The sequence below is a fragment of the Athene noctua genome, chromosome 1 (assembly GCF_965140245.1).
Source record: "Athene noctua chromosome 1, bAthNoc1.hap1.1, whole genome shotgun sequence".
NCBI lineage: Eukaryota > Metazoa > Chordata > Aves > Strigiformes > Strigidae > Athene > Athene noctua.
In genome coordinates this window covers 149155701-150309133 of record NC_134037.1, presented here as the reverse complement: position 1 = coordinate 150309133, position 1153433 = coordinate 149155701, and the positions used below count along the sequence as shown (strand labels likewise).

Here is a 1153433-nt window from a genome sequence, read left to right as displayed (position 1 = left end):
TAGGATACATAGACATGAGTAATAAAACAGGAGATTGAGGAGATGGAGGCACAGACTCTGTGTACAGTGTGAACAGAGATCTTTATTGTTATTGACACTGAGAATTTATACTATCTTCAAAACTATGTCAGTAAGCACGAGTCAGGCTGAGTTATAATAATTGGTCACAATGTGTTGTGCATTTGCTGTCCACATGCTGTAGTCTATACACTGATTGGCTAAACTAAAAGATTAACTCTACCATCAGCATCCTGGTTATCAGTTCTTCAGTTCTGCAACTCTGCATTTTCTTGTTTACTAGCTGCCAACTTTCTTCAATTGTTCTTTATTCTTCAATCAAGGACATCGTCGAGCCAAGATGTCCATTTTCTGCCAAAAAGCTCTTCACAGGAGGTGAGCAAGAACAGCGTTGGGGTTTTTTTGTTATGTTTGAACTTTCAGAGTAGGAAGGGTGGGTGCTGATAATGAATAGCTGATGGCCAAGAGACTTTGGTATGCAGAAAGGATCCAAGAGAAAAGGTGAGACTAGGTTTCAGCTTTTAGAGACAGGAGTGGTGGCTCTGTGTAATTTGGTAGAAGTTTTTTTAACAGGCTACTAGATGGCTCACTCTTACTAATTGTCACGATGGACAGAAGCTAAATACTCTTAAAATCCTGCTGTTAAGTGCCTAACTCTCTTATGCCCTTTTTTCTCTTTCCCACTTCAGAACAGATCTTCTGACCAAATTGTGATTGGGCCCAGATGCACAATCTGAATTTGAATTACTTTATTATGTACGATATTCATCTCATAATGAACCATTACTCACCATTTTATATTCTCATATTCCTATCAATGATCTAGAAAAGAAAGGTTTATCTACATGATGTCCATTTCATTTAGGATGTAGTTCTCAAGCTTTCATTTGCAGATCACTGGAGGCACAAAGAACATTTCTTTGTTTTTTTAAGGAAACCATTGGTCTGTATATAGTGAGGGTTTTTTTTAGGACTCATACCTCAGTAATGACTTTTAGAAGTTTTTAGGTGATTTCATGACCAATTAAACTGAAATCCCCATAGAGTTTCTCTTTTCCTGTGCTTGGAATACCAGTTCCACATCTGTTGCTGGTAACTTTAGAATGATTATTCAGCTGTGACCGCAATTTACAGACAGTAGCTAATAAAATAACAGAGGCTAAAGTTAAATGAAAAAGAGAGGTTTGGGCTGTGAGATTTTCAGCCAATGGGGGAGATTTATTAGTAGTAAATGTAAAGCCTAGTGCCCAGGAAAATGAAAGCACTTACACAGAAAGAGGCAAAGAACAAAGCAGCATCATAATTTATCTAAGTTTAAAAATTGCAAGGGAATATTTTTCCTTTATTCTTTTGTTCTAGGTCAGAAAGATTTTAAAATTCCACACAATTTTTCAAAAATAGGTAAATGTTCTTCTGCCTGTTACAAAACCTACAGGGGGGAATATCTACATAAAGTCTTGATGCCTTCATTATGATATTATCTATTCTAAGAACATTCTCAATTATCATTATGATCATCATTAGCATGTTTTATAGCATGTTCATTTGTTTTTCCTCCTTCTGGAATGTTAATCAAAGAGTAAATTTACTGTAAATCAATCAAAAAACATTTTCTTCATTTTAAATTTAATCAGACAGTGTTGTAGCGTGTAATAAATGAAATATAAAAATACTGAGTCACTGCTGACAGTTCTTTCAATAATAATGTGAAAAACCTTTAAGTTTATAGAACCGTTACTTTGAGCATAACCTACAGTTACTTTTAATATTTATTAACCAGTATCTTTTATAAAATCTCTAATTTCTGTGTAAATTATTTCTACCTCCCAAATTAATAATATATTTGCAAACTTAATAACTCTTACATTAGATTGTTTATTCCTGTAACCACACAAAGACCACTGAATTAAAATGTGAAACCTAGTTCTTGAACAACTCCCCTTATTAGGGTAAAGGACAAAAAGCATTAAAAATCACCTTATTACCAATGTAGTTTTAGTTACTCTTCTGGATGTGGTGTTATAAATATTTGTTAAAAGTATCTTGCTCTTATTCTTATACTTGAAAAAAACTTGTACATAAATCAGGCCCAAATTTTGTGATACCTAAATGTTGTGACCACTCCTCAAAATCCAATGGAAATGCTGGGCTGTCATGCATGTAAGCATTTAGTGGAAGTGTGCACAGAGAAGTCTTGCATCCACTTTAAATAATACTGCCACATTTTAGGAAAGTTTTCCTTTCCTATCTATTCATTTCATGACAACAATGTTGAGTTTATGGCCTCAGAAGGAGAGAGCGGATTCTGAGTGACAGTAATTTTTAATTGTTTTTGAAAGTGTGGTGAGCTGACCTTGTCTGGCCAGCAGATGCCCACCCAGCCACTCTTTAACTCCAACTCCTCAACAGGACAGGAGGAGAAAGTATGGAAGAGTCATGGGTCAAGATGAGAAGAGGGAGATTGCTTACCAAGTATCACCACGGGCAAAACAGACTTAATGTGGGAAAAATTCAATTTATTGCTCATTAAAAAACAGAGTAGGATGGTGAGAAGCAAAGTTAAAACTACAACACCTCACCCCTATCCACTTCTTCCCAGGCTCAATTTTATTCGTGACTCTTTTGTCTTCTCCTCCCCTCCCTGAGTGCAGAGAGGAATGAGGAGTGGGGGTTGTGGTCAGTTCAAAACACTTTGACTCTGCTGCTCCTTCCTCTTCATGCTGTCCCTATGCTCCAGCATGGGGTCCCTCCCACAGGATACAGTCCTTCATGAACCAGCCCAACGTGAGTCCTTCCCACAGCCTGCAGTTCTTCAAGAACTGCTCCAGCATGGGTCCTCTCCACAGGGTCCAGCCTGTCAAGAACAGACTGCTCCAGCATGGTTCCTCAGGGACTGCAGTTCATGCCAGAAAATCTGCTCCTCTGTGGGCTCCTCTCCTGCCAGGACCCTGTGGGGTACTCCACAGACTGCAGCTTTGTCCAGGGCATATCCACCTGTCTAGCATGGCGTTCTCCATGGGCTGGATATCTGCGCCACCGTGCTCCTCTCCAGTGACTGCAGGAAATAACTGCTCTGGCAGGGGGTCCTCTGGGGCTGCAGGGGAATGAATCCCTGCTTGGATGTCTGCAGCACCTCCTCGCACTCTACCTCTCGCCTCGGGGTTCACAGAGCTGTTTCTCACACTTTTCCCCTCACTTCTCCCGATGAGCAGCACTTTGCCCTTCCTTACACAGGCTTTCCCTGAGACACCACCATCGTGGCTGCAGGGCTCAGCTTTGCCCTCCAGTGACTGCTGAAGCAGGCTGGAACCATCTGTGTCTGCGGAGCGGAATGTATGTAAAAGAAAAAGATATTTTAGACAACTTCTGTTCTACAGTCCTTGCATATACAAAATTCTGAGGTTCAACTTTCAGACTTTTAGTTAGTTGAATGTCATCAAATTAGATATTTTCCTGGTAGCATGAAAAATTTTTAAATAATGTTGCAACTCTATTTTTACTGCATTGGGTTTTGTCCAGGTTCATTTTGATATAATAGCACTTCATTTCTGCTACAGTCTGACTCCAAGTTGCAATGCAGCTTCAGCTAAGAAATTAGAAATCAATTCCTAAAACATTATATTGATGACAAATAAATGATAAGCAAGTCACAACAGAACAACTTGAAAAACTTTTGGACAGAAAATCAACATAAGTGTTTGTGTACATACCAATGGAAAGCAAGCTATATTCAAGGCTTCCTGAATCACACACAAATTATTGTTTCAGAGACCAGAATAATTTGTGCAGAGAATATTTATGGTATTCCTAGTACGTGGATCAAATTGTATAAGTATGCATGATAACCTTGGATCAGATACCTAACGCTTTTCTGTAGTAAAAAGATGCCACAAAATATAGACCTGAGAAAATCATGTGTGAATATCTCTTATCTCCTATAATTTAGATCTGATATGTTGCAAGACAGCCATACAAACTGTGTTGCAGACAATAAGCAAATAAAAATGTTGATCATTGAACATGCTGATAGTATGATGAACAGATCAGATATTAATACTAAAAAGCTTTAAAAATAGGGTATGCACGAAATTCCCAAAGGTAGAGGTGGAAGGAAAATAGCTTTTCTGTTGTGTCTACCTTATCATTTTCTATTCTATGAATATTATTTCTTTTCATAGTATCAGAAAGAGGATGGGTAGTATTTCCATCAATGATCTGCTGAAAATGCCAAAGTAAATTCTACCCTCAGGTTTTGCTCATTCCCAGATATCCAAGCTGCAGACGAGAAGTTAATGTACAAAAGAATATAAACGGCTGGACCTTGAGAACTGATAGCTTTATGCAAAACCAGAACTGTTGTTGTCCCCAAAGTTCAAACCTGAGGGTCTAAGCAATAAAAGCTCTGAGTATCTGGTAAATTTAAATCTGAAATGGGAATTATGTACAAAAAAAAAAAAAAAAAAAAAAAAGGAAAAATATGATTGCTATAATCCATTTTTCTAACCTTAGAGGTTTGGAAATAACCGAGGTAAGAGGAAGAGTCAATGTTTCCTTTTGTAAAAAGCTAATGGAGATAAAAGTCTTAGTCATTGTGTATAAATACTGTATTTGACCAGATCTGTACAAACACTTTTGTTCCTCAGTAATGGAACAACATGTAGAAGGAAAGGTTTCCACAGCCAGTTGGCTAATTTGAGTGATCTGAAGACTTCATATAATGCAGTTTGCTTTTCTTCATACTTCAGTGTCTCATCATTTGTCAGTGAATACACTGAGAGCAAAAGACAGCCAGAGAAGCAGACATGACAATGCTCTGGCAAAGGAACGAAGGGGTACAATTAGGTAGGATTCTGAAAATGTTAGTAGAGGCAGCAAGGCAAATTAATAGTGTGAAAAGATGATCTATTATTCCTTAGTGAACAGTTCTGCAATTATTTTCTCTCTCTTTATGGCATGTCTTCTCTCTCTCCCCTCTCCGCACACCCCACCCCACCCCCCCTTTTAAAATTTTGCCATACTATTATCTGAGTGAAAGCTTTGTCAAGGTTACACCTTTTAGGGCTGGTGCACTTCTGTCTTACATTTTTCAGACAGAAGTATGCTTGCATTCACTGTGCAATATTTGTGTGGTGACTCCGAGATGTCCAGAATCAACAGGTGTCTGTAGAGTAGTAGTAGGTGCTGCCTCATCTGGACACTGCAGTCAGATTGATTCTATAACTTAGATAAAGACGTACTGGAGGACAGGAACATTGCATGTATTTCTCTTTTCCTATTCAGACAAAACTTGCAGTCAGAAAAACATGAGCAACCTTGTTGTTTCATTAGCCTTACATTTAAAAAATAACATGGAAATGTGAGGAGTGCAGGTTGGTAGGTGATCTTTTTTATTGTTCTATAAAGTTCAGTATCTTTTGACTTTTCCTGTGACAGTGCAAATCCCTCGGGAAATGCTTGCTTCTATTACTAGCTACATGTTTCAGTATAAGCAATAATAAACAATAGAAGAAAAATAATAAACAGAAGAAAAAAAAAAAGACGGGAATTAAAAAATATCTTTGAATGAAAAACACAAGTCAGTGCAAGATGGCAAAACTAACGGATTCCACTTAACCTGAGATAGCTAAGGGAGCCTGCTGCCTGATAGCTGTTAGTGAGTCTAGACTGATAATTCTTAGTTTAAGAAAACCATCTGGTAACATAGAAGCAAAATGGAATGCCTGGAAGCACTTGGAGCATATAGGCAATAACAAGTAAGAGGTAAAACTATAGTTTGGGTAATAACATCTCAAATTATTTAGATGGATTCATTTCTATACATGCTTCAGCCTTGTAGAAACACCAGCACAGCCTTTCCTCAAGAAATTCTGTTTAAAGAAAGATTAAAGAAGGCTAGATCCTGTGTCCTGTAATCATACTGAGAAACACTGTACTCAGTGAATAACTCATGGAATAAAACACTCAGTGGGATTCAGAACAGTGAACCTGACCTAAAGACAGTCTTGAAACTGAATACATCTCTTAAACCTATCAGAAGGAAAATCAAACTATCAGATATGTTTATCAATCATTTTTAATCAGAGAAGTATCTCACTTTTGTAAGAAACCCTATAATCTTTAATGGATTACTCATTATGAGCACAATAATATAATATGGTTTGTATGAATTACATTTTACTGATATATTTAAAGGTATGGTGTAAGATCCCACTATCAAACTGCACATACGTATCTGTATTATCTGTTTTCGGTACCTTTGTATTTCTTAAGAGATTATCACCTGTAATACTTCACAGCTCCAAGGATTCAAAACATAAATCCCCTGCAAATTGAAAAAAAGAACAATTTCTTATTGTTAGATTGTTTGGGAGTTTTTGTGGCGAAAGCTTTCCAAGCAATAGTGGTAATGCTTTTAAAATTATGGTAGCACCCAGGCTAAAGCTGACAAAGAAAAATCTTTCTGAAAAGGTTTAGAAATAGGGAAAAAAAAAAAAAAAAAAAAAAAGTTTTGTCTCTATTAAGTTTTTAGGTTTCTCAATATATAAATTTGTGTAAAATTCAATTATTAAATGCTTTAAGCATTCTTTAATCAGTGATATTATAGATGTCTGATATTAAATAAAACATATTACATGCTTTTTTTCTTTTTTTACTCATGGTGAACTTCCTTTCATAACTGCCATATACTTCAACAAGAGTTCCACTCAAAATCTTTTTCTGAGAAAAAGGAAGACACCGTATACGTGGCAATAATAATTTATTGCTATTGCAGTTAACATTTTAACAGTCTAGTTGTCCAAACAATTAATTAATACAGAAAAACCTCATTGGCGAAACAAATAAAATTGTCATGTAAAATTTCCTCACATTTACCCTTTTTTTCTGGTGCTATACTCACTTTTCCTGCATACCTCTGGGTCCTAAGCTTCAGTCTTCCTCAATGAGACTGGAAAAGGGAAGGATTTAGAACAAGTTTTCAGCAGCATCCTGAGATCCTTACTGGGAGGAATACAATGTCCATAGTAGCAGTTTGTTCAATCTTTGGTTCACTTGGATTTGCTTTAAAGTATTTTCTTAACCCTTTAGTACAAAGCCTACAGCCTCTTACTGGCAGCAAAATTGTATTTATTGGGCCATACAGACACTGTAGTTATGATATTCCAAAGAAGATTGAATAAATCCAAAATAGTTTGACATAGGCAACAGTTTCAGCAGATGTTGAAGAAAAGATGCGTTATAGTCCAAGACCTCCCACAGCTTCTCCCATTACTCCCCAAGGGGATTAAGTTGTCCCTAGAGTTGCCCCATTAGGGCAGAGCACAGGCTCATCTGTGCCCCACAGCAAGCAGCTGTGGGTACAGCCATTTCCCATCACTGCCATCTTTGTCTGCTGTTAAGGAGAGGAAAGAGATAAAGAAATATAAATATCTTTCTCTTCCTCTCTCTCAGTGCTAGAGCTACAACTTCTACATTTCTTATTCAAAATGAGAAAATAGAGCCAGAGACCATCTCCTCCCTCAGTAATCAAAATAGGTAAAACAGATTTTATCCTTAAGGAATCCAAGGAGTGCAAACTTGTCCTCTTATAAAAACTGGGAAGGCATTTTATTTCCCCTGTCAAAAGACTCAACACATGATCATGTTCCATCCCAGCTCAGACAAAACTTAGCAGTCTTACTCTTTTTATTTTTACAGTGTACATGGTTATTTCTGTTAGTAAATCATTAAGGACTCATAAAAGAGGAGGAAAATACATATTAGACTTACTTATTTCAAGCCAGAAAACATGAAATCATTTAAGCACTCAATAGAGAATCATTGAGTAAACAAATTTTCTAATACTTACTCAGTTTAATTTCTTTTTCCTTTGGAGACCACAGTTCAGCCACAGTACATTTAGTGGATTATGTTTTGGATGTCACAGTAACACGATGACCCATTCATAAAACTGGGGCAGACTTCCTATTGGTCCCGTCCATCTTGAGCAAAATTTACTCTACAGCTGACTATGATTTGCAACTTCATCTGTGCTATTTACTCCATCTTCCAGATCAGGGCATAATGCATTGATTAAAATTAATTTTAATACATACATTTTGAGTATCCATCTACACTTCACCCCACATTAAAGTTCACTTCATTCATTGTCTTTCATCTAGTTTTTCCTCCATGTAATAGCAATCATATTCAAGTGAATGTGGACCCTTTCTGTAAGCTTTTCAAAGGCATGATCATACTTTACTAAAATGCAAATATATCTGCTGCATATCCTTCATCCACTAATTTTGTAAGTCTATCAAAAAAGCAATCAAGTTTGAGTGGCATGATGGTTTTTTTCCTTTCCTTTTTGTTTATACTCATGCTGATTTTAAAAAATTAATGGTTTTCATTACAGCACAGAGATAATTCAATATAATGATACAAGTACCCTATAATAATGAAATACAGAATAAATACAAAATATAAGAATTGGAACATCATCTAAAAGTTGTGGGTAGCATTCAAATGTTTCATTATACTATATATACATTCGTTTAGGAAAGCAAACTGAATAATGCCATGTATAAAGAAATTACCTAATAATAAAGATATACAGAGCTGAGGGGTGTATTTTATTCTCATGGTATTGTTCATCTGTTCTCCAATTCTAAGCCTGTGGGTTATAATGCTTTTGAACAGACATTATTCTGACATTGCCATATGACAAATGAAAGGGTTGTCCAGACAAAATGGATGGGATCTATGTCTTTTCTAAAATCTTCTAGTATTTATTCTGTTACTTTTAGGTGTTTGGCACCACAAAGGTTTTCAAATCCAGAGTGACCACTCCATATATAGCAGGCCACAGACTTTTTTCAACAGTTCCTGCAGAGAAAGAATTGTTCTTCTCTCAGTGTAACTGGGAGATACAAAGGTCAGTAACTTGCAGGTGAACTAAAGTATAGCTTTTCAACACATATACAATCTTAATTGTAAAAGAATACCTTAATTACTCCCTTTGTAACCTGCTTCAGTGGAATATAGCCTTCATTTTGTACAACTGAATATTATCCCCAATTTGATTGTTTTCAAACTTCAGTTTTCAGCTATGGGTCTTGGTTTTTCACCCTGTCTGTCAGTTTATTTAGCCTCCAGATGTCAATGCCTTATTCCGTGACGGATATTTATAATCCATGATCAACTCCTCCCTTAACCTTCTTCGCATTAAAAACTACTTTCAGAATGAGGTAAATTTTCCAAACTTTATCTAAAGTTCTTTTGAACATTTTCCTATTATTGACAGTGTTTATAACTCAGTGAATTCACCATTTGTGATATGTATTCCTGGGCAGGTACTGAAGCCTGGGCTGGTTGTTTAAAGCAACTGTTGGAATAGCTAATGTTATTACATGAACCTTTGTCTGTATGTATTGCTTCAGAGGGCTGCTACTTACTGTCACATACACTACAGCATTCAGAACATGAATGTGACTGTTCTTGGAGCACTTCTTCTCCCTGTGAGGCCTCATATGAAACCCCAAGCTGCAAAGACATCTTTGGGTTTGTCTTTTACTTGATTGAAGAAGAACAGATTAGTTGGAAGACAGAACTGTGTAGGAGATAAAGTGAAAAAAGTATTAGTAATTTGCAGTTGTCATCCATAGCAACAAGATGAGCTGACAATGCCAAGGCTGCAACTGATCTCTCCTTTCATTGATGAGGAGTAACAGTGCTGCTTAAATGTCAGACATAATGATCACTGAACAATGCATTAACACTACCTTAGTATCTACTGCCTCAATGTTGCAGTTTCAGGTAGGCATCTCCATACTGGTCATACTTCATGATTGTCTACAGAGAGGAAATGAGTGAAGTAACTGTTGCATACTAGGAGTTTCTGTAGTAATTTAGTCTGTAGAAATTTTTATAATGGAGTTTGAGTGCACTTTTCTGCTTTGGATTAAACTTTGGGGTCTGTTCTGGTAGTGGCCATTAGTGGATTAGACTGTCAGGAAAGTGTAGACAGAAGCATTGTGGCTCCCATTTTACAGAGGAAATCCTATGCAAGATAGAATATTGCAGTTTAATTTTTATTTATTTATTTTCTTTACAAGGAAAGCCACTTACCTGAATTCTTGAATAGTACATGTAATATTTATTAAGAGTGTGCCAGAAAAAGGAAATCAGACTGGTAAGAACCAAAAATCTTAGCTGTAAAACCGAATGTAAGTACATTAACCACCTCAGCAGTCTTGAGTAAATCCCTTTTATGTGAAAATATCTAAATGAGGCCACATATAATCTTGGTTTAGATTTTTTTTTTTTTTAACAGATTGTAGAATAGGACAGGTTTCAAATTGAGATAAAGCACTCTTTTGGATTTTGGGTAGAAAGTCTGTTCCACCATGGATGGAAAACAACTGTAGAATTTCTGGAACTAACAAGAAACTCAAGCCTTAATCTGAGAGTTCTGAGAAAAAATGAGAAGCTGGACTCCTGTAATGCAGGAGGTTGGAGTACATGACCTTGAGATCCCTTGTAACCTAAGATGTTGTATGATTCTAGAAAAAAGGACATACTGCAGCATTTGGCACTAGCTAGACTAGGCAAGTGTACTGAATATTTGCATTACTTGCTTTACAGTTTGAAATACTGACAGTTCAAGTTACAAAACAGAGGCTGATTTTTATTTTAAAATAAATTCTGCATTTAAGACTCCAAATTTGCATACATAGAAAACTGGATGTACTCCAATATTATATATAAGGGATTTACTTTTCTTTTTCTATATAAAAATAAACAGAGAAAGCTTTGTAAGGTCATATTACACCAATGTGGCAAGGAAGATCTTCAAAGCAACAGTGATGGTGTTTACATTTACTTAGCCCATACATTCATGACATGATATTCAGGGCCTTATTTCTTCCTTCAAACCAAATCTAAGTAGAATGGGAGTGGAAGTCTCAAGATCTCATTGATTTTTAAGGCTGTAGTAAAGGAGATGGTAGGGAACCACCTTGTAATTGTTACAAGTCACTGAATAAAACAATCAAACAATAGTGTTCCCTTGTTTAAATGTGTTCATTAGCCAAATGCTTTGGAGGAGCAAAGTATGTGTGTAACAGCCCTGCTGGGAACAGAAGCCTGGCCCCACTCCATCAAGAAGGATGTCAATGTTTATCCAATACCATGAGTCACACAAACACCCCCCCCCCCTCCCCCCCCCCCTCCCCCTAAACTTTCCTTAAAGATAGGATCTTATTAATTAACAACAGGTGACTGCAAAAGTTTGGACCAGCAGATCTTCCTTTGGTCAACAAATCATTAACAAAGAGATAATGCAGTTCACTAGATAGCAACAGGTTGTTTCTATATATTTATATAATAACTGCAAATACAACCACTAATGTTAACTGGGCTGCCGGGGAGTAGCAGAGGCCATGTGTAGCTGTGGGCACCTGCAGCATCCACCATCCCTACTGGACCCCAAACCCCTGGCTGGCCACTGCTTTTTCCTAGCCACCTGCATTTGCTGTGCCTGGCAGACCAAAAGTCAGCAAGGGCTAAAGCTTCTTTTGCAGCTGACTTGGACTTGGCCAGTTTGGGGCATGTCTCAGGAGTTATTGAGAACCTATCACTCTATGGAACACTACTGTACTACGTAAAGGGAAATTGGATTTCAAGCCTGTTCTACATAACTTCAGAGCTTGGCCGCAAGTCTGCAGGTGACTGCCTGCTCAGTTTTGACATTGCAGCACTGTCACAGCAGCTCCTAGATTGCATAGGGATGACAGCTAACATGTTTTAGGCAGAATCCATGGTTTGTCTACCAAATTTTTAACCTGCTTTTCTGCTGAGCTCACCTACCCTCTCTGTCTAACTCTGGACTTCTGTACAGTTCAGATGGGAGGAGAGTCTGCTGTCAAACACAAAGTCAAGCTTACAGTATAGACCTATCCATGGGATTCAGTGTCTACACCAAAAGGAAGTGACTTTCTTCCAAAGGCAGTATGAAATGCCTGCTCTTCAGAACAGAGAGAGAGGAAAAAAGAAGAAAACACACACACTGTTTTTCACAAGCTTATCTCTCTCTTAGAAGATTTTTTTTTTTTTTTGCAATAAGGTAGCATCTTGGTCTGTGTCTGTTTATCCTAAATGTTTTCAAATGTTGCTGATCCTTAAGGAATCTGAGCTGTACTGTATTATATTTTTGAAAAAAAAAATAAAAAAATCATGGCTCACTTATATTTTTGAACACAGAGTAACACAATGTTGCGGATAAGTACCAGGTAGAAAACATAAAAAGGAATATTGAAATAGTAACTCACTTTATTTTCTTTTTACATTCCTCCTTTTAACAGAAATCTGAAATTTAGTTTGAATTTGTACTGTAGTTTAGTCTTTAAGACTAGATGATAAATAGTCCTTACAGTCTATAATAGAGTGTTTCCTGAATACATGATAGTGACAGAAGCCAAAGACAGAATTTGAATTTGTGTGGGAATCTCTGTGGCAAGTGGAACTCAGTTCCCTACAAACACATGTAAATTAAAATGGCACTACATTATTCTAGACTACAAAGATCTATGAAAAGCATGAAACTCAGATAGTCTTGTGTTGACCTGAAGAGGTATGAATATTTTAAAAATTTAACTCTCAGCTGAATCTTAATTAACAATTCTGGGTTTTCCTTTGTATGGAAATCAGTATTTCCATACACTCCATCTTCAAACAAGTGAGCACCCAGTACTATACATTTCTCATTTACATATCAAACAAATGGCTTTATTTTCTAAGTACTGAAGCACTACATCCTGAGACCTTTGAAAATCCTTGCTATACTGAGGGCTGCTCAGCACAGAGCTCTTGAAAATCCAGTTGTAATTTTGGGTGCTGAACCTTTGAAAAAGCACTCATTGTGCAGTTCTGAAAACAGACGTCTAGATAGGCAATAAACCTAAAAAAAAAACACCCCGTATATTAAATACACATTCATTAGTGACTTAAAATGTGAAAAACAACGGTTTCTCCTTATATTAAGACTGGAAAATCTTACATTGGAAGTAAAAAGAACAGGTGGTAAAATATAATGGAGTGAAATAAATGCTGAAGCTATTCTAGTCACTAATTAACCTTGTCTCACTTGATAACAAGCTCAAGAACATTTCCTGCTTTCCTGTATACATACACATCAAAATTACACAGTAGAGAATTTGAATGAGTTTGAGCTAATTGTGCAAGTTCATTATATTCCAGATTGAAAGGTCTTTTCTTGAAAAATAAAAAGAAATAATGTCAAATTAGAGGTTATATTTCCCTCATGGTGTGGGTTTTTAACACAATATTTTTAGAATTACTGGTTAGTGTTTCTTAAGTATGTATCCTAAAGTAACAGGAGTGTCATGTGCCTTGACTACTCCAAGATGTACTTCACAAAATATATGCGTGCCACTGGTTTGAACCTTCCATTGCAGTACACATTGCTTAGATATATGAAAAGGAAATATGCAAAGTAAAAAGCCCCTTTTCCAAGGCTGCTGTTAGGCTGAAATTTTGCTCCAAACACATCAGAAAGAGACGATCATAAGACACGTCTTAGTACTTCTGCCCATCTCCCTCTAACTTTGACTATATATGAAAGTCCAGAATATAAATGTGTTGAACCAAAAATTATCTTGCTACAATCAAAACTTAGCTGCCATGTATACTCTGAAGAAACCAAAGGGTTTGAGGCATTGAACAAAGTTGTATAAAACCTTATTTCAAATTCTATTCTTAAACTTTTCAGGAGCAAGTTATAATTTGTCAAAATTATTTTTAATTAAAGAAATTCACAAATTAATTCCTGTAATTATTACTAGCTCTGTAAATTGTTTAGAAGCTTTAATTATGAACATTCAATATTCAGAATTCAAGCTGAATTGTGATTAAACATAGTCCTATTTCTGCTCCTCTGCTGGATGAAAATAACACTTGGAATGAAAGATTTCAGAATATTAAGAATGCACATGTATTAGAGTTAAAAACTGTCAAACTGCCTAATATTTACCTAAAATTCAAAGTTTCTTCTTGTTTAACACCCTGTTACAGCTAGGGAATACTGATGATGGAGGGCAAAACTACAGAAATTTGAAAAGAAATGGATAAGAAGTGAAGGTGAATGCAAGAGATTTTAAGACTGAAAACTAAGCACATAGTGCATGTGTATGTGTGTGTGCATGTTTGTCTGTTTTATGTATTTGTGTATCTGTACATATGAGAACATAGCTGTTGACATAAATTTGACAAGGTATTAGCTCTGTCATATTTAATCTAGCTTTTATTGCTGTTATGTAAGAAGTGCTTTGTGGTTATATGTGCTTTCATAATTTCATAATTTTCATTACATTTGATAGAGATTTGTCCCAGGTTGTCACAACACAGATTGGAAGCCCAGAGAGTCGCAATGGTTCTGTGACCCCTTTGGGTTTATTAAGGTGAAATGACACCAAATGACCAGTTAAAATGTTTTACTTGCAGTAGAAAACAATTTAAACTTGGAAAAGGATAATAAACAATGTTGTCTCTTAAAAAATCTGTAAGAAAAGAAAGGAAAGGAAAGAAAAAGAAAGGAGACAAAGAGAGTCAAAGAAACCCAGATCACCATCCCTGGATCCATCGTTGTTTCAGGTCCGGTAATCTTGGGTGGTGGGTGCACACACAGCAAAGTTTTCTGTGCCTTTTAAGTTAATCTTATCAGCTGATTAGCATACTTTGTTTTGTTTTGTTTTTCTAAGTTCCTAGAATTTTGCTGACTTCATGCTTTTTAAGCAGTCATCCCTCTTTTGGGGCAGAAATGCTCACCTTGTATCAGTTCTTGTCACCTCTTCAATGGTGAAGGCACTAGGTCATTAGAAAGGCACGAATGGTGTCTGGTTTACACAATAGAGCCACAAAGTATCTGGCTTACACAATGGAGCCAGTGTTTAGCGGTGCTCGTGCTTGAGGGGAAACATTTGATTTCAGTTAGTCCACGTTTATCCCCTTTGAGGCTTATCTAAGGAGTTTTTCAACACAACTGTAAGGGAGTGGGGGGTGCATCCTTTGACACACTCCCGCTTCCTTGGGTGCAATTCCTTGGACTAATCCAAGGCCACAGCTTGTCCTTGAGGTTTTCTGTGTTGATGAATGTTTGAGGCATTACTTCCTTCAGTTCCTTACACAGGTTAGTGACCTTTGGCAGTGGGCTGAGGTCATGAAGCTTTATACAGAACATGTAAAGAAAAGGGCTAGATACTGTATTTTCTAGGACTGCAATGGAATGGATACAGTATCAAGCTCAGTGCTAACAAGGGCTTACCTGCTACCCTTTGATCAGTTCCTGTCATGGAGTTTGTGGAGTGCGGAAGCACCCCTTCGGTAAAAGCAACTGAGAAGCAGCCAAAAAACTCTATGATTTACACCCACACACTCCTACCAAAGAACTTAGAAAAATTTAACTAGAGAGCGATTGCACTGTTGTGAAAAATAAATAAATAAATGAATAAAGACCCACTGACGCTTGTGAAATTCTATGGGGAAATGAAATCCATTTACTTCCCACTGTGTGTATGAATCAAGACAGTGCAGTTCGCTAAGGAATGTCCAATTACACAGACACCTTTGCCCTTTCTGAGGCTATATTCTAGAAAAAGACAAGGAGACAGGCAGAAAAAGGAAGACTTAATACCATCTCATTCATGATAGTTTTCAGTATTTCATTTCCCAACTAATTAACCTTTTACTGCAGAAAAAGTTCTACATTAAGAAGCACTGCATAACAATCAAACAACTCACCATTACTGAAAGACTATTCCTAATTTAAAGTATTTCCATTCTTTACAAGGAGCACTTCTAAGTTCCATAAAAAATATTTCTGTATACTCTGCTCCCTCATCACCTAAAAATCACACGTATGCAGAATTTAAATTTAGAATTATTTTTCATTTCAATTTCTAGTTTTTAATGTAAAACCTTTTTGTCTCTCAGCAATATGTTCTATAGAAAGATAACATTTTTTCATATTCAAAATTGTGAGCAATATATGAAGGGGTTTTATTATGTTCAGACAGTTACATATATATTTAACTATACATGCATAATCTGGTAAATTTAATTTTAAAGAAATAGTACTTAAAATGTATAGGAAGCATATGTTCATATAAAGGGTGTCTCCCTCTATATCCACCCACCCACACCCCCACCTTGTTTATATACACATGCACATGTGTATATATATTACAAGTATATATATATCTTCTGTGTAAAATTATGTATGAGAACATATATACATGTAAAGAGATGTGCATATAGATACTGTTTTTCATTCACTGAATAAAGTGAATGGGACAAAGTACTGTATGGGTATCAGTCACAGACGGCCTAGAAATCCTCATACACCGTTATCATTCTGTATTACCACAACACTCAGACAGACTCCAAATTTAATCTAACTTAAAGAACATACAAGAAAACTCACTCTCAGAACTAGCTCCTCCTCAACATACTTCTGGAATCACCAGTCACTGAAAGAGAAATTTCTCCTTGGTGAGATGCTTTACTGCTGCTTTCATTTATCTGACAATCTATTTTGAAGACTTGCACAGTGACAGATATTCAAAAGCTCCTTAACATGAATATACTTCATTTAAAATCAGTCAGCTACAAAACCTATAAAATGTATCATTTTAATAGTTTGAAAAATCATAGTCACTATTATACAAGTTGTTATAACCAGATATGATTATTAAATGGATAACATGTTATGGTTGAAAGACTGCAATGGACTCATTATGCTGAAAACATTTCTGGGAATAGATCCTTTTTTCCCCCTATATTTCTGCATTTTTAGAAATGATACTTCTTTTCCACATTTCAAATGTTACATTTAACAGACAAGTATATTTATGTGCAAATTTCAAAATGATTGAAATTGCCACTTCACAGCCAAAGAACCCTATTAATGGCAAGTACTCAAACAAATTGTTCCCAACACCTTTTTTGCTATGCTCCTAATGCCGAGCTCCTGGATGCATCACATATTGCCCATTTCACTGCTGTAAAGGACATAGCCTATACCTGACCAGTTTATATACAGAGAAAGCCAGCTTAGATTAGTTGACACTGTTATTACACAACACATATATCATCGTCTTACTTTTCTCAAATTCTGCTGATGTCACAAGAAGGACTTTACCAACTTTGGGAGCCGAATCAGATCTACAGTGCCCTTTGGGTAGTAAAGACATGGGCTATGAAGTTTTATATGGAGGTACAGGTGTAAACACGGGCCATTCTCTGGAAAATCTCTCCTTATGCAAGGGCTCAGGCCTATCATGAAGCTTTATGAGGCAGAAACTTGGAGGTGAAACCATGTCCACAAAAGATGCAGCAGCATCAAGGCTGTCAAGGCACAGCATGAAACTGAACTGACTGTTCTCAGTCTGGATAACAGCTATGCTACAAGAAAAATAAAAATAGGAATTCTATAGACTTTGTGCTGTAGTAGAGTAACATTGCAACAGAACCAATTGGTGGAGGAAGATACTGTTCGTCATGTTTCTTGTCCTTCTCCACCATCTATGAGATCACATGTCTAGCAGAAACTCCATGATAATTAATTTTGTTCCTTGTTGATGCCTAGGAATCTCCTGCAAATTCACTTTGTGATCAAGTAGTTTTTCACTTTATGGATTACATTCAGAATACTGGGAGATATGAACCCCATAGTTGAAGATGGGGTTCATATATTCCATTTTACAAACAATGGAGTCCTCTCAATATGTAATGAAACCAGTAGGGACTTAAGCATCTTTCAGGATCTAGGTCTGTCATTTCTTACTCAGAAAATTGAGATATAAGGCTACTGTAAGAAAATAATTGATAGTATTCCTCTAGTAATCTCTGTAAGGATACTGAGGGAATATGCTGACCATGGAATCTGAGTCTGTAACACTGAAACTTCATAAATGCAAGATTTTTTGCCAGTACAGTCAATTGCCAGGTATTATTAGCAAGTTCATTTTTTTAATAACTGATGCTTAATGAATGTTAATGAGAACATGACTCTTCTTCTATTAGAGGCCTCTGAGGTCTAGTTTGGAAAGACATCAGAAGGGTAAATTTTATTTTAAAAAACACAAAACTCTTAGATTAGCTCCTAAATTATTGTGTTCTAATTTGCTTTAATTGATTCTCTTGTTCAGACTTGTTTGAAGTTTGACATCGGAGCCCCCATGGAAACATAGCCATGGATTTAAATACCAGTTGGTCTATGTACTACTGCAGAAAATCTTCACTTTTCATGAAATACATATATAAGGCCTGAAATTCTGATAGTAAAGAAAAAAAAAATAATAATCTAGTTGATGCCATTAAAATATTGAATTCATGGAGGCACAATTTTTAAAGTATAATTTGAAGTGTATGAGTGTATATTGACTAATGCTTCTCTTGAGAGGAAGGATGCACCTGGATAAATGTGGTCTATGTAGTCAGTCTGCTTTTTTGCTGCTCTTAGGAGACAACATGCTCTGCAATGTCAAATGATTGTAAATTAACTTTCCAACTACAGTGGCCTTGAAAATACTATAATCAATAGTAACTACAAATTTAAACTCTCCTTTGTTAGATTTTTTTTTTTTCATTTTTGACAACAGATTTTGGAATACATCAAAAATGATGAAACAGATGAATACAGATGATTTCTGGAACCGAAGGCTTTAACATTTCTGGTTTCCCAATCGATAATGGGGGAGTCCTGTGGCTTTAGGAAATCCCAAGAGCCTGGGTGTCCCAGAGTGATTTTGAGAACTTGGATATCCTATTTCATGTCAGTACAGAAGATAGGAAGACTGAAATTTTTTTAAGCTCTTCAGAATTTTCTTTCTGACAGAGATATTGTGAATTATCTTTTTTTATGATGGACCAGAACAAACATTTTTAATATGCTGGTGCTTCCCAAGGAATAGAAGTTTGATTAGTTTTACCCAGAAAGAGTTGTGATGATTCAAAATGAGGTTTCTTATGATTATGAAAGGTTATACTAACAAATGGCCATCCCAACATCTACATTAAAATCTCTGCCTCCAAACTAGAGAAATGAGAAGATACAGATGCTGGAAAATGGAATTTTACCACTGAAACAGGAACATCCTAGAAGGAGAAATATTTCTAAAAATATGTAATCTTAAACAGGAATGCTGCAATAAAACAGGCTTCATGACTAATATAAATTTAGAAGGATGCTCACACGGTATCTAGGTTTTGATTAGTAAATGACTTAGAAATTTCTGAATAAAATTTATCAGGAAATTCATATACCAGGACCTCTTAAATTGAAAAATAAAGCCAAACAAACAAACAAAACCAAAAGTCAACCAACAAACCAACAAAAAATAATCACCCAAGCAATTAATTCAAGACAAGATAGGAAAATCAATAACAGTGTAGAAACAGTAAAATGAATAGTTTTATTACGGACTAGGACCTGAAAATTGCATTTCTGGATAACATACTTATCCTCTACCTTTCCTAAAAGATGGAGCACCTCATTTCTAACAGGGGAAATTTTATATTATAAAAGGCAGTGTGATCTTGTAACCACAGAATTACAGAATCATCTAGGTTGGAAAGGACCCTGGAGATCATCTAGTCCAACCGTTCACCTAGCACAGTTCCCACCTACAGCATATCCTTAAGCTCTAAATCGACCCTACTCTTGAACACCACCAGGGATGGGGACTCCACCACCTCCCTGGGCAGCCCATTCCAACGCCCAACAACCCCTTCTGGAAAGAAATGCTTCCTAATATCTAGTCTAAACCCTCCCTGGCACAACTTGAGGCCATTCCATCTTGTCCTATCACTTACTATTTGGTTGAAGAGGCTCATCCCCAGCTCTCTGCAACCTCCTTTCAGGTAGCTGTAGAGGGCGATGAGGTCTCCCCTCAGCCTCCTCTTCTCCAGACTAAACACCCCCAGTTCCCTCAGCCGCTCCCCGTACGACCTGTGCTCCAGACCCTGCACCAGCTTCGTTGCCCTTCTCTGGACACGCTCGAGTCATTCAATGTTCTTTTTGTAGTGAGGGGCCCAAAACTGAACACAGGAATCAAGGTGCGGCCTCACCAGTGCCGAGTCCAGGGGTCAGATCCCTTCCCTGTCCCTGCTGGCCACGCTATTGCTGACACAAGCCAGGATGCCATTGGCCTTCTTGGCCACCTGGGCACACTGCTGGCTCCTGTTCAGCTGGCTGTCAATCAATAACCCCAGGTCCCTCTCTGACTGGCAGCTCTCCAGCCACTCCTCCCTAAGCCTGTAGCGCTGCTGGGGGTTGTTGTGGCCCAAGAGATCAACACTCCCACCCACCTTGGTGTCATCTGCAAACTGACTGAGGGTGCACTCGATCCCCTCGTCTAGATCATCAATAAAGATGTTAAACAGGAGTGGCCCCAAAACCGAGCCCTGGGGGACACCACTCGTGACCAGACACCAACTGGATTTAACTCCATTTAGCACAACTCTTTGGGCCTGGTCGTCCACCAGTTTTTTACCCAGCGAAGTGTGCGATTGTCCAAACCTCAAGCAGCCATTTTTGCCAGGAGAATGCTGTGGGAAAGTGTCAAAAGCCTTGCTAAAGTCAAGGTAAATTACATCCACAGCCTTTCCCTCATCCAATAAGCAGGTCGCTCTGTCATAGAAGGAGATCAGGTTTGTCAGGCAGGACCTGCCTTTCATAAACCCATGCTGACTGGTCCTGAGCATCTGGTTGTCCCGCATGTGTCATGTGATGGTGTTTAGGATGAGCTGCTCCATCAGCTTCCCAGGCACCAAAGTCAAGCTGACAGGCCTGTAATTTCCTGGATCATCCTTCCCAACCTTCTTACAGATGGGCGTCACCTTGGCCAATTTCCAATCAGTCGGGACCTCCCCGGTCAGCCAGGACTGCTGGTAAATGATGGAAAGCAGTTTGGCGAGCACCCAGCCAGCTCCTTCAGCACCCTCGGGTGTATCCTGTCTGGTCCCATAGACTTGTGTGTGTCTGTGTGATGCAGCAGGTCACTGACTGTCTCCTAGAATGTGGGGGGGGTCGTTCTCCCAGTCTCTGTATTCTGGCTGCGGAGGCTGGATTTCATCAATACAACTAGTCTTGTTATTAAAGACTGAGGCAAAGAAGGCATTAAGCACCTCAGCCTTCTCCTCATCACTTGTTACCATATTTCCTCCTGTGTCTAGCAGGGGATGGAGACTCTCCCTGGACTTTCTTTTGCTACTGACATACTTATAGAAACTTTTCTTGTTATTCTTGATTGCAGAGGCCAAATTAATTTCCAGTTGGGCTTTAGACCTTCTGATTTCCACCTTGCATAGCCTCACAGCCTCTTTGTTGAAGAGAACACAAGATCTGAATCAGCTTTCTGCTGCATTTAAGTAAGTACTGAAAGGAATGGAAAGTTGTAAAGAAAAAAAAAGTTTCCTTTCCATGTCCTTTTGTCCCTGAAGCTTACTGCATCATTTTGATGTCTAGTGGAAGTCCAGTGACTTAACTAAACTCAAGCCTCACCTAGGAAACACTGATACCAATGAGAAAAATAACCAATTATTTCCAAGAACTGAATGTAATCTTTAGCCATTCACTAGAGATAAACACTTGCGCTATTCATGAATAATGCTCAGAACACATTGTCGTAAGCATTGCTAGTAAAATTACAAACAGCTACTAAATGTCTTTATAATTGAAGCAGAAATGAAGAAAAACAATAGAACCAGAAGACAGATGAGGAAGAGGAGGAGGCCAGAAATTTAGGAGTTAGTGCTAGGAAGTCAGTTTTCCACAGTAGTGTTAAGTGTTAACGCAGGAAAGACAGGTAAATATAGAGGAATAAGAAAAATAAAATAACAGTCCTTAAACAACTTTAAGAAGATACATGTTTGCTTCCCTACAGCTTCTGGAATTGTTTGCCATCTCCAAGTTCTGTAGTACCTTGGACCTCAGCTACAAGCATTAATGTTTAGGAAGGTATAGTGCACTCTCTCAAAGACTTGGTTGCATAATTATATAAACTGCAAATATGCAGTGTTCCTATGCAATGTTCCTTGTACTGTGTATTTGTGGAACTAAAATTTCAGCCTATGTTCGGTTCAGGCTTTCATTTCAAAGCTCTGGAGAAAAAATTCACTCTGTGCTACATCTATATTTGAAGATAGCTAGTGGAAGCACAATCAGATTTGACAATATCTAACAAATGCCAATATCCATTTCCCCTGTTGCCAGCTTTGTGCATTTCCTTGGGAATCCCATACTGGGGAGACAGCAAGGGCGGGCAGTCTGGGGACACAGATGAAACGGCGTGAGGAACAGCCACTGAAAAAGCCTACAAGCTCATAACTCAGCTGCCAAAACCGCCTCCTCTAACATGCCCTTGGTGTTTTGGCAGATGATTAATAATACTGGAAAATTCTAACTAAAGCTGGCTACAAAAGACTTCATAAAAGTTGCACACTTGGTAAGTATTCACAATGTGCAGAAGATCAGACCCTTCTAATTATATTTTGTCTTCAAATGTTTCCCAAATTTTCTGTCAAAATACTTGGAAATTTTTTTCTTGTTTGTCTGTTCATCTGTTTAGAGTAGATGATCATCTAGAAAGCATTTTTCATGTTGTTCATTCTGAATTCCATCCTCCCGAGAAAATGCTTTGAGCCACAGAAAGGTCGTATATGGGAGCACAGAAATATAAATTGGTGAGAAAATTATTAGATTTTTTATTTACACCAATATTGACTTTTAACACCTTTTAAGATTGAAAGAGTTTTGTGCATAGATATAAATTAAAATCAAATGTTCTTATAATTATTTTTAAAATGTATCATACATGTTACACTACTCCAAATTAATTAGTTTTAGATACAATAATAACTATCCACAGGTCTATGTGCGAATCCACTCAATATTTTAATACCTCAGCTTTTAAGGTCAATATAGGGCTTATTTCATTGGAAATAGGAGTAAAATTAAATTAAATAATTATAAATATTTTTACCTGTCAAGCCTAGATAGAATCCATTTTGCAACAACTTCATGAAATAATTTAGAACCTGTTCAATAATAAAGGGACTTGGTACAATTACAGTGTATTCAGATCTGGCCCAATGTGTGTGATTACCATGTAGTTGCTCCCCTTTCCAAACTGATGGAGTATGTTGACTTTTCCCTTTAGTAATAGGTAATCTGAATTATACAGTCCTATGCCCAACAGTTCTGTTATAAATCTGTTTAAAAACAGTTTAACAAACTTATACTCCAAGAGAGCCATGGAGAGATTTAATTGTATATGTATATACTAAATTAGACTTGATCATCCATTAGGAATAGATAAACATGTGTGTCATATGACCGCAAATTTCCTAGTGAAGCCAGCAAATCCTATAGGACAAAGTCATGTCAGCTTTTTAATGAGAGAAACAGCCCTGTCAAGACTCTCTCACCTCCAGGGAAACAGAATGCTAACACAGTATCTATTCTTCTTATGAATAGTTATCGCGTTTAAATTTCTTTTACCTCAATGAAATCACATTGAGTTCATTATAATCTCATTTCCTGATCCAGAACCACTTAACTTACTCTTATATTAATGCTGATACCATGCATATACTTAATCATGTCTACATTTTTCTTTTATGGGAAAACCAAAGGATGATCTGGCATTATAAGTTGCATACCAAATGCAAACCCAGTATGTGACATTGCTCTTTTTTTACTATATATTTTCAAACCACAAAATTTTCATTACTTAAGCAGAATTTTGCTGCTGCTGAAACCTGGTGGCTCATGATTTTTCCCATACCCTTCTCTCCATGTGCATTATGTTGTGTATATCTGAAAACGGTTTTTCAGTTATCTAGGTTGCACAAAAATCCTAGCACTTAAATTCTTGATGAATGCATCACTAAATAGTTTGAAAAGGAAATGATAGGCTGATGTGGATTGCAAAGTCGTATGAATTCCTCTATAGAGGATTTTTCCTACATAGTGAACCCTAGCAAAAATATTGCAAGATACTGAGTTTTTAGGAATGATTTTTCAAGTATAGGCATTATAAAAATAGTTTCCTGGTTTGTAGCTTTTCCAGATATGCTTTTTCCTCAGTAACAAACATCCCACTTTCAATCACTGCTGTGAATTTTTTTGTGTCTGCTTTTCTGCTGAACGTATGTCTGAAAAAAGGGCTGGATTCTGATCTGGTTTAAGCTAGAAGTTTCTAGAGCAACTCCACTAAAATCAGTGGAGTTTTTATTAATCATTTGTCTGGAAGTCAGTTTCTTTTGGTGATTTGTTGGGGGGTTTTTTAGTATATATTTGATTACATCTGATGTAATGAGAGACATCTGAACTAGCTTTGATATAATTATTTGAAATACTGCTGTTGTTCATGGAGTAGTAATATGTAACTCTGCCTTAAAAATCATGGTAAAGTACTTGATGTTAAACTTCATGCTGCTCTGGCCTAAACCATTACCTCTACCCAGTGTACACAGTTTAAAGGTAGCTCAGGTAGCTTTTCACTGTATTGCAGTCACTGCTGTGCAGGTACAACCTGTGACAGGTTTCCCGGTTTTGATCTTGTCACAAAATCTTCTCAAGATTTCCAGAACTCTGTGTAGGATATTTCTCATACACACCATCATGTGGGTGTTTACTTAGCATGACATAACTTCAAACCATCATTACCTTTTATCCCCTACGCAGTCTGAAGGCGTTTGACAATGCCTTCCTGATTCAAATGTGAGAAGAGAGAGACTTATCTAACTATACTCCAAATCTTTAGCTACAGATTAACCATGCCAGTACAGCAGCAACTGCAATATTCTAATAATTATACTTTGTTTTTACCTATGACAAAGACATTTTCAGCTACTCATATTAGTCCAAGGAATAATTTCTACAAAGGCAGGTGGTTACAAGATCTGAGTATAATCTCATACTCATTTTATCCTGTAGTAGTCCAGGTGTTTGTTTTTAATAACTTTGTCAAAATTAAATCCAAGACCAGCTAATTAATTTCTCTTTGTCTTCCCTATGTTATAAATTAATTATTGCGAATAAAAATCATATTGGGTTAAATGAGATTACAACTCTGTAATTCTTTTTGTTGTGTCCCTCTCTTATCATCAGGGGTCAATGGCCATTTGTGAATCACATCATGAAGTACCCACTCTGCACCTGTACTGCCGTGGTGCTTGGGGATGTTCTCGTGGGGTGAGAACCTCCTTAGACACAAGTTGCATACTCTTTCTCCTGTCCCAAGAGCTTAAACTCAGAGACGGGCTTCCTAGAATCTATTCCACTAGGTTACAACTTATATTAACATGAACACCTTTTTAGGTATGCATACCTAAATATACACCTGTAAAATGTTGTATGACATGCTAGTCCTTAGAACATCTTTCTTACATACAAGTTATACGCTGCTTGAAAGCTTCCTTGGAAATGCTTAGATTCCTTGTATTATGAAAGTGTACAGTTTTGTCAGGATGCATAGATTTCTGGCTGCATATTATTTTTACTTTAAAATACACTGAGATGACAAGCTTCCAGCAACTCACTCCAAGTCAATTATCTGCATCCTTCCAGGTGAAGACATCAGGACTTCATGCCATTTTTGTCATTTCACTATTTTACTGCTCAAACTGCTACGTGGAGCCAGAGCAGTCTAAAATTTAAAATGTCTGTTAAAATTTCCATCCCTCTGGCAACCAATATGGCAGCTGCTTTACTGGATCAAGAGCAATTTGTCTTCTTGGAGATTAATTTTGGGAAAATGAACCAATCCTTGTACACCAAAACTTTCTTTAAACGTGAACTAGAATGGCCTAAGTTTTGATTCATTCACATTTGGCCCAAGTCACGCAACCCCACATACCTCTCTTAATTACACTTCTGAAGAGGGAACTACTTCCTCTGAAAAACGTCTTTGTGCATTAGTTGTATTTCCCTTGAGACTGCCTCCAGGAGGCAAAAAATAATCTGAGGAGTAGACTTTACAGCTCTAAATCAAATAATTGAAGAATAAGAGAGCATTTTTTTGTGAAAACAACTTTCTTCAAGTCTTTTCCTCTGATGTTTCCCTCTGCCAGGGCTCTGTACCTTGGGATATTCTGACAGAAGCTGACATATAAAAGAATGGCATCAATGCCAAAATAAACTCTCATAGACAAAATTTCAGCTTGCACTCATTACTTATTTATAAATATTATTCAGGATTGTAATTTTTTAACCACTGCATTAAAAACATCAAGAAAAATCTAACTTACCATGTGCATAATGACACATACCCAGGCCTTTACACAAAGGTCTTCCAGAAGAGGAAAAATGTTAACAAAGTGGTGCAGATATTACCTTTTGTAATTTAAAACATGCTCGTGATTTCTTAAGAGTCAGAGTGTAAACCTTGTAAAGGCAATGACTCAGGTGATCCAACTCACATTTTACATATCTTCTGTGCAAACTATATCCTTAGACAACTTGTGATGTCAAAAAAGTAACAGGTACATTTTCTTCTTTGTAGCTGATTTAAAAGAAAATTTAAGAGGGGGTTATTTTTAGAAGTTTATTTCCCTGAAAGATCATTTCCTTCATCCCTTCTCTAGTCTTTCTTTGTTTCATGTATACCATTCCCTAACAGAGAAGTATACTTCCAGATCCACACAGTATTTCAATGTCAAACATAACCATTTTCACCATATTTCACTGGATGCATAGTTTATCTATATCTTTGAAAGGTACATTCTATAACAGACATACTGAGAGAAAAAACTACTAGTTACATAAGGACAATTAAAACAATTCTAAAAGATCCAGCTACTTTTGTAGTCAAGTCCCCAAATTATCTCTACGTTAAAAGATATAAAAAACCATCAAGTTTTATTTCCTAACACATTCTCCAGTTTACCAACAAGATAATTTTGTCACTGGTAAATCTAATTGAAGAATGAACATTGAGATTCAGGATCCACAATCAACCATCCAGTAAATCGGAGGGGTTGTCATGGGAAAATTTTTCATTTCATTTTCACTCCTTTTTATTCATGATATTTTCTTGAATTTCTTGCTTTTTGTATGTACAATAGAACTCTGTAATAGGAGAAATGCATTAGTGCTATTTCTATTAATTGGTCATCTGAGGTCACTAGTCTAAAATGCAGTTTTCATCTGTGATAATTACTGGGTTTCATTCAAATATGATTGTAATTTATGGAGTAATATCTTAGCTAGGTGATTAATTGATCAAAGATGTCTTCCTAGAAGGGCAAAATAATCAATACGCATCAGCACCAAGGAGCTACGGTCACTACAATACATCACAAATTAATGCTTCTGGGTCCCACTTGTCCCAAGCATTAGTAATAAATAAACATTAGGCTAAAATTACAGTGTCCCTATCATAAGCCAACCTGATTTAGAAGGATAAATTTGAACCTGACTTTCAGCTGGTTCAGCTTGTCAAAATTCATGATCCCAACTGGCATTTGTTATGTTCTAATGCTCATTTTATTATACTTATTCCTTTGAAAGATACTGAGAATTCAGTGGTAACAACAGCCCAGTAAGCCTGTCACTACAGCTGTTCTTGTCATACCCAGTCACAGCATTTACACATTGGTACCTTTAGGCAAGTATCTGAGTGCACTTATCAGCATTTCCTAATGCACTTATGTTTGTAAGACAAAGTAGGATCTTCAAGAATCATTGTAAAGAGTGCTTCAAATAGGTACAGGAAGCTTAACTGTCACTTTAGGAAATTATGAACGCTTTAGAAAATACAGGTTGTGAGAAATTCTTGGGTACTAGCAAAAATCTTAAAAATTGATACAATGCTAATCAATTAGTTCTTAACGAGCATCGTACAAAACCCAGCTCAACTCTGGCAGGTGGCAAAGGTGGTAGGAAAGGATGAGTCTTGCTGAAGGGCCCTTCTGGTATGCAAGGTCAGGTAGAAAAACCTCAAAAAAATGTGGGAAAGGGAGAAGAGGTGATGTGGGCACCTTAGGCGAGAGAGAAAGCAGACAAACTGATCAGATAAGAGTTTTAGAGAACTAATGTGGACACAAGGGAACACTAGCAGGGGAAAAAGCACACTGGTGGAAGGACTTAATGAGTTACTAAGGTAGATGATTTGGCAGCTAATTTTCAGAAGGTTAGAAGTAAAGCAATAATGACTGAAGGGACAAGGGGAAGAATGGTGTTTGTAATCGGAAGAAAGGAAAATAATAATGATCCCGGAAGGGTTTTCTGTGGTATGGTCAGAGATTGTTTCACATGTTACATCCAGGGTAAGGATGTCGAAAATGGCTTACAAAGAAGCCAGAAAGGAACAAGGCATGCAAAGGTTGAAACTTTATTTTCATTTAAGTTTTGGCTAAATTAAATTTAAAAAATCATTAGTCTGTGCAATAGGATTACTGCTAGTAATCAGGAACATGAGGGACTGGGGGGTTATGCTCTTGGGCACTGTAAACAGTTGGCAAGACAGAGAACGGGTGACGAGCAGGAGAACTAATCGTCTCAATTTTGCAGACAGGGAAACTAAACCCATATCAGTCATCTATTAGCAAATCGCTTCAAACATTCAAATCTTTTTGTTGCTATTAACTTTAAGTTTGCATTTGTAAGCTATGCTGTATTGTATGAAAAGAGTAGAACCATTGGTTTGCATACATCTCTAACAGAAACATAGATAGGGAGGGAAGGACTATCCTCCTCCTTTCAGTGCTCATCTTTATGGTGAAACTCTTCCAAAAATATGGAAAGAATTAAATTTCAATACCTTTTCTGCAACAGTGACCCTGTAAGACTCTTATTTTTGAAGGAGAGTAGCTGCTAGTAGCTAAACTTAACAGCTACAAAGTTGGTACTTACAGTAGGGAAAATATCACTCCTTGAAATGTCTTGAAATAAGAATGTCCACATGGAAGACGTATTATTGAAGAACTATTCCACATAGACTGCTTCCATAATCCTAGATCAACAATTATACTCTGTGCATGTGATGCCTAAGAGAGGAGATTGTCTTTCAGTCAAGGACTCAAAGCAGAAAAGAACTAACAAAAGATTAATTGTAAGATTATATATGGAAGTTTTCAAAGTATAAAAACATATAGGTAAAAATAGATTTATTTATTCAGATACCAGGCAATTTTAGGGCTCAAGTAATTATTCCTTATAATAGAATTTCCCTTAAACTGGAGTACGGCTCTACTTCATGATTTTATAGTGTCAATATCATAATTGACATCCTAGCTAATCTTTGTTGGAAACGTAGGGGATTGTGAGATACAAATTTGTATTTGAAAGCAGAAGATTTTAAATGAAGCCCTTAATCACGTAATTTTTAGTTAGTGTTAATAATCCTTCCTGTTAACACTTTTTTAATGTGTTATACCAAATGTAAATATATATATAACAAACCATTTGAAATTGGCATTCTGAAAGCCAGAATCTTAATATTCAATAATAAAATAACTGCAACAAATACACATTCTCAACTTTACAATCATGTACCACAATATAAATATTCTGAGACTATCGTGCTATTCCATTAAACGCACACAGAAGGAAAAAATTGCACACTTTGGTCAGATCTATACTCTAGTGTAATGAAACTTGCCACTTTAGGCTACTGTCCAGTAACATTAAATAAAATCACCAATTTATAGTGATTATCTATGCTCACATATTTCTGAATATCTTTTCTATTCTCTGGGAAATCTAATGTTTCTAGCTAATAGGTGCCACTTGAGCAATGAAATATTTAAGACAACAAATCCTCTTCTGCTCAGAACAGAAATTGTTGTCATTTATAGAAGCGGAAGGTATTTGAAACCAAAAGCTTTTATTAATAAAGGCGGGTTGGAATTGTGTGATTGTTATTTGTGAACTTGACAATGAGGTGTTTGGAGTTCAAATAACACAGAAGCAGCTGATATCTTCAGGTTGTCTAATAATTAGCAAATAGTTCTCTAAAACTGACTAAAGAATTTATACTGGTAAGACACCAGCTTGGTGTTCAGCAGACATATTTATTTTCTTAGTTACAATTTTCTTTTGCATCCATCAGAAAGTCATTTAAGGCAAAATCTCAATTCCACTAAAATCAATGGCAAACCTTTATTGACCTACTGAAGCCCAAGCTCAATTTACATTTGTTGTTTGCTTTTTGTGAATAAAGTAGAAGAGAATCTCTCATCCTTTCTCTTTTCTATTTTACTTATAAGAACTTCAGTGCATGGACTGTCTTTTGGACATAATACATACTTAAAGTATTTTAAATGTAATTTTCTACTTTCCTTCTTTACCTTCTCAGTTTGCACACTTTTCAGTACAAGGATGACATATATATATATATATATATATATATATATATATAGTATATAGTTAATACAGATATATACAGCATGTACAACATTTATTTTCCACACACAAGATGTAATGTGTATACTCCTGGATGTACATACGTGTCAGCAGTATCTGGTCACATGGATCCAGATCCTCATTTAAACTTTTAAGGTATACTGAAACATGAGGGTGCAACAAACCTGAGCTCACCTGCTTACATTCTGACCTGGCCAGAAGTGAGGTCCTCTTCTTCTTAAAACACTTCTCAGAACAGAGTTGCATAGGGTCACAGCACACCCAAATATGCTACGTGTTTCATTTACAGATATATGTCCTCTGAATCAGCTTTGACCTGACTCCAATTGCATGCACCTACCTCCTTTCTTGTAATCATGACCTTCAGCATTGTTATCAATGATAATAACCACCTCTGCTAGCATACTTTAATATTTCCATATTTCAGGTATCGCCTTTTTTTTTTTTCTATTTAAAAGTACCGAAAAATAACATGCATTTATTCCATCTTCCTGTGCAATGATAAGCAACCTTCTCCCAACAGTTTAAAATGGAGAATTTGATCAAATATTGCCATGGAATTTTTCTATAAGCATACTTTTATTTCATTCTAAATATCTTGCACGATCTATATAATTAGATGTTTAGTAAAGTTTATTTTATTTTTAAAATAATTTTTTCAGCACCAAAATTAGGGATTAGGCTTCCATTGTTTTTCCCCCTTTAAACAAAGAGGAGGTGGGTAAGTACTATGGGACTGGCTTCTTCTACATGACAGCAGAGAATATTTTATTATTCCATTATATTTACAGGTTTGAGGAAGTAAAACATAATGACCACAGAAACACTCCGTGGTCATAATGTATGTCATCCATCTAATGCCCTGAAGAAAAAGATATCCTATTCTATATATTTAAATGTTCTTCTCCAATAAGGTTGCTGTTTTGTTGTTCTAAATTTTGAAAAATCACAGGAGGTATGTTCACAAAACCCATTAACAAATAAGGTTTGTGCTTACACTTCCTGCACACTGTTTTGAAAATTGATCCCTAAGGGCCTAATTAGCTATTATGCACTTTTCCTACTGAAAAAAGAAAAGGAACTTTTATGCTTAAAATAACTTAGCAACCAAACTCTTCCAGAAGATTTAATCTCTCTTATTCAGTATCTCACCTTAGAATTAAGCAAATCCCACAGGGCTCAATCCCAGCATTCAGTGAAAGGACCACACAGATTCACCCTACCAGATATCAGTATTTGTCATCTGCAGAAAAATCTGCAAATTTAGCATGTCTTAATCCTGCCAGATGCTAAATCCTTTTAATTTATGTTGAAATTAGAGATAAAAAAGGAGAAGCTGGACCCTTCAAAAGAATGAACTAAAAGTGTAGATGTTTGTGTAGTTTAAAATAAAAAAAGAAGACAACTAATATGAGGAATATGCAGAAAAGGCGGGGTATGATTATAATGACTTGGAATTCTCACTTTAAGAACTCCATGATGACAGGAACGAGCATCTTAATTATTTTCATCTCTCAAGCATGCTAAAAATTTGCCCACAAGATTTAGCAAGTGAGTGCTCAACTCCATGTAAAACATAGAAGGACAAGGGATGTCCCTCACTGAAATGTTTCAGCATGTGGGATGACTTCCTAGAAAAATATTATTCAAAATGCTTGGGTCAGTATTTTTCTTGATCTTCAATATCTGCTTACTCCTACCAGCTTACACTTTCACATTGTCCTGTTGAACCATAAAGTGACATGTGCAAGTGCTTTCCACAAAGTTCAACGTTCTTGCCCTTCATAGTTACCATCTGTAGCCTTGCAGGTGGAATCCTCAGATTCTTGTAAGTCAGTTATCTTCATGAAAGTGAATTTTACCAAGCGATATTACCCAAGAATCCAATTATCTGTTTGACAAATGTTGGGCTTTGGGATGTTTACTCCCTGCTCAGAACAAAAACAAAATGAAAAACATGTTATTAAAAAACAAGAATGAGATTAATACAGTGCTTAATTCTGACATTATACTTTTCAGAAAACAAATAAACAGTAAATTTTCATTGTGATTCAGACTTCTTAAAGGTTACTAGAGCATTTTAAAACTACTGTAGAATAAAAATAATCAACAATATATTGTTCTTGAAGAAAAAAAAATCAAGATGCTCAATTCTGAAAAAGGCTAAATTAAGTATTTTGGCCCTAATGATGTTAAAAAAAAAATAAATCTGAAAACAAAATCTGCCAAAATTTATATCTTTCCTAGAAATGTTTAATTTCAACAAATCATAATTTTACATAAAAAAAAATCTTTTAGGAAAATTTAATGAATAAAAGTGTTTAAAGCACATGTAGTGTGATACTAAAAAATATGATCTCCTGGCTTTAACTGAATGTGAAAAAGTATTCCCTGTTAGAGAATGGATTCAAGAAATTATATATCATGATTTAAAAAACTACATAAAGCAATACAAAGTTGTGATTTTGAAGGCAAAATCTGTGTGTTGACTAATAAGTAGACCAGCAGCATTTTAGAGGAAAAAAAAAAAAGTAGAAGTAACTATTTTGACTGGTTTAACTAGAAAGTCAACAGTAGCTGAAGTGGTAGATGGATTGTAGGTTTTATAGCATGGCACTGCGGCTAAACAAAAGACTTGTCAAATACACATTCTTAGTGACATATAAAGACATTAAATGATTAATTACTGTTAATAGTAATGGAAATGTTCAAAGAATGAATGGCAGTGGCGTTTTTTTCTGTAATCACATACAAAATTAAATTTAATATTAACATTGAAGTAACATAACCATGTCACTACAGAATGCAAATTAGGTACATGTGATCACCCAGATATGAGTACCTTACTCCAAGCATTTCACCACAATTTACTTTTTTGATTAAATCACTTTAAAAAGAACAGCCATTCTGAATCCAAGTATTTTTGAGTTAGGTTAAAAGATTATGACTAAACAGCATTGAGGCATAATTCGTTGCCAATTCATTTCCATTGTTGACTCATCCATAATAGATATAAATCTGGTATTTTGGAATACTGATTTCAGAAGAGACTCTGTGTTCATTTATAAAACACTTAGAAAAAAATCAGTGATAAAGACATGTTTTATTCTGGTTTCCTGATAATTAATATTTCTTCAGCATATCGCCCAAGCTAAATTTATCCCTTGGTATTTCCACTGATTTCAACACAGATCAGGCTTGATGAACTTCAGGGTGGTGGTTTGTTTTTTTTTTTTTTTAAATAAGGAATTTTATTTTAATGTTAATGCTGTGGGAATGTATTACAGTGGGAAGTAACAAGCAAAGCAGACCGAGAAATAACACGACCATAGTTCAGAATCAAACGTACCATAAGCACTAAAGGGTTAAAGGGCAATTTGGTTTTCCTGATCATATCACATAAAATACAAAGAATAGCATTTTACTTGATCCTAAATATTTTCAATTTCATTTCAGATTCTAACTTCTCATTTTCTATTCTCCTAGCTAGTAAGGATTTTAAATGACTTGCAGTTATTATGCATTTTGCAATTACAATAAGGTTGTGCAGTTACTCAGAGAGACTTTTTGCCATCTATTTCTAGTTTTAAATTTTCCCAAAAGCATGAAATCCAAATAAAATCTTTACCATTCTAAAAGAAATGGTGCAAAAATCTATTTATAAGTAGGTAGAAATGGTCAGTATCTTAACAACCCACCGTGAGTTTAAGAAAGTGAGTTTGGGGGATGGAAATCTATACTGGTATGCAACATTGAAAAACTGAGTACATGTCAACAGTACTTAACAAAGAAAAAGATAGGAAAATAATGTTAAAAATTAGTTACAAATGGATCTCACATGGTATCTCAGAACTGTTGCTGTTTTGGGGGATGAGAGGCAAAGTTTTTAATTATGGTCTGTTTCCAGGGTGCTCCAATCTCTGGAGTATGTGGACCTGTCTCCAGATTTAGGGTCCCTTGGAAGTGCAGAAAGTCAGCTTACCACTTCCTGCTGACCTCATTCAACATGAGCATGCCTTTTCCCACCTTCCCTTCACCAGGTGCTCTGACCACTTTCCCACGGACATCACTGTCATCACAGATTTACCCACTACAGGAGCTACTATCCCATGCAAAACTTACACCCCCTCTGCATTTTTGCAAAGAGTAGCTGCCACATTCATTTAACTACACCTTTGCCTGTGTCCAGCTGAGATGAAGAATGCCAGTGCTATTTTTGACCCAGGAGAGTGGCAGACAAAGGTGTCAGTAGCTGCAAGTGGCTGCAGGCATGGCAGCTGCTTGACCCTCTCCATTCCCTACTCCTTCTCTAGTTCCTGAAACAAACAGAATAACTGTTTGCTATAACAAAATAATAGAATGGAGAAAGGAAGTCAGTTGTTGAAATAAATTTATATCTGTGATGGGACAGTCCCAGACAGTTATGAAAGGATAGGCACAGTTAGTCAGACTTTGTCATAGAGTTCTCAGAGTTTGAAGATATGGACCCTAAAGAAGAAAGAGATCAATCTCGTTCCATACAATGTTTGTAAAAAACACCACTGTAAAGAGCTTTACTTTGAATCAAGTGTATGTGTATTGGATGTGTCAGGGTTTTGTTGGCAGGAGGGCTGCAAGGGTGGCCTCTGTGAAAAGAGGCCAGGGGCTGCCCCATGTGAACACAGACACTTCCACAACAGACCCACCACCGGACACAGCTGAGCACATCAGCCAAGCTGCTGGCACCTCTGGCAAAACATATGTAAGAAAGGGCAAAATATTGCCTGGCATGTGAGGAGTAAGTAAAAAAGTATGAGAAACAGCCCTTCAAGCACCAAGGTGAGAGAAGGAGGGGAAGGAGGTGCTCCAGATGATGGAGCAGGTATCTACAGTGCAGCCTGTGGAGGACCTCACACCAGAGCAGGTGGATGTTCCCTGAACATCTCCATGGACAGACCATGGAGACCCCACATTGGAGCAGGTTTATCCTGAAGGACTGCAGCCTGTGGGAAGGACTCACACGGGAACAGGGGGAAAGTGTGAAGACGGAGGAGCAGCAGAGAGGAGCTGTTATGGACTGACCACAGCCCATTCATGTCGCTGTGGTGGGGGAGGTAAAGGAGTTAGGAAGGTAGGAGTGAAGTTGAATCTGAGGAAAAGGTTTTGGGGGAAAGTGTTTTAGATTTTTGTCTTTGTTTCTCACCATCTGGATCTATATTAATTGACAATAAATTAAATTTATTTTTGCCACGTCATCAGTTTTATCCATGATGATAATTGATAAATGAATTATCTTTAAATCAAGTCACAGGCTTTTCCATCCCATTTTATCCCTCTATCCTGTTGAGGGGAGGCATTCAGCAAGCAGCTGGGTGGGCATCTGGCAACCAGCCAAGACCAAGCTGCCACAATATGGTTAAATTATGGAAAATTTTTTAAAAAGGCAGAGAGCAACATTAAATTATTAAATTATTAACTAAAAATACTGTATTTGGAATATAAATGTTAATAATTAGTAATGTTTACAGACAGCCATTATAAAGTTTAAGTAGAATTTAGTTGTAGAAATGTGTAAGCTTTCACAGAAGTTTAAGCATGAAAGTGAAAGTCAGATAAAGTATATTCTATGAACGAAGCCTCAGCTCTTACACTAAAATGCTTGGACAGCTAGAACGCACTAATTGAAAAAACACTATAAAAATTAATCATATAGAACTGTTAGAGGTTTTTTTGTTTGTTTGTTTTTTAATTGAACTGTTTATAGAGGAATTGTAACTTAAAATATCTTTTGGACAGTATTTGGAATAGCACAAATAACTCGAGAAAAAAGTGGAGGAGTTATCTTTAAGACCTTAACAGTTTTGCCTACAACAACAAAACAGTATTTCCTTATATTCACAGTATGTCAAAAATACTATTACTACCTAAAACTTTGGATAGTTGTCCCACCTTATTGCTCTAGCAATATGGATAAATGAATAATGAACCTGCCCCTTAATGATTAAAAAATTGTGTTTAAGAATGAAAATTAAGTACTAAGGTAGTTTTCAAAAAGAACCATCCATCTGTTTGCAGTAGATTGCAGTAGTGCCAAGCTTCTAGCTGTGAAATATCCAAAGGCTGTAACTTAGGTAAGAAAACTGCAGGCCATTGTCTTCTTTAATTTTTCCCAATATTTTAGTTGCCTTTGGAATATTCTTATGGATAAAACATAAAGCATAAAAGGTGTACTGCATTACTTGGGTTGACAGGATATAGAAAAAAGATTTGCAACTTACTTTTTAATGAAGTAACTCAGTTTGCCTTCAGTAGAAACCCTCTTCTAAACAAAGTAGGGCCACAGTTTCTGGCTATGGTGAAATAATAAAATTTTGCTAGAGAGACATCCGTTATTGTGGTCTTTGGTCTGAGATAATGGAGCAGTGTTTGGGGGTGGTAGGTTTTGTTACACGATTAGTTGAGAATGTCATATGTTTAGTGTAGATTACACACTGTGCAAAGAACTAGGGTACTGTGAAGAAAGGTAAACTCAGTACTATACTTTATGAACCTATGACTGATTACTCCATGTGTCGTAGTTATGAGGACTCATTATTACAAATTATATGACATCCAGAACCTAAATTATAGAGGAGAATATAAATTTGAACAAATTAGTTTTACTTCTAGAAAAAATTAATCTATATTCAAATTATGCACTTACACAGGTATACATCATCTCCAGCAGAATCTGATTCAGGTACTTGTTAAACAATAAGTCTAATTGATAGATTTCACTGTTTCCCATAGCATTTAGAAATAAACCACTTAACAAAAAAGAAAAAAAAAAAAAAAAAGTAAGGCTGTTAATACCTTGACCCGCTCAGCAATTGTTTGTCCTCCCTAAAGTCAGAAGGCAATACAAGCTATTGGAAGATCATACCATTCTTCTTTTACTGATGCAAGAAATGCCAAACACTGCGTTCCAGAGTTGTCATCCAAAGTGAGACAAGGTCTTAAATACATGACATCTGGCTTCCTGTCTCTTTTCCTATGCTCTGTGAATAGCAGATGGACCTCAATGCCCGAAGAATTTCTAAGGCACTAGATCAAACAATACCTCATTAGAAATTATGCATTGGTTAGCACATGCCCTCCAAAACTGAAGCCGAAGAAGCCTCCTGTGGAGCAAAGGGGAATATTATTTGTAGTGCTAGACCTGAGCATTAATCACAACAAGGTCAGACACACAAGCAAATCCTATACATTTAAATGATTCAAAGCTATCAAACTGAGCTTGTAATGCTATGTTTTTACTATGGCTATCCATGCTTTCCCTCATATATTTTGTCACACCTGCAGGCTTGTTTTATCTTTGAATACAAGTACTTGCTGGCAGTAATGGGTTTTCCCCATGTGATTGTACAGCATCTCCCACCAGGAATTTCTAATGCTGACTGGACAGGTGGGTCACCACCTGTAAATTTGGTTTGTATAGCACAACAGGATGTAGGAAATGAGAATAAAAGCAGCAACCATCTTCAGTAAAGGTCAGTTGAAAGCTCATTCCAAGTAAAAATTTTGTAAAAAATTCAGGTTCTGATAGAACATTTTTTCCCACTAAATATTCCCTCAGTTCAGGTGAAAGCAGAAGTATTTTTTCCCCAAATGGCCATTAAAGTAGCACTCATTGACTGAAAACAAGCATAGATGGAATTGTTTGAGCAGCTAAAGCCAACCCTCCTTGCATTTTAACATGCATGAACAAAGTATGTACCTCATGCACTTGAAAATGATAGAGGAAGAGAGCATCAGATTATTAACGTGGTTTGGTAACTTGGAAATATAGAACCACATAAACATGACCATCTATCAATACTGTACATTTTGCTTGAATATTTTGAATAATAAAGGCACTATTGTGTTACCAGAATTAGTTCTCAGACTGTAGGAAAAAAGTCATTTTGGGTGCTGAAAGACTGATTGAGGAGACAAGCAAACACAGAAAACAATCAAAACCAGTCCATTTGACTATTGTGAACATTGGATAAGGTGAATAAATGGTCTTAGCATAGTTCTCAGGGTGGAACAGCTCACACAATAAAACTGTTAGCATTAATTGATATTTTTACTGGTAGTCTCAGCAGAAAAATCATGTAATGGGACTACTACCAGATCTGAAGCTCTTTGCAGAGACCTGAAACTTGTATAGATCCTGCCTTTACTGTGACCTGAGCTACAGATTTTATTCTCAAAGGCTGTTAATTTGGAACTTTCTATGAGCACTAGAACTTTAAAGTAATTGCTAGTGTCTTCTACCTATAAATCTAAAAATAGACATTTGGAAGGAAGAAAACCATTAAAATTTACTGTTGGCTTCTACCGGCCAAGGAAAGTATAGCCAACAGAGAGTGGAAGGAAGATGAGTAATCCAGGCACTTCTTCTGTATTTCAACTCCCTACATCCTTTCTTGTTTTCCTAGCTGTCACATAAATTTAGGAATTTACTGTTTTCAAAGGTATATACCAACAGTATATGTACAACACAGCATATAACAGCTATTGAATTGTGTGAGCAACATAAACAAAAGGCCAGGTTCCTCTCTGGTGCCCCTGAATGCAATCTGACATGTCCTCAGAAATCTGAATCCCACCCAACATCAGATTTCAAGTCACAGAAGCATCTGTTATTTAGAACACTAATTTAGGTCAAGATTATTATGTTATTCTAAATATTTTCCTCCAAAAAATGTGGCCTGGGATTGGTGCCTGGGGGAACTGGATATAGACTTCAGGAGCCCTCCTCCTGTCTCTGTGGGAGGCTGCATCCTGTGCACACATGCATGTTCATGTACTCTCCATGTGGGCAGCTCCCACTCATGAAGCAGCCTGCCTTCATACAGCAATGCACCCTCCCTCTTAATCGTCCCTCCCAGTGCTGCTATCCTGGTGAAGAAGAGCCCACAGGTCCTGAAGGACAGAACAAGCACAGTTCAATCTGGCTGCTGTGCTGGACATAGGGAGGGAAAAGAGATGGTGATATAAAGGATGCTCCGATGTTTGGGATGGCAGATTGGAGACTGCTAAGATCACGGAGTGGCTGGGGACAAAAAATATACCATTTAGCCCAGCCCAGGCTTCCCACCAGCAGTGGTGGCAGCAGCAGCAAGAAGCCTGACCTGTGCTTGTACAGTCAGATACTTTTTGTATAAATATCATAAAGCTGTATTAAACCTTCTCTTTGATACGCTGTAAGTTTTTCCTCTGGGCCTGCTGAATGTTACATCAATCTATGCATTCACAGAAAGTCAAGTCCTCTAGAAGGAGAATGCTATTGCCTTTAGCTTTTCCTACTGCTGAAAAGACATGTGGTCTGCTGAAAAGGCTGCTCTGCCCTCCTCCCTGGGCAACAATAGTACCTGAAGCTGGTACCTCCAGATATGTTTATGAGACATAAACTAGACACGAGGAGCATTCAAGAAAAAGCTGCTGAGAGTAGAACTCGAGCTAGATGAAAGCAATTTTCATACCACATTTTTTATGTTCTCCTGTATAAAGTAGATGCCAATCTCAATTGTGGTAAACAGTATTGTGACATGGATATTGAAAGATACTCTTGCTTTCTTGCAAAAAGGGAGCAGGTGGTAATTCATTCCACATGAGGTTGTTTATTGGCTTTGACTGGTCACATGAATTGTTCATAAATGACCTTCAGATGCCCTCATTCAAAAATCCAGAGGACAATGCTTGAAAATGTGAGTAATCTTAAAAAGATAACTAATGTGTTCTATATATTTTCTACTGATTATTATATTCCAAACTTCAGAGGCATTAAAATGTTAATTAATCTTAGAGTGGTTTTATATGTTAATGAGCATTTTTCAGTTAATTACTTCTGATATATTAAAAAAAAGGGAAGTTGATGGATTGAAACCAGCACTTCCACTAAACAAGCAGCTCCTCCATTTGTCCATTGCCAATTTATTGACAACTTTCATTTTACTTTTTCTATTTTATTTTATGCTAGATTAGTTCCAGTGCATGATGTAGCGGTCAAATGTTTCTACTACTACACAGAAATGGAGAAAGGACATGTAATTGTGCTTAAATGGCAGTGATATATTGAAGCACATGACACTCCAGCCTTACAATCAAATACTAGCTTGATTAAAGAGACCAGTATCCAGGTACCATATTTCCAGTGAGCTTAACTGACATCATCTCCCCCTTACCGCACCTAAAAAAATATTACTTTAAGAAACAGTGAGTTAGGATGGAGCCAGAACGAAAACACTTCAGTCGTGGAAGAAGCAATAAGCAACAGCATGACAGAAACATTGCTTTGGCTTAAATACCCCCAGTTTCCTTAATCCATATCATTATTTCTTCCTGTAGCCTTCAACAGCCAGAATCATGGAGTAACTTATACAGTGTTTGTAGTCAGCCCTAAACTTATGCTGTCAAATTTTATCCACTGAAATATAAGTTTTCGACTTACAGGGGTTTTTTAAATTTGTTTTTTTGTTTGTTTGGTTTTTTGTTTGTTTTTTATTAATTTTCTTTCCTTTTTTAAATTGACAATCACGTATAATTGTTTCATAACAAAAAATTAATACACATCAACATCAGTTTTCACAAGGGATATGCATATATCCACATGTGAAACTATCCCCTATAGATCGATTACAGCTTCAGACTGTTTTGTTTTAGGATAATAATCATAACTGCTATAACTACAAGGACAAGAATTGTTTTATTAAAATAAATGCACTCTGCTATAAATGCCAGTGTCACACCAGCAAGGTCTGCATAAAATACAAAACTGCTGACAAGAAGGGTTAAGCAACCAAAATATATCAATGCTAAGTCTCAACATAATTGTTTAAATGTCAGCTGAACCTTAGAGGACTATCTTTCCAAATCTTAAAACTAAATATGATTAATGGAAAAAAAGTTAAATATCAATCTCTAGACACAGCATAATGTTTTAAAAGGCCGGTTTTAGACATAATTAACTAAGGATCCATTTGAGAAAGGTTATAAGACTCAAGTAGCACAGTCAACATTTTGAATGTTATTAATCCTAAGATTTTAAGCTATTTAAACATTTAGATCTCATTTAAATACCCTCTCTTATATGTGATTTGCCATATTAACAAGGTCATTTGACAACAATTTTACACAATTGATGTAAATTACATGTCGATGGCAGATGTAACTCTACTTCCACTATGTGATTAAAGCCAAAAATGAGTAGAAAGAAAACGTCCCCAAATAAATTAAAAGCCAAAGCTTGATATTCTCAGGATATCCCTGCACCATTTAACAGTGTCTTAGAGTTCTAAACAGGTATTTGCTAATAGCTGAGTGTGATTTGTAACTGAGCCTGTCAACATACATGCACAGGCGTGAATGCATATGTACGTACCCATAAAATAACGTTAAAACCATTATCAGCTTACAGTGTTAATTATTTGAAAATGACATTTATGCAATCTGAAATTATTCCTCATGCTTATGATATCCCTCTTTAACAGTATGATCACAAGCATTAAAAGCTAACAAGTCCCCTACCTCCTCCTTCAATGCACAGCTTGGATGGAAATCATTTATAAAAGCTTTTCAGTTTTTTATTTCCCTTTATTTTGTATGTGTAGTTCTAGGTATTATTAGTGGCACACTCTTCAAACACTGATCTAAAACCAAAAACTAATTCACACATTTCTACTATGTGATGGCTTTCCAAATACCAATTTATTTTCTCAACCTTTCACCCCGCTGAAATTATGAGTATGTATTTGGTATTATATACATTTTAAAGAGGGGTTACTGGATCACAGGGAGTTTAAGGTTAAAAGTATCAATTGATTTTGCATGTCAAGTTTGAGATGTGGCTAGAAACTGATTTTTCAGCATTCCTGGCATTAGATAGCACTTTTCATGTTTAAAGTATGGCTTTACTGACTACAATTTTAGCTCTGATTCATAAACACTTCTGCATGTAAGACACCAGAGAAATGAATAACCTTGTAAGCAAGTGAGAAAAGTTGAAGTTAGTTGATAACATAAAATAACATTCCATGTCATATATAGGTATAAACTCCAGCTTTCCAAGGCAAGATCCAGCTGCATTCATAGTGAGACCTTCCTTTACTTTCCTGCAAGCTCTTGACTCATCTGAAATTCCTCAGCGACAATGCATAATAGGTCCCAGAATGAGCAATGGCCTTTTTGCCCTGATTAACCCCCAGAACAGTTCCACCTTGAGCACTGGCTGGCATCGGTTCCTAAAGGAAAAATCTGGATGTGGTCACTGACTTTTGTCTGGATCATTATATAAAGGCACAAGAAGTAAATCAAGAATCTGGCCCTCCAAAACAACTCAGCAAGCTTTCAGTCTTGCTCTGGCCATCTCAGACATACACAGATTTCTTGCTCTTCTCACAAACACTGTAGTCCCTCCCCTTCCCCAGTGGTACCCATAGAGGATGCAACGTAGACTTGAAAAGACTAGCAAGCATTAGACAATACAGATCATCAGACAATTTGTGTAAAATAAAGTGGGTTTAAAGACATTGCACATTTTATATGTTATGGCTGACACTAAGAAAGATCATTCAGAGAGAAAAAAATAGTGTGTGGAAGAGAAACAAATGTAGGGAAGCTTTACCAGTACTTTGGGGAATATCAAGAGAAATGCTTCAAGTTATAACACAGTCATATTAACAGAACTTAAGAAAGCAAATAGTTGCCCCCCAAAATGGCCAGAATTATCAAAAACCTGAGGGTAAAGAAAATAAAATGAGGGAATAAAAGATACAGACTAGCAGTCTATATCAGAGATTTTACTCTGAAAACCGTAATGTCCCTAGAACTTTAAAATCAAACCAAAGTGTCAAAAAATTACATAGAAAAGATACCACATAGTTGCACTTCTCAGAAAGTCAGTAAGACAGACCTTATCAGTACGCCATAGGAATATTTCATGTAGGAAATGTGGGGTCTGAATTAAAAGTCTTGACATGGTGCATGCTTCAGAGTAAATGGTGATGAATGCTGTTTAAATAAAAATAAGATTGCAAATGTAAGCTGGTAGGAATATTCTTTATAGGAAAAAAAATATCTTTCTATGATCTTCTCTTTTTGCAAATCACAGGAAAACAACACAGAGTAGTTGAACCATGAAAATTTCCCTTCATTAATCAACAAGAGAAACAGCTTTCTTATTTAAATACACCCAGTATTCCTACAATTGCTTAGTCAGAGCTTCTAATCAGACAATGAGCTTAATTCAAACAAACTGTAGAGTCCTCGATTTTTTATTTTTTTTTTTCATTCAGTTGCAGAGTGCTAGTGGAAGAAATGCTGTAAGCCAGAATCAGGAGGTTCTTGGGTTTAGGTTCAGATACTTTACAGAGATATAGGTCAAATCTTTCAAATTCTTTTTGTTCCTTTGGTTGCCTGCCATGAAAGTGTAAAGAAGTATCAAGGTAAAACAGAAAGTCTGACATTCACCCAAATACAAAGCCCAGCTGCTTTTCAAGTAAGTCATCAAAATAGGATGTCTAATCCCTGTTCTGGTCACCTGCAAAAGGGTGAACACAAGGCATTTCATAAACTAAATGAACTTAAATGTACCAGTTCATCTGATATAATACCATAGACAAAAATTCAGGCTTCTGTCCTAATTCTCTCTGTATATATTGCAGGAAGGAAGAAAAGTAGGATTTAAAAATGGGAAAAGTATCCAAGAAGAAAGTGGACAAGGAAGAAAGGATGATGATGTATTCAAATACCAGTGTAATATTTTTTAATCATCTTAGAAGCTAGATCTAAGTAAAGCATGAGCCTTTGTAGAATAGAATCCAGTATTACACCCACTGTTGCTTTCACTTGAGTCTACAAAGTTAAACTATTGCTTTATTTATTTGCAGTAGTGGATCTTTTCCTGCAGAGTGTAGCCTTGGAACAAGAGGTGAACAAAAAAATCACTCAAGGTGTCTTCACCACCTATCACTACAGCTGAGCATCTAATTCATTTCGTTGATATTAGAAATTACATTCTGATTTTTGCCTACAAAACCATACAAATTGCATTGGTTTTGACCAGGCAGCCTTATATAGGGAGTGTGATACATCAAGAAGTAACCATGATGAACCCAGTATTTGCACATTCAAGTAACTGGTTTCTCTTGTTCTTTCTGCATAGTAAAATGTTTACAACAGTCACATGATGTTGATTTATACCTAAATACAAAAATTACCAAATAATTGGTCCCTGTCCAAGAGAATATGCAGAGCATAAAACTATACCCAGTATCACTGAACCAGAGATTTTCAAGACATTCAGATAATCTTCATTCCTTGACTCAGCAAAGGGACTACAAAGAAAAAATGAGCCCTACCTGTAGCCACTTAGGGATCTCCATATATCCTCAAAATCTCCCCTCCCTCTGCTGGAAGGCAGAATGATGCCTGAAATGCCAGAAGACCATCACCATTCTACCACAGGTTTGCTCACTCTGGGCACTTTGCCAATGTGCAGGACTACATTTATATGTGATGTAGCCTTGTGTTTCAAATAGATTAGTAGCCAGAATCAAAGCATCTGGTGTTGGCTGTGCAGAACCACTCTTCATAATTAGTTTAATATTTTATACCAGCACATATTTCATGTGTCTTAGCCTACTAATTCACCATTATACTCCATGATGTTACTGATCTGTGTTCCTCATTCATCCATTCACTGTGACTGAAGGACATCAGTTTTATTGGTTAGTGTCCACAGCCTTTGCCTGATGGAGACGGAGGAATGTAGACTGACCACGTGACATAATAAATCCATAGGGATTAGTGATGATGTATATAATTTTCACGCTTGTGAGAGCACTGACACTGTGGTATTACTCACTGATAATAATCTATCTTTCCAGCATCTGCACCTCATTTCTGTGGAATATTTCTCTACATCAGTTTTTTCAGTAACTAGAACAACCAATTTCAATTTTTTCAGTTTTCTCCTTTTATTTTCAAAGTTGTAAACATTTTGGAGACTGATGAACAGATCTGTCTTCAGCCAGCAACTTCAGCATATTGACCAATATTCCTTTGGCTTCATGTCTGCCTGTATCACAGCTTTCATTTTACACTTGATGTGTTACGAGTCTCCCTCTGCATATGTGACCATGTGGGGTTTGATGATAGCACTTTACCAATTACTGCTCACAGCTGCAGATCTTTCCCAATGGCATTTTCTTGATGCATAGCATTTTATGCTTTTTCAGGGCGTGCCTCTCACTAGTTGTGTTGCAAACATGTTATTGGAAGAACTAACTAGCATGACATCCCACTTTAGGCTAATATTTCTGCATATCTTTGCCAGTTCCATTACTTTTTTTTTATTTGTAACAACAGAGATATCTGTCCTAAAGGTCAAGAAGAGGTGTGAGAAGGACAGGAATGATCTGTAAACAATACCTGTCTGATGAACTGGAATTGCCAGTACTGACTTTACAGTGAAGTATCATTGAAAGGGGCAGAGGAGCCTAAGATATTCAGAATTTATCAACCTGCTATTTTTACAGTCATCTGCAAGGATTCTTCAAAACCACTGGATGAAATGTATGGGGGAATGTCAGGAGCTGGCCTTGACTCATTTCTGCCAAAGAATTCAAAGTATTTAAGGACCTTTAGGGCAGATCTTCAGAGTCTGTAAAGAAGTACCACTCCTCAGCCTGTTCCCAGCTTGATTCTTCTCTCAGTCCTCCTTTGCTTCTCCTCTCAGTCCTCCTTTGCTTCTCTTTGCTGAGGAGACAGTTCTTTGCCTTACGTCTGGATTGCAAAGAGATCTTGACTCCCTGCTTCTGAGAAAATTTATCTTATCTGTTTCCAACAATTTCTTTAGAGTATAACTGGAGGTTTAACACAACACAACAGACATAGCATATGTTGTCCCCAGTTTTTCAGTCTACCTGTGAACAAGGAAGGCAAAACTATAACCCGGTATCTGTTTTTCTCCTTCCAATAGTCAGATATCCTTATATATTTCCATCTGCAAAAACAATGTTTTCTCCCACCAGAGGAACACTAACTCTGTCTATGTCTCAGAGGAGGTTGTAAAGGCACATCTAGAAGAGCTCTCTGAATATACATGGTGAAAGAGCACAGATGAAACACATGTGAATGGTCTGAATTTTCATAATGAAGCAATAAGAGTGCAAGTTGTGATGTAATCCATAAATTCACAAAGAAAAGCCATTGTTAGAGAAAATGTGGATATGCAAAAATAAAATTGACAAGAAGTTTTATTCTGTCAGTTACAGAAGACCATTGACAGATTATGTTATGGGAGAAAATGCTTTACTAATGCAGTTAATGTGGCATTATCCCAGATGTATCTAAATTGCTTTCATTATTCTACACTGCACAGCCTGAAATGTTTCTATTTGGCTGTGTTCTTCTTGTCTATTTGGGTTGTTTATAACTGGCGGTCTGAGAGACCAAGAAATAGAAATGAAATTCTCAAGCACATGTAGATGTTATATAAGCAGGTGCCTCAGTCTTCTCTTGTTAACAAATGAGAATATTTTTACATCAGCTGGATTTGAAGAATTGTTTAGATAGTTATTTGCAGTCCATTCAAGGTAGCTGGTGGTTCTCATTGTTCAGTATCTGAGTATTATATATATATATATCATATTATATATATATCATATTTTATATATATATATCATATACTGAGTATATATAAGTCCAAGATGTGTATTTTATAGTATCAAGAGAAGTAATGAGCTTCTATGAATCCCTCTAAGTACATTACACAAATTCAAATACATATAACCTATAGTGGAATAAAAATTTTCTGTCCCATTTTGCTTCAAACCTGGTGCTTCCTTTTTTATTTTCATAGTAATTTTGTTTCAGCTGAAGCTATTGTTCTCAAATCTACTGCAGGAGGTGATACAAAAGCTCTAGGAGACATAGGGTAGAAAGAGTAAGTTATAGCTCAGAAAACAAGTAGCAGCATCAGCGCTTCAGCCTCTCAATACTGAATGGCTGAGTCTGTTCAAATGGCATACTGCAAATCCTATCTACTATAAAGCTCTTTTAACCTCTAATAATAAATCTGCTCTGGGTCTGGAGCAACGGAAGGGCACACGAAAAATCCAGTAATTTCAGACAGAATGTAAAATTGTGTCTTTAAAAATGTTCATAGCCAGTATTTCACAAAAGTGTGTGACTCCAGATCCCTCATTCTTACCTTTTCGTAGTCCAGCTCCAGAGATGCACAGAATGCAAGCCACCAGCTGAGAGGGGAATTACTGGTGGTAGAAGTGCTTCTCCATTTTCCCACCTGCCCAGCTGCTTCATATAGAGCTCTGGGAGCTAGAAAGTAAAACTGAAAATGGCTTAATGTCTGTGTTGGTGAAACAAAGACATCCAGCTAGTACATCTTCATAGAAGTAAACTGGAAAAGAGGCAGCAAGAGTCATAGTAGTAGACTGCTGTTAGGCTGCTTTTTCCTACCAGTTTTTAAATTCCACTTAGCATCTAAACCCAACAAAACAATCCTCTGACACATTGCCTTTAAGGTTGTCTCTTGCTACAGCATACCTCCTATAGCCCTCGCTCAGTCATTTACTTATCAGTGTCAAAATCAGGCCAGTTTCCCACCCGTTAAGTAGAGCTTCTTCACCCGTGTTACAGAGGAAATCTTGATTGAGTTGAAAAAAGAAAAAACAGAATCACTACTGCATATTTATTTAGAGATAGAAACAAATACTGACCAATTCCAATACATTATCATATTCTAAATGTTTCCTATCTTGGTGTGAACACCAAATTTCAAATGAACTCTAAATATGCAAGAAGGAATTTTAAGAAAAAATAGAATGTTGTTACAGAGGAGTAAGAAATCGATCCAGTAGTACTGCAGCTATTACAAACAGAAAAGAGTGAAAGATGCGATGGACAAAAGGCAATTTATAAAGGACCATAATCATGACACTCTTAACCAGGTCAGATTAGTTTTGGTGGTTGCAGCACTTTGCCACCCACAGTTTATAGATGAGATCTGATCCACCACAAGTAAGAGTCCTTTCTTTGCATAGTTTTAATATAAAACTTCAAATATCATGTTCTTTACCTGCAAGACTGCAGCCTCAGTTCAGTTATTTATCTTATTCATCTTTGTGTACTCACTGAAGTGAAACACAGCTACATGGATGTAATGATGGCCCATAGTGACAGCTGAAGAGTGAGGAAGGGTAATATGCCCTTTGACCCTTTATGTCTCAAACTCTGATATATGCATGATGACATAGTGGTTAGTTGTCTTCCCAGAGAATAAATAATCCATCATCTAGTTCCTTGTCTTCCCACCCAGAGGATTTTGCTCATTTTGAAATCTTCTTTATCTGCAGAATCATTGGCTCTCTCTTTCTCCTTCAGATAATATTTACCAATAAAACCCAATGGTTTCCTTTATCTATTTGGTCTTTATCTCACAGCGTGTCACCTATAATTTGTGACAAACCAGGTATTTCTGCAAGGTTTTTCTCAGTTCTCTACCCTTTAAACAAACTTTATTTCCCTAATGCTGCCAAAACATTTTCTCCCAGTTTGGAAAAACAAAAATCCCTCCTGACGCCTGAGCATGAGTCATAACATCAGCAGAAAAAAAAAGAGCCCATAACAATCATACAACAGCCATGCAGGAAAAGAACCACTAAAGAAGAAAGCCAGTGAGCACTACTTAAATTAGGGGAAGGGCAGCAAGAGGTCTCCCATTCTAACTCTTCATGCCCATATCTCAATGCCTTATGTCATATTTCTGACATGGTCACATTCTCTGCTCAATAAAAAAGGGAGGAGATGAAAGAGATCAATATTGTTAGTAGTGTGTGTCCTCCCATTTTAATTCAAGAAATTGAACTGGAACAATTTAAAATATTAATTCTTATGTTAAAATTTGAAATAGCTGTGAGGTATTTCACAAGTGGCAGTAGTAATACTGGATGGAGAGGTCTTTTAAAGCATCTGCCAGAAATGGAAGAAATGAGACATTAGCACTTAACCTGTCTCCTTGAATCTCAATTGTCCTATCATTAGTGTTTTGTGGCCCCAAAGCCATTTTACACTTTATGATTTTTTAATTTTTCTTTAAATTCAGTTATTTAGAAAAGGCTATTGGCCCATAAATTGACAAAACCTTAAACTGAAGGGAAGGATTCTGAAAATACCATTAAAATAATGTATTTAGAATTTAAGGCCCATAAATAAATATTTCTTTGTTCTTTTCTTTTTTAGAAAATATTCTGATCTGTGCAATTATTTTCTATTGTAAACCTATGTGCAATCAACGTATAATCTCTGTAGTAACAGGGGTTTATACAATGCCTACATGCAACCAGTGTATAAACTCTGTAGTAAAAGGGATTTGTACAATGAAGCACAACTCTATCTGAAAGAGTTTATGCTTTCCAAGCTATGAGCAGGTCTTAGTAAAGCTCTGATTTTTATGACACTGGATAATAATTTAAACTTGTAAATAGTGTCACTTTCACTGTGGAGTTTATAAGAAGAATTCAGAAAACAAATCTTTTTTTACTTTGGGATTCTTATGCCCATTTAACTAGAAAATCCCTGAGCCCTTACTACTGCAGAAAGTAAATAAATTTTGAAAATAATTCACAGACTTGGAGGACAAAAAGCTTGTAACTGAAAAAAGTTATTCAAACCTACCTACCAAAATGAAATTATCATAATGTCCCAATCCTGAAAGCTGGTAGTCATATGCTTGAAGAGAGATTTGCATTAGTTTGCTGGTCTGAATTTGACCCACAGACTAATTCAATCATCCTCTACTTTTTGATACAGGAAATTTATTAGTGTAGGATGAAAGGGTATTAAATATTGACATTTATTTCTCTGGAGGTCTGGGATCCATTTTAGAAGACCCTGACTACTGACATTATCAGGGAATTAATTGCTTCTACTGAGCCTGGACAATTATGTAGGATTGCCTCTCTGAATACTGCAATGAATGTAGTGCTGAAACCCCACAACTGCAAAAAATCTTTCACTAGTTTTGCCCCAAATTACAGAGTTAACTGAAGGAGGAGGTTTTTAAGGCTAACTCTTTAATTTAGAAAATATTATATTGCATCTATAAAGAACTCTGTTGAAACTAAATAACCAAACAATTCAAAGCTTATCATCAATGTTGTCTGATTTATTTCAGCTGTTGCATACACTTGGATGCATGTATATATTATATGAGATATTATGTATATTTATGAATATTCTGTATATTTATTGAAAGCAATACCTTATTTTTTCTACAGTTGCAAAAAATCTGAATATTTATGAAGTGAACCATATTATAATTACCTATCAAAACTCACAGAGATTATTTCTAGTAGGAGGATACCTACACTACACAACATAGCCCAACAATATATATTCTTTTTAATGTGATAGTTCACTCCATTAACATGCCAGAACTAGCTGAATCATAGATCTACAATTATGCTGTAGAAGAAAACCAGAAATTGGTAGATCCTATATGCCTCAAAACCTCCATCTTTTAAAACAGGGAAAAAAAAAAAAAAAAAAAAAGAAAATATAATTCATGATGTAGTAAGATCAGAGTATGTTAGACACACAATAATCTTATTGTACAAATAGTCACAGCTGAAAGTAATTGAACAAAAATAAGCATTCATGATTGTTCCATCTTGGACTCCAGAATCACCGTAATTCTAGGTACTGTGCTAATAAAATAAAAATATTTTTAAAATGCAGCCAAGAAAATCCTTCAGAAATGCTTTTAATTTTTTAAAAAAGGGAGTATAAACGAGAACCAATGAAAGTAAAGGCCACAAAATTATATATCTGTAGTCACATCTGGATAGAAAGTGAAAAGTAAAAAGTGAAATGACCAAGGGCAACTTCTAAACCAGAAATTATAAAACTGCAGCCTTGATTCATAAATATCTGGTTTGTGAAATCACATAATTTGGTAGATTAGTTTAAGTTTGGTACTCATTTATGAAAAGTCCTGAATCAGGGCCTCTCTAAGGATAATATATATGAATAGAAAGAAACCATGATTAGTCAGATAGGTATTCCAGAAAGGCATCAAAACAAGTTCTGAAATAACAGTAGGAAGATTGTAAAAAAAATAATGAAGAATTTAAAAAAATGCTGAGGACAAATTCAGCAAAAAATCCTATGCTTGGAACTACATACCAACAAAATATTTGGCTGAGTTACTCCCCTGAAGCTGAAAAATGACTTTGAATTTAAGGAAAAAAAAAAAGAGTTTAAAATAACAGAAAAATCAATAGCAGATAGTACAGGAATGATAATAAATTGAAAATATGACTGTCTCTTATGTTAAAAAACCTCTACATAGCTGTGGAGGAATAAAGAAGCTTTAGTTCTAATAAGGATAAAGCTTTTAGAGAAAAACTGATGGCTGAGAAAATGCAGGAAAGATGTTTCCCTCCCCCACTCTCCCTAAAACCCAAGCAAGCAAAATAAATCCTGATAAAGTGAAATATTTAATAAGGGATGTTTACACACCAGAAAAGAGAACATAGCTCATATCTCACATATGACAGATTCTCCAGCACACATTTGTGCATTTCCTGCGCATTCTCTAATTGCAGCAGCTTGGTTGGAAACAAGAACACCCAGAAACTTTGCTGGCTCTGATAAAACTTGGCAAAAGTATAAGTGGCTTCAAAGATGGCAGATGACAAATAAATTCCTCAAGCAACTGAAAAACAGGCACCAAGATTATCCAGTTAAAGTTTTGGGACATGTTTACGGTTGTCATGGTTTAACCCCAGCAGGCAGTTCTGCCTTACACAGCTGCTTTCTCACTGCCCTGCAGTGAGATGGAGGAGAATATCGGAAGAGTAAAAGTGAGAAGACTCATGGATTGAGTTTAATAGGTAAATCAAAAGCCATGCACACAAGCAAAGCAAACCAAGGGATTAATTCACTACTTCCCATCAGCAGGCAGGTGCTCAGCCATATCCAGGAAAGCAGGGGTCCATCACGCATGACAGTGACTTAGAAAGACAAACACCATAATTCAGAATGTGCTCCCTTCCTCCTTCTTCCTGCAGCTTTAATTGCTGAGCATGATGCCACATGGTGTGGGACATCCCTCTGGTCAGTTTGGGTCCGCTGTCCCAGTTGTACCCCCTCCCAGCTTCTTGTGCACACCCAGCCCCCTCACTAGTGGGGCAGGGTGAGAAGCAGAAAAGGCCTTGGCGCTGCACAAGCACTGTTCAACAGTAATTGAAACACCTCTGTGTTATTAACACTGTTCTCTGCACAAATACAGAACGTAGCACCATACTAGCTACTATGAAGAAACTTAACTCTATCCCAACCAAAAGCAGTACAATGGTACATTGCAAATTGATTTCACATATATACACATCGCTTCAAATTCCATTTCTTTAGATTCTCTGCTGTGTCGTAAGACATCTTGACAAAAGAAATAATCTGAAATATTTGATAAATGGCATAGTATAAATGACAAATCACTGGTCTGTCAGGAGAACCTAAATGTTATTTTCAGGATTATAGAAATATGGTGTTTGAAAATAATTTGTTTGGGCCATTCCTGTTAAAAACACTCGCTCCTGACTAAGAATCAGAGCCAGTGATGCATAAGCCTGCATACCTAAGTGGGGCAAGTGGGCTGCATATTTGACTAGAGAAATGACCATCTGAAAGTGCACTAATAGGAGTAACAGATACATGATGACTATGTAAATAGCCACATGTATGGATGATGATTAATAATCATATAGCATAAAATATAGAAATATATAACAGAACAAGATGACTAGTCATTTTTTTCATGACATCAGTAAAACCAATTCATATTTTGCAGGATATTCTTAGCTGAATTTTGGGTGCATGGTTAGAAGAAACCAACAAACATGAGAAAAGATAATGCAAAAGACTGCAGCAGAATAAATCAATAATATGTTCTTACCAAACAGGCAGAAGACTGATCTTCTCTCATTCCCCTCATCAGAAAGACTTCTGATAAGAGTCTACATTTTACCTCTTAAGAGTCCAAGATTTTAACAAGAGGCAAAATAGAAACTCTGAAAACCCATGCAATTTCAAAGTGAAAGAAACTTCTTAATAATCCTATTATATGTTACAGAGGACAAATTTTTCCTCTGTTAAACTTTGTGCGATACTGATAGATTAAAAAATTGCAGCAGAGAGCTTTGTGCAAAGATCACTGAATTTGCTTCCCTACACCTAGCCTTTAAGGTTGCCATTTTCCTTGGCTCAAGAACCATTCCTGAAAACTGATCATATCAACACCAGCACCAGTTTTCAACATAAGACATGGACGGCTGCTGAGACTGCCCCCCCAGATTGGGAAGGGTGGTAAAAATCACAATTTTAAGACTCTCTGGGTATGGTGCTGACTAATGTCAAGTGCTCCAGCACAGATCTCCAGCACTCTCCTTTCCAAGAAGGTTCAGGGATGACAGGGGGAATAAAACCTTGGGCTCAGTAACACCCGGCTCTAGGTCAGTCTGACAAAGAGCAGGGGCAAGGACAATGGGACCAGGTGCACAGCAGGTTTTTTTGTACACTACCTTGAAAAATGTTGCATAGGGAAGCTATCTTGTCTACATAGAAAAATGGTTTCTTCATCCTCTCGAAGTATTTCATCTTGGTCATTGGGGCAACAAAGCCAGTTTAGCCTAAGCCACTGTTTATTTCTGAAGAGACTTCAGAAAGAACAACACATGCATGGAGCCCCTTGAAATCCATACATGCATGACATCCATTTTTTGCAGATTAAAACCATACAGTGTAACTGCCTAATTCTTTTCACAACATGACAGTTTATGTATCCAGATAGGAGCTGTATATCTATGTTTGAAAATTTGAACCTAAGCCATTTCATATCACCAAATAAATCTGTTTTAAACTCAGTCAAGTAAGACTTGTGCAATGCATGAGCAAAGTTTATTCTCTAAATTAGTTAAATTAATATTATTAATTAATAATATTAATATATGATCATATAAATTTCTTATAAGAAATAAATATACGGCCAATTATTAAACAATTGTACAATTAGGTATATATATGCGAAATTTACAGAAGAACTTTTTTTTTAAAGGAAAATGGGAAAAAAAAGTAGTGAACAGGTTATACTGCCAGCAGTCTCATGTCTGTGTGATTAGGTCAATATGTCTGTAGCAGCACAAAAGTATATGTTGTGAGAAATTATAGAAGTTGTGTTGTCATGTCAACCCCCTTCATGCAGTGAAAGGTCAGTGATCCCACTGCAGAAGAAAGCTGACATTTTCTATATAAGACTGACTGACAGCACATATGCTGTTGGACATCATGGGTGGTGTCAAAAGACCATTGGAAAACCCAATACCCTCAGCACTATGATTTTAGAGTCAAGAGTAAAGTAGAGTCATGTCTAACATTCAAGAGAAATGGAATCCGAAACATTTCATTACATATTACTAACCATTAATAACCCTTGTTATTAACTGTGTTAATAACCCTTTCTGAGACAATGGACAGGATTTGTGTCTGGCACACAGTTTAATTCTGCAGCTTTCAGTGTAACCATTGAGAGGCAAGAAGAAAACCTACGGCTGTTAGAATAGTTTACATAGGAGAACTGGAAGAGAAAACAATACATGTGAGCAACACGTAGTGTCATGAAGAACCACACCGTGTTCTTTACCTCACCTTTCTACGAGGTTTGAGTGAAAGGATTTGATTTCACCTGTAAAACTCAGAAGAGTTTGCTCTATCAAGCACAGAGGTACTCATTCTGTTTAGATGTACAAAAAGCTATATGGCAAACAACTCCACTGGTGTAAAATAGGTGCGAGGAGAATCAGATTCTTACCCTCCAGCTGTCCATGGTATTTGCATAAAATATGGTTCATAATTCTCTTTGTACCTGTGGAGCAGTCTCAGAAGCACAGTGTGATGATACTGTCCTTGAGAAATGTTGCAGAGTTCCATCAGGCTTATTCAAACAATGCATAAGAGTCCTTAAACAGAATTCAATTACTATTCAAGTGGAAGAATAGGTAATTGGACAACACTCATCAGTTTTGGAATAAATGATATTAGGTGCTAGATCTGAAAAGCAAACCTTTCGGTTATAAAACAGAAGGGAGATTAATTTAATGAAAGGCACTCACAAAATTTCCAGTACTCCTCAGTATTTGCTAGGTTAGAAATAATGAAACAAAACCTTTTCACTGTATTTCAGATAAAAGCAAAAAAGGAGGTGCATGTACATTTTGCATTTTAAGTTACCTTGACAGCTTTCAACTAGAAAAGGAACCATGGTTAGAGTTTTCTCAAATTATTATTGTACCCAAAATGTCTTCTCCCTATGTAACTTTTATCAAGCTGTGACTCAGAAGCAGCATTAATAAGTTTTATGAGTGCAGATGGGAAACTGAAAACACTATTCACTAATTTTATTCTACTTTAATCTCTAAATATAGGCACTGACACAAACATACATTAATGGAGTCAGGCATATATATTTTCATAAATGTACTTTTAGTGGTAACTTTTTTATAAATATCATTAAAATATTTCAAAGCTATCTGGAATTTTGATTGTCAAAAGAAGCAATAACAAATACAGATTCATAAATTGTTTGTAAAAGGAAGAGACAAAGTTATAAGAGAAATCTGCTCTATATTTCCATAGATTAATTCATGCTTACTAAAACACAAGGAATATATGGCATGATTATTGTTTCTTGTAAATATACTAAAACTGAAATACTCATCAAACCCCCCAAAATCTTGACTATAGTATATGAAGTAATCTGAAGTTCCTATCTTGAAACAAAGAAATAAAATATTTCAGAGGAATAACTCGGCCAAGTTTAAGGCAAAATAGTGGTGATCTGCAGAAAGTCACAGCTAATTTTTGTGAATATAAGATTCTGAATAAAGGGAAAAAGAATATTGATTCAATCAGTGCACAGTTACACTGGCCCCATGATCAGGTGTATTTGTACCTGCACTGCTTGCTCAGAAGAATATGCAGCTGTTGAGGGAACTAGTTTATCTTTTAATGAATTCATAGTCATAATGTAGCCATGTTGTCAAGACTATATTCTGTACTTATATTATAGTCAAACTTTATATATATATGGTTGATATATAGTTGATATATTTTTATATTTAAATAATGACACTGATAGCTAAACAGAATATAAAAACTATATGTAATTTAAACACAAACATTTATCAGTAATCAAATAATGAGCATAAACATATAACAGCAAAATGTTTTGGAAAAAACCCACCTGAAATAACCGATAAATGTGTGAATTTAGAGGATTTTATTTTCAAAGTACTGCAGACTCCTTTTCCCCTGTTGCTGAAGTTGTTACACTTTGCCTGGTATAGTGAAATATTCATTGTCTATACTGAGGATTTGATGCGACCCTGGAATCTAATGATTTGAGCACTTACCTAGGATGAGGAAAAGTGAGGTTCCAGTTCCCACACTAATGAATGTTCATGTTCTATATTCAACAATAATTGTACAAAATGCATAAATATTCATTGGTGTTGAGACTGTCTCCTCTTGCAGATGAGCATTCTCGTCCTCAGGTGAAAGCCATGCTTGATTTTCTTGTCAGTGTGTGATTTGACCTCATAGTTCTTCTAATGACTAAGTTTAAGAGGTCACTGCTTTGACCACTCTTCAGTTTACTACTCATTTAAACTGGACTTTGTTGAACGAGAAAATGCACAAAGATTTACGTGTAAACTTTCCTTAATATATCTTTAGCTATTCCATCTCAGAAGGATATTGTGCATCCAATATCCTGTTGATTCTACAGTACTTTGGGAATGTAAAGGTATGGATCAAATTATAAGAGTTCCAAATAAAGAAAAAGAAGGCACATAAGAGAAAATGTATTCCTGTGAGAGAGATGAAGACCCAATCAGACTGTTTGCAGTCACTAAGTACATCTTTAATCTATTTTCCATGGGAGGCTGTTCGTTTTGAGAACTGCAACAAAATTAATCTCCTGGATTAACAACTAGAATTGCAGGTAAAATTACAGTTAAAATTCCTGACTCTTTCTTATGTTGAAAAACTATTTTTCCCTAAACAAGTACAGAGAAATCAAGTTTCAACTTTGCTTTTATCCTCTTCAGAATAGAGGTTTCTGAATAAAATGTTAACTTTAGAAGCAGGGTCAGTAACATCATCATAATGATCAATATGGTGTCTCATTTATTTTTATTCTTTTTTTTTTTTTTTTTTATTCAGCAGCATCACTCCCCATCCATTACATTTTTCACAAAAATGGTTCGCTGACTCTAGCAATTCTCACAAAGAATCTGTGTGCACAATTTATCATTACAATTCCTAAGAGAGCTTGTGAAAAACAGGATATTCCCCCTCTATGTTCAGTTCATTTTAAACTATTTTCTTACCTCCCTTCCTGAGGATACTATGTCAGAGTTGCTCTGTTAATTGATATCAACTATGTCTTCTTTTTTTATTTGGTTTAATATATTCATAATCTCTGCTACCAACTGTAGAGTGTTCCGTGGTTATTCGAGAGGAGCAAGTCTGAAAGAGGGATGGAGAAGGTTAATTACGACAACATACTTAATATTGTTCCTATTGAAGTAAATGGCAGTTTTGTCATTTTATGGAATAGAAGCAGGGTTACACTAATTATAATTTTATAATCTCCCCATTAGAGAAGCACAACAGCAACTCCATTAAAACATATTGCTTAACATTAGATCCCCTGCTGATAGAATCCATAAAATAGAACTTTAACTGTTCAAAACATGAGATACATAACACAATGTTATATCATGCAATATCTGTGCTTTTTTGGTGCTATTATAATCATTCTCATTAGGTAAAAATCACTCTTTTTCATATTTTAATCTCATAAAATCACACCATATCTCAAATCTTTTCTAAAATATACTGAATAGAATGCCTGGATTGATTTTTTCCCTTCCTAACGCAGACATTTCAAATTAATAAGGGAAGAAAGAGCTCAGCGTTAATTTAGCAAATCAAAATTGCAACTGTGGGGATAAATAGACTACTGGAAAATGTAGTTTTCTAACCCATTACTATTTATTCTAAATTTTTTCTTTAAAAAAGATTCCCCACTATTTTACCCCATGATCACACATAAATAAATAAAGTGCATATATTATCATGGCATTTGAAAAACAATCATCCTTCCAGGTCTAGTCTTTGTATTAATCATCCACATGGAGGCCGTTAATGCCCTTCCAAAGTACTGCAGAGATTTCTCCTATTCAGTCCTTCACATTAATTCATTAATATGGCTATTTTTTTATACAGTTTTTCTTCTCTCAAGAAATGGTAGCAGTCGCAATTTTATTTTTTCCCTTCTAACTTGGATTTATCACTTTTATTCTTTCTCTTCAGAATCACAAGTTTTTACAAATGTGGCAAGTAATTTAAAAGAAAAAATTGTCAGGAGTTTTATTGATAGTCACTGTTTAACTATTTCCTGTTGCTTCCTTCAAACTGCTAAACTTCTATACCTGATTTTTATCCTCACTTTTGCTGTGAATTATTTGATGAATAAGTCATAGAATCATAGAATAAAATCATAAAATACCATGTTGGAAGGGACCTCAGGAATAATCTGGTCCAACCTTTCTGGCAAATGCACCGCCTAGACAAGATGGCCCAGCACACTGTGTTGCATTCAAGGTGAGGAATTAATCTGGTAAGAGATGAATCCCCTTGAGTTCTAGCCAGTCCTTAAAGATTAGAGGAGATAGGGGTGTCTGGACTTGTCTATTAATAGGTAGGCCAATTACTGGCGGAGAGGGCCATCCTGGACAACCCACTCCAATACCCAATGTTCAAGATACCCATGAGCTAAATAAAGCTGACATAACACCAAACAATCAATTGAAAAAATTATTAATGGCAGAAGCTATATTTTAACAGAAGCCAATTAAAACTTTTAAAGCTAATTAAACCCAGTTAAATCTCTGTAAACAGTTTTCAACAGTGGATAGTAAACCCTGTTATTTTTTAAAAGGGCTGAAAAGCCCATAACATAAGAAAGGGAGAGAGAGAAAAGTAGAAAAATAGAGGTAGAAGGGAGATCCAGATCACCACCCTAGGTTCCAGTGACACCTCTGGTCCAGTTCCTGGTCTTCTTGACAATGGTGGTGGGTGCACACCAAGATATGGCTAGCTGCTCCTTAGATATGTTGGCTCATTTGCATGCGAGGTAGGACGGGCAGGTCCTCTTGTGATCATTTACATGCAAAGCAAGGGAAAGGGTGGCCTTTCCTGGGCTCATTTACATGCAAGGCAAGGGAGGGTGGGGTTCAAGTGCTAGTCTTCACCTCTAGTCTCGCTTCTTATGGTAATTACCATCACACCCCATGAGGACTTATATGGCTCTAGAACATCTGTTCAGCTTATGTAACTGCCAAACACCTCTTCAGCTCATGTAACTCTTGACCACTGGGGATGGTTGTGCAGCCACGTAACCTGTGAGTTGTTTTTGCCAAGCAACGCAGAACCACGTGCCCTCCAGCATGACCCCCCCTTTGCCTGCTCCTCCCCACCCCAGGCCAGGTTCAAACTGCCTACCTGTTGCCTTCCCCCCCCTACCTGAGGCTCACCAGGCTATGCAGCCCCAATGTTTGAGGCATTAACTCTCACTCTCTCACACCCTGTCCAGCTAAATCTTAAAAGTGTCCAGTGTTGAGGAATCCAATCTCCCTGGGGAGATTATTCCAGTGGCTGATTGTTCTCATTGTGAAAAATTTTCCTCTTGTGTCTGACTGGAATGTCCTCAGGAGTAACTTGTACCCATTACCCCTTGTCTTTCCCATGTGAGTCCTTGTAAAAAAGGAATCTCCATGTCCTTTGTAGTCACCCGTTAAACACTAGAACATGGTGACAAGGTCTCCCCTAAGCATTCTCTTCTCTAGGCTGAACAAGGCTGAGGTGTAGATTCACAAGCTGGAAAACCCATATAAAATGAATCTGCATGCAATATATGCTTATAACACTTTGACTCATGAATCCAGAAGTTTCTATGATCTCTTTAATTGTGCATACAGCCTATGCATATTGTCAAGTAGATGGTGATGCACCAATGTTGAGATGACTTTTTGGGCACCTTATTTCAGTGATGTCTCTCATAAAAAAGCTAAGCAGAACTAAGTCTATTAAATAATAAGATGAAAAATGTCATATCATATCAATATTCACATTAATTTATCACCTTGAAGGATCCTTAAAACTGTAAAAGAATTGTCAGTCTCTTCAAATAATCTTCATTTCTGCACTACAGTTTTCTTTAGTATTGTCACAACCTGTTGAATGGATACCTTCTTGGGCTACAGAGGCAGCTCAGCTTTGGCAACTGAAGACAAAATGCTAACTAGTGAAGTTATTCTCTGTATTTGCTCATATACATGCATATTACATATATAAAATCATATGGTAGGGCCCACTGGACCTATACATATTGACGATATAGTGGTCTAAACTAATGATTACCACACACTTAAGACTATCTGTAGGTACTCAGTCTGAAAATACTTGAACCAAATTTTCAGAGAAATCAGCCTCTTTCAGTCCTTGTTTCAAACAGGATGACTAATGTCTATCTGTGTACCTTCCTGGTCACACAGGACATAAGTCAGGTTTCTGTAGAGCTCCTCTTCAACTGGGGACCCACCATACAGTCAGAGGAGGATATATGAGACTACATAAGAAGATATTAAAATCTCACTATTGTGAAATATGGTTTTTTCATTGGTCAGGAAGCAATTTCCACTCTAAGTATGCAATTCCTAATTTTTTTTTTAGTTTATTTTAATTCAGTGAAAAAAAGTGAAGACTACTAACAGTGGTCATAATGGAACCATATGCTAAATTAGAAAAGAAATTAAATGCATAATACTATTACTATGCCTAAGATTCAACAAATGTTTCAAAATAACTTTTTCAGTATAGATGTTAAACTCATACCCTGCACCTCAGTACTGCAATGTTTAAATACAATATTTTCATATTTACACCTTAGCAAAAATCAATAGGATAAATTTTGTAATGCATTAACCATATAACCAAGCAAACCACGGTGTTGAATCAGAGGTGGGTTTTTTTCTGTGTGTTTACTTTACAAAATGAGTTCAGTTGAAGAATACTGGATTGTGATGTAACTGTAATGATTAAAGGGGCATTTGGAAATTGAACAGCCATAATTTCTCCCTGTAAAACTATGAGTCCTCCAATAAGTACTGGAAAACTGCAGCTCTTTAGGAACCCTCTAACACTCCAGGAATGTAAAATAAAGTGACGTTTTCCTCCACATTGCCAAAATGTGCACTTCTAAGTACTTAAAAACTAAGAAAACTGTTTAATGGCACAAAAGGAACTAAAGAGCCTGGAAGAACATGAGCAGGAGGAACATCGTTCGCACTACTTTCCCGTCAGTGCCTGGAAGAAACAGATTGTTGTGTGATAGAGGTTACCTTTCTTTCAGAATTAAAAGGTGAGTTAGGTTTCAGTGAAAACTGAACATACAGATAACAGGAAAAGTTGGCAAGGCAGCCCTGTGGGATTGCTGTTACCGGAACCCATCCATTCATTCTTTAAATCCCCTCCCTAAAGAAGTTCCTTAGCAATAATCTCATAAATTCTGCCATACTACAATAAAAGTAAATTGGTATCTTACTACAGCTCCCCAGCAGTCAAAGTAAGTACTTGTCTGAGAATGGATCTTACAAAAAAGCTTTCATGCTCAGAGTCAGGCATATGCAGAAGACTTCTTTAATGAGACTTTTAAAATGAAATGTCCTCAAAGTACCAGGGAGGAGTAAAAGAGTCTGAAAACCAAATAGCAAAATTTGAAGACAAATTTTCAGTTCTTGTGCTGTATCATAGAAAAAAGGTCTTGAACTTACGTCCTTGATATCTCTGGTAATATTCATGTCATAACAACCTTAGTTGTTCCAGAACAAGTCCCTCTCTTTTGCTGGTTTACCACATTTTCTTTTTTTTTAAACTTCACCGGTTTTCTTTAACTGGGAAAGTGAAGTCACAGTCAATTTTATTTTTAGAAAACAAAAATAAATTTTCACCCAACTCTATCAGTTAGTTTAATGGAATTTCAGAAGGGCTAAACTTAAACAGACAAGTAGACTTGTGAAAAGCATACAATCTTGATAATCTGTCCTGAAAATGTTATCCGTGGCAGCTATGTCACTCCTGTGACAATTATATTAAAATCAAATATAATTTATTTATGTATTGTTACTTAAGATGCATTTTGAAAATCTGATGGTATTTATATATTTAATTCTTTAATATATTAATTGTATTAAAAAATATATAGACTACTGTAAATAGAAAGGTTCCTTTTAAATCCTTCCTGTTATCCATCAGCTTTCCCTGTGACTCTCAGGGTGGTTTTGTAGTGGGCTTTAAATCTAAAACATATAAGTCTTGAAAGGCAAATTTATGTGCATTCATAATACTAAGCAGTGCATAATTAGATAAAAAAATGCAACCAGTAAAACATGTCTACTTTCTCTGTCATTGCTGATATTTATAACTGGCACATGGAATTTAATATGGACAATACTTCTTGGGATTTTACACATTAGCTACAGTTATGGCATTAACCCAGTACTTCTTGATTGTTCAGATGTAAAATATTTTTGAGTTGTACATATTAGAAAAATTCTGTTCATCGCATTTGTCTTATATTAATAGAAGAAAAGTCTTACATCACCATAACAATGCATTAATTTCTGTGTTGTACTTATCTGCCTTTCAGTATGATTCTAATGCTAACCAAGACACATCATTTGTATTGAGCCAACCATTCCTACTCTGTAAACATCTGCAAACTATTCATGGATTTTAAAAAGCAGGCCATTTATGTTTATTGTTTATAACATTTCATGCTACCATTTATTTAAAAGCAAGCTCTCAATGTGAATAAAAAATTATTGGTCCTCAGCAATTCACAACACCAAATGACAACTCTTTAAAATATTTACAGAATAAACTATGTTTCAGTATAGGAAGAGTTCCTTACTTTTGTGACCTCTTTAAATATTTATTTTTTATGTCATTTCAAGCTAGAATTTTACTCTGATTGTAAGAAATAAACCATATTTCAATAAAAAAAAGAATTCAAACTTCAAGAATCCAGACATATACAAAAGGTGCATTATTTGTAAGTACTTAAATTTTAAATAATAATCAATTTAGCAAAGTTAAAACAACATGCTATATTTTTCAGATCTCATGTTTGATAAATATTATCTTTTTCACTATTAACCTTCAGACTTGTACCTATCTCTTAGTGTTGTGAATATGAAATATATTACTAAAAGCATTGGAATTGGTAACACTGATTACTAAAAGATCTGCAAGCATCTTTTCAAGACAAAAGTAACAAAAGTTTACAGGGATATAACAGATTTGCTACACTCATAAACATAGAACCCCTCAAAAATTATGAATAACAGTATCTTAAAATTTAAATATGTTCAATGTGTTTCTTTACTATAAGGCCACATGTTTTAACCCATTGTTGGAGATGCAAATAAATGCCTTATATAACTTCTCTGAGTAGCCAAGGATTCTTCTTTCTCAGAAGGGAGACTCTTTCTTTGCCAGAAGCCCATGAAATTTTGTATGAATTATACAATTTTTACAAGTTTTCTTCATTCTTACTTAAAACTAAATATTTTTTACAATATGAAAGATTATGGGAGAACAGGGTGAAGAAATATTTTTACCTTACAGAGTCCTCAAAATAACCTATAAAAGAAAATAAAGAATTTAAAAAAAAAAAAAAATTAAAAAAATAAAAAACCCACAAAACAAAACAAAACAAAAGAATAAAAGCTCTGAACTCCTTCAGGGCTTAATGACATATGTGCTACATTTAGGGGTTTTCTTTAACAGATTTTCCTTTCAATATGAGGCATTGAATAATACTTACCACTATTTAAAAGCCTAGGCAGAGTGAAAACTGTTGAAAGAAGCCACACACAATTATTACAAAGATGCTGTGAGGCTATGCAGGGTGGAAATCAGGAGATCTAAAGCCCAACTAGAAATTAATCTGGCTTCAACAGTCAAGGATAACAAGAAGTGTTTCTATGTCAGTAGCAAAAGAAAGATCAGGGAGAGTCTCCACCGCCTGCTAGATGCAGGAGGAAACATAGCAGCAAGAGATGAGGAGAAGGCTGAGGTGCTTAATGCCTTCTTTGCCTCAGTCTTTAATATAAGGTTAGTTGTACTGCGGGAATCCAGCCTCCTCAGCCAGAAGAGAGAGATTGAGAGAAAGACCCCTCCACGTTCCAGGAGAGAGTCAGTGACCTGCTGCATCACACAGACACACACAAGTCTATGGGACCAGACGGGATACACCCGAGGGTGCTGAAGGAGCTGGCTGGGTGCTCGCCAAGCTGCTTTCCATCGTTTACCAGCAGTCCTGGTTGACTGGGGAGGTCCTGACTGGTTGGAAATTGGCCAATATATAAGAAGGGTCAGAAGGATGATCCGGGAAATTACAGGCCTGTCAGCTTGACTCCAGTGCCCGGGAAGCTGATGGAGCAGCTCATCCTGAGTACCATCACACAACACATGAGGGACAACAGGATGCTCAGGCCCAGTCAGCATGGGTTTATGAAAGGCAGGTCCTGCTTGACAAACCTGATCTCCTTCTATGACAGGGCAACCTGCTTATTGGATGAGGGAAAGGCTGTGGAAGTTATCAACCTTGACTTTAGTAAAGCCTTCGACACCATTTCCCACAGCATTCTTCTGAGGAAACTGGCTGCTCATGGCATGGATGGGCACACACTTTGCTGGGTAAAAATCTGGCTGGATGGCCTGGCCCAAAGAGTTGTGGTGAATGGAGTTAAATCCAGTTGGTGGTCGGTCACGAGTGGTGTCCCCCAGGGCTCGGTGTTGGGGCCACTCCTGTTTAACATCTTTATGGATGATCTAGACGAGGGGATCGAGTGCACCCTCAGTCAGTTTGCAGGTGACACCCAGTTGGGTGGGAGTGTTGATCTGCTCGAGGGTAGGGAGGCTCTGCAGAGAGACCTGGACAGGCTGGAGCCATGGGCTGAGGCCAACTGGGGCAGTTTCCATAAGGGCAAATACCGGGGGCTGCCCTTGGGCCACAACAACCCCCAGCAGGGCTACAGGCTTGGGGAGGAGTGGCTGGAGAGCTGCCAGTCAGAGAGGGACCTGGGGTTATTGATTGACAGCCAGCTGAACAGGACCCAGCAGTGTGCCCAGGTAGCCAAGAAGGCCAATGGCATCCTGGCTTGTGTCAGCAATAGCGTGGCCAGCAGGGACAGGGAAGGGATCTGACCCCTGGACTCGGCACTGGTGAGGCCGCACCTCGATTCCTGTGTTCAGTTTTGGGCCCCTCACTCCAAAAAAGACATTAAATGACTCGAGCGTGTCCAGAGAAGGGCAACGAAGCTGGTGCAGGGTCTGGAGCACAGGTCATATGAGGAGCAGCTGAGGGAACTGGGGGTGTTTAGTCTGGAGAAGAGGAGGCTGAGGGGAGACCTCATCGCCCTCTACAGCTACCTGAAAGGAGGTTGCAGAGAGCTGGGGATGAGCCTCTTTAACTAAGTAATAAGTAACAGGACAAGAGGGAATGGCCTCAAGTTGTGCCAGGGAAGGATTAGACTGAATATTACGAAGTATTTCTTTCCAGAAGGGGTTGTTGGGTGTTGAATGGGCTGCCCAGGGAGGTGGTGGAGTCCCCATCCCTGGAGGTGTTTAAGAGTCGGGTTGACATAGCGCTGAGGGATATAGTGTAGTTGGGAACTGTTAGGTAATTGTTGGTCTGGATGATCTTCAAGGTCTTTTCCAACCTAGTTGATTCTGTGATTCTGTAATACACAAAGCTAACTAAACTGGTAATGCTGTGATAATTTAAACTATCATTAGAGAAGAAAAATTCTCATCTTAGAAACATGTTTTATAAATGCCTCACATTTTTTTCAGACAGCTTCATTGCTTTTAATCAAGGAATGCTGTAGAACTTGTACGCATCTAATGCCAAGTCAGCCATGCTCGTAATAAAACTAGTCAAAGTGCACTACTGTGGAAGTTTAAGCCCTGTCGGGACCGGAGACCATATTGCCATTGCCTCTCCCCCACCCTCAGCTGGTCGGGCTGGAAGTGAGGCACAAACCCCAGGTTAAAATAAGAAGAAATTTAATACAACAGTGTGATAAACAATCTGAGCAACAACAGTAGCAATGATAGCAACAATAAACATCAATAACAGTAAGCAAGACAAATTATATATAGAGAAATACCACTAATGGTTATGGAACAAGCCCGCCATGAGCTCCCTGCCACCAAAGTTCCTGTGCTCCCGCCGGACCTGACATCAGCATGGTATGAATAACCTGGCTGGAGATCCCTTCCCCCTTCTCTGCTGGGGAAACTTAACCCTATCCTAGCTGAACCTGGACAACTACATACACTACTTCTGCTATTGACAGAAATAAAATTTGGTTCTGACTTTCTAAACTAAATTGGATTTGATATGGACAGCACTGTTTGAGAGATCAGCCCATCCTCCTGAGTCAGCAGGGAAGGGTCCCAGACTAGCTGGAGCCTATTCAACATTTCCAGTTCCCATAGGACCACCTCTCTTGTGGGCCATGGTCTGCAGGTAATACTGTAAGAAACCTTCAAAATAGTCACCCTGGCTGATTATTATAGTATGGATCTAGCTTTTCCTCAGAACCATCGCTCTCAACCATGATACAGCCTGGAAACTAAAGAGTCCTCATGTTGCTCTCTTGAACTTCAGGTACAAGCTTAAACTATTCAGAGGAATTAAAGATTACATATCACTTATTTCTTACTCAGGATATGCTTGCAGGTGTCTTTACTGAAATATTGTCAATACTTATGCCTCCCTAAAAGCTTGTCTGTATACTTCCATCTTCATCTGTCTTTTTAAATTCTGTTTTATTTCACTGGTAGTTGAATGGTCTTATATAAAAAATGTTTAAAAAATTATGTGAAATCTTCTATAAAATGCTGTGATGACTCAGTTATATTGTTGTGAATAGTGTTCCTTAAAACAAAACAAAAAAAAAGTGAGGGCTGCTAATATTAGACGTTAACAACTCTACGAAGCTGTGCATGTGTAGTAGTGACAGAAATTAAAAGGCAGATACCCTCCCACGATGAAATTCCCCCCAACTTACTTCAAGATTATATGGTTGATGAAAGTACAGCGAGTTCTAATTTCTAGAGGGAGTAATGACTTGTAGTTGCAATAATTTAAGGAATAATGTACCCCAACTGTACTTAATAAGGCTATAATTCCATCAAAGGCTTCCGGGGACATCATAAACCATGAGAGTGAAACTCAAGTGGTTTCCTCATGTCACCAGAAGGCTGAGATGGAATTACAGTCTTAATTTATATTCATTTTGAAGTAGCCTTATTTAATATCACACATTGATTGTGATTAATGCCTTTGGAACTGCCAAAAACTATTAACTGTGTTCATGGCCTTTGGAAGCCACCAAAAGTCAATTATGCCACTGACTAGTGATTCTCAGAAATTCTTTTTTTTTAAGAGCTATGGCTCAGCCAGCACAAACTTGTATAACTATGTTAAAGTTAACATCAATTTGGTCATATATTTTTATCACTTTTCTCCTTCATATTGAGTGAAAATGGAAAATCTTTCTTCTGTCTAAGTGCATAGCTCTTTATTTATAGAAGTTCATTGCAAATTAAGGGGAAAATTAGTTGGAAGCATTTGGTTAACTTAATCACTGAACATCACTGAGTGAATAGGGTTTTATTAAAGGGATTTTTCAGTTAAAATAATTTGTCCACATCATATGTGAGTTAACTGTACAAGGAGAAGATTTATTAACAGATGGGAATTCTTTTTGGTGTAAGACTGCAGGTAATCTGTTCTAAAAAAGAAGGATTATAGTGAAAGGCCCAGAGACCCCACAGACAAAAGAGTTGTCATGGGAAAAAAGGAGGGAAATTTAGTTCTTAAATAAGTTGTGGATCAAAGTTACTAAAGGCAAAATAATGTTCAAGTAATCTCATTTCTCAAATTGTCCTCTCTTCCTCTCCTACACTATAGAGTAGGATTCAGTTATGGATATAAGCACATAAGAAATTCCTTACCTGGTCAGACCAGTCGTCCACATAATCTGATACGCACTCCCTAACAAAGGAGAAAGCAAATGAGTGTTAGGGAGCCTGACCACATTCTGTGGAAGTTAGAGGATACATTAGTCCATGTTTCCTGTAGTATCTATTTATGGACATATTATCCTTTAATTTTCTAATTGTTTTTTGGACTTGATGATACTGTCTGCCTCCACAGCCTCCTAGGACAGAAAGTCCCAGTGTCATTGGTTAAAGGACCACTACTGAAAAATGTGGTTTAGTGTGATCTCCTGGTGGTTTCTGAATATTCCTACTTGCTTACACATAGGGATTTAACATCACTGGTGTGCTTTATGGTATATCACCTAGCCTCAGGCCTCCTCTCCTGAAGGGTCCCCATAGATCCAGTGTAGATATGTGCCAGCATCTTGCTGATTTCTTAGATATCGTAGGGGATCTAGTAGAGTAGGAGATGCCTGTGTTTAGATAATGGCATTGAGCCAAAATGTTTACATGTGTCAGAGAATCTGCCATAAAATTTTCTTGGAGATGACATCGTGTCAATTTCTGAAATTCCTAATGCTGAGTACCTGATTTGATTTATACTTTTGAACAGAAAATACGTTGTCAGTGTAATCTCAGCTACTCTTTACGACAATATATTCTGAGTAGAGGATTTATATTCGTAATTTGTAAAGATCAGATACAGAGAAATAAATCACATAGAACTCCTATTCAAAGTCTTTTGGCCAATTCCTAAAATGATGGTAGTGCAAATTAGTCTTTAAAGCCAAAAACATGACAACATAGTACTCAGTTATATGGTACTTTTGAGCAAGATAAAGATAAAACTGGAAAAGCAGCATCAAAATGTAACAAAAAGAAATGCAGTGTTGTCTGCTTCATGCATAACAATCCCATTTGGCTTTTGGAAGGAGATGATCTCAAGCCTAGGGCCTGATACAAAAGGCTGCCTTTGAAGAACTACTGTATAACAACCATAATGTCCTTGTATGGACCAGCAAAAGTCAAATTACGTGGCAGGTTTCTACATGATCTGTGAAGATAATATCCCTTGGCATGTGATGTTTTGAATGCTGAGGGCTTACAAGCATTCAAAGGGTGTTGGAACAAATGAAATTAAGAAAAATCTAATTGGGGTACTTAAAACAACTCTGGCTCAGAAGTCCCAGAATCAACAATTTTTGGAGGCCAGGAAAAAATTCTCAGGTTTGATACAATAGGGGTATCATTCTCACAGTCTTCCCTTAGCATTAGGTCTTGGACAAAGTCATATGCACTGTTCGTCTGAAACAGAGCGGCTGTTAGTTTCCCCTGCCCTGCAACAAATGCTAAATCCCAGCTTTGCTTTCTGAGACAGATTGCAAGTTTTTCAGTTTCCACATGGAACATTTGCAATTAAAGCCAAATTGCTCATATGTTTCATCCTTCTGTGGAGTCTAGTACAACTCTTAACATTCCCTTTACTACTGTTTCATAAGTAATCATTTCTGCTTGGCTTCTCCCAAAAATTCATCAGATTCATGAAAAATTCAACTTCATTAAAAACAGTCCATGTCAAAAATAAAGCTAACCTCTGAATGTTTTTCTTCCTATTAATAGCCAATGCTTTGAGAGAAACATTGTTTGAACTTGCCCAGGTTGCCTTCCTTGTTTAGGAGTTTCAACACAAAAGGAGCTTTTAATTGCTCCAATCCACTACTCATGATACTTAATAAAATAATATCTTGATACTATGTGGTCTTAAGCCATACTCCAAGAAAAGGTGTCCTCAGAATTTATTGTTCCTATTGTTATTGAGTAATAAAAATGCTTTTTAATAACCATTTCTGGATGTTCTTTCTCAGAATTGAAGACATGAAGCACAGAATTCTGGGTACACAGGTACAAGTACAACCAACCAATAAAAAATGTATCTGCCCAAAAGAAGTGTTCTGGTATATAAGTTGTTTGCATGTGCAATGCTTTTGTAAGCAGAGGATGAAAAATAACAGTGAGTTCTGTTACTCTGAAATGTATATAAAATTTTATAAGATTTATATCCAACAGCATATAAGGTGAAATTGGTTTTTTCCCCCATGAGGGCAATAAAGTATTGGGATGCATTTCCCCGAGACATTACGCAGGCACCTTCTCTGGTTTTCAAGATCTGAGTGGATCAAGCCCTGAGCAACCTAGAGTGACGTTGAAGCTGATCTGGCATAAGCACAAGGTTGGACCAGAGACTTCCTGAGAGCTCTTTATCCTATGATAACATTTTTGTGTGAGAAAAGAAAGAAAGAAAGAAAGAAAGAAAGAAAGAAAGAAAGAAAGAAAGAAAGAAAGAAAGAAAGAAAGAAAGAAAGAAAGAAAGAAAGAAAGAAAGAAAGAAAGAAAGAAAGAAAGAAAGAAAGAAAGAAAGAAAGAAAGAAAGAAAGAAAGAAGAAAGAAAGAAAGAAAGAAAGAAAGAAAGAAAGAAAGAAAGAAAGAAAGAAAGAAAGAAAGGAAGGAAGAAAGAAAGAAAGAAAGAAAGAAAGAAAGAAAGAAAGAAAGAAGAAAGAAAGAAAGAAAGAAAGAAAGAAAGAAAGAAAGAAAGAAAGAAAGAAAGAAAAGAAAGAAAGAAAGGAAGGAAGAAAGGAAGAAAGAAAGGAAGAAAGGAAGAAAGGAAGAAAGAAAGAAAGAAAGAAAGAAAGAAAGAAAGAAAGAAAGAAAGAAAGAAAGAAAGAAAGAAAGAAAGAAAGAAAGAAAGAAAGAAAGAAAGAAAGAAAGAAAGAAAGAAAGAAAGAAAGAAATGCAACAAGCAATTTTAAAAGACTGTTACCCAATCGTCTTCAGATGCAAATTTTTTCTTTGTTGACAACAAAACAGGGAGTGGCTTTGGAAAATTATTTCAGCATTGAACTCTATTTACCGAGACACTGCCTTTGCCAACAGTTGGTTTCTACTAGTTTCTCTGCTCTACATCAAAATTGGAAATAAAGAAGTTTGCTAAGAAGAAATTGATTTTTTTTTTTTCTGGAGTGATTTGTAAAATGTTTTCCATTTTTGAAACTTTAATCCTAATAAAAATATGCAATAAAAGAGAAAGAAGGGGAACAACTGGTAAATTGGAATATTACATTTGTCAATACTATTATAATGATATGTTGACTATGAATATTTATTACATAGGCCTAAAAAAGGTGCCAGCTTAAAAGAAACAGAAAATTATTAGGATGTTGTAAATGTTCACTGATGAATCTCCTAACTTATTTTCTAATTTTGGGTGTTGTAATATTTGTCTGCAAAGTTAGAAATATTTTGAATTATTCTTCTCAAAATGGAAGCAACCTAAATGTATAAACGGGCTTGAAAATTTTTAGCTATAATACCTTTCAAACACTTGCCTACATTCTGTAAGGATGTGTACAAGGCTAAATACATCTTTCCGATTCAGCTGTGATATCTTGATATTTTTCGGTATCGTTTCTTGTGAATTAACAACATCCTCATGACAGTATAGGTAAAAGATTTTTCCCCCTCTTTACATTAATGTGAAAATTCTGATGTTGCCCTCCAGGACTGAGAATCAATAAAAAAACCCCAGTATTTTCAAGTGGGAGCACTTTGGATTACCTTTTTCTGTAGGATGGAGGGGGGGTTTTCTCAATTTTTTTTACCTTAAAAAAAAAGAATGCATGAATGGAAAGGGACCACTTTTTTTTTTTTTTTTAAGGAGTTTTTTATTGCTAACATGGAAAAATGGTAAGAAATGTATAAAATGGCTCACAAATTCCTTTCATACAGAAGGGATCTCTATATCATAAGAAGAATAATTCCAGGTAAGCAGGAGTCTTTACTCCATGTAGAACTAGCTGAGATTTATAGGTCAAAACAAAGGTATTTTAAATCAGTGGTGATTCTTACTCCCTCCTCAGAAATCCATCTATGAAATATGTGCTATGGGATGTATGCATGAGGTAGGGAAAGAGGTCATTTGTGTGTGTATATAAATATATAAATGTGAATACACATAAATATATATGTATAGCTATATAAATACAGTTACATACAGTAAGACAGAGGGAGCATTCCTTCTCGAAGTTAATTTTGTAGCCTGAAACCTTGCCAGTAATCTTAGTTACAACACAGTAGGATACAGTGGCATTCTGTGTGATGAGAAAGATCATTAAATTCATACAGGTTTCATGGAGATATGTGTTAAATCTTTGGTGTAGAGGATTCACAGGAAAAGCAAAGAGTGGTGTGGCAGGACATCTTTGTTATAAACTTTTTTAATAAAAGTTTTCAAGATTTCTAGTTAATTGATCTCTGGAGAATACACAGTAAATTATTTTATAACTCCCATATATTTCATCTTAATCTAATTGACCATAAATTGAGAGAAAACACTTTTCCTCTCTCACAGTCTATTATTGTCTCAAAAGGCCACCACCACAGATAAGGATCTTTAAATCTCTCCAACAGCTCACTCTTCTCAGGGCATCATCAGAACCTGTTCATATGAACATAATTTGTCTCAGTCAATTATTGAATTCAATTTGCAACAGATAATGCTGGCATCTCCTGTACTTTGTGCAGCTCATAAACTGAACAGAACCCCGTATATTTCCTATTAAAGGATATGCATCTTATACAGGTGCTTCATCCATCTTTACCAATATTAGTAGGACAGCTATAAGCTCAACTGAGTGAACAAAGCTATCATTAACACTCACAAAGACGGAGTTGCCTGAAAGGATTGAGGAGATGTACTGTTTCATTTAGGAATATATGAAACTACAATCCAGTAAACTCTTTTTACAACATATTGGTAGATATGGTATTATTTATCAGGGTTAGGGATTTGCAATGACAATTATTCAAAAGGAGTCTGAAGGCCTCAGATACATATTCCTCAGAAAAAATCTACATGTTATTGAGAAACTGATCTCTCCTGATTTTTTTTTTTTTATAAACCCAGGCTTTACACTTGGAACAGCTCTGTATTTTTCTTCAAGTGCTTTCTAGAATACTCAGGAACTTCTTTTCCCTGGAGTCCAAGTGTAATGAAGCCTGAGGAGTCCAAGGAGGTGTCAGTACAGAATATAGAAAGTACAATAATGCTTTGGATGTAGCTCTCCCTGCTGTCAAGTTCCTCTTTCTTTATTTGTGGTCCTACACAAGCAGCTGCACTTTTTTTTTTTTTTTTAATTATAAGGTAAGGAGTCACGCAGTCTTTGTTTTATTCATATGCAGGGCTGTTTTCCTGAATAGTTTTTACACCTGAGTCTCTGCTTATGATAAATTGCTACCTTTCATCATGTAACTTCTGTAAGATTTAAAGACTTATTTTATGGGTGCAGATTTCTAGATATTATTCATTTCATTTCTTTAGGTTGCTGACCTTTTTAACTCTACAAACAAGAAATATTTTAAAAGGTGAAGATGGATGTTACATTAATTACAATTTATTTTACTTTCTTTGTTATGAAACTATTTTGTAAAATGTAAAAAAAAAATAAATTAAGTTTCTAGGAATTAATTTTCTGATAATGTTTTTAGTGTTTGAAAGTATCACAGATTCAGGAAAAAATACTTCCACCTTCTAAAAATGTTTAGTATAAGCTAGTTCCTTATGGCATAATAAATGTATGTTTGAACTGTTTCCATTGCCTCTTTTTTCTTTTTTTTCCCCTTGCCTTACCTTTTCCCTCTCATTATTCCCTAGTACTTTCAGCTCAGAATATAACTCTCATATAATTTCACCCCGTATTTGAATTCAATGTCTGGACATCTCTATTTGTAAAGAAAGAAAATGTGCACACCTTTCACATTAATGCTTATAAAGGCTTCTTATTAACAGCATCATTTAGTATCTGGAAATAAACTTTATGTAAGGTTTTCTTCAGTGACACTCCTTGAACAAATTCTTACCAAAAGTTTCTTTCTTTACTTGCTCCACAGAAGCAACATTCCTGATAATTGGAGTCTGATTCAGCATGTGCATTGAGCCTATTTCTTTATTGTACTATACAGCCTCAGCTTTTAGCATGCCAAAAAAGCTGAGATGTATGTGACAGATATGAAAGAAAGAGAAACAAGAAAATATGTCTTTTCCTAGACTCCATACAGTACCCCATTAATTATATATCACCCAGTTTATTTGTTGTTGATTTTTTTTTCAATTAAGCAATTTATAGCTTTCCTCTACTGTGTGGGGAACACAGTACTTACAAACGTGGGCCCATGCTAGTCAGGAAAGAAAGTAAAAGAGAAAGGCAGGTGATAGATGATCCCTCTGCTAACATCCAGACTGAGACAAAATGCAACATTTCCTATTACAGAAAAATAAATAATAAAAAAAAAAAAAACAAAAAAAAAACCTTGATGATTTTTTACAAACCTTCCCAACCCCTACAGTTTTCAGTAAAACTGATGTCCTTGTCAGAATCGTTGTTAAGAGCACTGGCTATTTGCTCAGCTGTAGCAATCTGGAGTAAAAGACTGTAGGTTCAATGAAATGGCATTTTCTGATTAAACCATGTTTTGCTGGAAGTTCCCCAAGCTCTACCAAACACTATGGTTATACATCTTATGCAAACTAAAGATTTGCATCATTTTTGCATGACAGATTTTTGAATACATAAGACTTAGGGGAACAAAGCTTTGCAAGGTGAACATTACAAAATGCCCAGTGCTTTTTCTTTCTCCCACAGGCTTTCCTGCAGGCATCGATAATAGGGAAATTAGTTATTAAATTGGAACAGGGTCTTTCTCTATTTGTCTATAATTTTCAAACAGGTTAATTGAAGCCAGCTAAATAGAAGGTAACTTGAGTCAGAGGAAAATCCAGCGCTCATTTTTTAATAAATCCTCCTGAACTTAGAAACATCGTTTAATAACTTACAATAACTGTCTCTTGGATGGTGCAAATATCTGCATCTTTATTTGTTTGTAAAAAGAAAGTAAATAAGTTGTTGGTTTTTGGTTGGTTTTTTTTTTTTTTTGGTGGGACTTTATTTTCCACAATTCTGTATTATGATTGCAAATAAGCTCAAAAGAAGTTATTTTATACAGTTATCATTCATAAAGAATAAAATGGTGAAAGAAAATATCATGCGATTAAGAACAAAAGAACTGCTTATCATGTAGTTCACGGGCTGACACACGCAAAGACACAAGCTTTGGGCACCTTAATCTACTTTTAGCCTGAGACAAGAAGTAAACATATAAAACATTTCATCCTCAGACTCTTACTTTTTTTTTCAAACAGATGTTCACATAGTTGCAAGTGCATCTTCTATATACAGTTCCATCACTGACAGAAAACCCTGGGTACTGCTGGTCTGCAGAAAACTTATTAGCCAAAAGTACACAAAACTTTGTCATACCTGTCTGTGCTGCTCAAGACTCAAAACCAAAATGGTAGGGCAAACCTATATGGTCAAGTTATATTGCCATCTCCTGTGTATGCTCTTAACCAATAGCAAACCAAGACAAAATAATGTGTTTCTTTTTCTTCTTTCACATTTTCATGCTTGTAAACAACGTTTTTATGTGAAAATGCACATAACTTTTGAAACATCAGGAACAAAGGGCACACTCTTACATTCAGAAGAATATTTCATTCTACAGATCCTGTTTTATGTATTTTCTTAGATTTCTTTTTTCTGTTTAATCTGGTATATTCCATGCAACTCCATCACTGATAAACCATAAATATGGTGTTTCTGTGAAGGCAATACTCAGAAATGGTTCATTCTATTGTATCTCAAAAGACTTTCATAGAATATTCCAGCATAAAACAACGTGGATCATATGTCACCATTGATTTTGAGTCATAGTTCTTTGTTTATTTCAGTGGGGAATACTCATTTAGCATCTCCAGCATGAAAATGCTACATGTATTAGCTTTTTTAGGAAAAACCCCACAGTTGGTGAAAATGATCAAAATAAGCATCAAGAGCTTTGCTCCATATTGTGAGCAATTGCAGTAACAAAGTTATCTACCCTGTACCACAGAATAATTGCAGCATAAAAAACCAACTTTTTTTTTTTAACCTTTTTTTTTAATAAACATCACTCCTCAGGAGCTAAAAGTAGATGGGATTACTTTCTGCAGAACCAAAAAACAAAATCTTCAGAGCCTGGTGTTTCTCACTGTAGGAGCCATCTTGTGGAGGGAAATTATTTTCCCTATGGTAGCTTATAAAGCAGATTTGCTCTCCTTGAATTGAAAAAATATTCACAGGATGTAAAAAGCACACAGCCCTAAGTATATCTCCCTTTCACAGCTTTAAGAGAAAAAATACAGACAGATGAGTCAGGAGAATGTTTGGGGCTTTTTTAATATTAATTGTTGGATGCTCATTCCCTAAAGATTTCTGTGCATTATCCTAGATCTAACGGACAGAAAATTTTAAATTCAAAGGTCAAGAAACACACTTCTTTTTTAAGAAAAAACATGATGTGCACTTTTTAGAATTTGGATATGAATGTCCCTTATGCTGTAGTACCAAAAAACTCATGCGGTATAGTTGATCACTTTTATCACTGTCCTATTTACTGAGCAGTTTATAATACTTAAAGGACATATTGACTCACATGCAATGATTTATTATCTGTCCCCATTTCCTAGATAACAAGAAGGATTAAACTAGGGTATACAAGAAAATTGTGAAAGAGGATGGAGTCAAACTTGAAAAGTTTTCCCACTTCTCATGCCATGAGTTTAAACACTGACCTGTGCTTTTTTTCCCATTAGCAAGTACAATGTTGATATAATTCCTCATTCTATTACTCCCTACACTAGTTCAACAATTTAGTTAGTAATGCACCTGATCTGGCTGGCAGTTCTGGCTACGGGACTTTACAAGCTCCTTTTCTCTTTTGGGAGGGCTTGGAGATGTTTCTTTCCTTAGTCAGTCAAGCATCATTGATAGGGAAATCATGTCAGTTCTGGCTGCCTTTGCTCCAGCATACATTTGATCTGAACATCCTTTCTCTTGATCCTTCACTTTTGCTAAGTGCTTTGCTTTTGCAGCAAGCTTGTTCTAGCCCCAGTCTCCATTACTCATGTTGAGATCTGAGGTTGTTATTCAGTCTTCGTATGCTGGAATCCACTCCCCTGAAGGAGCCAGCCTCATTGTCTCACTTCTGTGCTGCAGAGTTCATTTCTTTAATGATCTGACCATTGTTCACTTTCATTTCTGCCTTTGCAAACTGAACTGGAGCCTCACTGCTGTCTGTCTGAAGAAAGAAAGATGGGCATGCTGCTTCTCAATGGAATTGGGTGAGGTTGGTAACTCTGTTAGGAAAACAGGTTTCTCTTCCTGAAAGATTATTCTTTAGTCCTCGCTTTTATCCTGAGTGCATTTATCCCAGCTTTCCCGCCTTGCAGAGACATGCTTTTCATGGGAATTGTTGCAAAAGAATGGTGAGGCATTGCTCTTTTAGCTAATCAGCTGGTTTTGACACTATCTTTCTAGAACACTCAAAAACTTAATTTTAAACTCCCTTTATCCCCAGATTTTCTTCAATATTGTTTACAGACTTAAATATCTAAAATGTAACAAAGAACAACAGTCTTAAAATCCACCTAACTTCCTGTGGAACTATGGTATGCAGCAGAGAGGAATATGCTAGATCACCTCATTCTTGAAGATTATCAGCAAAACTAGAATCACTGGAAAGTTTCAGAAAGCTATAAAGAAATAGGAAAGATGACTTAAGTAATGTTCCAAGGAATCAAGTTTGGGATTTTTCAAAGCTTTTTGGCAAGTGTTTCATGCTTTATTCAACCTGTGTTTTCTTTTTTTACATTATACCATCAAAGCAAGTCTGTTCTGCAGTATCTTCTTTACTCCTCTGGTCTGCCTCTGACTTTGATATCCTTATTGTAGGGTCAGCCCTAAGAACTCAAAGCTTTCCACAAAGATAAATTTTTATAATTTCTTCTAGGTTTGATGACCCAGAAAAATTCTAGAAGAGCAAGCAGGCATTGAGACCACAGAAAAAATTATAGATCCCAAGACAGAAATGCAATCAAAGACAGAGGCATTACTAAGGAATAAGGAGAAAGGAATTGCTGGGGGAAAAAAAAAAAAAAAAAAAAAAAAGGATATCCAAAACAGTTAAAGCCTGCAGATAAATCATGTAGGGAAGGGATGTGTTTGGAAAGATTTCTTCCCTGAACCCCCACACCGCACTATTCTTTAATGCAGCAAAATTGAATGTATTAATAAAACACACATGAATCTTTCATAAAAAAATCTGTGACCAAACAGAAACGTCTTTCAGTAAGGTTTATGTTCTTGAGATATAGATATAGTATTAAAAATCTCTTCCTAAAACCTGTAATTTCTGCTTCAGTGATGAAAGTGACACTGTCTTCAATTTTTCTGTTAACATATTCAGGTAGTTTCAGACAGCTTTCTGCCCATTTGACTTCTTTCAAGTTACCTTTGATTTTCTTTAAACAGGCAACAAAACCCAAGCATTTCTTACAGATTTAGTTACAGAATATGTGATACTTCATCATCTTAAGCAGGCTACTCAGTCTAGTTAAAGAATGTTGTTGATTTTTCAGTGTTTGTGCAGCTACAATAGATCTGACCTAAAACTCATTTAAATGAAAGACATCTATTGAATCCATGGGCTTTGGGGCATAAACCAGTCAGCCTTTCACTGACTCACTGAAATGCAGTAGTCAGATATATGATTCATGTTTCCTTCCAATGCCTTGGACTTGAATGTGGTTATTCAAGGATTTAGCAATCACAGGGCTAGTATTTTACAAGCTATGAATGTTATAAGAATGCAGATGTATCAACTCACTACTGTTCTTTCTGAACAGAATGATTTTTTTAACAGTGCAATTCAGCTTCAAAACAGAAATGAAAGAAAATCAAAAAGACAACATAAAAGCTGTGTTACAATTGCAGTTCAAAACTGGAAGCTGCCAACATAAGCATTCATAATCATTGATATTAGGAAAACAGGACAGGTAGATAAGGTGTTAGTTTGCAACCACAGATAACAAAAAAGTTAAAGGGATTTAAATAGAGAAGAAATCTATGGATCGGGTTTTTTGTTACATTGATATCATTGACACCGCCATTACCATTAGGCTTCACCAGAATCATTAGCTAGATTTGTATAATGTGGCAGCAGATTTGGTATCTATGGGTATAGATTATTTTGAATAAGGTATAAAAATAAGGATATGTAGGGAATAAAAACCACAAAACACCAGGATGAAAATCCCAACTGTATAAAAAGCTCTCATTAATTTCAGGAAAGAACAAGTGGGTAATTTATCTAGTTATCACTGTATGAGGACAAGTGAAGAAACCATGGACATCTACTTGCTGAGTACTGATTTGTTACTTTCTCTCCCTCCAGTTTACTAGAAAATAGAAAAGAAAAACACATTAATGTATTTTTAATAGTTATTTTTCATTAATATTCTTTTGTGTCTTCATTAACTAAATCTAGTAAATAATACAAACTCTAATATAAAAAGAAATACTTCTTGCATTTAATTAAGGCAAATATATTTTAGAATTAGAATCCATTTTTTCAGCCAGAATCAGTGCTTATCAGGCGCCGTTGATGACTACCATTATCACAAAGTAGTTACTTAAATAGGTGTAATTCAAAAGTATTCTGTTGTTAAACTAAATCCTAATACTGAAAATATTAGTGGAGTCACATAACATATGTGATAACGATTACCTTGAGATTTAATACAGGACCCATGAAGGTTCTTCCTCTTTTGCCTGGCTTTGTAGAATTTCAGAGGAGTCCCCTTAACTTTGTAGTGAGAAAAGAAAGTTGAGTTACAGCAGCAGATAAGGAGACCTTCAAGTTTCTAGGCCAGATTTCATTCCTTCCTTGCTAGACAGTTAATGTGAAGAATGATTGCCATCTATAAAGCCTCTAATCTGCCCCACTAAGATAAATAAAATGGGGAGCAATCAAAATTTTCAGGATACCCTTCACACGGTATCATCCATGGTCAAATTACCTCTTTTCACCAGATTAAGCCACAGTTTAGTACATTTCTGAAAGGATGTGATAGAAACACACTGTATAGCCAGGATTCTAGGGACTGGTATTTTAGACTTATATAAAGTAAATCTTTAACCTGGCATTTTTTCCCAATCAGAGAAAGGAAATGATGCACCAAGAAATCTGAGTCTGCAGTATGTCAGAAGACGATCCCAAGGGAGAGAAGTATTAGTAGAAAAAGACTATTTGCTTTAGTTTCTTAGATATATACAAGTAGCATTGCTAAACAACAATTTCATGCCTCTGTGAAGAAACCTGGGTGGAAAATCAATGTCACAATTAGCAACAGAGATTCTGTGAATTCCTTTGTAACCACTGATGAAGTGCAATTACTTGAGCTGTAGCAAAGGGAACTACTCTTGGGTGCACCATGCTTCCTCTGGAAAAAAGGTGTTTTTTTCTCATTCTGCTTTCCTTGGAAATGTTGTAAACCCTGACTTTTCTGGATTGTGTGATAACCCTTGTTTCAAGGCTACTAAGGGATGACTTGGGCTTATGGGTCACTGATATGCCGTTGGCAATCACTCTTAATTTTTGTTTTTACAGAAATATCGTCACTGAAGACCAAATCTATCCTTAGGGATAGGTGCGTGTCAGTGCATGTCCCTCATTCCTAATTATCCAGCTTGGTACTATTTGAACTATGCCCCTAAGTTCCATACACACTTTGCACCCAAACTTCCTTCTAGGGAAGGAACAAGGAGCAGGAGAGGAAAGGGCTGGTGCATTCCCAGATCTCACTACAAGGAGTGTGGTGTAGTTAGGGTATGGAGCTGGACCTGAAGGCTCAGAAATATAGAGGTGGCCACTTTAGATATAGTCCCACAGTCTGACGGATAGTGACCTGCGAATTGTAAACTACTTGATTCTTAAAAATAAGATTAAAATGTGATGTTTTCATTGTCTACTATATTAAAGGACTACAAATGCCTTTTCTGTCAATTCTGCATGCTCAGTAAAACTGGGAATTACAAAATAGTTCCAAATTTTTAATTTAATAGAAAATCTGTGAAATCTATTATCACTGCTAATGTAGTAGAATGTAAAGATTTGAATTGCCTTATTTTGCTATGTATTTTCCTGCAAAAATGTGTAGTTTGAGTAGAAGAAGGTGATAAATTATATGCATATGCATATATATATTATTCATATCAAAGGTTGTTATTTCTTTTTTTTATTGATGAGGAGAGGCGATAACTAGCCAACATGTACATATAAAAATAAAAATATTAACCTTCCCAGTTCTAAGAGTCCAATGTCACCCTGTTGATTCTCCCCAAAATATTCAAGAGCATGGCACTGTCCTGGATTAGTTACGACTTGGTGTTCTCCACAGGAGCTTTGTCCCTACACCACCAGTCAGCATCCAGGAATCGTACTGCTTAGAGAGGCCAGATATGTGAATCAGGTTTTGGTAGTTCTCTGATGATGTCTGTACTGCTTACCTGAATCTCAGCACAGAGAGCTTTCACTAATAGATGCTAACTGCATAAGTATGAAAAAGCCAAAGGGAGAATGCCCCCAGCGGTAGCTCCCAACCCTTGAACTTCTCCACTGCTGACCTGCCATAGCCCTAAAGGGCAGCAGACTGTGTCTCTGCCACGCTGAGACAGCAAGGGTCTGAAGTCACTGATCATCACAGGGAGACATATGCTCTTGTGCTGAAGGAAAGGTGTCGGAAGACCTTTGTTTCAAGGAGAGATAGTGAGCATTTTTTTAACAGGCAGACAGCTTTCTTACATCATTCAGTGTTTTGTTACTTTGAAGTAAGAAGGGGTGTAAAAATACCGTAAATATAAAGGGGTGTAAAAATACAGTAAAAAATAACCTTAGACTAAAATGGGTGAAATGGTTTTGTACGAGTAGGCATCTGGCAGCTTTACTTTGTAGTATGCTATGCAAAGAGTATGAAGGTTACAGAACAGGACAGAAAGAATATTAACAGGGAAATTAATAATTTTATGAGTTTTATAGAACAGCTTGGGCTGTAATGATAGTATGCACTGTGATATGCAGTACCTACTGAAAGTCGTCGTTAATGGTTAAGAGTAGATAATATTTAGCATTTATATAGTGCTTCACAGCTTCAAGGAACTATGCAAACATAAATTAATTAATCCTCAGGATTTTAAGATCTCTATTTAGATAGGTAGATTCCTCTTAACAAGTTCTGTGTAACACACATGATTACATCTACTTACAAAATAAGACAAACAACAGCTATACTATCACTGGCTTTGTGAATTAGTTAAGCATCATTATCCCTCTTCTGCTGATGGAAAAGCTGAGGTTTAACTATCAGGAAATTTCTGTGAGGCATGTCAATGACAGAGCTGAAATTAAATTTTAGGAACAGCCTGTCTTTTTTTTTTTACTCTTATTTTCTGTCTGATAAGTAAATCTAAAGAACAATATGGTTTAGAGATGTGAGATAGACAAATATATTTAAATTAAAAAATTCACAGTCATGATATTTCTGTTCTCATAACATTTCCATCACAATAGCGCAGTTTGGATATATTTGAAGTCTATGCCATAAGTAATTTGGGGGGATGGGAAAAGATACGGGAAAAGCATTCATCATAATATGGTCGGACTCTGACCACTGTCAAAGAACAGCCCAATTTAATAGCACCTATTAGTTTATCTGTTTGGTTCTTTTTATTGTCCATCTTCTCCGGTTTTCAAATACAGCTAACACATATGGTTGCAATGAAGTCTGATATGATGCAAAGTTGTCCACTAGAGTCTGCAGAGATCCTGTAATAATATTGATTCCACTTAGGCATTAACTCTGAGGCCTGATGATAATTAAAAATGTCAACATCATTAAATATTTCATTTCTCAAATAGGAACGAAGAGATTGAGTCACATATTTGCATAATTTACATAACAGCCATCTAATTTTGGTGATTGAATTGATGACACCTGGGATGTCTAAGCTTTTAGAGGTTTTGTCTCTAGTCCACAAAGAGTCAGACCCAAAGAACTTATCAGATCCTATGTGTATTGAAGCTCCACTATGGACATTCAAATCCAAAAATCTGAGAGAACACAATCTTATTGTGGTTATTCACATCATTTATTTTAAGTATGATGGCAGCTGATATGGATGGAGCATGGAGAGTTTTTCTCCTTTATTGTTCTCACCTGACTCCGGCTAAGAAGATAAATGGCAATGTTGTCAGTCAAAAATATTTTAATATTAAGTTTTGCCTCTCAAGTGGGACTAAATGATATTACAGCATTGCATCAATTACCTTATTACAACCTAAGTTTTAAGAACAGTAAATTGGGTTTTCAGAAACGAACTCAGTTCAACAGAAATAAACTATCATTAACAGTGCAGCCTGGTAACTTCCTAAACTTTACTTTATTGCATCCCTAATTTGCAGAAAAAATGTCCCATTTGTAACCAAAATAGCTAAAAAGTAGATCCAAGAAGACTCTTCATGGTGTAGGTAACCTAGTTAACTCAGTTTTGGAACTTTTTTCCACATAATTTAAAATGCTAAATCTTACAAGGTCTGCATTATAAATGTGTTTCTGGTGTTGACAGCCATGGCAGCTTGGGGTGGGGGATGGTTTGTATTATATTTTTGCTTGAATATTATAATGTATAGACCCGGAATTTTGTTGTTAGTTAGTAAATTGCTTTGCTACAGTCACTGTAAAAATTTAAAAAACAAAATAGCCTAGGATAAAATCTTGACTCATGGGAAATTCAGCTGTCATGGGACAGGAGAGGAGGTCTTCTCATGAATTAATAAATAGCTTAAATAGTAGGATTAAGTGATAAGCTTCAACAAAAGTAGAGGCTTAACAGTGGAGTCCCTCAGGGAGCTCTGCTGGGATATCTACTGTTCAACACAAATGATCTAGAAAAGGAAGTGAATAATGAGGTGACTAAGTGTTCTGATGATACAAAATTCTCCAAAATACTAATGATGAAAACTGACTGCTAAGAGTTGCATCAGATTTCAGGGTACTGATCAACTAACTACAAGACAAAGAGCAAATGAACATTACTGTTGATAAATGTAAGGTAACATACACAGGGTGAAAAGCTCACCATTAGAAACACACAGTGATGGTCACTAAATAAGCTGTTACCATTTAGAAGAGGTATTTAAATGTCATTGTCCATAATCCTAGGAAAGCATTACTAGCCCAATACTCAGTGACACCCAAAGTCTAAATAGAATGTTAATAAAGAAACAGCTAAGAAAAAGAACAGAGAGTAAAAGAGACCATCATCATGGCATTGTGTACAGTCATGGCATAGTTACACCGTGAATTACTAATGCATTCCAGTATCCTCAACTGAAAAAACAGACTGCCAAAGAGGTGGGGGTAAGAAAAACAAAGGTATGGATTGCTTTTAATACTAAACAAACCCTGACACATTGGCTTGGCAAAGTGAACTCTTAGGTATTTAAAACCATGGACAGAGAACAAAGAATGATTATTTACGTTTTCTCATGACAGAATTAAGAAACATGAAGTTAGCAGACAGAGACGTTTAAAAAAAAGTACATAACTTTTCAACACAATTAATATCTTGTGCAGTTCATGTTGTGGAGTTCATTGCCATAAAATGCTTTGTACCTGAAATGGGTTTGAAATCGGACTACCCTGATTCATGGAAAAGAGGCCCTGATAGGCTCCTCTTGCAATGCTGAGTTACAGCCTCTAGCTCAGACACAGAATGAGGAAAGGCAGAAGAAAAACCCAGAGAGGTGCTACTCTGTCCTTTCTCATGTGTCAGAAGCAGAAAGTTTCTAGGCTAGATGAAAGTTTCAGTCAAAATGTTTTTTATAAACTTGGGTGGTTTATTTCTTGTTATTGCACTCCTGCTTCTCATCTGTGAAATAATGCTAAAAATACATACCACCCTTACTTTGGAAGCATGTTATGATTTGAGATTTTCTGTAATGTCTTTAAAGATGTTTAAGGTACAAATGTTACAGGCTCTAGTTTTGATTGCAAAAATACTCTGACATTTGCTTATGATTAAATGATTTAAAATGTCTTCTAAATCATGTGGAAATGGCTTCATCTAGTTATAGTGACTTCTAAGGAGGAATGACATTGGATGGAAATTGTATTGACGTGCTCATTCTATATTTCATCATTTGTATTTATTGAAGGTAAGGCTGTTAATGTTCTCTTTGGGCCAGTCTCTGGCTACACATCAGAAATCTGTAAAATCACAATTCAACTGCATTTTAATATAAATAAATGGCTAACATTCTCCTGTTCACAGGATAATTTAACTCAAATGTTTTCCAGACTCCCGTTTCCCTGTCCTTAGCAGAGATGTAATGGATCCTGATCACACAGTCTCAAAGACATTCTTTGTTGCTGGAGCAACTGCAGCATTTTCTGCTGCTTCTTTTTGCAGCGGTTGCTCAAATACCAAGTCTGTCTTGAAAGCTCTTTTCTGACATGCCTTCTAATGAAGAAGGTGGAGAAAGATGCCGTAGTGTCTATTACTTTGCATGCAAGAACCACTTTCAAGTGAGTGGTGCCTTGACCTGTGAAAGTAAGATGTCCATATTCCCCGTAAAAACTGATTGCTGCAATCTTGCTCACACATATTCATCTCTGTTAAACCTTCTGATTGTTCTGGAATTTACTCTCTAGACAGCTTGAAGGCCATTGAACAAAGAGTTTTCCTAATACATCATAATTACACAAACACCTGTGCTGAGCAACCTTGTACTGATCTACTCAAAATTTTTTCAGGGGTTCAACAATGCTCAACACTCCTCAGCTGTGATTTGATGGTCTAATAGCATACAATGAAGTGCAGATGGGAATTCTGGGTCAAAGACTTTTAATGAAAAGTGCCCAGATATACTTGTAGCACATTACTGATTTTAATATAGTCGTACAACACACTTTGCAACATAAAACTGCTTCTCTTTGCTGTAAGGGCAAAACAAGAACTACACAGAGTCATTTGCAGGTGTTCACTTCAGAAGAGATTATATAAAAAACTTAATGGATTATTTATTTGACTTGATATATAAATGCCACTTGTATTGTGTACAATGTGTCTTTTTAGAGATTCTATTTCCTTTTTCAGATTGCTCAGCCAGCTTTTGGAACCCATAAAATCTTGCTTGGAGTCATACAAACTTTAGTCTCCAAATCACAGAGCTATTCTTTAGTAAACATGTTCCTAGCAACACACTCTTTTGTGAATTAATCTTTGAAAATATAAGTATCCAACACTGAATTTGAAAGTTCATTACAGTGATTTTTCAGAATATCTTGAATGATTCACTGTCTTCAGCCACCAAATAAGAGATAATTTTTAGATAGTCAGTAACTATTTCCCCACCTCTGAACTTCTTTCTAAAACTTGCCAGGATTTTCAACAGTAACAAATTAGTATACTCTCAGTTTTTCTCACATCACTATTATCTGGTGCCATCAGCACAGACAATTCAAACACTTTAAAAGATATTAATATGGGAAATCTCTTTATGTTCACCCTAATTTACAGCATTTTGTTTTTTAGTGTAGTTCAAACTGCTTGAAAATCTAGGTCTACTAACAAGTTCATACACTGGGATTATTTAAAGAAGTAGGTCTCTCAATTTAGCACCAGTGTAATTTTTTTTCAGAACAATCTTGGTACTGGACATCAGAACCTTCAAAATTCTTATATTATAGCATTAAAGCAACTAAAATATAGTATATCGATATATAGTTACTGACCTGAACCTGGAGTGGAATTGGCGAGATTCCACTTTCTTACAAATGTATAAAACACAATAAAAATTATATCAACATATATAATCATGCTAAAATTTGTGTGGGAACATGTATAATTACATTAGGAATAGCCAAAGGAGTCAGACCTGCCCCAATTTTCCTCTCCAGCAGTGGCCACAAGTGGATTCCTCCAGAATAAAAGGCCAAAATCTGAGTGGTAGTTTTCCAGGGTACTCTTAAGACTCCAATACCACAAAGGATTCCTAATGCTGAGGTGATCCCTTTGTACTTAGCAGCTTTCATTTTGGTTTTTGACCCCAGATTTGTCGTTTCTTTTTGAATCTATGTAACATTTAACATTCATTTTCAGAAAAGTATGTGTAATTACAAAGACTAGAGTCTTGGCTTAATTTTCTCTGTCTTGGTTTGTAATCTGTTTAGTAAACAATCTGCCGAGTATGAAGCATGGGGATAGAGAATATCATTACAAAACCCCAAGCTGTTAAACCATGAGCCTGACAAGGGATTAATTCTTTAAAAAATTGCCTAAGGTTGCAGAGTATTTTAACAGTTGGGAATTAAAGAGTGATGGAGTAGTGGCAGCTCAGCCACAACCTACTTCGCCCCAGGATGTGACTTGCGCAGAACAAACAGCAGTCAGGGAAGGATGATACTAAGATAAAGCAAAAGAAGTTTCCTTCTTTGAAGAGTTTCATAATATTTTCTTCTAGAGCTTCAGATCTCAGAGACGTTTTAAAGTCAGCAAAATATTTCCTTCATGTACTCACTGTACTTAATAAAGACAGGTTTTGTTCACACATGTGGAGGAAATGGAGAAGGCACTTTTGTCCTCTTTGTCCAATGTATTTTCACAATTCCTTTTAGTTTTACTAACCTCTCATGCATTCAGTTTTACTGTTCTCTGTGTACTTTACTCTTCATCGAAGTATTTAGTGACAGTTTTGGATGACTATAGACGCAACCTCCCCATATCATCTTTCATAATTCTCAAAAATGTGTTATGCAAACAAAATTTTATAAGTAGAGCTGCTTCAAAGATATCTGTTGACATTTTCTGAGTAAAAACATTGACAAGGCTTACTAAGGTATAGCTTTTATCCTCAGTCTCAACATACTTCCCACTTTTTTCAGTTTTAATTTGTTTGCACACAGTCCATTTCCCATTTCTTCCTCTGTGTTTGTATACACACACCTATTCAGAAATAAAGTTCGAGATAAATAGTATCAATTACAGTATCCAACAAGAAGACTAAGCAATGATCAATATTAGAATTTGGTTTACATTTTCTGAGTATGCGAATATGCAACAAAAAGGGGTTATGTTTTCAAAAGTAGATTTGTAAAGCACAAAATTACTATGTGCTAGAAATTTTATGGCACTGACCTACGAATTATATTCTTTAAAAATTAACATAGCAGTTACAAAATTTATCTGACATATTTTTTGAAATGTTTTGTTTATCTGTTTTAATCTCACATTAGCTACTTAGTACTGTTTACTTGTTATCTCTGAGGCAATATAAGACTTTCTAGATGATCATTTTGAAGCCTCCTCTTAGTTGTGCATTCTCAAAGTACCCTATGAGTATTAATTTTAGAACACTCTTAGACAATACCCCTTACATTCATAAGTGCACACATACATGTTCACAGGTGTACTTGGAACTGTTGATTCATCTGAGATATAATCAAGTTTTGCAAATATTCCTTTATTAACATTTTACCAACAGTTCTAGTGAGAAGTTCTCCATTATTTCTTAACAGTTGATATTCTTTCTTCCTCAAAAGCAAATATAAAAACTAATTCAGTTGCTTAGATATGTTAGAATCCTCATTTATTTAATTTCTTAATTCATTTATGGATATAGCTACTGTGTTTTTATAAGGGTTGTGGTTATATACAACCCCATGATCAACATTCTATACATACCTCTCTATAGTCAGCTTGATTTATTTTTTTTTCCCTACTCTTATCCACTTCCTGAAAGAGTTAATTGGCTCTGGAAATACTTGTAAAGTTTATTTCCCAACATATCCATTTCCAGTACCCTCAAATCTCTAAGCAGTCCATCACAGCCAAATAGACCATCTCTCCAAGTCATAGTATATAGCCTGCCTTGGCTATCTTATACCAGCAAATATTCTAAACTGTTTGAATAAAATCATGAGATTATTACACTTGGCAGAAATCAATAAGCATTTTATAGTCACACCTCTACTATGTATATAACGATTTTTTATTCTTCGTGGACACTAATATCCTAAAAAAAGTTTCCAAGAATCATTTAAATGAATGCACATAATCTGATTCCTCGTTTAATTGTTGATCAATTTATGAGTTTCCATCACATGGAAAACACATTTTTCTTCTGGTAGAATTCTAATTCAGATACTCCATTTCCAATTTCAGGTTACTCTGTAGTAAGAAGTCTACACCTGGGAACTGCTGCTTGCATTAATATATCATTTTTTCTGTACATTCCAAACCTCTCTGAACATATTGCTCTTTGCAGATTTGTTCTTCCTCTCAGGTTGCTACTGCATGACTCTCAAATGATGTAAGTGATAAAGTTCAAAGAATCTGCACATTGTGTAAAAGACTTAACAAAAGTAGTTAATTCAGAATCATCTGTATCATTCAGGAATGGAAATATTCAATTGTATAACTCTCAAAGTGAGACTTTTCAATATCATTAAGTCATTTTTTTGTTTATTTGACCTACACTGAATTGATCTTATGTCAGTACCAGTAGTACATGCTCACATACCCTAAAGAAGTGACATTTCCTTAAAATAGTAAAACTGTTTTGGTTTTGGGGGGTTGGGAGGGTATTGTTTGTTTTTAAACAAGATCATTAATATGCTTAAATGAATAAGATCTGTTAAACTTTGAAATATCAGTTCATCAGTTTGGGCTTGACTGGAAGGCAACTATTGACACAGACTTCTGTAATTGAAAGTTTGTCCACAAACCAATTCACACGTAACCTGTAATTAGACTATATAAGATGCAAGTTCTTGTGCTCATATCAGGATTTTCTGAGTAAGAATCCTTCACTTTGTCCCTGATAGCTGTCTAGGTTTCTAGGGACAGTCACTTTGTGTTGCTTATCTGGGGGGGGGAGCTAAAAAACCCCAACCAAACAAACAAACAAAAAAAGCCACAAAAAACCAAACAACTTATTAAAGAAATTGCCAGACTTAAATAATGTTTTTGACACACTGAAATTTTCAAATGGTAGGAGCTATAAAAAATGAAGAATATTATAGATATAAAAGTACTAGTGGACATTGTTTCATTTTGAATTTAAATAGTAGGCTTTTCTAACCTGACTGAAGGAAAGTGATGAAGTTATTAGCAACAGATGGGAAGAGACAGACAGTAGTATGTAGAGGTAGTACATCTTGTGCTGTGTGCTTACAGCACAGCTTGTTTCACAGCGCTGGGGGCAAATAGGTCTCTTCTACATCTAAAAACTCTTCAGCCCTTTTGTTGCAATGTGCAAGATCTCCAAGAAAAAGAGATTGCCTAGAAAGAAATACGCTGGGGTGTGGGGGAAGCAGACACAGGTCAAACACAAAGATGAGCAGGACATCTGGATGACTTAACTCTTCTGTAGAATGTCTCAAACACACCAGCAAATTACTCTCTAGTAATTTGTATTTATAAATTTTGTCAAAAAAACATTTGTGACCTCATTGAAAACAGCACAAATTTAAAATATAATAGAAATTCAAGTACAGGGATAGAAAACTGGAGGTCAGCGAAAATAAAAAGTGTATCACAAATTTTGTGGCCATAAAAATATCCTTTGACTGCCATTATCTTCTAAATCCCAATCTTGGGCTTATATTTAGTATCAATTTTTGGTAGCTTTTATTATGCTTTAACATCTCAAATTTGTTACCAGCAGAGCTTGACTAACAAAAATTGAAGTACTACAAGAAACAAAGAATAGGTACTTAACTTAAAGTCTGGCATAACTTAGCACACATTTGTGTAACTCAGATATATTGAGCACAAACTTATGTTCATTTCTCATGAGAACATATACACAAAATCAAATCATTTGATCTCATTAAAAACATTATGCCACAATAAAAATATATAGCCATTTCATATTATGACAGGTAGTAAAATCCTCTTACACAGTCTGCCCTGAAACGAAAATAATTTTAGCAACTTGAATTTGATATAAATATCCTTGCTGAATCACCATTAAAACATTATTAACTCTCATTCAAGGTTTCAAACATATTCTGACTTTCATACATATTCTCCATGCCATCATTTCAGGTCACAATACCCTGATTTACTCCATTTCTGCAGGTAATGTTCAGGCAAGTAGAATGAAAACTAAGAGAAGTCATTTTCTTATAAGATACATTTGAGGAAACTGAAGAACTGGAACAGATCGCATGCAGGAAAAGCAAGAAAATCGTTTCTTCTAAGCAAAAATTTAGCCAGTGAACTAAGTTTGCCACTTTGTCATAAGTCATTAGAAACAAATAGGTGTTTAAGTGACTAAGGTATATCTGCCTGCAGATATGGCAAATGGAAAGCTATACAAACTGGAAATTATGATGAATGGGCTCCTAAGCAATGACATTTAAATCTCTTATGAGTGAATGGTATCTTTAGCAGTTACTATGGGGTAGATTCTGGAGACAGCCTTCTAGTAAGTAGTAAAACTTTTTTCATTGTTATTCATGTGGCTTGTATCCCTGTATTTAGACATTACAGTGAAAATAAATGTATGTTTAAAATTCCTTACTAAATGACCTATACATAGCACTATTCTGAGTACTCTGCCTCTATGATGAAGGTGAAAAATTTTTCGTAATTGAATTATGTAAAGTAACTAGACTTATTCCTTGTAACAGTAAGCACAATAAACAGCCATTATCTTCCTTCATTAACACATTAATATTTACTATTTCTATGTATTGCCTGTTTTATATTGTTTTCTTAGTGCAATGTTTATTCCCTATATCTTGAGTTAAAATATCTAAATGTATTTTGGCAGTATATTGTATTTCATCTATACAGTAAAGGCACTTTATTGAAAGCATATACAAATTTAGTTATTTGGTTGGTTATGGCTTTAGAAATAGTTGAAATAAAACTTGGAACCTGAATTTTAGTTGTACATGCATAATCCTTCCATTACTTTTTATTTCAACAGTTTCATTTGTTCAGTTTACTACAGGAGACAGATGGGATGAGACAATGTTAAGGCAAAAAGAAGGGAAGAAAACTGAAATCAAACAATGGTTCATTGTCTATAAAGTAATCACAAATGGGCATGTTTTATTTCTAAGAAATTTTTAGTTTCTTTGTAAAGAGTTACAATCTACTGTATGACAGGCTTCATCAGGGGAAGGATGACCAGCAGGTCAAGGAAGGTGATTCTCCTGCTCAACTCCACTTTCATGAGGCCCCCCCTGCAGTGCTGTGTCCAGCTCTGGGGACCCCAACATCAGAAGGACATGGACCTACTCGAGCAGGTCCAGAGGAGGCCACTAAGATGCTCAGGGAGCTGGAGCACCCCCTATGAGGACAGGCTGAGAGAGTTGGGGTTGTTCAGCCTGGGGAAGAGAAGGCTCTGGGGAGACCTTATAGCGGCCTCCCAGTACTGAAAGGGGCTACAGGAAAAACAGGGAGGGACTCCTGATCAGGGGGTGTGGGGATAGGACAAGTGGTAATGGTTTTAAACTGAAAGAGGGTAGATTTAGATTAGAGATAAGGAAGAAATTCTTTCCTGTGAGGGTGGTGAGACAGTGGCAGAGGTTTCCCAGAGCAGCTGTGGCTGCCCCCTCCCTGGCAGTGTTCCAGGCCAGGCTGGACGGGGCTTTGAGCAACCTGGGCTAGTGGAAGGTGTCCCTGCCCATGGCAGGGGGGTGGAACTAGATGGTCTTTAAGGTCCCTTCCAACCCAGATAGTTCTGTGATCTTATGATTCAACAGTAGGAAGTTAAAAGAGGAGGAATCTAGACACAGTGAAACCTATGAAAACTTAAACTACTTAGACTGCCAAACAAATCTGTGTTTATAGTCAACACTTCTAAAATGTTTTTGCTGAAATTCATAAAGAATCACTGGATGAAAATGTAAACACTCAGGTGTGTCAAAGATCCTGTAAGCAATGCTGTAATGTCAGATTGTATTTTCAAACTAAGCCTGACTGCTTAGCCCTTACATTTTAAACCTGCTAGAGCTACGTAATTTCATAGAAGTAAAATACATGAGAATTTTTCAGTTAGACAGTTTGATTCATACCGTAGTAGTATTTACTTCCACTGAAATATATTGTCCTTACGCATTTTAACTTTAATATTTTTGCTGATTCAGGGATCATCTCTTACACAATTTTTTTCTGACATAATTAAGATTTTCAAAGATACTGAGGAGATTTAGTCACATTTAGTTCCCTTCCATTGAGAAGGTGGAAGACTGAAGCTCCTTAAAGAGCATTAAAAAAAAAAATTTAAAAAATCAATGCTTCATTTATAGATGGAATATTTCAAACAGAAAAATGCAACTAGAGGCAGACTATCATGTTCTCATATGCACTTTCATGCATAGATGTATGCATGTTTGTACACATACATTCTTTTTCTATATAATTGTACTTATTTTATAATGGATTACTTATTATCTACTATAATATAGTTATACATTCCTGAATAGTTGGGTTACTTTTCAATGAAAGCTTTCAACGGTATGCGCAGAGAGCAAGTATAAATGGTTACTGTATTACTGAAGTAAGGTTCAGCTTCTGAGTGTGGAAGTAAAACAAAGCTGGACTCTATTAGAAAGACATGAACAGAGTTTGCAAAGTCAGAAGCAGTTTTACTGCTAGGTGTGTTGTTGTGAGGCCTCAGGTACTACTATATTACAATTGCACTTTTAAAGTACTGATGTGTGAATTACTTTGAACAGATCATCGTGATAACAAAGTGGTGTTTGACTATCATGTGGATAAGTGGTGTCTGTAAGAAAATCAATAAGAACACAGTGAGTTTCATTTTACATGACTTATTTTTGCAGTACTATCAGCAATTGTTCAAGCACTATGATTTTGAGAAGGGCCACTTACGGTAAGGACAACCAGTTACACTGCCATGAACAAATGGTGAGCCTATTTGACTCTCCAACTCAAAAAACAATTAGTCTCAATCGGGAACAATGAAATTAGACTAAATGAAAAGAATAAACAGAAAATTAATGTGACTTGCAATCTACTATGGCAAAATAAAAAATTACTGATAATATATATATAATTTTACATATAAATGGCATACACTATATATACACAAAATATTTGTGCATAGTTATAATGTTAAAACAATATAAATTTGGCTTAAAATATTTTATTTATTCTTCAAATCCTTTCACAGGTTAAAAAAAATCTTATTCCTTACCATGATAAAATCAAGACATTTTCACAAAGAAAATTTGCAGAGAATCTCATCCTAAAGTAGCTTCAAATTTAGGATGTGCACCAAAACTATAGGTAATAATGGCATTCATCTCCCATAACTTTAACCATCACAGTAAGACATGTAATCTAAGCTATCTGGCCAGACTTCTGGTTTTCAGCAGAAAGACTGATTAATAAAGGAATTCAAATTTAACCATGTCATTTCTTACATAAGATTTAGTTCTTCAGGTTTCTTATTTATATTTTTCCTCATCACGAATTTCAGGGACATTCCTTAAATTTTAATTATTGTAAGCATGAATGTTATTAAAAATACTTTCTCTGGAAAAATTGTTTCTGAACATTTCCGGAAAGCCAGAGAGATCAATGATTTTTACTCTAAATAGGGACTGTGCTACTGGATCCTCAGTTTTATATGTATCTTCAATTCTCATTTTCCACGTTTTCCTTAATAAGAGAAAAGTTGGCATGTTAGCCAGAATATTAAGTTAGTTTGCATGAATTGTTTTGAAATATCTGGAAGCACAATCATAGATTGCTGTTATATAGAAATATGGATAACTATCCCCGCATTCCAGTTTAGTTTCAGTTTCCAGGTATTACTGCTTATATAGTACTTATAACATTTTCTGGATGCCAGAACTGGTATAGAAATAAAACATCCTCTTCCATTTTTTTTCTTTAAGAGCGTTTTAATTTTTTTTTTTCCTTTTCCTAAATTACTTGAGGAGAGAGCTATAGGATGAAATGAACATGGGTGCACAAAACTGTGTTTCAAAAAAACAATAAAAGTTAACCTACAATAATAATCCTAAAAGGCCAGGTTGGACAGGGCTTTGAGCAACCTGGTCTAGTGGAAGGTGTCCCTGCCCATGGCAGAGGGGTTAGAACAAAATGATCTTTAAGGTCCCTTTCAACTCAAACCATTCTATGTTTCTATGAACAAATTTCCAATCAATAAAACACTTTTCTTCCAAGTAAGTATTAGCATTAAACTGGCAGAGCGCCTATAGTTTTTTTAATATAACTCATTTAACTAAGGCTTATTTGTTTTCAGTTGACTGTTTCTTCATCCATGTGAGTGGAGACAATATTTTAGTGTGACCAGAAAATATCTCATATACAACAAATATTGAATAAGAGAAGCTTTAGATACAGTGTTGTTTCATTTCATAATATTCAGCTTTTCAGTGGAACAGATTCACTAGTATAATTGTCACATCAGGAAAAAAAAAATCTGGTGAAGTCACTGGATTATAGGTCAAAGTTGTAGCTGTGAGTTTTTAATTTCTCAGAAACTCATTGTCATAGGTTAAAGGAATCACACATAGCAGTACTTCTGGGAAACTGATTAGCTTCAGTCTTAATTTGTCACAGGCATTCTGAAGTTTTCCACACAGAAATTAAGCAGAACCTTTACTCTGAAAAATTACCAAAGACAATTTGTACAGGTAGTAACTGGTGTGAAAAAAAATTTGTGTAACCACCTGCGCATGGTCAGCATATACAAATATAACATAGACAACCCCCCTTGAAGATTAAAACATACTTCAGTCATACCATAAAGTGGGGAGGTGAAGACGTGAATGCAAAAAAATGTGGTTTGAGTGAATTTAACAACATGCAAAACTAAAGCATGTGAATGTAAAATAATCAGATAACACTGGGGGAATATACTGATGGCACAGAGTAATTAAGGAAAGAACAGTTGAGGTGCAAGGGACCTACAATGATCATCTAATCCAGCTGCCTCAGCACTTCAGTGCTGACCAAAAGTTAAAGCATGTTATTAAGGTCATTGTCCAAATGCCTCTTAAATGTTGACAGGCTTGAGACATCAATTGCATCTCTAGAAAGCCTGTTCCAGTGTTTGACCACCCTCTTAGTTAATAAATGCTTCCTAATGTCCAGTCTGAACCTCCTCTGGTGCAGCTTTGAACCATTCCAACATGTCCTAGACCCCAGGGAGAAGAGATCAGCACCTCCCTCTCCATTTCCTGTTCTCAGGAAGTTGCAGAGAACAACCAGGCCACCTCTCAGCCTCCTTTTCTCCAAACTAGACAAACCCAGTGTGTGACAAAGCCAGTATCTTTATCTAATAATTTTGTTCTAATCCTTCCTAATGCTTTTGGTACAGGATACAGCATATATCATGTCACACCAAAATCAGGATTTTTCTGTCTGTAGTTGATTGAATATCAGCAGGGTTTGGGGGGGATGTGGAGGTGTGTGTTTGTTTTTCTGTTTATTTTCAAAGCTGGACATTAACAAAATTGTAGGACAAATTTACCTGACCTGGAATAAATGTTAAAGGATAACATTTCTGTGAACAAATCTTTTAGCTGATTCAAAACCAGATCTTATTATTTGCATTTGAACATGTGTTCAGTTAAATAGAAAGTAGAAGGTGCATGATAATTTGTCCTTGTTATCATTCTATAACGTTATTACTGGACTGTAGTACATTAAGATAAAAAAAGGCAAACAAAACCAAGAAATATGACAGTCTCTTTCGTGATAGTGATCTTTTTTCCTCTGTGGGCCAATTGCCCTTTCTTCCCCTCTCTGTCCTTCCCCAAAAAGCATACTATGAAAGAGATCATGACACTATAATTTTATTCCAAGTATGCTTTTTTTTAGAACTTCTATGTGATTAGACTAAGGGGTGTTTTCACACATGCCATGAAAGACAAGTCCTACAAGGACAATTAAAAAATACTGTTAATTTTGAGGATTCCATTTCCTTCATCTTGAAAGAAAAATCTCATAATCAAATACCATTCACCTATCCATTACTTGAATTCACGTGGATTCTAACACCATTGAGCAAAGCCCCACAGAATTAATTTGAAAAATACAGTAATGCTGTTGTGCTAAACAATAGCAGTGCAGTTCTTTCATCATCATTTGCATCACTCGATCACAAGTAGTAGAAAGAAAATAAAAGGGTATCAGAAGTCTTAGGCTGTCTACATTCTAAAACTGCATATTAATTGACCTAAAATATAAATGGATGCATATTTTATTACCCCATGCTACAGAAAATGTGATATCATACATGTAACTCTGCTTCTCAGTTATTCTTACTTTTAAAAAGATACATATATTTCCTCTACATATTTAGTTTGAAAGAACAAAAAAACCTATTTCTGTTAATCTGAGTCTTAGTCTACGTCTCTAGTTATTTATTTATGAAAGAATTCATAGTCATGTCATTTCTTCCCTCTCTAGCTGGATTTATAATTTGTTTACAAATTTGTATTTTGTGGTAGAAGGAAACACTTAGAAGAAAATTAAATAGCAATACATGTCTTCCACAACTACGAAGTTGTCAAAAATTTGTAAAACTAAATCTCAAAAAAGTGTCTACTGTTTACTGTCAAAATCACCAGAATGCATTCTATTTGCAAGCAGATTTTGGTTTGCTGTTTGGTTGTTTTTTTTTTTAATTTTAAGAATAATCTTCCTCCTTTGTTTGAAGATTTGAGTTCATTTTCAAAGAAAGACATGGCTGGTGTAGAAAATGGGCTCTAATTCTCTGAATTCAGGTTCATTTGAAAAGAAAAAATAGGCACTAGGTATAGAAATATCCTTATTTTTCCTGTATTTCAGCCCCAAAATATGACCACATACATTTTTCATGACAGAACTTGTTTTCAATGAGTTATGTATTGTAATATTCTCAAGCTACTCCAGCAAAAGGAGAATTGGCAGTTTAAGATGTGCCTGGAATTCAGAATGCGTACCTTCTTGGAAATATGGAAACCAAACGATTAAGTAAAGAGAAAAAAAGCACCTGATATTATGACTAATCCCATATTATGCAACTTTGATAAATGTGATACAGGATATGTATATGTTGCTAAAATCAAGCTTCCCATTCATTGTCCAATACATTATGGCTTTATGGTTATGGAGCAGGGTGAAGAAGAAGTCACTAATGCTGGCTCTGGGAGAACAAACCATTCCCTGTAAAAAGCACAATGCCAGAACACAAAAACTCTAATATGTGGGAGAGTAACAGCAGCTTCATGCCAGTTAATTGCTAGCAATCTGGCTTACCTTTATCTTCCCTTGCAACACCTTAGTTCCCTGCCTCAAGCAGATGTGGAAGCCGTCAGAGAGAATCACATGGGTGGCTAAAGCAGGAAGTAAATGGCCAACATAGCTAAAGTTTATAAAGCAAAACTTTGCAGGAGTAAATCTTGTGCTTTAAATTACCTATGACTCATTTTAGCATCTGTATTAAAGTGGAAGACCCTTGTGTCCCGACCCAATGTCAGGCGAAGTTTCAATATCATCCCAAGAGTGAGATTAAGACACAAATGAGGTCAAATCCCAAACCAGTTTTTATTAATAAAAGTGAAGAGTGGTAGCAATAGGACAGAATGGAAGGAAAAGACAGAAATCAAGCAAGCATCCAAACTAGAGTCGCAAAAATAGTCACTTCGATGGGAGGTGCACACACAGAAAAGTTCTCTGTCACCTTTTAAGTTCATATTATCAGCTGTTTCGCATACTAGACAAAGAGAGGCAGGTATTGCACAAACTCATTTCCATGAGTAGCTGAGTCAGTGGTTGTGCTTGCTCTGCCTCAGTTTCCACAGATTTGTTGACTTCATGTTTCTTGAGCAATCATCTGGCTTCAGGGGGAAAAATGATCACCTCTTATCAGTTCTTATCACCTCCTCGCTGGTGAAGTCGCAAAGTCATTTGCAAGGTATGCACAGCATCTGGTGTACGCAATAGAGTCAAAAAGTATCATCAGGCTTATACAGTGGCCAGTGATCAGAGGTCCTTGTGCTTGATGAGAAATACCTGGTTTCACTCAGTCCACCCCTTTGAGTCTTATCTAAGAAGTCTGTCAACTGCAAGGGAGTGGGGGGTGCATCCTTTAATACACTCCTGCTTCCTTGGATGACATTCCTTATACCAATTACAAAGGCCACAGCTGGTCCTTGATGAACGTTGAGGCATTACTGATGTCACCCCATGACTCAAAGCACACACACAAGCAAGCTGTGAGACAATCGTATGACATTTCATTCTCTCACAGCCTGTTCAATTATTAGGAACAGAAAGTTGGAAAGCATCAGTCAGCTAGTAAAAAAATATGGGTGAGAGTCCTTGGAACCACTCGATATATTCAGAATTCCTCATAGCTGAAAATATAATTTTCATTACAGAATTCAGAAAATGATAAAACAGTGAAGGTCAAAAGAGATGCTGTTTCTCCCCAAAACTATCAGACAAATTTCACCAAAATAAGAGAACCCTCATGATATCTAAAGATTATTAAAAGACTATTTTCTATCAGTATTAAACTTTGGAATATTTATTTTTTGAATACTTGCTATGGAGAAGAAACTGCTACCAATACACTAGAAGTACAAGCCTGTAGAAAGTGACACAAGGTCCTGAACTGTATAATTGTATGTATAAGCTATAACAAGTTCTAGGAAAGTGAAACCTGAAGGAATTGATGCAGAAAAAAACCCAAAACCAAACAAACAACAAAACAGACAGAATTAAATTTACATGATGAAAAAAAGCGCTTCATATAAATAAGAACATCTATTTTTTGGGTTAATATGAATGCAGAAGTCATGGGCTTAGATTCACTACTCTTAAAACATAAGAACTTTCAGGCTCAACAAGGATCAGGTTCCATTCCCAACAACTGCTAGTCTGTTCTTATGTACTCATTTTAGCCACTGTAAAAAAAACTGACTCGCTAGGAACAGAGCAGGTATAAACTCTCCATTAATTCCATACCTCAAAGCTGGAAACAGTTTTATGCTACTCTTCTCCCTCTTCTTTGCATTGAGTGTAAAGGAAAACTACAGTAGCTGCACTGCTAGATTATTGTGGGGAGGGCTATCTGAATGCAAAGTTCCCTGCTTAAAAGCTACTATCATAGCCATACTCTGACCTTGGAAATTATATCAGTAAAACACCAATCAAAAATTACTTTCCTATATGGAGCATTTGTCTTTACAGTAATCTTGCTGTAATATTGGAGCTGACAAAGTTGCCTGACTTCAGATTCCCAGCCCTGTTAATGCTCCACCTCTTGTAAACAATTATAAAAACTTAATATTACCAACGAAAGAATATTTGTAATGTAGATTTAATGTTAGCCTTGTGTTTCCAATAGGAAGAACCTTCAGAAGACATCCCTTTTTAGAAAAAGTAGCATATGAAACATGAAGACCTTTTTTAAGTCAAACTGCTATCAAACTGCTGAAAGATAGCTCCTATAATGAATTCCCATCTAAATCCATGCTGACATTTTTTAAATCAAATGCCACAATTTCACCTAAAAAAAAAAAAAAATTAATGTATTTTTCATTAACCTAGGTATCAACAAGAAATAAAATAAATAAATAATAGCAGCTTCAGTAGAACCTCTGACAGTATTCAAGCTATCAGTAATCCTTGTAATAGAGGAGGGGAAAAAAAATTGAAAGACATTCTGGCTAACCATGAAGCAATTTGATCTAATATAGAAGTGCTTGGGTACAACTGAAGAACAATTCCATTCATCCTACTAATAGAAACAGACTAGATTTTCATCCATATCTGTGGTAAGTGCATGAAATAGATGAAAAAGTCTTCAAGAAGGTCATAGTCATGAACAAAGAATGAAGCAAAACCACTGTCTTCAGAGGGTTGAGGATTTCTGTAATAATGAAAAACTGGTAACTGGACTTGTGCTATGACAGACAAAAGGTTTTGTGTGGGTAGGAAATGAAAGTGAGGAACAAAGGCCTGAAGACAAATGTTTGCTGAATACTGATTTAACTGAAATCGATCACTTCCATTGTTACCTCAAGACTGTCATCTACCTGCAAAACATATAGTATTTACCTAAGTGAGAATGCTTACCACAGAACCTATTAATTCAGAAACTCAGAAAAAAACAGGGATCCAGTGTTCAGCTGTTAAGATGTGTCTGGAAAGTATTTATACCTTTCCTGGATGAAATAAGAGGAGCTTCTACTCCTGTCTAAATTATTTCCTTCAACGTTTTCAGAAAATTGACTAATTTTGTGGTGGCTGAGTCCTCTTGAGAAAATGTGAGGTATCCCCCTGGTTTGTAAGAAAAAATGGTAATGGAACATAATCTAAAATAACACAGCGAAAACCCAGACTGAATTTTGGATTATAGGGGTCAATGGATGCTACATTATGAGGAGAAAAATAAAAGGAAGTGAGTAAGAAAAAAAGTGGAATAATGCAGAACTGGTCTATAGAAAAGGCAAAAATGAGTAGAACATACTTATTTTGTTGAAAGCAAGCTGAAGAGGTTATATCTACAATGAGTACACAAGATGCAGGAAGAAGCAATAAAAAAAATATGGATGTCCTGGATTAGGAAGAAAACCAGCAGAAATAATGTGGTCTTCTCTCCTCTCGTTTCTTGAGAACATTTTTATACTATCAGTTTACATCTTTTGTTGCATATCTTTTCCCTCAAATACAAAGCCATGAATAAAGAATAATAATATTTCAACACTAAAATTATTCATAATGGAGTTGAAGAGAGGGTAAGTACAATAGGCTTGGGCTATATTTTGGTTGAGAGATAACAAAAAGATCCCAGAACACACAGCCCTGATTCAGCAAAGCTAGTAGGCAGGTATTTATTGAATTCCTTTGGAATCCAAGGAAAAACTCTTCCATATTTATTTATAAATGCTGTGTAATTTTTGAATGCTAGCACATGCTCCAGGAAGTTCAGGATGGATTTTGAGTTCTTAAATGATGTAGACACTCAAAAAATGCTTTGATGTGTTTGACATTTCTAGGTTTATAATGTTGCCTATAAAAATTAAAGAAATTAGAGAAATCTTAGAAGCACAGCTACGAGGAAATGAATGGAGTCTCATTTGGCCTGTACAACATGAACAGAAGTGCCAGCTTTGCCTCTGTTATAATGTATAACTAACCAATATTTAAATAATGACACTATAATATCATGTTTCTAATCCATGATTCCACTTGAGCCTTTGGAACCTTGAACATCTACTGAAACAATATTATAAAATTTGACCTTTATCTGATATCTGAAAAAAATGTATGTGCTTGATAACAGAATAAGAGAAGGAAAAGAAAAGGTACAATAAGCATGGTGCAAACTCAGTCATTTGACAAAGATGGCCATATTAAATACTGTTAATAAATCACTTCAGAAGAAAATCCACACCTACACACTAGATTCCAAAAGTCTGAATTTGCAACCAGGTCTACAGTATTATATAGCAAGTGCTCTTAAAAATGACAACAGCATCCAACAAATGAAACAGAAGACTGATGACAATTCTAAATTGCCAATAGAATTGCTATTCTAAATAATGCAGAGAATAAGCTGTCTCGCATAAGCTGTCTAATGACTTAGGGAATGATAACTTGATTACTTTTTAGTAGTGCCAGTACTGATTTTTACCATTTTGTTTCACTTTGAATGAGTCTGATCTGCAATAATAAAATATATTTCTCATATAGGTTGAGCTGATGACAGTGTTTTTTAAAATAGCCAGGTAGAACAAGGACAGCCTATAAACTGATATAGCCCATCTAGCAGGGGGACTGGCTACTCAAATACACATCAAAAGTAGTAATTGGGAGAATAAGTATGAGCTACCGCCAGGAAAACACCACTTCTCAACCAGTCTCTATTAACAATGTCACGTCAAAGTTTAGACCTGGCAGAAGAGTTTTAATCAGAAAAAAGGGCATTCACTATTAACTTAGTTTTTAATAAGTAAAGGATTTGCAGAGCTCAGTAACATATGAAGGTTTATGAAAATTAGGATTGGGACATGGCAGACAGATTGAATCTCATGTACAGAACATATGTCATATTCTTACCAATGCATATAATCTCTAAATCTGGAAACTGAGAGCATGAGTGTCATGCATATATAGTGGTGTTATTTTTTTTTTTCCCCTCCAATTTATAAATATACAAATTACTTCTGCCTCAAAAGAAACTGAATTACAAAGGATTAGGTGGGCTAACAAGATACAAAACAAAAAAAGACATTTATGCTATATATAAAATCTAAAACATGCAGCTAAATCATGAACTCGGAAACAAATCCAAGCTCAATATTATTTCACAAGTTATCTGTCCAAGACAACCTTGAATGAGTTTGACATAGAGTTGGGAAAAGCCTTCATAACTGTTTTAGGACCATATCTACATCTGGCAACCCAAAACCTTGTCCAGAATTGGCTCAAACAAACCTTTATGACATTTTAATGAATATTAATTTGCTATACTGGGAAAACTGTAATCAGGGACTTCCTCTGTATTCACAGAAGTTGGAATAAATCCATTAAATGTGCTAAGCTAAAATGCATAACTTCAGCATGTTAAATCCCTGGGTGGAAGCTTTAACTAGAAAATAATTTAGTTCACAATGTGAGTGTTTGTTCATTTGTCTTAACTTTTCCACACATTTCAGACTCTACTGGCTATTGAAAAGAGAAAAAAATCATCTCTGTTATCATAAACAGAGTTTTAAGGCAGAGTAGTCTAAAGAAGAAAAAAACCTTTTTCTTCTTAAAGAAGTGTCATAGTTTGAACTCAGCCAGCAGCCAGTCATTTACTTCCCCCCCTCCTCCTCAGTGAAACAGAGGCGGGACAAAAAAAAAAAAAAAAAAAAAAAAAGACTTTGTAGGTCAAATTAAAAATATATTTAGTAATAGTAGCAAAAAACTAGTAACAATAGTAAGTCCAAATGGGTAATCTACAATGCAGCTGCTCACCAGCCAGTGACCAGTACGCAGTTGAAGTGCTAAGGCTTGGACAACTGGCCCAAGCCAGAGTTGACCTATAGATGAATCCTGTATATTTTATAACTGAAAGCCATTGTTCTAGTAGGTATTGTACTAAGTTATAACAATGCACTTATGCTGATGTAAAAAGTGCTAAAGCATTAAAGTACTGAAGCCTGAACAACAGGCCCCAAGCCGAAGCTGTTTAGTGTGTAATCATTAACAAAGTGTGTAAACTCACTAGTGAAAGATGCAGCTTAGACAAAATATAATCAGTAGTGAGGAGAGAATGTGTCCAACTTCCCTTGTTTAGCCTTGTTCAAGGCTGAGAACCCAAGTATCTGGCCCTGTTAGAAACTCCCTTGGCTTCCCCCCCTGAGCCCTGGCCAGGCTTTGGGTGGAATCCAACAGGAGAATTAAACCAGATATTTCCGCTCAAAACAAAGGTGTCAGCTATTCTGGCTTGCCGATCTCTGGTATATAAGGCTGGGCCCATTTGCAGTGACTTCGGACGCCTCACCTATGGGTGGACGCACCGCGTAGGATTTCCCCCTTGCCGGGACAGGCTCTCCAAACCCTCGCTGTAACCGGGGCTGCCCAGCCACTGCGGGTCTGGATGATGGTAACGTATGCAAGTGGTGATGGATCTTTCTTAATCTCCATTCTCTCTCTCGTGTAGTAATGATTTAATGCATTACTCTGTTTTTTGCTGTTTGCTGCTTTAAGTGCACTATTCTGCTTTTTCTTATTGCATGTTTTCTGTATTACACTGTTATCACTAGTAAAACACGCCTGCTCTTTTCACTCTGGTGTCTGAGTTTAATTGGTATCCTTAACCAGCAGAACAGCAGTCCACCCCCAGCAGCGATCCCACCCACACCAAAAATCATGCCACGCCGATCAGAAAAAGGGAAATGAGAGACCATCTGCCTCTTTTATGTACTGAACATGATGTCACATGATATGGAATATTCCAATGACCAATGTGGGCCCAGCCCTCTAACTGCGCTCCCTCTCAGACCAAGGAAAGGTAACTCTATCCTAGCCAAAACCAGGACAAGAGGAAAAAAAAAATAAAGATTAATGTTTATAACTCGATTTTGTGAAATACATATAATGATTTATGTCATATACCTGAAGTTTTCATCACCGATTATGACTGTTCTTCATGTTTCATGGTGCCAGGTACTAGTAGGTATTCTAGCTCAGAGATTTCCTTACCCAAAATTTATATTTAATTTCCTGGTTAAATTCTATAAATTAGGGCAAAAAAGATAAATGAACCAGAAACATTTTAGCCAAGACCTTCCATAAATTTAACAAATTCAACGTGTAATCTGCTTATAGACAAAAAAAACAAAACAAAACAAAACAAAAAAACCCACCAGTTTCTCAGCTGTTAAATATCAATGGGAAAAGCTTCTCATCTGAGAGACTTATTTCACAGCTTGGTAGTGCATTAAGTATGAACCCAAATTAAAGTATGCTTACCTTGATTCACAAGTACTTAATGCAACCAAAGTAAGCACAGTAACCACTAGACTGTAAGTTATTCCTATAACTATCTTTATTTCACTTTCTTTATTACTGTACCCTGTATCAGCCATGTCTAGTGCCCTGCATTTTTAAGCAAAGAAAATGTTGTTCTATCTCCCAATCCATTATGCCTCACCCATTCCATGAAAGCTTTGTTATGCATTTGACTCGTACCCTCTCAAACTAGTTCTTAAAAGTTGAAGTCAGTGTAATATAGAAAATGAAAGGGTTAATTAAAATATGTTGTTAGATTTATTAAGCCTCTCTAGGGTTTATAACATTTCAAATTCTGATTTTAACATTTAATCTGTGATATGTGTTCCAGGATTTCAATAAATATGGGATCCGTGGAACTGAAATCACCATATTTATGAATTTATTTGATATTACTACCAGAATAACTGTCTTAAAACTGTTATCTTAAACGTATTTTTAAAGTCAACAAAACATGGTTTGGGGGGTAAAATAAGCTAAATATTCCCTTCCTTTTTTTTTTTTCTTTCTTAGAGAAAAATAACGGCAACTTAAGCCTTCATATTGTTTCATTCTTTGGAAGCATCAATTATTTCAGACTGAATCTGCGAGTGTATATAAAAATGAAATATCACAGATAAGGATAAAGGGCATTATGTAATTTTTAGCAATATAGACTCTTCCATGTTGGAAGTGTGTTATTCTCTAAAGGTAAATTCTGTCAGACTTTTGCAGAAGTTCATCCATTTCCCGAACTCTTTGGTAGATAAGCTTAGAAGAAAACATAGAAAATGAGAAGCCTATCTTTCACATGCAAAAAAATAGGGGGGAAATCCTCCTTCACTCTTCACCCTGTATTTGTGAATGATGCTGATACATTAAATACTTGACAAAATAACAGGAAGGAAGAAAAGAGAAGAGAAGAGAAGAGAAGAGAAGAGAAGAGAAGAGAAGAGAAGAGAAGAGAAGGGAAGGGAAGGGAAGGGAAGGGAAGGGAAGGGAAGGGAAGGGAAGGGAAGGGAAGGGAAGGGAAGGGAAGGGAAGGGAAGGGAAGGGAAGGGAAGGGAAGGGAAGGGAAGGGAAGGGAAGGGAAGGGAAGGGAAGGGAAGGGAAGGGAAGGGAAGGGAAGGGAAGGGAAGGGAAGGGAAGGGAAGGGAAGGGAAGGAAGGGAAGGGAAGGGAAGGGAAGGGAAGGGAAGGGAAGGGAAGGGAAGGGAAGGGAAAGGAAAAGAAAGGAAAGGAAAGGAAAGGAAAGGAAAGGAAAGGAAAGGAAAGGAAAGGAAAGGAAAGGAAAGGAAAGGAAAGGAAAGGAAAGGAAAGGAAAGGAAAGGAAAGGAAAGGAAAGGAAAGGAAAGGAAAGGAAAGGAAAGGAAAGGAAAGGAAAGGAAGGAAAGGAAAGGAAAGGAAAGAAAAGAAAAGAAAAGAAAAGAAAAGAAAAGAAAAGAAAAGAAAAGAAAAGAAAAGAAAAGAAAAGAAAAGAAAAGAAAAGAAAAGAAAAGAAAAGAAAAGAAAAGAAAAGAAAAGAAAAGAAAAGAAAAGAAAAGAAAAGAAAAGAAAAGAAAAGAAAAGAAAAGAAAAGAAAAGAAAAGAAAAGAAAAGAAAAGAAAAGAAAAGAAAAGAAAAGAAAAGAAAAGAAAAGAAAAGAAAAGAAAAGAAAAGAAAAGAAAAGAAAAGAAAAGAAAAGAAAAGAAAAGAAAAGAAAAGAAAAGAAAAGAAAAGAAAAGAAAAGAAAAGAAAAGAAAAGAAAAGAAAAGAAAAGAAAAGAAAAGAAAAGAAAAGAAGGAATGTAAAATCCAAAGCAGCCCTAATTTTTAAAGGCCATAAATCAGTTCCAGAAATCCATTGATTCTATACAGAACCCATCACATGCCTCTCCACATCCGCTAGACTGATTTAAGAGTTAGCTAACAGCTCGATATTTCCTCCTGTCAGTGTGTATGCTTAGGTTATAAAAATTCTTCGCTTCCTTGAAGTCATTAGATTTGTAATGTTTAAAACCCACTGTAAACCCATCTATTAGACTGCCATATAACAGTTCCAATAGGTGACATCACTCCAATTGTAAGGGAAAATGGACCATAGGTCACTACTTCCTTTGAGTTTGTCCACAGTATTAATATGTTGAACAAACTTGTACTAACTAGTTAAACAAAACCCTTTTAATTTATATGAGCATAGGCCACATGTTCTATTTTGGCACTAGCACTTCCTCAGTTGGAGTCTTAAGCCAATGAAGAGAAGAGCAGAGAAGCAAAGTCAGATAAGTTGTAAGTCTTGCAATACATGTTTTTTTATTTTTAAACCAATTTTTAAAGATCTAATTACCTCAAGAATTAACTCTTTACTCAAAATATTTCACTTCTTCCATTCCATTAGCTTACCATTGGCTCTAGGTACATGTGAATGGTTAAGCGACTGGCACTACTGGACCTCAGGGAAGACATCTATCCCCTCAATTCCATTAGAAGTAAGAAGAAATTTTGAGGAGTCTGTGTCAATCTCTAGCTTTTCAAAACTGAAATCTTCCAAGTTTTTACAGAGTCATGACTAAAATAGAGACTAAAAATTACAAATCAAAATTTTCCTATAGTACCTTTAGTAAGACCTTTGACACTGTTTCCCACAGCATTCTCCTGGAGAAACTGGCTGCTCGTGGCTTGGATGGGCACACGCTTTGCTGGGTAAAAAAACTGGCTGGATGGCCGGGCCCAAAGAGTTGTGCTGAATGGAGTCAAATCCAGTTGGCGGCCGGTCACGAGTGGTGTCCCCCAGGGCTTGGTTTTGGGGCCACTCCTGTTTAACATCTTTAATGATGATCTGGATGAGGGGATCGAGTGCACCCTCAGTCAGTTTGCAGATGACACCCAGTTGGGTGGGAGTGTTGATCTGCTCGAGGGTAGGAAGGCTCTGCAGAGAGACCTGGACAGGCTGGAGCCAAGGGCTGAGGCCAACTGGGGCAGTTTCCATAAGGCTAAATGCCGGGGGCTGCCCTTGGGCCACAACAACCCCCAGCAGCGCTACAGGCTTGGGGAGGAGTGGCTGGAGAGCTGCCAGTCAGAGAGGGACCTGGGGGTGTTGATTGACAGCCGGCTGAACAGGAGCCAGCAGTGTGCCCAGGTGGCCAAGAAGGCCAATGGTATCCTGGATTGTGTCAGCAATAGCGTGGCCAGCAGGGACACGGAAGGGATCTGACCCCTGGACTCGGCACTGGTGAGGCCGCACCTCGATTCCTGTGTTCAGTTTTGGGCCCCTCACTCCAAAAAGGACATTGAATGACTCGAGCGTGTCCAGAGAAGGGCAACGAAGCTGGTGCAGGGTCTGGAGCACAGGTCGTACGGGGAGCGGCTGAGGGAACTGGGGGTGTTTAGTCTGGAGAAGGGGAGGCTGAGGGAAGACCTCATCGCCCTCTACAGCTACCTGAAAGGAGGTTGCAGAGAGCTGGGGATGAGTCTCTTTAACCAAGTAACAAGTGACAGGACAAGTGGTAATGGCCTCAAATTGTGCCATGGAAGGTTTAGACTGGATAGTAGGGAGCATTTCTTTCCAGAAGGGCTTGTTAGGCATTGGAATGGTCTGCCCAGAGAGGTGGGGTGGATTCCCCATCCCTGGAGGTGTTCAAGAGTTGGGTTGACATAGCGCTGAGGGATATGGTGTAGTTGGGAACTGTCAGTGTTAGGTTAATGGTTGGACTGGATGATCTTCAAGTCCTTTTCCAACCTAATTGATTCTGTGATTTGTTAACCAGGACAGTCAGACTGCCAAGGAGAGCCTACAGCTGCTGAGGTAGGAGTGTCATGATGTTGAGTCTCTGATTAGATCAAAGGAATCAAACTAACATATAGACACTTTCCAGGCTCAGACACTTATATATGTAGCAAAGTATCCTTGATGTTATGAATGTTGTGGACATATTCAGGATACGCAGTAACATTAGAACAGATTTATATTTTCCTTCTTCCAAAAGAGACCAATGGCAACATCTTCTAAAAAATTTAATTGTAAGACAAACATCTTCTCTAGTAAACAATCATACATTGTCCAAGAGATACAGTAAATTTGATTTACTAAGTACTTGGTACAAAAGAGAAATTTTGTACAAGCAAAAATATTTTGATAATGGAGTGTAAAACATAAATTGTGTTCAAAATGCACAGTCTGTTCTCTTGTTTAGCTCCTGAGTTACACTAAAGAAACCCTAACCTTGAACGTAAAGCTTGAGTGTCAGACATAAGCTTCATGCATCTGTTATTTGTTCCTGACAATACAAATAAAAGCATAATTCCTTTGCATTTGTCTTACCATGCTTCTGAAGAGAAGATGTACATTTAGGCAAAAATTAATGCAGAAAAAAATCTGTTGGAAACACTGCTAGAAGACATCAAGCTGAAGAGATTACAACACTTCGATTAGAGTTCTGCTTTACAATTTAAAGCTGGATTCAGAATGCCCTAACTTTAGTCCTTCTAGGGTGATATTGACAGGGTTTACTGAAAATGATACCTTGAAGAAAAAAAGCTGTGCTATAATATGAATAAGTATTCAGAACAGTTTAAGAAAATCTTAATGATAAATGCCACAGACATGAGCAATCTTTGGTTTAGATTCCTTACATCAAGGTCCATTTTATTAATTAAAAGAAATGGTTTCTGGGCAATCATGTTTTAGGAAAGAAAGAGAAAGAAAGCATCCTTTTTCTGATGCAAAAATTCTCCCAGTCTTCCCTGATAGCTTATATGTAAAATACCTCAACTGCTACTGCACATGAGCTGAGTTAGATCAAGTGTTTGGCATAACTTAGGCAAACAGTGTTATGGCTGGCATAGATCTGAACTAGTTTGCTTCCTTTTGAGGAACAGGGGTGTGTCTTGATTTATAGCAAAATATCTCTAGGCATTGCTCAAATACACACATAAATAAGACGCTGGTACTCACATACATGTTTTATCCTTAAACTATAGTGAAGCACTGAAATCCCCACATGGAAGATACATTCACTCATTTGCATTTCTTGAGTATCTTCATTTATACATTCATATAAATACCAAATAGATTTATATATTTCAAAGACAATACACTTTGCTGTTCATTAAAACATTTTCACTTCCCACCAATATGTATTCTACAAGGCCTTTGGCACTTTTATTTTTCTATTATTAGACCTTTTGCCATCAAAACAATGATTCCCCATAGCCTTCAAGCACAGAGGAAGATTAATTGTACTAATCAGTGTTTCAAAATGAACCCAGGCTTAATTAGCAAATACCTTTACTTTTAAATTCTTGTTCCCATACAGATACAGCCTCTGGGTATTTCAGTGGAAGTGCTAAATGCTTCACATGCTTGATAGAGAGCCAGTCCATTTTGTATTGTACTGCAGTATAAAGAAATCCACGCTGCCAGGAGACACATCATTGTAAGCCACTACATTTTTTCTTTTTTTAGAATCTTTTCTCTAAATGTTTTATGCATGTAGTATTTGTGAAGAATGTTGGTCTGCCAGAGGAGATCCATTTTATTTACAGACCCATAAAATCTCAATTGTAGCAGTACTATCCCCCCCCAACCCGCTATTGTACCTCAGTCAAGGTGGCCTGAGGTATTAGTTTTATATCCAAAATCACTTCAGTTGTTTATCCTGATGTTGCCATCTCTGGTCCTGTACAGTGTCCTTTGTGCTGTTGAAAAAATTTGTGACTTACAAATTAGAACTAATGCGACTTTTTTTTGGAAGTATGAACAGTAAAGTTTATGATTTCTGATAGGTCTTGTTACTTATTATTTGGTGCTTAATCATACCTGATGGAACCTCTGTATGGACCACACTGTATGAAGTCTGCATAAGCATACCAATGAAAGACCACCTGTCACCAAAACCTGTCATCTTCCACAAAGTAGCTAAGTGACATGAAAACATATATGCCATGAATATGAACTTGAAATGAAGTTCACTGAAGATATCACTGAGCTAACAGAGGCCAGAATATTCATACCATGCCTTTTAACTTCTTGTGAATATTGACAATTCTAGCTGTGACTACAGTCCAAGCTCCACCCAAGGTCTGTCTACATGCATCAGATAAATATTTCAAAGGTTGTAAAATGGAATTACATGGCAAGTGCTGGGAGAGCTGATACTTAAACTCAGGATGCCAAGTTTAGTTCATTAACACAATCTTTTTTCAGGTTTCCCTTTAGGAATAACAGTTTTAATATCACCTTCCCCTCGTACTTCAGCCAGCAGAAATACCAAGTGTCTGTAATCAGCATTCCAGTATTATACCAGTTCATCTATCATTGATTTCACCAAACTCAACACTGTGGACTAAAATTTTTATGCTAGTGTCATTTTTAGAAAATGTAATTAAAAACAGTTTGGCAGTTTCTCAGAAAAGAAACCATGTCCTTTTGCTTGTGTTAAATAATTCACTGTCTGATCAATTTCCCCATAAATTCAGTGGGAAGATAAAGCATTTCCATACTGGAGAGTTAGACCCTATAGTTTAAAGCAATAAAAAGGAAGAACATGGTTTGTGCTGAGTCCATCCACTTAAAATTTTACCAGAACAAGAGAGCATTTCCGAAGCATATCTCCCAGTCACCCACACACTGTGCCTTGGAGAGGTATAGAGCTGAACAAGCTTGATTCCTTTCCAGACAAAAACAAGTACATCAAATATGGCCCAAATGTTAATGGAAGCTCAGCTGACAATCCTGACTAGAGCTGGTTTGAAGCTTTGAAATGTATATACCCCTGAAACGTATATAGTATAGTCATTAGGTACAACTTCCCAACAAATCTGTCATTGTAGCTCTGCACTGCTTGCAATCATGTGTTTGCTTTTAGTATTCACAGACTTTTTTTAGGTGATTATCAGTATAAACTGGCTGAGAATAGTCTGAAGACACTGGAGCCAGTAAAAAACTGTAAAGAAGAAAAGGGACAAGGAGCAACAAATAGCATCTTGAGGGTTTTTTCATCTTACAGCTCTAGCAAGCCCAAACACCTAACTTCACAATGAGAGGAAGGAGGCACCCTCTTTCCTCTTCTCCGTGATGTGCCAATGATGTTTAGAAGGTAGGAAAGAAACATTTAGTCAGGCCCACCACAGCAACAAAGGAGAAACCATTTGTTGCTTTGAAATCCTGCAGGAAGTTTTTTGTCTCTCCAAAGAAGCTTCTCCTTTCTGAATATGGCAGAAATGCAATCGACCACACAGTAACAAGAGTCATTATTGCCCAAATTGTAATGTTTTGCTTCTTTGCTTTGTTTTTATTTAAACACAGACCATTTTAACCAAACATTTTTTGTGTAATGTCTGCTGCATAAGCACCACAGGCTAAACCATGAGAACAAAAAAAAGGTTAAATTTAGTCATGGCTGTCCAGCCAGCTAACTGAACTGAGGATTTTGCAGAGTGAATGGGATCCTGGAAGAAGGAGGTTGACACTGAAAGACTGTATCCAAAGTTAATATGAAGCAGAAAAACAAATTTTGATTACATAGGAAAACTTAATTCTGATTTGTAATATTTCATGAAAATTGCAAGTAGCTACTTCCTTGATTCGATCTGGCCTGCCCATTGAAAACCTTTTGCTGGCTTCCCAAAACCTTTCTAGACAATTGCTTTTTTTCCTTAGCATGAAGATCTATAAAACAATCCTTTTCTCAGATACTTAGATATTTTAGACCCTCTGTTACACAGCCTTTTAAAGTGGGTTTAAAAATATTACCAGCTATTTCATAGCACTGCTTTTTAATCTGCACAGTTTTAAAGATCTTTACAATATTCAACATTTCTAAGTACAGAGACTCTCCTGAGAGTAGATGAACCTGTTATCCAACAATTAATCTTACTAAAAAGTCTTTTTCTCTACTTTCTCACCATACCAAAAATCAATGAGTTTACAAATGCTTAGTTTACACTAGCACTATCAGCAACTAGTCTCTTTGCATTTTTTCTTCTAACATTCAAGTGAAATACAGTGTAATTTTATACATTTCTTAATTTGTAGTAGGTTTTCTCATCTTTTTCATATCAGCTTGCTCCCTAAGGAAGGGAGAATAAAGCAGTAAATTTTTCTCCCTTCAGTGCAGAAAAACACATCCATGCCAGGAATCAATCAGATTTTCACATCTGTCAGAAAAGTCAACAGGACTTTCAACACATTTGTTCATTATGAATAGAAAACCACTTTTACTAAGAAAAGGAGGGAAAAAATCAACTATAAACTCTTTTCTGACATTGAGGATATGAGAACTATGAAGTGATAAAATCTTCGAGAAGTGAGATTATTTATAACAAAAATAAATCAATCCATTAAAGAAAATTTTACATAAATGTTGAAAATTTAAAAAAAAAGAACATGTCATTTATTACTTGAACTGAGAAAAAAAAAAAATCAATTTCTAATTGCACCCTCGTGCCAGAGTAAACATACCTACTTTATAACTCTCTTGAGTTGTAGATTCTCTTTCCATAAATCACCTTAAACCTTGAAACAATCTCAGAAATAGTCACTGAAACAAGCCTATTAAAGTACTACAGATAAAACAGCTCTATCTCTAATTAGAAGGAAAAAGATAATCTTTTTTTATCTTATTCGTGTACTTATAAAGCATAATCATCCAAATTAATGATTAGATAACAGTTCTAACCACCTAACCGTTTAAAATCAAGAAACATTCAACTTCTTCATATTTCAAAGGCCTCTACTTTTTATCTTACTGCATATCTAAAGGAACAGCTGCAAGTTATCATTTCTGAGTTTGTTACAAATTGAAGCATCACATGCTCTGGTTTAACATGAATGAATTGCACACAGTTGTGAAGACTTAACCTCAGGACAAAGGGAACCTCATAGTCCTAAAATAAAGCACGTCACGTCTTAGCTTCCTTCCTATCCTACTGCCTTTTTTTTCTCTCTTCTTATTTTTACCAAAGACTATAATGAACTAATTTTTTTTTACAGTTTATACATCTGAGACTGGAATTGTTTATATGAAGTTAAAATACATATTTATCTCTATTAATATATTTTTATGCATTATATATAAAATATACATGATATATACTTATCTATTTTTATATTATACACAAAAATATGTATTATATCAAGTATATAATGTATAAAATCTTTTGGTTTGTGGAAAAAACAGGTGGGTGGGCTCTTCTGATATCTTAAGACGTTCAGGAGCTTTTCTCATAGTAGAGTTTGTATAGCTCTTTTAGTCTAATATTACACATGGGTAAAAGTTTATAGGGTCATATGATTTTTCTTAAAAGATCAATTAATATGTTTAGTAAAAAAATAAACAAGTTTATAGATGTAATTTGTTAATCCTTTTTCCAGGGGTAACATGTAAGGAAGAAACATCAAAATATGAACAAATCTGAAGCAATTACCTTTGTTGTGTTACTCAAACAATATTTTTATCCCCTGTAAGAAAAACAGACAGAATATTGTCATCTTTAGGATCCCTAACAGTTAGTCAGAGCTGGGATTGGTAAAATATGTCATGAATTCAACAAGGATATAATGATTTTTAATATTTAATAGAATTAGATGTCTTAGCACAGAAGAGGTTTTCAGTGTGTTATTCACCAAAACAAGCTGAAGGAGGAGGAACTTAAGATAGTTTCACATGAAGTGGGCTTTAGTTACTTTTAAAATACAATTCTTAAAGAGTAAATAAACACTACCAACTAAAGGTATATGGTAATAAAAAAGTTGTAGTTTTAAAAGAGATTAGGAGTTTTTAAGATCTATTTTGGTTGATTAAAACATTATGAATACAATTAAACTCCATCTCTCAGAATCCAATATTCACTACCTGTACATGAAAAGTAAGAATTTCTGGCAGAATTTAGATATCCCAGTTAAAAACTTCCATTGAGAAAATATCCATATTGATGTTATCTATGCTTTTGAGACAAGCAGATTCAGCTAGGCACCTCAACTTGACTTTTTTAATTCTTCAGAGACCTAAAGTTTTCACTGAATCACAGAATCATCAAGGTTGGAAAAGACCTTGAAGATCATCTAGTCCAACCATTAACCTAACACTGACCATTTTGTAGAGTCTTGACCAAACTGAACAATCAATCAGGTCAATGCATAGCCTGTTAAATGTCTCTCATTAGACTTTCTTCTATTTGGGATGTGTTTTAGAGATATGGGGTAAACTGAATATTCAGAACTCGATGAAGCCACTGGAGCAGATCTTTTCCACTCAACAACAGTCTTACGCAAAGGGCCTTCTTTTGTGTTCTCTGTTAAATCCCTTGAATCCTGTGGTGCTTGTTTTTAAGTGAAAGACTTAAAAGGTAGAAAGGATGGAAACTATGTCCTGTATTGAGCTCCCACATACTTTATCACTTGGCTACTGTTTTCTCTTCAGTAGAGAATGAGCCATCTTTTCCTCTTCTTAAAGAAACAAATCCAGCTCTATTTGTAAATGAAAGGATTTGGTCTTTGATCACTTGCCTTCCAGAAGGGGATTTGGGCCATAAGCTGATAGAGGAAGGAGCCTTGAAGAGGGAGATATTTAAGTGACTTTTCTTTTTTTTTCTGTGTTTGATATTGACTAGTTCATTGACTGTCTTTGTCTACTGTAAACATAATTTGAGAGTTGTATTATGGTGTCCAACTCTTCATGCAGTCTCCATAGGAGCCAAGCTACTCAGTGTCCCTTTCGTATTTCCTTGTGAGACCAGGTAAAACATAAAATTGCCTAAATAGTTGCTTGTTGGTTTGGTTTGGTTTGGCTTTTTTTTTGCCAGGGCTGAACTGAGTCTCGTTATGCACACTGCAAGAAACTTGAAAACAATAACATTCACGTAAAAGCTTACTCCTTTATTTATTCTACTTTTATTTTCCCCTTTTAATAATGCTCCTAATACACCTGCTTTTTAGAGTTTGTTTTCCTTTGAATTCTTGGTCTGCCTGTACTATACTTGAAGAACTAGTGCTATGACCTCAACTAATCTTATGATTAAAAGACATTCACATAACCTAAGATTGTTTTTAACCACACAGGAATAAACTATCAACATTATTCACTGTTTGAGATGATTTGTCAGTTACCAATGGAATCACAAACACAGAAGACTGTAAGTGAAATAAGGTTTTAATTGGATGATAGTAAGTTCCTGGAAGATGTTACTCTTGCTGCTGATGTTAATGTGGTACAGAGGAAAGGAAATGAGAAATAGCTGCTGCCGTAGGCGTTACAGTTGTAGGCACTACTACTCTCTCCTCCATAAGTCATTTGTAGTTTATATTCCAAGTCATCATTCTCAGAATAGCCACTGCATTTACTCTGGGTTTTGATCTATTTAACAACAATATATTGCCTAAGACCGTCATTTTTACTATGTTCCTGTTGCACCAAATTCCAATTGGCCTACTTCTCCTTCCATTTAGTAGTCAGGCAGGCTTATTCTCTCCTTTTTAGTCTTTCTTTGAGAAACTTAATGAATTGAGGCTCTTTCAAACCTTTTCAAATGTCTTTGACGTTTCTCTTGAAACATTTGACCTTGAAGTAGTGAATACCTTTCATTTCTACTGACAAAACCAGACTTTTGCATGTTGCAAAGATGGGTATAACAAGCTGATGTTTGATTGTCTGGTTTAATCCTTTTTTCTAATAAGCAACAAAAATGGGAAGAAGTCTTCTCACACAACCTAAACAGCAAAAGAAAAACAACAGTGTGTCAAAGCTACAGTGAAAAAGACCAGGGAAGGCAGGTGATGTCTAATCAAAGCAAAGCCAACTACAACACAGGTGTCCAGTCAATCCTTTTATCAGTAAAATGAAGTTGAGTGAATCACATATGTAAATGGCTACTCATAATGGTCTTAGCAAACATATATTGAGCTTTTTGTAGACAACACAGCAAAGGATACTGTTGTAGAGTTTGATGATTGTTGTGGTTTAAGCTCAGAGGGCAACTGAACACCAGGCAGCTGATCACTTTCCCCCTCAGGGATGGGGAGGAGAAAATAAAATAAAAGGTTCAGGGATGGAGACAAGAACAGGGAGGGATGAATCACCAGTTATGGTCACAGGCAAAAGACTCAACTGGGGATGAAAAAAGACCATAAATTTAATTTGAACACCACTACCACTAATTTACCAATTATAGAGTAGGAAAGTGAGAAATACAACCACATCTTAAAAACACCTTCCTCCTGCCCCTCCCTTTTTCCCAGGCTCAGCTTTGCTCCCAATTTCTCTACCTTCTTCCCCCACAGTGGTGCAAGGACTGGGTGTTGCAGTCAGTTCATCACCTGTTGTTTCTGCAGCTCCTTCCTCCTCAGGGGAGGACTCTCACACTCTTCGCCTACTCCAGCATGGGTCCCTCTCACAGGAGACAGTCCTCCATGAACTTCTCTGACACAAATCCTTCCCAGCGGCTGCAGCTCTTCATGACTCCAGTGTGGGTCACTGTTACAGGCTGCAGTCTTCCCAGCCACAGACTGCTCCAGCGGGGGCTTCTCTCAGAGTCCTGGCCTTCTTGGGGTGCAGCCACCTGCTCTGGCGTGGGTTCCTCCACGGGCTGCAGGTGGGCATCTGCTCCACCGGTGACCTCCATGGGCTGCAGGGGCACAGCCCGCCCTCTCACTGCGGGCTGCAGCAGGGGGGGTCTCTGCTCTGGTACATCTCCCCCCCTGACCTCCTCCTTCCTTCGGCTGACCTTGGTGTTTGAAGAGGTATCTCACTCACAACTCCTCCACCTCCTGTCAGGTTCCACTTCCTAAATATGTTGTTGCGGAGGTGCAGCCACTGTCACTAACTCGCTCACCCTTGGTCAGAGGCAGGTCCAACTTGGAGCCAGGAGAGCTTCAAGAAGCTTCTCACAGAAACCACCCCTGTAGTCCTCTCCACTGCTATCAAAAAACCCCACCACACACAAACCCAACACACTGATGTTTATGAAGAGAGTCTGCCACACTTGAGGGGCATCATGAGAAATGCTAGGAAAGTATTTGGAGGCTTAGCCAGGAAGTAATGGCAACTAGTATCATTTACCAGTTGGGGGTCAAAAGTGTTTTCTCAGAACTGGGAAACAAGTTTATGGGACGTCTTAGAGTCTTAAAGAGTCTTGAAAGTATAATCAAAACACAGCATCTGACATTAAAAAAGGAAAGCTAGTGGAGAGATGTGAAGGTTCTTACAACTAATCCAATCAAAATGAAAAGGCAGGCAAGCGCTCCTTGCTGCAGAAGTCAGGATGAAGGTGAGAGTCAAAAGCGCCCTTTAAAAGGTCAAAAAGAATACGATTACTAAATACTGGGATCATTTACACTGCTTTAGTGTATACTTCTGTTACTGTATAAGCAATAGCTGTTAGCTGAATTGACAATTCGCTTTTATGAGAGTACATGTTAACTGAGAGTTTGAAGTCAGTGGCGAAAAAAAAAAAATCCCTAGCTTCTGTGCTTGGCTCCATTCCACTTGCATAACAGACACAGCTCTCTGCCTGTCACTGCATACGCCTCCACACACTCATGCTTTAATACAAGTGCATTAAACTCTCAGAGCTGATGTACTGTAGAGTTATCTTTTGCTACTCATATCTACCCACTCCTCAGCTTTCTGTCTTCTTGGGTGGCATGGACAAATAAGTCATTCTCTCAGCAATTAGGATCATGCAGTCTTCAGTTTTCATTGGTTGCTATTTTTCACTTATGCTCTAAAAAAGGTATTAGCCTTTTTTCCACAAGGGTAGTTTGGTTTATGTTTATGCATGAGTTTGTACATACCCACATATGCTGAGCTAAAAAAGTTAACTCGCTAGTTGTCATTTCCTAATTGAGGTATAGAAAGTATTGCTAGAATCATAACATCAGAAAACAGAATATATCTTAAATAAATGTGTCTATAAAGAGAGAAAGAAAATAGGGGCAGAGAGGAAGGAAGGCAATAGTTCTCCCATTCTATTAAGTTACTCAAGACTTCTAATTTTTTTTTTTTTTTTGTAACACAGATATTTGAAACTTCTAACACCTTTTCTTAAATTTTGAGGGGATGGAGAGGTCTATTGCCCAGTTTACAATCACCAAGAAGTATAAAATACTTATTGGTGAGGTGAAAGACCTTTCTTCAATCCATTTCCTCACTCATTGGAGCAAAGTCAGTGCTTAACCTTCATAAAAATACTAGCACTGAAGCTATTAAAAAAAAATAATACATCTTTGGCTTAAGGTTTCCAGCCCAAAATGGTGAATTAGGGGAGGGGGGAAAAAAGTGTTCTCAGCAACATTATGCATGCTATGGAATCCACCTGCAATGTATGATATTGAAGTTCAGTTCCAGTTTTGAATCAGAATGAAGAATTTGTCTTTTGAGGGCAAATTTTATAACTAGTGCATGCTAGTTACACTTCAGACTTAGTCCAGATCAGTCAATATTTATTTATGAAGTTGTACAGATCATAGAAAAAGTATTCAAGTAGTTCTGTTCTAGAAAATCTCTTAGCCTGGGCAATATAATGTCCACCTGAACTTTCAAGGACTAAGTCACTATCCCAAACACTTTTTCAGTTCTACAATATATCTGTTTCTGCTTCTCTCCTGTTGTAAGCAGAAATTCCATCTTGAATGTGAGAAATCCTCACAGCTCCCATTTCATTAGTACCAACATTTTTCCACAAAGGAAGCTTTACATTCATTACATGGCATTTTCCTATAAAAAGGAGGAAAAAAAAAAAAAAAAAAAAAAAAAAACCAAAAACCAACAAAACATTGTGAAGAAAAATCAAGTCTCTATGTAAAATACTTATAAGGCAACTGAGAAAATAGGAAGCGTGGTTTTAAGGCAGATATGACTTTTGAAACAATGGTTATTTGTGTACTTTTTGCTTACATGAAATTCATAGTATTCTTTAGTACTGTTGCTGCATACTAGTAAGTTAGGTGTTTCATATGTTAGGGGAATTACTAAAAATGTAAAGTAATGTGAGCACTGTGAAATGAAGTATAACTATTGTGTCATATTACAATGTCTTTTACTGACACCTTTTTATACTTTATAAAAAATCCACTTTATACCAAAATCTTTGTTGAAAGTATTTTAGTGGATCAAGTCTTGGATGTTTATCCACATGGAAAATATTTAAGGTTTAGATTTAGGGATTAGTCTTGTAATGAGACTTAGGAGGATTAATAAATATAATTGCAATTTGAAGCTGATATCTTAATATCAGTTAGCAAGATCACTGACTAGCACTATTGTAGCTACTAAGTAGAAAAATTAGCTCTATCCCAACTGAAACCAGGACATGCCTGTATCCAACGAGAGATTATGTCCAATGATCCTGATGGTTTCAATTTTATAATTGCCCAAGAACTAAAAAAATGTGCTTTTGGCTCTGGAGTGTGCTGGAGTATAGAGCAGAGCTCCAGCTGGATGGTGCCTTCCTGCTCTCCTCACCCACAATGCTTAAGCCGAAGTTGTTCTCAGAGCCTGACCCAAAAATCAGTCCCTGATCCTAGAACAACCCGTACCTCCCCACCTCCATCCCCATACTCCTTACCCATTCTTTCTTTCCTTTTCTCTGACATTTTATCTCTGAACTTTTAAATTATTTTCTGGAAAGTGAAGCAGTTTCTAGGAAGGACTGTGAAAGTATATCCCCACATGCAAAGCTTGTCAGGTGATTAGCACAGTCCATGGTAAGAGATTTAAGTGGGCAAACATTCAGGAAAAGAATGGAGAAGTATGCAGGCATCCCACTGGTATTAAGGATGAAGGGAAAGGACTGGAAACAAGCATCACATACTCCTCTAGCCATGTTTTTCAAGAAACATGACAGCTGCCATGCTGTTTTGTGAGAGCTGTGCCCTTGTCATGGTATGTTTTACATGCTCTGAGTACACACACCTACAGGATTCGATCCCTCAGGGGAATCTCATGCAGGAAATGCAGTATTGTTGATTCTCATGATGCCTGAGTGTGAGACAGCAGTCTGTCTCAGCTGGGCATTTGATTTCCTAGGCTCAGATATTTCTGAGATCTTTACATCTTATGCAAAAAGAAGAGTAGGAGATTGCCCAAAACACTTAACTTCCACTTCTGAGTATCAGTCCAGATACAGAAAAGTGCCTTGATAAATTAAATGCAGAAACTAAGAATACAGATTTAATACAGCTAATGACTGTGTGACAGAAGGTAAATGACAGCTTGCTTGGAAGACAAAAAGAACAGTGAAGCTGTGTAGGGAATGTTTAAAGGACTGCTCTGCACTGACGCCTCCAGGGCAACATGGAAGAACTTGAGGATGGCAGAAGCCTGTCAGGGGACTGTAATCTGCTCCGGGAGTGCACAAGAGGGTATGGCTGCACCCACTGGAAGGTGGGGAGAAGAATGGGGAAGGGTGTGAAGGAGACTTATGTTTTCCTTGTCTCCATTTATTCCCCTTTATTTCCAGTTTCATGATAATGTAGCTGTGCAGTGCCACCTTGGTATCATGGCTGTCATCATGCAGTGGCATTTCCTGAAGGAGAAATGTATCTCCAGATCCTTTTTGAAGCTCCAGGGATTTCAGTAGTCTGTCTTCAAATGATACAACACATAGAAAATTATTTGCAGTCTCTTCGTCACCCAGCATATACCTGCCCTGTAAATAGAATCCACAGACTGCTTGTGTGTTTTGGGAAATTGGAACAAAAAGGTTTTCCTCTGGACTTACTACTTTTTTCTTTTCACCTTCTCTTTTAAAACATAAATCTGCCAGCAAAAATTGACTTTTGTATCAGATAGCCATTTCTCTGAGCTTAACAATCCACATAAACAGGTAGGAATTGAGGTTTGACTATTAGACTAAAAGACTGTATGTAGATTCTGGAGGAGAGAGTGTTCCATAGGCAAAACTTTATTTTTATTGTGAGGGCTAGCTAAACCAAGAATTCATCATTAGGAAACACTATGAAACTAGAAATATCATTCTAGAGACAAGCATTTAACCAAAAAAGCAAAAAACTATCCCCTTAACAATGGCAAATTCATAGAATTTTCTAAACTGTAAAATGAAGACCTCTCCTGGCTTGGTCATTGTCATAGACATCCATATATTGCATCTCTCATTGAAGAAAATGAATAGAAATCATTCCCTAGTTGTATCATATTCTACTTCCTTGTTGGTCAGCTGGAAAAGTAGCTCCCAGATCACCAGCATGAATCTTTCCCCCATTTTGTTCATATAAAGTATGGGGAATTCAAATCTGTCAGCTGGCTTTGTCAACCAAAGCACTACTGCTGCTAAACAAGGTAGCATTCCTAGAGAAGATTAATCCATTTTCTTGTGTCTCAGCACAAAATGTCAGAAGCTTTTGTATGAAATGTTACTGAGTAAGCTAATATAAAAGATGAGATACAAGAGAAAAGTGAAAATTGTTGGGATGGGGGGCATAGTGTACTGGATAGATGAGTTCTTTGAAGAACATGCAATGTAATTGTTTTAAAAGTTTTAGTGACTATACATTTTTGGTTTATCATTTGAGATGGAATATTTAAAATGTAAGAAATAAAATCCTGAGGTTCTTTACTCACTATCCACAAACAATATTTCAAACAAGAATAGGAATAGCTACTGCTAAAACTGACCTGAATGATGATACTTGAAATGCTTGGGTTTTTTTCTAAAACTTAAGCCATGCAGGCCAAATAAGTAAGAAATAACAAGTCATTATTTTTCTATAAATCATACCTTTCTAACATATTGGTTCAACAGCTTTCTTTTTTATGCATGAAGTGAAATATCTCTTCATACGTTTTGGTATCATCACATTCTATTTTATTGTTGGCAGATTTGTACCGTACCACAATAAAATCAATAAATGCAACAATAAAATCATGCATCACCATCTGTGTGTTCAAAACAATTTTATAGTAGATTTACTGCCTAGACCCCGCTTTGAGGAATTTCTCTAAAATATCTGACAATTATATAGGTGTATTATTATACATAATTATTATTATTATAGGCATATATATTATACATTAATTACATACTATATATTATATACTATATAATACATTAATTATACATTATCTATAATAGATACATGATTCTGTCTTTTCTTATATATATAGACAGAAACATTTTTTCTTCTCGTCTTCTAGGCATATTTTCAAGATTGAACAAATTACTCTGTTGATGACCTAAGTTTTGTCTGTCTGCTCAGCAGATATGTCTTATCCATTAAGAAAAATGTATACCACTTAAATGAACCGTTATAAAAATACCAGTTTACAAGGTATTTTAATATGGTAATTAAAGAGATGGCTACAAAATATATATATTATCAGGGAAAAGTACTTATTTTCCACATTTTTGTGCATTAAACTTTTTCTTGCAACATTTAAGAAAAAAAAGTTTAGCAGCTTCAGCTTAGTGCACCTCTTAGAAAAATCTTAACTGAAATGCATTTTCATTGGAATATAATTTCCTGCCAATGTCAGATCTCATATAAAATATATCTACATAGACTAACAAATTCAGAAAATGGAATTGGCTTGAGGTTGGGACATTGTGAACTCGGCCACTTTTCCTTTCCAGATCCTGAAGTGACCTTGCCATTCACTGATACTGTTTCAATTCAGAGGCATTAATATTTAATCTTTCCATGGTCCAAAATGGAAATTTTGTGCATTATTTCCAAAACTGCTTTGTTAAATGCCTACTGTATTTGTATTTGAAGTGTCCTGGGACATAAGAAGTTGATTTTTAGTAAAAAAAATAGCCATACGCTATGCCTTTATTATGTTTGAATAAAATGGAAATGTGCACCTCAGCTGAGGCAGGGTTTGTGCTGTAAGGTGCTCACTCTTACATGGCACTTGCTCTGGTGTCCAGTGAACTGGCATGTCTCCAAATGGAGAAAGAGGAGTCATGTACTGCAATATCCCCTTTTAGTCTGGTTTGACAGATTTTATGCTACGTAAGAAGCAGCCACCATTTGACTGTAAGCAGTGCTGGTATAATAACCAGAATGGTACATTTCAGTCTTAATTGGAGGAACTACATAGCACATGTTTAACTTCTACCTAATTAAACAGAAATTCAATCCCTGGGGTGAGAGAATTATGTAAATTTACTGGATAGGACAAATAATATAAGGATTATAACCTCTTCAGTAGCATGATCTAGTATAGCAGCTGCATTACCAATTCACATTACATACACTTGACCAAGCAGGTAAAACATATAAAATTAAATGTAATCTTAATATCCTTAGATTTATGATCAATATATCAATTATGATTATATAAAATATTATTTTCTCTAACATACACTCCAAACTTTATCCAGAAATCATTTTAATATCTATCATGTATAAGCCTTAATCATCATTTTAATATCAAGCTATTAGAAGTTTTTATTTTCAGCCAGTGTTAAGAAGTGATTGCAATCAATTTTGTATCTAAGATATCTACTAAGGAAAAAACAGTCTTATCTTTTAGAGGGGTTATTTCATTAACTGGTATCACCAAGCTAATTACAGCAACTTTTGGGACATACTTTCTTTCAACCTAGGAGGTTTCCATCATTTTAAAGGGAAATAAACTCCCTTTGGGCATTAAACTGTATTTGTTTTGATGTAAATGTGTTTACAAAGGAAATAAAAGACTAGCCTCTGTTGCTCTATAGCACCATATAACATTTAGCATGCCATGTTTGGAAATACACATATAAGTACTAATCATATTACTTTTTATGAATATTTGGAAAGCAATCTTTAAATGAAAATGGTAAATGGTATAAATACTAGCATGTAATCCTAAAAGCCTTCTATCAAAAAGGAGGAAGACCTGAGATTATCTTCTGCAAAGCCATTAAAAAGTGCAAGTTTTTTCTGTTGTATTTATTCAGCAGTTCTATTTCAAGTAAGAGTACTTGTGAAAATTCAAGCAGGTTTTACTATGAATAATTAATAGAAAAATAATATTTGGGGAATATGTTACCAAAAGTCATAAACACTGTTGTAAAAGCAGGGGAGAGTCCCCTATATTTCAATTAAAAAAATATTTTCTTTTAAAACAACCATATGGATCATTATGTTACAAAAATATCTTATTTTAAAGGCACTATAGAGCATCTATTTATTCAACATTAAGAAATTCTTTTATCTTTGGGAGATATTTTGGTTATTGCCAATTCATGTTTTCTCTTAATAGTGAAAAAATACAAATACTTAAATATTCAAACCAGCATAAACCTCTCAAGTGGTATGCTTAGAAACATTTCTTATGTGAATTTATATAACTAGTAATAACATCTTAATATCAGTGCTATGCAAACAATAAAATATTTTATATTCCGATATGTAGGACAGTGGCTGCATTATAACTGGTTATAAGTTTAAAGAAGCCATTTAAGTATAATGCATTTTTCTATGGAGTTAAATACATATTTAGAAATGTGTAAGTAGTTCGGTGCCAAAGCAAAAAGAACAGAAGACAACAATCTATAAATTGTTAAGAAAAAAAAAGTTTCCAGAATGACTATGTACAGTCTGTAACTTGTTTTATAAATTAAATTCAAAAATACTATTTTCAGACCAGGTAAGTCTCTTAAATTTAAAAAACTTTTCTTGAATTCTGACAAAATGGAAGGAGGTGCCTCAGTAAATGTGTTTAACAAGGTAATAAATCAGACTGTAAATATTAATGATATTTCTACAGTTCTGACCCCAAAAGAAAAAGTAATGCTAATGGTTTGCTTGTTCACAGGTTAATTATGCTTGTATTACCATATCACAGAAGTATTGAGCCAATGAAAGCATTGCAGCTGCTCATACTTGAACCTAAGATTATAGCATGGGAAAAAAAAATCTTCTGCAAAACTGACAAAACAGGAGAGCCCGTAGGGGCTCACAGCAGATCCTCACCCCTCCTTTCAGCTCAGCCACTGTAGGCTCACATCTAAGTGGCAGCAAGACACCAGCAATGTTTCACTCAGCTTTGCTCCGCCCTGGTCTTCTCTTCAGAGGTAAGAATGAGCAAGAGGGCTCAGGTAATCTCAGGTATTTTATTATTCAGGAGCAGTGATTGTTTAAAACATATTACAAACAAACATATATTGGATATTAGGACAGTTTACAACATTACCAGGGCTGCTGAGGAGGTGCAAAAACAGTGTTTAGGTATTTGCATTCTGGACAACAAATTCTATAGACCATACCCCACACTTTCAGTTTCTTTAATTCATTTTCTATTTCCTTTTTTGTTTTTCTTAGTTTGCTCCTTTCAAAACTAATGTCAGGCAATTTCTTAGTGGCCCTTGGGAAGTACGTATTAAAAAAGTGGTTATGAGTTTTTTGGGTTTTGTTTTGGTTTTTTGTTTTTTGTTTTTTTGTTGGTGTGCTTTGTTGAGTTTTGTGAGGAGAGAAGAGCATTGGTGGTTTTCTGAACTTGCAGTGCCATTTTATACAAAACCAATGTCCTTCCCACCTAATAACACAATAACAGAATCTCAAGTGCTCAATGGCAGTAACCTACAAATCTGTTCCAAACCTTTCTAAGAATTTTATTAAGAATCACACCAAAGTTATACAAGAGCAAATTACAAATATTGCATTACATGAGGTCAATATTTTAAAAATTACAATGCCTCTGATGTTCAGCATTAGTAATTTATAGATTCAGCGTTAGCTTTGTTCATACTGAAAAACTAAGTTTCATATTTGACTTTCCAACAGTAATAAAATCATCTCATTTACAGCATCCACTAGCGAAACCAAAATGATTAAAGCATAGCTAAAGAAAGGGGATATCATTCTTATAATAAATTTAATGAAAAAATGAAATTATAGAATCACAGAATGGTTTGAATTGGAAAGAACCTCACAAACCACCTAGTTCCACCCCTCCTGCCATGGGCAGGGACACCTTCCACTAGCCCAGGTTGCTCAAAGCCCCGTCCAGCCTGGCCTGGAACACTGCCAGGGAGGGGGCAGCCGCAGCTGCTCTGGGCAACCTGTGCCAGTGCCTCACCACCCTCACGGGAAAGAATTTCTTCCTTATATCTAAACTAAATTTACCCTCTTTCAGCTTAAAGCTATTACTCCTTGTACTAGCATTACATGCCCTTGTAAAAAGTCCCTCTCTGGCTTACCTGTAGCCCCTTTCAGTACTGGGAGGCCGCTATAAGGTCTCCCTGGAGCCTTCTCTTCCCCAGACTGAACACCCCCAACTCTCTCAGCCTGTCCTCACTGAGGACGTTCTCCAGCCCCCTGATCATCTTTGCGGCCTCCTCTGGACCCGGTCAAGCAGGTCCGTGTCCTTCTAATGTTGGGGACCCCAGAGCTGGACACAGCACTGCAGGGGGGGGTCTCACAAGAGCAGAGTAGAGGGGGAGAATCCCCTCCCTCAACCTGCTGGCCACACTGCTCTTGATGCAGCCCAGAAAACAGTTGGCTTTTTGGGCTGCAAGCGCACATTGCTGGGTCATGTTGAGCTTCTTGTCAACCAACACCCCCAAGTCCTTCTCCTCAGGGCTGCTCTCAATCCACTCATCACCCAGCCTGTATTTGTGCTTGGGATTGCCCCGACCCGTGTGCAGGACCTTGCACTTGGCCTTGTTGAACTCCATGAGGTTTGCACAGGCCCACCTCTCCAGCCTGTCCAGGTCCCTCTGGATGGCACATCCCTTCCCTCCAGCATCTCAGCTGCACCACACAGCTTGGTGTCATTGGCAACTTGCTGAGGGTGCACTCAATCCCACTGTACATGTCGCCAACAAAGATGTTAAACAGCACTGGTCCCAATACTGACCCCTGAGGAATGCAATTCTGTCATGATTACAAATTAAAGACAATAGTCGTGTCTGAAAATACAGTGCCAAAGAACAGATCTTTAATTTATATTATGCTGGCAAACTGACATAAATTAATCTTGGTAAACAAAGAGAAATAATTGACCTTAATTACATTTTAAGGCTATTTTCTATTCAATAATTGCTTGTTGTAAGTTGTATACTTAATTACTTCTTTTAATTAACAGGTCTAAATACTTTATTTGGTTACAACAGACTTGATAAGATTCCTCACTAGCCCACATATACATTTTTCTAGGTTATTCATTATAAAGTGAAGAGAATTCTCCAACCGTTAAAAAAGCCCTTTTGCCCATGAATAATTTGCACTAAATTGTCTAAGGCATAAGAAGACAAGATACATTGATTTCTGAGAATAATGTTCTTTACATTTGATTTACTTACAAAGGAGATACTTGTCTCAATGTGTTATTGCCTTTAAAGATGATATATCCATTTTGATAAAGAAACATGAAGTTAAGGTGAAGAAACTAGAATTTATTCCTTGTGTTCCCTATCACTCTCATTTTTTCTTCTTTTATTGGAAGTCTTTACAGCTGTTTTGCTTGTCTTCAATTAGATTGTTCCCTAAGACAGGAACATTAATCTAATGTGAATAAAATACTGAGAGTCATCCTTTGTGCAACTAAAGGACACTGTTAAGTTTTGCCCTATTTCCTGATTCTTTAGGACCATGCAAGTCAGTAATGTCAGAGCAAATCCTTAAAAAAAAAAAAAAAACAAACCTGCCTGTAATGGATTTGACAATATATCCATTACCTCTTTGTAACTTACTCTTCAGTGTTCTTATTTTTTTCCGCAGCAGCACAAAACATGAATACTCCAATATTTTGTTCAGATTTCAAAGAGAAATCCTTCAAACATATTCAGTGAATTTCATATAATGTGCAGGAGGTAGTATTGCTGTTGGAAAAGACCAATGTGTTAGCACCTGTTGTAGACGGCATATAAGGAAGAGGGTTATGAGCTCTTTCTACACAACGGAAGAGTCAAATCTACATCCTGAGAAACTGGATTACATTGTGCTCTATTACCACAGCTCACACAGGAGGATCCTATAGGAGGCAATTTTTCACAGAGATGCTGATTTTCCATAATAAAATCTTATCACTGTACCTTTGTTAACCTTTTGCTGATGAGGATACGTAAAATCTCTGGCGGTGAGAGATTGCATATCATGGTTAATTGATTTAGTATTTCTGAGTACAGTTTACTTTCAATAACTCAACAAAGGGCATAGCTGGAATATTATTTTTACTTATTTTATTAATTAGGAACCAATATTGCTAATGTTGAGCAAGGGTCTAGGACTTGGTCCCCTGAAAAGAATGAGGTTCTCAGCTCCCTCATTAGTGTAAACAAGCAAGGTTTGCTAATTCAAATATGGTAAAATTAACTTTGTAAATGTGGATTGAACCAGGTCTGGGTCACCGCATCATGCAGATCTTGTCTGAAATATTTGTGTTAACCTTTTTCCGCTATCTGTTCCAATTTCTAAGTTTTCTTCATCTTAAACTTCTACAGAGGTCAGACTGTACTTGCTATACTGCAAAGTATGTATTACCAAAAAAAAATTGAGATAGGAAATATCACAATTTCCCCAGCAAAATGTACTGATATTTCTTGGGACACATAATCATCTAAAGAACTCCCCTGCCAAATATGTAAGGGTTGTCAGAAAATTAGTGCTCAACTCACATCAAGATCCTCAAGAATCCCATCTTCAGAAGTTGTCTCTACATCTCATCTTAGAAGAAAAAGTATGACATGACATTAACCTCAAAAATGAGAGGACAATATCTTCAAGTCATGAACTTACATATTTATCCTGACCAACTAAATGGGATATTTGTAGTATTACTTACAGAAACAAACTGCAAAAAGATCCTGGCCAAAAATAGGTAAAAATAAGAAGAGATGCCCTTACCTAAAGTTAGGAAAAAAAAATCCCATCTGAGCCAAATATCAGGAGAGATGCTCCAAAACAACCAAGGCAAGACCTAACCCAGACACTGTGCTCTGCTAACCACTGCTACATATATTTACTTGTCACAGCAGTATCATTGGCTTGTTATCAGAATTCTTTCGGGGCACTATATACCAGCTCAACCTGATTATTGTCAAAGCTTGATTTTTCTTTCTTTGAAATTAATAAAGATTCATCACAAAATACCCATGGATTTAGAAAGACAAGTGGGCATTTTGCTGTTAGTTGATGAAAAATCATAAGTAGTCCTTCCTTCAAAGGAATTCATAGAGTGGCTACAAAAAGTGCTCAATATTTTTGGGGTGTGTGTTCTAAGAAGGCGACTCATGCCCACTGCTCAACTAGGAAGAGCTCCCTGCTTTCCCTTTCTATTCTGTCTTCAGATGTGTACAACCCAGTTCCCAATGACTGTATGTTTGATTTGCCACTTTGTAGAAAAATAGCAGGAAATATTGATACTGATATTATAAATCTATTCAAAAAGAAGTTTAATTTATTGTCTGTAAAAAGTCACTAAATTTAGTCTTTATTACACACAATCTCTCCTGTGCAAAAACAAATGAACTCCAAAATTCAAATCCCCTGGTATTAATTGACACTTGTGTTTACTACAACTAATTGTGTATAATTGTAGTCTTTACAGATGACTGATAAGCAAAAGAAACAAAATTTAGAAATACAATTTTCAGATAAAAAATTTTCCTCATGGGTCTCCCTTTAATACTTACTTGTATCTGACTTGGTAGGCAAGCTCTTAAAAGGTATGGATCAGAATTAGATTTTCATATTTTTTAAACTGTATTCATGCTTGAAGCAACATATCCCAAATATTTTGCCCAAATTATGAACAAAATAAAAGAGAACAGACCACAGCCAATTATTATAACTTACAGTCTAACAAGTTAAAAATGATTGACAATTGGTGGTGACAATAGGTACCTTAAAATGTGATCCTACCGTATCTTAATTCAGCACAAACACGAGAAATTCACTGTGAAAACTAAAATTAGTTTCAAAACCATACTTGACTCTTTTAACATTAAAATTAAGTTTATCATTGCTTGAAGTATTTGTGTGATCTTAAAGCTGCAACTGACAACAATTCTTTAAAAAGAAGTAAATAAAAATTGCAGTGAGCAGGAGATGGCAAAACATTTTCCACAAAGCAGTGTTTAAAGACTCGAAGGTTCAAAAGCAAATGAACATTGTAGTGAAAATGACTAAGAGTAAATACACCTAAAGTAAATGCATAAAATAAACTTAGTATTACAGTAAAGATTAAAAAAATTAAAACCGGGAAAAAAAAAAGAGGTACAGAGGGAAATAAATCATCCTTACAAAATATTTTGGAACAAAAGAGTTACTAAAAATATGGTAAATAATGGACAAAATCCTCAATACTTTTAAAGTAAAAAATGTTGAACTGAATTTAATTTAATTTCAAGTTTAAACAATAACACAATCTAGAAAGAAACATTATTTTGCAGTCACTCATTTTTTATGCCAATTCATGTCTTAATCATCCCTTTGAAGTAATCTTTTCACTCTCTGCATACAAAGAAGCGTTACTAGATTTCTAATAATCTATCCCTATATGATCTTTATTTTTGAAGTATGATCTATTTTGAAGTATGATCTATTTTGAAGTATAATCTATCCCTATATGATCTTTATTTTATTTTGAGAAACTGGAAATGAATGGGTATCATGAGTACATGATAGAATTATAACATTAATTGTTATTTTCTATGCTATTTTTTTAAGCATTCTGATGTTCTCATGTGTTTATTTTGATTTATGTTATGTCATCACCATACATCAAGGAGAGCTTTATGCTGAACTGAATGCAATGATTCCCTTATCTGTTTGCTGGTTTTCTCTTTCCCACAGTGGCCTTAAGCTATTTTTGTAATACAAAAACTTGTATGAGTAGATCAAATTATTCCTGCTGCTAGGTATTTTCATGCATTTATCAAAAACAAATTCACTATTTTTTTCAGTTAACATTTCAGTTATGTTTGTCGGTGATCCTTGTGACACTACTCAAAATTTCTACTAGTTTCACTTATCTAAAATTTGATCACATTTTCTATTCATTACATTTCAGGTCTTGCAAATATACTGAATTACAGCAAATTTTAAATATTGGGAATTCATCTATCATACTTGTGCCATATTAAAAACAAAACAAAACAATTTTTTAATTACTTAGCTCTTAAATATGCATTGCCTCTTATTTAAAAAATATGGTAGGTCTGATCTCACACGTACATAATTTAATGCCTATTGATGTCAAAGTAACATATTCACAATACAGAACATTTAAAACAGCTTTTGAAGGAAAAGAAGGTAAGTTTCTGCAATAGCCTTTTGTGAAGAATTTTGCCAGAGAGTTTTTCATCCATATGAATTACTATTAATACCTTTGAATATACCAATTAACTTTTCTGTTGATATAATCACAATATTGTAGTAAGTTGGGGGCACTTTTTCACTTTTAGATAGGAAAATTGATTCGTTCCTATAAAAATGTTCTAGATCAATTTAAACCATTTTTCTTTTACTAGTAAGTATTTCTGTGCCTCATTTAGGGATAAATAGCCTGAAGTTATCCAAGCATGGCAATTAATTGGAAATATTCATTATACAGCCATTTTCTTTAGATCTGAGTGAAGTATTTTATTCTGATATAAAGTTTTGAAAAGTCTGGTTGGAAGAGTGGCCTTTTTGCATGGACAAAACAGCTGTGTGAGCTCTGCAGCATGTGGTGGTGGTAACATACATATCTGGGTGCAAAGAAGGAGTTTTCATAGTACTGAATAGGAACTTCAGAGTCTGCATTTTGCTTGCTTCTATGGTTTTGTTTAGGTGCTTCACCTGTTCACAAACACACCTTATTCTCTTTGATACAGTCAGGCAGACAATTACTGATCCAGACAAAGGACATAGTTTGCTAGACAATTTAGCTGCCACTGAGCAAAAATTTATCATTCAAAAATCTACAAAAAGGTATTTTGGAAAAAAAAAAAAAAAATTTCCTGGTTTGTTGTCTTGACAGCAAGCTCTGAAGCCTGATGCTGTCGGAGCACAGGGAGGGGTACAGTTGCGTGGCCAGAGGTGAGGAGTGAAGAGCAGGATCACTCCTTCTGGCAGCTGTTAGCCATGATCTTAGCTGTGACATCAAACATCACCACAAATTAATTCCAATAATGAATCATTTTGCCTTTCAGATTGATTTTCTATTGCTTCCATCTGGAAAACCTTTTATTTTATGCAAAACAGGTGTTAAATGCTACCAAATTTAATCATACTTGTACTGTTACACTCACTCTGAAATGGAATAAGCACCTATACAGGATGCAAGCTAGTGGAGACTGGAAATTCATTCAAATAAATGTATGTGCACAGAATATACCTTGCATTCATGTCTGCAGTTCACCTTTACAAAACGTCAAACTCTTTCAAATGTGCCAAAGTTAAATTATTTCTTTCACTCATATGTAAAGCTCTTTTAAAAGAAAGATCTTTTTTCCAAACACAAGCAGTTCTTAAGTATTTACTGCAATGTACTGTCATATTTGGGAGTCCAAAATTTTCTTGATATTGACTGTTGCTTCAGTACTGCCTTGCTGCAATTACTGTGGATGACAGCTGTGTAAGGATTGTTTAGACTGAAGGCAAGACTACACACCTCCATTGTTTTCATATGTTACCTTGGAAGAAAAAAGAGACGTATATACATTGCTTTCTTACTGAAATTAAGAACTTTTGCACCAAATATTTCATTAACATTGCAACCTCATTTGTTGGATTTCATTGCAGACTCTTTTGCCTCATATCTCCTCCAACAGTTATATTCCACATCAGAGAAATGAAATAAAAATAACCCAAAAATAAAGTTGAGAAATTTAATTATAACAAGGAATAGCTAGATATTTAACCACTAAGGGCATACAAAATTTATGTTCTTTTTTCTGTTGACATTTTTTGAATAAATGATTCTTTGGTTTGCTCTGAAATGGAATTATTCTTCATTTACTGAGCTGACAAATGACTGTTGCAGCTCCCACTTATGCAGCTTAAATAACTGGTTGAGTTCCACATTTTCATTCAAAGAACTTTAGGTTTATCTTTGATGATATCAGAATTCAGGTAGAACACACTGTTAAGCTTATGACTCTCTAATATATTTTTCCAAATAAATTCTCTGAGTATGCTTTGTTATGTTGTTATTTTACTTTCTTTATTTAGATATCTTTTAAGTTATGATAGCATAAATATACACTACAATGGAAAATTAAAGGGAAATAGTGCAGAATAGATTAAATAATGGTTTTTTTCTAACTTGTGTCAGAGGTGCACATCTAAGTGTTATAGTCGATTCCAAACAAATTATTGTACAGGCAATGTGGCTGAATGACACTGTTAAAAAAAAAAAAAAAAAAAAAAAAAGAAAAGAAGATTTTAAAATAAATAAAAAACCCCCAAAACTTCCAGATATTATTCAGTGCAGCACTGTGAATTCCAAATATATTTTCAAAAAAACCCCTCATTATTCTGATTATCTGTAATTTGCAAATTAAATATAATGTGGAAGTTGTGGAATAAAAAAGTTGTCTACATTGTTATCTCATTTCTGTCATTTGGCAACAAAAATAGATTAAAAAGAGATTGGTCTGTAATAAAAAGCCATCATTCTATACTGTGTTCACTTCAGAGTTTCTTCTTCTGCAGTGTAAGACTTGTTTGTCATTTCCATACAAATATGCCGTGCTATAGGATGTAGTTACCATCATAAAGATGACAGATAAGGTGATGAAGAGGAATTTATGCACTTAGAAACAAAAAGCATGGAAAAGCCAGGAATTATACATGTGAATTGGTATCTGTAATTAGACATACACAAAGACAGAAAACTGCTGGACAAAGGACAAATTTGAAGCTATGAGATGTCTGATATGTGAAGAAGTATTAGCAAATTCTGCAATAGCCTTCTTTTGCCACTATTTTCCAAGAGAAGCTGCTCTTGCTGTGATCTACCCACCTGCACAGGCATAGCCACTGAATCTGTAGTGATTTAAACCATAACATCATTTAAACCATATGACATTTAGACCTACAAGACAGTGCTCTGGTGTCTGACAGATTTTAGTTTAAGGACACATTTAACCCTTGTTTTCAGAAAATCCCCAAGAAACATGATGCTATTTTCAGTATATTTTCAAACACTAGTACAATGTTTGCTGATTTTCCCGTTTCATGTAGCATATATTAAAGGATGTTTCTCATGAGAGACTTGCCTCTTTAGTAGTTGAGCTGTTACCTGTCATAACAAGGCTGAAATACAAGTCTGGGAAAGCTGGTTATGACACACTTTCTCCTCCAGTATTACGCAAAAAACACTCAAGGTTCATACATACCCATCTGTGGTTGATTCCAGACCAGATGCCCTGGTTCTTCTTGGGTGTATTGCTGTAGTTTTTCCCACATGTAATTTCTCAGAAGTTCATTACATGAAGGGAATGGAAACAGTAGCAGCAACTAGGTCAAATTTTAGTATAACCACTGAAATGCAAAATGCATTTCCACTTCCATAACATTGTCTAAAGACAAGGACACATCTGAGAATAGAATTAAACTCCAAAAAAAGAACTGGAGAAGAGATGGAGTTAACCCTCAGTTACCTTCTTATAATAGCTGTTAGGGGAAATGATTTTTCAGAACATCCATATGAGAAATGTGTGAAAGAACATTATAAATTTCTAAAACCTTACAGATTACATCATTCTATGACAGACACATTGTACCTAGCAGAAATTATTTTAGACTGTGAATTAGTCTGTATGATGAACCCAAATGACAAAAAGGTATTATTTTTATAGATCTTAAAAAAAAAAAAAAAAAAGCAGAGTATATTTACAGTGTGGGGTGCTATATTCTGCAAACCAGGTGCTTTGAAAATGGGTTAGATTTTTAAAGGAATAACTAGTTCAATACAACTTTATAACTTAAAAAATTGCAGCAAAATATGGTTGGTAAAAAAAGTTAATACAATCTTTTAATGCATAAGTTGTTGAATGGTGAATAGAATTAAACCAGCAATTTTATTTTTATAAATAATCATGGTGAAGGTGACGCTAAAAGATTATGTCCAGTTGCACCTGCCCAGATTTCAAAATGGACATTGAAAACACTGGATGTATCACAAATGACAAAAAAATGCCTTGCATACATTAGAAAGCTGTCTCATAACATTTATGTGATGACAATATTGAAAGACTGGTGATTGGACATAAATGCTTCCTGAGGGAAAATGATAGATAACAATGATCTCTTTACTTCAGTAAAGAGCCATGCCAAGAAGTTATGGTTGGATACTAGAGTTAGGTGCATACAACTGATAGTGAAATCATTATGCATCGGAACAAACTACTATGCAAAATTATGGGCTTTCCTTGTCATTATAATTTCCAATCAAGTCTAAAAGCCCTTCTGGGAAATCTGGCTTTTCTGTGTACAAGATGTAGAACCTAATATTGGGGTGATTACATAAAAATAGATGGCTTTATCATGTATAAAGTTACATTAAATCATCTAATAAATCACAGTATCACAGAATCGTCTAGGTTAGAAAAGACATTGAAGATCATCCAGTCCTACCATTAACCTAACACTGACAGTTCCCAACTACACCATATCCCTCAGCGCTATGTCAACCCGACTCTTAAACACCTCCAAGGATGGGGACTGCACCACCTCCCTGGGCAGCCCATTCCAACACCTAACAACCCCTTCTGGAAAGAAATGCTTCCTAATATCTAGTCTAAACCTTCCCTGGTGCAACTTGAGGCCATTCCCTCTTGTCCTGTCGCTTGTTACTTGGTTAAAGAGGCTCATCCCCAGCTCTCTGCAGCCTCCTTTCAGGTAGCTGTAGAGGGCGATGAGGGCTCCCCTCAGCCTCCTCTTCTCCAGACTAAACACCCCCAGTTCCCTCAGCCACTCCCCGTACGACCTGTGCTCCAGACCCTGCACCAGCTTCGTTGCCCTTCTCTGGACTCACCCGAGTCATTCAATGTCCTTTTTGGAGTGAGGGGCCCAAAACTGAACACAGGAATCGAGGGGCGGCCTCACCAGTGCCGAGTCCAGGGGTCAGATCCCTTCCCTGTCCCTGCTGGCCACGCTATTGCTGACACAAGCCAGGATGCCATTGGCCTTCTTGGCCACCTGGGCACACTGCTGCCTCCTGTTCAGCCAGCTGTCAATCAACACCCCCAGGTCCCTCTCTGACTGGCAGCTCTCCAGCCACTCCTCCCCAAGCCTGTAGCGCTGCTGGGGGTTGTTGTGGCCCAAGGGCAGCCCCCAGCATTTGGCCTTATTGAAACTGCCCCAGCTGGGCTCAGCCCATGGCTCCAGCCTGTCCAGGTCTCTCTGCAGAGCCTCCCTACCCTCGAGCAGATCAACACTCCCACCCAGCTTGGTGTCTGTCATCTGCAGACTTAATAAACCTATATAGCCTTCATATTTATGAATTGAAAACATAAAGAACAAAAGAACCAAACAATGCTGCATCAGGGAGTACTGCAATTGACACCGAGAATGCAGTGCTATCCAGTTACATTATTATTAAAATTCTTTCTTTGGCTAATTGCTTTCCCTATCAGAGTAAGATAAGCAGAAGACCCGTTCCAAAGAAACAGCAGCTTTGAAGACAAAGAACATGGAGGGAGTACTTTAATTTCTCTTGTGTTTTGGGGGGATTTTTTTTTTTTGTAGTCAGATTTCCTGAAGGAATAAAGATTTCTAAAATGAAAATGAATACACTAAGTCTCTGACGAAAGTGAGACAACTTAAAAGAAGGACATGATAGGCCCATGCTGAAGCTAGAAAGCAGTTATGGGTAAGTCTTGTGCACTCAACAGGTACAGAAGATGGTCAGACATTAGCTTAAGATACTCTGAGATTCTGGTTTTTCATGTATGGACAGGAAGAATTAAATACATGCATGTTTATATGGTTAAATTACATGCTTATGTGCTACCTTATAAATAGGTGAGCACCTATTGCCCTTATATATATTCTTTGCTTAAGTAAAACTGGGTGTGTACTTTAAGTATCTCATTTGATAAGCCTGCTTCAATTATGAACACTGCAAAATAGTTAATGCCCTCACATATAATATCATAGTTATCATCAGTGGCAATTTATAACAAGACCAAAATACACTGGAACAAGGAAAAGGATTTGAGGAAAAACAGAAAACATGACTGAGATGGAGGGCTTTTATAGTACAAACAGAGAAAAGTATGATTACGTAAATATATAGATATCAGAACAAAGAAGCAGAATAAGGAATAAAGCAAATAAACATTTAAAATGCCATGTAAGGTAGTAGACTGTATACCTTATATACATTATTTCTAATAGGAAATTAATAAATAAATGAACAAATAAAGAGGGATTAAATTCCTTCTGAAATCAGTTCAAAAAGAAAAGCAAAAGAAAAAAATCTCACAGAGATGTTTTAATTAGTCCATCAAAGCATTTACTTAATTGCTTTCAATATAGTTAGTAAAAGGCAATATCCCACTTTATGAATTCTGGTAAAATCATGTCACATTTTGGACTTTTAAAAATATTATATCCTGCGTAGTTCAGCTTAAAACAAAAAGTGCAACTGTTGAGTTACATTTCCTAGTTTAAATTTATCTTCATTTGACTTGGGCAAGATAGTAGCACAAGCTAATGCAAAAAAAAAAAAAAAAGAGTTTAAAAATATAACTACTTTCTCCCTAGCTCTGTATTACACGTGAAATCATATTCTTTAGTTACTTGCTCAAACAGGTCTAATCCAGCTCTATGGTAGTTGTTTCAGTCAGGCTATGTATTTTACACAGGCTAAAATAACTGATGTTCTTGTGAAGACTTCTGCCTTCTAAATCAATATTTCTTTCTGCATTCTAACACTTTTTAAAGAATCGGAGATTGCTCATAGTACTTCTTTTAATAAAGGGGATATAACAGCTAACTAAAAATGTATACTTCAGTCCTCTATTGAAATTATGACTGTTACGATCTCCTCTGACAGCATGTATCATAACTCTGCTAAAACCCTGTATGATTTACATTGAGTTTCTAGCATTAAACTTGCTGTTGGCTTCATTTCTAATCCTATATCTTCTGCCAGTCACCACAATTTAAATTGATCAGTTAGATCTTCTTTTTTTATGGGAGCAGGATAGGAAGGTTAATGACACATGTAGTTTTATTCTTTCAGGTATTAGTCTAGGTACTGAGCCTGAATTCTGAATTCTCATAAGTGTATGCTTGAAACCACTCCTATGCAGAACATTAAGCAAATGCTTTAAGAGTTGTTCAGAATGGTGATGCTTTCATGTATCAGTGCCTAGGCCATTTATTGTACAGGAAAGGGTGCTATACACAAGGGAAAATCTTAGACATGTCATATTGACTCAAAAATACTGTACGTCTGGAAAGAAGCCTCCCAATGCTCTGCAACTAACAGCTTAAAGATGATGAAGAACTTCTAAAGAATCCCAAATCAGATATTTTTTACTGTTGCTATCAGAAAGGTCATGCTACTAAATTATGTATCTGAATGTGTATGAACAGATAAACATGGTTTATTTAGTTGAATTCCATACCTTGAGTTATAATTAAACTCTTTAGTTCAAGGACCAGAAAAGTCCATCATGACGGCTCTTCTCAACCTTTCACTTTTGCTAAAAGTAAAAGTGAATTTCAGCAAGATTAATTAAGGCTAAAATCAGAAACTCTCCTAATACCCAGGACACAAGTTACAAATCTGCTTATAATACTTATTTTTATATTAAGATACTAGTTCTCTGTGCTCACAGTTACTAGGAGTGAACTATCAGAATACCCCACTAGGGCCACACTGAAGGAAAGAAGTTGGTTTTCAGAAGCTGTTTACTGTGGATTACAAAGTAACAGACAGTATTACAGGTATGAAAATTTATATACAGTAGTTTATTTTGCAATCAGCAGAAAAGCACTTGTCACTTTTTCTTCCAATAAATATTAGAAAATTATTAAAACAGGCTGAATTTTAATTTTACTATGTCATGTTACTAGGCACTGTACTTTAACAGTATAGTACATATAACAAGATGATATATACACTTTTAGAAATAGATCTTATTTAAAAATTAATTTTGCTTTAAGTGGGCTAAATATAATTTATAATGTGTTTACAATCCAGTAAAGGTACTTGCAAACTGTATTTTAAAATAATTATCAAGGTCTAGATTCACTGGTACTCTGCAACTTTTCAGAGTTTTGGGAAAAGATATACAGCCAGTAAAGGCTTTAAAGATTCGTTATAAAGTTGTGGAGCTAATCTATCATACATCACATTTATTAGTTCTTAATCCTTACAATTTTCCAATTACAATTACAATACTAGCTAGAGACACTTGTTTTTCACATCTTAATTAATTGATATTCCCTTACATCTTTATGTTAGTTATCATACAGTACTTTTTCTCCATTTTAGATGTCAGCTATCTGTCTGGTCTTCTATAATCTCCGGAAACATAGCGATTCAAAATTACCCAGATGTTCTAGCAGCACCTTTGTTCCTTTGATCAGCTTCATGGGAGGATTTGTGGTTTGTTTATGAGGAAGAATAATCTCATATGACTGTATAAACTCTCAATTCAGAAGTAATCTGACATACATGCCCCAATTCACCCTGTTCAGGACAGCATTCATTTAGGTACTATCTGATTTCAGTGCTTAAAATTGCTCTCCTGGGCAAAGATACTTGGCTGATCTGGCATAATATGGTCCTGATATGCTGTCCATATTAAAAGTTCATGATGTATTATCCATTATCATTAATTTCCTGAGGGCTAGAGTTAGAACCAGGCCTTTTGTATGGTGCTATTCTTAAAAATCATGCTATGCTACTTAAGAAAATGAAAAACAACATTAATTTTGATAGTTTATAAGAACTGAAAGACTGATTCCAGTTTTCAGTGTCTAAACTCATTGAATGCATGGGTGTAAATTTGTATAGCAGTATATTAGAAATATCTGTGTAGGATTCCTGTTATTACTTAACACCCACATATCTTGTAAACTAATAATGGGATTTGTGTTGAGTCTTCTATACACTGTTCAGAAAATTTACCCTACATCCTCCACTTTACCCTTTAAAATTTAATCAAGCATCTGTCATTTCATATCCTTCTCAAAACCCTTTATTTTGCTGCAGAGTCCAGATTATGCCATGATTATTAGGAGGAACAGGTTGCATCCCAGATTAGTTTGCCTCAGTATGAATAATCTCTCAGTTAACATCTGAAAATAAAATGAATATGGCATGCATGCACATATATGTTTAAGGAGGCAGGTGAAAACAGAGAAGGGAAAGAGATTGATAAAAGAAAACTTTTTGCCATTACTCCTTATGTGTTTTTTTTTCATGGGTATATATGAGTGTCATCAGAACCTGGATTAATTCTTTTTTCTAGGGAGCCAGTCGGGAAATACTTGATCATATGGCTAAACATTGTCCAGGTGAGTCATCTAAGAGGTGACTTTCCGAGCTATTCTAGGGGCTCCTTATGCCTCCCTTCCAAAATATCCTGCACCTTTTTACGTGGCAAGCATGTCTGGCTGCACAGCCTCCCATTCCTATTGTGCTAGATGTAGCCATGACCAGTCCAGCTACTAATCATGTAAATTACCAGTGATCTCAAAACAGAGGTCATGTAAGAAAGGGCTTTCACTTTTCAACACACTATGCAGAGAATGAAGGAAAATTATCTACCAAAAACCATTATGATAATTTAGAAGTCAATGAGACTTAAGTAGAAGCAGCTGTATTACTATGGTGGGTGACATGATCCAGAGAGATGAACAAACACCTGCTACCCACCTCACAGCATACTATTAGACTTAATTAGTCAATGTTGAAAAGCACTTTAAAATCCACTGAAAAAAAGGGCAAGTATTATTAATTTTTATTGTAATTAGCATAATTATCTTTATTATTGTTATGTGAGATGAACTGTGTGAGAAGGCACAAGATTGCAACCAGTGCTGTGGCTAGAAGATACAAATATTAATTTATTTTTAAAATTTTCTAAATTGTAGCCATGTCTACACTGTTAATTTGGCTAATGTCTCGTTTCAGTCTTTGGTCCCACTTCTCTGATAATGCACACTGCATGCATGCTAGTTTGCTCCTGAGCTGTTGTTTGGAGAGAGTCTTCAACTCCTTCTGAAAAGAAACTTTACCAAGACTGAGGTTACCTCACATTTTATTCCATACAGACAATGTGTATATGACTATTACAGGAAACAAATCCTACTCTGGGATCATCCTTCAAAAGCAGCACTACAATTCAGTTCAATCACAGGCACCCGTACCATTCCCTGGGCCACATGCCTTGCATTCTTTGTACTGTGCTACAAAACCACCACCCTACTGCAACCAGCAGCCATTTCAGGTCATCTGGTTCACTACAAAAGGGAGGAAAAAGTGTCTTACCATCACAGAGGGGATTCCTGAAGCCAGCAGAGACCTGGACACTGGAGTCCATTTGTGTGCGGAAAGCAGAGGCCCCAGGAGGCTTACCTTTGACATGATCAAACCTCTGCATCACAGCAGGTGGCTGGACTGGTTGATGCTTCAGGGTAGGAAGGCATTGCCAGACATGTCAACTCAAACATCAAATCTCTCTGAAGACTAGTTTGTTAGTGATGATTGCCAGCTAGAGGTCTAGTGAAGTTTGGCATACATGACCAGAGCAGGACTTTTGGGACCACCACAAAAAAGCAGTTGTGGCAAATGCTCAGTTTACTTATGTCTGACTGAGAACAGAAAACAAGGAGGAAAGGGGGCAGGAGATACTGTTAGTATTTGGGGGCAGACAAAGTATGACAGGGAGCAGGCTGAAACAAGCAGGGCACAGGCTACACAGCTTCTGTACCTGGCAGCCTCCCATCACTAGCTCACCTGACTATACATCCAGAGAACAGGTCTGCATGACAAAAAGCTACATCACAACTCAGGTTTTTGCTGGCCAAAAACACAAAGTGAGACTGATCAACCACAGCCATACAAATTCATGACCATCACAACCAAACATCTACAAATTGTGCACAAACATAAGCTGCCAGACATCCCCTCTGCATAGGTCAGAGAACAAGTACTACTTTCACAGTGGCACTCTGCCCCTCAGATGGAAAAAGCAAGCATTCATTTTCACTGAATTTTGAAACAAAGTCTGCAGCTGTCAGAAACAGTGCTTACTGGTTTTCCAGAGCACTATTCTGGTAAAGAAGCAATCACAACCCTGTCACCTGCCTCATATGTCTTTCATTCTCTCCCTACTTTTACCCCTGGTGACACATTCACTACGGGCTTATCCAGCTATCACTTTCTGGCACCTCTTATCTGTTCCACTAGCATCTACTTGAGGTACAGCTACACCCCTGTGGCTATCTCATGCTGTGTTTTTTCTCCTCAGAGTCTGGGAATGATTGATACATAGCCACAGGAGAAGAATCTCCAATTTTCCAGGATGGTAAAAAACCAGGATTTTTCAAGGGGACAGGGATCAAACATGGAGCCAGGGCAGCAGACTCTTCCATCTATGACTGTCTTAAAAGGTACATGCACAACCTCTTTCCCCCTAGGTGCTATCATCATCAAAATGTTGATGTTCCAGGGTCTTGCAAGCAGCTTTCTTCTCATTTTGTAAGGTCTTTAGAGGAGTAAGCATCGCACCCAGTGACATCATCAAGATGATACCTCATCCACTTCAGCAACAGCAGTAAAAAACAAGTAGAGAGGCAGCAGAGAGTAACATGCAAACACAGCTGTCTAAACAGAACAGGTTTGGGAAGGGTACAGGCTTCTGTTATAGATCCTGTTAATACAGTAGCAGGAAGAAGAGAATGTCCAACATAGTGTGCATGGTATCCTACACAGGAGAGCCCCTAGTTAGCTGCAAAGTGTTGTGGAGTAGATGTCAAGTCACCTAGGACTAAGCAGTGGAGGTGAGGCCAACCTGACACAGGATTTGTTTGTCTTAAGAAGTGTGAATACAGCTGTCTCATATCTATCACTACAGCAAGGGAAATCTCTCTTGTATAAATATCTATGGCCTGAACCCCCTTAAATATCACTCATTTGTCCTTCTCTAATGTATTTCTTCTCTAAGATTTGATAATGTCATCAAATAATCAGACTTTTCCAATTGGTTAGCAGATCATAATTCCTGGCATTTCATGACTCATCATTTCCTAGAAATCATAAATGCCAGTATTTAAAAAAAGTTTCCATTCATTTTCTTAAAATGCCAGAAAAAGACTTCTTCCCTGTGTTTGTTACTGAGATAGTTAATGAACAGCAATATACATGTACTATATACACATACACACACACATTGTCGGAGGATCTACCACAGATATCACAATAAATGTTATGTACCCACTCTACTACCTAAATGGAGTGATTGTTAAATCCTACCTGTAATTTTCTCCCCCAACTTTTATAAATAATAATAGCAGTTGCAACTAGGAAGTTCTCTAAAGGACTATTTTTTTTTCCAAATGTGTTCTACTGGCTTTCATTATATATGAAGTATTCCCAAATCTCAGAACATATGAACTGTTACAGTTCAATTATTATTTAAAATTAAATTAAATCAAATATTTCAAGATTTTTTGGTTATTCTTTTAAACATGTAGACAGTCAAGCTTACTAGACTGACTAGCAAGCTTATTAGCAGGCTAGTACTTACTAGCTAAGGCTAATCCTTACTAGCAGGCTTTGCACAAAAAAATCTCATTCTCCCTAGGCACTGTGGTCATCAAAATGTCAATATTCCAGAGTCTTACGGTAGTATTTCCTCCTAATTGACAAGGTCTTGATTTTTTGCTCCTGTCTAAAGATGGATAAAAATGAAAATTTACTTAGAAGTCAAACAATGACATAATATTTAGGAGTGAAATACACAGATTCAAAATTAACTGTTAGAATAAGCTGCAAAGTACATAGAAGTATATTACCATCATTATACAGAGACATTTGTGGTCTTAGCTTTGCTAATAATGACACAAAACATACTGGGAATGTGTTTCAGAGATGAACTTTCAGTTGAACAACTCAGCAGATGAAAAGCAGTAGGAATTTCTTTTACCACTCAGAGCCAACCTAATCACTATTATAAAGCGAAAATAGAAAATGTCATTTAGCATCTGTAGAGCTGAAATAAGGAGATACACCTTTAAAAATAAAATATCCAGGGAATGTGAAGTATCTTTTCTTAATGTGATGATGATAACTGAGAAACTTTTCCACATTCAAAGTTGAGACATCAAGACAGAGGTACCAAGAAAGGACGTTTGTGGCTGAACTTGGTAAGAGTAAAGGTCCATTTAGTATGGGATACTATATCTGGAAATTATTAATGACGATGATTTGACTAATAAAGGTTATTTGAATAGAGAATAAAAGTGGGATAGAGTGATATTTCCTAGACTGGCAGCCTCTCACCACAACAACCTGAGGCACAGGGATTTATTTATTTTTTTTAGTTAAAAGAGCATCTTCAACACATGTTTCAATTTCTTAAAAGCATTTTATTCCATTACTTAATTTCATCATTTTTAAAGTGTACTTTGATATACATAACAATTTGGGGCAAAAATTCTGTAATGTAGTCTCACCTTATGCATAAAATTTATTTGTATTCCATTTTAATAAAATGAGACAAATTGAAAGGAACTGTGTTTTCTCAAGACTTGGATTCCAGTAAGAATGTCTATGCCCACACTGAAGTATATATCGGAATAGTTCAAAATTGCATACCAGATCTTGTCTAGACCATTTAGTCACAAATATTAAGAACATTCGTCCTGGTTCAGCTAGGATAGGGTTAAGTTTCCCCAGCAGAGAAGGGGGAAGGGATCTCCAGCCAGATTATTCATACCATGCTGACGTCAGGTCTGGTGTAGCAGCACAGGAAGCTTTCCTTTGTGGCTTTGGTCCTGGGAAGCATGCGCAGCGGGCTGTCTGTAACCATTGCGGTATTTCTCTGTATATCCTTTGTCTTGTTTATTGTTATTACTGTTTATTGTTGTTATTATTGCTATTGTTGTTGTTCAGATTGTTATTTATTACACTGTTGTATTAAATTTCTCCTTATTTCAACCCTGGGGTTTGTGCCCTACTCGGTCCAAGGGTGAGGGAGGGACAAGAGCAACGTGGTCTCCAGTCCTGGCAGGGCTTAAAACTTTCACAGCCTTTTTGGCACACCAACGTGGGGCACAAGAGGGTTGAAATATGGCTCAAAAAGGGACAGACCCTGACCAGAGTGTGATAGAGCAATCTGTTGGGTGCAATTTTTTCTGCTTGTATTTGTACTGTTTTATAAGAAAATATTTGCAATGCTGACCCACTTGCTTGCGTGGTGGGGCTGGATTATTCCTTATATCCACTGTGTGTTCCCAGTGTTGGTATTTGTTGTCAGTGGAAAATGTAAAAAGGGGATTGTTTTATTATACGGGCTACTGACTGCTAATAATGCTCTTGTACTGCTGTTTGTGGGGGCAGGGCGGTACCTGTTTGCTGCCTGGGCTTTTCTTAGGGGTCTCATCCCCTCTATGGGTGAGCCAGAGGAAGAGATCCTCTCAGTTTTGGGGAGTTTCAATTATCCTTGGAGCCTGCAGGCCAGTGTGATTGCGGCACAATGTTTTCTGAATGTCTGCCTGATTTTGGGTTTGGCCATGCGGCACTTCTCTAACAATAGCAGTGCCCGGAAACCTGCCCCGAGGTCAGATAATAGTGAGTGGCAAGGGGTGTGGGAAAAGATGGGCAAAGGCCTGAGTCGGTGGGCACCCCCAGTGCTTTGGAACTTCACTCCTGAGCAAATGCAGAGCCCTGATAAACTGGCGGAGTGCTTAGAAAGGGTGTGTTACCAAGCTGGCAAAACCCAGAAGACACAAATCGCTGCAATGTGTTGGGGACTTGCCCATGCATACCATGTCCTCTTTAATATCACCCACTGCCCTCAAGGGGGAGAAAGGGCTGCAGGATCTGAGAATGAACTTACTGGTGCAGCAGCTGGGCCGGGGGGACAGGCAGAGCCAGTATCAGTCGCCTCCATCAGCACAGCGACTGAGCCAGAGAGCCAGCCAGGACTGGTATCAGTCGCCCCGATACAGAAAACAAAATATACCAGAAAGTCGGCTCGCAAAGTGGGGGATGGGGATGAGCCAGGCCCATCATGGGAACAGGAGGAAGGGCCAGTGGTGATTGTCTGATCTCTATCCCCATCTGAGCTGCGAGATATGCGGAGAGATTTCGGCCACCTGGGAGGTGAGCAGATTTGCACCTGGCTGCTCCGATGCTGGGACAATGGAGCCAGTGCTTTTGAAATGGAGGGGAGAGAGGCCAAGCAGCTGAGATCTTTGGCCAAGGATGCTGGCATTGATAGGGAAATAGGGAAGCCGACTCAAACCCTCAGCCTTTGGAGGTGACTCCTGTTCAGTGTAAGGGAGAGGCACCCCTACAAGGATGATATCCTATGTCAGCTAGGCAAATGGACCAACTCTGAGAAAGGCATCCAGAACCTCAGGGAACTGGCTGTGTTTGAGATGATCTATGGTGATCTGAATAATGAGCAGTCACCCATGGACCCAGATCAGGCCCCTTGCACACACCTCATGTGGTGAAAGTTCCTGAAGAGCGCACCAGAAGCACACTCGAAAGCATTGGCAATAGTGTCCTTATGGACAGACACCCACACTCTAACAGTGGATGGAGTGGTTGGCAAGCTCCAGCAATATGAGGGAAATCTCCCTTCATCTCAACATTCCTGGGTCTCAGCTGTGGAGGAACTGTCTCAGAGGCTCCAGAAAATGGAAGAGGTCATGTCCTACATTCCACCTGCACAGGCCAATGTCTCAGCCATTAGAAGTAAACGTTTCCCCACCCAAGAGAAAGGCAGCAGAAGGCACACACCACGAGGCACCCTGTGGTTTTTCCTCCGCGACCATGGAGAGAACATGAGGAGGTGGGATGGACAGCCCACTGCCACCCTAGCTGCACGAGTAGAGCAGCTGAAAGGGAAGACCATCACAAAAGGGGAGTCCTCCAAGAAAAGCGCAGCTCCAGTGTCCAGTCAGAAATTCCCCAGGCAGAATAGAATGGCCAATGTTATGTCTGACCCTCTTGAGGGGACCAGTAAATCATTCTTGCAAGAAGTGAGTGATGATGAGCAGGATTAGAGGGGCCCTGCCTCCAGGCAGGTGGAGGAAAGGGATAATCGGGTTTACTGGACAGTGTGGATCCAACGGCCTGGCACGTCAGACCCACAAGAGTATAAGGCTTTGGAGGACACTGGCTCACAGTGCACCCTGATGCCATCGAGCTACAGTGGGGTTGAATCTATCTGCATCTCCGGAGTGACAGGGGGATCCCAACAGCTGACCCTACTGGAAGCTGAAGTGAGCCTGACTGGGAAGGACTGGCATAAGCACCCCATTGTGACTGGCCCAGATGCCCCGTGCATCCTGGGCATAGACTATCTCAGGAGAGGGGACTTCCAAGACCCAAAAGGGTACCGGTGGGCTTTTGGTGTAGGTGCCCTGGAGGAGGTTGAACAGTTGTCCACCTTACCCGGCCTCTCAGAGGATCCCTCAGTGGTGGGGCGGCTTAAGGTTGAGGAGCATCGAGTGCCGATTGCTACCAGGACGGTGCACCGGCGACAGTACCGCACCAACTGAGATTCCCTGGTCCCCATCCATCAGCTGATCCGTCAACTAGAAAGCCAGAAGGTGATCAGCAAAACTCACTCACCCTTCAACAGCCCCATATGGCCAGTGAGAAAGCCTAATGGCGAATGGAGGCTAACTGTGGACTACCATGGCCTGAATGAAGTTACGCCAGCAATGAGTGCTGCAGTGCCGGACATGCTCGAGCTCCAGTATGAACTGGAGTCGAAGGCAGCCAAGCGGTACGCCACGATTGACATTGCTAACGGGTTCTTCTCCATTCCGATAGCGCTAGAGTGAAGGCCACAGTTTGCGTTCACTTGGAGAGGCATCCAGTACACCTGGAATCGATTGCCCCAGGGGTGGAACCACAGCTCCACCATTTGCCATGGACTGGTCCATACTGCACTGGAGAAGGGTGGGGCCCCAGAACACCTGCAGTATATTGATGACATTGTATGGGGGGACACAGCCGAGGAAGTCTTTGAGAAAGGGAAGAAGATAATTGAAATCCTCCTGAAGGCCGGCTTTGCCATTAAACAAAAGAAAGTTAAGGGGCCTGCAAGGGAAATTCAGTTCCTAGGAATAAAACGGCAAGATGGGTGTTGCCACATCCCAATGGAGGTGATAAACAAGATAACAGCCATGGCCCCACCAACCTCTAAAAAGGAGACTCAGTCTTTCCTGGGCGCTGTGGGGTTCTGGAGGATGCCCATCCCAAACTACAGCCTGATCGTGAGCCCTCTCTACCACGTAACCCGTAAGAAGAACGATTTTGAATGGGGCCCTGAGCAACAACAATCCTTTGAACAGATTAAGCTGGAGATTGCCCAAGCAGTAGCCCTCGGGCCAGTCTGGGAAGGGCAGGAGGTTAAGAACATGCTCTACACCGCAGCTGGGGAGAATGGCCCTACCTGGAGCCTCTGGCAGAGAGCACCTGGGGAGACCCGAGGCCGACCTCTAGGCTTTTGGAGCTGGTGATACAAAGGCTCTGAAGCTAATTATACACCAACTGAGAAGGAGATACTGGCAGCGTACGAAGGAGTTCGGGCTGCCTCAGAAGTGGTCGGCACTGAAACACAGCTCCTCCGGGCACCCCGACCGCCGGTGCTGGGGTGGATGTTCAAAGGAAAGGCCTCCTCCACGCATCATGCAACAGATGCCACGTGGAGTAAATGGGTTGTGTTGATAACACAACGGGCTCGAATAGGGAACCCCAGCTGCCCAGGGATATTAGAAGTGACCACGAACTGGCCGAAGATCAAAGATTCCGGGATGTCACCAGAACAGGAGGTGACACGTGCTAAGGAGGCCCCACCATATAACAAGCTGCCTGGATGAGGAGAAGCGATATGCCCTGTTCACTGGTGGGTCTTGTCGCATTGTGGGAAAACATCGACGGTGGAAGGCTGCTGTGTGGAGTCCCACACGACGGGTCACTGAAGCTGCTGACGGACAGGGTGAATCGAGCCAGTTCACAGAGGTGAAAACCATCCAGCTTGCTTTGGATATTGTTGAGTGGGAAAAGTGGCCGAGGCTTTACCTCTACACTGACTCGTGGGCAGTGGCGAATACCCTGTGGAAATGGCTGCAGCAATGGAAGCAGAACAACTGGCAACGTAAGGGTAAAACCATCTGGGCTGCTGAAGTATGGCAGGACATTGCAGCCTATGTGGAAAACCTCGTTGTGAAGGTGCGCCATGTGGATGCCCATGTACCCAAGAGTCGGGCCACTGATGAACATCGACACAACCAGCAGGCAGACCAAGCTGCTAAGATCAGAGTGGCTCAGGTGGACTTGGACTGGCAGAGCAAAGGTGAACTGTTCATAGCCCGGTGGGCCCATGAGACCTCGGGCCACCAAGGTAGGGATGCAACATACAGGTGGGCTCGAGATCGAGGGATGGACGTTACTATTGACACCGTTGCAGAGATCATCCACAGATGTGAGACGTGTGCTGCCATCAAACATGCCAAGCGGGTGAAGCCCCAGTGAAATGGAGATCGATGGCTGAAATACAGATATGGAGAGGCCTGGCAGATCGACTACATCACACTGCCACAGACCCACTACAGGAAGCACCACGTGCTCACAATGGAGGAAGTAACCACTGGATGGCTGGAAGCTTACCCAGTGCCCCACGCCACCGCCCGGAACACCATCCTGGGCCTTGAAACCCAAGTCCTGTGGTGACACGGCACCCCAGAGAGAATTGAGTTGGACAACGGGACCCACTTCCAAAGCAACCTCATAAATGCCTGGGCAGAAGAACACGGCATCGAGTGGGTCTACCATATCCCCTACCACGCACCAGCCTCTGGGAAGATTGAGCGCTACAATGGACTGTTAAAAACCACACTGAAAGCACTGGGAGGTGGGACCTTCAAAGACTGGGACATGCATCTAGCAAAGGCCACCTGGCTGGTCAACACAAGAGGATCTGCCAGTCGAGCTGGCCCGGCTCAGTCAAAACCTCCATGTGCTGTAGATGGGGATAAAGTCCCTGTGGTGCGCATGAGGAATATATTGGGGAAAATGGTCTGGTTTAGTCCTGCGCCAGGCAAAGGTAAAGGCAAACCCATCCACGGGAATGCTTTTGCCCAAGGACCTGGGTGCACCTGGTGGGTGATGCAGGACAACGGAGAGGTCCGATGCGTACCACAGGGGGACTTGATTCTGGGTGAGAACATGCCGTGAATTATGCTGTGCCTTTGTTAATTGTTGTTTTGTTACTGTTAACTGCTAAATGTCAGCTGGACATGATGCTGATGGTATGGAATAAAGGGGTGGATTATGTCATGGTTCAGCTAGGATAAGGTTAAGTTTCCCCAGCAGGGAAGAGGGATCTCCAGCTGGGTTATTCATACCATGCTGACGTCAGGTCCGGTGCGGCAGTGCGGGAAACTTTGGTGGTGGGGAGCATGTGCGGTGGGCTGGCTGAGTTCACTGTGGTATTTCTCTGTGTATCCTTTGTCTTGATAATTGTTATTACTGTTTATTGTTGTTATCATTGCTACTGTTGTTGTTCAGATTGTTATTTATTACACTGTTGTATTAAATTCCTCCTTATTTCAACTCCAGGGTTTGTGCCCTACTCGGTCCGAGGGTGGGGGAGGGACAACGGCATCGTGGTCTCCGGTCTCGGCACGGCTTAAACCACCACAACATTCTACTTCTAGTTTCTCTTTGGCTTGTTATTCTGGCATCACCTTTCCAGCAAAGTTATCCCTGTCTATATATGTGCATATTCATTACTGTGGTAGAAGTTTTTGAAATATAAAGCTGTTTTTATGGCCTTCCACAATTAAAATTCCTTAAGATTTTCTTTTATATTTATGTACCTGTATAAATAATTTATGTGATTTTGCAAAGAATTATTTTAACTCTTAGATTTCAATAGCTACATATTAATTTAGCAACTGATATATATAAAAATTAGTAGGATGCATTATATTATAATGACAAATTATAAACAGGCTGAAGGTTGACAATACATTAAAAAGTTAACGGGTTGATAATTAGATGGTTTTGAGAAAATAGTTTCCATAAAACCCCACACCTGTAACTATCCTCATTATCTGAAGTACTTTCTGACAAGACAAAGTCAGTATAGGTGCTATTTTGTGTAGAATATTGGCATACTTTTAGAGAAATTACTAGGCTACCATAAATTGGTTGTAGCGATATTTCATATCCTCCCAGACAAGTTATGTAAAGCAAAACTGCAGGGCTCTTCACCTTAAAATGAGGTTTTGATGAGATAGAATTTCACAGGTGTTGGTGAAAGAAGGTGGGGAAAAGTCAGCATGCATCCTGATGCTCTGAACTCTTTATCCTACAGCCCTTATATCAGCTGCTTCCTAGCCAGGGCAAGCAGTAACCCCCATCTCAAAGTCTTTTCTCACTGTCATTGGCAGCTGTTTTTCCTCCTGGATGGAAATTTGTGAAAACTAAAATCCTCTTACTCATCCTGCTGCAGATGCTTCTGCTTTGTCAGTCCTCCTTTCACCTACCTGAAAGAAAAGAGAAGATTGAAACAGCATCTCTGAGGAACTGCACCACCCCACATCTGGAGAGAACCATAAAGAGAAGCAAGTCACTTTCATCTTTAACTATTTATATCAGTGCTTGACACTTTGAGCTTGATAATACACATGCAGTATTTAATGGATTTATCAATACCTTTCCTTATTATACAGTTCAACCAATACTAGAGTATCACTACTTTATTAGAGTTTGATTTTTACCCACCTGCCTTTATGTGCCCTCACAAATGAAAGCAAGACTACTTATAATAAAATTCTTGAGGTAAAGGTAGGAAAACCTGGTGTTTGGAAGCCGACCTGTATACTTAAACATATTCCATTAAGCCCACATTTTACTTCTGCATGTCTGTGTACTCCAATTTCTTTTCTGATTCTGACTCTTCTAGAAATATTTATTTTGCCTTTTTAGGTACTGATCTCATGAACTGGAACTCTAAAAAATAACCCATAGAAAATATGGATAAAGAAAAAATACATTATGCACTTATTCATCTGGAATCTTGAGAGAAAAAGGATCTCTTTTATATGAAATTAAACTGCCAATGCTTCACATGAATTATTCCAGCTGCCTACACTAATCTAGAAAAGGCAGTCTGTAATCCAGCAAGACAATAAAACAAATCCATACTCCAAACACTGAACCACTGAACTAAAAATGAAAACCAAAGCTAACTACTCAGAGTTGATGCTCATCATGAAGTAATAGTTGCTCCTGCTGTCATACGGGTTCACAGATACTAATGTTGTCATGTCAATGAACAACTTTCACATTTGTTCTTGATATCGTTAGCCATTTAGTAACCATGTCTTGATCTTTTTTTAGCTTTCCCCATGTCCTATTACTACCACAAATGTGCCTGTGCCTTAAACTCATGATAAAATCATGCTTTGATGCATGTTCTTGCAATGTTCTGATTAATCATTTTGCAGTGCTTCTCTGACTCTGGTTTAAAGATAATTATTCCCTGAAGAAACTTTTACCGAGGTGCCACAAAGACAGGACATGCAGGAGAAAAGTATGAAATTAACGGAATTCTAGAAAAGTTCACCAAAAAATCAAGTTTTGGTCACTTTTAAGAATAGGCAATAGACATTCTGGTTTAGGAAATAAAGTTTTTTGCAATCACTTTTGGACAGTTTGAAAATGAGCAGCGGCGTGTGCATATACATGGGGGAGGGGGTGTGTTATTACTTTTTTTTTAAAAAAAAAAAAAAAGCTTTAAAATTAATTCCAAAATATATTCCTCTCTCTATGATTCGGTTTCTTGGAGAACAGTTCTCAAAGTTTAGATTCAAGGGGTGGGGATGGGTGTGTTTGTTTGGTTTGTGGGGTTTTTAAGAATTCAGAGCTGTCCATTTTCATTTGGTGGCTAATCTAGTTCTCTCTCCAGAAGTAGAAGCTAATATCTTTGTTGTGATATGGACCTCACTGTTAAAAAAAAAAAAAAAAAAAAAAAAAAGCCCAACTAAATCATTTAAAGAAATCAACTTCACTTTTTTTCTTAAACTGATTTTTCAGTTAAATAGCTTCAAATGTAATGCAAACAAAGCTCCATGACAAATCTATCATCTGCTATAACATATTAGTCAGGTCACTGTACTGTAAGTGTAAGCTATGTGGGAAAAGTTGGGTAGTAGCTATTTTTCTGCAGAAATTACAGGTACAGAGGTTAAAATAAACAAATCTAAAATAATCTTCCTAATGCTTTGTATTCATTGATAAATGTCAAAACAGAACAATGCCTGATAACTGTTACTTAAATAGAACAACAGTAAGTTCTATGCAGAAGAAGAATCTAAACTTCTAGCCTGTCCCTCATGAATCTGCATCATAACAAATGATCTATATTTTGTGATGAAGTTTCAGTTAAAAATAAGGGTTTTGAAAATATTCTGAACTACAATGCAAGAAAATTTTATTTGAAAGAGTGAAGTTGAAATATAAATAAATTAGATAAATTGTATGAAAAGTCTAAAATGAACTTAATAGTTATCCTCCTCTTTAAAATTAGAGTTAGACCCCAAGATCCTTCAAACCTTATTTAATTTGCATATCATTCATTGTCCATCTGTTGTATTTTCAATTTCTTCTTTGCCATCTGGTTTTCTAATGCTGGATTCACCACAGAATTTTTTCTACATGTAAGGATTCTAAATTGTAACTGATTGATTAAAATATATTATAATATAAATATGCTTAGGCTTTTTTGAAGACCTAGCTGACTGCTTAACACTAATTATACACCTTAAGCCACACATTATAGCTGATAAAGTAAATAAAAACTGTAAAGTTGACTCCTGCAAAAAATGGAAGAAGGAGCTAGAGAAAAGATATAACCAGAGAAATCAAAGGAGGAGTTCTCAGAAAGGTTATGAAAAGAAAAGCTAAATCCCAAAGTAGTTCAACAGAATGGAGATATTGACAAGAATGCACAACTGAGAGGAAATCTGATGGTCCCAGAATGTGTCATGCCATGAGATAGGGAAGCAGTAGCAGCTGGTGCATGATAAACAGCACTTTACTCTGCAATTGGTCCTAATAATTTTAACAGGATAGATTTCTATTCGTTGGTATCTCATAATCTGTCCTTTGTAATGTATCCAGCAATTTTGCCTCTTCATACACCCCAGGACTCTTAGACTGTTCTAGTTTTTTGTCTCAGCTGTTCCGATTTTTGTCTCTCTAACTGTTGCATGCTTTTCCCAACAGGCACTCCAACCAGTTCAATTCAACAGCTGCTAAAAACACTTCTATTTTTGGCACAATATTCCAATGGTTTCAAGAGGTTTACTTGAAGAGTAGGTGGGTCAGAATCTATATTTCTGTAAAATATGATACACATCTGATCCTACATGATCTTTATGGCTGGAGTTCAAGAGATTTTTCTGTATTCCATGGGTTCTGAAAACATATTCTGATTTTACTCATATATTTTCAAGCTCATCAAACTGATCATTTCTATGAATCTACTCATCTGAAGAGGGGTCAGTTATTGCAGAAGTGACTGCAGGGAATCAGGGAAAGTTAAGAATGTGTTAAGGAAAAAAAAAAGTCTTGGAAGGGAGGAAAATATGACAAAGAGGGCCTATGATTTTTAAATTCAGTTCAGCCAACACATCTGTAAGAGTTCATTCCTATCTACTGGCCTCTAGACATGTCTAGATGGTTTTGAATACCTTGCGATAATCTACAAAGTTACACAAAATTTTCAGGTTTAATTCTGCCAAATATGCAGTCTGGTTTGAGTGACTGTAAATCTACACTGCTTTCCCAGGACTATGGGGAGATGTTTTTCCTTAGCAAAGTGTAGTGATTTAATATATGCTTAATATATACTAATACAGATGGCACATTAACCTGCTTAGAATAAAATAGCACTGCTGGCCAGTCAATAGATAGAAATCGCAATGGTTTTCTCTGCCTTCTCCCTTTCTTCCTCACCTTAGTATCTCTCAGTCTGTCTGAAGGAATGAGAGTGATATATAGTCTTAAATTGCAAGAGAATTTTGTGTAGGATATCTGTGGTTTTTACACTGTGATGAAGATGTGCAAAGCTGACACAGATTGTGACCCAAAATCTTCATTAAATTCATTAACCTAATCAAATTCTCTGGTTAGAGGACTCCAAGTCCAATGCAATTCAAGTGCACACAAATCCAGATCCACAACAAATTCCAGTTTGAAGCAAAGATATGATTTCATGAAGTTCTTAAAGAAACCACTCCCTGATTCTTAAATTACATGCCCTTCTCAGAGGCACATCATAACATATGACAAAAGCTTCAAAACGTTCTAGAAGGACATATTCAGATCCCCAACTTCTATCACTTGAAAAGTACTAAAAAACCCTTTCCTGTTTCTCATTGCAATATATCACTGACAAATTCCACTTAACTGTCTCAAAAATGAAGTTAAAACTGCTCATTTCAAACAATTTCCACTCCTAAAGAAAGTCTTTGACAAGTAATGCTAATTAAAGAGACTGCATTCAGCTACCTTTTCTGATGTTACTTAGCACTTTGTCAGCAATCCCTGCTTGAAGCAGGAAGCTATTCCATGTAAACTAGAGTATGAAGACAGTTTTAAAGAGCTTTTATTTCTCTCTGATTTCTGTTGTGAAAAAAATACATATAGCTTGCAGCAATGCAGAATTCCACACAAAACGGTAAAACAGATTTTTTTTTTTTTTTTTTTTGAGTAAAACTTGAAAAGCTTTAGATATTTTCTTGCTTGCGGATTACAGACAAGAAAAGGGGATAACATTTTAAATAGCTCCAGGAAAACAGGAAATATCATATGACAACTAATGTACTCATCTTAAATACTTTTTCTAAAATAATTCTCCCATGCAAAGACACTGACATCAGAGGAGATACTCATTTACAGGAACGACATTCTAAGGCAGATACACTAAATGCACAGTAATTTGATTTTGGAATTACAATACTATTCAAAAAGGAAAGAAATATATTGATATTTCTGTTCAATGAGGGTATGAATTTGAATCATGACACAACAGTTTCATCACCAACTAAAGCTCAGTATTTCTGGTGTCAATCCATCGAGCCAAGACCTTCAATGTAGATCTTCCAGTTTTGGGGAATCAAAAGAAAGGGGGAAATTGAAATGCCTCAATGATGCTAAGCTGCATCATTCAACCAGAAACACAACTGGCATTAGGAGAGTTTTCCAAAACCTTAAATCATATGGAAATATGTTCTCAATAACAGATACACCCAGCTGAAAGGTTCTTCTGATGAACTGCCTAAAAAAAAGGTCAGAAATCCTTTTATATGATTAACATGTCTTTTAAAATCACGTATTTAATCCCAAAGTAATTTTCCATGTAGCATATACTAAAATATTTTAAACAAAATAACATGTAACAGTTATCATATTACTCCATAGTCCATGGATTGCAAACCAGCAACATTTTTACCTACACTGAAAAAATCCTGCTTGCAGATGTACTTTTTACACCTTCTTATTAAATGCTTCTTTTGAATTTAAAACATATTTAGAAGTCAAATTTTAGAACAGTTACAACATTTAGTACACAACACAGTTTCTTCCAGGGTTGGAGGGAGACCAATTCTTTTTTTGCAAAGGTTTATATCAATAAACTTTAGTTTAATGATTTAGCATTTGCCAGACATTCACCAAACATTTTCAAAAATTGAAGAAAGTGGTAAACATTAAAATCCAGAGAAAAACATAGTTGGAAAAAAGCTGTATGATTCTATAAGAATGTTGTGCCTTAGAGACTTGATGCAGTGAATGTATTTCTAGATTGTATTATCGATTGAATAAATAAAATACCCCGTCCTTATATACATATATATATATGAAAATGATAGGTGGACATGTATAAATTCCATAAAACAGGCTTTCCTTTCATGAATTTATTTTCTTATGCAGAATAATTTGCTTTACTACTCCCAAACCATAGGGCCTCTCAGTTCATGTTCACCATCATGTAATTCACACACAAATTTTCATATTCAAAATAATTAGGTTTGTCACCCCCCCCAACATTTCATTAGAAGTTTGTTCCAAAACCTCTCTGTCTGATTGTTAGAAACAAATAACAAAAGAGGAGCAAGATACCAAAAATAGAATATTACATTTACCATGGACCTCTACTGTCATTTTCATACACACGTTATTTCAGAAATTTAATTTACCTTTCCATTTTTTATAATAAAATAGGAAGGTACAGACTAGATGGCTGAACTTACCTGTCCCACCAATTCACAGTACAAAGGTACAAAATAAGAGTTTCCTAGAACACTTTCATTCTCAACAGAACGTGATCAGTGCAGAATCATGGTAGGCAGCAGCTGGACTGCAGAACCCTCTCATACAAGTTAGAACTGGAAGCAGGAAATAGTGGACAGGGGAATAAAAATCAACCTTCAGTTTCTACTTCATTGAAAGATGTGTGTCATCTAGAACATTCAGTTGGTAAGTAACTCATCTCCGCTAATATCTTGATACAGATCTACCATTACTTTTATAATATCACTGATTTGCGAGTTCACTTATAAATTGCACTAACATGTATTCTGAGAGCAAATGCACATGTTTACACAGAAAACATTTGCGGAAAATAATTAAATACTAGCAATAAAATAGTATTTTCCTTTTCTTTAAGGATATCTGTATCAAAGAAACTATATACCAAGACCAAGATTTTGGTTTTGAAGGCTAGGATGGTCTGAGCACTAAAATCCAATGGCACTTGGCAACTTTCCATAATGAAAATCAGACCTCAAGATGATTAAATCAAATTGACATCAGAAACAATTCATAATCTCTCTTTAGTGCCTTCTGAAATCTCTTTAACAAGTTGTAGTCTCTGTTGGCTACTTTGATTCAGCATTCACAACTGGCTCACTTCTATGAAAAGTGTCACCAAAGCTGTTAGTTAATATACACAGGTGATTGGTGTCAGCTCAGGAGGAAGAATGCTGTATCACAAAAGTACTTATTTGCTCTAGGGGAGAAAAAAAGTATCCTAAAAAATGTTTTAAATGGTCTAACTTCTCCACTACTGGAAACATTTTCAATACTAGAGTGACTGCAACATATTCCTAGTTTGGAGGGGGCTAAACACTCTCAACTATTTTTCTTCTCCTCATGATATCCATGGGTTCTTTTTTCCATAATATTTTCAATGTCTGTCTCTTCATTATCCCATTCACACAAACAACTATTAAAAACATTTGTTTTACCCTAAAATTTGGTGAATTTTGGATGGCCAAATTACTTTGGGGGGATAAAATTTCCCTCCTATCTATCATCAAAACTCAGGAAACATAGAGTTTTCTAACTCCCTTGCACTGTCTGTAATTTCACTGTTATAGATTAGTAAGAATCCCCATGGCAAAGGGCTATGTCATAAGGACACAAAGACAGAAGAACTCAAGCTTCATTGTCTAGACTAGAAAATAACTGAATTTTTCTGCTTTTGTGTAATTGGATCTCACTGACAGAGGGTGCCCTAAACTGGCTTTGGTATCAAAAGGGAAAGAAGTAGGGAGAATGATACTATGAAAACAGAGGACAAAAATCAAAACGTGACTGAGCTCGATATAAACAGACAATGCAGTTGAGAGTAATTCCTTGGCTAGAGGTGCTGAGGAACAGATGTCTGAATTCGGCTGATCAGAACAAAGGAAACTGGCACAAAGAACAAAATGTCTTAAAGTAGAGCAAATGTAAAGGCAGAGTTATTTCTGTTAAATTCATGTGAATGTATAAAGACACTTTTTCTGCCACTCTGGTCCACTTTATATGCCCAGTTGATATAAAGCAAGTAGTACTATTAAAAATTAATTTTGACTAATTTACTCTTAACATATTCCTTCTTTCATCTTTTTAAAAAATTTTCCTATTGAAAGCCTTAACATACTTTTTCATTAGACATCAAACTTCTATTTCTTCCCTACAGAGTTATGGCAGTTTCCTATGTGATGTACAGATATGTTCAAGTTGGTACACATTTTTAAACTGCAAATCACAGAATGCAATGCTCTTCGCACATGCTTTCCTTGACACTGTTCTTGCATGTTAATCAGAAAGTTCCCAGGGGCCATTTTTGCCATTGAATACTGAAAAGGTTATTGATACAAGGACAAAAAAATGCAAATGATTACATTACAGACTACATACAACACGGAATAATGATCACAACTGCTGAGGGGAAACTGTCAAAACAAAGTTTCATGAACATTCCGATACAGTTTAAAATAAACTTCAAACTTCATACAATTTATTTATTAAAAAGTTACATTAAAATGGAAAACTTTCATTAGAAATAAAGAGAAAGTATATCGTTTTCACTGAATAATGATTTTCCTTGAATGGATTTATCTTTTAGGGGTTTTTTTAATATATTCATTGAAATAATAATTAAAACCACCCTTAAATATCTCTGAAATCCAGTACCTAAAAATTTTAATATACCCGTGCTTTCCCACATAAAAAGATGTTCAAATTTACTTCAGACCATAACTGATTTACATTGTGCTTCATAAAAATGCTGTGATTGCTTCAATAACTTTTTCATTTTATTTTAGAAGCATTGAAACATAATCCCTATTGGACAAAAATTTGGGTTTCACTTTCATGCGGGGTATCCGATACAAAGATAGGAAATTAGAAAATTAGCATATTAAAAAGTTAGCCACTTTCCAGAATGATTGCACAAAACTCTAGAGGATGAAGTTCCATTCAATAATTCATTATCAATTTGGAGATAAATCATGATATACTACAACTCCTTTTTATATCCCATTTTGATTTCTGCCTAGCTACATACAAGAACAAATACTATTTTTGTTGCTAGAAGTATGTAGGATCAAGGTTTCAAGGTTTAGATCTTAAAATTCTATAGGAATTATCTGAGACATAACTTTATTAGAGAAAAAATACATAAGTTTTGTATACTGATTGCAAAAGATGTGCTCTTGTAGAAAATTCTAGCCATCTGGAATGGTGCTAAATGAATACTTCGCTAGGTTAGTGTTTTGTTTTGTTGATAGCCAGAGCACTTAATTTCTATCTTTGGCATTTATTGTTCTTCGCAAATTGCTTTCCTCAGCCACTATAACACTATTATAGCAACACATTTTAACCCTACTTAAAATATATTCTCACTTGTGACTGGAAAACTTTGACAACAAAACTGAATAAATTAATCATTACAAATTTCTCAAAGTCATTAAGATTGCATTTACTCTCATTTACCAGGCTTCAGTTGTCAGCTAGAAATACAGCAAGCAAAATTTAGCATAAAGAAAACAACTTTAAATGTTTATCTTTGGCTTAATTGTTATCTTCAGACTGGATGACAAACTGTTAAAATGGCAAGTGGGCCAAGCTAATTGTATTTACTTGATTACAAAAAAACCCACAAGAGAAACAGAAACACATATATTTAACCTGCATTTACACTCACTTTTGAACATTTTCTGTGAGTAAGAAGAAACTATTAGGAAAAAAATTCCTATTAATGAAAATTTGATAAATTATATCAAAACCAAATTATGATAGATGGGGCATATACGAAGTTATTTTACATGGACAGATCTTTTCGTCAACACCTAAGACCAAATTACAAACTCTTGGATGCCAGTGGAAAACACAATGGTGCCAACAGAATGAAGGGAACATCTTCACAACTTCTGACAACCTGAGTTCAGCGGTATGAACAGGAGGATGTTCAGAGTCTGGTCTTAACAAAGGTTGACCTTGACATTTGTTCCATATGCTTGACTAGAGAGCATATTTTGAGATGACTATCCACACAGTCTCTGAATGCAAATTTTGATCTAAAAAAGCTTGATGAAACACTGAGCAAAGTTTGGGATCTCAAGCCAAAGAACAAATAGATATATCTTAATTCTTTACTTTCTGTACAGAGTGCACAAACTACACCGCTTTGGGGTTTTCTCCTTTTTCTTTCATGCATGTGCATGACTATTTATTTTTGGCTGTATCGCTCTTTGCTGAGGGATACAACTTTAACAGCAGTACCTTACCTAAGCACTTAATTTTAAGCACACCATTAATCTCATTGGAACCAAATTAATATCAGCAGATTTCAGCTTAAATGCTTTATTAAATCCTTTGTGACTAAGCAGACAGTTTGTCCAATGCAATGGGCTACCAGGTAAGGAAAAATGTAAATTAACATCCAGTTACCTCCAGATTTGTTGCAAGATGAGTTGCAAGAGTTAGATTATTTTTTTCCACTCCTCCTGTTGCCTTTTTCACTCTATTATACAATGAATTCTGATGTCTGAAGTTTCACTGCAAGAAAGTGCAATAAATCAAACTTGCAGTTTGATTACAATAAGTAAGTAGCTTCGAACACAATAAATTGTTTCACAGTTAACAGAACTAACAGGAACCTGGTGTAGATTTTATCTAAATGTATGCGTCTATGACACGGACATCTTCATCACAGGGATTCACACTAGCATCACACTCATGATGTAACCAGTTCATATGCAATTCATTGTTTTAGCAAGTCAGATTAAAAGCAAATATGTCATTGTGGTGGTTTAAGCCCTGCCGGGACCGGAGACCACGTTGCCGTTGCCCCTCCCCCACCCTCAGCCGGTCAGGCTGGCAGTGAGGCATAAACCCCGGGGGTTGAAATAAGAAGAAATTTAATACAACAGTGTGATAAAACAATCTGAACAACAACAGTAGCAATGGTAACAACAGTAAGCGGTAATAACAGTAAATAAGACAAAAGATATACAGAGAGATACCGTAATGGATACAGACAGCCCTGTGCTTCCCACGACCAAAACCCACAAAGGAAGAAGATTCCCGTGCTCCCGCGCCCGGACCTGACGCCAGCATGGTATGAATAACCCAGCTGGAGATCCCTTCCCCCTTCTCTGCTGGGGAAAAATAACCCTATCCTAGCTGAACCAGGACATAATCCACCCCTTTATTCCATATCATCTGCATCATGTCCAGCTGACATTTAGCAGTTAGAAATAACAAAATAACAATTTACAAAGGCACAGCATAATTCATGGCATGTTCTCACCCAGAATCAAGTCCCCCTGTGGTACGCATCGGACCTCTCCGTTGTCCTGCATCACCCACCAGGTGCACCCAGGTCCTTGGGCAAAAGCAATCCCATGGATGGGTTTGCCTTTACCTTTGCCTGGCGCAGGACTAAACCAGACCATTTTTCCCAATATATTCCTCATGCGCACCACAGGGACTTTATCCCCATCTACAGCACGTGGAGGTTTTGACTGAGCCGGGCCAGCTCGACTGGCAGATCCTCTAGTGTTGACCAGCCAGGTGGCCTTTGCTAGATGCATGTCCCAGTCTTTGAAGGTCCCACCTCCCAGTGCTTTCAGTGTGGTTTTTAACAGTCCATTGTAGCGCTCGATCTTCCCAGAGGCTGGTGCGTGGTAGGGGATATGGTAGACCCACTCGATGCCGTGTTCTTCTGCCCAGGCATTTATGAGGTTGCTTTGGAAGTGGGTCCCGTTGTCCAACTCAATTCTCTCTGGGGTGCCGTGTCACCACAGGACTTGGGTTTCAAGGCCCAGGATGGTGTTCCGGGCGGTGGCGTGGGGCACTGGGTAAGCTTCCAGCCATCCAGTGGTTACTTCCTCCATTGTGAGCACGTGGTGCTTCCTTTGGCGGGTCTGTGGCAGTGTGATGTAGTCGATCTGCCAGGCCTCTTCATATCGATATTTCAGCCATCGCTCTCCATTTCGCTAGGGCTTTACCCTGTTGGCATATTTGATTGCAGCACACGTCCCACATCCGTTACAGAAATTTTCTTCCTTTGTGGGTTTTGGTCGCGGGAAACACAGGGCTGTCTGTATCCATTATGGTATCTCTCTGCATATCTTTTGTCTTGTTTACTGTTATTACTGCTTACTGTCGTTACCATTGCTTCTGTTGTTGTTCAGATTGCTTATTACACTGTTGTATTAAATTTCTTCTTATTACAACCCCCGGGGTTTGTGCCTCACTTCCAGCCTGACCAGCTGAGGGTGGGGGAGGGGCAATGGCAACGTGGTCTCCAGTCCCGGCAGGGCTTAAACCAATACAGCCTTTTTTGCGCACCAACGTGGGGCATGAATTGGGTTGAAATAAGAAGTTGTTTAATACAACAGTGTAATAAGCAATCTGATCAACAGAAACAATGGTAACAACAGTAAGCAGTAATAACAGTAAACAAGACAAAAGATATACAGAGAGATACTGTAATGGATAGAGACAGCACTGTGCTTCCCGCAACCAAAATCCACAAAGGAAGAACATTCCCACTCTCCTGCTATGGACCTGACGTCAGCATGGTATGAATAACCTGGCTGGAGATCCCTTCCCTCTTCTCTGCTGGGGAAACTTAACCCTATCCTAGCTGAACCAGGACAGCCATTTAGAGTTGCAACTTCTGTAGATTTAGGATTTAGAATAGATGATGTTCCCCTTCAGTAGTTTGGCCATATTTTTAGGAAATTTACTATAGATTACTGTTATTAAAAGTTGTAGTTTTCCTATTTTTCATAATTTATAGGGTAATCTTCACAAAACTGAGATTAGAAAATAGCTGACAACTTACCTGAGACAGAAGCAGTTTGCATTAACCTATTATTTCAGGGTATTTTTCTGCAATATAAATCATATAAGCCATTTTGGTTCCCATTTACTACATTTCTATTATTATCAATAGAAAACGCATCCAACATGGAACATATGTTTCTGCCAAGTGAGGCAGTCAAGTGAGATGCGAACTTTGTCAGTAAAGGTAGAATCATTTGAATCATGGGCATCTGAATTTGAGTTAGACTCCCTAGGTTTCCTTTATAGTCATTGGAACCTGATCACTTTAGCCAGTGGCATCTAAGGCACAGCTCATGACATCTAAAATTAGGTGTTCAAGACAGATCAGACACTAAAAGTACATATTCCATCAACTACAAAAGCAATGTAAGGTGATAAGATCTGTAAAGACAAAGGTATTCTCACTAAATGTCTGAAATTCATTGAGCAGTATAGAATGAAGATTTCATATCTGTCCTAAAATCCTGGAAAATTTCACAAACTGTTGGAGAAAAGCTTAATGTCTTGATTTATAATTTCTGTCTGGATCTGACAAAATGAAGAATACCTACATTGGTGAAAGAGTTTAGAAATAATAGAAGTAACCATTGGACTGCTCCTATTTTCCAATATAGTCAAGGTCTAAAATGCAACTGGACCAATAAAATCCAATGATACTGCAGGTTTCCAGGTGAAGGGTGGCATATGCAATGTCTAGAGTAAAAGTATGTATAATTCTACTATGTAGATAATAGTATTATGTATATTATGTGAATATGTAAATATATATCCTGACATACTCATTTTAATAAGACAAAACTTGTTGCATGTTATAGAAAATCTCTTCCAGACTACCAAAATTTTTTCATTTTACAATTAAAAGCTTTTTGCTTCATAACATTATTTTATGTATTTTAAAAATTATATCCTGGAATTGCATAGTACTTTGAAAAATACTATCATCTGTAATGCAGCTATAGTAATTTTATTTCTGTCACTAGATGTAAGATGAACTACTAAAATCTGTCTGAAAAAAGACATCCATCTTGGGAAATCAGTTACTCTGCTCTGTTCATGTGAATGCTATGAAATACCCGTAGAAATAGAGTAGAGCAAGAAAAAACCCAAACAAACCCACAATTTTTGAATTTTTAAGTTATTGATCACTTCTGTATTTGTACAATTTGTACCTCAGATTGATCAAAAATTTATATTCTAAATACTTGTAAGAAAGTTGAAGTCAGCAAAACAAGCATCTACTCCCTAAAATTTTAAAGCATTGTTTGGGAGATTTATATTTAAAAAAAAAACAACAAAACAAAACAAAACAAAAAAAAAAAAAAAAAAAAAAAAAAACCAAAACACAACACTGACTGAAACTATTTGTTAGCATGAGTCTGAAGAACTAAAAATGTCTCTATAAACAGTCTGTCATTCTTCAATAGAAAATATTTTTGAAGCTACAGTGCTTTCCTCTAAAAGATTAACTTGTCCAAATCTTAGTCTTATTAGCAAAATATTATGCAGATAAATAAATATTGAATATGGAATTAGTTGTCTGGCCCAAGATAATAAACTGTTATTATCCAATGCTATTTGACATAACTTTTTTTCCATCTTTAAAACATGCAAAATGGTTTTCACAGGTTTCCATGTTGAATATTGAACATGCAGCAACACAGCTGAAACCATGGTCATTTAAAAGTATTCTAATCCATGAGAAAATCGATATGGCTGTATTGCTATGAAAGTAAAATAGCAGCAAGGACTCAGGAAGAGTGCAACCTGCACATATCCATGAGAACGGAGGACATGGTTTCAAGTCACTGCCATAAATCATCTACCCAGAAATTGAAATCTGTTTGATGCATCCCAAATAAATGCATGTGACCATTAGACTGTTATTTATCCTATCTTCTATCATCTTTGTTTATTTTGGACCACAAATTCCAACCTGAAGTGAAGCATTCAAAGTTTTATTTTCTTATTGAATTCCTTTATTATTTTGATGTCATGAATCTGTATTTCCCATGCAAAGATATAAGAACGAATGCTTTCTCTCAAAGCTGTAGGTAAATCCATTGCAGGACAATTTCACAAACTCTTACAAACTGAAACTGTGAAGTTTAACTAAGTTAATTTAGCTTGAAAAACAGCTATGAATTCAATGATTAAGAAGCCAAATTCTATCTAGATTCCCAGTAAATCAGCACTGATGCAAAGGTTTCAATTTCTATATGCTAATTCAAAATAGTTGAAGTTCTGTCCCAAGATTTTGTAAGTTAATGGAAGTTATCATTGCAATAGGAACATACTAGAGATTTACATAATTGGGTTGCAGAAAAGTCTCCCTCATTTAAAGCAGAGACTGTCAACTTTTCATCTCCTGTTAAAAATGAATTTTTTGTCCTTAAAAAGTTTTATTTAAATTAGACAATTGAGGAATTGGGATTTGAGTGTGAAGGTGATACATGCTTCTGAGCTTCTCTGGACAGAAACTCCTCTTGACATTGCAGAAGAGTATCTACACAGCATTTAAAAATATGGGAGTCCTACTCAAATTGTTCCACTTCAGGTCCAAAGCTGCTTATAAACAAGCGTAGGGTGAAAGACAGAGTTTCTAGAGCAGAGAGAAGCACCTTAATCCAGTTAAGATGACTAATAAAAACCCACGAGAACTATTTTCCCTCTGTTAATCAAACTCCTCCTTCCCTGCAAAGGCACCTGGAAACCCCTGTATCAGGCCAGGCCCTCCCTGCTCTCTCCAGCCAGGGCTTAGCAGCTGGGGCTGGGCTGGCTCAACCCTGAGTCAGTATCCAGCCAGCAGAGCCAGGAAACAACGTGTCGAGGGGTGAGGGAAATCTTGCGGAAAGGGCCATGGGAAGCTGGGACTCACCCTACTGCCCTGGGAACTGCCTTTCAGCCCCAGATATTGCTCCGGGCGCAGCCCTGAGTCCTGATGAGCCAGGCCTATCCACAATGCCGGCCTGTCCCAGGGGCTGCCTGCCTGGCTGGGCCCGGGGGCTGCAGCAGCACCTGCTGATGGCCGGGCTGTGGCCAGCACCGGTCACTGTCCCTGGCCTGGCTCACTGATGGCTGTGGGACAGGGCCGCTCAGGGGAAGAGGGCAGGGCTGCAGGCTTTGCTGGGCTGCCCCTCGCCCTGCTGCTGTGCCCTGGCGCATCCTTCTGTTTACTGTCGTATCTCTCACTATGGCTGATACCACGTTTCAGAATACAGATACTTGATAAGAAAATAATTTGTTTGTGGTTTTTTGTTTTCATTCAGTTGTTTAAACTCAAATGCCAGTAGGATTTATTTCTTCAGTGGTTACAATTACTTTTTAACGCCACAGGTATGAACAACTCCAGTACATCCTTCCAGTTAGCATTTCCTTACATCTGTTAGGAACGAATCACATTACCCGTCCTACTGCTTATTCATCTAACCTTATTATTTACTTCAGAACATTTTCAGGTTTCATTATACTTGACTAGCCTCAATAATTTAGTGTCAGCTATAAATTTTGCTTCTTTGAAGTCCTTTCTTCCCTTCTTACATGCTATATAATTATCTGTGGAAAATTTGATGTGGAAAATATCATAACAACTGTTAGCTTTTGGACAAATGAAAGAGTTGACTTACACTCACGTTGTCTGGCTTCTGCTTTCCATTCCTACTTTTTAATCATTACCATTAATTTACTTCTCACTCTTTGACAATCTTCCTCTAATAGTCTCATGTAAAGAATTAACTGAAACGGCTCAAAAAATTCAAATAAATTATTTTAAGATAAACACATGATTATACCAATAGGTTTTTAAAGATTATATCTGTATCTAAAGCACAAATACAAGTCACATTTGTTATGCTTTGAAAACAGGTGCCTTTATGACTTCCTTCTCCAGAAGCTGCTGCCTATTCATTCATGTATGTATGCAAATATGTATCCATACACACAAAAATCCAGCTCTATGTACTTCAGATCTCACAATCACATAGTATTTTTCTGTTTGTGACATGAAGCATGCAAGTCCCATCCTCTCCCCAAAAATTTTCTTTTTTTTTTAAGTTGAACCAAAATCATATACACTCTTCAATGGGAACCCTTGACAATCCCAAAACTAAAGTCATATGTTACTTATCCATATTGATATGGATTAAAATATGCCTGACCAGCAATAAATAAGATAGCTTTAACTATTAGATCTATACAGTAGAGTTCAAATTTAAAGAGACACAAAGTATGGATGATAGTGTTCGTATCTTCATCAAGAGCTCAGAATTACATTGACCAGGAAATAATGAGGCCCCTCACAGTTCTCTCAAAATTGGCTTCTGAGCAAAAGGGAACACAATGTATGCATTGAGATATGAATTTACTGGTAGTCCAGTTAATGCTTCAACAGTTTACTAACCTTAACAGTCTAATTAATACAGAAGAGTCTCATTGACATGACAAGCAAAACTGCTGTATAAAAACTTCTTAGTATCCACTCCTTTTCTCTGGTGTTTGGCTTGCCTTTCTCATGTGATGTTAAGGTCAACAGCTTTGATAGCTTCATTCTCTCTCAAGAAGACTGGAGGTTGTTAGGGCAAGGCAGCAGCTACCAAAGCACTTTGCCAGGAAGAGGAAGGTGTGAACAGCATCTGATTCTTCCTTGTCAGCCTTTGATATGCTCAAGTCTGTCTCTGTGCTTTGCCACAGCAGTGACCTTCCTCATTGGTCCTAGTCACAGCTGAAAGCTGTCATGTGATCATCTCCTGTATTCACAGGCAGATGTTTGTCATGCAGGATCTACTTGGTGTTGTCAGGCCCTTCCCTGCAATGCCACTCACACACCCAGACTCACACAGACTGAGCAACAGTCACTCAGCCTCCTAACAGTTGTTAAACCATTATAAAACCAGTGGAGGCCATAGCAAGTCTGAGATGCTGCACTGTTAGGTCAGTACAAAGCCTAAAACCTGGTACTACTGACAGTAAAAGCCATATTGTGTTGGGTTTGTGTGTGTCAGGGTTTTAGTAGTGAGGAAGGACTACAGAGGTGGCTCCTGGGAGAAGTTTCATGAAGCTCCCCTGGCTCCCAGTTGGACCTGCCTCTGGCAAAGGCTGAGCCAATTAGCAACGGGGGCTGCACCCCTGTGATAACATATTTAAGAAGGGGAACCTGGAAGGAGGAGAGGTAGTTGTGAGGGAAATACCTCTGCAAACACTGAGGTCAGTGGAAAGTGTGTGTGTGGGGGGGGAATGTGTCTCCCCTGCAGCCCGTGGTGAGAGGGCGGGCTGTGCCCCTGCAGCCCATGGAGGTCACCAGTGAAGGAGACACCCATGTGCAGCCTGTGGAAGACCCCACACCAGAGCAGGTGGCTGCACCCCAAGAAGGCCGGGACTCTGAGAAGTCCCCAGTGGAGCAGTCTGTTGCTGGGAAGACTGCAGCCTGTAACAGTGACCCACACTGGAGCATCTGTGAAGAGCTGCAGCCGCTGGGAAGGATTTGTGTCAGAGAAGTTCATGGAGGACTGTCTCCTGTGAGAGGGACCCATGCTGGAGTAGGCGAAGAGTGTGAGAGTCCTCCCCTGAGGAGGAAGGAGCTGCAGAAACAATGGGTGATGAACTGACTGCAACACCCAGTCCCTGCACCACTGTGGGGTAAGATGGTAGAGAAACTGGGAGCAAAGCTGAGCCTGGGAAAAAGGGAGGGGTAGGAGAAAGGTGTTTTTAAGATGTGGTTGTATTTCTCACTGTTCTATTCAGTGATTGGTAAATCACAGTGTTAGTAGTTTTCAAATTAAACTGATGTACTTTTTCTTCCCCGATCGAGTCTGTCTTTTGTCTGTGACCATAATTGGTGAGCCATCCCTCCCTGTCCAGCGAGGAGCTGCATGGTGCTCAGTTGCCCTCCAGGCTTAACTCATGACACATTTACCAGGCTATAGTCACAAATCAACTGTTACCTTTCTTTACAGATAACTAGTAATAGAAAAGTCAGGAGGAGTTTGCATCTGTTTACCTAATTGTACTATAAAGGGCTGTATTTAACTAGAGAGAGTTCCGGATCTTAACCAGAAGTTACCGTCAGCAGAGTGATCAGTACTAGAGCATGCCTCGTCCTCGATTTTCCAATCACAAATGTCTATTCTCAAATCATGAATCTGTGACTAGTTTACAGACTTAGAATAACAACATGGACATTAGCTAGTTAGCTTGAAACAATATCTGTACCTGCCACATATGATCTCTTCTACCAGGTATAAATGTGTCTCAAAATGGCTGGTGTTACCTTCACCCAAAAGAAAAGATACAACTCAGGATGATTAATGAACTTCAGTATCATTGGGATTTATCCTGCAAAAGACACTTTTAGACAAGTGACAAAATTTCAGGTGAACATTAAATGTTTTGTCTGAGTCAGGTTTGATATCTGACTATTCACCTATAGATCCAGACATTTAGGAACCACCCTCAGAAGTTCAGTAACAACCACACCATTCAAGCACCATCTTAGGCAAGACAGTCAATCAAGTTCATTCTTTAGCTGAATTATGACTAATGTAAAGACTTATCTGAAGACTCTTGCTGTCATGAAGAGCCAAATGAAAGGGCCTTATATCAGAAGATCCTGAGACTGTTCAAAATTAAAATATTTTCTTGTCTGAAAACTTGAATGAGAGTTAATTTGAAGTAAACATCTTTCAGGAGATAGATAGATAGATATGATAGGGAGACAGGTTGTTTGGTCCGTTTCCTCCAGGCATTCCATGGTCAATACTGAAAAAACCTCCCAAGCCCTCCTAGATGCAGGAGTCAGACAGACATGTGCATGGTCAAAATAGCAGGATCCCTGTCCTATTGCACTACAGTAAGTGGCTTGCTTGGTAGGCACCCCTCAACTCACTCTTTATTACAAGATTTGCTACCCTTATATACTTTTTTCACCTTCCAAGTCCTTCCAGTGTACCACATTCACTCCACCCCTACCATTCTTTTTCCTTTGGCTGATTTTACTTGCTTATTTGGTATTTGCAAGACTGTTGTATCATTTACGTATATCTTAGTTAACTATTCTTTCAAGCTATTGCCCCCTTTTGTTATATATGCAATTTCCCATTTCTCATGCTGCTATCTCATCTTGCCAGCTAAAAAGCATCTCTTCCTTCTCTCATTCAGTTGAGTACACCGTTTTCAACACATCAGCTAAGCCTTCTGTAACAATTTCACTCTTAACAGTTTCATTTACTTTCTTCTACTCAGTCTCAATTTTCTTGAATTTTTCTTCATCCAGTGTGCCATATCATGACAAAGATTGTTTTATCTGTCTCAGTATTTCCTACTCAATGAAGTTTCATGGTTTTGACCAACACTTTACTAGATATTTCTACAATATTAATGAAGGAAATTACCTCTTGGAATTTGCCATTTAACCACATTATATATATTCTTTCTTTAGTTTTGATCAAATCTGTATAACTTTTCTGACAGATACAATAAGCTTAACCTTCCCAAATTTAAGGATTTCTAGTTTTACACTTTTCACTTTGAAGCCTATGTATTAAGGGTCTGCTGGAGGTTAGATATATTAGGTTAAATATAGCCTGTTAAGGTTAGATATATTTATTCACTTTTCTTCTTGAGCATTCAGTGTCCTATTGGTAGGTTGTTTTTATACACACAGTTTATCCCCCAGGATGATGAACTTAATTATCTGGTGGCAGCCTCAACTGCTACAGGCTAGTGGTGTTGGAACTTTCATGAGCATTTCTTCACAATGTTGTATAACTTAGATGGTTGCTTTCTTCCTACATAACTTGATAAGAAAACAGTGGACAATTTTCCTTTAATCTGAGCTTTCTATGAACAATAATGGAGTGATATTAGAAGTGGTTTTCAATGCTTTTACAAGTTCTCTCTCCATATCAGCCTGCAAATCCACTACTTCATATTATCTCTAGTATAGTATTTCTATATAGGTTTCAAGTTTATTATTCTACTCCTCCTATTACTTTTTACAGTCTAAATGGTAACATGGGATAAAGGGGCAACAGTTTTAAACTGAAGGAGGTAGATTTAGATTGAATGTGTGGAAGAAATTTTTAACTATGAGGGTGGTAAGACACTGAACAGGTTACACAGAGAAGTCATGGATGCCCCATCATTGGATGTGTTCAAAATCAGGTTGGATAGATCTTTGATAAACCTGATCTAGATGTCCCTGCCCATAGCAGGGAGATCAGACTAGATAACCTTCAAAGGTCCCTTCCAACCCAAACCATTCTATGATCAAGGTATCAAAATCCTACATTGTCTGAGTCCCTGGAAAAGACAGATAAGATTAGTCTAGGAGGCAAACCATTCTCATGCTCTACATGAAGAGGAAAATTGCCTTGGTCAGTTTCATCTCCAGAAGTCCTAAAACAAAATTCAGCATTCAGTGCAAGCAATATGCCGCAAGCAGACACCCAGACATGATCCTCTGCTCTGACTGCTTTGAAAACATTGAAAACTACCTGACACACAGTACACAAGGGAACTATTTGAAGGGAAAATTGACACACACTGCCCTAGACCAAGAGTTTAAGTAATCCGTGTTTCAAATTACAGTGGAAAAAACCCCCTGAAACACCTAGTTTTGTTTACACCCCTGGTGCATTGGCTAAAGTGATGGAAGCCTACCTTTATAATCACCTTCAGAACAGAAAGAGGAAAAAATGTATTATTTTGACCAATTACATAATATGGTCAAGTGAGATTTGTTGTTATTATGTGAAGAACAATGTAGGCTACTTTGTACTTAGACCTTGAGAAGAATGACCACACTTTCACGCATATAATAAAGTCTGATGGAACTCTGAGATCATCCAACAAAACATATTTACCTAAGTACCTACACACTTACACTGTAGAATTTTTTCACACACACAAAAAATATCTGTATCACAGAATTTTGTTTTCATTATAAAAGGAAGTTCTTTGGACTATTTTACTATGTCTGCATTAAGGGAGTACTTGAGAGCCAATTTGAAAATAGCAGGGGTCACAGTGCATTAACAAAGATCAGCCCCGTGAGATTATTATGTTTTTTGCACTACAGCCTAACAAGATATACATGAAGCTTAGATACTGTTTCATAATGAAATAACAAGGTTGTGTTATTGCTGCTCAAAGGGAACACTTCAAATGTGACCAAACTGCTAATTCTACTATAACTGTCCAAAGTGCCTTAAGGGCCATTTATTAAAAGTAAAAAATAAATTGCTTCTGCCACTGTATAAATCCCTAAATATACAAGGTCTTGAGGGCAGCATTTTGAAGGAAAAATATTTAAATGTTAGCAGCAAAATTTGCTTAGTAGGAGACTTCAAATTTTCATTTAGTTACAACAGAGCTCCATGTGCCTGTCTCAAATTATGATAATATGCAGTTGAAGTCAAAACTGACTATCATAAAAGATAATACCTACACTACGTCAAAACACAGTACATAGACACACTCCATTTGGAAATCACTTTATTTATTACAGCTAGTGATAATTCAAATTGCCAAAGTAGAAGAGAGGACATTCTTTATGGAAAAATTTAATCCTCTCTGTTCCATACTGCATCTAAATCATCAGATAATAAGCACCATTCATTGGAAGTTTAAACTATAAATTAAAGTTGGGTTGCTTTTTTTTTTTTCTTTTAATTGAAAGCTGAATACCGACAAGACCTGCCAGTGGTCATTCTATGGCTGTCAGCTGACACAATTTGTTATATTGTTAATGGGCAACTCGGTGCTGACCCAGTGTGAGACTTTGCTTTGATTTACAGTGAATGCAATTTTAAAATACTTCCATGTAATTAAACATGTACAGTCTTTGTGATAAAAAAAAAAAATTACAGAACTGGGCCTTTTAAATTAATTGTTGTCCTTCTGTGAGTTTGTTTTGACACCTACAAAGTATGCAGCAATTAAATACTAAAAAGAACACCTGATAAGCATCTTACAAGTGCCTATAAAGAGAGCACAAATAAAAGGAACATTTAAACATGAAACAGTACTTCTATTCTCATTAACTATGCAGATCTGAGCACACAAGTGCTCAGCCCTGCTTATTAGCACCTTCATAGTCAGTCACTATAGACTAGTATTGCATTACAGTAGCACTTATTGACAATTTCTGACATAGGAAGCCCATTGTACTATGCACTGTAAACACACATATGGAGAGATAGCACCCACACCAAAATAATCTCATATATTAGTAGACAAGATTGAAAAGTTATCACCTGATCCAGAGTTCCCAAGTCCCAATTCAGTTCTCCAGCTAAAACACCTAATATTTTATTATTATATATTATTACTAATACCAAAATATTTCTATTTTTTCCAGACTTGACTATTGTAATTATGAAGTTGTTACTCTTAGATATGTTTTCTTCCCAAACAAAATGAAACATGATTGATGCTGAGAAAAAAAGTGGGAAAGAGAAAAAAAATAGACCATAGCAGACTAAAGCCTTTTCTGCTGTAGCAGTCCTAGGGTCTGTACACTGCATACCAAAGATTTCAAATAAATGACGAAATAACTTCCTATTTATCAATTTTTTCTATAATCAGCTCTGTTTGGCCCTGTCAGCTTCTTTCCTTTTACTGCTTCTTCCTACAGCAAAAACATTATGTTGTATTTGTGGCATAATTTTTTGTGACTGCAGTGCCACACAAGATTACAACTTAACCATGGGATCAAGCAGATTATAAACTGTGAGTTTTGCTGCTGGATTAAAGCACAAATCTTTAACAGTAGTAAACAGAGCACAGATATTGTTAACCAAGGACTTATTTTACTATACATGGTCTCACTCAAACTTGCTTCACACAAAACTAGAAACACCACAGGCAGCTTGACTACACCAATGGATTTTTTTCTTGCCATATTTTTTTGGCTATTTTGGGGGGGTTGGCCCATGTGACAAAGGGAAAGAGTGCTTGTGCTGTAGAACAGGGAGACATGCTCACCTGCTAGTCCCTATTTTACTTTGATATCAATGTACAAGCAGGGTCTTCAAGCACCTAACATCCTCATGCTTCACCACAGATTAAAATTTGGGTTTTAGCATTTGATAACTCATAAAGAGGTCTTAAAAAAATTACTCGGCTGCCTGTGTCATTTGTCAAACAGTAACAATCCCAGATACTTGACTAGTCACCTTCAATTTTTTTTTTTTTTAAAAGATAATCTGAAGTCTTCATTCAGTAGCAAAACCCAGTAGAGTGCATTTACAAATCAGAATGTTCTGTGTTATGAATACTTGTGCAACTAGATAGACAGACTTTACACACATATTAGGCTATTTCACAGGATAAGGAATAGATGAGTTGTGGATCACAAACACTTTCTGAGTCTGTTAAAAGTAAGAGAAGATGTTGATATAAAACAGGTGCTTTACAAAGGACAGCACTTGTGTTTAGTATGAGTTCCCAGAACCTACTTTGTTAGTGCTTTGAGCAAACAAGGACAGCACAGTTCCACTTTTACCAGTATAATCTTCATATGCAAATGATTACTGTCATGTTATGCTAAAGTCTATGTACTCAGCATTTAAAAGGAGGCTTTCATTAACAAACTGAGCTTTTCTACCATGTAGGGTGGTAGATGCATTGGGACAGAAGAAACTGAACATGGTAACAAGACGACAAGAAAAAATACACACAGGACAATTGAGATAAAATACAATGTTAGATTTCATAATACGTATCTTAAAGGTTCCACAGGGATCCAAGCCCAAAGCGTTTCTGCAGCATCAAGTCAACAATTGAAGTGCATTTGTTTCTTAAATGTTATTTTTCCCTTCTACATTTAATTAAAGATACTTGCTTGGTAAATATTTAAGACACAAAAACAACTCAAGTAAGGTAATCCGAATATGGCACAAAACTCCAGCTGATTTTCACAGAATAATGTTAAACTAGTAAGGGAGAGTAATTTAGGCAAAAGTCACCATTACTATTTGCAGCTGAAGAACTGTAAATTAACAACCCATATTGACAATTTCACATTTGGATGAAATTCAGATTCTAAGGTGTTATAGTTCATCAAATGCTCTGAAACGCTACAGAGGGAAGAGTATTTTGTACCCCTCAGCTAGTACCAAAGTAAGGTCTCCCCAGATAGATATTCCTAGATTAATGCTGTGAAATCAGTCTCATTTGCAAGGAAGAAATCCATTGTTACAGCTACTATGGTCATTTTGAAAAGCTCAGACTCAAAACTCACTGAAGGAAGTGCCAGTAGAAACACTAACCTCCTTTCAAGTATTACACAGTACACATAAGTAGGAAGAAAAAAGGAGAAATGTCATCACACCTTGAAAACTATAGTAAGTAAAAGCAGAAGTTGACTTCTTATAAAGAAATAAATTACTTCTAACATGGGGAAAATATTAAAACAACAATCCTAAGCCTATACTCCTCAGAATTCAAAGATTTTAAAAGTCAAAAAAATCCCACAAACACAAAAATCCAAAAGCGAGCATTTAAAAATGTTTCTGCAAATAGGAATACATGCTTTACAAGAGTTTTCAATTCTCTTATCACAGATTTGTCTTACTCCCAGATGAAAAGTCCACAGCAGTTTCCATCTAAAGAGAATCTCCAGGAGCAGTCCAAGTTATTCTTGCTAACCTAACCACAAGAGACTACAACTCTAGCTGCAGCTGCTCAAAATAGTATGGAAATCCATCCTGCCATTTCCATATTATCTTTTCCATCTTATCATACACACATATAATAGCTACATACATAGCATAAAGTCCTTTACTGCATTGTCTCCTTTCCTAAAGTTTTGACTACCTGGGCTCAGGAGTAACTGGGGAAAAAGCACAGCTGTATCCAAAGAAAGGAATCTGCTAAACCTCAAGAAAATCCACACCTCTTCCCTGGGGGCTGCTTTTAAGTCAAGGATCTCAAGATTGGCTCCAGCTGTGATACACTGCAGCTGTGTTGCAGACTTGCTATGCCCATCGCCCCATTGATTCACACTCTGCTCCTGACCCACAGACTAGCTTGCCCTTGGATCTGCCTTATCACCGTGATCTTGCCAAGCAAGTGCTGGACTGTGTCTGATCGTTTACTGACCTGATGCTGTCTCAAACCAGGGACTGTTTTCCTTGTTGGGCTCAGGGCCTGCAGCGGTGCCTGGGGATGGCTGGGCTGTGGCCAACCCCACCACCATCCCTGGCCCAGCCCAACTCACCTGTGGGATAGGGGCGGCTGGGGAAGAAGGGCACTGACTTGTCCTGACAGCCCTGTGTCCCCAGTCTTTGCACAGCAGTCCACTACTATGCACCCTGGCACAGAGAATCAAACTCTGGTCACTGTTAGTGTTTCCAAAGCAACAGATAGTTACTTCAGTAAGGTTTCCTAACTTTCTGTCAAGGCAAATTAAGACACATAATCCACCGTCCAGCATGCTCTATGTGTCCCCTGCCTTCCTTCATTGCTCCCATTTATACACTAGTAACCTCCTCAGCTGGACTGGCCCTCTTAAAGAAAGATGCCCTCATGGAGTCACTGAGTTGGCCTCCTGGTTATGTGCAAATACGGTTAGGTGTTTGAGATAATATACACCAGATAAAATCTTCCCTTCTCTCTGTTTTTTCAAGCCTAATGCAATTATGGAACGGGATATTATGCTCATCTTCTATCATGTCATTACTTTGAAACTGCACCTAAATGACATTGTGCAAATTGAAAATAAGAATCTTGCAAAGATTTCAGATTTATTCCTTAGGATGTGGTAAGGTCTAATGTCCCAAAAGAATTGTCTCTGAAATCCCAATAGATACATATTTGCCTCATTCAGCAGACGGACGCCCAGGAAACCATTTTTCCTCTTTCTTCAGTACTGAAAGAACACCACTGTCATAAAACTGATAAATCAGGATATAGGCCTTTTTTATAGTGAACCTAAATTGCAAACCTAATAAATGCCACACAAATGTACTTGACAGGATGATAGTGAGTTAGTGCACCATCCTTTCACCTCTGGAAACTTGGGGGAATGGCACGGACTTAAGCTGCAATTTAAATGAGGACAGTGGATTCATCCTTGTCTGCTCTAGCTTACATGATGCATTTCTCCTTGTACAACTATTTAAACTCATGTATCTCCATTGGCTTCAATAGATTTGCTCCAGAATCACAGTGAAGTAAGGCATATCTTGCCTGTAGAATTTAATAGAAATGTCAACAGACGTAGTTATCATAGCCAGTATATTATGAAAGAGTTCCCAAGGACAGTCTTCTAAAATACACTGAAATGGTTGAATTCATTGTGGTGTAAACTAGAGGACATTCAGTTTACATTAGGGTTGAATTTGACTATCAGATTTAGGAACTTATTCAAAGAAGGAAGACATGCATTTGCTGAAAGACATTGCTTATAACTCCTGAGAAACAAATGAGCTATGCTGGTCTTAAAAAAATTAAGATGAAAGAAGAATTTGATCTGTAACTGTAATAGATAATAAGCCTTATATGACAGGCAACACCAATAGCCATTATACTGCAACATTTGTTTCCATCAATTTAATGCAACAATTCATTACAGCACATCAAATTAAAAAAAAATAAAAAAAGAAGTATCCACTAGTTCATATTTTAAAGCTTAAATACTTAGCTTTAAATAGGCTTTCAGTTTAATACAAAGAAACAAATTGTGGGCAGATTTGATGTGCTAGTTTAAGGTAACTCCATACAGAAGGTCTTTCAGTGCTAATACACTATTTAAAAAACATGCTCTATACACTGCAATAAGGTTGGGTTTTGAAACAGAGCATAGGCATTTTGCTTTTCTTCCAATTAACCTTTTATGTAGGTGTTTGGTTGCAAAGCTCAAGATGTTAAAAGAGGTTTGTGTCTGGAACAGGATAAAATGAAATGGCAGCAACATATATTTATATTGTTAGAAATCAATTAGGGTGAATTCTATGTCAAATCAGTTGAGGAAACTACTGTAGTGCTTTTTGGGCTAATAAGATCAATACAGGGCAATCATGTCTTGTATTTCATTTTAGAATGAGTTGTTGTTCCATGCTGAGTCTTTGCACATAGTGTGAGAGATACTGACACAATCAATAGTCTGCTCCCTACAAAAAGTAGTTCAAAGATTCTATGTGAATAACATTATCTTATTTTTTCAAAATCCTTCCCAGCATTGAGTAGTGTGGCCACAGAAAGGGATTACGGTTGATTTTTAAACATTAAAAAATATGATAAAGGTTGAGCAGACCAGCAGGAAGCAGAGAAATTATGTATTCTTTCCTGAAACTAACTTGATTAAAGTCAATGATCTCAGATAAAATTAACATAACTAAGCCCTAACTTCTCAGCAATAATTCTTGTAGAGATCGTTCCTTCTAAAAGACCAAGTAACTGCTGTCATCACAGATAAAATGAAGAGGAAGGTAGACTGTTTCTCTTTTTTTTGTTTTATTGTGGGTTTTTTTCCCTGCTGGTAAAATAAATATTTGTAGGATCATAAAAAAAATTAATCTCCTTTTGTCAATTTTCTTAAAAGCATGCACTCACATTTTCTGTCAATACTTTATAGTTCTTATTTTATTTTGCTGCAAATTTTAAACTTGCAATTGTTTTGTTATAATTTTGAGTTATACATGGTTATTTTGGATTTTTTTAATTGTTGTACAGCAGCTTTTGATTCTGAGATAAACAAGCACTTGCTGTAATACCCATGTATGTGCCTGCACTTAACTGTTTTATGAATGTACATGGATTTACATTACAAGTTTAACTAGGTCAATATTTAGTCTAAGTCTAAATCTGTGTGTTTCTTTTAATGAATGTTTGCCATATTCATTACTAAAATATGGCATGATTTTTCCTGTGAAATTTTTATTTATTTCATCAAAAAGGGCATAAAGAGTCATTCACAGTAAGTTTCAAAGTTAATTAAAATCTAATATAGTTATTTTAGTGTAAAAGAAGGAAAGAAGGAAGAAGAAGGAAATTTCTACCTATGGAAAATATTTTTCCCTTTATTTTGAAGTTGTTTGTGGTTTTTTTTTTTGTCACAAAATAAATTTGTCATGTTTCCAGTTCAGCAGAAACATAAAAATGGACATAGAAACTAGGCTTTATAGATACAGCTTTTAAGTGCATATAGTGACAACCATCAGTAACAAATGACAACTATGTGTACGGTTTAAACTATTTCAGTCTGCATGTGATGGATATTGTGTTTGGGAGCTTAATTTTGTTCACAGCTCCTCCTCATGTATTCCTATATATTTCTAAATTGACAGCTAGACAAGCTAGAGAGAGATGTTCAGGAAGAGAATATTTCAGAGACCAAATGGTAGAGCAAGGTCACATCAGGATGCTTGTACCAACAGAGCCCTGAATGGACATGGGGAGCTTCTTAGGGATCAAAGGGAACTGGGAACACTTTGCTGGAGCTTGAAAATCATCAATTTCCTGAAAGCAAGGATACAATGGCAGGGGAAAGCTGTTTATAATCCATTATTACTCCAGTTTTGTCTTCCCTAACAGATCAGTGTTCCCTGTTCAAAAGGTTAAATAAACTACTTAATTTTCTATTAAAAAAAATAATATTTAGCAAATCTTTGATCTTCAGTAATTCATTTTATAGTGGAATGGAGACAGAACAAGACATATCTTTCTCAAGCTTTGGTCAGCTTAGGTTAAGTGATAACAGGAGCTGTAAAAATCACATTTAAAAAATTCACTAACATTTTAGTAGCTCTTTTCAACCAGATTCCTAAACAAGGTTTCAAACCCAAAATATGTTTTCTGAATACTAGCACTAACATGCAGTTTAAAAAAAAAAAAAAAAAACAAAAAAACCCACAAAAAAACCTCAACAAAAAAACAACAACAAAACAAAACTCAAACAAAAGAAACACCAACCAGAACTAACACTACTTTTCATATCCAAGCTACAAACACTGTGTCACTTCACTTTCAAAAACAAAATTACACAAGACAGCTTGAGCCAATCTAACACCTTGTCACTGCTCCCTACTGCATGCTGTCTCTGTTTACCTTGCTGTAGCTCTAACATACATCAGGTCTCTCCATGAGACAATTTCAGAGGGTTTTCTGCTGGGTTTGTGCGATCAATCTTTTCAGTGATGATCTTGAGTAGAGCGTAAAAATGGGCAGAACCACACCACATGAACGAGGGAAATGCACCTGCTCCTGCAGCTGCGTAAGAGGAAACCTCCCCATTTGGCAGTGGTCAGTTCTGGGACTGACTCAGGGTCTCACATAATTCCACCTGGAGAGAGATCAGGTGTTAATCAATTTGATATCTTTAGTGTTTAGGATTTAACAAGCTTGAGAGAGGCTTAAACAGATTAATGTTCATTCTGATGACTAAGTACATGTAGGATATATCATTTTACTAGTTGATCATTGTGTAGAGAAAGACCATCAGATGTCATGTTTAATTATCAAAATTTCAGAAACACCTGAAGACTGCTGTTGGTTAGAAGTAATATGGCACTGCTGATAGAATATGGCTTGCCTGTGATATCAGAAGTATGAAAAGTTAATTGATATAAGAGTGGCAGAAAGTGTGCTACTTGTTCCATCTGCAGCTCTCCAATGGCAGGAGCCTCCTCCATTTTGTAGACATTCAACTTTGTCTTAGGTACACAAACAGTAGATCAAACTGCATTCTTGCAGTATCACAACATGCAACTTCTGTTTTCTCAGTTCTTACAGTTATATACAGAGACCCAACACAGAAGAAAGGAAAAAATGTGCTAGAGGAAGGAAAAAAAAAAGTTGATGAAAGGTGTTATTATCCGTGTATGTAATTACATCGAGATATGTTTTTAATTGTTAAATTGCCAGCTTTTTAAGATTATCTAGATATTTTTTTAAGAGAAAAGGAGAATAATTTTCTAAAATCTCATTGAAATATTGTGTTTATTGTTAGTGAATTCACAGTGTTATTAAAATTCTGTTAGTACAGAGAAGGTGATTCCCACTAAGTTCATATGCAATTATTTAAAAGCTCTTAAAAGATACCTGATGTATTTCACAGTTTAGCTTCAGAGTTTTAAAATGTTCTTATAGTATAGAAAAGCTGCAACAAGCAAAGATAGATTATACCAAAATGACTTTAACCGAAGAGATTAAATCACAGCTTCCCATATTAATTTATTTATCTCCTATCAGCAGAGGTAAAGGGTATACCTCTTCAGATTATGTCAGATCATGCATATCTCAAGAGCAAAGCCTATCTCATAGACCAGAGAACTGATGAAAAGTAATCTTTTAAAAAATGCAAAATAAAGTAAGGCAGATATGTATGAGCATAGAGTGGGATAAAGATCAGTAAATGATAATGGGAAAAGTAATTGTAACTATGCATTTTTTGGTTTTCATCATGACTCTCTATTAAGATATTTACATACTGAAAGGAAAGCAAAGGAATAAAGGTGGATAATTTGAAAGATCGTCAGCTTCTTGAATATTTCCTGTTTTTTTGATTCTCATGTTTATTGGTACATACACAAACACAACATTCTGATGAGAAAAACAACAGCCCAAATACTCAAATTATAGAACAAATTCTCATTTTCTCTGTGCCTGATGGTCTTGAACTCATGAATCTGAATAGCAATCCCAGTGCAGAAATATTTCAGAGGGAAGGTCACCTTTCATGTGCAACTGTTTATACACCAAAAAAACCCGCATGGAGAAATCTCAGGATTCACTGCTCAGTCAACCTTTTCACTCCACAGGAATAATCATATTCAGAAATCACCATATCTATTTCAATCATCAGGTGGATGTAGCAGTTGCCAAAAGCAGAGTCAGTCCTCTTTCCTTCCATTGAACTCCATAGCATGCAGCACAGTTTCCTAGCATAAAGCTGAAGAACATTCTGACATAGACATATTTGTAAAAATGAAGCAAACCCCACTCTCCAGCTGGGAAAAACAAATTCAACATTTTCAGAATTCTAAGAAGGCTCATTTAAAGCTGTAAATAGCTAAGTACACATGCATCTTGGCAAGTGGAGGCTTTTGCATTTTTTTAACAACACCTGCAAAAAGAAAGAGAAGAATGACAAACTAAAGTATGTGTGGGATGATCACATGTTAGAGGAATGGTTTTACATCCACCATATGATTTGTAAGAAATGAATTCATTTTGATTTAAAGTGATAAACACTTCTTTCAAAGAAAACTGTAACAGAAAATAGATAGTTTTATTTTTCCTGTTCTAAAGCTCTTTTACACTGAACTACTTCTCTGCAAAGGTACTGAAAATAACATTTTACAGCAACCTAAATTAATATATTTATTATTTGCAACTGAGTTTGTGACCTATTTCTATATAGGTCTTCACTTTGTTCACCTATCACCTTAAGATATATCAAGAAGTTTTTCCTTTCATCTTTCACTGAACATGCCCTCAACCAAAAGGCACTTATATAAACCAGAATGATCAAGAAATGTGTTTGAAGTTCAACATTTTTAGCATCTCTGACATAGTTTGTCCATATTAATATTAAAATGAAACAATCTCAGTGAACTAGAGTACAATTTATGGAATAATTTAACTCCATAAATATTTTAGCAAACACATTATTAACTCCTGTATGTATGTAGCTTATCTATTTGTGTGACCAAATTAACTCTCTAATGCACTGGAAAAACCTGTATCCTTCCTAACTGAATGATCAGTCCCACTTAATGATATAGTGTATATTATGGAATTAAAATCACCTTACTTTATTTGTCCCTTAAGAACAAGGTAAGAATTTATTGCCGAGATGCAGTTGTTTTGCTATGTCAGTAAGCTAAGTTTGAAACGTAAATTGTTCCATATGTTTAGCCCACAAGTTGATTTAAATCTTGAAAACTAAGTATTAAATATTTACATGGTAAATTTCTAATGTATTAGACTGGGAGTCGAGAGATTCAAATTCTGTCTGTTTCTATGTCACTTAAGACGCATTCATATTTTTGCATGTTGTTTGTCTAACTTGTCCTGTATACTTATATGCTAAGGTTCATGCTATCTCATCAGGAAGGAAATATTATGTCATTTATTATTGTTGATTCAATAATGAGATGAACTCCATACTCAGGTGTTACCCAAGCATCTCAGATATGAAAAAAAAGAAACAAAACCCCAAACAAAAACCATTCCAAATAAAGATATTGCAAATCTAAATCAAAGTCTAATATTTGTTGAGAAATCACATTTTATTTGACAGTGTCATGCTTTTCTTTCTTCCACAACCCCACAGGAAATCAGTAATTAAAAAGATATAGAAATCACTATGTTCTAAGTGAAGCATTCATTACCTTTTTCTTTTTGACTTAATTTTATGTACCACCATCTAGAAGACCTGCTTCTTTCTTTCACTTAGTTCAGTCTACTGAATGTTATGTTTCATTAATTTACTGATCTGACATATGAACAAATAGTTGCTGTGATAATTACTAGGATGCTCCAAATAAAGATCATGAATTCCAGAACAAAACAGCAGGATAAGAAATCTTAAGTGTTTGTCCTGCTTAATGTCCTTGGCAATACAAAGGACAGAAAACAAACCAGAAAATCTGGGTATGTGATTTGTTGATTTTGACATAATGCTTTTGGGTTTGCTTGTGTTCCCCCCTCCTCCCGAAAAGTTATACTCAACTATTTAACCCTTAGAAATGCTATAATTCAGTTCCAGCCTGCCTGCTAAATGCCATAACACAAAAATCTGTTCAGAACTGGAAAACCTTCAGCAGTGACAACTTTGAGAAATGCATCATCTTTAGATGAAACCCCAAGGGCAGAAGTAAAAGAGGCCACTGCATTGCTACCATTTCTTCAATCATTGTGGAAGATTCTGCTCACCTAATTTAGACAGTCATTCTAAACCTCACTTGACTTACTTAGTTACTACTTTTATGTTTTTTTTTCTCAGGGGGTGCCTAAGAAAGGTCAATTTCTGCATCTGACAACCAGCTGTTCAGCAACAGAGAACAAATGACATCGTCTTACCAGGCTCTTGAATGTGTTATCCTGGAAGTAGGCTATAAGGGAAGTATCATGCCTCTACTTGTTGTGGATAAACTGCTTTCTCCCCATCTATCCTGAGTGTTGAAAAAGGAGGGAGGGAAACTTCCCTTGAATGAGCCCCTGCTGTACACCCCTGCTCTCTTTGCCCAGCTGAGGAGCACCGCAGCTCTTCTAGTGTTACACTGCAGATGGCCAGGGGAATAATAAAGCTGGCCACTTCACATGCCTGCTATTTAACTTAAACCTGGAGCATCTCAAGTACCTCAAGATGGCTGTGTATTATGTTCTATTACAGTGGCCTTCCTCAGAATGTATTTTATCAAGAAGCGCTGGAGCTACTGCTGCACTCTTAGCTTGGAAGCAGTCATCCTGGATCTGTGGCGGTGAGGGAATTTCAGAGATATTCATGACTGCTGTATTCACTGTCTACTTACCATGCAAAGCACCTGGATAGCATAGGCTTCCAAAACTACTCTTTTCTTTCTGATCAACCCTAATAGTTGTTTACTTTTTTTAGTAGCTGATGGCTCACCTGATCAGCTCCCTGTAGTCAAGTACAGTTTTGTGAATTAGATCTTTCCTCAAAAGTCACGAGGAAATGTCTCAAATCATAAGCCATTCTTACTCGGCTTTAGAGTTTTGCTCGCAGTGAAGATTTTTCTCTGCATAGTATCTGCAGCACTGGTTACACAAACAGAAAATCACTGATTGATAACACTTGACTTATTAATCGTGCAAAGGGACCAATTATAATATATTATTAGGATGTACCTTTGTCCCTGTAGATGTTGAGACTAGAATCACAGGAAGTCAAATATTATGACAACTATTCCTTTGGGCTGGGAGAATGAGATTGAAAGTTATTGAAATAAAATATGAATGGGTAGACACACATATAATATAATTAAATGCATTAAAATAATGCAGTAGTTCCTAAAATGTGGCTCACATTTCCGTGTTACTAACAAAGGAAGCAAACTGCTGCTGCTAGAAGGAACAGTTGACAAAAAGACTTGGTATACAAAAGGAACTCAAATAAATAGATAATCTTCTCAAACAAGACAGCATGCAGCTGGATTCTCATATCAGAATATGACTATAAAGTAACATAATAGAGATGCAAAGTGTGAAATAGAATCCTCGGCTTCTATTGCAAAATCTTATAAGGGTTTTCAGATACTGAAGAGATGTTTCTGAGATGAAAGAAGACTGTGTTCTAGATTATAATATTGCATCAGTTAAAAAAGTTCTATATTATTATATGTCATAATTAAAACCAAAAACAGTCCTACAGATCACCTGGCACCTAGCAATTGATTAAAGTGAGCTAATATAAACTGCTTTCTCTGCATAAAAATCTTAAGTGTGGGGAACCACAAATCAATATGATTCCAGAAGGCACATTCAGTCTAGGTCAGTGCTATGAAACACCATGATCGCCTAATGCCTGGTATATTGCAACAGGCATATACAAAGCATTATTTACAAGGCAATGTTATTTTCATGCAATGTGTGCATTTATGTATTTCATGCAGGAATTTTAATACATAGAGCTTGTCAATGCTTGTATTTCAATGGTTCAATATGCACTCTTCTTCCTTTGTGGCTGCATTATCTCTATCTAGATAGCATTTTATGGGCACATGAGCCCAAAAATCAGAGATTTCTATCCATGGGTATATGATGGACTGAAAATAGCCTCTCTAGAGTGAAATAGAAAGTGAAAGCTAGAAAGATGTAAAGATAGCCAGAATATGGCAAAAATTTGTTGGACCTAGCCATGTAATTCCTCTGTCATTGATTTGGTTATACATTCCATAATACGTGTGACATAAAACCCATGTACATGTGGTTTTACCTGTTTTGTTCAATAGGCGCATACATGCTTTCTGAATAGGAATCTATGCATTTTTTTCCTATTAGCTTTTTGTCATATGTGAAGACTTCTGAGAGGCAGTCTGTGTTCTGAAAATAACATTTTTTTCGTATGTGGTAAAAATTATTTATAAAAGGGGAAAGAAGACTTTGCACCGATCAGTCTTTAAGAGGATTTATGAATACTTTCTTAAGTATATTCCTTTTGTATTTTATGCTTGCTATCTGTAAGCTTTAGTGACCATAAATCATTCATCTAAAGGTTGCATATCCCCAGTTTTATTCTGACTTACAATTTGATCATAATTGAATTTGAGGATTTCTGAAGAAATTGCACTGATAAATATAGCACAATCTTTTATTAGAAGATGATAATAGGCCTTGTATAAGATTATCTCATTTATCTTTACATTCTTGTACCTTTTTTCTTTTCCCATGTATATAACAATTACCTCTTGTTATTGATGCTAGTATGAATAAGACAATAGAGGTCACTGCTGGTGGTGTAAAATGAGAGTTGTCCTGAGGTTCCCTTCTTCAGAAGACACTATCGTCTGTCCTTTTCAGAAAAAAGGAAATGCTGACATTTTGTAAACAAAATCAACTGGCTAAGCTGACAGCACATACAGTGTTCTGTATTCAAAACCCTTAAAAGCTATTATCTGATGACCATAAATATTACAATATATAATGTTATTTTACCATTTTAGTGAGGATATTTGCATGTGGCAAAGACAGGGAGGTTCATACACAATGTGAAGCTGACATGTTGGCATCACTGAAAAGATGTGGACTAGTCACTTTTGAAAGGTCACTCTCCAAAGGAAATTATTTTTCTCTGTTATCTCACATACAATTGTTTAGTTTTAAAACTTTCTGAAGGCATTCAGGTTTCAGTATAATCACAATGGTGCATTCAGTTAACTATAAAAAAAGATTACGAATGACCTTTCATCAGACAAAAGACATAACTGCAGAGTTATGTATTTATTTTCAATTAGATATAAAAATTCAACAATGCTCCAATTTTCAGCTACATACTTGCATAAAGACAGGCATTTCAGACTATGCAGATACTAAGAAAGTTTAAATATTAGATGAAAAATAAATCTCTGTGAAAAAGCAAGGAGTTTTTAAAGAAACAAATGAAAACTGACTGTGGCATCAATGAGAAGATACAGTGTATTTAAACAAAGAATGCAAGAAAGCAAACATCTGTTTGTGGTCATTGTTACAGTACTTGCCCTTTTTCATCAAGATTTTTGCTTCTTTATACCATTTTTATGTGCATGAAATGTTCAAGCAGGAAAAGCCAAACATGACCAATGGATAGATACTCTTTATTAGTGTCCCATCAAAACACAGGCTTGATTAAAGTCATAGTATCTTCCATACAGTCTCTCAACTGTTCCTAAACTACAGATTTGGTGAGATGTGGCTGAGTGTTACCATCTTGCCACTTTGGTCAGGATCATCTGCGCTTGCACCCCAGGGTTTCTTTCCAATAGATACCTGGCTGAGAGGATAGGAAGAGAGTGGGGAAAGAGGGTAGTGGAAATCATGTGTACCTAACTGTTGTCACACAGGTGGCCGTTCACAACTTCCAGTTTCAGGGTATATCTGCAGGGCCATAGCTGTTCTTAGTCTGTTCCAAAACTTCACAGATAACCCCAGGTACTTAGAGAATTGGCTGTGATGGCACAAATCTGTCTTGGCAACACTCAAAACTTCATGGATTTTTATTCTATAGGCAGCTATCACTGCAGAAAGGACATGCTTTAAGGGCTTGCAAAGGCAAGCCTTCTGTGTCCCATCAGATTTATCTCCTCCAGTATGCAGTCTTATCTCCAATTCTCAGCTCTCTATTCCTTATTAAAGAGTTCAGCCATAGGCAGGGTAGGGAGATTTCTTGATTAAAATAATTTGAGTTAGGTTGCAGCTCCAAGATTTTCTGGAAGAGACAGTATCCTCATTCAAAGAAGAGAGTATTATTACTAAATGAATCTCAGTGAAGCAGTTCTCAAATTGAATCTTGGAGCATGCAAGTCTTATGTACTATGACCTGCAGAACAGGAATGACCCTATATCTACCAAACTCATTTGACTCAATACCCACTGAAGACCATCAGTGGCCACTTCATGGAGATCTACTCACTGACTCTGGCCTTACGTACATGCAAAAAAATGCTGAGTACATTCTGTGGTGTGGAAGCCAATGTCAGTTGGATAGTACTTGTCACTGTTTCCTGGATTAATCTTGCCATACACTTAGATGTTCGCTATGATAGAGTCAATCTTCTGAAACCATCATTCTTTATCAAATTCCAAGAAATCAAATGTGATATATTTTGAGTATTTTGCATTATTACCATTATAATACCAGTTTGTGTAGAATTACAGGATTACAGCTGTATCAAAAAGCAGGAAGAATTCATCTCAACTTGAGGGATTTGTTTTATAATAAATTCCTTTCTTTTCTGACAGATACTCAACAGAGAGCAGTCCAAATAATTTTTAAAGGATCTCTGTCAAAATAAACTGATAAAAAACTGAATTAGCCCATTTCCTAGATGACCTAACTTTTACTTCTTCCTTTGTCAACTCTGCCTGCTTCTAGAGCACTGAAAAGCAGTTCTGACACTGTGATGGAGTTAGTATTGCTAGACACGTGCAAAAATATGTGCTTTTTCTTTTGTAAGAACATCCTACCTCCAAGGACAAGAATTCAAGCAGTTTATACAAGACAAAATTCTGAAAGCAATTTGTCCACTGGAGTATTATCCCCAATTTCAATGTCTTCATTACGTTATCATCCAGCTCTTACACAAATTAATTATGATTATATCAGAAGAAAGCACATATATCTGACTTCTATATCAGACTTTTTAAAATTTGCTTTTTGCATGTAACTGCAACGGGTAATTTCAGAATTTGTATTCTAATAGTTTCTGCATTTAGAAATTTAGTCAGTAGAAGAGAATGGCACAAAAACAACACAAACATCAAACAAAAATTCCCAGTATCACTATCCCAGCAGTAGCAAACCACCTTTCATGTAAAAGGAACAGCTGAAACACACACTGGATTTCACAGTCTGGCTTTCTCCAATTTAAACATAAGAGCTCCACTCCAAGAAGGCTTTTGTTTCAGATTTTTTTTTTAAATTTAGTTAATTTATTTGGTGGAGAAAGAGGAGGAAGATGACTTGAAATTTGCAGGTTGAAGTGAGTGACAGTGTTTGTGGTAGCAAGGCCTTTTAGAAGAAGGTTTTGTGTTTGCTCCTAAAAGGAGTCAGAGTGAATTTATGTAGGGTCCTGGCAGAGTGTGTTCCCTGGCAACTTCTCTTTGACTACAAATTAAATAAAGAAAAGATAGTGCAGTGAAAGCCTTTCTACTCTCAAATTTCACATTCAATTTCAAATTAATATATTTTGTGGTATTAGTCTGCTTTCCATCTTTGCACATGATCAGTAGGTGTACTTCTGAGACAGGATAAAGAAAATAGTGTATTCAGTTATTTTTACAAGATCTCTAGAAAAGTGTTTTTGTTGAAGTTACAGGTAATAATGAATGGACTCTGAAGTCCCCTAGAGAGAAATTCCCTGCCTCGTGCCAGACCTTTTGTACTACCAGTCTGATATTTCCTCTAGTGGCAGAAAGCTGGCAGGACTGGCATGCACTGGATGGCTCACTGCCTCAGACTGTGCATTTTGGGGCAGTGTAACCAGGACAGCATATAGCTCTGTTCTGTCAAGTCAGCATTGTTAGAGTACAAACACTATCCACTAAGAATGGCCTAGGAGAGTTAATAATAGTAGTTGTAACCTATGTGAAAATGTGATAGCTATGAAGGCATTACAGCCAGTTCCCTGCATACCATTGGGCCCTTCCCATCAAGAAGTTGTCTCATAACACAGTTCCCAGTCTTTTCTGCCATGTATAGGAGATATAAAGAGGAGTCATTTTACTTTTCAGTAAGTCGTCCTCACTTCTTCCCCAGGCATACAGGTTCCCTCCTCACAGACATGGCTTGATTGCTATTGTCCCATATTTTAGTATTCACATCTTCTGGTCTAAGGGTAAATACATGTATTCTAAATAAAAAGACAGTTCAAACATTTTTAGGTTTATTTTTAAAAGTGTAGCATAAAATGCTTTTAGAGTGGTATATAATTTTGTGTGTATATCTTAAGGCACGCAGACTTCCATCCAGAAATTCATCAATTCTCTCTTCTGTCTTCATTTCTTCCCTTCTCACATTGAACTGGAGCTGGAAAATTCCTTACGAATCAAAGGCCCCAGTCAGAATTTTGACCATATGGCATATAATGACATCAAAATCATTTTTATATCCTTGAACTACACATTTTCAGTATTACTAGTAGTAGGATTATTAGTTTGCTCCATATTGTGCTACATCAAAATGATTCTGGTAGAAATAATAATATTACATAAGCAGAAATAATACTTTTTATATAATATTATCATTTCTACCTATATACTATTTCCAAACATCCTAAAAACTTTTCCTCTTCTAATTATGGTTTCTTTTCTATTAAAACAGGATTGAAGGTCCAAATTTCCCTCAAAATAACTATTCTATTGGTCTTATTTTCAGAAATCAATTAATTATGTTCTATGCATACAAAAGAACACACACACACACACGAGGGATTTAATTACCCATCCCCTTGCAGCTAGCTTACATATTCATGCAAAATAAGCAATACTTATGAATGAATAAAAATGGCATATTTTGCTTTTCATACAAATACTTGCACACAAATAAAAGGAGGTTCAAACCCACAACTCTTACGAAAAATGTAGGAAAATGTTACTAAACACACAGACACCCTTATCTCAACTGATATGAAAGGACTCATCAGAATTAGCCAACACATTTATAATAGTAATCCTAGTCTAGACAAGGTCTTATAATTTAAAAGGAGATTTTCAGAAACATCTGAGAGTTATTAGTCCTCTAGGTCTCAAGATGGGATCCCAGATGTATTAGTTTTAAGAGTGAAACACTGTGGAACAGTTTAAAGTAGTCAGTTACAGGACAGACAAAGTGGATAATACACTATTAGCTTCATGTGAAAAATTCAAAAATGCAGAAAAAAAATTGAAGAATTTAAAATATCATTAGAAAAACAGATTTTTAGCAAGTCCTTGATGTGTGTAAAAACTTATACCTTCACTGAAGACATTAATTAGCAAGAACCAAAAATTCTTAAAGGAGATTTAGTTTCCTAAAAATAGATTAAAGCAAAAATCACCTGTATAAAGCATGTAAAACTAAAGAAATTTTGAAAGACATAATTTTTCTGTAAATAAGTTGCCAGTGCCTGACAGCTTTTCTATTGATTTTTTACCTTAAAAACTTTAAAGATCACTTAGTTTCCCTCTAGCAGTCACAGGTAGAGAGGTCTTATTCTCAGGATGCTTCCTACATGCTTTTTGCTTCTATGTTATTTTTTAAAAAAGAAAATATATCAAGGAAAGTAATTCCTATAGGCTAGTATCCACAGTTAAAGAAAATTTACATTCTTGCTAAAGAAAATGACTCTATCAGGGACCTCTGTTTCCAGCAAGACTAATAGAGATAAAATTATTTTAAAAGAAAATATGCACTGAACAACATTAGATGGACATAAAAGACGATCCAATCTACAGTCTACAAATACATTTTCAGGCACATATGACTGAAATCTTACACCTGATGAAAGAGTTATTGAAAGATATATTAACCATGAGGTATTCTTCAGCACCTGAGCTAAAATGCCTCAGTACAAAACACTGATGAGTCTCACAAAATTTGATCATTTTAATACAAACTCAGACAATAAGTACTACTGGGTGAATGTGAGTACAATATATAGAAAGAAGGAACCGAGGTAGAATGTGGTCGTGGCTAGCATCTCATCTTTTTGCCGCACTCATGAAAAATGAGCATACTAGAACATTTTTTTCTGTCAGAAGATTCTTGCTGCCACCTTGCTTTATAAAAGTACATTTATTGAGTCAGGCAGCTGACCTCAGGAGAAAGGGAAAAGGCTTATATAAATCTTAGGAAGAAGCAAATATTCTTTCTCTTATATTACATAAAACATTTTTAATGAAACATAAGTGGATGAACTTACCCTGAAATTCTATTTTGAATAACACATTAATGTTATTGTGGTGCCCTTCACATTACATCAGTTTATCCTGTGTTGGATATTAAAACATTAGGCATAAGTCGTTTATCCCAACAATCCTCATCTGTATATCAGAAGAAGAGAATGTTATTTCTCTAACAATAGCAACAGGATAACACGTTCCACTTCACTTTCTTTTGACTATTGAATGGTTGCACAGCACTGAAAGGATCAAACATTGCATAATAATTGTAATATCAAGACAAATGTTACTAAGGTAAAGTACATTAAAGCTGTTTCAAGGTATACTTTTTCATTTAATCTTTATATGGAAAAGCAGATGCTCAGCTCCTGTAAGAACACAAAAAAGGGAAAGTTTTTGTACACTTAATAGAAAATATAAGTGTACCATTAGCATTATTATATGTTAATGCTGGACCTGCAAGAAGCCTAAAATTGATAGCAAGTAACATTTTTAAAAAGTAGTATTAAAAATATATATATTTTATCTCTTTGGGCACCTTGTTTAATTTGAACATCTGACAGTACCTGGAGTATTCAGTGCAAATTTTTTGATCCATGATCACTCCCTAGATAAGCATTAGGAAGATAAGAGGCTTAGATATTCCCCAACTTTTAGACCCTAAATTACCTGTTTCCCCAAACACTTTACAACGGCTATCCTTTCTGGAAAAAAAACCCCAGCTCTTTGCATTTTAATTAAGTTCTTACTTGAACAAAACTACTCCTGTATCTGAGAATTTCAAGAGGGTCAATATAGTGATTGCATTATCAACATATTATCACGTTTCCTTTCTAACACCTTTGTACCTATAACCCCAGATTTTCTCATGTTATCCCAATAGCTACATGCTGCATTGTTAAAAAAATTGATTGAGAAGTTTTTGTGGTAGACAAAAAAGCACTTTTTTCTCGCAATCACATTATGCAAATACAAAAGCAAGTTAGGAACCTGTTGAGCCATTTTTACACTTGGATAGAAGGGATTCGATTCAAATTTTCTGTAATTAAAATTACTGGGATCCTAGCCTACTTAGTACAGTACACGTTTTGAACTAAAGCATAAAACACAAATTTAAGAGATACCATTGTCAAATGAACACAACATTAATGAGGTAATATTAGCAAGATGACGACCTTGTAAAAATTTTAATTAGTGTAATTGTGGAATATTTTTATTTCATTACTCATTAAAAATCCTGGATTAAAACTTTAAAAATTTGTCACTTATGTATCACAGTAGAGAAGGAATATCCTATACGGGAATGCTGATGTTTTCTACATGTTAATGATTTCATTTAATACACTAGTTCATCTTGATTATTTCTCTTTTTCTGTGAAGAGGGAGTATTCTTCAAGAGTTCCTGTTTTCTTGGATGTAGAATTACCAATTTGGTATGCCTGTGGGACTATAATGAAATCCAATACAGTCCAATACTTTTCTTATCTAGGAACTCTGAAATTCTGAATACATTGCTAAATCTTCACAAAATATATTTCTATAAAATACAAAATCCCTTTTCCTGTAAAACTATAAGAAAACAATGCTGAATATTTTCACTGAAAAGATTTGTCGGTTGTTTCAAATATAGCCATAAGCTCTTTGTTTTTAATACTTTTGCAATACCACAAACTTCCACAGTCAATGCTACATAGTCCTCAAATATATTTCCATGTATGTCTGTTTAGAAGAAAAAGTTATGATAGCATAAAGATGACCAAATCATGTTCACCAGGTAACAAGATTTGTATCCAGAGCCATTTTACTCTGGATTTACCCAAAGGCATTAGAAAGGGTACTGGAGGGTTAAGTGAGCCATGGACAAAGTAATAAAATAGAAAAACATGTACTATGATTTTTATTTTCAAGGTTAGCAAGTCATTTAAAGAAAGACCAGAGAGAGCCCCCATCCCCTGCTAGATGCAGGAGGAAAATGGCCACAAACGATGAGGAGAAAGCTGAGGTGCTTAATGCCTTCTTTGCTTCAGACTTCAATAACAAGACTAGTTGTATTGATGAAATCCAGCCTCCTCAGCCAGAATACAAAGACTGGGAGAACGACCCCCCCCATGATCCAGGAGACAGTCAGTGACCTGCTGCATCACACAGACACACACAAATCTATGGGACCAGATGGGATAGACCTGAGGGTGATGAAGGAGATGTCTGGGTGCTCACCAAGCTGCTTTCCATCATTTACCAGCAGTCCTGGATGACCAGGAGGTCCTGACAGACTGGAAATTGGCCAAGATGATACCCATCTATAAGAAGGCATTTTGCCAATTATTAGGCCTAGCATAAAGGACACAGCGAGCATAAAGATTAACCAATAACCAAATTGTGTTTGATACAAAAGGGCCAGTACATGGGTGAGCGCTGGGGGTACAAACAAGTCAGTCATATTATACATCAATCTCACTGACCCCAACAACACCACCACACAACCAACAATGGGTGGAATAAATGGTGACATGCAGTCTCCCATAGAAGGGACAGGAGACAACAAACCAAAAACATAAGACCAAGGAAGCCACATACTGTAACTCTACACAGCCCATATTTACAAAAGCCAGGCCTGACTGAAGCCCAGTCCCAGGTAGACAGAAGATCCTTCCCCGACAAGGAACTCTGCAAAGTGCATCCACCTCACAGACAGACACTGCCCTTCCTGCAAGTGATCCCAGCTTTTATCCCTCAGTGGGACACCTGACCTTTGTTTACTTAATGCAGACACCTGGGTCTCATTTACCTAATGGCTCTCCCTGCAAGGCTGCTGCACCCTGGAGGGAAGCCTAAAGGCTTTGTGAAGGGCTGTGGGAATCACCCGTATGTCAACCTTAATTTGGGGCTTGGGGTTGAAAGCCCAGCATTTCAGAAGGGTTGGAAGGATGATCCAAGAAATTACAGTCCTGTCAGCTTGACTTCAGTGCCTGAGAAGCTGATGGAGCAGCTCATCCTGAGTACCATCACACAACACATGAGGGACAACCAGATGCTCAGGCCCAGTCAGCATGGGTTTATGAAAGGCAGGTCCTGCTTGACAAACCTGATCTCCTTCTATGACAGGGTGACCTGCTTATTGAATGAGGGAAAGGCTGTGGATGTTGTTTACCTTGACTTTAGTAAGGCCTTTGACACAATTTCCCACAGCATTCTCCTGGGAAACCTGGCTGCTCATGGCTTGGATAATTGCACAATCTGCTGTGTAAAAATCTGGCTGGATGGCCAGGCCCAGAGAGTTGTGGTGAATGGAGTCAAATCCAGTTGGTGGCCGGTCACGAGTGGTGTCCCTCAGGGCTCGGTTTTGGGGCCACTCCTGTTTAACATCTTTACTGATGATCTAGACGAGGGGATCGAGTGCACCCTCAGTCAGTTTGCAGATGACACCCAGTTGGGTGGGAGTGTTGATCTGCTCGAGGGTAGGGAGGCTCTGCAGAGAGACCTGGACAGGCTGGAGCCATGGCCTGAGGCCAACTGGAGGAGTTTCAATAAGGCCAAATGCCGGGGGCTGCCCTTGGGCCACAACAACCCCCAGCAGCGCTACAGGCTTGGGGAGGAGTGGCTGGAGAGCTGCCAGTCAGAGAGGGACCTGAGGGTGTTGATTGACAGCCGGCTGAACAGGAGCCAGCAGTGTGCCCAGGTGGCCAAGAAGGCCAATGGCATCCTGGCTTGTGTCAGCAATAGCGTGGCCAGCAGGGACAGGGAAGGGATCTGACCCCTGGACTCGGCACTGGTGAGGCTGCACCTCGATTCCTGTGTTCAGTTTTGGGCCCCTCACTACAAAAAGGACATTGAATGACTCAAGCGAGTCCAGAGAAGGGCAACGGAGCTGGTGCAGGGTCTGGAGCACAGGTCGTACGGGGAGTGGCTGAGGGAACTGGGGGTGTTTAGTCTGGAGAAGAGGAGGCTGAGGGGAGACCTCATCGCCCTCTACAGCTACCTGAAAGGAGGGTGCAGAGACCTGGGCATGAGCCTCTTTAACCACGTAACAAGTGACAGGACAAGAGGTAATGGCCTCAAGTTGTGCCAGGGAAGATTTAGACTGGATATCAGGAAGGTATTTCTTTCCAGAAGGGGTTGTTGGGCGTTGGAATGGGCTGCCCAGGGAGGTGGGGTGGATTCCCCATCCCTGGAGGTGTTTAAGAGTTGGGTCGACATAGCGCTGAGGGATATGGTGTAGTTGGGAACTGTCAGTGTGAGCTTAATGGTTGGACTAGATGATCTTCAAGGTCTGTTCCAACCTAGATGATTCTGTGATTCCGTAGTCCCATGTCTGATCTTTTCCAGAGGAAGAAGTCAGAATACCAGCAAACATGTTACATTGCCTATGATTGCTCTGTCTTGGTAAAAACACTTGTGAACATGAAGTATTGTGCATGAATTGTCTAGCTTCTCAGTTTTGGCTACAGAATCAAACTAATGGTGATCCTTTTGATATTAAATAACTTTTCTCTCTTTTACACTTCTTTTTGTCATTTGAGAGATATCGTAGTCTTTTCATATATTAGTTTTAAAACACCTAAGCATATTTCACTGCATGAGTAAGAGTCAATGTGGAAAGGCAAACAATCTGAACACTCTCTCATTCAAATATTTTAAAGCATTCTACGCTTTAAAGAATGAATCGGTCAGATATAAACCATAACATTTCTTTGGTGTGTCATCTTTGTAACAGAAGAGGTGGCAGGAGGGAAAAGGAAAGACAAAAAGAAGAAGAAAACAGTTATAATCTATACTTCAGACACTAATTCAGTTTCAGTATTCAAATATCCAAGTCCTTCTCTGATAGACCGGGGAAACCTGAGGGGCACACTAAATTCCTCTCTAAGCTCTCTCATGGCACCCTAGGTTTCTGTGAATAACTTACACATTCAGTCTCTGAAAAAAAAATTAATACATGTATGACTCAAATCCCACTCCTAGGTCTTGAGAAACATTCTACCTTCTTGTGTTTTTTAAAGTTTATGCACCTTTTGGTTTTGTTGTCAAAAAGAGGTAAGAAGGTAAATAAGGCTAGGATGGATACTGTAATAACAAAATACAGTTTAGGTTCATGAAGTTCTCCAGGTTGATGTTAAAGTAAAGCCAGTTTCAGCTGGATTTAGCCTCCAAGCCACTGATTTAAAGTATGATCTATCAGAGAAAGAATATGCTAATACTTTCTTAATCTGAAATTGAGGTTCAGAGTAAAATTGCAGACAAAACCAAGCTGGACAAAGCAAAACTGTATTGGACCTACATAGATACATCCTCAGTGGACTTCTACAAGGGACTGTTAAGATAATTGCAAGTATGAACATTGCTAAATGCGGCATGTAATCATACTGACATTTCTAATGGAAGTGCTCAACTGTCCTAAAAAGTAAATTTTCTCAAATCTTCTTTCCCTCCCTCTCTTTCTTACCTTCATGGATTGGTAATACAGGAATACCAAACAGGTGTAACAGACTTAGAACCACATGGATACTTATCACCTGTTCATTCTGATGATCAGTACTAGCATTTAACATAAATGAAATAATATTTTTTATTAAGTAGTTGATCTAAAAATCTGATTAATATAGTTAGTGGGAGAAAAGTTTAGTTGTAGATTAGGGTTTTTTTAAGAAATCAAAAGTCTTTCTGAGACTCATGCTTCATTATATTTACATCACTGGTTGGGCAAGGAGGGGCATAAGTAACACAGGCAGAAAAAATTGCTCCCTAAAAGTTTCTAAAATTCTTTGTAAGTATTACATCTCAGCTCTGAACATATGAAGGTATCAATTTAAAGATGCTCTCATAAAATGTAACCCCAGCACAAAGCACAGATATAACATTTTCTATTCCTGTTGCTACCCAACATATATAATGTGATATTAAGTTCAGTACCTCATAATTTTGAAAACTTCAACATGACTTGAAAAATAATGGAGCAGTCTATGTTGGTCTGTTTTTTTTTAAATCTTACCAACATTTAACCTGAAAATCTATATTCAGCTTTATTTGAGCATACAAGTTTTGGTGAGACAGGTTTTTTGAAACTAGGGTTTGGAGCCAACAGCACAGCATTCAATGCCTAAAATTAAGCACACAGGTCTTTCTAGGGTGAAATTCTTACGTAAAATCAGAAATAAACTTTTCTGAGAAGAAATACATCAGAAGTTTAACAGATTTGAATTCTGGAAAAAGAATTAAACTATAAACTCTACCCTGTACAAGAACAGCTACTGTAGATATGGACTATATTCACCCTCTCAGTGTGTTCTTATTTACCTACTACATCTTTTGAAGAAGTAATCGACAGGGTGAAACCCTTTAGAGGGTCCTTGGTGAGGAATTGAGCCTACTCTGAGAGAAATTTTAGGAGGTTATGGTGTGCAGGACTCAAGAGAGTCAGAGGAAAAAGACGGCACCTGATGTGGAGACTGTAGTGAGGAGCCCAGAGCCAGCAGCTGAGACCCAGGGAGGACTGACCTTTAAGAAGACAGGAAGGCTGGGAAGAGCTTGCTACAGTGGACAAACAGCAGCACTAAAGGACTAAAATCAGAGCCAGGACCCAAAACCAGACACAGTGGGTCGGAGGAGATGTGTGTATGAGCCCATTTTACTCTGATCTGGCCAGTTTAAGATTTAAAGGAAAGGCATCCTACTTCTTTATTCTTAAGAACACCTGGCTTACTGATTTTAAAAGCTTTTCAGTCTTCCTTGGGTATCTCTGGGGTCTAGTTACATTCATCTCAAAACACAGGCAAATTTACCATCTTGTCAAACAGTTGTTATTGTTTTCTTTATATAATGTTTTAGTCTTACTTTCCATCTTTGTCAAGGAGACTATATCCTTCATAATACAAATCCAAGAATCAAAATATGCCAAAACTTTCAGAAAACTGTTATAATGGTGCAAGATGGCATAGAGATACTCTTCTGTTAAATTATTAACTGTAAAAGCTTTGGAAGGAGTGAGAAGAGGGAAGTTACTTATATTAAATTGTATCCATCTATGAAATTCAAACACAAATGCTGAATTTGGGCTAGACCTTTATTTGGTCTCATCAGCATAATTGTTTTGATTTCCCTCAAATCCAGCCAGCATGTACAAGTCGATTAGCTGGTTCAGTTCTCCTATTCATCATTACCTCTGCCAAGGACAGAGTCTGACCATAGCCTCCATGAGTTCCATGCTGGGTTATTTCCTATGGTAGACTGGAGTATCAGGCCATGTGAACCTCTATGCTTATATATCCATCAATTTTGATGAGAAGTCACACAGGCATAAGGGTCCATCTGCCTAAATGTCTTTCTGGAGCTGAAAGATACTGTTTGTTTATTCTTTTCAAAGTAGATGCTTATCAAACTCTACAGATTGAGACTATTTCATTTTTCAGAGCAGCCCCTGTCACATTTGTCAAAGTAACTGACTACTTCTTCACTCATTCATTCATCTTTTTTTCTGTTTTCCAAACTTTTCTTTCCATTGTAACAGTTGCAGTGGATCAGAGCCATATGGCTCTGACTTTTAACTGCTGCAACAAGCTGCTCTACCACCTGGCAAAGGTCTGATATAGACTGAAGCCCTGCTCCTTATTTCCAGAAATTCAGTGCCTAGGTTTTTCACAAATCAGTGAAAGGAAAGAATGAATCTAAACCCACTTAACAGACAATATACAGATTGTTGTATTGATATTTGTTGAAAATGTGTCTTAGAAAACTACAACAATACAAAAATTAATTTCTTTTTAGCATCTTAACAGTGCAAAAGTTGGGGAAATACCTAATGGTAGCCAGAATATGCTCTGTAGATTTTTCAATTAATCCCACATCTAAAAGTAGATGAGTAGCTATATTTGATCTTCAAATACCACATACTTCAAGAGTTCAATGATAAGCTCTTTTTAAAAAATAAATCAAAAAGCCCTCTTTAATTTTTCTTATATTTCTAGGACAGTATAACAGAATCAGTGTTTATCCCTTCACCTTAGTTGCATTTTCACATAATAAGCAACAGTGTTTCTATATGGTATATCTCAAAATATCCATAAAAGTCTACACTTTTTTGCACTTTAAGTTTTGTAAGTGACATATACATATCATTATCATTTTCATACTGTAACTGAGGAGCAGCATGAAGGCCAACGTGAAAAAAAATATAAGCTGGGAGTACTTTAAGAACAGAAATAAAATATGCACTGAATATCCTTACTCGAGGGTGAATTTTCTACATATGTAGTAGTGGTATGCTTCACAAACAGGATAAAATTTGTAGTTTGTCTAAATGTGTTGTAATCCCAAGACTTCACATCTGTCAACCCCAGCATTTTGTGGAATTGCATTTTCACCCTTAGAAAATCTGAATGATTCATGATTTTATATTAGCAAGACTACTTGCGGGTTTTTGTTTGCAATTCATTGATCATAACTGAAAGTAACTGTGTAATAACCTTATTAACTGAAATGCAAGCCACATGAAAAGGAACATTTGTTCTAAAGGATTCAACAAAACTGTCATTTCTTGCAAGAGAAGATTGGGTGAGGACAGATCAAGGAGTGGGAGTTGAAGGCTAGAATGGAAGGGTTCAATAAGATTCATCTTCACATTAGACCATAAACCACTGACTGCATATGCTTTACAACAAGAAATTTTTAAGAAAAAATGAAACATGGGAAATACAGAAGCACTATGGAACAGAAGGAGTGTGAGGATAAATAAGGAAGGCAGGAAGGAAAGTACAGTTTCAAGAAATGGAGAAGATTAGCTCACCTGTCAGAAAGAGAACTGTTTACATCCCAGTGTCCTGTCGAAGGAACAGAATAAGGACTCTGATGTGAGCAGTTTTGCATAATCACACAAAACCCACCCTGACTTCTAACATCACACTGGATTCTAAAACCCACACAGTGGCTTCTAACATCTCTGAGGAACTGGAGATGGCTAAAATAAGACCTCATAAAATTGGAGGGGAAGCTGAACTTCTAAGAAATTTAGGAGCCCTGATGACTCTGATTTAACAACCCATCTTTCATTACCGCCTTGTCATGTGTTACTAAAGGCCCTTTTAAATTCCAGCTCATTGGATTTCTGCCACATTATAGCATATTTTAAAGTGAAGTTTGGCACTAGTCAAGCTCAACAAACGCAAAATGTAAAACCTTCTTTAAGCTACAGAGGAGTTACATTATGCGCAACTGCACAGTGAAGTTCATCGGCTCAGCTCCTTGTACTGTGTTGTCAAAGGACACAAGAACAGCTTAGCATCCTTTTTTCTCTGGGATCCAAGCTAAAATCTGGTATTTATGTGACACCAAATAGAAATAATTCAGTAGCACTTAGGACGTGGAGACTTTTACCTACTAGTCTGACACCTCCTGGTCATAAATAGCCTTGACTTTCAGTCCTCGTTTGATTTGATGGGGTTAGATCCTGTCCATTTCTATTCTGCCAGAGGACAAGTTCTTTAGAACTCTATTTTAGCCTTCATCGATGCAAAAAGCCTATTTTAATGATCTCTCAGTGGAATGGAGTAGGCACTATAAAAACTTTGCAGAAAATCTAGCCATTAAATTATTAACTGAGTTCATGTGGAACACATCAATTACCCTGTCCAGCAGTTGTCACTGACTTTAAGCACTAAATTGTAGTATTGTGTCATTCTTGACTCCGATGCTTTTCATTGTTAGGGAAGATGACTCACAAGACAAAGATCTCCTTCTTTTACTCCTCTTCCAACTTCTTCCTTCCTACAGTCTCACACTCTCTTTCCAGAAGCCTCAGATTCATGTAGAGTGTAAGTGCAACCCACCAAAAGATGAAGAGAGACAGAAACAAAGACTGAACACCTGGCTTATTTACACTCACTCATTAGCAATTTAATTGTTAATTTAAGAACTGCTTAGCTTATGTAATTATTTGTGATTTCTATTGTGAACAAATTAGTGTCATGGTTACCATGCAGTTGATGTACTATACGCACCTCAATTTTTGACAATTTTCTACCACATCTTGGAAAGAACAGCATACTATTGGACCGAAATCCTCAAATATAGAAATGCCACTTTGCTGGATTATCTTCTAGAATCTGGTAGCTACCGAACTGGTGTAGTTAGTAAATAAATTATACATAACAGATGCTTTTTCAAAACCATGAAATAGGTTCCTCTAATTTTATAGGTTACAGAGACTTCTGAAAATAATGGGAAGACAATACAGTATGCTCAAACAACAGAAGAGGCTATTTGTAAAGAAGTACTTCGAGTCAGAAAATGGAAGATTTTCCATAACTAGGAACCAGTGTGCAATGAAAAATTAAGTTTGTTGCAAAGTCTCAACACTGTTATAAAAAAAGGGAAAAAGATGCACTGACACAAGTTAAGGATACAAGGTCAACTGATTACTGAAGTTAAATTATGACATGTTTTTTTTTCTCCTTTTTTTCCTATTTTAGATAGGCAGATAAGTGTACACTGCACAGTGAGAAAGGATACTTTTAGAAGATAAAAGTTACAAATTCATGTCTAAATTTGCTGTCGAAGGCAAAATATTAAGTGTCAATACACCTCTTTGATAAAGGAGAAGTTTGGGTTTGATTTTAAGAACAGATTACTATGAGTATACTAAAAGAGATATATATGATTTAGTATATTCATCTACAGCTTTAAATTATAAAATGTGAAAGCCAAATTATTTTTTAACATCTCATTGTCACTATAGCACTGACTTATGGTAACAAACTGACAGATGAAAAATATACACACTTGTTTGAGGCAGTGAAATAAGGATAAGATAAATACCAAAACCTATTATTTAGGAACCTAACATAGGCGTGTGTATATGGGTTCTTGATTATGAGGGAGGAGAGGATGTAAAAAAATAATTTGATTATTAGTATGGTGTTCCTATAATGATACAAGTTTTGAACAATACAAAGAATGAAACCACAGCACTTCAGAGATGGCTTCAAAGGGAGCCTCATATTTGTGTGTCCAGAAAGAGCTGATGCAATACTGTTTAAAAATATAAGCTGGTGCTCTTGTGTTATAATCAGGTGCCTTAAGAGATTGTGAGGGATTCTGGCCATTCAAAATGAAATAAATTGGTTACTTTAGTTTCTTGCTGATTGGTGCTTTTCCTTCCTCTGTCAGAACCTCATAGATCTTCATTCCCCTTTCTTATTGCTTAGCTTAGTCCACCAATCAAAACAAGCAGCTATCCCTTTCTAAGATGTTTTCTGTTTGTTTATGAACCCCAGCTTCACACTGGTGAAAAGGAAACCTTGATTCTTGGTTTCTAGAGATATGTCCCACTGTTCTTTCCTGGTATCATTGCTGAACTGGGAAGAAAGCTAAAGACATTTTTTTTCCCCCTCATTTCTCAGAAAGTGGGAATTTACTTCAGTGCAGCTGGTGTCTTATTTTTCCTTACAAATTATTCAGCATTTTCCCTAGCTTTCCTTCATACTACATTATGTCTAAACTATGGTTTATTTTTCTAGCCTGTGTTTTTGTTGCAGTGGAGCTATGATCTGGAGCTCTGGGAAGGGTAATCACCAGAGGATAGGACTGTCTTCTCAGGTAACATCTGTAGCCTTCATTCAGGATCACGAAGATCCTATCACTATTTTATAGTATGGTCATACTCTCAATCTTCTTTTTTCTTCCCTTAAATTTTCTTAGTGTTTTCAATTCTGTTCTTTTCAGGGTCCTTCCTAAATTACCACAGAAAGCCTGGGGCAGATTTTTGCTAAAGCAATCACTGGGCAACTGTGTCAACAAAAATGTGCTTCCTGTTTCAGGCATTCTTGTTTTGAGTCTACTGATTACTCAGGAATTGCAAGTTCCAAAAAAATCTTGATTTTTGAGAAACCAACAAGTAATTGCACAACATGAGAGAGGTCTCTAGAGTAAGATCTAGCTTATCTGGCATAGCTCTGCTTTTGAAAGGAGTAGAAGAAAAATCTGAGCACCACACTAAGATTAATCTCATCCTTATTTTAAGCGTGGGTGAGGAAAATCTAGTCTGCTGCATACTCTGGAATGTAGTTTTCTGAACACCATATAGCTCTGCATTAACATTTCTACAAGGAAAAGCAAGAAATCCCATCAACATTGTATGAAAGTAAAAATTTTTAACCCAAGATTCTGTTTAAAATTATCTACAGGAAATTTTTATTGTGAAGATATGTTTTCTATCCAAAAATCATGCTGCACCACCTTCTGAACGTAGGATGGGACAATGTTTTGGAGTGAAATCAAGGAAATACTCATGCGCATGCTTGGTTTGACAAAATGTTTTCATAAAGTTAGAGACATAGTTGCTCAAATAATGTCTCTACAAAATTAATGGAATCAGAGGACAGAAGAGAGGATCAGAATGATTAGAACAGTATCAGAACACAATTGATACTAAATGAATTAACAAGATAATTTTATTTCCTTCCAGTATCAGAAATTCTACTTTCACTGTTTTAGATCCAAATTCCTTATATGTTTTTGTATATGTATATTTGGTGTCTCAGCAGAACTGAATTCTCTCTCACCACCAGTTTGTGGTATAACAGTTTGAAGAATGTCAAACGTGTTTAAGGAAGGGGGAATTTGCCAGCTTTATGACTGTGTAAGCCTGTTTTGGCAAAGGTCCACACAAGTGGGCACGAATTTACCAACTTTGCTAAAAAAGAAGTCATCTAAAGAATCTGATATGAAGAGATCAGTGGTTCTTCTTGCCTTTTTGATGAACACTCTATGAAAAGACCAATCTGCCACCTGTGCCAGGCTAGCTACCGCCTAAACAATCTGCCATCTAGGGCTAGGAAGGGGATGTAATTACAGCAGAGACGAGGGTGAGATGGCAAGGAAGATCCTGCTTTGGAGTCATATAATTATGTTTTTCTCACAAGGAAAAGACCTATTTAAAAGTGAAATACACAGTACAACAGCTCTAATGAATATTGTAATAGAGCTGAGGAACGGCATACAAGAATTTCCGCAGTAACCTATTATAGACTATGTGAATCGAGTTAACTGTCTTTCTCTTATTGCTCATCCTTCGTTACAGTAGCTCCTCAATAATTTAATATATATTACAACTTGAATATTATTCCTATCAGTCTTAAGTACTTATAGATGTCCCTGTGATATCTAATTGATGTGTTCTGCACAATTCAGAAGCTGAAATATTATTTAAACAAGAATAGGTCTGTTTTTAAGAAGTCCTACATCAACTCTTTTCCATGTTTCCCATCTTCTCTTCAAGAGTATTTGCATAATAAATCATAGATCAGCTCACAGCCAACATCAAAGATACATATTAAGTGTAATCAGCTAAAATCTTACTCTGCCCTGTCTGTCAAGGTTTTTCTTTTCAGACTGTAAACACTGACCGGTGTTGGAACAGCTGATTTTCTTTGGTTATATTCTTTAATTCAGCTGGACCTTTTCCAGCTATATTTATTTTCCCATGGAAAATCTGTGTTTCACCCCCCCCTCATTCCCACCTAAATATGAGCAGTATGATGGACAGATGGGACAGGATTTAGTCTACATCTAGGGATGTTTTTGAGGTACAGCATCTACAAGTTATTGTTGCTAAAAGTGGGTAAATTATACTAAACCTGCTCCATACTGAAAGTAATAAGACATCTTTTCTTCCAGTCAAAAGGGATATCTTAGCAAGTTGATATGCCTGGGAAACCTCACAGACCATGCTAGGCCTCCAAAACAGATATATTAAACACATACACAAATCCTAATCTAAATTTTCTTCTTAACAATAATCATGTTAAAGAACACTTTCTGTAAACTATCTAGTTAGACACCCAACTACTCCAGCCAATACTACCTGATAGAACAGTCCTTTTAAGATACATAGTGAAGTAATCATCTGTCACAAACCAATTAATGGGAATTAGAGGCTTTATAAATCTGTAGGAATTAGTGTTCTCACCATTACTGTTTTGTTTCCTTCAGGTGTTGTACACTCAGAGGAAAAGGGGATTTATTTGTCAGCCTATAGCATCAGAGATTCTCAGTCTAGTGAATGACTGATGGAAAACTGATTGTGGTTCAATATACAGACTCATTACACAAGGATGTTTGAAGAGCATTATGATGAAAAAAGCCAGCCAGAACAGAGTAAAGCCAGGGAAAGAGGAAGTTAACATAATAACCCAAGGAATGTAATTATACAGGGACAAAAATTGGAGGATCACAAATACAGAAATTACTTTTATTTAATGACACTCTTTTAAACACTAGTCAAATTATTCCCTAATTTCCAACTAACCATGGAGCTTGTTGACACCAGCTGAGTCTGTACAAGTACATGTGTTTTTATTTTGCAAGACAGACGTATAAAGTCCTAATGCTGAAAGCTACATGTACAGGGGAGCTTGTTTAAGTGTATGAAACAAATTCTGCAGAAAACATGAGCTGTACCAAAAAGAGTACAAATGAGTAGAAAGAAGGGTAAAATTAAGAAGAAACCAGCATCTTAAATAAGTCGAGTATACTAAACTTCAGGAGGTGATGACCAGAAGATATAGAGAAGGGAATTTTTAAAAGTTGTTCAAGATTTGCATACCTTGAATGTTTTTCTGCATCTTTACCATTGTTTAAAGCCAGAAAAGTACCAAGGGCGTCATACAGCTATTTTCCCTGCTTAGCACAGTTAATTATTTAGGTCTGATACCCTCTATCTTATTGATTAGCACTTTATTCTGGGAGTAAAACCTTGAAATCATAGGACCTCTCAGGCACAAGGTCTCTCTCAGTAGGAGTATGGGTGTCAAAACCCAAATTGAATTAATCAACATTGAATTATTAAAGCTTTATTCTGTATTGAAACCTACCATTTCTACAGTCAGGAGAATAGACAATGAAGGAAGGGAAACTTGGTGTCTCAGAACAAACTAGCATTTGTCATGACCAATTTTTCTAAATGGATAATAAATGCAAGAGTTGGCAAGACTGGCTGTCATTAAGTTTGCATAATACTAAAGATTTATGAACTGGAAACCCCAGTGTAAACATTTTGTAGCTATGCAGATAAAACATGGATCACCGCTAAACAAATTTTACAATGAAGGCGTATTTTTTAATTTGTGATCTGTGGTCTTTCTTGCAAATACAGGAATTCAATTGTATTTTTAAAGTAAGGTGTCTGAAATAATTTGCATATTTTGTCTGCCTATATTAACCAGGGACTTGGACTTGATAAGGCAAAAGATTCCTTTCTGTCATAAATTCCTTAGTAAAATATGTTAGAATCTATGCCTCTATTGTGTCTGATTGTCTAATACAATCACATCAATATAACTGTAACCATTTGGCGAAATGCAAGAGATCAGGTTTCGCTGACTGTTCTTTATTTACACATTCTGAGAAGCTAATAATAGTCAAACTGTATATTAAAACTACCTCATATTTACCACTTAAAGGTGGAAAGGTTCAGAACTTTAAAGCTGCTGAAGCCTGTATGATTGGTCATATGTTCAGAGATTTACAAAATAATAACCTTCTTCATTATTCTTCTCTTTGACCCCTCACAAAGTCCCTCAAATTCAGGAAATCTTCAAATATCATGCACTGGAACAAAGATTTGACAATGCGAGTCAGAGGGATTAATTTTGCCATTTCCTTGAAGATCAGCCCAAATTTTGTCAAATTCTGAAACTTGAAAATTGCAGTTGTATAAGCATATGCACAATAAGAGTACATTAAAAAAAAAAATAGGTCCTGGTAATATCTTTGAATGTTGCTGAAGCTTGTGATATATGGCTTTCAATTCATAATTTTTCTCCCTCTATTTTTAGACACAGAGACAACAGGTGATAATAATCCTAAAAGAGTGAATCAGACTGGAGGCTGAAATACTCCAAAAAAAACAAAACCCAGGTTTATTAGAAAAATAAAATAAAAAAATAAGGTCCTTATTGTGACTCTTATTCTCTGTTACTCCTCATCTCCTTGCACCATCCTGGATTTTCTCTCCTGGAACACAATAATTATGGCATAAGGTATTATGGTATAAGGTAGATCCCGCTTAAAATGTGAACACTTCCTCTTGGATAATGATATGTTCCACACCTTACTTTGATTGGAATGTGTGTGACATGATTTTTCTGTTTTGTGATAATGATATTAATTCGACTGGTTCTTTAATGAGTCTTGCCCAGTTAAATGTATATATTGACAGTTCAAATTTGTGAATGGACTCCATGCAAATCCTCAGTTCAGGTAAATAATTTTAAGGACACCTCCCCCCACTCCAAATGTGCGAGTAAATTCAACAACTCTACATGTATGGGCAAGAGTTTTCCAAAAGATGAATCAGATTTAGGCTAAGGCCAACTGTAGGAGTTTCAATAAGGCCAGATGCTGGGGGCTGCCCTTGGGCCACAACAACCCCCAGCAGGGCTACGGGCTTGGGGAGGAGTGGCTGCTGGAGAGCTGCCAGTCAGAGAGGGACCTGAGGGTGTTGATTGACAGCCAGCTGAACAGGAGCCAGCAGTGTGCCCAGGTGGCCAAGAAGGCCAATGGCATCCTGGCTTGTGTCAGCAATAGCGTGGCCAGCAGGGACACAGAAGGGATCTGACCCCTGGACTCGGCACTGGTGAGGCCAGATCTCAATTTTTGTGTTCAGTTTTGGGCCCCTCACTCCAAAAAGAACATTGAATGACTCGAGCGTGTCCAGAGAAGGGCAACAAAGTTGGTGCAGGGTCTGAAGCACATGTCGTACGGGGAGCGGCTGAGGGAACTGGGGGTGTTTAGCCGTGAGAAGAGGAGGCTGAGGGGAGACCTCATCGCCCTCTACAGCTACCTGAAAGGAGGTTGCAGAGAGCTGGGGATGAGCCTCTTCAACCAAATAGTAAGTGATAGGACAAGATGGAATGGCCTCAAGTTGCGCCAGGGAAGGTTTAGACTGTCTGTCAGGAAGCATTTCTTTCCAGAAGGGGTTGTTGGGCGTTGGAATGGGCTGCCCAGGGAGGTGGTGGAGTCCCCATCCCTGGAGGTGTTTAAGAGTTGGGTTGACATAGCGCTGAGGGATATGGTGTAGTTGGGAACTGTCAGTGTTAGATTAATGGTTGGTCTGGATGATCTTCAAGGTCCTTTCCAACCTAGTTGATTCTGTGATTCTGTGATAACAGCTCTTAGAAAAATATATGTTTTCACTCTGTAGGTATCAAGCAGTTGTGAGTCGTTGTCTTCTATAGCAATATCATTCAAGTGGTCAACTGTCTACTATTAAGACTTGTTGGGAGCTCATATTGAGGTGATTATCCAGAACTACCCATATATCCATTAATGAATTATTGGAGCTCCCAAGACTGATTCTCCCATCCTCTTAGAAAAACTTTCCCATATGCATTACCTTACATTTGGCTAAATTAAAGAGCTTTTTCATGGATTTTACCCTCTGTTCAAATGATTCAGAGTTCCCTGGCTTTGTACTATATCTCATCCCACAAATTTTTATTATCTCTAAACTTCATCGGCAGAGTTGTATAGCATCCTCTGGATCACTGATACAAATATCACACAGCAAATAAGCTCTGAGCTCTTTGAACCCTGCTAGATACGGTCCTATACCTCCTTCTCAATAGCTGCATCACAATATCTGTCAAGTCTTTAATCCTTCTAACCAATTCCTTATATATATACACAAACTTCTGAACCTTAATGTCATATAGCATCAAATCAAATGTCTGGAGAAAATCTAATGTACTAGACCAACACATTTGCTTTTATCCATGAGACCTTTAATCCTGGTGGAAAACATAGCAAACCATTCTGCCTAACATTAATTATAATCTAGCTTTTATTTTTTTCACAGACCCCATTAGTTACCTTTCCATTACTTTATGTGTCAGGCTAAACTTTCTTGGCCACCTACATTCTCTTTAAGTATTGTAACAGTACTTAAGAATTTCTCTAGTTTTTCAAAAGCAGTTTAAGAAGCTATTGATTCAGATTATTCCATAGGTGGTTCTTCAAATGAAACTACTGTAAGTCCATTTATTTTGAATTTTTAAGTTTTTGTTCAAATTTAAACAGTTATTGGGAGAAGTTTTAATTGATTCAAGAGAGTTTTGGTTTTGTTTTGTTTTTTTTTTTAAAGAAGTTTCCCGTCAAATTATTTTCGTTCTGTTTTCCTAAACTGAAATAGAAGTAGAAAGCTTCATTTCTGGGAATAGCTAAAAATACCCTCTAGGTCTTAGAGAAGGCACAATGTTAGTTTTCAAAACTCCCTCCCAGTAAAGGGAGCAATGCCTCCATCCATGGCTTGCAGGGTTTGTAGGGCTACCAAACCTCTGGCAAATTAAATCTGGACTAACAATATGGCCATTCAGCTTTCAGGAGCCCTGTCAGCATGTCTGAGTAGCATTGCACTGCTCTCTGTACACATACCCAGAGGTTAGACTCTGAGCATTCCAGTGTCAGGCTGTGTTTGCATGAGCCTGAAAGGAGAATGAACACATCGTTCCCTACCAAGCATCAAAACCTTTTACACAATAGATGGAGAGAGTTAGATGGTTCAAAATGAGATTAGAAATAAATTGAATGCTAACAGAGTATGCCCTAGAATAAACAAAAGACAAAATAAAAATGAGGTATTATGCTACCATCTCCTCTCCTCACTAACCCCATCTGAGATTCAAGCATCTAATTCCAGGCTGCAAGAAGAAGTCAACCTCCACTTTAGGTCTATAACTCAATTGTTGCAATATGGGTTTATAAGAAATATCCATAAAAATTAAGGATTTCCTCCTTCTTACAGCATTACATGAAAGAAGGAAATGGTATCATTCCCTGTCCATTTTATACTGAAAAATATTTGGAATACATTCAAGTTATGGAAGACAATGTAAATTAACAGAATAAGTTTTAGTCCAGGTCTTCACCCTTCACCATTTCACCACCACAAAAGGTCATTATAATTTTTTATTGCATATCTTCAGATCTAGTAAATCCTTCCTGGTTTTCTGCTAACCGAACAGGTGAGAGTAGAAAGTATCCTCTTGCTCTGTTCCATGCACACAGAGAATAATATATAAAATAGTAATTGGACCACTGCCTGGAATGCATTTTGGATACTAAATCTTCTATTGAGACTATTCTTTTACATATGTAATGTTTATTCTGAGTATATCCATTAGGTGAGACCTCTTGCAGGACACAGGGAGTCAAATATCTATTTTCAGGAGCAAATTTAACTACTATCCAGCTCTTTACTGAAAAGGCTGAGTCAGTTCTAGGGCTCAAATTAAATTTTGCTTAAATCCCTTTTTAGTTAAATAAATTTATTACACATCTGGCTCTTTTACCTCCCCATTTTTAATCTGGTCTTCAAGTTCTGCTGTGGCTCTACTTGCTTTAAAGTCAGTCCTGAAATATATAGGGGGTTCTATTAACTTGTTTAAATTGGACTAGGCCAATAGGAGACATAACAATTTACACCTGATTTCCTGATATTATATTATCAGGAAGTCCCACATTATTAAAAATGTTCTTTTATCCAAGTATGAAGTCCATTTAGATACATATTTAATCTTGTATTCTGAAGTCCAAAGACAGACATTACTTATGAAGCTTCAAAAATGAAGACCAAACTAATCTCAGGTATAACTTAATTCATGCATACATTTGGCCTTATGTGGTCTGTCTCAATGGTTAAAACTTTTTAAACAACTGCTATGCTGCCTTCCATGTTCCCAAAGAAAAGCATTGTTTTGAGAGCAGGGGGTAGATTGCTTCCACATGGAAAAACTGGTAAGCCTTTTAAAATTACTGATTCACAAATTGTAGTGATTGAAAGCTAATCTCAATTATAGTACTAAGGTGTATTGTTGCACAGTGTGATAATGGTGTTTTCTGCCTTAAGTGGACTTTGATTCAAACAGGCTCAAATAAAGAAAAGAAAAAAGAACCAGTCGTTTACTATATGCTCATTGTAAATCTTGCAGACTTTATTTTTATATAGCAGGTCCAAGAATGCCTCCACAGAGGGCAGGAAATCTTTTTTTTTTTCAAGGTATTTGCCTCATTTCTTAACGGCAATTTTAAATATCTTTAAGAAGGACATGTAAGATTTGAGAAAGAGATATCAGAATTTGTTTTCACTAGCATAGTGGTGTTGGCATACTAATTTGTAACTAGTTCATAGTCATATAAAAGCTATGAATCCATTTATTATTTGAATAAACATGAGAAGAAAGCTATTGACACCTTGACTGTTGCTTAGAGGGGGCAGGTACAAGAAGTAAGTGTTAAAACAAGCTCATGTCCTAAGCTAAATGTAGTTTCTAACTCTAACAGATAAAGTTTGAAAATGCAGAATTCTCAAATGTTGAAAAGGCACATCTTGGAAATCCTGCTGAAGTCCTAGATATATTATCAAGTTACTAGAACAGGAAACATAGGGAATACTGCTGCATTATTGATACTGTACCGAATCCACAAATCACTGGAGTAAGTACCCAAATAACCTACAATGAAGAGAAAGTATTCACCTATTCCTGGCCTTCTCCCAGGAGGTTTTCTTTTGCAGTCCCTATCAGAGAAACAACACAATTCTTGCCTTTGGTCAAAATGATTACTTAATAGTCAGGAATATTTGAAACTGGACATGAATCAAGGGTAACTTTGTTTTTGGACATTCAGTCATTCAGAGTACATTATAGTATTCATCTTAAGTATTGCCAGCAGAACTTGCCCCTGTCTTTCAAAGCACTCCTGTCTTTTCACATTCTGGCTGAGCTTTTTCTCCTCACAAACAGATATTTGGTACCCCCTTTTAAATCCAGTCCCAGGAAATGACAAGATAACTTGCTTAGTTCCACAGTATCTATCATCTGCAACAAAGCTGTTACCATCAATGCTCTAATATGCAACAAAACAGTTACCATCAATGCTCTAAAACATCAGCAGTCTTTGAATGAGGATCACACTGTAAATGAATTAGCCAAAATTTCAAGACATTAATTTGGCTTCAGATGAGCAACCATCATATAAAACACACTGTCAGTTTCTCCACGAATGTGAGTTAAGTGAGAGAATGGAAAAGAATCTTTTCAACAAAATTCGTTCTGGTGAAAACTGAAGTAGCTCCCAGCAATCCATCGAACGAGGTTTCTTTTCGCCACATGAAGATCCATCCCCACAATTAAGACATTGAAACTAATGTAAATGTTACAACAAGGAGAATAAATTCACACAGGACAGAAGGGCAAATCATAGTCTTGAGAGAGAAACGAGGCAGGTGTTTGAATTCCTGCAAAGGAGACCTATTATCCAGAACAAGAAGCTTGTCTTAAATGCCAGTGCTCAAAAACTTGGAAAGTCTCTGACTTAGAAACTCTTCAGAAGAACTGAAATGTACCTAGAGAACTAGATGTCATTTTAAACAGAACTACTTAGAAAAAAAATTGTTGTTTGTAGGAAATGAAAGTGCTAGAAAGTCTAGCTCTAATGTGGTTTTGGGGCTGGTTTTGCTTGTTTGTTTTAATACCACTGTTCTATTTTCAGGGAAAAGCAAATGAAATACAGATCCACCCAACTCCATTACCCTTAACAGAGAAATATATGATATTGATGTTTGTTCTGCTGATCAAAAATGCCAGTCAAACTCAGCCACCAGAGTGGAAAGAGTAGGCTTATTTTACTGTTAATAACTAAAGGATATAACTAAGTAATACAGAAAATAAGCAATAAGAATAATACAGAATGGTACAGTTAATTAAAGAAAATTAGAATAAGTAAGGTAATGCACCTCATCATTCCCACATGACAGGGAGAATAGTGATTAAGAAAGATCCATCACCACTTGCATACCTTACCAACATCCAGATCTGCAGACACTGGGGAGCCCTGGTTGCACCGAGGATTTGGAGAGCCTGTCCCGGCAAGTGGGGAGTCCTATGCAATGCGTCCATCTGTAGGGGAGGCATCCAAAGTCGCAGCAAGAGGGTCCAGCCTCACATACCAAAAATCAGCAAGTCAGAATGACTTGCACTTTTCTTTGAGCGGAAACATCTGGTTTCATCCTCCTGTTGGATTCCACCCAAAGCCTGGCCAGGGCTCTGGGCGGGAGAACCAAGGGAATTTCTAACAAGGTCAAACACTTGGGTTCTCAGCCTTGAACGAGGCTAAACAAGGGAAGTTGGATACACATTCTCACAACATTTCATCTTCACTACTGATTACATTTTGCTTAAGATACATATTTCACTAGTGAGTATACATATTTCGTTAATGATCAGATGCTAATTAATAAACACTAATGGTAATACATATTTTACTAATTAGCAGATACCAACAATGGATAACACTTGGTTGTGAGGTTCATCTAGAGGTCAACTTTGTTTCAGGGCCTATTATACAGGCCCTAGAACTACAATATTCTTCTCTGAATTTAATATATTCTAGATGATTAGTACTACCAGGCTGAAATATGCATGATCATTAGAAGTGGATATATGTTACCTCACCATCTTTGCAAAAAATGCAGATTAAAAAAATCTATTTTACAAATTATTTAAATAACAAAACATAAGAGTGTAAGACAGATGGTCTAACAAATATTAGAATTAAGTATAGCAAAGCAGCCTTCATTTGCCCTACTTTGTTAATACATAACATTATAGGTAAGTGAGTCACATTCAGGAGTTATAGATAATACAGACGAGGACAGAGAATTAGCATTTTTATGCTGAAAGACAGTGGAATTATTTGGAGTAGTCTTGCCATACCAGAATCCCGCTTCTTTTCCCGGATTTGTCATGGATAATTTCACCAAGAATTCACTTTAATTATCAGTAAAATAGGGCAGCAGGAGGCTGTATCTACTTAATTCCTGAATTGTAAGTATAAGACTAGCACAGTCCATTTTCTTAACCAAGAGGATATTTAGATAACTCCTGGAGGAACAGTATGCCCTTTCTGAATATTTAGCTTTGCACAGACTATACAGGAAGCCTAGTGAAGTTTGGCAGCATTTTTCCTGAATCTGGCATGTACCAAAGCCTTTGGTACTGGAGCAGCTTCAGTAGCGATAAAGCGTTCAAAAAGATCTTATCAGGCCCCTGACTATGCTCTACCGAGTGTGTGTAAATGATGATTTTCAGAGGTTTATGCCCCAGCCAAATCAAGAAGAATTTTCTTACCGACAGCAGAAGTCTCCTTGACCCAGTGACTATTCTCCTGCCAAATTTTGGGTTCCTACTGCAAAACCAAAGAACCATGCTTCAAAGAAATTATTTTACAAAAATCTGATACTGCCAAAATGGTCTGGATGGCTTAAACTTTTTTTTTTTTTTAAATACATAGCTGATATGTTCTGTTCTGCAAACAAGGTAACAAACAAACAGCTTTAAGACAAACAAAAACACATATAAAAAAATGTATCACGGAAATACATGAAGCTTCCTTCATTGGTGCATAGCACAACTATGTAAATTACAATGAAACAAGGTGGGCACATATTTTTACATCAATTAATGAATTCACTGAAAATGGTAAATGTTGAGGAGCCAAACTACTTGCAATTTTGTGTTCAGATTTGAAAAAAAAAGAAAAGGGGGAAGGAAAAATTAAATTTCAGTAACTTTGAAATTTTTCCTTTTCTCTTTTTAGTAGTAGCTTTTCATTTTCATATTGAAAATGTTAAAAATTTGGTTTATGATTGACCTCAATCTTTAAAAACAGGGTTGAAGAATATTAAATAATACCAAAATATAATGAAGTATTTAATTCTTAGTTAAATTAAAAACCAGTTCAAAATAAACCCCAATTTTTAATTTAAAATTTTTAAAAAAGCTTCAATTCAGTCTCTACTGTTTTTTTCTTAATTATTCAGATTAGAAATCAAGGTCACAAACCACTTTTCTGACACCTCTACTTATACCTAGGTTCAGAGCCTTAGTACATAATTTCACCAGATGCATTAAAATACCATGTCTCAAAACTGCTGAAAAGTTAAGATCCTTTCCCTGTTTCTAGACACACACATTATCATTACTTTATGCTGGTTCTGAAGTTTGCCAGATTGCTCCACTAGTCTATTCAGCTCACTAAAATGGCATAAAATAAACACAGGAGAAAAAAAAGTGGTTTTCTACTCATATAGTAAGTCAATCAGCTGAGGGAAAGTGCCAAGCATGCTGGAGCCAGCACAAGAAAGGAAAATGAGAATGTCACCTTATCCTTTGTGTAACTGAACTATTAATCTGGTGCAAATGTATTTGAAATGCTATTCTTACAATAAAAAATAGTAAGGCAAAATGCTATTTTGGAAAAAGCACACTGGACCAGTCCAGCTCCCAGTTGCTTCATACAGCTGCTATGACAAGCAGTTGAACAATGTATGTAAAACACACCATCACAACTACTGAACATGCAAGTTTATTTTCTCACCAATTCTTATGATAATTACATACATTCACTTGTAGATAGGTAAATTTATATGATATATTATGAAATTCCAGGTAAAAATACAGTTGGTTTTGCTAAAAAAACGGTTTCCTAAAAGTATTAAGGAAAACATGAAGCAAGTACTTATTTCCATGCTTTGCCAGAAAATATTTTCATATCTACCTAAAACATACAAGTTACACATTATTCTAAGTTATAGCTCCTAAAAAAGTGTTCCTATTTCTCACATCCCTGTTGCTGAATTTTCACAAACTGATGTGTGGCAGGCCCTTTTACTTCAGTAGGACTTAATTTCAGAAGCTTTATTTGTAGTGGTAAATCTGAAGAATTTTAATTTGACATGAATATCAGGGCTGAAACTGGATCCAAACAATGTTTATCAGCCTAAACCAATAATAGAAGGCATTGTTTTATGAATTTATCAGCCTCTGCACTCTCACATGAAAGATCTTTGTGCTGAAGTTGAGATTACATACTGTAAAAACCACTGTGGATGATGGATGCTTAAGTGATCATTTGCTGTTGGCTTTGGACTGTGAAGCTGCAAGAAACACCAATATGAACAAAGCTAATGCAATTTCTGCTACTTTAAGATCATTCAACTGTCTATTGATGTGAGTAGAGATTTGATGGACACAACAATCTCTGGCTACTTGCTCCCATGAGGCACATAAACTTTACTTTCAGTTCTTTATTGTCCTAAATTTTTAATCTGAGAATAGTGGAATCGTCAAAGAATCCCTTGGAGAATAGTGTTTGAAAATGAAAAAAGTAGAGCAAGTTTATTAATTGTTCAGCCGAGCTAGTATAGTTTTCGCTGTAACTGTTTTCTTACATCACGAGTTTCCAAAGAGTAGAAAAGTGACAAATGTTTGCAGGAGCTGGACAACACTTCTTGCTATAGTTTAAAATGAAAGAATTCATCATAAAACTGTTCTCCCTTGAAGTATATCGGCATGCTCTATGTGCCTAGTTATTGCTCATAATCCTGGTGGCTAGAGGTTCAATGACTGGAGGATTAGCCTGCCGCCCAAGTCTCAAGGGAGTTTGTTCCCGCCAGCAGCATTAGAGAACCTAAGAAAGTCCAAATCCTGTGATTGCATTTAGAACCACAGAATGGTTATCTTCTTCCTGTGGAAAGAATAGTTCTCTGAGGCTCCCACAGGTGAGCCATAATGATAGTCCCACAGTCAGTACTCATCAGGCTGTAGAACATAATTCATGTTGCAAAAAACCTAAATGCAACGAAACCACTCAGGCTATCCTTTCAGGAAGGTAGCCATGAGGAGTCACGGTTTTCACAGCAGAGGCTGGCTTTTCCCTTTTAAATTCTCCCAGCAGTCTTCATTTATTACAGGAATGGTTAATGAAAGCGATTTGAATGCAGAAATTTATTAACCTCCATATGACTGAAAACTGTACATACATCATTAGAAACATTCAAAAAAAGTCTCGAAATGTTCAGTTGGTTTCATAGGTGCGTAGGTGTGTTTCTGATGTCTATGAAATGTGAGCGAGCAACTGATAATTATATGATTTGGTTTCAACATTTTCTGCATTTTCCCTTATAGAAAGTCTGCTGGTCGTGGACTATGTTAAGTTTTAATTATTGCATACAGACTGGTGGGGTTTTTTTACATGGTTTAATTACTGTTCATGAATTATAGGTATGATCCATGGACCAATATAGTCAGAAGATGAGAATGCCTTTTGATGAAAGAGGAGATTTATTAGTGCTCAGTGACTGTTCCTGTAGCTATATCAAAGCTCAGTTATTTTTAGGATTTCAGAAGGGCTTTTGTGTGTGTTGGCTTGGGGATTTTTATTCACCCAGACTCTGAACACTGAGCTCTCCTGTGCATCCTGCTTGTTTTACTCCCCCTGCCCATCTCCACACCACCCCCACACCACCCCCACCCCACCCCCTTCTTTCTTTCTTAGTTACATGGGTGACATTGAAGCTGAAGGGACAGAAGACACCCATGAAGACACAGGAAATTGTAAAGTGACCTAAACAGATTGAAGAAAGAGCATCTGCAAGAAATGAAAAATTTGGCCCTATTAAGTGTAAAACATACTGAGAGAAAATAAATAGCAGAGATACTGAATGAGAGGATCTGAAAAAGCTGCCATAGATTTTATTTTACTTTATTTACTTAATTCTGCTTCAGTAATGGTTTTTTTATATCACCAAACACTTGGTTGGTGTTCATAAGAATTTTTGTTCTTTATTTTCTGTAAGAAGTTGCCAACAATATGGAAATAACTGAAGAGTCACAGATTTTAGTGGTCATTGAGATCTGGAAATTAATTCTTAGTGCTATTACTTATAAGATAACAAAATGTGCACAGTTTTATTAACGTGTTTATTTAAATATATATAGCATCCGTTAATATACTGTATTTATACAAACATTTAGAAGATACGCAGAAAAGAAGAATGAGTATTTCCAATATTATTCCATCTGTACATACCAGGTCAACAAGAAGAGCGTTCAGTCCTCAAACTCATTAACTTTGTACCTGTTATAATCCATGACAACTTTTCTGAGATTTCTATAGTGTTATGATAGAACAAATATACTTCCAGCAGGAAATATATTTATCCCAAGTGTATTTACTTCATGTAGGTTGGTGAACAGCCTTCTGATATTAGCAACATTTTTTTCAGTATTGGACTTGTGAAAGAAGTTAACAGCTTCCAGATAATTCAATGGCATTACTCCAGCAGATCTTATGTCCCAGGTGTTTATGAGTGAGGTTGGTAAATTTAACTAGTACTTTTTCCTGGCCTTTCTAATATGTACCTTCTGTCACAGATGCCTTTCTAAGATGTGCTCACTTACAGTCCCTTAGTCATTTAGGCCCTGAATTGTAATCCCTGGGAGTCTGGAAGTAAAGACCCTAAGGAGCCTGATAGTGGTTTCTCTTAATGCCACTTTACACCATTCTAATAGCAGCAGAACCATAAAAATAATGTAAATATAAATTACTCCCATTTTAATGCCTCTTTATATTACCAGAGTGATTTGAAGTGCCCTTCTTACAAATGAGAATGAGGCCTCAGGAGCCTGAGTTGATATAATTCACATGCTGATGGACAAAATGATAGGAACAAAGCAAGCAAAATATAAATCTATGAATTTACTTCAGAGCTTGTTTAATGGGTGCTTTCTTGTGCTTCCCTTTGGTTCCTTGGCAAGTCATTCGCAGTACCTTAGACACCCACATGCTTATGCCCACATCAGTTTCCGAAGAGGATGAAGCACGTGGTTGTCTGGGACTAAGGCCTTTGCTCAGCTTCACTGCTTAAACATTTCAGTGATTAAAGACCAGGCACCTCCTCCCCTGCCAGGCTCTGGGAGAAAAGCTGGAAAATGAGAAAGCGCATTTTCTTCTGCTGGTGGAGTGGGAGTCCTATCCTGCCCCCACCTCCTCCAGCAATAAGCTCAGGTGGTGGGTGCAGAGGTGCTGACATGATGGAGCGCAGACCTTCCCTCTGCCATTTTACCTCAGAGACAGAAGTTATATGAAAGGCTCATAGAAGTTTGGGGGAGGTATCTTACTAAACCCAATGCAATAACAGACACTACAGCAGTAGCTACCAGGGTATCGGGCATCTTTTTTTACCAAAACAGTAAGAGGTTTTGTGCAAATGAAATAAAAATGAGCTTTGAATTTGGTATTTGTTGAAATTAACCCAGCCAGTGCCTGGCTGTGTCCAACCCCCATCACCATCACTGGCCTGGCCTGGCTCACCTTGCTGGGGACTGTGGGATGGGGCTGGGCAGGGAGGTAGGGCAAGGCCTCTACTTGCTCTGTGCTCTCTTAATCTCCTCCTGGTCCCTCCTTCCTGGGTCACCTTGCAAGGAGAGCTCCAGAGAGTTGATCTTTAACTCATCTCGACATTTTACTACCCTAACAACAGGGCTGCTCCTCCTAATATACACAGGGTTTCATCAGGCAGCAGTACGGCCTTACAAAATCTTCTTGCTCCCCCCATAGCATAACAAAACAAGAGGAGTTTCTTGTAGGCAAATGAGTAAGGTCTGCATCATCACAGCTGTGATTTAGCCCATGAGGGAGTCACTGTTACCTTTTTCTTAAAGTTGCTCTATTACTTTCTTTGACAGAAAAATTCATTTCTTTGCACTATTAACAACAATACTGTGAACATGTGTGTTATGATATGCATTTTGCCAATATTCGCTTTTTGTGTTTGCTTCTTATTTAAACATTTCAAACAGATTGGATACATCTTTCATCAAAAGTGAACAACAACAATATCAGAGGATGTTTGAATGACTACCAAGCTATAAATGGAAAAAGTAATACAAGTATTTTAAATAAGTAATTAAGCATTTTTTTCATGTAAAGCTTTCTATTAGAAATAAAAGTCACTATCGAATGTTTATTAAAGCCAAACAGGAATTCCTGGGAAAACAGCAAGTTCTGACATTTCAACAACTAGCAAAACATTTTACTTCAAATCTCACAAATTTCAGAACCATGGTACTTATAAGTGTTGGTGAAATATCAACATGCATTTTGATTATAAAATCCACTTGTGTGGTGTAACTATACATAATTTATTCTATATTAATATTAGCCATCATAATAATCCCATAAGAGATAAAAGCCCAGATAAATCATGTCTGGCAAAGTAATGAACAGATACTATCACTTTTTTGTTCAAATAGAATAAATAATGATATCAAGTCAGTCTCATTCTAGAGAAATGTTACAACTTGCAAAATAGCCTGTTACAATCATTCTTCAAGACTCTTATTTTTTCCTAGCAATCCAGCATGGTGTCAGCTTGGTCTGCCTGGCATGCAGAGAGCAACTCAGGACCAATTAGCATCAGCACATTTCTGTGCTTTTACCAGATTCCACAGCTTTTTCAGAACAATTTCAATATTGCAATGTAAACATGGCCTGTTTAAGTATTGTAGCTGAAGAAATTTTTTTTATACAATTAAATAATTGTTACCTTACCACTCTTGTCTTAAGCAGTCACAAATCAAGGGACCAGTATCCCAGTATATTTCATTATGTTTGGGAAAATAAGAGTTTCTATCTAAACACCGCTGCTCTCAGCTCAGTACCTTTAAACCATTGTTTTTATAAGCCAAAAGTTACATTGTAGAAAAAGTATATAGTAGACAGTACTGAATGCCAACAAATTTTTTTTTTTCTTATGGTATTTTCCTGGCAGCTGCAATTCTGTCATTGTGCCATGCAAAATATGCTGGAGTTAAATGAAGTCAGCATTCCTAAGAGTAGGTGCGTGTTTAATTAATCCAGACCTGAGACACAACTTTGTTGTTTGTGATGTTGAGAGTGTGCCTCATAGACAAGCTAGGAATGCAGTGTTCATCTTGAGCCTTCAGGCAAAATGCTAGTATGACTACTTTTACTAATATTAACAGCGGTATCCTAACAGTATCAAATTCATTTTAGTGGACCAGAATTCCCATATTGTATTCAATGTCTGAAAAACTTGTACAACATGTATAGTTTTGCATATTTTTCAAAGATCTGAAAAGAGAGGCCACATCTCTATCCTGTGACTGTCAGGTCTTCACCTGATCCAAAGATAAAAGAGATGCATCTTTGGACTGCTGCAAGAGGTACTCCTAAACTGTTTCTTTTTTTTTGTTTTCTCCCCCTATCCTTGCCCCAGTCACAGATCTGACAAAATATAAATCAATCACACTCTGAGATTAGAAATGTTCTGTTTCTAAAATGCCTTGTGTATGAAATGTCTCACCTTCAGTTTTAAGACACTATGTAAAATATTTATGATGTAAAATTAAGACTAATTCCGGTTACCAACTGTAGTACTTCACAGAATCAGAGAATCGTCTAGATTGGAAAAGACCTTGAAGATCATCCAGACCAACCATTGAGCTCACACTGACAGTTCCCAACTACACCATATCCCCCAGTGCTAAGTCAACCTGACTCTTAAACCCCTCCAGGGATGGGGACTCCACCACCTCCTTGGGCAGCCCATTCCAACGCCCAACAACCCCTTCTGGAAAGAAATGCTTCCTGACATCCAGTCTAAACCTTCCCTGGCACAACTTGAGGCCATTACGTCTTGTCCTATCACTTATTACTTGGTTAAAGAGGCTCATCCCCAGCTCTCTGCAGCCTCCTTTCAGGTAGCTGTAGAGGGCGATGAGGTCTCCCCTCAGCCTCCTCTTCTCCAGACTAAACACCCCCAGTTCCCTCAGCTGCTCCCCGTACGACCTGTGCTCCAGACCCTGCACCAGCTTCGTTGCCCTTCTCTGGACACGCTTGAGTCATTCAATGTCCTTTTTGGAGTGAGGGGCCCAAAACTGAACACAGGAATCGAGGTGCGGCCTCACCAGTGCCAAGTACAGGGGTCAGATCCTTTCCCTGTCCCTGCTGGCCACGCTATTGCTGACACAAGCCAGGATGCCATTGGCCTTCTTGGCCACCTGGGCACACTGCTGGCTTCTGTTCAGCCGGCTGTCAATCAACCCCCCCAGGTCCCTCTCTGACTGGCAGCTCTCCAGCCACTCCTCCCCAAGCCTTAAACAATTTACTAGCTGATGTCACTTTTTAATATGTCTACCTGTATAATAATATGGTAAAAACAGAAGAGTGTCAAACATGGACAGCTATTCTGAAGACATTTCAGGCCTTGACAATGCAAACTCATCTATTAGTAATTTATGTATCCTTGAAACTCTTCTTTGGCATTAAGGCCAACTGGAATAGAGCAGACCCTGCTCCACTTTTTTAAAGAGTTTCACCCTCCACAACAGTCTGTCTGCATCCAGAGGGTGATTTGAAAACATTCCCTGTCTCATGGTGACACCTGAGCTGTGCTGGGGATTACTCAGGAGGATGCTAGACAGACTGGACCAAAACTATGGTAGGAGTATACTACAAATAGCATAGTCAGATAGATTCCAGTGGTCAAGAAGGCTCTATGTCACTTTTTAATTTTCTTGTATAATCATATATACTTATGTCAACAGCTTTTCTTAAAACTTAAAGAAGAACAAAAACGACACACTATATATTACCATGACTGAATAAATAAAGCAGATATTTCAGTTGCAATGGGACACATTCTTCTAGTGACATATGAATCCGAAATGTCCTGCATTTTCAATTAATAAATTGTTTAATAAAATTGCCATTTAATTTCTGTTTCATAAAATATATAAATCATGTTCCTTGGTTCTTTCATTATAAAATATATTTTCCGTTTCGTTAATCATTGCCTTAGCTCTTCTTTGAAATTTCTCCAGGCTACATTCTTTAAAAACTGGAATCAGTGAGAAATTAACATAGTATTCCTGAAGCAATTACTTCAGTGCCAAAACAATTTAAAAAAATAATTTAATAAAATAAGATGACTTTAATGCAACTTGGTCTGTCTTTCAGAATACATCTAAATAACAGTGTTATACTGTGAACTTGAGTACACCTGATTATTTATCCAAATCTTTTGCAGAGTTTCCATCCTTCAAGTATGGTTGCATTTTTTATTCTTAGATATATGGTTTTACACTTGGTCATATTAAAACACATATTGTTCATTTGGAGCCATTTTACTAACAATAAAACACTTGGGTTTTTTACTGCATGGTAGCTCTCTAATCATTGTGCCATCCCCAGATGCTAACAATAATAGTATTTTCTTCTAATTACTTGTTAAAATATTAAATAGTGTAAAGCAATGAACGAACCCTTCAAGGTCTTCAGTAGAAACACGCCTGAAAATTTAAAAGAATATTAGAAAACCTGGGGTGTAACTGTGCGCTTCTGGATACCACATAGACCTGGGAAAGAACTGTTTATCTTCTTGTGCTAGAAACTATTCAATGAAGATGGAAAAGTTTTTAAATGATATGTAAAGCCTCTCTATCTTCAATTTCTACATCTTGAAGCAACGGTATTGATATCAGCTAGAAGGCACTCTGTGAAGAAATTGTGGGTTATATTTTACATAGGAAGGAGAAAGTTCAAGTTTGTATTCAACTTAATTTCCATGTGCAGAATAAAAGAAGGGCATTTTTCAGATTACTTTCAAACAGGAAAAGCATAAAATCTATACTGAAATCTGATATTTATTTTAATAGCATGTTGCTAAGAAAATTACCTGCTGGCTTTGTTTTTATGAGATATTATGGAAAATGAATTCTTGTTAGATATTTTGTGTAAATTGCAATGTAAAACTAAGAAAGCCATGGTTTTTTAATGTGTAAGTGAAGGTTATAATTTCACTGTATGTGCCATACCGGCTGCTCCATAGAGGAAGGTGAGCCAGGAGAATAGCACAGCAGCAAGGCAGGAACAGGATGTGACCAGAAAGGACGCAATCTGGTCACACCCAAGCAAGAGGAGTAGTAGAGCAGGCCTGATGCCAGTAAGCAGGATCATCCAACAGCTCAGTGCTCATCAGGCAAGCCCACAGTGGTGAGAAAGTTCCCACATCACGAGGGAAAGTTGAGCCAGTGGGGCAGGGGCAGAGGCTGGGATCGGTTCCGCTGGGTGCAGGGCCAGGTACAGGCAGGGCTGCAGAGTAGCTCAGGTGGAGACCAGTGTTGAGGGCCTGAACTTCAGTGCAGCTCCCAAGGGAAAGGGGGGGCCACAACTGTTTCACACAATGCTCTGAACCAAGGTTGTACAGCTGCATACCAACACTGACCTTGAGTTTCAATAGATAAATCCTATGGGTGTAACCAGGGTCTTGATAGGCAATATAGGTAAAACATCCTATTTTAGGAGGGAAAAGATCTATAACGATGGAAGCTGTGCCATGTCACTTGCCCTTAGGGGCAGCAGCTTGTCATGTTACCTACCATACAGATATAGCCTTCAGTAGTGGTCTGCTGAAAGACATGTTCAGAAATGAGCAGAAAGTTCATGCTTTGTCTATATCACAAGCAATGCAACCTATGAATTAAAACAAGATTTTTCTAGGTATTTGCTACAAATTAACATTCATCCATATACAGAGCACCTACCTAATCCCTTGAGCAGATTTTATTCTAGCACACAATCAGGAGAAAACCATGCCTTCTAAAATGGGTGCCTTTCCATCCAGATGGACATGACTGCACTGTTCATTTTGCATACACTTGGCAGAATACCTAAAGTGAAAATAGATATCTCAAGATCTCATACACCTCATGAGATGGATATGTTGACAATGATGAGATATTGAAAGGTACAATACCTCTTTGTACTTCCATAATCTGTGATTTGTGTGGTTTTGTCTCTGTTCTTGATCTTCATTATCTTGTACCATATTGAGCAAAAGGATCAGCAAAGAGCAAGTGTGCATGGCTTTCATCAGCACATATCTGCAATTTGTCAGCATTAGCATTTCATGACTAATCTTTCCTCTGGGTTAATCTGATTAGACTGTATGTCAAAGCTTCCTGTAAATCAGCTTCCTAGTAATAAAGTCCAGCCAAGGAAGACTTCATTCCTGCAAAGTGCTCTGCTTCTCTTTCAGCTGAAGCTGCATCATGTCATCATTGACATCAAATCAGTTTTCTTCTCCCCTAGATAGAAGTCAATAATTTCATAAAGAATCACATAAAACTTGTTATTTTCCTCATTACTGGTGTCATGAAAGACATTTTCAGCTTTGGACAAGACGTGGAATGGTTTTGAGCATACTGTTCCTTGTAATATTCCCTGCTTTATATTTTTCTTTACTTACTGCCATATTCAAATTCCAGCTGTTATACAACTGTTGTGATGAGTTCTGAGGAAACTTAGTGACCCGTGTAGCAGTCAGCCAGAATCACAGCAGTGGTTTCAAAGTCACTCAAGTAGGTGATGATAATGCTGTTAATATGGGCCTTTCCAATCCACCTTTTTCTTGGTTGGTTCTTGGAACATGGAGATGGTGATGGACTGGTCACAGCTCATATGTTAGATTATGAAGCAGATATTGCTACTATCAGCACAATCTGTTCTCTATCTCTTCAGCACATAGAGAAGAAGACAGGACGCCCTATTTCCCGTATGTCCACTGAAGTCTACCAGAATAAGAAGCCTCTCAGATTTGAAGACATCCGGCTCCTGTTATACAGACTTTGTCTTTTCTTTTCCAGGCCTAACACAGTATATAAATTACACTCAAATTTAGGAAGTACCTTGAAAAAAAAAAAAAAAAAATTCAATAAAGATTTATATCTTACCATATTTTTTACAGTTTAGTATTGCTTCTCCCAATTTTATTTCTTATTGGAAAACTAGACACAGGAAGACTAAGTTATTTAAAAGCAATTACCTCTGCAACAATTGCATGCTTCTTCAGCATGTTAATTTTCAATCAGTACAGTAATGCTTATTGCATTTGAAACTTACTGTTTACCAGGGAGATACAGAAATACAACAGGCTTTGGACTATTCATTACTACTCAGGCATTCCAAGTGATAATAGTAACTTCCTCTGGTCACCTTTACAACATCTTATATTTGGTTAAGATGATGTCCTTATGTATATAGTGCATTATCCTTTTACTCCAAGTTCAGTAATTTTTTTTTTTTTAATGAGGTTTGTAATTCCTTATTTTTTAACTCATAATGTGATTCATTAAATCCTAAAAGTACATAAAGGAGAAATAATACTTTGTAGTATGATTATTGCATTAAAAACAATAATGATAAGGTGTGATACATATAAACAAACTAATAAATCTCTTTAAAATGTGAGATAGAATAGAATTCTAGAAAAAAAGTTAACTCACTAATTGTTAGTGATTAATTGCTAAATTTATACCAAATTATCAAGCAAAGAACTAATTGCTTTCCTGCATTAACTCTTATATAAATATATGTGTAATTTTTCCCAGTATGGGGCTGATCTCATACTCATTCAGATCAATAGTAATTTTTCAATTTAGCTCCACAGGTGTTAGAAAAGCTTTTCTGGGAAAAGTATCTTCCCCCAAGCTGATTAAAAACAGAAAGACTTTTCATATAAAAAGACGTCTACATGATTATCCCCTGTTAAGGTAATGAAGCCATTGATATTTGTGTGTTATGTTACAGGTCACAGTTCTAAGGGCTTGCACCCAAAGTAGCACGATCCTACTGAGATGTATCCTGTGTTTTTTGCAAGGCTATTTTCTTACACTCTCTTGGTCTGAAAATACACAAAATTTCTTCATATATGAAAAATTTAGCAGCAGAAGTCATTGTCCTCAAAGTGTCATGAATAGGTTGCCAGTTTTTTACGGCACAGTAGTGTTTTGCTTCTCACTGAAGACACTTCAGTATATTTCATTACTAACTTAAAAATTATTTTAGATCAAAATATCTTCTCTGAAGGACTTAGTTGAATCTATAAATTTGAGGTGGTTACATCTGTTAAAAAGATATCACATCATTTTCATCACTTGCATCTTACATAAACCATATTTTTAGACTAAGAGAAAGAAGTTATCTCTATGTATCAGTCATCTCTCAACATAATATCTAGTATGTGAGATCATATAGGAAGCATTTATTATAGAATCTTAGAATACTAGATGGTTTGGGTCAGAAGGGACCTTTAAAGATCACTTAGTTCCAACCCCCCTGCCATGGGCAGGGACACCTTCCACTAGACCAGGTTGCTCAAAGCCCCGTCTGACCTGGCCTTGAGCACTGCCACAGAGGGGGCAGCCACAGCTGCTCTGGGCAACCTATTCAGTGTCCCATCAGCCTCACATTCTCACAAATAATTTCTTCTTGTGTCCAATCTAAAGCTACCTTTTATCAGCTTAAACTGTTGCCCCTGTTCTGTCACTATAGACCTGGGTAAAAGTCTCCTTCCACCTTTTTTATAAGCCCCCTATTAACATTGAAAGGCGGCAGTAAGGTCTCTCCAGAGTCCCTCTTCTCCAGGCTGAACAATGCCAACTCTCTCAGCCTTTCTTCATAGGAGAGGTATTCCAGCCCTCTGGATATTTACTTGTGCTTATTCCTAAATTTGATCAAACCTAAGTCAAAATTTACATTGCTGTCCCTCAACACCATAGCATGCAAAACTCCTCACAAAAGAAAGGTTTCCTGTCTCCTTGGCTGCTATGAGATCTTAAGTGTGGACACAAAAATTAAAAAAAATAAATACAAGTAAAATTTAAACTGTACTTTATCTCTAAAGTAAAACTGTGCAGTTTACTGGTAGATCTACTGAAGCATAGTTAACATTATAAATTAAGATAAATATCTATTTTCCTATACCTCATTTGGATTGAGATAAATATAGTTAGATTATCAGCACATTTTGTTCTGCTGAACTGATCACTAGGTATATCACTTCATAATTAACAATACCTTGCCTACCTGATACCTGCTTACATCAGCTGCTTCTGGGTTGTCAGATTTACTTCAGGGCTCTGAGATACCTATGTTCTTTCCATCCACCTTGATAGCATGCTAATAACCAACTGAAGATTCACTCTCAGATTACAGCTGAGTATCACTAACTTGTTGGATTTGAATACAATCTTTAGTAAAATCATTAACTTAAAAGATGTAAGATAAATGTCAAGAGATCTGATGCTCATACAGGAACATTTCTAGTTGGGCTGAACCAAAGAATAAACTCAGTCTCTGAACCTTTAGCCTCTGAAAGTTATTTTTATCCAATATCAGGTTGGTGATCTTCTATTGTTTCTTACGATTTAAAAACTAAAACACTTCAGGATTGGAGTTCCTATTTTTTCTGATCAGTTTCAATATAAGTCTATATTGCACTATATTAATATACTTCTATGCCATGCTTGCATTTCATTATTGTCTTCATGTTAAATCTTTTGAAAGATGTAAATATCTTCAGAATTTCTCCTTTAAAATTTCTCCTTGCTTTCGGTTTGCATAGCAAGGTTTTGGTGGCAGGGGGCTACAGGGGTGGCTTCTGTGAGAAGGTGCTGGAAGCTTCCCCCATGTCTGACAGAACCAATGCCAGTTTGCTACAAGATGGACCCACCACTGGCCAAGGCCGAGCCCATCAGCAGCAGTGGTAACATCTCTGTGATAAGATACTTAAGAGGGGGGAAAGTGCTGTGCAACAGCAACAGCAGCTGGAGAGAGGAGTGAGAATATGCGAGAGAAACAACTCTGCAGACCCCAAGGTCAGTGAAGGAGGAGGGGGAGGAGGTGCTCCAGGTGCGGGTGCAGAGGTTCCCCTGCAGCCTGTGGTGCAGCCCGTGGTGAGGCAGCTGTGCCCTGCTCCTGTGGAGGGTAACGGTGGAGCAGATCTCCACCTGCAGCCTGTGGAAGAGCCCATGGCGGAGCAGGTGGGTGACCAAAGGAGGCTGTGACCATGTGGGAAGCCCACGCTGGAGCAGGCTCCTGGCAGAACTCGTGGAGAGAGGAGCCCACACTGGAGCAGGTTTGCTGGCAGGAGTTGTGACCCCATGGGGGACCCACGCTGGAGTAGGAGAAGAGTGTGAGGAGTCCTCCCCCTGAGGAAGAAGGAGCAACAGAGACAACATATGATGAACTGACTAGAACCTCCAGCCCCTGTTCCTCTGTGCCTCTTGGGAGGAAGAGGTAGAGATATTGGGAGTAGAGTCCAGGAAGAAGGGAGGGGTGGGGGAAAGGTGTTTTAAGATTTGGTTTTATTTCTTATTATCCTAGTCTGATTTGATTGGTAATAAAATAAATTAATTTCCCCGAGTTCAGTCTGGTTTGCCTGTGATGGTAACCGGTGAGTGATCTCCCTGTACTTATCTTGACCCATGAACCTTTAATTATATTTTTTTTTTCCTCTTCTAGCTCAAGAGAGGGGTGATAGTGTGGCTTTGGTGGGCACCTGGCATCCAGCCAGGGTCAACCCACTGCAGTCTTTTAAAGTTGGGAGGATTTTTGTGGCAGTCTGTCCAAACTCATCTAGGTCCTAAACATACTCCCAAGCCCACCCTACTCTGAATCACAATCCTGAGCAAAGTTATTCTTGGCATACTGTACCAGTTTATATTTGAAATGAGGGAGAAGTTTCCTTTGAGTTACTGAAATAACATTTTCAACCTGATGCAGTAACACTAAAGCTTCTGTTCGATTTTCTCATTAGTACCCTGACTCACTGGGGTAGGTTCAGTTGTTAGTTCAGGAAACTGTGAAACCAAAGATTATATTTTTGTTTATGGATTAAGTACTCCTGTATTTTGGGTGACATGAAAAAGGCCTTTGTGAAGTTAATGATTCATCCAGTGATTTCTGAATTACAGAATACCCTTGATAAGACCATAAGCAATGACAGTTCCAAAGACTGAGAGAGTATTCATTGTGTAATACACAGCACAGTAAAATGCAATTTGGGGGTTTATGTAGTGAGATTTCTGTTGCTACTGAATCTTCAGTGCAGAAATTCAGCTTCATAATCTATGGCTCCTTGAAAAAGCATTTTTTATTTGGCATTCCAGTTTTGCGTTCAATTAACAGTCTGTTTCATCTGAAAATCAGACAAAGCTAAGACATTCTCTCTGGAACATGCAGGTTTGATGTGATATATTTGATCTGACCTCCATTCCCCAAGCAGCATTATCCCTCTAAGACAAAACAATCCCAAATCACATTCATGACAGAGAGACATTTCCTTGTTATAATAAAGTGCACATCTTAAAGCGTGCTGAGCTACTATTTTGGCATTGTGAAAAAAACCCCACCACGACACAGTAGGTATCTCAAAGAGAAAAGGGACATTGAAGGGGAGAGAAAACTGTCTGCAAAATCAATGAGACAAAAAGATAAACACTCTACTGAAGAACTGAATGTTCAGTGTGTCTTATACAAATCTTTTAATATAAAAACAGAAACTGACATTTGATTTCACTGAGAAATTAGATAATTCTGACTTCAAAGGAGGAGAAGAAAATTGAACAGACAGATGAAACCAGCTACAAAAGGGTGTTCTTTACCCATCATCAGTAGAAAGGGAACTGAAGATTGAGGTCTCTGCCAGAGATCACTGATGACAAGAACAACCCAGTTTATTAGGCACGTTCTGATTTTGTAAGTGCCCTAGTATAATAGTTAATCTCATTTAAAATGTTATTTTATTCTTTTTTTCTTTTTCATAAATTGGGACTGACTCCCCCACAGCTGTAAATTCTTGTCTAGTTTCAGCACAATCTCCCTGTTCATTTCTCTAATTTTCCAGAAAGCATTCAGCACCTAGCAGGTATCCACAATGAGACTGAATTATCAAACTTAGATTTCTTTACCTTTCTTCAAAAAATGAAAAGAGTCCTCGAATGCATGAAGGTAACTCTGTGAGCTGTTACATTATCAATAATTACAAGAAAGTCAGCATATGAATCAAATTTCTTCTATGCATGGCAAAAGTAAGGAAAACTTAAATTCCCAGAGCCATTTTAGTTGCTGCAGCTGTAATGATTCTTTGGTAGGAGAAAAGACAGGATTTTTATATTTGGTAACTACTTAGAAAACAATAATACAACTTCAAATTATTTTTTTAATATTGTTGGACTTTTAAGGCAGTAAGAGAAGGAACTGTAGGAAAAAAAAAACAGAAAAGAACTTTTTATTTATTCTGACTTGTGGGTTTATTGATTTTACTTTTATCTAATACATATAATTTCTTTTGAGGCTAGAAAATCTTAACTTCCATATAATCTTAGGAACTGATGCAGTGATTCAAAAAAGTGGTATATTTTACCACCACCAACAACATTATACCTTGATTCTTGGGATGGTTGCTGGTTGGCCTTTAGTTTCTAGTATCACAGCAAGCACAGAAGATGGTTTTCTTCAAAGTTGCACTGACATCTATGCATCTTTCTGATGTATCATCTTTCTCCTCCTTTTCACAGGTGAATAAAGACCTGGCCATAAACTTAATCTTAATACTAAATATTTGTGCCAAGAATCTCTGCACTGAGATCTGACCACTGGAGCTACTACTCAAGATACAGGTCTTTTGAAAAGCAATGTTGGTTTTTCCCAGGCTGCATCGTGTCAGTGCTGTTTGCATGCCTGACATTAAACAGCAGTTAAGTTTTCCTCTACTTTTGTTAAAAGTTAATGAGATCAGAAGGACATAAAAAGCTTTGCTGTTCTAACTTAATTTTAAAGTATTTTCAGGGCATGCTATGTTTGAAAGCCTTTGAGCAGCAGAAATATATGCCATCTGAGAATCTAGAGCTCCTGTGCCAAACCCCTGTTCCATAGGTGGCAATGACGTTTTACAGAAGTGTTGTGGTTTGAACTCATCCAGCAGCCAACCACCATGCAGCCAGTTGCTTACCCTTCCCCCACCTGGTGAATGGGGGAAGAGACTGGAGGAACACAAGGAAAACTCACGGGTTGAGATTAAAAAAACCCCAAACAGTTTAGTGATTGCAATAAAACAAAACAATATCTATCATGGAAAGTACAAATGAGTAATGGACTGACCAATAATCAGCCTGCACCTGGCCAGTGATCCCGACAGAATGAAGATCCCACCATGGCCAACCTGAAGCGAGAGAAAACCCACCTCCTTTATATACTGAGCATAATGTCACAGGATATGGAATACTCCAATGGCCAATCCAGGCCCAGCACTCCATCTGTGCCCCCTCCCAGCTCAAGAAAATTAACTGTATCCCACCTGAAACCGGAATAAGAAAGAAAGGAGAAAAGATTTGAGGAGATCTGTTCTATTTAGATGCTAGATCTTTAGATGCACAAATCATTGGGAGATGATTTGTCCAGGAAAAGGAATGAGACAGAGGAGAGAACAATCCAAACCAGGTACAGAATAATCCAAGTAAAGCATTGACTCCAAAAGCCTTGAGAAATTAAAATTTGAGATTTTGTATCATCTACAGGATGCAGAAGACTGCCTGCAGCTTTTTCTCAACAGAGAACAGTTAGGGGGGATTTGATATCTCTTCTTATAAAGAAGGGATTACTACTTGGTGTGGATTTTGGCCACCAGAGAGGAAGAATGAAGTGCTTAAGTCACCTGATCAGAAATAGATTTATCAGTAACACTAAGAATTATTTTCAGCCCTTACAAAAAGTATCCAACTAAGAAACTAGCTGTTAGATTTGAGATGCATATGTTCTGTAATAAAAAAGATACATATAATAATAATAATTCAGGTTTCTTTAACCCTTAATTTCTCACTAAATAAATGAGAGTATTTCTGTTTTTGACACTGAGCAGCTTTACTAACAGCAGCAATACAAACAACAGTTTTGAATTTCTTTTGTGTTAACCTTCTATCAAGTCAAAACAGCTCTGGTGCATCATCAGGCCCAATGTGTCCAGTGAAATTAACATACAGTACTTACTCACAGCAGGTCCAAATTTGGTATATTAATTTTAATTAGAAAATAAAATGTGAAGACACATTCTTCCTGATGTAAATAAACTGACCACAGTAATTAAGAAAACTGACATCTTATGCCCCATGTACTAGTCACAGAGGATCACAAAGAGAAATCCTCCTAAAAATAAAACTAACAGAAGATGGTGTAATAGAATAGGAAACAATGAAAGAGCACTGTGCGTCCTTCCCAACAGAAAGAAGATGATTCCTGCAGATCTTCAATTACATCTCAAAACAAAATTCTTCAAGAAGAAACATACTTTGAAAATTCCACAGAGGATATTTCTGGCAGAAAGGATATCTAAGATCAAAGTTTTGTCATCATAACTGAGCCTAAGGACACAGATAAGAATCTGCAGGCAGCATATACGATTAGAAACAAACCTGAAGGTACAGCAAGCCACTATATTTTGTTAGGGGTGTTGCTCTAGCCATTCATGGCAAAAAGAACTGGGATGCTTAGTAAATATCTGTAGGTGAGAGACATGTTTTACTACACTGTTTCTGGTCATCCTGAAAGTCTGACTGTGTTGAAAACATCTAAAATATCTGGATCCATGCAGTAGAAAACAGACTCCTGGGGAAAAAATTTTAAAAGCAGTAGATAGATGGCTCTTAGAATTAGGAATAACTGGACATTTACTTGGATGATAATGAAAGATCAGATTACATACAAATAGTAATACACCCATAATTAATTTCAACATTATACTACTAGAACAGGCAGCATTACTGAGTTAGTTATACATACTCAAGGCTTGATATCTCTTCTTATAAAGAAGGGGTTACTACTTGGCATGGATTGTGGCCACTGGATTTTGGTCCAACAACTCTGACCACTACTGCAATTTCCAGACACTAGATAAGAGCATGGTTTCTATGCTTAAGATTAAAAATGCAAATTTTTTGCCCTGGTTGATGACTTATGTTTTGCCTCTAGACAAACGTGAGCATTTTCATAATGTGTAGTTTTATTTTTTTTCTCTATATGGCATGTGCTTAGGATTCAGAGAAAGAAATAACAATTTTAAAGAGAAAACAATGATGAGTGTGTCAATTTATGTTAGTAGCTGGGTTGTGGTAAAGGTTAAGATATTATGAAAACTGTTGTCAATTTTTCAAAATTAAATTCTCACAGAAAAATGTATTTTTATCAGAACCAAAATTTTATATGGGACAAAGCAAGTTTAGACCTTTTTTTTTTCTTCTTTTCCAAAAAGATAGTTCAAAATTTTTTCCCCTTTGATACATCACATGAAATAAAACATGTCATTGGACTTCTAAAGTGTACCATTTTGTTTCTTGTGGGGAAAAAAAATAATAATATATATATATATATATAAAAAAAATTGGATCCTGAAGGGACCAAGTGAGAGGCAGCCACCTGGAAAGAATTCATTAAGTCAAAGATTTTCAGAAGAATTTAAAGGAGCTATGCAAGGAACTCCAAATGAAGTTAGGATTTGGAAGCCTTGGAAAGCTTTGGAAGACTTGGAAGCCTATCTTCCAAAGAGCTTGGGTCCCAAAGAAATCAGGAAACGTAAAACTTCTTTCTTAAATTCTATTAATTCAAATGCAGAAGCATCTCTGGAAAAGAGCAAACACTTCAAACTAACTTAATACTGTTCTATCAAGGAAGGCTACTTTCAGATAATATTAATTTAGGAACATAAATTCACCAGAAACACTTTTGGTAAATCGGTGATAATGGCAATTAGGCTCTCTTGGTTGTTTTCACACCTTTTGTACATCTGCAGTACATCAGTCTCCTCACCAGAACAACTTTTGCCATTTTGTACATTACTGACCAGAATTGTACCAAATATGGCGTGAAAACAGTGTCTAAGTGGGGGTAAACAAGAGACTGTGGAGAAAATCCAAAATGTGTTGCTACAGCTCTGTTACTAAACAAATGACATTAACATACAAAGAACATTATAATAGCTTTTGTTATTCAGGCTTAGACTTCATGAAGGCTTGTTACTATGCTGATATTATGTATCTAGAGGATTTAAGACAAATGCAGCCTTGCAGGATCTTCAGTAAAATTGCTTCAGTTTCATGCTCTCACTGTAGGATGCAAAACATTGTCTACTCAGTTGAGTAAATATATCTTACATACCCAACCAGATCCCAACATGGGTACAAGATGGTCTTCCTGTGTGTTTTGTTTGTAAGTTTGTTTCAGTACTAAGAGTCTAATTTCAATTATACACACTGTTCTTAACACCAGTGAAATAAATGCTTGCAATAGCAGGCACAATTATAGCAATGTATTAAACAGAGAATGTTGTTTCAGAGCAAAATTCAATGCTTCTTAACAGTGTCTGGTTGACTATGCTGATTGCTGGATCAAGCTTTTATTGACACCCCCTTGAATGTAACTCTCCTTAGTGCTGGATTTGTGAACAGGATAATCTATGAAAATAGCAATAAAATACCAAGAAAATAGTTTACTCATTAGTAGCATAAATATTAACTATCCAGAAAGGACTTGCCAGATTGCTAATTTATTCCAAGCTAAGAGCTAGTATTTCCAGAATAGCTGAAGACATGGTATGTTGCATGCTGTTTCACAGACGTGATGCGTGTAAAGAGAACAATACACATTGAATGTGCCATAGTTGCACTATGAGCGTTGCAATCTTCTGTATCACACTCGACTGCCTACATTCTCCTAAATAAGGAACATATGGTCATAAACATCTGAAAATGGCATATGTCTACACAATAGATTATAGCAGGGTGAAAAGGTACTCAAAGATATAGATATAAATGTGCCATTCCAATACTGTAAGCAGCCTAGCTGCAGTGTTCAGTAAATCATTGTAAGTAAAGTTATCCTTTTTGTCACTAGACCTTTCCTCTGGAAGCCTGTAGCAAACTAAAGTGTTTCAGAGACATTTTCTTAAAAAACCCCCACCATCTCTTCACACAAAGATCCATATAACATAAAGGAAGGAACAAAACTTGTTTATATGTACATAAGATTTAATACATATTTCTTTCTTAGCTGTATTTAATAAATTCTTGTCAACTTCTGAAATCTAGTTGCCTTCATTATTGGTTTGAGACTAAAAGCCTAATCACGGAAAGTTTTGTGCTTCTAGCTGACAGAATCCTCTCTAGACAGCATGGGTCTGGAGATTTTACTTGAAACACCTTCCAGGAATATTTTTCTCATTCATTCCTATTTCACAGAAATGTGAATGCCATTTCAAAATATTTCACAAAGATTTGAGTGTGATAGTCAGAATACTTTTATTTGTATTTACTTTTCTTATAGTCTAAAAGGCCTAATAACATTTTAGTTTTTCCATATAAACAAATAAATTGAACACTAGATAACAAGTAGCACAGAATAACATAACGGTGATTATTGCCTGGCAGATAAAAATGCCACAAGCTGCCTTCAGCTAGAATAGTAAATGGTTGAACAGCCCAAGGCTCCGTTAAACAAATGACTAGCAAAACCTGTCAGCACAAGTAGGTTATTTTCAAATAAATGAGTATAGCAAAATAAAGATCAGTGAGCAGGTATGCAACATTGTTTTCCTGATAACTCCAAAAGTGTTGGTAAAAATGTACTGAAAGATAGGAACACCATAGAAGAAGAAGAAACAAATTATTAATATATACTCTTTAGAAACACTCAGTGGCAAAAATGAAATTCTGGAAAAAAATGAAAGGAGGAGTGAAATGTGTATTTTGTCCAAATATCGGTCACATGCTAAGGGAAAATATAATAACTACTGTGCAAACTATTTTTAACTTCAAGTCTGTTAAAGGGGCAAGAAGATCCTACTGTGAGATAAAACTGTCTGCTAGGAAAAAGTTAACAATCAATCTGCAGTAATAGTTTTCATGGACTACAACTGAGAAACTGCCATCTCATTTACAGAATGTTTTAAAAAAATCTCATGATGTCCTTCAGACAGAAGTATTGAACTAAGAAAACAAGGTTGAAATCTTTGAGCGTATCAGGAAAAGGTCAGAAGGGGGAGTAGCACAGAGTAGCATACAGATGGCTGGGCGGATGGACAGATATACATCTTTCCTTTTGGTCCTTCATGTATATCCTTCTCTGTCAGTACATACTTTCAGAACAAAAGGTATTTCAGTCTTCAGTCTTTCTATTCAATATGTAGTTCATCAGCAACTGGCTTTCACTTTAAGGGAGAGTAAACAAATGAGCTGCCACAGAGAAAAATTATTAATTTTGATTTACTGAGGATAGTGGTCATTTTAAGATAAGTAATTTTGCATGAGCATGTATCTTGCGTTGCTCTCTGAATCTTAACGTTCTGAAACTGTGAAACATTAGAAGGCATATGTAGTGTTGCTTCTTTCATGTTGAATTACTTATCTGGATGATGACAAGCCAGTTATTACAGATTTTGGTACTTTATGTGGAAACCATAAAGTGTTTTTTAAGATAACCATTAATTACTTAATGAGGACAACATATGATGTGCATCATAATAAGAATAGAAAAACAGCAAAATAAACTAGAAATTAAATATAAGATGAAATAATATTTAAAACTGCATTATTCAATTGTAAACCTATGATGATATTTCTAGACTATGGTTCTTCATGTGTTATTAAAGAAAGTATTTAAAACATGTCATAGGAAAATACAATGTCATACTTTCGTCAATACCACACAGCTCTTATACTGACTTTTCTTTTGGCCATCTACGTTTCACTGTTTATGCCTCTCAGGGGTGCTGCTTCAAGGCCAAAGTAGTGCAAATTCATACTCACTTCATTGCCAGTTTTGCTCTTCCAAGCAGTTTCAGAGTAAGCTCCCATTCTATTTACAATTTGTCTCTTATGGGAAGGATGTTGGTTCTCATTTTTTTCAGTACTGTGATGTGGAATAGATATGTGCTGTCATGCTTCTGAGAGATTTGGGGAAAGGAAGCAACTGATTTTTAAAACAGACTTGGGCATTTATTACATATCAACATGTAAGTCATACGAAAAAATGAAGAAAAAAAATTTGGGAAATTACAAGATGACTGTGGCGGTTTGACCTTGTTTAAATGCCAGGTACCCACCAAGTCACACTATCACTTCCCCCCTTTCCCCCTTTTTTCTCATCAAGGCAAAAAGGGGAAAAGAAAATAAGATAGGAAAAAAACAAACCCTTGTGGGTAAAACAAAAGCAGTTTTAATGTAAACAAAGAAAGCAAAGGTCAGTATATGGAGGCCGAAAGAACACAGATTTATTCTCTCCTTCCCATGAAGAGGCGCTGTCGGGCCTTGTCAGGCAGCAGGGCTGCGATAGGCGCAGTGGCTGCCTCGGAGGGCCAAGGGTGACCCCAGCCCCTTCCTCCTTTCTCCCAGCTTTATACTGAGCAGACGTCATACGGTCTGGAATATCCCTTTGGTCAGTTCGGGTCAGCTGTCCTGGCTGTGTCCCCTCCCAAGATCTTGCCCGGCCCGTCCCACTGTGGGGGGAAATGTGGGAAAGAGCCTTGGTGCTGTGTAAGCACTGCTCAGCAGCAGCCACAACTCCAGGGTGCCATCAACACCTGCCAGCTCCCAGCATCAAACAGCACAGTGAGGGCTGCTGTAGGGGAAAAACAATTTCAGCTCAGCCAGACCCAGTACGCTGACCCATAGTTTGAATATCGTCCTTGAAAAATACTGGAAATTCAGTATTCTTTCCACAAAGAACTATGTGTTTTCCAGCAAATGAATTGGTGTTAACATTAAGAATTGCTTATTTGTTTTATTTAAGAGTTATGTAGGGTACATACCGTTTTAATTTTTTTGTTTGTTTGGGTTTTTTAAATAACTTTTTCTCAGAGCCCTGTTCATTTATGAGATACTTTGAACTTTGGAGCTATAAACAGCCATAAGCATAGGGTGGTCAGACTTTCTCTTCTGCTTATAACTCCCTTCTTTCTACCAATACAGTTTCTTTTAGGCATTTTGCTCCTAAAAGACCTTTCCTTGTCTTGTCCCAGGAGACAGCACAAACAGGATTTCCTAATAAATGCAAAACTCACAGAAATTACATGAATGCGGCCCAACTATTCGTTCAGTCTAACAGGTAGAAAAATCATCATTCTTTAGGATAATAAAAATTGTCTTTTGTCTTCTCTGTCAGATAATGAAATGACTCTGAAAAGTCAGTATCAGGAAGGAAGCTCATGGGATGTACAGGAATACTGAGCTCAGTGTTACTTTTCTGCTGATCCCTTTTCTCAGTGCAGCCTTATGCTCCTTTAACTCCTCTGGACAGAATTTACTCCAAAAATATGGCACCTACAAAGACAATAAAGGATAAAAAAAAAAAAAAGGACGGACTTCAGGGTCTTGGTAGGCAGCAAGCTCAACATGAGCCAGCAGCATGTGCTGGCAGCAAAGAAGGCCTACAGCACACTAAGCTGCATTAACAGAAGCATAGCCAGTAGAATGCTGTGTGAAAAAACCCAAAACATTTATTATATTTGGGGAAAAGGGAAGGTTGTCAATAGCACAAAACAGTGAGTTTTGCCAGCAATGTGTTTTCTCAAAAAGCTTAGTGAAAGTTAATCTCTCTTGTCATGTAAAGGACACATCCCACATATCATGTCCTGCCTGGTACTCTATTTTGCTGCTTTTATATGGTGCAACTTCTCTAGTAGTTGATGACATTTTAGTTCAACAGTTAAATGACAAAAGTCATATTTACATGGCGATTCTCATACATGTCCTTTACCAACTGAACAATAGCAAGAGCCATTATGATAAAAAAATGCAGTCATTTCTGCTGTTAGCACATAATAGGCAACAAAAAAGTTCAGACTGTTAGGTCTTACTGAGTCTTAATTTAACTAGATAAGCTTAGATATAACTAGAACAGAAATTTTGAATAGGTAGGGGGTATAATAATGGCAATTTGTATAGCTATTTTTCAAAAATCCTATCATTTATTTATTTTTCATCAATACTGTATTACATAAAAATACCATGAACTGATAACAGACAGAAAAGCTTTACCATAATATAAAAGATTCAGATAGCAATACCATCTTCCTCTGGTTTTCAGCACTGGGTTTTTCAGATAGGATGCATTACAGAGGCAAAGGGGTCCAAAAGTCTCTACATAGGCCAAAGTTGAGCTCAAAACTTATTGAAATGTTAAGATGCTAACAATTAAGAGTTCCTACCTAGAAACTGGTTTAGATCTTATGTTAAATTCAACCTAAGAACTCCAAGGACTAAACTGGGACTATCCTTCTGTCCCTAGTGATAGCCATTTCCAGTCACCTGGCTGATGATGAAGATAGCACAGCAGGGCTCCTGCCTCTTTAATCAAGTATAAAACTCTCAGTACTTTACAGACACACTTTTCTGGAAAGAAAAGGAAGTAGAGTCAGCACTGACTACTATTTAAATTAAGGGAGAAATATGGCAGAAAATTATCTAGCTGCTATGAAACATCCTGACAGCAAAGATATCTGAAAGATTGTTATGAACAAGGCATTCCATTAAATATATATTTGTAATAAACACAGTAAAAAAATTTAATTTCCATTTTAGCAGTATAAATTATTTTCTTTTCTGTGTTGCCAGTTTTACAAAGCTCATTTTTTCAACCCACTTTCTAGTCTTGTTTCAGAGTTAAGTCAAAAATCTAGTCACAGTGACACTCATCACACGAATTTTAAAAATCAATTCTAGTAAATGATGTCAAGCAAATGCTTAGCTTGAAAAAATATTTAAAATTGTCATTCTTTAAGAAGATGTACATTGGAAAATGGTTTTAAGCAATACATTCAAGAACTTGGATACTGACTTGTGCCATCCCAAAAAGGTATGTACATATGGAATGATTTCATATACAAATAGCAGATTTGTGTGCACAGATGCGGTTGTGTGCACGTCTGAAAGCTCAGATCAGCCTTCTGTTTTTGAAAAATTGGCATTGTAAGTTGAGCACCTGATAGAACCTTTCCTATTTCTGCTATGCAGTACTTAATTCCAGAAGTTTTTATAGACCGGTGTATATTGAACAGGCGTAGCAGTGACATAACTGTTTCTTTGCTCAGTAATATTTTCTTCTTAGAAATAGAGATTATTTAATGGCTTCAGTGTCTACTTCATCTACTTGAATAACTGATACTGCAAACTAACCCCTTATTCTGAGAATGTATGGAATGGAATATTATTTTTGGAATCAGCTGTCAGCAACTCAAAGCCCAGAGATCTTGAAAGACTCTCAAAATAAAGCTATCATTTTATACCAGTATAAGAAGCTGGCTTCCGATTCACACTATTGCATATCCCAATGCTTCTTGAGCTCTCTTCCTTCTCAGCTCAGCTGTTCTGATCAATATGATTCAGGGGGTAAAAAGTGTTGGCTTGTCCATTCTCACAGATGGGAGAAAGAATGACTACATGACATGTATTTACTCCTGTATGATGGTACCTGGTATTGAGGTAGTCCATACACAGTCAGGTAAAGCATTTTCTTCTTCTCCCATATCCCTCTGTGCAGATGATCAAGCAAAATCATGAGCTAAGCCCATTTTATTTCACTTCCTAGAAAAGGAAATTTGTTAGAAATCTTGGCTTGAAAAATCTATATCTTTTTTTCTATTATATTCTCTTCCACACTTTTCTGGTTTTGCTTTACCCTTGTGCTTCTTTTATTTTTCAGTCCCCTAAATACTACACCATAACACAAAGTAAGCTATAAATGTTTATACACACATGATCAGCTATTATCTTTCTAAGCTAAAAACAGATTATGCTACTAAATAAAAATAGGAAGTTATAACAGTTTCAGGCAAGTAAGACATGGGGCATTAAGAAAACTAGATGGACAAGGATTGAACCTTGCAGCTGAATGAGCAGGATAAATGATAACAAGCTTTAGTGATAGCAAGACTAAACAACAAGCTTCACTAACAAAAAAACCCTCTGAACATTGTATGTCAGCAACGCACAAAGCCACAGAACAGATTATCCAGGAGTATAACAAAGACGAAATTAGCATTAGTATCTCCAGAGCTTACAAACAACATTATTAAAAAAAAATCACAGATAAGGTATTTCTGCCTGCATATAAACAAGCAATGTTAAACCACTCCTTTCTTAATTTAGAAGTTAAGATTTATTTGTAAAAGCTGTGTGGATTAAATAAAGATAGAATCCATATCCATGGAAGTGGAAAGACTACTGTGCATATTACATTTAAAATTAGAAGAATTTGGTTAATGAAATGGTGAGAAAAAATGTCAAATCTTAGGCCTGTAAGAAATAAATGTACATAAATAGCTACACAAAATATATACTATACTACCAAACGCATCCAAACCATCTGAATCATGTGGAATAGTCTTTGGTGGTCCACCCATCCTTCTTTTGGGGAAGATATTTCTTAGTAATAGATCTTGTTGATATTTGCTATAATGGCATTTCAAATAAACTAACTCAAAATTAAATTACAGCTTTAACCAGGACAGTCTTCTAACACCTGTTTTGTGGCCCATGTTAATTCTTTCTCTCTTAAAAAATTATAAAAGACAAAGCCTGTGATCAGCTTGCCTTTTCACCAATGAAGCTAAAGACAGTAGGGCAGTTTATCTTTAGAGGCATTCAGTACTTTGGCTTCACTAGAAAAGTGGAAGTTGATTAAAACTTGATGGTTATACATAGATAAAGCAAAATTCTTGATATATAAATGGTTACTGGAGAGGACAACTGAGACTCAGTAGTAGAACAGTGTACAGAAAAACCCAAAAATGTCATTACTTGAGTTCTGTGTACTAATCAAATAGAGAATTATGCTTTCCACAGCTGTTAGTCCAGTGCCTTTCAACAGAACAGTCAGCTCAGGTCTTGTAGAGAAACACCTACCTTCATAAAACATAGCATTTACTGCCAGGAAAAAAATGATTCAAATATATTGAGAAATGTAACTGTCCATTTGTACTATAATTACCATAGCCATTCAATGACAATAAATCAAGATTATCTGCAGACGTTTGACTTTGTCTCTGGGGGTTTTTTTGTTTTGTTTTGTTTGTTTGTTAATAACAGGAAACAGATAAAATTTTCATTTTTTCTATCTTATAAATTAAAATCTGATTTCTTAGGTATGAGGTGGCATTTAAAGTTTTGCTTTTCATCTAGCTCATTAATGTTAATAGATAAAGAATATTTCAAAATAAAAGAATGACTGACACTGGAAAACGCTTTTTGCTTAGTCATTCTCCTTCTTATTCACTAGACTATCTCAATGTGATATGATCAAATCTTCTCCAGACTTTTCAGCTGACATGAGATCATGTTTGTAAATGCTTTCTATTTCAACCTTGTAAATCCAAATCAGAGAAGATACAGGGATAAAGAACATGTGGAAGTATAATAAGACTCTCAAGGCACTAAATGACAGCAGGAGAAGAGCTCTTGGAACATTAACTGTTTTTCTCCAATGCTGCAAGATTTTTATTTTTTTTTTTAAGGAGCTTCTAAAAACACATATCTTGAGAACTTTTCTGATTGAATTTCTAGTCTTTTTTTTCCCGCAAAGATTTTAACAAAGAGGATAATTTTCTAAGACACATAAGTGAATTGAGGACTAGACATTGAGCTATCTGTTTGGCCCTTCAGAAGTCTTACACTACTTTTCCAGAAAACCTGATCAGTAAGATGTTTTAGCCTACCCTATAACATATCTGGGCTGGAAAGATGTATCTTTGTGTTAAATTTCATGCTTATTTGAAAACATGGTTCAGAAGTTGCTAGTAATATACCCCCTCTACATCAAGTCTAAGAGTCATAGCTATCATTACTTGCAGCTCCACAAAAAAATAAAAATAAAATAAAGATTTGAAAATTTTTACAGGAAGGTCACAGGTGAAGGTGTGTCTACAACAGGCAGAATAAAATAAAAAAGACAGAAAATTAAGCAGATTGAAGTTAAGTGGAGCGAGCAAGTCACAGTCACAGCAAGCCTTACAGTTCTAGGCTGAAAACTAAGTATTAATATTAACATGGATATTGATGGACACTTACAGAGATTTTCATTGTTTTTCACAGCAAAGTGGAGATTAGAACAGTCCAAAGAATGGAAAAATACAGTCACAAAATAAGGTTTACAGTTACTGCTGGTTTTATCTCATAGGTCAAAGAAATCATTAGAGGTAAAAATATTATGGTGAAAAGTGACAGAATGCAAGTGTAATGGGAAAGGAAATGTGATCTCCCAAGAGCCTGGCAACACAAGTTCTGAAAATTCTTAATGCTGCTTAGATGCTTCACCACTGGCTTTCATTCCCAGTACTACAAAATTATATCTAGAAATGCCCTTCATATCTTTAAGCTATTAATAACCTCACTGTACTTTCTTTTAGATACCTAAAAAAGCATTGACATGAAATACCTTGTTAATGGAGAAAATAAAGTCATTAGGTTTTTAAGACCTTTTCCACAAAAATTATTCATTAAAATAGATCAATAGGTCTGGTTTTAAAAAATCATGAGTTTGAATCTGAATACCAAATTCATATAAAAAAGCAAGTAAGCATGCACAACTGTCATGACCTAAAGGGTTATCCAGTCTGAAGGTGTATAGAGATCACCACCATGAGTTTGTAAGATTATTTAATGGACAAGGACACAGAAGCTTTATCCTCTAGATTTCTTTACTTTATTACAGATTAGCACAAATACCACACATAGCACCAGTAGCAAGTATACCAAAAAATCATCACTAGCAAGACATATGTATATATACATACATCAGACTATTACAAATTACTATCAGCAACAATATAATATCAAAGGTATAGGAACAATCAATAATAGCAGTAATCAACTGTATAGCAACAATTAGCAATAGCAACAGCCAAGTAGGTTATACCATCAGTTTGCTATAAACTTATTATTAATGAAGCAATTTATCTTCACAACATAGCAGCATATATAATGGATTATTTATATGGAGATAGATATATAGAAATATATGTAAAAGATACAAGATAAATATTACCTATATAAGATAAATAGGTAACAAGTGAATTAGATTTCAGAAGGGATGAAACCAACCCAAAGGGAAGGACAAAATGATCCCAGAGGGGAACCCAAATATCCCAGAGGTGGGATGATAAACTGAACTGACCCCAAAAGAGGGCCCAAAGGAGGACCAATAAGATCACAGGCAGAGCCTCCCTTCAGAGGTGATCTGCAGAGTCTGGAGTCAGCCAGGCTTCCTCGGGGAAGAGTCCAAACTCTTGCAGAAAGCCCCTGCAGAGAATTCAGCCTGTCTAGGAAAAAGAAAAAGCATATGCATCATGGGATGTTCTCAGAGAGAGAGACTCCATTTGGGATAAAAATTAAGACCTCTTTATAACATAAGAGGGTGTAAGACAAACTGCTTCAAGCAGCCAGTAAATGCTGTTAATTTCAATTTTTCACCTGTAGCAGCCAACAGGTGATAATGCTTTCTGTTCTTTCAGAGCAATTTTACTGACTGTTTTTCACTTTCCCAGGTGATAAGTTGCTGTTTCACTTCCTTGGTTCTACACCTGTTGGTGATATCTCAGTGTGTCTCCGGCTTCTAGGTTCCCCAGTTGTACGTCAAAGATGCCAGCTTCATTTTTCAAGGATGTTTCTGGTTCACAGGGCTAGTTCCTAGGCTCTAACTTCCAGGCTGGTAGACCTCCTTATGACAGTATTTTTCAGCAGACAGTTTTTTTTTTTCCCAGTAATTTTCCCCCTCTAACCAGGCCATCTTTATTCCTGCTCACATCAACAACATATTCTTAAGGGTTTAAGGGTTATCTTTGAAGCCTTTTCTGCTGTAATCACTGCTTATGCAGCCCTAGCAAGGTCTGATCACCTAAGACAATCCAGAAAGCCTGAGAAAAGGGACAGAGGAGAAACCAGAAAATGTCTCAAATTCAAGTTGCACAGATTAAGAAAGCCATTCACATACCGATTAAGCCTTTATTAGAGAGTTACAAATTTCCTTTCAGTACAGAACTCAACTCTCAGCACTCAGTAATACTGAATTTTCATAAATTTGGATATCCTACTGAACCAGGGAATGGCCTATCAGATAAAATCTGTGTCAGCAGGTTTGAAGAATGAAACCTTTTTCTCTGTAGTCATCTAAGAGTGAGCAGATGCACGCTTGATGATTTGCAGGCAGAATAAGACTAAGAAAATGGAAGAACAATTGGTCTAACCATGCAGTCATTTACCCAAGCAAGCTATTTCCATTTAAATCAAAAAGCATTGCTTACTTGAGCAAGTACTTTCCATCTACATAACAACTTGCAAAAATGGAATTGAAGTGTTACTTAAGAGTAAATGGACAACAGATAAACAATCTTTCAATGAAATAAGCAAAATTTTAACAAAATTTTGAATTTGACAGCATATTAAAAGTGTCACATTTAAATCCTCCTGAGGAATCAACATTTGAAATATGCTCCAGGTGACAGAGCAATTTCTCCCTTCTCTGTTTTTTGTAATGTCTGGTTTTTGAATTGTAGTTTTCTTGCTTTGGCAATTTAATTACAGACCTAAGTTTGAAACAAACTTTTCTCCATCCTTCATTCTATCTAGGATAGAATTCTATCTAGTTTTCTCACCTTGAAAAATCTATTTAGGAATGTAGTTTGAATAAATATTTCTATATATTTACAAGTTTATCTAAGCATTTAGTTGTTCACCTACTACAGAGTCTCTTATACTACATGAAAGCCATTTGTGTTCAAACAGTTCACTATTTAGGTAAGGAAGAATGTAACTGTGTGTGTAACAAGGACGGTGTTTCTTATTTAATAGAATTCATACAGTATTCACCTAATTAAAAGCTAGCTTTAAACAAAAGATACTAATTTTGAAACTATAGAACCTTAGGAGTTTTAGGTAGTCACAATACAATACACTAGCATCAAGGGATGAAAGTGCATTCTTATCCCTATCTTATTTTTAGGAGGCTCAAGAAACCTGAGGGCTGCTTCTGGCAATTCACCTGGATGCCCTTTTTCCCTTTTATCAGTTCCACTGTGTTTTACAAAATGTACAATGGCCTGTGGTGGCAGAAGATCACCCACAGAGTCTAAATCTGAGTCCAGCAGTGCACAGAATACATGTATGCAAGGCATAAATCTCAGGAGGGACAGAAAGTAACTTCTTCAGAATTAAAAGTAGAAGGGCCAGATTGTGACACTGGCCTACACTGGAGGGGGTATGGAATGATATTTGCTTGTGGGAAAACACACTGAGCCTTCCTGATTTCTGTAGGAGTTCCCAGTGCTCTTTAGATGGTGTGCTTATACTATCACACCCTGGTATTTTAGCAAGCTCTTCCCTATATGTCAAACCAAGCATAACATCAAAGGGGAACAAGAATAAAGAACAGCCTGAAGTGGTGTCATGCACACAGGTGGCAACAGATCCCTTTTTGCCTTCTTCGTTCCTGTGGGTATTCATCAGGGCCAGGAACAATCTGTTGTTTCTCGGGTTCAGCTACACACTTTTAAAAAAACTACCTACTTAGAAATAAACCATAGCAAACTAAGTCACCATGAACTTTTTACATCTGTTCAATACATAATAATGAAGTGCAGGCTCATGGAATCCCCTTATTTTGCCAAGTCATTAGTTACATTGGCAAAGTTGATTTCAGGAAAAGGCAATGACATTGGACTGAAAATGATGTTTACTCTCTGGTTCTGTTATATTGTTTTATTATTACAAAAGTAAGTTCTAAGCTTCAGATTTTTGATGCCAGAAAGTATACATAGACAAGTTGGATGGATGTGTGTATGTTGCTTCTTGAGAAAAGCAGGGTCTTGCTTCCACTGCAGCATGGAAGCATTGGGAGGGAAATAGGACAAATATATAACACCATGTAACTTCATATTAACAAGTTCAGAAGGTTTGAAAATAAGCCAGTAAAATGTATGCACCCTAGACAATAGTGCTTTGCTGGTGAAAGTACTTGAATTAAATAATGGTGCTTCCCACCCAGCAAGTCAGTCACTTCTTGTTTCATGGTAAAAACCTCATGCACTTTTACTCAGAAAAAAAAGACCAAAAAAATAAAAAACACCCCCCAAAAAAATAAGAAAGCACATACAAAGCAAACTGCAGAACAAGGAAGCTGTGCAGTTAATTGTAGCTGTTAGCAACTTACTCAGAAAACTAGTAGGTGGGATCCTATGGAAGACAGCTCTGAAGGGCAGAGGGGCTCACAAAACTTGAAGGTCTTTAAAGACAACATCCTCCAAGTAAAAGAATAGTCTATCCCAGTAATTAAGAAAAAAAAGCAAAGCTATCAGAAGACCCATTTTAGCTAAGCATAAAACTCAAGGCAGAGCTCCAATGAAAATAGGCACTATATATGAGGTAGAAACAAGGACAGACTACAAATAATGGTGTTAAGAAATCCAAAGCTCAGTCAGAGTTGAGAACCGCCAAGTGACATTAAGGGCAACAAGATCTTCTACTGCTACATTCATAGTAAAATGGTGAATAAGGAAAATGATGGAATATTTGTGAGCCTTCATCGCACTAATAAACCTTAATGGCCTTGACCAGCTTCATCTGGGTTCTCTATCCACCACATTCCTTTGCCCACTGATCCAGAAGCTGCATCTCAGCTCAGGTCTAGACCTAGTCCTTGCCTGAGCTGCACCATATATTTATATCGTTGTCCCTGTCTTTGTCTCTAGTCCTGTTTTCTGGCTGAACCTCTACATAGTACATAATTTGTATCCTGGATAACCCTCTCTGACTCCTGTTTCTTGTCCCATCTGCTAGTCTTCCAAAGTGGTTTGCTACTTCATCTTGTCTGGAGACAGACTCAGACTACAGCAGCAGCCTACTAGTACCTAGGAATGGTTACCAAGAAGATGGAGCCAGGCCCTTCCACAGTGCATGGTGGAAGCACAAAAGACAACAGTTGAAATAAAAGAGGTTCACACTGGATATAAGGAAAAACTTCGATGCCATGAGGCCAGTCAGGCAGTGGAACAGGCTGCTCAAAGAGGTTGTGCGGTCTCCATCCTTGGAGGTTTGAAACATGATTGGATAATGCCCTGGGCAACCTGGTCTGACCTTGTAGCTGACTCCCCTCTTAGCAGGGGATTGAATGTGAGACCTCCTGAGACCTCTTCCAAGCTGAATTACCCTATGATCCTACAATTTTACCTCTAAGAAAATTAGCGTTCTCACCTGAAACACACCTGTCCACATTGTTACAAAGCAAAACCTGTAGTGGAAGTTCATGTTTTAGATATTGTGCTACTCTTACAAATCCTTCTCAGTGTACACAGCTTACATTCCACATTAAGACAAGATTTAACAAGTCTATGTGAAAGATGAAGGGAGTGCCAAAAGTTGACAATGCTGCTGAACACAAGATTACCCAAACCACAGAAACAGAGAGGATGCTGGACTTAAGGCTTGGAAAAATTTGCTTATCATTAAAAATGTGTCAAATAATAAAAATAGTAGGTAGATTACAGATTACACCATAGTTCTTTTCTCTGACTCTAGCATATATCCCAAAGAAGCAGAGCTATTCTCTTCCAACAGTAATTCTCCACTTATTTATTTTTTCCCTAAGATTGCTCTCACTGCTGTGGTCATCACCACTCCCACACCTAAGGTCCTCCATACTTTCTGGGTTGCTGCCATGACCATGTGTGCACTCTCAGCAGCTTGTCCTGCTCCAGTATCCCAGTGTATTGGCTACCATCCTACACAGTTAAGCTAGTGTGCTTCACAGATGAGGTGTGTTTTCTCATTTGGGAACCAGTCTCACACCTATCACTGTGTTGCAAAGAACTTGCACCCAATAATTGCACCTTCAAGCTAACTAAAATTAATAGTGTGGGTTTTCGAATTTAAATATGCTGAATCTTGGAAACGTCTCAAATCAAATCTCTCATTCTCTATATAATCTGCTAGACACATTGTCTTTTTTAAAATGCCTTCCAAAATGTTTGGGGTTTTTTTGGGTTTGTTTTGTTGACTTTTTAGGTATCTGGCTTTGCACTGATAACTGATACAAATTTTCATTAGCACCTGATGTGAGAAAACTCCGAAATTGGTAAAGAAACTCCTGGTAATATATTCCTTAACATACATTGGTCACTGACATAATTTTGATGTAAGATCTTACTAATGCAAAATTCAACAGGTGTAAGAGAAAACCTACTTATATGACAAGAATTACTCTATTAGTAATATAATGCATATTCCTATTTTTAAATCTGAGGAAGAGCAATTTCCTTCCCCTCCCCCCCCAATATATATTCTATATAGAATTCTATGTAGAATAAATATTCAGATAAAATATAAATTATATCACTATAGTTTCAGAATTAAAGTGTGTCACCTATCTGAGGAAATTCACTCTAAAGGAATTTAGCAGTCAAAATGAGAAGCCACACGAGAAGTCAGCCACAGCAGAACTGATATTTACTAAAAGATATCTTATATATTTAGATAACAGTAACTAACATGGTTTAAGATTTAGAGTTTGATTTTTAACAAAAAAGAATCTTGGATGCAGCTGTTTCAACTATTCAAGGAATAGTTTCATATCACAGAAATCAATAGGAAAAGCAGCACAGAAATTTAATAAGATAGTTTACACGGTGTTGGGGTGGGGCTAAGGAATTAAAGACAGAAGAATAAAGTACTGTGACTCATAGACCTCTTCCTCTGAAACCCGTATGTTTGACTCATTCAATTGCCTTTTTTCCACAAAGATTATAATGGTTCCATACTATGTGAGCATATGAGACTAATAATAGCATCCATCGTCATAACCATGCTATTAAGGCAGATGATGACAGCAGGAGTAGGAATAGAACAGCATTGTACATAAATCACACAAGTCTAGCAGACAAAAAAAAATTACAGACATTCATTGCAAATCCTGTGCACTGACTTCTCCTAGAGTCTCAGTAATGAAAGGATCAAAGTCAGGATCTTGGAATCAGTTCTGATATCAGCAGAAAGGGCAAAAGAGAAAGTTACAGGATAAGAAACAAGGTGCTGCAAAAGTTCCATCAACAGAGGAACAAGCTTCAAGGAGTAGCAAGAAACAAAAAAGCCACAGGAAGAAATTAAATTGTTCTATCTATAGCATGATAGCTAGAGAGTTTGACAAAGTGTTGGAAGAATAAATGTTTTCCCTAAAGCAGAAATGTAAGTGTATCCTCACTAGACCTAGCTGTGTGCCAAGAGCTTCAACAGTTCCAAGAAGGTGTATGACAGTATCCAGTCTATCATTTTAAATACAAGTGATTTTGAATCACTGAGGCTCAATATTATAATATAAAGGTCAAAAATTCAAAAGAAAAGAACAAAATACACTGCTGCAGGTAAGAGGTCTGAAAAGAAAGCAGTAGGAGTGAAGAGAGAAAGAAATAGAACTACATTCACTGTTATTAATTTTAAGAATGAATATGAATCAGTAAAGAAACAGCAAATAAAAATTGATGAATTCTCAATAGCAAAAGTGCTCTCTGAGGCAGCAAATAGAAGGAAGGTACATTAGTTGTGAAAGAAGTTCACAGCCTAAATGTTAACACTGTATTGTGTCAAAAGTCAAATATTTACTTCTCAGTCTGCCTTCCCTAGAAGTTGAAAAGGGAAAAATGGGAGTGCCTCAGAAAACTCGACAGCTAGGTTTGAGCTGTGGGTAGCCAGCCCAGACACAAGCTGTTAAGTAGCACAGGGAAGAAAAAAAAAAATAAAAAGGAAAACAGTTTCACTTCGAGAGTATAAATGCTGCAGCTCAAAAAGAAATTGACACAGAATGAATTAAAAAGGTACGGGCAAATGACTTAAAATTATGAATATTAGAGACAAACTCTAAAAGTTATAGGAGTTAACAGTAAAGACCACAGATAATTAATCTACTCCAGATATTAATAAAAGACTAAGTATTCGTATATGTGAATGATTAATATTTAAAGGCATGTTATGACCTGCTTAATTATCATTGATTAATCAATGTTATTAATCAATGGATCTCTATAGAATTGAAAGAAAACAAGTTCCTACCTGAAAATAAGAAGGTCCGTAAGCAAATATTTCAGAAACAACTGAATATAAAGAGACACTGTTTGACAAGAAATCTAATTCAGTCCCAATACAAAGATAACTATGAAGATCGACATCCTTCTGGAGACCTGTACAGTCAGGAGGACATGGCAGAGGCACGGCCAGAAAACCAGGCATGGCTGAGATTGCGCAGAATTATACCAGTGGGATATGTAAGAGCAAGGGTGCTCTTATGCAATATGCAAGAGTAAGAGCAGGAGAGGGACTATGCTTACATCAAACTAAGCTTGGTGCAGGTAAAATCTGAAACTCGAACTACATCATCCAAATAGCTGTCAACAGTATACTCGATACAGTACAGTAGTGTGAGTATGACTCATTGAAGAAGGCATAAAGTGATCAATTTCCAGAATTCTTTCTATTAAAAAACAGAAAGAAAAAGAAAAAAGATGCTGTTTATGCTATAATAGTCACCAGAGCAGCAAAACGGCTTCAGATATTCAAAATAGGCACAGGTGCACAATTCAACAGCTTTCCTTCTAGGCGATACACATGGAGCTTGGCAAGAACTCTGACACGTCAGGCCAAGGGTCAGGCGAGGCCGGCTGTGCATGCACAGCAGCCACAGGATGTGGGGGAGAAATGCATAATGCAAACACCATCACTGCAGGGAAAACACTGAGTATCAAAAAGGTACGGAAGTTGACTGAAATTGTAATTACTATGGGGAAAGTACACAATCATTAGGGTGTTATACCAAGCAAATTTGCAGATGTGATGAAGGCATGGAGCACCTTAGGAATCATTGTGGAATAACCAGCAGTCAGCTTACATTGCACCACCTCCTGACCAAAAAGACCAAAGAAGAAATGTTTCCAATTCAAAGTACAAATCAGGAGAAGAGCAGAAAGTTTCATGGGTCCAAATCAATCATCTTAGTGATAGCTATAGCAAAGAAAAATACAGTAAAGAAACTGAATTTTTATATGTTCAAAAGTGTTAATAATATACTCTTGTAGGAACGCTACAGCCAACACTAAAGGCTGCGTGATATGACATTCAAGTTACAATATTCACTGTACAAGGTGATCAAGTGATGCACTGGCAAAAGAAGCTGGATTAGAAGCAGCCTGCCAACCTGCAGCATGTCATCTGGCAGTTGCTGATTCTCGTAAATGCCCTTTGCATCTCATCTGCAGAAGAAGGGGTTTTATTTTAGTTTTTCCAGAAGAAAGCACATGAGGTGCTGGAAGGACTTCACAGAGTGGTTGTCATAACTGACAAAATTCCAAACTATAAATTCACAAGTCAGCAATATAACAAAGAATTCATAGCACGACCTAAAAAACATATTTGCAACATACAGCTGAATCTGCACTCATAAAAAAGCAAGTGGGAATCACACACTTCAAAAACATTTTAGGAAAGAGGTAGCAGACATGAAGCAAGATCAAAGGAAAACTAATCAATAGATTTTACAGTATATCCACAATTTTTCAAATATTTTGGGAGGCAGTAAAAATGCCTAGTGACATGAACTTGTACTGTAAGGCTTGACATTTGCCATGGCATCAATATTCAATCAATGAAAATGCCTAGAATTTAAGCAGTTTGTGTATTCTGTGGTTTGGTAAACCTCATTCTCTCTTCATGCATGTCCTCCTTACTTTTTGTTACTGTTATCCTGCATGTTGTATAAAAAGTAAGCACTGAATGCAGAATTAATACTTTCACCTATGCACTGCCGTATCATGGACTTCAAAATAGTATATTTTGGGGTAAAGAAAGGAAGTCACAGAACAAGATAGTTTTGTTAGGATTCTCCTGCCTAAAAGACTTACAATCCTGTTTTCCAAATTTCTAGAAGCTTAAAATATTTTACAAGACAGGAAATTTGCAGGATGGGAATTCAGATGTTATATAATTAGTTTTCAGAGTTTTCATCTTTACTGTATTTTAAATTTAACCCTTATTCTCCCAAGATTTAATAAAGTAGTTGAATGTGGCAGCTTTAAAGAAGATCTAGCTTGTAAAAACCCATTAAATTAAACAATAATTTCCAATGTATGTCACAGTATTACTAACTAAAAAAAAAAATGTTAGTTGTTATGCAATAGATTTTCAATAATTTCAGAGGCTATAGAGATTAATAAATCTGACTGACTACTGAGCAAATCTGTAATTGAGGATAGGCTTAAAAATACATGGTTGTTAATAAAGACTTTAAAAATAGTGGCAGTTCAGTCCAGAAAAGACAAGATTTCAAGGAGAACTTGCTTTCAAACAAAGGAACGGCACTAAACCCAGGTTCACAATCAATAAAATTTCAATAAATGTTGAAATACCAGAACAAATTCCTAACTTGGGGGAAAACAAACAAACAAAGAAACCAAACCAAAACAAACAACAAAAAAAGAGAGAAAGGTTAGATAAACTTAAGTTTTTGTAACTGAATAGACTAAGATAATATATTGAAGTAATTCTGAGTCCTATATTACTATGATAACTCCAAGAAGCAATTCAGGGGTTGTTATATTTTCTTTCCATTTAGTATTAATATTTTTATAACGCATTTTTAAAAATATGTTTAGGCATTTGTCTCTGTTACTGATTAATTTCTCACCTTTATAACTATATATTGAAATGGAGATTATTGTTGACTTAAAAATGCTTATTTTGGGTCTTTCCAGGTTTTTTTATGATCAAATGACTAATGGGTGAGTAAAGCTCCTTTTACATTTGTGATATTTCTTTCTAAATAACCCTTATATTTCTCATCAAAGTCTCTAAATTGATTCACTTCTTATGACCTTTTGCCTTCTAACAAAGGATTTATGACTTATTAAATATATTTTTTCATAGATCAGTAACTCACACCTCCAGTCTTTGTTTCATTTTTTGACAATTTAAGTTATCACTTGTCTGCTGGAACAGTGAGTAAAGCTGATTTCATTGTCAGTCAAATCTTAATCTGCTACTGTACTTTTGTTAAACTGTGTAATTGTGTACAGATTATATCTACTCATCTTTGAGTGCTTCTCAGTTTCAGTATTCCAGTCATTCACTCAAAGTTTGAATTTATTTTAGCGATAATAAATCTATATCTGGTCATAAAGTCTTGATATTGCTGATCTTTGTTGCTGGCATGCCATAGTACTTTGCAATGAATTGCAATGGAAGAGAAACTTACAAGGCAATTTTTACTTCTCCTTTATTTTCTTTTCATATGTAAAGCTAGCAGAGACAGAGCAATTTCACTTATATGAAAATTCTAGATAGGAGGATGTATCCACAAAATAAAAACTTCTTGGAGTATCATGAGGAAGGCCCTGCCTCCAGAGGAAAACAGATAGCAAACAAATCCTTGTGCAGAGAAGGATGATACCAAAACAACCAATTCAGCGAGAACAGCTGTTATCCAGAGTGAACAGCAGAGTCAACACACAGTCTAAATCCAAAAGGAACAAAACGTTAAAAGAAACAAAAGTGTTTGCAGAGGCATGGCTATTTTTCAAGACAGTGAAAGAAAAGGAATGGATTAATAGTAGGTTTACTACAAATCATACTTAATGTTTTATTCTTGCCTATATAGCAGATTCTCTGGAATATGATGATCGTGCAGCTGAGTGAAGGATTATTTTATCTGTATATTCTGTCGAAAGTCAAAGTTAATGTTCTATGAATGCATACAATTCTTACCAATAGACTGTATGGTGTGCCTAGAGCAAGTACAACTGGTACACACGCAACATAAAGAAATATTTCATGTAATACCTAAAATTAAGACAACTTCAAACAAATGTTACAGAACGGCAAATCCTTCAAGATTTAAGCCTAATGAAATCAAAGATACATAGGCTTAAAACTACTATTCAACTTCTGTCAGCCATATTATTAACTTCATTGGATATTTTTCATGTTGAATAGATTGTACTCATAAATGTCACCACAGGTATATTTGTTCACCAGAATGTGTTAGTAATTGCAAACCTTTGAGCAAAGGTTCCCCGTTGTGACACTTCTGCTGTGATCAGGATGTCAGTGTGTTTTGGGATTTCAGCTACCATGGCAGCTAAAATCCCGGGTGGAATTTAAGATGCATTTACTACTTTTTAGTAGAAAAGGAAAAAGTGGAAAGAAAAAGAGAAGGAGAGGGAAGAAGGGGAAGGGGGAAGAAGGGGAGGGGAGGGGAGGGGAGGGGAGGGGAGGGGAGGGAAGGGAAGGGAAGGGAAGGGAAGGGAAGGGAAGGGAAGGGAAGGGAAGGGAAGGGAAGGGAAGGGAAGGGAAGGGAAGGGAAGGGAAGGGAAGGGAAGGGAAGGGAAGGGAAGGGAAGGGAAGGGAAGGGAAGGGAAGGGAAGGGAAGGGAAGGGAAGGGAAGGGAAGGGAAGGGAAGGGAAGGGAGCAACAAGCTTTCCAAGTCCAGTAATAGGTTATTCCTTAAATTAGTAGACACTTCTCAGCAGTACAGCGAAGTCCTTTACTGCAAGCAGCGAAGTCCTTTACTGCAAGTATCTTTTTTTTAAATCCAAATTACCTGGGTATTTCACCATAAATAGAAATTGTCCTTCAATTAATAATAGGTGTAAAGAAGCATAACACTGTAAAACAGTTACCACAGTGCTTGACTTGTCTGATTTATTCTTGGTGTTTTCTAGTCAGTTTGGAATGATGAATGCTTTCTTTTCATTATTCTCTATTTGGAGCTATGCTTCTCATTTTCTCTCTCATATCGAGTTGGCAAAAGGTGAGAATTCACGTTTGGGACAATTGAATTATTAAAAAAAAAAAACAACTAACACGGTTTTTAACTATAGATTAATATATAATTCCTCTCTATTCCTACCTTCCTCCCTCCTACAAATCCTTGACAGCCCTTCTCACACAGTGACAGCACCTTCTTTGCATAAGCAAAATACACTACAATGAGTTATATTTTGGAGTTGTGGGGTTTTGTGTGTATGTTTTGTTTCTTTTGTTTTGTTTTGTTTTGTTTTAAGTTAGTGGCATTTCTAGTTACAGAAATATTTAAAATTAATAAAAATAGGAATTCGTAACTATTTTAGATTTAGGTTTTCACCTAATGAGAGTTTTACATTTTAAGAATTTTAACACGTAAAAAAAGGGTAATGTTGGATCTTCTGGTCTTTCTTTGTGGTGATTTCACTGTACTTACAAATTCTTTCAGAAAGATGATATTTTTGAGTCAAGTGGCTCAGTAATCTGAAAATTGTCTACTCTTACAAATAACTTTACTCCCTGCCTATGTGTAATTTCACAGGGCAGGCTTCATACAAATTGGGTCACTGAAGAATCAGTTTCCAAATTCTCCAATCCAGTCTAACTAATTATTTCAGTGTTGATATTTTGCTGAGCTTCATGCAATGAATTCTCTGCATATACCAAGTCCCAGTGGTATGAGCACTGGCTTAGGGGGTGTACTTGTTTTTCAACACATTGGGTGCTACTTAGAGTTAAATTTACTGGATTGAAATTAAGATGGCATTTAGGGAAGTGGTCATGATTTTCTGTGCTTCAGAAACTAAGTGGGAAATTCTGAAAAGAAAACATGAAAGGAAGACAGATGAATGGAAGGCAATGTGAGCAGCAACAGTACTCACAATCTCCTTCAGTTTTTCTCTTGGTGTTTCTACAGCATGTTTGAACTCCCACATAATCCCTCACTGACTTTAATTTTTCTGCCAACTTTCCCTGACCATGACATTTTTTTATCTCATCAGTTCAGTCTCCAATTTTTGAAACAGAATATAATACTGGAAATCTAGTTTCAGTTTTAAAGGAAACAATGGAAAATGATTACTGTCTTCCCAAGACAACCTCAGATACAGCTTTAAAAGAACACACAGTTGCAATTTTGCTGCATAATGTCAGGGTGGCTTTTGTTCCACTGGAAGCTGTTTACAGAAGAGGTAACATTCTGTCACTGCGCCTTTCAACACAGGTGCCAGCTTTGTAGGAGAAGTTGCCAGGACTGGCTCGCTATAAAGCTGGAGGAAAGAAACATCTAGATGTCAAAAGTCTAGGAGACATTTCCACTACAATTTCTTGAAGGGGAATCCTTCAGGCTTATCGTTGATTCTTCTGCTATTATTTTAGAAATTTGAACACCCCCACCCCATTACTCACCCCCACCCCCCCTTAAATCCACCAGAGAGGGGCTGGAAGACCCCTGTGCATTTCCTAAGCTTACCCATACACAAATACACTGATAACTCTGTGTCGCCAATTCTGTTGTCTGAGTCATATACATATAACTAAAAAGTAGAAAAACTCATACTTACTACTACTAAAAAAAAAATGTAGCAAGAATGCAGTGTATCTTTCTAACCTCCATATCCATGAAATTTGTTTTTCTGTTGTCTGTGTCTCCCACAATGTTTCTATGTCTCATTTGCTCAGTCCTAGATACAGCATATTACAGCATGATATATTCTTCCTTTCTGCTTATAGGACAGTAGATAGCTATTGCCTTTTGATCTGCTTTTACATACTACCGTCAGTTCACTTTTTTGAAACTATAACATAAGTTAAAGCTTCCACCTATGGGAAGCTTTAAACATCTGTAGCCGCTGTGATTGCATTAACATGTACATAACTGCCCCTGCTATTCCCTAATTGTTGTACAGGACTATCACCTCTCCTCCACTAAGTGACCACAAAACACAAGCTCCTGACACAACGCCCTTATTTAAGCATTTATGTATAAAACTACACATTCTACAGGAGGCACAAACAGTGTTATAGCCCGTAGAAAGATGGGTCTTTCTTTTTTTTCCCTATTCTTTCTCTGAAACAAGTGTATCTTGGGTTATAATGGCCAGGGGCATGAAGGCTGGTGCATGGTTAAGAAACCAAAAGCAGTTGTATGAATGGATGGCAGGAATCTTGCGAGCATCTTAACAAGATATTAGTATTTAATACCAAAAGAGTGATGATGTTACCACAAGAATCGTCAGTGCTGACTTTTCATATGATCTATCTTCCAGGCAGGTAATATGTTTATATACACACTCCCACATAGTGAATACACCATGTATTTAATGCAATACTGGAATTTAACTGTGCTGAGGTTATATGCCAGCTTTTTAGCTATGCACAGTAACACTATGAAAGCCATCTGTTAAAATTGTAGTAAGATTATAGGCAGTTAAACTGCTAAATGTTATTTGCCTGTCTTTTTTAGTTCTCCCTTCTGTTCACTGAGACTCACTGGAGCATGTGTAGTATTCTGTAACTCACTGAAATAGGAGGTACAGTATTCAGACTAGTCTGCTATCAGAGAAACTGTATTATTTTGTCATTTTTCCTAAATAAGTCTCAGAGCAATTGAGAATGATGCTACCTGCAGGTTGCTGTTATTGCTTGACTCTCCAGTGATGGCCAGGTCAGAATTTAGGAACTTACTTGGCATTATTCATTCCAAACATATGCTTACTCTTCTAGTATGAAGAAAGTGGTCATCCAGAAAAGTAGTACTGGTCAAGGTCAAGTCTGAATTGTTGGATATCAGTTCCATTCATCATGTCAAGACTTTTTTCATAAGGTAGTTCTTCTCCAGAAAGACTGATGTTGTCTTTTTCAAGCAACTGCATGCCCCTGTGCTACCTCAATCAAGCTAGCTCAACAAAATCAAACCAAATTGGAGGGAAAGCAACAACATTGTAAGAGGAAGAGGGTGCACTCAAAACCAGCATATTGTTTATAACTTTTTCGCCTTTCTATTCTGAAGTAAAACTCTAAAAGCTAGAGAATAAAAGATGTGCAGAGAAGTGGTTGTTCTAAGACTAAATAGTTGTGCTCTTCTCACCTAAGAAACCACAGATACTAGATTTACTTCAAATATAGACTACAGACACTTTGAGAAATAACATGTACATGTTTTGGAATTAGGTCTTCAGACTGTTTTGACACACTTTCACTTAAAAAAAACGCTGGTTATACTTTCTGTTTGAGCCTGTAAGCCACCAAAAGAAAACAGCATTTTCCAGAAAGGTCACAGAATTTCTTCATAGACCTTGACAGTCTACTGAAAACCAAAGGCCCTAATCCTTCAAATATAAACATTATAACATATAAACTCAACTTTATTGCTGTCTATCCTATTGAAGTTAGTAACACTTCTTACAGTGGAAAGTATATACATTAATATTTACAGGATTGTTGCCTAACGATGCTGAGGGATAACTTGTTAGATAAGGAGAGAAGGCAATAAGCACATGTGTACTCATACCCAAGGTATAGAAAGTGGTAACATCTTCTAGCAAATTCCTGAAAGAAGTATTTTATATCTGAAGTGACAGATACAAGTTTTATAGACTCCCACCAGACCTGTTTTCTGACAGCAAAAATAATAGTCTTAATACTGGCTTAAAAAGAACATATATGAAATCTTAAAGTAAACTCTGCTATTAAACAAGCTGCATGTGTAAGGGGAGTGGTAGGGCCTGTCTGTCCACTAAACTTCATGGCAGATACAGCAGAGGAGACAGCCTTACTGACTTTGTACAATGACATTTCTTCACGTAAGATGAATCAGATTAATTCCAACAGTTTCAATGTGAAATTAAATTCTTATATATCATACAATTTTTGGATAAGAAAGTAGTTCATGAATGCTGGACAACTTCAATGATTAATGTTTGTGATGCCTATACATGTACCTCTCAAGGGTAATTTTTCGGCATGGTTCATTATGAATGGAAATTGCATGCCTAAATCCCTGTACACCATGCAGAAAATGTGCTCCTTTACATCTATCATGATAGAAAAAGTAGGAAAATATTTATTTTCATATTTTCAAATTATATTCAAAGTATCCCTGATAAGAAGCTAATAAATATGCAAAACAGCTGAAGAGAAAAATAAGTAAAAATGGAAAGAGGTTCTAGCAACAATTTATTCTCCGCACAGTAAGGTGATTTGCAATATCTTAATGTAAATAAAATCATTTTTTAAGGTTATATCTTATACTTTCAAAACAGAGTATACTTCCTTTGTTACTCCAGTAGCAATTATATAAGATTATATACTGCATATTATGTGTTTAAAACTACTATTAGAGAAGTAAAGAAAACCCCACAGATAATCTTTTTTCTACATTACTGAAACATATTGAGAAAGCATTTCTAAAGAAAGCAAGGTATAGAACCACACTAGTTTATTAAACCTTGATATGAAGGAGTTCCTCATTTTTAAAATGTTGACTCTTGATCAGACAGGTCCCCTTCAAACACTGGTAAGGAATTTAAATGTTTAGTTTCTGAATAGTGTTGCTGAACTCCAAAATAAACCTTTTCACTGCCTTACATAAGAAACTTCAGTCAAATAAAACTCAGAAGCATGGAGTATCTTGAGCTGGAAGGGACCCATAAAGATCATCAAGTCCAGCTCCCTGTTCCTCAAAGGACTACCTAAAACTAGATCATATGACTAAACCACAGATACTCCTTGAACTCTGACAGGCTTGGTGCTGTGACCGCTTCCCTGGGGACCCTGTGGTAAAATAAAGTAAGTGTCATGAGATAAAAGAATATGTAATTTAACTGATATAAACTGTAATATCTCAGAAGACCTTTCACAATATTAAGCATAGCATAAAAAATATGGCCTGGGATTTTTTTTTTTTTTTTAATGAATAAAGTATTGTTTACAACACAAAATACACACAAATTTATAATGAAAAATCAGCAAAACAACAGTGGAGGGCAGAAAAAATTTCCAGGAAAAATAGTATTGTTGTAGAAACAAAGAAGCCTTGGGAAGTGGAATACTGCAGGACTAACCAGAAACAAAACATGATTATGATTTCCATACAGAGGACAGGATAGGTGAATAATGATGTGACAAAGCCCTTGGTGATGCAAAATTAATCAGAAGAGTCAAAGCTAGAACAGATTCCTAACAGTTTCAGGAGAATCTCCTACAAAGTAACATAGTAAAATGGGAAATGGGATTCATTATCAGTAAATGCAGAAGAATGTGTGTGTGGCAGAAACAAAACCACCCCTGACATATTATATAAACATACAGACCCTTCCTCTTTTTTCCCCCAACATATGTACACAAATACAGAGAGATAAGCAATTTCCATTCGGGCATCACCTAGTCACTGCCTGGTTTTCTACTGAAACACTGATAGTAACAAAGCAATGTTAGAAAGTATCAAGAAAGAAAATAAGGACAAACCAAAACCACAACATGCCACTGTATGAATCTATGGCTGGCCACATTTTAAATACTGTCTGACCACTGCTTCTCAAAAAGCACACAGAGGAACTAGAAAAGATACAGAACAAGTGACAGGAAGATTGTAGGCACAGTATGCTCTCTTACCAAAGAGAGACTGAACTTAATGGAGAAGAGGGAAGGAAAGTTTGTCCAGGGTGTAAGGAAACAGGAAGGAGTGGTGAACTGAGTAGTGTTACTCACACAATGAAATTATCAGGTAGTAGAATTAAAACAAGAACAAGAAATAGGCTTAATAGAAATAAAAAGAGCATGATTTACACCACACATTCAAAACTGTGGATGATTTTGCCACAGAATAGCAACAGTTACAGAAAAAACTCCATTGAGAGGATGTTAACAAGATGGCTTTGATATATCTCAGGAATCTATCTCAGGAAATTCATAAATTATTAATTGCTAGGAAAGGGAGGAATGTAGCATGAGAAAGATCATAATACTGTCAGCCTTGCCTTCTTTCACTGGACATTTGCTGCTGCCGTTGTTGAAACCAGGAGACCGAAATGGATGGAACTCTGGAATGACACAGGTAATTCCCATATTTCTAGATTTGTACATGAAAACTCAGAGTTAGTGTTCTTCCATTGGCTGCTTTTATTCAAGCCTGGACTTTGAATTTCTTTCGTTTTTATTTATGAATAACTTACATCTTTCATTGCTATACAGTTAAGCGGTTGCTACAACGAAGAGAAGTTGTCTACATCTACAATGATAAATTAAGTGCAAGCATAATACTCAACAATTAAATTAAAATTCTAATAAATCCCATTAACAGTTCTTATCTGTAAATACTTGAGATATTTCTGAACAGATTTCACCATTATTTGCTAAATATGAATAGCATATTATGTTGTAACTAACACTATATCTCCATATTAGAGAACGTCTAAATCTGCTATCTATTGCAAACCTATTGCCTACCTGATTCCCAAGCTATCTCAGGACCTTTTTAGTTTCACTGCCCAGAAGGCAATTCTTAAACATACTAAGGGTGATTCTGTTAGATGCTACTACACCTTAGCACTTCCCTATGCGGTTCCAGCTCTCACACGAACAGGCTAAAACCAGCTGTGTTAGCAAAAACAGGGAGGAAAAGCAAAAAAGGAAAATAACTTATACCTCTCATTAGGGCTCTGTGTAACAAAATCAAGTGGAAAGCAGTACAGGGCACAGAACGCATACTTCTATTCTAAAATGTAACAAGTCAGTAACCATATTCTGTAATAAACCAAGTTCCTAAATGGTCTTCAGATGTAATCTTGTATAGACTATGCAGTCTTGAAAAACCTAAAACAAATCCTAGGCTGGCTTTGTTTTCTTGCTCTCTGGACATCTGGACACTGGAATTATTTGCTTTCCCACTTTTAGTGATCTCCTATCATGTAATGAAAATGAGAAAGATTGGCCATAAATTGCTCTAATTTGGAATTCAGCACTGCAAATCATCTTTACTTCTGCAGAAAACAAAATAGACTCAAATTGCTTGTACTGGGTAAACCCATATACCCACATTTCATCAGCTTTTTCTGCGCCTTTTTTTTTTTTTTTTTTTTTTCCCTACAGAATGAAAAATACTGTTGGAGACAGCCCATATGAAAGTACCAAGTACTATGAAATTAAACGGCAGCTGTAACACTTGTGCAAAATTTAATCTGCAAAAAGTTGAAGCATCTAATCTTCTCATTTCAATTTATACCCCCAAATCTAAGCAAGGTGATTGAATGATGAGGTAATTTTATTTTTGTGAGTTGATACGGTTTTAAACGTAAACTTTTTTTCCCATTTCTCTTAACTATTCCATATTACTAATTGGGGAAGTAGGAAAATTAATTAAATCAGAATTTATTATTTTATCTAATTTTTGTATCTACTACCACTTGACAGAACTTTGTTTGAAGGAGTTCAGAGTATGGTCTTACTGTTACAATAATTGATTTTTCTAAATGAGAAGTGCTAGGTTGACTGAGAGGCACTGTAAATATTTATGTCAGATTCTCTGTACAACCAGTCCAAACACTGATGGCATGCAACAGCTACCTAGAGCCTTCATTCAGACTAAGACAGTCTATGTACTGGGTTGCTGGCTGCAAAGAGCTTAACACATCAATATTTAAAACAGTCCACAGCCAGCACATACCTGTAGCATTTTCCTTTTCTGTGAATAGATAGCAAGATTTGATACAAATAGATAACAAATATAAACCTATTGTTACTGTACACTGAACAGCAAATATTGTTCTCTTGTATTTTGTTTGCTGTTATTCAGGGGCTGAATAATAAAGGAGATATTTCAGCAAGTTCCAGCTAAAGAATAAACTTACACAGCTCCTAATCCATCATATTATCCCACATGGACCAGAACATCCACTCACATGGAACAGCGAAGGGGCATAACTCCACTTCAGTGGAACAATTTATGTAAAGGCCACAGGAGTTAATGGAACCATTAAAACATTTACATTTGAACATATGCTACATCTTTTACTCATTCAGTACTTTTGAAAGCTGTAGTATCCAGTAGTTCTTGCATCATGCTATGGAGATATGAAAAGGACTATTATCATGCTAGTTTTACTGTTATTATATTAATTGTAAGATTAATAAGTATGAAATACAAAAAAGCAGCTTATCCGTGGATGAGAGGTACTGGCTGTAGAACATATGGATATGGAAAGAAAAAAGTAAAATATTTCAGCAAAGTTTCAGTTTGAGTACATTTTTCCCCAATATAAAATATTTGATTTTGTTAGCTTCAAGAGATCATATAGTTAAGGATATACAGCAGTTAATTTAATATATATTGGGAAAACAGTTGGAGTTGGGAGGAGGTTACTGAAGGAGTGCCACAAGAACATTACAGCCTATTTTGTTCAATTGATGTAAGAATGAGAGGCAAGTTGCTCAAACGTGTTGATAGCAAAACACAGAATGAGAAGGGTCAACCAATATGAAAAAAGACAATGTAATTCAGAAAGTGCTGGTAAAACTAGCAGTAAGATCTTATGCAATTCAGCATAGAGAAGTGTAAGACAGCAAGCCCAGGGCCAAAAAAGAAGAAAGGAAAAAAAGGACAAGTTATTATACACTTGCTACAGTAATACCTTCCGCAACACTGAACAAGCAGAAGTCCCCAGGAAGCAGTGTATAAAGTTTTAAACCTTTCAGAATACTTACTATTCAATGAGTGAAAAAACACACTGAATTATGGACTGCATAAATGGATGCATCACATGTAAGGCAGAAGAAATTCCTCTGCAGTATTACTATAGCAAAACTGCATTTGGATATTTTGTATAGACTTTCTCCCTTTCACTAGAACTCAGAACTTGTGAAGGAAACCACTGGCATGCATATAATCAAAAGTATTTTTCATTCAACTAGGTAAGAGAATTGAGGTCTTAGGAAAAAAAAACAACTAAAAAGCAAGAAGAGAAATACTGAAAATTTTTGAGCTAGTTATCTTGAGGGACCTAAATGGCAAGGGAATAGTTAGGATTTCCATGAATTTTCTGATCTTCCATAAGATTTCCCTACAGATACCAAGCCATTCACACTGCTACACAATAATCTTGACTACATAACCTTCATACAGAAGTCTGTGACATTAACTGAAATTTTAAAGTGCTATTCTACCTCCTCTCTTTTTTTTTCTTCACATGGATATATCTAAGGAATTATAACAAAGTTTTGTGAGTCATTCCTGATAGCGATTAGTTCTGTGACTAAGATGACTGTTCTTCCTGCTGTGTCCATCACTACTGCTGGACTAGAACCATTCCCACTGATTTAAGATCAGCAAAAGCATTTTTCTCCTCGAAGCATGGAACATATGCAGCTCTAGATTGTTATTTCACATGCTTTTTGGTCAGTCTAAATCATGAGGAAATATAAACTGTTCCTTTTCTGCTTGTTTAAATTTTAGGTTGTGAAGCTGCATTCCTGAAAACTTTCTTGTATTTCAAGAATCAGCTAGGGTAGTAGCAAACCAAATGTTTTTCTTTTAATATTCCTCTTTCTAACATGTGCCACAGCATAACATTTGTTCTGATTTTTAGGCAATGCTTACTATTTGAGGAGCCCATTCCATACTCGTAGCACTCCTGAAGTTGGAAACAATGCATACCTGTTTCAGAAATGCATAATTTGACACAGTTTATTATTCTAATTTTTGAAAAATAGTATCCATAGCAAAAGAAACTTTTATCATTGAACCCTGTAAAGATTATTTTCCTGACATTAAAGTTTTAGACTACTAGAAGTTTGCCTATGCAGCATTTGTAGTAGCAGAATTTGAACACAACACAACACGTTCTCTCCACATGCTGAGCTCCTCAAATGGAAAGCAGACATGTAACAACAAAAGTAAAAGAGCAATATCATCAGAAAAAATCATTAAATACTCAAAACTATCACCAGATGGGAGAGAAGTTGGTAACTGCAAATGACAGCCTGATCATGGACAATTTCATACCAAATGAAGAAGAGCTCAGCAATTTCAGAGAAATTTCTGATTGTTTAAGCATGAACTTCAATGAAGTCATGTGAAAGGTGGATGATGCATCTGCGCATCACTGACTATATATTGCTAAACCTCTTTCAGGTGGGACAGATACTAAATGTCACTTGTATTATACAACTGACATATTCAGGACATGCTTTAACAACACTCTTCCATAACAAAAGGTCACACAGACATCACGTAGAAAGGGAAGTTCTTCTTAATACAATGTAGAGGAATATCTAGTCTGTCAATACAATAGTCAGAAGACTGAACTGTACAGACCAGTGTTGAAATAATGAACGGTGATAGATGCTTTATGCACCTAAGAAAGCAAATGCTAAACAATTAAAAACAGAAATACATTTTCCATATCATTATTTCCTTCACAAAAGAATATTGTGTACTTAGGTGGGTTCTTGTACATAAACTTATATAAACTGGGAGTAACACCAGTGAAGTATAGGACAACTCAATTGTTCATTTGTGGACTACTTGTTTCCTGTTCACTAAATGTTCATTAATATTACTTGATACTAAATTTACAAATAAAAATATCTCAAGTGTAATGTTATTACTTTAATGTAAGGAAAGTTTATCAATCTTAACTGATATCAGTATAAATTACACAGTAGACTCAGGTCAATATATTTCAAGACAATTAATTTACTTCATACTACTGTATAAGCATTTTTATGTCAAAATTTATGCTTTTGGAAGTATGAAAAGTAAGAAAGAGAAGGCTGTATGTACAATTAACGGCTAGAAGTTCTTCAAGAAAAATCTGTACTTTCTTCAGTAAAAGGAAAAAGCATTACTCAACTTATAAACATTATTCTAAAAATTACAACTCAAGTAGACTTCAGTGTATTGTTAATTTAATGAAGCTTCTTTGCATTTTATAGAAAAGACACAGAGGATTTTGGGGAAAAAAAGGCTCTATCATACATATCCTTATATAAGCTTAACTACTGAGTCTGTCTAGTTTTGTGAATGAAGTTTTAGGCAGGTAAGGACTGTATTTTGAATAAAACCAAGCTACAACTGGACCTGTCTCATTATCCATATCCATATTCTCTTCCAATAATTTTGCTTTTTATAAATATAAATTTATCTTTCCTCATAGGGATTATCACAGAGATTTATTCATGAAATGTAAATTACAACAGTTTGAATAACTTATGGGCTTGCCAGCCGGTTCACTAGAAGTGGGTGGGGAGAGCTTTAGTATATGAGAAGGAGCACTGAATTTAGAAGCAGGAAGAGAATATGTACCCTGAAAAAGTTCTTGCCAAATTCTTAGGTCAGTGGAGTGGCAGTCTTAAACTCTGCTGTGAGGATTGCTACAATTTCTGCGGCAATGAGCGAAAGAGAAATGAGAGACACACAAAGATCCAGTCTGATACTGTTTTCAGGAAATAAATGAGATTCCAAACCAAAGGAACACAAAATTCTCACTGTAACTGAAAGAGGGCTTTTCTCCATTCAAAGGTAAACTAAAGAAGAAGTGCTTTGCTTAAGCTGCTCAGTGCCTCAGTATCAAAAGTTCCATCCCACAGCATTCAACCAGCATCTTACCATTCTCTTCAGGAAGATGCTAAGGAGCAAGACAGTCTCAATGAACATGTGTTTTTCTTATAAACACTTAATAACATGTATTAATAACATGTTAATCGCATAAACATATGACATTAAACCTGGTAGCCTTATATTCTCCCCCTGTTAAACTATTATGTCCATACATCTATTATTTGTTTGCTCTAAATTAAATTTATCACAATTATTTTACATTGTTCTTCGTGTTCCTGCACACTAGTCTTAACGCTCCTTGCCAGTTCACAGAATTTTAATCAACTGCCCAAGAAGTTGTGATTATGGGCAAGTGATAGTTTTCTCCAAGCAAGGTCCCAAACAGAACTTAGTCACAACTTGGTTGTGGCAACAGGACAGGTCTTTCCAGCTAGTGATGACCCAAGCAGCACAGTGAGAAAAAGGGAAAAGTTTAGGCTACTTTCACTGGCAGAAGTAGCAAAATGGTTGTTTTCTGAGACTGAAATGAGTCTGAACTTCTACTTGGAAAATCCAGGATTTGATTGTTCTTGATTTCCTTGTGTTGAAAATAAAAGGGAATTTCACTCATTTACAAAGTTCCATTGTCTGTGAAAAATTCAAAACGATAGAAAACACAGGTTTTTGAAGCAATTTCATTTAGTACAAGTAACCTTCTGAGGGAAAAGTTCATATGTCAATGAAGGAGGAAAATTTCACTCTAGGTTGACAAAAATATTTTTGTTCCCTCTTGTTTCTAAAAAGCGCCAAAACCCCATTATGCTTTCAGTCATGAAATTGATACAATTCAATTAATTTGAAGAAATCTTTGTAGGTAGGGATGCATGTATGCTAACGAGTAACAAGACACAGTAAGAATAGCTCTGTACAACAAGACTGTTCATTCTGAAACTAATACAAGCATGTGCGTGGGAAGGGGTTCCTTAGACTAACTGTAGTCTGGGTTTGTATATTAAACAACCATCAGCTGGTGAAGTGTGTAAACTATATTCTCAAGCTTGCATTATGATTTGGTTTCATACAGAGGAAATCCAGCTTGTACACTTCCAAGACCTCTCCATTATGTTGTGCAAAGCACAGTAAGTGTGGGTGATCTGGAGATTCACTATAACAGCACACAGGATCAAAAATACACCAATGTAAGAACACCTTTAAGTTTCCATACAGTTAGAATTTAAAAAGTAGCGAAGTGCCTTCATGGTTTTAAGCACAGGAATGGTCTCAATGATTTTGGTAGAAAGACTTTAAGTTCATGAACTTGGTGAAGTTTATATACCTCATTATCTGCATGCTTTGTCAAAATACAGCCCAGCATCATTCTATGAAAAATGTTTTTACATTGCAAATCCATGTAGATTTTTGACCTAAATGATATGTTCTGAAACTCAGAAACATCCTGCACTTTCTTAATATTTATGTAGATATTCATTTATCAAGCTATTTGTTTCTCTTACAGTACAGAAGTACTTTCAGTAACAGATGTCTTAATGAAAAGGAATACGGCAACATCCTCTTCATTTTCTCTGAAAAGTATGAATATGCAGTTAATACCATCAGCTTGGTAATCAAATGTAAGGATGACTAAAAGGTTGGAAAAACAATGTTAATGATGTTCTGAGGGTCACCCAACCAAGATATTTTCTGTTTCTACAAAACCTGGAAGGATTGTCTCACTCTTGTATAACATGCCAAAACCTGCTAAAGAGACAAAACATTAGTACATTTGAATTTCAGGAAAGAAGGGTTTTTTTAATTCTCCTTTTTTTCATCATCCACAAACTAGCATGGACCTCATGAAATATAATCAGGTAATTCATCCTATAGAACTAGGTTTAAAATGGTAACTTCTTTGTGGTGAATGTCTGTAGCACAGAATACACACCTCCAACTTTTCTACACCATACTACAGATCCATATAGCCAGAATATGAGACTATGAAAACACTACAAAATGAAAATGAAGGCGAGAAAGAGCTGTTTCATGGTCTTATTTGGAAGTGCAACTTATGGTCTATGATGACAAACAAAACACTTCTATTGGCACAATTCAAAGTGTCAGACACTTGATTTCTGTATCATATGACATAATAAAAATTGTAAATCTTCAGCCTTACTCATGACTATAACCAGCAGTGAATGACTAATGATAACAATCAGAACTTCAGCTAAGCTGACTTTGTATGTTAATGTAGTACAGACAAATGCATTAGCTAAATGTAAATCAATTGTTGCACGGTATTAGTCAGAGACCTAACACTCACTGGAACTTGCGATGTGTTGACTGTCAAAGTGATTGTAATGGAGATCTCACTTATTTTTATCAAATTAAACTGTCTAACCTCTCAAAGGAGCAGTGGAGTCCAACAGCTACAGATTAGAGAAGTTAGAGATTCCTTAAACAGTATGAACTGCAAAACCACACAGAGCAAACATTGCCCTAAAATTCCCGGAGAAAACCAGGTCAAAGCACACTACAGAGCATAGCACTCATAAGGCCAAGTTAAAAACCATGGAAATTCCTTTGCCTTTCTAATTTTGGTACTGTTCTCCATGTAAAAGATGAACAGTGCGCTTGCATTAAACTATGTAAAATTGCTGGATGTGATAACATCCATACAAACTTGAGATCAGAAGTTATGCTTTGGTAAATATACTGCAGTGGAGGCCAGAAAATTCATGAACATGATTAAGCTTGGAGAGAAAAGTGGACCCAGCAGCTACAGGAAAATATATTCCAGATTGTTCTAATGCCTTCACTTGCAGTGACTCTAGGGTCATCTTGAAACTGAGATTTTGATCTCAATTTACTACTGTATTATGTTGATAAAGGAAATTAAAGACAATGGCTATTGACCTCTTGTTGGGTATAGAGGAAAGGTCCATAGTTCATTTTGCCAGCTACTGTAACTGTCATGCACTCAAAAGTCACAAATTCTCAGCAATAATAATCTGCATGATTAGCTTGGCTCCCAAACTAGTTGCATTAGAATTTTTTGGTGGTTATTAAACCCCTCTGAATTCTGTGTTTATATCAATACTTTCCACAAGTAATACCCCATCCTCTTCCTCTGCAAATGTACGTGCACAAATCACATCAAAATCACAGATTAGGCTCATTCCCAAGGGAAGCTCACTCTTGAAGTTGATTCCACATTAGAAATCTACCTCAAGGTGCAGGAACTGAAACTAAGTACTTGAACAATCAAGGACCTGTAAAATTTCTTCAGCAGTACTGGAGTACATTCAACTACACCTGAACAAGACATAAGAAAAGTAGATAATCTTTTATATAAATAAAGAGACAATAATGCCACATACTCCAGCTACTGCAAACTTCAAATTGTCTCATATACACACATGGTTAATGACCTCAGAGTATGCTTGTATATAGGAGGCACAAAAGGAATGACTTGCACCTTCCCAGATTCTATTGAATCACTTAGTAAACTTGGTGCACAGCTACAGTACATCATGAACTTTAGAAATGTCATATGTGAAACAAGTATGAAGAACAAAGATAATCCCTACTCCATTAAGTTCAATGTTCTTTAAATATATGAAATAAAAATCAAGATTTTTTTTGTAAAGAAGGATGGACACGTATTTCAGAATGCTCTAATGATAATTAGTTTTGATATGCAGAAGCATTTTCATATATCAAGACACATTTTAGAGTATAAATATTGGAAAAGTATCTATTCTTACCTCCCATTTTCCTCACATAGCAGGTGCCTGAACAGAATGCATGAACTGACTGTAAATAATGTTTCTTATTTTTTCTCTTCAATTTACCTTCTATATAATAAATAGTTATTGTATACTGTTAAAGTGAAATATTGTAATTATTTAATTAACCTGTTTTGCCCTCTGTAAAATGCAAAAGCTATAAATACAGAAGCAAATCAAATTGAGTTCTGCCGTAGGCAAGAAACCAGCCTCCAGTGGATAGCCTGCTGCTCAGATATCATTTGTTAATTTCAGTCTTTATACTTCCACAGGAAAAAATAAGGGTACACATGTGGTATAGTTGTATTTCACAATTTTCCATAGTCCGGTACTATGAAAATAATTCTGATCTTAAAAAATGAGACATAGCTTAATCCAATTAATTCAGAAAGAGAAGATGAATCTCTGTTATAAGTGAAACGTTTCAGACAACTGAAACCCAGAAAAACAATTTTTAAAATGACATTTTGTATGTGTCCCTACTTAATACTATTTCCATACACAGCCTCTAGCAAGGGCTGATTTTCAGTCTAACACATTTTACTCATCATCTGTCACTTAAAAAATTACTGACAATAGGTTACAACACAGTCCTGATATTAATAAAAAACTCAGGAAGTAACTAAGACCCACAAGAAACAAAAATCTTGCTTTTTATCTCACTATTTTAAAGCATTGTTAGTACCATCATCTAACAACTGAAGTATAAACAGCAACCAAATGCACTTGCCACAAGCCAGTTTTGTGATTATCAGAGAACTTAGATTTGCTTTAACAAGTACAAGCCTCTTGAAAACCTTTTTATGGTTTCTTGTACTCCTCTGTCACTGATATTTTCCTTCATAACTCTTGTATCTCGCTGCAACAGAAACTTGAATTATGGATGCTAACCCATTAAATCTCTTACATAATAATTTTTCTATGTAAAAGCAAGTAATACACCTCCTAATGGCTGCAGATACCTCAACATGTATTTTCTTTTATTCTTCATTCTATTTTCCACCTAGCAGAAAGCTATCTGACTTGATTGTCCTATATCACAGTGGCAAGTGATCTAATGAAACACTTTCCCACATCATTATGTAGAAGAGGAGCATTAAAATATATGCCATGTTCACTCCTTTGCTTGCACATTAACCAACATATTAACAGGGCTTGTTATACAGCAGGTCTAGAACCAGAACTTCACCTCTGGTAGACTTTATAAAAAGAAATTCAGCAAAATTAGGAATGTTTGCATTTCACATATTTCTTGTGATTCACATACATTTCAATACGATCACAAATACAAATGTTCTGCTTAAAAACAATTAGAAGATTTACTTGCAAAATAATGTAGCCATTACAGTAACAAACATCTCTCACCTACTCTGAAACAAGAAATACAGTTCGACAGAGACTGACAAGTTGCTGTATGTTGCATAATTCCTTCAGTATTGTTTCTTTTCAAATATACTTCCACTATTTTCCTTCCAAAGATGGGTGAGGTCAGTTCCATGTTTTGAGCTGGTAACAAGTAGCAATATAAGTCATTATTTGTCTTAGTAATCATAATGCCTGTGTTCATTTGTGATTTATTGTGATTTATCTCACAAGATATTCACACTCTCCAGGGGAAAAAAAAATTCCTAAAACTCTCACTGACTTCATTTGTGATGATTACACTTCTGAGATATAACACATTTAGAAATGTTAGGCAAACATTTTAAAAGAGTAACTAAATTAAAGCTAATAAGCTAATAAAAAAAAAGAAAAAAAAGCAAATAGCTGAATTCTAATAAATGACCAAGTAGATATACAATGCCATATTAACATCACTAAAATTGAAAAACCAAAGACTTAAGAAATGCCAGGATTCAAAATTGCCTATGCAACCTTAATTTGTCCTTGCTCTGCAGATACATTATAATGAAGTATTTAATTAAGATTAATGTCAAAGGTAACCACTAATTTCAAGTGGCCAATTTTCATTGCACAGCTCTGTGTATACCTAGTCTAGTTCACACTGGCTTTAGGATGTCTGCAGTACTTTTCATTTCTGCAGATATGACTCTGGTATGAAGTTGGAAACTGAGAAAATGAGCATTAATATTAATTTATTACCACTGTAAAAACATTTAGTTTAAGTGACTTACCTAACATCACAGAGGAACTCTGTGGCATAGTGAAACATAATCCAGTTCTCAAAGGCATCATCCAATTACTCTAACACTGTCTTTTCCTCTTCTTTCAGACCTCTGCCATATTGATTACATATTTTTTCAACTTTTTTTCAGTTAATGAATTAGAGATTCTGTCTATCAATGTCTTCCTTCTCCTCAAAACCATGAATCATCCCTAGAGCTACTCCTTGGGCTGAATGATACCCGGGCTCTGTGTTATGTGGAGGAAGGCTGGAACAGCACAACAGATGAACAAGGTGCAGAATAAGACAGAAGGAAGGACTATCACATATAGTTCATCATATAAAAATACAAAAGCAACATAAAGATTGTATAACCAACAAGTTATTTTCTTTCATTATCAAAATCTCTTAACTGTAAGATCCTTATATACAGTACATGAAAGTATTTCCCTAAAATGTATGAAAGTGAATGAGGGAAAAAAATGCTATCACACTGATACCCATCCAGATCACCAGAAGGCTTTATATCCACCTTACACCTTTTCATTTCAGCTCATCAGTTTGGGAGTAGTATAGTAAATTACTGTCCCCTCAAGGAGAGAGTAACCTTATATATACTTTATCATGAATCTCAGATATTTACTGAAAGCAGATGTGTTATGAAAGTGAGATACATTGAGTTTCAGGCCCTATAAAGCAATTTGGGTACAGATATTTCTGCTTTTTGTCTTAAAACCCAAAACTTTGTTACTATCCTAGTGCTGTCTCATCCACCAGCAGCTACTTTTATTACTCCCCTTTCCAATCCTCTGACTTCTCAGCTCATGCTGTGTCAATTGTACTACTTAAGTCTTGATTTTCTTTCCCCATGATTTTTTTTTTTTTCTGCTCTCGTCATTTTTTATTGATAGACTTTCTTTTCTGGTTCTTTATCACCACACAGTTTCCCTTTGTTACCTCTTTTCTAGTCTTGTCTCATGATCCCCATCCTGTGGCTCCTTGGTCCAGTTTCTGTGCTTAAGGATTCTTAGTTCCTCTTTGAAACTCTGTTTTCAGATTTATTTTACACTTCTTATTTCCCAAATCATTTTCTTCTGGTCCTAAACTCCTTTCCTGAATGATCACACAATCCTTTCCCCTTGGGGTCTCAACAACATGTTTCCCTTGCTTTGCTTTTCCTTACCAACAATTCACCTTCCCCCAGATTTCAACTTCCATGTAATCCCAGCCTTTTTTATCCATTTAACATCTAGTCCTAATTTTACCCTGACCACCCTTTACACCTGTGCTTTTTCTAGAGCTAGTCTCCCAAAAATCTTTGCTGAATATATTTTTCCTTTCTCCCTTATCTATTCTTCCATTTATTTGGGCCAGATGACATTGTTTTGATTCTGTCTAGTGTCAGCAGCTTAAAAGCCAACACAGACCTCTACAACCAAGGACCTGGATCTATTTCCCACTTCTTGGGTACTGTGTTCTCTCAGACCACATCTGGTAGGGAACAAGAGCGGGGCTGCTCCCTATGAAAAAGTGCGCCAGGAGCACGGGAATGCCCAGACCATCAGGACAGAGGCTGCACTAGTCACAGCCTGGTCCCAAAGTACTCAAGCATGGACAGACCCAGAAATTATAGCAAAGTCCAACCAAGAGTGAAGGTCATAAGGCGGTATCAAGGCCATGAGGCAGGTCAGAGATCACATTGTGAAGTCGACTCACAGGTCCAGGCTAGGAGCAGTGATCACTAGGCAGGTCCACAGAATGAGGTAGGCAAAGATCAAGCCTTTAATTGAAAACTGGATCAAAGTATTCCGTGACCAGATAGGCGTAGGATTATGGTAGAAACATGCACTCTTCTAACACAGCTCAGCTTAAATAGAGCTTCTGAGCTCATGGGTGTGGGTGAAGACCCCAAGTGAGGCTGGTCAGGACCATTAAGGTTTATTAATGCCCTCATCATTCTGACTGAATGTCAGGGCAAAAACTGGAGTGCACAATTTCTCGTATTCCCTGGTTTCTCACTGAAGAAAACTTTGGTGTGCATGCCATGTCACAACAAAGTAGGTCTTCACTAAGGACAACTGTAGCATCAGAACTGCTTAGACACAAGATGAGTAGAGTCTACTCTTTCTGCTCCTAATTGTGGTACCTAACATTACGCCATCTGACAAAATCTCATTCTCATTGCTAGAAAGAGCAATGGTAATCCAGTCTGGCCGGATGGCTGTTTCACTGCTAGCTCATCTAACTCATAGAAGAATGCTGAGTAGAGACAGAATGTGTAGAAATTTTTAAGGCTATGATCTATTAAGTCAGTTGTGTGCATTTTTTTATTTCCCCAGGGCTTATGCCTTGGGCTGATTTTCACAGAGAGAGTAAAAGAAATACTCCTGACAGAAAGGCCCTATCAAGTCTTAAAACCTTTTTTTTTTTTTTTTTTTTTTTTTTTTAAAGCAAGGATATGCTACATCCAACAAATATCTTAGAATATCTTAGGAGTCTTTAGTATGGGCAAAACTATGTATTTGTTCAATTCTTTGAGTATTACTCTGGATCAGCTAAAATACTTCTGACTTGCATCTGAAAACATTTTCAATTCAGGATGCACTAATGTGAAAATCTTGGTCTGAAAAAAACAAATCTTGAGTCCAAATGTTTAGAGACTCCTTTTAAAATACTGAAATGTCTGAAAAAAAATCATTCTAAATGTACTGGTGTCAGTAATCAAAGATGTTCTTAAGAAAGTAAAATGGATGACATGATGATCTATAGAACAAACACGTTCCGTTTTACTGAGTTTTTGAATATCCTTTGTCACCTCAGCCGGGTGCAAGAGAGGTTTTTTTCAACATCATAATCTGTGTATAAGTAATGAAACACAAAGCAATTAAAAATTACAAAGCATCAGAAATAACAAAACAGTAGATAATTGGGTAAATATATATTTCGAAGATGTTAGCTAGGATGTATTCTAAACTATATGTAAACATGTTCATCCAAGCATATTTAAAACACAGTTAGTCTCTAATTAATTCCATGTGGTAATATGTTTTTATGGCAAAGTGTAATGTACATTATATGTACTCAAATCATAAGTAAATAAAGGTCTAAGAGGTTTTATACCATAAATTACTCAATAATTTTGTGGTTTGGGGTAAGTAAATTTAAAATTTCTTCAAGTAGTTGTGTCTCAGTTGACAGAAGATGTAGGAAAGCACACACTTTTGTTCATTATCAAACACTCGGGAGGAGGAGGACCTAACTAGGATGTATGGAGAATCGTGTTACCAGCACCATTTTTTCTATGTCTTCATTCCACAAATTACACGGATGACAGGTCAGGTAATGAATAAGGTAATTCTGCTTCCACTCACCATTGGTAATTCTCTTCTGCAATTATTTTCACCAACTCAAAAGTGTACATTAGGTACTTTTCAATAAGAATGATATCAGTTTGGTTTGACCTTGGTTCACTTTGCATTGGCATTGCATCGACAGAACTGTTTTATAGACTTTTTCCTCCTCCAAAAGCCAGTGAAATATCTCACATTTATAATTGCTATATAAATGGGACTACATCCCACACATATTTTATATGTAGTAATTGCAGCATGCAATTCCTTTTACTTGGTTCATCTTACTAACTAACACAGAACAAAATTTCACTGAATTCATAATATTGTTCTGGAACTGATACATACTGTATATTTACACACCAATATGTTTTATGGAAATGAACACATTTCTTCTTGGGAGCATATTTTCAAACTTCAATTGCTCTTTACTGAAGCCAATTTTTTTTCAAACAAAAAAATGCAATGCGTTTCATGTCTATATATTTTTATTCATGCCAATATATTTTCACAGTTGGTTAGATTTAACTAAATTAGTAGTTACAGTATTTGTTCAAACCAATGCATTTTTGCTGGCATCTGGTAAGTAAATGTTATCCAATTTTTTTTTTAGGAATCAGCTTCAACCAAACCCACATCATTTAAAACAACAGCAACTCACCTCCACCACTCATAATTTCTCACCCAAACCAAACCAAACCCCAACCTTTCTGTTCCAGCTGCCAAAATATGGCAAAGGGGTGACATAAAAAACAAATACAGAGACTTCCGTCGATGAACATCTGATCTTCTGATTTCCACAGAGGCCCATGACAGTGCCCTGGGCAGGGTAATGCACTTCCCGTGACGACAGGTGCCGCCTTCTGGAGAGGGACCCTCCGCCCTAGGGACACCATGCTGCCAGGTGGGAGGGGGCAAAGACAGGAATTAAGGACTTGCGGCTGCAAGAGATGGCTGTTATCCAACCAGATATTCTGTAAGGCTAGGTGGCAGCTGCACGGGGGTTTTGTCACAACATTTTTGTATTGAGCCATGTAAATAAGTCTCACTTTCCAAATTACTATTTTAAATGTGATCGTGAGTGTTTAGCAGTATTGCAAGTCAGGATAGAATCTGTTTCTAACTTCTGTCACTACCAGCTTGCCTTCTCCATACCTTATTTCCTGTGGGGCTTTTTTGTTGTTGTTGGAACTCTGCAATCATATTTTGACTACTTCTTCACTACCCTCTTGATTATACAAAATTTACTAAAAATATATATATTCTAGAATATAACACAGAGCAAGTGTTTCTAGAGCTATGCTTCACAGCTTGTAGCACTGGAAATTTCTCTCTCCTTAAATCCTCTCTACATCTTCCACTCTTTGCCGAATTCAAAAGAACCACAATGTTTTGTCAAATAAATAAGCCTTCCCTGAGTGTAAGTTCCTCTCCCTTATCATTGACCACTGATGCTATCAAGGAGCATCATTAAAATCCCTTAAAATAAAATGTTTATCCCTTCAGATTTTGCTTGTCTTTCAAGGCAAACTCTACAGGTAGAATGACGCAATACATCACAGACAGCTCCTTCTAGAGGAGGTGGAGTTTAGCTGTTCAGAGAAAAGCCCGAAGTCTTGTTTATTGGGAGAAAAATGTGTGCAAGCAAATTAACAGAACATGTATTGGACCAGGAAATTAAGTGGTTAGTGATCTGAGCTGCCTATCGGGGCTGCACACTGTTTCATCAACTATTCACTAACACCTGTGAAATCTATGCTGTCTAGAAAAGGATGACCAGGAAACGATTGAGAGGAAACAACTAAAAAAAGCTCTCTTCTCTGCTAGAGGAAGGCTTTGTCTGTTGGTTTTTCAGTGAACACAACTGTGAGGTAGGAGAGCGCAATATAAGATCGACGCTGAAAGCGCAGGGGAAGGCAGATGACTGCTATTTATCAATTCAGCCAGAGGAAAAACTTGCAGAGTCTTTCTGAATCATGCGTGGAGACTAAATTATTTTGTTTTGTTTAGCATTAGGAATATTTGTAAGTATCAGCATGATGGGTATCAGGCTAATGCAGAACTTTTTTTCTGGTTCTGATAAAGCATTTACCTTGTGCACCTACTTTTCAGCATTATCTCCTGCTGAAATTTTAGGGTATTACTTTTTACTCTCTTCTGAAGTGTATTGTCTGAAGAGTCCCTGTTGTCCCTTTTGTCTGGATGTAATGAGGCTTCCGGCCATTCTGTGCCAGAGCTCCAGCTCCACAGACTCACTACAAAGTTCTGTCCCATCTACATCAGGTTTAGATGTGAGCTGACACCAAATGTCATAAGACACCTGTACCTCTCCTATAGCGCTTCCTGGAACGAGACTACAATAAAAAGTATGTTTTGTCAGAAGTACAGAGCTGTCAGTTATCATAATTAATGCATGGGCACGTCAGGAGGGATTACGGTCCTGATTTAGTGAAGGGTTTAAATTACTTGTTTTGTCAAAATGGCTTTTTAATTTCTTCCCCCAACCAAAAAAATGCAAGTTTTGAGCATTTGTTGACATTTTTACGGCTGCATTAAAAATGACTTGTTCCTTTTTGTAAGGCATCTAAAATATTTTGAGACTCATTCCCCATTCATGTGATTTTCATGCACTGAACCCCAAGAACAGTGGTTAAAACCTTTTCCTATCGTTTATTTTTTCAGTAGCAATAAAAACCAAGTAAAGCAAGAATCTACTCATTCCACCAGAGACAGACTTCAAATGCTTCCCTGTCCTAGGAGACATTCCAGTGCAACGCCTTTGATAGTGTTCAAGTAACCTACTAAAGGTAGGGAGATGTACGTGATGTTCATTTGATACAAAATCATAGAGAACTTTAAAATGTCATTGTGAAATTTGATTCTGTACCGTGCGTGGACATCTTTTGGAGATAGGGAGAACTCAGTGTAAATCCTGATGCAGTCTCAACTGTTGCTAGGCATAATCATCACTCACTAACGAACAAAGTGGAAGATATGACTAGAGAATACATAACTTCCTAGCTCCCACTCTCCTGCAAGCTCTTTAACGTGAAGTTGACAACTGTCAGCACTTCCTTAATGATTTGAGACCACACACTCTCCAGAGAAATGAGCTTTTGAAGAGCTTCCCTCTCCTACAGGTAAGACTATTTCATCACTTGTTTATCTCAGTAAAAGCCCTTCGGTGTTAAAGAGTGGGACATCAAGGTGGAAATTCAGAGAGGTAGTGTGCAAAACACTGCTTCATGTTGGAGAGTAAATCTCGATAGAAAAAGTATGGAACCGGAAGTGGAGAACTACTTGATCGTTATAAGCATTTGGGTGCAGGGGAACCTTGATTTCTCCGAGATAAGGCAACTCAATTCCCTCCGTAGACATTTACAGGCAGATCCAGCAACTTAAAAATGAGGTTTTCTGATTTTGCTATGAGGTTTTGCAAAACGGTGAATGATACTGTGCTAAACACCAAACACGCAGACATGAAGAAGCAGCCTGCCATCCTGGACGTCTCACATGCAGGGTCTTATGTTTCAGACCATAAGCCATTTAGGACTCCTAGCTGAATGCTACAAACCCTCCCAAAGAAAGTCTTCAAATACAAAACTTTCTTTGCTACATTCAGAGTCCAGGTAACGCTGAGAAAAGTCCAGAAACTTCTTTATTGCCATTGCCTGGGTACCTCACAGGAGGAGCCGGTCTTACTGTTTGATTCTGAGGACATTCGGGAGAGTCGGCAATCCTTCTTTCATCTGCCGCTTTCAGGGAGACGGCAGGACAAGCAGGGAGTGGAGAAAGGGCTTTACGCCTCCCCTGCAAAGACGGCAGCCAGCCGGCTGGGAGCTTCCCGCAGCCCCTGCCTCCGGCCGCGGCTCGCGGGTGCTTCCCCCCGTTTTTCCCTGCCGACGCCGCGGCGGAGCTGAGGCTGCGGGCCTGCACGCTCGGAGGGGCGGGCGGGCCGCCGGCGCGGGCGGGGCGGCCGCAGCACTCCCCTCCCCTCCCCCGCCAGTTCCTCGCGCCTCCGGGCCAGCCTGGCGCTTGATTGGCGCTGCGGTCCCGGCCTCACGGCCCCGCCGCCGGTGCGCCTCGCCCCCGCGCCGGGTCCCGCTCCTTCCCGTGCAGCCGGGACGGGGGGTGCTCCGGGAGGCGGCTCACGCCCGCCCCGCGCCGCCCCGTTCCCGCCGCGCTCTACCCCGGGGCGGCCCCTCCTCTCCTCAGGCGGCGGCGGCGGCCGCTGCCGGGCTCCCCCTCGCCTCGCCGCGCGCGCCGCCGCTTCAGGACCGGGTGTGGACAGCGCCCCGCCGCCCGCCCCCGCCCCAGCGCTCACCGCCCATTGGCTGGAGAGCCGCCGCGGAGTCGGGTCTCCTCGCGATTGGCCCGAGCCGGCTGCCACTCAGCGGCGCCGGAGGTAGGGTCTGGCACCTCGCTCGCGGCTGAGGACTCTGAGAAACGCCCGTTTGTTTTGTAACCTGGCGTCTCGCACCTCCTCCGTCGCCGCCTCATTGGCAGTCCGGCCGAAGCCCGCGGCCTTCCATTGGACAACCCCCGCTGCCAGTCACAGCCCCACCTGAAGGGGCGGTGCGGGAGCCGAGGGGCGTGCCGTGCCGTCGAAGGCGTGGCCAAGGCGGTGGCAGGGGCGTGCCCAAGGCGCAGGGAGGGCCGGGGTGTGGTGCGAGGGGCGCGGAAAGGGGCGTGGCTGCCGGCAGAAAGGGGCGGGGCGATCGGCGGGGGCGGAGCCAGGCCAGGGGAGCCTCGCAAGCGGAGATTGCCCTTGTGTCTCGAGCCGGGAAGCGGCTGGGAGCGGAGCGGAGCCGCTGCCTCCCCGGCCCGCCGCGGCGCCAGCGTAGCCCCCCCGCCCGCGGCACGGCACGGGACGGGACGGGACGGGACGGACGGAACGGACACACAGGACAGGGGCAAGGGGAGCCAGCGGGGGCACCCGACACCACTCCGCGGGGGGAACCTGAACCTGCCCAGCAGCGCCGGAGCCAGCGGAGAGAGCCGCTCCCCGCTCCTTGTCCTCCTCCTCCCTCCCCAATCCACCCCCGCGACCCTGGTCCTCCTCCTCCTCCTCCTCCTCCTCCTCCTCCTCCTCACCCCACTGGATACAGCGAGGGAGACACTGCGGCGGAGGCGGCGGCGGCGGCGGCGGCTCCTGCGGGGGGAAGGAAGCGCCCGGAGAGCGGAGCGGCGGGAGGCTGCGGACCTGCGTGCCTGGCGCCCACCCAGCCCGAGGGGAGCCCCCAGGATGCGGCTGCAGCCCGGCGCACTCCTGCGCTTCTACAGCCTCTGCGGGATCCTCGTACAAGGTACCGCCTCCTCCCCACCCCTGCCCCGCGCGGGGAGGGGGGGGCGAGCGAGGGAGGGAGGGACCCCGGGGGGCAGCGCCGCGGCCCGGGGCACCCCAGGCCCCGCCGCCCGCCGTCGCCCTTCCCCCCCGCCGCCCCGCTCCTGACCTGCTCCCTCCCTCTCTCGCCCCTCCATCGGCTCCCCCCGCTCCCCGCCGCCCTCTCCTCGCCGGGCGCCCCCAGCCTCCCGCTCGGGTAGCGCTCTCCAGCGCTAAAGCGCCGCACGGCTGTTAACCCTTCCTGCCCTTCCCCCGTCAGCCTCTTCCCGCCCGCGTTCGCCCTCCGCGCTTCTCCCTCCCCAGCCGCCGCCAGTCGCTCGCCACCCCCCGCAGCCGCCCCTTCAACTCCCCGTCACCTCCCCGCTCGCCCGCCGCAAACGTGCCCCCGAAAGTGCGAGTGCAGCCGCAGCAGCGGCGTGTGCGCTGCAACAACATCCCGGGGAAACGTGCGGGCTCCAGCCGTGCCTCCCCGGCGGGGAGACCGGGGCGGGGGGGAGCGACGGGCGGGGGGGTCCGTGCCTCGGCCGCGCCGCCGCCGAGAATGCGTGTCGGTAGGTGAGGTATAAAATCTATCGGTAGGGTAATCGGATGAGCCGGGGGTTCGGCAGCGGATCCCTTCAGCACCCTGCTCCAGGCGGCTCATCCTGCTGCTAGTTTCCAGGCTGGATGCATTCCTCCCCTCTCCCTCCTCCGCACCGCCACCCCCCCCACCCCCCCATCGTTATCCGTCCAAGTCAAACGTAGTGGCGGCCGCGGCGGGGAAGCCCGCGGCACGCTCCGAGGGTGCCGCTGACCGCCGCGTCTGCCCGCGGGAGATCTCCGCCCCCCCCCCGCAACCTCTCCCGCCCGGTGGTGGCGGAGGCTGGGGGGCGGGGGGAGCCGCCATCCGGGCCCGCGGCGCTGCGCTGTCGCCCGGAGTTTGGCCCTTCAGCGGCGGGATGGCGGCGCGGTGCCCCCGGCACCCCCTTCCCCCGCCGCCCCGTGGGGCCCGGTCGCGCGGGTCGGGGCGGGCGGCGGCCCGGCGGGCGGAGGGGTCAGGCGGGCCCGGCGGCGGGGCGGCTCTCCCCTCCTGCCTCCCTGCCCTGCCCTCGCTCGGCGTGCGGGGCATTTCGGTGTGCGAGGGAGAAGCGAAGAGACGATTAAACTAAGTGACCTTGTAAGAATTTTTTTTTTTTCCTCTTTTTATTCTCTCGCCTCCGTCGTGCCATTTCGCGTCAAGTTTAATATATTTCGCGTTTCCCTCGGCTGCGTCATGGGTCGGGCGATCTCCGGGGGGAGTAGCGGCTGGCAGCCCGTCGCGGGAGCGGAGGCAGCCGCCCGGGTGCCCCAAACGCCTGAGCCTCGCACCTCCCCGTCCCCCCAGTCCCCCCGGTCCAGAAGGCGCCGAGTGCCCCCGCCCCACCGCCCGGGGAAGTTACCGGCCGTGGAGACGAGAATGAAGGGAAGCGGCGGGGGGGCCGGTGCGCTTGGCAACTGCAAGGGACAGTTTCGTCGGGCAGATTATTTGTATTCTTTACCAATGTTTATGAGTTGCCCGGTACGTCACTGCACAAGGAGCTGCTGTGTTGGTGCTATACAAGATTATTTATTGGGGCATGTGTGGCGGGCTGCACCTGGGGGTTGGTTCCTCTCTCCCTTTTACATTTCCCTGTGAATTGTCAATTCATTGCCCTGCAAAGGAGGGGGTGGGGGGTGGGGGGGAAGCGTCTGGACTGACTTTCTGTCACCAGTAAAATGGGGGCTGCTGCTGAAGGAGGAGGATTTGATCTTTCCGAAGATGCAATCAGCTGCATTCAGTGCTTCGCAGTTTTGAGAGTAAACCAGTGATTAAAAACAGCGATGTCTTTCACAGCAGTTTAGGGAGTGTTCCCAGGCAAAATGTAATTCTGTGAACTGCATCAGGTAAAAAACATGTTGCAAGAAAAGCGGTGTAATACAAATCCGACTGTAACTGTGTTTCAAAAAAAAACCAGATTGGGCCTGTCCTTGCAGATGGGGAAAAGCGATGCTTCACACACTGCCCAGCTTGCTCTCCGTGTGTATAAAGCATCTCCCTCTTTCCAGTTTCTCACACAATTATTTTTACAGTTACTGATTAAAACTTCAATCAAAAATACTTAGGTACTCTGTATACCGTGCTTCAGCAGAGTGCTGTTTCAGGAGGCACTTTTGCTGGGCACTAGTTAAAAAACAGAAAAGAGGGGGTAGGACATGAAGAACATCTAACCCTTGGACAGCAGTTAGAAGAAATAATGTCTACTATTCTTTTCTCCTAAGGTAAAGGAGAATGGAGAAGAAAATGAGTAAATATTTTCTAGAAGACTGTCCTGAGTAGTGACTGTATCTAAGAGAATATCATGTTCTTTTGGTCCACCTTTTAGTGCTGCTTCATTAACATTGTTTTCTCAGTTTATGGCACTTGTTTTGACACAACTAGCAGGCACAGTTACCATATTAGACATATTTCTTGTCGGCAGCTTTATACCTGCATTTAAAAGTAGTTTTCCGTTTCGGCTTGCTTTGCTTCCCAAACCGTGTTGTGAAGCAGCTCAATGGATTTGTTAGCTTCCCTCAGTTTCTCTCTCCGTGGGCCATGGGATACGTGGGTTTTTTGTCAGCTCTGTACGTCATTAAGATCTTTATTCTGAGGACTCAAAACACTTCTGGATTGTAACTACGGATTGTTCCTGTTAGTGAAACCAAAGCTAATTAAGTTTAAAAACAAGTGGCAGAGTCAAGCTGACATGTGCCCTGTATGGAAGTGTGCCTTTCTGGCATGATCTGTGGAGAGACTTGCTTAAGGAATCTGTCCTGAGTATTGATGGAGCATCAGCTGAGGGAAGAGGACATAGAATAATGCTTCTCAGCTTGTGTGTGGAATAGCATTAACAGCAAGCAGTCCCTTCGGAAAGGAGGCAAACAAGAAGTAAAAGAGCCCAGTGTCAACTGCTTGCTGTGAAAGGGGAGCGATGGAGGTGGAAGAGGGAGTAATAACATGTTGAGCTGAGAAGCGGTTTGTCAGCTGAGTTCGGGTATGATAATAGTCTGCTCTGCCCTCTCCAGCGTTTGCTGTGAAAATAGTAGGATCTCTGGCTGCTGTTGTTCTTAGCTTGTGCACTGTAATGATTCTGGAGCACTTAAGCAGTGTCCCAAGGGGTTAAACTGTTACACATGTTTACAGTCAGCCTTACATTTTTGTTTCATTCTGATTGTTTTTTCCATTTCATGATTTTAGCCTGCCTTAGACAAAATTTAACAGTTGGAGGACAGCATGTATTTAGAATAACTCAAGGACATCATCTGAGCTCTTTTTATGCAACCTGAGAAGGAAGCTCTTTATTGCAAAGAGGTATCACGTGAGAAACTGTAATATTAGAAATAGTTTTGTTGGATTCAAAGTATACCGATACGGGTTAAGATTATCCCAGCATTGTAGCTGCTGTAGCCCCCTGCTGTGTGATAATGCAAATGGCATCTAATGCCTTAATGTGCTCTGCTTTGGAGAAGACATGGGGTAGTGCTGTATGTGGTAGCAAATGATCTAGTTTCGGTTTTCTGCCAACACCAGGCAAATCTTCTCAACGTGGTTTCTTCAGACACTTCAAATGCTTGCAACCTGTCTCCTAATGAAAATAATGTAGGGACACTTTAATTTGTCTGTCTGAAACTATGATCACTGATGCAGCAAATCGGTGAAGACAGATAATTGCTTACGGGTGGGACTCTTTTTTTTTTTTTTCTTTTTTTTTTTTCCATAAGTCCAGATCTATTACAAGCAGAATTACATATTAATTAAAAAAAAGAGCAAATATGCAAATGGATACTTCTCAGATCGTGTAAGCTGATTTAAGATGAAGTTGTTATATGTTATTCAATATCTTGTATATCTAGATTATTTTGAATTTTCAGTAGGATTTTTGTTAGCAGGCTTTTGGCAACCCAGTGCTGTATGCATAGGGATTGTCTTGACGGCTAAGTGTTGTTACGCTAGTACAGTGTATGGCAAGTCAGAAGCATGTTGTAGTTCTGCAAGTTCTGTGAGGGTGTAGACAATTACAGAATAGAAGACTGTAGCAGAATAGTTTTGGTACAACTTTTATTTGGAATATTTTACACACAATTTGAAACAAAGTGTATCACTCCACTTCATGGTGGCAGTCTTTCTATGGCTTCTGTCAATCTAACCAAGGCTTGGTAGTCTTATTAGCTGCTTAGTTCTCAGGTTCATATTTTATTAATTCTTTTGCTTAATTTCTTAATGTATTTATATTGATATAATACAGAAGTTCACATGCAGTTATAGAACACGAAGTAACTAAACAATCCAAATTCCCATTGATGACCTCACAACACTTCCCCAAGGAATACTTGAATAGACATCACTCACTTATCAAGTTTTCTATCGTCGGTTCAACAGGAGACAGTTTTGCAGTTTCTCACTGAAGATGTAATTCCATGGAAATGTTAATCAAGAGAAGCACCTCTGCTGAAACAAATAAATTTTTCTTGTTTACTTTCTTGTTACTTCTTTTTAATTTTTTTTTTTTTTTAATTTCAGGAATGGAAAACAGTGAATCTCCCTCTGCTTTTAAATTTACTTAATTGTCAGTTGCAAGTCCATTATAATGTGCTATAAATGTCTTTAGCCATAGTTTTTTTATTACAGAAGCCTTAGTTCTCGTAGTTCTGGCCTGATCCTATTTTTGACAAAATGTGTTGAATGTGATTACCCTTACACTTTCCACCAAAGAATTAATCTTTTAATATTGCTAAGTAAAGTCAGGATTGGGTTTTGAGGGGTTTTTTTGCTTATGCATCTCAAGTGGTGATTAAGTAACTGATAACAACTGTATGTATAGTCACAACATGGACATGGGGTAGTTGCCAAGAGAATAGCAGTATAATCAGAGTGTGGTTGACTGTTTGAAAGATGATTCCCTTTTCATCTAATATTTAAAAAGCAGAAGTAGAAGATGCTGTCATTGTCCTCTTAATGCCTTCTCTGAGAGAGAGAATGAATACATCAGTTTTGTTTTAAAACATGAATCTAACGGCAGGCTAATTCTGTTAGACACTCTCAAAACAATGGAGGATCTTCTCTAAAGAGAATACCACTGACATGCTTCTAAAAATACACATTCCAAAACAAATGTAGAATGGTAAAACTATTAGACATAGTTTAATACGTGTCTCCTCTAGGATTGCATCAATATTAAGTATGATCTTCATGAACATATCTCTTCTTCCCAAGAAGGTATGTTTGAAAGGAAGAAGGGCAAATATCAAATTCTAGTGGGAAGGACTATCTTGTAAAATCATGATTTCTCTCAGGAATCTGCCTTTGAACAACTTATCTTTCTACATAATGAGAACATTTTGAAAACAATTGAATATTTTCGAAAATGAATGTGGGTGTCTTTGCAAGGGTTCTTAATGTTGTGGGGTTTTGTCTGTGTGTTTGGTTTTGTTTTTTCTATGATCCTATTTCAGGATCTTTTCCCTTCATTTTATAAATGAAAAGTAAAGACAGTCCGAACATTCACAATTTCTCTTATGTTAATGCATATTAAGCTCAGGATGGGTACTTTAAATGTCAATACATGGGACACTATCGTCATCGCATTTTAAGGGGGGAGAGGAAGAAGCAGAGAACATTATTTCAGTGACAAAACAGAGTGCTAATACTGGAGGCTGTGGATTGCATCTTCCAGTGCGTTCTTTTAATACTGATGTTTTGTATGTTGGACTTTCTAACGTGGAGAACTTGGAACAGGCAAAAAGGATTTATTGAAGAATGTAGGTAGATAGTTTTGTTGTAGATGGGCTGGAAGACTCCCTGTTTCATCCTTTAGCAATGTCTGCCTATCTGTCATTTTATCTCCTTTCTCTATCATCTGTAAATATGAAAAATAAAATCATACTTGCATCCTTTGCCATCCTTTTATTTGCAAAATAGACATCTTGGGACCTATGTAAGCCTCATACAGGAGTGCGTTTGCTGTCTGACAGGTTTGGGATTTTTGAAGGAAAGATTTCTTCCTAAGCATGAATTGAATTGTATTTACTGCTTTCTTGTATAATCAAATGGCTCTTGGAGAGTGTGAATGCTTTATAGCTTTCACATTTTAAGTAGTAGCAAATCACTTTTAGTATAGTTTTACATTAAATTCATAAATTTGACTTTTTTCATTTTTTAATACTCAATTTAGGATTCTCCTTTTTTCATACATAGCGGTTAAAGAATATGAACTGTCCATAGACATCTGTTCTTCAGTTTCAGAAAAACTATTATAGTCTGTGTTTCTCAGTCTGAATCCCCAAAGCTCTTCTCTGTGTAAGTTTTGTTCATGTAGAAATACATTACTGAACTTCTCTCTAGCTTGTTCTTTGTTCTGTGAATGGAGCTGGCAAGGCTTGTTTCGGTTATTTGTAAAGCAGCGTATATCATTATATATATCATCATATATACGGTGTAGTCGTCGTCTGCATAGCTTTGATATTACCTCTGTCCTCATATTTCTGTAAACAGTTTGCTGACTGTCTGTCTTTGTTGGATGGGAAGGATAGTGTGAGAGAGACTTTTCTTATGTTAGAGGTAAAAATATTCTGATTATATTTTAAACTTATTATATACCACAATCAAACAATGATTCTAATGGTAGTAATTCAACTGCCAAATCTTAGCTAAAGTAACCTAAGTATGCTGTTACATTCAAAAGTCATTTCTGGCCACATATGAAAATACAATTACACTTTCTGAGTATTATCACCGGCAGAAGCTGAACAGGCTAGCACAGCTGTGCTTAAAACCCGGACTTTTCAAATTTCAGCACTGGAAACTTTATAAGTGCAACTGACTGACGGCTCTGAAGAGAATAAGGCCAAATTACTTCACAGCAGCAGATGTAGTAGGCACTCTGGTATTTTCCATTTGTTCCGATATTTATCCCAAACTGACCTACATCTGCTGGATTAACAGCGTAACTTGACCTGCTTTTATTCCTGCTATGCTATAAGGCAGGAAGGCTGTTCTGGTTAGTCCCTAACGAGGGAAAAAGCTGTAGTAGTTGAAGCAGAAGCAATTACTGTTAATTAAAAGATTGTACAAAATATGTTCTAGTCAAGCTCATTTTATATTTATCCCTTTCAAAGGCTTTTTTGTCTTCTTCCCTGAGTGTTAACATGTTTTTTATATATGAAGTTTAAATCTTGATATGCTTGTTGGTCCTTCATTGTGATACATTGATGGATGTAAATTGAAGAAGAGTGAAGAAGTCTCCAGTGGTTTGCACAGTTTATACAGAAAAAGTAAAACTTTATTTGATGTCTGAAAACTCTTGTTCACACTCAAGGTCATCAACTGGAGGAAATTTTTTATATATTCAAATACACAGAAATGCCAAACCACACCTGTGTTCAAATTGGATAATAAATGCAGTGACCTGAGCTATTACTCACTATATTGATTAGTAATCAAGGATTAACAGAGTATCTCAAATCAGTGACAAGTCATAAAATGGTATATTGCAGTATTCTTTACATGAATTCGTTAACATCTAAAATAATGGTAGTAAAAATGAGAGAACTTATTTTCTGTTGTTTGGGGAAACCTTAAACTAACACTGCAATTTTTCATGAGTTTAAGTGACATGTGAAATATCTTGTTCATTAGATAGCTTCCTCTTAACTTTACCATTTTTTAACTTTCCCATTGCACTTGCAGATTTCTAGTAATGTCTCTAGGCTTGTATAGTGAGGCCTTGTAATACTATGAAAAATAGGTGAGATTTGGACTAATATGGAGGAAGCTATAAGTACCATCTTGTTTAAGGGTCATTTTCGTTAATGAAAAATGATATCTGTACAATCAGAAGGGAATCCTTTCAATTTTAAATTAAACCCAATTGTAGCAAAGTTAGCAACATCTAACATGGAGCTTTTCAGGACTTACATACCAAGTCTGACAATTGCTGGGACATCGCGTATTAAAAGAGAGTGTGTGTCATCTTTTGGTATAAAGATGATTAGCAGTGAATTAACTTCATGTAAAGGCTTCCTCTAAAGGCTGGAGTCCTGAATCTAGCATGTTACAGTCTTAGGATATATCTTGACTACTGCTTATGTAAACATAATTGAGGTGATGTATGTGTATTTGAACGCAAGTAGTGTGTGAGTTAGGTATGGGCTAGCACTTTAATAGTTTGCGTACCTTCTTCAGAACATTCTCTTTACCTTATTTGCAATTTTATCGTCAAGTATTTGGCACATGTCTCCTCACTAAACGTAAAGTTTGTGGGTTACAAACTGCTGCTAATGCTGCTTTTTGGTATGTAAAATGCAAAATGTATGCCATTCTTAGACTGAGTAAGTCTCATTCACTCTTTAAAGAATGGTTCAAAGCTTACAATTTTAGTATTGTCCCCACAAAGTAAGCTTGAATTTTAGAATTGGATCAGACTAAAATTAAAATGTTTTCTGCTTCCTAAGTCATCTTTGTTTTGCAAATTATAAATCATTGCTGCTTTGCTGTCTTCTGAATGGTGAATTTTGGACGTAGTGGGGAAGGCATGTCTAGAAATATATGGGCCATTTGGTTTTTATTTATGGTAGATGAAAACCTCAATGTTTTATAGACTTATTTATGGGATGTTCACATATGTTTAACACACAAGATTAATGTAATTTCAAAATAGCTTGGAATATAAGATTTTTTTTTTTAAGTGACTAGGCTTTTATATATTTTGTATAAGCAATACTTGGGGGGTGTGCGTTTGTATTTTAAAATACCATGATTGTAGAATTTCCCAAACTATCTTTGGATTTTGTGGTGAATTATTTCGGATTTTGTACATATTTGCTTTTGTCTGTTAGAACAAAAGTATCACTTGCTTTTCTACAAACCCACTTTTTTTTTTTTCCTAATCTGATGCAAAATGGAATAACAAGAAATCTGGATAAAGAAGGGGGTTGAACATGTTCTATAAGGGGTGAATTCTTCATTTACTGTGACATCTGTATTGAAGGATTTGGAAGTACAGATACATTTAATTAGATTATGCCTATTGCAAACTGAAATATGCTGTAAATCCCAACAGGGAAACAATCCAGTAGTTTATATCATTTAAAGTGAACAAAAAAAATTTGCTGTTTAATTAATTGTTAATATCATAGGCTCTTTTCTTTTAATTGGTCATTAAAAACTCTTCCAGAAAGGAAATACCTTCAGAAAAAAAATTCAAACTAAGTGACTAGCTGGTCACAGATAAAAGGGGAGTAGTCTCCCTGGAGGCCTTCTGTGCTTGGGATACCTGTCAAGAAAACCAAACTTTGTTTCTTCTGTTTGCTGTTCCAAGACTTGAAGTGGCAAAACAGCAATAGCCCTACTCTGTATAAATGAAGGGAATTTCCTTCTTAAGAATGTGAGGATAAAGGTATCACATTTGGATTCTGTATAATCTGTTTACATTAATGCGTCAACTCTTCAGCAAGTGAGCTATGCCATGCCAACACCTAAGTGGCCTTCATGGATGATATACATAGGTAGGTAGACAGATGAGGAACAGGGAATGGGTCAGCTTATTTTCTCTAGGAATAAAACATCCCTTCCAGATGCTGTGAAAGACTAAGGCATATGAAATTTAGGCTGGAACAAAACACTAAGACTTCGGGCTCACAGAATACAGTGTACATTTTCATCTTTCTCCTGCTATGACTCTCCACCTGTTCGTTTCTGCAGGAAATGAAATGCAGCAAGTGAAGGTGTTAGGGCAAGTGCATTGTGTGGAAGCTATGAGAGGACGTATTCTCTCTATCTTGGAGGAGAAAATACCTGGGAGGGATATGACAGGAAGCTTAGATTTTTTTTTCTTTTTTTTTTTTTTTTAATTATTACTGCTTTCTTTTCTTTCCCCTACTTCTCTCTACCTTCCTCAAATGTGCACTGACAGAAGTGAGGAGGGGACCCAGGGTGAATCAGTTGGTCGCTGGCACTAGAGCCTGACTCCTGCCAGGGTTACCAGTTACAGAAACTTTTTAGTGAGGTAATCATAAGGCTCTAGTCTCTCTTGTCCATTAAGAGCCTGATTTTTTTGCATCAGTACAGCATAGTAGGAAGGGTCAAATATGAGAGCTGGAAATAATTTAAAAGCTACCATATGAAAAACAGCAATTTAAATGAACTTAAGCAGATGGATGCAAATGTGCTACATGAGATCATTTCAGTGTTGTTGCATTTCATTTTCCTTGGTCGAAGTTAGATAAATCAATAAGTTGATTTGAACATTTTGTTCAAATGCAGCTAAAATGTTTTGTAGGTGCAGTTAACTCCCATTTTCTCTATAATGTTACAAGGCATGCCATCACAATGTAAAATGCAGTACTATCCAAAATAGTCACAATATCAATGTCACTTGTGCTTCACTTCAATTAAGAGCCTTACAGAAAATATCTAGTGCAATGTATATTAGTATAAGAAATCAGACTTGACTGGTGAATACTGATGTCAAAACAGAAGATGTCTTCAGAAATAAAGTTCCACTAATATTATGTCCTGTTGATGTGAGATCTTAGAAAATCTACCATGTCTAGAAGAATAGACTATTCTGCATGTGTAGCTATGTGCTTATCAAATTGAAATTCAGGCAGCTACACTGGTAAAACTTGGTGAAGATGTCCGTATGGTAGGAGAAAGTAGCTTCTTAGCTGCTACTGTTGTATCATGGTAAACTTCTGGATTGTTCAGATACACATCTATTATTCTCTAGCAGGGAAATTCTTGACATAAAAACTTTCAGTCCCACTAACAACTAAAACATCTACCCCATTAATGGAAGGTTTCTACTATCTGGAATAGAAAAGTAAATAGGAAACAACGTGCATGAGCTATAATTAGATTTTTAAAAACATTGCTGAGGCTTTTGTGATGTCTGTATCATTAATACATGTTTTGCATCTGGGACATATGCACATACTCTAAAGTGTCAGATTACTGTATGGGGGAATAAATACAAATACAGTATTTCGGTTAAATTAGAGAAATGGTCCCGTAAGTAATACTAGGGACAGATGAGCAATCCATTCAGTGTTTATGGTGCTTCAGAATAGAAATAGAATATTTCTATTATTACAACTCTCTAGCATTCTTGCATATGTAAGCTTTTTTCTGATTTGCAGAGTACACTTGTAAAGTCTCTGCATCAGATGCTTTAACTCCTGAGTAGTTAGTATTGTTTACTGTGGAAATGTGACAGATTTCATTGCAGAACACACATGCATATGTGAAGATAGATTACAAAAATAAATCAATGGATGATAATATTTGAAAACTTTTAAATAGAGAACTAGGTGGTGCTGTTCTTTCATCTTTGTAGCTCAGCTGAATTCTTAAGTATGGACTGAGAACACCAAGCTACTATTTTTCAAGAATGCATTAAACTCTCTTAAATCTTTGAGGAAGTTGCTGTTTCTGATTTCACTGAGAATGCTACTTTGAGAGTTAATAACTGCACAATACCACACTTTCTGTTTTATGTAGAACTTTTGCATCCAACAAATGGTCTAGTTTTATTCAGCATGGTGATATACTTTCTCTTATTTTTAGCTTCAGTGACTTCAAAGTGAATTCTAATAATCTTTTTACTCTTTACTTGGCTGTACATTCAGGATTATTTGGTCAGATCAGTTTAGCATGATTAGATGCGTGAACCTTTGAATCCTTTTCCATTGTTGGTTTCTTAAACATTTTGGGACTAATTTGCTAACAGCACAATGAGATCATCAATAATATCTGGAAGAAATTTGTTGTAACTGTGTAGTAGCAGTATATAAATCACAAGTAATTAAGCAAGAAAAGCAGTTTGTTTATTTTTTTTCCATTTGCAAAAAATAGTTTTAATCGCTGTCTTGTCTCAATGCCATTAATGCTGTAATAGGAAATAGTGAAGCTAGACTATAATGAACTGCCTGGGATCTAGAGAGATTTGTTGTGTTCACTGTTGCAGCAGAATAATAAATGTCTAATTAGAATCCATCTTCACTATGTAGCACTTTAGTAGAGAATGCCTGTCCTTGACCACTGCTTGAACAGGAATGCTGAAAGAACAGATGGAAGATAAAGAAATTAGGAAAAATGTACTTCTGTACTGAAAAAGTGATGAAAATGTGCTCTAGCTAGGTCAGACTTATGAATGTGTTTGCCTTAAGTAATTACATACTTAAAAAATAATCTGTTAATAGTCACAAATGGGGGAGTGCAAAACCACTTTTTCTTGCAGTTTCTCTTCCCTATTCCTTCTAAAGCACTGCAATATAGAGAGGAATCCAAAGCAGAAAGTTTGGTTTATACTTTTTGATTGTCCATGAGTAAGCATAAAAAGCTTTTACTTGACTCTGATTAGAGAATTTGTAAAATATACAAATAATACTCATAATATTACAAATTAATATCTACAAGGGTTAAAAGCAGTAGTTCTCTTTATGTTGATTTTTTTTTTTTAAGATTTCAATGTCACAACTGTAGTTACTGTTGTTCCAGTGTTTGGAAAGTACCAAAAGGTGTGTTGATTTATTTTTGGAAACTGGAAAGAAACCCAAAGCAGCTTTAATTCGCAAAGAAATACTTTTAAAAGTCCCTTTTGATTCTTGACATTCAGGTATTCTTGGCACTGAAGCAGAAGCCATGTTTGAGTAGTATACTGTATGTGTTAATAGACTTTGTACAAAGTTTTTTGGTATGTACCATTAAAATAAATAAATAAAAACTCACTGCCATAGTTAATTCAGTGCTTAGCATTTACTTGTTCCAGAATTGTATATCAGAGATAATGGCTTAATTTGCGTGGGTTAGCAGACTACTTACTTTTAAAAGTGGTGCATTAATAGATTGTGTTGCTAACCATAATTGAGTACAAGTGCAAAGAAGATTTCTGAATGCATACTATAAATTTAAAATTATTAAACTAGCTACCTTAAGTTTCTGCTTTCTCCCACAACCTGTAGTTTGGCTTGTAGATTAGCACAACTCATGAATATTTGAAGTTTGCAATTTGCAGTAATACCTTCTTTTTCAGGAAAGTGATGGACCCCTGAATCAAGTGTCCTCTTAAAGAAGTATTTGGCCTTAAAGAGAGAGAGAGAATGTATTTGAAGTAGTTACTTTTATTCAATTCTTCTGATTGAAAACAAATAAAATTAACAGTTTGTATAGTGTGTTCTAGATGGATCTGGACTGTCAATACAGAAATGAAGGACTGTTTCTAAGTCTTTCTGCACCAGCCCACTCCTTTCTAAATGGCTAAGTATGAACATGTGAAGGAGTGAGGTGTTAGAGCTACTAGTGTTTTACTGAGAGATTTTTCCAAGTTGCAGATGCTGTTTAAGAATCTAATTTAAACCAGTTGCACTGGAAATGTCTTGTGATTTCTAAAACATTCCAAAATATTTTTTTAGAAAATGGATGTTAGTTGATCCTCAGATCTGAAGAAGAGAGAGGGTTGTTGTTGTTATTTCAAAACAGAGCAAGTAAGAAAAAAAAAAGCTAAATTTTTATTACCTGTTCTGTGTAGATTCTGGGAAACACAATGGTGCCAAAAGCATCAGTAAAGCTTGGATTTGCTTTCTGAGTACATTAAAATAACTCTAGATTGTTTTTTGTTTTTGTTTCCTCCCCCCTGAATATTATCAGTATGGGGAGAGATCTGAAATAGATACTGAGTTTTAGTTAACTGTTCTGTTTGAAATTATTGAGATTAGCACCGTGTTTTTTCCCCTTAGCTTACATTTCAATGAATAATTTATACATGAAGTGGAAGATAACACCATATATAAGGTTACTCTTCTAATCTGAGAAGATACCGCAACGTAAAGCAACCATAAAATATTTTACATTTTTATTTATGAGAGAATATTTTTCTTCCAACATTCTTTGATTTCCAAGTTCTCTTATGCTTTGTATTCCATTTTCAATTTTTATTCCCTTTTAATCTGCTCTTTTATCTCTGCATTGTCTTGGTTTTTAGGGTTTTTTGTTCTTATGTCAGTGTGCTAAAATAAGTTTTTATATTTTCAACATATTAAATCAGTTGAAGAAGACAAAGTCTGAATAAATGAAATTATCATCTGTCTTGGGCCAAAACATGAGGTACCAACTCTCATCTGAACTTCAACCCAGGGTTTTCTTATCTTGGACATAAGACAAAGTAGTTTTTTGGAAATTTTTTTTTTTCTTGCCTTGTTTGGATTTGGGTAACAATAATGGAGATAACACTAAACAATATCTGATTTGGTAAAAAACCATTTAAAACCAGTTACAACCAGTAACAGCTTACCTTCCATTGTACCTAGGGAAGAGATTCAGGTTGCGAGAAGGGTACTGTAGGGAATTACCTTATTTTTCATAATAGTATCTCTGTTTTTGGTCTGGCTGCAACCACTTTTACGTTGTTAGATACTTTCTTTTGATATTTACAAAGACTTTTACTTTTCTTCCATAGTTTTTCAGTTGCCACAGTTGCAGTAACTGTTTACTCTCAAACATTGTTAAAACAAAACTCTTCAGTATAATTCAGTAGACAACTCATACTTCAGAGTTCAGATTAAAACAAACTTGATGTGTGTAGAGAATTTAAACTTGTTGTTAAACTCAAGGGGGGAAAAACCCTGAAATCTCTCTTCAAAATACATAATTTAAAGGAAATATTTAATATTTAGAGTAAACTGAGTACTTTTCCCTTCTTTTCCCTGATAACGGTATCTCAGAACCTTTTTTAACTTTTTAAACCATGGTTCACCAGTTCTAATTAAATTGAGCTTTTAAGGCTATACAGGATTATGAAAATGAAACAAATGTTTTTGAGAGTTGTTTCATAGTGTTTGTCATGATTAAGTCCTCTTTAAAACCTCTGTCTGTACATAACATTGCAAACATAGGTGAATTAAATGGAAATTATAAGGTAGACACAGAATTGTGTTTGTTATATCTGTCTATACTAAAACTGAAAATAAATAATCAAGAAGATGAAGGAATTATTGAATGTTATTTGATGAACCTAATACAGCTATTTAGTTGACTGTATGTTAGTATTCCCAATATCCAGGAAACAAGTTGTTGGGGTTTGTTTGCCAGCCACCCCACATCCTCCCCCCACCCTTGAAGAATTTTAAGTGTGTATCAAACTTTGCTGGCAACACTTGAAAAAAAAGTAAAATTCTAAAGTCCAGCTCTTCTGTCATGAAACCCGTTATCTAAACTGAATCAAGGATGATTGTCTCTTTTCATCTGCAGGGGACTGTGTTATTTGCAAGTCTGTTTAGTTTCATTGTGAAACACATAAGCATTGGTATCAATGCTCAGATAAAATCAAGATTTTGTTACTGCAACAGAATTACTTGTATGTTCTCTATAATTTTTTGCAATTGCAGTTTGAATGGTAGGTAAAGTCCATATGCGTGTTGTATACCTGTTTCTGAAAATTCAAACTTGCAGTCACAGTATGTGCAAAGTCATTCATTCACACAAGAGTGTTGGCATTTTTTTTTCAACTTGCCAAGTCAATAAACTGTAGATCTTAAGTAACTGCTGTATAGAAACCTCATACATATAACAAGACCATTTTGTCTATGCTTTATTTGTCAGCACCAGCATACCAGAGTGGATATGTTAAATAAGTACTACTATTTTGCAGTTTGCACATGTGCATGCTTTTAAATTTTCCAACAATCCCAGCAAATCAAAACCTCTTCCCTCACCCCCCAAGAAAGTATTGTGCAAGTAAAGTGATATATATACACACACATATACATATATATATATATATATATATATATATCTCCATCTAAATCTTGGCTAAATGGTGACTATTGGGCCTTTAAATGTTTTGTCTTATTGCTAGGTCTGCTGGCAAGTACATTTTAACATTTTCATTTTTGGGGCTTTCTCATCGCAAAATACCATGAGACAAAGTATTAAGTAAAGCGAAGTTCTTTATTCTGCACTAACTCCTGTGTTGAGCCTGTCTTACTCCACATGAAGTGTATTTCTGAGTAGTTAAAGTTCATCAGCTTACTGCATATCTAGGTTATGAGGTTGAAAGTAGAGATCTTCAAACAAATCTGGGAACTAGAAACATCATGGGGCTATGGCTGAGCTAATTAGGCTTGTGTAGTTCATCTTCAGTAAACTTTTATTTTCTCTTGTGGTTGCAAACACAACCATTTAACTTGTTGTTAGTACATGTCCCTTTCTTTACAGTGAAGTATTTTAGTCTCAAATCATGCTATCGGTGTACTAAACCAGATATAGACATTAGACTTGGTTTCTATTTTTAATATTTGTCATAATATAAAGTGATGGAGTAGAATGTTAAAAATGCATATTGAAATTCAGAGATTTGAGTGAGATGTAGGGCAGCTTACAAAAGTGAAGTTTACACATTGTGGTCAGTATAAATTAATGTATAGAAGTTTGAAGAGAGTTGGGTAGTTTTTCTGCTATCTAAGTAAAAACACACGGTGTGCAGACTGCATTTATTGAATATGCATATTTTAACGAACTTTATATTTTTCATAATTTGATTTGCTCTGCATTCAGAGTTAATAAGTTAAGTGTCCGTGAATGAGTTATCTTCTGACGAGAGAGTGGTCAAAACTTAAGAGAACTTAAGTACAACAGCTTAAGTGGTCGGGAAGTAAAAAGTGAAAACTTGTCCTGAAAATGTTTATTTTTGATGTCTGTAAATAAAAGTCACTTCAAAAATACGTACTATTTAAGTGTTGGTGTCAATACAGCTGAATTACGGAAGACCTGTTACCATCTAGTTGAATAGAGTCAGGGTTATGTTGTCCCAGGTCATCGTGGGTCATCTGGTTAATGCTGGATGTGAAAGGGTGTACTTACATTTCAGCCTTTGTCCTACTTTCATGAAACAGATGCTCCTCACTGAGCATACTTTCTATGAAATGGATGTATGTCCACTTGCCATTTTTTAAATGCAACCATTTTAGTTAATTTCTATTAAGTTATTGTTTGTAGCTGCAGGAGTGCATATGTTGTGAATTTCTTAGACTCTAAGATAAGATGAACAAATGGAAACAAGTGTCCAACATAAATATTTTCAGTACAAGTTTTCACTTGTTTTGCAAGCATTTGAGATTATTAACCTTAAAAAAGGTAGTTTGAAATAGTAACAAATGTAACTGTTAATGCAGTCTCCTCTCAAACAACCTAAAATTTACAACACCAGGAGGTTATGTGGAATGTCTCTAGTTTTACACTGGATTTCATTTAATAACTGTTTGCTTTCTTTCTTTGAGATTTCTTTGTTATCAGTATTTCTCCTGTAAAAGATTAGGCTATTTACTAGCAAGGTTAAAAGGTAATACATCTAATAAAATATGATTGCATGAATTTTATTATGTATTTAAAGTGCATCTACTAAATTTTCAGTGGCAGATGTGTTGTTTTTATTATCACCTTCCTTTAGACTCCAATGAGGAGAGCTGCCAAACCAGATAATTTCAATGTCCCTTGCTAATACTGAAGTTTAAAGACTAATCTTGCTAATCTACAGACCTGAGTGTGCACATGTGCATGGAGTAAGCATCTGTGGAGAAGGATAAGATTTGCAAGGCTAGAAGACATCAGTGTAGTCATGTGGAAGAGGTTTCAGATTAAATCCAAATTTGGATCCTTTTCTTTCTCTAAGGCAGTACTGGTCTCAGCAGCTAGCAACAAACTGTAATTAAGTTGAGCTTGACATGAGCATCCTGTTTGAACACTGCTTCTCTGATCCTGGTGAGATAAAGGCATTTTTTCTTCTTTAAAATGAAAATAAGAATGCCCTCTTCTAATGTTGACTCGCCATGATTTGACCCTCAAAACTACTAGATCACATTCTTAACCAGGATTCAAAGAATTAGAGAGGCACAAGGACTTTCTAAGAAATGAAAAATACTCTTTCTGAACCCACCTGTTCAGACATCTGCTTCATTGCTGATAGTTAACTGGAAAAATCTAGAAGCAAACTATAGTAACACAAAAAAGGAGTAGATACAGTTTGATACAGAATGACAGAATTCCTGGAGGCAGGATTCACGAGAGTAATGCTGCTATTCATTCTCTAATAAACTTCTGAACTTGTTTTATGTTTTCTTTTTTCAGAAGCTTGAATTTAGGACCAAGTTTCCCCAGGCATCATGTTATCTGTAACATCTATGTAATTGTTCTCAAATTTCCTTAACTTCTGCATGAAAAATAGTTATTAAGAATTTGATGCAATGAGAAAAAGGATCATAAACCCAGTTTTGCTCAGTCTCTTATAAACAAAAAACCTTGCATATTCTCCTGTCTACCTCTTTAACCACTCTCCACCATGAACAATAAAATTCTGTAAAGATGATGCTTTAAGTTTGGACTTTTTTCCCCAGTGCTTTCCTAAAAATATAAACAAATGTAAGCAGGAAATTTTCATAGCTGCAGCTTCTTTACTTGAAAAACAAGCAGCAACATATGCTGGATCAGCTACCTCAAATCCATGTGTGTGTGGAAGAGCAGCTGAAATAGGAGTCGGCTTAAATTCGTAATGACATCCTGAAAGCATTTGAAAGATCTTCTTACGGGAGAAAAAACCTTTTGCTTCATGTTTTCTGTTTTCATGTTAAGCTGGAAGTTTGGCAATAGAGTTTCATATGCAGGCTTGAAAAAGTGGCTTTCATCTGAGGTCCAGCAATACCCTGTCACAAAACAGTTAATGGTAAAGTTGTAGTCCTTAACTTTGGTTCAACTACTCTAATTTTGAGTGTGAACAATGAATGAGTTTGAACATTTGGAGTTTGAACCTGCATCTTAAAATGTTGATTCAGGTGTCTGGGACAGTGCCTGGTCTCTTAAGATTTTTTTTTTTTTGCTTTATGGTAAAATGCATTATGACTTTTTGGTTTTTGGCAGAATGGTTTGGTGTATGTGTTGCATTTTCTCAGAGACCACCTAGCCTAAGCACCCATTGAGGTCCTTGATCTTAACACAGCAGCAAAAATATCCCCGTCTTCCTGGAGGGTGTTAGGTGTAGAGAGTGGTTGTGGCTTGTGGGTGGGTTGAGAAGTGGTTTGTTTTTTTTTTTAATTTGTTGATCCCCTTAACAAAGTTTTTACTATGTTGCTTTTTTTTTTAGTCAGGAAGCGAAGAATTAGGAGAGGTAGTACTTAATGTGAAACTAAGCTGCTGGCTATGCTTGCACAGTTTAGAACTTTAGCAACTTTAGAATATGGCAGAAGATTTATTCGTTGCCAAATCTTGCACCTTCCTAACAACACTCAACTACAGAAAACATGTTGGTGCTTCCGATGGGTACTTTTCTGTCAGCTGAGGAGAGATTTGGGAGAAATACTGAGGTAGGAGACAGACAAACAAGAAGGTACGACTAAACTGAATAAGCAGATCTGTCCCTCTGCTGATTGATCACTCAAACAGTGGCAAATAATTGAAAATTTGAGGACAGTTAGTCAAAAAAAAGGAGGGGAAAAAAAAAAAAGTAGGAGAGCTGGTGAATGTTTCATAGCTTCAATTTGGCTGAGTGGCATTTCTGTTTATGACTACACAACTTCCTGAAATTCTAAAGGAATTCAGGAAATTATCTGGGTAGAGGTAGGCACATCTTTATTCCCTTTGGAAATAAAGTTTGAGCATGGAAAAAGCCCACGTGAAGACTGTAAAAGAGGAATATTGGAACCATAATATATATATTTGGTACTGCAAATGTAAATATCTTTTTGACACTTGCTGTTGTTTCTTGGCCAGATCATAGACAAAGGCTTAAAACAGATGAGCATTGCCTGATGCTCAGCTTGCTCACATTCCTTGGTAGCTGCATTCACATGATAACATAAGATGTTATGGTGAGTTAAGAAATAGGAGAATGCAAAGAGTTCTGAAATGGTGGGTAGAAAGGAGAGAGAAGGAAGTAATGTTCAATAATATGTCAGAAGGGAGACAAACAGAACATGTGATATGAATAGAGGACTGGGAACTGCACGATCTAAGGTATAGAAAAATAGTATAAGCACTTTTAGATGGAAAAGAAATGCAGAGATCCCTGCTATGTGTAGCTAGTTTGGCCTCAATACACAGTTTAGTCATAACCAAATTGGAACTTAAAAATATTTTTGAAGTTCTTCATTAAAGATAAGAAATTATGTGTTTTGCCAAGCTTCTGCTCTGTATACTTTCTGTAATAAATTAATAAAACATTATTTAGGGTGAAACAGTAAATATCAATGTATGGTTATAAATTTATTTTTTTAAAAAATTGTGTAAGTTTGTTATTTGCTTACTATTTTTCTATATGGGACTTCTTTAATAATCATGATTTACTTGTTTCTGCGGTTGGTTATTCCCGTGTCTAATTTCAGAAGAACAACTTGAGTGACTTCCTCAATTCAGTTCTTACATAGTGACAGGTATCTCATACTTCCATTTCAAATGCTGTGTGCTTGACTACCCTCAATCCAGAGGGTGAATATCCCTCTACGGACAGAGCCTATACTAATAGTTTTCAGAATATATATCAGCACTAATCTGCTATTTTAAGCTGCCTCATAATACAATCCCTTTTATGAACTAAGAATTCACTTATAAATAAGATTAAGAATTTTTTACTAATCCTTCCTTACTGTTAATGTCCACTGCTGTTGGATTACTGCATTTATCATTTACAGGTGCTGTCACATTCAGAGCTCACACTTGTGATTTTTAATTTTTTTTTGGCTTTGCTTCAAAGTCCCAAAATGTCAGCTTAAAACAGGAAACTCTATAGCATGCAGAAGGAACAAATAGCTACAATTTCTAATTTCAGACTGTTTTATTGCTCCAGTGCTTTAAATCATGGTGTTTTTTCTAGGTGTTAAATTGTGCTTTCTCCCTATACTGATAGTTCTTCCTAAATTTATCATCAGTAAATTTAATTAGCACAGTCTTACCTATGTGGTAAGTGTTGCTTATGAGAATATTAAATTAGGTTTGTCAAGCTGAGACTCTCCAGAAGTAAGCAGAAGCTAGTGGAACTTATTTTCTCTATGATATATGCCCTATTTTCTGTCTTGGGACAGTCTGAGAATATTTGATTCCTACCTTGTATTTTTGGTAAAACAGAAGGTAGTGAGGGGTTTTTTTTAATGTATTCAATATGACAATTATCACACTTAAAATCTGCATCAGAAGATGTAATTATTTTGAAATTTGTTTTACTTTTTATACAAAATTCCATTTGCATAGCATAAAAAATTATACGGATAGAAATAATTTTTCCTTCTTCAATCTTCTGTATATTCTTTACAAAACTTTACTTGTTGATAGCTCCTTTTTTATCATCCTTGTAAGCATGGATTTACTCTTGCCTTATTTTTATTACATTTTTTTGTAAGTGTCCTAGGTGAAAATTGGTCAGAATAGTCTACTGATATAGCTGTCTATTCAGTTAGAATAGGTAGAAGTCAGAAGCTTCTCCAATAGGTTTTTGGATTTCTTCATTTTGATTAAGATGATCTTTCCAGACGAACTTATGTGAAAGCTGTGAATCTAAGTATCTTCCACATTTCAGAGGGCTAGGTGCAGATGCTTTATTTTTTCATTTTGTCATTCTGAAATGAAAAGGCTTTGTTTCAGTCTTGGTTTTGTTTATCCTCTGGCTTAATCTGAAACCACTTTCTGGTTGTTCAGTCCAAGGTTATATTCTGCACTCTAATTTAGCTACTTAACAAAACAGTCTGTAAGATAATACAATGTCTAGTTGATACTTTGTGGCAAGAAGTCAAAACTCACATCTCAGTCAGACTTCTTTATTCCCAGTACTGGTACTATATGTTCTTGAATGTATATCTGGTAAGTTGAAAAGTCTAGAAATGAATTAACTTCTAGTACTGTCTGGCTACAGACCAAAGCCACCAAGTTGTCAGTAGAGATTGTACTTAAAAGGAAGATTTCCTATAGGACTATCAGGATTGGTCTGTGGGTTAAAATCACAAGAGGGAGAAAACAGATGGCATTTTATTTTTACTATTCAGCTGCTTATAAACATTTACTTCTGCCTTTGACTAACATTTTAAAATATGGCTTTTTCAGACTTGCAGGAATTTTTTATGACTTTGGAATAGCATGTAAAGTTACTTGACAGTAGTATAAAGAAATGATTGCTTACTATAATGATAATATTTTTAATGAACTAAAGCTGTTTTTCTCCTGGGAAACAGTATATTGGCATTACATTAACAATACTTCAATGATTATTAATGCATATAGTTTTGAAATGACTATCTATAGTTGTTTATCTAAACCAGTGTAAGTTCTAAATTTATAAAAGCTTCTCATGACAGAAATTTTAAAAAATAGGTTAGGAGTGTCTGGTGTATTGAATTATGCTTGATCTTTTTTTAGTAAGAAGGAAAATTTGTCTCAGCATATTTTACTTGTGGCAGTTTCATGTGATGTGACTGGGGCTGAAGTTTTGTTGACTTAGATTTTGCCCTAGAAAGTTTAAAAAGTAAAGTTTAATGTTCATTAAAAGTAACTTTTAGATAGCAGGTAGTGGACTTAAATAACTCTTAAATATTTACATTTCTTCTATAGCATATAGATAGATCATATAAGTAAGTACATGGGCATTGAGTGTGCTAATACTCTGTGTGCATATATATATATATATATATATGTTAACTCTCCTAGAATATTTTATGAGCATGTTATTGAAAAGTTTATCTAATAGGTATTCAGGAACAATGTTCAGTTTCTTCTTTGCTTGGTCAAGCTTCTGAAGTGCTCCCTTTGCAGAGCATATTAGAGCAAATCTTTTGAACAGTTTGATCAGAATCTAGAGAGTGCTTAAGGCAAGTTAGACACCAGAATGTCTTCCTTGTGAAATCTGCTCATTACATGGTATCCAAGCAGATTTATATTTATCTATAAGTAATTGAAAATTATATTCTTTCAGTAAGCACCAATTGTTAGAGAAGATTTCTTTCTGTCGTAGTTGCTTAAGGAAGAAAAAACAATGGGATCAGGTAACTATTTCCACCAATCTGTTTTCAAAGATTCACTTTAATGTTGGAGCAGACATAGTAACATAGAACTAAAAGAAAATAAAAATTGTGGTTACTTGCTGTGTTTACCACAAAGGACATCTATTAAAATTTTACTGAATTCAGGCATATATTGAAAAAGTTACTTAATTTATTTAAATTATTAGATTGGAGATGACAAATGAAAAGATTGAATCATTGTTTACTTTAACAGTGTCAGTTGCCAGAAAGATCGCTATCCTCCTACGTTGTTTCTAAACATTTTTGCTTGGGAAAATGACCAAATTTTTCATCATTTCTGACTGCCAGGATGCATTTGTTCTGCAACTTAAAGCTGTTAGATATGCTCTAAATACTCTGAAAATTACAGATCAGTTGGATGGCAGTGTTAGTCAGCATCTTCAGCTGCTGTATCTTCCAGTAAGCTTTTTAAGGGTGATAGGTAGAGCTTGCAGTGTTGCTTGGCTTTTGCATTTGTCTGTGTGCCTCAACAGGGTTTTTCATTGTGGCATCCTTGGTGTGCCTGGCAGCTCCGAGAAATGTGGGGCAGCTCCTGAGGCAGTGGGTAGCTCCATCTCTGTGTGCCTTTGTTTCTGCACTCCTCCCCATATGGACAGAGCTGCAGCAGGAGGTAGGGAGAGCATGGGACAATCACCTTCAAGGAGTGGGGAAGGTTCGCAGAGGAGCCGTAGGGAAGAGGGACTGATGAGGGGACACTGGTGCCTGCAGGAGAGGAAAACAGAAGCTGTGAGGAAGAGGATAAGCAGTGAGACTGGTTCAGAGCAAGAGAGAAGAGAGGCTGTGGCACTGTGTGGTGAGGAGACAAGGGTCTGTGGAATATGGACGAGGAGGAAAAAGCAATGGCTGTGGGCCTTATCTGAGAAGGTGGAACAAGCCAATCAGATGATGTGCTTAGAACTACTTACCCTATTTCGGTTGTGTGTTTTTATACTGTTATAATCACCAACATTAAAATGGTTCAAGCCAGAACGTATACAAATAAAATGAGGTATTCTTTGTCCCTTTTAGTGATGTAGCAACATACCAGCTGACCTTGGCACTGCTGAAAGTTTAATCCATGAGCTTGGAGTTCAGGGCACAGCTGGAGTGCTATTGACCTGTGTATGTCTTTGCACTTGGATAGTGTTCTGGGACACCGAGATGATTTTTCTCCAATTTTAAGACATCTTCAGTTGTTTCCTGTGCTACATAGAACAATTTTACAGCTGCCAACATTTGCAGGTTTGATAATGTCATATAATTTGTTTTACATATGCATTAACTTCTAAAATATTTCATAACTACAAATGTTAAATATGTCTGTATATACTTTTAAACATTAAACATATACTTTTAAACATTATTGGTTTTATATGTATATAAAATATATTAAAATAATTTTGTAAATATATATTTACATAAGATTCTGAGACCTTATGTTCTAAACTGCAGTACACCCTGATTTTTTAATAGTCATCCAGCAAAGATCAGGAAGAACTTTCTAGCTCTTTTCTCAGCTTCATGCCTGGCTTTTGCATAAGCTAAAAATACTCTTTTGTTACCCGTCCTTAGAATTCATCTGAAATGATTTGTCAAGTTTAGAAGTTTAAAAAAACCCAATGCTCCAAAACCAAACTCCAAAGCTAACACGTCTCTCTCCCCTCTTCCTTTTTGGATGACTTAGATCTTTCAGGTGAAAGTGAAAAATACAACAGTAAAAGACATGGGCATGTTTTCTAAATGTCAAAGTTAGTCAGATCAAGCTCTTTCTTTCCTTCTCTCTGCCCTTGGCCAAACCACCCAAAATGGCTGATTTCTCCCTCATCTACCTCACTGGATCCTTTTGTGAATGCATCTTCCTCCTGGCTTATCAGAACTATTTTGCCAGTTTTAAGTCTTTTAGCTGTCTCAAAATTTATGGCCCATCTGTTGGACATAAACAAACTAGCAAGTTCTCTTGGGTTGTAAGACCTGCCTTCTGATTCAATCACAGTTCAAAGCAGAGCCCCTTATCGAACAGGGAGGATGATGTGTGCAAGGAGTAGATGTGTATTGCATATTGCAAGGCCTGGAGAGTTTTATTTATTAAATAATCCGATTTTAATGTTGATGTTGAATTTGATGAAGTGTTTTCACTTGGTTTGAAAACTCTCTAATTATTTGTTTTCTGAAAACAACATTTTTTTCACAGTAAAATTGCTACAGCAGAGTAGTTTTATATAAGAAGATGCTCCATATTTGTAGAGGTAAATGTGATTATATAGGGAGAATGTTGTGGTTACATATTAGTAGGTACAGCTATAAGTGATAGAAACACAAAGTTGTTACTGATCTCTAGTAATATAATTATCATGCACGTGGAACATGTTATAAGTTAGAACAGGAATTCAGTATTCAAGGTGCGGTTATAACCATTTTGTTGTAGTGCTTAGAATTGCTAAGACTGAGCTGTTTTTATGACTTGTTTGGCCGTGCCTATACCTGTATTTGGTATGTTCTTTGTCAGCTTTCTCTGTTTAGAAGTAGAAAAATAAATATTTTTTTTTCCTAACTGTAGACAGCATATGTTTGCTGTGTAATGTGGTGGGGGACAGCAAGTTTGCCTGTGGCTTTTAGGAGCTCTGAAGCTAATTAATTTAAATGCTCAGTCTGCTTTGGTGCCTTGAAGTAGACCACTTCATTTTCTGTACTTATAGATTCTGTTCATAGGTGTCAGTTCACTGGTGTGGTAAAACACATTAATGTTTGAAGTCAGGATATTTTTGTTTTTAATGCAGCTACTGATTTGGAGCATCTGGATGACTTAAAAAAAATGTCGATCGTGAATTTTTACTTTATTCTTGTCATGATTTTTCACCCATTAGAATCATGTAAATAGTTTTACTGCAAAGGTGCAGTTAGCATACATTTCAAGTGTTAAATTGAAAAATATTCTGACACACCCTTATCCGTATGTTTTTCCTTGTTCTCCTTCTAGATGTCTGCACGTAAAAAGTATTTTCCAAGTTGTCTTCGTATTTGCTTATAACAGTGGGATGTTTCCGGTGAACACTTAAAACATCTGGCTGTTGTCTAGTCCTGCAGACATCCCCTTATTAAACTGGGTTCCTACTTTCACACTCATGTTTATCTGAAACTATATTTCACAGAAGGTTCTCAAACACACCAACACAAACCTTTGCTTTTGCACTTTTTTTTTTTTTTTTTTTCCTGGATTAAAATAGATGGCGTGTGGCGTATCTCTTCAGGATCCTCAGCCTTACCCACCCTGGCTAGCGGCAGCTCCCCAGGGACCTGAGGTGCCCACATCACACTTGCCCCTGACTACCCAGAACTCCTGAATTTCATCAGGCCCTTACGGAGGTTGCAGCAGAGGGGCAGGTGAAGCATCTGGACTCTGACCACTGCATGCTTCCACTACTCTCAAAGCATGCCTTTGGCGTTATTGTGCCAAAGTTAAAGTTTGGACAGTTGTATATAATGAAATGGTTTCATTCCCAAAATTCAGTAGCATAAAAATTGGAGCTTTAAGGTCCTAATAATTTCTATCAGTTCTCAATCTATATTTAGAACATGGGAGGGGTGGATGAGAGGAAGATTTTAAGCATGTGAATAGTTATATGAATAATAAATATATTATCAAGTTTACATAATTTGCTGATAGTGATGTAGCTTCTTGTCTTATGTTTAAAATAATAATGTAACAAATATTCTTATGTTTTCAGGCCAGCCTTCTCTTTAAAAAAAAATTTCTTTAAAACAGGTTTTGTAATGGGAAAAAACTATGCCTCTGTTCCATTTCCAAAAAGAATTGAGTTCAGTCTTCTGATTGTCTGTTTTATGGAATTATGTATATCTAATGAAATACCTAGCTATGCTACGTGTATCTGAAAAAGATTAGACTAGAATGTGTACCATAGTAATTTTGAATAAACCACTATCAGAGTTTGAGTGGTATGAATACCTTTTTCCGATCCTTGTAGGGTAGCACTTGATACATAAAGCACAATGTTAGATGTGTGTAGTCAAACAGTAGACCCTGTTTGCCCGCTCTGTAGCCTGTATGCTACTCCTTACAGGTCATCTTTAATCTGTGGTTCTGAGTGTCTGAGTTTTCCAAGTAGACTATTTTAACTTTCTAGTGTGTAGGGCACATGATTCAATTATTTGTGTATGCTGTATGTTTGCATAAATTGAGGAATGTGTATTGTTTTGATGCATGGGTGAAAAAAACTGTAGAAGATGCAGACCAGTAACAGTTTTACATGCAGTAGCTGAGCTCCTAGGCCTTTTTGGTTTACTTGGAAGAGATAATAGTTTCATGTAACTTCGTTGAAGAGAGGTGTGATGAAGTAGGTACTTCAAGTGCTTGGCTGTGTCATGGCTTTTCATAGAAAGGTAGTGATTTCTGTAGTCACATCTTACTGTAAATTAAGCCCTTCTCAAGTTCACAAGCTTTTATTAGGTGTGGATAGTTTACTGTTTCGATGGTCAGACCATAAATTTCATAAAAGATCATTTTCATGGAGGGAAAGATAATTCTTCATATTGAACTTATTCTGTGGAGGGTTTTGACTATCAGAATATACTTTGAATTTATTCTTAAATGCAGCTGTTCGAACTGCAGTGTTTATGAAGTAAGGGAAGAGATAAACCCAGGTTATTAGTTGGAATTTCATTTGTATGTTAAAGACAAAATCACAGTGAATCTGGAATGAGAAAGTGTGTCTGTATTTCAGTAGTCTTCAAAAAAAATTACTTAAAAGAGTCAAGGCAGGAAGTAGCTCCTCAATATATTACCTATATATTCAGTGTAATGACAATGAACACTATTAGTTTTGTTATTGGGCCACTGTGGTTGTAGAAGATCTTTCTGGACACATAGCTTTTGTATTTAGGGTTTTCAATTGAAGCTTTCAAGATATTTTGAGTCTCACCACCCTTAAAAAGTGCTTCCATTTGCTATCAGTTGCTCAAATAAAATACAAAATACCGATCAATAAATTCAGTTAAGCTAATTAAAATGTGTAACTTGTATACCTAGGGTGCCTGGGATGAAGAAATCAACATTTCCAGAACCTAAAGAAATCCACAGCCTAAAGAAATACAACAAGGATTTATTGTTGCATATTAGCAGATGCACTGATTTCTCGTATTTGTGGCTGAATTTGTAAATCCTGAGTCAATAAAAATGTGACAAGAAAATTTGCATATTCATACAAAGACAATCTTGATGCTGCTAAAGTCTAGAGAAATCATTGTTTTAAGCTGACATGCTTGTTTCATCTACAAATTGAACAAATTCTGTATTTAGATATTTGTGTTTCTTTTATTGATTTTATATTCTTTTTGGGTTTTGTTACTTAATTAGTATCACTCTTTTGAGGAATTTCTTCTTACACAGCTATAGTATTTAAGCAGAAAAAAAGCTAACTAAAAGGGACAATTTCCAGAGGCTTACTTGAGATTTTATATACAAACCAGTTTCTTTGATCCACTTCCCAAATAGTTGTATCTTGGTCTACACCTTCAAGTAACAGATTTAAGTAGAGAAAAATAGAAGTGGAAAACTAAAGTGAAACACAGTAACCTTGCTTTGGAGGACTTCCTCATTCTGCAAAATACTAATTTTTTGCAGACAAAATGGAAATCATGTCTTAAGGTATATTCTCAGAATGATTGATTAATATTGTGAAATACGTTGGAAATTAAAAGTATTATGTAAAAAAGTAAATGCATTGATACTTTGGTAATTTGCTTAGAGTTCTCATAGTCATTCTATATCTCATATAGCTGTATCCAAATTAATTGCTGAGTGAACATTAGTTTGGTATTGTTAAAGGAGAGTTTGGGTACTCTTATATACCCTAAGATGGAAGGAGATAAGAGTACTGATTTAGAGAACTAAGATATTTTAATGTAGAAAATAAAGGGGATAAAAGCTCTGAAGAAGCAGGGACTAAATTTAATTCTCCCTGTTACAGAATTCTTTTGGAGGACTAATTTGTTTTTATCCATGCAGCTCTACCGGAAGGGTTCTACAGTAATTTTGCAGGTAGATATGAAGCAGGTTTTTTTTGTTTGTTTGTTGGTTTTTGTTTGGGTTTTTTTTTGTTGTTGTTGTTGGTTTTTTTGGGTTTTTTGTTTGTTTTTGGTGGTTTGAGCACTTTTCTTTTACTATTCTGTGCTACCACTATCTTCTTAGTGACATTGAGAAAATTTTTAAATTACGACTCTCTGAAATAGAAGATCACGTTGATGGTATAAGTGAAAAGGTAGGCTCTAATCTGTACTTGCTACTGTCAAATTGATATCTGTCTTCGTAATGGTGTATCAATTGACCTTTCAGGCTTTTGATAGCAAATTGGCAATGTAGTGTTTTGAGCTGCTTTCTTTCATTTACTTCTGTTTTCAATATTCCATTTAATTACTTAGCTTAGACTAATAAATGGTTTTGTTCCTGAAAGTATAGTTTTACTTTAATTGCTGTATCTGATTTCATATTAGTGCTCAGTATCCTAGCAACTTTAATTCCTTGGTAGTTTTTCTTACTTCATCGTTATTACTTCTGTTATTTGACCCAACTTTTTTTGTTTTTCTCTTGTCTGTTGCAATGTAAATCTAAACATGGTTCTGTCTAATCCGCCTTTTATTTCTTCAGCAAAATGGAGAATATCCAGTTATAGAAATGGAGTCTAGATTAGTCAAGTCTACTGAAAACAGATGTAATGTGGATCTTCTTGCTGTGTTAATGGATTTCTATTATTCTTTCTTGTTTTATTCAGATGAGGTAAATGTAGCTTTGTGCCCTGAAATCTCTCTTGACCCTGAAAAACTGTTTTATAATCTTCAGAGCATACAGAGTTATGTTCTGCAAAATTGGCATTCACATTGGGGGGATCATCCTGACAAGTGTGTGTTTTCAGCTCCAAGGCTGTTCATTTTGGAAGCTAAATGGAAAGAACGCTGTTATTTCTGCATATGTCTGATGTATCAAATAGGTTTATAAATTTGATATCTAAATAGGTCTGTTGTTGGACTAAAAGTTTGGTTTGTTTTGTTTTTAAAGGTTTTGAATGATTGTAATGGTCGGACATGTCTCCTGTTAAAGTGAAATAGTCGTAATTTATTTAGCATCATTTTCCCTCTGGCTATCAAAGAGTACATTTTTGAAAGAAATTTGTTTACATTTTTGCACCCTGAAATAGAAAACAAACATCATCCTGGATTTAAGATTAACGTCAAGCTTGGAGAAAATAGGATTGGATTGCTGTGCAGCTGGAATTATTTGAAAGTGTGCTGGGGGTGGGGAATTAAAGGACAGATGGTTTCCCATGTAAACTAATATGGATATGTTAAAGATGAGAGGAGTGTTGACATGTTTATAAAAATAAGAAGTACAGTATATGTGTATTTTTATACTGAGAAGAACTTACAATTTTTTCTGACATTACAGACTTAAGCAGTGAAGTAAATAAAATTAGTCAAACCCATGCATAATAATATTTGGTTACTGAAGGGCTCACTAATGTGGATTAGCTTCAAGACTATAGCTTAATTTACTGAATTTCAGTCTTGGGCTGTAAGGAACCTGTTTGGAAATGACAAAGTCAACAAAGCTACTTCTATGCCTATGCCTATGGTACTTGATAAACTTTGCTAAATAAACTCCAGATGTCTTTGGGGAAAAATTACCTTGTTCGAAAAAGAATGGCTGTAAATACCTGTTCCCACAGTGTACCTGTCTTAGAGGCTGAGAAGACTGGAGTTCTTGAAGATCCCCGTGGTCAGAAGGAGATGTGCATAGAATCCCAGGTGCACCTTCTGGCTGCTGCTGGGCATTGGGAGTCCTTGGGGAAAGCAGTAAAGCAGATTTAAATCTGATCTCATAAATCTGCTGTGGAAAGGATAAGCCATTGCTTCAGCTTGAACTCTGCAATTCTGTACTCTGTGAACTTAGAAGTATGACTATAGTTTTCCTTCTTACTCTCCCCACTTTTCCAGGATTCTGGATTTTTATCTTTGTGTGTAGTATTCATTACTTCATCCTTTCAGTTGATGGATTGAATGCTTATGCCATTTAATGAGCAAAGTTAATTTTTTTTTTTGCATGCTTTCGGCACGAAGAATATTAAGAAAATATGTAGTTATTATTAGCATTCTTAGGGGGAGGAAGTTTATCTGCATCTTAGTTTAAAAATACAAGTTATTCAAAGAAAAAATAATAGTAATCGGGCTATTTAATACATCCTAAATATTGGTTCCTTTTACTAGTGAATTTTAATGTAATGTATCAACATATTTTCCAGGCACAAATGAAGAAAAATAGAGATCTAGTTTGTTTTAATCAATTTTTATTAATTCTGCCCTGAAGCTCTTCATGATTTCAGCATGGATTACAAACTTGCAGAGCAACAGATAGAGAAGAAATATGTCTCATTAATCTCTTTTGGATAGAGCACAACATAGAGTCATTTTGGGTGCAGAGAGGTTTTATGGATAACATGCTATCCATGTTTCCACCCAGGCCAGAAAAGCTTCCATGTTCTGGTCCAAAAAGGTGCCAAGCTGCTAATATAGAGAGTGCAGTCAGAGAACGGGTGAACAAAGTTTCCTGTCTTCAGTTTGATAGGTGGGGGGAAAAGGGAAAGATCTCAGGGTTTCAGTTCTACAAAAAGAATTAATGATACTGAACTACATAACTGTGTCTCATCAGAGGCCTTGAGTGCTAGTTTCAGTTTAGCATCTTTATTTCTAATTCACATTTCTAATTCTAAAAACTGTAAATAGCTGATTTTAAAAAGTTTTTTTGTTTGGTTTTGTTTTTCCAATTTGGGGTAAAACAACTTTTCATGTGTTTACTTTTAGGATTAAAAAAGCCCAACAATAATTGAAAAAATATTATGGAAAATACCTTAAAAAAAACCCCAAACTAATCAGACAAACAAAAACCACACAAAATCCCAAACCTGTAGGAGATAAGCTACTGATGCTGTTGCCTGTTTCACATTGCTAGTAGCAGTCAGTTTTTAATGAATAGCAGTTATGCAGATGACACAAAGGTGATACGCTGAAGAGTTTTGAGATTTTTAAGGCAGTTTGGTCATGGTTATCTGCACTCTAGAAAGCTCCCAGTTCTTCAGCCAGGAGCTGGAAGCCTTCATAGACCGGTCTCCAGCTCAGAGCTTTCATGTGCTCTTGGGCTGAGGCACTCTCACATATGCCTTGGAGCCCGTGCTCCAAAGTGCATTCAGGCTCCCTGTGACAGAAAAAGTAGACATAGAAACCTGGGCACAGAAAGGCTGTTCCCTGCCCCTTCACCCAAGTCATTACATAATTGCTGACATGATGGCAGTCTGTCCTGAAGTTGCAGACTGAGGAAGGTAACCTCCTCAGGTAGTGTGCCCTGAAATTTCTGATTTTCATAAAAGGTTAATCTCCTCTGAGACATTTTGGTAATATTTAGCGTTTTCCAGAATGCCATTAGAAAATAACTAGGTCTATTTAAGAATCAGTATTGAAAGTGCAGCATATTACAGCTGTGTAAAATGAGATACTAATCTGTCTCTCCGAAGTGGAATATAATTTACATTACATTTCTTACATTATTGTCTGAAAGAAACTAACATATGCTGTAGGTACAAAAAAAAAAAGTATATGTTCTGTAATGGATCACAAACATATTTCTTGTGCTTACAGAGAAGTAAGAACTGAAGTTTTGTGTATGATCCATATGGTCTGTATTTCTAATCTCCATTAAAAAAAAGATAAATTCAAAACTTTGTTTCATTGAGTTTTAAGTTTTCTTGTTTAGTATCTTTAATGGCCATTCACTTTTTCTAATCATCTGTATTTTAGAAGCTGAAAGAACTGAGGAGCTTTCCAAGAACGAAAGGGCTGGGGCTAAAAACCCAGCTGGACAGCTCTCTTGTAGTTTGGCTTGATATACTTGAAGAGCCACTTCATAATCTCTCTTTATTTGTTTCTTTTTTTGTTGTTTTTTTTTTTTTTTTTTTCCTTCTGCCAATATTTTCAGTTTATTGCTGAATTGACATGAGAGAGAGAAGAACTGGAGTACAGTAACAGAGGGCAACTGAGTTCTAAAAGTATAATGTTGGGGAATCTTTGTAAGGCAAAAAAAGGAATTTGCATTTTTTGCTGTTTTCTTCATTACACTTGCATTTTGGCTTTGGAGACTGATAGTTTGCTGTCATAATCAGTTTTTTCTCTTTGTAAAGTGTATGGATGTTAAGTCACTATTGTAAACCCTATTTACTGCTACTTTTCCAACAAGTTAATGTACGGGGAGGATTATAGCCAACATCTTTCAATGTCTCACTACATGGTATTATAGAAATTCTTGACTGTCTGGGTTGAGTAAATATTTTTCTTGACAGATGAAAGCCATCAGGAAATTATGACTATACTTTTGGTTTAGTCTGCTGCCTTCTCTTTCTGGGCAAGAAACTAAAGCCCAGGTTCCCAGAACACCACTGGTGTAGGAAGTAAGATATCTGAAGGATGATCTTTAGTTACTTGTCTAGGAGTCTAGATATGAATGAAAATCAGTGTGTACTAAATAAGCTTCCAGGAGATCTGTCATCTTGCATGAAAAAGGACCGCCACTTGAATATCTCAGCATCTCTTTCATGCCAAATCAGAGCACAGACTCCCACCTAAGTCTTCAGGGGCTGACTGATAGACGATGCCTGTCCCATCAGGTAAGTGCTCTAACCAGAGGGCTTGGAGAATACTGCTTCATGAATTCTCTCTCTAGTGCATCTAATTGTGAAGTGTTAGTTACACAATATTACAATTCTGATAGGAACACTGTGAAGTAAAATAACTTCTTTCACTCGCTAAAAAAGCTTATTCCCTTGATGAGACAGGATGGATTAAAACTTTTCTGTCTGGGTAGTGAATCTGTACTTTACCATTTTTGATGATTCAAACCACAGCGCTTTTAGGATTCTACACATCTTATTTAAATGGTAGCGGATCAGCAATACCCTGTTCCCTTCTGCTTTCCGTGAAGTCTTCTGAAAGTCAAGAAGGTTCCTCATTTTACAATTCCATTTCTAGGGATGGCAAATTTCAGGCCCGTTTATCTGACAATGTTAGATTCTTAAGTTAAATGCTTAAACTTCTGAGACACATGAAATGTTCACTGTCATGCATCTTGCATATTTTCCTCCTCAGTATGTTTAAATTGCATTCTCTGCTACTAAATTGGTCTTTTCTGTGAATGCTCTATGCAAACTGGACCTTTACTGTTGCTGTGGACTCCATACTGTTAAATAATTGCAGTGTAAATGCTATCATTTCTCTGAAGTACATTAGTTTATCTGACTATTGAAGATGGCTTTTGCAAATTTTAACAGTTTTCTTCTGTTTGAAATTAAGAAGTTCTTAATAATTTCTGAAGCTTTTTGGCCTGTCTTCATAATTTTCTCAAAATTATACCATCTCCAGATTTTTTTTTTTCCTGAAAAAGCTAGTACCTGCCAAGTAAGTGGTATGATTACTCATCGCTGCTAGAATAAAGAATTGGCTCAGTTCAGTGCAAACCTCCTGTAACACTAGTACAATGAGAGAAACAACAAGAGAAATTAGGAAAGATAATATTGGCAGTTCTGAATGGCATTTGAAAATTCAGTCCACAGCTGGGATGTTGTGAAATACAAATTAATTCTGCATATAGCCTGCTCTAAGAGTACAGTCCTTCTGATCACCACAGTGAATGTTCCAGGCTTACAAGATTAACTCATTTGAATATAATAGTTTTGATAATTTTGCTTGTAGAGGTATTTTTTAAATGGGTACTAGCAGCCTAAAAATAACAAAACAGTTTTAAGTGACATTTCTTTTCTGTGAAATTCTTTGTGGTTCCATACCTGCATTCTGTACAAGTTAGCTGTCCACCCTGGTTTGGGCACAGCAGAAAGATGTTGAGTTGAAGTTGCTTAAATGAAGGAGAAAGAAGAGTTCATATGAACTTCATTTGAGAGGAAGAAATTCCCATCTTTGAGAACTACTCTTCCTCTTCTTACCATATTGAGTCTTCTAGACTACTGATTGCAAAAGCCCCACACTCTCTAGCCAAGACATTTAGATAAAAGAAATTGGTGGGAGTCTGAGTTAAACTCAGAGGGATGATTCCAAGGATATTTTCATTATTGTTCTGTTTCTTGTGTTTTCAGCAAAGAACATTTAATTGTTAGGAACTATTTATGTTTCAATTAAGATAATTTCACTGAATCTTAATTCTAATCTTGTTAGGTGTTCATACTGGTGACCTTTAGCAATTTACTGAAATGGCTTTAGAGTTATATTTGTTTTGGCATTTATTTTATGTAATTCCACTTGATCTTGATATATTCAGAACTCTCATAAACAATACTTTTGTATCCCAGTTGGCTGGTTAAAAATAAGTATGAATGAATATTCTGTCACTCTTCTCACATCCTTAATTCATACAATATTCTAAAATCATTCCCTTCTTAAATATTTTTTTTAATTAGTTGGAACTTGCAAAATGTGTGTTAAGTTGATGCAGCAAAGTCTTTTACATTAGAAATGCTCTATAATTACATTTTTCCAGTCATGAAAAATGAATTAGTGCTGCATTTTATGTGGTGACAAATTTTCCTGTTTGTTCTAATTTTACTGAATAGCATACTGTAGCTTCTTGGCACAGCCTAGAATAACTCTATTTAGCTGTGAAAGTAGGAACTGTGCTTAATACCAGAAAAGGCCAATATTGTGTGTAAACAATTAACTTACATGAAAACAAAGTAAAACAACTATGAGAAGGATGACATGGGGGAATTGGCTATCAGACACCAGTCAGTGCACCAGTTTGTCTAGACAATTGGGATCAATGAAAGTGCTTGAAATGGAACTTCAGAGGTACTGTTGGGCAAGTGGTACAGATAATTCCTCTTATGGGAATACTAGTACATTCCTGTCTAACTTCCTTTCTTCCTTTTGACAGTGGTGAAGCAGGAGTTGGAAGACATCAGATAGAGTGTTTTTTCCTTCATTGCTGAGTAATCTGATTAGAGACCTAGGCAAAGCGTGCTTTTTTTTTTTTCCCCCTTATGGGAAAGCGTTGTGTTTTTGGTTTTTTGTTTTTTTTTTTTTTTTTTCCCATTACACATAAAAATGGAAAATGCCAGAGAGACAAATTCTCAAAAGAAAACATATTTCAGGTCTGTCAAAACACTTTGTTTTGATAAATATGCCCTCCTGATATATTGTTTTTTACAATTATATTACCCATTAAAGATTGGTTATCAGGTTGTATACTATTTGATGTAGTTGGCTTACTAGCCATGATTCTTACTGACGCTTCCTGGGTTCACGTAAATTCTCAGATGTAACCAACCAACCATGTTCTTGCTTAGCTCCAGAGGATTAGGAAACACTTCAAACAAACAGAAAACCCCACCAAACTGAGGTTCACTGAACTACCTCTATTTCATATAGCTTTGCTAAGCAGTGTCTGCTAATAAGTGATTTTAGACAGCAGAGAGAGAGATAATGACTGTTAATCTAATTCCTGAATTAGATTGCTGTTCTGCAGCTGCCTTTTAATGCTCAAGTTAGTATCTAGTTATTTGCTTTTCTCTCTGCTTGTGCGTATGTTTTTTGCCACTGAGCCACTGTGCTTCTTTATAGTATATATTTAAAGTTCAGAATGTTTTAATGTTGTATTTAATGTAATAAATTCATTGTTCAAACAGTGCAGAATACTTTCCATGCCTCTGTGCTTTATTCATAATGCCAGAGGAATCTCTTGTGAGTCACTTAATTCAGTGGTTTTCCTTGTCAACTGGAAGGCTTCCTCAGCTTTCAAATCTGAATGCTGTGTGAGATGGTCAAAAGCTTTCCAAAAGTCAATGTATATTGCATTCACTAAGCTTTCCTTATCAGCATAGACAGTCATTTTGTCACAGAGGGAAATTAGGTTGGTTGAGCATGATTTGCTCTTTGTAAATCCATGTTGACTGCTCTTGATTGACCTTTTTTACATGTTTTGAAATGAATTGCAAGGATTTACAATCTATGGCTTATGCCTTTCTTGTTATCTCAGGTGGTGCCTGATTTCCTTTTAAAACAAAGCAAACCCAAAAACCATAGGGAATTATTTTGGTTTTGTTTAAAAGCCTTTTGGAAATCTTTGTGAATTCCTTAGATGGAACATCATTAACCATGTGCTGCTTGTCCCTCGAAGAACTGCAATATGTTTCCAGGCTTCTTTTCAAAAAAGCTGTGTTGATTTTTCTAATATAAATCATATTTATCCACACATTCTATTATTTGATATGGTCCCTGCTGTTTTGCCCCATATGGACCCGGAGCTTCCTTAACAAACAAACCCTCTTTTTAATTTTTTTTTAAATTTTATTTTAAACAACTGTTGTTTCCACTTCATAGGAAGGTAATTTTAAATGCAAGTTTAATGTGCCAGCTGTGAAGTATTGCACAGCAAGGAATATGTTGTGTTGGAGGAACAAATCCTAGTCAACCTAAAGGTTTGTGGGTTTTTTTCTTAATCTGAAAAATATGGTTAAGACTGTCTTGAGGACCCATTGGTCAATTGCTGATGCTGATCAGAACATTCATATGTTCTTGGCTAAATATGTTTCCTAAAAAGTAGTCTGCTACCTAATTTAGTAGCTTTAGACTGTTCCAAGAGGTGTAAGATATGTGAAATGTGTGCTGCAATAACCTAATCTTAGTTACCAACAAAGGAAGAAAAAAACCCTGCTTTAAAAATGGAAGTTTGTGATGTGCTGACTGTGCCGAGATCAGAAAAAGGTTATCACAGACAGTTCAAGCAACACAGAAGCAGTCATCTTCGTAGGGTAGAACTTGTCACAAAGTTATACAGCAGAAACAGTTTTGTAAATATACTAGCTATAACAGCTCTCTCCATTATTCTTCTGTGACCTCTGCTAATATTACAGTTTAAACTAAGTCTGAATGAATTGAATAGCCAAATAATGCAAGCAATTTTAAGTTCTGTAGGTGTTGCAAAAGCAGAGTCTCAGTGTACTTAAGTGCCTGCAGCATCTAATGTGAGACTTTTTTGGTTTTTTCCTTTTCAGTTATAACTTTTGTTAAAACAGCATGCATGTTTCTAGCTGAGTTTATGGTTAAGCACTTGGTAATTCAGGCTGCTCCAGCTGATGTGAATTCCTAGTCATAATCTGTAGGTGTTTTTTTCCACAGAATCTAAGACTAGTTGTGCCCACAAGAGTAGTTATAAAAAGATGCGAGAAGACAGTAAGAGCAATGTCAAGATCTTCCTTAGAATATTATCCCCATCTCCAATAAATTATGATTGAGATACTTCCTGTGTTACAGGTGATCCTCTTTAATGAGGTGGTTTTGTTCAGTCATCTTTATACCTTCAATAGATAAGTATTAGAGCAAACTCAGTTACTTTCCTATTCATCTCTTTTTTGAGAAAATTTAATAATGGTCTATCAATATCTAGAACACTTAATTGAACGTCTCAGATTTCAGTACCAATCCTTGCAGAGTTCCACTAGTGACTTCTCTCTGCTGTAAGGTATGACCCCATGCTACTGCCCCATGCCTTAGCCAGTTATTTCCTTATGCTGGATCTTAGGCCCTGTGGCAGCTTTGACTTTTTAAGTGCCTTTGGAAGGGGCACTGTTGAAATCCTTTTGCATTTCAGAGCAGACCCCTGTCCATGGCTTTTTGACACCTTGACAAAACTCCAATAGCTTTGTGAGGTATCAGTCCCCTTTACAAAAGCCACATTGATTCTTATGCAGAATGTCAAACTATAATCCTCAAGCCTGCTAACCTGTTCTTAGTTACAGTTTCTCCTAGTTTGCTCAATATATACATCAAGAGTCATAGAATATTCAAAAATCAAGAATACTCAAAAAAGCTTTTGAAATTGGATGTGGCCATATTTTGTCCTTTAATGTCATACTATAGGTAGTAGTTCAGCTATTTTATCCTTGAGTTCATTTAGAGGTCTTGGTTGGAAACCATCTTCTCATTTGTTAATGTTCACTTTGTGTGTTTGTTTCCCAGACTTCTCAGTGAAGATTTGAGCCCAGCCCTCCGAGTCCCTCATGAAGTAGAATGTCAGCATGGGAAGCTCCCTTCCCTAATGACAGCTAGTGACTTAATCTTCTGCATGTGCTCTTACACATCGCTCCTCGGAAGGTGCTACACACTTCCTGGCATGTTTCCTGTTCTCGTCATGCTTGGAAAGGATTTACTATTAATTCTTATAACTTACTCCACAAATGTTCTTTGGTCTGTTTTACTGGGTTCTTAACTTTAACTCACCAAATTTTATGATGCTTCCTTCTACTATTTTTGGAGAATGACTTGTTTCTGCTATCTTTGTTTACCCTGCTGCCAAACATCTTTTTGTGCATTCTTAAATAATCTTTGGTAAATGATATTATTTTCAACCTTTTATATTGTTTGGAGGTTTTTTTGTCTCTATATTGTCTGCAAAGATGAACTCTTACGAGCTTCCTTTCTGCTTTTTTTTTTTTGACAAGTATCCATATTTTTCAGTGCTCTTTGAAAATAAGCACAACAGCCATAAGAACCAGGAATATTGTTAATGCAGGACTATGAAAGATGTATGTAAAACATTTTTTCAGTGCTAAGCCTTGTAGTTCAGCTGCATAAAGCTTGTTCAAGTATTTAAATGGCACTTTACTCCAAAATGAATTAAACCCTGTGGAACAGAAAAGTATCCATGTTAACAAATTTTGTGAAAACTGACTTTCAATTTGTGGTGAGTGGAATAAAGAAAAAATGTGCTGATTGTCAAGGCCCCGAGGGCACTAATAGGCCTTAATTGCCCTGACCAGCATCACCTGGGAGCCCAGCTCACACCCTCTGCCCATGGGCCCTGGAGCTCCGTTTAAGCTCAAGCCTGGCACCTGATCCTACTATAAGTGTGGCTGTTTCCAGTCCTGGTCCTGAATTGTCAGTGGGATTTTGTAGATCAGCGTTGGCTGTTTTCTTTGCTTACTGTTCACTAGGGCCTGTTGGTGAGACCCGGTATTGTCACCTTGTGGCTCTGTTAAACCTGCTCAGATAATTCAGGGCTGTGCTCTGGTGAGGAGGCACCACTTGTGCTGGGACCATGTTTGTGGAGTAGCTGTGCTCTTGCTGCTTCTTGACAGTGAGGTTGGTGAATGTCATGGATTTAAGGGTTAAGATTTAAAGTGACTGAAGCAGTATTGAATCTCTCTAGGAAAATACATTGAATAGCAAGTGGGGTTTTGATTTTCTCTCTCTTCTTAAAATTAATGATGAGGTACATACTGCAAATAAGCAGCAGTAGCATAGTATTCTATGTCCTGTGATGTGATTAGGTTTTCTTCCTCAGTTTCTCACCTGGAAGCCGTAGAGATGAAGCTTAGCATGCTTTTAATTCTCAGTATGGAAGCCCTGTATGCAGATCTTACATTAGTTTTAGTGGTACAAGTTAACTTACTTTTCTCAGAAATGTAACTGAGAATGGATCATATCCCAGCACTTCTAAGGAGCACTATCAATGAGTTTATTAATTTCAGTCTTCCGCTTTTCTTCCTTTCATTGTCTATTTTTGCAGCTTCTGATTGTTACATAAATGAAGAGGCTCTTCTGATAATTCAGTGCAGACAGTTATATTCTAGATAGAAAAGATTTTTTTTTTCTGTTTGGTTTAGCTTTTTTAAGCTTTGCATGACAGGTCTGAAGAGATTAGTAGTTATAGAAAGGGATCCAGGCATTGGTGAGACATGCCCATCTGATGTGGGAAAAGCAGAAGCAGGAACGTGTGATTCAAGGAGTTCTGTTAGCTGTGTAGTGAGAATAACAAATTCAGCCGTGTCCTTTATTGAGAACAGGTGTGCAGAGGCACTGGTACAGCCTATGTGATACCTCCAGGCTTACCTAGGCCTTTTCTGACACTGCAGTGCAAGGATATTTCTCTTTATAAAGACACTGGCAAGGGTTTCAGTAACTTGAAATTCAGCACTAGTATTTTTCATGAACAATATCTGTTTATGTAAGTTCTATTTTTTTTAAGTGACACTATATAAATTGAGTTAGTCTGTTTTGTACACCATACTGTATTGTATAATATAGGTATATGATATATTATGGGCAGATGTGAGACGAGTCAACTGTGAGCAATGCACATTTAAGATGATGCATGCATGCTGTCTTTCAGCAAAAATTACAGCTTTGAGTTTAACGTTGTCTGTGTGTTCAGTAGGCAGAGCTCATGCTGTCAGACCAAATAGTTTGCTCCCATTTGCCCACAAAAATCCATTATAGGCTTGACTGTTTTAAATTTGTCATAAAAGTTGACAGTGCATAATTAGTAAAAGAAGAACTTTCTGTATTTTGCAGTAATTCAAAAAAAAGCTTAGATTCTGCATCATGATTGGTTCATGCTCAGAAAATGCTAGAGAGAGCGTACAGGTGCGAAGGAAAAGTTGCTGCTGCTTAAAACCTAAGTGTGCTGCTTTAAGCAGCTTAGATGCACAAACATATCAGTAATTGAATTAATGTAGAATTAAAGGTAATTAAAGGTACAGAAGATAGATAAACTGAAAGATGATGTTTCTTTTCACCTGATTCCTATATATTTAGTGTTTAAATAGTGTTTGATAACACTTTTGCTTAAATTCTCTAAGGCCTAACTAGGTCTATGTTTCAGGAAGAATCTGCTACTTTTTGGTACCAAGATTATCGCCTGGCTCCTCCTGTGATACTGTGCTTTCTGCTGACTTAAAACTGTGTCTGTGTAAACAGTGTTTTGTTACATGTTTGTTACCAGTTGAAGGTGAGCATCACTGGTGTGCCTGTTGAGTTGTGTTTGAAGAAGCTCACTGTAGAATGAGGTTTCAGAGGCAACAGCAGGAAAGTAGTTTCTCTGTAAGAACTTTTTACTGTGAATAATGCAGAATACTGCTAACTGAATATCTAGGTTTAAGTTTGTGGGATTGCAAGCTAAAAATAACTTAATCTTTTATTGTAAACTGAGCAAGCTCCTTATGTTGTTCTTAAAGGTAATAATAAATCAGTCTAGGTTAGTATAACCCTACAGCAGTACCATTTTTTTAAGGCAGATGCCTTCAGAAATTGAGAAATTGATCTTTTTCAAAAGAACAAGGTTTGTAAGAATGTCACAAAACTGCCATGAGAATTAACTTTAACTAAAAAAAGTTCACTTTATTTCAAAACATTCTATCGTATGAGACTGTATAATGCTTGAAGTAGAGGAAATAAATAACAAACTGGGAATAAACATAAATATTCTGAAAATAAATATTTTAAAGCAAATATGCAGTTAAAACTTATTGCATCATTAAGGAAGGTCTGTTTCTACTTGTAACTAGTTTATCACAAAAACAGTTATGCTTTTGAGTGCTTCGTTACCTATTTCAGTTCACATCCCTTTCTCACTACCTCTTCGTCCAGTTTTAAGTTGGATTACTTGAAGTGGATTACTTGGAATAGCAGGCATGCTTTTCCTCATTTGTTTCTCTTCCATGTGTAGTCCTTAGTTTCTCTTTGCGTTGTGCTTTCTGCTGCTTGAAGTTAATGTGTACCAATTATTACAGATTTTGTTGCCAGCAGGAACTAGTGTTGCTACCAGTCATTCACCAAACTAAGTTTTGACATTCTGATAAAAGGCCAGTGGAAGTTTCAGAAAATGTCAGTAGAAAATGAAAGAATTACTTATTTTATTATGCATTAAGATGCAAAGAGCTCTCTTAATTTATTATACCATCGACTCCTTTTTACTATCACCTATCCTCTTTGCTCCTTCCTTATAGCAGTAGAGAAATCCCATCTCAAGGAAATTTACCGTTTTTAATAATCGGAGATAGGGATTCTGAAAATGCTGTATTGTATTGCCAGATATTTTTGTTCTACAAACTCAGGTGTAAAGCAATAGTAGTCGTTATTTTAGCTAATGAGTAAAATCATATAGTCAGTGAATAATGAAGCCATATGTGTATATAGTTGTATATGTTATATATTTTGTTTCTAGTGTTTCTCTAAGTTTATTAACCTTCCCTCTCTAATGGCAGGTATTGCAGTACATGTGTACTAAAACCTTGTAAGATTCAGAATATGCATGGAGGCATGTGGTAATACAGACTGCTTCATTTCTGTAGTAAGAGTTGAGCTAGAGATAATATTTATCTCAGACCTTCAAATGTACTAATACTGCAACTATGTAATTGTGACTTACATGTCTCTTGTTGCTCCTGAGCCTCATTTAGATGCATATTAGAATTTTGTACAGGGTTCAGGGTTTTTTATAGCTAAGTTTAGAATCTGGCAGCCTTTGTCTTATATGAAATTATTTCATATTTATTAGCCATTGTTTCTAGGCTGTCTCTGTAGTGTTGCTGTGCAAGTTACTCCCTTTGAAGACTGTGTCTCACTTGGAGTTTAACTGCATGGGTCTTCCGTTTGGCTTGAATATTTCTCTGGAGGTCTTTAAACCTGTGATAGTTTCTTTGACTTCAAGATACTTGTTTTAGATCTGTTAAAATGTGTAAGTATGATGATTGAAATTTTTGAGCATCAAATGTTGGATGAAAAAATTGACTACTTTGTATATATGCTTTAAGTTTTAAATGTGTAAAAAAAAAAAAAAATAATTAAAAATTGTTTCTTGTTTTCTCATATTCAATGGAAGACCATATGTCATCCAAATACATACTGATTTCAAATAAAAAACAAAATATTGCAAAATATTATCTGTGAAGCTGCTTTTTACTACACAAAACCCCATTTTTTTTATCAAAGTGCAGGGTTTTTTTCTGAACAATTTTCGGTTTCTGCTCTAACAATGAGTCCAGACAAAGTGCATATGTGGTGACATAAGGTTTATGAACTTGTAGATTAAAACTAATCATTCTGCTAGGTTATTTTGTGTTTGGATCCCTTCCACAGTCCAGAGGCCAGCAGTAAGAGTATACAGGGAGAGATGGGGTTACTTTCTTCAGTTCCTTCTAATGTTTAAGTTGATGTGAAATTACAAAGTAATGGGGACAGAGGAGTCCATCTGAAAGGGGCTTATCTGCCACCTCAATGCTTTTGAAATATGATAATGGCTTACATTTCACCTTACAACTTTATTTCTTTCTGCTCTTGGATACTTTGAAGAAATACTTATTCTTTTTTCTGGAAAGGGCAGCTGACAGTTTTGAACTTCAAACATCAACTGAAGATGTTTTTTCAACAGCTTATACCTTCTTGCAGTTAAATTAGTTTTTCATTTGCTTAGGCATTAGTAAAGACTTGGTCATGTTCTCCTCTGATTACTGGTTTGGTTGTTTTTATTTTATTATTTCTATTTTTTTTAAACAATGCAGCCAAATTTGAATTGTAAATACTTTGGAAAACATCCAGTTGAAGCAGATGTTTCTACTGTAATCTGTTTAATTACAAAAAATACTTTAATTGATTTTAAGGTTTGGGAAATCTGAAGTTTAAGTTGGTCTGGTTACATTTATTTGCAAATACTTTGATTCTTTTTTTAAAAAAAAAAAAAACCCACAACCTAAATTTAGAAAGTATAGGAAGGAAAAAAGTAAATGGTTCTTACTCATGATCCATTTTGAAGAAATGCTATAGTTTCTCATCATTTCAATAAGACTATCTTGGAGAGAATGTCACATCCATGAGTTAGTAATTTCAGTTTATTTAATACTCCTACATAAGAAATTACTGTATTTACTTAATGTCCTGTTTCACAGGTATTGCAGGAGATTTAACTGCAAGTTAATGGATGGATGATACTCAACTGAGTAGATTTTATACATGCCATTTCTAAAATTACAGCACAGAATAGGAATAGAGTAATTCCTGTTGGAAGGGATTTAGGGAGGTTTCTAATCCATCCTACTGCTCTCAAAGCGGGAGCAGCTCCAAGGTCAGGCCGGGTTGCTCAGGTCTTGATCCAGTAAGGTCCTGAAAGCCTTCAAGGACTGAGATTGCACAGGCTTTCTGGACAATCTCTACTGTTGCCTCCTGCCCTCATGAGGAGGAAGACTCTCATAACTAGTCTGAACCTCCCTTGTTTCAGCTTATACCCATTGTTTCTTGTGCTCCTACTACACACTTCTGAGGACCCTGGCTCCATCTTCTTGATGATCTTCCCCTGGACACTGGGAGGTTGTGGTGTGTTATGTGCTGCCTCACCCCCTTAAGCTGTCTCTTCCCAAGGCAGAGCAAGTCCTGGTCCCTCAGCCTCCCCTCACTGGTCAGATGATCTTTTGAACTTGGTCTAGTTGCCCAACATCATGTAATTTTTGGTCCTTCGATACAAGAATGCAGTTTTCTGTGTTACTTAATGACCACTAAAGGGGGTAGTCGCTTCCCTTGATCCACCACCTTGATCCAGTCAAGGCTACTACTGACCATCTCTGCTGTGAGGGCAGGCTCAGCTTGGCCCTCAGCCAGGGCCATTCCAGTAGAGCTACTCCCCAGCCCATACTGAAGCAGGGGGTTAGTCTGTCCCAGGGGCAGGATTTGGTATATAGCCTTTGTTGAAGTTCCTGTTGGCCTATTCTTCTAGCTCCTGTGGGTCTGTCTGAATGGCACCTATGTCCTTGAGTGCACCAATGGTTCCAGCTCAGTTTGGTGTTATCATGAAACCTGATGAGAATGCACTTCCTAACTTTTTCCAGTCTACGGAAAGGTGGATAGAGATGTTAGATGGGATGTGTCTGGTTTCCATCCAGTAGCTATCATCAGTTTTATACAGTCTGAAGAGAACTTGGAGATCATGTAATGTGTAGATTATAATGGTTAAGTTCATAGCATCCAGTGAATTGCAAAATCATTTCTCTTGCTAATACAGGGTGGATTTTGTCTGTGGTTCCTCAGTATTCATAAGAGTATCCTTTTTAGGGTAAGATGAAGTGTTGTAAAGGTAGCTATTCTAAAAATAAATAATTCTTATCAAGTTTTAAAGCCTGACAGTTTATTGTGTCTTGTAAAATTAAATGAAGTGTAAGATTTTTCTAAACAGTGTATTTGCCTTTTATTGCCTAGCTGACAATACTTCACACTTTTATTGTACTTCTGGGGAATTCTTTTTTCTCAAACAGGTCAGAACTAAGCATAAACCAATTTAATTGTAAATACAAATATTGTTTCAGTTGCTAGACTCAGGAAATAGAAGTATAGAAAATAAAACCTGGAATTACATGTTAGTGTAAAATTAAAAAGATTATTAGATCTAAAGTTTACTGGTAATTGTTTGAAAAACTTGGTCTCGTACATGGTAACTATACAGGTTTTTTCCTAATGCTTTATGCTACAGATTTTGAATGGGCATTATGACCATCTCTTCTGTTTCCTGCACCTTCACCCTGTGACTGAACAAGTTTTATGCAGCCTTGTTTCCAAGTAACAAAAAACCTTGGTCATTTGATAGTTGTGATTATCTAGATTGCTAAACATAAGGACAGTCTCTGGCAGACTTGGTATGACTCATCACCCATCCTACCTGTGTAAGATGAAAGATCACTTCTGTCTCTTCCCACAGTTAGTGGCTAGAGAGGGAGGAGTAGATGTTTCTAGAAGATCTGGCAGTTATGCAACAGGAAGAAAGCTGTGATTAGTTAGTGTTCCAGTATAATGTGCTTTAATATTTACCAAGTATGAATTGGAAAAGATTAATTGCTAGAAAACATTCATTTCATTTATTCTAGTAGGTATCCCTACATGCTATTTGTCATGGTACAAGCTGTTTTGTCTGCACCTCAGTGGAACTGGCCTGTTTCAAGTTTCCTTAGCCATCCTTGCCATGTAGGTAATTAGCTGTGTAGCTGCATAGAGCTTTGGACTGGAAGGGATCACTAAATCACCTAATTTGATCTACCTGATGTCACAACCTACTACATGTTAGTTAGTAATCATATTTTAAACTTGATGACTTGAGTTAGGCTATATAATTCCAGTCCTTAAGACTGTGATGTAGGCACCATCCAAAACTAGTCTTACTTAGATTGTCATCTTTTTCCTAGAACATCATGGTGTTACTTTCTGTCCAAGTCTATCAGTTTGTTCAGATTATAAATCTATCAAGAGCATTTACTTTTTGGGCATCAGACTTGTCAGTATACATCAACAAAGACACTGCAGTGGCAGATGCAGCCCTAGCCTGAAGAATGAGCCAATGTATAGATGCGAGGATGTGACAATCTCCCCTGAAGTAGGGTGCATATGCTGCACTATTGTGTTGGTTTAGGCCCTGCCAGGACTGGAGACCACGTTGCCGTTGCCCCTCCCCCACCCTCAGACCAGACAGGCTGGAATCGGGCACAAACCCTGGGGTTGAAATAAGAAGAAATTTAATACAACAGTATGATAAATATTAGCAATAATAACAACAATAAACAGCAATAACAGTATACAAAACAAAAGATATACAGAGAAATACCGCAATGGGTACAGACAGCTCGCTTGCGATGCTCCCCTCCACCAAAGCCACAAAGGAAAAAGTTCCTGCACTCCTGTGCCCGGACCTGACGCCAGCATGGTATGAATAACCTGGCTGGAGAGCCCTTCCCCCTTCTCTGCTGGGGAAACTTAACCCTATCCTAGCTGAACCAGGACAACTATGTATTGATAATGGGATGTTATCTCTTCAAGTCAATCTCTTGTGTTCCTTCTGCACTTTTAAATTCCTGTCCTTGGAGAAACTTTGCCTTTTAGTATTCTGTCTAGGAGTGATGATAGTATTGCTTAACTTTGGTCTAAGAGCATGATTGGGGAGCTGGAATTTGCAGACTTAATACAAATTGAAAAATTGTTCAGTTACTTGAAAGCTATGTTAAACAGGATAGCAGCTAGGATTGCGTGTTGTATCATACTGGTTAACAGACAGAATTCAAACATCTGGACATTTTCACATTATACTAGTGGATACATAACATAGGGTGGTTTTGTTGCTTTATTGGTGTGGAATTTTTTTTGGTGTTGTTGGGCTGTGTGTGTGTTAGGGTTTTTTGACATTGTGTTATAACCAAAAGGGGTTTCAGGCTTTTCTGAAGTTATATGATGCTTCTATCATGGAATCCTTGGACAATGTAAGTTTACACATTAGACTTAAGAGAACTACAGTAACTGCTGGTTCATGTTCCCAAAGCCAGGTGGAAAACTGAAGTGCTGCTTGCTATCAGAGTTAACTTTCTTCAAATTGCAATTAATCCACAGCTCAGAAGCCACACGAGCATTTAAAATCGGGCGTGCATTCAGACGTCCTCAGTATTGAACTTATGTCTGTTGTTCCTTCTTTTGGTGAAAGAAGAGATTTAATACAACAGTGTGATAAATAACAATCTGAACAACAACAGTAGCAATAAAGAAGTTTATCAGATACTCTCCTACCATTTTTTCTCTAGCTGGCTGTGCTTGAAGCCATCAGCCTCTTTACCTTTTTCATTCCTTTCCCTGTTTAGCCTTGTGGCTTGTCTGCCCTTAAAGATTTGCTGGTGAAGATAACTTTCCATGCACATCTGTACCCATTATCTTGGAAATAAGCTTATGCTATGTGAAGGGTATATGTTTTGCCACTAAAACTGCTTGTTGACAATTCACCTTATAGTATTGTCTACTTTGTCTCTTCTACTAAACAGTTCTATCACACAGAGATGTTCTTTCACTACTGGCTATCTAGACTTGAAAAAGTCTTTAATGTTGATCTAAACTCATGTGTTCCCCACATGCGGAACCTTCCCATGTGCAGCTGATTTGAAGATTTGTATGCAAAATACTAAATACTGTTGTACTCTTGATCAAAAATTTAGATAGTACCTATGGTTTGAAAAACATTTAGAGATGGAAAATTCCTTTTGATGATGGGAAGTGAGATTGATGATTGTTTTTGAACAGACTTGTAATTCAGTAGGTACATTGAAAGAATATAAGCTTAAAAGAATGTAAGCTGTAGTCCTTGTGCTGTATATTTGACCTGTGGCTTTTTCAAAGACAGCTTTGGAAGCACTAAGCAGGAGATAAGAGTTTTGGTTAAGATTTTCTGTGTTGCCTACTTGGAGAACAGAGTTTCACAAGCATGTCCAAGTTGTAGGTTTAATGCGTACCACAGATGCTAACATCACATGTGGTAGACATCTGCTCAGTTGTGGCCAGATGTCTTCTAAAAGGTGGTAGCTTGACAGAACTGCTAGAATAAAATGTATTGGTAGAGTTGCCAGGTCTGAGTGTATATCAAGAAATAAGGTATGTTGTTTTTCTTAGCCTGTTGGTAGCTTCTGTGATTCTGTGTAGGGAGAGTCCCATCAGGGTGAGAACAAGAAAGATCTGCTGTGACTATAATAATAGGGGAGAAGGCAGAAAAAAACTCAAAAAAACCATTTTTGTTTGTATAAAAGGTTGTCACAGACTGTGAACCAGAGGTGCATCTACTGTGAGAGCATGTAGTGTACACTACTTAATAGAAAATAGAATTATTGTGTTGGAACTCCAGAGATGAATACTTCAAGCTGTAACATAAAGGAAGATCACAAGTAGGATCACTGTTTACATAGCTGCTGCTTGGAAGATCAAGTGATAATATGAAGGTGGCTTAATGAGGACTTAGTGTTGGTCCTCTTTTCCTTCTGCCTAGAGAGAGAAGTGTATAATAGGTCATCTGACTGTGTAGCAGCACGGTAGCCCCTGATCTGTATCACAGCTGCATCTTTTTCTGTATTTGTCAGCATTTTGTTCCTAGAACATTATGAAAAGTGATTTAAATACAGATTTTTGCAAGAAGCTGTATTACCCATTCCAAAAAAGGAGTAGAAATCATGACAAATTACTATGTCTGGATTTTAAATACAAATTGTTGAGACTTATATTGTGTATTAGCTTTTGTGAAAAGCAAAACTCTAACCTAAAATGCAAGAGGTCGAGTGATAGTTTTATTTCATATTGCTTTACTCTGAAACTCAATGAAAACCTATATGTAGTTCTCTTTATAGGGAAATGAATCAAGTTCAGTGTGTGGTTTGCTTTTTTTTTCTTTGTACTGTTCTACTGCTTCTGCTCCTTTTGGTAATGCCTTTTCTCCCCACTTTCCCATATAAGCAAGACTGCAGTGGCTTCACTGTTCCATGCAGGTGCTCTCAATGACTGTGATCTCTGAGAAGCTGGTAAGGCAAAGGATGTCAATTGGCAAGGTTACCTGGGGAACAAGCGTATTCATTGAAGTTTAAGATCTTGCTTTATAGTTTCCTTGCCTTTTGAGTTGGGTATTATTGGAAGGCATGGGGGCAAAGCATATTTCAGTACTCAGATACATTTTACAGTTGTTGATTGATACTGGACAGTTGTTTTTGGTCAACGAGGTAATTTTCTTTCCTTGATATAAACCCAAGAAAACCTCTTTGCCCCTTCCCTCAGCTACTTCCCACTGGAGAGTTTTTCACCCTTTTTGTACTGGATGCATGGTTTTGGGGTTAGATATTTTTGTTTTGTTTCTGCCACTTTTAAAGTGGCTTGTTATTAGCTATTTTGGTATGCTAAAAAATAGCTTTCCAAGGAATGACAGGAAACAAAAAGAGCAAAAGGCAATCATGGAATCCTGCCTCATTTGAACACTTGTCCAGACCTAGGAGTGATACTCAGCTGTGTGTTCCTAAAAGCTCTACCTCTGCTTTTGCTGCCAGCATCCATGGAGTATGGCATTTGGATCTGTCAGCCTGCTTTACCAGACTTCATATCACTGCCAGCAGGGGAAGGGAAAAGGCTACGTGGAGTTAAAACCTCAGCTACTAGAATATTTAGTTCAAATAAGCCTGTGCACATTAGAGCTGCCCTGCAATCCCTTTTGCTTCCTTCTGACCTTGAGTCATTTGGAGAGCTGAAGCTGACAGTCTGGGTGCTTGCTGCCATACACAGGGCTCTGCCTCTCGGGGGGTAGTGGAGGTAGGCTGAGGTGCTTGCCTGTAAATAGGACGGTGTTTGGCATCTTATACTTCTGTCATGCTTCAGATTCAGAGGTGGCACAAATTTTTTCCTCATCATGGAAAAAGCTGCTAATTGTTAACTACTATGGAATCACAGAATCATCTAGGTTGGAAAAGACCTTGAAGATCATCCAGTCCTACCATTAACCTAACACTGACAGTTCCCAAGTACACCGTATCCCTAAGTACTATGTCAACCTGACTCTTAAACACCTCCAGTGACGGGGACTCCACCATCTCCCTGGGCAGCCCATTACAACACCCAACAACCCCTTCTGGAGAGAAATGCTTCCTAATATCCAGGCTAAACTTTCTCTGGTGCAACTTAAAGCCATTCCATCTTGTCCTATCACTTATTACATGGTTAAAGAGACTCATTCCCAGCTCTCTGCAACCTCCTTTCAGGTAGCTGTAGAGGGCGATGAGGTCTCCCCTCAGCCTCCTCTTCTCCAGACTAAACACCCCCAGTTCCCTCAGCCACTCCCCATACGACCTGTGCTCCAGACCCTGCACCAGCTTCGTTGCCCTTCTCTGGACACGCTCGAGTCATTCAATGTCCTTTTTGGAGTGAGGGGCCCAAAACTGAACACAGGAATCGAGGTGCGGCCTCACCAGTGCCAAGTCCAGGGGTCAGATCCCTTCCCTGTCCCTGCTGGCCATGCTATTGCTGACACAAGCCAGGATGCCATTGGCCTTCTAGGCCCCCTGGGCACACTGCTGGCTCCTGTTCAGCCGGCTGTCAGTCAGCACCCCCAGGTCCCTCTCTGACTGGCAGCTCTCCAGCCACTCCTCCCCAAGCCTGTAGCCCTGCTGGGGGTGGTTGTGGCCCAAGGGCAGCCCCCGGCATTTGCCCTTATGGAAACTCCCCCAGTTGGCCTCAGCCCATGGCTCCAGCCTGTCCAGGTCTCTCTGCAGAGCCTCCCTACCCTCGAGCAGATCAACACTCCCACCCAACTGGGTGTCATCTGCAAACTGACTGAGGGTGCACTCGGTCCCCTCGTCTAGATCATCAATAAAGATGTTAAACAGGAGTGGCCCCGAAACTGAGCCCTGGGGGACACTGGAAGCTTGAGGAGAAATCAAAAGAAGGAAAGGAAAACAACTATCATTGCACTTTCAATGTAACTTCATTTTTGCTGAGATGAGGGTTAAATTTTACCAACAAAATAAGGAGTCTAGATTGAGCTGGTGATATCAGATGTCTGAATCTTAAGTGCTGTACAGGGTGCGGGTGCCCGTGTCAGTCGGGGGCTGCCGCGGGGCGGGTGTGAGGGGAGGCCGGGGCTGCCCCACCTCGGCAGCCGGCTCCGAGCGCCCCCCCGCAGGGCGCGGCTGAGCCCCGCACACACGATGGCGGCGCCTCGGGGAAAGCCTGGGCAAGGAACCGCAAAGCGCCGCCCCGCAGCCAGCGCTGAGGGGAGAAGGGTGAGAAACAGCCCCGAGAGCGCCGAGGGCAGAGGGCGAGGAGGGCGAGGTGGTCATCCGGGCACCCGAGCAGGGGCTCCCCTGCAGCCCCTGGAGAGACTGGTGGGGCAGGTATTCCCTGTCAGCCTGTGGAGAGGGCCGTGCCAGAACCAGTATCCGCTCTGCAGCCTGTGGAGAGTCCATGTCAGAACAGACATCCCAAAGGACTGCAGCTTGTGGGAAGGGCCCACACTGGAGCAGGAAAAAAGTGTGAGGAGGAAGGAGCAGCAAAGAGTAGCTGAGGGCTAACCATAAACTGCTGTCTGTGCTGCTCAGGGAGGAAGAAGATAGAGGAGCCAGGGATGAAGATGTGTAGGGCGGGGGGGAGGTGTTTTGATTTCTTTGTTTCTCACATTACAACTCTATTTTAATTGGCAACAAATTAAATTTTCCCCAACTAAAGTCTGTTTTGCCAGTGATGGTAATTGGTAAGTGATCTCACAGTCTTTATCTTGACCCCTAAGCTTTTCCATCTTACCTTGTCCCACCTTTATTCTACTGATGGGAGTGAGAGAGCAGCTGGATGGGTGTCTGACAGCTGGCCAAGGTCAGCTCATAATGACTAGGAAGTTAAAAGCCATGTGTACTGTTGAGAATATTCAGCACAATTGTTTAATTTCAATTATTTTTTTGCTAAAGCATTTTGAAATTTGTGCGTTCAAATGTAGCACACCTGTGAGGTCAGCAAAATTTTCCAACTTCAAATTTTCAGCTTTTGACTTTCATTACTATGATAGGTGAAGCCAAAACATTCCTCCTGTGCATATATGTAAGATACAGTTTGATGTGTGCTTTTTTTAATTCTGAAGAAACTCTTGAGTCATACAGAGTTTTTAACTAAGGCATGAAAAAGGCAATTTGATTTTAGGGTGCTATGCCAGTTCAGGTTTGTTAAATAGAAATGACTTGTGTGGTTTCTTAACTAATTCAGATGAGGAAAATTAATGTTTGCCAAATGAGGAGAACTTGGTGGGGTAAATAGTAAGCTTCTGGAAAGATTAGAAATAAATATTATCATAAAAAATATGTTGGGAATTTTCCTAGAGTGTCTCCATTTACAGAGGACAGATGGCATGGAGATTATTAATGGCATACAAAGCTTTTTACATCTTGGTCATGAGTTTGAACTGCCATGAGGCTAGACGTGATTGAAAGTTGCAACCATCTGTCCAAGGGCCTACACGAAATGAGTTAGTTGTCTAAATCCAGCTACTAAAGAGCATCACCTGCATCATCATGTAAATATCACAATTAATACCCATTTTGTCTTTTATCAGTTTGCCTTTTGGAAAGGAAATAATTTTCAACAACAGTCCGAGCCCCTATGGATTACAAATACAATTTTGCTATAACAAAATTGCTTAGTTTTTCCCTAGATATAAGATTGAAAATATTATTTCATTTAAAATATCCTAGTTTTAAGGAACTACATTGATGTCCTGGCTTATTATGTTGAAAGAGGCATTCTATTTCAGTTGCCAAGAGTCTTAATCTGACTCTGATCCCACGGTTATGGCACAGTAGTAACTTTGCTGTGATCTGTCTCCGTGCTAATTGAACCTTCCAAAGGTTTTAAGTCCAATTTTCTTAAATTTTCTGGCTCTCCAAAACTCATGATTATGTTACCAAACTCTTTACTCCATTCACCTTGCAAAGCAAATGTTACTATTTTTCTTTTGAAAACTCAAATGATGTCAAACAAGTAAAGCCTTATTTTCAAAGCAGATGTTCATAAGAAAGCCTGACTTAAAAATCTAAGTGTTTTCATTCTTTAGCTTTCAGATCATAGACTTAATTTGCAAAGAGGAGAAAAATCATAAAAGGAAAAAATTACTGCTTTGAGAAGAAAACAAACAACTTTTGCACTTCTAGCTGTTGTCTTTGTTCTACTTACTGTATGCACTGTTGAGAAGAGTTTTCATACAGAGCTGAAAGATTTGTTAAGATACTTGACATATTTGGTTATAAACTGAGCATTTGGAAAGACTTGAAATGGTGATTGCTTTCTTTTACAGGATTGTAAAAACAGAACAGCTCATGCTGAGGATTCCTGTGCTCTGTTTGGAATGCTAATAAGCATATGAAAGGAGTTAATGCACTTCATGACTTGTCTGCATCAGTCCTTACGGTTTTGCTATTCTTTTAGTGACCATAGTTTCACAATAGGTTATCGTGTAGTGAGGGAAACAGAAGTTGCAAGGGACAGGAGGATAATCTGAATGCAGTTTATCATAGCTGGATCCTTTTATTTCACTGAAAATATTTTCAAATACTTGTTTTATAGCTGTTACATTAATGTGTGAAAAATAATTAAGATCTATTGCATTCTGTTGTAGTTTATTCTTTTACAGTTTTATCCTACATAATTTGCTCTTTTTCATTCTCATGAATATAATTCTCTAAATTATGCATAGTATATTGGTTATGAGGAAATAATTTGATGCCTGCATTGGCTATGCATAGACAGAAGGAATTCCAAAGTAACTAGACTTCAGTTTCTTCACCCTCAGTGTCTTAGTGTCCAGTGAAATGCAGGCTTTTCTGTTGTGCTGAATAGCACTTCAGATAGTATTGTCCATTCTTTACTGACTCTTCATTATGAAGAATGGGAGGGAAGAGGTGGGGATGAATTCTTTGTCATAAAAAATAAAATAGTTGCAGGACAAGGTATGTTTATGGTAGAAGCAAGGGATAAATGATTCCCACTGAGAAGGTGAAATGCCCATTTCAAACTTAACATTACTCCCTCTAAATAAGTGAGAACACCTACTGGTCTTCCTCGTGGCTGGTGTTGAGACCATCACTTTTTAACACCTTTGTTGGTAACATGGACAGTGAGACTGAGTGCACCCTCAGCAAGTTTGCTGATAATACCAAGCTGTGTGATGAAGTTGACACACTTGAGGGAAGGAATGTGCCATCCAGAGGGACCTGGACAGGCTGGAGAGGTGGGCCTGTGCAAACCTCATGAAGCTCAACAAGGCCAAGTGCGAGGTCCTGCACATGGGTCGGGGCAATCCCAAGCACAAATACAGGCTGGGTGATGAGTGGATTGAGAGCACCCCTGAGGAGAAGGACTTGGGGGTGTTGGTTGATGAGGAGCTCAACATGACCCAACAATGTGTGCTTGCAGCCTAGAAAGCCAGCTGTATCCTGGGCTGCCTCAAGAGAAGTGTGGCCAGCAGGTCGAGGGAGGAGATTCTTGCCCTCTACTCCTCTGTCGTGAGACCCCACCTGGAGTGCTGTGTCCAGCTCTGGGGCCTCCAACACAAAGACATGAACCTGCTCAGGTGGGTCCAGGGGAGGCCATGAAATGATCATGGGGCTGGAGCATCTCCATTATGAGGACAGGCTGAGAGGGTTGGGGTTGTTCAACTTGGAGAAGATAAGACTCTGGAGAGACCTTATAGCAGCTTTCCAGTACTTAAAGGGGGCCTACAGGAAAGATGGGGAGGGACTCTTCATAAGGGAGGGTAGGGATAAAATAAGGGGTAATGGTTTTAAACTCCAAGAGGGTAGATTTAGGTTAGATAGAAGGAAGAAGCTCCTCACGGTGAGAGCGGTGAGACAGTGGCACAGGTTTCCCAGAGAAGCTGTGGCTGCCCCCTCCCTGGCAATGTTCCAGGCCAGGCTGGACGGGGCTTTGAGCAACCTGGGCTAGTGGAAGGTGTACCTGCCTGTGATGGGAGGGTTGGAACTAGGTGATCTTTAAGGTCCTTTCTAACCCAAACCATTCTGTGATTCTTTTACAGTTTGATGAGAAAGTCTGAAAGGAAGCACTGTTCTCTATGTGTGCTCGGTCATAAGTCAGTCAAATAAAGAAAAGCATCCATGAAGGAGGAATTTGCCAAAGTTAGAGAGAAACCATGGTAAAATGTTGTTAGTTATATCCATCCACTGGTTCCTCTGAAACCATTCATAATATCCAAAATTATGGAAAGGCAAAATACCATTTTATTTAGCTTTAAGTGACAACATTTATAGCCTCAGTGCCATAGAAGAGAAATTAAGAAGATCAGTTGCTGTGGATACCATTTAAAGGTCTGTAACTTCATTGTCATCTTTTCCTAACGATTACTTATGGTCAGTGAGATGATAGCAGTTGGCAGGTAGTTTCCTGATGGTTAATAGACTGCAGGTTTTGCTCTGGAATTAGCTTAACAGGTAGATTCCTTGGTAGTCATCTCTTCCTCAACTCTGGAAACATCAGTGAAACTTGCCATCAGCCAGACACATCTCCCCCAGTCCTTAATGAAATAAACTCTCTGCTATCCGCCTAGATCTAATACTGTTAATACATCAAGCTTAATGAGAGTACATGTTTACAGATCAAGTTTAGATTCTTTTCAAATTAATGTTTGTTCGTTTTTAGTGCTTGTTGATGAAGTTTCTGGCTCTATTAGGAGAAAAACTATATCATATACTCCATTGAATACTCTTGTTAGTGAAATGTTGGCATGTTATGCAAATGTGGGACACTCTCTGATGTACTGGAAATCTTAAAGGCCTAGTTTGTGGAAGGTAAACACAAGTCTGTGTGTGTGTTTGCTTTTACTGGTTTACTATTGTCTAGAAGGGTGAAAGCAGAGGTTTCCTGTGATCATGCATAGGATTTCTTTAACTTGGCACTGGTGAAGCTGTGTATCAGTGAGAACCAGCAGTTTGAATTTGCAGAAAGAAAATATATGTCGTTATCTAGGAATGTTTTATGAGCTTCCGAAGTAATCTACAGCAGTGCCAGTCAGAACGCTGTTTTGGCACGCTCCTTAGTGTCTGCAGTGTTTGCGCTGTTCTGCAGCTGCTAAAATTGTCAGGCTTTAAACATAGTATATCTTTATCTACCATTGGGATTGAAATAACATGGTTTCATTTTTGCAGATAGAATATTGGTCATTAATATGCAAACAGATACCCAATTATTATTTGTCCTGCTGTTTTCAATTCTGGCAGATTGTCAGTGCTGGGATTTGAAACAAGCTCCTTAGTGTGAAAGGTCTCTCTTGTTTGTGAATAGTTCTGGAGAGCTGACATGCACACTGACTTTCTAAGGCTTACTAAGTCATTAGGGAATGTTAAATATATTACATTTTGTTGTAATTTTCAGGGTATTTAAAAATGAATTTTGCTAGAGCGTTTGAAATAATGGAGCTATATCTTTCAAGGTACTTGACATGCTATTTTTGTCAGGTAACTTATACAACTATGCTGATGCAGTTAATATAAGCTATCAGTTGTATAACTTTCACAGGTAGTTGAGAAATAAGCATTTATATTTGGCTGAGTCTAAAAGCTACTTAACTACAAATAATAGAAGTTAGCACTTCACAGTTTAATGTGAATTGTTTTCAGAATTACTAATATCGGGGAAAAACAATATACGGGTAAATATTTTAATCATGCATTCAGTTTATATCACCTTTTGTAACAATGACTAACTAGGTAATGCAGAAAATAGATTAACTGTTTAGTAGCTACTAGTGGGGGAAAAAACCCTCAAAGGAAACCATAAATGGTGAGACTTCTGATAATTGCACTTCTAAAGGATTTTGATATATTCTGTCTTGTTTCCAATCTTGAGCAAAACCAGATGCATATGTCTTACACTTCTTTCATAGGTTTCATTGATGTTAAAACGTGTTTCCTTTGTGCCAGCAAAAGACTTGCTGGATAACGGAACCAGCCTTGTATTTCTGTAAATGTCGAACTAGCATTGTCCACGTTAGAGGACTTCTGTAGAGAAATATAAGTTTTCATTTTAAGTTCTTCAAATAACTTTTTCCTTCTTCCAAAATATTATGGAATTAGCTTAAAATGTATGTTTGATCTTCTGATCAAGTGTAAGAACTATAATTAATAGGCATATATTTGTCACTCTTCTGTCAGTCCTCTTTTGTAGAGAAATGCAGACCGTGAGAGGATTTTCAGGCTTTGGGGTGTTCTTTGTGTAAATGTGCAGTAAGATGTGGATTTTAATTCCTGAAGGAAAAGGTCTTTAAAATATATTGTATTTGGAGTGGAAGCTGATATGGTACTCGTAGTCATTACAAGTCTGTCTACCTTCATAAATAGGAATCGTAGAAACATTCTTCTGACTGATTAATTTTGTCCTAAAAAAGTAGTTTTGTGGTAAAAGTGTGTAATGGATTATTACCATGTTTGCACAGAAGCCTTGGAGGGCATTTTGTATTTCTTTGGGTAGATCTTGGATAATGGCTGAGGTATCTTGATGGTTAAGTTTGACAGACCTTCATACTGAAATATGAAGTGAATATATTTGTAGTAGTTTGTGTTACTGAGGACATGTACTTTTTTCTGAAATGTACTAGTTTTTCTAAATTTGAGATCGAATACATTGATAAATTTGGGGCTGAGACTGTGCTGGATTATCATCAATTCTTACTGAATTAATGACAAATCTGTTAATTTTGAACTTCATGAACGCAGGCAGTCTGCTATTAGAGAAGGAGCCATGTTTGGGAAGTACTCCCAAATGTGTCTACTGTTTTCTGTTAAATAGGGTGGAGCATCAGGTGCTGTAACGAGATATTTGGGTTACAGGCTTTCACAATTCATGATGCTGTTTATGGTCCCTTGGTAGCTCCTTAAGGAACTTTATTTTAAGAAAATGATGTTTAATTTTTCTTTTTCTCTTTGGTGATAGAGCTGTGAAATGTAACCCTCTGCTAAGAGCCATGTGTTAGATGTTTATCTGCACGGTCTTGCTAGCAGTATTTACAGCATTCCCAAAGTACAAATAGTGAGTAGATCAATTTAGCACATTCTAAAATTTATTTTCCTTATCACAGAGAGATTCTTGCTGAGGTTTGTTGGAATGATCAGTAAGGAGAACCTTAAGTTCTTTTCAACCAGATACATGTTAAGATGTTATTGCCTTGTGTATACAAGGGGTTCTTAAACATATCTGGCTTAGTGCGGAGAGGTTAACCCTATTTATCTTCTTGCTGGTTTTGAATCATCTTTTGACTTCAGAAGAAGAATGTTAAATTTAGCAGTGAATGTCTTTTATGGTTCAATCTGAAATGTGATAAAATTCATGCCTCTTAGTGGCTACGGTCTTTTTAAACAGAAGGCACTTCTAGTTTTGGGATACTGTAAAAAAAAGAGTCCAAAAGACACCATTACAAGAGTATGAACAATGGGATGATTGTTTCTTATTTTATTGACCTGAGGTGGTATTTTTTTCTTTTTTTGTACTCTGTGATACTGTTTTAGTCTGAATTAGTTCAAGAATTTAGTTGTGTTGGTAGAATGCAGGTCTAACTTAGATGCTGAATTCTATCTGAGAATCTGATTTCATGTCTTCAGTTGCTGTCCTAGTACTTGGTTAAATGGATATTTTTTAAAATAGTTAATTGGTTCCTGAAATAGACTTAAGCCTTAAGGAAAAGAAAAATAAGCAGTTGTTATATGATTGCAAGTTTCTAGATTAAAGAACACGTGACTGATATAGTTCATAAATCTGTAAAATGTTACCTCTGTCTAAATGTCATGTCAATAACTGACATAGTGACAGAAGGTAGACCTGTCTTTGTAAGTTGGGGTTTGATTTAGCTATGTAGCTACATTTCTAACTCCAGTCTTCCAAAGGAGGGCTGGAGTGAGAGCATTTCCATGACTATCCAGTTTCAAACTTTGCTATGAACAGCAGATATCCTTAACTATCACTTTTGTACAGCTGGCATGCTTATCTGCACTGTTTTCCCCTGAAACATGAATCACAAATGAAGCTTCAAAGTAGCCACATCATACTGAAATTGAAAAGGATTTATTTTCCTACTTCTGTTGTGATTCTTCCTGTTAGGGGCAAAAGGGAACTCACCATATGTATACAGAGCCCGTAACTTATTGTTAGTCCTGGTAATACAAACTACCTAATTAATACAGAAAAAGCCTCAATAAAAATAATTTTAAAGTCTTTGCCCATATCCATGTAACCTGTAGCCTACATGTATCAGAAAAGCAATACTGAATTTGATTTTGATGTACTAAATGAATGTCCATCTTCAGCTTGCAGTTCTTCTAATGAGATTTGTCTTTAAATTTGTATGTTGCATTTTTGGGCTAGGGAAGAGGGGATTAAGTGATCCTATGTTCTATTACAAACTTAAGCTCATAACAAAGGATAGTTTGTGCTATCGTATATAGCAGCAGCTTGAGAGCTGAAGCTCCATATTTGGGAGAGAAGAGAATGATGGAGATCAAAGAAATTCAGACACAGACTTGGGTAGCTGATGAGGTTCAGTCATTCTTCACTCACAAAGCCTAATTTGGCTGAATTTCAATGTGTGATTCCTAAGCAGATGTTACTTCATAGGAGCACATCTTTGTGCTTGGATGCTCTTAAGTCAATTTAAACCAGAGTGTTTCAGTTTAGCTCACTCAGGAAACACATCAGCAAATTTAATGACAAAGAAGTTTACACTCACTGAAACAGATTTGTGTACACTTGTGTAAAAGTGGTTTTGCCATGATAAACTCTTAAACTTCCTCAGATTTATGGTATGATGGAGAAATGTTCTGTAAATTGTACAGACATGTTGATATAAGAAAGGGACAAATGTTTTTGCCTTTAAACCACCTAAAGAACATGTATTTGAAATCTGTGACAAAGGATGTGTACTTGTGTTTGTTTCTTGAATGAGTTTTGGTACAACAGATTTAAAAAGTTGGCGGTTTTATGCCCTAAGCTTATTAGTTATGCAAAATTGAAGCAGGCACAAGAGTTGGCTTCAGGTATTGCAGCTCAGACGAGCTGTGCAGACTGACACACTGGAGGTGGGAATGTGCCTTCAAGGACGTGATGATCAAGGGAGGGGTTTTATACAGACGTTGCTCTTTTATTCTGACTGACCCAGTTTCTCTGACTGCTTTACTTAATATGTAGTAAAGTTGTTGGTTTCTTTATTACTCCACAAAAGGATGTACTCTGTGCATTCATTGATGGCTGGGGGAGTTTTAGCTGTGTACAGTTGTTGTACAGCATTATTCAGAGACAGCTGGATTACTGAGATGCTTGCAACTCTATAACTTCAAGTTATGTATACTTTCAGATGGTTTGTTTTACAGGAGATTATACAAAATACACTTTCCTAGGATAACAGTAAGGGAAGAGAATAAAGTCAAGTCTTTAGAAGAAAAATTAGAGCTTCAAATAGGTTTTCCCAATTATCACATCTATTCCAGAACTTTAAACAGTCCTCTTTCCTGACACATAACGATACTAATATACATGCCGGAAAACTGAATGTTACCTAATAAGTAAAATGTGGTTTTATTGCAGTATTCTGAATACAGCAGAAACATTTCAAGAAAGAACTGAAGTTATATAGATGTGGATTTGAATCTTGCTGTACCTCCAAATTTAGGAGAATGACGTACCGAAACTGTGGCAGAAAGTTCAAAGGTATATATTCATGTGCTTGCTGTCAGTTGTGACCCAGGTGGATTTGAATTTCTCTCCAGCTCATCAAGACATAAAGGAACTTTTCAAAAATACTGCATGTTGCTAGTTCTTGAATATGTTGTTGCGGTAATATAAATAACAGAAGAGGAAGATGTATTCCATTCCAGTTTGGCTTTTTGTTGTTTGCGGGTTTTTTTGGTTGTTGTTTTGTCGTGGTGGATTTTTTTTAGGCAACGGTATCTGGACAAATTGACTTTTCATACCTGCATTTCATAGTATGACCATTCCTCACAAATATTATTAATCATGTGTCTTCATGTGGAATACATTTATATGGTTTTGATCAATGGCTTAAAAACAAAACCAAGTATATTTTCAATACTAGTGCTGGACTAAGTATGAGTATTAGGAAGAGGGAGGGAATAAGCAAGGGAAAAATAGAAAAAGGTGCAAATTAATTACCGTAACTTATCAGGAATATTTTGAAACAGGAATAAAGTTGTGTCAATCAGGCTAGAGGACCATATACCATTCTTCTGTCTCCAGCAAAAGTGAGCAGAGTAGTGCAAGAATTATGACGCTACCCCTGATTATCTCTGTATATCTTAATTTCATGAACTTCTGGAGCCAGATGTGGGGTTTTACATAATTTGTTACCCTCATTGGATTGTTATTCCATTAATTTTCCCAGTCTCCAGTGTAATTTTTAGCTTTCGCTTATCTTTTGGCAAGGAGTATAGCAGGTTTATCACCTACTTCAAGCAGACCACTTCCTTTTGTTTTAAACCTGTCTTCTACTAATTCATTTTGATAACTACTAGCTCACGTACTAGAGTATACAGTGATACTTGACTGCTCTCTCTGTGCCACTGACTACGTAGACTTTTCGTCAAGGCTTTTAAATGCCTGAGTAAGCTGATGTGTGATTTTCATTACTGTTGCTCTTTGATTTTTTTTTCCCTTTTTTTCTGTATCCTTTTAGAGGAGGTCATCAGAACCTAACACAGTATTCGAGATGCAGACAAGCTGAATTTATACTGTGGTGTAATGATGACCTATGGTTTGTTGTTTTCCTCACAATCACTAGCATTCCATTAGCTTTGGGCAAAAAAACAGACTATTGGCTTGGTTTTATAGTGTTATCTAGAATTACACCAGACCCTTGCTCTTGAATGGTGATAGTCAACTTAGTCTCCATAAACGTAAAAACGAAGTTAGGATTTTTGCCGTGTGTATCACATGACTTGTACTGAATTTCATATACCATTTTATTGCAAGTCAGTCTCATAAGGTCAGTTGCAATTTTTTACAGTTGCCCATTGTACTTTCTATTCAAAGTAATTTCATATAATTAAGTAAAAACATGTTAGTTTATTGTTTGTTTCTTTTTGCTAGATGATTTGTGTGTATTTAGGGTTACTGCTATCTATAAATTTCTTCAGCTTTTTTGATGAAGTGAAAAATAAACTGGAATTAGAATTGTCACAATAGTAACTTACAAACTGTTTATAGCATGGGTCTCTGCCCCTGGTTCCAGGTTGAACATAGCTACTTTTTGGTTTTGAAAATCCCTGAGGGATCTTTTTCTTGTGCTGTCCTGTTCAATGTCAAAGTTTCTCTTGCTCCTTTATACTAAGCCAGCTTCCATTGCCTGTTTGATAGCACTATTAAACTTTCACTGTTCGTCAGATGTGTGATCAGCTCTCCGTTAACATAAGCAAGCAGCTTCATAGTACTACTATCAATTGCAGATAAGTACTATCCTTTGCCATTGACTCCTGGAAAAAGTGTCTTGACTTGTTTCAAGTCATTGCATCTTGATTCAGCTTCTGTGAAATTACACTGAAACCTCTGCTTGACGTGCTCTTCTTTTCTTTGTATTCATTCCTCAGGCATGATCTTTTCTTTTTTTTTTAGTAGATACTTGTTAATTTAGTAGGCATCATAGTAGGAGCCTGGTCTGTATTTTATGAGCTTTATGTACACAGATAAATGAAGTATCTTACACAGAAAGGAGCAGTTGCTGCTAAACGTAGTGGAAGTCCTCCTATAATCATGTGCATAGATAAGGATGGTTACTGTCATCTGGGGACTGAGATTCATATGTTTATCTCTATTGTGTCATTAGGCTTTCAGGTAAAGTTAAAAAAAAAACCCTAAGACTTTCTCTCCTTTTTTTTTTTTTTTTTTTTTTTTTAATTGCATAAGACATTACGATATGCTTAGTGAAAGGTAAACATGGGAGGGAATTGTATTTTGTTTTCCTGCACCCTCTTGTTTTTGGAGCTGACTTTTTACTTGATCTGAATGTTTAAACAGGTCTAGGATTCCTGAAAGATGCCATATTCATTTGCTGTAAAGAAACCCAGCCATATTTGAGCTGTATTCTCAAGAGAGGAAGCAGTTGGACTGAAGTGGGGCTGTGTAACATATTCTTTAATACTTGAAATCAAGTTAGGTGATAGTAGGGTAGCTTAGCACAATAGATTGGCTGGATATGGGTGGAGAATGGGCCTGTTATTCCTGGCTGGAGTGGGAAATAGGTAACATAAAATAGAAGGGAGCAAACCACTAGGAATTGAATCAAGATTAATTGAGAGTGATAAGCTTTATTGGGAGAGACAGGTGCAAAAGAGGTCTTGAACTGCTTGAAGAATCTGGAATAGAATCCAGAATTCCTGAGTCTCGGACTTCGTTAGGTATTGGCAAGTAGCCATGAAATCCACTAACAGAAAATGTGTGTTCCATTTCTCTCTTGCTGGTTCACACAGCTGTTGTAGGTTATAATCTTCTATCAGTTAGGAATGCCAGAATCCATGCTACTTCTTCAATTTTAATTTGCCCCCCATTCTCCCTGCGAGTATGTATTATAATTGTCTTTAATTACATGTTCACACACTGTCTTTCACTTGATTTGTACTCAATTTAATGCATAGGGTGGATGGTATTTGGAGAATGAATGAGAGTTGTAAGTTAATGAAGCTGTTGTCTCTAGGGTTTCTGCTGAAACTTGGTGCAGAAATTGAAAGTCATGTAGTGAATGAAACAGATAAAGGAAGGACAAGAAGAATGATGGTCTTCCAATGTAAGCTGTTCTAGAGTACTGAAGATTACTGTTCTCATGGCTTCTAACTTTGAAGTTGTTTAAACCAGTTTTTCATATGTCACTAAAGCATTATTCATAAAAATGACTTTAATATCTAGTCACTTGCATGGTAGGTGTCTCAGAGTAGATTTTCAGACACCAGTACAATTAGGAGGAAGGATGACTGAAGTTAGCTTGCTAGAAATCTGAAGGAAAGAAAATTCTTAGAACTGATAGGTACAAACAGTGCTGCATTGTGCCAGGGATCAGAGTCTTAAACTTGTGTGACACTGAAGAATCAATATCCTATTTCAAAAAGGAAGAAGGCTTAAGATATTTCAAAACCAGAATTTTATTACTACTCTTCTTCCAAACTGATGGGAGAAAAAAAAAAAAAAAAAGTCCCAGAAGAGTACTGTACCCTGTGTTGTTCTAGGCTGGTCTGCTTCACTCTCCTTGAGCTTGTTTTCTGTATAAATTCAGTGGATGGAAATGGAAAACAAATCTTAGACATCACCATCTAGTTAAGGCCCTATTCACTGGGTAGTTTCTTTAATAATAGAGGCTTTTTCATGGTTGTGTAGTATTTGATGTAAAATAAGCATGTCTACCCGAGAAAAGCATGAAAGCAAGACAGATGATGGAATGACTAGTCTTGTCAGTGTTAGCAGGCTTAGGTGTGAACTGCTCAGCATTTGCATTTTATAAGCAGTTGTGTTTATGTACTGAAAGTAGATGCTTTAAAATCCCTTCGGCATTTTGTAGTAGTTGTGCTTTTCTGGCAAAATGCTGGGTTGAGAAACCCAAACGGCTAGCTAGCACCATTCCTTGGCTCTACCTCTGGAGCTAAAACACTGGAGACTTGGAGCCCAGGTTCTGTAACATGGATCCAATGACACTGGGGCTTTCCAGCTATAGGACACTTGTTGCTCTGGCATAAAGTAATGCCCATGTTAAATGAGGATGAAATCCCCTTCCTCATAATCCATATCCGATACTGACTGAATCGAATCTAGCTGTGACTCAACTGATACCCCAGTGTGAGAAGGAATGAAAAGTAAGTGTGGACAGTAAACCTCACATGTCATGAATTGGCATTGTATTTAAATCAGTGTGATTTTTTAAACGTTTTCTTAACTATTTTTTTAATCAGTGTGTGGAACAGTATCATGTCACTAACGAGTTTGTTAGATCTCTTTGAACTCACCTGGACAAAAGCATTTTTGTCTAGCAACTTTTTAAAATCATCAAACGTGGTTAGAAATGCCAGTGCATTTGCACCCAACACAACGGGAAACATGCTGAGAATTCATAATTCCGAAAAAAATCCAACAAGAGGTTTCCTATGAACATAGAAAATAAATTCTCTGGAGTGTATGCATGGGGAGATAGTTGGTGGTTGTTTGGTTACAGAAATCTTAATGGGCTACTGAAAACATACCCTTTAATATTAACTGTGATATTTTATTTCCCGTATCTTTAAAGAAAGTTATAACAATATGTGCCTTTTACCTAATAGAATTTTTTATAAAAATAAATTAATGTTTCTGGAGTGCTTAGATACTGCATTGATGAAGAAGGTGAAAACACATAAGTGCTAAATTCAGAGAAAGGTATAGCTGCTATTCAATAAATAATGCATAAGAACACATATTAAGGATGAGAAGAATTCAGAAGTACTGGTGCATCTTTTTTATGGTATGAACTGTAAAGATTTTTCCAGTATGATATTGCTCTCTTTTTAATGTCATATACTAAGAAAGGTAGGTATAAGCTGCCTTAACTTTTTATGTAAATTTGAGCTTAAAAAGTAAAATTTTGACTGTGGATAATGAGGCTTGGTTATAGGCCATGGTAAAAAGAACATTAGCAGAACATTGTACATTCTCTTTATGTTACTGTATTCTTATTTCTTTTTGACATAATTATGAGCAAAAGTAAATAATTTTTTTCTTCCCTTGTGGGAGAAAAACTGAGGATTTTTTGCTTGCAAATTTTCCTTTAAATTATTTTCTTTATATAAAATTCTTAACTGTATTTAACAGAGCTAGAATATGATCCCTTTCTCAGAATCATTGGCCCCATGTTCTTGATCATTGTCTTCCATTCTTCCTTCCTTACTGCACTTGTATTTTTCTAGAAATTCAGGTTCCTAAATATCTCGGTTTTCCTGAAAGATTTTATTATGAGGTAGACAATAGCAGATTAATAACAAAAGCAATAAAAAGGAATGTGAATTTTAAAATATTTACATTAACTCTAATTGCTCAATTAAGGGTTTTTGAGTTTTGAGGATGACCTTTAGCTGAATTGTTAACCAGTTCCTATTTGGTTTTCTTCCAGTTGGCTATAGAGCAGTTATAATTTCATATTTCAGAGTGTGAAAATCAAAGCTAACCCTTCAACTTTAAGATTATCATTAATGATTTCTTTTTTGAGTTACCTTCTGAATCACTTGCATGATTTCAGAGTGCTAATACTGTTGTGTACTGACAAACGAATTTCAATAATTAGTGTTAAACTAATTAAAAGTTTATTTATATATTAAAAGTTTGGGAAAAATGAAGGGAGTAAAGGGAGGGACTGTGGTGGTTTGCTAAAAGGAGTGGATTCTTTAGAAGGAGCTGTAGTTTTGCCTGGGATTTCCCTTTTTTTCTTTTTCCCCACATGCTGTGTTGAATACACATACAGCAAATATGGGTGCCCGGCAGACTTCGTGTGCCTTTGCTGCAAAATTTGTGTTTGTATAAGAATGACTTCTCAAGGATTTCTTGTAATTTAGCTTTTTTTTAGCACACTTAGTCCAGCTAAGTTCAGATAACTAGCAGCTCTGGACAAAATAACATCATGTATGTGCAGATCACCTGTGGTGCCTGTGAAGTTGGTGGCACAGGGCATCAGCAGTCCTGTGCCTGCACACGCTCTTCCTTCCATCTGGAGTTTTCAAACATCTGCATCCTCATTAATGCAACACTCTGATACGGCTCCTGGGGAGATAGGATGGGATGTGTGTTGCTTTCTTCAGTGACACATGTATTGTAGGCTCTGACTGGGGTTTTTTTGAGTTATTCTGCAGAGCTCTCCCAGAGAACAAATGCTTTGCATTTTATAGCTGTCAAAGGGCTTCTTATTTAAAGGTGTACTTTTTTATGCACCCTAGCTCTTTATGGGGAGAAATCAAGTTTATTATTTATTCTTTATGTTAAACTTAATCATGCAATGTCCTCCCTTGACCTGTCATATCTTTTCTAGGCTGAAGGGTCATAGTCTATTTAGTTATGTCTTCTGCAGAAATAATTTGGGATACCATCTTCTTGTTATTTGAAAGTGCTTGGCTACTGGAAGAACAAACTCTCATTTAAGATGCATCTTTGGCTGCTTCAGGTTTAGAATATGAACACTGGAAAAAGAAATTTAAGACTTACCAAGGCCTTTTAGCTCCAGCTGAAATCAACCATTCTAAAAATGTGTTTTAGAATGTTAAACACATGTGCTTTTCCTTTTTCTTCCAGACATTCCATTCAAGATACTACTGTGGATTCTAATATAAACCTCATCTGATGTGAACCAAATCCTAATGCAATGATAAGACCAGATCTTTAGGTTTGACTTGATCACAATAACAGACTGTAACTATCCATCGAAATAAGACTGTTATTTTTGAAACTTAGTTTTAACCTTTTTGCTCTATCACCTGTGAAAGACTGGGCTTGCCACTTGGTGTATTTGCCTTTCTTTGCCAAAGGTTTCTGAGTTCAGGATATGTTGAGGGCACTACACGAGAGAAAGCTTCTAATAACCAGTCAAGTCCAGAACTATTGGTATTCCACCTAAGAAAAAGGCTACTATACTTAAATGCACGATAGCAGTTTGATTTGTGTTATCTTCGGAGCAATTAGAGCAGAAAAATTGGAAGTGAAGTGCTTTGTGATTCTGAAAGAAAGATGAACATTGAGATTACACTGCTTTTCCTTTTTGAATAGCAAGTAAACAGAAGGGAGGTTAAGGCAGCAAAGATGTTATCACATTTTGCACTTTAAAAGATCAGTGTAGTTACTATTTTTTTTTTTTAAATGGTAAGATTAAATTTAAGGAAAAGATTTCTAAAACACTCAATCTCTGCACCACAGTTGTCATATCACTTTCAATTTCATAGTTTACATTAGCACCAACAAACAATAAAAGCAAATCAATTCCAGTTTCAAGGTTTGGAAGACTTCTGAACTGTTAGAAACTTAGGATAAATGTTGCAGCCTAGCAAGACAGAAATAGCTTTTAAAAGTTTCCATGCAAACTTAAAATTTTCTCAATTTCCTGTATTGTATTAATATTTTAGGTAAGTATTTGAGGAAAGCTGCATGTTTAGCAGAGCCTCATATCCATGCAGTGTGTATAGAATTATCTGAGGTATATTTTTTCTCAGCTGCCTTTTTCTTTTAAACATCAGTGTAAAGATTGATTCTGGAAAGATTTATGTACAAGACAAAATCTATACAACATTAGGACTGAACTTTGGGGCAGACTGGTAATTTTCAGTAATCAATCTGCTTTTAAAAATCAAACTGTAATATTTCTTCTATTAACATCCTTTGTTTTGTTAGATTTTTGTCATCGCTGTTATGTTGTAAAATCATTTTAATGTTCAAAATTATTTTAGTGAATCTGCAATTGAGCAAGTCAAATTTATCTCTTGTCCTGCAAACCAATTATAGTAAATTACAGTCATTCAGAACCTAAAGACTGTAATAACTCCGACAGAATTATGAGCAAACTAATGGGTCATTTATTATCTGATAACTTTGCTTTCATTGAAAATTAATATATACTCAGCTATTTTTCCTTTCTAACTCAAGAATGGCTGTTAAACCAAAACACTTAAAAGATAGCCTTGCTATATTACTCTAATATAGTTCTACCTCATACCACGTTAACAAAGATCTATTAGATTGGAATAATATTTTACCAGTAGCAGAGCTGACCAAGTTAATTTTTATCTCAATGGAGCACTTGTTTAACACTTTACAGTTTTCTGTCAGACAAGCATAGTCTGGATAACATTACCTGGGACAAAAAAAATCATCATCCAGAGGTTGCTGTTGCCAAAAAGAGTATCTGTATCAAAGAAGATTCTCACCATCTTGTTTTCCTTACCAGAAAGTATAACATGTTTTTGTGTAGTGATTTCTTTGTAGGGTATACGTGTAGAGATAGTAAAATGTTAACAATAAAGCAGGGATTGTGGAGATATTAGATGTGTGGTTATTGTCCTAACATTTGATAAAATTAGCTTTGTGTATGCAGAGAAATTTGAATATATATATATATTCAAAACAGGTATGAATGGTTTGTTTTTTATACAGCAGCTGTAGTAATCACATGCAAGTCGATATGAGTTATCAGGCATTGATAGAGTTACTGTACAAAACTATAAAAGGCAAACTGAATTTAGGTTCTGAACATACAAACATTTTTAACTGCATGTTACATTCTGGTTTATGGGTATTCTTTTCCCACGTGTGTACTGGTCTATAAAATTCAAAAGTCTTTCTTTTCCTTAAAGCTGAAGTGCCTTCAGATGCATGTCAGAGAAACCTGATGCTTCTTTGATAAAGACATCTGATCTAATATGAAATTTAGGCACTAACTCTGTGTTTAATTATGAGCCTAAGAGGGGAGGAACATCAGTTCATCTGTTGTCTATAGTTGGAGGCACCTTTGAGAAATGTTTTAATAGTGTAATTGAGTGATGTGATCAACAAATCTAATCTGTAAAATCACAGGGAGATGGAAGAAGCCTTTTAGTAAAGGATAGTTAACAGAAGGGTTCAAAAAGATCAACTGTCATGATTAATATCAGTAAGAGTAAGCAGTATCAAAGCCTCAAGCTGCCAAGGAAATAGGTTGCTAAAGGCTGTTAATTCTAATGAACTTAATCCAAAGGGATTTAAGGCAGGATAATAGAATTTGGAGCTATTTGTAACTTTTTAATTCAATTTATGAAACACCAGAAAAGTTAATAAGGGTGGAGGGAGACATGTGAAGATATAAGATATCAAAATACCTTTTCTTCAAAATTATTGGAAGAAACAAAGTACTCAAGTGCCAAAAGGTAATCAGGTATGGAATAATATCTAAACAGTGCTTGAAACTAAGGTATTTCACAATCATATCACTTCTGCCTAAGAGGGTAAATACAGAGGAAATGCAAAGCATGGCTAGTATTAATTATGGTATTGATACTTACAGCTTATTACTTCTCAGGATAATTTTTAGCATGTACTCGCTTTCATAGACAGTATGTGTGTCAACCAAATATCATAATTAGGGATGTGGTTTAGTGGTGGACCTATCAGTACTAGGTTAATGGTTGGACTTAAAGGTCTTTTCCAACCTTAATGATTACATGATTCTTTGAATTGCTGAATAAAACTCACTGAGACAGTGTGAGCTTGTCAAGATGAAGGGAAGATAAACACTTATTTGGAGAAGTAAACTTTAAGGGACTGAAGGCCTATGGCAGAATGGCTGTATTTATCAACTGGACTCTCTTTGGTCCTGTCTCATCTGACTTCAGTTACCTTTGTGAGGCAGTGGTTCTTTGTTATAGGTGTATTTGCAGGTCAGTTTTGCTCAAAGTTGTGTTTCTCCTTTGATTGTTGGCTCTTATGTTATTTTCTGTATTTTTTTTTTCTTTTTTCTGGTATATTGTGACTCCTTTAAAGCTTGTCTGAGGGTCAAGTACTATTAACCAGTTTCATCACTTGCTGTTTGTAGTGATTGGAGGCTTCTTGCTAGTTAGGTGCTCTGTTTTCTATATCTTTAAGACCCACATTTTTAATAAGAAATAGATGAATCTTCTGAAAATTCTTTCAAATGAGAATGAGTCATTGTTCAGTCACTTATAGCAGCAGGAACCATTTCTCACTATGTAATAATTTGTCTTAATTTCATATACATATAATGAAGTCAAACCCTGAGATTACACCAGATCCTTAAAGAGGATCTCCCTAGTTGCAGCTACTATTCCATATAGATTTCCCTTTCCCCTTTTCATCTGCAATCATAATCTCTGGAACTGCCACAGCTTTCAGGTTCTCAGCTGTCTTTTCCTGACACAACTCGATTGGACTTCTTATTGGGGTAAATGTCATTTCCAGGTCTGTGGTGCATCTCCTACTTATCCTGCTGGCTTCATTGCTTCTAGCTAGCTTTAGTCCACCTTGTTTGATGTTGCCAAATAATTTCTCATACTTTTGTGTAAAATGGGTATTTTGGCTTATGCAATCCGTTACTAGAGTTCATCAACTCATATTTTACTTTCTTTCCCCCTTTCATTTTCCTCAGAGTACTCTTCCAAGATTGTGTGTGTGTATATGTATTTTGTGTCTCTTGTTACAAAATTTAATGGCACATTCTACCTTAAATTCTTTGGCACCAGTTAAAGTGAACTGGAAAGGCATGAGTTCAGTGGAAAAGAAAGTCTCTGGTCTTGAGCAGCAGGGCTTTCATGCAACTGTAATATGTGTTAAATGTGAATATATGTTTTGAAGTGCTCTGGTTTGTGATAAGTAATTTTTTTCCCTTGTTTTTGTGCAAGCAAAAGAACCTATAGCAGAGTGTCACGTTGATACAAAGCCCGTTATATCAGTCTGTGAGTGTTTTATCACACTGGTGTTTTTATTAGCAGCATTAGCTGTTAATGATGTTTTTGGAGAAAACAAACCAGGAAAATTAGAAATAAGACATTAGCTGCTACTAATAAACTCTAAAGTATCTTTCATTAAGGCATCATAAAACCAATGTGTTACAGATCACTTTTAAAAAGAGAATCTCCCTTATGAAGGAGAAAAAAAAAAAAGAAATGGACTAAGTATCAGATTTGAAAAACTCTCTAAATAAATACGAAACACCAGCATTATCTATGGTTAAATTCTTTCTTGATGATGAATGGATACTTGCAATGGCTTGCTGATTAAATTTTACACTTGAAATTATTTTGACTGCGACATTTTGATAACCCTTCCTGCAACTGTTTTTCTTACAACAATGAAGCACTACTTTAGTCATCATTTAGTCATTGCAATAATTATAGAGAATATAAAAGAGCAGAAATTCCAGGCCAAATGCTTTTTTTTTTTCTTTTTTCCTCCTTTAAGCCCAGTAAAGATCACTGGTCTTTCTTTAGTGGTCCTCTTCAATTACCTTGTGTTCTGTTATTTTGGGGTTATTTAGATGTGGGAAGGATGTTTGTTTTTAAGATACTATCTCTTGTAGGTTTCTTTGTCTAGTTCTGTGCCCTAGGTGTGTAATTCTTTTGTTTTAATTTAAAATTTAGTTATTTAAATGGAATTTAAAAAAATACCAGATATATGAAGGTAATTTTCCTCTTAGTTTTTCCTCCTAGTCTTACAATTTTCATCTATAGCTACAACCTCAAGAGTATCATTGTTTCCAGCCACAACCTTTTCCTGCAGACTTGGTTTTAAAAGATGTTATTCATTAGTTAGCTGATCGCGGAAACAGTAGAATTTTTTTCCGTTCTTTTGTTTTGATACTCATGTTATCTTAGAATTATAGAATCATAGAATGATTTGGGTTGGAAGGGACATTTATGCAATGAGCAGGAAGTCTTCAACTAGATCAAGTTGCTTCTCAATTTATTGGTGCTGATGATGAATCAATATTTCATTATCCTTTATATAAAGAAGCTTTGCAAAAAAAAGGAGAAAATATCATAGACCTTCACTAGTTTGATGGTTTCTTAGTCCTGTAGTTGGCTTCCACTCATAACAACCATGTGAATATTATGGAGCATACTTTTGCCATTACTGCTTCTCCAGGATTTAGATCATTGTATTCTTCTAAAGCTGGTGTAGTTAATTTAGCAACCTGATGAATGAATAATCATCTAGTTCTCCACAGTCCTGGAAGAATCTGACTAGTAGACAAACAGCAGTAAGTCAGCCCTGAATTCAGCGAGTGAGTACAACTGCATGTAATCCTTGGCTGTGGAATAGGATCTTCATTTGTAATAACTGGGGTTGAATGAAAACATTGAACTTGTTTCTGTGTCGATGTAGATTAAAGCTGATTTTGAGCAAAACAATGTCCTCACTATATGGAATCTGTGTCCACATGTTGACTTGGCCAACATATGAGAATATACGAGTAGTAAACAGAAGGGAAACCATATATATTTTGTTTTCATAATACCGGACATTAGGTATTTGCATTTCAGATTAGAGTGAGAGCTTTCTTCAGCTGTTGGTCAGAAAGTGTCAATACAGGAAGTCTTTATATTCCTATACCTAAGTTGTGCTACTCAAGGCTTGCTACTTTTTTTTAATGTAGAAAAAAGCAGCCTTTGGTCAATCTGCAAATGGAGTTAATTACTTGTTTCTTTCAAACCACTCATATTTCATGGGTTTCTGCAAACCCTGTCAGCCATTTGGCTAGGTTTAGCTTTAGTAACCATGGCCTTGTTCATCTCTCATAGTAACAGCATCCACATATACTAAAATCACCTGATAACCCATGTTATTGTAGAACCCTGTAATTATATGCCTGTAAAGCAACACAAAATGAAGTATGAGTCTTCTACTAAAATAGTTCAATCCCTGTGTGACTTGAGAAAATACATATACAACCCTGTCTTAGTCATCTTCATGTCAGTGGTGTATGAGCCTTATGGCTCATACTTTCCATCCATAAGTTCATGTTTATGCTAGCAGTAAGCTTCCCATATGCCTGTGTTGATCAGTACTGTCAGTCACTGAGCCTGTAGTGTACTTTGAACTGTCAAAGTTCAAAATTGGTATATATACATTAAAATTGGTATATATACTTCAAGAAAAATCAGTGGCAAAACATAGTGCTCCTTATTTGAAACTTCTAGCGATATTACAAAAATTGCTTTGACACTTAAGAGCAAGGAACTTGAAGACAAATGCAATCAATGTTGTGTCAGGAGTCATAAAAAGTGGAAGATTTCTCCACCATTTGTTTGGGTATTTTTTGTTGAGTTTTTTCTAATGCTTTGATATGCATCTGAGTCATTACAAACATGAAAGCATGACTTGAGATTTCCTTTTACCCCCACATTCCTAACATCTCTCCAGTATAATGTTTCTTGCTTTTTTTTCTGCAGTTATATTTGAACTATTCTCAAATTCTTGCAGTCGTGTAGTCTGGAACATTTAATGTCTTTCCCTCCTAAAATTCTTTTGAGTATTTATGTAAATTACTGAAAATGTCTGTGAGAGATTCATTTTCTATTTAGAGCTTAGTACATAAGTCACTAACATTCTCTTAAATCTGATCTGATGTGTGCTTTTTTCAACCACAGTATCAATATATGAAAAATTTGTTATTTAATGGTCCCTCATCTAATGCTCAGGTGATTCATAGTTTAGCGTATAATGAAAAAACTAGGGTTAGGGTGTCTTTTTTACTGTTTCTGTTTCCATTCTTGAAGAGTTCATTTATAAACTGAATAAAATACCTAAATGCAGGATATTTGGTTATTGACATTTATTGTTTGTGATATTTGGGAATTAATTTTAATTTTCCTGTTTGAAAGAAACTATATACTAAGCTCAGTTGCAAAATGAATCTTCTTGAGTATCATTGGCAAATTGTGTATGTTCAAAGTCAAAGAAACTACAGCACCAGCAAAAATTGTTAGGTCCTCAAATGATATATCAATGTAAGCAATAGCAGAAGGGAAGCTTTGGGATTCTTCATCTTTCATCTGCAGAAAGGCAGAAGGAATCTAATGCTAAAGACAAGCTTTTGAAATGATGAGTAGATAAAATGAGAACAGTTCTGCTACCATAGGGACAAGGAACTAGACTGAAAATCTCCCAACACATTAAACAGGTGATGGCAGGTGTGAAGAAAAAGGTTTGTAAAGGAAAGAAGGGGCCCTTGCCAACTTGGAATCTTAGATTTTGCTGTTTAGCATTGTGCAAGCTTGTGTTACCTAACAGAATGATTGATGAAGATGCTGCATAATTGAAAGACAGTTGAAGAATATGAGAAAATAAGAAATAATAGTAAAATAATTAATTGGCTGGGAAGAATTAAAATTATTACTAAGTATTTTGAAGGGGCTCTGAAAGGAGAGAAAAATTAGGTAAAGTAGTCCAGCTGTGTAACAAGCCTTTGACAGCATTTTAAGCAAAGGATTGCTGTGTATGTTACAATTGCAGATATTCAAGGGGACAAAAGAAATAGCATAGCAGATTTAGATATTAACAAATAGACTTTAAAGTAATACTATGATTTTTTAAAATTGATTAATAAGGTGAGGAAAGTGAAATGTAAGAAAATATTGAGGTTAGATCAAGTACCACCAAAGATTAATTGGTTTCTATGAAGAAGAATGTATCTCTGTTCTAGGGAAGCTGAAATGTTTGCATTTTTCTTTTCCAGTGAGTAAAGTGAGCCAATATAGGTTAAGAAAAATATTGACCAATTTTGAAGTAGAAATCGATAATTCTCAACCGTGTCTTTTTTTATTAGATAAAGCTTTCTGTGCTGTAATTTTTTTGGTACATTTACAGGTAAACAGCAGTAGCCAAGTGGTTAGACTATTCCAGAAGAAACAGCCATATGGTGGCGTTAAAAAGTATCAGTCTTATTTTGAGTGCAGTTTCCTTAAGCCTTCACATTATATTGGTGAAGGAAAGCAGAAAAAAAATGGAAAGAAATATGTGGTCAATGTAAGGGAATGTTAAAGACTTTAGTTCTGACTCTAAAAACAAATACCATTATATACTGTATCTTTTATACATGAATTCCTGGAAAATGGATACTTCAAATAGGAAAAAAATCAATTTTATGTCTTAAGACTCATACACTACCTACTTAAAAGGCAATCAAGTTCATCTCTTGATTTCATAAGGTCTGTTTTTTAAGGTTACTTAGCCTGTCCTTTGTAAATTGCTCCCTTTATCCACCAGTAGGTTCATAAAAAAAAATTTCCCCTTCCCTAAGTTCTCTCTGTTTTCTTATTTATAAACTAGACACTAATAAATGCTTTTTCAAGTAGAACTAAGTTGGATAAGGGGATAGAAGTCTCAAAGATATGAGTAGAGAGTGCTTAGTCAGTGTCCCTACTGAAGTAATGGCTTCAAATACTACAAATAAAATAATCTAAATGGAGCAAATGCTCTAATTGTGCATCTTGGATGCCAGAAAATATATTAAAAGGTAAGCAATTATAAGAATGTCATAATTGTGTGGAAAAAAGCTTCAGTTGAAGTTCAGACTCAACTATCGGAGGATTAACACAAAAACTCAACACAGTTCATATATCCAGTTACATTACTGTTTATTTTTTCATATTTCACATTATATGTATTTATGTATAGTCTCTGATGTTTAGTAATAGAACTGCTAGGGTGAACCTGTTGTAAGCCTTGGGCTTCAGATGCAAATACAGAGCTTTAGGTGGAAATGCTGCATCATGTGGCACAGACATTTTTAAATAACACAAGCAAACTGTAAAAGGAGAAAGGAGGACTAACTGAAGTTCATACCATGAAAAAAGTTATGAAACAGAAGTGTCTAAAATCTAGAATGAGTAATCTTTGTTCTAAGTGACAACAAATAAAACAAATCTTTATAATTTATTTTTATGACCTTCACATATGTAAAAAAGCAAAAAAAAAATTGTTGCTGTTTCCTAACTATTTACTTCATTCTTTTAAAGTCAGGTTCCTCTGAAGGATGAATGTATGGCAGTGTTTGTAATAGGCAAAGTCCGTTTCCCAAGGTAGAATGGAGTTGGTCCAAAATAATGTAAAATAGAATATATTGAAAGTTCTTGGTGTTAGTGTCTAAACTTGATGTTGGGGCATTCTGCGGTACAGTGCCTCAGCCAGCCCTCACCCTGGACTGTTCCTGCAGGCCGTGTCATGCTGCTCTGGTTCTCGTCTAGGATGGCAGGAGGAGAGAGCATGCTTCAGCAGCTCTAGGGTCCTTTTTTGATGTCAGAGCACATAGAGCAGTGTATCCCTTGGCTGTGGAAACACAGCCAGTACGAAAACCAGTCATGTGCAGACCAAAAAATGTTAGGATTTGCAGTTACTTCCACACTTTATGCTTCTCTTTGGTTTGACCTGGTCTGAAACAGTCAACAGGAAATCTGACTTAATTTCTCAGCTCCCCATGCCTTTTACATTAACTATTTAGAGCTCTAAGCTCTGCATCTCACCTTTACATATTACCAAACAAACTTATTTGCACTAATTCGAACTTAGACCTGATCATTCTGACCTCAAATTATAAAATTCAGAGGGCTCCTTGTTGATAGCACATGTGTTTCAGTGTCTGACTCAGTGAAGCAAGGTCAATGGAAATGGCACCCAAATGCAGTGCTTGTAATAAAAATAGAACAGTTTGAAATATAACCTTCTGTGATGCTAAGGAAGTAAAGCTAAATAGAAATGATTTGAAGTTTTTGAGAGGAATAATAATGTAAATGTCCACATGGTATGGATGTTATACATATGCATACGTTTCTGTGTTTCAGTTCATGTATTTAGTTCATTTACTGAAAGTCCTGACTGATCAGGGAGGTCACCACAGATTGAGAAACATCCAATATGATGCCCATATATAAGAAGGATCTGAAGGATGATCTGGGAAGTTACAGGCCTGTCAGCTTGACTTCAGTGCCCGGGAAGCTGATGGAGCAGCTCATCCTGAGTACCATCACACAACACATGAGGGACAACCAGATGCTCAGGCCCAGTCAGCATGGGTTTATGAAAAGCAGGTCCTGCTTGACAAACCTGATCTCCTTCTATGACAGAGCGACCTGCGTATTGGATGAGGGAAAGGCTGTGGATGTTGTCTACCTTGACTTTAATAAGGCCTTTGACACCATTTCCCACAGCATTCTCCTGGGGAAACTGCTTGTGGCTTGGATGGGCACACGCTTTGCTGAAAAAAACCTGGCTGAACGACCGGGCCCAAAGAGTTGTGGTGAACGGAGTTAAATCCAGCTGGCGGCCGGTCACGAGTGGTGTCCTCCAGGGCTGGGTTTTGGGGCCACTCCTGTTTAACATCTTTATTGATGATCTAGATGAGGGGATCGAGTGCACCCTCAGTCAGTTTGCAGATGACACCCAGTTGGGTGGGAGTGTTAATCTGCTCGAGGGTAGGGAGGCTCTGCAGAGAGACCTGGACAGGCTGGAGCCATGGGCTGAGGCCAACTGGAGGAGTTTCCATAAGGCCAAATGCCGGGGGCTGCCCTTGGGCCACAACAACCCCCAGCAGGGCTACAGGCTTGGGGAGGAGTGGCTGGAGAGCTGCCAGTCAGAGAGGGACCTGGGGGGGGGGTTGATTGACAGCCGGCTGAACAGGACCCAGCAGTGTGCCCAGGTGGCCAAGAAGGCCAATGGCATCCTGGCTTGTGTCAGCAATAGCGTGGCCAGCAGGGACAGGGAAGGGATCTGACCCCTGGACTCGGCACTGGTGAGGCCGCACCTCTATTCCTGTGTTCAGTTTTGGGCCCCTCACTACAAAAAGGACATTGAATGACTCGAGCGTGTCCAGAGAAGGGCAACGAAGCTGGTGCAGGGTCTGGAGCACAGGTCGTACGGGGAACGGCTGAGGGAACTGGGGGTGTTTAGTCTGGAGTAGAGGAGGCTGAGGGGAGCCCTCATCGCCCTCTACAGCTACCTGAAAGGAGGTTGCAGAGAGCTGGGGATGAGTCTCTTTAACCAAGTAACAAGTGACAGGACAAGAGATAATGGCCTCAAGTTGCACCAGGGAAGGTTTAGACTGGATATTAGGAAGCATTTCTTTCCAGAAGGGGTTGTTGGGCGTTGGAATGGGCTGCCCAGGGAGGTGGTGGAGTCCCCATCCCTGGAGGTGTTGTAATGTAAATACTGTAAATGTACAAGATAATGGAATAGGGTTTCTAGAGGGGCAGTCAGTGCCCAATCTCTGTCAGCATTTGAGGCTTTTAGACAATGCCCTTAATAACATGTTTTAACTTTTGGTCAGAGTTGGACTAGATGATCATTGTAGGTCCCTTCCAGTTGAAAGAGAGTATTCTAGTTAAGCCTCTTATTTTCTAAGTTGTAGGTTGAGAATGAGTATGTTATGAGTTATGAATTACTTCTAAAAACAGATGGGACTGCACAAAACATGCTGAAATGCCTCAAAAAGCCTCATGCTTGGTTATTTTCCTTTGTTACCTCATTCAAACCATACTTATGGGATTGTACTATGTCATTGTAGTTGACTAAAAATGACAAACATAATGTCCCTCATGAATTGTTTTTCACTCAGAACTGCTCAGAGAATGTTAATATAGCTTATGGTCACTTTTTCTTCAAGATGTCTTTTTGCTGGAGTTTAAAAATCCTTAATTGCAGATTTTCTGGGTAACAAAAGACATAAAAGTACTTAAAAATGAAACAGCAGATAGTAGACTATCACCAATAGCAGATAACAATTACAGATTTTATTTTCTGAGGTTTTAGTTGAAAATACAAAGTGGGTGAGTTTGAGTGCTATAGACAAAACTTATTTTAGGGCAGAAGTATAGAAATTAATAGTAATTTTGATTATATGTATTTATCAAGTACATGTATTAAGTCTCTCTATAATCTAGTAATGACTGTCTATAAGCTGTTTTACTGTTCTAGAGGTGGCTGTTGTTCAGCAAATCCCTTTGGATAGCATGGACTTAATTACATTTTCTTAGACTTCTTACAGTCTTGTTTCTTTCTCAGAAGTTTCATTTTCTTCCATTTTAGTTGATGAAGGAATATTACATTTAAGATACTATTTTGATGATAAGAGTAACATAGTCAAAGAATGTCTGTTTTTAAAATTCCCTTACTATTCTGAAGTTACTGAAATCAGTATACAGTCTATCAACACTTGATACTTCTTGTCACATGTTGAAATGAGTATTATTCTATTTATGTGACAAAAATATGAGTTGGGGCATTTTACGTTCAAAGACAAACAGGATAAGTTTTTGAGCAATGATTCTTGTAGGGCTTTTTTTCTGTAGCGTTTCTCTGAATTTTGGTAAAACTGCATTGCAAGTTCCTTGTCATTGTTCTTTCCTTTGTAGGTACCATGGTCTATATAAACACTTCTGTAGAGGTTGATGTGTAGATGAATCTTTCTCTCTATGTAAAATGTTTTAATTATATGGTGTTAAGAGCTTCAAAGTAATTCTGTTTGGTCAGATCTGCTGTGAAGCAGAAACACTGAGGCATCTCAAATGTTTACTTCAGAGAGAATTTAGAGCAATTATGCAAGCTGTTGAGCTCTAGATCATGCCTAACTGCTGATTGTAACGTTGTAGTAAGATGATCTGATTGCCACAATAAAAACAGCTACTGTTAGTCAGCCACAAAATAGTTTTAGGGAACAGAAAGACACACAAAATATAGCCAAAGTACCATCAGAGCTTATGGGTGAACAGGCAAAATAAGAGGGCACATGATAAAGGCATATTTTCACAATTTGTTGTAGTGTACGTTTGGGGGTGTGATATCTCACCTTTTTTTGAACTGGATCAGGACCTGTTTGTAATGCCTAAAGTAAATTCCTTTGTTACACAGTCTTTCTGGGTTAGCTTTTAATTGTATAGCTAGTATACCAAGATGAAATAGGTTTCTCTTCTCCCTGTCTCCTTTACATACTTTTCTGGTGCTTTTGCATATTCTTGTCTCCTGAGAGCTTTAATCTGCCCAATTGTTTTGTATGAGCAGTAGTGCCCATATACACCTTCATGATTTTCTCTCTTCAGATTCATTACGTGAGTGGAATTGATTTGATTGAAAGCTGATAGCTTTGCTTCTCCTCCTTTGTAATCCCTTTCATGGGGGACTGTCCTGGTTCAACTAGGATAAGGTTAAAGGGACCAATGCCTGTAAAAGCAACTACGTATTTTTTAAGTTCTGTTTTGAAAGTTCTTGATGTGAAGAATTCAAACTGAACACTTGACAATTGTGCTGGACTTGATGTATCTACATGGAAAGTCCATTATTTTGTTAATCAAATTTTGGTTGCCTCATGGTGACAGCTTCATACAAGATCATGTTCTGTAATGCATATTGAAAAAAGATCTTGTCTTTCCCTCGAGAATAATAGATATAATATACTGGAATGAAGAGAAACACTAAGGTTTAATACTTTTCATAGTTGAAATATCATTGTCATAAAGAATTTGTGGAAAAAAACGTGGTGACTATGCTTTCTTTTGTACGATAAACTTGTTTAATTTTAAGAACTGCAACATCATTCTATGACCATGGGCAATACTGCATTCACTGTTTTTCTTTCTCATCTGAATGGCTTCTGAAGTCACTTACCCAAACAGCTTTTTATTTCTGTAGAAGATAGCAAAGGATTCAAGGACTGGTGGCAAAGTACACAAGTGGTGAAAAAGAGTCGCTGCTGTAGTTGGCTACATGAAACAATTTCACTGAAAGATATTTCTGTGAAAAAGCTGATGCCTCCCCCTGTGAACATTTGGTTACCTGGATGAATGCCCATTCTTTGTGCTAAAGGCTGCAAAAACTGCAAATATATTTAATTATCCATTGACAGCATCTAATGACTATGTTAATATGATTAGTTAGAATTTGGAGTTTTTCAGTGAGATATTAATGTTTTTTGGCAGGGTCTCTGGAACATGGTGACTCCCATGCTATAGCTGCATTTCTTTCATTTGGTTTCTTCTGTTTGATTTCCTTGAGAGGTCTCTGACATACACAAAATCAGCACTATTTGATTTTTTGAAGATTTCCTTTTTACATGCATGTTTTTCCTAATTAACAATGTGATGTAATCTTTGGATTCCTGCATGTGCTGTTGCTGACACTGTTTGGGTTTCTCCTAGGTTGATCTTGAATCTCAAGGATTTTGCATAGGTAGCAATTCTCCCTGAAGTATTACAAGTGTGTATTACTAGCTAACAAAGCATGTTCATTTGCAAAGTCGTGACATTCTTGCAAAGTCAGCTGCTGTATTTTTTTTTTTCTTCTGACCTGTCTCTTGATCACGCTTTAAAAGAGAAGGTTAGAACATACAGTTGCTGGGTAGCGCTGCCTTTGTGAAACTCCCATTCTAGGTTTATTTTTCAAACTGTTTAGTTGGATTTCATAGAGATTTGCTTTTAGATTAGCATGGTTGGATTTAGAGCATTGCTTGTAGACTACAAACCATTCACATGAAGCCTAAATCCAGTGCAGAAGCTGTGCAGGTCAGGTCAGCCTAACCTTGGGCTGTAGTTACTGTTCTGGAAAGGCAGGTGATTAACTGAGGGATGGGCTTTCTGTCATGTGACTTCCAGACTGGAATTTCTTGTATAAACCTGGATGGGATTGTGTGGTAACCAGATGCAGAATACACCTGTAAATACACCCTGAAGAAAAAGAATTTCAAGTTCAGGACTGACTTAGACAATAGGATACTTTTGCAAGTACTAATTATGTATTTTTATATGGTACATGTGTTACAGGGTATTCATAATGGAGGCTTTGAGCCCAGGCATCTTACTTCCTTTACTCCAAATGCTTGCTGTAGATTCTGTGCTCTGTCCTGAATTTCTGGTTAGTTTTACTTGAAAGAGTTAAAATATCATAGGGAAAACTGGCTCAAAATAAAGATGTTTGAGTCTAATATATAGTCTCCCTCCTAAACAATTATTTTATACTCTTATCTCTTCAGAGACTTACTTCTCATGTCCATATTGCCATTGGACACAGCATTGCGTGGCCTGTCTTTGAGAACAGTTGCAAGGCTTGTTGCACTTGGAATAACAAAAGGCAAAGCAAGTACCAACCATGTAGATCATATTTTGGTAGGATTGTCAGCTGCTGTTGTGCTTCAAAACAGTTGCTGTTTCAGTAGGCAGCTTTTCTGAAAGAAATGTCCTTAAAAATGAAAGTAAAATGAAGTACCTGCAGAGAGAAAAAAATTGTAACACTAAGCTGGATACAGTTTATGATGAGATGGCTCTAGAGCACTGAGAGCAAGCCAGGCATAAAAATTAAGTGCCTATATGCTTTTTGTCTTACAGAAATATCTTAAAAGCTGCTGTGCTAGAAATGGCCAGCAAAATGATCTACAGCCTCACTACTTTCTTCGTAGGGTGAAGCTGCTTTCCTGAAGTTTCCTGAAGTTAAATCACTTGTATCTACTACTGTGCCTCATCTGAAGTTTTAAATGAGTCAAGTGTATGCCGCTTCCTCAGTTATCAACCTCCCACAAACATTCACTGTGTTCTGCAGAACAGTGTCTTCTGTAGAAAAACAACTCTTTTCTAAGTGATGCCATACAAATCTCAGGCTGATATTATTTAGTTACAAATAAATAGTTCTAACTAGACAAAGAAGAATTTATGATATTTCTAGAAACTTGAGGAAAGCCTATCAAGCTGGTTTTAATAACTGTTCATTTATTTTTCGTGGATTTAAGAAATTATTGCAACCAATGCCATAAAAAGGATCTTACAGTCTTGTAAATTATATTAGATGTGAATATATTAATTTTATGCCCAGGTGAAAATACTTTAAACTTCTTGATCTAAGCAAGTGTAAACAATTTTTAGATTCTTTCAACTATAGCTATCTTTTTCATAAAGATTCTTTCAATATAGCTATCTTTTTCATAAAGAAAGACTTTGAATTAATTAGTTCTGTGCCTTTGTATGCGGTAATTTCTGTAATGCAGTCTCCAGACAGTATAGACAAAAGAAAAACATTATAGTTATTTCTACAACCAATCTGAATATGTTAACTCGGTTTTCCTACTTAGTATGTGCGCTGGGTTTCAGTACTACCAGAAGCATTTCAGGTTCCCAATTCTGCGTCAGGCTTTCTTTGTCCATGATGGATAAAGCTAGAATTGCCAGCAAGGTCATAGCCTAGGAAATTTGTTGAGATTACTCAAAAAAATCTTTAGCAAAACATGTTCCGCATATACTACTGAAATCCAAGGTAATGATTCTCAAAAGGACATAATCTACAAAAAAGGTAAACTAAAACTTGGGGTGGAGAGGAGATGATTTAGGTTGTTTTTGAGTTTGAAATTTTTTGGTTTGGTTCATCTCCTTTTCTGGTTTGAGGGCTTTTTTGGTGGTGAGTTTTTTGGTGGTGTGGGGTTTTTTTGGTTCTTTTTTGTTTGTAAGTCACATTTAGAACTTGGTTCTTGTTTCTGTAATGAGCTGTAGTTCATGAGGAGGAAATTAGTGCAAGGGTAATTTCCCCAGCAGGTAGTCCTAATGCATAAAAGCAGAATGAACCTCAACGGTGCATACTTTTGCATGGCTAGCTCCATGTTTCAGTGTTTTTATGTGTGTTATACTCTCATTTTAATCTTGTAATTTGCCTGAAGAGATATAGGGAAAACAAAGTCTAAATAGGAATACTTTCCATTGTTGAACATATTCTAAGAACTTTATTATAACACATTGCTTAAACATATATTTGTCTGAAGAAGTGTCACATTCTGTTATGCACTGTTTGAAGACCAAATGAAGAGGTGTTGTTATGCTGCATTGCTCATGAAAGCATGCAATGGTCAAAGAAAATTGTAAAGGTGTATTTGTGATAATCTTCTGTGAGATGTAGGGAGTGCCTAAAGGTTGATAACTAAAACAAGGTGGGTGTAGAGGGGGGACAGAAGGAAACAGTGGTGGTGGAGAGAATATTTTAATTGACTTGCAATATATGCAGTATATAAAAGTTGTGTGTGGAGCTTCGATTCAGTAAGTAGCAAAAGAACCCAACAGTTTTTGAGTAAGAAATCTAAAATTCATTCCAAAGAAACCAAGTCTAAGAAAATCTACATTTAGAATAATTGGGGTTTGGGAGTTTTTAGGTGGGTTTTTTTTATTGTTGCTGTTGCTTGGTTGTGGGTTTTTTAGTTTAACTTATATTAAAATATTATAGTTCGTTTTTCCAATTCTGCATATGCAGTCTGTTAGCTCCAGATTGTCTCTTGCGGCCACTGTGACACAGCTACTAAAAATGACAATGAACAAGGAGAAATAACAACACTTCATGTCTCTTTTTATCCTGATGAAAAGTGGGCCAGGCAGTTTTTAAGTTATTTCCCAGCAGAGTTAGGCTGTCCTTCCTCCCACCCACTCCCAGCCTTTGATTTTCAAAAAATGAACAAATAGCCTTGACATTTTTTAGCTTTAGGAACTTAGTGTGTTCTCTGTTTGAGGTTTCTGTCTGTTTGAATAATGGAGTAATTTAGTGAATTCTTTAACTTGAGTATTATAGATATTGCCTAAAATTAGTAATTATTGAAAACTATTACTTGTTAAAATTAACAGGTACTAGTACATTGCTTTTGATTTTTAAGCATCATCAATTTGACAGACAATTTTTTGCTTGAAGAGGATTTAGTGTTTTAGTATTCAGATTATGGGAAGCTGTAAAAGTCCCCAGAAGCTCTGTAGTAAATGTGTGAATAAACATGTGAAGAAGTTTGAATATATGCAAACATGGCAATGCGTTTAAAATTTGCTTAATTAAATTCTGTTCATTTTATGTTCATGGGAAGGATTTGTGAACATTAATTAGTTCATTTGCAAGACAGTCATATTGCCAAATTGTTCCTTTCTTTGTATTATAGAGTTAGATACCAAAGTAAAAATAGTTGAGGGAAACCTAAGACTGTAGCAGTACTTTAACAGATCCTGTTACCACATCCTGGTTTTGTGCATTTACTGTTAGACCGTATCGCTATATCTTTCCTATACTGTGCATTGTTTTGATAATGACCTAATGCTTGAAAGATTTCTTCCTTTCTCCAAATAAGAAGTTGAAAAGATAGGCTAGTTCTAATGGACTGGAAAATGAGCAGCAGCGTTTCCTCATTGAACACACATTTTATGGAACATGTATACCAAATTCATGACATCAGATTAATAAACTCTGGGTGTAAGTTGATAATAAAGTAGGAGGAGGCTGTTTCTTAGCTAAGAAACAGAGTTGTGAAACATTCATAGGCTGATGGAAGGAAGGAACATGCCTCTTGATTTCATTCTGTTTTCATTCTATCCCATGACCTTTTACAAGTGGGTAGAGTTCTAGGAAAAACCTATGTTGTCTCATCCACTGTTCAAGGCTTATCAAATGGTTTTAAAGGAAAAATACAATATCTGAAACCATGTGTCTGTTGTACACATTGCAAAGTAATTTCCCTGCCCACCTATGAAATCTTCTAGTGAGCCAGCATGAAGTTTGTTAGAAGCAGTAAGCTTGCCTTGAGCTCCAGTTAGTGCCTAAGTCCAATTTGATATCTTGAGTAAATATTTTCAAAACCAGCTCTTTTACATTCCTACTTTGGAAGAGTTTGCTGTGATAGAGTTTTTGGATTTTGTGCAACAAACACTGAAGCTAGGTAAATTCCCTTCATTTGTCATCTTTATTGTTTTCTGTCTGGAAAGTCATGCTCTCAAATAGATCCCCTCTCTCCCCATAAATACAATATTAAGTAAATAGCACAAGTACATGCACAAGGAACGTTGTGTTGCAGCTCTTTTTCTTGCTCGTTGTCTTTTTTGGTGTGGTTATTTCAGTCCAGAAAACCTGAGATTAGTCAAGCAATACTATCATTTCATAACAGATTTGTTTTAATTTTGAAGAGGATTTGAATTTTTCAACATTTCTTTAATAATAATGCCATATCTCATTTTTCTTCAAGCCTTCTGAAGGTCTCAAATTGTTTATAAACACTAGTCAAAACATTTCCCCACTGTTGTTCATATTTTCTAGGTGGGGATTTTGAGACAAGGGAGAGATTAAGTGACTTGCCCAAAGTGTCAAACTAAGTATGTAGTAGCAACAAGCTCTTCTTTTAGCCATTATGTCCTTTGTTTGTTTAATGCATATGAATACCATTTTCTTGATGAGCTAAGAAAACTAGAAAAAAAAAATCCTTCATACATAAAATGGAAGACACTTGTGCATTTAGGTGCTGTCAGTGCCTTAAGGAAAGGATGAAAAGTGAATGTATGCTAAAACAGATACGTAGCAAGTAGTGTGTTGTTAAGCTCTTGTTTTAGTTGGATTAAGAACAGCTCATATGTACAGGCAGAAAGAAGGTAAATCAGCTTTCTCTCCTCCTGAAGCATCCAGCGGTAGGCTTCCTTTTCAGAGCTCAAACCTGCAAGATGCAGTAATGTGTAGATCCAGGGGTTTCAAGTGCAGCCCTGGAGAGTGTTGGGGTGCCCAGATGCAGCGGCAGAGTGAGGCTGGACCCAGCATGTTCACCAGCCTGCTGCCTGCCACACAGCTGTGGGCTCCTGTAGCCAGCAAGGCCTGCCTTGCAGCAGGAAGCAGGACGTACTCTCTGGAGCCCCTTGAGGAGTTAATACAAAAACCTCTTTCGCCCCAGTGAAGTTCCTTGTCTGAGTGCTAAATTGCTAAACGCATTCGTCCTCAAAAGGAAGACAGGGCAGTGAAGTAGCATTTGTAAATAGGTGCATATAGGTGCAAGAGTATGATTGTAAGAGCTAGGGTGACTGATGGACTTTTAATTCATTTTGCCAAAGAGGAATGTTGTACAAGATGTCTGAACCTGTGTACTGGCTGGAGCAGTTCAGGTCCTCATGCCCTTCTGGTCACTGGTGGCTGATGACGGCTGGCAACAAGACTGCAATGCACAAGGTTTTTACTTTTACATGAGAAAAATCCTGAGGTAGGAGGAAGGTGAAACTCACTGATAATCTTAGAAGAATACAGCTTGCTGCTGTTTCACAAGCAGCCTGCACCAGCCTGTAAACTGTTCAGACTTGGGAATGCCTTTTTCTATGCTAGCTGTAAGTATAAAATGTCAAGTTTTTCTGTCCAGTGCACAGGCAGAAAATGGAAACGGCTGGTAGCAGGTAACAAAGCATCAGCAAAATGCTGGTGGCTGGTTAAAAGCAAATTTGACCTGGGAGTTACTGTGGGGAAAGAGAAGGAACCAGAACGAGGAAGGGGGAAGACGGATGGGCTGCCACGTGGTCCGCTGGTTCTCAGACTGAGGGGACAGGTGTGTGGTCACAGAATCAACTAGGTTGGAAAGGACCTTGAAGATCATCTAGTCCAACTGTTAACCTAGCACTGACAGTTCCCAACTACACCATATCCCTCAGCGCTATGTTGACTCCACTCTTGAACACCTCCAGGGATGGGGACTCCACCACCTCCCTGGGCAGCCCATTCTAACGTCTAACAACCCCTTCTGGAAAGAAATGCTTCCTAATATCCAGTCTAAACCTTCCCTGGTGCAACTTGAGGCCATTATCTCTTGTCCTGTCACTTGTTACTTGGTTAAAGAGACTCATCCCCAGCTCTCTGCAACCTCCTTTCAGGTAGCTGTAGAGGGCGATGAGGTCTCCCCTCAGCCTCCTCTTCTCCAGACTAAACACCCCCAGTTCCCTCAGCCGCTCCCCCTACGACCTGTGCTCCAGACCCTGCACCAGCTTCGTTGCCCTTCTCTGGACACGCTTGAGTCATTCAATGTCCTTTTTGTAGTGAGGGGCCCAAAACTGAACACAGGAATCGAGGTGCGGCTTCACCAGTGCTGAGTCCAGGGGTCAGATCCCTTCCCTGTCCCTGCTGGCCACGCTATTGCTGACACAAGCCAGGATGCCATTGGCCTTCTTGGCCACCTGGGCACACTGCTGGCTCCTGTTCAGCCGGCTGTCAATCAACACCACCCCCCCCCCCCCCAGGTCCCTCTCTGACTGGCAGCTCTCCAGCCACTCCTCCCCAAGCCTGTAGCGCTGCTGGGGGTTGTTGTGGCCCAAGGGCAGCCCCCGGCATTTGGCCTTATTGAAACTGCCCCAGCTGGGCTCAGCCCATGGCTCCAACCTGTCCAGGTCTCTCTGCAGAGCCTCCCTACCCTCGAGCAGATCAACACTCCCACCCAACTGGGTGTCATCTGCAAACTGACTGAGGGTGCACTCGATCCCCTCGTCTAGATCATCAGTAAAGATGTTAAACAGGAGTGGCCCCAAAACCGAGCCCTGGGGGACACCACTTGTGACCGGCCGCCAACTGGATTTAACTCCATTCACCACAACTCTCTGGGCCTGGTCATCCAGCCAGATTTTTACACAGCAGAGTGTGCAATCATCCAAGCCATGAGCAGCCAGTTTCCCCAGGAGAATTCTGTTGTAAAATGTGTCAAGGGCCTTACTAAAGACAAGGTAGAAAACATCCACAGCCTTTCCCTCATCCAATAAACAGGTCGCCCTGTCATAGAAGGAGATCAGGTTTGTCAAGCAGGACCTGCCTTTCATAAACCCATGCTGACTGGGCCTGAGCATCTGGTTGTCCCTCATGTGTTGTGTGATGGTACTCAGGATGAGCTGCTCCATCAGCTTCCCGGGCACAACTGTCAAGCAGACATTACATGCCTGTAATTTCCCAGATCATCCTTCCCACCCTTCTTATAGGTGGGTGTCACCTTGGCCAATTTCCAATCAGTCGGGACCTCCCCGGTCAGTCAGGACTGCTGGTAAATGATGGAAAGCGGCTTGGCGAGCACCCAGCCAGCTCCTTCAGCACTCTCAGGTGTATCCTGTCTGGTCCCATAGACTTGTGTGTGTTTGTGTGATGCAGCAGGTCACTGTCTCCTCCTGGACTGCAGGCGGGTTGTTCTCCCAGTCTCTGTATTCTGGCTGAGGAGGCTGGATTTCATCAATACAACTAGTCTTGTTATTAAAGACTGAGGCAAAGAAGGCATTAAGCACCTCAGCCTTCTCCTCATCACTTGTTACCATGTTTCCTCCTGTGTCTAGCAGGGGATGGAGACTCTCCCTGGTCTTTCTTTTTTCTACTGACATACTTACAGAAACATTTCTTGTTGTTCTTGATTGTTGAAGCCAAATTAATGATGGTGCCTTGCTCTGCTCTGTGATCTGGCTGTGATGAATGTATAATTTTCCAAGTACTGAAATTTATTATTCATTCTGTCATTTTGGCCCTGATAAGCACTCTTTGCCCTGTGGTCTGCAGGAGTTTGGAATGACATATCTGGTGGTCCCTTCTGGACTTTTAATTATAAAAAAGTCTTAGTGTATATAAAGTGATTGGAGAAAAATGCACTTCTGATTAAATGTAAGATTAAGTCAAATGTCAATTCTTTGGTTAGGTAGCCTTCTGAAATATGGTTTATTGTGTATTTAGTATTGCTTTGTTCAACATGTAGTCTAGCCTGGACTCTTCAGTGTCACACAAGCAAAATTATCTCAAAATAATCTCAAAATAATTATCACTAAGACATAAAAGTGTTCTAGTATTCATATGCTTTTTGGGAGACTCCGCCCCTTTCCTAGTGTGCACTGTAGCCTACTGGAAAATTTAGTCAACTGCATTAAAGATTATGCGTAGTAGTCCCACATCATCTGTGGACTTTTGTTACCCTGGTTTGTAATAAAGACTGTTTTCTTGCCTTGGGATGTATCAGTCAACCTGGGTGAATGATAACTTGCACAAGGTAATTTCAGGTAGAACTGGGAAAAAAGACGTTTCCACTTCAACATGCAGCTTTTTGTAAAGTATGGCTATACTGTGTGTTGACAGTGTCTTTCTATTACCCTTCAGCAACTACAGTGCATACCAACATGTAACACTGTTACAGTTTTCATGCTAAGGAATTTGTTTGACTCTACTTTTTGAGCCCACATTCACTCCTTCACATACCTTGAATAGAGCTGCTATTGTATGTAGCGTTTAACAACCAAACCACAATTTCTTCAAAGAACTGACAAAAATCTTCAGTATATATTGTCTAGATTTTGGTTTTGTTCTTGTTTTGTGTGCATTTGTTTAACACCCTTTAATGTAAACGAATGTTGTTTGTGGTCTCTGGAAGACAAGCAGGATAACTGCTTTTTTGTTTCTGCGAATTACATCTGTAACTAAAATGACGTGTTTGGTAAGCGTCAGTGCTGATATCCATGCTACAGCTCTACATGTTCTGTGTGTGGTGTGGTTGGTTTGTTTGGTTTGGGGTTTTTTTAGGTGAAGTAACAGTTGATGTTTTACTTTTGGGTCCTTTAGCTTGCAGTCTTTTGGCTATAGGTAAAACCAGTTCATGTAACTTTTAAGATGGCAAAGTTGTTGTCTCATGTACCTAATTAAGGATGGGAAAACAAAAGATGATAACGGAGTATTTAGCCATAGTAGTCTAAGACAATTGCCACAAATCAAAAAACAGACTGTAAAATGTGGGTGGTCTTGGGAGGTTCAGAGAATCTAGGCAATGTAGTCAAAGATGGCATGCAGATGACAGGAATGAATGACTGGGAGGCAGATTTTGAAAGGCATAAGAACTCACTGTTTTTCCCAATTTGTTTCTGACTCAATGACTTTGAAAACAATTATCATTCCATAGGAAATTCTACTATTTAATTTTCACTCCAATTCAGGACAAAAGCTCTGTTTATCATAGAGATAACACTGTAACAATTTCATTTAGGGTGTATTGAAAGTTTTTTGCCTTACTGGTGTTGTATCATTCTGATTTGATTTAAAAAATCAAAACATTTTACATTGAAATACAGCAAAAGTCAAATAGAAAAACTGAACTAAAGTTTTAGAAAAATTGAAAAATCCTAGTGTTTCAAAACTTAGCAAGGTAGAAAATGTTTTCCAAGTGCTCTGAACAAACCAATTTTGATGAAAATACCTTTTTGATTAAAAAGTATATATAATTTTTTTATTGTTTTAAAGTCCTGCAGGCTAGTCTATCACACAGAGATGAAAATGAGGTAGTTGAAACTATGGTCAAACAAGGTGAGCCAGAAAGTAGTTGTAAGACAGTAGGTAGAGATGGCATTCTATTTCTGCTACATTCGTGTGTTGCTGCTGAGCAGCATACAACCTATTTCAGAAGGTACAGCAGTTCTTGTATTGCTCACAGTAGAAATCAGCTCTAGGTTTTTAAGGACTTACGGTGTTTAACTGGAATATTTCTTACCACAGCAAGAGTTTCAGTGGACAACAATTGGACTGCTCATGTAGAAGTCCACAAAGTTATAGTTTGTATTTATGTTTGCCTAAACTCCAGGTGAGGGGTACTTTTTTTTTTTTTTTTTTTTTTCTTCCCCTAAGAAGCTTTTAAGGGATTAATGTAAGGAGATCTCCTGCAAAGCCGACGGGAGAAATTACACAGAAACAATCAGTTCTGTGTTTGTGTACTTGGTTTTGCATAGAGTTGTACTGTCAACAAAAGCAGTAAAACAGATTTTCCGAACTTGTATAATCCCAGAGGAATGCAGAAAAATCATACAGTGCTGGTTATACACTTAATGAAATATGCAAATAGGAGAAGTAATTTTTGTATACTTGTACATGCTTACAAAATCAAGGCCAGACCAAAAGGCCCTGCCTCTTGTTTCAAAATAAAATTGTGAAGAAAAATGCTTTTGTGTTTTTCATAAAAGTTTTTCATGGAAGAACAGGGTGTATTAGTTGCACTCTTTTTAACTACTTTATTCTTCAATGTTCAGAAATTAATTTTCTGAAAGTATGTATTTCTGAAACTTTGAGCTAATTCTGTAGAGATATTTTACTGATAATCTAAGTCGTCTTTCTAGCTGGGTTGTTTTTTTTCCCGGTGTGAAAACCTTGATTCTGGGTAGAGGTTTAACCTTCCAGCATGGGAAATGTTAAGTGGATCAGCCCACAGTCTGACTTTTTTATTTTCTCAAGAGAAGTAAAACCCTTAGGTAAATAACAGGAATAGTAATAATATATTGGAAAGCCCACTAATACTTTGGATTTTCTGAACCTTAATATTTTGAATAGCCTGGCCTTCAAAGGGTTTTCATACTCTGTCTAGCCATTATGAAATTGAAGAGCATTTGTTCTGTGTATATAATTTTGCATAGAAATACCTACCATTTTTCAGTGTGATCATCACACTTAAGCAAATTGTACCTGTAATTTAACTTCCCATTTACCCTGAATGCTGCTCTTCCTTAAGAGATGGGTGGATATAAGAGGAAAAAGTATGTACTATAAATCTTTTACTCTCTTGGATAGGTTGTATCAGAAGGATAGTTTCTTCAGTGTATTTTGAAAGCAATTAACTTTAATATGTTAGGTTTCATTTATATTGTTTAATCCACAGCCACACTTTATTACCATGATCACATTAGTGTTTCCTACATATTGCTTGATATTTTGTGTGTTTTGGCTTTCATCCTTTCAGTTGTTTGTTTGCTGAGTCCTAGAGGAAGATCAAGAAGAGAAATAAAATTGTAGTGGAAGTGTGACACATTTGTGGCTCTGTTGATGATGCTAGAAAGGACATTGCACTGTCTGAGAGTCAGACCAATGTGTTTTGATTCTGTTGAGGTAACCCATCAAGGATGCAGGTGGTTGTACTATGAGGAGTCAGAAGTAACAGTATTGTTTTGAGTTTCTCTAAATTACAGTACTGTAGTCTGGAAGTGGCAAATATATCTGGATCCTCATCAGATGAGAAAGGACACTGTCTCATCCTGGAAAATGTGATGCTTGGAGACTCTTTGGAAGGAAGATTGGACTTTTACAGTGTTCTTAGCACCTGGATTTTGTGTTAACCACAAAAACCTTTAGATATTTTCTTGTACTCTATGAGAATGTACTTGTCTGCTGGGAGGTTGAGGTTAACTTCTCACTTGAATTGAAAATCAATTCAACTACCCCTTAGTCATAATGCTGTAAACTATGTTTGAGAAGCTGATCTAGTGTTGAATTATATGTGAGTTAGTGCTGGGAATTCGAGTCCTAGCTTTCTGAAATGGAAGTTTTCATAAGGTGACAGGTCTTTTATTTTTTGTCCTTTTCTTTTTTCTTTTTTTTTTTTTTTTTCCCTTTTAATAGCATCTGCTTTAATGAGAAGTAGCTATAAATTGTTTTTTTCCAAAATAGGGAGGAGGAAGGATTTTCTGACTTTGCTTGTTTTCTGTTGTGCAGTTTGGGGTTTCTGGTTTGGTGGCTTTGTTGTTGTTGTGGTGTTTTGGTTTTTTTTTTTTTTTTTTTTTTTACTTGCATAGTAATAGTAATTTTATACATGATTCTGAGAACCTTTAAGTATTTGTGGTTAGGTTGCAACTCATAAAGATGAATTCAGTAAACAGGTGGAAATGCTAAATGGATGAATAACACTTTGGCTGTCCATAATACAGACATCTTTAGCTTTCAGGTTTTTTTCTTGTTTTAGTAATGTTCAGGCTTCCTTCTGGTGAAAATGTCAGAGACTATAGTTTTTCAGATTAAGTTTTTTGTAACTTTCAATGAGCCTTTTTAGATTTTTTTTTTTTTACTTCTGTTGAATTTTCTTCTTTAGTCTCATCTACCAATGACTCTGGAAGGGAAGTTTACACAATTCAGCCATTTATGAGTCACTTGTCTTCTCTGTCTTGCTCGGGTTTTTTGACAACCTTCTGAACAGGCATAATTTTGAAGGAAAGGAAAAATGCCCATTAGTGTCACCACAAACAGAGGTTACAGTTATCTGCTGTGTTTGGCCTGCACGTATGTATTTTTGAATTAACTGTGGCAGGAAGCTTTTGCTGCAGCTCGGGGTGCTATTAAGGTGATTGGAACAGAGAGGAGGATGATGTGGAAGTTAAAGGGGTGTGAAGGTGTGTTAGGGTGGAGGAGTTCGTATGAGAAGAAGCTGTTGGCTTTTGGGGCAGAAATACAGAGTTCAGATCCAGAGAAGGCTGAATTAATTCAGTTTGTTTGCACAGCTTTATTACACTTGTGCTTTACACTTGGGTCATACTTACTGTGGAATAGCTCTGTAGAAGTTGTAAAGTCTGTATGACAGCAGGCATGTTATAAAGGCTTTGGGACTATTTAGACAGTCCCAGTTCTTAGAAATATGTGGCAGCAAGAGAGACACAGAGAGCACATGAATAACATGGAGAGCTTAAAAGAAAGTCTATTCAATTGCCTCTGAGTTTAACTACAATTATGTTAATATAATAGTCACAAATTTATTGAAATAATGTGAACTTCATAGCAGTGTTCAAGGGTATGTTCTCAGTTATGCTTAAGTGTACTGATAGCCAACTATGATATGAAGCATCATTTTCAAGTTTTTATTTTTCATGTGGGCAGAGGAGAACAAAATCAGTGAATTACTCAGGTATCAGTGAATTTTGCAGGCAAGTGTTTAGCTCTGACCTGTTTTTCTTAATGATTTTTTCAAAATGTGGTCTGAAAACTTGAGTTATTTCACAGGTCATGGTGAACTCATGCTACATTAAAAATTATGAAGAGCCTTATTGTGATTTGTTTTGCTGAATGAATCTGTTTAGCTCTAATATTGTAGCTGTGACTGGAGTTTCTGGTTTCGATGAACATGGGTCACATTACCACAGACTTAAGTGGGTACACATTCTGTATTTAAAGTCACTAAAGTTACATATATATTAACTACTGTTTTGGCATCTCTTTCTGAAAACACTACCAAATTTGTGGAAGGGAAAGACAGCACTTATCTTGGATTTTACTTTCCTAATAACTGCTTCTGTATGTAGTGTTTTCCCTGAGTCTCTCTTATAATCAGTTCATTTTTATCCTTTATGAAATTAATAGAAACAATTAAAATAAAATTATAGGTAACCCAGATATGTTAAGATGATTTGCTTTAATCTAGTAAAACCACTCTGATATCATATGTTATTAAATGAGGATAATTTTATCTCTGACTTGGAACAAGCCACTTGATCTTTTTCCCATCTGTCAAAGGGTGATTGCTGTCTTCTATCACTTGAAGGACAGTAATACTTGAAATATGTATAGAATCTGTGCACGGACAGTATTCTATGGACTTATGTTTATATTCCCCATGTGTTCCAGACTGTTCTGATGTAACCCATGTATTTACACATGAAGTTGTGGTGTTTAAAAAAACAATGCATGTCAACAACTAGTCCAGATAGCTCAGTGGCACATTTAAGCAAGTAAGAGAATATGCTATTTTAATCTATTTTTTCTGTCAGTGATGACGTTGATGACAAAACACACCATTTGAATTGTGATGCCTAAATCTGAGAAAGAAAAATATAGTGACGAACCTTGTAGCTCTGTGGAAAATTAAAAAAATACAGTGAAGCCAGAGCCTGGTAACACTTTCCTGATTACAACCACCATAGAAATGAAACTTTTATTATAGTAGTCATAAGAATGATAACAAAACAGATTTATAATCTCTCCAGCATATGCTTCATTTTACAGCAGTGAGTAGCTCCAGTTGTTTAAATGGTATTACAATATTCACTTGCACAAACTATCTACCATCCACCTAATATTCCAGATAAACATTTGTACAGAAACTATTTAGATACTATACAGAAACTACAGATAGTTCAAATACTACAATTAAAGATGATTAATTTTTTCTTATACTTTCAGGTTTTATTTTTCATGTTAATAAAAACCTTAATGATATCTCATCATGTTTTTCTTTCACAAGGTAAGAGAAAGCCTTGATATAATAGTTTTTAGATATTTTTGTTGGTGGTTAATGAGGATTTTTTGCTTGTTGTTTCATTGTCTTAGTTGAGTAATCCTCAGTGCAGCTGTGAATTTCTATGAGCCATAACACTTTCTGTGTACAAAACTGTGTCTGGAAAACAACCCCATGAATTAAGAATAAAACCAGAGCCCAACCAACTGATGCATCGCTGTATATGCTTGTCTGATAAATAGGGATTGTATTGACATACAACCAGTATAATGATTATCTACTTTATTACATGTTGTGGCTTGGTAATGTTGATTTTATCTCAGTACAATCTACTTAATTATCTTTTTAGGGCATGTAATAAACATAGAAAGCCATTTGCTATAGAACTTTACCCTAAGTCTTAATTTATAAAGTAGTTGTATATAATACCATTTCAAACACTGGATACTTCATAAAGCATGAGATTTGTAATTTCAAATCTTCTAGTAAATGGGAAAAGAGATGTCAGTGATTACAAAACTGCGTCTTCATCATGTGTCAGAAAGTGACAAATTCTAAAAAAGCTAAATTTTAGGATTTAATTGTACAGGAGACATTGTGTAATTTTAACAAAACGTGTATGTGACATCTTGGTTTGAGCCTTATTGGTAGAACTGAAATAACTCTGAGTTGACAGGATTTTCTCAAGCTTACATACTCTAGAGAAGTGATGTTAAATAATCTATTTTAGATTTTTTCATGAAAAAATTAATCTTACTGTTTTTTTAATAAAAGCAATATTCTCTTTTTTCCCAAACCATAGAGCCTACTAGGACTTGAAAGCGAGAAAGCTGTCTAGCTAGAGTAACCTTCTCTTACATCATATGGCTCATGGATTCTGATTCTTTTGTCTCCAATTATCAATGACAATTAGTGACAACATCAGTCAATTTAGATTACCTTTTTGAAAGGTGGGGTGGTTTTTTTGTGGGTTTTGGTTTTTTCTTTTTAAAGAATACTCAGGGAGTTGTTTTGTGGCTATGTTAAAAAATTACTGCAATATCCTCTTGAGCAGAGTGTGCAATTCTGTCCTCTTAATTTCAAGAAAGTTTTGGTGAAGTTAGAGAAGATGGAGAGAAAAGCCAGTAATAATTAGGAAGAGTGTGCAGCAGCTGCCAATGCAAAGAGGTCACAGGAGCTTCAGCATTTCAGTCTGAAGAGAGTGAAGGATTTAACAGAAGTTTACAAATTCATTTAAGTGGTGAGGCAAGTGCAGAACTGATTGGCAAAAAGTGCCAGTACTAGGGACATCTGATGAAATGACAATATAGAATGGATGAAAAAAACCCCCAAAACGACAAACTTCTTTACACTGGGTAGTGAGCTTTTGGAAGTTGCTGCTCCAGGATGTTTGTGGGAGGAAGGTATCAGTGTGTTCAAAAAAGTATTAGATGGACAGTGTGTACAAAAGGATACCAAAAGGACTAGGCAGGGCATTTACCTTCTAGTAAATTTTCTAGCATCCTTAATTGAGCAGTTGAATATAAGAGAAAAAAATTCGAGAAAGAGAGAAAGCTGGTGTGCTAAACTAAAGTGACCTAAAGTGTTGCACTCTGCTGACAGAACTGGATTAGGTAAGCCATTGGCTTGATCCAGTACAGCATTACATATGTAATTGTGAATTGTGTAAAACGTTGAGAAAGGGCCCAGTTAATGTGACTATAATAACATGCAGGAGGATTTTCAGGATGAGGCTACATGTTCCTTCACTTTGAGTATTTAAGCCATCTCAGGGTTTTAAGGAAAAATACTAATATTTGAGACAGAGGCCTTTAATAAAACCAAACCAAACCTGCTGTTCATTCAGTAGGAGACATTCTAAACCACTCTCGGAACTGTCCTGCGTAGTAAGACTGGGTGACAGCAGATATTTTGGATTTTGCAGTAGGCATTGTGAGGCTTGTTTGTTGGGAGGTGAAATGACTTTCCCCTTCCTCCTTTCCTTATGAGGCTTTGATGTGTGAAGATCTTTGAAAAACCTTGGAACCCTGTGAGCTTTAGTTAGAAGTGCAGTACCAGTGTGGTAAACCAACCAGTGGGGAGGACTGCTCATCATAAACCCAAACTGGAGTCTTCTTACAGTATGATGACACTTTACATTCATATCCTCTTTGGCTAGTTTGTTTTTAATGAAGCCACACCTTTTATGGATATTATAAGGACAGCAGCCCCATTTTGCATTCCCTTGCCTGTCAGATTGTAGAGGACTACAGAATTAATGCTAATTTTGTGGGGGTTAGTGTTGACCTGCTGTTAGTCCCTCCATCAAAGTGGAGTTGCAGAAAAGCATACAAAGATTTCTTGCTGGGATGGATTAGCAGTAGGCTATTTCTTGATTGCTTAAGTTAAACTGCATCTGTGCTGTTCTGTCTGTCTGTGTGGTGTTCAAGACAATGACTGAATTGAACCATTTGCAGATATGTGGTTTGAATTGAGTAATAGTATTTTGCTGAATATAAAAGGATTCCTGACACAAATAGGCTTTGCTTGAGAAACTGCATAGCTGTTTTGTTCATAGAATACAGTACATCTTATTTGACTTAATTTCCTTTCAGTATCTTTTAAAAACCTTTTCAAATGTACAATAGGAACACAGCCAAATCCACATCAGACAGTAACAGTAGTTAAGTGCACTTACACTTGTTGCTGCATGCAGTACATCAAATATAATGGGAACATAACAATATGCTGTGTACATAGTGATTTTTTTTTTTTTTAAAGTCAGCCTCTTTAATAACATTTTTGGTGTTGTCGTTTTCATAACATAGTTTTCTGCACTGTCCTTTTTATAAGAATATCTAAAGCATAATTATTGGTTTTCCTGAAGTTTCAAATAATTGAAATTGTGGGTGGTGGTTTGTTTTGGTGGTTCTCGTTACGGGTTAGTTCAGTTTTTTAAACTCAGGTGCGAAGGAGGTATTAGAATTCTGGATGGAGTTGTGATGTATTAGTGTTCTCCCTATTCTGAGTTAATGGCTTTTCCATAATCCCATAATTCAAAGTGTAAGTGAGAAAGAAAAAATTATTTTTGGAAGAAGAAACCTTCATTATTGTTCCTTTATGGAAACACACCTGTCTTGAAAGAAAATGTGTAATACTGAATCTGTGTATATTCCAGAATCAAAGAGAAATTAGCTAATAAAATAATTTCATGATACATCCCATAATTCCAGAACAGCAGTCACAATGCTGAAATTGTGCTGGGTGATTATTTCAGATAACTTCTAAGCTCCATTTAGAAAGTCTGAACTTCAAACATGTAGGAGGGAGATTCATCTTTTACTATTGCAAATTAAATATGTTTGTATTGAAATAGTTACGGCTGTATGTAGTTAAAAGCTTATTAGATCAATCTTCTGTGCTCAGGTAACAGGAACAATAGGGATTGATAATGCCAACTTTGGTCTCCATTGTTCTGTCAGAGCCATGAGCCATTGGGGAGCAGAGCTGATATCAGGAAGATTGTGTCAGGTATCTGCTTGTGTAGATGTCACTGCAGAAATGGAGCAATAATATTTATTTAATCTTTAGCTTTTCTTGTATTACATGGGTTTATTATTTATTTTAAGTCAAATGTGGTTCTTTGGCTCTTCTGTGTCAGTCTCTTGTACATGAGTGTAACACTGTGCTCACTTAAAAGCAGTTTATTTTGGGTACTAGGTTTTCTTTAATTAAACTAAAACATTCTAGAACAGTATCATTACAATGCTAATGTGAACATTGATTTTCCATGGGTTTTTTTAATTTAATCTTACTTGAATTGATTTTGAATTACTTTTCCTTGCTGCTTTGTAATTAATGGGGTTTTTTTGTGTTTCAGATTAAATTTTCCTAGTTTTGAGATGTGTGATTTCCTAGGAATTGGTTTTGTAAAACAGACATTCAAAAGTGGTTCTAATATTCTTTCTTCAGCTTTACCAGAGGGACCCTTAGTTGTGAAGGGAACTCATAAATACAAAGCAATTTAAGCCTGGGTTTCAGGCCTGGTTTTGTGCACAACAGGGCTACACAGAAAAGCTAAGATTTCTTCTGTCCATTCCTCCATTAAATATCCCCCTGATAGTTAACTCAAATAAAAGACTAAGATGTGTGTTTGACTGTGTTACCCAGCAGGGTGGAATTCGGGCAATGTGAGCAGGAGGTAACCTGCATGTGCCAGGGATCCCTGAATGGGACTCGATCTGTGGTCCTGGAAAGAGATTTTCTGTCTCTCCTACTGTGTCAAATCCAGGGGCATCTCTTTTCAAAGTGTATTTGAGTTGTAATCTTCAAGGGAAGTGGTCAATTACAGGCAGATCTGCTCTGATCTTTTTAACCAGAGAGTTTCTCTCTGAATGCCACAGGTTTGAAACCTGTAGGGAAAACTGTTTCATTCTAAGATAAAGTAAATACTGCTGGTGTTGACACGCTGGGTATACAGTAAAACTGTAAGGCTGGAATATGAAAAAAATGGACATGACACTGTGAACTTAAAATATGAAAACATTGTTTGGTATTATTTTTACTCTAACAAAGTTAAACTATGCTGAAAGCTACAAAATTATCAGACTAGGGGAATCTTAAAGTAATGTATTGCTATGCAGAAACAATGCACGTGTGCTCAATACATTTTATTTTTTTCTGAGCCATGGAGCCCTTAAACCTAAAATTAGGGTACACAGTTGCTAATTCTCTAGCTGACCATATACAGTGCAATTGCACATAAACAGAACTTTAATAAATGCAAAGATGCTACATATAAATAAGGGAAATTCAAATACAGCCTGCACGTTTGAGAAAGTGGTTCAATTGTCATACTGCTTTACAGAATCACAGAATTGTCTAGGTTGGAAAAGCCCTTGAAGATCATCCAATCCAACCATCAACCCAACATTAACAGTTCCCAGCTACACCATATCCCCCAGTGCTAAGTCAACCCGACTCTTAAATACCTCCAAGGATGGGAACTCCACCACTGCCATGGGCAGCCCATTCCAATGCCCGACAACCCCTTCTGGAAAGAAATGCTTCCTAATATCCAGTCTAAACCTTCCCTGATGCAACTTGAGGCCATTCCCTCTTGTCCTATTGCTTATTACTTGATTAAAGAGGTTCATCCCCAGCTCTCTGAAGCCTCCTTTCAGGTAGCTGTAGAGGGCGATGAGGTCTCCCCTCAGCCTCCTCTTCTCCAGACTAAACATCCCCAGTTCCCTCAGCCGCTCCTCGTATGACCTGTGCTTCAGACCCTTCACCTTCAGACTTTAGTCCCAGGCCTTGCTATAGAAAGGACAAATAAAGGCTGCTAGTAGCAAGGGATGATACTTCTCTATGCACCCCGTGGGAGGGACCCACACTGGAGCAGTCCATGAAGAGCTGCAGCCTGTGGGAAGGACTCGCATTGGAGAAGCTTGTGGAGGACTGTCTCCTGTGGGAGGGACCCATGCTGGAGCCAGGGGAAGAGTGTGAGGAGGAGGGAGTGGCAGCAATGTGTGATGAACAGACTACAATCCCTATTTCCCGTCCCCTTGTGCTGCTGAGGAGGAGGAGGTAGAAAAAATAGTGAGTAATTTGAGCCTGGGAAGAAGGGAGGGTGAGGGGAAGGTGTTTTCAGATTGGTTTTATGTTCTCATTACCCTACTCTTATTTTGACTGGCAGTAAATTAAACTCATTTCTCAAAGTTGAGTATGTTTTGCCTGTGATGGTAATTGCCAAGTGATCTTTCCCTGTCCTTAGCTCGACTGACAAACCTTTCATCATATTTACTTTCCCCTGTCCAGCTGAGGAGGAGGAGTAATAGAGCAGCTTGGTGGGCACCTGGCTTCCAGCCAGGATGAACTCACCACACCCTGTGATGTGGACAAGGTACTTTCTAGGAGTCAATTTACTTTACAGTGACTTGGAATAACTACCAAATAGGTCTCAGATAGGAATGATTTGTAGACTGTGAGAGGCAGACAATTGTACCTATGATCTTTGCTGTCTAGTTAACTGAAAGTGGTCTCTACTTACAGGGTTCCTGACATTCAAGTTTAAAAAATAATATTGATGTCAAAAGGACACTTGATAATCCACCACTTCAGTAATAAGTCTCTAAAGTAGGTATTGGGGGGGTGGGGGGTGGGTGGAGGGGGACAACGACGGGGGACGACAACCCAAACAACCCTCCTGTGGAGACATTATGGGCAGTCATCTGAAAAAGTCAAGCTATGGTTTAGCTCCTGTTGTTAAATTTCAGAAATGAAATGGAGTCAAGAACAATAGAGAATAGATCAGTATATAGTTTGACATTCATGAGCCATGCTATCTTGAAAAGTCGTAAATTAAAAATAAGGGAGTTACACAGCAGGATAACGAAGTTGATAATTTTGGAAAAGTTTTGATCTGAGGTGAGATGAAATCTACTTTAGTGCACAATGGCCTGGAAGAGAGACATCTGAGAAGGGTATAAACATGATCGTATACAAGTCTGAAGAACATGGGAAAGAGGAACAAGGAAATGTTGTTCACAAAACAGTGACTTGGCTATAATAAAAATAAAGTCTCAGGAAAGTAGCTTAAAACTAAAAGATATTCACTAATCTAATTACTGTGAGTTGCATCAATGCAGGATACCACAGTTGCCCAGACACAACCTCAGAAAGCTATTATACAAATTAAGAAACATCTACTCAACCAATTACATGTGTGTTACTTTCTACACATTTAATAGGCATGTAACATGTATATAGCACTTATGTAACACATGAAGTGTACACGTAACATGTAATGTGTGCAGCATGGAATATGCTGCATATGTGGTACATATGTTACATGTGTGTTACAGATGTGCGCGCTCTATATGTGTGTAACATGTATGTAATGTGTTGTGTATGTTACATCAAATGTGTGTTGTGCACATGATTAACACACGTAAGAAGTATGTGACATGCTGCACACATGTAGCACATATGTAATGTGTAGCATGCATGTAGGATGCCTGTAACGTGTACATGCTATATACATATTACCTATAATCACTTATTCTTTAATTATATGTATTTTCAGATAGCTCCTAGAGATCACGAGAAGTTTTTTCCTGAATATTTAAAAATAATTTTTCTTTTTTCTTTAAAAATGTACATGTTCTTTATGTTCTTGTTTTTTGTTACTTTGAGCATGTTTATGAAGCGTAAAATATGTATATGAAAATCTGAATAACATTTGCCATATTAACTGATAAGAGAGAGCTTAATAAAATACAGGAACATTTTAAGGCTCTTTAGCTAGTAGTATTAGAAAGTAGGTGGGGTGCTTATTTAAATACTGTAGCATCAGTGGTGTTAGATTTGGTTACTATAATAATGGTAAGAAAATAGAAATAGAAGCATGATTTTATGAATTCTTGCAGCTTTAAGAGTGTCCCAATCCAATGTCGGGGGAGGTTTCGATATGATTCCAAGAGCGAGATTAAGACACAAACGAGGTCAAATGCTGTGTACCCAAACCAGGGTTTTATTATTAAAAAGGTGAAGAGGGGTAGCGATAGGACAGAATGGGAGGAAAAGACAGAAATAAAGCAAAGATGCGGGATAGTGCTGCAAGAATAGTCACCACCATGGATCCAGCGGCGTCCCGTTGGTCCTCAGCCTTCAGTTCTTTGGTGGTGGGTGCAAATGGATCTGGCTTCAGTGGTGGATGCACAAAGAGCAAGATTTTCTGCTGCCTTTTTAAGTTCATCATACACGCTGGTTAGCATATCTGCTCGCCTTTAGTTTCTTCCTCTGGTTCAACAGGTTTTGTTGCATCCGGCTTCAAGGGCAGGAAGGTTTGCCCCTTGTCAGTTCATTAGCAATGCGTGCATGGGGTCTGGCCTACACAATAGAGCCACAAACGGCTCCAGGATGGGGCCAGCTCAGTCCATGTCTGCCCCTTTGAGGCTCATGTAAAGAGTCCGGACAATGCAACCGCCAAGAAGTGGAGGATGCATCCTTCAATACACTCCCGCTTCTCTGGGCAGCATCCCCCAGACCAATTCACAGGCCGCAGCAGCTTCTCTTGGAGGTTTGCACAGACACAAGCAAGCTTTGAGACAGTCGTAGGACATTTCAGTCTCTCACAAAGAGCCAAACTCGTTATTTTCTCTCTGAAAATAGGTTAAAATACCAGGCCTTTTTCACGTTAATTCTTAAAAATGAGCTTCCCTTATCATACAACGAAACTTACGCAATTTAGTAGAATTCACAAGAGTAAAATAAACCTTACAACTAAAATCTTTTTAGAATGGAGGAAGGACTAAATTAAACTATTTGAATATTTAGCTGGTTTTCAGGGTCTTCAAACTGGTGAATGCTCTCTCCAGTTTCAGTGGGCTTAAGGTTTCATCGCTGGTCCTTGTGATAGTGTCTATATTCTAATGGGACAAATAAATCTGCATTTATAATGATTAGATTTATTTTGTATTTTCACTATAATAAAAATCATATTGCTTGCATACTTACTGCCAATGGCAGATGTGATGTGGTAGACTATAGACAAAATTTACTTTTCTTTCCTGACATTTCAGTTGAAAATTGGAAAGCAGGGGAAAAAAATTAAAAGATCTATCAGCATGAAGGAATTTTTATGTGCATGCATTTTTGGTATGCATGCAAATTCTCACATATCACTGATAAGACTGTGTAGGTATTTTTAATGTTTACATATTCCTGAAGATAGGTAATTTTTTATTTTCAGCTGATAATTAGTATGTATAATGCATTCCTTTATAAAAACATAATATAAATTTAGTTGAATTATATAAACTAGTAGCTGAAATACATAGTTTCAGATTTGTATATAAATTTTTAATGTGATAAAGTTTGTAAAAGGTGATCTATAAAGCTTTTTTCCTAGATGATATAAAAGAAAATCATTCTTTCAAATTTAAATATTTAGCTTGGTAGAAATTGCATCACTGATAGTGGCAGAGGATTAAAACATTAGAGGTTAAAATCTGTCATGTCTGGTTAATCAACAGACTCATTTATTGAACCATGAACACATTTTTATTTTCCATGACAGAATCACTCATTAAAATGAACATTGCATGTAAACAGCCATGTCACTCACATGGAAAACTGTAAAACATTAGTTCAGTATGTAGGAATTTCTTCATAATTATAGTATTCAATCAAATACCATGTTGCAAGCGCTGCTCCAAAATGTCTTTTATCCTATGAACATTCCTAATTGTTCACAAAAAAGCTGTAAGCTCAGGTAGATTTCATTATATATATATACACATATATGAATATAATTCAAGAAAATAAAATATAAAATGCTAGACAGTAATATTAAATTTTCAATTAATATATTTTAAAATTATAATTACCTTGTTTTCATGTCTAAGATTAATGGGTATATACAAATGCCAGCGGAATAGAGGGTATTTAATTTGGCAGTAAACAAGCTAATAATTAAAGATTGTATCCCCTAGTTTGCCAAGGGTAATTAAGAGAATTCAGATAATACCAACTTTCTAAAAAAGCAAAGCACCACAAAACAAAAAATGAAACTCATAAAAATCCAGAAAGCAAACTCCAGAAAATACCTTATTCTGCACTGCTCACTATCAATTTTTCTGTTAAGTAAACCTAAATAAACTGGTTAGGTAAAACTACTTGTATAATACATTATAAAATATAAATTTAAAGAAAGGCATGAAAAAGGGATTCTGGAAAAGTGCTTTGCTGCGGTTTTTTTGTCTTCTCACAGTTTTTGCCATTTCTGTTCATGATACAAAACTTTTCCAAGGTGGTTCTGGAAACAGTTCCTCATAGCTCATCTCCCTTGGAAAGAATATGTCTTTGGTAGTAGAAACTTCTGAGCTATCAAGCTCTGCTTTTCTTATCTAGGAAGTTGACCTCTTGTCTCATGGGTATTTCTGTTTTCTTCTCTGAAGATGAGCTGTCATTGTACAGGGTCCCAGGTCAGCCTTGGTTGCCATCTCAAAATACGTTTTTCACTTCATTGCTGGACAAACTGAAGAAGTGAAGCAGCCTTTAATTTGCATGTTCTGGGTGCTTCTTTTTTTCTTTAGAGGGTAGGATGGGAGTTTCAGAGAATTCTGTATTAATATGAGTGAGAGGGTTACTTGGGAAGGTGGAGGGATGTATGGAGCGGGACTTAAAAGTGTGTGAGGCTCTAGGGGAAGTAGGTGGGGAAGGCACTTCGAGGGATAAATATTTGTGTAGGAGGACACTTTGGGGAATGGTGAAGGGATTAGTGAGGAAGAGATAAATAAGTTTGAGATATTTGGGAGAGTGAGGAAGAGGAAGAATAACGTCTCTTTCATTAATTTCTACCTCAAACTATATTTTGGCATTCACAAGACCCGCTTCTGTAGTTGTCTTTTTTACAGAAATGAGCTGTCATTCTTTTTATAACAAAGTATTGTCTTAGAGAGTGTCTACATCCACCAGAACTATGTTTCCAATATTTGCAGAGTTGTTACTATAGAGAAGCTTCAGTTATTCTCGTTTACTTTTACTGATTGCTCCACTGTTACTTGGATTCCAGGTGCCAAATAACAATCTTCATTCAAGTCCAGATTTTCCAGAATCATGACCTGTAGTTAGCATCATTAAAAGGAAAAGTTTTCTACAATGTGGGACTATGTTTATACTGAACTTTTTTTTTTCCCTTGAAAGGTGGCAAAATAGCATATTTTTCAAAAGTAAATGTTGCAAAACTTTTGACATGCATTCATCATTATTACTGTCAACATTACAGGTATAATAATACTGATTTTAAAAAAACCTTTTATAACTCTTGTTAAAAAATACGAATTTTTCCCCATCTCAAAAGTTGGTTAGCTTTTAATTTTTAAAAAGAAAAATAAAAATTTTCTTTTAAGGCGAATACTGGATGAAACCTGTATGGGTTTGCTTTATTACTGTTGTTAACAATATATTAATTGAACTGCTACAATGAGTCCAGAAGTGTCCATTATAATTCAGTCATCTTTACAACTGGTGTATATCTGAGCACTTCCTTGCGGTTCCTTGGAGTTTTGTGTTAAACTTTTAGGATATCAGGTGCATATAGCAAAGAATATACTAAAAGAATGCTTTGGAAATTTGAAGACACATAAGGTATAACTAATATTCTATAGAAAGAGTGAGAATTTGCAAAATCCCACAAAAAAAAAAATAAATTACAGAGGAATTTCCCTTTACATGCAAGATCTTGTGGATCACTTTGAAATCAGTACTGGTGAAACAAAAAAGAATCCAAGTGAAAGCTTGATACAACTTTAGTAAATCGAGTAAAACTAGAAATACAAAATATTTGTTAAAAGATTAATCAATAGATACAGTTCAGTATCACTTAAAATGTGTCCCATTTTAGTGACAATGAACAAACTGTTTTCTGTTATCAACAGATACAGAAGAAATTTGTATATAGGAGAAATTATCTTCTACTGTACACGTTATATGATTTTATAACAGTAAAGCAATGGTTGAACTTGGCTACCCAATAGCATAATATAATTGTGCTCAACTTATTAATTGATTTTACTTCTCTAAGGTTTTGAGTCCACCCATCAAATCTATCATACATCATGAGTCAAGTGCTTCCAAATCTATCAGCACTAATATTTTAAAAATAAACTGGACAAAGAAATTAAGCAGGGAAATGTTCATGTGAAACATATTTCAGAAATAATGCTGTAGATTTTAATTTAATGGAAGAGTTTTGTCATCTAATTGCCATAATCTATAAATTATGTTAGCATAAATAATATTGGAACTGATGAATCTAGAAGTCTTCAGCTTCAGATCTTTGACACAGATTTCTCATTGGCTTATCAGACAGAAAAATACATGCTTTAGTTGGGAAAAAGGTGAGAAGATTTTGCTTAATCCTTTTAAGGACTTGAATTATTTTACAGGATTTTGATGTTCTGTTTTGAAATGCCAACAAATATGAGATCTGACTAGTTTAAATTTTCTCTTCAGAATTCTTAGGTAAAAAGTTTTTAAAGGAGTATTTGAATTCAAAACTGCATACACTGCAGTTAAGGCCTTTTTGTATGTTGGGTATAGTTTATATTTATGAAGTGGCTTCTGTGTCACTTAATTACTGCTTTGTATGGTGATTAAATAAATCACTTCAGTCTCTTCAGATAAGATTTAGGTAAATTGCACTTGTCATTCCTGTACAGGATTCTAAATTATTTTAGTAGTAAATCAAAAAAAACCCCAATAAAATCCCCCATCAACCAAACCAGTAGTTTATTATAAAAACAAGTGGGATTCTTTTCCAGTAGCATGAATAGGAAAGAAGTAGCAAGAAGCTGAAATTAAGTGATTTTAAGCTTTTTTTTTAAAAGCCAACTAACTACCAAACCCACAAATCTCCCTCTGCAAAAGCCAACACAAGTAGAACCAACTATTTCGAAGTATTTCAGGAGGTCTTTTACAAATATGAATTTTAAGCAATTGTAATCCAAATACAAAAGACAAATTATTATTCTTTATGATTTTTTTTCAGAGTCATTACAGGATTATTAAAAATATTGTCCTTGGTTTAAGATAGCAGTTTTTGTGTGATTTAGGAGGAAAACAACAGAAAAGTTATAGAACACTAGTTCATCTTTTTTCCTTAAATATCCTGAGGAAGTACTTTGTAGCATGTCATGATTTGAGGTGAAATCTATTGTCGGATTCAATTTAGTAACTTTCAGATGTTAATTTCCATGTAAAAATTGCTTAGTGTATCTTTTTACTTTCATGCTCTCATGAACACTGGTGTGTACTTGTGGCTTGAAAGTTCCCTTTAGGAATCAAAAGTTAACAGTATGTCACTAGTACGTTTTTTTCCTTCTATCTAAAACATATAGAGTAGATGAAATCTAATAAGTTTATGGGACCAGACGGGATAGACCCGAGGGTTCTGAAGGAGCTGGCTGGGTGCTCGCCAAGCTGCTTTCCATCATTTACCAGCAGTCCTGGCTGACTGGGGAGGTCCCGACTGATTGGAAATTGGCCAAGGCGATACCCATCTATAATAAGGGTCAGAAGGATGATCCAGGAAATTACAGGCCTGTCAGCTTGACTTTGGTACTGCTGATGGAGCAGCTCATCCTGAGTACCATCACACAACACATGAGGGACAACCAGATGCTCAGGCCCAGTCAGCATGGGTTTATGAAAGGCAGGTCCTGCCTGACAAACCTGATCTCCTTCTGTGACAGGGCGACCTGTTTATTGGATGAGGGAAAGGCTGTGGATGTTGTTTACCTTGACTTTAGTAAGGCCTTTGACACCATTTCCCACAGAATTCTCCTGGCAAATCTGGCTGCTCATGGCTTGGATAGGCACACATATTTCTGGGTAAAAAACTGGCTGGATGGCTGGGCCCAGAGAGTTGTGGTGGAGTTAAATCCAGTTGGCGGCCGGTCACAAGTGGTGTCCCCCAGGGCTCAGTTTTGGGGCCACTCCTGTTTAACATCTTTACTGATGATCTAGACGAGGGGATCGAGTGCACCCTCAGTCAGTTTGCAGATGACACCCAGTTGGGTGGGAGTGTTGATCTGCTCGAGGGTAGGGAGGCTCTGCAGAGAGACCTGGACAGGCTGGAGCCATGGGCTGAGGCCAACTGGGGCAGTTTCCATAAGGGCAAATACCGGGGGCTGCCCTTGGGCCACAACAACCCCCAGCAGCGCTACAGGCTTGGGGAGGAGTGGCTGGAGAGCTGCCAGTCAGAGAGGGACCTGGGGGGGGTGTTGATTGACAGCCGGCTGAACAGGACCCAGCAGTGTGCCCAGGTGGCCAAGAAGGCCAATGGCATCCTGGCTTGTGTCAGCAACAGCGTGGCCAGCAGGGACAGGGAAGGGATCTGACCCCTGGACTCGGCACTGGTGAGGCCGCCCCTTGATTCCTGTGTTCAGTTTTGGGCCCCTCACTACAAAAAGGACATTGAATGACTCGAGCGTGTCCAGAGAAGGCTGAGGGGAGACCTCATCGCCCTCTACAGCCACTTAAAAGGAGGTTGCAGAGAGTGGGGATGAGCCTCTTTAACCAAGTAACAAGTGATAGGAGAGTAAATGGTAATGGCCTCAAGTTGCACCAGGGAAGGTTTAGACTGGATATTAGGAAGCATTTCTTTCCAGAAGGGGTTGTTAGACGTTAGAATGGGCTGCCCAGGGAGATGGTGGAGTCCCCTTCCCTGGAGGTGTTTAAGAGTGGAGTCCACACAGCGCTGAGGGATATGGTGTAGTTGGGAACTGTCAGTGTTAGGTTAATGGTTGGACTAGATGATCTTCAAGGTCTTTTCCAGCCTAGATGATTCTGTGAAATGATTCATCATAGAACACTGGTTTTTTTGTGTGTTTTTTTCTGCCTTTATTTTTTAAAAAAAGTTTCAGGACTCTAGAAGAGTATGAATTTAGTTTTGGGCATAATGATCATTTGAATTATCTTTGTCAAATCAGTATGTTAATGTAGTTAAACTTCTCATTTAAAAGGAAACAAATGTGTTCACTGAAGCTTTTCTGACGTGTTGTAGTTACCAAACTGGAAATATATTAAATTGCTGCCTACAAAGTTTGTGATAATGTTATTCATAGAATTTAACTGTTAACCATAATAAGTACTTTGTATGAAAAGGACAGTTGCATAGAAGGTATGTGCAACATTAGCTGAGGTATGTTGCAATTCCCACACACTGTCTTTAACATACTAAATAAAAGTAATTTAATTAATCTGTGGAGCTGTAGACAAGACTAGAGAGCTATAGCTGGAATATTTCACAGGTAATACAAGCTCTGCTTCCCTCTTTGGATGAAGAAAATTACTTTCAAACTTTAAACTTCAGAGGAAACTTCTTAAGGACATGGTATTTCTACAATTCCTACTTTTCTTTAAATAGTAGAGAAGAACATCTCAGTTTGAACCTTTAGACATATAACTGTAAACACGCAAAACTATCTGGAGGAGTAGCACAAATCTTTTCTACTATAAGTCCAGTTTAAAGAAAAATAGGAAAATGTATTTAGGAAGACAAAAGCGATGTCAAATTCACCAAATGTATGGGAAAGTACCCTTCTGAATATCTTTATTCAATTTCTTTTGTTTTTCTATAATACTGTTGGAAAAAACTGAGAATATGTATATGCCTTAATTTCAGCAGTTATTTTCTGTGTAAAATACTGGTTTATTTCAGCACAAATTTTATTATTCCTGGAAGGAAAATGGGATGCTTGATTATTAGCTTTAGGAGTCATACAGTATCTTAGAGAAATATTCAACAGCAAAATTTTCAAAACTAGGAATAAAAATTACTTTTTAAATCCATGTTTTTATACTTAACCTAAAATGGGTTGACCAATACAAGGCAAGGAATTCCTGTTGGTCCCCTTTAATTAATTTGTTGGTATTCAGGAATTCAGCTTCAGTCTAAAGGTGGCCCTTGCCCTATGGCATCTACTTCTAAAACTTCTCTTTTCAGTAGTGGAAGGAAACGAGAATGGGAAAGCCAGTGATTAAATTACTGCTGTACTTAATGGTTGAGTTGTTAGGGATTACTGAAAGTTGGCACCAGTGCTAGTTTTCCTGAAAGTCTGGACGCTTACTAATTCAGTTGATTCTTTAGATCTTGTGTGGTTATATGTATACATATATGTGTTGTGTCAGGGAATTTTGAATTCTGATTCTCATAATTGTGGGAATTTTCAATGAATTTAGCACAGAACAAGTATGACTTTCACACTAACAGTACTTTATGCTGTTCAACTGGCGTGATTCCTCCCTGATTTAGAAACATCTCTCCTGTCTTGAGAAACTTACTGTCTTATTCAAAAAAAATTACTATGTTTCTCTCTGCATCTTTGGAATCTACATAGACTTTTCAGAATGGAAGCTTGTCATTATTGTTTTATATTTTTAAAAATATATATTTATATATGCACATATCTTAGCAGTCTCAAGATAGTTTTAAGGATTGCTCTATTTCTTGAAATTACAGATTCTCAGTTCTTGACAGGTACCTTTTTTTTGGGAGGAGGGGAGGGGGACACGACAACATACAGACACACGACAATATTATAAATAATTTTTGGGGAAATGCTGATAACCATTATAAGCCCCAAATTCAAAATTACCTAAACTTCTTTTCTGTAATACAAAAAATAACATCCTGACATCTGAAGATGCAAAAGCAGTGATTATACCATAGGAGATAATGAACTGGAGAATTGTGGATGTGATCACATCTGCTATTGGAAAAAAGTAGTGCTAAGGTAAATTATGTTTTGTATAAAGTATATCTTTGTTTGTGAAGAATATATTGAAAGATGCAGATCTGTATATGACATCTCTTTGTGCTATCTTAGAGTGTTCCTCGGTACATGACTTGCATGTAATTCATGACTTGCAACTTATATTTGAATATTCTGATTGGAGAGTGATCATTTTTAAATTGCTACCGTAATTGTATTCTGAACAATGTCCTGTAACTGCCACAGGGATGATGAAATGCACTTCACCACTGACTCTGGTTTGCGTAAGTCATGCCTTTGTGGGTCCTAATTTTTGAGGTCTCACCTGAATAAGCATGGGATCATGTTGTTCTCTCATGTGTAGGTGGGACCCGGGACGAAATACTGCTGATGGCCTAGTTTAGCTGCTGATGCTGTAGTCTTCTGTCTTGACAAAGATGTTGGTGTTTGAACAGTCAGTCACATCAAAGTATAATGACTTAAGGAAAAAACACACATAGGGCAATACATACCATAACTAGTAGAATACATATGATTGAGCTGTCCCCTCGGACTTCATATTCCCAGAAACTGTGAGTGTCTAGGCTTTCTTTGTGTCTACTTGCTGCATGGCAGAGCACCACAGAGATGATGTGCTGACCAGCTGCGGCAGTTTGTCCCTTTTTGTTGGGTCTAGGGTGCTTTTTTTGATGACTCCAGGTTTGTGCTTTGCTAGGTCCTTAGTGTAATCTGTCAGATGTGCCTACATATCCTTGTCTATAGCCCTTACTTAGGCTAAGATAGGAGGAAAAAAGGAACCTCCTTTTATCAATAAACAATTTCTTCGTTGTTGGCTAGGTATTAATGAAATTGATTTATAAGTCCGGGACTTTTAGAATCTCTCCAATGGCAGTGAGAGGGAATGAGAGACCTGTTCCAGTATATTTAACATTTCAGGGTTTTAGAAACTCACCTCAAAGACCTAGATTCACATCTCTCTTCTGTTTTTTTTCCCCCACACAGGAAAGTCTTCTGATAATACGACATGGGGAGTCCTGTTCATGTTTCAGGTTGGGCAGAGTTTCCAGCCAGAACTGGCCCTATAACTCAGGGCATGCATTTCACTTATTTGTTCTCAGTTTGCAGGCTATATTGTTTTAAGAAGGGAGAAATAAGGTAAAAATGCCTGAAGAGTTGCTTCCTTACTGCAAAGATCAATTAAACATGGGGATAAAGAGGTGCCTCCTAAATGCAGGGTGTGTAGGGGAGAAGGGGGAAGACCATCAGAAAGGATCTGGAATCTGCAGTGTGCTTGCAGGCAGCTGCAGACTGCCAGTATGAATAGAGAGTAAAAGATAGGTAGACCTTTGTGGCATGGGAAGAGTGAGCTGCTTAGGGACAGGAAGGCCCTGGGGTAGACTTTGTTACAACCCAGGAAGTCACTGGGTCACCTGAAACTGATACTCTAGTTGGTGGCGTGTTCTCTGTGTAAAACTTAACCATCCTAGATTATGTTCTAATAAAACCTGCCTTCTCAAAACTTTGATCTTTTGGGGTAACTCAGTAAAGGAGAAGGTCTAGGCACTTTCTCCTCAAAGTTTTGGTCAACTTTTAGTCCAATTATGCATTCCATCAAAAGGAAAGTCCAAACCGAGAGAACACCTCAAACCCACTTGAATAGAATTTATCTGCGTGTCTAGAACTCTTGAAATATCTTAGACAAGTTGTTGACTTTAATGAAATTCCAATCTGCCTGAAATTCTTAAGACTGTTTATCAAATCACCATACCTTGTGCAATAACATTAAAATAGCAGAGAAAGCTAATAAACATTTACTTCCCTGGGAATCTAATGAAGTAGTAGTTTACTAGGCAGTGTGTCAATTAATGGATGCTAATTTAAAGATCTACATACCCAACAGCAGCTTCAGAATATGAGATCAGGTGTGTTGTTCTTATTCTTGCAGGGTCATGTAGCTGGGCTGTTGTGAGTTCAGCTACTGACTGAATGTACTTCAAGCCTGAGTAGTATGTCCAGAATATTGTTTTGAATTCATCTTATGTTTTGTTGACTGTATTTTACCATTTTCTGAGGCAGCCATCCTGCCAAGGATGAGCTTTTATTAATACGCTTATAAAAGGCTATTGCCTTTCCACATGGATATTTTAGTGATCCCCTTAATCAGTTTGATGTGAAAATGCCCCAGGATCTTAGGCTTAGAAAATCTGCTTACTGTTTTGTTCTTTTTTTGATACCTTTCACAATGAGTTTTTCTATTCCAAAACCAAGTCTGCAAAACTGACTTCAGCCTTTTTTTTTTTGCTTAGGCATGGCAGCAACTTGAAGGTTATGTCAAGTCACATTTTATCTGTAATATATAAGCTTTTATAAGCCTTCTCTGATCAAATGTAGTACAGAAGACTTTCCAACTGGATGTATGGATCTTGAGGTATAGTTTTTGAACAGCATTTGTCAGACTTGTCACAAGGATAAAGCTTTGACTCCTTCCCCACCCAGTGTTTTTGTGCTACTGAAAAAAGAAGAAAAATAGAACCAAGGAAAAGAAACAGTAATTGATCTAAAAGTATCTAGCCTGAAATCTACCAGCACAACACCTTATCCTCCCTAAAGGAAGTTATCAGAATAAACAAGACATGAGTATCTGGGAAAGAAACAGGAAACAGAGTAGCAGGTTCATATTTTTATTTGCTGTCATCGAAGGCTTCTAAGTCTTTGGTAATGCAGTCTGTGCGCAAAAGATCTCACATGAGTCTTGAAAATTTGCTGTTGTTAACTAATTGCATCTACAAAATGGCTTATTAGAGATTATGAAAAAAATCTGGAAAAGACACTGTGGCGTATGGAACCAGTTCAAGAAAGTTGTTCTATTTTCAAAGTGGAAGTACTGTGGCAGAAATAAAATGAAACAAAACATGTATCAGATGGGGTGCTTTTTGTGAGAAGCAGAGTGACTTGAGAAGAAAGGGAATAAAATAGAAGTTAGTGTGGTCCAAATAGTCACTGCAGTTGTCATGGAAGAAAGAAAAGGGATAGATCTTACAGTAACTATAAAAGATAATGCAGATAATTTGGTTGCAGCGTCAAGGTTGAAACAATGAAATTCGCAGAAGAACAGAGTAAATTTTACTTGCCACTTAAATTTGTGTGTAAAGAAAGAAAAGGAAATGAAGGAATCCTCACTTCCTGGTTTTAAGTGGTGAATTTCAGCTGTGACAGGTAGTGGTGAGACAGGTCTTTCTAGATTGGAAGATTTATCTTTCTCTAGTAGCTTTAGTTCATTTTTCTGGACATACTTTTTTTTTTTTTTTTTTTCTTTTTTGGATAGAGGTTTTATTTCAGTCTGTGCTTTTTAGTGGAGCATTCCATCCTTTTGATTCAAGGTATATTCAACTTGCAAATCTTTCTGCTGTTCCTGATATGTTTGCAACTCTGCACTAGTGCAATTTATACGTTGTGACAAATTTGTTTTGAAAAAGTCACAGACGATGCAGGAGTTATTGCGGAGAAACATCATGTGCAATCTGTGGTGGTTCTTAATGAAGATTTGATTTGATTTATAGTTATATTTCACCCATTTAGTTCTTCAGTTGAAGAACTTTTTTTTTTTTAAATTATCCTGGTCAGTGATTTGGAACCAGATTTTAACAACAGGAGTGTGGAGGGAAAGAGGGTTTGTTGTAGGAGGTATATCAGGTGTGTGAATAAATTGAACAATAGAAAGCTACAGCACTGCTTCAAATTGGAGGAAAAGGAATGGAAGGTAAAGTGAAAGGCATCAAGACAAAGCTGCCTTTTTTATTAACTGGCTTGCCAAAATGTACAGGTAGTAGAAAATTAATTCAACAGAAAGGCAGGAGGGTTTTTTCTTTTTTTTTTTTTTTTTTATCTTCTTCCTTTTTAGTCTTATTTAAGCCTTTGGTGGACCCATACAGTCATGCATTTACATGACTTCATACATAGCCGAAATGTTCATATGTGAAACCCTTTGAAAGTAGGGACCTTGAAATTTGAGTTACGGACAGTTTCCCCATTACTGGGAAAAAATCGAATCTTTGATCTGTCAAAGCTACTTATCTATAAAAAACACCTTAAAGAATATAATTATTGTGGCCTTGCATTAAAATGCTTTAATAGCTGTGAACCTTATGAAGTGTTTGAAAAACAAGCACACTTAGCAAAAAAGCTAGCATGTCTTGGCCTGCCATGCTATGGAAACAGTCAACAAGGGAGGTAGTCTGACATACGTAAAAAGGCATCAAACCAACAGCAGTGAAGACCAGGTTTGGCAGCAGAATGACATGAGCAAGCAGTAACAGTGTGATGCCTGTGAAGATTTTTCTAGATTAATAATAAATAGGTATACATAAATAATTACAGTTTTTGACAGTTTTAATGACAAGTCATCCAAAGGAAAAAAAAATCTGCATATTTGGAATTGAAAAATGTCGAGTTTGAGATGAGAGGGAAAGAGGTGGTTGGGAACAGAGACAGGCAGCTTGTCTAAATATGTTAATACTAAATACAAGCGATTATATTATTTGAAATTAAAAATAAGCTGTGATCCAGTTATTTTAAAATTGTTAGGGCTTCTCAGCTGCAAATATCACCAGCTGCTAGAAGCAGTTGTAACAACAAGCATGTCACCTGTTACTTAAAAATAACATTCGTAGGCATCAGTGGATCTTTCCACTAAAGGAAAGCTTAGTGTGGTGAGAAGCAAATTCCTCTTTTCTCTCTTCCCCATGTAATTTAAGATAGATTCTAAAACTGTGTAATTCAGAAGCAATAGCAAATATTTTAAAAGGTTGCCTTTTTGAACTTAATATATGAATGAATTAGGCAACTGCTGTATGTGTTATGGATATTTTTCTTGTGGGTTACATCTAAAGCTGAATGAAGAAATACCCCTTTTGTCTTGTAAACCGTATTTTAAAATATGATCTTGTTTCCCTTTATTGCACCTCATTGATCTCACTCATATCACTTTAGCTTAAAGTACTGTGGAAATCAATAGACAGAAATAGAAACCTGTTGTTTGGTTTTGGGTTTTTTTTACAGCAATGTGTCAACGCTAAATATGTATTATAACACTTTAAATATGTAAGAACCCCTTTGTTTTTCCCTTGTTGGCCAGTGGGATAAACTGGCCGTGGTTCCAGAGGTAAGTCAGGAGAAATCTCTGAAGTCTGACAATAAGTGAAGTTATACTGCTCTGCAGGTCCTATGTCTGTGCTATCCTGGAGACAGAGAAGACCAGTGTTGGAACAGTGGTGGTGGCTGTAATTGAATCTGCTCCTCATGATGTGAAGTATAACGCAGGCCCACCACAGAGTAATCCGTAAGGTGTGCCAGACTTTACTGGGGCCAACATGAGTCCAACAAACAGGAAAGGAAGATGTTATTAATATCTGGAGGATTATCATAGCACATAAATTTACCTCTTATTTCAGAAGATGACAGTGAAAGAGTCCTCTTCCAAATTTATTGTTAAAGTAAATACGTCTGTCTTTTAGGCTCTTGTCACTGGAAAGATAAAAGGAGTTTGTTAGGTTTATATTAAAATGAATGAAGAATATCTTATAAATACTTACAAACTTCAGAAAAGTAGCTTTTAAGTACAGATGGGTCAATTCATTATCACAGTATGATTTGGTATCTCAGGACCTCATTGTCTTAGGATGATAGTCTCGGTTTTGATTAGCAGTAAGTATAAAGGTCTAATATATAATTTGCAAGCTATTTACTGGTTGCAGTTTTTACTAATGGCTAGACAAAACTTAGCTCAGATAAACTTACTTAGTTGTCATACATGTCATGCCTCCAGTTAACAAAGGATTTGCTGAAGAGGTATGTTGTTTTAGTTATAGATGTGTCAAAAAAACCCAAACAAACAACCATTAAGATGATACTTAAACAACCAACACCCATAAATTTTAGTGGTTTTTATTGTCATATCTTGATTTGAAAATTTTATGGTAAGTGCTAAACTTAAGAGCAAAACGTAGGCTCCCTTTTAATCTTTGTGAATTTAAATGCTGTCAACTTTCAAAAAGCAGAAACCAGTAAATCTGTGTATGCGATTTGGTGTGATCCTGACATTACTGTGATTGTCACTAGACTGAGAAAGTTTGTTCAGTGATATGAAGATCTTAGAATACTAATGTAAACTTTCAGGTATCAGATCTAGAATGTTTTCAAGAGTGCCTCTGTACTATTATGTGTGTATGTTCATCTGTCTGAATATACATGAGCTGTTTTATACTCTTAAATTGTACAGTATGTTTTAAAATGAATTTGACAATAATGTAAAGTCTTTGATCTGATACTTTAATTTTATCATGCATTTGTTCTTTTGATAATTGCAATTACTTTCTAGTATACTCATATCCATATTGCGTACAGATGAAAGCAGCACATTCTGTGTGGAAAAGAGAGCACAAAAATGACCTTGTATCTCTGAAGAAGATTATGTAAAATATAAGGAGCTAATTATTCACAAAATTGTATTTCTAAATTATTCTGATTGCTTTTAAGTAATTGCTGGGGGAGTTTTTTATGTTTAGAAAGTGAGTTACATGTCGCTCAAATACAAAACTTTCAATTTTCAGTTGATTTCAAGTGGAGTTTGTTATAGACTTTCTATTCTATATCTGTGTTGATTTGTCCTACCACCTTGTAAAACTAGTTGAATTGTTCGGAGAATGTGCTAGCTAAATAATGACTTTACATTTATTGCTCTTTCATTACTCAGTCACTAGCTTCTTGTTTCCTGCGCAGGTCATCAAAATAAAGCTAGTTTTTCATGGCCCACAGTAGTCTCTGGCTTTTGGTACCCAATCATAGATACCTCAGCCCTGCTTGAGGAGGTTTCCTGTTTCTCAGAGCAGCGGTCCATCATCCCTACTGATGATATATTTCATGGATTTTGAATATCATATGAAATATGACAGTTCTATTATATATCTTTACTGGTGTTTTACTAGGTTTCTTGCATGAGTGAAAGAGTTAATACATCTATAATGGCAGATACCTGTTATTTACTCCTAAAAAAATTTCCATTGTTTAATGTTTGACAGGAAATAGTGGTTAATGAAAAAAACTGCATCCTTCCTACTTGCTACCATAAAAATTAGTATTACAAGCAAATGAAATCAGTAGTTAAGTTATGCTTAAAGAATAGAATGAGGTACTAAGAGATGTCATCCATTTTGGAAGAGCATTGGTGTGTGGAAAGATGTGTTGAAGAATATCACTGTTCAGCCTTTTGTGAAGGATATATGTTATCTAGGATAACCAAAATGATGTTCATTTATCTTTAAATCTTTAAAGATTTCATTAAGGTTAATTGCACTGGAAGTTTGAAGAGTCTGTACAAAGATAATTAGAAAAGAAATAAACCTCTTAACCATTTTTTGCAGTCTTATAAAGAACTCACTTCAATTAGTTAACTGATTTCTTAAATACTTAATTGACTGGAAAGTTTTCAGGAATTAACCTGTGCTATTAAAATGCAGTTGTCACATAATTTTAATATATAGACAGCTGAATTCTGGCTTTAGGTGTACACCCAACCTCAATTCTAGATTTTTCTATAATTGAAGCCCACATAACACAGAATATTTTCTCTTTAAACTTTTACATAGATTGCCTTAGCTGTTGCAGGTAATTTTTCTGTCTTTCGCACTGAACAGTGCTTTCATGACTACTTTAACTGCCATTTTGATTTATACGAATTTAAGCTTACGGATTGCTACCGGTAAAAAAAAAGAAACATGTCTAGTTTTTAATTAAGTTACAGCAGAGAGGGAGAGCTACATGCCTTGCTGGAACATGTTTATGTATTGGTTTTGCTTTATAGCTTATACCTTTCTGCTGTAGTTTATAGCAGGGGTCCTTGTCTTATCTGGCCTCAATACTGAGCATTACAGTAAGAGAGTGCAGCTAGATGGTAGAAACCACAAACCTGAAAATCCCAACCTTCAAGACTGTAGGATTATTTTTTTTTCTATTAAAACCTGAAATATTGGTCTTTTAACACTGAATATATTTACTTTTACATAAAGGTAGTGATGTAAGACTGAAAAGGAACTGTATCCTTAGGACTAAATATACACATCTTCACTGTTCCTTCGAAATGTTTAATAATTACTAATACTGACCTTTGTAAAATTATTTTCGTTTTCTTTCAAGAAAATAGACATACTTGGCTTAAGCTACTTCATATGTTCTTTCATTTAAAAGCTAACTGAATATCTTTGGAAGTGGGATTTATCATGATGGCAATAATAAGATTAACTGTAGAAGTCCAATTGAATGCCACTATAATTGGGTTTGAAGCTATTTACTTCCTAGATATGTATTTTCAAGCGGAGCATGCTATTTAATGTGCATGTATCTTCCTTCAGTGAAATTAGACAAGCTAATTGTAGTATTTACTTATTAATTTACAAAGCACTCACAGAGAAGTGCTAGATAGCCAAAAATACAAAGCTATTAAAAATTCACTGTCATCAAGAGAAAGGGTTTGGAAATATCAGAAGAGTGTGACATCTCTAAGGATTACTCAAAGGGTAGGGTGGTGAGCGTCTGAAAGAAAGAGGACCAAGGGGGCGTTTACAGTGCGATGAGTGTACCAGGGTGAATGGCAAAGCTGGAAAACAGAATGAGGTAGAAAGAATAGGGGCAGGAAAAAAGGAAACATTAGAAGAAAACCATCTGTTTTCAGTGTTTTTTGACTTGTATGTTAATAGTACTGCATTACTGTATAGCTGTACCTTTGCTGCTTTTAAATAGAACAACTCTATGCATAATAATCATGTTTGAGTTAGCAGTAACCATTGCTGCTCATGCCGCTTCTGTATAGTTTTAAGAGAAGTCCTGAAATGCACCTCTCCTCTCTCAAAAATAACACTGACACACTTTTGTATTACAAAATGCTATGTTATTATTGGCAAATTTGTCTATTTTTCACTTTGCCAAAGAAGGAAAAAAGTAAAATTGGTGATTCGCCTGCCCACCTGCCCCAATCACACTTAGGCACACAACCAACATGAAAACTTAGGTTAAGACGACTGAAGTTTAGTCAACACTGTGGGGCGTCCATTTCCAATCAGGGCTTTTGGAATTACAAGACTTTTATACAGTACTCTGATTAACAGTTGTGTGGACAATTCTTTATTTCTCAGGAATTTTAATGCATATGATACCAATGCAGTTACTGTAACAGTGTGCTAGTAGCATAGTAAATTTGATTGATAATCTTTAAATTTTGGATATATGTTTAACTGCATACGCTTACTTATGTTCAGATTTCCCATATAGTCCCATATACATTTGAAAGTAGCAACCCAGTGTGGAATTAATAATTTTTTAATGAGATTTAGTTTACTTTTTCAATTGAAGTATGATTTCATTTAGTCAGGAACAATCAGGAAACAGCAATTGTTTTGGCTATCAATATTTTACAAGACAGTCTCAAGGTCACTTTAAGCATGTAAACCATTTTACTCACTATTTTTGACTAATGACCACAATTTGCTGTCACATTAATAGTCTGATACTGGGAAATCACAAAAGCATAACATTGGAAAATGCGGTTGGCTCAGAAGATTTTTCACTGCGGTGCTGATACAATTTGAAGCACTTTCTGAAAGAAGATGCAGTTTTGTGTGTCTCTAAATTACACTTCTGTATAGTAGCTGTTTTTAAAAGAGTGATTATTTAAAGCAATAAAAAAAGTAGCTCCTGTTAATAATATTGCATCAAGAAAACCAATATAGCATATATTAGAACCTCACAAACCTTTTCTTTGTTGTTTGACTGGATGTAGAGAGATACACTTCATGGTTTGATTGCATAGTAGAAATTTGATGTATTTCATTAAACTACATGATAATGGTAAATAAATGTTTTAAATGCTATTGGTATTGATTTTCAATTGTTTTCTTAGAAAAGGGCTCTGTCTCACTAGAGAGTGTTTTTATACTGCTGCTATGAGGTTTACATTTTCTAAAGTTCAGTAAGCCTTATCCTTTCCAGTTTAGTTTCAGAATATTATTACTTTGGAATGTAACCTGCGAGAGATTATAGTTATACTGCTAATGCCCACATTTGAAGGACTTCTTACAGATAGTATTAAACAAGTTATGGCAATTAAAGAGATGGTTTATGGGTGCTGAGTTGGTCACTTGATACATCGGGAAAGTGCTACAGCCAGCAGCCACTGGCAGAAATTAATCCCCTCTCAGTATGAATAGGACCAAGTTTTGTGCTCAAATGGATTTCCTGTTAAAGTGAGATGTTCAAGTCTTTCTTCCTCTAAGTAGTTTATTTGCTTAATGACTCTTGGACCTTCAGCCATACCTTTCTTCTGCAGTCTTTTCTTAAATGGTGAGACAGGGAGGACCTGATCTCAGCCTAGACTTGTGGTCATGTACTTACATCCTAGAATATGAGACATATCAGCTTGAACCTTGTTATGGTAGTGATTAACTATTACCCTTCAGGAGTATTTAAAATTCTGTTATGAAAAATATTACATACTCCTTAGATTGTTACAATACTGTTACATACTCTCTTAGAAAAGTGTAAAATCTTTTCAAATAAGCAGTTGTGCTCTAGAAGAAAACTGCTTCATCTAAACCTTGGATGCCTATAAGAGCTTACGATGTTATATAAGAGATGCTGCGATAAAAAATTTTATTAAATTATCCGGAGTAAACCTGTCTAACTTTCTAGGCATTATAATATTTTAGAGAGGTCCTTCAGCAAAAACTTTAAGAGAACTGGGTTTTTATATTTGTACAGTGAAGGGGTGTAACAGAAGCGGTTTTAATAGTCCTCTGCACACTACTAAAAGTGACCGAAATTCTTGTGGATTTCCTGTCTAGGTATCTTACTGAGTCTGAATGGCTTTGCACCTCACTGTCAGTTAAGCAGTCTGGAACTAGCCCTCAGGGTACTAAAGTGAGATTTGCAAGATATATCAGTGGCCATCCATGCACTGAAATGTAGAAGTATGTCATTGTTATCACCCTTAAAGCAATAGCTGGGATGTTTTGGAGTTTTCTAAGTTATATTTCTGAAGAACTGTATTTTAGATTGCTTATGGTTAAAATTGCACACGTTGGCTGGGTAATGAAAGATACACAAAAGTCTTAAGATAACAATTTAAGAGTCTGAGTAATTCAAAGTACTTTCTATATTAACAAACATAAAAAATAAAATAAATCACATGTCAAAACCAATATTTACATCCACATTTCTACCATTTTAAAGCTATTATGGAAAACTTGTGTTGCTTTTTGAAATTTCTTCACTCATGTAGAGGACTAGCAAGTAGTTAGGTTTTTTCATTCATGCTCAATTTCTAGCAACTTCTGTTTTACTACATCCTTTGTAGTTAAATCACTGTCAAAATCTCCATAATTTGAAAAGGCATAGCCTTTCCTAAAGCTAATGCAATTTTTGTTAATGTATTGTAGGAAAATATTAACTTACTTCGTAAAGGTGCCATTTGATTTGCTTTTACTGGTTTTTTTTTGTATTTATTTTAAACATCCGAGGTTTTTTCTTTTTTTTCTTTTTTTTTTTTTAATGTGGCTTATGCATATACGTTGATGAAGAAGACTTTTATTCCATTATTCATCGTTTTCCATTCACAGTACTCAGTAATAAATGCTGAATTCATTAAACCTCTAGAAGACCGTACCATTGTTGATACTTATTTGGCATTACCTAAAGCATAGTATGTTCGCTGTTCTGTTAAAAAGCGAAGAAGATAAAAAAATAGAAATAAGCCAATTCAGAGAAGTTGTCTAATTTTATCAGTCAGAACTTTGGATCTCCCACTAGGCTTCACAGGAAACCTTGAAAGCCACTGTGGTAGTCACAAAAGTTAATTAGTTTTGTAACTGTGTTCTGTTAAAATGTTGCTTTAGGCAGTGTATTCTGAACACAGAATCTTTATCCATTTTGGTTTTAGAAGATTTTGAGATCCTCTTGTGGTAGCAGAACAGTATTGTATCAGCACTACAGATGAATGAACTAGTTGGATTTCACACAAATGCAACTTCTACCTAACTGCTGTTTCATGATCCACCTTGCTATGTGTAATATTTCTAGCTCCCTCCATTTAACCTGGGATTAAAGATACAATATTTTATTTCAAAAATTTCATAAACTTATAATCTTATCGCATACATTACAAATTAATACTGACTTCTTCCTCCGCATACAAAGAGAGCTTATGCATTTTTTTCTTTTTTCTTAGGTGAGTAACTGAAGGTTAACAGAATTCCTGGTTGTCAAGTATGCTTAATGCTTTTCTATAGTATGCTGTGGGTAAGTAAGAAAAATACTACTCTTTTTTTTTTTTTTTTTTTTTTTTTAAATGAACACATAAGCAAAAATGAATGGTTGGTAATAACTGCTTCAGTCGTGTATTAATCAGTGTCATAACTGGCCACTATGTTAACGCTGTACAAACCTGAAAGAGATTTGAAAAGGTATTTTATATGGAGAAGCTTGGATGCTAGGCGTTACTCAGTTTCATAGAATTTTCTGACTGTTCTGTCCTTTTGTTATTTAAATAATATATTTAGGGTAGAGTTGAAAACTTTGAGAAGTTTATAGATGTGAAAATGTTTTGGTTTCTAAAGGAAGAAGTGTACCTGAAAGTAGACTAAAATTCACAGTTGTACAACTTAATTTAGGAAATTATTTCACAGATTTAGAAAACAGTTTTGTGCCTGTGGCTACCGTATTTATGAATAAACATCTTGTATTTTGATTTTTGGAAATGGTCAACATTATGCTTTGGAGTTATGTTGGTTCTGCAGAAGTTTTTAGGAAAATTTTTGTTTGTGGTATAATAATCGTTAATTGTTATTTACGCCTTAGTTATTTTCATGTTTCATATGTTTGTTATAACTGGGAAAAAAAATCTGAATGTCTTTTAAACAGAATGGTTGACTTACGTTGGATTTACTTTTCATCAGCCACTAGGTGTATGATCAGAAAAACTAGAAGTAAAGGTTTTTGTTGTAATCCCAGCCCTACTGGAATGCATTGTACAATATTACCAGCAGCTCCAGTGGCCACAGTTACTTCCATTGGAAATGCCTTCCATATCAAACAGAAATTAAAATTAATAGAAACACAGCTGTACATAATTACATTAGAACACTTTAAGCCTGTAAAAATTTCAGTTCTGACTACACATAAAATGGCATGTATTTAAATTCTGGTTTAAATAGTTTGTGGGATTAATGTTTAAAGCTTGCACTGTTAATTTAGGAATTCTTTTTTCTGAGGGTTATAGTGTGGTGTGAACATGGATGCTTGGATTTTCAAATGCATGGTTGGTTTAAATATTTTTAGAAGGAAGAAAGTGTGTAAAATATGTCTTAGACATTGTTCTCTTAAGTTGTCTTCGAAGCCTGATAGGTCCTCTACCACTAGTGCTCTTCTGCTTTATATGGTAAAACTAAACCTATGGGTTTATTCAATTATACTTGTAAAGTAATATTCATTCATGAAAAAAGCATACTTGTAGGAAATGAGAATTTTGAGATTTTTTTTTAAACTTGGAAAACTTAAAAAAAGTTTATATAAAGAATGCTGGATAGTACTATATGATGTACAGCATGTGCAAAGAGGAATACATGAGTACAGAAACAATAGTCATGCATTCAAAGCCTCAAGGCAGAGATTTTATGTTAAAAATGTAGTGAATGAGGCTGACCGAGGATGCCTGGTAGCCATTTTGTTATAGATTCTTTATTTTGGCTATACCATTGTTAGTCAAAACCCTGACTATTACTTTGTAGTTAATCTGTTATACTTGAAATGTTAAAAACCAGCCTCTACAAAAGAGGGAGGAAAGGTTAGATAGATATTTACTGTGTTCAGGTATGTCTGGTTTTGTATTCTTGGGTAGAAAGTTAACTCTTCAAGAACTAATAAAACGCATTTGAAGTTCAGATGTGCTATGAAAATAATAAGCATGTTTTTCTCTCATTTAAACTTTGTTTTTACAAAACGTGTCCTATCAAATGTCAGACTATTTACTTCAGTTGAAATACAGAGAATGAAGTGATAACCCTCATGGAAATTAATTGAAAATCTTGCTTTCAAGGGTCAGTAATTCACCTTATATGAAATTATTCAGTGTTGTATTATTTTCATTCAGTGATTCCTTAGATAATAGCTACAATGTATATACTTCTGATTTAAATGTGAATGTAGTTTGCAGACTTCAAAGGTATTTCATACTCATTTTCAACTACCTGGACATTTAAATATACCAAATGAAGTAACTGAACCTTAGTTTATTGTCTGTTTCCTGTATCAATTCTGTTGTTGGGAACTACTCACAGTTGTATGTATCTTTACATATAAATAAGCTTAAAGCAGACTCACAAGAGGAAATATTGAGGTCATACATTCAAATACCAGGTTGGAATCTATCTAGAAACTTAGATTTGAAAAAGGTAGTCCAGGAAAACAGAAAATTAATATGGAACACTAAATCCAATTCCTTCCTCTATTAGTAGTTTCTAACATAAAAACATGATTTGCAAAGCTCTGGCATTTTTATGGCAGCATTAATTAGCTATTGGAGAAGCCTCTGACAGTATAAGAATAGTCCCAAAATCTTGGTGACTTAAATTTCTTGAATCTGAAATAGATTGTATCATTTCTGTAGAACATCGAAGAAGAATCTGAATTGCATTTAATGAAGCTCAAAAGCAAAGCAAAAGGAAGTGAAATTTAACTTAGATACATTAATAAACAGTATTAGGAACAAATCAGTTTGAAAATACTAATACCATTTTCACTGCTACCCAATTAAGTAACTCAGCTAAATATATTGAGGGATGCAGTGTGTTTTTTAAATATAGAATTCTGTACATAAGCTATATTATGAAATTATATCTGCCTTAAGATTCTACAGGAATGACAACTTCTTACATCTTAATTACATCAACTTTGTTTACATGCTAAAATTATTCTTCATATCTTTCTTTGAGTAGGCTTGTGTTACTAACTACAGCAGTAATGGAAAACACCTGTAAATACTGGAGATGTCTTACTGCATTTTTAAAAAAAAAATTAAAAGGTTGTAACTTCCATTTTTGTAGCTAGGTTGGCATTTCTTTCTGTTTCACATAAAGCTTGATATGAGCGTTTCATAAGCTTATAGTTGAAACTGACTAGATCTTCAGTTCTATAAGAACAAACTGGAGCATATCTGTCCTTCAGTCCTACAGTTCCTCCTCTCCTTTTTCCCTCAGCCCTTTGAGATTGTCTTGTGGTGTTAATTGAACCATAAACTGCCTGAATCTAAAAATAACTGCTGAAAAACAGGAGTATCTTCCTAAATCTTTTCATGAAGAGCTTTAAAATTCAGCTGACACAAAAGCAGGCATTGCACTTCCTATCAGAAAAGAGAGGCATTGCATTCATGCTGTCTCTCCTGCAGCTATGAAATCAAGGTACAGCCAAACTACACAATTTCACCAATTTGAGCAGTAAATGAAAAAGGTGTATTTAAAAGGTCTAATAAAAAAGGTGTGTTTAAAATATAGCTTGTTAAAGGATTTTCCCCCATCTTCAGATAATACTTCATTATTTGTCCCAGTTTGAGAAGTTTGAATTTAGTAGACTTCTGAGCACTATGACTGTGCCTTGGTTTCTTCTGCTTGAAGCTAGAATAAAGTACAGAAATAAATAGTGTTTCAATGACCCGTCATTCTTCTCCTCTTGGAGCTGTTTTTTCGTGGTGGTTTGGGGTTTTTCTGGGTTTGTGGTCTTTTTTTACCTTCCAGACAAACATGCATTCCTAATTTAAAACAAAGGACTATTTTTACCCTTTTATTCTTAGGGCAAATAAGTCCACTAGCATGTCTGCATTGTATTTCAAAGTGAGACAATAATATAGGAAGTCTAACGCTTTTGACTTGATAGATAGAAGTTTCATGTTATATGGAAGTGGAGCATTTCTGAGATCTCAGCAGTTACAAATCAAATTAATTATTCACTAATATCTGCAAATCTTATGAAGCTAAGATAAATTTGAAGCTTCTCCTATTTATACACTTTGGTGCCAAGAACTGTCCCCTACAGTTATGAAAATATCTTTAGTATCACTAAACAAAAGCTGTTCTTTTGTTGTTTTCTTTAAATGTGTTTTTGGTAATATCTACATACTTAGAAGAAGGTCTGTGTAATGTGCTTAAAATCACAGATTTTGTTCCTATCAATTGCTGGTTTGTGTAGCGAGTGTGGTTTTCTTCTCTGAATTCTTTTTTAGTACCTTGATAAATTTTCTATATACGCTAGATAGCATCTAGTATCAGTGGTAATTCACAGTGTGGATTTCAGATGGTTTTGTAGTGTTCCATTGAATGGTGACAAGTTAGCCTTTACAGTGGCAAGTTAAGTGGTACGGAGACTGCGTTTAAATAAGGTGTACTACCTGTTTGTGTGTATGTGAAAATGGTTCTCTTTGATCTTTCCTGTGCAAGTTTTCTGCTATTAAGTAGCCAACTTGAGGGCAGCCTAGGGAGGAGTGGAAAACATAGAGTAGAACAGCTAAGTGCAGCAGATCCGTGTGACTAGAAAGTTAGGAATAATCATTTAGTCAAGCTGAAGATCTGAAGTGGAAGCAGTAGCAACTGAAAAGGCATGTACATCATCTGATGGACAAGACTTAAGCCTGGAAAGCTGGGAGGTCTGTAATGGCAGCATTAGGAATGGGAGTAAGTGAAACTGGAAGAGCGTATCGACAGCTGGGACTGGCAAAGGAGCAGGCACTGGGGCTGGATGGGGCAGCGCTGAGGGTAAAAGTGCAGAGGAGGGGCAAAGGGTGAAGCTTAAAGCCAAGTGGTGAGCTGCCCCGAGTAAAACAGGGATTGAGGCAGCTTCTTGTACCTGGTGGGCTGGGAACGCCAGCCAGCATGCTCTGGGGTGTGGTCTTTGCCCTCCACTACCCTGGAAGGTTGATTCTGGCCAGCAGCATGGGATGAGATGCAGCTTGCTGGGCAGGTGGGCCAGGCAGGGGCAAAGAGCATGCAGAGTTCAAGTTTAAAGAGGAAAATATACAGCGTGGGGTTTATGATAGCTCTGCTGAAAGAGCTCATGTTTATTGCTGGCAGCTTTGCATCGTAGGTATATGACACTAAATATTTTTCCATATCAAAGCTACCATGTAATGACAGCCTGCATTAAGCAGAGTAATTACTAAAAGAAACTTCGCAAAGATTTGTCGTGTCTACAGCATATTTCTATGCAGTGAATGGAAGCTGTTGCTAGGGGCATGATATACTTTGTCTATGATCCGCAATTTAATTGAACATCTTGTTATGTTTTTGTTTTATTACTTATAGCACAGAAAATATGCTATGTGACTTTCAATATAAATAAAATATATTATCCTTTATTCATCTTGAAAGATACAGTGCTGTGCAGGAGTAAAGTGATAATAAGGAGAAGGCAGGGAGGGAACATAAGTTCACTGAGATGGTATTCAATGTGAGGTAAAACAGTGTATTGATATCAAGACTCTTGATGTTAAAGGAATAAAATAAGTAAAAATATTTGGGGTTTTTTTGACTTCAGAAGATATGAACCTTCCAGAAGACAGACGCTAACCTTCTACCTAGCTTAGCTCAGGAAAGACAGCTGAGTAATTGAGCAGCCACAGAATATTTTGAATTGGAGCTGCTTGTCGTTCTTGCAGGTAAACTCTAGTCCAGTTTGTACTATGCAAGAATCAGGATAGAACGAAAACTAATAGTTTATGAAGTTGCCGATTTGGACAGCCACTCTGGCTACCTGGATGCTCTTTTCCGTGATGCTTATATATTTTTTTCAGTGGAGACAAGTACAAAGCAAAATTGGCTGATTCACAGAATGTGCTAGTTAAGTGCCCATTTCAGTGATGGTCACTTTTGTAAGGGAGCTATTGTTTCTCCCCACATTCCTCACTCCAGGCTCCTTCTGTTCTGCTGTTATAGCTTTCATCTAGGAAAGCCCATTTTCTTCCTTCCTTCCGTATTAAATATGGATTATTTAGTTACTTTATTTGGAAAGGAAGGAAGCACAAGTTAATATTTTCTGCAAGGAGTGAGAGACTTATTCTGGTTATTTCTGTCCAGGAATTTTTGTCTTGATCTCCTCTTTTTTTTTCTTTTTTTTTTTTTTTATAAATTGCTAAAAATGTGTGAGGCCACACAGAAAGATGGATCAGATAAAAAATTAGTAGTTTCATTATCTTCATTGTGTGTGGAAACTTTGAGACAAATTTTGGTTTAGGAAGTGTCAAGTGCTTCAACAGGAAACAGAGAGGCTTTCTATAGAATAGTCAGTAGTAAGAGGCAACTTGAACGTAAATGGAGACCTGAGATTCAAGTGCTGCTGCTATGTTCGAACAGAAGAGGAGCCAAAACACGGTTCTTCTAATGCAAGATGAAGATTGTAAGTGATGGTGCTGTTAATGTCAGTGCGGTGTAGAGTTCTCAGTGCTTTTGACTAGAGATTGGCCAAGTCTAGTTTGAATTAGAGAAATATTTTCTGGGCTGTTACAGTTTCCAAAATAGTATTAAAAGCAGTAAAAACTAGTAGACTTTCATAAAAGGTACTTTTTGTTTTGAGAGGTGTTTTTTATCTGGAAAATTCATGATTGATTCCAATCTCACAGTTCAACAACTCTAGTAAAACTCTACAGGAAGCTTTATCTTTGTATCCTACTATACTATAGATACAGTATGTCCAGTATTATATATCTTTTAGCTTTTTAACACTAGAACAGTTCTTAAATATTTATGACTATAAAAGTATTTTAGACTTTTCCATAACCTTTGCAGTTACCTACTCTGGATTTATTTTTGAAGTCTTGCAACCATGAGCTAAAAGTAGAAAATTATAAGCAACTTAAGTTTGTTGGATCATTGTCATCCTGGTCCCTGATTTCTTATACATAATCTCTTTAACAGGCACTTAGATGGTTAGTGTCTTGTCCAAAGTACCTAGTTAAAGTCTGTCTAGTAAGCATGTCTGTAAAGCTATAGTCAGTAAGATGAGCTTTAATTTATCATCAAATCAATGACATATTTGTGTTGTTATGTAAGTTACTGTTTAGGTCTACATAGATTCCAAGAAAGGAGAAAAATGAAAATCTCTATCCAATATTAAGAAAAATGAGAGGCCTACACTTTTTATTTATGTGTGGCAAACCTGGTTAAGGTTCAGAGCTTTTCTCTGATACAGGTTTGCAGGGTTTCTTGTTTGTTTGCTGCTTTTTTTTTTTATTGTGCATGGTGGTTTTACTGACTTTATTTTTTTTTTTTTTCCCCTACTAAACAAGCTGGATGAATGGGATCGTTTTACTTCCTGCCATTTTAGGGAAGTAATAACAGGTTTCAGACATGAATGTGGTCTCTATAATATAGTCCATTAAACAGAATGAAAACCAATGCCCTTTTTGGTGATACTGTATATGGTTTATTAATAAAACGTTACCCTCTGATTGTGAATATATTCAGGCAAATTGTTCTGAACTCGGTCTGGTTGAATAAAAACACTGACATAGTCATATGCATTTACTGAACTGGATCCAGCATAAGGAACTTCTGAGTTTTGATGGGAGATACATGCAAAAAGCTAAGCAAGTGACCTTGTGGAGATCTCATTTGTTTTTATTTTGTACGATTATACTTTGTATACTTTTATTGATTGGATACTTTTCTAAGTGAACTAGTATCACCCCTCCTTGTAAGGTAAATTATGTTAGTTATAGACTATTTTATTGCTCTTCATTAGACATTTACTATTTCTTTTTTGACCTTAAAATGACTGCACTTGATGCAGTATTATAAATTTATATAATGAAATTATACTTTATTGTCACATGCTGTAGTTTCTTAATCCAGAGCCCATAATCTATCAATAGGAACCATTAATGAGAAAATTATATTTGACTGAACATATTTTCTGCTTTTGCTGTCTTTTCTCTCTACAAATTCTGACATGTTCTTTTCTAGCTTTCTGTTTTCCTTCTTTCCACTTCATCATTCTTTAGGCTTTGTAACAATTTTCCTTCTATTATGTATTCCTCATTGTTCTCACTGCAGATTTTAATTTTCCCTTCTCCTTTTCTATGTGTTAGCTTTTATTTTCTTGACTGATTTGTAGCTTCACTGGACAGTATGAAACAGTAATTGAGACTTTGATCCTATGGTAAGAAATTCTCTCATTTTTTGAGGGCAGAAGTGACTCAGTACAGAAGAAAGCTGTGTAACATAACACTTATTTCATGGATTAAGCAGTGCTAAAGTTTTAACCATGGTAACGCTAAATAATTAAGAAGTTAAAATAATCTTAACTTGCTTGGTCCGATGGCAATCACCATTATACTTTGTAAATAAAATAAAATAAAAAAAAATTAAGCTGCAACAAAAATATTAGGACACTTAAGTAAAATAAAATCTAATTTGTAAAGTTTCTCCTATATTGGATGTAGAGGTGATAGTTTTCTGGGTTTGATTTTTCTTTAAGAAAAGTTTTATTGACGCTCTTTTGGATGGAAAAAGAGAAAATGAGCTAAAAACTTTTATTACTACTGATTCTGATGAGTAATTTTGTTTCCTTGAAGATAAGAGAAATTCATAAAAAGTAGCAAAGTAAAACTAGAAAATGTACCTTTTATTTATGCACTAACTTATTTGCAGATGTTGTGCTGGAGTAGCATAACTTAGCACATGGATTTTACTACCCTCTAAAAGCCAAGGCACACACTTGCCAAAATCGATCCATTTTAGGGTACAGTCTAATTATTTCTCTAGCAGTAAATGTAGTTGTTTAAAATGATTGCCACCTTATTAGTGATTACCACCTCTGTAGCTGAATTAATGGGTTGTCTGATTGTTGTTCTTCAAATCACAGTATGGCTCCTAGCAAATCCAAATAACTTTGTGCTGATATGACCAGAGTCAATAGTAAGCATCTGGTACAGTAAATTTTCAGTCTTACCAGCTTGCTGTGCCAGAATTCATCTCTCCATGCCCTTAGTTATTGATTTTGCCAGGCTTTTTGCTCATTCACTCACGAGAGTGTTACAGTAGAAAATCTTCACTAGCTAAATCAAAATCCTTTTCAGAAATGTAGTGAAGGAATGACAAGATAAAAAAAAAAACAAACAAACAAAACAACCAAACAAAAAAACCCTCCACAAAAACCAAAAAAACTCTAAGAAAATAAATAAATCAAGGAAAATCTGAGACAGGGCAAAAATGCTGGTGTCAAACTACAGATCATTTTCAGAAAGCAGCAAAAATCAGTAGAAGCTTCAAGTGCTTTGAAAACCTCTGTATCCCTCTCTATGGTTTATTTGATCTGGACTAGTACAGAAGTGCCAAAGACGGAACAGTTGTTCTTCAAAACCCAAAAGCTGTCCGAATGGCAAGAAGGGTTGTATTTCTTCCTAATTTTAGTTCTGTTTTCATAAATGCCAGCATGAAGGAATTTCTTCTGTTTACATCTAGTATAAAATGCCAAATTCACAGTGTGCAAGATGACTTACGCTTTCATCCCTTGGTTCAATACCTAGGCCACATTTTTTGCACACTTGGGTCATTGATTTCTGCTAGTACACTGTTTTTGTTACCACCACTGTTTTATCATCTTGAACTCAATGGTTTCAATAGATTAATTCAGTTTATCATTATTTTTTCTGAACACTGTGGAGAATTTTGAGTAATACCAAACTGAATGGTGCAGGCTAACAGTTGCTGTGCCAGATATCTGGCTCTGTAAAGCGATGTTCTCCACCAGCTTTGATAACACAAATTCATGCTGTGCATTCATTTCATGTGACATCCCAGAGAGAAATGATACCTTTCTCCTGCTTTCCCTTTCTTTTAAATTAAGATTTATATCGTAAATGTAATGGTGAACTCTTTAAACAGATTATTCTCTTATGCTGCAGTAATCTGTTTTGGATTAAGCATTTGGTAAATATTCCCTAAAGCAACATACAGTAGTTGGTAATGTCAAGATATTTTTCAGCTTTTTTTTTTATATTGGGATTTTTTTAAAAAAAAAGTGGATTAGTTATAAGACCTTGAATAGTCTTTGGATAATCAAGACATAGAATCAAAGAATGGTTTGGGTTGGAGGGGACCCTTAAGATCACCTAGTTCCACCCCCCTGCCATGGGCAGGGACACCTTCCACTAGCCCAGGTTGCTCAAAGCCCCGTCCAGCCTGGCCTGGAACACTGCCAGGGAGGGGGCAGCCACAGCTGCTCTGGGAAACTTCTGCCAGTGTGTCACCACCCTCAGGGTAAATAATTTCTTCTTTACATCTAAACTATATCTACCCTCTTTCATGTTAAAATCATTACCCCTTGTTATATCCCCACACTCCCTGATCAAGAGTCCCTCCCCACCTTTCCTGTAGCCCTTTTCAGTACTGGAAGGCTGCTATAAGGTCTCCCTGGAGCCTTCTCTTCTCCAGGCTGACCAAACCTAACTCTCCCAGCCTGTCCTCAAAGGGGAGGTGCTTCAGCCCCCTGAGCATTTAATGGCCTCTTCTGGACCCGCTCAAGCAGGTCCATGTCCTTCTGATGCTGGGGACCCCAGAGCTGGACACAGCACTGCAGGTGGGGTCTCATGAGAGCGGAGTATAAGGGGAGGATCACTTCCCTCGACTTTCTGGCCACACTTTTCCTGATGCAGCCCAGGATACAGTTGGCTTTTTGGGCTGCAAGCACACATTGTTGGGTCATGCTGAGCTCCTCATCAACAAACACCCCCAAGTCCTTCTCCTCAGGGCTGCTCTCAATCCACTCATCACCCAGCCTGTATTTGTGCTTGGGATTGCCCCGACCCATGTGCAGGACCTCGCACTTGGCCTTGTTGAACTCCATGAGGTTTGCACGGGCCCACCTCTCCAGCCTGTCCAGGTCCCTCTGGATGGCACATCCCTTCCCTCCTGCATGTCAACTGCACCACACAGCTTGGTGTCATCAGCAAATTGATTGAAAAATCATTGCTGAGGGTGCACTCAGTCCCACTGTCCATGTCACCAACAAAGATGTTAAACAGTGCCGGTCCCAGCACTGAACCCTGAGGGATGCCACTTGTCACTGTTCTTCATTTGGACATCGAATTGTTGACTGCAACATTTTGAGCGCGACCACCACATGATTCATTCTTAAGTTTTGTATAAATGTTTCCTATGTGTTTGCATGCTTCTATATTCTGTTCTGAATGCATAAGTACCAGATCTCACTGGAAAATCTCAAACAACTTTTTGGTACCTTTTTGCTTAGCGATTCCACTAGATCTGGCAGTGTGAGGGAAACTGATAATCTTAATTGAGATAATTGTTAAATTTAGCCCATTCATGGATTGAAAGACCTTCAGGTGTGGGGTTTTTTTGGCTTTTGTTTTTACTTTTGAGCAAATGTGCATGGTACGTACATACCCATAAGTAATTACATGAAGCATATTTTTTGAAGGACCCTTTTTTGGTCTCTTATTTTTCAGTTCTAATTTGGTGTTCAAACTTAGCTACCATAGCAGCTCTTCTATTATTCATTGTTCGTGTTTTTTTAGATAAAGGAGAAGGAGAAGAAAGTTTTATATTTTTGCAAATGCTGTATTGGAAAGATAGAAGGGAAAAAAAAAGTTCTAACTTTCTTATGTAACTTAAACATTGCAAAATTCAGCAGTGTTACCGTCCACTCCATTGCATTAAAGTATTGCTGTCCATTGCATGAATGGGCTTCTCAGTTTCTCAAAAAGCAGGTAATACAATTACCATCTGGCTTCCTTCTGTAAATCACTTTCATGTGCTACACCCAAGGATGTCTCTTAGGAAATAATGACTGCTGCAGTTGCTTACAGACTTCTTCCTTTAACATGCATGCAGAAACATGCAGTTTGACACAATCACCTGTAACTAAAATTTTATATATTAATATATGCCAGAGACCTCTTGGTGATTTCAGAGTATTTATTTTTGAATGAATCAGTGCTATTATATTCTAAAAGATGTTGCATTATTTCCATTGACCACAAAAAGCCTTCCATACTGATGACTTTAAGTGTACTTCACCACTTTTTCCCTAATCATCTGAAAGAAAGTTATTTCAAAGACAGAAGATCCCTCTGATTTATAGGTTCTGGGTGCCTGAGGAGTTCTTTAGTGTCAAGGTCATTATACCTCAGTGGCCTGTTGTTCAGTCTATCAAAAGAAAGGGGATATTAGGACAGCCTGAGGTCTGCTGACTGTTTCTTGAGTAGGCTTTGTTATAGTATTTGGGAGGTAAAATAATTTGGAAAAATACCTTGTAAAATATCAGAGACACAACAAAAGGATTAATCTGAAAATTGGTTTGGCCCCAAGACTGATGCTGGCCCTCCCAAGACAGGAAAACAAACCAAATTAATATTATTCTTCTGGAGTAATTTGTTAAAGAATAGCAAAGCCTGGGTATGTAGGAAAATTAATTTTCAAAGTGAGAAACTTCTTAAGAAGTATTTACCTCTTATGGCTACTGAATGGTAGTTTTAAGCTCCTAAGAAGTACTATATTGTAAATAATTCTTCATAAGGAAGAGGTTATACAATTATAAGTAAGAATTTATCGTAAAACTTAATAAAGTGGCTGAGAGCATTGTTTCTAAAGAATAATTAATGTTTTTGTTGAACAAGGAAGGTGATCTCTCTACACAGATACTATGCAGGACTCTTATCTGTGCTTTCTTTGAGACCCATGTGTTGGCGGTCCTTGTTAGCAGTCCACGTTTTCATCTGTATGAAAAACAAAGAAAAACTTGCAATCACCATAGGAGATGACTGGTATTTGAGACATTCAAATCTTTAATGAGCAGTAGAAATTTTGGCTGAGGGGTAGTGCCTGCAGAAATTAAGGGCTCTTCCAGAATGGGTTGACAGCTTGCAACACAGAGAGCAGTAGTCTGAATTGTCGGGGAAGGTAACTTGAAGACTAGCACCACTGACTGACTCTCTTGCTCTACCAGCTGAAGAAGTTTTATTCAGAAAAGTCCCTGGAATACTTACAATTCCTGAATCATCTAACATTGGCTTCACTCTGGTAGCCCCTTGGGAAATCTAATTGCTAGCAGCTTCTTAGAGGTCAATATTATAGATTGCTTTTTACAGAAAGATCAAGGAAAAGATCAAGCTGTACTTCTTATTTGAAGATGAGAGGGAGGAAGGACAGGTAGGAAAGGGCAGGGAGCTCAATAAGAGAATGTGATCTGCACACTGGGGCACTGAAACAACTTTTCATCATAACCTGGTATTTGATGATGGTGTTCCAGAAAAAAAGCCCAAGGATGAAAACAAAATGGAATAATTAAACACCAGCCACCTCTAGAAGCACCAGCCCCATTACACAAATAATTTCCCATGGAAAAAGATTTATTGTAGAGTTTTGTCATGTTTTATTATATAAACAATTCTATTTTTGTTTATTTTCTGAGTGTCACCTATATTTTGAAGATCAGTTTTATATATATATATGTATTAAAATTTAGATCCCGTTAGTTTTTGAGGAAGTAACTCTACCAAAGAAGTGCTGTGTTTGATATGACAAATATAAGACATACATAGATGTACTGAACACTTTTTTTGAAAACAATGATGATATAAAAAATGAACTTAAGCTTCATTTATTTCTTTATAAAATTGTGAGAATGACCTTATTCCATAAATCGCACATTGAGTATGTGTCTTAATTTTATATTTCTTCTTTCATTTATTTTGAGTTTTTCAATGCAGTTCTTGTGGGAGTGCATGCTTTAAGTAACCGGTATGATTTGAATACTTAGAGTGTTAGGCAGTACTGGTAAGCAGATAAAATGAGTATGCAGCAGATAAAAGAAGGCCACAGGATACTGTTTTTTGGAGATACTTTATTCCTGAGTGCCTTCACTTCCCAGTGAAGGCTGTATTAAAGGTAAAGTAGCAAATTGAAGCTGTGAGAGAAGGCAGTTGCTTTGAAGAATTTGTTGCTGATTAGCAAATTAGGTGTTTCAATTTATGTAACCAAAGTTCCAAAATAACCTTCTACTCATTAACAAAACATTTCTGATTCCCAAAACATTAAGTTCTCAGACTTCTTCAACATGACCAGACAAGCCTTCAGCTGGATTGCTGTAGAAAATATCTGCAGAATAGTAGAAAAATTGAGTTTCTAAACTGTTGTCTGTCTGAAAACTAGTACTTGTAGAATGGCTTTCTAGAACATAGAGCAAGAGGCTTGTGCTATGCTTTTTAAACTTTTATAATGAGATAACGGAAGTAGATAAAAATTTAGTTCACGTTTGGGGCATAATATAATATAGAGAGGTCTGTTTTATTGACCATTTAAGAAAGCACTGGGTAACACAGCAATAACACTGTAGGATCATAATTCTAAAAGTATGTTTTATTATCACCTAATGATTTTGATTGTCACTGCAGTTTTGAGATAACTGCAGTGCTAATCCTGGGCCCAAATTGCCACTGTCTGGAAGCATTTAGTCTTTTATGCCTTGTTGCTTTCTTCCACAGTCCAACCTGGAGTAATTACTGCAGCAGCTTCTCATTTGCTAAAATGAGGAGGGGAGTGAGAGGCTGTAGATGGATACCATGCTCTTACATCATTGCCTGGCTATGGCTATTGTTGCAGTGCCTTTTTCACAGTGCCATGTCCCACTAAAGCTGTTGTGTGTTTATATGACTGGTGACTCCTGAAGTGGGAAGGGGGAAAGGAGCAGAGGTAGGAATTAAGGGACGTGGTGGTGAAGGAGAAGTGAGTGGTAGGAAAGATTCACAGCTCTGCTTTCCAGTACAGTGTTTGGTTAAGCCCTCACCTTCATCCTTTCTTTTCCGCTGCCCAGTAAGACCTGAAGGGCAGTTAGTACCACATGCCATGCTCCCTCAGAACTTCTCCAGATTTCTTAATATCAAGTTGTATGATTCAAATTTGTGAGCTATTAGGAACAACAGAAGGTAAAGAAGTATAATTTTTCAGTATGCGCAAACTTTGTTTTGGGAAATCTAAGTCCTCAAGGGATTCATTGAACAAACGTGTAAAAGGTGATGGGGTTTACAAGCCTTGACAGGACATATAACTGGACAATACCACCACAGCACGTCAGCACTCTACAATGAACTTTATGTCTCCGTTAAAGCCTGAAAGCCAGAAATGTAACAGGACGGTAGAGAGAAAACAAGAGTAAAAAGGACTGTCATTGGTATCTTGGGTGCCTGCAGAAACAGGATCCTTGTTAGGTAAATCAGAGCTTATTTGAGGAAGGACCAAACACTGCAGTTCAGGGGAGGCTCATTTCTGCTAGAACCACCTGGGTAAAGGTAGGGAACTCCCTTTTTTATACTGTTGTCAGTTTGAGTGCTTTCCTGGATATTTGGTGTATTTTGCTTTTATAATTAGCAGTGTGTTGTCTTGCCGTCTAAGGCTTGATAAAATCCTGTTTAGTTGAATGAACATTTTTCTGTTTGCCATTTTGTTCTAATTAGCTTTGAGCAATGCAACTGAAATAATGCTTCTCTGTAAAACAAATAATTTGCAGGTACAATGATCAGTCAAAACCCACTAGATTGGTATAGTATAAATTTTTGTCACGGGTGCCTTACATATGGACTTAACTAGACTAGCATTTATTGTGCTGTAACAATTTCTGATTGTCCAAATAACCTTTTGTATTTTATGCATACATGTTTTGACTGACACTGGATATTTACTCTAATATGCATTTTAATAAAGCCTAGAACAATTAAAAAAAAAAAAAAAGGAAGATGACATGAGGGAAAACAAGAAACTTTCACTAGTCTTTATAATCTATCATTTTTCTTTCATATTAGAAAAAGATAGAAAAGCTGTATACAGTTCTAGACTGAAAGCAGTGAAGTGTAGAACCACATGCCCCTGTCAAATTGATAGAGTGAAGATGTTGAGGGAGATAATGGAAACTTTCTATTCAGTGAGGAGTGGAAAAAAGAAACCATTTCTAGTCATTCTTCAGCATTGATTGCCTTTGTGCTTTAGGCTTAGATCAGAACTTGCACATGATAAAGAGAAAATCTCCAAATATGGAGATTCACTTTGGGAAATGTAGTTAGATGAAGCTTATCCTTTGGTGTAGAGAAATCACAAGAATATCTAAAGTGGAAATTAACTGTAGGTGATAACTACAGTGGTGGTATACAGAAGAAGAAACTGCAGGCAGTAGCTCTGATAAAAAGTAAAACATTTAGTGTGTAGTGGAATAAATGGTCCCATACAAAACAATACTGTTCTACATTTCTTGTTTGACCTTACTGCAAGGAAAAAAAAGGCAATAAAATAAACCTACATTTCAGAAGTAGTAGTTCATACTGTTCTTTCTTTGGGACACATCAGGATTCGCTTAGATTTTCTTCACACCTGGCTGTATCAGTCAGAAGATACTTACATATTCTACACCTGTTAGTACCTTGCCTCTGCAATCATTGTTGCAGTGATTAGTATATTAAAATTAATCATTTAGGAATTTTATTATGCAACCTTCTGAAGTTTTTAACGTACTGTAATTTTAAAGTAGTGTCGTTACGGTTGCCTGCTGGGAATTTTATGTTTAATTTTCATGATGCTTTGATATTTATTATTTATGGTTTAGAGTTGTCCAGAAAACTGGATTTTGTGAGACTGTGTACAAGAATGTAGGAACACGGAGTTACAACAACTGAAAGCAAATGACATACAAGGAAGCAATCAGAACAGCTGCCGTTGTAACAGCAGAAGAATTTGCTGTTCCTTCATCAAAAGCTGCAATAAAAATACTATAAATGTTGAAAATTTTTCCATCTGCTTCCATTATTTCAAAAATACTAAGTTGCTATTAATTGACAGTGTTTTTACTCACCTAGTGTCAGGAATGTTCATTATAATAAAAGCAGTGGTGATTGCTGTAGCTGAAAATAAATTAGAATTTCAGAGTCACAGGTTTCAGGTATTCATCAGTTTCAGACATTCTGCTGTAGAAGAATGTAGGTGTGAGTTGGTGTATAAATATGACAGAAAGCCACCTCACTATTATGAAAAACAAAAGAAACCTACCCCCTCCAAAACCCCCAAACATCAAAACCCCCAGTTTGTTTACTTTTTTTAACTAAAGGGTGCAGAGTAGAAGCAAGATTAGAAGATGAGATTGCAGGTAGTGGGAAGACGGAGACAATTTTACAACAAAACGTTAATTTAAACTAAGAAGGTTATAAACCATAAAAGAAAAAATTTACACATGGGAAATTCTCGTCAGTGTTATTACTCTGAGGGTGAAATATCCATTGAAATAATTCAGATTTCCTAATTTATTCTGTATTATTTCTTTTAGTGGAAATAGTTCAGCTGGTTTTTATGGTCTGTCTTTTCCTTTTGTCTCATTTTTCATCTCTTAGGGGTGAAAAGAATTTTTAAAAAATTAGGAAATACCAAAATTTTCTGTAATTCAGTTTGTTACTATGTTCACTAATAGATCTATTGCTGTTTATTTCAGTCTGACATTGGAAGAAGTAAGCTAGAGAAGTGTATAGTCAGAGGGGTTTCATGGCTGTCTTCTCTGCTTTAGCCAGCTACTTAATAGGAAAACATGCATTACTTGGCGCAGTCTGCTTCTGATAGCATGCTTCAAACTGCTGTTGCCCATCTAAAGATGAAATGCTATTATCTATTTGCCTAATTTTAGGTACAGTTGTTTTTAATCCTGGCTTTAGTTCAGAAAGATTTTGGGCTCTGTCTCATTTGTAAACTGGTCTTTTCTGTATAACTGTCAATATTTGTTCTTCAGCTTTGCAACATTTGTTTTCATGTTTTGACTTCTAGAGTTCCTTATTTTAATTTTAATTGAAAATTAGAATGTTTCTGGTAAGATTCAGGCTAAAACAAACAAGCAGTATTTACAACATAGCCTATAGATGCAAATGTCAGAAGGAAGGAATTTTCTATTAAAATATCTTGTTTTTACAGAACTAGTTGGTTTATATTATGGTAAAAAAACTGTTTTCTGACTTTTGGTTTTTTTTTTGTTGTGTCAAAACTGAAGACAATACTTAAAGGTTGTTCTTTATACCTAAATAGAGCCAGAATTTTAAAAAATCCAGTTGTTTCATTCTATAGGGGCTCAAAGAAAATAGAATTATGACAAGGATAGTGAAGGTGATACTGAATGCATAGACAATATGTTCTCAGGAGCTACACTGGAATTTAGTGATAGGTAATACATGCTTCATATCATAGTGGCTAACCTGACTGATTGTATTTTATGCTGATAAGTATAAATAACTTACTATTACATTTCTTTGGTGTGAATAGAATTTGTGTATGTTCTTACACATTTGTTCAGATTTTTCATATCTCTTAAATCATTGCATAGATACAACAATTATACATGAAAAAATTCTTCACTATATAGTTCCATTGCTTAGTATTTTGTTTTATGCTAGCGTATCTGTGTATACATGTTTGTGGATGTGTGTGGAATTAAAGAAATTAGTAGCTTAAATCTAATTAGTTACTGTATCTAACATCTACTTGAGAAGAAATTATTGAAAGTGTAAAACAAGCTCTGAGAAGCAGAAGCCTTTTTAGCATTGTAATGAATCATGGCTATGAGACAAAATATTTGTTGAAGATGTGGTATGAATGCTAAACAAGTGGCAATACAGTAACGGTAGCTAGTATATTAGCCAGAAGTATCCACTATCTTTGAGTTGTTTTTTTTTTTAAATTTAAATACCTCCTTACATTTCTGATTCTTTTTATTTTAGTAAGATGTGCCTTCTACAGTAAAGGCTACTCTGTAGGAGATTCATAAGGTTCATCTTTATATAAGCGTAGTTTGTGGAAAAAGCATTATTTGCTTATTAAAAGAACCAAAATATAATAAGGAATAGATGGTTCCTATTTCAGGTGTTTTTACTGAACAGCTTCCCTGAAATGTTTCATAAAGTTTCCATCAAGGTTCTCAATATTGTTGAAGTACTAAGGTATAATGAAGAGTAAAGCATAATAGAAAAGTAATGTTGGATGCGATACATGACCTAATGCTGATCAACTTAAAATACAAAGAAATCAACTTAGTGGTATTTTTCAGCGTGCAAGCAACCAGTGAGGTGACTTGCCATTCTTTAATACCCATTCAAGACTTTAGTTGCTAACAGTAAGAGAAACAGCTATTTACTTCTCTGTTCTTACACCACGTTTTCTTTTGTTGAATTTAAACACTAGATAAATCTGGAGAATATTAGAATTAAAAGCTTTTATCAAATAACTGAACATGAGTGAAACGAAAACAGTACTTTAATCCTTTTTGTGATATTGTTCTACTAGATTTGTTAAATAACAAGTTGGTCTTATTTTCAACGGCAATCACAAAGTTGCAACCCTGTAATATTGTTCAGATAAGGCTTCCACATAATGAAATTAGTTTCATACTGTAAAGAAGTAAAATGACAAAGGTTATCCAAAATCATAAAAATTCATGACTTCCAAATACTTAAATGTGAACAACTATTCATAACAAAAACTGTAGTACCTTTCCAAAGGATTTCTCCCATCTTGATTTCTTGTAAATTGCTTAATTACCTGACTGGGGGGAGAGGTAAGACTAACTTTTTTCTTGTAGCAATACAAGCTTTTTCATCATTTTAATGACTTTAATTAGCAGACCTAATGTGTTGTGATAGCGTCTGAATACAATGTGTCTGTTATTTGTATGACCAGAACAAGTATCACAGTCTTAAGGTAAACTTGAATTAGGAAGCTAAATGAAATGTCCTTTGAATAGGTAAAAAGAAAAAAAAAAGTTTTAAAATACAGAAAAAGGAAGACAGGCTTATCAGATTCTACATTTTGCTTGGGTTTATCTGGAAGAGGGGAATACTGAGTTAATTTTTGATTGAAGTGTGGTGTTTTTTTGTGTTTTTGTTGTTTTTTTTTGGTTTTTTTTTTTTTAGAGATTAGCAAAGGGATATCAGGAGTTACAGAATCTATTGTTAAAATCTATTTTTAAGAGGGTTAACAACTTGATACCAACAGTGTTTCTCACTGCTAAAACATCTCCTCTTCCTTGGTTTGAGGGAAGGTCCCTCTGATAATCTTTTCATTCTTCGAGTTTTGTGAACTTTATCTGTTTGTAAGGCAGGAATTGGGTGAAAAAATTTATTTGTTGCCATAGTAGATGACCTCCACTAACCAATATCTTCTTTTTTTTTTTTTTTTTTTCCTTAGTGATCACTTGGCTTATTTTAATTATTTTTTTTTAATGATGAGATTTTATTTTTTTATTAGACTGTCTTCTTCTACAAGACTATCTTCTTTTAGTAGAATTTTATTAGATTATTATTATCTTTGGTGGACTATCTGTTCCTTAGCCTGACTGTTTCACTCTTGCTGAGGAAGGTAGAAAGACAGCATGGGAAACAACATTTTCAGCAGGCTGAAGAGATCAGTCTCTGTCCTTATCTGTTGGGCTCTGCTGGGGCAGTAGATCAAAAGAAAGCTGTTTATGTGAGCTTAGGGTTTGGAGAGTGCTGTCTGCCTATTAACTAGTAATAAGCAGTAGGTATAATAATTTCCTGACAAATAATGAGAGGATAGTAAGAGATTATTACTGAATATTATATTAATATTACTGAAGTTCAAGTCTCTTGTGTTCAGTGGAGTATGTTGTCAGGTCTTGTGCTACTTGCTGCCATGTCTTGGTGTGCATTAAACTTTCTGGGGTTGTCAGCATGGTCCGTGTACCTGTTATTTGGAGATTAGACTAGCAGAATACTCTCTTCATAGGACTTTAACTGTTCTTTTTTTTTTAATCAGTTTACATAAAGACTGATTGCCTAAAAAATTGCTGCTCTACTTAATAGGTATTTTTGGACCTCATATTGGCAGAAATGGCTGAGATACAGCCCTCTTAAAATAACTATAAAGATGCTGATAGCAGGATGCAGTTGAGGGACATCTGACTTAGAGCTTTTTCCTGTCATTAGTTCACCAGCATCCAAATTGGTTAGGCTGCCAGAACACTACAAAATCACTCTCTCCCTTCTCTTCCCCCCATTTTCTCCTGCCCAGCACATGTACGTACCCTTTTCATTCACTATTGAGGAACAAGTTGGTTGAGAGCATTCATAATTGTAGACAAATTGCTTTGTGTTTCTACTTGTTTAATATAGTATAGACATGTATTTTATGGCCTTTTTTAATGGATTTCGGTAACTATATAAACTTCTGAAGAAGGGAAGGACTGACTCCTTTCAATGGAATGAATAGATCTTCAGATTCATGAGGAGCGTGAACAGTGACTTTCATCTCTGTGCTGTCAATCTGATTACATTTTCAGTAGGTAATGAGTGACAGTTGTTACCAGCTGATGGCTGCACGGTGACCTGTGTGAAAGCAATTGCAATCCTGTTCCATTTCATAGTCTACAGGTATCTATACTGCAGAATAAACCAACAAAACTGACAGTAATTGTCACTGGTTTCAGCAGTCTCTGTGAGAGGTCAAGGACAGTCCAGCATTCCAGGACAATGCTGAGGCATTTTGGAGTTGTTGTCTGAGGAAACTTCTGGGGTCTCCCAAGCTCTAGCTGCCCTGAGGATTAGGAGAGGGTTTGGTTTCCAGGAATTTCACTTTCATAGTCTTCAGCAGTTCTGTCTTTCCTTTTCAAAAAATAAATAGTGAAAGGGCAGAGCAGGCAAGATAACCATCTAGTTATGAAAGTTTTAGTTCCTTCATCAAAATACCCAATTGGAGGAATATCCTCCACATTTCTTTAAATAAAATTAGAAATTACTATAATAATGGTTTTGATTTCAGTTTTAGTTAAGAACAATAAGGGGAAAAATAATTATTTTTGTGAACATGTGTGTATGTATACACACAAACACACATGGGTTTTATGTAAACCTATTAAGAACAGCATATTGTGTGTAGCTGGCGATTTATGACAAAAAGTGGCATGATTAATAACAATTAAATGCCACAGTAGATCCTTAATTGCACCTTATGCTCTGTAGAGTTGTGCCATCATTTCCTTTTATATTTACCTACGAGTCAACTACTGAAAGAACTTACAGGATCCACCATGAACCTGTGTATTTTGTGGTATAAAGTGAGTTTGGGAGTTTTGTTTGGTTTTTGGGTGGAGGGGATCTTGCTTTGAGTTTTCTTTCTGAAAGAATATTTATTGGTTCTGTTTTGATTAGAGAATAGTTTATTGTTTTTCCCTCATTCCCGTTATCTTGCTTAGTGTAGTTCAAGAAGTGATAGCAGAAGTTTACCAGCTTCAAATTGATCTTTAAATATGGCTACCCTGGAGTGCTGGCAAGGACAGCTGGAAAAGACTCATCAGGTGTCTAATGTATAGCTCTGCTATCAAATCCTTATCTTTTTCTTTGGAGAGAGAATGGAAAGAGAAGTAAGGAATTTTTTCCTCTCCAGTATAAATCAAAGTGGTTCTATCAGAGTATACACTGGGTAGTATATACTAGCTAGCCTCTTGGAAGATAAAGTCTGTGATCATTGCAGCTGGGAACAGTCCTCCTCTTTTCCACACCTTTGGATTAGGTTTGATCCTAATTGTGACATCCCTCCCTGTTCATACAAGTGGTTAAGTTCTAACCATTCAATTATGTGCCCATTCAATGCTCCCAGAATTTTACCTAATAAATTCATACAAACATTTTAATAGCAAAGTAGATGTATTAATTCATTATTCACTTGTATATTCTTTTTTTAGTACTCAGAGTACCATAAATATTTAATTACCTAGCTGTAAGTACTCTTTAAATCAGAACTTGTGCCAACTCTTAGAAATTAGAACGTATTTCTATAAAAGAAAAAATTCCCTACCATTGTAAAGGTAACAATCTATAATAATATTTATCTTTTTTAGTTTATCCTTTCTCTACAATTTTGAATCCCACAGGTTACTGCTGACTCAGTAAATGTTTTTAATTCTCTGTGTTTAAGATATGGATTCATGTCTGTCTGTCTGCTATCATTAGATGTATTTGGTGCATTTTTTTCATTGCAGAAGTTAATACTTTAAACTTCAGCATTTAGCAATATAATTATGTACTTGTAAATAAAAAGATCAATACATCGTGCTAAAACATTAGGTTTTTTCTCTCTGAAGAGAGTTCGGTGTTCAGGGCCCTTGGATAAGTCTTAGTGTAACCATGTATTAATCTGGAAGCAGTAACTTAATTTTTCTTCCTGTTTCTTCCTTCTCCCAGAGCTTTTCCTTCTTTGTCTTCCTTCTTTTCCTATAGCATAAGAACCCGATTTTCTGTGCTATGCTTCAATTGAACCAATAAAGCAATTTCATCATAGATTGCATGTTTACTTAAAACTCATGCTAAGTCAAAGAAGGTATTTGTTGTTACTTTGTATTATTTAGGATGAAAACATAATGCATTCCAATACTTTTCTGCATTATAATATTTACTGAATATAAATAGTTATAAGTTGTCAATGTTATTAAATTATCAATAAGTGATTGTGATTCACATGAATTTTATATTTCATTCTGCACTTCAGTGCAGAGCAACATCTTGTTTTCATTAATGCACACTTACAAAGAACCAATAAATGCGTTTTAAAAGTGTATTAATGTTGTGGTTTTGAAAGATACTTGAAATAGTGACACAGTTTGCTCCATCGCATCACAAACAGCTTATAAACAAAGCAAAACAGGTGCATGATAGAGATAGTAATGACAAGAGGAAATAACTCTGTCAGAGATCTATTTTAAAACATCTGAGATTGACCCTAGGGGGCAAGTGGGAAAGGAGAAATGAGTTGATGCATGGGGACAGAGATATTTCTAGAAACATAGAACAATGCTGTTAAGGCAAAATAGGTAAAGAAAATGAAGCATTTGGGAAATGCATCAGAAAAGCATGAGAAGTGAGTTGTGTGAGAAGCAAGTCCTGTCCAGTCCGTGTATAGAACATTAGTGACATTGAAAAACTGCATTTCAGGGATAAAGAGTTTGGGGAAGCTAGGGAGAAATTCAAAGGTGGATTGCATGATTTGGATGGTGGAATACAAGATTCATTCAATAATAGAATTCTGAGAAAGGAACAGATAAGATTTGGTTAAATTCTTTTACTTAAAATAATATTCAGAAGTCTGTTCCAAGCCTGAATAGCTAACCCAACAGAAGGGCTTAAGGCATGTTAATCTTCTGTAGGGTCTGTCAAAGAAGAAACCAGTATGATCATCCTTTGATTTCTACAGTTCAAATGACCAAGCTCTTACTCATATCTGGATTAGAAAAGAAGAGCTTTGCACATAGGTTCAGAGCAAGGCTGATGCGTGACTGACTTTGTGGTGAGATGCATTAACTGTATATTAATGATATAGAAAGTAAGTTTAAAGATAAACCAAATGTATTGCAGCTTATTCCTAATTGAGTCGTATTTGCAGAAATTCAGTCACTGAAGAAGCAGCACTCTTCTGAATTAAAAAGTTGCATGTCATAAACACCTTATGAATTAATAAAATGTAATACACAACGTAATTTATCTAAATGTGTGCTGAATGAATCATTACCTTTAAGTGTATTAAATGATGGTATCTGTCTTTGCCCAAATGTTTGCTCTCTATTTTGTTTTTGCCTTGAAAATTTAAAAGTATTTGTTTTAGTGTTGTGTAAGGTCTTTGATACATAAAATGTTATTTTCTTTTTTTCTAAGTTGTTAGTAGGTCTGTATTAGGAGTTCATTTTTGAGTCTTTACCAGGTTTTCCCAATCTTTTTTCTGTTTCTGACCAGCTGATTTGCTATGTAGTTTGTATTTTTACATATTTCACTTGGATTGAAGGAAACCCAAGTGAAATCCATTTTGCTGCTTGCATGACAGATGCACTTTGATTCTTGTAATGTTCCTTGAATGAATTGTATGTTTTTCTGTATTTGAATTTGATTCTACTTTTTACTTTACAATGTATAGATTAGTTGAGAAACCTTTAATTAGTATTAATTTTGTTCCCTTGCGGATGGAGCCAAAAAAGTCCATAGTATTTAAATGTATGCTGGTTGTTTATTGATCTAATATGCATAAACTTGCTTATTCATCGTTAAGCATAGTGTACTGTGTTTTTAAGTCTGTGACTGCCATTAAGTACTATGAGTCATACAGGTAAAATCCTATGTAATGATTTAAAAGTGTGTAATTCAGGTATCACATGTGGTATTTATATCTGCGGTGTTTATTTTACTGCTGGTTTAGGATAAAGATGGTGAGTCTTATTGATATACTCTTAGAGATTCTTGAGTGAAAGGTGACAGGAGTACAAAATACTACAGACATTCGTCTTCTCTAAGACAGTAGATAATATGATGAATTTATAAGTATGCATGAGAAAAATGTGAATTTCAGAAGCTGAAAAAAAAATGTTCAATTACCAGTGTATTAGTAGATAATTCAGAAGAAATCAGTTAAAATCTTTCTTCTGAGATACAACTCGTTTGTGATCTTAGGTAAATTACTGAGGGCCAGATTTTACAAAACCATCAACCTCTCTTGGTTTTTATTTTTAAAACTTGCCTAATTTTTGTGTGTTAGTTTTTCCCTTGTACTAGGGGAGTAAAATAATTCAAAATGTAAACACGGGGATGAGTTGCTCTCGAAGTTGGGTATTTGCATATGTGTGCAAGCTGATTACATAGGTTAAGAATACACTGATAATGTCTAGTGCAAGTTTTTGATGTTGTACTTAAATCCATATTTGGAGGGTATGAGTGGCATCCTTTCTACCCAGAGCATTATTTTTATTATAAATTATAGGGAAATAAATAGTTTGTCAGGTTTTAGGAAACTGGAAATCAAGTGCTTTAAAACAAATGTCATAACACCAAGGAACAAAAAATGAGAATCCAGACCTTGGTCAGAGCAAAGAGTGGGGAAGAAAGATGGGTAGGAGTCTGTTAACTACAAAACAGCACACATTTGCTTAACCACACAAGCAAATGCTTCTGGCAGACCAGGAAAGAGACTTTTGCAATATTTATCGTCAAGAAGCTAACTTTAGATAGTGTTGAAATTTGGTATATTTTGAGAGTTGAAGAAAAACCTTGTTACTTCCTGAATTACAGTCTTTAAACGGATTCCACCTCTGAATGTATGATGAAGTCAATCATTCACTTAAATTATGACTTAGTCAAATTGACTTAGTCAAATAAGTTTTGAATGTCATTAGGTCTCTGTCTCCACTGTGACAATGGAGGACGTTTTACCCCCCTTTATTCATATGGAAATAACCAATTACTGTGGAATAAGTAGGATCTAAGACTAACAAGTTTTCAACTTGGATGGTTTTCTTTCCTGATGTAACATTCAAACAAGCATCTAGAAGCATTTCTTGTTACATCTGTGTCTCATATTAGGTTAGAAATTAATCAGTCAAATTTATGTTTGTATATAACCAGATTTTGCTGGATTAATTGAAGTAATCTAGCCTCCAGTTCCAGTCACCCACTCCTTCATGGTCTCTGGAGCAAGTAAAGAGGGGGAGATATTCCTTGTTCAGTTGCTGCTAGGGCGGAAGAACAGAACTAGAACTGCTTAACAGCGCAGTAGTATTTTCAAGTTATCTTTGAGTTTTAGTTGCTAGCTATTTTAACCATGCTATGTTCTAGGAATTTTCTGCTACTTACTTTTGTTTTACACATATAGTTTGTTTACAAAGGTCTAAATGGAATAGGGTTGGGAAGAAGAGAGAGAATTCCTGTCTTTTCTTACTGAGTTTCTGCAGTTATAGTAGACTTCAGGAGATGTAGCATGTCTATATCTTTAAGCAGCATCCTTAGGAGGAAAGCCAGACTTCTGGAATCCTTTGATGACTTCTCCAAGGTTTGTCCTTTTAATTTCATAAACCTATATGTTTGACTGACTTTAGAATGAAATCTAACATGAGAACTTTATGACAATCTTTTTTTATTTTTTATTTTTTTATTAGAGTGTGAAAGATTTCAAATTGATTTACAGCAAGAAAATAGATCTAAGCTACAGGGTTTTATTAGGTTTCTTCATACAGTGTTTGAAGAAAGAAGGAAAGAAAAAAACAGTCTCGAAATTATTTTGAGTCATTTGCTCTTTGCACTGTTTATAAAGATATTTTCTGCATGTGCATAGACATGAGTCTGAGTGTATATACATGCATACATATACTTTTTGTTTCCTACTGCCTAAATATCTGGCAGGCTGTAGAAGAAAGTATTTTTTACTCTCAAATAAAATATGTCTTCAGAAATATGAAGATGCTCCTAGAACTATTCCTATGTAGTTTGTGCATTTATGCTGTTGATTCATGTGTAAGGCCCTAGATCGTCTTCAGTGATATAAGATACGTTAAAGGTTTAGGAAATAACTCTCCACAAGCAGTGCCGCAGTGCCAGTTAAACATGAAATATCCTGCGCAGACATTGTTCTTTAGTCATTATTTTTCTCGGATGTTATCATCTTTTAACTCTAGCAACACTTAACAGCCTGAAAAATGTTTACTCTTTCTTTTTAAATTGAAGGTAATAATTCATATTGCTCAAATCACTAATTATTAGTCATTCAGTTTTTTCTGGATTTCCAGACAATCAGATTTCAAAGAAGATATTGGGGTTGTTCATATATCTTTCCTTTCTTGTTGTTTTGGTTTTGTTTTGGTTTTGGAAGGACAGAATCATCTATGATTTCAGATGTTACTATTAGCAAGATCCTGAACTTCAAACCATATGTCCAAGTATCTGTGATTTAAAGCTTTCACACATGAAATTGGACTTTAACTAGGACCACCTTATTCTTTAAGAAACTTATCATTTATTCCTTGAAATAGAATCAGAAATAAGATGTTAGAAAGTCTTAAGTCTTCGTCCTGGTATTACTCTTTATGTCTATTTTTATTGTGTTTTGATGAAGAAATAAAAAGTGAACCAATGCACTTAGTATGTATATTGATTTTTGTTCAGATATGTACTGGGTTTTGATAACTTCTGTGACGATAAATACAAATTTTAAGTAGTTTTTTTCTTAAATACTTTTGCAAAGAAATCACAAGACGTGTAGATAAATGAAGCCATTTTTGCCTCAAATACTCGTTTACACAGTATTATCATCAATCATTTTCATTTATCATCCTCTTTCAGAAAATTTTATTGTGGCATGTTTACTGGGATGTCTTAGTGTTGATTGGTTTCATGCCCTACTTGTGAGATGACATATTTGATTGCTCTGAAGATTTTTAGATTGAACGTTATCAAATGTTAGCTTATATTGAAATACTTCTTTTAATTTTCATTTTTAATGTCCATGCTTGATACTCTGATGGCTAGAAATGGCTATTCATAGGAACGAACATTGCACTTTGGTTTATTTAAAAATGCAGCCCTCTAACTTCCCGATATGACTATAATCACCCCTGCTGTGAACACAGGTTTGGACCAGGTGACTTCTGAAGGTCCCTTCCAACTTAATTAGTGTATGATTCTAAACTTCTCTGTGGTCAGATGGTTGTCAAAATTCTTAGGGAATTTAAGGTTGTAGGCAATCCTGTCACTAAAAGCCAGGCAAATAGCTTACACTTGCAGGAATGCTTCACCTAGTCCATGTAAGAGCTCAATTACTTTCACTTCTATTTTTTTTTCCAAATTCTATGGGATAACATAGTTTAATGCATAAAATGTTTTCATACTAGTAGCTGCAGCCTTCTTTTAGATATATAGCACTTTGACTTCCATTCTCTGATGTATTTGTCAGCAGACCCCATATTTTGGGGAGGCTGTTGTTTCATTGCTGTGATTTTTGTTTCACTGCTTGTTGTTTATTGTTTCATTGCTGTGGCTGTGTATATGACTGAGGATAAACTTGAAAACATGAGGTAATACATATCCTTGTGCACATGTATGCATGTAACACTTTCCTCTCTGCTCATAATTTGTGAAACTTGAAACAAAAGTTTCCTGGTCGAAATTTTCAATTTATTTTATGATGCTTAATGTTGCTTTTTTTTTTTCTCATTATCTTTGCTTTTATTTACAATGACTGGTTAGTATAGCTGCTGTAGTGTCCTAGACTCCCTCTTAAATGATATATAAGATTTGAAACTTTCTAATTTCTTCATGTACCATTTCAAAATAAAATCTGTTGGAAGATATGATGGTCACTGGTGTTTCTTTTTGACAAATAATACTTACTATAATGAGCCTAGAGGTCCTTATGTGTGAGGTACAGTGCTATATAAATGTCTCCTATTATTTTTTATTACTGAGTAATTTACAGTTCCCTTGTCAGTCAGTGACCCATGTATGAACATTTCTGTATACCAGTCAAAGCAGATCTTTTCTTTCACAGGAAAAAAATCAAGTTCTCATTGCATTACAATATTCTCTGACAAAAGACATTATCATGAGATAATTGATTGTGCTGGAGAATTACAAATGTTGCAGCACCACCAAGGTCATCTAACCCTCTCCGATGTTGGGAAGCCTATGATAAGAGTGCTTTGTTCAGAAATATTGCTCTTGCAAAATGGTTTAATAGTAACACAAAGAGGATGTTCAGAATTTGAAAAAGCCATATTTTGAGAGAGAAATTATACCCAGAAGCAAATCCCATCTTCACAGTGGTAACAGTTTAGTGGTACACTAAGGATGCTAAAAATGCTAATGGTTGGAAGTTAAGTATCCTGTACCAATTTAATGCAGTTTGCTGTATGGTCTTTACTTTTTGAAACAACTTGGATTTATTAAGAGCTGAAGCTGTATACCAAGGTGTTCTAGATGCAGAACACATGCTTAAACTTTCTAAATCTCAAATATTGAAATCCAGGGTGTCAATGATTCCAATAATAATTTGATGACACTTAAGAGGTCAAAATAATTTTGTGTAATTGGCAAGATTTCTGTCATTCCTGAGTAGATAATTTATTCTAAGTATATTGTAACAGCAGCTCAAACTGTGACAGATTCATCTCTCTGTTTATGGCAACAGAGAGCCTGATGATTGATTTTAGTTGTGTCATTAGGATAAAAAGTTATAACTAGGACAAGCCTTGTGTGAAAAAGCTTATGTCAAAGAAAACCAGATCCGAAGGTGCTCCAATTCATTTATTTTTCTGTTGAGATGATTCGTCTGCATTTCATATACTTACACTCTCAAATTATATTAGAATGAAAAGTCTATCATTCTGTGTAAGTAATATGGCTACCACAAAGAATATGTCTTTACTGGGCTCCTGATTAATGTAAAAAGACATTAGCATCAAGAGGTTGCTGCAGTAGAGTTATACTGATAGACGGTACTTCCGTTCCATACTTTGTGCAATAGCTACTTCAGCAGTTTTGAAGTCGAGTATTTATGCATACTATTTGTTAGGGTCCTTATTTATGCACTTAATGCTCCTACACTGATCTCATGTATGTGGCAATTACTCATTTTCATAGACCAACTTTCGAGTGGAGTTCTGATATATGTTTTAGAGCATGAATTTTTACCTTTAAAGATCTAAAAATGGTTTCTAATGAGTACATAATATTCAGAAAGATCTATGGTATTCTTGACTGACACAGATAATACAACTTTGTGGTTGTCATAGAAGAAAATGTGTAAACTTGCTGATGTTCCTTCGTACATTCAGCATTAGGTGTTATGGATGGGATGACCTCCTCGCCCATCCTGTGGAGGCCTTTCTGATTTAGTTGGTATCTTGTTGTGGGGTATTCACAAGAGGTGAATGGAACTTCCTTAGCATGATGCACCAAATGATAGCTTGATTGTTGTGCTTGTCTGAAAACTAGCTAGTAGGTCTCCTTGGGAATGGCTGAATAGGTGCAGATTTTTTGTCATGCATAACTCCTTGGAAAGCATTTTCTTATTGTGTAAAAAAAAATCTGAATAATCAGATCAAGCCAAAATACTAAGAAAATTATCAGACTGTGAAGCTAAGGCGTAAACCACAGACACAAATATTTTTTTATAAAGATTATTTAAAAAGTTGGCTCTTTTTGTAAGCTCTACTAGAAACTATCTTTAGAGAAAGTCATTACCAGCATGCAACTTGAATTTCTGTTATATTTGGCAAAAATACTGGTTTTAAGGGGCAAAAAGTGGTCTCAGTGTTAAGACTTCTTTGCTGTGGGATGATTTCTGACAGCAATAACATTTGTAATGCATAGCCAGTTAGCCATAGTGAGTGAGTGGTCACACACAACCTCAGAATTACAGCAGTTACAGTTACGAGGGTCTGATACCATTCATTTTTCTGTTATCATTACCATCTATTCTCATTATATCAGCCTTCATTTCTCCCATTTTTCTAGCTGGTTGGCTGTAGTTTGAAATTATTATTTTTATAAGTACAGTATTTTTATTAGTGAAACACTGGGAACTGGGATTAATAATGTAGGTTCTGAGTACTTGATCCTGGAGCATGACTAGCTCATTAGGTTTTTAGTGGCATGTCTACTTACATTAAACAATTTATAGAGGTTTTACAGGTACTTATTTATTTTAACAATTCAAAATCTGTTCTGGAGGGGAATTACATGATTTTATAAATGCTGAAAACTGGAGCACACAAGGGTGAAGACTCCAGTGTGATTAAGGACAAATGTAGACTGTTTGAATACCAGACTGTCTCCATGCTTGAGAGAATATGGCAGGTGTTATTTTTATTCTTCACAACAAGAACTGTTTATTAGTTGGTATTATTTCCAGATAACCACTATATATTGTGCTGCCAGCTTCACTGTGACATTTTTATGGCTTACTTTTACGTCATCATTAGTTGGTCACTGCCATAAACAAGATTTCATTTTATCTGAATATGTGGCACTGTGAAGGGTAGCCACACAGAAATTAAAGTTGCGTGATCATGGAAAGTTGGTGGTTTTTTGATACACATATGGAGAGTGAATACCAATTCAAAGACTAATTTACATCAGTCTGGAAAAGTGAAAGGGTCACTGTCATGTGCTCATAGTCACAAGGGTTAAATAAATGATATATAATGATAATCAGATGTCAGATGATAGCTTGAGTTTGCAATGACTGTGACTGGAGTCTAGAAATAATTTCACTAACAGGACCTGTTTAGTGTTTGAAGGATAAATTGACTTTTGTTTCTTGTCATCTTTAATTTACTTTTTAAATGCAATTTTCCCTCATATATCATTCTTGCATAGTTATATAGCTGTACTAATCAAATTGAATTGCCTCTTCTTTTTCTCAAATTTTAGTCACAATAGAAAACTGAGGATTTTCAGGTAGCTAATTGTAGTAAACCCTCTTGATATTACTTGAAGTTTGTTTATTTTCATTCTCTTGTCAGGTTCAGTTCTGTTTGTCTGTTTATCCTCCTGTAAATAACTATTACTGTAGATGACCAAAATAGTTAATTTTATCCAACTTCTTGAATATATGTTCATTTTTGCTTCAACATAGTTTAAATATGGTCTTTATTATCTTGAGGCAAGGGCTCAGGTTTGAAGGCAAGGGTAGGGATAGTCTGATGAATTGGCTCAGGACTTATATAGGGATGACTTTTTAACTTAATAGTGAAGAGGTTCACTCTCTATACTTCTTACCCTGATACAGTGAGGTTCATTTCTGTCAGGTCTGTATCTAGTGAGCAGGAGAATGGTTTTTGGTCAGCTGGTTATATAGCCAGTGATGCATCCTCCTACCTTTAAAGTGAGGATATGGGAGATCTAGGAATTCAGTTTCTCCACTTGAACTTCTGCCTGCAATGCTGATGCCAATGCTAGCTGTGTATTTCTATACTGGTCAGGCCACACTTTTCATTTAGTATCAGCATTTCTCGTCTGTTTTTCAATATTAGACCACTTAATGATGTTGACTTATCTTTTCCTGTTTTTAATAGATAAACTTCTGGCAGTCTTGTATCTGTATTATTTGCTTGCTTTCGATTTTCTATGAGAATGTGCTGATTTTGGCTGGGATAGTTAATTTGCTTCTCAGTAGCTAGTCTGGAACTGCATATTGGATTTGTGCTGAAAACAGTGTTGATAATACAGGATGTTTTCATTATTGCTTAAATAATTGGTTAAACCATGACAGAAACCTTTACTTACTTTTGGAAGGTTTTACTATTAGATGTTTATTCTGCAGTTCTTGAGGGACAGCAGCAGCCTTTTCGTGTCAAACTTACTGGTTAAACCGAGGCATTATTACTAAAAAATGAGGCCGGAAGTGTGAACCAGTCTCACACTGGGATGACCTCACTAAACCATTTTCTTTAGAAGATTATATTGTGATTATTTTGTCATCTCTTCCTCTCTTAAACAGTCCTTAGTTTTGTCTTTAGCTCTTCAAGTGTGGTTAAAATATATATGGCTATGGCCCTTAACCAACCAATCAACTCTCCATGCTACCTAGTCCCCTCATGCTCTCCTGAAAGGGTGATACTCCCCCAAAATTTCTTCTTCCCCATCTGCCTCATCTTCACTTTTGCCTTTCATAGATTTCTTCCCTTCTGTTTCCGTCTGAAGAGTAGCTATACCAGTGTCTTTTCTTCTTATCATGCTGGTTTTTGATAAATCGCTGTGAGCCCTGCAATTTTTTTTCTGTATCTACACATTAAGATTTCAACATTATTGCTGAGTTAGACCTGCAGTTTCTGAATGACAGAAGTCGCAAAGGCTGTTAATCAAGTTCACATCAACAGCTGTGGACTTCTGCATTCCTGTGCTCTGACTCCTTGATCCACCATGTCTAGTAAATAAGTCCTTTATGGAGAAAAATTCCTCTGAATCCACTTATTTTAGACCGTGTTTCTGCTTTCAAACACATTGGGAATGCAAACTAATGTCTTTCTAGTAACCAAATTCTGTTGCTATCGTACAAGGCTTAAACCTGTATTGTGAATTTACTTTTTTTCCCTTGTCTATCTCTGCAAGCTGGAGTAAACCGGAGTAGTTCACCCACCACTGTGCTTCATCTCATGATAGACCACCATCCTTCACTGCTTTATGGAGAACCAGAAGCTCCCATTGCACACGTGTCAGTTGGCCATTCACTTGTCATGTTTTACTAAGCTCTTGGTAAAAGGAGAAGCTACTTAGACACAGTATAGCTCATAGCCTTGGGATGATTCTTTTGCCTACAAAGCACTTTAGAACAAGAAAACCCTCTCAAAATAGACTAGATGTAGATCACTTTTCTTCTTACTGTTATCTTATCCTTCCCGTTTTCAGAGACCAGTTGAGACTGGGAAAGGTTTAAAATGTTTGTTAAAATGTCATGGATAGCAACATTAGCAATGTTGCTCAAAACTTGAAAAAAACTTCCAACAAATTATTGTCGTTCAGTAATGTAAAGCAGAGGATTGCATTTCTTAAAAGGCAGCTTTTCCAGCAGTAGTAGTGTATCTGTTGTTCATGTTCTCTGTTATGTTAGTGTGAGAACTATCAACTTTTCTTAAATTCTTCTCTTCATTAAATATAAGTGAGAAAAGAGTCACAAAAAGCATTTTTCCATTTATATTCATGTTTACCCTAGCTAGAGGACAGTAATTCATCCCAGAAATGGAAGTTCCTTTTTATAAAGTGTTTACTCAGTAATTGATACTGTATTTTAAGAGACCAAAACCCTACCAAATATTGAAAACTCAAACACAAAATACATTATTTTTTAGTATATTTCGAAGTTATCCCTGAAATTCTGGTCATTTTGGCAATATATTTAATTTCAGTGAATGTGGGAAAAGATGTGTAAGATCCATTCAAGCAATATGTTTTGCTTTATACACATTCAAAAATATTTATCCGTTTAAGCAAAGATTAGGTTCTCAAATTAAGTTTATATTATATGGAATTAATAACCTTCATCTGAAACAAATTCAGTCAGGCTTTAACCTACCTCCTTAATAGTTGTCTAGTGAGGAGGAGAAAAAAATAAGGAAAGAAAATCTGAGAGGTTGGCAAAAACAACATTTAGACAAGTTTAGCTGATTGAGAGAATACGAGAACCTGTTTCCTGAGTTGAAATCTGCCATCAGTGAAATAAAAACCCTGCACATGAACCACAGGCACATCCCCAGAACTGTCAGGTCATATAACAGATAGTCCTTCCTGATACCTGGTTCTCGGGGAGTAGGGAAGTATTTTTCCAACTTTACAGGACAGAGGTCAGCATAGATTTCCCTCATCTTAGAGGACAATAGATAATGAAAACTTACTGATTCAGAAATCCTTAAGACTACCAAGAAAATTAAGCATTTTCCTTTCTCCTGTTCAAGTTTCACTCCAGACAGGTTTAGTTCTTAGGCTCATGAACAATGAATCTCAGTTTCCTTTGTCTCCCTTCTCTACTCTCTGTCTGCATATTTCTGCTTATTTAACAGAGTCTGAACTTGCCAGTCTTTGTTCCTTGTTTTTGTTGCTTCATGTTATCTTCTAAATATTTTTTTTTCCACACAGTATTTGTGGTTTGTGCAAAGGGACAATTTTGTCCTTTCTCAATGTATTGGCAAATTAAGCATATGAGTGGACGTGACTCACTGTAAGCAGCGACCTTTAGATTCTGAAACAAATTAGCTTTCACACTGAATTGCTTTTTGGATCCTGCTGCATCCAAGGAGTAACGTGGGAGCTTCTAGAAGATTTTAAATATGCAATATAAGTATGAAAATGAATAATTTAATAGTTTTTCATGTGTAATGTAGTCCAGTTAATGGCCTCAGTTCTTCAGCCAGTTTGGGTCCCTTTTTTCTGTAAAAGGTCTCCTGAATCTGTCTGAAAAGAACAGGAGTCGCTGTTGGGAGATAGTCCTCCAGATTTTTTGTGGAAAGCAAAATTTCCACAAATTATTCTTATTCCAACCATCTCCCTCACTGCTGCTGAAAAGAAAATTGTATGCAAAGTATTTTGCAACTGTTGGAAGTAATGTTGTGGAGCAAGTCTACCTGGAATGAAGTTCATCCATAATTTAAAATGTCTTATATTATTTCAATCATAAAGTCAAAATCAAAAAGAAGCAGACTTTGGGTTAGGCTTAGTGAGCATAAAAAGGAATAGAAATGAATTGGCAAGTAATATCAAAATAACAGTAAAGCTTCCTTTTTTTACAGAAGTTGTAAGGATAGCTATGACTTTTCACTTTAATTTGAAATGTAGCTGGATTCTGTATAATTTAGATGCAGAATTTTAATTTTCCTGGCTTCCAAACAGCAGCATGTAGGAGTTTGGTTATCTGTATTATAATTTGTTACCATGAACAGCTTTTAAGAAAAAGATACAATGAATAGAGATGTTTTCCTATGCAACATGTTTTGCTTTTTTGGATTTTTTTTAGAAAATAGCAAAAATTTATGCCACCCTATAAAAATTTTTAAGCTGGAAAAAAAGCCTATCTTTGAGGGAAGAAAAAGTATTTTTTCACATGTTTTAATTACTAAATGTTATGATCAATATATTGTCACACAGTTAATTTCTTTGAATAATAACTCATAAAACCAAAGTGGTATAATATTTATTATGTTGTTATTCATATGCCTGCATATAATTGACACCTAATATCTATTCTTTTTATTTATGCAGCTTCATTCAGAGTTTCACAGATTTTATATCAGGATAAATGTCCAAAATCATGGTTTACAGCCTTTATGAGCTATAATTAATTTCTCATAAATTTCATTTCACTAGGGTGATGCTGTAATGTGGCATTTAGCATTATCTAGAAGATCTGTTTTATTTGGGTTAGAGAAATAGCATTTTCAGTATATGAACTTTTTTTTTTTTTTCAGTAGCTTAAGTGTTAAAGCCTGAAAGGATTTAGAAAGCTGCAGTGAATGTGTTAAGACTGTTAATGAAGCCTCTGAATCTAAGGACAAAATTAGCTCTCACACCCACACTGCACAAAGTACAGCAACTGTCTGATAGCATTGCATCATGACTTTTACCTGGGGACGCTAGTATTATATTCACTTGAAATGATGAAATCAGGAAGACAGATGTCCCCAAAGGACACTTTAAGGAGCTTGTACCTACATAAATTGCTCGACAAAAATCCCTGAAATTTGAATATGAGACCTATGTAAAAATGCTTATTGAGTATGAGCGACAGATAATACATTCTATCATGTAATATTTGGTTTTAAGAGTGTACAAGAATATACTTTCCATACAGAATAATCTGAGAAAGAAAGTTTGAAAGGAACTTTTTAAAACAAGGATTTTGAACTATTTAATTTTGTTAGAGGGAATGATAGGTCTGTATATGAGTTTCTGATTCATCGGAATCAAATGCTGGAGACCTAAAAAGGGGCCTCTACTTGTTTGCTCTATTTCAATGAGTAGGAAAGATGCCTGTGACTGTAGTCATGGAGAAGAAGAATCTCCAAGATCCAGAATATCTTGTTCTTCTCACCTCTCAGCCCACACAAGTTCCTTCTTTCAGGTGTAGCACAGCTATCAGGCCCAGCAGATTTATAAGAACAAGACCAGGAGGATTGCCATTTTCCTGGCATCATGTTGCTAGTCTTCTGATGATGATTTCATCTATTCCTCCCTGATTTTATCTATCCATTTAAACTGCCTGTATTCGCACAAGATCATGAGGACTGAATAGCATTTGGCACTATGCAGCAATGTAGGCTTGGAACAGGTTATCAGAAAGCACTACATGAGGAAGAGGGAGTAGGGGGAGCAGGGAATAAAGAATAAAACTGTATTCCCATAAAGCACTGAAATAAAAATATTCTAGATAGGGGCATAAAATGGGAAATGTATATACAAATGTGAATGGATATAGCTGAGAGTCAGTATAAAAGCACTAAGTAAAATTGCTAATTACAAGAGAAAAAAATTATAATGGCAGATATATTTAAACTGTACATTTTTGCAGTAGTTTAAATGGTTTCTCTTCATTCACTTTACCTAGAAATACAGGAAGTGATCGGCAGAGCAGATGTTTACCAGCAATACAGTGGTGCTTTTTGTCCAGCAGAAACTCACAGATAAATGGAGGCTCTAAAACCATTTTTCCCCTTTTTTAACAGAAAACTTAGAAGAATAGGAGTCTTAGGCAGATAGAAATTGAGAACAACCTTAGTAGTGATTTAAAAAAGGTATTTTTAATAAGCGACATCCCTGTTTAAGTATACTCATCCTTCTTCAAAAAAAGTATCGAGCAAAAGCACCTTACAAAAGTAAATAGGATTGAGCTTGAAATCTCCAACCTCCAAAACAAACTTCCCAAGACAAAGTATAATTTCTTCATAGTGGGCTACTGAGTGTGATGATGACTAAAAGGAAGCAGTTCACAAAAAAGGGTTTAGTTATTTCTCCATGTGTGTTGACTCCAGTAGCAAAGAACTAAACATTTCCATATTATATCTGCTCGTCTCTGAGTTCCACAGTACTATGCAGCAGTGCAAGACCCTACTGGCTACTTCCTTCTAGAGGAGGAAAACATGTTGCTTTTATTAAAAAGGAGGAGATGTATTCCATGTCCATCATTCTGTTACAATTCTTATGGGGAGATTTTTACAGATATCGACATAACATTTGTCCTTCATTTTATTAAGGTGAATGTTGTTAAAACTATATAGCCCATCATTGTGAAATGGATCCATGTAGCTGCTCTTTGAACACTTTAAATTAGAGAGTTTGAAACTACTGAATGCCATCTATTTGTATTCATCGAAATTTGGAATGATTTTGCATCATGTGGTAATATAAGGACACCAACATTTAGGAATTTATTTTGGAAGAATTTTAAAGATGAGAAGTCTAGTGCACATAAGAATATTAAAATTATATTCTTGAAGAATTTGATAAACTATGACACTGTGTTATCATCGCTGTTTATTAGATGAAGATGAGTATTTATAAACATGGAAATGAAGTAAACTAAAAATCTTTAGAGATTCATTTTACAGCTGTGGGTTAAGACATACACACAAAATTCTAGGCCTGATAGCAAATATGAGAGATCAGTTGGCCAGGATACTGAAATCAGTTTTAAGTAGGACTCTTTAACAAGGAAAATGGAGAAAAAACATTTTTAATTAGGCAATAACTAGGTTTAAAATCCTATAAAATAATTATTGATAAAAAGCAGGAAGATTAATAACTTGAAAATACCTTTAAGTATGCATACAGTTCACCCAGGAAGATGCATATATTTATTCCTTATTTACTATTTACTTAACAGTTGATATAGATTATGACTTTGATATTTACCTTTAGGATTTCTGTGGTGAAGTTTGGATCTCATTTATGTTGGAAAAAGACTGATTTGGTCTTAACCACACTTCCATAAAACTACAGTATCCTACAACTTAGAATATACACTGAAATCATACCAATGGACATACAAATTAATTTGGAGATAAACCTACTTTTACTTTCTGCGTAGAACATAATGCTAGTTAATTTCCTTACCAACATAAGGCTATATTCCTTACCAACAAAAGGCTATATTCCTTACCACTTGTTAGTCATCAGATTAATACTTAGAAAAGCAGCCTCTGCTACAACATTGCCTATTACTTTTGAAATGCCACAAGCTATGAAGGAAATCTAAAATACTGAGAAGAAAGCAGATGTAGTACAAAAATGTATACAATATCTAGGGGATATGATACAACAAATACATAGGATATTTGCTAAATTCATTGACAAGTATAAAGCTTACTATTTTAATTGATTCAAAAACCTTCAAAATTTGGGGAAGGGGATAGGGAATGGGGAAGGAATCAATGTAGTAATTTTGGGTTTTTGCAAAAGGTTGGCTGTTGCCTTGCTAAGCCTTACTTGCAAAATTAATTCAAATTGGCTTGGATAAGCGCACTGTCATGTGGATTAAAAGCTGGCTGGAAGATTACAAACAAAGGGTGTCTTGAGGGTACCACAGGGATCAGTGCTAGAACCAGTCATTTTTAACATCTTTATTAATGATCTGGGAGAGTGTAACAACATGCTAATAAAATAAAATTAGCATGTGATACTAAATTGTGAGGGGATAGAAATACTTGCAAGTTAAAAGAAAAATGAAGCAAGGCCCTACAGAGAGATTAGGAACACTGGCAGAAGTACCACAGTGAGATTCCGCTTCAAGAAAATGCAGCCCAATTAGATCTCGTGAGGAGAATTTGGAAGATGGATAACATACTTAAAGAAACTTGGAAGCAATTATGTAGAAAAAAAAAAACTGAAGTAGGAGTGATAATCAGCATCAAACTGTGCCGTAAGCCATGTAAGAGGGCGGCAAAGTAAGATGGTAACAACTGGAGAAGCCGGTGAGCCCCTAGGGCTGTGGGTTAGGCTCTCAGCAGCTAAGTTGGAAATCTTTGAAGTTTGTTAGAGCAGGCATCTGGTAACTGCTGCAATGGGGAACAGCCATAAACTGACAGATTAGTTGTTTATGGGTTTTCTTCCCAATTTCTTTGGATCTAACATGATGTTCTAAAGACTCCATTGCTTGAATATTGCAACTATCAAATATGACCATTTAAGCTAATACTAAATAGGGGCATGTTACTAAATTATTTTTCATGAAGTACCAGTGGCAAATATCTGGCAGAATCTTAAATAATGAATCAAATCACAAATAAATAATGGAAAATACAGTAGTATTGAGTACCTCTGGAAGTGAAACCAATTTAGTGCACATACAGCAACAAATAAACATCTTCAGATCTCAAAAATTCAATATATCTGTTAAGTGAAATATAAACACTTTCGATATCAGAATAATAAATGCTGACTGAGTCATGGTTACAGGATATACTTACTACTAAATTCTTAAAGAAATAGATTGATTTTCTTAAAACTGTGTTCTGATCATTTCAAAAACTAATGAGCTGCTTTTGGAAATCTTCACATGCAGTGTACAAAAATTGCAAGTCTTTTAAATTGTATTTAAAAAAATATCTCCCCGCACTTGAACTGTGTTAGTGCAAAGAGGTAACTTTTCCTCTTTACTGCATCTGTCTTAAAATTTGTATTTAGACTTTGGGAAAATAACCTAATGTTTTGGAGGTTCAGGTAACATATAAGAGCATAAATGCATTCATCATTTAACTAAACATTTCTTACATTGGAGACCTGATTTTTAATTTAAATAAAAGTCCACTTTGTTTCAGCTCTAATAGCTGAATGTTAATGCCAGCTGCTTGTCTGAGAAGTAAAAAATAAAAAGGTTTACTAACTTAAAAAAAATGCAATACCTTCCTCTTTAAGAAGAATAGATTACAGAGCATAAAGCTACATGCAAGCCATGAAGTTTACATCTGGTTGCAGGTATTTCTCCATCGTGACTTTAAAAAATATATAAAATATAGATTTTTTTTTTTCTAGCAGAGAGGTGTAAAGACAGTTCTGGTATACAAAAAACCTGAGTCATTAAAGTTATGGTCTCTAATTCTTTTTATAAATATACAAAAATATGGTCTTCATCTGTTTTGCTGTTTACAGGGTGGCAAAGTGAATCTTTTGTCCTCTGGATTTTTTTTGTCATTGCTTACACAAATGTTGACAACATGATTTGCTTGATGGAAGTGGTGCTTCTCACTGTTATTTTAGTTTTGTTAAAGGGTGCTTTCCAGGCTGGATTTTTTCTCTCACAGAACTTCTCAAAAGTAGAACCTATTTGGAGGATTCTAGATTATTGTTATTTGTAACCCTTTTTTATCCACCAGAGTAAATAAACTCATTTATGTTAGGAATCTATTACATAAATATTTTAGAAGCTACTCATTTATATTTTTTTCTCTTTGAAAGAATCTTTCTAACCAATTGAAGTTTAAACAGAGTTGCAGCATCAAGATTCTGTAAATTAAAACATATTTCTCTAGTAGTGCTGGGTGTGATTTTCCAGCTTTATCAGCTGAAGAGAGGCAAGATTCGTTGTGGAAATGCGTGAAACATGGACAACAGATTATCTTTGCCAGTTGTTTATTCTTACATATCTTCTCTCACTTGGCCCACGCTACTTGTTCAGGATATAACCAAGCAGTTCACATTGTTGGAAAAGTGTTTGCAATGATTTTGAAGCTGTGTGTTCAGTGAGCATGTTTGAAGAGGTGGTGATAGCCCGGGCAACATTTACTGTATTCATTGTTTGTGAAACTAAAGGTGAATCCTGTTGGAAAATGGATCGAGCAGAACAATAACTATTATTTTATCTTTAAGCAGTTTATGTAGCATATATATGAAATGCAGCCTCAAAAGAGAGCATCTCCTACTGTAGCTCTGTTGCTTAAATGAAAAGAAGCTGGAAGTCCGTCCATCACATCTGATGGGATCTATACACATAGCAAGCATCGAGGCTTTTTGGGGTGTGGGGATTAATTGTAAGGATTTTATCACACATACATTTCTGTGAAAATGGATGTGAAAAGAAAATGCTAGGGAAAAAGCCTTTGTGATGACTCATTTATGAGCTACACCTCTTTGAAAAATAATAGAAACTTCCATGTTCTATAAATTTCTGAAAATTAAATCAACACCAATGGTGAATTTTGTTGGTTGCGGTTCTAGTAATCTGTTTAGTATGCTACTGAAACCTGGGTCTGTCTGAGTGCTCTCTATCAATAACAAAGGTTCAGTTGTTTTATTTGCTTAGCAGTTTGCTCCAGCTTTAGTCAGCACATTGAAATCTACATTTTGAGTGCTTTTTTGAAACATTTGTTAAATAGATTTTTGCCTTCTGTTGATGATTAAGGTAACATTGTACAGTTCCAGACAGCAGTGAAATACACTGGGGTTTATTTGTGATTAAATAAATGTAAATCTGCATATATTTTTTTTCCATTTCACTTCAAACCGTGGGGCTACTCAGTCTATGGATGTACTTATTCTACTATAGTATCAGTATAAGCAAATAAAAAGCTAGGCATGAAATTAGATTTTGATCTGAAAATGAAGTTCTGTTTTAGTATTCTTTATGTGTATAGTAGTATTATAGATTTACAATATTTGAGGGGACAAATATAATATGCATCTTAATTTCTGAAGACTGAAGTATATCTTTGTCACACCAGGACATATAAATAAATTGAGTTCATTAAGTGAGGTTTGTAAACAAGTAAAACTTACAAGGTCACTTTGCAAATCTTTTGCAACTTCTTAATCTTTTAAAGGTTTTAAAATATTAACTATCTAATCTTTTCAAAAGCTCAGTGAGAAAAGCAGTAAGGAGGTTCACACCACTCAACTCCAGGCAGCTAGAGCTAGGCTCCACTCTGGCACCCACATGTTAACACACGCCTGACTCTGGATTTCAGTGTGTGCCATGACTCCACCTAGGCACATGTCATTCCTCCTCTTTCTTCTTCTGCTTTTGCATGCTGTGGTTTTCATGAGAATCAACCAGCCTCATGGACGGCAAGACCATGGAGCATGCTCCAGAGAGTACCAGACTGTTCCTGCCCAGAGGTGTGAGTGAAGCTTAATGTTAGCCAGAGCAGATAAGAGAGAGCATGAAATGAAGTGGCATTATTCCTGTTTCAGTGGTGGGGTGTTTTCTCAAACTGTTTAGGTAAACAAGCGATCATTAGAGTGACCTGCTTGTTAGAAGCAGTGATTGCTCTTTCTTGAAGGCTGTGTATTGCGTATACTTATTGACATACTGTGGAAGTATGATGTGGTATTAATGAAAAGGCACTTGGCAGAGTCAATTAACATAGACGTTTGTTTGATTTATTGTTGTTGCTCTTTGCCGTTTTATCAATTATTTACTGAACTTGGTTGATTAGCCCATTTTCTTCCATTTCCATTTACAGAGGAAAAATCGTCCAAAGACTTTCTTTAAAGCTTTGACTTTGACATGTAAGGCTAAAACTTAATACAATACACTGCTCAGATCCTCATCAGAAAACTCCCAGCAGTGATGTAGTACAGAGTTGCACAAGACACATTAAACTGTCTGATTTTGCATTTAATTCACAAAGAAGTAAGCCAAACATTAGTGGTTAATTGTCTGGAGAGCTGGTGGTAAAAACAGGATGATATTGGAGCTAACGTGCCAGATAAAAGGAAACAGAGGAAGTACAAGGCTAGCATCTCTAGAAGGAAATATGGATTACCTAGCTTATTGCTATAAAGACACCATCTGTTTTCTCATTGCCCTGCAAAGAGGTGGAAACATTGTAGTAGTGGGTTGAATTCTTTGAGTTTTATATATGTAGAAATCTTTTAATTTTTTTTTTCAAACATGAGGTAAAACTAACCCTCAAAATGGGTACAGAAAAAATATTTTTAAAAACCTGTTTTAGCTGAAATTGGTAATAGAGTGTACTGCTTTAATTGTTGCTGTAATGTAAAGATTTGTACTGCAGTTAGGTGCAAGAATGGTTTTATTTTTAGGGAAGCTATGACTTATCTATTGTGTGCAAGGTATGTTGTTACTTTGAAAAAGTCTTTATAGGTTTTGTTGTTTGATAGCATTTATTAGTCATTTCTTATGGTTGAAAGAACTGCATAGCATAAAACTGCTTCATATTGTATGGTTTAATTGACTATAATCAGCAATTTACCACACATTGTTTGAAAGGGACTGAGTAATCTCAACTAAGAATATTGCTTATAGGATGAAGCTCCTGCACAAATTGCTTTCTGAAATAAAAAAATGTAATCAGTTTTAAATATCTAAAGCAAATTTTGTAAAATTATGTAATGTTGTGCTCACTGTATTATATGGAAGAAAACAACACCTTATTTAAACGACTGGGATATTTGAATGTTAATAACACCTGGTGGTGAATTTTATTATGGAGTAGATGAGAACTTGAAGTATAATAGCGGTATTTCCAAATAACAACACACTGAAAAAACCTGAAAGCTACATTTTAGAAAGCATCGGTGTCCTATGAATTAAGTAAGCTCTTGTTATCCACAGGCTGCTCAGGCACTAATTTATGGAGGGAGACTGGAAATTTTCTTTTATATTCTCCAGCCTGTAGTTTTGTGTTTGCAACCTCCTGGATGCTGCCCCGTGGGGGGCAAGGGGAACCAGGCCTGGCCCACCTTTCTTCCAGGTTCAGGAGGGGAGAGCTGTGCTGTGTCAGAGGTGGCTGCTCCCAGAGGTGAGCCAACAGCAGGAGAAAAGCAAAAGCGGGGATCAAGATGTGTTAAATACTCCTAGGTTTGAAATAACAAAATACAACAGGTTTTAACTAACTGGAAAACCGGACCAAGCCCGGCACGTTGTTTTTTCATTTGCACCCTTTTTGGATGATGGCTGGGCTCTAACCCTCTGGGGTCAGTACAGGCATAATTTTATAAGCAGTGTATGGTAAATAAGAATTAAGAGGAGATTTATTTTTTCCTCCAGGACTTTGTTTCATTGATTCCTTTGGTCCTGTCGTGCCACAGCTAAGAGGCAGTTCTATAAATTTATGCCCGTTCCTCTCATATATGTCTTGGAATAAGACAGATATTATGCTAAATCCCAGATGAGAAAATATTCATAGCTCTTCCCCACATCCAGCAGCCTTTGAGAGAAGTATCATATTGCCCTTTCTATCCAGCGTGTCACTCCTTGGTGCTGCATTTAATAACAATAGATGCCTTTTTTCTCTTCTGTGTAATGTTCAGCAGTGAAACAATTAACACTGACTTTTAGTTTGTTATAATTTTGCTTTTTCATTAGCACCTGTTTTGACAAATAGGATCAGTTCACACCTCTGGATGGCTATGTCTGCAGCCCTCCACGGGTTCATTGTAAACCTAACCAAACCCTTTCAAGGTTATCGTCTCTCCTGTATGGACTAGGGAACTTAGGGTTGGTGAAGCTAAGATTCTGGAGTACAGTTAGGAAGGAACCTAAACTATAAAGGATAATTATGCAGGCATTTTTTGCAGCTCTGTAATTGCTTAATACAGCAGGTCGTGATTGTCTGCAGTAATAAATTGTAATGTTGTCCATGCCTTTTAAAATGTTACCTTTGCTGCTTCTGTGTGCAAGGAAATAACAAATAAGATCTATTCCAATTTGCAGGTAATCCAGTTCATTTAATTTTATTTTGCATACATCACATTTCAGTTGAATCTATCACCACTACCAAAAGCACCTCTTAGAAAACAAAGTCTGAATAATTTTGAATAATCTTGGCAATGGTACAAGTATTGCTTTTATTTGCATGTGGTTTTGTTGCCACATCTAACTTTTCCATTTTTTTCAAGTATTTATTCAATAAATATTTTTTTTCATTTGCAAATGTTTTCTATTTATTCCAGCAGCTTATAGAATCAATCACCAATTCACAATAAACCCTGTTTTCCAGAACACTTGCTTTTATTGAATATTTGGAAGCAGTTCACTAGCAGTATGTTAAAAGCAAAATCCCTGTAAGGTTCCGTGCCACCCATGGCTGCATAGTTCTAGCTTTATTCAAATTGTAGTGAATTTTTTAATTTTAATGCATATTTTAGGATATTTATACAGAATACTTGTGTCATATATTCCTTTCCTAAAAGTGAAATTGCTCCTTTCATTTTAATAGAGATTTCACTATTTAACAAATGCTGTTTCAGATCCAATTACTGAACGTTTGATTCAAAGCCTTTGTGCTAGTCTCAAAGTTAATAAAGTTTAGAAAGAACTGAATTTAAATGTGAAAGGGAATTTCCTAATACACGAATACTGAGCTTTCACTGATAACTCACTACTGGAAATTTAAAATATGCTGAATAATCGTCTCTAATTTAAAACCCAAAAATCTACCTGTAATGTTGTCTTGTGGAGTTTAATCATCAAAACAAATGGTATATATACATTTCCCTTGGTGAACTGTATCAGAAGAACTAAACAGGGACTTTGGTCCAAACATGCAGAAGCTATTTCTGCTGTGAGGGGCCGAATTTATTTTATTTTATTTATTTTTTTTTAAATACATGTACAGGTCAGCACTCTTTTCTGTCCCATTAGTAATTACAACTAGTTACTTAAAATTTTTCTGTTGTTAGGGTTAGAATGACCTTTTCCTTTCCAGTGGCAAGGTAGTTAGAATCAAACCCTTATCAGAATTAAGCGAAGGCTATATATATTTGTTTGGTTTAAAAAAAAAATAATAATAATTTGAAATGGAAGTCTTTCCAAACAGATAAATGATTGCCTTGGGGTAAGTGCAAGTTTGCTTGCTTGAACACTCAGCATTGTGTGCTAACAAACAATTACTGTATCTGCAGCTTGATAGCACATAGGCTTATTTTTACTTAGATGTAACTGTGTCACAGTTTTATCTTTTTCCTGTATCTGTACTAAGTCTTATCTCTGTCTTAAAAATTAAATTAAATAATAGCCCAAGTTACTTTTTGGACTTCAAAGAGGTTCTGAACTTCCTTCTCATCTCCTTAATATCTAATGTTCAGATGTTTTAAGCATGCATGTTTTCACTATGCAAGTGAAAATCAGATTTCCTATAAAATCATAAGACTTTGAGCCCATTTGTAAAGTATTTAATGGATTTAGCAACTTTGCTCCAAACTGACTTTCCTATTTTCCAGTGACTGGTGTATCAACTTGCTTTACCCCCTGAAGTGGAAACACAAACCTTCTTTCCTCCCTTGGCAAAGAGTGAATTGTAGGTGCTTGGATTCAAGCTGGTGTTTTTGTTTTTTGTGTGTTTTTGGGTTTTTTTGTGGTTTTTTTGTTTTGTTTTGTTTTGTTTTTTTACAGCAGAGTTTTAATGAAAGTAATGTCTGTTTAAGGTCTCCTGCCCTGCTGTGGTCCCCCTTCAGCTTCTCCCAATGGTTGGCAAACCTCTTTAGACCCTTTTCTTAGCAAAGACACTCTCACATATGAAATTGACTGTTAATTTGTTTCCTTTGTCACAATAATTTTAAGAAATATCTCATCTTTAAGAATTTGGTATTTTCAGTGGGTGAGTCAAATCAAATTGCTACTCTGCAGGCAAATTCATCTACTGCTTAAATATTATTCAGCTAGGAACCCAGAACTCAGAACCATGTAAGAAAACAACCTGTCCTTCCGTTGTGCCTAAAACCTCCTATGCCTATTTTTACCAACTGCAGTACGCTGAATATAGGGAGCTAGCTTTCCTCGCACTAGGAAATAATCGGTTAATTTTTTCCAGTTTGTATGGTGACGCTGTCACTGAGTAATTGAATCTGAATTATTCATATAGTGACTAGTGACATGAAGTGTGTTACAAGTTTTCCGAGTGTATATATATAAATGTTTTTTCTAGCTGTATTGTATTAATTTGTGGTGGAGGTGATGAATTCCATTTGCCTCACTGAGAAAGCAAACCAGAAAGTTAATTCCATTTTCAATTAGCATGTAAGAACAACAGAATAATAAAACGTAAGAAAGAGAAGTAAATTTAAAAACTTGGTTCGAGACTGGAGAAAATACCTGAGGGAGTACAACCTTGGGTTCACACAACTAGAGAAAGCATATATCCAAAAAGAGGTATGGCATATTATGGAGGAAAATAAGAAATTAGAGGATCCTGTATGAGTCACTTGATGCTTGTAGTGTTGGGGTTGCAATACTTCATGCTGGGCACTCAGGCACTGGCTGCAGCCTGGCCCAGCTGGGCTCCTTGGCTCTGTGTGACTGCTGAGCCACACATGCTGTGGGCAGGAGAAGCGGAAGCAGCAGTGCACGAGCCAGGGTCATGATTATTACAAATAAGGACCAAAGCCTGGGAAAAAAAAATAAAATATGGCTTGCCCAGACACAATGCCAGAAATGCTGATTTGGAGATTACTTCTGTAGACAAATATTATTTCAAAAATCAGAGATCAGCTCCATAGCAGTTACTCAGAAAGCCTCTTCTTTTTCTCCACAGTCAGACCTTATACTGGCGTTTAAAGAATCTTCTGTTTCACAGAGAAAAAAATCCAGCTTGTTGATACTAGGATTTTTGTTGTCTTGCATAGCTTTTAGGACAAAGTGAAAGAAAGGGATAGTTAACAATGTGAAGAGCAAAATGTATTTTCTGAACTAATAGAATTGATACTGTAACATATACTGAATATTGAAAGAGAGGGAATCTCAATCAGAACCAGTGAAAGGCTGTCAAAGAATCCATAAGTGTGCAAACTACTTCCAGGATTGAATGGATTGGGACATAGGTATTCATTCTTTAGACTAAAGAAGTGAACACATTGTTCCAGCTCCTACTATTAGGGATTTGAGACAAATCTGTTTTGAAAGGCCTGTAAGACCAGCCCTAAGAACCAAAGGGTAATTTATCTCTAAACTGTTTCTCCTTCAGATTTCTCAGTTGAAAGGTACTGGAAATTGCGTAAATTGTGGTAGGATCTCTTTGACAATGATTAAATAAGAGAAATTACCAGAGTAACAACCTCTAGTGAAAAATTACAGCTTTAAGTGATATTTTACACTTATATCTAAGGAAATGATATTTTTTCTTGAGGGAACAGGAGAGTGTCAGCAGAGATATTTATTTATTCTGAAAGTTGTAAACATTCTAAAACAGAAAAATTATTTGATTTATCATCAATAAACTGAGATATAGATGGCTGCAAGAATTGGTTTTTAAATTGTATTTATTACTTACACGTGAAACTGAAACTTTGCAAATTTTGCCATTTTGCTGTCTTTTTAGCCAAATAGATATCTAACAGAAAAAAAGAAATTAAGCAAAGAAAACTCATTCAATACTGTATTGAACGTTGTTTTTTCTGTCTCCTCTGCAACAGCTGAAGTAAAACAAATGAAGTGTTTCTGGTCACACTCAGTTCATCAAGCATAACAAACTTGAAATACAAATAAGATAAAGCTGATGCCAGAACACCATAAACTGGGATGATTCTTGTCTTGAGCTCCATGACATCAGTTCTAGTCCAGAAACATTGTCAGTTCACAGGTCCTTAAAAGAACCTATTCACTTCCATATGGTTGTGTCTCTGACTAGATCAAACTGCATCTGTTTATTAGTTTCAGCACAGCAAAATGAATAGAAACCCAGGCAGAATTTGTTTTGCTATTTAGCATTGAAATACTTAAATTGTATGCTGCCTTACCTACACCATGAGCACTGCTGGGAGCTGGGGTACCTTGATTGCAGAACTCTTGAGAGGATATCAAAGGTCAGGTAGACTGTCATACCAATTTTCAAAAAAATATTATAATTTAAGAAGTACTAATTTATGTAACTGTGCAGACAACTTATTTGTTTTGTCAGTGCCTGTATGGTGTATCAGATATTTAAAACATCCTAGAAATACGATGTGATTGACTTGACCTTATTCTACTCTGGTGGTTAAAATAGAACTTTGTTATGTACCGTGACAGGCAGTGACTGACGGTACATGCAGACTTGTCCAAATACAAGCAATCTGCCCATAATACTCAAAGCAAAGTAATTGGCATTTCATTCTGTCAGCACATTCTTGTGACTGCTGGGCCCAAAGATCCATCAGTACTAATGCGGTTTTGTGAATGCCTGGAATCCTTTATGCCCAAAGTGCTTTTAATCAGCATGTAAATAATGTAAATGTAAACCACTCAAGAAAAGTAAGAAGCCTCACCTCATATGTTTTTCTATTAAGTGATTGTTATGCTTGCATTTATGCCATTAAGTATCCATATCATACCATACCTTTTTTCTTTTCTATTTTGAATGCTATAAATTTAGCACGGCAACTTTGTGCACAAACAGCAAAAACAATATGACCTGAACTAATACATTTTCCATGAGTTGGGCTCAGTTTCTCATTTAGCTGCAAGAAATCTACTCAAAATGTGCGCTTTTTTTAATATGTGTTGTGCTAAATGTAAGCCTTTGATCAGACAGTATATGAATAAGGAATGTTGTTTTTCTGAATTAAGTGGAAATGAGGCTTAAGGCAGCGTGCTGTCAGGATCATAGGTGCTAAATAAAATATAAAATAGTTAAAATTTGCAACCTGCAAGGACAATCGTAATTTTTTATATCGAAAGAAATCCCATATTGTGAATTAAGAGTGATTTGTATCATGCCATATATGCATTGTTGTAGCTTTAAATAAAAGGTTGAACTTTAAAGGGACTTAAGTCTTAGAACACAGAGAAAAAAAAATCTTTTTTTTCACTTCCTCTCTATTAACGTTTATTCTTTAGTTATCACACTAATATATTTATCCTTATATTTTGCTGGCCTTCTTTAAAAAAAAAAAAAAAGAAAAATTAATCTGGAGTTCTATTTGTGTTTCCTTCTTGGATGACCTAAAGACATAATAAAAGTAAGATCATTCTTTAATCGGTATTTTTTGTCTTTTACATTCTTTTTTTCTTTTATTTCCTATGGCTCACTACTCCAGCCAACAGTCACAATGGAACAGAGATGAGTCTTGGAAGTATGATGACCAAAAACTAAATGAACAAGTTAACGATGTTGTTCACATTCTTGGAATAATTCTGACACTACTACAGTTTTCAACCTGTGTTGAGGAACCATTCATAATCTCTTACTTGAACACATTACTTTTGCATTCTTGGCTGCTTTTATGGTCACCTGCTATAATTTGTCTTCCTTTTGTTTGATGGTCCTTATATTTCAGTTTTGGCATTTTCCAATATATTAGCTATGTTCTGTGCATCTAATTTTTGGTCATAAATACTAAGATTTTTACACTTTATAGTGTAAGTTATTCCTCAGCAATAACAAGAATAGAGCAACTTGCAACCTTGCAACTCCCCCTGCAATCCTCCTCTCCCCCTCTATGTATGACCACAGTCAATGGCAGCATTTGTGCCAGGTTGTGAACCATTTAAAAAGGGTTTATGTATCAGTAGTGGTGCATATGCTGTGGTTTAGCAACTCATGCTCTGTATCATTCACATGCCCTGCAGAGTTCTATGGAATATTGTTTGCCGGTAACTGGTATTTACATTTTCTACAATCCTAATAAGCTTGGACCACATAACAGCAAAATCTAAACAAGTAATTTTTTTGCAGGGTACTCCGGATCAGTAATTTTTTTCAGTTTTGTTTTTTTTTTTAATTTATTTATTTATTTATTGGCCTTTTTTCTTTTTTTCTTTTTTCTTTTATTTTTTTGTTTTTAGTTCCCCAAACACATTTAACTGGATCGAGGCCTTCGGAGACTGTGTAGGCATATTGCTTAGACAAAATTGCATGTCACTGAAATCACTCAAGAGAAATGCTCCCCTGCACTTGTGTAGCTATGCAGTATCCTGCTGTCTGGAAACATGCTGATTTGCTGCCTTGTTTGTCTGGTATCTTGTTTAATCAGTTTTTCACTTAATGCATGTAGGTGTAGTGTGTCCGTTTTTACTGTCATTATAGGTATGTTCATTCAGTAAGTTCTTCTTCATTAGAAATATTTCATTCTTAGTACAAACCTTTCAAGCTACTAAATAGAACCTGTTATAGGTGTTCTGTCTCAAAACTGGGGTTAAATGTCTACCAATTTTTCATGTCCTAATTTTATTGTGTGCTGTTTAGATAAATTATTGCACATTATACATATATTATTGAAAAATTTTGGTAAAGCTCTGCAATATTGCGTTATTAGTGGCATTTCATTGAAGCTATTTCTCATTTCAGATTGAAGCTTTTAATTGACTTAACTTTAGCCTCATGTGAAAACATTACCCATAATATTGTACCAAATATCAGCTTTAGTATTTTTATAATGACAAAGATGTTAAAAGGTTTATTCTGCATAGAAGCTTTAATTTTTAAATCAAATAAACCTGCCTTTATAAAATACAAAACCACTAGATATGGGGCTTCATCACCTAAAGAAAAAGGAGATAATTTAGGTATTGATTCATTTTCCTAAATCAATAATGCCACAAAATGAATACAAATTATTGTAGATTATCATAGAATGGTTTGGGTTGGAATGGACCTTAAAGACCACCTAGTTCCACTCCCCTGCCATGGTCAGGGACACCTTCCACTAGCCCAGGTTGCTCAAAGCCCCGTCCAGCCTGGCCTGGAACACTGCCAGGGAGGGGGCAGCCACAGCTGCTCTGGGAAACCTCTGCCACTGTCTCACCACCCTCACAGGAAAGAATTTCTTCCTTATCTCTAAACTAAATCTACCCTCTTTCATGTTAAAACTGTTACCCCTCATTCCTACACTCACTGATAAAGAGTCCTACCCATCTTTACAGGAGGCCCCCTTTCAGTACTGGAAGGCCGCTATAAGGTCTCCCTGCAGCCTTCTCTTTCCCAGGCTGAACAACCCCAACTCTTGCAGCCTGTCCTCACAGGGGAGGTGCTTCAGAACCTTGACCATCTTCATGACTGCCTCTGGACTTGCTTGAGCAAGTCCATGCCCTTCTTATATTGGGGACCCTAGAGTTGGACACATCAGTGCAGGGGAGGGGGTCTCATGAGAGCAGAGCAGAGGGGGAGAATCCCCTCCCTCAACCTGCTGGCCACACTTCTCTTGATGCAGCCCAGGACACGGTTGGCTTTCTGGGCTGCAAGCACACGTTGCTGGCTCATAGTCAGTTTTCCATCCACTAATACCTCCAAGTCCTTCTCCTCAGGGCTGCTCTCAATCCAGTCCTCACCCAGCCTGTATTTGTGCTGGGATTGCCCCAACTCATGTTGAACTTCATGAGGTTTGCACAGGCCTACCTTTCCAGCCTGTCCAGGTCCCTCTGGATGGCACATCCCTTCCCTTCAGCATCTCAACTGCACCACACAGCTTGGTGTCATCGGCAAACTTGCTGAGGGTGCACTCAGTCCCACTGTCCATGTAGCCAGCAAAGATGTTAAACAGCACTGGTCCCAACACCAACCCCTGAGGAACACTACTCATCACTGCTCTCCACCTACACTGCAATTCTTCGAGGGTGACTATCCAGCCAGTTCCTTATCCACTGAGTGCTCCACACATCAAATCCATATCTCTCCAATTTAGAGACAATGATATCATGTGGGACAGTGTCATATGCTTTGTGCAAGTCCAGAAATTAGCTTACCATTTTTAGTTGTAACTACAATTTATTATGTACTCTGAAGCTTCTATAGCAACAATTTCATTGTATTTCAGCTTGTATTACATTCATTAAACTCTGGTAGCTTTTCCATGTATAGAGAAAAAGAGTGGTTGGTTGCCAAGATGATGGCAATAACAGGGTTAATGGCCCATGTCTGGGCTTACCTCTTCTTCAGAATCACAGAATCATCTAGGTTGGAAAGGACCCTGGAGATCATCTAGTCCAACCGTTCTCCTAGCACAGTTCCCACCTACAGCATGTCCTTAAGCTCTAAATGGACCCTACTCTTAAGCACCTCCAGGGATGGGGACTCCACCACCTCCCTGGGCAGCCCATTCCAACATCTAACAATCCCTTCTGGAAAGAAATGCTTCCTAATACCTAGTCTGAATTTTGCCTGGCGCAACTTGAGGCCATTCCCTCTTGTCCTGTTGTTTTCTACTAGGCTAGACTCATCCCCAGCACTCTACAGCCTCCTTTCAGGCAGCTGTAGAGGGCGATGAGGTCTCCCCTCAGCCTCCTCTTCTCCAGACTAAACACCCCCAGTTCCCTCAGCCGCTCCTCACAGGACATGTGTTCCAGACCCTTCACCAGCTCCGTTGCCCTTCTCTGGACACGCTCGAGTCATTCAATGTCCTTTTTGGAGTGAGGGGCCCAAAACTGAACACAGGAATCGAGGTGCGGCCTCACCAGTGCCGAGTCCAGGGGTCAGATCCCTTCCCTGTCCCTGCTGGCCACGCTATTGCTGACACAAGCCAGGATGCCATTGGCCTTCTTGGCCACCTGGGCACACTGCTGGCTCCTGTTCAGCCAGCTGTCAGTCAACCCCCCAGGTCCCTCTCTGACTGGCAGCTCTCCAGCCACTCCTCCCCAAGCCTGTAGCGCTGCTGGGGGTTGTTGTGGCCCAAGGGCAGCCCCCGGCATTTGGCCTTATGGAAACTGCCCCAGTTGGCCTCAGCCCATGGCTCCAGCCTGTCCAGGTCTCTCTGCAGAGCCTCCCTACCCTCGAGCAGATCAACACTCCCACCCAACTGGGTGTCATCTGCAAACTGACTGAGGGTGCACTCGATCCCCTCGTCTAGATCATCAATAAAGATGTTAAACAGGAGTGGCCCCAACACCGAGCCCTGGGGGACACCACTCGTGACCGACCACCAACTGGATTTAACTCCGTTCACCACAAAACTCTCCAGGCCCGGTTGTCCAGCCAGTTTTTTACCCAGCGAAGTATGCAATTGTCTAAACCTTGAGCAGCCATTTTTGCCAGGAGAATGCTGTGGGAAATGGTGTCAAAAGCCTTGCTAAAGTCAAGGTAGACAACATCCACAGCCTTTCCCTCATCCAATAAGCAGGTCACCCTGTCATAGAAGGAGATCAGGTTTGTCAGGCAGGACCTGCCTTTCATAAACCCATGCTGACTGGGCGTGAGCATCTGGTTGTCCCCCATGTGTTGCATGATGGTGTTTAGGATGAGCTGCTCCATCAGCTTCCCGGGTACCAAAGTCAAGCTGGCAGGCCTGTAATTTCCTGGATCCTCCTTCTGACCCTTCTTACAGATGGGCATCACCTTGGCCAATTTCCAATCAGTCGGGACCTCCCCGGTCAGCCAGGACTGCTGGTAAATGATGGAAAGCAGTTTGGCGAGCACCCAGCCAGCTCCTTCAGCACCCTCGGGTGTATCCTGTCTGGTCCCATAGACTTGTGTGTGTCTGTGTGATGCAGCAGGTCACTGACTGTCTCCTAGAATGTGGGGGGGGTCGTTCTCCCAGTGTCTGTATTCTGGCTGTGGAGGCTGGATTTCATCAATACAACTAGTCTTGTTATTAAAGACTGAGGCAAAGAAGGCATTAAGCACCTCAGCCTTCTCCTCATCACTTGTTACCATGTTTCCTCCTGTGTCTAGCAGGGGATGGAGACTCTCCCTGGACTTTCTTTTGCTACTGACATACTTATAGAAACTTTTCTTGCTATCCTTGATTGCAGAGGCCAAATTAATTTCCAGGTGGGCTTTAGCCCTTCTGATTTCTACCCTGCATAGCCTCACAGCCTCTTTGTAATCACTGTGAGTGTCTAGCCCCTTCTTTCAAAGGCTGTAAACTCTCCTTTTCTCCATGAGTTGCAGCCAAGCTCCCTGTTCAGCCAGGGTGGTCTTCTCTGGCGTCGGCTTCTCTTAGGGCACCTTAGATTCCACATAATGTAGTGACAGAACAGCACAATGCAGAAGGTTAAGAGGCTGGAACCTCCACAGATTTTAGTTAAAAAGTAAAATACTGGCTTTACTCATGACTTTGCGGATACTAATGATCACGATCTCTTTCTTCAGCTCTTAAATATAAAACATGTATATTCCTTATTAGCTGATCAGCACTTGGAGGAGATGGCTGTAGGATAATGATTGCCAGAAGCAACTCACGAAGAAAGACCAGTAAGAAATATGTGATAGAACAGGATTTGAAACACGAAATCAGGAAGGGTAGTTATTGATAACTCTTCAAACAAGTAATTTATGTGCCATTATTTATTTTTTCAAATTAGGATTAGATTTTTGAATAGGCAAGTCACTTTTGTTCTTGTTTTAATTAGCTCCTAGTGTTAACTCTTATTCATAATATTCTTGTCCATAGTTTTAGTAATTTGAATGTATTTTATAGAAATGCTAAACAAATATCTCTACATGTATATTTAATGTACATTAGTTGTTCACAAATTGTATGCACTGTGGCTGAAGTTTCACTTTTAAAGTATAGAGCAACTTTTGTTGGAAGCTATGAATAATCATATTCAGTGCTTTATGCATTCCACATATTTTTTTTCCTAGTGTTGGGGGGAAGCATTAAGAGAGTTGTCAAATAAATATTTTCAAAATTTTAAGTACTTAAATGTTGCAATCTAATCTTACAGTCACCTCAGTAGGTCAACACTGTTGTTATGTAATTTTCCAAGTTCATTCATGTGATGCATAGCCAAGCTTTTAGTCTTGTAATTTTGTTAGTTTGGTTATGCAAGTGAAGAATATGATAATGAACAGCAAGAATGCTTGGTGTCTCTTTGCCTCAGCTTTTATCTGTACGTTATTTCCTGGGAGAAAAGTGTAAAGAAGAAGAAATTGCTTGTAAAGTTTTCATGCCCTGTCTTTGCTTTAGAACCATGGGACATGTAAAAATAAAACCAGCCTGTTAGATGTTTGTACATTTGGTCTTCCTTTCCATTCTCTCTCTTTGATAAACCGATCTACAGACCTCAAAGCATTAATGGTGTCTTAAACAGGACTTTAGGTGAGGACACAGGGAAAACAATGCAGCAGTGATATTTCACGTGCAGTATAAAATATCAACAAAAACCATGCCAACATTGCTAAACATTTCTTCGTGTTGTAGTGAGACCAGGTAAAACTGCAGAAATATTTAAATTTAGAGCTACATCACAGCTGTTTACAATTGCTATTAAACTTCCAGTTATTTTTTACATTTTCATACTACTTTAAATTGATAATGAAGTGGATGTCAAAGCAGAAGCTTTGAACTCTTTTTAACATCATGTGAAACAATAGTTTGGAGATGTACGGCCTATTCTTCCTCAGATGACTTTAGAGTCAATACTGTTCGTTGTTTCATTACTGACCACATCAGGAAAGGAGAGATGTAATTCCTGATCACTTTTACTAATATCCACCTTATAAGGAAGGTGTTCTGGAGAGCAGCCAGCAGCTTTTTTCTTCCTATTTATTAATCTAAGAGTCTAAAGCATAAAAATAAGAATTAGACATAAGGGCAGGTTTATCTAATCCTAAGCCATAACTTTGCATTCTAGTTTTAACAGTGGGTCCTTAAGGACAGAGTACATATCAAACACCCCATGTGTTTCATGTGGCCTAAAGAAACACACTGTGCATGTAAGTTCTTAATCTTATTGAAGTCTTAAGTCTGCTTGAAGAGCTCATGGTCTTGTTACAATGATATTAATATTTATAAAGCAAATTATGCAACTATTTCAGCTTGTTCCCAATAATGATACAGTTAGAACTTATATTAACAAACTTTCTATATATACCCCTTTCTCTGGTGTTACCCTTACCTTTCTTAAAGCCTCTCGGGGGCTAAGACTGATGGTAGTAGTCTTATTTAGCAGAAAAACATGGTAGAGTTATGGTGAGTGGTCAGGACCTCAAGTTCTTCACCAGAAATTGTTGATGTTAATGTTGATGGTTTGTTTCTTCTCTTTGGTGAGAAGAGTATTGCGGGAGAGCTGAGCACACACACGACCAATGTGATCAAGCAATGCCCATTTATTACAACTAAGAAAGCCCTTTTATAATGTTCTCCCGCACACGTGAGTAACGTGCAGTACAAGTCCTCAAGATTGGACAGTTAACTTAGCCCGTGCTTTAAACCTTCTTATGACTGGATAAAAAGTGCCACATCAGCCTTGCCAGGCTTCCTGCCTTGTGTAACCTCCTCTTCCGTCCCAGCCCCTTCCGGGGGGTGTTTGTCTCGTGGAGTTTCTCCCCCCTCATTCAGGGTCACATCCTTATCACATTCTTGCTTGGCTGAGGCTCTTATCAGTCTTGTTCTCATGCAGGATTGCTCACATGTCCATTCTCTCGCAGAAAGCCCTCTAGAATCCCAACAGAGTATGATGATGACCTAGGTGTTTCTTCCTCCACAGTCGAGGTCTGCTTTGGTTCATTTTTACTGCTTTGTTAACACAGTCTGTTAACTTGATCTTTATTCACTGGTAAAACCATTCTTTTTTCCCCAGCTCACAAGCTGCAGTGATTGACCGTTTCTGATTAGTTTTTATAGCCGTGGCAGCTTTGCCATTGCCCTGTGCTCCAACTGTCAAGGCCTTTGCTATTGTCTGGTGTTTGTACTTTCAGGGGACCTGTGTTTAAATCCCCTGTTTTTCTTCAGGGTGTGGTTTTCTGATAGCCTAAGTAATGTCTCATAACCAGAGACTAATCACATGTACTTCATTCTAAGACCATTAATGATTCAGTTGGCCAAAATAATGATCCATTAGAAGCCATGCACACATAAAATAACATGTAGACATAGTGCCCTGGTAACTATTTGCAACCCATGTCTTCTAGTTACCGTAATTTCACTGGTATGTTCTCAAAAGTACTTTGAAACAACAGTTATGTAGGCAGGAACATCAAATTAAGCAGCATTTCCATTTAGCAGTTAGTTGTTTTACTCTGCCCACTTTTTTCAGTATAACTTCCAGCTCAGATCCATTTCTTCATCTGGTTCATTTTGCAGCCTCAAAAATATTTTTGCCAAGATAACTAAGGGGAGAAGGAATGATTAATTGTGGGGATAGGAAAGTGGGAGAACAGACATTGCTCAAACCATAGTGCTGTTAAAGGGACTGCACATGCAATTACACCTTTAAAAATACAGTCTGATCTCCCACACGTCTCCTCTGGTGTTTATCAGAGCAGAGAACAGAGATGCAAGGATAGAGAAGGAGGGCGTAGGGGTGCAGGAAAGCTACCTGACAGTCACAGGAAACTGTAGGAAACTGTCAGCATAGAGAAAAGCGGGAAGATAGGGAGTGGAAGATGTCATGCTAAGACTGATGGATCTGAAGAAAAGTTGCAAGCTCTGGGAGAAGCTGGAGATGTATCTATTGAGAACCATAAGGAAAGCCATGCAAAAGTAATTTTTTTTTTCTTCTTTTTTTTTTTTTTTTCCTGTCAAGGGTGAGAAGTTTTTGTATTTTTTTTTTCCCTAGGTCTGTGTATTTCTTTATGCTACTAGGTAAAGCTGTACTATGTTCTACATATATTGTATTCTCTTCTGCAGTGAATCTAAAGAACATGTGGAACAGAAGTCCTTGTGTATTATCAGAAATAAGGTCAGCTCTGGTCTTGGAGACTGAAAACAGTTTGGCTTTTGGACTTCTTTCCTGTCAAATATTAGGCAGATGCCACAGCCAGGAAATATTTGCCAAGAGGCTCAGGGATTGAACAGTGGGACAGCTTAATATAGTAATCTTGCACACTGCAAAACAGCTTTGGAGTTGGAAGCTTTATAGCTTCAGACATTATAGCTTCAGACTAAATTATTGGTGTACAACCTGAGCTAAGTAGCCTAGGTGGCAGCAGGACTTACTAACCTCTCTCAGTGTCACTTGAAGATGGCTTCATGTTGGGGCCTGACCATTCTTACAGAGCTCATGTGGGAGTTGAACTCAAATTGGCAGTAAGGCATGTAGACAACTCCTGCAATTCACAGAAACTTCAGCAGCTATGTGAATTGAGACTACACACAGCAACTATGAGCATTGCACAGTAAGAGCTCATTCAGCTTTTAGAGCAAACTGCAAATCTCTAAACAGAAGGTCTAGCTCTTTGTGTTAGGAGATATAAGGAGAAACCCAGCAAACCACTTTGTTCGGTTCTGCTCAATAGTTTTCTTTCAGCTTGTGCAGGCTCAGGCAAACATGGCTGCAACAGTTGTTTTCAACAAGATCTACAAGCTTTTTATTTGTGACCAAGGGACATTTAATCACGTTTGGGGTGTTTGTTTTTTTTTCAAAAGCGAAAGATTTTTCAGCATTTTTCAATATCTGTGTAATCTGAAAGTTTTTCTAAAATCTGCTCCTACATCAAAATTTTAGCTATGTGTGTGAGATTACTCACTTTTAACAGCCTGACTTGTGGCCTGAGCTGCGGACAGAACCATTTCTCCCTACATTCTGCTTTGAACCATACTTACGCTAGTCATTATGGGTCCCAGTGTGAAGGTCTAACATTATAACTTTTTTTGCATGTAGCATGATTATAACTAAGTCGGAAATAAGAATGCTATGAGTGTACTAGAATTTTTTTGTGAGGAAAACACACAGGAGAAAAGTATGAGGGATATGTAAGAAAGATTTTGTGGATTAATTTACCGAAACTTAAAAGTATTTTTTTTCATTTTTTCAGAAATATTGATTAGCTGCTGTGAAATATAACTCAGTAGTATTTTTTTGTGCTCGCTCAGTATCTTTCAGGCAAGGGTTTTTAAGTGCATCACACATTTGTGGCAGAACCCGTAACTGAAACTCAAATTTCCTGGCACATTTAGGAACCTAATTAGTGGCCTTGGTTTCAATTGGATGCATGTGGGTAGATCAATACACATGTATTAATCTCTATAGAGCAGAACAGAACTGAGCTGAGTATTTACATTTGCACTTGCAGAAGCAGGCTCTAAATTAACTTTTATTTTCTCAAATATCATACAACAGCCACTGAGAACAGGAGAAGCAATTGAATATGATTAACCTGTCATTATGTTAATTATATATGGTGTAAGGTTGTGATGGTAACAACACCTCATCAGTTTCAGACACAGGAGTTTCAGGGAATTGAGGATTTAGTAAATTTTAATTCCATCAGACATGCTGAGGTTAAACTCAGTTGGAGGAACTTTATCCCTGAAATTTCTAGTCAAAGTTTAATCACTCGATTAACTTTCTGAAACTAGAGGATTGACCTCAAATCCTCAGCCTCAATAAGAACTTTGCAGTGGATAGGATTCGGTAGAAAACATTTCTCTATGTCCAGAAAAACCTTTCTTTACATTCTTTAATGAAACCGGAAGGATGCCGTTAACCTTCCATTATCAAATCAAGCTTCACTGAAATTTAAACTTCATGACTGGTGCCATCAAAATTACAGTCCACTTGTTATTTGGCTTTACAACATTCCTACTTTTTCTCAGTATAAAACTATAATCACTTGTTTACCAGATAATAATGCTGCCTACCTTGATTCAGTTAACTGGAGGTAGCATCCACACTGCTGTTAGTCATTAGTTTCTTGTTGAGACTGATATGCTGCTGTAATGTTTCTTGTGGTGTCTTAGGATGTTCATCTTGACTAAGCATTGGGACATTTTAGGTGAAAAGGATCAATGCTGATATTTTGTATTGTTATTTCTCAGATGAACTGATTCTCAGGGATCAGACGACACTTTATTCATCTAGAGCTTTTTCAGATGTGATAGCATGCCTCAGGATGCTCATTCAGGTTGAGGTTTGCAGAGCAGACAGTTGGAGTTCATTTACCACTTTGGCAAACGTTACTTTACAGTTGTGAAAAGCAGAAGTGTAGCTTGACTGAGCTGCCAGTGTTTTATAGTGTTACCTAGATTTTCCCTATCCCTTAACCTTATTTTGTATTTTTCTTTCAGAATATTAACTGCTATTGCCTCTTTTATCCAAAATTAAAACTTATTGTTAAAAATACTTATCTTACAATTTATTTTAAATGTACTTGTTTTCTATTAGTTTACCTTCTTTCCCCCCATAAAGCTTTTACTGAATTTTTCAGATTTGATAATCTATTACTGCTGAAAATCAGAAAGGGATAGCAAGATTTCTCTCCTTTGTTAATTTATTATTCCTTGGAGTTACACTGGCAGCTTTTTCATGTGATCCTTTGCAATATGGTGTAACATTTGGAACGATCAAAAATTCCTAGCTGTTAGGTACTTGGATTCCATTTAATTACAGTGAGATTTGTATTCCTAAATCACTTAATACAGATTACCGTATTCCCAGGTGTTGACCCAAAGCAGTCAGCATACCTGAAGAGCATCTACTGCGCAAGAAATTGGACTTTGTCCAGCCAATTACCAAATGCTAATTAGAAGATGAAGTAGGTCAAATGAGAATGAATAACGTCTCTTGCTTGTCTTTGCTCAAATGCTTTGAGTGGGCTCTCAGGCAAGGCCTGGGAGAGATCACAACTTCCATAGGCAGATGTTTTATGTGCCCTGGCTCATTTCACTATGGCTCTCTTACACCGTGTGTTTCCTGTCACTAGGGCTCATCTAATTTTTGTGTGATTGATAATTCTTCCTGAGGTCCCTTAACTCACGCCTCCTTTCTATGTAGTACTGGTAATTTTAAAGGTCAGAACATTCCTAAATACATCCCAAAAATCTAGTGAGACTGGAACTGGTATGGGAAGACAAATTCAGAACCGGTATAAAAGATTATGTAAACATATGTGGTAGTATATTAGACAAGTAATATGCTTCCACAGTTTGTGGGCCATGGACATTTTTGGTGAAAGCTTCTCAGTACATCCAGTGAATGATACTCAACAGTAAAATCTGGACCCTTTAATCCCAAGGTTGATAAAGAATTTGTGATAGTCCTCAAAACATTTTGATGTTTACCTCTGGTCCACTAGTATAAAAAAGTTTTAATTTAACTTGCTTATATTTAAGAAATGAAAGAGTGCAGAAGATGCTGATTCTTTGTAAACAATAGACATTTTAATGATGTTGTCTGCAAGTATGACGAAAGAATTAGAGTACATTTTTAAGCTTTAGTCTAGATTTTATGTGATTTTTATTTTCAGTAGTTCTAAGGTGGTTGTTATCTGCTATTTGTTATTTATGTACTGTCTATCCAATAAATTACACATTTTCTACAGCATTTTCCCCCTTTTATTTGTGATAACTATGTTCCATGGTGAAGCCAAGACCTCTTCCTCCCAGAAGGAACAAAAACATGTGTCTTTGCTCTTCTATTGTCCTTAAATCCCAATGTTATGGATTCTTTTGGGGTTTGTGATTTGGTTTTGGTTTTTTTTTTTTAATTTTAAATCCAGCAGTTCAAACTGATGGAATTTAAACTTGATCAGGTTTATAGAAATTTTCAAAAATGATGGTTTTGAAGGGAAAATGAAACAGCTAAGAACACATTAGGTTGCTTAAAAAAATTAGATAATTTGGCTTTGATTTGTATTGAAGAGAAGGAATGACATCTGCTAACTGCCTGGAGTTACGAGGAAAATTCCCCTTGAGGCTTTCTTATGTCTTCTGAAACACCTTATACTGTCAGTGTCACAGATGGAGAATCCTATTAGAACTCTAATGCTGTAATTTTTATATTTTTTCTAAAAAGTAGAACTCTAAAGGAATCATGGCAGGAGAAACAAAGCACATCTTGAAATACAGTGAGCTCATCAGTGAGTAAGCCTTTAATGAGATTAGAAACATGCATAAATATCTTCCTGAATAAGGTCCATGGTATGAAGAGTAAAGCAAAAATACATATTATTCAAATTCTTCCAGCATGAACAGTACAAGAATATGTTTTAATTTAGTGCTCGGCATTTTATTCCTTTGCTTAACACTGTTGAAATCTCTCTTTATGCTTTTTAATTTGAACACTTTTAAAAGGGTGGTGTTTTGGAGCAATATAAAGTCACTTTAAAGTGAGTGGGGAAATTGTTCTTCCTGGAAGTTCTGTCAAAACAAAGTTTAGCTTTTACATCTGGAAGTCTAAACCCAAAGACTGAAGCTTTCTGCTTTTATGATGAAAGGCAAATGAGTCATTATTCTAATTATACATTTAAAATATCAATAGAAGTACCCAGTAAGTAGCAGTAAACATCTCTATACAAATTTCCTGTTCTATTGATTGTATCTCATATAATAGCACATTACCTGATTGCCGTTGATCAGCAAAATGAAATTAGATTATATTTATTACTTTTCACTGTTAGGTCTCATCATAAAATATTATGGTAAATGTGAGAGGCAGAAAAGTAATTGCTGCTGCATTTATATTAATTATTCATTATTTGTAATAATCAAACTTCTTAAAAATATATATGGTATAACAAATCAACTGTTTATTATTGTAAACTCAAAATGCAATAATAGTTTGATTGTTTTAGGCTTTAAAAACAAAAGACATTTTTGTAATTTTAACCTCCTACAGTTCTACAGCTCTCTTATATTTACTGTGTAGTTTAATTTTTCCTATGCCAGGAAACAGATATTAAGAATGATGGTGCAGCTGCTGTGCATATGTGTAATCGTTGACCTTGGTGACACTCTACTTTTACATTGATGATCCCAGATAGAAGGTCAGTGTGCTAATTTCCTAGCATAAACTTACTCTGAGCTTTCTCGACTACCTTATTAGCAGGTTGACTTGCAGAAGAGTCTCTGTTCCCTTGATGGGTCAATTTCTCTGTTTTGCTAAACCTATTTTCTGTGCCAGCCCTGTCGTTACAGTCTGCAGAGATTCTTATATTACCCTCACCTCTGTCATCTGAATGTCAACAGTCAGATTACCAGAGTAGCTTGTTTTCCAGGCATTGAACTAATGCAAACTCAAAATAATAAAATATTGTGTTGGCTTTTTGTATTTGCGTCATATTCCAATGTCCTTTGACTAGCAAAAGGAAATTACATGACCAGGCGATAGTGAATTTAACTTGTGATTTCAGTGTTATGCACTCATCCTTGTTTGATGTATCAAAAATCCTTTTGTATACTGTGAATTATCATATTAATAACATCTCTCAGAACAGAAAGCAGTGGCTAGGTCTGCACTCTCCTCTAAGCTGGTTCTGAAGCTTCCCCCTCACACTGTGCACTAAAACTGTTATTTATGTCTTTACTGCAAGCTGTTAGGGTTTCTGCAGGCTGCTCCTATCGGGAGGCCATGTACCGTTCTGCCACTGACGTGCTCGTCCTTAGTGTCTTAGACGTTGTTGCCAGTGCCCAGCTGGAACAGGGCTGTATCTCAAATACATTTTCATCCAATGTCCCCAAGTGGGGCAATGTTAATGGTTGTCTATCTAGTGTATCTGCAAGTATTGAAGATCTATTAGTATCATCTATTAGATGGGCTTGATGCCACCCTGGAGAATGCTGTCAAACCCAGAGTGTGTTCCTGTGCGCTTCCCAACGTGTTAAGAGGATGGGTATTAATGGAGGACCCTCATCCAGTGACAGTCTTGGGCACTGCATTAATGTGTATTGCTCCCTGCAGGAAAGAATAGGGTAGTTTCTTAGGTAACAAGATTAGTGTCTCTACCTCACCTTGAGATTTTTAAATCCCCATTGCAATCTTGACAACTGTAATTCCATAAAGGATGTCTCGTTATTTTTCTTTTCCATCTGCAGATATCAGAATTCTCCTTCTGTTGTTTAACAGTGAGCAGAAGGTTGATTGTGTTGGCAAGGTGATCTCAAAATTTCTCAGGGTTGCTTCATAAATTCCTCCTTAAGTGAAAAAAACCTCATTATTTCTTCTGTGTTTTGACCAGGTAGCTGCAATGGAAATATGGTTTTGTCCACTTAGGGTACTAGCTGTTTTTTCTTCCACTTCCTCATCACGCTGCTCTGCTGTTCAGAAAAGGTAGTCTTAACATGCCATCCGTGTGTGTATCTGTGATACTTGGCTGTAGCCGTTATGGAACTCCCTTCATAAAAACTCATGCCAGGATGAAAATGCTGTCTTACAGCTCCCAATTACAAACTTTATGTCCATCTCCTGATATTTTCCCTTCACTGGCTTTTAGTCTTGGTTCTTGATCTCTGAAAAGCGTTGTGAAAGCTGGCTGCTTTGTGGCCTTCCCCAGATTTACCAGTTGTGGTGATCATGGTGACCCCTAGAGCATTCTTCAAGAGACAGACAATTCAGGTTATGAGAAACTGAGTATTTAGTGATGTTCCTAAAAGCACTGCGAAATGACGACCTAGTATTTTCTACCTGCAGTGTCCAAAGTGCTCTCATTATTTGGATTATAGATTCATGAAATCAGTAAGTAATAATCAGATATAGTTATATGTAAAAATGTTGTTAATAGTAGGTGTTTTCATTTATTTTCTGAAACACGATAGGATATTGTAACTCCAAGATACATTTAGAGGTACTCTACTGTTGCCCATCTACCAATATTGTGTCTGAGTGTCTTTCATGTTAAATTGATAATAATAGCATCTATAGTAGATTTTCTTGTAGTTCTTTTGTTTAGGGGAGAATGTTCAGATGCAGGATTTTTGATTCATTATAATTAATTCCTTTATGCTTTCAGGAGGAGGTTGCTTTAGATTTTTAGATTCAAGGGAATGTGAGTTTTCTTCCTACCATGTCTATAATAGAAGAAGAGTTTGAGGAAAAAGACAACTTCACAGTGTTTTCACTGAAGTTTGTCAGTCCAGTTTTGCCTGAAGTCCTTCAAAAGCTTTAGGGAAGAGCTAGAGTACATGATGCTATTATATAAACTAAACAATGTTTATTATCCAAAAATAAAAAAGAATCACATTCTAAACTTCATATTTGTTATGCAGTATATTCATCAGGACTGAAGAAAAACACGTTTGCTAGAGAAATGATCTTTAATTGTTAGTGTATCACTTGCTTGATCAGATGGTGGAAAGTAAGCGGTCCAGATAAAGACTGATTAACAAGACTTAAAATTTTTCCATGTTACAGGAAGTGTATGCTCTAAAAACATCATAAGGCCAGGCAAAAGAAATCAATAAGAAAAAAAAAAAAAAATTAGTAGTCTCAAAGCTTCAGCAGCCAATCCTGCTTCTTCGTTTCGGTCTGAGACTCTCATTCCCCTTGACAGTAGCATTTTGCCCTTCAGTGCAAGGCTACAAATAACATGAATGAAATGAATGAATGAAATTAAAATCTATGGGGGGAAAAATTTGGTTTCTGTGCAGTACAGTCAGTTTTAGCTTTGTTGCAATGCCTCTCTCTGCAAACATCAGTAAAACCCACTTGTAAATAAGGTGCGTACCTAAATGCTTTGTTCCTCTGGTTCATACATAGCAAACCTTATCCCTCAGACTGTAGCATTTTGAATTCAACATGCAATGGTTGAACTCCACTTATCCAGGCTTCCTTTTGCAAGAGGTAAGTGTGGTTTCGTGTATGTGTGCTGAGCTGATGTTTGCCACCTACTCTTTGAGCCTGAGGTCATTTGAACAAATTATAACAGATATAGTAAGGATTGCAAATGAGAAAATACTGTTAATAAGTTTTATCAATCAGTTGCACATTCTTTTCTCAGTGCTTGTATTTTCTATTTGTTTTTACTTAAAATAGCTGTGACCTTCACTCATGTGTAATAGTGAAGCATAATTCCTGTATTTCACAGTGTAAGTAATATGCCTGTACCTTTCTGACAAACTAAACAAACAAATAAACTATCACTTATGTTGAATTAGCACTTACCCCAGTGGCAGCCAAAGGTAAGTGTAGTTTCATGTCAACTCTATGAAATCCCTCTCTGCGTGAACAGCAGTATGCAAAAGGCTGTAATGGAAATTTCTTACAAATCCTCCCTGCAGGGATTTACATTGTTAGTCTCTCACATATAATATGCCATAATTGAAAGGCAGCCTCAGTCAGGTTTTTTTCCCCTCCTAATTATACAATAATATTGTTTTATATGTCATGTAAAGTATTTTTATGTTTTGTGTATACATATACTTCTAGCAAATCAGAAAGTGAAGGTAATGTTTTCCATCTTTTCCTTTTCTTCAAGATAAGTGTATTTTGTTACTTCTTAATCACTGGCTTTCATACCAGTAGGTTGTTTCCTGTAGTTCCATGGGTTTCTGGCGTAGTCAGAGACAGGTATAACATCAAAAGCTGACTGAGAGGAAAAGAATGGACCATCACATAAGGAATTTTTAGTGAACTGTGAGTCAAGATCTTTTATCAGGCATTTATTTGTAGCAGAATGGATATTTAAAAGCAACTGATCTAATAATTGTATTTCTTGACTAGCCTGAATCACATATATTCACAGATTATAAAGGTGTCTAGAAAACTGGATAAACCCAAATGAAAATTAAAACTGTAAGAAAAAGTCTGTGTAAGTTGGAGACGTTGACACACTGAATATTTGCACTGGTTACAAATATTAAACTCTTGGATTGGTCTATCCAGGCAAAGTAATCTTGCAACTTTGCTAACATGTACTGAAAATTTAATCACTGATAGGTCATGTGGCCCGTGTGCTTTGTCGTCAGTAATTTCCCTAACAGATTTTTTGTGTTGCTTAAACCCCAGGACAATGTGAGTTTTGGTCAGCCTCTAAAGAGGAAGTGTTTCTGAACAAAGCAATCTATATACATACTTCAGGATGAAAAACTGAGACTAAAGCACTGAGAAGCCATTCCTAAGAAGCTGCAGTGGTCTGCAAGTGCTCGGGTTTGGGGATCACACGTTATAACTGTCCTGCAGGAACATGAGGTAGGCAGATGCTCCACAGGTCTAGGCAAACCCTGAGGTGCCATATATGTGGCTTTGCAATTTGGCTTCAGCTGAGTAAATCCTTTCATAAGAGCTGAGTCAGGAGAGGCAATGTAGACACGATTGCCATCTTAATGGGAGTCTAATGCAGAGCAACTGAAAGAGATGGGGTAGAAGAGACACTGAAGACCTGACCAGAGATCTCAAGTTTTGATCTCAGCATTTTATTATGACAATTACTATAAGAACAAAAGGCCAGATCTTGCATTTTCCTGTGGTTGATCAATGAAGGGTATAGATAACAGTAAAGAAAAGAAACTTCCCAGAAGTGAGTGGTCTTGCCCTTCCTTTCTGGGCTACTCATCACCTTTAGAGTCAGGAGTTTCATCTGATGAGGCAGATTGTTAGCTTTCTGCTGGATAACCAAATGTGATCCTCTGACACAGCTGTAATTGTATGACATACAAGCTGAAGGATGGTAGATGGAAATTAGGAAAGTAATTCTGATTTTGTAGTTAACTTTGCTAAAAAGTCACTGTCATACTATGCCTAATTTTAGTATCTGTTTTTAAAAAACCTAAACCAAACCACCTTAAGAAATTGGAAAGGTGGCAGAAAAGAGTTACAGGATATTTGAGAAATCAAAATTAATTTGACTGTGCAGGCTAATGAACCCCATGCACACAGTTTATCAAGTGAGGGGACATAACATCCCTTTTGTATCAATTGTTCTATGTAATCTATGATGCTGTCCATGTAGACAGCAGTTGTCTCCTCTGGCTCCAAGATTTTCTGAATTTTTATTTTACTCAAAAATATCTCATGGCAGAAAGGAGAGTTTGTATATAAAGCTAGGGGTGTTCTTTGACTTTTAGGGTAAGCTTTGCACTGTGGATGAAAGTTGCCTGTTGAAGACTGAATGGAGGTGCTTATAATTGTATTGGTGAGATAACTTTGGAGTAAGAAACATGCTTATGACTTCTGCTTTGCAGACAACATGTCAGACAGCATTGTAAATACACACTGTAAATTTTATAAAACATTAATTACTTATGTTGACTGATTTTGATAGATATAATCCAACAATCAGAAAAGTCAGACATTTTTTCTTCCCAGCACAAATAGACAGTGCTTACAAGTGTATTGCCCATTTCTGTTGTGGGTTGGTTTTTTTGTTTTTTTTCGACAATTAGTAGATTAAAGGATTTAAACTATCAAATTTATAACAGTTTGAATATTTTAAAAAATTATTAGGAAAAAAAAAAATACGAAAGAGTCATGTAACCCAGAGCAGAAGGAAACTATATACCTAGTATATTTATGATAACACTTGAAATCTCCAGAAGAATAATTCCAGGGGAAATAGAAGGCTAACAGAGGGCTGGAAGATGCAGTGTTTGCTCTGTCATTCCTCATCTACTTGCCTTGTCTTTTGGAGAGCTGTATTGTTTACCCTTATGGCGAAATTTCATCTTCTGCACATAAATGGTCGTATTTTCTTCAGCAGTGTATGGGTTGATATTACTAATTTGGTGGTTTTGCATATCGTATAATTTTAATGCAACACTTAAGAGAAAGTAAATACAACCAGGCTTTTTTAACCCTTAAAAGTTCAATTTTGGTGTATTTTTAGATCATTCATGTTCATACCTTTCAAAAGGTCTTCCGTCAATATTGGATATTGCATATGCTATAATACACTATTTAAGTCTGTATGCTCCTCTTCCCAACAGGGAATTAGCTAGTCTTTAGATTGCATTACTCCCCTGCCAAATATAACTACTCTTCGTTATCTAAGCACCACCCCATGATGAATATATGAGTGTTGAGCACTGAAGCATGAAGTACATTAAATCCATATTGGGAAAAAGTGTAAATTTGGACTCAGTTGCATATTACTTACAGAAGTGATATATCGTTTCTAAAAATAATTGGATTTCCAGGCATTAATTAGACAAACTTCACCACAAAACAAAAAAAGTTTATAGCTTGGATAGAGGCTTATAAGATTTAAAAGACAAGTTGGCATTTCTTATAGAATTAACTCAAGATTTGTACTCTGGTGAAGAAAAACCACTTTTTTTCCCCCAAAGAAAAAACAAAACAGAAGTTATGGCAGGTTTTTAACAGCATTTTATAATCAAGAAATAAGAGGATTGTGATGTAATTTCTACAAAATCTATCTTTCCTCATAGATCTGTACCTGCAGCACAAGTTTTAATTCCCCAGAGCATACGTCATATAAATTCATTTATCGTAGGGATTACTTGAAGCACAATATATAATTTAAATGTCATTCATAGTTTTCAAACATTGGAATATTACACATTTTATTTTTAAAATGGTATTAAACTCATACTACAGGCAGAAACAACTTTTAAAATTCTAAAAGATGCAATCAGAGAAAAAAACCCACCCGTTTTTTTTACATGTCCAAATCCTTATTTTTTAATGTGAGGAGCACCGAAATTATATATGCAGGACACCTTTCCGTTTTTTCCCCCACAAATTGCTGTTTTGGGGCCAGGCTAATGTGACGGCGTGCCAGACAGCCAGCAAGAAAACAGTGGATAATGGAAAAAACCTTGAAAATACCCATACTGTTGGGATGCGCAGCACAGCCCAGCATGAAGGCCATCATATGGACCTCGCTTATTAGTGCTGGCTCCGTTCCATGTCAGCAGGACCCAGGCTGGCTCCTGCTGGCTCAGCCCCATGTTCCTCTGTGTTTTGGATCCAGAAGGGGTTTATTAACTCAGGTGCATCGCCTTGCAGGGCCAGGTTTTGCCTGGGATTAAGTGGAGGCTAATAGGAACCCAGAGCTCCCCGGAGTCGGCTGAAGCATTGCCATAAGCAGCTGCACTGCTGACCTGGCTCCAAAATCTCTACATGGCTCTGCTAAAGCATCCTGCTGGACCAAGGATGCCTCTGCAGGCTGCCAGGTCTAATATCTCAGCATCTGTGGTGCACTTAATCTACAGCTCAGATAAATTATACATGGATATTTCAGAGCTAAGTGTGTTTTAAAAGAATTGATGTGAAACTAAAGGATCTCTGACTCTTTCACATCTTCCCCTTCCTCCCTGTTTGCAGCTTGCTGGTTGACTGTGAAAAGGCAATGAAGGTTGAGCTGAGAGCAAGCATGAACTGATTAGCACGGTAGTTAACCAATTAGTTCACAATTTCTCCAGGTCGGTCTCTAGTCATGTGTGCAGCACGTTGCTTAGTTGTGTTTGAGGCATTTTGGAGGCTGTCTAAAATTCCTGGCTATTGTCATGAGCTGTCAGCTGAGCTGTCTGCTCCAAACTGTTTGAAAATCAATAAAGTAAAAGTGTATTCATGTGGAATTTGTGAAATCTGTACTGGGAATTAAAGTGTTCATATATCTTTCTGATACATTTTAGTAATGCAATTACTTCAGTAAATATATGATTTAGACATTTATCTTAGTTAAATTAATAATCTGTCTTGTCATTTTGGTAAACTGGTCAACTGTCAACTTAAATGTTAATATCAGACTAAAGGAGAGTGTCATTAAAGAAAAGAGCAAATAAGAATGTTACATTTGCTTTCTTCAGTAATGAATAGATGGGTAAACTGGATGTCTTCCTTTAATGATTTAAACTCTTCCTGTCATAAGGCATAATAATATAATAATATAATAATATAATAATATTATATATATTATTATTACAGGCATGTAATAAAAACTACTAAAAATAAGATATGTTGGAAAAGAATGAAAATACTTATAATTATCTTTAAAAACTGACTTCCTTTTTAAAGCATCATGAAAATCAGATGTTACTTACTCATTAATAAGTACAAACAACTGTTTACTCTCTCACCCACTACTCTTCCATATACATTTTTTCTTTTGCCATAGGGAACATTAGCTTTAAAAGTAATTTGCTCATTTTTCTGTATGTTTTCTGTGCTTTTGAGGGTTCCATGAGAGATCAAACATAGAGTTCATCACAGCAGTTAACAGTTATATTGGTGGTGTCTGTTGTCTTGCCAAGTCTTGCTGACTCCAGTGGTGGTCTGCTCTTTCAGGTTTGGAAATTTTTAAATTTTATATAATATTAAGTATTTCATACTAAAGACTGCATAAAAGTAGAGGCTGTTAGATGTATTTTGTAAATTAGTATAAATGTTCTCATAACTATTCCAGTAGACTCTATATTTCTATTTCCTCAAAAGATAGTTAAATTTTCAAAAGCGTGCTTAAAAAGTGTATTGAGGGGAACCAAGCAATTATTTTACTTTGCTGATATGCAGATTTGCTCTCTGCTAAGTGTTTTCTGTTTCTGAACATAGCCATGGGATTCTTGCTGGAGAAATAATCTATTTCAGAAAAGATGGCAAAAAAAGACAGTCAAGATTTGGGGTCTTTTTTTTTTTTTTTTTTCCCAAAAAAATTAAATTTTATTATCATAGACACCTGTACAATTCTCATTAGCAGATTTTCAAGCCATTTGCCCTGTCTTTCTTGTGGATCCTGTACTTCTAGCTGTCATAATCCCTCTTTTTGAAATAAGCTCTTTGAAAATGAAGGAGAAAAAAGCAATTTTATTTCAAAATATAACTCCTAATAGCGTTTTCGGTCTTTTTTTTTTTTTTTTTTTTTTTTTCAAATTTCTTTTTTTTAATATCTTCTCATGTTATACATTTAATATAATGTGTGACTGTCTGTTGCTGCTTCATTTTTTTTTTCCCTTTCTTCCACTTCTTATCATCTAGTCTACTTTTGTGAACATACTTTTCTCTTTCTACAAAACTAGTCGTGTCAAAACACTACCACTTATCTGTAGTGGGATTCTATTACAATCCAAGGGATTGCTCTTTTAAGAATCTCATTAAAGTCTGAGCAAACAATATGAAATGAAAAATAGTTCCCCAAGGCACAAAGACTATAGACAATACTGCAATGAAAAGCTAGCTAGGTGGGATAAAATTAGACAGACAGTAATGAAAATATCAGAAAGATTTAATAGCTAAAAATGTGTAACAATTAAGGTCAAGAAAGTGGCCTGTTTGCCGATTTTAAATATTAAATATAATTCACAGATGAGAGAACAGAAACTATAAAATTTTTCATCATAAGACATTGGTCTGAGAGGGTTTTTCTCATAGACTTTTCATAGTTCTGAAAATCTTACAGTAAAGACAGTATTTTAAAGATCCCCACCAAAAATACACCAAAAGTTGGGTATTCATAGCTTGTTATTAAAGAAAAGCAGTTCAAATAAAAAAATAGGTACATTAACATGCTTTAAAGATCACATGCTGTAAATATTTTCAATAAATTTACTACTACTAATTTTACCGCCTGAGATTTGGACATACTGTAAAATAATCTTCCCAGTCATTAATCTGTGGGTAACTTCTGTTAGTTTTAAAAGTACTTGTATTTAAACACATAGAGATCTTGAAACAGACTGGTCTATAATTCAGTATTTTATAAATTTTTAACTGTAGCCAGAGTTTACCTCTTTTTTCTAAATTTGTATTTCTGAACAGCTTTGTTAAGGGAGTTCTCTCCTAAGAAGGAGAGAAGCTCCGGAAAGCTCTTATTCCTGGAAGGGTGATGGGATTAGACGGATGCTCTAGAGACAGTTAGAAAAGTATTCTTTAAATGAGATCCTTTGAAAATTGTTGTATTGTCTTGATAATGAAACTTTTAGTTGTGAGGTTCTTGACAGTTCCTGTACGCTTTTGGGTGGCCAAAGACTGGTACTGTTCAGAGCAGATAGATTTGTGAGTTGCGTATTTTTTTTCTGTTTCTATTTTGGATGGAAGGCTGAGCATTTTTCTTTTTGATACAGACCTAATTACAAGTATTCATTGCCTCTATCACCCCCATTCAGATTCTGTTCTTGTTTCTGTAGCTGCATATTTGCCATATAGACCCCAAGGGAAAGTAATCTAATTTAATAGAAACTGTCCCTGAATTAAAGCTTGAAGAAAGAGGTAATTAATATTAACAAAGTCCATAACTTCTAAATAAAGATATATAGTAACTTGCTTTTTTGTGTTCTGGACAGTTAGGATTTTTATTTTGGGGTATAGTGCTGTTTGTCTTCATATCCCACTAATGTGTAATTTCTAGATTTACTGTAAAATGTTAACAAAGGGTTCATCAACGGAATTAATTTATCAAAACAGGAAGGTTTAGCTATTTGAGGAGTACACACTGTCAATTAAGACAAATAGTTATTGGCTGGTGGGAAGCTCATGAGCATGTAATTATAAGAGATGTTCCCTGTTGAACTACCACACATTATTCATCAGATTTCAAGTGATGTGGATTAGGCTGATAAATTGAGTTGCATCATTTGTACCTTTCTCCACTAAAGTCACTTGCACTTTTAAATTTTGTTTGGGATGGGGGGTGGGGGGGAGAAAAGGAAAGCTTTCTTTTAAATTCGTTTAAGTCATTATAACTGAACTGAGAAAGTAATATGGAATCAAAGTTCTTACTTAAACCCGGCTAGATGCCAGGATATGCCCCATTCACTACATAACCTTCCATTTTCCTTTCCATGTGCTCTCAAAGGTAATCTGGTTCTTGTGAAGTTAATGCAGTTGACCAGTAAAAATTCTTGAGTGAGTCGAATCACCTAAATATGGGCTGTTTTCCCACGTACACAAGATTAGAAACTGTGGGCTAAATATAACATTGTGAGCAGTTGCTTGGAGGCTGGGTTGCTCCTGGCGGTGGCTGGGAAACACCATTAGGTCCTGGTTGCATTTGTCTCCATCTCCTGTAGTCCAGAGCAAGGACTGCAGAATAATCAAGAAGTACTATTTACCTATTTCCAGCTGCTTAATATGTAGCACAAGGCAAAGAAGTCTAGTGAAGGCAGTTCCACCAAGACAGGGGCCACAGGTAGGGTACAAAGCAGGCAGTGACTTGCTTGAAATTTCTGCAAAAGAGATTTATTTTCATCCACCTACTGCTATCCACAGAGAAAGGTGCAAGTATATAACTTCTAAAGTGCGCTGTGAAGATACAAGTTTACACAGATCAGTGTAAAAATTTACATTTCCACAACCAAAAATCTTATCTTTTTTTAAAAAAAGGAGAGAGGAAAAAAGTTTGATTTGGAAATAATAAAGACATATTGGCCAGAAAAATCACTAAAGGTACAAAATTGTAAAATTACTCTTCCTTTCCTCTGACAAATAATTTTTTACATTTAGATAAAAGTTGCTGGCCATATGGCAATTGGATCCCTTTGGAATAAGAATGTCAATAAACATCATCAGTCCCTTAGAAAAGAGAAGATATGATCCCATTATGTGCTTTAGCTCTGGAGTTGATGTGTATGTTTGTTTATTGTTCATTATTGTAGATATAAATGGAAGTAAAAAATGCACTTGCGTGCATTCATGTTGTGGAATAAATAGACTGAATATTAAAAATTAAAATTTTAAAAAACAGGATAAAAAAATCAAGTGAGAGTAAATCTGGGCCCCAGTAGGTTAAAAGTAGTTTCTTGTGTGTGTTATTCAATTAAAAAATAGACACCATCAGGCACTCTTTTCAGTGACTGTTCCTATATGATAGTTCACACCATGTCTGAACACAACATACAGGGAAAAAAAATATATATATGGTCAGGACACGGAGAATACTGAGGCCAGGCTGGAGACTTTTTTCTTTATCAGTGGTTAGAACTTTGGGGACAATATGGTGAGGAGAAACACAGGCGGATATTTCTAGTACATATTCTGGTTTCAAAGGGCTGGATTGCATACATATGTTGGATTTTGCTTTAGTGAAGACATAGTCATCTGCGTGATCTATGCCATGAAGCTGAGCTCAAATTTCCCTGTCCTCCTGTCTCTGCTTGGACTGGAAGGAGTGATATGAATAGTAAACATGGGCATGATTCAGGGGATATTCATTGAAATTACTGGGGTTTGTTAATCTTTAACATCCTAACAATAATATCAGAATTGTTACTGACTACTTCTCTCAATGTTATTTTCTTGAGGGTAAATTTATTTGTACCTGGTCTGTTATGATGCCAAGTAAAACTGTAGTGTTTTGTTAGCTGCAGATTTTGTTGTGAATTCCTGATTAGGAACACAAAAATAAGAACAAAAACAAAATTCCACTTATTCTGTTAAGTAGATAGTTTTTGTCATAAACCTGTTTCAGAAACATTACTCTGAACTCTGTGGACTGTATAATACTGGATTATTTGCATGGTATACAAATGGTCTGGATTTTTTGCGACAAGACAGTAATCCTATAGGCTGTATCAACATGTCGCCTTTGATTTAAATGGGTGATTTTAAAAAAGAAAACTTGCAGAAGGATCTATCTCTGTAGGCATATTTTTGTGTCTAATAATGCGGTACAGTATTGCTATATCTGATTTCCAGTGGGGATGAGATGTGCTTTGTGTTTAGACCAATCTATAAACATCCATATCTTTTCCATCTAAACTGTGGTGTTTACCGTAGGAAGTTGGGTTGCATAAATTAAATAAACAGTGGCTGCAACAGTGTGCCATACTGAAGCAATTTGTGGCATCTGGTTTCTTTTGTAATTTTTCTCAGATTTCTGTTCTGGTACTGCCTAGATAAACTGGAATAATTTGGTTAAGCTCTAGAAACACCTGAAACTAAAAGGTACCACCCACAGGATAACTCAGAAATGAAGTTGTGTATACCCATGAGTGAGATTTGTGAGGCTACTAAGTTTTCTTCACAAGTTGTTATGGAGAGACTAAAACTGGAGGGTTGTTACAGAATAAACTTTCACACTGATAATCAAGTGTAACTGGCACTCTGACACTATCCTACGATGCTGAGGCACCCTAGCCCTTTCCCTCTCCCTGTTTGTTGAGTATATTAAAAGATAATCAGTGAGGGTTCTCAAGGTGTCATAGCAATAACTGGTCTTTATTTAACTGTAAGTATTTCAATCTTTTGAAATGTTTTTATGTACTAGGATGCTTTTTTTCCTATCTTTTTTTTTTTTTTTTTTTTTTAATTGTACCATATTTTGAAGTGAATTTGGGTATAACTTGAGTATATCATCAGTGTTTTGTTTGGTGGGATGTTTTTAATTAAAACTTTAGACAAATCTCATTAGGCATCTTCATGTCATTAGTTTATAAGGAAAATACTGCATGTATTAAAATGTAATTTTGGTTAATGTATAACATGACTAAAATTATTAATGACTTTTCTGATAGTCATTACTCTTCAAACCTCTTCCTTGGAAATCTACAGCAGCTGAAATGGCAGAACAATGTGTAAAGATACAATATCGATCAAATATTACCAAAGGTGCTACACAGCAATAACAAAAACATTTGTGAAAAAAACCCACATCATCTCTGTTTCTGCTCCGACAAAGCAGGCAAATGTCTATACACTGCCTTCAGCATACTTATTTAGATGTATATGAGAGCAGAGTGCTTTGGACATGGTTAAACAAAAACACAGTATTTAGGAAAAACATGAAACTCGGACTGCGATTTAGTAGAAAATAGTCTGATTGAGAAATACGCAGATGAAGGGGGAAACGATCCTATTCTATGATGTTATCTAATTAATTCACTCTGCAAAGCATAAATGTAGTTCAGAATTGACGCTGAAAGTTGCATAGTAAACCCAGTTTCTTACAGACTGCAGTTCATTTGTAACATATAAAATATTCCATGTCCCGTCCTTTTTATATAACCCATTGGATTGTTCCAAATTTTTCAGTGTTACTTTGACTAGACTCTATTCTGTAAATCTTTGTCAAGATGTTCTTAACATTGACAATGACTCCCACAGTCCAAGTGCCGTCTTCTGTCTCCCATTCTGAGATAAAACATTGTTCTAGTCGCTCATTTGGAACCAGGAGATTGCCCGCTGCAAAAGTAGGCTAGCAGCATTTATTAGTATGGCTTTTTTCACCGGTTTAAGACAAATGAGACATTTAAAAGGAATGAAGTTGGTTTGGTTGGCTGCTTTTGTTTCTCTTAAGAGATGGGAGAATGCTTTTCTCTTTGACTCATACATGTATATCTCTATACACATGTATGTATGTACACACAGACCATGTAAGACTTAATACTTAGAAATTGAGTTCCATCTTTAGGTTTCATTGTTGGTGGATTTTACTAACTCAGAAATGTTAGGCATAACACTTTGAAGTTGGCCATGGTTTTGAAATTAACAGTGTGTAATTTTTGGACAGGAAGCGAAGAGAGTTTATTGCTTTAATTACAGTGTAATGTTCATATTAAATATATTTATATTTTAAAATTCCAGTTTTAAGGAGATTTTAATAGAAGCTGGAGCTGATGAGGCAAAGCAATGCAAAAAGGCTGCTCCAGATGGCATATTTCCAGAGGGAGACATTTGTGTATTGACAACAGTGGAAAAATATGAAAAGAGAAATAAGTAACGAGTATGAGACTAGTGAAGAGAATCCGAGTGAGAATAGTTCAGGACTCAATCTGTTGTTGTAAGGAAAGGAGTAGCAGTATTCTCTATATGCTATACTCTGATCCCAAGGAAAGTTACTGAAAATGGTAAGTGCTTCAGTCAAGTGACAGAGGAATGCAAGAATGAGTCAGCAGGGCAGTTATAGATGAAATTACAGAGCAGGAGAATAAAATTTTTGCAAATACAGGAGGAAAGGGAGAAGAAGATGAATTTATAATGAAGATCAGTATCAAGGTGATGGTAGAGATATAAAGGTCATTTTTATGGATTAGAAACACAGAAGACTACATTGTGTGAGACTTTAGTTTCTGTCATGGGTAATCTGGTGAACCACTGATCTAATCTGGCATAATGGTGATTCTTCATTGTGTTGGAGGGTATTTTTCTTCTCCAAGGAAAGCGCTCTGTGAAACAAGATGTTTACATTTGACTGTGTTTAAAATTAATTGAAAGAAATAGGAAAAATACTATTTAATGCTAAAAATCTCCTATTTCTATTCGATGTTTAAAGTGGCAATAGCAATTTTATGAATACCTTATAACTAGCTCAGGCAAAGGTTAAAACTAAATATTGTGCCAAGGAATGTAGGGTTTTTACTTAAAAGCAAATAGCAGCTGCTACATTTGATTGTAGAAGGGGAGTTTTCTTGCTAAATACCTAATTATTGTGCTATGTGTCTGCTCACCTTCACTGCAATGAAACTTTTGTTCAAACTCCTTACTCTGAAGTTGCTTTCAAATTTATTATTTCATTTTTAGCCCAAGGCTATTTGGATATTTTGGTTTAGGTATTCCTTGATTCCCCATAGGATTTTTTTCTCTATCCTATAGAGAGTCTGCAGTGTCATGCCATAGGCACCGTGCACCAAGGGAGAGATTTTTTTGCCTCCCCAGATACTAGCCAGCAAAGGCTCCCTGGGATTACTCCTGGGAGCATGAGGAGTTTCATAAATTGCAGATTAATTTTAAATTACCTTGCCTGGATATATAGATGCGCGCTACCCTGTACTTTATAACTTCTATCTGCCATCTCCTACCCAACACAGCAGTACCTTCACTCTGACTCTACTGACCAGAATATTTGCCGCTGCCTGACTGACTGATTCTCCTTTGCAATTCAAATTAAAAGGTCATATGGTGTTTCTGTAGCCATCTTCTGGAAGTAACAGACATTGTTGTTCTTTGGCAGTGGAAAGTAGGTTCACTTTATAACTGCAAATTTAAAAGAATAAATATACTGAATTAAAGTATGCTGATTATAACTTAGAGCTTAAAAAGTGTGGGAGTTCCTTTTTACTCTGCCAGGAAGAGTAACAGTTATGCCCGATACGAAGTTAAAGGAAGTCTAGTTTTATGACAGTTAATTTGAGATGGTAGAGACATGGTTCAGTCAGTGTATCATTGCCATCTTATCAACTTTCTGAAAGTGGTATCCATCCGTCAACTACTGATTCATTTTCCCTTATTAAAGCCACACATGATGCAAAAAAGACACTGCTATGTACCTAAACGATTACATATTTTTAAACATTTCTACTGCAACTGCTCATTCTTTGCAGTCAGAAAATGTTATCTTTGTGTTCTCCTAATTTATTGTGTAGTTGTACTATATATTATATAGTATATCTGAATATTTTAGCACATTTTCTTCAAGTCAGTGTCATAAATATGAAATGCCACAAAATTTAGTTGCTATAGTTTCTGCAGAGAATGAGCCATTTGAAAAACCCTTCTGAGCAGTAAGGCAATGTGCTAACTTAATATATTGGGATTTTGAAGGGGAAATTTTTCAAAGGTGTGAAGAAAAAGAACGTGCCCAAGAGGCTCTGGCTGCTCCAGGGGTGACTGGGTTGCAAGGGGTGTGCTGCTCCATTGCCACTCGGCTGACCCGAGTCCCAACTGGGCAGGGCAGGTGGCTCAGCTCCTCTTGGGAACCCCGGAGCTGCTGCTGGAGCAGACACAGTGAGCAGACAGGGAAGAAAAAATAGGATAAGAAACAAAATCAATATCAAAAGTCTTAGCGGGGTAAAAAAAAAAAAAAAAAAAAGAAAAAAAAAAGGAAAATCTGTGTTTTGTGGACATTTGCTTAAACAGAACCATTTTCTAGATGATGTCTTCATTACCAAGGTGTGTTGGATATGACTGTTAGTTTACATCAATGTAAGCTGCAGGGTCTAAATTATTATAGTTCATTGTACAACAAAGATGGAGCTACCCTCTGAAAAGAACCTGCTAATATAAGCTTGTAATTTCAATTCTTCACACATTTTTCAGTCTGTATTTCAGTAAGAATCTAATCTACCCAATCACTGCTGAAGGCTAATAGCCTGTAGTATCGTATAGTGTCAAAAATGTCAAACAATGAAAAAAAGGGGGGAAAAACATAAGTGTTCACTAAAACCAGTTCTTTGAATAATTTTTTCCACAAGATCTGTACATTCTCTTTGGTGTGTTTTGTGGAATACATATTAATCAAATCTGACATGAAAAGCTGTACCACCATGAAACTCTTCCATGTCTAATGTATGTGTTAAAGGTATAAATCCATTAAATATATTTTTATGAAATCATGAAAATATAACCTAAAAGAAGAAAATAGTTTTACACTATGCATGTCATATATCTTAATGTAGCTTATTGAGACTTGTACTTGAGCTTTTTAAAATGAAAATGTGAAAATTTTTGCAATCTATTGGGCAAGGCGGTCAAATTCTTTACCTTTAAAATAATCTAAAATTTCTAAACTTAAAAGGAGGGAAGGAATAGATTCTACAGTGTTCATGCTATTTAATTGCAACAAATAGTTTAATTACCTGACTCACTCATGTATGACAAACCTCTGAAATCTCATAGGTAATTTGATAGTACATACAAGATGAAACACCAGCATGTCAATACTTTGGTCCATTTGCATAACTCCCTTAAACAGGGAGGCAATGGAAAATCTGCAATAACGATTTAACAAGTCTTTATGTGTTCATTGCTGTCCTTCCATCTCTTCCATTAATATTTGTTTTGTTTTTCTCCTTCATGCTACAGCAGTAATGCTGATGATGCAACCCCAGACAGTCATTTCTGTGTAATAGCTTTGGGCATGGAATGCTTGATTTGCCCTCCTGAGCAGCTATCGCGGGCTTTGCTCCCCAGGTCTCTATGTGTGAGAGGTCACAAAAATGAGGAGTTTTCTTAAACTTTAGGGATGTGGGTGATGTGCAGAGTAAAAAAGGAATAGAGTAACCGAGTAACATGGCCATAGTGAAATTGAAGGCAGGAGAAAGAAACTTTGCTCAGAACAACAGATTTATTTGAATCAGCTCTTGAGTGTTTGCTTTTATAAAAGAGAAAAATAAGGAAGAGCATAAGACAAGAAAAGGAGCAGATTATTCTTAGTCTATCCTGCCATATATAAAGCTGTAACAAAACCTGTACACAATAATAAAGAACAACTTTTTTTATTTTTTTCTCTGAACAAAGACTATCTGGACTCATGACAGTTTTCTCCTTAGTTATCTAGGTAGTAAATGCAGAAGAAAATATTATTATATGCCAATATATTAAATATTCTACTTTTGCAGACTCTCAGAAAGGTCAAGAATTACAGCATTAACCGTTCTGGTTTTTCTTCCATTTAGATTTTCACAACTTGCCTCCCACCCCCCACATATGTCTTCAAGAGATTTTACAACTTTCCTTTAAATCATCTCGAATGGTCTTAGCTAATATGATAAATGTCAAGTATCTGTTAAAAAGTTCTGAAAAACTGGTCACACAAAATGAAGTTGAGGCTGAACAATTTGAATCTTTTTATCCATGTAATCAAAACTCCAGAGGAAAAATTCAGAAATAAAATTTTTATTTGCTGTTGGAATATGTAAATTTGTTTGATGTAGGTGAAGATTAATTCATCTGCAGAGAAAAGAGCATCTGTAAATGTGATTTTGCTTCTGATGAGAGATTGAGAAATAAGGCTGGATAACTAAAAGTATACTAGTAAAATATACTATATGCTTTTATGCTACTATACTCCTTATATGCTACTGTACTCCTATATACATGTACTCCTATATTGCAAAACATACTATATTCCAAAAATGCCGAAAACAGCATTGAACAAAAATCTTAATTGATTGGACCTGTTCTTTTCAAATTATTTTGCCAAAAAAGTTAAGGGCAGTATTCTGAAAAGTTGAAATATCTGGAAATGTTCAGGATATAAATTCAACCCATGTGAGTAACTAGTGGTCTATACAGATATCAAGAATGTCAATATCCTCTGTTTGGTGATGGAATTTCCAGATACATTTTATTTAACAATGCCTGAAAAGTAAGTGATGCAGTCTATTTTTACTTGACTTAGAAGCAATATCCACACTTTGGTCTTGAGTTTTCGTTTATTAGCTTATCTCCACTCCCTGCCCCATCATTTGTTCATCCTTAATTGGGAGAGGTGTGTAAAAGTCCGTGATAAGGTTAGTCTTAACCATCTGCCCCAAAAGTCTCTTTTCTGGAAGTTCACACATGCATGCACAGAAACACACCACAGGGTCACTGTGCTTGTATAACAAGCTACTTAGACATATCTGAATGAACAGGATTAACTGCATTTCTCTACAGAAATTTACTCATGCTTAAAGTTAGATACAAACTCAAATCATGTGCTTATGAATTAAATTCAGTACTACTGGATCTCCACAGTCAAGAGTTTATTTTTGTTTAAAAATAGTGCTGGGTGCATTATCTATGTATATCAAAATTATTCTATTCAGTTAAAAGGGCAAAGTTTTGGGCAGATGTGATTTGGAGGGGGACAGATATACTTCCAACCAATGTTGCTTCATCACGTGGAGGTATCTCAGCATCCTAACCAACAGGCATTCACTTGTTAAATGAGTAAGTTTATTGTCAACAGCATACCAAATACATTACCTGATTTTCTGTTTTAGTACCAGATTTCCCTTTGGCTCTTGCACAAGAAAAGGAAGGAGATTGCTACATCTTTCACTATAGTACATTGTTCGAGGTATTACTCGGTACCACTATCCACAGCATTTTGAAACTACTTACTGTAGTAACAAAATGTTATATTCATTAAAAGTAATTAATAAATTCCTCAGTTTCCATTTGATTTCAGGGAAAGTTAGGGTGACTCAGCATCTGTAGAAGACTAGCTTTAACACATGTGTATGTCTGTGCACATATACATGTAAAGTGTAATGTGAAGCCTAACTCATGCAAATCTATGAATAATTTGATGACAGTATTTTAACCTATTTTTTACTAATCAGTACATGAGTATTTTTACATGAAATGCATCTTTTAAGGGAAATAGCTACACCAGAATCTATTATAGAATGTTAACAAAAAAAAAAAGAAAAAAACCCAAAACTTTGTAACTGTTGCTATATCCTGCAGCCTGTGTTTTAGCTACCCTGAATTCATTGTCATGGTCTCAACCTCTTTCGATTTCTTTTCTTCTCCCTAGATGTTTGGGGTGTTTTTTAATAAAAAGTGATCTAAAATAAAGAGCCTCTTTCCCATTCAATACTTTATAGAAATGATGGGAAAAAAAGATGAAAGGGTTTGGGGTGAGGTTGGTGTTTTGGTTGAGCCAAAACCTTCAGTTTTTCCTTAATGATTAAAAAAAAAAAAGAAAAAGAAATTGATTGAGTAAAATATATGACATTTGATCCTATGTTAATTTTTTCATTTTATAATTTGAACAGTTTTCTTTTAAAACATAAATTTAATATTTTTTAATAATGTTTCAAAAGGCAATTTTATTTTAAAAATATCTACCATTTTTCCCCCTTTTTTAAAAAAAAAGATTAAAAAGTTAAAAGCAAAACAAAGAGCAACCTTCTGTTCATTAAGGATAACTTACCAGATTTGCTTGCAATTCCATCAGCATTATCTTAGTCTCAGGAGACATACATAGTTATGACTGGATTCCTGTCTGTATAGTTCTTGAAGAGTGTTAACGCTTTTCAATTTATTCATAATCCTGTCTAGTTTTTCACTGAATTTCTTTCTGATATTAGAAATATATATGTAATAAAACCGTATACAAAATCATTGTACTGTAGGAAAAAAATTTGTGACAAAGATGTAATTCATTCCTAAATCTTCCATGTCTGTGAACTGTGATACCAGAACATTTAAACTGTGACATCAATAATGTATCCCACAAAAACCCAAAACTTTCAGGGAAGGATATCAGCATGTGTACGTTTGTAGGTATATTGTCAGTGATTCAACTGAAAAATTAAACTTAAGAAGTATATATCCTTACATTAGGATGGCATTTTTGTGCTATAATTATTGTATCATTGGGAAAAACATCTGAAATTAAGTTGACAGGTATACAAGCGTTCAAAACCTGAGCTAAGAAACTGGTTTTCCTCCTTAACAGAAGACAAATAAAAGGAATCAACAGAATTGATATGTAAAGTACTGAAAAAGTTTCCTTTTAAATATGGAATCAAATGCAGTTTGAGAATGTCTTTAGTCTCTTTGAAAGACATAGATGTTTAATATTGATGATAGTGTTGAGAAATGTTTTAATTTCTTCCGGAGGGCTGGGGTTTATTCTTAGATTTGAATTAAGGTTTTTGGATGGAGAGGAGGGAAGTTATTTTACTTTCTAAAGTATAAAATAAATATTGAAGCAGAACGTAGGCTAAGTTTTTTTATATTAACTTATATGAAATGGTTTGACTTTACATATAGTCATGTCTACAAGATGCCATTTATAGCTATTTAGAAGTCACTTTACGAATAATAAACTATTGCACAGAACTGCATAAATTTCAAGCACAATGGCTGATAAGTGCCATGGTGTGTTCCTTTTACTATGCACAGCGCATAAAATGTCGAATTATAGAATTATAATGAATACATTCTAAGTTTTAAATATACTCTTTTGGCATATTAATATTATGCTGTGGATTTGTTCTGGAGGATAGCGGTTCTGTATTTGAATTTTTAATTCAGTTCAATGGTGAACACTGAGTGGGAGATTTTTGAGGCGAGTGTAAAATGTTGAGATGCCTTTGTGTGTTCTGCTGTGCTGGGAGGCTTGGTCAAGGTATTTTCACACACCAGCAGTTCCTATCAGTTGAGTTATCCTCCTGCAAATCTGTAGGCTGTTAGGACAATGATGGAGAAGATTCTTTTAAAGATGGGCTGGCTGAATGGGGTTATATGAAATTGCAAGCAATTTTACCACTACTTAAAGCAATAATTAAAACCAGTGGTTTTGAAGTCAGAGTCTCCTATTGACTTCAGGGACATTGCTCAGATACTAAATTAAAAAAAACCAAACAACCACATATTCAGGTGCTTTTCACTTTTAAGGATAAAATGCTTTGTAACTTGAAGGATTAAGGACAAAATTCCTTTCATTTTCTCAGGTCTTGTGCATTCTAAAAGAGAAAGTGTTATGAATTTATTATAACTGTGAAGAGACATAAATTAACCAGTAATTTCTCTGTCCTTTACATTTTATTTATTTCCTTCAACTGTGTTTAAACCTGATTTTTTTTTCTTCAAGTAATTAAATAAACCTAGTTCTTAAACACTTGTATTTTTTAAAGTGCTTTTGGGTTTTATTGCAATATATTTCAAGCTATTTTGGAAGGGTTTTGTAAATTTTCTTTTACAGAGTGCTTTCAAACATACATGTCCAAATGCATATAACAAATGAGAAATATTTTATCTTTTTAATGAGAATAGTCAGTGAAATATTTACATTTAAGGTTTTTATAGCAGACATGCTCTCTTGTTTTTTCACTGTTTGCAAATATTTAATACACTACATTTTTGGTGTCAGGAATTATAGAAGACCATACATTGTATGACTGCCCTCTCATCTCCTAAAGATGAATCATGAACATTTGTGGCTCATGCTAAAATTGGTGCTATTTTTTTCAACAGAGAAATAGTTTGGGGTATTTTTGTTCTGGTTTTAGATAGTTTAGAAATAGCATGTTATATCTCCCCTCTTCCTGTCTCTTAAGTCTGCCTATCAAAGAAAGCGGAGAGCAATTTTAAATGACAAACTCTTAAAACATGTTGGATGATTATTTTTTTTTTTACTCTGTCTTCCCTACCACATGTTTTCTTTTTTGTTTGTTTGTTCTTTTCCTCTTTCATATCCTACAGGTCAAGCTACATTAGAGTGTCTGCTGTTGACTTGCTAAGAAACATCACTGAGAAAATCTTGAATGCTTGTTGAGTCAGATTAAAGATTGTTTCGGTAGGGCTACAGTAGCCTCAGGTCATCTCCTCCTGATGAGATATATAGGATAGCTCTTCTGAGTTCACTGTGTACTCTCATTAAGCCTGCTGTGCTGACACGGTGTCACGGACAGAATCTAAATGTGGAAGTGTGAGAGCCATTGCAGCTGTTCTTTGTCTGAACATTCACAATTCAGCTAACCCCTGGCTTTCTCTCCTATGCTCGTGAAATGTCTGGGCCGCATTCGCAGAGCACTGCACAGAAGGTGTTAGGCATTGGACTTGCTTAGGCAAATAGTCACTTGCTTGGACTTCTGTATGGAACAGCTTCACATTATATGTTCTCTTAGCTAACAACTTCCTCTGTCCTTACATAATCGGAGTAATTAACCGGGTACCTGCTTCAGAGTTTCAAGGTTCTGTCTTGTGGTTTAGATATTTTAAAAATTCAGAACTAGCAGAGGAACAAAATACCAAGGAAAATGAATATGCTTTCTGCTGTGAGTGCCACATCAGTAGTCATCACCCTCATCTAGAGATCTATGGTTCCCAGATTTAATGAAAGCATTTTTGTGGGGGGTACTAAATTCAATACCATATGAACTGCAATAAGAGAAAACTCTTAACAGAAGGATATGCGATAATATATCTAATTACATCAGTGAAACTATCTGTAAGAGAACTCATCTGAAATCTTCTGAAATCTTGTTTTCTGTGTATATTTTCTGTGTAAAGTTTATTTCTAAAATGAAATTGCTTAGTTAGGAGTAGCCATTTTGTAGAATAAGCAGAGTATGCAGACAGTACAGTTACTTCAAATAAAAAAAGATAAAGTATCTTTTTAGTAGATATCCTCCTAAAATCACACTCAGTTCTTGAACCGTACTAGTTTCAAACTACACCTCCTAACCCTATGCCCTCCTCCCAATTAATAATTTTCTGGGATTTTTTTATTGAGGTTGGGGGGGGGGGGTGTATGTTTTGAGTTGGGGGCTGGTTTTTAAACTTAAAAATACCAGCTTTGAATAGGAAGGAAATTTTAACCCTCGGGAAACTGGGATACATAGTAACCCCCAAGTCTTGATATAATTAAGCCCACTGTCTGGTTGACATTTATAGTGGTGATTAACATTTCTATTTGCTACAAAATAATTGTGTTACTTGTAGCAAATGGAATTTTGCCACTTGCCTCTCAAAATGAAGTACAGTAGATATCATAGTGGAAAGCTACATTTATTTTGCATTCCCAAATTTAACATGAAAAGTATTTATAATAGTTAAGCATCAAAATGATTACCGAAGCTGCACATTCAAATTTTGTCTTTTCTCAGTAGACCTGTATCAATAGAACATCCCACAGATATCCATCCAAATGAAACTTCCAAAGACATTAACTCATTATCAGCTGAGAATGCTTATAGTCTTTAGATAGTTTGCAGTCATTTGGATCTGCATTAATTCTGAATTACCCAACATTGTACATATATTATTTAATATATACCAGAAAATCAGCTCTCTAAGTGAATTCTTTGTTCTCCTCAGCTTCTAATTTTCTCTGAAAACAAAGCATTGCAGAGAAAGTGTTTGAGATAAAACAAAATAATTATTTGAGAAAACTGATGCCGGGTAAGGCCAAAAGTATCTTTGGGCTAATAGTATTGATTAGCATTTTTAAGGTTTGATAGCTAATAGTTTAACATTTTTTTTGCCTTAAGGATTTGAGATTTTTTTGACATATCCTTTGGTTTAACATGAGAGCCACATTATTAATTAACAGAAATTGGAGTGACTTCAACTAACTGCTAGCTGCATAATTTATTAATTTATATACAGTATAAATATTTCTGGGTTTATGCCAAAGGAATTAATAATCATAGGAATAATATCACTGAACTTTCCTATCAAGGATACACGGTGATACAGCATTTGAATTAATGTGCAAATTTAACATCCTTATTCTATGCTATGCTTATTACAGTTCAGAGAGAAACTGATAGCATTACAGACCTAGAAGCAGGAGAGTACAACTCCGAAAAAACATACATACAAACAACCTATAAAAGTCACCTTTCATTTTGTAATTGTGGAATATGACTAGTGGAAGGAAACCTAATATTATAATCTTTGGTTGGATGCCTGATGATTAAAAAAGAAAAAAAAAAAAACACCAAACCCAAGCCTTCCATGAATGGCCAATATTTATACTGAGCAACTACATTTCATATTTTTCTGTGTAATAGGGAAGGAAATTAATATTTTACCACACATACTTAGCTGATAATGATGCTAATAATTTTTTTATTTAACAGGGGGCAAATTTGCATAATTTTTGTTATGTTTTGCATTCTCTGATACTTGATTCTGTAACACTTGAATATTCTAATGAATTCTAGTTATTCATTTCTTATGTCCAGATTTGAATAACTTACCTTTGAAGTACTTTGTCCATCTATTAATTACTTCTCCAAGTAGATTATTTGTAGATACAGGGTATACTGAAGGCAGACATCACCTGGGCTTCTATTCTGTATTTTGTTATGTTAAATCATTATTTTGTTTTCATTTGATGGCACATAGCAACTTCTCATATTCTGATTTTGTATGTTGTGCCCTCTAGGTTTTCAAATACAGGCCGGAGGCCACAGGGTACAGTTTTGGTTTGCATATTGATCACTGAAATGGTGTTTCCTCAACATCAAGAATAATGGCAACTAATGACTACGAGAACATTCCTATGAGTGTTATGAATTGTTAGTGAGCAGAAAGAATTCAGGATATTATGATATATTGAAATGTACTTTTCAAAAGTCACATGCATATTATCTTTCCAGCTGTTATCTAATAGATGCATGAAGTTTGTATCAGGACTTTTAAGTTTCCCTATTGAGTTTCTTAAATTCCCACTGTGAGGCATCTGTATGCAATCTTTTTCTTTTTAAAAGACTGAAAAGTGCTCCCTATATCCTCCTACTAGGTAGATTTCCCTTATTAAATGCCCTTTGTCCTGTAGAGTATGAATTTTACTTTTTTTTTTTTCCCATTATTTTGCTGTGCTTTTTATATGTTTTATATGTTGTAGTCTGTCTATAGACTCAGTACTTTTATTTCAGTCATGTTTAGTATTGTATTTAAACTGCACTGTTTGCTTAGTATTAATGAAGTCCTTGTGTGGAGTGTAATTGCAGCAGTTTTATGTGAAGTATGCGGGTCTCCAACAATAGCAAATACAATTGCTTTTGTTACTTGGCTATCTTCTAATTTCCCTTAGGCTGACAATATTATAACTCATGCAGAGCACCAAAGTTCTAAAATTTCAAAAGAAATTTTAAAATATGGAATTGTTAATAAAGAATAAGCTATGGAGCTATGGCCTTTTTTTTTTTTTTTAAAAAAAAAAAAAGAAGATAGTGCTTTTAATTGTATCTGAGTCTTAAAGCTATTGATACCTTTATCACCTGAAAGAAAAAAGTATTTAAAAGACACAGGAACACTTCTTTAAGCTAAATTTCATTCTTGACACAGAGTCAATGAGTCCAAGTTCTGTCATGTCACATTACTGAAAGAAAGAACATTTTTATAATACTCTGACTGTTGTAGGGTTATGTCATTTTAAAGTACACACGGGGACAAAAAAGATGATCAGAGGCATAAAAATTTAATGAATGTAGTTTAATGTGTTTCTCCCATTCTGTGCTTATGCACAAAACAACAACAACAACAACAACAACAACAACAAAAACCCACTCATAGCAGTCGGTATGAATCATGCTGAACTAGGTAACTTATATTATTCAAAATTGAGGAACTCTGACTTCTGCTCATATTGGACAATCTACTGCTTTCACCTGCCCCTCAAGTTCACCGGTCTGATACAAAAGCAGTTATAAAGCACAGAGAGAAGTAGAGGAAATATGATGGCAGCAATCCATCTCAGTCAGCCAAGTCAGGAGCCACGACAGTACACAGAATGATGCTATTCTGCATGACTCACTCAAACTGAACTCCCTTAAATCATTAGCAGCTATGGAATTAAAAAGACATCAAATAGACCTTTCATGAGTTAACCCTCATCTAGTAAGGAAAATGCGTAACATTATATGGTACTTCAACTCTTAAAGCCTTCCTCTTACGGTAAATTTGTTTGGCTTATTCCTTCTACTAATCATAGAATCATAGAGTCCCAGGTTGGAAGGGACCTCGAGGATCATCTTGTCCAGCCTTTCTTGATAAAAGCACAGTCTAGACAAGATGGCCCAGCACCCTGTCCAGCTGAATCTTAGAAGTGTCCAAACGTTGGGGAATCCACCACTTCCCTGGGGAGATTATTCCAGTGGTTAATTATTCTCCCTGTGAAAAATTTTCCTCTTGTGTCTGACTGGGATCTTCCCAGGAGTAACTTGTACCTATTACCCCTTGTCTTTCCCATGTGAGTCCTTGTAAAAAGGAAGTCTCCATCTTCTTCATAGTCACCCTTTAAATACTGGAACATGGTGATAAGGTGTCCCCTGAGTCTTCTTTGCTCAAGGCAGGACATACCCAGTTCTCTCAGCCTTTCCTCATATTTCAGACTTCCCAGTCCTTTGATCATCTTTGTGATTATGTTATTGTCTTTATGATAATATTATTTTATTGTGATCAAGAGGATCATTTTATTTTTGGTTTATATTGATGATTTTGACTGAGTCATCAGGAAAATGGTATAAACAGTTTCCATTGGTTTATGTAGTATTAGAATTACTCATTTTGTTCTGATAAATATTTTGAAGCTGTGACTATCAAGTTTATAAGTGAACATTGAAAAAAGGTTGATAATTTCTAACTAGGGGGAGATGGAAAGGAATCTATTTTTATTTGCTGTCTACAGTACTACTTCAGTCTTCATTTAAGACTGAAATATTTAGTCTCATATTTAAGAGACTATGCTTTTGAAGAACAAACATGTAAAGATTTCAAACTAAATTACAAATGTCAAGAAAAATACCCTTTGGGTGGGGAGCAAAAAATTCTTAACGTGCTTATAAAAGCAAGTATATTGAATATAAGGAAATGCACTTTAAAAGAAAAAGAAAAACAAAGCACAAACATATCAAGTGATGTGGTCTCCAATTCTCAACAGAGAGATTTAATCATAAAATGTGGTTTTGAAATTTCTATAAATTTCTATAAAACACAAGACAGTTTTTGTATTAAACATTTTGGAAATATTTATTATTTTGGTGTTTAGCTTTAATTCCTTTTCAGTTGTAAAGGACTTGAGACTACAGCCTGAACTTTGACTCTTCTGCAGTAAGTTCTGTGTTAGTTTTAGACAGGTAATAACAGAAGCAATTATGGATGTTGTCCTGAGGCTCCTTCACTGCAGGTGCAACTGTCTGATTGCTGTTTTGTAATTACTGTATAATTCTAACCACCCAAATGCATCAGAAAAGTTGTACAGTGTGCTTCAAATAAGTGAAAACCTCTTTCAAGTTCAAATAAGTACTTAATAATTTAGGTTGCTCTATTATTTAGTCTCAGATCTACTCCTTGTTATGTTGTTGTTTGGTTTGTGAAACAAAGCTAATGGAGGATTTGTCATGCAATTGGTTAAATTGTTACAGAAAAATGTTGGATAACTGCTGATTAAAGCATTGAAACGAGAATTCCTTGAAATATGCAAAAAGCTTTAAATGATTACAGAGGCAATGCCAACTTTAGGATTTTTGTTTTTGAAGTCTTTGAAGTCTGACTTTGCAGAACAGATTGTGAATCCCTGGCCCATTACACACCTGCAGAGATTTTGGTGTTTTATTTCTCTTGGGTGAAACAGCAGAAGCCCAAACCATGTTAATCACTGTCAGAACCAGTTGTATAAAATGCCAAAATGCAATGAACCAGGAATTTTATAATAAATATGACAATACAGTTTAAAGTGTTGTTTTGTTAGGCTTGCAATTTGTTGTAATTTATCACTTATGATAGTACTGGAGGGGAAAAATATCTGGGACCTCCAAGTGATCCTTTCCCTTGGAAGAAATGGTCCTGTGTTTGTATGCTGTTTTAAAGATGAAGGAGGTAAAAATGAAGTGCAGCTATGAGATGTGCAATGTGTGTATTTTAAATATATAAAATTAAAATGCACTAAAATTCTCTGTTAATATCTACTTGATGCATAGATTCTACTTGAGATAATTTAGAATTAATTTCATCCTGTTTATGGGGAGGGGCTTATATTCTATTATCCTCCTAAACAAATGTCAGTTTTAGCATATGAGAATATCGGACTTACTACATTATAGAAATGAAACTACTACAAGCTGAAAAGGGAAACAGCTCTCAGCTACATAAATGAGACTTGTTATGTTTTGTTGTTTCAGTATCCATACTGCTCTGTTTGAGCGAATTATTGTATCAAGAGTTCACTTCTGAATGTTGTTTTTAAGCAACTTTGTAAAATAATTTTCAGATGTCTTTTCTGATAAAGGAACTGCTCATTTCAGCTGCTTGCAACAAGGGAGTGACAGTGCTGTTCTAGAGCAGAACCATACTGTTTTCTATTATATTGCCATACATGGAAGTACAGTTCTTATCCTCTAGACAAGCGAATTCCTAAGTTACTGCATCACCTATCCAGGGATGACTGGTTCCTCTGAAATAGGTTTAATTGAAAATACAGATAAATTATGGCCCATTTTAACACAATTTGCAGATTCAGGTTCTGATCTTTAACCTGTAAACATTTATGCAAATTATTATTATATTAAAGCACAAGAGTAAGCTAGTTTAGTCCACTGCAACTACATCTGAAATTAAACACTTAAGTAAAACTATGCAAGATTAAATTTCTAATGTACTTCTTCCCATGTCTTTGCTTTTGTCTGTTGGCCACAGATTTCAAAGAGACCTTGTTGTTGAAGCTGTTGAAGATTATTTGTTCCCACAGGAAATTTTCACTGCTGCTGCCATAGTGGTAGTGGTACTGCTGACCACAGAAAAATTGCCTCTGAACTATGTCTCTGTTTGTTCTTCCTGCTGTGACAGCTTCTTCCATTACCTAGCTGTATTACATTCTGGCTCTTGACGTCGTTGTAGTACCTGTCTGAGTCACCAAACCAGGTCATCGACAATTTAAATGCTAGGGCATGATGTAATTTTAAAGGTAGCTGTAGTTCCTCCTCTCAAATACGTGATCACTTATATGTTTTCTAAAGTAATTTTCAGTTGGGAATGTTGAAACGATTAGAATAGGGTAAATGTGTTTTCAAGGGGACCATGCATGATCTCCTTGGGAGGGGTTCAGAAGAAAAATTACCCAAAACTCAGTCTTGATATTACCAAGTTGGATGACTGTCTTGATATTCTTTCCCTAAGGTGGTCTTCCCAATCAGTAGTATAACAACTCATATATTTCTCTGCAAGGCCATTAAAAAGATTTTGTAATTGTTAAAATTAACTGCTATTTGTCACTCTGGTCATTTCCACACACTGTATGCCAAACAGAGCTTTGAAGTGGGTATAAATGATTTCTTGCATCCAGAGATGACAAAGAAAGATATGGTCTCTTGGAAGACCAGTGAAATAGGTGCCCATATATATCATAATGCCTAGTGGATCTGTATTAGTAATATAGTAGGATCCATCACTTTTCAAAAACTCAGACCAGTCTTTCTTATGGAGTCATAATATTATTTATGATACTTAAGAGAATTTCTTGCAGGAACTCACCTGAAATCACTGATACTTCATGAGCATATGGATAAGAGTTTGCACTGTGAGCATTCCTGAGAAGTCCAAACTTGGAATTTTGGATTAAAAGAACTAGGTTGAATCTATGACCACCTTTTTTGGCCTTACTTAGTGTATTGGATACATACAGTCTTTTCAAATGTTTCTCTGTGTTACAGTAATCCATTTGGATTACCCTATTTTTTTGACACAACACAATGACAAGAAATTTACGTTGCACTCTAAGAAATTTTCTTCTCATGAAAAGCTAACATTCCTGGGCATCAGTTTTCCAAACTTGTTTTCTTGAGTTTTGAATTTTGTTAACTTCTAAACTTCCTGAAGGGAGACAAATGGGTTCTTCTAGAGGAATAATTGGAGTAAGTGCTTAATTTCTCTAGCTCACACCCTAGAGGAACCAGTCTCTCTTTGCTGACTAAGGAGAGAGCCAAGAAAGTCCTGTGTAAGCAAGCCATTGATAGCGATCTGCCTCTCACTCTCAAATGACTTTCATCCAGTTTTCCCTTTTAGTTTCTCCCAGTATTATGGCTTCTAATAGTTTCCTTCTTTGGGAGGCAAATGCTTTCTAAGCCTGTAATTTATGACCAAAAGTATCTCAATATGCTCAAAACAGGCAAAGTTTTGATTTTAGGAAGCTTTCATATGCACAGTCCTTTACTCATTTTTCCTACAACAGTGAGACCTACTCTTCCCTCATTCACGGTCAGACTAGTGAAAGTAAGTTGCTTCACTGTTACTTCACTGAAAGTCTTATGACCTAACAGAAAAGGGTAGGGCATTCAGTTATTACATATCCATGTTTTGATGACAGCTTTTTTGTGATTTCTTCTTAAAGCCTGAGAAGATTTTGCTTTGAAGTAGATCTCTGCTGAATGGATCTGAATTGAAACAAATTCTCAAGATAGTGACTTTAATCTGGTTCCCTGTTTGCTTCCTGTTACCTACTTTTATCTTCCATTTTGTCAAAGGTGTGATTTTTTTTTTTTTTTTTCTTGTTCTATCTGCTGTACCTGTGTGGTGAGGTCTCTTTATGTTTGTTTATTTTTTGATGAATGAGATCTAAAAGTCTACTTGAAAGCCAAACACTCTTGCTTGAAAGTGTCTTGTCTGAAATATCATTTTGGGATCCTACTGTTCTATGTGAATTTGATTTTAAATGATCTCAGGAAAGAGTTAGGTGTCTGTGAATGGCTGACAGGCTTTCTATCTTTTTCTGAACGTTTCACCATTAATATCCATCACTTTAGTGGGGGAAAAAAATGTTGTGTGTGGTATGTTTATGAAGTATGCATGCAGTCTAGGAAGTACATGTTTCGAAAGTGTGCATGTATTACAGCAAGTATAAGCCCATTAGGCTCTATAACCAGTAAAAAGAAGGGGGAAATGGCCATAAGATAAAGGAGTATTTAATTCAGGCTCCTCCTCAAGAATCTCTCTCTACTTTCCAGAGGGGTGTCTCCCAAGTATGGGCTATAGCTGAGAGTTTCAGCTCTCCAGAAGAAATCTGTCTTTAAACGGAGACATCACTGGGCTGTGGAACTCCTTGCCACAGGATGTTGCAGATGCCAGAAAGTTTATATAAGATGACAGAGCAACAACTGGGTTACAGATGAAAAAAATAATTAAGAGCAATTAGATGGAAAAATGCCAACTCCAGCACAGGAAATCCTTGAATGACACCTTTCTGCAGGATACCAGAGAATTCAGAGAAAGCTTAATACTTACTTGCTTGTCCTGATCACATGCTCATCCTTAAGCAACTTCTATTTACTAATGATACCTGGCTTTATAAGTTGATCTTATTGTTTCTATGTTTTTACTGAAAGAAATGTTAGTAACTTTTGTGGATACTCCTCATTTCTTTTGATCACTGCAGGACAAAATACTTATAGTATATTTTTATTAAAATAAGGTCAAACTCATTTTTTGGTGTTGATTAAACTGATATATTAATATTCATACTGTTTACATCAGAAGTGTGAAAATCTTGAGGATTGATCTAAATAAGCCTTGTGAATGCATGTTATACATTCCTGTGTCCCATTCCATTATACTATAGATAATAGCTTATTCAAACAATTTTTTTAGTTAATTAAAACAATTTCCACAAAATCTAATGTTTCACTTGTTTGTTTTATAAATTTCCTAGCAGGACTTGAAGTCTGGAAGGAATTACATCAAGGAGAGGTAAAATAAATGTGAAACTCATGCACTGAATATGTTTTCGGCTTATTTTGTAGATGAACCTCATCTTGTAATAATAAATTCCAGCTATTTCTTCTCTTAACATCTCTGAAGACTTCCTATTGCAAGTTTACAGTTTTAATTTCTGATTTACACATCAAACATCGTTTACATTTTCAGATGTGTATCCCTGAAATTTTGCAAATCACTAGCAATCTGTAATGTTGGTGGGTCTGGGCATGCTTAATTTTCAGTGATTAGTTTTAGACATGTGACCAATTCATACCACTATCAAGGTTGGCTTTTCTTCCCTACTTGCCAATAATAAATCAGTAATAATTCAAAAGTGTAAGTATTCTTTTAAAATAAATTAAGCTTTTAAGTATAAAAAGATTACTTGTTTATAATACAATATATAAAATTAGAATTGATTTCATTTGTTCTGAGTGAAGTAATACATATGAAAGAATCATCCAATTGAAGATCGATTTGAATATATTCCTAAATGGATTTTTATCTTATTCTGAAATTTTAATGTGATATTAAAGGGATTATTAAAATAACATTTTTCATTTTAACCATATCTTGAATACTGTTAATGTTCAGGTTTCTCACATGCACTTGAGTCTGGGGTTATGTTATCTAAGAGTATTGTTGAGCCGTGAGAGAAGGACTGTTGTGCCCTTCACAGGCCACTAGCTTTTCATAATCTCATTTTATCTTCAGTGCTCGTGTACAAGAAAGTTCACATAAATGTGGTGCTATTGAGTGAAGGTTTGGCTGTTGTAAAGGAATATTTGGGCCCAGGTTGGTACCGCAGCAGAAGAGAGGGGAGGGCTCCTGCCTAAGGAGGGCTGAGATGCGAGGCTTTCCGATTGCTTTTTCCAAGGTGATTATTTCACTTGGGCTTTATTCCTACACTCTCAAAAGGCTTTATGTACGTGTCCTCACTAATACGCTTCACAACCACCGTTGGAACGAGCCTGTGCAACTTTTCTATGTTCATAACGGTGGAGTGTCTGGTCACATTAATCTTACATTATTTTTCTCATTTTTGAAGTGAGTGCATGACACATCACAAGGAGTTGTAGCCCAGGGTTTGGTACAGAGAGTGACTTGTGATTGCTGTCAAGTGAAAGGAAGGCAGGAATAGCTTGCCAAGGTACAGGCAGGGACATTGGTGAACTACAGAGAAAAACAAAACATAGGATTAAAGCCTTTGGGCTAATTGGGTATAAAAAAAATATCTTTTAAATATAGCATTATACAAGGGAGAGTGGAGTTTGGGCATGCTCACTTCTTTTTGTTCCTGCTAATCCTTCACTGAGCATTTGTATAATAAAAATATTATTGATGTAGATTAATTGCAAGACCTAAGCATATGTTCGCATAGACACTGGGGCACTCGTGGCAGCTCAAGTCTAGATAATACTATTTTTTATGGGATTATTAGTCAGTGTACAGTGGGGATAATTTCACCTAGTTCTTAGGGAAAGAAATGGAAGCCAGCACTGTGGCTCTGTGATCAAAAAGAGATAGGAAGGTATTCAGATATGCCCTGAACATTCTTTGGAATTAGAAAAAAAAATCAAAAATTTGAGGAGAAAAAAAAAATAGAAGAGGAAAATGCAGACCAAGAACAAACTTTACCCATCAGTTTCTGGTTAAAGCAAAAGCTGAACAACATACGTGGGTTATAAAATAGATGATATAAACATCTTACAACCTTGAACTAAAAGTAGAACAAACAAAAATCCCTATTCTTTAAATATTAAATGTTGAGTAGATAATATATTAAAGCCTCTCAATCAGTGATTTTTTTAAATTTATTTTCTCTCTTACGCCCCCTTGACACTCTATAATAATGAACAAGTTATTTAGTTAATGAAGAAAGCATCTTGTATTTAAAGATCTACATATTAATGTGACCTTCCTTTGTTCATAGCTGTTAATATTTATTGCCTTTTCTTGTTGAGATTTTATTTGGTGTTCTGTGACAAACAAGAGTATGATTAGTGAAGCTGTAAAGTTCTCATGGTGGCTGCGTGTGTTCCCAAGATAGCAGCATTAGTGTCTGCAGAAGCAGTTAATGCTGTTTATCATTAGTGACAGAGGCTGGGAAGGACCTTCTCTGGCTTTTATCTTTCACCTTGCCAACAGAAGTTGACGAGCTTTGTGATTTAAATGCATAGGTGATATTGTAATATTTATATTCATTTCACATAGACAAGTGCACAGGTAAACTAATCTTGTTGATTGAGATTAATTAAAACCATGTTACTGTAGGACCGGACAGTCTATGAATGGATATACTTGGAAAAAAACAGCTATCAGCACTTCTCTTTATGATTAAGCTCACATTTTCAGAATTTCTGCAACAGAAGTATAGGTTAGGATTTTATAACTATTTTTCCACTTTAATTTTTTTGCTGCAATTAAAGTTAATTCTGAGGTTTCGTTAGGAAGTTTTGAGTTTAGAATCTTGAACTCTACATCTCACATCCACAGTTTAGAATAAAAGAACTTTAGCAATTTGTTGCAATGGACTCTACTTTTGAAAGCCATCAAAGTGTCCTTTAAAATTATGTGCCTTATGGAGCTTCTTATCCAGAGCTCCTTTTTTGTACGTGTCTGTGTACCTTGCATCTTCTCCATTTCCTTCTCCATACAGAATGTTTCAACATTCAGCTTGTCTAATATTTAACTGTTTAAATGTGCATATCTAGAAAATAGAAGATAAACACTATTGTGATGCCAAAAGCTCATTGTACAATTCTACTTACGGAAAAAGTTGAAATTTTGTGTACCCTGTACTTTACTTTTGGAGTTCCATTCCAACGTAAATTAAGTTGGCTGTCTATATTTCACCAAATCTCATTTTTACAGGAAAACTTGTAATGAAAAAATAAGACTGTGAATAACAAAAACAGTTGTAGATAGTATATATGTTAATGTAGACCTCTTAAAAATTCTTTAGCTGATTAAAAAATGCTTATTTTGAGAACAGAATCCTAAAGAAATCATCTTTCATAACTACTGTCCAGAGGAGGTCTAGGCTGCTAGCTTTCCTATGATCTTTTTTTATAAGCTGGGAAAAGTAAGAGATTTTACTGGATATTTTAACTATGGTCATGTCAAAAGAGAAAAAGTGATATATCTGATACTAACCATAGGAAATGTTCAGAGCTGAGCTTGTTATCAAAAGCTAAGAGCCAATGCCACATAACCTTTCTGAACGTAATGTTATGCAGAGGGAATAGGCCTATGGCATCAGAATTTATACAGTAATGTGGGTACAAAGTATTTATTTCCTATTAGAAAGAGGCCTTTCCTATCAGCTCAGAGAATAAAATGCCCAGGTTATGAGATCCCTTCTGTACAAAGCACCTTTTTCTGATTATAGTTATCCCTTTTTTTAGTTGAAATTCTTTTAAAACATTGATGATTCACAAGTATTTATATTTTGGTGATTATAGCATTCCAGAATATGTTCTGTGTTCTTTTTCCTAATTATTTTAAAACAATTGCAGATGAATTATTTAACTACGTAAATAACGCATAGGTATCTATAAAATTTTGGTCTCTATCTAGCTGTAGCTGCTTTGATGGTCAAGGGGGAAAGTAATAGAAGAGATGCATGAAGGTGGAGGATTTTGTGGTATATGAAGTGACACCTACATAACAATGAAGATTAATTGTAATCTTCCTTTCCTGTTTACATTATTACAATATTCCTAATAGGGGTTGGAAACAAAAGAAAGACTATAATTTGTTTCTTAAAATGGGAAAGTTTAGGATTTATTTCTTAATTTGCTTTAATGTTGTATGCCTTTCTAGTTGGATTTGTTCCATTGAGTGATCTCTTATATTTTTTCATCTGAATTTGGATGAAGGGTAAACTTTAAAGACTATTACATTTTTTTGTAGCATCTGTTTAACTAGGGAAATTCTAGTAGAACAGTACTACAAGAGAGAGGTATGGGATAAAGTACACACACAAATATGCTTGCTTACATAATATATTATTACAAACGTTTTTTATATTCACTTGTTCTTATGAGTGCAAGAGTGCTATTTCAGTTTTAAAGGGTTAAGAGCTAACATTTTAACAGCCTGTCTTATGATGATTTTCATACAATAAAGCTGAGTTATCTTCCATTACTGAGGTATTTTCTTACATCAAAATACCAGCTGCAGAAGCAATGTAAACCTTTCTGCTTGGCATCTGTAAACTATAATCTAATCTTTACTTAGACAATATAATTTTTAAGTCGGGGGGTGGGGGGGGTGAGGGGGGAAGTTTCTTGACTTTCCTTTTGCTGTCAAACAGCTTTGAATCTACTCATTCTTCCAAGATTTAATTTATGTGTAAAACTGGCTTCAGGAAGAAGCAAGAGTATATTTGCAGAGGCTCATTTCCTCTAAGAATGCCACTTCCTACACTCTTATGCAGTCAGTGGTGAGATGGAAGCTTCTTCACTGGGTTACTGAGAACATCTGAGTTATGCCATCACCTGGACATTGTCTGGATTTTTTCTCTTTGAGCAAGAGTTCAGGAAACCTGTTGCTGTATACAAGACTGTCATAGAAAAAGAGGAGAATTACACTTACTGTCTTAAATACGTTAATACAGTGTGTATAGACTGATAAAATACAAGTAAAACATAAAGAGTGCGCTTACAGTAATAGTATGCAACCTATAACTACAGATGCAATCACAAAGAATACAAACTTTATATTCAAATCTTTCAATGTTATATGGAAGATTATTATCAGATGACCATACTGTTAGAGGAGAAGTAATACCAAACTCATCTGAACTGATAGACTAAATTGCGAAGAAGGTCGTAAAGTGCTTGTGGATTGAATCCTTTGCTTTAATCTACCTTTGATGCAGGAGGAACAGAATATCAAAGGAAAGTTTATTATCTGTCACTAATATAAGATTGTCTTAATTTTATATACAAGACAGTCAAATACTACTAGTAGAAACTTTTACTATGAGCTATTTACAATCAGTTTGGCTGTCAGCTTTGCCTATAGAAAGTTCCAATTTTATTTTCATTTTGATTCTTTTTATTTCTGAGATTTACTCAGTATATTTTTGCCAAGCTATATTCTGCATTTCTTTTCATCTCTTTCCAGTGATATTCGATGCTATCTTGTAAACCAAGTATGAATAGATTAGGTTCTATGCTGCTTTACAGTTAAGATTTTTACACTCTCTTCTAGACAGAAGGTGAGTGGAAAATCTCAGGAAGCTGCAGTTATCCTTTGTTAAGTGCCACCACTTGCGGACATGTACTGACATAGATCTGATACCTACAGCAAAAGTAAATTTCTTTCCAAGTGGTAGAAGACCTTTGATCATCCAGGCCATTTTGTTCAGCTTGCATAAAAAGGCCAGTATTGACTTAGGATGCTTTTTTATTTGTGATCTAAAGAGGAGTGAGAATTCCTAATGACTAAGAATTAAAAGACTCTTGTGTTTATTTATTGAGCTTTGATGACTAGGAAGTGAGTGATTGGAGTTTGCAAGTTTAGAAAATGGTTGAAGTGACTGAGGATAAACAAATTAATAAATTTTCTGCATAACTAATACATCTGTTTACGAACTCCATGAAAAAGATATCTCTGTTGACTATATCATGTGTCCATTTTCCCTAGTAAGTATTGCAAACAGGATAAGATTATCATATTTACCCAGAATATAATGGCTATTATATGTTTGCAAAAATAAAATAATTTGGGTATAAACAAATCTTTCAGTCCATTTGGAATTTAATCACAGACCTCACAGAATTCTCAGGGTGTCTTTTGCAAGAATGGGCAGTCTGAAGTGCTCCAATAGGGAGTGGAAAGGTGGTTTTCAGGACAGTACTGAGAACTGATAAAACACCCATCCACAAGAAAAATTAGCATGGTCTTATTACAATTTCTCGCAAATCTTTTTCATTAAGCAGAAGATCAAAGGTTTGAACCCATTTGTCACACTATATTTAGCCAGCAAAGATTCCAGGTACTCTGTCATCCAGAGCACAGGCAAATCAAAATGGGCATTTCTCTCAAATATCTTTTCCCTGTTGTAACTTGCAAACACTTGATTCTCTCACTGGATTAATAAGGGTAATTATTTAATAAAACATTTCCATAATCTGTATTGTATTTCATATCCATAATAGTCTTTGTTTCTTTCACTGCTGCAGCGTAAGAAACCACAGAAATTGCTACTGATGAAGCATAGAAGAGGACTTCTAAACTTTCCTTACTTATATGACTGAAGGGTTTATGGAAAACGTTAGTAATTTAGTTGTCATTTAGAACACAAATCTTTTATATTCCATTGTTGTAATATGGATTTAACCTCTTTAATTATATAAGCTTTTTTGAATAAGTTACTTCTGATATAATCTAATTTAATAGACTTAATGTGGTAGCTGGGAGATTCTCAGATAACAGTTAGTCTAGGTAACTTCAAACTTAATTGTAAGAGGAATTCATTAAGGTCAATGCTAATACTATGTTAGTTATGACTGAAACTGAGGCATACAAGAAAAACACTGAATTAGATGAAATTTAAATATCAGTTACCACCAGTAGTAGATTGATTGTTATTGTATATTCAGTGCAAGCAACACTAAACAGCAGAAAAGTGTGGGCTAAAATTATTTACTATAAATGAATATTTCAGCCGGCTATAGTTGTTTAGGACTTATTTCTAGAGACCATTTTAAAAGACAAAAATGTAACCAAATCTTAATTCAACAAGGAGATTTTAATTCAACAAGGAGAAGGGAGGGAGTTTATCTATGGCCTTCTTGATAATACATTTTTTATTTAACCATTTTTAATACAATTAGGATTATAAAGAATGCTTCAAAGAGAAACTTCTAAATGGTATCAAAAAACTCTTGGAAGAGAAGGAAATGCTCTTAGATGATACTTACATTTTACTTATGTAACAACCTTCTCTTTTTCTCCATAAAGAAGCCAAGATGTAGATAATGTGGCTTTGTTTGAAATGATCTCATTTTTCTTCATCTGGTAAAGGCTTTGGCAGTATGTTGTACGATGAATGTCATCTTTCCTTTGTTATTCATTTCTGACTGTTTTGTGAGCACACCTGCCATTTCTTTTCCTTTTACAACTAGACCTAAGGCCATGCCTAAGACCTTACTGTCTTTCTTTTGAATAAAGATATATGGTGCTTTTAGTGCATTTTCTGCTGTATGAGATGTTATAAATTACAGCCTGCTCTTCCTTAGCTTTATTAAGAAGCCTCTGTGGAAGCCTGCCACCATCTAACCTAGAAGACCTTGTACTCACTTCTCTCGTATTTTTTGTCTAGGTCACTGACCCAGTGTGGAATAGAAGGAAAAGCTATTCCATCCCAATAAGCTAGTATTGATGTAAATTACTTTCTACATAAAAAGCAAAAAGATGCTAGTAAATAGAGAGGCAGGGAGATGTTTATACAAGCCATTTGTTGAACTGGAGTATAAGAAACTTATTTCTTAGTCAATTTTATCATGATTTATTTTTTACTCATGTTTTCATGGGAGCTGGCTCAAGCAGTTTTTTATGGAGTTGAGGAGGAATGAAGATAATTATCAATTTTTGGACACTAATATTTTTTTCAAACTTTTTGAACACAAGTGAGAGTGGAAAAATACATGTGTATAAACAAAATAATTATCAAATTGTTGCTGTCTACAGTAGGATGTGTTCTCTTTAAGAGGAAGCATTCTTCAGTGTTGAAAGTGCCTTATATTTTTCTGGTTATTCTCCCCAGGATACTCTTGGAACAGTGCTGAACTTTACTTTTCTGTTAAATATTTTAAACATTCTCCTTTGTGCACAGGATGAGCAGAATGCCAATTAGAAAGAGTTCTTCAGTGGGAATTTGAAATATTTTTTTTCTCTGTCTCTTTTTGAACCTATCATTGCCCAAACTCAGCTCCTTTTTGATGTAAATACCTCCTGATAAAAAAGGATTGTATAAACTGCCAATCAACAACGTTCTGGTTCTGAATAAGAATACACCTACTCTGTGGGTTTTATTCCTGCCATCTGATTGAATGGCACATATTAGTAACAGCAACCAATTGTAGATGCTGATTTTTATTTATGGAAAATTTACTTTAAAATCAAATACTTTTTAATTGCTAGTTAAAATTTAAAGAAAGATTTGTGGTAGCAATGGTTAAATTAAGTAACTCAGGCTGTGCTTATATTTCATCTAGTTATATCATGTATTTGCCTTTGTCATGGTAAGAAGCAAAAACTTCAGTAGCAAATGAACCACTTGAGCATAAGAGGCTGCAGAATTGGGTGTAAGACGAAGACTTCTAAATGACTGAAATACTCTGGCCTATATTTAGTATAACTCTTTTTAAGCATGAGACTATTTTGGGAGTGTCTATAATAGACACATAATCAAAGCTGACTCTTCAGTTTGTGTTTTGAAAGTGAAACAAATCTTTAGTAACACCCAGTTCTTCAGAAGCTGATACCAACATCTTCATTTGATATTTTATACAAGTAATGAATTTACTGTAGAATTAGAGGACAATATCAGTTGGAGGGGACCTCAAGAAGTCTCCAGTTCAACCTCCTGCTCAAGCAGGGTCAGAGTGGATTGTTCAGTGTTTTCTCTATCTGGGACTTGAAAATCTCCCAGGCTGAGGATTGCACAACCTCTCTGGGCAACCTGCTTCACTGCCTGACTGTCCTCATAAGGAAAATTTTTTTCCTACTTCTAGATGGAATTTCTCAATTAAATTTATGCCTGTGAAAACAAAAGCAAAATCTTAGGTGTCTTGTAAAAATCTCATATTGGGAATGTTTCTGTTTAGGGTAGAAGTGAAGAATGCAGAGGTCAGTTCTGGAGGACATGTGGGGTTTGTTTTGGTTCTTAAATATTTTTTTTTATTAGTTCTGTGTTTATATGCAAAGGCATTATTGTACTATGCTCTTCTATCGTTTGGTAAGTTTGTATAGAAAACAGCAGATTCAAATATATTGACACAGATTTCCATCTGCTTAATGTAATGACATCTTGGAATGGGTTCCGCAGGTTTCTTGATGACACAAAAAAGAAGTGAAACCACTCAGAAATGTCTTTTAATGTATCTTATTTTAAATTGTTGCAGCTTAGAACTTTAATGGCTCATTAGAGTTCTTGGTCATTGGTCACTACCATGGTCAAAAACTTTGATATGTACTGGACATAATGCTATGGGGCAGAAACAGTTATTTTAAAGACAGTAAACAATTCAGAGATCTTAGTACATCTTGGGAATCCTGGTGAAAATAAAATGGTAAATGGAATCTATGTATGTTGGTTTCCATCCAGAGCTGTCTATAGTAATGACTTGCAGAGTTTGGCCACACATTGTGTAGAAAAAGGAGAAGCTCCTACCCTCCATTATATAACGATTTCTTATAATGGTTGCTGGTTTTGTGTTGTGAGCAATAGTGAACTGCTTGTTTACTTGTTCTGTAATAACGATTATATACTTCGCCATATTCAGCATTAAAACTGCTTTTTAAAAAAAATAATAAAAAGCTATGTTAAGCATATCAAGCTTTGAAAAGGCCTTTATTAACATGAAGATAAGTGTAAAGGAAGTATGTTTGATTATTTTTGAAAAAACAATTTATCTAGTTTAATATTATTATGCATTGTTTTTAGACAAAGGTGATATCAGCAAAAAATGTGATTAATTCCAAGGTGACAACTGTTATTTATATCAAAATCATACTTGTATTTAAGAGTGGTATCATCTCTTATTGTTCCTGGGAGAAGTGCTGCTTCAGCAGGACTAGGCAAATGAGAATTTCCACAATTTTGCAAATTACTGAATGTCCACTGTAGTGATTGTGCTTTTTTTTCTGCTTGCTCTAACTGTTGAATTAAATAGATTTTATATTTGTGTCAGGATGAGATCTTGTACACTGTCAGTTACAGAGCTCCAGCTGACCGGTGGTAATTTCTGAAGCAATAGTAACTCGTTTGCCTTTGATCCAAAATCTTTGTTTCCCCAACTGCTGCAATCCTCCTAATTTCAGATCTGTATTGACCACCCATCTCTTACAATAAAATCACAATTTGCCTTTCCCTATCCAGCTGTGTCTGGACTGCAGATCCTTATGTACTATGTGAAAAATGTTCAGCAGATCTAATTTTGGTTCAGGACTTACACGCTTCTCTTTGAAGGAACGCATTAGCTGAAAAAACTCTTTGAAAGCCAGTACCATGTATTAGGAAGAAAATACATTTTTGAGAAAACATATCTTAAAAAAGCAACCTCCAAAGAACAAGGAAACCCACACCAGTGTGTGTAGACATCAACACTTTAGATAACTACCTTCTACATAAAGACTGTAGATAAACTGAAATCCAGGGCTACAGGGTAGTTAGATACCTAATATAGGTAGAATTAATACAACTCTCATCTCATGAAGTCATAACACTTTACAAGCTTTTCTTTAATGTTCTTCTAGGTCAGCTTGTCTCATTTCTCAAAAGTCAGAAACATGCCCTTGAAAGGTAACTTGTTCCTTCACAAGGATTTGTGTACTTGAAGCTTTTTTGATCCTTATGCTTTCAATTTTGCAAAACAGTTATCAGTGTAACGTACATCTTAGGAAAATGATGTCTTTCAAATCTGTGCTTGTCAGTTGTTCTTTGGAAAGAGGTGGTGGTGTCTTCCTGAGCAGATTGCATTCATTTTAAAAATTATTGGCATATGGTGAGCATCCCACGAGCTTTAGCAGCAGAACATATTTACACCAAAAATGTTGGTGCTTAGTCATAGTCACATAGTTATCTTAAAGACTACATTCATGAAATAGTTACATTTCAGTATTCATAATGTAATTGCATACAATTTCCGTATCCATTATGTAACTATATAATATAGCTTACAAGAACCCCGTTGTCAGTATCAGTGGAGATGCTTTTAACATTTCTAGTAGAAGTATAAAAGTAAAATAAATGTTTAGAGACTTCATGAAAGTATATAACACGATCCAAAAACCCAACAAGAATAAGAGGACTACATCTTGGGTTTTTTTTTTGTTTTTGTGGTTTTTTGTTTTGGTTTGGGTTTTTTGTTTGTTTGTTTGTTTTTTGTGGGTTTTTTTTTTTGTTTGTTTGTTTGTTTTTAATAGGTGGGAAGTTTCTAGGCATAATTTAAAAAAGCCATTTGGAGAAGGAGACAGTAGTAACATCAAGCTATACTTAATATAGGCGTACAGTTGTTATAACTTACAGTTATATTTCTTAGGGTGGTATTTGTTGCTTAAACATATGTCTCCTGCAGTTTTAAAGCCAGTAGCACCTGGACTGTAGCTGGTTCTCTGGAAGGGTGAAAACTTCCTACAGTCATTTGTCGTAGGCAACAGAGGCCTGTCACAGTATATCAAAGAGTAGTAGATGCCTGTAGTTTAGTCAGATAAATTCCAGCTCTAGTACCACTTCAGAGTGTTTATCAGTAATTAATCTCAAGAGCATTACCTGTAATGTTTTTTTTATTTTTTCATGCTGATGGTTTACAGCACAACAAAATCCCTCCCATCCTAATTCAGTTAGGAAAATATAGAATATTTTAGTAAGTTACTCAGTTGTAACAGGTACATCAGGTTGCTTGTGTTGTACAAATTTTCATAGAGCAGAAAGAGGTTGTCATGTTTACACAATCAGAGTATCTTGTAAATTACCTGTAAATGCATGGGTTCATTTTTAGAAATGTGTATCATTTTTAAAGATCTCATTTTTCTTTATAGAATAATGTAATAATTTTGTTCTACATTAATTACCTGTGTATTCATCCACTGGTTTCTATGTTAACAGTTTACAAAGTACCAACTGTTACGATTAAAAAAAAGAAGGAAAAGGTTAGGTAAGTCTAGGTTTTATGAAGCTATGTGTAGACTTTGGTATAGTACTTTGGTATAGTAAAAATTCTGAGCTACAGTATTTGGAATTCTGCAACAGGGACCACGTCTGACTGACTGGGTGATTTAAAGGAATCAGTTAAGAGCAGAAATTCAACAAGTAGAACAAATTGCAGCAATCTAGTGCTGGGGCAAAGAAGAAAACTTGTAGTGTCAAGATTTGCTGTTGAAATGAATGTCAAAAGAAGTAATGGGAAGTTTTGTTTCATGACAACTGCTTAGCACAGAACATAAGATTTTTCAAAGCATGTCTCATTTTATAAACCGTGATTGCTGAGTACACTTATAGGCCCTCTAAAAATAATAACAGCTATTGCTAGGTATGCATCCAGAAGTGGATCATAACAATGTTGAACCTGAAAAGCAGGTAGACTGCGTTTCATGATTTCTTGTTTCTATGCCTCCAGTCTGTTTGAAAAGAAAAACAGTGTGGAAATCTTAGATGAGTTGAATCTGGCATTGCTATCCACCCTCCATTTTCTCCTGAAATCTAGTTCACGTGAAATAGAAAAGTTCTGAAAGACCCAGAAGTTTAATGAGTTCAGAAATTTTTAAAACCACTGCAGAATGCTTCCTTTTTAACTCACCCAGAACTTTGCAACAGCAATGCAAAGATTCTTTGAACCTCAAGACATCAGAATTGAATTACAGTTTTGTATCAGACCGTGATTGCTTTTCTTCCTACTTCATCGCCGTGTCACTTCATCAGTGGCCAAGGACAGCAGTTACCAGCACCCTTCTGTAATTAGATCATTGCTGTTAAGCAGGGTACTATGAAATCCAGAGGTATCTAGGGGCTGCATTTATGGGAAGATTTCGCTGGCAGTACTGACTGCATGCATTAATATCTATTCCTTTAACTTTTTCAGAAGACATGAGACAGAAACACCAAACTGCATTCATTAGTGATGGGGGCCATGGAGCCAAATGGAAGAAATGAGGCAAAAACTGTCCCAAAGCATTTCTAAATGTGAAAGAATTTATAAACAGAAAAGTAGTATTAAACCATAAGTACATAGCTCAGTATCCTTAACTGTCTGCAATGGTGTGAATTAATGCACATTCAATTAAGAAGATCATAAACATTCAGTTACATTTTATTTGAATTTTCTCCTCTTTCAATTCCCCATCACTGTGACATTTTGTAACATAGGGAAGTTTAAATAAAGTTTAAAATCAATGTTTATGTAAGGGCATAAAGCTAGATCCTGCAAGATTACATGAAGTCATACAGTTCTTCGTGTCTAGAGTTCCGTTGCTCTCACTGCGACTCCCATGTGACAGTAGCATATCCCCCATTCAGGAGATAAGAGAAAATGTCTTGCTTTGTATCAAAAGAAAACATGATAATTAGCATGATTGCTGCCACAATTTACGTTGACTCTAGTTGATGAGGATGAAGACTTGTTCCGTTACAAGAGGGAATTTTGAGAGTGAGACAGGCTTATTAACCTTTTCACTGCTGCTGACTGCGTGAAGCCTGCCACCCTCCCCTGACACAAATTTTGACTCCTTTTCCCATTGGGAATGCATCATCTTCAGCTTTCTCCTTTGCTGTACAAGGGTCCTTCCACCTTACATGGTGGTCTTGAGTGCACCCTGGCAGCTGTGGCATGACAAATTTTAATCCTGTAAATTTATCTTCTCTCAGTCACTGCAGTGCTGGAAGGCAGCTGGGAGCCTGCCACCAGGCTCTGCATGCTATGCTTGCAGCATTTCTGCCACACTGCTGGCCTGAGCACACACCATGCCTGGGCCTCTTGAAAATAATTCATTTATGGACTTGTTCAGAATTATACTTCTACCCTTGAAGGAAACAATTCTGTGCAACAATTACATTCTTTATGGATTTTTCTTTCTTTGCTTTTACAATAGTTTAGCTGAGGACATTTTGAGCTGTTTGTTCTTTATGCTGTGCTGAACCAGGAAGAAGTCAAGGGAAGGTAATGCTGCATTTACAAAATTTGATTATTTCTGAAAAATATTTGGCATGCTTCTGTTCAGAATTTCCAATCAGCTAACCAAAAATTCTTCTGGCATGCCAATTTTAAGGAAATAGCTTTAATATTCTGGTTATAATTGGTAAATTCTTCTGGTCTTTCTTGGAAGTCTGCTCCTAACATCTCATTTGAAGAGATCCTTACATGACATAAGTGGTGCTTTGAAAGTGAGAGCAACAAGTATTCAGATATGCTAGTCGGTGTGATAGGAATTCATTTTGTAATGTCAGGAAAAAAAAAAAAAAAACAAACAACAACCAACAAACCTTTGAAAAGAATAAATTACAAGAGGCATACTTATGAATCCACAAATTAATGAATTATTGATTATACCTAGCAATGCAGAAAGCAAAGATAAGGGAAAAGATTATTTGAAAAGCTGTGTTCATTAAAAATGCATTATAATAATGATATAAGCATTTATAGAAAAGGTAAAATATTTTAAAAAGGCAAGACAATCACACTGGTTCTGATTTGTCTTTCTTGCAGTTAAGACAGCTGCTGTACATGTAAATGCATGTTTCTCTTGAAATGGTGTGTGGATATTTGTCAGGAAAAAAAGACTTAATGTTAAAACACAAAATACAAGAATATGGGAGTATAAAGTTAATTAAAAGGGAGAAGAAGGTGGTTCACTCTAAACAGTCATGCATCAGGACAAAATGTGTTTGAAGCATTCAGTCCCCAAAGAATTTGGTTATGGAATGAGACAGGCTATGAGCATTTGAAAAGTGTACTCCGAAAGTGATTCAACTATTCAACACAATGTGATGATGCCCACTTGGGAGTAAAATAATTACAGGAAGGAAACCACATCAATCCAAAGAAAAATAGTAACCTATTCTCATCTATTAATTGAAATAACTTCCTAAAGTTCCATCATGGTTGGTTGTTTGTTGTTTTTTTGTTTGTTTGTTTTTTTTTTTTAATAAAGACTTTTAAATGAACTATTTTCAGTATATCTGACATAACATTTTTAGTTCTATGTGTAAACTAGAAATATAATTTCTAATTAAAATATGTGGAACGAATCCTTTTGAAAATCTTTAAATGCTTTTAAATATGTCCATTTTCCTTCAATGGCTTTCTAAGCAATCTCAAGTAAATTGATTTGAAAGATTGTGAAAATTAAAAAGCTTTATTGATTTTGTTCTCTATTTATTTAATTCTATTTAAGCAGAAGCTGCTAGAGCACATGATAGTTTTAAGGGTGTGAATATTGTAACTTTGCACACATCTGTATGGCATAGACCCATATCAAGTTATTATGCATAAAATCTATTTCTTCACTAATTAGCAGTCTCAACATGTCTCTGAAGTATAAATGAATTATTAAATGTTGGCCCAGGACTGATGAGGAATGACTGAAGAGAAAGAATTACTTCTTTAGCCATTATGGATGAGGATCAGAAAAAAGTAAGATATTTCTACATTTTAAAAAAATTAAAAAGGAAGAAAAAAGGAAAAATAGAGATTGGATTGATTTGCTTGGTTTCCAGATGAACTCTCCAAAAGAAGCTTACTACATCTGTTTGTTTGACAATTCTGTCGAAAGAAAGGTAGTGATTGATACAGAGATAAAATAGTTGAATTCTGAGCTTAATCCTGCAGCAATGAACTCATTTTTATATATACTTCTTCTTTGTAAAATGAACTGGTGGCTTTTTCAGATACAAAAAGTCTTAATTTGACCTATATTACTTTTGTTGTTCATTTTTGGGAGGAAAACTAGGAAAAAATCATAGCGCTGAATTTTGTGTTTGCCATGTACAAGTTTGTCCTCCATGTTTTATGCTTATTTGGTCACAGAAGCGTATTTTTCTCAATAAAAGCAGAACTCTCTGATATAAAATTATTATCAGCTTTTTATTAAATATATGAAATGAAGGGACAGACTACAGCAATGAAACAATGTCAGAACAAATTCCGACTTTGCGCTTTAAGGCTGGTATCTCACCAGAAGTCATTGTTAGGACCCAATTAATCTTAAAATGCACACCATCTTTGAAGTAGTGCCACCCGATGGCTATGCCTATACTAGTAGCTCTGATCAAAACCAGTAAATCTTTTGTCACCATATATTTTGTGAAACAATCAATCTCAATCCCTCAAGATGTGATCTTTGCGAAGAAACTGTGTTTCACCAACAGTAAAGGGAGTTGTAAATCCATTTCAAATGGATGTTTGTCTAGGGCAAAGAAAAGAGTTCACCCTATAAAACGTATCCATGCTGAAGAATGCATTGCACAATATCAAGATGTGTTAGGAGGCGCAATTCAGCATTATGACAATTTCAGATAAAGACGATATATTTTAACAAAAAGGCTACTGGTATGTGTCACTGTATGTTTGATACAGTACCCTTCTTCTTCCTAGACTCACTTGATACTTCATATACCTTTAGTTGTTTTATTCATACCCCCTTTAGCCTGCATCCTTGTCCTGTTTCTCAGTACTGCTTTTACATATTATTATCTTTAAGAGGAAGCACCGGAATAGCAGAGTTCTTCTAAAGTGATTATTAATTTGTTGTACATCCTAATAAATTCCAAGTGGTGAATTTTTTTCAACTCTTTTCTTACACATATAATTAAGCTTTGAGATTAGGCCAATATGTTACAGATATTTGAATTAAAATAATTTAGGAATGTTGCTGACAAAGAAAATACTATTTTATTTTCATACCAGTGTGAAGATTGTAGCTGATGGAATCAATAGCTAAATGAATCCTATTTTAAATAAGGTGTTTAAATAAAACCAAATTTTATTTTGCTTTTTTACTGATACTGACTTCTTTGGACACTGGTTTCTTTGAACTTCATAAGTCCTCTTGCTTTGAAATCATCTGGCGTTTATGCTGTTACAAATAATATAATGCATTCGCATGCTGATTTCATTTTCTAATGCTAACATTACCTTGCTTCCTCTCTTCAGAATGTTTGCTCCCTTTTAACTCTGTGCCTCTGTACATGGGGTTTATGCATTTTTTTTGCTGATGTAGAGTTAGGATTCATCTTCGTAGTTTCATTGTGTGGATAACATCTATAGCCTTTAGAAAGCATTTATTATTAATGCTGTATTTTCACATAGGGTACTTGGAATGAAATTAAAGCAGTCTTTTTCCCTCAAAATCAATATGTACCCTGTTCCTCTTTTCTGTATTAGATGCCAGTCTCTTAAAAAAAAAATAAAAAAATCACACCATCACACCAAAAAACCCCTAACCCAAAACCAAAAAAAAAAAGCCAAAAGAGGGAGAATGCTGCCCCCTTTCCCACTTTTTAAATCAAATCAACAGCTGTTTAACATCTTTGTTGGTGACATCGACAGTGGGACTGAGTGCACCCTTGAAAGTTTGCCAATGACACCAAGCTGTGTGGTGCAGTTGAGATGCTGGAGGGAAGGGATGTACCATCCAGAGGGACCTGGACAGGCTGGAGAGGTGGGCCTGTGCAAACCTCATGAAGTTCAACAAGGCCAAGTGCAAGGTCCTGCACATGGGGCGGGGCAATCCCAAGCACAAATACAGGCTGGGTAAGGAGTGGATTGAGAGCAGCCCTGAGGAGAAGGACTTGGGGGATATTTTAGATGGAAACCTAACTATGAGCCAGCAATGTGTGCTCACAGCCCAGAAATCCAACCACATCCTGGGCTGCATCAAGAGCAGTGTGACCAGCAGGTCAAGGGAGGGGATTTTCCCCCTCTACTCTGCTCTTGTGAGACCCCCCCCTGCAGTGCTGTGTCCAGCTCTGGGGTGAATTTCAAATGAATTCTTTCCCATGAGGGTGGTGAGACAGTGGCAGAGGTTTCCCAGAGCAGCTGTGGCTGCCCCCTCCCTGGCAGTGTTCCAGGCCAGGCTGGACGGGGCTTTGAGCAACCTGGGCTAGTGGAAGGTGTCCCTGCCCATGGCAGGGGGGTGGAACTAGGTGATTTGTAAGGTCCCTTCCGACCCAAACCATTCTGTGATTCTATGAAATTATTCTGTTACTCTATTCCTCTCCCATCTTATCTGAATACATTGTTTTCTTAGTAAATCAAAATAAAAATGCATATATTTATGTATTATTGGCCATTTCTATTAAAACTTTCATGTAAACAGTATGTGAACTTTGTTGTTCTTGTTGCATTAAATCTGGATCAGTGGCAGATTATAAGGAATCATCTTGAATTTGAGATTTACAGAGAATTTTTGTCTATTTAATCTGGAGATACCATACTTTTAGAGGGATGTTGATATAAATCATAACTTTTTTGGCTTGTCTTAATTTGAGGAAAAAAAAGAAAAATTCCCTTCTAAAATATATTTTAGCAACTCTTTAAAGTTACATGAGGCCTCTTAAGAATAGCATAGTAAATGTCACTCGTATTTCTGATCAGTTCTGTCATAATCTATGTGAATCAGTAATAGTCATCAAATACCACTTAACCAGTTAAACTGTTAGTTAAAAAGATTTTCTTAAATAGAAATGCAATATATCTGTCAAAACAATTTTGCTGCTGAAGTTAGCTTTGTAAAGTAGAAGGTTTTTGACTGACTGGTTAATATTTTCTGGTCCTTTTGCTCATTTCCCTTTCTAATAAATCTAGAAAGTAGGTTAAAGGTAATTTAGTTTGACCTCTTATGTTAAGTTAAAGACTTTCAGTGAAATCTTTCTCAAGGTCATACATTCTGCCAAACATGTACCTTATCATTATAGAATTGTGAATTATATTTATTAAGTATACTGTCACATCATGGTAGGTATTTATTTAAAGCATCAAAGATTTATCTGAGTTTCAGGGTGCTTTCGTTTTATTTTTTATAATTATATTTGTTTTTTACAGTTTGCTTTCTTATCCTATTAACACAAGTTTGTTTACCTGGATGCTATTATTTCCAGCTGGCAGAAGATTATAATTTTCTCTTAATTTGACAGAAAATAGTAAACATTATCAGCTAGAAACTCCTATGTATTTTCTACTAGCAGTTTAAATGAATTGCTGTCATGAGATTTTTCTACCCTTAAGTGAATAACCGAATGCGGTGACATTCAGGAGCTTTAACTGATATTGATATCCCACCAGCCTGTTTTGTCATCCTCTTACCTAATGTGTGGAAAGAAGATACAGGAGCACAGCAATGGAATTTTTTCCCTAGTGCAACAGCATAGTTGCTTATATAGTGGAGTATTTTGTCAGTCCTCAGCAAATTTATAGCCAGTTTTTGAGTCCAGCAGCACCATATTGAGACTGATACAATTCAGTGTATAGGGCTGTGTTGTCCACATTTTAACAAACTAGAATGGAGTATCTACTTTGGCCTGTAGAAATCCTTAACGTACAAGCTGTAAAATCTATACAAATGATACTGTAGATAAGAAAGTGATTCTGTCTGTAGTTATGTCATTCACATAAATGACTTATTAGAAGAAAGTAATCAAAATTGGCCAAAAAATGGCATAGGTAGTCCCATTACCATAGACAGGGCATATTTACACATTTTGTTTCAAAAGAATTGCATTGAATGCTTTATCTTAGTGAGCTGAGATGTAGTGTTTGTGAGGGGCTGGGGCCAGTAACGAAATCACTCATGTTCAAGCAGCAGAGAAGAAATGTATACCATTTTGTATTATACAGTCCATTCAAAAAAAAATTCAGCTTTGAACCATTTCAGTTGTATGGGGTTTATTTTGACCTCCAAAAATAAATTCTCCATCTTGAAATTATTTTTTTTAAAGACAGAAGTTAAACTGATGACAGGGAAGTCATACCTTGCTCTCCCACAACCAGATAAACATTGTCATATTTGAGAGTTCTAGGAAAAATGTAATTTTCTTGTAAATTTTAAGATCTCAGTAATTTATCTGTAGGCTGTATAAACACCAAAAGGCAGAAAACCTTGGTTTTGAATTCTCTTAGTTTCTAATGACCAAGGGTTTTTAAAATATACATGCAGCCTCTATTTAAACTGTAGAGTTTATGAGTCAGGAAGAGCAATAATAATCTATTAACATGACTATATGTAATACTTACTGTTACATTAGGGAGTTTTTGTTTGGTTTGTTTTTAATTACATATTAGGAAGTGAAATTTTGTAAAATCTAAGGCACAATCTTATTTCTTTAAACATTCTCATTTGTGAACGTTGAACACTTTCTATTGAGGGGAATGAAAGATATTATTTTCTGGCTTATGCATGATCAGCAGTTGGTAACTGTATTCCAGTTCAGAGTCTTTATTAATGGAAAGAATGCATAAATGGGAAAGATAAAAACTTGTTTTAAAATCTTAAACTGCATTTGCATTGGATAACATTGAATTGAATTTTGCACTATATTGGAAATTAGAGAAAATGTATTTTGTTTGTGAATAAAAAAAAAAAAAACAAAAAAAACTGTGTTAAAGACATGGTGCACATGAAACATCAAGGATATCAACCCTTCAAGTAGATTCCAGGTTTGTGTTTGTATTTTTTGGCGTTTCTTCTTTTCTTCATGCATTTTAGGTTTTATATCACAATGAAGTCCATGAGTTTTCTTATATTGCACAGCTATGACCTACCATTGCTGTCCAAAGAAAAGAGGACAAAGAAAGTAACCAGTAACCTGGTATAAATGTAGGCTTTGAAAACTAGATTTTGTTTAATCCATTCTTTAATCCAGCTCTTGTTTTAGTTATAGTTGTTTCTTGTTTAGCAGACTACTACACTTCAAAATTTGATTCTAATGTTTATAAACTTCTTAAAATCTCTGTATATATTAATTAAAGTTCTTCGTCAGACTCCCAATGTATTTGGCAGAATTTTAAAACAGATGATTTTGAACTTTTTATAGTATGATAGTAAACTGTACAACATGTATATATGAAGACATACCAATCTAAGAATGCAAACCTAGAATTTAAGACTATGTTTAAAAAAAAAATGTCGGAAGCGAAGGAGATCATAATGGGACCAAGGAGTTTTGTTTATCTTGTGTTCTCAAAAATCACCTAAAGCTAGATTTTATATGTGAAAGTGTTTCTCACTTCAAGAGATAGCCCCACAAATTTCACAAATGCTCTTTGCAGTGCTTCTGTTCTGTGTAACAGCATGAGAAATTGGTGTCTGATGAAGGCTTTTGGTTGACTTGTCTTAGAGGAGAAGACATTATTTTATAGAATAATGAAGAAAAGAGGCATCTATGTGTCAGTCTGAGTCTTACCTCACAGTTTCTGCATTTACACAGTAAAGTACACAGCCAGACTCAGGCATTCCAAGCACAAGTGACAAGAAGATGAACACTGACCGGGGAAAAAAAAACCACTTTTTTTGATAGAAATATTGAGACAGTATTGTCAATTAGCAACACAGCTGCACTGAGATCCATGGCTATCTGCTATCAAAAATGGTGATCTTGAAGGTTTAGCTTCACCCTGGTGTGAAACCATGGGCCCCTCGAGAACAGTCCCAGGTGCAAGTGCTGCTGCTGCTTGCCTGTGTAACGTAGCAGTGCGGGTGGCTGCTGCCAACGTTTCCTGCTGCAGGTTTATCCCTTTCCCCTTCCCTTTTATGTGGCTTACCTATTTATCTGTGTATTTTATCTATAAAGCTTTGAACTCTTCATGAGAAGATGACATATATTCATTGCAAACCTGAACCGTGAAGTAGCCATGTTGTCTGGGTGTCCAGTGTACGCGTTTGGAGCCTACTGCTTAGAGTCTGGGGGCATCTTTGGTCACAGCTCAGAGTCCTCCTTCCCGAGTTCAGCTTTCTTTGTGTTTTCTGCTCTGATATCATGGCAGAGAAAACTTTCAGACAGCTAACATTTCAAATGGTGCCTTTTTCTGTAAGCCCCACAATTAGAGTGTCTTTGTTTCTAGAGAGCATAAATATTCACACAATTACTTTTAATAAAATTTCGATAATATTATTCAATTTGCCACTCCCAACCTCTCCAAACAAACAAAATATGAACATTCAACCTTAATTTTTAAAATTTAAATTTTTATTTGCCAGTAGTTGTATTAGCTTCATTGGTCTCAAAATACAAATGCATCTAAAGCATGCCAGATTTTTAGGAGATACTGCAATAGACACACAGTTTTAAAATGGTAGATTTCAAACTTCATTAAAAAGAAAGGAAAAAAGGAAAAAAAGTCAACTCACCAAACAAAAAAACCCCAACCATTTTTAACAGAACAACAAATGAGAACTGTCAATGTTAGGTTAATGGCTGGACTAGGTGATCTTCAAGGTCTTTTCCAACATAGATGATTCTGTGATTCTGTGAGATTATTAGGAGTAAAAATGCCTGTTTTATCTCTGCATCTTTCTTTTTTAGGCACAGCAAAGATTATATGTTTTGAATAAAATCTCTTAAAGGCACACATAGGCTGCTTGCTTTCCTCCTCCAGCCCAGACAACTGAAGTGCTACATCCGCTGTGGACCGGCAATCTGCTAACCTGGGTTTATTTTCAGTAGGGAAATAAACCAATGAAAACAAACTAATCACTTGATTTACTGATCTCTGCATTCAGGTCAGGAATAAACAAGACCCTTAGAAAGTCATGATCATGTCCGAAGGGGAAAAAAAAAAAAGTGTGCTTAAGGAAATTCTTCTCTTGCTTATTATTTTATCTTTGGCTTTCTTCAGCAGATCCTGCCCCTGTCTACAGCCACCACTGAATTGGTGAGTCTGGTCTCATTTTAGATCATTCAGCTGAAAGTATGCTTCCCTAAGAATTTATGTTACACCAGGAAAGAGAAATCTACAGTATAAGAAAATAATCAAGAAAAAAAAAAAAAAATCTGAAATAGTAAAACAACAAGTAACGACAACAAAGAAAACCCCTGTACGTGTTTTTAGAATTTATTCTATGATGATTTCATACAACAGCCACACTAAAAATGGTTAGAGTAATTTCGTGGCTCATGGATATTTCCCATTGGAAATAGTGTAGTGAATATGAATAGGTTTATGTGCCATAGCAGTACAACTTCTGTCTTCAGTGGGAATTTATGATACAGCTGTTAAGCCTCAGACTCCTTTCAAATTTTCCCGTGAAAAAAGGATTATTTTATGTCGTGTAAGTTATTTCATCCCAATACGAGCAACACTTTATGTGGTAATTTAGTCTGTGTAGCCCTGCACAAAAGATTAAAAAATGTTCACAGTGCAATCTTACTGGATAATTTGCATGTCTTCTCAACTAGCTGTAAAGTTTCTGGAAGCAGAGTAATGACTGGAGAGGTATCACCCCAAGGCAAGAAGTTTTCTGATTAATTGGTTTGTCTCAGTGTAACCGTTTCAGTACTGAGGGACAAATCAGCTTGCTGCAAAAGTTCTTTCAAACCAGTGCTTAATCTGATACTACATTCAGACCACCTGTCTTATGAGTAGGAAGTCCAGTAGAGCAGATTTTAAAGGCAGTAAGTTTTTTTTTCTTTCAGGGATAAAAATCTGTTAAGTTTTGATCTCTTGAGGGCTGTGTAATCTGTTTATTCTTTTGACTTTGGTGGAGCTGTAAGGATGTACATCAGCTCAGGATCTTGTTCTCTTCCTGATCTGTATTTTGACCAAGTCAAGCGAGAAATAAATCCTCACCGAAGAGGCAAGCAATTCTCTTTTACTCCTGTCTTGATCTGGATAAGACCTGGCATTTTGAATAATCTATTATATTTGCAATGTCCTTTGGTTCTCTTTTTATGTATAACAAACCAGGCTTGATTTCACCTCTTATTCTTTTTTTTTGTTGTTGTTGTTGTTGTTGTTATAAAGAATCTGCGTTCATATTACGAGATTAAGTTTAACCTAAAATGAATATTTTTTAGCCTGTGTTGTCTGTTGTTAGACAGCTGTTTGAAAACAGAAAAAATCCTTGTTCAACCTCCTATTTAGGAAATAGGAGATAGTGTATAAAAAATTGGATCAAGCAGATAGCTTACTTTAACAACAAATTATTCCTGATTGCAAGAGTTTTAGAAAAAGATTTTTCACACTACAAAATATACCGGCAATTAAGAATATGGTTGTGAGTCAAAATCAAGCAACAAACTAATCTTTAAAGTTCAGGAAGAAAAATTATAGACATTATGTTTAAATACAAAATAATTTGCTTTTTAAGGCGAGTAGATGGTAAATGTTTATATAGTCCCCCAGAAAAGAATGAAGATGTGGGTACAGAACTTTCATTTGACAGCATTTATTTAAACAATTCGGTTGCTTAAAGTTAGGTGTCTAATGCCATGTAAAATGCCTTAATGTAGCAAGAGATCTGCACAGGGTTGACAGACACGACACAAAACCTGTGGGAGGCCTGAGACTGTCGGGATTAACAGCTGGGCAGCAGGGAAGATACCCCCAAGTTGCTTGTTCAGTACAGGACACCTTTGTTTGGGCATGGGACACCTTTTTGAGTAATGGAACCACTCTCAGAATAACTCAAAAACTGTGTCATGGCTCTCTTTTTTTTTCATTATTATTAATATAATAATTCATTATTCTTATTTTCATTATAAACTTTTTAAAGTTGTAAGTTATTGAATAAGGAGAGAGTCTTTATTTAATTCTCTACAATTTTATTCCCAGAATATTAAATGTTTTTCATAAGTACTGCTTCTAACACATCATTCTAGCATTCACTTCTATGTAGTCCAAGAGTTAATTTAAAAAGTGTTTTGATGTCTTTGAATTTCTCAGAAAACAGGGCTATAGGTTGAGCTATTTTGATAAACGAAAACACACAATGGAAAACAGTGCTATCAGGACAGAAAGGCATACCAAACAGTATACCAAAATTGAATGGGCGGATAATATTGTTCCCTGTGATGGGGATGACTCACTCATTTGCAGAAGTGGGATAAGTCATAAGATGTACTCTTCTACTATCAGACAGCAGTTCAAGAATATCGCTGTGAAGATACAGGTTTTCTAACAGTCATAATCCACTTTACTAATTTGACTTTTACAGTTTTACAGGCAATTTTCATGATGCCTAAACAATGATGTTCATTCATTAACTAACAGTGTGAAAACTATAAAGTATTGTTTTGGCAAGTGAGAGATAAGCCAAATAATATTTTCCTACTACCTAATACTTTTGATGTCCTAGAAAGCATTATAAATGTCCCTGGCAGTTAATACATGTGAAAAGTGTATATTTACATGAGAAGTGACACATCATCTGAATTAGCTTTAGTGGAGCAAGAACAGTAAACAAAAAGTAGATAGCTGACTGTCAAAGCAGTTTTTCAACACATGAAGATTGGGCTATTGCAAAGGGAGGCACATGATTTATATTTTCTTGATGACCTGTTTGAACAAATGTTTTGAAGGCAGTCACATTTTAAATATTGAGTAGTGTCTGTCTTCTGTAAGAGAGGTTCTACTACAACCCAGCTATTCTTTTCTCAAAGCTTTGTAATGTGTTACCCCCTCCTTATAGGTAATATATTACTTACTGCTCTAAATCTCTTTTTCAGTTCCACAAAGCATAATTCTTACTAAATTTGGGGTTATTTTCCCTAAATTTTTTTCTTCTGAGGCATTGTTCTCCTTCTTACAAATGCCATTTGCTTTTCATGTAAAATTAAAAGCTTTTCCCTTGATAATATTATATTAAAATTTTGATGAAATAACATTCACTGGAAAGCTGATATTTCTTCTTATAATAATTTTAAGTTTTCATGTTAAGTAAGAACTTACCGTGTCCTTCCCTAGTATTTTATTATTTTCAGAAGCAAAAAATAAGCCTTAAGTCTGGTTTGAAGCAACCCTACTCAGTACACTCACTATGAATTTTCTGATTTGTTTAAAACTAGGCCAAGTAATAATAAATGATTCCTTCTGCTTCCTTGGATGTAAAGAAATGTATGTACTTGTGTGTCTAGATGCAAATGTTTGTTTCCATATGAGAGACAGTGTATATGTGCATCATTTTGGGTATTATCTTTGTCCTGATATCCTCTGACAGTTTTGTTGATTCTTCATTTATCATGTGCAGTCAAATAACAAGGGAAAGTTAATTAACCATCTAACTATACAGAGTAATTATAACAATGAGCAGGAAAAAAAAAGAATAATAGAAAGCTATATTTTTTTATTCTTTAATTACTGATTTGTACCATTTACCATTCCTCTAATAAGCATTATTTTCTATTTTACCTTCAAATGTAATGTTTCTGCAGAAAGTGTTTTCAGATTGTCTTATGTGTCGACATTAATGTCCCCCTGTATTTCTCTCCTTCCTGCCTGAGCAGGGAGATTCCAGGAAAATGTTTCACTCTGAAGTTTTTCCTACAAAAGCCTTCACTCTTCTTAGTAGCCAGGTGCAGGACCTTTAATTTCCAACTTAACTTTGGTTTGGTTTCATTTTATATACCGGAATATTTTTCAGATTGCTTTAGATGAAATTCTCTGATCACTTCTGCTTATTGAAATGGAAAACATTTGAGTAGAAAACATAGTATGTTCCTCATTCGGAATGGAAAAATGGGGAGAATAAATTATTTTCTCTGACACCTTCAAATATGCATTTAGAAAGTTCATATGCAAGTCTGGAGAAGTATAGAAAACTGGTGGGTTGTCTGATCATCGGGCCCAGGAAGCCACTGAGACAGACAACCAACAAAGAATACAAACCCAAGGGAATGCCAGAGACGATCCATCCCTTAACAATTTATATTTCAGAAATGAATATTATATTCCTGCTTGGCATCTTTAGTTGACTTAGTGTGAATAGCCGATGAGCAAGAGTATGTAAGATTGTATATGTATGTAAAAGCTTAGGAGAATGTGCTCCTCTCATTTTATTTTTATTTTTTTAATTATATGGATTATTCATTCCATGAAGTAGAGGAAAAATTTCTTCAAATTTATGTTAAATACCTTCTATTTTAACGTTGTAGTACTAACAAAAGTTAGTTGCGCTTCTTTCTAGAGAAATGATATTGGAAATCATGCAAACCTTTCTGCCTGGTGGCTCTCTTCTGATCTTACTAGTTTTCGGATTGATGAACAGGGCTGTTTCTTAGCCTTGTATCTTATTTTAATAAACTGATACTTTACTCTTGATTCTTACATTATTTTAAAATAAGATATCCTTATCATCAACAGCATACATATCAATAGTCCCTCTGTCGCTTTGGCCCTAGAAGCACCACTGCCAAGGATGTGTAGACCCTAACTGAATGGATTTCTTCTGACCGGTTTTCATCAGCACCTCAGGTCCCCATAGTATGTGATTACAGCTGTGCTCTGAAAAATTATTAGAAGAACTCCATAAAGATGAATTCGTAGGAATTATGCTCGAAGGACGTCTTCCCAAGCTTTATTGTTTACAAAGTAATTTGTGTTTGTAGCCGAGGGAATCAGCACAAGGAGAAATGTTATTTGGGCATGAGCAGCAGAGGCTTCTCTCTCATCTATTCCACATGTCTGGCAAAGGGTGAAAAGATGTGTCTTGTAAAGCCCCTGTTGATTACAGATTTTTGTTCTGGGCCAAGGTGGTTGTTAGCCCGATAATAGTTCTGTGATCCAATTTGTAGAGTTGATGTCTCCCGTTCACACTACCTTTCTATCTTTACCTTCACACACATGCACACATGCACACCTGGGGCTGACACAAGAAAATCCTCTTGTCGCTGAAGAAATTCAGTTTTCAAAAAAGTCTCAGACTGTGACGCCAGTAGAGTCCATCTCCTTCCTTAGCCTGCAGAAGGGTTGTAACAATAGGAAGGAAACCCTGTTCCACACCTCTGTCAGAGCTGTGGCAAGGGAGGGCTCATTCATGGTTTGACAGGTCTTGGAGTAGCTGGTACATTTGATGCAGGTCAGCTCCCAGCTCAGGCTTTGGAGTTTACCAGAAACAGACATTGCTGATGAACGAGCCTGAAACAATTCAGCTCGAGAAGTCAACCAGAACAACTTTTTAACCAAAGGGGAAAAAAAGATAAAAAAGGTAAATACTATTTTAGAAATATCAAGGAATGATAATACTAGGTGAGCTTCTGCTTTTCAAAGACAATTCAAAATTATGCTGCTACATAAGGAATTTGGAGAATGGATTTATTAGGTAACTTGAAAAGTAAACATAATGCTGGGTTAAACAGGGGAAAGGCTTTACCAGTTCCTTCAAAACTGAGACAATATGTATAACTTTTACCTGGATAATTAACGCACATCATTTTTAACCATTATGGAAAAGTGAATTTAAGGGAGTGAATAAAGTGAGTTTAAAATTCTATCTCCAGCAAAGCAAATTAATCTGTCTTTGTAGCCTAAGCCTAGGCCTTGGAATGTGAAACAGATTCCAGCTATGCAACACTTTCAGTGTATACATTGTCTTTAAATTGTAATCCTGTATGAGCTCCCAGTAAACTGTGATGAGAGTAGATTCAAATATCAATTATTTGGATAAAATTACGACCTTTATCAGTTGTCTGCATAGCTTTTCTTTGTTAAAGTGAGCAGACCTGAAGGAAACAGGGTATTTTTGGTGCCATCATTCCAACAGTGCTGCAGTCTGTCTTGCTGTGTGTATTAGTGAGCTGAAGAGGTTAACATGAATAACAAATTACTGTGCTTTTCTGTAGTCTTCATTAATGATGTACTTCACCAGAAAAAGAAAAAGGCAACAAATGGGAATGGAAGCAGCTTTGGAGGCTGAATTGGTATTCTGCTGTGCACAGTGTGTTTTACTCACTGGCAGCAAGATGACTTGTTTTTTCCAATTTTTGATGGTAAAGGGTCAGGAAACAGTATTAACTAAGGCATGTGATTAGAAGGAATTAAATTGAAAACTTTCCTCTGCCCAGCAGAAGTCAGCTTTGAAAATAACTTATATTGTTTAAGAGTAGTTTATCATTTCACTCTTAAGTAATTTCCTCCTCTCTCTCACCCCCCCCAGTGATAAACCCTAAGTGCCCCCCACACAAAGGATATTATTTGATCCTTAAGTTCTTGCTTTTTATTAAGTATATTTCTTCAAGCATGTTTGGGGATATTTCACGTGTTTATTTGATATGTGCAATAAGCCTTGCTCTAGCCCATTCCTTAAAAACGAATGGATTTAGATATGCAAGGAACAATTAATTATTTTTTTTTTCTTAACTCTATGTTACCCAACAACTCACTGCTCTGAATTTTTTTGGGAAGTCAATGTTGTCAGTGTATACAGCAAAACAGAAACATTGGCATTCTCATTACTATACTATTTCTTTTCTGTCCTTAGAAAATATACCTAACGGTACTTGATATCAGAGATTTCTAAGTTTTCAGTGTCCTGGATCCTCCCTAATGGTGATCTTTTTAGAAATGGTCAAGGAAGTTTCATAAATTATTTTTTTAGTAAATGCTACCTTTTTGTTTGCCTGCTTTTGGTATAAAATCAAGTGACTTACACTAGCTTTTCCAAACTTATCCATTCTTGCATAGTGAATGGCAGGATTACTAAGAAGAATTGAATTAATTTCAGTGGGACCTTGTGAATTCCTTACATTAAGGGCTATATTTCTGTGATCATTTCACCCTAAAAAATGACAATATTCTGATTCCTCTATTTTCTAGGAAGATATAATTATAGAAATTACTGTTTTACATTTATTTGCTATGTTTCCATTCTTTGGGTCACAGAGGGAGAAAGAGTAATTTTTACCTCTTCCTTGTGTTAGGATTTAGTTTTATTATGTAGTGAGGTGGACAATAATCTCCATATCAAGTCTTCTAAGTTTCTCTATTGGAATATCTAAGTTTGCTTTTTTTTTTTTTTAAAAAATGAGTACTCTCTTTACCTGTGTTAATGAACACGCATTTTGCCACAATAAAGCATAAAAGGCAAAAGGTCCAGAAGAAGTGCATGTTTAAAGAGTAAATCCTATCAGTCTTATGCTTTCAAGAACATAAAACTGTGAAGAACCACACCTGCTCTCAAATATCATCTTTTCTGTAACCATAGGAACTGGAAATGTGCAGTATTACCCTTCTACTAAGGGCATAGACTATATAATTATTAATATACATTTGTTGTTAGATATTGTACACTAAAACATATTGTTAATGTTTTGTTTAGAACAGTCCTCAAAAAATCTGCTTCCCTAGTGACTTTGCAAAGAAAAATTTCCAAATTTGAGGCCTAAAATCAAATTTTTAAACAGGATTTAGGAAGACATTTTCTTACCATGATTAAAAAACAAAATCAAGTTATCCATTCATAATTGTATACCTGTTTTGAAAAAATAGCCTGTCCACTTACTGTGGATTATAGGGATACTTTCATTTAGAAAACATATTACTGTAAGAACTTGTAGCTACTTTCAAAACTTACATCTATTAATTACTAAAGGTACTCTTTCCTCATTAGTTTATGTGTATAATTGACCAGAACTGTAATTGAATAGATGGTTTTATCAAAATTTGGTCAAGGAAACCTTTTTACAGCCTGTGTGCTGTATATAACACTTTAAAATGATTTGTGCATTCTTTTGAAAATAAGATAGCAATTTGCCAGATTCTCTTTTAGTGCTTTTGGGCATAGATTGGTCTTTAAAAAAAATGACAAACCATTAATTGTTTTACTGGCTTTTCTATTTATCAGCACATTGCTATTAAAGATTAAAACCAACGTGCAGTACACAGAAAAACTGGTTTTGTAATTATAACATGTAGGAAAATGACTACAAAATCTGTCTTCTATTGAAGTGGAAAAGGTTAATTCCCCCTTTCCTCCATATTTCCTTGGCTTTCCTTTCTGGACAACTAATATATACCACTCTACATCTATTTAACTGAAATATGTAATGATTGTCATATGACCCTTCACTTAAAGCCATTTATTTAGTAGTTCCTGTTTTATTTATATTTTAATACATTGTAGTAACTGAAAATATTTAAATATCCTCTTTGATTTCAGGAAAATATTAAGTATTCCTTGCAATTAAGTAGTAGCAGTTTATTTGCCTTTAATTTGATAACACTCTTGTGTGATTTAGAAAGAAAGGAAATTTTCCTTCATAGGTATCTTTTATGATACGTGAATGCATATGTGCAATATTGAACATATAATAAATCTCCTTGTGATTTTTTTTTTATTTTCTGTTGTTTTGTCACATTAAAACATAACTTTGTTTCACTGTCTATTCTCCCTGCCTACCACTCTTCCTTTCTAAGTGAAGTCATTTTATACTTCAAGAATATTGATGAGGGTCTAGTCCTTAAACTCTAAATTAAAGCAAAAGTACTTGTTTATGTAAGTCATTACAGAGAGAGAATTGTGAGAATTAGCTCACAGGATGATTTTAGAGTCAATTAATTATTATTCATTAAATATTTTGATATAATTAGATAGGAGAACTTTCAAAATTCAAATCTATGGCTTAAGATGTTTATTAATATTTTTTTTCTTTGTGGTTTCTTTGTGGTATTTCTAAAGATAACACCTCTTCAACTAAATGCGAAATTCTAATATAGTTATCGTGATAGGACAGAAAACTTTAGATCTTCATTATGTTTTACTTTCTTTAAGAAATGTGGTTATTTAGAAGACTATTTTTATATATTTGGATTGTACAGGGAATTAATTTTAAAAATCTTGGGAGTGAATGAAAGGATATTCAATTGAAAATGACTCAATTTTTGTGGGAGATAAGAAGAAAAAATTTTTTATTTTGAAGACAATCGAGCTCTTTTAGAAAAAAATAACCACTAACTTCTACTGTAAGGCTGCACATCGTGTTTTCATTTATGTTTTTTTCCTAGAATGTTGTTAAGACAGACGTTTTTGGCTTTTGGGGGTTATATTGTGGATTTTAAAAAAAAAAAAAAAAGAATGTTAATATTATAGGATTGTCTTTTTTGGGTTGTTTGAATATCTTGCAGTGGTCGGTAGAGATGTTTCTATGTCTTAATATAGGAAAATGAATTCCTCCTCTTACCTATCCCCTGACACAAACATAGAATTGGCTGTTCTTTGAGAAATGGTTTTGAACTCAGAAACAACGAAGGAACTTCATCTTTGCCTTCTGTTTTATCACAAAATATAACCTATAATTAATTCCATATAAGTACATCATTGCAAGTAGCCCATGTCACCTCACGAATAAGGTCCACTGCCCCACCTCATAGCAGATCTTATTGCTGCCAGTGGAAGATTGGTTTGTTTTAATCGCTATTTATATTTAGTATTCACATTCAGTGTTACTTACTGAAGAGTTCCCAAGCACCTTACAGGCACAAATATATAAAGTTAAATAGATAGAGGAATTATATTAGTTAACACTAAATTCCATTTGAATGGTTTCTACCTGTTAAAATCAGAACCAAGTGGTAAAATAAATTCAGCAGAGACCTTCTGGAGTATTACAACTTGCAATTAAACTATGAGATTTGTTACGACTTGCAAATGTAATTGGTTTTCTTTTAGTATCACATATTAAGGACTTACCTATTATATTGCATTTATTAATAAGCCATTCGACGCATTTCTAATAAGCTGCATCTTTTAGCCAGATGTTTCCCTCCCTGTGCATGCTTAAACAAATTACCTCTAAATAGGAAAACCAATATAAGGTTCTAAAGAGAATGCTGGGCTCAAATTTGCTAGATTTCCCACTCGGTCTCTTGAGACCCTTAATGAATGTTCTCAGACACTTACGCCATTTTTCTCTTTCTGTGTTGCCCTATTTAAAAAAAATCACCTTTCACAGTCTATGAAGACATGAAATTTAAACTTGGGATTATATTTTCTTATCCAGTGTTTTAGAATTTAATAGAATTATCTGCTGAGTGCTTTCCTGAGAAAATTAAATTCTGGGAAGGCTTCCAGTTCTCATCACCTTTTACTTGTGGTGGCTACCACTATTGGGAAGAAGATAACATTACTAATTTTGTGCCAGTCTTGGCAAGTTTCCATTAGTTCTAATGTAGTTATGGGATTCTTGTGGATACATAAGCTATTTTTCACTTCTCTTTGTAGTCTTTTTATCTCTCAAGCTTTCTTTCTTTCCCCCTTCCCTTCCCTTCCCTTCCCTTCCCTTCCCTTCCCTTCCCTTCCCTTCCCTTCCCTTCCCTTCCCTTCCCTTCCCTTCCCTTCCCTTCCCTTCCCTTCCCTTCCCTTCCCTTCCCTTCCCCTTCCCCTTCCCCTTCCCCTTCCCCTCCCCCTTCCCCTTCCCTCCCTCCCCTCCCCCCTCCTTTTATATTTTTTCTGTCTTTCTAATTCCCTCCCTCTCATCCTCTCTTTTTGTTTTACGGTAGGTTGTGAATCTTAGCTCAGACAATTGCTTCACAGGAAGCATATGGTGGGGTTGAATTGGCTGCACAGTCCTTTGCATACTTAGGAAGTATATGAATCTCTGGACCATCAGGGAGATTCAGTAATGCTTGAAAAAACTCTGTGTTTTGCCTTTGGCACTTGAGAACATGGAAAAAAATTATCTTTTTTAATTTTAATTATATTTATTTTAGTATGAGATTGAATTGAGAAGTGGCAAATTTAGACTCTGTTTTTGTCACCTCTATTTTAGTGCACTTTTAACTAATACAAATGCAAATTATAGCTATTATAATATTCAAGCTATGCTTTTTTGGTGACTATGCATATTGAACAGTTTCATTCAAAACTGCCACATAAAAATCCCCACACAGTAAAATTTACACAGTTTCAACAAACACATTTCCCCATTACAGAAATAAATTATTTCATGATTACTTTATGTAAAGATGTGAAGATAGTAGAGATTTTACATGTTTTCTTTGGCAATCTAACTATATGATGCAAGTCTTCATTCATGAGGCACAGAAGCTGATAAAATTAGCAAAATTATGTACTTTTTCAGCTGTATATTCACTACAAACAATACTTTATTTTTGTGGCCAGACATCCTTGTTTTCCCAAAGTTTTAATACATGTGACTTTAGCATCGTTCATACTGCCTGTATTCTCCACCAGTATTTGTTAATTAAAAAAAAAAAATTACAGTGATACATACTGGTTTTGTCATCAAAACTGTAAATTGTATCAGACAGTGCTGAAGATATTGTTTTTGTTATGAGCTCACAGAGTTTCTGTGATGAACCTGAATTTTGAGTTCATATTTTTATTTTGAAAATACTGTAATTGGAACATACAGAACTGAATATTGAAGCCATCATTTAATTTTTAATCTGCCTCGTCTCCAGCATGATCTGCATGACTTTCACATCTTCTAAATCAGACTGAAGTCTAAACAGGGACATAAAAGAATTTTTTAGACAATAAAATATCATTTTTTATTGTTCTTCTCATCATTTAAAACTTTTTTGTCATTAGAGATACAAAGGAAATTATTCCCAATCTTTAACATACCTAGATTTGAGAGCTCATGGAGACAAAGCCATGCATCATTTCAAACATATATAGACATTCAGAGAAGCCTAATCAAAAAACCAGTCATTTATTTGGAAAGAATATCTGGTAGATTTTGGAAAAAGCTTCTCCATGATATCTGTTGCAGACAAGGTAATGTATAGTGTTATTTTAGATAATTTGGGAAATTTTATTTAAGTTTTATGATTCAGAAATGATCAGTTTGACACACTGTTTTTGACTGATCATCTTTTTAAAATTAGTCCAATGAATTGGAAATAAAAATACTGTGTTGCTTTGGTGCAGAAATTGTAGCTTCAGGAGACTTCTCAGAGAAAGTAGTCCGTGGCTAGAGCTGGAGGTTTTCTTTGGAAAACAGACCTAGGGCATTAAGGTGATGAAGAAGCTGAAACACAAAAAATTACCCTAAAATTAAAGTAAACATCCACTGTAGGAAGGTTGTTTTATCTAGTGTACTGAGAAAGGAAGGTACTTAATGCTTCTGCACAAATGTGATTGCACTTTATCACCTGCTGGTCATAAAAGCAGAGTTCATCAGATAATTAACATGTAGCAGGAATATAAAATGAGCTTTTGGAACTGTATTTGAGGGGGTAGGAGACTAGTTAACACAGAAGTGACAAGCTAGTGGACTGCAGTTAGTTTGAAACTCTGAATGCAAATTAATTTAAGTCTCTAAATTTTCTGAAATATGCTTGAGCATGAGATTCACCCACTTAGTAATAATATAAGTACTAGTACCATAAGGAGAAAAAAGTAAATTAAACTTTTTTTTTTTTTCCCCTCAGGATATATCCCTCTCTCTTCCAAATAACTTAATTTTGATGCTACAACGTCTGTATACTTGCACTGAGTAAAGCTCTGTCTCCTTAGAGTTGTCAGCTACTCATCTTATCTTACCAAAGAGCTTCTGTTTCACTCTCCAAACTTGTCATCATAGATATCAAGCACTATCTTAATATTTAGAGATGCCTTCATTCACCACCAAAATTTTTTCCCTAAGTGGAGCATAGGTTTTTAATGCTACATGAAGATGACAAAGAAAACCTAAAATAATGTAGACTAATAATGCATTTTTATGTTACTCTTTTTGTCAGGTGGAATACAAAGCTGCCAAAATGAAATATAAATTATTTTCTAAACGTAAAGGGTACAAAGAACTTTCTGCAGATAATCTTACAGATAAAGGTGATTCATGTATATTCTTGTTACACCCTTAGGAAAAAAAGCATTACAGAGGCATCCTTCTCAAAAGAAAAGTGCAGCACTGCTTAATGAGGCTTTTGAACACAGAGACAACATTAAAATAGAGTAGAAAGACTGTTAGCCTTCCCTATTTTACTTGAAAGGTGGAATAATGTTACACTTTAAGCCATCATCAAATGCACATTTTCTGCTTGACAGCTGCAGATTTCAGACTGTGTAGAGTTGGTGAGGTGCATTTGGAAATGATTTTCCTGAAGTTAGTCAAATTCATCACAGCCAAGGGAGCGTTATGGCTGGAGAAGGAAGGGAACCAGGGAGAGCATCAGCAGCCTGGCAAGCAAGCAGGCGGGGGAGATGAAGGGATCGCTCAATAGCATGCTGCAAGAGCAACTGCAGGACGAGGAGAATCAGGGATGTACTGGGGGTAGCAGAGAATCACAGCTCAGGAAGTTTGAGAAGGAAGAAACAAATACCCGTGATGATAAAATTCATACCCCATCAAAAGGTGGTGCAAAAAGAGCAGATGAAAGGTTGGTTACTCTCACTGGAAATTCTAAAATACTCTAATGACACAATTTCTTCAGATGTTTATAGTAACAAATGAAATGTTTTAACGTTCTGGCATCAAATTACAGTGCTTGTTTGTGAAACTGAATTGTGTTGTATAATTGTGATCTAGTTTTGTGTTTTCATGTGTTTTTGAACAAGTGTTAAGTGTGTAGAGAAGATCTATAGTCTTGACCAGCAGAGCAGATAAAACCCTTTCTATCTATTTTTTAGGGTTTTCAGTAACTCTCATATTTGTAAATTTTCTCCCATTTGGGTGATATATAAAAACTTTCTTTAAGAAGAGTTACAGGAGAATGTTTCCAGTTCAGTGTCCTCAGTCACACCCAGGCACAGTTACCTGAAATTATGTTCACCCTCTGGCCTGTTACAGTGGTTTTGTCTGCAATGGCAAATTACCTTTCATTAGAGATGCCTATTTTTTTACATTGTAATATGAATAATTGTTTTTGTAACATGACAAGAATAGGTTATAATGTGTAAGTTAAAACACAGTTTTGTCACACATGGAAATTTGTCACTGACATTATGCCAGTTGCTTTTGTTGCTGTTTTTCTGTATAATATAGCCACACTATACTATGCAGTTACTCACTTTCCAAACGATATAAGATAAAGCATAGCTGCTTCTGCTTCTACATAGAAAAAAAACCCACACATTTGCACCAAATGCAAAATGTCGATAGATTCAGCAAATATAATACATAATTAATTCACTGTAATTAACTGGCTACTAGCCAGTGATGAAAGCAAGAGATTGGATAGTTTACAATGTTTCAATCTTATTTTATATTAATTAATAACTATAATGAACAAGCATTTTATAGATCAGTTTGGGACTCAAAATCCTTCCTTTACTTGACAGCCTAACAAGGCGTTCATAAGGTTGCTTCCTTTCTGCAAGAAAGTAGCAGCTCTGCCGGCATTTTTTTCTAAGCACTTCCAAAATGTGGAACTTTTCAAGTCTTGTGTGTAACAGTTTTGATGTAATTACATTCCTCTACACCCTGAACATGTACTCCCTTGAGAGCTAACTTTATGCAGGACTCTAATTGGCAATAATGGAGCTGGATTAGTTAAATGGTCAAGTGAATCATCACATACTCTTGATATTCTATGTTGACTGGCACCAGAAACTGGCACTGGCAAACAAGGTCGTGATGATAAAGCATGAAATAAGAAAGTATGGAAATGTAATTATCCATTTGTGACCCTGAACTGGCTGTTCTTGTCTCTGAAGCAGGAGATCATTGCATATACATTATCATTTGTATTGGGGTGTTTTCTGGAAGCTACAGTCATGAAATTGCAGAAGTGCTTCAATGATCAAAGCTTTCATAGCAGCAAAAATTAGATTTGTTTACTGTGAGACAGAATAGAGACCTGTCCTTACCAGCCGAGAAACTAGGATATTTCTGAGCTTCATCTAACAGTGGGTGGCTTGGAATGAGGGGTATGCCTTGCAACTAAATGTCATGTCCTGTCCATACCTCTGTCCTTTACTGAAATAGATGGTTCAGTGACAGTGGTTTCTATTCCGCCTGCTATTCCTTGTAGCACTTTTTACAGCTACAGCAAGAATAAGCGGTATTGAATTGTTCTTTGTTCTTCCTCTTGTCATACCCTCTATATCAAATGTCTGGGGTAATGCCTGCCTTCCTTCCTTTGCTACTAAAGAATCTCTCCTGTGGGAGATCTTGTTTTGATTATACAGTATCTTCTTAAAGCAAGCAGCATGCAAACTAAACCCCCTCCTTCTTTTGTTTAAAACCTGAAAGTTGTTAACAAGATTTTTCTCAGCAAGTCATCTCATCCATACATGTTACTGGAGGACAAAATATTCTCTGGAGTCTCCTTCCCATCAGTTTGTATTTCTACAAAATTTCCTGAACAGAAAATGGGACTTCAGTAGTAGGAAAACAAAACAAAACAAAACAAAAAAACAACTAACAAACCTTCAGTGCAGCGATGTCTAGAAGTGTTTGTTTTAATTATGTGTTGTCATGGAAAATTGAATAGTCCTAATAAAATTCAGGCGTCCCAAATATGAAATCAGCTCCTCATTGACTCTCAATTATGCCAGTTCTGTTTTCAGTACCTCTCTCACAACCCTGTAATAGAGTTTTAGGGAATCCCAGCTCATGCAGGCTTCAGAAAGCATAGGCATGATTATGACAAAAATTTTGTGACCCTCTCTGACAAACACTTTGCAGAGTGCCTGTGAAGAAGTCCCACCCTAGTGTAACTGGTCATGGAGATCTAACATGGATAGCATAAACCACAGGTTACACTTATCAGTTCCAGTATCAAGAGATTGGTTTCCTAACAAGATTTTAGTTTTCCAGGATTCTGCCTGTTTTGCCTAAATTAGTCAATTAAATTCCATAAATATCCAGATAATCAGAATACAAGAATACTTTGGACAGCTGAGCTTTTGCTTTAGCTTCAGAAGAATAGAGGAGTGACCTTGAAAGGAAATAAATCTTCCTAATCTGTCCTCCTCAGTATTCCAGAAATATGTGAGGGAATAAAAAGGCTGTCAGAGTTACAAGATTCTACCAGCAGTATTAAATGCACATAGAAAATCAGAAAGAAGTTTTTGCTGCTTTGCTTTACCCTGCTTCCTTCTCTTTTTGAAGGAACAAGGGGGGACTGGTTTTAACCTTGTTCCATTCTGCAGGATGGTTCAGAGTTGAATCTTACCAATCATTTCAGTTCCTTTACTCTGATAGTCTTGCATGATGCCTATATAAAAGGATTTTTTTTTTTTTTAAATTGCTAAAACACTAGTATTTACAAGATATAAATATTAGGTTTTTTCTCTGATGTACATTTGTAATGATTAATGTTACTTTCTCATGTATCTCTGCATAATGGGATGAATACAGAATAAGTTAGGATGTGAATTTAAAGTGTGATGCCTGTGCTACAGTTACAAAGTACATTAACCCAAACTACACAAGGTACTTCTAGATCAGAGTAAGAGCTCTGAGTCATGAGCTTTGCTGATTCCTGCTGGACAGCTGAAGAGTATCCAGCTGGTGTCCGTCCTCCCTGTCCCTCTGCTGAAAGCTTCTGCCCCAGGAGTGGGGATGATGAAACAGTGGCATTTCTACTCCAGAGCCATGATAGTTTTAACATAAACCAAAGGACATTTCAGTTTATTTTTAATACGTGACACAATGAGATGTGGTACCTGAGAGGTCTGATTCACAATTCCTACGGGATTTACCTGCAGCAATGGAAGAAATTAGATCCTGCAAACTGTTGGTTTATTTTAACTGCCAGACTGGGGTGGGCAATAACCTCTTCAGCTGCTGCAACTTAATCAGGCAAAGATCATGAATCAGAGACATAGAAATAGTCACTTGGGAGTTCGCAAAGTGGTCTTAATTTGCATTCTGGTTTATTCTACCCTGACTTCCCCCTTTACATAGGTCTCCCAACAGTCACGACACCATTGGGTTGACTTGAGCCAGCTCCACAGCATAGAGCCACTGGCTCAGGGGGTGATACCTTCTTCATGAAGCAAAACTTGTTAGCCTTTCACCTATGGCACATCCCTGTCCCACCAGAGATGGGGATACTGCTCATATCAGCTTCAGTGGGAGGGGAGCAGGTGCATACTGGGATGGGGACAGTGTCTGTATCCCATAGTTTTGAATGCTCTGGGTTCTCATGAAGGGACTGTGGATTAATTATTAGTTGACTAAAGAGGTAGTTTATGCTCACAGGGTTGAGACATGCTTCAGAGAAGTGCTTCAACAGAGAATCCCTAAAGAATGATCTTCTATCTATCATAGAACCAGTTAAGCCTACAAAGAGATACTCTTTAGTTCTGTACACGTATGCTAAATGGTCTTTGTCTTAAAGATATTTATACAGAGAGAAAGCTTTGTTTTCTCACCAGAGGTTTAGAAATTAAGAGATTGATATTGTTTTAATTATTCTGTTTGCATTGTACAAAGACAGTGCAAAGACTTAGGGTAAATTTCACATCATAGGCTTCTGAAGTTGAGCTTCTTTTCCATATCATATGAATTTATTTTTTTTTTAATGTGAGTAGCTGTATTTTTGACGTGGCATTAAGGAAATGTCGAAGTAGACATCTATTCTTAGTTTGTAAGTCATTATTTAACAACTTCAAAGGTTTGACAACTAAAAAGAAATGAATCGCAAACACCTAAGTATTGATCTTGTCTTTTGCTTTGTATCTAGTCCATTAAATTCTATTGGCATTGACATCTTCTGAACTCTTCTTGAAAATTCTGTGAGCTTCCAGTCTTTAAGAACAGCTTTATTTCATTTTCCACACCTTTTTGTTTCTAAAATCTCTCTGTCATTAAACTATTACCACAGTCTAACAAAGAACTGTTTAAAATTAAATCTAGTGAAGTTTATCCTTCCCTTATGTCTGTGCTGAAAGATAATGCTATGGTAACATCTCACTGATGAATTTATAGGCACTTGCTATCAATGGATTTCCAATATTATATTTAGTTACCCAATGTGAGGACTAATAGTCAGTCACAAATGCCTGGTATCATATAAAATTGATGATAGAAAGAATAGATCCTGAAAAAGATTTTTTTTTTCAACTGTATTCCAAAATGCATATAATCATACTAGCTGGGGATGGGGGGAGTTAAAAATTTACACTTTTACTGAACTAAAAATCAGTAGAACACTTAGCTGGGAATATATTTAACTTTAGAGTGAAGAATAAATACATATCAGTAGGCACTTCCAGAAATATCACTTACATCTCCATCTCCATCTGAAACTGGAAACTATATTGCTGTAGCCAGTTTTGGCAGGGGTTACTACTCAGTGCAAAAGTCAGTGCCTTTTTCACACAATTCATCTGCAAAAATAACTAGGCCCAGCTGAATACTAATGCAGTGTTCTCATGGATATGCTTGTGTACATGCTGTGTGGTGTTTTCTTCCATTATGACAAATGAGTATACAAGATTGGTTTTGTTTAACCTGTGAAATCTGGGAGAAGTTTTCACCTTCCTTGACGCCACTTGTAGTGGAGTGACCTAGCCTTCTCTTGCCCTAGTCTTCATGGGAAGGGCACTAGGTAAGTGGACTAGGAAAAAAAATGGTCCCGTACATTCAAGTCATTTGGATGGGTAACGTAATTGCCTGATAACAGCAGCTGAGGATACTGCATGGAAAATGAACCCACAGCTGATGAAGAGTCAACAGAACTAGCAAACAGTTTTGGCCTGAACCTTGCGGTAAACCAGTATTTATAGGGTGGTTTAGTTTGATTACTTTGCTTCAACTAGTTTTTGCTCTTGGGTAACCCTCCAAGGAAGGTCTGCACTGCAGCATAAAAAAAGACAAGGAGCAATCTCAGGCCCTGGAACAAAAGGCACAAACAGGGCAACGTTTTGTTCAGACTAGTTCTCTCTAGGACACACACTGGCCATGCCTACATCACAAGTCACTTTGCTCTAGGTGTCCTCCGCCCTTTACGTTGTCTAAGTACATCGGCAAAACTGTTTTTTCTTGGTTAAGTTCAAACTGCATAAACTATCAGGGCTCTTTTGCGCTAACTTGTTATTTTGTAATATTAATGTGAATTTATGTGTTGCTCTGTGCTGTGGCTGGGATAGTCTGAGGAAGCAAAATAGGCCAAGATAGTGTTGAGAGACTGTCTTGGGAGAGGGGAGGCAGTTGCGTGTAATGTCATCTATACTGTGTCTTGAGAACAGAACTGGGAGTAAATTTGCTCCAAAAATGGACAGAGGTTTTATTCTGGGAAGAGCTGGTTTGTTCACTCCAAAAGACAGTCTGGGATCAAAGTAACAAGCAGTGTCGATGATCAGGGAAGATTCAGTGCTCAGTGTCACTTCTAGACGTCTTTTATGTTCAGTGTAGATGTACCTTCAGGGACATTTACAAGAAACTTTAATATAAAGGAACACAAAGATTGCTGAAAACTACTGATAAAACAAGCTAAAACTAGCTTGACATTCTGGAAGCTGTGGTTGTCTTCTATTTCTTCTTATTTTAGGGGAATCTAGAGATGGTTTGTCACATGTTTAGTGACAAACATGTATCTCATAATACACATTATTTCAGAAACTTTGACCTTTATAAACAGACCACCATACAACTTTCTCACTGAGTCACTCTCAGTGTCCACTTTCGGAATGAGGAACACCGTGCCAAGCAAGGAGTAAAACCAGAGATTCCTCATTGTGAGAGGGAAGGAGAGATGTGAGATACATGTTAAGATGAGTAAAAGTAATATTTCTTCTTTGGGAGTGAGAATTGAAAAATAGCAGGAGGTGGTATTTGCAGATGATATTTTAACTGCAAGTTAAAGAACTGTCTCTGATTTTAATTTCTCCAGCCCTGGAGATACTGTAAATCACGTTTCTCTAGTTTTGTGAATCTAGACCCTCAATCCCTTTGCTTTAATTTTTTTCACATTTAATTTCATATCAACTGGAACACATTAGGAAGGGCTAAGTCTTTACTTTGGAAAGGCAGGTTAGAATGAGAAGAAAAAAACTTTTCAATCTCAGTTTGATCCGGTCAAAAATGTTAATTGAAGTTTTTGGTTCAGTTGCAGATGAAACAGTATTAAGCTGAGACCTTCTTAAAGCTATAGTTTCAAACTGACTTCAGAGGTTTTTTTGGTTCAAGACTTAACTGTTTCTTATGAATTTTATCTGTCTGAATTTCTATGAGGCAGAATTGGAGCCACTGGGGAAATACTGTAGAATGGTAAATTATATTATGAATGACTGAATAATTTGTAAGGGGTATTTTTCGTAATATAATTTTTTATACTTATTTTACTTATATATTGTAGAATAGGAAACAATTGAATTTCAGCCAAGCACTAACTATATTTCAACAGAATATCTGGCTGTAACAAATGAAACATTATCATTGTTGGTTTAGGTAAAGATTCAGCCACAGTGGATAAAAAAGGCAATGCATTTTTTTAACCACCCTTTACATGTGATCCAGCCAAACTGAAACAAAAGGAATGGAAATAAGACTATAATGTCTGTTTTTATACATACTTGCATAACAAAAACACTGCAGAAGAAGGAAAGACATTCTGATTTGTCCATTTATAAGGAAATTACCATAATTTTCCAGTTCTTTGATCTTTTTCAGAATAATCCGTAAGGGCTTATTAAATTTCATGGTAGACCTTTGTGACAGTAAACTTGTATTGGATATTGAAGTGTTGAAGGATCTTTGAAATGCTTCTATTAATTTAAAACATAGATGTTCCTGTGTGCATTTTATTAGATCAATTTGGGGAAGACAAATAATTTTAAATGTAACTGAAGTGATTAGCTTCTCTTTTAAAATTTTTGGTTGATTTCTTAAAGCAGATATTAATTTATAACAGTAGCTAGCTAACAGAATGAAATTACTGGTATTTACAGCTATATGGAGAGTTACATAAAATATTTTAATGGTATCTTTAATTTTAGAGGAGAATCTGGGAGGTATAAATGTATCACTCAAGCAATGAATCGATTTAAGGATGCAAAATTTTCTTAGAGATATAATTTTGCTGGCTTGCTTATTTTTTTCTCAATTTAATCTTTTATAAGGTGACAAAATATAGTCTGGATATGGTTGTGATATAGTAAGCATTTACATCATTATGTCCACTTATGGCCTTTAAGAAGGTACCATTGTTCTGCTTACTGTAGAGGAATTGTGAGCTGCTAAGTAGAAGAATTTTCAGCTTTCAAATTGAAATCTGCACCTAAAATCACTTAGAACAGAATCATAGTTTGTGTTGGAAAAGACCTTTAAGATCAAGTCCAACTGTAAACCTAATACTGCCAAGTCCACCACTAAACCATGCCCCGAAAACCATCACTTGATAAACCTCAGTGTGGATATACAAAAGCATGAAAGGAGTAGTAATGACAAATACTTGAGGACCCTCCTTAACTAAAACAGTATTTTGTGTTTTCAGGCAGTTAATTTGAAACTAACATGTAGGAATCAAATGATTTCTCATCCCAAGATAAGAGATATTGTCAAATTGGTTGAAAGATTAAGTGCTGGTTGTTTCCGGAAGCAGGGAGAAAGAACGTTAACACTAACTTTTTAGGGGGATGAGTTTAGCTTAGCTCCCAGTAGCTTGTCTAGAAGGATGGGCATTTCTGTGTTCATCTGGCTTGAGTTACTGCTTTCTGCTTACATCTTTAGCAGGTGAGCCTGTGTGTCAGTGTTGGGGAGATGCAGAAGTCACTCACAAGTAATGAGTGACATGCAATTGACTCTTCAAGCAATTTTGTTGCATCATTTACTTTTTGGGCACCTGGAAGACAAATACCAATATATGTCTCAGCATCTAGAAAGTGGTTTGCTAGTTGACACATCACTTGATAGACTACCCCATCAACAGGAACTTTTGTTGCTGCTTCCCTAATACTCACTTCATCTCATCTTTGACCCAAAATCCAAACTTGCAACAGGGCTTATTTCAGTTCCTTTAAAACGTGTAGCTTTGGACTTTTTTTCTCTATCATACCATGTTCCCAATCAATGAAATGTTTTGTTCACCTTAAACAATTTATTCTAATTGTATATAAATATTTTTCTGCTTATGGAGTCTGAAAGAATAACATTAAATGTTACTGTGCTTTATTTTGGTATTACAGAGATTCATTAAAATGGATTCAACTGCCTATAAGAATCACAAAGCAATAGTCTTCATTAAGCCACTCAAATATCAACCCTTATTTTAATGTTCAGAGACCTCCTTCAGTTTTCCAGTAGAGAAATACCATTACAGGAGAGTCAGTAAATCCAGGCTGAGAAGTTAAAGGGGCATCCAGTTTCAGAGTCAAGGGGCTTTGACGGTGAATGCCCTTCTAGGAGGTCCCACTTTACTAAATTGACAAAGCTCTAGCACAAATTTCTCTGCAGCACAATCACACAACAGAGAAAATGTCTCTCAAGTACCCCTTTTCTAGTCGTTTAAAGGTCAACACTAACTCCTTTGGTTCCATTTGAAAGCCCACAGGTGTGGTAAGTATCTTAGGTTACAGAGTTAATGACTGATGAAGTTGATTCTGCATGACAGAAGGAATACAGAGATTTCTCAAACAAGATTTAGTTTGTTATCTCTATTGCTAGCCCTGCTATTTTAACCTCTAGTAATTATGTGACAGCCCTCCAGATTTGCTAAAAGATGTGTGGAACTAAAGCAACTTCATGCACTTAAGATTTCATTGTTGAAATGAGCTAGGCAGGAGGATTAGGGAAAGAGATACCACTGTCTTTCCAGCTGTAAATAGGTGTCCTACAAAGTCGGGCAATGTAGAAAGTTTTCCTCTCCTGCATCTGGGCTTCTCTGTTCTTTCTCAGGGCCACTCAGTGTATTTTTGTTTTAAAGTTTTATTTTAAAGAAAAAAAAACCGAGTAATCCCTGTGGTTTAGAATCTGTGAAGAAAGGCAAAAGCATGAAGGAGAAGAGGAAATCCTTTCCTGAAAATGGAGTGATTCCTTGTTCCTGACTGCCCCAGTGAGGCTGCTGGGAGATCTGGGAAGCTCACCCCTTGGAGCTTGGAAGCTGATGACTTCCACTATTGCTGTAGGCTGAGCTGGGGGATTTTTAGGAGACTGGAAAATGAAATTCCTCAGAGGCTGAATAGATATAACATCATGACCAGAGAGGAGAACTGTCAGGAATGGCCCACCACTGTGTTTTATTTTGACAACTGAAGTACCTCAGCTCAGTTGTGACAGCTCTGCACCATCTGGTGGGGAAACCGTCCGGTAGAAAATTCATAACCAATTCTGGCAGAGACATAAATAGGTGGGGAGTGCTAAAACTGTAAAATCTTTCATCTCCCTCTGGTTACAGTAGTGCCATAGCACCAATCAGGAAAGCTAAGGCCACATTAAAATGCTCACAGCTACTGGTAGGCAGGAAGAATACAACAACATTTCACCAAATAAGCAAGAATACCCGTTCACTTTTTAATCTGGGATTATAATTGAAGAGATGTGTTAAAAGCAGCCTAAAATAAAAGAGAGACAGAAATTGCTAAAAACAGAAGAGGCGAAAAGGACTGATTGTGAGAAAGCAAAGCCTCCCAGGAAGATAAGAGGAAGGATTCAGTGAGCATAAAGGAAAGTTCATCTGTGGTCAAGCAGGTAATCTGAGCCATGCCCTCTGGTCTGTTTGTGTCCTCCTAAAATACACTTCTTTGCTATTAAAAGTGGTTAGCTTTGTATTTTCTAGAGTACTACTGACACTGAATTGGTATCCCACACACTGAATACAGAAATACATCCTTCTAGGAATGTTCTGTTCCATTAATACTTTTTTTTTTTTACTTTTTTTTTTTTTTCCCCTGATTCACAGGCTTTTTGTTTTCGCAAGAAGATATTTTAAACTGAATTTATTTGTGTTTGAACATGGCTGAATTTTTTCGTCATACTTTTTGTTATTGTTGGTTGGACACTGGACGTTAGGAAATGGCAATAATAGTCTTATTTTATTCTTAGTGTCATTGTTTTTTACTTTCAGTGCAATTTTGTTGAGGGCACTTAGAATTGTGACCATCTCAGATGATCAATAACCAGAAGTGGTAACTGACCAAATCAACATGTAGAAAATCAAAAGATTATAAATACACTGAAGTATCCTTATCATAGGAAATCTTTAAACTTCATAAAATAACTCACAAAGCAATAGCTAAAACCATAATAGTAAATTAAAATGTACCATTAACAAGAAAGTATACCCCAGAGCTGTCTGTGTGGAAAGTCAAGACTCTCACCAGAGTAATGCTAGCCACTTACATTACACTTCACATATTTCAAGCATTTAGATGTGAGAACCACGTTGTTTTCACTACATTGTTTCTGAGTGTATAAATGCTGTTATCCTAATTTGAGAAGCATGAGAGCTGAGAGGGAATCCACATCTTTACATCTACCACTTACCAGCTGTGAAAGGTTGAGATCAATGATGCTAGTCTTTAATACATGTATATGAGTACATTGGATTCCTACTTTTTAAATTATTTTTTCTGAGAATCCTTCTTTGCTTCTTAAAGAGAAATTTGAGAAATATGACAAAAGAATGTATTTTCTTACATTTCATATCTTTTATTCAAATAGCCATAGACTATTGGAGATGTTCTGATGATGGGAATATTAGAAATGCCTTAAAGTGGTGGCTGGAAATCACCTATGAACAGAACACAATGACCTAGCATTCTTATATTTACAGAGAAATTAGACTTCTGCTGGAGACATCAGTGTAAGTAAAATGATGTGAATGATAAGGATGAATTTCAATTGAAGACAAAAAAAATGTAATAACTATTGGTCAAAACCATGGAATAATACAGTCCTTCATATACTACTCTATAGTATATATATGCACATCTATGCGTAATGTGTGTGTATATGCAGTATTTTGTTACTGTGTATAGGAAAAGGATTAAAAGCTACCCCCTAGGAAAGCAGAAGTGTAGTGTTAAAGTGACATTAACAGTAATATGGAAGAGGAATCAGTCAGCCTTTATATAGATTTGTGTCTCTAGACTGAGCTACAGTATTCTTTCTTTCCATTCCTGAACTAAGACAATGGGGAGGTTTCAGCTTTTTGAATTTTCACTCCTCCCTCTCTTATCTGTGAGTGTTTGCATTGTATGTTACAGCATCCCTATTCAGGCAAACAGTATGTAGTCTGTATGGTCATGACACTTTTGTTTATGGATGATTCATTGTTGCCTTTCCTTGAAGAATATCTTCACATGTTTTATTTAGCTGTGCTGGCCATTTCACATTGTCTTTTCTAAAAAATTCTACTTCTGAGGTAAGAATTGAGATTTGTGGATGCTGAGCTCTCATTTTCAGTTTCAAGGACTGGGATGCTATCTAAAGCCACAGTGATTAATTGAGGCAGACAAGATTAGATAAGAGTATATATTTTCAATTGAACATAGGTTTGGTGGTAAGATGTAGGAATTAAAATCAACTACTGAACCACTGAACAAGCAAGTACAGCATGAACAAACCTCATCAACATGCTACAGATCAGAGGTAGCATAGATGGCCATTCAAATCTTGGTTTATGCCAAGACCGCCAACAAAGGCGATAATTGTGATGGGCTCCTTGATGTGAAGAACTGTCCACCCTAACCAATCAACAAGCAGCTGCCACACAGGAAGGCATTTAGGTAACTAACACCTGTGGACTTATTTAAAATTACAATTAGCTGTTTTGTTGGGGAGTGCTTACCAATTCCAAGAGATACCCATTTTGCTTTTTTTGACAATTGCTGACAGATAGTCATATGTAATTTTTCCGAAATTTGTTTTTGTTTATCAATGCATGCTATTCATTTACTAGATCTACTTTTGAAAGAATAAGAAACTTTTTCCTCTGAATTTTCCATGTGGGTTTGATTTTTCAACAGCATCTGAGCATAACATGAATTGAGATGTACTTATACTGTTAGCTTGTTTGAATCCTTTCTTTTCTCTGACCATGAAACGTTACCCCTTGTGACAGAATTGTTTCATTTCAGAGGGTTGCTACACTTAAACAATAAAAAATATGATGAACTATAAGAAGGCTATATACTTTCTATTTTTCTCACAATAACATTTATGAAAGGAAGGAAGGAGGAAGGAGGAAAGTAGTGTTTTCTACTCTGCAAAGTGTACCCTTTAAATAAGGGCTGAAAATGGAGGTACAGAAGCTGAAATGTCCACAATTATGACTCTGAATGGGAAACAGGTGTGCTTGAGAACCTTTAATGAGGGAGTTTCACAATTAGACCAATTGACTTAGCAATATGTTTGTTTGGTTTTGAGTTGCTGCTGGGGTTTTTCCATTTAACACTTAATAATTTATCAAGGTCCAGAGATTTTTTACCACCATCTCTCCAGGTGGTGAAATTTTCTCTTAGCAGTGGGAAAACTAGGAGGGACTGTGTAACAGCTGCTTGAATTGTTACCTAAAATTAACAGCTAGTTTGAGATGTAGTCTGATTTTATATTTTTTCACCAGCTTCTTAAATTAACTCAGAGACAGCTCAAACTTCCAGCGCAATTTCTTGTGCATTCCAGTGTGAGGAGTGGCAGGCGCCTTAGGTGAGCTGAACTCAGTGGGACATTTGGGCTCTTAATGCTATTAGTGGTCAAGGGGCTGCAAGGTGCACAGCTCCACCAGCACAGTGCAGATCCCCCCACCTTCTCCCTACCCTGGACACCCAGGCAGCAGCACTTGCAGAACTTACCTTAAGTGGGGAATAAGCTTCACGAGCTATAAAAGAGAAACTGTAAAGAAAAAAAAAGTTTTTTTAAGTCTTTGTGCGTCAGTGATGCAGGAGCGTCATGGTTTGAGCTCAGAGAGCAACTGAGCACCATACAGCTGCTTACTCCTCCGATCCCCGCCAGTGCTGGGAAGGAGAAAACAAAGCAAAAGGCTTTGGAATAGAGAGAAGGACAGTGAGCCATGATTCACTCCTTACAGTCACCGGCAAAAGACAGGCTTCTTAGGGGAAGTAAAAAACCCCATCGGTTTAATTCATACACTAATAGCAACAACACTTAACAGAGTACTAGTGAGAATCATTACCACATCTTAAAAACACCTTCACCCCACCCCTCCCTTCTTCCCAGGCTCAGGTTTGCTCACAATTTTTCTACTTCCTCCGCTCCCCAGCGGCACAGGGGGCAGGGAATGGGGCATCCCCATCAGTCCTGCCGCTTCTTACTCCTCGGGGGGAAGGGAATCTCCTCACATTCTTCCCCTGCTCCTGTGTGATTCCTCTCTCACAGGAGACAGTCCTCCACAAACTTTCTCCAGCATGAGTCCCTCCCATGGGCGGCACTATTTCCCAAGCTGCTCCAGCGTGGGTCTCTCCTGCATGTTGCAATCCTCCCAGTGCTGAACTACAATAGCAGGGGTTTATTTCCTCAGAGTCCCAGCCTCCTTCAGGCACAGCTGCCTGCTCCAGCGTGGGGTCCTCCATGGGCTGCAGGTGGGCATCTGCTCCACTGGTGACCTCTGTGGGTGGCAGCCCTGCATTCTCACCACAGGCTGGAGTCTCTGCACCAGCACACCTCCCCCCTTCTCCTCCTCCTTTCTTCTACTGACCTCAGTGTTGACATAGGTGTGTCTTCCTCACAGCTCCAACACCTCCTCTTGTGTTCCCCTTCTTAAATATCTTATCACAGAGAAGCAGCTAATTGGCCCAGCCTTGGTGCAAAAGGCGGGTCTGACTTGGAGGCAGGGGAGTTTTGAGAAGCTTCTCCCAGGGGGACCCCCTCCCCTGGGACCAAAACCTTACCACACACAGAAACCCAGCGCAGGGAGTGACTGCCTCCTCCTAGGATGTCGAGTCGAATTTAAGTTCTTCACATCCACACACCGGATTGCCATGAGAAGCTGTAAACATGGCCCAGACATCTTTTAACGCAAGGAAGACAGAAAAGAAGGCTCTTGATTTTAAAATCATTAAAGCAAAAACTTGATGAGATTGTGGACACCTGTACTTCCTTTGGCTTCTGAAGGCCATTTCTATCTTCCCTTTGTCATTTCTGTTCTCTTGGAAATCTTTATCTTTTTAATTTTTCAAAACAACAGTTACCATTAGGGCTTCCCTGGTTTGACCAATACATAGAATCCTTAGTCCTCTTGTAATACGCAGTTGTTGAAAATAAGCAGGTATATTCTTTTGCTATAACAAAGATAGTGTTAGGTGTTTTTTTAAAGACAACCCATTGAATAAAATGGAGGGAAACTTCATTCTGAAGCTTCTTGAGGTTACAACAAGTTGTTTTTTCCTCATTGGATCAAATGAAGCCTCTTTAAAATCATGTGTGTGAGTGTATGGGTAGGGGATGCTGTTTCTGGCTTTGTTTTGTGTCTGCATAAAGAAAGAGAAAAATCAAAGGAAATCACTTTTCATGAACTGGGCATTTTTACAGCAGAAATGAGATGACACCAGATATTCACACAGGTTCCTGTCTTTAACAACTGTTTGTTGACTAGCATGTGGATCACTGCTTATAAATTTAAACTTTTTAAGCATTTGGAGATAGTAAGTAACAGAATAGAGATACTTTCCAGAGAACTGGAGATAAAAATCATACTGAAAAACTGAGGTATTGAAACATTTTATTAATCCAAACCTAGTAATGATGTGGTGCATGAAAGTTTTTTAAAAAGAAATATATTTTGGATGAAATACAAAATAGTTTTGATGTTGTTTTGATTTCTGTGCTCTGTCTTTGGGGAAAGACAGTAGAAAACAAACACGACAATACATTAATTCATTGTTTCAGTAGAAGATCAGATACATTCAAAATACACATTTGTTTTCATTCTTTGACTTTAGTGCAATAGGGGGAAAGACCAGTTTTCTGGTAGTAGATGAATGTTGCAAGTACATAATAAGCCCAGATCTCCAAACACATCAGTCATGTGTCATCTGAAATATGCATTGTGTCTCACATTGCAATTGCTTCTCCAATATTCATGAAACATTCATGCTGGATATATGCAGTACGTGCCACATAGATAGATGTGACATGAAGCAACAACAATAATCAAGACTTCAGTATAAGGAAGCCAAACTCGAAGCAGAATGGCCTCCATTTCACCTTTACATATGGAAATAAGAAAAAAATAGTTTTATAAAGTATGCATGGCTTCTTTACTTACACACACACACACGTACACACAGGTACTTACAAAAACAGGTGCGCAGAGGTACACATGCACACACAATAACTCTTTTCCTCTACTGTAACGGGACGATGTGTCCTCCTAATCATGGAGGAATCTTGGTTGTTAATGGTGGGTTTAGCCTCTTAAGCTCACGGAGCAGTTGGATATAAGAGATATCCACATCTTATTCCCACTGCTTGAATTACAACTCTTTTTCCTGTTCAGTTAGTCAGTCCTGTTTATTTTTCTTGGAAGCTGAAAAGAGAAATGGGTCTGTGCTTTGTTTTGTCATCACCCATAAATCCTCAGGAGGATGGAGAAATAAATTTCATTTCATAGGTAGACTGTGGAGTTTGTTTTTACTTGAAGTATTTTTATATAGCTTCATGCCTAGGTGTCTGGTGGATTTGCATGACTTGAAAGAATTTCCAGACTTCAAGGTCTGGTCAAGTTCCATAGATATAGCCCAGGGGAGCTTGCCTCAACCCAGAGGCATTGAAATCTTTGCAGGTGTTTTCAGTTGTAAATTTCTTGTTTTGTTTTACAAAAACCAGAAATAAATCCTAACCCTGAAAAAGGGCTATGAGTCATGGCGTTTTATTATCTGTAGTGTTGTTACCTTCCTTGAGTGTTCAAATATTTTCTCTAGTCTTATCAAGTGATCCAGCAACTAGAGCTCTGAGCTACTTCTGAAGTACTTGAAATTATTACATCCCGTTTAAATCCTTTTTACAGCTAAAATAGTGAAATGTGTCTGTAACAGTGACAGCTGATAGGCACAAACCATTACTATCTTAAAACAGACTTTGAAACTATCACCTGGTGACCTTCCAGAAGAGAAATGCAACACTTTCTAAATCAAACTTTTATTGGTGATATACTTCCTCTGCCACTATTTACGACGTGGTTTCATTTCACCATCTTTAAATTCACATGCAGGAGGTCTTTTGCAATGCTTCTTTGGATAAAAGGTCTTAGCTGGAGCATAAGACAAGTTTAGGAGGACTTAGGGCCAACAGACCTCCAGCTCAGCACGTGTAAGAATCTGCCAGACATTGATTTCTTATCCTAGGCAATGTCAGCAGTATTGGAAATAGGTGTCAGAGGAGAGGAAAGAAGGAAAGAGCAGAGGCAGATAGGGATATCAGCTGGTCAGCTCACTCATGGAGGTGATGAAATCATGCAGGATGATCAGTTCCAGCACTACCTGATGTTGCTTCAAAGGGTCTTTTCCAACCTGAATGATTCTGTGATTCTGTAGAGGATTCATCAGATACAATGTTGTGCTGTGGAGGGCGATGCTCAGCCAGTCCAGCGCAAGAGGAATCTGCAGAGGCTGGGTTGATAAGATGATGGACAGCAGAGTCCATCAATTGAGCAGCCACAGCAAGTGTTTTTTTCTCCTGGGTTTGCATGTGGGTATGGAGAGAAGGAGAGCAGCATACATGAAACCAGCAGGTGTGCTGGGACTCCAGAGTGGCTAGAGATCAGCAGGATTTTTTGTTTCCCTTCCAAACTATGTATGACCTTTCAGATAGCAGATGATAGGGAGAGCAACCCGAGGTTCTAGCTGTTTAGTTGTCTGCATTATGCAGTCCTCATCCTCATAGTATGTGGAATACTAGATGTAGATTTTAAGAACAGTACATAGTCTAATCCCTAAATGCACATTTAATACAAATTATTATAGATTTTTTTTCCCTGCAACCATGAATTAAAAAAAAAAAAAGACTTGCAAATTATTACTGGAACAAAATAATATTTTTCCAAGATAAAGGTGTTAGTATGAATTTTTCAGGTTTATTTGTTTAACCCAGCCACCCAAGTTTTACTCCTACAGTGGACCAGCACAAGAGATACTTGCTCATTCGTACCTGTGAATTCCTAGTAAGGTGCTTCCTTCTATGTGAAGAAAAGTTTTCTAAATGGTGGGTGCTTGTCAGTCTTTAACTGACTTAGAGAAGGTGTTATTTTTAAAATTACCATGTCAATTTAACTGTGACAGTAACAGAGGCAGGTACCAGCAGTTTTCTTCCGATTATGTTAAAATCTCATCTATTATTTAGTTTAAAACTGACAGCATATATTAAGGCTTAATGAAGGCTTTCGGTAATTTCAAATACAAGATTTATCTTTGCAGATTTGGGGACTTTTCTGTCATTTACCAGTGCTATGATTTGAAGACAGGTTAATCTTGGGAGGAGTTTCATCCAAATTATTTTAACTTTGAAATAAGGAACTTCAAATTTCCAAAAAAAAAAAAGTTCTTTCAAAATTAGCTACATGTACTCTGGTTTTAAAAGCCACCAGAATGGTGGCTTGGTTTTTTTTTGTTGTGGGTTGTTTTTGTTTTTTTTTTTTTTTCTTTTAACAGCATATATTAAAATAGCATTACTTGTACAAAAAGTAATAGAACATCATAAGGAAAAGTTGGAAGTTCAGCCTAGTTTATGAAAATGAATCTTGTGCATAGTCTTTTCATAGTGCTCATTAAAATTGACTGAATTTAAATGAATCTGCCTCCTGAAGTAAGAAGTATTTTTGAAATGCATACTTCTGAAACATAGCTCAGAAAGGAGACAGTTTCCATTTTAATTGTTAAGATAACTGGTTTTGTTTGCTTGGTTCATTTGTTGGGTTTAGTGGTTTTGTTTTGCTTTTGCTTTTTAAATGAAGGGTTGTACAATTATCCAATGTTTATGACTTTGTATGACTCTCTTCCTCTGAAAACATTTGAGGCTATTGGCTGATTTCAGTCAAATTTAACAGAAGGCTATAGGTCTCCAAGGGAATTATGTTTCTTTCCATTTCATAAAGGCAGATAGTCAAGAAAAAAGAAAGAGTGAGCTCCGATCTATCAAAGATTTGCCTCAATAATTTTTTTTGTTGTTTTGGGATGGCAATTTTAAGGAAATGGGAAGTAATTATACTTGGAAAAGAAGGGAAAGGTATAAGCATATGAAAAGATTATGGAAAACCTTTAAACAGTTAAATTTTTTAAAAAAAAAAATCAAACAATAGCCACAAAGTTTTAGGAAAGCAAGGGTTTCTTTTCATTCCACTGATTTTCCTTGTTTTAGCAGAGGGAAGGGAAAAGTTAGTGGAGTTGCCATAAAACATTATTAGTTCATCATATGAGAGACATAAGAACTGAGAAAGAGAGAGGATGACTTTTTTATCAACTGCATTTCTAAACTAAGGCAGTACTTGACAGAAGAATAATATTTTTTTTCAAACACTCAGAATTCCATATTATTCTAATTGCATACTTTGTACAATGACAGACATATGGATTAATCTTTCAAATGGAGCAGGAATTATGTTTGATATTTAATTTTTGCAGTCAGCTGGGGAAACAAGCTACAGGTGGTTATGGATCTTTAAATAATTTTTATAAACAAGAAATTCTGAGATTAACATCTCTGAGAAGTGGAAACTGCATTTATGTTGTACTTCTGCATATATTCCTGACATTAACTCTTCTTTTGCAGAACAACACACAGCTGAATTTCAACCTTACAGACACTGATAAATCATCAGAATTGACATTGTATGCACAGGTTAAGAGTGTTGTGTGTGCCCAGTGTGCTCTCTCCCTTTTTTTTTTTTTTTTCTGTTTTTTTGTAAATAAAGCTGAAATTTCTTGTGAGGATATATGCATTTGTCTCTATTAGTGCAAAAGCACTATATGGTTAATAAACTGGAGGGGTTTATATTTCCTAGCTTTTTAAGGTTATTATTATTGATCCTTTTTTTTTTTTTTTTTTTTCCTTTGAAACTATAGGAAATATATAAGTTGGGGATTTTTTTTTCTCTTGTCATGATTTAATTTCATTTTTGCTATTAGTTGATGAAAGGATCAACCATAAAATAGTTGGAATATTTGAGGTTTGAAAGGGAAAGAGCAGCAGCCAAGAGAAGCTGAGGCTTGTGATGTGGGTCAGAACATCCACCCTGGTGGAGTAAGGTCATTTGCTGTCCTGCTGGTAGCAGGTATCTCGGACAGCAGATTATCTGGGTTAAATGTGCTGAAATTTCTGTAAAATACATACAGAAACAGTTAATTTCATCCACGTGGTAAGAATGTATATAGGGCAGATATTGCATTAATCTGTTTTATGTTATTTACAGTACATAGTAAAACTCAGAAGTTCCATATTTCATTTATTTTGTGAAACGAAATAAATGTTTAATAACTTAGCTCTGCAATGGAACTTCATGAAATGGCACCCATCTTCCAGGGCAGTGAGTCTGAGAAGTGGGAACATCAGCTGTTCCTGCTCACAGATAGTGTACATGCCATACTAAGCCTCAGTGAAATAGCATCTGTCTTCCCCAAAGGCTTTCTATGTCTTCTGAGCTATTAGTAGCAATGAAGAGGATGTAATCTTCTGGTAGGGACCTGCTAGTACCTGACAAAATTACCTGTAGACTTGCAACTGCCTTCCTCAACTGCAGACGGGAGTGCAATGAAAGACAAAATTCTGACTGTAATGGGGAAAAATTGTTTTTACTTACAACATAATTTTCCCATGTGCATTAATTATTTCAAAGTCCAAACTATGCAGAGAGCGTGAACAATGGGAAACTAGCAATTTGTTACTGAAAAGAATCAGACAGAAGTGAGCAGGCGCACAAGTACAATTCTTATGAGACCCTATCTTTAATTATTTTTAATTCATAAGCTAAGTGACAGATTTAGTTAAAATCCTGAGAAAATTCAATCTTTAATTAGAATATGTCCTTTGAGTGGGGAAGGTGATCTAATGTATCCTTCAAATAAAACAAAGAGGATCATTCCTTTTTTTTAATACAAATATCTGAAGTCAATCTTAATACTGGGATTGTTTATATAATATGACATTAAAAGGAATGAAAATTAACATATGCCAAGGCTACTTCAAGGTTGCAAGGCAAACACTCAGAGCCTAAGAAACGCTGTGATGAAGTTTGCCTACACAACACTGATTTGTCCCCTTCAGGCAGGAGCACTAATACAGTCTTTAATTACACGTTCACAGAGCTGTGTTACTGCACAGCCTTTCACTTTGGCTGAGTACCGAATGAGATGCTATTCAGTATTTCCTTCCAACTTCACCAATCCCATCAGCTTCTGCCTGCATGCAATATTTACAGCACACAGTCCAGTCCTCACACTGAACACAGAATTATTCATTTCCTCATGTGCTTTTTCCAGGTATTTCAGCTGTTATATCTTACCACTAGACCCACAAAGGGACACTGGTATTTTGCTATTTAGCACTGTAATACCTAATTTGTAGGTGTCTGGCTCTCAGTTTAGCTTGCACAACTCCAAGTTAAAATCCCCTTCCAGTACTTGGATGCCTTGGGGTATTGCTGTTACAGGCTTTTGTACAGAATAGGGAATCCCCTGCTCCGTTTAGATGACATGAATACTCATATTAGTCAAGTCATGTCAGCATGAGTCTAATTAGATACAACTTTTGGTGCCCAACAGGACAGTCAGGTCGCAGTCCACCACTGCATACGTTGACCATGGATGCCTTTACATAGAAGGGATCCTTGTACCCTGTCAGGTCTGAACCCAGGTGCCTTCTGCCCTCCTGGCTCATTGACAGAAAACACATCTAGGGGTGATTTGCTTTATTTTTCCAGGAAAGGAGGGAGCCTCTGGCTTCTCTCCTATTGGGATGATAAAGCCACTGTCCTCTTGCTTACCTCTTACCTCCTGGCTTCTAGTTAGATACACACACTATGGGACACCTGGGTTTACTTCTCACTTTTTTTTTTTTTTTTGGGGGGGGGGAGCTTTCATGTCTGCAAGTACAGTTTTTTGGGGATAATCCTGTAACTACCAATCATATGATGTCAAGGTGGGGACCCTGCCAACACATCCTGCCAGGTGGCATCACTGCTAAACCTGGACTGGGCTGGGGGTCACTTGTAGCCTATGGTGGGGTAGATATGGTGCTGCAAAGCAGCAAGAGAGCTCTGCATGGCCATGGGATTGTGGGCTGGGGGGTTAGATCCCGTGGTCCTGGGGTTGAGGGTAACCACTGGATCCCAGCCCCAAGGCTGGGGGCAGCACAGCAGGCAGGGCAGTGCCCTCAGCAAGCAGAGCCTTATTCTGTGACAGCCAGCAAGGCAAGCCAGGCAGGCCTGGTGATGGTAGCCATGTTCAGCCAAGGGTCCTGATTATCTGCTGTGGTTGTAGGGACCCAGGAGGGCCAAGATCAGGTCCAGTTGGGGTCCAGCTCAGCAGGACTCATGGCCAGACACCAACAGCCTGTGGTACAGCAGTGGCACAGATTGGGCAGAGATCCAGGGTGAGAGGCTTGGTGTAAAAGCACCTCCCAAGGGAAGGGGGAGCAGCCCCAGCTGAGGTATCTTCTCACTTCCTTCACAGTGGCTATCTTCAAGGTCACCAGCTGTGTTCTTAGCTGGCCCAGAGCCCAGCTAGCCAAAGCCTCAGGAGGGAGGATGTGCTTGGGGTCCTGACAGCCTGCTCTGTTCCCACTGAAAAATTTCAAAGAAAGAGGGAGAGGAAAGAGCATGAGCACCTCAAACTCGCATGGAAGCAGACCTGAGCTTTCCTGTTGAAAGAAAATTTTCTTGTAAAACATATGTCCGTTTATTTATCTAAGCCCTAATGATTTATAAAGCCACTCACAAATTCAGCTTTAAAACATCTCTGTGATTGTAAGCCATACTAATATTATTCTTAAGTTGTATAGGGCAAACTCAGGCACGATAATGTAAGTCCACCAATTTAAATGCATCAGTTGAGTCTTCAGTTTGACACACCTAAAACATGGCTGTGTAGAAGTTTAGGTGTTGATAACAGCATTCCCCTGCTCTGTGTTCATGTTGTGAATGCTCTCTGTCTGCAGTTAATATCCCAGATGTCTCCAATTAATTGCCCCCAAATAAGTAACAGGCGATTAGTAGCCATGAGGAGGAATTTGATTTCATGTTTTTTGATTACAGTGTATAGGTGGGATAGACTCTGCTGGTTTCACCCTAAAATTATTTTTCTATGGTTATTGCCTCTTTTCCCCTCACTAGACAGCTGTGAACTCCCATATCAGATGTGATGTGGATGGTACAGGAACAATCTTTCTCCAGCGGCGGTTCCGCTGTAAATGGGTGGGATCCCAGGGGGAAAATGGATGATCTGAATGAAGGCTGTTCAGCTCTAAAGGGAGCTGAACCATGTTTGTGCAAGGGAATGTAATGCTAATGTTTAAATTGGTAACCTCATATTCTTTAAAAATAGTTGTTTTACATAACACTTAAGTAATGGCTTTGGTGTACAATATTGTTGATCTGTAACTGTTGCAGTATTTTTATCCTTTTGAGGAACAGTGGTATAGGCATATTTATATTTTTAATGGGAGAGACGTATAATGGAAAAGAATGTTTCAGAGGAGCAGTAGTGGATTTGGCCTGCAGATTCACTCATCATCAAGACTTTTACACCCAACCTGCATTTTCCAGGACAAAAACTTAACTGCTGAGACCTGCGGCTCTATCAAGTACAGTCTGTGAAAGTCTGAGATGATGTAAAAACAAGGGTTTTCAGGGGGGTTAAAATGTTAATTACATTAGAATAAGAAGGGAGAGTGAGAGAATTGGAAATGCCCTAGTTATGTACAACAAGTAAGTAATGGGAAAGACTGAAATACATTAATATTAAACCTTCACTACATAACTCATCCTTATTGGACACAGCTGTCGATAAAATATGCCCTTACTCTTGACAAGTAGCTCCTGTGTTTTGCTTGTAGATTAGCTTGCAGCCCTGCTCTGTATTCTTTATCTTCATCACTGCACCAGTCCTTTAATTAGGCAGTGAAATCTTCTGCATAGTGATTAGGAAATCACAGTTAAGAAGGTATTACAAAGAGAGGCTCTGGAAGATGCTCAAAATAGCTTTCAGCTTTGGAAATTCCTCCATCTACTGTGGGAAGGAAGTGTGTGTAGGATTCAGAAGGGTGTGAGAGCTAACCTTTGCTCAGTTGATGTAGAAAATTGTTAGCCTTTAGTATAAGAATACTGTGCTTAATAAAAATTAGTCTGTAAGTGAGTAGCTAGCAGTTGTTCCTTCTTGTCACCTGGCAAACAGAAATTATACTGCAACTGCATACAGAAATTAAAGACATATTCAACAGCTTCATATTGATGAAGATTTTTGATTTCAAGAGAAATTATCTGACATTCAATCCAAATGTATTATGAACTGCAACTACTTACACTTAATAAAATCTAGATTTGTTCTTCATAGCACTGCTTTTTAATGAACTGTATCCCACTGTTGTTGGTTCGGTTTGGTTCTTTGCTTTTAGAAACATACATACTTCAGTTCCTGGCAATTGGCTAGCATTAACTTTTTAATTTCCCAACCTCAGTCATTGGCCTGTTGCATATGAAAGGATACACATATACAAAGCAGAGTAGGATATAACATTAGTGCTGTCAAAAAAAGAGAAAAGTCCTTCTCCTTGAGCTTCATTCTTTTAGAGAGAAGTTACGTTTAGTGGTAGTACTGAAGTACTGTTAATTCAATCTAGAAATTGTTGTGCCTGCTGCCTGCAAGAAAAAGGCAAAATCAAAGTTTTAATTACACGTTACATTATTTCATGCAGTACCTGCATACAAACCAATTTATAAACAGAGAGGACAAGGAGGTTTGAGATTAGAGAAACTGGCTCAGGACAGCCCAGAGGTCAGTATCGGGCTCATTAGCTTCATCCTTCCTACTGGCTGGAATGTGCTTCATAGCCGTATGAGAAGGAAAGCCTTCCCAGCCTTGCTGTGTGGAGGCAGAAGATGATGGAGATCATCTGCTGAGGGGGAGATTAATGTTCTCACTATAACTATATATGGAGAAAACGAGGAAGCCACCGTTTTTCAAAGCATCTCCTATCTTGTTTTGCTTCATGTTTTTATATATCTTTATGTTCCTTGTAGTTGTCAGAAATGTCTGCTTTTCAAAGCAAGGGGGGTTTTTTTGTTTTGTTTTGTTTTTTTTTTTTTTTTTTTTTTAAAAAAAAAAAAGACCCGCAAAACTTAATCTTGGTGTAAAATTTTGAGTTAAACTTCTAAATGTAAAAGATATATACTGAACAAAAAGGGCATTTAGTGTCTTTTATGGCACTAAAGAGGGTATGCTTTTTATGGCAGTAACATCCCCCATAATTCTAGCATACTTTAATGTATGAAATGAACAGAATCACTTGGGTCAAACTTCCTTTTTTTTGCCTCTTCACAAGCATCTATAAGAAATGTTAGGAATTATGAACATTGAACTGTAGGTTTATTACAGTGAATCTGCTGGAGAATCTTTATTCACAGCATACACAGGATCAGTGTTCATGATTAGAAGTTGTCTTCCGTAAGTGTGGCTGCATAAGTGACTTAGGGTCTACGCCTCTTTTTTTAGGATTTTTTTTTTATATATATGGGTTGTCTGCTGTTATGAGAGGAAGCAATTTGGAGATTTTTTCTTAATATCTAGATAGCTGCAGAGGTCAGAAGAGTCTTTATGGTTGGATGAATGAATACAACCTTTACTATTGCATACAAACTTAACCTTGTTATGAGTTGGTGGGAGAGGCTTTGGCTGGTTTTTCTTTTTTTCTTTTTTTTCTTTTCATTTTACCTTCCTCCTTTCTTCTGCTATAATGCTATGAACTGAACGAGGATAGAGTTTAAAAATAACAGGAACTTAGGCAATTTTATATAGTAGCTTCATTTGTAATGCAGTTATAAAGAGTTCTCTTTATGTAGAGAACATATGATGTGATCTGCATTACTTGGTCATTACTGGAAAAAACTTACATAGTGTAAAAATTGGTAATTGTACAAGAAGTTGGAAATACTGTGTGTGCAGGATTGACTCTATTCATATCTATTTTTTTCTGTGTTTTCAAGAATGTAGTGTGATGAGGACAGTTTTAGGATGTGAAGAATCTTAGTCTCTTACAAATAACTTTTTATGTAGCCACAGACTTCACTTTTTACTTCACTATTCCTGCTGCACAAAACATTTGTTCTTTGAAACAAAGTACAAGGGAAATCACTAGAATGGGTGATGAGAAGGGTCTCAGGTTGGCATGAGATTATTTTGAACACTGGACTCACTTTTTACTTACTCATATTGTACGTTGGTATATCTTAAATCGGAAAATAGTAGATTTCAAGGCTAAAGTACATATCTAGGATTAGAGAATTCTGGAGTTACACCTATTTGTACTTTGTCATGTAAATATGTTCTAAGTTCCCTACACATTAGATAGAAAAGCTGAACAATATAGGATCAAAGTGAAGGCAAGCAACATACTGAACAATAAAATACACCTCAGAGTCAGTGGATGACACTGAAATTTCTGTGTATTTAAGAATATGAGAAAGAGATGAGGGGAATAGGAAAAAAGGAAGATGAAGTAGGTTCTGATGTTCTTCTTCCTTCCTGACGCAAGTATCAACTTGAAGACTTGCAGTTCATTGTCAAAGGCTGCTGTTTGGCTCTGGTATCTTGGTAATGTGCTCGAGCAGAAGGAGTGGACTTTTCTTGCAAGGCAGGAGAAGTGTTAGTAACCTTTTCTGAGTGAGACTAAGGCACAGTTTAACTGGCTTGGGGGCATCCTCACAGAGCTCCCAGAGTCAGTTTTTTCAGCGTAGCTAGCTTGAGTTTCATGCCATTGCTGCTGGAGTCAGCCGTTGAGTAGTCAATGATATAAGCCAGGATGGGAACAACAGTGCAGAGGGTAAGAGAGAAGAGCTGCCTGGGGATGGGAGAACAAGGTGAGAGGAAGGAAGAGAAAAAGTCATGTTGAGGCACTGCTACACTATTCTGTGTAGACTGCTCAGTGGCAGATGTGGTTCTGTTCCTCCTCAGCCTCCCTTCTTTCCAATCCTACCTCTCACTTCAGAGGATGGTTGGACATATTTACATAAAGTGTTTCATAACATGGGTATCTGCAGGCGGGGTGTAGATTTGAATGAGTAACCTAACCTGACGCTGTGGGCTAGGTAGCTGAGGAAGGCTGGGCTTGGGCTTTTCTACTCTCTGCTACTGAATCCAGACCACTCCACAGCAAGTTTTATAGGGTGAGAGGAAGAACAGAGAGCATTTGCTTTTGTGATCTGCTGTGAATTAGGCTTCTTTGGGAGTCACTGGTTCCCAGTTCTGCTTCACTGAACGTTTATGTTTATTTTGCGTCAAGGTGTTTTCAAATAACAGCATTGACAAGCAGGATCCAGACGATAGGACCGTTTTCCCTTCTCACTGAGCAACAGAGACACGTATCTACATACAAAATGGCTTATCTGGCGTAACTTTCAAGTCCTTAAGCTTTAACTAAAATGAAAAAGGGGTTCTTCACCTATAATAACCTTTTATAGGATCCAGCATAGTGATCTTGATTTTAGTTTGATCATCAGTGTGTTATTGCCATTTTAAAGTAACTAATTTTGACAACTTTTTGTCATTTAGTACATGCTAGATGAAACAAACATGGGAGAAAAGGATGTGTCCAATTTTCTCAGTTCTTTTTTCTTTACTCTCTCCTTTCCTTCCCGTCTTTCTTCTTTTCCCCCCCCTTTTTTTTTTTCCCTAAAAATTCTTAAATATGAATGTGTGTGATGCCAGTGGAAGAAACTGGGAAGGTTACCATTCTTTCATTTCCTGCTGTTTTATATAGTTTTGATTATTCATTCCCTGCATTATTAGAGTTACAGTAGGTAAATTGCATTTCATAGGAAGTACTCATTACTATCATTTTCCAGAGAACATGTTATTTTTTATTCAGAAATGTTACTTGTAATATATATAACAATACATAGGTTTCAAGAGTTATGAACTCAACTTTTATATTTAGGCTTCTGAGTAATAGTGATTATAAGGTAACAAACTGCATCCTCCAGAAAATTTTGATTTCTGATATTGATGGCATTTACTTAATACAGTGTGTGTTTTGCAAAACTTAAAAAGAGAAAAAAAATCTAGGTGTTAAGGCTAGAGCTCATAGCAGTTCCTCTGACTTTTTTCTCTGAAGTTAGTTAATAACTTTTGACAAGTCCACCTTTCATTTTTTTAACCTCTTCACCAGGAATGTTAAACACCTGAAAAATATGAGTATGTACATAGAGGCATAAATGATGTTCTGTCCATTCTTTTACAACTTGAAAACGTAAAATGGTGAAATGTAATGGCTTGGCCAAGAACTGATTCCTCATGCTTACATTTCAAGATGGTAGTTTCTTTTTCAAAAGAGGAAAATCAGTGCCATACTTTCTCAAAGCTTGATTGCATATATGTAATCTGTTGCAGGCAGTTTTCGGCAAATACGGCAGGCTAATTCTGCATACCCTTTATGGCAATACTCAGAAGTATTTCCATTGGAATTATGCATTACTTGAATAACCTGAGAGTATCTTTTTCCATGCCTGCTTTACTTTAGAGGAATGTCAGAAAACAAATGAGGGAATAATTCATGGCGTTGTATGTTTGTTTGTTGCATTAATTTAGTTTTGTGTCCTAGATTGAAAAGAAGAAAATAATGGTAGTGTACCCTTGTACCAGTTAGACATATATATTAACATAAAGGAAAAAAATACTTTTTTATTATTATTTTTTTAATAACTTTTTTTACTATTTACTATTTTTTTCAGTATTCCTGAAAAATCTTCCCGATACCGTCTGTTATTGAATTCATATGTGAGCAGATTTTCTTAAACACAATATTCACACTCACATAATCACAAAAATGTTGTAGGGCTGCTGGGTTTTCCACTTTTCAACATTGTTCCATTTGAAGCATCTCCCATATGCCATTTGCTTTAGTAGGTATGTTTGGTGGGGGTGAGGGTAGGAGAGGCTGATCTTCTCATCTTCCTTTTAAGACACACACTATACCTCAATAACACTCGTCTGAAGTTGATCGCAGTTCTAAGCCAGCTTAATAAAATCATTTCTTGCAACACATTCAACTTGTTAAAATTCAGTCTTTGATACATAATAAAATCACATTGGGCACAATAAATCTTTCATGCAAAAGATTCAGCTATGTTGTTGTTCTCATATGCAGCAGTATTTAGTTTTAAAATTTAAGCATCAGTTTGAACATGCTAGATGAAACTCTAAAATAATTAATGTATCTTAAATAATTAGGTTTTGGCAAAGTTGAAATTCTCCCAATGGCAGACAAATAACTCATTTACACTATTAGAATGTATTTAATTATAGCAGTCAGCTGCTCTGCCAAGTTATAAAAGGGTCTGTGAAAACACTATTTGGCTGTGTGGCCTCTAACATATAACATTGGAAGATGGATTTGTAACTCGATGAATTAAGACTGTTTGCCTAAAGGCACAACTATTAGGCGCATTTCGTGTGCCTCCAGGGGTAAGTACACCACACCTCTCACTTAAACCTCTGCTTCTTTCTTTACTAACGGCTGTAGTACACAGCTTTGAGTTTGCTTTTTTAAGTTTTGTTCCCAGTACTTGTTAATTCTCCATCATTTTTTACTTGGTTTTAATCTTCTAGTAATTTTAGTAATATCATTAGAAATCTTTCATTCCTACATGTCCTGACAAGTAAACCCACCAGAAAACTGCCATTTTTCTTCAGAAAAAGAAGAAAGCTAATTGAAAATAAACTGCATTTTTTTATTTCTTAAATGTGATGTGCCAGACACTGCTGGTTTTCATAGGTATACAGCTCTTCTAGATAAAAGATCCACATGGAGTAGTCAGTCATTGGGACAGAGTATATGGAGTTTCTAACACTGCAGGATGGATTGAATGGCTTAACAGCTTCTGGAGAATGCTTAAGGGTACTTTCAGTAGTGCCATTAAAAGAATTTTATGTTTAAAGGAAATTATACACCACACTTCAGATTTTAACCCTGAGTTATTCCTGCACTTTGAATGTAAGCGTATTTTGAAAGCCTGAAGTTGGACAGCAGAGATTTTTCTGGATCAACTAAAAAGCATCGGTGAGAAATCCAAGGGATGGTGGAGGAATTATTTTCAATAGATCATGAGAAAACTGTGAAAAGTAGGGTAAAAAGAAAGGGTGGGGAAGGAGAATGGACAACTGTGCTTAGTCCTAGTTCTTACAGCACTGTAAAGTGAACTAGCAGAACAAGCCACAAAAATGCTTCCTTGTGGATTTAACTCCTTGTCCTAAATCTGGAGGTAAAGATGATACATAGATAATTTATTTGCATGTTCTTAGCAAAGTGATTTTGACAATGAAGACTGGAACTAAGTACAGCTGAAATTAAATATTCATATCCGTTTAATGGTTTGGTCATTATTGCTATAAAAACTATTTAACCCTTGGGACTTCAGGTACCTCTGGCATTTCCATTCCCAGCAAAGAGCAGCACAGTCGACTTCCACTGCAAAATATTTGCGTTGCCAGAGATAGGATTTATTTCGTGCAGACATAAGTATCTGGAGGTCAGTTCCTGGGCTTTTTAGGAAGGTGAAAACTTCTCTGTCCACAGAGATACAAAAATGCAAGACAAAGTTCTTCCACTTCCTGCCCACCCCCTCTCCAAAAATACTCTTTTCCCATTAAGCACTGCATAATGAATTAGGGTATTTTTCTGTGAACTACAGTGAGCAGCGAAACTAGGCTGTACAGAAATGGCCAAGCAACGTTTGGTACTGGAAAAGGCCAGGCTCCAGTGGTCAAAGTGGAGTAGCATTCTCATGAGCCAGCTGGAAAGCCTGTCTTTTTACTCTGGATGTTGTTAATGTGACTATATGTTTCCAAGTCATAGGCAATTTAGAAGTAGATTATCCTGAAAGCTTATTAGGGAAGGTTTAACGTGGTGTGCCTGTTAGTGTCTACCACAGGCTACTAAATCACACCAGAAACCATTTATGGTTTGTTGGGAAAAATAACACTGAGCTATTAGGAGGTAGTTCCACCTATGGCGTGCTGGAGGTTTTCTGCTGCTAGTTATTGTTTCTGAAACCTGGCAGATATTGTTATAACCTAACTATTGCCTCCACCAGCAGTTTCCCATCAACATAAGGGAAGGATGGAGAGATAAAGAACTGAAACAAATGTATGCTCCCAATAGCCACTACATTTGTTATCGATTTTGCTCCACAAGCACATAAATCCAAATCAGAGTACTTAGTTGTGCAGATGTACTTACAGAAGTGGTATTTAAAGAATCTAGCATGTGCCTTGAGAAGAACAAATTTTTAATAATGGAGAGAAGAGAGAAGAATAAATTCACTGTGCAACTCTTGCATCCCAGAAATAGATTTTTTTAAAGGACGCTTATGGTATACCATGGTGGCATTACGTGTGGATCCTAAAGGGCTGGGCATGCAGTGTTTAAACAGAAAATAAATAACGATAACTGTAAGGTATTAAAAAACCACCTTATGTGTTTACAAAGATGCAATTCCACAATCTGGAGGAGGGAAATGGGAGAGGAGAGATTTTTAAAAGTCTAGGCCAGTGAAAACGAAAAATCAGTGGCTAAACTAGGACGAAAAAAGAAGTTGTTTGTAAAGATTATATATCCAAAACTAGGAATGGTAGAAAACTGATAGAGGAAATGAGAACATAATCTTTAACCAGCAGCCAGCAAGGACAGTCCAGAAGGGTTTAAACATATTAGAAGCAAAAGGAATCCTAATGATTTTTGTTATAAGCAGTAGTCTGTTAAGAAGGATGTGGAAGAGATACAAGGACTATATAATGTGTTTGTATTTGGGGGAGGAGGAAAAGCAGACAATTAATGCAGTTACATTATATAATGCTGAAATATTTTGTATTCCAAAAGGGAAGGGATACTAATGACTGTGTGAGTAAAACCCTACTGGGTATTTGCTTAAATCTGTCTTAAGATGAGATGGAGGTTGGTTATGCAGTTGTGGAGCCAGCATTTGTCTTTCACCTTTGTTATTGTGCTTTGCTCTATGAATTCAGTCTAAGATCTTGTGGTCTCTGTCTGCAAACAGACAGAAATCTCGCCTTCTCTTCTGTACACTTGCTTCCTCCGCCTCCATGCAAGTTCATCCAGCTTCTCCACTCACAGCCTGCATCTGAAAGAGCTCTTTCTAATTGGCGATTAGCTTGCATCTATCAATCTTACTGTTAGGAGGATTGACAGTTGAGACAGATGTCCGAGTTTATTCAATTAAAGCTCCAGTTGCATCCATTGCCAACCGTATGTCAGGTCAGTCCCTTCAAATACAATTTGCAGAGCTTCAGGCAGGAGCTTTTCCTGTACATTTTCAAACCGGTTCTGTAAAAATATTTCCTACAATTTTCTTTTTTTTTTTTTGAGTTGGTTGTAATCTAATTTTAACTTTGTCTTCATTTTGTTATGTGCTAGTCTAGAGCACAGACTCATTATATTTTTATAGCGTGAACTCTTTTAAATGTGCCAGACTAATGCTTCATGACTCAGTAGTCAATATCCATAGATGGCATTTCCAAAGGTATTATTAGCTATGTGCAGGTAAACAATTCCTTTTATTTATTTTTAAATTCAAATCCTTTATGTGAATCCCACAAAAGAGATTAGTTTCTCATTCAAATAAATGAGTCTCTAGCCAGATAAAATCTACTTGCAGTGTGACTATTAAGGTGGTGAATAAATGCCTTTTGTACATCAGAAGGATTTCATTAACAAGCCAGAAAGGGCATTTTGACTTGTTCCCAGCTTGGTACAAGTCTTTTTCATTCTCACTGATCAACACAAAGACAAGCAAGAGATTTTGCTTTATAATGTTTCAGAAAGCCACAACAAAAATGGGGGTGGGGGTGAGTGTGTATTTTTTCATTGCCTTGGGGGATGAGGGATGAAGCTAGTTTGGTTTTGTCTCCTGCAAAATACTGTATTATTTCAGAAACACTGGAATTCTTCTGCAAAGATTTCATTACAAGTGCCCTCATGAGCAATCTTTTGATGTCATTAGCCTTCTTTTGTGAGCTGGAAGGAAGTTGTACCTCAAAAGAAGCTGGAAAGGATTAAAAATGCTAAAAAAAAATAAGTAGAGATTAGAACATCAATGCTTCTTCCGTCTTTGTAGCATGCTGGAGTGCTACCACTGATGAAAGTAAAAGGTGCAGCATAATATTTCATAATTCTGAGGGAAGTGATCTAACTGGTAACTGAGCTAAGAAAAAATACTCAGAGAAAATCAGTCTGAATAGTCTTGGATCACCATTTGTATTTTTGTTTCTCATGTTCACTGCAGCACCATCACACTGTGTTTTCAGAAACAACAAAACCATATTTGGATTTAGACTTGTTGCCCCTCTTTTCTACTGTCACTTTTTCAATCAAAGGGGTTGCATATAAGCAAACAGTCTGTACAGGTAAATTATTTGAATGCTTTGAGTCCCTAAAGGGATTGACAGAGAGATCTAGTTTCATTTTTATATTGCTACTAGATAGTTCAGTTGTATTTTGTGCAGTGTATCATCTGTAAACTAGTCACTGGCGTGCCAGTGTTGGATAATTGAAATGCTCAGTGTGAAATCCTCTGCACAATATGTTTGCAGGTATTTCATTTGGTTGTGTCATATTTCCCTGAAAATCCAGTTTCTTTTCTGTGTTGATGTTATAGTTTGTGTTTATGGGTATGCCTGCTTTTTCTTTTATGTGATACAAGTATTCTATTTATGGAGACTCATTTCTCCTCAGACTGAACTGGTGCTCTAATTGGTTCCATAGCTCATATCTACCAACATCGTTCAAAATTGCAAGAGAATTTACAGCTATATCCCAAAATATTGCACACTGGACTTTAATCAAACTGAATTTTAAATGTATTTAAAGAATACAATATGTATAATGCCTTAGCCTATTTAACTTTTGAAGTTGTATGGGTAATAATGTCTGGAGAAGTTCCAAAAGAAAGAATTCCTTCCTTGTTGCTCTGAAGGAGTTTTTTCTCATGAGAAGCACTTTTCTTCTTTACTTTCCAAATAACCTTGAAAATTTATAGGCTGAACAAGTGGGGCATACTTACTGAGAGTATTCAGGGTCAGAAACTGAAAACTCACTTTTTTATAGTATCCCAAGAGTTTATGTAGAAGTTTTATGTCTTCCTTTATTCCAAGGCACACAAAGCCTTCTACGTTTCTTTTAACAGAATAACAGTACCAGGTTTTTGTAATTTTTATCCTTATGTATAACCAAAACCTCAAACCCAAAAGAGATTTTTTGCATTTGTTTTATGAAATACCATGACTTGGTTTACCTAGTTATTTTGTGCATGCATGTATGTGTGTGTGTCGTTTCTTACCTGATCTCCAAGGGTTCACTTTTTTAGCAGTGGTATTCTCCATTTCCATGGGCATTGTTTATAGAGTCACAGAATCACAGAATGGTTTGGGTTGGAAGGGACCTTACATATCACCTAGTTCCACCCCCCTGCCACGGGCAGGGACACCTTCCCCTAGCCCAGGTTGCTCAAAGCCCCGTCCAACCTGGCCTTGAGCGCTGCCAGGGAGGGGGCAGCCACAGCTGCTCTGGGCACCCTGTGCCAGTGCCTCACAGTGAAGACAATAACTGCTTAGGGCCAGTGAAAAGATTAAAAAAGCCCATTGGCATTTGAATAGGTCCACTTGGGCGGTATAGTGGATATACTAAAGAAGCTGTCCAAGCAAGACAACAGCTTTGCCAGGTGGGCTGGTGACCAGCTGAGGGATCATCTAGCATTTGACAAAAGGCATTTTGACAAACCTGATTGCCAGATTATTTGACAGTGGCTGGATACTGACAGTTTGGGGAGGGCAGAATGCTAGATGCAAGTACAGGTGATGAGAGCCTCCTGTCCTAGAAGAGAAGCCAGAATCTGTACAAAGAGGAGCAGAGTGAACTTGCTTAGCAATTTTGACCACATGTTGCACTGCAGTCAAGAGTAATGAATGACACCAAGAAAGCACTTATAGATGTGATTTGTTCAAGTCCGCATATAAGGGTTGTATTAAGTACAACTGAGATAAGAAATTCTGAAAATTACTGTCTTTTGCTTCAGTTGAGGCTTAGAAAGGGTGAACTACAAACCCCGAGCTCTGATTTATGTTGCTCAGGTACCCGGGGTTTGTCAGTAAATACAGAGAGTCCAGAAAAGCTATTGCCTTTTTTTTTGTCTGCTGCAATGAGAAAATAAAAACTTAAATCTTTGTGGAATCCCTTCCCAAGAGAAATTTATTCATAAAAGCTTTTCTAGAAAACCTAAAGTCAGAGACTGCATCTGATCTCTTTTCACACTGAGGAAGCTTAGCAATAAATGGATCCTGACTGGAATATAGGCATAGCAGTGCAAACCAGATTTGATCACAGAAAAGCTTTACTAGAACTAATGTCAGGCAGAAGCGGAATTAAGCTGCTTGTTTCAGCTCTGGAACAGAGTGTTCAGAAATGCAAGATTTAAGGCTTGTCGATTCCCGACCCGAGCTGAGTCACTTATTATCCAGTTACACTCAGGGCAGTCTAGCCTCAAAAGGTTTATTGGCGTAGCACAGCAGCATGTTAATGCGGCTAGACTGCTTCCAGAACAGGACAAATAATTTCCAGCAGTACTGTATAGACTTGCTATTCTGGGACCTCTCTCTTGATCTTCCTTCCGTGCTCTAATTACGTAGCCGCTAATTCTCCTACATCCTTTATTCCGAGGATGACTATGTCATGCTAATAATTTAATAATGAACACTGCCTCTTTATAATGTTAAAAGTGCTTTGGTCAGCACTTCAGAATTTAAGTAGCTGAAATTAGTCACTGTAATCAGAGATCTGATAATTTTAAATGGTTTGGGGTTTGTTTGGGTTGGGGAGTAGACTATGAGGTTCCAATCAAGTACAATTTAACAAACCAGAACTGCAGGTAGTCAGTCTGTTGGTAGGCAGTTGACAACATAGGGATTTAGAATTTTAGCTGTAGGCTCTGTATTTTGTATTTCTCTACCTCACTTTTTTGTCAGTTTTAAATGTGAACATGGTGACGTAATTCACTGGAGTTTGATGCCAAATGCAGTGATACTTTTCAGTGACAGTGACAAGTGGCAAGGACAGTGAAGTGTCTAAATATATATATATATCTTTTGAGCTCTGTCTGCTCTTGTAGAACAAGAGGGCACTTTTATTATGTGAACTTGTGCTATAGTTGACACTATGTACAGCTGAAGTTCAAGAGGGTTCTGGTCACCGTTGACTGAGTGGTTAATGGCCACATGGTAAAGATAACATTTATTTCTCTTAAATCATCATCTTAGACCTCAAGTATATTTTTAGTTCAAGTGAGGGGAGAATATATATATATATATATATATATGAACTAAGGTTAATTTATTCTGTAAGCAAACTGAGGTTTTCTCCATTTTTCTTAAGGCTGCTTTAGAGTGACTGTAATATGTTCCCACCAATGAAATCTTTCATTGAAAAAACACATGAAGAAAAAGAGTGGAAGTCTAAATGATAGTGTCAGCGTTATTTTGTCTCCTATTATTAACAAGGTTTGTGCACTGCATTTGTGATAGTGTTGACAACTGAAAAGTGAAGCAAGAGGAAAGAACATATTTCACCTGTGATGACAATCTGATAAGCTTCGACTGTAAGCTTCTGGGTTTCTGTGACTTAGGTGGGCAAGAGCCAAAGAAAGCGCTTTTGCATTTGTTTTTCCTACTGTTCATGATCTTCATGATCTTCAAAGTTCTTACGGGTAGAACTGTGGAAACGGTAAAAAGTTAATGGTGGAGTGGTAAAACAGGTTCATGTATCTGAAAATTGCTCACACCTTTTATAGTGGAGATTGCTTGACATATAAAATCACGCAAGTTTGAACCAAAGATTTATGGCTGCACTGTATTTAAAAGGACACTATATTAATAGGGAAATCTGATTTTCCCTTCAAAACCTGGTACCCCTTGCTGTGTGGAAAGTTCTCATTTTCTTTTGGTCCATGAATAACACACAGACAGGTATAGAACAAAAAATTGGGGAGCTTCCTCTAGATAGGTCCTTAAACCAAAACCAGAAGGAATCTCATGATGGTAATTTTCTAGTTAATAGACAATTTTCAGCAAGCCTGTGTTCTGAATAATATTGAGTAGAAGTGGCAATCACTGAATCTCTGTGGTCATTTATGTTTCAATCCTGAAGAAGGTACGGTCGATGCTAGCTTTACTGGATAGCAGAGGAGGCTTGACTCCTTCAGATTATTTTGGCTCTTGTTCAAGTCATTGCACACTCACTTGTTTGCTGTATGCATGCCCCATGGAAAGTGATTGCTGCCTCAGGCACTTGTACCCCTGCATAACCACTTACTTCGAGGTAGAGTGAGTATTTACATGACAAGAGTGTGAACTGAATGCAAATTACTGAATTAGTTCCCTGGTATTCAGTGTGGAGCCACACGAATGCTCATACTGATACAAAGTAAATGCTGTTATGGGGACAAGAAGGAACAGAAGCAGCAGCTCCTTTTGAAGAGTTAATCGGGGAAACAATACTGGAGCGTTTCAGCAATCACACTAAAAATAGTTGTCAGTATAGTAATTAGTCTATTGTTAGCATTCCCCTTTTTCTCTCCTCTTAAAAGGGCTCTGAAAATGCTCTTGTTCTGCGGTCTGGCAATGTGGTACTGGTGGTTATCTATGAGCCCTTGCTGTCTGCTGTCCAAACCACCTCCACATCTGCCTAAGGTGTCTGGCTACTGCCTGATTACTGAACAGCTCTAGTTATCCTCCTTCAGTGCCTCCATAAACCCAGCTTCTTACCATAAGCTTCTGTTTTACCTTACTATGTCCAGACCCTCTCAAAAATACAAATTACCTTTGCTTCTGCTCTTTTTTCTCATCTGCCTTCCGAATCTCCCAGCCTTCCCTGAAACCCAGCACCTCATTATGCAAGTTCACAGTGTTCATTGCCTCAGCCTCTTACCTCAGCTAACAAGCTGGCATCCATTTACTCCTTAGACACCTTCAGCTTCCAATTGCCACATCCAGCACAGCTTGAAGGAGTTTGTTTTGCTATAAATTGGAGTTTATGGTAACATACAATGTATTTGGAAATGTCACAATATTTAAATAACAAACTTCCATACCTATAAATAACAAAAAACTCCATAAGCAGTGTAACAAGATGACTCTGTTTCTGCAGTCTTAATGACTTATATAGGTCCTTGTTTGTAACTGAAGTCTCTTTGGGAAACCAGAAGCCTCTTCTAACTTCAGTAGGTCTTAGATCAAGCCATATGTTTTCAGACAGGCTGTCAGACCACCCACCATCATCCATCTTCATCTTCTATTTATTTTTATTGTGACAACTTCAAATTACATTTTTCCTATTTTGTTCTCAGAACTTATTTTGCTTTTACAACAATCTCTCCAGATAAAGTATTTGCAAAAAAAACCCAGATGGTGATCTTATTTTCTGTGCTGTGAAAGGACAGCGCTTCTCAGTTTAGTAAGCAAAGTGAGACCCTTGTGGTATTCAGTGCATTTAGAAGGATAAATCAAGCATCAGAACACAGAGACAGTCCCTTTTCCATTAATCACTACAGCAGCAACTATATGTTATTTCTACAAAAGGGCTGAATTACATCTTGACAGTTGATACAAAGAAAGTCAGTAATGACACACCTTTCCCACTGACTACTAATCCAGTTTTAGTAAAACTAAGTCTTCAGTGAGAATATTTGCTTTCAAGAACCGCTATTACTCTTTCATTTATTACTCTTCCATTTTCTATGTTGGGAGCACAAATCATAAAATAACTATTTACCATTGGATAAAACAACTTCTGGAGTACAGTATCCTTAGAGATGAGTGAGTAATTTCTGGTAATTTCTTCATCTCAAATTGCAATTAGAAGAATAAAGATCCTTCTGATCTTGAAATAGAGTTCAGTAAGAATACTACTTCTGAAAGTCTGTTCTATAAGAAGAAAGTCTAGAGAATGGAGATACTTGATCTTTTTTCCTAATTGAATCACTTAGCATGTTCTTTCATACTAAATAAACTATGTTGCAGGGTTTCTTTCTGTTTTTGTTAGCTACCATTACACATCTTAAAGTGATATACTTTGTAATAATTAGGGCATGCTCTTCTTTTTATTCTTTCTTTCTTCTGAAGATCACACCTCTTAATGGTAACTATCAAAGATGGAAAGGCCTAATGCTTTTCTTGCCTTTATACATATGTATTGACATATGAAAGCTTAAGATGTCTCTTTCACTTTTTTTTTTTTTTTTTAATTATATGTTTTAGGAGTCACACCAAGGGCAGCTTAATAAGTAAAACGGAGTTCTCAAGTGTCTGAAACTTTAAAAAGAAAAATAAAGAAAAGGGCTTATTTTTAAGGAAGTATTTAAAGCCAGTTTAAAGTTAAGTGTTAACTTCTGTGATGGTGAATGTCAAGTTCAGTAACTACAGATGGTAAAAATACTAATTGTTTTGCACACATATATGTGAGGAGAGAAGTTATAATAAATATCCCATGCCACCAACAGCTTATTCAGCAACAGCAATACTTGTTAGTCTCGAAATAGCTGCTCCTTCTTCCTTCAAATTGAGGTTTAAGAGCTTTGTATATATGAGGCTAGTGCAACAAAGAACTGTGCTTGCTAATCAAGAAGATGGGTTCATGTCAGTGTGAAGTAAGATCGATCTTGTATCTAATTTCAGCAAATCTCTTGAAAGGGAATTTTTCAAAATCAGGGCTTATGACTGTACCAATTCTGACTACTATAACGATATCTGATTAACAATATAACAATTATTAGACATGATATTAAAATCTAAGATATTCTCAATGGCTTATTTCCTTCCTGTTTTCTGATATTTGATTTTTATATATGTGTCTTTTTAGTTGTTTTTCAAGGCTACTGGAATGAAACAGATGCATTTTAGTAAGAACTTCAGATTTTTGTACTTATGCGCCCATACGTTATTACCGAGTTTGGCTCTTCTGCTGAAGTTGTCTGACATAAATATATGGTGGGGGCTTTTCATGATCAGAAATATTTATACAGACCAAAGCCTTTCATGCATTTATAAGCTGATAGTAAAATTACTCTGTGTTTGTTCTGCTAGCCCTATACCTGAGAATTTGGAGAATAATTCCTCCAAATTATTTTTTAAATTTTTCTTGTATTTATTTTTATTTTCATAGTTATGGGCTCTGTAGATTGCTATAAGATGCTTCCAGTATTGGCTAAGGGATTTTTCTACTTCTAAACATTTAGGTCAAGTGTCTGACAACTTAAGTGAATAAGGGGATAGGAAGGGGATAGGAAGACATAAAATATCTTGGAGTTCTGTTTCATGTTTGTCTCTATCCCATTAATTGGTCATGAAAATTTGAGAACAAGTTGTCATTGACATCTGACAGCTGAAATAAAATTTATCTCAAAAATGTATATACTACAATGCTAGGTACCAGTAGGAGAATTGCAGTCACAATTAGCACATGAAGTCAACACTGTGCTTCTGCCTGTATTTTAGTGTCTGTTAGTTTAATTCATTTTAATAAACACTTTTGAAAGCATATGTCATATAATACTTAATTTTAATACAAAGTCTGGCAATAACAAAGTGGCAACATAATCACCCCTTTGTAATATACGGCATAACTTGTGGCCTCAAGAGAAATGTAACAATTTAATTTGCTTAATATATTCTTCTGACACAAAGATCCACAGGGGTACACTTAAGAAACTTAGAATGGTAAAAGATGGTAAAAGAGCATAGAGAATGAACTCAGCACTCTGGGTTCTGAGGCTTTTGTCATCTAGAAATACAATGATATTTGCTTTAATATTTTATTTCTTGTCCATCTTTTATCATGTCTGGGACAAGACTGAAGTAATCAGACTCGTCAGTTAAGACTGATACAATCAACTCAATTTGCCAAAGTCAGTAGAACTGCTCAAAGGGTTAAATTTAGATGTGTGTTTGTGCACCTTTATTAATTCCTTAGAAAAGAGGTGTATGAATATTGCCAATGGAAGGTAGAGAATATAGTTAATAAGGTAGAAATTTGGGTATGTATTTGCTTATTTTATACTACTTTGTATATATACACAACGTTGCTTAATAAATGCATGATGTGTAGAAACAGGAAGAAAATAGACTATTTTAATGTATCAGTGTTTTTTATGAAATGTATTGATATGTTAATATTTCATAAACCAATATTTCTCAGAGGAAAAATATTTTAAATTATTTTTGCAGTCTTCTGCCTCCACACACTGAGTTATAGTTTTGAATATAATAATAAATTATCTTGTACTTATTTTGCTGAATATGGAAATATAATTTATAATCTTCTGCCAATTAGCTTTTCTCCTTAGTAGTATTTCTGAAGCATTCATTGCTGTTGTAAAATTCTATTAAGATAAGAAAATACAGACTGTTAGACTTCTTTGCTTAATTTTTCTTGAGACTATCACACAGTGTTTCTCCCAGTAAACTGGGAAGAGAGAGAATGTAATTTGTACTTTCCAAAGCTTTTGATTTGAACTGATTGGTATATTCTTTCCAAAAAGCTGAGTAAGTCTTATTACAGTACAAACATGACCTTCAGGGAAAGGTTAAAGATAACTTTAACAAACTACTTTCCCAACCACTTGAAAAGAAACAGTTAAGAAATGACTGGGCTCAGCTCCTCAGGTAAGCTGCCCTCATTAATTATCTGTTACTGACATGCTCATTGTTATCAGACAATTGACAGTTGCTGATATTAAATCTGGAACAAGCATACACAATCAACTAATGAAATTGAAATGCCAGAATTAAGATGCTGCTAGTTGGCTTTTATACCTAATGAGGAGATTTCTGTAGTCACACTGGTATTTGCAAGTGGTTTAATGGGATCCTTTATGGGGTTTATAGTTAGTAAGATCATGTGGTTTAATTACTTCTGGCATCTTAATATGATCTTCGTTCTTTTCACCTCTCACATGAGGAGACTCATTACTTTTCTCCAAGGATCCAGTATGATAGGCAAAATGTCAGAAATAATTAAAAATAATGATGGCCACACACAGAGAAATGTTGAGTAGGAATTCAGTCTATCTGGTATCGAGAATTCCCCCTGGAAGTCTGAAATGAAATGCTTCCCAGTCATATTCAGAGTCCTTCTCATCAGCCTCATAGTTTCATCAGTTTGATAGTGTTGTGCTTCTTTGGCACCCTGATTTATCGGTTTGTGGGAAAGAGGTCAATGGACTCACATTGTTTAGGTTGTCTTTATAACTCCCTGGATAAAATGATTGCTTTGAGATAGAAGTGCCTTCAGTTTGAAATCCGGTGTCCTGAAATTTGTCGCCATGGTCCCCAGGTCCCATTGGCAATAAGAACTATGCTTGGCTGTGCTGTAACATTGATACGGCTTTTACACCAAAAATTAATGTTATTTGAAAACATAAATTGGGATTCCTCACAATACTGACTCATTGTATGTATTCCAGCAGTTTTGCCTTCATTAGAGTCTTGGCAAATTTTCATATGAGTAATCAGGTTTTTTCTAATACTGAATAGTTACAACATAGCAGACACTAGATTTTCTATCCAGAATATGAATAAATTAGATATTGTCTTCATGTGGAATATGAATACTCAGCTCTTCTTTGAGTCTGTGAAATCTTTCCCCAAAATTACTAGATTCTGTTTCTTAGTGCTGCCTGTGGCTCAGGCTAGTTGTGACTGGTAAGGGCAACTAGACTATTAAAAACCAACCAACCGAAAACCTCTGAATTGAAAATGAGAGGCTCTGCCATTTTTAGATGGATATGCTGGGCTACAGCCATTTACGCTCAGAGTGGCCCCAAGAGAGGGAAGTATGCCACTGCATTTGGTCATGGGATGGGGAAGAGCTGTAACCAGAGGGTCTGCAATTTACAGCCAAGGTGTTTAGAATGTCTGCTTGTCTGGCAGATCTGTTTACTTCAAGTCTGAACCACAGAGTGGGCAAGCACTGATCCAGCTGTGGAGCTTGTGGTGTGAGAACATGGGCAATGGAGGGGGGAAAGCTGAGCATGAGTTGGATAGTCATACAGTTGCAATACTGTTATTAAGTAGTCTCTACAGTTATACGTCAGATGTAAGCAGCTCTCTGTCACACTTGTTATGTGGGCAAAGGAGAGAGGTGGTGAAGACGATTGTGGAGAGCACCCAGTCACACTGACTGATGGTGCAAATCTGTCTCAAGCTGGGTTCTTCTCAAGCAGACAAATTCTAGCCAAGAGGCCTGTTAGTTCTTCTCACCTTTTAGCACTTCTCAGGGAAAAGAAACAAGGCAAAATATGTGGTCAAAAATACTAAGTTCTGCTGATATTCTGATGTAAAAAGTTTGTCCCTCAAACTGTAAGTGCTGGATGGTATAGTTCTATTGATTTGGAATTAATATTAGCAATATGAGATGCATTCTTCAATGTGTAATTGCTTCCCAATCTTTACTATAAATCTTGTTTCTGTAACTTTTTAGGCACAATTAGAAGTGACCCTGTGTATGATTTATATAAAAAACTAGGAAAAAGACTAAGCATGGTACTACTTAAATATTGGTCTGGAAAATAATGTGTATGTTAAGCCCTGAATCTCCCTTTCCTCAAATCTTCTCAGTGACCAAACTTTGGACATTCTAAATCCAAGTGAAATTGTTACAAATGTTCTTAATTTCAAACACATTAGAATCTTTGAGTGTCTGAGTCTATTTCTGTCTCTTTTTTATTTTTTTTTTTTTAATTTTTTCTATTTCATATCAGATCAATACAAACAATGCTTGGAAGGTGGGGTATTTTGCAGACTGAAATGTTATTGACTTGGCTTCTTGCATATGTAGACTTCTTAGTTGTAATATATGTCATTTTCATCTAAGACCTCCAGAAGACCTATTAATAGAAGTCAAGTAAGCATTAAGAATGGCCCTTCCTTCACCTAGAGGTATGAGGGCTCCTTCCCCTTTCCACAGTATTAGGAATAGTGCTCATTTATCTTCTGATGCTGAATCCCTGTCTTTCACACTTGATGAAGCCTTGTTTCAGGATAAATCTTGTGCCATTCTGCTTTGTCTTTCATAAATGAAATGCTGTTAATAAACCAATTACACACAGACTCATGGCATTGCTAGCAATCTACCGTATGTATCTAGTGGTAGGTTTAACTGATGTTACTTTTAATTTTGCTTATCACATCTAACTTTTCTCCTTGCCTTTTTGACAGCTGTGACTGAAGTGGAAATTGATTCTAGCTTTTTAAGATCACTTTGTCATTAGGCTTACATTGCTATATTGAAAAGCCATGGATAAAAGGTGCTGATGGACAAGGTGCAAAGATTAAAACTATGCCCTGTTTGTGTTTGTATGTGAGGCAATAGATCTGCAAGATTGAGTTCATTTTCTCCTTCCTATTGTTAATGCTGTTCTGGAAGATGAAAATAGAGCATGCTTCCTTCCTAGTATTTTTTTTGCCTTCAGTGCATTTCCATTTGTGAGATTGCTCACCAGTGCTAAAACTGCATGCCCTATTTTTTTGTGAACAAAAAGCAGAATTTTTGGAAAGATATTTATATCCACAGAATACCATAAGAGAAAGGTAAGAGAAAATACAGGAAGAGTACATGAAATTTTGCACCCAACATGTGGGTGAAGTGCCAAGCTTGTACAAAAAAATTGTTCAACTTTGACTGAGAATATACAAAAAAGTTAAGCATTACTGACAGCCTAAATAACAACTCCCACCTTCACCCACGCACAGCTCTGAGTGAGTGTTGGTTTATTCTTCTGTTTGGAAACCTAAAATCTAGCTTGCTTTGCCTTGAAGTAACTCTTTTGCCACTGTGGTGCTGAAGAATGGATTGAAGGATGTGGTGAGTTCAAATCTTGAAAAGCAAACAAAATTGCTCAATTAGGCTCTCCCGAAGAGCTTCATTTGTAGTAGTGAATTACACTGGTCACTGGCTACCATTAAGAAAGGAAAAGGGAAGGAACAAGGGATCACACATTCTGAACAGGTCAGATTAAACCAGCCAGAAAAGTTCTTGGTGTCATAAACATTGTACGGAGTGAAAAAAGACTCTGATAGCTGATAACTTAATTATCTGCCACTATCAGTTTGGAAGGGCTTTTACACATGTCCAAAGTGTCGACCAAAATTTTCAGCAGGAGTGACAGCAGATTTTTAAGTAAGGATAAAAATGCAGCAGTCTTCCTGGAATAAGACTCTGACAGACTATGATGAATTACCTTATTATAGTTGTTCGCATGACAAATGTACTTAATCAGTGTTTCTTCTTGGGAATAGTTGAGCTTATCCAGAGGCAAAAGTTGAAAGGAAATGAAAGCTAACTAGTAATCCTAAGTGGAATACATCAGAATTTCTAGCAACAGAAGCTCAGAAACCTAATCAATTATTGTGTATGTCAATAGCAAAACACTGCTCATGTCCCCCATAGTGTGACTTTGTCCGTTATCTGTTTAATATTATTGATAGAAATTCCACATACACATACTTTTATAATCGACTCAGTTAAAAAGAAGAGGTTTACTTAAAGCAAATATAAATAGCAAGATTTAGCCTTTTCCCATGATGTAGGGACCAGTCACAGCACTAACTTAGAGTACCTACCTTGAGCACAGAAACAGAGAGAGAAATTAAGATAGGCCACATCTGCCCGTTGACAAATTACAACTGACTTTGTTGCCCAGCTTTCCAAGTGATTTTTGCAGCCTTGAGAGCCCTGCTTATGAAGCCAGTTTGTGGCTGTCGATTGGGTGCGGGTGCCCGTGTCAGTCGGGGGCTGCCGCGGGGCGGGTGTGAGGGGAGGCCGGGGCTGCCCCACCTCGGCAGCCGGCTCCGAGCGCCCCCCCGCAGGGCGCGGCTGAGCCCCGCACACACGATGGCGGCGCCTCGGGGAAAGCCTGGGCAAGGAACCGCAAAGCGCCGCCCCGCAGCCAGCGCTGAGGGGAGAAGGGTGAGAAACAGCCCCGAGAGCGCCGAGGGCAGAGGGCGAGGAGGGCATCCAGGTGCCCCAGCTGGGATCCCCTGCAGCCCCCGGAGAGACTGTGGTGGGCAGGTGTCCGCACTGCACCCACGGAGGACCCCACGCTGGAGCAGGGGAAAAGGGAAAAAGGAGCAGCAGAGAGGAGCTGTTGTGGACTGACCACAGCCCCCGTTCCCCACCATTGCTCCACCACTCAGGCACAGGGGAGGCAGAGAAATGATGAAGTGAACATGTTTCAGTTTTTGTTTCTAACCATCCAACTCTATTTTAACTGGAAATAAATTAATTTTGCCCAAGGCATGTCTGTTTTGCCCATGGCAGCAAAAAAAAAAGAAAATTGTCATCTTATTTCTCCCCTAGCCCATCCTGTTGAGGGAGTGAGAGCAGTTGGGTGGGCGCCTGGCAGCCAGCTAAGGTCAACCCACCACAATTTCTCTGTGTTTTGTCTATACATAGCATCTCAATCCAGGCTATATCTAGCACACACTTTTTTTTTTTTTTTTTAAGCGTTTGCAATTACAATAAACTTATAATGTGATGTAGGATAATATTCAGACATTTTAGCGACCATTTATCCAAGTAAATTGTTTTATGAAATACTAGAAGTGAGATAAAATAATTATGTATTTTTTTAATTTCTACATTATTTCGAACGACACTCATAGCATAGGGCCTAATATATGATTATTTAGCCAGTGTATCAGATCTATCCTAACCTGTAATTCTATGATCTTCCCACCTTACAATTTAAGCGTGAAAATAACAGAAATCCCACTCCAGAGTTTAGAGTTAACAAATATGCTCTTGAATACTGATCTGTAAACACGTAAATTAGGTTGTTACCCCAAATTGCCATTGAGAGTCTGCATCAGACTCTTACGGCTTTGAGAGACAAGGGTACAAGCCTGTCTGACAGGACACAAAAATCTGCGTAACAGAACAAGAGTGAAATTCAGACAGAGAAAAATCTCAATAGTTTTGGACAAATTAGACGTCTTGGTTTGACCAGCATTTGCTTTTAAACTTGACATATGCTTTTAAATTTTTTTTTTTCTTAGTCCTTAAGCAAAATATATATGGTTCTGACTTCCACTTCTTACAAGACTGTGACATAGTAAGTTGATTGGTAAACTAATGGTCTTGTTCTAAGTAATGGAAATTAAGCTGAAGTCAAACTGTAGGTATAAATAATTTTTTGTGATGTATATATCGAAATTGTTTGAGGGTTTTTTAATGTATTTTTTGTATTCTTTGATATAGTCATTGGCAATGGTTTTCTGTTCTGTAGTGTGAATTAGGGACATTTTTCTATGTTTTTAGTTTTATATAGTTATTATTTTGTTTCACGACATGACTTGAAAATCAACCATGCATGCAAAAAACCTTATGCTGCTGTTTATCTTGGCTTTAGAGGACAGATAAGTACATCTGCATCTCAGCTTTCAAAACTTGTCAGAAAATAATTTTCTAAAGAATTACTTGTGTCAGTGCTTAAATTTAAATTGTAGAAAATAAGATTTTGTTATTGCATGTGCTTTGTAATACTGTGTTCATGAAGTGCTCAGCATACTTTATTCATCTTGATCACATTAAAATAAATACATTTAATGGAATGTGTAGTCAGCTATTTTGGGAGTAACATTGCCAGTATAACACAATTTTCCTCATTGTTTTCTTTGAATTGTTCTAGTGTCTCTATGATTTAGAGAACAGGAGTGGGACTATATTTGGGTCAAAAAACATATTTTATTGTTCCCATAAGTATCCGTCCAGGTCTAGTACAAGTATGATATCTCTGAATAAAATGTTGGAAGTTCTTTAGCTCAGGTTCTTCAGTTTTTGTCTTCAAAGTTCAGTGTACATAGTCACATCAACTTAGGAGACATTAAGGCCTAGGTTGTACTAGAGACAGCAACATATACTGCAGCTATATTTTTTGCAAATTTGTAAACTATAATTTTTACTAAGTTAGCTTAATTACTGGTAAATTCTCTCGACAGTAAGGAACTCTGGGGATTTAAGTAGAACCTGTTTACTAAAGGAGATCCACAAAGAAGATACAAATTACTTTTCTATTAATTTTTTGTCTTCATCGTAGGGAGTGAAAGCCAGATACATAGAGCAGATTCACCCTGCCAGTGGTAATACAACTGCAGAAGAAGTGCTGTATGTTCCTCCTGTCCTACATAAATTTACAATGAACTCTATATAGACATTGTTCTCTACCTTTCTGGGAAGAAAAAGCAAAGTATATTTTTCTCTACAGGACTCAAGACTGATTAGCACTCCTCTATATATACATACTCCTAAAGGCTTATTGATAATTTTCTTTAAACTACCTAACACATTTCAGCTTCCTATAGCTAGCTTACTTTCGCTCTTCCTATAGCTAGCTTTGTGAAGCAAGAAGTGGGTTCTCACATCTTCTGTTAGAAATGCACAGCTGCAGTAGGTATTATCTTTACTGACAACTTACATATTCATAATAAAAAAATCTGTCTGAAAATAAAAGGATTCTGTAGTCTATACCAGTCTTTGACTAATGTTCTTATTCAATCAATGTACATCTCAAACAATGTTTAAAGTGAAAAAGTGGATTGAAAGGTTGAGAAGGCAAGTGGGGGTTGTTTGAAGTAACAGAGGATAAAGCTGCTGGCCCTGAGTGAAGCAGCACTTTATTTTGTTTGGGACTGATTTCATATCTTAATTGGGTTCACATGTTGTTTGTGTTGTTGAATTCTATCAGATATAATAATGAGTCAGAATAATTGTCAGTATCCTGCGCATCTCATATGCTTTTTTCCCTTGAAGGCTTTTGTAATTTATACATTTGCTCCTTATTTCAGTTCTTGAATATTTTACTGCTTCTTTGTTACTTAATTTCATTTATTTCTTTATAAAATAGCAAAATTTAAAATTGCCAGTAAAGAGCAAATGGATACATTGGAAAGTAAACTAAAATTATAGAGTTTGAATGGGATTTTATTTTTCACTGTCTTGTGCAGAGTTATCTATTTTTACTTTATTTCAGATATTTAGCTTATTATTGTGCATAGCAGAGATTCAGTCATATGATACTTCTGTCAAAATTTTGACAAAGCAGTTAAACAGAAGAGTGGATAAAACTGCAAATTAATTGAATGGATAGACTTGGGTCTAATGCTTCTTTAGCTGTCACTTGCTTGTTTTGTTCTGCTTAATTTAGCTGCTTTTCAGCTCATAAACTTCAAAGTCAATCCAAAGTCGAGCTCAAGGAGAATTCATGTGACACAAGCAGGCCTGATTAGCCTGAGAACTCTGAGCAAGTCTGGTATCTATGCAGTCTGCACAACTGTGGTGAAGATGTAAATATTTATTTTTTGTCTTCTGGGTTTGGGCTCAAAGGATTAATCTATAGTAAGAAATAAAGAAGGAGGTTGGTAACATTCAATATATAAAATCACCATTTTTAACATCTTAAGTAAGGTATCTGACTGAAGGGAAGGTAATTTAGAGTAGCTTGTGGTTTATAGTAGTTTGACTCATCAGTAGTGAACACAACTAAAAATTATGTTTTGTTTCATTACTGTGGAGTAATTTATAATGGATTTTCCCAAGTGGGTTTTAAGAACAATGTATCCGTTTATTCAAGACTACTAATTTATAGTGTGCCATGCTGTAAACGCTGCTGTTGATTCCTAACTGGTTGGATATTTATTGAACTCAGCTTATGCCTGGATGGTCGATCATAAAACCTTTAACTTCAAATTTATATCTCAGTTGTAAAGCTCTGATCTCTTTAAATCATATGGAAATGAACTTTAAACCTTTACAGAAATCTGCAGAGATGCTCTTTCTTCGTGCTATTTCCTGTTTCTTCAGTCTATGTTACACAGAATTCTTCTTCAGTCTAGTTTTCTTTACTCCCTTTGACTGTGTCAAATCAGAGCATGTTGGTACCATTTTGCTATCCCACACTAAAACACTTTCCTTTCTAATTATTACATCTAAATTGCTTGTTGCTCACCAACATCTGCTGCTCAGTTTCTCAGCTGAAAATATAGGGTGTAATACTGTATCCTATGCTCTTTTTTTGTCTCTTTTTCTTTAAAATGTGTCCTGGCTACTTAAAAACTGCAGGATTTTTGATATTTCAGATCTGAGCAATATATCCCCATATACACTGTTAGAATCTGTTTCTCTTTTGCAAATACCCTTTTAAAATTTCTCTCACACAAAGAGAGGCAGTGTTGAAGACTACTGTTGTGATAGTCATTAACAAAACAACAAAAAAATAGATATAAATCCTAAGATAAACACATTTTTGATTTTGCAGTTTGACAGGAAGAGTAGAAAAGGAATGGTAGAAGGAATGCAACAGCAAGGGTATTTCTTTGGAGCTCCTGTATTTTATGTCTTAGACAAATGGTATTACAGGTGTTTGAATAGGGAGTATGCTTAGAATTGTGATGACACTTGTAATAGCAGGACTTTCAGGTGACAAAGTCTTCCTTTCTCAGAAACTGCTCTGTTTGCTCCAATGAGGGTCCAGCATGGACATTCCCTTTGGTATTTGCTGTAAAGAGGGTCATTGATGCTAGCATCCAGAGACTCAGCATGGGCAGCTGCGGCCCCGAAAGGCACTAGCCTAGGGTTAACATGCCACTGGTAGGGCTATTGCCATGCAGGTTTTGATGTTGGAAGGGTGCTGCCATGCTGAAAAGCTTGGTGGAGCATGGGCGTTTCTGGTAAATATATTCTAGAAGGACAGTATAGTATACAAATAGCAGTTTTCTTTGTATCTTGTTGATCAACCATCAATGTCAAGTCGTTTGAAAAGATCTACACTGCCAGGTTTTTTTACATATTTAGAAAAGTTTGTTTGGAAAGAACAAAGAAACCTTTGCTTCTTGATTATTATTATTGCATTTGACATAATGAATTTAAAGACTTTGTAGTAGTGCAGAGTGGCCAAGTATGATTGCACCTGTGTATTCCAGCAATGACCATTTTCCACAGTCATTGTAATTTTGCTGAATTTCAGTCATGAAAGAAAAAGAAATATTTTAGAATTTTTAATCTTGAAATATTTCCAGATTATAGCAATTTTTCATCCCTCTTCAAAGTATTTAGCAAACTCTAAATAAAACACATTAACGTTTTAAAATCTAAATACTTTGTTGTTTAAAAAAAATAATAGTTGACTCAGCAAAAACTTTTTTTTTCCTGAGTCTTTTTATCTTTTTTTTTTCTGTTTTCTCAAAGACCATCACTCAGCCCTGACCTCTTAGTCACAATTATCAAGGCAAATACACAACAATAGCTTTAGAAAAGAAATGTTCCTAAGCCTAGTTAACTATGTATCCTGGGAGCTAATGCTTAGTCCTATAGTGGTTACTAAAAAATTATGAACTCAGCAGAAGTAGCAGGAAAATAAATGGTTTTTAAGAAATCTCTGTTCTAGAGGTTTCACTGACAGGAAAGAAGGAAAGTTAACTTTCCTGTCCCCTGTCCCACAGCCATTCACTGAGAAAATCAGATCACCCTAATGGATAAACAGAATTAGGTTAAAGGAAAGGTTGGGTTCCTCTGACAGCAAAGCTAGTTTCCTTTCCCTGCTGAGAGTTATCACACTCTCTGTTGTGCCATTTCAAGCATTGCTATTACCAGAAACTAACCCAGATCTGTCTAAACGATCCACTTTAAAAAGAAAACAGAAAACGTTTTTTAAGTGATTGAAGTTTAGAGTAGGGAATGTCACTATGCAGTCTGGGGTCAGTGCATGGCTACATAAACAGAGCATGAAGAAACTACGGCATTTGCAGGATGAAAGAAATAAGCAGATATGCAGTTGCTGATGCTGGAAAAAAGATGTCCCCAGCTTGTGCTCACTGGGTGCATTGGTGGTTCTGGGCCAGGACTGCTGAAGTGCTGGGGGGCTGACAGCCTGGGTGCTGTCACCCAGCCTCCCCACTGATCTGAAACCAGCATTGCTGCCTAACTCAATCCTTCGCTTTAAAATCCAGTGACAGTGTTCAGCTCTAACAATGAGGAGAACAGTGGGCCCTTCCCTCTTTTTGTTGACTTGGTTGTTTTCTAATCGGAATCTATAATTGCTTCATACTGACTTGAAGCAATGGCTTATTGATACAGGAGCTCTTTCCTGGCCTGCGGTGGGTGGCGAGGCAGCAGGGAGGTGGGGTGGGAGGCGGCCGAGCTGAGCCACCCTGTTCTCCAGCCGTGTAGCAGTGGTGCTGGGGTGGGTGGGCATTAGGCCTGGGGTTGGGGGTGGGTGCAGTAGCCATTGCCCCATGCCTTGGCGGTTCTCAGGGTGAGCCTGAGCCACTTCATGAGGGCCTGCGCTGCTCTAAATGCTGGGGTGAGCCCCAAAGCCCAAATGGTGAGTGTGTGAAAAAGATTCAGCAAAATGCTTGGGTGCAGAAATAAAGTGGATGAGAAAGAAGAACTCCCCAGTCCCCAGATGGAAGACATGAAAGTGGAGCTGTGCTCTTGCACCCCGGGTTGTGGTGGAAAAAGTGCAGAAACTGGAGGAACAGAAGTACAACCTGGGAAAGACAAAATTGCTCCCAGCTGGGCATCAAGACTCTGGGGACCTGATTTTCCTCTTCCCAGGATGGTGGGGACTTTTTCCCTTTGTGGGGGTGAGGAGGACCCACACAGTTATTGAAGAACAACAGGAGGAGGAGGGCAGATGGATCCCTCTCAGGGGAGCGAGACATGGTGGTAAGGCCTGCTGTGAGGTGTCTTCTCCCTCCTCTCGCCCCCACACACCCCATGTCAGGAGGGTGCGATCTAAGAAGTGTGTGCAAATAGTGAACAGGGGAAAAGGAGCAGTCATGAGGTTTGTGTGGTGATGGGGGTGGCAAAGTCAGAGGAATGGTGTTGGATATGCTCCAGCTGCAGTGCAAACTGGAAGCAAAATAGTACTGGATTGTGGATGATGCTGTGTGGGGAAAGCTGGGATAATGTGGAAGAACACAGATGAAAATGGGGTAAACCCATCTGGACAGCTCACCCAACACAACAAAAGCTTGTGTTAGTTTGTCAGGTGAGCAAATTACCAACATGTGCCAATTATGTCAGCAACGGTACCTAATCTGGCCTGCAGGAGCAAGGGGTGGTTTGCAATAGCTAGAAGTTCACACTGTGATGGTGTTAACCCCTGTAATCGGAGCATATATACACGTTATACATTGTTAATCGCTGTTATCTGGCCCCAAGGACAAAGGCAGAGTTTCATAAATGTATATTAAGGTTGTGATGATGTAAAAAGTAGAGTTTATAATGGATATATGTTCAAACAATTTTTAAAATACATGTTTCACAGAGGGCAGAGGTACAATGTATTGGATGTAAATGACAGTGGGTGACAGGGGACTTTCATTGGTGGCCTGTGCAGGAGGAGACAGTGAACAGCCCTATGCCAGTCCAGCTGGCTCTGAAACTGTAGTAAATACCCCATCGCCCACCAAAACTTCAGCCAGCTGGGGACTCTGTAGTGCACTTGCTCAGACATGCTGAAGAAGAAGTGGCAGCCACTAGTGGCAGGAGATGTGTGGAGAGGCTCCTAGTGAGATGTAGTGATTAGATACTCTGGAAGATGCTCTTGGAGACACAAGAGGGAGAAGATTCAGGGTTATATGAGAGACTCCTGTGGTACGTGAGGGAGAACCCAAAAGTTTCAAGATGAGAGAAACTGAAAGAGGAATCCAGGGGACCCAGCGGTGTTATGAGAGACTCCTGTGGTACATGAGGGAGAACCCAAAAGTGTCAAGATGAGAGAAACTGAAAGAGGAATCCACGGAAAGAAGAATCCACGGAGACCATGTAATTTATAAAACTGCACACATAGCTGTGATTAAAATGATTTTGTATCCAAGTCCATTTACTCTCCACATTGTCAATGTGATCTTAAACCACGACAGTGCATGTTTAAATAAAAGTTGGTAATAATTTCTCAGAGTAGTTAAGAACAATTCTGTCATATGCTGCTGGACAGAAAAGTATTAAAAGCCTTCAGACTGAGCAGTTGGTCAACATTAGGAGATAAATGGTAGCTTGTTAAAACATACTGGATACCTTTAAGTAGGAAGAGATGCTGCATAATGGGGAAGGACAGAAGTGAACAGAATTAAAAATTACCAGCAGCAAGGCAGCCGTAGGTGGACAAGTTTTCATAGCATTGGTGAAGTTAGTTTAAATGGAGGGATTCTGACAATGTGAATGAAAAGAAAAATGTTGAAGTAGCTTTCCTAACAGACCCCAATAGACCTGAAGGAAGAGAGATTGGAGTGGTGGATTTCAAATTACCTATAAGCATTTGCTTCTTGAAGACATACATACCTGGCTGTTTATGTATTAATTCCGGCTGTGTTGCTCATGAGAAGTTAAACTAAATTCAAAGCTTTGGTAGGATTTCATGCAGATTGTTGCAAAATTGTAAATATGTGGCACTTTATAATTTGTTGATGTTTTCCAATCCCCCTTACCCTAAAATGTAGATTCTAGCACAATAAGCCCTGCTGGTTTATGACTACAGCACTAAATTAAGGGATACTTCGCTTTGTTTTTGTCGTAAGGTGAACTCTGGTGAAAAATGAACAATTTTGTGTTCTTGGTTGAGGCCCCAGTAATCGACACAAGTGTTGAACAGCTTGTAGGAACAAAGTTTCAGTTGTCCCGGTGATCCATATATTCACTAGTTCAAGCAGTTGAAAGGACTTGCAGTTGCTCTGTTGCTGGCATCATTAAAGTCTCTTTGCTGAAAAGAATGTGTACCATTTAAAGGGTAGATTGTTTGCAAACATACATATTGCCTGGTCTATACACTTTATAAACAGGAGGTACCACTACTTCTTCAGACATTCTTTGAGTTTCAAGATACTTTATACTGCTGATAGAGGTCTCATGGTACATTTGTCATTCTTGGCTGGCTATTGCAAAAGAAAGTGGAAGACATAATGACACCAAAGCGTTTGTGTAGTAACATTAGACAAAACAATCAGTGTAGCGTGAGGGGAATAAAAACTGCCTTTGAGTTTATACTTTCCAAGAAAAAATTTCTATGCATGTCCATTTGTACAAGTGGTTACACGTGCACTGCACAAAGTTTGCAAGAGAAGAACTTGAATCATACCAAAATATAGAAACATGCATATTGGATTTTTGTTGCAAGATTTGGCTTTTGAACTTACTTGACTGAAAGAAAGTTCAGACTTGACTGAAAAGATTCTGTTTATAGTCATTTAAGGAGTGGAACTGACAAGTCTGTGCTAGAAGATCTGTCAAATCTCTTGGATTGTATAAATACTAAAGACCATTTACAACTAAGTAGTCTGCCTAACTTCTTGGTTGTAGGTAGTTCTGTCTTCATAAATTTGCAAAATATATTATTTTACTAATGCTATGAATTAATCTAAAACAATTTCTTTTTTGTGTTCTAGGTAAGAGAATATCAGGTTTCTCACTATAATCAGACTACATCAAGGTAACAGATTTCAGGTATCTGAAGCCCATGATGGGACTGTACTTGTGTGTGCATGTATGTGAACGTCAGATTCTCTTGCATATGAAAAATGTCTGAATCAATGATAGATTAGATTTCCGAATGAAAAATGGTTGTCTTTAGTAAATCTTTAGCAGACCTTGAAAATCTAATAGAAAGAATTACGTTCTGTGCTACAGTCTCCCTAGGTTAGGTGCTACTTCTGTGAAAACTATTTAATTCATGTTGTTACCATATTGGATGTATTTTTATGTCAACATGTTTGCAAAGTAAGACTAAGACAACAATATGATCACTTTGTAACATGATTTGAAAAATAACAAAGAAAGGAAAATAATAGTTTGATGCAAATAATGAAAAAGTATGGAGTTGCATAGGTAGTTCACTATATTAAACATTAAAATAAAAAGATTCTGAAATACCAGTGTGCCAGAAGGATATATCATACTTGCTTCTGCTTGTAGGTAGCATATGTCGGCCAGCATTTTGCTAAAAAGTGGGATTGACACAGTTTGCAATGCTGTGTAGACTAGTGTGCTCAGGCATCCAAAATACTTATATTACCACATTGCAATCTATGTGGTAAATCTCAAAAAAAAAGTTAAAAAAAGGAATTACCAGGTTTTTTTCTTGTATTCCTTAGTATTTACTGTCCTAAAACAGGTCTTCATCCAGCTTAGTTTTTTTCTTTGATTATAAGCTATTATTGAATATGAACAACTAGGAAAAAAAAAAAAAAGTGTTTTCCTTTTTTACATCCTTGGTGTTAGTCAAGATTTATGGATATGACTCCCATAAGAGTATTGTATTTTGAACAGACAAATGAACCTCATTTATCAACCTGATTATTGAAGTAAAATACAATGGATTCCTTTTGGTTAAGCAGTCAGCAGTCGTTTCAGGCAAGATTCAGTAATAGAATGTATTTCTAAGATTTTTGTGGAAAATTTTAAAAATTGATACCTATTTTCCCTCCTCACAAATAATCCGTAGTTTTGAAGTCTTTGATATAGTAGTTTTCCAGCAAGAGTAGTGTGTAGCATCATGAAAATAATCAGAACATTTATAGAAGTTTTTCTTTCATTGATTGCATCCTATCTTTAAAATACAACTTTAAAAAGAATGGTAGTGCTCGCGTATTCTTGATAATGTTGCATTCACATTTCATCAACTGAAATTTTTTTGTTGCCGGTATCTGGACTGTTGGATACTGGGATACTTAAAATCCTACAGCTGCACAAAGGCAAGTAAACAGCATAAATCCTGTACTGCTAGACAGAATGTGGTGATGAATCTAAATGACTTTTTAAAGGTAGGGTTTGGTGAGATGTCCAGAGATTTCAAGATTACTTAGCTTAAAGTAGAAATCACCCAGAGTGCCTTCATGAAGAGCATTGGGATGGGTGTGCCTTTCTTTGTCCAGCTGCATTTTGAATGCCTTGTCAGTACCATTAGATCATCGTAAAATTGATAGTTATTTGATATAGCAACATCTGTTGTACTGTGATGTACTTCCAGCAGATGCTCTTACTTTAAATGTAATATGCTATTTATTTGAATCTTGGAGCGTGTTACCTGTAGCAGATGAATAGTAGTAAAGTTGCAATGCGGGTTTTGAAACCATGAATTGTGTATCTCTGGTCAAATTGGTATCTGCAAATTGTGTAGAACATCATTAAGTTTAATAAGGATGGCAGTTGGAACAGTATCTGCTTTATTCCACAAATTGGCATACAGAATTTTTCTGACTGTAGGGCAATTTGTGCTTTTTTTTTTTTTTTTTTTTTTTTTCCCCTTTCTCTCCTTTCCATCTCTCCCTGCCCCCAGTAGCCATTCTTTTTTGTTCCTGGTGAATTAATGAAACTGCATGGACATGTATCTTATCAGAACTATAAGACTTCACAAAGTTTGTCACTGTGTTTTTACCTGTCACACCATATGAAGAGTTGTAATGAGAAAAATGTCCAGTGCTGAAATCTGTAACTTAATTGACTTTGCATGTATAGCATGCTGGCAAATAGTTTAGACAAAGATAATTTAAAATTAGTGTTTCCTACCTTATATAAGTGTATGATAGTATTTATGGTAAATAAAATGGTGATATCATCAAGTATTTCTGTAGCCAAAGGGAAGTTTTTGGTAAAAAAAATGCTCGTTTCCTAGCAAGAATATTAAAACCAGAATACTATAGGATGCAGTGTTCTTAACTATATTTACACAGCAGGCATTCCTTATTTCTTGGTACTAATAAGTCAACCTGTAAATACCATTTCCTTCTTTCAAGGAGTAGCATGCTATTACTTGTATGCAAATCCTGGTTTCTGTTACAAAGCTACATCAATCAAGAGAATCTCATATAATGACAATATCTACTGAATGCTGGTAAAATTCTTCATACAAAGACAAAAAAATTGGGTAGCTGTAGATGTTTGCTTGCATGTTGCTGGCTATTTAACCAGTTACTGTTAAGAAGTTACTTTTCTGTTTAAATTTTTTAATAACTGAAAGAATGTTTAGTCTTAATAGCTCTGCATGTTTATGTCTTACCCCAAGAGAGCACAGGAAGCTTTATAAGGCAAAGTAGCAGTTCCTTTTCCTGTGTCTATTTTCACCCTGAAGTCTCAAAATCATTATGTTTGCAATACCTGTTTTGAGAATTTTATGTTAGGGTTCTGTGGAGAAGTAGACAGTTCTAGAATTTGACTGTGGGAGAGCTCAGTCCAGGCTTCAAGTGGGGATTTCTTTGACACACATTAATTCTGCTTCTCCATCAAGTACCTATGCATTTTAAGTGATAAGGTCTATCTTCTTTGGCTAAATAGGGGCCTACCATACCTCTTGTCATGCTTTAACCCCAGCCAGCAACTAAGCACCACCCAGCTGCTCACTCACTCCCCCACAGTGGGATGGGGGGAGAGAATCAGAAGGGTAAAAGTGAGAAAACTTGTGTATTGAGATAAAACAGTTTAAAATTTAAAATTTAATAATAAATAATAATAATAGTTGAAAGAAATAAAAACTAAGAAAGACATATGATGCAAATGAAAATAAATGCTAACCACCAACCAACCAGTGCCCAGCAAGTCCCCAGGCAGTGCCCCCCCCACTTTTATTGCTGAGCATGACATCATACAGTATGGGATATCCCTTTGGTTAGCTGTGTCCCCTCCCAACTTCTTCTGTGCCCCCAGCCTCCTTGCTGACAGGGTGGGGCAAAAATGAAGCAGAAAAGACCTTGATTGTGTAAGCACTGCTCAGCAATAACAAAAACATCTTTGTATTATCAACATTGTTTCCAGAACAAATCCAAAACACAGCCCCATGCCTGCTATTGTGAAGAAATTTAACTCTGTCCTAGCCAAAATCAGCATACCTTTATCGAAAGAGACATCATCAAAGTTATTAAGATTTATTTCTTTGGGTCCGTTAAAACGAAGAGGTTTCTGAGCAGTTTCATGAAATAGCCAATCATAAACATATTAAAGCAATATAGTATTATATAAAGCTACATAGTACTTAATCCAAAACTACTCTAGATAATTTGTGACAAAGGCTATTATAAACCAGTAGCCATAATTTCCAAGGCAATTTTCAGGCAGTTTTAAGTTGTGACAACAGTGTGTGCTGTGAATTATTACATGAATTGCAGAGATTCTTGGTTTTTCATATTGTTTTCACATACAGCTAAAACATTGTAGGCAGCTTTTTTATATGTGAGGTTACATTAGGGCAAATTGGATTTTTGTCTCTGTACCTATTGTGAATGGAGGTATGGTCTCTTTGTGATAAAAACGGGTAGGGATAATGGATAATCCCTCTTTTTACCTCTGCATCCTTAGTCTAGGAAAAAGTAATTGAACAGAAGACTTGACTTCACCAGTAAAATAAAATGCCTTCAGTCTATGAGCTTTTTTGCCAGTGGAGAGATTAAATGAAATTTAGGACTATAAGTAGATTTATCAGGTTGAAAGCATACTGATTTTTTTTTTTTTCTTTTAAACTGTCTAATGCCATGAATGAGAAGGGAGTTGTACGGAAACACTAATTTATAATTCAGTTGTTAAAGCATGCACTTGTATTAAATTTGCATGTGGAATTAAATAAAAGATTGTGGAAAATGTATTTTTTACAAACCATCTTTTTTATACTTTATCAAAATTTAGCTTTCTTGTGTGATAGTTTGTGTGCATTTTTCTTAAATGGATTTCCAATTTCAAGACTTTCCTACAATAGATGAACAATTAAAAAGGGGAGAACAGTGTTCCAAATTGCCTATGATATGATGTACAGTGAGAAAAAATTAATTATATCCTTCAAAAGTACATTTAGTAATTACTATGTGGCTTTAATAAATAATTGCTCCTTCCCTTATGCAATATAGGATCTTCTACAGTTCTGACATAAATAATATTATTAGGATATCAAGGTGAAAATATCTTTTTCACAGAATTCATATGCTGAACAGTTGCTTATGCTGAGGCTTTATATGCTGTGACGGTTGGCAATCTGGAATGATTTACCTACTCCTTAGATTGCTGGCAAAGTAACTCAAAATCCTCTTCCAGAATTCCTCCAAAGCAGTGCCACATTGCATTGTCCTTGACATGGGACACATTATTATCGCATATTTTAGCTTATAACAAGAGACCATAAAATCTTAATGCATGTACACACAAATCAATAGCAAACTGAAGCAAAGCTCCTTTCTATAGTAATCAAATTATTCAGTAGAAAAGCCAGAAAAATTACTCTGCTGTTGTGATAATAATTAATGAAAAATATATTACTTTGCAAATCATACAATTTTAGTAGAAATAAAGCTAGAGAGCTAAATCAAAACTGTTTTCATATCAATCAAACACCAATTAATTTTTAACTAGATTATTTAACAAGAAACCTTCAAAATTAAGCTGCTATTAATGCATTAAAAAATAAATGCAAATATGTTGCTTTCCAGATCATAGGGTTTCAAACGAAAAAGCAAGTTCTGGTGGAACACAGTCAACTAACTTTTCCTCATCTGAGTCATTCAACTTTTCATCAGTACTCTTTTTGTTCCCCTTGATTTGACTATTCAAAAATTCCATTGCTGTCACCCAGTCATAAAAGATACATATTTTCTTTTTTTCTTTTTTTTTGCATACTTGGTTTGACAAAATTTAGTGTAGAAAAGAACAGTACTATAGTGTGTTTTAGTGCTCATTCTACATTGAAAAACAGGTCCTTGTTAATACAGTCCTGCATAGGTGACAACAGTAGTCATGAAGTCTCAGATCTCAGATGAAACTGTTCAAGCCAAATATGTAATGTTGGTGTGGTTGTGATGGTGGTTGCTGGCCCATGGTAAAGTCTGTGCCTACGTATTTTGTTGCTGGCTAAAGATCATTGAAAAAGGCATAATCACGTTAACACCATACATTCATGTAACTGTGGATGGCCCCTTAGTCAAGCACATTGAGTGCCTCCATGTAGGCCAATAACATAACTTACTTATTCCGATGTGTATTTGTTCCATTTTAAAAATCATGATACCCAAGTTCCCTATACATTAGTAATAAGAAATTCTTTCTCTGGGATGTTTTATTATCTTCTGTCAAAGTACTTTTGAATTAGTGGAAGAGAAAGTCTAGATTTATTTTGTCCACCTATAGATTTATTAAAAAACAAAAACGCTTACATAGGCACTGACATTTATTGTCTCCTGACCTATTACTAAGTCATTGCCAAATGCCTAGCACTGGATAGAAGTACAGATGTTAGAGCTTCGGTAGGAATCAAAAAAAAAAAAAAAAAAGTATATCTGTGTGTCTGAAGGTTAAAAGAACACTCTTTAGATAAATGAATATTTTGTTATTTTTGGTTTTGTAGTTGTTTGGTATTCAGTTAATGCTAACCTATCATCATCTTAGGCTGCTTCATCTTGCCACCATATGCTTTGCCTGCCTTCTTAGGAAACTTGCAGTTGGGACTTAATGAATGAGTTTGATTTTTAACTATGAGCTTATGTGTCGTTATAATGAATGAGACTTAAATTCATGCTTAAATATAAATACATGGTTAAGATCATTTCCCTCAAAGGAATTTAATTTTTTCATAAGTCCTTAATTACTTACTCTTGGTAGCAGTAAGTGTTGATAGAGTAATTTAGAGAATGCCAAGTTCAGTGAGGTTCCCATCACTACTTAGGACTTTTGGTGCTAGCTCAATAAATTTAATTAGTGGATGGACATGGAAAGTATTTTAGCAGTATTGTCTAAGTATATTTTTCTTGACAATTATTGCTGTTCATGTGGAAGATGAGTTGGAAAATAAAATAAGTTGCAAACAAATAAGTGAATTAAATGCTCTAAGAGGCCCAACCCATAACTTTATCATTTTATACTTCAGTCTGTAAGTCTACATACCCAGAGCTTTTACTGCAGAATATTTTTGCTATTTTTTTAATAAATGGCCAAATATTCCAGTTGTTGATCAGAAATATATCAGGCTCTGAGAAAACCTACTTGTAATTGCTGTACAGTTAGCAATCAAATGCATTGATTGCCATATTACCACTTCTAGTAGTAAAAGGGATTATTTTCATCTTCATTTCTTTTTTTCCACTTTTTTTTTTTTTCCTTCTCTTATGTCCTGCTCTAAAAGTCCCAGGAATACTCAATGCTGAAAACTGTTCTTCAAAATGCTGTCCATTTGTCTTTGGAAAGATGTCTTCTAAGAAGAATTCAGACCCAGTATAACACGAAATACAATAACATGAAATGTTTGGAACTTTGAAAGTGGCAACTATTGCTTAAAATGAAAAATATTCATTAGAAATTAATAGCAAATGTTATATATTATGGTGAAAAAAAAAAAAAAGCAAAATAGTTTCACCCTTTATTCACCTTTCTTCATTAAATATTCTTTATTAGTATTTGCAAAGCAGGACGATCCTGGCACTGTGCAGCAGACAGCACTGACTGGAGTGAATGAAAGTTCCTTAATGATTTTCAGTTAATTAGTCTAATTACCTTTCAGTCCATTGCAGTGGCAGCATCAAGCTTGTGAGGGAAAATTCTTCAAGAAATATGCTGGTTTCTTCTATTGTGTATTTTTCATTCTTCATGCAACTCTGCTTCAACAATACATTTTAACCTATACTTAATCCCATTAACGTAAGTCCTTGAAGTCATAGAAGACCTGTGCCTGTGTTCAGGCTTAATGTGTTTTTATGCTCACTGAATGGACAGAGGTATGTACTGAGGAACTTTCTTGACTTGGAGTCTAGTAGTGAATACGGAATTAAACACATTGCTTTATGAGTTATTATCTTCAGTGGGTCAATATAAAATCATGGAATCATAGAATATCTCAACTTGGAAGGGTCCCATAAGGATCAATGCCAACTCCCTGCTCCTTACACGTGTCATCCTTTCTGCTTCTTCCCAGATGAGGCAGTCTGGCATTATGCTGCTATATTTTGAATTCCGCTACCAATAATGGAAGTTTACATTTTTACAGTAGACTTCTTGAATCACTAGAAATGATGAGGTGGAGTTTTTAGAGAGGCCATACTATCTGTTCCAGGTTTGTCCACATTTAGCTTTTTTAGGCCATATAATAAAACCTCACATAACAGTCGTTGGCTAATATGTCTGTAGATATGTTATCTACATTTTATCTTTTTATATAACTCTAGAACCTAAATTAATATATCGTGCTTTAGATATATTTATTTCTTCCTTTTTACTTCTGTGGCATACACCGTTCTTGCACGAGTCCAGCAGATGTTTGCCTATTGCATCCTTAAATGTATCTGCTTCTGTCATTTTAATTTTGTTGTGATTCAATGTAGTAGTAACAGGTAGAATCAAAGTAAAGTTTTTAATAATGATGCAAACTGTCAGAGGCTGAAAGCTGTGCATAGTAAACACAATTGCATATTCTGTGATATTCAGAAAAACTTGGAAGATGATTAGTATACAACCCTGTAATCAGAGATCCTTCTCCTTTATCATTACCTGGCCTTATCCCGATATTTAGTTATTTTTAACACTGTTTTTGAAAACTGATTTTATAGATGAGTAAAAAAGCCTATGCCACTAACCAAATTATTTGTTTTCTCCTGAGCGATGTATTAGACACACATTTGTCCCCACGTGTAAAGTCTTTGTTTTGCCCCACATTTTTTCATTCTCTTAATTCTAAGCATGTTTGCACAGGCACATACGGAATCCAAATAGCAATAATCTGTGTAAAGAAGGTTACACCAAAATGCCTAAGGTGCTCTATTTAGATAGAATATGCATCTAAATGGATTTAGATGTAATATGCACTTTGGCAAAGTGCCATGACTTTCAGACTTAACTGTAGAAAGATTCAGTAATGAAAAATAACCGAAGTTGGAGAAGGCAAAGGACTTTTCACTATAATATGTGATTTTATTTGAAATGCAAAATGCTGCAAAACAGCCTGTTCTGTTAACCATTAGCATTACTAATACAGGCTCTTTATGTGGCATCTTCTGTCCCCTGTATTTGATTTGGTGGTGGTCAGTTTATACATGTAGATGCAGGGAAGTCTACTTGGTAATCTCCCACTCAGCCTACTGGTCACCCATCACCCCATACCTTGCACTTCTGTCCTCAACCATCACATAATTTCTCATTAGAAACTAAGGATGGTGCCAGATCCACAGTTGGCTTAGGAGAACAACTTTGCAGCAGCACTTGCCCCTCTGCCTAACGGATTTATAAACTAGTGTCTCTGAAACCCCAGTCTCCCAAGAGTGTTGAACTCTACATGGCATAGACTACTCTCTGCTTTTCCTCAAAAACCTCAAAATTCCTGTTTCTTCTCTTTTTTAACTTCCTTAGCTTCCTTGGTGTAGAAAATGAACCTGTGCCAAAACCTGGAGGGTTTGCCAAATCTTCATCTGTCTTAAAAGAGGGAATGAGCCTTTGGGAACAGTAGAAAACCTGAGTATGCAAGTCTGTCAGAAGAATGATGTTCTTTTTAAAGAGCTATATACACATGACAATATGATAATTTGCTCTTTCATCCACACTTACATTTGTGTATGTGTGTCGTATGTGTCATACACACTTAAATTACACAACTAGCTGTTATCCCTTAGGGTGCTGCTTAAAATGTTAATAATCCTTTTAATTTAAAAGCTTTTGAGAGAAAAATTCATAGTTTAAGTAGTATATTTAATTAAATTACATTTTTTGTTACCTTTGTGAGGCCTCTCATTTCAATATAAAATCATAAACTGTATTTGTTGTCCAATTTATATGCTTGTATATATTTGTAAAAAACCCAAGTAGATTTTTTGAATTCTATTGCTTCTGCTTAAAGTGCATATCATAAACAGAAGGCCAAAGTCCCATTTAGTGTTAATTGGCACAGTTTAAGTGAAGCTAGAGAATGAGTGGCAGCACCAGCTATGGCCAAACCATTCTAACGAAGCAACTTGTTTTCAAGTGATCTGCATAAAGAATGGATGCATCACTTGTCTTATTGTATGCTCAGTTCTGCTGATGCTTTAAAATTTTCACTTAAAATTAAGTTAGGTATTACAAACTTCAGGTCACTGAGCAGTAGACAAAAATACAGCTCCTTAATTTATTGCCCTGAAAATGAAGTATGCACAGGATTCTTTTGATGCTTCTTTATTGTATTTTATTCAATAAACAGTGAGAGAGATGGTTACATGCGATGAATCTACATAACTGCAGTGTTCCCTGGGAAGCTATCTGCATCTTGTAGTGTTTCTTAGTTGAGATTATTACCTATAATTTGTGATTTATTAAAATAGTGGACAACTACAAGATAAGCATATATTCAGATAGAAACTGGGCTATAATTTCTGAAAATTTGTAAAGGATTTAGGTCATTCTTGTTTGCAGATATGTAATTCTGAATAAATTAACTTAGAGATCCTAACTTACTGCGACTTGTCATTGAGTACCTGGTGGCTAAGTGCCTATGATGAAGCTTTTTTTTTTTTTTTTTTAACCATATAAGTTAAAGTTTGATAAAAAAGAAGTTCATTAACTCCCTTCATGAATTGTTTCTCTTGAAAATAATAGAAAATATGATGTATCCTGAATACAATTATAGAAGCATCTTACCTTCATATGAACAAACTTTGCTTCGATCAGAGGTTTCACTGGAGTAATTTTTTCATTATTCAAATTAGTCAAGAATTCAAGTGTTGGCTGTTAACATGGGGTTTTTTTAGTAAATACATTTGTTTGGCTTTAACAGAGGTCAGATTTCTTGTCATTCTGGTTTCCTGACTTTGTTGATGTTGCTTTCCATCTGTGACCTAAGGAACACCCTTCCCTTTCTGGAAGTACTGAAGAAATCAATTACCCACATGCAGAGCATTTAATGCATTGCAAGTCCTATCTTTGGCAGTAGAACTTTTGTGATTTACAAAGAAGTTTTATACTTTGCTGGTTTTACTGCCAGTTTCTTTCTTTGGTTATGAGGTGCCCATGTGCCTATGCAGAAGTGCACAGACATTTGCCCATCTATGTTTTTATTGGTCAGACTGTCTGCTCCTTTGACGAATACTGACCTAGACAAAAAAAGTCACTGTAAAAGAAGCTGGATACTCTGTCCTGCTCTGAAGTGTGCATGTAAATTCAAGAACTTTTCCTCACAACTGAATAATTTGGGGTTTTTATAACATTCAGCTCTCATCCAGTAAGTCATATATTTCTGTGTTAAGGCTGGCACCAGCTGTTAATGATAAAAGCAAACTGAAAACTGAAAGTGAACAATCAAAGAAACATAGGTGCATGTATCTTAAGAAGCAACTTTGTTATCTGGAAAAATGATGTGACTCTGTAATAGTAGACTTAGCATGTCTGTTCAGTAAAACAAAGTGACTCCTGTAGTGAAAAGTCCTCTAATGGAAATCAATGTTACTTGTTCTTGAGGGATCTTTGTTTTTCATTGTCGATCTAAACTATGTCTTGAAGTATCCACGATAGGTGTTACTTGTGAGCACCCTCTGTATGCATGTCTTTTGCTGTGGAGAAGGAGGGGAAGAAGGAAACATGGGTTTGCTTAATAGGGATGTTTACTTCATTCTCTCAGTGAGGCTTTTCTGTTGAAGAAAGTGCTGGAGGTTGAGCTGTTCAGACCTTGACGGGTTATATATACCCTAGGCTCCCATTTAATTAATGGGAAAAAACTCTTAACAATATTTTGGTTTGAGACTCTTCACAAGAAGGGGTGAGAGAAGCTGAGCCTGTTATCCACCCTACCCTGCCTGTAATCTTTTATCTCGTCTGCCTATCAAGCGCAGATGCAGTGCTTCATCATTCCCTTGCTGCATGCTACTGATCCACAGGGTCTGCTTCAGTCCTGATATGGGTCAATCAGTCATGGGATGTATTGCTGACTGTACTGCAGGAGGTTAAAATGTTTCCCAGGGTTCATTGGTAGGATGAGAAAAAGGAGGCAGGGGAAGTCTAAGGTAACATACGTTAGTGCAGAATTTCACTCAAAGGGGTATTTTAATTTAAATACCTCTATTAAGAGTTTAATAGAGTTGTAGCTTCTATCCCTGCTGTGCTGACATGTAACTATTTTTCTCCCCCTGTCTTTACTGTTTACTCTCACTTCTTTCCACCAAATGTCTTTTTCCTTAGGATTAATAGAGATACACTTGAGTTGCTGCATATCTCTTGTAGGAATTAAAATCTTAATAGGAAATATTTTTGCTTTCAGAAGCAAGTGTGTAGAATAGTGATGCTTAAAAATGAAAGAGGAATTTGAAATCTTCAAGGACAACTCTGTGACAGCAATCAGTATGCAAAATTGCAAGTACTTGCAGGAATAGGATGGAAGTAGTAAAGACACAGGCAAAGAATAAACATTCCTCATACCTCCTTGAAGAAAGAGACAGTTGTCCTGCACTGAAAAGAAACCTGAAATGAACTTGAGCTTCACTGTAGAAGAGAGAGCTGAAATATTAGACAGGGCAGAAAATGCAACTTGGAGGTAATAGTGAAACTGTATGAAAATATAGAGGCAGATGTTGCAGAGGCATATAAATTCTACAGAAGTAGAAAAGATCTAGTGAAGAAGCCTGGCAAAGTGTCACAGAAACACTTGTAACATTACTGTAAGTGGGTTAAAAGAATTCTTCAAATTAATATTTCCTGATAGGTTCATGCTTTCTCAAGACCAAATCTAAGATCCCTATTGTATATTCCTAAAAGTGTTTTTCATATGTTCTTTGTAAATAACGATGATTTCTGTATCAAAGAAGTATACTGATTCTGTCCTTAGCTTCCCCACTAAGCAGAAACTATCTGTAAGAATCCAAGCAGTAACTGGCAGTCTGGATCAAATGGAAAGCAAATTCCTCAATGCTAGTACACTCAGTTACTGTTTTCAAAGTTTATTTTAACAGTTGAATCATCTCATACATGTGTGTGTACATACATTGATGCTTATACTTACACCTATAAAGTACCCTTAAAAGCAGTTATTTGTGGAAGACTAATTTTGGTCCCATTCCTGAAACCATTCCTGAGAGAGGATCTGTTACTCTTTGCACTAACAATTACACTGAGAAGCAAGCATGCAATTCAACTTCCAAGTGCCTTCCTTAGTGTATCTAGCTAAATTCTGACCAATTCTAAAAGAATGGCAGGCTGGCACAGGGGATGCAAAGTCAATTGCTCCTGCACTGGCCTACGTGTCTATTTAATGGTGCAGTATGATCGGGTAGATTATAGAAAGGAGTAGGGGGTTATTCAATGTTTGCCAGTCCTCTGCCTTGTTTGACACAGGATATCAATTATATATCCTTAAGGAGAATGTGTTCATGCTGTAAGTCTGGTGAGTCTTCATACTACTAAACCAATGGTGTCTCTGGCATACTGAGATACAGGAGCTACCACCAGAAGAGAAGTGAGAGTTGCTCCTCTTTTAAGAGGATTAGTGGGGCTAATTGTAATATAGACTCAGGTCTTACTTTTAAGCAGACTGTCAGCATACAGGGTATGCACAAGGAGTGGTGCTTGCAATTACTACCAGAGGAAGTAAAAGAAAATAGCAAATTGTTTTCAGATCTAAAAGTGATGTTGAAAGTCCATGTTTCCTACAGGTAGCATGCAGTTGTAGGCACTGCCTACTATTCTTGTGCCTAAAGCTTGCCTTTATTTATTTATTTATATACTTTTCTGTAGTATTTTATATTCTTTACTCAACTTTTCTTTATGAGGATAGAATTTTGACTTTTTATAAGTTTTTCACTTATGTGAACTAAAATACCAATAATTCTGGAATCCTCTGTGCAAAGCCAAACCTGTGCAGTTAGCTCTATAGTTCAGCTCCAGCTGGCTAAAATTGCTGTATTTATGTGAATTCATACCATATGTTAGACTTCTTATTTTCCAGCTTCATGTTATATCTTTAATAGGTTCTAGTTCTGTCACAAATTAAAGTATTAACATGGTAATGATTTAACAGGAATTTTAGATTTATTAATAAATAACAGCAATTGATCATTTACAAAATAATTTAGAAGATGTTATAAAATAGTGACTTATTTACAGATTCTATGATGACAAGATTCACACTAACTTAGTTTGTGGTATCTTAATTTATACATACGTACATATGCATACACAAACACAAAACGTACAAACGCACATACAGAAGCAAAGGTATTTGGATCCAGTAGAATGAACACAAAACGTACAAACACACACAGAGATATAAGTATTCGGAACCAGTAGAATGAAGTATGTACCCACACACCAGTAAGCAGAGAAAGAGCAGATGAAAGATAAGCTAGCTCAAAGTAAAATTTCTCTCCTCTCGAGTTTAGAGTAAATACTCACAATGCCTTGAAATTCCTCAATGGGCAATAGTTGAGACTCAAGCAGGTTGACTTCGCCCTGGCCTTCCATCTGCTCTGGCAGTGGATGACACCTTAAGGGTTTTGGTACCTGAGAGGCCTCCCAGCTCAGGGGAGATGTCAGTCACAGGCCCGCTGAGATCCAGAAGAGCTCAAAGGGTCTCCCTTGTGGTCACAATTTATAGGGCCCAAGATAATTGACTTTTGTCAGATACCTTTTGCTCACACCCAGTATTCTGGTGCCTTCCAGCAGTTGCACAAGAACTTAATGAGTGTGCAACTCTGTTATTGTTCCCATTTGACCACATCCCAGGCACAGGTGTGCCAGGCCCTTAGGAGATGACGGGCTGTTATGACTGTTTCTGAGCAATCGGGAGGGCAGGAGCCAGGCTCTTTAAGGGGGCGCCTTAACATTATCAATTCTTATCTCCACAGCTCTGGGGAGGTGGGTGGAATCACACCTAGCACCAAGCAGCCCAACAAGGACGGGCAAGAATTTCAGCACCACAAGCTCTCTTTATAAATAAGACTGTCCTTTCTTTTGTAGACAGGAGCACTGGTGACAAATTAGAGTAGCTGAATCCTGTTACACTGTAAATCAGTTTTAGGCGAATAGATTTTCCAATTATTGACTAACCAAATCAGCTTATTTCCACTGCATTGTTGTATACAGTGGCAAATCCTTAAATAAGAATTACCCTGTGTCCTTGAAACTCCTACTGTTTAATTTGTAAGTGCTACTTTCCTGTGATACTTTTAATGCAGCCTAGGCAGTGTTTTATTCTTTATTCTTATCAGTCCTGGTAGATCTGTTAATTTGACATCTCTCTCTTTTCTATATGGAGCTCTATCTCATGGTTGTCTTACAAACGTTTCAGTAAGGACATAGTTCTTCAGAGAGGCCAAGGAGTAAGATCCTGTCCCCTCCGCCAGGTTTTCATTGTTCTCCATGACATTCCATGTATGAATAAGGATCTGCCTAACACCTTTTAGAGAACCAGACCCAGATCTTACCCTTGGAATGTAATTCGGGCATTGTAAGTGATTTTCCCTTTTCTAGAAGGACAGATCAGAGGCAGCCTTTGCAGCTGATGTATAAGTAGCTCTGTAGGTCCCCTACAGAATGTTGCAATGTGTTATATTAACATGCTGTGATACACAGAGGGGGAAAGCATTATCACTTCCTCAATCCAAAGCATTGTATAAATTAGCCAGGGTTTCAGGGTTTTAAAAGCTGTCTCTGTGATGTATGTATATATATATACACACATATATGTTATAAAATGTAATAAATGCTGTTCATGATGTCCTCTGTTATTTGGAGTTCATTTTGTATTTACAGACTCTTGTGGTTCATATGCAAATGACTAATTATACATTAGAAAAGGAATATATTAATTTGATTAATTTCTTACCTTATTTAAATCTTACGAAATGTCACCTGCCATTCAATCTACACACCAGTTATAACAAAACAACAAACATTACGAAGAGGTGAAGCATTAAATTTCTCCTAATCACAAGGCAGATATGACAGGTCTCAGTTTATGCACAGAGACATTGCTGAGTGTGCTGAAAATATGGAGATATTTTTTTGCCCTTCACAAAACTCATTAGAATAAAACCTTTGGTTTTAAATGTGTAGCTGAAAATGTTTGTTCCTGTGTCACGGAAAATAAACACAGTTCTATAAATTTTCTGGTGAGACTGTGAACTAGATTTGATTTTTTTATAAGAAAAAAAAATAAGTACAGAATCTTGAAAGTTTGCTGGTTGTGGGGTTTTTGGAGTCTTTTTAAGGGTATGCTTTGCTGGGGGCTTTTAAAGATTTTGTTTCTGAAGCCTGATGTCTGTTGAGAAGAAATAAATTCCTTCATGCCTTCATTACATAGAAAAGTATTGTATCCTCATGTGTTCCCTGGGGCATCCAGTGGGTAGCCTGTCAGTTCAATTACTACAAGAAAGCTTCTCCCAGCTGTCATTAGCCATCCCTCATGCTTTGCTGTAGAATGTATGTTTAAAACCTGTTGAATTTAGCTACTTTTCTGTGAAAGAAGGGTATTTTTAAGTGTTAGTCCAATATTTAGGACTTAAAGATCTAGTCTCAGTTTACCATACTCTTTGAGACTGGGCAGATAGACTATTCCATGCCAAAGCTTTACTTATTGTGACACGGATGATTACAGCCTTCCTAGGAGTTTCGTGAAACAAGGATATTTAGTGTTTTCAAATTAGTTTGCTTTCTCCTAATGCGAGTGATGTACAGTTTTAGTCTAATATTATAATTGTTGTGATTGGTTCTTTACTCCATTGGAGACTTACAAATAGAATTCTCATGGTGTTAGGCCTTACTACTATCTCCCGTTGAAGACATTTGCATCTCCAAATGTTTCCTGAGACTGGCAAGGCACAACATGAATTAGCATTTGAGCTTCATATATATATATATATATATATGTGTGTCTGACCACATATAAAACATAAGTGCTTACTGAAACATTCTCAGTTTTTTTGAGAAATTTATTCTAGTTTTGTGAGTGTTTTGCACATTTATTTTTTTTTCTGGAACAACTTACTTATATCACAGAAACTATGAGACAGGTTAGAATGACCTTGAGTAGAAAAAAAAAAAAAATTCTTAGTTAAATACGTATTTGAAAAAGTATATTTCAAAAAATATCCCATATGAGAAGAATATCTACCTAGATTAATAGTTTTATTATTAATGGATTTAGACTATATTATATCATTTAATTGATGTTTATAAATAGCTTTCTTCCCTGTGGTTATGAAATATAACATTTACCAAACTTCTTCTTTGATGGAATTTACATATGGCACATCATGATGATTGAAAGCCAGCCATCTTTTCACAGCATGGCAAGAAATAGGATTTGATTTATCTTCGTTGCTCGCCTACCACTTGCTGTGACTGTACTTTTGAAATTTTAATATTCTCATTTCTCAAAAAGAGCTTGTTATATAAAGTATTATGTAAATGTCTTTTATGCTTTGTTTTTGGCTTTCTACGTAAAAAATAGTAATTTTAATGTGATGAGCAAATAAAGAAGGAAGGTGAGAATGAAAAGCCTTCATAGCCAAACAGATTTTAGTCAAAAGAAGCAGATTTCTGAATCAGAAATCTGAAAGAATTTAAATACAGTGTAACGTGAACAGTGTGTAGAGTCCCTTTCACAAGAACTGTTTAGCAGTTGATGAATGAATGCCTTGAAATTTCTAGTGTAATTTCTAGATTTCCATTCCTAACCTTTTATAGATTAGTGCAAGCACAGCATGGTTTTCTAAGACAAACAGACCACAAGCCTGTTACATGGGGGCAGACAAATCTCTTCTGCCCTCCTTCCTCATGCTCACCTCTTGCAGCTGCCTCCCCAGCGGCAAATATGGCTCAAGGTCCATACCTCAGGCTAGTCAGGCTGTGATGCGATAATCTTTACAGGATGGAGATGCAACAGCATTTGCCTGCTACTACAAACTACATTTGGAAAGAGTAGGGATTGTGTATTCCTTTGCATCTGCTCAGACTTTAACACTTTTAACACTGGCCTTTCCGACACAAGAGATTTGATCAAGTTGTTCTTCAAAATCCTGTGCTGTCCTGGGAAAGTCTTGTATAAACCTGTTGTCTGTCACTTTCTAATTCTTTTTAATCAATTAAGCACCTGCTGATTTACTGAGGTTACATGAGGATTTTTACTTTGATTTTTTTTCCATGTTTTAGCTTAGTTCTTTCTTTTCTGTTGTTCAGTTCAGCAAGGGAGCTAAAACTAATTTGACTGTCCTCCTTTTCCCTCTTTGTGAAACAGCCTGTGCCTACTAAACAACTGTTTTCTTAGTAGAACAAAAATAAAGACAAATTAAATGTACTCAGTGCTATGGTTTAGAAAACTGAATAGAAAACAAAATATCAAATTCAAATAGATTATTGTCTAAAACTGTGCAGAGAAAGAAGGAATAAGTATAACAAGGCCAAGTAAGGTATATATAGCTTTGACAGTTTGAACTGCTGACTGTGAAGAAATTATGTCTTCTGTACAAGGAAATCATATTACTACACTATTAGAAAATAAGAGGAAGCAATCATATCCCTCTCCTAATTTTTATAGCGTATTTCATACACTTGTCACTTGTCTTTGACAGTTTTTAGAAATGAGTATGTGAAAATAAGTAATTGTCAGTTCTAAAATTAACAGATAAAATCATTCTAGAAGTAGTGCCCTGCTGGGGCTGTAAAGCTGGTTAAGATAGGGTTTTTCTTGGAATGCTCTCAAGTCCTGCCCCATGAGATGTTGTATGTCCTTAAATCCTGTTGGATCTGAATGGTAAAAAGGATTAAATGTTCTGCAAGGCAGAGTAAATGACTTCCTGTCTCAGGAAGAATAAACATAAAACTAGTGCAAAATGTATTTTTCTTGCTCTGTGCATTGTTATAAGTGCTATTTGTTGTGATAAACAATATATACAAATAGATTGCAACCACATTACCAAGACCGAAACTTGTTTTGCTAGCTATCGGAGAAAAAAAATGAGGATTAGGTAGGACTTCTTGGGATTTAGTTTATAAACTGTAAACTGTAGCAAATCTCCATTTAAATAATTCTGGAAGGAAGCATGACGCTCCTGAGTTTCAAATTCAGAAGTTTCTCACTTGCTAGATGGGTCTGCAGTAGTGAACTCCTGGTGGTTCCAAAAAACTGTGAAGCAACAGGCTGCCCTGTCTTGAGTACAAAAGGCTTCTGATTTCTAACGTGGTGATTTCAGACACTCTGGATATTTTTTTTTTTTTTTATCATTTCAATTACACAGCAGTATAAAAGTCAGTAATTAACCAAGAAAATATGAGGTGAACTATTCAAATAACTTAGCTATAAATAAATTGCAATTTATTATTTGTCTTTAGCACACACTTTCAAATCACAGTGAAGACTTCATCACGCTATTGGCTGTGTAATGGGAAATTATATCAGACAGGTGTCATTTAAATAATTTCCTGTATCCAAAGGATACACTATAGGGAAAACAAAAGAGCATAAATGATTTATGGCTGATCTTTCATAGCCCTAAAAGAGTATGGTAACAAAGAGAAAAAGCGCTTTTTTTGTCTCCACTGTAGTTACAGAGGATGCTTGTTAGGATGCTGAGCTGAAGAACATTCAATTTCTGTGCAGGTATTTAAAAAGTTGTTATATAGTGCTAATATTTAAGCTCGGATAAATATCTTTTTATTCCAATCATACATTCATTTTTGTTGAAACATAAAACCCAGCTTATCTTTGTCTTGCAGAACAGAGTATAATTTGTATTTACCATTACTGAGGAATGCTGTAATTATACTTGTGAAGATTAAGACACTGATGAAAAATGAGGGGCCTTTCATTGCACATGCCAGGTAGGGCATAGACTACAGAACCGTGCTCGTATTGCTCCACTGCTGATTTCAGACATGCCCTGTTCTGATAGAGAATTTGTGTGCCTGCTTGCCTGATCTTCTACTAAGCTGAAACCGTTGCTGCAGTGTGTCTGATAATTTTGTGCTTTTGTACATAGGAAACAATAGAGTATGTATGTGGTCTCATGATGGCAGGAATAGTAACAAACAGATGGCTTCAGTTTATCCCTACAGTGGGTACCCAATGAGCAGAAGTGAGTTATATTTTGCATTGTTCTCATAAATCTGTTTCACTGCGGCTATTCAAGATGTGACTAGGTTCAGAATAACAGTAGCAAAATCTGTGTAAACAAAGCTAAAAAAATAAGGAAATAATTTGTGTCTAATTTTAAATGATTGTTAGATATGGGCTGTGCTTCTCAGAACATCTGTATAATGCTATTAAAATAAGAATATTGCCTAGCTCTGTCATAGTATGGATTCATGGTAGCTGACAGCTATCCTGACACTTGAATGTATCCCTTGTGTGTAACAAAATGGTTTTTATTTCATTTCTTTTCATTAGGATTGAAGCACTGAGTGTTCTGACCTTACAGATACTTGGTTCAATCTGAGATGCTTGGCTGAAATGAAACTGGTTTAGCCTATGGCTCAGCTTCAAGGCAAAAGCATGCCAGAGACTAGTGCTCTCATAAAATTAATCGCAGAGAGCTTTGTACAGACTAATTAAGCATTTAGTGGTTGGGGGCGGGAGGGGGGGCTGTTCTCATTTGTTTAATATACTTGTAAGACACCTAGAATTGTTTAAAAGGTAGAGAGGAAAGAGGAAATAGAATTACCCTGCTTTTGGAAACGTGTGAGATACTGCTGTAGTTACTAACAGTTGTTGCATCTAAATCTCTGTTATCTACCAATTTGTTGTAAGAATTTTGTACTGCAGTCTTTGCAGTTTATGTGGACAAAACCCACCATACCTGATGTGCAAAGCAAGGAGACTGTTGTTAGTCTAATTGAAATCTTAACAGTCTAATCAAATAATTATTATTGAGCTCTGTTACATGCAAATAAAGTAGAAGAATGATATTACAGAGAAAGTCTCAATAATAATAAATTTAAAATTGTTACATACACTTCCTAATGTCTTTGCTCTGATGTTATAATACTTACTTTCCAGTTTCTCTCTGGGGCCTTGACAGCTTTAGTTATGTTCAGACAGGAGTGGAGTTAAGAGTGAGTTGCGATGAGTCATCAGCATCTTAAGTAAAGTAAGGATTAGTAAATCCTTTACTAGGATGAGTAAGTTAGAAATGTTTTACTTCCCTCTCAGTCTAGGGTTCCTTTGAGGCTGATTTAACATCCTGTTGTAACATGCTGTATACCTCACTCTTTTTTCACTGGTTTACAGCCCCATATTACATCCTAGATGGTATGTTTTACAAATGTTGGATGCTTGTTCTTTTTTCTCTTATGATCCATCTCCAAAGGTTGCATCCTTTAGTGACCAGTAATTGACTACTGGAGATTATTCTACAGTCCTGTGTCATCTGTACTTTGAAGGCCTCTGCTATCATTTCGTGCCTGCAGTCTTCTATGCTGCATTTTTATGCTAGATCCATAGATAGCTTGCTATATGCAGAATAACACCTCACTACTATTTTCCATTAGATATAAAAATATATCAAAATTCTAATAACAGTGGGGTTTACACCACACCACTGTACAAAGCTAAGCCAAATCAGGTCAGGTAGGAGTTACCTGATAATTAGACAGTTGTTGTTACAGCTTATTATGCTAAAACAATGCTCTAGGCAAGCCTAAAACAAGTCTAGCCAAAAGCCAACAAGTCCATGTCGTGAGGCCTGACAGTGTTAGTACAAAGCTTGTGATCTATTATTAGCAATGGCAAGAACTTTGCTGGGGTACGGAGCTGCACAGCAGCTTAGTGACTTGAAGCCAGTGTTGCCATTCAGTATTACTGTTTATACGATTCCATCATGAAATCACATCATTAATATTTTCCTTCTCTCTGTTTGCAATATTTGATGTTGGTTTTCTACACTGGAATTCTGGATTGTATTAAGATTGTTGCCATCCTATAATGAAAGCACTAGATAGGAAGACAACCCAGGAATATGCCTTCTGTGTTTTAAATATTTTGGGTGTAGGATTGGTTTCATTTTACCGTAAATTAATAGATCACCAGAGAAATCGTGGTAGTGATACCTTGAAAAGATAGTCCTTCCACAGACCCTGAAAAAAATGATTGGGTATTTGAGGTAGCCTTCATAGTGGTTTCAGTTGCCTCAAGCAGACTGTCAGTTGGCCTAAAGCCCTCCCCCTTCCCTCCAAAACCAGCCCAAAAACTCCTTCTGTGGAAATTCTTTAACATGCTTGGCAAAAATTCCCAGACAGAATCCTAAAACCAGCTTTCACTAACACGGAGTTCAAGTTGCCCAAGGATATAATATGCTTTTTCAGGATGTGCAGTTCAATACAACTCAACATTAAGAGGGAATAAAAAAGGCAAAGGCAATAGGTCCTTACAACTTTAATTCTGTGCCTCTTGAAGTTAATAGATATTATCTGTGAGCAATTCAGCCACTTCTATGTGAGGCATTCCAGTACAACGTGGTGGGGGAAATTACAACAGTCTGGCAAAGCATGATGTGATATAAAACACCTGGGAGGACTATGACTTTAGGCTTAGCGCCTTGTGTGTATATGATCAGTATAAAAAGGTGCAAGACCCTTTAAGAGAGGTTCATTAGCTTCTTTTCACAGCTGCTTTGTGTATGTTGGGCTGAGGGCTGAGCGAGTTGTCATCTTAAAGGATTTCTTGCAATAAATCTGTATGTTCTGGAGATTTAGTACTTGGTAAGTGAAATTATAGATTTAGATGGATTATGTGCTTGTGTGTAAGGAGGGTGTAGAATTGGAAAAATACTTGGAAAATATCTCTTCTGTGGAGTAGCCTGGAAGTGAAAGATGGCTGAGGGAGGAATTGAACAGAGAGGACTGCACAAATAGAGGAATAATAAAATAATGAGACCTAAAGAAAAAGTAACAGTGTTAGAATTAAATTTTGTAGTACTGATATATAGGTGCTAAATGGTGATTTAATGGTAACTTAGGAAATTGGTAAATTTGGAAAAAACAAAAGTGCTTACTTTTTCAGGTTATTCAAAGTGAAACTGTTACAACTTGTTGCTCTAGTGTATTGTGAATGGCCAAAATGTGGATACACTGAAAAAAATATGATAGATAAGGGAAACTAAAACTGTCAAAGGCTTCTCAACACAAAAACATACCCTTTGTTCTGGGTAATCTTTAGATTGTGTGAAAGCTACTAGAAGCTATGCTACTCTTGCAGTCCTATACCTGTCTGCTGGTTGTTGGTATTGGTGTCTGACAGCTCCTTGTTCACAGGGAGGAAAAATCAAGATGCGGACAGCTATTCTGAAAGGGACCTAGGTACCTGTCCACCAAGAAGAGAAAAATGTAGACATTAAGATTCTCCACTTAAACCATATCTACACTGTCTTCCAAGCTTTATTTTTTATTTCTGAGCTCTTATTCCCTCTCTATAGAAGCCATGTTCACCACATAGTGTCTCTAGTTTCAAGTTTATGAATTGTGGGTATATAGCTCCCTTCTTTTTTTTACCTGCTTGTGTCCAAATATTAGTCTTACTCATAACTGAATAAGTTAGAGTTGTATTATTGCAAGTAACCTACTTCAAATTATCCATGTTTTGCTTGCAGAAAAACAACATGGGCCCCTTGGTTTAGGGGGGAAAAAAAAGTCTTCACAAAACATTTGTGAAGTAGGCCAGCATTCCCTAAAGAACAAGAAAGAATCTTTCTTCTAGGCTTTTACAGTATTTTCACAGGAGCTGAAATCTGTAGTAGCTGAGTTTCAGTTTTAGGCACCTGTTGCAAGATTAATGAAGAGGGATTCCATTTAATTTTAGAAATGACTGCCAAAGGTAAGTCTTGGATAGAAACACTTTTTTCTTAAATAAGCTGGGACACATTAATGCGTGTAGGTTGAAGCAATTTATACTATTAAACTTTTATGTAGTCACACTGAAAGCAGAAGAATTTTGATGCATGTATTTTATTTTCTATTCTGCCATGGGCCTCCTTCTTTTGGTAATTAGTTGAGTCTATCTACTGCAATCAATGAACCTGTTAAAGAATAATTATCCACATTTGTGTCTATAATGTACTTTCAGTTACTTGTGTGTTTGTTATAGGTGCACATTACTGATGTTTGTACTATATTAAACAGGAAAATTAAAAGCATGAACTAATCTTTATTAAAAGACAGTGTTTTAACTATTGGACAGGGACTTCACTGTCACTGGGAGAGCAGAAAAGATCCTTCAGTACAGTGACTAGGTAACAAGGCATCATTACTATATGTTTTGGTGTTGGCAATTATGACTTAGACAATTATTAGTAGAGGAATGTATTATAAATCATAGAAGTTGTCAGTTGCATGTGCAGCATGTTACTTATGCTTATTACTTATACCAAAAATAAAGCAAGAAGGAGCAATAGATATCAAGGTAAGAATTCTGTAGAAGGTTGGGTGTATTTAGAGATGTATGCAGAGATTTTGTGTGTTCAGTTTAGGCACAAAGCTAGTCTAATTAACCTCCTTCTACAGATGATGTGTGTGAACTATCAAATAATCAGCTGTAAATGAAAATACTAATCCATCAAACAAAAGGCCTAATTTTCTAGACAATAATATTTTGTTTTCCTCCTTTGCTAGCTGTCATTCACAGCATGCACAGATAGGCATGGCTGCCAGTGCTGACAAAGCTTGTGTTTGTATGGAAAAAGTGAAAGGAAGGGTAGGTTTGGCTGTATGGTACTGCAAAGTGATTCTTAAGTGTTCAGACTTCATGCAAAGCTTGTAACAAGCTAAGGTTTATAAATGTTGAAATGTTATAACTGTTGAAAAGTTTATATCAACCTTGATAAATAACTTACAGTCTTTTGCTTGTCAAATTATGTGAAGTTAATCAAAACTGCTGTTTCAAGGTATCTGTAACTAAAGGAAAGCACCTTTTCAAAATCAAGAGTATGTACTAATCTTATAGTCCACACTTGAATATACTTGATTATCAACTCACAAGTTTTGAGTGTGGAGTTGGAGCTGAGTGGAAATTACTTCTGTTAACCTGTGGTATTTTTGTTCCCCATTACAGAGGTCTTAGAACCTTGCAAAGTCTGCTCTCTCATGCTGAAGTGGGGCAGATCATTAAAAGCAATTGCTTTGGGTAGCTGGAATATCTTTTTCTTTCCTTTTTTGTATTCCCTTTTTGCAAAGACAGAGCTTTAAGAGCTCTTCAAGATGTACTACGACTAGGCAAAGTCACTGCTGGAGGTGCTAAGTATGTATTTGCTGATCTTTAAGCATGATCTTTAATGATGGACTTAGTATGTTATGCTTTTTTTCCTCATAGATCACACTTATTTTTAAATTATTTTCTAATATCATATGTGAGAAACATAGCTCTGACTAATGGCCATCCCTTATAAGGGGGGCACATGCATTATTTAGAATCAAGATATTCACCAACCACTGGCTTATGCTATCCCCATAAATATTCAGGGAGATCCAATACTAAGCCTAAAAGGGTTTGTTGTTGTCGTTGAGCATCACAGTTTGTCAATGCAACTGAAATTTTGCTGAAATAGGGTTTTCTCCACAACCTGACAAAATAGTAAAATTTTGGGCTTAATGCTTGAGCTCCTGCTCATTTTTTGGTTCCCAGGAGTGCTCCCTTTGCTTCTCTGCTTAGCATCTAAGTTTTTAATTGAGTCCTTTTGCCTCGTTTCTGCAGCCTCTGCCTTCAGAGTTTTCTGGCCTGATTTCCCACTTACACATCTCATCAGATAGATATACAGTATTGCTGACACCACTTGTCATACCATTTTCTTTTTGGTTGTTGCACCCCTCTGCCCCCGTGTTCTAGGCTTTGTTTTTTCCATGGTGTAATTTCACATGTGGACACATCATCACAACTTCTGTAATCTCTTCCATTTCTCTTCTCTCTCCTCCCTACTTATGATTGTCTGTGAAACTTAAGATGATAACTGCTACTTCCATGAGTCAGTTGCCAGTATCTTCTAATCATAATGGACAATAAGAAAAATGACTTTGTATCATCTATGGAAGCATTTGTAGTTCTTGCTTGTCCTTCCTTGTACTTGTTCACTTGCCTGTCCTTACTCCTGCATTCCCTGTGCTTGTTTATGACCACTTGCTCTGTATTGCTGTTACAACAGATTATAGTCTATTCAGGGTATAAACCTGTGTTTGTACATCTGTTAGCGCAATAAGGATATAGAGCCTGATCAGAACTGTGTGCACTTACAGAATGTAATCTGGTAGGTAATTCTTTTAGGCCATTTTTCTCAGCAGTATATTGAGTGAATAAGAAAGTCAATTATTTTTGTTTCCCCCAATGTATTTTTCAGTTTCTATAATCTATAAAGGAAAAAGTGGAAGAAAAAAAATTATATGCACAAATTGAATATGGTTTGGAATTGCACTTTAAGATTTTGATAGTCATTCAAATACACTTCTGTCTATTGTGAATCAGATGTCAGTTGGCTTGCCTAGTGGGTGAGGGGAAAGCAACACAACACCAAAAAAATCCACAAACATTTAACTAACTTCTTATGCTAAAGAACTGGCAGGCCTATTAAAACAGAACTTACATTTATTCTTTATTACACAGCAACTAAAACTGTGTAATGTTAAATGTTAGAAAAAATGTTGTTTTAAAAACTTTTCAAAATTATTTAAAAAAAAAAAACCTGAAGCCCTAGTCTCATTAAAAAGTTACTGATAACTTGACCAATTGTTCATATAAGTTTAGTAAATATATTTACTCTCTGAATATCTCAAGGTATTTGCTACACTCTGGTGCCCAGCAGCATACTAGTGTGGCTCCAGATATGACTGACAGGAGCTGAAAATTGGTTAGTGTGTTTCATCAACTTAAAGAAACTGGTATTATGTCCAACAACATAGGAACATAAATTGACAGGTATCACTTCAGCTATAGGCCATTCAGCTGCTGAACAACTAACTCATGGAGAAATTTGATTTTTCTTTCAACTGGCTTTGTTTACATTTTTAAGTATAACAAAAGTGGAATACATTTCTCCAAGTCTAATTTAGCAGAAGCACAGCTAAAATAAGTCTGTTAGACTGACAAGTGAAGTTACCAAATAAAACCATTATGTGAAAGATGGTAGACATGAGCAAGTCTCATGTATGCTTAAATGGCTTTGGGGGTTCTTTATGGTTAGCTGCATGTATATGTGTTGATATATGTTGAGGGTTGGTTGTTTGTTTTCTCAAACTGAGGCTGTTGGTTCTGGCATTGAATTTAGGATTACATTACCCACTGTATTCTTCACTAGGTTCTTACCCAAGCCTGTAAATGAAGGGTGATTTGTTGCCTGTGAAACTGTCCAATGTTGTTTGTAACCAAAGGGAACTTTTAAGGCTTTAAAGTGATGGTGCCTAGATAAAGAGGAAGGATCAAGCTGATATGTATAATGTCTTGCTTGTCCAATGTTATTCTATATGAACTATGAGAGTTTAAGATTACCATGATACTGTATGTGTGGTATTTCTTTCATTTTGCTCATTTCTTTAAACATTTTGAAGAAGATATGGCCCATTCTAAGGACAGAACTTCATGTTGTAATAAAATCAATATAAAATGCACCACATTATTTTGCAAAGGCAAAATACCATGCTTTTGTTTATTCCCATGGCTTTTTAAAATTTTTGTTTTGTCTTTTATTGATTATTACTTTTACACCTGGAAGGTCAGAAACAGAAGCAGAGTGGGTTTTTTTAAAAAAGTTGTTTCTTCTATGCTAAGTCATTGTCTGTAAGGGGTAGGTAGATCCATGCAGCTTTACAGAATATGCTTGCTATTGAATATAAATATGAATCTTGCATTGTAGATATAGCCAGAATGCAATTTACAATTAATGCAATGAACATAAATCATGCTGATATAGTCCCTCGTATTTTATTGAATTCTCAGATAAATGGACTTCGAGTACTTGTTTTAAAATTATTAAAGCGTGCACTATTAAAACCAGGAAGTTCTTTTAGAGAGAATTCAATACTAAATTGTCTTTCATCAAAATGGTGGGAAAAATAATTATAGCAATTGTATTATTTTTCAAGTATGTCCAATAAAGTCAGCTGTTCTTTATGGAATTACTGTTTAAATGTACTGGAATATATTTAAACACAGGAAATACTAAAGCAATTAAAATTCCACTTTGTGTGAAAATTCTCAGTTTATGAAAGCAGCCTAAACTGGAATTCTATGGAAGAATGTGTGGATTTTCTTGCACCTGAAAGAAGAAAAATCTGTAGCTTCCACTTTCTTTACTTGATTGAAATGTCCTTAATTATTATATACTGCCTGAGGTAATAGATTTTTTGAAATTTTTTCAACTTGCACACTTCTCAGCCTTCCTAAGCTTTCCCTGAAATAATGCAGTGGATGCATGTACTTTATGCCAGCCAGTAAGGGACTTAAACATTTTGCAGTTGTTTCTCCTTGATCCACCCCGTATATTTTTCGAAGTGAATAGTGAGGTGAAGTTAGGCACCCTCTGCTTAGACCAATTATGTTTGTACTGGAAGCTTATACTGAGGAATTCTACCTACTCCTCTGTTTGGGAGGGTTCCAAATGTATTATTTGCTTACCCCCTATTTGACACATTTTCTAGAAAGAAAAACAGTTTTATTAGGAAGCACTCAAAATTAAGACATAATATGAAGTGACAGCTTAAACACTCTTGGAACTTTATATTGTATTGTATGAACAAGACAGGTATTAGAGTGAAGCAACAGCAAAGGAAAAAAATATTGAAAGCAGTTTGTGGGGTAGGGAGTATGGAAAAATAATAGGGAAGAATCTGGGAGATGAGACAAGCTGATTTGTCTGTAAGCAGGAGTACAATGACCCAATTTCCCTTTTCACTTCCTGTTTGTATGTTCATACTTACAAACATATAAGTTTATAAGTATAAACATTATAATAATGTCCTTCCTCTCAAGCAGTGAAGGCCAAAATTAATACATCAGTTATTACTTTATACTCTGACAATAAGTATCCTATTGTCAGTTATGCGCAAGTCAAAATGGCAAATACACATAATTGAAATGTATAAGCTTAACCTTTTCATTCTTCTTCTGGACTATATCACTGCTGCCACTTGATTTGTGAGAGCTCTGCAGTTCATGCATTGTCCTTGATACCTGTTTATGCACAGAAGTTTGCCTGGAGATTTACAAATCAAGATAGGCATTGACATTTCCAGCCTTAGAAAATTGCTGTGAATAGATTTTGACCTACTTTCTAAGAACATACTTAGTCCAATGAAGAAAGGTTTTTATTCATGAATTCACTTCATCACTGTTCAAGAAATATGCACAGGCTATCTTGTTGATACTACTAGCTTTCTTATCCTTGTGTAGTTTGATAATATGTTGCTGACCGCATGAATCATGTAAATCTCAGGGGGAAACAAAATTTAGTAGATAGGTGTCGTCTTTTTTTTAACTTATTTCAAAGTATTTTTTATTTTCTCTATCCATGTTGTGCAACACAGATGGCTGCTCAAATACATTTATAGTACCTTTCCAGGCTGTAAAGCAACAAGAGTGTAATGCAAGAAGACATTGGAGAGAAGTTTGTTACATGTCCCGCAGTTTTTCCTTTTGCCTCACAGTACAGTATTACTAACAATCTATCCTAGTGTTAAAAATAATGATAATTTTAAAAAGGTCAAAAGTAGACTAGGTCAGATAAGGGGAAAACCAGAACTGTGAATGTCCCTGTAGTTTAATGTTTCCCACACCTCAGCCCTTGGAATGTTAAAATCAACAGGCAGGAAACTTCTGTACACAGCTGTTCTCTAGGGATGTGGTTTTGTGTTACTGGATAAACTTTTCTCCACTTGGGAGTCTCAGTATGGAATGCTCACCTGACAATGAACTCTTTTGTTATTGCTGCCAATGACTTGAGGGTTTAGTTGACTTTCTTAAACACAAAAGAGGAGATATTTGCATCTCCTTTTGTTACAATATCCTGGTAGTTGGTGAGGTGAAACATCCAGGATCCAAGCCTTAAGGGATGTTACAGGTAGTACTGGACTAGGGCCACTTAAATGACTTCTCTAAATTCATGGGTCATTGGGTCAGAGGGGAAGAAAGAAAATATTGTAATGGTCACCCCTTATACTGTGTGACCAGAGTGGTGAGAACCTGCTTGCTGCTCCAACGTCTAGGTATCTGTTCTATGTTGAGCATTCTAGCAGCTGAATGAACTGGCCATAGCAGTGTTTGAACAGAAATGAGTAGTTGTCACAGCTTGTGAAGCAGAGGCTGTTGAGGCTGCTCTGTAAAAAGTGTCTTTACGTTACAGGCTGAACTCTTCAAAAGGAATGGGTAGGACACACCAAGTTCATGGATCTCAGTAGAGTCTTCCTGTGAGCTTGATGCTGAATTACCTGGGCTTCAAGTCACCAAGCTTCTGTGAAGTATGTGGAAGGGAGGAAGATGGATCACTTCTAACTAGCTTTCTTACCAGCAATATGGTCTCTTGTAATTCACTGCTCACTGTTCCTTAGTTCTATGTTCATGTGTCTGCTGTCTAAACCCTGTGGAAAGGCACAAGTAGAAGTCTCACCTCACCAGATGTCATTGTACAAGATCAATGAAATTAATTTAGTCAGAATTTTAAACAGGTAGGGTGTATAGGCTCTGGTAAAGTTTTTTTAATTTTTTTTTTTAGCTTTTTGGGGAGTATGGTTTGTATGAGCACTTCTGGAAAAAATGAAATATTTAAAAGATATGATTGGATAAAACAGAATTGTTCTTCTGTTTCAACAGGCTTAATATTCTGCTTAATATCTTTATTTTTAGTATCTGCAGTAAATATATATAATTAAACTGGATGATGTTTACAATGTCTCATGTAGTGTACAGATGGTATCTTTACCCCTATCCGTATGTCTTGTCCTTTCAAGGACATCCGTCTAGGTCTGTTGCCTCCATAGGAATCAATTCATTTTTGGAAAGAGGTGGTCTTTAAAATTTAATTTTATCAAAATAAACGAGCTCTCATGAGTATAAAGTGTTTGCCAGAAACTAATTTTCTCCATTTTTCATTCAAATAATTTTTCTTCATTTTCTAGCCAGACCTGTTTGTAAAGGCCAAAGAAACGATTGCTAACTGTGCGTGATCTATAAGAGTTGGATAGGATTAGCATCCCTGTCTTGGCTGTGGAATGTTTTGGCCTTAATATTTCAATGAAATCTAAATAGATGGACAACTATTTCTCCACAGTAGAAAATGAGCCTCGGGGAAAGTGAGGTCAAATTATTTACAGCTCATTACTGCATCATGGGTTTTGTGCATGTGTGGCTTAGCAAAGCTGGTTTTGCTTTCTTTCTCTTCTATTATCCTGTGATGATGTGGTGATAAATTCTAATGGCTTAAACCTCCAATATCATAAGGCTAGTCTCAACTATTTGTAGGAGAACACAGGTCTGTAAATTAGACTTCAGTTGAGGAAACATGACATCTAACAGGAGGAGCAAGCAACCTGCCTAATAGACAAATATTTAGTAGCTAAATCTCTGTAGCCCATAGAAGAAAGAGATTTTGAACTGTATTCTGATCTACTACTGTTTGAAGTGACAGAGAAGACCAGTGATTCATTACTTTCTAGAAGTGATTAAATTTAATACTTTGAGTTTGCCTGTGTGAGGTGCAAAGACACAGTAGTAAAAAGGCCATGAGTATCACAGAAGACTCTGGGTCTTTGAGAACTTTTTATTGTTTTGACCAGTATAAAATGCCAGACAAGATAAATATTTGCCAAGGAAGGATCAGCGGACCTGTACTGTTTGTGCGCAGGGGAAAAAGGGTTCAAAATTCTACATCCTCTGAGTCTTACACCTGCCAAATGCATCACCTGCCTTCTGGCTCCAGTGAAAAACCAAGCACCATGCATGGAAGAAACCTCTGAGGGCAGAATTGTCCAAGCTAGTAACATAAGGAAGTAAGGTCAAATAAGTGCTGATTAGGTTTTTTATTTTTATTTTTTATTTAAAAAGCATCTTTTTAATTTGTGGCACAAACTCTCCCTGATGACTCTGTTTTATTCATTAAACTGTGTCTTTCAATTTGTGACAGTGTCACTGGTGAAGAAAATAAAGTGCTGTCAGACACTTTATTAATACTGAATACATCTGTAATATCAGTGTATGCTCAGTAAATGGTTCAGCATGTAGCTTCTGTTTTCTGGAACAGTGTTCTCTGACCTTGTTGGAAGTACAAGTTGTTGCTGCTGTAGGAATATAGACTCTGTACACTATATATTCTTTTCCTTTCTGAATAATTTAATTTTTCATTAAGCAGAGTTTGTTAAATCAACTTAGCTTGTTATGTGAATGACAATGAAGTCCTATTTGAAGAAAATTAGCCTCTTTATGCTGAAAGAAATTACGGTACCAGGAGAAGAAATAATAAATCCACCAACTCTACCTGAATGCTTATGTCTGCATTACCATAGCTCTGCAAAACTATTAAAAATAGCTTTGCTGGAGAACAGATTTCTCCTGCTATGATTTTTTTGCATGCTATAGCAATATAGTTATTGGGATATAAAAGCACAAGAAATCCCACCCAAACCAGCCAAGCAGCATTATTCATCTTTCCTTCTTATGGAACCATTTTGCTATCAGTTCTTAAAGAGAACGATCTTCAAATTTAAAGGAAATATAGCACCACAAACTGTCATCTGGTCAGGAGCTCTTAAGGTTAATGTCCTTCATGGCTGGAGTAAGTGGAAGACTTAATGTTGACTTGGTTGTTTTCTCTCTCCAGAGAATTAACAGTCTAAAAATAAAATGCCCATGCCATGAAATACAGAAAACCTGGGGATGAGCTATAGTTAAGCTCTCATGTCTGCATTTATTTCTTTGCTTAATGCTGCTCTGAATTGACCCACAACCTTGACATAGATGTTTGCCCTTGTTACTATTCTGTGTTTCAAATAATAAGATTGTATTATGGGCTTGTGTGGTGGGTTGTTTTTTTTTTTTTCTTTCAACTGCGGTATCAAATTATAGGCTATGACTTAGTTTTTTTCTTCTGTAGTCACAATTTGCACCAGAATGCTTTCTGTAATGTGCATCTGTACACATTTAGCGTTTGTACCATATATGTACCATGTGAGTGGTTTTGTATTAAATGAATACTTTCTTAAATTTTATTGAAAATCTGTTTTGGAGAAAAAAATCCATACATGTTACTGGAATGAACACTACCTAGAAAGACATGTCAAAGAAGGGCTGGAGTTTCAGGCACTGTGACTGCAGAACCCATCAGTACAATATGCATTTGTATATTTTTAATACATCTGTATTTTTGGGATGGGTTTTTGGAGTTGATTCTCTTACACATTGTTGCCAAAATATTACTGTGACACCAGTGATGTTAGGCAGCATAAGTGAGTTTTCTGTGCATTGCAGCAAAGCCTAATGGTGTCTCTTCTCTTGCTATCCCCAGGCAGTCTTAGTGCAGAGCAGTTTTGGTATCAGTACCTGATGTATCCTAGTACAAAGAGGGGTTAAGACCTGCTGCTGCTTCCTTTACTTGATGTCCTTGGAGTAACAATTGTTATCCCAACAAAATTCCCTCCTGAGAACCATAAACCAACACTGACCTTATGCTTAAGCTAGCTCTGTTTTGCTTAAGAAAGGAAACAGCAGCACTCCTGGAATGGAGGGGAGAGGGAAACATGAAATGTGGTTCATCTCCAGCTTCTGTGTTTCACATGACAAAATGGAGAGGCAAGGTAGGTGCAGCTAGAGATCAAGTGCTCATTCCCTACCAGGGTCCTACTCACTGGTTTGTTTTGTTTTGTGGCAAAATGCGAAGACTCACATCAGAGTACCGTTACTCATCATATTTTCCTAAAACGTGAAAATTTTTGTGCCAAACTCAGTATCTAAGTCAGGGAGAGAACAGATTTCAGTTTGTCTCTGTCACCCATCAGGTGGCTGTCTTCATTATTGGTCTGCAGGATTTTCCAAGTTAAATTCCCTTTCATCATTCCTATTCAACTTCTGCTTTTTTCCATCCACAGTTTGTTTACTATTATGGTGCTCTCTGTAAACAGAGTGACAGAGTGCACTCTTACCCATTTGGAATTGCTTATAAAATGTGGATACAGCAGATGGAAAAGTATGATTTTTTTTTTTTTTTTCCTAAGGCTTCTGAAAATGACACAAGTGAGTGGTGATGATTTAAGATCTCAGGGGATGAGTTCTGTAGTGACAATCTGAGAGTATGTTGTGGTGTTCTGGGTGTGTTTTAAGCTGTGACACTTAATGTAGTTGTCATCATTGCTAAACACAAATGGTTATTTCTGTCCTTGACAGCAGAACAACTGTAAAATAAAGAACCACTTCTAGCAAAAGCCTTCTGTCCTCCACACTTTTTCTGCATTTCAGAAATTGAAATAATAGGGCCATAATAGCTAGATTTTAAAGTACTGAAAATATGAAGAATAATGCTTAATATACAGAACAGGTGGGTTTGTTCCCCCCCCTAATGTGTGCAGTGCCAGGTATGTTATGTTTCAGGAGCTTGAAAAAGCGTCCTTCAGGAGGCTGAAAACATGTCCTTCAGAAGCACACAGTACCTTCTGGGTGACTTGTTAAAGTCCTGTGATTCTTAAAACCTTCCTGTGACAAAGGATAAATGTATTCAAAGGAGTTTACTAAAGATGCTCCTTTTAACAATCATACAGCTCTTCAAATTAAAAAGAAAATGCTGCAATAGTCTGCTGACAACAGGTATTAACTCTTCTACTTCTGAAATGTAAACATACTCAAATGCTGTCAGATTTTTGTGTGGACAAAAATTACTGGAAAAATAACAAGTCACTGTGTACCTACCTTCTAACGTCTCTGAAGCCATAGTTTGACACACACAAAATACCTTGAAACACAGTTCATTAAAGCAAATGTCCTTGTCTTCACAAGCTGTTTACCTGTCAGTTGACTGTCAGTTATACCACAGCATGCTAGTAAATGTAAACATATTTTAGTAAAATAACACATGCTGCTGGGGGGAGTCTGAGGCAAATAACACAATTCTGTGTACACCCTTAGCTGTTTGTCTACTGTGATGTCTAACAGACAGTCTAATGGGAATATGAAGTACAAGGAAAATAAAAAATGCTTAGCAATATGGCCTTTACTGCAGACTGTATATGAATATTCTTTGGTGTTTTATGGAGTTGTTTCCATTTTGATTAGTATGTTTTCATTATTCAAACTTGTTTTTGGAGTTGGGAGTTTATCTAGAGATTTTTTTCTCAATCATGCTTTACCAAGCAATCTGGATGGAGAGTGTTACTTTTTTCCCTGACAATTTTGATTTGGCAAATGTATGATATGACCTTACAGGAGGAAGAAATACTGTTACTGCTAGAACTGTAAAGTTTTTCAAAAGTTCGCGGCCTTTACTCTCAAATACAGTGGCCAAATGGTGTACGCATCATATGGCTATTAGCTTGCTGCATCCTTCTGGCTGGTTGTTACAGGCATTCCTCAAGGACAGTATTTAATCAGTCTGTAAACTGAGGCAGTTAATGGATAATGTTTCTAGAGAGGAGGGATCAGATGTTGGTATCAGTAAGGCAAATCATTGCTTTCTTGTATATGGAAACTCATAGACTTTCTGCAAGAAATATCTGAACCTGCTCAGCATCTAGATTTTCTTTTTTGCATATAGATTTTCTTTTTTCCATGGTAAGTATGAAACTGCAGATAACATACTACTTTATTTAGCTGTGCTTTCCAAAGAGATCAGATGAGCTCCATGACTGGAAGCCAGTGCTTGTAATTTCTGTCTGCATTTTCAAGGTGTTGCCTGAAACCTGTGAAACTGTAAATGGTTTATTGCTGGCTGAGATGCTTCCTTTCTTTGCTTGACACCATAGCAACAAAGGTCAGATGATGAGCTTAAACTAACAGTCTCTTCATGTATCATATGAAAGAGCAAAATGCAGGTGTTTTTAATGAAGGCATGGTTGGCAACTCTGCCACATCTCTTCTGTATTTGTCCATCTAATTATGAGTTCGTCTTCACTTCAGACTGTGATAATATCTATAATATAACATCTTTAGTCTGAGGTTTATATGTGGTAAGATAGAAGATTATAGCAGGTCTCTGGAGAACTTTCTTGTGAGAACTCTTACTTTTCATTCCTGGTTTATCTGCATGCAAAACAACTTATAAAAGAATGTCAATGGGATGTTTATAAAATAATACAAATTGAAGTATCCAGATCATCAGTGAAGAAGCAGTTAGCTTTTCTAATGAAAATATGCATAAGAATGTAAGAAATGGTTAGAAAGCATGAGAAAGAGAGATTCAGATTTACTTTCCCATCCTATTAAAATACAATCAATGCATTCAGTCTTATAGTGTGGTGGTGGGGTTTGTTCATTTCTTTTCTTGACAATTCTTCACTCCCTTTCTTTTCTTAGTGACATTGAGAAATTAATGTTTGATCACTTGCACTGTTGCCTAGGTCAGGTAGTTTGACCTTCTCGGTAACTTACTAATGGAATGTGTGTTAGTAGTATACCTGGTTCAAATAATTACCATTTTCAATATAATGATTTTAGCGTAATGATGGGCATGATTTGATTCATGCCCATTTCAAGTACAGAATGTCAGTTGTGGCTTCAGGCAACAGAAGTTGGAACACTTTAACACTTTTTTAATATTAATTATTTCAGCAGCAGGAAGGTTGTCAATGGGCAATAGTTGGTACTGGATCTTCCTGGAGAAAAAGAGGAGATTTTTTTTCAGCTGTAACTGGCATAAATAGTTAAAGTCACTCAGCTGAAATTGGAGGGGCTGCCAGAATTTAAGATATTCCACAATTTCCTAAACCTTCATCCAGAGGGATTTAAATAATTTGTTTTGTATTCATATGTTTTGATGCAAATTAGTTGGTACAGCCTTTTCATAGCTTGTCCTATTTAGCAATTAAATTGTGTTGAATGTATTATGAGAAAAGTACCTGAATAGAAATTAAAAAATAATCTTTTTAATATGATCCAAGGTGAATTAGTTTTATTAGCAAGTTCCTTTTGGATAATGTCGTGGTTTAGTTTGGGGAAATGGGTCTTCCTTTGGTGATCATATCTCAGTTTTTCTAGTACTGTGTACTTTAATGACTCTAATGTACAGGGCACATGTTTTAAGTGAGTAGGTGGAAATCAGAAAGCTTTTCTCCTACACCAGACTGAAAATACATGCACATTACTGCTGTGAAATGAAAGGCCATCTCTATGTTAGCAAAGTAGTATGGTATTATTAGGGGAAGGGAGCTGTAGATTGGAACAGCTGGTGCTGAGGACCCAACACAATTGCTATGTGCCTTTATGAAAGCTTGCATTTGCTTTAGTCTTGTGGACTGGAGCAATTGTCTGAGGTTGGAGAGCACTAGAGGTGTTCTTGGAGTACATCTTGTTTAGTTTCACCTTAAAGAAATCTATCTGTGCCTTTCAAGACTGCTGTCAGATGTGAACCAAAGCACTGTGGGTGGGAATGACCAGATTTGTTGTAAGAAACTACTGCACATCCAAATGAACATTTTTGTATAGGGCCCACCCAGAGACAGGCATGTATGAAATTTGATTCTAATAAAATTCTGTATTCTAATAATGAGCAACTTCATGCTCAGATATTTACCTGTATACAGGAATTTATGCATCAGGTATTTTCTGGGAAAATAGGCCTGAATGAAGTAACTTGTTAGCTAAGGCATTTTCTCAGCTCATCTAGATAAGCATACCACTTCTGTAAGAATTGCAGTGATCTTTGTCATGCTTTTAGGGAGCAGTTATCATAGAAAGCTCAGAACAAAGCATGTAAGCCTGGGTTTGTCCAAGTCAGCTATGAACTCTTGTTGACTTGACAGGCTCACCCTGAGTTTTGAAAGATGTTGTCCTTTCCCCATCTGCTGCTGTTCCAACTGCCAGAAAACTGTCTTGGTGGTTGGCTGGACCTAATTCAGATATTCTGGGGGCTTTACTTTCACAGTCCTGATGGAATTAGGGAACCAGTCCTCCTGCTGAATAAAATCTAAGGTTTATCCTACCCTTTGCACTTCTAAACTTTAAATAATTTGAATTTGCATACTCGTTCTTTCTACCATTTTCTGGTTTGAGTCTTGCCTTTCAATTCTTTCTTCCTTCTTTCTCTCCCTCTTTGCTAAAAAGAATAAAAGTATGTTGCTGTTGAAAATGTGTGCTATGGTTTTGGGCTTGTTTGGGTTTTTTGTTTGGTTTGGTTTTGTACACTGTACACCACCACTCTCCCCACCCCTGAAATAAGTAACAAATCTCAAAGGCAGAGTAACTAGATAAAAGCTAAAGAGCTGCCACTGCATTCTGTGTCAGTCTGCATAGTGCAGGAATAAAGGTGGGGAAGGAGAGGCTTTTGGCTGCTTTGCTGCTTCCTGTATTCTGCATCCACTTTGGGCTACAGCAAGACTTGTGGGCTGTAGCAAGCAGAGAACATGTGATTCCAGAGAAGAGTCTGCTCCCCATTTCCCTATCCCAGGGGCTCAGGCAGGGTTGTTTGAGGTAACATAAGACATGAGTCAGCTTATGGGATATTCTTCAGGGCCTCTCAAATACTTACTTATTTCCTCAGGCCTCAGTGTGGGAAACTATTTCCTCTGATTCTAGGAGTCAGTCACTGACATGTGGCATGACAGTAGTGTTGGGCCAGACTCCTCTTTGAGAGAAGATAATTGATTTTAAACTGTTCCCAAGATTTTCTTTAGTGCATCACCCGTAAGTATTTAGGAAGAATGGTGTTTCTTGCAATTAGGTCTTCAAAACACTGTTCTTGCAGAAAATTCTTGGGAAAACTTGTATCTCTGAATGAATAGAGTATGCACGTAGTCTTCAGCCTCAGCATGTTTCAGGTAGGTGTTATATTCACATTTTGTATCTACAGCCTGAAAGAATCTGCATAAAGACAGTCTCACTGGGTAATAATATTGAACAGTGAAGCATACAAGTACACCGATCTCCAGAGACAACTTGAAATCAAGAGGGAATACACCCATGTTAACTGCATGACAGTGCTAGCAGGATCTCTGTCATGAGAATACTGAAACTTGCCAGATGTTTGTATCTGACATACACCCCAAACCTATAAGACATTAGAATGATCATTGTGTCAGAGCAAAGGTCTTTTCAGTACATAATACCTGCAAGAAAATGTAACTAGTTAAAATGGAGGGAAGTTACAGCTTCCCATTTTGTAGTGAAGATGGCAGGGAAAACCTTTGTCTTCCAGATATAGTCTGACCAGTGCTAAAAGATGAACTTCTGTTGTGGTTTAAGCCCTGCCGGGACCGGCGAGCACGTTGCCGTTGCCCCTCCCCCACCCTCAGCCGGTTGGGCTGGCAGTGAGGCACAAACCCTGCGTTAAAATAAGAAGAAATTTAATACAACAGTGTGATAAAACAATCTGAACAACAACAGTGGCAATGATAGCAGCAATAAACAGCAATAACAATGAACGAGACAAACAATATACAGAGAAATACTGCAAAATGGTCAGAGAACAAAGCCGACACGTGGGTCCCACCACCAAAAAGCCAAAGAGAAAGTAAAATCAAGGTTTCCCACCCCTGGACCTGACGTCAGCATGGTATTAATAACCTGGCTGGAGATCCCTTCCCCCTCTCTCTCTGCTGGGGAAACCTAACCCTATCCTAGTTGAACCAGGACAACTTCCATGTATTTCAGAGTGTGTGCTGCTGTTGTAGTTTAAGAGCACATTGATAATGTGGAGGCTAAATGGAGATTGACACCAAAACACTTTAATCACATATGCTAACTCTTACAAGTTGGGATTTCTATGCCTTGTGAAGGAGAGATGGTGGTCTGACAGAGAAGGTAAGTGTGTCCTCATACAGATTTCTGCTGTAATGTGCTCAGCCTGAATGCAGGGCTGCAGGGTCCCCTGGGCATCGCCCTTTGCTTTTTCTCTTGTGTACCCCAGGAATCACTTGGATATCGCCAAGTGTCTTCTTTAACTGAAGTTTTTCCTTCTGTGTGTCTCCCAGAGCATCTTTAAGAGTGTATATTCAGTTTTTCTCCCCAGGAACCTCTTCCCATGTATCTCCTGCCTCTGTGGTGGCCACTGTCACTCTCACATATGAATGCTGGAGTGTCATGGGCAGCAATCTTGGCCATGTTGGTGTGTTTATCCCAGTGTTGGATCTGGCTATGACTGGCATGGAATGACTCATGGCCTCCTCCCTCATGGCTCACCCTGCAGCTCCCCACCACACAAACTCTGCTGGTTCTGTCTGATATAACTGTGTTCCATTGTACTTACCAAAACATTTTCATAAAATATTTTCTAGAACAATAACTGTTCAGTAACTGAACCTGTCTAAACTAGAAAGACAGACCGTGTGACAGAGAAGCAACCAAGCAGGAGGTGAAGTCAGGCTACCTGCCTGTAGTTGTGTTGGAGGCCACAGCACAGACTCCAGACTCCTCAAGTCTAGTATAGTGTCACTGGGCCCTGATGCTGTCTTTGATCACAGGGAGTTAACATGGCTCAGCATAGCTGTTGATACCACGACTAAAGATCCTTACTTGTGAATTCTGATTACTTTAGCAGTGGTGATGTGGAATGTCACCATCCATTGCTAGCGGCTAGCTGTTCCTGGGGGTTACTGCTGCAGGGGAGCATGCTGGCTAATACTAAAGAATGGTGCTTTGAGAAGCAGATTCACATCCACTTCTGCTGCCTTCTCAGTTGTGACCATCATGTCCTTCCATGTTTTCTGCAAGATAGCTGGGAGCAATAACACCTTCAGTCACACAAGTGAAATTCCTCAGAATCTGTATAAAAACTGGGAGCATTATGGGGAAGAGATAAGCTAACAGAAGATGAGAATATTTTTCAGAAAGTTCATTGTGCATTGAAAAGAAATGCAATTTAGTTTATTTTCATTTGTTTTAAACATCAGTAAATCCATAACGCTATTAGTGGATAGTAAAGTGCTATTAATACCCCAAAATCTAATTATCTAATCCCCTCTATGGAATTTACCTCCATTTAGTTTAGAATTGTTGGCTAGTTTCCAACAGTAACTGATTTGATGCAGTGTACCCTTATATGTGCATTTTTCTTTTTGAGATAAAAGCAAAAGGGAAAAAAGCTGTTTATTTAACGTAATGTAACAGCAGTTTCACGTGTTAGGCCCTTTTTTTAGAAATTATTAATTAAAAATTGATAGAAGAATCAGCAGACAAGTACAGGCAGTAGGTGGTATCTCTTTGGTATTGGTGTATTGTCGATGTAGCAATACCTACATTGCAAATGGAAATATGACTGAAGCAAAGTCAGGTGTTAAAGTAACACATTACAGTGGTATGGTTAGTGGAAACTGATGACATGTGCTTATGCTTTTTTCATATTGGGTTAAAGAGCCGTATGCGATCTCTACAGGTGTGTTGAAGAGCGATCCAGTAAAACTTAAAAATATTTCAGAATCCTTGGAAAGGGAGTGCTTTGAATTTATATGAATGTCATGTTATCTATTGTGACTGATACTGTATTTTTTCACTATGCAGAATATAACTTCAAGAGAGCTCTGCAGTAAGACTTATTTTTGTATGCTCTCTGTTTGAAATTATTTTGTTTTCTAGTATTTGATTTAAAACAAGACCAAATCATCCATGACATTGCAATTAAATAATGAGCTAGAGAATGAATGAAGGCAAAATGGGATAATCAACATATATAAGCAGTTAATCATGCAGCCTTCTTACAAGCACTGACATCGAGGATTTCTAGGTTTGATGGCCGTGGCTCATGAAGGAGGCTTTCAGTACTGAATGGGGCTAGACTTAAGAGTGTTGAATTAAGGTGAATTTCCCTGAAACTGCTCCACCTGGCTGCCAGACACTGAGACTTTGAACACAACTGTAACACAGATTCCAGAATAATATTTTATTCCATAAAGGGAGTTTAAAAATAAATTTGTGGTGTTTGTGAAGTCCTTAAATACATAAGTGGAACACAGTAGAAATGTTCACACAGAAAATAACTTTTTTATATACCAGGTACTAGTTAGATACTGGTTTGTGTTTTAAAGTATAGGGCTATATAGTGAACATAAGGATGAAAATAAATTTGCAGTGAACTCGTTCAGTGCAATATGCAGGAGTCCTGATGGTCAAAAATAAAATTTACTGTTTAATTAGGAATTGTATCATAATATACAAGAACTGGATTTTACAGTCTGCATTGAGTCTGGCATTTCCTCCTGTTGAATATTTTGCTTAGCAACCATCTCTTTATATGATTTTGTGGATGCCATTTAATATTTTATATAATGGTAGTGCCCATGGGCTTGATCATGATCAAAGACCTGTTGTACTAACATGCATATAAACACAGTTTCTTTGCTGTTAACTGTTTCTCAACTGGATCTTCTAATACAGGGTCATCAAATTAAAGCTCCAGGGGAAATGTGTCATGTTACAGCTGCCTCTAGATTAACAAAACTGCATTATGACTTTTTAAAGAGTAATATTAGCATTCTTTGGAAGAGAGTTGGGATACAGAAACTTTCTTGAAGATGAAATAAAACTGTAAGGTATCTTGAAAATGAAGGTCCCCATAAGAACATATTTTTGTCAGGGTGGGCTATAGGGACTATTATGCTGAATATCCTTTTAAAAATTTTTCTTTTCTATGAGATAGTTAAGTGAGAGGTATGGGCTGCAGCGGTTTTGAAGAAAATGGCAGTGTTTTTTCTCCCTGCCTGGTACAGTGCAAAATCAATATAAAGAACATAGCACTGTGACTGGGGAAAAAAAAATGCTCTTGAGCATTATCCACATTCAAAAGATAGAATTCTTAATTTATTGTAAGCAATGTTTAGACCAAATCCCAGGCTGAAGATTTCAGTGCCGATTCTTAGATCATTTCAGTGGTCAAAGAGGAGAAACAAAAACAATACCAGGCTTCAAAGATTTAGTTTACAAAGAAAGATTGTGGCTTATTTTGACTGAAAAAAAGAATATATTTTACAGTGATTTTAGCAAAACTTATATATATTTAGGGAGAAGATGGCCAATGTTAAATGAACTTTTTATTCTTGAAGGAAGAGGAGGGAAAATCAAAACATTAGGAAAGGTTGAGAAGACGACAGCTCAAGTGAAACATTTTTACACAGAGTAATAAATGTATGAAAAAATACTAAAAGGATATTGAAGCACAAAGCACTGATGGATTCTAAAGGCATCTAGTTTAGTTTCTGACGATAAGAAGATATGGAAATGAAATATTCGAATAGAAGTGAGGAAAGCATAGATAGGGTAGATAAGGTGCCTAGGTTTTTTTTCTTTTCTAGAAATTTAAGTACTCAGTAGGTGTAAGGGAAATGCATTTTAAGGTAAATTACTCTATTTTTCTTTTTCAAAAACATCCTTAAGTGTTGAAAGCAATATTTGACCCTCTCATGTATCATATGCCTATAGAGATGCACTCCAAGCTCACATGTTCCCCATGCTTTAATGACTGTAACTTTTGCTGCCTATGTATGTAGAAAAATCAGATTATAGTGCTTAAGACTCATAGCTTCTTCCAGCTTCAGGGAGAGCTTTTGTCATCTTTTCCTTTGCTAGAATTATCAGTGATATGAGTGTAGCTAGCTGAACAAGTATATTGTTACTGGAAAATGCACGTGGGCTACCCACGAAACATTCCCAGAACCTCTTGATTTCAGCAGGAAGCATATGCTAGCATAGTCACTATTTTCCATGTGATATAAGACAAATTTCACTGGAAAATGAGTCCTTCCAATTCTCAGATTTTCTCTAGGAAAATGATCTTAAATATTTTACTGATTATGTTTGCTGGTGGTGCCAAGGGGGGAAGTTTGGTATGTGTTGCTTGTTTGCTGAAATACATGCATACTTGTTGGGGTGGCTTTTCAGTCTCATATTGGAATTGTGACTAAGGAAACATATCCAAAAGAAGTTATGGTGTGTTAGGTGCTTCATGATATTTGCACAAGCATATGATTTTTAACCACCTTGCTTTTACTGTAACTTAAACCATCTGATTCCTGACAGGGGCAAGGGTGCAGCGGTGGCCTGAGCTACCTGGTAGTCTACCATAAACATCTCTGTGCCATCTAGCAGGTCTAGTATGTCTTGCCCAGCTGACAGATGGGGCAAAGGAGGGGAAATTAGAGGGAGACAAAGAAGAACCTAAAGAGTCAATTTTGTTTGGATCTTGCTGCTTATGCAAATCAGTCTGTCCACGAGACAGCCTCAGTAAGTGAGTCTCCGTAGTACAGTCCTGAAAGTGTACAGTGGGAGGCTGTCCTTCCAGAATTGGACCTGGTACTCAAACTGAGTTGGTTGTGGCAGAAGACTTTTAACACTACAGTGAAGAGAGGCAAAAAAGCGAATGTGAAGATCAGCTGACTTGCTGAATTGTGCTTTTCTGTTGTTTGTGAAGCTGTTACCTCTAGCATTATAGATGAAGAGGAGCAGTAGAAATTGTCTGACCTGAGATAAAGAATTTACTGTCTGGTAACTTGGAGTTATAGAATATAATGCATAGAAAAGTAGGCTTCATTAGGTTTGCTATTTAAAAAACTACTTGTTATGAATACTGGGTTTAAGTTGTGTTTGGATTTTAATATCTTAATGGATAGGAAAATACTTTCTTGGACTCAATTACGTAATTTCTCGGTAGTGCTCTCCTCATTACCCTTTTTCCTCTATCAGAAAGATTTGTTAAATGTATTGGAACAGTTCAAATGTCCATTAGTTTTTGACTTCTGTTTCTACCTCCTGCTTAATGGGACATAGGTTGCTTAGTTATCTTAAAGCTTTTTCAGATCAGATTTCCATACCTGGATGCATTTCATGAGACTTCAGTAGCCCAGGGCTATCATAACCTCCCATAGGAATGTGGAAGACAGTAGAAAGTTTGTAATAACCCTTCCATTCAGACTTGTGAAAATGCGTTTAGCAGCATACTAGATATAGCTTTTCACTTGGTAGCTCTTCTGAATTTGCAGTGAAATAGAAGATATGAGTTTAAGTAAACACCTAAAAATTAGCAGGTGCATTTCCCCTCATCAGAACTGAGTATCCATTTTTCATGCAGGTTGTAGCATCAATTTTATGTAGAGGCATCTGGATCAGAATAGGTTTTATAATACGTTTAAGTCAGTAACTTATCCAGACAATTTGTTTACAACAACTTGAGGAATGCTTTAATTTCGTGGCCTGTGTGGTAAGGCGATGTGGTATTGCAGAAGATATGGAGGAGATATTTATTTTATTGTGGCTTTTTATAAATGGTCTCCAATGCAACTCTTGTTAAGAAAGTTTTTCTAGACTAAATGTGCCCAATTCAGACATACTTTGGGTTTTGTCCCTCCAATGTAGTTTGTTGTTAAACCAGAAAAATCATGAAGGTGTCAAGTACTGCCTAGTTAAGTACTGTCATAATTAATCTTACGTAACAGTGGAGAACCCAACTCACTCTTCAGTAGCATTCCTATTTCCTCCTGCAAGTCATGGATATGTCAGCTAATATAGTTGTCTAGAATATCTATCCCTTAATATTCAGTGGAAAGAAACAGGCATTTTTAGGGTCTAAGTCATCACAGTTATTGAATAGGTGACTAAAGTAAGTCAGATGGATGAAACCAAAATGCTGTGTTTTTTCTCGGTGGACTCTGTAAAGATCTTCAGCTGTCTGAGCAAGACACCTAAAATTAGGTGAGCTGGATTGCACGTTTCTTTCCTTTGTGATACCATCTCTGCAAAATTTCTTTATTAAACCAAGTAGTGGGAGTATGTTTATAATCTTTTATTATTTTTACTTCATAGATTAACATTATCTGGCCTGCAGCTCATCAGGAATGTGTTGCCTTTTAGACATGAAGATGGCTTCTGGCTGCACAAGGCTGCTGCTGCTGTCTTACCCTAGCTGTGAGGAAGATGTTTCCAATGCGGTATTAGTGCCTTAGTATGGTTGTTCAGGATTCAGTGAAGTTTGAGACCCAGTGACTGTTGAAGTCATCTTACTTCTGCAGTTTTAAGAGCTGCTTAGGTGTCTTTTGCATATGAAAATGATCCTCAGTCAAGGTGCATATTAAGTTATTATTAAAAGTCCTCTAGTTCCATATGCACATGCCTATATATAGAGAACTCTGTTAATAAAATTGGAACTTAATGCTAGTAAAGATATCACCTGAAGCTGGAACACAGCTAAAGCAAAACAAGGAGAGAAGGCTTAGACCTTGTCACCATGTTCCAGTATTTAAAGGGTGACTATGAAGAAGATGGAGACTCCCTTTTTACAAGGACTCACATGGGAAAGACAAGGGGTAATTGGTACAAGTTACTCCTGGGAAGATTCCAGTCAGACACAAGAGGAAAATTTTTCACAATGGGAAAAATCAGCCACTGGAATAATCTCCCCAGAGAAGTGGTGGATTTCCCAACATTGGACACTGCTAAGATTCAGCTGGACAGGGTGCTGGGCCATCTTGTCTAGACTGTGCTTTTGCTAAGAAAGGTTGGACCAGATGATCCTCTAGGTCCCTCCCAACTTGGAACTTTATGATTTTATGATTTGGTGCTCTCCACCCCAGCCCCCACCAACTTAAACTTTGAGTAGAACATAATTTCAGACCCTATCTTTTCAGCTGCTTTGTATAATTTCAAACTTAAAAGTTAAAAGCAATTACAATTAAAGGTTTTCAATTTAGGTTTTTATTAAAACATAGGCATACATCTGCTCTGGATAGAAAGGTAAATTTGTTTAAGTGAATACAGTTAGGGATTTAAATAAAATCTGGTTATTTAGTACCCTTTTAATTTATGCTGCTATGTTCCCTGCTCTTTGAACCTCACCTCAAAATGTAATTACCTTGATAACGACTATAAAATGTTATGACAAATTACAACATGAAATATGACACATTAGAGTTTAGAGGAGGTTTTAAATTAACTAGTTGTGTTTTAATGACTTGCAAGTGAATAGACTCCAGTCAGTTTTCTGTATTGCTACAACATATGTAGTCCATTGCACTGAGAACCCCTAAATGTAAAGAAAGAACCTAAAATCCTTCAAAATTGGCTGCAGGCAAAATTATGTTTAAGGAACATACTGAAGTAGTGGTATTTACATGTGGAATACTAGTATTTGCCAAGATTTTTGGTTAAATGGGATGTTTCAGTGCAAGGTTTAAATAACTGGGGGTTTTCTTGATTCTCTTTTAGTCTGTGGTAATACTGATTTAACAACTTTGATACTTTCGTTTTTCACTTGGTAGAACAACAGGATAATTTAGATCTCAGTTCATAGTATGATGTTTTGTTAGTTGGAACATACTGTTTATATGAAGCAATTGAAATGGTTTGTATCTGGACAGTAGGGCATGTTTGAGTTCAGACCTCGTGAACAAACTCATTGAATTTCTGAACCTGCTGCCTGATCTGTGTCTTCTAGGTGCTTGTGTAATAAGGGTCTTTATTTCTATGGAGAATTCCCAGATTATAATCTCATCATTTAGATTTTAGAAAGTCTTTAAAATGTTTCACTAGCTATTCAGATCTGCTGGAAATGACAATTTAGGCCAGCATCTTTTAGTCATTATGTTAATTTGTACCAGACTTTACCTTTCTTACACATACTGCTGAGGTAATCCATCATCATGCTAAAGCAAGGGAAATTCAATCCATCACTGTTGGATTCTGATACAGGGCTGTAAGGGGGATGCAAGTCATCTTCCTGGTAGTAATCAAACAGCTGTGATACATGCCACTTTAAGCTTGTATCATCCTATAATAGATGGCTTTCATCTACATGGGAGCCTACTACAATATCTTCTGACAGATGGACTGTCTTGCAGAGGTTTCTTTTTGTGGAGTTTAAGGCTGTGAACTAGTTATTGACAAATACTACATCATCAGTTCCAGTTGAAGACACAGACTAATAAGTGGAACATTGGCACTAATCCTGATTTAATCAGCCTTAAAATGGTAATTTCAAATTGATGAGGGCACAGGGAATAGATTTTATACTTTTAAAGTGCTACTAAAAATACCAGGAATGTGTGTATACAACCCAAGGATGAAATTGAAGTGCATTCTGCATGTATGGTGAGTGAAGCATGATACAGAAAGCCAAGGTTGGAGTCATACTGGGACGAAAGAATTCCTTGTTTTAAAAACACTGCACTCCCTTTCTGAGTTTCATAGTGTTTGTGGGAGTGCTATTGCTTTAATGTTGTTCTTTGCTTTTGTTATGTTACTCGAGTCATTGAAAAAGCTGTTAAAACATGCTAAAGCATTAGGAAACTTTAATATATAAAAACCCCTAACCCTGTATCAAGCTAAAGCTTCAGAACTCATGAAACTGAATTCAGTTACCTATCTAATATACCCTCAGTACTGACAATTTCTCTGTGTATCTTACTGTATATTTAGAAAACCTAAAGCTGATAGCTAACCCCTTGGTTTGTACAACATAACTCACAGGTTTCTAATGCATTTATTTGGCAAGCCAAAATGGAACTGATTATTTTTCTTAAATATGACCATTAAGTATTCATATAACAGTAGAAATACTTCCTAACTGCTTTCAGTGTTTCAGCAAAGAAAACACAGTGCAGCAGAGAAAGATTGCTTGTCTGTTCAGATGGAGAAATACAAATATTGTATAAGCCTGAGTACATTAGTCTGCAAACATCAATCTTTTGAAACTTAGGTGAGCCATGAAACATGTAACGACCATACAAGTGCTTTAGTTGTTTTCTGAAGTTTCCCAACTTGATTATTTTTTGATTTGAGTTTTATCTAAATACAGTTAGTCATCTAATGCTGGAAAGTAGCTTCACTGAGAGCTGAGCTCAGAAGTATGAATGGGCACCAAATAAAAGGGTGCCCAAAAGATATTTGAACTATGATAGCTGCATCATACAGTCCTGAGCTATTTGAGTACAAGTATTCATATAGCTATATGAATTCCGTCTGGGCTGACTTGCACTGGCAAGAACTGGTGTGAATTCATCCAGTGCTGAAGTCTGTGCCACTTAAAGGAGACTGCTATTGACTCTTGAGATTCTTAATCTAGGCTGGGACAGCTTGTTACACTGCATCATAGGCTCACACAAATGAAGAATGCAATGTCTAGAAATTACCTCTATCATTTTACGCAGAGATAGTTATCCAGATAACAGGAAGGTCATACTACTATGGGCAGTATTTTGCCTGTCCTGTGAATAAGAAGTATCAGACTGAACCTGGAGTAACTTTCAACCTTTACATTCAGCAGTAGTTCAAGACAAACAATTAAGGCAAAGAATTTGAAACAGCAGCAAAAACGAACATGTGTTAATGAACTTAAGTTTTGTTTTCCTCTTTCAGTTCTTGCTCCAAACCAGCAGTTAGAACATGTTTATAACGCTTCTGATAGTTGGTACAGTAAACCTGCTAGAGATCATTTTGCATCTTAAAATGTATTTAAACTGAATTTTCTTACTTCAGTGAAATAGACCGGAGAGTTACTTGCATGTACATTTCTAGCTATTTCAGCAGCTTCTCATCAACTAATGCAGCAGTTCTGGAGTTAGCTTACAGACGCACTTAACGAAAAAGAAGAGGAGGTGCATCTAAACCTTATTTTCAAAAAAGGATACTAAGGATACTGGGAGATATAGAAAGCCTTAAGCAATTGATAGGACACCTGGACTACTGAAGATAGGTACAGAGAAATGGGGTATGCTCTTTGGTAAGTAGTAGAATTTGTAGAAGTAGAATTTTTGTTATAAGCTTATGATGTGCCTTTCTCTTTTTAAAACACCTCAAGCCTAACAAGCATCCATGTATACATACATGCAAGCACACAAACAAGGCAGTTTTATTTTTAAAAATTCTTGGGATATATTGGATGTGACCGTCTTCTTTAACAACAGATAATTATAGGACTCTTTCATTTTTGTGAACATATCTTTTGAAAGTCTTTTAGAAGTACAGCCTTGATAATAGCCATTTAGACCATCCACAGCTACTTCACTCTTTAGGATCTCTGTCTATCTTCTGCCTCTGATGTCCTCTCATTAGAGGTAACCCTAGGCACTGTGTAATGGACCCTTCTTAGAGTATTACCCTTCTTTTGTAGAAAACAGTAAACAATACTCTGTAATTGCTCTCTAATCTTTGAATTGAAAGTGATTGTATGACATATCCAAATACTAAATTTAGATCAGATAGCTTATAGAAGCAGAGGGAGAGGGGGACAAAAAAGTGAGAATATGATAGACCAACCTTGTGTTTTATGGGATGTTACTGCTTTTCAACAGTAGCTTTGGTAAAGCATCAGAAAAAACAGGATGACATAAAAAGGATTTCAGTGGCATTGATGGCCATAAGCTGCAGGCCTGTCCAGGCCAGAAAGGACAGATGCTGCTTAGAGAATCATGCTTATAATTTTTGCTGAAAATGGTTTCATTACTCAAACAGAAAATGCACAAAACACAGGTGAATTCCTTGATCAAAGTTGGATACATGACACTAGTAAGCTCTTCCCTTTATTTCTTCCCCATTGCTCTTGGGCAAACCACAAAAGCCAGTCTGACTTCTGTGATTGGTTCACCACAGGGTCTTTTGTTTGGTTTTGTAATTACTTAATTCTTCTTTAGACTATTAACTGGTCAGCCACTGAACTGACTTAGGTCAGCCTAGTCACCATCTGTCAAGATATGCTTAAATAAAGAAATCTCTCTCAAATAACCAAACAGTGACAAATAATTTCCTAAATTGCTTTTGAGAATATATATTAGTACCTAGTATACAAGTGTTTTGCTGGTTAAGGATACCAGTTAAACTCAGACACCAGAGTGAAAAGAGTAGGTGTATTTTACTGGGAATAACTAAATAATGTAACAGTGTAATACAGAAAACATACAGTAAGAAAAGACAGAATAGTGCACTTAAATAGGAAAATACAGGGTAATGCATCAAATCATTACCACATGAGAGAGAGAATAGTGATTAAGAAAGATCCATCACCACTTGCATACGTTACCATCATGCAGACCTGCAGTGGCTGGGCAGCCCCGGTTAGAGCGAGGGTTTGGAGAGCCTGTCCCGGCAAGAGGGAAATCCTCCACGGTGCGTCCACCTGTAGGTGAGGCTTCCAAAGTTGCTGCAAAGGGGCCCAGCCTTATATACCCCAAAATCTGCAAGCCAGAATAGCTGACACCTTTGTTTCCACTTAAAACATCTGGTTTCAATCTCACATTAGATTCCCCCAGAGCCTGGCCGGGGCTCAAGGGAGAAGCTAAGCGAGTTCCCTGCTTATCTATTTGTATTATGAGCAAGGTCACACATCAGACCACAGTGCCAGACAACTGTCTCCATGACCCTGTTATTTTATCCACACACAAAGAAAGATAAAGATACATTCAGGATAGCTACATCTTCCATACATATTTCACTAACGATTACATACTGAGTTAGCAGCTTTGGCTCAGAGCCTGTTGCTCAGGTGTCAACACTTCCACCTTTTACAGAATGGGTGGTTTGTTATATTATAACTTAATATGATACATATTAGCACAATATTAATCAGTTATAAAATATACAGGATTCATCTATAGGTCAACTCTGGCTTGGGCCAGTTGTCCAAACCTTAGCACTTCAACAAAAAGATGAGAAAAAGTGAAAGATGATTTGCAAGAGTGGATTCAGCATTAGAAATTAGAAAAATGTGGGCAAAGTATGTGATGTGGTATAGAGTAAGCCTCTGTTGTGGTTAAAGCCCAGAGGGCAACTGAGCACCAAGCAGCCACTTGCTCACTCCTTTCCCCTCAGGAGTGGGGACAAGAAAATATAACAGAAAGCTCAAGGATCGCGACAAGGGTAGGGATGAATGACTCACCAGTTATGGTCATGGACAAGAGACAGACTCAATTGGGGAAGAAAGAACATCAGTTTAATTTGAACACCACCAACACTAATTTACCAGTCAAAACAAAGCAGAACATGAAAAGTATCTCCACATCTTAAAACCACCTTTTTCCTACCCCTCCCTTTTTCGCAGGCACAGCATTGCTCTCGAGTTTTCTACCTCCTTCTCCCCAGTGGCACAGTGGTGCAGGGACTGGGTGTTGCAGTCAGTTCATCACCTGTTGTTTTTGCAGCTCCTTCCTCCTCAGGAGAAGGACTCCCCACTCTCTTCCCTTACTCCAGCATGGGTCCCTCTCACAGGAGACAGTCCTCTGTGAACTTCTCTGACACAAATCCTTCCCAGGGGCTGCAGCTCTTCATGAACTGCTCCAGTGTGGGTCACTGTTACAGGCTGCAGTCTTCCCAACAACAGACTGTTCCAGTGTGGGCTTCTCTCAGAGTCCCGGCCTTCTTGGGGTGCAGCCACCTGCTCTGGTGTGGGGTCTTCCATGGGCTGCACGTGGGCATCTCCTTCACTGGTGACCTCCATGGGCTGCAGGGGCACAGCCCGCCCTCTCACCACGGGCTGCAGGGAAGTCTCTGCTCTGGTGCATCTCCCTCCCCCACTCCTCTTTCCACTGACCTCAGTGTTTGCAGAGGTATTTCCCTCACAACTGCCCCTCCTCCTCCCAGGTTCCCCTTCTTAAATACATTATCGCAGATGTGCTGCCACTGTCATTAATTATCTCAGCCATGGCCAGAGATGGACCCAACTTGAAGCTGGGGGAGCTTTCAATAGCTTCTGACAGGGGCAACCACTGTAGCCCTTCCTCCACTATAGCACCCTGCCACACAAACCCAACACAGCCTCTAGCGGTATCAAAGACAAACTATGACATATCATTAGTAATAATACAGTTAGAAGATACTTAATATTTCATGTACATAAGTTGGAGTATAGGAGCCCTGGAAATCATACTCTTTCATACTGAAAAATGTAACAAATACTTTACCAGTGAGCAAACTATTTTATCTGTGTCTCTTTCAAAATACCTACTCTTGATACCTTGTCAAAACTACCAGCTAAAATTCTAATGTACACTGGTGACTGTAAGTTTGCTGAAGACTAATCCTTTAAAATATATTATGTAATACTAATGATTTTTACTTACTGAGCTCAGTTTTCATTCATATTTTCATCACTTGTCATTGCATTTTTCCTAACACAGGTATTATACCATATTTTTAATTAGTACTTTATAATAACCAAAATAGAACAATTCTAGATTTTTTTTTTTCTTTTTTAAAGCCAGAGAACCAGAATTGTAAGTGAATTGGTTAGTTACTGGGAAGTTCAGTAGGTTGCTTGAATTCGATGTGTTTGAATTAGATGAGCACTCTAGACGTAGGTCTTTATCCATCTGTCCAAAAAGCCTGAAATCACATGATGTTGAACACAAGACAAATAGACTTTGTTACCTCAACACCACACTTCAAAGATATTATGATGATTGATCGATTGATTCCTGCCTACAGTTGCAACTACTTATATACCAAAATGTGATTTGAACTTATAAAAGGTCAGTTTAGCTTTTTATTAAAGGAAATATTCCAGCAGCTGTAATGATTTGTTCACAGAAATGCAGACCTAGGCTCGGCTCTCACCCTGCTTTACCTTTTATTTTTTCTTGTCGATAACGTGCAAGTAGAAGCTCTTTTCCAAAGGTAGATGGCTAAAGGTCAGTGGTCCTCAGAGTACACCACTGAATTCAGTGACAGTTTTAAGATGAAGTATGTTCTACTTCTTTGAGAGTATCCTTGAGGTAATAACTCAACTATAGTGGCAAAAAATATTTGGAGTTTGTGTTTAAAAGAAAAGCATATATTTGAGGCTTTTGTCCTGTGCTACAAACCCCTTTCATAACCATTCCAGATTGTCAAGTCAATTGATCACTTTTTTGTAGCCAGGCACCAAAAAGCCCGTCTCTGTAACAAAAAGACAGGAAAGCTTCTTCCAGAGGCTTTGAGTTACTCAGATATGTCGTTTATAAACATTAAGCCTTATTTAGTGGGTCTACAAGTTCAAGCTTTTGAGAAAGCTTCTAAATTGCTACCCTGCTTAACTCATGAAAAGACTTCTTATAATCTGGAATAGATAAGACAGCTGCAAGAAGTGTAGCACAGTGCCTGCTGGCAAGGGAAAGGGTTTTATTCCAGATAATGTACTGTGCAGAAACTGCCGGAGATCTGGCTCACCCTCATCAGGAAGTATCTCGATCAAGATAAGATCATGATAGTCAGTCTCGCAGACTTCAAGGGGTGGGCTGCTAGCTATCTAGTGTAGCCATTGCACATGTTTACAAGGAGTAACTTCCAAGAGCTGTATATATTTCAGATTAGCTATTAGGGAGCAATAGTGTGACTATTATTTGCTGCTATTTTCCTGTCATCACTGTGAAAGTCAGGAGTCAAATTAATTTAAAATTTATGTCTCTTTGTAATTAATGTGTTAAGAGGATACGCAGACAGAAATGAGAGAGACTGGAGAGGCTGTTTACTAGGAGAAATCAGCTTTTGATGGTGGTGCGTTTACAGCCTTAAATGTAAATTCAGGAAAGTTAGTATCTTCTTCAGTGGGAATCCTTTAATATTAACTAAGTTTGTTCTTGCTTTCTATAGTCTTTAATTGTTTGGCTCAACTGAGTTTTTTGAGAACTCCCCTATAACAAAGCTAGACAAGGAAGTTTTAAAAATACTAATGAGTCCTGCTTATCCATACTGAAGATAGTTTAAATTTAGATGAAAGTATCAGTAGAAAGCTTGACTGGTAAATAAATTCAGATCTCCTAAGTACACTCATCTGTCAGCTCCTGTCTGATGAAGTGAAGTTTGCATAACAGGTGAAATGTAACTGCAGAGGTGGCTTGTTAGAAGCAACATTTATTTCAGGTGTCAGTGTAACTAATATTCTAAAGCCTCCACTTTCATGTAAGACATGAATGTCTTCAGCTGATATCCTAGCTTTAAAAGTATAAAAAGAACTCTCAGTAATTAGAGGAGGTGAAACTCGAGTGTTCTGGAATATGCATTTGGTTTATATAAAAACCCTTGTCTCATACTGAAAGAGTTAGTTTCTATGCTGATTCATGCAAGCATGTGTTCCTGTTATAAAAGCTGAAGATAATAGGTTGATGAGAAGAGATTAGCTAATTTGGTTTACTGATGCTTAAAAGTATACATCGTCTTTTTCAGAGGCACTAGCATAGTATCAATATAAGATGAGTTGGAAAAACCTGTCAATGTTGTATTAATAAACAGATAATTTAAATATTACCTCAGGGTTTTTTACTGCAAGTTGTTCAGTATATTGGAAGCTATCTAGGTGTGATCTCAAATAGGCAATACAGTTTTTCACAATTTTCATTGCAGCTTCTAATGCTCTTTGTCAGGTCTTGACCAAAATCTCCTCAAGCCCTCTGACAATTTGGGCTGCAACAGTATCATGATTATTGATGAAGTGCCAATAGTTGCACTGTAATTACAACTGCATATAAACTAAGAAAAGGTTGGAGAGAGGGTGAGAAAATTTAGATGAGAACTGAAATGACAAAAACGTTGTTACTAATATTTTTGCTTCAGTTAATACTTTATATGTTCTGCAAAACAAAGGAGGAAGCGAGAACCAACTTCCACAGCATGTTATTTGATGAGCTGGTGTTTCAGGGTTGGGTTTCCTTTCTGGCCCTTTCCACTGGTCATACAGTAAATTTCTAACTACTACATGTTATTTCAGAGTTGTATACCCAGTTGGTGATAACATTTTATCCAAATGATGGAAGTCTGGGGAAAAAGTCATACAAAAATCCTGATGACTGTCTGACACTAGTCATTGACCTCACTTTTTCCCCTGAGCCACTATGTTGGGCTTTCTCTAAGCTTTTGAATTAGAGTAGCTTTCTGAGCTGCAGGGCAGGGGACTGGGATGAGGTGCCAGATACTGGACAGCTCATGATGGAGAAAGGAGAACTACAATAGAGGAAGAGGAAGATACCATTTTGCATGATCTATAATGCCTCTGGGAAAATAAGTATAAAATATGGTATTTGGACTCCATACTGTTAATACTCAGTTTAGATGTCAAGAAATGTATATTGTTACTGTAAGATAATTTAGCAACATGTGGGAGAAACTTCATGCATTGGGCATCTTGTTAGCAGCAACCTATCAGTAGCTTGATGCTGAGTTGCTTCTAATGGGCTGTTACTGTTGCTAATACAGGATGTGAAAAATGTACCTGATGGAAATTATGTTCAAATAGGGAGAGCCACTTATAAAGTGTTATTCAAATAACTTAATACCTGCTCATTTTTCCTTTTAAATAAATGTAAAGATGTATGGTCATATTGCTCCTTTGAATTCATATTGAAAACTTTTAGTCACCGCTTTGCAGATCTGAAGTGCTAGCACTTCCATTTTCTTCTTTAGTAGTTTTTGATCTTTGTCAGGATTAACAATGTTTGCTATATGTATATTGTGTTTGTTTATATATTGTGTATGTATATAAGTTTTGAAAAATTCAAATAATAATGCTTAGATGGAAAAAAACCAAGAAAAATCTAGGGAGAAAACAAACCAACCAACCAACCTACAGAAAACAAACTCCAACAAAACAAACAAACAAACCGGACCCTTTATCTTCAGAGAGTTGTTCTGAACATTATCTCTACTGAGATGGATCTTACTGTATTAAACCGTTAGGGCCTGTAGACTCTTCTGACTTCCCTTGAGAGTCGTGTTCCGGGGGGGACACTGGAACTTGACACATCCATATAGGAGTATAGTCTTTCATGAAATCGGAAGTGTGAAGGATGATCTTCATAGCAGAACAGCAAAAAGAAGAATAAATGATACGTAGTTAACGAGAAGTACAGTCGTAAAAGGCTTGTTCTGAATGTTACAGCCAAGAATATATTTCACCCCCTAAGGACTCCCTTTCCCTTCTCCTCCAACACAACTCCTTATTCATCTCATCTCTGCCTCATACCTCTTATCTCTACTCCTTAAGTTTCAGCATGAAAATCATAAAAAGGTAGGAAACTGTGGCTGTAGGAGCTTGAAAAAAGTATAGGAGAATGAAATTCATTCAATCATAGGGACGGAAAGAAATTGCATCTTGGAGGGATGAGGCTTGCCACCACCTTTTGTTCTTGATTTTTACAGGATGCAATTACTTATTGGTGGATCTGATAATAGTTTTATTATCTAAAACTTAAAATTTGATATTTATTACTTTCAATAATGTTATGTTAGAGATTGTGGTTGTTTTAATGCAACATGCATTTCCTTCGCCTCAAAGAAAAAGCTAAGGGTTTTTTTTTTATTTTTCAGAGTAACAAGATAAAGATAAAACGCTCTGGGTTCAGACTTTCTTTCTGAGTCTTAAGCGTCAACAACTTCTTAAGGCTGGTTTCAGAACCCTGCAAATGGGTTCTGAAATAGATATACATTAATAAAAAGAGCACAGAGATAACATTTTATATTTGCAGATCATCGCTGCAGACTTTAGATATCCTCCTACAATACAGCAGAAGGAAATGAGACACTATGTATTGTTTTCAGTTGATGTAAATGTGTATTGTAACATCATGGATTACAAAGATTATGAAAAATTGCTTACGAAGAGCTGAAATACAAAATAAAAAATTGTTTTAATTTTAGCTTCAATTTGGCTTGATACCATTTTTAATATAAATTCTAATGTGATCGCTGCTTTTACAGAGCCTATGTTCTAAATTAGTAAAAATAAAATAGGAACAGAGATAACCTGTATGAATAGATATTTACTGTTAGATCCATTTCATAAGTAATAGTTAAAAAGAAATAATCTGATTTTTTTAAAGTGCTATTTAATATGAATAGGTTGTGATCATTTGGTGAGGTGCAACCTGATACTTCCATATAATGATCATAGGAAAAGCCTTAACTTATTCTTCTGTCTACCTACTTACACTTGCAGGTAGAAAAGATTGGCTGGATGTACTAAATTAAAAGCTTCTGTAGTCTGAATTGAAAAGTCTGCAAGTATTTTTCTGTGTGTTACATGCATTTATAATATGTAGAGTTTTTCATACAATATGATAATTATAACATAAGGATATAAAGAGCACTTCAAATAACTCTCCTTTACAAAAAAAAAAAAAAAAAACAAAACAAAACAAACAAAAAAAACCCCACACCCAAAAAACCAAAACCGCAGAAACAGAAATTGCAAGCAATTAGAACTGGAAACAAAAATATAGTATATAGTGAAGTCCCAAGTATATTTGAAAGTGCTTAATACTGAATGGTGAATTGTACCATTCCATTAACCGCAAAATAAGTGTAATTTAGACAATTGTTCCAGTGGATGAATTTGTGTTTTGTGATGCATGATGTAGGTACTCAACAGGATAGTATCACTTTGAATCTTCTCACCTTGAATCACCTTCACCAGGCAACCCTACCTTGACATTACTTATTCATTTTGCTGACACCAAGTGTTTGAGAGGGCAGTGGAATGAGAAGGGTACTAAAGAGCTGATACCTACACAGTGTAATAGCCACTACCCAAGTTATGTGTTGTTCAAATTAAACAAAAATGTAAGAAGATTTTCTTGTAGCGGACAGATCTCTATTAATGGATGAATGGCAGAATATATTTCAATAGCGAAGCAATTCCAAAGAAATTTTAATAACTTATGAGAAGATCCTGACAATTCTCCAGGCTTTTAGAAAATTTGAAAAGCATAAAACCAGCATTAAAAGTACATTAGATACTAAAAAGCAATCTGGCAAGAGAAATAAAGCCTTGTATACAAGTTTTGAGCTTGCTCTGGAAGTACCAGCTCAGCAAATAACCCATAATTTAATTGCTTTTCAACAAGATCAAGGAAATTAAGCTGTCAAGTTATTAGAATAGCACATACTGGGGGTATAAAACAGGTAAAATAACCAATATGAATATGTTGGCTTACATCAAAACAAAAATGTGGCAAATTTTGAAGTTTTTAATTTTGACACGTGAAAGCATTTATCCTCCAGTAAGTATTGTTTCCTGATTTTCACTAATCATTTCACTTCTACAGCATTTTAAAATTTATTGTTCTCTCTTTAGAATTGTTAAAAAAAAAAAGTAGCCAGCAGATATTAATATAATTGCAAGTGTCAGTCGTCTTTCAACCCAGAAAACGGTTTTGAAGTTTAAGATGTAATTCTTCTTTCTCTTTTTTTCTGCTATAGTAATGCTGTCTGTTATCAAATACCATATACAGAGTTCATAATTTGTTTATTGTTGAATTCACAATTTCCTTAAAAAAAAACCACAACAAAGCTGTTGCAGGTAAAAGCTCTTACTGGACAATTAATACATTTTGAAAAATTACTAGTATATCACAAATGTAGTAAATATTAATTACCAGCCTGGTTCACTCCTCAATTTCAGTACCAAAAAATGGAAGGGAAGCTTGTAAGGGGAAAAAAAAAAAAAATCTACATTTTTTTCCTAAGCTTTATAAGGCCATAAAAAAAAAAAAAAAAAAAAAGGTGCTTTAGTCCATTTTCTTTGGTTTCTTTCACCTTTCTTTTTGGAAAGTCTGAGTTGCTGAAGTTCGAAGGGATTCTCTTGATGGATATTAGGATGAATATTAAGAAAGCTTGGTGGTCTTTTAGTAAGATTCATCTGCTTACTTCCCCTCTTAGACTAGCTAGTAATTGCAGATGCAGATTGCAAGGGATGTTGGTGGCACTAGGAAACAAGCAGAGAAAAACTTGCAGGGAGAAGCAAATACAGATTAAAAAAATAAATGTGGCTAGCTAAAAAGATTAATTTTAGAATCATCACATATACTTCAAATACTGTGTCAGAAAAGTTAGGATTTGTTAAAAGTTTATGCCTGTGTTTTTTTTCAATATGGTGCACATACTTTTGGTACATTTGCATTATTTTTTAAAATTGGTTAGTTTTAGTTATATTAAGGCTTTTATTAAATAAAATAATAATAGACAGTGGTTATTCCTGAAGTGGCAATTTTACTTATAATGTGAAAGTTAAACATATTTATTTAGCCTGGTGATAAAATGTCTGTACAGCACACTGCCAACAGGGAGACCAGCTGTCAGATGAATTATCCGTGTCACTCTGCCTCTTCTGGGGAAAGCAAAGCAAAGCTGTTCTATGACCAATGGAGAAACCTGGAAAGATTTAATCTCCAGTTCAATGAACAGTTCTCACTCTTGAAAGGACAGTCTCAAATTTAAGTTTGGGGGTTTTACGTATATTTTACCTAATAAATTACTTTCTTCGAAGTGGGAATCCATAGAAATGTACCAACAGTACAGGAAGCAGTAGGAATGTAAGACAAGCATTAAAAAAGCAAAAAGGCTATTTTGTGTTTCACAGAAAGTATCCCTCTTTCCTGATGGCGATTAATTTCTATGAAAAATGATTCTATGCATCTTCAAAATGCTGAAGAAATAAATTGCTGTCCGCCAGTGAGTGTCATGTATGCATGGAAAATATAAAAATACAACTAAAGTATGAAATAGCATGAATGTGCTAGAGGAAGAACACAAAATTTCCCCCATGCCTATGCATTTTGATCTGCAGTAGGCTGATTCACTTATATTTGTTCAGTCCTACGGTAATCCTAGAGTCTTCTGCTCCCTGCACTATGGAAAAAATAATTTACTTCATGTTTGTGATATAACATGATCTTGTTTGAATGGGTGTTTGGTTTTAAAGCAATCTTGGTAATACTGCCTTTGTGATTCCTGATCTAACTTGATTTTTAAAGACAGGTCACGGTACCAGTGAATTTGTTTCTGGCCTTGGACCAGGAGCAAAAGAAAGAGTAAGGAAATGTCTTATTCTTTCTTGTTTGGAAACACAAAGGCCACTTCTGAGATGCTAACCCAAAGCCACTGCTAGATGTCAGTAAGTACAAGGAGTACGTGGAGCCATAGTTCAAGGTGCTTGCCCTGTGTATTAGCCAGCAGTGATTCCGAATGTGGTTTCTGAAGATGCTGTGTGCACTGCCTGTCTCTTCACTGTCACTGGGAATTTGTGAACCAATAGCTTCAAAAGCATTTGTCAGAAGGTTAGAGGTCTTCAAGATATTCAGTGTCCAGAATCCCATGAAGGCAGCAATGACAAGAGAATTGTAATAACTGTCTATAGTGGGGGGGAGATTATCTGTATTCTGTTTGAAAGCAGGTAGCTCATTGGTCAGTACAAATATACCAGCTAGAAAACACTCTCCTGTCTAACCATGGTATGTGTTGTATCTTTTGTCCAGTGGGTGTTTCATGGAAGGGATATGGGATTTTTTTATGCTGGAGGTACAAAAGGCAAATCTGGAGGAAGACAATTAGTTTTGCTGTCCAAAAAAAATTTTTTCAAATCCTTAGTGAATTGGAGCACTCTGGAAAATTGTATTTGGATACTTCCTTAGTAGAATAATAGTCATAATTTAAGTTGGAAGGAATCTCCAGAGGTCATCTAGTCCATGTGCCAGCTCCAAATATGTCTAATTAGGTCAGGTTGCTCAGAGTTACGTTCAGTCAAGTCTTGAACACCATCAAGGACAGAGATCCCACAACGTCTCTGAGTAACCTGTTCCAGTATTTAACCACCCTTATGGTTTAAACAAGAAAACTCTAACCCCTTTTTTCCCCACATTTCAGCTTGTTCATTGCCTCTTGCGCACCCCTGAGAAGAATCTAGCTCCATCTTCTCTGCATCCTCCACTTTTCCAGGATAAACATGCTCAGTGATCTCGGTGCCTCCTTGTATGTTTGTTCTCCAGTCTCCTGACCAACTTGGGGGCCCCCACTGGAACCACTCTAGTTATGTCAGCATCTTTATTGTACTGGGGAGACAGAAACAGTATCCAGATGTGGCCTCTCGTGGGCTGAAGAAAGGAAAGCAGGCTCATTTCCCTAAGCCAGCAGGCTACAGTGTTACTAATACAGCCCCAGCTCTGGCTGGCTGCCTCTGCAGCAAGGGCACACTGTTGGCCCCTGTTGGACTTGTCCACTAGGGACCCGGATTGTTTTTCTTCAGTAAGGCGCTTTGTGTTAGGGCATAGTTTGACTGCAACAAGAATTCTCAAGATGAAAAAGTAACTCATGCTGCTCTTACACAGGAAATACAGGAAATAATAACAAATGCTAGTCACTTTGGGTTTGGTTTTTTTTTTTTTTTTTCCTGTTTAATTTGGTGAAGAAGAGCTTGGACAGATTTTGTATTTCTTCTTTTTAATTTTACACATTTGACTTGTTTTAATTAGATTTCTGATAAATTTCTTCCTATCAATTTATTGGTAGAACATACTTTGTATTCTAGAAACATCATCTGCAGGCATGCAAGAGAAATTTGGTTTTTTGTTATGTACCCCCAACCCAGTCTGGATTTAAGAGCATTATGATATGTTCTGTTTTAGATCACAGAAGCATTCATGCTGGACACTAGTTTGTTATTTAACCTTAAAAATGCATACTTTATTTGCTTAGAAAATCAGAAAATACTTCCAATGAAATCATGTTCTGTGTCTGATTATTCTTTCTCATTATTTTTACCTATTCATTAAAATCACCAGCTGGGTAGCTTCTTTAATTTACTTCTGAATCTCTTTGGAAACGTCTTCTAACAGTAATACTTTACTTCATGCATATATAAAACCAGGTGCTGACCAGAGAGCAGCTTATGGCTGACAGAGTGTCAATTTTATGTGCAACACCTGCCTCACCTTTTTCACATGCTGTAAACAACGAGGTGAGAAGTAAGCATGCTGTGGAGCAATTGAAACACAAAAGGAGTCCCAGTGTAGCTGAAATGTGGATAGTTCAGTTTGGGAAAAAAATAAGATGCAAAATATGTAAGTAAAACCAAAATAAGAAATATTTTATGTATTCTCCAGCTGCAGTTTTAACAGTAATAGAAAAGTTAGTTTTCTGCATCTTTTAATCCTGATATATATAGAAGGAAGGCTAATTAGCATTCATTTTTCTAATAACAAAGGTTATTATTTAGATGTAAGTCTGTTGGTATTACCTGAGGTTTTTTCCAAACACTGAAACTCTTCCTGAATAAGAAAAATAAAGGGTTGGGTGGGGCTTAAGTGTTTATTTATCTAAGCCCCCTGCATAGACACAGAACCTGTATATTGGTTTTCAAGAATGTTCAGTAAGAGAGATTGTTCAGTGGGTTGAGATCATCTCTTCCATTGCTTCAGTTCTTGTATAGATGGATTTTCCTTTTTGTGCCTTCCTGATCATCAGCATGAATCTTTCCCTGCAAACTGAGTCCATCTCAGAAGAAGAATTGACCAACTGTTTTCACAGCCCTTTATATCTTGGGAATCTATGATCAGTCTAGAAAGCAAGCGTTTGAAGCACAAAAAACCAGGTTTACTTTAACCTGTTGCTGTAAGTCATACATCTTGACCTACATGAACTTCTGAAAGCTGCTTACCATGGGGGTTTACATTTATGTTTAGTGTTAAGTGTTCTTCAAGGAATATCACATACCTCACATAGAATAAATGTCTGCTCCACGTTGGTCAAAAGCTGTCAAAATTCAAGAGTTTTGTACATATTTTGCTGCATACAGTCATAGACAGTCAGCAAACCATGAATAAAGAACATTCAAAGCTGATTTAAGCCTGTTCCCCTACTTTTAGACTCCAGATCACTTCAGTAATTCTGTATTGATTGGTGCAAGTGTCATCCTATTGAATTTGAAATTTCTTATTTGTGAAATATCTTGAAATAAATGCTAGTTTCTGTTTCAACATGCTCAAGTCCAAATAACTACCTGAATAAAAAGCACATTGCATGTGTAGCACGGTCAGGTATACACAAGTATTTTACCTCTTTTTTTTTCCTAACCTGTGAGTAAAGTAACTTTCACCAATTTTAATCATTTTTGTTGCTTTGTTCTATTGTTCTTGGTGGTGGTGGCTTCAAAATGCTCTTTCATTATCTTCTTGGAAGGAAATGCTTTATCGAACAACGGAAGTTTTACCTTTGCACTCTTTTTTTGACAAGAATGCATGCTCTGTTATAGCCGCTTGTGGGAAACTACAAACATTGTCGAAAAGAATAATTTCTGGAAAAATATCTCAGCATCTAGTGTCTTAGGCTATGAATGATGGCCATATTTAAGGAAGACCAATTCATTTGCCTCCATGTTACTACTGCCTTCAAACATAACCCAAACCATCTGTTTTACAGTGCTTTGCACCATAGGTTAACTGTTTCTGAGCCTATGCTTTCAAGGCTAACTGTTTTTAATATATGAATCTTGATAGATTTTGGCCCCTTTAATTTGCCATATATGCATATTAGTCTTTATAGGAAACTTTCTATTTTTAAAGTAGCCTTTCTCACTCTGTAAAATGAATACATACTTATCGTAATAAAAAATTATCAGAAAAAAATGTTATTTTTTTAGTATGTATTGCAGACAAACAGAACATTTTCATCCAATAATAGCAGCATGTAATTCCCCCAAGATTCTTGTTTCTTTAGTTTTTCTTCTATCCATAAAGTAGTATGTCTGGATATACTTTTGGCTGTGGTGGGGTGTGCACAGCAATTAGTTTTCTATATACAGATGACAATTTTGTTTAAAATGAGTTATAGTAAAATTCCTGGTTCTAGATTTTTCCTTAAACATATCGTCTTTCATACTATGAGCTTATTCCTTATATATATATATATATATATATGTATACCTTATGTAAAGTTGGTCCAGATCTCTGTTTTGGATTCAATTCCATGTCTGAATCATCACTCACGTTTCCAGTATAATAGGAGGCACACCAGAATCAATGGTGTATTGCTAGTCAAAAGACAGAACAGCAGACTGAGCTATCAAGAAGCCAGAGTCTAAATATGATTGCCCACTGTCTGTCTACCTTGGTGTTTATATTGTAGATGACATTATAAATATACTGCATCCAACAGTACACGGTTTGTAATGAATGATTGATACTTACATCACTGAATTACCATTTTGTGTGATATCTTACAATTGTCCTAACTGTTTAGAAGTACTGTGCCCTCTAAGTATTCTTTCAGCTAGGTTTATTAAACTGTAAGCATCAAATTTCAGTTGGGTCCAATTTTGAATTAGTAAAGCCTGTCAGAATAACTGGATTTACTGTCAATGTCTAGGTTATATTTAGAGTCTTTTTTAATCAAAATGAGCTGTTCCATTTTTATACTTTCGGGTTCTAAGTAGTAAATAAGCATATGTACAGTCACAGTTAGACAGGCTTGAGTTTACACACAATTTATGACCTCAAAGTAGAAGAGGCAGTATTTTCTTGACACTTTCCTATCTTTGTACCTCTTCATAAAAATCTTTCCTGCTAATAAATTTAACACATCTTTTTTCACTAGAGGCTGAAACACATTTACTAGCAATGTGCTGGCTCATCATGTTAGACGTTGATAGTAACTTTAATGTGAATACACAATGACTATGCATTACATTTTGTTCACATTTAGAAAGGTAAAAACCTAAAATCCTTCTATATGAGAGTCTGTAGTTATTGTAAGCTATAGTCTGCAGCAAGGTCTGTCACAGGAGAAAGGTAGATTCTCAGGTGAGATTTCTTCTGTGACAAATAGTAGACAAGGCCTTGGAGACCAGCAGGCTCCTATTGTCACCTCTGCTCTATCTGTTTCTTCTAGAATACAGTGATCTTCTGTGAATAAAATTCCAAAGCTGTTTTAGGGCTAAGTTGCCAGCAAGTGAAAAGTGAGAGAAGACCAAGATTATCTAAAATTTATTTAGAGAAAATTGAAAGCAACTGTTGGTGACCATATCTTTAATGGCCTGCTTTTCATAGCTTGTTCTCAATTCTGCAAACACAAAGGATGTTGCATATCTAAATAGTTAAAATTAGCTCCTGTCTAGCCACCCTGCCAGGTGTATGTAAGTAATAAAGCTAGTTCAAGCTCATTCTGGGTCTCTCTTAAACATTCCCATCTTGTGACTGTTTTTTAGCACTCACATACCACAGACTGTCACTGATGTTTACATTTCCATTTGTATCATTGTAGACAGCACATTAATTTGGGAAAGCATTTATTTATATGCAATCTATTTAGCTGTCATTTCTTACTGAGACATCTGTAATTTGAATAAACATGATTGGAAAAGTATTTAAGAGGTGTTTTAAGATTTCTTAGTACCTCTGCCCAAATCTAAAAAAATCCTGGTTCAGTACAAAAATTCTGGGAACACAAACAGCTTTTTTTCATTGATGGAAAAAGATGAGGTGACCTTAGTAATGCTTTTGATGATATTGGTGACTAAGTTGCAGCTGTTAATCTGATGTGTGTAACCCCTGAAACAATGGACAAGGTCACTGAGTGTTTTCTGCCTTGTTTTAAGAGACTCAAAACAGTATTTCACTTTTGACTTCCTTTGCCTGTGTTTAAGAGGGCAGAGGACGCTCTTAAGATTTTAAAGATGCAGTAATGCATGTTGTCCAATCTTTCTTATTGCAGCATAGGAAATGTTTGGGTAGCATCACAATTGTATGGTATTTCATGGCTGGAACATACCATATATTCTGCACCGGTTGTAGGTAGAACCTGAGTTCTGAGTAGAGCTTGGCATGTCAGTCTTGAACTATATCAGTTACATTCTCTTCTCTGGGAAGATTGCTTCTCTGACTTTAATGTTACCTTCCCAGCAACTTTTTTAGACTATAGGAACTGCAATGAAAAAAATTGCTAAGTCCAGAAGTTTATTTGTCATAAGAGTCAGGTATTTCACACTTAAGTTTTACTGTTAATGCCATATAATTTTTCCATTAAAATATTTTGTGTTAGCACCAGCTTAAGTGTTTCTAGAACACAAAAACACCTGAAGAAATTGAGAAGCAGATGGCTTTCAGAACTTTCACTGATTCTACTAGTATTTTTCATGTTATATGTTTTATCTATAGATGAAAAAAGTTTCCAAGTATTTTTGGGAGGGCCTGATAAACTCTAAGGATTGCTCTATATGGCAATAATTGTTACAAGGGTAAGAAATATGCAGTGACAAAAATAGTACAAAATAAAACAGAATTATGCCTTTTCCTTTCACTATTGGGTAATTAGAACACTCTGTATGCTGCTTCATATTTTAGCAAAACATTTTATGATATTTCTTCTATAAAATATGTAGTGCTAAATCAGTTTAACTACTTTTAACTCCAAATCTCACAGGCTTTTAGGCGACATTTCTCTAAAGAGGTCCCGAAAACTTCCTTTATTCTGGCACCTGTGGTTCTTTTATTGCAGCACGTGTTTGTTATAAACTTTAGGTAACCCTTCAAATGTCCACCTGTTCATTGAGGATTTTCATGGCCCTAGGTAATGAAGAAGCTCTCTGACTACCTCAAAATCCATGTTGATCATCAGGATGTGTTTTTACTTTCCTTATAGGGATTTGCCATTTAGGGGAACACTGTAATGAGGTAATATTTATATTTTTAATTGTAGAGAGTGTGTTATAGAATCAACATGCATACATCCTGTGCAAAATAAAATACTGTTTAAATTTGGTATGCACTTTTAAATAGTTTGCAGTATCTAGAAGAAGTGGTATTAAAAATGAGTAGACCAACATCATCAGCATTTCATTTCTTCCTTTGGTCAATTTAAATGAAAACTTCACAGAGCTTTTGCATTATTTTTTTTTTTAATTTAATCTATTCATCAGTTTTATTGGAAGTAATATAAAGTGACAATTCTATCATATTTGGCTAATATGTAACTCAGCTGTCATGCACCCAGAGAGATTCTTTAGGGTGTTCAGCTGTCATCTGTAATTTATAATACAGTTTTGTTGTATGAGAAAGGAAGGTGTAAAACAGTATATATTTGTTTTTCTTTTCCTGTGAATGAAAGGGAAGGAACTGATAGCAATCTTTTTAAGATTTGATTTCCATATATTTGCTCTGATAATATTGACCTTGGACTTACATAACTAAAGCAAAGATTCAGAAACTCAACAAAAAAAGATTCTTGCAAAAATACTTTCTCAGAAATTGTATGGCTGTAACATGCTAGCTTTTAGGAAGAGGAGGTCGGATACAGTAGAAGAGATCAGATGATATCAAAGTAACAACTCACCCAATGCGAATAATTATAAACTCAGTATTTAATTTGTATAATTCACTGAAAGTTCTAACTATCTCTTTGGCAGCTTTCTCACTAGTTCTTCCCAGGTGTCCCCTCCAATATTGGGTACTCAAAATATTGAACTGCACAGTATAATTTACGATCAAATGAAATGAATCTCGGTGGAATAAATCAAATATGTCAGCCATGAAGGGTAATTATCTTTCATTTCCTCAACTATTGCTCCATCCTAGATTTCTTTCTTTTCACACTTGCGAAGCAGCATGAGTAGCAAACCCTTTATTTGGATGTTGTGGTTCAGCAACTGACTTGCTGCTTTTTTGAGCCCTAAAGGGCAAATGAGATTTAAAAAACAGAAAGTCTGGCAGCTTATAACTCCAGTAAACTTTTTGTTGATAAACAAGCCAGTCAAACGTATCTTATTGAACCTTTATTTGTTAACAAGCAATCTGTGGTTTCTCATTCCTGCAAGAATTTTTTTTTCTGTCCTTCAGAAAACTTTTTTAGATTTATGACTCCCTCTGGAACTTGAAGATACATGGGAGAGAAACTTAACTTTGATTAACATTGTTTGAGGCTTTTCTTGCTTCTTGTCTTTTAGTAAATGCTGTGCATCCAGCTTTAATTTCCTTCTTGATGCTTTTTTCATAGCCGTTTCATAGCGCTTTCATTATGGCCTGGCTATTTGGAGGTGAGCATAATTTTAAAATGGTATAATTTTCTCATAAAGTCTCAAAGCTATTACAGCTCTTTCTGTTAATTTATCTACAACGTATGAAGATTAGTGCCATACATGAAACTATGTTGATGTTGGGGAACAATTTCTCCTGAGACATATGTTGTTTTCTGAGTCACTTGGAAGAAGAAAAGCAACTTTGACTTTAGGCTGCTACATTATTGTTCATAATGGCCTATCAAGTCACCAGGGTAGTTCTAGATCACATAATTTGTACCAGTTAGAGAAAGACAAGCGTAAAGTTAAAATAAATAAATAAATTAAACTGAATTATGAACTAAGAAACTACATTTCACCTGTCCTTCAAAACATTCCTGATAAGCAAAACTAGTTTTACTGAGATCACATCACATGCTGTGTTCCGGGAATAACAGTTGGTGCTAGCATCTGACTGACAGATGCTCACTTGATGCTCCATACACTGCTCTAAAAGATGTTTCCTTCTTAATCAAGAAAAAAACAAAACTGAGAAGACATTCATGGCGATATCGCATTTTTAGAGAAGGGGAAATAAAGTACAGGATGACTGTGTGGTATATATATCAATTTTTGCATTAAAAGTCCATGGAAGAACTTCTATGTCATTGTAGCTAGATTTTTAAATGTTTGATTTGCATCATCCAGTGAAAACAATTAATCTTTTTAACCATTAATTAAACATGACAGTTTGTTTTGCTGTTTCTGATCCCAAATGTAAAGGGAGAAAATGTAAAGGGGTTGGGTTTTTTTGACAGCGCTGCACTACTGAGTTGTGGTATTTATGGTAAATATTATGAATGCACTTAAATTCCTTCCTGCTAAAAGTATAGACTTCTGTGGGATTTCCAGTGTAGATCGTGACAGCAATTTTTACTGATGTTCAAAGTTAAAGCTAGATTCCAATTCACATCATTATTCATGTAGTTACTTTTTGCTTTTTTTTCCATTTATAACCTATTTGTAAGACCTTTCTGTGAACATTTCAGTCCTCCTGATTGCTGGGAGAAGTACAACTTGGAATCAGCAAGATTCATTTTCAGCCTCCTGCTGGGATACACTTTACATTATTTGGTTAAATTATAATGAATCATAATGAAAGAAATAGGTGCCTAACTAAGAATGCTTAATATAAAAATATATGCAATTAAATAATCTCTCTGTGGAACACATACATATCAGTTATACCAAAATTATACACAGTCATTATTTAGACATCATCTTTGTGTATCAGTTAATGTAAAAATAATATAGACTCGTAATCTTTACATTCTGCAGATATATCCAGAAGCCTCTACTATTCTTTTGCTATGTTACTACTTGTGCTCTTGACTGATTTAAGACATGCCTGAAAAACCTTCAGTCATCCCAGTAGTTCTCTCTTGCCACAAAACATACTACCAGAAATTCTATGCTTTATTGTTTACAAGCATTATATGAACATTAATATGATTTTAAGATACTTAATCTTTCAAATCTGTGTACTCCTCCTCAGCACAAGGAAAGAAGAAAAGGCAACAAAAAGTACCAGCCTAGCTTATCCTCCAGGCAACTCATCACTTCCACCAGCCACATATTTACGCCTTTCCTTTGTCACTGCAGCTTCTTGACCCACAATAGTTATACTTCCTACTGTTCTCATCTTTTCATCTCCACTGCACCTAATGTTTTTTCCAGACTCCTCCTCTTGCCCCACAGTATGTGTTCCTTCAATACCCTGTGATATCTAAGAGGAAGGAAAAGCATGATAAGGGATGGGAGAGGGCGGGGTTGAGCTTGGGGGATTCTGAGGGAGGCAGTGGTCCTGAAGGCCACTTCATAGTTCAGAAGTCTTTTAGTCCTGTCATGCTTGCTCCCTCTTGACTGTGAGCCTGGTTCCCATCAGTTCTGGTCCATGAAAAAACAGCAAGGTATTGTTTCTACCATGTGTGCTTTGTTCAACTATGCTTCATTTCTATAGGTTGACAGACTTGGGGGAGACAAAAGGGGAGGGCGGGGAGTTAGGACATGTTCAAAATGTCAGCAATCCTCAGTGGAGGCAACCATTGAAATCTATGTTCTAAATAGATTTGATTACTTAAACATGAATAATTTTACAGAATCAGTTGTTGGGATTTGTTACGATCATTGCATACTTCTGTTACTTTGGTCAGTTTTTCTTATTTTCTTATTTTGATCAAATTTTCTTATTTTGATTATAACTGACAGGCCACTATAACACTCAGAGTGCTTCGTTTTCAGTTTTAGTTGATAATGTAGAAAAGATAGCCATTCATTATATTTCTATCTGCAGACTTTCTAATGTACCAATTCACCCTATTCTTGGATCCTTACTGAAACAGAATGGGGAAGAGAAAAACATATTATTAGGTGCTACTAACTTCTGTGCTGGGAGATATGGGACAGCTACCTCTGATCGCTCTTCTGCTCTGTGGGAGAATACTACTAGTAGTGGAGAGTCTGCTAATCTGTCCAGAGAACTGGCTAATGGAGTAGCTGAAAAACAATTTTACCTTAGGGCATCATATTTGGTTTTGACAACAGAGCAAAAATATGTAGGTTTTTATATTTTTTAAAGCTCTCTGAATTTTCGTAATTCTTCCTAAGACATATTCCAGAGCTGGAGTTCAGCATTTCATTTCTATGGGTTGATAGACTGGGAGGAGAGCAGATGGGGAGCAGAGGGTTGGACATGCTCAGCAGTGATTATCTCTTTAGTAAGCAGGTTAATATGAGTTGCAAGGCATTTAATTTTTCATTGTTTCATTGCTCTGTTATTGAGAGGTTGTACTACATAGGAAATTCTAAGCTATTGTAAGGAAGCAAATGATAGTAGTAGAATTAATCTGTTAGAACTCTTCTTCCAACATATTTGACACACCTAGAAAGAGAACACAGGGTTCTCTTAATGAAAAGTAAGGCAAATCTCTGCTTTACTTTAAAACAGTACTCATTGTTACGTGAATTGAGAAAGTGTATCTGAAGAAAATGACCACAGGCACTGAAATAGAGAACAGACCCTAGGCAATTCGGTAATGCATCCTGTATTTAAGGTGATCAGTATACATTTCCATGTTTGGAAAACATTGTTCCTTATAGTTCTTTCTGCAGTTCAGAAATAATTTCCTGCTCAAATAAGTCTTAATTTTCTGTCTTGGAGTGGCTGGTCACCACAAACTAGGTTCCCTAGAAGTTTTCTGTAATTCAAGCCATGTATATGGAAACTGAAGAGGAGTAAGACATGGTAATTCTTTTTAATTCTGCAAGAAGTTTGTGTTTACATTTGCTATGTATTTGTGTCTTGTCTTAAAGATACACAATATTGTCAAAGATTTATGGCTGGGAGAATTTTTATGAGAATTGAAAGATGTTTTCTCAAATGAACAGCACAATTTCAAACAAAATGTCAGGTTTTCCTACTTCCCTCAAGCTTTTCCAAATTCTGAATCTGTGTTCTTTTAGGAGACTGGCCTAGTGATCATGTCTTCAAGTGCTGAGCTTGGGTGATCTATCTATCTTCTCTTAAAAATTATACATTCTTGTAGATAGTAAAGCTGAAATTCTTTTAACTTCTAGTTCAGTGTCACTAACTACAGAATAAGGAAACCTTTTCATTCTATTGATGTAAGTCTCAATGACTGTTTACACATTTTGTATACAGAGGAATAATTACAGCAGGTTTCAACTCAGAATACCTTGTCATGTTAATTAGGACAGTTATTTTACTGTAGTATGATTATACAGATCTTTTGTGTGTTTGTTAAATATAAAATAAAGACATGATATTTTTGTCAAGTTTAAAAAATTGTGTTGTTTTTCAGTAATATTTTTGACCAGGAATTAATTATATGATCGAGTTGTTTTGACATGAGGCATCTTGCTAGATACTTGAAAGATGAACGTGAATGTGAGCAAGCAATTTATACAGCTACTAAGAATTGGATGACTTACTACGTTGACAAGTGTGGTAAAGAATGAATTTGTGAAAGAGGCAAAGATCTGCTTAAGGAGGAGATCCTTAGCTTGCTTTCAATATCACAGCATCATGTTCTGCCACACTATGTAACAGGTAAACAAGAACAGGATGAAGTCTTATTGGAAAATAACTGCTTCAGTTGAAGTAAAAGTATTTAAACTTTTCTTCCTAATTTCCTGCTACAGTGAACCTGTGATTTCTTGTTAGAATTGTCATGTGTGGAAAAAAAACCCACACAATCTAGCAAAAGCAAGAGTGTTGATTTACCTCTACCCAAATCTTACTCTAACTGATAACTTGACCCTTATAAATTTGATTGATATTTGATAAAATAATTCTTTCTGTGTTCCTAAGGTTTTTGTAACTCCTTGCCATGGCTTTCCTCTCAGTGCCCAAACTGAAATATTGCAGATTAAATATAAAGTTTTTGTATCAGTTTCTTGTATTTTCTGTACTTCTTTTGCCTACATATTACCAATATATATCTTGAACTAGAGGTCTTCCGTTTTTTTGGTTAAGGTTGTGACCACTAAATTGGTTGTCAAGTAGCTGTGGATTCGACAAAGGTTCATTGGGGAGCAAGGATTTCAATTTGCAAAATTGAAAGTGTCACTTTGCTTCAAAAGATGTGCAAATGCTCAATGGGAGAGTAATGTGAAAAAGTAGAGGATGCAATGAAGAATTTGAATGGGTTTTTTTTGAAATGCAGGGAACTCTCAGAACCACCAGAAATAGCCATCCAGCAAATGTATCAAAAATGTATCAAAAAACAGGCAGGAAGATTAACAGCCATTCCACCATGGTTTTTATGAGGACAGATGCATAAAAATTAAATCTCTAGTAAACTTTTATTCACTGCAGTTTGATTTCTAATGAATGGAGTATTCATTTGAAGGTAAGGGAATGATAGTAGGCTTCATTACTTCTAATTTTCCCATGAAATGTAATGTATGATTCATGATAAAGGGTCTGAAGTTCATATCTTGCCTTAGCATAATTTCTTTGTTCTTCACAAAGTAAGCTTGTCAACATCCTGGTTCCTTCGTTCATTGAAGTTATGAATTTTATATTAAATTATAGATACAAATCATTCCAGTGATTTGTTACATGAACTGGCAGAGACAAATATTGGAGCAATGACTAGAACAAAGGCTGAGAGAGAACTGTTTTCCTCAACAAGTAAATGGAATTTGCTAGGAAAATTAGTTTCCACAAGAAATGCAACCTGTGTCTTTCTGTTGTGTTCTGACTTTCTACAGGAAAAAAACCACCTTAAACCCTATCTATTACTAGTTTACTTGTTTGTCACCAGATTTTTTTTTTATTTTTTTTTTGGGGGGGGGGGAGGAGTGTGTTTGAAAGCCTTTGGTTTTCATAACACCTTCAGTTTTGTAAAGAAGTAATAAAGTTACTGAGATCAAACCAATGGACTGATTTGAACCACTGGTGTTTAAAAGACTTGTGGTGAGTGTTTGGCACTCAGTCACTTACTACCCAAACTGAATTGCAGAGTTGTTTTCCTCTTTGATGGAAAAGACTGGTAGTGTTACAATTTCCTACAGAAACAGTCTTTATTTTTATTTTCTTGATGTTTGAAAAATAGCTGATTACATAGATACCATCTCAGCTGTATGTTTCAAAGGCTTTCAAAACTGTCTGTGCCTTTCTATGCATAATGTATTTCATATTGAAGTTTTACTTCAGTAAACGTGAAGTTTTTAAGTTATACCTTAAGTATAAAAGTGAAATGGCACACTTTATTGGTAGTTGGTTGAGACCTGGGAGTTACGTTGAGTGCAGGGTGTTTCATCAATAGAATCATGACAAATGAGTTTATAGGTACAACATTATTTGAAAAGCATTGCTGGCAAAAATAAGCAATGCTCTCCCATGTGGTTTCCATTAAAATAGCTAAGTAATTTTCTAACTGTGCTTTACAGCTTTTGAAATAACTGCCAAAATCTTAAATAGCCAAGTTTAGACTGTGCCTGTGATAACAGCAAAATTAAAGATTTCTGTGGAGTTATGGTATTGGTTCCAAACTCCTTTTATCTTAAGTTTTTGAGGATGTTTGGAAAGCTTCTGGTATTTGTGTTCTGAATTGGAGATGGGAAACACGTATAAAAATTAAATATGACATTTATTTTTAATGGACAACACCTAGAACATTGTATCAGACAGAAAATGTTCTCTAATTTATTTCACTTGTATTTGAAACTAGGTTGAAGGGTGGTTGCACTGTTCAGCAGGGAGATAGATGGTGTTTTGCTGAAAAGTATAATATGGAATATGTCAAATGTCCTAAAGTCTACATTTCCATGTTTTAGAAGCTTTCATAGTTACCTTTATTAATTTCTTGTCCCAAATTAAATTTCAGCATAATTAAGAATATATCTTATGCATGATTATTTTACAGGGGAAAGAGAAGAACAGGCAAGTAGAGGTGTGTTTGCTATGACTTCATAGCAATTGGTACAAAGTACAAAGAATTTATTTATTAAAATATAATAAATACTATATTGCTGAAGATACAGTTGTAAATGTGCATTTTAATTGTTTCCTATAATTAATATACTGATGATGAATTTTTGAAACATTTGACAGTAATATCAGTTATGAGTACTTAGTCATTTTGGTAATGAGAGACTCCAAAGCAATGATAGAAGTCAAAATTTGAAATCTGTCACACCAAAGAATTGGTGACACTGCTAAACAGCGTCTTCAGTATTCACTTTCCTCAGCCAGAACACTTCCTCTTCTAATGTTTCAGTGTTTAGAAAGCAGCATAGATAGATGTCAGTCTTTTCTCAGGAATAAAGAGAATAGTAATTCAATTAAATCAGCAACTTTGAGGAAATTATTATAGACACAGAGATTATAGACAGTAGAGGCAATTTTTTCATCCTTTTTTAATACTGGCTATTTCTGATTGCTAGATATAGCTGGCTAGATAATTTATTTCATGAAGAATCTATAAATATCAAGTTTGTAACAAAGCCTTACTATTTTAATTTCTTCATTAAATGAATTATAAATTAAATATTTAAAATTTATTTTGAATCATAGTAAATATTTTGTTTTCATCTTACTTTCAAAAGTCTATAATACAAATACAAGTTGTTTTTAAATGTTAAAAGAGAAGTAATGGTAAAAGAAAAAGTGCCAAGTATTTTGTAGGAAAAACTCCCAAGTAAAATGTTTTTGACAGACCCTGAGTGCGTTTTTTTCCTTGAAATGTGTTTTCTCTAAAATGGACCCATTCCATATTTTTTATTTTTTGAGCTTAAGCTGCGCTTTATTTACGACTGCACTTCAGTTGTTTCTGACTCTTCTTTCTGTCTCGTATCTTCAATAGGGTAGCTAAACAAGTCTGGTTTTTAGTAAATTAGGTGTAAGTGACTGTTGGAACATCCCCTTCCCTGTTAGTTTGAGTTGAAGGAGTGCCATCTTGCACCACTTTGTCCTTTCCTCATTTCCCTACAGCTGTGGTTATGCTTCATTTGGTCTCTGTCAGTGGTGCAAATCTTCAAGTCTTGAAGTGTGAAACCAGAAAGGAAGAAGACAAGCTGTACTCAGAATTTCACTTCACTAAACATGTCCGTACCCTTCTCTGCGATGCCTCACAAATGTTCTGAAGCACTCCTCAGAGTTGCTGCCTGCTGTTTATTCCTCCCTGCTACTTCTTCCCTGCTCATGCTCTCCCTAGGTGTCAGGGTGATGTTGGAATTGAAGGGAGTCTGGGTAATACAAGGAACTGGGTGTAATGTGTGGCAGGGAGAGATGGGGATCAGGACTGATAATCCTTGAGGACAGTGGATGACTTGAATAATGTCATTCTGGTGGCAGCACTACTCAATTTAAGCATGAAAAGAAATACAAGTAAGGAAGCAAAGACTATATTATGGTTAAGAGCTTGGGGATAAGGAAGACGTGGGGCTAGGACAGTGCTGCAGACATGTGCCACTGGAGCATATGGCATCTAGGAGGAGGCTCTGACACTGCCTAGATGGGGGAGATGTCAGGCTCCCACATGATTGGAGGGAACCTCATACTTGCCCATCAATGGCTTCCTTTCTTACCTTTCATGTTGGGGAAGATAGAGAAAGCAGATGTGGCCCAGTCTAGGTAGGCTTGGTTAGATGGGGGAAAGGACTCCATGCTCACTGATATTGGAGCTGCAAAGAGCGTGAAGGATAGTCAAGAAGCAGGACCACCCCATCGTAATCTTGCCCTTGCTTTCTTCTGTAGGGAGGGGAGAGCCAGGGGAGTGTGTAGGGAGATGCCTAATTTGAGTTTTGTATACCAAAGGATACTCGGGCTTTACTGTGGTCAGAAACTGCTGTTGTGATATCTGTAACAATACATTTTTCAGGGCATTAACTTTCCATCTGTCCTGTAGTGTGACTAATGCAGGAAGACACAGCAGCAGCCAGGCAGTGAGGAACAGTAGAGAATTAGTGGTTTTAGAAGGCTGTTTGTCCTCAACACAGATGAAGAAAAATATAGATAGATACTCCATGCCAGGAACTCCTCACAGAAACAAAACACAGCAGAACTCCATTCTCTTCCTGTTTCACTGTTGTTTCAGAACAGAACGAAACCACATAGTCTAATTTCTTGATTCCTGCTGAACTTGTTTATTCTACATAAGGTAAATTAATACTTTTTTCTGTGTGTGGTATACTGCTACTTGTACCAGTTTATTCTAAAAATGTTGGTTGTTGAAATTCTGTGTCAGTCTGTCCTTTTCAGATACCTTTTCCTCCTATGTTAACTATACTTTTAAATTGCATTGTATTTGTTTAATGTAGCATACATAACCTTTGAGCTTTAATGTTAGTAATACCACAGTTCCTATCAATGGCCCAGTCTCAGGGCCACATAGAATTATACAGAGTTTTTATTCAGAGAGCTGCCACAGTAATAAAAATTAGGATTATTGCTAACAGCACTTAAATATGAAAAAAAATTATGAGGATTTAATGAAGAAAAAAATTATGAGGATGTAATGCACAATATCCTAGTTTCTTTACACTAAAGTCCTGATTTGCAAATGTGAGTGAAAACTTGACTTTACATTTCCAGAGATGATTAGCTGCCAGCTCTAATCAAATTGAGAAGTAATTAGCAAATCAAAACTTGATTAGCTCTTTGCTTGATTTACTAAAATAACAGTTTATGCAGTTTAAATGATGGGGGAGGGGAAATGTCTCTACATATAGCCTACTGTTCTGTATTAGGGGAGCAAGGGAGGAGAATTGTTGCTTGTGGTACTCAGCTACTTCAATACCCTAGTACTGTTACTTCAGTGACAGCGATGCTGGATAAGCCAAGACTTCATCCCTTTGTATCTCTGAAGTAAATGTGTTGTGAGACTTGTTTGGGATACGCGTGGCCAGACAACCTGACTTTTCATTACCAGTACTCTTCTTCCTTTATGAAGTGCTTCAGTGTTGTTACAGAATTATTAAAAAGTGAAGGTTATGCATGTGATTCTGCAATAAAGTAAGTTATGTGCTGTAACAGTACAGGAGAGAGATCTTGCAGTGCTGGTGTTCAGTTTCCATTTCTGCCACCTACTGGCTGTGGGACATTTGCCTTTGCTTAATTTCTGCAATACTGTTTTTACTTTCTGTGGAACAGGTATCATTTATTTTGTTCTTTCATCTTATTGAACTTTGATTTCTTGAGGAAAAAATAAATATGGCTACGGAGTCTAAAATTCTCTCATAGACGCCCCTCTAGCTACATAAATCAAATGCAAAATGTTAGATTTTTATCTGTATGGGGCCAAAAATAAAAATATACGTTTTTCCAGGAGGCAATATGCTACCGTCTTCCTTTTCTGTCTTCTCCCTGAGATTAGATGGCTGTAATGCTCTCTGCATTTACATTGTGACCAAGACACGTTTTAATGCATCTTTTATACTTGAGTCTTATTTGTTACAGAAGTGACTGCAGTGGAGAGCTTCTCTGAATTAATTTAATGGCAGAATTAGCAGGCCAGCTGTAATCCCATTGAAGTACCTTAAAAGCTGCACTTTTTGGAGGTAGCTTTACTGGAAAAGCAAGAGGTTTGAAACAAATTCAGAACAGAGTGTGAGATGCTTAAATTTTTTCGAACTGCTGTGCCAGTATCTTAAAAATAGAAAGTACAGTTTAATTAAACAGAAGTAGGGAGATAAGCCTAGTAATATTACAGTATAAAGTACTGCAGAAATGCTGATATTTAGGGAGCCCAGTTCTGCTCTTAAATGCTAAGTATGAAACACTAATTAAGGAAAATTGAATCATCATTGTGTTTGTATATCTGAAAGCCAAATGGGTCCTTTGCATAGTCTATATTTCAGAGTATATTCCAGCAAACTTCAGAAAAAAACCTGATGCTCTTTTCAGTGGATGATTTTTTTTTTTCTTTAGTTTTTTAGGACACTTTATTCTCAGACATGGGTTGTTTATATAGCAGTTTAATATATTGAGTATTTCTGCCTCAGGCTGCAAGGTTGTGGTATGGCAGTTGATCTATTTCTCTTTCGGATAAAGTATTTAATCCATAAAATTTTCCTTTCTCTAGGGGATGTCAGTAGCCTTAAACATTACTCTTGGGCTTTCAAACTTGTATAGACTATTAAATGAACTGTTGTATATTTTTTATCAAAAGCTTTATTTACTTTTTCTCGAGCTCTCAAGAACTGCACCACTCTTCTCTTGCCCGCTTTCTTTCATCCTGCAGATTCAACCTGCTGTTAGGTACCTGTCTCCTTTTCCAACATCTGCTGATGAGAAAGCCTTTCTCTCATGGGACTGAAGAGAGGTCCCACCATCAGTTTGCAGGAACTGTCGTGTCATCACAGGGTGTCTCCTCTATTGCAGTCAGGCCACAGAATGAAGCACAATTTATTTGAAAGTTCTGTTTACCTCCAACTAAAATGTGCTATTGCAGGAAGTAGATCTCAAGAGGAATGGCAATGGCAGGAATCCTTGACAAGCAAAGATGATGGCTGATAGCTCTATGAATGGGATTATATGATGTGTTCTGAGATACGAGAGGGCTTAAACTGAGCTTTCTGATGTCTCATCCAATCCTTAATTCATGTGTCTGATAGCTGGAAATTCAGGCTGATAAAATTCATGTACTTAGAAGGGGAAAAATTAAACTTTATCATTTTCAGCTGAGGTTCTTACAGGAATAAACAGGATCAAATTATCCATGTTTTCTATGTAAAGGCAATATATCCATTGTAACTGTGTTGGTGTCAAGGCTGATTTTAGTTACAAAGAACTGAGTTTTCACTTAAGGGGTGTGGAGCCTGGTTTTTAGCTTGGAAGTATTGCAGTGGGGCAGGCAATATTTGATGAAAATGTGCATTTGTCAAAAAAAAAAAGATACTATGTTTGATATTTAGAGTGTTTTCTTTTGGTTATAAATTTTGTCTCTTCATTTTCTTACATTCCCAAGTGCCAAAATTTTGCTCTAAATTATATTGTATGCTTGCATTCAATCTTGGTGATAAAATTTTATCAAAATTTTTGCTTTGCTAATGTCATCTGTTTGGGAGTAAAAAAGGATTGTCAGAGAAGTTTTGGACTGGAAGTTTTTTTCAGGCAACAGGTTTACAGGCTATTATAGAGGTCTAAAAAGTATTAAGAGATCTAAAGAGTATTTTTGTCTCAGGTATCTTAGCAGCTCTGTTGGGCTGTTCGTGTCACAAAAAGTTGCAGTCTTTGGAGCTGATTTTGAGGATTACTCTTATATATAGTGACGCGCGGAAACAAACTCTACAACTCGGATAGAGTTATAAAGCAGGTATGTTTATTCTGGCCGGGCTGCTTTGCCTTTGTGGCTAAACCAGCGTTAACACAGTGGTGTTTTGGCTGCTGCTTAGCACTGCTTGCGGAGCCTCAAAGCTGCCTCGTTTCTACCCCCACAGAGGATGGTAGGCTGGGAGTGGGCGAAAGGTTGTGAGGGGATGCAGCCAGGACAGTTTGACTCCAGCTGACCAAGGGGATATCCATAAAAGTTCAGGGAAAGGAGGAAGAGGAAGGGGCATTCGGGGTTATGGTGTTTGCATCCCAAGCAGCCATTAATGTGTGCTGCTAGGCTCTGCTTGCCTAGAAGGTGGCTGGACATCTGCCTGCCAATGGGAAGCAGTGAATTTTGCTTTTCTTGCGCATGCAGCTTTTGCTTTCCCTGTTAAACTGTCATTATCTCAATCCACGAGTCTTCTTGCCTGCCTTCTGTTTTCTCGGCATCCTGCAAGAGGCAGACTGGGTGTTTGGCTGCTGGCCAGGGTCAACCCTCTGCAAAATGGCAGAAGTGAAAGAAGTTTGTTTCTTTTGTTGGCTTAAAGAAAGTAGTCATTCACAGGCCTTGAGGATAAGAATGTTGACAGAAAGCTGCATCTCTTTCATTGATAATGTTAGGAAACAAAACTGTAGCTACTGTCAGGACTTGAATCTGGAAGGAAATTAACTGGTTTGTGCTTTAGGATCTTTTCCTCAATACTGGGCTGCAGTTCTTATCTCCCATCCCTAAGTTACATCTTGCCAAGCTTCTGAAATAGAGGCAGAGGTTATGTGGATGAGCAGTTCCAGGTCCCTTTCCTGAGTCTTCAACTTTTTTTGATTCTAGTGTTTTCAGTATGTACTTCATGGTGTAAACTGAGTCACTTTTCAGCAAATTAATCATTTTTAGCACCAGCTGTAGCTGTGGCCATGAAGTTGTACTTGCAAAAAGATCTGATCTGTTCTTGCTGACCCCCAGTCAGGCAGCTACTGCTACAGTAGTGCCATGGCAAATCCCTTGTACCTCTTTCCCTGGCTCTTCCAGTGAGGATTCTTTGTGAAATAAGATTGCTCTTAGGTAAACAAACCAAGGTTCAGGGAATATCAAACTTATAAGTATTGCATTAAAATACTAATAATTTATGACATCCTAGTTTTCCAATATTTACACCAGTTGAGTTAAGAAGGTAAAGTTTACAAAGTTTAACCTTAGAAGCGTTGTGTCTCAACAGATGTGATGCTGCTTCATGCTATGTGTTGCCATAATTAAGAAGCATTCAGAAGGTGGTTTTTTTTCAGCGATTTCAGACATGTTCTTGCAATTCAAATGTTAGTGAAGATTGTAACCTGTACTCCACTAGTACAATTAAGGTAATTGACAAAGGCAAAACTAGTTTGCAGAGTTAATTAGATTTTTCCATCTCCTCACTTTCAATTAAGCTTGTTGGTCTGATGTGTTTTTTCCTGTTTAATTGCCATTATTTTTACACAGTATTCAGGTTGTAGTGGTGTAGTAGTCTGTTAGATATATAGTGGTTCTTGAAATAATCATGGAGCTGAACTGTTTTTTGCAAGTTTTGATTGTCCTTTTCTGTTTGAGAAGCTGAGTCTTATAATTAATATTCATTTATGCAGCAGTTTTGATTTGCACTTTGAAGTACATTAAGTTTTTTGTTGTTTGGTTGGGGTTTTTTTTCTGGAGAATAAGAGCCCTACTGTATTGCAGAAACATAGCACACTAAAACAACTGTAATTGCAGCAGATGAAATATTAAGAGACTACAAATCCTTTAAACTGTTCATGGATTAAGGCAGAAATTATAGAAATGCTGAATGTTAAACCTGACACTGTCAGAGAAATATTTATGGCTTTGGTAACACAGCAGTATTAAAAGTTGGATTGCTGCCCTGGGGATCATACAATTCTGTCAAACACTGTTCATAGGCAACTATGTTATGACTCAACATAAATAATTTGCCGCTTTCAAAAGATGTATTGGTTTGCAATACTGCTTATAAATTTATTCTTTTGATTGTCATCTAGGTGAAGGGAGAACAAACATAGCTAAAGTAAGATTAGATGCAAGATCACAGCTAGTGTTTATAAAGTATATATGAAAACATATTTTTAAAACAAAATGCTTGTTCAACATGTGGATACAAGCATCTGTCTAGTCCCTGCAGTCATGAGATATCAGTTCGTTCAGTTAAGTTGTAGAATGACAAGGAAAAATTTCTGGATCTCTTGAATATAATGACATTTGTCCATTTTGTGAAAATACATGGTCTGCAAAGTTTGAGGACTGAAACAGCAACTCACATGGCTATATTCTCCATTATGCTCACACCTCCTCTATCTTACACCTCATGAGCCTGGATTTAGCTTCCCTACATGCTGTGCTTCTTTCATTTGCTCCACCTCCTGTCTGAGCTATGATGCTTACCCTTCCATATCTGACCTTAACATACACATCTTCATCAGAGAGAATCATTAGGAAGTAATACCGTGGCTATGGTTGTTCTGGCTGCACCACAGGGGAATTGAACTGGCTGTTAGGCTATTGGTGCAAAATGTTGTCCTGTCATGTTTTTATTTCACAAGAGACTGTTTATTGTGATCCCTGTCATCCCACAGGACATGAGGTGTCTCTGTGATGATAGTCTTGAGTTCTCACAAGTGGCGTGAACTGGACCTGGGTGAAGTAATTCCTGCCATATGGCTTAAGATCCTAATGGAAAGCACAGCTGTATTTCTCCTGGATTATCACTATTGTGTAAACCTTGCTGCAAGTTGAGAGCCTTTGGAGAGAGTGAATGAATTGGGCATTGTAATGGGAGTGCTTTAAATGTCCAAAAGGAATTCACAGAGCAACCAGGTTGCTGGTATCATGCTTCCTTGACCAAACTATCCCAGCAATAGAAGTAGCTGTACAATACATTATGCGTTTTGGCTGAAATACCAGTATTGGGCAAAGAGCTTCCCAATATTTGAGCAAAAATGATATGGGGTTAAAATGCCCCTCTGCCCACATGCAGTGAGGGGTGCTAGCTGACATCTGAGCAGTTACAGAATTCCTGTGCATCAAGACATGGTATCAGCACTTGTCTGTGGAGGTCTCAGCACTGAGATGAGACTGGCTCACTGAAGAAGGTTTTGACACACTTGAGGAAAGCTTCCCTTGTTCACAGTTAAAGTTGGTCATCTGCTGCTGCAACTAGTGATGTGTCTGGTGATGCTGGTGGAAGTAAATTGTGCTGACTTTGACTCTCTTGCAAGTCATGCAAAAATACCATATGAAGCATCTGTGAAGCACCAACTAAACTGGAACAAGTGGGAATGTTTCTGATTTTTTTACTTAGTCTTTTATGCATCTGGCTTTCTGTTGTTGGACTTGTAAGCACTTCCAGTCCAGGTCCCTAAAATTTACAGATTATTATTAATTATGCAAGTTGGTCCAGGAGTCTAGACATGTGGAACTTAGTAACCTTACGGATAAAAGTCCCTTGACTTTGAAGTAATATGCCCATTCTGGTCTCTGAATCCTAACAATTTCCAAGTCTTACCTAATAAAAAATTCTTTGGTAAAAATGTCTCAAGCTTCTTCGAGACCAGTCCTGTATTCCTCTGAGAGATGGTGCAAGAACATATAAGGGCACAAGATTTTAGTCTTCATAGGGATTTGCAGCAAAATATACTTGTGTGAGTTGGCTAGGCAACTAGATTTGTATTTCAGCTGTTGTTCAGTAAAATCTAGGGGTCTTGTTTGCTTCTTTATTCAGCAGAGAACAAGAGAATGCAGAAGACTGTATGAGGGCTGATTGGTTTTACATCCATATTTCCCTAGAAAAGACAAATTAAGACAGAAAGCTTGATATTTCCCCTGCTGATGTATACAGAGATTTTTCTGAGTGACAATGTTAAAGTTTATGGTGATCTATTAGGCAATTGTCTTGCTTAATGATATGTTTCAAATATATCTTGACATGTCAAAAATATTTAGCTTTCCTCATATATTTATTCAGCTTTCTGAAGGACTGCGATCTTTCCATCATCAGAATCTGCTGTTTAAAGTAAAAGGACTAAGGACTTTGGAAAGCAACATCGAAGTATGTAGTCTGGGAGTTTTTTGGTTTGTGGGGGATTTTTGCTTATTTTCAACAAATATGTTTGGCCTTTCATATCAGAAGGCTAACAGTCAACTCTAACAGAATTTAAGATACAAATAGGAGGATTTTGGAAACCTTTGAAATCTTTGCAGGATTTCAAACCCCTCTTAGACAGCAAAGGTAGTTCAAAAGCGAGTTGATCTGTGGTATGTAGGATGGGACACATTTCTTAAATTGAAGGTTTTGAGGAGTAAGACTCTAAACTGTTTCAGTGTGGCGTTGTGAAGCTGAGAGGACATGCCTTTCATTGCATTTATGCAAATAAGTTTGCATACTTTTCTGCAAATGTTATCAGTTATATCCATTCCAGAAGACTATCTATTGTGAAAGCTGAATTAATCATGTCATCTATCTGTGGTATTCACATAGCTGGTTTTGTTTTCTTTTTAGTATCGATTAGATGATAAATTAGAACTTCATAAAGATCAACAAAGATCAACAAAAGTGAAAACCATTATTTGTAACGTGATACCCATAAAGATGGAAATGCAGGGACTTGGAGTTCTAGGTCTAGATGCTCAAACTGTAATGTAGGTAATGCTCTGGTGAAATAGGGTTTTTCATTTGAGAGCACCATAAAAGCACTATTGCATTATAATAAATTAGTGAATACATATTTGGGGTGCTTCTGGATCCTGGAAAAGAGACCACTCAAAAGAATTCAAACATAATATTCTCTTCTGACTATTGAGGTAAGTATCTAAATCCATTTACCTCTTTTAGAAATTCTTATCAGTGTGTGATCCATTCAGTACTTTTCCTCAGAGTTTACCTGGCAGACACTGCTGCTTTTTTATGAGTTGAGGGAAGGAACACCAACTTCTACACATTCCTCTGGTGGTTTAGTTTATTAGGGAAATGATGCATTTAACACCCCTACAAACAAATCAGTTGTGTCATGGGATATTAACTTTCTCTTGCCTGAATTAATGAAATCTGTTTGAGGATAATTTTTTTACCAACCTCGAGTGCCTTAAATAGAAGGTTATTTTCTGGCAGAAGCAAATGCAGTTCACAGGCGCAATAAACTGCAAGGTCTAGTGACTGAACCACAAAATGTTAAAGCTAAAATGATGTTGCATGTTAATTCAGAATTCTCCTCTGTGGAGCAATTCCACAGCAATCAGGCAGCCATGTCAATATTTTGTTTCTCTGTGCAGTAGTTTTAGAAGAGTCTAACTTCAAAAGAGAAGACCATGGGGGGAGGAGGAAATAAGGCAGAAGGGGATAAATCTGTTAATTTTTAGGAAGAGCACATGCGGATATTCAGAAAGCAAAGCCTAAATTTTGTTTTTAGTATTACTTTTCATAGCAGCCACTGTCCAGGGAACCTGTGTAGTAGAGAGTTGGCTACTTGCACTTCTCATTGATATTCTTTAGCAATACTCATGCTAGTAGGTCAAGTAAAAGGTCATTCAGCCAAAGCAGAAGAGAAGATCCTTGCCAGCCTCAGGTTAGTACTGCCTCTGGAGGTTTATATGTCAGCCACTTGGATTTTATTGCATACCTTTATTAAATACTAGAGCTACCATGTAGTCATTCAGGAATTAATGAAAACTTTGTAAACTCTTCTTAATTAAAATACTCTAGGCATATTATAGTTCTAATGTATGTGATTGAGAAGATATTTAAATTTTGAAGTGTATAAATTCTGTGCATCTTTGTCTCTTTCTCAAGAGATAGAGAGATACTTGTTTAAATACCAGTCTGAAATTTGTTAACCAGATTTCCCTGGAAAAAATTCTAATTTCCAAACTGAATACAAAGTATGACATGTCAGCAAAGCCACATTTTAGATTTTTTTGTTATGTTGCTGCCGTATTGTTCTCTCAACACTAGTGGGAAATAGATCAAGCAGTCAGCTGCCCGCAGAAGTCTACAAAGGATAGTTCATGTTTTCTTCCTCAGCTGCTGCCAGTGTGGTATTTCTGGGTTTGCCGCTACAGGAGGAAAGGATGTTGGAAGAGCTGGTGTTAACAATAACCAGTTTGGATTCTATTATCCGTAAAATAAAGTATCCATCTCTTAGTTTTAATCACTTATGCTTTAAAAACATAGAAAACGCACCAGCAAAAATGGCAGGCTTTTAAACACTTGAGAGAGATTTAAGAATAGCCTCATATGTTTAAAGCATTTGACAATACTATGAATTTTTAACTAATGTTTTCATGAGCATCAGTATTTATAAGTACTTTTTAACAAACTGGGAAATAAACGAGAATCTATGGTAGTGCTATGATTATGAGTGAATTCAATTTATTTTTTTTTTCTTTAGTAACTTTAAGGGCTCTAAGTATTCAGTGAATAGAGCAAAAAAGAGGAAACTTAAAGGCTGTATGTGTTCTAACATTGTAAAGTTTAGGTTTTGGTGCTTCCACTACAGAATGAAAACATTAGTGTCAGTGGAGAGATTTCCCCCAAGTATTCCTGTAATGATATTTGCTGTCTGTGGGAGGTGAAGACTTTTAGAGGAAGTAGGAAAAAGAATTATAGCTGTGATGATAGGACTCCTTAAGGTGATGAAAAGGATTATGTTTGCTTCTGTTTCTTTTCCAGTGCGCTAAGTCTTTCAGGGAATTTCTATTTCTGCATGTTAGCTTTGTAATCAGCATTTTCTCTTCCTCATTCTGGGTTCGACACCAGAAAAAAAGTCCAGTTTATCTGATAATTATTGATATCATATTAAAAAGATAAGCAGGAACCATAATAAAGAACTATACAGTTCTGTATACAGAGGCCCCTCCACCTCTACCCCTCAGCCTTCCAAAAATCCACTTTCGATTTCATTTGTGAAAGAAGGTTTTAAGTACCTGGCTTCTCTCTTCTCTCTTCTTCTCTCTCTTCTTCTCTCTCTTCTTCTCTCTCTTCTTCTCTCTCTTCTTCTCTCTCTTCTTCTCTCTCTTCTTCTCTCTCTTCTTCTCTCTCTTCTTCTCTCTCTTCTTCTCTCTCTTCTTCTCTCTCTTCTTCTCTCTCTTCTTCTCTCTCTTCTTCTCTCTCTTCTTCTCTCTCTTCTTCTCTCTCTTCTTCTCTCTCTTCTTCTCTCTCTTCTTCTCTCTCTTCTTCTCTCTTCTCTCCTCTCTTGGTGGGAAATTATATTTGTCCTCACTTCTGTTGAAAAATCTTTGAGCTAACCTTTTCAAATACACAGAACTTTGAGAATCAATTTTACTATTATCCCTGTTAATGAATAATACTATTTAAGTATAGATGCACATTATATGTGTAACAAACTTCTTTCTTGCTGTAAGATCTCAGATTATAATCATTACAGTAAAAATATATTTATGGTTCAGTAAAGTGGATATAGATTCTGCAGAAGATGGACTTCCCTCAGTTTTTTAACTACTTGGATTCACTTCTGCTTTTTTATTTCAATAGCAATGCTTTTTATGTAGTTTTAGTTCAATCATAGTCTTGCTGTGTTCATTAAGTTCATTAAATGTTTATTTTGAATTGTTGTTCATCATGACTCTTATCACCATTAATAGCAAGAGCCTAGTGTTATATTTTGACCTCTTATTAGTGTTCTTACCACCTTAAATAATAAAAAAAAAATAATAATTTAATAATTGATAAGATAAAGAACTGTAATGTTCTGCAACTATCTCATTTTTTCTCATTTGGCTCCTTTATAAAGATGCTGTGCAGCCATCTTCCTAAGCAGAGAGCACATTTCTTGCCTAAGGCCAAAACAATTATCTGCCATCATAAAGAAGTTAAACCAGTTCGGATGAGGGGGAGAAAAGGCTTGAAGTGCTAGTTATAAATTCTAGCAGCAAATCTGTGGAAAAGTGAAAAGAATCAGTAAGGGTACCTTTTGAAAGCAAAGCCATGTCCTATTTGGTATAGAAAACTCTGGGCTGCAGAGTTAGGACAAGCTGAAAGGGTAAGCATGCTGCAAGCTTCTTAAATGACTGACTTGATAAGTAGTTTGGCTAAAGATAGACATGGTTTTATATCTCTGTATATAGTTACATGTATAAAAGGATAGTATTGCCAACTGAAAACTATGGTTTGATATGTTATGAAGAACTATTTTGACAATGGCTTATGAAATGATTTGTCCTTTACTGTTTTAAGCTTCTGTGTTATTTTCATTTCTTTCCAGTCACCTTATTTGAAATAATGCCTTAATGATATTAAACACAGGCTTGCATCTTAATGGACAGTACTTTATGAAGCAGCAAAGTTAACAATACACAATGTTGCATTTATCCATATGATTGCAGAATCTGAGGCCTTAAGAGACATTTGTGTTCTTACACAATTTGTCTGATTTACTTTAAGTCAAGTATAAGCATACTAATCAACTTTCTTTTTTATTATTTGTTTGTGAAGGATATTTCTCAGGGGTCCATTTATTTTGGTATCAAATAGCTGATCTCATGGATAAACTACTTGTTTATGGATGCCGAATGTCTAAATAATCAAGAGACCAGAATATAAAATATATTATGAAGAATTTTTTTTCTTGGAATAGAAAGTTCTCATATGAGCATAAATATTAACTGAGTACATTGTCAGCTAGACTTAAATGAAAATATTTAGAGATCATTTTGCTACAGAATAATTTTGATTTTAAGAAACTCTTCCCTTGATGCCCCTTCCTGCCCTCCCCCAGCTCTTTCTAGTACAGATGTATCTAGGATTTTGATAAACTTTTCTTTTTTTAAAATGTGGTTGTAAAATATAAGTCATGGTCTAGCTGTTTCCCAGACTAGCTGTATCTTTTGTTGATATTAAAAAAGGTATAGTCACCATAAGGTTTTTGATTATTATTCATTTACATTAGTATTTTTCATTCACTCACTGCATAAGTGATAAGGCCATGGTGTACTACTAGATGTAAAAATTCAGTGGTAAAAGAAGGTCCATGTCTTGTAAGACTAGAAAATCTAACTATAAAGCAAAAAAACAGAATTAGAGAAATAGAATGCAGAAAGATGGTGTCACAATCGTGGCTGGCACAGTGGGCTGCAGTGTCAGTGTTGCAACAGTCTTTGTTGTGATTCTGACAGCACAAGGAAGGTGAATTTTAAAAAGCTGTTCTAAGAGACTAACACTTCAGGTTTGCCAGCTCATGGAGCTTGTCTCCTCCATTAAATGGGCTTTGGAGGCTTCCAGCCTGAGTGAACAAGTAGAAATCGGTATCTTAACACTGAAGTAGACAATGGGGTAGGACAGAGAAGGCTGTGGAAATAAACAAAGTTTATATTTATGTAATAAAGAAAATTATGCAAATAGCTTTAGAAGAGCACGTTGGAGTACAGATGAGCTTCCTTAGGGTTTTGCATAGTTGTACTGGGGCTCAGAGTGAAAGGGATGGAAGTATTTTTAAGTTGTTCAAGAGTGTGCTGCTTCCCTGAGATGATCCAGAGGATTCATATTGTAGCAGCTGTTGCTAATGGGGTACTGCACTATCATTATCTGTGCTGATAAACCTTTGCTTTGGTGGTAGCCACATTTGGAATGGATTTGAGCTGTGAAAAATGGCACATATCTAGTCCAAAACAAGGAATACTGCCATGCAAAACCCAGGATGAGCTTTTTTTCTGCATAAAAAGATGAGAAGAGCTATATTTTAGTGATGCTGTTCAAAAGGCATTTGTGAACCAACAAGATGAAGGACTTAGCAGAGGGTATAATCACTATGGTGATTTAAGTCAAGTTGAGAAGACAGAGCTGCAAATCGTTATTACTATAGGCAGTAGTCATGAAAGATATTTTAAAAAGCACAATAGGGGGAAAAAAAGGGAGGGTACAGAATGAAGAGCCTCAGTTGAGCCATAAAATGTCTGAGGAGCATGCAAGACATCCATAAGAGGAAGAGGCTAATGAAATTTTAATTTGTACATGGTAGAAGATAACTAGAATAAAGAGGTAGATTGGTGAGATAGGACCTTAGAGATGTTATATGAATGTATGTTATTTGAGTTCACGGATGGGATTGTGCAGTTAAGGAGACCTACAGCGGTCTTGAGGAATCTTGCAGAGAGCTGGAGTGAAATGAGGAGGCTCTGCTGAACATCACTGAAAGAAAAACTAGAACACAGAAATAAATTAGCCCCTTTCAAAAACACGGGGGGACAGAAGGTTTAAAAAAAATCTGGAATTTAGATTAGCTAGACCTCAAAAACTTGGAGCAAAGTGCCATAGCTGGAATTAAAATGGGAAAGAGCAGTAGTTGATTAAGTCAGTGCAATTAAGAATGTTTTGAATTTGTTCTTTCGAAGTTTGAAAGCAGGACCCAGTTGGAGAGGAGAGAGCTAAAGGACAGAGAAACAGTGTAGTTACCTGAGAGTACTTTCTGTGAAGACTGCAGATATGAAATATACTTTTCCAGAGATTGAAATTAGAGCTCTTCAGTGGCCCTCTGCATTCTTCAAAGTAAGAACAACTGTGCAGGGAATGAAGGCCCTGTCAAGAGAGTAATTAAATTTTCAATGGAATAAGGAAGGTCTTTCATGTTTTTAAAACAATACATATTTTTAAAATATGTTACAGAATGTAGCCACAAAGTTCCTCTTCCCACCCCCCCACCCCACCCCCCCAAATTCAGGAAGGAAAAGGATTATTCTGAATTTAATATTTATATTCCTCTAACAAATTTCCATAATTATTTTTATTAGCAACATATTTTACAGCCCTTCTCACTGCTGTAAAGAATCTTGCTTATATAATTAAAAGATGTCTCTAAATAACTTGACAATGACTAATAAGAAATTTGCTTGTTCTCCTGTGTTTTAAACAACCTTTTAACATTCAATTTCACAAAGCTTTGCCAATTTATGCATAATATATAATATTTATAAGATATAATACCTATCTATATAATATCTAATATGTTTTAAATAAAATTTGTCTAAACTTGAAAAATAAGAAGTTTTCTTCATTGTTTTTCTATTCACTTTTTAATAGACTTTGTTCAGATAAAAACCCTCAATAATAATGAGTTCTAGAATTTGTTTTACAAAGTATTCTGTGAGGGTCCAGCTGTGAATTTACTACCCACTATTCTTAATATAGTAACTGCTAGTCTTTATATTAGGACAACATATATATATATATATATATATATAGCACAGATGTGTAAAAAGTCTGTCATGTTCAAAAGACAAAGTCTGTACACAAAAATAACTTTCCTCATAAATGTGAATGTTTCAGCATTCTCAACCAGAATGCCTCAGATATTAAAAAGTGAGAATTTTAGAAAACAAAACTGAAATAGTGAATAAATATAAAATGTCCGTAGATTTATGTCAGCAAAAAGTACTTTGAAATATGACAATGATTGAATTTTTAATACACACTTAATTGAAAAACTTGTGTTAATGTGTCCAAAACACTTGTCAGAAAAGACAACAGGTATGATTTTATCAAATTTGATTATGAAAAATATTTCCCACCACCCCAATATGACCGGCATTTTGTAAGCCCAGTTCTGGAACACCTGCTTTTAGAACTGAGAATGCCTTCTCACATAAGATAACTGCATCGAGGATTGTTTACCTGAGATTTTGACAGCACATGATTTTGCATCAGAGTTACTGGGGCAGATTTGGTGGTGTTGAAGTCATAGCTTTGCTTAATATGCTAATAGTAAATATTTGTGAGTTTTTTATTATTTCTATAAAATGGTCAAAACCTGTTTCTGAGACGCTATTCCTCCTAAGAGCCTCACCCTTTCTTAAATGTGGTGTTTTGCTTTCCAACTCTTTCAGCAGTTTAGGGTCACCATTATCATATTATCAGGTCACCAAGATTCCTCGTTGTATGGTTGTTTTTTTAATTTGTTCTTCCATTTGCAAATTAAGTTTGATTCGTGAGCATGAAAATTACTACATAATCTAATACTGTCTTGGGGCAAGTCATAATTTTCTGATGATGTCTGGTTGTTCTTACTGGCGCTGGAACTGTCAGAGTTTTTCCTTCCATCAGTGAAACCCCCCCTTTTTTTTATTAATAAGAACAGTGTGATTAAGATATGTCATAAAATTAATTTAAATGCCTTTTCCAGTTTCATTCACTTAACCACCAGTGGTTCCAAGCCTGAGCGCAGCAGTTCTGTTCCGTTGGTAGGGGATGGAGACCTGAACCGCTGCTGTAACTGCAGTGGTTTGCTGTTTCACTGCACTGAAAAGGGAGGTTGAATATTTGCCTGATTCCTTTGTTCACATTTAGATTTTTCTCTGTCACTGGGAAAAACAGATCTGCTCCGAGAAAATTATTTTCTTCAACTTAGAGTAAAAAAACAAAGAGCTATGATTCATGCCTCTAGGAGATCATTAACATGTATTTTACTCTGAAAGTGTTACAGCTAAATATTCCTAATTTCAGTTAGTGAAAGTTCATACTGGCTACTGAAACTTTGAGATAATAAAAATGTTTACTGTGAAAGTCCTTGTTTAGTTCTGAATATGAATTTCAAGTAATTTTATTATAAACATAATGCTTCTGAGATTTGTTGGATTTCAGAACAAGGCCAATGAAAAACACAAAACGCCCTTTGTTTAGTGGGCAAGTAGCAGGTGGTGAGAGTATGTGTCCCCTTCAGCCCAAGCCTGGCCAGGACCCCATATGCTGGCTACCATAAAGCAAGTAGAAAAAGATATGATACTTATTATTATACTTGCTGTGAGGAGTCAGTTTTCAGAAAAAAACAGGAAATTAATACCCAAACTGGGTTTACAGCTTCTCTGTAGCTTCTGAAGTGTTTGTATATAGATGAGAGCAAGCAAGCAATATATGTTTTCAGCAGTTGGCTTCCTGTCACTCATAAATATTTTTTTCCTGAGGGTATTCTCAATCAGTGTATTTTTTATGAAAAAGTTTGTCTTGGATGCCTGAGCAGTAATGTCAGGCTTACTCTGAAAAATCTGATGTCTGTTGATTTTGATGTCAGAGAGAAAAAGCAAACTTTTCTGTATATGCTGTAACAAGTCCACCTGATGTTTTTCAATCCACAGTTCTTACAGCTATTAGCAAAAGCATAACCTAATGTGGTATGAAAAGAGCAATCAAATCAGGTCTTTGGCGGAGAGGAATTTTATTTCTTGAAATGTAATTGGGTTTCCTAGTATCTACCATAGATGGCAGTGCCAGTACAAATTAAAGTTCCTTGACTAGAATTCTGAGAATATCGGTGGTTAACTGTATTTTTTTTTCTCAAAAATCTTCTTGTAACACCCTGTAGAAATAATTTTTTAAAAATTTGGTAATTGCAACTTTATTTAGGTCATGATGGTGATGGTATTCTAAGGGATGTTTTACAGAATTAACTATAAAGTGACTTGAGCTCTTGCATCAGTAGTCAGTTTACTGAGGAAAAATTCAGATAATTCATAGCGTATTATACTACTACAATCTGTGTTAAATCCTGTGGTTATCCTGTGCAAATAGTTGTCAAAGATTTTATGGTATTATTAAAATCTGCTTTGAATCTAGGGTCTACTTTAGGAAAAAAATAATGAATTATATATTATAAGTAAGGATCCCTTGCCAGAGCCATTTAATATCACCTTTTGATTAACTATAAACCTTTAATATATTTTATACACAGTGAAATTCTATGCAGGCTGTTGCAACTGCTGGCTTCTTGCTGCTGCTGGTGTACCAGAATTACATATGAAGAAAAATTTCTCTTTTTATGTCTGACCTGGTACTGGAATAAGAATCAATATCAACAAAATTTTTTGGTGACCAGGAAGATGACAGGTATCAGTTACTAAAAGAGATGTTATGTAATTCTTTGGTAGGTCTCATAAAGGTTTGGTTTAATGAAAAATTTAACGGGCTGTGTAGCTAGGTGATGCCAAGGGGCAGGAGTACTGGTGTAGGCACAAATAGAAGAAAAGGTAGAAGAGAATAATATAATCTTTTAGGCAGAAGATATTGGGAAGAGTTGAATAAGGAGCTGCAATCAGAAGCAAAATTATGTGACATCTTGAATAAAGAAATAGGCAGCCTAACTATGAGATTAAGATTAGAATATGTTAATATTAGAATTGACCCGGAAGGAGGCATTGCACTAAAGGGAAAGAGAAGTTTCTGTGTTAAGGTGTGTTGCAAGTAGAGTGTAGATATTGCCATTGGATAAAGTAAAGGTCATTCTTTCTGGTTTCCTCATGTCACTGAGGGGCAAAGCAAACAGTAGAATTCATATTCTGAGCCTGACAGTCTTCATGGAGCAGACTGTTGTCATCTCTCTTTCCACTGATCAGATGACTTTTCACTTAACACGGTGCACTGGTTCTGAAAGATAACAAAGTGATTTTGGACCTTTGTATCTTCAATCTCTGACCATGGAAATCATATTTCAACTTCAAATGTTAAGAGAAATATTATGTAATTATCCCATCACCATCTCATATTTCTTACTAGTATGGGATTTATACAATAGTGACTAACTTGTGAAGTAGTACTGTGACTGTGAATTTCTATTGTGTTCTCATCTTCCTTCTCTTTGCATTGTATGAGTAAAAGCAAAGTCAACAAGAAATTTGATTTGTTTCTTGCAATTTGTGTACCATAATCTTTCACCTCATTTCCAGTAATGAGTAAACTTAGGTTTTCTCCTAATTTTACTGCAGCAAACATTCCAGAAAATGCACACTGTGGTTTCCCCTTCAGAATTTTTGGGGTGGAACTATGAGAACTTACCTGTTCTACAAAAGAGAGATCCTCCTACCATAGCCTGTTCCCTTGGTAAATTTTACCCAATGAAGTATCTTTCCCAGCTGCTAATTTACTTGCTGTCATTTTATTAATACAGCAGTTTCACTGGTGCCTAGCTGTTAAGGCTCTGATATTTTACCCGGTTTAGGTATTCATAGTTAATTTCACTTTTCTTCTGACAGAATATTTGTAATTTGAATATAGATAGGGTCTTTAACCCCTTGTACTGGGTCTGGTTGGGTTGGAGTTAACTTGTGTACTGTGTCTTAGATTTGTGAGCAAACAGTGTTGATAACACACCAGTGTGTTGGCTGCTTGCTCACACAGCATTAAGGCCTTCTCTGTTTCTCACTCTGCCCCTCCATGAATAGCTGACCCAAATTGACCAAAGAGATATTGCATACCATATAGTGTCATGCTCAGCAATAAAACTGTGCGGGGAGTGGGGAATGGCTGTGTGTGAGTTTATTCCAAGGTAACCATTGTTCAGAGAGTCCCTGGGCATTAGTCTGCTGGTGGAAGGTGGTCAGTGATTGCCTCTTGCACTACTTGGGGTTTTTTTGGTTTGGTATTTTTTTCACTTTTCTCTGATTGACTTGGAGTTTTTGTGGTTTGGTTTTGGGGGTTTGTTTGTTTGTTTGGGTTTTTTTTACTACTTATTAAAATGTCTTTATCTCAACTCACTTTTTTTCCTTGCTTTTGCCCTTCCTTTTGTCTCCCCCATCTGGGGAAGAGTGAGTGAGAAACTGGATGGGGACTTAGGTGCGGGTTGGGGTCAACCCACCATATCTGTTCTTCAGACACTGGGTATAAAAGCTGTTCATAGTGTCAGAATCTGGAAAATCTCTTCCTTTGTCTTCTTCTTTGAGATCAGTTGATGCTGCAATTGTATTTAAGAAGAAAGTGTATCTTTGGTTAGTCGGTGGTGTCCTTCATCTTACTCGTTGCGGTGGCTAATACATTTGCCTTGTATTATGGTCATTTGTTTGAATAAATGTCATCATTATATTGATTAATATCCTGCCTTTCATAAGACTCATAAAATTTCCTGTCTAAATTCTCAGTGTCCTATTTTCAGTGATACAGAGCAACTATTTTTCATATTTAATACACTGAAAATCAGTTTGGAACAAAGGACCAAAGGAATGAAACAAACTTCTAAAAAATTATTTTATTCTTTCTTAGAAGATAGTGAAATAAGGCAAAAAATGTTATGTAAGAATCCAGACAGCGCTTAAATCTGGGTAACAGAGGTTTCCCCTTTATTATATGGTGGAGTCATTGTTGGACACCCACAAACTCCTAAGTAGTGTAAATGCCCAGTGTAGCTGAGCACACATTTCAGCAGATCTGAGCTAGATGGAAGATTTAGGCAGAGAGTGATTGATGTGAATTTGGTACACAGTCTCTCATGCCTCATTTTGATGTCTGTGATATTCTCCGCTGAGCACATCTGGCAAGACATAATGCAAGAGCCATAAAGTTGTAATGTGTCTTTTTGATCCAACTCTCCAGCCATTTTGTACGACAGACGGCTCTGGAATTTAGTATCAGTAGGGCTGAGACTACCATAATCTAGCAAGAGAGGGGGGGGAAAAGCCCTCCAAACTTGTCTTTGAAATACTTATAACAAAGGGGCTAAATTGTTTACATCTTTTTATATAAATATGACTTGTCAGATCATCTGTATGACATGACAGGTTATGACAGTTTCAGCAAAAAAAGTTTTCCTTGATGAATTTGTTGTTTTCTGTGGAGGATAAGCCTTTAATATATTCTGTCTCTTCTCAAGGACTTCCTCTGTTAAGGACTCAGCGCTGAGTCCTTTGTATCTTGTGCCCTATACTGTCCAAACTCATAAATGAAGAGAGAGCTTTAGATGATACTTTTAGATGGAACTTTGGGGGATCCTTACTGGTCTCAAGTTGTCTGTGATTCCTTGTTCTCAGCCCATCCTTTGGTCTTTGGTTTGCTTTTGTGTCACAGTGGGACAACTGGGTCCCATGCCTTTCAGATGACAGAGCAAATGGTTTTCCTGCCTCAGGGAATTGTTGCTTACTGTTTCTCCTATGTCAGCTGTTAAGTCCGATACCTTGGCCACAGGCTGCTTTCAGCATCTTCTTTCTGGGCTCAGCTCCAGTGGTGTTTAGCTCCTTCTGCCAGTGCTTTCTCAGCACAGACTAGAAATTGTTTTGCGATGTGTCAGTCGGACTTTTTATGACAGGTCTTGCTCCTCCTCTCTTGGCTCTCAGTGCATGGTCTAAGGTGGCATCAGCACTGTTCAAGGTACTGTTTCTTAAGCTCCTAGCTAAAGCTGTGCGAGCTCCTCTGTTAATCAGACAGGAGAGGGACATGCATTCACATCTCCTCTGGAATGCCTCTGTGCTGTTTTCTTTGAAAGCTGCTTCTCTTGGTCTCCATCTGGCTGTGGGCTACAACCTCTCTGACTAACATTGTGCTTTGCTGATGTTCCTGCTGTTGTTTTGCTGTTGACAGTTCTTGCACTCCAGTGGTTTTTATTTTTTTCCTCACATTGCTTCTCTATAATGCCTCTTTTATAACATGTTTTTACATTTTTCTGCTGAGATGGGAACTCTCTGCTCTTTCAGAAAAAGATACCTAATGAAATGATGGAATTCAGTACTTTTTGTGATGATAGCTACTCAATTAATTATTTTTATTTTTCTTTCAGGAGAAGTCCTTAGTATTCTCTCCAGCCCAAAAGATGGTTTCATAAATATTGCTGACTATTGTTATTCTGAAGAAAATAATTTTCCCCTCTCTTTTGAAATTGAAATATATCCTTGTTTTCTCCCTTAAGAGTGGTGAAGATATATTCTAGATCATACAGTTTTAAGGAAGTAAGAATTACTTGAAATTCGAAACCTTCAGGGTCTAAAAATTATTAGCCCTATGATGGGTTTCTTTTTCTGGGCAGATAATCTGTAATCTGGTGCCTTTGTGACTGGCCCTTAATTTATGCCACTTACTTATACCCGTTACTTGATTTGTAGATACTTGTCAATGAGAGTGTGTGTGAATATGTACTATTTTCCTCAGATTAAAAGCAGCTTTGATTTTTTTTTTTGTTAACTAATGGTTTTGTTATTGTAGTTAACAAATTAGGTAACAGTGTAATCAACAAATTCAGCGTGTCTTCTTTTGTACTTTGCATTGAGTATTACAAAAATGAGTTGGCTAAGTGCAGATATTAAATAATTCTTCATAGTATCATAAATAATTGCCACCGAATATGGGAATCATTTAGAGCTGTTCATACATGAAATAGTGTTTTTCATAAAAGATTATCATTAATAAATAATTGCAATAATAACAAGTACACATGAAGAAATACTAATCATGGTCAGTGTTGTTACAATATGTTGTGTTCTTGCAAGTGTCAGAAGTACATTGCAACTGCTGATTAATCTGAGAAATAAACTAATAGAAGAGCACAGATCTGAATGTCACTGTAAGCATATTTATGTGAGCTTTTGATTTAATCTTGCCAGCTAAGTGCTGCAGGTGAAGTCAGAGAAGCTTCCACCTATGAAGTTCTAGTGATATTTAATGAATACATTGGAGTTTTAGTCACTGGAGGTTCAACGGGTTTTACTAAGTGTGACAATCTGCTCTTCTTTATAAAGAAGCGATTTCAGATGTCTCCATCTTGTATGCATGGCAAAGCAGTCATTGAAGAAAATGCTCTTTAACCAAATGCAAAATATTCAAGGGGGATGTGTTTGTGATATTTTTACTTCCATAGACTTTTTTTTTCCTATGCATATATTTAATTTCCTCCTTGGGTCTGTTTAAAATATCAGAATCTGCAAATTATGTTTCTCAAAGTGCAACATCTTATTTTAAAGACCATACAGTTAGAGAGAGCTGTCATGCAATGTCTGTCCCTCTATGCTACACATAATATTTGTAAATAGAAAGTATTCTTCAACTGCTGTCACTGTAAGAGGTGTAACGCTCGGTTCAGCTTCTAGTGAATCTGACTTTTCTCAGGCAGGAGTAAAGGGATAGCCCTTTGTCTTCTGTTCTAACCATTTTATTCCCTGTTTATATCTGCTGGATATAAACAGACAGGCTGACAACAGATTCGTTATCTACAGGCCAGCAGAAAAATTAAATAATACAAGTAGGAGTCTAAAGAGGAGTGAGTATGCAATAACAAACTGACAAACCCTGACAGAGCAGCTGAAAGAAAAGGAGAGCTGTTTGATAATCTTGGGCTTTGTTGGCTGCATTTTATTTTATTTTTTTTTTTAATTTTGATAGAACAAATGTTTAAATTAAAATTTCATATAAAGTGCTGTGTGTTTCTAGGATGAGTGAGGTTTTTTTGGGTTTTTTGTTTTTTTAAATTACATTGTGTGCTGCTTGGAACAAGTCTTAAGGTTTATTCACGCATGTACTGATTTTTAACCTTTAGGCTAGCTGTGCAGTAAAGGAAAGTATGGCCAACAAAATGGAGGTGTGCTTCTATTTAACAGATCTTAATCCTGGGACTAGCGACTTCTATCTTGTCCAAGGGTGCATCTGTGTAGACCTTGGCAAGGAGGTGCTACTTGCTCCCTTTGCCTCCTAACCTGACAGGAGGCTGCACAAGTGCCGCTGAGGACAAGTTGCAGTGTCATCAGTAAGCGAACATTGCTCTTGTCAATGATATTAATATTGGCTCCATAATATTCCATAATAGTCTGTGCATATGGCTTCCGGTCATCAGGTGGATTAAAGCTTTCAAGTGATGTAAACATTTTAGTACAGCAAAACTACTGTGAAGATTTATCTGAGAAAAATCCTATTAGTTTTAGTTGAACTGGAACAATACCCTTCCCTCGTCCCCTTGCTTTTAAACCTTTCTGAAAACAGGTTTTTCTCTAAGAATAAAAATATTTTAAAAAGCAACTTGCATGGGATGAAAGATGTTTCTCACTTTGCCTAGAACTGAAATTTTGAGCAACTAAAATGTTTTATGTGTAACACAGAACTGTGTAATTTTATTTTATTTTTTTAAATTTTCGTTATATGGAGGTATAAAAATGAGTTGCACATCGAGTAAAATTATGAAATGTATATGCAACTCACTGAAACAAAACCCTTCTACTTTTCTTAAACAAAATATTTTTAAATAAGCAGAAAAAGAGAGTATTCTTCCATAGTTGTCTTTTCCTGCTGATGAGCACACCTTAGACATGTTGATGCAGTTGTGTTTCCAGTAGAAGACTGGTCTCTCTCCTTTCCTCTTACAAAGAAGTGGTCAGGTTTTTGCCTTTTCCCCAGTAAACCTAGACATTTTTATGGCTAGTCTCTCCTTGTAGTATGTTACTTACTTATGGTGTTTATTGCAGTTTTATTATATTATTTCCTAGCTAATATAATACTATTTTAAAAATAATAGCTGATTAAATCACTACCACAGGAACAATTTATCATATAAGACAGAACATCCACAGAAGTAGAATATAGTTTTGTTTCCTGAGTTTTCCCCAGTTTCTACTCAACATTCCTCTTTTTTGGGGTGAGCAGGTGGGGGAATAGTGCATGAAGATCTGCCTAAGAATTTCAGTAATTTTAGTATTAGAGCTGAACTAGTGTCTGTTGCTTTTGATAATTTTGTAGTAGCAGCCTAACTAACCAAATGCATGCTAGCTATGGTTGGTTTTAGATGGTAGCACACTGGTCAGGTGAAAACTCATTTAGAAAATACGGAAATCACCACCACTTGTATTTATTATTTTTTACACAATTTCTCAGAAGTTTCAAGAATATCATGACCCCTGTTCTGGAAGTTAATTTGTACAATATGTCCAAACCACTGCCATAACACACAGAAAAGGTCATATTTGAACAGATGATTAGTCTTTTCATGCTTTGATATTGCCCTTGCTTCCTCTGATAAGAGTTGAAGACATTGTCAGGAAGCTAAGTAATAACCGTGTGGAGATTTATTTCATATTATTCTGACCCCTGTTTTCCACCCTTCTCAGCCTTGTTCTCCTAAGAATAAAGAAGAGACAGTAAGACTCTCTTGGGTCAGTCTCATGCTTTTCATAATCATAGGTATGAAGATAGCCATTTCGGCATGAAGGAAGCTTCTGGGCATTGTTTGCTCTAACCAGAGTCAAGGATTTCATGGAATGTTTTTCCTCTCATTTATTTTGTCACTATTGAATCCAAATACTGTTGAATCTTTTTGTCATTCTAATCCATTTACCAGAATAGCCTCAGCTTAATTTACCCTGCTTATTTTATCCTTCCTTTTGTTGTTCGTTCCTCTGCCTTTATTCTTCTCCTGTTTTGCTTTGTAGCATTCCTCTGCTGTTATCCACTCCTCCTTTTCTCGGAAATACTTTTCTCATTGCCCCAGCCACGCATTCTGCTCCTTTCTAGTAAAGCCACACAGCACATGTGCTAAGGGCCTATGCAGCTTACTTGCTGACTTGGTTCTCTTGTCCAGCAGCTTAACAGTTCTTAGGACAAGTAGTGTGTGTTCCAGTATTTGTATAATGCTCGATGCAGTAAGGTCTGTAACCATAGTAAGTCTCTTACCATCTACTGTTTTCCTCACAGAAGTGTTAATCTAAATTTCAATGTACAGTCCAGCCGTTTGTTACTGCTCTAAAGATAATTAAAAACTTGCAGCCTAGTTTAGCTATCCACTTAAGATGCATGCATGCATGTTTTGTACAGTCAGATTTTCAGTAGTACTGATGCTAAGCAACAGATTTTTTTGTAAGTTCTCTCTTTCTTCTTTCCCATAAATTGTTATCGACAGATAGTCTTAAAAAAACCTTATTTAATTCAACATCAAAAGTATGTGCAGGGAAATATCCGTGTCACCCACCCATAAGCACCAGTTTTAAGAGATTCCATAATAAATTAATAGAGGGAGAGACAGGTTCCTCTAAAGGGCAAGTCAGAGAGGAATCCTAACCTAAATGCTCTGGACTCTCTCTGCTTTTCCACTGATTGAGATACCTATTTTTTTTGAGGTCGGACATCTCAGTGAGGTGACTAAATTCAAGCAGCGTAATTGCATGACACTCCCCTTTCCTGTCTTTCCATACTGCTGATCTAAAAGGGCCTAAACCCAGAACTTCGCTCCACAGCAGCCAGAGCTGTGCTACATGAGGGTGTGTAAGAAGCGGGAGAAGCACAAAGCAGAATCCTGAAGACATGTCAGGGTGCACTGAGTGCCGGTAAGCCAGCTGCTTTGTGGGCACAGGGCAGCACTACCGCCCCACAGCAGAGCTGAGAGTGTGTCTTTACACCCAACAGTTCAGTTCCCTAGTCCGTGAAGAAAAGTCTAAGCAGATTCATCTTGCATTGATTTCTAGGGTCAGGAGACTTTTCTGTCAAGTTCCAATATATTCGAGGTGCTTAATCAATACCAGTGTTAAACTGCCACCCATAGCCATTTGCAGGGATATTTTTCTTTGATTTTCTGACTTACTCGTATAATGCCATACGTGTCTTAAGAGATTAAAAATAGGAAGAATACATGTGTAGATGTTTTTGATGAATAGGATCTTTAGTAGAGATTTAATAACTTCAAATGTAAAATATTGATCGTTTTGTACTTGCCCTTATAAATTCCTTTAAAATTGTAACTTTTTTTTTTTTTAGTTGTAATTACATGGAAAGACAAACACAGTCTTAGCACCTGTAATCTAACATGTGACATGATGCAATGTACAGTTTGCAGCCCTGAAGGTCAGAAACTTGAATGTTATTTATTAGAGAGAGAACATGAATTGGAACTATGGCTGAAGGGTGTATTTTTAGACAGGAGTGGAGCAAAAGGGAGAGAATTCATGATGTGTTGGATACCAAACACCTCGTAAAAGTGGCTATGGAAATCAAGTACGTTGATGAATTTTAGCAAATGTATTGACAGCCACACTAAAAAAATGAGTAGTCTGTGTTATATATATTACTGAAACAATTGATGAGCATAATAGCATCCTTCAAAATTGCTAATAAAAAGGCACTGTTAAGCAATGTTGTGTTCTTGACTTCTGGTGCTAGTCTTGGTCTGGAAAGAGAAGGTGATCTCTGTGTGTATCTGAGATAGTTGAGATGGTTGGATTAAGCCAGCATTTGAAACAGTGGAGTCTACTTTCTGTGGTCAAAGTACAGTAGAGTTTTTAATGGTTAAAGGAGGGGAAGTAAGCAAACTTGTTTTTCTGTTTTCTTTGTTATTTACTACATCATGGATTGTAACTGTTTCAGGCCTCTGTATGCTGTAGAGCTTTCCTGGCTAAGTCTGACCATGAGTTTAACTTCCTGACTAAGTTTGACCATCTCTCTAGTAGACTCTTCCATTAACAAAATCCAAACGGTCTTGTTAGTACCTTTTTATACTTTGGTAATCTGAGGAAAAGTTTCATGGTGAGGGAACTGTAAGACTGCTATAGTTTCTTAAAGTTTGCCAAACTCTTGGGTTTGGGATGCCTTAGTGTTTGCTTGGTACCTGTAAATCACCCTTAACATAAACTAGTTTACAATATAATGTAAAAGGAACAAGTAATTTTTAAGTTTTAACTATAGAGAACATACTTGCAACTTTATGGAGCTAATAGCTTTCTTGTCTCTTGCTAATCTACTCAGAGTGTCTCCTACTGTATATAATCTGTCTAATAACCTGTTTGTAATGCAAGAGTAAAAGTTTCTTCTTATAAAAGTCTTAATTTACAACCAGAGGGGGGGGGGGGGGAATTCCTTTTTTACCTAGCCCCACTTAAGGTTCTATGCCAGTTCGAATCTTAATTTCATCAAGAGTAATATGTTTAATTCCTAATATAATTCAGGGATTGCTTTAACTTCTTTCAAGGTGATTCAAGAATCAGGGTAATTAGTAAATATTAGAACTGTAATTTTATGGTGAGATAAAGCACTCTTTTTCTACTGTGATCAACAATCCTTTTAGTCTTTTAATGTACCCAACATATAATCTCTTATAAAATACCCAAGATAAAGCTGAAGTTTAGGAATTGCAGACTTGAAGATGAGATTATTGAATGTAACATTAGTGATTCTTGATGGAGCTAATGGTGGAGTAACTTAAGCTGGAAGGGTACTCTGGAGGTCATGTGATCAACTTCCTCAGCAAAGCAGTTACAATTCTGAAGTTAGATGGCGTTACTATGGGCCTTAACTGAACAAGTTTTGAGCGTCTCCAAGAAACAGATTCCTCAGTTTCTCTGGCACCCTGTTCCATTATTTGACTACCCTCATGGAGAAAAGTTTACATCTGCTGCAAGAGCAGATCATGTAATGACATTTCTGAGGTGATGATTGCCTGGGGTGACTAGCTCCTCAGCCTTCAAAAGATTCCATGATAGCATATATGTACAGTTTATTAAAGGAAACCAGGCTATAGCTGCCCTCGGTGATGACTCTAATGCTCTTAGCCAGTGACCAGCTTCCTAGCCCCATGTGTTATGGTGCCAGGCTTGGAGCTGTCATGTCTGCCATCACACTTAGTGCAAGAGAGAAATAACGCTCAGATATTAACAAGGATTATAAAGCTGAAGTGAGGATGGACGAATGCCAGGATTTTCTGCTGAGCCACAGAGCAGCAGCCTGGATGTTCACCACACTGTGCTGACTGCATGCTGGTAATGGCTTTTTACAGCCCTCACAGCCTTTGGAACAGCAAGCATGGAATGGAAACTCTGAGCTACCCCCATTTTGCTAATCTCCTTTTATTTCCTAGTCCTTTTTTTTTTTTTTTTTAAATGGTAAATGAATGTTACTTATTCCATGCCTACCAACTGATTTAATAAAAGATTTTAACTCTGCCTACAAATTGTCTTGCATTATAACAGGACTTAATCAGAATCATAGAAGAATTGAGGTTGGGATAGGCCTCTGAAAATCTTTTAAACCCCTGGTCAAAATATGCTCAGTTGTGAAGCTGTTGTTAGAGGTGTACTAAATTTAGACACTAAAAATAAGTGTCGGAATGTTTTCCATTTGTATTTTAAAAAAATAGAATTCTTAGAATAAAATTAAATAATCAGGCGGTACAACAGAATATGCTTTAACCAAACTCATGAACTGCAGTCAGGTAAATGAAGTGAACAAAGCCAAGTAACTGCTGACAACTGTCTTCTGTAATCATGCCCTGTTAGTAATTCTGATGATCTCTCTTAAACCCAAATGGATAGGATGACTAATAATCTGTTTTAACTGTCATTAATAGCACAAAGCTGTTAACAATAAGAGGGAGGTAAGGTTTTTTGATTTGGGATATTTTCATTGCAGATAACTGGTTTTAAATGAGTAAAAAATATAGGGAACTCTTTCAGGAAGGCACTCAGTTTAGTTTTCTACTTTACTCTTTTTTATGTTGAGAATTGGCTCAGGAAGAAGCTGGGGGTTTTTTTACTATGTGAACTATGAATATAGATGTAACTTCTATTCATAGAGTACAGAAACTGTGGACAAAGTAACTCAGAAACGCACATTATCCTGATGAAGCTGCAGATGGCAACTCCTGAAAGCCTGGAGGCATGTGAGAATATTGAATCTAACTTGAAATGCATTTACTCACATCCCTGTTATAGGGGTTTTGCAACCTGTTTGTAGTCAGTGTTGCCGCTGTCACTTGTTTGCGGGAGCAGAGGAGTGTGAGAGAGGATGAGGAAATGTGTGCCCTTGCTCTAAAAATGAACAGGGGCAGTGGGCAGTATGGCTTGGTTTCTCCTGACTGCTCTTTGCAGTAACTGGAAAGAAAGAAGCATCAGAAGCAGTGTGCCCATTCTCAGCACTCTCACTGAGAAATTCCAGTGACACCTCAGTAGCCAGGGATTTTCAGCTTTGATTCCTTACTGATGAGTGCCTTACCAGTGGCGGTGTGGTAAGAATTGATAATGCAGCCACCTGGATTTCAGGTGTAGGTTAGCTGCCTTTTGGTTGCAGTTCTTTGCAGACTGTCCTCTGAGTTACTCTACTGCAAAGTATGAAAAATTTTCATCTGGAAATATGACATGATCCTGTACTTCACGTGCTTTATTGGTTTAATGTTATTTTACTCACCATTTCTTTTTAATAGCAGTGTTTATTGTTTGTGGGAAGGTCTATTTATAGGTCTTTGCGGTTTTGAGTAACGTTGCTAAACTGCTTCTACCAAAAAGGTGTTAATACTTTTTTCTGGCTTATATTTTGGTGCGTGTATATATATATGAAAATAGGTGCCAAAAAGTGATCAAGATGTAAATCTATTTGACATCACCTTTGATAAAACTCTGAAGTGCTCCTTCAATAGTTTATAACTAAGCATGCACTAATAAACCTATCTTCCATGGGCTTTTCTTGTCTTCATGATAGACATACTGTCTGGAGCTGTAAGTTTTCTGCTAAGTATCTGGATAATGAAAGAACAGTCTAATTTTGTGCAATTTTTTTTTAATGGCTTTCCACAAATGTGTGCTTCCTTCCACTTTCCTTCCTTTTTACTGTTTTTGCTGGATCGATGGCTTTTATTCATGTTTTCTGAAGTTTTAGTTTATTGAAGTGTTTGGACACAAAGGAAGGCATAGTCATATTACAACAGGAAGTAATGCATACCTGTTATGCTGCTGGTGCCCAACATGTTTTAAACAATTGTGACTCTTTAGCAATTAAGTGTAAGTATATGACAAGTATGCAATTTACATTTTCCATGTTTTCCAACACTTTTTCTTGCATAATGTTCTTTCTCTGATCTCTTCTCAGTTACACTATATAAAAAAAAAAACACAAACAAACAAACAAACAAACAAAAACCCCACATCAGTATAGGAATTTCAAGAAGATAGAAAATGTAAAATTCCATGTCTGCATTTCCTTGTATTGGCCAGTTTGTCATCCTCACTTTTATTTACTGCAAATGACTTTGCATTAAGTGGGTAAAACTGATGATGGTGTAGTCTTCTGGAGTTAGACTAGATGAAAGGTATTTAGTAGTAAGTAGTTGGAGGGAAACTTAGTTCTGCATTTCCTTTTCTGATGGCGTTGTAGCTCTTCACATGGTAACACAGGCACTGCCAGACTGGGTCAACCCATGGATTTCTCTAGTCTCATGCCCTTGGCAGTGGCAATTACGTTAAGAGGCGGGCCAGATAACATAATTCACCTATGAGTTTACAGTTATGTGATGAAGAAAATGTTATTAACAATAATATCCATGCTGTACTTGGGGCAGAGGGATTCTACTTATACTCTGAAGCATGAGATTTAATTACTCTTACATCATTGTCTTTGCTTACAAAGCTGCCAGTGTTGTTTATCATCAGAAATTTATCCAGCCCTTTTAAAAAGAAGCTTTAATATTTGTCTTAATGAACTTTCACAGCAGTAACTCCATAAATTAATTAAACACTGTCTTGGAAAAGGGGCTTCTTTTTGCAGTTGAATGTTTAGTGTCATTTCATAGAAGCAGATTTTTCACAATTTCAAGAGAAACTGGATAGTTTTCATTATCCCCTTCATTATTTTATTATACTTTTCCCCAGTTGATAAATTAATTGACTGATTGCATATACTGAGTTTTCTCCTCCCATACCCCCAGTCCCTTACCTCCTCTTGGACCACTTCAGTCCAAAGTTAAGTATGTAATAAGCCTATAAATGTTAGTAATCTTATGATCTATCTGAAGTAACTCTATTACTAATAGTGTATTTATGATCTGTCTATAGTATGTTCTGAAGCTGAAACTTTAAACTTCAGTAAAATTTAGCAAATTCACTGAGTTAATTAACTTTATCTTAAATATCTCCTGTTTCCAGATGCTGAAAGTTTTTGTGCTAATTTTATTTGGTTTTCATGTTAGTATTCATTTCTATTTATGAAACAAGGTGTAGACTATCTCTTATACCTGCTCTGTTCCCGATATTAACTCTAATGCATGTTATATAATATTTTCAGATTAAAGATGCGAGGGGAGGGCAGTATGGGTTTTTTATATGCATGAAGTATAAAACAGTTATATATAGTGAAGGAATGTAGGTTGTAAGTAGATCCACAAAGAGAACTTAGTCCAAAACACAGCTGAATTGAAACACAGCAATGCAAAGAAATTAGTTTCATCTGTATCAGTTCCTTCATCTGACTCTCCAAGTAGTTGAAAATGTACTGATCCTGGCATAAAAGTGAGGGAGACTGTGCAAGTTGTCAGGGGATGGACAGAGGACGGGAACATTCACTCTAGATATATGGTCACTTAATTCAAAATGTGATTATGGTCTAAATAAATCTATATGTCTTTCTAAAATTTTATAGCTCCAATATGAAAAGGCTTAATGTTAAAAAATGTATCACGTCATGATGATTATCTTCTGATATTTAATGTTCTTCATTACTATTATACTTTTATGCCCTTAATGTCTTCTCCAGTGCTCTGAACTTCATGTTTTTAAATTACCTGGGATCGTTGTTAATATAGTTTTTCATGGACTTTTGATGACTGTGAACTCAGCCTGGCATTAAGCTTGAAGAGGACCTTCATCTGTCTGCCTTACATATAATTATATATGTATAAAAGACCCTGTATTTCTCAGTGGCAGATGGTTTACTCCTTTCAAAAACCTAGAATAACAAATTGTTTTCCATACTTGAATGAGCTATGCAGCTTTAGAAACATAATTCCCTGGTAAAGCTACAGGCTGCTTCTCAATTTTAGGGTGAAAGTGTGAAAAGGCATGTGGCAGTTTTGGGAGTAGAATCATGGCACTGACAGCCAGTGATCACTTTCCTGGAAGTTCACTTTTAGCTGAACTGATTCTCAACATACGGATGTGAACAACAGATCAACCACACCTGTCACGAGCCAGACTATCTTATGGCTACTCCCTCTGCTTCTTAAAATACATTATTTTTTTTCTTACTAGATTAACTCCATTAGGTAACTGTTTGCTATGACAGTATTGGTTGCATATTGATCCCTGGTTCTTATCGTATGAGTCATCACTTCGGGTATCGAGTCTTTGGTTTTATTTGTTGCGAATACTCTCTCTGATAAAATTTCTTGGTTAATTTATTTTATTAATGATTTGCATTGCACAATAATCATCCATCTTAGCTGATAAGTATATAATATGTACATATGACTACTGATAATTGCTGCATTAGAGGATGCTGAAAAATGCCATTTCATCTAGCCAAGGTTGATATGAGATTAGACGGATCATTCTAGGGCTGTTTCTTTTTTTTCCATTTATTTTTCCTAAATCACTATTATTTTCTTTCAGTAATTTAATGGTATAATTATTGCTTGAATCATAGCCTACTAAAGTCAATAGAAATATCCCTTTCATATTCAGTGGGTGTTAGTTTTGTGGGTTTTTTCCAACAGCCAGCCTAAATTGTTTCTTGCATGCACACCTTTTGCTTAAAATACTTATTCAGTTGCAAGCTAAATGCTGTTCATGTTGCACAGGTCAAAACCTTTCCCTTTCCCTCTCTCTTTGAATATCAGATTACAGTTCTAATTGAATGCCCTATAAAGTCAATGGAAATACTTTTCTTTTTTTTTTTTTTTAGTTAGAAGGCAAAACAAAAGGGAATAAAAAACTCCTATCCTTAAAGGAAACAAAATGTCTGAATCATAGAAGGAACAATTATGTTAAATAAAAATGTTAACTTTTCAATGAATAAGTGTATATATTCATATGTGTTATTGTAGAGGGAATCATTTATTACCTCCAACAAATTTTCTGTTGGACTGTCATTTGGACATACTTTATCTGGATATTACATAGTTCAATTTACGTAGAGGATAGTGAAGATAATTTCAGAACTATTTCTCATATGCTGAAACATGGAAGGTTGTGAGATGTTGCCTCTGTGCAAATGATACTTTCATTTCCAGTTCCTGTATTAGAAATGCAGAATACAAAAATATTGAGTCAAATATAGTTTTAGCACTTGTATGTTTGCATAGGTTGTTTCAGAGCCCAAGTATTTATACTTGGTTTACTTTATGGTTGATAGCCTCACACAGATCTAATACCAGCGTTTTACTTTGAGTGGCAATTTTTTGTCAGCATTCTTTTTCTCTTTGTTTCTTTGAAGAGAATCTAATTTGAACTGATGATTTTAAACAATGTTCAGTATATAGTACTTGGAGTTCAGTATTGCTTGGTAGACAAAGTGCTGACTGTAGAAGCTGTTTGTTTGTTTGTTTGTTTTTTCTTGAAAGTATTGTTATGAATTGTAACTTACCAAAATAATAGTTAATCAAAGAAAGTACCATGGTAGTCTCTCTTCCTGGATGTGTACTTATACTGTGGGTGAAAGCAGAACAGAGAAGGAAGGTGGAATAAAATAAAGTGGTGGTCATGAACTACTGTTTGTGTGAATTTCAAGAACTGTACCATGAACTACCATCTTATCAATGTTGTTCTTTTCCTCCTAGAGCTACTTTTATTCTTACTGGAAATCAGTACTAAAAGAACTGTGTATATGAGAATACTTTTTGTTGTTAATCTGCCGGTTGGCAGTTTAATCAAGTATTTTCATGGTTCTCCAGGGAGGCTTTGAAATCATCTTGTTCTGGCATGAGTGTGCTGACAGCAGAACCAAAGGTGGGTATTTTCAAGCTCACTCATATACTCCCATAGAGCACTGCAGCTGGCACTGTCTAGACCAGACTTCATAGTGAAATAAGAAGAGAACCAAGCCCTTGCTTTGTATTTGCCAGCAAAGTGCCGTGAACACCTCAATGGCTGTAGAAGTGGTAATACCTAGTGGGAGACCTTGTTCTGTAAGCATCTGGAGAAATCACCATATTTTCTGATTACTCTATTGGATGCGTAAATGACAGCTTTTAATGAGGTAAAAAATGGTGAATCTCATTCACCTCATATCATCTGGACATAATATAGGGCCACTGTAGAAAAGTGGGATTGAGACACATTTATTATAGAGAGGCCTGAAAACAGGAAATCTCTTAACACTGTTTAGTTCATGTTCTCTGAGAAGTAATTATCTTTCATCTGTTACCAGGCAGTGTGTCACAGTGCTACGCCTGTCTTGGTATGTTCTCTGACTTCAGAACAATATTATCAAACCCGGTTTAGGGATTTGTATAGTTTTGGTTAATCTGTTCTCTTAGGCAGACCTGATGCATGTATTATAATGCTAATGTTTGTTGTTTACCATATTATTATTTGCCAGTTTACAGAACATTACTTAACAATTCAACCAAGATTGTAATAGAAAGCTGAACTATATATACAGAAAAATATTTTTTATAGTATATATATATATATAGCTGGAAAGATTATCAGTTAGATGGTTAAGTAGAAAGATAGAAGGCTGCTGGGATTTTCCCAAACAGAACAACATTATTATCCTCCCTTAAAAAAAAAACCCAAACACCAAAAAAAACCTTAAAAATGTTCATTACTGTTGTCTTCAGAACATGATATGGCCCTACAGTATTTTCTTGGCATTTTTGCTTTTTATATGTAAAATTTGACCATGTGTTATACAAAGTTCAACTTTACGGTTCTGTCAATAAAATATCCAATCAGACTAACTAAACTTGCAGTCAGCTACTGTTTTTGCTTTGCCAGTGGTACTGAATTTAATAATCTGATAGTCTGATTGTGTTAATCCCATGCTTTCCCAAATGTAATGTTACTTAAGCGTCACATGCCATGGGAATTATAAAAACAAGGAGAGAATTTGCCGGAGGAGTTCTTACTGAATATGAATATAAATATTAGAATGTAGCACTGTGTGATTAAAACCTTTTTAACATTAAAACATTTTTTTAAATTCAAATGATAGTTTGATCTTTTGTCAAGACAGCATTTATTTTATTTTTAAAATAATGAAGGAATAGGAATGTTACCTTTTGCCATGGTAAAAGCATAACCAAACATCTCTGAAACACAACTAGACAAAATAACACTGTAAAAGTTCATTTTTTGACACTCTTGCGTCTCATCAATCCAAATTATTGTTTTCCTTTATTTAAATAATTCTAACATACAGGTTCTTTGCCATTGTTTAGTTGTAAATCTAATAATATGATTGGGATTGCTCAATAATCTTCTGTCTCAGGCTTTTCTTCATTTCTGATTCATTGTGTCTATTATTAAACCCAGCTGTTGATGTTTTTGAACAAACTGATTTCTGAATTAACTCTGCATTGTGTCCTATAATAACGCCACTTCTGAATTATCATGGGCTGCTCCCAATTTACTTTTAGATAATTAAAGGCTGTCTTTATTTCTATCCAAGTTGCCTGTTTTATTTCCCAGAACACAAGGATGTGATTTCATTCATGCTTCTCTAGGGGTCTGAAGTTGATAATCATTTTTCTACATCTGCCCTCATCAGTGTCATCTTCCAATATATGATGCTCCAGCGTTATTCCTTGGCTTTACTCATTAGCATTCATAGTGTTGGTGCTGTGTTGTGCTAGTCTGTCACAAGCCGTTCCCTGTTGTTTTCCTGAGAAGTCTGTACCTTCATGCTGTGGAGTAGCCTTGCTTTCTAGAGTACATTCCTCTTCTTTTTATTAACTTATTCACATAAACTCTTTCTATGTCAAAATTAGTAATACCTTAAAATCATGCATTGTCTAAATACTTAAATAGATTGCATGTGAATGAAATATCAACATCTTTGGGATCATCATAGTGTATCTCCTGTATGGCATATATACTAATTACTAAAATAAATTTAAGGACTTTAAAATTAAGACCAGAATATAATATATTTTGGATAACTAATTCATAGGGGCTTGTTTTCTGCAAAGTAAACTGATATATTTTTTATTAAAATAAAAAAAAATTACAAAAAAACCCAGATGTACTTCAGATGTAAGGACTGACCTGTGACATGCTTCCATATGGGATCACACATAATATCTAATTTCCTTCTCTCACCAGCTTATCCCATTGCTAAATACAATAGGAAGACTCTAAATAAAACAAAAAAAATATGAGGGGGAAAGTAAGGGATTTACAGTAAACTCCCATGACAAAAAGAATTACCTTGTTTATCCCCATTAAGGTTCATAAAGAAAGGGCATTTTGGGCTTTTAGTAGTCTTTTTAAAATTAGTATTAACCTCAGTTTATGACATTTGCATTTATTTACCCTTGGCAAGAACAAGAATTTTAATCTGATCCAAGTGCTTTTTTTCCTGCCAAGGTGAAATTCCTGTAACTTCTTCCACATTTAATAATCGTGATCTTTATGGACTGGTTTCTTCTGTTTGTTATTTTTTGAGGGACTGCTTGTGGTACTTTTAAATGTAGTAGTAAAGCTGAGCAATGGACATGGCAAAGAATGATCCTCACGTTACTAATAGACAGGATTAATAAAGCAGGATAAGAAGTACAAGGCACATTATCTATTTGCTAAAAAATGTAGTAGCAAGTTCTTCGAGGTTAATGTTGCCGTCACAGAGCAACTACTTTTTACATACTTGGTTTCATGTAACTGTGTATGATTAAGTGAAATCTTTGAACTGGTGGCAGTGTGTTAAGTTTCTGTTCACTTCATTACTTGATATGCAGGACTTTATTATACCTCAAGAGGCAGCACTGTTAAGATGCTGTGTAAAATTTTCAGACAGGTGCTCAGGTACTCAAACAAAAAAAAGCATCTTATTTATGATGTGTCAAATTACTGTTCTGAGAGTAGACCTTTTAGGTTGCATTCAGCCTTTAATTTGACTGAATTTAAAGAGCATAAAACACCTTTTAGTTGGAACTTGGCTTGCATATTATATCTCTCATTTCAATGAAAAACATTCAGATGCAAATACGGTTTGTTTGGACTGAGTACAAATGCCACTATCATGACTGATGAAGGCTTTTGATCACACATCTACAAACTGAAACCTTAAAAAGGAAGAGGCTATTTGGACTGGCATCTGCAGTGCCATGAATTATTTAGTTCCCATTATTCATAAATCTTTTGAAGAGAAGGCTTATGAGGTTTTTAAGGAAGAGTAGTCATAGTTGTGTTGCCAGTTTCTCTTTATGCTGTGTCTGACTGCATGTGCAAACTTGTTCTAAACTGCAAGAGTTGTACTGAATATGAAAGAGGTGTGTGTACAAACTTCTCAGGAATGGCCCTGAAAGGTTTCTTTGGTTTCCTAGGATAAAAATGGGGATGCATCTGTTTTTATCGTCTGCTTTGGTGTGCTCCAAGAGGTGGGCAAGGCAAAAACATGTCAGTGTAATTTGGTGATTTACCCAGTTAGCTGCCGGGGACCTGGTTGAATCTCACAGAGACCACGTTCACAGCTGGAGTTTTTTCTGCCACTCATTCACTGAACTATGAATCTCTTTTGGCTGTGCTTAGACAGCGAAACAAGAATAGCAGTACCACCCTTGTTTTTGCATTCTTTCGCTCAGAATCCTTTATTGTGTGATGTTTTTGCTACAAGCTGGTGACATTTCAAAATATTTCTTCTATTTCTAGCAATGGCTGAAACTAAATACTACATATAAACACTATTCTGCTATAAAGGTGGCTTGTGTGCTTGTTTAGCTCATCGTAATCGTGTAATAATGCTGTCTATAAGATGCATGTTGGCAGAGGTGTCAAGGAATTAGTTGGAAATACCCAATAGTAACTGTTAGCCCTTCCAGACTAGTTTAGTGTTTGGGTTTTTTTCCTTTGTTTTCTTTTTTTTTTTTTTTTTCAGTATGGTTTCCATTTGCATTACTGAGGAATACTTTGGGTAGTTATTTGTCTGGTATATGTTCTTCCAGGATGCTATAAAACTCACATTATGGATCAAAATACTGTAAAGACTCAAAATAGTTGTTGTACAATTCAGAAATGTACAGCGTTCATAAATCACTTCTTCACTATACAACTTTCTTCATTGTAGGAGTAATAAGAATATTTTACTTCAGAAGTCATAATTAAGAGGATTACCCCAAGAACTGCATCATTTCCTGTAAAGAGTCACTTTGACTATACTTAGTTTCTTTAATTTCCTAAGATAATATTCAAAAGTTTCTCAAAAACATTCCATGAAAGCGTTCTTATCTTTCAGTTTTCAATTGACTGTACACAGTACTCTAACTTGATTTTACTCACTGTTGTTCAAATGTACCAAAATGCATTATACTTTACAGGCAGTAACGTATGTGTATACACACGCTTTTATATGTTATATTGTATATCATTCATATATGTATATCTCACACATATATTGCTTTATATATTCTTTTCTAGAATATAATAATGGACGTTATATATTATATAAAGCTATGGATATTGAATGTGTAAGTTTATGTAACATACTATCATTATCTTATATGAAAGAATATGTTAAAATAATATATATCCAATATCTGGTATATATAATATGAATTATACAATATAACTTGCATATATTAAATATATATAAAAATAGGTATATATTCACTGATGTGAATGGAAAAAGAGATATGAGAAATGAGAAGTGCAAGAAGCATGCTTATTTGCTATATATAAGAAAGGTTTGGTTTTTTAAGATGAGTAATGTAGCAACCTTGTGGCAGTGTTGGAAGGAGCATAGGCAAAGACCATCATAATGATAGTAAGGAAGTAATTATTAATAAGATATGAAAACTTTCCTGTCATGTTATTAAGCATTCATTTACAGTTATTGTAGAATCTTAGTCTATGTCCTTATACATTTTATGTCTCATCGCTTCAGAAATAATTTCTCAATAATGAAATGATGAAAATGCAGGTGACTGGAATTTGAAATTTAGAGATTTATATAATAGTATGTCTCATACTCATTTGGTTCTCTGAGCTTACTGATCTGGATCTTTGAATTTAATCTTCTCCCCTTCTTTACACTTAATCTTGGCTTTTCTTCCTCTTCTGTTTTCATTTTTTTTTTACCTCCCTGGTTTTTAGTTTTTCTTGTTGACTTTGAACAACTTCTGGCAGCTCTCATTTTTAATTCATCTTAATATGTTAGCTTGCTAGGTTTCCTAGACTCCATTTTTAAAGATCCTGTGCTACCTACAAGCCACAGTATTTCAGTCTTTTCATTTTCATTCCACCAAAGCAGCAGAGACTTGGAGAATGCTGTTTTTCTCACTTCATTTATTTCTAGCAGTCACTCAGAAGCTCTCATTTGGTGCTGTCTCTACAGTGGATCATATACCTTCATTAGTGTGTCTGCTTGCCAGGTGCATATACTTTGGCTATGTACACATACCGTGGTAAAGATGTTCTCTAATAAGTCCTTATTTTGATGACTTACAGGCAGAACTGAGCAGTTCATTAAATGCATCTGGTCTGTTTTGGAGGTATAGCCAGCATATACATCTAAAGACCAAGAGTGAAGGCCCTAGTACAGAACAAAGCTGTAACAACCACCTCAAGAGCTCAAGTAAGCAGTCTGTGGGTGTTCTTGTCGGACTGGAAAGCTGTGAGCCACCCCGTCTGAAACTAACTCAGATGAAATGCAAACTGAAGCAAGTTTAAATATAAGTGTAATTTTGTAATGTTAATTGCTGACAACCTAAGCAGCGATTTTCAGCCCATCAGTTTAGTCCCCAGTGTTAAAAATAACTTTTTTTTTTCTTGCTGCAGAAAGCTTCCAGAATACGCGTTCCCTCACACATAGTGCTTCCATCTTTTTATCTACCAACACATTATGCATATTATTTCATGTAGTAACCAAAGAGTGATATGGAGAGCCAGGACTACTGATAGCTGCTCTAAATGTAGATCAATTCTTAAATGAAGCTTGCCTACAAATTCAGTAGAGTGGCAATATAATTAAAGGAGGAATAGAAATGTTTTCAATGCTCAGATCAAAGAAAATTTGGGCTCAGGACAATATTAAGAGTATCCCATTTGGAACAATTATAGCTTCTTTGAAACGATTTTTATTTTTGTAAGCTTCTTTAACAATGTTTTAAATTCTGAATTTAATATCACTTTCTCTTCTGCCTGAAAAACCTAATGGCTGTTTTATGAGTTTTCAAATTCTGAATATTCATATGTATGCTTTTAGATTCTGAATATTCATTCCTCCAGTCTTTTGCTTACTGAGAACTATTGTATTTTATTTCTTTATACAAGAGGGTAGGGGTTGGGTGTAAATTCTTAAGTCTGGAATTTGTGACTTGTTTGAATTTGTGAGTTTTCAGCTGTAGTTTTCATAGCTGTGGGAAAGCTGTACAATAGCTAACAACTTTTACTGCATTAGTTTGTATATTCAACACATACATTTAAAACCATAGCAGGAGATACAGGAAAGGAAGTGGGTTTTAATTTAATGCATATAGTCAGGTAAAATTTCAAACACGCAATGAAAGATAGTGTGAGGTCAGAGATGTATAGTAAGGATTAAATTTATCTCTGGAAGTGCATCCCTACAAAAACAATTTCTCATTTACGTGTCTCACCCAAGCTACAAAATGAAGTCTTGCTCAGTAAGTCTTGCCAGGGTAACTTTTCACCTTAACAGCACTAGACAGCATCAAATTGGATATTAGTTGGCAAAATGGATTGACAATGAGTCTTTTCTATTTCCAGCATTGAAGTCCTTTTCTGTAAAGCCAGATATAATAAAAAAGATAGTACTGAGCCTTATTTTTGGTATGATTATGAATTGCAGATGATAAATTACAGTCAAATATTTGAACATTGGGTGTAGTATACAGTCTTAGTTTTGTTTTTTTTTTTCTTACAGTTTACCTGTGTTTCTTGAACTGTCAGAAAAATGGGAGTAAATCCCATTAAAAAAAAAAAAAAAAAAAAGGAAGAGTTCTGTTATAATATTACTTTTCTAGTAGAAATATGATCAAGTTGAAAGTTTCGCTTTAAGTTCCCCATCACCCAAACTGGGTGGAGATGCAATAAATAATTCCTATGGAAAGTAGTGTATCATCTTACCTTGTTTCTGAGAATAAATGACTAAGTATGTATTTGAAACTGAGTCGTTTGTGTGTTTAGTGCTACTTTAGCATAAGTTTTAGTTTGTTCTTTAGGGGTCTTAATAAAACACCATGGTTGATTTGCTATTACATCTTCACCACTTCTAATATAAAGAGATGAATTATGTTTTTAAATTTTTATTACTGTGTGCATAAGTTTAAATATTTTTAATTTGCTTTGATAAATGGAGAATTGCTGAGAAAAATGTTTCATTACTCTTCAGAAAGGAATGCATGTTTTTAATATGTATAATATGATCATTTTTTAGTTAAAATAAAGTTCACCAGCTACTTACCATCACATCCAAATAGCTATTTTCAGAAGTATTATATATAGTCCCTCGATTGTGAGGGTATTTTAATGTCTCTAAATTACCCTGTAAGCCTCGCTAGTTCCAAAGGGATCATGTTGTGTAATATTGAAATCTAGTCTAGAAGGTCTCAAGAGGAAGCTACTCTCTAGAAGGTCTCAAGAATAATGTCTATAATATATCATGTCAAGACAAGGCGGAAAGCTTTTCACTGTATTTCCTGACATGACAACTGCAGTGAGTATAAGTGGTGATGAAGAAAATTCTGTGTAGATTTTTTAATGGCTGAATAAAATCACTGAAAAGTCACATCTGAAATTCCCGTTCTCCAACTGAAGAAGAGCTCAGATTTAGAACGTATTTACTGACATCCATTTAAACTTAGGAAAATCCTATTGATTGAGCTCTGCACTTGATTTATTATAGCATTTTTTTTCATTAGTCTTGTTAGTTACCCAAGTTTGTCTTCTAATATTGAGAATGCCTAAATTTATAATAAGTGGCGAATTTTTTAAAATTTATTTTTCTGTTCAAGGTCTTAATTCTCTATCCTTTAAGGTATGTGCTTGTTTCCATGTGCTTCAGTAGCTGTCCCAGTGACCCCTAAGGCATACTTTATTAAGAATACATTTCATTCAGGTAATCTATTATGGATGTGATGTAACACTTCTTAAACAGAGATCTCATGGGCTGTGATACTAAAAAAAATAACCTAAACCAAACAAACCGGGGATACTAATGTAATAAAAACCAGTTGCCTTCTCAAAACCTTCTTAGGGTTTGCAGTAGTTGAATTAGTTGTATGTAGAGGTAATAACGCAAGGAGAACCTTAGCTGCTTGTCAGCCTACCTAGCTCCCTGCTCTTTATTATGTTTCTGATTTCATGCTTGTTGTGTAAGGGCTTGCTTTCAAATACAAGAACTCTTAAAGCTTTGTGGGTTATCAAAACTGTGGACTGAGTGGAAAATAATGTATATAAGCATAGTAGATTCAAAAAATGTCTATTTATAAAAATGTAGGATGAGCATATACAATTAAAAAACCCCACCAAAAACCTCACATTAGACGTGAATGTCACAGGTTGCTCTTGGATTGAGCAAAACGGACAAGGCGTAGTTTGAGGTGTTTTGCATGCATTGATTTGCAGCTGTCAGAAGAAACATAAGGTCACTGCTTACAGCTTCATGTGCCCAGTAACAGTTACATGATGGCAGCCAATTTGTGCCTAAGTAGTTGGCGAAGTGTATCCAAGTAGGGTCTTTTCCTTTCTACTCTTTCTGGAGACCTGACATAAACACAGAATCTGGGCAAGTATGTTTGTATGCATGTTTTGCATGATGAACAATTTTGATTGTGTGAAGTGCTGAATGAATATGAAAGCTTTTCCAATATTTCGTTTTGAAATAATGATAACGGAGATCTGAGAGCAGAACTGAGTACATTTATCTCTGCCTGACATAACCACACTTAGAGCCTTGTGGAGTTCTTCATTCTGCTACTTCAGAGCTGGTTTTTTACATACTCCTTAAAACATTCTGCTACCTTGATAAAATGTAATATGAGAATTGTATTTACTCTTGTTCACAAACTATATTATTTATTTGCAAGTGAAATCTGTGTGATGTTTTATAGAAACCCAGCTTATGATGAAATTGCTTACTTGCAACTTGCATTGCTTGTGGAAGTAACATGTCCAGCTGTATTATTACATGCATAAAGTTGGCATTTGGGGGAAGGAAAATAATGTTATCTGGATACCTGTAAGAGGAGCCTTTAGGGCATGATTATACTAATCTTCTAGTTCCAGTATACAGTAATACACTGTTATGTGTTTTCAGCTGCTAATGTGAATCAGCTACAGCTGGAATCCTGAACTCTAGTGCTGTTTAGATCATCAGATGCTTCTGCCGATCTCCATCATGCCAGTTATAACGACCATCAAGAACAAAATTAGTATATTTATAGTCTTCACTATTTTGTGATTAGTATGCATAATAAAAGTCATTGCATGTGATAATCTAGTTGCAGTTTTAAAATGTTTAATATGTTTAGCAGCATATTAGAAAGTTTGAAAGATACTTACAGTCATTTTAACTTTTCCATTCCAATATATGAATTGTTTCTCATTAGGTGGATTCAGTAATTACTATTTTACAAATCTATATTCTATTAGAAAAGGAGAGATTCTGAACACTGGAAAATATTATATCATTACGGGGCATTGAATGCTAGAGTGATAAAAGTGAGGGGAAAACCAAAACGCTGGAACCCGTGCTCCTTCATCACATTTGCCTTTCAAAGTTTCACCAAGTAAAATTAATTTAATACAGTTTCTAGAGTTGCTACGTCCTATACAGAAAAGTCTGCTTTTAAAACAACTTCTCTAAACACTGCTTTTTCTCTCAGAGCACAGTAAACATACAGCAGTTGCTGTTTTGATTTTCTGTTTGTCATTTAGTAACAGAACAGGTGACTATTATTGCCCTGCATGGATGGTCTTCACAGACTTGCTAGATGCAGTAGTGTTTTGTCATTTGGGTCTGCGCATTAGCTTACATAGTTTATGTCTGGCTTGCCTACAGGTTTTATAGTTTGTGTGTAGGAGGGACATTAGGTAAAATGGATTAGTTTCGTTTAACAACAAGTTGCTTATCTATTTTTGGAGGGTTTTTTGCTAATTATGGACTGAATGCAGACACACTGAACACAACTGAAGTCCTTTATGACCTTGTTAATCTTGGATTTCAATGTCTGCTACTGCTGTCAAGAATTATTATATTCTTCAGTAGAAGAAATACAAAAATAATGCAGCACAGTATGTAACTTTGAGATAGGTTTGTACTTTATAGTTCAATAGTCAACTAAGTGTTTATTCATGGAATTGGAGGGCTGTGTTAGTATTCAAGATGACCTTAATAAATGGGGGAAATAACTTTAAACCAACAGAATCTTTCAAAGACAAGGGTGAAGTCCTGTATCCATTAAGGATAAAATAAATTTGTGAAATACAGAGAGGAGGACTGAGGGTTCATTGTGGAATTGAGCACAATGTGATGCTGTTCTCTTAGAGTCAAGTGCTGTTTTGGAAGGCATCGCCAATGGGCTGGGTGAAAGGCATTGTAAGTAATTATTCCACTTTGTACTAGTACCACTTTAGATGGATATCTTGCCTGATTTGAGATCAGTATAGATAAATTGTTAAAATTCCAGGAAAAAAAAAAAAAAGACAATAAAAAGGAAGTTGGAAAACAAGAAAGTGGAAGATCGTGATTGTTTAGGCACAGAAGAGAAATAATAATTCTTTAAACTTGCAAAGGGTTGCACTGAAGAAGTATATGCTCTGGTTTTATTTATATCCATGGAAGGTATGAGAAGGGTTAAGTCATTAGGATAGTCTCCTGCATATGATGGTTAGATTATATGTCAGGAAAACAATCTGACATTGAGAGGACAACTGTGCACTAAAACAGATTTACCTGGCAAACTTTTGAAGTCTCTGTCATCAAAAGTTTTAACAATATGTTAGACAATCTGTTAGGAGAGGTCCATGCTGCTTTAAACCCAGAGGATACAGTAGTTGACCCCTTCATAATCCTTCCAAATTTGCATTTTCTCCCCTTATCAATTATATCTTCAAGAATATGTTTTATGTTCTAAGGGGAAAAAATTACTCCAAATCTCTACATAGATGCATAGTCCCTAGCATATAACATATATTCAACATGTATTATATTTTACACACATTTAATGTTATAGTTGTGACAAAAGCAATTAATTTTTTTTAATGCAAAATCGCATACTTTTTTTTTTTTGCAGACCCAGTTAATTTGTAGTTTTTCTCTTAAACCCTGAGGGAAAAGAAGTATTAAATCTCAGAACCCACAAGGTTCTTGTTCTTTCGAAGATTGATCAATAAGTTTAGTAAGCGAAATATCTCTTTCTGAGGTAAATTACCTGATGTCAACTTAGGAACTTATGTTATAGATAGAATGATGCAAAGATATAATAAGTAATAGGTCATATGTTTGAATTCCATGTTCATGATCACACAGATCTTTAATCGTTATACAGATGAAGAGATAAAGACTTATCTAGGAATTATATGCCTTCTGATTATATCTGCAAATGCCACTGAATGATGTAGAAATCTTCATGAGAAGAGAGTGCAGAACTTACTTATAAAAAGCATATTCGCTATAAAATGCAAAGGTATACCAATAGGGGAAATCAAATGAGAGGTCAGAAAATCAGAAGTAAACAAACTTAGCCGTGAGGATCTATCTAGGTTTTTTGAACTATATCCTAATTTAAAATAACTTCTAAGGTCCCATGTTTCTCTGTCATCTGTTGGCAGCAATGTCTTTCTGAATGCAGGAAATTCAAAATCCCACTGATATCAGGTGATGATGGTGGTTTCTTTCTCCTTCAGTGGCTTTTGGAAAATGGTGCTGTTGAAAAGGAGGTGGTGAAGCATGCTGCTTTACAGCACATACTAGTATCTTTGCTTTGAACTGGGTCTCTTAGACTACAGGTGCCTAATAATTTGCGTTATTCTCTGGAGAAAATGATCCTGCTAAGCCTTCTGTCACACAGAGCAGCTCTTCCAGTCCAAGAATCAGAGCTGGCAATTAGGTGACCTAAATGATCAGCGATAAACCATCAGTTTATCCAATGGAAAAAAAGATGCAGTTGTCACCATCATCATCATCAAATTAAAAAGAAAAATCTAAGTTTAAGTAGTCTAAAAATAACTCATTTTCTTTTGAAAATTAGAAACCTGCATTATATGTTGGGAGTGTTGGGGAGAGGGGTTGATTTGGGTTTGGGGTTTTATGAGTTTTATGTATGTTTCTTCTTTGATAATTTTTAGTCTTCTACGATTGCAAAATGTTTTAAGACTAGAGTAAAAGTACAGATGAATAAATATGTCCATCCTATAGACTGTTGATATCTTAATCTTTTATTGAAGATTAGAGGACCTCCGCATTTGCTGGAACTGTAGGTTACTGTATTCAGGAGAAAATCAGTGCTATATGCTTTATGAGTGTGACTTTAATATTGTTTCTTTTCTTGTTTAGTCACTATAACATTTAAATATTGTATTCTAGCTGTGTTCTTAGTACATGTAATAGGTGAAATGAGAACAAGACACTGACCTCAAACCTTTCACTTTTTGTATTTTCTTTGCCCTTATTTTCTGAAATAAAAGGCTAGGTAAGCTGGACATCTGGAGGAAATAGATTTTCCCTTTTTTATTTTTATTGAGCTATTGAAGTAACTGGAAGGGCATGTTTTTTTCAAAAGACAAAAGACAAAACCCCAAATCGAATAATAAATCACATGTAAGAGAAAAATAAAATAAATGCTATATCAAATCTGTCTAAAAATGTCCACAAAATTGAACAGCATAGAGACAGCTGAGTGTGGAGAAAATATTGAACAACTTGTAGCCACCATTTATCAAAGAATGTAATTTAACAATTTTGGCATACGAAAAGCAAGAAGTCAGAAAGATATATCACAGAAAAATAAAGCACAATATATTATTGATATTTGAGAGCAAGGGTATATTACAGTTTTTGAAATTTGAATCCAGCTTTTTACATTCAGGCAATGATTTTTTAAAATATTGTTTCAGCAGCCCAGCTACAGCAGAAATGCTTCTCTGATTTAAAAATGCCCTGAAAATCTTAGTGCTATGAAAATTAACTGCCATGATTCGGGACTTGGCACAATTGTCCTCTCCAGATCCCTCAGAGTGGACTCCTCTGAGATCTCTGACCTTGATTTCTTGCTGTTCTGTGATCCCCTCAGTTCCAGACCTTTCCCTAACAGCCAACCCTTTTCTTTTGCATATGCTGTGACCATAAGAGTCTTCAGGAAGTAACATATTGTTTAATCTTGATAGAACTAAGGTTTTAGGGAAGAGATTTTTTTTTTTTCTTAGTCTTACCTAGAAATCTAGTAGCACTGTCATCCCTTTCAGCCTGACTTTTGAGAATATGGTCTTTCTTCCCTCTTCATCTATCTTCTCTGATCTTTAAAATCTTCCCTAAATTCCAGTAAAGGTCACTGTTCAGACTTTTCTGTAGTATGCTTCCCTATCCAAAATCAATTTCCTAGGAAAGACAAGGCAGAGTAACAAAAGAAAAATGCCCTTGTAAATGTGTTCTGTTTTTTAAAGAAAACCCTGAACATGGGGAAATACCAGAGGTCATTGCCTTTCCTTTATATCCATTTTCTGACTGGCTTGTTAATTTAGCTAAATAAAGTAAGTGTTAGCCAAGTACAGTAAATTCCAGTTTTCAGATTACATTGAACTCAGAAATTATTACTGGGCAGTCCTAATCCATTTCAATTGTATTATAAAATTTTCAAATCAGTGTCCTACAAGTATACTACTTGGAGAAGTGAGAGACTCACTGCCTCAAAGATCTTGTTTCTTTAGTCAGCAAGCAAGGAAATCTAGATGGGGAAAAAGAGAGTGTGTTATGTGAAATGCAGAGAATCAACTGACTTGCTGAAGACTTAAAGCAAATGTAGATCCTTTGACTGCAATGTTGTTTGGTGAAACCCACAGGTCTACTGTCACTCACTTCAGTTATCCCATATCTGGTGCTCTAACCAAGAGATCAGCATACCCCTGCTAAATTTTGATGATGCTCGTTTGAAACATTTATCTGTGCTTGCCTCCTCCTATGACTTTTTATGTACTAACAAGAAGAGGTGGATAAAAATTTTCAAACATATTTGATATACGTTGAAAATTGTCTTCTCTTTACACAGAGTGACAAGGAGAGTGAAGAGGGAATACAGAAAAATTCTTTCACCTTTGGAAAAAGAAATACCAACCTCAATGATAACAATGAAAGGGAATTTTCCCTCATGCTAGGTATCAAAAAGATGGGTTATTGATGAAAACAACTCCAGCTAGTTCCCTTCAGTAGGCAGAATTATATTTTGAAAGACCATTTTCAGCTAATTTGGCTGTTGTGCAGTTTGAACTTTACGAATTGACTTGTAATTGGAACATGTTGTCAATGGAAAAACTTACAAGTATTGAACATGACATTTTTAAGAAGGTTACTGTCATCTAGTTCTCTATTAGTGGATTTGCAGAGAGTTTTAATTGGTCTAACAAGCTTAGTATCCTGTCCTACTTCCAGTTATAATGTACAACCTCATTTATATCTTTTCTTTATTTACTGATACATGAGAGGTAATAATTCTCTGTCTAATGATTATGCTTCAAAATAAAGCTGTCTAATCATAGAATGGTTGGATTCTTTTAATATAGATGTATATATGAAACCATATACATAGGTTAATATACATATATATGTACCCATACACATAGATTATATACAATTTATATATTCATATATGTGTGCATGTATATTTATTCTGAATAATTCAAGTGCATAGATATTTTTTCATATACATATTTATATCTCTCTCTATCTTTTTATTCTGAATTATTAATGTAAGTATAAAGTCTCCCGGCGCTTTTAAATTACCAGGGGGGCATGTTTCCTCCAGACTTTTGTTAAGTTTAAACAATAATTCTAGCTCAAAGTGATAATGTGTTCATGTAGAGGTACTTCTCAGGACTGAAAAAGAAGGGGAAGAATAAGAAAGCGAACAGGTTGATGAACTCGATGCATTCATTATCAACATATTTGCATGAAGGAGAAACTGTTCACTTATTGTAAAATTAGAATGGCACCATTAATTTTGTTTACTATGCAAGCAATTTTTAGTGCGTGTAAGATTTACTGGCTGTTTTGCAGGTGAATATGTCTTGTTAAACAGCATTATGGAAAGAGCCCTGCAGAAGCATCTGCATTTGTTGTGGCTCCCCAAAGCAGAGCTGTTCTGTAGAGTAATGCCGATTTCAGACATCATGGGACTGCTTTTTTTTTTAATTATTTTGTTTTCACTACCAGGAGAATAATGGGAATGCAGAATGGTACATCTAGAAGTATAGGAGGGAATCAGTGAAGAAATTTTTAAAACGGAAAATTTTAAAAAAAAAATCAAACAAAGAAAAAAAACAAAAAAAATAGGAAATTTATATTTTTGGATGCATTCATAAAGTTAAAGGTTTAATTTTTCAACAGTTTCTTCATATATGGCAACTTGACCTTCACTGCCATGCTCTCCTTACTTGTCTGCATAAAGACTGATCAGTGAGACCAGACTAGGAAAAAAAAAACAACAAACAAACAAAAAAACCAACCAACCAAACAAAAAACCCCTAACTTAAAGCCTTTAGGTGTGAACAAGAGAAGCAAAGAGACCGAAATGGGGATTTGGTCTTTCTCCTATTTTTCTGTTTTTTCATCACAAGTGTAGCTGCCTTTGAACTGTTAATGTAATTCTGCCTTACAAGAAGGACTAGCAGAAGAGGAATTATGGGTTGTTTTTTGTCTGAGGCACCTTTTTTTCTTGCAGGAATGCCTTTTCAGAGTGCACTTGAGAGCTTAAAGAGTTTTGGATAGTATCTTTTATGTAATTTTCATTCTGGGTTCTGATCATTATTGTGTATCAGCAACATTATCCATGAGCCTCAGAAAACAGAAAATAGTGATTCTGTTGATTTTGGTATCAGGGCAGATGTTAGCGGAATATTTTAAGCTCCCATTATTGTTTCTGTGACCCTGTTGTGCCTTTAGAACTAATAGTTTGAAACTGTGTTGCTTCAGGAGACTCAAGGAAAGCTGTAGTGTCTGCCCCCTTTTCTCTGACTTTGAACACTGATCACGGTTAAAATACTGTCTCCTGTCTGCTCCTTTTGCTTTGCTTGCTCTGTCAGGGTGCAAGAACAATCTGAAGATATAGGCTTCAGTAATGATAAACAATGATCATATAGCAGAGATTATAAATAATTGGAGTACCTGCAGTTTAACTAATGTTTGTTTGCATCAGCCACACATGAGAGTGTTTCAGGAAACAGGAACAAGGGAATGATGTAAGATTTAGGTACTTCAGAATGTACTTTTGGCAGGGCAAACTGTGCTGTAAGTTGTAGAATTCACAAATGTGTACATATGCTCTCACCTCCTTGTGATTAATGGTGCATGATTTTTCTGCATTCCTTGAAATGCTTTTTGAGTGTGTTTTGTGATATATTTTCTAAATTCTCAACACGGGTTTTCTGACAGAATCATAGATCTGAACTATCTCATAGTACTGCAGTGTCTCAAATAAATAGGTCAAATAATCCTAGAAACAGTGTTTGTTAGCTTTGAATCAATAGTGATAAAGTTTCTCTGTATTTTTACTTGCTCAAACATCTGTCTAATCTATCTTTGTTCTCTTGTTCTTGTGCAATCTTTTCCTTGCTTCCAGTGGCTGCTACAAAGAACAAAGCTAGAGGTGAGTTTCTGCCTGCACTTCTTCAATTTGCATTGCATGGTTCTGCAGCCCACATATTTTCTCACAAGTTTTTTTCTGCATCTCAAAACAGAGAATAGTATTTTCAGATCTGATAGTATAATAGATTACTTCTTTACAGTTTTGTAATTGCCCCTAAGCGTAGACTATTTTAATTGTTTATCAGTCATCACTACTCATACTCTATTTTGTTAATTGTTTTGATTTAGGAAGTCTTTAGGAAGAAGATAAAACCAAGTGCATTGTAGTTAGATTTCTGCCTTGCATTATAGTAATGTAGGGATGTTGATGGTATTTTAATAAAAATGAAGATATTACATTCATATGCTCATAAATATGTAAATGTAATTTATATCTTCTATCTTTAGACGTAGTCATAAATAACTGAACAGTGAACAATGAACATAAGTGTCTCCTAAACATTCCCTATCTTTTCACACTAGTATAAAATGATCATCACTGTTTCTAATAACATACCAATATATAGAGAGTCATACTATAATCTCTACAGAGACTTATGACTTCAGAGCAGCAAGGTGATTGTCACAAATCAGTATGACAAAGAAGTAAACCTTTCAGAACTAATCATGTAAGGTCAGTTGTGCCTTAAACCATTTTCTGAATTTTGCTGAAGCAGTGATGTAGCAAATGTAATCCAAATGGTGTATTTTTACTTGCATATACGTATAAATCTATGCATACATGTGTATGTATATATATGTGTGTGTGTATATAGGAACATACATTTTCATAGAAAATCCTGAAAATATATGTTTTATTAAAATTTATCTAACATTTCTGGTAGATAAAGTTGAGTTGTCTGATAATTAAACATCAGATTTTAAGGTAAATATTTATGCTTGGTTACATGTAGTTTGGAAGTTAGGAACTCATTCACAGTGTTTTTTTAAGTTCAATTATATACATTGTCGGGTTTGAAGATGTAGAACAATAATAATAATCAAGGGAAACACATACAACTGATGGTGTTTATGTATTTGAATAATTAAATCAGTAATTGAAATACAGCTCAGGTTTTTTAAAACCCTTGCATGGCTTTTTGCAAAATCTTTTTCCAGAAACTTTGCATGCATTGGATTTCATGAGTGAGAGGAGTGGATGAAGTCAAATTGACATATTTGTCTATGCATGCTATGAAGTTTACTTTACTCTTTTCTGTACTGTCATGTACTCGGCTGTGATGCTCTGTGTGGTCAACAATTTAAGACTTTCATAATCAGTGAAAATAACAAAACCAAAACACATCCACGGAAGCAAACTTTCAGCACAGATATGCATAATCTCATCAGTATTCAGCTATTACTTCATGTACCCATATATTGCCATTCAAACAGAAACTGCCCTGAAGGCACAGGAATTATAAAATGAGTCAGAATTACTCATGGGCCCCGCTCATCTGGGAACATTAACACACCCTTATTTCAGAAGTGCACATGCATATTGAATAAACATCTGAAACTATATATAGTAAATGGGATTTGACACTGTGATAAGAGAAAAATCTCATAATCTGTAGCTACACACTATCTTTGGAGGTCTCTTGCTCAGTTGCACAGTGCCTTCAACAAGTCATCAGCTTTTCCTTTGGTGCTGAACAGTCCTGTGATGAAGGTACCCAGTATCCACAAGGAATTCAGTCCTGCAATAGTTCTGTCTTTTACTAAAAGAATAGGACCCATCTTATAGTTTCCTGTGGTGGAAAACATAAAATAGTTGATGTTTTACTGCTTTTCATATCGCTTTGTCCAAGCAGTAAAGAAGGATCTGTTCGACCTTTTGAAGTATAACACTTAACTGGCAAGCAGTTGTGTAACACAGAATTAGGAACAGCAGCTCACAACCAAGGGAATGCTTTGCTGCAGGAGGAGTTTCTCTTTTAGCATTTATCTCCTTGAAATCCATAACTCTTACATCTGTGCTTCTGTTTATGGATCTTCATATTTTCTTTTTGAAGGGAAATTTGTGCTGCCATTTTCAGCAAGGTGAAGGTAACGCTCATGCCTTCCCTGAGATCTGAGGGTTCCAGAACACATTAGTACATTATATTCTATGCGATCCCCTGTCTTGAAATTTTGTTTGCACTTTGTTAGCATGAGAAAACTCCTCTTGGTCTCCAACTTCCCTTCCACTCTATAAGCAATCAATTAGTTTGGAAGGTTGTCTGGTCTGTGGGTCAGCTGGACCTAGCCACCACATAAGTAAGACCCACTTCGATGTGGCTGCTCAGAGCCTTTCAGTCAAATTGAAGTATCTCAAGGGTCAAAGATACCACAGCACCAGGTTAGATTCGTGCTATCGTTGCTTTATTTATACCATGGTTTCCTTACTTCTTTTTTATGCTTTCTGTTACCTAGAAGAAACTGCATGAAAATTTTTGGTTGTCTCCAGAAAGGGTAAATACTTGAATTTTGCATAGAAGGAAGGATCTTGCTTTGGACTAACTTGGGCAGATGCTGCCACAGGACACTCATGTTTGGACAGAATACTTGTGACATTTCCAAGAAGTCTAGTTCAGAAGGATTTGAAAGAGTAAGGGGTAAAATTAAACATGAAAATGATCATTGATAGCACTGAATTTGATGAAGCAGAAATCAAAGATGCCACCTGAAAATCTCAGACTATCTGACTAGAGTTGCTTCAGTGCATGAATATTTTAAGGACTCTTCCTTAAGGCACCAGATGAGATTTGTTCAACTTGAGCTCTATAAATGAGCATTTCCTCTATCAAAGCACCCCTGTGAAGACCTCTTGACCTCTTAGGAAGGGTTGTGACTTTTTGGTGACAATATAGTTGTAGATCTCTTCTGGCAGCAGTTAACAATGGTTTCCAGGCTCAGTGGTCTTATCAGAGCTGCTAATGACATGTCAATTTTCAGTCAGCAGGTGAAAGAGAGAGGCCAAGCGTCTTTATTCAAATGTAATTAGTTGAGGAATGGAGTTCTGTGCTCCCATATTTTCACTTCTCTGATACACTCTGTGTCAGCTGCTATTAAAAAGTTATTTCCAGAGCTGCCCCACTAACCTTATGCAGTTAGACCTTGACTTTATAACCCTTCAAAATTTAAATTGGAATTTCTGATTTTTTTGTTGTTGTTATTGGGAATGGTGTGGATGAATATGACAACTTCCTATTAAAAGAAAATATATAAAGGCCATCTACTGTTGCAGGAGGAGAAAGCAAATCCTCCAGAAAGATCTCTTATCATTTGCCCGTTGAAAGTACAACATTCCTTCCTGTTCCTAAAATTCCAGAGGCCCACAGATTAGAAATGGTGAAATTCCCAGCAAGATTCCCAAGTCCCAGGAAGAGATTTTTTGAGCAGAAAAATGTGTAACTGCCTAAACATTGCAGGATTTGTACTATCCAATCTATGTAAAGCCATTGCAGATTGGTAGCTATTTCTGCCATGCTCCTTTCCCCCATTTTAACTACATATGAAGTTCTATTTTTAATTTTCCTTATCATATATTCATATCATAATCCTACTGCTTCTCAGAATGAAGTACTACTGTGCTATCCATTCAGTCTCTATGTACACAGTGCTATATTCACTCTCCAAAACTGTTGTAAAAGCTGTACTTCTGTGGGCTCAATGAGGTGTCCTATTGATGGGAGATACCTTCAAACTTTCTTCTGACTGAAATCTGCACGTTTAAATACTGCCTCTAACTCTATCTCATTTCCCTCATAAATTTGATATTAACAGTACTATTTTCTGTAGCTCATTGGATATCCAGAGGATTTTGGAGGTGTCTTTTTCTTGACTTGTATTGCATCTGTGTCCCAAATAAATTGTCTTTATTTCTGATTTCCATGGAGAATCACTTTTTTCTTTCAGTCATCTCTTCTACAGATGCAGAGGTATGTTGTTTCTGCTTTGATTTTAAAAAAGGACACTGATTTTCCTTCAGAAACATAAGATTAAATTTAACTTTAACACTAGTTAAAGCATACATCTCAATCTCTAATATAAATCATCATAGCAGTTGATACACTGTCTAAATGCAGCTTATGCAAGAGGCAAAGATCACTCTGGACTTTATTCACTTTATTTATTTTGTTTGTTCTCATTATGTCAATGAAATTGGTATCAGCTTATTTGAAGTTTAAGTCAGGAGGGATCGTGTGAAGAATGTTGTACAAACACACTTTGTTATTGCCTGAACAGTTGTACAATGACTCATGTTCTCTTTTAGTTAGGAATCAATTTCTTTCTCAAGACTTCACTAGATCTTCATCAATGGTCATGTTCTACCCAGCCATCTCTTTGCTTTCCTTACAGCATGTGATAAAAGTTTATTGCATTGCTCCACATAAGTATTTCTCATATTGGTAAATAATAGTTTTAATTCATCCCATTGTATTGACTGAAAACCAGACAAACCAGAATAAGTTGTTTTGACCGAAATTCCCTGTATGGAAGACCTACAGTGTAGAATCCTTTCTTAAGTACATGTAGTAAGTCAAGCATGTTTCTCATTCAAGATAAAATTATTCTAAAATCAAGCAAGTAACACAACAGCCATCCATGTTAGGAGCAGGATGAAATAAACGTACACAAAGAAGACTGCTATTTGTCTTATTTGCATTACATATAACCTCCTCTAAGGTCTGAGCTATTCAGTTACTAACATCAGTCAGGCATTAGCTCTGCTGTTAGAGAATTTTCTTTATTGAGGGACAGATAACTCAGGCTATCATCTGCATAAAAATGACACACTGCAACATTATGGCAAAAAATACAAACTAGTGGAAGTGTATAGATGTTGAATGTGTGAATCCAATATAGAGCCTAGGGAAACTCCATAACTCACAGTAGTTTGAAAGAGCATTTATTTATGGTTACAAGCTTTTACTACCAAGACATGTAGAAATGAAAACCTGTCAGATTCCACCTTTAATACAAGGTCATTACAAAAAAACTTGCCAAGGCTGTTGTAGTAGCATAGCATGATCTGAAGCCTGATTGAAATTTTTCAGATATTCTAGTGCTCTTGAAAGAAAGGAGCTCTTTTTTTGTAAAATGTTCTCCTGATATTTTTATTCAAGATACAGTTTCACCTTCTAAAGGTAGAATTTTCATATGTCACCTTAAGGTAGTAAAAAGCACCTTTGTATTTATGTATGTTTGTATTTTTGGGGCATAAAAACAGAGCTAATGAAGCCTTAATAATAACCATTCCTTTACTTGTCTCTCCAGTATTCTTTCCCCTGTAGTTTAGCCACTTCTTCCACTACATAACCTCTGAGGTCCAGTGCTTTTCTCTGCTGATTACATCATGTCCAATGGGTAAACATGTGAGTTTGAAAGATCTGGATTTCATTCCTAGGTCTGCCACAGTTTTTCTTTGTGATTTCTCATGGCACTTAAGGCCAAGGATTTTTCATATTCAGCATTTCTGATGGGAAGGAAAGTGGTGACGAAGAATAGAAGTTGATGCTTTTCTGTGAAGAGAGTGCACAAAAAAAAAAAAAAAAGGTTTGAAATGACCATTTTAAGAGTGCAAAAGAACTTAGAAGGCATACATGAAACATTGCTGCTCTTTGTACACTTTTGCTGTTGATACTTACACGGGAGCAGGTATTTGAGAAATGGATTTAGGTAGGCAAGTGTTCCTTTGTTTCTCCAGTTCTTGTTCTATTTTGGTGAAAAGAATATGGAATTTTCCATTTAATGGTTAGTCTCTAAATATAATAATGTGTTGGGTTTTAGTTGTTTGGGGTTTTTTTTCTTAAATCCTCCTAAATGCAATAGTTTACATTAGATAATAGGTTGTTTCACAGTTTCAGTTTTCCATCGGATAACATCAAACATAATTACATTATACTCTCAAAAAATCATATATATCTACTTCAGTATAATATATATGCCATTTGTCAAAAGAGCTTTGGAAGAGAAAACATTTGACTGAGTTCTGAGGGGGTTTTTAGAAGATTCATTAAATATGTTGCACTTTTTTTTTTTTCCCCTTACAAACTCTACCTGATCCTTGCAGGGAGAAAACTGGAATCATAATGGTGATAATACTTTTTAACAAAGTTTCTGACTGCTCTATACCCTTTGCAGTTATATTTGGGAAATACTTGGCCTTAGCATCTGTAAGGTCTTTCCAGTACTGAGACAGCTGAGATTTCCACATAATGTGGTGTGTGTACACAGTCCAGATGTTCACCATTGTAGTTCCAGCCAGAACCCTTGTGCCATTCAGGGTCCAAGTTCTGCTACATAGTAAGAAGACTGAGAAAATTTCAATCAGCTTTTCCTTTCTTAGACTGAGGGACAATGTTAGCCACACTGGAAACATCAGTCATACAACCTGTATGTCCTCTTTACTGCTTTTAATTCCTTTTCCTTTGGTATGTTTTCCATAATAGATGTAAACAAAGCAACCATTAATAGTTTTGGTAATGTAACATTAAAATTGTAGGTCACTATTGAATAAAGGAGCTCTAGCAACGCTGAAATAGTAAAGTATAAAGCCTCACTAAAAAGAGATTGGTAGTGGAAGGCTGTTGCTGTTGATATGCCCTTTTCATTTGAGAAATATCAACACTGAGACAACATGTCAGTCATTTATTGACTAAATATCTCAATAACCAGTGTAGAAGAGTTTGGGATGGAGTTAGATAATGTTTGTTTTCATTCTTGTGAAGTGCAACACACTTATGGGAGAGAGACTCTAGAGAGGATGTTCCCTTTTTGAGGTGGACTCTGTTATCATCAACTAAAGCATTTTGTCAGTTCTTATTCCCCAACTTTGAGATATGTGACTCTTTCCTCCACAGTGGTTAATACAAATTCTGATTGCTTTTTTTTTTTTTTTGAATTTGTCTGCCCTCATTTGGTTGTTAAGTATTTGAGACTAGACTGTCAAAAGCAGCGTATTAGGAGAGCTTGCCGTACTTGAATAGAACTCTGCTGGAAATTTAGTTGCTTTATTTGCTATCTGAATTGATGTACTGTTGTAAATCTGGTCATGGTATTGAGCATTGAGCCCTTGTGGCTATCTGCAAAGAATTTTCCTAGGCAGTGTGTTGCATTTCAGATATGAAAGTATTGTGAACACATGAGATGTAGAGCCATACTGCTGTATGCTGGCCCAGTTTTCAGATTCCAGCCAGACAAAACACCTTGCGTCAGAGTCTGGACTTTTAATTTAGGCACAATTAAATGGATATAGTGAGTACCCAAGATGTGTTCACCATATTTTATATGTGCTGTGGAATTGCTGGGCATGATTTCCCAATATCTGGCAGTTGGATGGAGCTGTTGCTGTGAAGCAGGCTGTTGACTTCTCTTTGTCCCAAATATCGAAATCCCTCAACTTCTATTGAGATGAAATTTCTGACAGAGAAAAGGAATTTGATAATAATATCTACAGACTGAAGAAAAGGAACAGTTGGTGTACAGGTTACAGCAAACCCATGATCACTGATTTTTACTTCTCTGTTGATAGTTACAGACACTTTTTAAAGCATAGGCACTTTTTTTCTGGCTTGGCTTTGTTCCAGCATGCTTTATAACCAAAGGAAGGGAAGAGAGTGCTTTAAATAAAAGGAAAGATTTCTTTTTTTCTTAAATACTCTTTTGAAAAACATAGGATTTTGCGCAGTGAATCAGTTCTCAAGATTTGCTTCTTAAATCCCTGTTTGAGATCAGATCTTCAGAGAATTTCTTTTATTTTAGTGGCCAGTGGTCAGTGAAACACATGGTGTTTAAATGGCTGAGGATTCACTATTGCTGCTAACATTTGGAGCTTTATATTAATACAAGCTTGGTTTCTGGGTTCAGGCATACTGAGAGAAGAAGAAAGGAAGTTAAGACTTTGCTGTGTGTTCTACCATTGTTCTGTAGAAGATCTCTACAAGTTCTTTGTAAGCAAGCATTGTGTTCTGCATTACTCTGGGATTCTTTCAAGGGATAATAACTTCAGGGTCTTCTTCACATTTTAATGAGATTATGAACTGCATATAAGGGACAGGTAGTGGAAAACACTTGAGTACTATGTGGGGATTTTTTTTTCTGTGCTGTTCATACACAACTAACTCCAAAATCTGGTCTGATCAGAAATAATCATGGGATTATTCATGTGAATCTATTGACCACAAGATCATTAGAGGTGAAGGAGAGAAATACGCAGTATTGGGTTACCATGCACCTTAGGTTGTTGATTCTGAATTACGATCTTCACTCTCTACTCACCTGATTGCCGAACACCTGACTCCTTTTCCATTAAGCTGATAAAGTGAATTTCATCTCTTAGAAGAACTAGCTAGCAACATCATATTGCCTTTAGGCAACTTCTTAGCTCAAGTAAAAGAACCAGAACTTTATGTGGCCTATTGCCAATACCTGCAAATTTCAGTAGGAACCTATGTTATTTATGTTTTGGAAACTGATGATGACTCAGAAAGCTAAACAGATGAGAACAAGTGTGTTCCTGTTCTTCACAGATTGCTGTAGCTGAAAGTATGTCAGTAGCAGTACCCCAGGAAAGAGAAAATCTTAGTATTTCCTTTTTAGGTGCCTGATTCTATAAAATCAGGTCCATAAGCTTAATATTGTAATGATAATAAATAATATTTTTTTTCATGGTGAACACTTAGAATGACTATATATCTGAAACTGATAAAAGATTTAGTAATAAAGAAAAAAAAACACTATAAATATTAGATTTTTCATTTGTTGTATCAGCATTCTCTTCATAGGCTCCCTGAACAAACTGAAAGTCATGACTGCAATCTAACAACCTTCTACATTTATAAAACATGGTAACGATCTTTAACATTCTGTAACTTGACAAAAATCCTTCAAAGAGAAATGAGCAAGAGAATTAAGGTGTTCAAAATAAAGTTAAGTGAAGCTGTCAGGGAGGGAAACACTGGAAAGAGGGGGATGGAAAGGAATCATGCGTGATGGCTACAAACGCAGTGGGCCTTTGCAGCAGCCGGCAGTAGAGGTTCTACCTAGACTTTGCAGGTCCCCATGTATCTTACAGCTGCTATTAGAAGTCACTTTCAAATTGCCAAATTTTGTCTTTCCTAACTGTTCTGGTTTACATTGTGTAAGCAAAGATAAGACTATAGACTCCTGATATATATCAGTACCTGTGCATGATAGAATACATCCAACTGGTCTCCCGGAGATTCGCTTTTCATTTGTTAACTGTTGCTGAGAATACTGCAACGCTTTTTCATTTGTGAGGATGGCTTTTCTATTCATATGAGTTTTCTCATAATTATTGTTATTTCAAAATATACGTCCATAATATGTGCTCTGTGTGGTGCATCAGAAGTACTTAAAGGATTTATTGTAGTTGGATGTAGAAACAATTGTACATAACCAGAAGTTTCTCAAGGTAGAAATTTTGGCTTTTCATTCCATCGTAGATTCAAGATGGCTGTCATCTGCGATCCCTTTGTTTCTTTTCTTAGTTTCCTTCGGAAGTATTTGTTTTCATTTGTTTTGGAGAATAATACTGTATTTATTTGTGACTGATACCTGGAAATGTAAAGTGTGTCAGCTAATGCTTCCCAAGTAGCAACTCGGAAATTAAGGGAGAATATGAATCCCTGCATTGATGTCCATTTACATTTTAGGAATTTACAAATGCATAAAACTACTGAGCTAATAATTCGACATTCTTTTCAGATAATGTTATGTACAGAAATGAATGGAATTAATAGGCTTTCCTCCCATGGTTAGACTTCTTTTACAGAATTTCATTTCTGTAATGATTATCGTAATGGAGTGCCCATCCCATTCCAACAATAAATGTTCCCCAGGAGGCAGACTAGTAAAATAAATGCCTCTCTAGAGCAGACATAATAAAATTCCTCTGATCTTTGGCTTTTTCTCTCTCTAGAAGTTCACAAGAAGTGGGAAAAAGTGGGTCTTGTAGCACTGTTGAGAGGTTACAAGTTTCTGGTTTCTGGGACACCAGCTAGGAAGCAAGTTACAACATCAAGAAAATGCACTCAAAATGTGCTCTGCCAACATTTCCCTTCCATTTACTTTCAGACAGCTTCCAACCCTGCCAGTCTCAGTGTTTGCAGGGTAATAATGTACACTTGAATCCACCTTGCCTGCTGACCAATACAGCATGTTTTCCTGGTCCTTCCCTCCCGCTTTGCTGTCACCCCCCACACCCCACCCCACCTTCTGGCACATCCCAGTAACACAGGAGGCAGTTTGATAACCTTCTATTATTCCTTCTCCTGTATTCAGCTACCATCTTGATTGTATCTTAAATATCTTTCAGAATATATTCAGTCATTTGTGTAGGTTAGTGACAACTATTTTAATAACTTTACCTTTTTTAAAAATAAATTTTACTTTCTTTAGTGCTTCTGTGAAGAGCAAAGCATTATTTCCCATGACAATTCCTTAAAGCAAGATGTCATATCAGAGATTTTGGGTGTAAACTTGTCACTCTTACCTGAAGACCGTTGACTGTTACATGTTTTCCAAAGGACATGGATTAGATTGACTTTTACATACAGTATTCTAGCCCTTTGGCTGCTTTTTGAAAGAAAATTGTACATGGTATTCAGGAATGTGGACAGCTATAAGAGATTTTCTTGATCATCAAGTCCAGTCTCTGGTTTTAGGCATTACATATCATCTTCTCCATATATGCATTCTTCTGAAAAGCTGGGGGTTTTGGTTGTTTGGTTGGTTTTGGTGTGTTTTTCTCTTCAGCTAGTGTTCTGATTAGGGAAACTGTGAACCCTTCCCATGCAATTGTCAGGCACACTTCTAATTTCTAGAAGCAGCTTATTCACATAATTCATGTGTTAAGATTATCTTTAATTGTAAACTGATCATATTCCTCCTCCTCGTTTTTTATCTCCAGGAGTAAAACACAGGTAACTATCATGTCTTCTCTCAGTCTTCATTTTGGGAGGCAAACAGATATTTTTCAGCCTGTTCTCTTTCCAGGATGGCCTGAGCAACATTTCTTTTCCGGTGTGTCATGGTGTGAATTGGCTGCTGTTGAATGAAGTAGGAAGAATGGTCTGTCGTGTTTTATCTGGACTTCACCCCATCTTTTACATCAAGCGCTCCATCTACCAGAAATACTTCAACTGGCTTGTTTTATGACTGCTTTCTTTGAAGCTGCTTCATACTGGTTGTTCATAGTCATCCAAGTCATCAAGTCATCCGGTGATAAATTATAAAATGTGTCTTCTTCCTGCTCAGTTGTTCTCAGCTGATGAGATACTAGTGTATAGCTAAAATTTCAAATATTAATCCCCAAGTACAATACTTTTTTTTTTCTTTTTTTTTTTTTTTTCATTTCTGTTGTCATGGCCTTAAAGGTTGCCCAGCGCTTTCTGTGAGTTGTACCAGTCCTCTTCTGTATGAATGATACCTTGGAAGATTTTGTCATTAACTTGCTCATGCTGTCTGTTAATGAAATTATTATTAACATAGAAAATAAAAAGTGAAGAGGAATCCTTGAAAAAAGCCCATGCGATAATGACTTCCCTCAGGTCTCTTCTTCCTTTTCGCTCCAGCCTGACACCATCCCTCATAAGCAAGTTCTTCATGTTTCCCACATTTCCTGTGCTTGTGTCTTCTGCCTAATTTACGTGCTGTGTTTATAGGATGTCTTTTTAACACATTTAAGTAAAAATTAAGCTACTAAATTGCTATTGTCTGCCAGCAATCAGGTTAGACTCGACTGCCTCAACTGCTCTATGTTTGTTAACTTCATATTAATTTACTGGTCTTGGCTGACTATGCCAGAGTTTCTCATCCTTTCTTTCACCTCTTCCTGGTCATTTCCTGGGAACAAATTCACTTACCCTTCATAATCTACACAAGCTGAATTGATAGTGGATTTATTAGCTAGCATTTTTTAGTCAAGACAACTGATACTTAGGAAGTGTAATACTGGTTATTAGTGATGAACCAGCAAGCAGTGATATTCAAAAAATACAAATTATGCCTAATCTACTCTAAATTACAGCTGCACTTCATATATAATAATATCCTGATAGATGGTTTTTTGCATCTTATTATTACAATTTTCTGCTGGCCATTTTTCATTCACTTTGCACTTGGCTTGTTACTTTATCTGTATACTAAGTACATACAGTAATTCTTGAGCTACGTATCCAGCAGTATTGTATCTGGCCAAGCTATGTATCTTTAAAGGACTTTATTTGACATTTCCTGGCTTTTGTACCTTTTTGCATATAATTCTACAAGTGCCTTATGTGTATCTTTTATAGTCTTCCAACCTGCTACATAGATCATAAATCTTATTCTGTAATTTGTTACTTGTATGCTGGTTAGTCACACGCTGTAGTTCATCAGTGCATTAGTCATGGCTTCAAAATGATTATATATTTTCCTTTTTTTTTTCCCAGGCACTCATAGCATTATTTTGTGTTATAAAGCTTTTCCTTGGTAATTCTTGGGATTCAGGCATGCTCCTTGTTGCAGAGTTTTCACAGTGACCCATGACAGCCAGGGAATTATTTTTTCCTCTTTGAATATGTGCAGTATCACTCAAAACCAGACTTACTGCTCCTGAAGAGGCACAACTTACCCTAATAGTAACTTGGTGTATTGTTATGGGAAGCTCAACACCTGCTCCAGTTATCAGGAGAGATTAATGCCTTGTTTGTCAGATCATTTACTTAGTTTATCAGAATGCAAGATTATGGGTAAAAGGGTATATTCACTTAAAAACAGATTTTGCATTTATGGAACAAAGTTGTAAAAGAACAAAACATAGTATTGAGGTGCATTATATATAAGAGAGACAGAGACATAGCTGCTTCAGCTAGCTTCTGTGTCTGCCTTTCTCACGGGTGATACAGGAATCTCTTATGATCTTGACATAGGGTTTCTCCTGCTTAGACTGTCTTTATGATGCCTTCCCCATGCTTGGGGCAGAAAAGAGGCCAGAAGCAAAAGCGATTGGCACATCTTCTGGGTAGTTCCAGGCTAGAATGCCAAAATCTTATTTATTTCCTTCTAATAAGAATTATTTCCTTAGATTTGCTACTGGCACAGTATTTAACACTGCTGAAGGTACTGGGAATATGCTTCTTCCCACTTCTTGAAAGTCTGTTGATTTAAACTAATATCAACCTTCATCTTAAAAATATATGAAACCTTATATATAACACCATGAGAGATGCTAAATGCAATTTCTGGCTAGATTCATTACTGCTGCTTTTCTGTTCTTGTGTGTGTGTGTGTGTGTTGAATGCAATACCTACAGAGTGAAACTGGCAATAAAGAGTCTTGCTTTAGGAACATCCTGATCCATACCACTAGTGGTTTTAGAGGGTCTTCTAAGCATCTTATTACTAAGAGGTATAGACATTGTAAGCACCATGTGCTTTCTGAGAGTTACCTCATTGCAGCAAAATCTGTAGTCAGACTGGTTTCTTTAGTATTGTGAACAAGGTTGGTTTACTACACAACCAAATCTAGTTCTAATGAACTAGAATAATTCCTAATAAAATCCCATCTACTAGCTTCTTCAAAATTAATTCGGCCCAAACAAAGATCTTTTCTGCCACCTTTGTTTTCACGCAGTTGCTATTAGGACCCATCTAACTTCACCTTTATTTTTATCTTTAACGAAAAAATCATGGTCTTCTGATATTCTAACCATGATTGCTATTCTGTCTTACTTCTCTTCATCCTCTAACAGAACGCACTTGTCTACATTTCCGGCATTTTGCTGTCCATATTCCTTGCATTCACATGCAAGTATTTTGCTTGTTTCTTATCTGTTCACTAATTGAATTAGGCACATCTTTTGCATGCATGAGACATGCTGGTGAAATGCTCTTCATATCGTTTTAGGACTGCTTTTTTCATCTTTATAGACTGCTGTCATGTTAAAGGGTAAAGTAATTTGGCAGAAAACAAACCCTCTTGCGTTCCAGCTTATCCTCAGATGTCAGAGGGTCTGGGGGCGGCTAGGTTTAGATTCTGAGTGATATCCAGTTTGTCGCTATTAGTCCAGTTGTGTTCAGTTTACTGACAGCACGCTACACTTTCAGCTTAGTCGCGCTCCATGGACTCACACAGCCAGACTTAAAGAGGTTGGCGACACCCAGTGAGAAACTTTTATGGCTAGCTTGATGAATAGTGCAGTTTATTAAAGCAACAGAAGTACAGATTCTTATGGATTGCCAGTGATAAACACACTGTCTGCAAAAGCACGTGCAAATATTGAGATTGAAGTAATACAGCTCACAAAATTAAAATGACTCTATATATAAAGATTTCCAAATTTTCTGAGAAAGCACTTAGGATAGTCCAGATCTTACCCAAAGGTGTCCCTATGGAGGGGTGTCAAGGTCCACTCAGTGGGCTCATGATAGTTCATTTACCACAATCTCGAAAGTGCAAAATTAAGGCCACCAACACAAAAGGGACATAAATCAAACTGAAACTTTATTGTGTTGCTCATGAAGTGGCATGCGATAGTTAGAGATGGGTGAAAGAAAGGGGAAAAGTGAAGTTAAGTTTAGAAAGAAGAGAAAGAGAGGTTATAGCTACCACCGCTGATCTCAAGACGTCCTAACTGTCCCAGGTCCAGCCAGCACTCTGTTGTTGGCCATCATGATTCTTGGTGGGGAAGCTTCAAATTCTGATTTCCAAGAAGTCATCTTTTATGCTTAGTAACACACCTTGCTCCTCCTCTGCTTCAGGAATCTCTGCCCTACTCAGAATTCAATTATCATATCTCCACCTTCCTTGAGGGAGGCTACCAGTCATGCATGGGGGGAGTGTCTGAGGTGTGGTCAGTCTTGGAGGCAGGTAGGCTTCAACCAGGACGTGTGTTTTGGTGTTATAATGAAGCAAAGTTCATCTGAAGTTCATTATTTCATCGGTGTTATGGCAGCAGTTGCGATCCATCTTTTTTGACAGTAGCTATGCAGTTACCTCTAACAGCTCCAGCTAGGCCCAGGTACTGAAGAATAGCACAGCACTCGTACCACACAGTTCTGTATTCAGGAGCCTTTGTTCCACATTCCATTCTTGGGATTGGCAGCTGTGTTTCAAACAAGCCATTGCTGGGTGCTTACTGTCCATGTCCCTGATGACAGTGTTGAGACAATGCTGATCTTCTGACCAACTCTTACAGGGAGAAAAGAAAGGTTCAGCCTGTCGACTGATTCCAGGAGTCAGAGGCAGAATCTTCCCCGACTTGTTCATGATTGTATCTTCCCCAAACATTCCCCCTTTCTCAGGCCATTATTGTGCAATTTTTTTAATCTTCAGGGTGGATCTTGAGTCATTCTAGTCATACATACCTTTAATATGATTAGTGTAAAATTCTCTCACTTCACTTTTAAAGGTATAGATTAACAAAAATTCAGGGTGCAGGCTCAGTGAGGAGTGGTTGCACTTTGCAGGCGGGTAGCCTTTGTGGTTGGAGGTGTGTTTCATTATAATGAGATTACAAAGAGCAAAGTTCGCACAAAGGACGGCATTTTGTCAGACTGTTGTCCCAGGGTGGCAAATATGCAGCTTATCAGTACCATAGTACCATGAAGTTCCCATCTCTGCAGTGATCCACAGAGCCTGGCCATGGAGCCTTCACTCTACTCCACCCTCCATGCTATTTTGCAGGCAGCATTGTCCAGGGAGCTACTATGGAATAGATTCCTTGCATGCCAGTTCTGCTCCACCCTGGAAGCTTTGATGTTATACTTTTCCTTAATGTGTGAACAATGCTGTGCCTTTAATATGGGTTTGATTTCTAAGTCACCTCCAGTAATTATTCCACAACTGCTACAGTGATAAATCTGCATTTACTGTGATGTCCTTACTGCCCTCCTTCTGTGTACTAAGTCAACATTTGGAGCTAACACAAAATTTCCCAATCTTCTCTTCTTCATTTCTTAGTCTGAGATGCTTCCTGCTGAGCAGTCCAGCCTAAACAATAGAAAACTGTTTTAAAGCAGTCTGTCCTTTGAGAAAGAGTTGTGTTTCCAGTGAAAGCATTCAAAATTTTATTTTAATTTGTCTAGTCCTGGAGGCTTTTCCTGCTGTTGGTTGTCTTTGTTATATTCTTTGCTTCTGCCCTGTATTTCCTTTGCAAAGAACAGCAAGAGTTATGACCTAGATTTCTTAATCTTTGCATGGTTTTTTGCTTTTATTTTGGTTTCTTTCTCACTTCTTTCATGGTGATTGTTTGTTATGTTTAATAGCGTGTTAACTTCTACCAACAGTATGTAAATATAAAAGTGCCCAAGGTCTAAGTGTAGGAAAAGATAAGGGAGCAGTCTGTTCATTATATAGGGATGTGCCACTGGTTCCTTCTGAAGTAACACAAGAATACTGTCCTGTTAGAAACAAGAGTAGAGAGTTCATATGGTTTCAGTATAATTTTCCAGATTTTACAAGCCACTTTATTGACCAAAAATGTATAGGTCAGCATTCTGAATTGCTTCCCTGTAGGTGCATGTATTTATGAATTGACAATGCTCTCCTTTCCCCGTGAATAGGATTCAATCTCTCAAGTGAAATGGAAGTTAAACATAAGAATCTCTTTAAAAAAGGATTATACTATTGTCAATATTCATTGTCTATATGGTCTCCAAATCTTTTGATGTATTAGTCATATTAATGCTTTAATAATAGTAAGGCCATTATTATTTTTATTATTTTTAGTTGAGTTGTACATGTCCCTTGATTTATGTATATTCCTAAACAGAAAATAATTTTATGGATGAACGGATGTCCAAACAGCAGTTTGAGCTATAGATGACTTCCTAGCACCCTGTATGACATTCAGTGATCTCGGTACCCTTGTGCCTTCTCTCATTTTATCCCATACTAACAAGGGAAAGCCTTCTAACTAAAGCAGGGAGCAGAGTTTTAAGTGACGCAGTGCGAAGAAGATGGCCCATAGTGGCGATGGGCAAATACCTTCTAGGGAGAGCTTTTCGAGTCCTGTCTCTAGCACAGCATAATAACTTTTTTTCTGCCTCAAGGTCCTGATGCCAGTCATATCCAGCCAGCAAACTGTGCCTAATATGCTGCATGGACAGCGAAGTCCAAAAAAAAGGTCCTTGTTCTAAGCCTTTACAGGAAGCTATACAAGCCAAGAGGCAAGGCACATAGGTGCACAACAGGTTTGGAGTGTGAAGTCAGTGGATTCCAAGGAAGATCTGGACTACAGCCCCAGATGGCTGGTTGCATGACACAGTGATGCAGGAATAGGGCAGACTTAAAAAATAGGTATGGATCAGTGTAAAACATGACAGATTAGATTAGCCACAGATTGAGGGTTGTGTTGGTTGACCGAGGTAGGATGGTGGAGATACAGCAGTACTGTAAGAGATTTGTTAGGGAACCGACAGGTGGCAGAGAAAGATACAGGATTTGTGCTTTTGGGAGACTCGAGATCTCATGGGGAGGGGTGCAGAGTGTATATTTGTTAGCTATAATAAAGTTTTGAAAAGTAATTTTTGTAGTGCAGAATGTCGATTATTACATGTTAAAATATATTTGGTAAACTTAGGGGAGTTATATCTTTTTCCTCTTTATTTAATACTGTCAGGAGGGAAATTGAGTAACTTTTCAAATACTTTATTACTCAGTAGAAAGTGTTATAAATTGGAAAAGTCATTTATCTCTGGTATAAGTATTATTACATTACAGCAACATAAACCAAGTTCCATAAGAAAAGAGAAGAGTTTGATTTTAACTGACAAACTGCATTTAATAGGAGTTTGACAGTGTTTGTCAAAGGTATGTATACTTTCCCATTCTCAGCTTCAAACTTCTTCATCTAGAGCAAACCTCTAATTACTTCTTTAAAGCATTGCAGCTGTCTACACTGTGCAAAGAACTTCATTCAGGGAAGTTTTTACAGCTTCCTAATGTAGAGAGGTGAAGCATCAGGCTTGTATGGATGATATATGTGAAACTTGATCCTGTAAACATTTACTTACGTGCTTAAAGTTAAGCTTGTAATTCTCCTGAAGTCAGAGTCCACCTGTGTTTTTAAATTAGGGGGTAAAGTCAGTGTAAATATCTGAAATATCTTAGTTATTGTATTACATCTTTAGGAAATAAATGGCTTATTTTATTCTGAGCCAAGTTTTTTACTGGTACATCTGTCAGTGTCTGGGTCATAGGTTTTCCTGCACATTGCTTCCAGTGTTTCAGAAAATGCCGGTGAATTCATCTGCACAAAGAAAACAGGAGAGGGCTGGGAAGCCTGATGAGGGGATTAGTTGTTTCTTTTTTAAATAAAGCCAGGCCAGTTTGGGGGAAATACAGAATGATTTTGAAATGCCTCATAATAATTAGTTTAGTGACTTAGTGTTGGACTACTAGGGGAGACTTAAAAAGTAGTTTGAGTGACTTTGCATTGGCATCAGATTTCACACAAGATTATCTGAATTTACTTGGTATTTGATGTAAAGAAGCCTCGTGGTCATCAAATGTGCTTTCCAAACAGCCATACAATGAAAGACTTCATTGAAAAGGTAGTTTAAGGTGATTTTGCTTGGTTGCTTTTTTTCTTAGCTTACTAAAGAAAATCAGCTCATAAGTTTGGGTGTATGTCGGTACTCGATCAGACAGCAGTAGCAGAATTCATCGAAGTCTTTTCTTCCCTCCAGTGACCCTCAAACATTTTCCCTTGTTAGCCCAAGGTTATGGCATCTATTTATTGCAACACACACTTGTGCTTCATAAAATTACGTCTTCTTGCAGTTTCTTGTTAAAATTGGTATTGTTAGTGACAATTGCAATCCCTGTCACCAAGTAGGCATCTTTATAGCCTGGTTGCAAGATAAGCACAGCATGCTCTTCCTGAGAAGTCTGTGCTTGAGTTGAGCACTCAAAACGTTCCTTTAAACTGTTTTTTGTCACTTTCTTTTTGTCATTGGTCTCTCTCATGCTAAATGAACTTATGGAAATATATTTTCCTGGTTTTAGCCCGCTACTTTTTGTCACAGTTGGAGACTTCTTGTCCAATTTAATAGCTATTTAACTGATTTTTCTTCTAATATCTTAGAATTTCTCTAGTTTGATGTTTCTCTTCTAATTTCTCACATGTCTTCCTAGGCAAACAGATTCTGTATCTTCTTGTTTTCCATGGGACACATAGAATTGTCATATAATTTCTCTCTTTTTTTTTTTTAATCTCCTTGCTATCCTGAGAAGAATCAGATTGTCCCATGCTTTAAAAATTGTGTATCCTTAAACATTTTAAAATGTTTATTCTCTGTTGAGATATTTTTATGTGCTTGAATCTCATTTCTCTCTTTTGTTTCTGCATTTGGAAAGAATAGCTGACAAGGGAAAAAAATAGGAAAAATACAAGTGATTTAAAATTAATAATCACTATAAGTATAAAGGTAGATGCAGCCAGATTATCTTGAAGAATCTTTCCGCTGAGAGTCTGCACTTCTAGATGGAAAAGACCATGAGTAAAATTTCAGGAATGTATGGGTATCTGAGAAGAACATAAAACAAAAAAGAGGGGGGAAAAAAACCCTTCAGATTTCAGCCTGTAACCTTATCTGAGAGGATTCTTATTACTATTTGTTTAACATGTTTCTTTCTTTTAACACTAGTTTCTTTCTTTTAATATGTGTGGGCATTATTGTAACATGAAAGGTATTAAGGCGAAAGGTGAATGTGAATCAGATTATGTGCCTTGGAAAAAAGTTACACAGATGCCTTACATGCTGTTTTATATTTTTAACTTAACATGGGAAGGTAAATGTCCAGTCAGTTACTAGATCTGAAGAAAGATTATTTTACAGGTATTTACATTTTAATTAAAGCTATTCAAGAAGATCCTGGAGAAAAAATAATGTGGACTGCACTACAGAACTGGGCATATGGGTTGCTAGGTCTTATGGGTATCAGAGTCAAGACTCCAAATATCCTTCTTCTTTCCAGCTGATCACCGCTATATTGCAATTAGAATTGAAGGTAAAATGCAGAAAGAAGTAAGAGGTTTGTATTGCAGAAGACATCTGCAACAAAACTAAGTTGGCGAAGCAAAGTCAGGCCCTACATTCATCTTGATATCACTTTTTACCCTATATTAATAAGTTTCAATCAGGTACAAACTATTAAAAGGTATTCTACACGTGGATAGAATAAACCTGTTATTTTGAGGAGACAACTCAGTGTGAAAAGTCCAGAGTAAAAAATAAAAGCTCTAAATACACAGATTTCCCAAAACCTTTCTACCCCATTTAAGTTCCAGTGTTTGAAACCCCACAGATGTGATAATGAGAGGCTGTTTCACAAGCTGAGCCAGCTGAAACCCTTGAACTGGCTTGACAAGGGAGTACTGAAGCCCCACATGTTGACCAAAGAGCTTCATGCTGCTTTGGAGTGCTTTTCTCTTGAATCTTATTTCACAGTCTCCTTGAAAGGTGAGACAGGAGCTGGGCTTGCAGCAGTCAAAGCTGGGAAGAGTTTTTGTTTTTAGCAAAGCAGAGCACTTGAATGTTTCCACAGTATCACACTTGACATGGGTAATTGAAATTCCAGCATGAACTTTGCATCTGCTGGCCTAATGTCAGAGCATATTTGAGAGGCTACTGGCTTCATTTCTTTAGCTTCTCAGGTGGAGGTGAAGGTATCAGTTTCAAGAGGACTAGTAGCTCAGCACGGGAAGATAGAATTGATCATCATTAAAAGAGAACTTACAAGAGGAGGCATTTTAAGGACTTCCCTGCGTTTTCATTAGCAGAACCCTAGTTCTACAGAAGACAAGTGCATATGACTGTGTGGATCATGTTCACTTGTTTGTAAGTACTGTGTTCTGTGCTGCTGGAAGTAAAGAGGAGGTTGTTCGAGCCTCTTGCCTGGATTCTGGTCAAAGCCTGCATGCCGGTGTTTTATTTCTCTACACCGGACTTGGGGGTTGAAAGCTATTACAGAAAACAAGGCAAAACAAGAGTTTGATATTCTCAGGGCCTGTGTGAAGGGTGATAGGAGGAAGGAACTTGACATACCCCTGAAATATGGGAGAGGATTTTGAATTAAATGCTAACAAAGATTTTACATATAATTTGAACTAAACTGTACTCCTACCGCTCAGCTCTTCCAGCTTCCATACTGATTTGAATTTCAGACTTTTTTTCTGGTAGGCCATCCCCTGGCTTTCCACCGGGCCCTAGGGTGTTTTGTTTTTTTCCATTTTCGCTGTTATTCTGTCACTTCTGTCGTTCAAGTATTAAGGCCTTGCAGCTATAGAGGTCTCTATAATGGTACTTGCTGGGCTGTTCATGACAAGTTATCTTATAGGGCACTGTTTCCCTGTTTCCTTTTGCTTTGTTCCCTTGAGTGTGTAATGTGAGCTTCTATTAGTCATGAATTGTGTATCCTAGGGGAGCATAATAGAAAAAAAAAAAAAAAGTCAGTCAATCTGTAAAATTTAAAGCCATGCTTAAAATATGTGGGGGAGAGGTGGAGTCTCTTAGAAGAGGAATGCTGTGCTGGAGGAGTAAGAGATCTGGACCCGGTGTCAGGAGAATGCCAATGAAAGGGTAGACAAGGCTTTCTCAACTAATGTCACTTATGATTGGAATAAGCCATTTAATCTTAAAACCCCCTGAGCTTTGTGTTTCACCCATTGCTATTCACTTGTCTACAGCATGGTAATGTATCCATTATGCTTTGTATTGTTGATGAATGCACGGCAATATGAAGTCAGATTGTAGTATGAAAATTAGGTAAAATGCTAGAGTGTTTTTTTTTTTTCTCTAAGCCAGTGTGAAAAGAAGCAGAATTTTTCTGATCCTGAACTTTGTGAGCTGGCCTCCAAAATGCACAGATGCTGGCTTGTATACCTCTAGATTCATTCCTGATCAGAAGAAGACACTGCCCAGCTGAGAGATGCTTGGGCAGCTCAGGAAGCCTAGAACATTGATCTGAAACAGCTCTAGAGAAGTAGCACCTCAAACTTTTTATTTCCCTCTGATTTAAAGTTTCTATCAAAAAGTAATGATTGCAGTATTTTCTAGTGGGGATTGACATCTACTTTTCTAAGAATAAAAGGCAAAAATGACATCTGGATTCCAGAAAAGATGTCATTTAGCTATGTCAAAGAAAGTATTAGGGACTGTAATGACCTAGTTTCCTGTTAAATCTCTAGGCCATTGCTGAAGTTAGGAGCATAGGGAAAATACATTTCATCTTCAAAGACTTCAAGATGAGGTTTATAACTTTCTTAAAGAGGAAAAAGTGAATCCTCTCTCCTGAAATGAGACAGATAAAGTTTCAGCCCAAGATGGATATTTTTTCCCTGAAGATCTGAAAATTAAACCACCTGCTTTAAATGAGAAGTTTGAAAAATGCAGTATGCTCAACCACCATCTTCAATGTGAAAAGAGAGAGGAAGAAAATTATGTATTTTTACTTCTGTCTAGGTCTAAATAAATAAAAAAGTCGCAGGACTCTGCAAATTGTACAAGGACTAAAAAATACTTTCATATTTTAGTTGGAATCAGAACCACTTCAAGTTGGGGGGGGGGGGAATTGCATTGTTTATTAGCACTTTGTATTTCTTGCTGTGTATATTAAGATAGGTTGCATATGAAATATATTTCATTATATTTTTAGTTGAATCTGATGGCTTGCCTGCAGATTTTTATCATTTCATTTTAGGAAATGGTAAACTGCGCACAGCCATGTATGGCCTATCCACACATGTATCAGGTAAACAAGGAGGCTCATAATGACTGCATGGTTGGGATTTAGGCTGATCTTTTGTTCCCAGTCTTGTGAAAGAAGCCCTATGACTACTTCTTTTCCCTTCACATATTTCCCCACAGCTGATTACTGTCTCCTTATGTGCTCCAGATTTGGATGGGAAATGCTGCACTTGTTCTTCTGCTTTGGTTTCTATTCTGTCTACTAAAAATCTCTGCACACACACCAACTCGTGGAGTTCACTAAGGCTACCAGAAAGAAATACTGACTTAGGTCTCAAATCAGAAATAGTACAGCCAGGGCATAGCTATGCATCAAAGCAATCTAGACATATTGATAGAAGTGTAACAGATGGCTTCTGGATGTCACTGCCTCCTCAAAGGGGAAAAGAGGTGATGCATTGTGCCTCATTGGGCCATACAGACATTCCCCACACTTTCCTAGTACTTTAAATTCTTCTGAGTCTTGACTATAAATGAACCTGTTCTGAAATCGTCCTTGTTTTGGAAGAAGATAAACCTTGTTTGAAATTCAACTGTTCATGATGGAGGAAAAATTTGAGTCGACATACATGCTGGTTGTTATATTCTCAAACCATTTCTTTTCATGAAATTTGGTGCATCGCTTCAATCAGTAGTTCAAAGTTTTATGCAGCTGCATTACTTGAAGAAGGGGGATGTTGGCAAGGGAGGGAGGAGAGAAGAAAAGATTAAAAAAAAAAAAAAAAGAGAGGTGGAGAAGACAATTTTTTCTGACAGTTTTCAATATACCCATTTTTGTGTTAGTGGCAATTATTCTTCACAAAACATTGGACCTGAGCAAAAAGAAAAAGGTAATATTTTTGTCTTCTGCTTACTGAATGACTCACAAAGACTTGTCTACATGAACTGTAGCACCTTACCCTAGCTGTGGTGTTGGAGCTTTCTGCATAATTCATCATAAAAGAACATGAGGTATTCAACAGTCAGTGCTCATTCAGAGATGTTCTGCATTACTAGCAGCACTAGTAAATAAGCCTGCTCCATACATAATTTATGGTTTTCCACAGAGATGGTTTTATGCTTCATAATAGGCTAGCTTTGATCCCTTTAAATTTGTTTGTTAAACTTAGAGGTTGGGTACAAAACAAAGACTTTAAAATCTCTTCCCTGCATTGCTTGTTTCAACAGTCTTCATTTTCACATCCCGTTAACAAGGTTGAAATTGATTCTGACCCACTTTTGGGGAAATGAGCCTTCCTATAATGGATTTTGTGTGTAAGACTTTTTATTAGCCAATTCCCTCCACACTCAACTTGAAGTAGAATGAAAATTGGTTTAGAAACCCTTAATATAGTCTATTCTATACTTCTCCTTAAAGAATTTATTGTTATTTCTTGTGACCTGTAGGAGGAAAATGTAGATAGCCTTTGCGTTCTGTGAATCCCGCTTTTAATGCTGTGATGCAGCTGGAGATAATCTATAAATGTAAAAGAACATGTTGGAACTTGTTGAAATGTTCTGATTTTGTTTTGTGGGGAAGTTTCCACATTAAAATAAACAAAAATAATTTCCATCTTTCAAATTCAGTAAGTTATCCGGGGGGGGGGGGGGGGGGGGGGGAATAAACCAAACAGTTTCAGTTTCAGTTTGCTAAAACAAGTATTTTCTTTCATACTTTTTTTTTAGTTTGATTAGCATTCTTTATACAATACATGAATTTAAACCCGATCAAATGTAAAAGGCAATATTTTAAAACAAAATAAGAATCTAAAATGTATTTCTAAATGAAAATTCACGATGGTCCTGTCTGACATTTCAAAGACTGTAAAGTGTCCTGTTTTCAGCTGGGATACGGTTACTTTTATTGAGCTAGGAGAGAGCACAGCTGGAGCGCACAACCCGGATTTTGGCCAGGATAGAACTAACTTTCCTTGAGCTGGGAGGGAGCACAGCTGGAGTGCCACGCCCTGTTTGACCATTGGAGTATCCCATATCATGTAACGTCATGCTCAGTATATAAAGGAGGCAGGTTGTCTCTTGCTTTTGGACTGGCAGGATCTTCGTTCCGCTGGGTATCGGTCACTAGGTGGTGAGCAACCTCATTGTGTATTACCTGTTTGGACATCCTATTGTTACTGTTATTTTGTTACCATCACTAAACTGGTTTTTTTAATTCAACCTACAAGTTCTTCCTTTTTGTCTTGCCCCAATTTTACTGGGTGGGGAAAAGGTCAGTAACCGGCTGGTTATTGGCTACTGGCCAGGTTCAAATCACGACATAAAGTTATTTTTTTCTACACAGAATGTCATCAGAATTGACTCATTTCTGTGAAATGTTTCAGTGCTGACATGCCAACACTTTCTGATGGAGTTCTTTCACCTTTCTCCGTGTGTATCCAATTTTCTCTGTACTGTTTCCTTTTATTGTTTGTTTCATTTCCAGTTATCACTGTACTTCAACCTATTATCATTCTTTGTTTTTGAAAGCCTTGTTCACGCCCAAGGTATTTCAGCAAGAAATTTTAGCATTGACCAGTGGTTTTCAGTTACTCAGCAAATGCCAAGATCTGCCCTTTGGAAACTAGGTGTCTTTTATACATGTCGAGTTAGGTATGTTAGAGACCAATTAAAAATTTCTCAATTGCTGTTCAGATATCATGTCATAATCTTTCTCTCTCTGGCTTTCCAGTGTTTCAGTTATCTATAGGTACTCTGCCTAAAGCAATGATTTAAATATTCTCCCTCTCCGCAGTCCAATTCAGTTGCTCCTTTTTTCTGCCCGCTCTACCAGCCTTCTAACACTCGCTGTATCAGTTTCAATTTCTATAGTGTCGTCTGCAAGATATGTACCATTTTAGTCCCTCCTTCATTTCTGCTGTTATTCTTTAATGTTCTAAATGTTGGGGGGGGGGGGGGTATGTAGTGTGATCTCCTGGATATTTTTTAATGATAATAACTGAAGCCTACATATACACCATAAATGCAAGATAGAGAATGGGGTAGAACTCATCTCTCTGACTTCTGTAGCCGTTAATCTGTGGATGATCAAACATGAGGAAAACTTTTTCTGGCTTATTAGGAGCGTGCTCTCTTAGAGGATAGATACAGCTTTTCTATCTCATCTTTAATAGCACAATCACACTGGGCAGCTGTATGAGTGCTAGAAAAATTACCTTCTATTTTTTACCTCCATTTGGTATTTTAATACTTTCGGTACTCCTGAGTAATTTATAAGCATGTGAGGGGGAAAAAAATAAAAAGCTTACTTTTCGGGCTAACTTTCTTGGCTTCCAGAGCTAGCAAATGTTGCTTGCAGTACTGATAGAAGGGAAAGAGTCTTTACATCTCATTGTTTCACCATAGTTCTTAAGATGCTGTGATACCTTTCATTAGTTGTCTATGTTTTCTGTAATGTGGGTGAAAAAAAAATATTTAATCTATCTTTTGCAATAGTAAGTGTATTGACATTTATTCATATTGAACAAATTTTTCCTACTGTGTTCTAGGTAGCAAAGAAGAAATACCCTACTCTCACACACCTCCACTTAAGCTTCACTTAAGACAGTACAGCTCAACATTTCTTGAAGGCAGGGTCACACATCTCACTTCAGAGCCAAGAGGAGGCCCAAACAGACCTGCCATTCATGCACAGTAAGTGTGTACAGGACCTGTTTCATAGGCAGCACATCAAGCATTTTCTAGAAGCCTTGGATCAGCTGTGTCGAACAGAATGGCTATGCTGAACAGGCTCAGAGGGCTTTCTGCAAGCGCTGGGTTTGGTGTACACTTTGTTCCAGTCTTGTGGAACAGAACTTCCTATATAGAAACAAATGTGATATTGCTTTGGGGAGCAAGAGGGGTTGTTGGTTTTGTTGAATTTTTTTTTTTTCTTTCTTTCTTCCCTTGGATGTTGTCCTTCTGTATATGAAGCCTGAAGCAACGGTATCTGTAACAGCAGTAGTTAGAGCAGTCAACAGTAAGTGAGTTTTCCGTATCACTGTACCGTTTCTCAAATAGAGACCAGCATAGAGCTTTCGTGCTTTTTCTGCTCTCATAGCAGCAGCTTAATGGATTTGGTGTGGCATTCGGAACAAATTAATCAGAATGGAGCAACATTGCAACACACAATTCTTTCTTTCACATTTTCGTTTGTATATGGAGAGTTGTAATCTCCTGCTGTCCTGTGACAAGTCTTATGTTGTTTGGTATTGTGTTTTCTTTGCATTTTTTTTTTAAGCTCCAGCTCTTCAACTCACTGCATTATATAAATTTTTCCATATAGCATTGCATAAAAATTTGGAAATATTTATGCAAATCCTAAATCATAATTTCAATTGCTTGTTTTCTCTTCTTATTTTCATCCTTTCTTGGAGCAGATTCATTTATTTTAAACAATTTTTTCTCAATGGTATATTTGGATGGAACTGTTCTGCCTGTTGCAAAGATTAGATGAATAAAAAAGAAGTTCTCTTTATGGGCCAGTGCAGGTCTACAGCAGCTGTGTATGAGCAGTTCTTGCTAAAAATATAAGCAGAGTCTGGTTTTGTTTAGTTTGGGTTTTTTCCCCTGCTGCCCTAAAGCAAAGCCATTAAAAGCTGTTTTTACAGAGAACATCTTCTGGGGACCTGTATATACTCCTAGAAAAGGAAGTTTCCATGCATGGGGAATGAGATGCGCTAGTTACACTGAATGTATTATTTAAAAATAATAGCCCAGAAGCAGTGTAAATAACATTAGAGTCTTTCAGGAACAGACACTGTAACAGCAGCTAGTTTGGAGGCTATAATAGTCACCTTGTTGTAATCTGCTCAGAACATGGGGCAGAATTATATTTAAGTAAAACCCAACAAATTATTCTTGGTCTGTTAAAGATGTAAACTTCCATTGTGAAATGTACTGTAAGTTGTAATATAACTCTCTGGCTGGGTTTTGAGTCATCTTTTATAATGATGACCCTCTATGTTAGAGCATTTGGGTGAAATCTCACGATCACTTGCCCTTGTTCTTGTGGGAGACTTTAACTTCCCAGACATCTGCTGGAAATACAACACAGCAGAGCGGGACCAGTCCTGAAGATTACTGGAATGTGTGGGAGACAACTTCCTGATGCAGCTGGTGAGAGAATCAACCAGAGAAGGTGCCCTGCTGGATCTCCTCTTTGTGAACAGTCATTAGGAGGATGACTAGGGCACAGCAACCACAAAATATTTAATAGAGTTCTCTATTCTTAGAGAGATCAGGAGAGGGCTAAGCAGAACTGACATCCTGGACTTCAGAAGGGCTGACTTTGTCTTGTTCAGGCACCTGCTTGAAAGGATCCCCTGGGAGATGATCCTGAAGGGTATAGGGGTCCAGAAAGGCTGGGCACTCTTCAAGAAGGAAGTGTTAATGGCTCAGGAGCAGGCGGTCCCCAGGTGCTCTAAGAGAAGCCAGCAACAGAGAAGACCACCCTGACTGAACAGGGAGCTTTGGCTGCAACTCAGGGAGAAAAGGAGAGTTTACGGCCTTTGGAAGAAGGGGCTAGACACTCACAGTGATTACAAAGATGCTGTGAGGCTATGAAGGGCAAAAATCAGGAGGTTTAAAGCCCAGCTGGAAATTAGTCTGGCTTCAGCAATCAAGGACAACAAGAAATGTTTCTATGTGTATGTCAGTGGCAAAAAAAAAGACCAGGGAGAGTGTCCATCTCCTGCTAGACACAGGAGGAAACATGGTAACAAGTGATAAGGAGAAGGCTGAGGTGCTTAATGCCTTCTTTGCCTCAGACTTTAATAACAAGACTAGTTGTACTGAGGAATCCAGCCTCCTCAGCCAGAAGACAGAGACTGGGAGAACAACCCCCCCGCGATCCAGGAGACAGTCAGTGACCTGCTGCATCACACAGACACACACAGGTCTATGGGACCAGATGGGATACACCCGAGGGTGCTGAAGGATCTGGCTGGGTGCTCGCCAGGCCACTTTCTATCATTTACCAGCAGTTCTGAAAGACCGGGGAGGTCCTGACAGATTGAAAATTGGCCAAGGTGATGCCCGTGTATAAGAAGGGTCGGAAGGATGATCTGGGAAATTACAGGCCTGTCAGCTTGACTTCGGTGCCTGAGAAGCTGATGGAGCAGCTCATCCTGAGTACCATCACACAACACATGGGGGACAACCAGATGCTCAGGCCCAGTCAGCATGGGTTTATGAAAGGCAGGTCCTGCTTGACAAACCTGATCTCCTTCTATGACAGAGCGACCTGCGTATTGGATGAGGGAAAGGCTGTGGATGTAGTTTACTTTGATTACAGTAAGGCCTTTGACACCATTTCCCACAGCATTCTCCTGGGGGAACTGGCTGCTCGTGGCTTGGATGGGCACACGCTTTGCTGGGTAAAAATCTGGCTGGATGGCCCGGCCCAAATAGTTGTGGTGAACGGAGTTAAATCCAGTTGGTGGTCGGTCACGAGTGGTGTCCCCCAGGGCTCGATTTTGGGGCCACTCCTGTTTAACATCTTTACTGATGATCTAGACGAGGGGATCGAGTGCACCCTCAGTCAGTTTGCAGATGACACCAAGTTGGGTGGGAGTGTTGATCTGCTCGAGGGTAGGGAGGCTCTGCAGAGAGACCTGGACAGGCTGGAGCCATGGGCTGAGCCCAGCTGGGGCAGTTTCAATAAGGCCAAATGCCGGGGGCTGCCCTTGGGCCACAACAACCCCCAGCAGGGCTACAGGCTTGGGGAGGAGTGGCTGGAGAGCTGCCAGTCAGAGAGGGACCTGGGGGTGTTGATTGACAGCCGACTGAACAGGATCCAGCAGTGTGCCCAGGTGGCCAAGAAGGCCAATGGCATCCTGGCTTGTGTCAGCAATAGTGTGGCCAGCAGGGACAGGGAAGGGATCTGACCCCTGGACTCGGCACTGGTGAGGCCGCACCTCGATTCCTGTGTTCAGTTTTGGGCCCCTCACTCCAAAAAGGACATTGAATGACTCGAGCGTGTCCAGAGAAGGGCAACGAAGCTGGTGCAGGGTCTGGAGCACATGTCGTACGGGGAGTGGCTGAGGGAACTGGGGGTGTTTAGTCTGGAGAAGAGGAGGCTGAGGGGAGCCCTCATTGCCCTCTACAGCTACCTGAAAGGAGGTTGCAGAGAGCTGGGGATGAGCCTCTTTAACCAAGTAGCAAGCTATAGGACAAGAGGGAATGGCCTCTAGTTGCACCAGGGAGGGTTTAGACTAGATTTCAGGAAGCATTTCTTTCCAGAAGGGGTTGTTGGGTGTTGGAATGGGCTGCCCAGGGAGGTGGTGGAGTCCCCATCCCTGGAGGTATTTAAGAGTTGGGCTGACATAGCACTGAGGGATATGGTGTAGTTGGGAACTGTCAGTGTTAGATTAATGGTTGGACTGGATGATCTTCAAGGTCCTCTCCAACCTAGTTGATTCTGTGAATGCTATGACAGCTCAGAAATCAAGTCTAGTGATAACGGTGTTGATAGTGTTTGGATTAGGTTAAGGACCAATAAAGCAGGTCTTGGTATGTTAGTCTGCTATAGACCCCCCAAGCAAAGCGGTGAGGTGGATGAAGCTTTCTATAAACAGCTGAGGTATCTCACGGTCACTTGTTGTTGTTCTTGTGGGGGACTTTAACCTCCTGGGTATCTGCTGGGATCACAACACAGCAGAGAGGGAACAATCCAGGAGGTTCCTGGAATGTGTGGAGGAAAACTTCCTCACACAGCTGGTGAGTGAGCCGACCAGGGAAGGTGCCCTCCTGGGCCTGCTTCTTGTGAACAGGGAAGAGCTTGTGGGGGAAGTAAAAGTTGGAGGCCATCTAGGGTCGCCTGACTGAGTTTTCGATCCTTGAAGAAACTAAGAGGGGGGTTAGTAAAACTGCCACCTTAGACTTCTACAGGTCAAACTTTGACCTGTGCAAAAGACTGATTAACAAAATCCCTTGGGAGGCTGCCCTGAAGGAAATGGGAGTCCAGGAAGGCTGGACATACCTCAAGAGCAAAGTCTTAATGGCACAGGAGCAGACTGTTCCCGTGTGCCAGAAAACAAGCAAGCAGGGAAGGAGACCGGCCTGGCTAAACAGGGACCTTTGGCTGCATCTCAAGAACAACAGGAGAATCTATTGCCTTTGGAAGAGGGGCCAGGTCTCATGAAGACTATAAAGATGTAGTGAAGCTGTGCAGGGAGAACATTAGGAGAGCCAAAGCACAGCTAGAGCTCAACTTGGCTACAACTGTTAAAGGTAATAAAAAATGTTTCTATAAATGTGTTAACAGCAAAAAGAGTAAGAGGGAGAATCTCCCTCCTTTACTGGATGCAGAAGGAAACGTGGTAACTAATGATGAGGCAAAGGCTGAGGTGCCCAACGCCTACTTTGCCTCAGTCTTTAGCAGTGGAACTGGCTGTTCCCTGGACACCCAGCCTCAGGAGCTGGGAGATGGGGAGGGGAAGCAGACTGAGGTCAGCACAGTTGAAGAGGAGGTGGTCAGAGACCTGCTACACCCCTTGGATGAACACAAGTCTGTGGGACAGGATAGGTTACACCCAAGGGTGCTGAAAGAGTTGGCAGATGTGCTCGCCAAGGTGCTGTCCATGATTTACCTGAAATCATGGCTAACTGGGGAGGTCCCGTTGGACAGGAGGGTGGCAAATGTGACACCCATCTACGAGAAAGGCAGAAAGGAGGATCCAGGAAACTATAGACCTGTCAGTCTGACCTCGGTGCCTGGGAAGGTCATGGAGCAGGTCATCTCGGCTGCCATTAAAACTCATATAACAGACAACCAGGGGATCAGGCCCAGTCAGCATGGGTTTATGAAAGGCAGGTCCTACCTGACAAACCTTATCTGCTTCTATGACAAAATGACCCAGCTATTGGACAAGGGAAAAGCTGTCTATCTGCCTGGATTTTCGAAAAGCATTTGACACAATTCCCCATAGAATTCTCATAGAAAAACTGGCTGCTCATGGCCTGGATGAGCTAATGGTCTGCTGGGTCAAGCACTGGATGGATGGATGGTCCCAGAGTGTGGTGGTCAGTGGAGTTAAATCCAGTTGGCGGCCAGTCATGAGTGGTGTCCTCAGGGCTCGGTGTTGGGACCATTTCTGGTCAACATCTATATTGATGATAAGGACACAGAGTGTATCATCAGTAAATTCACAGGTGACACCAAGTTAAGCAGAAATGTCAATCTTCATGAAGTATGGGAGGCTCTACAGAGAGACTTGGATAGATTGGATTGGTGGGACAATGTTAATAGGTTGAGTTTCAACAAGGGCAAGTGCCAGGTCCTGCACTTGGGCCACAACAACCCCCTGCATGGCTACAGCTTGGGGAGGTGTGGCTGGAGAGCTGTCTGGAAGGGAAGGATCTGGAGGTTCTAATTGACAAGCAGCTGAACATGAGCCGGCCGTGTGCCCAGGTGGCCAAGAAAGCCAACGGCATCCTGGCTTGTATGAGAAATAGTGTGACCAGCAAAAGTAGGGGGGTGATAGTCCCCCTTTACTCTGCACTGGTGAGGCCACACCTTGAGGATTGTGTCCAGTTTTGGGCACCTCAATACAAGAGGGATATTGAGGTGCTGGAGCAAGTGCAGAGGAGGGCAACGAAGCTGGTGAAGGGCCTGGAGAACAAATCATATGAGGAGAATTGAGGGAGCTGGGACTGTTCAGTTTGAGGAGGAGAAGGCTGAGGGGGAGACCTCATCACTCTCTACAACTACCTGAAAGGACATTGTAGAGAGGTTGGTGCTGGTCTCTTCTCACAGCTGATTAGTGACAGAACAAGGGGGGACAGCTTTAAGCTCTCAACAGGGGAGGTTTAGACTGGACATTAGGAAAAAAAAAAATCACAGAAAGAGTGGTCAGACAGTGGAATAGGCTGCCCAGGGAGGTGGTGGAGTCACCATCCCTGGATGTGTTTAAGGGTCGTTTAGATGAGATGTTGGGGGATATGGTTGGACTCAATGATCGCAAGGGTCTTTTCCAACCTGAATGATTATGTGATTATCATATTGCGTTGGGATTCAGCACGTATTTGTTGTGTGTATCTGTTTGCTTATAAGTTTGTCTTGCACACAGGAAATCACAGGAATGTGATTTGATACCAGTTTTCTCTCTTACTCATCGTTATCAGGGAAGTTCTTCCCAGTGCTCATGACCTTGGTTGCACTGATTCAGCTGTTTGCCAGGAAGCCTGAGAGTGTTGAAACTGAATCATTTCATAGAGTCAGTCTAAGGCCTGGCCAGCCTGACAGTTGAAGCATAACAGCAGCACACAGGGAGAAGTAAGCAGAACTTGGCAAGGAACTAAGCATCTAGAGAAAAGCAGCAGAGATCTTCTGGAGTCTGCTGCCAATGAAAGAGTAAGGTGACTTACTGATCTGAGTCTGTCATACATGAGAAGCATGCTTGACAAAAGGCTTCAAGGTAACTGCTTTTGATGGCAGAAAGTATAAATTGTAAATGGAAGACTATCTAAATTAGACATGATTTAATTATAGATCAAATTATTTGAGAAGATCAAATCCTCTTTTATGCCTCTGATTTTTTTAAAGAGGTTTTTTTTGTGGGTTTTTTTGTTTTGTTTTTTTTTTTTACACGGACTACGTTTCTCCTGATTTTTGACTCTTATTGGCATTACTGTGTTGATAAATCCGTTTTCATCAGTGGATATTATTCTGGGAGAACTGAAGAATGGAAAGTCCAACGATTGCTATAAGAAAGATTTATAAGTGCATGTAATAGACTGTAATTCCGTGGTGCTCAGGAGAACTCACTCAGGCTTTTTATACAATGTCTTCATTACTGTCATTCTTACTGTTCCTTTGATTCTCTGAGTCGAGCAGAAATAGCAACATCCAAAAGTGAGTAAAACGGCACTTGTAATATCAAGAAGTACAAACCTATAGAAGAGCTAGTTTTTCACTAAGGTTTTAGAAAGATGTTGTTATAGATTTTGCTATATCTTCTTGAAATGGGAACACATAACTACTGAATTTAAGGTAGTTTAAGCAAAGTTATATAACAATGTTGAAAAGGACAGTGATCTCTACCCCAGTTGCCTGGCGCAAAGGGCAGACATGGAAGACATACACTGGTGATAGAATTTAGTTTACCTGAATCATTTAGTTGATATGATTTTGTGTTTCTGGTTCTGTAAAAAACTCAGGAAAATCAGTAAAACTGATTGTTACACTGGAAATTGGGATAATGTAGAAATCGCTGTGCTTGCTCTAGATCAGAAACAGAGAAACAGCATAAATGAGCCCTTGTAGGACTTGGTACTGTAGCAGTTAGCTACTTCCCACCGCCGGTTCTGAAGAGAAAGCACTGAGCAATGGACTACACACTGAAAAAATAATAATAAAAAAAAAAAAAATAAAAAAAAAACAACAAACAAACCACCAACAAAAACCAACAAAGTGTGATAGATGCCTTGAAGCTGAATATTGACTGAAAAAAGATTTTACTCATGGGCAAATTTACCTTTTCTGTTGTTTCATGTGCTCTGTGCTCAGAGACATAGAACTTTGTGCACTCTTTAAACAGATACGATTTCATCAGAGAAAATCCCCACTACGTCATCAGCTTCCCTTCCCAAATGAAATTATTTTAAAATCTTTATATTCTTAGCCAAGTACTTCAGAACAAAACCAGCTACTTTATAATGGCTGCAAAGAAGTCTGTACAGCAAACACGTAGATATGTGCAGGTGTAAAATTTGCAGTAACAATGTTAATAAAACACATTGTGTTCTAAGCGCTTGCTTGTTTGCTTTGAGAATACAGAAGTCTTGATACTCAAAACAACGACACTTAGTGAGGGAAATCACTTCTTCTCTTACCTTTTTCTCGTATATAGTCTTTCAGGAAGGGATTCCGATTGCCAAGTGGATGAATGCCAAAAAAGAAGTGCTTTGTGGAAAAAGAAAGAGAAAAATTAGTTGAATGTAAGCAGGCAACAAGATGTAGAAATATTCATGTTACATTTTCTACTGTTTAGGTGTCCTGGTTCAACTAGGATAGGGTTAAGTTTCCCCAGCAGAGAGAGAGGGGGAAGGGATCTCCAGCCGGGTTATTCATACCATGCTGACGTCAGGTCCAGGGGCGGGAAACCTTGATTTTCCTTTCTCTTTGGCTTTTTGGTGGCGGGACGCACACGTCGTATCTGTTCCCTGACCATTTGTGGTATTTCTCTGTATATCGTTTGTCTTGCTCACTGTTATTGCTGTTTATTGCTGCTATCATTGCCACTGTTGTTGTTCAGATTGTTTATCACACTGTTGTATTAAATTTCTTCTTATTTTAACCCAGGTTTGTGCCTCACTTCCAGCCCGACCGGCTGAGGGTGGGGGAGGGGCAACATCAACGTGCTCTCCGGTCCCAGCAGGGCTTAAACCAACAAATTAGGTTTAAAAAAATAAATAAATAATGGAGACCAGCTAGAAAAAATTGACTTATTTTACTCAGATATGGAACATACTATGATTTGACAGTCTCTAAAATGGTTATGCTCATTCTGGAGACATAAACCCAAGAGTCAGTTGTATGCAGTGTATTTTAAAAATGTACTTTAAAAATCAAAAGTTCGAAACCTCACATTTAGCTTACATTACTCCACCTTGAAACACATTAATTCAGTGTATTGCTTTCATTTCTTCACCTAAGAAACACACTCTGCTGTCCAACAAAGTCTAGTTGTCTCAATCTGTGTAACAGATGTTAGTCATTGTGTCTCCTCCTCCCCTCTCCTGCCCTCCCCTGATATGCAAATGTGGTCTTTGGCATTTATATTTCCCTGTTTAGGCTAGTTGTGGTAACTGCTGAGCGTAAAAAAAAAACAAAACAAAACAAAAAAAAAAACTCTATAATGAAGCTGAGAAATCAGTTTTGTGAGTTTTGTCAGGTATCTTCCTCTGCCATGTAATGAATTCCTTAGTAAATGGGAGATTTTTCTTTTTCTAGAGTGTGGGCAAACCCCTACATTTTCAAAAATGAATTTGTAGTATATTTTAAGGCATTTTAATTCACGCTGCCTCTGTTTGCCTTTTCTTCTTATTACTAAACCCCATCAACACTCAATGTAATTAAGAAACACTCAGTGGAACCAAGTGTAAGAAGAATCACATAAATGTTGCATGTGATTGTGCAGCTCACAAATTGACAGACTGCTAATCTGACAGCTATACAGTAATAGATGCAACTGAGAAATTCTTTGCATTTCCTAATTGTGTAACAGCATTTTTGTTAGTTTTTCTAATGTTTCATCCTTTAGGGTGATGAAGGAAATGGCACACCTGTGGTTGCCCCATATGTTCCTTTCATGAATATTGCTGCTTCTTACGCCATGAGCCCCAAAGAGGGGAGTGCTTATCCTCACTTGCTGAATCATTTTTCTTCTTTCTAACTCTCATTGCAATACCCCTTAGAAAACCTTTTGTTCAGTTTCATTTTTGCATGGACATGTGTATATGGCACTGATTCAGGTGATAACCGTGTATGGATATGTCATCTGAGCTACTGATGTCCATGTTAGAAAGATTAAATCTTGTTCCAAAGATATTTGTCGTTCAGGAAGCAGACCTTCAACTGCACTGCACTTCTTTTTCCTGTTACTTGGCCACTCCACAGCTACTTTCCTTGCTGTGCTTTAAAGATACATATGTTAGCACTCCAGTCTTTTGGTCATGAGAAAATAATGTTGTGATTTAATCCTCAAAAACCCGTTATTTGTATCAATTTATTATGTAAAATGCAAGAACTGTTAATGTTAATGTGACAAGTAATAGAATTTTGGGCTATCCTGCAAGTCTGACACGAGCAAACATTTTCTCAACCATGAGCGTTCTCTCTTTTTTCTAGAAGAAACTCATTCAAGTCAACATTTTGTTAGATACAAAATAACCTTTAGAATAATTCAGTAAATTATGAAATAAAAGGCTTCAACTAAAATATTCTTACAGCCAAGTAGGAAATCTAGTCAACCATTACTGACATGGATTCACTGATCTAGAAAATTACTTTAATGCACATATCAATATACTTGCTGATTTCTTATGTCTCAGTGGATTTTTTAAAAAAAACCTGTTACTGCAGAGAGCCCTTATGTTTCATGTTATAAAATTCACTGAAACTTTCTTACAGTAAAGCAATCATACAGCTATTGTATCTCCTTAGGTTGATCTTTTTTTTAATAAAAATTAAAAATTTTTTAAGTGGAGCTTAGCTGTAAAAGTATGAGAGAGATTATATGGAGCTGATAAATTAACTGCATTCAAAAGGAAAAATCAAATTAAACTGTGAATCTCGTTCCAAATCCGTAAGGGATTCCTGTGCAAGAGGACATACCAAAATATGATTTTAAGGAAGACAGAAAATTTGCGTTGTTGCATTGACATCTCTGTTGTGAGGAGTTGGAACTACTTTCTAAGAAATACACAATTTTTCTAATTGAAAATAATTGATGAAATGCAGAAAATAATTCCAGAATTTTCTTTCAGAAAATTCAGAAATTCTTGAAGAAATTCTGAAGTCAGTTCTGAGTTCTTAGTTCTGCCATTGACTTCACACAGAAAAGGAACCTGCCCTGTCTCTTTTCCTGCTTCCTGAGGAGTCAAAATTTAGGTTTATGAGACAGGACTGATGAATACCTGTATCTAAAAATACATCTCATGAATGCATAAAGTGAAGAAATTTGGAATTTTTTTTTCTGCTGATTCCTTTTTTCATACCAACTCATTACCTTTTAAGAACAGTAAGGACAAGAATTTCAGACAAATATGATCTTTAGGTTGAAGCTTTTTATTCATAGACCACTGGAAATGCCAGACCCCATGTTAGATTCTTACAGATAAAACTCACTCAAAAGTCACAATAAAAAAAAGAAACACTCTAGAATAAAAACTTAGACATGTTGAATAAGAGACTGTTCTTCCATCTACTGTGAAAACAAGGTCAAGTGATAAAAAAATTATTATTCGTATCACTATTTTTGACAGCGTCTGTAGAATTCAGGCATATAATTTCCTCTTAATTAATCTATTTTAAACTATATTTCAAATATTTAAATTGCTCTTGTACCTAAATCCCCTTAACAGTTTCCTTGACACAGTCTGTACAATCTATTAGGGACACAATGCTAAATACAACTTGCATTTAGACACTTCTAAATCTGTATTGTCAGGGAAAAGAAAGTCCAACACATGAATGTATCTTTCTAATTTACATCTGTGTATTAATCTAAGGTTCAATAGCACAACAGGGGTAGTTTAGGGATACTTTAAAAAAACAGATGTAATCTTTGACTATATATGGGGAGTGTGGCATTTGTAAATAACCCTCTTAGAGAGGACTGGAAAAAAATATAATCAGTATACAGCACCATGCTTAGCAAAGCCACAGCAGCTTTTTCCTGTCTCTGTTGCTACATGGCACACATCCAGATATCTGCTGTACTAACATTTGCTCCTGGGAGGAGATGAAGAAAAAAGGGTCCATAAGGTTTCCATTGGCCTAGACAACTGAAACATCTGCTAGATTCATAAGCAGCTTGCTGGCCTAAGTCAGCAGGGAAAACTGCTGCAGATCAGCACTGCCATATCAATAGATATTTCATAGACCATAGGGAGGAAAAAAGAAAGAGTAAGTGATTTTATTTCAAAGTACAGCAAAGTCTTGTGTAGTTTTATATAAAGTGATATCTAAATTGCACAAAATTAGAGCCACATCTACAACTGATCAGCACGCAAGACTCATTAGGGAACAGGTACATGAAAGGATAGCAGGATGCAATCCTAATCTTCTAATATCTGCTAATAGGAGCAAGTCACCTAGGTTCCCAGATGAAATGTGACAAAAACCAGTCACCTAACAAAATATTCCCTTTTCTCATAAGCTTGCACTAGAAGAAGCTTCTCCTGTCTTTCTGAAATACAGATAGCGTGAAGATGGTTGATGGAAGGGAATTGGCCATTCTGTGTCAGGACACACAACAGAGAAAACCAGCAAGTGTTGAAGCAATGAGGATAGAAGATAGAGGAGAATATACATCCTCATTTGGTGTAAATGGCCTTTCATCTCTGGTCTGGGTTTTGATGCCTAGAAGTGCAGTCTGGCCTAAGTAACTTTGTTGTTTATAGTTTTAGTGCCACTTAGGCTTAAAAGGCTACTAGAACCATGTATAGTGATCATTCTCTGTACCAAATTCCTGATGTTATTTTATTGTGTAAACCAAAAAAGGAGGAAAAGAATCAACTACTAAGTTTTGAAACTGCTGTTTCATATTGAAACTTTCATTAGCGTAAACAGACCTATGTGTTTCAGAGATCTCCTCTGTACTAGAAAGAGTTACATGTCAAAGAAAGTAAATATTGATACTGTGGGTGAAATCACCAGTGACAAAAACTTTGTGAATATACGGATGATCACAACTGGAAAACTGTTCGTTAATCATTCAGGCTTTTGCTCTGTGAGGATCAGAACTGCTTTCTTCAGAGAATGTTCCCAAGTTGACTGGGATGCGTCTGCATGTTGATCAACACAAAGTCATTAAGAAAGTGCCTGTTCAGATCAAAACCATCTGCAGGCACCCCTTCACAATAGTTTTTACAGTAAACATATTTGTTATCAAAGGGATTTTATTTGAAAAGAATGTCAAATTTGTCCATATTGTGATACACTGGCAGAACTCAAGTAACTTCTCGATACCGATCCCCATTTACCACTAGGGCTATTTCCAGTGCAGAGTATTTCACTGAAAAGTACTGATAATCTAGTAGTCAGAATAGATAAGCTTAACACCATATATAGCATCTCTGACCAAAATCTGAGTTTTCTACTTTTGCTTTTTCTTCATTTACCTTTAAGGATACATAATATCTGAAGCAAACTGAACGGTGAAAGTGTTGGAAGTCCAGGTAGCAAGGATTTATTTAATGTACTAGTGCAATGACAGGTGATTCTTATTCAGACTTGCTTCCAAACCAGAGGTAGTAAGATCAGTGTTTAGATATGCTGTTCTAGTATAATCAAAATATGTGGTCTGAAAGAAAAAGAATTGGGTTTTATTGATGAGTATATCAGTGTTCTTAGTCCCCTTCCTGTTTGTGTATGCATGTGTTGTGGTGGTGCAATTCTTCCCCCCACCTCTCTCCTTGTTAGGCCTCTCGGTGTTTAATGCGATTTCTAACCCCCTCCTGGGCCACATACCAACCTAGGGATTTAAGGACTGCTCATGGCAGTAAACAAGAGCATTAAGGCAGCCTTTTGACAAGCCTGACTCCTGCTGTCCCTATCCTTGGGCAAGGTTAGAACAGCCCATCACCTCCTAACAGACTGGTCAAGGGAGAACACTAACAGAACTGCACATCCATCAAGTTCTTGTGCAACTGATGGAAGACACCAGAATACCTCATTGTTTGAGCTGGACCAGAGTGAAAAGTACCCGAGGAAAGTCAATTATCTTAGCACCTGTAAATATGGATTCCAAGTGAGACACTTTGAGCTCTCCTGGACCGTAGCAGGCCCGTGACCAGTATCTCCCCTGAGCTGGGACACCTCTTAGGTACCAACTCCTCCAGGTACCACCTGCTGACATTGCTGACAGGAGACCAGGGCGAAGTCAGCACTTTTTAGTCTCAACTATCGCCCGTTGAGGAATGCCAAGGCATTGTGCATATTTACTCTAAACTCAAGAAGAGGGAAATTTTAGCTTTGAGCTAGCTTCTCTTTCACCCACTCTCTACCTCCTGATGTGTTTAGGTATACACAGTTATTTTCATGAGTGTGGGTACATTCTTATTCCACTGGATCCAAATACTTTTGTCTGTGTGTTTGTATGTCTTGTGTTTGTGAATGCACATGTAGATACATACTGATTTAAGGTCCCATCTAGTAAGTTAATGTGAATCTTGTCATTTTCAAAACTGTAAGTTGCTCTCTTAATTATAACATAGTAAGGATTTTGTAAATCTTTAAACTGGTTAGTAATTAAGTGCTGCTAGTCATTAATAAATCTTGATTTGCTGCTAAATTATTACCGTGCTAATATTTTCACACACAACATGTATAAACATGTACAAGATACGTGTTTATAATACTTCCATATCTTAATGGGAATAAAAGCTGTTGTGTAGGCACATAGAAGCACACTTTTGCACATAAGGCAAACTTAGAGCAGTTTCCATTTCCGCTTTTGCTCAGCTGTTTGGTACAGTAAAAAATTCCAGCTTCCATTTAACACAGAAGCTTAAAGTGGTGAGCGAGCTTTTGCCAGAGTTATTTGTAAATAAGGGAAAGCAGTTCAGTGATGGTGCATTTTGGGGATTCCTGAATACTTTTTGAGGTTACACACATTCAAACAACAACACTACTTGGAGCTCACTTGTATAGCTGTCTCTTCTGTCTTTTAACATCTCTTTTGGATGACATTTCAGAAGTTGGTGAGACAAAGCTAAAAGTGGAAGGATTTTAAACCTTGTGTTCTGCTCGGATGGAGAGAGTGATAGATAAACAGACAGACAAAAATAATGTTCTTGCCAGATGGGTTGCCTGTGCGTTGGACTTAAAACTCTATTATCTATTTTAAGGATGAAGGAAGAAGGAAAACTGTATTTCTGGAGAGATGTAAGAATATTTTCTTTTATAATGACTCTATAGTTGGAAGGCCTGGGAGAGCTTTTTTTCCAATAGATTTGAAAGGTTTCAGAGGTGGGAGCAAGGAATGATTAAAGGGGTTGTGGCAAAATGAGGAGAAGAAAATAACTAGCTTTCAGTTTGGAAAAAAAATGGTTTCCTTTTACCACTCGGGGAAAAAATTAATATTTCTAATGTTTTCAGTCCATCTATTTTGCCAAAATCATTTTCTCGATTATTTCTGAATTTCTATTAATTTCAGCCTTCCTTAAGCATTTTTTTCCAACAGATCTACTATTTTCTAAAATATCTTCTCCCACTATTAAGGTTATATGCTTTCATATATCCCTAGAGTATTTCAAAACAAGATTTAAATAGGATAGTTGTGGGAAAGGCTGTGATTGGGTTACTGAAGTATCTGTGAGATGAGCACGGGTTCTGCAAGCAGATCAGCTGAGTATCTGACTTGAATGAAGGGGTAATACAAGCAGCCTGTGGAGAGATGCTCACCTGAGACAGTGCTAGACACTACCAAGTTGTAAGGAAACATAAGTAACGTGAGTTTAGCATGTAGAATCCAGCAATGGTTGCAAATGTCCGATGCACAGTTTGACCAGGCAGTGACAGGTTTTAGCACTTAATAGTTTATACAAATTCTCAATTCATAGAAAAAATTATTACAGTGAAAACCTGTGGATCTGATTTAGGAAGTCTGTGGAAAGGATTCATCTACTGCTTTGATACATTAGCTGTTGTTTGTGACATGCTCCATATTGAGGCTCTGTGTGTGAATATTTGTAGTTCTCAGTGGATCCATACTAGTACATTCTGGAAGAGCAACTTACACAAAATGATGTGGCAACTAGCTGTCTCCCCTTCCTCTTAAAAATAAAAAACAGGACCACAAACAACTGTCCCTTCAAATAAACTAAAAAAGCAACCCCAACGCCTGTATTATGCTAGATGGGCTGAATTTTCACACTAATTCTAGAGTCCAAGTACCTGTGCACAGCATTTTTCAGATTACTTGCTCTAGGCTGATACCTCAATCTTAGGTGAGTGAGTTTGTCTTCTTATGAACATCTCTCAGTATGACTGTAGTTTTCTCATTTTCTAACTGTTTGCATTTCAAGTGTTCTTGTTGCTAGGGAAGAGAGAGACATCCAGCTGTCTTGATTACCAGTCTTTCAAGTGGCATTCTAGAAAGATAAAGTGCTTCTGTGAGCCTGTAATAATAACTTTCAGGACATTCTTGAACTTACATGTCTGTGTGATCTTTCTAGTAATTCCTTCTTTGAGAAGGATTAAATTCCCCCGTTTATAATTGTTGCAGAACTGTAGTTGTCAATTTCCTGTTCTTCCCTACCCCCCTATTTACCTGTGAAACTCCTTCTGGTTGAAGTGTGCTTGAAAGAAGATTATCAGTGTATTGCTGTAAACTTTGGGCGTTGCTTCAGGGCACTTTTCCAAGTATTTATTTTCTATACACTGAAAAGATTTGTTGTTAAGAGTATTAAAATAGGTATCTACAGACCCACATATTTTAAGTAATTCTCGGTTTGTTTGCTTAAGTAAAGAGAACTTATCTCAATCGTATGTGCTTTAAAGAGTAGGCATGGTTTGCATTATGTCCAGATACAGATGTAAGCCTTATAAAGAAAATCTCTCATACAAAACATTTGTTCATGCATTGTGACTGTATCTCCAAAGTGAAACCATGTGGTGCCAGGCTGGACACTCGAGTTCTTTTTTTGGTTTCTTGGTGGTGGCGTTGGTTGGTTGGGGTTTTTTGCACTTCTTGAAGCACAGTGGGTTTATGAGGGTAAAAGGCTGGGTCATGCCTCCACACTGCCAAACATTGTGGCTTGCAATGATTTATCACGTGGAGACAGGTTGGAAAATGCATGAAAATTGTGTGCTTTAGGGTGCATTTTATTACAGTCAGTTTTGGAACTGTAATAAGTACTTGCTAATGGATTGTTTGTATTAAATTGTATATATATAATTTGAATACATTGTATTCAAATGATACAGTATATTTTAAATTCAGTTTTATCGTTGCTAAACATCTTCATGATAGTTGTTTGATGTGATGTATAAAGAACTCACAATGTGAGTCAGATAGCATGTGTAGCTGAACACTTTACTTTTACATTGACAGGTGTATAGGTGTAAGTCTTCGCATGATGTTTAGGCTCAGATAGTTTTCCTATTTCCCTATTGCACATCAGAATGATATTGGTGTCAAGACTTTTTTGGCACACATATGACAGAATTGCTGGCTCACTGAGATGCTGGGTTTGGACAACCCTGATTCTCTTACAGTTATCTCACAAAAATAGCAATTTTAAGTTCTTGTTCTTTTGTAGCTGTTTGGGTAAACTGTAAGATTTGTGTGCATGTGACTAGAGTTGGATCTTTTGCTTGAAATTGCTGATTATTCCATTTGCCTGGCTCTTATTCTATGGAGTCTTTCCACAGTGAAAGAGAAGACTATCCAAAGCAGAGCATTTTATACTTTTAATTTATTGTAGGTGAGCAATTAATCAGAAGCTGTGTTCAGGAAGAGGGCTGCCTCCAGATTGTTGCAGCATGGTGGTCAATATTTGAGACCCCGAAATCACAGTATTAAGATAGCACTCTAGAGAACTGATGGTATTAACTACTCTTGATACTGAATTAAAATATGTAACTGTGACATAGCAAAGGCAAGCAGTATAGGCTGACTGGCTACTGTTTTACCTGTATGATGTTTTTTGGGGGAAGGCCTACATTGAACACGATAGGAGTTTTCCTCTATTCTCTGCAAAAGTCACATTTTTGAGATGGGCTAATATTGCTTGAGTGCACGTCTATTTCTATCGAAAATATATTTTATAAGTTAAATTTCTTATCTATGTTAATTACTTACTGTAGAAACATGCTCATTAGCTTATGATCTTGTTTATGTTGACATGCTTTACATTTCCAAATATTTATTTCACTTTTTCCTTAACCCCCCCTAAATACTATTCAATTTCTGAAAAACATGGAGCCCTATTCTCAGTTCTATCAATAAGTCACCTTTGTCCTAAACCTGCCTCTCAGCAGTATGACACATTCATGCAGAGACAAAGTCAAAGCCCTGAGCTATACTGCCTGCTTGTGCACCTCCAAGAGCCCAGTGTAGTGTAGTTGTTGGTCAGTCTTTAAAAGTCTGATGTCATGTGTTTACACTCTTTAATTTTCATTGAAAATGACATGTCCAGAACTTTAGTTTGTTTGTTACATAGAGAAGATGGAACCAGGAGGTAGTAAATTGTAACAGGAGGTCCTTTCAGTAGTACAGATGGACAAGTACATAAAGGGTATGAAGTTGATATGCCTGATACTGACTTAAACCAATGGATGTTCTTCAACTGACTTTTATAAGAGGTGATCTGCCTTACTTTTTTTAGTTGTGTTAACTGACAAGAAGTACCAGTTAGTTTGATGAAATGTTTGGATTTGGGGGAGAAGAAAGCCCACGGAGTGTTCTAACTTCATAGCAAGAGGTAGATTTGATAGGATTGTAGGTGTATGTATATTTGTCTCCATCATAGCTTTAAATATTTCTTCCATTACCCTATTATCTGGCTTCTCTGTATTTTTTTTTTTGGTGCATTTTTCTTCTTGGAGTACTGATGTAAAGTAAAAAAATGCCTTTATTCTCATTTTACAGCTTAGAAAGGGAAATATGGTGATGGTGAGGCCCAGATCCTCAAAGAAATGAATGTGCCCAGTTCTTTATTCCTCATGTTAGAATTGGGTACCTTTGTGCTTTTAGAGAAAAAGGGCTTTACAGTTTGTTGAGGAACAAAGAATTGACCATAACACTTAAAAAACTAAGAGCGACACAACACTCAAAACCATATTTGCCATTATAAGAACTAGAAAATTCAGCAGTCTGTTATCAGAGTTGTGGGAAGATGTTCACTTCAATTATTTTGGGGTTTGTAACTTCCATTGGGAATTTAGAGTGGTGCAGGTGAGTATCTTTTTTCTCTTTCTAACTAATTAACTAACTAACTAAATAAAATCACTGAATGCTCTTCTCCATTCACAAGCAAGTAACACCATGGTGATAGTCTGAAAAGAGTAAATAGTCATTTATGTGAGGTTCCTAGGAAATAGGGAGTCTGTACATACTTTTTATTCCTTTGTCTCTCACACACATTTTCCTGTACTTTTCTCAAATCTATATCTGCAATCTCTTTCACTGAAATATAGTCCAAATCAGTTATATTTTGAGTTAACTGTTGTTGTAGAAACATACACCTGAAACACAGGGAGGGAGGGAGGGAGGAAGGAAGGAAGGGAGGGAGGGAGGGAGGGAGGGAGGGAGGGAGGGAGGAAGGAAGGAAGGAAGGAAGGAAGGAAGGAAGGAAGGAAGGAAGGAAGGAAGGAAGGAAGGAAGGAAGGAAGGAAGGAAGGAAGGAAGGAAGGTTTCTTTCTTTATTATTGCTAACATAAATTCTATAGTCTGAAATCAGCAACTGTACCAGCGTGCTCTTGTCCTTTGGATTATTTTAGTAAATACTTAAACATTTTTAAAAGCCCAGCAACCTTGAATGCACAGTTTGGGGGTAACAGTTATTTTCTGAGTTACTTCTTAACTCTCTCCTAAAACTGTCATTCTGTAGTAAGTTTCTGCAATGTTCTTAGTAACTCAGATTTTGTCTGCAAGTGGTTTTGTTGCCAGAGCATGTAATGGTTACCAGAGCACAGAATTATTTTCTTTTTCTTTGCTTCTTTTTTTTTTTTTTCTTTCTCTTTTAAACAATGTTTCTTCAGGAGCACACAATTTACAGGACATTCTTTCTAGAATAAACTTTTAAAAGTATATGCTATCCAGATATGGGACTAAGTTATTGCCATTTAAGACAGCAGGTTAGGGAAAGCCAGTCGACTTAGTCAAAGACTCTGTGTATCAAATTATGCCCAGGCGAATTTCTCTTTCTTTAAAAATACTGCATGAATACACTTTAGTGTTCAGGCCACATTGTCATCTTGTCTTTCAGAATAAAGCAAAGCAGGTAGTTATGTATCAAGTGTTAAAATGTTTTTTAATCTGTAATCAATATTTTATCACACTCTTAAGACTGTTCTTAGACATTAAAAAAAAAAAAAATTAGGGCCAACAACTTTTTCTGTAGTTTCCTCTTTCAAAATTTCCAGGACACTAATCTTCTATATGGTATCTGTGCTGAAAAGATAATTCATTCCTACTGAAAAGTTAGAAGAAACACTAGTTGCACAGTAATGCAGATACCTGTTTATGCCTGCTGAAATGCAGTTCACAGTATCATTTTTTTAAAAAATTAGATTTAAAAGACAAGCTAATGACACTTCATCTCCTGGGACAGATGTTTGCATTATTTCATACATAAATTAAGAGAGAAAGCCAGAAAGCTGATTCAGTATATTTAGATGTCTCATTGTACTGGCTTTTGTTTCTAATGTTTTAGTTCCTTTGCTAAGAAAGAAGAACAAAATTAATGTATTCTCCCTACAGATGCAAGCTGCTATTTGAAGTAGTAAGTTGCTTGCCCTGTCACCCAAATATTTACTTTTTTTTTTTCCTCTTAGGGCTTGATCCTTCTGAAGTCAATATTAAAGAAAAAAAAAAAATCTGACTGATTTGAAAAAGAATTTGCTTAAGATTTATTTCCTTTATTTCCTCTTACACAATTTTGCAATTTTTGTGGGCTCTGGGTTGGCTGACATGGTGATGTAAAGGTAACAAATAAAAAACCTATGGCTTTGTGGTTCTACACAAGACTGAGAAGGATAAATCTCTTGCTATAGGCTTTCTGTGTAAGAACAGATATAACTGTAGGCTCTATTCTTTCCTTCGCATATGCTGATGAACTTAATTTACCTCATAGGGACGCTGGGCAGCCAGGCTTGCAGGAGAAGGTGGAGTTGCTGTGCAAAAAGATTGCTAATTCACTGTTGTCAACCTCTTGTCCAGTCCCTGTTCTCTATCCACACCCATTGCTTTTTATGGCTGTCTGATACACAGTGACATGAGTAGGCAATGCTTGCTGCACTGATACTGTGAAATTCTCTTAATTTATAACATAACTGTTTCCTAGAAAAAAAGACCTCTGCAGAAACAAAAGTAAAGAGAAGATAATGTTTTCTTGGTGCTTACAGGCACCAAGTCACATTTATAATTAGCCTGGTAAATTGATTAGAATATATAACCTAAGCATCAAATGGAAGTGTTGAACTCATTAAAGAGCTTTCATTTTAATTGCAAAAAGTAAAAAAGACTCCACAAACATAAACAAATAAACATGAGATGAACTCACACGATGAATGTTTCCAAACTGGACCAAATAATGATAATTATCCTGCATAATCTTGTCACATACTGAGATAAAAATCAGTTTTAAAATCTGTAAAAGCAGTTGAGCCATGATTTCTGAGTGAAAAAAAAAAAAAAAAAAAAAAGCCTTTCTTGACTGAAAACAGCTTGTGGCTAATGAGATACGAGCCTGTCAATTCTGCTGGAAAGCAGTATTGGTCCTTCACAAAGCACTGCAAAAACAAACTGTCATAGAATATACTTAACTATAGCTCCATCTAGTCAAAATAGTTGAAATAATTTTGCTAACAAAGCTTCCTAAAATAAGCAGAGGGACCGGCATACAGTATGGTGACAGTGATAACTAGATGCCACCTTCTTTTTGCAATAGCTTCACTGCTTATTGTAATTTATCTTTGTATAACCTTGTAGTGTTTTCCACTGACACTTCTTGCTTCCTCTTCAGATACAAGAGAATTGTAATGTGGGCCATCAGTACTTTTTTCTTTTTTTCCCCCCATTCTTTTTTTATTAGTGTGTTCCAGACAGACAGTAAAATTGTTTTGCTTTCCTCAAAGTTTGATGGTGGAACAGAATGTAATTGTATATACTGTAGTCGATATATATATGATATATATATGCGTCTGATTGATCTGACCTGCCAGTGGAGGGTAGAAGTACCACTGCCATCCATTTCTTGTGAAGAAGGCAAACGAGCTGGATGGGTAGTCCTGTCTGTAGAAGGGTGATCATCTGAATCACATTCATGATCTTAACCATACCTGTCAGTCACCTCAGTTAATACTAAAGTAGGAAGTAAATTGCACTGAACTTACCTAAAAAACTGTTTTCAGAAAAGTACATATTATTTACATGTTCTGCATTTTCTAGGAGTTTATAAAATGTCCCTTCAGTACTTACTAAGTAGCATTTGAGGGAGTGATTTCTCTGATTCGAATAAAATTTATGTGAAAGATACAACTTTCCCCCCCTTCCCCTGTCCCATCTTACCTTCTTACCCACTCCCCACCCCCAGCTTACATTCCCACCTTCTGTTTCTTCAGCTAAATAGGAATAATTCCCACATTCCTGGCACCGATGAGCCTCCTGGTTTTTCTACATTCTCTAAAAGCTGAGGGACAGCAAAAGCCTGAAGTACATGTGGATGCGTACTTTCAAGAGTGCTCTTGCCTTTGCAAGCCCAGTGTCCCACAATCATCATGTAAACCCATATGATAGTTTTTCTCCTGGTGCATCTCCTAAAGCAAGTATCAGTATCTGCCCTCAGTACAAGTACCAAATCTGGGCATCTTTCCCATACCTGCAACCTGAAATAAGGAATTACAAGTGGTATTGTATGATGTACTGCTAAAGTTTCTGGAGTGGTGTGTAGTGACCTGGCTGCTTGTGTTTAAGGAAGAGAAGGGCTGCCAAATTGTTCTGGGAATGGAGAGGCCATCCAGTGGGAGGCAAATATAAGCTTCTTGGTTTGTTCAGCTAGCACAATGCGGACTAAAAAGGGATGTATCCAGGAAGTGCTTAGTGCACTGATGAGCAGTGCAGGAAGAGCTTAGAGATTTTCCACTGGATGTTAAAATTTAATGTAAATTAATTAATATGCTACATTCTTTATTCCTATTTGCTCATGAATACTGACCATGTAGGAAATTTACTGTAGTAAAGAACAATTTTGTTCAGTATTGTTTGCTATTGCTATGGGTGCAGTTTTGTTACTGCCATCATCATTTTTCACAGAATGAGAATCAAAGAATCATCTAGGTTGGAAAAGACCTTGAAGATCATCTAGTCCTACCATTAACCTAACACTGACAGTTCCCAACTACACCATATCCCTAAGCACTATGTCAGCCTGACTCTTAAATACCTCCAGGGATGGGGACTCCACCACCTCCCTGGGCAGTCCATTCCAACACTTAACAACCCGTTCTGTAAAGAAATGCTTCCTAATATCCAGTCTAAACCTTCCCTGGTGCAACTTGAAGCTATTACCTCTTGTCCTATTGCTTATTACTTGGTTAAAGAGACTCATCCCCAGAGCTCTGCAACCTCCTTTCAGGAAGCTGTAGAGGGCAATGAGGTCTCCCCTCAGCCTCCTCTTCTCCAGACTAAACACCCCCAGTTCCCTCAGCCGCTCCCCCTACGACCTGTGCTCCAGACCCTGCACCAGCTTCGTTGCCCTTCTCTGGACACGCTCGAGTCATTCAATGTCCTTTTTGGAGTGAGGGGCCCAAAACTGAACACAGGAATCGAGGTGCGGCCTCACCAGTGCCGAGTCCAGGGGTCAGATCCCTTCCCTGTCCCTGCTGGCCACGCTATTGCTGACACAAGCCAGGATGCCATTGGCCTTCTTGGCCACCTGGGCACACTGCTGGATCCTGTTCAGCCGGCTGTCAATCAGCACCCCCAGGTCCCTCTCTGACTGGCAGCTCTCCAGCCACTCCTCCCCAAGCCTGTAGCGCTGCTGGGGGTTGTTGTGGCCCAAGGGCAGCCCCCAGCATTTGGCCTTATTGAAACTGCCCCAGTTGGCCTCAGCCCATGGCTCCAGCCTGTCCAGGTCTCTCTGCAGAGCCTCCCTACCCTCGAGCAGATCAACACTCCCACCCAACTGGGTGTCATCTGCAAACTGACTGAGGGTGCACTCGATCCCCTCGTCCAGATCATCAGTAAAGATGTTAAACAGGTGTGGCCCCAAAACCGAGCCCTGGGGGACACCACTCATGACCGGCCGCCAACTGGATTTAACTCTGTTCACCACAACTCTCCGGGCCCAGCCATCCAGCCAGATTTTTACCCAGCGAACTGTGTGCCCATCCATGCCATGAGCAGGCAGTTTCCCCAGGAGAAAGCTGTGAGAAACAGTGTCAAAGGCTTTGCTAAAATCAAGGTAAACAACATCCACAGCCTTTCCCTCATCCAATAAACAGGTCACCCTGTTGTAGAAGGAGATCAGGTTTGTCAGGCAGGACCTGCCTTTCATAAACCCATGCTGACTGAGCCTGATCCCCTTGTTGTCCATTATATGAGTTTTAATGGCACTCGAGATGACCTGCTCCATGACCTTCCCAGGCACCGAGGTCAGACTGACAGGTCTATAGTTTCCTGGATCCTCCTTTCTGCCTTTCTTGTAGATAAGTGTCACATTTACCGCCCTCCTGTCCAACGGGACTTCCCCAATTAGCCATGATTTCAGGTAAATCATGGACAGGGGCTTGGCGAGCACATCTGCCAACTCTTTCAGCACCCTTGGGTGTAACCCATCCTGTCCCACAGACTTGTGTGCATCCAAGTGGTGTAGCAGGTCTCTGACCACCTCCTCTTCAACTGTGGTGACCTCAGTCTGCTTCCCCTCCCCATCTCCCAGCTCCTGAGGCTGGGTGTCCAGGGAACAGCCAGTTCCACTGCTAAAGACTGAGGCAAAGTAGGCGTTGGGCACCTCAGCCTTTGCCTCATCATTAGTTACCACGTTTCCTTCTGCATCCAGTAAAGGAGGGAGGTTCTCCCTCATACTCCTTTTGCTGTTAACAAATTTATAGAAACATTTTTTTATTACCTTTAACAGTTGTAGCCAAGTTGAGCTCTAGCTGTGCTTAGGCTCTCCTAATGTTCTCCCTGCACAGCTTCACTACATCTTTATAGTCTTCATGAGAGACCTGGCCCCTCTTCCAAAGGCAATAGATTCTCCTGTTGTTCTTGAGATGCAGCCAAAGGTCCCTGTTTAGCCAGGCCGGTCTCCTTCCCTGCCTGTTTGTTTTTCGGCACACGGGAACAGTCTGCTCCTTTGCCTTTAAGACTTTGCTCTTGAAGTATGACCATGCTTCCTGGACTCCCATATCCTTCAGGGTAGCCTCCCAAGGGATTTTGTTAATCAGTCTTTTCAACAAGTCAGAGTTAACCTTGTGGAAGTCTAAGGTGGCAGGTTTACTAACCCCTCTCTTTGTTTCTTGAAGGATCAAAAATTCGATCAGCTTGTGATCACTGCACCCTAGATGGCCTCCAACCTTTTGGTTTTCAACAAGCAAAATTAAGTACAATGCAAGAATTTTTGTATTTGTGACATTGGTGAATCTGATTCAGAAATTAAAGAGATTTAGGTAAACTTGGATTCATTCCTAAAATCTGGAAGTTGTCTTAAAATTTTTGGAAATCGACTTTTTTATTATATTTCTTCATGGTGTCCAATATTTGCACATCCATTATCAAAAAATTCCACAAATACATTTATATATTTTTTTAAATTAACTTGATTAGAAGGGAGCTATGTTTAAATGAGGATAATAGAAATAATCTCAAATAATTTGTAGAGTGAGTATAGAAGTGTTGTTTAGCATTATATATGCACAAACCAAAGATACATGTGATTTGAACAATATATGCAATGAAAGCATTTATTTTATCAGCTTCACGTCCCTGTTCCCCATAAGTACATTTCTCTGTCCCATATCAGCAGCAGTATGGGCTGACATTAGGTGAGAAAGTGGAAACATGTATATAAAAAGTGAAAAAAAAAATTGTATACTTTTAAATCCAAATCTTTTTACAAATTGAAGAAGCATCATTATTTCTTTTGTGTAGATTGGTTAGCAAAGCATAGATTAAATAGATTGCCTGAGGTCATGTGAGAAGTTAGTGATAGATTTAGGAATGTTTTTCAAATATTTGCAAAATTTTGAAATCTGAGATTCCCCTTAGTTTCATGGGATTTTGTCTGAGTGCCATCACCACCGTTAAAGGAGATATGGATATTAGTTTCTATTTTAATTTTATGCCTTAACAGAGACTTCTATCACGCTCTGTTTTAAAACAAAGTTTTATTAGGAATTAATTTCTTTCAGTATGCTTTTTGAATATATTTATAAATGAATATGTGACAAATTTAATATTTTCTTTACTTCTTAAATTACAGTTATGTCTGGAAAAGGTAACCATAATCTTTAAAATCTTTTAAACTCCTGTAAGGCCTTTGACTTGAAATAGCATGACAACTTGAACAATAACCAAAATGTTTTCAAAACCAACCTTACAAGCATTAAGCAGATCAGACCTGTTTGAAAAAATAGGGTGAAAGTGTAATGATAAATAAGAACTCACCACTGAACAGTCATGTTTCTGTGCATTTGTCTGCATAGTGAAATGCAATTTCTACTGTACTATTTAGATGTTTTTCAGAGTTGGTTTTTAGAAACACCCTGGAAAACACAATTTGTTGCCAGCAGTGTTTGCAGATGCCACAAAGACTGTAGATATATGAAATAATAAAGAGCACAGGTCACTGGGCTCAGAGAAAGACATGTTTCAGTGCAGTGAAACACAGAGATGTACATCTATGAGCTACAGGCAAGAGAACCAGTTTGTCGGTTTGTCTTTGGAGTGGTGTCTGAGAAAAAACACCAGCATCATGGTAGACTGTCCATCAAACTTGGGTCGCCATCTGACTCAGAGGCCAGTGGGACTCATTTAGGTGCGCAAACAAGAATATGAAGTGCTGGTAGAGAAGTGGCGTCACCTCTGTAGTTTTTCCTTCTGTGAGTGCTACAGTGGAGTTTCCAGGTCTGGGCTCCACACTTGAGAAAAAAAGATGACAAATTGAAGAGGGCACAGAGAAGAGCCACAGAGTAATTTAAGGATTAGAAAAATGTGATTTTTACAGAAAGATTTAGGAGCTCAATTTATTTAGATTATCAAAGAGAAGGTTAATGGGTGATATGATCACAGTCTCTAAGTGCCTACAAAAGAAGGAGAAATTTGATAATAGAGGGCTCTTCAGAGCAAGGAAAAAGATATAACGAGAGCCAGTGGATGCTAGGTGCTGCAATGAGACAAATTCAGACCAGGAGTAAAATTCCGTTTTCTTGTTAAAACAATGATGACCATTGCTCTCTGAAATAAGTTAGTGAAGGTGCTGCTAAGTTTTCCATTGCTACACTTCTTAAGGTGGAGTGCTTTTGTTAGAGGACATGTCTTGTTCAATCTCTGCTTCACAGAGTTAAGGAAGAAATTAAGAAATGGGAATTTAGTCATTATATTAAGAACCATTCATACTAGAGAACCACTAGAGAAACATTGGTAACATCCAGTTGTTTAAATGATGAAAACTATATTTCTTTTAACATACTAGCCTCGATCTGGCTTGCCTTCTTATTGAAGGCTCATCACCAAACATTCTTAATTTAATGGGACTACTTCCATGGATCAGAACCAGCGTACTCAATGCTGGGAGTATAAATATTTTTTTACAGTGGTAATAAGTTATCCCAGGCATACGGGTTTTTCCAAAGCAAATCCCTTGGGAAATGATGATGTGATTCCAGGCAGTGGCCTCCAGCCTTGGGTTGCTGCACTGCAGCGGGAGCCTGCTGCCCCTGCAGCCCAACGGTGGTAGCTGACATGGCTGAGAACAGTTTGTCTGCATCAGTGGTGGCCTGGGTTCCTCATCTCACTGAGCGCTTCCATGGGCTGGCGGCTTCTCTGGCATCCGTACTGGGCACGCGCTACCTACCTACTTAGCAGAGATAAGGCCTCCCCCACAGAATACTGTCAATCCCTCCAGGAACCAGATCTAATCTTTAGCGGCATAAAGCCACTTCTTTGACACTTATAATGCTGTGTAAAATGGCACAATGTTGATGCTTTCTATAATGGTCATCTATCTTGTATGGGCTTTTACAATCTCCTCCAAGTCCTTTCAGCACCAAAGTTCCTACTTCAATAATCCAAGGTAGATGCTGATACAAGCGCTAAAGTAAAACTCATAAATGTTTCTTTGTCCCAGTTTTCCCATCACTTACTAATAATTTTGGTCTTTATTAAGAGGTGTGCAGTATCCATTCTTTTGGCCTTGCTTTTTCTATTTTTTTCTGTTGCACACAGGCTCACTTCTTTCCTCTTGGGCTAGTTTTCAGATTAAATGTCTCATTTTCTCTGTGCCTCTTTTTCCACTACAAGCTTTCTATGAGCTGTGTGCATCATCTCCAGATCCACAAAGCTTCAATGTTGTTAGGGGATAGGATGAATGCTTTGGTTTCACTTTTACATGACAGATTAATTCTTGTCAAAACATCAGCACATAGATGACCTCTTATGGTTTCCATTTAAATGGTTGATCAGAAAAAATTACCTACTAACCAGGCTTCTGGACAAACAAGTCTGTGACTTGACAATCATTAGCAAATACATATACACTGACACCTTCATGATAAAAACTGTAATATCAGAAAAATGATATGGGGTAATTCTGGGGAGATCTCCCAAATCGTGTTAATAGGGTCCTAAGTCATTGCAGCGGTTCTTTATTACGCTGTCTTCCATTCCTCATCTTTAATGTAAATGACAGATTTCACTGTGCTAGTCTCTGGCACTGAATTCTGTTTAATGCTTCTTGTATGCAAAAAATATTTTAGTCTACATAGCCTCTTATCCACAACTCATACTTTAGAAGGTTATTTCTTTGGTAAGATGCCTGTAATTTAGTGGAAGTAATAACAGGCTGTGTGCATTTTTCTGGACTTTTAAAATTCTAATTTAAGCGATAAGCAATTTATGCAATATCTTGAGGTTCCTTGACACATTGGAATTGAAAGAGGAGAAATGGAAGGAAATGACAAATCTTTTCTGTTGTTTTTTTTTTTTTTTCCATCCTTGTTTATGATTTTTCACTCATCAAGTATTTCTCAGCGTGTGGTTTTCAAGAAGCAGGGTTTGATTAATGAAGTGTCAGATACAGAGGATGTCATGAGAATTTTGGCATTTATTGTTTGCACCATTTAAATTAGGCATGGTGTTTTCAATATTCCTTATTTTTTATTTACTATATCTGTTATCCTGTTGATAGTAAATACCCTCTTATAGTAAATATCAGTACATAGTAAATTTTGATCTTTAAACATCTGCAGGAAGTTGATATTTGTAGAAAAATTATACCAGTTACTCAGATTTGCATTTTGATTAAAATCCTTTATTTATTTATTTATTTATTTAAGCCAAGACAGTGGAGAGTATTAGACTACCTAAATGCTAATTGTTTTAATGATGTAGATGCTTATGTAGCAGGCCTAAGGCCATCAAAATTATTTTACATAGGGAAATGGACAGCTGTCAAAACATGGCTAGAATTATATTTTTGGCAATATCAGCAGGTCAAATAGAAGTTCAGTTGTTAATCTTTTTATTTAATAATTCCTTACTCTGGTCATCTGAAAACCTGTACAATAGACAATAGACTTCTATATTGTCATGTCTTCCATATAGAAGGCATTCCTCAGTTTAATTTAGGTGGAAACAGCTGATGAGAGAGGATGTTTCTGTGAAGGCTGTATGCTGGATTTGTGATTCCTTACTGGTATAACTAGTGGATATTGTATATATATAATTTCCTTGATGACATGTCTATGAGCTTGTTTGCTCCTGTGGGACTGTAGATATTTTCACTTGTGACACATCCCACTTGAATGTCAATCTCAGTATTTTATTTCTTATGCTAACTGCTCTACCTGCCCCTGAACACTTCTTGTTTTAACAGAACCTATGTGAAGAGAGGGGAATAAAGAAGTATATATTTGATTTAGACTATTGGATTGTCTTTCTTTTGTATTGTGTTCTTGAGTAAATTAATATATCTCCCAGAAGATGATGTGTTTCGCTTATTATTGAAGAACTTTTCTTTCCCCACCCACGTTAAATATTACTTCCCTGTTTTTGCTGTGCTCCCTTCTTGCGATACTGTTTGTCAGAATGTGTTGTGCAGTTTGACAAGGAGTGTGCTATTTCTCACAATACATAAACACTTTAGTCTAACTATGCTATTGAAAATGCTTGTGATTCAAGAACCTGTGTGATACTGCTCCTGTATTGTGTAGAGGTATTTGGAAATCTTCCCAGTGACTTTTCAGCAAGCACTTAATGTGATTCATAATGCTCTGGGATAGAATCACAGATGTGAAAGAGACCTACTACATCATCACTTCCATTTTCATATGAGATCAGGCTATATTCCCTCAACAGAGGATGCATCGATTATTAGATTCACACTACATTTGGTCTCCAACAACTTTCCAAACCTGACAGGAAAAACATTGTCCTGAGAGTTCTTTAAAAAGCATAAAAAGAAACAGAGAAGCAAGACTGCCCTATCCCTCTATTTTAAAAATCCTGTTTGGATTTTTATGTTATGCTTTCAGTGAAATTTTCAACAGCCATTCAACTATATCATCTGTACTGAGATATCCATGTAGGTATGTAGCACATGAGCCCTATGCAGAGGCATATCCTGAATGTATAGTGATGTCTGAGGAGATAAAATTGCAGAGTACTTCTTTGGAACTAATTAGTGTGACTTACAGAGGGGAAAAAAGACAGAGGGAAAAAAAAATCATTATTTCTTAATTAATCTATCCGTTTCTCAGATACAGAGAATATATTGCAAATTTAATTTTTTTTTTTTTTTTTTCAATTTAATGTACTACCTTTCTTTGGTTAGAATAGATCACACTGAATACAGGCTCTGTCATGTGGGAAACTGCTGCAATAAATTCAGTTCTACAACTTAAATCCTTTCTTTTTTTCTCTTATCCACTTCCCTTCTCCATCCCTCCCCTCCTTCCTCAGGCAGCCAAGGGCAGTTTCCACTTACACAGAACGTCACGGTTGTTGAAGGGGGAACAGCAAATTTGACCTGCAGGGTCGATCAAAATGATAACACCTCCCTCCAGTGGTCAAATCCAGCTCAACAGACACTGTACTTCGATGACAAGAAAGGTAAATCGTTGCCTAAACTTATGGTTCTGCATAATTTTTTCTAAGAAAGAAATGTTTAAAACCATTTCCCTTTAATATTTTAATGTGAAAATATTTGCTAGGGATATGTGTTTTCAGATAGAATTATTTTATAATCTTTTTTGGAGGGGAGTTCACTGAAGTAGTCTCTTGTGTATTAAATTGTATTTTATTATTAAAGGAAAAGAATAATAATTGAAATTCTTATTGCAAGCTAATTTGGAAAACAGTTGCAAAATAACTCAGAAGAGCATTTATGGGTGATGAGAGGCTAGCAATGGAAGAAGCAGTCCATAAACCTTGTGACTTGCTTTTATTAGTGTGTCTGTGTGTATGCAAATATATATTTTATATATATTTTTTTATATATATATATATATATAATCCCACTATTTGCTTCAGGTGTACTGCAGTTTGGTTGTTAGTGCAATATGCAGTTACTGTGGTAGGTGTTCTTAATAGCTAATAAAAATGCTCTGGTTTAGTGCCCTGATTGTTCCAATTATACTGTGCACAGATTTTTTAATTTTAGTTAAATTAGAAGGGAAAGAGATGGAATATGTCTATTCCTAACAACAAGAAGGGCATTATCATGGCAGTAGCATATATTTCTCAGATGTTTATCTTAATCTGAAATTTAAAAGTATTACATTTTATATAATAGAATGTTAACATAAAGATTACATTAGATTCCATAAAGAAATTAAAACTAAAGTTATGACGAATAAATTCACCACTTGGCTTCAGAAATGCAAAAGCTTTGGTGTTGATTTTGGTAAGTTCAGCAGTATTTTATACTTAATTCTACTGCTTGAATTTATTCTGAAAGGTGCTACATACTCTAGAACATATTTTAACAAGTGCAGTTATTCCTCTGCTTAAAATTAAAGAAGTGCTGTCCAAATGCTTTGCTGAATGATTACAAGACTTTGAAACACCTTGTAGGACTGAAAATGCCTTGTGGATCTGTGCACTTCAATAAAAGTAGAGTCTAAAACCTGTCATTTTATACCTGCAGAAGCTGCAATCAAAATATGTTTTTTTGCTATTAATATAATAGCTGAATAGAATCTCTTGATGGTGTTGAAGTGGTTCCTTTCTCTTTTATCTAATTTCCTGTAGCGTGTAATCATTTGATTTGCAATTTCTTTGAAATCATAAGTACCTTTTGAATGTAGAATTGAAGATGAGAGGTTTATAAGGTGCAAACTTTTGAGCTGTAAGTCTAGTCCTGTAACCTTTACTCATATGGACCCTTTATTTTAGCTGTAATTGTTAGTGATTTGGGATGGGTAAATAATGTCTGCAAAACTAAAAGCAGAGAGAACTTTTCTGTAGATAAAGAACGTCAATACTCACAAAATCTATATCTTTATTTATAAAATAAGTGACATTTTAAAGGGTGCCGAGAAGGACGTGGGAGGACTACAAATAGATTAATTTGAACTTTGTAACCATTTTGGTATGAATTGAATTTTCTGTGTACTTTAGCTAAATCTGTACTTTTACAATGAATAATTGAAGTTTGTATTACTTTTTAATATAATGAATTGAAGCAATAGAATTTGAATTGTATGCAGCATAGTAAGTACTTAGAAGCAATTTATATTCCCCACAGGAAGTGTGAGGAGCTGAAGTGTGTAGATTTAAAGGACTGCACTCTTTATTGAACTTTTAGCTTGTCCCAAGACTTTAAGGAATACTTGATGATTCATTTTACAGAGGATTACTGTGCATCTGTTAGACAGGAATTGTCTTTATGTGGTCAAGAAGAACTTTAGGTTCTACAATCAGAGTTATTTAGTCTTTCTTACATTGGCGAAGATTTGTATTCTGTGTGATTTCCAGATTTGAGTATACCGAGGGGAGTGAGCAGTGCATCCAAGTCCGACATAAAAAACACTCTGTCATTTCGGAAAATGAAGTTACAGCTTTTATTGGCAATTTTTTCTGCATGCATGTGTATGTGTTCTTAAAAGCAAGAAAGAGTTTTCCTTTACACGCTTTTGACGCTTGTGTTACTGAGCCAAAATGGAGACAGATATTTATGGCTCTGGTATCTTGATGGTTTTCTCAGTAAATGATGGCAAGCACAACTGTAAAGGCTTCCTCTTTTTTTTTTTTTTTTTTCCTTTCCCACTTCTCCCAGCCAGGCATACAATTTGGCTATAAAAAGCAGCTTCCTACTAGATCTAGTCATTACATTTAATTTATTGAGAACAGTGCCTCAGCCAGAATCTTTTCAAACCTGTCTCTTAATGTCAGCCAAAACCAACCTTCAGATCTTACTTCTCCCTTCAACACCATGAAAACTGCTGTTTAATAGCTATGTTTCTCAAACCCTGAAAATTCATAAAAACTGTTGAGTAGGTGTAGGGTACACAATGGTGTAAGCTTAAGTTCTGTGTAAGAAACAGAACCTTACAAGAGGAGCACCACCAGTAGTGTTTATGGATCATCAGAGCTGAGTAACTGCGAATGTTACCATGTTCAGAACTAAATAAAATTTACATTCCTTTACTTCCCTTCAGTAACTTATTTTCTATATATGTACTCATAAGAATAACACACATTGGAATGACAGTATATTTCTTTTATGTCTGGACACCTTTCTGTTGATTGTTCTCTGTTTTAATAATTAGAGAGTCAGGTAGTAAAACAAAGGGAGGCAGGTAAGTATCAAAAGAGGGTCTAAACTGCAGCAGAAGGTGAGGGAGATGACAGCTGTCAACACATTGCAGAATGGGTGCCAAAAATAAAGCAAATTATCCATGCAGTGAAAAGCCCTCTGCCACTAGATTGTCCTTGGTGGGACCCCTTTCATGTTCACACTTCTTTCTCAAGCAAGTTGGTTCCCCTGTCTTGCAAAACCATTTTCTGAACAAAATAGAACTTGCCATGGGCCAAGAAAAAAAGAGTAACTTGGTCACTTGGAGGGAATATCTGCTTCCCAGTCCCCATGGTTTTCAGCAAGAGGTTTATTATTAGTCACCATTTTATTCAAAACATTAAATATATTATGAAAAGCAGGTTCATGTCATTTTGCTTTCTTCTGAACTGTGGTGCAATCATTGACATTGAAGTTAGGAGTCATATTCTTCCTTTTTCTGTTTTAGATATTCTAAATGAGTATGGAAATGCAATGAGCCAAATATACTAATACCAAAGATACATTGTTATTGAAATTATCCTTCTGGTTTTCCTTACATACTGCCATGGACATATGTTTTTAAGTACAGGTTTTGCTCAGTTGGGAGGATTTTGTGGCTAGTAAAGAACAGTTCCTCCTGGACCCTCCCAGCAATATAATATTTTTTTTAATATTTATGAAGGAGATAAGGACTATTTTTAACTTGAGACATTTTTGGCACCTAGCCTATACAGTCTTGTGATGATATAGACAGAAAATGAGTAGAGTTTTGTTTCAGAAAAGGCAATGCTATAAATTTTGTGAATATGAAACAACAATTTCAGAGGTTGTTTCCAGGTCCTCATCACTTGAAGTAGTTGATTTGGTCTTTGTTGTAAATTTAGGGCTAAAGTGTGTTCAACTCATTGGGGTGATGGGATTTGGTGGAGGAAAGAAATTCTATTTTCCCATAGGAAAAAATAAGTTATAGCTTTATTTTATTAGATAAGCAAGGTAAAACAGTTGCTTCCCTCCGACTCTTACTTTGACATTCTAAAATATAGTAAAGCTGGAACTAACTTTGTTTTCATTATTATTTTAACATACAGTAGCTAAAATACGTGACAATACAAATGTTTGATCTTGTGGGTTTGGTCTCATTGACGACCTGCCTCTTTCAGCATGCTGTCTCTCTGTTGTCCTTTCTGGTACTTCTTTATTTCTGGTTCCTCTACCTTGTAGCTTCAAGGACATTGTGTATTAATTTGATTTTTAACTCTTCTTCTTTGATTTTAAGCATAAAATCATTACCTGACAGTAAAAAATAGATAGTCTAGTTGTATAAATGGATAAATGGTCTTAAATTTTAATAGGCTTAATAACCTTACCAAGACCCCCCCTCGGTTTCCCACCCCCCAGACAGAATTTTAAAGATTGTGTCTTCCTGGAAAATATGAATTCACAACTCACCCTGAGCAAGTTCAGATTCTTTGGAAACAAATGCAAATTGCATACTGCACATGAAACGAGTTTTTCCCTACACAATTTTCAATTAAAATGAATAATTGCCATAGAAACCTCTGTATCACTTTATGCACCCAAGTACCTATAATTATATAGCTGCTTTCGGAAGAAGCACAATGTGCAACAATGTAGAACTGGCAGATATGATTTTAATTTAATATAGATATTTTATTTTATCTTCACTGGTGGTACTTCTTAAGGATTTTGAGTGGGCAATAAACACAGAGAGACGTAAATCTGAATGCAGATATATAACAAAAGGGTGTAGCATGGAAACACAGAGATGATTGATAAAGAAAGACTGAAAAGAACCTTCATTCAGCTTGCTATAGCAGCTGTCTTCTCACATTCCCTTTCGGTAGTGAATATAGATACATATGGAACAGGATATTGACTTGTAAAGGAGACATGTACAACTGAACAATGGCTGTTGATGTCAAAGGTGTTTAATCTCATCAATATAATAATGTGCAATCAGACTATAAAAAGAGAAAGGGAACACGGTGTGTACATACCTAACAGTTTTTCTTAGTCAGACAAGTTCAGATGTAAAATACCTGCTCTTGACCGTAACAGAGAAGTTTGCAGGTCTGTTGATAGTAAAACAAGTTCAGTGTTGACATTGACCATTATAAGTTTGCCGAAACTTGACATGCCAGATTTTAATGAGACATATGCCTGATGCTAATCATAGAATCAAAGAATGGTTTGGATTGGAAGGGACCTTAAAGACCATTTCGTTCCAACCCCCCTACCATGGGCAGGGACACCTTCACCTGACCAGGTTGCTCAAAACGCTGTCCAGCCTGGCCTGGAACACTGCCAGGGAGGGGGCCACCACAACCTCTCTGGGAAACCTGTCCCAGTGTTTCACCACCCTCACAGTGAACAATTTCATCCTTGTATCTAATCTAAATCTACCCTCTTTCAGTTTAAAGCCATTAGCCCTTGTCCTATTACTACATGCCCTTGTGAAAAGTCCCTCCCCACCTTTCCTGTAGCCCCCTTTAGGTACTGGGAGGCCGCTATAAGGTCTTCCCAGAGCCTTTTCTTCTCCAGGCTGAACAACCCCAATTCTCTCAGTCTGTCCTCACAGGGGAGGTGCTTCAGCCCCCAGTCATCCTCATGGCCCTCCTCTGGACTTGCTCCAACAGATCCACGTCCTTCTGATGTTGGGTGCCCCAGAGCTGTACACAGTACTCCAGGTGGGGTCTCACGAGAGCGGAGTAGCGGAGGAGAATCACTTTCCTCAACCTTCTGATGCAGCCCAGGATACAGTTGGCTTTTTGGGCTACAAGCACACGTTGCTGGGTCATTCTGAGCTTCTTGTCAACCAACAATCTCAAGTCCTTCTCCTCAGGGCTGGTCTCAATCCACTCATCGCCCAGCTTTGGATTGCCCCAACCTATGTACAGGATCTTGCACTTCACCTTGTTGAACTCCATGAGGTTTGCACAGGCCCACCTCTCCAGCCTGTCCAGGTCCCTCTGAATGGCACATCCCTCCAGCGTGTCGACCACAGCACACAGCTTGGTGGTGTTGGCAACTTGCTGAGGATGCACTCAGTCCCACTGTCTGTGTCACCAACAAAGATATTAAATAGTAACAGCCTGATACTAACTCCTGAAGAACACCACTCGTCAACATCAAGCAATTGACTGCAACTTTTTGAGTGCCACCATCCAGCAAATTCCTTATCCACCAAGGATCCATTAAATCCATGTCTCTCCAATTTAGAGACAAGGATATCATGCAAGACAGTGTCAAATGCTTTGCAGAAATCCAGGTAGATGGTTTAAGTTGCTTTTCCCTTATCTACCAATGCTGTAACCTCATTGAAGAAGGCCACCAAATTTGTACAGGCATGATTTGCCCTCAGTGAAGCATGTTGGCTGTCACCAATCGCCTCCTTATTTCCATGTGCCCTAGCGTAGTTTCCAAGAGGATCCGCTTCATGATCTTCCCAAGCACAGAGGTGAGAATGACAGGCCTGTAGTTCCCTGAGTCTTCCTTTTTTCCTTTTTTTAACAATAGGAGTCATGTTTTCCCTTTTCCAGTCAGTGGAAACTTCACCAGACTGCCATGATTTCTCAAATATGATGGATAATGGCTTAGCCACTTCTTCTGCCAGTTCCCTCAGGACCCATGGATGTATCTCATCAGGTCCCACAGACTTGTGCAGCATCAGGTTCCTTAAATGGACCTGAACTTCATCTACAGTGGGTGGTTCTTCATTCTCCCAGTCCCTGCCTTTGCCTTCTGCGACTTAGGAGGTGTGGCTGAAGCAATTGCCAGTGAAGACTGAAGCAAAAAAGCCATTAAGTACCTCAGCCTTCTCCATGTCCCCAGTAACCAGGTCTCCCTTTTCCTTCCAGACATGGTACACATTTCCCCTAGTCCTCCTTTTATCACCAACTGACTTCTAGAAGCTTTTCTTGTTGCTCCTGACATCCCTGGTAAGATTTAGTTCTGTCAGGGCTTTGGTTTTCCTAACCTGATCCTTGGCTGTTCAGACAACTTCTCTGTATTCCTCCCAGGCTACTTGTCCTTGTTTCCACCCCGAGTCTTTCTTTTTGTGTTTGAGTTTGTCCAGGAGCTCCTTGTTCATCCATGCAGACCTCCTGGTGGTTTTGCTTGACTTTCTCTTTGTTGGGATGCATTACTCCTGAGCTTGGAGAAGGTGATTCTTGAATATTAGCCAGCTTTCTTGGGCCCCTCTTCCCTCCAGGGCTTTATCCCATGCTGCTCTGCCAAGCAGATCCCTGAAAAGGCCAAAGTCTGCTCTTCTGAAGTCCAGGGTAGTGAGCTTGCTGTGCATCCTCCTCACTGCCCTGAGGATCTCGAACTCCACCATTTCATGGTCGCTTCAGCCCAGGCTGCCCTTGGGCTTCACACTCCCCACCAGCAGCACCTTGTTGGTGAGAACAAGGTCCAGCATAGCTTGTTGGTTCTTCTATCCCTTGGAGAAGGAAGTTATCATCAACACATTTCAGGAACCTCCTGGTTTGCTTGTGCCCTGCTATGTTGTCCCTCCAACAGATACTGGGGTGGCTGAAGTTCCTCATGAAGACCAGGGCTTGTGAACGTGAGGCTGCTCCTGTCTATAGAGGGCCTCATCCACTCAGTCTTTCTGGTTGGGTGGCCTGTAGCAGACCAACACTATAATGTTACCTGTCCCTGCCCTCCCTTTGGTCCTAAGCCACAGACTCTCAGCCAGCTCCTCAACCATACCCAGACAAAGCCTTATGCCCTCCAGCTGGTTATTGACATAGAGGGCAAACACTCATCCTTGTTTCCCCCACCTGCCTTTTCTAAAGAGTCTGTATCCTTCCATTCCAACACTCCAGTCATAGGAGCCATCCCACAACATCTCTATGATGCTGAGAAGAACATAGCCCTGCAAGCGTGCTCATGTGCTGACTCCTCTTGTTCATTCCCCATGCTACATGTGTTTGCATAGAGACATTTAAATTGGGCCAGTGAAGAAGCTGACTTACTGACCAAAGAGGCCGTAATTCATATGTGCTGCTCTTCAGGTGCTCTCCTGCTGAACTGTGATCCCTCTCCAGGCTCTGGGCATCTATTGCTGGCACTGGCATTAAACTGGTAGGAGTGAAATGGATTGAGATTCCCCTCCCTTGGCAACTTTAGTTGATGGGTACGTGTCCCTAGTGCTTTCTTCAAGTAGTAACACTTTCATGTCTTACTACAAAATTAGAAAGTGTATTCCAACCTCAGGATTATTCATCCCTCAGCAGCAGAATGTGTTTCTTTAGATGACTTTCGATTTTTTACATGTAAGAGTACTTGGCATTTATGTAAGTCCCTGTCATCTTGAAAGCTTTCAAAGATACTCGTGCACTAGGTAAGGGTTATGAGAGGGCACTGTACTTGCAAAGCTCCCGAGAGCTTCCATGATAGGCACGATGCCTCAGGTGAGCTTGTGGAAACATGTTTGGGTATAGCAGCTGCCCATAAGTTCTGCATATGCTCCCTCTTGGGGGTGGCACTATTACATTAGAACTTGCAGGTAAGTTCAGAGACAGGATGTGTCTCTAATCAAAACGTCATGCCTTTTGGCATACCTAGCTGTAATATCAATTCCTTGAAAACAACTCCTAACCTTTTCCTTTCTCAATATAGACATTTGGAGGAAAACTCTGCAATTCACACTGCACAAGGTATGGGGTTTTAATTACAGTGTCATGTATGTCAGTTTAAGAGCATTCATTAGTACAGAAAACTTCAATTCTCTTTAATGGTGACAGAATTGCCATACAAAAGGCTGGCACTTTGGGGCATGAAAATCCTGTCTTGCTGATGTTGTAGACATATAACTCCTTCCTTGTTAGCTGTATTTACCCTTTGACTTGTTTTGTGGAAGCCAGACTCCAGATATTGAATTTAAGTATAAACCCAGTTAACACCATTCTGTGGTGATTCATCCTCAGATTCTAATCTACACAAACAAGCAGAGGTACTTTGTGAGTTACAAAAATCATTTGAGAATATTTCCAATTGGGGTGAAATGGTAAACTTCTTCTTGTAGGACATTTAATGATTCTAGGAAGCAGCTGAATTTAAGATGTAGGTATACATGTAGACAAACAATCCTCAGACAGAAGAAATAGGCTTGTATAAAATGAAAGTCAGAGAAGAAAAGAAAATAATGTTTTTTTCTTGCAACAGAAAGGAATGTAGGAAATACATGCGTTAGATTAGTTATGCAGACAGGGAGGCAGACAGGCTGTATTGTTGGGAGGACTGAGAGCATTAGCATTTAAGTAATGTGAAATCAAGTAGCAATGATGAATGGACTTATGTCTCCACCTTCACACGCTCTGTTTCCTATTACATAATTGAGTGGAGATGGTATCAGACAGTAGATGATGACCAAGCTTAACTCCATCCTAGTGTATGCATATAAATTAGAGATTCACTGTTACTTACAGTTTAATAGACCCTTTCAATGAGATAATACCTTGTAGTAAACCTGTGACATATCATGAAAAGCAATGGGAAAAATGCAAGAAAACTATACAGAGAAATATTGAAGTATGACTTTACATCTGGAAAAGTTGGGGTGAAGGTATGCAGAGGACAGATTTATTTTTTTTTTCTCCCTGAGCTGAATAGCAATAACTTGTAAATGCCTTATAACATTTGTGATGTTTCTAGCATGTAAAAAAAAAAAAATTGTAGGAGATAGAAATCTTGTTTTCACAGAGAGTTTTCCATTAATATATTTTTATAATAGTTCTTCTGAGATCTGTAGTTAAGTTTAATTTTTTAGGTCTGTCAGATCTGCTGATTTCACAATTATGCTACGCAACTATCAGTAGCTGTCTGGCCAGCTCTTATCTTTCCTTGAGGCCCACGGTATGACATATAGGAATAGATAGCCTGGGCTAATTCTTTAGGTGCAATTTTGTTTCTTAGTAATGGCTTCTAACGCTCACTCACTCCCCTGTGGTGGGGTGGGGGAAGGAATTGGAAGGGCAAAACTGAGAAAAACTCATGAATCAAGGTTCAGACAGTTTAATAAGTAAAGGAAATAGAATGGAAAAAAAAAAAAAAAAAAAAGAAGTGATGAAAAGGCAGTTGCTCACCCCCTCCCCACCAGCAGACCAATGCCCAGCCAGTCTCCGAGCCATACCTACTTGAGGAGAACAACTGTCAAGGTTATTGCTGAGCACAGTGCCATATAGTATGAAATATCCCTTTGGTCAGCTGGGGTCAGCTGTCCCAATTTTGCCCCAATCCAAACTCTTGGTGACCCCCATCCCATTTGCTGGAGGTGCAGAGCAAAACACAGAGTAAGCCTCGACACAGTGCAAGCACTGCTTAGCAATAGCCAATGTACTGGTGTGTTATCCACACTTGTTTGGTCATGAATCCAAAACACAGCATCATACGGGCTGCTATGAAGAAAATTCCATCCCAACCAGACCCAGTACACCTTATCTCTGATCCATGGGTAGAAAATGAGCTTAAATGATTTTGGATTGTAGTTCTTTAGAGCTCAGAAGAAAAAAGTTGTCTTAGAGAGTTTGAGATCAAGAAGTGTCTCACCTGATCCTTAAAAAAGAAGGTTTCAAAAGCAGCTTGCCACTTTTGAAAGCCAGAATGCTTGTGTACATGTATCTTAAAAAAGATAATGTGATAAAAGACAACAGGAGTCTGTTAAAATATCTTGACAGTTATTGTCTTTATGAATATGAAAATTACATTTTAAGAATGTTACAATGCATTAGAATATTATTTCATTGCAATAAATTAGTAGAACTACTCCCACTTAGAGCATTTACTTTTTCATTTCTTAGCAGTATTAAGGGAGTAAATGAGCATATTGTAGAAATGGTTAGAAAGTGTAGGAGTTTGCATTATATTGTGCTGAAGCGTGGGTACGTGTAGAAATGAAGTTTGCCAGCACTCAAGCTAAATGGAGAATGAAGCTGTTACATTGGAATATGATGAAATGAAGCAGTAGTTGTGATGACACTGCTAAGATTACTCTGTTACGAAGTTTCATGATACTCAGGCTGGTGTCTATTTTTGTTTTAAATGGCAAAGAATCTTCTAAGGAGTGAGAAATCTTTTGGGAGCGGGTGGAGGCAAGATTCGATAGAAAGGTGGAAAGAGAAATTTCATAAACCTGACCTCTCTGCACTAGTTGTTTGTGTGGATGAGCATAACTTCCTGGGGGTTTTGAAGAAAATGAACTTACTACATTAAATTCTGAACCCTTTGTTTTCTTTTAGACAACTCTTAGAGCAAATGATAGCAAGGAACAATTTGAGTGCAGAGATGGGCAAGTAGAAGAATACGTTCACAATGATAGGCAGTAGATCCAGGAGCAGTAGAGCCCAACATTGTACATCATAAGGAACATAAAGATAGCCAGAAAAAGACATTTTGTTTTTAATCAGGAACACAGTGAACAGTGTTCCTTAGGGAAAGTGAAGGTTATTTTTTTGAAGAAACTAGGTGACAAGCAAGAGTGCTGATTGTTATATCACAGCATATTCAGTACAGTAGAGTCATAGGGATAAGAGAATTACTGGATGGACCAGAACCTGAATGTTTTGTTGTATAAATGATTGTTAGATCCAAGAAAACTTAACTTTAGAGAATAGAAAGAACTGTCTTTGCAATAAATAGCTGATATTTGCAGGGCTGGTGAAAATTGTGTTTCTAAAAAGAAAAACAACAGCAGTGGCAAAAGTTGAAGTGCAAATATTTAGAAATGGAATAACATGTTATAAAGAAATAGACAGTGCTTTAGGATAAAAGCATGAAAAAAAAAATATAATTAAAAGTGAAAGACAGTCACAGAACATTCGGATATTCCCAGGACGGAATGATATGACATATTGCATATAGAAATAAGAAAATATCCACACCACAATTACAGTCATGACTTTGTATCTAGATGACAAAACTCTTACAAGGGCGATTAAGAAACCCCTGAAAACATGACAACAGCTGCATGGCACAGTGCCATGAAGAGACATCTGAGCTAGCACTTAAGCTAGCTAAAATGTTGCTGGCAGGTTTGTCCAGCTTCTACAATGTTTCTCCAAACAGATTAGGTCATCTGAAAAGAAGAACCTTTTTAGTGTGGTTTATAAATATGGATGTAGTTTACATTTAAAATCTAAGGTTCTGGCTAGTGATACTGGAAACAATCAGTCAAAAGATGACTCTGAAACAGGAACTGAAATTGAATGCAATATAATCACAGCAGCCCTAGACTAACAGCAGGTGGTACAGTTGCTGCCTTTCCAGCTGCTTTTAGAAGGGTTAATGTCGAGATTAACTATCAGTCAGTAAATGCTGGAGGAATAAAAACAGAGCAGGTCAAGGAGAAATATAATCCAGAAGAGTGATTCAACAACATATTTTTAGAGAATTACTCAACTGGATGGAAAACAACTCCAAAGGATACGACTGAAGGACAGTGACTAGTGTGTAGGAAAATAGTAAAGGAAGAGAAAAAGTCTCTTCTATCTGCATGATACAGAATTCCAAGTCTGGATTAACTAGACCTGAGACAACTGGATTCCAAACCCACCCAGAAGCCAGTTTGATAACATAGTTGTACCCATGGACTTCAGCCTTCTGAAACTGCAGTTTCTCTGAGAAGATGGAGGCTTGCCAGATTGTGTGAGCATTTCACATTGCTCAGTCAAATATAGTAGAGAAGTCCTAAAGCTATCTGTGATCCAAGATGTCAAGTCCCCACAGTGTTGTATTATCAGGGGTTAAGAGTTTATTGTCTAGGGGAGATAAATTCTCTCAGAGTTAGAGCTAACTGGCATACAGTGAGTGTGAATGTCTCTGCAGCATGCTTTCCTTCACTCGTATTTTCACACCTAGCAAGGGTGAAGACAGCTTGCGTCTTTTTTTCACTGGTAGCATGGATTTGCTTTTCTTTAACCTAAAAATGGAGAAAGGGAGCTACTAAAGGCTCCCAATGGAGAAAGGGAGCTACTAAAGGCTCCCTTTCAGCCTCTCTGTATACCACAGGAAGACTTAATGGTAAAAGACTGGAGTTCTTAATGTTTAAAACTATAGTAAAACAGAATACCATTTTTCTTTTAGTCACCCTAAAAAATTAAGCCCTTGTTGACTAGCACCATGAGATATAAAGGAATGGAATGAGAAATCCTAATCTTGTTTAGGATTGAGAGCTGCTTTTTAAAAACAAAAACAAACAAAAAAAACACCCCCACCAAAAAAAAAAACAAAACAAACAAAAAAAAAAAAAAACAAAAACAAAAAACACAAAAAACCCCCCACCAAACAAATTATTAAGAATATGCATAATGTGTGTACTGAAACAAGCTTTGTAAAAGATGCACACTAAACCTAACAAATTTTTAATACCCCCCACAAATTACAGTCACACCTTGTCATGTGAATATAAATCCCGCTATATCACCAGAAATAGAATACTTTATTTAAATTTCCATTGGCAGTGGGAAACAAATTAAAGACAAATTTTACCAGATCTAACATCAGATGTTATGAAGCCATTCCAGACGCTAGATGATTAGGTTATAGGAGGATTGCAGTATTAAGGTCAGGCAAGCTGTGGATTTTAATATATCTAAAGATTTAAATAAAGGCTGTGAATGTACACTTTCATTGTGCCTGGACCTAAAAATATTACTATTTTCAATTTTTGAGATGGAAGGGAAGGATCTGCCATTATTAGAAGTGCTCATCTCTCCACTCCCTTTCTGGTAGAAACTTTTTTAAGGAGCTTCCCTTCATGATTGTTTCAGTACAGAAAGTGTAACAAATCATCATGTCCTGGATCTTTAAGGATCTGTGTGCAGAAAAGTAATTGCTGATGAGCTGCTGATATGGGGTGAAAATCCTCAATAACTCAGTGAGAGACTGTGTGATGTTCTGCTGTGAGCCAAATAAAATAACTTCAAATTGAACAGAAACGAGGACTGAATCAACCTGAATGAGATTACTTTCGGAGGTATGTACTCTGGGTAAAAAGAGCTTGAGGAAACACAAAACCCAGAAGGCAATTGTGTAAATGGAAAAGAAAAAAAACCCAACAAACCAGTAGCACACAGAGTTCAAGGCGCATTAACAGATGTTAAAAAAATAAAATAAAATAAAAACCCATTCCTGTAACAGCTCATCTACAATAACTGTCACAACTATTGTTATTTAAATATTAATTGTCAAATAGTAATAAATTTTTAGAATGCTGCTTAAAGAATCAAAAATAATTACAACACTGGGCAGAAGAATAAAGCTGCTTAAATTTAAAATAAAATCAAGGTGTAAGTTAAGTGTATAGACTCTAACAGAAGTATTTTTTGAAAGAAAAAGATAGATGTGAATTTCTATCATGGAGTCTGAGAAGCAAAAAGCATTTTTCTGTATGTGGCAGCTGTATTAAGACTGGGGCTACATCCCAGATGCCTTAGTTCAGTGAGATATGGACAGACTGTTGGAACAACCATCATCTTTTCCTTCCTTGAACCTCAACTTAGCTTTTGAAGCAAAGGCCCATTGATCAGTCTGATCAAACATTTTAAATGTAGCCTGTCACAAGCTATTACTATTTTATTTCTGTCTGTAGCTTTATTGTCCAGTAGTAGCCTAAGACAGCAATACTATTCAACTACACTGATAGCTCAAATGTATGTTAAATGGAAGAAAAAACAACTTAAATAGAATTTCTCATTATCTAAAATAACATTTAGAGGAAAAAATACAACTCCATCTTACTAGATCATTCTTCCCATACAGATTATCTGGTTGTGGTTCAGTTTATGCCAGTGAACAAAAATTCCGTTTATAAAATGTGCGTCGCAATGTACAGTCTTAGCATGTGTATTTATTTGTCTTCATAAAGGGCATATTTCCCCTCTGATATTCTTCAGATTTTTTTAGTCAGTTTTGCAGCCTAAAAATAAAGTGGGTGTCATCTATATTTTTCCCATCTTGAATGAAATTATCATGTGTCTCAGTGCAAATCCCATCATTTCTATTTTAATACCATGGTTGTGCTGCTTACTAACACAGAGAAAAAAACCTGTTTGAATTGAACCCTGTTGAATTAATATGCCAAACTTGACTGGACATGCATGAAACTATATATAATATGGGTAAGTATTACACAAACTAGTACTTTCAGTACTTGTAAATAATACAAATAAGTGCAGACAAGACTTAAAATCTGCCTTATTCAAAGGAAGAAAAAATTCCAATGACTTGCAAAGCAATTCATAGCGTATGATTGTGGGGATAGAATAGTACCTTTAAATCCTTTTTACCTCCATTACAGATAGAGTAAGTTGTATCAGCCACTAGAAAATGAACAGTCGCACTGTTTATACTAGAATGAAACAGTTTTGGTTTTGCTTGCTGTTTGAGCAATTGAGTGCTGAGCAAACTTAAAAATTGTTATTTTATTTAAAAATATGTATGAATAATTCAATCTCTTAATTGTCAAAGGTTGCTAAGGAGAATCACAACACAGTCATATTCCATTTCTTTTAACAGCATGATAGAAAGTTTTTGTACACAATTAATGCAATGATCATCTGAAAATGAGGGATAGGGTCTGAGAAGTAAAGAATTGCCTCTGTTGAGTTGAACCATGGGGAATTTCTGGAAGATTTACAATTGTATTGGCTCATTGCTTAATCAGATGGCAGAAAGATGTTCTCAGTATGTATTCCTTTCTTTAATGAAAGAGGCGATTAACCCATGCCAAACGCCATCTTTAAAGACTTTTTTTCTCCAACTACCTAGCAAAATTTTACTTAATCCCTATTTTGGTACTCTACAGATGCACAGTATGTTCTGCTGATGTACTTGATAAAAGACATTTTTGATCATTTTTGAAGAATAAATATTTATCATAGTCACATCTTGTGAGAAACCCAAAAGAGGCATGAAGAGTGTAAGGACTCTGACAGCTGAGCTCTTGGCACGTCTTGTAGCAACACTTTAAATGCTCCTGTCTCCAGTTGTCTGTCGTGCCCCACTGCCAGATGTTAGCTAAAGGCATTGTGAAAGCAGTAGCAAAAGAGAATTTGCTCCTTGCCCATATAGGAAAATTTGCAGCTGTTTTCCTTCTGATTCTGTTCCTTTGTTCTGATTCTGTTCTGGGAGTGGTAATTGCTAGTGCTGCGAATAGAGTCCAAGGCTGTTTCTTAAACCACCCATTGGTAATTCCATCAAAGTACTTATGCCACAACTCTTAGACTGCTCCTGAATAACTCTCCTCTGCAATCCTCTGGTCTGCCTGAGGAACTCTCCTGACAGTTCTGATCCACTGGAAAAGTAGAAATGTCAACTTAAAAAGTCAGCCTTGTATCTGCGTTAGTCAGAGCTTTCTTAGCAACTGACTCACACATACAGAATTTTCCCCCTGTGCAGATAAGCCAGGATTGTGAATGGATATTTTTCAGACCTGTTGAAGGCTTCAGTTTCCCCTTATTAACATTTTAAAAAATTGCTTATCATTTTCTTTCTCGCAGTGCACAGCACTGGTGCTGCCTGGTCAGTTCTTTGCATTTCATATGGCTGTCTTCCTGCAGATGAGCATCTGTTAACGTGGTGTTAGCAGTTCTCTGGCGGAAGCCTCAGAATGGAGGACCTATTCCTTCTTTGACTGTTGCAGTGTCCAGTTTCATACTGGAATTGTTCTTGCACTCAACTGGAAGAATCACCTTAGAGCTGAGGTAAATTGGAGCCTTAAAATCATATAACCTGCTGTTCCTCTGAGTCAGGAGGCTAAGCGCAATCTGTGGTGTTCTCATTAAGAGTACCTGTGTCAGCCTCTATTCACTAGTTCTTAGTAAAGCATTTGAGAAACTTCATGGGTTGCAGTTCTTTGTAGCTGACAAGGATCCTCCTTATGCATTTTGCAGGTAAATTTGTTGCTCAACAGTCATAGTATGAATTATGTTATAAACAGAGTGTCAAGGCTTCAGGTGAATGACACATTCCTGATCTTTCACCCTGAATTAACATCTGTAAAAGACTGTGAAAAGGGAACATCTTTCACAGTGAAGAACAAAAAATGTGTGAAGAAAAGTATCAAACTGTTGTACCCTCACCTTCTGTAACAGGCATCCTTAGTCATCAAGACATCTTGACTTTGTCTTTCAAGCATAGCTGTGTGTTCATGATCTGAGAGCTTCTTTACTGAAGCTGTTAAGCATTAATAAGGAAAACTGAATTTCTTTTTTAAAGCTATCCTACTTCAGAACTTTACTGGAGTGAGATTTTAACTTGCTATTTGGAAGGAAATAACACCATTTTAACATTCTTCTTTTGAAAATGCAACATCACGTATCGAACTTGATGGGGGGCAAGAAATCACCTGGCATAAACAAATCCCCCTTTTTAAAGTTTTAAATAAAAAGTTTGTTTCAGTTCATCTTTATATGTATCAAATGGAAACTTGTTCTAGAATGAAATTACTCCATTTCCATCCTAGCACCACAATTTACTCTTTTTTCTTTAATTAAAACTAGAAAATGAGGCATTACTACATCAATTAATTAGTGTATTTTTCAATGAATAATATGGTTTTATCAATGTTTTATTATTTTTGTTTAGAACACCTCAGCCCATCTGCACACCTCAGCCCATCTGCTGATAAAGCCTCATTCATTTTTTTGTCTCTTCGCTGGCTTCAAATTGAAAACTAGAATTAATATAGGGTTTGGTTTTATTGCCTTACTTCACATACACATGACAAGTGCAGTATGTTGGAGTAGTGGAAAGGTTCACTTTAAGAATCAGGTTCATATGTGTAAGAGTTGTCCTAAAACTCTGAAATTCAATGCTTTGGGAAATAGGAGCAAGGCATGAACCTTGGCAACATCTTGTTCTTGCAGAGGGGAGATCAAGCCCCTGGGTTTGAGAGCTGTGAGCTCAGTTCCCTGCTCCATCACAGATCCACTGAGGACTAGGGCACACCTGGATGCCTGTCTGCAGATAGTGAAGGTGTAGTGATACAGGGTAACGTGCTGCTAAATAGCATTACTTTGTGTTGTGAAAAGGTCTGACAGTAGTATAACTAGATCATTTCAGATTCCTTTTGTGTAATTTTCTGGTGTGATTCCATCCTAGTAGAAACAGAAGAAAAGATGGCTGATGCTTCTTTACTGGGGCATCTTAAGGTTTTTTTCTGCATATTTTCAGAAAGAAAGCAGCACCAACAGGGAGAAAGACAGATACACTTTACAAGTCTCTTAACTGTTTCTTTCCTTGCTCGTTAAAAATTAGGACCTTGGTTACATCTGTGCTCTAAAATAGGAGGGTAAAAAATCAAGATGTATCTGTGTTTTGATTCCCTGCTCTTTTGCTGAAGTCTTCTAATTCCTGAGGAAGTTAAAACTACAGTATAAAATATGTTGTGGCTTTGTGTAAAATAGCTCACTTCTGTAACGTTAGACTTTCAAAATCCAACTTGGTTTGAGCATTGACATTACCAAGGAGTTGCATACTTTTACCCATTTACAGATGAAAGTGTTCTAAGCAGAAAGACATATTTTACCCAGTCTTGCAAACTATGTCCTTGCTTTCCTTGCTTCATTACTCACATAATTCTCTGTCTGACTGTATTCCAGTTAAGGTGATGTAAGAAGAGTTCATTCCAAACATATTTCTTTCTGTTCTGTCTCTGCTACTCAAGCCGGAGTTCATCACCACAAGATGATGCAGTGCCACATCAACACACAATGCCGAGGCTCCCAATGACAGTCATAAATGCTTTCCTATCATGTTATGTTTGAACCACTTCTTCTGAGAGCCTATAGAGGAATTCAGAAAAGCTAATGCAACTCAGGTCAGCTTGTGCTATTTCCCAGATTTTTAAGCCTGGATGAGCTTGGACTCATCCTCCAAATCGATGTGTCCTAAAGTGTATATCATTTCTTTTTCAGAAATGAGAGGATTTACTGTCCAAAAAATGTCAGCCTTGCTGCTGAAGAATTTAAGAGGTGCAATTCATCTGTGTTTAACAAAATGTGCTGGCAATGATGATGTCAATTTGTAATGAAGTAAGTTAAGGGGTCTGCATACAATCTATCACTGTACTGCAGCTTCCCAAGAGCATGTTTTTCACACTGGTCAGTAATAAAACCATTTTGCTAAAAAAAATCATGCCTCTATTAATACAGATTATCTCTTTCATATTGTGACAGAATCTTCCCCTTTCTCCTAAAACAGCCAAATAGCCTACATCTATGTTTATATTCTCAAACTCGGGAGAGAGTAGCAAAGGAAGAGAGTAAATGGCTGTGTTATGAAAACATCCATATTCATTTTATGTGCTTTGGAGCATTTCTGAAGAAAGATATTCAGGCAGTCACATTTTGTAGCAAGTTCCTATTTCTTCTTCTAACTACCAACAATAAACAGGGTTTTTTTTAATGTCAGACTGATCAAGGCACAGTAGATCAGAATCGTCCTTCAAGACGTAATAGAGGAGATAAGGATTAATTTCTTATTTTAAAATGTAGAAATTATTCTCCTTGTCTGAGAGCAGTATGTCACCCAACCATCCCCCCATTACCACCGTTTAACTTACAATAAAATGGGCCTTGCATCTCACTATATGGGCAAGACATGAAGGAGACCTATTACTAAAGATTTAATAGGCCTGGAATAGCGGGTAATAGAAATTGAATTGGTGTAATTTATGTGGTACTGGCAACAATACGATCTGAGATTCTTCAAGGTTTTCCCTTCTGTGGCGGTTCGAAATGAGTAGGTATTTTCAAGTCATGTTCCTGCAAAGTGTCTGCTGTCAGTGTAATTTTTTCAGACTTGTTCTGGAATTTTGTGAATGTGTGTATTTAATCTGAAATGTTGGAAGAAAAATAATTTTTAGCCAGTATTCCTAGTGAATGATAACATATATGATTGCATCATCGGTTAACTCACATTCTTTTCTTCCAAATGCTCCCTCATAAATATTTGAATATGTTGTCAGTGCCAACCTGTTTGAAAGAAAGTGTGAGTATCCAATAGGCATGAATTTGTGGGTATTAGGAGTAGGAAAAATGTGATCTAAATTTATTCTGCTACTGTGAGAAACGCAGGTAGAATTTTGTTGTTCTCCACTAAAAGAGGCAGAGACTGACCAGGCAGGAGAATGAGCCAGCTAGTCAATTCATGCAGAGCTCCAGACTGTGAGGGTAAGTCCCATTTGCTTCTTACCCATCAGGGAGGGATGGAGAAGGAAGCTGAGAATTTTTGTAAAAGTAGCAAATTAATTACTGTGATATAAACAGGATGGTTATAACTTCTTGGGAGTTCAGGTTTCAGTAGCTCTTTGCTGAACAACTAACTAAAAAATAGGAATAGTTAGCACTTTAGAAACTTTCTGTGAATTCAAGAAAGAAAATTATAATAGATTGAACCCCAGGCTCTGTCCTAAGGATAAATACATACGAACAGTTGCCTAATAGACAGATTTTGTCTGTAACAGGCCAAATCATGACCTGCCATAACAGATACAACTGCCCACTTCAGTAACATTAACTTGCTATTGTAAGGAGTTGATTTGGCCCCACAATTCTAGGTGTAATGAAGTTCCACTCCAGGCTGCAGAATTCTACAAGACACAAACGTGAAAATGCTCTCTTTACTGGAGCTTGACTGGAACTTCATTGATCTGCTGTTGAAGTGAACACTGCAAGCCAGTGTTTATTCCCAAGGTAAAAGTCTTGACTCATGATAAAGAAGACAAAATGAGGAAGAAAACATTTACTCATAAATTTTAAGCGATTTCTGAACAGACTAGGAAAAAATGATCCATTAAATATCCATGTTAATGATGAAAACTGTCTCTGCAAATAAAATGGGTATTTTAACCATGTAAGGGTGAGCATTTTTATAAAAAAAGAGGTAGAACTGAAAGATCATGCGAGTAATGAGGATCTCTCCAGCTGCTAAAAATTCCTTGGGGATAAAAATGCAGTAAAGAAGAAAATCAATACCGTTAAACAGACTAACTTACTATTTTATGCTTAAAAACAATGCCAGGTTTATGAAAAGGTAGAGTCATGTGACATGGAATCTTCCTTAGGCATGTTAGTAATACCAGATTAAAGTTGTTTGGAATTGAATAATGGGCTACAGCAGACATTTTTTGATGTACTGTGTACCAGAGACATGTAGGTGTTTATATTAGAACAGGAATTGGAACTTAAAAGCATTAAAATGAATTATGGAAAACTTTATTCTCATCTGAGGAGATTATCTCTGAGAGATTAAAATAACTAAACAAATCTCATAGTTTTCTTGGGATCTGTGCTATGTTGGGCTATGGTATCATGTTTTATAAGACAGACTTTTATATGTTCAGTGCGTGAATGGAAGCCTTCTGATGTTGATGTAGTAGGATGATGATAATATTGGAGATAGACTGGGAGGGACTCCTCGAGTTGGTGTAAAACTGTGATTTCAGAATAAACGTGTTGCAAGTTGAGTATTTTGTATAAGATTCACTTAACTAGGACCCTGTCAGTAACCCTTCCTACAAGATGGATTTTTATTTAAAGAGGAAGCTTTTAACATACTATAGAATCTTTTGATAAAAACTACTTATGAATTAATTTTCATTATATCCCTTCTGAACATCTATTTTTGTATGAATTATTTTTATAAATCTGAGAGCATGGTATAAAAAATGTACACCTACACAGGGGAGATACAAGCACCTTATGCTCACTGCAGACAGACCCACTTCACTATTTAACCATCAGGACTTTCTATAAGAAAAGAATTTCTGGCAGTTGGCCATACTTTAAATGGTGCTTGACATCAGGAATTGAGTTTTGCATCCTAATCCTAAACCAAATGGACTCCTAGATGTTAATTGCTTGCCCAAGGCACTGAGGCAATGAGTTTCAAAGCTAGAATGAAAACACCAGGAGTCTCTGGCTTGTGAGTACGCTGTTAGACAAGGTATTCTCCTAAATGTCAAATATTAATTTATAGAAGTAACTGATATAACAATAATATTACATTGTTTTTGATTGATGAGTCATATTTGTTTATATGCAAGACCTGGGAATTACTTATAAAGTTTCTGTATTAAGACCCTTTTTTTCACAGGCAGTTTAACACAGCATGTCAGTCCTTTTGTCTTTTGAGGTAATGACTTGAATCTTATTCTGTAAGTGTCACCCAGAGAATAATTATCTTTGCCTTACTATTCAAAAACAGAGTTTGGTTGATTTCTTTTAACTTGACAGCCATGTTTCTTTGGTTCAATAAATGTTATCAGGCATTCTTTGGCTGCTCCTATAGCATCAACTTTAATTAGTTTTTGATTGCTGTTAATTTCACAGCTTTTTCTCCTTAATAAATTGCATCAAAAATGCTTTAGTTTTTTGTTGCATCAAGTTTAATTAGTTTTGTGCTTTGCTTACTCTATTTTGCTTGCTCTTTTTAAAGAAATTCCCCCTGAGTTTCTTCCTCTGGATATACCTCTGAGTCACCAATTCTGATGTTGATGATTAAAGGAGATCGTTGAACCTGTCTCTCTCCAGAACTGTGGGAGTGCTCCTGTCTCACCAGGGCACACTAGTGAATGTGGTGCATGATAAAAAGGTTACCTTAGGCTTTGCATAATGGTTGAATTTACAGTGCACTTTTACAGTACATCGAGAGCAGAATTCTTCAGTTCTGATCTGACAAAGACATGCTGCAAACTTTAAATGCAACATTTCTTCTAAGCAACTCAGAACAAAAGCAATGTTATCAAAATGGAAGTCTGTTTCCTTGGTAGGGTAATGTGGAAGTTAACTGCTTAGCTAGCTTGTGAAAGTGATAGGCCCACACCATTATTCTTTAAGTACAAACAGACGATTTTGGAAGGCCACATTTTGTGGGGAGAGTGATAGGACGCCTCATAAGAACCACCAATTCCCACCCCTACAATCTAGTCCTAAATATCTTAAGTTCAAACGCATAGACCTGGAATTGGACCCTTGGCATTCTCTAGCTTTCCTGACTCACTGCTTCTTTCCAAACTCCATTTGACCCATTGTAATGTGGAAAGATGTATTTTTAATTTCACTTCTGGCATCATCTGGAAGTCTCTGTACTCCCTGTTACTCTCTTCACTTTTGCATGGTTTCACTGTTGATTTCTGTAGGACTCAAGATTTTGAGTAATGAGTGTCAGAAAGGTCCTTGAATAACTTCAAGAGGTCATATTTCAGTACGCTGCTTCTCTCTCTAGAAGAAGGTGGGGATTTCAAAGAGACAAAGGAGGCAGAAGCCATATCTGGGAAAAGAACTGAAGAATTAAGAAGGAACATAAATGGCTTCAAAGGAGCTCAGAAGAACATCTAAAAGAACATTGCAGGACAGGAAAAGAGATTTTCTTAATTCACTTTCAAATATTTCAGGTTTCAGTAGCAGAATGACTTCTCAGTAAGATACTGTGGGGGTAGAAACTGCCTTGGAGGAAACTGGTAATTACAGAAAAAGAATTTTATGCTTAAGGAACTGCATTAGGATTTGTGAAATGTGGTAAATCTCTCTTTCAGTCAAAGGCTTCTTAGGTATAACTTTTGGTAAATAAAATGGAGTATCATTTTCAAAAATACCTGGGTACTAAGAGATGAGAGATATCTAAGCAAGTTAAATGTTTATGAAAGATTTAAGCAAGGCCATAAAATAGCATTTAGTGATTTTTATTTGTCTAGAATTGGATAGGGACACACCTTTTTTACTGGAAAGATCACAAGATGGGTAGATTTCTACTTCTGTTCATGTTCTGAGCTGCCTCATCTAGAGCAGCTAAGCCCTACCAGTATCCAAGGCAAAGTTTAAGTTTTCTTAGTAACCTGTCTCTCTCCCTCTCTCTCTCTCTCATAAATGAAAAAGATCCCTGCAGGAGGTATTCATGTCTCACTTTTATTGGAGGCAGTGGTAGTATTTAACCATATTTCTATAAAATTTCCCTTGTTTAAACATTAAATCAGCATTAAAAAATTGCTACCTCAGTAACTTAATATCAATGCTATCTTCCATCTAAAAGGCAAAAAATGTACAATTTAAATTTCTCATATAAGATCTTTGACTATCAGGCAAAAGTTTGTGAGGGTTTTGATCACTTCTTATGGAAGTATATTGTCTGTTTTCAGTAACAAGTGCTCTTGCATCTGTCCTTCATAAAGTTGCGTTCCAGAGAGAATGAATGTTCAGGGTGTTTTTCATACACTTTTACAAGTTTTCAGCATGGGGATGGGGATTAGATGGACATTTAGGAACCCTTACCTCTCTGGATATCTAGGGAGATAGTCTTCAGGTGTAGTTTCTGTTTTGGCAAACAAGACCTTTTGGAAATAATGGCCACCAATCTTTCTCAGCTTCTCTATGCTGCCTAATGGCTTGGAAGATACACGTTTTCCTTTCTCCTATCTCTTCTTTGCCTTATATACTTATTACACCCTTGAGGGCAGGGTGTCTTCCTCTTTGTTAGTGTACAGTGACTAAATTAAAGATGTGGGTTTAGGTATTTGTATAACAAACAGAGCAAGAAGGAATTATTTTCCTAGCAGCAGGTCACGTCACTTTATTCAAGTGGAAAGTGTGTAGTATATTGGATAACATGTAGCAAATTGAATAATACTGGTTTGCTTCCCTATTAAGGTTCTTTCAAAGTTTCTGTAGCTGGAGTCAGAAAAGATACAATCTTTATTCCACATATGAGACTTTACAAGTAACCTTTTATTCTTGTGAATTTATGAGTTTCCATCATAGTCTTTCCCTTAGCAACACCATGTATAAAATTATTGCCAGTGTTTCAGATTGCTGACTTACTCTGAACAATATCTACCTTTTCCTAAGATCCAATATTTAAAGTGTAGAACCACTATTCCATAAAATTTAGTTAGCTTCTCATAGCTTCCAGAGTCCAAGAGCATTTTGTAACAGACATCTGTTTTAGAAATGAATGGATTATTCATGGTAGCTTTCAGTGTATGTCTAGCAACATTCTTATGAATCAAGTGAAGATGTAATCAGATGTTGGAACCAACCTCCATGGTGTTTCATAGCAGCGTATGTTCTTTCAGAGTTAACTGACAAGTAGCTGTAGGAAAAAATCGACAATAAATCCGTAAATAACAGATTAAAAAATTCTAAAGAAAGGATCATGATGTACTACTCTATGTTTAAAGTTCCTTCTCAGAATTCTAATTCCAGGTTGCTAGCTCCTAATGTGTCCTGATGCCACATTGGTGTTGCTTAATGATGGTTTCTCCATCACAGCCTTTTTGAAATGTGATCACTTTCAATCAGTAAGATTTCTAGGTTCAATCACATCACTTTTCACTTACTTTATACTTTTTTCCCCTTCCTTGTTAAATGGGCTCACTGGCCTTGGGACCAGACGCAGCATGCTATTTTTCTCATAGGTATTTTGCCTCTGTGTGGCACAAATTCTATTTTATAAATGAAATTGAGTAAATAGTTTGTAGCGATTTTAATGCAACAGTTTGATAAACTTACTAATTGCAATACTTCCTGGGAGTTTGCAATGCGTTAAAGGTCACAGCTGCTTGCATATCAGAGATTTTTCTTCTTTTTATTCATATTGCACCAGTGTTCCATCTTCCAAAGGCACTGTAGATTTGACTAGAAAAAACTATTTTCCCAAGGCAAAAAGAAATTTGCAGATCACATGCAAGGAAACTAGTCACGGGATGAACTGCTGTTTGATGAAAACAAATTAAGCAGTAGTTGAATGTTCAAGGTGTATATTTTATAATTAGGGATTATTATTTGTGGTGTTTTCCCCAAAAAACAAATAGGGTAAAAAGTGGAAAGGCATCGGGCTGGGGAGTTTTCTTGTTCATATTACTTGGAAGTGGTACACGCAGATACAAAATTCTTTGATCTAGTGTTCTACTTTGGGAAAATATTCAGGGGGTTAGGAATAGTTGGTTCAAGAGTACGAGTAGTTGTCCTGACCTTCAATTTATGTCAAAGTATCTCCATGCAGTACAGACAAGGTAACAAATGAAATTATAATTGCAATGAGTACAAGTATAAAAAAATAAGGTATGTAGCACCTGAAGCATAGTGTGACAGTTGATGTCAGAGGACCATTCTGTTCAAGTCCATGAAACTGTGGTTCCTCTTCCAGTGGCAGCAGCAGTAGGTAGATAAGCTTGGATATAGTTAGCTCTGTTTGACATGTCTTTCATCCCACCCTCGTTAATCGATTAATATTATAGAATCCAGCAACATACTAGATCTAGAAGAAATCAAACTGCTATCTTGTCTGACAAGTAACAGAACTATAATGAATGATACACTAAAATATATAGCAGTCTAAGCATTGCTTTAAAACATAGTGTGGAGACATCTTTTTGTTTCTTCAGTATCCAATACAATTAAACAAAAAAACATTGCTCAGATAAAATTAAATAAAATAACATTCTTCACAAACACTTAAAATTGTGATCACTGAAATACAAAAATGTAACTCTAAAAACCTAGTTGTATGCTACTTTTAATTCTAAAATTTTCATATTTTCTGGCCAACACTAAGTTTAAAGGCTTTCCTGCGCAGCTTCGCACTGAGCACTCAATTCCAACAACTCATCATTAACTAATGATAAAAGGTAGGAGGCAAATGAGTAATGCTTATTATATAATTTCAAATGTGCTTTGGAAAGAGTTCTTTAGTAGTTGCTTTTCTAGTTTTTTTTCCGCTATGCTTTTAAGATGGATAGTAACTTGAGATAAAACATACTCAAAGAAACTGTAAATACAGTGGCAAGAGTATTTACACAAACAAAGTTGTGCTTATTTTCTTGAAGTCTGTTTCTGGGGGTTATGGTGGCATCCTTTTTTACTTTGACCAGTCATAATGTGTGGAGTTTATTTTTCCCCCTCCACTTCTAAGCCTTGGCATTACACACATTTTTTGTACAAACAGGATCAGAAAGGTTTTCTTGGTTTTTATTTGTAATGGAAAGTTTAGCCTTTTTTATTACTTTCACTATTGACTCGTGATGTGTTCTTGTCTCTGCAAATACCGCTGAAATAGCTGTTGTCATCCATTCTTTGATATGTTTTGGCTGGACAGGTGCTTCAGGGTCAAATGATAGCTCATTCAGCTGAAACTGTGGTAGCAGCAATTTCCAGCCTCAGGCCAGTTCTTGCAGTTTAGATTTTTAGAGCTGCAACCTGTGATTACTTGTTGTTCTTAAACTTTCACCAAACATCAACGCTGCAATGCTGCTCCTTATTAAAAAAACAAAACAAGCCAAAACAAAACCAGAAAAAAAAAAAAAAAAAAAAAAAGTTCTGATTATATTCTTCCTCTAAACCAGTACATGTTAGCTGATCGCTATGTGCTCGGGGATGCAGAGTGTAAGGGAAATGGGTAAATGATCATACTCCACAGTGTTTCATGGATGAGTTTGATATGGCAAAATGTGGCTATGTCCATTTTCAGGAACTGATTAAACCTCAGTGACTTCCAAGGTGTCAGGGTTCTGTGCTGACACAATAACCTGATATTTTCTGCTACTGTTTATGGGATTTATTCACGGGATCTCTGGAAGGTTAGTCAATAGGAGATGATGGGTCAGTAAATTCAAACACGTGTTGTGTGTTTCCTTCTCATGTAGACAAATTCCCTTTGTCATCTGGCAAGAAATTTTGCATATTTGAATTTTAAGAGGGCTTTGAATAAGATAAAGGAAACAAGATTTGGTTACATAGGACAGCCACAACCAGGAAGAGGCAGCATTCATGCTTAGTTAAGTTTGAAGCATCAGCGTGGGTGAGAGTAGCAGTATCTGTCATTAAAAAGTATGCCAGTTCTCATTGAAAAAGTAATGAAGTAGAGCAGGCTTTTTTATAAAGTTCTCCAACAGTTTCAGTATTTGGTCCTCCTACTAAGTGTCAGCAGGACATAGAGAAAGTGCTTCTACTACTGTTATTTCAAATGAATCAAGTCTTCAGAGAGGTTTGTTGTCTTGGTTTTGGCTTGAAGAGTAACATGGGCTGGTTGGGGGTTCTTGAATGCAGCATGCATGAAATAATCCCAACATTTTCTGCTACAAAAAACTTTATTAAACTTCTGATAAACATACTTCATTCTCATCTGTGGGTCCTTTTCAGTATTTGTTTTTACTTTTTTTCATTGTATGTTATGTGCTGCCACAATGAGAAGTGTTATCTCTGATAACAATTATATTATAATTAAACTAGAAACTGTTAAAAAGAGAACCTACCAGCTGCTGATGTAAGTAAATTGTGACCTTGTTAAACTCCACAAGTAAAAGCTATAAGTAACAAGGGTTTCTGTCTCTAGAAGTATTAATCATGGCAAGGGTTTATTTCCTAAGTGGTTTAGAGAGGCTTACCTATCTTTTTAACTCAACTCTACAATATTCTTAAACTGATTGATAGTGACATTTGATTACCTTTAAATATGTGATAATGAAAACTACATACAGGTTTATGCCTTGGGCTACATTTTACATATCCAGATTATTGTCATATTTGCAGTCTACTCTGATGCACAGTAGCAGTGTTCAGAATTTGTTTTCTTTATTGATGTTCTTGCTGCCATTATTCATTCTATCAACCTTTCATAAAAATGAAAGGATATCACACAATAATTTGTTCTTTCACCTGTCCAAGACTGGTAGATGGCAAACTGTCTTGAATTTGGAAATTGATTGGAATTGAGAACTGAGAGTATTGCTTAAGTTTTACACCACACTACAGGGCTCAATTCCAATCTTTTCCTGAGCTCACAATTTCATTGCAATCTTTTCCTCTTCTGCCATGGAAAACAGTTGCCTGTATGTGAAAATCCTTACTGCCTTATGTTTCACTGCCATTTTAAAGGCCCTGTGATTGATAACACCACTTATTAAGTGAAACATACAGGTCGTATCAGATATTATTTTAAAATAATTTTATTTTTAAAAATATACTATCTGGTCATTTATTGTATGGTATATTCATTTTAATAAATTAAATAGGTACTTCAAAAATTTATGGTTAAATTCTAATTTTAAAATAATTCTTTGAACAGGCTCATTAGGTATTTGCAAGGGAAGCTGTATTCACCAAACTCAGTAGGATTACATGTTCAAAAGAAACTGCATCTTTTCCTCTTACCTGTTTCCCCTTACAGAACACTCATTCACATTTTGTACCAACAGTTTGGAGGTAATAAGGCTTTTCTTGTCCAATGAATGAGTCACTGTTGTAATTTTCCAATAAGTCATATACAGAATAATATTTTTATATTCATTAATATTTTAAATAAAAGGTTCATAATTAAACTGTTTGCTTGTGATACACATTTCCTTAAGATTTGTTACTAAAGCTTAATAAAGTACATAGAAGAAAGTAATATAACTCAGAAAATACATTTGAGAAATTTATTACTCTAATTTGAATTTGTTGTTAGAATATGACATAGCTTTACTGAATGCTTTTTATAGTTTGTTCAACTTTTATTATTTTGTCATAATTATGGTGATTGTTGTCACCTTCAAGATTAATATGCACTAAAAGTAGGCAAATCTATGTATGCTACAGTGGCATAAGACCATTGCCCTGGGGCTATGCAGGATTTTGTGACTGAGTTGTCATCTTTGAGTAGGGTTTTCTTCTAGAACTTTAATATTTCAAGTCTGTGTGCCCATTTTCATGTCCTTACAGTGATAACAAGATACCATCCATATGAGTAAATATTTGCATGATGTGCCTAGAAAGACTGACACAGCTGGCTTGGACCTTATCCTCTGTCATTAAATAGCTGTCCAAACATCTGCTTCCCAGCTGACTGAGAGGAAAAATTAAGAGTATTCCATAGGCTTTTCCAAAACTTCATTCTTTCCATTGTATGAAGGCACTAATGTACTTCAGTTGAAAATATTGGCCCCTGAAGCACTCCAGAACAAAGACCTCAATTTTTGTAAGGACTTTAAAAATGTTTATGATATGAGTCAACAAAGCTTACATGACTCATTATGACTTGAAAAAGTAGCAGCCATAGTATTAATGGAAAATTTTACTTCTAAATACAGATAAAATAGGAATATTTTATATTTGTCTCTTCTCTTACTTTAGTACTCTGCACCCTCATATATGCTTTGTGCTCCTAACATCTGGATATCCAAAACTTAGATACGGTTACAATTTAACAGAAAAAGTTCCGTCTGGACTATACATAGATTCAGGTATTCTACCTTCTTAATAAATACTCAAACAGTCCAGTATTAATTTCAAATGCAAAAAGAGATCCCCTTCTGCCTTTTCAAAGATAGCTCTGAAAACGACTTAACCTTTTTGCCTACTTTTTATAAAGGCCCCACAATGCAGATTAACGAGAGAGTGAAAAATAACGAGTATTGCCAAAATGAAGACACCAGCTCATGTGGCATCATGTCCTGTGCAAACAAGGGCTGATGCAGCACGTTCTGAAAGTCAGCAGTTTTGGTCAAAGGCGAGGACGACTGCAGTATTAAAACCGAGGCATGGACAGAATTTTCCTTTCAATTTTGTCTGTTCTGCAGGGAGCAGTTTCCAGCTCAAGCATTTCTGCTTATCCAAAGCTTGAGTGGACAGATACACCGTATCGGCTGCCTGCTTCCCAGGGAACTTAGAGCCGTGTGGCTCAAAACTAGGTCTTGTTTCCTGTCTGGAGATTAGCAATCAGCCAAGGAGAGCCCTGAACAGTTATGTGCATTTTTGGCAATATATTATTCCCTTAGGGTATGAGGCAGCATAGTATGTGTTGTAGTAATCTGGATTAGAAATTTCTAAGTAATCCAACTGCAAATTTATTCTAAATCAGCATGATACTGGTGCCTCTTTACACTGCTTCTAAAATGTATGCCTCAGATCTTTGAAGCATAATTTTAGAATAGCTAGCATTAGTAAGAAAATTTGACAAACCTATGCTGCACAACGAGTAAAAACATCCCTTTGTATTGTTTCTCCACAATCTCTTTGTAACCTTCTAGAATAGTCCCCTTCTTTCAGTGAGCAGGCATATTCCTTGAGACATTATTCAGGTGCTCCTTGGAGGGTACAGCAGTTACCTCAATTCTGCCTGCCTGGACAAAGACACAAGCTATACTATACCTTCAGGCCCTGTTCCAAAGAACAGGTAATGCACTTCACAGCAGTAGTTAAACGAAGCAAGATATTAAGGGTTTACTGAGTGCTGAACGTATGAAATGCCACTGGCCTCACTTCTCACTCACCTTCAGTAGGGAAATACAGATACACTGATTAATAGGTACATTGAATGAGAACAGGGCTCTTTATGAGAGAGCACCTGTGGTAGAAAGTATTTGTGTAAAATTGCCTTCTCATTGCCTCAGAGAAATAAGCCATTAAATGGTAGCTAACCAAAATTGTAATTGATGAACGGTTTAGCTGGTGTTCTCTCCTAATCTGTGCAAAACTAAGTATATGAGAACACATGCCTTTTATTTATTTTAGAAGCTTATCTGCAGTAGTTATTCTAATTTTTTAAGGGCTAAGGAGAAAATGATGAGTGCATATACTCACATTTTTTCCTTGTCACAGTTGTTAGTAGCAAAAATAGGAGCCAGGCTATTTATAAATACATAAAGTCACATGCCCATACTTTGTAATTCTCAGTGCAGTAAACCGGTGTGGTTATACAGCTTAGTGGGAGACAACAGTGTCAAGTCTACCTAAGATTTTGCATCAGTGGTGTGTTATGCATCCCTAGGCCTTGGGCCATCCCTAGGGAAAGGTTTTGAATTAAGAACCAAACATCCAAATTACTTGCTAAAGGGATGCTATGAAAGCAACTGAGCTGCTTCATCCCAACCACCATGGTCTTCCCTAGCAAATAAACTGTTCATTTAGAGTGTTTGTACAAAAGGGAATTTTTCACACAGAAGTTACATTTAGGGAAAACAAAAAAAATTCATTCTTTCTCTTCCTGCCTTGTGGAGCACTTCATACAAGAAAATGAGGACATGCTAACACATGCATCAAATGTCACCTCTATTTCAATTCTCCCATCTGCTTGATACATAATACTTATCGTTATATAAACCATTAGGGAAAGAGTTGAATGTATCAAAATGGACCTTTTCATCTTCTTTTTTCATTTGGCAATGTGAAGCATGAATGCTCGATGCCCAAGTGTGTCATTCATTTGACAGTTTTTGCTGACATAGAATGAATCAAGGCTGTTTCTTCACAAAAGGATTTTAGAGGACAGCAACTCATTCAGTGTTCTGTGATTCCAGTGTTTTCTTTAATCATATCTGAGGCTGCCCCTCATGCCGCATTTGTTGAATAGATTCTTGTAGTAGCCCATCCCAGAGTCTGATGCAGATTGCTGTGATGATGTTCTGTATGATCATATTTCTGTATGATTTCTGCAACTACATGTCTCATCTGAGAGAATGACTAAGTATTGATTCACAACCACACCTTATTCTCATGGATTACACTGTTAGTCTGATGATGTCTTACTTTAGGAACCTTAGTCACAAGGAAAAGGTGTAGTATACTGAATAATTTTCCTTGATAATTTTAGGCAAACTGTGGTGTAAGCTGAGGCTAGACAAAGGCAAAACATATACCACAATCAGTCAGGCTTGGTGCGACTGAAGACTGCCCACATAAATTTAACATTTTGATATTCAGATAAAAGATAATTAATCTCTTTCGTCACTGAAGATTACCTACTTTCTGGTTCAAGATTCTTGTTTTTTGGATATAGTTTCCTAGTTTTTTATTCAACTTAATTTTGAAAGTTATCCACAAAGCATCATCTGCCATTTTTGTACAGAGACTATTTTGTTGTGCGACTCACTTATTGTTAGGAAAGTGTCCATTCTTACTTAGGCTAAAGATGTAGTTCATCCAAGAACATGGTGCTCATGTTAGCTATGGTTAGCTAAAATAAAGAACTGGCATATAGGTATGGATATAGTTACAGTGAGAGAGATATTATCACCTGGTCATTTCATACAATCTCAGTGCCATCAGCTAAAAAGACATCCATTATCACATATAATGTCTTGTATGTTGTGGTTTTAGGAAAGCAGACCAAAGGATCATCTGAAAATGCATCACTTCGCCAGAGGGCCTGCTGGGCCCCTTGATCCTTATATGATTGCGGATACAAGCAAATATTTTAAGGGAATGAATATGAATCAAGTGTTTATTTTTACTCTAATAGAGGAAGTCTAATTTATTTCTGATTAAATTATGCCTGATTGAGTCAATGAGAACAATCTGATATAATTGGCACAGAATATTTCAAAGATAGTGTGTTATGATGCAAGATTTTATTTTCATATACTCAGTATGTTCCAGTAAATTGAAGGTCTCATTTGTTAATAAGGGTTTTATCAATATATATAAAAAAAAATAAAAGATGCCGGGGTTTATTTATGGCTTTGTTACAGGAATGCTTTTTGTCTTTTTTTTAATGTACTAAAACTTTATGGAGAAACAAAAAGAACAATTTGACAGAACATGCTGTTTTCATGACATAATATAATTGCATAACAATCACAGAACAGGAAGAACTAATTAGATTACTAGAACAAGTATCATCAGAAATAGGAAAATTGTCAATTCTCATAACATTTTGAGAGTAACTTCAAAAAGACTGGAAAAAAATATTAAATATAAGAGAGAACTGGGACTTTACCTCCCACAGTTATTTTGCACTCTAATGGAACTATAGATTCATAGCATTAACAAAATAATTATCATTAGTAAAACAGGTAATAGTTGAGAATGTGTAGTCAAAAAATAAAAGCAAATGGTTCTGTGAACTGATTAATAAACAATTTTTTTTCGTTATTTGCTAGACTAAATATGGAATGTAGAATTGTACCTCTGAGATAGTGTTATTAAAAAAACCAGAACAAACCCCCTGCTACTTTATATATAAATATGAAATCAGAGCTAGACATAACTGAATTATTTGCCATTCAGTCTTCTTTTCATGTCTACATGAGGTCAGTTCCATGTACACAAATTTTGTATGTGTACAAAATGGTCAGTTTAGAACAGAAATATGTTTGGAGGGGGCAGGAAGGACAGGAGAAAAACAGGAGTGAGAAAAGGTTCATTAAAATACCTGCCACGCAATTATTTGCTCCTGTTCTAGTTGCCAAACAGTTAGCTATCTGTTGTTTTTTGAAATTCTGAAAATTAAGCGATTTTAGGAAATACATTTTTAAAGTAATACTATCTAAAGCTCTTTAAAGAAGAAAGTCTGCATTAAGGCAGGACTAGCAGTTAAATGCTCTTACATGGAGCAGGAGACTATCTATCTGCCCTTACTGTACCATCACTATGTCCATGTCTCTCTCATGCAGGCAGCATGTCTGTGAACCCATTGCTCCATAACTTTCCTGTGTCATGCAAGAAGAAATTTGATTAACATGCACTTTAAATTCCATCTGGTTGGTTGGTTGTTAAGGAGTATTTCCATTAATTTGTATTTTCAATATAACTATTGAAATAAAGGGAAAAAGACCATGTGAAAGTATGAAAAAGAGACGAGGGAGCTAAGATATGACAGGTTATGCGTTCTTCAGATGTGTTTAATATTTAATGCAAGTGTCTCAGAAAGCATACAGAGTAATTTGCTATTTAGTTCCCTTCATGTTATCTTATGTCTGTGCCTGTCACTCTAGCGTGTTCAAATAGCAGTTTACAATTTATTTAGGTGAGTGTCTAAGCCATGGCCATCATTGTGTTGCGTACAACCATACAAAAGAGTTTTCAAACCTTGTAATGTTATGGGAAAAAAGGATAATGAATTAATATTCAGTATAGTTAGATACTGGAAGCACAACTGAGTAATTATCTTGTTACTTCAGGGAAAAAAGGGGGGAAGTGAACTCATATTAGGGCTGATTCCTTCACCCTCTAAATTCAGACATCCTCCTCAGAATGCATGGTAGCTTCACTCCTACTGTGTACTTCAGCACACTGTAACAATACAGAGACATGAAAGAAGATAAAGGGAAAACGAAATAAAAGAAGTAGAATATAATAAAGAGACAGCATAAAAACCAGACTAGTAAAACTCTGTAAAACAAAGTGCGTTTATAAAGTACAGTGACATAAAGGAAAAGAGAATGAAGGAAAAAGACAGGAAAATAGTATGTAGAAAGGAATCTTGAAACAACAGAAATAATCATAAAACTTTTAGGACTTGATTTATCAAATCTGAAATGGTATGCAAGCCACAAAGAGCAAAGTAAAAGAGGCAACATCATTATTCAAGGAGAAAGTAGCTTGAAAGCTTTTGAGCAGCATAAATTGGTTTGGAATAGGACAGGACTACACTAAGATTATTGATGAAGGATTTTATGTCACTAACTTCCTATTCAACGAAAGTAATAGTCTAGTATACCTCTGAGATGTGTTTTGAAGAATATTTTTGGCAAAATCAGTGCTACCAATACTTAATGTGAAATCTGGAAGTCATTTTATTAACTTCAAGAAAGCAAGTTGTTCTGAGTACACCTACAAGTGCTTGAGGGTTTTTAATGTGTTTATATACCCATTTGAGAGGTTGCGTGTCTACCATGCCTTATAGTTTGAAAGATAATGTCATGTTTACTATCAGTTTTCTCTCCTGAGCATGCACTGTCTTCCTCAGTGGCCCTGCAAATTTGCATCACACAGATCTCCATCTTAGATACAAACTAGGTAGATCTTGCAAATTCTCTTTGTTCATCAGTAAATCGAGTTACAACTCATTAATACGGTGCCCTTATCCTAACCTCAGTAAAAAGGATTTTTTTCAGTATGTTTTTCACTTCCTTTTGGCTCAAGAAAAATGAACACATTCTTGGCAGTTAAATGAAGAACTACATAGGCTCCCATAACTAACATTTCTAAGTAAACAGCTACATGGCCTGTCTTTGCTTGTTTGTGAGCTAGGCTACCTTAGGATAAGAAAGGGAAGATCATGCACAAAGCTACCGGCCATGATGCTGATATGACCAGGGATCCGATACAGGTCCTTGAGAATATGTTTGCTAAAATACTATGTTATCCTGTTTAGAGCAGGAGGTGAGTGAAGGCATCCCTCTGAGTCAGACTGTGATGCACTTGAACCAAAGGCTACCACAGGCAGGAGTTGCTTCATAATTGATTGAATTGGGATTCCTGCTGCTTAAGATGCCTCACTGTGAATAATAGTGACAAACGCTGTCTTGACTGAAAAAGTGTTTCACTGCAAATCTCTAGTGTCAGTTTAAGAAGGTTCTCACTTATCCTACTCTTCCACCAGATCTTATATTGCAGAGTAAAAAGACATGTAAAGACAGGTAAAAAAACGGCTGGATGGCCGGGCCCAAAGAGTTGTGGTGAACGGAGTTAAATTTGGTTGGCAGCCGGTCACAAGTGGTGTCCCCCAGGGCTCGGTGTTGGGGCCACTCCTGTTTAACATCTTTATTGATGATCTGGACGAGGGGATCGAGTGCACCCTCAGTCAGTTTGCAGATGACACCCAGTTGGGTGGGAGTGTTGATCTGCTCGAGGGTAGGGAGGCTCTGCAGAGAGACCTGGACAGGCTGGAGCCATGGGCTGAGGCCAACTGGGGCAGTTTCAATAAGGCCAAATGCCGGGGGCTGCCCTTGGGCCACAACAACCCCCAGCAGCGCTACAGGCTTGGGGAGGAGTGGCTGGAGAGCTGCCAGTCAGAGAGGGCCTGGGGGTGTTGATTGACAGCCGGCTGAACAGGATCCAGCAGTGTGCCCAGGTGACCAAGAAGGCCAATGGCATCCCGGCTTGTGTCAGCAATAGCGTGGCCAGCAGGGACAGGGAAGGGATCTGACCCCTGTACTCGGCACTGGTGAGGCCACACCTCGATTCCTGTGTTCAGTTTTGGGCCCCTCACTACAACAAGGACATTGAATGACTCGAGCATTTCCAGAGAAGGGCAATGAAGCTGGTGAAGGGTCTGGAGCACATGTTGTATGGGGAGCGGCTGAGAGAACTGGGGGTGTTTAGTCTGGAGGAGGCTGAGGGGAGACCTCATCACCCTCTACAGCTACCTGAAAGGAGGTTGTAGACAGCTGGGGATGAGTGTCTTTAACCAAGTAATAAGCGATAGGACAAGAGGGAATGGCCTCAAGTTGCGCCAGGAAAGGTTTAGACTAGATGTCAGGAAGCATTTCTTTACAGAGCGGTTTGTTAGGCGTTGGAATGGTCTGCCCAGGGAGTTGGTGGAGTCCCCATCCCTGGAGGTGTTTAAGAGTCGGGTCGACATAGCGCTGAGTGATATGGTGTAGTTGGGAACTGTCAGTGTTAGGTTAACGGTTGGACTGGATGATCTTCAAGGTCCTTTCCAACATAGATGATTCTGTGATTTTGTGACATCTGTGAAAACAAGACTAATTCTCTAATTGTTGTAGTAGATAACTTGCCTATACCTGGCAGAAGTTTTGTAAAACACTACCGTGTCTGAGCTGTAGTATAGCAGCAATCAGCTCTGTCTACTCATGTCAGGTCAATATGAGACCTGTCTGCTATTTCACAAAACAGTTTTCTTTCCCCTTTGAAAAGTAATTAAGTTTATCTATGATGTATACTCTCTGTGCCAAACAATCTTTTGTGGTACATTGATTCTGGTAGTCTGATTAGCAAAAACATCACCTTGCGATGAAAAATAGAAAATAATGTGTTTTGTCTTTCTACTTACAGACTTAAAAGCCAGATAAAAAAAGCAGAGATAACGAGCATAGGAAAACTACTTAAATCTAGAATAAATATTGCAATAGATGAATGATACAGACTGATCAAATATTTAGGCAATCAATTGTCCTGTAAATTGTTACTGTGAATTCTGATGCACTCTTCCTAGTCCTGCTGGACAAATTATTATTATCCACTTTGTAATGACATAGTACTGTATCTGAAGGCTAAAAGGTTTCCTTAACATGAAGGTTACACCTTATTAATTAGAACTCTGTTTTGTGGGGTTTTTTTTTCAGCAATCAATGTTCCAGTAAAATCAGGTTCAATTCAGTAGATTGGTAAAACTAGTCACACAGTCAATTTCAGCACTGCTGTGTTAGGGAAACAAAAACCCAGCAAGAAGTCTTGAAAAATATCTGTATCTCAGTCAGTAAGTAGAGATACTGACTGAGACATGCAGCCAAGGAAAGTACTGTGCAGAAATGCCAGCATAGGTCCCCGGAGTGCTATAACCACATCACTATGCTTATGTTACTGCTGCTGAGCCCAGCTAAACCAAGTGGAGTGGTTTGAGATACCTCTGCCCTGTGCCATTAGTTCCATACTAGTTCTGTTATTCCTATTGTGGTACTACACTGTCCACTGCAGAATCACCTTTTGTGGTGACTATACTGCTATTCCTATTATAATGCATGCTTTGTCATGCTTTACTTTGAGACTATTCAGAAGGTCATTAATTTGAGCAGGGACTGCCAAGTACATTTGCACATAGAAGCACACGTTCATTGTGTATTATATCCTGTTTCCACTTCTGGATATAGCTTAGCCTAGCTTTCTTTTTACTCCAGTCTCATACAGTGGTGTGGTGGGTTGACCCTGGTTGGATGCCCAGTGCCCACCAGAGCTGCTCTGTCACTCCCCTCCTCAACTGGATAGGGAAGAGCAAATGCAGCAAAAGGCTAGTGGGTCAAGATAAGGAAAGAGAGAGATCATTCAACCGTCACAGGCGAAACAGACTCAGCTTCGCAAAATGAGCTTAGTTTACTGCCAATCAAAATCAGAGTAGGGTAATGAGAACATAAAACCAAATCTGAAAACACCTTTCCCCCACCTTCCCTTCTTCCCAGGCTTAACTTTACTCCCAATTTTCTCTACCTCCTCCTCCCCAGCAGCACAAAGGGATGTGTGCGGGAGATATGGACACACACACGACCAATATGATCAAGCAATGCCAATTTATTGAATGTAAACAAGCCCTTTTATAATGCTTTCTCCTGTGCACACGAATGATACGTGGTACAGTCCTTATGATTGGACAGTTAGCTTTGTCCACGCGCTTCAAGCTTTCTTGCGATTGGATAATAAGCGCCACACTCAATGTCTTTCTCCGCCCAACCCATTTCCTGGAGTTGTTTGTTTCCTGAGTTCTTTGTTCTCCCTTCAGGGCCATGTCCTTGTCATGTCCTTGCTGAGGCGTGCACACATGCAGGATTGCTCACATGTCCATTATCTCCCAACAGATGGGGAATGGGGGTTGCCGTCAGTTCATCACATGTTTCTGCCACTCCTTCCTTTTCACTCTCTTCCCCTGCTCCAGCACATGGGGTTCTTCCCATGGTAGACAGTTCTCCACGAACTTCTCCAATGTGAATCCTTCCCACAGGCTGCAGCTCTTCATGAACTGCTTCAGTGTGGGTCCCTCCCACGGGGTGCAGCCCTTCAGGAACAGACTGCTACAGCGTGTGCCCCTCCCATAGGGTCACAACTCCTGCCAGCAAACCTGCTCCAGCGTGGGCTCCTCTCTCCATGGGTCCTGCCAGGAGCCAGCGTGGACTTCCCACAGGGTCACAGCCTCTTTTGGGCACCCTCCTGCTCCAGAGTGGGCTCCTTCACAGGCTGTGGTGGATATCCGCTCCACCACTAACAGCCATGCCCTCCTTCACCATGGCCTTCACCACAGGCTGCAGGCGAATCTCTGCTCCGGTGCCTGGAGCACCTCCTCCCCCTCCTTCCTCACTGACCCTGGTGACTGCAGAGTTGTTCCTTTCATGTATTCTCTCTCCTCTCTCCCACTGCAGCTTCTGTTGTGGAAGTTTTTTTACCCCGTCTTAAATTTGTTATCCCAGAGGTGCTACCACCACTGCTGATGGGCTCAGCCTTGGCTAGTGACGGGTCCATTTTGCATCTGGCTGGTATTGGCTCTGTTGGACATGGGGAAAGCTTCTGGCAGCGTCTGGTGGAAGCCTGTAGCACTGCCCCCCTGCCTGCTACCAAAACCTTGCCACACAAACCCAATACAGGATGCTATTAATGATATTGAAGTTTTAAAAACTGAATTGGGAATGTTGCTTTCCTGAATATTAATGAGAAGTTACGTTCTTTAGTTTTTTCCTCTAAATGCTTTCTATATTAATGAACTCAGTGTCTCGTGTGCTTGTAGTAACTATCATCTGCATTTCTGAAATAGCATTAGAAAGTAAAAAGTTTACCTTGTTTATCACAGACTCAGAAGAGACTGGTATAAATTTTGAGATAAGCATCTGCAATTCCTGCCTCCTAGGCATTTTGCTCATGTCTCATTTTTCTCAAAGTCTTTTAGTCCAGTTAAGAGCTATTCTCTTCCTAGTACCAGTGTTTGTTTCAGGGTGTTGCATGTGGCTTGTGTGAGTATAATTTCCATTTACTATTGTAAAGGATGTCACTTTAGCAAAGCACGTAAAATTTTGAGATAGAAACTTAACTGAGCCACTGTCATCTGAGAATCTGTTTACGATGAGGAATGTGTTAGAGGAGGAATTACATCTGAACAGTTCTGACTGAGTGCGTCCCCTCACTGTTATTTTGGTCAAGATCACATTCTTTCATAGTCAGAATAAAGCTACTTTGACAGGAGGCTGACATCAGGGTGTAAAGAACATAGTACTGTCAGGATATCTTGTAGTATTTTTAGTCTGCCCTTGAAACCACGTATTGTTTTAATGCTTTCATTTAATTGTTACTGAGTTTCACTATGGAATGTGGCATGGAGAGAGGAGTAATGACATGGTATTGTGGCTGTATATTTAAATGGCAGTCAACATATCATGTTACTGCTTTAAACATGTCAGACTGAAATGATACAGTGTTATCAGATGATTTTTATTATACTGTTAAGAATAGCAAGAAGTCCCTGTTTTCTGAACAAAAAATGCAGACAAAATAAGAGCAGATCTTCATATTAAAATGCAATGGTTTCTGTATAAAATTTCTAGGGATGTGTTTGTAAGAGGTACTGATCTCTTTAAGAAGGCTAACAGCTATAGTGCAATAGGAAGAAGCAGTTCAGCTAATGCACACATCAGCAAATTAAAAAAAAAAAAAAAACAAAAAACCAAACCAAAAACCAACCACTCTGTTCTACTCATGTATTCTATTCACATATTTTACTGTTATCCTGCCCCAAGGAAGACAAGATGGCTGAAACACTGGCAGTTTCCTGCACCTGAAATAACAATAAGATACTCTGTTATCACTGGAAACATGTGAGTGGAGTGCGGGGAAGGGAATGGAGGAAGAGTTACCTGCTGCTAAGTTCACTGGCTAGGCAGGTTTTCTGTATTACTGAAGTAGTAAGACATGATAGAGTGTGCATTTCTGAGCTTTGGGGGGATTCAGGTACTGAAATGTGATGCCAAAGAGAAATAACTTCACCAGCTAGAATAATGTGCCTGTAGCACAGTGGTGCACACTGATACATGTCTCATTATAATATATATAACTGAATTGTAATGCAGTTGTAATACAGGAAAGAGGGGAGTGTTCTGATTATCCTTGACATTATGAATTATTGTGCCTACATTGGCCAGAGTTAAATATACTGCCAAAGTACAACCTTAAAGCAAAATGATTTGTTGAAACTTGAAAAATATATTTGTTATCAGTCAAAATCACTGAAATAAGGGAGAGGAGGATGCCATGGTTTGTAGTCAGTGAGGAGATCAGAACTGAAACTTCCATCTCAAATGCCATTGTACCAAACATGATAGTCGTGGGGCTTAAAAACAGTGAAATGTTTGCTCGGTTCAGCTGTTCCAACCAAAGACTTTCTTCCTGTCCTTGTTGCTGCTGCCCCAATGCTCAGCAACTGGGAGATGAATAGAGCTGTTAAAACTCAACTAATTTGTATTTCTATGTCAATAAAAGAATGTTTTCCAGTCCACTCTGGAATGAGAACTGAATCTCCACCTTTCTCGGGTACCTTGCCTTTCCCCTTAATCACGCTTTACAGTAAGTGCTAGATGGAAGGGAAAGTCACTGTTGCCATGTGGGGTTAGAAATCGTAGGCTCAGTGAAGTCAAGTGACTCTAGACAAGGTAAGACCATAAACTAGGATTCAAAACAGCAGCAGATCCTGCGTTTCTCAAGAGTACATTCACTGCTTTGCTGGGGAGCAGGCCAGCCTCACTGGGGAATACACATACTGCTCCTCAGTATTGTGCCTGTCAGTGTTAGTTTCTCTATGAGAGGAAGAGTGAATCTGGAACAAAATGCTCTTATTATTGTGTGTATTTGGGTTTAGAAGAGAAGATACCTCTTGGAAGTCTTAAAGATGTACCTTACTAGCACAGGCCTATGCAACCCCTCCAAGCAAAATGAATGAATTGCAAAACAGTGTAGCTCTATTGGGTTCCTTCTCCAATTATATGAGGTTCTTGAGTAATAAAGTGGAATAATTTGAGTTTTACTGGCATTTCATCCACACATTTATTTAGGGGAAGATTTTGAAAATGCTGTCTTCTGGGTTTTTAGTAACACAGACTTCCCTGTTGAATTATCCTGCAGAACTCTGAAAGATACTTGGTTCATTTCAGAGTATTTTCTACTGTTTCCTACAAAGTAACTGGGGCAATAACCAAGTAAGTCACTTGTTTTCAGCAACGCTTCATTATGTAAACTGTTCCTTGTTCTCTCTCTGTAGTTTTACCTGCCTTACAAGATTTATGTGCTAAAATTAAATGGTACTGCTTCAGTGTTAGGCTCTATAGAGACCTGTGTCATTTTCCATTTTTAGTAGTTAGGAGCTGATGTAGCAGGATGCATTTAGGCTTTGTTTCTGAGACAGCTAAAAATAGAAATGTTTGATAATATTCCATTATTCACCATTATAGTACCTAAAGGACTATGCAAAAATTGGTTTTCTTTTCAACTAAGTTGGATACTTGTCCAGAAGCTGCTACTGTTAATAAATTACTAGGACACGTCAGTATCCGCAATTATAACTACTAACCATGAATTTTAAGAAGCAATGATAGCTTTAAAAAAGTCACATCAAAAATTTTGTGGAAGATCACAAAGTCAATGTAGAAGAAGGCAATAACAAATAAGCTGCCCCTAAACCCATCAGTACATTTTTCAGAGTGCAAACTTTATGCCTAGGACTGTGCCCATGTCTGTTCTGTCAATCACCAACCTCCTTTTATTAGTCTTAGATAGAAGATAAACAACAAGACTGACAGCTTTGTGTCCTTTGGCATTTTTGTGTCACCATCACAGAGTAAGAGGGTATTATGTCATCACTCAAGCCTGTCAGGTTTAGTTTAGTCTGTTGTTTGTCTTAAGAATTGTTTTCCTCATTTTTTCCTCTAAGTTGATACACATACCCTGTATAGATTGTATATTGTTGATGTTACTAGAATCCATTTTTGAGACAAGAGATGTCTTTAACTTCAACCATGGAAATGTTACCCTTTTACCCTGTACACCAAACCAGAAATTAGAAAAATAAACATCTTCACTTAGTCAGTTCTGGTCTATACAGAACTTTTCATATCTCATACATTCAAACGCCAATTGCATTAATATTACAAGTAACAAGATCTTTGAGATGTTTAAAAAAACCCTTTGTTTAAGTAAGTTCATTATGTGTACCTCTCTTGTGGAATCCATATAGACTTTGTCACTGTGCATTGATAACTAGTGCCCAGTACCTAACTTTCTCATTATTATATGATGAAATGGAAAGAGAATCTTACCTTGTGTTTGGCTTTTGAAAACAGTCAGGTAGGTGTGGTGGGAGGTTGAAGAGTCAATACTTGGCTTTTGTTGATTTCATAACACATGATCATTTAATGCAAACTACATTTTTTTGTCACTAGGGAAGTAATAGACTGGTTCCACAAAAAGCCACATGTACCTATAGGAAATGTCTGACTCAAATTACATGTTCAAGCTCTTGTGAGAAACGTCTAGAAAGAACAAGACAAATTAAGAGTGGGGTTCTGCAAAGACGCCAACCTGAAGCAGAAGATACATAAACTAGACATTAGGAAATCCTAATAAGGGGGAATAGAACGTGAAGAAGCAACTGAAGGGAGGTATTTAGTGCTTCCTGGGATTCTCCACTTCTCTCAGAAAGATGGCATTTAAACCAGGTCAGATCTTTCTCACACTGAAACAAAGATACAAGTGGAAGAACAGAGAAAAGGCTGCTTGGCCTAGCCAATAACCAGGTAGTTAGAGCAGTCACTGATAGTGAAATGGATAAGGAAGGGACAAATTTTTTAATTGCCACAGTCTCGAATACAAACCAGTAATAAAACCTTAGGTCTAGCAACCTTCTCAGAGAATGTCCTAACCAACTGGCCACTGTATTAATGGGCTTTGCTCACACTTTCACTTACTGAAGCTCTTCCACTGCAGAAGTCACCCCACCCCCCTGAGCAGGAAGGCAGAGCTGCTGCGAACGAGGGCAGCGGTGACTCAGAATGGGCAGAGACCGGAGTCACGATGTCGTACGCCCCCACATAAAAGAGCAGCCCCCAGGGAGAGCGAGCAACCAGGAATGTAGCGAACTGGACATGGCGCGTCATTTTGCACAGGCAGGGTGAGCAGACAGGGCGGACGCTCTCTGGGTTCCTGAACTTATCCAAGCTAGTCCCTTTACGTCCTCCACGAGTAGACCGAACCATGGTCTCCACTCGCATCAAAACCACCGCCAGAAAGAATGTGGCGGCCCGGACAGAGCTGCCACGCAAACATGCAGGGGTTCAGATCTCGGGCTGCAGGGAGTGCCTGAGCCTGTCAGTCCTGCCGGAGGGCAGCAGGGATAGCACCTGTGTGCGCTGCGATCACCTGGGTGACCTGCTCAGCCCGGTGACAGAACTCAAAAAAGAGGTTGAGACATTAAGAAGTATTAGGGAGTGTGAATGGGAAAATGACTGGTGGAGTAACACCCTAGCACCCCTGAAGCAACAGGAGCTAATGGAGGCTCCAAACGAGGCAGGTAATCCCTCACCCCCTTGCTATCAGGCAGAAGGAGGGACGCTAAGAGATGAGGGAGGCTGGAAACAGGTCCCTGCTCAGGAGGCAGGAAAATCCTCTCCCCACCTCCCTCACCCTCCATGGTGCCCCTTCACAATAGATTCGGGGCCCTGGAACTTTTGAACAAAGAAGAGAAGGAGGAAGAAAATGAGACAAAAGAAGAAGGTCAAGGTCCACCAAGTTCAGGTCACTTCAGACCAGGTATTAAAACCAGCTCTGAAAAGAACCCCAGAAGAGTCATTTTAGTGGATGACTCCACTCTAAGGGGTGTCAAAGGCCCCATATGCAGACCAGACCCGCTTCATAGGGAAGTCTGCTGCCTCCCTGGGGCCCGCATCAAGGACCTCACAGCAACACTCCCTACCCTAGTGAGACCCAAGGACTACTACCCTCTCCTGGTTTTTCAGGTAGGTAATGATGACATCACCAGGAGAAGGCCTAAAGCAATGAAGAGAGATTTTAGGTCCTTGGGAAAACTGCTTAAGGGGTCGGGGGCACAAATTGTGTTCTCCTCCATTCCTTTGGTTGGGGGGATGGATGAGGAAGATTACAGGAGAATTCAGCAGATGAATGGGTGGCTCCAAGACTGGTGTTACCATCAGGGCTTTGGATTCTTCAATCGTGGGTTGGTATACAGGGCACCTGACCTTTTGACATTAGACAGGATGCACCTGTCCCGGAGAGGGAAGGGGATCTTGGGGCAGGAGTTAGCTGGGCTCATTGACAGAGCTTTAAACTAGATTTGAAGGGGGAAGGGGGCAAAACATTGGCCCATCTGAAGCATGTATACCAATGCACACAGCATGGGTAACAAACAGGAGGAGCTTGTAGCTGTGATGAAACAGGAAAATTACGATGTTGTTGCTATTACAGAAACATGGTGTGATGTCTCCCATGACTGGAGTGTGCCAATTGATGGTTACAAGCTCTTTAGGAGGGACAGACGGGGAAGGAGAGGTGTTGGGGTGGCTCTGTATGGTAAGGACTGTTATGATTGCTTCAAGCACAGGTGTAGTGAAGACAGGGTTGAGTGTCTTTGCATTAGAATCGGGGGAAAGGCCAACAGGGTAGATGTTGTAGTAGGAGTCTACTATAGGCCACCCAACCAGGACAGAGAGATGGACGAGATATTTTATAGGCACTTACGTGAAATCTCACGATCTCTTGCGCTTGTTCTTGTGGGCAACTTTAACTTCCCAGACATCTGCTGGAAATACAACACTGCAGAGTGAGACCAGTCCCAGAGATTCCTAGAATGTGTGGGAGACAACTTCCTGACGCAGCTGGTGAGTAAACGGACCAGAGAAGGTGCCCTGCTGGATCTCCTCTTTGTGAACAGAGAAGGGCTGGTGGACGATGTGGAGGTTGGAGACCAACTAGGGCACAGCGATCATGAAATAATAGACTTCTCTATTCTTAGAGAGGTCGGGAGAGAGCTAAGCAGGACTGACATCCTGGACTTCAAAAGGGCTGGCTTTGTCTTGTTTAGGCACCTGCTTGAAAGGATCCCCTGGGAGACTGTCCTGAAGGGTATAGGGGCCCAGGAAGGCTGGGCACTCTTCAAGAAGGAAGTGTTAATGGCTCAGGAGCAGGCGGTCCCCAGGTGCTCTAAGAGAAGCCAGCAACAGAGAAGACCACCCTGACTGAACAGGGAGCTTTGGCTGCAACTCAGGGAGAAAAGGAGAGTTTACAGCCTTTGGAAGAAGGGGCTAGCCACTCACCGTGATTACAAAGAGGCTGTGAGGCTATGCAGGGTGGAAATCAGAAGGGCTAAAGCCCAACTGGAAATTAATTTGGCCTCTGCAATCAAGGATAGCAAGAAAAGTTTCTATAAGTATGTCAGTAGCAATAGAAAGTCCAGGGAGAGTCTCCATCCCCTGCTAGACACAGGAGGAAACATGGTAACAAGTGATAAGGAGAAGGCTGAGGTGCTTAATGCCTTCTTTGCCTCAGACTTTAATAACAAGACTAGTTGTATTGATGAAATCCAGCCTCCGCAGCCAGAATACAGAGACTGGGAGAACAACCCCCCTGCAATCCAGGAGACAGTCAGTGACCTGCTGCATCACACAGACACACACAAGTCTATGGGACCAGACGGGATACACCCGAGGGTGCTGAAGGAGCTGGCTGGGTGCTCGCCAGGCCACTTTCTATCATTTACCAGCAGTCCTGGCTGACTGGGTAGGTCCCGACTGATTGGAAATTGGCCAAGATGACGCCCATATGTAAGAAGGATCAGAAGGGCGATCCGGGAAATTACAGACCTGTCAGCTTGACTTTGGTACCCGGGAAGCTGATGGAGCAGCTCATCCTAAACACCATCATGCAACACATGGGGGACAACCAGATGCTCAGGCCCAGTCAGCATGGGTTTATGAAAGGCAGGTCCTGCTTGACAAATCTGATCTCCTTCTATGACAGGGTGACCTGCTTATTAGATGAGGGAAAGGCTGTGGATGTAATTTACCTTGACTTTAGCAAGGCTTTTAATACCGTTTCCCACAGCATTCTCCTGCCAAAAATGACGACTCAAGGTCTGGACAATCGCACACTTCACTGGGTAAAAAACTGGCTGGATGACCGGGCCCAAAGAGTTGTGGTGAACGGAGTTAAATCCAGTTGGTGTCTGGTCACGAGGTGTCTGGTCCCCCAGGGCTCGGTGTTGGGGCCACTCCTGTTTAACATCTTTATTGATGATCTAGACGAGGGGATCGAGTGCACCCTCAGTCAGTTTGCAGATGACACCAAGTTGGGTGGGAGTGTTGATCTGCTCGAGGGTAGGGAGGCTCTGCAGAGAGACCTGGACAGGCTGGAGCCATGGGCTGAGCCCAGCTGGGGCAGTTTCAATAAGGCCAAATGCCGGGGGCTGCCCTTGGGCCACAACAACCCCCAGCAGCGCTACAGGCTTGGGGAGGAGTGGCTGGAGAGCTGCCAGTCAGAGAGGGACCTGGGGGGGGGGGGGGGGGTGTTGATTGACAGCCGGCTGAACAGGAGCCAGCAGTGTGCCCAGGTGGCCAAGAAGGCCAATGGCATCCCGGCTTGTGTCAGCAATAGCGTGGCCAGCGGGGACAGGGAAGGGATCTGACCCCTGAGCTTGGCACTGGTGAGGCCGCACCTCGATTCCTGTGTTCAGTTTTGGGCTCTTCACTCCAAAAAGGACATTGAATGACTCGAGCTCCAGAGAAGGGCAACGAAGCTGGTGCAGGGTCTGGAGCACATGTCGTACGAGGAGCGGCTGAGGGAACTGGGGGGGTTTAGTCTGGAGAAGAGGAGGCTGAGGGGAGACCTCATCGCCCTCTACAGCTACCTGAAAGGAGGTTGCAGAGAGCTGGGGATGAGTCTCTTTAACCAAGTAATAAGCGATAGGACAAGAGGGAATGGCCTCAAGTTGCGCCAGGGAAGGTTTAGATTAGATATTAGGAAGTATTTCTTTCCAGAAGGGGTTGTTAGGTGTTGGAATGGGCTGCCCAGAGAGGTGGTGGAGTCCCCATCCCTGGAGTTGTTCAAGAGTAGGGTCGATTTTGAGCTTACAGATACGCTGTAGATGGGAACTGTGCTAGGTGAATGGCTGGTCTAGATGATCTCCAGGGTCCTTTCCAACCTAGATGATTCTGTGATTCTGTGAAATATTCACAGCAGGAAGCAGAAAAAAAGATGAGCTAGCAGGTAGGAAACAGAAAAATATTGTTCTAGTCTTTGCTTCAATCAATATGTATTTATATTTATGTATCTATAGTGTGTATTCATACAAAGTAGTTTCAAAGGAGACTTTTAATGGCAAATGCCCAGAAGTCCATTGGTAATGGCATGCAGATGGTCAAGTAAGCTGGAAGTTCTGGGGCATTTCCTTCTGAGCAGGGCGCTCTGACCAGAAGTTTGGGGGTGACAGTGAAGAGGCAGGGTTTGGAAAATCACAGTTTGCCTGCACCTCTTGTGCAAGAGGAGGTCTAGCAAGTAACTCTGATGATTTCTAGTGGGTGAGCTCATTGGTAAAATAAGTGGAGGAGCACCCTGTTTGTGAACTGCCCTGATGCAGACACAGGATCCACCCCACCTCCCATGCAGTTAAGTGACTCAGGAGAATTCAGGCACTTGCTCTTAGGTATTTGTATGACCTGAGAGACTTGAGGAACTCAGGAACTCAGCTAGGTACCTGTCATTGCATAACTGAAGGATTTCAGAGATTCCCAAAGGTCTTCCTTAGGCACAGGGATTCATGTTTCTGATGTTTGCTGTAGTTTTATGTGGTAAGTTCACCCACAGATAGAGCTAGGTACTGTTCCTTAATAAATTGACAGAAATATCAGAGACCAAATAACAGTGCAAAGTGCCAGTGAGCTTCCTGGGTATTGTAGTGGCTTTTTGACATGTCTGTCTCAGCTGCCAAGTTCATTCCAGTAGAGATCACCTTACAAGATGACACTTGATTTACATTATCTGATTTGTTCCACAATGGGGGAGATCAGAGTCGAATCTTTGATTTCATTTTCACAGGGAACAATATATCTTTAATTTTAAAATGGATGATCAGTGACTACATTCATAGAATAATTCAGGACGTCACTGGCTACCGCAGTTCACATTGCAGAGTGGTGTAATCATCATTCCCATCCTATTTTGTCTGTCATAGTGAGTAATGTTTCATCTAGGCTCATCTGTAGCTGTCTGTCTGGGATTTAGATAGACATGCCAGGGCCAGATCCTCAAGTAATTCCACAGTCTTTTCCCTCCCTTTCCCTTCCTCTGAATTTAAAGAGTCTCTAAGGAACTTTGTCCTCTAAAGTGCTGAGGGAGACAGATGCTTCTTTTGCCCCCTTTTTGGCTTTAATCCACTTAATGTTTTATGTCTGTTGTTAGAATTAGGAGGACAGATTTGCATGTGAAGATTTCATTTTGTCTCCATCCTCTGGAGATCAGCCTGGTTGCGGACTCTGCTAATTATTGGTGTAAAGCTCATGATCTAGATTTTACAGTAGGAGCTTCCCTATGGTCTCCTACAGAACTTTACAGTGCCTTGAGTTAGTGTTAATACATATGGCTCTGACTACCCTTCTCCACCTGGCTGTAAAGTGAAATCTGCCAGTATTCTTAAATTGATAGGATTGTAGTTTTCTGCTCTAGAACTGTTTGATTTTTTTTTTCTTTTTTCTTTTGGTGGCAGTGGTGGGGGATTGTTTTATTTTGTTTTAATTTATCACTGTTCGATGATACTTTCTAGGATTCAACTAGATAACATTAAATCAAAAACAAAAGCAAAAAAAGTTACAAATTTAGGAAACATGAAAGAAAGTATCAGCTTTGAGTATTTTTCTACGATTTTTTTAAATTCAGATTTTTAATTAAGCGTTAAGAAGTGCTGTATGATTTGATTTTATTTTTTTTTTTCCTGCTCTCAAATGTACCTCTTGGAAATAAAGCACTCCAGTATGATTCTTGGCTGTCAAGCACAGAGGGTTCAAAAGCACATTCAGTAAGTCAGCATTTGCAGGTACTTCATGACTGCACCTTTAATAACTGGATTATAGGACTGATTTTTTTTTGTCTACTAGGGATTTTCTTAAATAGATTTCTTTGGCTCCAGCTGAATCCTGGTAAAACCAGGGGATTGCTGGTCTGGGGAGGAAATACTGTAAAATTCTATCTAATAGTAACATCCTTTCTCAATGAGGACATTAACTGTAGGGACAGAGGTAATTTATTGGGCTTTTCAATAACCTTGAAGATCTAAATTGCCAGAGCTTCCAGAACTCTGTTGCTGTTATTATTTCTGATGATGGTGCTGTAATTCAGTGTTGATAAAAAAGTTTTCTTGTGATGCTCAAGCTTGTGGTATCCTACAAGTAGCAAAAGCAGCTGAAAACAGATCACAACCATCTAGAACACAATTCTGGAGCATGCAAGATCTCATCTGCACATACTCACCGTGGATGTCTGGCAGGCTCCCTTCTCTCCAGCTCCTCCCTTTCTGTTCTAACTGGAAACATTTTAATTGATGCAATTAAAGGTTTTTAAATTCTTTGTTGTTCTGGGAAAGACATGTTCATGGGAGGGCCTACTCAGAACAGCACTCATTTCCCAAAGAGATCACAATAATCTGTCAACATTTTAACCATGCCAGGTAAGACTTATTTCTGTGGATGGATGGTCCTCAAACAGTTGTCTTCAGTATGGTTCAGCTTGTCAGGATATCAGTTGTTAATGATAAGAAAACAATCTAAAAGCCAAAAAGGAGGAGAAGAATGCTTGAAAACTTTTTTGTTTGTTTGTTTTATTATTCTGTAGTATTATGATACAGAAAAAAACTGTATGAATCAGAGAACCATAGAATAGCTGAAGTTGGAAGGGACCTCTGGAGATCATATAGTCCAATCACCCTGCTCAAGCTGGATCAGCCAGAGCAGACTGCCTCAGGCCGTGTCCAGTCAGGCTTTGAATATCTTCAAGGATGAAGACTCTACAACCTCTCTGGGCAACCTGTGCAGGTGTATGACCACCCTTACAGCAAAATAATTTTTTCTATGCTTAAGTTGAATGTTCTTAATTTCATTTTGTGCCCATTGTCTCTTGGCCTGTCTGTGTACACTACTGAGAAGTGCCTGGCTTCATCTTCTCTACTTCCTTCATCAGACATTTATAAACATTGATGCGATCTCTCTAAGCCTTCTCATCTCCAGGGTGAACAGTCCCAGAACTCTCAGCCTCTCCTTATGTGATAGGTGTTCCAGTCCCTTAATCACTTTTGCAACCCTTAGTTGTGGTCACTCCAATATGTCCTTGTCTCTCTTGTACTGAGTAAACCCAGAACTGGACACAGTAGTTCAGGTGTGGCTTCCCCAGTGCTGACAGAAGGAAAGGATCATCTCCTTGGACCTGCTGGCAGTGTTCTTCCTAATACAGCTCAGGATGTTGATAAGTGTAAAGTAATTTAAATTTGCAATTTTTACATTTTTGCACATCTGTTACAGAAAAGATTAGGAGGACTTTGGAGTTTATATTTGGAAATATAAAGAAATAATTTTATCTATTATTCCTTTTAAAAGTGTTACTAATCGGTATTCCTGATGTATATTTCATATCAGTTTGGTTTTTTATCAATTAAAGGTTGATGGAGAGAAGAGGAAGAGACTAGATGGAGGAACAAGTGGAGTAAAAGACAGCTTATTCCAAGGATTGGCGACACCCACATATTTGTGCAGTCAGGAAAGATTTCAAAGAAAAAGAGGGAAGGAAGATGAAAAGGAATAAAAACTTAGGAAAGGATGGGGTCACTAATGCAAGACTAATATTGTCTGTTGAAAGGTAAACATATATTGAGTATACTAAAGGCTGTTATAGGGGAAAGAAATTTAATATAAAATTTAATTTAATAAGTTTTGGTTGAAGAATTTGGAAACACCCTGATTAAAGAAGGGCAAGAGGAGGATTTGAAGAAAGCACCAAATTGGCAAACAGAGTTTGCAAACAAAATGGAAGACAGAAGAAAAAAAACCATTGGTTTTATTGAAAGTGGTAGTGTTAAAATATCAGTGTGTACCCAAGGAAGTTGTTTTGATATCTGTAATTTTTCCAGAACTGTTGAGTCTACCAAGAGTTGAGTAAGATGAGAAAGGAGATTCAGGTGTATAGACAACAAGTTTATTTTTCTAATACTTGTTGAAATAGATGTCTTACATTTTGTGCCTGAAGAAGAGGAAAAAGTATTTTATTGCTTGATAAAAAGGAGTTAAATGAATCAGCTCTGAAGAGAAGAGAGAGAAGGAGGAATCAAGGACACAGTATAATTAAAATATTATAACTTAGATACCAAAAACATTCATGTATCCAGTGTTGCAGATTGTTACTGCAGCACTCTTTATTACATCTGGTGCTCTGAACTTATTATCATCCAAATGTGCAATTAATGTCCTTTGACGGGCACTTTGTCGACAAGCCCAAGAAAGAGTACAGTAACATTCACTGCCCTGAAGGCCAAATACCTCCTTTGCTTGTGCCATGTCTCAGTCAGCTTGTGAAGCAGAATTGGAAGTCACTCTTGATCCATTATATACAATTCAGTAGTACACAGTAAATTCAGAAATTCTTCTTAGACTGTATCTCCAATACTTAAGTAATTTATAGTTATTAAAAACAGCCACAAAATGCAGTCAACACTGGAACAACTCCTAGCAATTTTTAAATACTCAATGCTTCCTTTTGTATGACAATCACGGTGTAGAAATTTATCCTTCAGAAGTAATAAACTGAAGACAGATTAGTTATGGTGGTTTCTTAGTGAGTCTTCAGGCTATACCAGTTAAGAAAAGTGCAGTATAAGAACCAATATTATTAATCATTTGTTGCAACTGTGATTAATAACTTCAGTCCTTTGCCCGTTACTACAGTTTGCACTGCAGAAAGAAACAACCAGAATAATATTTTTCCCCAATTCTTAAAAAGAAAATGCCTGCAATAAATGTATACATGAAGAAAGTAGCATGCATTCAGCTGTTTTTCATTTAGACATGTGTGTTAAGCATGGACAGGTGTCTTTTGGTATGCTCAAATACATCTGGTGTATGTGAATGGCCCCAAAAATGTCAGATATTGGAGATAAATGCTACCAATGTTAGCATGATTCCACACATCTGTTACTGTCAGTATCTACTGTTTGTTAAATAATTCATTGATTAGTAGTAGAGTTTTTATTCAGTGCAGCTATCAGTACTTAGTATGATGTTGTATATCAAATATTTGTTTCATTTTTACAAATTATATTCCTTAGTACTTGGTGAATATGTCTGGCCACCACTCTGGATTCCAAATATTGTATTGCTGCCCTTGTGAATTAACCATGTTCTTGGAATATAAGCCACACAAGAAGCATATTTGCACAAACTAGGTATATCCTGGAAAAGCTAATTTTCCTCTTTCTCTCTTTTCTTCTTTTCGTTGACTATAAAGGGAGAGACAAGCAGCCTTTTCTGATGGACTCAAATCTGAAGCCTCCATGAGGGAGATAATCTCTTAGGAATAAAGAATAATCTGTGAATATTCATGAAAGGGTTTGTGGGGTTTTTTTTTGGTGGTGGTGTTGTTTCAGGATTGGTCACATTCCTGAATTTTGTGATATGCAGAGTCTTTACCCCCAAAACATCTGGAATCACAAGATCACAGAATACTTCACATTGGAAAGGGCCTCTGGAGGTCACCTTGTCCATGTTTCTTCTCCAGCTATGTCCACTTAGAGCAGGTTCCTCAGAAAATTAGAGGTCTAGAAAGTTCTGCTGACAGTTTTTTCCTTTGAATTTGGGTTAAGTTCATGATTTGCTGTTTCTTCATGCTAAACAATCCCAAGTTTATCCTTATCCTTGTACAAGACATGCTTCAATCCCTTAGTTATCTGTTTCCATCACCACTTCTCACTAACAGTTTCCTTCACAGCACACCTGCCTCTGGAAAACTAAGACAAATCCCACAAAAGGGGAAGTATCTGTGTACATGTAGTTGAAAGGCAGATTGTCTGCTTCTAGGCTGTATGAGAGACATCATAAAACTTTAACAGGGTCTATCATAAAAGATGTTAAAACCACCAACAAGCTTTCTGAGAATACTCCATGGAATTGCACTAGACTCATCTCAGATCTCTCCTGATACTTTGTTCCATATTTCAGTTCTCTCAATACTGAGATCTGCAAGTCATCACTAACACCACTACTATCTTCAGTATTGACACATACATTAGTATTTGACTCTACATCGGTACTGGAATCAATTGCTAGATTGATTACAGGTACACTCATCAGTCGTTGATGATTTCTTTGCTGTTTTGTTCAGGTTCTATAATATTTTCAAGGCAGTGACCTGTTCTTAATTGGCCTCTGGTGGAAGCTGTCTTGCTCCACTAACTGCAGCAGGAGTTCAGGGAGTCTGACTTCTTAATGTCATTAGGATGAATGAGTATTCCAACTGCCTGTCTAACCAATGTAGCTATCTGCTACATGAAGAATGATGCTAATTTATGTATCTTCATGAATGATCAAAAAGTGCCGAAAGAAGAGGGGCATCTTACAGCTGTTCTCACTTAGAGGGAGATCTCTCTAAATCATTACTAAGTGAGAAAGTCTCTCCAAATTCTGCTGAGATAATATGTTTGAACAGGACCACAATCTTTAGAAATTGGAAGTCTGTGACTTTCCAAGAAATATGAAGCAATACCATAAACATGACTCTACTGTGAATATTACTCATTTATGCCACTAAAAGTATTTTCAGTATGATGGGATCATTAAGTTTAGCTACTGAATGAGTAGAACTGTAATTTCACCATCTACAAGGTTAGAGAAATACAGGTATATTTCAGTTCTGCAGCTTTCTTAAGTCCTGGTCAGCTGCAGACATATGAAAAATGCATCGCACATGGGCAGGTTTGAGGAGAAACTGGATTTCCAGCAGTGCTAAGAGCATAAAATTTGGCCGAGTTGTTCTATGTTCCCTACCTTTTAGGATTCCTTGCATCTAAAGCTGAAGTGCTTGAGAGTCACCAACAGTGACTGTAAATGGCAGTCTCTTGAAGAGGAAAAAGTGAGTATACTCTAACTGATGTTCTTCAAAATATATAAACTGTCTTGGTAGAGTTGTATGTTGTTTGTCTAGACAGTTTTCAATACCTAAACAAGCATAACTCTGCCTTGGTCAGCAATCATTTAAGTACTGTTAATGCAATGATTAGTATCAACATCAGTAGCGTGAGGAGAAATTGCCTGGTCTGGTCTTTACAGAAATCTGTGTAACTTTGTTTTAGTTTGCAAGAGGATTAGTATTTATCCCTTCTACTTCAGTGATGTCATTATCTCATATTTCTCACTCACAATGAACTCTCACTTAACATACTGGTTTGTGTTTTCAGTATTACCCTCAAAATTATGAAAAAAAAAATTATTTTTCCAACTTCTATTAGTATTTTCTTAAGTAGGTGTGGACTGGTATTACAGGTCTCCATTGTATTATTTTCATTTTCATAGTATTACTTATGCAGTAGTATTCCATCAGTAGACTTTCAGAAATTACCTTCCCAACAGAGAGCCTGTTTGTATCTGTAATTTACAATATATGACACAGTATGATATATTCAGTTTTGGAATATTGTAGCATTATTTTTTCCTTTTACCATAATTGCTAGGATCAGTACAACCCAGAGTAGGATTCATCTTCTTAGAGTGCTGCTGCATTTGAACATACAGTTAAATAATTTCCGCTGTAATACTCAAGGCTTCTTTCCTGCATTACTGCTTTCAAAATATCAGTCTCCAACTTGGTATATAACATCACCAATTACTTTTATCTGTTGAATCTCATTTATTTTAATTCTGTCCATCACTAACCTTGCCAGATAATTTTGCAATTTTAATTTTTGCAGCTGCATATTTGAAAAGTATGATTTTTTTTTTAAGATTTTCTAGGCTACCATGCTGTGGCACATGTCCAGTTGCATTAGTATAATAGGAAATCTTGTAATTCCCCATTGCAGAAGGAACCAGATGAGCAGACCTTGTAAGACAGCACTTTATCCTGATTAATGTGATTTTTGGTTTGGTTTTTATTGAGGTACCGTTAAACATTATTCCAACACAATAAAACAATAAAGCATCTTCATAGTTCAAAACATGTATGTTTTGGAAGGATTTGAAACTTAAATTTCTTATGTGAAAGTGAGGCAGCCCTCAGACCTCCTAAGACAATGTGTTGTCCTTATGATTCTCAAAAGACAAGCAGAACAAAAGTGCAGTGCCTCTTTAATACCAGAAACAGGCATTATAAATACCCTAGAAGTCAAGTTCTTCTCTTTTTGCATGTTGTTATGTTTCCTGAAGGCTCTGAAAAAGAGAGAAACTGAAGAGAATACAGAAAATTATTGTGAGAGAAAATGTAGCTCAGTGCAGAAAATCTGGCATGAAGGAAAGTTTTAGCGTATCTATTCCATTCATGAAGGGCATATCATCGTCCTGGCCTTCTTTTGTCAGTTGGCAGCAGTTGGAGAAACCTCACTTAGCAGATGTGTTCAAGACTGTAAGTCATTAAAAGTCACCTTCAACTGGTTTTGTTTTATCCAGATTGCAGGAAAAAGAGAATAGTCGTTTCACTGAAGAAATTACCTTGCTGTTTGGATTTTCCTCATAAGCTGTTCTTTAAATACAGCCCACCCTGATAAATAATAGATAGTGTTGTATGGACAGGTTCTGGGTCCCCAGTGTTTTGGCCTTTTCAAGGCAGTAAGCAAGCACAGAGAAGACGCTTCTGTTAGTGAGACTGTCAGCACCTCTTCTAATGAATGGAGTTTGCTGTACTCCTTGACATGTGCGTTATCCAACACGCAAAAAATCTGAAAAATATAAAAAGGAGAAAGCAGTTTGCTGTTGAACATTCTTGTCTAAATAAGCTAATCAAATATTTCAGCAGTATTTCCCAGCTGAAAACAATCTAGTCTTTTCTTACTAGATTGCAAGCCAGAGCATAAAGTCAAAGATGACCAAATGATTAGAGGTAGAAGAAGTACGTATCTATTGACCCCATTGTTTCTTCCTTTTGATTACCAAGTACTTTAGAAGGGTTCAAAGAGAAATAGAAATGCACTGGAATGAAAGTATAACTAATCTCCAAGGATTGTTATTTGTTCTTCCATTTCAAAAACCTTACTTAACACCTTCTATGAAACTCAGTGATGCCCTGAATTTATTAAGTACATGAATGGGTTGGAAAATTCAGTGAAGTATCCACAGTATCTGAGTGACATAAAACTGTGAAAGACTCTGTTTGGAATGTCTGAACTCATCTGTGTTACTAATCACTTTCCTAATGAGGAAAAAAATCATCATGTTTCTGCAAATTGGCCAGAATACTGTTCCACAGCCAATTAGCCGAAGACCTGTCCACAGTATTGTGACCTTCAGTTTTCATTATTCCACTTATTTTACTTAGAAATGATGTCACCTTTAAAGGACTCCAATGCTACATACGTCAGCCAATCTAATAGGTTACACAAAAGCTTCTAATATATTACCAAGTGCTTTTCCCCCTAAATTAGCATTACCTGTGAAAGTAGACTTAATTTTAATGTTTCTGTCCCAGTACTGAGATCTGTCATGACTGATTAAGCGATCATCTATCTTTCTGACCGTTGGACTCTGTTGGAATCATGACCAGCTAGTAATCAAAGGAAGAGTGATAATTTCACAGATGCAATGCTGTGGAGTTTGTTTCCAGCAAGAGGTAAAACTGGCCTCACCACATGCAGAAACAGAAATAGAAAACATGTGATTACTAAATATCCAAACTGCCACCCTAGATTTGTATCCCTCCTTGTGCAAAAACAATCAAATTGCATGACTTGAAATGAAAGAAGGAAATGGATTTTATTTCCACAAACAAATAATAGAGAAGTTTAAAAATATTAGGACGTCCAGATACCATGCAAATACCTACTAGATAGGTTAGGCATCTAATAGAATAATTGCGTATCAGTTGGAAATGGGTAAACTGTTAATACAGACTAATGAGTACATTATTTTTTTAAAGGAAATTGAAATGTTTTGAAAAGAAGTATGAAGGCTATAGAAGACTAAACAGAGAATAACAATAATAATTTGGTTTTATCCATTTACTCCCTGTCTCTTTTTTTATTTCACGGATGGTCGTGGTGGTGGCGGTCTGTGGACTGACAAATTTTGATGCACAACTATAAGCAAGTGCTGTAGATCATCCCTATAGGCATCTTGGTATATTGAATTCATTAGGAACAAAGCAAAAGGCCTTCTCAAGTATATCCAGGTATATCTGGAAACACAATATAAATCCCTTTAAATCTATTTCAGACTTGATGATGGTACTGCATTCAGAAGGTTGAAATCTGAAAATCAGAGGGATTGTTTCAGTTTCACTAGTATTACATTTCTGGGAGTTTAGCACGACCTGTAGAGTATCAGAAATCTTTCTGGTTCCAACTAATGGTTACATTATTCCCATGACAGAGGGAACAGCTCTAACATAAGGAAGAAAATTTTCTTGAGTGAATCCCAGGATGGCAGCATATGTCAAGTTAGTATTGTCAAAACATCTGCAAATTACTCTGGAGGATTTAGGGGGGTGGTTGTGGTTTTTTCCACATTCTCCAAATATATGACTCAAAATACTAGTAAGATGTAGTAATTTTAGAGAAATACGATTAGAGATGCTGCTCTCTGGCTACTGCAGGTAACAGGTCGAGCTGCCTTTTCTGCCCAGTATGAAATGTGGATTATTTATTTTGCATGACAGTATGAATTTCTAAGTTTCTTTTCTCTCTTTGATATAATTCCTATTGCAAGATTTCACTACATGACTACATTATGTTATTTTGTAAAAAATGAGGTACAGCTTTTTGTGACTGTGAACGAGGAGACTGGTTTATTGCAGTGGTCATCAGTCTCAACAATTGCTAATTAATGCAACTGAAATACATGACTGTAGCTTTTACTCATAATAACCTAAACTATACAGATTATCAGGGTTGCTTGTTTCTGTGTCAGAAAACATCCTGAAAGGAATTCTTTTCCACAGAAAAAGAGAATGACAGGTAAAAAATTAAGTGTGTCTGCTTAAGAACAAGTATTTTATGCATAATTGTTTCATACCTTACAAATTAACTACATCATATGTGCCTGGGAACTGCAGAAAACTGAAATAATTTACTTAGGGCATATTGGAATTAACTATGTAATAGTATTTCTTGTTGCATTTTATATTTTTTATAAGTGCTTGTGACATAAGAATCCAGGAAGGAGACATCAATGGTGGTATTCTTTGTTACTGTTTTGGCATAGGTGCCAAATCTATATTCTGTTTCTTAGCCCTTTTTCTAGCATCTCTGTATCATGCAAAAATGTAGGTATGCAAACTACTAGAAGCTTTCACCTTCAAATGTAGGTGAAAAACCTCAGTAAGAGGCCAGAAAGGGTCTGTTTGGCTTCTAACATGGTGAAATGGAAAAAAGGAGGTTCTTAAAGAGCGGACAGAGGTAGGAGGCAGTGTAGGAAACCAAGTGAGGACAGAGCTTTTTGGAGTCTTAGGGACAAAGCTTTCTTCTCTGTGCTCACCTGGCTGTCTAGTTACTACCTCAATACAACTAATAAATAGTATTCAGAAACTACCAGTGGAATACAAATGAAGCTATTAGTATAACCTTCTTAAAAAGTGGAGGAATAAATACTGTCACCTAAGTACAATACAGCAGTTGTATTTTAGTATGATACACTTTAAAAAGAAGCTTGGTGTTTCCTGTTAACTTTTGTGGGGAGCTAGAAATACTTACTGCTGTTTGTGTTGAACAATGTATGGATATTTCAGTATATAGGAAATCTGTGTGTACCAAACTACAGATTTCCTCAGAATGTCCCTATACATGTTCTACTTTTTATTTTCAGCTTTCAATTAAATAAGAGAATGTTTTATATTTTATTTTATGGTACTTTAGTTGAACGACTGTAGTAGACCTCGAGTTGGCTTGAACCTTGTGGTAAGTTTGGGGCAATTCTCAGTTCAAAGAAAGATCAATCAAAAAGCTTATAGAAAGCTTTTGAATCTTTAAATAGATAATAATGTACTAGATGAGATCACTCTTTAAGCAAATAGAACTCGGATCTGCTGAAAGAGATTGTATACAGAGTATTGTAAATAAATCTCCTTCCCATCCACTCGCTCCTTGAGGAGTATGTCTTCTCCTTCAAGATTTTGCTTGCCAGTTGATACCTTTCAGTGCTGGCTTCTGCTCAGGCTCCACGGGCTTCTTTGCTCCATCAGCCAGGCTTGGCAAGGGTTTACTCTCTGCTGCGTGTAAGACCCCTCCTCCACTTGGTTTGCATGCCTGTATATTGCTAGCTGACTAGAACTGCTAGCTGGCTTCTCCAGTGCCACTGACTGGTCATTTGCTGCCCAAGGGAGCAGTCACCCTCTCCCAAGGGGTTCCCCCTGCCCCAGCATGTGGGACCCTGGACTAGACAGCTAGGCAGCCACTTTTTCTCTTGTCCAACTTCACCCTTTTAGCAAAATACACCTAACACAGAAAATGGAAACAAGTTCTGGCATTCATCACATCTATCAATTTCATAAGAGGAATTGGGTGTCTTTCTAAACAGGTATCAATAAGGATATAGACATAGTTATAGGAATAAAGTTTGAAAATAAGATTCTAAAAAGACTCCATGTAATTGTTAGCCTTGTCTAAGCAATAGCAGTAGAGTTTGCTCATTGGTTTGCTCTGAAATCTGTGTAGACAGGAAAGGTTACAGATGTTTAGGTTTGAAATTGATGGCACAGATAATTAATTGCATTTAGACTTAGCACTTATAAAAATGTTTCTGACAAACAGCTTTCCTGCAAAGGAATATTATGTTGGTGCCATTTTCAGCATTTTTTGCAAAGACTCTGTGTTGGTATTTCCATTACAAAACTCTTTCTTTTTGTTCTTTCAATAAAAATTCACTCCAGGCTGAAACATGGAACATCTGATCTCAGCTCTTGATCAGTGGTTGTTTTTACCAGTTTTGCAGAAAATTGACTGAGCTGAGGTTTCTATGTTGTACAAAGGTTAAAAAAGGTGTGGAGGGGAGGAAATGAGGGAGGGGAGCAGTAGGAATGTAGTTGATACAGGTGGTTTATATTTCAATTTTTTTTTTTCTCTACCAGCAGGATCGAAATAGTGTGCTATTGGCATCATCTGTAGACCATTTGTGCTCTACTGGAATTCATAACAGTTCTTTTTAGTGCATGAAATTCTGCACATTGTCCCATCTATAGGAAAACATTTCAAGAGCTAGGTAAATCATTCTCATGATGCAGTAGCAATTGAAAAGTATAAAAAAATGAAATATGATGTAAGATGATATACCACGTTATTTTTTAAATTATTTCTGATTAAGGGGTAGCATAAATCACCACTTCCAAATTATGGGGTGCTGAGCATTTTTTTGCTGTTTTTTTTTTTTTGTATTTCCTGTGCTGTTCTTCCAATTATATATACATGTGGTAGTATTCAAAGCATTTAGAAGCACTGGGTCATATTGAAAATAATTTTTTTTTGAAAGGTCAGTAATGTGAATTATGGATGTGTTTAAGGGTTGTTTACATGAGATGTTGGGGGATATGGTGTAGGGGAGAACTTTGTAGAGTAGGTTGATGGTTGGACTTGATGATCCCAAGGGTCTCTTCCAACCTGAATGATTCTGTGATTCTGTGAAATAAACTATCATTCTTACATCTGCTCAATTTGCATCTGACTAGAATTGAAAAACTGAAAAATTAGTTTTGAGTCCCCATCTATTTTCTCAAAGAGAGCAACAGCTTTACTGTTGTATGAGGACTTTTGGCTAGCAAAGCCACAGTCATCAGCTTTGCCTGCTATTCTGGGTTGGTAGAAGCTTGCTTCTATGTATATTTTGTTTTCTTGAGCTTGTTTTTCTTGGCTGTTCTGTCAGCATATTGGTATATACATAGCTTTTAATTTTGTGGGGTTTGTTTTGCTTGCTTGTTTGCTTTAATGTTGCACGTATTTTCCATCACTATATAAACTTTATATCATATGCTCCATAATTATTTATTTCTTTCTGTGGCTGGCCACAAAATGTCTGAGTTATGTTTGAAATGTGTCCACTGGACACAATCTCAGTCACTTTGATGTGCCTTGGAGCAGTTCATGGCATGCTTGTGTGTTAGGTCTGTCTAAGCTGTCACCTTTCAGTCATCAGACCCTGCTAAGAGTAAGTCAAGCTTTAGCTGGCCTACCCTGAAATAATCAGTAAATTCAGCTTGAGATCACTGTAAAGAAACCTGAATGGTAGACCTAGAAGACAACAAATTCAAGTGACATTTTTGCTGAATCTTCATTGTAGCTGCTTGTTTTGGTGTAAATCTTCCTGTATTGACAGCACTCAGAGAACCTTGCAATGGGGCAGAAACATCTAGATTTAGTAGCACAAGAACCACAATAAAGCTTTCTTTTTATCACTGAAATGTTAGGAGAACCAAATCTAAGAGCCTTTGGGGACTTTAGAAGGAGGTGAGTGAGAACAGTGTTAGTGACTTGAACATACTGGTTCTTCTCACAGATCAAAGCATAGGTCTCCCAGTAATTGCGGTATTCCCATTTTACTTTTGACGTTCAGAGGCTTACTAAAAATATAGATTCACTGAAGATTCAAATACTGTCAGGTCAAAGGTTTGAATCTGAAAGTATACAGCAAAACTTAGTGAGTTACAGAGGCTTTTTTATTGTTACTTAGGAGAACTACAGTGCTTACTTACTTATGATACTAGTAGTTCTATGCTGTGGAAGGACTTGATTAATATATGTAGATTCCTGAAACAGCTTTACTGCAGAGAAATGGAATGTTTGGGAATGTTTTGAGTGTTTCTCAATAGAAGATGTGGGTTAAACTAAATATAGGCTTTAAAATACTTAAAATTTTAAACCATTAAGAAAAGTGACATTTTGAATTTAAGTAAATCTACCTGCTCCTCTTCCCTCACTGGTTTCATGCAAACAAAATTTTGTTAGGAAGGGTTTTCTGATAGAAGATCAGATTTTTAGTCACAAGCAAAACAGTAAAGCCGCTATACTCAATTACCTCAAATCTTTAAATATATTACATACACATGTAGAATTGAAACTTTCAATGTATTCATAATAGGAATTACCCTTATAGCATTCAAGAAATCTGATATTCCAGTTCAATATGAGTAGTAATGGACATGAGAAAAATCTGTAGGCAAGCTATGCAATGGTAGCCTTCTTATTTGAAAGTATAGTTCGTTAGTAGTTGAAATAGGATTCTCAATTGTTACCCGCATTTGTAAATGCACGAAAAAGAAAATGGTTTTAGGAAGGAGTTATTTTAGGCACTGAACAAAGCTGCTGGGGGGCAGAAATCAAAGTCAATGGTTTTTTTAGAGGAAGATCAAAGGTAAATGAAGTCCCTCAGTTTCTAGGTTTGTGTACAAGTCACTCAGTACACTGTTCAGAAACTTGCTGAGCTCTTGTACTGTATTCCAGAGACAAAACAAACTACTATGCATAAAGGCAACTGTGTCCATATCCCTGTATTCTGGGGCGTCATTTCACCAAGCTACTTCATAGAGCCTCTTGTATAACATATCACGCTTTGTTAATGTGCTGTTTCCTACCTTATAACATTATTTTTATTTTATTTTTTTTTCAGCTCTGAGGGACAACAGAATTGAGCTGGTCCGAGCTTCATGGCATGAACTAAGTATCAGTGTCAGTGATGTGTCTCTGTCGGATGAAGGGCAGTACACCTGCTCTTTATTTACTATGCCTGTCAAAACTTCCAAGGCTTTTCTTACAGTTCTCGGTAAGTATAAATAGCTGAGCGTAAAGAAGCAAGTGTTAAACTTCTCAGGCTTTGGCAAATTATGATAAGAATGAACTTTTCTAAAGCTTGACAGAAGATAAATGTAAATGTCTGATCTTGTTTCCCTGAAGTTTATTGTTTCATATTGCTGTGCTGAAAAATAACATGCCTCTTACTATTTGTGCTGTGGCAGAATAATGAAGTAGGGGAGCACACAAATACCATAGTATGAGTGCTTCACAAAATGGACATAACCTCTACATCCCAAGCACCCGAAGTGTGAAGAAGGTGCATGTGTTCATCTCCTAACAATGTATTGTATAGGGCAAAGGGGAGAAAATCAGAAAGCATGAAATCAAAACGGACTTTAGAGCTTTATCGTTTTTTCTTAGCTGTGCATTTTCTTCGCTCATTCTGCTTTTTTTTTTTTTTTTTTGTCTATAAAGTGTGTATTTCCGCTGGGTTTGCTGCTTCTTTTATGTTTTATCCTCTAAATGCTCTGCTGTTTTCCCCAAAGGTTATAGATACACATAGAAAAGCAATAGGTTTTGAGAGATGCCCAGGAAATAAAGTTTCTGCTCAAAGCTTTATATGATTCTATGAATGTCAGTAGCCCAATCAGCCAAAATTGCTGTAGTTCATTGAAAAACACCTGCGTACCTAAGAGGTTATATGATTTTAGAGATTGATTTTTATTCTTTCCTCTTTTTTCTGTCCCTGAACTTGACTCTTTCTTTTTGTTTTATTTTTATATGTAGACAGGCAGACAGTTGAATTTAATAGGACTAATGTAAGATGTTCTCTGTGCCAGTAATATTCGCATTAATCCAGCCAGGGAATTGGTTTTGTGCATAGGATATGAAATACATCTCCCTTTCAGTCCCTGTGAGACTGTTTTACAAAAATCTTCACAAGTTTGCCATTAAAGACAAAAAATACCCACTCAAAGCAGAATATTCTGGAATAACAACTGCCCACAGTTAATCTTCTTTTCTGTAGAGGTATCTCATGATCTAAACAATAGATGAGTAGACCAGTTCAACCTTTTAAATAGCAGAAAGTCATAGAAAGGTATCACAAAGACCAAAAAAAAAAAATCTAGCCAATATTTATTAACCAAAGTAATGTTATTTTTCACAGTCGTTTCAGTTTTACCTTTTCATTTTGGGGGAAGGTTTCATTAAATTTTCCCAACATCACCAATTTAACTTCCAAGAAAGAAATCTGCAAGCTTTAAGATGCCTGCCATTTTTCACTTTGTATTCGTAATTTTCTATTTCAAAGTCACATTTTAAGCTCTTGGAACATTTTCTATCTGAAAAGGGGATATTTTCCATTGAAATGTATTACATGTTTTAATCAGATAAACTATCCTTCTATGTACTAATAATCTCTTTATTGACTGCTCTGTTATGGATTAGAAGATTTAAGTGTCAGGGTATTATAGTAGACACCATTTTCTGTCCCGAAAGAGAGGAGTAGATTTATTACAGAAGTGTACTATGTAATAGGTACTGCTGCTTGGTTTTTATGTACATAATCTGTCATTTCAGAAAAGAGATGTAAACAAAGCAAATCGTGAAATACAGGGCACAGGATCAGTTACTGTGACTGATCCCTTTATCTAGCCACAAATACGAATGCATCAAAGCACTGCAGATGCAAGTTATAACAATGACATTTTCAGAGATTTTAAAATTACGGTCATCAGTATCACTTTAAAATAAGTTATTCCTCTATTTTCAGAAGTCAAATGGATTTATACATGTAGTGATCAAATTTTTTCCCAATTCTCTTCATAACTGTTTTTTTAAACCTTCCATGGTTCCCTGAAAAACAACTATTTCCCAATTTAATATTATGTGTATAGTATGTCATGATCATATGGCCTCCTCCAAAGAACTTGGATTCAGCTGAAAAATTCTCCATAGCCAGTGGAATTGTGATTATTCATGTTCTTTCTTTGGTTATATGTTCACTGAAGAGAAAATAACTCCTGTATTTATTTTCATCCTCACTTTTCCCTGGATTTTGTATTAAAATCTTCATAATTCATGCTTAAACATCTGTTCTGAAGTTAGATCAGTTCAGCTTTTTGTTGCCAGTTACATTTTCTTTTCACAGGTGTACTTCTAATATACTTCATCATCCTCCTTGCTGTGCATACGTTTCAGCCTTGTAATAGCAAGTCAGACTAGACCTGCATGCAGATTATATATATAAGATAGTTTTAAAAATACATTTCCCTTAGAAAACTAGGCAAGTTCTGTTTTCTTTAATTCTTTAGAATCAACTATGGTTCAGATTGACAGTTTATTTGCAATAGGAAACGGGATTCACTGATAAGGCAAGGGACTATAATTATTCTGTTTCCAGAATTTAGAGCATATGAAGAAATGAATTTTAAGTTGGTCATATATTCATGGCAGCAGCTGACACTATCAGAGACATTTTGCTTGTTTGCTTGTTAGGTGTTCCCGAGAAGCCACAAATTACTGGATTTACCTCACCAGTTATGGAAGGAGAGAGGATGCAGCTAACTTGCAAGACATCTGGTAGTAAACCAGCAGCTGATATCAGATGGTTCAAGAATGACAAAGAAGTGAAAGGTATTTAAAAGGACTTTGATGTAATTTGGTCCAATTGTCAAAACTATACATTATTCAGAATGATATTTTTTAATTCATGTTTGTAAAGTTTCTCATATTGTTAAATGAATCAGTGGAGTACATAGATAAGGATTTGATTGTAAAGTACTGGAGTGGTCATATAACTATCTTCTTTCTCCAAATGGTAAAAACTGATGTTTTGAATTGCTCTGAAATCTGTTGAGCATAATAAACTCAACTGTGATGCTTCATAGAGAAATGTTTTATGGATTATTGTTACCACAGTCATACCAGTCACCCCAGGTATTTTACTTTTTCATTTCTTTTTGCCTTTCTAATATGACGTATGTCTGATTTGGTCAATTGCCAGTTTTATGTTACACTCCTCTAAGTGACCAGGTGATGCAGAACCCTCTGGAGGAGACAGGAGACTGCACTTCCTGTAGGGGGAGCTGTGGAGCCTGCTCTGGTGAGGAAGAGTCAGGATGTGGCAACTGAGGGAATCTCAGTTGGGAAACTGGGAACCTGCAGCTGACGCAAAGATGCTGAGAGTCTGTGGTGAGGAGCCATGAAAAGATAGATTTTAAAGGGGATGAGGAGAACATCGCAGGGTCTGGGGGGAGTTGGACAAAGTCTGCTGTAACTAGAAAGTCATCAGGTGACTAAAACTACAACTGAAATCAAGGATTTGCCTTTGAAGATGCATTGAGATAGGAAAGAGTTGCCTGTAAAAGCTGTTTCTTTCTTTTCTGTCTTTCCTTTCTCTTTGTATGTGCTTTACTTAAAACATAGTTTTCTAGTCCATATTCTCATAAATGCTGAGATAGTTTAAAATCCTTTCTGGTGGAAAAAAAAAAATAAAATAAAATTTAAAAAAATACATATATATATATAACACAGAAGGCCTAGTCATATCTACCACAGCCAACTGAGGTAGCCATTATAGAGGAGATGAATAAAAAGGATAAGTTACTGGTATTTATTCATGTCATCTCTATTTGTGCTGCTATAAAACCGGATCAATAACTGATTCAAAATCCACCTTTTCTGTATAGCTTATTTTTTAGAAAAACAACTTTTATCTGTCTCATATTTGCATGACATTGTGGATTTTGTTAGCTCAATAAACTGCCTCAAGCAAATTTACAGCATTAATTACAGAATCCATTAATCTTCCTTTACTATTCTCTACCACAGTTCAGTGTACACAACCAGACCTGTGATATAAAATTGGTAAATAAAGGAGACTGCAGTTGATTGTCCAAGGAACCCAGTCCATTTAAGAAGGATCTTCAGATTTCTGATGAAAGTCAGAGCAGTGTTGAAGGAGACAGGAATTTTAGGCTGGAACCATTTGAAATGTGTTTGAGCACTTGTAATAAGAATAGAAAATAAGGAAACAGAATCATTCTTTCCAGCCACAGGGAAATTTGAGGAAATTGCTGAAAGAAAAGCAGCACCTCATCAAACCTAATTAAAAAGAAGAATTTAACAGCACAGCTAACACACATGGCACAGCATAGATTCTGTCATCCAGAAAAGATGACAAGATGAATATATATAATCAAGACATGTAAAGATTGAAAAATCACTCTAAGCAATGTCAATACTTTAAGAGAACCACTGATACAGTTGGCCTAACAGCAAGGCAATGTATATGAAAAGATGTTATTTTAAAAATTATATTTGAAAATCTGGTGTAATAACTTTGCCTTTCTTTCAGCTGACATGTAATTGAAGCCAGCGAGCAATTTGGTGATTTGACTTTTTAATTTGCTCTTCTCAGCAGTTCCTAAAGGGATGGGTTTTTTACAAAGGGGGTAGGGAAGGAACAAAGATGTGTGAAAAAGAACAGTACAGGGGAGAAAAAAAAAAAAAAAAAAAAAAACACCACAAAACAGGAATGAGAGGAAAGTACTGAGCACATTCATTTCAGTTTAGTTTTCTAGGTCTTCTGAAGAGCACATTGCCATTTCACAAAGGTTAGAAATAAAATAACCTAACCAGTTTGCAGTGGCATCAGCAGAAGTTACATTAGCTTTGTGCACTATAAAAGGTGAAATGATAAATCTGAGAAAATAGATATGAAATTATATGCTAATGCAGCTGACATTAAAGGTTAGGAGTGCGTCTGTCTAGCACCAGTAAATCCAATTGTGTTAGAGTGTATTATACATGGTGCAAAAGAATATAAATGATGCATTGAGTTCAGAGTTGCACCGAAGGGGAAAAAGCCATTCTAAAATTGTAGCTCCATTGCTATTACTCAAAAAAGGAATCATCATCTGGTAAAGGAATACTGTTTGATAGAGTAAGTGTTAGTAATGAGAGAGACTGAATGTGGAGCACTGAGCACCATACCTTTTATTTTAGAGTTCTGTCTCTCATGTATGCACCAAATTAACAAAGCGGCCTGCAGTTTAGCATTCTGGTGACATTTCTGGAAGACTTATTAAAAGCAAAAATATCGGAGAAGCTAAGTACCTAATTTTTCAACAGAATTTGTTACATGCTGTTTCAACAATAATATATAAAAAATATTTTTAGGTTTCAGGAATGTTTTTTAATGGATTGTCTTTTTTTCCCTTGAAAAATTTGGCTTCAAAAATAAATAAGATAATATCAGTTTGTTTTGTTGCAACAGATAAGACATTTTGAATTGGTTCATATATTTTTAGTATACACAAAGAATTCAGAGAGGCACTGAACATTTTGTCTTGATAAACCTCTAAAAGAAAGATGAATTTTTTTTAGATAACAAGGCCATTTCATGTCAGAACTTGATTTTAAATGTAAACAAAAAAATATATTTGCCTTGTAAAAACAGCAAAACTGTCCTTTAAAAAGATGAGTGTTCCTCTGTGGACGTTACAAATATGTGCTTTTATAAATAGTTGACAGTGAACAATGAATGATAGACTTTCTATCATGTCTATTTATTATTTTCACTATCAAACATCTAAACTTATGAGATACAAACTGCTATTAGTTAATACAAGCGTATCTGTATGCGCAGCTGAATCACAGGAGTGGGACCATAGTTGACCCTTAGATTTCATATGGCCCAACATCTGTTCAAAGGTTAGATCAGGTTGCTAAAGGTCTTCTCCAATTCAGTTTTGAAAAATCTCTAAAGATGGAGATTCCATAGTCTGTCTGGGCTAGATGTTTCATTATTTGGAAGCCCTTATTGTGGAGAATTTTCATTGTATGCAGATGTTTCATGGTCCATAATTAGAATTTACCTTGGTGTAATGTGTTCATTGCCCGTCAACTTTTGCTGTACAACTCTGAGAGGACTCTGGCTTTTTCTTCTCTATGACTGTGCATTAGGTACAGTTTGAAGGCAGCAGTTTGATCTGGTTTTAGTCTTCTCTTTCTCAGGTTGAACAAACCCAACTATCTTAAGCTGTCCTTGTATGCTTCCTCCATTGACCATCTCTATGGCTTTTGACTGAATCTACTCAGGTTTGTAGATACCTTTCTTGTACTGGGAAACCCAAAACTGTGTGGGCCTGGTACTCTAGATGCAGCCTGTTCAGCCTGTCTTCCAGACCCCCAGTTACCCCTCTGTAAAGCTACTTTCTATCTAGTTATCCCCCAACCTGTTCCATTATAGTGATTTCCAGAGAAAGTGCCTTACTAATGGATTTTTTTAAACTTTTTTTTTTTTTTCTTTCAAGCAGGTATTTAGGAGATAAAATAGTAGCAAAATAAATTAAATAATGGGCTACAGTAGGCATATTTAAAAATTCTATAAAAACCCTGGGTAAATATTCTGAATGCTAGCATACAGTAACATACCCAGTACCTGATCTCCACTGCTCTTACATCCAGATGGGCTTACATTCAGTTAGTATATATTATAATCACATCATCATTTTGCTATGAAGAAACAGAAGATACAGCTGATAAAGTAGACAAGCTAAGAATTTCTGTTGGTGAGGATGTCAACAGTTTATAGAATAGTATCACCATCCTTTTTTCAGAGGTAATTAAGAGTGGAACTCTTCCAAACAATAGACGTCTAGAGAAAGGCTTCTAAACATCCGTTTAGGAAATTAACTGCTTTTGTTTTTCTAAAGGATTAAGCATCCACAACCTCTCCCTGAAATTAAAGTTGATGTTTTCAGGAGCTGTCTGTCCTCCACCTGAAGTCAGTAAGCAAAAGGATGTGTACTTTACTTATTAGCAGGCTATCTATATAGGTGCTTATTATTAAACTTAGAAACCGAACTCTGGGAACAAAATCTCATTTGTTTGCTTTAAATATCAGTGAAGACATTTGTTGTTTGATTATAATAATTTTGCTTTAGCCCTGGTCAATATTTCTCTCACCTACTGATCCCTAAATATTAATAGCCACCATGGCAGAAATTGAAATCTCTTAAAGATTAGCAACCAACAGGGAGAAAAATGCTTGTATGCAAGAAATAATTATTTCTTCGGGGAAAATGGAAATTCTATAACTATATGGTGCCTTCATCTATCTGGAGAGAACGAAAAAGACCACCTTTCTAATTTCAATCTAAAAAGATGTAGCTTAAGCTATTTAAGATTTGCTTTCTAAATAGATATTTCGTTGAAATTTTATTTAGGTCAACTTCTTCTCTAAAGGGATTTAGTATAATTTGTAAAACTGAAACCTCTCACTTTTTCTTTTTTTAGGACACAGAGGACATATGCAATCTCAGTGTAATCTAATATGTATTTTTATGTATTATATGTCTTTTAAAGCTTTCATTGTAACAAATCAATATAACAAGCTTACTATTTTGCTGAAATAAATTAAATTCCCTAAGTATTATAAGTAGTTGGGAATGAAGTAAAACAATTATACAGTATGTGTAAGAAGATCTCATGTTGCACTTAATACATTAAAACTTTTAAAAATAAATACTTAGTCTTTTGGATCTTTAGTTCTAGTCTAACATGTATGTCCTGTAATAAAATTTTCTGAATTTGAACCTTAATCTTCAACTGAGTTGAATACCTTTTAAGCATAGCTGTAGGCTCCTCATACTCTAGTATTTGGGCTAAAAACTGACAAAGAGATTTTTGACTGAGTCTGCACAAGGCCAGTGGACTAATTTAACATGATATAAAGCAGTGAATGGAAGGTCTCTTTGAAATAATTTTATTTCCAGTCTTCCTGGGACTTGTCTGCAGATTCCAGTAAATACTATGACATGCTCTATTTATAGCTGTTCATCAGCATTGATGGCTCTACTTTGGGTTAATTTAATTCATAAATTAGCATAATTCTAGCCAAACGACACGAATAATGTGACTACATGCATGCAACCATTAATTCACATGGTTTCAGTAATATCCATGTATTGCTTTACTATGAAAGATTATAAGCATGAACTTAGAAAATTTAATATTTAGTGACACTGAATACATAAAGGAAGTGAGAATGGGAGGAGACCACATTTTTTCTAATGAACTGCAGAGAAAGTTTATATCAAATTTGGACCAAAACATATAAGAAATACTGATGAAAGGAACTTCCATTCGTCTGCAGTATCATGTAACCAATTTTAAAATTTTCTTCTTCAATATATATCTCCTGCTCTGAAAATCAGAGCAAATTGAGAAATAACTACAGTCTAATTACTTTTGTTTTAAAGAGACCAATACAGATATGAAAGATATGGTTTTTTCAACAAGTGTGATAGGTAATTTAGCTGTCTAATGCTGGACTACTTTTCCTAAAAATATTGGAGAGAAAATTGTTTGTTTATTCTTTCTTTCAGATGTTAAATATTTAAAAGAAGAAGACGCAAATCGTAAAACATTCACAGTCAGCAGCACACTGGATTTCCTAGCAGATCGCAATGATGATGGTGCAGTTGTAAGTTGCAGAGTAGATCATGAGTCCCTAAACTCTACACCTCAGATAGCAATGCAGGTTCTAGAAATACACTGTAAGTAATACATGTTATATATGCCTGCTTTTGTAGTTTTGTTTTGTCTCAGAGTTTCTATTGTGGGAAAACTAAAAAAATCTCTGGTATTGAGCTAATAGATAGTGTCTTTCTTTTAGCCTACATCTCTGGTTTGTATTTGCTTGTTTGATTGGGGTTGGGGTTTTTTTGGTTTTTTACAGGAGCAACTGTGAAAAGTTTAATGAGAGCTTTACCAGTGAAAACACTATGGCACTGAGTTCCTGGTTTGCTCTGGGAAATGGTAGAGAGGAAACAAATACATTTGTCTTTTTTGTTTATCATTGTAAGAATGTGTAAGAGTTCCTAAAAATCAAGATCATAGTAGTTCACAGTTTTCCTTGGAAGAAGCAAAGTTCACAGCAGACTGCCTCAACAACTTTGAATCTTGCTAATGAAGCTCTGTGTAATGCTGTTAATAACACAAGTCTAGGAGGAGTGGGCCTTTAGAATTTATTTTTAGGCCTTGTCTACACAAGATGTTACTCTACATAATCCAAGCTTCAGTTGTTTTGTATCTCTATATATGGACTTATTTTTTCAAATAGAATTTCTGGAGACTTGATGTTTTCCACAGTGCGTTGTTTCAAAGTTGAATGAACCCGCCCATGTATCTGTGTGCCCTACTCTGAATTGTCCTTTGAACAAATGAGGTTTTTTTCACTTATAAACTGTGAGATGCTCAGGTGAACACCTTTTCACCATCAGGTGCCATTTTCATATTCACTTGCATTGTACCCACCATTCTTCAGGATACAGCTATTTGGATTTCTGCAGAACACCTGTATTTTTGATTGCCAGACAGCAAAAACAAGCATCTGCAAAATATTGTCAGACCAGGTGAAGGAGAGAGACCTTTCATTAATCTGTTTCTAGGATAGGTGTAATCAACCTGTTATAAAGCAGACAAGCTTGTCCATAAAGCAGACAAACTCCCAGTAACTGCAGCTAGTTCTTAACAGACCATGTCAAGGACTGCTGACATATAAAAACAGGGATATTTCTATAAGGATCTAAGACTCATAGCACATATAAAATGTAGTAATGACAACAGTACTCCATGCATAGAAGCTGACAGCATTGCTAAAAATGCCATCTGCAACAAAGTCTGAAAATGAGGAGTTGGATTAGCATCCACAAGTAATATGTACTGAAAATAACTGTTTTCTGAAACATTCTACCCGTCATTTTACTGAGGGACATCAAATGGCTGTTAAACACCTGCCTCCCCTAACATGTTCAAATGGCATCTGTACTAGAGACACGACTCCTTAACAGATTTATTTCCTTGAATTCTAAATCTCACAACCACCAGCCACTGAGCTGGCTGATGCCTTTGCTTCTAAATTGCTTGCTCTTCCCTCAGTGCCCTGCTCAAGATATTGGCACTACAGGAGATGAACCAAACAGTAGCTGCAGAAACAGGACGACTCTACGAGGTTTAAACTGAGTCACAGTGGCTGCAATGTAATGTGATTCAAGGTAAAGACAGGGTTCTGTTTTGTGTGGGCATCATAAGATTGTAAAGCAGAGAAGCCTTTCAGTGGCCTCTCATTCATAAAGCTTCTTGAATATTTGTATTTCCTTCCGATTTGCACCCCAGGTAGCAAGATGCTACCTTGCTGAATAGCAGTGGGGTGCGTCTTCCTCTATGCCTGTTGCTTCATGTTTTGAACAAGACCCTTTCCTCTCTTCTGTGGGTTTGCTGAAGTTCTGTAACAAGGACAAACTGCACCAGGCGTTTACAATTACTAATGTTACTGCCCCTCAGGCTCAGACTCCCAACTTATCAAAAGCCACAGTGCACAAGTAATTATTGTCTATCATTCCTGCTTGCTCCATTAATTTTCCACCAATCAGTTTAATATTCTCCAGTGCTAATATAGAATCATTATACATGGAAAGATAAGTAAGAAATGTGCCAAAAGAAGCTCAAGTTTAGAAGAGAGGGTGGAAATATTATTTAAAACCATGGATAAAGCAGTATTTTATTATTGGTGACAAGGAGATAAGAATAGGCTATTATTGTCCTTTCCTTACCACGTACGTCTCCATGGTCAACACACTGAGAAGTCTTCCACTGGGCAAGTTTATAAAGGAAACTGTATAAAAAGAGGAGATTCAGGGAACTAATTATATGGTTCAGGACAGAGCCTTGAAGGAAGAAGATGAGAAAGATGATTTACTAGAGCAATCCCAAAGATTCTGAATTGAGTACATCGCACTGGAACTGAGCCCCTTTATTTTATTCTCCCGGCATTGCTCACCAACCTTGTGGGTATTACTGAAGTCACTGGAAACTTCTGACTTTTTTCCATCCATCCATGAGACTTCAAACATATAAGAGACATCCTATTTGTATTAATGAGAGGCATGCTCACAGGACCCAATGTGAGCTGACCCAATGCCACCTGACAGCAGTTCCAAAATAGTGCTGATAAAACAGATGAATTATGGGACCCCATGAGAAGAGTCAGGAGAATTTGTTAATCTGACATCTTATAGGCTCCAAAATCACAACCAAGTAGTGGTTCATTGGTCTGTAGGGCACTTGTTCTGGATGTCCCAGGGGTATTTCAGATGAGCAGAGAGATATGGGAGAATAGTAAGCAAGTACCTTATAATGGTCAAACAGAACAGCACAGGTGAGCATCAGTTTGACAGAGATCAGGTGCACAGTGATTGGGCATCACTAGAACTGCACTTGGTTTTTAAACACCTACCTAAAATCTGATTTATTTTATCTGTGGTATGTGGATGCTCCTTACAAATTATCAGCGTGTCATCAGAAGTTAGAAAAAAAGGGCAACAATAAAATTTCTAGCTATTTCTGTCCTGTGTAATTATGCTTGAAAGTAAAATAGTCTTCTTTGTTTCAAGCAACTAGCCCCTGACAATGGACAAAACTTTTGTAGCTTGATCAAAACAAAAAAAGCAAAGAAAAGGAAAACAACAAAACACAAGGAATTACAGGATTGTGTTTTGCATTCAATGGATGATAGGTAGAGAAAAGGGAAAGCAATGCAATGGTTGGAATGACAGATTTTTATTTATGCCTAGTGAAAATAGAATAAAATTAAATCTGTCCTAGACAATGAGACTATATGAAACAGATATTTGTAATGAGTCCATGGAGAGATGTAGATAGAGGTGCTTATGAGCCCACACAGCTGCTTTTATCATCAGCTTTAATAGGAAGTAAACTTAACAAAATGAAAGCCAGTAATGCCATCAGCAGTGCTATCAATATGGAATATACTTTATTCCCTCTTCTTCCCTTTACACAAATCTTAGCTCTTATTAATGTGATAAAGCAATCAAATCAGCTTTCCCCAGTAGTATTGCAGTACATGAAATTAAGCCGAGGACTAAACTTTTAAGAGAAAAAAGTTTTTATGTTCTCTTAATATATATTTGTGTATGTAATAGAAAGAATGTCTGAGCCCTTCTGCTGCTCTCATTTTTTAATGGTTAGGTCCAGAAGTAGAGATTACCTATATTATTTATAGCTTGACCAAAAGGATATCTTGAAGGAGACCATTATCTGTCCTTGTTTTCACATGGCTTTCCAGAATAATTTTGTAGACTTCAAATATTAAAATAATAGGGATGCTATTGGGGAAAATATACTGTACCCCACTCCAGATTGTGGGATAATTAGCTCATCCAATCTTTTGAACTTTATTTATCACTCATTTATGTTACATCCCACTTATGCTTAATCCTGTTCATCTGTATGTCATGCTCTGTGCACTGCAGGGCAGACCAGTTGCCCAAGTCTTTGTCGTGCTGAAAGGTTTAGCCGTAATTTAGTTTCTGCTTGGCCAGCAGAGGTTTGTGGTAGCATGACACTGCTTGCTGAGTTTATTTTTCCTCTGACCCTCACTGTCAACAGTAAACCTAAAATAGACTTGTATCCCCCGTGGTTTTGCTCTGAAGTTTGCTTGTCAGCCTAGCTGCCACTGATTATTAGGAAGTGCTTCTTGTAAGTGATAAATACAAATCTCAAAGGGATATTTCATTTCATTGTTTACTTCTGTGTTCAAACTGAACTAAGAATTCATTCTTTATTCCTGTATTAAAGAATCACAGGTGCAGAACTTCAATTTTGAAAACTTCTCAGTATGATGTATACTGTAACTCCTCATGCACACTCCTGAAAAGACATTTTGAGGGCAAGTACAACTTCTGGTCCACATCTGGGTAGTGAGTGAATTCTGCTCATTCCTCCTCAATGTCTCAGACACGTGTTGTTTCCCAGAAGCAGCATCTTCACTTTCCTCCGGGTCTTATCTGAGCAGAAGCCAGCCAACACATTGCTTCCTACTGAACAGAGTACCATAAAATTACCCAGTGGTAATTACCTTACCTTAGTGAAGATTCTCTGACTACAGTAAATTACCCAGCAGATCTCAGTAAAAATTAATTGTGTAAGTCTGCCCCAGAGGCTGCTTTTGAAGCTTTAAAGTGAAATCAAATCATTTGAACTTCAAACCTAATCATCGTGATTCTAAAATGGCAGCTGTGATGTGATCCGTACTAACGGACTCAGTGAGATTTTGCTCAAAAGCTGACCACACTCCCAAATGACAGCACTAATAAGCTAAATATGTGTTATGTAAAGAAGTGTCTAGAGAGGCAATTTTGAGTAAATTCTATATTGGCAGACACAGATGTGCAGTGAATTGTCAGTCTGACAAGTCTATAGACATCAGCTAACTTGCTTCTACAGGCTATTCCAGTGATGCTGTTTCTTCATTTGTGGGTTGTTACTAGATTCCTTTGCAATGAACGTCTGAACTTGACTTTGAAATTAGGCAGCTATTCCAAGAGAATGTTGGAATTATTGGCTGGGAAATAAACTTATTGATTTTGAATTAAGTAAACAGAACGCCTCGAATGCAGCAGGTTGCAGATAAGGAAATCAGCAATGCACTTGTGCAGCCATGAGGAAAATAGTGTGTACATGTGTGCATGTGTGTCTAACAACAGTGAACTAACTGTGATTTCCAATGTATTAACAAATGCAGGTTTCTCTGACAACAGTATGGGTTTAGAATTTCTGCTGGTGTAAAGCAGAGCATTTTTTATCAAAATGCTACATTATCTGATGCTCACTAAGAGAGTTTAGCCCTTTATTTTTACTTGGTTTATTTCAAGTTTTTGTTGGAACAGTTTCTACAATTACACATTCTGAGCAAAAAAAAGTAGAAAATATATGAAATATATGTGTGTGTGTGTGTGAATCTGACAATATAAGATACTAAGTATATATTATAATATACACTCATATAGTACTGCATGAAATAAGGCATTATAAAAAAAGACAAAGGGTTGTGCATAGTTGACAGACCCTTTGTCTGTGAAGAATGCCTAAAACACTTGCAGGTGCAGGTCAGAAAAGTGTTCAGAGAAAAAAAAAAGTGTCCGCTTCAATCTTAATGTGTAATTCTAATGAATTAAGTACATTAAAAATATGTTAGGTTGACTGTTCAGGATGACTTTCTCAGCCATGGACTTGCTGTCTTTTTGTAGCTCAGAAGGAGCAGATTTGTGCCCATGCAAAAGCACACAAAATTGGACACCTCTTAGTTATGATATAAGGGGGGGGGGGGGGGGGGACGGAGACGGGACGGGGATGAACGACACACACACGACACGACACACTTTTCCCTGTTGCCTACACGTGGTCCCTCTATACTGTAAATGGGTATAATATGTGTCACATACATTTTCTTTTAACTGTGTGGCTGAGGCAGACCATTTGTCTTTTTGAAGCTGTTCAACTAAGACATTAGATTTTAATTTTCTTTTAGTGTGTTGCTTTCTTTTTACTTACTTTAGTTATTTTCCCCAACTTTGTGCTTAAAAAAACTTTTTCCTCTTCAAGTTTGGCATGAGTTATCTCCTTTTTTCCTTGGCCTCAGGATTTAATTTTTTTTTACTTTTTATACTTCAGGTATGTCTCCTAGAACTCCCCAGGAATTAAGGAGTACTCATACTTTAGGAACAAAGGCACATTTCTCATTTTTGGAAGCAGCTTGTACTGTCTAAGCAGAGAAAGTGTTTTATCGAAGTGAAGAAAATATGACAGCTAAAAGAAATTTCCTTCACTGATGCTGATCTTTTTTGGTTTCTGATCAGTCAACAGCATTATTGGTCATTCTCATTTGCCTATGACAATCTCTTCATCATGCTCTGTGACACCCTCAAAGACACACTGGCTAAAAGTAAAATCTGAGTCTATTTGGCATGATTACACACTACCTCAGTCTTTCTATAGACTGGCAAGAGATGCATCCCCAGAGCCAGGAAATGGTTTACTAACTAGGCTAATGAGGTGTCACAGCCTTACAATTTTTCATTTATTTTTTTAAAGGCCCCAAAATACTGAGCCAGCTCAAATAAATATAGATGAACTGTATGCTAAGTCAGAAGTGAAAATAGATGGAGTGTTTGTAAGAGCTGAAACTTGTTCTGGCTTTGCCATGAGAGAAAATGTTTATCTAACTGTATCTTTAGTCGATAAGCTTAAGCACCCAATTCTTCTTTAACTTCTGATACAGTGAAAAGACCTGGATTCTCCAAGGGCATAATTCTCTAGGGCCATAAAAAACCCAAACAAACTACCTTGAGATTTGCACATCAAGGGCTTTTCAGTTCTCCATTCCAAATTAGCACAATTTCCTTTCTTGCTATAACCATTTTGCCTTAGAATAGTTCGAGTGTTTGGGAATTATGATACCTTAAGAGACCTTTGGAACTCATGGAAAGTGGCCAATATCTCAAGCTTAAGCCTTCTTTCAAGAGTAACATGATGGCACAGATGCAGCAGCACATTCTCTGGCATGGCGCATCCTACTGCACACTGTTCGTAAAAAATGGTAATATATTTCCCATCCTGAGTTAATGGAGGGTAGTAGCTGCTTAGTGCAAAATACCACCCATCAACTTGATCACCTGGGCTTGGCTATAGCAATACTGTTTTCAGGTTGTACTCCATCTCTACAGAACAGGAGGCCTGGACCTTGGGTTCTTAGATCTCTGCTTTTCAGGTGGGATTCTCTATCTGTCCTTTATCTCACAACTTAGATGGTCTTACTGATTAAAGCTACTTTTTGTTCCTGCTTTAAAAGGAAGAGGTCTATGTTTTCTGTGCAATCTGCAGACAGGACCTTGGTGTCTCACAAAACCTCCCTCTCTGATCATAGGCAATCTCTGTAAGCCTAAGAAATCAGGCTTACAGAGCCTTCACTTCAGTGAAAATCTGCCAGCTGTTTAAATCCTTTAGAAGCTCATGAGGGTAAGATAGATGTTTTCTTAAATGGCTACCCAAGTCTGACAGAGAGGTACCTTGCAACTGCTGCTCCCATCCTTTAGAGGTCAGCTATCTGAGTAATGTTCCCTGCTTTTCCCTTTCCATGAAGATGTTCTGTTGGACTGCCACGACCTTGATAATGAATGAATTTCAAGATCTTTCAGTTGACTCCCTGTTATATTGTGAGATATGTTTACCCTTATACACATTTAGGTTTCCACCCAAGACTCACCCATGTTGAGATACTCTTCTGGTGTTTTACCCAAACAGGTGTGGGGGTTTTTAATCCCTGAATCACAGTGTGAATGTTAATATGGACAATAAATATATAACAGTGTTAGTTCAATACTTTGGTGACCGGATTTGCCTTCTGTCTCCATTAAAGGAGGGATATTTCCAATATTTACCAGTGCAAGATGCAGTTAAAAGTAGTAATAAAAAGAATGCAAATTAAAGATACGGCTTCAGTACATGTACGCCTCTACATATTGAATGAAAAGTAAATAAGAAGTTATTCTATTTAATTATTTAGCTCAATAATTATGTAAACACCATGTTAATAAGCAGAATTATCTTGTTTAAACTTTTAATATTAGTGAATGTTTGAAACAAATGAAACATAAAGCATAGTTATTGTAAACAGTAAAGAATGATATCTATGAACACGGAAGTTCAGTGCCACAATTTGCATGTTTAAATGAGATCAATTAGGTTAATGATGGATGAAAATAAGGAATCCATGATTTAAATGCAAAATAATTCAAAAAGTTGTAGGTCCATGTACTGCCAAACTTTCATCTTTCAAAGGGGATATCTAGTTCAATGGGTTAATGTACAATCCTGACCTTTCCCATCTGGAGGCTTATGTTCAAATATGGTTTACAAGTGAAATATAATCTAATATAATTTATTTCTCTTTAAAATCTTTTGTAGAAAAATCCAGGGTGGCTTGTCTATTCTGCATAAAATTTTAAAATATAGTGTGGGAGGTTATTCCATTTGCTTGTCATGTGTTTAAGAGAGGGTTTAAGAAGGTTTCAAAGGAAGTTTGGCAAGGAATGTTTAATAATATTAAATGTAGGATGTTCAGGAAATAAACATAAAATAAATACAATTCCGTTTCAGAGGAATAAGCCTTTAGGCATAGCAAAGAGACAACCTGTGGTAGAAGGACTGAAAAGACAGAGGGCATGGCTACACTGAGAAATGGAGCACAGTGAGGTTGTCCCTGAACCTGTTCCAAATGCATGTTTGAGCTGCACAGTGCTTTCCCATGTAGAGATGCTAGCTTCAGTCAGTGTGATGACGTTTTCAAATTAATGAGCATTGGTGAGCTAACAACTGTTTTGTCTCTGGAGGGGAAGCTGAGGACAGAACCTTACAGAGCTCACGGTAGGCTTTTGAGGTTGCATAGTTAATTTGGCCACAACTGGCCACATGCCATTGTCATCAGTAGAGATCCCCACAGTGAGTCAGTCAAGCCACTGTAGGATATTCTTAGGTCAACATAAGAAAGAGAACATTAGTTCATCTACCTGAAAAGACCAGATAACTAGTGTAATGGAGTAAAAAAGGCAGTGCAGCTGATTTCCTGTAATGATAAACCTTTCTCTGTGTAAGGAGGTAGGTTCCAGAAATAATGATTTATTACAGACAGCCCAGCAGCATTGTTCCCAAGACTGACTGATTTTTGAAGCTTCTAATCTAACAATCAATTACTATGAAAGAGATTTTAAAAATAATTTCTCTGTATTGTATTTGATAAGGAAAATGCCTACATGGATATAATGTGAATTTATTAGATGATCTATGTTAGAGATAGGTAGTGGAAGGTTGAATTTACAGAAAAAGTAGAAAACAAGTTTTTAAATATACTTGTTATAACTACTTTATATTGGGTAGCACTAACAGAACAATAAAGACTGAGTGGCTGAATGACAATCCGGTGTCTGAGAAGTTCCACATCAAGTCCCAGTTGGAGCAAGAATTTTTCAGGTACATAACTAAGATTCATTGAGCTCCATGCTGCCTTTGAAAATATGCTTAAAATATCTTTTCATTTTTTCTTAGCCTACATTTGGTGTTATTTCAAACTGGATCATCTTGGAAGGAGACTGAAAATTACAGAATCTGTATAACTCACACCCCAGGTCAACTCTGGTCACATTCTGCCTGTCAGCCTAATGACAGAAGGACAGAGCTGTTCCAGACCTTCCCTATAGAACAATTTGTGGTCTGTTTATTTCTAAAACTAAAGACTAGCAAGCAGGTGAGGCAGTTTGGAGGAAAACGTACATAGAAATTGTTAGTAGGACCTCCCAAGGAATAGATGCCCTTCATGAGGGTGTGGTATATATTTATAAGAAACAAGTCAAATTTTAATGCCCTGGTTAGCTATATTTATACAGATTAAACTTTTATAGTGTCCAGTATCTGATATGAATGTCAGAGAAGGGCTTGAAGGGGTATTTGGGTATGCTGAACATCCAGACTTATTTACTCCTTCAGCAGTTTTGGATGTGCTGCAATTCTCAGGCCATATTCAGGATAATTAAACTGCACATAGCAGAAAACTGAAGGCCTTAAGCAAAAGAAACTGAGGATGCAGAGGATAAAGATAGATTGAAAGGTCATGTGCTGACTCAGAATTAGGCATTTCTTGATAACATACACGATTCAGGCAAAAGGCTTTTTTTTCTCTTGCTTATTTTCTTTACTCCTCTTAGGTGACATGGCAAAATGAGATAAAATATAAATAAGATGGAGAGAGCATGGTGTAAGGCAATGGAGATGTGAAAAGGAACAGAGATTTACATTTCTACAGAGACTGGCAAAATGGAGATTGTTTAGTCTGAAGTGACATGACAGAAATAATTAAGATAAAAGTGGTAAAACTAAGCTTCATTGTTTTGCATTCAGTGAAGAAAAGAGAACTGAGTTGCCAAAGAAAATATTATTTCTACTGTATCGTTCACATGTGTATGGGATTTAATGGATAACTAGGAAACCAGTGACCATTCTGCAAAAGCATGTAAAGGGGAATAGCTGTATCTGGTGCTAACTATCTTCATGAAGTGGCACACATTTAGAACTGTGGTGACAGTGCCACTCTGTCTACCATTTAAGTCAGCAGGGTCTACTGATATATCCAATGCTATGTTCACATTTATCTCTGCCAGATTTAAGACCAAGCACAGTGTAGGTAAGAATGATCAATGAACACATTACATGACAAAGGAAGGTCAAGGTTTTAACACATTTTAAATGGAGCAGAGAGAAACCACGAAGCTTTGGTAATGTACCTCCATCTTCTCTTTTACCTTCCCAAACCTCCAAGCCACTCATTATGCAGTAAGACATCTTAATTATTTTTTTTTCTTTTTAGCAATTGTGGTGAAGGAATCTGGTATGACTGACAGGTGAGATGTTGAAACAGCTACTATGGATGTTTTTAACAAGGTATCAGATAATCAGTGTTCACAGAATTAGTAACCTAAAGCATTTCCTAAAGGTTGCTGTTTGAATTCAGTCACTCATGAATTACGAGTGTCAGGAGGAAATATTTCACTGATAGAGCTTTCTTTTTCCCCACATTGGCATTTGGCTTGTTGGTTTGCATCCAGAAGAGTGACTTCTGGTAAAACTGTTGTCACTTTTTTCTTCAACATCGTTTTAAACTAAATTTAAAAAGATAAAGGATGACATAATAGTTATCTAAGAATCTCGCATAACAAAGACACCGTATGCTGTTTCTGGTCCTGCTTGACTGTAAAGTAGTTTTTAAAGGAGTGTAAAAAGAAGATGTAGGAATATCCATTCAGACACGGTACCAAGTATTTACTTTTATCAAAGCTAAGTGTTTAAAAATATTATAGAGCTTAATTTTACTGTATTGTTGAATACCTTTACTGAAATGAAGTACCATTGCCATGACACAATCATTTGATCTAGGTTGTCTCACCCACAAATACTACTAATAAAATAATTTGTCTGATACATAATACTGGGTTTTTCTCTCATCTGTTTAAGCAATAAATCATTGTTATATTCTGAAGCAGAACATCAAACTTACTGTATCTCCCAGGGTCATTTGATAAAGTTTACCAATACAGACTTGCATTGCGGGTGCTTATTCAAAGCAATAGGGCACAGGCAGAAGCCATGCTACTTATCATTTACAGAAGCAGCCCAATTTTGGGGAATGCTGATTCACAGCTGTAGGATGCACGCAGCTGGTAAGTGTAAAAGCTATTAAAAATGGTGAGCACTTCCACAGAGCTGATTAGAGTGCTCCTCTCTCTTCTTTCAGATCTCATTTGGGATATCCAATTTGATGTTTATTTTTGCACATATGAGAGTGGTTTGTCCTTGGAATTTACTTTAAAAGTCTTTTTTTTCCTAAGCTTAATTACTTAGGTTTTTTAGAAATAGGAATAAAATTGAGTAGGAATACAGAATTTTCAAGAAGTTTTGTAATTGCTATCCATCTATGAAAATTAGAATCTTTTCATGGTTTATGGGGGGAAAAAATAAATACCTTAAACTGTCCTGTGCTTACTCCAGTGCTAATTAATCTGGATGGTAGATATATCATCATTTTCAGAGGTATCTGCTTATTTTATCTTTGCATCTGGAAATGATGGAAAGGTTCCAAGGCAATAAGAGAGAAAAGCATGATGAAAGATGTAGAAGGCTGTGACATAAACATGTTTTTTGAAAATACAGTCAAAACCAGGTAGAAAATAAATGAATTAGTCTCTCAGGAAATACTTTTAAAATCTTATCATCTGGCAGTCATTTATTACCAGGTAGCAATAATCTTTTATTATCGGACTGTGAGTTTTTTATAACATTTTTTAAAATGATAGCACCAGAACTGTTGTTGTTCACTGCCACAATAAAATATCAGGGAAATTTATAGAAGCTTTTCAACATTCAGAAGGTTTGTGGTTATAAAATAAAACTATGAAGTAAAGACATGCTGTTGGTAGCTCATAATTTAGCTAAACCTGTAAGAAGAAAAGTGTGTTGTAATGAATCATTCATGCTAATTTGGACTCTGGTACAAAGAGGAAATGGTGGTTAGTGTGCAAAAAATCAAACAACAAGGTAAATAAATCAGTTAAAAATGGCAGAGTAAAACTGAGTAGTATAGATCCAGGCAGGAGATGCTGCTGCTCACAGTTAAATGATTATGTCAGAAATTAGAATGGTCTGGGAACAGTCAGTGGGCAACAGCAGGAAGATGGGGGGCTAATACCTTTCTGTTCCTTTTGGTGACAAAGGAAAATTTGCGAGTTTTCCTGGGCAGTGGCAATTGCTGGTTACACAGACAGCTTGAAACATAACCCTCAGTGAGACAAAGCCACCTATTCATATGAGTAGGATAGTAATATTATGATCCATTGCTCAAGGCACTCTTGTTAGAAATAATGCAGAAGGTTATGGCAAAAGAAGAGTGCAGTGGGTCTCACCAACCGGCCCAAAGCAGAATTTCATATATTGCAACAAGGCACAACCTGCTTGCTGAGAAGATGAGAATCCTCCTGTTATTCCTGGAAATCCCAACAAAATTTCCTCTAGAGAAGGAGAGAAACCTCATTTCAGTGCCTCTGCCAAATGATCTGGCAGCCAAAACATGGATGTTATACCATAGGTAGGGCCTGTGTATTTTGTTCTGTGGGCTGCCTGGGGCTTTGTGTTTTCTGAACTGGCGAGTAGTTAATATGTTTCTTGTGTTGCTTAGAGTCCATAAAGGTAAAACCTGGCATTCATGGGAAGATCACTGATCACAGTGGGAAGACATGCTCTGTCACACAACCATAGCTCTCTTCCTGAATGGATCCAATGGCATATTTCATATTATTGGATCCAGTACAGAATTACATTTTTAAACAAAGCCTTTTTTTTACTAGCAGTACTTTTAAGGCTTTTTAAAATCATTGTGTATAGAAGAAAACTTCTAGTCACAAAAGGTAATTAAAAACATCTAGTCATCATCCTAAAAGATGAAATAAGAAGGGAGTATCATTGCTTTTAGAAGGAGGGATTTGAATAACCCTCATAGCACATCCTGATATATTATGAGCACTCGTTTTCTCTGACAAACCCAGCAAGTGATATATTTGTCTCTCCCTGGATTGGTGTCTTTCCTATTACTGTTAACATAATTTACGCTCAAACAGTAAGTCCAACAAGGATCACAGACTTCATTACAACAAACTCAGCTTCTAACTGCAGGTGGAGAGATGTTCATAACATAAACTACAGAGAGAAAATCACCTTCAAAGGAAACACGCATCAGAATCAAAGTCTTCCAGTGGAGGCCTAGGGTCAAACGACATTAATGAGCTGTTTTCAATTATTTAGAACATGGTTAGGGACAGGATTGTGTTTGCCCTGATTTTGAAATAGGCACCTGACAATTTGTTTGCATGAAACTAATAATATGGGAGGGCATTGTGTTGGAGGTTTAATAATGTTTGTTGTAACACTGTATTGTATAGAGGTGTACATTTTTATTTGCAACAGGCAAACATATTTGAACAGCTGGGCCTCCCTTTCTTTCCACCATTTTCACTAGGTCTAGCTCTTTTGCTACTGGTTTGAACTTGAAAGAATAAGTGGGACATTGTGAAAGCACAGAATCCCTTGTGTTTTAAGAAAGACAGATTTAGACAGCACATATCACACTGATGTGTGTCATGCATAGTGGAAAGAACCTCACCAATGGATTTTTCTTTTTGAACCCCAAAGGCTCATAAACTAAAATAATTCAAGAGATTAATCTTTCTCTATACGCCTTATTTATATTGAACCTTATATGTTACTGTCACTAAATGGGACATTTTTTCTGTGCAAGATCTTTTAATATCCTACAGACCAGAAAAAATACATTATCTGATGAAGGGACAACAGTGGAAACCAAGAGAAATATTATTTCTTCTTGACACTGTCACCCATTTCCTTAGAATAATGTGAACCAACTTCCCAAAACTGTAAGTTGAGACCGATAGGACTTTATGTACTGATTGTTACTTAAACAGCAAATAACCTGGTTTATATTTATTATTGAACTGCTTTGATCATGGCAAAAACGTGGTATTCAGGAACAAAGAGAAGATGCAAACATTTTGCAAAATCACTGTACAGGACTCAAAACCATGAATGGATAATACTAGAGGAGATTGTCATTTTGTAGAACCCACATATTCTGTTACATCATTTTACTTTGACAAGCAGGAGTACAGACTTCATGCAGTAAACATGTTTGAAAACCTAAAGTCTTGAAGGGGTACTGCACTTCACATGAAATAATACTGTGCAAACACAAATGCCCTAGCTGAATATATATCCATTACCAGTTTCGAAGAGGTCTTCTTAAATTTGGAGTGGTATTAGTAAAATATCTAATATCTGCTTCTGGCATTGTGGTTACATTTAGTGATTTTTTTTTTTTTAATGTTTAAAATTGTTTAAGCATTAAAAATGTAGCTATCTTTGACAAATAAGAAGGATACTCTGAGGGCACCAGCTCAAAGGCCTTTGAAAACATTTCAGTAAAATTTTTACATGTAAAGGCCAAGAATGGATGAATCAAAGACACTTGATGCAAAGTGTTGAGACAACTTTCAATTAAGCATCCTAGGAAATGTGTAGGAAAAATTAAAGTTTTATGGGTTCTCCTTTTTATGAATATCATAATCTGGCTTTAGAAAGCTTTTTTTAAATGTAAGTACAGTGAATGGTATATTCCTTGTTATGTTGGTACTGGATGTAAAATAGGGACAATTTGCACGGTACTGAGTTACTTGTGGAATTCTAATTCATAATGTGGAATGGGTTAAGAATTTTCTAATGTCTGTTCTTTTTTAGTGTGTCAGAAAATCCTGGTTTATCCAAACTAGGACATAGGAAAAAAGCTTTTTCAGAATCAAAGTGAAATCTTAGTTTAAAGCCTGAGTGGAAGGGAGACTTAGAATACCTGCTAGACCCTTGCTATTGCATGGGAGGTCAGCACACAAGCCCTTCCACTCTTTGAATCAGACCAAACCCTTAATCCACAGAGTTGAATGTTCTAATCACCGATTTACTGTCAAATAAGTACTTTGCTGGATCTGATCTACTTAGCATGAATACTTCCATACTCAGTGGAGTAAGGGACCTCTTTTTCTAATAAATCACTGCATAGGTTATAATAATTTGTCTAAAAAGAACTCTTTTGGTGGGCTGATTACCAATTCTCATAAAAATCAAATTATCTGTAAGTGAGGAGTATAGAAATGGCTTCCTAAGACCTGGGGGTAGAGCAGGCCTCTAAAATCTCTTCAGGGATTAACAACACTATTTCTGTAAGTGAAAAGAAGGAGGTGTTCATGTTCTGTTCTGCTTTCTGAAACTTTAGACGCATTGGAAGGTACTTGGGGTGCTGAGTTTAAATTTCATAGTAAATTATTGCACTTATTTTTTATACCATATCTATAATTCAGCAAAGAACTTGAAAATTAGGAGCCCTGACTTGGTTTTCTACATCTGATACAATATTCCTTTGTAAGTTTCTGTAGAGGAGAACCACTAAGACTTTCTCCATTAATCCTCCTTTCACTGGAAGCCACCGAAGGCTAACGTCGGGATTTACCATTTAAGAAAATGAGCAGAGAAGTCTGGTGACAAATGCTGTTTATATTACAGCTAAACATGTCTATCTATCTATCTATCTATCTATCTATCTATCTATCTCAATTCTCTGGAGAAAAGACTGATGCAAGCCTCTTTGAATAGGTGTATTTCCAGCACTATTTGAATTCTAATGACTATGAGATCACTAATATTTCTAGTCCTGAATAGTCTACTACTTTCAATAGTAGTTTCTAAAGTCTTAACAAAATATGTACTCCACCCACCTTAACACCTGCCCAAGAAAAGAGGTGGTCTTATTTTCTGTTTCTAGGACTGTAATTACATTAACCAAAGATGATTACATTAGGGAGAGATTATTAGATAACAAATATACCATCATAACATCATCCCTTTACCCTTTTGTCTCACAAAGGGATTTTTCTTCCAAATTCTGATTATTCCCACACATCTTTTGCTGATTAATGCCCTAGGAGGCATAGGGGTCATACTCTGATTTAGTTACTCAACCAGTAGCTGGGAGTTTCATGAAATGGTATCCACGGAAGCTCTGGTAATCCAGTGTGCTAAGGACTGAAGGGACTGAGGACTTGTGAAGTTACGTAGGAAAAAGAGGCCAAATTACTTTTTTACTATCTTGGCACTAAGAAGAAGCTAGTAGAGATTTCATTTTCTGATTCTGTTGATGACCTGCTTTATGATCTTAAGTGAATTTGTTTACTTTCATGAATTCAGTTTTCATTTTTACATTTGGCTGTCAAGGGTTTACACATATAGTTTAACATAACATCATAGGGGAATCTTCCAGCAAGTTCCATGTGATTACTTTATATGAGAAAATTTATGTCAAGAAATTTATATGAAAAAATTTAATCCTGCACGTAACCTTATGAGGGTTTGGCAATAAAATAATATAAATACATAATGAAATCTTTCTTACTTCAAGGAATGTAAAAACAGCAAAAGCATTTTGAAATAAAACAAACAAACCAACCTTTTAACATTGAAGATCTGATTAACAGCAAAGGTGTGGTCACTGATAAGAATGACCTTTATTTTGAAACAGCTTCAAAGAGATTAAATCAATCAGTAAAGCAGTTCCATGAGGTATTAACATTGCCATTAGTTTTTGCTAAGAGTACAACAAAAATCATGTGCTGAAATGTTTAATTTCTTCATGTATCAGATAACATTAATTACCAGTGTAAACTGAAATCAATTTTCCGCATGCATTCACTGATTTTGTATGTTGCTGAATAAAGATGATATTGCCTGATCAAAAATAGATAAATCTTCCCAAAGCTTTGAAATGGCTTCCCTGGTCTTGCTTAGTGAGATGTACCTGAATCCTAGAAAGACAGATGAAATACACTCAGTGGAACTTTAGCCTTTGGTCTGCTGAAACAGCAAAGAATATATATTAAAAAAAAAAAAAAAAACATGCCATAGTTTTTATCTGTAACCACTGCTGTTATTTCCAGCAAAAAAGGCAGATTCTTGGCACACAGGGGTAGAAGATGTCTTGCTATGTGTCTAAAGTCATGTCTGAGTCTCAGTTCAGATTGGTGCTAGCAATCAGTTGCAGTTCATAAGTACCTCATTACTCAAGCTAAAGACTGGAGGACCAAACAGCTCTCATGCTGCTGGAGATGCATATAAATAAATAAGTCACTGAGTATTGAAACCAGCCTGTTTTAATGTAAAGGCTTGCTATATTACCTACACTCACATAAACCACTGTGTTGGTATTTTTTAATTGGATTTTCCCAATGCTTATTCTTTTTGGAATATTTATCTCCTCCACAATGTCTTTAGAGATCAGGATAAGGGCATATTTGTAGGTATTGTAAAGAAATTTTAGTCACCAGTCCCTTGTTCATAAGAATTCTGCTTGAAATACTGATCTACAATATTTTATTGCGATGAAATTACTGGGCCAAATCCTAAAAAATATTAAATTATTAAAGTTCTAGCAAGTTTAAGTGATGTAAATTGGTATACTTCTACTGACTTTAGAGAAGGACCCACAATAAAGCCCCTGATCCTACTCCTTTTGTTTGTTTTGGTTGTAAAAGTAGATATTTTTTTTTACATACCTACATTATTTATAACAAGCATATCTGAAAATAAATCAACCTCTCTCACTGCATTACTGTTCTTGATCTCTTTTTGTTTCTTTAGACTTTGTTTTCTAGTGGTGGTGGTGGTGTTTGCTGGAGATTGGATGATGTTCCAGTTGTTATGATTAATACTTCTGAGTGTGACAGGTTAAGGCTCGCAGTATTGATAGAGTGCATTTAAACTTGTCAGATTCTTCTAAAATGAACAGTCCTAGCAGGAGGTAGTATTTTGTAACAGCATTTTGTGTTCTGGAAAAACATCAGTCAGCAGGGGTTTATTATCTTTGTTAAAATAACATATTTAGGTTAGTTTTGATGCAATTATTCTAAGGATTTCTTCTCATTTTAAATATTGATGTGAATGTCAAAGTGGAGGACAAGTTTGTCTTAAAAGTTTTCGCCTTATAAGTGTACCCTTTATTTCTTGAGAGAAATCAAGCACAGCATGAAAACAAAGTGGAAACAATAACACTGAGAATGAAACACCCAAAATAGAATATCAACTAGTTTTTGAAAAAGGACTGTTATTAAATACAGAAATTGTCAATTGTAAGCTTCCCTAAAAACTATATATTGAATTAACCCCTGTGTTTCCTGTTTTAAAGATGCAAGTAGTTACTGTACAAGTCAACAAAGGAAAACTACAAGGGAATATATTTCCTACACTACTTCATTGTGCATTAGAGAGTGAAACATACATATAAGACCTTTCTTATTCTGTGCTAGTAAGCTCTGTTTAGAAGTACATGGAGAACAGGAGCTGTCTGGAGTATTAAATAAAGTGGGAATGGGAACTTCAGGTTGGGGGAAACAGCACTGCATTGATCCATGCAAATGAAAGCTTAATTGTCTGAAGTCCACTCTTCTATTTTATGTGGGTCATTTACAGTAATGTGTAAAATGCTGATTATTTCTTAAATATTTAAGGCATTAATACTAGCTAGATGGTCCTTTAATTTCTTTCTTCACCTGTGGCTATCATGATTACTTCCACCAAAGTTCAGCTCTTTTTAATATTTCTCTGGAAACCTCTTGATCTTATTGCATTAGTTGTCTCCCTCCCTCTGTTAAATTCTTCATGGATTCCTATCTGTTACTAATTTGTTCCTCTGGTTCAATGTATAGTCAAGAGAGTAATTTATTCATCTTCAATAGCACCACTGAAATCACAGAAGTACTTGATGCCCTGATTTATTAAGGCACTTGAGGTCAGTGCCTTAAGCATGTGCTGAAAATGAAGCAAATGCCAGCACGACCTCCAAAGAATTAGTCACCTACATAATGGTTTGCAGGGTCCCTAAAAATATGAACTTGTGGAACGGATTTTCTACTGGTGTAAGGTTAGTGCAGCTGTACTGAAAGCTAAATGACGCTGACAATGCTTTCAGTGGAATTATGACAACCCTGCACTAAGCCTTCCCCTTTTCTTGTCTCGTGCCATGCTGATACATTATAATATGCCAAAAATAAAAATCAAAGTTAGAAAAATGCTTCCGACATTTTTAATTGTTCATATGCCATTTAGTGTTCAACAGGACTATTAGCATCTCAATAAGAAATTATATTGTTACAGCATATAATTTTTTTCCATTTGACTTTGTAGGGTCATATTGCCACACTCTTTCACGTTTCCTTGATAATAGGATATCTGTGGTGTCACTGCTACCCCACTGCTAATGAAAATAGGAATTGCAAATTGGATGAGACAAAACTTGGATACTCTAGATTTGCAGGTTAAAGTATTTCTTGTGCCATAGATGAAAGTGTGTGTTTTGTATTAGGAAAATGTGAAGGAAACAAGAATTTGTTTTCCTATTGAGTCTGAAAGTTTTCCTCGCTATGACTATGAACTCTTTTTGCTTTCGTTAAGGAAAAAAAAATATTTTGGATAGAGATGTTTCTTTATGGTCTTTTTTTCCTTACAAGAGGTGCCCCTCTAACTCATGTAAAACATTTTGATTATGGGGATATATCCTTGCAGCCAGCTGGCAAAGTTTTTCAAAAGTTAAAGATCTACTGCAAATATTTATTTGCATGAATTCACAGTACCTATAATGTATATCTTTTTACAATTAAAACTATGAAGTTAATTCCAATGTATAGGAATAATGTTTTTAAATTTTTAGGACAGACTTTATAAAGTGTTTTTTGAAGATATTTAAAACATTCTCTTTGTGAACTTTGTTTTAAAAAAAGAATGTTCTATTTTAGGGGCAGCGTTATTCAATTTCAGAAATAATATCCTGTAAAATGCCTGTAACAAGGTATTCTATCTGAAAGCCCATTGTAGCTTTCTTATTATGAGTTTCAAGCTTCTGCAACAATAAAAGTGTTCTTATTCAAATGTATATTATTGCATTCATTCCTCTAATAGCAGCATTCCATCATATCAACCTATAAATAGACAAAGAAACAATTGCACAGAATACTTGTTATTCATCCTCAATATTTTTTATTTTCTTGATAGATATCCAACTTTGGAATAGTGGTTTGGAGTATTTGCATTGAATACAGAAAGAAAAAAGTTATTTCCTCTGAGTATACATGTGCTTTCTATCTGTGTTGCCTTGGAATGTAAAAAGTTACCAGTTTAGTTCCATTGTCATCCTGAAGAGAATGGAAATTGCACAAGACTCCATATAAAAGCATCTCCAAGTGTAAATTAAATCTATGGTATAGTCTTTTGTAAACAGAGAACAATGTACTCTTAGATAATAAATCTATTTTGTGTATATCAACAAGATGTCTATTTTTTTTCTTCCTAGATACACCTTTAGTTAAAATCATTTCTTCCAATTCATGGCCTGAAGAAGGACAATCTATAATTTTGACTTGTGAATCCAAAGGAAAACCAGTGTAAGTGATTTAACAAGTAATATGTTTTTGTTATTTTCCTTATTCTTCTGTGATTACAATCTTCAGCTGCAGAAATCTGCTGGTTTTGTCTCGTCCTGGGGTGTAAAGTAATCTCTGGTATAGAAAACCCCTTGAAGCCTGTCTTCATTAAGTGTCTATAGAGGATTGGTCTTTTACTTTGTAATTTATTTTAGTTTTCAGGAAGAATTCCAGCTGTGAGGTGGGGTTTTTTTCTGTCAGGTATATCAACCTGAAAGGAGTGCAGGCTTAATCAGTCACTGTTTACATCATTGAATTCATGATAGAAGAGAAAACGTTTCATGAAAATCTTCCTACATCAACTAGCCTCAGAGAAAATACACCAAACTTTCTGGATGCTTTGGCTGTCATTTATAGGGGAATTTGAAGTTTAATGATATGTGCAAGTTGGCTGTCTGTTTCTACTGGAATTTGAAAAGATGTAGCCTGCTTTAAAAATTTAAATTGATTTACCTGGAAAATATCATCTCTTCCATCAGTATTTTTAAAAGTCAGACCTGCAGAGATTCTTGCACAGAATCTACTATTTAAATAGACTTCACTCTTTAAAACATATCTACTCGGATGAGCTGTTATATATTTACCCATAAAGGTACATAAATAATCCGATTGCTTATAATTAAGTTAACATGAATCAAGTTTCTTAAATACTGAGCTCCTGCTCAAAAGATTAATATATAATGTTATATGGAGTGGTGTCACACAGCTTTAGAATGGTCTTGAAAATAATAGTGAAATAATATTTTGGTTCTAGAACAGGAACAAATTACATGCCAAAAATTGTGTCTCTTAAGGCTGAATTTCTCCCTGATGTAACTTCAGTGAATTTATGGAATCACTTAATGTGGGAACCTGAAGTCAGATTTAGGTCAAGTCAGGCATTTAAGTCTAAAATTTCTATTTTGAAAAGCTCTTCTGAGTTTAGTCTGGCATCATTTAAACTCCATAAGTACTTTTTGTACTTATATATTATATATAGCCTGTATCATTTTAAAGCAACTCCTCCATCCAAATCTTGACTAGGCTGAGCAACTCAGCATCTAGATCTTGCTTCAACCCTGCTTGAGACCAGAACACTGGGGCTCCATCCAATTAGTCATAGGTGGTGTTCAGTGCAATTGGTCTTCTGTGTACCTCTCTACTGCTCAAGTAGTATCTGCTTCTGAGACAGGTAACTCTGTAGGTAACTCACAAAAATCTGTTGCAAGCCATCTCTAGCAACTGGAATAGACTGGAAGGAGAAGAAATTATCCATTTACCTAATATAATGCCTTTGAGCATTCCCCTAGGTATCAGGAGGTACAAAGTCTGTTTCCCCATTATTCAAGTTCAGCAGAAGATGTGCAAGTGCTTAATTTTAGGAAAGAGATCAGCCCTGATTGCCCTGAGTGTGCTGTTGGCTAGGTGATGCTCAGTGTTCCCTATCTCAGTGCTTTCCTCATGACTGTCAAGAGGTGACAGCTACATGCAAAGTGCTCTGTCTGGCATACAGACTTCAAGCATCCTAGCCCCAGGTGCTTCATTTTCACTATTCATCTAACGTTCAATCTGGAGATAAAGATTGGAAGTAAGGCACTCGTTATGTATTTTTATATTTGTAATTGCCTGTTGTTTGTTGGGGGGGGTGGGGTGTGAGTTTGATCCTTCACATTTTTAGTCTTTTTTGAAGGCAGTAAAAACCTATAGAAGCGATATGTTTGAGCTTAACATACACAGTATTTTTTTATTTGGTACATGTAATATTGTAGATAGTCTTTATATGTTACCAGTTGGAGACAATAAATCTTAATAATTAAAATGGAGCTTAAGTTGAGGTGTTTACTGATTTATTTATTTTTTAATCGTTATGGATTCAAATGCAAACCTTACATGTGGTTTTCAAAGGGCAGCCAAATAAAAACTCCACACCACAGAAATATCAAGGCAGGACACCTGTATGTGATAGTCTTTGGGGCACAAATATTTTGCCAATAAATGCACCTCTAATTGTCCATGCCATAAGAACTGCCAACATCAGCTGCTCCGTATTGCTTCATTAGGTCAGTCTTTCATGGCACAGAGCCAGTAATAAATAGGCATCCTCCTGGGAGCAGTTTGCAGTTGCTTAGCATGAGAAACAGTAATGTCATGCTCCCAGCCTACATTATGATTACCTTCTAGCTTGTAGAGAGAGAGAGATTGGAGAGGTCCATTGAGCCCATATATGTCAGTGTCACAAGATAAGTGATGAGCTGTGGACTTCATGGAGAGCTCAGAGCCAACCATGGTCCTTCATAGCCGTTTACACACCATGGGTTAATTTCTATACACTGTCAACTTTATGTCACATTTACAACAGTCCTGTTTCCTGTAGGCAGCAGTGAATCACACCAGTAAATGAACACTTACTTATAGGTACATTTCTCTTGTAGCTCAGAGCAATTTTCACAAGCTTCAAATGACATTCAAGATGAAAATGGAGAAAGAATGAAGCCAAGTTGTGGCTGTGGTGACATTAATGATACTGATAGCTGCTGCAGAGTAATTCTTTACCAAAAGGGAAAAGCAGAACGAGGCTAAAGCTAGAATGTACTTAGCCCATCTCACATCTCATCACCAAGCCCCTCTTTGCAGGGATTCTGTCCCTTAAACCATGTGCATCATGGATACCCAGATACTGTGTTTCAAATCTACAACACAGTCCGAAGGAAAAGTCCTACCTAATTTACTGTCTTGTAGCAGCGAATGGGAGAGAAGCCTGGCTCAGACCAACACCTCTGGGAAATCAACTGATCTCTGCATTTCCTGCTGAAACAGCATCCACCAGAGATACAGTGGATGAGGAACAACTGTTCACTAGGTCCTGGTTTCATAGTTTAGGGTATAAGATTTGGTTTGACCAGTCAATGGCCAGCACTTTGGACAAGAGAAAAAATGTACTCAGACACTTGGATGTGTGCAGCATTGATTGTCATAATGTGTAAGATGGGCTGGAATCATCCCAGACTCTGAGGTTGCTAGATGCTATGAATAGGTTTGTGTGACCTCACATTGTGGTCTTGCTGCAAAGATACCCGTGTGGAACAGGAAATCTGAGAGTGGGCTAAGCGGGAGAGAAGCTGGGTGGTTGAGAGAGGGGGTGGAGAGGAAGATGGAAATGTGGGTGAGCCATTTTGAATGATCCAGTGAGGCAACATTAGAGGGTGTAAGACGGGATGCACAAATTCTGTAACCATGCTGTTTTACCTCTCACTGTGAAGAGGAGGATAGCTCTGACTCTGGTCATCAGCATGTGCTTATTGCTATTAGTGGAATCTGGAGGCAGAAGCTGTTCTTCTGGGTAAGCACTGTATTGCTGCTATAGAAGTGTGATGATACCAACAAAAATATCAGGCCAGGTTCCCTGCCTCTTCTGCGGTGGTTTTGCAGAGGCAGGCCATGTGGAGGATTAATAAGGTGTCACAGATTGTTATAGACTTGTCCACCTTTCCCTCTAGAGAATGTGTTGTGGCTGGTGCAGGTTCAGGCAGAGGTAGGCTGCCTCAGAGGTGCTGGGGAGGTTACTGCAAGAGCCATCAGTCCTTGGGATTGCCTCTGGGGGCTCTGACAAGACATGTGTCATGACACCAATCCCACATGATGGGATGACATACTGACGACAGCGTTGAAGGCATGGTGAGGTGAGGCAGCTTCCTCATACACTGCCTTCCAAAGGACATGCCTCTTCCTTCCATATACAATTCTGGCTAAATTTATTGCCTATAGGACCTGGTATCAAACAGTGAGTATTCTGTAATAAAATCAAGTTACACTTATGGATACAGATGTCTGGATTTGATGATATTCTGATCCAGTTTGTGTAGCACTTGGAGCATCAGTTATGAACAACAGTGGGAGGCTGGTATTTGGAATATTATATGCATAACTATATGACATTTTCAATTAAAAATTTCTGTTGGTGGAAAGGAAAAAAAAGTAAATACATTCATCAGTTTACCACAGAGATTGTTTTTAAGCAGACCTTATAAATATAAATCACTATAGAAACATACCCTATTATCTGTAATGTTTTAAGGGAACTTAAGATAGCATTTGTGAGGATTGTTGTCTGATTGATCAATGCCCAGTTGGTAGACCAAATTTAAGAGTTTTGTTTTGGAAAAATTCTAGCAGGTGTGTTTGTGTCAGCTTAGTCTTTTCTTATGCAAGACTCAGTTGCCTGTTTGTTCACCCTATTGACAATTTTAATAATACTGACATCCAGGGTTTTTCTTAAATTGCAGTTAAAAAAATATTTAGCTATTTCTCTGCATAGCTTAGGTCAAGACACCCTGTAGTTGACATCACTATTCCATAGCATTCCTCTTTTCAAGATACTACTGTATAGTTCTGAATCAAATTGAAGCTAATATCTTGTCTTTTCAATCCTTAGAGCTATTTTGTCTTTTCCAGTATTTTTGACTGGATCCCTGGACAGTTGTCAGGCTATCACAGTTTAGTAAATGAACTTGCCTAATATGTCTGTAAGGTGTCAGTGGCTCTTTTTAATTTATTTCTTTTTTAACATAATGTAGTTTTACCTAGACTTTGATTATTTTCCAAAGAAGGAAATGTAATTAAGCTTCAGAAATTGCAGACATGCTTTTTATGAACTCATATACAATTTCTAGACTTTTCTGAAGTCATACTGCCTGACAATATTTTGAATATTTTAAAATTTAAAAAAAAAAGCAGTAAAAGATAAAAAACAAATAACAAAATGATTATTTACAGTCATCTGTGCTTACAAAGGACTTTAAAAGCCAATGTTTTCTTATTGCAAGTTGTGGCTTCCACACACTGTTGTCTTAACAATATAGTCTAGTGACTCAAAACTGATCCAAAAGTGAACTCGAAAACTACCACATAATGAAAGAAATGTTCAATATTTAATATTCTTAGTCAGCACTCTCACCAAAGTATGCATGAAATATGGAGGGGGGGGGGAGAGTTAAGTCACTGTCTTTTCAGCAGAAAGGATGTCAAAATATAATGGAATAATTAGGGCACAGAAAACAAAGAGAGAGTTGGCTGTCTCCTGTGTGCTTTAGAGAAATGTCTTTCCATTCCATGCAGCTCAGGGGAATCATAGTATAGTTGGTTGACTAATGTAAAGTGAATATTTGGCCTTGTTTGAAATAAATAGGAAAAGTTTTTTATTTCAGAACACTAATATATGTGACCTTCATTAGAATAACATTACTCATAAGGTCATGAAAAAGTTATCGAGAAAAGCACAATCAGTAATAAACTAATTTTGTGTGTGTACCCAGTAATGTATGGTCAAACAAACATTTTAATAACAGAAAAATTGATCACTTCTAATAATGGAGGCACACCAAATAATTAAGCTTGCACCATAAAGCTCTTGTAAACTATATGTATGGTATCAACACAGAAAGTTTTGTCTTTTCTAGTATCTATTTAAAGACTCCCTTGAGTGAGACAAATATTTTGCAAAGGCTGATGGAAACAAATACTAATGATAACGGAGAAATATACACTACCATTCTTTCTGTGACCCCAGCAAGTGGCCATTTCATTTGAGAAGGACCTGACAGGGCTCTAGGTGAAAAGGGAAAATTAAGTGAAGAGTTAACTAGGGTTCAGTCACCTGAAAGCAGTGGAGCCTGGACTCGTGCATGTTTAGCCTACTGTCAGCCAGGACCCCCAGGTACTTCTCAGCTTAGGTGCTGGATTTTGCATCTGTCTTTGCTGAATTTCCCGCCTCCCATGAGGGATTTGTTGGCTTGTTCCTCCAGCCTGCGGAGGCCCTTCTGAACAGTGAACTTCTTCTCAAGTATACTTGGTACAGCCAAAGTTTGGTGTAAACAACCAGCACATTCCACTGCCTCAACCAGGTCTTTGATATTAAACAGGACAGGACCCAGGATAGACTTCTGAAGAATTCTGCTTGTAACCGACCACCAGGTAGAGTGTGCCTTCAACCTAATAAATGGTACAGACAGTTTTTCACCCAGTAGTACACACATCCAGGACAATGGTGACATCCCAGTCTAGATACAAAGAATACCATTGGAGACAGTGAACAAAGACTTGCTAAAGTCAAGATAGACAACATACACTGTCTTCTTCATCTACAGATCCTGTCATTTCTTCAGAGTTTTCACATTTGGTAGTTAGAAAATTATAGAAACATTTGTTTCATGAATCATTTTGTCATAGGCTCAAGGATAAAATTTATTCTAAAGAAAAGAGTAGAAAATCTCTTCCTTCCTCTGAATAATTACCTTAGCTCAAACTAACTCAAAGTGGAAAGACCTCTGAACCTAAGGAAGGTATTTTCAGAAAAGCTAGAAGAGACACATTTGGATTTCCTGTTTTTCATTATATGATGAAAAACATTGTAATACTTTGCTTCCTGAAAACTGTGGCATTATGGGCAGGATAGACTTTGAAGAGGAGCACTGGTTCTCTTCATGAGGAATGATCCGTATGACTCAAGTCTTATTTGAGGCATGCTCTCAGAACACAGAATTAAAATCATTTCTTTATAGGTTTATTCCCCCTAATATCTGAAAACTTGGCAAATATTTAAATATTTGGTTTTATCACACCTGTGGACAATTAGGGTATTCATTTGCCTCAAATTTACAGCTGGGACCTGAAGCAGAAAAAAACCCTAAGATCAAAATTGACAAATAGATCACATATATTTTATGTCTAACATTGAACACAGTCCCCATTTTCCCAAGAGTGTTTGATGTGATATAGTATCCCATTCAGAAGATAGCTCATCATTGGTTTGAATCGTATCAGTGAGTTCTTAGCCCATCTACAAATCTGTGCTTAAGAGTCCGAAATCAGAAACTAGTAGAGAAAATTGTGGAAACCCACTTGACATTCAGCTGTTAACATTTTGGTGTAAGTAGTTTGCCAATATTGCTTTGAAAATACATCATAATGGCAGTTTTAGATTCTGAAACATTAGTCTAACAGCCAGCTTTTTGTCCATGTATAATTCTTTCCTACTTTGACATGATACACTTCGCAGCTTCTCTAGCAGGTGAGATGGAAGTTCTCTAAGAAATTATCTCATTTTCTGCATAAATTTTATTCACTGCAGAATATTATCTGGATTGTGCCATGAATACCTAGCAGCCTAGAAAGGAATGCTAGTATCAACTCTGCCTGTATGAATTATCATAATGAATCTGGAAAAGCATGCGTGTTTCTGTGTTTACAAATCACCATGCAGAATGAATCCACAGCCCAAGCTGGATGTTCAGGCAATATCAATAAATATTATTCATTTGGAAAATTGGATGAATTTGTCTGTATCGAGGATGAAATACCATTCTAGTAAAATATGAATGTGTTATCAAAGTATTTATCCCTTAAGCTTCATACATTATTTGTTCGTAAGAAATCCTGAATTTTAAGATTCATTTGCCAGGTTTCTCTGGAAAGGACCACCTACAACTGAAATCAAGTAGGTGAAGTTAGGTACTGGAGTTCCACTGTTTTATGTTTCGATCTGGACAATCTTTGTCTTAGCAGAAAGGTGGACGGTTTTGAATTTTGTCATAACTCCTGTGTATTTAACAAACTGGGATTCTCCCTGGTGTCCTTCAACTTGGTTCCACAACTAGCATTGACATCTAATAACTCTCCATAACTGAAGTATCTTTTTTTAACAGACTTATGCTTTCTGAGAACTCTATGAGTTTACAGTTAAATTTCCAGGGGCACATGTCACAAACAGCTTTGGGCAAGATTCTGTAAATATATTCTTGAATAAATGCTTACATATATAGGATAAATTATTATATCTGTGGGTGGAGACTTCAACAAAGGTAAGAACTCCTCACAATTCTCAGTCCTGTGATCCCTGTCACTGGAGAACAGCTCTCAGGATAGCTCAGTTTCTCCTGTTCCTGCCTTTTGCATTGCTCTCTGTTCCATTCCAAGTTGTCTTTCTTTGAATTTGGCTTCTTCAGCAATTAGATAAAGCCTGTCTCCTACAGATACAGTAGGTACCTCTGTCCTGTTTGTCTCTTCTGCTTTATTGTAGTTTCTTGAAAAGTTTCTTCTTTGTCTTTTTTTGAAACAGTACTTTTTCATCTTTGTATCCTATTTAGGCTCTCTCTATATTCTTTTCTGTTTAGAGAAGTTTGAACTTCCATTTCTCCAAAAGGAACTGATTATATTTGAGTAGGTCATTGTTAACTTAAAAACAACCTACTGTTAACTTGATCTGATGGGATATAATCCATGTTGACTAATGTCAATCATTCCGTATCCCATGGTTAATGTCAACAACACAGAAAAGTCTTACCAGCAATCAGACCTATAAGATAAGCATCTAGATTCTCCACCCACATAGGCAGCAATAGATATATATAAAGAAAGCTTTATCAGTATTAAACACTACATTTCAAGCTCTTTCAGTCAGGAAGGTATAGAGAAAATGTATTATGTGCAACATAAAACGATCACGTAGCACGTGACAGAAGTTTTGTAGATTGGAATATACATAACTGTTAATAATGGTGAACCTTTTTAGTATCCAAATTCTATGCCCAGTTTATTTTTAAACCAATTCTAGTTAATAGTCACTGATGCCAGCCCAAATCTCTCTTGAAGCCAAACTTGGCAACATTTGCCAGTACTTTGCCATCGTTGCTGTAATTACTTTCTTTGGATAGTTGACCAATTTTTAAATTATTGTCATTTTGAAAGGAGTTCATCCTAATGATATCTCCTGCCTTGATTTAGGAGGCATCTGTTATATGCTATGTTGAATGAGTGCTCATTTTCAGTAAAACGTTCTAAAATATTATGAATAAAATCTGCCTAGTGAACTTCGCAGATAGGTGGTTTGTCTTTGAAAAAAAAAAAAAAAAAGTCCATTATTTTAAAGCATTATGTAAATATTCAGCTTGTAACCTTCTACACCAATATTTCACTGACATTACACCTCCACTCTGAAATTATGCTGTGATGTAGTAGATAACATATTAAGAAGCAGGTAACATTTTTGCTGAGATACATCCTGTATATTTAATAGATTAAATTTCAGTTTGTGTTAAAAATCCTGGCTGTCTGGGAGGTGGTATCTTCTTTTTGCAGCTGGGACCTTCTATGCTTTTTTTTTTTTTTCCCTCAGTATTTTGCAGGGAGTAGGGAAATTGGTGTTATAAAAAGTGTGACACAAAAAAGAAACAGGTGGGAGCATTAGTGCCTGTCTGAAAATTACACTTTACAATAAAGCCTCCTGCAGTGCTTAAGAACTTCCCCTTTATTGTTCTGTAAAATGATCACATTGCCTAATAGGCTCAATTCAATAATTGCTTTTCCTCTTTTTAAGTGTCCCTTTTCTGCAGTGTTTACACATAAAATGGTGCAGAAAGTACAGTGTGAAAAACAACTAAATGCAGCATTTTTAGTGCTCATTAAATCCATTTTGCATGTGTATGCCTTTTGAAATAATTCCTTTCCTTGCTCTCAGGTGGGAACACATTCTAACATAAAAAAGGCTCATGGAATAGATTAATAGATAAAATTGAAATACAGCATGGGTAATTCTACTGAGTACTGGACTAGAAGCTAAAATGAGAAAAAAAAAATTGGGAGAGGGTATGATGTCAGCCTTTTAGATACTTCAGTTTCTATAGATAAGGGATTAGCTACACTTACAGCTAAAATTACAGCAGTCTTGAATCAACCATTAGCAGCAGAACACAAGACAACATATTAGTATAACACCTTCAGTGAAAATCATGCTTATGATATTTGCTCCATTATACAATTAGAGAAACAAAATTTGTTTCCTGTATAGCAGATGTGATCTAGAACACCAAGTGTCATGGAGAACACCGGCTCATTGCATATCTGCATTTTTATCCCATATTTATAGCAGCATAGTACCTTGAGAACAGGGTAAAACACCATCTTTCTAAAGGAAAAGAAGTATGCATTTAAAGAATGGCATAAGGAGGACACCTTAAAATCAAATTAGGATTTCACTTTTTAAAAAAAATTTCTTCTTTGTATTTGGTGTCCTTTCATTCAAAAACTCACATCTGTTCTGAAGACATAAACGTCTTTTTATGAAGTTGGCCACTGATTTTGGAATTGCTACTTTTTCCCCTACTGCGAATAGTTTGCACTGTTCTTTTCTCCACTGTTACTTTACCTTTTTCGGTTCATTATTTTCAATACAAAAATGAATTTTATTTTTTGCCCTTCCCTAGCTTTCTGGGACTACATTAGATTTTTTTTTTTTCTTAAATTACAATTACCTGTGTTTTTTTCCTATTTTTAAAGCACCCAAAACAGGGAGAAGCAGGTTTCTGTGACTTGGTCTATTATACATCAATTCTGTAGATTTACTATGATCTCAAGCTCTTTGTTTGCTAAACTCACAGCTCAGAATGTAACCTTTTTTGAAATCACTGAATCACTATGGAGGTGTAGGTATTGGCCTGTTCACCAGGCATTGCAAAGTTGAGGCTCGTGTACAATTAATGTGCGAATGAAGTGCGGAAAACGAACGCTAGAATAAAGGGTTTAATCAACAAGTGCATATGTAACCTTCTGCCTGATAGTCCTTTTCCAGACTTAAAAATTCTCAGTCCATCTGCAAATTTTAAGAGGGAGTACGAATGGAGTGAGTATGGGAGGATAACAATATGGTTGTGTCTGTTGGCATACTTCTAGAATGGCTGTCTTGTATGTGAAAGGTGAAGCCACAAGTGAGTTGCGTTGGTGTTTTTTTAAGCGAGCACTGAAGCCTGTTGCTGTACTGTTCCTACTTTATACTGCACCAGTACTCATACTGCACTTGCACCAGAGACACCCATTCAGTAAATCCAGTGCTTGCTTACATTATTTTCTGAAACTGTATTGGAAATTTTCCTTTCCTCTCAAAATCGAGACTCACAGTCCCTATTGGCAGCAGTTCTGTTTGCTACAGGACAACCCAAGAGAAATTATTTGAAAGGTGATGAAATTGTTCCACCGCACAGCAAAGAGATTTTGCCCCATCACTGAACAGGCAGTTAGACCTCTTCAGAAATCCATTGAATTTTCTAGTCTTGCGCGCATATATTATTGGTCTTTTTTCATGGTTTTTTGGAAGAAGCTCTTAGCTCACTTTTCCCTAGAGTTATTGCTGGGAAAAATCACTTGATACAGTTGTTCACAGTTGCTCTGAGAGAGTACTAATATGACATATATTTTGACAAATATGCCAAATGTGTGGCATGTTTACAAAATATGTGGTATTTGTATGGATGGAAGGAAGTGAGTATCTCTCCACACAGAGAGAAACTTTGTGGCATTAGCCCAGCCAATTAAGCCACCTGCTAAGGGCTGGAAAACAAAGGTTGGAAAAATATCCAAGCAACCTTTTTAGGTGTGAAAATGTAAGCTTAACATCACTCTTTGGTGTGTGAGCATAGCACCAGAACAAATGAAGATGACAAGGTAAGTGGGATTGTGGTTCTGACAGGCATGGCTGGAAACGGGTAAGAGAACAAATAAATTAACATCATTTATTATTAGTTTAAATTATAAATTATTCATTGTTCACTTTAGGTAGTCTTTACGTTTCTATTGCAAAGAAAAATCTGAGATTTCTCAGACCAGAGTTTGGCTAGTCACAATGAAATTTCTAGATCAAGGCTTAGTATTTAATATACCACTGTAAACTGTTTTCAAAACTTGTATTATAAAACCTGAGGAAAGACTAAGTCTGTGATTTGTAGTCTTGCACAGGAGAGCAAAAGCAACAGGCTGGAAGGATGCAGAACTGCAAGAAGAGAACTGCCAGGAAACTACTATAGCCGGTTGCCTGTTTTGTCCCTCATTTAAGAATGTGCTATAAGCAGCTGAGGGGCTGAGCAGCCACGCTGGGCCTCTTAATGGTGGGCAACCCAGTCAGGGAATGATCTAACTGGGAAGCAGTGGTGAGTCTACTGGGTTTTGGCTGGTGGAGCTCTGAATAGAAAATTTCATCAGATGTGTGTGCCGAGCTGTATGCATTACCTGCTTTTGTGCACTATGCAGCAGAGGCTTGAGGGACCAGTCTTCTACAAAGGAAGAACAGTACAAGTTATTCATTATGAAAATAATACAAACAAGATGGAAGTATTTAGTGTTTATACATTGGAAAACAGAAAAAATGGCTATTAGTTAGTAAAGGACCCTGTAACTTTTCCCTGTACATCTCCTTCCTTGCTTAATGGGAGTTGCCACTCGCCCATCTGTGGTGGGTTGACCATGGCTGGCTGCCAGATGCCCACCCAGGCACTCTCGCACTCACCCTGCTCAACACGACCTGGATCGAGATAAGGACAGGGAGATCGCTTACCAATTACTGTCACAGGCAAAACAGACTCTGCTTGGGGAAAAATAATTTATTGCCAGTTAAAACAGAGTTGGATGGTGAGAAACAAAGACAAAAACTTAAAACACTTTTCCCCCAACCCCACATCTTTCTCCCAGGCTCACCTTCACTCCTTCATTCCCAGCTCCATTATCTCCCCTCTCCAGGGAACGGGGGCTGTGGTCAGTCCATAACAAGCTCCTGCCTGCTGCTCCTGCCTCTTCACACTGCTCCAGAGTGCTGCTTTTCCGGGGGCTGCAGGGGATCCCAGCTGGGGCACCTGGATGCCCTCCTCGCCCTCTGCCCTCGGCGCTCTCGGGGCTGTTTCTCACCCTTCTCCCCTCAGCGCTGGCTGCGGGGCGGCGCTTTGCGGTTCCTTGCCCAGGCTTTCCCCGAGGCGCCGCCATCGTGTGTGCGGGGCGGCGCTCGGAGCCGGCTGGAACCGGCCCCCGCCAGCCCCGGGGCACCCGCACCCCGTACAGCGTCTCGGTGAGCTTGGGGACGGGCCGCTGGATCCTTGCTGAGGGCTGCTGCAAGAGCACATGCGCGCACAAGATTTCTGTAATGAACTTAACAGTGTGGATGCACTTAAAACACATAGCAGGTTTCCATAGATACTTACATGTTCTGTTATTGTCATTGTTTTGTTTTATTACTGCTCAGAAGCACTGCAGTAGTCACTTTTAAGGGGAAATTATAAATATTTGAGCAAGGATTAAGAAGTGCTAGTGGGGTGGGCTGTGGTATCCCCAGGGTAGGAGTGGGAGATCCGGTCACACCTGCGCGGTGAGCAGCAGAGCAGCAGTGCTCACCCCAGGCCTGGACGAGCTGACAGGGTACAGGGAACCGTGGCCCATCGGGGGGAGGTAAGTGGGAGTCAGGTCAGTGTTTCAACTTATTATTGCTATTTAATTGTGATTGGGGGGGTGGTGTACTTTCTATTGCTCTCAGATACCCTTAGCCTGGCTTCTTACCTCATACATAAAATTTCTAGAATGCTCCAAATGAGTCAGTTAGTCCTGGGGAGTGACAGTCTGAGGGAGCTTCTCAGCACCGGCTACATTCAGCTTGTGCTTTAAAATGTATTTACTTGCAGTTTGCACCTAGAGGCAAAAAATGAAGTCTAGACAATTATATGGTAATCAACATCAAAAAGGAGAACTACATAAAAACGAAGAATCTTGTTAAAAATAGGCAGAAAGGGGCAGCTAAGAGAATTAAATCTTTGCAGGCAGCCTGAGGACTATGTTAGAAAAATAAGAGTTTAGAACCACAGGGTCAATACATATCACCTAGCAGAAACACTTGGTGAGCCTAAACGGAAGAGAAAGCAAAGTAATAAAAATGGTGAAGCCATAATTTGAAAAGCTGAAGTTGTTTTCCAAAGGAAAGAGAAGATCCTTAGATTTTGGTGGATTAAATATAAAAATGCAGTAAGCCAAACCACCAAAAAAAAAAAAAAGAAAAAGAAAAAAGATGTTTGCAGAGCAGCTAGCAAAGGGAACTAAAAGTAATAGTTAATCTTTCTTGAAATATATGGGGGAGGTGTGCCAATACATTTCGAGGATCAGCTGAGGATCAGGGTATAAGGGGAAGCCAAATGAATTTGCTACATTCATATTTACTGTGAAAAAAACCTGAATATATTACAGACCGATTCCCTTTTTTCTGAGGTGTTCACCAGCAAGATTTTCTTAAATGGACTGTAGAGGAGGTTCTGGAACAAACAGGCAAAACGAGCAGGAACAAACCAGCAGGACCAGATGGTTACATCCCAGCATTCGAAGGGAATTCGAGGATGAGATTGATGAATTATGAACAGTGACAGAAAACTTCGTGCTTAAAGCACCTTGCTAACTCAGGACAACAGGGCTTCAAGAGAGATCCCAGAATGTGCAAGTCTGGGCTTCACGAATGGTAAAAACTGTAAAAAGGACTAGAATTAGCAGAGATCTGAATAAAAACAAACTTTCTCAGGGTAATCCCTTTTGCAGAGGGAAAATTTTATCTTATAAACATACTGGAGTTCCTTGAAGGGCACAGAAAATATGCCTTGTGGTGGCCTACTTGGTATAGAGAAAATTAGAGATGTTTCCAAACTGTAAATGACAAAGAGATAGTTGTTAGGGGTTGTTGGTTCATTCTCTCTTCAAATAGAAATGTTAAAGGGTAAACTAAGCTAGTAAGAACTAGTTTTGTCACAAAGCAAGGAGGTAATTTTTCATGCAATGACGAGTAAACTTTGGGAATTTGTTGTCAATGGATATGGCAGGTGGTAAAAATTAATTGGTAATTCAAGGAAAAACTGTATAAGGACATGGAAGGGAAAATCCTGAAGGTTATAGAATATTTTTAAACTGTGCTTGGTGTCAGAAGTGCCTGAGATAGTCGTAAGTCGGGGGAGCACTTGGGGAGGCAGCATCTGTGCTTAGCCTGTTGCCTAGATATCTGCTTATCCCTGGTATTGGAGATAAGGCACTGGGCTAGCTGAACTTTTAGTCTGACCAGTACAGCTGTTTCTGTGCTGTTAAGCATTGAACATAGACTGTTGTGGCTTTGCTAGAACTACATGCTAATGGAGCTGGATCCCATTGAGAGCTTGAGGATATCTCCTTTACAGTGCTAAAATTATTATCATGAAGGTACTAATGAATAATTTTCTGTGTGAGAGAAGGTTGTGTGAACTAAAGCACTCCCCTCTGTCTGGGGATAACAATACCTTTGGGAGAAGAAAAGCAAACTCCTGTAAGTAAATAAAGTTTGTCTTTCTTTCCCTTTATTGTATTACTCTTTCATAGGTTATCTTTAGATGTAAAAGAAATGGACACAGACCACAGTGTAGGTCTGAGCTCTGAAATATAAATAATCATAAGTTCCCAATGTATTGTTATTAAGATTTCATTATATTATCTTGAAAGCATGAAGCATTCTATTATTTATTATGATCTAATAGAGTGTGCTTCAACATCAGCTTTTTTTTTGACACTAGTGAAAAAATATAACCGAGGTACAAAAATTTTATGGTGTATTTCCATTCCTTTGGTGCTCCTAGAACTGTTACAACTATCAACAAACATTTGGTTACTTGTTGAGAAGAACATAAAGATCTTAGAACTAAAGATCTTAGAAATGTCATTGTTATGGCTAATTATTAAAGGTATCTTATCTGGTGAAAAGAGAATATTCTGCTACATCGCCCAAACTTCGTGATGTTCTTACAAGCATTGAAAGTCAAGAAGCACATACCTTGGTTAATGAGGGTTGATACTGAAGACTTCGTATAGTCCTTGCTTGTCATTCAAGTTGCAGCACTGGTACTTTTATCAGCTCTCTGGGTGTTGTCACTTCACCTCAAGTGCATAAAGGAATTTAGTTTAATGAGGCTTCTCTTTGACTGTGCCTTACATCAACAGCAAATGATTTTAAACAAGTGGTATTTGGACAAGCAAGTAACTGTGAATGAGATTTTCAACTGTTTGCTTAATGGAAAAAGCGTAAGTGAATCAGCCATTCTTCATTTTCCTCTTTGATGCAAGCAAGCATTTAACCTTAGCTTAAAAAACTGCAGCTGGTGTTTCTTAGATGGAATTTCTCATCTTATTTTAATAACAGAGATAGAGTTTCTTATGAGTGTTGGGACACAGCTCTTACTGAAAACAGTGCAAGTTAGGCCGGTGTCTCAGCCTAAAATACCTAAGCAATCTAAAATCCTGAATTGTCAAAGGGGAAAAAAAAAAAAAAAAAAAAAGGTCATATTAGTCTTTTCTCATTAATACCTTGATAAACCCTTCAGGTCTCAACTGGCAGTGGAGATATCACCAACAGACATAATGTTGATTAAGGAAAAAGGGAAAAGGGAACTGAAAATGCAGCGTGACAGTAGTTAACATCCTGTTTCCTCTTTCTTTCCGTTTCCACCATTATCTCTATGTGGAACCTCAGCATAGCCTATGTGAGCCAACCTAGTTTCAGAAAATGTACATTTTTAAATCCTATAATACAAAAATGTAAAACATTTAAAATAAGTGGTGGTGAAGCTCTTTCTGCTATTTTTCTGTTATTGCTGATAAACCAGTATATTCCCCAGCTCTTGTTGCCCTGGCTGTGAATGCAGTACGCTTGTAAACTTTTATGAAGAAACACAGTATTATACATGGATCTGAAAACATGCTGGTTGAGAAGATGTTATTTTCCTCTGTTCTATGAAATGCATAGTAACTAAGGTGTGCACATCCTATCATTATGCTTTGATGCTGCTTTCCTATCCCCAGCAGTACTTCATTAACATTAGGAGCATAGTTCCTGGTTAATCCCAGTAATTTTCAGCAGCCATTCTGATGCATCCACTTGAGTACCATATTATCTTAATACTGCTGACATTTGCATGTCTTTGAAATACATTTTTTTCAGATACTGTCCATTTAATCCACTGTAGTTTCTATCATCCTTTGTTCTTATAGTCATGCTTTACTTACAGCTGATAAAAAAGAATAATCTACTAATTTCTCAATAGCTCTTAAAGGTTAAGAAGGAATCAACAAGGTGTAAACAGCAGTATAAGAAGCCCAAAGATTTAGCTGTTTGAACACAGACTACATAATTAGAAACATATAGAACTAGAATTATAGTGAAACCAGGCCATTAAGATTTCTATGTTTAATCAACGATTTTTCATGTGAATGAAATTCTTACATGCCATTTATCATCTCAGCTATACTCTGACAGAAAAGAAAAAGCCCTTAGGAATGGCAATAAAATATTTAAGCAAGGTGTGACAATTATTCTTTATATTCATTTGTCTGTATATAGTTTCTCCTCTCCTTCCCCCTCCCCTCCCCCTGCTATCTGAGAGTGCAGGTCTTAGTTTATGAGGCTGAAAGGTGTGGGATTTGTCTGTCTAATTTGCACATCAATATATGGCACTGATCCCAGGCAGAACAGGAGAAAGGCGTATATTACCGACGTGCTCCAGTACTGATCCAGAGAACTTCCAGCTCTGGAATTTAAAAGGAAGTTTCAGGGTATCTCTGTTTCTCCGTTTCATCTTTTACGTATTCCCGTATCTGAAATAATGTTTCTGTAGTCCAGAATGGGCCTCACTTCTTTCCCTGTGTGCGATTACCTGGCTGTCAGTCTGAAGCTTTGGGCTTTGCTGACTTTCCATGCTCCAGATGAGATGTCAGCTTCATTGAGTCTGCCTTCCCCCTCTGCCTGCAGCAGTAAGCTAGTTGCATGTTATGGAGAACTTTCTTGCACAATCTCCTAGAAGCAAGGCTGTCACTTGCCCTTAATTATCAATATGTCATTAGGGATATCTTATCCATTGCCTGTGAGAGCTGTTAAATGACTGCATGCCAGAAATACATTGTGCAACCACCTGAACAGCTCAGTGTTGTGCAATCTGTCCATATCAGGCCCCTAATGCAAGACTTCTGACGCAAAAGCAGCATCTTTGCTACTTTATAGAAATTGGAAAACACCTCATCTAATATGTGGTCAAGCTCAGGCTGATCTGCGGATATTCCCTGCAAAGTATTACCTAGTACTTTGTTCTTGAGCTACTGTTAGTTAGCTGACGGTGGTGGTCACTTCTGCAAGGATTCCATTCCCCAGAAAGTAAGGCGCATTTTATAAGATTTTTTTAATGTATTTTTTTTCTTTCCTGCTGCTGCACTGGCTTACATCTCTCCTTTTGCCTTTTTTAGCCTCAGGAATCTTTCTGAATGAGATGTTACACTTCTGCGGAGGACTTTTTTTTTCTGGTTAAAATTTAAAATAAATATAAATTATTTATAAACTGGCAACACAAAATGAACAGTATAGACATACATACCATTGTTTTCTACAGGCAGAAGATTTTAAAGTGCACTTTTTATGAAAGCTGTTCATAAACTGTAGAGGTTATAATGTTTTCTCCGAACTTAAGATGTTTTGAGCTTCACACTTTAAAATACATATGAAGAAGTGTGATTAATAGCTGGGTACTAAAAATGTTCTAAAATGCCAGGCATTTTGGAATACTAAAATTGCATTAAAATATCTGGGTCTCTTTCAGAATAAATCTGAAAAAAATGAAGTTGGTGCCTCTTCCCCAACCTTCTAATGGTGCATTTAAAAGAGGTTTACCTTTTCTGGTTATGGTGTGTATCAGTGTGCCTGCATTCTTCAGTTCCCTGTTTGCTTCTAAGTGATGGTCTGGCCTTGAAAGTTTGGAAATATGGCAGCCTCTTTCTCCGTCCTCCATTTTGAGTTTTTACATTCATAACTGATGGCAGGTGGAAATAATTCAGCAAATTTTTCCTTTCATGGGAGTAATTGCCCGCCCAGTGAGAAACATCTGAAGACTTGAGAAAGCATGAAGGAGTGGAAATGTCCAATCTGTTGTTTGGGAAGTTGGTCAGATTCAGAGAAAGAAAAAAAATTGGAGGGGGGATGAAATGAGACACCAAAAGTTTGAAAAATAGATTAGAATATATGACAAATGTGGGAGGGATTTGGGTAAAATGGAAAACCAGTAGGGGAGGTTATACAGTGGGCACTCTACAGACCAAGTAGCCAAAGGAACTTACCGTTCTCTGCTCTGAAAGCCCATTAAGATTATGTCATGGTTTGAACTCAGCTGGTAGCAAATCACTACGTGGCCAGTCATTTACTTCCCCACCCCACCCTGGTAAAACAGGGGAGGGACAAAAAAAAAAAAAAAATTAGTAGGTTGGATAAAAAAAATATTTAGTAATAATAATAAAAAAACAACAATAACAATAGTAAGTCCAAACAGGTAATACAGAATGCAGTTGCTTACCACCTGGTGACCGGTACGTGGTCCACCCCCAGCAGTGATCCCGACTGCACCAAAGATCCCGCTGCGCTGACTGGAAAAAACAGAAATGAGAGAGCACACACGTGTCCATTATATACTGAGCATGATGTCGCATGATATGGAATACTCCAATGACCTATCCAGACCGGCCCTCTAACTGTGCTCCCTCTCAGCCTGAAGAAAAGTAACTCTATGCTGGCCAAAACCAGGACAGATTACCACATCTTCAGTGCTCCCACAATCTGACTGAGGAAGTAGCAGAGGCAGATGCCCAAGAAAAAGGGTGGAGAAAATCAACAGCTGCTTAGAAAGCACGTAATGTTTTTAATCTTAATTTTTATGAGGAAAGTGGAGGATTCCTCTTTTTTTCACTGTGAACGTTTGTGTATATGCAAGATGAAATGCACAGCTCCAGTGCAAGAGACACAGATCTGCATCACCTGGTTTTTTTTCCCCTGTTTTTTCTTTTTAAGACTGGCCTAAAATGCCCACTGTCAGTGTCCTATCAGTGTGTGAATAAAAGCTGCTGTAGAATGGAAACTGTCAGCCTCCTCCTAAAACTTGTGTACATATGGGGGTGTATGCCTCATATACACATCTAATGTAAAGAGCAACCATTTCTATGGTATTAGTCTGACTGTTCAGAAAGAATGCAGTTTTGAATTTAAGACCACAACCCACAAGTACAGCCGTATCAAAATATTGGCAGGGCCTAGTAAGTGTAAGGAAAATTGTAGTCAGTTTTAAATATCAAGGGGAAGAAAAAAAGAAAATTTGTTAGTGAAGACAATGAGGTTTTAATTTCTTGAAGAGAATTAGCCACAAGATCTACCACTTAATCTGATGAAGAAGTTCCATTAGAGAAATTATCAAATTGATTGGACACCAATAATAATAACAACAATAAAACACTTAAAGACTGTAGGAAATTTTACAAGTCATTTGAAGCATTCTGATCTTAAAAAAACAAAACAAAACAAACCCTTGAAAATAATTTTGGATAAAAACCAAATATATGCCTATAGAGAAAGTGTTAATCTTGGAAGAGTACCAGATGTACACTTGGGGAAATATTCAGTACCACAGTAAATTGGTTTAAAAGTATAACCAGAATTCACAAACTAAGGATTTCTGAGGTCTTATGATGAAACTCCAACATAAGAGTATTATTCATCAAAAAAATAAAAATATAAATATTTAAGAATTCTTTTTTATATACAAGTAGTAAAAATAGTCTTAGAAGAATATAATTTGGATTTATTTTCTTGTTTTGAAGCAAAACTTGGAAATTAAGTCTGAAATCATTCAGGGATTTCATTGCACCAAAATAAGACTGGCAATCAGTAAGCAATTAAACATTCTTAAAACAGCTATAAAAACTGAAATTTTGCTCTTCCATGACAATTAAAAATACTTTATTACAGTTTATCCTGAAACACAGATGTCTGAACCTACACTAGGTTGAAAAGTTTGGATATTTAGAATTTGACTTCTCTAGAACTTGCTATTAAAAATATGTTTTATGTATTGGAATGATAGAAGGTATTACATTTCTGCATTACTACAAAAATGGTAGCTGAAGCAGGCAACTATAATATAAAGCAAAAGACTTTCGTTCTTAGTGACCCTGGTCCTCAAAATGGGTTTAAATATAATTCCAATTTTAATACTTCAAGAGCAGAAAGTGTTCTGCATGTGGTCTCTTGTTAAGTGCTAACGAAAAGGATGTTGAGTGAAAACTGAATACTCCTTTTTAAAGAATTTTTATATAGTCACGCTCCATGTTTGCTCATTTCTGTACTCTCATTAGGGTAGTGCTGGATTAATTCTTGATTCAGACATGGACAGAGTAATTCACTGGTCAATGGACAAAATGTTGTCGTTTGTATGAATCAGAAAGGGCTCCACTCCAGAATGGATACTAGATGTGGATTGCTAGGGTTTGAATGAATTTTCATATTTTAATGTATAAACTGAGCTGTTGTGGCATGGAAGTTCTAGACTCAGGAAATAAAGCATACTATACGGTGCAATACCTTTTGGTACAGTTTCTCAGTATGGCATATTCGAAGGAAAAAGTTTTGCAGAAATTATAATTGCTAAAAGATAGAAAAAAAGAGTAAAAAATAAAAAGATTACTTAAAAACATAGTCTGAAGAATGTAAATAGTCAGAATGAACTGTAAGCCTTAAACAATAACAGATGCCTGACAGTCCTGATCTATCTTTACACATTGGCACACAGTTAAGACCTTTTGTCAATAGTTCAGGAGTTTATAGTTAATTTCCATTTAAGAGTAATCAAGCTCTTCAAGGCATAAAATCTGAATTTCTTCACTCTACAGGAGATCCATATGATTTGTAGGGGCTGTGAACTTTGCAGAAATGTTTCTAGTTCTTACGTAAATCAAAGATAATAGGGTTTCTCATGTTAATGCAAAAAAAGTAAGGTTTTCAATTTATAGGGTACAATTCAGCAAATAAACTGATATATGGATTTGAAGTTATTAATATCAATCAGAAAAAATGGCTTTCTGAGCATCTCTGCAAACCTTCCACTATTAGAACAAGATTTAGACGTCTGTCCCAATGGAAATGTAGATCAGGATTTGCTGGTAACTCTGTGACATGGTTTAACCCCAGCTGGCAACTAAGCACCATGCAGCTGCTTGCTTGCTTCTCCCCCCACAGTGGGATGGGGAGAAGAATAGAAACAAGTAAAACTTGTGGGTTGAGATAAGAACAGTTTAATAATTGGAATAAAATAAATAAAATACGATAATAGTAGTAGTAGTAGTAGTAGTAATTGTAATGAAAAATATTATAACAAAAAGAGAGAGAAATAAAACCCAAGGAAAGACAAGTGATGCACAATGCAATTGCTCACCACCCGCTGACCAATGCCCAGTCCCAAAGAAGAGATCTGCCCCTCCCAGGCAACTCTCCCCCACTGTTTATATACTGAGTGTGATGTCCTGTGATACAGAATATCCATTTGGCTTGTTCGGGTCAGCTGTCCTGGTTGTGCTCCCTCCCAATGTCTTGCGCACCTCCTCACTGGCAGAGCATGGGAAACAAAGAATCTTGACTTAGGGTAAGCGCTACTTAGCAACAACTGAAACATCAGTGTGTTATCAACATTATTCTCATACTAAATCCAAACCACAGCACTGAACCAGCTACTAGGAAGAAAATTATCTCTATCCCAGCCGAAACCAGGGCACTCTGCTGATGGTGTTGGCCTAAGTAATAGGGGGCTGTAAGGGAAGTAGGGACTCTGCAGCCAGAACTGTCTTCTCTCTTGCTCATTTGGCAGTCAAGCCTAACCTCATACTGAGTAGCTTCTAACAGGAGAGGAGGGAAGCTGGGCAGAGGTGAAATGATCAATAAAGGTGAGAAATACAAAATAGACTATATTTCTCTTCCAGATCAAGAGGACTGTCTTGCTCAAAATGAATTTTATTTTTTCTAGTTTATTATAACCAGATATAGAAGAACTTTTAACAGAGATCTCCTGTGGATCTTAATAAAGAATGTAATGCAAAACAGTTTGTCTGCATACTTTAAAGACAGGTGGCATTTGTAAGAGGTTAGCGTGTTATTTTTATGGCATGCAAGGGTAATTTCACTGCAAGGTGAGTTTAATAACTCTTAAGACAAAACGGAGATTCCTTCTGATGGAGAAGAAGAGAGCAGATAAGATGCTCAGATAAAAGCCTTAAAAGAAATAAATAGCATTAGGAGCAGCACTGCTGAAACTGGCAAACTAAAACATAACCTGAATGATTATAGTATTTTCTTAGAAATCTTTATAACAAGAACAGTTTTGAAGAAGATGCATTTTTAAGCAGTGTTTTCCTGACTCTGAATAGTTAGAGGTGCTTGGTGTGATAAATGGTGTTAGCATGCAACTGTTCACAGTCTGATTTTATGTCTCACTGCATTTATTCTGAGTTGGCCATTTGCACGCCCTGGTATTGGGGGTCATAAGAAATCACTTAAATAAGTAACTGTGTTATCACATACTACAGTGATGGATTCCTGTGTACTCCACTATTGAGAAAATCTGCTGATGTGACCTCACTTTTGATGTATTACACAATATCACAACAAAGCTTTTTCTGATGTTGACTCCTCCGCCATATTGCACATTTGTGAGCTCTCTGATTTTGCATTTCCTTCAGAGCTGAAGGGCTGGCAGTGCTGGCACAACCAAATAAACCATGACAAAACACTGCTTCTCCAACACACAAAGAGTGACTATTGATAATTAATTATAATTCTCTGAACTATTTTTTCACTTGTAATTTAGATCATGGGAAGACAGTGGATCACCCACAGCAGTGAGCACACCAGTTTCGTGTCATGTTTTTCATCCTGCATTAAACTTAACTTAGGGAGGATGGTACTTCATGAACAAGCTTAGAGGACTCCCACACACCTGCCTTCATGTGGCAATGGATGTTGAGTTTATTTAAATGAAATTCAGGACTACATTCCTATGGCACCTCCCTCACACAGTTTTGGGGTTTTTTGAGACAATCTTTTTGTCTATCGCTAGCCTCCCTGCTGCTTGAAATAGTAGAATGCAAGGGATATTTCTGATGCAATTCACTGATAAGGTATCCTCTGATTTCACATAAGTTCTCTTGTTGATCTGTCTCATGCCTATGAGAAAGCCAATCTCCAAAATGCTATGCACAGCAGGATTTTTTATACTTCTTTGGGAAGATTGTGAATAATACTGGAATTAGGTAAGAAACTTCATATATACATACATATGTATGTGGATTATGCACTTTTCAGGATATTCATCTGATACTGCCTTGCCTTCTTCCAATGACTAACATGAAACATTTAGCAGGGAGGGGAGTCACAAGGAAGGCACAAAAGACAAAAACTACAGGTAAATAGTTTCAAAGAAGTTAACATTGTAATGGGTGGGTGATCAGTTGGGAGAAAGCTATTCAGACAGAGACCAGCAACGTTACACAGCTGTGTTAAAGGCTGAAAACCTTAGGTCAAAGTGTGTCCTAAAAATTCTAAAGGATAAAGGGAAAAGGATTATCAGCTAGATGAGAGGGAGATACAGAAGGAAAGAATTATGGCAGGAAGGAGAACAGTCAGGTTCTTACAAAGGTGGATATTAACTGACCTGAAAGGAACCTTAAAATTGGTTGTGAAGAAATTAGAGTGCAGATAGGGGACAATATGAATATGGAAAATTACTCTTTTACCCCTTAGCAATCTATACTTTGTATCTTTGGGAAAAAGAATAAATACCTTTGCTTTGAAAAGACTCTACTTGAGTTACTTTAATTAGAGTTGCTGTCACAGGCTGCTGAGGGATAAGGACTTTCAGCTACAAATTTAATCTATCATATCAACATAGTTAGCAACTGTAACCCAGTGAGCCAGTCTGAAGGTGAGAGGACTGCCTGATTTATCTAAAGCAAGCTACAAGCAGGGAGGCCTGTCACCTTGTGATGGACAGAACAACATCTTTATCTGTATCTAGGGCATAAGGTAAGGGATGAAGGGGGCTTGGGGAGTTTTGTTTGTTTGGTTTGGTTTCTTTGCTTTCTTCCCTTTTCTGCTTTTTTGTTTCTATTTTTTGGTGTTCTCTGTTTTTTTCTGCAAATGAGGAATATTAGCAATATTTAAGATTCCCGGTACCTCCTTATCATTTAAGCGACGTTTTTGAAGGCATAATACACTGCAACTGTCTTCAACATTTCTTGTTGTTCCTATTGTCTTTATAGCTGTAAATTCCTGACATTTTTTTAATGATATAAAAAGTAGAAATCTATATTTTGTTGCCACATCATTTTTAACATATGTTGGTAACAATTCTTAACCATTCAAAAAACATGGGTATAGGGCATCATAAATATTCTTAGCCTATGTTATGTCTACTGAGATGATTAAATAAGTAGAGACAAATATAATAGTCAATTCAGATGTTCAAAGCTTCTTTCTTAAAAAAAAAAAAAAGCTTCATAAAAAGTACTTATTCTTGATGGATTTTTCTGGGGAGAAAAACACTCTGTGAGGGTTACTCAAGCTTTGCAGAACCACAGAATCACAGAGAGTTCTTATAAAATAAAAACCATCTATCCAAACCTTTTATGAAAGGCTAGTGACTGTGGATATTGATGTTTTTGATAGATGAAATGCTCTCAAACCAGCTCATCCCATTAAGATTCATTGGACTGAGACTTCATATAAACAAGGGGTTCCCTCAGGATGTAAATTTTCAACTGGATGATTAACTGAAAAAGCTAAAAATCCAGATTCCCAACACAGAGAAACTATAAGTTTCAAATTAATGAAGCAATTATTCCCTTAGATGACTTTTAACACTGCACCAGGATTTCAACAAAAAATGCTCTGATAAATGTGGTGATACCTTTTCCATTACTCATTTCAGCATACCCACTAGATTATGTTTTTTATGTGCCCCTGTTTGGAGAAGTAAAAGGAATTGTTCAATTGGACCATACTCAAAATAATGACTTTACTTGCCTTGTTAGTGTTCTACAAATCCTTCTTCCATCTTTATTTTTACCCACATTGGCTACAAAATTTTGACAAGATGCTTAAATGCCCAAATGGATGATAATACCCTCCCTCAGTGAGACTGAGTATGTAAAAACCCAGCGCTGTTCTTTGTTGTCGTTGCTGTTGTTTTGTGGTTTTTTTTAAATGTGAACTTATGGAAATTAAAAGGCCTATGCTAGTATTATGGGGCAGTAAGTTATCTGAGTGTTGTTTACTAAGATCTTAGTGAAGAACACTTTGTATGTGACCTTTCTATACACAAAAATCGGAAAAGGGGAACAAAAATGCATAGAGCCAAGAAGTTTCAATTGAGCATGGATTGCATTGCTTAAATTCTCTTTGCTCAGAAAGAAGAGGGGATACAATAGATCTATGTACCATTTTAAAATTAAGGCTAAATTAAGATAAATATGGTGTTTGATACAAAGGTATCTCTAGAAGGAGGATTATAGGAAAGCACTGAAACATCATAGTCCTTTGGTTAAGGATGGGAAAAGGGATAGAAAGTTAATGAACTTAAAATACTATTTTGTAACCTAAAGGCCTAGATTATCAAAAATATTAATGTGGACTTTCATGTTACTTAAAAACGTGTTGAAAAGGTAATTCTGTGCCTAAGTATTATTTTCTAATCTGTGGTTCTTGATTTTTTTTATATTTTTTTTTCCCCAGAACATTCCGGTTTGCCCTTAGCTTTCTCTGACTTATTTTGGAAGGAAAGGTTTCTTAGCCTCAGGATTAGAAAATAATTTTGTTTTATTTACAAATACTTAAGTTACCTGCAAGTTACTTTTTAAGTTACTTGCAAGAAAACCCTTGTTCCACAATATAAAACTTGGATCATCCTGGAACATGGTATCAGTTTTTTTATATCCTCGTTGCAGTCCCATTTCAGTTTGACTGTGAAAGAACACCAAATTCTGTTGCTTTTTATGTCAAGTTTTGAGGCTAACATGCAGACAGTTAATGCATTTATACCAAAACGCAGTTCCCTTTTGCAAGTCAGTTACTGAAAGCTTCTGGGCCTTTCTACTAAGATGAAACATAAATTATACCAAAATCTAAGCCCATTTAGCAGTTCTTCAGAGAGAGTATAGAGTTCAGATTTCTTTTGCGGGCATGGCAGAGAGGTCATTGGTCATAATTAAGGATTTTTAGTATGCTTTTAATTAGTAATGTTTGACTTCTTCCAGTTTAACACAGTCCTGACAGTGCCACTGTGGGCAGCTGCATGCAAAGCCAAACCAGTAAAAGCAATACATAGTAACCAGAGAAATAGCATAGGCTGTGACAGTTGAGCTGTATCTTTGAAAGAATTTCTTCGGTATAGCTTGTTTAATTTGTTTGGTTTTGTTTTAAAGGTGTCACACTGGGAGCAAATTAGAATAGGTAAGTCAGAAGCAGAGCTGTGTTTTGGGCAAGAAAATGGCATCTTGGTGCTTCAGCTCTGCTACTTCCTTCAACCCAGTGAAGAGTCTGAGTAGTAGCACAGCTCATTTCCACCTAACTGCATTCACATGGGAGGGATTAAACCAGGAATGTAGAAAAGCACCTCTCATCCAAGATGGGGAGGACAGACTTGTTCTTTGAGTGACTGCATTGGTAGTAGCAGGCTGTATGCTCCTGTTAGGATGGAGCATGTCAGTGAGCTTGTTTGTGCCATGAAATGTGTGAAGGCAGTGACGTGCAGTTTCATCAGTGGCTACTGTGCTCATTCTGACTTTATAGCTATTGTGCTCCAAGAAAGGTGTTTTCAGGATTGTCTGAGAAAAATGGGGATTAAACTGGTGAGTGTGATTCAACTTGAAGTAAGCACAAATGCAAGGCATAGGGTTACTCTGTTTATTCTAGTCCATGCAGTAATAGATAGTATTATGGCAACTCGTTAGTATGTGAAGAAAAGCTGAAATGTGCAATGTTAGAAGTGTACATAGTTGATGGATGTTTTAAAATGTCAAATCTAAATATCCTCCAGTTGAACTACAGCCCTTGCAAAATGTTGGGTAAGAAAAAGAACTTCTGTCTGGCTCGGCACCCATAAACCCATTTCAGTAGTTCACACATCTCTGTACCTTGTGTCACAGAAGAAAAGCTTCCCCATCAGTGTTTCGACTGTATTTGTGCTTTGGACAATGAAGGCACTAAAGCAGTTACCAAGAAATAGCCAATATGCTCTAAATTTACATTTCCTTTACCCTTTTTTCTTGTGATTATTTTTTTTTTTTTTTCCCCCTGACAATAATCTCAGAAGGTATCAAATTCAAACAGAGAAAGAGAGGCCTACTAAGTAGAAGGCTATCATAATTTATAACAAGGTTATAATATGCAGAAGCATTACTTACCATATCCTGCAATATTCATTGCCACTGCTAGGAGATCAGTGTAAGACAGATAAAAGTAAATATGTTTTTACACAGCAGGTAGGGAACTTCCAGAATTCATTGCCGCAGGAGGCTGGTTTGACAGACGGTGTAAGCAGGTTCAAAAAGATCATGGAGACATTCATAGGCGACAGGTCTAAATACAAAGTAGGTACAGAAAAGAACAAAAGATGTTCCTTCCAAAATCCCTAACAGAGTGATTGTGGATGCTGGCAAAGTACAGGAGTAGTGGACCACAGAAAATGGCCCCACTCACATGCTTTTAAACAGCTGCTCCCCTCATCGCTGACCACAGCAGCATGCTGGCCCGGGTGCATGAACGTGTCTCATGTTCTTAGCTCACTTCTGCCTAACTAATGAATTGTTTAGACCAGAGAGTCTTAAAGCTTCCCAGCAGCGCAGACAAAATTTAATTCCATGGCTGTGACAGAATTGCTGCTTTAGGCACCATCCTCCCTGAGAGCAGTGAGTTGGAGCGAGAGCTGCGCCCTACCACCATGATGTGTTGACTGTGGGCTGGCTGCCCAGGAACTGATCTGCTGCTGCCACTAAGCTTGCACAGGATGCCTTAATATTAACTCTTAATTAGCAGCTTCCCCAACACCCAGAGTATGTAGATCTGCCTCTCTCCAAGTCATGATTTTTCTGCCCCCATCATTTTGCAACCATAGCGGAGCACTCTGCATAAGACTAGAGTTGGTATATTACAATGTGACAAAGCTCCCTGAATAATTTATATCTAAGGCTCCATTTCATACTTACTTGTTATCCTATGGGGTTTCCCTAGGATATACCATCTAATTTCAATTTAAAACTTAAGTTCCATAATTTATAACTGCACAGAAGTTGCTTTAGCATGCCATTTATAAAGGCAGTGGTGCACATTGTAGCAGAAGTGTTTTCAGAGTTTCCACTCCTGGGATTACAGATTCACAATAAACTGGTGAAGGGGAACCAAGAGGAGTTTGCTAGAAAATTGAACAAATCCACCTTAACATATCAAAACAAATCTCACCTTAATGTTGTGAACTCTGTAGGGCAATGTTTCTGCAACAGCATCAACATCTAGATTCCCTGCTCACATTAAACAGAAAGGAAGTGTGTGTTTTGCCTGTCATGTGTATTTAGATACCAGTTCCTGAAAGTGCACTTAGGAAGAGTATTAAGACGTATTTACCGTAAGGTATAAATAGGCCCCATTACACCAACAGTTATTAATCCTTGTTTTAAGATTATGTGAATCTTGTTTTATTCCCTGAGTATGTGATTTTCTTTAAAAGTCATAACTTCAGAGAATAGCCAGTCTAGGTAACAAGTTCAGCAATGATTTAACAAGGTGTCATGCAAATATCACTAAAATGTGTATACATTTCTGTTATCTTTCAAGAGAAGCATGTTACAGTATTTTTACTTTCAAAAGTAATATAAATTATGTAGCAGGGCATTTCAGAAAAATTCACTTTATTTACATGTCTCGCCTAACTAGAAAGAAAATCATGTCATTGCAGTCATTAGGACTATTTCTCTGTGTGTGAGGCCACGTTATGCAAAATGGCATGCCTTAGGTGTTTAGGTTTAATTCTTATTCTTAACGCTTACAATATTTAATAGGCTTTAAACACCTGCTTAGGTTAATGAAATTAAGTATTTCTTGAGTAATACTAACAACTAATTTGGCATCTGTTGATATTATAACAGCGGTTTTTATTTTGTTTTATTACTTAGTCATACAACTGCATACTTCAATAGGAAGATATAATGTTACATTCTCCTACAATATAAATATGCAAATCCAGAACTTCTTCTGATTAAAATTACTTAAGTAGTGTACTCAAAAGGGATTGATATTTGGGTTATAGTGTACAAAGCTACCGGATACAAGTAATGTAGCAGTGTATCCCTAGGTTGGATATATCCTGCTTTAGTGACTAGTATCTAAGGACCCGAGATGCTCTGTCTGTTTGTGAGATAGTCAGGATTCAGTAAGCCGACTTTTCATTTTCCATCATGGACCTGTCTTTTTTGATGATTTTCCATGCGAATTTGAAAGTAGATCTTGTTACGTGTAAGTAAAGATTGTGTACCAGTAATAAATACATCCTGCTGTTAAGCAAATCTCATGAACTGTGGAGCTTCTTGAGAGTTTTTAGGAAAGAGTTAGGTATCACTTGCCATTGGGAAGGTATATGTGAATCTGCAAGAAGGTCAGCGCTCTTCTCTGCGGTGCCCTTACCTTGCCTAGGGGGTTATCACTGTCAGTGCTTTGCCTTTGGCTTGTTTGATGCGAGTTCATGAGGCACAAGAGGAAAAAGGTTTCACAAAAGAAGGAAATTCAGGACTTTAAGTCAAATCTTATATTGCTTGTGATAACATGCAGAACAAACAATTATTTGAGGGAAGGATGCAGAAGGGGTGGAAAAAGTGATGAGCTGTGACACAATGCAGCAACAGAAACAAATTTAGATTGTGTGTAAGATGTGCTACTTCGAGACTGATATTCCCGGTTCAGGGAAAACACACAGCACGTGCAAGTGCATTTGTGAATGTGAATGGCCTAAATAATTTTAGAATCCATTTACAGACCATTTCCATCTACCTCAGCTTGCTTGCATGACTTCTGATGCCTGTCAGCCACACAGGACCATATTGCTCATCACACAAATGGAAAGCTGTTTTCACTTAGCTTGCCAAGCATCTTGATAAACTGTGGGCCCTGAAACGTTGCGAGAACTATTTTTTAATTTAGGAAAGATATTGGCCTGTTCCAATACCTTTCTGTTTCCTTCTTTGTTTCTCTCCCTCTCCTTGCTTGTTCTTTCACTTTCTTTAGTAGTTCCCATCTGGGATAATGAGGTTGTAATTGTAACAGTTCATTATATCCAGTAATTCTAATGATCATTGAATATTCTTTGATGGCAGGTTTCTATTCTTAAGTTTCTGATGCTGCTGATTCTGATGTATATGTTATGTATACATGCTTCACCTGTCTGATTAAATGCATTACTTTGGATCCAACAGGCCAGAACCAGTACTGTGGACAAAGGATGGTGGGGAACTACCAGATCCAGAGAGAATGGTTGTCAACGGCAGGGTCCTAAGCATCAGTTTCCTAAACAAAACAGACAATGGCACATACCGATGTGAAGCAAAAAATCCTATTGGCCGAAACAGCACAGAATATGTCCTGATAGTACATGGTGAGTTTGTTCTCGTTAGTTTTTTAGTGTGTGTTATGCATATGTAGCATTTCAAGGAAACAAAATCAGTTGCTTATGATCATTACTGAAAGAATATTAAGAAAAAGCTGGAAGTATAATGGCACTTTTATTGATACTATCATCTAGTTGTGGGGAGTGTGTTTGCTTCTTTTTATTGACATGCCTCTCCATACAGTGTAAACAAAATCTATTCATTTATGTTGTGAGCTTTTTGCAAAGTAAGCACCTGTACTGTTTAATAAATACTTGCTTCAGGTACGTTGTTTGGATAAAGCTGGTTACAAAAGGATATATGAAGGGAAATATGGAAATACCAGACAGATGGGGGCTTGAGGGGTTTTGTTTAGGTTTTTTAATAGACCACCAAAGACAGGACATCAAATACTTTTCTTCACACAAGTTATATCCTGTTACTGAGAAAATTCAGTTTATACAAGTTAGCTGATCATCATCTGGCCTACTGTTACAGTCAATCCTCAAAAATATATCATACTCTAAACTCATGATAACTTCTAATAAAAAAATAGGAAGTTTTACATTAAATTACAGTTGATTTGTTTTCCTTAGTTAATTAGGCAACTATATGTCACATGAATGTAGCTGGCTTTTACATTCCTTGTGAAACAGATTGTATTATAGCTTCTCCAATACCTGAGTTATATCAAAGTTAATCATTTGCCTTTAATACAGTTTTTCTATATGGATCTACCAGTCTCAAAACATAATGTTCTATTATCACAGATAAGTATGTGATAATTCTTGGCAGATTATGAATTCTGTAATTTGAATTTTAACCTAAGTGAATACAGAGGCAAAAGCTCCACTGTAGTTCATAGTAGTACCTTTTTTCCCTCTACTTTTTTAAAAAATACAAGCTCTTGTAACTATGGCAAAATAAAAGGAAACAATCTATTACAAATTATAGTCTGTAAATAGGCATGCAAACTATATAGATTTTATTTGCTCATGATGAATTCAGCTATAACAAATAAACATTTTTTTGGTGTTTGTAAAGTCTCAAAAACATTTTTCACTAAAGGTTTAACCTGCCTTTAGGTATTTGGCAGAAAACTTCTAATAAATACTACTTTCAGCTTTCAGTAAGGAGTTGGTTTTTGGCACTGTTGATGAAATATCATTTATCAAAAGAACTCCTTAGATTACTTTTAATTTTTCTTAAAGTTCACTATTAGGTCATGTAGGATAAGTGGCACAAGTAAGGAGGAGGTCTTTGCATGAGGAACACAGAGTGTGTACTGCTGTGTCAGTATTTCTGTATTAAAGACAAACAGATAAACTAAACCCTCTGACCTCTACTTACATTGATTATTACAAGAAAAGAAAAGTAAAAAATGTCTTATACATCCCAGAGATGGTGTTGTATTAGCTGTTGGCTACAGGCACAAAGTAACACTGCATTTGATGAGGTAATGGCTTCTGCACTTACCAAATGTTGAAACTTCTGCGCAATTTATTTATGTGATTATTTCTGAAAACATGGCCTTTTGTAATGGTAGATTTTTCCATCAGTGGTGACTTTGCAATATACCTCTATCAAAGAGTATTTCACAATCTCCGATGTCTTGCACATAGTGGCATGCCCCCTTGTTGATCTGATTATCTTGCAGCAACTTCATGGCAGTCTGTAAAACCATACATTATCAAGAAGGCATTTTTTTTACGTTTGGCAGCATATTAGGCATGTTATCAGGTTTAGATTGCACGTTGCTGACCTTTTGTGTTATGAGTACCAGAGTTTTCCTAATTACATTTCTGCAAGTCCAGTGTTAGAACTAGAGAAGGTAAATGTCAGCTGCTTCTGAGGTTTCTGAAACAATGAGAATAGTGTGACAGAGTATGTGATGATGTTTAGTGCTTAACAACTTACTACGTTTCAGAGTTGTTAAGTTTATTTTAAGTACAGAAGACTGACACAATTATTTTATCAAGTGTAGCACAATCAGTTATATAGATCAATTTAAGCAGTGTCTTACCCCTTCTTTAGCTCATTAAATTCATGAATGTCTCTAGTGAAACATAATCCTCCCAAAATTATACAATATTCTCTCTCTCTCTCTCTCTCTCTCTCAGAACTAGCAAACCTAGTTTTTATCTTTTTCTGAGATGCATTCTTCCATTTAATAGAGGATGAGTTTTTTTTCTATATCTTCCTAAATATATCTTGGAGCATCTTTTTATTTCTCATCCTTTCCCTGTGCCTAATATGTTGATGTAATTTTTTGTCCTACTCCTGTGTTAGAGCTGATTTATCATATAGGGTGTGCCTTCTTACCTTGAATGTTAGGTTTCTAATACAAGTACATGCCAGATTTAACATAAAGGGAAGTACATTCATGGAGACGTGGGAGAGGAGTGAGAAGGAATCTGCATTAGAAAAATCTCTTCACAAGAGATTCTTTTAAATTGTACGTCAAGGAAGCAAGGTCTAGGAAAAGTGACCTACCAGATCTGTAAGGAGTAAGGTGTAAGTGCCATGAGTGCAAGTAGCCACTGCCTTAATGGAGCCTCTGGAAATCCAGCTCCACAGTTGTTAAACTACTAATTGTTTTGCTAGGAAACTCTCAAGTCCAGAGCAGTTGCAGTGATGGAAAGAAAGAATGATAATCACATGCCCAAGTTTACACAGATACTATGGCTGATTGATTTTTCTAGGACAGCTGGTGTGAGAAGGCAGAGGACATCATCAATGGAAGGCACTCTCTGCAGAGGCAGGGGAGTGTGACCCGATTCACAGCTTTTCTTATTCATGCTATGATTTCCTCTAACTTTTTCCTTTTTTTACTTCTTCAACACATTTTCTGTCTTTCTGTTTATTAAGGTTGTAAAAGGTTCATCTGGCTTCTATTCCTTTTTTTCCCTATGAAATCCCCTTCTCAGTGGGACTCAGTCTACTAATTCTCTCAATTTCTGAAGGTATCCTCATAACTCTGAAGAGATTTAGATGGCTTTAGCGTAGAGAGAAGCTTGCCTAAAAATGGAAGGTATAGTTTGTCATAATTGGAGATTAAGTGTAAGCAAAGTATTTATACATATTAATTATACAAACCAAGCAGAGTGTCTCATGCCTTTAACTGGACCAACCTAGACACAAAACTATACAGAAAGTAGTATTTTTTACACTGTAAATGATGATGAGATAACACTGTTTTGATGTTAAGTGATGGCAGTAGAAAATATTGCTATAAGCAGATGAATGGCAATCTGCATAATATAATTAGTATCTGATAACAGAAAAAGTCTTTTTATATTTGTAGTATAATTAAGGAAATCCGACCAGAGAAATTAAATATATTTGAATCAGGTAAAAGACATGGGCTATTAAATATGCTCGTGATGCATTGGTGGATCGATAGAGCTGCTACTTTCATTTTTCCTACCTTTTATTATTAATAATAAATGTCAAGAAAACAGTTCATGAAGCAGGAAGGTGGGCACAAAGTCAGAGTTTATAGGCAGCAGTACAAAGGCAAGACATGTAGTTTGCTCAAACATTTGTCTCATGCAGTAGCAAAGGCACAAGCTTTAATGCCTGTAGCTGTTGTCATTTCTGTATTCTAATTGGCGAGCTTAATGCTTCAGAAGTGCACATTCTGGCTAGATATATTGCACCCTTTCTTTGGTAATGGGCCTCAGGCAATGTTCACTCTCTTCCAATTTATTAAGAATTTTTGTTTACCTTTGTCATTAATCATCGGTAAACAGAACTACCAGTCAAACTCATTGATGCTCAACCCAAAAAACATAGATTCTACTTGCAAAGCTTAGGTAATAACTGCATTGATTTAGCTGGAGTTGAGAAAGGAGGTGGTCCATCATAAACTGAAGACACAGCTGTTATGTGTGTAGCAGTAGTTCATAAATTCTGGATGTCACTGCTGAAGACTTAGTTCAACATCACATTGAGTGGGTGACAGAAGTCCACATCATTGGGAAATCTTCTTAATGGAAACAACAGCATTTGATAATTTACAGACCTATTTGAAATAAAGGACCTGGGTGAAATATCCCGATTTGCCAATCTAAAGACACACATTCAATTAGTTGAAATATTCAGAGCTATAATGTGTTGTGTGTGTCAATTATGTATCAAAGCAATATGGAAGTTAATATGAAACAGCAGCTGTGGCTGGTCATGGCAGTTCTTACTGCCACAATTATACATACAGTAGAAAGGAACTGAGCAAGTAACTCAGCATCTCTGGATGATAAAAAATGGCATAACATATTCCCTTGACTTCAGCCTCGCAATTATTTTTTTTTTTTCTTGGGCAGGCTACTCTTTGCAAATAAAGGCAACTGAAAGACCAAGTGACATCCTCGTTAATATTTTGAAATGTACTTTCAAACAGAAGTTCTCCTAGAATGTATAAGACCAAAGGTCCCACTGCACCTTTCCTTTGGAATATAATGTATTTATCTTCCACCTGCTTGTCCAGTCCCATTTCATAACATTTATCATCTTGGCTTTCACAATAACCTGTGGCAACAAGATTCTGAAATGAATTATGTGCTTTGAGGGGAAAGTATTCTCTTTTTGCTGCTTGATCTCTTAAATTCCCAGCTTTCCAATCTATTTGGCCTCTTTTTACTGTTGGTGCTGTAAGTATGCAGTTACAATCACTTATTTTCATGCCTCTTCCCTTCAATAGATTCTCAAATATTTCCACCTTGCTCTCAATTTCTCACTAATTGTGATCTTCAACTCTGCATTTCCTGGATTCTTGTCCCTTGTATCCACTCTTCTCCTTTCATGGCCTCTTTTTTCACTTTTTTTCTTCATTTTTGGTCTAGTAGAAAATCTCTGTTATTGACTGTTCTCCATATTTGGAACAGCACTATACCAAATTTGCACCAGACACCTTAGTTTATTAGCTCCTGCCTCCAAATACATTTATAGACGTTCACCTTCTGTGGCCACGCATAATTTCAGCACCATGCACTTTTACTTCTATACAAATCTCTTTTTAAACTAGTAGATACTGAAATCCAACACATATCTGAAAGGAAACAAACTCCACTACCTCTATCTGTTCTAGATTCCTTTATCTTTGTCAGCTATTACATTTTTATTATGTTTCATTTCTGTTGCAATGTTCTCATAGGTGCCCTACTCCTTCCTTTATTTTTTAACTCACTTGTGCACATCTTTCACTCTATGCAAGTAAAAGCCGAGTAGAACAGTAATTTCAAACTTAACTGAGGAGGTGGCATTTTTTTCTGTTTTCTTTGAAAACTAAGCTTATCAGAAAGGCAATAGATCTCCTGGTTTGCAAATATTTTAACTACAGGCTTCTGATAAACCTTGTGCACTGTTTCTGGACACCTTATCCTCATAAACATGTATCAAAAAAACCCATAGAAAATACTCACTGAATGGGGGAGGGCATGGGAAGGACAGGAAAGCAGCATCCTTGTGCAGCAGCACAGTCATCAGTAATCTAGTTGCCCTCTATTTTGCTGTTAACATCCTAGACAATTTCTAAAGTTTCCTCCATCATAGTTCCTGAGTTGAAATGTCTCATTTACAGACGCATCTCGAAGAAGAGACTTTCTTTGCCTATGGGAAAATCCTACCCTTTAAGTGAACAAAGCTTGGGCTTTGCAAAAAGAGAATTGAGCAGACCTGTGGTGTAATGGAACAATAACAACACGGACAGGTACAATAGAGGGTGTTTTTAGTAAAAAACCAACTCTGCCCTTACAGCAATCAAGGCATATCAAGAATATGAGGCTCAGAAGACTGCTTAGGACTTTGTTTGAAATTCTGTGTGTGTCAAAACCTGTGCTTTTTAGATTTGAGATTTTTTTTTTACTATCTGTGTTTGAATTAAAAGAAATAGGGTGTCCTTAAAAGAGGTGAAAAGTCTTTCCTATTCCCATCTTACAAAAAGTAAAAATAACATTAAAATGTACAGAAGACAACTCACAGAGGAGCCTGAGCTTTCAGCTGAAAAATAAATCAAGAATGCTCTTGAAGACTTTCTCCTCAAAAGCCTTCCTTGCCTCAAACTGTCTCTTCTTTAATTTTTCTCTTTTCCCCTTCCCCACTATGTATGCATGCATACATAGACACACAACACACGCACCCACACACAAATAAAGCCAACCAAACAGACAGAGGTCTATTAACTTATCCAGGAAGAGAACTTTTTTTAAAAAAAAAAATCTTCATGTCTTTTGAACTCCACAGCAGCTGGATGTTTTTCTTGCAAAAGCTGAGGTGTGGAGGAGTGAAGTTTCACTGTTGCCAGGCCTAAGAAAGTAACTCGTTATAACCCTACATTAAAGGTAGCATTATAAACACATGGAGAATTTCATTTACATGTTATTCTGCAAAGCATAGCCCTTAGAATTGTGTTGAAATGTTTTGATTTTGCATATACATCAACATTCTAAAATGTCATTATTAAATCATTATCGTAATATTAAAGTTAACTTCTTCAGAGGATACTAGGTTATGCTGAAATTGGTGGCCCAGACCTTAAAGGACAGTGCAGATGAATTCTGCACAATCAGATGAATTAAGAAATCATTGTGTAATATAGCTTTTATTATTGGACTAAAGAAGAATAATGTTTAGCTGACATTTCCAGGTATGAGAAGTCTGCGAAGAAACTTCTGGTGGAATTGTTGGCTTAATTTTATGGATGAATTGTCCAGCTATTATCCCTGAACAGTCGCAAGGCAGCTACTTTGAAATTGCTTTCTGTTGATAAATACTTGACTAGTGGGGTCTAGTTGAGCTATGTGAACTGATATTTCTTCATTTATGGTGACTAGAAAAATATGATACTTTTTTTTTTTTAGATAAGTTCAAAGTTCTTTTGGAAAGTTTAAGAAAGTAACATTCTAAAGCACAGTAAAACGTTTGTGGAATCTGTTTGACACTTCTTCATTTTTACATTAAAATACCGGTTTTGAGGAGAGGAAACTTCTAAAATAAAGTAATTTTGTTAGATAACATATGGAAGATTTTAATTCCTTTTTTTCCATACTGCAGTACTCATTGAAGTTAAATTTGAATTTCTAAATTTGTCTTAGTTTTACCTTTTTTTTTTCCCCTTCCTGGTGGATGTAGTAAATCTCTCCTCAGGTCCAACCTTTAACGATTTATTCTAACACATATAGCTCATTCTTATCTGATTAGAAGTTGAACTTACTCTAAAAACCTGTAGTTTTGGATAATCTCTTTAATAACACACAACACTTGAAAAATATTTAATTTTCTGTGTACATATATAATTGCCTAATGTGATAGTTCTTGATCTGGATTCCCTATGTCATTTCTGAAAAGATTGCTTGTTAGTTTTGAATTATAATGAGGTTTTTTCCCCCATACATAATACTTGCATGAAGTTAATATTCTGGATGCTTGTATATGGGTAGAGCATCTACAGTAAAGTACTTATTGAACTAGATATACTAGATATATTGCTGTTGCTCTTTTGAAGAGCTGTTTAAACTGATCTTAAGTGACATGTATTTCTAAAAAAGTGCTGTTGAGTTTATTATCACCGATTTGCTGTAGTAGCACAGGTTGCTCTCTAATTTTTCTGGACTTCAAGATTTGCTGTTGCTTATACCTCTCAGATTCTTTCAATCGAGCTTTTTTTTTTTTTTTTAGGGATCAGAATGTAAAATTACCATGCATCATATGCAATCTTCATGAAGAAAGTATAACTGTTAACAGAATAATTTTACTTGAGACTGATGACAGAGTTATAGCCTAACAGTTGCTAGTTGTCTCTTTCCATCTAGAGCATTTATTATTCACAAAACTCAAACCATAAAGAAATTATAAGAGTGACTTAGCAGTTTTCTAAATTGAAATCTTTCCTGCACCATTAGGTGCTGCATGGGATGCAGATAAGGGTGTCCTGTCTCTGTCTTTTTCAAAGGGTGCTTTTATAACCTACCTTCCTTTTGAGGATAGGTTGCTCAGTTTTTCACTCAGTTCAAGAAAGGAAAATTATACACTATGTAGTGATATTGCTTAAAATGTCAACTGGTGATGCTAGCCTGGTTATACATCAGTACCAAGTTTTGTTCCAACTGAGGTTACAAACCTGAGGAAAGTGGCACAGATCATTGTTTTTAAGTAAATGCTCAGATATAGATGCTTTGAGGAGATTGCAACCAGCAGTCTGAGAGGGGTAGGGAAAGCTTCTGTAAAAATTACACGTTTCTTAGAAAACTTTGAGAAGTTCTGTATCTAAGGTGTCTGATCACATGTGAAAATGAGCATAGAGGTTCAGAGAGAAGTAGACACTTAGAAATTTGCTCACCTCAAAACATTAATATTTCTAACATCCCTAATTTTATGTTAATAATCATTACCTCTGATTATTCTATTTTTGCTATTTGTAATTTTAATGATTAATGACTTGTGAACGTTTTCTGGAGTTTATCTTAGCCTGCATTTCTATATTGTAAAAAAGAAAAATTATTGAATAAAGTATTTCTTACAGTATTCTAAGAGTATTTCACTTACAGCAAATAAGGGGGTTTTCCCCCTTGTTTTCAGTGTTTTCCAACTAGAAGAGAGATCTAACTGGCAAAAACCTGAAATTGCCCAGAACAAAATTTTAAAATCTTCATAACATTTTTCTTCACAGCGTAAGTTGTCTAAATTTGTGATGGGCCCAGAAGTGTCTTTAGCCCCTCTTCCAAAAGGAAAACTTCCAAGTTGCAATCAGAAACTACTTTTTCTAGTCCTTACTGCTTGAATTCTTGACCCAGTATAACAAAATTCTCTTTCCTTTGTAATTAATGTTACATTTTTTATTGCTAAATCATATCATAGCCTTTCTGTGTTGGATCTTCCTCTGTCTTGCTATGCTTTCCTGTGACTGGCTCTGACTTTGTCTCAAGGATTCAGAACTGTTTTGACAGCTTTCAAGACAGCTCATTGCATCAATCTTCCTGTATGACTCCCATGCAGTGGGGAAGAGACAGCAAAAACTAGCCAGGAGGACTATAAGGGTATATCTCAAAATCATTTTCAAGTTGCCATGAGGAAGAAAACCCACAAAAAAGATTGCTAGTGAGTATGGATCTATCAAAGTTGATAAAGTTGATTGGAACATCCAGTATCATATGGTGATCTCCCACAACACCCTGACTTCTTTTACAAGGCTGCAGTTCCCTCACCAGCACTAAGAAAGCTGTAACCCCTTTTGATGAAACTTACCTGGCAGGTGCCTGTAAACAGGTCTCCAGATATCTGCTACAACTGATGGAATTCATGTAATGGTGTAAGGTGTTGTGTCATTTGTGAGAAGAGTGATCCAGATAATTTTCAGTCAGGATTACTTTTCTGTTATTAGAAGGCCTGAAGACAGAAGAATTAGTTTTTATTTCTTTTTTCTTTATCTACTTTAACACGCATTTCCTTTGCTTTTCCCTCACTGGAATCCACACAGCTTGTTTACTCCTCAGATACGCCCTTGAAGAAAAAAATTGCTTTTTTTGGTAACCTTATGCCTGAGGAGGGTACATCTTTCAGCTGAAACAACCTATATTAATCCTCATGGCAAGTGAAGAAAAAAATGAACAAAAAGAGAGGAGGAAGGACAGAAAAAAAGTTTGGCAGGGTAAAACTGTAGGAGTAGGTGAAGTGTTTTCTTCTTTAGATACTGCTGTGGGTCACTGCACTAGTGGATTTTTTTTTTTTTTCCCCCTCTGTGGTTTCTGTGGTTTATATTTTCTGCAGGTTTCCTAATCCTTGATTGGTAGGAGGCAGGGAGCAGTTGAAGGAGGCTGACGTGTTGAAGTGATAGTTTGCTGGATGATTGAGGAGAGCTCTGGATGGATTTCATCATTCATGAGCAGGAACTGAAATATCTTTGCACTGCTTTGTATATCATTTTGTTTAAAATAAATTAGCAAATATGTCCAAGCATTCTTTATGACTGCAATATTCCATTGGTGAACTGTCCTCTTTGATGGCTTAGTAGTTAAGGTACCAAATGTCTGCTTGCCTGAAAGGAAGCTGAATAATTTTAATAAAATTGCATCTTGACTATATTGCATGTGTCCCAACATTCATAGTAGTGTGTTATTGAAAGCCAAAGGGTCATGGGGGGAATTCAGCTACCTGTATAGAACTCTTCTGAGCAAAAAAAGACAGAGCATAAAAGATCAACAGCTAGAAAGATAGGGCCTTGTTTTCTCCCGTAGGGTACAATAGTGATAAAAATGTAAGAATTAAGTGTATTAGTCAAAGACAGTGCAAAGAAGGGCAATACCTTATGTTATAGGTTACAAAGTTGCCATTAACTTGCCCGAGGTGATTTTTCAATGGGTACAGCTAACCCACTGTGATAAAGCATTTCAGATTAGTGTTGGACCCCTTTGATTTTATTTTGAAATAAAGTAATTTAAATAACATTTTCTGTTATCTCTTACTAACCATAAAATTTTTGCTGTCAGTTTTGAGTTGTTTAAGCATTTTCAGTGATTTGTCTTGAATTTCTCGGAGAAATAAAAGTAGCAACCATAATAAAGTAGACATCAGCAATCTGTTTACCTCCATTTAGTTTCAACACTTGTCTCCTTAACAGGAAATTTTAGAAAATTCTCCTTGGCCTCCTTCTTCTTCCTAGTGCAGTTCTGGCTGAGGTTTTTGAAGTTTTTTGCACAGAAAGAGTCAAGTGTCATTCTAAGAAAGCTGTCATCTTTGATCAAGGTTGCTGGTCTCTGAATTTGTACTGTACATTAGCTTTTTCTTACAGGTTTTCAAGGGCCAGCTGCCAGTACTTTATTTCATTTAATTTTGAATAGTCCTGTTTTATGGCTTGGAGAAACAAGGAAATATGGCTTGTCTTTACTTAAAAAGAATAAAAATGAACATCAAAACCTTAATGTGATTTTTAAGCAGTGGCAATGGGCCTAGAACACCATATTAATAATGACAGAATGATGCACTTGTGGCGCAAATTGTGCTGGCTTTATTCGTACAAGATGTTTGGTGGCTTTTGTGGTAACATTTTGTCTTGAATGCAGTGAAGTTGGCACTTCAGGTATAAGGACAACTGCTTTTTTAAATAAAAATATAAGAGGTTTTGTTGTCTTTTGTGTTTTTTATTGTGGTTTGTTTTTTTATTTTTCATAGAGGATTAAAATGGGACTCAGGAGATCTGTCCTGAACTCCCCTGTCAGGCTCAGAAGTATCTAAAATATAACATTCTGCTTAATTCTTCTGTGTTCATTTCCCCAGCTGTGAAATGGGAATAATGCTACCTTCTTTTCCTTAACATCTGTACCATCTAAATAATGATCTTACAAAACCCCCAGGTGGAGATCCATTCTCTACAGCATATATATTTGTTAATATAGAGCTACAAACAAAGTCAAGACATGTATAGATGCCTTTTGATAAGTAAAGCTACTTCCTTTGAGGCTGCAGTCTCAAACAGTGCTCTAGAACTTTACCTTTTTATAATTCAACATTTGAAATAAAATTCTCTTTTTTTAGCCTATTGCATGCTCTGCAAATTGTACTTAATTTCTTTCAGGCAAGTTGCATAAACTTCAGTGGTTTGCACAGTGCAGTGTTTGTAAATACTTTAATTAGAAAGATGGGCTTTTACACAAGATAGAATGACTCCCTTAAAATAATAGGTTTTGTTATCGTTATATTATTGAATGGGAAAGGCTTTTTTTTAGCTACTAGCAGAACTTAAGGTAACTTAGGGAAAAAATAGTTCTTACAGCATACTTTTTGAGTAATCTGAAGTACATATTGCATTCATGTACCTCCAGAACGTGGAATATTACTCTTTCTGTTGAATATTTGTGTTGATTTGTCCTTAGAGGTACATCGTGCAGTAATAACCAATAATAAAGTAAAACTTGGAGCACTTGAAAACAGATTATTTAGTATTAAAGAGTTTGCCTACTTAAGAATTTAGATTTTTCTTATACTGAGATAATCTTTAGTATGTAATCATCAGGTCAAGTTACTATCTTACAAAATTCATCCTTGTATGTTCTCTGTGTATCACCTGATTTTAGCACAATTAGAATTTAAGAAATAATGCATTACAACCTATTTTGTTTTCTACAGTGCAAATGTTGCAATTCATATAATCTGCCCCTAAGCAGCAATATGTAAATGTATTGAGATACTACATTATGTCACCTTTTCTTCTGCTTCACTGAGAGCAAGAACAGTGAGCTTTTTAAATGGCTAGACTGGTGACAAACAATGAGTCTGATGGACAATGGAATGGGAGCATGTTCCAGCATTTCAGGGCCCTTATTGCAAGCTTCCTCTTGTTTCAAGGGAGCCACAGCTAGAGTGCTTTTGCTGATCACAAATTCAGTGGAGTGGTGTGGGGAGAAAAATGATCCCTAAAGTAAGCACTGAGCGTTTCAAAGGTCAGACCCTACATTTTGAAAGCTATCAGCTGCTAGTGCAATACTTAAATGTTCACGTTAGATCGTTTCCTGTGCAATGCTTGATTCAGGTTTCCTGTGCCTCCCTGTGTGCAACTCCACCAACTGTGTGTGCAACAGACTACTCTAGTCTCCAGGTGACAAAGCCGTATTTGGGGCAACATCAGTGCTGTGGAGAAAGGTCACGTTTTTCTACCCAGAAAAGAAAATGAAAAATGCATTTTTGTGTGTGTTTACTGCTACTCTTTGAATTTTAGCAAGTACTCACAAGCATTACAAAAAGCAAAAACCCTGTGCCCAATAAATCCAGAATTCTGTTCTGTGCAAGGGAAGAGGTTCAAGAGGAAGGGTGAGGGCTGCCACCACTCAGCACTCTCTGCTTGTTAGAGTCCCCACAGAAGGTGGTAGAGGTGGGTTTTATCTAAATATCCTCCCTGGCCACCTGACCCAGGGCCCCACAACACTGCATGAGAGCCTGGCCTGCTGAACCTGGCAGGGGGAGGAAAGTTGCAGAGCTGGTCACTGCTCTCAGCCCTGAGAACTTGTTCTCCCTTACCACATCTTTCCTACCGCACTAAAGCACTTCCTTCCCATGCCTTCTTTCTTGTCACCTGTCTGAGAACCACAGCTTCTTGTTTTCTGAGAGTTTACACTCCTGTCCTGAGCCCGATCTGGCTTTACTAGTGGAAAATCAGCCCTTCACACACTGTAGCCTTTGTGAGTTCTGCTGTTGCTCTGGTGCACAAAATGCATGATATATTCAATAGAGGAGTTATTTCAAGACCATTAAGGGCAGTTTACTTTTTCTTCATATTTCAATGTCAAATGAGATGGCATAATCAGAAATAACTTGCTACTACACCTTGTTTTTTCATGTTCATCACATTTTTTATTTTGTCATAAGTAATTCTGGTCAGAGCGTGTGTTGTAAAATGTGCCATGGTGTGATACCAGGTCCTCATTTTAAAGGATGAACTTTAAAGTGATTTGGGATGACACCATGATGCCAGTACTAAGTACTAATATTGAAATGGGCTTTGTTCTTTCAAGTTATATTCTTAACTTTTTGAGGCTAGAATTTGGTCCGGGAATGTGTAGATACCAATTTCTTGCTTGGCTCTTTGAAAACAGGAGACACTGTCTTTTTTGCTGTAAATTTGTAATGCTTCCTTCTCCTTCATTTGCTACTGAAACCTATTGCTTTCAAAATAGAAAAAACAACCCAACACCGAACTATCAAACTTCCTATAGGGAGAACTGTTGTTCTTCCCAGTTCCTAACTTAGGAAAAGAGAGAAATGAGATCGAAATCCTAGTATGTCTTAGCACTTGGGTTTTTCTCCTCTGTCCTGACTGTGCAATGAAACTGTTTAATCGAACTTTAATGAGGTGTCCCACATCTTACATTTAATATAATTTATAGGCCCATGAAATGTCTTGGAAGCATGGGACTATGTGAATTTATTTTCTTTTCTTTCTAAGCTGCCTAGTCATTTTAGCCCTGCTGCATGTCTTGCATTATGAACTCATCCACCAGAAGTCTCTAATGGTTTTAACTAGGGATCTAGATCTACATGGAGCTTTTGTTAAAAAGATTTGGATATTTTTTTAATGACATGTGATTTGCTAGCAAAAATGTCAAGCACATAATTGCCATTTCAGTGTTCCATATATCTGAATCAATTAGTAAAAAGAACCTCTTGACCTCATGTCTGTGCGTCTTCATGATCATTTGGTCTAAGTGCTGAGGAGCTATTGGCACATGATATTCAAGCTGAATGATCCTTTTGTTCAATCCCCTTTTCTTGGAGCAAGGCTAAATGCAGCTCCCTTTGAATTTAAAACCTTGCTAAATTATTTAGTACTACATGCCACAGACTGATTAAATTTTGCACAGAGTAGTGAGATTGTTTCCCAGGTAGGTCATCACTCAGTTCAGTTTACCACTTAAAATTTCTTTCATTCTCAGTCAAAATACAGCAAGGGCCATCCATCATTATCACTTTGTCCTTTAATTTTTCTGTCAGCTGTTGTCAAGCTTGAAACAAAAGCTTTTACATTTTTTTATCAATTGCAGCTATTGTTGACTGAATTGTGCTCAGTCATTTCGGACTATTGGTTGTGTTTTTACCAAACAAGTCAAATATTTTCAATAGGTCAGATCTATCTTTCACAGAGGCCCTTTAAACCAAACAGAACCATTTCTCATTTCTTTAAAAATGGAGAGTAAAAATGCTCAGGGCCAAATCGGTAGTGAGAGTAAATTGTCCAGTCTCCCTGCAGTTAAATGGATGAATGTCTCCTGCCTTAGTAAGAGGAATGTGGCGTCAATTCAAGAAAGAAGGAGAGCCAAACAGGGAACTTTGATCAGGCAGGTCTTGACAGTGTTTTGATCTGATCTTGTACGACACTATTCTGCCACACATTAACAGACTACATCTGTGCCTCTGCTAAAGAGCAGCCTCCAGACCAAGCCAGGCATTGCATGCTCCTCCTTTTTCCGCTGTCCACTCGCAATCCGTGATCAGATTACCTGCTGTAGGCCTTCACCTTGCCAGTGCTTGTGTAGCTTGATGGCATGCTAATAGACAGCAGTGGCCATGGAGAACACCTTTCTAAAACCTTCCCCATACTTTTCTCTGCATCCACTGAAGTGTGACATTACATCAGGTCCTCACTGAAAAGAGAGTTCTTGGCTGAGCATTTGTCACTCAGCTCAAACCCCCCTGTGCCACTAGAGGGAGGTTAGGAGCCTGTCTCCTTCATTGAAAATCCAGTTCAGGTCTTGCCTGTATAACCTGCGGCAACATACATGACAAAGGGTTCGGACTGGAGTCAGTAACTCCCCTTGGTACAAAGACTAACCTCTTTTCTATTTCCAACAACGTTTAGGAAAACAATTAGTTCCCTCTGAATTGTTTGTCTTTCAGAAGTAGCGAGGTGGTGAAATGAATACCAACATTATTGAATTTTTGACTGAATATCTGTCAACAAACATTCATTTTAAGAGTAAGGTTTTAAAATTAATGGTGACAATTATTGCTCGACTAGATCTCTGAGCATGGCTCTTCTATCTTCTTTGGTTCTCCATCTGCAAAATATAGCTATTTTCTGCTTCACAGGAGGCTAAGGATTAATACCTTAGTATTATTGAAATAGCAATCTGGTGCATTGATTTGGGTATGGCTACTTGAATTAAAAAGTTCCAGTCTGCAAGGTCTCTTGGTCATAATGATACTCAGTATTTGGTGGTGTGATAGTCATAAACAAAAATTTGATTTCAGCTGAACATTGTATACAACTAGATTCAGAAATTGCAAGGCCAGAACCTGGAATTAAGTTTTATTACAACACAGATGTTTCTGAGACAGAAATCTGCAAATCCATGCTGTCAAGATCCTTCTTGACAGAGAGCTCTAGAGGACAGTCTACGTAGTCCCTTTGATAGTGTTTTTCTGAGCAGCAGCCAACAGGGAGCTCTGGATAGCATAATGTGTACCTCACCAGTGGTTGTAAGATAGGTGTGCCCTGCAGTAAAAACTATGAACAAGAAGTCCTACAGGACTAGAAACAGGTCAAACTGTAATTCCCCTTTCTGGCATGCAAATGAAACAGCACACCCTCTTTAAAACACAGTGATTTGTATGTCTTAAACAGAAGCCTGTGCTGTTACTTGTAGTCTGTCTGATTTTGGAAACTACCAAACCTGCCTACATCCTACACCTACAATACCTGATGAGAGAATGAGGGGCACTGTATGTTAGTTCCCTTTTTTCTGAAGTGCATAGTCTCCATTCTCTTATGCAAAAGCATTTTTGAGGCAAAGACAAGTAAAATTTTCATGAGAATCCATAAATCTTCTTGGAAGAACTGAAAAGGAGCCTTTCTGTCAGACTCAGTAGGACAGAGGGGCCCTGTACACATAAGTCTTTTGAATGTAGGGCTTGGGTGATTTTCAGGATTCTAATCAATGTCTGGATTTGGGCTGTCCAAAATTGGGTTTAAGGATAGTATATGGTCCAAGAGCTCCAGAATGTGTTGTCTGGAGAGCCGTGAGCTATTCTGTTGCTTTACATATATGTTCCTGTTGTACACTTCCATGTTGTTAAAGATGCGATTTTACTGGGCAGAGCCTTGCATCTAATCAGGTATGAACAAGGCATTTCTAGAGTCCAGAACAGATTTAGATTTCATTGTTTGGGCATGCAGTGCGCTTCTGGCTGCTGATTCTGGTTGCAATCCTATACTGTAGTCTTTGAGAGTAAGTAATTGTAATGCTGTGAGCAAAGCAGACCAACTGCAGTCATTTGCATGGTGAATTTCACCTTACTCTGCTAAGAAAAAAACAAAGCCAATGTTATTGCTTGTATTTATGTTTTGAGAACATATGTTTTTCTTTGAGGCTTCTGACAGGCTGTCATTTCGATGTTTGGCATCAGAGTTTGTGACTTTGATCAGGAATCTAATTTCTGCACAAGTTTTCATTATTCTTGATCTGATCAGAAAAAATTAATCTATCACGTCTGTATTAAAACACTGATATAGCCTAGTTCTTGTTAACTAGGCTGTTTCCTAGGTAGCCTGTCTTTTAAAACAAGAAATCCTGTTGGAAATACTTCAATCAGAAGAGAAACCAAAGAGTAATGAACTTCCAAATTCACCAGTCACTCATTTAAGCTATTATGTGGTAAAATAGGTAGACAGTGTGTTCACAAAATGGAAAGCACTGTCATAAAGCCATAACTGTATTTGCCAGTTGCTGTTAACTTGCCATTGCATAGTCCTAGGTAAATGGCATATTTAAGAAAGATAATTAATGGAACTGTAAGTCCCATTAATTAGGTTTTACGTACAAGACTGATTTGTAAAGCTTTCCTAATAAACAGGGCTTTGCTCTCCTTAGAAGTAGGTGGGTTTTCTTCTGTTTGATTTCATTTTTAGCAGATACTTATCAGGAAAGGAGTTTCCCTTATGAGAAGCAATTGCATAGATCAGTACATGTGACATGTATCTTTTTAACATATTAATTTACTTCTAATTCTTGATATACTCAGTTCTGTTTAATTATTGTGATACTCGCACTCCAGGTGATGTTACCATTTTTCCTGGTGATTAATGTGGCTACACTGTGGGGCTTTTTAAAAAGCCTGTTCCAATTTTTCTGTTTTAGGAATATTTTGTACTGAGAAACAGATTAAGTATCAGTGTACAACAGATGAAAGAGGGATTTCGTGCCATTTTCTGGTGGCTTTGAAAGTGGAAAATTCCACAAATATAGATTCCAGAGAGAGTAGTGCTGGTGTTTATCAAAACCAGAGGAATACAGAAAGTTGTAGGTGACTCATAGATGTTAACTGACAAGGAGACTTTTAAAGTGGCAAAATAATCTGTCATCCAGTATGAAAATAAGGTAAGCATGCTAATTTGAAGTCTTAAGAGAGTAATTATGCAATGCTGAACATGACCCTGTGTCTGAAATGTGTTCTGTAGGGCCCCATACTGTAAAGCTCTGAGCTGCTTCAGCTTCCATTGATTTCAGTCAGAATTGATGGTGCTTGGAGACCAATTGCATTTCTTTCCACAGCAAGGGAAGACAGATCATGGGTCATATTTCTACTCTCTTATTGCACTGAATAGCACCCTTCAGAAATATTTTCACTGAAATCAGTGTGAAATAGGTTACTCACCATCAACTCCTGAGAAACTAGTCCTTTCCTTTTAAACCTGTGGTATAAATAATCTAGAAAATGTCAGATGCTTTTTATGTCCTCGTGGAAGTGCTTTTCTCTAGTTCTCTTCGGGGCTTTTGTTTATTTGTTCTTTAAAACCTGCAATCACTTTATAAGCAAAGTGATACTAGTCTTTATTGCTTTTAGCAGTGTAATCAAAGTATTTTCTATCTGTACATCTGGTTATGTTATGTTCTGCTCTGTACTGGACCATTTTGCAACAGACATTGTTAGTTCCTCTGCAGTGAATCAGTGGCACACCTAAGCCTGACATACCAGCATTTATTTGATCAAAAAAGCTGAAGGGTTTTGTAAGATGCTGTCATCAGGGCTATGCATTTTTCCTGACCTGTATACACAGGTTTTTTAATAGTAATATTATTAGTATTTCTGATTTTTACTTCTGAGCTCTTTTAAAGAAATACTGATGTGTATTATTAACAGTAAATTTTGAGTGTTAAAGATGACTGAAAGATTACTGTGCCTGCTAATTAGGTTAAAGATTTTGAAATATACTCTGCTCTGGATCTTAGCAGACAACTGTGTCTTAAACAAATGTGTGGGAAGAAGAAAAGCAATCCGGAAAAAGCAGCTTTTATAGTTAGTAGCATTTTCTCCCTTTTTCCTTCCATTGAGTCTGTCTGAAAGTGGGTGTTTTAACATACAGCCATTTCTCGTTAACATGTGTGTGTTTATTTTAGCATGATGGTGTTGGTTTTTTTCATCTCCCACTCTGACACAGCATGTTTCATCTGTATATGGTTTCTACTATATGAGACATTTAAAATGGCTCAGTGAAGAAATGGATTCTTGTCAATTAAACAGTCACTCTCCACATCTTTGGAAACTTGGTCATTTTAACAGTGTTTTAAACTCCATATGCTTGAAGATTGACTATAAAAATTGAGAGTGATATAATGTCAAGAATTTATAGGTACTCTGTTGTACCAATAATAATTTATGTTAATCATGTTTTAATTTAGTCATTTTTCAACATACTTGTATTTACAAATTAAACCACAATTATGGTTCTCCTTTGTTTGCATGATATGATTTTATTTTATATTTTTTTTTTCCACTCACCAGATGTTTTCAACACTTTGCTTCCCACTACTGTCATCCCCTCCCTTACCACTGCAACAGTCACAACCACTGTAGCCTTAACAACCAGCACAACCACATCGGCAACAGCCATCAGCACCAGAGGTACAGTATGCTTCTTTGTTATGGCCTGAAAACCACCTTATATATAGGAAATAAGGTTTGATTTTTAAGAAGGATAGAAATTGCTAAAGAGAGGGTTCAAACACTTTAGTTCAATATATATATTTAACAGAATAATCCACAGGATGGTACATGCTTAAGAAAGATTTCATATGACCTTGAATATTTTTATTGCTCTAGCAGTGTGTCTGTGAACTTTGACAGGATGCTTAAATTATTTGTATACATTTGCATTTAATTTTTTTAAGGTTAGTAAATTAACTTTAATGTAAAACATAAGCAAGCTATTTTTAGATAAACATGACCTTTTAAGACTGGTTATTTTGGGTGCTAATTTTTAAAACAAGATAGGTGTCTCGGCATTGGAATTACTGTTCATGCAATCTTGCTTGAGAACAAAGAGGCATCACATTACATCACCCTTGTTAGTCTTTTACAATTTAAGGTATTCCTACTTAGGGGTTTCTTTATCTTACCAGAACTAGAGTAAATGAGCTGAAATTTCTGTCTCCCCTTCCCACACCCCATCCATAACAGACAATGGGGTTTTGTCTGTTATAGCTTTTTTAATGTCTCTAGTAATGCTTTGCTTTGAGCAAAATATGAAGCTTAATTTTATGTCATGTTGCAGTGACTGATGAGATACCTGTTCAGTAGCGAAGATGTGTGTGTAAGGTTTCTCAGATTATCATCTTCTGGGTAGTTAGTAATCTCTCGCAATGAGTGAAATGGCAGAAGGTTCCTATGTGGTCTGTTGAAGGCTTTCATTGTGCAAGGAGGAAATAATATTTACTTACCACACTGCAAGTATTCACATGATGAGGTATGATTATCTCAAGAAAGTTAAGACAGAGTTATGAAATATTTTTTTTCTGGAAGCATTGTTACAAGTTGGTTTTAGTGACCTGCCTAACGTGCAAAAATAAGCTGAGCTAAATGCGAGTCCATTGTATAAAGATTGTGATAGTACCAGATCACCCAACCAAGGGCATTGGTATTTTAATATTGTGGCCTTGATGTAATAAATAATTTCAAACCTGAAATTACATTTTTAAGCTTTAATATTACTGATAGTGTGAAAAATATATATTGTTGTTCTAGTGAAAAAGAGAGTATTTTAATAGTCCTTTCCTTCCAGAAAAAAAGGACAGGTCATGGAAAGCAACCCAGTGTTCACGGGTCTGAGTGGTTGCAAGAGGAACATTTCCTGAAAAGGAACAGAATGATGGGAATAATCATGTCTTTATAAAAGAGTGTTTTGAGTCAAGCTTTCTGAGGGCTTGGATTCTGGAAGGACAAAGAGCTTGGTGTGCCATGTTAGTGTTTGCTGTCCTTAATGAATTGTTTTCTTCTTCCTCTTATGTGATCATAACTAAAATATGTCTCTGGTATGATTGTATATTTAGTGTACCAATGTTATTTAGGCATTGTGTTACCCTGTAAGTGTGGTTTAGGACATCATTTTCCTTTACTCTGAAGTGTTCATTTTCACCATTTGTGTGCATCAAGAGAAAGATCTGTAAAAGGAGAACCCTCTTCTAAACTTCAGCTCTAACATCTATGAGAATGCATGCAATTTGATGCTACAGTAACAGAGATACTGCTTTAGGAGAAAGTAAAAAGGGAAGTCTGGGTGAAGGTGATCAATCACTAAAACATGAGTACTCACTTTTCCCAGAAAAAAGAAGTGAATGCAGCAAAATGGCTGAGAAGATGAGACCACTTCAACCTCAGGGAACTGGTAGATACCGTCTCTTGGGCAGATAATCTAGGAGACAAAGGAGTGTGGGAAGACTGTTTCTTGAAAAGCTTGTATTGAAATAAAAATGACAGTCTTTTCCAATGCAGAGGAAAAATGGGACACATGTAATAGACTAATGAAATTGTCTACCTAACAATCTAAGAAATCAAAACCCACAAAAATGTGAAAACAAGAGGAGATTACTATAAGCATAAACATAGAGTATATCAGTGTGGAAGAAGCAGGAAACCAGGCATAAAATCAGAAGCAACCAGATGCAAAAGTAATTGCAACTAGCAAGGTGTGATAAGTTTAACAAAACAAAAGGGTTTAGAAATACAATAGATGAAAAACAAAAATAAAGAAATGTAGCGATCCTATTCAGGAATGATTAGAACAAGGCTGAAGTAGTTGGTGTTTTATCCAGCAATGGATGACAACTAATAGGGGTGTCACACTGAAAGATGACCACAAATAGAAACAGATCAAAGAACAAGGAGAGGAAGTTTAAAGATATGCTCTGTGAGGAAGCTAAAGGCAGCAGTTTGTTCAGTTTTGCTTTAAGAAAGGAAAAGTCAGCATGACTCTGAAGAATTATTTTCCAGTTTCAACGCAGAAAATGAATCCACTGAATTAGTCGCAAAGGCATTTAGTGGGGGAACTCTAAATGCATAGGAGGCAGTGATGCAGTGTAGCTATTGAGGTTCTATGAATTCCTTCATCCTTGCTTTCTTTAAAAATGCTTGATGCCCATGGCAGAGGGAAATGGACAAGAGGCTCTCTTCCTCTCTTATCTTTGTTGAACCCATAAACAAATAATGTTCACAGCTTACAGTGAATGTTGTGAAGGCAGAGTTCTGCCGTCCTGAAATACTAGACTGAATCTTACCTAGATTGTCAGACCACCTACACACCAGAGGTGCAAACGTCATAAGAGCCATTTTGGAGAGGATCAAATTTTCAGTAGTATGTTTCTGGCTGGGTAAAAAGTACCATATAAACTTCATTTATATCAATGTATTGTATAAATATCAATGTATAAATATATTTATATCAAAAACATTTGACATTTCAGCTCCTTATTTCGATAAGATTTTTGATATAAAGGAGTATATAAGGACTATATAAAGCTGAGAAGCTATTCATGTATTTTCAACCTTCAAAACAACTTTTTTTGTTGTTGTGTTTTGGCTTCCAGGTACGTGGGAAGCAACATTTCTCTTTATCTTACTTTATCAGATCTTGTTTCATCATGCCTTAAAGAAACAGAAGTTTGCCCTAGATCATAGTGTAGTACATGGCAGTTAATAATATCTTTGAACTGGATTTCCAATAGCTGACATCATAGTCTTGCTGGATGGATTTTATTAATCCTATTCTAAAATTATGACTTGATACTTATGAGTCACTTCAGGTAGATTGTAAAGACAGTTTGCTATTATGCACAACTTCTACATATCCTTGAGGATATGTTACTCCGCATCCAGTCACAGAAGATGTCTTTACAGGAATATGATATAGGATATAAAGAACTCAGAGAGTCTGTAAATTTAAGACATTTTACATAATGATTGTAGCTCCTCATTACCAAAAGCCTGAACTAATGGAAAAAAAAAATCTCCAAACCATCATCAGTTAATTTTGGAACTGTGTGACCCATCTCTGTCTTAATTTTTGTGGCATTTAGTAAACATTAAAAAAAAGAAGTTACTGATCATGTTGGACGACAGCATGATAATTCATAAACATCCTGATTAGTCAAACTTTTCACTTTCTCAGATAAACGTATGCTTGCTTTTCTGCTCAGTCCTTCTGGAATTAATTCTACTTTAGTGATACATTACCTACTAACTCAAAAAATCTAAACACAATTTGATGCCACTGAAGAGTATTGCCCTTTATATATTTGACAAGGCTATCTTAAAGCCTAATAACCATGATGAGGTATGTATGACAAAATGAGAATAAAATGTATGAGAAGAAACAATTCTGAAGGACTATGGAAAGAATGATCGTACACTGTATGAGTAGTTACCTTTCTATCAGATTTACGTAATGCTATTTGTGAAATCTGTGCATGAATCCATGTTAGTGTTCCCTTTTGTGACTGGGAATAGGCAGGAGAGTATTGTGGATTTTCCCCCAGTAGTGAAACAAGGGATGACTGACTCCCTTGGAGAAATTCTTTGTTAGCATAAAGCTAATTTAGATGATTTTGTGCCAATCCTTCAAAGTCCTGTAGGTGGAGAGGGAGTATGATTAACAGTCTAGGAGAACCCACCTCAATTCAGAACAGCTCTGCATTTCTGGATTCACAGAGGAGAAAAGCTTGTGCACACAAACGTACATAAAACCCTCCCATGGGCTGGCATTATGTTAATCTTGCACACACACACAGATTTTTTACATTTAAATCCTTTTTCTGCCAAGAAAAAAATAAGTTCAAAGAGGTTATAAAACTTGGTAATTTTGACTTATTGAAGATTGAAATCCCTCCCCCCCCCGCCTGCCTCCCAATAGGTACAAAATTAACGTTGCAAGAACATCTCAAACTCAAAAGATAGATTCATTCAGTTCAATCGCACATATCAGGGTGATTCAGTCTCAGCTGACTCACTTGTATAATGACTGCCAGAATGTTCAAAGCTTTATATAGCAATGCCTAAAAACATCTCCAAAAGTCATTGCATACAGCAGAGATATGATGCTGCTCCCAGGCAGCTGCACTATGAAGTTCAAGAGTTTATTTAATAGTCTGGGTGACCACGAAGACAATGAATGTACACGTATATATATGAATGAAATCCCTGCTTTATTATAATCCACTTTGGTTTTATTGGTTTTGGGTCTGGTATAAAAGAAAGATTTCTTAAAGGAGATCTGTGGAGCTAAATTTAGAAGAACAGTTTACAGTGGATTGAGGAAGCATTTGAAGATGTGATCATTTGAAAACTGTTATGAATGTAATTTAAGTGTGAATATTTCTATTTATTATCATAGATTTTAACGACCTTAGCTAAAAAATGTCTTTCCTTCCTTTTTCTCCCATTTTTACCGTGGAGTCTATATGAGGGTAAAAAAAGAAAAAGAAAAAAAAAAAACCAAACAAAACAAAACCTGTTTCATTATAAGCAGTTTAAATGCAGAAACTACTTGGACAGTACTTGTAGTCCTCAGGTTTTTTTAGCATTACCAGTTCTTTCCTTGTGATTGCATTTTTCTTTCACATAATCTGATTAATATAACTTGACACTTGCAGATATTGACAGAGAAAGAAACAACAAAGCAAGGAAAAGGTACAGAGTATGTGAGGGACAGGGGAAATGAGGGTAGACATATCTTAAATATAGTTGTGTATGCTTACTTGCATTCAACTCATAATAAAAAAAAATGATTGTAGGCTAATGTTAAAAGCAGTTTTATATGACAGCATGTTAAAAGATAGTTGTTTTATAGCTGTAGCAGTAACATAAAATCCAATTTGTGTCTGGTTTTACTCAAACCAGGTAAGAAAATTACAACTTTCCAGTTTTTATTTCTTCTTTCTCATCTTCTCTTCTCTTACAGTAATCTCCTACTGGCTTATACAACTTCTAGATTTCCCAGGAGGCCAAACAATTTGAGGTTCAAACTAGCGGTTCTTTAGATTATTTTTTTCCATCAGACATTCAAGTAAGCCTTCAGCACCCATCTTGCAAGAACTGCCATCTCTTGATTTTTAAAATTACTTCTTTCATTACCTTTATTTTTTATTCTGCTTGTTTGCCAGCTTTTTAGATGGTGTGCTAATAAATCATGGTAAACCTAAGGTAGACCATGATGAAATCCCAAACCTATTTTACATGCCTCTTTCCCTAAGTCTCAAAATCTCCAGGGCTGTGTCTGGTCAGAGCTATTTGTTACCCAGGTGAAACATCCACAAGCTACAGCCGAGTAGTAGCTGGGAAAGCTTCCTTAGCCAGCATCTGCAACCTGCTGATAGAGAAACCAGGAACAAAGAGCACCTTTCTGTTCCTTGGCACTTGTCTGAGCTAAATAGAGGAGACCTAGAAGAGAAATGGTGCCCAGTTTCCCAAGGCCCACTCCTTGCAAACAGGTACGGAGGGGAGATGCAGGGGTGTGACACTGCCTCCGTTTCCATGTGTTCTCTGCTACCAAGGGCTTCAACACTGGAAGAAAAAGTCCACAGCTCTGTTTGTGTACAGCCTCAGCTCATCAGCAGGCACATGGCTCCTTGGGCCAAATCTAGGCTGCTGTGCAGCCAGGCAAACAAACCCAAATCAGCGATCATATGTATCCAGAGAGCAGAGAACAAGATGGCAGGATTTGAAAGTTGTTCGTTTGGGGTCAAACGGTTGAATTTTTTTAATCAAAATATACCTGTTGTGGTGAGATTCAAATGTGATGTTTATGAAAATATGAGGAAATTAGAACACAGAATTAAAAAAAATATTAGGCAGTTCTGTGCTCCTCTCTTCTCCTGTGGTACTTGAAGGATGCACAAGAACTATGCCATGCACAGGGGAACTCAGAAGACTTTTGTCCAACATAAGCAAGGAAGGTGAATTGGATTTAGTTCTATCTGTATCTTTGTAGATTTCTCAGAATTTCTTATGACTACTTTAGAATATACAGCTCATTTGGTTTCACTTGCTGTGTAAATTGCATGACTTGCTAATTTCTAGAGTTTCTGGAAAGACAGAAAAACAAAAGGATTAAAACACACACACACAAAAAAACCTTTATAGTGTTGATGGTTAAGTCTATTTTGACAATTTGTTCTCAAGAAGTTATTCTTCTAATGTGTACCTACCTAATCCTCATGTGTCTGTGCCTTCTCTGGCTTCTCATGTGTTGAACAGGACTTGGACTTTCTATTTTCAAGAGGCTTATTAGTCCACAGTGACCATGTTAGGGGAAACAGAGTATTTGTTCCCTTCCCTAAGCTACATTTAGTTAGGGTTTTATCCTACTAGACAGGCTTTGTGGTACAGTTAATGCTGCAAATTCTCAAAGCTCACAAAATTAAGATCAACAGAGAAGATTGTAGCATCTGTTATAACCTAAAGAACTCTTTGTTTTTTAGGTCTGATAGACACCCAGACATGAAAAGACTTCTTATTAATATAATGAAAGTGGCTTTTGAGAATGTTGGTTCAGTGGATCATGTACACAAATTTGATAGAAGAAAAAAAATTAAATAAATTATGATACCTCGGGTGTTCCTCTTATGCTTTAGCCTCATGGTATAAGGTATTCCCCCTGTAGCAACCAACCAAAAAAACCTGCAAACAAAGAAAACCCACAAAACAAACTCAAACTCAAGCAGTTTCTTACTTTACTGGCTAGATTCCTACAGATTTTGAAGTCTGGAGAGAATCAGAATCATGACAAACAGTACATGCTCACATGTATGGTGATCCTGGACCAAAGGTATGCTAGCTCCAAACAAGAGGCAGTACAAACATAGTACAAAAATAATCTATATTTTCTAAAATAAAGGCTAAAAATTTTGGATATTGTTGTATCCAAAGAAGATATTTTCTTGTGGCCCAGAGGAAATAGTACAACAGAGCAGTAAGTAGCATCAGATTGCTGTTATGAAGGAAAGTATTTTTTCATGCAGTGTGAAACTAAATGTGAAACTGTGTTATCACTACATGATAAAAAAATGGAAATATCCTGATGTTTATATTATGAGCGGACCAAAATCCAAACCAAATGTTTGTGTGGAATTTCTATTTCTCAAATACTTTTAAAGGATGCTTTATAGTTGTAATACCAATCCAAAAGTCAACACGCACAACACTAAAGCAGTCTAGCCACAAACAGAAATTCTGGCAACATGACTCACATCATGCTAGTTACCTCACTTGCCATGAAATGTACTTGGGCTTTGCACTTTTTCTTTTACAAGCTAAAACAAAGAAATACGCAGTTTAGAAAACTGCAGTTTTCTCTGCCTAACAGTTATTATGATGTAAGATAAAGACTGTCGTCATTATTATATGTTTTTTGGTCATATTATTCATGAAATGAGGCTGTTGCATTCTGGAACAAATAAAGATAGATTTCATACTCTGAATAGTTTGCCATGTAAATGAACATAATAAACGAGAGAGAGATTACAACACAGGCATGCTGAATAAATGAAAGGAAATATCGTAATATCATATATTAAGAACCTGCTCTTTGTGTCTGGAACAAATATTTCTAGTGCTAACAAATCCATCCGGCTGTCAGCTTGCAGTAATGAAGTATGCAACTTAAAAAGTACACAATGATTTCCAGCTTTGATGGATTATCACTTAACCCAAAATGCAACACTGTACAGATAAGTATCACAATTGGTTGATGGTCTGATAAAGATTCCATTATATAGCTGAGCTCCAGAGAGGTTTCAGCAATGCATCAGGAATTCAAACATTCCTAACCTGAGCTCTGATCACACTGTGTTTTTTTCTACTGCATATGAATTATGCAGTCTAACAGTCTCTATTGTAAACCAGCAGTGTAATAGGTTTTCCAAATTAAGAGTCATTTCTGCTGGAAGCATGCTTACTGCCTGCAAAGACAGTCCTTTGCTCTGAACTCATCCTGAGACTTTCCCTCAGGGATCACAGATCGTAGGGTCTTAGCACTCCTTCTGCCCAGCCTCCATGTGGAACTAGCAAGAAAAACCAGGCCTTTCAAAAAAGTACATGGGGAGGACTGAAGTTATCAGTATCACCACCTCTATGTAAAGCATTAACATCAATGTCTATTGAAGACTGTAACCATACTGACCGTTTTCATCTGATCTCTAGTTGGGTGCTGACCTCAGTCATAACTTTTCCTACGTTTTACTAATGTGTAGTTATTTTAAACATTCAGATATAAACAAGACATGAAAGCTATATGATTCATACTGACTTCATACTCCGGTTGTGCTTAATAATCTTGTGACTTTCAAAATAATAATTAAAAAAAATCTAGATATTCATACGTGCTGTTTTAAAAGCCAGAATTCCACTGATTTCAAAAGACTTTGGGGATCAAGTATTTACAGTTCTATAAGCAGTTTGGCTTGCAAATTGCTTAAATGAGTTTATCCCATCTAGCTGTCAGGTAGTTTTGAGGTTTGGATGAATCTGGATTTTCCAGTCCAAAGAGAGACAGACTGATTTTAGTGTACTGTCAGTGTTGCCTGCAGTGCCCCATAAACCTGAGAATGACCTGCAGATATGTGAATTTCCTCTACAGGAGAACAGGCTGTAATATCATTTCTTCTATGTAATACCTTATGTATACATGAGCTCATTAATTTTCACTGGCACTCTATGTAGTTTAGTATGTTATTCGTAGATAAAATCTGTGATCTGCTAAGTCCAGAGGGACCCACTGGGTCAGTTACCTGAAATTCTTGTATAGATTTTGCTCTCATAGATTTATAATGAGGAACAGAAACCTTTATTTTATTAAACAGCATCCACTACAACATATGTAGGCTTAATTTAGGACCTAAGGAAATGGAGAATCCACGATTTCCTTTGGTGTTTCTTTTCAGCTGTTAACTACCCTCATTGTTACAAATTTGAGCCTTGCTTCTCAGTTAAATTACTCTGAGGTTAACAACCATACATTGGTTCTTGTTAAACCTTTCTCCAGTAAAATGGCTTCTAATGTAATGTCTATTTTCCTCTCAAAAGTTAATATTTATTGTAAAGAAGACTCTGTAAATATGCTTCAAAAAGTATTGTGGACTTCACTTGAAAGAGTTGAATGTATGGACTTTAGGATCTTATTTAGACTTCTGGTTGATTTGGTTTGTTTTAAAGGTATTGTCAAGTGTATCTTCAATGATGAGTTTTAAGGGAAATATAACGCATTTCTTATAACAAGAAGAAAGATTAGGCAAATAGTTTCTGTTGAGTATGTTTCATTGTTGCTGTATTTATATCAAGTCACAAGGCTAACATTTTATTTAGAGAGACATTTTTGTTATTTAAAGACAGTACCAGTGAAAACCAAGATTTTTTTTTTTCCGATGTTACTGCATAAGGCAGATTTTGGCAAGTTCTGTGCTGTCAGGATATTGATGAAGTGCTTAACCGTTAAAAGCAAAAGTATATAACTAAGTATCATACAGTTAACAACAAGGACAACTAAAGCAACTGTTCCAATGCCATGTGGGATGTTAAAAAAAGACTGAAAAGGTGCCAACAAGGTCTAAAAATGAGAAAATGAAAGAAAAAGAGAGAAAAATGCTTAGTTTCAAATTTATTGCTAACACCTTTAATAAAAATGCACGTCGTTCTCACTAACCAGCAAACTAAAGTCATCAACTGTGCCTTTGAAGCTGAAAAGATTACTCTCTCTGCCCTTGGTTTCTCTGACACTCCACTTGAAACACATTTAATAACTTACAGTGTGAGCCTCACAAAATACAGAATTGATACTAATTATATTAAGTTTTTTGGATGAAAGATGACCTTGGTAAAACTTGAAACCACAGCATTCCCCAGAACAATAAAATAAAAGCAAAATCTACAAAGAGTGACTTTGGAGATGATTTAATCTGACCTATTAATTTTTGCATGTGAGGTCATTCAGATAGTGAATACAGAAAAAGGGTGTTTTTAAGGTAATATTTAAGCATTCTTCAGAGCACTGAAATCAATTGCCTAGCCATCCCCCTTGTTTTGCTGCATTAGTGATTTGGGGCATCTGTTCTATGTTGACTTTGGAGACCGTGTCATGGACAAAACTGAGTGCCGTGGTGCTTGGAGAGGATGGCTTGTGTGTGCGCTTCATGGGAGTAGTAGCTCCTTCAGGAGCTGACAGAAGCATCAGTACGGCTTAGTACTTGGCCTGGGTCTCCTCTCAAACCCATCTGGGGGCCCTGTTATGGGCTGTCCTGGTTTATGTGGGTTATTTTCAATGCACAGTGTACACAGTGGTGAACAGGCTGAGTAATAGCATGACAGTGATGTGTTTCTAGACCAGAAAGCTGAGCGTGTGCATTCACATCTTAGCGCACTATTCCAAAATGCTGAAGGTTCAGGGCCTTCTGTGGCACTGGTGCATCTCAGCTGCACTGTGCTTCTGACAATAGGGTTAAAATGTGTTTCCATGTTACAGCTAGTAAAGGGAGAAAGAGATTAGAAATACAAAGATAGCAATGCTTTAAAACACTTAACCAAAAATCTTAAAGGATGATATTTTGCTGCGTTGTGGCCATGGGATACAGAAAAGCAGACCCAACAAAGCTGAAGTGAAAAAAGGTGAAAAAATTCAAACACCAGTGTCTTAAAAGATTAGCTTAAAACACACTTTAGAGGAAAGAAGCAGAAGAGAAGTCTGATTTGAAGTGTATGGTACCGTAAATAGCTGTACCTAATCACAGCTGAGTTAGTTTTTTTCATTGTAAAAATTGAGAAAGAGAGAGAATTACAAACTCATCTACTCTGAGAAATACAGGGTGGAAAACCTTATTCGATAACGCTTGACTCACTGTTTGGCTGAGTATAAAAGACTGAACAGGAAAGCACAAATGGAAGTGACTGAAAAAATGAAATTCAGAACCAACACAAGGAAGTACTTTTCACTCAAAGAGAAATACAATTTTTCAATAGCCTACTGAGCCAAGTTTGGAATTGGAGGCACTGGGGTCATTAAAGAAGGGAGATACTATTCTGGAGGAACTGTGTTAACCAAGATGACTTGCAGTGGGCTGAAGGGCCTTTTCCTTTTCCCCAAATTTATGTTCTTTTTGAAAAACTTTGATTACAAGTAATCCTGCTGTGATTTAGATAGCATGAATTTGAAAAGAATGTATCAAATCCTTTCAATCAATATGCTTGGGTTTCTTTCCAGCCTGAATTCTTGCAAGCCTGTAATAGAAAACCATCAGTCAAGGGAAAGAAGTATCAGGACTAGCAATTTACGTTAATATACAATTTCCTTTTCCAGCATAAAGGGTAAGAGACAAGGATCCTGGGCAACAAAGGCCAGAATATAAATCTTTATGGGAATATGTTATGCGTAGTAAAAAAAAAAAAACCAAAAAAAAAAAAGGAAAAATCCCCAAGACTGACAATTTAAGGAAGCCATTCTGTTTATTTTATATACTTCTTTTCTTGTGGCTAACAAGTCTCTACTGTATATACATCAGGTCATGAACTGCATTCAGCACCCTACAGAGAAGAGACAACTTTCATTTTAATGAATTCAGAGGGCCTTATCAGTCTTTAGCATTGACTTTGGACCTGGTCCCTGGACATACTTGATAGAAGCTAGCTTTTATGACTGTATTAATTTGTTAGAGAATGGGAACATCATAGTAGCTTAATATGTAAAGCCTTTCTACTTTTTTTTTTTTTTCGTGGTGTAGTTTTCTGTACAGACTGAAGAGGAACATTTTTTAATGTTTGGGTTTCAGTTTGACTCAATTACTGTCTGCAGTGCAGAAATTCACTCTGTTCCTGGGCTGAATTGCATTCTTAGGCACACTTGGAGATACTTTGGCACAATTACTGCCATCAATCCTGAACTTGTTTAGCCCCTACAATGCAGTTTTTTTAGTGTGAGTGCTGGGTTGATATCGTATGTGGACATCCATATGTCAGATTGTGTTTTCTGGGGCTTTTTTTAGATAAATTCTGTGTTTTACAAAACAATAGGAGCCCTGGGTTATTTAAGTTTTTAAAGGTTGCTTAATTCCAGAGCCCTATCCCTGCAGTTCATCTCTGAAGCATCTGTTCCCAGTATTTCTGGAGTTAGTAACGTTAAGAAGAAATTAGTCTTTTATTACAATCGGGTTGGCTCTCCTCCACCACAAGACCTTGTGCCAAGTAATTTGTGAGTGGTTTTATAGATTCCTAGTCCCTGTGGGACTTTTTTGTTGTTATTGTTATCATAAGTCCCTGTATTATAGCATGACTGTGGGGAAGTGTACTAATTGTTTTTGTGTGATTGAAATGTCTGCTTTTTTTCCTTTCTGGTGCTTTTAGTAGTATCCACTAATTCTTACCAAATAATTTCTCTGGAAAAATTTGCTGTAAATTGCTACTATGACATTCAGAGGCTTTAGTGTCAGTTTCCCATGCAGAATGTGCTTCTCTATATTTACTATGAAATATGAATGAACTGTAGAATTTTTACATAATTCTAAATCCTTCTCAACCAAATAAACAGTCAGGGGAATAATTGATGCACAAGAGAAATTCACAGTAGTGTGTAGTTGCCTTCAGCACCATAATAAAATAGATGGGTTATATGCAGTGTGAAATACCTTGCTTTTGGTATATTTGCAGTGTTATGGAGAAATTAAGAACATTAGGAATGTTCAAGGTCAGGAAACTTTTTCTTCTGTTTTCACAGGCAATGCTTGCATGCGCTTGTATATAATAACAGAATAAATAATGTTTGTGGGAAGAACAACACATGGGTGTAATGCATCTATTTTATTAAAAAAGTGATAAACTGTTAAGCTGTCTGTTCTGAAGACGGAGCAAAATGAGCAGATTCTAAGGCTTTGGATATTAACGCTACTCAGATACCTCCAGGATATTTTTAAACTTTTTTTTTACTGTTGGAAAATATATCTGAGTTGCCTTATGTTACAGTCTACTAACTCTGTTTAAACTGTCCCAGTTTCCAGTCTGTCCTGAACAACTTTCAAAATTCTAACATATTGAACCACTTCGTGAAGAATTCTCTGAATCCATGGTGGATGCATGGCAGCATTTGAGCTTACTTCTGTATTCAAGCACAAGCCTAGATCACATTTTTTAATGTAAATGAAAATTAAACATGCTCAACAGCTAGCATGTGCTTTAAACAGATCATATATAAAACAGTCATCATTCCCTTGAGGATCACCTGGTTAGGGTTTTGTAGCATTGGACATACTTAAACCCTTCTCTCTCTTTTGACTTGATGGCTACAGAATGGTGCCGCTAATCCTTCATGCTTTCATAAACTTTAGTGGAGAACCCAGAGTAAACTTTTAATGAGCCTTTAAAATCACAGGTGAATGGGTTTGTCTTTGGCCAAACAGATGGTTGAGAAAGGCAATAGGATAAACAAAGCTGGAGAAATTAAAGAAAATGAGTGGCTTCATATTCATGAAAATCTTCTGTGTATAGTAACCTCTCCAAGTTCTCTATTGTTGTCCATTTCAGCCTTATATTTCTCTATCACACTTTTTGTTATTATTGGATTCTTTTTATTTATATCACTTTTATTCTTGATTACCCCATTTTAAAAAGGAAGTTGTTTACTTGGAGAAGTATTTTGGATATGCCCATATTTAAATTGCTCTACTCATTCAGAGTCTTAGATTTGGCATTCATTCATCAAATTGAGGAACACCTAAGGACTCTGGGTTTGTCTAGTTTGGAGAAAAGGAGGCTGAGGGGTGAACTCATTGTTCACTACAGCTTCCTGAGGAGGGAAAGTGGAGAGGGAGGCACTGATCTCCCTGGTATCCAGCAATAGGATGCATGGTAATCATTCAAAGCTGTGCCAGGGAAGGCTCAGACTGGACATTAGGAAGCATTTATTTACTGAGAGGGTGGTCAGACACCAGACGAGGCTTCCTAGAGAGGTGGTTGATGCCCCATCCTTTGTCAGTGTTTAAAAGGCATTTGGATAGTGCCCTTAATAATATGCTGCAACTTTTGGTCAGGCACTTGGACTACATGATCATTGCAGGTCCCTTCCAAATCGACTGTTCTGTGCTGTTCTGTTCTATACTATTCATCCTTAAGACTTAGATCATGCTAGCCACAGTAGATGCCTGATGTTGCACTAGAACTCACAAACCTCCAGTTGAGAGAGGTTGCTGAAAAGATCTAAGTTTTACATTTAATAACACACATGAAGATCTAGGCCATCTTTCCTTCCAAATAAATAATAATCAAAGGATGCAAATTATGAAAATATAAAATAATTTTGAAAAAGAACACAAACATTTAGAAGTGTTACAGTCATAGGTTTCCCCACCTGTTTCTGGATTCCTTCAATATATGGCTATTTAATGCTTCAGAAAGCTATTTTAATTCTCTTTGTAAGGGTTGGAAGATGATAATTTATACTGTGTTCAAAAGACTAATGTTGGAAAGGTGCAGTTATTTTAGCCATATTGCGGTATTAACAGTATGCTAAAAGGAAGTCTTCTGGAAATGGGAGAAATTAAAATGGCAGTCAAATGTTCTCAGAGTTAGTCTTGGTCAGCTGAGAGTTCCAAAAATCAGCTTTATTAGTCCTGAACATCAACTAAAACCTAACTTCTAACTCCAGATCTTGGTCAAAATTAACTGTGGATGATTTATTTATTACTGAATGTAGTAAATGTGTTGGAATTTTCCAATATGATTATCATGAGAATGGATGTTTATTCTTTTCTGTCAAAAAAGCCTGATCTTATTTAATTTTTAGTTAATTGATCCTTGTCAATAAATGTATTATTTACATCAACATTTTATATTTTAAGATCTCAGTTTTATCCTCTGATATTTCATTAGAATTAATTACTGTCTTTACATTGCCTGCATCTTAGTGAAAGAAAAATATAGGTAGAAATAAAAGTATGTAGCACTGGAAAAAGTGCGGGTTTTAAGACTGTGGCAGTAAAACCCATGGTGACCACTAACTGTTGCATGAATGTGAACTAATCCTGACTGCATTCTACAGCTATTCTTTCGGCAATCAAACCCAAAATGATGTATCAGCAGCAGAGCTGTGCTGCATTGGGAGCACTGCTTACATACATAGTAGGGCAAAAGCATTAAAAAGAATGGGACCTGCCATCTAGCAGTATGTTATTCCGTCTAAACTTCATAGATGGTATCTTTTTGTCAGCCTGTACTGCAATTGAAAGAACTTTTCATCAGTTTTACATGACAGTAAACATACATTATAATTACACGTTAATTGAGTTTGTGACTACATAATCATGCATTATGTTGCTAACATTAGCACTTTGATAGGTACCTTCTTATGATCTGTGATTTCTTGCCTTCTGGACAAATGTCATTAATCAGGCTGTAGCTACGACCCTGATTCTGCAAAAGCTTACCTGCACACTTATGCGTTATGAGCAATCCCATGGAAATCAGGAAAGCTACATGTGTTTTTAAGTCAAATGCATGTGTGTCTTTGGGAGATTAGGACCGTGTTTAACATTAGGGCAAACCCCATTCTTTGAGCTTCATTTAAGAGTGTAAGAGTTTATTTGGAAGGTTGTGTAACCGGAACTGTGACATAACTGTGCCCAAATATTCCATTAATTTGATTTTTTTTTTCACTTATTTGTTGCATACTGAGACAAGTAGAACAAAAATGAGGTTCTTGGTTTATGTTTTTTCTTTGCACTCAGTCTGCGTTATTACAGATAAATAATTTTCACGATAAGGTTAAAGCATTTATATTGTTATGCACTTATCAAGCATTTACTCTATTTGCTTATTTTATGTAACATTTCACAACTTTGATAAGGTGTGAATATTAAGATAAGACCCGATTTCTGTCTGAAGTGTTCATAGAACCTGCTTCAAAGAAAGAAAAAGTAATGGAACTTCAAATTTTTACTTGTTTTCAAAATACATATCTGAACATCTGCAGAACCATGGTAGATAATGCTAAATATTACTGCTGTTAGACAGCAATAGTACAACTGTATTTTTATGACAAATTGAAAATAAATTATAACTATGTACTCATATGCTGAAGAGTCCCCATTCCCATTTCACAGATTTTTTATGTAGTAGGAGTATTTAACAAATTATTACCTTGCAATTCACATAAATTTGGAAATCACTTATATGATAAAATTCTGAGAATCATAATTTTAAGTGTTGGAGTGTTTATAGAAATCTACCAGAGATTATCCATATTTTTCCTTCACATACTAAGGGGATAATCCCCCCCTACCCCTCCTGACCAGTAGTGCTATTTTCAGAAGCCACTTGCAAAATAACTTGAGGTATTTCAAAACTGTGAATAGTACAGAAGTCTTTGTTATCTGAAGTGGTATTAATTATTTCACTACCAAGAAACAAGTCGTATAGCCCTGCTGTGTCATTGACACAGTCATTTGACCCCACAACGCTCTTGCTCTTTGCTGGGGAGAGAAAGGACAACTGCCCATCAGAGAGAGGAGGAGGAAGAGCTGAATTACGCTGTACAGGGAGAAGCCGCCAAACAAAAAGATGTGACCATTATGGACATGTGACATTTAATTAACTTTAAAATCTTGTAGAATTGCAATGCACAGTTGCAGAGGCAATCTAATGAAAATATTAAAAGGAATAAATGCAAATGATGCATTTGTTCTAGAAAACCAATCCAACTGTACACATATGAACAAGGAACGTGAGATCTGAATGAGCTGCTGATAATACTTTGTAAAGGGATGTTGGATCATTGCAGCTAGTTATTTGAAAGCAAGTCAAGATCCAGTGATGATACAGAAATGTGGGTAAAATGGTGGCACTAGCAGGAGAGGAGTAGAAGCACAAATAGAAATCATTGCCTTTCAATTGCATAAATCTATGGTGCACCTTATGGTGTGCCTTACATGCTTAACACTGCATTTCTGCATCAGAAATACGGCATGAATTTCTGGTTATCCAGCATCAAAAAAAAATAATAGAAATGAGAAAAAAAAATGAGAAAAATGGTGTTTGAAAATGGTGTCTATGCTAAGAGAGATTAAACAGAGTAGCACTCTTCGGCTGGGAAAAGAGATAGCTGGAAAGAGAGGTGGTAGCAGTTAAATTAAATTAGAAATGACATGAAAAATGTGAATGATGTGAATACAGTCACCAATGCAGAAAGTTTCTAGACTCTGGAGTCAGAAAATGGGTGAGTCAACAAGGATAACTTTATGTATTCCAGTTTTTATCGGCTTGTAAATGTAATTGGACTAGATGGTGATGTTTTCCAATCTAGTACAGCCATTCCCACGTTCTAAGTTTTTTCTGCACAGGAAAAAAAATTGCAAATCTCATATTGACCATCATTTAGATGAATAAAAACATACCAACCTTAAATCATAGCTTTATTATTAAAAATAATAAACTGTTAGGTTATTGACTAAAATAATTGTTGCAAGTTTAAGAAAAGTAAATTTGAATATATTATTGTATGAACCACAGATAAAAATACTAAAAATTGCAAGATTACTAAATCAGAAGTGTAATATCCCTTTACCATAATCTAGTTAAACTAAATCTTCAAACAATATAACGTACTATTAAAACCTTATTGATATATAAACAATGTAAATCTACTGCTATCCATATCAGAGTTCACTTACCACAGCAAACATAGGTAAAAAACATTTGATACAAATCCTATGAAATCAGATTAAGTCAATGATTATCAACATTTTCAAGAACTACTGTGTCCGTGTTTTTCTCATGAACTGGCCATTCAGAAATTTATGCTGACTTATGATAGTTATAGAAGATGCTTCCTGTCATTTTTTGACAAAATGAAGTTTATCAGGGACAAACAAAACCTGCTGGAGAAACATCTTCATGCAACATGGGAACATTTTTGTCATCCTGTCCAATGTGCCTCTAGCTGTATCTGGAAAATGGGATCTGTGATTTCAGTACATTGTTTGGAACACTAAACCTAAACAGTTAGTCTTGCATTGTCTGGTAAAAAGAAAAAGCAGTTACAGTTTAAACTGGAGTCTGACTTGCTATAAACTAGTAAAACTAGATTGGTTTAAGTAGTCTATAATGTTTAGAAAGTTTATTTTTACAAAGTTACATTTATCTACCTGTGTAGAATTTAAAGACCAGGGCAGGGCTGTGTCTGAAGGCTTGTGAAAAACAGCAAATACTGGAACTTTCTGTCACTGAAAATCATTTCTTAAAAGATGCCATGGTGCATTTTATTTAGGCCTCAACCCTGAAAATGTAAAAGTAAATGGGGAACTTATTATGCATGTACTCATAACAGTACTCTGTGCTTCCCTGAAGGATGCTTTTGAATAAAGTGTGTTTTCTTTTGCTGTTACAGAATTTACAAGTTTTTCCCCTAAACTTAATATTTTATTTGCAAGTAAGACTAATGAAAGTAATGATCGTGAAGGAGACGGAGATGCTTGAAAGTGCAGCTTGGCTTCCCCATTATTGCCATAAATAATAGTGATGTAACACATCTTATCAAAATGGATTACAAATTTACAGTCTTTATTGCCAAGTCCCAAGGTTTCAGTGAAATTATAAAATCATAAAAGCCAAGTTATGATTTTTCCTCCTTCCCGATAATGTAAATACAAATTACATATGAAAAAGGCATTTACTCATCCTACTATATAATTTACTTTATGATAAAAAAAAAAAAAAGATACCATAACACAGATAATGCTCATCAGATGTGACTTTTACTGCTATATGGGGAAAAATAGTGTTTCTCCATGGCCAGCTACTGTGTGAGTTCAGCGGTAAAATAACTATCAAACTAATTGACAGTCACACAACTATAAACTTGCAAGTCTCAAATACCATGTATGTGTAAAGAAATATTATATGGGTGGCTTAAGGTTGTAATAGCAGTAATGGTTACACAATTAACCAAAAGTAGTAGGGGAAACCTGAACACCGTATGTTATAATAATGGTAGGAATAAGGAACATAAAGCATCTAGAGTGTTAATACAAATCTATATTTTATAACCACAGATAAAAATACTAAAAATTGCAAGATGATTAAATCTCAACTGTAATAACTCTATCTTAATCCAGTGTAGTTAAATTAAATCTTCTAGCATTATAATTTTCTGTTAAAACATTACTGATATACAAACCACGTAAGTATGCTGCTATCCAGATCAGAGTTCATTTACCACAGCAAACATAAGTAAAACATTCTTATGAAATCAGAGTAAGTTGGTGATCATTACACAAATCTAATTTTGAGTGTAGGACCAATGAGGGCAAATTTATGTGGTCATGAAATACATTGTATATAAATTTGTACATATGCATTGTATTTCCCACCAGTAATTCCCATGTTTCTATATCCAGAAGTTATAAAATCCATGAATGAAGCCATTAAAATAGGGAATTTATATAGTGGATTAAAGAAGATCAATAATATGGTGAGGCTTTGTGTTTTTTCTTTCCTTTGGGAAAAAGAGCTATGTAATTAAGAGACTTTTCATTGGCCTTTTTTCTTCTGGTGATGTGCTTAAATTTCAGGCTGCTTTTCATGTTCAGGAGCACTCCTAGCAAGATCATGCAGCAGAAATGGTGCTGTTCAGACCTGAGGTGCATCAACAGAGCTCTTATAGTTACTGTCTTGAAGGAGTAATCACTGGTAACTGGCTCCCAGTTGTGTTCTGGTTCTTCCCACATAGAGCAAGGAGAGGCGTGCTGCTCTCCAGGTCCTAAAGTGTACCCCTGCTGTAGGCCATCAGTGAAGCTGCTGCAGTTCTTGTTACTTACTAGGATGCCTTTTTCAGTTTCCACATTTACTGAAATTCTGGGTGTGACAATCTAGCTGCAATGAAGATACATACCCTGGTCAGTCCACCCTACTCCCTCCAATACATAGGCAGGAGAAAGCCCAGTTAATTCACATCCAGTAATAAATCAGAAACAGTGACTTTTAGCCCTGAAAGTTTAAAACTGCCTGGATTTTAATCTCCTTTGTCAATACTGTTCTGCCAATTATTAGGCCTAGTATAAAGGACACAGCTAGCATAAAGATGAACCAATAACCAAATTGTATTTGATACAAAAGGGTCAGTACATGGGTGAGCGCTGGGGGTACAAACAAATCAGTCAGATTATACATAATCGACATCAATCCCACTGACCCCAACAACACCACCACACAACCAACAATGGGTGGAATAAATGGTGACATGCAGTCTCCCATAGAAGGGACAGGAGACAACAAGCCAAAACCATAAGACCAAGGAAGCCACATACTAAATCTCTACACAGCCCATATCTGCAAAAGCCAGGCCTGACTGGAGCCCAGTCCCAGGGAGGCAGGAGGCCCTTCCCCAACAGGGAACTCTGCACAGTGCATCCACCTCCCAGACAGACACTGCCCTTCCTGCAAGTGGTCCCAGCTTTTATCCCTCAGTGGGACACCTGACCTTTGTGACTGAATGTGGGACCCCTGGGGCTCGTTTACCCAATGGCTCTGTCTGCAAGGCTGCTGCACCCTGGAGGGAAGCCTAAACGCAAACTCACCCCCCCTTGTGAAGGGCAGTGGGAATCACCCATATGTCAACCTTAATTTGGGGCTTGGGGTTGAAACCCCAGCATTTCAAATACTCACCCATTTATGAGAGAAGAATCACTGGAAACAACTAGAGTGGCAGCAATGGGTAGAAGGTAATGATCTGTGTAGACATTTTCATCCACATTATCTGGTTTTTACATACCCTGAGCAGGCTCCTTCCTACCAGGCATCAGTGAAGGCTGTCAAATAACAGTAGCTTACAGTGCTCAAGCCCTGTGAGTCTAACCTAGTAACTCCATGTATATGTAAATACTGTGCATGTATATGTAAATACTGTGCATGTTACATCGAATACATGAGGGAATTTCAGGTTTGGATTGTTTGGGGAAGTTAGGGTGAGTGGATGAAGAAGGTATAGAGTTGATTCCTGGCCCATCCATTAAGTATGTCCTAATTAGATCTTCTTTTGCTAAAGAAAAAAAAAAAAAAAAAGTGATACTACAGCTTAATACACTGATACGAGTAAAACATAAGATGCTTGAAGTATATTAAAAGATATATAGCAAACATGTAACAGCACTTCTGTTCCACTAGATGATGCAGAGAAGAGCCTGCTGCTTCTGTGTGTATATTCAGGCAACTGAATTGAGCATACACTCTCTAGACATACTTTTGTTTGCTATAGGGTTGTTAAAGTTTCATTTCAGCATAGTCTCTTTCCTGCTTCAGGCAAAAATTGGAATCCTGGCTTGGTCCCAGCAACTTGAAAAGAATCTGATGCCTATACAAATATACATAATGGCAGTCTTAATCATTAGGAATTATGTTATTTTTCTGTTTCTCCAGTAATGTTTCATAATGAATCATAATGAATCAAAATGAGCTACATGGTTCACTAATAGTTTGAATACTAATTAAACAGAGACCTTCAGCAGTTTGTGACCACTTTTAATGTTTCTAATTTTTGTTTGTTTATATTTCTGTTTATCAGCAAGGCTTGTGTTGTAGAAAACCCCAGCATAACAGAGGAATCTTAATTTCTTGTTCTTTCTTTCCTTTTTTTAACAAGTCAAGCTTCCAAATCTACAGTAAACTCCTCCTGCTCAGACATCAGTGCAACTCAGACTATGCCAACAGGGTTTTCATCTCCCTGAAGCAGGGATTCAGAATATTAAGCAGTTCAGAGTAGAATTTACCAGGATTTTACCTGTATAGTTGCCCCATCATTTTTTTACTTCTTGTTTTCCCTTTTGCTTCAATGGACAGAAAATGAAATTCTATGAAAACAAAAGGAATTTAGCAACAGCAAAGCAAACAACTAATTGGGGAAAGAAAAGGAAAAAAAAGGGAAGAACATCCTGAAGTATGTATTGTTTGACCATCTGGTTTTAGCTAATCATGCAACAGTGAATATAGTGCATTGGCTACCATTCTGGCTTGAAATCTGGTTTTGCTAGGTGAAGTTTCCTGCTGACTTAATAGGGGCTGAGTTTCACTGTTGTTGCTATTCCCATCCTTCTCAAAGAGGATAACTATTTCATGTCTCTGCATCCCCTTTTTGATAGCATTAAATACTTAGGAACACACACAAAGTATGAAGCAGAACCCATGACTTCAGTTGTGCCATTGCTGTTTTAACTGTTATGACTGATGAACAGTGCAAAGTTCAGACCCGGTTCCCTCCTAAGATGTGGCAGCAGTGCGGAGAAGGGACCCAGCTGTTCTGTACAGCAGTGGGCTGTGTTTTGCACACCAAGGAAACAGGAGCATTTCCTAAAGCTCAGTCTCTTCTTTAGTGCTGTTCACCTAGAAAATCGAAGATGCACAGGGATATACAAGCATGTATTTTATTTCTCTGTTGATATGCTTGTTTTTCAGTGCTGTAAGAGTAGAAATGGGTGTGGCAGGTCTGTGGCAGTGTGATGTAGTCGATCTGCCAGGCCTCTCCATATCTGTATTTCAGCCATTGCTCTCCATTTCGCTGGGGCTTCACCCACTTGGCATGTTTGACTGCAGCACACGTCTCACATCTGTGGATGATCTCTGCAATGGTGTCAATAGTAACGTCCACCCCTCGATCTCGAGCCCACCTGTATGTTGCATCCCTACCTTGGTGGCCCGAGGTCTCATGGGCCCACCGGGCTATGAACAGTTCACCTTTGCTCTGCCAGTCCAAGTCCACCTGAGCCACTCTGATCTTAGCAGCTTGGTCTGCCTGCTGGTTGTGTCGATGTTCATCAGTGGCCCGACCTTTGGGTACATGGGCATCCACATGGCGCACCTTCACAATGAGGTTTTCCACACGGGCTGTAACGTCCTGCCATACTTCAGCAGCCCAGACCGTTTTACCCTTACGTTGCCAGTTGTTCTGCTTCCATTGCTGCAACCGTTTCCACAGGGTATTCGCCACTGCCCATGAGTTGGTGTAGAGGTAGAGCCTTGTCCACTTTTCCTGCTCAGCAATATCCAAAGCAAGCTGAACAGCTTTCACCTCTGTGAACTGGCTGGATTCACCCTGTCCCTCAGCAGCTTCAGTGACCCATCGTGTGGGACTCCATACAGCAGCCTTCCACCGTCGATGTTTTTCTACAATGCGACAAGACCCATCAGTGAACAGGGCATATCGCTTCTCCTCATCCGGCAGCTCGTTACATGGTGGGGCCTCCTCAGCACGTGTCACCTCCTGTTCTGGTGACATCCTGGAATCTTTGCTCTCTGGCCAGTTCGTAATCACCTCTAATATCCCTGGGCAGCTGGGGTTCCCTATTCGAGCCCGTTGTGTTACCAATGCAACCCATTTACTCCACGTGGCATCGGTTGCATGATGCGTGGAGGAGGCCTTTCCTTTGAACATCCACCCCAGCACCGGCAGTCGGGGTGCCCGGAGGAGCTGCGTTTCAGTGCCGACCACTTCTGAGGCAGCCCGAACTCCTTTGTACGCTGCCAGTATCTCCTTCTCAGTTGGTGTATAATTAGCTTCAGAGCCTTTGTATCCCCGGCTCCAAAAGCCTAGAGGTCAGCCTCGGGTTTCCCCAGGTTCTCTCTGCCAGAGGCTCCAGGTAGGGCCATTCTCCCCAGCTGCGGTGTAGAGCATGTTCTTAACCTCCTGCTCTTCCCAGACCGGCCCGAGGGCTACTGCTTGGGCAATCTCCAGCTTAATTTGTTCGAAAGTAAAAAGTTTCCGCCCCTGGACCTGACACCAGCATGGTATGAATAACCCAGCTGGAGATCCCTTCCCCCTCTCTCTCTCCTGGGGAAACTGACCCTATCCTAGTTGAACCAGGACAATGGGCAATAATGCAATCCAGAGAAAGATGTGTCTTATTTCCTATCACTATTTTAAGGATCCCTTATAGTTTCTTTTAGACAGTGTGTAAAGAGGCAGCATTTGGAGGAAGCAAGCACCAGACCAGTTTATAACACTATTTCTAATTTTCCTGAATGATAGAGAGAATTATATATGTAAAATAAAATTGGTACTCGTGCTACTAATAATAACAACAATAACTAAAAGAATGATATACTCTTTTAAATTCATTTTTCTTTTAAGGAACCTCTGAAAATCTGACTTTACTTTCCCCATCCCTGCCACAGAGAGAGAACACATTTATCCAGTACTTATACTTGATCCTGGTCGGTTTGATCCACAGGAACAGTAACTCTTTCTGCTGAATTTTAGAGCATTCTGCCATGGAGGAAGTCAGAGAACATGGCTGTATCTCTGTGGTTCAACACTGCTTATAAACAAAAGGGAACAAAAAGGGCATATTCTCTTCTCCCTTTCCCAGTCTTTCCTGTGTCTTTCTGTAAAATCTCTTTAAAATATTTTGTTTATGCTCTTGTATGAAAGATGTTAATAAGCACATAATGCTGTAAAGAAAAGCATGGCTTTGCTTTTTCCAAAATTTCCACAACCAGTGTAACACCTCTTTCATTATAATTGATTTTCAAGTTTGTTTAAAATGTTTCATGAGGCATAACCTATTGAAATATGTCATCTAGTTTTCAGGGTGTTCTGGCAATAAAAGGTTCTTGTACACTTTAGGTGTGAAGACACTGTTAAAATGGTAGCACTGGAATAACTCTTCCTAGACATGTTGAAAATGAAGTTTGATTTTTTGATTTGAAAGAACAGTTCAACTCACCATCAATTACACTCAGAGCTCATTATGTCTGTGCTGTTATAATTATCAGTCCTTTTATGTCTCAGGTCTTTCTTGTAGCTCTTTGGAAGAATATTTGGTTTTGATGCACAGCTGCTTGTTTCACACAGGTTCTACCTCAAAAAGGAAGATCTGGTATCAAAATGCTGTTGTCAGCTATGAAAAGCAATCATAGCCTACATTTTTTATGTTTCCTCAAAAGGCACATATGAGACATTTCAAAGTGTTGGGGTGTTTCACAACATTCATTTTCTTTGCTTTAAGCAGCTCCCTGAACTGGTACTTTCAATGTGTCATGGATCCCATACATATTGTTGCTTCTTTAAAGGACAATACTCAAGTTCTTACACTGTGGTATTTTACTCTTCAAGTAATCCTATCTATATTGTGTTTGGCATATGAAGAGGTGGAATAATTTGAAGTCAGATTCTGCAAACCAGGAATTAAAAAGAGAGACTGTCTCTAGCACTTCCCTCAGTATTCATTTCTCTGTGTGAGTCTGTGGACTAAATAAATTTATTTTTTTTATTATTTTCCTTCACATGTCAATACTTTAAACAAGGATTTCTGCAATAGCTGATTATAAAGCTTGTCTGGTCTGTAAAAAATCACCAGTCCATAAAAAAACATTACACCAAAATATGCAAATTGAAATGATAAATCTTACTCTTCCTGAAATTCTACTGCTTGGGCTTGGCTGCTGGGAATATAATAGCAGAAGGGTTGTTCTTTCCCACCAGGCTACACATACTCCCTTGTGTTTGTTCTCTGCTCTGAGGTAATGTGACAGACTTCCATTAAAGTGTATTGCTCTGGTTGAAGAAGTCTTCTTGATGATACTGTGTTTAAATACGTGCCAGGCTACAATGTAAACATGTGCATGAGATAAATACCTGTTCAGCATTTTTCAGAATATTTTCTGTGTTCTTTGTATCAAGAAGAAACATCTTCTACCACACAAAGAAGCTCCCAGAAGTAGACTGTATTGGCTGAGAAACATCTCTGTCAGCCAGCAACCCTTAATAGTAGTTTTAAGTTGTTTAAAATATTTAAATCTTGAAACGTGCATTGAGTCAGATGGGAGAAAGTCTGAACTCTGATCTGAAGTAACATAAGCATGAAACATACACAATGATAAACTGTTCATGGTCAAGTCTCTGATGAGAGTCTCAATCATGGTAGTATTATTTAAAGGCTTGGCTGGTGTAGTTCTTGTGGATGTAATAGAAAACCAAAGCATTTGTTTTGTTTGGGCAAGTTTTGTTTCTAGCATATTTCAGCAAAAGGCAAGTCAACTTCTTTTCTCTGTTCTGTGAAATGGCAGACATCTCTTCTGGCAGAAAAGGCTTGCAATAATTTGTCTGTCACCAGACAGGTAAATAAAGCTGAAAAGCAGATGTTTGAAAGAACAAATTTAAGCAACACCAGACAATGTGATAGAGATATAACTGTACTTCTTACTTCTACAGATTTTCTTTTAATAGCTAGAAAACAAATTCTATAAAAAAGCAGTGCTTAGAAGAAAACGTTCCAAGAAGATTTCACATACACTATTTTCTTCTATATTCCCATAAAAATGTTAACAGTATGGAAAATTAGTCAATTAACTGTAAATTCCTGTCATAGGATGCTAAAATGTAATTGTTTAAACTGAATAGTCATGAATGTAAATGAGTAAAGTACCCTGTGAACTAAATGTAAATGTGCTTAAAAACATTATGTTCTAATCAACTGCTCTGTCAGAAGTACACACCTCTGAAGAGATGTAAGATGGAGAGAGAGATTTTAACTGAGTGTGTGTATTCTATTGAACATACAGTCAGGAATCAAACTAATCATTACAGAAAGTAGCAGAATATGTTAATGATACCATGTCCTTCATATATGATATATTCAAATACAGCATTACAGTTCATTCATAGATGAAGCGTTACTGACGAACTATGCAGCTGAAAGTAGTTTATATCTCATTAGGAATGCTGGAACATTTTGATTATGCCCAAGGCCAAATCACAACATTGCTGGTCAGCATACACTTGCTCATGCGTGAAAGGGAGATGAGACAAGAGATGTGTCACTCCATCAATCTTCTGAGTTATTTGCCCAGGAGGAATTTGTCTTTCTAGGGACATCTAGTCAAAGGAGAATGAGTCCAAAGAAGAGGCAATCAAATACTCAGTGCATGATGTTAGGCAGTCAGCTATAGAAGAAGAGATCAATGCTGAATTAGGCGTTTCAAGCTGTTCTTTGGTACAGTAATTCATGTGATCATTCTCTACCTATGATCCAAGCCAGTTCCATTCAAAACTGGTGTTTTCTTAAATTAAGGTCACAAAATCCTACCTCTCAGATTGCATGACTATTGGCTTCTGGGGACTTGAATTCATTTCTGTCTCATAGTGCAGAGGTGGTCATGGCCATGGCATGCAATTTTTTTGTAGTGATGTCCCTTATGATTTTCAGGGGTTTTCACACTCTTTCATGCATGCCAGCACTATATTTATTTTCATATTCCCTGTTAATCTCCACACCCCTAATGAGACATAATGATTATGCGCCTCTTCATGTTGTATCTTGAATAAAATTGTTTGTGGCTAGCACAATTGGATTTGAATTCAGTGTTTTCAAGTGTGTATTTAACATTCTTGAGGTAAAACAAATCAATTGGGCCCTCAGGCAATTTAGGGCTAGAGACACCTACTTTGTGAATTTAAAACAACTTTATGGGTCAGGCAAGGTACACAGATGATCAGCTCAGCCTCTAGGCATGCACAGTAAAGAATATTAGTTACCCAAGGAGGTGTTCATCGGGGACACATTTGTCTCGTTGTCCCTTAAATGGCTTAAGCCACACTTTTGTGAACACACTTTGTGGCTTTGTTGCTCAAATTTGACCTAAGATGTATTAAAGATACTTAAATGTGCATTTGGTTCCATCCTGAGTACAGAGTAACATTGAACAGAAGAAAATTCAAGAGGTCTCATGGAACCTACTTTAGGGATGAGGAAAAATTCTTCATTTCCAAGGCAATAGCAGGAAGTAACAGCAATAGAATAGCGAGGCAGTAACAGGATGCTTGTGGCTCTGGGGAAGTAATTTTAAATGAAAGTTTTGCTGAAGCTGTATGAGCACCTTTCATGAAAAGCTACCAAACAAGAAGGTTGGTGCTAGAGCTGTGGAAGACAGAAGACCCAGAAAACTCTGCAGAAGTACACTCCTAAATATAGTTGGGTTACTATATCATCAGCAGATTTGCTGAGAAATTTTCCTTTCCTTGAAGTCAAATGACCAAAGAGGAAAGGATAGGGGAGAGCAGGAGGGAAAGAGAGATGGCGGATGCACTCCAGAATGTTTTCCTGCAGAAGGAAATTTCAGATCAGAATTTTTGCGTCAGGATTTTATCTCCCCAGGTTTGTGGAGAAGATCTGGACCATATATTTAGTTGTCAGATTGTTAGATGAGGGCTTCCATGTGGTAGTCCCATCAGAGCCCCTGCTGTGTTTGGGGCCTACAGTGTACTTTGAAAGATGCGTGCTCGCTGTTAGTACATGGAGATAAGCTGCAGTATATTTTTATCTACTTTTTTTGTGCATTGAATATCAAATCTGACAGGCAAAGAAGCAATTTCTGTGGTTGCCGGTTCTTACTCCCTGCTATTACAGAGAAACAACACCATCCAGAGTTTTACTTGCATGACAATTTCTCTAGCAAGTAAAGAGAGACAAGAGATTTCAAATTAGTTGTTCTTGCCACAAATAAACCTATCTGTACCTGAGAAAAACAGAATTACACTAGTTTTGTCAGGCTGGCCATAAAACTGAAATCCTCAGACTGAAAATACTGCAGTTGCCACAGAGTGCTGAAATTTCAGCTCATTTCTTTGCAAATCTAACCTCTCAGTAATTAATTTCATGGAAAGTCCATTGGAATAATTTGCTAATCTTTCACATTCTTATTACATATAATGCTTTGTAAAACATTATCTGAAATAATCTAATATGGATTTTTTTATTTTTCTCTCAGAATGGCTGTTGTGACTTTGTTTTTGAGATAAAGGAATAAATTTTTTTCAAGAAAAAATAAATTATTAGAGGAAGACAAGGCCCATTATATTACGTAGACATTTTCTCTGCCAATGTACATCTGCTTTCTGCAGTATAATTTCTAAGGGTTTGTGTACTCCTGCTCCCTGATTCAAGTGTGTCCATTACTAGAAGGTAGGAGAAATGTAATTGGAGAACCTGTTGAATTTTTGACAGTGATGGCAACAATGTAAGACAACACAGAACAGTACATCTTAAAGCAATAGTAGGATCTTAGCATCCATCTGCTGGATGCTGGTTTAGTTTCAAGTCTGTTCATTTTAAGATACAAAAAGTCAAAAAACCTCTTTACCTCTATTTTTCCATGTATTCTTCATCTTGGTGGCTTATGACCCATTTCCTAGAATTGTGCAATAATGTGAGTTGTAAGGTACCTCTGGAGATCATCTGGTCCAAACCCAACTTAGAACAGGGCAATCGTACGTATGTCAGGTTCCTCAGGGCCTCATTCACATGAGTTTTACATATGTCCTAGGATGGAGAACCTTGGGTAACTTGTTCCAATGTTTGACCATCCTTGTGGTGAAAAATAATTTCTTAATATCTAACTTGAATTTCTGATGTTCCAACTTATGTTCATTGCCTCTCATCTCCGTGCACCTCTAAGAAGAGTCTGGCTCAATCATCTCTTATCCTTCCCATGTAGTACTGAAGATAGCAATAATGTTTCCTCCTTTAGCTCTCTCTTAAGACTGAAAAAAAAGTAATTCTGTCAGCATGTCCTCGTACATTATGTGCTTCAGCCCCCAACCACCTTCTTGACCCTTACTGTCTATGAGTGGAAGGCAGTCACTAACTAGCTGACCTCTGCAGGATGTGAATTTGCTGCTCTCCTTTATTTTTGTGTATCATTCACCAGGATTGTCAAGCTTAACATATGTGATATATATTATATTATGGCTTATATTTGCAGAGTCAGAGTAACTTTTGGAACAATACTAGTTTATAGTAACAGGAAGATTAAACCACTTATGCCCTATGGCAGCACTGAAAGGCACAAAAGTCCCTTGAAATATCTAACATGTTCATGTGCTTGAACAGTTGCTAAAGTTATTAAGAGAAATCATGTATCTGTACACAAATTATTTTAAAACATTAACATTTTATTGAGTCTTTTATCGTGATAGTTGTGATTGCTTTTGTTGCTCTGTTGTTATGAAAATGGTAGGATTACCTTGTAATACTGTTCACTGAAACCTTGACAGCTAGATGCAGGTTCGCTTGCTTCACGTAATTTTGAAATTCCAAACTGTATTGTTGCATTTGATTAACATACAGATAAGGGAACCAATCTTTAAATGCTCCCCTAAGATTCTAGGAAGTTAGTGTAACTAAATTTAAAGAAGTTTTAATCATAATTTTCTAAGTTTAATTGTAATGCATAGATTATTAGCACTTAGGAGAAAGTAGACATTACTGGGATGAAAAAGAAAGCTGAAGCCAGGAGACTGTAGCAGTTCATTTTTTAAACATTAATTCTCTGCTACCTTCTTGTATCAGCTGGCATACATCTTCAGTGATTCTATAATTAACATGGAACAACTTTTTCTGTTCAATTCAAGGTTACTTATGAACCCAAGGGTTCATGTTGACCAGTTTTACAATGTTTAACATCCTTAATACTTCTTTGTTTATTTTCATAATCTGGAAGTAGATTCATCCTAGTGCTATCTTATTCCCATATTTCTGTTTATTTTTATCTCCATCAATTACCTGGTGTGAATTACTTTTAGTAATGTAGCTGTGTAAGACTGTCTTGTTCAGTCTCATCTCTTGGAAATAAAGGCATCCAGCTATTAATTTCTTCATTATGTAAACACATAATAATAAATGCTCAGTTTCCTTTTATACAAAGAACAAAAAATATATCCAACAAAAGCTTAGCAAAAATTAAGTCCATATTTTTAATGGGCTTAATTTTTTAATGTTTTTAAATAGCATTATATTGAATATTGTTTGTAAGGACAGGTGAAATACCTGCTTTACCCCTACTACCATGGTATCTCAAAATCATTCATTTTTCTATAAGTCATTCTATGAATCAAGATTATTCATTGTTCATGAGTCTCAATTTATTTTAGGGGAACTGAGGCACAGATAAAGAAAACACTTTGCCAAAGCCCACACCCAGGTATTCATTGCATGGCAAGGATTTAAACCTGATTTTCCATGCTTATCCCTGGAAAAACCAACTTTCCTTTCAAGGGGTGTCACCAGCATGGTGTCCTGGAGGGACACCTCACCAACCTCTAGGTCTCATGTATTGCTGTGAGCAGACTGCCATCACTAGGCAGAGCAAGTGTACATTTTTATGATTTTGTTGGACTGCAAGGTGTAAAAAAACCCTTTCCACCTTAAGTACCGAAATAGATTTTGCAGGAACAGGCCACATGCTGCCTCCTTGGCCCAGTTGACAAGAGCAGTGCTTTGATGAGAGGCTGCTACCAGCGAGGGGGACTCTCTGATTATGCACTGCCCAGCACCACGAGCTCGCCGCTGCTTCTGGCACCAGACCCAGACACGCTGATGTCAGAGAGAAGCTGTCACAATGGGCTCTGAATTCATGAATCTCACCTCCGCAGGAGGAGGAGCAGCTTGCTAAAGCTTTCCAAAGGGCAAGGAAGGCTAAAAATGCTGCTTCTCAGAGCTAAAGGAATCCTAGCTCCTTCTTTAGTTTATCTTTCTCCTTTGGTAGCCAGTGTCTTGTAAACTGAAGCTGGGGTCTCCAGTGCCAACTCAACAAAAGCACTTAATCTTTGGTCCATCTGTTGCATACTTACTTGTTTTACTGAATTAAGGGCTGGAACATCAGGAAGCTTGAAATATCCACATTTAGCTTCATGTGCTCAACCTTTCAGAACATACCTGGTTTTCACCTGAATGTAGTATCTACTAGCATCACACTGGGAATGATATTGTTATTGACATTAGTGAGATAGTCATAACTAAAATTCTGCTGACTAACAAAAGCTTCTGAGTTGAACAGAATGTCACCGTGATCAGAATCACATTTTTAGAGTGCATCTTTATTTTTCATCAGTTTAAACACACAGAATACTGGTATTCTATGATTCTGTGATTCTGTGAGTTCTTCAGAGAGAAACAGCACATCCCTTACATGGCTATAATGTAAAGGGAACAGACTTATTAGGAAGGAAGGGAAGAAGTTTCTCAGCAGTGGCATTTGGAAGAGTCATATTAATTCCAGCTTTGTTTGGATTATTGTTTTTTGCTTCCACATTTTGTGTTCAGGCTTTCCTAAAGAGAGGCCCGGTTTTACATGTCTTTTAAGAGTAAACGTCATTTAATGAACCACTTCAGTTAAGTAAGAGTGGATGCCAAGTGATGTAGGCTAATGAGACAATTTAGGGTGAAGGGTTTATATGGAAAATCTCATGCAGTTAAAATAGAATAAGAACTGAATAGGGAAAGGAAGGGAAAGTTACTTGTTGGAGTGATCAAATAAGAGATGAGCAGAATTTTTCTAGAGCAAAAAATGCCATGAGATGTTTCCTAAGTTCATGAATGCTTCCAAGAACTTTTTCCAGACCAATGGCTAGAATGAAACCAGTTTTAACCACTGCAGTACAAAGATGCTGTCCTTTTAAGAGCTGTAGAGCAACAAGCGCTTTCTGCTGGGCTTTACAGCAAGAATTTAAAGAACCAAAGCTCTCCTTGATAGGCAGTATCTTGATTTACACAGGGTGTTCTGGTACACTTTCTGGGCAGAATGAATTTTCAACAAGAAGTACAAATGTGATACGGTAGATCAGAAATATCCATAATTTGGCTAGGGGAGGAGATCTGTCTTTTATAAAAATAAGCATTGGTATTTTCAATTTTGAATAAGTTTTGTTGTTGTTCTGTAAATTGTAAACCTCAAGGAGCTGTAAATCATAAGAAAGAACAGCCTTTCTAACCACACTTAGTTGCACTGTGAATATCCCACACATATTTTTCCCCAGCCTTTCTTTCTTACCATAAGTTTTTTAAAACACCTTCAGTGATGTAGTAAATTTTAACTCTCCACATATTGCAACCACCATTGCAAGGAGAGGTGTAAAGTAAACAGAGAAATGGCAGCATCATTTTCTATTTTTCCCTTGAAATTTCTGTTGTTTCTTTTTCACATAGCTGGTTGGGATTTTTCTTTAATCAAATCCCCTGAATCTCTGAATTTCTGTTCAGAGAGAGGTCTGCATTTTTTCATCGGATAGAATATAATTTGAAACTGTTGACATATTTTCTAGGACTTTTCTGATTTTTAAAGTTCTCCTCAAGAACTCTTCCAGCACACCACCTAGACTTATTTCCCCAGCGTTAGACTTTTTACAGCTTTCCAGCATCAGGAGCAGGCTCAGGCTACCATTAAATTGGGTTTGCCATCTTCAAATAGTGTAAGCACAATCAGCATTTAGTAAAATAAACATGGCCCCATTATTTCTTAATGTCTTGCTTAACAACTTTAAGATTAGGCCACGTCTCCCATACTCCCAATAGGCAGCACTTAAACAGTGAGTAATATTTCTGTCTGCCGTAGTCAAGTAATCCCAAATGTAAGTAATTTACAGGATGGCATTAGGGACTGCTACAAGAGACATATTGTAATATGTCACTGAAAATCAGCCTGCCTCTGCACGTTTGATCAACAGCCAGATGGAGGCTTTTATCACATTTATTTAATCTGAAATATACATAGTAATTACAGTGGACCTCTGATTTTTTCAGTCCTCACTGCTGTCTCAAGAGAAGGTAGGAAATGAATCTGTCAGCTGCAAACTGGTGTGGATGTGACCCCCTTGGTAGAATCCGGATGTATTGCAGCTAGCGGTGCTGACAATAGAGATCATGAGTGCTGCTGGAAATAAATGCGTGCTGCTGAGTTCAAAAAAAAAGGTCTATAAACCAAAAACTGTGTCGCTTTATTTTTTTATTAATGCAAAAAGCCTTTAGGAAAGCAAAGATCCACCTTATTCTTAGCAAATCCATTACCAATCAATGGCATTATGAGAAAACAGTCTCTTACTAATAGCTGGATGGTATTTAACTTTAAGGCATCTGAAAACAACAAAGTCTTAATGTTCCCAGAGGAGAATTTGGTTAAGATATTGAATTCCATCAGGCATATCATTATTAAATGGGCAAAATATTGTTGTTTCCATTAGTAGAGAGCTGGCATAAAGAATGGATAGCATTCAATTAAACCACAGGCAAAAAATTCAGACAAATTGAAGGTAGTTTTATTGCTTGGTCAGAAACTTCACTAATGGATATTGCCATTGTCCCAAAGAATTTACGTAAGATTTTATGCCCTAATTAAAACAGCTATAAAAGATGCCTCACATATTAACAGAGGTGCCCACCTTCCTATTAATAATTTACTCTTCTGTTACTCTGTGCATTACAACAGACTGTCTAATGTCTCTGGCATCTCTGTTTCTGAGATGAGCTGGGTCAGTCAACAGCCTCTTTTGGATAAGTTACTCTAACCGCAAGTATGCCTGGCTAATCTTCTGAAGATATATTGACAGATAAAATATGCTATTAACTGCCAAAGAGGAAATTCTGTTCCAGTTACTCATACTGAGTAGTCTCACGACAGATTAAATTGCTATTCAGCATGAATAAAGTGTCAGATTCTGGCTGTAAGTGGCTGGTTTACTGGGGTGTTTTGATGTCATTATAGGCTTATAATTATTCTAATCTGATTTGGTAAAAAGAAATTAGTATGACAAGCATAAAGAATTCATCTGAACAATAGGTTTTCTTCTACCACAGAGTAAGTTTTAATTAGAGCTGTTCTTCAATTAAATTAAAGCTGCCCTTCTTGGTTTTAAAACTCTCATGAACGTATTCAGTACAATGTACCTTGTGCATCTGTGAATCTGTTCATGCCTCTCTGATACTTAAACAACCGTACATGTTCTCGTCTAACTTTATGCCTATGGGTCTGCTTTACTGGTGAGAAAGCCTTCTCCTCCATAGCTTCTACCATCAGGAACAGCTTTGTCTCTATCTCTACACTTGACTGAACTTCTCCATTTGTTTCATACCATTTCTCAGCTGAAAGCATGCCTTTCTTGCACTGCTTACTTGAGTTAGTATTTATGATTTGAGCTCTGCAGTCATACTGATTAGCTCTGAGAAACAATCTGTGAGGGAGTTTGTATAACAGATAGCATAAAAACAAAGTGGCAAACAAGTCACCGTGGAAACATTTATACTACTTTCTAGTAGGCTTAAGCTATTGGGACTTCCTTAAGCTTAGCAGAATAACTTTCTTAAATGCTTTGAGCGATTACTCTTTTAGCAATCTCATCATAGTTCATGATGTGTAGTTGTGGTGATAATGTGTTGCTTTCTCACAGTATGTGAAAGATGAGACTGCCAGACACTATCCGAGTGCCTGGCCCCAGTCCTTGCAATGGCAGGCAGCAATAGATGCCAACGCTCAGAAAACTCTGCTGAGCACATGCTCCATGCTCCCTTCCTACACAATCTCATGTTCACATTCTCTCTAGCAAACTGAAGTCTGTAGGAAGTAACCAAAAGCCACAACTATAAGGTACTGCAAAGTACATTGGCATCTCCAGTCTCTGTGTTAATTAGAGAATGGTTCCTTGTTTGTATAGATAATTAACTTCTGTTGACAGGGAAAGGAGTTGTGCGTACACACACACCCCTACTCCAGCTGGTGCCTGTCCTTTTTGTGATGAAGAAAACCAAGAAGGGCAGGGATCCTCCTACATTTATTGATGCAAAGTCATCAGAAGAAAGATGACACTTATGAAATGTGGGTTTTCTCACAGAGTAGAAAGTCATGTATCTTGATTTTTTTTTTTTTTTAATTAAGTATCTAATAGAATGAAGGTTCCAAGCTTCTATCTGCTTTCTTTTGTTTTCTGCAATGGAGGCACTGAGCATTCTGGAATTTCACAAGAAGATGAAAATTAAAATTCTTGAAGCAGGGTTAAGGTATCACCTGCTTGTTGCTGCAGCCCACAGTTGACTTATTCAGGGAGAGAAACTTCACAGGAAAATTCTACAGTCATCTGTGCCAGTTGTCTTTTTCCCTACAGCTTCCTGTTTCAGTAGGCAGAAGTTATAGCTGGACAGGCTGCAAGTGTTTCTCCAAACCCTGAACTGACTTAGTTATCCTCTACAGAAAATGGGATGAAGGCAAAAAATTGCAAATTTTAGTTATTTTTCCCTAAGACAAAGTCTGAAGCAATTAATGAGTTTATTGATGGACAAAAATATAGTGTTGTCAGTAAGAAAAGTCTTTTATGTACTGCGATTAGAACTGTGTCCTTCAGGAAACTGGAGCTTTTAAAGGAACATTAAGGGGAAAAAAAAAAAAAAACCAACAACAAACCTTTAACAAAATCTGTGTCAATGACACAAGGCACAAAATCTGGAACAAGCCTCTAAGGACCCTCAAAAATATTGGTAATTTTCGTCTTAATATTGTAGGTATACGGCTCTCTTATTAGCATAGCAAAAAACACATTTACAAAATAAATAGGTATGGGTAATGCTTTTATTTACCTTTGACCAGGGCCACCTACTTACAAATTCACATCAGAAGACATATGGGTTTTTCTCTCCACTGAAAGAAGTCTTAGATTCACAAGAACATGCTCTTCAAAAGGAGCTGTAGGTTCAGCTGCTGAAACATTAGTGTGGGACTTTTATCCTTCTGGGATGTGGGCTCTTCTTAATAGAAATGTATATATAATTCATTACTGTGAAAAAAAACCACTTAGAGGCAAAATGGGCCAAATGTGCTACTGCAGTAATATGGGAAGAAAAGACTATCAATTCCTTTGAAGGTTTACAAGTAAACTTTTTTTCTGCCTGTCTTCTCCGTGGTTGATGATGTTCTACTATTAAAGTAGCAGTTTATATACGCTGTATACTAGTACACAGTTTTGTTCTTCTTTGCTTCAGGCACTCAAGGAAAAAGAAGCTTGTCACATATTTTAACTTCAGAATTGTTTAATAACAAAACACATTTTCAATGAATTTCACAACCAGCCCCTTTGGGCAGCTACTCTTTGCAATTTAAATGAAGGTGCAAAACTTTCTTTTCCCCCTTAACAATACTTTCAGAAGTTTCACATACATGTATTTTAGTGGTTAGCAATATATGAGATTAAAAGTACCTGTTTCAGCACTCCAGGCCAGGCAAGGGAAACTGAACTCTGGGGTGTCCAAATTAAGATGCCAAAATGGGTAAATTCTACTTACCAGCCTCTATCACAGACAGCACTACTGCTGCTTTTCCTAAAGCAATTACCTTGTCAACTATTACTTCATTCCTACCTCCTATCCATATTGTGAGTAAATTCCTATTTTAGTCTATTTCCTAGTGATGTTAGACAAATCATTGAGGGTCTTTTCGAGGGGAGGGTGGAGTGGGATGTAATTTTTTTTTTTTTTTCCAACACTTACATTTGTGAGACAGTTAAAAATGATATGGACCCTATGGCTAAATTTGGCAAATTCTGTTAACCTAAATACATTTTAAAAACCAAGTTTATTCCATCAGCTACAGAAAGAAATTTTCTCAGGTTTCCAATAAGGTTGTGCCTCATGGTTGACTGCCTTTTTAACTGAATTATACAACTACTGCAGTGTGAGCTGACCTGTTATGAGACAAGAAGGAAGAGAAGCAGCATTAGTGGGTATGGCGGGAAGGGGAAAAAGGTGAGGTGGGAAGGGCTCAGATGTTATAAATGCCACTTAACCATGTGAAAAGCTTTAAACAGGATCTGTGCCATATTGGACACCAAAGTACTCGCAATGGAGAGAAACCTCTAGTGATAAAATAGTTCTTGGGCACAAATTTTGACTTAAGCTTTTGTCTCTGTTAGGTTGTTTTCTAAAGGCACCCTTCCTGTAGGTTCTCTGATATCTAATAAGGTCTAAGCTCCTGCAACAACCTGTCATCTCAGGTTGGTTATAGGAAAGAATAATCTTGAGATCTTTACTGTGTCTTAAAACTCATTGTACTGGATTCATGGTTCTTAAGTAATTGGGACAGAGTGAAAAAGCATGATCACAGAAGCTATGTCTCCTTAGGAAATTAAGCTGAAATGCGGAGAAGTTTCAATATTTCTAATTTAACTTCTATTTACCGGTGGCCTTCACAAAACCCAAAACTACTTGCTTCCCATAGCTTTTGTGGTTTGCTCTCCTCTGGCTAAGGCACTTAAAAATAGCGCAGGCTTAGATGTCTCATGATGTGTTGTTCCTTGCTAGATTTTCTCCAGAAATGTTCACTGGCTTCCATCACTCATTTTCACCCTGCCCTCATTTGCAACAATTCAACAGCCCTTCAAATGTGGCAGAGCAATTGGTTTAATTTTTGTGATTTTTGGGTTTCCCCACCCTAAAATGCACATTGCTTTACTGATCTGATTTTGAGCCAAACTCTTCAAACAATTGCTTTCACAAAAGTATGAAGTATTGTCAAGTTGTACTGGGAGTGTTAACAAGTTCCTGAATATGTGGAAAGAAGGAGTCACATGAACAGATTTTTTGCTACATAAACTGTAACATGGAGCCGTCCCTCAGGATCCCTCGCTGGAAGGTTGTGTTTTGCCTCAGCAATTGATTATTCATTAAATCAGTAAAAGTGACTGTAGGCTGGTGGTTTCAGAACTTTTCTGAGAAATGGGACATCCCTGTTCTTCTCCCAGACTTAAGGAACAGTAATTTATGAATAATACATCTGCTTAATATGTCTTCATTTTGTGAATGCTATTTAAACTCCACAGCAAATTAGGACCTTTATTTCCAATTTTTCTTTTAGTAGAAATGGTCAAAACAAATTATTTGGGATGCCTCAAACCTGGGTACATCTCATGCTCAGAGTGATTTTTTTAAAACTTCAGCATCTGAGCCAAAAATACATTTGATAAAGTTCTGCAATAAAGGGGTCTACTTGAGCATATATTCCTGAAAATATGCCATTTCAGCATTTACAAATGTGCTCGTTCTCCGTTTGCTCGGTAAAGGGTTATCTGACCCTTTCCTGCAGCCTGCTCAGTCAAGTCAACTATGCATAAATAAGAAGGAAACTTATGCAGGAAGAAAATTAAATTAGATGAATAATTAACATATACTTTATGTGAAAGCATGAAAAACTGTTCCAGAATTTCTCTGCTTAACTAACCTGTGAATTCTTATAAAAATATTCTACACTGAAACTTTGTCATCAGGTCATAAAAAGCACATATCAACTTATTTAATAGGTCAAAGATTTATCTGATGTGTTTCATTTCTCAATGAATGATACATTTTTTCCCTCTTAGTCATTTTAAGTGTGTTATTTCTGTAAGTTTGTGAACAAACAGTAGTGGGCAAATCCCAGAAGTTGAAAATGGGTGCAACTTCACAGCATCACCAATCAGTATTTTGAAGAGGCTTCCTAAATTTAGGACAAAAATAAATAAAAGAGAATTATGAGCTTTTGTGTCATTATTTTGCTATAAGATTTCCTTAGTCTCATGAAAGGATGAAATAAACAGAAAAAGAACTGATCTTTGAAGAGAATATATTCTGATTACAAAATTTTAATTCTCCTGTTCTGGGCTATGACTGCTGTAGCTGCCTGTGCTCACGCAGTTAAAAAACAGTCTGTATTTAAACCAGGAACAGATTTATTTATTTATTTATTTTTAATAGAAAGATGGATTCTAAGTATTTATTGCGCAGTTGCATACTTAAGATTTAATTTGCTGGAGTTTTCTGTGTGGCAGTGTAGGACTTACCTGGTAAAGACCATGAAGCTTATAATGGGAATCTAAAAATAATCTGAATACTGTTCTATTTTCTGGAAAGCAAACTGCGGTGTGGTCAGCACCCAAATACACACTTAGTACTTTCAGGAACTTTGATGGGAGTTGCGAATATGAATGCCCAGAATGCTTTGATAATTATACATGTCACTGTATAAATACCTATTAAAATATAAAATGGCATAGTTTCCAAACCCCTGTATTTCTGTCTTTCAGATACTGTTCAGACACATTTTGACACAGTAATTATTTATATGATGATAGATAGCCCCAGATCTATAACTCACTCATGGGGCTTAGGTCATTTCATGAAAGGCAAAAGTATAGTGCATTACTGTGTATGCATAATGTAGAGCATATTTATATTTAATGCTAATGTTCTTTTTCTATGAGGAGAATATTTCTATGAGGTGCACTTCCTGTTCAGAATATTGTTTATGTTGTACAGGTTTTCATTTTGAGATGAAAGAATGCTTGTTTCCCAAGAAAATGTTGGTGACTTTTGAGGATCTTTCTTTATCTCCTTCCCTTCCATGTCTTCCTTCCTCTCCTTCCTTTCCTTTTTTCTTTTTAATAAGTAAATTGTTCAGTGGTAATATAATGGTAATAGGTCATGTACAAGTTTTTTAATATTTATAAATATAATCTGGCTTTGATACCATGGTTAAGAGATTATAGCAGAAATACAATACTACCTTTGCATTCCAATGAATACCTAAACTAATTTAAAGTTAAGTATTTCAACCTATAGCAGCAGTAGAATCTCATTAATCCTCACTAATAGGTGGAAACCTTATATTTATGCTGGCTTTAGGTCACTTCATGTAGTCACATCAGGTATGTCAGAGGAGTGAGTATCTATAGATAGGAAGTCACCTGAGGATGAAAACACAGAGGCATATTCACTTCTGTGTATTGTGAGGATTTTTATCTCTAACATTTATTAAAGCTCACAGAGGCGATACGTTGTAAATCTGGGTATTGAGCTAAGGCTGTACACTGCAATCAGCTTTTCAAAAAATGCCTCTAGATAAAGTTCTGTGCTAACTCTTCTCTGGATTATACTCTGCACCAGGAAGTATATTATCCCTTAAAATATCTCCTTGCATTCTTTAATTTTTAGTGTACTAGCAGGAGTTATCTTTTAGTGGGGAAACATGTTCGTGCTGCTCCTGGCCCAGTGTTGAGGAAGAGCATCTCCTGCAGGTCACACACAGCACTTGGGGACACTGGTGCTCCTTAGTGCCCAAATGGGTGCTCCCTTTTTGCTGCAGTGAGGAGGTTTAAGGCAACAGGCCTTAAGTTGCTACAGGTACCACAGAAGGAAGAATTTGCTAGATGGCTCAAGCAGGCTGACAATCCTGCAGTAAGCTGTCACCTTTCATTTTCTCAAGTGAGGAGACACCTCCTGCTTACTCTTCTCGGAAAACAGCCTCCGCAAGGCATGGGAAAGGATGGCTGCATGCTCCAAGCTCTTGCTTTGGGGAGGCAAGACTTCAGCCGTCTTGCTTTTCCCTATGAGGCTGCTGGTGCATAGAACTTGGGGTCATATTTAATCACCAAAATAGATCCGATGCCCCCTTGGACTGATTCTGTGTGCCCAGAGTAGTGCCACCAACAGTAGCACCATGCCAAGAGGTTCATGGAGACAGGGGAGGGGGCAGGCACAGCTGACTTTGTAAGATGTTTCTAGTTTTTTTGAGGTTAATACCTACTATTTGCCATCATGTCCACCAAAATGCTGAGACCATCTTCCCCTAAGTCCTCTTAGCAGACAGAAAAGAAAGAAGTGGGAGCTCAGAAGGCCAGCAGTAAGTGACAAAGCCATGCCTGACGGCTTTGTTAAGAGCAGAACTGTATCTGTAACAGTGGCCATACCACTCTGCTCCAGCAAACCTGGAAATGTAGTTTCAGTATACCTGAGAGTTTAAAAAAGGAGGGAAAAACATGATTCTTTTATTTATATATACTTTTTTTTAAATATATAAATATATATTTTTATATATGTACACTTCTGTGTATGTAGATATATATATACATCTTACTGCTATACAATGATCCTGGTCAGCAGAATGTAATTATGAAATCACACCTCCTTGGCATTATCAGAGACCCTTCTGTCATTTTTACAGACTTACCGTCTTCTCTGTGTTAATATTTTTCCTGCCTTTCCCTTTTGCAAAGCAAATAAGTTGTTTGCAAACTATTTGTAGAATATGAACAGCTCCTACGAGGGAAATGCTCTTGAAGCAGCCAAAGTAGACTGGTTGCAACATACAGAACATGCTAATACCATCTTCAGAGAATTACCATTACTTCATAGCAGAGAAATTTTCATTAAAATAGAAATCTTATCATTTTTTACCTTCTTTTGCATGTTTCAGGTGAGTCAACAGTCACAGGCTGTTGGTTCATCGTTCAAAAGCTCAAAAAAATTACTCGCCTCTAAGTAGTGCTATTTCCAAGGGTTGCCTCTTTGCAACTTTGGTGAAGCACCAGGCAACAGAACAGGCAAATAACCAGGACAGAAAGCTTGAATCTGGCAGTACTCCTAGCACTCTGCACAGAGTCAGTAAAATGAACCTGCTAATACATTGTTGTATCTATTACAGCTTGTTCAGTTGCGTGTTAAGTATTCAAAGTAAATTCACAAACTGACGCTAGACACTGAACGATGATCTTTCAGGTTGCCTGATAACTTTATCTGACCAAATTCATGCAGACTCAGCCATGTGCAGAGGAACTTGGCACGACTGCACTTTATCTGCCTTTTATTTCTCGTGCAATAGGATAGGAATGAGAGGAAGAGAATATATGTAAGGGTTCCCCACTGAGAATCAGCTCTATAAATTATGTATTATGCAGACACTATTCTGCTGATGCTATCTGATCCCCAATTCTCAGTTCCTTGTTTTCACTTCTATAAATAGCTATGGCCAGGTTTTCAGTTGTAAAGGGATGAGGACAAAACCAGAAACCTTTCCCATTTAATAACCTCTGCCAAAGAAGAATAAGGTAATATTTTTCATAACTGTGATGTCCTCAGGGCTTTAACAATCTGGGAATACAAGCAGCACTATGTTGTTGATAAGATACTGGTAGTAAAAGTGGGAATAACCATGCTGAATATTAAAGAGGGAAATGCCCTATTTTCAGGATGATCAGTATAAAACTTGGTATTGTCAATTTTCCTGTAAATTTTTGCCTGTGTAGGACCACTTTTGCCTTTTTTTTCTTCCTCTAGATCCAAATGCTTTGGCTGGACAGACCGGACCTGACCATGCTCTTATAGGAGGAATAGTGGCTGTAGTTGTCTTTGTAACACTATGTTCTATAATTCTCCTTGGTCGATACCTGGCAAGACATAAAGGTAGGACAGATTTAGTGGAATTTCAGTCACTTTTGGAAGCAAGGCATGATTTCACCTGGGAATGCTGTTCCCTTTTGCCTTTCTCATTTACTGAATGATTTGGACAAGAAAGCTCAGTTCACAGTCCAGTCACAAGTGAAGTCCCTGTGAATTTTATTCAGTTTTCCAGTGGATGGGCTAAGACAAAGGACATCTAGTTACATGCCCAAGGTCATTTCATAAGTCAGTGATTTAGAGAAACTAAGAGTTAAGATTGCCCCTTGGTTTTGGCCCTTATATCTAGACATTTGATTACACAATCTCATGGTTTTATCTGGTATATCAATTCAGCAGAACATATATATATATATATATTGAATGAACATTTTTAATTTCAATAAATTGTGCAGATACTTTTAGTATGTTTTGAATACTAGAAGCTGGTGGTGAGTTTTCAGATCAGTGACCCTTTCACCAGTGATCCCATGGGAATAAGGGGTTCATTCTTGGACCAAGCTTTAATTTTTCAAAGATTTCAAAGACCTTGAGAATTCTAGTCCCCTCATTTTCAATCCCCCCTGCCATTACAGATAACAGGGATGGAGTTACACCAACTTCTGACTAAGCTTCTCTATGATTCTATTTTGGCCTAGTTAATTTAAAAATAATTTCTTGAGATTTATCCTCTGATTGGCTTGTAGACCTATTATTAAAATTCAGTTGATTCCCTATCCACCCCCCCAAAAAGAAAAGAAAAATGAAGAGAGGATTAGTGTTAATGTTATCTCATTACATCTTATTTTAGATAGGAAAATCATATGGGTAGCAGACATATACTGACAAAAACATCTTTTTAATTTGATTGGACTGTGTGTGGGATAATCAAGATCTTTTTAATAGTCCAGAAAAAGTATCTCTTTTGTTTTACATTACTGAATGTACAGTTACACATCTTATGCCAACATAAACAATGCTTTTCACAAAGGGAAAGTTGACTTTTATACACAGTTCTTTTTATTCATAGCCTGAACACAGAGATATCTATGATAGCATAATTTGAGTAGGTTCAGTTAATAAAACTACCTCAGTTTTGTAATTTTTGGAAATGACTATAGATACGATCAAGAAAAAAATAGAAACACAAAAATAATCAGTGGCCATTTTTTTTAAAGTATTTATGAATAACTAGGTCTTCAGAGTTCATGTTTTTTATGGGTAGCTGTTCCATGAAATAACCAAGATTTTATCACTTATTCTATAATTGTAAAATATATTACATGTTACTGCAGTTAGATAAAGTGGATTTTTATTTAAAGATTTCCTTAATTTATTGTGAATATACTGGAATTTATGTATGTGCATTATCAGTATTAATACTATAAATATTTCTTAGACAAATTAGAAAGTTGAGCATACCTGTATGATGTATATTAAAATAATGTAAAAATATTTGTCCATTCATGTATTAATTGGATCATTGTTAGAAATGTACTTCCTATAATGCAGTTTAAAGCTAAAAAAACTAATGGTTTTTTTTTGTTTTTTTTTTCTTATCTCTTGTACCGATTCCTGTAGGAACATATTTAACAAATGAAGCAAAAGGAGCTGAAGATGCACCTGATGCCGACACAGCCATTATCAATGCAGAAGGCAGCCAAGTCAATGCAGAGGAGAAAAAAGAGTATTTCATTTAGATGCAGAGCTAGAATCTTGGAGTTTTACTTATCAGGCTGACTGCTGGAGAAAACTGGCTATCATTTCTCAGAATTCATTTCTGCCATCTTCTGCTATCTTTATTAACTCGCATACCTGCTATAAGTAGCCAGTTTATGCCAACAATCAGCTGTTGACATCATCATTCTATAATTACAGTATCATGCGTAAAGCAGGACATTTCTTATTGCCTAAAATTCATATCCACTGCTCTCTTAACATACAGTGCTTGAATATACAGCCTTAACAATGTTAATCATCATCTTAATCCAAGTTTTCTACATTTTTAAATGTTATACAGCTTTCTTCTTTTTCAGTTTTCTTTTATCATGTCCCTACTAGTGTGTCATAGAACAATATTCATAACAAATACTATTAGGTAAGGACCTAATCTACTTACATAAAATGTTAAGTCTCAGATTAGAGGTTTACAAAGAATGTTTTATACATGTCTATCTATAGTTCAAAAAGCAACTTGTTTTTGAAACATATGCCCTAGGAAACACAAACTGAAATCTTTTTAGTATAGTTTCTTGTACGCCTGGATTTGGTGGAAAAAAAAGTCCACTGAATTTTTTGTTTAGTTTTGTTACGTTTTAAATGGTACCTTGACAACAGTGCCATGTTTCAGTGGTGAAAACATGCTGAATAGCTATACAGATTCTGCAAGGTTAGATAATAGTGCTTCATTTGAAACAAATTTGTCTGGCCCTTTTACTGCTTTTTGAGATCGCAAAGATTAGAGAACTTTATGAGTAATTTCTGGTTTTATAATTTATTTGCTTCACATGAACTCACCTGCCTACTCAAATTTGAAGTGTTCATGGGGCACAACTGCAAGGCATTTTAGTATCTGTATATAGTGCATATAATAAATTCAATTAAACATTATTTGATACATATTTAACTTTTTTGGCAGTAGCTAAGTCAGTCACAAGTAAGCATTTTCTAATGTCCATTATATCCCTTTAGATATGACTCAAATCGATATTCTGAGTAGATAACATGTATTAGTATTTTTTCGTCTGTATGTCCTAGCACTGTTCAGCAGCAAACTTTTCTAGTTCTTGTTAATTTTTTCTTTGTTATACAATGGAAGCACAATGTTATATGGAAAGGTAGTTTTAAGCTAACAAGCAGTGCACAGCCTCAGGTTTTAAATTACAACCACATTTGATTACTATCCTTAAAAAATACTATTGAGTTGCTAAAATTCTCAATTTTTGATTTGGCAGTTCCAGAGCTGCTTCTCTATGTTGGTTTGCCAAAAAAAAGAAAAAAGAAAAAAAAAAAAAAAAGAAAAAAATAGAAGTGTTAAAACAAAAGATATATGTTTTGTGTATACAGTAAATGGACTAATTCTTTATATTAAATTCCTGTCTATGCATTTTGTGAGGTACAAACTTATGTCACCGTGAATGATAGAGAATTCCTGCCATGCTTTTAGCTCCACAGTGAAAGTCTCTGTTTGGATTATTTCTGAAATTTTTTGTGTAATTGACAGCTGAAAAATCACATGCTCTTAAATATGACAACAAAACACTGTAAGCCCATTGGCTTATTTCCTCTTCCAATGAAATAAAAAGGTTGCCGTAACAGCTCTTGGAAATGATTCTACACTGGAGAACGCAAGTTAGTCTAGCTGGAGCTTTTCTTGCTCCTAAATTTTGCACCTTTGACAAAAGAGTATTTCTCTCTGGTTGCTGTACTTGTGAAGCCTAAAAGCATGATGGTCTGCTGTAAAGGACTTTTTTCTGGGATTTTATTTTTGTGTGGGAAGGGAGAGTTTGAAATATGACATCATGTAGTATGGTAAAATGGAAGATAAAGGTGCTGTGTCACATTATTTATCAGAAGAGTATAAACCTTTTAAGGACAATATTAGAGTATTTTAATTGTTTTTGTTGAAACATTTATCTTGTTAATTTCTAAGAAAGAAGGGTGACGTCAATCAAAGCAGCACTTTTTTTCAAAATATACAGACATAAATAATATGATGTGGTTGAGTGTTAACATAATAAATCATATACAGTATGACATTTTAAAGAAATAAGTCTGCATTGATGTGATTGCATGCTTGTTTTTACAGTTCACTCCATACCCATCTGTGGAAAAATGCAATAATATGTTAATATAATATGGTAGTTTGAAAGAACCAGGTAGGTGCTACTAGACACATTGAAAACTAGTATAGGTTTACAAGATATTCATGTCTTTCAAAACATACACATGTAAAAGGCTGGCAAAGGAAGTCATTCAGTTTAATACCAAAAATAATGGGTTCTTGTCACAACAGTAAGTTACATTAGCTACAGTACAGTATCACATACGACAAGGTTTTATTTCAGAACCTGGGGCCCAGTTCAGCTAAGCATTTAAGCATGAGCTCAGCTTCAGGCATCAGAGAAGTTCCATTGGACTGTAAGGCACTATTCATATGCTTAAAAATAAGTGCTTCCCTGGATGAGGGCCTTATTTGCTCAAGTGGAATTCCCCACCAGCGTGGTGTTTACGCCTTTTTTCATTCTTCCTAACTCCAGCTTTCTTGAATAGTAGGGTTGTTACTTGAACCATTACCCACCCAAGGTCGTGTAGGACCCTCAAAAACAGGATTGCCTTTGGGGTAACCATTTCAAATCATTTTCTCCAGTGGCATAGAAACAGCAGTTAAACTTTACAAAAAGAGATATAAATTATACTGTTAAAATAGGTTATTTCATTGGTTTGGAATTAAAACTTCTCACATGTGCTCATTTTTAATGCTGTTGAACTTCCATTATCTTGCTCCTGGTGATGTCGCTTGCATCTGCACAAAGCAGGTGTGTAAAACCCCACACTGAGCATTCTACCTGGATAGCACTTTGCACGGCTATCTGGTCTTCGGGGGTTTTAATTACTACACTAGGTGTAAAGAGGCATCCCTCTTTTTTGTATGCAGAACCATAGCTCAACAGCAATGGCATTCAGTAGGCTAAAAGTCAGTTGTCAGTCCCTCTGTCCAAGATCCCGTTCTGAAATACTGCTTTTATTATTGTGTGAGCTACTGGAGAATGTGTAAAATGGAGGCTCTGAATGGGAACCACCCTCACTAAAATGTGACATCCTCTCCCACACTCACTTGCAGAGTAGTTTTCTCGAGACCAGGTAGCTAGTTTCTGCCAGTGTACTGTTTACAGTGTTGATTGCTGATTATTTTTAAACTTTCTGATGTAGATTTTTTTTTTTTTTTTAATGCTTCAAGAACATTCTCATGATTTGAACAAGAAAGCGGTGCATCAGAAGACAAGGGGTGCATCCTCTCCCTCTTTTAGCATCATCTGACAAACCAAGAAACAGTTTAAGGAACCTGATGTTTAACTTGAGGCTCAGAATTTAAGATAGAACACTTTAAAGAGTTTCCACATTACTTAAGGATGGTTCGTCTTGCACTGAGACTCCCTCTATAAAGGAATACATGAAGAAAACCAACTTTTCTAAATAAGACATGAAAGTTAACATCTTGTGTATTTTCATTATGGTATAATATATATATATGACTATTTCAATGAAAAGAAAGGACAGAATCATCTGTAATTATGTAATTCATGATTGTAACAGCACTGAAGTTACCATGTACGCACATGTACAGTAGCTATTTCAACAGTTACAGTGTAGTTACATGTAATTCCCTGTAACATAGCAGTTATAGTGTAATTTAGTGCCACTTATTGTAAAGTGTTACCAAAAGGAAAATGGAGTTCTTACCTTTACAATTCCATTCAGATTAAAGGTAAGTTTATTAAATTAGCACCATAAATCTGATATTGTATTTCTTAATTAAGGAGGTGATTTAAAACTTCATGTCCACACTGCAGCTTCCCCCACCGCTTACCCAGAGTCCTCCAAGTGTCTAATCTCTACACTCCTAGGAACTGGTAATCTGTGATGAATATACCAAAAATCCAGCTACTTCAACTTTAATTGAATAAGATGTCTAATAGAGAAAAACAACAGCGACAAAAATAAAGAGTAATGCTTTTTATTAAGTGGCACAAAGTACACACTAAAAACTATGCAAAAATATAGGTAAATACAGTGTACTTACATGTAAGTATCTTGTACTTGCTGTGTATGGATATTGGAAAACCGTGTAATTATAATATGCATTTTGATTAATTCGAGCAGGGGAATGACCCCTAAAAGTCACAAGGAAAGTTTGGAAGGTACATATACAAGCAGTGAATATCCTGATGCAATATGTATAATTCCTCTTCTTACAGTGACAACTAATTTATAAAAATGCTTATACCACTCCTCATTCTCACTAGCTTTGCTTTCCATTTCTTTGAGGCCCATTAAATATCACTAAAACACCTTTAGGCAAAGTAAGACACTGAATCTGCTAGTGGCTTTGCTGCCAGCACTCTGTGTATCTGGCAACACTGTTCTGTAATCTATTTCTGGCTCAACAGCACAAGTTTCCTCTTTTTTTTTGTCCTCAAGGGAGCCTAGTATGTTAAGATGCTGAAATATGCTGCCATATGCCCTGGTATTTTTAGCATGAACAACACAGAAAGAGAGAGAGAGAGAGAAATCTGCATTCTTCTGACCCCTATTTTGCTGAATCACCTCACCTGGAATTTCCACTACTTGCTCAGTAACGCCAGGTAATCTTAAATTGTAAGTACAAAATGCTTCCATCAAAGTACAGAGGATGCCTTTAATGATAAAGCTAAATGTTTTGTAAACGTGAAGTTTTGTATTACTGATCTTTTTACTTCTCATCACATTTCTGTCACACCCTTCCAGAAGGAATGCACTGAAAGACAGATAACACAGAATAGCAAAAGAAGAAAAGAATACTGTAAGCGTTCTTGTGGTTGCCATTGCTATAACCCCCCTTTGTGTCCTGTGTAACAGAAAAATAGACGTATTTAGCAACTGCCATTAGCATCATTCCACACTATACTATTCCTAGAATATGACATCTACCTCTTAGTCTAAATACTAGCTATGAGATATTTGTATACATTTTAAATACTACTGAATCTTTGGTGTAGTCTTGAAAAGAGATCACTTTTTTTTTTCTGTTAAAAACAGAAAATATTGCCTGGGTTCATAATTCTTGCCCTGTTCTTTACTAATTTTGGGATAGTTTGAGCTTTTAACAGGGCATAAGGACACAGCCTCAGCTGGTATAAATCAGCTTCACTCTGTTGCCTTAAATGTGGGCCAATTTACACTGGCTGGGGATTAATCCCAAACAGCTTAAAAATAAACTGCTATAACACATCAATATTTAGTCAGCACTAGATAATTATGTGCAATCCAACTGCAACATAATTCTTTCCAGTAAGGCATGCAGGTTTGAAGAGAAACTTTTAAAAGCACATGCAAGCTTTTGAATTAAATATGCAATACCAATACTGTTGAGATATTCCGACATGTCTCTTACTTATTTAAACATACTATTGCCAGGGCATGTTTACATTTAAACCACTCAATGCATGGGGGACAGGGAAGGACTATTGCAAACAATAAGAGAAAATTAAATGGATAGAGCAGCCTTTGATGTCAACAGAGCAGAGTAGAAACTCTTATGAAGAGTAGGACTTCCTACGGGGTTTTACAGAGTGGACCTAGTACCTCTAAAGCAAATGGGAGTTGTCTACTTGGCATTAACAGAAGCTAGCACAGTTCCTTCTTGCTATTGATGCATCTAACCCAGCACTCTGCACTTGTTTTAACTCAGGAGGAAATAAGGGTATCAAACATGGTTTAACAGCACACTTCCATATCACTCTACATCCTCAGGATGCTCTAAGCTTTGTGCGCTTCCAGCAGCCCTTCAGGGAATTCTTCCAGCATCTAGGAATCATCTTGTTGTCAAGCCATGTTCATTTTCTTCACCAATGTTTAATGTACTCACAACCAGACAGAAGACAGTACGGAGCCAATATGACGACTCTACAGCACTAGGGGCTTCCAGAGCCTCTCAGTAGATGGCAAAAAAAAAAAAAAAAAATTCTTCGTGGTTCGTGGTCTCTGTATTTACTATAGATCTGCCCTCCATATTCCGTGTCTTAAGTCATTTATTCTCTGATGGGCTAAACGCAGCAGTCTAATTGGAAAGGAGGTAGGGAAAAAAAAAGTCTCTCTAAAAGGAGAAGTCTGTTACTATTAAAGAAAAGTTCAAGGATTTGTATTTCCTCTTTTTTTTTTTAAGATTTCAGGTGTAAAGCCAAGCCTGTTGGGGTCAGCACTTTAGCACTTTCTCTGTGTTCAGGGTCAAGCCAGCAGTGTTTCATGTGCGAGCTCTGATCTCACATTTCAGCACAAACTACAGACAGCCTTACCCTGCCCTTATGCATAGTGCTGAAAATCAATGATGCTATTTTCTTCCAAACATACTAATTTTCTTAGTCTTACTCTACAATGAAATCATTGAAGGGTTTTCATAATAGGTTCAAAAGGAGGGGTTTTAAAGTAATAACTTGCAAAGAAAATAATAATGATAATCATCAACAGTTTATGTTGATTGTGAAGAGGAGGCAAATCTATAATTGCTGGACTGAATTCTTTATCACTCCCTCTTTTTCTCCTTTCTATGCATATTGATTAATGTTAGTAAACATGCAGTTGTACATGTCCTTTTTCAGTGAAGGCAGATTTGCTTACACCCCTATATAGCTTCCACAGAAATATGCAAATATGACCTACAATCATCTGCTTCTGCCTAAACAGTAAGCCAAGAGAGTGAACTCATGGATTACTGGATTCATATATGTCTTGCTTCCATAAAAGTTGGGTACAATACGCCTATTGATTTCGAAAAATAAGGCTCAAGTCTTTAATGCACGTTTGAGTTGCTATTTAGCTCTTTTCCAGCAGAATTATAAAGCAATCCTTGTGCATCCTTTACTTTTAGCCTAGATATTTTATAACTACAAAAAACCTTCAGTTCAGCAGGAAGTTTCCTAGAATAAATAATAAGGTATAATTTGTGAAAGGACTATAACAACTTCATCTATTCATAGTCAGTGTAAGTGTATTCTCCTAGGAACTCCAGTGTAATCTGCTCTTACACTGGCAGTTTATGGCCTTGGGAAGGAGATATCTGAATGGTTCAGAAATACAACCACTAACCTGTAAACAAAATCCATGGGAATTAAACATATTGCACTGCTGATGAGACAGATTTACTCAATTTAATTTGCTCATTAGTAACTTTAAGCAGACAAAATGCATATTGTAATGTTGGGTACATGACACTTGCATGTTGCTATGCCTATATACTTACAAAGTATTCAATGTGTACTTAGTGGCGCTTAAAAAATGTCATGTACAATTCTTCTAAACATTCTTACAGGGTTCCCATTTGCACTTCATCTTTCAGAAAAGTCTTGTCAGAAAATTGTCTGATGAATATTATTGAAAAAAATAAAATTTCAATTTTAGTTATCTGTTGGACATTTCTGAATTGTCTATTCTTTTAATATATATCCTGGTGCTTGCCAGTTTGGCAGTGGAGTTGATTTAGACCAGTGGCTGTACACACAGACTGTTCACTGAGCAGATTTTGCTTTTTCTAGTATTCTAGTATCTAATTGTTATAATCATATACTTCTGTAAATATTAATTCTGAGATTATAAGCAGTTATGCAAGAAAATAATCTGTGAGACACTGGCATTTTACAGATAATTATAAATTCTAGTATTGTATTATATTTTATGTTTATGTACTATTTGCTATGTATTGCTTTACAGTTTCTTCTGACTGACAAAGTAACAACTTTTGGATGATATCCTCACTGTAAGAGAAATTCATCCTTATGAAGAGGTCAAGTGCTGAAAAAGCATTTAAACCTGTGGGACTTAAGTGGTAGCTTAGCCCTCTTGAAGGAGCTAGAGAATTCATGCAAGATTTTCTATACCACTTATCATGCTTGAGTTGATGTTATAGAGGGCAAGAAGGCCACTGGTCTCAAAGGGAGAGAGACAAATGACACAGGGAAGAGGAAATTCTGAGATGGTCCATGTTTATGATAAAGAAACAAGTCCCAGATACAGAGAGAGATGCTAATAAGAGTTTGATACCTCCTTGGGGAGGATATCCCAGTTCTGTCACACATCTCTGATCGCAGAGCTTTCCTGTGACCTAAACTAAGCATGCATTTGACAAATGTACAGACCTGTTTATTCAGAAAATTTATTCTTATCTTTATTACTTCTTTTCACTAAATGAAAATATGTCCCCTTAAGCAATATTTAATATGCAGTAACATTCTTTTTAAGTACAGCAACAGTGCAGATTTCTACATGATTCTCAAAGTCCTATGTCCATGATTTAGGGCAAAGTGTGCTGGAAAATCTACAGTGTACCCAAGGAAAATTACCTAGTCCAGCAAATGACACAGTCCACCACTGGATTTATAGTTTTTTGCATTCAAACTGTAATTCTTTTGGTATTGTCCTGTTTTCCTTCACCAGCCAAAAGTTTCCCCAAAGGTAACTGCACTCTGCTCTGTGCCCTTCCCTGGCCAAGAGTAGATTCTTAACCTGGTGTGTCCCTTTCATGGTTGCTTTTAAATTAAAGACTTCTAAATCTGTGACCAGCAGCAAAGGGTCTCTTTCATCAATAGCCAACAAAATACATGCTCTCCTCCCCACCTTCTGTAGTAATAAAAGACAAGAATCCATTTTTGTCTGGGTTTTCGGTTTTATTTTGTTTAGGTGTGTTTGGTTCGGGTTGGTTGGTTGGTTTTCTTTTGCAATAGGAATACGGTAAGGGGACACATAAAAGAAACATAATTTCTTCTAAACTGTAAAGGCTGCTTGAAATTTCACTGAATACTGAGAATAATCTCATTGAATACAGAGTCTCTGTACCAGATTGTCATGGCATTATACGCTGATGTGAGTCTACCTACCCCTTTTAATAATTATCAGGCACCTATATGAAGTTACACACACTTTTTCAAAGTACTGTTATAGTGCAACACCTGGCCAAGCTCTGTTGGTAAGTGTAAGGTAAAGGTAAGTGCAATTAGTGAAACTCAGAGATAATCAGGTGGGGATAATGAAGATGATTCCTTGCTTGACAAAAGAGTCATAGTACATTGCCTTCTGGTTTTGCTTCAAGCAATTGGCAACATCCTGAGCCATGGGAGGGCACTTTTGATTAGCTCTGAGCTACTTACTTGCCCTAGCTCTTGCTCCTGCTGAGTTTGTAGCAATAGCTTCTCTGCTGCTCAAGGCTAAGAGGCTAGGGCCTTATTGATTCTGCAAGCTGCATGCAGGAAGAAAAGAAGACAGAGGCTGTTTTTAAGCAAGCCGGAAAGATTTTTTAGAAAGAGGCCTCTTCTTTATTCTCTGGCAATTTACAGGAAATTAGCACTAATGTCAGCTGGTGAGGATAGTAACCATCCCTGTTTGGTGTATTGTGGGGGAGTACATCCTCCGGACTGTGCCAGCTGGCTGGATGAAAGAGGGAGGGAGCAGAGAGAGGAGGTAAAGCTGTGCACATGCCAGGAGCATGGGACACCGGTCTGTCCCTTTCTAGGTGCAGGACCAAAGGGGAGCCTGTTACTCTTTTCAGTCTCTATTCACGTCTAGAGCTTCAGGGAAAAGGGGTGCAAAAAGAAACTCCCAACCATCAGAATCGCAGAACTTCTGAACAGTGAAAAATATTCTCTAAAACACTGATGCCAACACATGGCAGACAGGCAGTGCTTCCCATTTCAAGGGTTTTGAGTTGATCGAACTTAGAGAGGTGGGAACTTGTAAGATACAAAGAAAGGAAGAAAAGAAACAAGCAAATCAGACTTTGGACCTTGACAGATAAAGTTGGATAGAAAGTACAAGTAACTGAAATGGGAAAAAATACCTTTTGCAAGGGCTTTTAGTTCTGTATCAGAGCATTAGCCAGCTGTGTCTCAGGACAAAGAGAATATTCCATATAATTCTGTAATTTTTCCAGTGCATTTTTACTCTTTGTGGAGCATCTAATGCTAACCTCAGAGACAAAAGTACATATACCATGATGTGATCCAGTTAAAGTACATCATTATATTGCACTCACTAATGTAGTGTGAGATTACACTCCAGAGCAGCAGTAAGCAACATGACTAAGAGCTGTCATATTTATTTTCTCATCCACTCCCTGTGGAGGACTATGTGTGCAATGAAGCGTTGTAATTTATTTATTTATATATTTTCATATTTCCCCTATGTTTATATAAGAAGTTTAGATTTAAAAAGCACTTTGTACTTGAAGAATCCAATACAGTTTGTAATGATCCTTTCTTCCTGTGAGATTCAATGCTCAATTTAGAAAATTCTCCCTGTAAAACCTTCAGTGGAATATTCAGAGGAATAAAGTTATTGATGACGGTCTACATTTATAAGTCCTAGGGAGCCCTTCAGCTACACTCAAATCTGACCCTTAAACTAAAGTCCAAGACCTTGGACTAAATTCCAAAAACGGGAAGAAGTCACTGTAGGTTGTGGGGAGCAGGCTGAGTTTGCTTGTTACTAAGATGCATCCAAGTTTTGCATGGCTTTGAAGGTGCGTGAGGGCATCCTTCGTGGCCAGCTATATTGCACGGCTGTAGCTCACCTGAGAGGTGACATAGATAAACTGCTGCCACCACCACCAAACGCATTTATTGCCTAAAGGTGGTAAAAAGCAACAGTTATGGCTGCTACTGTGGAGAAGTGTGGCAATACTCCTGTTGGGAGGGTAGCAGTGCTGCTTAGTCTGTTTGGGGCCTATTTTTTGGCATTCTCCAGAGGCAGACTGACCCTTAAATTGTTATTTACAAGTCCACAGATTGGTGCCCTCTTCTTGCAGTTAGCACATGATTGCAACACATCTGACCAACCAGCCTCCTGTCTCCATGGGGAAGCTGAAGCTGATGTAGGAGAGGATTAATCCTGTGGGACTGGACAGCTGCAAGATGGAGGTATCGTTTCCCATAACTATTCCTTGGGTGCCTCATGCCAGAAAAGCTGATGTCAGTACCTTCCCATTTTACAGCAACCCTTGTGCAGCCCTATGAAATCTTTGAGAGCTGCGTTGTTTCACAGATTAGAAAGAAAGAGTGTCGCTAGGTCATTACAGAGACTCTCATTTTCACATCATAAGCTTCTCCCCTGACGAGTCGTTTAGGGACTGTAAAAAGTCTGTTCACATTTAATATTACAGGTTACTGAAATGTGAAAGCAGGGTCTTCTTCTGGTTCTGTATGAAATTAGTAGTAGGCTGTAATTTAGGATTTTCATTTTCCAGGTTGTATGAGCTCATAAACACACAGGCATAGACACATAGGAACATACACACACATAAGCATGACAGTTTGTATATTTTCATGTGCTTTCTTTTTACCCCAGTAGCTATCTTCTACTTCCTCTACTACTCCAGGCTCATGATTTTATATCTACCATAGTCTCTCAGGACTCAGCTTTCTCTTTTTCATGTTTGTTTTGTACCTGCACAGCTGCAGGTAATTCTTTGTGTGGCATGGGTAAACTAACTCTAAGTTTACTCATTGATTGGCAACTTTGGTTGAAAGTTTTTCAGCAGGAGGCATATTCAGGCTTTCTAAAGGAGGCCCTACTATGAAAAAGGGGGGTGGGAGGAAGCAATTTGGGTTTTCCTGCCGTATTCAGTACAGCTAGGCTCTATTCACTGAAGTGGGAGAGAGATTGAACATCAGTCCCTGAAGGTGCCGATCACTGCACCTAGGATGAGAAGGAAAATGTTGGTTGTATCACTGCTTTTTGTCTCTGCTGTAGCTTGGCAGTGTGTGTCAGCAGAAGCACGAGATCGGGACATTATTTGACCACCAAATCACACACTTTTCTCTGCCAATATCACTCTTTATTTCTTTCAGAGTGGGAGGGAAATAGTGTGGCTTGTTTCAATGCCTCTGGGGCCTTGAATCTGTGTTTTCATTCAGGAGATGAATCATGATGACTCTGCCTTGCTGTAGGGCAAGACCAGACAATATGGCAGTTCCCTTTAATGCACAAAGCTAACAAATAACTGCTCCTGTAAGGAACTGGGAATAGGGGCAAGAGAATTATATAGGCTGGGTGGGATAGATAAGAACAAGAAACACAACAAGAGGAGGAAATGTTGCAATACCTGGCCCAGCACCATGAGTCTCACAATTAAAACATGAACATGAGGTTCACAATTAAAGAAAGGGGATGTAGCTAAATATTCAGATAAGACTACAAAAATTGCTAAAGGGCTCAGGAAGAGGATGGAAGAAATTTCAAAGCAAAGGCAGAGAGAGGAAAAGGCCTTTGAAAGATGATGATGGCAGACTGACAGAGTGTCATTCAGCACTTCTTATATGCCTTAAAGTCCCCAGAGCTGGGACTGAGGAGTCATCACATCAGGCTCCTGACAGAAAGGACTTCCACCGTCACTCACAGGTGGCCTTCGAACTGATCAAAGGGTACTGCTAAAAACACATGCTGAACTTGGGAGTCCAAGAGAGAGCAGGTTGCCTACAGGCAACACTTTCAGCATAAAACATGTAGTAGATGATAAAGCAAAGGGCAATTTCTTGAGGTTCCTCTAGCTTCAAACGACCACCCTCCCCATAACTAATGGGAAATTATGACACTGTCTAAAGCATTCCCTATTCTTTTGGGGTAAACGTATACTAGCAGCTTCAATTGGAACAAGCATATTTGATATAATATTTACATCTGCATAACTCCCCTCCCTAACCATACTGGAGATCAGCAGCAATTGCTTCAGGCCAATGCTCTGCTTCAGCTATCACAAGAAAGTGGCAAGCACAGTCATAGCCTTTGTCACCAGCTGCCACCCACTTACTTGGGTGCGTGCCAAAAAGAAAGACAGACGGTTACTCTCTGACAATGGCAGAGGCATTCTCACTTCTTTATAGCTAAAAGGAACTCTAAATCCCATCTGTTAAATTCATATTGAAAAAGGCTGAACCTTGGTGCACTATTAATATGCTCAAGAGACAAAACTTGGAAATTTCTCACCTTCTTATATACCTCGGGCAGGAATTTCCTTCCCAGAAATAATCTCCTTTATAACAAGGCAATTAAATTTGTTACAATTAACCAGAAGAAAGGAGTGAAGACCATTGTCAGAGTTTCATGAGCCACAGAGTTCATTGTACGTCATGAAATTCTCTTGCAAATGGAAATGAAGTATTCTGTAGAAACTAGGATCATTATGAAGATAAAGGAAAGTCCTTGCTGCCCTATATCCCTAGTGAGTTAGCTAATTTATGGTTTGATTTAGTTTTTCTAATAACCAACAATGATTTGGCAGACATCACATATGTATGAAACAAGGTAAAACAGTAAACCACATAAATAAGACGGAATTATACCAAAGATAGCTCAGTTTAAAATCAGCCTAACTCCCTAGATTTCTGTGAACTTATTCCTGATCCATCTGGAAGTAAGCAAGCACAGAACCCAATTACTGGTTTTGAAAAGGGATAGATGTAGTGTCATCCTGGGGTAAGGAATGAAGAAATGTTTAGTTCTGGCTTATTTTTTTTTCTTTTCTTTTTTTTCCCCTTTGAATGACCTCTTATGTCAAAGTTCTCATTAGGCAGCATCAGAGATCTCAAAAAAAATGGCATAAAGTGTTGCAGTCCTGCTGAATCTGCCCCACACCTTGTCTAGCCTCAGAAAAAATCAGTAATGCACTGACCTCTTCCAGGGACTGAAGACAGCTATATAGCTTGTTTCTAAGTTAATGCATAGAAATTGGGAGTGGGAGGATACTGGGAAGGATGAGTGTCTGGCACAGTCATATACTGGTAGTGAATTGTCTATGTTTCGAGTTAGAAAATGTGCAATTACAGCTGAACAGGGGGAAAAACACCCAAAAAAACAAAACTGAAAATCATGGAGGAACTGGGTATTTACTTGTTTGTTTTCTCTGAAGGCCTATATATTTACTGGAAGTTATGGCAAAGCAGGTGCTTTTTTTTTTTTTTTTTTTTTTTTTTGTGATAGGCTACAGGAAGAGAGGCAAATATGACAGAAGAAAACTATGAGCAGATATTCATAAGAACAAGTTGTTATGTGAGTGAATTGTGGGCCTGCAGGGAAAGGCCTGGGAATTAAATGTCCTCATAAAATTCACTGGGCACAGCTGCTTTCAGTAGCTGTGCTAAACTCCGAGAAATGCAAATGATTGATTAGTAAAGAATGCAGAGCCTGGTACAGTGTGACTAACACACATCCACTTGCTTCTTACTGGCCACACAGCCACTCCAATGCTCAGTTTGCTATGAAAAAACAATGCTTTTTCTGGTACAGAGCTGGCACCGAGAACCAGCTAAATCGTGTATGATGGGACTGATCTAACAGCTTCATCTGGCTGGTACAGGATTACAGCAGTATTTCCTTAGTGGAGAACCAGGCTTTAAACTGAAAGCAGTAATGTCTCTATAAGACGACTGTGTGAAAGGTCCCTTTGCAAATAATCTCTTACCAGGAGACTTTCCCTTTCCCATGAACTAATACAAAATACTAATGAAAGCATAAAAAAACTCTTGACGTCATCCCTCAGCTTCTTGATATCCCCTGTTCTTTCCTAAATTTGTTTGTATCAGGTAACATTCTTTAGAAAAGATCTGATATTCAAAAAAACCCAAGAAAAGCGGTAAGAAAGAAAGGTTTAAATGGTATGCAAAGTTTTGTTTTGCTTTTGTTTGGTTTTTTGTTTTTTAAACACAAATACAATCTGGAAGTACCTGGGTTTCTTATTGCTTCCTACTGTAATGAATTAGAAAGTCTATTCACACAGACAAAACACATATTGCAAAACAGCATCTCAAATGAGACTTGAGCTGTGATGAATGAGGCCAAGGATTGCCTCACTAATGTGCCTGTGCCTCTTGTTAACCAAAAGTCCCATAGCAGCATGGCTATAGAATACGGATCTGTATCTGATCTGACCTTGAAATGTCTTTGAGATATATACACTGAAATCTTCAAATATATTTATTCAAATCCTTACGCATCTTTGAAAAAATCCTTGTGTCTCTGACTCTGTTTATGTGTGCAAAAACATTTTGTTGTCAACATGTTTGGGAGGGTGAGGAGTTACTTTAGGGGGTGTTTTCTTCCCCAGAGACCTTTAACTGACAGGAGCAACATCATTAACAACTTACCTAGGTTTTACTGTTTTTTGAGCAAGTCTGGTATCCAGTCTATGTTTTCCATCTATGAAACTGAGGTAATACTTACGGCACTTCTTTAAAGTACTTTAAAGACTGTCATATTAAAAATTAGCCTTTGCCTCTTACTAGTATGTTAGTTTAACACCTATTATAAATCCCATTAGACTAGCACTTCTGTTAGGTGATATCAGAAAAGCAAATGTCTGTGATAACCACTGATGTAGAAAGAAACTGAATTCAGCAGGATATATTGAATTTGCTAATAATCCCAATTCAGATATCTGACAGAGCTGGAACTGCAGTACCTAGTCTGGAAATAAGCAGGCATCTCTGCATCCTGACACTGGAGAAAACTTGTCCTCCACAGGACAACTCATCTCCCACTGTAATGTCTACTCTGTCATCAGCAATGCAAAGCAAAACAACTTTGGAAACAGATGAGCTGTGTGATAGTCAGATGTGTCAATATCTTGACTCAAGAGAATAAGGGGTCATAATTAAGGTTTTACTTTAGCACAGGAGTTATAATAGCATAGATATCGTTCCTGGTTTTTGTTTCAAATATAAATCAATAACTTACTGGAAACTGACAGTAGTGACAAGTATTGAAGTGGGAAAAACTACTGGAGACTTTCCTCTAACTTTTGCTGCTTCTATAAAAGGTTTGGAGAGTCTGGGTATAGCGTAATTCAACTCTCTTTGTCCATCCAAGAAAGAAAATTAATGTGTGAATTAATAATAATATTAATGTTTTTAAGATTTGTCTGATACTAACGTACAACCTGGTTGCACATAGTATGAGTTCCTGTACAGACCAGTTTCTCTGTTTTTTTACTTTAGCTGTTCCTTGCTTTATTTAGAAATAGTCAAATTATTTTTTCCTACTTTCTCTCTGTGTCTCTGATATGGACTAAACAATCAGCATTACTAGAAGACACAGGAGTATAATAATACATCTTTATTGGAGCTACTGCTGAGTTAGAAACCTTGCATCAACACTTCTATCACACTCCTAGACTTTAAAACTAGTGCTTCAGCTTGTATTGTTAGTTCAAAAGATTGCAAATGCAAAGTTTACAGAAGTGTATGACAGTGATATATTTGCCAGTAGCAAATTAGTCCAAGCGAGTTGTAAAGCTTGCACTGACATATATAATTCTTAGCAGATTTCAAACTGTCTCCTCCAGGCTATGATTAATTTCATTAGATATTCTTAAAGTTAAGAAAAAAAGGAAGAGTAATAAGGTAGTCTGTCAATCACAAGTTCTAGAACAAAAAAAATATCTCAGATTAAGTAATCCTTCCATACTGTGGACTTGATTCTCATCTAACTGACAAAAGAATAGTACTGCTGCACTCATAACCCATACATTTAGGCGGATGAAGATGTAATTTTAGCACCAAGCACTGAATTACAGTCTGATCTATTTATCTCAAAAGATCTCCTCTGAAATGGACACTACGTAACAACGTATTTTAAGTTTACCTGTTCTAAAATAATATGAAATACCATAAAAATGGTGAAATTATGCGCCCATAGTAAAATGTCATTACATAGTTAATATGCAAAACTATGCATATTGTGCAATAAAGAGTATTTATGCCTTAAGTGAAAGATGAAAACAGTAATTTACAGCTAGAATCCTGCATTGTTATGGTCAAGTTATGAAGTAAATTGATACATTCATCACAAAGACAGATCTTATGTGGGAAGGCAACTTCCAGCCTAAGTACCTAATAATAGAAAATATCACAAAGAAGGCTCCTTTGGCTAATGACAATGTTGCTTTTGTTAATCCTTGATAATTAACAATTTCCCTCCTTCCTGATGATTTCATCACAGATTTGAATTCCTAAAAGAAACTTGACCTACTGATAGCAGTGATATTTTTCAAAGGTGGGGAATTCACAGTTTAAACACCATCTCTCTGCTCTGGTAATGCCCAGTCCTCCCTTCCTTCTGCACGGGCTTTGCCTGTCATTTGCTCGTTTGGCTGATGGGCTTCTCTGATCAGCAGTATAGCTTTGCCTTTGCTATGGTGTTGCCTTGCACCTGGCTATCATTGGCCTCAGCTGTTGCCCTTTTCACTGACTCTTTAGCAGGTGTGGGAGAGGAGAGGAGTTTATTTCTTACCTCTGCCTACTCCTTTTCAAATTCTGTTCACTACAGCTTTCTGCAACATTAAGAGCCTAATCTCTCTCCTGTGTCTTTTTTGCTTTTACAGTATTACTGGGTCTTTAGAGTTTGGGTATTTATGGTTTTTTTCCATTCAGTTTCTTTTTACTCTTTCCCTTCTTGGCTAATGGGTTTTTGCCCCACTTCCAGCTCTCTGTGTGAAGACAGACAATGGCAGCGGAGCAGCATGGCAGTGAGTATAGCCTGCATCCACCACAGCATCCAAATTTTCTTAGAGATTACTGCTTTTATTTTCACAAGAAGCTTGTGATAAAGGGTGGGTAGTGGTTTCATGTCACAGAAAGGAATCTGAACACGAAGAGGTGGACTGGTAAAGGGTTTTAAGGATTCAAGTTATGTGTTTTGATATCTAACCTTTAGTGCCTACCTACCAGAATGGAGTCCAGAGCTCTGTGTTAAATCTGTGAGAGTGGATCTGGGCACCTAGGATGTGGATCCTCAGGCTAAGCCCACTGAAAACAGATGCATTTAAAATTGATGTGGAGTGTTAGACAGCTGGAGATGCTTATGAAAAGGATATGTCTGACCTTCCACCCATCTCTGGAGCTTTGCCAAATGAGTTGAGCCTATAATAAATCAGCTATACATTTGGGCTCAGTACTGGAACCTTTTACCTGAACCTCTTCCAGGAATTAGGTCAAACAACAGATTTACTGGGAAGGGTAATGGGGTTGTATGGTCCCCGGTGTCAGTGTTTTCAGTTCTGGCATAAGTGCTCTCCCGTAAAGCAATATGGCTGCAGAGATGCCCATGTTTGCTTTGGGGTTTGTTTGTCACCACTGCCAATTTAAATTAAAATGTTGCCAGGTCAATGATGATGAGAATAACTCTTGAGGTTAACAGCTAGGGACCTAACCCATTCTTCTGCAAAGTCAAATAATCTGAAAAAGGAGAGGAAAACCACACCCATCTTCCCCAGCACTGCTTTTGGTTTAGCTGTGTGGAAGATGTGGGCTTGAATTATCCCGAGTGGAGTGGCCTTCTCCCAGATCTGAAGCAAAATGAGATCTCTGCAGCAGCAGGTGACTTCTATGTAAGATATGAAGGCACTGTTGGTGCTTTTTTCTGCCTGATTTTTGAGACAAAATGAGATCTGTCACTGGTTCTCTGCCTCAGCAAAATGTACAAAGCACAAGGCAATCCATTCTCTTGGCATCGGATGACCATCTCGGTGGTGAATAGCTTAATGGTGACCAGCATACTTCTCACACGGGAAACACACCAGCCTGCCGAGAAGGGACTTTTATATGCCCAGCTCAGGCAGCTGCGATTTTCCACTTGGCACTGTTTGCTTAGGAATTGCCGCTAGTGCCAGCATCAACTTAGGGACTGGTTCAGGAAAGGGGCTATACTCTATACAACCATTTGCACCGCCATTCAAACCTTTCTCATCACAGTAGGTCCTTTTTAGTCATCCACGGATGTTGTTACATGGGTAACAACACGAACTAATACATGTAGTCATTCTTCCCATTTCTGTGTAGAATTATAGTGCAGTAGAAAAATAAGAGCTAATAGAAATGCTTGAGCAGGCAAAGGGGAGTTGGGCTTTTTGCCACTTTCTCACTATAGCTCCTCCGATGCCTCTCACTTCTGCTTTGCAATAACCCCTGCTACTCTCATCACGTGAATCTTGATCAGAGTCCATCAGTCACGGTTTCAATGTGGCAGATGTGATGTTATGTTATGCCAAATGTGGCCTGAACTGAGTGCTAGTGTGACTGTGTTTTCCTGTGAGCCAAACAAGATTTAATTAAAAAAAAAAAAAAAAAAAGGTGGGGACGGTGGTGATTTTAGTAGTGACTGTTTTGTATGTTGTTTGGGTCTGTTGGCTTAGCTTCCTGCACATGTTAAAAAGCAGTATATTTACTAGACTTTGTTTTTACACAAGTGAACAGTGAGTGGCCTCAAATAATATGGGTGGAAAATAGCTTGAAAAGAGGATTTTTTTTTGTTGTAAAAGCACATGGATTTTTGGGGTTGTCTAGAGCAATTTCACAGAAACAAGAGCAGATTAAAGGAGGTAATGACATGTTTGTAATTTCATTCCTAAGGCTCACAGTGTCCTTGCCTCTGTCTAGTTTTCAGCCTGGAGATAAATCAAGGGCTTCAATTTCCAAATCTGTCATAGAAGCTTCACAAATAAAAATGCTGACAAAAAATATCTGCTTTTAAATGGCTACTTGCAAGCACTGACAACTAGCAGTCTATACATCTTTCACCTTACAGGGAAGAGAAGCAGTGTGTATTGCCAGGAAAAATGAAGAGGAAAAAGGCAGTGCTCTAAAGTTAAAGTAATCTAAAAGTATGACAACAATAAACCATTTACAGTCATGTTTTGAATGCTAGATGAAAATAGATTTCAGGTGGTGTATTAAAAAGCCTCACAGCTGCCTGGCGCGGGAAAAAAAAAAATATGGATGTGGAGTTAGAATATGAAGTAGAGAGACTGTGTGGACAAGCAAAATTCCTTCCCACCCCCAGCTGCCCTCACAGCTGCTGTGGCTGCTCCACATGTGTTCTACCATACCCACAGAGAGAGCTTGTGCGTGACTGGGGAGGAGTGGGAAGCAAGCACCATGAAAACCAGCTCAGATTATACTGGTTAATGCTGAGTAATTTGCTGTATCTGTTAGCTGCAGGCTCTAGCTTTTGTAGAAAATGAATTTCAGTCAAAAGGCAGAGCTGGAACAGTTGACAGTAATAGGTAAACTAGGCCAGTTACTTTGCTGAAACTAGGTGTGACAGAGCTGAAATGGCAGCTAGGAGTGCTTCAACTGGCAGCACTGCAGAGTCCCTGAACTCCCAGAGGCCCTGGCCATGGCCCCATGCAGTGTCTCCCCACAGAAATTTGTGTCTGGTGGTCAGCCCTGTAGTCTCCTTGGTATCTGGGATTGAATTTTGAATGACGATTGTAGAGTCCTATCATGAATCCCACCCCTTACAGCCTTGCTGCCATTAGAGGCAGAATAGTGTGAGCCAGGCCCCCTGTGCTATGCCCAGGTTACCTGGCTTCATGAAAGATTTGACCTGCTTCAGCCTAAAGCCAGAGGATAACTCAGCATGCAGACTGTGTGGGGCTCTGGTCTGAGTGCAAGATCTGAATTAATGTGCCAGAGTAAATGCACCCACAAGCTCTTTCCAGGACAGCTCTCGCTCTTTATTCTCCATTAACACATGTACTTGTGTGAACTGGGAAATCCTGAAATGTTTGGCAGCTCCTGGATCCAGGGAATGCATGGTACATGCTGGAGGCAGTTGAAGTGCCCTACATAAATTTATTTCATGCCCAGGTTTGTCATTCCTATGGTGTGTGGCCTCTAGGATTTGCCTATGCACATGCTGTGGTCAGGGTCTGTGATGGCTGCAATTCATGTTCCAGCAGGAACTGTGCTTAAATCTTACACAGCAGACAAATGGCCACAGTCTGCCTGGATCAGATTTTTAAGGCAGAAAAAGAGAACATGTCAAGGGAAACTTGTATCTGGTGTAGTCCTACAGATGAGAAAGAACAGGGTATGAAAGATAAAGGGCCGTGTTGTCTAACTAAAATAAGGATTATTTGAAATGCATGAAAGCTGCCTGTGGGACATAATAGCTTTCTAGAGCACGGAATTTGTACACATACTGTTGGGATTCTAGAGGGCTTTCTGCGAGAGAATGGACATGTGAGCAATCCTGCATGAGAACAAGACTGATACGAGCCTCAGCCGAGCAAGAATGCGATAAGGATGTGACCCTGAATGAGGGGGGAGAAACTCCACGAGACAAACACCCCCCGGAAGGGGTTGGGACGGAAGAGGAGGTTACACAAGGCAGGAAGCCTGGCAAGGCTGATGTGGCACTTTTTATCCAGTCATAAGAAGGTTTAAAGCACGGGCTAAGTTAACTGTCCAATCTTGAGGACTTGTACTGCATGTTACTCACGTGTGCGGGAGAACATTATAAAAGGGCTTTCTTAGTTGTAATAAACGGGCATTGCTTGATCACACTGGTCGTGTGCGTGCTCAGCTCTCCTGCACACATACTGCTGCCTTCTATTGATGGGGATATAAAACCTGCTCAAGACTATGACCGTCTTCGTCATTTCAGTCTTTGTCAGTTGGTTGAATTCAAAACCAGTCTGGAGAAGGTGGGTGTTCTCATTTTGTTCTTCACAATTTATGCTTCAAGGTCAAGCAAGCTCTGTGAACCTCACTATTCTAATTTTGCTTCTAGTTGTATCACAGTTGTAAAAGGAAGGGTTAGGAAAAGTTTTTACTTCAAGTAGAGGACTTGCCACCTCAGAGCCATTGAGAGACAGGGCTCAGTAAGTAGCTATTGCTGAGTTTTTTATTTCAGAGAAAGTATTAGAAAAAGAATACTTTAATCTGTAGATCTGGAAAGTAATCTGTGAATAAGGGCAAAAAGGGTTAGTATTTTTAGGACATATTATATGTTCAAAGAGCCATGCACAGTGCTAATACACAGCCATTAACAAATTGATCTTCAGCACCTGTGCACAGTTAAGTAGGAAAGTTTTACAGATGGGAAGACTGAGACAAAACATCTTGCTCGAGGCTGCTCGGCGACAGAGCTGGCTTCAGAAGTCAGTATCTCCTGTCTCCCTGTGTCATTCCTCCAGACAGCACTGCCAAGAAGCGAAAAAATGAATCAGAGACACCTTTCTGTGAGGCTTAAAAAGAATGACCATGAAATAAATATAACAGTTAAAGAAAAAGGCAGTCCAAACAATCCCACTGCATTTTGAGTGCTGGGTCTGCAGAGCAAAGCTGCTGCTATTTTGGCAAAACTAACACCAAAGACATTAAGTTTTATTATCAATATCAGATCATTGCCCATCTCAGTAATCACTGGACTGTGTGTTTGATAAAAGAACGTTTGAGAACTGCTAGGCTGTTATTATATATAATTGCTCTTTACAATGACTGGATATCTCTAGTGAAAATGAATCGGTGATCTCCACTGTAGCAGAATCTATTAAATAATTGGAGAGCCTGGCTAGTATCTTTGATGTTGAAAGGAAGAAATTCAATAAGCAGTCTCATCAGGCTTTCTAACACAGCAGAAAAAAAGGGCTGCAGGCAGGAACATACCGACACTACAGGTCAGTGAAGGTTTATGGATTTGTGTGCCTTCGAAAGGAGGCAGAACCTAGCTGTACAGGACTGTTGAACCATTAGATACCTCAGGGGGTGTCAGAGCATTGTTGTGTAGCCTTCTAAAAATATAAATGGTAGGGCCAGACATCAAATGTTTCTCCCCTGCCCAGATTTTATGAGAATATTTTGTGTCCTGAGGAGATGTCAGAACTGTTCTTCAGCTGTTTTGCTACTTGACACTGGCACATTATCCTTAAAAGATTCATTTTCACATTTATTAACCCATTTCTACCTCACAGACTCACATCTTTCCATCAAAGAAATGCCTGTTTGTCTTTGAATTAATAGCTTAGATGTACATAGTGGCCTTCATTACAAAAAGTGTTCATCTCCCTCTGCTAGATGGAAGACAGCTGGCAGGTACTTAGTACATTGCCCTGGGAGGAGAGCGCTTGGCTGAAGAAAGCGGGGGAAAAAAAAAAAAAAAATCCTTATTCTCCTCTAACAAGAGGTACCCTGGGACCTTTAATGTGACTATGGGACCGGCTTTTACTCGCTCCTCTGAAAAAACTGCACACAATACACCTCATGATGCACTCTTTATGTAGAAGGCTGAAGGAGGAAAAGGGATCAAGGGACTTTGGGGATCAAATTATACCTCTCTGATTTTCACTGTAACATTTGTGCTGGCATTAGGCTGTAGAAAGGATATTTGAAGAAACAGTTGAGAAGATCGGGTTAGTGATTTCCTCTGTGAAGATGTACAGTAAAAGAGAGCAAAGCCCCTCAGCTGCAGAGTTAGTTACTGCTTCTGCAATGTGCTGGGGGCAGTTGGTATGTGACACTGGGACAGTGTCAGAATGGGCTGCCCCAGAACCGTGTGGTGGCCGGTTCCTGTATGGCACCTCATTTATCCCACATGCCTTGAGGAACGAGTCAGCCAAACTGAAGGAAACTGAAGAGCACTCTATGTGTGGTGACTTCTCAGTCTCTAGGACAGAAAAGCAACCTCATTTATGGTGCTGACCAGTGCTCTGAGTGAGTGGTGAAGCATTGAGAAAGATGGTTCTTGCCAGGGTCTGTGTGCAAGAGTGTGGCATGCTGGAGAAGCTGGTGGGACCTTAGTCTTATTCTCAAATCCCTCTATCAGTCCTGAAGCTCCGTGGCACAGGCTTGGGTGCAGGCAATAAAATGGGGTCACCCGTCATTCTTTACAGACAGACATCCAAATCCTTCTGACTTGCAGGCTATGTGTGAAGCTACTGTCTGTTCTTTTTTTCAGTATGGCATTGAAAATCCTCTGGACAGCATGATGTACTATGTAGATCTATTATACAATGTTCACAGTATGTCTCAAGGAGTTCACATTACTTTTGTTCCGTATCAGTCCATCTCACATCCATTATCTGTTTGTTTCAAAAGCCATAAAGACAGAGCTAATTTTAAGTGTAAATTTTGCAACAGTAAAGTTTTAATTAGTAATCTTTATCCAAAAGGCTCTCACCTTTAGTGAGACACATCTCCTGTATAACACGATGATCTAAGCACTTCAAGGGCCATATGAATATATCTTTTTTTCACTTTGTGTTAAAGTGTGGGGGGAAAAAGTCTAAAAGAGAGACAGATTTATAGTATATAAGTTAATGCTTTTTCAGACGTCTCAAACGAAGTTGAATTGCTGTGAAACCATTTCTCTCAAAACCTTCTCTTCCTTGTCCACCTTTTTCAAGCTTAAGCAAATTAAATGGTGAAGTCATACACAGATGAAAGAGAATGTTAAACCATAACTTTCTTGACTTGCTTTTTTTTTAGGATCAGTAACTTTTCATCTCTGGTGTAGTGTCTTGATTAGCTTTTTTCCTTCATCTATGCTATGCTACAGTATTTCTATTAAAATTTCTTTGGTGATTCATAAATCCACAATACAGCAAGGGAGTTGAAGTCCCAATGTTGTAGAAACGAAGCTTTGCCTGGAGTACGGGAGAGCAAGCTAATCCCAAGGATATATCAAGCTTCAAATATTGATCCATGTTTTAGACACTTCTTAAGGCCTCCCTTACAGGTGTTGGGTTCACTAGGAAAATGATAACAAGTTTGTATTTTTGGACCAGCTTCCAAGATATCCCAGCATTTTTGCACTCAAGGTTTACCGGTGCATGCTCAGCCACAACAGGGCAGATAATATTTGTTAGAGGGTGGCTGTGGATAGATTTGGGATTCAGAGCTTGCAGTTCTTGAGGACTGAGGCTTTAAATCTCTTCTGCTGTGAGGCAGAGTATGAGCTGAACACAGAAATTGAGGTGTATATGTTCTGCTTGTCTGGAAATGGGCTGCTGATGCTTTGTGCTGCCCAGTTGCTTTGAGGAGGCCGTCCTTGCTGCTACGCACAGCATTCCAGCTAGTCTCCAAACAGCATGTCCCAATTATCTTTCCTTTTCTTCTTTCTTTTTTTTTTAATTGCTTCTGCTGTGACTTTTAATTGAAAGAAACGATAGCCTTTATTTTTGTAATCTGTACTTAGGTGTGTATTTTTCCTTTGATGCCAAATAATGGATTCTTTCTTCTGAATTCCAATTTATGAAAAATACAAACAGGTTTTGGCTCTCATTTTACCTGTGCCACCTCAGTGTCATGCAATGCTTATAGTTCTCCAGCCTGGGGTCCTCCTGGGGTGAGAGATGAACTCCCAGCAGTGCTGGTGTGAGGGCTTCAGTCCCCCGTCCCTGCGGGAGGCACCCAGTGAAGAGCAGGGCAAAGAAAAAGGAGACTCACTAGTGCACCACAGAGTTCTGTGGTTCTTCCACCAGGATATGTTAGGAGCCACGCGGCTATTGCCATTCACAAGAAGCCTGAACATCTCCACGTTGTAAAGATGAGAAAACTGCAGTGTGATTAAAAGCTGCTCTTGCCTGCTCCTGTGCCTCAGCTGAATGTGGCTATTTTGCTACAAAAGCAGACCAAGGCTCTTGCAATACCCTGGTTTATGGAAACAATAAGCTAGTGTAAAATGGCTTTTCCATCCTTCAAATAGAAAATCACTAAGCAAAAATGTCTTCAATAGTTTCTTAGAGGTACCTTTTCACAAAACCTATGCTTTCTGTAATACAGGTATGCTTTTTATCTCATCAGCACTTCACTGCAAAGACCATCAAGGTTTTAAATTGGCTCATTTTATGTTTATGAAGACTTTCTATATTTTAAAAAATTGTCAGTTAGAAAGCTTACTGGTATACACTGATACTTCAAAAGCAGTAGAGAAACTTGTATGTAGTTGGAACTCCTGGGGTGAGTTGGGTTTAATATTTTGACAGCGAGAAGTTCCATTAACTTCATATAATTAGCACCGAAGAAGAGTTTTTCTTTATTTATTAAAAAGCTTCTCATTTTATTGCATTAAACATCAGGATTGAATTTTGTCTTTTTTTTTGTCTGAAGACATCCATTTTATATTCAGTCTTGAATGTGTAATCTTTGCTATATTCTGCTGTTGTAAAGTTAATATGCACCCCCCATTTATCACAGAGCATCTTGTTTTCCACAGTCTCAGTTCACTTGCCACGCTTGGATCCTCTGCTGTTGGGACATTATGATTATCATTTTTACTTTTCAGTTTATTGTATAATTTTAAGGACATTATCATATATGTGAGATTCATAATTAAAAGTCACTTGATTTTTTTATGATAGTTTACAAAGTGGAAGTAAATTAAAGCAGATTCACAACTCTGTCAAGATGGCTTTCTGAAAATGAATAACATGAGATGACCTTGATCTACTTTCCAAGTGCCATGTAACCAGTCTTATGCCAGTGATATAGTCCGTTGGAGTGGAAAACATGGAGCTGGAATATTATGTGTTCAGTTGATTCCTAGTTCATGAGTAGCGTAACATCAGCTGTTCTTCTAGCTGCCATAAAGCAATCCCATAGCTCCTACAAATTAACCAGTCAGGGTGGGAAGCGCTTGTCCCTTTGAATGATTCAAGATAAAGGAAAGTAGAGAGGCAACTTTAAGCCCCAAGCAATTTAGAATCTGATTTTAGAAGAATATGATACACAGGATAAGAGTAAAATTGTAAGATAGGATGTGATACTGACAGCATTTAGAGCCCTAGTGTCAGTCTTCATGAAATGTAGGTTATATGGAGGGATTTGAAGGAAGAGAATGAGAGTGCTTTGCTGACAAGAGAGAAGGAATTTTTTTTAATGTATGAGAAGTTTGCTTTGAAGAAGATAGCAAGTTTAGAGAAAGGATAGACAGAAAAAGGAAGATGTATGAACAGTGGTATTATGCTGATGCTAATATCTGCAGTGTTTAAGAAATAATGAGCCTAATGACACATGTGGAAATTCTTTTGAAAAGTATTGCAGGGAAACCTAACAATGTATTTTTCATGGTTAGCGGTTTCTAAACCTTACTCTCCGCCCCAGAGTTTTCTTTAATTGGTTACAGAATTAGATATTGCCCTGAATGTATTTGGAGCTTAAATAATATTTGTTCATTATTTTCTCTGTTCAAAAAGGAAAGGAAGCAGGAAAGAAAGTAAAACCATTTTGGAAATAAATTTAGATTTGTATTTTCAAACTAGTTAAACACAAGACTGCATAAAAGTGGCACGCTCTTACTCATCCACTTCATCAAATTACCTTATTTGCTTGTTTTACTGATTAAACTTAAATTCTCTCAGGGTTGGCCTGTAAATGAAGTAACCAGATAGAGAGAAAAATACATTTTTATCATATTCTTGCATCAGGGCACTGAGTAGTTCTTTACTTGCTTCTTTATTTTAAAAGTATCTTCCTCAGTTCCACTTGTGTTTACAATGATCTTCAGCCATGTTACCTGCAGTGATGCAGAAAATAGAAAAAGCATAAGTGAGCTAGAAATATTTCTAACCTGGTTAAGTTGAATAAGGGCTTCTCATGAGAGAAGGGTGGAGTTCTGGAAAGTCAGCTTTACAAGATGCAGTCCTAGGCGGCTGTGTAGACGCTTTGTCTCATTATATCTTAGTAGTACATAATGCCTCATCCTCTCCCCATTTGTTCAGAAAAAAACTTATTCTTGCTGCTGCCCTGTCTCCTCCTGCCCAGGTTTTGTACATGTGGGTACTGATTCATGCTATAAAACCCTAATTAAATGTTTTCAGTTTGTAGACATCTCTGAAAGTCAAGATCAAATTAGAATCACAGAATAGCTTGTGTTGGAAGGGACCTTTAAGATCACCTAGTTCTAACCTCCCTGCCATGGGCAGGCACACCTTCCACTAGACCAGGTTGCCTAAAGCTCTGTCCAATCTGGCTGCAAACACTTCCACGGAGGGGGGCAGCCACAGCTGCTCTGGGCAACCTGTGCCAGTGCCTCATCACCCTCACATCAGGGAATTTCTTCCTTATATCTAAACTAAATCTACCATCTTCTAGTTTACAACTGTTACTCCTCGTCCTATTGCTATACTCCCTAACAAAGAGTCCCTCCCCATCTTTCCTGTAGCCCCCTTTAAGTACTGGAAGACTGCTATAAAGTCTCCCTGGAGAATTCTCTTCTCTAGGCTGAACCACCCCAACTGTCCTCATCAGGGAAGTGCTCCATCCCCCAATCATCTTCATGGCCTCCTCTGGACCTGCTTGAGCAAGTCCATGTCTTTCTTGTGTTGGGGGCCCCAGAGCTGGACACAGCACTGCAGGTGGGGTCTCACTAGAGCAGAGTAGAGGAGGAGAATCACCTCCCTCGACCTGCTGGCCACACTTCTCTTGAGGTAGCCTAGAATACAGTTAGCTTTTTAGACTGCAAGTACACACTTCTGGGTCATGTTGACCTTCTTGTCAACCAACACCCCCAAGTCCTTCTCCTCAGGGCTGCTCTCAATCCACTCATCACCCAGCCTGTATTTGTGCTTGGGGTTGCCCTGACCCATGTGCAGGACCTTGCACTTGTCTGTTGAACTTCACGATGTTTGCACAGGCCTACCTCTCCAGCCTGTCCAGGTCCCTCTGGATGGCACATCCCTTCCCTCCAGTGTGTCATCCATACCACACAGGTTGTTGTCTTCAGCAAGCTTGCTGTGAGCTTGCCAGGCACAGACTTAAAAGGGAGCAACAGATGCATGTAAACATCAAAAGTTTAGGACTCTGTCTTATTTAGGACTTCTGTCTGTGCATCAGAGCTCTTGCTGTAAACCTGCTTGGCTGTTTCTGGCAGACCAGTGTAATGAAAAGTGAGGCCAAGTTAAATGTGTGCTGCTGTTCTGTTCTCATAAGACAATCATTTTATCTTAATGGCATATAGCAGCTAGAACTGTTTTCAGTTGTTTGTCTGTTCCTGATCGGGGTTAGAGGACTGCAGAGAGATCCCAGGCAGTAGTAAACCTCTAAGGAATACAAATAACTTAATCAAGGCTGTTTCCTGTCTGCTGAGTGTAGTGGCTAGTGTGGAACAAAAGGCTGGCACAAAACCCCTGGATTCCTCCCAGACAGTCACTTCTTTAGGGGAAAAGGGGATGCAAACGTGGGACAATGAAAGCATCCTGTTAATTTTTCAGAGATACAAAAGTTCATCTCCCAAAAGAACAATCAAGCCAAAAAGTGGAGCCCAGCTTGTTTTGAAGACCCAAATTTCATCGTTGAAAGCAATAGAGTTTTTGCAGCTTCCTTAGTGTTTGCTGTTAACATATCTTACTTATTACTCTGACCTAATACCTCCCTGATACTGTGCATGCAAATAACCAAGTTTTTACTGAGTCTTCAGCTGTTGTTCATTATTAATTTCTCCTTGTCATTTGATTCTGAAAAGATCAGTCTACTTTCATTAATTTCTACATTTCAGAAGATTCTCTGTTTTTGAACCTAGACATTTTAGATATGGGTGGAACTTCTCTGTACAGGAACAAGCTTGAAGAGCAGGCAATAGTTTTTAAGGAGGCATGTTCTCTACAAGAGAGATGTAACAGCACAGCAAAAAAACCCCAAACAGTTTATGAGTAAAACTTCCTAGATTTTCTGGCCTTAGAAAGGAGAACAGGTTAATTTAGATCAACATTTTTTTAATACATCCATGGCAATCCAAGTACTTTAACAAACATTTCGGAAACTTTTTGTAGAAACCCACAGAAATATTTTTTAATCACTAATATTTTATTATTTTTAAGTGACATGCTTTGAAGTGGGTTGATGTCTTTTCTAGTTCTAAACAGCTGCTTACATATGTCATCTCAGTTTTACTCCTGAATGCAGGAGATAGTCTACTCAGACTTTGAAACTAGAAAAACACTGGCTTTAAGAATTTATTTTTGTTCAAATTTTTCTGTTACTCCTTTGTATCAAGAATATATAATGCCTTCCTGTATCTGGTCTTTTTAATCTGTGAATTTTCGCCTTTCTTTTATCTTCTTTTGCCTCAAATTCATTTCATTCTTCTGAGACTAAGTTCTCCTCTTGGCAATGCTGACGGAGCTTGCAGTTTCCTCTGAATAAATTGGCCTAGCTACCTAATTAATCTTCACTTTCTCTGCAAGGGGTGCTATCTCCCAGCAAGTTCTTGAATTCTTTTTTTTTTTCTTCACAAAGAAACTGAAGACTAAATCAAATAAATAACTGAGAGATCTGAAAATTAAGCATATTCTTCTCTCCTCAGCTCTGAATTTTTAGTCTAGAGCCCTGTGGTGGGTACCCGGATAGGTGGGCAGGGTTGCCTTCTTCCAAGTTGGGTGCATCTTAGAGCCATTTAAAATCGGCATGCTGGACAAGTGGCTGCTTTTTACTAGCAAATGGAAACCTCAGAAGATATGATCAGCTCTTATGTCCCAGCCCTTCTGTGCCACATACACACCTGAGGGAGCAAGTGTGATGAATGGTATGCAAACCATTAAGTTCCACTTTCCAAAACCTTTAGTTACAGCTATTGACTAAGATGGCTCTTACTTTAACAGGCATCTACTGGAAGAGGTGTGGAGGAGGTGGATATCACTCTCTACTACCTAGTAACTTAGTAGGTATTATCATCCTCTGTCCGAGGGAATGAAAATGGATGCCTACCCTTTACTCGAATGCTGCATTAGCAGCAGCTTTTCATTTTTAATTCCTTTCCACACATCTCCAAAATCCATTGAGACAGGGAAAAAAAAGCCCTGTCACTCTGTAGGAAAATGTTTCCTGTAAGTGGAAAGACCTAGGTTCCTGGTCAATGGCTGTTTGTCATTTGATGTGTATTATATGACATATTTTCTCAAAAGAGTTCTATACTTAAACACACAAATTACTTCTTGTCTTCCTCTCCCTCCATTACCGAGCACATGCATGTAAGCTCATCCCTCAAGAGCATTACAGGACAGAGGACTGTATATTTGTAATTTTTTACCCCTTGACTGCAAGTGTTCTATTCCAACTGGTGTCTCAGTTTCAGTGAACTCCTAGCCAAAAGCCGAGTAATTAGGACACCTCTTAGGGAAGCTGCAGGATTTTCTTTTTGTTTTTTTGAAAGGAATGTGCAGGAGCATTTATTTTGTGAGTGCTTTAGTCACTAGTCCAGTGCGTCTCTCCCTCCTCCTCCTCCCCACCTTTTTTTAGTAAAGAAGATGGAGACAACTACCTTTCTTTTTTCCTTGAGGTTTCTTACCAACATAGACAAAACCGAGTATTGCCCATTTCAAAAGAGGAAGATGGCTGTTGTCTCCTATTTTCATGTTCCAGCCCTTCCCTTTGTCCCTTAACTGCTGCTCACCACCTGGCACTGAGCAGGAACTTGAAGAGTTAATTTTCCCATCACATGTGTGTCCTTGCATGAAGTGTCTTCAGTCCAGGCTGGTGTTTGCCAGTTAGGACACTTTCTTGGGACTGTATCACTCATCACCTTTTCTACAGTGACCCGTACTCATGGTTCTCTCCAGTCTGCCCAGTGCCTGCAGTGCTTATTTTCTCTGCACCAGTAGCAGGTGGAGACCGGGAGATCTGCCTTTGCCCTCGGTGGTGACAACATAGACTTGCAAAACCATGGCAGAGAACAGACGGAGAGTTTTCTATCTTCAGAGCAAAAAGGGGCAGATGCAGTCTGGGCATATGGAACTGTGGCTGCTTACTTCAGAGCAGAGGACCTTGCTCAGTTGCTTGGCAAGGAGTTGTTGCCTTGTTCATATTTTAATTCATGTGCAACACTAGAGCTTGGGCAGCTTAAAAATTATGATCTTTATGTAATATAGAGGCCTGAAAGTTTAGGTGATTTGAGGGCTGAATTTCAGGGCTGCAATTTGAGATCTTCAAGGACAACTTTTGATTTTCATTTGACTCGTAAGGGTTTTCTTTCTCCCAGTAATTGCTTAATGTATTTATATTTCATGCTTTGGATGATCTATCTGACCTCAGAAACTATTTTTTCTGTCTATAAAGATTGTTCCTCTAAAGAATCCAACTCTTTTTTTAGCTCTTGAGGCTTCACGTGTTTGTGATGTTTTGAGGATAGCATTTTAAGTGCTGATTGTGAAAAAACAGACCTGTAGTAAAACAGATGTGAAGTCTTAATAAAAGTATTCCCTTTTTAACTTTTTTGAAGTTTAGCTAGTTTTATCGGAGTGAAACGAAGAGCAGGGATTTATTGAGTAAACGTGCTGTTAAGCTTCTACAGCTTAAGAATGTATCTGATGTTTACTGTGTTGATCAATTTGTTCTGGGAGCTCCAGTTCCCCGATTGTAAGGTATTTTGGCTTTACCCTTTGGAGAAAAAGCTAAGGCATAAAGGCTTACTTCTTGTGTATGGTCAGTAAATAACAATTAAAATTATTCTTGAAGACTTTTGACATTTGCTGTACACCCTTGACAAACAGATTGACATGAAAGACTATAATAACTCCTGAGCAGCTGTTAAATTCCATTGTATCAATGATCTGTGAACTAAACAGATGTTGACTGATAAACTGTATCTTGCTTTGGAGAAGCCATCATGGGCCATTGGGTCAAAAATGCTCTTTTAAGAAGGGGCCTAAGTATAAATTCACAACACCTTGAAAGAAAAATTAAATAGCCTCAGGGCTATTTGTATTCTATTTCAAAGCTTCAAATGCTTTTCAGAGTGTAAACCCTTAGAGATGGAGCTCTGGCTTAATATGCGTCTGTAAAACACTGGGCATATCTACAGTTGAGTAATCATCATCCACCTTGATGGCATATGAGTGTACATGCTACATCTACAGCTCTGAATAAGAGGTACTAGTCCCTCACTCCAAGGCTGTATGGTATCCACCAGTTCATGACCAGACTGCGTGAGCAGATTGGCAAAATCTGCACTTGAGTGGTCCTTGAACCCGATTCCTCTGGGTCACCAAGGCTGCTTTATTATGAAATAGTTTGTGTGGTTTTCTCATTTTGAAACATCTCATATCACATCAAAGCTTTTGTAGCAGCCTAGAAGAGTGCTTTTCATTTGTCATGAACCTTCCAGGTTAGTAATAAATAACTGTGTAGAGAAAAGCATCCAGATGCTGTGAAGTCTCATCTATGTAATCACCTCTGGAGTTGAGCTATATCTCTGGATGGACTTGGGCACTGTGATGGAGAGGTATAGTTGAAATAATCGAAACAGCTAGGAAACAGTGAATCTGGATGATCGGGGTCCAGTACCTAAACTTGTTTCCTGGTCCTTTTTTAGTGGGTAGTGGAGCCACCACAGCAACGAGTCTCTTCATGCCACCTCTCCCACCTGTACATTAGCAGCACTAAACTTCTCTTCAGAAGTCTGCTTTATCACAGATCTTTTGTTTCTCTAAATTAGTGAGTGTCTGCTGTCATATTCCCTTCACACCTGGCCTATTGCATTTTGAGCCAGCTAATAAAATCTCCATTCAGGGCTCTCTTGGGAAGGTGTAGGAAGGAAACAGCTGGCTGTGACAGATAATGCTTTGTGTGCTACTGAAAGGTGCTAAGCATTACAGAGGTACAAGGCTTGTATGAAAAAAAACCCACTCATGAATCGGATGCAAATTTTTTGCAAAATGCAGATGGCAAAAAGAATTTTGCTTTTAGGTGTTGCAATAGTCATTTAGATATATAAAAAAAGCCATCAGTGGGCCTCTTGGAAAACTGACAACAGGGGTCTGTGGCAATCACTGTCACAATACCAAGAACCTCATGCCAGTGTGGCAGTTGAAGACTTAAAGGTATAGTAGAGTGTATTTATGCATCAGATTCCTCCCCACATGACCAAATTAGGGAACTCCTCTTTCTAATTGTTACCTGTCATTTTTTTTCTGTCCTGGGATCAACCGAGAAGACAAGTATGTATGTAAAGACAGTGAAGAGGTTCTTACTGACCTGCAGCAGGTACAATTTAAATTACTTCAGTTGTCTTTGATTCAGACACTTGAACTGGGTTTTGTTTCCTTCCGCTACTTGCCATTTGTACTGGCTATAAAGAATGCACTTTCCATGCTTAACAGTTCTTCTGACAAGGAACTTCTTGTTCAAGGCTGGAAGAAGAGTTGTCCAAAAGATGAAAGTTATTAATTTCCAAGTAAACTGCTGTGAATTAGTAGAAAAAAGTCAGTAAGATTAATAGTCTTAATTACCCACTCTAATTAATAACCATAAAGAAGTTTTCCCTAGCTACTTGCAAAAATTGTATTTTCAAAGTATAGAATGTCTCCCTGTAATGCTAATTCGTTATGAGTTTATGCATCTAGAGTTGCTCATCCTTGGACCTATAATGAGTTTGCATCTGGGTGTTGATGAAAAGTGGAGCAAGCACTTCCTTTTTTTAGTAGATCCACATAAAGCTGATGAATGGTAAATGATTTGCTTATGAAAAATATCCTGAAGTATGACAACTGCCAAGCAAAGCTTTCTCTTCTCAAGTCCTATGGAGAAATCTGAGGAGCAATGAATATGTGCTTTTGTTTATGACAACGTATTAAAAAAGGAAGCTGCTGAATACAGAGAACAATTTTCTTCTGAAGATATACAGAGAAAGCTGACAAATGCCAAATGGATTTTTCTGTACTAATGAGATGAGGAGAAAGCTAACAGCTACAGCATAGATGGTTTGGCCTATGCTTATTAAAATTTATAGAGGAGAAACTAATTGTTCACTTGCGGAAACTCAGTCAATGGGCCAAAGATATTTGCATGATTATGAATACTCTCGAGCATGTGGTGTTAGTGTATGCTGCTTGGTTAGTCTAAGTATCTTGCCTAGCTGATCATTTGCCAACAGAAGGGATACAACTGTTTTTTCTCTTACTTATGCAGAGATATTCTACGAGCACCTCACAAAAACGCCGTTTTATTAGCAGATATGACTTGCTGCTTGGCTGAGTTAGAGCAGTATGCAAGCACAATAACATTAAAGAGTTCCAAACTGAATTATAGTGAAACAGCTGATTTATATTGGATTTATGCAGCTTTGTTTAACTGATACTGTTAAGAGAGTTTGATGGGGAGAGGGGGATGGAAAAAGATTTTCCAGAAATAATTAGAACTCTTCATCACTGTGGGTTTGACAATGAAAAATCCTGCATGAAGCTCTGGTATTAAAAGCACTGCAGTCTATAGCAGAGATACGTCAGACAAGAAACAAGGATTGTTAAAGATGAAAAGCCATGGTAGGAAGTTGAGTTCTGCCTGTAGTGTCCCTCCTTCCCTTCATACCTTGGAGCAGACTAGATTCTACTTCCCTGGTCCATGGTGGATCTGTGACTTCAGGGAAGGCATTAAGTTATTTAAGAGTTGAGGCTTATCCCTTTCTGGGTAACATTTACTTCTTAATTCTGGGTTTTCTGCTAGCAGTATTTTATCTTTTGGTTGCTCACAACCTATTTGGAACTATGAAGGAGGATATTGTTTTTCTTTGCTCACTCTTTAGTTTGTATTTTGGGAAAAGGCTAGGATGGGAGGCAGATGCTTGGTGTTAGCTCTTGCCTGGTTGCAGTGCCTTGTGTCTCCAGGATGGTTTTTGGAGGGAGGATGGGAGGCCATTTCACACCAGTGAGCAGCAGGGTTGTCTGGAGGGAGATGGACCACGTAGGGGGCAGAAGAAGAAAGCAGAATAAGGCAAGACGATTGCTTAGGGGAGCAGAAGCACAGTTGTGCTAATAGCCCAGTCTAAGAGAACACAGTGTGTAGGAGAAGTCAAGAATAAAATGATTTGCCAACCAGTCTCTCAGTGGCAGATCTAAGCTGGTAGAGCTAGCATTTGCTGTGATAAAATAAGATGAGGCGTTCCTAAACTCTTGTTAACTGATGATAGCAGCATAGAAGCATTTAAACTTTCATACATAGAAAAGACTGTTTTTTGTTGGGTTTTTTTTGTAATTTATATCTTGACATATTTGTAATACTTGATTAATTTTTGTTTCCGTTAAAACAAATGGGAGAGTACATTTATTCCTCCATAGTTCAGCAACACCTTCCAGGCCCTTTTCCAAATTATTCCAGCCATGCACAGGATATTAGAGAGAAAAGGAGTGTGGAAAATGCTGTAAAATTATGTCCTAGAAGCAAAGGTGAATCTTGTCTCTTGGTTTCTGTGGGAACTCTGTTTGCTAACTCGGGATGATCCTGATCCAGAGCAATGGATCTCCACCACCTACTTTCACCCAGGCTTGTATACTCTTTATTTCAGATAGGTAATCATGCTGTACAGTCAGAAAAGTGTTGTCTTGTGTTGTGGCTCAGCTGTCTGATGATACAACAGTGTCTACCACTCAGGTGTAAAATCTGTAAGAATAATGGTTATAATAGTGTTTGATCACAATTTGGTCATAAATTATGGATTGTATAACTAAAACAAGTAGATCACAATTCTGTTTTTCAGACTGAGACTCAGCTACTCTTAAATGTGTATTGGCTTGTCATATGTATCTGTGTTTCCTTTTTGTCTCGATGAAAAATAGATCATTTATATAAGGCATAGTCCATCTCTTCCTCTGCCATCGTAACACAGATTTTCAAAGTCCCCCTGATATGTATTCCAAGAAGGTTGAACATTGTGACTATTGTCATCTTCAGTTACCAGTCTGCCCTCCTAATAACATGCTTTGGCCACACTATAGACTAATTCATGAAGAGGGCTTGTAATCACAGTCAGCTTTCTCTGAAGTCCTGAAGTATGGAGGAATTGGGTCTGTGGCCTTCACTAGGAAAGGAAAGTGCGTGAGGGTGGTGATGGCCTGGTGTCATGGCACTGCCCAGACCTCTTTAGAGCATCCCTGCTATAGTCTTTGGAGGCTTCAGGATTGTGTTCCCAGTGTGCAAGAGCTATAGTTCAAATGGACATTTCTCCTAGTTCTCTCCAGACTGTGCTTTTAGACTCTTCTGTCCTACCACCTTCCTGCTGCAGCATGACAGCCCTGAGTTAACATCTAAGAATATACACTAGGATGACTTCTTTTAAGAAGAAAATCAATGTGCAGCCTACCACCCTGCAAAATCCTGTGCCACCCAACAGTCCTCAGGGGCGTCATCCTTTCCTAAAAGCACCCATTTCGCTTCTTGGTTCCCTTTCAGATATGCTGAAAAGGCCCTTTCTGTGCAGAATTCTTATGCATGATTCAATTTCCAGTTTTGGTTTAGAAGCTGCCTTAAAATCTGAAGGCAAAAGGGTTTCTTTTGCTTTGCCCCAACTGTGAGGAGAATATGAATTTCTTCTAGAAGAAACTGCTTCCATAGGATTGGGGTCACTCCTACCTTATTATTCTCCCATCCATGGCTGTGCAAAAGCATGTAGAGAACTGCATTAGGAAAAACCTGTAATCCAAGTCCCATCACAGATATCCTCAGCGAGTCAATCTCATTCTAGGCAGCTCCCGGTATTTGACCATTTATTTCCTTTATTCTTCCTCCTGAAATAACACATAATGGATGCACCTGTCCAGTCATGCAGAGAAAATGAGGGCACTGCATGTAAGTTAAGTAATGACTCTCTAGCCCTAAATGTTTCCCCCAGCACTTTGGTCCCCAGCATGTAGTGGTACATATTTTTTGTCTCTCTCTTTTGAAGCAAGACTCAATTTAATTCTCTCCGAAGTGTCAACTGCTGTGATTGCTTTATTACACAGTCTTATGCCACTCATAGTTTATCAGATTTTAAATTACCATGCAAATCTACATAGACAATATAAGAAACATAATTTTAAATGTATCTAATCTCATTTTCAAAGTTAGATAAGAAACAATCGACTCTTTAGAATAAAAGTAATACCCCTAAGCTAGAAAAAGGGAACCTAACAAAATTATCTACACTAATAATCATTAACTATAATAATACTCGCAAAACAAAAACCACTGGTGTAATTAATTGTAACACCTAGAGGGTGAGAAGAACCAGACAAAAAAATTTTCTCAGATTACACATTGTTTGCTAATTCTACAACATGTTAATATGAGGGTTTGCTATTTATATATGCTAATATTGCCTAAGTTTCAGCAAAATAATTGCAACATACTGCATATATTTTAATGTGATAGGCATGGCGTAACCACTGAATTTCAACTCTCTAAGTAGAGAAAACAAAAATTAAGCTAGCAACAGTGCTTTGTATAAAATTGCATTGTGGTCAGTGAAAAGAAATCCTGCTACAAGTACAGACCTGAGAATAACGCTTTATGGGAGGAATATAGTTTGGAAGAAACTTTAGCCTGCCTTGAGAGGAGTTTTGACAGGAGTTGAAGTGGGAGTACTGTACCAAACAAACAAATCGGGAAATCTTGTTTTGAATTTTATTAGTTGTTTGAAAGCAAGATCTCAAAAGTCCCATTACAGAGAAAGCATTCAGCCTGATTCCTTAGGCAAGAAAGGAAAACAGAGATAAACAGGCCTGAGGCAAGAGTGGCCAAGATGTCATACAGTAAACATGACTTGTGCTGTGTAGACCTGGGTCTTAGAAGTTTAGTCTCTGAGGACTAGGAAGTACACCAACCAAAGACATCGTCACCTAGTGAAAGCTTGACCTCCTATGATCTGAGCAGCGTGTTTCACAAGTGGAGTTTCTGCGGCAGCAGCCATCTGATGGCATTGGCATTCTGCTGCCTTATGCGCTCGCTCATAACTGCGCTGCTCCGGGAGCATTTCTAGCTGCTTTTCTATTAACTCCCATCTGAACACACAGTGAGGAGATTGCAGTGCTTCCTCAACTGTTTTCATGCTTTTGCTAGGTTGATTCTGATTGCTAAATATTCAATGTGTGTCCTCGGCTGCAAGCCTTCCTTTTGTTAAAAGGACTGTTTGACTACGTGAATAAAAATTGACGTGAGTAATTGAAGCTTAAAATAATGTGACTTGGCCCAATACATATGAAATGAAATATAAGTAGACTGAAAGGAATGGGACTTCTGAGGAGAGCTGGTAGGCCTGCCCATCAACTGGATGGACGGCTTTGTGCTAGCAAAACCTGTCTTCACCTGCATATAACTCCTGACTTCAGGAGTCGCACAAAAGGTTTCTGAGACCTGCATCTGCTTTGGAGTGATTAATGTGTGGGTGTGTGTTTGCATTTAAAAGTTTCAGACAGTGTATGTTTTCCCTAAAAGGAAAACCACAGGATTTTCCTCTGGATAAGTTAAATATGAGCACCTTGCTGAGAAGCTGCTGAGCCCCTACGATAAGGGGAAGAAACCTACTGGGTTTACTCAGGGGAAGTGTTCAAATTCTGTGGCTGATCCAGAAAAGATCAGCTTGTGGTCAGATGGCTGTCTCTTGAACCCTGGGAGCTGAAGCTGCAGGAGGCAGAGCCTGGGCTGATTGCTCCTGGTTGACTGCTGCCAAGCCAGGCTGCGCAGATGACATGTAGGGGCTCAGGCCTCGGGGCAGAGGACCCCGGTGTGTCTTTCAGTGGTCCCTGGGTGTTGAATGGGAGAGAAAAGTCTCCTCGCATGGGAGGGTAGCTGGCAATGGGAATGTCAGGATCTTAAACAATTGCTTCAGGCTTGGGTGAATAGAGAGGCTGTGCTGGGCAAAAGCAGTTTGCTCTTCCCCTCTGCCTCTTGTAGCTGCACCACTGTGCCGCAGCATGCCCCTGCATGCCCCCACCATGCCACATGGGGTGTGAAATGCCACGTGGCCACTGCCCACAAAGCGGCTTGGGAGGGAAGTGGATGTCCAGTCACACCTGGTGGCAGCCCTTGCCTCCCTGCTTTCCTCCGCTGGCACCAGTAAAGGCCATGGGCAAACCTTGCTCCCTGCTCTGTAGGCTGCTGTCAGATGGGGCAGGAGAGATCTCTGCAGCCACCCCCACTGGCCTAAGCCCCTGCGTGGCCAGGGGTGTCCGCAGGCTTCAATGCGGTGTGGTCTCTGCTTGAGCAAATTACATTACCAAACAATTCTGAAAAATTACTCATGAGGGTGGCATGGTCAAGCCTCCAAAGATGATTAGGAAAAACCCCATCTTTTTCTGATTGTTGCAGTGTAAGACAAAGTCCCCAGTGGCTCTAAACTCATTTGGCTCTATTGTTTTATTGGAACTGTGCTGTTTTATCTGGGTAGCTGAACTCATTCAAATGCAGATAGTGTCCAAGATTCAAGGCTTGTAAAACATTGGAAAGCACAGGTACTTGTAACGGGCAACAGTTAAAAATTATTTGTAATAGCAAGAACTGAGAACCTATGTTTTACATTCTGGCCATTTGTTTTGTTCATCGTTTCCCAGCACTTCCAAGTAAAGTCTCTTTATTCTCTTTTCATTTTAAGATGCATTTCATAAAGACAAGAATAGATACATTAAAATCTTATACAGCTGAATTCTAAAAAGTCTTATACTGTTCTCTTTTCCAAAATAAGAAGGCCTGTAATTTTTTCATTTTTTCTTTTTTTTTTTTTTCCCCCCTCCTTATAGTGGAAATTCTGTGTATAATTTGCTGTTTTACAAAAATAATTCTGTCTTACTCCATCCATTTTTTCACTTATGATTATGCACTGTGTTTGAAAATGCAAACCTTCTACAAAGTGAACAGGAAGCTGGGCACTTTTTACTTTGATGCTAGTTCTGCTTTTTGGAAAACTTACAGAACATGAACTCAATCTGTCTAGCATACAAAATTCAGTGCAATATAGGTATAAACGTGTATAAAACTTCTACTGAAACCTAACAGATCTCACAAATTGTAACCTGGTCAGCCCAGTCTCTTTTCTCTAAATATCAGAGCTGATTAAACATTCTCAGATGAAAAGCAAAAGACAGTTATACAGTCTAATGCAGATGATAAGTTATAAAAGTGATGGTGTCGACAGAATAAAGTAGGATAAGATACTATTTTCAGATAATTATCTGGCATGTCTACCATTTGGCACCTGATAAATGTTTCATTTACATCTTGTTCACTATCTCTGGTTGTCATGTGTCATCAGAGTGTGGTGGTGGTGGTGGTTTTTGGGTTGCATATTTTTTTCATCCCCCTTTCTGACTAGTTCAGATGACCAGCCTCAGAATTTGAGAGGAAGAAAACCTAGGAAATATATTGCTTTAGTTGCTTCTATACTGTATTATGACAGATTTTCTTTCTGATATTCATTTTCCTTCTGACACCTTATCAGATTACCGCAACTTATTTTTAGGCTAGGAAATTGAATGAAAAGTTGAAGCTGGTGTATGGAGTAGGCCTGCTTTATTGATAGTAGATGGAAGAAGCACTTGCTATACTGTAAATAATATAAGTTGCCTTCACTGCAAAGCCACTTTCTAGCCTGTCAGCCCCCAGCCTGTACTGTTGCCTGTGGTTATTCTGTCCCAGGTGCAGAAGTTTCCTTTTGTCCTTGTTGAACATCCTGAGTTTTCCTGTTGGCCCTTTCTCCCACCCTGTCACGGTGGCAGCCCTGCTCTTTGCTGCCACATAGTGCCATCCACAAAGTGCCTGAGGGGTTGGTCAGTTCCCTCTGTCATCCAGCTCAGACGTGATAATACTTAACACTATCAGCTTCGCTATCAAGCCCTAATATATACTAGTCATTAAAAGAAAAAAAAAAATCTTATGACTCGTAATTAGACTTCAAACTATTGACCCAAAAAGTCCAGCCAGTCTAGCCACATCATAGACCACCCATGTAGTCCCAGTCATTGTAACTTATGTGCCAGGTGACACTGGTGAAAGTCTTTAGAAACTGAAAGTAAATTACATTTTTGCTGTCCCTTGATTCAGAGAGCCAGTCGTTTCATCATAGTAGGTAATCAAATCTGCTCAAGTGCAGTTTTGTAAATCTGTGCTAACTATTCCATATCACCTTCCTGTCCTTCACATGCATAGAAGTGTCTTTCATGAGGACTTGCCAAATAAATAATTTTCCCAGGGACTTAAGGGTGCCTTGTAGTTGCCTGGAATCTAGTATTGCTGTTCTGAAATTTTTGTTTGTTTTAAAGATGGCAGTAACTTTTACCTTTTTCTAGTCATTGGGGACCATGTAAGTCAACACAGTCTTTTGAAGATGGAATGGCCTCATGGTAATATTGGTCAGCATGCTTTAGTATGCTTTGTCCTGTAACATGCGCAGGTATACACATGATACACATGGCTTAATCATCCCATAATTTGATTCTGCTCTGTCAGATAGTTCCTGTTTACCCCAGCTGACACTGAGAGCAGACTTCATCAGTAAAGACTGATACAAAAAAGGCACTAAGTACATTGGCCTCTTCCATGGTTTTCTTACATAGGCCAACTCCCAATTCAGCAACAAGCTCACGTTTTCCTACATCTTGATTTTGCTTCTGAGGTATCTGTAGGCTCCCTTCTTGTTGCCCTGCTGAACTCTCAGCTGTTTCAGCTCCAGCCAAGTTTTGCTTATCCTGAATCCAACATAGCTGAGCTCCCTTCTGTAGCATCTTCCTTGTTCCCACCTTCCCTGTGCTTTCTCTTCACCTCTGAATTCCCTCAGAATTTCCCAGTTCAACCAGGGGGTCCCTGCCCCATTTTCCCAGGGGCATTCTGCCAGTTTCCAGCAGTTCCTCACTCTTCAAAGAGGGTCCTGTTGTTGTCACAGAAGGCCAAATCCTGTCACAGATACCAGCAGCAGAGTCATCCCTTGGGTGCAGTGAAGTCAGTGCTGAATCTGAATATTGCTGAAAAGTCAGCAAAGATCTGAGGATGGCAGAAGGGTCCTTGCAGACTGACTCTGAAAGCAAGCCTGTGGAGATCTTTTCTGTCAAAAACTGCTCAAAGACTGGTAATATTTCAGCAAAGAAATTCTGTCCCATTACTTATGTCTATTTTATTGATGAGGCAGGGAACTTTTTGTGCCTTTTATGAAACACGCACAACTTAAAAACCCACAGCAATCAAATCAGCAAGCTTTTTCTCCTCAAGTCTCCTCCTGACCTTCGTGGGTCTGAATGAGTAATACTTTAATTTTCCTTCCCCACTGTTCTCCTACCCCTCCTTCTTTTTTTAGCTTCTCTTTCAAAAAACATAGAAATAGGTAGCAATGGTATTAGGAGCTCAGGAAGTAGAAGAGATCAGCCCGTAGAATATTGTTGTTCTGTGCTGCTCAGGTGAAGTGGGACTAAAGTAGTTTTATATTGGCATTCATCAGCATCCCCGGCAGGGAAGACAACTGGGTTGCTTTGTTAATGTGCTCTTGCTGTTCTCAGTTACTAAAACATCTGTTAGGGGTCATTGACATTTGGGCACAAACTAGGGCTACTCCCAACAACTCTCAACAAATAAAAGAGAGCAAATGAAAGTAATATTATCTTAGGCCAGGCTGATAAATAGATGCTCATAACCCTGTTGTTGTTTTTCCTCCCTTATTTCTTCATTCTGTTTTAGAAAATCTCATGTAGCTAGTGCAACCTTATTTTCAGGAGACAAAAATTAATATAACTGATATAACTCTTATCCAATTTATGCAAAAACAAAAAAAAAAGCATTCAGTGTACATTTGGGTATATTTTGGTTTTCTTTTTTTTTTATTTGATTGGGTTTTTGTGGTGTCATGTCATGTCTCCCCCCAGGTTTTATGACTTAATTTCATACCTTTTAAACCTAAAAATGCAACTTTTGGAATCATAACAATACACTTAATTGCATAGATGTTTTTACACAAACTGGGACTGCCAACCTCAACTGTAATTACAAGAGGAGTGAACCTCCAAAATATCTGTAATCAAGAATGAATTTCAAACTACTGGGGACTTCTTCCATCTTGTCTTCTTTATTTGGAGTTGAGCTTGGGGTTTTTCATTATAGTGTGTAACATATAATACAGAAAAACATATTTTGACAAGTTTACTTTTGTGGAATTATTGCTTTAGGATCTCCTGTTTCTAGGGTTTTCATCCAGGTACAATGTTGCCATTTTTCCTTGCAGTATATATTGGTTTAGCTATAATTGATTTCCAGATTGTCTTCTGTCAAACAGTTTTTCTAATTGTCCAGAGTCTGTTTGGATTAGTGTGTGTATGCTTGAGTTACATGAAGTTCAGACCATCTCCAGTATGGCTGAAGCATATGGGGTTTTTCTTGTGGAATTCTGTGCCTGACTGCATTACAAGTTTCACAAGAAACAATGCAAATAACCCTGCCACTGTTGTTACATGTTTTCCTCTCTCTTCCCTCCATCCCCTATTTCAGAGAAGAAATTCTGATTATTGATATTTACACTATTAAAAGACAAATAATTTTATTTTGATGTTTGGCATTACGAAAAAAGTTGTTCCCTTTTTTCTTTGTAGTCAGTTTATCTTTTTTTTCCTTTATAAACAGTTAAAAATATGGTTGGTCTTTCAGCACATCCATTGTCTCACTGACTTCAAGCAAAGTGCCAGCAGTGGGGGTCTCACATTGACTCCAGCCAACTGTGACATATAGATTGTTTTTAAAGATTATATGCCATGGCTGTGTGAAAAGCAAAAATGTTTTTCACGTTTTTTACCCTAACATCTGTTCTTAGAGGTTGATGGAAAAATCCTCGCTATCATTAGCTTGGCTATATGGTTGGGTTTTGCTTGTTATTCTGAAGACAGAATTGCTGAGAGGGGGACCATAATAGCCACTTCCATGGAAACAGGGAAGTGGTCCTTCCTTACAGAGTACTGTACACCAATAGATCTTAAAAACTGTTAGGAGGTCCAGGCCTCACTGTGGATAAGCTGGCAAACTGTTGCCCTCTGTCACATCTCTTTTTTGTGTGTGTAGAAGATCACTGACAATATTCTGCCTGGACAAAGATGGCAGCTTTTGCATTACTTTAATTTCCTTGCCTGTATAAATGTATGGAAAGACCTGGTGGAGAATGACATTTTTGTTAACTTTGCAGTTATGGGACAAAACTGAAATCTTCTGTTAATTCCTTTAGATTTGTGGATAGCTTTGGGATGACTTTTTTTTTTTTTTTTTTACACACTGTTTGTGTGTGTATGTGCTAGCGCAGATCTTGCGTTAGCTGAGTTGAGAGAATGCTTTTCTGGTAGCTTTTACTTTGTGTTCTTATCATCCTGGAAGACTACAAAAGAGCTGTGAGCAAGGTTTCACTCTTCACCCTCTCTCCCAAAAGCCCCTCTCAAGGTGTTACAGCTAGAGATGTATATGCCGTAGGAGCATTCAGGAGCAGATATGGAATGAGCGTTTGGAAGTTGTTGTCATAGTTAGGCTAGTAGAATGAATTAAATAGTGTCTAGATGAAGGTTTGGATATAAGGTTATTAATCAACCAAATGTTAATCTGTGAGGGCTGTGGTAGTGCTTTGGGCAACTCCTGAGGCTTTCAACCAGAGGAGACAATTCCTGGAACTGAGCCAAAGCACACTGGCCTTCATTTCCATACCTCTGCCTGAAGTCACATGAGTCTTTAGAAAAGCAAAGAGCAACAACAAGTCCAAAAGACAGAAAGCCAGAATAACTTGCTGTTAAGATAGTATTTGCAATGTTCCAAATTTGGGTTAATAACTTCTGGTCTCACGTTTCTCTGTTACTGGGTATGATGTTCACAGTGTCTTCCAGGTATATTTTTGTTTAGATTAATTCAGTCCTCAAGGCTTCAAATTCAGCAGCCTAACATTTCCTTTTGAATTGTCATATTCCTACCCAAAAGAAAACATCAGACTAGTACTTTTGCAGTTTATAGTTGTTCCTTGTGAGACAATACTAGTTTTTCATCTTTCCTGTCAGCAGTAATGTGAATGGAGGGCTCTCCCAGCATGGAAGGGTGAATGGAAATTTAAGCACATATTTATACTGATTAAGAATGAGATATCCCACATACTAAATGTACCAATTTTTCCACTTTGGCCTTGCAGGATGACAATTGCCATATTTGCTTTCCAAACTGATTTTGAATAATAAGCCTTCATGCCTTTATTACTTGGAGGTTAAATGTAAATACATTCTGTATTGGACTGTACCTTGAAGTCACTTACGAGCTGAATACAAGAGCCAAACCCGTTCCTTAAAATTCATTGCTCTGCCCACATCTAAAGATTTATCAAGAATTATGTCAACTATTTTGACTTTAAGGTTTAAACGAAGCATCTAAGGTTTGATTTAATGAAATTTTATGTCTCCCTTTGTATTAAAAGTCACAGAAAAGAGGAAAATCTCAATGGACCTGTGACATGAAAAACAATATCAGTTTTTCAGGAACCATTATAATTTTTCATGTCACTGCAAACAAATAATGAACCTTTAATCCAAGGACAAACATGTAACACTTTTATCTATCATCTCCATATACATTTTCATATTTAAAAGTATCATGCAGCATTAGCAAGCTATTGCACTGCATACTAAAAATACTGTGGGAAAGTTATTAGGGCATACATGAACTGGTTGTGAAGACTCATTACTTTGGTTCTAGTTAATATTTCTAATTGCAAGTGATTGTTGATTTGCAGGAATTATCTTTTTTTTAGAATAATTCTGTCTGTTTACTCACCAAAGCTCCATAAAGATATAAATATTTTAAAAATATGTAACATGTAACAGTGAATGTTCTATTAATAGAACTGATAATAAATCTCATCCAGAAAAAAAAAAACCACATGATACAGAAGTCTTAATCACAGATTGAACAAATAAGGAAGAAAGAGTGAATATTCCTTTTAGCAGAGAGAGGAGACTTATTACTGCATTTCACGTTTGCTTTCACTTATTGTGCAAATATGCTTATGAAAATGGCTTACAAATTTCAAAATAAGGCAAAGATGCATGCCCACTTGATAATCTCTTTAGTTACTTCTGGTATCTCAATAACAACCTCAAACTTATTGCTTGTTGAGATATACAGGGTTTCTTTATATTAAATAGTAGCCTGATGCAAGAAATCAAAGAATGTATCTATCTCAGGTTCAAGACAGTATTAGTGGACTTGATTTAAATGTTCATCAAACAAGAGCTACATTTTGGGGGTAGCCTGAAATAACTCTATGATTAAGAAGGTCCAGGAATCACTGTGATCTAGACAGTTCTCTGAATCATTGCTCATCCTTCTTAGTTGAAGGGGGCAAGAATTCACTGCTATCCTATTGTAGTAAATCGAGAACTTTTTTCTAACTCTTGTTTGCTCAACTGCTTTCATCAGTGAGTTAGAGAGGCGAAGCAAAGGGGACAGTCAGCATGTAGTCTTTCCTCTTCTTAAACATGCTGATAAGCCAGGTAGCTCAAGGATGATTTCCCTTGTGTGACTGTGCGACCTGAGACAGAATTGAGTCTGACTAAAAGCTGTTCCTAAGAACAGAAATTATTTACTGTTTTATAGCCTCTTTATTCCAAAAATAAGCAGAGCTGAGAATGCACAGTGGATTCCTCACTCCCACCCCCCCATTGATTTTATGTTTGTTTTCTTTTACTTTTCCCTGGTTAGAGAGAAAAGCCCCTTCCGTGACTATTGCTTAGCTTGTAGGAAAAGAAGTATAAAGATGTCCATCATAGTACTTTCAACATTTTCAAGTCAGTGCTTCAACCATGTAAATTCCTATCTATTGCATGATTGCAGCTAGCTAGCTAGTGTAAAGTGTTGTCAGACCTTAGTGCAGATAACATCTACTATCACACAAACCACTTTATAACAGTGGAGTGATTTTGTCCAAAATGCTTGTAGGTAGTAAGATGTATCCTACACAGTCAGTAGGTAAAAAGAACCCTGGACCACTGGTGCACTCCAAGTTTATTTTTCACTATCTTCTTTAGGAAAGACATGTTTTGGCCCTTCCTAGTTGTTCTTTTTTTTTTGTTGTGGCTTTTAGTGTGTTCCTACTCATCCTCCCAGATGTTGTCTTTTTCCTCCTGTAAAAACTTTACAGGAGGAAAAAGTTGGGTTTTTTTCCTCCTGTTAAAAAAAAAAAAAAAAAAAAATGGGGAGGGTGGTGGGGTGAGGAAAGGCTTTCAATTCTCTGAAACATTTTCATGATCTGTTGGCGTGCCTTATCTCATTTTCTTCTTCCAAATTTGTCTTCAAGAGTCTTTTTCTCACCCATGTTTACCACTTATTCTCATTCAGTCCACCCTGCTCACTTTATCTTGAAAGTCTTCATGCTCTTTCCAATTATTATCCTTGCCCTGCTCTCAATCTTTTCTTTCCCTCTTGTTGCTTGCAGATTTGCTGCCCCTGTTCCTGTGTGGATGATGTCCTGATGTGGGTGCGTGTGGGCACCAGATCTTGCAGTGAGTGCATGAGTACTCAGAGGGAGAAGGGGAGCAGAGACCTGATGACAACAGGCTCTCTTTGCAGCTCACTCCCAATTCTTGAGCATGGCATTCTTTCTGTAGCTCACGTGTGCTACAGAAGAGTGGCACAGTTCATCCCATAGGCTCTATTTCCCTCCTATATTCCTTCTTTTCTCTTCACACCCAGCAGAAGATGGGAGTATGTATTCTTGCCCCTGAAGCAGAAAAGGGTGTGTGGGCAGAGGAAAGAGCATTGTTCTTCAACACATCTCCCCCTTGTAATGTTTAGTTCTTAACATTTTTTTCTGTAATAACTAGTGTGCAATTCTTGAGGAGGGGGAGAAGAACTGTGAAAGCATTATTTCTAAATTCCCTGGGGCAGGATTTGTCTTCTATTGGCCATAATCAGCAATGTGAATATGTGATGCAATGTGGGGAATAACATTTCAAATAAGCACAAAAATAATTTCCCTTTGTTAGATTCTTGACTGAGAACTGTCTGGCTGAGGAGAATGAGCCGCTCTTTCACCTCTAGGTGGATGCCTTCAGCTGCACAGGAAAGCAACCTGTGCTATACTACTTCTGTGGAAAGAAAAAGGGCATCACTCTTCAAGAGTTTTTATTACTTAAGAGAGGTTTTGCAATCTGGAGAAAACCACAGAAAACCTGACAAAACCAAAACCAACCCCAAACCCCCAAACAGCAAAAGATTCGACAAATCTGAAGGGAATACAAACAGAAGAAAAATAGGAGTTAAGGTTTCCTTGTCAAACTGTACAATATGTAGATAGTGTAAGTACCTGTAACATGGGACTTTGTGTTCCCTGCTGTCTCCACCCCTGAAAAAGTAAAGACTTACCCTCTACTAAAAGTCAAGTAAAAGTTAAACTAAATGCCAATTCTAATTAGCCGCTGAGAGTTTTGCTGTTGACTTTCATTGTACCAGAATGTCACTATGTGTGCTTCATCACAGGAGCAGACCTTCCAGAGCTCTGGGGAGGAACCAGAGGGAAGAGAGTGTTTATACCTTTAGAGGAAAATATAAAAGAGAGAAAAAGACCACATAGTTTCTAGGCAAGGGCAGGAACCATAGGCAAGGGCAGAACAGCACCCAGATATTTCCAGCTCCATCTCCTTAGAAAATTCCTTGCTGGAGAGCTAGATCAGGAAGATTTAGCCTCTTCCACGTGGCATTTTTCAGCATCCTGATAGAGCCAAGAACTGCAACCCTACACTGGGAAAAGCAGACTCCAAATTCTAACAAAAACCAGGGTTTCCTTAGCAGTGTTTTGTCAAGGAAGTGTTTTGCAAAGATAGTGAAGAGTTGGGACACGAAGGTAAGAGTCAGACATTTCACCTGGGCCCATGAGCCCCAGCATAAGGCAGCTGCCTTGGCCTGGTGGGGCTGGGACCCTCTGCCCCCACAGAGGCGGTGGCTCTGGATCTGCTTGGTTTGCAGGGACTTTTTGGGTAATGAGGCTCCTGCTGAGTTTCTGAGTGGGGTTGCTTCACGCTGGAAAGCTGTGAAACAAAAAGTATAATTTGCCATAGTCTGTCCAGCACTACTTCAAGCACTCTGCACAGTGGAAGAAAGACAACAGCAGAGCCAAGTACCATATCTGCTAAAAGCCAGCCTGCTGTAGAAATCCCTACCCTGTGGTCGCCTCAGACTGCACTCCAATAAATCAAATCTGGCACTTTTTTGCAAGAGTTGAATTTTGCTTTGGGAAGGATGAGGTTTTTACTTTTGTTTTAAAACATCTTGTACCGTGTGAACTGTTGGGGGAAAGAGGAGGAAGAGTCAGGACATCGTACAAACCTCAGCCCTGAGGCTGAGAGTAATGACATCAAATAAATCCTAGATTCCTTAAAACGATAAATGGATGTGAGAATGCTTGGTCTGCAATTACATGCCTAAATGTATGATCCCACCTCTGTGAAAATGGAGGTAGCCAGCTGAATGAAATGTCTTGTCTCATACCATTTATTTTTCCTGCCCAAACAATATACAGAACCACCACACAGGTTATGTCCATACTTTTCATTTCTGCGAGAAAAAACTTGATGAAATAGAGAGAGAAACAAGATGAAGAAAAGGTGAACACAGCCTTTGTCTTTCACAAAAGGCATCTCCCTTGCATCTTTTCTGTTCAATATCTGGACCTAAAACCCCCCAGCTTTCTGTATTTAGCAGTCTTAGTATTTTTAGAATCACACTCCGTAACAAAAATCTGAAACAAAGAAACGCACTGAACTCTGAGTAAGCCAAAGTCCCTCCTTCTTCCCACTACCTTGAAAAAGAGAAGGTCTCTCCAAGGTTTTTCTTGAATAATGTGGAGCAAAGTCCATCTGCAGCCTTGTGAATGTTCTATTTGTGTTTCCAGAGTTTCCATGTTGGAGTGTTACAAAATTGTCCTAGGAAAGGTTTGCCCTTGTATGAACTTAGCATAGAATACTACTAAACCCTGGAAAGGAATGCTTTCATAAGCACCCCGTTGTCTTTCATTTTAAGTTCTTTCTTTGTGTTCTAAGGACATGGGTCACAACACTAGTTGAAAGTAAAAGTGCTGCAGTTTGAATAGTTCCTGCTAGCACCTGTGAAGGCCACTGGCTTCTGAAGAAAGAGCACAAAGCTCTGAATTAAATCTTCTTGCCGTTAGCTCCTGACATATCAACAATTGGTGAAGAGAGAGACAGAGAGGGAGAAAATAACATTTACATTTTCTCACTAATTTAATGAGAAACAAAAAGACAACATGATTGGTTGGTTAATTTTCCATTCAGTGTTGACTTCAATGCTTTTACAAGGACAAGCTAGGAAAGACAGGGAGATGTACAGTATAGTAAATCTAGAGCTGCTCAGGTAGCTGGGAAAGGATGCTGTGGTGCCACATTCTGGGGGTATAATCCAGTAATTCAGTGGTTCCAGCCCAGCAAGTACCACGCTACTTTTCACTGAGCTCATTTACGATCCCAAGCAGTTCCTCGCTGTCAGTTCCTATTTACATCTTTGCTTTCCCCAGTTTTATCCTTTCTCTGAAATCTTCCCTGTCACATTTCATCTTAGCTCTGATTTCTCATCATCTTTCCGTGAGCTATTTCAACTTACATTTTTTCTGCTATCACCCACCATTTCCATCATTGAAGGGTTAATGAAGCAAACCACTCTAGCACCAGCACAGTCCCCAGCTCAAAGCTTTTTTCTTGTTTCCTCTATCTCAAAGCAAGTACAGGTTCTTTGCTGCCTCTAATATGCCTAATTTTTGCAGATAAACCAGAACCTCTGCTTCTTTCTTACATCAAGAGTCCAACAAAAGAGCCTGACTGATGGACTCTATAGGGCAGTAAGAGTCAATGGAGCACCATAGCCAGTATATGCTGACACTGGCAGAACTAATAGTGGTTTATACCAAAGATGGATGTAGGCTATTTCAGCTGCAGTCTGATATTTCTTGATCTCCCCTTTCGGTTTAATACTTTTACATTCTTGAAGCAGCCAGATTAATCTTCATCTCTTTTTTCTTGTCTAAAGTTTCTTGAGACTAGAAACTCATTGCAAATTGATTTTAATCTGAGTACCTCTGGGTTATTATTTGGCTTCATCTTTTATATAAACAAGTAATAAATTCTTGGTTGATATTTTTTCTGAGCCTGGAACTTGAACAGGTGTGTACCATTGCTGTCTTCCCTAATTTACTGCTAGTTTAACACTGTTCCTCTTGAGCAAATTCCATTCCCATCTCAGCATTAGTCATGCGTAATCTTATAGCCATGAAACTTTCCTGTTGTTTGGTCAGTGACCTAGCCATCTAATTCTCCTTGGCAATCCTGTCACCCACTGTTTCAGCAAGCATACCCTTTCAGCAAATGTATTCTTCTGTCGGCACTTGCCAGTGCTGTTCCACCACATCTCAGTCACTGATTTCACAAATTTTCGCATTATCTCATCCTAGTCCAGTTGTCAGTGTTTCTTCTGTCCTGCTGATTTTTCATGTCCTTACATTCCAGCAAGTAAGGTACAGTAACATCAAAAAAGCCAAGCTGACTTCCTGATGGAGACTTATTCAGTGCAGTACCGCTGTGGGATTTGAGGGGCAGGAGGCGCAGTCTCTGGATCCTCATGGTCCTTTTGCCCTGGCTGGAATGACCAGCTGAAGAGTTGCTCAGTTAACTGCGAGGAGTGGACACTCTTTTTAGTGTCAAAACGCACCATTTTCAGGGCTCTTTCCCAAATATCTCTATTTCAGTAACATTCAGGATAAGAAGTCTTCCAATAGTCAGCACCATCCTGGAGTCATATGACTCAAGACAGCTACTATACTTGCCTGACAGTTGCTTGACATTGGTAGGTTTGCTGAATTTGCAATCTACTATGTTTGTAGCCGCAAATATCAAGAGTGCATAAAGTTTACTTTTCAGTAATTTTGCACATGTTCCAGCTTTAAACCAAGGCTTTTAAATAACTGACAGTTTAATCACAGTACATTTCTTTTGGGTTGAACAAAATATTTTGTTATAATAAAATTGAATTTTTTCTTGTTGTTCAAGTGGTTTTAAATATTTTTAGAATGATATAATTTAAAGTAAACTTTTCACATACATAAATACAGTACATTTTAAAGAATGGTGTGTATTCATACATGAACTGATAAGAGAAAACAGAAACATTTTGGGCAAGAGGAAATTAGAAGAATTTTCATGCTCATATTACTGATTTCTTCAGAACATTTAAATTCAAGAATTCTTTCAAAGCATGTGTATATAGTATCTGCTTCTTGGTGAAAGACACTCGCTCTTATGCAGAGAACTCACTCTGTTCTCAGAACTCTTTAGTTTTTTCTTTTTTCACATGAGAAATATTTGTATAAACTTTTCTGAGATATTTACCAATGTGTATTGAGACAATATCTTGGGAAAGAGGAAGAAGATGGTGCTGACCAATACGCTAATAATAAAAAACAGTAGTAAATATTTAGAAGCTATGAATGTAAAATTTAAACAAGGACATGTGGCAAGTGATCAAGTAGACTATATGGCATGGCGTGTATTCTTCATTCCTTGTAAATTTCATTTTTGGTTTGTTTACCAGGTCTCTAGATAGCCAGTAGTGGTGTGCTCAAGGTGATTCTGTCTTAGGTTTCTGCGTATGAATAGCTTTTTTTTTTTTACAAAAAAGGTGAACAGTTAGGTATTGCTTCAATGTAAATGATAAGAAAGAGAAAATATGCTCCCATTTGTCCTTGTGGGAGACTTTGACTTCCCAGACATCTACTGGAAATACAACACAGCAGAGCGGGACCAGTCCCAGAGATTCCTGGAATGTGTGGGAGACAACTTCCTGATGCAGCTGGTGAGAGAATCAACCAGAGAAGGTGCCCTGCTGGATCTCCTCTTTGTGAGCAGGGAAGGGCTGGTGGATGATGTGGCACTTGGAGGATAACTAGGGCACAGTGATCATGAAATAATTGAGTTCTCTATTCTTAGAGGCCAGAAGAGGGCTAAGCAGAACTGCCATCCTGAAATCCCAAAGGGCTGACTTTGTCTTGTTTAGACACCTGCTTGAAAGGATCCCCTGGGAGATGATCCTAAAGTGTATAGGGGCCCAGGAAGGCTGGACACTCTAAGAAGGAAGTGTTAATGGCTCAGGAGCAGGTAGTCCCCAGGAGCTCTAAGAGAAGCCAGCAACAGAGAAGACCACCCTGGCTGAACAGGGAGCTTTGGCTGCAACTCAGGGAGAAAAAGGAGAGTTTACAGCCTTTGGAAGAAGGGGCTAGACACTCACAGTGATTACAAAGACGCTGTGAGGCTATGCAGGGTGGAAATCAGGTGGTCTAAAGCCCAGCTGGAAATTAATCTGGTGTCAGCAAGGAATGTTTCTATAAGTATGTCAGTAGCAAAAGAAATACCAGGGAGAGTCTCCATCCCCTGCTAGATGCAGGAGGAAACATGGTAACAAGTGATGAGGAGAAGGCTGAGGTGCTTAATGCCTTCTTTGCCTCAGTCTTTAATAACAAGACTAGTTGTATTGATGAAATCCAGCCTCCTCAGCCAGAATACAGAGACTGAGAGAACAACCCCCCTGCAATCCAGGAGACAGTCAGTGACCTGCTGCATCACACAGACACACACAAGTCTATGGGACCAGATGGGATACACCTGAGGGTGCTGAAGGAGCTGGCTGGGTGCTCGCCAAGTCGCTTTCCATCATTTACCAGCACTCCTGGCTGACCGGGGAGGTCCTGACAGGTTGGAAACTGGCCAAGGTGACACCCATCTATAAGAAGGGTCAGAAGGATGATCCAGGAAATTATAGGCCTGCCAGCTTGACATCGGTGCCTGGGAAGCTGATGAAGCAGCTCATCCTGAGTACCATCACACAACACATGAGGGACAACCAGATGCTCAGGCCCAGTCAGCATGGGCTTATGAAAAGCAGGTCCTGCTTGACAAACCTGATCTCCTTCTATGACAGAGCGACCTGCATATTGGATGAGGTAAAGGCTGTGGATGTTGTCTACTTTGACTTTAAGAAGGCCTTTGACACGATTTCCCACAGCATTCTCCTGGGGAAACTGGCTGCTCATGGCTTGGATGGGCACACGCTTTGCCGGGTAAAAAAAGTCTGGATGGCCCGGCCCAGAGAGGTGTGGCAAATGGAGTTAAATCCAGCTCGCGGCCGGTCACGAGTGGTGTCCCTCAGGGCTCAGTTTTGGGGCCACTCCTGTTTAACATCTTTACTGATGACCTAGACAAGGGGATCGAGTGTACCCTCAGTCAGTTTGCAGATGACACCCAGTTGGGTGGGAGTGTTGATCTGCTCGAGGGTAGGGAGGCTCTGCAGAGAGACCTGGACAGGCTGGAGCCATGGGCTGAGGACAACTGGAGGAGTGTCAATAAGGCCAAATGCCGGGGGCTGCCCTTGGGCCACAACAACCCCCAGCAGCGCTACAGGCTTGGGGAGGAGTGGCTGGAGAGCTGCCAGTCAGAGTGACCTGGGGGTGCTGATTGACAGCCGGCTTAGCAGGAGCCAGCAGTGTGCCCAGGTGGCCAAGAAGGCCAATGGCATCCTGGCTTGTGTCAGCAATAGCGTGGCCAGCAGGGACAGGGAAGGGATCTGACCCCTGGACTTGGCACTGGTGAGGTCGCACCTTGATGACTGTGTTCAGTTTTGGGCCCCTCACTCCAAAAAGGACATTGAATGACTCGAGCGTGTCCAGAGAAGGGCAACGGAGCTGGTGCAGGGTCTGGAGCACAGGTCGTACGAGGAGCGGCTGAGGGAACTGGGGGTGTTTAGTCTGGAGGAGGCTGAGGGGAGACCTCATTGCCCTCTACAGCTTCCTGAAAGGAGGTTGCAGAGAGCTGGGGATGAGTCTCTTTAACCAAGTAATAAGCAATAGGACAAGAGGGAATGGCCTCAAGTTGCACCAGGGAAGGTTAGACTAGATGTCAGGAAGCATTTCTTTCCAGAAGGGCTTGTTAGGCATTGGAATGGGCTGCCCAGAGAGGTGGTGGAGTCCCCATCCCTGGAGGTGTTTGAGTCAGATTGACATAGTGCTGAGGGATATGGTGTGGTTGGGAACTGTCAGTGCTAGGATAATGGTTGGACTGGATGATCTTCAAGGTCCTTTCCAACCTAGCTGATTCTGTGTTTCTGTGATTTAGAATATGCATGAAATTTAGGCAAGTATGTGAAATATTCAAGACTGTGGTGTAATTACCATAGGATGGAACACAGGAAAATTTATTTAAATAATAAGAAAAATAATAAATTATGTTGATTATAAACTATTTCCTGCAAAAGAGAATAGATATTTGCTTTCAGGAGGTTGAAAGGGCCAATGCTTCTTCCTTTGTAAAGAGCAAAAATCATTCTCAGGCCAGTGTTTGAAAGATGTTGCGCTTTTTTTCTTTTTATGAAGTTTGTTTTTTCTCAACTAGGAAATGTCACAGTAGAAACTGAAAGTATCATCATGAACAGATCATAGACTCAAGTTATGCTTCCAGCAAATACTGTCTTATTCATATCTGGTGATCATACTAATTATACTTTTTGATAACTAGTCTAACCTTTTCAAAAATATTTCCACTACATTTTTTTCAGGGTAGCAAAAGGAAATCTAGTGACTTAGTAAATATTTTGAATGGGCAGAGAACTGACTTCAAATCATAGATTATGGGGTTTAAAGGGATTTCAGGATACCCTGAGTGAAGATGCTGCAGAAAATGACAAGACAAACTTTGTCTGCATTTTCTGAAAAATGCTTGTCTTGCCTTTTCTTAAAAAAGTCTTTTGATGGAAAGTGGATTTTTCTGGCTGCAGTTTCGGCCTGTTTTTTCTTGTTCTTTCCTTCATGGACATGGAGGATAAATTATGCCTTCTCTCTCTCTGCAAAAACCTTTAATATACTTGAAGACTTTTTCAGTTAGCAACCACAATTTGTTCAGTCTTTCTTGCAGGTTATGTATCTTAGATCCCCATGTTTTTGGTGGGCAATAGCCAAAGCTGAACCCATTACTACAACAAAATGGATGAAAGCTAGGAAACATAGAAGCAGTACAGTTTATGCTGTTGTCTATAATCCTGCTTCGATGTCCAGCTTTTTTTTTTTGCCAGAGAATGACACTGTCGATTCATGTTCTTTCTGTGATCTACTGAAATACCACAAATTTCTCTGGTTGTTTTAGGAGGTTGCTCTCCACTCTGTATTTGTGCAACTCTTTTTTTTTTTTTTTTTTTTTTTTCTTTTTTGCACACCGGCTGTGTGGAATGCCATTCTCAAAAAGAGGAAAAAAAAAAAAAGCCCCTCTAATATGCAAGATAATTTTAAATCATGACCTCTTGTATTATGTTTGGTGACCCTCTCAGGTTGCTGTCACCTTTATATTTAACAAATAGGCCAGTTCTGTTCCATCGCTCAAACCACTAATGACAGTATTGAATCAAAACTGGTAACTGTTGGACTGATCTTGATGCATATTTTGATTTTTGGGAGTGAATGCCTGATAAGTACTCTGAAGACAGGCCAGGAAATGTTATATGTGTTGTTGATCTAGACTTTGGTTCCCTCCATTGCTGCCTGTGACTTCCTCATAAGTAGCGCAGTCAGTGTGTGATGTTTACCAGTCTCCTTATCACAGAAGGGTTAAGGTTAGAAGACCTGTTATTTTATCCTACCATAAAAAGATAGTGAATAGATTTGTTAAAACTCATTCTTCACAATTATGAATAATTGTTTCATTTATAGTTCTTAAGTTTGATTGAGCTGATAGGTTTTTTGGCACTAGGTTAAGGCAACTGATGTATAATTTCTACCAATTCTCTTTCCTTTCTCAGAAATACATGATATATTTTCTCTCTTTCTGTTTTCTGGAGATTTACCCATTTCCCAGAGGTTCTCAAAACCAGACATTAATGTGAAAGAACTTTCAGAAGTTTTATATTCCCCAAAATGAAGTTTTTCAGGCTCATGGCATCTGAAAACAAATCACAAGTCTCTCTGAGCTGTTTATTCCCTGCTCTAACCTTTTGCTTCTGACATCTATCTTGCATCATTGTTCTAGTGAAGACTGACACTAAAGAAGGCATTCAGTACTTCAACTTTGTGGGCATCCTCTCTCTCTCTGAAGAGCAGGACAACTTTTTTTATTTTTTTCCCCAGCCTTACTATGTTTCATGTTACCCTTGTATACTAATGCTATTTTTTTTATTCCTATCCTTAGTAATCTTGTGTGGCTTCCTCTAAAATGAAGTCAATGAAGAGTTTGTGATTTAGCTGATGGGAGTACTGATCTCCCTTACTACTCAGCAGCTCACAGGGTGCAATGTCAAACTGCATATGCAGTTTCTGCAGGCTTTGATAAATTCCTTGTGTCTGGAAGAATACTAAAGGCCTCAAGCAAAGCATGGTCTACGGCCTTAATGGTTTGACATTGTATTGCCAAGTGGAGATCCTGTGAGATACTTTAAACAATGATTTCCTTTATTCTTTTATTATAATACAACAATTTATATGGTATTCTTAATTCTCTGTTTCATTTGAAAGCACGTACTCTTTCACTGATTAATGTAAAAAACAATGTTATATAGTGATATCTGTGAATCTATACAGTCCCAACTGACAATTTCCAAATGCATTTTCTACATATACTTATATAAGATAAGATCTTTTTTCTTGCTTTTCTCGTGTACACACATGTACCATCATATCCACTTTTTGATAGAATCGGGTCAGTGGTGAGGACAGAAGCAATAAATCTCTCTATCTCTGGCTTTTATGGAAGCAACACCTTTTAAAATATTTTTTTCTCTTGACTTCTTTCATGCTAGGTTGCTGACTGATTTAGGCAATGAAGCATTGTGGTCAATTGAATCTCCCAAAATCTAATATTAAAAGACTAAAGGGAAGGACCTTTGTGTCAGCAGAATAAACTGAGAAGTGTTCAGGAAGCACCAGTAATTCACTCTCAGGACAGCAGAAAAAGACATTTATGTTTTATTATTTTCTGTTTACGCTTGTTACCAATGTCCCTTCTTTAATGTTAGAGCTATTTTTTGATACAAAGATGGTATCTAATTTCTTCTAGATACTTTTGAATTGGATGGTAGAAATGTGTTGATGAGACACATTTATTTATTTTTTGATTACAGTCTACTGTTTAAGAATATTATTTTGCCTCATACAAAGAGAAATAGAACATAACATTTCTTAAGTGAAAATAAATTTATCAGAGACATGAATGAAAATAAACATTCTGTAGCAACTGCAGAAATCTTGGTTTTAGTTTATTCATAGAGTTGAAAATATAGTTTCTACTTATTACTGAAGTTTTCCTATCTCCCCCAGAGTGCCTCCCTTCTAGATGCACTGACAGTGTACTGCAGTAAAGGGTCTGTTCACATGTCTGTTATGCTCCTCAGAATTGGTAGGTAGAATTTCTGTAGTTGGATGACTTCAGATGAATAGGATACAGCCAAAACAGAGATTAGAACATATGTGCCAGTCTTGTTTAATATTGAATTTTGGCATTGTGAAAGCTTCTTATTTTTATATTGACATTTCTGAAGGTGCTTCTATGCAGACAAAACAAATTCGAGCAACTCAGCACAAAAGCCTTCAACCTCTCTGATTAGCCTTGCATCAAAAGCAGTGTTTCATCTCCATTTATCCATTTCAGGCTGCAGAGTCTATTTTATATATTTCCTCTAGTACCATTGTGCATGAATAAGTGAAGTGTCTACATTTCCAGTTTTACTGTAAAGATATTAGCAGGACAGCTCAGTACACTTTTGCATTTGCATAGGACTTGCTCACAGAACTGCTGCAAAGCCATTCTGTCGCTTTTTTTCTTTTTTTCATGTTGACCTGATTTGTCTTCAGGGCTAGTCACATTAGCACATAAATTGTTATTGTGGAATTAATGGCTTCATTTGTCCCTTACTTCCTTGCGAAGCAAAGTCTGGGTTTGGTCCCTATTATAGGCTTACTTTAATATTGATGCTTAAAATGTGATAATATTTTAAAATGATAGCAATGATTACTTAAAGTGTTTCCTCTTTGATGAAGAGAGAGATGTAATAGGCTAGGACATGTATTTCCTGCAGGCACTGAAGCACATATTTTCTGACACATCAGGGCTGCAGCATAAAGAAACTTCGCACTAACAAGAAGTTTTCAGCAGATAATTCTCCCTGTGACCCTGGTGTAGAGCACAGGCACCTTCTGTGTCACTTTTTTCAAGTCATCAGCTGGGAATGAGGGGACATCTGATGAGTTTCCTTGAAACTACATCCTGGTGGAATTTATCATCCAGTTTATAAGTCTGATATATCAGACGACTTTTTAGATAGGCCATCCCAAGTCTTTTAAGACAGAGTGCCATTTTGGAAGGGCAGTGTCTACAATCTCTCCAGTTCTAAAAAAAATAAAGCATAGTATTTGGTGTATGAGTACTCTTGGTCCCTTCAGTCAGTAACTGCTGGCTCAATGCATAAATGAGAAGTAGTCCTTTCCACGTGAGTATGAACAGAAGCTTTATTTTTATTCCTAATATCCTGCTTTTTTATGCCAGTGTTTTCTTGGAGCAAAGACATCCTATTTATAGACAGCTCTGCAGTGGCAACAAGGAAGCACTGGGAAGCTTTGCCTGGCCACAGGACGTCTTGGAAAGATTGTGTCTTGGAGAGGACTATTTCTCATACATAATTTCTCTGGGGCCTCCCATGGCAGGTCAAAGCTTCACAGTCTCTTATGAACAATTAATTCTGGGTAACCCTGGGCTGCGACAGGAAGGTGCCTATCTGAACGCTCTCTAGTACAGCCCTCCTTCCCTTTTAGGTAGTTGACCTTGCTATGGGAGCAGATAGATGGCAGCTTCAATGGATTTGCTCCTGTGTTTCTCTGAGTGCAGAGCCTGCAGCTGCAACTCCTTTGCATGAAGGGAGTGTGCAAGGAGTTGGTGCCTTTCCATGCTCTTCTGTCTCCTTTCATCTGGGATGAGACTCACTTGAGGACCACTTACACTCTGGTTCCTAGGATTTGCTTACAGTCCTATGCTCTGAGCATCTAGGTGCCGTATTTGTGCATGCCAAGGAATTATAGTTATGCATTACAGCAGATGTTTTATGGTAGTTCTGTAATTAGCACTCTGCACTATTATGCCAGAGGCACAGATTTGATCTCTTGCTCTCTGAGCTGGCAGGGAATGGGAGCACTGCTTAGGCAGTGTGCAAAACCCCAGATGGGCAGGGAAAAGAAATATTTTCCATTGGTCTGCAGTGGCCCTTGTTGCTGATGATGATGGTATTTTGTGCTCTTATGCCTTTCATTTAAGGATCTTCAAGTGCTTTACGAGCATTAAGTAAAACATTCTGTACCCCAGTGAAACAGCTAGTGTGGGGTAGAGAGGGATCACTTCATCACTTACCTCTGGGCTGTAACACAGCAGCTGTCCAGCAAGGCAGGGCAGAATTGGTCAACATTTTAGGATAGGCAGTAAGCAATATAGCTTTCAATTAAAACCGCAGGGAAAATTGAGGTAGGCAGAATGTAATGGTACTTGCACTTAGCCAGAGAGTTTGGGCCAGTGTATCTATTTTGAGGGGAAATTGCTGGGTTTCTTAATCCAAACACACATGCCTTCCATCAGCACCAGTCCCTCCCTACCCCTGACACGATGATGGGTCATTGGCTTAGTGATTCAGTGGGAAAAGTTCCATTCCCTGGCTGATCAGAGGCCCACAGCCTGGCACTGTGAGTTTCAAAAGAGCCAGACAAATGATCTGAGCTTCCACCACTCAGAATTTAAGACTTGCATCAATAAATGTGGATTAAGACCTTTGTGCTGCAGCCATCAGATCAAGCTTCCAGCTCCATTTAGCAGCTCCTATCAGGACTCCATGTGTATTTTGGTGAATTTTTGTTGGCTTCCTCTACTGTTTCCTTCAGACTATTTAGTCCTATAATATACTTCCCAGGCTCAAATTAGAAGTCTTTTCATCTCAGATGTTCAGCACTGTTTCCTTGGTAAATACAGAAAACCCAAAGGCATTCATTAAATTTGCTAAGATAAGAGATCTGTGTGCAGGTTTTTGATTTGATCATTCTTTCATTTATCATCATCTTCTCTCATCTCTTATGCATTTATCTTAATTTCTTTCCTTAGTTCTATTTCTTTATCTTATATAGATTATTTTATTGTCATTTTGTATACTCCCTTTTAGCCATAGGGCCAAAATAACTGGCTTATTCTCTTTGCTTTAATCTGGGATCAATACAGAGACCTACATATTATCTGGGGTTTTTTTCTATAGAACAGATTTTGTGGCTGTGTTTACATAACTGTGCATGTTGAACTGTTTCATGATTCAGGCTTTTTAGGCTATTTCACCTTTCTGTGACAAATTTAATAAACTTTTTTTTTTTTAATATGACACTTGGGTGGACATCTTCACTTTTCTGTTGTTGCTGTGTGGTTACAAACAACAGATAATTCTTTGTTGATCTCTGCTGTTCAACAAGTGCAACAGCTGCAAGCAGGTTGGTATTTCCATCCCAAAAGCTTGAAATCCAACACAAGCTGTAGCTTTAAAAAACTCCTGAATTATCATCCCTTTATTTAGCTAAGTTGTTGACTACTTCTACAGAAACAATCGGCAATCACAGGACATTGAAGAATTTGAGTCTGGGATCTCTGAACACTAAATGGCAAATGTAGGCATTCAGCACAACACATCAGAATCATATTACGACTGGCTACCACCAAATTTTCCTCTTGCACATATAAAGCCTGGTTAGGTGATCCAAATTGTCCATGCTTGATTTGTTTTGATTATAATATGAACTAATATCAGGCTTGCTGTCTTCTGAAATAACCTTGTTTTCTTCATTGCAACACGATCATGCTACAGCTTTTCCTTTCTTTGGCGCCCAGCTTTACTATCACTGTGGTCTGGTGAAAACAGAACACAGATGTTTTCTTTGCACATGGATGATTTGGGAATAACTCCATTGGAACCTCATGTCAGTTTTCCAGATCACATCAGCAATTGTACCCACAGCAAAAATTCCTCTGCCAGATTTCTCTTCAGGAAAAAATGCCACTGACATTTTAACCTTTCCTTTCTGTAGGTTTCCAGTCATCTGGTGAAATCAGAGATATTACTGTCTCTTTTTTTCCCACTATCCTGCAATGTTGTCAATGAATGTATTGCTTGGTCAGGGGACATGACATTGTAAAACCACAATACCAATATATTTGTATTCCATAACTGTTCTTTCTTAATGATATTGGTACAATTATCTGGCAAAGTTTTCCTGCCATACTTTCACAAAAACATCTCTACACCCCTCTGAATGCAGCCATCTTTCATTCTTTTGCCTATGCTTTCATGTTATCTTTTTTGCAAAACATCTGAAGCACAGCAAAATCTGAAACTTCTCCTTAAGATATTGCAATACAAAATATGCAGATGACCACAGCTATCTTGTTAATTCTTTCTGCTATCTCCAATTGAAAAGTACTAATTCAATAAATATAATATTTTTTACATGTCTATCCGTTGATCATACCATGTAGGACAAACTTTGCTCTGGATGGACAGTATTTCCTCTTTTGCTTTGTCTTACATATTAGTTCATACTATTCTATGTTGAATGTAAATGAAGCTAGTGTATTTGTAACACTTTTTTCCCTCCTTCACTACAACAAATCTTAGCTGGTTGGTTGCACAGATCTGTACCTATGTATTTTATCTAATTGCCATATTTTGGTATGTGCCATGGAAATACCTCTTCAAAGAAGCCAGCTATGCAAGCTTGTTAAGTCTTGTTTCCATGGATGGTGGATCATTTTCAAGAGAATGCTCTTGCTGCCATTGGAGTGTTCTAGTTCAGGAAAATTGCCAACATTTTTTTTTGTTGTGGTTGTTGTTTCTGTGTTAAAAAGGGTAAGAACAGCAACTTTTGGGAGAAAAGTGTATCCCAGTTGGGTCATGCTACAAGAGTCTGACTGAACTTTACAGGGTCCACTCAATGAGAGAGAGTATTTGTAGAGGCCAATGGGCTGGGGCTGGTGAGCAGCATTTTATCAGCCACCAGCAGGAACCTCTCCTGTGGGTGGGGTGGCACCTTGCTCTCATTCTTGTCCTAGAGATCAAGTAGATATTTTGGGTTTCTCAAGGCTATTAATTGATATCAAAGACTGCCATGCTACCTGGAGATAACAAATTACAAGATTCCTTGTCAATACTTAGAGAGGTTCAATATGTTGACCTATATAACTCAGGGCTCTCATGGGCTCTGCTGTCTAACAGTGGGCCATGCTACATGGGGAAAAAACCAGAGTTGTTATGTTACAGAGTGTGATTGCTATATAAATATAGATGTGTTTAATTTTCTACTGATGCTGTCTTTGAAGTGCAGTAAAGAAAGATATTGTAAATATTGCTGACCTGTAATAAAACGGCTTTTTTCTATAGCAGCTATAAAAGCGAGGCAAGTAAGGGTTAAACAGCATAAATACAATTTTATTTCTTCTTTCAAGTTACCCATCTATTTGATTTCTCTCATGTTATTCTTTCACTTCCTTCCATGTTTATTTATATCTGGCTTAGAAGCCAGAGCTTCAGTGTTCTGGGCATTGCACAAATACAGAACAAAGGCAGAGCCCCTGTGACAGAGGCTTTGCTTTTTTCATCTATTTATTGTAGCCTGTTACAGAAAGGCTGCCTTTTGACAACTAAAGACAAAATGTGTGTGCACCTGGAAATTAAATGGAAACTTGAGTTTTCCCCGCCCCTTCTTTCAGCCCTCACCAAAATAATTTGTTTTAACTTTGGCTGTAAAGAGAACAAACTTTCTTGGCATTTTTCAAATTCAATTATAGAAGACATTTCATTCTCTTGTTTGCTTTCAGAAGAAAATAATTAGCAGACATTTCTGTTTTCCACATGGATCTTAGTATTCTGCAAAGAAGATGACATTATACCTGGGTAAACAGCAAAGTGATTATCAAAACAAAGTTAAATAAAACAAAGGAGACTTTCCCTTCCTTTCAGAAACTCCTGGTACTCTACAGCATTTCATGTATAACTGAATCTTTTTTCTCAGATTAATTTATGTTATTGTACATGTGGCTAAATATAGACTAATCGAAGTAGTTTTAAGACTAGTAATTTATTTACGATTATTTTATTGGCCTTAATTCCCCTGTGATTGCATTGGGTTTAATTTGTACTACAGCAGTCTGCATGTAGCAAAATAGGTTTAATGATTTTTCGTTATGGAGCTTTATTTTACAGCATGCTTTGTTCTTTAATATTTGGCAACAACTGTTCCTCCTCTTCCTAAGGTCAGAATGATTTGAGCTTCAACTAGATATTTAGAGAGATCTGATAAAGAAATTTCATCTCTGTGGGTGCTGGCCAGTGATGAACAGAACCCTAGGTTTCAATAGAGACTAATCTTAACTCAGGAGGGAAAATTCAGGAGGGGAAAAGCAATCTGCTCTTTGGTGACAGATCGCTGACAATTTACTTCCACTAGCCACCTCTCTCTTCCTGCCTAAACTGTCAGAGTGCCATGGAAGAAAAAGGCCTTTGTGCCTGTGTGCAGAAAGTGACTGTCATCACCATTATGAATGGTATTTTACATAGGGCTTGTAAAGATCAGCAATTACTTCATCCTTCCTGCCTCTTCTTTGTGCTGGTTTCTCTTCGTGCTGCAACATGCTGAGGTTCGGCCCATAGGACATCTGCTTCCCTGCCGAGTGAGTACCTCTAATAGGTTACCTCATGCTCTGGCTCCTTCATTCTAAGTCATCTTCCCAAATCTGGTGGGGGAGAAGAGATTTCCCTTCTCTCTAACCAGGCTGGGACTAAAATTTGTAACTGTTTTTGACTTAGAGCCCTAACTCAGGCTAAGGTGTTGCTGCAGTTGTTGATTCTGGCTGCTTCAACCCCTAGAAAGCCCTGCTTAGGAAGAGTGAGAAGGCAGATGGGAGAAGTGAATGGCTGGATTTGAGGAGGGCAGTAAGGACAGAAAAGGATGGGTGTTTTAAGGAGCATTGTAAATGACAGTAGTGACATGGAAGTTGTGTGGTAACGGAAGTGGTGAGAAAGAGATTGAAAATCTGTGATTTCAACATTTAATTTTTCACTGGATTGAGAGGAAAATAAAATATTTCTTAGAATGTAAAATTCTAGAAAAACTTGAGCTTTCAAAAAGTTTTTATGCTGGACATTGCCCTCTGCCTGCCTGAGTGGGACCAGCACCTTATGAAAACTGAAATTAAGCTCTTTGTCTCCTTTGGCTCAGATTTGGGTTCAAACTACATCCTCCATCAGGCACTGTATGCAGCATTGTGACTCAGATGGTGTGTTTAACAGGTTAATTGGAGGGGATGCTGTGGTGTGGAAATGTCCTTATAGTTCAACAAAGGTGCCTACAGGGAAAAAGGTGGGCTCTGGAAGGAGCTAAGTATTGCTCTTGTGAGGTACTGTGACAGCTCTAGAAAACAGAGTAGGGGCGGATCCAGCCCAAAATGAAGAGGCATGGTTTGATTTAAAAAGACAACACTGTTTTGTTTCAGATCAAGTGGTGTCCAAAGAGAGAGACCTTAAAAAAAGAGCATAAAACATTGACATAATAGAGATTTTCCTGTATAAAGCATCAGGGTTAGGCAAGACACTTTGATTTCCATCGAATATGCTTGTCACAGTAAAATTCCCAGTCCCTGATAGTGAGTCAGAGAAGTGAGATGAATAGGGGTGAGTCAGGGTTTTTATGACAAAACAGTGAGTGAAGATTGATGTGATGAAGATATCTCTGTTGTCGTGAAATAGGTGTGAAATGACTTTGCATAGACAAAGTTTGTTGTGATAAGTATATGTGTCTGAATGATATCAGCAATGGCTTTTTATATAAGAAAGGACAGTCCTTGTGTACAACCAGCAAGGATTGTGATTGCTCACATTTTTAAGTAGCTCCTTCCTAGATTTCTTTTAAACCTGTTGATTTTTAAATTAATGAGCTTGTTTGGATACAACAGGCAGATTCTGGTCTAGCTAGAAGAGAAGCCCATGTGTATTTTCTTCTTTCCTCATTTTCAATAAATTATTTCATTTCTGGATGGAGTTTTTTTTAAACAACAAATCATCAATATATTTAGAGAGTTAACAGATTAAGACCTTAGTTACATGAAAAATTATTCTGTATATTAGAAACAGGAGATACTAAACAGTTTGGATTATCATATTGATTTGATAAGAATCATATCTATTAGAAAGCAGCACATTATAAAGCCAAAGGATAGGAATTCCTTTAATACACCTTTGTGTGCAGATCAGAATTGTGGGATCTTAGCTTCACAGTCAGACTCTTTACCTACAAGAATCAGGGTGGAAAAGAAGATTTCACTGCTGCTTCTTCATGTTTTTCTGTTATTGTAGTGAACATATTCTGTGCTATTGTTTTCTTTCCTTCATTTGCCTTCCACAGAATCAACTAGGTTGTAAAGGACCTAGAAGATCATCCAGTCCAACCGTTAACCTAGCACTGACAGTTCCCAACTACACCATATTCCTCAGCGCTATGTCAACCCGACTCTTAAACACCTCCAGGGATGGGAACTCCACCACCTCCCTGGGCAGCCCATTCCAACACCCAACAACCCCTTCTGGAAAGAAATGCTTCCTAATATCCAGTCTTCCCTGGTGCAACTTGAGGCCATTCCCTCTTGTCCTATTGCTTATTACTTGGTTAAAGAGGGTCATCCCCAGCTCTCTGCAACCTCCTTTCAGGTAGCTGTAGAGGGCAATGAGGTCTCCCCTCAGCCTCCTCTTCTCCAGACTAAACACCCCCAGTTCCCTCAGCCGCTCCCCGTACGACCTGTGCTCCAGACCCTGCACCAGCTTCATTGCCCTTCTCTGGACACGCTCGAGTCATTCAATGTCCTTTTTGTAGTGAGGGGCCCAAAACTGAACACAGGAATCGAGGTGCAGCCTCACCAGTGCCGAGTCCAGGGGTCAGATCCCTTCCCTGTCCCCGCTGGCCACGCTATTGCTGACACAAGCCAGGATGCCATTGGCCTTCTTGGCCACCTGGGCACACTGCTGGCTCCTGTTCAGCCGGCTGTCAGTCAACACCCCCAGGCCCTCTCTGACTGGCAGCTCTCCAGCCACTCCTCCCCAAGCCTGTAGCCCTGCTGGGGGTTATTGTGGCCCAAGGGCACCCCCGGCATTTGGCCTTATTGAAACTCCTCCAGTTGTCCTCAGCCCATGGCTCCAGCCTGTCCAGGTCTCTCTGCAGAGCCTCCCTACCCTCGAGCACATCAACACTCCCACCCAACTTGGTGTCATCTGCAAACTGACTGAGGGTGCACTCGATCCCCTCGTCTAGGTCATCAATAAAGATGTTAAACAGGAGTGGCCCCACAACCGAGCCCTGGGGGACACCACTCGTGACCGACCACCAACCGGATTTAACTCCGTTCACCACAACTCTTTGGGCCCGGTTTTCCAGGCAGTTTTTTACCCAGCAAAGCGTGTGATCATCTAAGCCTCTAGCAGCCAGTTTCCCCAGGAGAATGCTGTGCGAAACAGAGTCAAAGGCCTTAGTAAAGTCAAGGTAGACAACATCCACAGCCTTTCCCTCATCCAATAAGCAGGTCGCTCTATCATAGAAGGAGATCAGGTTTGTCAGGCAGGACCTGCCTTTCATAAGCCCATGCTGACTGGGGCTGAGTATCTGGTTGTCCATCTCTTTATGCCCTGTCTATATTTTTATCTAGTCTATGATATTTCTTATTTCCCTTTTAATAATTTTATCGATTTTCCTTCTAAATATTCTTTTTGTTTAATTTCCTTGGAATTGTTGATGTCCATATTCTTTAGTGGTTGTTTCCAAGGAGATATTTGGTTTCAGTCTCCTATAAATTTTCTGAATATTCTTACTAATATATAATACAAATATAATTATTTTAAAGCGTTTCAATAGCTTATTTACTTTTTCTTTTAATTTGCTAAATGTATTACAATTCACATTTATAAAGTACAATGACTACCTCGCTGGAGCAATGGTAAATATACTGCAGAATCTGGAGGAGGTGGGAGGTCATCTTGAAAACCCTCATAATGGTAAATTTTTTCGCTAGAGAACAATGTCAAAACAAACTTTACTGTGTCATATTTTAAATATAGAGAAGGGTTTGAGACCATCAAAAGATGCAAAAAATTATGTCTTATTTTTAAGTACTAAGCACATGAGGAAAATGGTGATACTCCTCGGTCTAAAATAAGTTTTTACTGCCTTCAAAAACACACGCACCCTAGTTGCAATACATGTGTTTGTGTGTTAAACGTTAGTGTCCTTTGTGGTATGAGACTGAGGACATACCTGTACTGTCAGAATTGGCTTTGCTCAAACTAACTCCAAGGTCAGCAGAGGTGGGGATTACTGTGTCTCCCATCTAGCATCCAGAAGCAGAATAGCTTTTTCACTTAGGCACAGTGGCTGGGGCAATACTCAATTGCAGTTGAACCTGATCTGGTATGTCCAGCCTTGGCTTGTGTCATTTGACATTACTGGCATCAGCACGTGCTAACTGAAGCATCTTCACACCTCACTCTGCTGCATGACGTTGACATAAGAAAGGTAAGTGAAGGTGCTTCAAAACTGTGCTGGAGTGCAGTAACTCAGTCTGCTACAAAGCTTTAGATTTCCTTACTTGCAATGTCTCAGTGCTTGGTATCTCTGGCACCTCTGGTTGCCTCCTAAAACAAGTAACAGATATTATTTCCTCAGGGGATATTGACTCCATGTCTAAAGCAAGAGGCAGAGAGCTGGAGACAGCATTTTCACTCCCAGTCATCAGGTGATAAACATGAAGACCTTTAGTTCTAAGTATTTTTTTTTTTTTATTGACTCTATGATTTGGGGCAAAGCAGTAAGCTCTCTATCATAAGGTAAAGTCTGTAAAACTTAGAAGACTAATAACCTGCTTCCTGAAGCTTGAGGAATTCTTTTTGAGGAAAGTATGACTATTTTATGTTGAATCTTACTGTCTTAAAGGTTCTTACTGTTTATTGCAGTAACGGCAGGTCTCATGAAATTTCATTTTCTTTTTCTCTTAACATCCCAGCTCTTGCAGACACATGACTGTAAAAAAATTTCAGCTTTAACTGAAATAAATTTCTAGCTCTTGTGGTTGTAAAGAAAGAAAACCATGAAAAAGTCACTCCCTGAAGACTAAAAGAAAAACTAGGGCAGAAATGAAGAAGACCCAAACTATGTTACTTCTTAAAACAACATAATATCTTGGAGTCTAAGCCATAATGTGTGAGTGTCAGGTTTAGCAGCGTTACATAGGTGAACAGCAAGGTGGGACTGTAAATGTTGAGTATGTGCAGCCAGGTTGATAATTAGAAAATTGTCAATCATTTGTCTTCAATTCAGAGGAAACATTTTTTGATCAGAGAATATAACTGAACAAAGTTCAAGACAAAGAAAGGAAATATTAAGGATTCTTTATTTACTCCTCTGCCTCTCCCTTTGACATATTGCATCAGAGGGCTTAGGTACAAACTGTCTCCCCATTATTATTGCAACCTTTCACTCTTACTAGCAATTAGAAATTAATAACCTTGGTTTACATTCAATATTTAAATTTTTTGATATGCAGGAGCATATCATATTTTAAAACTGCATTTATGTAAACAAGGTGACCTTGGTAACCTTGCAAATAGGAAAAAGCAATGTGCCTTTATTGTGGGTGCCAAAGAAGTAGCTATAGTAATGTTGGTTTCATGGCATTGCTACTTTTTGCTTTCCTTCTTTTTCACAATCTTTTGTCTAGACTAGATCTCACATGTTTTAGGTGATAACTCATAAAAATTCCTCTACCTGTTCCACACTTTTATGTCCACTAGTGTTTTCATCAGCCCTGAATACTGTCAGCATGACTATGAAAAAATGAAGCAAATATGATCTTGATATTTAATAAACTAAGGTAAAATAAAGGCCCTCCTGCATACATCATTAAAAAGAAAAGGAGTGTAAATGCTTTTGCAGCATTGCCTTTTAAGCATTTTAAATTAAAGGGACAAGTCCCTGCGTGGAATAAATTGAGTATGTACCCACTGAAATCAATGGAGCTACACAGATTTAAAGCAATTTTGTATCTGGCCCTCTATTGGAAATACTAGATTAAGTTGGAAGGATATGTACTTGAGATCAGTTCTTTTCAAAGCATGCCTTTCACTTGGAATCTATAATGACCCTAAAAAAATTTTAAATACTCCCCCAAATGTGATTTGCACAAAGGGAAAGAAAAAACGTGCTTTATATCTTTGTACTTCTTTTACCTGGGAAGATATACTTGAAGTGGTTTTCAAAATGACTGAAGCAAATCTGACAATTTATCATAATTGAAAGTATCTTAGGAAAATGTCTTGGAGGCTCAATTTCCTGCTGAGAAAGGGAATGTCACTGTTGTCACTGACCTGTGGCTATAAGAGGCACATGATCAAGACTTATTAATTACAACATTAAATGCCAAATATATGAGATACCACAGACATTTTATTGGATGTGGGAACTAATCAACTTGCTACTGAAGTAATTCAATTCTGTGCAGGTTTATTATTCAAGCACTTTAAAGCTCAAGGAATGACAGCTGATATATATGAGGGAAAACTAAAAGAGACAGCAATAGTTCCTTTTAATTGTATTTATTGTATTGGATAAAAGTGATATACAGCTTTCTTTTTTGGTCTTGAAGTGATTTGTCTCATGCTTAATTATCACTTAAGTATCAATGACCAGAACAGAAAAATAACAGCCATTCTGAAAAACACAGTCATCTTTCGAGAACTGGCTCTGCAGGTGCCAAGTGAGTGGGTTGCAAGACAAAAGTGCCCCCACCAGCTTTAAGTTAGCCAGATCCAGTACCTACAACCTTTCAGAGCTCAGTTTGGGCTAATTTGCCTTGCTAAGCAAGGAAGCTGCTGAGGTAAAGTGTGTCCCATCAGTCCTATCATAGGCAGCAGCTACCCAAGTTGCCCCTCAGTTGGAGACACTCCCCAGGCTGGGCTCTCAAGGCGGGAGCTGAGCAGTAAATGGTTAGCTCACTGTGCTTTGGAAAAAGTGAGTGCATGCTTTTGCCTCCTTGCATATGAAGAAACTTCTTTATTCAAATTTACACTTGACTTTACACACTGCACTGATCAGTGCTGTCTGTTGACTGAACCAGTCAGCCTGGCAAGCTGGAGCCCCCTTATCAGCTGAAACTGTTTTCCAGTCTTTGTGGTGAAGCATGTGGGACTGCATTAGTTACAAATGAGGAAAACCTACTAAATTATATTCCTCTGCAAACACAAAGATGACTTGTCAGTGGAGGACAGATGACCGTTTCAGTAGGACAGGATTCTTAATGGTAGATATTTCTTTCACAGAAATGTGTTACATGGTATGTGTGAGAAACTGTGTAACTTAGTGAAAATGGAAGGACACTTGTGATCTTGAACAATGAACTAGATGGGGAATAGACGGTCTCTTCACAGGTGATGCATCTCCTTCAAATGGAATAGACTAAGCAAGACAAACTGATGCTTCCTCAGTTCTCAGGGACGGCATGGTTATGATTTGAATTCATTCAAACATATTTTATTTGTACTTTAAGTTTGAAAGCAAGATATGCCCTTGGCTTGGGAATGAAACTTAGCAGGAGAATATGCATCTATTTAGCCTCTAAGGCTGAAATTTTATGCAGAACTTTAGTGAGTTTTGCTTTTGAATTTGAAATGCAGACTTCATTTCTGTTTACCCTAAGTTCAGTCATTCATGAACATATTGATACAAGTATTAAAGTTATTGTAACAGAGTCAGTTTGGGGTCTTTTTTAGAATAACTTGAAAAAACTATTGTTATTTCTCTGGCATGATAGTAGTAGGACTGAAGTATTGTTATATTTTGTAATGCTGTAGTGAGTCCAGAGATGCCAATAAAATCAAAGTTTCTGATTTTTTTTTTTCTATTATTAAGGCTGCTCAACTCTATTCAGATAGTATGTCCATATGTTTGCTGCCCAAAGATTTTCTGAAACAGAAAGGCATAGTATTTGTAGTTATTTTCACTGTTTTCAAACTGATCTGAATATTAACACCTCTTTGGAACATTTACACTCCTCTCTGTGTTTACAAAGGGTTACCATCTCATTCCTTGTGTTAGTACCTAAAGTCTTACCTGTAAAATCAGGTAGGAGCTGGGAAAGAAGACAAATATGCACAGCAGCATTTAAACTTACATAAAATCCTTGTGACAGTTAAGTCATGTGCTTGCACAGATTAGCAGTGTTAGAGAAAAACTAGAGAAAGATTAAGAAATTATTTTTAAACTCCTTTTTACAGGTAATTTAACCAGAAGAAATAAGGAGGAAGTGCTAGCATAATTAGATATGCGTTTCATTTGTAGTTAACGTGTGGTAAACACATGATACCAGCTAAATTTTGAGTTGGAATTTTAGACAGCATGCTAGCAAGGGGAAGTGTGCCCACAGGGATATTTCTGTTACTCATTCCTAATGGAGCTTCACTTAGATAAGGCAGAGGATGTCATCTTCATACAGTGCCTTTTGGCAGAACTAGCAATAAAAATACACAATAGATTTAATGTGGCTTGCCCGTCTTCTGACCAGCAAGTTATTCTGCCAGTTGGCTATGGGCAGAGATGAAGAGTACACTGAGCTTCTTCAGCCTTGCTCTTAAGTCTTTTATTACCATAGTGTTATGCAGCGGGCATAAGTTGGACTGCAAATGACCCACTGAACCTATGAAAATGCAGAAAAGAATAATAACGGTGAAAGCATAGACACTACCAGAAATGTAAGCAATCTTGCACTAAAATAGAATTTTAAAATGTATTTGTAAACACATATTTGGCGATGATAATTTAATACATTAATCTTAAGGCTATGATTATCTACTTCCCAAGATTTTTCTATTTCACAGTGTCACATTTAAATAATTTTTAGGCAAGGGCATTAGTAGTAGGCTGATGATAGTCATATGGAAATCTTATTCTAATTGGGCAAAAGTTTGATTTGTGGTTTACTGTAGCAGTTTAGTGTGCAAGTTCTTTTTAAATATGAAACTTCTTTGAAATACACATCTGGATGTTATGCACTGCCATACACATACCACTAGTTCATACAGAATGTTTTCCCTTTTGCTGAAATGAAGGTGGAGGGACTGTGAAGGGCTCCAAGAGCTAATGAGGACACAAAGTACCACACTATGGTGTGGGCTGCACCAGGACCAAGGTCCTCCACTCAGGAGGTAAACTTTCCAAACAGCTATGCAGGTATACTATTCTGGAAACACATACAAATTTTTGTCTTTCATCAAGAGAGCTAAAAAATCAGGGAGGCAACAAGTTCTGGCACCACTCTCGGATTGTTAACCAAGGCAGAGATATTGATGATATTAGCATGGATCAGTATTGCTGTAGCCATGTGTGAGTGAAGCAGATTATTGGAGAACTTTATCTCTAAAGAAATCTATCGATAAATTCTTAAAATTTCAACCACCAAAGTCTAATAGATAAATTACAAACTAATTTGAATGAAGAAGACACACCTGTGTCAGTCACCCATCCAAGGACTGCAATCTCAAATCCTTCACAGAATTGTCTAGGTTGGAAAAGAAATTGAAGGTCATCCAGTCCAACCGTTAACCTAGCACTGACAGTTCCCAACTACACCATATCCCTCAGTGCTATGTCAACCCGACTCTTAAACACCTCCAGGGATGGGGACTCCACCACCTCCCTGGGCAGCCCATTCCAACACCCAACAAACCCTTCTGGAAAGAAATGCTTCCTGACATCTAGTCTAAATCTTCCCTGGCACAACTTGAGGCCATTCCCTCTTGTCCTATTGCTTATTACTTGGTTAAAGAGGGTCATCCCCAGCTCTCTGCAACCTCCTTTCAGGTAGCTGTAGAGGGCAATGAGGTCTCCCCTCAGCCTTCTCTTCTCCAGACTAAACACCCCCAGTTCCCTTAGCTGCTCCCTGTATGACCTGTGCTCCAGACCCTGCACCAGCTCCGTTGCCCTTCTCTGGACACGCTCGAGTCATTCAATGTCCTTTTTGGAGTGAGGGGCCCAAAACTGAACACAGGAATCGAGGTGCGGCCTCACCAGTGCCGAGTCCAGGGGTCAGATCCCTTCCCTGTTCCTGCTGGCCACGCTATTGCTGACACAAGCCAGGATGCCATTGGCCTTCTTGGCCACCTGGGCACACTGCTGGCTCCTGTTCAGCCGGCTGTCAATCAACACCCTCAGGTCCCTCTCTGACTGGCAGCTCTCCAGCAGCCACTCCTCCCCAAGCCTGTAGCGCTGCTGGGGGTTGTTGTGGCCCAAGGGCAGCCCCCAGCATTTGGCCTTATTGAAACTGCCCCAGCTGGGCTCAGGCCATGGCTCCAGCCTGTCCAGGTCTCTCTGCAGAGCCTCCCTACCCTCGAGCAGATCAACACTCCCACCCAACTGGGTGTCATCTGCAAACTGACTGAGGGTGCACTCGATCCCCTCGTCTAGGTCATCAATAAAGATGTTAAACAGGAGTGGCCCCACAACCGAGCCCTGGGGGACACCACTTGTGACCAGACACCAACTGGATTTAACTCCGTTCGCCACGACTCTTTGGGCCTGGTTTTCCAGGCAGTTTTTTACCCAGCAAAGCGTGTGATCGTCTAAGCCTCTAGCAGCCAGTTTCCCCAGGAGAATGCTGTGGGAAATGGCATTTCCCACAGCAAACCTTCTCTAAGACCAGAATCAGAACAAATGTGCAGATTTCTGTTTCATACATCATTAGTTTCCTTTTAAATGGAAATGAAATTATTTTTGATTTATGCTGATGATTACTTGAGCAGGTTTGTGCCCGTTTGCTTACCAGGTTTACAAGAAGTATATTTCTCCTCTGGGCCAGATGTTGTACTCCCTGTAAAACAAAGGTTATGGCACTAACAGAAGCTACTTCCTTGAGGCCAAATTCTACCCACAGTTTTTTGAATGCAAATCACTGGCATTACACATGGGTAACTGAAAGCTGAATTTACCCGTGAGTGCTCAGTTCAGTTAAAATTATTTTGCAGCTTCCCTGCTGATGGCTAAGAAATCATCCAACCCCAGTAGTAAAGCTACCTTTTATTCAGTATTTCCTTCACAAATAAAAAGTAAAGGTTGCTTGTAAATATACATGCTTTAGTTTAAAATTGCTGTTGAAATTCACTGCTTTACATACTACAGGTATAGTGAAAGCAGTATCTGAAAGCTCATAATTAACCATTCCTTTTGTTCAGAGAACACAAAATAGGCTAAGTTTTCAGATATTATATCTAAGGTATTGTATCCAAATTGTTTTTTGTGATTCTTCACACATTTGTGACTGGTTTATTGCAGAGCTGTACCAGTAAACTTTCCTGATCATCATCATCACTGCCAATGCATTGTGTCTTGTGCTTCAGATCTAATCCTGCCTTGCTCTGAGCACGAATAATTCATTTCTGCACTGTAAATCCTTTCTCCTTAGGTTATTTTTGTCTTTTAATATCTTACTCTGAGAGATATTAATGATTTTAAACTGAGAGATGTATAGTTTGTAATAATTTAGCTTATCTGGCTTTAAAAGACCATTTGTTTTGCTTTTTACCTTTAATAACACTGTTTGGATTTAAGACTGTGTGCAGTAAATGCCAAAGGTAGACAAAATTTTTGTTACATTGTGCAATTCTCAAGCTAGTGCTGAGGCATCCAGCTGCAAAGTTTATTATGCCACTTATGAATGAATTAAAAAAAAAAAAAGCACACCCCCAAACCAAAATAAAAAATCTGGAGAGTTTAGATAATGGTAGTGGTATGTTCGTTAATTGTTATGCTGCTATACCAAATACCAAACTTTGTGTTATTCTCTTACCTATTTGAACTGGTAGCTTCAGCCTAATTTTCCATTATGAAATGTCACAGATTATTGGAAATTTCTTGAATCTAACTTTCAGAGATCAATGTGTACTGTTTCTAGTGTACCTGGTTTGATGAACAATGCAGGATTTTTTTTAGTGGAGAGCAGTAGTGAATTCCTTCAGTCACATATCAGAATATGATCATTACATTAGACAGTAATTGGAAGTCATAGTAGAAAGGCCAAGGATTTAATTAATTTTCAAGATCCTATCACATTAGGTTGCTAGATGCTCCTCTATAATGTGATATATACGTACAACAGTCAAGTAGGGTTTAAAATCCTTGTACATTCGTCACATATTTAAATAACCTTGTAGAATAATTTTTTAAAAATTATTTATTGTCAACACATAGATTTAAATGGAAAACTATACATGCTTTGAAAATTTTTGGAATACAGTTGTCAACAAGGAAAGGTATCATTCTTTATTGAAGTACATTATTTTGCTCAGTAAACTTTGTAGAGACCCCCGGGAGGTTCCTATATTTTAAGTCACTTCTTCCTATACATCTAAAAACTTTTCATTGCCAACACTTGCTATTTTTGCTGCCTCTTGGAAACAGCTATTAACTCTTCTATAGGGTTTTGCAATACATTATGTTTTGCCTTACCTCTAGTGTGTGTCTGGGATGTTGCCATGTTACAAATGGTTTTGGTTAATCGGCCACTTATGGTAAGATAGGGCATTTAGCAAAGTCGGATAGATACCTCAAATATGAATGGTTCTTTACTAAAATGAGTTGTACAAGGATTTTCATAGTAATGTCACAATCAGCCAACCAGTTATGTAAGACTTGGTTACACCTAAGTGGAGGCTTTTTTGTTGCAACTAAATGTTGCAAAGGAAAAGAAGTTTCAGATGTTTTTGGTTTATTTAGTCTTTCCACCACTTCTGCTCTACACAGCACATCCATGAAAATTTGAGAGCTACCAAGGGTGCCAGTTCACATAAAACAGCACTTAAACATATGTTCAACCCCACTAGAATTTAAGTCAAGCATGTACTGAGAGCACATTGTTTTGGGAAAGATGAGCAGTTTTCTGTTGCAGTTGCCCATGACTTCTTGGAAGGGATAATTTTACACATCAGTCAAGTAGACTGGATAAATCTAAAGCAACTTGAGAAAAATAGCATCAAAAGTAATTAGAAGATATGACATAGTGACTTGTGTCCATCTGTGAAGAATGCTGTTGATTTCTGACCAGTTGTAGTAATCTTTGAAAATCTCAACTAAGTAGAATATAAACACCTTGTAAATAGTCATATGCAGGTTTAGATATTTACACTGTATGTAAAACCAGATTTAACTGTAAAGGGAAACAGCTTTTTCTGAAGAAGGTCATTTTTTTTTCTTTTGCTATTGCAAGTCTGTCAAGCCTTGATCTGGACTAAATTCTCGATGTCAGTAATTTCTCAAGTGGCTTTGAATTTGCGTAGGTTTGAACAGTGCACAGAGCTGTGACCAGGCCAGACACACTGCTGGTGGGACCCTGGGGGTGACATGGTGGTGCCCTCCCTCCCTGACCAGCCCTGTCCTGCATCCCCCAGCAAGGTGAGCTGTGCTGCACAGGGGATGGTGACAGGGTCAAATGCAGCCCAGCCACCCCCAGGTCTGGTTGGTGTCTGGCCAGGGAGGCGGCATCCCTTTAGTGTGGGGCTGGCCGGATCCGAGTGAAAATGCAGCTTCAGAGCCAAGGGCCATTATGTGCATGGGGGACCCTAGTGAGTCTTATCCCTGGTCTTTCTCTTGGCTTAACTATTTTTCACAAAGCCTTCTCCAAGGTTTCACTGTTATGCCATGTCAGAGAACAGCCTGATTACTCTGGTTGTTTCCTGTTGGAGAAAATAATCCTGGGTATCAGCTGACCTCCTGCTGGCTGTGTGAACCTGCACAGTGTGATGATCCATCTCTGACCATAAACCCTCTTCAGTGTGAGAAGTGCCACTGTCTAGGGAGTGGGAAACTCTGTTAAAATGGTTTTCTGTGCTGGGAAAGGCTTGGAGAAAATGTGTTTGTGGGAGAATAAATGGATCTGTTCATTTCTCTGCTGCTTTGTTCTCAATGATAACTACAAAACAGAAATTGTTCCTCACCCCAAATCTATGTTATTGCAGGTTTTCACTGGATCAATTCCTTTAAATTCCGAATCTCATTGGAGTTGGACAGTGAGAGAATTTGAAACAAAACTCAAAAAAGTATTTTCCTGTCAACAGGAGAGACTGATAATAATTCTGGTTCATTGGGGTGAGGCGATGGAACACATATGGACATAACCCCAGCTGAAAACCTCAGCACTGGAGAACTGCCATGAACTTTGAGGAAGACAGGATACGTTCTTCATGCTTGACTGTCCAGGAAAATTGAGCTGTGCTTGTGACATCAACGTATTTTCAGCCCTTTCGGCACTTCTACATGCTCCAGCAGGGCATGATGCTTCCACTGTCACCACATAGACTATATTGCCTCTCTCCCTCTCCATTCAGTCTTATTTGCCTATGTGGCAGACACTTTTTTGAGGACAGCAGTCCTCTTATAAATGGCAATTTTTGCCCTGCTTGAAATCTGAGAAGCGGCTTAACTGCTGTCTTCTGTGCTCAGTGTCTTAACAAAGAAAACTAGTCTTGCTCTGAAAATCTCCTTTTTTTGATGGAAGGTTCATGCATGCTAAAATCTTCCGGTTTAATGATTATCTTTGGTCAAAGCTTAGTGTCTAAACTTGCTGGAAATAAGCAGAAAGCCCTTTCTTTAAAACGGAAAGAAAGGTGGCTTAAAAAGTAGACCTTAATATTCTAGAGTCCTTTTTTATTAACTTCACATTTGAGGAAAAAAAATCTTATGACTTATGTCAGGATCTTTTGTTCACTTAATGAATTTTTCAAGGTATTAAAAATAATTTGTGCAATGTGATGACTATTAAGCTAGTAGGTGAGGATGGGAGTAGAATATCATTTCGGTTAATATCCCATATGAAATAAAAGGAACATTCTCAAAGATTTTAAAAAAATCTTCACTGATTCAGGGAAGAATCTTGTCTTTGTTGGAAACTAAGTCATACAACATGGCAATAACATCTCCAGAGAAGAGAGAGTGGGAAGTATGTTGAAGATCAGTCTTTACATTTAACACTTTCAAAAATGAATCCTAGATGAAGCTACCAGGCAGCCGTGTTCCTTGTGCACACTCACAATATATATCAAGTGTATATGTATATGCACCCCCCCACACACACCCCTCTCCTTCTCATTTTGTTAATTTCTGTGGGTGTTATGATTACAGACCAGGAGGAGATTAAACCTCAGAGCACAGCCACATGGTGGCTCTAAGTAAGTTTACTTTGGAAGTGTTAAATGTGTGAAGTGATCTTCAATATATGCAAATTAAAAGCTTCTGGGAGTACTGTGCATGCAATGAAAAGAAAATATAGCCTTCTGCAGATGGAAAAAGCAAGCTTATTAGGAATTAATAACTGTCTCCATCCTAGGGAAATAAGAGAAAATGGTGCATCTAATTCTTACTATAGCAAAATGTAATTAACGGGAAGGTCAGAGGGCAAGGACATAGGATGCAATTAAGTATTCCTCAATCTTGCACTACACAGGTAAACACAATACAAGTTTAATAATGAACAAATCCTCTGGTACCTAACACACATTTTTAGAGCTCTCATTTACATGAATTCTATGAGGATCTTATTTCTTGCTATAGTATGTTTTACAGTCCTATATAGAAAACTTAGGAAGACTCTGAAGACCTTTTCTTTACATCCTTCTTCAGGTTTGCTCTGATACCCCTACTACCGAAGCATTACTGTAGTTCATTTTACTGAATGTTACTTGAGATTTAGTGCTAATGCAGATAAAGCAAAACTGTAACAACGCTGCTGCTAACATGTGAAATCTGTGCTTTGAAGTGATGGTGTAATGAATACTTACGTTATTTACTGCTGGATACATTCTTTACCTTTCAGATGTCAAGCTATTTTAGGAGGTGATACCCTTTTTTTTTTTTTTTTTTCCTTAGTCCAGGACACTTTGCACTTTGTTGAGGATATAGTAATCATTACATGCCTGTTCACAAATGCATAGTAGGAGCAGATTCAGCTCTGATCGTGCTTTGAGCAGGAGGTCAAAGTAGATGACCTCCCAAGGTCACTTCCAACCTGAATTAATCTATAAGTCTAGGATTTGCATGCAGATCTCTGTGTTACTTTTTTACAGTTCTTTTAGGGAAGCAAAGCATTTCAGCTAAATATTGGATTTCACCTGCAGTATATTCAAATTCTCAGAAGTGGATCTGTTTTTTATTTGTGCCCCTCTGCCACCACTTTACTTTTTCTTGTCTCATTTTCTGTCAAGAGCTTCTAGACTTGCCCTTGATTTCTGCCTCATAGCAAATCTAAGACTCACTTCCCTTTCTGCTTTTGCTTTCCAAACTCTCTCTTCTCCCTGGCTCTGAGCCCAGGGAGTAATGTATAAAATGCTGTAAACCATAACACAGAGACACAGCACATAGCAGTCACTGAAATGGGATGCAGCTTTACAAAATAACACCAGCAGAAGGACTATATTATAAATTTACCTTTCTAGGCAGTATCAACTAAGATTTATGCAAAGGGACTCTCTAGACTTGGAAACACCAAGAAACATATCAAAAGGGCAAATTCATACACTAAATCATCCCCTAAGCCCTCATGTCAGACCTCCCAACCTTATACTGTGGATAACTGTGAATGACAAGCTAGGACCTAATCTGAAAGCTGTGTAGTCAGATTAAAGATGAGTGTAAAACTGACCTGGTTCATCTTTTTTGTCATCAGTGGAGAAGGCCCTTGTTATAAATGTTACAGGATTTTTTTTTTTTTTTTTTTTGACATGGGCAGGATTCCTTGTGAGCAGAAACAAGACTGCAGTAAGAGGTTAATGGCCTTCTCCCAATCAATGTGTGATCATCCAGACAGTGGTAGTTTAATAAGAAGGGAAAAAATAAAAGGAAAAGAAAGGGGACAAGTACATTGACTAATTAGAAAATTAGAGCAGAGAATAATGATATTGCCAAAATATTATCTCTGTTTCTTGGGCTCTTGGCCTGTAATGTTTAAGTAACAGTAATCAATCATTTTGAAAATTAGGGGAATTCCTGTTCAATATAAATCCTCCTGAGATGGGAATAAAAGCCTCTACAGAAAACAATTTTGGTCTCAGTTAAGATAGAAACAAGGACTGAAGAAGAAGAAAGCCATTTTTGTCTCATTTGGAAAAGCTAAGTCTCAAATTCATGTAGCTGGTCCTTTTCTGCCACATGTATGAGATGCGAGGCAGCAGAAGAATGAGTGTTAGTGTGTGAGATATGAGCTTGCTCCCCTCCATGCTCCCTTTTTCCAAAGGTTCAGATGTGAACTGAATTTCATGCACTCAGCTGCTAAAAAAGGTATATGAGGTTTTTTTCCTCAGACAGTCATACTTTTTACTGCATCAAAGCAAGAAGAAATGAACAGCTGAGGTACTAGCCAGCAAGAGGGAGTGCAGAGGGTGAATTGGTGTTACCCTTTGAGAAAAGGGCGCGCTGACCATGTGTGACACATCCACCTCTACTGTGGCCCCAGCCTCGCAGCCTTGCACCTGCCTGTGCTGCCTCGGCTTTGGTGGAGCCCTCATCTTCTGCTTTGCCAGCTGCCAACCAGGGCAGGTGCTGGAGGCTGCCTCACCTCTTGCGTGGGGCGCAGCCCAGCTGTGACTCCGCGCGCTGGCGAGGCTGCAGGGGCTGCCAGAGGTGCACAGCAGCTTGAAGAATACGGCCCTAATTAGGCAACAGCTCTGTCAAATGTTCCTTTCTTCTTCATCTTTAAAACTCACTTACCCTTTCCTTACATGTCAAAACATGTCAGATATTATGAGCATGATCTCTTGAGATCGTGCTAATTCATGACTCCCTTAATCTTGCAGTTCTCTTTATTGAATGATTGTGGTATATTTTATCCTTATTTTTTGCTCACTTACTTTCTCTGGTATAAGTTGAGGTTATGTTTGTTTTGAGGGATATGACTATATTTTGTCTGACAGAAAATAGGTGGTTAGTTTGAAATATCTGTTATTCTGCACATCCCCCCCTTTCTCCTAGAGAAAAATAGGGAGGTAGAAGAAGATGATCATACCGCAATGCTTGTACTGGCAGGGGAACAAGTACAGATATTTTTGGTTTACTGAAAACTGCATACAAAAAGGATAAAAAAATCCCAAATGAATCAGAAGTAATTTACAAACAAAATCATAGTGAAATTATTATGAGCTTGAACAATCCTAAAGAAGGTAGTACAAACCGATTGAGTATTTTAAAATGAAAATAAGAAAATATTTTCTTGAACTTGTGGATTTGGTGTGGAGAATTAGTTTCTTTAATATTAATAATCTCTACACAGCTGCATAGAACAAATGGTGATAGGGGAAATAACCTTACCTATACTCGGTAGTGCATATGTTGAGACTGATATTTACAGTTCTTTAGACCTATATTAATTTTACAGAGGAAATCTTGTCCTCTTTTTTTCCCTTTGTGCTGGTATTTGCAATTTAATATGATCACTAGGAGCAAACCAAAGCTTCTGCACTTACGTTTTTTCTTGCAAATGTCATAGCTAAAGAATGGTGGTGATACCTTAGCAAGTTTTTAATTTTTGCACACAATCAATGCTCAGTTTCAGCCATCTTATAAAATTAACACAGATATTATAGAATATATTGTCTTCATTATGGTTCAGACATCAGCCTGAGATAGCTATACAGAAGTGTACTGCACTTCTATCTGAATGCAGTTACTCAATAAATACATCTTTACTAACTGATCATTTTTCTTCTTATAGTGACCCCCCTTACAGTGATCAAGGGGCTTGTACCTGCCTATCAGAAAGAAAAAAAACCCTGCAGCTGACTTTGGTAGGAATTTTGCCTGAACAAAGACTGCAGACTGCAGTCCAAGTGAGATTTCTTTCCGTGCATATCTGTTTCACTTTCTAAAGTTTCTATATTTTGATAGCACATATGGGAGTGACTTAAATTTGAGTTTAAAATTGATGCTATAGGAGACTAAGCTGCTGCAGTGATGTTGGTCTGTTATGCATTTTTTAAGGCTTTGTTTTGTGGCCTATCTGAATGCTTGGAAGCTGCTAGTGTTTATTGGGAGTCCAGATGAGTATCTAGGAGAATTTTGTGCAATGGAGAAGAGGAAGGATAGCTGCATTCGTAGAAACTTTTTCTTTACCTAAGTGCATTCATCCACATCAGCCATCTTCCACCCTGACACAGGACAAAGGTCTTGCTAATGCTGCTCCTATCCAGTGTACTGAAGGCTTTGGGCACGCTATACAACTGCAGGTTGGCAAGGGCATGACACTATTAACCAAAGCTGTCTCTCAGATCCCAACTGACCTCAATACCAAAGTGGAACTTGCAGCAAGTCCTTACTCCCTTCAGGCGCTGATAAGTTCTTTTTAAGTGAATGGAAATGTAGGGTTTCAGGCTTCTAGCACAAATTGCAAAATATGTATTACCCAGTATATAGAAATTGAAGAAAACTGCATAGAATGTTAGGTTTAAGGCAAAAAAAAGTGCTTCATCACTTAAGCATTATGTTCTTTTAATCTATGTTTTTAAGTGTGTGCATGTAAGTAATATATATTTATATTCATAGGTGTTTCTGACATATATCCAACTGGTTTATGCAAATCTAGGCAAAAGATATTAAAAATGGCTGTTTATAAATATAAATAGCTGAAGCAGATATTTGCTTTACCATTACGCCACCTACTGGTATTGTGCTAAACTGACTGTCAGAGTACTCCTATAAAGGAAATAAAAGTATCCCCAGAGTACAGGCATTGAGTAATGAATTAAACAGCAATAGTAGGGAATGATGGTTTTAAGGAATAAATAATGGTTTATTTCAGATGCATGGAGGCTGTACCTTTCTGTCCATAAATACTTCAGTGGTATTCTTACCATTAAAATGATCTAAAACTTAATTTGAGAAGAGTCACTATTATAACGGATATACCTGACTATATATTTACAATGTGCATATATATTATTTGAATAACGGTGTAGAATTACCTTAGAACAGTAAAACATCAATTAAAATTAAGTCTTCCAAAAGCTACAGCAATGTGAGTAAATAGACTATGACACTGTCTGAAAAATTATTGTGGGACAAGCAAACACTGTCACTAATGGACTATGCTCAGCTACTTGGGGCTGAAGTTTACAAGATATGATTTCTTACCACAGCGTAATTTCTGGAGGAGCCCAGGCTCCAAGATAGGCTTCAGATATCACCATGGAAGCTGTCAGTTCTGCACGTGATGTGGCCCTTGTTCAAGCGCAGTGGATGCTTGTGACATCTAAATGAAATTCAGGTAAATCAAACACAACTGTGGGTCCGCTCTAGGCTCGGCTGCAGAAAAAAATAATGGTCTTTTGCTTTCAGAGGGTCTGTGACCCCAAGATAGTTTTGTGGTTGCGTGATTTTTCATTCTTTCCACCTTCAACGTCCTAATATAATACATCCTTCTGCTGGGGTTATCACAGGGTTTCATAAAGAGCCCACCATACAGTGAGAATTGTGAGAAGCCCCTTCATCAGTGAATTCCCTGAACAAGGCTATTTTCTGGCTTTTTAATATTTAAAAAAATAAAAAGGAGACAGTGATGAATGTACATCATATGTATGCTCACAGCTAGCTCATAATTTCCTTCTTGTTGGTTACTGTCTTGCTAGTCATATTTTTTTAATAGGTACTAAGAAAGAGTACACTTATTTTAGCGAATTTACAACAGGGTAATTGTGCAAAGCAGAAATTTTTGATTTCTGTGGCACGATATCTCCACAAAGGCCTGGTAGTGGACCTTTTCCTCTGTTTTTGTAATTGAAAGGGTGATGAGGGCACAGTCACCTTTTACATACCTGCTGACACCAACCAGAAGAGAATCCTTTTAGTGGTAGTTTAAAGGATATTTATTTTCCTTTCCTGCACAGGATTGCATGCATGCAAGAGCAAAGCAAACTCTGATACCTCCACCAAAGGGAGCTGGAATCCATTATGGACTTCTACTGCTATGTGTAACCAGGTAGTCCACTAAATTCAGACTCCTCAGCTGAGCCTAAATCAAGGGTGAAGGGACACCATGTTTTCATCATTGTGGGTCTGTGTGCATTGACCTTCTGAGTCCTCCCGAAATGGTAGACACACTGTGCTCTGCTTCACATGGCCAGAACCCTGGAACCTGATGTGGTGCATACCTGTCACCCAGCCCTGTTGTGCTCCATGTTTCTGCTGTAGGCACCAAGCCCATTTGGCTGAACCCCTTCACACAATCACATAGCTGGCAGTGTATTATTCTCTCCTTCCCAGCTACTAATGCCTTTCCTTTAGATAACTTGACTGAAGCATTGGGACAGCCACCAGTACTCTATTACACTGGAAAGCCACCCAAGTATTTAGGGAGAGGCCCAAGGAGTGTGCAGTGACTCTTCTGGACTGGCAAAAGGGTACCTCCCTCACCCTGCGGAGGTTGGAGGGAGTAGTTTAGTAGAAAGTCTGTAGGCTGAGCACCAAGGAGGGAAACGTGCTTTGGAAGATGTCATTATAGGAGGAAGTGTGGAGGGGTAATTAGATGAGCTTGCTCCTGTTCTGTGCTGTAGTGCTGAACACGGTGCTTATTCTCAGCAGTACAGAGGTTAAGAGGCACAAGTCTAAATGGTCATCGAAGGGGTATGCAATTAACTTTCATGCGGAGCAAAGCCAAAGCCAGAGAGCTTGCACCTGTGGATTCCTGATGGAAAAACACTCTTGACTGAGCATAGTCTAAAGTGAGATCTTTTTTCTGCAGAGCACAGGAAGGCTATGTGCTGAATACAAGAGGATCAACACAGCTGGTTGCTAGCATCTTGATTAGGGATGGATGAACTAGTTTGGATAAAACAACAACTGGTCTGACTGTGCACAGACCTCAAGCTGAGCCTGGATTTAGAAGGGACAAAACAATACAAAGCTTATATTATTATTTTCAGTCTTACACATTAATATTTGTCTGTAGCTCCTGGCTGCAGCAAAACAGCTGAAAGACTGTGCAAGAATGGCACATTTCCTGGCTAACTAGAAAGAAAGGAGGTGACTTGGTCTCTCTTCCTATCACCAGACATGTTTCCAGACAAGAGACATTTTTCTCAGAATCCAGCCACATATTCGAGTATCCATTTGCCCATCTCTATTTCAGGGTATTCAACCTGTAGCAGTTAAGAGAAAACTGCTAGTAACATCACTATCCCTGGAAGGTTTTTTGAAGCGTCTGTGAACTTTCTGTACAGGAGGTTAGTCTGGGAGCACTGAAAATTGCCATGTGTGCTACTGCCAGTGTTTTCTCATCATGTTCAAGTGTCTTGAGCATGTCAAGCACGAGCTTGGTGGTGTGGCTGCTTTGCATATCACAGCCCAAGGGAGGGGGTACTTCTCGCTCAGTCACATAAATGACATCTAGGCGATGCTCAACATTGTGGATTTGTGGGAACATTGTGGAAATATTTGGATTCCCATTTAAAGTAAGTATCTACCTGGTAATTGTGCTGGAACATGTTTTTCAAAAGTGAATCTCAGTATTTTACACAAGAAAATACTAGCTTTGTCCAAAAGATCTCTTAATGTGCAGTAATAAATAAATTACAGTTCAGTATTCTTTCTGAGTATACTCACACAGGCCTTTTTTCAGAGTCATCTTTAATTTCATGAAGATAGAACATAGGAAATCATGTTCTGTGGCCATTCATTTAAACCATGACTAATCTTTGGAAAGCTATATTTTACAGTGAAAGCTGCTATTTAACACACATAATAGTTTTTTTTTTCTCTTTAATTGCACAGAAGGGATTGTTTCCAGTAAATTAAAATTTCTTTGACACCAATTATTTGGCAATATGAAGATGTAGCAGTTTACCTTCATTTCATTTCCTCTAAATTAATCTGATGATGATTAGATTTAAATAATAAAAATAATGAGGTATGTTTCCTTCTCTAAATTACTTCTTTGTCATGTGTGCTTCCCTTTGTATTGAACTTGGTGACTTACTTGCTTTTAGTTCTGAAATATTCTGACACTAATTACATTTTGAAATATAACCTTCCAACTATGTTGCTTCTGTTTTTTACTCATTTCAGATTGGTTTAGAAGCATTGGCTTGTTATTTTATTGCTGAATATTGAAGCTGAGAGCCATATTACATATATCAGTGTGCTTTCTTTCCCATCTTTAGCTTTGTTAATTAAATTCTGTATCCTCAATATTGCTCATGATTTGTAATGTCTGTTGCCAAATTCCAGTCTCTGCAACGTGAAATCTATTCAAGATAAATATTTTATTTGTCCAACTGTTTTTGAAAACTAGTTCAGCCATAATCTCCAGCGTTTTCTTTCTTTGCAGTGTACTATATGGCCACTGCATTATCTAACAAAATCAAAGGAAAATGTTCTGACATAGTCCATGCAAAAATAACAGATTAAGCATATATTTCTCCTGCTGCTAATAAAAACTAAAAAGATACGTCATTAACAAGATTAATAACAGCAGCAGATGAGCCCAGAGCTGCTTCTGGTTGAGCATTGGATATGGGACAGACTCCAGTACTAAGAGTGTAAGAGGAAGTTACAAATAACTTTGCATTCTTCAGTTGTAATATGTTTAATCCACAGGGGAAAAGATTAATATGTTGCAGGTGACGGTTGTCTTATATCCTAAAGCTATAAACACATAAAGACAATCACAGTGGGTCAGACCAAAGGTCCATTTAACGCTGTATTCTGATTCTGTAGGAGTCTATAAATGAATGTTTATGAAAGAATAAAAGCAGAGTAAGGATGTAGGATGCTTTGCTTCAATAATTTTACTGGTCTCCACCTTTTTCTAGTCAGAGCTGCTTCAGTCAGGGAACAGTTTTTGGTCAGGGAACTCTATATGCCAAGTCTGATCTGTTTAGTAGACATCAGTGCGTTTCTCTTCTATGTTCTGACTCCCCTTGAACCCAGATTTTGCATCCCACAGCATCGTGGGGGTGCCAGATACTGCACAGTCAACAGGTTCATTTTTTCTGTGTGGAGCTTGGCTCCTGCTATCTTAACTTGATGCTCCCTGGTTCTGATACTATAGAAGAGAAAGTAAACAGTTCATCCCTATCCACTCTTTTCATACCAGTCATGATTCTGTAAATTTTTCTCATATCCTCCCTCAGTCACTTCATTTCCATGCCAGACATTGTTAGCTTAGTTGAGCTTTGTACAAAAGCTGTCCTACACCTTTGATTTTCTGCTGTTTTTTTCTGCACATATTTCGTGTTATTGTATCTGTTCTGAGATTAAGGAATACATAACATTCAAGATATGGGTGTACCATGGATTTACACAATGACATAATGAAGTTCTCTCTTTTTTTCTCTCTTCATTTTGAAATAGCTTCTAATGTATGATTTGTCTTTTTTTGGCTACTATTGGGCACTGGGCAGGCATTTTCATGGACTTGTTGATCACAATCGAAAGATCATGCTCTGAAGCTGTAATGCTCAGCTCCGCAGCAATCACATTAAATGTGGACTTGAGATTATTTGTCTTCCATCTGACTAACTGCACTTTTACCTATATTGAACAGCTTCTGACATTTTATTGCTCAGCTTCTTAGTATCATAATATCCTTCTGCAATTTTTCATGAGTCTTGTCCTACCTACTTTAATAATTCAGTATTGTCAGCAAAATTTGTCAGCTCACTACTCACCCCATTGGGAAGTTATATATAAGACCACCTAGAACAGCAGGGGTCCCAGTGAAACTCCACTGATGATTTTCTTTCACTGCTTGAGACCCAGTCATATTACATCTTCTTTATCCCATCGTTAAGCCAATTATCTAGCTAGGATTTTTTTTCCCTTGCGTACGGCTGTGTAGTTCTCCAAAAACCTTTTAGTGAAAGAATTTGTTGAAAACTTTTTGAAGACTAAGTAGGTTATATATGATCTGTATCTAGATTTCTGTTGAAATCCAATACTGAGAACACCAACAGGTTTTTAAGACATTGCTTCCTCTTTGAAAAGACATGTTGGCTTTTTCCAAGTAGATTGTATTTGTCCAAGTTTCTATTCATCCTGTCTTTTATTAAGGCTTCTGCTAACTGGCCCTGTGCAGGTATCAGACTTCCATCTTGTTCCTTTGGTGTCTTTTTTCTGCATTCATTTTATTTTATATTTTAATGACACCATATTTTTTATCTTCAGGTATCAGCACAGTTTTAGGCAGGAATTTATAACCCACTATTTTTCTGCTTCATCCTCAAGCTCCCTTGGAACTCCTGGATGGACACCATCTGGTCCTGGTGAGCTGCTACTGTTCATTTTGTCCATTTGTGCCATGACTTTTTTCTACAGTGATTTCAATTTCATATGGATTCTCTGATGAGTCTCCCAGGCAAAAGGATTACAGCATGGGAGTCTATAGTGCTTTCCACAGTGAACGGTGGTGTAAAAAATTATTCTGGCTTCTCAACTATGTTTGCACCTTCTCTGAGGGTACTTTTTGTAGCCTTATTATTTATTGGTCATACAGGCTTTTTGCTGGTTTCTTGTCCCTCTTGGAGGAAGGATTTATTATTGGGTTTTGTTGCATGTTTACATTGAGCCTGTCAGTTTGATTTCTGTATGTGCATGTGTCTGTGTTTTCATTAGTAGGGCTCAGCCTATTTGAAGGACATCTTATAGTATCTCAAACCCTACTGTTTAAATATTCTGGCTTCTTTCCGCTCTTTTAGAGGCATTTCTTTAGAGGGTTTAAATGTTTTTCAGAAAACTATATGTATTTCTTTTTCCATTGGCTCTGGATATTTGGGATCTTCAGATTGTTTGAAATCCAGTTGCCCATAACTGTTCCAGTAATCTGTTGATAGATTCTGAACAAATGGTTAATTAATTTATTAGATGTATTAAGTAGCCTATAACTGGTGTTTATGTACTTTTTCAAATTATTCCATTTGTAGTAGAGCTAGTGAAAAGTATCTAGAATTCTAATCAGCTGATTTCTTGTTAATTTGAAGCTGTATATAAACAAGCTTTAAATGAAAAGGGATATGGAAATTATTTAGCAAGGTAGACCCATAGAGACTTCTATGATTGCTATAAACATGAGGGATTCCAGACAGGATCCCCCACAGGAGCTAATGTATGGAAACCTGAACATTGTGCAGATTCTGTAAAAACTCAGTTGAGCAAAGATGCCAGTTTTTTCTGTTTCTTACCCATCTCATTGCACATTAAACAAAAAAAAAAAAAAAAAAAAAAAAGGAGAATTAATATTGTCAAGGTTAAATTCCTTTCTTGTCATGACTGAAAAATTATCGAACACCTCTAATAGCTCCACACAGTGTCTGTTTTCCTAAGATACGCAATGTGTATTGAGGTCATACTTTGGTCATTCTTTCTCACTGTTTTGAGGGGCTGTTATAAATTGGAATATCACACTCTGTTGCAAGTTACAGAAATTATTCAAGATTTCTCAAGAGTGCAAATGAAATTCCATTTTATGATTTTGATTCCAGGAGAGGAAATAGGGAAGGGAGTTGAAAAGAAGTGCTAGAGTCCGGAGATGAGGTGAGGCTGTGGGTCCAAAGGGTCTGGAAAGACTCTTGGAGTAGAGGATGGGTTAAGAGAAAGTGAACTGGGAAGGAAGATTGTCCTGTCCCTTCTAGGAAAAGAGAGACAGAGAACTTGGCCAAGGGTCTTGAAAGCAGCATTACTAGTGAGGAAAGAGATGAGAGTGAATGTAGCAACAGCACCCACCCCATGTAATCTACAGCCATCTCTCAGAAAATCACATCAAACAGAAGCTGGTTGTTCAGAGTCCTCTGACTTCGAACCAGATTAATGAGCCTTACCTAATCTGAATGACTACATCTGAAATACAGATGTTTTCTTTAATCCAGATATGAAGGCTTTCAAAATCACAAGCTGAGATTCGCTTAGTTCGTTCATTTACTTAATTTATTCTCTTAAACAGAATAGGGGAAAGATAATTTACAAGCCTGAGAATAGGGAATTACTCGATTGGAAGTGAATTCTTAAACTTTTACTGAATAAACAATGGTATCAATTACTCATTTTTAATATGTTGGTTATTGAGCACCCAAGTATGTAAAAAACTTGGCTGGGGGATGAAGACGAGCACTAACAGGTCTGCCCTGTTAAACACAGAAGAAAATTTCACCTTGAAAACTAGACATATTTACCTTGGGTTTTGACATGCAGTAAGTTAGATTTCCATGTTGGATACTGTCAATGGTTATCATGCTCACTGCACAACATGGAAGAAGGCTAAAGATTATCTAAAATCTTAGCTCTCAGCTGTGGAATACATAAGTGACATGATGCTTCATTTTTGTCCCTGGGTTTTTTTTGCATGTGTAGTGGCTACCACAGGCATTATGAGTTTTGTAAATGGAGCTATAGAGGCTTTAATTAGCCCTAACTGCCTCATAATTAATCCTTACCAGGGCATTTTTTTCTTGCTTTCACAAGAAAAGCTAAACAGCATTATTATCAAACTTGGAAATTGGCATTGAAAAAAGCCCAAAAATCTTAGGTATTTGTTGGCTAAGGTCACAAGGTCATGGATTTTCAGCTCTCAAGTATCTGTGGCAAAGATTATTCCTGGGTTTCTCCATTTGTGATGCTGTTATTTAGAAGCCTAAGAAGAAACCCAGAGTTGTCAGTTCAAAAAAAAGGAGGGACAAAACTGAGGATACCAGAGCAGAACAGTTTATGGGCCTCTTTTTGTGCACACACTGGCGCAAATAATAGAAGAGGATTAAATTTAATCTGCTTAGAAAGAGAGGCAAAATTTAAATGAGGTAAAACACAGAGGGAAGCAAGAGAAGCAGAGACAAGCAAAATTACTCTCAAGGCAGTTAGTCAGTGAAGTGCCCATTAGTTAACAGCTAACATGGCACAAGATACAGCATTTTATTGATTTGATTTTATTTTATTAGTAAAGGGAAGGCTCGTGTATGTGCGTAAACTACATTTCTGCAGGTTAATCGTAGGGACATGTATTTTTAAGACATATAATTAATGGGAGCATCTGTGAATGATATAAAATCAGAAGAAATATAGATATTTCATAGAGAGTAATTCTATCCCACTCTGCTATTCAAGAGATAAGAGCTGAACTGCAGCTTGGAGAGAGACCCAGGGGAGTAGCATGCATTGGAACTTTATGTACAGGAGCAAGAAGGAGTCCCATTTCAATGGAAAGTCCTCTTGCAAGGTTATACTAAAGAATGAGGTCATTTCACATTTATTCCAGTTAACACAGCACTCCAAAAGCTCCTGAAGAATATGAAGTATAAGAATTAATTAAAATACTAGGGAAAGGTGCTTCTGTCTGGAAGACGAATAGTGCAACTGGTGATGCTTATGCAGAGGCTGCAGCAGGTAGGCTGTCAATTTCTACTTGTAAAAACAGTTTTCTCTGAATTTCTGACTTTCTTTATAAGTGACAGAGATAACTGCAAAAGTAGAACAGCACACTAGCATAAACAGATAACTGCCTAGAATGCCATGTTTGTGTACATTCAAGGCATCTACTTACCCTGTTGCTAGTAATGTGTTGATTTGTAGTTTCAGCTGGCATTAGGCACCCATTGGATTTCATGCGTAGATAATGAGGAATTCAGAGAATTGGCAGCTCACAGAGATAACACTACAGTTCATCTAAAAAGGACTCTCTGTTGGCACTGCAGCTTGGCAAACAGTACTGCTTTGGTGGAGGGTGCTCAGCTGAAGCATGGCCTCGGGTCTCTTGCTCCCATGCCTGGCAGAATGCACATGCTTTTGGGATGACCTGCAGCTACAAAAATCAAGTTCTGAGGCTTCGCTGGCAGTGCTCAAAAGTGGTCTCCTGCTCAGTCTCTTGATAGGCTTCAGAGGAAGCTGCTTACTGACTTCTCTGGCAAAAAAAGGCAGATTTCATGTTCACATAAATCTAAATTTTTTGAGACATGGCAGAGGAAGAGGGGTGAGAGGGAGAGAAAGGTCTCATGTCATCTTCACACAGACTGTTGATAAAATTAGGCTGATAGGCTGGTCATGGCTAAGAAGCTCCACTGGTCTCTCCTGGAGGATGAGTTGATGAAAACCTTGTTTCACCTCACTTTTTTTTTTTTTTTTTTCTTAATCTTCAGTGTCAAATTAGAGTTAGAAAGTGTTCCTTTGCATATGGGGTCAAAACACCTGCTTGTCTTGTTTTAACCATTCCTGCATAAAGTATTACTAGGTTTATTGTACCTGGTATATTGATTCTGTGACTACAGTTGCACACAAAATACTAGAATCTTATTTTAAAATCCTAAAGCCAACTGGGGAGCGATTCACTTGCTTCCAAATATTGGTTTTCCATTGGATAAAGGACTAAAAGCTGTTTTGTAGGTGCTTTGACTTATTATCCTTCTTTTTTAAACTGTTTTGCTGTACTAAGAGAACTTTAACTTAATTGGTCCTCTTCTGGTATCAGATTACTTGCCTGCTGTCTTTCTTCACCTTTAAAACAACAAAGAATCATTGGACAAGGTTGAATTATCCCCCAAATGTTGCCATTGCTTTTCATGAGGAGATTAGACATGAGATCATTGACTAATAATCTTCTAAGCCTCCTCTAACAGAGGTGTGAATGGAAATCGCTGCAGTGATTAGAATACGATTAGAGAACACTGTTCCTTATCAGTTGCAAAAAGAAGGATAAAAGGTTGGAGTATCTAGACTTCAAGTGAAGAAAAGACATTACATTTCTGCATGTCTAGAAAAAGGACTTCAACCTAGGAGATCTAAATAAAATAGACTGGGGTTTAGCAGTATTTGTACTCACCACTGATTTAAACTGGCCTCTCAGATATTTGGCTGGAAAACAAAGCCAAGAAACAAGTTTTACTAATCTTAAAAACAGTAATTCAAACAGACTATCATCTCAGAAAACAGGTTATACATATTTATGACAAAAATAAGCACTGTCAGATTAATGATATGCCTAATGCTGAAGGGGACTTGTCCATGACTTTGTGTGGATTCTTCCCTCCTAAAAAAACCCTTCTCTACACTAACAAATGAGTAAGCCCCGATCTGTATAAGATATACAATAAGGCAATTAATGGTGTTCTACCACTGAGGTCATTCATCAGCCTATGAGCTTCTCAGAGATTTAACATATTGATCCTTCTTTGTTCCATTTTCCCCTACATCCAATATCTTTAGGACAGTTGCTAATTATTTATTTTGGTAAAAACACAAATGCTCCAGTGATCATTGCCAACAGTTCAGCACTAATGAGCAGCTTTCTTGTAACTAACCATTGTGTGCATTTGATATGAGAAAGCAAATCGGTAAGGAAAAAGCTTTAAGCAATGTTATGTTGTTACAGATAATAATGAAGAGCAAAAAAATTATCTGCAATTATTAAAAAGTTTGACTATCATCCTGAGAACTGAATCTTATTGGACTATAATTAGTATAAGTATGGCTACTATCATTATTGTTATTGGGGCAACAATGTTTTGTTCATGATGAAATGACAAAGGCATTAGAGAACCACTAACACTGTTTGCAGCAGTTACTTTTTGGCTGAATAGAGAACGAAGAAAGCTTTTATTTTCTCCTAAAATGCCAATGAAGGTAGCCTATAAACCCAACACATTTTTGTCTCTGTCAGATATGTCAGTCATGCCTGAACACCATAGAAAATCTTTGAGGTATGAGTAGCAATTTTCAATTTTTCATAAAGTTAATTAATTTAACAAAGGTTCTGATAGCAAACAGTTTATTCAGCTTCACTAGAATGTTCTTCTTCAGGCTCTGCACTAGAAATCAAGACCCGATTGTATCATCTGCTCTGACCACCTGCATATCTCTTGACTTTTAACATTTCCCCTATTTATGAAACAAGGGGGTCCTGTGATAGGAATTCTTGGAAGCCTGCTTTGGCTTGAACCTCTACTGCAGCCTTTCAGCAGGAAGTTCAGGAGGATCACTTTCCTTACTTTCTTGTTTTCATGGAAGCTTTAAGAACTTAATATTTTTGAAAATAAATTAGTCAACATGAAAGATTGTCACACATCCCACACATCTTCCTTTCGGTATCTCTAGTGTTTCTACATCTGCCATGAAATGTGCACTGGAACAGTGCATAAATTCTAACAGTTGTCTCACCCATGTTGGGACCACTCCTCTCCTTCTCTCTCCAAGGAGTTCATTAGGCCTTTTTAATAGTAATATTGTGTTCACAGTTCATGAACAAGCAATCTCTGACCTCATCTTCACCAGGCTCACTGGTTTCAAGGCTCTGTCCCCCAAGGTCTAATATATATCCTGCAATCCAGGTCTCTACATATTACCCTGAATTTTTGGCTGACTTAAAATATATACTGATAGACCATTATTATTTAACCAACAGCTTCATTTCACTTTTTAATAATCTGCTGTATCTCATTCCTATCCATTAACCCTTCTGTGCTCTGCAAATTCAAATACGTTTATGCCCGTGTCCAGGTCAGGGACATTATGCTATTAGTACTGTTGTAAAAGTGTAGCTGTTTAATTTCTTATTGTAATGTAGAAACCTTGTATCCCTGTAGAGCATGTTAATTCTTCAAAATGTTTAAACTGGGTGTAACAGAGAACTTCAAAACACGGATCTGAGAGAGAGGTGAGTTCTCTCCCCAAAAGAATCTGTACTTATTATTAGTTCAAACATTCCCTGTGTTTGTGCTTTACAAGTATGTGGCTACTGAGATTCCCCTTCAGTCCAGTGCATTGATGGAGATCACATAGGAGTCATTCTTCAAATCTTAGTGAAAACAGAGACTAAGATATGTCTTTTTTTGAGAACTTCATAGTTCATCCAGTACTGACTTTCTTTACAGATGAGTTTTTATCTACTCCTCAAAAATTTGTCTTCCTGTATTTTCAGTTCTTTGTTTTGCATCAGTATCTCCTCAAAATAATTGTTAATTTTAGTTAAATTAGACTGTTTCCTTTTCTCAGCAGTAGACATTCATCAATATATCATTCTTATAACATCATAACTTTATTCAGAAGAATATCTTATTTCATTCAAATTCGGTAAATGTTATTTCTGAAAGTAGTCCAACTTTTATATGGATGTCATACTATGAAAATCTTTTCCAGTTATGGTCTTTTCTTCAGCCTAAAGGATACTGAATGTATCTTGCACTGATTTCTGATGTTATAGTTGCTCTACAGATAGCTTCCTTCTTGCCTGAAATGCCAGCAGGCACATGTAGTCAGTAGAAATGTTCCCTTGGATTCAGATAAGCAATGCATCAGCCCCTTCGTATGCTGTAGCTGTTGTACTTGGAATCCCCTTGCTTTTGTTTATTAGCTATATGTTCCATAAGGTTGACTTACCATTGCCTGGTTACAAATTTACAGTGGCAGCAACTGCCTGTTTAGAGCAGATTCTGAATGCATTGCTGAAGGTAACAGTGGAGAAAAGACAATGGAAATCAGATAGTTTTGATGTTTTAAAAGATACAGTAATTGTATGAAACAGCATTGCAGACAATGTACTGTTTGTTTCTTCTTTGTTGCAAACATTTCCAGAAATGGTGCAGACAGGCCTTTTAAATGAACTGATTTATCTTTCTTGGAAGGCACCATCCCATACCACCAAAGAAAAGAAAACCCAAACCCCCTTCTCTTTCAATCTCTGTGAAAGCACTGGGCATACAGAGCTTCAGTTAAAGGAAATTTGTTTGTTCTACTGAATTACTGTTTAGCAGAAGTGACTCTCAGCGTGATCCAGCCCCTTCCTGTATATCATCACAGCTGCAGTACGTGCTTTATCCACATAATCTCTCTGGGTCTTTGGTATCGTTGTGGTTCAGCTGGCACTCAGCCATGCTCGTACAGTGAGTGAAGGCAGAGAAATCAGACTGTTCAATCAAAACAATTAATTATAATGGTTTAGGGTGGGTGCTGATGTGATTTCTCTCTGCTGTCATGAATGTCAAGGTAAGGAAATGTATTTACACAATACTGAGTAGATGTTGTACTTCAGGTAAAGTGAAACAAAAATTATTTGGGAGAGTTGATGCTTATCCTATTCACACCCATACACTTTGGGAAGGTCACTGGGGCAGTGCTAACACAAAGAAGTTCACAGATCAGATTTGGATTCATTTTGCAAGTCCTAAAATTTCATAAACAATGTGCTTTAACTATACCAAATAATTAACCAAATAATTTTTATGATCCATGATGCTTTTCTTCCACATTGTCTTTGCACAACTTACTGAACTTTCTAAAAATACTTAATAGACTTTATTAGGTTTTGTTAAATTAATACTTTGTTCATTTAAATTAATTATAGCTTGATATTAGCTTGTTGAAGCTGTTGCTCTGGGGAGTTTGGTATTGAAGAGGAATTCTTGGTTACCTTAGCAAGGAGAAGCAATATGGGTTTTGGTCCCAGCCTAAACCCATCAACTATTAATAGCTCAGACATAGACATTGATATCTAAAGTGGATGTTGAAGTAGAAAAGCAGACTTAGAAGTTTTTAGATGAAGTGAGGAGACAAAAAATCTTTCTCAGGTCCTTTGTCATGCTTCTAGTCCACTGAGGCTTTTTAACCAAAACAGCTCCTATATTCTGTTAAACTTCAGATTAAAATAACCCTGAAGTGAAAGTATTGTAAGGAAACGATGTACCTTTGTAAAAGACAGTTCCTGCTGAGGAACAGTCTGGCTCACTTCCTCTGGTAACTTCTATAGATGTGTATTAATGGAAGCGTTCCCTCAGGTATGAACGGGGTGGAAGAAAGCACAGTGGGGAAGACAGCAGCATTCACCTTCCCACCCTCCTCAGCCCCTTGCTCTCCATGTGCTCACACACCCTCACAGACAGAAGAGTTCTCAGGGCCCATTCTACTTGGTGGGTAAGAGGGTTGTTTCTCAGTGATGAAGCCAAAACCCAGTTTTTGTAGGGTTTTTCATTCTCAGCATCCCACCTGTTACTTTAACATTTTCTGTCTTTCCTAAGATATAGGCATTATTGTGAAGCTTGGTTTTGTCTGTGCTGGTTTAGGGACTGTGGAAACACCTGCTGGGTGCAGAAACTTCTCTCATGACTCAGAAAGAGCCCCATTGCACAGGCACATCATGCAATTTCTCGTCTATGCTATGGTATGGAGACTGCCACTAGGAGCAGCTATACCAAGTGGCAGTTTGATTTGGACTGCTAGTCAGCTGCTGGTTGCTGCTGTGGGCTGCAGTAGTACCTAACTTTGCAGCTTCTTCCGTGATGAGTTTGGGGATCCCTCTCAGGAGGATAGCATCAGGTTGTGCTGCAGATGGTAGCATGAGCCTGGGGCCACCAGTCTGAGGTGTAATGAGAGGGAAAGAGGTTATCCTGGCAGAAAGCGTAAAGAAGCAAGGTGTAAAGAAGAAGGAAGGAGAGGATAGAGACAGAAAAGGCCTTCTATTGTGCCTTTTTGCAGATCTACACAGAAATGAGAGTAAGCACTGTCAATAGTGGTGGTGCTGCAGCCAGTGACACCCAAGCAAAGAAAATTGGGAAACCTCTTTCCTAGATTTTGCACCAGACGTGGAAGAATTTCAATTCCTTTTCAGCCTGAACAAATTCAAATCCGTATTTCCCATCTCCTTAAGTAGAGTCAATTAGGAGTTGCTCTGGAAAGAAACCATGCTAGACGCTTCTTGGCGAAGGTCCAATTATCAGAAAAGATTGTAAGATTTTTCTGGGCCACAGAGAAAAAGAGAATGACAGGAAGATCTCTATACAGCCTATTGGTTAGGCATTCCAGGACAGAAAAGAGATACAGGTTTTGGTTCCTGCTTCACAGAATACTGCTGCATTTCCCAATGCTGTAAAATCTTGGAGGTGAATCACTTGTTTCCAGTCAAGATAACTGACCTTGAAAGTCTGAACCTAATAATGTACAGGGTTAATTTTTGATGTGGCAAGAACTGCTGAGATTTCTTTTCATGTTAATATCTTACGTTTGTCTTTAAGTCAGCAACACTTAAAAAGATATGGGACTATGGGAAAGGCATGAGACAGCTTTGAAAAATGTTTCCTGAGGAACTTTCTAAGGCTTGGCACAGTGGTCTGTTAGTTTTACAATATTTATTTCTGTAATACTTCTTTCTATTTTCCTTCCAAAAAGATTTTTTTCACTTTTTTTTTTTCTGGCCTAGATTATTTCCTCCCATAGAAATATTTACCTGTGCTTGGCAGTGTGTGAGCCTAATTTAGAGACTCTTTCAAGATGCATGATTTTTTTCCTCTGACTATATAGGAAGCTGGGGAAGATTAAGGTTTCACATCTAATTTTAGATTTCTACAATATCTAGATATGTGCTAGTTTTCTAGACTCCACTTATCATCAAGGGAGGGAAATGTCAGTATAAGAAATTATTTGATTCATTCTAAGTGACAGAAACTGGATCAGAGGACCCACTGCCTAGAAGCAAATTCTTCTCTACACTGGCTGTGAATATTCCATCTCCATGTATCAAGGTATAGTTCACTGTCAAATAACTATGTTTGTACACACATATATCAGGCTTAGCTGCATGCCTCCTGTTGCACTGCTTAGTTTCAAGGATCTTCTAAAATGTAAAACACAGTGAAACAAATGGTTTGGGAACTAGTTGATGAGATATCACTGTATGCTTAATACAGTGCATGATGTTACCAATCATCCAATCAGTTACTGATTATTGACTCTGAAGTTTAGCCTAATGTCCACTGGCAGGATGGTTGCACAAAAATAAGCTGAATGTTCACGCTTATCTTTGACTTTCTAAAATAGTCACTGCTCGTGCCATACATCTGTTTATTTATGTTGCTAAAAATATATAAGAAATCTCCATTTAAATCTTGATGGTCCATGTGTATCTTCCTTTGCAAGACACTGGGAGGAGATTAGTGTTTCTAATACTGTATGAAAGGAGTGTGAGTTGAGCGTGAAACTAGCAACCTTATGACTGATGTCTCCCTGAGACCTTTTCTTCTGTTTTGTCATTTGATTGGTAAGTATGTGGCCAGCCAGCAATGCTTCCAGTCAGGGGAAAGGGAAGAGGGTATAGTTACCAGTTTAATGAGAACCACAGCCTTATACAGGAGCACATGCCAGCTTTCATTAGGAAAGGCAACAGCTCCCCAGGTACAGGAACTCATCAGAAATTAAGCCAGGAGGGGCTGCCTCTCGCTGAGTAAAATGCTGTTAATCAGCAGTTCTCTGGGCAGCCTACTTCACTGCATCCAGCGGAGCTTGGGAGGCCTCTAACTCTTATCTGACTGTCTCTGTGTGAGACAACAATTTTCTCCAAGTTTCTGCAGAAGTTTCTCTCCTCCTTAAAATGCAGTAGTCCTGCAAAGATTTTTTTTTTTTTTTTTTGACAGTAGTGGTGTTGAATGCCTCTCTACTTTGTATGTGTTGAACAAATTGGAGGTCTGCAAGAGTTGAAGCTACAGGCTTTTTGGGTCCTGATCTGCGTTTTAAAGTCCTGCTGTGCTCTCAAGTGCAGACTGACATTTCATTGCAAACGGTTGATCATGTCTAGCCCTTAGGCTGAGGACATATGGAGTCTGTACATTAGTTATGTTTTGAGGTTCTCTGGGCAGCTCAACAGCCTTGCATTGCATGTCCTGAACTAGCTTTAAGAAGCCATCACGTGGCATGGATATTAATCGGGCTCCCAAAAAACAAGCAACTATGTTAGGCACTCTGACTAATAAACCTTTCCTCTTCATAGAATTCTTTGTTCTGTTAACTGTGCTGTGCTGCTAGAGTTGCACTGTTTCCGGTTATGGTAGTCAGTGCAAATACAGCTATGTGTACACCATGCTCTACTGTGTGATATGTGTGACATTTTCACAGTTAGTGGCAGAAGGCAGCGAGGCAGAATAACTGCCCTGAGCACTCAAATATTGCTTTCAAAGCTTCAGAAAACAGAAGATTGTGTAACCACTCATAGGGGGTTTTGGTAGGTATTTCCAGGTTGAAGTACTGTTGCCAATGTGCTGACTGTGAGAATTATTTTAGAAAATTTCAAACAGGGAAGAAAGATATACCACAGCCCAAACCCATTTTAAATTGAGATAGGGCAAATGATAGAATAGCCCAAGCATCTGCATTCACACAAGGAAAGAGAGAAATGGAATCTCACTGAGTGGCAAATTTAAATCTCATCAAGAGAAGAGACAGAAAAGATATGGACTAAATCCTCCCTAGAGACACATGCTATAAATCTTAGAGTTCTTTTGATAGCATCAGTTCAATAACTACAACAACAAAAAAGATTATTTTTTAATAACTTGGTCTCCAACTAGGCCAGTACCTTGTAAAATCAAGAGAATGACTGACAGATGCAAATATCTTTCAAAAGAGACAGAGTCCCTTTTTAATAATGCAAGTTTAACTAAATTATAAATCATTTCATCATCTTTGCCCAGAGAAATCCCATGTCACAGGCCTCACTGATATTAGCCTGTAGCTCCACACCTATGATGCCAAAACAGCTGCTCAGATGCAAGCTTTCCCTTTTTTGTGTGTACAATTTCCCCATCATTTTTCCCTCTTAGTTTAATTGCTTGGAGATCAGATTCCAGATCAGATAGTCCCCATGGACAAATATAGAGAAGTGATGCTATTGCTGCAGGAATGGAAGTCATGGGAGCTTCTCACAAGAATTATTCCTCTTCTTTGGGATCACTTTAAAAGTTTGCCAGATTGCCTTTAGAGGCCTTATGTATGCTTTTTAGGGGAAGTAAATACAGGTGAAAGGAACATTAACCTGACATATTGTTCAAGTCAGGCAGTCACAACCTCTGTGCTTGATAAAGAGCAGGAATTCTTCCGTCCACAGAGTATCTCATTGCCAAAGGACATTGGGACCCTTTATGCCCTTCATTCATTCTCTGCAGTCATGGGGGACTGGAGAAGTGGGGTTTCCCCTCAGCCCACCGTCTTTCTCTACAGCTCTTCTGCTTGTTTACTGGCTGTGCTAAGACCACCTGTACAGTAGCATACTACATCCTTTCTTGTTTCAGAAAACCAGCTTCAGAGACGCTGGCATTCACTCTTCCTTTTGGTTCATCCTTAAAATGCTGTCTGAGATATTCAGTATGGAGGGAGCAGAGAAGCAAAGGCTGTCCTTCCTGAAACCCATTGCCCCATTTGAGGAAAACAAGGGAGTGGGAAAGCATTTCCTTGTGTGCTGTTGCCAGGAAGACAGCAACATCTGCCAGCTGTGATATGCTACGGAGTATTAAACAAGGACATATGATTCTTTCTTGGCACATGACTACCAGCTGAAGGCTTGACAGTAAAAACAGCTGACAATAAGGCAAATAATAAATGAGAAATTTTACGCACTCCAAGTATTAAAAAATCATGAGAATACCTTAAAACACATAAGCGATTTCTTAAAACTAATATTTTGAGATTTAGTTTTTTGTTACCTTTGCTCTTTATTTCTGTGTTGCTAGTTTGCATGATGGTCATTTTTTATTCTTGTTTTCAAAAACTTGTAGGCTGGAAATCTGTTTTAGAGCAAAACCAAGATAGCCGATATATTCATACATTCTGATAATTCTGTCACCAAGGACTACTTGGAAGAATAATAAACCAACCAACCAACCAACCAACCAACCAAAGAGAACAGGACTAACCAGACTCCATGAGACAACCAAGGTGCTAAGATAGGCGGTCCTGACTGAGCTCCCTCAGTTTGTATTTCTGGAATCTTTAGCTGATTTAATGAAAGTGTTGCCCAGCAGTAAAGGAATGACAGATTTTAGCTAGATTTTAGCTGTTTGAAATAGCACATCAGTAATAAAATCTTTCTTACCACCCACAGCCAATCCCTTTTTCCCCATTGTACATGTGAACTTATGACTTACATATCTACATAGTCAGTTCCCTTTCATAAGATGGGGACACCATGCTGATTAGAAGCATGTTTTCTGCAATGACAAACTTTGATCCAATTTTTACTCTACTCCCTTGATTAAATTCTCTATCTTCTGTCCTCAGTTGAGGACTGCAATAGTACGAGATTTCCTCAACTGGGTTGGCTTATTCAGCAATATTTAAACCCTAATTTTGTGTGTCTGTGTGAAATTGAGCATAATATGTGTTATACAATTATTTACAAGTGCTTAAAGAAATTTAAAAACAGGAAACATATTAAAGATGTCAAAAGGATGGTTTGTTCTCCTGAGGGTTTCTGCAGTGTTTCTTTTTCTGTAAAATATGATCTTAAAAAAAGAGAAAAAGACACCCTGGAAATTTAGTGCTGTTGCCCAACTTGGATAGGTAGAAAAGATATAGTGAGATGCTATATTCCCTCAGCCAGCACATGTTTCTGAGATGTTTCTAGTGGGTAATAGTTTGTTAGCGGGATGATGTATGTTACCTTATGGAGGCAACGGTGTACTGTCATTTCTGCAGTTTGTCCAAAGAATTTTTGCCAACCATACTATTTTTCTGAACATAGCACAGCTGCCCATGCTGCTCTGACAGGGCAGGATATGCTGATATAAATCACACTGTGGTTCCTGATCTCCTATGAATCTCATAAAATGAGAGGATAGTCTGCTGTAATTAAATTGTGGAGCAATCCCTATAGAAAAACATACTTCCCTTAAGGTATAATATGTTTTTAATAAAAAGGATAGATCTCAATGCAATGTATTCCATCCCAGCTGCCTGACAGTGCTTAGGTATGCAGGATGTTAAATCAAACGCTTGCAATAATAAAATTTGAATTCTGAGATGCTGTATTTCTTTTTGATGAGGAACTAATTGTACCATATCACTGACATGCTGAAGAAATATTGCTTAAAGATCAAGCTCCAACATCAGTAAGCACTTTTTGAAGTTGAAGTCACGCACTTTCAACTATGAGGGCTTGTTTGTGATCTGTCAATTATATTAGGTAGTAATTTTTAAAACTTCAGCCAAAAGAAGTCCATTGAGGTAGCAATTGGAAGTATGTTGGTCTTTTCAATTCTGATTGTTTTACTTCATAATTTTTAATTTTAATATACAGTGTACAGATTTACTGAAGATGAATGATAAAAAAGAGTTATCATAAAACAACTCATCTAATTAAAAGATGTAAAAATTCTATGTTCAAACAGCCTATCCCATATCTATCACCATCAGAGGCCTTCATTTCAAGAAAAAGAAGCCCTCCAGTGAAATTCCAGTAGCACTGTTTAAGTGGACTCTTTATTTTAATTGTCTCCTTCAGAGGCTCTTCAGTTTTAGTAATGAACACCATTCTACCACCTGGAAATCTGCATGTGCACATGTGCCTGCACCCATACACTTGAGAAAGCTTCATATAAGGAAGGACCTGGCCTTCATCACCTGGAAACAACACATGGAATTACACACTTAAATGTGGACCTCCTTTCTGTATAAAGGCCAAAATAATTGTCATATTTGCAGCTGGGAAGGAATCTTCCATTTTGGCAGTTTGGTAGACTTTTTTTTCTTTCCCAGTAGAGCTGAATAAAAGGCTGATTCATTCTTATATAACTTTTCTCAATGTAAACTGTATCAGGATACTTCACTCGCTTTGTAAGAGACAGTACTGACTCATCGGTTCTTCAGTTTCCTGACCAGACTGCTGATTTATTATAAAATTGTAAAGCTGAACACAGCCTGGGGCTGCCTTTTTCCAGCTTGGCTAGCCACTTTATCTGCCTTTCTCATGGATTATAGTTCCTGAGCATTTTCACTTGCAATAGGAAGGTGGAGATTTAGGAAGAACGAACAGCCCTGTATTTCTCTTTTCACATACTTATATGATCCCTCTATTACTATGGTGTCTAAGCAATCCTATTTTTTACTACTGGAGAATTCTCTACTATTCTTTACTACAGTTACCTTTACAAAACTTGAGTGATGTGGAACATCCCTGTTATCTGCATTTTACTGCCAGGAGCTGAGAACCAGGTTATGTCTGTGTGCATAACAACAGGTTTCTGCTAGGGCTGCCCTTTTATGCAGAAGTGCTGTGGTTAGAGCACCTGAATGGGAAATTCAGCCTGGAGGCTGAATCTTCACCATTTATTTCCTCTGGGAGTGCTGCAGAGGCAACACTGTTGGATAGCTGGGCTGAGACTGGAGTGTGGACTTGGTCCTCCTGGGGAAGATGCACCACGGGGTGAAAGACTCAGGGTGCTAGGAAAAGACATTAAGAAAATGGTAACCTGACGTTACAACCCAGTGAAGACCAGTCTCCCTCACAAATGTGTTTGAGGGTGTGCTCCATGCTCGAGGGACTGCAATGGAATTTTTCCATTTGAACACCATTAAGTGAAATGTATAAATTGATCAGATTGTAGTGCTGAGAAGCAGGGACAGCTCCGCATTAATGTCTTTTGAATAAGGTAAAACCAGGCTGACTAGAATCAAAATTAAATCGGGGGTGCATCATAACGGACTGCCTTCCATTTAGTTTCCCATCAGCCTTTCTTGAGGCAAGGAGCAAAGTGGGTCCTCTTACTTCATGGTTGCTGTTGGATTGTTTGTGTGGCTTTAAACAGGAATCTGTATAGTCTTAAAGACAGAGATGCAGTACCAGTGTAACAGTGAAGATCAAAAATACCTCAAACAGCAAAAGGTCAAACCAAATTAGATACTGAACCAAATCCAGTGGAGTGCAGAAAAACTGATTCTGAGCAATTGTTTGTGAATATTCATCAACCCTGCTTTGCCCTTTCTGTCTCTGGTTTTCTAGATGACTATAAGATAAGATCTGTACTCAAAAACTTCAGGGCCATGAGTGCCACTGAACAGTGACAGTGTTTATGTACCAATAACCTAGGGGGGAGGGGCATGAATGGGTGGGATACCAGCAAGGACAATCAAAGTGCTGTTGATGACTTGATAAACATCATTGTTTGGGAGGATTATTATTGACTTTACACCGTGACCAGAACCACAGAATGTGTCTGTTACCAAGATACTGTCTCTCAGCTGAGAGGAAAAACTGTATTTCAATAAAGAAATATTGAGCTCAGTCTCATCCTGCTTTTCAAAACAGTCATAAGCTAACCACCGTATTCTGCCTATTTGATTAGTTGCTTTCAGTCTGCTCAATTTATTATGGGTTGCATTTTCTTTAATTGTGTGGGGACCTAAAGTTGCAGACATGCCAGTATGAGTGCATAAACCTTGAGGATTAAATCCCGATTGATACTGAGTCTCTGAAGCAGCAGCATGCTTTATTCTTTTCCTATATTGTTGTGCACTGATTCTCTGCACTGCTAAAGCACTTCCAAAACTCATTGCAGCCATGCCTGCATTTTAATGATAGGTGAAATGATCCTTGCCTGCAGTTTTTTAAACTCTTTGACATCCTTTAGAATTAAAGGTGTTATAGAAATGTAAGATCGTTATGTGGTTTTAGATTCCCAAACATCTCCTACATGTATTTGAATATTGATAAACACATGGCTTAAAAATGCTGTGACTGCAACTTCAGAAATGTCTTCTGTTCCAGTTTGTTTAACCAAAGCTTGTTTAACATTAAATATTTAGCAAATTTCTTTCTTCAGATCAGCATACTCATTAATAACTTAAAGTATAAACTATCATACATTAAACATGCAAATCAGACTTTTTATTCAAACTGGGTACTCAGTCTCCTACACATAGTTATGATAAATGGCACCTTCTGCAGTGAGTCACAGCACTGTTTCTGACAAGATTACTCCCTGAGCAATGAGCGAGGCAGAGCAAGGCAGCAGAGTCTGGCTGTCTTTGGCCAGTGCTGACTGCCTGTTACAGCGCATCTTTAAATTTTGGCCTCGGTTTTCCTATGTTCTGGTAATGCATTATATTTAACTCACTTCATGGTGTCTTTCCATGGGGACAATGATAAAACTTTTTTGGTGTGGGGTTTTTGGCAGCTTGATTTGTGGCATATTTACCACCGTATTGACACAAAACAGCTTGTCCATTTTAGGAATATTGTGTCTTGAGGACCAGCCAGTCTAGTTCAAACTATAGTTTTGTGAGAGAAAGGGAGGATGGAATAGGTAGATGTCTGGGAGAACAGGATCTCTTTCATGATGCTGCCAGACTGCATATAGGTACATAAGAGAAGCTTATATCTTAGTCATTGGCACAATAAGAGACCCTAGAGCATACATAGATAGAGCATACCAACGTCATATGGAACTTGGAAGGGTCATAGTGAAATCTAAACAGAAAACCTACACAGAATTTTTATTTTGAGTGAAGCATTCGTAATAGGTTTTTGAGAAGGGTTTCAAAGGAATTGTGAAGGATTGGTAAAGTCTATGAGAACTATTGAACCCTTGGGGGCACTTGGATGTTGATGGAAATAGGAATATATGCTGAAAGGTGTTAACTTTGAAATAAGATGCAGTTTTGTATAAAAAAAGGTGGATCCTGGAAATAGTAAGTGATCCCATCTGAGCCTAAATACTTAAATAAAAAGTAATTACTCTTTGTAGGAAAAAAGAAGTTTGAAGAGATGGTTAATGCAGCCTGCCAACTTAACTTCTTTTGGCAAGGAGAGAAACTGAGGCAATGCATTACCCAGCCCTAAAATAGGCAAGTTCCTGGAGTCAGATTGAGAGCATTTGTTATTTATTTTACTAAGCCCTATCATAATGCTGAGTTTTCAGATCAGATCACATGAGGATTTAACAGACATGCTGCTCTTCTGCCCTCAGCACAGTCTCTCTGCTTATGTGCACTGCCAGAATGCCAATGGTGAGCGTACAGCAATTTCTTGCATTATATGACTTCCAAAAAAAAAAGAGAAATAATTTCATACATACACTATTTTACTTAAGATGGAACAACTATTTTTAAGGATTTTAAAACAATAATTACCTTAAAAGACTACGATGGTTTGAATATGTGAGTATTTAATTCTGAAAACAGCATGCTTTTAATATTTGTTTTGGTTGAGGCTCTGCTATTTGGTAAAATCCTTATTTGCAAAAAAGAATTTCAGCAGCTTTAGCCAATGCTGCATTGTACCTCCTATTTCAAGTTATGTTTAAGCTTGTAGGGCCCAGGCTGTAGGACTCTGAGACAGAGAAAGACTTGTAAAAGGAAGGAAAACATTGGCTTTTACTAGATTCTACCCAGGATTTCAGTTCAGATATATTTTCTGGGAATTTGTAGCCTTATTTTGACTCTGGCATAATATTGGTAAATAGCAGCCTCTAAATCTGAAAACTCTATGGTCTGTAATATGGTGGCTTAGTTTATATCTGAGCTCTTTGTTTCAAGCATATATAGGTCTCACCTGGTTATACTCTTCTTCCTAGGTTTCATACCGGTTTATATTTATTAAAACAGGAAGGATCTGAACATTATCCTTCAGCATTCAGAGCATTTGGCTAAATGGCTATCACACTGCAGGTTGCCTTTTCTTTTAAGCTATTTGTATTGCATCTGAGTACAGAAGCTGTTTAGCACACTACAGACATGTGAAAACTGTTGTTTTCCTTAATTCTTTATTTTCCTTTCATCTTAACTGATTACCACCTCAGTCAGAATTTATCAGCACTGCTCTGTGCACTGGACTGTGTGACCTAAATTTTATGACCTTGCGTCCAAAATCTAATTCTCTGGTACAAACTCATATTTCTCTGTTGATCTTTTAAAGACATTTTCCTCATTAGCATGGCAGGAAAGCATGTGGAAGCCAAGTGAAACAATATGCAATTTTGCATTACACTCAAATTCCTTGCTGCAGTGCACTCAACTAACCTTCTATTAAAACTGTATTTTCTCCTCATATCCTTGTTTTCTCTTTTGCAAACAAATAATCTATCAGTGCTAAGGAGTTATTTATTTTGTCTGTCTTTGATTATTCCTGTTAGCTACCCGCCTTCAATTTGGATGTCTTCCTGTGGCTACTCAGGTAACCACAGTGCTATCAGACCCTTTCCAGTACATTAAAAATCCGCAGCAACTGTGTTTCCACTGCAAGGGTAACTTTATTTAAAATTGTAATATAAACAAGAAATTATATAAAATAACTAATAAAATAAATCTAACTCTCAGCTTGTGCAGAGATCAGATAAATGGTTGTAAGCTTTTTTTTTTTTTTTTTTTTTTCCCCCACACAGGAGTTGTACAAGAATTTAGATTATTTTAATAAATCTGAAACTAAGGAACTCTCCCAGGCATTTATATAGCTATTCTTAGGCAAAGAAATGTATTTGTATGTAGCTGTAAAGGCAACTTTATTTGGTATGTCACTTCCTAATAGACACACAAATACTGATGGGTCACTTGCAAAGTTGTGTAACAAATTTCCTCCCAGAAATAACTAGGGTCATCAGCTGAAGAAATTTAAATACAAATTTAAGGTGCTCTTTAAAATCATAATATTTTCTAAACCACATGCAGTAATGAAATAAGTTTTGTACTCAATGTTTGTAGAAAAATCACCACTGTAAAAGTTGGAAATAAAAAGGAAGGAAGATTAACTAAAGGATTTTACCATGATGAATGGCGTAAGCTCAGGCTGATACATTTTCATTTTTACTTGTTGCTGAATTTGTTGATTGTATTTAAAGCTGATGTAGATGACACAACACCTTCAAAAACACTGAACTGGAAAAAAGCTTTTCCTTCCTAGTTTTGTGTTCATCTCTAAGATATTGTCTAACACTCTAATGTAAAACCTAAACTGGATCCAAGTGGTGTTCCTGCTGAATATACCGTAGTTAACAGGAACCAAACATAGGTAAGGTTTTTGCTCTCATACATACGGGGAGACCAATCTACTTGTTCTGTAGTACATAATACACTGCATATTAAGTGAGCAGCTGGAGAAATGATTAGTATTAGAGCTATTTGGGGAGAGGGAGGGGAACACACTGATGATGACAATGCCTGATATTTACACATTTCCATGGGTTTTGTTACAAAGAATTAGCAGGTTGTGAGGCTCTGTACGAGGTAATGTGGTCCTTTTTTAGTTAGTACAAGAGAAGAGTCATTTTATGAAGTTATAAAATTAGGAATTCCTAAAGCACAAACCCTTTTTTCCTTTGTGTGCTGCTATTAAAATATGTATAGATTTACAAGCTTCAGAGAAACTTTTCACTATTCACAGTTTATTCAGCACACGATAACACACTTGATTAGGTACTAAACCTGTTAAATTCATTGACTTGCTGAGTTAAGGAGGGTTGACTTGTGTGCATGCTGAACTGGATACCTTTGGTTTTTTGTTGGGTTTTTTTTTTTTTTTTTTCTACTGGCTGAGAAGTTCAGCGTGCCAAGTTTTCCTGCTGTCTCTCATAGGTGACAAAAACTCCTGCCATGCATTTTGTCAAAATAGCCTGGGCGGCCCCATTTGCCACCATCTCTCTCCTCTAGAAATGGCTTTCAAGTATCTTGCCAACAGGAGCATCCCAGCCAGCAGTATATACCCCATAGTGGTCAAATGCAAAAACTGCTTTAGCTGAAACACACTGAGATCATCATTCAAAGACTCACGGCATCATTTCAGTCTCAATAATGTGAATACCTTAGTTTTGAAATAATTGTATACAGAAACATTCAAAGCACAAATAATAGCAAGACAATACACAATGTATGCTATGGCAACATGAGTTCCAAAGCCAGCAATACAGTAATGATGCCTCTGAAGAGAAAAATATGGAATTGCTCTGGAAGGCAGATTGGAGACATCTGGTGAATCCCAAAGTAAAAAGTGTAAATCCACATAGGCAGCTCTTCTAATGTTGTTGTAAGGTAAACTGAAATCATCATGTGGCCACATTACAGAATCTACTGCTGTGTTTTATTATGTTTACACTGCTACAGTCCTTCATCTCAGAAAATAATTCTGTTTCTAGACAAAATGGTGCAGAATGGCTTTGCATCCACACTATATAAGGGTGTCTCAGAACTGTTTAGCACTCGATCCAGATCTCCCCTGGGCCCCACCAGGGGGTTTTACACCTTAAGTTTATTTATATGTGTGGGTTTTTGCCTAATTCAAAGCATCTGAAATAATGTTAAAGAAGCTTATAAAATAAGTTGGGTACTTTGGTTTTGGTTTTTTTTTTTTTCTTGCATGAGAGCAAAGGGTCTGCACTGCATGCTTTGAAACACAGCAGGAAAGTGTTTAGAGAGATTTTAGGATGCAGAAAATGCTGCAGCAGTACTGGAGGACTACACATGGTGAGGAGAGCCAAAGCAGTGCAGGGTTATCCACAGTGCAATAGAGGCAACTGTCCCTGGAGTAAAGTATTTGGAACACCTTGATTTTGGTTTGTTGGAAACTGGTTGACTTCAGAAAAGAACTAGAATTGAATTGACTTGTATACAATTCGGACAAGCAGGGTACCAGCACTTAGGGCTGAACTGTGGAATGAAGTTGATAGCAAAGAATACAAACCCTTTATTGTGTTTATTTCTCTGTTCAGTGGTTGAAAGAAAGCATTTGTATGCTTATATATAAAATTCACTCTAAGTGTTCCATTCCCAGGAGGAACCATTTGCAAATGTTTTTATAAGCCTGTGGATAAATCAAAGGCCAAAATACATCAGAAGCTTCTGATGTATCTTTTATAACCTCTAGGGCCACAGTGTCTTGAGTAACAATAACAAAATATTTCAAAAATGGGTAACATTGGATCAAGAATTTGTGTTGCAAAAGAGATAGTTGAACGAGTCAGATCTTCTGATAGCTGAATGATCACAACCTCGCTCATGTGTTGACTAGTGTTGCATTTCAGTAAGACTTGAAAAGTATTGTCAGAACCCATCTGCTACCACAGATAATGTGGTTAATGTGTTGAATGCAATTAAAGAAGCAGAGCTGTCCTCTCATATTAGATGCTTTACATACTCTCAGTTCAAGTCACTGAAAAGGGCCTAAATGTGCATCAGGCGAACAGTGTTTGCATCATTTTTCCAAAGCATCCACACAGCAAGTACTGTTGTGGAAAAAAAAGCAGCTCCTGCTGGCTGTTTCTCAACATAAATTAATAACAGATGTTCCAACAAAGTTATGACACGTTATCTAGATAGCTAGAACAACAATCAGCTATTAGTGCCACATTATTGTCAAAACAGGTATGGAGAAACAGATAAGACCTCATGACTTCTTTGAAGGTGATTTGACAGGAGTTGAAAGTGTCATCAAGATCCTAGAGCCCATGAAAACTGTCATTACAGTTCTTTGTGACAAAGACATACCTACAGTTTCAGTGATCCATCCATGTTATGAAATGATGCATATGTCACTGAAAGTTACCAAGCCTGGATTGGCAGCTCATTGGTAACAGCAGTGAAAACTTCAGTGCCAGATACTGTGAGGTTTATTGTTTTGTTTCTTTGGGGACACATGCACTCACACACAGAGAGGTTGGTGATGGGGAGGAAAAGATGTTCATTTTCTGCAGGAAGTTGTGTATTGGATTCCAGATGCAAGATCTGTTCCCATGAGGAAGCCCAGAAAATTAAGATTTATGATAGATCCTGTAATTCTAGGTCTATAATATTGCATGGGCACAGAGAGATACATGTAGGGGGGTAAGAGCACTTCTGATAAGCCTTTAGAAGGCAAATCCTTGCAATTTACCCCCCACCCTGTGAAGTCCTCAAGTGCAAGGATTCCAAAATGTGTGCTTGAGAAGATATTAGTGGGTGTTCTGGTACAAATCAAGATGGTATTAAATATGCTCATGTATGAGATTACCAGCTGAAAACTGAAGACAGTAAAATGTGATTTCCCCATGTGGCTGAAGCTGTGCAAAACCAGGCATTCATTACTGTCAGGACTAGCAAAGGAATACCCTACATGTTTCAGCAATTTCAAGTAGTTAGTGAAAGAATCTGCTCAGCTGCTGGTGATATTATCAGTGTTCAGAAGTCTGCCCCTCTGGGGAGTATGTCAATCAACTCATTATCATTAAAATAAGTAGAGAGAAAAGTTTGAAAAGTGGATTCTGCTACCCTTCATTTACAGTGCTTTTGACATGCTCCTTGTTCATTAGAAACAATTAATCTGCTTTTGTCAGAGGTGATTTCATTTTGAAACAGTTGCAAATACCTTGGTTTCTGTAGTGGCACATACATTGAGCAAAGTACTGCGATATGTATAATGTTGTTGGGAATGCTTTTTTACATTCCTATGTAATAATTACCTTAAATAAGATGCAAAATTCACAACAGTTTAGGAAGACAGTGGCTGTTTTTTAAAATGGGCTGTCTGAAGCACAGTTAAGAGAGGTGATATTTGATAGCAAATGTCATGAAGGAGAGGAAAAGGCTGATGATTACCAAAATGAAGAAATAAGAATATGTGATATATCCAAGTGTATATGTATGTTTCATGAAAGCTTTGCTTGATAAACTTCCAAGAGGAGCTATAAAACTTCAAGATTAGGATACTTTTAAATGTGATAGCTGAGATCAAAGAGAAAATCACAACGTTAAATATACAAAAGCACTCATATCTCCAGAATACATTACTCAGTCATGGTAAGCAACCCACTTTAGATTTCATGATTACTTGAAAAACACTTTGTGGCTTATGCTGCAGACATAGCACTTAAGATATGCTGTCATTCATGTGTTGTAGGAAACAAGCTAGGAATTGCATAAAAATCTTGCATCTATTGCATAGGAAATCAGCTAGGAAGCTTAACAGTAAGGGTTGCATTAAGATGTCAAAGGGAGCTATGTTCAAGTGTTATTTGAAGGTTTTTTTCAACTTCACAGAATAGACATATGATGGTCATTGGCAGTCTTTCACTAATTCACTTCTTAGGGGAGAGAAATTGCGTTAAACAAATGAGAAAAAGTTGTATGCACATAACTTTTCCAATTCTGAGACACAGAAGATAATGTGTGTTCTGATAGGTTAATACCCTAATCAGAGACAGAGACTTTACAAAGGCTTTTAATTAACATCCCCAGAACACTTATTACAAAAGCGAATATTCAAAATTACAGAGAAAATTCTTATTTCTATCTTTCTCCATATGAAGGAACACTTAGAGAAATAAAAGTATTAAGAATGAAAAGTACAAAAAAAATAGGTCATTTTTCCCAGCAGCAATAATTTTGTGTTTAGTGACTTCAACACACTAAGTGGATATTTCATAAGAGATGGTGATGATTCCCTTGAAGACTATGTCTAGATAATTACCCGTGTAAGACGAGAGGATGGGAGAAAAAAACCACCTTATTTTGTGTAGTCAATGTTTAAGCATAACTGCACTGATGGAGAAAGAAATAGTGTCATAGGGAGAGCAACCAGTAATCTATTCTTAGCATTTATATAGTGCTTTACAGGCTTAAAGCACTAAAGACTGAACAATCTGTATTTATCGAAGTGATTTTAACTTCCCATGGGCCTTTTGGATAGTGTTATTATACATGCTATTTTTGTTGCTGTTCTCATGTTTTGTTTCGTTTGCTGGTTTGGGTTTTTTCCCACTGCAAAATGGCAACCTCTTCAACAGGCAGCCATGTATAATTTTCTTGATACATTTTACCAGAAGAAGTGTTTTTTGACAATCTCATCTCTGAGTAGTCATCTATAGAGACATGTCAACTGGTTCATGCCGATGGAAGATGCAGTCTGTCATTCTTTTCTTTCTGTCTTCTGGGCTCTACCAACAAACTTCTCTCACCATTTCTCATTTTAGTAGTAACTTGTGATGGATTTGGAGCTGCTTGGCAAGAGTGATGTGATAGATTTGGAGCTGTTCAGAAGTAAGTTATTAGTTCAGCCAGGACACTGCTAACTTTTCTCCTTGATAAGAAAGTGTAACTTCAGCTTCTCCACATAGGAGGCACTGTAATGGTCCACGACTCGGCAAATCTTTTCTGTGTGGAACTGGTGTGTCCATTTTCAGTCTGGTGCTTTCTTTTTTTTATCCTCAGCACTGAGGGGTTTTCTCAGTGGAGCATATAAATCAGTCTGCTTTTTTACTGCGTGTCCCATTTCTTACTAATTTGTTATTTATACAATTATGAGCATTCAAGAGTATTTTTAAAACCACAATTTGTTTGAATAATTCTTTATGTTTGCATTAGGTATCGATTTTAACCCCAGAGTGGTAAAATGTATGCTGCTGTTCCCTTCATTTCTGCTTATGACAGGCTTACTAACAGGCGCCCATAGTCACGCTAAGTTAAATATGGCAAATCTTCGTTTATTTTCATTCTTTTCTTTCCTTCATCTTGGTTACTGTTGTCTCGTTCTCCATTTCCTGAAACTAGTTTTATTTCTCTTTGCCCTTTTCTTCCATGTCATCTTCCAACTTCTCATCCTAAACATCATATATGGCAAATTCCTTTTGTCCTTTGTTAGCTCTCCTTCAGCATTGCTTTGTTAGCACTCTTTCACATTCCCGTCCAGAAATGTGCCTTCTATGTCTTGACTCAAAGGCAGTCATTGAATCATGCCCAGTATCTCCTCCAATATTTCTTCAGCTGCATCTCCAGACTTGGGAAATTCTCTTCCATGAAGTCCATTAATGAAAAGTTCACAGAGAGGCAGAATATTACTTGTTGTGTATGCTGTCATTTCTAGCTGATAATGTTTCTTTGCTGAAACGTGGCCTTCAGAACAATGAACTCTTTCTAGACCTTGTCAGAGGGTCAAGACATCTAAAGCTATGTAAAATTTCCTCTTCATAAAGGTTTCAACTGAGTTGTTGGTACTGCACAGCAGGTAGTATCAGTCCTGAGACTTTACACCTCTATCTTTAAGAAGTGTATCTGTGGATAGCTATGCCTTAATTTCTACAGAGGGATGGTTTTGGTATAGTTTAAGGTTCTTGTGTATTTCTGAAAGGTGCCAATTCTTTTGGTTTAAATCCCTTGAAAACTACAAAGTAAATGACATGACATTAAACAGTCCACTTCTGTGAAAATTCTTTTTAGATTAAAACCAACCTTGTGTTTTTGCAACTGGAAAAAAAAAAAAAAATCCTGGAAAAGGTGTTTTTCCCCAACAGGGAGTGGGTGTTGGAGCGTTAAAGCTATTTTCACTTACTGCAATCTGAAGCCAACTATCGTGCTTCAAACTATGACTATATGCCTTCATTTTGGCTTGGGGAATGGCATGCTCTTTCAGTTTTGAACTTTTGCCCCTCATTCCAGTGCTGAGATTACACAGGCTGCTTATGCTTCAAAAATTTTTCTATTTATGGGGCTAACTTGAGACAAAAAAGATTCTTTGGCAGGTATCTCTCATTAAAAATATGAATGCTGCTGCAAACTGCACCAGTACTGAACCCAGGACTTTGGATAGTGGAAGTGCATGGAGTTATTCAGTATTTTGCAAGTTTGAAAACTGCTGGGGTTTGCATGCTACAGAGAGAGCTTTTCAAACATATTGAGCACTGAACTATCTCAGCTCCCTTAGCTGCTGAGAGCTCTTTTCCATTCATTTGAAGCAGTGCTCAGTCAATAAAGAGTGCCTTTGCAAGTATCATCCATTCCACATTCACCACCAAATTCACAGCTCCAGAATTTTTTTCCCCATTTGTGTTTTCTAGTACATGGTATGTATTTCCCTTCTTCGGTATCTTACTTAATAAAGATGTTGTTCAGAGTCAATACCTTATCTCATGATGGCTGGAGTCAGTTTCTCCACATATGAAGACTTTCTGGACTGATTTGGTTTATGTCACTACCTGTTTTGCATTTCCTCTTTTGAGCTTTTCTTGGGTTTGTGTGGAAGATGTTCAGCATTAATATCTTGTTGCTGCTCTGTTTTATGTTTATCTCTGACTTGCTGGTTTTTGTTGAAGGGATGTCTATAAAGACATAGGCTCTTGTGAGATGTGTGTGAAAACTCAGCTATCCCAGAATTTAAAATTAGGCAAATTATTGCCATATTCTATTATATAGTTTTTGCATGTACAAAGGTACAAAACTTTTTGTGGCAGGTTGAAGATAACAAGCCCTCACATAAGTGTCTGCGTGTAATATAGCAGCAAATTACTTTGATTTATTACACTCTAATTTTATAGAAAGCCCATGAATTGATATGTCATATGCTCAAAGTAATATAATTTAACTAGAACAATTATGTAGCTAAGTAGAATTAGAACTTGATTGCTTGCCTATAATAACCTCTCATAGCAGAAAAAATTCTTATTTATCCTTTTTTTAGCAATAATGAAAGTTAAGATGTTGTCTTCATCCTTCAGGAAAAGAAGGCAGAAGAAGGAAAGATGAAAACAAGATGGAAAAGGAACTGAACGGATCTGTTTTTATCCAATGCTGTTTCTTTTCTCTGTATATATGGACAGATAACCACCCCCAAAAAAAGTATTTTTTCACAATATCTTAGTTCAAGCCCAAGACAGAACCAAATCCTAAACTCATTCCTCAAGAAAAGTCTGCTGTAACCTGAATGGGTAGTTCACCTCGTGCCATTTTAATACAAGGATATATTTAATAGGTACTGACAGCTGCACTAACTAATACTGAAGAATCAAGTGTGTGGTGGTGTGAAAAATTGTTTCCATTTTGCTTAAAAATGCAGGTCACTCTTGTATTTTGCATCACAGGAGAAAAGACAAGACAGCATCTTATACTGGTGATAGACTATTACAACGTATATTGTCAAGTTTCACTAGCAATCAAGCTTGAGCATGATTGGTAAGTCTGTGTTTTATGTACTGACATTTAAAGGAAGTGAACCTCAGGAAAAGCAGCAGGGCTGAAATAGCAGACTGATGGACAGGAGTCCATAAGGTCACAGAATCATCTAGGTTGGAAAAGACCTCCAACCATTAACCTAACAATGACCATTCCCAGCTACACCATATCCCTCAGCGCTATGTCAACCCGATTCTTAAACACCTTCAGGGATGGGGACTCCACCACCTCCCTGGGCAGCCCATTGCAACACCTAACAACCCCTTCTGGAAAGAAATGCTTCCTAATATCCAGTCTAAACCTTCCCTGGTGCAACTTGAGGCCATCACCTTGTTACTTGGTTAAAGACGCTCATCCCCAGCAGTCTGCAACCTCCTTTCAAGTGGCTGTAGAGGGCGATGAGGTCTCCCCTCAGCCATCTCTTCTCCAGACTAAACACCCCCAGTTCCCTCAGCCGCTCCCCGTACGACATGTGCTCCAGACCCTGCACCAGCTTCGTTGCCCTTCTCTGGACACGCTCGAGTCATTCAATGTCCTTTTTGGAGTGAGGGGCCCAAAACTGAACACAGGAATTGAGGTGCGGCCTCACCAGTGCCGAGTCCAGGGGTCAGATCCCTTCCCTGTCCCTGCTGGCCACGCTATTGCTGACACAAGCCAGGATGCCATTGGCCTTCTTGGCCACCTGGGCACACTGCTGGCTCCTGTTCAGACGGCTGTCCATCAACACCCCCAGGCCCTCTCTGACTGGCAGCTCTCCAGCCACTCCTCCCCAAGCCTGTAGCCCTGCTGGGGGTTATTGTGGCCCAAGGGCACCCCCGGCATTTGGCCTTATTGAAACTCCTCCAGTTGGCCTCAGCCCATGGCTCCAGCCTGTCCAGGTCTCTCTGCAGAGCCTCCCTACCCTCGAGCACATCAACACTCCCACCCAACTTGGTGTCATCTGCAAACTGACTGAGGGTGCACTCGATCCCCTCGTCTAGATCATCAATAAAGATGTTAAACAGGAGTGGCCCCAACACCGAGCCCTGGGGGACACCACTCGTGACCAGCTGCAACCGGATTTAACTCTGTTCACCACAACTCTTTGGGCCCGGTCATCAAGCCAGTTATTTTACCCAGCAAAGTGTGTGCCCATCCAAGCCGTGAGCAGACATTTTTGCCAGGAAAATACTGTGGAAAGCAGTGTCAAAGGCATTGCTAAAGTCAAGGTAAACATCCACAGCCTTTCCCTTATCTACTAAATGGGTCGCATTGTTGTAAAAGGAGATCAGGTTTGTCAAGCAGGACCTGCCTTTCATAAACCCATTCTGACTGGGCCTGAGCATGTGGTTGTTCCCAGCCAGCTCCTTCAGCACCCTCGGGTGTATCCCATCCTGTCCCATAGCCTTGTGTATGTCCATGTGATGCAGCAGGTCACTGACTATCTACTCCTGGATTGTGGGGGAGATGTTCTCCCAGTCTCTGTCTTCTGGCTGAGGAGCCTGGATTCCCTCAATATAACTAGTCTTGTTATTAAAGACTGAGGCAAAGAAGGCATTAAGCATCTCAGCCTTCTCATCACTCGTTGCCTGTGTCTAGAGGTGTGGAGGGTCTTCCTGGTCTTTCATTTGTTATTGACATACTTACAGAAACATTTCTTGTTGTCCTTGATTGCTGAAGCCAGACTAATTTCCAGCTGGGCTTTAGACCTCCTGATTTCCACCCTGCATAGCCTCACAGCATCTCTGTAATGACTGTGAGTGTCTAGCCCCTTCTTCCAAAGGCCGTAAACTCTCCTTTTCTCCCTGAGTTGCAGCCAAAGCTCCTGTTCAGCCAGGGTGGTCTTCTCTGACTCTGCCTTCTCTTACAGCACCTGGGGACCGCCTGCTCCTGAGCCATTAACACTTCCTTCTTAGAGTGTCCAGCCTTCCTGGACCTCTGTACCCTTCAGGACAGTCTCCCAAGGGATCCTGTCAAGCAGGTGCCCAAACAAGACAAAGTCAGCCCTTTGGAAATCCAGGATTGCAGTTCCGCTGCCCCTTCTTCTGGTCTCCCTAAGAATGGAGAACTCTCTTATTTCATGATCACTGTGCCCTAGTCGTCCTCAAGTGCCACATCATCCCCCAGTCCTTCTCTGTTCACAGAGAGGAGATCCAGCAGGGCACCTTCTCTGGTCGTTTCTCTCACCAGCTGCATCAGGAAGTTGTCTTCCACACATTCCATGAATCTCCAGGACTGGTCCTACTCTGCTGTGTTGTATTTCCAGCAGATGTCTGGGAAGTTAAAGTCTCCCACAAGAACAAGATGAAGTAATCATGAGATTTCTTCTAAGTGCCTATAGTATATTTCTGTCCTGGTTGGATGACCTATAATAGACTCCCACTTTGACATCTGCCCTGTTGGCCTTCCCCCTGATTCTAATGCCAAGACACTCCATCCTGTCTTCACTATACTTGTCTTCAAAGCAAAAGGTCCTTCACCTTACTGTGACATTAACTTCTTCTGTGACTACACCTCTGTGGCTAATTTCTGATTTGTGGTGTGCTGCTGAGGGAAAGCAGGTTGCAATTATTCACAGCTACATCACACAATACTCATTTAACAGTTTTTGAAAGGTGTAGGGTCCCTACTGGTATGTCAGATACATCCTACAGCATCAACTGTTAGGCTGGTATTGTGCCTTGTGTAGTCCCTCAGCAGGCCTTGACACTGCTGCCAGGGAAGAAGGGGCTGGGTGTGATGCAGTCTGAAATGCAATGTCCTTGATTACATCTTATATTGCAAAGGAATGCGTTTCACCCTCTACTTATGGTAGGATGTTAGGGAGGAAGATTTTTTTCTTCGGGCAGTGGAACAGGGAGGCATACTGGTTATTACATCCAACCACCCAGAATGCAAGAGTCCGTCATCTTTCTTAATATCAGTAAAATGAATATAAGAGATGCCTTCTGCCAATAAATTCCCACTGAGCCAGTAGGGTAGGACAGAAACAATTAACTGACATGTACTGCCAATAATAGCTGCTCTAGGCAGCACATTAAGCAGTGCATTAATTGATATATTAATTGATTTATAAACACCAGCTTCCTGATTAGCTTGATTATTGCCATCGTACTGGGATGAGGAGGATGGTGGGGGTCTGAATAAGCTTTAGTGACAGTGTAATTAAACATTTCTTTTGTTATACACTCTGTGACATTCACTAAGACAGTGCAGATATGCATTTTTCTCTGCTTGATTAATGAGCTGGATTCATTTCAGCAAACTTTGTAATGCTAGGGGTTGCAAAGGTTTTCTGAACTACAACTTGTCTAAAAAGAAGGTGGTTTACTGAAATGGACAATGAAAAGGTACAGGGGTCTGGAAGGTGGAAAGGGGTTAAGAACCAGATGTTCTTAAAGTTTGTGAGGAAAGTTGTTCTGCTCACTGACACATCTAGACCTTAGAAGACAGTCTGCCTGATGAGGGGCTTTCCGAATTCCTGTTGTGACATGAACTTCAAGCTTCAGATAGTCACAAGGAACTAAATCGTGACTTTGCATTATTCAGCCAAGCAGATAGATCAAGAGTACAGCTCTCCTCCCCTGCTGACTCTGCTTTTGCTCATGGTCTGGATATTTCCACTGGCAATGGGCAAAGGGAAAGCCAAGAAAAACTGGGAGGCTGTACATCCCTGATCAGTCCTTCCTGATGCTGGGCACAAGGGGTATTGAAAAAGTATAAACTGCACCCTTCAATAGCCACAGGAGAGTCTATGCGTGAGACAACTACATGTTTCTTCTCAGCAAAGTTGTACCTAAAGGTTTGGACTGATGAAGGCTTCTTCTCTTTGTCTGGAGTGTCATTTGCTCACCTTCCCTCTGAAGCCTCTTCCTCCCTATCTATCTCTGCAGCCCGCTCCTCTCTTACCAGTGGATAAACTGGAGCTGGGACTCATTTCACACCTCATACTGAAACTCAGAACAATATTTAATTCCTTGACACCCTTCTCAAGTTGTTAATTGACTTTGTTTCTTCTCCTTTTGCCCTCTCATCACAGCAGGGGCAGAGAAGCATCTCTGAGGTCCGTCAACACTGCTCAGTTGCCTCTGTGTCAGCAGCAGGCATTAGCGAAGAATCAGGAGTGTAGGGAGCAAATCTATTCTAGCTTTGAAGTGGTGTAATGTTGCAGTTTAAAATACAGAGGCTGCCCAGTGCGTGGATAGGGTGTCATGGAATCATTGCTAAGTGGATGTCATGGGAAATCAGAAAAAAATTTATATACACGCATCCCTCTCCCCTACATACTATTTCAAACATCCCATTGATTGGTTTTAAGGTGAAAGGGTTTGTCATTGCCTGAAGCACAGTGATGGAAACAATGAGAAGCTGCAGTGGAAACACAGAATAATAATACTCATGTAAAAATCCCTTATTCCAAGATTTTTCTTTGTTTGTCTTTTCAGTTAGATATCTTACACTAATTTGTAGTGGTTCAAGATATGTGTGAATTCCATGGAAATGAAGTTCTAGTGATCATGCTCTGTATTTGTTATGAGACAAATGTATTGTCCTTAACAGCGAGATTTCATTCTCATAGATGTTGATATATTGTTCCCCCATGTATGAATACCTGAGGGCAGCTTAGTGGTCAGGGCATGAAACTAGTGTGCATCTGGACTCAATTTTTCTGAGTTGTTAGATTGTGTTAATATTTGGGAAGTGAAGGAAGCTACTAAATCTAATCATACCTTGGGAAATGCTGCAGACATTTGTAATCTAGGTACAGATCTGGTGAAAAGAGTGCCTTTGGCTTAATGAGGAGAGTGAAAAGCAACTAGGAGCAAAAGTCCAATTAGTTTTAGTGGAATTTTTCTTGCTGAAATCTCTTAGATATTCTTGAAAATCCATTTCTAGCTTGGCTAGAAATGTTGGAAGATGAAACATGAGATATGTTTCTATGTTAAATAACTCTCTAGAGTCTATCTTTCCCTGTTGGTTGCAACTGACAATAAGTAGTCTTTTGTTGTTCAGGTCATCGGCACTGTCTGAATAATTTGGGGCAAGAAGCAGAATAACTTCAGTAATGTTTATCTTTTATTTACTTTTATAGAATCTGTCCCAAAAGGACCACAGTTGACGCAAGAGTCTGTTTCTTCTTTAACAGCAATGCCATTAGCAGTCTGCTGGTGGAAGAAGGGATCTGGATAGGAGGCAATGAGGTTGAGAACTGAGGTTCACAGGCTAATGCCACAGTTCAGTTTGAAATCAAAGCACAGGGATGATTCTGTGCTCTGTTTGCCGTTTTGCTCACCTTCAAATCTGGGCTATTTTTTCTACATGCTCTATATTTCTGTTTTTACATTAGTAAAAAAGCAACGGCTCAAGAGCAATACAACCATCTGATCTCTTAATAAATAAACCATGACCTCTTTATATTACAAATGAATAAAACACAGAACAAATTTAATGTAGCTCAATACCTTACATGAGGGCATCTCATCTCTAGACAGTTCATTTCTATCTCTGTTATCAATGAGACAGCTCTTCTGGCTAGTCCTTTTCTACAAGAGTCCTTTCCTTTTATAAATGGTAACTTTGTTCTCCAACTGCACACAAAGTTTGTACATGAAAACAAGTTTATTCTTTATAAATGCTCAGAAGATACTATTATGTTTAATCCTTTCTTATTTTACCACATACTGTTGTGTCCCCACATTTGTTTTGTCCGAAATGTTGCAGAGGAACTGAATTCAGGCTTTCCTGTACAACTAGAATGGCTTACATTTTATTACTGCTGATCATCTGTTAATACATTGTTTGACTGATAGCATCGCTTTAGAGTGGCAGCCTTCCTGACTGCGGAGATGAATGCAAAATCTGATCAGAAGCTAGGGACAGGTACTGTGTATTAGCTGTTATTATATGGATATTACACTGGTATATCAGTGCTGCTGAGCATTGTTCATCTGTGTCTCTTAAATGGAATGATTAATATATATTACTGCTACCTTCTACAAATAGCAAGGCAATAGCAACAGACACTATGCATGCTTTGTAGGGACTAACATGCCTAAACTGGTGCCTTTTAGTATGTTGGTTGCTTATGTTTGGCTGCTACTCTGCACTTGCCATATTCTCTCACTCTGGTGAACTGTTTGAATAATTCAGGGTCTCTTAAATTTGATGCTATAGTAATCACAAAACCTGTTTTAACCTGCTCAGCAGGTGATCCCATGTGATGCAAAATGTTGTTTCTGAAGATGCAGATTGTGGCTGTTCCTTACTTTCAGTAGAGTGAGAATGAGCAGATTAAAGATTGTCAGGTACTCAGAGATGATGGAAATTTGTCTCTCAGATATTTCTGGAAAACTGTGATATATTTCTCCTGTGCTACTGGGGGTTAGCATCAATGGCATGCATTGGCATCCAGTCTGTAAATCTGTTTAAACCACAGAACAGTTATTATGATTCTGGGGGGCTGAAGATGGGGAGAGGGTTTATGATTGGGGTCCAGCTTCCACCAGCGGCTCTATTACTGTTAATGCTCCTCTTGAGTTTGCTGTCATTCTGTGATTTCTTATGGTGTGGTAGAACACTTGTTTATATGAGCTGACCTGTACTCTTAATACACAGCAACACTGTTGGTAGTTCAGGGGAATAAAAGATAATAGTGATTGTTCAGCCCACCAGACATATTGAGAAGCTTTCTGATTACTGTTTGAGTTGCAGTTAATACCTGGAGTCTCCACTTGTGAATCAGGCATTATCCTGAGCTGCTACAAGTGGAAGGCAGCCCTCCTGCCAAATACTGTGTGCTGAAAATGTTGGCCCTGCAGCCATCAGAGCAGGATTGTCACAAAGAGTGGTTCCCGCTGCCATTAGTGACAAGGGGCATAAGATCAACATGGGGAGAGGGACTCTTGTGACAGCAGTTAGAGGCAATGACTCTTAACTGTAGCTACAACAAATTGTAAATGAGCTTCTGTAGACTAACTGGGCCTGGGATTGGGTAGTCTTTGAGAAGGAAACTGGAAAGACTGAAGAGTTTGACTGATGCCTTACCTGGTTTTGTCTCATTTTGCTTCCTCTAAATCATTACCATTGTTATGCTCAGATTTTCCTAGTCATAGAAATATTTGAAATCAGGAAGATTCTTGAGATTTCATTGGTGTGACAAAAAGTGCGGAAGCTTATGCTGGTGGGTTAAGTTTTCATTCTCTTGGCTAGTGATGCAGTATTGGAGAATGAAAAAATGTCAGTTTAGGACATATAGCTCCAAATACTCTTCTGTAAGGCTGGATAAAGCAATATAATGAAACTACTGCTAATACAATGAATTATGGTTTAGATTAATGTTCACAGACAATGTCTGTTCATTTTTTTTTTCCCCTGTAAGCAAGGCATTTTGATTTCAGATTTAATAATCTCTAATAGCTTCTTTTTTAAGGTCTGCTAAACTAACAGTATGGGGTAACTACCATTGATCTTAACTTGATTTATGGTCTATAGATGACCAAACAAAGACTTGCAAAACTACTTTGCACTGAAGAATAGTTACAAACCCCTCTTTCCCATCAGAATGAATTTCATTAGTCTGAAGATTCTGGTAGAAAAACCTTGGTATCATGCTCACCAGATAATAAATTATCTGCAACCTTTCCCAGTCTGCAATCAATATGTTATTCGCTATTTATTTCCCAATTTTAATCAAATCTAAAGACAGAAAACTCAGAAAAGCCAACCCAGGACAAAACTGATGATAACAATGACATTTATTGACATTTCTGAGGCACAAGGAGATTTAAATGAAGTTAAAATACTTTTCAGCAAATGACAAGGGGTCTAATGAAAACCCACTGAACACAATAAAATATGCACTGCCAGCTGCAGGTAGGTCAAAGATGGAATTTACATAAAAGTAAGATAACTTTGCTTCTGTGTCAGTTTATCCTGCTGCTAGACAGCTGCCTGGCTGTTGCAAACCACAGCAATAGCATCGTGCTTCCCAGGCCACGTATCCTTATTTCTGATTATATAAAAGACAAGAAAACTGTAAGGAAGAAATGAGAGACAGAGACAATCCAACAGCTAAAAATCAAAGATCTTTAGGTACTCTTTCAGTAATTTATGACATATATATATATAACTGGATTTCTATTTGTTAACAGACAGTTACATCTCTGATTCTGGTGGATACATGCATTTTAACTTCCCACATGTTTGGTCCTTGCATTCCTGATGTATTTAGTTCTCTTCCATCAAGCCTTCTGCATGTACATCTGTTATCAAGCTCAGTTTCAACTAAGGAGTCTTGTTTTTCCCAGTCTCACCAGAGACAGTGCTCTTTGACATTACTCTGCTCAGTATGCTATCCTCAAAATGTCTGAAAGGCTCCCTCCTAGCTGTCACCTACCATTTTTATGATCAATTTGGCTCCAACTTGCAGTGACAGAGGGGGCTGTATAGAAAAAAATAAACTTTGAGATACATTCCTGTAGAAGATGACTGTAGGTATCACCAGTACCTTTAAGCTGATTCTTTGTAAGGCTGAATAAGTAAAAGCCTTGCTAAGATCTACTTGAATGTCCAGCCCCTCCAAAAATCCAAATCTTATTTGTATCTGTAAGACACAGCTCTGGAGGCAGGACTTGCGAACATCTGTAATATAAAGGACTTGTTGGGTTGCTGTTTCACGTCATTCATTAGACCAATTTCATGCTGCTATTAAAAAAAAAATCTTTGGCTAGAGACAAAATCAGGTAGCATGAGGAGACAACGGTGAATTGTTTTTGCTAGTGTAGCTGAAAGCAGACAAGGTAGTGGTTGACTCATGGAGCTTGCTGGAATGAAATCATGAAGGAGGGAAACAAATGAAGTATTGACTATGTCTATCTGTCTGTCTGTCTATCCATCTATCTATCTATCTATCCATCCATCTATCTATCTATCCATCCATCCAACCATGTAGAGAGCATCCATGAGATCCTGCAGACCATGTGAAACACCTGGCATGTTTAGCAAAGCAGTGCCTACTTCCATAGGAGCAGCTGTGTGGAGAAAAAATATGTGAGAGAGTAAGCCTTCAGGACTTTCAGCTGCTTGAGAGGTCATTTTCAGAGAGCAGGGTGGCACATGAACAAGGTATACTAGAAATTTGCAAAAGTTTCAGTTTATAGACATAGTTTTGTTTGTTTCAGTTTATAGACTCTTCAGATCAGGTACTGTCATTTGTTCTTCTGGCACCTAAAAGTCTTAATCCTAGAACACAAATAGTAATTTAGCAGTGCAGAGGTATGGAGAGGTATACCTGACCACAGCTGTTATGAGGGCCTGCCATACAACCATGGAAGATGACTAAGGGAAATGTTTTTTAGAAGCAGCAGGAGACTCCAAAACTCAAAGCAGCATTTAAATGGAACCAGGTAGGGCTGATTTTGCAAGGACTGGACATCATAAGACTGTGTCAAAAATTGCAATGCTATTGAAACACTGCACAATAATAACTATTCTGTTACAATCTAGCTGCCAGCCAGTCACAAGTGGTGTTCCTCAGGGCTTGGTGTTGGGACCATTTCTGTTTAACATCTTTATTGATGATCTTGATAAGGACATAGAGTGTATTACCGGTAAATTAGCAGATTACACCAAGTTAAGCGGGAATGTCAATCTGCATGAAGATTGGGAGGATCTACAGAGAGACTTGGATAGATTGGATCAGTGGCCAACGTTAACGGGATGAGCTTCAACAAGGGCAAGTGACAGGTCCTGCACTTGGGCCACAACAACCCCCTGCATGGCTACAGCTTGGGGAGGAGTGGCTGGAGAGCTGTCTGGAAGAGAAGGATTTGAGGGTTCTAATTGACAAGCAGCTGAACATGAGCCGGCAGTGTGCCCAGGTGGCCAAGAAAGCCAACGGCATCCTGGCTTGTATTGGAAATAGTGTGACCAACAGAAGTAGGGAGGTGATAGTCCCCCTTTACTCTGCACTGGTGAGGCCACACCTTGAGGATTGTGTCCAGTTTTGGGCACCTCAATATGAGAGAGATATCGAGGTGCTGGAGCGAGTGCAGAGTGGGGCAAGGAAGCTGGTGAAGGGCCTGGAGAACAAATCCTGTGAGGAGCAATTTGAAGGATCTGGGACTGTTCAGTCTGAGGAGGAGAAGGCTGAGGGGGGACCTCATCACTCTCTACAGCTACCTGAAAGGACATTGTAGAGAGGTTGGTGCTGGTCTCTTCTCACAGGTGATTAGTGACAGAACAAGAGGGAATGCTTTTAAACTGCAACAGGGGAGGTTCAGACTGGACATTAGGAGAAAAAAAATCACAGAAAGAGTGGTCATACAGTGGAATAGGCTGCCCAGGGAGGTGGTGGAGTCACCATCCCTGGATGTGTTTAAGGGTCGTTTGGATGAGATGTTGGGGGATATGGTGTAGGGAAGAACTTTGTAGAGTAGGGCTGGTGGTTGGACTTGATGATCCCAAGGGTCTTTTCCAACCTGAATGATTTTATGATTATGTGATTCTTGTGAATCCCTCCAAACTGCTTTCTAATGACTTAGAAATAGAACTGTAAGTCCAATAAGAAGTTTATAAAAATTTGGGAGTAACTACAGTTTTCATGGTCCTATCATCGATGGTCATGAGAGATTCAGGTTTTATTTAGAAGTGCAGTGGTGCTTAGAACTGAGACAATGCAATTGCAGATCTGGATTTCACACAGTGCTACATACCATACAACAACTAAAATAAAAGTAGGTCCTTGTCTGATCTTTAAATTCAAAGTTATACAAAAAATAGAGGCAATACTATGAGATTATATTTGTAACTGATGCAAAAAGGCATCCAGTGGACTTTTTGAGCATTGGATCAGGCCCTTGGTAAACACATACAGCTACTGTATATTGTTTATCAGTCTTTGTACTGTAAACAACTGGGATACTGAGTCTTATTCTGTTAGTATTCATTTTGTATGAATATATAAAATGACTTATGTATAATTACTCCTTTGCAATATCACAAAGCAGAAAAAATACATAATCAAGTAAAATTCTTATTTTACCTTTTTTCCTAGGCTGGCTTAAAATGTGTGATACAGTCATTTAAAAGGTATGTTTTTAATATTCTTCCATACAGAGAAATGAAACACACTGATGTGATATAAATGACAGCTTCTGAAGGGGTACTTCCATTTACTTAATTCTGCCTTTTTACTCTTTCCTATTGTATAGCTGACAACTTGCTTTTAAAGCTGTTACTTCGTATGAATTGTGTAAATACCTTCAGTGTTCCGGGCATCTGCTGAAATATTTCTACAGTTAGGCAGATGAAAGCATTAGCTTGTCTTTTATTATAGGCTGGGGTTTTGTATTTGTCTTTGCTACTGCATGCTCTCTTGTGATCTCTTTCTGTCCTGATAAGGTGGAAATCACAATCAAATAAAATTTAGATTGATTTTATATTTATACTTATCATCCTACATCATACAATTTGTTGAGAGAGGAGCTGTAGTAAAGCTGCTGCTGTACCTACTAAAGTCATTATACCATAGCTCCATTGTGCTGTTTTATGAGACCATAATCTGCTTCCTTATGAGGCAACTAGATTAGTGCCTCATAAAAATGGCAAAAGCACCACTATTACTGTTCTACAAGTTTTTATGCTTTGCTGGATTTTATCATTATTATTATTGTTGTTTTACAGTTAGTGTGGCCTAACAAAACTGTGGTTAGAGGTGAGAATTCTGTGTCTAAAAATCCAAACCCACTAGCCTGACAGAAGCATAATTCCTGTTGACAGAACCAGGGGTTTTGTCTGTGAGTTTGGGAGAGGATACATGCCCAGGCTACATATGTGTCCATGATGTTGTTGATGGGGATATGTGATGTGTGAGGCTAAATAAATCTGCAGGTCTGACTTTTTAAGTGGGGTGAAATAGTTGACATCAAAACTGTTGAAGTAAGTGATAAAAGGGAGATATGTATCTCCACATTTAGTTATTTAAATACCTGTAGCACTATTTGAATACTAAACTTATATCACTCTTACAGAGCCCATTGTCACTTTTGTTACACAAATTTATTGGCACGTACCAGCACTTTCAAAACTAGAACCATTTTTTAATATCTTCATTCCTGGATAACAGTTGTGACAACAGGCATTACCATACTGAACTTGTGATAAAAGGGGATTATTTTGTTTCTAACTGGGGGCAAGCGAGCAGAATTATACCCATTAAGGCTGTGTGGAAGTTCCCTAAGGAAACTGAGGGAGTCTTGTTTGTTTATTTACATATGTATTTATTGCTCTGGGAGAGTTATGAACAGTCTTTATTTTCCTCTAAGCATGCCCTCAATTTTAGAAAAGCGGGATAATCATAGGGACAGTGGTCCACAAATTTTAATAAGCACTTCTGCAGATGCAGAATGATATGAATTATGTTCTTTTTGCTGGGGGGGCGGGAAGGGAAATCCTTGGAGTGAAAGGGCAGGCAATTTGTCTGCCGCTGCAGAATTTAAGGAAGAAAGGACCTCTTTTAGGGGAAAGAGCTGTAGTTTCTGGTGGGCAGCTAGCCAGGGGAAGAGCTGAAACCAAAGCATCTTGGGGGCAGGTGGCGATGTCTCTGCTCCTTGCTCTGGGCACTTTGCCTCTGCAAGGACACAGAGCTCAGGGCTGACCTCTGCAAAGGCTTTTAGATGCTAGAACCTGTGATAGCCCACAGCAAATCATTATGCCACCTGGCTGACTCCAACCCAAAGAATTAATTTATTTCTTTGTAGCTATTTTCTAACTGACTCGAACTACTTAGTTACCTCTCGGTGCTGCATTTTCTGAATACCTCACCTTTTAATTTTTCTTCTGTTGTATCTGGTGCTTCATACTGAGTATAAATCATAATTGCAGACACAAATAAGAAAATTTGTTTTGCTATCACTTTTAATATATGCTAGCAGAGTGACTCCTGAGTACCCATTCAGCAAAATGCATCTATTTGGTCAGGATCATTTGCTTTTCCTTAACCTGTCAGACAGAAGACTATTTTGGCTTTAGTCTTAATATCTTAGGGGGCCTCTCGGTTTAAATTTATTAGAAGCCAGGGAAGTTGCCCTGCTGCAGTGTAACCTTGGATGTCTTACAGGTTTTTGAGCCACAGTAAAAGGGCAATGCCCTGAGTAGATACAAATTTAACTAGACATGAGAAATTGCAAAATCCTTTTTTTATCACCAGTTTTCAAGTCCCTCGATTCAACCATCAGAATAAATTTTCTATGATCTCATAACTTCAAAAGCTCTCTTCACTCCCCTCTTCCCCCGTCTGTTTAACCAATAACCTATTCTCACAAACACTGAAAATCACATTATGAACAAAGTTGTTTTGATCGGCCTGGAATGTACTGTGGATCCATGCTGAATTAAGTTATATGTCTGCTGAAACTATGCAGTCTAGAGCAAAAGTGTCAATTTATTTTTCTCTTCTTAAAGGTAGATTTTCTGAAAAATACCTTTTTTCAAGGATAATAGTAATGAATGTGGGGCAAATTTAGAAAAATAGAGATGATTTCTACAGCTGAAATTGATCTTTTTTCTTCAGAAAGATTATAAATCATCAGGCAATGTGGATAGAAAGATTTTTTTCCCCAATATTTCCTAATATTACTGACAAGTCAGAATCATAATTTGATGACTTGTTTATTTTGTTCCCTTAAATAATTCAAGTCAATGTTGCCAATAATCTCTCTCTTAATAAATACACATTGAGTATCCAAGATCTGAATCCAGTTTTAGGAAGTGAGGTTAGTGTGGGGTTGTCAAAGATGGTGGTTGTCATGAGGGACACCTAGATGTCTATCTTTAAAAATTAAAGGAGCCAGTGTATTATGGCTATATTGGGTAAACAAAATTTTTAGAACGATGTTGGACTCCCCCAACCATTCTAAGCACTTGGAAGTTAATGTGGAGGCAAATAGCTCCAGAATGGATTTTTTTTGGGAAACAGCGGTGTCAAAGCAACCTACTTCTGTTCTACAGCATGCCAGAGAAGAAGCACTGAATCCCTTGTGTCTTGACTTTGGGAAGTCTTCTGACCCTGTCACTCCTGACATCCTCAAAACTAAAGAAAACATGGTCTGCAAAGATCTGTGATAATGTGTGTGTGTAAAATTGTTTGAAATGTCTAAACAGAGGGTAATTATCAATTTCCCTATCAAAATAGAGTGATATATGGAGCTGCCCTATACTGCTTGTTGTTTATTAATGATCACCACCTGCAAGGCGTTAGCAAGTTGAGAGGGAGGAAGCTAGATGCACTGAGAATTCAAAATGATCTTGACAACCTGGGGAAGATGAGCTGAAATGGAATAGGGGGAAGTGCATGGTACTTCACGTAGGCAAGCTGAGTCAACTGCATAAATAAAGAATGAGGAGCAGCTGGCTAGGAAGCTGTTATACAGAAAAGGGTCAGGGGTTGTACTGAACCACAAGCTAATACATATGAGTCATGAGTTAAAAATGTCATACTGTTGTGGTGAATCCAAATACCATACCGGGAGGAAGCAAGGCACTTGAGATAATATTTCCATTTTGCTCAACTTTGGTAAAGACACAAGGGCCTCAAGCCTAAAGGGCTGTATTGAATTTGGGGCCCCCGCTTAAAGAAAGATCTGTATCAGATTGAGACACTTTAAAAGGAAGTAACAAGAATGACTAGATACTTAAAAAACGTCATCTGAGATCAGAGACAAAATTGAAATTGCATAGCCAAAAAAAGAAAAAAACAAACCCCCCAAAAAAGATCAAGAAGAGCACTGTTATATTTTTTTTTTATAATGGCAAAGATTTCTGGAAGGAAGGAAAAATGGACCTCTTCTCCCTGCTTATGGTGTAAAACCCACAGTCTGTAGTAAGCTACAACTTTAACAGGGTAAATGCAATTTACTGGAAGATGCAGGAATATAAGGAGGGCTTTGGGAAGGGGAAAAGCTCAGGAGTTTCTTGACTAGCTGTTTAAATGTAAACTAGGAATCATTTGGATTATCAGGCAAAAGGTGACAATGTCGTTGGTAGGCAAGTAAGGGGGTGGGATGGTTAACCTTGTCTTTCCCAAGTGTATAAAGGTTCCAGATATAGTTCTGCTGATGTGTAGAAAATGCGTACCGGCAATTTGGAGTGTGACAGGAAGGAAAATGTGACAAGGAACAACCTGCTAGGTCAAATTGACCTGAAAAACAAAAAGAATAAAGGACAGATTACTTATGGAGGAATAAGAGAAGAGATTCTGTGAAGGAAGGAAGATTGCTATATTGCATACACCAAAGGTTACATGCAGACTTTCTTTGTATTTTTCCCAGTTTTAAAATACAAGGAATTAAAGTGCTTCTTCCGAAGTTTTAGGAGATTGAAGACACTCAGGAGGGGCTAGACCAGTCTCTGACAGCCCTTCACTGAAAAAAACGTAGTCAATGTACAATGTTATATGCTTGTAAACACTCCAGAAACCTTCTATACCTGCATAGTGAAATGCACATTATAAACGCTGCATAACTATCACTGTACTAGCCAGATACAACTAGCAAGGAGTATATTAACACTTACTACAATTACACCTTTGCCCTACTTTGTAGATGACGCCTGTGGTGAGAAGTCTCATGGAGTACCCATGGGCTTTGCAGGATGAGGCCAATTCTGGTGGGAAGAAATGGAAGATGAGTCAAATGTCATCTTTAATTGAGATCCCACTCAGAACCCATCATCTGTGTCTTGGCTTGTATTAAAGCAAATATGTAAGTCAGAAAGTGAAGTCAAAACCTCAGGTTATACTGTCTAAACAAAGTAGAAAATTTCTATCCTTTACGGACAAAGGAGAAAAAAAAAAAAAAAAAAAAGTAAGATTGGATCTGACTGATCTGACGGATACAACAAAACATTTCTGACTCTATGGCTGACTGGAGAGAACAGTGATGAAAACATTAGGACCAGGTAGGGAAATGGGGATATACTTTATCCATCATGGGCTTTGGCTAAGATGGTAAGTAAGAGAACTTGGACTGTGGATGCAGAAAGGGGCTGTTTCACTGAAAAAGGCACATTCACTTGTGAGGTCTCTTCCCTACTGCCTTTCTTTTGTGAGGGGAAGGCACCCTCTTTATTATTCTGTTCTCAATAATGCAACCACCAATGTAGCAATGTACCACTGTTCTGTGTCTCATGCTGCTATCTCCATGGCTCAGAGAAAAAAAACCCAAACAAATCACAGTCAGGACAGATGAGGATGGATAGAAACATAAAAATAAAACATATGGAGCCATCAGCATGTGCTTTTTATGGAGACCTGTGTTAAACAGGTCTGACCCAGAGTCCTCAGTCCTGAGCAAATTTTCGTTCATCCCTATGGCCATGTAGGTTTTGGGATGAGTAGTTTTTTCTTTCTTTACTTAGATTTTTTAAAAGTGGGTTACTTTAAAGTGCCTGGACACTTCACATATCCATAAAAATGACATTCTGAGTGAGATCAAGAAAGCTCTACAGTCTCCTAAAATAGTCTCTGAATTCTAAGCAAGAAAAACAGAGAAAGGAAAAAGAAGAAAAGAATCCCTCACTTCCTTTAGATGAAGAAGCCATTTATCATTCTATCATTAATCTTCTTATACTGGGGAGATTATGGGAAAAGTGGTAGCTCTTCAGTTACTTCATTATCTCTTTAGCCATGTGTCTTCTGAGAAACTTCAGTGTTTTTCTGACCCAAACATAGCAGTAGATAACCTTGCTTCTTATTAACGTTGACAGAGGTACCTTGTCTCAACAGACTCCACAGATCTCTCTTCCTTTGGCATTGTACATCACAGAGTCCTTGTATGAACATCTCAAGGATATGCAGTAGCTGGCTTTGCAGCTGTGTCCTTTAAAGCTTTCCAATCTTTCATATCACTCCCCCAAACCTTTGGAAATGATGCGTTATCCAATTCTTCACATTAAGAATTTACCATTTCCTGGGATGCCGTGCTAGCACCCATCCCCTGTAGTGCTTAAAAAGACAGCAGTATTTCATAACTTTAGTCACTGTAAGAGTAACCTAGTTTTACAAACACTTTTAAATAGGATTGCTCTTACTACTTCGGAGTGAGCTTTAAAAATTATTTGAACTCACTCCCTGACCCAAATATTCACATTTTTGTCACACCAATCCATTTGGATATAACGACATCATAACAAATTTGGGGAAGGCTCGGGCAAGTGGCTTTTCAGCTTAAGTAATTCTGGAGAATTGTTTATTCATAAAAGCTAAAGCACATTAAAACCTATAGTGTAGGAGCTGGGCAATGTAGCTCTGTGTGCTTAAAACAAATGTTTAGCATTGAAAATATACTAGAAAGAGTGGAGAAGAGCTTTGGAAACTGCTTATATCAGTGAAGCCAGGAAAGGGGTATTCAGGACTCTGTTATTTAGTCATAAAATCTAGATTAGTTATCCAAGTTTCTTACCACAAATCCTAAGAAATAAAACATATATCAGGCAGGTGCAGTAAAATAATAGAGCACAAATAAATTATAAATATAATAACCTTATCTTGTTGTTTGGGGGTTTTTTTAATCCTATATCCTGCCATTTGATTATGTAGTGTCAGTTTTCTTCACTGCCATACTAGTAATTTTGTTTTCTTTTGGGGTATTGTATTTTTTGTGGCTTATTGCAGACTGCATTCTGCCATCCACGTCGCTACTGTATAGCTCACATTCTGCCCTCCCAGTTACAGCAGGAATATAAAGGGAGTAAGAGACTAATCAGAGTGAGCACAAAAGGAGACAGAATGTGTCCCTGAATGCTTAAACTCATCAAGAGGCAGCCTGCTGCCTTTTCTATTTTGAATGCACAGTTGGTGCCCAATATCAAATACTTTTCTTTTGGTAGTGAGGTCTATGGTTGCCTGCATTGAAAGCGTTATGATCCAAGCACTAATTCTTATTCCCTTCTCTATTCTACAAAAAGTTGTCGGTTTACCTCTTTAGGCTTGCATGCACCCATGTGCAAATTTGAAGTAGTTTAATCCTACAGCCTTTCTGACACCTGAATAAAAACCTACTCCCTGCATGGTTTAAGGGGCTGAGCAGATGTTTCCATGAGGCAGAAAACAGGGATATTCAGGTCAATGGCATTGCAGAGACAGTAGTGAAGAGCCAAAAAAGGCATGAGATATAGTAGCTTAAGTAGTAGCTTAAGAGCCAGAAAAGGCATGAGATGTAGCTTAAGTTAAAGGGAAAGAGCTCTGGCAGGCCTACCAGGTCGTATAGGAGACCAGTACAGCATCTGCTAACTCCCCACCAGCCGGTCCCCTTTTACCTAAATATATATATGAAGGAAGGTGTGAACAAGGGTGTTTGCATAGGTACAGCAAGTTATGTATAACTACATATATTTGCACATGCAAAAGGAGGAGTATGCTTTCACTTGGATGTAGCTGGAAATATACTAATGTACCACAAAAAAAGATAACTTCACCAGAGGTCAGGAAGAAAAAATACATGGGATGCAGTCCAGGCTCTGTTAGGCATTTGTAGTGCTCTGCAGTCTAGCAGGATCAGACACAAGCAAGCCAGAAAAAGTCCAATAAAGGAGGAAGTTAAGGTAGAGATAATACATATGATTATTTTTCCAATCAAAATGGTTGGAAACACTCTTCAAAAAATAATGCTTGTTTCATGGTCAAAAGACATAAGAATAGATTTTGAAAATAAGTTTTATTTAAAGACCTATCAGTAAAACAAGAGAATATTAGAGCCATTAGTTATCTAACACATCTTAGTATCAATGGTAGAATTTCAGCTGTCATAAAGCAACAACAATCAGAAAATGCAGATCATGGCCACAAAGAAAAATCTACAGATCTAGATATGTAACCAGAATAAACCAGACTGCATCAAGACACGCTTCACAAACAGCAGTGGTGATTCAGTCCGAGGTCACAGATTTTATAAAATAAATTCTCATAAACCTCTAGTACAGTGGAAATGTAAAATTTGCAGAAGGCTATAGACCCATTTAGAAATCCAATTTTGCCCATTTCAGATGTCTCACACCTGTACTGTACTTTCACAAGGGTAAAGCATCAATTACAATAGCAATGTACTTGATTTGTGACTTTTTCTTTCTTCTGTCTTGCAGTGTTATGTGCCAAGGACGACTCATCTTTCCTTGTGAGATAGCTGTGTTGATCTGTACAGAGATGTCCTTTTTATGCTTCATGTTAAACAAAGGCATTTTGCAGGAATAGCTCAAAAGCCATTTCCTAATGTTTCTAGGAATAAAGGTTTTATTTCTTCCATCCTGATCAAATGTCTTCCTATATCCTTCCCTTAGCTCTTATGGGCCTTCATGCAAATAACTGAGCAGCAGTGAGGCCCTCATGTCGTTAGCTGCTTGTAGCTTCTTCCTTACCCAAGCCCTTTTCAACCTCCAGAGCAATACGTTAGCCATAATCAACATGTCTGGAGTAATTTTGTGGCATCTGCTCTTCTGTTCCCATTCTGGTAATATGAGTAATATTTGAGAACATTTCTTTTTCTCTGTAGATTTGGCTTTCCTGTGGGCTTACTGTGATGTGACAGAGCTCCTGAGGTACATTCACTGAAACACATTCTTCATTCTTCAAATAATTTCTCAGAAAAGGCTTTAGGAAGATTAAGTTTGACTTTTTTTCTTTCCACAACTATCTAAAAATTTGTGTTTTCTCTAGCAGATTTGGCTGGCAGGAAAGTAATCTCCCTGTTTTCTGAAAGACTTAACCGAGTCAGAAGACATGTACTGTCCACAGGCTGCTTATGAAAAAGTGTTTTGCAGGCCTGAGAAGGAAGGATGACAAGGTACCAAAACACTTGAGCCTTGGATAGTAGTACGGCAGATTATTATGGACTAGAATCAGCAAAAGCCATTATCTCACCACTTTTTGGAGACCATGTACTACCCCTACTATGACAAACACACATGGTCAGCATCCTTCTCTATTTCAAATGGATGTCAGTGATAAATCAGGAAGATCTGTGACATTCCCTGTATGACTAAATCATGCTATTGCAAGCACTGTGTTCTCCCCAGTGATGTTATGAAAGAGTATCTGCAGAATGTGTTGCTCTCTTCCTGTTTGTTGTGAAGTGTTTACAACTCTTCCTTTTCTGATGCTTGAGTTCAATGAGATGTGTACATTTATTATGAAATTTATTAAAGGATCATAGATCCCCAAACTCCACTATTCTCTCTAAAAGTGTTCATAGAATCTGTTTGCATGGCACTTAATTGCAATATTCTGGACAACTCACAGTAAAAAAAGCAAGCAATTCAGTACTCAGACATACTGTTAAGATCTTGTAGGACCTCTCTGATCTGAGCAGAGTTTTGATAGATTTTCATAACTGCCTTTGTATTTAGATGTTGAAAATCATCAAGCAAATTTTTTAATTTTAATGTGCTTTTAACCTCTGCTGCTAATAATCACCTTAGCTTACAAAGATGATTCAGTACACTGTACATAGCAATAATAATAGAAACATTAACTTTGCTAATATCAGTCTGACTCATGATACATTTTTGTGTCCTTTCAGGAAACTAAAAGTATATTAAATTTAATTTGTGTATGTTCTCGAATGTTAGCTGAAGCTTTGGGGTACTGATCAGATGTCTCTTTTATGGGCCCCAAAATGTTGGAAGCAAATGATAAAATTATCCTTGATACTGCAATTCCAGAAATGTGAAGGGCTTGGTCAAGAAAAAAGACCCTGCTTGCATCTTCTGAAAATGCCACATGTTCCTAATGATTGTGAATGTTATGTTACATACCACCTTTGACCAGCCAGCACAGATATTCAGTGAAATGTTCCCACTTGAGACAGGTGCTTACATGACTGAAGAAAATTAAGAGTTTTTCATGTTTATGTAGTCATAGGGAAAAAAATCGCATTAGGATATAGATCCTATCTCTGACTGCACTGATCTTCAGGAAGCTATTTCGTTCTCTCTTTGTACAGAAAAATACAAGTAGTGGCCTTTCATACTTGAGTGACAGCCTTTTTCTCTATTTTCTGACCTGAAACTGATTGCCTAGTGACTGGCATCTGCCTGGCACAAGTTAAACTTGCAGTCCACTCTCTTTTCCATTGCCAAAGTTAACTTGCTTTCTGCTTCTGAGCTGTTGAGTTGTAATCAAGACTGAGCCCTTCCTGGCCAAAAGTTTGGCAGCCATTCTCAGTTGTCCCAGATTTGCGTGAAAGAGTGGTCTATCAGTTAGTGTTTTTTCCATAGACCTTGAAGTATCATTCTTCCTTGTGTAGCTGATAGATGCTTGAATGAGCCAGCATTGTTTACTTGTTCACTTCAGTAAACTCTGTAACCTCTTCAGGATGTCTTCAAATGCTATTTTAGTTCTACTTGTTGACTTTCTGCATATGCCTACGCTGGTTATAGATCAGACACAGGAATGCTGCAGATTTGTTCAGTGTCCATGCAGGTGGCAGAAAGACTAAAAGTGGGAAGGAATGCTAGGATGTTTTCAAAAGAGGAATTTTTAGGAATATTTTAGAAATATTCAGAAAACCTTGTAGGATAGAAAAAAATTAAGTACCTGACATTCAGTTAGTATCTCATTATACACTGCAGCTGCATCCCTGTGCATCCTGGAGCATGGAGCAACCCAAGAGATGGGGAACACAGAGATACTGGTCATGGGGCACTGAGTCCTTGTGTTTACTAGTTGGCAGTAACAATACAGGACTGCCAGTGTGAGCACCCAAAGTGCACAGGCACAATTAAAAATGCAGTACTGTTGACTAATAAAGCTTCTGCAAGTTTCTTCCAGAAGTAAATTTGGCTGATCTTGGCAAAGATGTAGATCTACATACACAGAAGACTCCTAACTTATGCTTTAGCACACTATAAAAGAGCATTGATCAAACTTACCTTTCTTGTTACTGAAGAGTAGCATACAAGAAAAGAAAAATAAGCAAAAGACAGACAGGAAAGAAAACAAACAAAAGAAACCCACTCAACTGATGGCAAGGCTTTTAGGTAATTTTTTTCAGTGAAGACAAGTTACTAAATGTGCATGAGAGAAGAAGAATGCCAGCCCGCCCTGCAATCACAGCTTGCAGTGACACCAAGGTGACACACTGAGGCTCTTTGCTGGCTCAAGATCAAAGAACTGAAAGGAGCAGTTCACAGGAGAATGTTGTAATAAAGGTATGGTAAGGCATTAGTGGTTTGCTGCTGAAGGGAAAGAAAACCAATATAAATATTTCTTAACTGTCTGGTAAATGTGAACTTGATTGAACCTTTTAAAAGTATAAAGAACATAAATGATGTTTCAGGCATTTATTTTCTTTTTTAAATTTTTTTTTTGAAAGAAAAGCATGTACCAATTACAACCCTTTAAGATATCAAAATTCTTTAAAATAAATTGTCAGGAGGGATCAAAGAATGATTCAGGAATGTAGGAAATGCTATGTCATATCCAATAAATAATGAGGGTTTCTTTATTATGTTGCTAAATGTAGCCAGGATCTGGTCTTTTGCATAAAGCACAGGAGGCCTTGGTGTAGGTACTGGGCTAACATGCTTGAATAAAAGAGGAGGAAAAAGTAAAACAGAAGTTTTTAGCATCTTCTCTTGGCTGTGGATTATTTTCCACAATCTGTTATTGGATCAATTGTTGGGACTGGTCAGACCTTGTAGCAGATATTGGCAAGGATTAAAGAGATATCACAGACAGGGAAGGAAGGAGCTGAGAGCAGTGGCAGCACAAAGATGACTCATCCATAAAAAAGATACAGGTAGCAGAGAAATCTGGTTGGCTATACAGCTCGATTAAAAAAAATAAATCCGGAGCAATCTCACTGCAGACCTTATTTTTTCTTGTTGCTCAGAATTTTCTGGAATGTTGCAGTTGTTTTTCTTAAACTTGTTACTTTCAAGTATCATATCTTTACCAGGTCAGCTGCTTTTCTATAATTATATCTGAGCATGTAGTGCTCTTATAGCTGTTCTGAGTAACAGTGAGTGACCTGTTCTCTGCCTCTTCCAAAACCGATACATGGTCTGAAATACAGGATTTTTAACCATCCCCAACCCCACAACCCACTGCCAAAGGACTCATCAGGTGGCAGCCCTGGAAGAACTTTTTGTGGACTGAGAGCAGACGTTGCATCCTTGCAGATTTTCTTCTTTCCCCCTACACACCTCAACTTGTGTCTCCTCTATTTGCCAGGTTCCCTGACAAATCTGTTAAGAGGCTGCAGGTGGGTTATGGCATCACCACTGTGCATGGCACAGCCAAGGGTTGGTAGACTCCAACATTGCTGTTAGTCATGTCCCTTAAAAGAAAAGCTCAAAGTCACTGGCGGGATACCTTTCTGACTTCCAAGATACGACTCCTGATATTAAACCCAGCTTAAGTGAAGCATGTGAGGGGTCCATACCACAGAACATTTAGTGCTGAAAGATACGCATGACTAAATGACTAAATGCTCTGATAAATGCAGCTGTGTGCCAGACCAAGGCATATATAAAGCCTGCCCTTTGATGTTCCTGTTTACATACATGTCACAAGGGTAGAGTTGTTCTGAGATGGGTACCAGGAGATTTTCTGTGCTTGTTGCCTGTTCGAAGTGTAGCAGGTCATTACGGCACCAAATGTGTAAGAAATGGTGATACATGTTTTTATGGCAGGCTACACAGCTAGCAGTCTGATGGCTGGGTGGGTGTGTGAGTAGCCTTGCAAATAGCAATCGTGGTGGGAGTGAACTTTCCCATTTGACAATAGACATTTATCTAAATGGGGACCTCACTGAACTTTAATTAGCTAAAAATAATAGTTATTAAAACAGTACATGAGATGGTGAAAGATAAAAGAGGAGGCTTATATGGAACACATTCCTATGAGTCAGTTACAATATCCAGGTAGTTATACATGGTAGATTTGGTTTTTTTCTTTTCTTGATGAATTGTCTGCAAGCCCCTCCTCATCTGCATTTTCTTGGCAGAAGCAGACCTTCCTAGGATGAGAAAACTGATTACATATTTTGTTAAAGTTAGAAAAATCGAAAAATGAATTGAGAAAACAATACATTTCTATTTGGCTAAATAATTCTATTTCAGAATATTTATTTTGTTTGAAGTCTCATGATTTAGGCCTGATTTTCCAGGCAAGCAAGAGTATATGATCCTGTTGTGTCTCAGGCCTGTTTCCACTTACTTCTGAAATTGTTTCCCAATTCAGCCAAGACTTATATGAATTGGAAGATCTCAGAGATGAAAGTCCCATTTTGAGAAATACTGAAGTACTTGCTTCTATGAAGGAAATTTCACAGCATCACATTAAGAGTTGATTGCCCCACTGTCCTCTCCTCTAAGTAAATCCAGACCTTAGGAGAAGTGCTAAGGTTATTTTTCTAAAGAAAGAAAATGGTAAGACCCTGTTGGCACAGAAGATAGGGGTTAAGTCATATGCAGCATTAGGAGTATTATGGCAACATAGGGACACTGAAACCTGTCTCTAGAAATAGTTGTCTCCTCCCTTTTCCTTTCAGCCCAGGTGGTGAAGCCAGGTCTCACTTGGAGACAAAATTGTATTCATGTCTCTTTTTTTTTTTTTCCCCCTTTTTTTTTTTTTTTTTTTTTTTAAATGGTGTTATCCTTACCTTATCATAGATTCTGTGGAGATGAAATGAGCTCCGTATTCCAGAATAATTCCCTAAATCCTCTGTGCAATGATTTCCATGTCTAGTGTTTGTGCACCACACTCTGGTAGTGCTCTACAAACAGTGCAACAAGAAGCATGTGAAGGAGTCTCAGCAGAAGAGAGTTAATTTATAAACATAATAATTATGCTTATTAAACTGTCTTATTTCCTAGCTACCAATGACAAGTTGCCCGTCCAATATACCCTCTTAATTCTCTGTCAGTTTTCAGCTTGGAGTTCTCTGATATTAACTCCAAGGTCTTAGCTTAACTGCTTTCTTAAGTGGACAGGGAGATGCTTTGGTGCATCTCATTCTTCTCTTGAGCACCTGGAAGCAGGGGAAGTGAGAAGAATGAAGGCAGGTGAGTTCAAGGCACTGGCAGGTTCTGTTTTCTCTCACCTGCATTGCTCCATGAGCTGCTCTTGTGGCTCTGTACTTGCTACTTGGCAGCTGAGCCCTGGCCCAAGGTAGGACCTGGTCTGCCAGAGGCTTGCGGTGACAGTTTGATGAGATGCTTCTTCAGTCATTATATGCAGAGAGAAACAGGGGAGAAAATTTAAAAAACAAACAAACAAACCAAAACCAGGGTTGACTGCACCTGTCTACAAAACGAGACCGCAGGAATTGCCATGCCCTATTAGACCACTGGTCCATTGAGTCTTGTGTCCTAGCTCAAATTCTGGCCAACGCCAGATGCTTCAAAGTGTGAAACAAGACACTATGCAGCAGGTAGCCATAGTAGCAGGAGGTGTGTCTATTAATAATCATTTGCTTATATTTTTTTATTTCCTGCCTGTTTTGCCTTGGAAGATTAACTCATTAAATGAATTTCAGTACATTCCTTTCTCCTAACCTTTCCTCTGCTTCAAAAAAGATTGTTTCTCCTACTGCAATAGCAGTTTCCCAGTCATCTTTGCTAAGCAGCTGAAGGATTCACTCGCAGGGAGAAATATGTGTTCTCTTAATAGTAGTTTATTTCTGTAGGGATTGAAAGCTGAGGGAATTCGTCTGCAGTTATATCTGCTCTTTGGCTGTGTGTAGTAACTTCTCAGGCAGGTCATGTACTCTGTTCCACTGCTATCTGCTGTTTCTCTGTATATTTTCCTGCATTTTGCATTATCATTTGTTAAATACATTCCAACCTGCAATTTATCTTAGTCAGCAGATTTAGGACCTTTGTGTCTCTCTGCATAACCAGGGAATTCAGAAATAAATCACTGCTCCTAGAGGTTGTTTTTAATGCAACAAATGTGTTAGAGAAAGTCAAGAGGGGTTTGGTCAATATCGTCTGGACTCTCCTGTGCAATAAAACATTTTTCACATGCTTTCCCAGGTGGTAGGATAATCCTGATTCAAATCCATTTTCTACACTTTCTATTTTTAATTTTAATATGTATTTTTTTTGTTGAATTCAAGCTCTGCTGGTTAAATTTCATGTGCTGGAAATAATGCATGCAGTAGTCAAAATTATTTTTCTACCACTTATGCATTGATTTTTGTTGGCAGGTTTTACACAAAAATGCTCTTTCTGAAATGTTTTGTAGGTTAGATAATGCAGAATAAGATAAGAAAACAAGAAAGCACATACAACTCAAGTTTGTTAGGCAAGGTTTCTTAGATACTCAAAACCAGAACCTATTTTTAATAAGATGTTTCCTAAACTACATTGATTTACTGAGGTGGAAACTGCATTAATATAAGACAAATATGTCTTTTCCTTAAAACTTGTCAAAAATAGGGTTCTTTGAAGTGAGAGGAAGTATTTGCATAAAGATCTAGGTCTCCCTCCTTCAACCATTTAAACAAGTGAAAGTCTCAATGCATCCGTCTGATCTTATGCACGTGTGTAGGTGGAGATCCTGCTCCCAGTGAGGTGAGGTATACTTGCTAGGCCTGGCTGCCTTACCTAATCACATACCTAACCATTAGATGCTGGTGTAAATGGGCTACTTTATGCTCATTGTAAACACTTGTGCCTCTGCACTCTTCTGGATCAAAACCAGAGCACTTGTCACTGGCAGGGTTGTACCGTCACACTTGGCCTTGATGTCCCCCTTGGGTGCTGTGTGGGTGGGCGTTGAAGCTCCTCTTGTCACCACATGTGGCATATTTTGGACCCTTGACTGCAAACATTTTGGAACGAAGGCTGTTTGCCCACAAATTTGTATATTGCTCTCAGCAGGGCGAGTACTTTACAGCGATGGGAGTCACTGAGCACTCAGGTAATAATGCGTAATGAATAATCACAGAGTAAAAAAATATTGCGAGGCTTGTGTAAAATTGATTCAAATGGGAGACAATTGTCACAACTTAGTTCAAAAACAAAAAGCAGTGGTTTTTAACAGAGCTGTAGTTATAATGCTTCATTATTGTAATCAAGTTTCTGTCAAGAGCTAAGAAAGGCTGAGAGCTCACAGGGACCCCTCTTGATAAACAAGTAACATTCATGTTTTGTTTGTGAAATTAGTCTATGGGTTTAACAAATTATAAATAATTGCTGAAATGAAAAATGATTGAGTAATGTATTCAAGGGACAGTTTTCATATTAGAGAACTGATCTGGTGTACGTTCAGAGGAATTCTCTGCCATGTTATTTAGCAGCAGGGATCAGAAATATTCATTTTCTCACAGTCAGATGCATCTAACGCTTTTCTTAATTTGGAGACAATTAAGACTGGAATGTGGAGGGACTATTGCAGTGGAGTGACTCATGCCATACTTATTGGTGAACAATAAGATTACTTTGATTTCTGAAGCAAAGCTAAATCTCTAGACTACTTATTTTTAAATAACTGCAGACTATATATGAATTGGGATAATCGGATTCTAGAGATTTTTCTCTGTTACTGAACCAACAAAGAGCTGACAAATCTATACGCTGTGTCTGAACAAAATGAAGAAAAAACCCAACAGCCTAGAGAAAATAACTTCAGTTTACAAGTACAATTGATGTTTGCATGTGTGTGCTAATATTCTAGCGTGGTTTTTTTGAGGTGCTCCCAACAGTGGTGAATGTTCAGCTGAGGCAATGGGCAGATCTTTGTAGCTTGTGCTTCCTTATCACTTCATCAAAAGTACAGTCCTGATATGTATGAAAAACTCTGAAAGAAGGAATATACTATCTTACCAATGTGCCTACCCTTACTTATGTTTTATATTGCAAAACTGCTATGTGTTGTAATGCAGATTTAAAACACGTGGCCTGCCTCTGACTCCAGCTGGATATCCTCCTCAGATAGGCACAAGACTTCCAAATAGTTGCCTTTCTGTCTGTCCTGGTTCAGCTAGGATAGGGTTAGGTTTCCCCAACAGAGAGAGGGGGAAGGGATCTCCAGCCGGGTTATTCATACCATGTTGGCGTCAGGTCCAGGGGTGGAACCTTTTTTACTTGCTCTTTGGCGGGCTCGGTGGCGGGAACCTGTTTCCGTGACCATTTTGCGGTATTTCTCTGTATATCGTTTGTCTTGTTCATTGTTATTGCTGTTTATTGTGGTTATCATTGCCACTGTTATTGTTCAGATTGTTTTATCACTCTGTTGTATTAAATTTCTTCATATTTTAGCCCAGGGTTTGTGCCTCACTTCCAGCCCGACCGGCTGCGGGTGGGGGAGGGACAACGGCAACGTGCTCTCCAGTCCCGGCAGGGCTTAAACTACAACACTGTCTCATTGGCCTGAAAGTCACCATCTTCTAAATGTTTTGCCAGAAAGTCTATTTGCTTAGACATCTATGACAAGAAAATATGGCTGAAAAAAAATGTGTCTTTTTCAGGTTTTATAGTTTTATTGACTTAAAATTTCACACGAAACTGTTCATGTGGGCTTCAGTGCCAAAAATGTTATAAATAGAAGTTCTGATGTCAGAAACAGATTTTGGGTGGAATTAGGGAGTTAATGAAATAGGAGACACTGGCAAAAATGCTCAATAATTTTGAAAATTGGAGTGGGACTGTCTTGTGCAGCCTTTGTGGCTTTCTTAACTCTTCTTTTTGGGAGATATTTGCCCTTCATTGAACTTCAAGTGTAGTAAGATACTATATGGAAAGAAGAGGTCAGCTCTGCTCAGAGGAAGAGTGTTACAGAGATGTGAGGCAGAGTATATGAACTGAATGAGGTGAGAGAGGGAGAGCATCAAAAAAGGAGTATGATCCTGCTGTAGCTACATCAAGAAAGGAAGACGAACTTGTCCTGAAGAAAGGGAGAGGAGAAGAGAAGGGAAAGTGGAACAAGGAATTTTAGTCATTGCAAAGGAAAGAACAGGCTTAGTGGTCGGAATAATGAGGAATGATCAGGTATGATCCCCCAGAGGGGAAAGTAAGCTGCATGGAGTAAGCTGTAGAGAAAGGAAATATGGAGACATAATTGCATAGAAGTAAATCACAAAGCAATATGTTGGTGTAAAGAATTTAAGAAGAAATTCAGTAGAGAATAAGATTTTTTTAAAAAATACATTTTCAGCTAAATTTCAGCTGAAATATTTAATTTAGAAATATAATTTTTTAAGGATCAGTGAGGAAGTTCTTTGCAACGCCCTTCTGAGCATGGGGTTTTGTGACATTTGCTAGGAAGTACAAGGGTTTTTTAGAAGATAGCACTACCTATGTACAGTCAAGCTTTCAAGAGAACGGGAAGCATTTTAAGGCATCAGTAAAGTAACCAGTGGTGTGCTGTTTGAATTCTGCAAAAATCTGGATATCACTTTTGCAGAATTAATGGCTGGACGCTGACCACTTTTTGAAAGTGTGTCCTGCTATAGTCACAAACATAGTCAATAAAAACAAATCTACTTTTCTCCTGAGATTTCTGTCTTTTTTTGGCTTTTCTTTAGATTTATTAAAATTAAAGAATCTAAGAAAGTAACATCACTTTCTTCTAGTCACTTTTGATGAGGGCACTATCACTAGGGACTAATATTACATACCCAAATCCACATGCTACCAGAAATAGGATATCTGGTGGAAAATTAATTCAGTGTGATCTTACAAAAGATGTCTGGACTGATAAACTCTGAACACCTCAATTGAATTTAGTAGAAGTGGAGATGCTTTGAAATCACAGGAGAGTTGTTCAGTGCTCTTAAAGACCATATCAGCAGACGAGCTTGATAGAACAACAACAAAAAATGTTATGAGTTGCAGCAGCATTGGGATACCTTTGCTGAAAAAGATTCCATTTTATTTGTCTTACTGTGCTGATCATTGTGATCCTAAATGTAGAAGAGCTTAGGAAAAGCAATTTACTTATCCAATTTCTCAGGGGGGAAAAAAAAAAAAGCACAAGAAAAATACTAAAATTCAAAACCTAAAAATGTAGGGAGCTCATGACTCTGTCTGCATCCAGCTGTGAGCCATTACTCACATGAGTAGTCACACTGATTGCTGTGGATCTATTTGTGGAAGCTGGAGCTTATGCCTGGGAGCAGAGCCAGCAAATGGCATAGGAAACATAGGCATCAGTTTAGGGAGGCAGGCTGTAGCAGGGAGAGGCAACAGCCTAGATATATTCCTACCTCTGGTGGCACTAACGTGCATGAGGTATGAGAGCAGCTATTATTTTATTACTCTGAAGCTTCTGCTCTGCACCACCTCCCTGACCCAGAGGCAACAGAAGCAGAAAGCAAGGGATTGGGATAGGGTTATTTGAGTCATGAGCGAAGAAGAGCAACAGAACAAAAGGGAGAGCAACAGAAGATGAAGGGGAAGTTCCCAAGCTGGGCTTTCTTCACCCCTCATTTACTGGGTTATTTCACCAGTGGCCCCCTATCTCTTTCCCACTCTACTCCTTTTTCTCCATGCAGAGCCCCAGGTCTACCTTTCCTCCCTACCTGCTGTGGACCCCAAATCCTTCTCATTTACCCAATAACACTACAACTTTTTCTCATTCATCTGTAGTCCTTTCTGCTGCACAGAGAGCCTCAAAATTTTACTACATTCCCATTACCACGCAAATACCAGTTTGCACCTCTTTGTGCCCTTCCTGACCCTTCAGCAATCCCCATCACCACGCCATGCACACCTGCCAGCAGGTGACCTCTTCAAATCTGGACTGTTGCTTATGGTGCTAAATTAAATTTGCTTGAAAGATCTTTGGAAGGACAAAACTGAATTTGTAGATGAGAAGCATTGAGCCTTCTCATCTATAAAAGAAGGTGGGAGAAGAGTCAAATTCAAAATCCAGAATTTAGTGATTCATAGGTGAAATGAGTTTTACGGAAAGGTCTTAAATGGGCTATGGCATAAAACCTGAAGATCTCAGTTCAAAGCTGAAGGAAAAAAGACATGACATGTTAAATCCCCTTGCTAAAACCACTTACCTATTCCAATTACAGAGATGTCTCATCAGGTGCTGAAATATGATCTGAAATGTACTCCTTAAACTATTTTTATAGTGGCAGAAATTTATGGTCAGTTCACAGAGAAGCAGTGTGACAGATCAAAGGGACTTAAAACGCCCTGTATCTTTGTTACAATTTCCTCCTTGGATTTAGGACTTGGGGGTCTCTGTTTCTGCTAAATGCAGTGTGTCGTGGACAGATAAACGCATCTCAACTTTCAGATGACTATGGAAAACTGGAAGGAAAACTGACTTAACGTGTTTCTCTTTGACTTTCCTTTTTCTTTCTATTAGTATCCTTAAACAGTAACTTCAACTGAAAAAATCTAAAAGTGATATACAAGCAAATACAGTTGAAAGTTTTGGCCAGCTCCAAAGTGTCCCTGGGAAGCCAGGGCCTCATTCTAGGAAAATATCCTCATTCAATATAATATTTAGGCAAATACTTATATACTAAAATAAATATGGATTGGAGCAGGTGCTTCGGTGCTTTCATGGATCAGAGACTAAGATCATAATAAGCACCTAATTCAAATCTGATTTCTTTTGTCTTTAAATGTTCAGAGTATATCTGCAGGGAATCCAGACAGTTATCTAATTCAGTTAATATGTAATTTAATAAGATAGCAGCCACTTGACATAAATTCTGTGATTTTATTATATTTTTCTTACCTCATCTGAATTGTTCTTATTTATTGCTGGGTTTTTATTCCTCTGTCTGTGAAGGTCAAGATGATCCATGATTCAGTTCTGTTGCTTAAAGGCCAGTTGGCATTCAAGACACTTGAGGTCAGTGCTCTATCCCAACCATAGAAATCTTCTATGCTTTCAGGTGATTGGCTAGAGTCACCAGCATATATGCATCCTGTATTCACATTTATTTTTGTAAGAGCAAGGTGCTGAGACAGTCCCTCAAGAAACATTGCTTAGCTCATTGGAGGTCTATACTAGTATGAGTAAAGCTGCTCAAACAAGATCTATTTGTGAGTATGCCTCACAATATCCAAACCTGATAAGGATTTAGCTCTGACCAGCTGTGTTGCAAGCCACAAAGAAAGGTCTCCTCCCCCAACTTGACTGTGTGGCCAAATCCACTGTTTTTCAAACCTAATCTACTTGATGCTTTCTTTCACAAAAGATGGCAGGTCATGGCAGACATACTGTCCACTTTTTATCTTTTTATTTTCCCTTACTGCCAGGCTAAAGAGTAACATCCCCTCTGGCTTCCTCCCTCCCTTTTTCTGATCCAGTTACTAGTTAATTATCCAATACAAACAGAACTATTTCTAGCATTGAAAGTGAGAGCCTCTGATCACTCCTGAATACCTGTCACTCATTGCTAGAACACTTTCCTCAGAAGACAGAGAATATGGGTTCAAATAATCTTAAATAACATTCTTCCTATTTCTGTCTATAAACTTTAAAATGTCTGCAGACCTATGAGGCTGTGCACCTGCCAGGCCCAGCAATCCCAGAATGTGTCAGATTTAATCTGTATGGTATCCAGCGCATACAAGACACGCTGAACTCGGAGCACATTTGCTCTAAGTTGATCCCGAATCTACAGTGGCATTTGTCTGGCACTTTGGGGCATCCAGACTTCCTGCTCAGATGGTCAAAATCCTCAGGTTCTGCCAGCTGGAAAAATAATTTGTCTGAGGAGGACCTGGGTAGTTCCACTCAAAGGGAAAGGTACTTCTGTACATGCCAAAAGCCTGACTTCATATATGCAGAGTTAGGTATGCAGAAGACTCTGAAAGAATATGGTGGACTTTGACAGCTAACCACAGAGTCTTTAAATGCAGGGCAGCCATTACCACAGCCTCTACATTGTGACAGACATCAGACCTGGACACCCAAATCCCAAAATGGTGGAGAGAGTCTTAAACCCAAATGGAGATCAAAGAGAGGTACCTATCTGCAGTTTATCATAAAGCACCTGCACATCTTAAAGAAGAGTAAGTCTGTGTCTCTTGAGTTAGATTATGTAAATCCTTCAGCAAGCTGAGGTTGATGAAAACCCATACATAGGCACCAGTCTTTTCCAACATGCTGCATATTACACTCCTCATCCTGAGCAAGGGATTGAAGTAGGTAGCAAAGAATCTAAAGGTTGGAAGCTGTGGTTTTATGGGTGGCTAAGCTGATCTTGTGCCTTTCATCTAAAAGGAAGCAAGCTCACTTTTTCTTCCCTCATACACAACTTTGGTACTCATCAGATCCCTTTGAAAGTTGTACTCTGCCTTTCCTCTTTTGGTAGGAGAGGACTTTCAGAGCAGCTCACCAAATGTCACGTGCAGCTCTGTTGAGGTTCACAGACTATAAACAGCAAGCAAAATTGACTTTTCTTAATGGATACCCACACTAAAAGACAGTGAGGAGCTCAGGTGTTCCAGTAATGGAGATGATATAAGTACTGTAGACAAATTTAGCTAGATTATTTTATCTAAACTAGATAAAATATTTCAGACAAGATTGCATGTTAGGAACCTGAGGTGCAACATCACTAAATTTTGCACGATGTGTTGATCACAGTTGGAGAGCTCAATGATGGCAAAGGCAGATATTGACTGCCCTGGATACCCTCAGAAAAGTTGAATATTTTTTGGCAATTATTGCATGCAGTCATGTACATCATGCAAATGTGTGTGCTCCTATATGTGCTCTTGATTTCCACACACCAAATGGGGCTTTTTCCATCTAAACAGATTTGTGCTAAAGTCAGATGTAAACAAGACTGGGTATTCTCATTAGCCACTTTAGATTAATACGTATTTTTTAAATTCCTTAACAATTGTCTAAATGCATACTTATTACAAATTCTGAGTTCCATTTTTATTTTCAAGAACAAATTAGAAATTATTTTTTGAATTTTATGCAGTGTGATATAGTATCTTTATGCATTAATACGCTTTATTGATAGTATTATGGTTTTCATTACTCTAACCATTGTTATATTCTAGAAACCATTTTCCCACCCTATTGTGCAATATAAAGCTGTTGAACCCCAGAATGGGCCATTTTGCCACCTCTGGCTGCTCACTGAACATGCTTGGGTTAAAGCAGGTAAATATTCTAAGTTCCATTTTGTTTTCCCTGATTGCTTTTTCACATTTCTGAGGAGATGTCATATTTGTGAATTCATGACAGGTTTTAAATATTATTATAAATGCTTCTTAAGTGTCGTCAAAGTTAGGGCAGAAATAACACAAGTCATAAAGTTTCCAGTAAAAGTAAAAAGTATTTCTCTCCTGCTGCTTTGGTCTGTATGAATTAAAGATGATGTGACATTCTCAAATCAGCAAGAGAGAGTACAGCCTAAAATAATGTGTTTTGAAACAAAGTATTTAAATAACAGTTTGTCATTTTGGCCTCAGCTTTGCACGTTTATGCATATATGTAACATTCAGTATACACATATTAAGTAAGTTTAGGTATGTATGTGTGTACATAAGTATGCATGTAACACATACATAAACACTCATATGTAATTAGAAGTATTTGTAGGATTCTTTGAAAAACAATGTTAGGTTTTCTCTGGAACAGTTAACAACCTATTTCAGATGGTTGGCTATTGATATATTTAAGAGCAATGCTCTTCTGTTTAGATTTTAAGAACTACCCTAAGAAACCAGCATTTCCCAAAATTCTAACACAGCACTTATTTTTATTTATGTTGTTAATAAACTTTATTTTTATGGATTAGACTTATATGACTTCTTTTTTTTCTATAGTTTTAGATTCCTTAGTCTTATTTAAAATAATGAATGTGGTATTGGATATCATGCACTAAAATTTGTTATTTAAAATATGATACATGATATACCCATGAAACATTTTCCTGATGAGAGAAAAAAATTACCAAGAGAAAACAAAAATTTTAAGTCACACATGGATTACCTGGAGAATGAAATTTCCTTCTATCGTATAATAACTTTTATAAATACAGTGATCCCACTGAAGATTTCATATTGCTAGCTCTAAAATACAGCTTGCTTATATGAACTTATGACAACAAAAAATGTTGGGAGTGAATATACTCCTTTATAGTGGTAAAGTTGTTGAACTATGGCAACCATTTCTGTGGACCTGAGTAAAAAAATATGCTCTGGATGGTAAGCTACTGGGCTGAGAAGGGATCTGAGTTTATTCATTCTGGCTGTTATCCCCAAAATAGATATTTGACCTAGAAGACATTAAAATTCAGGGTGTTTGGATACAAGTCCATTTTAAGATGCAGACCTTGTTGGAGTCCTAGATCTTGGTGAAGGGGAAGCTTTGACCAGTTGTCCAAAGTGTGCCACCTCTTGCAGTGTGGATGGGCAGTGTCTGGCTGAATCTTCCTCTCCCCATCCTGTAATGCCATGGGGCTGACTGACAGAGCAGCCAAGACTCTTCCTCAATTGGCACAACACTTATATATGTGTGTACATTAGTGCTGCAGTCTGGGTCAGGAGTGTGCTTTTGAATCAAATCCCCCAGTTATCCTCACTAACTCACTTATGTGATGAGCTTTGGTTTATACCATGAAGCAGCCTTAGAGCACACAAACCGGATTCCCCTGGCATGAAATTAAGCAGGAAGATACCCTTCAGCATGATGTCAAGAATTCAGCCCACAGGGATATATTAGTTATCTCAAAGTAAACCCACTGAAATGCTTATGGCATGAACTCTGCATCTTTGCTACCAACTGGGGGACTTGATAAATCTCCTACTGAGTTGCCCTGTGCAGCCATGGTGTGTAGTCATGTTGTAGGAGATGGATAAACAATGAATTAGCAGTATGGTCTTTCTGACAGTGTGGTATGTGGGGTACAGGGGGTACAATGTGCCCAAGTCCATCTTAGACCAAAGTAAGGCAGGACTCAGAGCAACTAGTTTTCTAATTATTTGCTATTTTCCCTTTTTCATTTATTGTATTTCATTGGTATTTATGTGAGAGTGTGTACAAGAGCACTTGTAAAATGCCTACAGTGACAGAGATTTGATCTCACCTGAGTCTTCTAGGCATTACTCTTATACAGATAAGATAATAATGATGTTAATAGCCTCAGAGAACTTGTGACAAGGCACTGCAAATTTGTAACCAAAATATCTAATCCGAGACATTGTCTCAGTTGTAGCTTAGTTTACCACAGTAATGTGAAACCATCATGTTTCTCAAATGTCCTTCAGTTTGAGGGCTCTTTTCATGTAGAAGAAAATTAGAGTCAAAGTAATCACTATTCTACATAGTTTAAAAGCTCCTTTTCCTCTCACTTTTCTTGTTAAAATTACCTTTGAGAAAACACTATCCCCCTCACCCCCAATAAATGATGATACAGCAAGAGCTGTTTCTTAAGTGAAATAAAGTCTAAGGTGTTTTAAGGATGTTGAGTTTGGGGTGCTAATTTTTTTTTCTTTAATAAATGTTTGGAGTCCGTCATTCTAGTTCTTTGTTAGACATTATGCTACACATGTGGACACTGGCTAGTTGAGAGCTATGGGAATCATTCTGATATGAAACAGCCTTTTGGTAAACACGTAAGAGAGTGTATACCAATTTCTGAACCTCTCTATCTAGAATTACCAAAATAACAGCTTTGAAATTGGACATGTGTTTACCCTAACCCTTCAGCCTGGCAGAGCAATGTGGCCCCATGGAATGGAAACTATGCATTTGAAACATCACAGGCCCAATAAAGATTTGGAGACAAAATATGGAAAAGGCTGTGAGCATTCTGGATTGAAATACATAAGGAAGGGAGGAAAGAGCTAGCTGGATTCACAAGATAATGTGAGACCCTTCAGTTGTACAGGGTTACTCACAAAGCTCTTAATTTTTTAATTCAAGAAACTAATGTAGCTTCAGGAGTCTGGAATTCCATGAATGCTAAAGTAGCGCTAATTATTTTTCAGTGGCCTTGCAAACATTGTAATGGGAACCATAATATGCTTTTGTCTGTACTATCTATCTATCAACAATAAAATAAGAGGCAGGAAATTATTCTTTTTTAACTCTACAGTTATCAGTGTTGGAACTTTTTGGCAAAAAATTATTATATCTTACGTTGTTTTCTATAACTTACATGATTAAAATACAAGTTAAAATTACAAATTTGTACAAATTAAAATATACACAGAGAAAAAAAAATTATGATCCCAAATTTTAATAATTAAATGGTTTTATTAGGTCTTCTGAAAGGGTTATGAAAAATAGTAATAATCTGAAATAGGTCACATTAAGAGATTTAGTGAGTTTTTGAAATACATATCACTTGGCAAGAGCTTTTAATGTAGTGTAGTTGTCAGAGTTGACCACTATTTGACATACATAATGGGCCAGAGAGGACAGAAAATTGTTTATCTTCATGGTGTCTATGGACTTAGTCCTTAAGCATATTGTTGATATATTCAGTGCATTTATAGGGATCATAAGAAGCAAGTAATTAGTGCATTGCAATTTTGTTTCCAACATTGTCTAGCAATGCAAGCCTGTGAACCAGGTTTCATAGTCAACTTTAACTCCACTGATTTCTATTGTGCTGTCCTTAATCCACCAATTATTTAAGGATCAAATATATAATTTCATAATTTCCTTGGTAATCCTGAGCCATTCTAGCCAGTGCTGTCTAACTTATTTGTAGTTACAGTTTGGACTGTATTCAAGGTATGTCTGTGAGATGGTTTTATTTCCCTCCAGCTACATTTAGGAACAGCAGAAAATTACAGGCCTTCCCAAAGTTGTGTATATTTTACCAGGATATGCTGCACAATGGAGAAGCTCAGTGTAGAAAAGCAGATGGTGCTGAGGATCCAGCAGACACACAGTAGGGATTCCTGCTTTGGACTGAGTCTACACTGATCCCATGGACTGAACACCCAGTCCTGGCTGAAGCATGTAAGGAGAGCTCATGAAGTGTATCCTTGAGTTTGGCTTTATGAGGAAGGAACCAGTTTGTGCACTTTGGGACTGTTTTGTGATGCAGACCAAGGCTTGGTGTGAATAGGAGCAACCAAATTTTAATTGTGGGTCTGAACTGAAATGCTAATGTAGAGGCATTCTGTAAAAGAGATAATCTCAACATTCAGCAGTCTTGTTTCAAGTCAGTCTAACTTCTATGTATCCGTGAGAAGTAACCCATGACACAGGTCTGGAATTCCTTCCAAAATATTCTCATTATCTTCCTTCTTTTTTGTTTACATTGGTCAGGCATCCCCACAAAAGAGAAGGAAAGATGCATTGATTTGAGTTTTTTTTCTTTTCTTCAATACTGGCCAAAAAAGACCAAGGTATGAAAATCATTTGCTCCAAAATCCAGTGCAGTGAAGGAAAGAAAATAAATCATTTTTCCAGAGACACAGTAACACCATGGAAGATAAGTTACCAAGTTAGATAGAAGGGAAAGTAAAAACTACTCAGGGCTTCTTCACCTAAGGACTTTACAGTACAGACAAAGCAAAGGCTTAAGGATTTTTGTAAGTGTTTGTGGTGACATCCAAACTGCAGTAAAGCTGTTGAGATGAAATATGAGTTTGTAAAAAAAGCTAGATCACTTAACCAGTCCTTGTCTTGTCTTTGAATGGGTTGCAGTCTTAATGAACAAGCCTTCACGCATCTCTTGCAAACCCTTTAGCCTGATAGTTTCCAAACCTCTGAAAGGCCTTACCTTTTGGCAGCCAATGAGCACTTCAACAGAAAATGTCTCATGCTTCTTCAATGAACAAGTGATGAGTGCTTTGGTGATTTAATGAGCATACACCCAGTTGATGCAGTGAAGAGCAGAATTTTTAACATGAAAAAATGATGTCAACTCTTGGACTCAGATGGGGCTTTTAGGTAAATAGTATTATAGTATCTGAAAAACTTACATTGACAGCACACACCTTCCTTCTTGCGTGTTCTAGTAAGACAGAACAACCATTCTCCTCACCTATCAACGTATGTGCCCCATTTGAGCATACACTGTCTAATCAAGTTTACCACTTCCAATAGTTGTCACACTTTTAGGACATTTTTTGGACTCTTTGAACAAACTTTGGGCAGTGTTGGTAGAAAAAAAGTGAGCAAAGGCAGTTCTTCAGTTGTAGCAAAGTTTCCATGCATACACTGAGCAAAACCACTCAGCTGTATAGTGACAGTAGAATCACAACTCTCATGACTTGCAAGTGAAAATCATATATATGCAGCTGAATAAGAAGTAATTTGGGTTGATATTGGGCACCTCCTCAAATCCCTTTCATCATTATATTATGTTAAAGTGCAGTCCCATCAATAGTTAAACTTTTTCTGGGTCACTGCTACGCACATCAGTGCTGACTGATTCTTTCACTTCTTTATTGCTTCCTGTAAATTGAAATTAGGGGTATTTCATGTCATCATCACAGATTACATTTCATTTTATTTGATTTTATTGTGCTATATGTATGTCTTTGTGTGTATATATCCTGTGCCATTATATAGCTGCATCTATATGTGTGTGTATAAAATTACATAGAGATATAGACACATATATGTGTGTGTACAGAATGAATGTACTGGGTGGTTGTTGTTCTTTCTGGTATGAGAGATGATCACATGACACATTTGCCAAGATACTGTTGAATAATTTCTTTGTGTTTTATGTGAAATGCTTTGTGGGTGTAGTCTTACAAGCCAAACAGGCTGAAAATGAGTCTGTAAATACGACATGGCTTTCCCATATTGTATTTTTTTTTCTCCTTGCTGTGCCATCATCCTTTTTTTTTTTTTTTTTTTTTTTAAGTGATGTTTTGGTATTCTTATTCATGGTCACAATATACACACTTATAACAAAATTTGAGCTACTGAAGTTATTTCATAAAATGAGGCAGGTGAGACCCTGGCTGCATTATCTGAGAGCTTTTTGCTCTTTATCATTTTCTTTTTCTGAAGCGTCATCAGTCACAGATGAGGCAAACCTTGTACTGTGCAATGCCAGGCCTGCAGGCAGTTGTTGAGGATTTGTGCTGCTGTGACTACATGCAGAACCTTTCATCACTGGGTGTCTTCCTGACTGCAAATTGTTCATTTTGGTTATTTGCTACTTGAATTTTGTTGCTTTACAGGTTTGTTTCCTGGGAGTGCCACACAGGCTTATAATTCTTTCTCTCTTTGAGATATGAGTTCTGTCACAGCTAAGAGTGTATAGCATCCCTCGTGGTGTGTGAGCCATAGAGTGGTCACTCCTACTTTAAACTTAGACAACTAAAATAAATTCTGTGGCTCTTTGTGCGTCCCTTTGGGTTCTTTTCAGAGAAACAGGATTTAGAAGAAATCTGCAGACCATGACTTCAAATTACCATAAACCCTGTAATAAAGCAAAATGAATTTAAATACTTTAAGCTTCCATATGAAAGGCCTAGGAGTCCTAGTCCATTGTCTTTATAATTCTACCTGCTAATGATTTCTGTGACTTGCTTCTGGATCAAAATCCAGCTTATCAGTATTAGTGAACCTTTATTGCTTTTCCCTTAAAAAGTTGATGTTCTGAGCCTTTGGGCTTGAGGAGTGTTGCTAAGAGAGGTGCTTTATAAAAGAGCTATTAGTCTTGTGCAGCCTAAGATTTGACAACCTGGGAGGTTACTGAGACCATTTGCCAGTATTATCTCACATTCCTTAGGCATCTCCTTCAGCAGCCAAGGAAAGGTGTGAAACCTAGGCTAGTTTTCTTAAAAACCTGTGAGACATTATGGAAAAATATTTATTTTATTATAGGTTCAAACAGGACATTTAATCTAAATGTTTCTTAAAAGTTATTTTTACACTATTGCATTTCAAGGCAAATATGTCGGTATATAAATGTGAACAGTAATTGACGTAAAAAGATCTGTATTTATGTTTCTTAGACAAGGGACTTAATCAGTTTAAGGAGTTATTTATTCAAACATTTATTCAGAAGCTGGAAAATTTTCAAACTTGGAGATACCTTATTCTATGAATTTAATTTAAAACTGCCCCTGACTTCACAGTGAGGTATAGGTCCCTAGTTTAAAGAGTGAGAGGCAGACTATACTTTTTCCTGACATTTTTTATTGGATTAACATTGGGTAAAAATAAAACTATTCTGTATCTCTGAACACAGGAATTTTTCAAAAAGACAAAAATGCATGCAATTTAAATATTAGATATCCATGTGAAATGTTCCTTTTGTACATATTCTCTCAGTATATTGGTTTAACTTACCACATATCTACTTGAACAATTTAAAAATTATTATTTTCTGGATTCGTTTTTTTAACATTGATAGTTTTTTCACGTCATTCATTTCAGCATTCTGCTTCTCTTCGGGAAGCATTACTCTACTGGAAAGTAGCATTAGGATTTCATGACAACAGCATGTTATCCAAGACAGTCGATTACAATTGTAATTTCTCACAGATGTTTTAACCCGGTGAGCTTAAATTGATATCCAAGTAAGTTTTAAGAGACTTCACAAAATGGATGTGTATCACCACTCTACATACGATTATCTTCCTGACAGTACAACTTATTATCTGTAAGGAAACACCATATGGCTTTAACTCAGATGAGACAGCACCACTGTGTAGTAGATGAGTTTCTTCAAAGCTGAACAGCAAAACTTTAATACACCATGCTAAAATGCATATGTGAAGAAACCAAGAGTGTTATAAACACAGGTGATGGCCTGGCAGGCTTTTCTGGAAGCATCACCTGTCCTATCAAGATGATGCATGATGAATAGATATTGGCTGTAAACCTTCTTCTTTCTTACTTAGTGCTTGGTGATGTTTATATTGCTTATACAGTTGGGTTCTTTGGTAGTACAATTAATAATGTTGTCAGTTTTGACCTCTAAAGACCTACACAGTAAATTACATTCTCCAGTGCTTTATATTAGTCAGTGGAATCTAAATCCGTGGGAAATGCATGTATTATAGAGAAGGTTTCTTAAAAGTTGCATTTCCCACTGGGCTGCCATAGCAGCTGACATATGGCCTCATGTTATGTGTAAAAGTTAGCACTGTACAAAACCCACTGCAACTCTCAAGAAATATTTTAAGGAGTGGTTTAAATGAGAAATCTCAAACTGAAATTGGAGTTTGGGCATTTTTCCTGATGTCATGGAGAGATTTGGTTTTTACCAGTGTTACTGAATAAGTTGCTTGTTGCATTGGCTATTGCAAACTGATGCTTTGCCACCGTTCACCAAAGTATTTTGGAGTTCGATATTTTGTTGAAATATCTGTAATTTGTGGAATATTTTGGTCAAAATTGGGGTTTTTTTAAATGCTTCCTCTGGGGAAATAAAGTTTAAGAAAAGGAAGAAAATGGGTTTCTTATTTGATACAAGTTTTCTTTTCAAATTCCAAGTACCAAGGTCACCAGGTGTGAGTTTAGAACTTATTTCTTCTAAGCCTAACTGATAACACTTTTTAAATGGGATGGATGTTCAGGTAAGACATCCTTCCCTTTGCCAAAAAAAAGATTCTCTTGAGGTAATATTGAGAATATTCTACTTCTCTAATCCACCCTGGGTGTTGGTTGACTACTGATGCCTTTTTTTTCCCCCTCATTTTGGTATGTACACAGGAATTGTTTGGTGGGGTTTTTTTTGGTTTTTTTTTTTTTTTTATGCCTATCTCAACTGTGACTTCTCTACTGCTAAGACATTTTCCAATAGACTAGTTTTAGAATTACAACTCCAGATGAAAACGGATCCAGTACCCAGGCTCTCATCTACCCAGTCCCCAGACAACACACTGTCAAGCAACTCTAATGTATGCAACCATTATAAGGTTTACTGGAACAGAGCATAAGAATATCGCTTTGCCACATCTGTTGCCATCATTTTTCTTCACCACTGATATCGCCTGGGAAAACATAGTGCAGAACTTCATTGCTCCCACCCTCTGCACAGAACTAACGGAAATCCTCTTTGCAAAGCAGGGAAGGATGGAGAAGAATCTCATAGTAGTGAGACTGGGTGCTTTGCTATTCCTTGCTGGAGTATTTTTTGAGATGTAATTATCTAGCGTGATGTGATTGTGAAGGCAGAAGTATAACTTGAAGACATCCACAAGAAGACACTGAAAACTAGAAAACTGAAGACTTGAATTTGACAAGTGTGAAATGGTTGAGGAAGTACTCCTACAGATCTTGCCATGTTGCTCTGTTCTATGCTGAACATCCTAATATTGTCAAATAAATTTTTGAAGCCTTCTTGTATCCATGATGTAGCCAGTGAGAAAAAGACCTCGGTGCTGTTCTGAACAGCTCAATCAGTAACAAGACTTAAGTGGTATGGAAAGCAAACCAGAACTGGTAACACACAAGAAAGTATTTAATGCTCTGAAAGAATGTTGACTATTCATCCCAAACACTGCAGTTTTTATGCTACCTGTTAAAAAATGGGTGTAGAAACAAACAAGTTCATTGGGGAGTAAATAAGTCACACACAGTAAAGTAGAAGTACAAGATATCCTAAATTTATACAGGTTTGTTTTTTTTTTTATCATAGTGCTTAAGTGACTTCGGTTTTCATTGCCACAGGATGAATAAACACAATATTTGCTTCTACGTCAATAGAGATATTGATGTAGAAGCAAGTATAAAAAGAAACAGGCAGTTCTCCATTTAGATAGCATATTGTTGTTTTCTACTTATAGTAGCATAAATATATATGAAGACTTTTTGTCTTCATGCTTCAAGAGAGGAAACATTTTTATGCCTTTATTCAAAATACTTGGTATACAGAAAAGAAAACAGATACATCATTGATTTGTTCCATGGTATAATTATGTTGTACTTAGGCATTATTCTACTAGTAATTCTAAAGTCTTTGAGATGCCTCATTCCGGGTAGATGTTTGTTGTTTTGTTTTGGTTTTTTTTTTCTAATAGTATAGAATAATCTTATAAAGATATCTTAATCTTATTTTATTTTCAAAAATAAAGTAAAATAATGACTGCATATATACAATAAAGTTCTGTGATCTCTAGGGTGTATATTCTCCTCTTAACTCAGTGTTAGTTGGAAGTCAAAGTTTAAACTGTCAATTCCTCCCTCATAGATTTGAAATTGTGTCCTAAGTCCTGAAGAACTGTTGAAACAATACTTTTCATAAAAGTAAGAGCACTAATTCAGCTGCACTGGCTGCCACAGTAGTTAGAAGCAAAGAGCAGAACCGTGTCAAATAGTTCCCCCACAAACAACAGTGAGGAGACAGAACACTTCCTATATGTATATCCTTCTGAGCACATTTTTATGGCCTTCAGCTGTGAAATGTTTCATATTTCAAGATGATAGATCAAGTAACCACAGTGAGTAGTAGCTGCACTTTTTTGACATATTTGGGGCTCATTTCAAAAGTTGTTATGCAGTGCTCAACTTTAATGTTTTGAATTTTCATTGCAGGTGTAGGTTTTGCTCATCTGGGGTTTTTTGAAGAATTTTTTTTTCTTGTGCAGTTTTCTTGTCATTGACTTCTGGAAAAAGAAACATTTATACTGGATAGCTAAAGGGATCAACTCTCTTCAGTGTTAATGGATTGATTGCTCCAATAATTGCAGAAAATGATCAGAAGGTCTATTAAGTATATATTCATGGTAGTCATCTCCTTTGGCTTTTAGACTTGTGAAACTGAGTAAATTTCTTCGCTGTGTTCTAAGCAGCAATATTTCCCTGTGTTCTTGGGGAGTAACAGTCTTAGCAAGTAAAAATGATCATGTAGGAGGAGTTCACCTGGATTTCCAAGTTGGCAGAGCTTTCTGCCTGAGATTTGTTCATCCATTCATTGATGGGTGAATGCAGAATCTTTTAAAGTACATTATTTTCATGAGTAGTAAAAATGCACAGAGGTCTCTGATACATTTACAACCAATGTCTTTGATAGATTTATAAACAACTCTGTAATGAGCCCTATTGTGCCAAATATTGCCCGGTTAAACTGGTGAATTTCCAGCTATCCCTATGAACAAAGTGGAATCACTTGAGAGAGCTTTTATGGGTTGATGAAATGAACTGTATAAGATAATAAATTGCATACATTTCCTTAATCTCTTTTCCCTTCCTGATGATGCTCTCCTTCCAGTTCCTTGAGGTTCTTTCAGTATCATTCCAGATGTTCTTTTTCCTTATATGTATCTTTCTCCTTATATCGATTTGTCCCCTTCTCTAGCTGTCTCTCTTCTCCTTTGCGTCTCTAAGGTTTCCTCCAAAGACATTATCTCTGTGTTTAGCTGTCTTCATTTCAAGGCACACACTCTAGACCCATCATTAGGAAACAGAAAAGCATAATTTACTCTTATTGTCTCTGCAGGCAATATGAATTATTTTTTCACCTTGTCATTTATTTTTTAAAAAACCTCAGATTCTTCTCCATTCAGGTCTTCCTTTTAGGATCTCTGGTACAGCATAAGGATGCACTTACTCAGGAAACTGCAAAACAGGTTAAAAGTGGGAATGAATACAAGAGATTTCTGTTGAGAGCCAAGGAAGTATGGAGTAGAGAAATTCAAAGCAGGAGGTAAAGCTGAGGAGGAAAACACCAAGAATCAACCACATACCTGTAAATGGTCTGTTTGAAGGCTCCCTGCATAATGCCCATAGCTGCATTTCCAGATAGTACTATAACAAACCCACACTTCCCATCTGTTCTGGAAGCTTGTTCTCACCAGCATCTTTAACCTTTTCTGCACCAACCTTTCATGAGAGGTATACATTTTGTGCTCCCTCACCCATGATGTAGTAAAAAGCAGCCAGTAAATAAAATTTGCTAAATATTAAAAAAAAAAAAAAAAATTTTCTATGGAGGTTTTTGGGGTTTTTTTAAGTGCAAAGTGTTAAATGATCTCATCTCTACACCCCTGTCCCAAACAGTACCACTATCTGTATTCCTTCTTTATATATTCCTTCTTTGTATTCCTATCCCTTATATAGGTTTCCAGTCTTATTCAAGAGGAAAAGCACTCCTAACTGGGAAGCTGATGTAAACAGCCATATATATGGGCAACATGATTATAAAGGAGAAAAGAATAATTCATAGAAGGTAAGGATAATATATTGTAATATCATCATAGTGAAAATATATTTTGTTCAGGATGCCCACACAGTTTACAGCACAGTGAAATCAGTTTAATACGATGAGTTTATAGACAAATTAGCTATAACTACCATTATATTTTACAATGCATTTCAGTGGGTTTGTTTGCTTTGGAGAGTGGTGGGGCAGGACATGGGGGATTGCAATCTTCTGGCTATAGAAATGGATTTCCATTCTACTCTTGTTCACTATAAATACATTTCACTGTGCAGGCCTTTCAATACCTTGGTAAAACATTTCAGATCTGAACTCTTATCACTCCATTGACTGAACTTTGCAATTTAAAACTAATGTGCTGTTCCACTGTCTAAAGGCACTCCTAATGGGTAACTTTAACATTGTTTAGATGCCAGGTAATTTGTTACAACCTGAATTTCCTCTTCTACTTAATGGCTGAAAGTTAAATGTTTGCCATCAAAAACCAGTGGTCCACTGAGCAGTGATCCATGTGAGAACAGTGAACCTATGTCTCTGCAAATTTGTTAGTCATCTATGAGGCAAAGCAAAGCTGACCTCGTAATGTCAAATCCCATTTAGAGCTAGTGAATAGGTTGGAAAGAAGGTACTTGATATCTTTTGAGCAGTATTAAAAAATACACTGCTGTGCAGAAGGATGAAAGCCTCAGTAAATTAATGTGGAGATTCTGGCCTTTCCAAATAATTTACTGTTGAATTCTGTCTTTTAGGAGGAAAGGAATGCAGTTAATAAAGGTTGTGACTTCAGTAAACAGTTTCAGAGAAGGGATACTTCCATATAAGTGTTTGAAGCTGCAGCTTTGCCCTTTTGTCTGCATCATTTTCTTGTGAGGTCTTTTCTTAAACCTGTTAGTAGTTGTACTTTCTAACTTCACTCAAAAGCAGTCAATCACTCACTTTGCTAAAACACCAGGTTGAAATTGAAATGTCATATACCTAACTGAATTTTACTAAAAGATGCAGGCTTATTGTAGTCTGTATTTTACTTAACTTTTTCTTATTCATTGGCTATAGGCCACAGGAGCACCTAGGCACAGAGAGACAGGAAGCTGGGACTGGTGCCCACAGTGACACAGCTCATGTTAACTAGTCTTTCCACTAGCTCATGACTAGTCTTTCCATTTCCCTGCCAGGTGACTGTGTTGTCCTCACTCAATAAATTCACTCCCCTCAATGTCTACTATGAAACTTCAGGGGCTTCCAGAATTTCATCTTTAAGATCTGCCATACCAAGTTTACAATTTACTGCATAATTTATTGGATAGGCATCCACTTGATTTAGCTAAACTAGTAGGCATTGTTGCTGTTTTAACATTAGTTTTTGCATATTGGGAATTCAATTATAAGGAATTGTTTTTCAAACCTAAATAACCAACTGAACTGCAAATATTTAGGTAATCAAGCTTTCACTGGTAGGTCTTGCACAGGCTTTGAGCAAATGCAAGAAAGATCTACATTCATTCTCCTGCCAGAGTGTCACTGCATCTTTTTAGGCACAAATCTATTGGCAACACCCAAGGTAGGATTTGAAATCAAAATCAAAAATTCTTTTGAAGGACAGAAACACTTGATCAGAGTTGTCAGACACCAATGAAGAAGGCAATTGCTGGGTATAAAAATAGATGTGACTGTGATGTTTGTGTGTGCTAATATATTTATGAGTTTGGGCAGAAAGATGACTGGACAATTCATCTGTGCCTAATGCAATTTCATGCAGACTCTCACCAGTTGTGACCTCTTTGCGTTGCTCCAGAATGTTATGCCTGAAATAGCTTGCCCTCTTCATCCCAAGTATTTTTATTAGGCTTCTCCTGCGGCCAAAAACTACAAAATCTAACTATGTAGACTGTGAAGTGCAATGTTTTCTGAGGAATTTAAGAGGAGCCAAAACCCAGGCTCCAATTAGACAGCTTGCTACATTCTCACTATGGAGAGGAGACAGCATGTAAACTACCCATATGCATTAATTATAATCTCCTCCTCTACCTTCCATTTTTCAGCTTGCCAAGTTTCTCCCCTAACTGAATTGTCCTGCTCTTCCTGTGTGGAAAAGAAGCAATCACCTGGTGTTTGTCTGTGGCTAAGACTGAGGGTTTTTCCCCCTGAAATTAAAAAGATATGGGCACAACACAAAAAGGCTTATCCACAAGGGACCTGATCAAGCTGGCATATGATTTTTTGATTTTTATTTTTCACTCAGTCATTGGTGGTTAAGACAGACAGTGGGGAGCAATTAGTTTTCTCATAAAACTTAGACCTAGGGCTGAGGAGAGTGCAGGAAGCATTTATCTGTGGTGAGTAAGCCTCAAGAGTCATCATTTCCCTGTTTGTGTTTCAGTTCAGATGAGTGCCATCCTGTTGTTTGTTTTATAAACTGTTTAATAAACTGTAATGTTTATTAACAGTAATCCATTAAGATTGGCTCCTTTGAGACCTTTTCTCTACAGTCAGTGCTCTGCACTTCAACTAGGAACCCAGTTTTATTTTCCTCTTGTTTCTTGCTTTCACACCCACTCAGAAACTTTAATGATTTTATCTGAACTTTTACACTGTTCTGCACAGAGAAAGAACTCTTAAAGCTGTTTAGATACAACCTCTGCCAGCTCCAGCCTTGCCATACAGAAAAATAATGAAGTCTAAAATGTATGTATGTAAGCCCCATAGTCTAAAATTGTAGCAGCTCAATTTCCTTGCTAGGAAGTAGGAAAATTAGCTGTGCTATGTCATGTGGTGGATCAGGGTGGGAGGTAGCACAGGTGGTCATAACAACTGCAAAGGGCTTATTATATAAGGCTCTGCTCATTTTTAATAAAATTGTCCTTGAAACCCAGCTAGACCAGAAATTAATAGGAAGCTTGAAATTATTTTTTTCTCAGTAAAGCACTCTGAAATTTCACATGGTGAAAATCACTTATCAGTGCATCTAAACTGAGTTTTATTTTTAAATACAGTTTTTAATTAAAGTCTGCAATTCTGAGCCTGCTGCTAGTACCTGATATCTTGCTAAAAGGTCATAGCACTGGTGGCATTAGTGGTATGAGAACCTGATACAGGAGATTATGAACGTTCAAATTGTGTTTCAGTGCTGGTTTATCGTTAGGAGGGGCTGCAGCCATTCCTTGCTAAAGGCAGGCTTAGTACAAAAGTGAGGGGCTCACTCCCTGGCTTAGTTGTAGTCACAGGAAAACCAGACAGGTTCCTAGGGTGGGGGTGTGCAGGGAAGAGGCAAATGGATGTCCGTGGTCTCAGCTGTCTCCTTTGAGGAAGATGGGGCTCCAGCAGCCCCCAACGTAGCTGCTGCAGTGCTGTGGTGGGCAGGGTGGGGATGGTGACTAAGGGACAGGCACGCTATCACTTCTGGAGACGATAAGGACAAAAACTCCACCTCACTGCCCAAGCCCCATGACTTTTTCTGAGCTGTCCTTACCAAGAACAGGAACTGCTTGATGTGGTTTGTGCCCCTTATTCTTCATGTGAGAAAAGTGACTTTGCCTGTACTGCTGGAAAGCCTTGAGCTGCCCTGATTCTAGTTGTATCTTGAAATATAAATCAGAAGATCCTACAGCTCCTTTATTGCATCTGACTATGGTACAGGGGGACAATGGAGTAGTGAACTTTTGCCAGAGGAGAGATGAGCTGCAGCAGTTCTCGGAGTGACATTGCAGGGAGCTGAAGAGGAACAAATTTAATTTGGAAGCTTTGAAAGGACCTTGCAAGAGAGAGGTAGAAATAGCTGTTGTATTGTGTGTGGCTGGCATTATTGTCTTCTGAGCTCCTGAAGCAGACCAGTGTTGCACCTCCTGGCTCTCGAGGATATCTGAAGACGTAAAACAGAATGATGAACTTTGCACCGCAACTTGTGTAACTGTGGTGTTGCCTGAGCCAGCAACTTAAAGTTGCTGCTGTGTTGGGGCAGGCAAAGGACAAGGATTGCAGTCCTCCAGTATGACATGGAGGGAGATGTTAAGGAGGCCTGGGAGCCACGGTTCTCCAGCACTATACGCAAGACTAAGCTGTCCACCAACAACCCGAAGGATAGATTCAGTACAGACATATTACCACTCTGGTCATAACTCTAAATTACTATTACTTTAAAAATATATTGGGCTAGTGAAGGCTGAAACTAAGTGGAACATATTGCCATTGCCCAGAGGGATCTGGCATACAACCACCATCGAAAGCAGAAGTGATCATTTGCAAACAGAGCAGAAACCAGAGCTCTGATAGTCAGAGGCGCACACTTCAGAACAGCTGCCAGATGAGCCGTGGCATAAACTCCAGTGTTAGATTATACGTGTTGGGCTGTTGGGTTTTGTTGTTATTTTCTTTTAAAATTGCTGTTTGGTCTCAGATAAAACGATGCCTCTTTGCCAAAGCTACTGCTGAGGGTGAGACTCCAAAGAACGTAATTAGGACTAGCACAGGGTATCTGAGAGACTATATTTCTGAATTTGTGTTATCAATATGAAAGTGAGTTATCAATAGCAGTTAGGTGTTTCTTAAATGTACCAAGACGTTCAGAATGCTTCACAAAATAAACAAGTAAATAAAAGGACACCTTTAAAAGGTTTTCAGTTAGGAATGGAAAACCTAAGCCATAGCCTCAGCCATACTGAGGAAACGACTGTGCCAAAAATACTACATGCAACAGCTAAAAATACCTATGCAGAGAATAAGAAGACAGGTTTCTTTCTGTTACTCTTCCTATATAGAAAAGAAACTCTGCTTGTTCTAAACTATTATTGTTGTTTTTCTGAAGTATCCTTTCTGCAAAAAGACAAACCAAACAAACTTTATTATTTGGAACCTTGGAAACTGCAACACTTTCAAGAGAATAAGTCTATGGAAATCAGTCATGAGAAACAGAGGTCTTAGGTCACAGTGATAGCCAAAAAGACTTTTGTCACTGCAGAGAAGAATATTGCTCTGGAAAAATAGTTTACGTCAGTGTACTGCCGGGAAGCAAAGGTTTTTCTGCCCAAGACAACTTTAGATGGGCAATAACCACCCCAGGATGAGCTGGCTGAACGTGGGGACATGATTCATCTGGTACTAATGAGATTTTTGCTCCTCAGAATAGGTAAGACAACACAGGGTGTCTCAGAGATTAGCTGACTACAGTTAGTAAGTTGCTTTTATGTGTTGGAGATTTTTTTATTATGCTGACTGCTATTAGGGTTGTTTGGTTGAGGAAGGAGGAGGAGGTGGAAAACTGTTATTCTAAGAAGATTTTTGTGCAGAGGTTCATGTTAGAGGTTCAAGGCCAAGCAATAGATCTTAGAAACTGAATGAGTTTTCAACACAGCTTTTGTGTTGCTCAGCACCCAGGAAACTGACCTGAAGATAACGACTTTTGAGAAAGGTAAGGACTAAATATCTTTTAGTTTCCTCATTAAAATCTTCTTGTTATTTAAAAATATGTTCACCTAAGACAGCAAATTGTTGTTTTGCATTTCAGCTATCCTCTGAGCCTGGGCCTCTGTAAAGTTGATACTGTCAAGCAGACAGAAAGCAAAAAATGGTAGGACCTCGTTGCCCAAGGTAACAAAGCAAATCCAGGAATTAAATCCAGGCTGCATTATTCCCCCGTTCTACATACAGCCTGAGGATGCTGGCCAGTAGCACGTTATTCTGTACTACTGAGTGACACATAGTCTAACACATAGTTCTTATGCTTATGAAAAAAATTATAATCCCTGATAACAGTCTCCATATGCCTTGTCCTTTTAAAAACAAAGTTAACCACTGGAAGAGGCTTTGCATGCAAATGAGATTCTCTTCAGGTTTCAAATCTAATCAAAATGGATGCAACTTTCTTCTAAAGAATATGCAAACTACTTGGTCAAACATCCTTCAGCCTCTAAGTTTATCACCAGCCTGACGTCAGTCTGGAAATCCCAACTTTCTTAAGAGATGATAAATGTTATCTGCCAATCTCTTCTGCTGAATAAACTCTGTTTGATCTGCATTAATCACACTTGGCAGAAGCTGTTCAAGCCTGCTAGCAGCAATCCTAGTGAACAGCTTGGCATCATTGCTTAATAATGAAGTGGAACAGTATGAAAAACAACATGAAGCAGCCTTCTTTTCATTCCCGCCCCAAAGTTAATGAAACACACATTAAAGTGAATGGTTTAAAATATTCAATAGATCTGAAACTGTCTTGCTGTAATCATATTATTATTCTCAAGGGCAAAACATATCCCTCTTTTTTTACTTTTGTGCTATAATACTATGTGTCAGAAGTGCACAGAACTGAGAAGTACCAGGTACTTCTAAAATTTCCTGTACTTTTCATAATTTTAATAAATAAGTGTTCAATTTTCTGAATTAATCTTCACAAATTTTGCCCAAGGATGTTTGAGTCATTATCATTTTCTCTCCAACATGGTCAAGCACAGTTCTCAGACAACAGAGAGGGCCAGAGACAGGTCTGTGTATCACTTCAGTCCAGCAAACTCTGTTGTGAGGAGCTCTCCTGGATTTTAACCGGTGAGTGGAAAACATGCTGAGTATTTCTACAAAAATGCTAGATCTGGTTTCAGGTTCTTATCCAGCAAATACTTCAAAACTTCTTTCGGTAACTTGAGTGTGGAGATGCACTAAACTCACTGGGACTGCTGACACAGGAAAAGTTCAGAACAGAAATAAGGCATGGGTAGAAACAGCTATTAGAGTACTCGGGGAAGGTGAGAAATATACTCCTGTGAGGTTACATCGCACCTGCCTTGGGTTTGACTAAATGGGAAGAGAGAGCAACAAAGAAAGAGAACAGGGAGGGAAGTGCAGAAAGTGGAGTTGTATCACTGAAAAATGAGGTGGAAGAATGGAAAAGAACCGAGGAGACAAGGAAAGAACAGAGTGAAAATACTTCATTTAGTTGTAGCCGGACGGAGAAAATAGTATTTTGAAAAAAGGAAAGCTCTTACTCAAAAAATTCTGTGACCTCACATACAATTTCTGGGAATTCCTGGTGTGAAGGCCCCACTCAGCAGTGACTTGCAATGTTTTACTGAGGAATCTCTCTTGTAAAAAAGAGCATTATTAAAAACAACAAGATGACAAAGGAAAAACCACCAATGAACTTCTTCCCCTAAAAAGGATATTAGACTTGTCTAGAGACATTTAAAAATATTTCCATGTTAGGAGAGTATAGAGATGTAAGGATAATGCAGCTGAGCTTCTTTATAAATGTGTGCTCATCTCACCTTAAGCCTCAGCCTTTTGAGACCAAAAGACAATTTATACACAGGTTTTTGGAAGCATCATCATTTTGTGATCCTCTTGTCTCCTCTGGGCCTTTTTATAAACTTTCATTTCTGAATAGATAAAGTTGCTTTAAATAAACCACTTTAATAAGTAAAAAACCCATATTTCTTCACAGATTCTGTGAATCCATTTTGTTTAGATAGAAACTTCTTCATCTAGCCTATAAAATAAGCTACTATTGTTTGTTTTCTAAATAAAATCTCTCTGTAATCTTAATTTGGAGAGACACATGTCCTATGAAATCATTTAACGTTGCAGTTAAAGTAGGAATTAACCTTCCAATTTTTCTCTGGAATTGCACAAAAGTTTATTACAGATGGGAAAGGCTTCAAATAACTAAAGAAAGAAGTGAGGGTATAAATATATATCAGATAAAATGTTAGCATGATTTATGACATTGTGAAGTTTGTGGATTCAGACAACAAGGAAATCAAGGAGTAAATTAAGTTATCATGTTTTGGAAGATGGGTCCAAATCCCTCAGCTTTGTGTTGGCCACAGATGTTACTTTGGTTCTAAAGAAAAAGAAAATTAAAAATAAAAATTTTAAAAAATGTTCTTCGGACTGAGTAGTAAGTGTTTTCTGCTGTGCTCATTCCATTTTGGTGGTATATGACACATTTGTGACTAGCTTGAAGAAATCTGCATTGAAATATGTTGTGTAAAATAGACACACGTACCAGTTCAGTAGTCAGAAGCAATAAATTAAATCATTGCAATTCTTATGCTTCCATTGTCATAATAGAGATACAGTCCATGTCCTTATCAATAGATTAGTCTTTACTACAGGCAAAAGTTCATCAATGAATTTTCAAAAACACCCTATACATTAGACATTTGGAAGTCTATGAAAATATTTAATTAATTACTAATGTACTGAAGTATTTCCTATTACTGGTAACATACGTTTTGTTTCTTGCACACACATACACACAATATCTCAATTTAAAGCAATTTGCTACATAGTAATTTCTCTTGAAATTCACTTTTGGCTATACCCACAAATAACCTATGCTTTTAATTTTAGTTCATTAAGTATTAGAGTAACCAAATGGCAATATATATATAAAGCATAATATATGAATTCGAATTGTTCTTTCTTATCTAAGAAGCTGTCAGTTTAATGAGACTTCACAAATAATGTGCTATCTGAAAAAATCTCTCAGCTGTAATTGTTCAAAGCACACGTTCTATCTCTAAGCTGCATTGTCACTGCATGCGTAACATTTTTAAAGTGGTGTTGACTGAAATGCCTCTTACTCTGAACACTCCTCACTTACTGGCTTGAAATTTCTTCCTGATATAAGGGGTAAAAGTAGAAAATGCTTCTAGACATCTAGGGAAACCACTACAATATAGATTAAATTCTTTACAAGGTTTTGATGTCAGAGGTCCACTCTCTGAGAAGCAGTTAAGCTAATCAATAAGGAAGCAATGTTAATTACTTTATGTGCTTGTACTGGGGCATCATCTTACATATACATAAGAACTGGCAAAGGCAACATAATTTTTTCTCTGATATTCAAAGGATCTCTTCCTAAAGCCTCTACTGAAAACTGAATCTAACCACACAAACCAGGAAGAATATAAAAAAAAGAAAGAATATAAATGCAGAGAAAAGAATGTACAAATGAAGAATCTAAAAAGAGTATCGAAACAAAATAATATGGATACAAAAGTATGGAAAATATGGAAACAAAAATGTGTAGATAAAATTTTAAAAACCATCTTATTCCTAGGTTCAGAAATGCCAGACTATGCTGAATTGAAATTTACACCCATCTCCTGGAATATTTGCTCTTAGCCACTTTTTAAACCCCAGACTCTAAAAGCAGCTGATGCCCAAGAGCATTTTTTTAGGAACTTTTGTATTTAAATGTAGATGTTAAGACAAAGTCATTTATAATGGGATGATATATATATATGTAACCATCGTGTCTCAAATTCAGTTTAATTTTTGTTGGCGGGGTTTTTTTTTCTGTAAATGGCAAGGTTCCTGTAAACTCAGTTTTCTCAACACAGCTGTTTTGGTGGAAAAGGATAATTTATGAGGAGTGTTAGCATTTTGGAAATATGCAGCTTTTAGTATCAATCTGAATTTTTCAGATAAAGGATAAGAGTAAAAATTGTCTTGAATAAAATAGAACATAGAAGACCTTTTAAAAGGTTAATGTAAATAGCAGGAAACCATTTAGATGTTTTTTATTTTGTTTATGAAGATTAAAGGATTTATTGCTGTTTTGAAGTGAACCTTCTGTGCCCTGGGGACAAAAAAAAAGTCTGCTTAGAAATTCAGGTACTGCTTACAGATACACACTCTGTGGGGTGAACTATCTGAGAAAACTGCTATCTAACACATTTGAAAACTTGGAAGATTATTAGCAAAACTGAAATCTTTCCTTACTTCAACATGAGATATGTTTTAATAGTTATATATTTGTACCAAAAAGGGTTATTATTTATCACTGAATTCACTTAGCAAATCAAAATGAAAATAGTAAGTACTCTGCTGTCTTTCTTTCAAAACACATTGTCATTGCAGAATAGTCAGGACTGTGAAGTACTTGGAGATTAAAAGGTGATCTCAGGATAATGATCAATGAATCTATGTGCATGCTGAATACATGAATTTGATCAAGATATTATAAACACTACAGTTATGGAGATGTAAAAATGATGGAAACACACTTCCTAAAATGGCTTATCAGGACTTCTGGTGAGCAACTTTTGGGCTTCTTTTTTCTGCTGTAAACTTTGGTGTTGACAACCAAATCATTTGCCAAGTTTTAATTCACAGCTGCAGGCATCTCGAGGTAAATGTACTTATCTTTTCAAGGGAAGAAACCAGTCATTCTCATAGAGTCCTAAAGGGCTTCCAGCCCAGATTTTCTTCCTATATGGGTAACCTGCCAAGTCTCTCTTCTTGCTTTTTTTTTTTTTTTTTCCCCTCTGGTCATGGCGATGTTTGCTTTTGGTATTCACTAATGCTAGCTGTGTTCATCAACACCCTTTGGTTTCTAGTGACCATGGAAGTGTTTTTAATCTAAATTTATCTAGAAATATTGACAGAAATTGAAGTGTAAAACAAATAAACAGATCTGGTCAGTCATGGCAGATTCATACTTGTCTTAAAGGTAGCTGACAGTGATTTAATTCTTTCTAAGTAAATGCCATCTTTCTGTGAGGGAAATGTCCATTAGAGTATCTGAAATTACATGAGAACCTTTAAGATAAGATACAGCACAATAAAGCATACAGTAATTTTGTCACTTAAAACCATAATCCAGATTCAAAACTAAAATAAAGACATAGTATACTTGAAGTCATTTTTCAAATTGAATCACACATAATGCAAATAAAACTAACGAAGTGTCACCCGGTTTGAACATGAGGAATGACTCTGGCAGGCTTATTTCTGTACTGTTGTTAGAGAAGCAGAAATGCAGACAGCTGACTACAGCAAATTATTCAGAAGCAATGGCTACCAACCATAATTGCAGAATCACAGAATCATCTAGGTTGGAAAAGACCTTGAAGATCATCCAGTCCAACCATTAACCTAACACTGACAGTTCCCAACTGCACCATATCCCTCAGCGCTATGTCGACCCGACTCTTAAACACCTCCAGGGATGGGGACTCCACCACTGCCTTGGGCAGCCCGTTCCAATGCCTAAAAACAAGTGCAATTTTTTTTCAATATTGAGGTAGAGTAAGAAGCACTCAAGAGTAATATTCGCTTTTCTTTGACATAAGGGCAATTCTGAACTTTTGTTTAAACAGTGGAAGTTATACTATTGAATCTAGAATTTGAAAGAACATGGGTTTGAACATATGTACAGGTTCTGTATTAATATGTGTTTTAATACATATAGCCAAGATCCATCTACCTCTTGGTTTCACCTTAGCATATTGCCACAGGTCTTCCTTGAAAATATTTTGTACCTTTATTAATTAAAAAAAAAAAAACACAAAAAACCCATCAGAATGTCTTATGGCTCTGATAGTAAATACTGGGACCTTCCCTGGCAGTGTTATAATCTTTATAAAAATGTTTTCCAAAAAGATGTGATGGTATCACCAGGTCGCAAATCTCAGCACAGATTCCCTTTAAGAACATTGGTTACTAATATTTCTTCAAAGAGTTGATTTGCTCATTTATAAGTCTAGGAGCTCATACAACAGATCTTCCTCTGTTTCTGCTTATGGAATTTTCAAACACTCCACAGTTTTCTGGAGATAAATGAGACAGATATATGTAGGTTAATTAGATTATCTGCTATGACATAGAGATCCAGCTCTGTCATCATTTATCTTGCCAGGTGATACTTTTTCCTAGGATTTTAAAAATAGGATCAGTCCAGAGAAGAAAAACTTTTTGCAGTTTCAGGGTTAACTCTACTTCTGACAGACTTCAGGATTTCTTCCAAGGCATCTGACTTAGGCAATTGCCCTTGTCCCTGTGGGCTTCTTTCCTTGTTGTAAAGGTTGGTTTGTGCATTAAGCCCCTTGCCATAATAAGTTTAACAACTCTGACTTTAGCTTACTATTTGCAGTTGTTATTGTCTCTTGGGACATTGACAGAGTTAATGACGGCCTTTGTAAAACACAGCACTGTTTTTCCTGTAGATAAAATAACTGCGAGGAAAAAAATGAAGCTATGAATTAAATGATTAAAAAAACATATTTAAACAAGGCATGTTACATACTAGGTAATAGCTACAAAATAATTGAGACCTTGTTTGATAAAAACATGTTCTTGCTTTGTCTTCAGATATGTGACCTGCCCTTAGCTCATGGGTAATTGTTTAAAACCTTTTTCTCTAGCCTCTTTGCCCCCCCAAAAAAATAAAAAAAGAAAGGAAAAAGAGAAAACAAATTGTTATTTGCAGTTTTGCTAGGGAAGAAATTAAAGAAAGCAGAAGGGTGAGGTTAAAAGCTCTTAGGGCTGCTGTCATTTCAGAAAATTTGCAACAATTACTTTTTGTTTGCTATGTAACATATAAATTATGGACTATATTACGTTAACAGGCACTTTTTTTTAAATCCTTCTATGTTCATGACCTCACGTGACCAATAATAGCTAGTGCTTCACACTGGTACAAGCAGTCAAGTCTGAACAGACTGATACATCCCTTGTAGCATTGAAGTCCTTGTCCTAGTAGCAATGCATATAGAAAAGTTTGATCTTTAACTGAATATGTGAAAAAGAAAACAAAATTTTCCCTAATGTAATCGCATTAATAGAGCTTTTTAATACAGACAATAAAAGGAGCATACGTTTGTTATTGACTGAGGAAGGAAAGCTAAATATTCTGCCATCTGGAGATTTTATCAAGAAGCAGTCTGATATATTCTCAAAATGGAAGTGAGCAGACTGATCCATGTGTTGGCAAAGAAGAGAATGTTTTGAATTAAATTTGCTGCTGTTGGTTCTAAGAGAGTATTGGTCATCATAACCTTGGAGGTAAGAAAGGTGTAATTGCCTTCCTGCAATGACAGGTGGAGTTCATATAGGAATATTTCCTAAAAAGACAAGGGAAATATCCACCAATGGCCTACTAATGCAAGCCAAATTATCTGCCCCTAGAAATAGATACGACCCCATTGACATTAGAGGAGTTTTATCCATTTACAATAGCAGGGATCTGCCTTCTTACTGAGGTTTATTGTTGTACACATTCTGCCCTAGGGTCATTCTGTAATTACTATAGAAAATGGTGTATTCACTTGATAACTTCTTCCAGCAGAAAAGCAATTAGCCTGCCAAGTGACTTGATGTTCCTAAGAAGGTACTGAAGTTTTGGAGGCTGAAAGTTTTAGTAGAAAGAAATAGAAGTGAAAGAGGGAAAATGTCTGGCTGGCAGACAGTGTACAAAAGAGAGCGCTGGGTAGGGAGATAGAGATAGCCGTTTTAGGAAGTGCAATTCACAACAAAAAGTTCAAGCTTTAATGCAATACCAAAACCAGAAAAATTCTTTGCTAGCCCACTAACTCTTTTCAGTGCTGACTCTGCAATACTGAGAAAGACACCTGGACTTTCCATCGGAAAAAAATTGCTTAGGCTATTCATAGCTAGGTGAGCAGTAGCCATGTTCTACAAAATCAGTTGTTGCACCTTTCTTATCTAAAATATTATCGAGGCA

General features: G+C 37.2%; 1 protein-coding gene across 3 annotated transcripts; it reads left to right on the top strand.

Moving 5' to 3' along the window:
- Positions 1–286249: 286249 nt before the first annotated feature.
- CADM2 (cell adhesion molecule 2) lies at positions 286250–983324 on the top strand. Of its 3 annotated transcripts, XM_074901138.1 has the most exons (11): positions 286250–286666; positions 728824–728850; positions 786121–786270; positions 850194–850346; positions 852818–852955; positions 858715–858885; positions 879744–879834; positions 911023–911201; positions 930457–930576; positions 973851–973976; positions 975531–983324. In XM_074901138.1, exons 1-11 carry the CDS (start codon positions 286606–286608, stop codon positions 975647–975649), a joined length of 1335 nt encoding a protein of 444 aa, XP_074757239.1. In that variant the 5' UTR covers positions 286250–286605; the 3' UTR covers positions 975650–983324. The 3 variants fall into 3 exon arrangements, with proteins under 3 accessions (XP_074757239.1, XP_074757241.1, XP_074757249.1); XM_074901140.1 differs by lacking the exon at positions 728824–728850; XM_074901148.1 differs by lacking the exon at positions 930457–930576.
- The last annotated feature ends 170109 nt before the right edge of the window (positions 983325–1153433 follow it).

Bases quoted from the DNA above. Each gene is read 5' to 3' on its own strand.
- CADM2 (XM_074901138.1), top strand. From the start codon at position 286,606: ATGCGGCTGCAGCCCGGCGCACTCCTGCGCTTCTACAGCCTCTGCGGG. The intron at 786,271-850,193 runs GTAAATCGTTGC...TTTTTTTTTCAG, and splicing joins GTACTTCGATGACAAGAAAG to CTCTGAGGGACAACAGAATT. The intron at 852,956-858,714 runs GTATTTAAAAGG...TCTTTCTTTCAG, and splicing joins GAATGACAAAGAAGTGAAAG to ATGTTAAATATTTAAAAGAA.